Source organism: Bacillus rossius, chromosome 1, assembly GCF_032445375.1.
Source record: "Bacillus rossius redtenbacheri isolate Brsri chromosome 1, Brsri_v3, whole genome shotgun sequence".
In the NCBI taxonomy this organism is placed as follows: Eukaryota; Metazoa; Arthropoda; class Insecta; order Phasmatodea; family Bacillidae; genus Bacillus; species Bacillus rossius.
In genome coordinates, this window is record NC_086330.1 from 101,416,488 (window position 1) to 102,515,299 (window position 1,098,812).

The 1,098,812-nt window shown below is 39.3% G+C and overlaps 8 protein-coding genes across 34 annotated transcripts; 3 read left to right on the forward strand and 5 right to left on the reverse strand.

Annotated features, from left to right (window-relative positions):
- Positions 1–7,742: 7,742 nt before the first annotated feature.
- On the reverse strand, positions 7,743–94,827 carry LOC134540823 (alpha-1,3-mannosyl-glycoprotein 4-beta-N-acetylglucosaminyltransferase A-like). 10 transcript variants are annotated; one of them, XM_063383852.1, is made up of 14 exons: positions 92,476–94,824; positions 89,084–89,229; positions 88,334–88,543; positions 72,353–72,476; positions 67,772–68,050; positions 64,575–64,708; positions 61,236–61,282; positions 54,374–54,684; positions 48,677–48,807; positions 46,962–47,069; positions 40,255–40,451; positions 38,967–39,106; positions 12,945–13,060; positions 7,743–8,110 (listed from the first exon to the last, which is right to left on the reverse strand). In XM_063383852.1, exons 3-14 carry the CDS (start codon positions 88,442–88,444, stop codon positions 8,072–8,074), a joined length of 1,737 nt encoding a protein of 578 aa, XP_063239922.1. In that variant the 5' UTR covers positions 88,445–88,543; positions 89,084–89,229; positions 92,476–94,824; the 3' UTR covers positions 7,743–8,071. The 10 variants fall into 10 exon arrangements, with proteins under 10 accessions (XP_063239922.1, XP_063239932.1, XP_063239914.1 ...); XM_063383862.1 differs by having other exon boundaries at positions 94,760–94,785; XM_063383844.1 differs by lacking the exons at positions 89,084–89,229; positions 92,476–94,824 and adding an exon at positions 68,906–68,979 and having other exon boundaries at positions 7,743–8,129; positions 88,334–88,420.
- A 23-nt stretch (positions 94,828–94,850) lies between these two features.
- Positions 94,851–672,827, reverse strand: LOC134540863 (alpha-1,3-mannosyl-glycoprotein 4-beta-N-acetylglucosaminyltransferase B). 3 transcript variants are annotated; one of them, XM_063383880.1, is made up of 15 exons: positions 672,698–672,827; positions 609,640–611,547; positions 555,312–555,419; positions 476,270–476,305; positions 289,510–289,635; positions 140,162–140,518; positions 138,219–138,352; positions 136,219–136,265; positions 135,391–135,701; positions 132,645–132,775; positions 129,248–129,355; positions 121,935–122,128; positions 115,634–115,773; positions 113,849–113,964; positions 94,851–107,634 (listed from the first exon to the last, which is right to left on the reverse strand). In XM_063383880.1, the coding sequence occupies exons 2-15, from the start codon at positions 609,659–609,661 to the stop codon at positions 107,605–107,607; spliced, it is 1,860 nt and encodes a 619-aa protein (XP_063239950.1). In that variant the 5' UTR covers positions 609,662–611,547; positions 672,698–672,827; the 3' UTR covers positions 94,851–107,604. The 3 variants fall into 3 exon arrangements, with proteins under 3 accessions (XP_063239950.1, XP_063239959.1, XP_063239967.1); XM_063383889.1 differs by lacking the exons at positions 555,312–555,419; positions 609,640–611,547; positions 672,698–672,827 and adding an exon at positions 552,908–553,020; XM_063383897.1 differs by lacking the exons at positions 476,270–476,305; positions 555,312–555,419; positions 609,640–611,547; positions 672,698–672,827 and adding an exon at positions 552,908–553,020.
- A 15,889-nt stretch (positions 672,828–688,716) lies between these two features.
- LOC134532775 (uncharacterized) lies at positions 688,717–740,796 on the forward strand. The gene is made up of 6 exons (XM_063369656.1): positions 688,717–688,762; positions 690,885–690,934; positions 724,629–724,885; positions 725,400–725,583; positions 733,140–733,309; positions 738,570–740,796. The coding sequence occupies exons 1-6, from the start codon at positions 688,717–688,719 to the stop codon at positions 738,934–738,936; spliced, it is 1,074 nt and encodes a 357-aa protein (XP_063225726.1). The 3' UTR covers positions 738,937–740,796.
- Positions 740,797–762,069: 21,273 nt separating this feature from the next.
- On the reverse strand, positions 762,070–811,122 carry LOC134540881 (methyl farnesoate epoxidase). The gene is made up of 9 exons (XM_063383909.1): positions 811,062–811,122; positions 800,430–800,515; positions 795,514–795,765; positions 792,593–792,999; positions 789,079–789,187; positions 780,900–781,080; positions 767,416–767,533; positions 764,545–764,686; positions 762,070–762,307 (listed from the first exon to the last, which is right to left on the reverse strand). Exons 2-9 carry the CDS (start codon positions 800,512–800,514, stop codon positions 762,126–762,128), a joined length of 1,476 nt encoding a protein of 491 aa, XP_063239979.1. The 5' UTR covers position 800,515; positions 811,062–811,122; the 3' UTR covers positions 762,070–762,125.
- Positions 811,123–838,591: 27,469 nt separating this feature from the next.
- LOC134540893 (zinc finger protein 556-like) lies at positions 838,592–890,268 on the reverse strand. Of its 4 annotated transcripts, XM_063383954.1 has the most exons (6): positions 890,178–890,258; positions 872,586–872,769; positions 872,273–872,453; positions 853,579–853,986; positions 841,442–842,768; positions 838,592–841,346 (listed from the first exon to the last, which is right to left on the reverse strand). In XM_063383954.1, exons 2-6 carry the CDS (start codon positions 872,690–872,692, stop codon positions 841,342–841,344), a joined length of 2,028 nt encoding a protein of 675 aa, XP_063240024.1. In that variant the 5' UTR covers positions 872,693–872,769; positions 890,178–890,258; the 3' UTR covers positions 838,592–841,341. The 4 variants fall into 4 exon arrangements, with proteins under 4 accessions (XP_063240024.1, XP_063240003.1, XP_063240035.1 ...); XM_063383933.1 differs by having other exon boundaries at positions 838,592–842,768; positions 890,178–890,268; XM_063383965.1 differs by lacking the exons at positions 872,273–872,453; positions 872,586–872,769; positions 890,178–890,258 and adding an exon at positions 857,501–857,623.
- Positions 858,739–862,657, forward strand: LOC134540887 (uncharacterized). The gene is made up of 2 exons (XM_063383919.1): positions 858,739–859,423; positions 859,909–862,657. Exons 1-2 carry the CDS (start codon positions 859,371–859,373, stop codon positions 861,986–861,988), a joined length of 2,133 nt encoding a protein of 710 aa, XP_063239989.1. The 5' UTR covers positions 858,739–859,370; the 3' UTR covers positions 861,989–862,657.
- An 18,574-nt stretch (positions 890,269–908,842) lies between the features above and the next one.
- Positions 908,843–1,060,299, forward strand: LOC134540903 (structural maintenance of chromosomes protein 1A-like). Of its 3 annotated transcripts, none has more exons than XM_063383972.1 (24): positions 908,843–909,269; positions 913,421–913,535; positions 914,880–914,979; positions 915,272–915,420; positions 916,128–916,296; positions 921,124–921,336; positions 925,002–925,247; positions 929,147–929,361; positions 932,318–932,531; positions 949,423–949,634; positions 955,906–956,074; positions 960,353–960,475; positions 1,004,685–1,004,816; positions 1,005,309–1,005,374; positions 1,013,059–1,013,216; positions 1,014,923–1,015,020; positions 1,016,722–1,016,903; positions 1,023,804–1,023,926; positions 1,026,078–1,026,199; positions 1,026,462–1,026,606; positions 1,030,616–1,030,795; positions 1,032,387–1,032,565; positions 1,040,747–1,040,924; positions 1,059,778–1,060,299. In XM_063383972.1, exons 1-24 carry the CDS (start codon positions 909,080–909,082, stop codon positions 1,059,844–1,059,846), a joined length of 3,747 nt encoding a protein of 1,248 aa, XP_063240042.1. In that variant the 5' UTR covers positions 908,843–909,079; the 3' UTR covers positions 1,059,847–1,060,299. The 3 variants fall into 3 exon arrangements, with proteins under 3 accessions (XP_063240042.1, XP_063240059.1, XP_063240051.1); XM_063383989.1 differs by lacking the exon at positions 908,843–909,269 and adding an exon at positions 909,280–909,547; XM_063383981.1 differs by lacking the exon at positions 908,843–909,269 and adding an exon at positions 909,555–910,043.
- A 17,339-nt stretch (positions 1,060,300–1,077,638) lies between these two features.
- Positions 1,077,639–1,094,322, reverse strand: LOC134540922 (zinc finger protein 845-like). 11 transcript variants are annotated; one of them, XM_063384041.1, is made up of 6 exons: positions 1,094,209–1,094,322; positions 1,088,768–1,089,059; positions 1,086,280–1,086,356; positions 1,082,466–1,082,531; positions 1,082,302–1,082,349; positions 1,077,639–1,080,421 (listed from the first exon to the last, which is right to left on the reverse strand). In XM_063384041.1, the coding sequence occupies exons 2-6, from the start codon at positions 1,089,045–1,089,047 to the stop codon at positions 1,077,701–1,077,703; spliced, it is 3,192 nt and encodes a 1,063-aa protein (XP_063240111.1). In that variant the 5' UTR covers positions 1,089,048–1,089,059; positions 1,094,209–1,094,322; the 3' UTR covers positions 1,077,639–1,077,700. The 11 variants fall into 11 exon arrangements, with proteins under 11 accessions (XP_063240111.1, XP_063240106.1, XP_063240084.1 ...); XM_063384036.1 differs by having other exon boundaries at positions 1,088,768–1,089,072; XM_063384014.1 differs by having other exon boundaries at positions 1,088,768–1,089,072; positions 1,093,506–1,094,322.
- Positions 1,094,323–1,098,812: the final 4,490 nt, after the last annotated feature.

A 1,098,812-nucleotide genomic window follows, 5' to 3' on the forward strand; every position in this document is an offset into this window, starting at 1 on the left:
CAGCGGGATTCTACTGTACTATGCTTTAACAAGGATAAAAATTAACCAAATTAAATTATGGTCAAAAAATTGTTGTTAACCAAGAGGGTGTCTTTCGGTTCTTCTCTCTCCCCGAATTCATTGTAACTATGCTCCATGATATACATTATTATATTGCAGGACATTTGTCAATTCAAAAGAATATATTTGTTTAGAAGTATTGCTATGGGAGGTAACAGAAACTTGCAAAAAAAAAAGACACTGAAACCAAAGATGTCAAAAGTTGGTTCCGGGTCGGGTATTTTTAAGGAACCAGAACTGGAACCAAAAAATCGGGAACCGCACAGGCCTACTTAATTTATATGTTGATGAGATAAATTTGTTTTCCCTTACGTAATTTGTTCTGATTTATAATTGCATGGAGGGAAAAGTGAAGCAAAATAAAATAATTTTACAAATGTGAATTCTTCTGTTAAAGCTATAACTTATACTATAAGTTCTTTAGAGTTTCATAATCATGGGTTTTGGCACATCATTAGTTGTTAACATTTAAAGATAACACATGAATTCAAAACTACTGCTTATGAATTCCATAATGTTTCCATCATCACAGAAGAAAAACAAACTACTTACCTACTTGAGCATTACTGAATAGTTTCCAACTGTTAATGTTCTGAAAGAAGTTAGTGAAGTCAAATAGATTTGTTACAAGAATGGATCCTCGCATTGGTGTAGCACTTATAAGTCTGCCCCTTGTTATGCTCCAGTTTAATTATTCGCATGCATAATTATGTAAATACTGCGAAGTGATGGGAAATTACGAGAACTTCAAAGGTAATAAAGGAGCTTCACAACTCCAGTTTGCTTGCAGTATACTATACTTTTAGTCCATCGGGTTACACTATGGTATTATACTATGCCTTTTATATAGGTATTGGCACAAAGTTCATGTTTACTAGTTGAACCTTCATTCCTAGTGAGTTGAAAATCATGTTGTCTTATGAAGTTATCTGAATGAGAAATATATATATAAATCTAAGGATGTTTTAAGATTATTTATTGATATTGTGTATTGTTTGTACTTGGACCCGCACTGAAGTTTGACTTGGGAAACTTAACTGATAGCATGTCTGCAGGCAGCCACTCTCTTCCGTGGAAGGTTTAGTAAGTAATAATAACACTATCGCAGCATAAATGGAGCTTCCAAATGTGACTAATCAATTATTATAACAATATTTCTAAGCTCTAACCCTAGTTTCCGATGGCCGTTACCAGCTCAGATTGCAAAGCAGTATTGCTGAATTGTTTCTAGATTATATACATAGATGCTAAGTTCTATTTAAAATAGAAATTTTCGTATTTCATTTGCTCAAAATGGTTCAAATTATATATACGTATATATCTATATCTCAACAATGCCTGTTCGTGTGATGGAATTTTTATTTTAAGTAATTCTCATTAGGTGAGAACACTTCAAACTTCTAGGTAGTCTAATGAAATACACCTACATATTTACTTCACTAATGTGATGTGATATGATATACATTATTCTTGAAACTATAAACATTTTAGTTTTATGTCTGAAAAAATGTTTTGGGAGACCCTCAGTTTGTATATTTAACTCACATGCTGAAAATTATTGAATATTTTTACAGCTTAGTGACTAAGAATCTCGTATGTGCATATTACATTTGTTTTTTAAGTACAACATAAAGTAGTGGGCTGATGTGACCATTGTAGTATTATCAGCTATTAAACACCTGTATATGCATGAAAAGGTGCCTTAAAATCTGATTTATTTTATTTTATTTTAATTTGAAATTTATCACCTCAAATTCCCATAAGTATTGAAGCACAATGTGTCACTGGACACGGACATGCATTGTTGAACTAGTGCTGTTATTCTCAGAGTACCTGTAGTTGTTGATCGTGGGAGATGTTAACTGGAGAACTGTACATAGTATGGCCAACTGGGGCTCATGTGTCGATGTGTAAATAATTAATGAGAAATGTCTAATTTGTTGTGAATAGATTGTTCCAGTATTGTGTCAAGTAATCGCATTAAAACAGCCAAGGCCATTTTATTTCAATGCTCTGTTAATAGAATCAAAGAGGGAAATAATAAGGAAACCATATTTACTTCAAACAAATATTGTTCATAAGTTGAACATCTTTTACTGTAAACCTAATTTACTCGCAGGATAATAGTTTACTTCAAACTAAAACTGCTTAAATATTGTTTTTCTTTACGGTCCAAAACTATCAGTCATGAGAAAATGGCCTTGGTTTGTTATGTTTGATTAATGGATGATTAATTTATTGTCTGCCTGCTGTCAGTGGTGCCTTCTTCAATCAGAAAATGTTTGTCTAATAGTTGCCAACATTCAAAAATTAAGTTTTATGTGCGGGCAAGCACATTTCCTGACTCGCTGTGTGTGCATGATAAGTGTACCAAAAAAAGCTGCAGTTAGCTACACGAGAATTCTATAAATGTTGGAACTTCTACGTGATTCTGTGAACTCTCGAGAGACTTTGGCGATCCAGAATATTTCTGAACATTTGTACATACATTGTAAAGAAAAATAAATGAATGTATACTTAAGAATATGTGTGAGAGAGGTGTAGAAAGAAATAAACTTATAGAGATCTGTAGTTTTTATTTCGTTGGTGTGTGCAGTTTTTGTGAATAATTTCTTAGAATTTTTGAGAAAATGTTGTGATTGTGAAACAAGATAGTGGTTTGTGGAATAGAACATTACTGTGCATTATGAATGGGCTGATGTTAAAATTGAAGGGTGCAAATATTCCAACTAATCAGATTTCAAAACAATTACCTTCACTGGTCTAGATGTTGGTATACCTAACATCAAGCCCTAAGTATTGGTTTGAGTCTCACATTGGACATAGGTGTCTTAAGAATTTATTAGTATGCTCCCCCTTCCTCCTTTTCCACTAAATTTCAATCTCTTGCAATGGAAGTTTATATCCTATAAAATTAAAAATATATATGTTTATTTACCTTTAGTGAACATTTTGTACAGATTTTTGGCCATTCATATTTTACAGGTTTGCTAATATTTAGTCATGTATAGTTCCATTTTATAGGAAGATTGTCACAGCCAAGAATAATCCACATATAATGTTAAAGGTTTATATATATATTTTAATGCAAATATTTTCAGTTTTTTACATAAATATTTATTTGTGAACGTTCAGTGTCCCTATTCACAAATGGATTTTATTTCCCACAATCTTAAAACTGAAAATTTAAAAATAAATAACTATAAAACTAGTTGTTTTTAATCAGAATCAAAAATTCCTTTTGTGAGTTTGAGGTTGATGAAGAAACACGTCTATAGTTTGGTATTCCTGACTAGCATCTGTTATTATTAGAGACCTGAAATTTTCGCGATCGCGATAACGCGAAAAATAACGCGAATTTCAGTGATTTTAGCGAAATAATACGATTTCGTCTAGTTTTCTGTATACACGCAAAATTTTAAGAAATGTACGGTAACAAACTTGGTTTCATCTTGAGTTCGCCGGCATCGCCATTGTCAGAACTAAAACTAACTAACCTTAGCGGTAGCCTGCCACTGTTTACGTTTCGAAAATCACATACTTTACATGTATGTATGGAAGAACGAAATATATTGCTGCTAAGATGTGACCACAACACAAAATAAACATAATGTACGCAACCACAACTCCACGTCATACATGAGCGATACTGTTGATGTAATGGCTGGAAGGAGGCGGCAAGTTGTGAGCAAGCGGAACCAGCTTGGCCAACCCTTCAGCAAGAAATGTCCGTACGAAAATGTCATTTGGACCGTATTTCCCGATCCAGGTCCTTACATGAATTTTTTTTTACGATTATATTAATAAAACTATTGCACAATAATGACTTCGTGATTTAATTTTGCTATGAAATAGAATTACGAAATAAACGAATTAAAATCTTGTTCTCACACAACGCAGTTATGGAATAAACGATTTGTGACGCCACAAAAGATTGCATGCTGGGAAGAATCAGCTTTTATTTCACAAACAACCGGCACTGGCAGTCATGCGCACGTCTGCCGTAAGGATCAATGCTATGTGTTTGTAACGCGATTCCAGCTGAAGTATAAGATAAACACCGTACAACCATACATTGCCACTTCTTTCGTTTAATGTATCGTATTTTATTGCTGCATGGGAACATTAAAATAAAATAACTTGAGTTTGTGTAACAATATGCCGAAAAATACTGCAAGTGCGCGGCAACGTGCCGACGATTTCAAAAGCGACGGGCTATATGCACCCGATACGGCGACGTTAATGTGCAAATTTTGTAATTGTAAAGTCGCATTTGAGAGAAAAGACACCGTGATAAAGCACACTAAGAGCGAAAAACACATAACTAAAAGAAAAAAATATGATGGGTGTGCTGATAAAAAAATTCAGAGCTCTGTTGCAGAGTGCTTTGGTAGTGCTAAACGTAAAAAAGCAGACGTCAAACATTTGGCACTGAGGACAACAGAGGCCTTCGCTAAAGCTAACATACCTCTTCAAAAATTGGATGATCCTAACATAAGGGCATGGTTAAATGAATTTGTGGCAGGTTCTGGAGAGATGCCTTGTGTCAAAACACTGAGGGAAAAGTATGTTCCTAAACTTGCTGAATACCACTTTGAGAACGTGATGGAAATTGTTAAAGATAAACTAATTTTTATCTACTCGGATGAGACTACAGATAGTCAGGGAAGATGTGTTTTTGTGGTACTCTTTCTAGTGCTCCAAGAACCAGTAGGCGAACCTCAGGTAGTAGTAGCTTCAGTTAATTTTCTTGCAAAAGCGGATGCGACCACATGTGCACAAGTTATTTCAGAATGTGTAAATAAGTATGCAATTTCATACAAGAACATCAGAGGTTTGGTTACAGACTCAGCTCGCTACATGACAAAGTGTGTCGTGACTTTCAGGAAACTAACAATGCAGGAATTAAGTATCTGATCATGCTTTCAGACAAAGAAGTATCCGTAATTTTAGCACAGTGTATTTTTGTACAGCAGCATGCTTCTGAAATAATGGATCTGCTAACGAAACTTGAAGGGTCTAAGTACCCTACATCACATACTCTGTATGGGGATCTGGAAAATATACAAAAAGGTTTGGACTGTGCAGCAAAGGGTATATTTTCCAATACGTTCGAAAACAGTAGTGTCCTCAAAAATTTGAACACCACTGACATTGCACATGTGAAGCACAACTGCCAAAAAGCCACAACACTGTGCATGAACAAACTGCAGACACTCATGAACAGTGATCCTTGTGCACATGTTTACAGGTCATTGAACCAGCTTTTCAACCCTAAGAACATTCTGCTTAACAAAACTGAAAACATAGTTACACAACTAAAATCCATTGCTGACCTGAAGATGATAGACAGTGTTGACCTTTTTAAAGGGTACCAGTCTCTAAAAGATGCAGCAGAGTCACTGTGCAGAGCTGGTGAAGTTGTTGATGTAGTGAAAATTCTCACTGCACTGACAACTGACTGTCAACAGCTTGCTTCAGCTGTGCTTAAATCAATATGGATGCCTACAAATAATGTTGAGAGTGAGAGGTTGTTGAGTCACTACAATATTGTTGTTTCAGATAGACGGCAGAACTTAAAAGAAGAGAATATTGAAGTGTTTACAATGCTCTCCTTTGATGATATATATATATATATATATATATATATATATATATATATATATATATATATATATATTTTTTAAAGAATTTTATGCAACAGTTATGTTAAGCTAATGTGTGTGTAAAATTTTTACAAGGAAATTATTAACACATAGTGTTCAATAGTGAAATGAAATGTTTTTGTGGTTCTACATATGATGAACAGTTCTTTAATTTCTTATGTTATGTACTGAACAATGCATTAAGCAACCAAGTGACTAAAAAATTTCTGTATGGAAGTTTCACAGTCAGTGGTGAGCAATTTTTATGTACAACTGGAAATTTAATGTTTTCATTGTTATTTATTTTTGGTTTAAGCAAATGTAAAGAGTGTGTTTAAATTAGGATAATTATAACAGGGTGGCCACTCACCGGGAAAACCGGGATTTATCAGGGAAATCACGTTGATCGGGAATTATCAGGGAAATGTCAGGGAATTTTTTTAATAACCGGGAATTTTTTGTGTCATGTATATTTCCGCAGAGCTGCGAACCATTACGGATTTTCCGTAATTATTACGGATTTAACACAATATTACGGAATTACGGAACATCGCTGGTTTATTACGGAAACGAGGCTTTGTGCTGCTGGGTAACGGAAAAAAATTCCGTTTCTGGTATGCGTGTTTCGTGAACGCAGTTCGAATACATCACGTGGTTGCGCAGATAACGGAACTGATAAATGTGCGCATGTACTGTCGAAATAAGTAGATTAATTGTTGTGTTTTGTAATAGAAATGGTACGGTATTACGTCCGTTGTACGATACAACTAGTACATATTCTCGGTCTTTTCGTTTGTTAGCTACTTACATCACGATAATTTTTGTACGGTACTTTGGCTAACCTGTCTTGTGTTATTTACTTTCTTGAAAGCCATTTTTTTCATCAAAGTGTTTTTGTCGTGTGTACAGACGTGAAACCTGTTTATGTTGTTCGATAGTGTTGTGTTCTTCAGTGCCGGTTGTAGAAATGAAGCGTGTGACAGAACAATGTGTATCTGGGGCAAAAAAAAAAGAACTTTATTCTTCAGAACTTTCGACCAAATTATATAAAAGAATGGCCATGCTTGTCATCTTCAAATGTTTTGGAACGCCACGCTTTTTGTAATGTATGCACGTGTGACTTTTCGATTGCGCATGGTGGAAGGGATGACTGAGGACGGCATATTGAATCAAAGAAACATGCAGAACATTTTAAAGCCGTGACGAGCAATAAATCTATATCGTCGTTTTTCGCTACATCTGAAGAAACGAAAGTAACAAACGCAGAGTTATTGTTTACAAGTTTTTTGGTAGAACACAATTTACCGATAGCAGTAGCCGATCATTCGGGTAATTTGTATAGAGCTATGTTTCCGGACTCAGAAATTGCACAGAAATACAGCTGTGCGAGAGCAAAAACATCTTCCTTAGTGGAGTATATAGCTGGTGAAACTAAATTGAAACTGTTGAATCTTTAGTAAGTGGACCATTTGCTTTAGCTACAGATGGGAGTACTGATTGTAATGCAGTGAAGATTTATCCATTAGTTGTTTCATTTTTAAATCAAACACAAGGTAAAATTTGCACTGTACTGTTATCCCTTGTTGAGAGTACTAAGACTAAGAATATTTCACAACTAGAAATGTTACACTTCAAAAATGAATTAAAGAACAGTTATCAAAAGTTGCGTGAAAAAATGATTGAGCGCTCGACACTGAAATACCCCATTACATAAAACAAAACACAGACTGCAGGTCATTGAACGGGACGATATAATGTAAAGTGACATATTTAAAATGTATTTGTTATTTAACGAACATCCGTATGTATATAATGAAGAAAATACAGCAGGGTGCTAAAATATGAGTGATCTCTTTCTATAATATTATATTTTTTCATCAAAAGTATGTTTTTTTGTAATTGTAAATATCAGGGAAATTTTGAATTTTTAATCAGGGAAATCAGGGAAAAATCAGGGAATATTTTTGGTGACTGTGAGTGGCCACCATGTATAAGCTATGCCAAAGAAAATTAATTACGTAACAAATATTAAGCCTATACAGTTAAAACTATTTAATTTAATTATACAGATAAAAAAATAACACCGCTTTTTTACACCGCTTTTTGGCAAAAATAATACCGCTTTTGGCCAAAAATAACACCGCCAATTTCAGGTCTCTAGTTATTATTAATTTAACTGAGTCTATGAGCAAGCACATTTTTCACTTGGTGGAAACAATGCCCAAAACTTTCTGTTGCTTCCTCGCTTTTCTCTATATATTCCATGTGAAATTGCTAACTCCTGTTGAAAATTAAGGCACTGATTGATTTGCATCCATATCACGTGTTTGAGCAGGTACTGTTAGCAGAGATCAAATGAGAATTTCTCATCTGGTGTCATTTCTCACAATAACTTCGAAGAAGATCTGCAACAAAGCACACACACTGTACATTTTTTGGTTCAAGTCCCCTGTTAAAATTATAAGAAAATTAACCAAAATTTGTATAGAAATGTGGCTTGTTATCAAGAAAATGGACCATTTACATATCTTTGATATACTGAACCAACCCTTAATTTTTATAGCTTTGAAGCAACATGCAAAATCTTTACATCTGTAGCCCAAACATGGTGGTTCTTGTATGAAAAATGTTTGAGCATGTAGATACCAATATGTAGACAAACCCCCTCCCTCCCCAGCACGCACACACGCACGCACACACACACACACACACACACAGATAGAGAGAGATATAGAGAGATATAGATATGTAGAGATATAGAGAGAGATTGAGAGAGAGAGATTAAGATAGAGAGATTGGATGTGCATTTCTTTTTTAACAATTGTTAGCATGAGTCGATCTGCATGTTTTTGTGTAAATGAAAAGTTGAGTATTGAGCTGTCATTGAAAAAACGAGTTGGACACTGTGTACTGGGACTCTGCACCATCATTTTGGGCAGCTGAATCCAAACATGGTCGTACCAGCTTGGATGACAATGTATTTTTGTGACACCAAAAACTGCAAAGGAGGAATCGGCTCTAAAAAAAGGCAAAGAATGTTCATTTAGCTGGGAAAGTTTTGATGACTTGAAAAAGGAAAAACATGACAGGGCATACTATGCATCATTACTTTGCCAAAAAAAATTCATATTTGCAGAAACAAAGATTTTTGTTTCACCAAGACAATGCACCAGCTCACGCCTCAACAGTTGCCCTGACAAAAATGCACAAACTGCAGTTTGAACTGCTTGACCACCCTCCTTACTCACCAGAACTTAACCCAATTTTTTATTTTTTTTTTGATGTGTCAACGTCTAATAAATTGATGAACACTGGCTGCACGCACGAAAACATGTTCCACTACGATGTGTCCCGTTACGCTCATTGTACGCTTGCGCCGTATCTCTCTTCCACACGATTGGAACAACCATCGATTTGACTTTTCAATCATGTTTTCGTCATTTGAATTATTAATATTATGTAATGATCGTCCACTGATTTTCAGCACAATCGGTACGGTTATTTAAAAGTAATGTTGAATTTTCAAATACGTTTTTGTACAAACAATGGTGTTTTACAGTTACACATAATAATTCAAATTACACCGGATCTTTTGCACAATGTTTTAAAAAATATTGTAACACATTATAAATAAGTTTGGTGTAGACGGCACATTAAACTATCATCCGTAAACCGACTTTACAGAAAACCAATTTTTTTTCCCTAGACTAAAAGTTGCACTCTGAGGACAGAGATTTTTTTCGAATGAGGACATCACCTTCTGAAACAACTATTTTGCAGAGACTCGCGCAAATGATTGTTAAAAAACTGCATTTCCAAAAGGGTTGAAATTTCAGAAAGTAGCCTACATTCCAAAGCATTAGCAAACACATTCCCCAATTTTTGTTGAGGTTGGAAACTTTTCAGTCCACGCATGTATGTATGATGTATGTATGTATGTATGTTGTATGTATGTATGTATGTATGTTGTATGTATGTATGTTGTATGTATGTTGTATGTATGTATGTATGAATGCATGCATGCACGGACGTAGGTATGTACGTATGTATCACAGTGAAAAAACTACAGTAATATGACATGTCCCGGCAACAGCGTCCAGTGCTGGAGTGGGGTGAAAGACCCCCCTGGGCGTAGTGCGCTCACACGTCGCCGAACAGCTCCTGCAGGCGGGTAGTGCCCAATGCTGAGAGGGGCTATGGAGGGGAGGGGTCAGGTAAGGAACGAGGAAGGGGTGTCAGTCGGAGCCCTAGAGCGAGCTCCCAAAGGCCGCTCCAAGCGGGTGGAGAGGTAGGAATCCTACAGCGGGCTCCCAAGGGCCACTTCAGGGGAAGGGAGTCTGGAGCGAGCTCCCAAGGGCCGCTCCAGAGGAAGGGGGAGGGAAAGGATTCTAGAGCGAGCTCCCGAAGGCTGCTCCAGAAGAAGGAAGAGAGGAGAGGGAGAAGGAATGAGAGCCAATAACATTTCCTCTGCAATATTCTCACTTTACCAAGTTTATTAGCCAATTCTACTTGGTGAGGATCTGTCTCGCGAGGTAAGTTTATACCTAGCTTAAATACAACTCCTCCATACAATGGTTACTGATACAAGCGATACACATTATAAAAACAGGTCATCATTTGTTCCCCCAGTAACCCGCAATCAAGACACTATTTAGTTATTACGACCACATAGCACTGACAAGCATCTTACATTGTACATTTATTATAGAATACATACGCACTTTAATAAATGTCAATAATGCTTGATGCCATCTAGATTTGGGTTGCGGTACCACTCGTCGCCTATACCCCAAGGCTTGCGTAGAGAAGCCTGTGGGATACTGCTTTCTTTGGGAGGCGGCCAGGTTGGTTTGATAGAGGAGCATGTCGCACTCACACAAGGGGCCGAGGCCAATTGCAGGACACGACAAATATAAGCTCTTGAAAAATAAGGTCTCTTTTCACCAAAACCCATTCTATAATGATACGGAGGCGAAGCCGGATCACGTAAACAGAGAAGGATCTCGCGGAACTGTGTATCTACAATTGTGTGTATGCAGACACGAACCTGTCTTGATCAACTCTGCAATGCTCAGCTCTTTCATTTACGTTATTCCATGCGACAAAGTAACACCAAGTGTGGATGTTTCAACTATGTTAATAATGGTTTCAAATACAAGCATATCTAGTGTTCTATTGTTACTTCGTGATTTATTTTACTTTTTTTATTATTTTTACTGTATATACTAGCTGAAGTACTCAGTTTTTTGAGCTAAACACATTTTAATACAAGAAAAATCACTACCTGAGAAGGTATACTTAAAAAATGGGAAATAAACAAGTTGTGAAGGTGTGATCATTATAGTTGGAAATTTGAATAGACAGCTTTTTGTGGACTACTGTGCAAGCCACGATTTGGTGATTGGTGGTACTGTATTTATGCAAGAAGATTTCCATAAAGTGACCTGGGTATCACTGGATCACAGGACAGAGAATCAAATAACTCATGTGGCGATTGGACGGTGGCAGCGGTCATTGTTGAATGTGAGGAATAAGAGAGGTACTATCATTGGTAGTGATCATCATCTTGTGGCTACTTTTAGAATGAAGCTCCAGGCACAGAATAAGGATGGAGCAGGAAAGGGAAACCTCCCGTATAGAACATACGAATCAATTTAAAGCAGAGGAGGTGGATGATGAAAATGTTGAAGGGAAAATGGGTGAAAATTAGATTTGTCTTTATCAGATTAAGTGATGATATCCTGGGTTTTAAGGATTGGAATAAAAAAGACAGAACAGTCATAAGAAATTATCAGAGAAAGGAAAGAGATAAAAGAAGCAATGAACACATGTAAAATACATGGGCACGGAAGGCAGAATTGTAATCAAAATATGCTGTGTAAGGCAAGGAAGTAAAGAGACATGCAAGGAGGGATCAAAGGAACTTATCACAACAGGCAGAGGAGCACCCAAAAAGAGAACTCTCTGGGAACTCCATACAGCCACCAGTTATAAAAAGGAAGCAGATGCAGAGAAACCCTCTAGTTATAGGAAAAGATGGTATGAACATTTTTCTGCAGTTCTAAACCATTTCCTGGAGGGTGAAATGGATGTGGGGAAGAAGAGATTCAGCATGGTCCAAGGTTTAAAATCTGTATTTTAACAGTGGAGGAAATAAAGAAGGTACTGAGCGAGTTGCATATTTGTAGGGCAGCATATATTGACAACATTCCAGCAGAAGTCATGATTGATATGAACACCACTGCCAATATGTTGTAGTCACCATTTGAGAAGGTCTAGGTAAATGAAGAAATGCCGACAGATTGGAGGTATGGGTTGCTGGTGAAGTTGCCAAACTGTAACAACTGGAGGAGCATTACGCTTCTCTCAATACCTAGCTAGCAAAGTCTTAACCAGAGTGCTGCTGAACAGAATTAAAGATTATGTTAACTTGAGGCTCCGACGGGAACACCACGCTTTTGTCCCAATTGCTCATGCGTTGACCAAATAAACATCTTGATTATAATTCTGGAGCAATGTGCTGAATGGTAAATATGACTATGTAGTGTTAATTGACTTCGAGAAAGTTTTGACTCTATCAACAGAGAAAGAAGTGAAGCGGTATGGAGTGCAATCACAAATTATTAATTTCATTCAAGAAACATACTATTATTACACATGCAAAGTCATTCATGCGTGCTGTGTATCTGAGCCTATATCTGTATGTTTAGGAGTATGTCAAGGTTGTATTCTGTCACCAACCATGTACCTGGTAGTAATTAACAAAGTAATGAGGAATGTTGACACAAAATGTCAAACATGGTATCCAATGGGGACTAGCCGATAGGCTACGTTTTCAAGCTTTGCTTGCATTTCACCATGTGCCTCAGACAGGAGACACAAATTGTCAGCAAATTCCTAATATTCCAGCGTATCAGCTAGTCCCTATTGGATAACAAGTTTCATATTTCACGTCACATTCTTCATTACCATATCAATCACCTTTTGATAGAGTCAAAAGGTAAAAAGGTGGACTAACGATCAACTCAGAGAAGACCAAGGCCCTAAGGACTCAAACTAACAAATTAGACCCATTTGTCCTCAAAGGCGATTCCATAAATGATGTAGAGGGCTTTACTTACTTGTGCAGTTGCTAAGGATGCAGGAGCGGCACAGTATGTGGCAAAAAGAAGGCACACTCTTTTGGACCCTGAGCCCTTTGGGACTGATACACTGCTAACTGGCAATCTTGTGACTTACCTCGTTGATTATCACCCAGTTTGTGCTGTTGCTGTGAACGTTCAGTCTTATCACTTTCACAGGGTTCAGCTCCGAGTCTACAGGTCCTGTAGCTGTCCCTGAGCTGTCGAATTCACCTGCAACAAACAGGAAACATTCTCAACAAAAATAAAATTTATTTAACAAACACCTAATAAATATTTTCCAGCAGTAAAACTTTTTGCATACTGACAAAAATTTTACTCAGACACACACACACACACACACACACACACACACACACACACACATATGATTAATTATGCAACATTGTTACACAATGATTTACAAGAATTAACTTTGCCTATTAAAACCACATGAAAAATTCATTCATTACATTTGTATATATATGGCTTATACCTATAGTTGTCAGTTTTAAATTGTACGTAGGCATACAAGATGAATTATGAGCCTATCACATGCTGACCTCATCAGTGATAATTTTTTTATTTGTAATAAATGTCAGGTAAGAGTGGACAAAGTTTCTGCAAACAGATAAGTGTAAAAAACTTTTACATTTCCTTATTTAATTTAAAAATATATATATTGTCTGGGGGAATATACTGGATAGGTCAAAATTATGTTGGTCATGACTGTGGGCACCACCATGTGGTTGGACACATGGACCAGGCTAAGACTCTGTCTCTGGGTCGTGACATGGTCCTTTTGCGTGCTTTGCTTGATTCCACTATGTGACATTAAAAAATCTACTCTATCAACCTGCTTTCAGCAGCACAATAACCGCCGGTCACTAGTGGGCTCTCTAGGTGTCCCACACGCCTCGACGTCTGAGTTGGCAGACATGTGGTTGCACGGACAAAGTATTCACAAGTCGAGTGGAAGAGTTTTTATTCATGGTGATTGATACAAGGCTGATTCAAATCACATTAAAAAATCATTACGTAACAAGCTGTGAAAAAGCACCAACAGCAACTGCTGACCAGGACACCTCATGGCCTGGCCTGAAAGTTGTAACGTTATTTTATTTTGAACGTCGACTGAGAACTTCAATAAATAACTAAATTCTCTACCACCCAGAGTGGGCATCGAAGAAGTAAAAAAATGTTTAAGAATACGTTAAAAATTGCAATTGTTAAAGGATCAGATAAATATGAACACTGAAGTCAATGAGGTGTGTTGATTGCGTCCTACCCCGGGTGGCGATCGAAGGAGACTGGACAAGGCCAGGGTCGCTAGGTGGCAGGAAGCGACTAGACCACCGTTAGGTCATTTTATAGCTGCATGACAAAATACTTAACAGAAGCAAACCCTCTTAAAATCTAAGTACTAAAAAATATCAAAATTTACTAGGCATTAACACAATTTAACTATTGACGTATTTTCTATTTAAAATCCAAAAGTATAATATTTTATTGCATAATCATCGCATACTCATTATCGTTGCACGGATATTTTAGGGCGTCAAAAATGGTATAAAAAAAAAACCTCACGTAAACGTTGTATGATGTTTTTTGTCCCGCTATTAGATTCCGAGTGCTTTGTGTCGGTATTTTTTCCATATAAAACAATGTATTTTAAAGTAGAAATCTAATATTTATTCGGACATTACCACTTACTTATTTAATTAACGGAAATATGAATTTGTATGATGCGTAAATTTTCTTTTAAAGACGTTTTTAAACATTAAAACCTTTACCTGCTTGTCTGCGTTGCCGTGGTGCACTGCTTATAAAAATGTAGCCAGTACTAGTTGACATAATTCATGTTTGGTTATGTTGCTTCCTGTATAGAGCGCGCACACATAGTTGAATATTGATATCTCGCCGATTGCATGCAACACGCTCTCTCGGTCGAGTGCTGAGTTAACAAAATTTGATGATCAGCACTATTTCGTGGTAAGTGTGTACTGCGACGTTAGTTACACGTTAGTTCTTTTGTTGCTTGACTTATTAATTTAAAATGTTTGGAGTACTTTTTTATACTCTACTTTGTAACGGTTCGATACATACAAAAATAAAAATATGTTAAGCGCCAATTGTAGTTTTTGTTTTATTTTCAATTTAGAATGTTGCACAGACAAATCCAATCACTTTCAATGTTTTACTCACTCGTTCCACTCATACATCCGCCTGTCGAAAATTGCTCGCAGCTCGGGCGATGAAAATTAAAGAAAATAAACGTAGATTTAGTCCATCAGTAACAACTTAATGGTAACTATCCGAAATCTGTGCGGCCTCAAACACGGCCGCACCTGGTGAAAACCCGCGAGCCGCCGAACGCGCCCTCGCCTGGCAGCGATCGACCGACGACTGGTGAATTCATGCCACCGTCTCCTCCACGCAGGGAGGAGAAGTCACATGACCTCACCGACCAATCACACGCACGCTTCATTCAAACTACACATCACAAGCCAATAGGAAAACAGAACACACTTTGAAAACAGTTTTCTATCCATAGAGCCAGGGACTTTACATTTTCCTTCTCTCTCCCACACCGTGAGATAGCAGTTATCACACAGTTCCCACGACCAGTGGTGAATCCCAGCTTTTATCTCTGTAGGCGGGCAATCACTGTTACATTCTCACTTGCACTTACAGGCCTCTTATGTAGTGATGGGAGCAGTGATAAATTTTGTTCCCGTGCCATGCCGTGACCAGTGACATGAAAGTCACAGGGTCAAGTCACCGTGACATTGTCACTGTTAGTGACCTTGTTGTTTAAATGTAAAACCGGAGTTTTTATATTTATAAATATAGTGTAACATAATTTCCTAATAATTGTATATTTTTATATATGTGACATACAACATGTAATCATTGATAAACCAAATTAGTTCATAGTTTTTTGGAATTATTAACTATGCATTTTTACAAATGAAATAAATATCTTCTATATTATTTATAAATATTTTTAAATAAAATATAACATTAATCATCACATTTTTTAATACTACTCAAAACACGAAAACTGGGCAATATCCTACTTCACATAATTAACAGTGTTTGTTTGGCTTTTTTTTTTTTTTTTTAATTTGGTCAATAACATTTAGTTCAGATTCACCACGGTCTAAGAAGGGGAGGTCTGGACACTCCCCAACCCGGTCAGCATGCAAAAGTGGCACACCTAATGTCTCCGTAGTTCCGCTCCGCTCCACCATCTGACCTGTAGCGCTGGTTGTTCTGCGGTGGTATTTTAAGCTTTGTTGTTATGAACAACTCAACATAATAATCATTTAAATTTTCATTTAAATGTTAAAAATGCATTAAACTCCAGATATCGATACAGTATTAAATCGGATGTGTTTATTTTTTATAAGTTTGGGAATTATTTCATAAATTAGGTCAATTAGGTTACCAAGTATAGTTTCCACATTGGCATTGGCGGGAAGCCGGGAACTTCATTGTGAGCAAGGAGCATTGATTGTTAGTAAATAGAATAAGCGTATATTGTCGGACGAGAAAGTTGCAATATTCCGAGTTTCCAATGATGACAATGTTAGGCAATAATTGTGGCAGAAAGCAATTCCATGAGACAAGTTTGTACTTAAAAGATCCCATTATGTATGCGAAAAACATTTTGTGGAAGACGACATTCTCACAAAAAAAAAAAAAGGAACACAAAGATCAGTTCGGAAACGTCATTGGAATAGAAAGTTAAATTTTATTATTTGTATGAATGTAGTCTAAATATTAGGCCTACTTATTTTTGTATAGGCCCGACTTTTTTAAAAATGGAATGTATAATGTCGAATTTTATTAATGACCAGCACAACCTTGATAATACTTGTTTGTAAGTAGTTTGACAATACACCATTTTTTATTAAAATACAAAATTTGCAAAACGAGTGCGGTCTCTTCCTTAAAAAAAATAATAAAAATCCCAAAATACTTTTATTCAGTGCTCTAAACTTTCCTTTGTTATTTCAAAAGGCGCAGCTACGGAATTCCAACTCGTTTAGGAGTAATCGCCGTTTGTAATTTACATTACAATACCTGTGCATTCATGCGGTCAAAGCAATTATTTTTGTTTGCTGTGTATGTGCGTCTTGTTTGTTTTCGACAACTTACAAAAACGTATATATTTTTTATTTGGATATAGTAAGGCAATGTAAATAAAAAAAATTAAAAAATACGTCCCTACTATGCACCAAAGCTGAAGCGTCAACACTTGACATGAGACACAAAACATTGACGATAGCACTTATTTGTGTAGCAAATAATGTATTGTAAATGCAGGTTTGATATTGTTATTCAAATACGTAAATCAGCCAAGTTATGTAATTTGATCCAGCCTTTAATTTTAAATAATAAAATATAGTGTAATTATATTAAAATTCATTGCAGTGCATCAAATACTGTCGTAACTCTCTATGTTTGTAATAATGGAGTAGAGGGCCACCATGGAAATATAAAAGTAAAAAAAAAAACTTATTTTTACTTCCTTACATGATTCCTGATCATTCTGCAAAACGGCATTGCGATATTTCCAGTAATTTGCATAAAATTACCTTTTTAAACGAGTGTATTTTTTTTAAGTTTTATAGACATTAACATATTAGGTTGCGGAAATGTGGCCCTATGCCCGATTATCACGTTACTATGCGTCCTTCGGCGATGATTTTTAACTATCGTTGTGTCGTATATTATTTACATCTTGTTTGTTTTTCACGAGAATTGACAAATTCATCATAAGGCCTAGTGATATATTTCCACCGCAAGACACCTAGCGCTAGAGTTGAATTGCGGACGTCGAACGAACTATGGAGACAGTAAGTTGTCACTTTTATCTGGCGAGTGTCCAGACCTCCCCTTCTTAGACCGTGAGATTCACAAATGATTTTGAACAGAGTAAATGGACACACCAGTGTCGCATACCTCGCCGAGAAAGTACTCGTATGTCACGTGTCGCTGCTGCGGCAAGTCACCATTAATTTCCCGGCGCCGTTACTCTTAGGGACCTGCGACTCGCACCGCAGTGACACGCCCGCAGCGACTCGCGCCAGTGACACGCTCTGCAGCGACACGTGACCCATGACATGCCAACCGCGCCGTTACTCTTAGCGACCTGCGACCCACGCCGCAGCGACTCGCACCACGGTGACACACTCGTAGCGACACGTGACCCATGACACGCATCGCAGCGACAAGCGCGAAGAGACGTGACATTGGCCCTGTTACTTATAGCTGAAGTCACCACCGTGACATGTGACATTGCAGTCGCCGTGACAGTAAATATTCCCCATCCCTACTCTTATGCCTCTCTCTTTTTACACATCATCCCAGACACAGTCCTGTGGTCTATAATTATTATGCAACATGTTAATGAAAATTAAGAACAACAATCATAATACAAATTACTTGACCAAATTCAACTTATTTAGAAAAAACCTGAAAAAGTAGGCCAAAACAGGCAAAAATCTAGAACAGCGACTTATTTGTGAATATAATTACATAACAAATAATAATGATTAAAAAGGTCTAATAAAATACAAAATAACTTCTTAAAACACATAGCACGTGCAAATAACATATTTTAATATTCATAATGTCTGATCATACTGTTTCATAACATATACACCACTCAAAAAACATTGACTTATTAATACTTACATATACAAAAATAAGGAGTTTAAAAGAAAAATATTTAGCTAGGAGGGCAGGGGTCTTGCAACGTTACAACTTTTTAAATAAACGTACTTTCCATGAATGGATTTTGATTTTATAAATAACTTTACCTAACAAAAATTAATTCTCCTAAAAATCGCAAACCTACTTTTCTAACTTTATTTTAACATAAAATATGCGGCGATTATGCGATAAAACACGTTTGCTCCTGTAGAGTAGTTCTGTCATAGGCCACGTGGGGTGCTGCACCATCCTTATATTTACCTGAAACAAACCCTTGGGAACAACACAGTTGCTAACTATGCCTCTTGTGTGGCACACTCTAGAGGTGGGTTGTTACAGCAATTTTCGGTATCTGTTCCAACCTGATACTGATACAGTAATGTACCTAGGTACTAGAGGTGGGTTGTTACAGCAATTTTCGGTATCTGTTACAACCTAATACTGATACAGTAATGTTCCTAGTTACAAGTATCTGATACTTTAGTATCAGAGCAGTAGCGGTCCCAGGAAGCGACAAGGTATCAGCAATCTCGTTACAGGGTACACATCCTCCGTGCCGTCATCACCAGCGTACAAAGGTATCGGTGTCTCTGATACATTATTCATCACGCCCGGTAATTCTCTACCTCTGTTACTCTCATGCCCGCCTGATACAGCCAGTCAGTGCTGCCAGATCTACTGAAATTTCAGTAGATCTACTGAATTCCGGGGTCGTCTACTGAACTACTGAAAAAAGTCGAAATCTACTGATATTTTGCACTTTCTTGCCATTAATTTAAATTTTACTATGTATATTCATTTTAAGTAAATAGTAACATCTTTTTTTTTTTTGTTTTCACGCAACGGAAATCATAGAGAAGTGCACACAAGTGATGTGTATTGACATTGACATGTTTAAAGTAAACTACAGCCTTAAAGTAGTCGTCATGCTCATGTTCAGCAGCGTTTGTGAGTTGTGACCATAGCTACAAGAACAAAATATCTGTGCCGAATGTTGCGTCTCCATGTTATCCATTCATCTGTGGTGTTACCAATCTATAATTGAATATTGTTTGTTTTGATACAGTGTTGCCAACTCGTGGGATTTTTCCCATTTCGTGGGAATTTTAAGCTCAAAAATTTGAAAAAGGGAAAAAGGGAATATTAGCACTAAAATGCCTCAAATGTGGGAAAAACTGTAAAGACAACATCTTGACAAATTTTATCTTATAAATAATATTTTAAAGGCGAGTTCAATATCAAATAAATCAAAGAAAACAATTGTATTGACTTGTTTCATTTGTAGGCGATTTCTGCTTTAGTGCTATGAAGTTTTCGTTCTTCCCATTATATGCTCTATGGGCAAAAGTTTTTTTTTATCTGTGACATTTGTAAGACTGCCAACTGGTAGAGCATTTTTCATAGATAAAGGTTGGTGGCATTTTTCGTATTATTAAGTTGCGTAGGTTTTAAAATCGTGCTACATGTCGTAAAACGTAAATAATTGGTAGTTTGTACAGCATGTGTGATGTAAGTGACGAGAGTGTTTTTCACACAAAGAAACAAAAACTTTCATCAGGTAACAATGAAGACGATAGTGAAATACATGTTAAAAAACGTGTCACATCTGCCAAAACATTTCAGAACTCGTGGCTGCAAGAAGAAAAATTTAGAGGTTGGTTGCAGCCTGTTGATAGCGACAAGAATAAAGCATTTTGCCGAGCTTGTAATGTGGCTGTTTCTTGTGGCAAAAGTGAATTGGAAAAACATGCAGTTACAGGTAAGCATGTCAAAAATGTTAAACAAATAGGAAGTAACCAAAGCATTTTGAGCTGTTTTGCAAAAAAAGATGAAAACAAGGTGCATGTTGACAAAGTGAAGACTGCAGAAATAAAACTAGCAACTTTTTTCGCTGAACATAATGTTGCATTCCTGGTAGTTGAGCATTTAATTCCAGTGATTAAGGAAGTCTTTAGTGATTCGAAAATAGCTGCCGATATTACACTAGGTCGCACAAAATGCACACAAGTAGTAAAAAACATTGTTGCACAAGTAGAAACAGAAAAGACAGTCGAGACACTTAAAACTGTACCTTTTTCTGTTTTGATTGATGAAACTACTGACATCGCAGACAAGAAATGTATGTGTATCCTGGTAAAGTACTTTTCACCCCTTAATGGACGAGTGAAAACTGAATTGCTTGAGTTGGTTTCGCTAGATGCTACAGATTGCTCTGCTGATAATTTGTTTATTGCTTTCTGTAACACTCTTGAGGCAAAGAATGTTCCTTTAAAGAATATAATTGGATTGGCATGTGACAATGCGCCTGTCATGGTCGGTTCACATAACTCTTTTGTTACAAGATTAAAGACTGTAACACCAGGTCTGATAGTTCTTAACTGTATCTGTCATACATCGGCTATAATAGCCAGCAAAGCATGCGAGAAACTTCCCCGGTCATGCGAAGAATTATTGCGATGTGTGTGCAGTTATATTTCTGGAAGTGCTAAGCGGTGTGCCATTTTGCGAGAGTTTCAAGAGTTTTTTAACACTGAACAGCGTAAGTTGCTCAAATTATCTGGTACAAGATGGTTGGTATTGCATCAATGTGTTGTTCGTCTTCTAGAGAACTGGGAACCTTTGCAACAATACTTCCAATTGCCATTGTTGAAGATAAACTTAAGAGTGCAGAGTTCATTTTTAATGAACTACAGAACCACTACACCAAGGCATATTTGCTTTTTCTCAAGTATGTTTTGACTTATTTTAATTCTTTCAATGCACTTTTTCAGTCAAGAAAATTACTTATACAAAAGTTGTTGGAAGCATCTAGCACCCTGATAAACAATTTTGCACAAAACGTTTTGAAAGCTGAGTGTCTCAATCAGCTGAAACAGACAAATGTGAACCATCCTTCAAATTTTCTCAACTTAGAGTCTATCTATCTCGGACCTGAGTGTGAGAAGTTTTTGCAGTCATTGCCGGAAGACTGTGCCTCGAGTGTCCAGCAGTTCAGACTGAAGTGCCTTGAGTTCTACATTTGTGCTACAGATGAAATGAAAAAACGTCTGCCTTTGGACAGTGAACTCTTTCGAGAAATGAAATTTGTAGATCCAGCTGTTGCACTTGAAAAGTCAGAGAGAAATGAAGTTAAGGATTTAAGCACTTTAGCTTCGCAAATAGGCGGATTTGATTTGAATAATTTAGCTGTCGAATGGAGAAGTCTGCCACATAGTATAACTGCGGATCAGAAAAAGAAGTTTTTAGAAATGGATATTGACACAATGTGGGATAATATCTCTCAAATAAGAGATTTCAGTGACAAACTGTGTTTTCCAAACTTAAGTAGACAGGCTAAATGTGTTCTCTCTCTTCCTCATTCCAACGCAGAAGCAGAGAGGATTTTTTCAATGGTGACCGATATAAAAACCAAAAAAAGGAACAGGATGGGCGAAGAGACCTTAAATGCAGTTTGTGTTGTCAGGTCGGCATTTCAAACAAATGACATTGACTGCACAACTTTCAAAGTGCATGAAAGCCACTTAAAACTTCATAACAAGAAGAATTTGTACTGCACTACAAATGACTAAAGTTAAAATTATTTTTTTATTTAACAGTGAATGTGTTTGTGTAAATATAAATTGAAATAAATACCTTTACGTTAATGTTAGCTCTAAGAGTGTTACTAAATTTTTTTTAAAATAGCACGTGGGAATTTTTGTAGAAAAATGGGAATTTTTTTGCCATAACATGGGAATTTCACATCTGTCTGGTTGGCAACACTGTTTTGATATCTGTTCTCTCATATTTGATGTAACCTAAACCAAGTAACTCATTATAGTTTATAGATCATGGAAAGTGATACAAATCCAAGTTGTTCCAGCAGTGAAAGTTCAGTGAGTGCGAAAAAACGAAAATACCTTCAGAAATATAATGTTAGTTGGGAGAGCAATCCAGCATTTACTGGGTGGCTTTCTATAAGTAAAAAGGGTGAGGGCTATGCATACTGCAAAGCATGCATGTGTGATTTATCTGTGAGTGCTGCAGGCAAAGTGGAAATTGAAAAACACTCTAAAGGTAAGAAACATCTTACAAATGTTACTGCTGTTTCTAAGCAACATACACTGCTTGATATGCCTTCAATGAATAAGAAGATTAAACTAGAAACACAAGTTAAAGAAGGGGAAATACGATTGGCAGCTTTCCTAGCAGAACACAATCTGCCTTTCAACATCATGGAACACCTTCCCCAGCTTATAAAATCGGTTTGTCCTGATTCAACTGTTGCAAGTCATTTGGTTTGCAAACGAACCAAGGCAACAGCTATTGTTAAAAATGTTACTGGAAAAATCAGTAGTCAAAATCTAAACAAAGTGCTGCAAGAAAATAAATTTTCAATCATTGTTAATGAAAGCACTGATAAGGGTTGCATAAAACATTTGTGTATAGTGGCAAGAACAGTGAAAGATTGTACTGTAAGTGATGCATTTTTTGGACTTATACCTGTGCAGGACGCCTCTGCTGAGAGTCTGTATAGGCACATAACCAATGCATTGAATGATGCTGGAATAGCATATAAAGATAATATGGTAGGGTTAGCATGTGATGGAGCTAATGTGATGACTGGAAAACACAATTCACTTTCAACCAGGCTTATTCAAGATATTCCAAATCTATTTGTCATGAAATGTGTATGTCACTCATTTCATCTGTGTGCAAGCTATGCATGCATGAAACTCCCTAGGGCAGTTGAGGACCTCGCACGAGATGTGTACAACTACTTTCAGTCCAGTCCAAAACGTATTAGCAGCTTTGTTGAGTTTCAAGTTTTTGTTAATATCAAACCACATAAGATGTTACATCCAGCCCAGACCCGGTGGCTGTCCTTACAAGCAGTAGTAGTTAGACTTTTGGAGCAGTATGAAGCTCTCAAGCTGTTTTTTACTAATGCTGTTATCACTGATTGTTTACAAGCAGCAGAGACTATTCTGAACATGTTAAATGACCCAGTTCAGAAGCTTTATCTTGCTTTTCTTGATTTTGTTCTCGAACTGTTCAATAAACTTAACAAACAAATGCAAGCAGAAAAGCCTCAAATACATTTATTGTATGCATCTGTGTCATCAGTAGTGCATACATTACTTGACTGTTTCATTTCAGAAGACCATTTAAAATCAACTGCAATAGAAGATGTGCAGTTTAAAAATCCAAAATATTTTTTACCTCTTGTAAACATGTACCTAGGTGCAAAGGTTAATTCATTGTTGGCAAAAGGCATGGCTGGGTTAACAAAAGAAGCACTTCATGGATTTAGAATTCGGTGTTTGGAGTTTTTTATTGAGGCAGCAAGTCAGATATACAAGCGTTTTGACTTTGGAAATGTGTTACTAAAGGAATTTGAAATTTTAGATCCAAAGTGTGTTTTACAAAAGAAATTGAGATCTATTGCTCATCTTGCCTGCAAATTCCCAAACATTTTCGCAGATGATATGATACAATCCTTGGACACGGAGTGGCGACTTCTACGGAACCATGAATTCACTTTTGATGAAAACATATCAACCGAGGAATTTTGGCTTTACGTTAAGAATCTGAAAACTGGGGATGGTTCACCTATGTTTCCGAATCTTATTGCTTTTATTGAAGCTTTGTTATGCTTGCCCCATTCTAGTGCAAAGGTTGAAAGAATTTTTTCAACAGTAAACATTATGAAAACAAAGCAGCGCAACTCACTTTCTACAGAAACACTCATTGGGCTTCTACATACAAAAAGGATGCTGTCAAATTCAAATTGTTTTGAGTTTCCAGTTACAGGTGAACTACTGAATGAAATGACTGCATCAATGTACGAGACAAAAAAAATGAACTGAAAATGTAAGCTGAAAACTAATTTAGGATTTGTGCTTGACAGTTTGAATTAGCTGTAATTTTGAAGAAAAATGAAATCTTATAATTTTAGTATCATTTTGTTTTATTGCATTTTTCATGTATTTGCTTTTTGAAATGAGTAGAAAATAGATGTTATTGTTATGGTACAATTTTTTCACATTATATTATAGCATATTGTTTTTTCAAGGATAAACTGATAAAAATCTGTAGATAACGGATATAAATATTTTATGCTAAAATTACAATTGCTTAACACTTTTTGACGCAATATTAGTGTTGTTTTGCGTGTTGTGAAAAATCTACTGAATTTTTTCCAGATCTACTGAATTTTTCTACTGATATTTTAAAATTTCATCTGGCAGCACTGCAGCCAATATCAATCAGTTCAACATTCACTGCAGTTCGTCCTGGCCGTGTATTAATTACCACCATGTACATTGTAGTGATGGGTCATTCGTGAACGATTCGTTCAAAAAGAACGAATCTTTGAGAGAAAGAAATCTTGCGATTCGTTCGTGATGTAAAGAACCGGCTCTTTGAGAGCCGGTACCTTGAAAGATTCGGAAGAACGAAAACGCGGAGAGAACCGGCCACGCGTCCGGTCTGATTCGTTCGTGAAATGTTTTCTTTACATAATATTAAAGCACAATGTTTCCTTGTGGCGTAGGTGATTTAGAATTTCCATTTATCTAGAAAAATGGGCTTTCAGAATGTTTTTTAACACACAGTGTTTGGGAAGGTTTTTGAAGAAAAAAATTGACTACGCATTTTATTTTTTTGCAGCTGAATTCGGGCACTTGCATGAAATATAATTAATCCGTAGGAAGCGCAATGGTTTAAAGTATTGATGTTGAAGATTTGAAAAGATTTATTGAAATAGTGTGAAAGAATGAGCGAGTTGAGTGAGAAGAGTGCGGGAGTGGCCACATGACGTCTGCGCAGTTGCGGACAAAAAATAATCCATTCTGCCTCCCCATGGCGAAGAATGAGTGAAAGAGAAACCTGATAAACATTCCCCTCCTCCGGGCACGATAGAACCTTATCGGCTATGTGTTAGAGGGAGAGCGAGATACAACCTTCGAGGTTTTGTTAGTTCCCGCTAGATGGCAGGTCGCAGAGCGACCACCAGCGACACCCTTCCCGTATGAAGGCCATCTCGCCACTGACGAGCTGGAACTAAGCTCCTGACCTCCCTACATAGTAACGGTCACCCACATAGGCATCTAGACTCTTTAGTGGTCATATGATACAAAATTCATTGTTTTCGGGCCTGTGACCGTTTTTTACCGTGCACCAATTTTTTTTTGTAGCTAGCCTAACTCAACTGACCATTTTAATATCTCAATCGTTGTAATGTAACTAACCTAACCAACTGTCCACACCCACTATTTAAGTATTTTAAACATAGCTTACTAAATATAACCTAACCAACCATTTTCACAGTATCAAAATTCTTGACATATTTTTTAAAAATTATGTTATTGTAGTATACTGTTTTAACAAGTAGAAACGTTAGGTTAGCTACATTAAAATTACTGTGAAATGGAGTGAATGATTGGTTAGGTTAGTTTTATGTGTATGTTGCAGAACTATTAGGTATTAAAATGGAAACGGAACAAAACAAAACAATTCAAATTTTCAACCACATGGCTGCCTTCATAAGAGTGGAGAATACACCATGTAGATATGTGTAAAGGTTTTAAGTTGGATTTGTTATATTTAATTTAGGTACTTATTTATTATGCTGTAAGTGATGGCCTCAATTTAATTATTTGTTTTTTAAATTGAAATCTCATTGCAAAGTACCACACTTAATTGAAACATATAATTCTATATCCATGTAATATGTTTTAAAATTGTGAACTTTTATAATGAAGTACCAAAGCTGTATTTTTTATGTTTCAATGGAATTTCACTGAAGTCAAAACACATGTTTTAGAGAAGTAATATAACATAAGCAATTGTAACTATCACGTTTTAAAATTACTAGCTGATTGTTTTTAAATATATCAAATTGTGCTGGAAAAATCAGTGAAATAATATGTGTATTTGTATTACTAAGCCTGCACTAGGATTAATTTGTCCCTTGGCATGTAGTGTCTCTTGCTCCTGCCCTCTCTGTCTTCGCCAGGTGCTCAGAGGCAGGGAATGCCACAATTGATATGTCCATAAATTTGTCCCTATTTTTCATTTTCAACACTGATTACTTTCCTGCATTTCATAACATTTTTTCTGAGGTCTCAAATATAGTTATTGAAAATTTTATAAGGCCAAAAAATTAAATTCCAATTGCAATATTGAACTTTTCCTATAGACATCACATAAGGATTAGTTAATTAGCTATTATTTGCTTTAAAAAATCAGCAACGAATGTTTTTTAAATAATACATACCTCCAATATGTTTTGGTTGACCTTTGATGTGAGAAGGCAACCAAAGCCAATAGAATTAAGTATATGTGACGACTCAATGATTGATGTTATCGTTACTCTTATTCCACAGGCTGTTGATGGTGAAAGAAACAATTCTGGATAATTCCCATGTGTCAATATACTCCAAGAAACCAAGAAGTGTCTACATAAGAAATAAAGAATTTTCCATGTTCCAATACAGGAAAATCTTTATTTTTGTTAAGTGCAGTTTATAAATAGAAGCAAATATTTATTTTAATGATAAATTATTACTGTATTGTTTTTATATCAGTTATTATAAAAATTAACTAAACAAATAATGAAATAATTCTGAGTAGCCTATTTGTTATGTACAGACATAATATTGAAATATTTCAAAATTTAGAGTTTTACCTTTTCATCATCTGATCGAACAGTCAGGCCTTTCCATGGTTTGTTGTTGTCTAGTATGGAATAAACTTGTGCAACTTTTTCTATGTAATTTACAGTGCCAGAAATATTTTCTAGACCAGGCTTGTTACTGTAAAACTTCAAAGCTGCAGCTGTTTCCATTGTGAAAAGCTAAAAGCATGAAAATTTCATTATAATTTTTACAGCAATAAGAAATTATTTTTTAATCATGTAATCATGTAATTACCCTCAATGTATTGTGTTTTTTGTGATATGTAAATTAAATTATTAAGCTAGGTTGTTTATATAAAAAAATGTTAAATATAAAACTATACTGGTGACATACAATTTATTAATTTTTTTTAGTTCTTAAATATAATGTTTTCATCAGTGATTATTGGATTATTTCATTTCATGCATATGCCCAATACAAATAACTTAATAATTTAACATCTGGTGTAGCCTAGTAAGTTGAATTTTAATTTGTAGTAGTATCAAAATAATTTAGTAAAACTTTTGTTGTCTCCCCATGTTACAAATAATTAATGGTAAAAAATAAACTGTCAATAAAATTATTTTTGTGTACTTATTTAATAAAACAAGTATATATATTTAATTTACAAAATAATTTTTAATGTGTTGTGTGCACAGGATGTGAATAAATTGGCAGAGTCCATATTTCCCATATCATTCCCAAAAATGCTCTTGGAAGCAAAAGAAAATTGTGTTCATAAATTCATTAGTGCCACTGGTAGTTATTCGGTAAAGAAAACAATGACAAGTACCATTATCGCTTAAATTTTGATGTGTGGAACTTTTATTATGAATAACTGCATTATGGAAATTACATAATTTGTACAGAAATTTGTAGTTACCTGCTACATGAGAGTAACACTCATTTTCTGGAAATTATTTGGCTGTACATGTTTATATGTTTAATTTGGGGCCATTCTTTGTAAACCATTGTGTGATAAAATAGGATTTTCTAAGCTCAGTGTAAATGAATTTTTCAGATTGAAATTATAATTCCCTTAAAGCTTTACTTAACAGTGATTAAATTAACTCACATAGGTTTTGCTTTATAGAAAAGCAAATACTTTGAAAATTATTATTCCTATTGTAATGCACTCAAAATATTTAAAAGAATTTATCTGTAATGTGTTATATTTCATCCTTTTTTTTTTTTAATTTTTTCTTCTGAATGGTGCTGGTGCCCAAGTTTTAATAAACATTGCAAATTATACTGCAATAAGGTAATTTTAAACATACAATTATAGTCAAGTCTAAGTGAACATAGATTAACTGAATTTCATGTTACGATTCTCAATTCTATACCTTTAATAATAAAACTTAAATGTATTTCTTAATTTTATGTTTTACTTAAAATATATGAAATAAAATATCATGTGATGCCTGCCCTACAAATAGAGTACTTTGCTGCCATAATCGTTTTACAGCAGATCCAATGTTCCTGAAGAGCCAAAAAATTGTGGAGAAAAAAAGGCAAGTTAATTTCCCCTACCATGAAGAGAAAAAAATTTTTGTAGGACTTAATGCAAAAAAACTATCATAATGCACACACAAAAATCACAGCTATGCTATGCTGTAGCATAAAATCAAGTAATTATCTTATAAACCACTTTACTACTGTGTGGTAAAAAATTTTCATTAAAAGTAAAAATGCCATCAGCAACTGTAAATGGTTTTAAGTGAGATTTTGGTTACTTTGAAATTTTAAATTTAAATGGTCGTAACTGCAGCAAGTATTGTATTTGATTCAAAAATCAACTTACACTCATCTCTAGTTTTCTTCTGTATGGCTTGCACTGTGTCAAGTATGAAGGAAAGTTTGGATAAATAGTTGGCACTGCAGATTTTGTTAAAGTTACTTTACCTCTTGGTATCTTGATGGTTTCACCTTGAACTTCGTGAACATAATTTCTTAATATCATTTGTTCCTGAAATGTGTATACATAATTGCTAATTACTTGACAGATTACCGCTGTAATAACAGCTGTGTTCAACATGTATGCCACATGCCACTTCATGTCCTGTAACAATTTGTGCTATATAAAAACTGTGCATCTTTGAATTTGAGCACATTATTGTTCGAGCTAAGTGGTTGTTAATGGATTTTCTCATTTTCAACCCAATCCACAATAATAAGCCCTCATTTGTTGTATTCAAATATAAGTATAAAAATAAAAATGTTGAGTAACATTACAGTCAACCCTAACAAAAATTAAATAGTTATCTCATTTTGTATTGTAAGTTTGGAACTATTAAATCACTTCATTCATTCACACACACACACATGTTTTTTTTTAAATCAATTGTGCTTTTTGTTCATCAATATTTTTTGCATGAATTTATTTAAACCAAAATAATATTTAAAATCAAAATGCAATTAAGGTAATAAAGGGATTTAGAATGAGCTTCAAATAGTCATTGACTTCAAATGAATTTAAATATTAAATAATGTACCTACAGCACACATTGATATATTTTTCAGTTGGTTGGAGCGAACTCAGGGCAGTTGGAAAGTAAATTATTATCTTTATACACTTGTGGTTGGGCTTTCACCCGTAGGCAAGGAGCTCCCCTCTAGCTCACTCTACCAATTTCTGAAGTCCGTCCCTCCTCTCCCATTCAGTACCCTTCCCTCAAGCCCATTCCACTCTCGCCCTGTCCTCACCAGAAACACCTGCTTTCTTGGTTCAGTTCGTCTCCACTCCCTCTGGACCTTGCACTGGTGATCCCTCCTCCCTCTGTACACCCCTCGGGCCAGCCTATCTCCCGGATTTCCCCAGCCCCACCCTTCAATTACTGTATATAACCTAACTTGTTAAATATATTTTTCCTACTTTATATTATACTGAGGATCTTGTGTACTAAGTCACGTGCGTTTAGATTTTCCTAGTTGTGAAAGGAAATTGTACAGGTCTATAAATATATCATCTTGGGACATCTGGCTTCCACAATGTGATTTTTTACGTTCCTTAATGCACAGTGTGTGTTCTCTGTGTTGTGTCTACTGGAAGATTGAGCAACAATTAAGACTGAATTGTTATTAATGCCAACAAAGTTTCAAAGTGCTGTTAACTTTCTCTAGTAAGCGCAATTGCATTTAAATTTAAATTAACACACATGTAGTTCTGGTGAAAACTTTTTCAATTAGAATATTTTGATTTAATTGGTTATCTAAAAAAATGTGTTAAATATAGTCAACAGATTGGAATCCTTGAGCAAAATGATAACCTGAATGAAAATTGCAACAAAAGAAATATTACTTAGTGGTAAGTAGTATTATGGCAAACTAGAAGGCTATTTGAAAAAATTACCCTACTTAAATGATTTTCGATAATATATATATAATTTTATTTAAATTTTCCAAGAGCAAATTTGATATTTAAATTACCTATTACAATTATCAACAGCCCAAAACGTACTGAAAATATGAATGCCAATTTTTTTTTTTTTTTAATTTTGGGGTTATTGGCATACAAAAGATGTAACCTGAAGTTTTTTTTTTTAATTATACAAAAATGAACACAAACCTTAACATAAACAAAAATATAATGCATGTTGTAATACCATTTTTATATCTGGGTTTGATACCAACGAATTCATCCTACTACAGAGCCTAACGTGACTATCAAGCTGGAAGTCGGGATGGAATTGGTTAGGATATACAATTTATTTTCACGAACCTCGAAATTTATTTCACATACATTATCAGTTTTCCTCAAATCTCTGTCACTCCTTGGGATCTTTCTGTTCCTTTTTTCGTCTGCAGGAGCCTAAGGCTGTATCCGAATACATAGGGATGCGTCCTTAGCACACACATCCCTACATCCCTTAGCAAATGCAGCCACAATGTAGAGGACGCATTTCTAATGGATGGATTGTATCCGAATACTTTTACTACTAGCACCACCTGTTGACTGTCAGTCGTACTAATGTTCACGCAGCCATTTTGTGTAGGAATATCTACGAATATTCAGCAAAACGTAAATAATAAATACCTACCAATTAAAAAATAATGTAACGTGTATGTTATAGATGTTAGCGATCCAAATAAAATACATTTTATAAATTGTAAACTTTAAAAATACTTATGAGTTTTGAATTATCCTTTAAGTTTAAATTCGTATTTTTATTATATTTATTAACGTCTTCATTTGTCTCTGTTTAAGTTATCACTTTCGCTTATAATGTTTTAAACAAATATTATGCTGAAAATCTGAAGTAATATTATACACAAACAAAATAAAACCCGATTCCGAAGCTAATGGATGTAGGGACGCGTTAGTGGATGCGAGTGTCGCATCCCTAGAAATCTCGAATTAGTGGATGCGTGAAGGGATGCATCGGCATCCCTTGTGAGAATTCGGATTCAACACAAAGATGGCCGCGTCCACTACGATGCACTTTTAGTGGATCCCTTAGCTAAGGGATCCATTAGGCCAGTATTCGGATACAGCCTAAATAAAATTAATGCTTGCGTCGTACTTTCTCTACTACATCCAGTTTTGCAACCGGGCACAAAACAACACTTAGGCATATTGAAAAACTAAATTAAAAACTACTTAAAGATGAAAGTTAAGCTATCCTAATTTTAAATTCAAAACAAACCGAGAAGTTTTACACATATTGTTATTTCACTTTGAAAAATGCAAACGGCCCATTTAAATGCATTGAAACAGATGAAAATTACCACCTCATAGAACACTACTGCTACCTGGCGGAGAAACCAAATAGTGTGCCAAACTTATAACATTGATCTTCCCAACCTGTAGTAGAATTAACCTTACCAAGGCTCATTTGTAATGGCGGCAATTTTTCTTTCGTATTTTGGTTTAGGACTTTAGGTTATTTGCGTGCTACTTGCTTATTGCTTCGTAGGTGGAAACTGGAAAATATCTGGCGTTTATTTATTCAATTATTAGTGGTCATATTTTCATTGAGGTAAGATTGTTAAATTGAGTATAAAAATACGTATTAATTAAAATACAATGCCGCCACGTGTACGAAATTCTGTGTGCCTGGTTGCGATGATAAATTTGCGGTTAGACACCGCTTCCCAGTTTACGAAGAAACGGTATACAATGAATGGATAAAGAGAATAAACGTCGAGAAGCTGAAAACTCTCCACCCTCTTAATGCTGTAGATGTGATTGCAAACTTCAATAGTAATGCTAGCTTGTGACATAGGTGGTTTTAGCATAAATAGCTACTTAGGTCATTCTTCCACCAATGTTTATACGGTTAATACTGTGCACGGCCACAACATCGCTGCAAATAGTGTTCTAGCTGTTATTCAGAGAGTGGCCTTTCTATCCCTCCCTCTCTTTTCTATGGTATCTTTATAGTGAAATAAGGAATGGATAAGTGCAGGAAAAAGACTTCATTTGTGTGGAATTTTTTTACGGAAAATAATGAGTTTGCTAATTGTAATTTGTGTAAACAAAAACTGAGTTATAAATCATCATTGACTAATCTGAAGAAACATTTGAAACGTAAACATTGATATAGTATGCTCACTAATGTACGTATCTGTTTTTTTTTTATTTTTAATTTTTGATAAAATCGTAATCTTTTAATGTATGAAAACACTAGTTACTAATTGTTTTTGGAAAAAAAAGTCCATATGTTGATTACATCTGTTATTAGTGTCAACTGAGAATTTATTTGCATTTTCATAGCTGTTAGGTGCACAAATATAAATATTATATCTTGTATTAATGTACTTTTTAATATTAAAATTTCATTAGTTTTATTATTGAACGAGACTGTGCACGCTGAGCGTACTTTGATGTGGGACAATAACCAAACGACTCGTAACAATTTCGCTTTGCGCCTCTCCTTCAACGCCTTCCCCTGCGCTTCCTCCCCTACATTATTTCCCTTCTTTATCCCTTATTCGTCGTTCCTGCTCCCTCCCCTTTCACAAGCTTCGCCCAAGTGACCGTCATCTGCGATCGGGTTCTGCGCACATTGGCCGTGGTGTTGTTCCAGGCGAATTCTGAACTGATACTAAAGTGCTTGATACTTTTCAAGTGTACTCGTTTGCCGTTCATGATACAGGCGCGTATCAGTGACAAAATATCAGGATGATACTTTTTGACCCACCTCTAGAACACTCACATGTCAGCAGAAAGTTTGAAACGCTGGACCAAAGAGGGTGTTGTTGTGTTGGGAGGGGGTGAAGTGGGGCGAGGCACATCGTGCTTAGGGAGGGCGTAGTCCTGGCCGACATCAAGTGTAATCACATGATCTCATATAAATGTTATGTATTGAATTATTTATTGTTGTTTATATTGTCTAGTGTAGGCTTAGTGTATAAGTGTAGGGAAAGTGACTGTGCAGAGAGACTGTGAGGGCCAGGTTGGCAGGACTGTAGAGAGTGGGTAGTAGGTATGATAGACAAGAGCTGTGAATATGTGTGGCTAGTGTATGAAAATAAATAAATAAAATACAAAATTGGCGACGAGAATAAAAACAAACGTTATATAAAAGGCAAAAAAAAAAACGAGCAGAAACGATACGGTTGATAGGACACATCGGAGAATTTGATCCTGATAATGAAGATTTCGGGTCATACATAGAACGACTAGAACAATTCTTTCTTGTTAACAACACAAAAGACCTTGACAATGTGCCGTTGTTCATCACCTTGGTAGGTGCAAAAACGTACAAAATTTTGAAAAATGTGCTTCTCTCGGCAGCTCCGACATCAAAGTAGTTCGTTGTATTAGTGGAAGTGCTGACCTGCCATTTTTCGCCGGCGCGTATGATTATCGCTGAACGCTATAAGTTCCACAAACGTGACCAACAGGCAATGGAATCGGTGTCGCAATACTTCATGGAACTTAAGAAGTGTGCAAAGCCATGTGATTTTGGAACGTTTCTGAACGATGCGCTGCGTGATCGCCTTGTTTGTGGGTTAAGTTGTGACATGACACAACGGAAACTGTTCACTGAGCCGAACCTCAACTTCGAGAAGGCATGTACTATTGCACTCAGCATGGAGTTAGCTACTTCACAAACGAAACTACTACAACCAGCAGATGCAGTAAACAAGTTATCAACGAGACGTCCAGACGAAAACAACGCACGAGGCATCTATCAATCGAACGTCCACGCCTTAGGCCATGGCAAGGCAACGAGGCAGGTAAAACCGACAGAAAAACCGCGGTGCTCACGTTGTGGTCGGGAACACGCACATGAGCGGTGCCCAGCAATAAATTGGAGTTGTTTCCAGTGTGGAAAAAAAGGACACGTAGCCCGAGTATGTCGGAGTAAACAAGTACATAAAGTGATCAAAACATACATCTCCGGTGACGAATCAGTGGGATCAGTGGTAATAAAACACCTGCACAGACAGGTGCGTGGTAAAGGGGCGCAGATGAATGCTGTGAATAATCCGCTCACAGTAGTTGTCTCGGTTGATCACCATAGGTTAGAAATGGAAGTCGATAGTGGGGCAAGTGTGTCCATTGTGTCAGTAGCAACATATAAGGCTATGTTTCCCAAAGTCAAGTTGCAGCACTGTGACTTGACACTTAAAGCGGTCACTGGAGATTGTTTGAAAGTAGTAGGCAAAATCCAAGTAAATGTGGTAGGCGAAAATGGACAACAGCACAGTTTGCCTCTTGTAGTGACAGCATCGCGCCGAAAAACGGCCCCACTTTTAGGTAGAGACTGGCTAGATAAAATATTACCCCACTGGAGAAAACAGTTGTGTATGGGTGCAGATAAGATCATTAGGGAGGAAGCACTGACACCTCCGAATAGCAGTGCCAGTGTAAACAAAACTGTAGGGCTGACAACGAAGTCCTGGGAACAAGAACTACAAGAATAGTTTCCGGTAATATTTGAAGAGAAGTCGACGAGTGCTATACAACAGTTCCAGGCGCACCTAGTGCTAAAGAAGGATGTAACACCTGTCTTTCACAAAGCCTACTCAGTACCTTGTGCATTGAAACAGCAAGTGGAAGACCAACTGAGGGACCTGCAGAAATTAGGAAAAATTGTGCCAGTGAAACACAGTGAGTGGGCGAGTCCAATTGTAATGGTGAGAAAGAAATCTGGGGCTTTTCGGCTGTGTGTTTATTGCAAGGTGTCATTATACAAAGTTTTAAATGTAGATTTGTATCCACTGCCAAGGCTAGATGATGTTTTTGCAAAGTTGGCTGGAGGACAGATATTTACTGTGCTGGACCTCAGTAATGCCTATCAGAAACTAGAAGTTGGGCAGAAATCTAGGAAATACCTCACAATAAACACACACCTGGGTCTCTTTCAATGGACTCGTCTACCATACGGTGTTGCAAGTGCACCTGCAATCTTCCAGTCTGTGATGGATAGGGTGTTACAAGGGTTGGAGGGGGTGATGTGTTATATTGATGATGTCTTGATTATATGTAAGTCATATGAAGATTGTAAACATAAGGTAGAACAAGTGTTAGAGCGTATCAGTAGCTTTAACATTAAGGTCAATATGTCAAAGTGCCAGTTCTTTAAGGAATCAGTAGAATATTTAGGGCATAGATTGGACGTAGATGGTGTGCATCCAACCCCTCAGAAGGTTGAGGCGGTGGAAAGGGTAGCGATGCCTAACAATGTAGAGCAGCTAAGATCATTTCTAGGACTGATACAATTCTACCACAAATTCTTCCCAATGTTGTCAAGTAAGCTAAAACCCCTCTACGAGCTGACACAGTCAAACAGGGTATGGAATTGGACTGAGGAGTGTCAAACAGCATTTGAGTGGTCCAAACAAGCACTAACATCGGCAACATTGCTAACGCACTTTGATCCGACCCTACCGATAGTAGTGGCTTGTGATGCCTCACCTTACGGAGTAGGAGCGGTCTTGAGTCACCGGGTAAACAGAGAAGAAAAACCAGTAGTCTTTGCTTCCAGCACCTTATCCAAGGCAGAGCAAAACTACTCCCAAATAGATAGAGAGGCATTGGCCATTATATTTGCCGTAAAACGATTTCACAAATATTTGTATGGACAGAAATTTACATTGCTCACAGACCACCAACCCTTATGAAGGCTTTCGGGACATGATCAGGGGATCCCTACATTAGCCAATACTAGATTACAGCGTTGGGCGGTCATACTAGCATCATATAACTATGTGATAGAGTATAGAAGGGGGTCTCTGATGGCAAATGCGGATGCCCTGTCCCGTTTGCCAGTGTTGAATGCAGTAGAGGAAGGGGTGTATTCGTTCAGTGTAACCTTGACTAGCCCGGTTGATGCGCAGGCAGTGGCAGAAGCTACAAAAGTTGACCCAGTACTGTCCAGAGTATTGAATGCAACAAGATCAGGTTGGCCTAATAGCGTTGTTGACATAAACATGAAGACCTTTTTTCGTAGGAGGCTGGAGTTAGCTTGTCAAGAGGGATGTTTAACCTGGGGTGATCGGGTTGTTATCCCATTCGGGCTTCATCACAAAGTTATGAAACTCCCACATGCTGAACACCCAGGTATCGTACGGATGAAAATGCTGGCTCGTTCTATGGTATGGTAGCCCACTTTAGACGATGACATAAAACAAACAGTGGAGAGATGTGAAGCTTGTCAGAGTGTGATGAATGTGAGGAATGATATTCCAACAGTGACGTGGCCTGACACTTCTGAGGTATGGGAGAGGATCCACGTGGATTTTGCGGAACATGAAGGAGTAACAATGTTGATTTTGTGTGATCAGTTTTCCAAATGGATTGAAGCTTGAGTAATGCAGAAAACAACTGCAGTTTGTGTCATTGAAAGGCTACGATCTTGCTTCACCATTTTTGGAATACCATTGACTCTAGTGTCTGACAATGGGCCACCGTTTAATTCGGGAGAATTTAGTACCTTTTGTCGAGCAAATGGCATTCGGGAAATGAAAAGTCCACTGTACCACCCACAATCTAACGGGTTAGCCGAAAGGGCGGTGCAAACCCTTAAACAAAACTAAAAAAAAAACAGGTTATCGACAACAAAAAATGCAGTCAAATGCAGGTCAGTTGACATGCAACACAGATTGCAAAATTTTCTATTTGCATATCAGAATACTCCATGTTCCGTAACCAAGCAGAGTCCAGCAAAAATCATGTTCAAACATAAACCTCGCACACGGCTTACGATGTTAAAACCACACTGGAAAACGGCGGCAAAGGAGATGAAAAGGCAACAGAGTAGACAGGGATCTCGACATCCAGCACCACTCTATGTGTCAGGGGAAAAGGTCTGGGTACAAGGTGTAAAAGCAAAGGGACAAAAATGGTTTCCAGGTCAGGTGGTGAAAATCTTAAGTCCCATGACATACCTAGTGTTGCAGGATAGAGAACAGCGCCGGAGAGTGGTTCATGTAGACCAACTGTGGAAGTCACAATTGACCGAGGAGCATCATCCTGGGTCTCCGTCAGCTAGAGGCCCGGTTGGCCCTCCCACACTAGACTTGGCGGGGAAGTGTGGTACTGGGATAAAACACTCTCCTCCTCACAGTAGTGTGTTAGAGAAGATAGGGAGCAGTGAGAGAAGTGGTAGCAGCTCGCCCACTAGAGAAAGGAGGTCAAGTAGTAGGGATAGCAGTACGCCTGCTTCGCCCTTCCGAGGATGGGGTACTGGTAGCACACCTGCTCCACCTTCCCAAGGATTCTCCCACGAGCTACCACAAAGGGGTGTAGTCAGGCGTTCTGGCAGGATGGTCAAGGCTCCAGATAGGCTTGATTTATAAGTATGGTATTTGACATGGTAAGGCATGAGTTCTGCATTGGAGTTGCTGGTATTAGTGTTGTACTGTGTTGTTAGTTTTAAGAGAAGAGGGAGTGTAGTGTATAAGTGTAGGGAAAGTGACTGCACAGAGAGACTGTAAGTAGGGCCAGGTTGGCAGGACTATAGAGAGTGGGTAGTAGGCATGATGATGGACAAGAGCTATGAATATGTGTGGCTAGTGTATGAAAATAAATAAAGAAAATACAAAATCTAGTAGTCATGTTCTTGTTATTTAAGTATTTAAGTTTATGTGCATTGTTGTTTTTTTTACAGCACTTACCATTTACAGCTTATACTGTGGGTAGAAATCAAAAATATAAATATAGTTTTATGTCCAATCATGCAAGAAAAACCACACGAGCTTTATTTTACTGTGAGATGTCCCCTATCCATGTAAGATCTTTTTCTTTATGTATTTACAATGAATATTAAATTTACAAGCAAAAGGGACCTTGTCAACCCCTGCAATATTCAACCAGCAAGCTAGCCTCTGCTGTCCTGTATATACTTAAGCATTTGAAAAATATTCATTGGCTGCATTTACTGTCACACACAGGTCACATCCCTGTTCAAGACGGTCACAGAGAACAATCAATTGTACAAACACACACAAGACAGAAACTGAGAACATAAGTCTTTGGGCATAAACTAACTCTGTTTCAGTGTACACGAGGCACTGGGTTTGACTTGGAGATCATCCACATGTTTTGTGAAGTACCGAGTTCACTGCACACTTACATACGAAACTTGAATCAACTTATCTAACCTTTGAAGTCACATCGCAAGCGATGCCGAATCGCTGGCTAGAGGGGGAATCTAGGCTTGCCACAAGGACTGAAAATTATTGAGTAATACATACAGAACATACTTTCCTTTCCCACAAAATGCCATACCATGATAAAATAAAGCCAACTCAACGCTTTCAAATACAGCAAGACGGACTAGATGGGTTTATGAAGACTCGCTTACCAATGATGCAGAAGCCGTCACTGGTGATGGTGTACTTATTCAAGTTCATGTTGTTCTGGCTTAAATCTGGCATCACCTCCACTGTGGTGTTATGAATAATGTCAGACGGATGCTCGGTGTTCCCACTACCAAACATGTAACTATAAAACAAAACAAAAAAAAACTTTGTTACTCATTGGTAGGGACAATATTACTTACAGTATATGGTGAAATGCGATAAAATGTCAGTACACCATATAACGCCAAAATTCAAGTAAATATACCACAAAGCACCGAAATGTGATTAAAATCGTAAAACTGACAGCATTTTAAATCAAAACTTAACCCTAATGACAAATACCTAATCTATTAATAATTAAATAAAATAAAAGTAATTTATTTAACATGAAATTTGTAACACATTTTTACATTACGACCTTAGAATACTTTTCAAACACAAAAACACTTAGCATATTTATTTTATTTGTTCCAAAAAGTTGGAAATATCTCCTATATTAAAAACAAAATTGGCCTGAAAATAAAAACATAAAATGTTGTCTCTACTCATAGGTCATTGCTTTACTTCGCATGGGGATTTTACATGAGAACATGACTCATAATTAATCAGTACTGAGAGTTTCAGCAGATTGCTCCAGAGCACAATTTTGCTGACCTTACAAACGCCTCAGCAACAATCAGTACAGGAAAAATTGATAAGTAATCAATAAGCCAAGAACTACAGTAACATCCATTCCAGCATTTGCCTGGAGTGATCTGGAGAAATTGTGGGAAAACAGAATGAGGATAGTGGGAGCATGAATAAAACCTGCATGCAGGTTCAATGTTTTACAATAGCCATGGCTACCTTGGTTGGCACTTTCATGCTATATGACTGAACCAGAGAAGAGAGTAGACTAGCACGTTATCAATGAAGAATAATTTCAGATCAACAAATAGAGTCCGAGGCAATTAAAAAAAAAGAGTTTGTTTTGATACAGATGTTAAAAGTGTGTAAGATACAGCAGGAAGAATGTATGAGTTACTTATATCATAAGAAAAGATAATGAGGTTAGTGGAACATAAATCAAATATAGGAAAACATTAAGAAAAAACACACACATGAAAGTGAAATAATGATATTTTCTTTAGGCTACAGAACATGTAGTTTTTAAAATACAATATACGAATAGATGAAGTTTTTAAGTCTTCATTACAATATTCGCAAGCAGAAAACAAAATCTCTCTCATAGGTCATTGGTGTATCAAAGAAAACCTGAATGTGGTGATAACTCATCACAGAGTCACTCACCGCCTGAGATGCTGTGGAGACTTGAATGTGAAGGTGATGTGGTCCCCTTTCGTAGGCTGATAACCCCAGAAGAAAGTTTCACCCCTGTATGCCTCCACCAGAGCATACTGTTTGTAGTGCGGGATGGTAGATGTCACATCTGCCTCGGGATTGTTCAAGTGTGGGTAAAACAGTGTCAATTTCCCAAATCTCTTGTCCTGAAAACAATATTAATGTTTTATCACCACTGGTCTCTGTGTCACAACTGTGAAAGAACCACTCTTCTCCAAATGTGGATGCATATCACTGTATAGCAAACTTCATTGCAAATAAACAGTACATACATTTTTTATTATGCTCAATGTCTCTTCAATAGAAAGTTCATTGAAAATGGAAATAACTGTGTGTATTAACCATACTATTACAAAATGTAATAACATTTTTTTGTAAAATTTATGAATCAAATTCAAATAAAATTAAAAATTCTTTTCTTGTTTAGGAGATGCATAACACATCTAAAAAAAAAAAAAAAAAAAAAAAAAAAAAAAAAAAAAAAAAAAAAAAAAAAACAGAATATTCTGCAAGAAAACTTGCACATTATTTTATACAGCACCATGAGTATTTTTTTCTAGGACATGTAAAATACAATTTTAAGTTGGATAGACATAAGGCTTAAAAAAAATATATTTTTTTTTTTACTGTAAGTAGTACATTTTAAAGGATTAAAGACAGAAGGATAAAGCAAATGTTTATAAATTACCTACAAAAAAATATTGACATCATTTTGGAAGATTAAAACTTCTTAACTTTTCCCCCCAACCAACAATGAACCAAAACAATACAGCATCAGTATTATTTTAGTTGAAATTCACATAATTTCTTTACATTATTCTGGGATATTTGTAATAACCATCTTTTACTACATTCAATTGTTTACCTTTAGAACAAGAACAACTTTGTATTACATACTAACCAAAATTTTGTATTAAATTATGTAGCGCTATAACGCCTATAACTCACATGTAATTTCTAGGGACTGTGAAAACACTTTATATTAAAGAGAGTTTTGCATTAACGTGATTTTTATTAACGAGGTTTCACTGTACATATTCATCAAAACCAGAGAGGTACCTAAACTGAAGAAGGAATCTAACATGGCCAATGGTCAGGAAAGATGATTTTTGGAATCTAAGGAAATATAAAATCAAAATTGCAGAATGGGCTTCGAACCAGTGTTGTTTGGATTTTGAGTTCAGTATCTTACCACTGTCACTTCACCCTGTCACTATGGAAGAGTGAGTTATTGTATCAATGTAATAAAGCAGCATAGACATCCAGGAAGAACTCAATGGTAAAAATTAATTTTTAATATAATATATGAGATACCATAGACTTTTCATCAATAACACTTCTTTTCTCCCATGTTATATTCTACAATGTGACCTGTGTTGCATGTAGGAATGGAAGGTTGGTAGTGAGGTTTGACGTCGTACCGACCATGGCCTTTAAGCCCGTGCTCCGCACCGCCAGTACCGTATCCCGTTTTCGGAGCGCGCCCCTTGCCCAGCCGGATTGAGTCAGGCGAGCGCCTCGGGCGTGACCCCAATAGACAACAAACCAAATTAACAGTCACCGCGGCCACTGGCCTTAATTAAAATGCCCGTGAATGTCGGAATAGGAGAAGTCCCTCTAAAACAATTCACAGTGGGACAACATGGTAGTAAATTTACAGTCGCCAACTTGATGTCACATTTTAAATAATTAAATACATTAAAACTATTGTTAAGCCTTAAGCACCAATTACCAGGTGCTACATTTTAATTGGGCACCTGGAACATGTTTTAACTGGTAATATAGTAAATTAAATTAATATAAGTTTTTTGACGCCGACTCACAAAGAAGAGAAAGTTTCTCTTCCTTGCGAGGCGGCCATGTCCGGCAGTCTCGAACCACTCCGCGCCGGGAACAGACGTGTGTCCGTGGGCAGCATCCAAGTTTCTTTCATTTTATTACTTTTTATTCTGTACTAAATCTTTAAAATTAAAACCTTTTGTTAATTCACCGCTGCCCACGTCGACTCAGCGCGTATTTTGCGGAGCCGGGCCTATCCCGACCGTCTTCAGTGTGATACCGCGATACGTATCGTAGCACAAAACGTACGGTACTGGCCGACTCCAGCGAAAGTGTTTTTACTTAAGGACGCCGTGCATATGCCTGCCGGCTGCACACACGTAAGTGTTTCGCCGAATTTAGGAGCCCGCTCATAGAGCACCCCCTGCACCCATTAATGTTCGGCGCTGGCCGTCTCCAGCGAGCATCGACCCGCGTCCCGTGAGACTGCCGCGGTAACCATTAATGTCGCGTAGCGTTATGTTTTTTCTGTATTAATTGTGTAACGGCTAGACGTCGCCAAGTGTTGGTGAGAGTGTTTGTAGCGGGACTAGATTAAAGGTAATTCTCACCAACTCGTGTATACTAATTTTCCGGAGTCTCCCGTCCTCCACACGGCCGAGCGGCCTTCACAGTCAAGAGAGAACCATTCAGGGTAGATTCAAGCCGTGTACCTGGCGGGGCACGCGGGGGCAGAGTACCCACGACCCAACACCAACGGCCTAGCAGCCCGCTAGCCTGGCGCCCCTCCGGACAACAAGAGCACCGCGACGCCCGTAGCGCCCGTCAGGTACCCCCCGGGCCTTTCACATAGGTCGGGTGACGGCAGGTTATAGGTAGGGAAGTTGAGAGTGGGAGTGTTGGTAGGAGTGTGTGGCATGGCGAGTAAATGGCGAGTGAATAGAAAATGTAAGGTGATGTGAAATAAAAGATATTGTTCTAAAAGGAAGGGGAGTTAAGCTCATTACATGACCTATAAAAACAACAAATAGCATTCCTTCTTACTTAAAAATAAAAAATTACAAACATAATAATAAAAATTTCCATTAACCAGGAACTTCGGGAACATGTGTGATATTTTAGTTAGGTTAGGTTATATATAAGCACAGTAATCTTTGAATAACCTAGCTGAATAAAAAACATTAAACTCAAATAAAACTTAACTTAGTATAAAAATCTCTTCAACCTTTGATTTTATTCCAATGAATTTATTTATTTCTTACGTAAATAAATAGAATAGTAGCAAATTTCATTTTTCAAAACTGGGCTGTCATAGGTTTGTAGTACGCAAGTTTTCTTTCAATTCACTCAAGTATGATTATAATACAATATTTAAATACATACACAAACCTAATAAAAAATTACATAAAAGAAGTAAAGTACTATTACCACTGTTGCCAAAATAATTAATTAATTAACCTAACAGACCTAAGTAGGCACTTTACAAACTTATCCATAATAAGTTGAGTTGATGCTGGCAAGATAATACAATTGATATATAATTTGATTATAATGGTGTTAACAACTAACGGTTGAAGTGCAGTAAAACAGAATTAAAAAAAAAAAAAAAAGTTTTGAACTTAAAAATTTCTTTCATACACCGCGATTTAGAAATATTTTTAGCAGAGGTGTTCCAAAGATAGGCTTTGAAATGTAATATCATATAAATAAGCATTAATATGTTAAATAAGTATGTTTGTTTATGTACTAATGATCACAGGGCCTACATTAAAAAGTTTTAAAATGTGTGCGCTCCACTTAACGACCTAGCAAACGATCTACAGAATATAAACACTTACGCATTGAGCTGAGGCCACTGAGCTCCTGACTCAAACACAACTTCACACCGTGGTGGTGTGGTCTGTTTCATCTAAGGTGGAAAACCAAGTTTCAGTTTTATGTTTTAACAGTTTTATGTAGTTTTGTACAAAATTAAGTCACAGTGTTGCGATCTCCAATGTCCAATTCAGTTAAGCAAAATTTAAAAAATAATCAAAGTTGAGTTGTACTGATTAGTCCATAGACCACTCACCACGATTTGAGAATTGAAACTGGCCAGTCATGAACCAACCACTGCAATTTTATTTTGTTTACGTTTGCTTACCAATTGGGCTGCTTAGAAACGTTATACAAAACTTTAGACAATGAGCTTCGAATAACATGAGCGTTCACAATTTTCTTGAATTTATTTCGAGGGATAAGGGGGATTGAATTCCCTCCCCCTCCTTTTCCTTCCCCCGGGGACGCCTATGCAGGCAGAGAAAATTATAAATGACTTTAAATCACGAGTATCGCTAAAGTCTGATACAGTAAAGTGAATGTATTTCACAAACACTTTCTTTCCCTCGTTGCAAATAATGCAAAGCAATCAATCAGTCCGTACTGTATTTTACAAAAATTAAAAATCACCAGAGTAATGATGCTGAAAATTAGCATCGAAGAACTTACGTTTTACTAAAAATATTCAGGAAATAATTCCAAGGCATTTTAGCTTACTTTCAAGTAACATCTAACCAATACATTGATGCGAAGAACCAGGCGAAACAAAACAAAAGAGTGAAATAAATTTTAGTTTTACTTTCAATTTCAAAAAGTTCTGAGGCCATAATTTTCTTTTGCTTTCTTTGCTAAACTGAGAATGTTTTCTTTAGGTCGACAAAATAAATGGAGTAGGTACATGTTAAAAATGTCTGTATTTGTGTTTCTGAAGCTGTTATGAAATCTTGAACAACATAGAATGTAACCAGTGCAGACCTACATAAAAAATTCCCTTTAAAGATTGTCAATACTTAGCTCTGAGTACACTACATGTGGTATTTACTGCATTCTTTTCTAATGCATACAGATACATTTTTGACAAATACCTATTCCTGTAAGTACTGCACTGCATTCAGCATATTTTCCGCATTTCAAGCACTGTCAAGGACACTAGACAGTTCCGTCCATCATAATGATTACATTTATCCCTTGTATTTACCACTATGTAGTATGAAAATCACTAGTACGAAAATGAGAGATTTTCTCAAGTCATATAAATCTAGCTAGATGACGCTGCCTCTAAAAAACAGATATTGGCCTGAAATACACTTACAATCCAAAATTAAATCATTCGTAATGGTAAGAAACACTCACTAGTGATTTTTTATGAATTGAGAAGATTACTTTTGAGTTTAAATGATTGAGTATTGGTGAACGATTGTAATTTAATTGTTTTACATTAATTGTGATGTGGTCTGGGGATTCGCTTACAGTAGTTAAACGATTAATGGGTGCCACTGTGTTTAAGGAGCATGGACCTGGCAGAGATTGTATTCCATGTGGCAGTGTGACTCGTATCCCCCTAAGCATAATTACCACTGATACCTGCCCCTGGCCCACTCTCAGTGTCGGGCATGTTAAAAATGCTAATGAAGTGGGCTCTCATTGGTGTCCCACAGTAACTCGGCTTACAGTGACTCGTGCACACGTGGGCGAACGCAGAGTAAACACGAGATTGCGGTACTGAGATTGAATATGCGCCGCATGCCTCCCATATGGATAATTAAACAAAAAGATACAAATGTAAAAACGATTAATGGCATGACTGGTTTACATGATGTCCAGAGCCACCTCATGGTTGGAGACAAGATTCACGTTGGTGAACGATCTCTCACAAGCTGATTACTATTAAATTGATTAAACAGTTGAGCCCCCGAGGTAAACTCTTGAGGTTGAAAGAAAACGATTTGAATTAATTAAAGAAGTTAGAATGATTATCAGTTGGGACACAAAGATGAAGTCCTTGGAGTTCTGAAGCGTCTTACCTCGGGCGGCAATGTGAAGCGACAGGGGTGAGTGATGGTCGCCGAGGCCGCTAGCCGTCTGTCGCCAAAGTGAAATGGCCATAAGGTAATTCCTATTTGTGCCGTTAACATATTAATATTAAAACAGAATTGCACTCCTAAAATTATGACAGGTTATTCCATTCCCAAAAACATGTTGTGAATTTATGCATTAAGATTATAGTTAGGAAAATAATTCAATACTGATATGGCCTTCGCCAAGTTCGGGTCCATTGCTGCAGAGTTGTAACTTAAATAAAATACACATGTAGAATGTTTTGTGGGATCCTTAAAAAACATGTACACTTGGGGATAAAAGAAATAAAGTTTATAATATGTTTTATTATTATTTGATAAAGGAACAAGGCACTGACTATACTGCACCCTCTTGCAGTAGTTTGTGGTACTTGTGATGAGCTATTTAAAACACGTCACACATACGTCGCTGGCAGGAGGTTCGAAGGGTCATGATTATAGGAGGGGTGTGATGGGTGGGGACATATTGAGCTCTGTGGGGGCGAAGCTCCGGGCAATGTCAATTGACAAGTTAACTTAATCTTAATGATATGATTTTCAAACATGCTGCCCAGAATCTGAGTGTTTTCTACAAAACTGACAAAAAAAAAAGTATGATTCACTTTTAAATACAAAAGCCTTTGAAATGAATGCAATGGCTTATAATTTTGTCAAAATCAAGATTCATGAACACACTAAGGGGTGAGAGAATGGAATCCTAACGGAATTATTTGGTGGGGGAAGTGACATTACCCTGAGTAAACTCCCCCACTCACTTAAACCTAAGCCACATTTCCCAATTACGAATAAACCGGGTTCAACCTCATCAGGAATAAAACCCAAATGACCTTTGCAGCAGGCAAGTGAACTGCTACAGTGGCCCCTAATGACATACTTTAAAATGATCCCACGTGCAAATAATAAACATGAGCATTTTACAACCTTCAATAAAAACAATTTGACTTTAATTAAATAATAAACTGCATAGTTTTAACTACCTACCTGTAGCCTTTGAACTTTCCCCTTGAGTGACGAATGAAGACCAACATGTTGAAACAACGATGAATTGTAGGCTACCCACAACTTAGCCTTGGCTTCTTTACAAAATTTCTGTAACAAAATAATATATTTTTACTATACTAACATTACTTCCCAATTAATACCACACCTTAGCATAGCTAAACAAAAAATAATATCATACCAGGAGTTAAGTGGAATTTTTTTATGGTTATGGGGGAGAGGGTTTTCAAATTCTCTACCCCCCCCCCCCCTCCAGGGTCGGTGCAAGGTAAATTGGCGCCCTAGGCGAAAACCTTAATCCCCCCCGGCCGGACACCCCAACAAAATTTTCCTTGCCTCAAAATACATCACGTAAGCCTAATATTATGTCAACAATGAAATGTAAGCAGGCATGTGTTTTTTTTACTTTTTTACTTATTACAAATCATAAACAGGTCACCGTGGACTTTGAATAATTACTTATATCAATATAAACATTCCAAACTGTTACAAAAATCCCTTTTCATCTAGTTTCGATAATCTTTAAACATATTGTATCAGCTGTTATGTGTCGTGCTGTGCCGCCCCCAGCTACTTGGCGCCCTAGGCAGTTGCCTAGTTCGCCTATATGGACGCATCGGCCCTGCCGCCCTCCAATCCCCCTCCTCCGCATAAGCCCCTGCAGAATATATTCCATTACATAGTATAACCATCCTTCAACATTTAACAAATCATACTTACTCGTGGAGTTATATTTTTTAAAAACCAACAAAGGTTAGTTATTTACGTACATATTCAATAAGTAAAGAACTTGCATAAGGATAGCACTACATTTTTTAATCTAAAATTCAGCATAAAATGTGTAACCCATACACAGATAAATACAATAGCTAAAAAAAATCCTATTTTTAATCATGAAGATTGTTTTTTCTTTAAAACCTAAGATAATTTAAAGAACAAAAATTGAATATAACAATAATAGCATAGTGCTTAAGAATTACATTATTATCTTGCATAGTTTACATTTCTACATTCAAAATAGACATACCATATACTAATAAATTGTAATATTTTTTTCCTGAAAGCAGTTCTTGAATATTTATATTTTCCTTAGTGAGCACCATAACTATTAGGTACCTACGTTAAGGCTCTTGTTTATGAAGATGGTGATTATTTTCCCTCGCAACTCCTGATTGGGCATTTTGACCTCAGATATCTAATTCCTGTTCGCCACTCTGCTTACTTTAAATTTAACCAGGAGATTAAAAGTTAAAATCAACCCAATTGAACAAACTTTACATCTCATAATGCATATTAAAAACTGAAGTGTAAAAATTTGGGTAAAATGTGAATACACATTCACAGTAACAAATTTCTAATTCCAACATTGACAGTTTATCAGTAGAAGTGTCAATCTATGCATCCAGACACGACCATATGGAAAATTGTTGAGATCGTACAATGTTCTTGCACTTTGTACAACACGTTCAAGTTTCAATACAAAACATTTTTTTGACATTTCTTGACTATTACATCAAATAACCCTTTAAAATTAAAAAAAAAAGTCTATTGTGATATGTGAATCCATTGGTTAGTTGTAAGTCATTGATGAGAAAATATGTAGAAGATGAATATAAATATATTTTTACCATTATCATAACAAAATAGAAGTTCATGAGAAATGATTCACTAATTCACAGAGTTTACAGAATGCTTACCGCGTCCTTGTCGAACCTGCAGACCTTGGACTGTATGAGGTGGTCCAGCAGCCAGTCCACAGGCTTGTCGTTGTAGAACATGAGGAAGAACTGGATGAGCCACGGCAACTGCACACACTTGAACATCTTTCCTGAGAACAGTGCGGCACACTGAACCCTTAAATAATTAGCAGTGAGACCCAGGAAACGAACGTGACTGGCGGTTACAGCCACTGGCGTGACTGTCCACACAAAGCATTAACAGACATGTAACAGACTCTCACTCTGCACCTGACAAACAAGTTTACATGAACCTTAGCAATCACATTATAATGAAAAAATTTTTATCAAAAACTTGTAAGTTAATTTTTTATGCCATAAATATAAATAAAAAGTCTTACAAAGTAGACTAAGTATTAGACTATTTGATCCTACAACCCTTCTTAAGACAAGGCACATTGAACTGTTGGAACAAAACCCATTTATACATCTACATACGGTTAGAAATCTAATTCTGGCCACTGTGCAATATATTCTGTATCTGTAACATACTTCTTATGTATGGGGTTTTATATCATAGTCCATAATCATAGTCCATAGACCATATTCATTGGTTTTTCAACACAAAGGGCCTATGAAATTTGACCACCAGAAGTCTGGGATAACAATACAAGATGTCAAACCTGTAATATTCTAAACCAGTCAACAATTTACCAGACAACAAAATCTACCGGGCACATTTTTAAGGTCTCTCACTTCATTCTGACCACTCTCAGTTACAGAGAACATTCTAGATCTAGCTACGTCAAACCCAAACCCCGAGCAGTACTTAAGCTGTGCTATGTCTGCCTGCAGCAGAGAGAGTGATTATTAATTTTATTTACACATAGCTAATGCCTGGCATGTGTTCTAAGCCTCTTTAAATTTTCTGTCACTTGTTTGAAGTAGGTAGACATATGGAAAGCATTTCTCTCTATCTCTATCTTTCTAACTCTAACTCTCTATATATATCCATCTATAAATCTCACTATATTTTTTTATACATAATAATTAGTGATGGGCCGAGACTCGAAAATTTGAGTCGAGTCGAGCGAGTAGCATCAGCTCGGCTCGGCATTCGAGTTTATTTTACTCGACGGGGCGAAACTCGAAAGGAAATTGGGTAAAACTCGATGATAAAATATAATAAAATTGAATTACAATTCTTAATATCTCCTTACGTGACTTCGGCCGACACTAAAAATACGTACGTAAGACCGAAACACGTACTTACAAACAATGACGACAATCGGCCATATTATTTATATTTTAGTTTTACATATTGCCAGCTTAACAGGTGTGACCACATGGCAAAGAAGACGAACACATTTTTAATAAACAAAACACGAATAAAATTTTATAATCATAATATCGGCCCAAATATTACTTTTTTTTTTAGTAAATCCGTGCTACAATCGGCGCAACGTTACAATAATAAATTAACGGTAGCGTTATATTTGTGTTACAGAGCGCATGTTTGCGACTGATACGCCACCAATCACGAAATGGCAGTTAAAAAAAACAACTTAGCTCCACTAATTTTAGGAAGTGTAGGTTGGCGAACATGAATTTTTTTTCCGTGTTTGTTTACACTATTACGTTCGGCGAGATTGCATTTTGTATAATTGTTTGCTATCCAAGTTAAGTGGCAAGTTAAAATTAATTATGAAGTATAAAGTATTTTATAAAGTGTAACTATTTAATAGATACAAATACAAAAGCATGGATTGGTTGGAAGTGCCAGCTTGCGATTGGCCGGCAACGTAACGGCGTTAGTGTTGTAGCAATAATCTTTAAATGTATTATATTTGTTATGGGAACGTTTATTGTAATGTTGCGTTAATTGTAGCACGGCCTTACACTTCCCATAAGTGAAAGTTTTCAAAAATGTTCTAATGATTGTGTGAAACGTAACCTAACCTTCGCGCCAACAAGCCTAAAGGCTAGCCTACAAATGATTTAGCACAGAAAATAGCACACGCACTCGCACAGGGCACACGCACAGCACAGAACTTCAACCTACAATTAAATAACACACGCACAGAGAAATCGGAAGTTTATACAAAATATTTACGAAAATTAAAGGAAGTGCAGCGAAGGAAAAATTGGTAGCCTTGTCAGAGGAAAACAGCTGATATATATGTTTATTTGTGTTGCGCGCGCTATGTGAGATGAATGGAAATGAAATGAATTTGGTTTAAGGTATCAAAAATCACAATTTCCCTCCAGGTCTCTGGACAATCGTACACTTCTAACCTTAAACAGAGTATCCTTCGAAAGGGTACGATGTTACAGACCTTTACATTGTAGCCTATGGCATGTTTACGTATTTAACACTTTTTTCTGCACAGGAACTTTCTATCTGTACTTCTAAAATGCTATAAAAATCGTAACTATATAACTAAAAAATGTAAACAACACTAAATGAAAATATGTCGTTTTGGCGCCATTAAGGTAAACTGACATAAAAATAATGTGAAACACTGAATTAAAATATATGACGCCTTGTAAGGTAATTTTATTCATTTACAGAATAATTATAGTTGATATGAACTTGTTCGCACAAGGCATCAACGATCGCCTGCCATGCATTTTTGAACCCTGCCAGGGTTTTATCAAATAAAATTGGGGTAAATATGTAGAGTAGCTGTATTTGGGGGAAAAAAATGTTAAAAATCAGAAAATACTTTTATTACCTATATGCTCTTTCACTTCCTCTTTTCATTAAACCCAGCGGAGATAAGAAATTCGAAATACTTTAGGAGATATCGAATTTTTTAATTTTCATAGTTGGACGATATTTGTTAAAGAAAATTTAAAAATTCCGAAAATACTTTTATTCTATGCTCTTTAACTTCCTCTTTTCATTAAACCCGGCGGAGATAAGAAATTCCAAATACTTTAGGAGATATCAAATTTTTTAATTTTCATCACAATACCTGTGTATTCATGCGGCATTTATTATTGTTTCTTGTTTACGAGTATGAAATTTTTTTTTTCTTGCGGCGTTCACCATTGTTTACCTGCCTCTAACTTAGGTGAGTTTTTAACGTTTCAAATTTTAATGTTTTATTTGTTATTTGAATATTGTTGCGCAAGTAATAAATTTAAAAAAAATTACGTGAGTTCCTACTGTTCATCCTTTGTACCGGTTTGTTTTGATTTGATTTGATTTTTTATTTCATTCAATAGACCATACAATGGTATAGAATATGTAAAAAAAAAAATACAAATAAACATAAATACAAACACACAAACAGGTACAAGAACAGTATTAAAAGCATTAAAAAATTAAAATAATATAACAGCTGATCTTCCATGAATAAGCACCTATTATATATTATATATAAAAGAAAAGTCATACATAAAAAAAAAATTACGAAGCTACCTACTGTTCATAATCGTCTATATTATAAAGAGCCTTATGTGCTAAATAAAGAAATAATTCCTTTTTAAATAAATTATATTGGTCCATATTTTTTAGAACTGATGGTAATTTATTGAATAATATAATACCAAGGTCAGGTCAGTTACATTATAAATACTTTAAAACTAAACAATCATTAAAATTAATTCATATTATTTTTAATGTCCGTTTAGTTTGAAAGTATTTATAATGTAACTGACGTGACCTAATCAACCATTTTAATTAATTAGGCATTCACGAACACACGGCAAAATAAAAAAAATGTGACGTTCGAATGATAGTACAGGTCTTGTATTGCAAAATAAAAACGGCGATATCTCCTAAAGTATTTGGAATTTATCTCCGCCGGGTTTAATGAAAAGAGGAAGTAAAAGAGCATATAATAAAAGTATTTTCGGATTTTTAACATTTTTTTTCTCGCAAATTCCGCTACACTACCTACATATTTACCAAAATTGGTTTGCTTTCAACCAGGCAAACTAAACTTATGTCGAAATTAGTGTCTTCATTCATGTTGAAATTGAAGGAGACTATTTAACTTCCCGCGCCTAATATCAAAACAATAATGTACAAGTCTAGTCAAATTACGTACGCATTTAACATTTACAATTGCGCATGACCTCGGTGGTAACCGAGTTTTCATTGGTCAGCGAGTAGCGCACAGCGCACACGCACAGAAAATATTAAAAGTTGGTCAACTTTCTGTGCGTCGATCCTGTGCTATTTTCCCGTGCGTATGCTGTGCTCGAGTGTAGGTGGCGCAATTCAAAAACTTCGTTTCTATTTTCTGTGCGTGTGCTATTTTCTGTGCTAAATCATTTGTAGTCTAGCCTTAAATTATATTCATTTTTTTATTGACTCGTGAATGCTGCAGGCCGCAGCTAACTCGTTCGGTCCAAAATAAGGTAAATATGTAGTTGAGCGGTATTTGCGAAAAAAAATGTTAAAATCTGAAAATACTTTAATTATATGCTCTTTAAATTCCTCTTTTCATTAAAGGCGGCAGATATAAGAAATTCCAAATAATTTATGAGATATCGAATTTTTTAATTTTCATAGTTGGGCGATATTTGTTAAATAAAATTTAAAAATTCTGAAAATACTTTAATTATATGCTCTTTAAATTCCTCTTTTCATTAAAGCCGGCAGATATAAGAAATTCCAAATACTTTAGGAGATATCAAATTTTTTAATTTTCATAGTTGGGCAATATTTGTTAAATAAAATTTAAAAATTCAAAAAATACTTTTTTCTATGCTCTATACCTCAATTATTGAATTGTATTATATCAGTTAAGAATTTATTCTAAATGAATTATTTGTATTACTTAATACTTGTATTTTAAATATATTTGATTACGTGGGCCAGTCTAAGGACTCTTAGCAGTAAAGTTCAAATATTCAAGCTCAACTTAAGTGTCAAAGATTCAAATAAAAATTCAGACTCGAATCGACTCGACTTGAATTTATGATCTACAAACTCGACTCGAATCGACTCGAACTAATTATTGTATAATTCGACTCGACTCGACTTAAAAATTTGCAGGTTCGTACATCTCTAATAATAATCTCTATATACCTTTCTCTCCCTCTCTGTCTCTCCCTCACTCTCTATATATATATATAATATCTCTATCCATATATCTCCATATCACTCTCTCTATATCTCCCTATGTATCTATACCTCAATTCATCTGCCTATCTACCTATATCCCTCTACAGCTCTCTATATCTATCTCTCTATGTTTATAACTCATATCTATATATGTATTTATATTTACAAAACAGAAGACGAAAACACAAACTTTCATTATATATATATATATAACCTATCTATATGTTTATCTATCTTTTTACCTGTCACAGGTATGACATAGGTATATAAAATCACATGAATATTCAAATGCAATGTTGTGTACGAATTTCAAAGCAATCGGCGAAGAACTTTCTGAGATTTAAGATTATGAACGAATGAACATTTACATTTTTATTTATATAGAGAGATATCTAAGTCTCATAGACAATAAAATACAAATAAATTCAACAACATAAATTTATGATATCAACAAGGAATTGGTAATTGGACTTTGGTAAAGGAACCAGACAAGCTTTTGAGTGGAGTGATTTCTGGAAGTCAGGAAAACTGAAATCAGAATAGTTGGGCTCCTTGCGAATGGGGGTTGAGAGTTTTTGGTAGCATTCGAACAGTCGCCAACAGCTAGGAAGCTTAAAAATACATTCAAAACGCCTCACCGATGAAACCCAACTGGGAAAACTCGAGCACGAACCACGGGGACTTGTCGGCGATCTTCTGCAGCGCGTAGCTCTTCATGGTGGAAATGAAGTTCTTCTTAGCGAGGATGTCGTCCTCCAGCTGCACGTAGAAGGTGCCCTTGGGCTGGGCGTACATCATGAGGAAGGCAAAGTCGAGGTTCTGCTTGGTGCGCCAGCGCACCCTCTCCAGAGGGTCCCCCAGCGTCTGCTGCAGGCTGTCCAGGTCGGGGTAGTAGGACGCCGGCGGAGAGATCACCTCTATCAGGCCCGACTCCACCTGGTCCCGGAACCTGCCAGCACCACAGTCACATTGTAACACTTATCCTCCTCCTTCAAACTAACCTGATCCCCTCCCTTCACAAAAAAAAAAAATTATAAGTATGAAAGGTTTTCATTTTAACTATTTTTATGCTAGCATCCCTGTAAGTTTGAGTATATTCTAATATAGTACGCTGCTGCCAACAAGAAAAAAACCAACTGATATCCTCACCAATAGAGGCAGACAAATATTGTCACGGTTGTAAATTTTCCAGTGCTGTCAAAATTTTAATTTTACAGTTGTAAGGCCACTTATATTATATTAATTAAATGTTGTCAAATATGATAAAAATTGTTCATTGTAAGCAAATGCTAATGTTTTGGTTGTAAAATGAAAAGTTAGCTTTAACAGAGTCAAAACAGTGTTTTCTAAATAAGTTATTGATCACTGGCGAAGGAACTGTTGAATAGCCTTACGTGCAATATTATAATTGCAATGTACCTAGTTTCTAAGTATCATCGTTTTTGTGTGAAGAAGGTTGAACCAGAAGTCATAGGAAGTATTCTGTGATAAGAGATTTAATGTATTTTTACTAGAATTTTCAAATAATAAATAATGTCCAGATATTTGAGTGCTGCAAACAAATGCATGAATGTTCAAGTGAAATAATTTTTAAAAAGGACTGACAAACTACAGAAGAGGTTAAATATTAATACAAAAAACATATAATTAAATATTGGAAGAGACCATAATGGTCAAATACAACTTGATGTGACTACCGTCAAAACCAAGCAGAGGGTCATCAACTACATCCAGCTAATACAGCCAGAAAACACAATGACAGAACTACGCAAGGCTGAGATCATCGACATGCAGAAGAAGAGGGTCCACATCGAGATACTGCTACTATGATTACAAAGTACGACTACGAGGAACCACTGTTTTCTGAGGGAAGTTCTATCATTATTCAATGGTTTTATTTTTAATATTATTCAAATCTTGACTGTGTTATGTTTTTTGCAAATAACTTTTATTTTTACACACAAAAATGTAACTTTGTTATGATAAAACTCGACCTGGCCATTAAATTATCTCGTTACGTTCCCAAAACAATATTCGGCAAGTTACCACCATATACTGCGACAATCAAGTGAAAAATACCTAACAACCAAGTTGCCTTCCTTACAAAGTTGGAAACAAAGGGAAGCAACCCTGGGGGCCGGCCAACCAGCCAATCACAATATAGAACCAGGTACATGATCATATAGGGAATAATATGCCGCTAAAATTATTCTCTGAAAGTCTGGAACGCCAAATACACCTCTGCATGGTTTGTCCTGGTTGGCTAGTGAGACAGCGCCCAGCGAGCGTTCTACTCCCCTGCTGTGCAGTTACGTGCCTACGTGCTGGGTTTTCCCAACACCACACTAACTTGAGGCATGAAAAATAACTTAATGGCAACAGGGTGTGCCGTACCCATGTCTCACCTGTCTCTCGTTCTTAATGCTTCTAGAATGGTACAGCCTAACTAACCACAACATGCTTTAAAATTGTAAAAATGTAATTAATACACATATTAATTTTAACTGACTAAACAAAATATAAAAAAAAAACTACTTTCAACCTTATGTAAAACCTTACCAAAATTAATAATAATTAATTAATGGGCTGACTTTCTGCTTTAGGGAAGAGTAATAAGGGCCATTAATTTTAATTCACCACCCTATTGACTTTGCTAACAGATTTATTGAGTTTGGGTTTAGCGCCCTTAATATTTAGTGCTGGACAGAATTTGTTTCGGGGGACTTACTTTTACATCTACACTGATTGGAGCAATTACAGCATGGCATTATGTTAATTGCTTACAAACTTTGCCCCAGCTGAGTTTGTTTGTTACCCTTTGAAACACTTATAGGTGGAAAAGGTCAAAGATGAACAAATTTAATAAATTTATAACATATTCTTGATTTGAACTTTAAATGTCGACTTGTCAGCAGTGTTTCATTTCATATATTCAATTAAATCCAATGTTATTCCCATTTATGTATTTGTGTAGTAACCTCCTTTTTTTTTTTTTTTTTTTTTTTTTAAAATCTACTTCAATAACATAACATTAGCCTGTCTTGTAATCACTGTTTAACACAATTCCATTTTTGTATGTAAAATTAACTAAAGAAAAGGACATGTGCATAATGCTTGTAATCCACTGTACATTTTTGATAGAGTTGGTACCTAATAATAATTAGTAATTACCTATATGCAACATATTTTGTCAACCCATAATTTATGTGAGGTTTTATTTTGCAATAATAATTTGTGGTCACCTTTGAATTCCATATTTGCACAACTTATTTGCATTTCAACTTTAGGGTTAAGCAATCTGCATTAAGTTGGGCTTACACTTAATGGTCTGAGAGTTTTGGCCGATCATCTTAATATTAAGAAGGTTTTCCATTCGGCTACGAGGGCAGATCATTATTTGTAATTTTCAGGAAACTATGAAATTCCTTTTTAACTCAGCCTTGAAAGCTTGTAAGGTGGGAAGACCCTTCCCTCCCCAGGTTTTTACAAGACATTTTTAAAAAGATTAAATATTAGGTTTTTTCAGTAATGTAATAGATCAGCTTATTTTATGACTTAGGTAATATTGACATAGTTTTTCATACTTTAATTTTATTATGTGTAGTATTCTTATAATTAATTTTTATATTTAATTATTTTATATTAAAAAGCCATGTAATTATAAGTTTATTGGTTTTCACCTTGCTGGCTAGATTATTGTTTATGTAAGTATGAATGTCAGTATTTTATTGCATTTAAATGTTCTTTTTATAATAATAATAATCATAATAATTTTAAGTTTGTTTTATAGTGGTTTTAAGACAGTGGGTATTGTGTGTAGAGAGAAACAGCGGTTCCAAATTATGATAATTTATCGCATCCTGGATGAAAGAGAGAGAGCGAGAGACATTAGCCCAAATGTGAATATCTAATGGGAATCCCCCAATTCAGTGATGGAAGGTGTGGGAGAAGGACAGAGACATGTGACCTCAAGGAAGGAGGGTTACTTCATTATAATTGTAAAACTATAGGTATGTTGTAGCCAACCATAAGGCAGTATTTCGGTGAAGTCCCCTGCTAACTGATAATTTTCTTAGTGTTTTGTGATGTGCTGTGTTCCGTCAGTCATTATCTGGAAGAGGTACTGATAGGCTACGTGTTGGGCAGTGGCTCACTAATTATAAAGTTATGTAGTTAAAGAGAACATTTTGCGGCTGTGATCCGGGCACTACCGTATATAATCAACCTGTTTTTCGTGTTTGAAACTTTGAAACTAGAATTTTCGACCACAGTCAATGGTATCGCCCAAAATAAGGTTCGAGTGATCGCTGATTTGTTCCAAGGATGTAATCCTGCAGCTTCGTACCGTGAATCTGTGTGTAACAATGGGACTTAATTACAAACTATCAATTTATGAGTTATCCTTTCGGAACCTGCAAACAGTAGACATATGTTTGCTTTCGGAGACAAAGAAGTTATGTGAGAAAGGTTGTTTGTTCTACCTGTACTGCGTTATGTGGTCACAAGATGGCTACCCTGCTGACTTTGAATTGTTCTTCCAGTCTTAATAAAAAAATCCATTAATATCTGTTTGGTGTCTGAGAGACATTATTTAAGTAACGAATCGACAACAATAACAAGTGTCTGAAACAGATATAATTTTGGCACCCAAATAATTTTTTTTTGCAATTGTTTTATGTATGTCCACTTCAGACCAAATTTTGAGCTAGCAGGGGTGGTCTGGGATGTTAAAAGCTATCACTTTTATTATTTTGAAAGCCCACGGTGCCACAAGTTTGTGCTCTAGAATCGGCAGTCAGATAGCAAAACGTTAATACTTTAAGGAGCCAAGATGCCTCCAGGGCTAGCAGGGCCCTGCGCTGGCCCGTTTGAATTTAACTTTTCTTCTTTGTCTTTTTTTTATGGGATATTTATACATTATACATTAATGGGAAAAGGAAGACTTTAATTGTTATTAGTTAGCACAAAATTTAAAGTGCTGGTCGATACCTTGACATTTTTTTTAGAACAACTTTTTTGAGATTTCATTGCCTCATACAATGACACAAATTCACCCGTATTTGATCATCAGCATTTATAAATTAAATTAAACTAAGTATATTTTAAAAAGGGAAAAAAATCAAAATTGCTTAAAGTAAATTAGCAAAACCTTTGTCAAAATTAAAGTTCCAGGTTAACTTAAAAATATTTGAAAGACCTTTTATACAATTTTTTTTTCTTTTTCAAATTCCATACCCCTAGATATTCTACAGCTCCAAAATATTAGGGTCAAAGTGCAAGCTGAAGGAGCCTAACTATTGGTGGCAATGCTTCTAACTGGGAGCGAGAAACGGTACTAACAAAACTAACATTAAAAAAATAAAGTATCTTATCCTCTTTGTAAAACAATAAAATTAAAAAAAAAATTGGTGCATGTACTTATGTACGGGCGGTAGAAGTTATACTACTTACTTGGTGTAATAAAAACCTAGCTTTAATTTTGCATGCAAATAATTAATCGAAATAAAATAATAAAAGGACTGGAGTGATAATATAAATATGTTTGGTAAAGTCAAAATTCAATCAAATTAACAAATTTAAATAAATGATCAGTATCAATATTAATATAAACACGTGTACACAATTTATTATTTAATTTGGTAAAATAATTAAGATAAATTTTAATTATAATGAAATCAAAAAATGCTGTCTGTTTATTCTAATTAACTTATATAAAAACATTTGAAAATATACTTCATAAAGTTTATAAACACAATTTTTATCATTAATATTCACAATAAATAAATGTTTTTTTAATTATATGGACCAGTATTCAAAATCAATCATGAAAGTATAAGTTTTAAAAGTACATATATAATTTTTCTTTGTATGTAGTTTTTTTAGTGTGAAGTTTTTTTTTTCATCCTGTGAAAATTTTGTTGCATGGTGCACGCACATCGTAAATATTCTCTCTCATCTTTTTTTTTCATAACACGCCTAAATAAGTATAACTTCAAAAAACATAAGTATCTCTCTCTCTCTCTCTCTCTCTCTCTCTCTATATATATATATATATATATATATATATATATATATATATATATATATATATATATATATATATCAGTGGAATATTAAAAACCAACCCCATAACTCCTCTGTTTACGTAACTACCACCCTTATTAACAGTTAGTAAACAGTACATTTTTGATTACAATTATGGTAACGTAGAGCTGATGGACATGTTTCTGGGATCATGCTGGACTACTGATAGGATTGAGACTCTTCCATGCACAATTTATTTTAATCATGCATTTAACTTATATTAACATTTTTTAGTATTGACGTCAGCCGGGGTTTCGCCCCACGAGCCTGATCATCCTCCGTTCCCTTTCCCACCACCTTTCCTACCCGGCATGTGTCGTGACGTACGTAGCCGTGTGAGGTTCAAACTGCGCGCCACGAACTACAGCAAGAGGGCGCTTAGCTTCAGTGTGCCGCACCCCTAGTATATATTAATTAATATTGTAATCCTTTTTCTTTCCGCCCCAAAACAGTGTAACGATGGCTATGCATGTGAGTGTCTTTTAATTAATAACTTCATGATCTCTTGTTATTTAATAAGTCCAAGCACGAACCACGACGCTCCCCAGCGGGCGACGGAGGAACTAACATGCAACTCATTTGAACCCTGTTTTATGCTTATAAGTAATTATTACAGACAGACTGGACATGGAAGTAATTTAATAATTATTGTAAAAGGATTTATGTATTTTCTAATAGTAACCCGGGGCACGTTACAGCAAAGTTGTAATGGTAATTGTGTTCGGCGCGAAGGGCGCCATGTTGCCACCCGCAAGCCATGACCTCTCCTCAGTCTCCTTCTACAGCCGGCCGAGAGCGGACGTCTCTGCAGACACCCCGAGGACATCACCGTTGGTTCACCGATTAGTAATTCTGTAAATTAATTTATTCAAACCGCTTTCTTTTTCATCCTCGGGGCCTCTCTCGGTCGGCGAGACTGCTTAAGTAATAATTATTCACTCTTCGGAGTTTTTATCTCATCGGTGTATTAAGTAACGGCTTGAGGCGGCCACGAGCGTGGTTCGCCTCCTCACTTAATCTAATTCGTGCCTCGGGCATTTAAAGCTGTATCAACGGAGAATCGTGTAAGGACGTGTACCGTGAGTAAAATAAAAACCAATTACCTGAGTTACGTGTTTTGTGTTCGGGGGGCCACGTGGGTCCTTAACCTGGTCAGCGGCGTGTGGGACGCCCTAAGAGCCCACTACGATAATTAGGAGTGTGCCCGACGCTGAGAGCGGGCCTAGTTAGGGACAGGTGATACGTAAAAAGTCAGGAGGGCTAATATCTCGCCGCACACGGGCCACGTAACGCCCTGAGTTAAGAGTTTTCCAGCCGGGTCCACGTGCCCACTCACGTGGTGGCGCCCATTAATCTCGACCGATATTCACATCTCAACACCGGTACGCCCTCAGTATATAATGATTATTTACTTACTGGTGTTCTATCTGTTTGACCACATCACTAACATAATCCTGCTTGACCTGGAACACACACAGTTTGAAACATAATTACAATTAACAGTTACTTACTCTAATAATATCAATATCATGCAGCAATGTAAAAAAAAAAGTATGTCTAAAATATCAAAGCTCATTCAAATAAACCCTGGCCAGAATTTGAAACTTTACTATGACATAATATTTCAAATCCATGTCTTGGTTCTATATCTTTTATTTTAAAACATTACTAGCTTACATAAATTTAATACCTTTCAGAATGTTTAATTACATCTCAAAAAAAATAAAATTTTAAATTACTACACAATTATTAATTTGTATAATACTTATCTCAAAATTATTAGAAAACATTTTCTTTCTAAATGTGTAGAAAATTTTCAATATTTTAAAAGTTAAACTGAAATTAAAACAACCAGATATTAGTAGATAGGTACTTTTAGAATATGTATTTTTTCTTGAATAATAATTTTTAAGAAAACTTTGGGACGGAATCACAATTTAGTTTCAATTAAGTTCTGATTAAATAAAAAGTCCTGGCTATTCTATTTTCTATTTCTTAATTTAAGGTTAGATGTAACCAATGTTATCTTAACCACAATAATAGTTCCGATAAAACATTTGAAACAAGCTGGTGGTTCTTGACAGACTTGAGAGAGATTATGCTGTGTATCATAAAAGGCATAAAAGCCTTATCAGAATATTACTGAACAAGGGTGGAACTGGCTGATTTGCAGTTATGCTACAGTATCAAATGAGTAAATTTGTTATTAATAGGATATATTAATAATTTTATTTCATTAGGAACAAATAATTAAACTACAGTTTATTCAATATAAGCTATGTTTCTTATTACTTACTGATACATGATACATAAACATGCATATACTGTACAATAATTTCTAACAACCACAAATATTTCAAGAACAACCAAATTACTATGAAAATGAGCAGTAAAAATGTTTTGAAATTTAAAGCCTAACAAAATGTTATTACTGTTCTGACACTAAGTAATGGTAAAATAGAATGAGTACTTAGGTGAATCCATAAACTTTTATTTAACATAATATGAATTGCATTTTAAACAATGAACAAAATACAAGCAAGCAACTGCTTGCTACAGAAGGTTTCTTTTATGTTTACTATCTGCTGTACCTGCACAGTTCTAATCACTGGTTAGAGGTTCTGTTTGAATTTATCAAGTGTTAAGAAACCCAAGCTTTTAAAAGCACTTTGTGTAACTGGCCATAAGACTTCCATGAAAATTTATGTCATGGTCATTTGCCTATGATCTAATATAATTTTGAGCAGAAAACCAGTGTTGACACTTTGTGTTCATATAACAATAGTGAGCAAGGGCATAGTAAGGAAGGGAAGAGGGAAGGGGTAGAACCAGTGTATATGTGTGTATTTTTACAAAAATATGGTAATTCATTAACCAGCTTAAAATGACTTACGTATGTTTCAATTTATGGCCACTGAATATGCAAAATTAGAGTGTAGCCGTCTCTTTAAACATGCATGAAGACATGATGATAAGCAGTAGTAGCACAAAGATCTACATGCCATAACTTGCCATTTTTAGTTATGAATTACAGGTTTTATAAAACCACATAAGGGTTCTTGCATAGCTTAAAAATGTGTTTTCAGGCCCCCTGCTTGTCCACTTGTTTGGAGGGTATCCCATTCCTTCCATAAAATAATACTTTTTTAAGTTAAGTCTGTTTACTCCAAAGATGGTCTTGCAAAAAATAAAAAAATTCACCACTAAAGTTTAATTTATTTTTCTCCTTGCCAAACACATATCCTAACTGCCATTTTATGACACAGTAACATTTTTAATGCCTTTAACCCCACAATTTACCTAGTCTACAAAGTGTTTACAGAATCCAGCTAGTACTATCCTTTTTGCAAGATAGTCAACAGTAAAAATTAAAAATACTATTTTCGGGTTCTGTTTTCAAATAAGTACGGTATCTACTTCCAACATTTACCTAGATTTGTTTTTTGATGTGACAACGTCTAATAAATCAATGAACGCCGGCTGCACACACGAAAAAGTGTTCCGTAACGCACATTGTCCCACTACGATGTGTCCCATTACGCTCATTGTACGCTTGCGCCGCATCTCTCTTCCACTCAATGGGAACAAACATCGTTTTGACTTTTCAATCATGTTTTCGTCATTTGAATTATTAATATTATTTAATTTAACGATCGTCCACCGATTTTCGGTACGGTTATTTAAAAGTAATGTTGGATTTCAAATACGTTTTTGTACGAACAATGGTGTTTTACAGTTACACATAATAATTCAAATTACACCCGGGATCTTTTGCACAATGTTTTAAAAATTATTGTAACACATTATAAATAAGTTTGGTGTATTTGGGATGCGTATTTGTTATAAAAACGAAATAATATTATTCCCCTATGGTGCTGTCATCTACGGTGACGGACGCGAACCGAACGAATCGCTCTATCTATCTGCTTCCGCGGCAACCAGGCACTCGTTAATACATATTTTCCTTTGTTTAACGCGAGAGGCGTTATTATTAATGAATTATAAATAAAATTTCGTGCCCGGGGCCACAATTGCATATCATTTTGAGCACTGGAAGACATAAAAACGTAAAATATTCTCGACAAATTTTAATCTCTACCCCAGCGCACCACGAGCGTCTGGGTTGGAGATTAAAGCCGAAATTCTTTCTTTAACTTACTAATACTTATTTTTTTAACTGCAAGGGCATTTTTATTAAATTCTACGTTTAATTTCACGACGAAAAAACTTTGTCGTTAAATGTGTAATTGCGAATAAGCGTAAAACATTCTCGACGATCTTGAAGTTAAATAATAGCAAACATGTATAAAAGTTATAGTTAAAATAATCTCTTCGTTAAAGTAATAAACATATTTGAATTAATGAGTGCAAATAAAAGTAAATTTATCAATTAAATTGTAGATTTCATTTCACTCCTTCTTTGTATCCATACAAAATAGTGATAATTCAATAAAAATGATTCAATTTTGTTCATAAAAGTATGCAATCATTTCATCAATGTTTTGTTATGACGTCACGTTAAACTATCGTCTGTAAACCGACTTTACAGACAACCAATTTTTATTTAAATTTTAGAATTACTATGTAAAATTGTAAATAAACCAACCAATATACAAACCTTCACATGCAATAAACCACTTTTAATATTACTCATATAATTGTATGGTTTGGGTTTTGTGATTCATGTTGTAATTAACTATCTGTAATGAACATGCTTTGTAGGGTGCATAATTAAAGAAATATTGTTTACTTTACCTCAGCCACGAAAACAATGATGAGCGTGTCTGCTGCTTCCTCAGCACTCATGCTGTTCAGCAGACTGTGCAGCGAGGTTGTCAAGTAGCTCTGGTGCTCTCGCTTCACGGTTGGGATCCCCATCACAACTGAAACTGTAATACCAACTATGAGATGATTCTGAAAAGTCCCCATAGCAAGTCCAACTCAGCGAGCATAGTTTTTAAATTAAACATTGAAACTAATTGCAACTACATATTCTTGCAAGTCTAAATCAGCCTGGAAACAATGAGGTTTCAAATTGATTCAACTTTCTTAATCTCCTCCTCAACTCCTGCAACTGTTTGGGACGGCTCCAGGAAGACTTTTCGGGTGGGACTTTCTTACAAAGAAAGGTTATCTGCAAAATATGACATGAAATAAGACAAGAGTTCATGATGCCATGGTAATTTCAAGAATTTAAATTGAATAGTTTCATATATCTTTTGATGATAAAAGTTTAACACATGAATCTAAGTATTTAAGTTAATATATGGGGGACGTTCCGAGAGTAAGTTTCGTAATTGTTTTGAAAGAGCAGATGGTCCACCAGAAGAAACAAATTTTGAAAGAGCAGATGGTCCACCAGAAGAAACAAACAATTGCCATAAGAATCCGCACCCATTGCTGGTTCAACGACGGAAATAGCGTCTGCGGAGGTGGAACGACGCATGCTCAGAGTGCTGAAAAAGAGAGAGTAGCAGCACACCGGCGTGCCCGAGGTTATCAGAGTACAAATCAGGATGGCAGACAGACATGTACTGACAATGTGGTCGCCAATGGAAGTGCGTGCTGTTATCCCTGCACTGAAAGCCGCACTCTCAGGACATCACTTCCAAAACCATGCTGTGGTGGAGCAGGCTGTGCGACAAATGCTTGCACCGAATTTTACCAGAGTGGTTTCTTCAAACTGATTGCACGCTACGACAAATGTCTCAATGTCGGTGAAGACCATGTCAAAAAAAAAGTGCAAGGTCAAAGGTGTATATTCATGATGCCATGGTGTATTTTTCACCAATAAAGTTTCTGTGTGAAAAAAATTACGAAACTTACTCGTATATCTGTGTGTGTGTAAATATATATATATATATATAAATTGGATGTTGGTATGTATGTATGGTGTCGATAAACTCTGACACTATTTGACCATTCACCATGAAAGTTGGCACATCAAAGTGTTTTTCATAGAAAAGGTTTTAATGCTATCTACTTTTTGTAACTCTCCACTAGATGGCACTGCAGCACATCAACTTCTAAACCGTTCAACGATTTCCCTAGAAATTGGCACACATAAATATTTTTACATGGAGAATATTTTCGTGATATCCACTTTGTTAGAACTCTTCATTAGCTGGTGCTGCAGCGCATGAACTTTTAAACCGTTCAACCGATCGCCACGGATAAACAGAAAATCATAGCTCATAGACAAACTAACAGTAATTGTGTGTCATTTCTCTGATTACCCTGTGTTCAGCCCGGACAATGCCGTGTACTGCAGCTACGAATAAATATTATTCTTTTATTTGTAGGCAAATGACATTTGTATCACAAACAAATAAACTCTCTTTGGACGTCTTATCTGTCAATAAACATTAAAAATTGGAAATTATTTTAAATGCCACGCAAAAAATCTAACATTGGAATATCAACTAGAAATGTGCAGCCAGTAGATCTGATAAAACATCTGAAGGGCGAGAGGCACGCCAGAAAACTAACTGGATCAGAGCCTCTACTTCAATTATTTATAAATGCTTTAGATTCTGGATTACATACAAACCATCCATTTTAGAGATACAGAGGTAAATAAATAAACACTGGCAGGATGTCTGTTGGGTTATGCTTTCTTTAGTTATTATTTTTGTTTTTATACATGAGTGTGTCTGTGTGTGTCCACATACACACACCATGAAAAATAATAAAAAAATTGGGCTCGGGAGAAGTAATTTTCCCTCACTACCCCCCCCCCCCCCCCCAATCCAATTTCCAAAACTCGTTTGACACCCTCACCTCTACCACTTTCCCCTTAAACTCATTCTGATTCCAAACTTACTTAAAAAGAAATAGCACCTCTCTCTCTTTCTGTTCTGCAATGGTTTCGAGCTTTAACTAATGTACCCTCTTACCCATGTAAGCCCAACTGCCACCTGTAGTCCATCCCACCCCAATCTCCCTCCCCCAACATGTTCCTTAAAAGACTAACCAGCATTTCCACCCATCACCTACCCTGCATCCAGTCTGTAGCCATCACAGATACAGGCACGAATCTAGGCTTTCCTTCGCCCCGGGCAGAAATTTTAATATGTACACACACAATTAAGTAATTGGGACATACATACCGTACTGTTTTCAATCACCTAATAGATACTGTGTAATAATAATGTTTTTATATTAGACTAGCCTTTTATTTCACACTTTTTGTAGTCTACCAAAATTTGTTGACCCTGCGCCTCCCCGTCAGATCCTTCCCTGCGCAGATGGCCCAGGTGTTCCTCCTCCTCTCCTCACCCAGCATCACCACACACCGGTCACCACCTCGCGGCCTCAACTGCACTTCCTCAAACTCATGCGCCTCAGACACCAGACATAGCCCACTCCAGCACTGACCTGACCATCGTGTCTGCTGTTTCTGTAACTAATGCACGGAGCAGCTGCTCAGCAAGAAATAAAAGAGTTTTTGATCATAAAAAACTGCAATAAAATTTACCATCTTTTGCCTTCACAATTTTAGCTAAAAGGGGAACGTTCAATTTATTCCTAGTTCAGTTTTTTTTCTCAATAATATTTTATTCACTCAAGAACCCTTTGATAAAAATTTAAATAAAATATTATTAACATTTAAGTCGACAACCAACCATTCTTAAAGCAGTAATATTTATTTTAAAGACTCCAAGGGTTTTGCACTTGGGATTAACCAGCACATGTTATCTCTGGATAGGGTTTTTGTATGTTGTAAACTTCCCTTGTTTTGAAAAAAAAATTATCATATTGCCCGTACATTATGTTTACTAGGTAAAAAGGAGCACAGCAGCACATGTTATCGCAGTTGTTAACCAGCAACTATACAGAATGGAGCATAAAATATTTTCATGTACAAATATAAATCCAGTCGCCCTGTTCCTGTTCACGATGTACGGCTACACCTCCCTGCACGAACAAGAGACACTCCGTGGAGGGCTCACCTCCCGAGCGGCCCTTGGAGAGCGTGAAGGCCGGCCGCAGGCTGAGCGGGTCGTCGGCGAGGTGCGGCAGGAACTGGTAGATGGTCGGGGTTCGCAAAAGCCACCCGTCCCCGTCCGAGACGTTGCCGGGCGGCTGCGCATCCGCTCCCAGCAGCTGCCCCAGCTGCCGGGCCAGCAGGCGGACGTCCTCCTGCCGTGCACGGTGCAGCTGCTCCGTGCGCTCCAGGATGGCCTGCAGCACGGCCAGGCGCTGCGCCAGCCCTCGCTCCTCGTGCCCGTCTGCACACACCGCGCCCACTCCGCTCCTGCTGTTCCCCTGATGTGACTCGCAAGCAAACTGCAACGTTACTTTCTAGATTTCATACATTTTAAGTGAAGAGCAGTGGCGTAGCCAGGATTTGTGTATGGGGGGATGTTAAGAAGCATGCCCCCCCCCCCCTCAGTATTAAAGCGGGGGGGGGGGGTCCGGGGGTCCTCCCCCGGGAAAATTTGGATTTTAAGGTGTAGAATAGTGCTATTTTAGCAGTTTTCAGTACTTAAATTTAAATATTGTAATGGTAAAATTTTTATTAATTTTAATATGAAATTTGTTTGAGTGATGAATAAGAAATTAATTAAAGATTTTTGCTAAGGTGGGGGGGAGGTTTGAACCCCTAAATCCCCCCCCCCCCCGGTTAAGCCCCTGGTGAAGAGAAAACACTTTTAACAAGTCTTTTAAAAATTATACAAATTTTCTTGCCAATTGAGGTGGTCAGAAGCACAGGAGTGTAAATGAATACAGAATAGTTTTGATAAAACAAGCCTCAAACCTTTTAAAGAGAAAAACAAAAAAACATTTTTTTAAGTAGTTTACGAAAACTTGCTACATGGCAGCACAAATCTTAGAGTGCATGTGTATTCCTTCGGAACCATTCAGTTTTCCTTTTACTGCAAAAAGTTTCATATTAACATTAATCTAAACATAATATCTGTTTTGGTAACTTATACCCCTTTGTTTCTAACCACCTCAATTTCAATCATGTTTCCATAGATCATTGGGATTTGCATGTATCTGTCTGATGTATCAAAAATTATAAATAGGTATACTATATCTAAATAATGTAAAGAACCTCAAATGATAATATTGTTACGAACATGACATTGGCCGGGACACGTGCAGGTGCAGAGCTGGCTGGCGGCTGCTGCAACATGATATGCACCGCGCGCGCCTGCAAGATAACAAGGATTGTCGCTTTTCCCCTCCTTCCCACCACTCCCCACGCGGCGCCCTGCCTTTGACACGTAACCAGACCTGCCAACTCTCACGATTTTGGTGTGAGGCTCACGATTTTAAGGTCCATCTCACGCCCTCACGCCAAAATAGTGTTTCCTCACGATTTTTCGGGGCCCCAAGATTTTGTTTGTAAAAGTTACAAAACAAGTTTTACGAAAGCTTACAGTAACGAGTTTCCATCAATACTCGAGTCACGTAAAGAAAGCAATTTTGCGTTTTGTAGCGTGTGCCGTGCTGATTTTTCTATCTCGCATATTGGAAGAGGAGACATTGTGAAACATGCCACTACAAAAAAACACAACTAACACGTGAAGCGTATTGCTTCCAATAAAAAAATTAATTTTGCTGTGAACAGTGATAGTGTTACACGAGCAGAATGTTATTTTACATCTTTTTTAGTTGCGGCCCTGCATGATCACTACACGACAGCGCTAAATTATGTTCAACTAAATTAAATCTGCAACCTATAATTTGTTGAAATAAATTTTGAAGCAGAGACCATGTAACTTATGTACCCATGGGCGCAAATCTGTAGGATTTCCAGGGGGGGGCCGTGAATTCTGTGGTTTAAGAATTTTGCGCTAGAGGTCAACCGAAACAAGTCTTCTCTGGATGATAAGCTCGTATGTTATACACTTTATTTTTACGTAAGTGATATTAACAATAAAGCAGAGCAACATATGTTTTAGTAATTATTAATTAATGACTATAAGAAATGATCTCTCAAACATGTTTGAATAATTTGCTAACCTAAATACATAAAATATCCATGAAAAAATCTATTAAAATAATATACGTGAATATAACGCTGTCCGTCCGTCTGTCTGTCCGTCTGCCACCAGGCTGTATCTCATGAACCGTGATAGTTAGACACAAATACTAAAAACATAGTAAAATAAATATTTAAGGAGGCTCCCATGCAACCAACGTGATTTTTTTGTTCGTTTTTGCTTGATATTGAAAACGGCAACAGGTAGAGACGCTTGAAATATTCACAGAATATTTAGTTATATATTCACTTTAAAATAAATGATTAAATTAAAATAAAACAAATTTTTAAGGGGGCTCCCATACAACAAACGTGAAAACAGAATACAATTTCACAAATGATGTATTTCTGTTGCCGCTATAACAAGAAATTCTAAAACAGAATAAAATAAATATTTAAGTGGGGCTCCCAATCCCATACAACAGACATGATTTTTTTTTGCCGTTTTTATAGATAATGGTACGGAACCCTTCGTGCGCGAGTTCGACTCGCACTTTGTCGGGTTTTTTATGCCACATCACATAATTACTGCGATTCAAATGCTGTTCGTGAAATTCTTTGTTCACAGTTTTTGATGCGCCCTAAAAACCCAAAGCTCCAAAGCTAATAAACGGATCAACATCAAATGAACGATCGAATCATATTAAAACCCTTAAAGACTATTTTATTTAGTAAAGGCATCAACCAGGTAAAAAAGAAAAAAAACTTAATGACACAAATGAAAAATCTCGTAGATAGAACTATGAAATTTATCCTACAGCTAATTGAACCACATACATTTCTCGGCTTATTTTTAGTATAATCAGTATTTTGGCAGTGAATATTATTTAGTTAAAATATACCGCTTGATTAGTTACTAAACAGACGCGTTTGCTTCCTTATTAACTTAAATACGGATGTGTAACGTTTAAATACTTCTTTCTCAATCTTACTTTTGTTTACTCGTGCAGTGTTGCAGTTATCAAATAACAAATGTTATAAAGTGATTATCGGCCATGAATTGTGAAAATTATCGTTTCATAATAAAAGGGGAGTGATTTTAAATTCCATATTGTCGAGGAAAATAATTATTCCCTGTATATTCACATGTAACGTACAGAGCAGCTAGCCTTACAGAATGGAGATGAGCTAAAAAAATTCCAGTAATGGTATATAAGTTTCAGTTCGTAAATAAACTAAATTCTGCTATAATTACTGTTAAAGTATTAAGTTGTTTATTTACTGGGAAAAATAATGTTACATAATCACTTAAATAAAATATATTACCTAAATAATAGTCACTACTTATAAAACAATCAAGCTTACCAGGTGAGAATCAGATTCTGTTTTCCGTTTCTTCCGCGTCACGAAATTATCCATGTTGATGTTTGCCAAGAAAGCAGAAGACTGGCGCACACGAGAGCAAAACCACTTTAAAAACAGACTACCTGAAACCTATAATACTGTCGTTTCAGAGGACAAGGTAGTGTGGGTATCAATGGGGAGGAGACGCTAACGGAACCCTACCCTAGCTTCGTCCTTTGGAATGAACGGTTTCTAGGAATTAAGGGTTTCAAAGTTCTCACTGGAAAACTCCATACCATGGCTTTCGCAGAAGGGGTAGGGGAAAATAACTACGGAACTCAAAGGTAGGAATATAAAGCATGTCAAAGTGTCTGTCGTCGTTGTAAATAATAATCTGATATATATGCTGTGTACACCATTAACTTTAAAATCACGAAGTGGGCCCCCCCAAGGAGGGGCCCATTAATTCCAGGGGGGGCCCGGGCCCCCCTGGCCCCCCCCGGGATCTACGCCCATGTATGTACCTACAGGTATGTCACTTAAATTTAAAGATTCTCATTTGTTGTTTTTTATATATAACCTGTATTTATGGGCCTGAAAGTTTTTATCGAGGACCTCATGATTTTTTAAATTTGAATGTTGGCAGGTCTGCGTAACTGACACCAGACAGCTGGGAGTTACGTGAGCCGCCGACACGTGTTTTCGAGACATTTCTGCCGTCGGGACGGCTCGGAGTGACGTGACTGGCCCCGGCCGCTCTCGTGAGTTCTGGAATTGCGCCGTCAGGGCGGAGTGAGTGGAGTTCGGAGTGTTCAGTCGGGAGTTCTCCTGCGGCGGAGTTTCCGGGCGATAGTGCCGTGGGTGCGGCAGAGTCCCGAACGAAGTTGCGAGCGAGGAGTCAAGCGGATCCTCGGCGGAAGGCAAGTGCGTCGGCGGCGGAGTGTGGCGACGGAGTCCCGCGGCGGAGGTCCACGAGGGGTGCTGTGGCGTGTGTTGCGCCAGAGGTGCGGCCCAGCGAGGTGTATGGAACGAGTGACTGACAGTTGCAAATATTTATGTATAAAATTCAAAATCTCACTCAACTAATATAATTTTTTTTTAAGATGACAATTTTATTTCGGTTCTCTCCCACCCCCCTTTTCCACCTTCCTAGAACAGTTGGTACATTTGTGGAAATAGTTTAATTGAATGCGTGCCGCATGGGAACAGGACACATGCTGACCTGACGTGCCGATGGTACCGGCTGGACACTGACCTGGCCTGGACACAAGCATGAGCAGGCCGGCGGAGGAGGCAGCCAGGCCCACGAGGAGCAGCCCCCATCTGCGACGACTGGGCGCCGATAGATGGCCCAGGGTCATTCGTCTCTCGCCCTGTTCCTGCAGCACGCACCGGTCACGCGAGCAGAGAGTATGAATACCTACAGATTTCAGTTGTGTTGGATTTGGTGGTGTAATCAAGACCAAGGAGTCATCTTACTCCATGTAATGGCCGGTAACAGAACTGATTACCTAGATTTTAGCTCTTGACTCATATTCGGATCCTGAATTGACAATATTAATATTTATCAGTCAGAAATAATTTTCATGCATTGTGAATTGCTGGGTTGGTAAGCACTATGTCCATAATTTTTCCCAATCTATAAGTGTTTGAAGGAGGGAGGAGGGCAGGGCACATCTGGCACAGTACTACAGTACTGCCTTTCTCTGTATCTCAACTAGCGGAGTTCCCATCCCAGACACGGGTCACAGAAACTAAGCTGTGCTGCATGCGACATCTGCACGACAATGTGGGTTTTTCTGTACCCTTAGAGTAATGTGCTCTTGCCGCTTCTGGGACAGGTTTTAGGGGGTAGAGCTGTGAAGCCAACATCTTAGGTTTTGGTGTCAAACTTTCCCATTTTTCCTCAAAAATGACTCAAATAAATTTCACTACATCATTAAAAAGTATTAAGTGTGAAAAACAAATTACTAGAGCATCTGGTAGCCACTGACCAGCGCATAGAGGCCTCAGATTCTTGAATTCATGACATGATCAAGTTTTGAATATGCAAAGACGTGGCAATTTGAGGGCCTTTCAAACTAGCTTGAATACTTCAATGCCTGACTTGGTAACAAAACAGATCTTACGAAACAGCAATAATCTAAGAGATTGTGTATGGAAAAAATTGATTAAGTTACTGCGGACAAATATAAGTATAAAAAGTAGTAATGTGATCTATTTTAAACCAGTACAATGACAGACTTGTGCAGTGACCTACATCAAGCAATAAAGTCTGCCCGTGAAAAATATTTATGAGCTAAAAGACACAGACTTACTCGTGAAATAGAAAATAAAGATATTTAAACAATCACTAGTCATTAGGATGACATAAAAATAAGGATGAACCTACCATCAATGTGAAGACAGAAGTTGATGAGATACGAAATGCAAAGAAGATGAAATATGAACTAGCAAGAGAAGAAGAGAACTATACGAGTACCTACTAAGTTAAAGCACCAGAGAAAATTGTGGAAACATGGACACCATGTTAATGCAATGGTTCACCTACGCGCGAGATCTTTCATGAGCCGGAATAACAACACAACCTATAGAGAGTAGAGGAATCATAATAATAAATGGTTCTTCTGCACTAAAGAAAATTGACTTTTTACCAGGAAAACACATGGGATGTCAGGTAATTAAGGCCACGTGATAGGCTACTGCGAAAGTAGTTAACACGCTTAAGTGTTTTGTAGTTCATTGTCCCATCAAATAGCATGTAAGGGACACACTCCTTGGGTAACCATGTGCAGCCTGTGTCTCACCAAGTCATAGCAGTGTGCCGCAGGCTCCCAGGCAATTAACATTTTGAACTAAAGCCAGAGAGCCTTCAAATAACTAACATTCGCTTCCACTCGTCAACTCTGGCTACGACCACGTAGTCAAAACCCCGTGCCGCGTCGAACTCCAGTTTTAAGACAATAAGACAAGCCATGTCCATGGTAGTGATGTGTACGAGTGATGATTGACAACATAAGCTGTTGATTCTGGGGGGGGGGGGGGGCAGCAGGGAGGCCCTGGCCCCTCCTGGAGTTATGAAGTCCCTCACTGAGGAGGCCAGCTGGCCCACTTGTTATTGCATAATTGTGACTGGGAATAGGTGTTGATAAACATAATAATGTCAAAACTATATTTTATGGTAAACTTTCTGTACGTTTTAAATTTGTTTGTGTTTATTGCATGCATATAAGTCAAAATATGGGCAGCATACAACACACCAGCACCATATCAAAAGATGACTAATTTGGTTAATTTCATGCACAAAACTCTTGAGCCTTGCGAGCCCCCTTCTCCCCTCCCCAACAAATTTCCGGCGGCCCCCCTTGCAAATCCTACATATTTGCGCCCGTGATTGAAAATAAAGATAATCATAGCTAAATTAAAAGTGCATGATTCTGTAATTACTCATTAATTAATACAATTTATCTGGTGTCTGGCACTGTGGTGAGAAGGAGGGGGGGGGGGGGAGGGTTGCTGTGCCTGGACAACCTCTACTTCCTGCCAGCCATGTGGTGACATCATGCTCAGAGTCTGCTCTACCTGTGAACTAGCTCACAGGTTTTAAGCAAGTTGGTGCCCACAGCACCCACTTACAGTGAATATTTCATGCAACTAAATGGTATGCCATAGATCTCATGCAGTACAATTATTATGTGTGTAAATATTTAATTGAATAAATTATTAATAAATATTTTTTGTTTAGAATTTCTTTTTTTTTCGGCCAAGGATCGATTCAGGGATGGTAATCAATCAAATCAATAAATTGATATACCTCATTGGGTTTGAAATGTGGAACCCAAACTCAATGGCATCAGTCCTATTTTTATATGAAATATATTTTATAAATTTTTTAATTACTTTAATTTTTTATTAATTTTTTTTTTCCAGAAATTTTTAGAAACCCAATATGTTGGTTGATGTCGAGGTCAAGGTCATCAGGAACTCAAATGGGACCATGTGGGGCCCCTCTCTAAGTAATATTGCCCTTTTCTAAGTAATATTGCCTTTCTCTAAGGAATATTGCCCCTCTCTAAGAAATATTAGCCCTCTGAGGAAAATGACTTCTCAGAATTTTTTGAAGAATCTAATGGGAAATTTTCCCTAAAAATGGGAATTTTCCTCTCTAACTTTTAAGGATTTTTGTCTCAGTTTTGAGGATAAAAGGGAAATTTTTACAACAAAATACAAGATGGTGTTGGGTCATTTACCCGATCCACAGATCCACCCCAGAAGCAGCATAAGCACACTACTACCTAGGTCTCCTTGTTCGTAGTTTTGCACATATACTCCAATGGGAAAGGAACTCGCATGGTCGCCTCCATGTTTCACGCATCTCAGAACATTTGGTTTTGCAGGAAGATTATGGTATTCAACAATTACATGACAATTCTCACACAGTACATCAGTTGCACTCGTATGCATCATGGGTAGCAACTTTCCTTCATCTAAAATACATTTACTTGCATTACGTACGAGTGCCAAATAGACTATGAGGTGCATTTTATAGCGCATTGTACTGCAACATGTTTGTTTTGACAGTTTAATTATTTATTATTATTTATGATTTATTTATTTTGTTTGCTCTATGTCTAATGTTATTTATTTTCAGAAACGGCAATATTTTGTTATGTATGTCTATGGAAAAGTGACTCTTTGGATTTTTACCGGACTATTTGAAATAGGTATTGTTGATACCCCTCTAAGGACTAATGAACTTGGAAACGGTAAACGGTAAAATTAACGCCGTTTATTTATAATGTAAATTAGTATTTTAATATTTATTTATTTAAATTGTACGTGAAATTAATTTTGTTATCCGCGCAATTGTTGCGTTCGGATTTCACGTTTTTGTTAAGAAATTAAGTAACTGATTTTGGTTTTCGGCCAATCTCAGGCCGCCATTTAAAAGTTAAGTTTTACTGGCTTAATTTGAGAAGCTAGTAAGAAAGAGAGTTCTATAATGGCCAGCTGAAAGAGCGGCAACTTCGTGACGTCGGCGATTATAAATCCTGAAAATTAGCTAGATAGCAACAGGCATCCCGGATAGAGGATGATAATTATGAATCATTAGGGAGTCCAGAATATTGGAATAGGATTTATCTAAAAAGATAAATAATATAGAAGTGAAAAACGTGAGTAATAAAAGTGCCCAGAATTTGTGTCTTCCATTCATGCACTCAACTCCCGTTTTTACGTCACATCGTCGCCGGGAATTAATATAAATATTGATTTTATGAAGTAAATTGACATTATATATGATTTAAGTAATACTTTGATATAAATTTTATGATTTTTACACACTAATTAACAGACTCAGAGGTCCTATAGATAAGAGGCTCTGAGCTCTGCCGATGACATTTTGAACCTAACTATCCGAGGTAAATTGATTTTAAGTTCCCTAAAACATTAATTAAAAACTGTGTAGTGTCAACGAACCCGAATAAGGACTTTTGTAAATACTTAAATGTGCGCACCATATCTCCTGGTAATTGGAATTTTATTGGAGTTATATGATGTCAAGTACAAGTTAGGTTGTTGTTTTGAATATAAATAATAATTTAATTAAATATATTAATAAGGGTAAAATTTTGAAATCGTTTTTACATTTGAAATAAATAATTATATATTTTATTTTTCAAGGTGTTGTGTCATGTTATTTGTAGTTTCATCTACCCCAGTGTATGTTTATGTATATCTGTACCCAATTAAGTAACACCTAACTGTGGCCTACCTGATATTAGAATTACCAGCAGAGGGCCACACAAGTAAAGTAAAATTTGCTACATAGTTTTAACACAGCCCAACGTTTTTAGTGTGTGCGTGAGAAGTTAAAGTTCCCCCCCCCCCCCCCCCACATAATTAAATTGACAACCCAAGTGTTGGGTCATTAACCCGATCCACAGATCCACCCCAGAAGCAGCATAAGCACACTACTACCTAGGTCTCCTTGTTCGTAGTTTTGCACATATACTCCAATGGGAAAGGAACTCGCATGGTCGCCTCCATGTTTCACGCATCTCAGAACATTTTTTTGGTTTTGCAGGAAGATTATGGTATTCAACAATTACATGACAATTCTCACACAGTACATCAGTTGCACTCGTATGCATCATGGGTAGCCACTTTCCTTCATCTAAAATACATTTACTTGCATTATGTACGACTGCCAAATAGACTATGAGGTGCATTTTATAGCGCATGATTAAAAATAACAATTTTCAAGCATCCTTACTATGCAGCACACTTATAAAAAGAAATAAATATAATTTTACCAAAAAATTAAATCTAATAAATTCCTTTCAGCACAGCATACAGGCATAGGCAGATTTCGAAGTACCCATTTATTATGGAAATATTTTGGAAACTTCTATAAACTTCTGAAACATTTTGAAAACTTAATGTACTGTACATAACATATTTATGTTTTCCAATATTACAAAATGATCTATTAAATATATTTTCATTTTATATGCAGTGAAAATATTATGACTATTTTTACTCAATGTATTCACCATTGAATAACTTTGAACAAATTTCATATTATATGCCAAATAAAATAATTATTTAATTTTTTTAACCTTCAAACACTATTTTTCATCCCTTGCACTAATAACATGGTTGTATAAAAATTTTCTTTGCGCCAAGGTTTAAGATAATATTAATATGGTTTAAAATAAATTTGAATGAATTTGATACTAAAAAATTTTGAATATTTTATTTTTCAATCCCTGTTTTTATGGCAATAATTCATATTATCAAAAATTGTTTCAGCCAAAGTTTTAGATGAAGTTTAGGATTTGTTCATTAACGGACTATAAAACAGCGAATTGCACAAAACTATTTAATTTGGCGACCGATGTCGTCAGATAGCAAGAGTACCCGATAGCACCACTTACCACCATGCCTTTGTAGAACAACTGACTTCCGGAGGAAGCAGGGCAGCCAACTCACAGCAGCCAAGTAGCAGCGCCACTATCGCCAGCAGCGCGGCGCGCGAGATTCAAAACTCAAGTGTGTTGACCAATGCCAACAATGTTTATAATGTCCAAGGTCTATTTACACGGAAACTATACAATATACATAACATACCGCCCACCTTGAAATCACCGATTTCAACAGTCACAGGGGAGCGGGCATAATTTCACTGCTGGCCGTTTGACAGTGCCTGTGACAGTGCGTACAGTGGCCACTCGTGCCACGCCGTCCGTTCCATGATGAAGATCAACAATGCGCCCCAGCGGCCATTGCAGAGGTGGAAGCCTGTCTTCCTTGACCAGCACCATCTGGTTAGGGGCAAGACCTGACGCCCTTTTCTGCCATTTGCTACGTTGTTGCAGCGTGTGCAGGTAATCCCGATGCCAGCGATGCCAGAAATCTTGATGTAGTCGGGATACAAGCTGCCAGCGATGCAAACAGTTCATTTTTACCTGACGTAAATCTGGTTCGGGTATTGCCACTAACGGTTCCAGCGTCAGGAAATGGCCTGGGGTCAGAGGAGTGAAGTCCTTGGGATCCGCACTGAGGGGACACAACGGCCTTGAGTTCAACACTGCTTCAACCTGAGCCAATACTGTGTTTAACTCCTCGTACGTTAGGATCTGCTCTCCTATCACCCTCCTCAAATGGGACTTGAACGACTTGACACCCGCTTCCCATAAACCCCCAAAGTGAGGAGCAGCTGGCGGGTTGAAATGCCAAGTCACACCAAGATGTGCGAGCGATGAAGCCACTGTTGTTTGATGGGAAGACAACGTGAGGAGTTGTTGTAGTTCGGAGAGCTGATTTCGTGCCCCAACAAAGTTAGTGCCACAATCGCTGTAGATGTCCGAGGAACGTCCTTGACGTGCAATGAAACGTTTATAGGCAGCCAAAAACACATCTGTCGATAAGTCCGAGGCTAGCTCGATATGTACTGCCTTTGTTGCGCAACAGACAAACACGCATAGATATGCTTTCAGCACAGCAGCCTTGCGAAGACGGGCCATCTTAATCAAGAATGGACCAGCGTAATCAACCCCCGACCTTGAGAACGGTTTTACCTGCTGAACCCGCATAGCTGGAAGGTTTCCCATCAGCGGAGCAACTGATGATGGAGATGCACGAAAACAACGCACACAACGGTGCACAAGGTTGGTGATTGCACGCTTGTCCCCCATAATCCAGAACTTCTCCCTGAGAATGGCCTGGAGTGCTTGTATTCCCGGATGTTGATTAACTTCATGGTAATGACCTATGATCAGTCTTGTCAGGGGATTCGATTTAGGAAGAAGGGATGGGTGCTTCTGCTCAAAGGGCAGATCCGAATGAGACAGTCTGCCGCCCACCCTAATCACTCCCTTGGAGTCAATGAACGGTAGCAATCTACGAAGTTGTGGGGAGGTGATTTGATCCTTCTTCAATGCAATTAAATCACTTCGATAGCACATGGACTGAACATAACGTATCCAGAACTCTAGGGCAGTGTTTAGATCCTTCGATGACAGCTCTTCTATGGCCCGTCCTTCCAGTGGATGACGACAATTGTTGATAAATCTGAACAAGCAGGCAGTAACACGCAACAGCCTTGTCAACCGACTGAAACGTTCCAATAATGTGTCCAAGTCCCCAGGGGAGATAAAAGTTCCCAATGCCACTACCTTCCTTTCAAGCAGGATTACGTCAGAAGCCTTAATGCACGGAATACCTTCAGGCCACTGGTCCTCAGCCTTCTTCAGCCATGAAGGGCCAGACCACCACAGAGGATGAGATACAATTTGTGCTGGCAGAAGCCCACGGGATCCACAGTCTGCCGGGTTATGTTCCGAACGAACATGCTTCCACCATTCTGGACGAGTTAGCTCTTGAATGTGACTAACCCGGTTTGCCACAAAGGTCTTTAACTCATGTGGAGAAGAGTTTATCCAGGCAAGAGTTACCTGTGAATCAGTCCAGGCAGTAACCGAACTGAAGTGCAGTGTCGCTCCATAGGCATCAATGACATGGTGAAGCAGGCGAGCCAACAAAAGGGCCCCACATAGTTCTAAGCGAGGCAGCGACTGAACCTTGAGTGGCGCTACCTTCGACTTGGCAATCAGCAAGTGTACCAGAACTGTACCATCAGGGTTGTCAATGCGCAAGTACACAACTGCTGCGTAACCAATTTCGGAGCTGTCCGAAAATCCATGCAACTGGTAGGAACCTCCTGCCTGTCCTCGAATCAGTCGGGGAATGGTAACTGATGACAGTTGTGACAGCTGAGTGTTGAAGTTCTTCCAGTTGCTTAGGATGTCATCCGGTGGTTCAGTATCCCAGCCCAGGTTCCGTGCCCACAAGACTTGGATCAGGTGCTTTGCAAACATACTCAGTGGGGTGAGCCACCCAAGAGGATCAAAAATCCTAGCCAGATTTGACAGGATTGTCCTCTTTGTGGCATTGCCAGAACTAGGCTGTATCTTGTAGGAATATGTGTCCGACACAGGATTCCATTGCAGACCCAAGACCTTAATGACACAATCGTCCGAATCCAATGAAAATGGTTGTGGGATCTCAATATCCTCCACTGGCAACCAATCCAGAAGAGCTTGGTGGTTGCTCATAAATTTGCGCAGCTTGAAGCCTCCTTTTCCTAGGAGTGTTATAAGCTCCCTCTGAATGGCCAAGGCAGAATCAACCGAATTAGATCCAGTGACAACATCGTCAACGTAGACATCTGTAAGTAAGACCTGTGATGCAGTTGGGAAGTGCTTGGTTTCATCCTGTGCCAATTGTTGAAATGTACGTAATGCGAGAAACGGTGCTGCAGAGACACCATAGGTTACAGTCTTGAGACGATAATCCTTCACAGGTTCAGCATCATTAAACCTCCAAACAATGCGCTGATAATCCTGATGACGAGTGTGTACACCTATCTGTCTGTACATCTGTTTGATGTCACCAGTGAAGACTACTACATGCAGACGAAAACTCAACAATAGGTCAACTATGGCCCGTTGAAGCCGGGTGCCAGTAAAGAGCGCATCGTTCAGCGAAACACCTGAAGAGCTCTTGGCGGATGCATCAAAAACCACCCTCAGTTTTGTAGTTGAACTTTCAGGTTTAACCACACAGTGATGGGGAATATAATATGACTCTGATGGAATCTGTGACTCTGTTACTTCTTCCATGTGACCACTAGCTACATAATCACTCATAAACTCTGAATACATGGCCTTCAATTTGGGATCAGACTTGAGACGATTTTCAAGACGAAGAAATCTGTTAAGAGCCTGCGGCCTTGACGCACCCAATTTCAGAAGAGGTTGCCGAAAGGGCAGTGATACACTGTAACGCCCATCTCCAGACCTCAGATGAGTTTTACTGAACCATTCCTCACATTTGACATCTTCAGGAGACTTGTGTGTTGTCGCAGGAAACTCCTCTAATTCCCAGAACCTTTTTACTACCTCATCCAAAGGAGGGTGTGAAGTGAGAAGAGAGATACACAAAGATGTTGCAGTCAATGATGGGACTTGTGTGTCCACCTGTCCCATCAGTATCCACCCAAGCACAGAGTCCAGAGCTACGGGAGAACCGTCAATTTTGGCCCCAGTAAGGAGTCTAGGAACTAACTCTGCACCAATTAACAGATCAACAGGACCAGGGGTGTCAAATGCAGGGTCGGCAAGTTTCAAATGTGCCACTGCACCATGGACCCTGGCGCTCAGCTTGGCACTTGGCAAATTGGAGGTGATTCTCGAAATTACAAATACATCTACTGCAAACTGGGGGCTCGTGCTACCAACTGGTGCCATAACAATGGAGGCGCATGACTTGGCCACATTCACTGAAGTGTTAGCTAAACCTTGTACTGGTAGATGAGATCTTCTACGAGTAAGCCTCAATCTTTGCAGACAGCTCTCTGTGACGAAGCTAGCTTGGCTGGCAGTATCCAACAGAGCCCTCACGACCATTGGAGTTCCACTTGAATCAAACACGTGTACCTGTGCTGTTGATAATAACACTGTTCTTGCTTCACTTGGTAGAGCGGCAGCAACTGCAACAGTTGCAGGGTTTGGTTCAATGAGTGTGGTTGAAGCATCCTTGCCCGGACCAGGGTTGATGGCTGTCTGTTGCTCGAAGTGCAACAGAGAATGATGCCTGGATCCACAATAACGACACGATGATGATGAACAATTCTTGGATGCGTGAGATGGTGACAAGCAATTCAGGCATAATTTGTGCTCCTTAGCTATCTTATATCTGTCCTTGGGACTACTCTTGATGAATTTAGGGCACTTAAAAACAACATGGGTACTGTTACAAACGCAACATGATTGTGGAGAGCTGACCAAACTTTTCACAGATTGACGAGCCTGTCTCCAGCTTGGCATTTGGTTCCTTGACTGTGTAGGTCCTGCACCTGGAACATGTGACCGAGAAGCTGTCACAGTTTCCTGGGCCCGACAATGGGTTTCGATAAAGGACAAAAGGTTTTTTACAGTTGGAAGGGCATCGGTTTGAGTAAGCTCCCACTGTGTTTGAAGGACAGAGTCTAACCGCTTGCATAAAATAGGGAGCAAAATCAAGTCCCATTGGTCTACAGGGACATCCAGTGCCCTAAGGGCCAAGAGGTTCTCGTTTACAATGGTTAACAAATTGCGCAGAGCCTTGGGTGAGTCAGACGCAGCCATTGGGGCCTTCAAGAGGGCCTCTACATGGACTGAGACAATTAGCCTCTTATTCTCGTAGCGGCCAACAAGAAGCTTCCACGCGACCTCGTAATTCGCTTCAGAGATCGGCAGAGATTGCACCATTCCAAGTGGTTCCCCATTAAGGGCGGTCTTGAGGTAGGCCAGTTTCTCCACTGATGATATATCAGCATTGTTGGCTACCAGGGTGATAAATAAATTAGAGAAATTAGCCCACTGCTGAGGGCTCCCATCAAACTTGGGAAGAGAGATTTTTGGAAGAGCCACACGAGATTTGCTCACCTGAGTAGTGGGTGTGCCTGGTGATACTACCTTGACCTCCTCAATGGCTTCCAATGTTGACATCACTTCGAAATATTTTTCTTCAAAGTCAGCCAAGCGTGCGGTGTGCGCCTCAACATCGAATCCATCTTCGGTCGTTGCGGTTGTTTCAACGATGACGAAGTCCGTTTCGAACCTTTCTCGGACGCAGTGAAGGTCGCGCGCTGTGGCGCGAAACAAATTTATTTTTGAGCTATCACTGGGAACCATCTGCGCGAGATCAAAGGCTCGCTTAATACGACCTTCAGCAAGACAGATGCGCACCAGCGCCGACTGCCCTTCAGCCATGGTGATTGACTACCAAAGGGTTCAACGATCGTTTTCAAATGAAACGGAAGACATAACCTCAACTTAGAGGTTAGAGTCGTCGAACGAACTAGTTAAAACGTTTCAACCACAGCCGAGACACTGATCGCTGCTCCCGCCAACCAAATAACGAGCACTTCAGAGTCACAAACTGTTAGTCAATGTGCGAGAATTCACTTCACACGAGGCTAACAACGCCGCGATAGCACGAACGAAAATTACACAAAAAAACGAACGAAAATACCGGAACTAGATCCGGCCCGGAGGACCAAAAATGTTCATTAACGGACTATAAAACAGCGAATTGCACAAAACTATTTAATTTGGCGACCGATGTCGCCAGATAGCAAGAGTACCCGATAGCACCACTTACCACCATGCCTTTGTAGAACAACTGACTTCCGGAGGAAGCAGGGCAGCCAACTCACAGCAGCCAAGTAGCAGCGCCACTATCGCCACAGCGCGGCGCGCGAGATTCAAAACTCAAGTGTGTTGACCAATGCCAACAATGTTTATAATGTCCAAGGTCTATTTACACGGAAACTATACAATATACATAACAGGATTTATTCAATAAATTATAATGGATTTGATAGTACATCTATTTAAAAAAAAAAGTAATGATAATTTTTTTACTTTCAAACCTTGTTATTTCCACCCCTTGCAGTAATGGTTAGTTAGAAAAAAAAATTATTTTAACAATAGTTTTAGGCAATATTTAGAATTTTAAAAAAATAATAAGAATGGATTCGGCAGTGTACATGGTAGGGAAGTTTTATTTATTTTCTTATTCGAACTACAGGTTTTTTCAACACCTTGCAATGATAGTTTGTTTTATCAAAAATTGTTACAGACAAAAGATTTAGATAAAAATTATATGATTTACAAAAAATTTGAATGGATTTGAGTGAGTCTAATAAGGGAGCAACAAAGTTTTTGTCATTAACCTCTGTTTATTCCACCCCTTGCAGTCATTGTAGGTAGGTCATATAATAAATTATTTCAGACAAAAGTTGTAGATAATAACTAAAGGTATTACAATAAATTAGAATAAATATGATAGTATAAATGGTACGAAAGTTTGAATTTTTTTTAATATTACCCTTTTTTTTCAATCCTTGCAGCAATGGCTCATCCTATCAAAAATGGTTTCACACAAAAGTTTTAGTTAAAAATTATAATATTTACAAACAATGTGAACGGATTTGATTGTGTACTTACTAAGGGAGTTATGAATTTTTTTCTTTGAACCCTTATTTTTTCCTTACCTTGTAGTTATGGTTGGTTGTATAAAAAATTGTTTCAGACAAAAGTTTTAGATAATATTTACACGGTTTACAAACAATTTGAACAAATTTAATAGTGTCTTTATTAAAGAAGTTATGATTATTATTCCAACCCCTGTTATTTTCAAACCTTACTGCAATGGTTGGCCATATAAAAAATATTTGCAGACGAAAGTTGTAGTAATATTTTTATGTTTTATAATAAAAATAAATGGATTTAAGAGTGGACAAGATATGGATTTTATGATTTTTTTGTAATTTTAAAACCCTTTTTTTAGCCCCTTATCAAAAATTGTTTCAGACAAAAGTTTTACATAAAAATGATAAGATTTACAAACACTCTGAACAAATTGGATGGTGTGCTTATGAACAGTGTTATGATTTTTTTGTCCTCCAACCTTTTTTTTCACCTCTTGCAGTTATGGTTCGTCTTATCAAAAATATTTTTAGACAAAAGATTTTGGAATTACTCCTACAAGTTATAATACTTTCAAACTGATGTGATATTTTCCATATTATGAGAGTTACAGCGATCTTTCTGTTTTTCAAATAACCTTCCCCATTTCTACCCCTTTGATCAGAAATTGCCCAGTAACGAATTCGACCGAGATTTTCTATTATTAGATTTTATGTATCAGTTTGGAAATTATTTGTAAAAAATTTTGGCAGCTATTGTGTCTATAAAATGGTTAATGTGTGTGTGTTTATATACACATACACATACATACACATATACACACATTTTTGAGTTGATGATGGGTTTTGGGTCTATGGACAATCAAACGAAAAACTATATACAAATTTTCTGGAAGTCGCACCATGGTAACAGCTACAATAGATAGTATTTTTTTTCTAAATCTACCTAATATGGTGGAAAATGTCAGTCTGGCATATTAACAGTTTGCCAGTTTTCAAATTGTTTGTATCATTTTCATTATTTACACAGGCTTTGATGGTAAATATAATTCACATATTTAAAAAAAAATAATATTTAAAAAAAATAATTGATATGTTGTTGCACCTTTTACCCACATATGGCTGTAGCAGCTTGCTTGCTATGGCAAGATTATACATTGAAAAAAAAAATTGACTACTTTTTCTTAAACATGGTTGAAAAAATCCCACATCATGGGCTTAGTGGCTAAACCAAATATAATGGAAGTGTCCAGATGAAGGACATGTCAGCGAAGGTGAAGCCAAAAAAACTGGACCACTACAGGACTATGACTGGAAAATTTATCTTTACAATATGATGGTCATAAAATCCACTCAATGCGTGCTTATATATGTACAAAAGCCAGAAAACTGGTGTTATCAGTATACTGCATTGAGCTGTGTTCCCTTCCCTTCTTGTTTTCACCCCCTCTCGACTATAATCAAACTTTATACTCGCCGGTGGGATGTACTGAGAATTTCACTACGTCTAATTCGTGGCTATTGTTTAATTTTTTCTAATATTTGGTCAACAGTGAAGCCATTACAAACAGAAGCACATAATGACATAGATCAGGGACACTGGGACTGGTCTACAGTAGGTAGCCATTCCAGTATTCAACCATAGTGATTTCGAGAAACCATGGAAATGTGGAAATGAGGACGGCCAGACCAGGACTTATCCATAACTTGCCTGGGTGAGGCTGGAATACCATTTTGCAAGCAAAGATGGCCGGCATCAAACTCATGACCTCACAAATGCAAGATGGACATCTTGTCGTTCGACAAGATACATAATTTGTATTCCTGTAAGAGATTGTTTTACTACTGTGCAGTGTACAGTGGCGAATACAGGGAGGGGAGGATAGGGAGGAACACCCCCCCCCCCTCCCTTTTCACAAGAAGATGGGCAAAAAGGTTCTGAGTGAGAAGCCGCGTTGCCTACTTCCGTAGGCCCAAGTGTCTGAGTGTTAGTGCCCATAGTAATAATGTAAGTTTTTTAAATACGCAGTTTCAACACAGTGGCTACCATAGATGGAGAAATGTAATACGTACCAAGCTCACGATCCTCAGTCGGTGATCCACAATGGCACACACTGCGTCGGACTCGGTGAAGTGTTTATCTCGCTGCGTGGCCTACCATCACTTTATCTCTGGGCTCCTATATCGATGCTCTATCTTATCACAGCTGAGGTGTTGCGAGCCGTACTTTTAGATTGCAAGGATTTCCTCATCATGCCTTTGTTACAGTAAAAGAATTTTTATCATATTATAAAAATATTTTTTGGATACCAACGTATTGACGAATATTTATTTTGTAAAAGTAAAAAAAAAAACTGAAAATCCTACAGCATAATTATGGGGAAAATGCTGCATATCTACCTGTAGTGGTCCCAACTTCAACCTTCAGGGAAAGCAAATGCACCGAGTGTTTGTTTGTTTGTTTGTTTGGCATATAATTAACTCCTAGTTAAATAGAGTGAAATTTTGACAAAAACAGACCCTTATTCATAACTTTCATAACATATTTAAAAGTCATTAGCAACAATATAGTTATAACTTTTTTTAAGTACTCTAAAGTTTCAAAAATTACATTATATTAGCACTAAAAAATGTCAAATAATTCATTACAAATAAACCAACTTTATAGGTCAGGTGCAGACTGGAGTAGATAATTTTTAGACAGCCCTCTCTTTTTTTAGTATTTGTTGTGGAGTGGGGGGGAATGCCTGAGGATCGCCTCTACATAGTTTAGTTGTTTGAATGGTTTCAGTAACTGTTATTGCTCAGGAACGAGAATATTGTGGAACAGGTTATTTATCAAAATTAACTGAATACTGATTAATGCATCGCTAGTTTGTGAGATCTGCAGGAAAGTTTTGTAATGTTGCAAATCACAGGAGGTTTCTCTGAGGGTGCTACCTCCCTCCTGGGAATATCCTCTTGACGAAATGTGAGTGAGCTGCTTGTCACTGACACTTGCAGAAGTTCTGTATCAATACAAAAATTATTGTTGTTATACTGTTATTTTTCTTGTAATTGTACAGAAAACACAAATTTACAAAAAAAAACACGTAACTCAGTACACATGATAGAAGAGAAACTTCTATGGCAATCCAAACCTTGCTTGTTACTGTTTCTTCAAACAATTCTGCCATTTGGAACATACAAATCTCTGAACGAAATATGAAATTAATAACACATAGGACATAGCGCTTATGCAGGAAATGCAGGGACTGTCTCTACAGCGCTCTCTAAGCTGCTGGTTGAACAAGGAGGAATGCGAGCACGCTGTTAGTAAATATAGAATTCAAGGCATTCACAGCAGACTGTATAGGATACCTATATCTATTTTCTGAAACAAGGGCATGCACACACACTCGCTGTCTTATTTTTTTGGTCATCTAACTCTCTCTGTTCTATTTTTTTTTGGGCAGGGCATGAATCATTGCACAAAGAGAACGAAAATGAGTCCAGCAACATATATAGCATAGTGCTCTCTTTATATCTCTTTGGCTAATTAACTATTCCCTGACCTTTTCGCATCAGAAATGTTTCACGATTTTCACAAAACGCATTAAAATTCTGCCTTGAAATTTTATCTCATCATGCTCAAAGACATTTCACTTAAAAATAAATATTTTTGTAACTTTATAAATATTTTTACTTTTACAAAAATACCTCAGTTTCCATTACAAGTGCAGTTTGCTGTGTACAAAGCAAAGTGGCAAAGTGGTTAGGACTGGGCTTGCATTCCAGGAAGGACCCAGGTTGGAACCTCGGCTCACACATCCTTACTTCGCCCGAGATCACCTCAGGCACGCGCTGGGATGGTTCCTTGCTATAGGCCAGCGACGGCCCGACTTCCAAGACTCGATATCATCTTTGAAACTAGAGCCACACACATATGAAAAATTATTAAAATTCATACAAGTTAACCAACAAATACAATACATAGCATGTTATGAAAAAAAAATTTCCTTAAAAACAGTATTTAAAATTACTAATAAAATTTCAATTCCAAGAATGATTACCATGAAACAATGACAAAATATGAAAATATATATATATTAATCAATATTTCTGTGAGAATATGATGGCCTCATAACAGTGCCTGCTGAGAACAGTCAGCATACATTCAAACGAAGATGTCAAATTCAAGAAAGTTTTTTTGATATTTCTTTATTGTAAGATTCTTTAGGCGGGCCGCACGAAATGATGTTGCGAACCAATTCCGACCCACTTGTTGGCCATCACAGCAAGTGTTCGTAATAATCATTGCTTGCACAACTTCTTACACCCATCATATTACACAAGATGAAACATCTGTTGAAAATATTTGTGGCAGGCAACACATGCATGTTCAAATTTTAGAAATTGCCCTTAAATAAAATAATTAAAACAAATCAGCCCAGCGTGCGAAAACCATACCTCAGGTGGTTTTGTAATTTTTCTGTGACTTGCCGCCACACTGGCCCCTCCGAACCAAGTCTGTTTCCTTCGTTCCACCCAGTACCGGCTCCAGACGTCAAAGGTCACCCCTCTGCCAGGACAAGGCAAGGGCAGCTCCAGGAAGACTGTCGTACAAAGAAGGATGCAGTTGAAAAACACGAAATTAAATAACATAAAAAAATGGATCTTTGAGCTTGAAATATTTACACATTTGGTCTAAAATACAGAACTATAATAGTTTCATACAAGTTTTGATCTTTAACTTTCTTAATTTTTACATTTAAGTTTCTGTGACACTCAGCAATATTAACAGATTTAAATGAATTGCCACCAGCTGTTTATCCTGTAAACGGAAAGCTGTTCCTTCCAACCAGAGACACTGATAAATTTCCCTCTCTCTCACCCAACCAAATGCCTCTTCTGACGGAGACACAGCACATCTTAACAAACGGGAATCCTTGCACAGTTTGCTATAAAAAATTGCATTTGCTACTTATATGTATGGACGAGTAAGACAAGTACATTTTGCTGTTAAAATTGGTTTGTTCATTTAAACTGAATATACATAGTAAAATAAGAGAGAGACAGCAACACTTTTCAAATCAAACTTGCTGACAGCAGCCTTTTGAAAATATGCTTAGCCAATACATTAATTGTAATGTGTTTATCTTGCAAATGTTGCTACACTAATCTTCCTACTGATTCAGTTTTTTTTTTGTATTTAGAATTTTGGCTTCTTATTTACAAAGGTGGCAGTGTGGTTACGTGCTAAATGTTCCTCATATTGTTCTTACTTAGGCTGGGTTTACAAACTACACAATAATCCAACAACAGAAGACAATCTTGGTCATTCATAAAGTAAAAAAGTCACAAGAAATCCCCAACCCTACAATTTGAAATTGTAAAACAGTAGAAGACAAATTTCTTTCACGGACATCTTTTTATTATTCATGTTTAATATGAAACTGTATGAAAATGATAATAATTTGATCTGACAGAGTTCTTTTTTCACAACTCAAAAACAAGCGAAAATGAGATGTACTAAATAATAAAAACAACATCATGGCCTTCTACACTCATAATTTCTGATTCTTTAAAAGTTTTCGGATCACTCACTTTACATATGGATGGCAGGGAAACAAGACGAAACACAATGAAGTGCTCGTGTTGAGGTAGTAGTGTTATTATGTTAATGTAGCATGCAACTCTGTGATATATTCCATTGTAGTGTAGGTGCTGTATTGCACAATACAGTCATGGTAGTATTGTGTATACTGCTGTTTGTGTTGTGGTACTGACAAGAGTACTGGATTCTGACCCAGCAGTCAACTCACTTCAGCCACGTAAAACACAAGTAATGCAATAGCAATAATTAACAAAAACAACATGCACTTGCCAATAGCTTGTGATGAAACCTTAACAGTGAGACAGGAATGCTTATCTACAATGAACAAAAATACTGATTTTTTAAAAAGATTTTTATATGTCACCAGAATTATATGTTTTCCAATGTAAATAAATACCAAAGCTATTAGGGTAGCTTGCAAAACCTATGACTGAACGAAACAATAACAATGGATAGTTGACATCTAACAGTGTACAACAAGGCTCGCTCAGGCTGTAAACAAAACAATATAGTTCAGTCCTTCAATAAAACAAGGATAAGTAGTCTGTGTCAGACGAGTTCAAATTAAAATTGGAAGTTAAGTCGGACACACACACAAAAATTGTTAGTAACAGAAAAAAACTATAGTCTTCACGTTACAATAGTTTCTCAGGGTTCTTGTTTTTGATATTATAAATTTTGCTGTCAAGCAGTAACCCAGGGGTAGGCAAGATATCTATTCAAAGGACCACTGGGCCAAATTAGACTGATATTCGCAGTGTTGACGAACAACAGCTGGTTTACAAAATGTCAATTGAACCCAGATCTTCATTAGGAAACATTAGATGGTTGCATTTATATTGTTTATGACCTCCAATGGCGTAACAAGGTAACTGTGGTGCGTCATGATGGAAACAGCTGCCAGCATAGGGAACACAAGTAGGATGGCCGGTGTAGCGACTTACTTACGGCTATTATTGCGTCACACTCATACACACGCACCGTCTTATAACGCAGCCCAGCCTATTCTGTACTGAATGTTTGGCTATAAGATGCTGCACTTCCCTAGGCCTACAATGAAAGCAGTTTCTATTTCAAAATTTCTAAGTTCACTAAGTCCAAATTGGCGCCTTACTATGCCGCTGAGTGTCGCAGGTTCAGTTCATGGAGGCACGAGGAACTCCCTGAAGAAACGGATCTGCCATTTATATACTGGCACCGGCATACCCACGGCTTGCTGGGATTGGTCCAGATTTGGTGCCTAAGTGCCTAACGTAACACTCACAATAAACAACAATTCAAAATAAAATTTATGTAGTGGTGCATACACCACAAACACGTAATAATTACTGATGTATTATAAAAAGTTTAATAAAATGCACTTAATAATTAATATGAAAATACTTCCCGCTGCTTCCTAATTACAGGTTTGTAACCCCACTGAAACTTGGTCCGTGGAGTACTGTGTCTGAAGGATGCTCTCAAGCCATACACAATGAAACAATGGAGCATAGTACATGGCCGACACGTGTACGGGAGGCGACAGTTCATAATGTTTATGTTTTTAAATTTTATATTTATTATATTTAACTTCACGTGAGCCGCATATCAGCACAACAAGAAGTTGAAAGTTGGCTGATGCTTGAGCTACATTTTTGCATTTTGTGTAGTTGATAAACATGCATTTGAAAATGTTGTTAATTAACTTTTTTTTCCTTGCATTTCTTGCATAGTTTATAAAACTGGCATTATGTGAGTTATACAGAATGTGCTTATAAAGCTTAGATTTTAAGCACTCAAAGTTATATCAAAATGACATAATATGTATTTAATTGGGCTCCTAATTTTTGACTTCTACTTTAACAATGATTAAGATCTTAATCTTTGACTCTGATTCAAATTTTTAAAAAAAATCTTCACACACCCTAAGCTATCAATTTAAATATCTTAGTGTTCAGAATCATATCCTTTACATAATACTGAGGGTAGTTCGAAAAAAATACCTCCTTTTATGCATGTGTGAGAAAAGAGCAAAGATAGCGAAATCATTATTTTGGCACTGTGAGCAGGCGTTCATCAGGTGTTGAGTGAATTAGAAGATTGTTTTGGACTTCACTTGTCCACTAAATCAGTCAGCTGTCATAGAAAATCACACTAAAATATTTTGAAAACTCATAAGAGCTATCCAAAACATGCATCAGGGCATGCTGACTTCTTGTGTCATGTTGGTGTGAAATAATGATATACTACACTGTGCTAGACGCACCCAAGAACTTTTGAAGCAGTTACGTTGGGATGTTTTGATGATATAGCTCAGATTTAGCACAGGATGATTCTCTTCCTCTTCAGGTGCAGGAACAGTTGTTTGCATTGCACCTCTTCAAAGATGACAATGCACTTCATGATGCTGTTACAGAGTGACTTTGTTACCAGGCTGCAGATTTTCAAAACTTATTAAACATTATGATACGTAACTTAACGTGTATTGCAATTACTCTGTGGTTATTCATTTGTATAAAGTAAATTTTTTGTAACTACGAGTATCTGTCATTGATCACCAAACAGAGGTTTTTTTCCTGAATAACCATAGTAAAATGTTAAAATTTTTAAAATGGAATGCAGTATGACATCAAATAAAATACAAAATACCAATATAAAGCGACCTCAAATATCAGACCACCATGAACACATCAAGTTTATGACGTCCTCAAAGGTTAGATGACTTCAGATGTACAAGCCATATTTTCCCTGAGGTTATATCATCATTAATGTAGGTAATTGTTATAGCTTTGAGAAATCAGATGAATCATTTAAAACTACAATCTATTTGGGAGAATTGGTAAACTGTTAAAAAAGACCTTAATGAGTTAATAATAATAATAAGAAGAAGAATACGAAAGGTGGAGAGAGAGAGAGAAGAGTACAGCCAGTATTAATTACTGATGTTCAGTCAACTTTAATTTTTTCTACTTTTACAAACTATAAAAAATAAAGTACCTACTGTGTATTTACATTCCAAAAAAAAATGTAACACAGAGACATTCATAAATGGTATTCATGTAAATGCAGTAAATTATATTACTGGAAACACAAGTAAATTTTTTGGTAGAAATAAATTTGTTAAAGTACATAAAAAAAATTGATTTCGACACATCCTAAAGGTGTTGGTAAAGTTCGAAGTGCCTATTTCTTCTGGAAATGATTTGGAAACTTCTATTAACTCGTAGAACATTTCATTAACTTATGACTAGGGACAGGAAGTTTTCGGTGAGTAAAATTAGTGAAAAGCGGTGAGCAAAAATGCCAAAAGCGGTGAGAAAAAATGCCAAAAGCGGTGAGAAAAATGCCAAAAGCGGTGAGGAAAAAAAAGTGGCGAAATGTATCTACGCGTACCTTTTTTAAGAAAAAGTTAAATGAACTCAGTAATGAATAGTCAAAATGTTTAGAACTAATATTTAGAAGTGAAAAACCCTTCAAACTTAAAAGTAGATACTCTTCCAGAATGTCAAAACTTTTGGGTTTAGAGGGAAGGTTTGTCAATAAAATATATTTCTAACTCAGGTGGTATGCTAGGCCAAAAAGTTAGGTTTCTTTAGTTTTAGGTTTGGTTGGTTTAGGTGAGTCTTATTTTATATTTGGTAAGTTTAGCTTAGGTTAGTTTTAAAATGCCCATTTCCAACTAGCTTAAATTGGGTTTGGTTTTGAGAGCTTCTAAATTTAAGCCACTCCATGATTACAGATATTGATGTAGGCATAAATACAAAACTTCAACATATTTCTTCATTCAGCTTAAAATACTGGGGTCCTGAAGTTTATGAAGTGGGATGTTCGCTTTGAGGAACACCTCAGTGGTCTCCATAGCAAAACGATGCACTTCAGTTTTCCTTTTTTTTTTTTGCTTGCTGCGCACAAACACCACTAGTATGCTGCAGTGCTACAGTAGCGGGGGAAGAAATGCGTGACTTTTTGTGCTTTTCACTGCTTATGTACTTAACAATTGAGGGGTTGTTACCACAATGCCGAAATACCACAACGCCAAACGTACAATAACGCCGAATGTCAAAATTGACCACAACGCCGACAGCTAGAAAACTGCTGTGTACCATAACACTGAAATAACAACTGAATGAATTTGTGTGTGTTTCTTAAATGTACCTTAACGCCGAAATACCACAATCAAACCTAACCTTACCTAACCTAGCGTAATATAACCTAACCATACTTAACCTAGATTATCCTAACATAACCTAGTCTAACCTAACCTAGTCAAACCTAATCTAGTCAAACCTAACCTAATCTAACCTTTGTGGAAGTCCTGGAATGACATTTTTCGGCTTTTATGTATTTCGGCGTTGTGGTACACAGAAGTTTTCTAGTGTGCCGGCGTTGTGGTCAATTTGGCATTCGGCGTTATTGTACGTTTGGCGTTGTGGTGCGTCCCCCAATTGAGTCTGCAATTACAGTATTTACAAAATAAAACTGCCTTATCTGTCGAATAGAGACCATCAGAAGAAAATTCTTAGGCCCTATCTAGTGTGTTTATGTCATACTTCGTTCAGTTACCGCAACGAATAGCCACCGAACAATAATAAATGCACGCATGTGCAGTAACCTAACAACCGAAGAAAAAAAATCACATACATCCATCAATTTGTTTGTTGCAGTTTAAAATTGCCTAAAGTAGTTTATGGTTAAGTAAATTATGAAGAAAAAACACTTGTAATTTCCGTTAATATCCAAATTTACGCGTTCTGAACGCGGTATCGTTTTTATCTACCGAACACGCTTGATTGTATGATTAAACAACAATCGATTGTTCGTAAACGTTCATTTCTTTCTTGCATTCTCGTACTGCTACGTTGGTAACACGTTTAATGAGAAACGTGTTTTGTTTTGATAACTTCATGGCACGAGAAACAAATGTTGTAGCTTGTAATGTTAAAATGCAAAATGTAAACGGTCCTGGATTACCGTCATCTGTGGTCGTTAACCTCGCCGTGATTTATTGCCACAGAATGTGGTTTTTGTGGTTATGGTTGGAGAAAATAAATTGTTTACCTAGTTTTGCCTAGTAATGTTGCCGACACGGTGAAATGTATTTTTATGTAGTGTTTTATTGTTTTATTTTTTATTGGTGCGCTGGTGTTACGAACGGAAGATGAATTATATCTATATTATATGTGTTTGTGGCAATTTAAGCTTCAAATAACGAAATTTTGACCAAATTCGCGACGAAACAGTGGAAAATCGCAAAATTCGCATTTTCGTAAAAAAAGGGCCAAATTCGCGAACTAACGACGGTGATTCGCGATCGCGAAAAGTACCTGTCCCTACTTATGACATACTGTATGTTCTCCAATATTCTAAAATGATTGATTTAACATTTTCTCATAGGTAATCCAAACAGTGAAAATATTTTGAATGTTTTTAACTCAAAGCATTTAGCATTGAATAGCTTAGAACAAATTTCATATTATGCTTACTAAAGTAGATATACAATTTTTTTTACCTTCAAACAATATTTTTCATCCCTTGCACTATTACGTGTTGCAAAAATTTTTCTGTGGACCAAGGTTAAGTTAATATTAAGATGGTTTAAAATAAATTTAACTATTTTGATACTTAGGGAGAATTTTTTTTTTAATTTTGTTTTGTCAAAAATTGTTCCAGCGAAAGGTTTTAAATAAAGTTTAGGATTTTACAACAAATTATAATGGATTTGATAGTAGTAATTACTTTTTAGTCTTTTTAACACTTGTTATTTCAAACCCTTGCAGTAATGATTTGTTATATAAAATTATACTTAAGTCAAAAGTTTTAGACAATATTTAAAAAGTAAAAAAAAAAAAAGAATTGATATAAAAGTGTACATAGTACGGAAGTTTTATTCATTTTCTTATTTAAACCCCAGATTTTTTCAGCCCCTTGCAAATATGGTTTGTATTATCAAAAATTGTTTTAGACAAAAGTTTTACATAAAAAATTATGATTTCAAAACAATCTGTACAGATTTGATGGTGTACTTACTAAAGTAGTTATGAATTTATTTTTGTATTTTAACCCCTATTTATCCACCCTTTGCAGCAATGGTTGGTTGTATAAAATATTGTTTCAGACAAAAGTTTTAGATAAGATTTTCAAGATTTACAAACTTTTGAACAGATTTGATACTGTGGTTTAATTCAACCCCTCATTTTTAACCCCTTGCAGCAAATTTTGTCTTATCAAAAATTGTTTCAGATAAAAGTTTGAGGTAAAAATTATAAGATTAATAAACAATTTGGACTGATTCGACGGTGTGCCTACAAATGGAGTTATTAATTTGTTTTGTCCTAAGACTCTTGTTTCTTTCCACCCCATGCAGTTATGGTTGGTCGTATCAAAAATGTATTTAGATACGTGTTATAATATGTTCAAAGTGTTCAAACGAATGTGATAGTGGTCATATTTTGGGAGTTCTAATGATTTTTCTGTTTTTCAAAAAACCTTCCCCATTTCTACCCCTTGTGGTCAGATATTACCCATTTGAAATTGACCGAGATTTTCCACTTCTATATTTCATGTATCAGTTTGGAAGTGATTTGTGAAAAATTACGGCAGTTATGTGTCCATAAAAATGTGATCCAAAAATTTCCGGAAGTTGGACTACGGTAACAGCGACAATAGGTAGTATTTCTTTGAAATCTACCTAAAAAAAAAAAAAAAAAACACACAAGTTCTGTGTGACAAAATGCATGAATCTGATTTATTTCAAAATATTATGGTAATGATATCCTTCACGATCTAGTTATCAGAATTTAAACTGATTTCTATTAAGTTCAAAAAATTTAAACTTGGTTTATATTTTTAGAAAAATACTTTAATACAACAAATTTCTAACTTAGGAAATGTTAAAATTATAACTTTTACAATAACAATGTACAATAATATTGAGAACAAATGAGCTGCTATCTACATAGGCATATACAAAAAGTTTACACAGAAACAGTACTTAAAGCAAGAGTTTAATGATTACCAAAGCAACATTCAGAGCCAAATTGAAATTTTTTGCCTATATTCATTAAGTACTTTCAATTGAAAAAAAAAAAAAAAACCTTTTTCTTTTATACAGTAGGATTTCAATTACATAACAAGATATGACTGTAAGCTCTTTATATAGTTAACATGTCAAAAAAACTGATCATAAAGTGATTAAGTTAAAAATAATATCCATAAAATAAAATTCATGCATTTTAATACACCCATCTATTAAAACAATGCAAGGCTTAAACATGATTGATCATAAATGGTTTTATGTAATATAGGTATAAAAATAATTAATAAACAAAATTTTCAGTACTGTTTAAAAACTAACTTAATTAAGATTTTATCAATATTTACAAAATATTTAGCTACGTTTTAAAATAACTTTTATTTTTAATAGATTAAATAAGTTGCAAAGTTACTGTTTGGATTATAATTACAATCAACAGTAAACAAAGAAGTTGTGTTAACTTTGTACCTGAATCACAAACTTCTATTACACGTCTTTAGTGGTGCTGGATTGAGTTATATTTTTCTCAAGTTGCAAATGAATGAATTTTATCTTTTGGACTTAAGTCCGGCAGTCTAACCAACACATCCTCTTAGCGAATAGTTTGAGAGGCAATCAACTATAGCATATAATAGATATCAAGTGGTGTAGGTGTTATAAAATAAAAATAGTAATAAGATTCAACGTTATACTTGTGTGCAAGTGTGTATCTACTAAGGAACACATAAAAGGTTAACAAACTAATTATTCTACTAAATTCAATTTTTGTTACAGTTGCTACTAATTTTATCAATAAATAAATAAGAAATGATTTTACAAAACAACAACATGTATTTTGGTATTATTACGTTGTTACATAAATACGTTAATAAAATTATTCAACGTTTCTTTTAGCATATCCTCAGTCTGATTATCAATACCAATGCTTTTTTAAAAAAATTATGTTACTGAAAATAATGGATCATGAAGCTAGACACAACCCAGTATCTACACTAAGAACCTCTTATAGTTATTTTCCTTCAATGTAACTAATGGTGGATGATTCTAGTGGTAGAACTTATAACACCAACACAGATGTTGTTAGCTAGCTAAAATTCAGTCGGTATGTTCAGATTATCGTCTCCCGGACCTCTGAATAAGTTCTCAATGGGAGAACAGAAACAGGATAGCTGAAAGAAATGTCTAAAGACTACGACTCAAGGCTTATGCATCAGGAACAGGAATTCAGCGAATTCCGTGGGAGCTACAAAATGTTATAGACAAGAACGTTCTCACCAGCGCTGGTCAGACTCATAGTAACTGTTCAGCTTAGTCTTAATTTTGAAGCACTATACCTAATATGGTATCGACCGACGCTGCAAGAATCACAGAGTTCGAACAGACTCCCTGAATCTGACATAGATAAAATCAGATGTCTCTAATTCTTTAATACTAGGAAAGATCTATCTATGGCGCGGTAGGTACAAATCTTCTTGTCGCTTGTACAGAGCTCTGAGGATTCGAAGACTCTCACATACACGAACGACATCTTCGCTTCTTCAATGGCGGATCTCCTCTCTCTTTTTTTTGTTCTAAAAGAAACTTCTATCGTTAAGTTTGTTGCGGCAATCAAGGAATAAGGCTGCTAAAAGAACTGACTGAAGACTGAATTTATAACAACTTGGGAGGAATAAAACCATTTAATAAACAGTGCTTGGTAAATGAAAATAATAAAATGGAATATTCAACCAAAAAATATATGTAGATGAGACTCCACCAAAAATTAAAATATGACTAAATTAATGACTAGCTGCAATGAGATATGGTATTACCAGGTTGCTCTAGTTCACTTACATACATATATCATCAGATTAAAACATAGATTAATTCAAAATAATAGTTATGATAATAAATTATAAGAACAATTACTGTAAACAAGCTCCCAGTTTACAATACACCAATCCCTCGCATAGCACGTCTTCACTTAATGCGAATTCAGTTAGCACGATGTAAATTTTACTGCCCTAGTCTCGAATAGCACGTCTGTAAATTTCAGTTAGCACGAAATCGCCACAGGCTAAAAAAAATCTCGGAAACGACGCGACGTCAGGTATGGAATTCGAGGGGGGAAGAATGGTTTGGAATGCGAGGGGAAAGAGATGCGCACGCAGATAAACAAACACCGGGCCGTACTGTTGATGCCCGGCCGCAGACCAGGCCCTACCGTTGATGCCCGGCTGCAGACCAGGCCGTACCGTACAGAAACCAAAGCAGATGAAATTGGACACGTTTTTTTTAAAAAAAGCAAGATGATAGTGTTAATTTCACCCCAGAAAATATTTAACTAACTTTTATGTTTTGTATATGTACATATTGTACATACAGTAAACTCCCGGTATATCGCGCCCCGATTGATCGCAGAATCGGGTATATCGCGGGTCAAACCATGTCCCCCAGTCAGAAATGAATAATAATAATGGAATAAATGGTTGACAGCCGATTAGGATAATTTTGCGTTGTAACTAACAAACTAAGCATCGGGCAGAAAAAAGCCTAGGCGTAGAAAATGTCCGCAGTAAAATTCTAAACAAGATATCTCCGTACATTATTCCTCTATCTTGTAGGGTTTTCAAATTATGGTCCAATCCAGCCCAGTGATATTTTCTGAAACACTAGTTCTTAACGTCGCTTTATCTCACAAATGAAGCATCGGACAGGGGACCTGATAAAGCCCACCATCCAGCGACATTATCCAGCGTGACTCGGCTGGGGATTGATGTTGGATAGGCTTGGTTGTCGGCAAGCGCTGGGTAGGGAGAGGCTAGCCGAGAACATGGAGAGAGGTAGAGATTAGAGCGGGCAGAAACACCAGGGGGAGTGGGGGAGGGAATGTGTTCACGCAGCACACAGGCAGAGCATGAGTCACTTGACTGAGCAGCGTCGCTGCGTACAAGGCAAAATCAGGTAGTCCGGTGTTTAAAATTCCACTCCAGAATCTTAATTGGTACTTTACTGGACATCTGTATATAAATGTTTTGTTACAACTTAAACCTACAGACGTAAGATTATTGGGTAATTCATTGTATTATACAAGTTCATCTTTTTACTTTGGTATAATGTTTTAACATTAAATAGTAAAGTAAATCGGCTAGCGTATTTTTATTCTTTGCCCAGGAATTCCCAGTGGTCCAATATTTACGTGAACCATACTGTACCACTTTTGCCGTGAGGTAGTAAACAAGTCCCGGAAATGTTTATGTGTAGCGGTCTCCCGACCTTTAAACAGAGGCTGGGGAATATAACACTTGCCCATCCGAGCCACACACACTCAGCAACTCGACACAGCGTTTGGTGAAATAAGTAAAGACAAAGTTTAACACGGTTTATAATACGGCGTCACTGATTGCGCTAAAATTAAATTGGCGCAATTTTTGTTTCCCACATGTGACCATTTATAATTTACTGTAAGCATGGATAATAAAGTTTAACCACTTGACACGATAGACGATTCTTTATTTTTTATTGTACGAATGCTAGAATCGTTTTTTTCCTGTATCTGCGGCCTGCTTCTACAAAAGACAAGCTATCTGTAAGTAAATCTAGAATTTTTATTTTGTCAATCAAACTGGGTACTTTGCGATTCATATTCGGTTTGAAGTATCACTACGGCCTTTCTTTTTAGAAGACTTTGACCACAGAATCGTGTGTAACCGCACACACTGCACTTACTTTTTTACGGACACTGACGAAGCAGATACTGTGGCTGACACCACGAGACTGGCAGCAGCTTGTGTGCCGCACGTGTGTTTGGCGGCGTTTGGCGCGCTCGTAGGCCGTGCGACAAACTGTGCGCGGCACGCGGAAAAATAAAAACAATTCAACATTTAATATTTATCTTTAAAATTTATTATTTTTATTTTTTCACCCTTGTTTAGTGGAAACTGCGGATGCAAAGTCCGCACAAAGGCGGGCCGTCTATACTGTGCGTGCTTGCCGACCTATTAGAACACAGGCGGTGTTTTATGCCTTTTGACCTTGGTCACATCGAAACATCGCGGTTATGCAACAACGCGGGTAAAAGTTATGTCCCCCGACAACCGCGTTAAATAGGGAGTGTACCCGTATTTTAATGTTATGTTTGTGCTCTAGGGAAAATCAAAATCTGTTTATCTGCTAACTGATTTGTTTACATAGCCGCTTTTATAAGAGGTGTGCATTACAAATTAAATGTTTACATATGGCTGTGTGTTTTAAAGTTATATAAAACCGGTTCTTAATTTCATAAAAGTGTTTTAATTTTGTTAAGTTTTAAACGTAATAACAAAGGATCCAGCTGCTTGCAACAGCAGGCAGACAGACGCGCGCGCGTGTTGAAGGTCACGCCTGGGCGGGCAAGCCAACCTGCTGACTGACGGTAAATATGTTACCACTTATCTCCCGTTACACTGTGCCATGTTTTCTTTATCTAACGTATTCGGTGGTAGGCTTAAAAAGATAAATGATATGACATATGCATTTTCAAGTATTATTCTACGCATTTATATTATGTAAAGATTACTTCCCTACACATCTTGGAACACATTAAATAATTTAGCCTTATATTTATGGGGACTAATGCTTCAGAATACGCGATTTCGATTAACACGAACATTTTTAGGAAAGAATTAGTCGTGCTAAGTGAGGGATTGGTGTATTTACAAAATATTTTTTCTACATTTTAAAATAGATTAAATGAGTTGCAAAGTTATTATTTGGATTATAATTACGATCAAAAGTAAAACCAAGAAGTTGTGTAACTTTGTATCTGAATCACAAAAATTTTAAAATCATGTTCAGTTCTACTAAAATAATAATACAATAAAAAAACCCTTCCAAAAGACACCGGCTTCAAGAGGAAAGCTGTCTGCAACTACAAATTAGGTTACACTTTTCAACTATAAATTACCAAATTGGTAAGTAAAAATATAAATACAAACATAAATGATTTTTAAAATTTCTCAAAATTATAAATTAATCTTTCTCCACATTAAAAAACATGCAAAAAATGGTTATAGTAAAGTACTTACTAATTTGACATTTAATACTACATATTTGGACCTATCCTTAGAATATCAAAAGCACATAAGATTGTCAAAATGAATACCAGGCTTAGCTACCTAAACATCTAAAAAGCAGCATTACTAATGAAGTAATGAGTAGGGACAAGATCTTATAGTGAATTGTGATAAAACTGAAATAACACAGAACAGCATTTAACATAAAAATGCTAATTAATACACCATATAGCTTCGAAATGCTACAAAAACCACAAAATTTATCAGAATTTCAACCAAACTTTACTTAAATCACAATAATGTTATTTTTTAATACATGTAATCCAAAAAAAATGTAATTTATTTAGCATGAAATTTTTTCCAAAATGTATAAATAATGAGTAGGAAAAAATTTATTTTTGACCTATTTTGATCTTACATTTCTTATCAACCCATTTTCTTACCAAATTGGTACATTTTCCAAAAATGCAAATGCTTGCAGAAATTTTATTGTTCCCAGTAATACTAGCCTTGATATGCATATTACAAATTATTTTAATGTAAAAAAAGCTAAAAGTATCACAGGAAAACTTGTATTCTTTTAGTGAAATAAGTACATATTAAAAACATTTTTGTCTTATATACATTGAATCATAGGTACAGTATATTAATAAATAAACACAATAATTTATAACAATAAAAACATTAAAACAGAAATCATGTGTTTCCAAAATGTAACTACCATAAAAAAAAATCCCATATAATCTTGTCTTTACTGATAATGAGTAAGAAATTGATTGAACGCTATACTGGCTAATATAAAACTGAACAGAATATTCAAACTACATACATGAATGAATGTTCAAACTCAAAACCAAATAAAATTCAAGCACTGTCTACTGTGTGTGGTTTTCTTTGCAGAACTCAAGCCAAGTATTTCCTGAGTTATCCACAGTTGAGAATATTAGAACCAGACATCAAGAGGTATAACAAAATCTATTTATAAATATGGTTAGTGTCTTAGTGTACAAACATTCACAATGTATGCACAAAATATTTGTACCACTAACTCCCAAAACTGAAATTTCAAGACTAGATCATCACTGTTATCAGACAAACACAACAATAACATCCTCAATGTTTTGCTTCTATGATTATCCTCCAGTATATCCTTTCTCTTGTATATAATTGCATGAATTTAATAAAAAAACATTTATAAATACATATATAAAAATCAAACAAGCATGTAATTGACTGCAGAATGAAAATATAAATCATTTAATTAAAATTACACTGTACTTAATGATAATTTACATTACACTTAATAAAAAATATTCTTTAACCTGTTTATAATAGTGTTCAGTTAATAAAATACGTATACATACCTTTAGGGATGGGTCGGTACCGGTTCTCGGTTCTCGGTTCCTACGGTTCTCAGCATTTTAACCGGCACCGAGAACCGCAGCTAAAATGTCGGTGCCGGTGCCGGTGCCGGTACCGGTACCGGCAGTACAGCAAAACCCTTTACGAAAATAGTCCTTCACTATAACTTAACTGTAGCATGAAATGGCTCAACTCACGTCCAAACCACATATGAATTATTTTTTTGGACTTCCGTGGAATAATATTCATCTCTAACTATAAAATAAATAACACGTGAAAATATTTAATGATCTCGCCACATCTGTAAACAAAGTACGTTTTACAATCTAAACATAACAGTTGAAGGTGCCATAGATGTAGTTCATAGAGGTGTGCAACTCTATGACGTGCCTCAGCAGAGATGTGAGAACAGAAAGACGCCATGTTTGTTTCAATTTGTTTTTAAAAATAGGCAGTTAATTGAGTCGTTGACACGTAAGGGTGACTGGTGTATTGCAAATTCCACAGAATAATTGTTTAATATAATTAATGATTGATTAAAAATTTTCCGTGATAATTTTCGGCGTTATAAAATTTTATGCATTTTTTTTGTGCAGTGCTTTGGAATGTAAGTTCACTGCATCTGCAGCCATCTAGTGTAATGGCTAGTAACTTTCTCATTTAGACATACGGGATTTTTTTGAAGGGGGAAGTTACAAAATGCTTGTTGACACTAGTAAAGTATAATTATTCTGGCCAAATAGAGCAAATTGTGTAAGAAATGGCATCAGAAGTGTGGCAGTAATTTACTGTTGACTGTGCAAACATACTGAATTCAATGTAGGCAATAAGTTTGATGGACAATTTAATATTCTAATTCTTTGAAAGTTCACCATCAATGTATTTATTTCCATTATTGTAACTTTTTCTTTTTATTCCTATGTTTTAAAGTAGGGTTTAATTAATATAGTAAATTTTAGTTTTATTAATGTTGGTGTGTTTACTGTAGCTTGAAAACTATTCTAAACCTTTTAATTTGCTTTGATAGCCTCTTTAAAGACTGAATCATTATGCCAATGCATTTCTTTGTAAGCATACAATAAAAAAACATTGAGGACAGAACAATACAAACAAATTATTATTTTCAGTGTTATAAACAGTAAATTGTTGAAGATGTAAGTATGGACACATGCTTTTTAGTGCTTTTTTGTAGCCAAAACAGTAAATAGTTTATTACTTAAAACACCTCATAAATAATGTGTGAATAATATTTATTTTATTTTTTTAAGTCGGAACCGAGAACCGAGAACCGATTTTTAAGAACCGGTACCGAACCGAGAACCGGGAAAAATCAGGAATTGACCCATCACTACTAAAAATATATTAAATGAGAATAAAATTGACTTGCAACGTAAGAGTAAAAATAATTTAACTTAAAATTTAACATTATACTTATGCAAAATTTTAATAATGTTAATTCAGTATCTAACTTTATTCCCTCATGTATTTTTATAACTTAAATTTTAATGGTTAAGCCGATGTATTGATGTAGATTGTAGGCACGGAATTTTAAACTATGTACATACAAAACTTTTGTTTCTATTAACTGGAGTACAAAAATGAAAAAGAAAAAAAAACTAAGATAGTAAACCTTAAACATAATTACAACTCATAACTCCATCACTGTAAATGTTGAGAATCTAGGCCAGTGGTTCCCAAAAGATGTTCCGCGGAACCCCGTGGTTCCGTGGCAGGGTCACAGGGGTTCCGTGAGTCAGGACGAATGTCACATAAAGCAGACACAATTATTGTCAAATAACTTTCTTTGAAGGAATTGGGATTTTGCCAAAAGAAAAATTGATCATACGGTTCCCTGGCAAAAAAAATTTGGGAACCTCTGATCTAGAGGATTGAGAAATGTAGAAATCAAGGATCATATACAGAGAACCGTTTCCAAATCAACACTTCGCTTCATGCCGGAAGTTACCTAAAATATTCTGCTTTTATTATTTAATTTTTTTGCTCATGGTCTCAATTTTATTCATAATTAAACTATAATTATTTGTTTATAAATGTTTTTTACTAATCTATTAGGTTAAAATTTAACAATTTTAAGAAATTTAAAGGACAATTTATATTTCCAACTTAGCTTGAACAACTGAGAGCATGCAATCGTTTGATAAACACTATTTGCAATATTATTTTTACCAAGATTTTAAAACTAAACCGTTGTACAACAAAGTCTACATAAAAACGGTCAACTCAAGACTTCATACCACATGACCAGGAATGTAAGCAAGGGAAGAAATGATAGAATGTACACCCTCACCCCCCCCCACCACCGCCAACCCACATCAACAAAATCCTAAAAAATCTATTATTTCCACCGACAAAAGAAAAGAATTTGAAATAAACACCCCTGCACACAATTACTTTTGATTCCTGTTCGGGTTGAAATAAATTAACATATTTTTTTTAAGATTATTAAACCCATTAGATAAACTAATTGATAAAACAATTTTAAAACAATTAATTATAGTTATCTATATCATGACTTAAATTTAAATCATTAGCCAAATCATTAAATTTTAGAAGCAAAATTATTTTGGAACTATCTTATTAGCAAACACCCTTTAAAAGTAACCGCTGAGAAACAAAAATATATCACCAATGCAACATTTGTAACTACAGGTTGAGAAAAATACTACTACGACCAAACATTTATTCCGGGAAAAGTAGGGGGGCGAAATGCTACTCTCGTCCCCCAATCCATAACAGCACGGGGGCGACTCGCCCCTGCTGTCCCCCCTGTTCCGACGTCCCTGTAACGTTCCCATTTCTGCTACTACGCAATGAAGGACAGAGAAGGACAGAGACATGTGACCTCAAGGAAGGAGGGTTACTTCATTATAATTGTAAAACTATAGGTATGTTGTAGCCAACCATAAGGCAGTATTTCGGTGAAGTCCCCTGCTAACTGATAATTTTCTTAGTGTTTTGTGATGTGCTGTGTTCCGTCAGTCATTATCTGGAAGAGGTACTGATAGGCTACGTGTTGGGCAGTGGCTCACTAATTATAAAGTTATGTAGTTGAAGAGAACATTTTGCGGCTGTGATCCGGGCACTACCATATATAATCAACCTGTTTTTCGTGTTTGAAACTTTGAAACTAGAATTTTCGACCACAGTCATTGGTATCGCCCAAAATAAGGTTCGAGTGATCGCGGATTTGTTCCAAGAACTTAGTCCTGCGGCTTTGATCCGTGAATACGTATGTAACCATGGGACTTATTATAAACTGTCAATTTATGAGTTATCCTTTTGGAACCTGCAAAACTGTTGACATGTGTTTGCTTTCGGAGACAAAGAAGTTATGTGAGAAAGGTTGTATGTTCTACCTGTACTGTGTTATGTGGTCACAAGATGGCTACCCCGTTGATTGTGAATTATTCTTCCGAGTCTTAATAAAAAATCCATTAATATTAGTTTTGTGTCTGAGAGACATAATTTAAGTAACGAATTGACGACAATAACAAGTGTCTGAAACTTATATAATTTTGACACCCAAATAATTTTTTTAGCAAGTGTTATATGTACCTATGTCCCCTTCAAACCAAATTTTGAACTAGCTTACGTAGTCTTGGGTGTAACAACATGGCACACAAAAATAACTTAAAAAACTAATACAATTGGATGTAACGAGATAATATAAAAGCACTTAATCCTTGGCATACAGCTAAATACACTTGAACACATACAATCTCACACACACATACATAACTACACACATATTTGCCCTCATTTGACAACAGTTATGATATAAAATAGCTTAACAGTACATAATACAAAAAATACGGCACTGCCGGTGCCGCTGATTATGTGTATAAAAAAATGACTATATCACAGCCTAGGTCACAAAGTCTTTGATTCGTGGGAGGCGGTGGCGGGGTCAGTGCGACACTCGCTTGAGCCGCCCGCTCATTCGGTGTCATCTGCCACTGGCAGCCTCCACCAAGATCTGCAACACACCAGTGGAAGGACGGCATTAAGCAGAGCTTAGTGCGTGTCCACGTTTTGGCCAAGCCTCAAATACTCCTGGCCCTTGAAGTAACGCTGTTCGATATATGCGGTTTTGAAGTACCAGCGCCAATAAATTACAACATGACTTCTAGTAGTGCGGTCATATATTTGAAGTGGCCCTTTTTTCATTTACCTAAATTTTTGTTTCCATGTGGATGCAATGGCAACAGCACTTGTGAAGTATTAAATAAAATGTAATGAAATAATAGTGAGATGAATCAACAAACAATATTTTGCTCTTTCCTCCACAGCTATTCGCTTCCTTCATTTAATATTTATCTCCAACACAAGAGTGTTCAGTCAATGTTTGTATTATGCCATCCTGCATGTCAGCAGTAGCTGTGAAGAGTCAAGCCAGAAGCTTTCAGGGCTATTACTTGCCTCTAGGATGCGCTAGTGGCAAATCATGGCATAGCACAATTAGTAAACAAAAGAGAGTTGGGACTTACATTAACAGAAATAATCTTTCTAATGATAGAAAATGTTAAGTTCGTGCTTTTTAATATGATTAGAACTGAAATATAGCTCCTATATTAACATTATTGTTGTTATTGCTGTTGTTGTTAATTTTAGGTTGTTTAATCTCAAAAACTTATTCAACATTTATTTAAATATTAAATGCATTTAAAATGTATTTATATACATGTTATTACTATAAAATAATTTTAATGGGAGTAGTGTCTTGATTAAAATACAAGTTAAAGTGCAGTACTTACTTTGAAAAATATTTTATTTTAACCTTAACACAAAACAGCCATATATTGTCCAAAAACAATAATTGTGATATTTCCACACATTACAAATTTTTTTAAAAAATTATATTAGGGATGGGATTTTCGAATCTTGGATTCGTCGAATATACCGAATCCTATGGATTCGAGGATTCGTAGGATCCGAGGTGGGATTCGAGGTGGGATTCGAGGTGGGTTTTTAAGAGTTTTAGGTAGTAATTGAAAATTGTAGTGCTGGGCGAAGTTTGAAAATTTCGAACCGAACCGAACCGAACCCTTACGTTCGGTTCGGTTCGGTTCGAAACCTCTTAAAATATATTCGAAAAACCGAAAGTTCGTTTAAAAAAAATTACGTTTTTCTAATTTTCTAACCCCCATTTGAGACCATTCACAAAACAGCTCAACAAAATTCTATTACTTGTAATATTCCGACTTTTATCGCATAGTCGTCGCCTCAACAGTTTCAAGAGCAAACAAAATAAAAAAAAAATTATTAATAGTCGCATAACTCGCATAGCATTTTTTCATATAGGCGCGCTTTGTTTTTTGTTTACTTTAGAGAATTTTGTATGCATTTGTCGTACTAGGTAATATAACCTATCGTACAAATGCCAAAGGTATTGTACATTATACCTTTAACTATAGTGCGTGTACGAGAAGTGTTGTAAAATCAACAAAGATTGCGTACCCCATACGTTAAACTAAAGCGCATGTACGAGAACTCTCGTATTTCGGCAAAACTAACGTGATCAAGTTAACACAAGACAAATGCGATAGGAAATGATTACGTAAATTACGTATTTTAAATTACTGGGATGTATTTATTTTCTTTTGCCTTTTTGGTTATAACAGTCAGGTAATGAAAATATTAATTTAATCTTGTGTATTAAAAGTACTGGTCCAGTAAATTTTACAGTACGGTACTAAGTTGACTAGCGTAGTCGCGGCAGCCATCATTATTTCTCGTGTTTTCTTTTTTCCGACGCAAATTTCTATAACCACTAGGGATGGGAAATATAGTTCTTTGGAAAGAACTAGTTCGTTCGGAACTAGTCACTTCAAAGACTAGTTCTTTAGGAACCGTTCTATTGAACTACATCGGTCGCGGACTGTATCGCGGTTTCCAATGTTTAAACAAAATATTCCATACATGACACCAACACAATCGTTACAGACTTTTTGTTTTATGGGCATTTCTTTTTCTATAAATAAAAGAGGCACACAGTAATCCGATGCTTGTAAACAATATCTCCCATTACAAATGAGCGACTATCATATTGTTTTTCTTTCACACACTTCTTACATTTTTGAATGTGTATTAATTTATTTTCTGCAAGTAAAGTGCTTATTTTCACATGTGTACAAAACAAAATAATAGTATAGTGTTTTCTCATCTGTGACAACCTAAGCTGATTTTTTTCGTATTAGGTAAGTTTTATTATGTTTCTTTAAATTTTAGTGTAGTTTTGTAATGTGTGGTCTATGTGTAATTAAAGTTTAATTTCAGATTGTATAGGCTATCTGAAATTTAACGTAATTACACTTATTTACGTGACACCTTTTTTAATGCCAATATGTAATGTAAATGTCTAAAGAATATTAGATAAAAATTAAGAGTTCACGATCGTCAAACGATACATCATTGCGCAAGAAAGAACGAAACGAAAATAATGACCGACAGCCTAACTACACAATTAAATAAACTTACTGTGTGAACTATCTATGTCTTTGAACTAGCTAGTTCAGTGAGTATATGTACTCCCTTTCTCTTCGGTCTTCGTAGTTCAGATCAGTACTTGGAACGTCTCTGCTTGGTGGAACTGACGAAGCGAGACCAAATAAAGAACAAACGTAAGAGAGGGAAGAAAGCAAGAAAGAAAGACGTGGCATATTGGGTGACAGTGGTATGTTTGTATAGGTGGGGGGGGGGGGGGGGTTATTTTTCGCGCATGCGCAGTAAGGACCAAACAGAGTAGGAGACGAGAAACACGCAAAGAACGAAAGAACGATTGTTTTTGGTAACAGCGAACTAGTAGAGGTGGGTTGTTACAGCAATTTTCGGTTTCTGTTTCAACCTGAGATTGATACAGTAATGTACCTAGTTACAAGTATCTGATTTTTTTGTATCAGAGCAGTAGCGGTCCCAGGAATAGAGATGGGTTGTTACAGCAATTTTCGGTATCTGTACCAATCTGATACTGATACAGTAATGTACCTAGTTACAAGTATCCGATACTTATGTATCAGAGCAGTAGCGGTCCCAGGATGAACTAGTCACCTAGGGATTAGTGATGGGCAGAACGGATCTTTTGACCGAATCGGTTCTTTTGGATCAGTGCCGTGAAATGATTCGTTCAGAACGATTCGTTCATCTCGGTCAATTCGTTCTTTTCTGTGTATAGGATCTGGCTCTTTTAACAGGTGTCGTAACTCGTTCATCCTTTAGAGTATTACGTACGTGTTTTTGTATTTGAATTTGAACATTGCTTTCCGTAACCAGTGAATCACAGTTGCGTATATGAAACAAGATTATTTATATTTTATTACTTTTTAAGTTACAAATATTAATATATAGGCTATTTACACTCTAGTGACAGTAAAGTGTTTACATGTAGACCAACACATTTAGAGAAAAAAGACAAAAATTTAATACTACTACTGCGATTCAGTATGAAGAGAAACAAATGAAGTACATTAATTAACCCAAAAATGGTAAATGTGAACATTTGTAGTTACTTTCCCTGTTATTTTTTAATTCATACTGGTTTTTTTTTTTTTTAGTTTTTTATTTCCAAATTTGTGTATGTGAATGTGAAAAAGCAATTTTAAACCACTACTTAACAGTTGACATTTTCAGGTATAGATACTTTTCATGTTACCCTATTTTATTTGATCAGTTATCGTTTGCTCTTGTGAACATGCACACGCTGTGATTACTAATTCTTCAGACTCCTGACGTCATGAATCATTTCACGAACGAATCGGACCGGGCGCGTGGCTGGTTCTCTCATCTCGTTCTCTCGTTCTCTCGTTCTCTCCGCGTTTTCGTTCCTCCGAATCTTTGAAGGTACCGGCTCTCAAAGAGCCGGCTCTCAAAGAGCCGGTTCTTTACATCGCGAACGAATCGCAAGATTTCGTTCTCTCAAAGATTCGTTCTTTTTGAACGAATCGTTAACGAACGACCCATCACTACTAGGGATCTTTCGCGCATGCGCAGTAAGGACCAAACATAGTAGGAGAAGAGAAACGCGCAAAGAACGAAAGAATGATTGTTTTTGGTAACAACGAACTAGTCACCTAGTTCGCTCGTCAGAACAGTTCCAAATGAACTGGTAGTTCGCGAACTACCCATCCCTAATAACCACACTTTTTACGTTACGTTTACAATATTATTGTTCTTGAGGTGAATTGCGATGAGCAGGCTAACGTTTAAGTTTTCCAAATTGAGAAAAGATAATGACGACCCGGATGACCCAGAACCACCCCAAAAAACCGTCTAAAGTTTCTTCTGACGAGCAGCAGCGGGTTTTGTAATGTAGATAGGTAACTTAATTCACATTCGCCTTTTTTTTATGTTTTATTAAAAAGTTTTACTTATTAAAAATGTTATGTTATGTCTACCACAAAAATATGTAGATAGGTAACTTAATTCACATTCGCCTTTTTTTTGATGTCCTATTAAAAAGTTTTACTTATTAAAAATGTTAGGTTATGTCTACCACAAAAATATGTTATGTGGCCTTATGCTGAATGTTCGTCATCTTTATATATTTTTTAAATGAAGGTTAGTGTACACTGAAAAAGGAAGATAGTCTTTTTGAAATTTAGATGTAACTTCTTCATTAATTAAAAATTGGTATATATATAAGCTAAGCTATATAATGTTTTAATTTTACATATGGCTGGAGAACCTTTCTTTTTCACCACTCAGTTAAAGACCAAAATGCTGGTCATCGGTTCATTTTAATTCAAAACAATTATTTCTGTATGAGGTTCGGTTCGGCTCGGTTCGAAACCAGAGAACTGAGGTTCGTCCAGCTTTAGAAAATTGTATACCTAAACTATATTATAAAGGTAACGGAAATAGCACAAACTTAAGATAAAATACGCTGTATTTTGTCAATTAGCATAACTACTCTATCATTTCCAACCTTCAAAATATAACATTGCAGAAAAAAACGTAACTTTTTTTAAATGGTGTTCGTTATACAAACATATTTTATTGAAAACATAGGAAGGATTAATTTAACAGAGAATTAGACAGATGCACACTTACATGTGTGGTTTTTGAGGTTATTTGTCTCTATTTTATATCAGGTGTATACACTATGCACTTATTTTATAATTTTATAAATACACATGTGATTTTTTTTAATACATTGGCCTATGTAATTTTTTAAAATAAATGTGTGATTTTTTTAATAACATGTGGTGAAGTTTAGTGTGGGACTGGGATTCGAGATTCGATGACAAACACTGAGGATTCGAACAAGGATTCGGATTCGACCAAAATGTGGATTCGTCCCATCCCTAAATTATATATATATATATATATATATATATATATATATATATATACACACACACACACACACACACACACACACGCGCGCGCGCGCGTCTAATATTTGGCAAAGGTGACAAAATAGTTCTAAAACGGTATTGTGGTAAAAATTTGAATTCATACTAAGCACTGCATTCAAATTTTAGACCATAAATGAAGAAAAATTCTTTTTGCAAAAGTTCTGTTGTGAATTAGTTAGTCATACATAGTCCTAAACATATTTAACTGACTAATAAAATTTATTTTATTAATATTGCCAAATTACAAATTGCTAATTACGTATTATTGTAATTAAATCCTTGTGCAACTTAGTTAAAATTATTTTACGTATTACCTTAAAAACACAAGTGTAATAACTTTTTTCAGCGAAATTATAATTTTTTTAATGACGAAATAGGCTAGTTTAATTTACAGTGAAAGTGGACCTCTAATTATAGAGCTGTAGGAATTATCTCTATGTTGATATTTTACATACGTTGTAAGTTGATTTTACATCTGGAGAGCAACTACTAGAGACTGACATGGTGGTGTTTGAAAAAAATGTATTATTTTGAGAAAAAGTGTATTAAATATACGATTGCTTAAACAATATCATCTTAAAGTGGAAATTCGCATCACAGTCACAAGAACAACATGTCCAAATGACATGTAAGGACCAATACGTCAATTTGAGATTTTAGAAACTGTTCCTGATATTGTTATGAAAACATGTAGAATTTTCACAGACGTGTGAAAAACGTCAAGAGTCAAGATCACGCTGCAAAAGTCACACAGCCCTACTTTACTCCTGTGCACAATAACTCTCTCTGTAGCGAACCAAGGACTGTAATGCAGCAGCAATGCGGACTGTGACTCACCTCACTGAGTATCGCCCAGTTTTCACTGTCGCTGTGAACATTCAGTCGTATTGCTTTAACAGGGTTCAGTTTAGAATCTACGAACCCTTCTGCCACTCCTAAACTGTCAAATTTACCTGCAAAGAAACATGAAAAATTTTATTTATCATAAAAGAATGAAAAATAATCTACAATCTACAAAGTAACAATTATTCTAGAAATTACACTAAGCCCAGCAACAGCAACAACCTGATACTACCCACATACAATGAATGGCTTCCCACAACTTTTAATTCACTTTTATCCACATTCATATTTTTTATGGAGATTTACATATGAGTGATGTGACTTATACTTTTGTATTAGGTTGGTTTTCACAGGGTGTCGTTATTTCTTTCTTTATCTTCTTCAGTTCAGTGTCTCTAATCCACAAACTGTCGTTGCTTGGGATTGACAGGTCTGCCTGTAAGTTAAAAGTACAAAAACCACCCAAAGTATACCCAAAGTCTCTTTATACTTTTCTTCAAATTTGCCAAATTTAAATTACGACTCATGTATATAGACACCCGTCTTTCACAAAAATTATTTTGTCAAGGTATTTCTCAAACACACTGTAAATGTTCCTCACTATTATGGCAAACAAAATAATTTTTTTAAATGGTGTATCTGTTCAAGCAAATGATGGACGTTCAACAGTTTAGTAAAAACTACTGATTACAGACAGTGGTGCTAAACAGTGACATACTGTACTACTTATATGGGTTATAAGTTATAACTTGTACCCATGTGTCAATAGCATTTAAAAATGTGAAATAATAAGGTTCAAAGCTAGTCTACCGTGTTTTCTCGCATAAATGTCGCACATTTTATTCTAAAATCAAGTTTGAAAAGTAAAGGTGCGACGATTATGCGGAAAAAAAAATTGTTAGGTAAAGTTATTCATAAAAAAAATCTGTTCATGGAAAGTACGTTTATTTAAAAAAAAAAAAAAAAAAAAGGTTTAGTATACAACAGCATGATAAACAATTTATAATAATAATTCATCAAACAAAAACCTGTCTTCAACTTTAAATAGAAAACCCTAACTGTAACGCGAACGCAGGCCACTTGAATCTGCGACGTGAACTAACACGTAACTATTGCCGTAGTACACATTTACCACGAAAGCATGCGGGCCATCAAATGTAGTTAACTCGGCACTCGACAGAGAGCGCGCGCTGCATGCAATCGGCGAGATATCAATATTCGACTACGTACGCGCGCTCTATACGGACAGCAATATAACCAAACACTAATGATGTCAAATAGCGCTGGCTACATGTCTATAAACAGTACACGAAGACAACTTCGTATTTCTATTAATTAAATAAGTAAGTGGTAATGTCCGAATAAATATTAGATTTCTACTTTAAAATACATTGTTTTATACGGAAAAGATACCTACACACAGCGACGATTACGCGCGTGCGACGATTATGCGATAAAAGAAATTTGAATAAAACCAAAAGTAACAGATATTTCAAAGACCATAATTTCAAACACTGTAAAAGTCCTATTAAAAAGCCATTACAAAACACTTTCTTTTTTTTTAAATTTCTATTCCAATGAAACTGTGTGTATACCAGTTATGTACACATTTTATTACATATAAGCTATACACAAAGTAAAAGACAAAGATGGTCACAATCACTTTGCAAAGTTTCACACAACTCATTTCTTGGGTGCACTACAACTTACAAAACAATAATTATGGGACAGCAAAAAGACAGCAAAATAAATATTTTATTCACAGCAAGCCCAACGCACCAACAATAAAGAACCCATCGCTGGTAGTGTTGAAATCATTCTTGCTCAGGTTGACGAGATTCGAATCTGGCATCACTTCGACTGTGGTGTTATAGAAGCGATCAGAAGGATGCTCAGCATTACCGCTGCGAAACAAGTAGCTGCAAAATAACAATGGATAACAATTATCTGTGACACTTGGAAATAGTGGAATTTAATTAAATTAAGAACACAAAACTGTTACAATTTGTAACAATATTGAAATTCAATCCAAATATTCCCTATCCACTCACGTAATTCTCACAACTGCAAATACTCTATGTATCTATGACCAGATAGTATAAAGTACTATAATATCTTTAGTGATTGATAAAAATATTTTTTTTGATGTAATAAATGCAATTAATAATTTATTCCATTATACATAATAGAATTAAACTATTACCTAAAGTATCAAAAACTTTTATGCATCACACAACAAAGTATAGAAAAATAAGCTAAGAATAAAGCTAATGGGTTCATACCTTATCAATGGATTTTAATCCTTTTTCCTAATTATTGATAAATCAACTAATAATACTATAACATAATTATTTACAAATACACTAGATTATAATTAAGTATGTCATAATTATAAAAATCTTTAAGAAATATTATTAGTTGAAACATTAAAAATATATGGAGAATCTAAAGGTATGAAATACCCATTTCTTTAAAATATACACAAACATATTTTATTTATTTATTTTATTTTCTTCTTTATACAACTCACTTTGTATCTTAAAATATTATGTAAATATTAACAATAATAATTCTAAATAAAATAATCTAATTTACAGTCAAAACTTTGCTATTGAATTGTACTAACTTATGTACCAAAAGAGAAACCTCAAAACATTTTTTTTTCTGTTTATTTGCAAAACAACACAACACAGGTTGACAGCTTTGTCACTCAGGTGATTCTTCTTTTATTTAACAAAAACACATATTTTCCCACACTAAATAGGTAGTACTTGAACTGATGGCTGAATATAAATTCTTCGTGGTTATTTTTTGAAATTTGGAAAATTATGTCACCTCAGATGGCTACACTATAGAGTGACCAGATAACTCACATGAAACACTATTTATTAGTTTCATTCTCTTGTTTTAGTCAGTGGAGTCCTCGTGTAACTCTAAATATAGTAAAAGTTGAAAGGTCTTCAATACAGCATTTTATGGTTCTAAGCATTCTGCAATCTGGCACCAATCAAGTCACTCGTGGTCCAATTTGGGTGGATTCCGGCTGTTGACTTAGGGCCACCAGATCACATTACTGTGCGAAGCTTCAACCAAGCAAAACAATCGAAGCTCTTTTGACATGACAACGTCTAATAAATCGATGAACGCTGGCTGCACGCATGAAAAATTGTCCCACTACGGATGTCCCACTACGATTGTTCCACTACAGATGTGTTTACGCATGCGTGGCATCTCTCTGGTATGTTGCGGACGGTACAGAGAACTCGGCCGGCAAGTGGCGGCGTACTGCTCAGGTTTCACCCCGCCATGCTGCAGGGATAGGCGGGTCGTGCCGGTTGGATCACGCCTGCGCATGTCGCCACACACGGCTTGGGGCAGACGACAACACAGCGGGGTTCGAGGTTATTGTTGTGCACCGCACCACGGGAGTATATTCGCAAGGAAATGGCGTTCTTACAAGTACGTATTATTTTAATTACTAGAGTAAATCAGTATATTTAAACAGTGTTGTATGAGTATTATTTAGCTGTGTAACTAAATATTTATTGCTGCATACCTGCCAACTTTGGCCAGTCAAAAAGCGGGAGGTTTTTTAGTGGAGTAAACAATGCTTGTTGCCCCCAATAAAGGGAGGGGGGGTGAAATTTTGTTTATTTTGATGAAAAAATCACGACACAAAGAACAAAATGCAGCATGTTCACCTTTCCTCGATTGCAAAATGCACGGAAATTCGTCACTAAAAGTCTTCTTGTACACAGCAAGATACTTCACTGTAGGTCATTTCTATTAAATCCCTATTGCGGAGTAGGCCTAAAACTAAACGCGTACAAAATACTCATCACGCAACTGCTTCCACAAAATAATATTTTTATGAATACACTGTTGAATAAATTCGAAGACTACTATAATGCTACCTCTACACTTATTCGTTATTCTGTGAGCACAGACGCGAACAAAGGCGAATTTGTTCGGGGATGAACAAACAATTCACACATAGCCGGCTAACAAACCGAAGCGAATTTGGGCACGAATGTAAACAGTGGTATCATAAACTCATTATTAATCCAGTCCGTCTTTATTTCAAAACACCACCGAAAACACAGTTTACAATGTTGACAAAACACGCCATTTTGGAAAACAAACCTTTTTCTGGTTGGCTAACAAACACCAATGACGAACGTGTACCAAAACAGCTCCCATAATTATCGTAAATAACTACGTTTCTTTCTTAGATGTACGCTTTAACCAAGAGTTTTAGCCGACAATTGTGGGCATTTAGGCTATTAAAATAACTACACGTTATGGTACGAACCGTAGTTACTATATAATTGTACGGAATAATGGTACAAACATATTAATTCTATAAATTTATTGCATTAAAAACTTCAAGAGAAACAGAACCAAAAAACGGGAGATTTTAATGACAAATCGGGAGGGCGGGAGAAAGGGTATAAAATCGGGAGTCTCCCGCCTAAAGCGGGAGGGTTGGCAGGTATGTTGCTGGTATGATACTTTTCACGCTTTAGTTTGACATTGGTAATTATTTGTCATGAGTTATTATTTGATCAACTAAATCACACACCGTATTATAGTTATGAGCCCACGAGCGTGTAAATATTTCGAGTCCAACAGAGAATATGCTAGTTAAAAGAAATTCAAACAAATATCGTGCGTGGAATATTAATAATTTATACCATCTGAAACAATTATTCTCAATATGGTCTCGTGGCCGTGTGTTTAGCATGGATGACTTCAAATCATAAGGTTATCGGTTCGAATCTCTGCAGCTGTGAATTTCTTTTTGTACTTGTAAAAATAAATACGGCGCGCACAACATTTCAAAAGTAATAAATATATTTGAATTAATGAATGCAAATAAAAGTAAATTTATTAATTAAATTGTACATTTCATTTCACTCCTTCTTTGTATCCATACAAAATAGTGATAATTCAATAACATTGATTCAATTTTATTCATAAACGTATGCAGAGGTAGATTTTATCATACAAAAGATAGAAAAATTATAAAAAAATTTCTTCCTCAAAGAATATAATATTTTTAATGCCTAAATGGTTTGGTTGCAAAAACCTATTACGGCTCAGTCTCAGGCCGAATATGATATTTCCTTTTCTTCTAGATCAATCATTTCATCAATGTTTTGTTATGACATTGTCACGTTAAACTATCGTCCATAAACCGACTTTATAGACAACCAATTTTTTAATATTAGATTTGACTTTGCAAGGAAATTTGCAATTTGTTTTATTGGAAGCTTTGGTTGTGATAGAAAGCTTCACATTCTGATGTTGCAAAGCTTTAAAAAAAAAAAAATTGTTGTAGGTTTTTGCTTGAATAAAGTTGGTAACTTAAAAAAATCAAAAAGGTGACACTCTATTTGTTTTTATGAATGCTCAGTATTAATATTTAGTGAATAATGTTATACATAGGACCCAATTAGTTAATCACTTAATCAGTTCAAACATTACAAATGTTTAAGAAATTTTTTTTTACTTCAATACTATATTTTATAAAATAAGTATAATACAGCTTCGCTGAGAACAATGTTCGCAATTCAATTCAACTTCTGGAATATTTAAAACATTCAATTTTATATTTGCTTCGCATCAAACAACAAGTTTTCACACTGACCTAGCTGCCGGGATTTTAATTTCGCTCAGAGTTTATAGTTATTGTCAGTTTTCATTTTATTAAAGTGTTTCCATTTTTATAGCAGGTTACATTTAAAAAATTCATATTCCACATTCTTTGCACTTAGTATACAAACAATACTGACATTCGATAACCCGGTAAAAACGCTAATCCGGCTTGGCTGTATTGTCGAACGTGCAGGTTAAAGACCTTTCACAGAAGCAGTTAAGTGTGAGAACAAAATAATGATCATTCAAAAAAAGTCAAAACCCTTGCATAATTTTTACATTACTTCAATATTCTTTTGTATGATCATTGCTCAACCATATTTCGTTCCCGAGTTTATGCATACAGGGGAATAATATATTCACTCTCGAAGAAACTAATGTTATCATAGAGCTCACATACAATACCACAGTTTCACAAGGAGGTTCACATGTTAAGACAGATTGTGGCTAGGCCTGTGTTAATATAATACCAGTTTTTTTAGTTTCAATCTAATATGAATACGAATATAAAATTATTCACAAATACGAATATCTAGTTAAAATAGTAAGAACGAAAATTAGAATCCCACTAAAAAATTTTTTTCATGTCATTTAAGAACTTTGGAAAATTAGACAAATTGCCTGCAAAGGTTGGCATCCGGTGCGTGGTTAGGCTGCCGTCGTCTGGAACATATTTCATTTCAGCTCAGTTCCTATTCGCCTTATTTTCGACAACCTGCTACTTTAAATACATATTAAGAAAATTTTCACGAACCGCAAAATACCGTGAAATCTATTGCAATCTATTTTAAGAAAAATGTGAATCTTTTTTTAAAACACTATATTCCAAAAATAGTGATTGAATAATCTTATATTTACATATTTAAACCCTAGCTATCCCTGAGTTTTCATTGTTAACTGGCACCAGGTAGTTTGTATTTTAGTTCAGCAATATTTTAAACACAACTTTTGATCATTACAACTGGAATCTTAATCCCTTATTTAGGTTTTTTTATATACTTTTGAGTTGGAACATGAGTTCTGTCATAGATATATAAAGCAAGTAAGTTGCTACTGTCCTACTGTATCACAAGGTGTTATATCGCATGTGGCAACTGATTTATACGCTGTTGAAACTATGATGATTACCTCTTTTAGTGCCCATCACAATGGTAAGTCCATGTTTTGTGGTGTTGTTCATGGTTGTTGGTGTTTTAATACTTGTTGCATGTTTAAAATATCAATAATTGTTAGTCCTGTTTTGGATTTTGAAGTCATACTAAACCTCAAAAAAGGGTATTCATATTTCATAAATGATTTAATCTCACCAGTATATGACAAACATACTAAGTATACTATGTCAAGTAAGTAAACGAATATTCGTGATTTCGAGTGTTAATATTTCAGGTCAATTCAAATATGAATACTGTGTTTTATCGCATAATCGTCGCACATTTTATTCTTTAAACAAGTTTGAAAAGTAGGAGTGCGACGTTTATGCGAGAGAAAAAAATTTTTGTTAGGTAAAGTTATTCATAAAAACAAAACCCATTCATGGAAAGTATGTTTATTTAAAAAGTGAAGTATAAAAGAGCACGCAGACCAATTTAAATTAATAAGTCATGCAACAAAAACCTTTCTTCAACTTTAAATAGACAAACAAAACCGGTGACCCGAATGCGAGCCTGAACGAACACATAACGGCATAACTATCGTCGTAGTACACACTTACCTTGAAAGAGTGCTGGCCATAAGATGTAGTTAACTCGGCACTCGACAGAGAGCGCGCGTTGCATGCAATCGGCGAGTTATCAATATTCGACATGTGCACGCTCTATACGGGAAGCAACATAACCAAAGATGAATAATGCCAACTAGCACTGGCTACATGTTTGTAAGTGGTACACCGCGGCGACGCAAACGAACATATAAAGATTATAACGTTTAAAAACGTTTTTAAAAGAAAATGTAAACATCACACAACTTCATATTTCCGTTAATTAAATAAGTAAGTGGTAATGTCCGAATAAATATTAGATTTATACTTTAAAATACATCGTTTTATACGGAAAAAATACCCACACAAAGTGCTGGGAATCTAATAGCGGGACCAAAAACATCATGCAACATTTACGCGAGAAGGTTTTTCATCCAAATTTTGACGCCTTAAAATATTATTAATAGATTGGCGCGTGCGACGATTATGCGATAAAAGAAGGTAGTTTATCATTCGTATTTGTATCCCAAAATTTGAATATTCACACAGGCCTAATAATTACTCCTCAAAAACAAACTGACAGTTTAGAATCCTTAAGTGTTAACCAGTCATGATTTGATCCCACCACATAAATATTACTAATTATTTCACAGACAAATTGCTCACTGCAGCCCAGAGTGAAACCTCCTCAGTGAAAAGGAAACAAAAGGAGGGAGTCTGGCTCACCGCTTGAGACGCACGGGGTACTTGAAGGTGAAGGTGAGGTGGTCTCCCGGCTGGGGCAGGAGCCCCCAGAAGTAAGTTTCGCCCCTGTACGCTTTCACCAGGCTGTACTGCTTGTAGTTCTTAATGTCAGATGTGACCTCGGCGTCCGGGTTCGAGTGCGGGTAGAACAGAGGCACCTTCCCGAACTGCTTGTCCTGGAAACCCCACACACTGTGTCCAATCTGTAGTGGTTTAACACTTACTTACACTCCAGTTACAATTTCTGAAAGTATTAAATTATTATTAGAGAAGATGAAAAACAATAAATAAATACTTTGAGAAGATAAAAATAAATGAATATTTCTTTATTGAAGTTAGGGTTTGAACTTAGGACTAGTCGCGATTAGAGAATTTTTTTCACATATGAAGAAGGGGGGGGAGGGGATTTTGAGGGAGGGAGGGAAAAATAGAAAAAAAAAAATTAAAATTTCAACATTACTTTTGACACTAACAAACTTACATATGGGCCTACAATAATATACATAGGCAATGGGGCTTTTCACACAGTAAAATACTGTCTGCACTAAGGATTAGCCAAACCAATCCTCAAATATCATCAATTTCTTAGTATTCAATGAATCAATATTCGTGGAAAAAGAGTTGAAGAAAAATAGAGGACATAAAATAAATTTAAAAATTTGAAACTGATAACCTCTGAAGTTTACTATGTATTTTTTTCTTCATACCTATTGTGCCGCCAATTAGTATTTTTTGCACAAGTGTAAATTTTAATTTTTGAAAAATAATGTCGCCAGTCATTCTTTTGCTGCAAGAACTTAAACTTTTTCTGCCTCTTGTACACTCCCATTTAATCTTTGTCAAACCTGTCTCCCCAATCAATCCCAGCATAAATATAATTTTGCCTACGATCCAATGACCCAGCAAGCGCTATCGTCTTATCCCAGCTTTGGCGCACGTTCGTCACCTGTAATTCTCTCTTAAGCCGTGACAAGAACTGCTATGCCCTGCAAACTATCAGAGCAGACTGTTTCTGAGACCTCGCCTGACGTGAGCACTCGATGGCATGATCTCGAGTCATTTTCACCAACATTCAGTCACGCCTCCGGGCTCAGAGTACAGCCTCGTTCCCACTGTCATCGCAGTTTCCCCCCCCCCCCCCCCTTTCCAGAGAGGCTGAACACTGCCCAGAGCACTGACCGGCCAATAACCCCAGCCTGTCTCGAGGCCACGACTCTCTAGTCTCAGAATGTATCACCTCTGCCCTCTAGTGGCAGAGTTGCGAATTATTTCCCCTGGGTGTTTGAACACCCGCTAAACGCCTGCCCCCTGGTGCCTCACACAACAAACAGTGCCCCGTAGTTCATTTCCAAGTCACCAGAGCGATGCACTGGTCCCCTCCATAAGCCCAAAGCGTAAGAAGTCGCCTCGAGTGAGTCGATCTCTCCTCGTTTCGGACACCCCTCAGTAGGTCGCGCTGACATCGGCCAGTACCACCAACTTCGAGATATCAAAAACAGTAGTTCTCGACCACTTCTTTGGAACCTTTCAGTCCAGAAGCCGAAGCCTCCCCCTTTTCTTTTGTTTGATTTCGGCTTTTAATTACGAGTCGCTGCCACCCCAAACTTACTTCGCGCCACAACAGCAGACTGACCACACCGCGAGCCGCACAACAAGACTTCATGCCGGTCGTTGTTTAAAGATGTAATCAGCTAGGCAAGGGATTTGATTCCCACAACTTTAGTAATTTGTAATTAGTCAGTCTGCATACCTCGTAGAAGTAGTCATGCTTCGTTTATAAGATTGCATAATATTTTATATTTTTGTGTCATGGAAACGTCCGCGACAACTGCGTCTTCGCGAGCTCCGCACCCTGGCTGAAGCTAGAAGCCATCTCCTTGTATGGTGAGTTTATTTCAAACCTTATTCCCCGACCACAATCATCTTTGTTAGGAGGCATTTTCTGCCTATTTTGCTAACTGTCTGTGATCATGTTATGATCATGTTTCATTCGGACTTTTTCACAGACAGGGTCCAAGGGCCTGATGCGGACCTAAGACCAGACCAACCTCGAGTCCTTCCTCCAGCAATCAGGACGACTAAGGCGCCCTGACGCCTCTTTAGCAGCTCCACTTCGGCCAGCAAACGTCAAACCTCCAGTCCATTTTTTTTATATCTTCAGAATAACATTAACTCATGACGTTGAAAAGATCGGAACAACAGAAATTTTTCTTTCGGAACTTTAATGGGATTGTTTATTATTAACCTGTTTATTGTTTCTGATTCCATTGTAATTATGTATAATGATTAATGGTAATTTTCTAATTAGGGCCGACCGATTCTTTTGACAATGTATTTTTATATCCATGTTAATGTATTTTATAATTTATATATATATATTTGTTAATCAATTTATCAAGTTTATTATTCTATGTGAAAGTAATCAAAAGTTAAATAAACATAGAGGTACTTACATCTGGACGAAACCATTAATTTGCCTTTTGAAACTACAAGATCCACCCATTACACAAGTCATCAAAAGCGAGTGAAGTGTGACAAAATGATAGCAGAGTTAAGGTTTACTGTTTACTCTGTTATTACTGATGTGTAACACTACACTAAGGATTAGCCAAACAAATCCTCAAAAGTCATCACTTTCTTAGTATTCAAATGATTTAATATCAGTGGAAAAAGAGTTGAAGAAAAATAGAGGAAATAAAATAAATTAAAAAATTTGACACTGATAACCTCTGAAGTTTGCTATGTCTTTTTTTCTTCATACCTATCCTGTTACCATTCCCTAACTGTACTTTTACATATATTTAGAAATAAAATTACAATATGTATTAATTCTGGAAACATAATTTATAAATAAAACATTTAAAGAGAGAGTAAAATATTTCAAAACCAAGGTTAATATTTTTAATTGCATGTACATTATTTTATTTTGGACTCTTGGGACCTAGATTCGATTTCAAGGGGTATATTCAAAGTACTTTTTGGATTCCATTTCGAGATTCCAATTCGAGAAAATTGGGATTTGACCCATTATTTGTCTTAACTGATATATGCAAATTTTCCATAATTTGGGGTGAGATATATCCCCCCTATCCTCCCCCTCCTGCATCAGCCCCTGCCCTGGTCTTTCTGCACACAAAGCAAGTGCTCTACTTCTGAGCTACACCCCATTGTTTTAATTTAAGGGTTGTTTAAAAAAACAGACAATTTAAGAGTTGATTTAAAAACAGACAATTTAAATTGAAGTGCAGTAAACATTGTTTATTTAATAAATGCTAATTTACCACGCATAACATAATCTAAACTATTTCATGACTATCCTGACATTAGTATTTTTTTGGTTTCCTGAAGTCACTAAGACAAAACCAGGGATGGTTACTAAAAAAAAAAGCCATGGATTTGACGTCAGCCAGGGCTTCGCCTCACAAGTCTGGTCCAACTCCACTGTCCAGTTCCCCTCCTTCCCGGCATTTGTACCGCCGACGTATGTAAACGTGCATGTGTTCAAATTGCGCGCCACGGACTACCGCAAGAGGGCGCTTAGCAGCAGTGCAACGTCATCCAGAAACCAATAACAACAATTATTATTTAAGTATTAATATATAAAGTAGCAGATGTTTAAGGTTCTGAGCCCGGATGAGGGATTGTATAAATTATAAGAATGTTCTGTCTCTTCTTCAAAACTAACCCTTGGCGCGGGATCACATGATAGAATAACGTTTTGTTCCGGCGGGAAGCTGCCTGCTGCCCGCGCGCAGAGCGCTGCTCGCCCTAGTTCCTCTTCGTCATCGGCCGAGGTCAGACGTGCGCGGAGTCATCAGAGACGTGTGGCCACGTGTCACCAACCCCGTGGTATCCGTGTAGGCTAATCAGTGTGGCGTGCCCGACGCCTAGAGCGGGCCAGATCTTAAGTTAATAAGCTCAATTAATTAGAGGACTAATAGCTCGCCTCACACGGGCCACGTAACGCCCTGACCGGGAGTCTCAGCCGGGTCCACGTGCCCACTCACGTGGTGGCGCCCACTACAAATAGCCTCGGGTAAGCAGGTATGTCCTCAGATTATTCCATTCTGCATTGTGTGTTATGGTGAACTCTCAATGATCCATCGCGTCTGTCCATCACCGGTCAGTCCGCCATCCTTCAACGAGCCGAGCGATGCACAATGATCTACAAGACCATCAAGTACTTTTCCATTTTGATGCTGTCAACCGACTAGAAGGTTTTAACAGTAATGAAAATTTATCTTGTACAAGGTAGATTATATTGACGATCATTAAAGTTAAGCACATATAATTCATTTAAATGAAAATTTTTCGCTGTGATATTTATTTATATATTTTCAATTTTACCGTACATTATAAATAAATTACACTTCTATGACTTGGTCAACTTTTGTATCAAATATCAAACTTCAAATTGTGTTAAAACAAAATTTCGCTTATTAAATAATGCCTGAGCTCCTGACTGGACAGTTGTAAAGACTTCTAATTTAGAATTTGGAGTGCTTTACACCCAATCCCCACTGAAAATTTTTATTTTATAATATAAATATACAAACTGATGGAAAAAATATTTAAAAACAGCCATACAACATTCAAATTCAACCAACTTTTTGTCACTTAAACTAAGCTGAGCTAGCTGCAATTAAAATAAATTGTATGAAGAAAAATTAAGCAGTTAATTTTTTCAAGTGATAACACCAAAAAAAGATCTGAGTCCTGAGTGAAATACATGTTTAAATACAAACATGCAGCAATAGTGACATTAATTTATAGTTTCCTTTATGCCCGATGAAGTAGAGGAGGCTAGTTTATGGATGTGCTATAACTGCAAGTGATTTCTGACGATGTGCTCTCAGTGTGTTTATTGGCCTATGATCAAACGAAGACTCTCCAGCACTGTTCACGCCTCTACGAAAAAAAAGTGTGAGGGATGGACACCAAGGTTAATAAAGCTGAATTGATTGATGTGACAATGCAACGCGAGTGAATAACGCAAACTGTTATGGAGGGAGTTTAGGTACACATGTGACGAACCTTCACAGAAGAGGACAAAGAAACAGCAGGATGATGAATAATGACAGTGAAACATTACAACAGACGGCAGATCCATCAATAGGGAATGTGACACTGGCTATGTAGTTGCACAAGTGGAGTTCCCATAGTCTTCATTGAAGGTAAAATGCTTTTACAACATTATTTGGTGTCTTAGTTAAACAGATGTTATTTTATACGTAACTTCGTAGTTGCTAAAATAGATTTGTGTGTCAAGGCATCTACAAAAATGGTTGGTAAAACATTTTCTGGAAGCTTAACTCCCATGCCAACACACACACACTTAACTCAAGAACTTAGCTTACTTTTAGAAAGCCATGCATAGCCAATTATCAAACTAATTAATAATTTTTCCCTCCTGTATACAGCAAGGAAGTTTAACACCTGCCACACTACCAAAATGAAAACCTTGTTTTTTCCAAACGTTCCATTATCATACTCAAGTTCAGTATGATATTTAATGTTGGAAGTAGTAAGTAATTTTTTTAAGCTTATGGTCTCAAAATTAAAAAAAAAATCTATATTTATTATACATAAAATTAATTTTTTAGCAACAAAATTGGATTTTAAAAGTATGAATTAAAGTAGTTTTTCATAAACACAGCATAATCTTACATGAAGCCATGTGATAGACTGATCCAACAGGATACTATTATTGGTAAGTCATTCACTTGAGAAGAGTTGTAGTATGTACACTCTTTAACTGGTTAATGCAATTTATTATTGGCAGTGTGGGCAATGGAGGGGATGAGGGGAGTAATTGGCCACACTACCCCAACCATCTCCTGGCTTAGTACGCAATCTCTGTGGTTTTTCTAGCTGTCTAGTGGCGACGTCCTGTCTCAATGCCATCTGATCTTGAATCAACATGGACAATTCCAGTCTTGGAAGGATCAAACCAACCTTCGTGCTTATAACCACACGTATAAAAAATATACATAATTTTAAGTGTCATACTGAGACCCATAAATGTGACATGGGGCATAGTTTCCCTGATCATAAAAAAATGTTTCAAATACAATGATATAAAATTTAACATAATATAATCTATTAATTAAAAAAAATAATACACTTAATTTCCCATATTGATACAATACATAATGAATTACAATAAATTTACTATAAAAAATTATTTCTGTGCTTTTCACAAATTCATGTTACAAAGTGAATGTTAATCAAGTTTACAAGTATAAAAATAAGACAAATTTAAATTATGACTTAATTTCCATTAAACAATGTTTTTTTGCTATCATATTAATCGAACAATGTAGACTTGTTCATAGGCACGTGCATGCATGACTTCAGTAGTGGGTGTGCCAGATTATGCAGCACCCTTCTAACCTACCCCACCATTGTTACTCTTCTTACCCTAAAACTCGAGCAAACATTTTACAAGCATTGCATGGAAACAAATTTTTAAACAAGATAATCAATATAAATGTAGTTCTCTTTTTTTTACCTTGTAAATTTTTTTCTATTATCATAGTTCACATGCCTGAAAAACAATGAAATTGAGCCTTATGGTGGTGCCAAGGCAGGCACCTTCAATACGCTCTAGGCCCATGCGAAGATTTGACTAAGTGATTCAATCAACCCTCTTTCTAATATTTGTTTTAACTTCACCAGGAAATTTCCTATTTGTTTTATATGAAGCTTAAGTTGTGATGCAAAGCCTCGCGTCTGATGTGAAGCTAGGCGTTTGTTGCGAAGCTTTAAAACATGAAAGCCTAAGATTCGGTCATGAAAGCATAGAGTTTATTTGTGTTTTATTTTTTGCACAAATAAAGTTGGCTACTTAAAAAAATCAAATGTGGCACTCAGGTTTGCTTTTATGAATTCTCAATTTTAATATTATGTATAGTTAGTTTATAAGTTTTATTGAATTGTGTTATTTGTAGGGATGAACTAGTTCATCAGTTAATCAGTTTAAACATTAATTTTTTTTTTCATCCAGTATTTTATAAAATAAGTGTAATACAGCTTTGCTGAAAACCATATTATCAATTCTGTTTGACTTTGCCAATATTTTAAAAATTCCATTTGACATTCGCTTTGCATCAAAAAACTAATATTCGCACCACACAGGCCTATTGTGCACACCTATGGAAGTTTTTCCTTTCTGCGGATAGCCATTCAAATGTGTTTAACTTTGAATTGTGTATGATGTGCAGCTAAGGCTCATCACATACTTTGGAAACTGTCAGAATGCAAACAGACAACTAAGGGATGCTGAAAGCACAGACCTTCAACTTCTGCACCTTGCCCTTGAGCGACGAGTGCGTGCCAATGTGTTGGAACAAGGACGGCTTGTAGTGGATCCACAGCTGAGACTTGGCCTTTTTGCAGTCTTTCTGTAAGCAAAGAGCCGTCCAGCTCAGCTCGAGCCCTTGTTATTCCAGACACGTCCTTTACACACAGCCCTTGTTATTCCAGACACGTCCTTTACACACAGCCCTTATTATTCCAGACACATCCTTTACGCACAGCCCTTGTTATTCCAGACACATCCTTTACACACAGCCATTGTTATTCCAGACAAATCTTTTACACACAGCCCTTGTTATTCCAGACACATCCTTTACACACAGCGCTTGTTATTCCAGACACATCCTTTACACACAGCGCTTGTTATGCCAGACACGTCCTTTACACACAGCCCTTGTTATTCCAGACACATCCTTTACACCACACAGCGCTTGTTATTCCAGACACATCCTTTACACACAGCCATTGTTATTCCAGACACATCCTTTACACACAGTGCTTGTTATGCCAGAAATGTCCTTTACACACAGCCCTTGTTATTCCAGACACGTCCTTTACACACTGTGCTTGTTATTCCAGACACATCCTTTCAGGGCCGGTGCAAGGTAAATTGGCGCCCGAGGCGAGAAACCTTAACCCCCCCTTCCCCCCGACACCCCAAAAAAATTTTCCCTGCCTCAAAATACATCACGTAAGCCTAAGATTTTGTCAACAATCAAATGTAAGCAGGCTTGTAGTTCTTTTTTTTACTTTTTTACTTATTACAAATCATAAACAGGTCACAGTGGACTTTAAATAATTACTTATATCAATATAAACATTCCAAACTGTTACAAAAATCCATTTTCATCTAGTTTCAATAATCGTTAAACATATTGTATCAGCTGTTATGTGTCGTGCTGCGCCGCCACCAGCTACTTGGCGCCCTAGGCGGTTGCCTAGTTCGCCTATATGGACGCGCCGGCCCTGCATCCTTTACACACAGCCCATGTTATTCCAGACACATCCTTTACAGTTTACACACAGCCATTGTTATTCCAGACACGTCCTTTACACACAGCCATTTTTATACAAGACATTACCTTTATTCACAGTTTTGTGAGTAAGTAATAGAGAGTTGCATGAAATATTTCTGTACCCAGGAGGTAAAGGACACAATGCCTATTTTTATATGAAACTGAGTTGACAAATGTCCATGATGTATTTATTTTACTATATATAGTGGTACAGAGCATGGCATAAATACCATGAAACCCCCCCCCCCCCCTTTTTTTCCCCCACATAATTCTAACTGAGGAGACCCGCTTGTACTTGCGAATTCATAACTGGGAAATGGGAAAGATAAACTTATTTCCGTGCCCCCCCCCCCCCCCTACAATCAAAAATTCTACAGATTTTCACTCCTGGTGCAGAGCAATATAACTACTTAGTTACTATAGATAATGAAAATAGGTATGTTTAGTTTTGTTCAGGGGTAAACAACACTATGTGGACTTGACTAAACTTGCTCTTCTGTAAAATAATAATTTTGTGCTATGATGTTACTTACTTTCGGGTGCATTAAAAACTGAAATAAATTAATGGGAAGAGAATGTATGAACTCTTGGAGTACTGGTTATTATAACTTCACCCTGCATTATTTTAAAAATTTCATTAATGACAACAATTACTCTGTGTTTACCTTTGAAATAATTGCCCGGTTGGCATTTATGAAGATAAAATATTTGCATGAACCTAACTAAGATGCTTATCACTTTGAAGTTTAATTTTGGTACAATTTTAATTTATGTCTTTATGAAATAAAGCAAAATAATAAATCCGTAAATAAACACATCAAAGTTACACAATTTGATGAAAGTTAAAGTACAGAGTTTTATTCTTAGCTTGCAAAACAAACTGCAAGAAACTACCATGCCATTCTCAATGAGAATTTTAAAAAAATCTGAATATTACAAAAAATTAAATTTCAAATAAGTGCCACTAAATTTGTGTGTGAACACATAAGCAATGAATTAGAAAGCTTGAAACTTGGATCCACATGGAATATCTACAGCTGAGCAGAAATGAGACAAACTTGTTAGGAGTTCTAGCCAACCAACCCACAATTGGTTGATTGATTGATTGATACACTTTGGATTGGAATTCAGCCCGGTGGCACGGAGTTCCCCTACTTGCCTAATTTCTGAAGCCTCTTCCTCAAGTCCTTTCCTCTTCTCACATCCCGTATCTTTTCCTCAATCCTATTCCACTCCTGCCCTGATCTTACTAGGCACACTTGCCTTCCTCTTTTCGTTCTTCTCCACTCTCTCTGAATCTTCCACTCATGATCCCTCCTCCCTCTATACACCCCTTTGTTCAACCTGTCTCCCATTTCACTGCTGCACCCATTAAATTTTTTTGAAGGAAATTATTTAAGAATTTATTATAAAGACTTCTAAGAGTATATTTATATCTATACTACGTAATTTGATTTTTTTAATAAACTCTAATTCAAGTGTATGAGATTAATAGGGATTTTATGACATGATATTAATTACTGTTTCATCTCAATAAAATAAAACCATAATACACCCACCAAAAATTCCAAAAATAATTTTTACTGTGTTTTCAAAATAATAACATTTAGCTCAATCAACAACTAACAAAACCAAGCACAGATTAAGAGGACAGTTTTTGAGGGACTATAAGCTGCAAGTTTCTATCTGATAAATTAAGAATTTCAGAACAATATTTAGCCAAAATGTTTTTAAACCATTAACAAATATTCCACCAGCATTTTTTTCTGCTGAAAATAACATACAAACTGTATTCTTTTTCATTGCCAACATAAACTTAAATGGTTAAAGGTTTCACAGGATGTCCATTAAAACCCACAAAAAGAATTGCATGACTTCTGAAATTTTATAATTTTCCACTCACCAATACATGTGATATTTCCATATCAAATAACCAATATAAAATTTTATTTTGCTTCTTACATTGTCATGTTTCTAACTAAATTTGAATTCATTAATTTCATGATATGTCACAGATAAAATAGGTAATACCTCGTGGACCAAAATACTTGTCACACTAGTATTGCAACTAACAAACAAAGAAAGAACCCAAAATACAATAGTGTGACACAGTTAATGGAGCAAAAAAGGGTTGAGCCTTACTCTAACCATTAAATTAAAATTTCCTGACAAAATATACAGTTTCCTGACAATACCCTGATTTTTTCCCAGAAATTGAAAACGCCTGACAGGTACAGGTTCTGCCTATTGCTGGACCCCCTGTTTCAACATCAATGTTTCTCTCTCTCGCTCTCTCTTTTTTTATTTAAAAGAAAAACCCAGTGCCCCTTGAGTGCACCCTCCAAGAGAGGCCACTCACCGCGTCCTTGTCGAACCTGCAGACCTTGGACTGGATGAGGTGGTCCAGCAGCCAGTCCACAGGCTTGTCGTTGTAGAACATGAGGAAGAACTGGATGAGCCACGGCAACTGCACACACTTGAACATCTTTCCTGAGAACAACATGCAAACCATCATTAAGTATACATCAACTACAATTACTCCAAAAAGGCTTAAACATACATGTCAACAACAAAAAAAACTCATTACTGCGAGTTGATTTTTAGATTCACTTTATAAAAATATTTAAAAAAATTCAGGTAATGAAAACAATACTTGAAACACTCTGACTGAGACTGAAAATTTATTTAAGATTGTTGAGAAAAAGAAACCTATAGAAATTCAAAATGTTTAGTGTGGTGCAATAGTTGTTTAACCTATTACTTTAGCTTAGAAACAGTACTGGTACTCAGGAGAAAGAAAACCCACAATAAATAAATAAATAAATAAATAAATACCTATATAAAAGTATATATATAAAGTTACATAAAAAACTGCTTGTGGAATACATGTAAGTGGTAAAAAACATGTGTACTGCCTAAATAAGGTTCTGAAATTCTCAACTTTAAACATTTATTAGATAGAGGCTTGCTGCTTATATTTCTTCTCCCCTTACGCCCTCAAAAACTGTCCTCTGAATCCGTGCTTCATTTTGTTAAATGTTCACTCACCTACTAACAACCAGCTCACGTCATCGTCCTGGGCATTTAAGTAGTAATGGGCTAAATTAATAATCAATATATTTTTTTAATGCCATTACATGCATTATACAAGATAATGAATCTATTTCCAACATCTCTTGTAACTGAATAATCTCAAAGAAAAAAAAGTTTTTGATAAAAATTATAAGATTTACACACAATTTGAACTGATTTGATAGTATACCTACTAAGGGATATAACAGTTCGTTATATACAAAAATAAAAAGATGTTACGCGCCAATTGTAGTTTTTGTTTTATTTTTCAATATAGAATGCTGCATAGACAAATCCAATCACTTTCAAAACTACATATTTTGTGAGAGCCACCGAACGTGCCCTCCTGGTGCAGCGATCGACAGACGACTGGTGAAATCATGGCACTGGTTCCTCCACGCAGGAAGGGCAGTCACATGACCTCACCGACCAATCACACACACGCTTCATTCACACTACAAATCACAAGCCAATAGGAATACGCGACATACATTGAAAACAGTTTTCTATACACAGAGCCAAGAACTTTACATTCTCGTTCTCTCTCTCACACCGTGAGACAGCAGTTATCACACAGTTCCCACGACCAGTGACGAGATATCGTTACAGTCTCTCTCTTACTGGGGAATCACTGTTTTGTTCTCACTCGCACTTACAGGCCTCTTATGCCTCTCTCTTTCTACACATCACCCCAGACACAGTCCCTTGTTCTAGAATCATTATGCAACATCTGCATTCTAATAACAACGTGATATATTTAATTAATTAAATTAATTAAAATAAATAATAGAAAAAACTCATTACACATAATATTAGGTAAATACAAGTAGCAAAACAAAGTTGAAAGGATGACAGAAGAAACATGATTATTAAATAATTATAAATTTAGAATAAAATATACTGGCAACCTAACCCATTCTTAATAACAATATTGTTAGTAGAAAAGGCATGTATACTGCAATGCTACAGGGAGCTATGACTTCTTTTGTAAATCGACCCCTCATTTTTTCAACTCCTTGCAGCAATGATTTGTCTAATCAAAAATTGTTTCAGACAAAGTTTTGGATAAAAATTATAAGATTTACAAACAATCCAAACAGATTTGATAGTGTACCTACCAAGGGAGTTATGGATTTTTTTTTAATTCTACCCATCATTTGTTTAACCCCTTGCAGCAATAGTTCGTCAAAAAAAATTGTTTCAGACAAAAGTTTTCGATAAAAATTATAAGATTTACACACAATATGTACAAATTCTATGTTGTGCCTACGAAGCGAAGTATGATTTTTTTTTGTCCTCAAACTGTTTTTTTTTTCAACCCCTTGCAGTTATGATTGGTTGTATCAAAAACTTTTTCAGACAAAAGATTTCGGTAGTACTCCAACGAGTTTTAATACTTTCAAACACATGTGATATTACCATATAATGGGAGTTACAGCGATTTTTCTGTTTTTCATATAACCTAAAAACATCCATTTCTACCCCTTTGGTCAGATATTGCCCATTAACGAACTAGACCAAGATTTTCCCCTACTAGATTTTATGTATCAGTTTGGAGGTGATTTGTGAAAAATTACAGCAGTTATTGTGTCCATAAAAGTGTTTTTATATAACTTTTAAGTTGATGATGGTTTTGGGATCTATGGACCATGAAACAAAAACTATGTAAAAATTTTCCGGAAGTCACAATTGTAACAGTTACAATATGTAGCATTTCTTTGAAATCTACATAACACTAGTAGAGAGATTTGAGATAATCGAGTGTTACCCATCTGAATAATATTATTCTCTAGTTTAATTAATATCTGTCTTTATATAGATATATATACACTTACATATACATACATAAATAAATACATATAATCAATAATTGTGGAAGTGGGGGGATGAAAAAAAAAATATAAGTACACACACATACATAGAAGATTGTAAAAAAAAAATGCAAACCAGAAGAAGATAACAGCTGACCAGCTGAGGTGTATACAAATAAGTTTTCAATTAGTTAAAACAACTGAGCGTTGCTCAAGACTTACCTATGAACCCCAGCTGACAGAACTCGAGCACGAACCACGGCGACTTGTCGGCGATCTTCTGCAGCGCGTAGCTCTTCATGGTGGAGATGAAGTTCTTCTTGGCGAGGATGTCGTCCTCCAGCTGCACGTAGAAGGTGCCCTTGGGCTGGGCGTACATCATGAGGAAGGCAAAGTCGAGGTTCTGCTTGGTGCGCCAGCGCACCCTCTCCAGAGGGTCCCCCAGCGTCTGCTGCAGGCTGTCCAGGTCGGGGTAGTAGGACGCCGGCGGAGAGATCACCTCTATCAGGCCCGACTCCACCTGGTCCCGGAACCTGCCAGCACCACAGTCACATTGTAACACTTATCCTCCTCCTTCAAACTAACCTCATCCCCTCCCTTCACAAAAAAAAAATTATAAGTATGAAAGGTTTTCATTTTAACTATTTTTATGCTAGCATCCCTGTAAGTTGAGTAAGTTTTATTAAATTGTGCCGCCAACATTAGATTCAAAATAAGCAACAAAGATTCATTTCTATAAACAGTTGATTAGTCGTTGCCAATATAACAGTACGAAATGGAAGTATTTTGAGATCCCAGGAGAATAATTGACTATTATAAATTTTTGAATGATACAGCTGCAATTGGAAAGAAACTTCTTTAAAAGATTTATTACAAATTTGAATTTTTAGTGCAGTAAAAGTGTTAAAACCAGTAAAAACACTAGCAAAAATAGTTTTTTTTCTTTGTTTTACATTTTATGTGAATAATCATCTAATTACAGTCTGTTCAGACTACATGAAAATTAAATTAATACTTTTAAGGATACTTTATGTGATTTTTATAACTTACTGTTCTTCTATCTGTCTGGCCACTTGAAGAACATACTCCTGGTCAACCTAGAAAACAAAAAAATTGCATCCATTATACATGATAATGAATCAAATTTCCAACATCCCTTGTAACTGAATAATATAATCTCAAAGAAAAACGATATAAGAGAGATTCGGGCAGATCTAATGTTCCTTATCTGTCACAAAATATTAGTGAAATTAAAATCAGTCTTAAATATATTCGAGCAAAGTCAAGATTTGTGGAAAGCAGGAAGTGGAGGGATGAAATAAGCTATAAAAATATATTTTGAAGAGTCTGGGGGTGTGAGTGATTGAGAGAGAGAGAGAGAGAGAGAGAAAGAGAGAGAGAGAAAGAGAAATACTCCCTAGGCAAGCATCTTTCAGTAAAATTTTGAATAATGATGCTTGAAAACCCATTGTTAGGCTATCTGAAACCCTTATTTTTTTTAAACCTGAATATTTGGAAAAATATTCACTTATTAAAAATAGATCTTTCACATCCACTACTTAAGATTATGTTCTAATATGTGTTTAAAAAGTAAGCACACTCTAGGTATGCACAACTGAGCCACAATGAAGTCATTTGAAGCTGGTTAATTAGTTGCATTATAATTTTTTTTAAAATAAAAGAAGTCACTAGGAGGAGGCCATTGTTCCCTACCTTTCCTCAAACATTAATTCGCCCCTGTAACTACGCGTGAATAAAATGGGTGAATTTGTTTCAACTGTTTAGTCATTAATGCCTGTATCACACAATACATGGTTTTACACAGGCTGTAATAAAAAAATTTTATGAAACCTTTTTGTAGCCTTGCATGCAGGCTGCGGTAGATGTTTCTATGGAAGAAGTTATCACAAGTAGAACGTGACTGTTGTAGGTCTAGCTAATCTTTTGCGAAGCGAAATTGTAAAGAAACTCATATGTATCCTACTCTATGAAAATTACTATTAAGTGTGACAGCAATTTATTATCGCAGAAGAAGATGTAAAACTGCAGGAAGAAGGGCTTGAATAGTGTTCTTAACTAAACAAGTTTGGATTCAACCAACTGTGTTTTCTGAATGCACTTCACACACATACTTTGCGATATCTGCCAAAGCACTATTTTGGATGGTTTCATTGAGGTATTTTGCAGATTTTGTGTTATATAAACACGAATACTCTCACTATCTATCACATAATACCGTAACAGCTTCAGGAGTGCAAATAATATTTACTGCTTTAATTATGTATTAAATATTAACTACCACTTGCATCATTAAGAGGGCCCTTACTGTTACCACCTGTTTGGCTAACATGCCAAACCTTCAACAGAAAATTTCACCAGACCATTCTACAAAACCTTCCTTTAAATGCTAAATCTTTTAAGATAGCTTGCAATGCAGTCCAAATATATCCTGCCCCAAAATCTTAAATGGAATTTTCCATTGTGTGATATCGCCTTAAGGGGCCCGCCTTAAGGGGCCCGCCTCGTCAGGGGTGTGTGTGTGTTAGTGAGGCGGGATGATAAGCGCGACGTTCGCTGGTGGTTCTAGCGCGGTGTCTCCTCTAAGCGCAAGGCTCTGAACTGGCGCGCAGTCTTATCGTCGTCACAGGATAACTGTGAAATTTGAGCAGTGACCGTAAGATTATATGGCCGAGAAATGAAGATAAAGGTGTAATGCAAGTCCCTTAAGTGCTTTCAAGAATCTATACTGGTTGTTTTACGCCTAAAAATTACTCTGAAAACATGCATTTTAACCATTTTAACGCTTCTAAAAATACAGTTTAAAAATTTAATCCGAAAGCAAAAGTAACTTTTCGGCCCTCAGCGAACTCTTAAATGCTTTTCGTAAACAGACCCCACTCGGATATCTTGAGTGGTTTTCAAATCGCGTTGTTTTTCCTGAAGCTCTGCGCACCGTCTGTGTGACTAGGTAGGCGGAGCCCTTAATTATAAAAAGACTAGAAAGTTGATGACGGGACCTCAGGGAAAGAAGGCTCTAACAGTTACACTACCTCTGCAACAAACACAATGATGAGACAGTCCGCTGCTTCTTCGACACTCATGCTGTCTAGGAGGTTCTGCAGCGTGGCCAAGAGGTAGCTCTGGAGTTCCCGCTTCACCGTCGGCACACCCATAACAATGGAGACTGTGGAGAACAAGCATAAAGCCGGCATTGAACATCAGAACCGGTTTCTTCATTAACAGAACATATCAACACCAATTCAATGACCGTTCTCGTGATTATCTTCACAGATCCAAAATTATGGATAGCTTAGTAACAAAAAAAATTATACTTTTCTTGCTGTTTACAAATACTTCATTAAAGGATCCTTCAGACCAGCGGCAAAAAACTAGCGGATTGCAGGTCGCATCACGCTGTCATTGTTTCGCACTGTCCGTCCCAGCAATCTTTCAACAAAGAAATATTATCAGGTGAATTGTCTTGAACATAACATTTTTGTTTGCATGAATGTAAAAATAAGTTGTTAGGACACTGTTACGAAGCCATTATAGCTACACAAAAATATAAAATAAAAAAAATTATGTTTCTGTAATTGTTTCACTGCAATCCGTAATAAGTAATTCTTATTATTGGATTTTTTTAATTTCATAATTAGTGTTTTTAAGAGTACTGTTGTTTTTCATTTCTTCATAACACGCTACGCATTGAATTTATTGGTAATGCTACAAAATAATATGACATTAAAATAGGTTTTTAACAAATTTAAACGTTTAGTCATATGTATCTGGCCCTCGGATTAGTTAAAAAAATTATACATGGTCTTCGAAAAAAGTAAGATGGTCAGCACTGCTTTAGACTAAAGAATCCTTCAAGAATGCATCTTAGAGAAAACCAGCCTTTGAGGAGTTTCTGGTGGTATATTTTAGTAAAAATGAAACTCGTCTGTTTCTTAGCCAGCCAACTGCCATATACATTTTTTTAATTATCTATTGCTGTAAAAAGATTAACTAACAACATATGTAAAAATTAAACATTTCCTGAAAATTTGTAAATGCAAACATATGGATAAAAAAAAAAGTATTTCTTTGTGTTGAAAAGTTATTTTCTGGATCCACAACTGGTTATGTTTGTCCCTAAACTATCACACTGCGGCAATGTCAAGCAGCAGCGAATCACCTTGACATGAAAACCCCACATACACCGCGGCTTCTCCCACTGTGCCTAAGGTCATTATTCGCAAACACGAGTATTATGGCCTCACCAATACCATCAGCATCTCCACCATCATAATCACCATCATCACCATCAAAATCACCACCATCACCATCAATATCACCAACACCATAATCTATACACCACCATAATAACACCATCACCATCAACCCAACCATCATCTCTACCAGCATCCCCACCATCATCAGTACCACCATCATCAACATCCCTACCACCATCATCACAACCATCATCACCACCACTATAATCATCACCAACACCATCATCAGCACCACCAACATTACCATCACCACCATCATCACCAACACAATCACCAGCATACTTTCTTATCACTGCAATGATAGAACAAAGTAGGCTGTGAAGTGGAAAGAGAATTGGAGCAGACGTGAAATTGCACATCAGATGTTTCCCCAATGCATAGTTCTCGTGGTCAAGTAATGGCACTATCAGTATACTACACCCTATAAGATGATCAATGCTAGGTATCAGAAAAATCTGCAGGTTCAATGACTTCTAGGATAAACTCCCCAGTCCTCTGCATAATTAGAAAAATGTCACACATGCACTGGCTGCTGACTTAAAAAGATGTGAGCTGAGTAGCCTATGATTAAACCTTTCTCCGGTTGGGGAATTCTCATTAGCCAATATTCTTCCACATTTACTGCGACAATGAACTAAAGAAATCACAATGATAAAAGTATTTCAACTTTCTCCTTATCGCTCTCTCGTAAAGGCAAGAGCGCCACGGGGAAGACTCACCACCGGAGCGGCTTCTGGAGAGCGTAAAGGCAGGCCGCAGGCTGAGCGGGTTGTCCATGAGGTGCGGCAGGAAGTGGTAGACAGAGGGCAGACGCAGCAGCTGGCCGCCAGCGACTGACGAGGAGTTGGCACCGTCCTGTGTCAGCGCTAGCCCGGTCAGGTTCCGCAACACTAGACGTGCCTCGGCGCTCAGTAGAGGCGACGACGCGTTGGCGTCGCCGGACGTTAGCAGCTGCCCCAGCTGCTGCGACAGCACGTAGACCTCCTCCTGGCGTGCGCGGTGCATCAGGTCCAGGTGCTGCAGTCGCGCCTGCAGTTCGGCCAGCCGCTGCACCAGCACCTGCTCCTGGCTCAGGTCTGCAACACCCGACACGACCACTCATACAGCCGCTGCACCAACACCTGCTCCTGGCTCAGGTCTGCAACACCCAACGAGACCACTCATACAGCCGCTGCACCAACACCTGCTCCTGGCTCAGGTCTGCAACACCCAACGAGACCACTCATACAGCCGCTGCACCAACACCTGCTCCTGGCTCAGGTCTGCAACACCCAACAAGACCACTCATACAGCCGCTGCACCAGCACCAGCTCCTGGCTCAGGTCTGCAACACCCGACACGACCACTCATACAGCCGCTGCACCAGCACCTGCTCCTGGCTCAGGTCTGCAACACCCGACACGACCACTCATACAGCCGCTGCACCAGCACCTGCTCCTGGCTCAGGTCTGCAACACCCAACAAGACCACTCATACAGCCGCTGCACCAACACCTGCTCCTGGCTCAGGTCTGCAACACCCAACAAGACCACTCATACAGCCGCTGCACCAGCACCTGCTCCTGGCTCAGGTCTGCAACACCCGACACGACCACTCATACAGCCGCTACACCAGCACCTGCTCCTGGCTCAGGTCTGCAACACCCAACGAGACCACTCATACAGCCGCTGCACCAGCACCTGCTCCTGGCTCAGGTCTGCAACACCCGACACGATAACTCATACAGCCGCTGCACCAACACCTGCTCCTGGCTCAGGTCTGCAACACCCAACGAGACCACTCATACAGCCGCTGCACCAACACCTGCTCCTGGCTCAGGTCTCCAACACCCGACACGACCACTCATACAGCCGCTGCACCAAAACCTGCTCCTGGCTCAGGTCTGCAACACCCGACACGACCACTCATACAGCCGCTGCACCAGCACCTGCTCCTGGCTCAGGTCTGCAACACCCAACGAGACCACTCATACAGCCGCTGCACCAACACCTGCTCCTGGCTCAGGTCTGCAACACCCGACACGACCACTCATACAGCCGCTGCACCAAAACCTGCTCCTGGCTCAGGTCTGCAACACCCGACACGACCACTCATACAGCCGCTGCACCAGCACCTGCTCCTGGCTCAGGTCTGCAACACCCAACAAGACCACTCATACAGCCGCTGCACCAACACCTGCTCCTGGCTCAGGTCTGCAACACCCAACGAGACCACTCATACAGCCGCTGCACCAGCACCTGCTCCTGGCTCAGGTCTGCAACACCCAACACGACCACTCATACAGCCGCAGCACCAACACCTGCTCCTGGCTCAGGTCTGCAACACCCAACAAGACCACTCATACAGCCGCTGCACCAACACCTGCTCCTGGCTCAGGTCTGCAACACCCAACGAGACCACTCATACAGCCGCTGCACCAGCACCTGCTCCTGGCTCAGGTCTGCAACACCCAACACGACCACTCATACAGCCGCTGCACCAGCACCTGCTCCTGGCTCAGGTCTGCTACACCCAACAAGACCACTCATACAGCCGCTGCACCAACACCTGCTCCTGGCTCAGGTCTGCAACACCCAACAAGACCACTCATACAGCCGCTGCACCAGCACCTGCTCCAGGCTCAGGTCTGCAACACCAACACGACCACTCGTACAGTTGCTGCACCAGCACCTGCTCCTGGCTCAGGTCTGCAAAACCCAACACGACCACTCATACAGCCACTGCACCAGCACCTGCTCCTGGCTCAGGTCTGCAACACCCAACACGACCACTCATACAGCCGCTGCACCAGCACCTGCTCCTGGCTCAGGTCTGCAACACCCGACACGACCACTCATACAGCCGCTGCACCAGCACCTGCTCCTGGCTCAGGTCTGCAACACCCAACAAGACCACTCATACAGCCGCTGCACCAACACCTGCTCCTGGCTCAGGTCTGCAACACCAAACGAGACCACTCATACAGTCGCTGCACCAGCACCTGCTCCAGGCTCAAGTCTGCAACACCCAACACGACCACTCATACAGCCGCTGCACCAGCACCTGCTCCTGGCTCAGGTCTGCAACACCTAACACGACCACTCGTACAGTCGCTGCACCAACACCTGCTCCTGGCTCAGGTCTGCAAAACCCAACACGACCACTCATACAGCCACTGCACCAGCACCTGCTCCTGGCTCAGGTCTGCAACACCCAGCACGACCACTCATACAGCCGCTGCACCAGCACCTGCTCCAGGCTCAGGTCTGCAACACCCAACACGACCACTCATACAGCCGCTGCACCAGCACCTGCTCCTGGCTCAGGTCTGCAACACCCGACACGACCACTCATACAGCCGGTGCACCAGCACCTGCTCCTGGCTCAGGTCTGCAACACCCAACACGACCACTCGTACAGCCGCTGCACCAGCACCTGCTCCTGGCTCAGGTCTGCAACACCCAACACGACCACTCATACAGTTGCTGCACCAGCACCTGCTCCTGGCTCAGATCTGCAACACCCAACACGACCACTCATACAGTCGCTGCACCAGCACCAGCTCCTGGCTCAGGTCTGCAACACCCAGCACGACCACTCATACAGCCGCTGCACCAGCACCTGCTCCTGGCTCAGGTCTGCAACACCCGACACGACCACTCATACAGCCGGTGCACCAGAACCTGCTCCTGGCTCAGGTCTGCAACACCCAACAAGACCACTCATACAGCCGCTGCACCAACACCTGCTCCTGGCTCAGGTCTGCAACACCCAACGAGACCACTCATACAGCCGCTGCACCAGCACCTGCTCCTGGCTCAGGTCTGCAACACCCAACACGACCACTCATACAGCCGCTGCACCAGCACCTGCTCCTGGCTCAGGTCTGCAACACCCAACGAGACCACTCATACAGCCGCTGCACCAGCACCTGCTCCTGGCTCAGGTCTGCAACACCCGACACGATAACTCATACAGCCGCTGCACCAACACCTGCTCCTGGCTCAGGTCTGCAACACCCAACGAGACCACTCATACAGCCGCTGCACCAACACCTGCTCCTGGCTCAGGTCTGCAACACCCGACACGACCACTCATACAGCCGCTGCACCAAAACCTGCTCCTGGCTCAGGTCTGCAACACCCGACACGACCACTCATACAGCCGCTGCACCAGCACCTGCTCCTGGCTCAGGTCTGCAACACCCAACAAGACCACTCATACAGCCGCTGCACCAACACCTGCTCCTGGCTCAGGTCTGCAACACCCAACGAGACCACTCATACAGCCGCTGCACCAGCACCTGCTCCTGGCTCAGGTCTGCAACACCCAACACGACCACTCATACAGCCGCTGCACCAACACCTGCTCCTGGCTCAGGTCTGCAACACCCAACGAGACCACTCATACAGCCGCTGCACCAGCACCTGCTCCTGGCTCAGGTCTGCAACACCCAACACGACCACTCATACAGCCGCTGCACCAGCACCTGCTCCTGGCTCAGGTCTGCAACACCCAACAAGACCACTCATACAGCCGCTGCACCAACACCTGCTCCTGGCTCAGGTCTGCAACACCCAACGAGACCACTCATACAGCCGCTGCACCAGCACCTGCTCCAGGCTCAGGTCTGCAACACCAACACGACCACTCGTACAGTCGCTGCACCAGCACCTGCTCCTGGCTCAGGTCTGCAAAACCCAACACGACCACTCATACAGCCACTGCACCAGCACCTGCTCCTGGCTCAGGTCTGCAACACCCAACACGACCACTCATACAGCCGCTGCACCAGCACCTGCTCCTGGCTCAGGTCTGCAACACCCGAAACGACCACTCATACAGCCGCTGCACCAGCACCTGCTCCTGGCTCAGGTCTGCAACACCCAACAAGACCACTCATACAGCCGCTGCACCAACACCTGCTCCTGGCTCAGGTCTGCAACACCCAATGAGACCACTCATACAGTCGCTGCACCAGCACCTGCTCCAGGCTCAAGTCTGCAACACCCAACACGACCACTCATACAGCCGCTGCACCAGCACCTGCTCCTGGCTCAGGTCTGCAACACCTAACACGACCACTCGTACAGTCGCTGCACCAACACCTGCTCCTGGCTCAGGTCTGCAAAACCCAACACGACCACTCATACAGCCACTGCACCAGCACCTGCTCCTGGCTCAGGTCTGCAACACCCAGCACGACCACTCATACAGCCGCTGCACCAGCACCTGCTCCAGGCTCAGGTCTGCAACACCCAACACGACCACTCATACAGCCGCTGCACCAGCACCTGCTCCTGGCTCAGGTCTGCAACACCCGACACGACCACTCATACAGCCGGTGCACCAGCACCTGCTCCTGGCTCAGGTCTGCAACACCCAACACGACCACTCGTACAGCCGCTGCACCAGCACCTGCTCCTGGCTCAGGTCTGCAACACCCAACACGACCACTCATACAGTTGCTGCACCAGCACCTGCTCCTGGCTCAGATCTGCAACACCCAACACGACCACTCATACAGTCGCTGCACCAGCACCTGCTCCTGGCTCAGGTCTGCAACACCCAGCACGACCACTCATACAGCCGCTGCACCAGCACCTGCTCCTGGCTCAGGTCTGCAACACCCGACACGACCACTCATACAGCCGCTGCACCAGCACCTGCTCCAGGCTCAGGTCTGCAACACCCAACAAGACCACTCATACAGCCGCTGCACCAGCACCTGCTCCTGGCTCAGATCTGCAACACCCAGCACGACCACTCATACAGCCGCTGCACCAGCACCTGCTCCTGGCTCAGATCTGCAACACCCAGCACGACCACTCATACAGCCGCTGCACCAGCACCTGCTCCTGGCTCAGATCTGCAACACCCAGCACGACCACTCATACAGCCGCTGCACCAGCACCTGCTCCTGGCTCAGATCTGCAACACCCAACACGACCACTCATACAGCAGGTGCACCAGCACCTGCTCCTGGCTCAGGTCTGCAACACCCAGCCCGACCACTCATACAGCCGCTGCACCAGCACCTGCTCCAGGCCTAGGTCTGCAACACCCAACAAGACCACTCATACAGCCGCTACAACAGCACCTTCTCAGGTCTGCAACACCCAACACGACCACTCATACAGCCGCTGCACCAGCACCTGCTCCTGGCTCAGGTCTGAAACACCCAGCACGACCACTCATACAGCCGCTGCACCAGCACCTGCTCCTGGCTCAGGTCTGAAACACCCAACACGACCACTCATACAGCCGCTGCACCAGCACCTGCTCCTGGCTCAGGTCTGAAACACCCAGCACGACCACTCATACAGCCGCTGCACCAGCACCTGCTCCTGGCTCAGGTCTGAAACACCCAACACGACCACTCATACAGCCGCTGCACCAGCACCTGCTCCTGGCTCAGGTCTGAAACACCCAGCACGACCACTCATACAGCCGCTGCACCAGCACCTGCTCCTGGCTCAGGTCTGAAACACCCAGCACGACCACTCATACAGCCGCTGCACCAGCACCTGCTCCTGGCTCAGGTCTGAAACACCCAGCACGACCACTCATACAGCCGCTGCACCAGCACCTGCTCCTGGCTCAGGTCTGAAACACCCAGCACGACCACTCATACAGCCGCTGCACCAGCACCTGCTCCTGGCTCAGGTCTGAAACACCCAACACGACCACTCATACAGCCGCTGCACCAGCACCTGCTCCTGGCTCAGGTCTGAAACACCCAGCACGACCACTCATACAGCCGCTGCACCAGCTCCTGCTCCTGGCTCAGGTCTGCAACACCCAACACGACCACTCATACAGCCGCTGCACCAGGACCTTCTCAGGTCTGCAACATCCGAAATGACCAAAGGTGAAGGCCAACCCCTTTATTTAAGTGGAACTACGTTACAGCCGGTAATGCAAAGCAAGGCGATGACTTCGTAGTAACGAAAAGAGTAAAAATATTGCAGAAAACGAAAATTATTATACTACTTGTCGATAACAGACAGGAAATGCAAAAATAAATAAATAAATAAATAAATAACCGTGTTTGATAGGTTTTTTTTAATACAACATAGAAAATTAGGAGAGGTCTGTTGACGAAGAATTTAACAAAAAAAATTCTGACTTTTTAAAAAATTGCTAAAAGCTGTCACGGTGCAATAATGGTGCATTTTTATGTTATTCCGTTATCGTGCATGGATCACAGTGCAGTCGCCGCCAAGACATTTCACATCAAGCATCGCTGGATCATAACTTATGGAACATTCTAGAAACTTCGGGGACCTTTTGAGAAGTTATGTACAAAGGTAGTTAATGATTTTTTTTTAACCTATTCCTTGCACTAGTAAGTGGTCGTATGATTTTTTTTTCCTGACCTAGGTATAAGATAATACTTAGAAGGTGTAAAATTAATTTGAATGAATATGATAGTATACGAAGTAAGGAAGTTTTAAATTACTTTAGTTCAACATCTTGCAGTAATAGTTTCATCAAAACATGTTTCTGGCAAAAGTTTTAGATAATGTTCAGGATATTTTTATTAAATTGTAACGGATTTGATTGTATGCATACCAAAGGAGCTATGGTTCGTTTTTCTTTAAATCTTTGCAATTACCACCCTAGCAGTAATGGTTGGTCGTATCAAAAATTATTTTGGAAAAAATTTCAATTATAATTTGAAATTTTTTTAATAAATAATTAAGAATTCGAAAATGATACGGAAGTTTTGCAATGGTTTATATTATAAAAGCTGTTTGACACAAAAAAACTTAAGATAATACTTAGAAGATTTACATTAAATTTTTATGAGACTCAGTTAATGAAATTTTTGTTCTTCTCTAAACTCTGTTTTTCTACCTTCTGCAGCAAACGTTGGTTGAATAAAAAACTGTTTCAGACAAAAGTTTATAATAATATATATAAGGTTAGCAAACAATTTGAACAGATTTAATAGTTTGCTTACTAAAGGCATTGTGAATTTTTTGTCTTTTTTTTACTCCTTGCCGTAATGATTGGTCGTATAAAAATTTATTTCAGACGAAAGTTGTACATAATATTTAGAAGTTATGCCACAAATAAGAACTGATTTGATAGTGTGCATAAGACAAATATTTTAATTTTTTTTATTTCAACCCTAGTTTTTTTAACTTGCAGAAATGGTCCATCTTACCAAAAAACTAAATATGGCCTTTTCTATTGTGTTGTGGGGAAAAAAAGTATGTTCAGGCGAAGGAAAAGTTATTAAAGTAGTTAAATGTAAATAAATGTTTTATATTTTTATTTAGGTAATATAGATTAAAGTTAAAATTTAATTACCATTGTTTTCACATACCTAACTTGTGCTACTGAGCTAGATGGCAGAACTGGCGTCCAAAAAACACAAGACAATTCTTGAAATTATTCATTATGCAAAACAATTTTACTTAAAATACACATCAATACTGCACCACAGTTTTGTTGGCTATACTACATGAATATAAAATACTGTTTACAGTTCTATCTCCCGAAACAATGCCCATGAGCTGTGCATATTTACGCAGCAGTTAGGTCGTGGAACAAGCCCCGCGTGCCATTGAAACACGGCCGCAGGTCACAACGCGCCGCCCTATTACGAAATTAATTCGTGCCATCACCGGATAAACACGGCAGTCGGGGTCATAACGCCGAGGGGCCTGCTGGCCGAATCACACGGCCGTTTATTCGGCCGCATCTCCCTCGAGAAATTAATTGAAATGCGAACGCGTAGGGGTTGTCATGGCAACACGCCCGCAGCACCGTTCACATAGCCACGGTGCCGTCCTCACCAGAGATTAAGGAAATATACAGATGGAGCATAAGGTCCGATTCTGGACTAAGGGGAGGGGTATTTCAGTATAATACGCGTACAAAAATGGCGACCGTTTGTTTACAAATGTTTCAGCCGAACCTGTATGTTGGAGGTTAATTGGAGAAAAATTTAAACTCATATCATTCATTTATTACATTTGTATTACGAAGATTCGTTTTGGACTTTTAATATATAAACATACTAACCAGTAATATTTTGATCTAATTTTCTTTCCAACAACTTACCTACAGTCGTTAATAAAAACCGGCTAGAACAGCTGATACAATATAAACAAACATCTGCCATATTAGTATGTGAAAATCAGAAGGAAAAAAATGGGTGTAAAAGGGTTGTGGTCTGATGGCTAATGCTACATCTGTATCCTTTCCTAATATCTGGTCCTCACAAGATAAACATGAGATCAAATGTACCCCCCACCACCACAAGTCTGACGACCAAATAACATTCGTTCTTGGATACTTTTTTTTTTTTTTAGTAGTAAGGTAGGACGAGGCGACAACTCACCATAGAGTAACAAGGAGTGAAACGCTCAAGAGTGGGGCAATCGATGCCGCATAAGGGAAATAATAAATAAAGTAGATTTAGGCAACTATAAGACTCTTTTCCGAGTTTTCTTCGCCAAGTTTGTAACAATTGTGGACCTCTAATATGTACTCTTTCGCTTAGTTTTTATCGTTCAAGTGGATAGTTGGGATGTGAAGTTTCACTGTAAAGCGCGTGGTTGTAGAGCCAGGAGCTTCAGAGGAGCGCTATCGACAAATGTCATGGTTCCCGCATTCCATTTACCTGGGTTTTCCCTGTTTACCTGTCTCATCAATTAATCTTGCATGAGAACAAATACATATACTAAACTAAAAATACTTATCGAACCACATATCAACCACACATAACCTGTCAAATTGACCATTAGGCCTATATCTTTTTCCTCTTTTCAGTTTGTGACTGTTATTTCCAATAATGCTACGCGATCAATTTATGTAATATAAAACCACTATATTTGTTCAAACTTTGAAACATGCATAGTTGATTGGGACCAGGCGAATGACTATATACATTTAAACGTGCTTCACATCGTTAAATCTAAACGCAGTTGATTCATTACTGAGAACTAGTAATAAAACATACGGGTTTTCAAATACACATAAATTAATGATTCAAATACATACCGGTTTTAACACACTAAAATAACAAAATGTAATTAATAATTACCAAACCAGTTTGGTAGCTAACATTTTGCCAATTTCCACGTGTTTTCCAGGTTTTGAAGACATTTTTCCAATTTACTGTGTTCTCCGTGTTTTACAGATTTTTTTTTTCCTGTCTGCGGGAACAGAGTTTCCGATGACGTTTAAAAATATATATTACATTCTTTACGTTTATCGCTCACGGAACAAGAACTCAACGTGGTGAAAGCCACGGCGATTACGAACAACAGATGAAGTATTCAAGTCGGAACAAATGAAACTATTTGACGGCAAAATATTTTGCTATGGTGTAGAACTTTTGTTTGATTCAATAATAACCACACTCATTCTGCATAATTTCCTCCGATAACTGCGATTTGCATTTGTATCATTAATTCCAGGCAATTCTAATCCTCTTTTCTTTTCAACGTTTCTAATGATTTAAAATTACGAGAAAGGACAAAACACTTCTAATTGGGTGCGAAGGGACAGCGAGGAAGTTTATGTCCGCCGTGTCCTTGGTCCTCCGTGCGCTGGATGGACACCGAGTGTGTCTTGTGATGCGGACTATAAACAACACATATTCAATATATGTCCTTAATTTGTTTATTTTATTCACACATGAGTGCCGGCCAAACAGATACGCGGGTCCTGAGCAAACAAGCTGGTGCTGTACACAAAAAAAAAGCTGACGCAAACGAAAATACATTCAACTAAAAACCCACCAATCTATGATCGGATAATTTAACTGATGATGAGATTCCTCTAATAATTAAGTAGGAGTTTCTTTTCTCTGGTAGCATATGCCGACGTATGCTTTCTTTTCATGGTATTTCAAAATTGTGAATATTTTTTTTCAATCAAGGCATTACTTTATATTACATAATAAATAATTGCATTGTTCAAACATTACGCATTTAAATTAATTAATATAATTAATGTATGTTTTATATAATGATATACATATACAGTGCAAAAATACCCTTCACGTAGCTAGACATAAAGTAAATTATTATCACTCGCACACAAACTTGCTTATTTGGTAAAATATAGTGTACTTCAGTAAATAATGTAGAAATGAAGACAAATAATAGAAACTACCAGGGCGAGGAACTACAACTAACAGTTACAAGGAACGAACAAGCATGTATTTCCCAACTGCTCGTAGTGCCCGAGGAAAAGCTGGCATCACACGCACAGCTACCAAATAACCTTCACGAAACCGGGGCAGAACCACGCCTCGCGTCTATACAGCGTGAGTCAGAGTTCCGCCAGCTAGTTTCGGCAGCGCATTCATCAAGTGTTTCCCAAGGCTGGAGTGCATCCATCAAGTTGGAGCTGAACACCGTGTTTATTTTAACTAACACACAAATTCTGTAAAATAGAAACCTGCGCGGTTGCATCATTGTCTAATTGAACGAACCTATGAGAATTTTGTTGCTCTAGCAAAATCATTCAATTTAAATAATTTGAGATAGTAACACGCCACGATAGTATGTGTAAAATATAGGTGTTATGCCCATATATTTTAATGTAATAATTTTGCGGAAAAATATCGCAGTGGTTGTTGAACTTAAATCAATTCAACATGATCCAAACGCTCAGTGTTAAATACTTTCTCTATTGTTTACAATAAAAAATGCTCTAACTTCAAAGACATATGCCAGCCCTGGGAGGCGCTTTAGACCGTAAGTCGAATAGATATTTCCAATTTATCTTGTAGTCATTAATCTGCAGCCGAAGTTTATCGGTCGAATTCAAACTTAATCTGTATATAAATTCGACGGATCGTGGTGAAGTGGTGCGTTATATTGCTGCGTTCGCCCCCGACCCCTTTTTTTTTCAAAAACTCCCACCCAACCAAGAGGAGAGTCGCTGCCGAAAAAAAAATGTTCACAGCGGGACGCAGCAAGGAAGAGCGGAAAGAGAAATATTTCTTCCCTCGCGCCTCAGGGAGGAGGTATTGTTGGTAGCGGCTCCCTATCTAAAGGTACGATTCCTAAGGCGCGACTCTAGCCGCGCGGTTATCGTCGCGCGGCTAGGGTCGCGGGGCTCGTGAGGTTGCCCCATTCCTAAGAAGCGGCTGAAAACTATACTTCATGCGGTGCGACCACAGTGCAGTTCCAGTTGTTGTAGCAATGGATTAACGTAACGTTGTTAAATGGTTACTGCTGGACGAAGAAGAAGATGAAGAACTGATGACGTTGTTACTGAGTCACAACATCAAAAACATTGCTGCACATGTGATTTTTAAAGCAAGACGAGAAGAGGGATTCTACACAATCCTTATTAACAGACACTTAATGAAAGACGACGAGGGAGTTTTTCCGTTTAAATGTAAGGCAGTTCAATTATATTTTGGGACTAGTGGAAGATTACGTCAAATGTAAGTCGTGCAACAAAGTAAGAGAACCAATAACACCTGCAGAGAAACGGGCCATAACATTAAGGGGCCTCCCTAGTAAAAATGTTTAGCGCGGTGGGCCACTGGCCACGTGCTACGGCCAGTGGTTGGGCGGGGCGATATACCTGAGACTGTCGCCTGCGCCGAGGTGGAGGGGGGAGAGGGCGTTTCAGCGAGGGGGGGGGGGGCGGAATAATGGGAGGGTTGTCATTGTGTGGAGTCCATTTGCTACTTATACCTGCGTTATCTGCGAACAAGATCGTGGCAAGAAAGATGACTGTTTTTCCCTTTCGCTACATTCAACCAAAAGATAATGTTCTCATATTGCCTTGCTTGCTTCCTGACAGTGTTTATTAACTTGAAACATTAAATTAGTGTTGCGATCCAGTCCATATCCATGAAATGCAAACAATCGTCAATTCTGTTTAAAACAGGTATTTTTATTTTAATTAACGTTCTACATAATTAAGAGATTTACATACATTACAAAAAATGCTGTCACCAACAATCGATGTGTTAGCTTGTGTTTTCAGGGGGGAAAAAATGCAAAAATTATATCATTAAAAAAATTTCCAACATTATACTTTCGAACTGACATTTGTGTGATGAATGGTTTTGCACGAACAGTTATGCTTTCATTCATAAAAGTATTCCACACCGCGACGAGAAATCACGTCCTACTAATAATTGAGTAATAAAACTGGGAATAAAATGATGAAAATAATATTAATTATTTTTAATCTTAGACACAAATCAACTTTTTAAATCGCAATAACGACAAATAAATTTTTAACTTACTTCCTGAATAAAAAGTGCATGTCAAACTTACTTTTAAATTCTGTAAAGAAAAAAAATGTCAGGAACAAACAAGTGTTCCCACCAACGACACATCGTCAACTTTGTATTCTAGGGTTCACGTCGTATTTAGTTACACTAAATATTACTGCATATTATTATTTTCTGGCTCTTATTACACGTTTAGCATTTTATTTTATTTTTGCATATTTTTTTAATGACTTTAACGTTGCATAATATGATGAATAAGTATACACGAATGAACTGGAATCACGTTTCGAGTTACATACAGACTGTTCACTACGAGCAGTGTTAATTTCTTAGCTGTTGCAACAGCGGCCTACAGGTGGATTCAGACTGCAGGCTTAGTCAGTCACGCTGAATCCACCTGAGTTCAGATTTTATCGAAGACAAGTGCGGGTGGTATGGAAGAACTCAGTGTGCACTGACTGTTGTGCTCAAGGTGTCAGTGAAATGTATAGCTGGAATCACGGGCGAAAATTTGTAGGATTCCCATGAGGCCCACGGGATAACGTGAAGATTTTGCAAATGCAAGCGGGGCCCCCTCAGACGGACTTTTTTATTTCAGGGAGGTTCGGGCCACCCTGAGATTCTCCCCTCCTCCCGGAATCTACGCATGCAGCTGGAATTAATTTTTAGCCAAGTACGTCATTTGGTGCTGTATTTAGGCTGTCAAAGAAGATACGAAATATGGCTGCTTTGATAATTGACGATAACTCCTTTTTATCGTGGAATAGTACTTACCCATCTACAAATAAATCCCTAAATATACCACCACTACTGTTGGGGATTTTCTATACAAACTATCAAAATAATTTTGGTTTCGTCACTGTCACTAGCTATTATTGTATCATACGAAAACATGTATGTTTTGTGTATTAATTTACGGTATTCATCTCTGTCAAAAAAATATATTTTTCGATAATAGAGTGTAAGCAAGGTAGAATACAATGGCTAATTTTAAAATAAAAATGGAATAAAGTATTTTTTGCTTGCAGTAGTTCAAATTTTTGAATTAATTTAGTTGTTTGTTTAAAAAAACCTTCTAAAATCAAAGAAACTACCTACTTCCTTAATAGATAAATAGTGCTTTAAGATCACACGCTTTCATAAATATTTAAACGCCAACATTTAAAATGTAGATTTCACATAATGATAAAATCTTATCTATTTTCATGGTCACGCCTAATGGAAATAATACACAACAATTCGTCATATATGTTTTTTATGCTTTTAATAACTACTCTACACATGAGCAAATTTCAATATACATAAAACTGAGGAACTCTGCATTACATTTTTAATCTGTGTACGACACTAACAGAAATTGAAGCATAAAACAACATTTTAATTTTTTAATTAATAAGTATTTCATCAACGTGAGCTTTGCTTTCATCTCAATGAAGCCACTCTACATAGAGGAAGTGCACATGTATTCAGTCTTAACATTAGACCCTCCGGATCACAGAGTAAACGAATGAATGGAATTCATAACATTACGCAGGGTTTTATGACATATTTTCCCTTCTACTCAATCGCAACATCTCACTTAGCGCGTAAAATGGTTTCAGTAAACATAACATAAAAAATATTCCCCCCATGTACAGTAGAGGAAACTAAAATGTTTGGAACACTGTAAACTAATTGTATTGTCATTTCTGTAGTCGCTCGAAGTGGCAAACTATGTATCTTTGTTCAATAAAACGAAATATTAAAACAAACAAACAATAACATTACGTTCAGACAATTCGTTACGTGAAGTGAATGTAATAAAATACACAAGACAGTTACACACACCATTACCAAAACACAATCCCATAAAAATCAAAATATTACATGTCGACTTAAAATTATTATTATTCACCATGATAATTTCTTGCGGGTAGCCAGTAACAAAGGGACACATTTTTTATTCATTTAATTAACTTTGACAAAACTTGTAAAACCTGGCATGAGCAAAGTAAGCTGATTCACAATTTTATTTTGCGTCAAAATATTAAACATCAACTAGTAATGAATTAAGAGTATGCTTCGCTTGGTAGAACACCGAATATAGTCATCTCCAGGTATTAAACTGAATTTTGAAAGAGGGACTCAAGTTTCTGAAGAAGTTGTTAACTTTCCTGATGATCCATCGACAGTTCGTAAACGGTCTCATCGTCGGGATGTCGAGCTTGGGACCTTTTTCCTCACCATAGTCCCGTGGTCTGTTCTACCATTCGCACAGCTATCCCAACCTATACAAATAGCCGAGTGATACTACTCCCGTTGCTTCTATCATGGAGCTCGCCCGCAGTCGTACTTCCCTATCCAGCCTGCGTAATACACGCGTCCTACCTGCTAGCCGCCAAGAACGCGTCCATTTGTGAAAAAGCCTCACCCGCCAACAATACTAACTCATTAATTATAATATGCAAAACATAAAAACATTACATATGCGATAAAACAAAATTTGCTGATGTCATAAGCCGAAGAAAAAGAATCAATTTGAAATATAACACAGACAGATAAATCTAAAATGGAGTTATCGATAGTAATGTTTTAATAAACAGAATAATATATGTCGTATTACACTAAATGCGTGTTCTTACTGACAACCGAATTTAAAAATAAATTAAATTACTTTTTTTGTTTTTAAACCATAACCGCATAGAAGAAACAATACTTTTGATACAATTTTTTGCATAACTATACGACAGGACTAAAAGTACATTGTACGTAATAAGTATTTGCTTATAGGAATTAATGCTGCAGAATATACGAATAGATTCAAATGCATAGAATTTAATATATTGTCAAATTTATTTGGAAATATGCATGTAACAAAAGATTGAATTTGAAATGAATTATCTGTTTTTAACTACAAATATAATTTTATCATATCTCACTTTCATTCAAACTTAAGAGTGTCATTTTCAACAACAAAATAGCCACAACTACACTTAAAAATATTTTAACTTGATACTTATATTGTATAACTTTTGATGAAATTAAATGTTAAGAGGTTCATTTAAGTTTGTAAGGAAACATAAATACAACGTTCAAAATAAATAACAAAAATTTTGTGTAGTTAGGAGCTCCGCGTCATGCAAATAAAGGAAAGTTAAACTTTTCAGTATACGGCTGCAATAATTATAGAGGAAAATGTTATTTATTCTTTACTTTTAATTCCCGTTTGGAGAAAATAAATCGAAAAGTACTATACCGAAAGTATAAAGTTGAAGTTCAATATCGCTTGTCAAGTAAGTTCAAGAACAAAATTAAAAAAAAGAAAATTTGTTTTCTTGAATCTACTTTTTTCAGAAAAGTATACATACATACAATATTATTATATTATAAAAATAAATTTTTTTAGTCCTTAAGTATAAATTACTGAAATATTTTTTAGTTAATTAATTTTTTCATGCGAAGAAATATTTAATTGTTAAAATCACGAGAACATAATTTATTATATTTATGTATTCCAAAAGCTTATGTTAAAGATCGACTATATGCTATTCAATTTGCCCAAAATTTTACTGAAATAGGAGAGCATTACAAAAACACAATTTAACTAATGTAGGTATTATAACAATAAGTTATGTTCATAAACTATATTAATGGGAAACAAATATTTATCATTTAATTATATGCAACTATTTTCCTTTGAGGTAAAAATTGAGGTATATTTAATGTAATAAGTAAATCATCTCATAAAATTTACTGAAACTAATATTCTTCATTGTCCGTCATATTATGATTCCAAACAGTTTAAATCAACTGAAACATGAAATAAAATAGTAAGGTTAACCATGAGGTGTGGAAGAAATTAGAGATTACTTTGTAAAATGTTTTAAAAATTTCTCATGAAATATTGTGATTATTATGTTCGTACATAATGTAAAAAAAAATTCAATACATGAAATTCAACACATACTTTGTATTGCAAGTTATTAAACATATATTTTAAAAACACATGTGCGTATCTAAGTCGAATTGTTATGTAATACATGAACATTACCGATACAACTTCCCTTACAAATAACTTTCACCCAAAGATAAGGCCGCGGACAAATTAGGTATACACACTGGTCGCACGAGGAGCTGAAATAAGTAATATAAGAAAGCAGGCCGGAGTAATTCTTTTCAAGCCAAAGCTAAAAGTAATGGATGTTGTTTGTCTAAAGCAGGCAGTGAAATGACATACAAGTTTACAGAATAGCCATATAAGATCTTTGACGCTTCTAATCCCGTCAGTGGACTGTACGCGAAGAACCAACTGCATCATGGCCCGCCGCCAGTTTTATACTTACGTATGAATACACTTGTAAACGTTGGTTTGTATACTTATGTATGTTGCCGACATCGATAGGTATTCTTTGGCAGCTCCATGTGGATTCATTCGAACACGTTTGCGCTAAACACGGCATATTTTTACATGAGAGTGACATCGCGCACTGAAAAAAGTTGCAGGTCTGTAACGCAACAGTGATACAAATATTACATAGTTCGAACATTTTCTGGAGCACGACATTCACTTTGGGTAATGCTAAGCTACTTGATAGGTACCCTTTACCCGCTTTAAAAGTGATAACTTAAAAAAAAAGTGTACATGAAAGCAGACTCAGCCATATGTTTATTGCTGTTGTATTTGTCATAAACCTACCCTACGTTCAATACGGCCTGTAAGTAAAACCATGTTTTTTTTACTTGTGTACAAGCTGTGGTTGTAAAGCGAATTTATATTCTTAGTTAACTAACGTCTATATTTGGAATAAGGCTACCTTAATTTTTTTCTAGATTGCTATATTGTTATATATATAAGTATTACTTAAACGGAAATATCTGGTAATAAAAATAAATGAAAAAAGCATGAAAGGTTAAGGATTATTTTTTTTCAACAACAAATAATTTATGGTTTAACTGCTTTGTGTACTATATAAAAACATAACAAGCTTTCAAAATTTCAAAATTTCTTTGATTATCCGTTATAGTTATGTTTGGTTTTAACTCATAAATATTTAAGTTGATTGCCAACGTCACGAATGTACAATAATTTATTTCACACCGCTCCGGGTTGCAGGTAAAGTAACAGGCGTGCAATTTGATCAGAAACGCGTTCTACTTATTCAGGCCCTTTAATTGGGCGTGACGGACCATGTGCCAAATATGTAACAATTATAAGTAGGTGAAGTATAAAAAAATAAAGAACTTGAATGCAAAATAATGCATATAACAAAAATAATTTGCAAGGTTCTTTCGTGGATGTTGTAATGTGTGGGCAATATTTACTTAATTTTGGTTTTTGGATAAATTAATTGTGGTTTAAATTTTTTTAATAATTTTGTATAATTGCTGTAAAAAATTTATTTCCTGCCCTTATTAATTAATTGAGCTGTAGAAATAAGTTTATCTGAAAATTTACGTCATCTTTATTAAACATTGCCACTAATTATACTTTTTAACTTCAAAATGGTTTTTGAATTTTGTAATTAATAACGTACCATCCATAACTACATATGTGAGCGATCGGTCACTGACCTCATCTTCAATCCTCCTCGTGATTCCTGCGCCAGGAGGAACATTTACATAATTCTGACTAGCTTATTTAATATAGAACTTCCCTAGTTTTTATTTTTTTATATATCATCCCATGAACATTTTTAAAACAGTGCAGGCAATCAGATATCTATCTAACCATAAAGCATAGCAAAATGACATTTAGTTTTCAAAATACGATTTTTCTTTTAATTTAAAATACATTTTATATAAAACCTACATTTTTAAGTATCAAAACTTTTGTAAATAATTAATTTGGTTAATACCAGTATAAAATTTTTCCCCGGCATTGTAAGATGTGTAAAATTATTTTGGAAAACTAAAATAATTTAAAAAAATATTGGGTGGTATAATAATTGTTTCTTGAATTTTTATTAAAAATAAAAGGAAAAACAATGAAGTGTATTTTCATGTTAAAAATTAAATATAAATTTTGTCGAATTAGCTAGCGAGACTGTAAAGCCACCAATAAATAGTTTGTAGGACAACTTTCAATGTGTTGATTGATTAGTTTCAATACTTTATTTTGTAATACATGATCTAGTATGGTAAGCTTTAGGATATTTGTAGTTTAAACAAAAGCAATGTTTTAGAGATACACGAATATAGTCACAGAGTAAGTCGAGCACATGGTACTGTGGCGAGGCACATTAAAAGCAATTCTGAGAATTTCTTTCGGTCACGGGATTATCTTTTACCGGTGCCGGTTGTGGGTTGTCTCCCTCTCACGCACGCACGCACACACAGGTAGCCTGCCTCCCCTCCGGCCACGTGTTCCTCCACCCGGCTACCTGAGCTGTGTGGCCTGCGAGCTGGCTTCGCCGAGCGGCAGCACGAGACGGTGGAAAACTTTCAGGATTTGCGGAAATTGTGGAAAAGATATCTCGGAATTCAAAGCGATGACTATATGTTTTAAATACATGAATTTCTTCAGAAAAAAATTATCTTTTTTTCTAGACTTGTACTTTTTTTCTGTCATTCTCCTAAGCAGTATAAAATGGCCCCAAAGTTGGACAAGTTGGTGATTTTTTATTTCATATTTTGATAGAAAAAAACAAAAATGTAAAATTATACAGACAATTCGTGTATTATCTTCTCGTGGGTGAAAAATTTTCAGATTCGTAGTGTCGATTAATAAAGTCCCATCATTATTTTAAAAACATAGTGTTCCGCTAACTTCTGATGCTACTAGGGAGGCCCCTTAAGGTAAACTGTTGAACTTAATTATAAATTAAATATAACAAAAGCACTCATGTCAATATTAATTTTAGTTATAAAATTTAATTTCTAAAATAAATATTAGTATCAGGAATTGTAACTTTCAATTGCCATATTAAGTAGAGCGAATAAAATTGCTTAAAGTACAATTATCTTGCATAAAGTAGTATGAGAGAAATATAAAGACAAAGCACGTGGTCAATACAACTGTGGAGATGACACGAATTGATAAGTTTTGTATGTTATGACATATTTAACATATACGTTTCGTTTGTTTCACTGATAATAGGATTGTTGTATTGGAAGGAACCTTGTAACAATGACTGCGATTGGTGTGTTTCGTCACTATTTGTAACATCATCATAGTAATCACTCGCCGAATGACTAGGACATGAAGTGTCCGACAAAGTGGATGAAGATCGTACAGGAGCTCCTAAAGGAGACAGGTTTGTGTGCTGTGCCATCTCAAGTGCTCTTATTTCTAATTCTGACACAACACTGCAGATGCGCATCTTAGCTTGTGCACGTAGAGAGGGTGGTAGCTGTTTCACTGTTAGCGACATACTTCTGAAGAACACATCAGTTGCATCATTTTCACGTTCCGTTATTTTACTTCGATTAAGAGCTTTCAGGATCTCCTCTCGTTCATTGGATCAGCCCACACATTTTCCCGTACATTTTGATCCTTATACTGTGGATGTTTTAAATCATGCAAGCATGGATGCTGGCCAACTAACTCAGCAAGCACTACGTCTTCTGTACTTGAAAATGCCATGTGTATGATCAGCAGCTCGGTCCGCGGCGCGCGACAGAAGCGACTGGACTGGTCCCGCCACCAGTCGGGTCGCGTCGCGCTGCGCAGCCGCGCGCGGCCAAACTACTATCATGCTGCGCATGCGCAGATGCTCGTGACGCTCTGCCGCGCGGCTAGAATCGCGTGAGTCGCGCCTTAGGAATCGTACCTTAAGGCCGGGTTTATGAACTACGCTTGAAACGCAAGACGCAAAAAGTTAAATAACGATTTTTTTTTTAAAAAAAAAAGAAACATCCGTTTTAAAAGATGACGCGAGACGCCACCAAAAAAAAAAAAAAAAGCAACGCAAATATAAACCAACTTGCGTTTGGGTTTGCGTTTACTTCCGCCTTCTACATTTTAAATTATTTAAGTGTTCCGAAAACTTTTAAAGATGCAGGCGTTATGTGTTAGAAAGCTAAAATTAATATTATTATTATATTTTATGCGTCACTTTTACACTAAACTTTCGCACAGTGAAAGCAAAATCACAATCTAAAAAACTAATCATTGGCAATTTCACATGTTTTCGTGATTGAAGAAGGTTGAGAAATAATTTGTGTGCTACTGTTTTACAGTTTCAAGTTGTAGGATTGATGGCGTCATCAGCGCTGTCCTTGTTTCAGTGTGCTCTGTTGCCAGATAAACTAAAGAGAGCAAAATTTTTATTATACACAACTTAATTACGAAACGAAAATTTTAGAACTTATTTTGTAGTATTTCATCAAGAGTATAATCTGATAGTATTCAATTCTTACTTTTAAGAAAAAGTAACTGAAACACGCTATCTTGGTTTCAACAGTTTTTGCCATAGTACATAATAAAAGGAATTTCTTGTTATTAATACTGACAAACTGCTACAAACTGATTCTCCAGTGAAATAATAGTGTTTAAACTGGATACTTTATTTTTCTCAGAATTTAAACCAATTTAATAATACGTTAAAAGACACTTTTGTGGACTTAAAAAAAACAAATAGTACTATTGTAAAAAAAAATTACAAATCTCGAAGTTATACAAAACATGAATTGTGATATTAACGAGCCGGGTGGTATCAATGTGGCAACATCGGGCCCATTTACCCTGCACTGCGACCCAGCGTGACACACGACTACTGCGACGGTTGCGACGGTTGCGATGGTTGGTACGTCTGTAAACCCGGCCTGACTCCGCGGGAACGCACTCGGGGCGCAGCGGCTAAAAGAATCGGGCCTCATTAGTAAGACGTGCCGGGGCAGGATTGAGGAGGAGGGGGGGGGGGGGGGGCGCGATCTGTAAGGGGCGAGCATGAAGTGGGCCCGTTGTTTACGGGTTCATTAGCAGCGACGCGGGGGTCAACGAGCCCCCGCCAGCCAGGGTGGCCGAAGAAGCCCACCCCAGCGCCCACCTACAGCGCAACACATCTTAACACTTTTGACAGGCATTCCCTTCAAACATTGTACAGTAAGAAATTGCCACTGTAAATGTACGACGAATTCCGGCTACTATCTGCATATCTAAGCTAAATTAAAGTGCTCAAGACCTCACAAAACTCATGTTGGTACAGATACAAAAAATAACCTTCAATAACTTGTCAAGTTCGCAGCAAAAAAAAAAAAAAAAACAAATACGCAAGATGACAAAATTAAATTGCGTTTAAAATACCGAAATAAATATTCCTTAAGGCACGGTTTCTCCCCAGGCACAATCACAATTTAAGGTTTGAAAAATAATAAATTACGTACGCAGCCAGATAACAGTGAATTATTTAACTATAGGACTTAAGTTTAACCATGTTTATGTAATTATAGTTAGTATACATATTTTTAGTATTTTTAAAAAAATCACGTGTTGTGTTAAATATTAAAGGTTTATGAAAAACACATATTTGTGTAATACGGTCCTTGGCCGAATCGTACAAGTAAATAAATAAATAAAAATAATAAATAATTTTACTATGTTCTAGGAAAACCCAGTTATCTGGGACTTGCGTCGCGACGTACGGAATCACCCTTCCTTTATTTGAAGTAGATTCTTTTTTTAAATATCAACATATTTCCAGTTGTTTCTAACAGTGAATCTTACAGCACGTACGACATATCCAAGCATGTTATATGGAATAAAGACATTCATTCCTAACCACGTGTAAAACATTCAACTTAAAACGGATGGGCGTTGGGAAGATAGGTTTTTTTTTTAATTTCTATCGTTTAATTTTGAAAATATGGCTTCATTAATGTACAGTGTACAATTATGTGTAATGCATAAAGTAAAAGGCGATTAGCTGTCAAAAATAGTTTGCCCTGTAAAGTCATTCGCGTTTCGTATTGAATACACTTTCGGAAATTATTTAAACTGTTAAAATACTGTAGAAGACAACGTGTTATAGTCTTTGAAACTGTTTTGATGCACGACCGTTGTATTGCCAAAGGAAAATGTTCAATATCTCTATATATAAAAATCAATTGCCGTGCGATAGTCTCGCTAAAACTAAAACTATAAAACGGCTCGACCGATTTGAATGATATTTTTTGTTCGCCTCATTACAGGGATGGTTAAGGGGAGAAAAATCATCAGGAAAAACCCAAAGGTACAGCCGCAAAATCGAAAGAATTGAATTTGGTAATTTTATATGGGAATTGCCACTTTGAATTACTTTCGAATAATTCTATGTTTGTCCTCTATGCGTTCCTAAACCACTGATCCGATCTCGATGACCTTCAAAACACGAGGAAGGCCACTGTCTAGGTGAGATTACGATAACACCAACCCTTAAAGCATAATTTAAGGTGGCGTGCGAGTCGTATGGATAGTAGTTACTTGTAAGTATTTTATAGTATATTTCCTCTTTGCTATTGTCCGAAAAATAATGGTGGAAGGGAGGGTGGGACAGAGAAAAATAGGGGTAGGGTGAGAGTGAAAAAGGGGTAGAGGGAGGAAGAGCGGGAGAGGAAGGTAGAGGAATATATAGATGGAGTTAGGTATATACAGAGCTATACAGATAGATATAGATATAGAGATACAGAGAGGTATAGAGGTAGAGCGTAGTAGAGACACACTCACACACAAAGTTTATGTACTTTTAAAGATTTGGGGAAAACAATTAAACAGACATTGCAACGCATGCCGGGCATTAGTCTCTCTCTATAAAAATCAATTGCCGTGCGTTAGTCTCACAAAAACTCGAAAATGGCTTGACCGGTTTGAATTTTTTTTTGTTCGCCTCAATACTGGGGTGGTTTAGGTAAAAAGAACATTAGAAAAAAAACACAATAAATAGCCGAAATAATGAAAAAATAGAAATTGTTAATTTTGTATGGGAAATGCCACTTCCGATTACATTCAATAGATGGCGTACGTGGCGGACCTTTCGTTTGACAGCTGCGCCATGCATAACTGTTTTTCCTCTATGTGTTTTTCATTCCGTGTGGTTGTGTGAAATCTATTACATTTAAAATAGTTTTTTCGTTAAAGAAAGGTAGTGTATTTGGAGAAGTTATTTAGTTAAAGCGAATTTAATTACATTTTGCGAACATTCATTTTGATCAGCCATTCTATAATGTAAATTGACTTTGCATGCATGGACATAACCACAAATTCATTAATTGTGTTTCAGCGAGACTCGATAAATAGTAGCTGCGCCATGCATGACTGTTATTCATTTCGTGCAGTTTTGTGAAATATTTTAAATTTATTTTTTTTTTCGTAAAAAAAATAAAGTGGATTTTTAAAACAGATTTGGTTAAAGCGAATTTAATTAATTACATTTTGCAAACTTTCATTTCGATCAGCAATTATTTTAAGGTAAATTGACTTTGCAGGATTAGACATAACCGCAAATTCATTCAAATGTGTTTTAGCAAAACTCGAATAATAAGTTTGAGGTTAATAATAAGTTTAATTTAATTACCAAACAAAACCTAAACCGTACACTTTGCGGCTAAAATTCCCGATCTCAATGAATTAGAGTTGGAAGGTTGATAAGGATTGATAATTGCTTATTAAAGAGTTCCAATCAAATTAATTTTAGGTGGTACGAAGTTCACCGGGTCATCTTGTTAAAAGATTAAAAAATTGATGCGTGTTCTTACGTACGCGTGTTAGAAGTTATATAATTACTTGGCGTGATAAAAAAATACTTTCATTTTGCATCCAAATAATTAATATAAATAAAATAATAAAAGTACTGCAGTTATATTATAAATACGGTAGTAAAGTATAAATTCCATCAAATTAAAATTTTTTTAATAAATACTCAGTATTAAATATTCATATAAACACTTGTAAAAAATTAATTATTAAATGTAGTAAATTAATCGAGATTAATATTAATCAATAATAAAAATAAATAAATACGATGCATGTTTAATATAATATATTATTTTAAATTATTTATTAAATAATAATGTAATAATGTATAATGAAAATAAATTATTCATACGGGAACATAACCTCACTTATATACATACACTTGAAAAATTTATAAACACAATTTCTATCACTAATATTCAAAATAAATGTTTTGATTATATGGACCAGTATTCAGTATCAACCAATAAAGTATCTGTTTAAAAGCAGATATATAATTACAATTTGTAACCTTTTATCAATCTGTCATTTTTTGTTGCAGTTGCGCGCGCATCGTCAAAATCCAATCTCATATTCTTTTCATAACGCGCCTAAGAAGTATAACTTCAATATGTTATGTTATAAAAACCGCTAAAACCATAATGGCTTATTTCGGTCTCCATCTTTCCCCCTTGACATCGAGCCATAGGAGGTAACATTGACAACCAACGGGACAAATGAGCTGCTGAAACTCATCAAGCTTTTTTTTATTGCACCATCGCACATAGCCCCCCACTCCCCTATCCCGAAATAAACGGGGGTTAAAAAAGCTATTCAGCTCCAAGTTAGTGATTAACTGTTCGGCTGCCAAGCACAAAAATATTTTAGGTTAGTCAGGTGAAAAATCGCAAGGGAGATTCTAAAACCCGGCACATCTACGCCAGTTTTTGGAAGAAAAAAAAACATACCGTCAACTCGGGCGATAAATTACATTATTTACTGAACCAGAACCCTTCAAGTGGTGATTAACGAGAAACTTCGACGCCACAAACAGGCGAGATTTTGGAACCCACAACAATCATAACACAGAAGGTTGTTTTTTTCTTCTTCAAGGATTGCGATGGTTTTTTTTTTGTAAATGGAATTAAAATAATTACGTAAAATTACAGCTGTTTGCAAACTTGTACATTTACACGAAAGCAACTGTATCACTACAGAAAAAAAATGGGGTTCGGATTCTTACACGGGCATTTCAGCTTTGTGTTGTCCCAGTACTTACATAAGTTAAAGTTATTTGTAAACCGTTCCCTGAATAGCATTCCAGTGCTAACTGCGCACGTTAACGAGCACAATAAAACAAAATACAATCCAACTATTGAATATTCGATTATATTTTCCATGGCTCAAAAAAAAAATTATGCCTGTATAAAATATCAAACAAAATTTTAAATAATCCACAATTATTTAAGTGCGACAAGAAATATTTAGTACTGTCTTTTTTTTTAAGTATTCGATATACGCAAATATAACCAAGCATAGCAATGTTCTGTACAAACTAACAAATATTTTTCTTGTAGTATTACAAACTATTTCTTGGTAACTGGTTTCCAAAAGAATTTTTTTGTTAAAGTAAGGGGAAAAAATTTTTTTTGTGCCCAAGCGCGGAGGTGGGCGGCATTTGTTTACTTCCCGGTGAAGTGGGCATGCCGGCGCGGCGTCCCGGGATAAACTGGAGGCGGGATCTCCGCCAGGCAACTGCCTCCTCGACGCGACGGCGGAAAAAACACCATCGTTCTTATTGCTCTTCCTCTCTGGGCGACGCGAACAAACAGCCGGCGGGATGGCGAGGCGAGGAAGAATGGCCAAAGGGCGAACGGCGCACTGCGTACGTACAAATCATAACGAGAATATTAGTAAAATAATTTTTAAAAAATCCTCCATTTTTTTCAGTTCCTTTTATGCGTCCTTCCAAAATGTTTGTTGGGTTTAGATGTTGAACTGAAAAATTCTATTTTTCTAGTTTCAGGGTAGAATACATTTATTACAAAAAAAAAGAGGAGATTTGTTTGATAAAAACAATTTATGTAAATATTCACATGCTGAAAACAAATTATTTTGTTGGCCTAACCAAATTTTACGTGTATAAAAACCTCTCGGTGTATCGTGCACTATCAGGGCAGTGCTGTTTACTGATAGGCTACCACCACGTTGTGACCTCTTTCCTGATCCCTCATAACTAAAAATTTGTGATTGGTTTATAGTTATACTAAGATAAAATATCAAAATTTTTGAAGAAAAAAATCTGTGCATACATGGAGTGAAATACTGACTTTTTCCGATTATCAGATGTCTGTGGCATAATTTTTTCATGGATATGCCTAATATTCGCATTGGCTAAGGCTTAAATAAACTAAAACGGAAGCATAAAAAAGCCACGAAAATATCTCGAATAACATGTAGGTATACACTAGTAATGTAAAATATTTAAATTTTTAGGAATTTACGAATGCGATTATTTAAAAATAAGTAGAACATTTTACTATCACTAAAATTACAAATATTGTTAAGGTAGTGGCATAAACGTTTAGGAGAAGAAAACTTTTTGTTTTTAAATTTTTTTTTGTTTGTTTCTTAAACGAATTAGTTTATTTAAAACACGTGAATTCAAAATAATGTATAAGTAAAGAATGAAAAAAGTTTAAGAAAAGAGTATATTTTTGTTTGAATTATATATATATATATACTAGATAATGCCCGGCATGCGTTGCAATGCCTCAATCAATTTTTTTTGTAATTTTTTTAAAAGTATACTAAGCATCTCTCTTTATCTCTCTAATTCTCTATCTCTCTATGTATATCTCTATAACTCTCTCTATCTTTCTATTTATATCTCTATCCCTCTATATATCTTTCTAGCGGACCCGACAGACATTGTCCTGCCCAAATGTACTTTTTGTGAGATATGGATATGGCGGTAAGTATTTCTACGCTGGACATTTTGTATCTTCTCATTATACATACCCCTCCTCTTGGGCACGCCACTGCCGTTACCAAAAACCTTTCCCATGGTTACGCAGAAGGCAACAACAATGCAAAAGCCCGTTGCCATGGAGGCTAATTATCAACAATGCTTAGTTTTTTTGCTTTTAAAGCGTGTATTTTTAGTTTTTCTTAACTCAGAATCGAGATAAAATATCCAATTGTGAATCTAAACCATCCTCGAATCCCCGTGAACTCACACACAAAATTTCATCAAAATCGCGTACAAACAGACAGACAGAAAAAGTACTGTTTTATTATAGTAAGATAGATAGATTATTCTTACATGTTCGCATCCATGCAGTATATGAAAAATCAGCATGCATAGCCCCACACCTATAACTATACGCATCTGCTGCCCACGACTTTTTCCGCATGGAATTTTGTATTATCTTGCACCATTTAGAAATTTAAACATTATAACATAACAGTTGATACAGTTGTAGTAGTTTTCTTATGTTCACAAATGATAATTTTTCTCACCTCTATTTCAGTCTTTGCAATAAAAATATGTTACTACCTAAATTTTGAGTAAATATGTTTCTACTTTCAAATGTAATGACGGGAAGACACTTCATAAAATGTCTTTGTAAACCACATTTACTGTTTTTTCCGTCTTGAGCTAGAATGTAAAGATTGTCTGCATTACTGACCCGCGAGCAAGCTACATACATTTCAGAGAGAGAGAGAGAGAGAGAGAGAGAAAGACACCTATTGAATGTCTATCTAACTAATTTTTTTAAGAGAGCATATTTTCATTAAATTAATCATGAAATCATTCAACGATAAAAGCTGTTTATTTAATTAAGCGGACGGGTTCGCTCCAAGGAGAAAATTGACGCGGCGAGACCTCGTGGACATAGAGAAATGACACACACTCACTATTTGTGTGGCTATGAAACATGATTTTTTTCTGCAATTTAAATTGTAATATACAAAAAGGGTATTGAAAATTGAAACAAATATGGCGACACTATAAACTGTCAGAATCTTTATTTTTTTCTTACTCTCTACTTAGTTCCTTACAATAGCAATACTTAATGGCTTCAAATAATGCGTTGCAATTTTTGCATTTAAAGCGTGTTTTTTTTTAAGTTTTTCTTAACTCAGAATCGAGATAAAATATCCAATTGTGAATCTAAACCATCCTCGAATCCCCGTGAACTCAAACACAAAATTTCATCAAAATCTGTCCAGCCGTCTAGGAGGAGTTCAGTGACATACACACGCACACAAGAAATATATATATATAAAGATTTTTTGTTTTGTAACGAAAATTTGATTATTTACAATACTAAGTAGGCATACCTATTACCTAATGTAAATAAGGATAATACCAGATAGAACTGCAAAGTCACCATTGTGAAAACATTAATTTATTTTTAAAAAACGAAGTAAGGAAAAATGTTTCTAATAAAGTGCTATGAAAATAATTTCTTTGGTATTTTAATAGCTATTATTTTTACATTTAAAACGAAATTTTTCTGATATTCGCATGAATTTTGCGAATGCGCATGTTAAGAAATATGCGAACGCGAATATTCATTACATTACTAATATACACACAAACATATGTGCAGCAAATAGAAGATTATGTTCGTCACTGCAAATGTCGCGTGCTCGTGGAAATGCCAATAAGCAGCGACGCGGGAACCGCTACGCCTGTCAGATTGCGGCAAGGCAACCCGCAAAACCGGAATGTCACGCACACAGAGGCAGCTGCAGGCGGTTTAAATAGGCTCCCATTGCCACCGCTGCGCTGCGCTGTTGGCTCGCACGCGGTCATTTCTCACATCGCTAAACGCGAGGACTGATAAAATATTCGTTCTTTGGTTGGTTCTTGTGATGGAGAAGGTTGATTTAAATCACTATTTTGGACAAACGCTATTGCTAGTTTGCAATGTATGTGATTGTCTGTGCCTGACGACGGGAAAGATCCCAGTTTCGACTTGGGAAGCCTTCTGTGCTGTCGTCGTGTTGACAAAATACACCAATCCATCACTTAGCACGACTAATTCGTTCCTAAAAATGCTCGTGTTATTCTAAATCGCGTATTCTGAAGCATTAGTTTCCATAAATAGCAAGGCTAATTTATTTTATGTTTTCCAAAATTGTGTAGGAAAACAAACTTTACGTAATATAAACGCGTAGAATAACACTCAACGATAAATACGTATGTCACACCATTAATTATGAATAGTATTGAAATAGTAATGAAATAAAAATTAAGTTCTTCCAAAGACTATACAAATTCATTTTTAAAAAAATTGGTTGTGTGTAAAGTCGGTTTACGGATGATAGTTTAACGTGACAACATCATAACAAAACATTGATGAAATAATTGATCCAGAAGAAAAGGAAATATCATATTCAGCCTGAGACTGAGCCGTAATAGGTTTTTGCAACCAAACCATTTAGGCATTAAAAATATTATATTCTTTGAGAAAGAATTTTTTTTTAAATTTTTCTATCTTTTGTATGATAAAAATCTACCTCTGCATACTTTTATGAATAAAATTGAATCAATTTTATTGAATTATCACTATTTTGTATGGATACAATGGAGTGAAATTAAATGTACAATTTAATTAATAAATTTACTTTTATTTGCATTCATTAATTCAAATATATTTATTACTTTTGAAATGTTGCGTGCGACGTATTTATTTTTACAAGTACAAAAGAATTCGCAGCTGCCGAGATTCGAACCGATATCTAACCTTTGGATTGGAAATCATCCAAGCTAACCACACGACCACGAGTAAATTTTGAGAATAATGGTTTCAGATGGTCTAAATTAATAATATTCCACGCACGATATTTGTTTGAATTTCTTTTAACTAGCATATTCTCTGTTAGACTCGAAATATTTACACGCTCGTGGGCTCATAACTATAATACGGTGTGTGATTTAGTTGATCAAATAATAACTCATGACAATTACCAATTTCAAACTAAAGCGTGAAAAGTATCATACCAGCAATAAATATTTAGTTACACAGCTAAAACAATACTCATACAACACCGTTTAAATATAATGATTTACACTAGTAATTAAAATAATACGTACTTGTAAGAACGCCATTTCCTTGCGAATATACTCCCGTGGCGCGGTGCACAACAATAACCTCGAACCAGTACGCCGCCACGTGCCGGCCGAGTTCTCTGTACCGTCCGCAACATACCAGAGAGATGCCACGTATGTAGTGCGACATCCGTAGTGGGACATCCGTAGTGGGACAATTTCGTGCGTGCAGCCAGCGTTCATCGATTTATTAGACGTTGTCACGTCAACAAACATATTATACCACGAATTTCAAAAGTGGTTTTGTGTAAGCCTGTTTCGTTTCTGTATATTTTATAATTAATATCTCACAGTTTTGCGTGTATATTTAATTATATTTAAACTTAATGATATAATACGTCCTCCCCATTCCATTAAAGAGAACATTTTGAACAATAGAAAAAATGCGCATGTTTCTTTTTGATGTATAGGGGGTTCACATTCCTACTTTCATTCGATTTGTTTACATGCATTGATGAAATATTTTTCTCCCTTTATTAATGCTACCAACCTAGTTTTTAGGTTATTTCTATAACAAACAATAAAAAAAAGTTAAATTGAAATAAATTCTGTAGTTCTCGCTGATGCCCGAACATACAAACATTATAAAAACCATTGATTTGAGTTTTATTAATATATATAAATACGTTTAATTATCATTTAATAAATTCATTCAATAAATTACCTTTTTACCGTGAAATACTTTATTATTATAGATAATAACTCAGTATTTAGCACGAAATATATTCTTTGACCTAATATTAACCTACAGTTAATCATACAAAAAAATTAAAAATAATTACTTGTATTATAAAACAAGTGAAATGTCTACTTAAAATCACGTTTGTTTAAACTTAAATCTGCTCCACAGAAATTGTCCTTCCTTTTGCATACGTTCACCCACTTATTGCAACGATGTTCATATTTTTGGAAAAGAATATATTTTATGCCAGAATCTCGAGTCTTTTTGAAATGATTGTGAAATCCGAACACTGCACAGCTACATAACACTCAGCACCAACAATAACAAAAATTCGCACGAGACGCAGATGAAATGGTTGGGAAGCGCCTGGAAAAAGAGCGCTGGCTACGACCAAGGTGACGTAGCGAGGGAGCGCGTGGAGGGGGAAAACCTGCGCACGGTTTCACCTCCCCTTCCTTACACCATGGCTGAGCCGGCCTTCATGCGGAGAGGCCGCGTCGTGCGAGTAGTAACAATCGTAAGTAGTTTTACTAAATTAACAACAAATTATGTAAACCTCTACTATATTTATTTACAAAAAATTATATTTTTTTACGCTTGAAGTTTGTATTTAGTATTGTAGTCTAACTAGTTATTGTTTATTTTGTTTTTCTTCGTGGCTAACGGATACTAAGGCCTATCAAATTTGGCCATAGGCCTTATTAGCCACCTATTTTTTTTTGCAATTATAATACCATATCTTAAAAACTTAAATGTATTACCAATGTAAATAATAAATTAAGGATTTATTTTGTCCTTTATTTTGTTACTTTTTGCGTAATTTTGTTTCTTTTTACTTCGTTTTCAATGTCAAAGACCACAATACCTCCCAAACGGGCATTATGGTATGAAGAAAACTTGGTGTCGGATGTTAGAGCAGTAGAAAGGGGTATCCTAAGCACATATAAAGCTGCAGAGAGGTACAAAGTCCCTAGAAGAAACATAAAAACCACCGAAAAATGCTTTTGATTACAGAGGAACACCAGTCACGAAGGATCTTCTAGAGAAAAAAGAAGAAACAAAAACATCAGTTCTACTAAGAAATCAGCCCCTACAAATAATAATCTATGCTTCTCCAACTCAAAAAGAGTGGTACTGCCATGCCTGTGAGGGTAGGATGGCTGACATGAGACAATGCAGAAATGCGCCAAATGGTATCACGAGGAGTGGTCGGTTTATCAGAGGAAGATGCTGATGCTTTTGAGAGCCCTGATGGCTGTTAGGCGAAGAAATTTATAGATTTGTTACAAGTATTTCATGCACCTAACATTTCTTCGACACTGCTGCTACCTGTTATCGTAGATAGGAAATGTATGAATTATAGTTCACGCAATCTAATATCTTGCTAGTCCCAGTATGTGTTGGCGCAACGTTTAGAATAATGATCTTTGGATAATTCTTGGGCTAAGATCATTGTATCGCAGATCGAAGCGCAGAACAGTGCAACTGGCCGTCAGAGACCGGCGGGAGCAGAGTCCAGCAGCCACGAGCCTCACCCAGTCATGCGCCGGGCGGAGGGTACTCTCGACCGAGGTCCTGCGTTCGAGTCTCTGTTAGAGCAGGAGCACCCAGAGACCAGTCCATGTAGTACAGGGCAGAACAGTGTTAAGAGAATAAACGGCGTAACTTAGAGGTCAAGTTTGAGAAACACGAACTCGCAGCCCAATCCAATCCCGAACCCCTCCCGTAACAAATCCCAAATCCTACCTTATCCCTTTTCTGTAAGCGCATACACTGGCGGTATCAGAAAACTAATACCCTCAGTCCCCTTACATTTGGTGCCATTGCATATTACTCTAAATTAGGTTACGCATAATCCTGCTACAAACAAAATAAGATCCAAGCAATACGTAGAGAGTAAAGGGGGGGGGGAGGAGGAAATTGCATTACATTGATAGCAGATAAGCCCTGAAGTATGAGGGCATGTTTCATTTTTCGCGCCTGAAGGCATACATGAAGGCACGGAAGGTGCGCTGCCTTAAAGGGCAAAAAAATAAATAGAAAGACGCCACCATACATGGCATTAAAAAATCATAAGAGTTAGTGTTATACTTTTTTTAATATACAACTGTCATTATACTACCAATAGACACACTCCGTGTGTCCAGCAAAATTAAAATAATAATAATAATTCCCAGAATTTCAGCTGATTTCTCTGGGCCTTTTAAAATATTTCACCGTCCAAAACAAGTATCTAGTGCCTCGAAAAACAATAAAAGGCCACAAATATAAATTTTGGAAAATATTTGAAAAGTTATGTTAATTACACCACACTTCAAGGTCTGCATGAATTCAGCCTCAAGTACGAAAACACAACTACAACACTGCTCATAAATACTCGGCACACCAGCATTGAAACAAACAAAATACAATTTGCAAGACACAAAAAAAATTAATTTCAGATACAGAATTAGCCTTTGTCTATTTCATTTGAATTCCTTTTTCTAACATATGCTTCCTTGGATATTTGGGGCGACTAAATTGTTGCCCATTGGAAGGGCAGCCCTTCAGGATTTTTCTGACAGTGGTTTATTTGTACAGAGACTGGAAGGGCAGCCCATCCAATTTCTGAAAACACGCTCCTTTAAGAGTTTAAATAATCCTGAAAACTTGCCCCTTGGATGGGCAGCCCATCAAGATTTTTCTAACAGTGGTGTTTTTGAAAGGTTGTCTGAATTGTTGCCCATTGGATGGGCAGCCCATCAGGATTTTTCTGACAGTGGTTTTTTTGAAAGCTTGTCTGAATTGTTGCCCCTTGGATGGGCAGCCCTTTAGGATTTATCTGACAGTTTGTAAAGTGGTTAGTTTGTAAAGTGACCTGACCTGACCTAACCTAACCTAACCTAACCTAACCTAACATAACCTAACCTATAACCTAACCTAAACTAACCACTGTCAGAAAAATCCTGAAGGGCTGCCCATCCAAGGGGCAACAATTCAGACAACCTTTCAAAAACACCACTGTCAGAAAAATCCTGATGGGCTGCCCATCCAAGGGGCAACAATTCAGACAACATTTCAAAAACACTACTGTAAGAAAACTCCTGATGGGCTGTCCTTCAAAGGGGCAAGTTTTCAGGATTGTTTAAACACTTAAGGAAACATGTTTTCAGAGATTGGATGGGCTGCCCTTCCAGTCGCTGTACAAACAAACCATTGCCAGAAAAATCCTGAAGGGCTGCCCATCCAACGGGCAACAATTCAGCTCCCCCGGATAATTCCTCTTTTTTCCCGGATTTCTAAAATTCTCACACATTACAGGTTTTCCCTATTTTCTTTGCTGGATACCCTGGATTCTAATACATTCGTGAATCATCTATGTGAGAGAGCAAGTATGCGAGTGCGCAAGTATGCATGTACGAACTCATACGGTACACTTCTCTTTGCCCTCTTTCGTTGCGCTACAATGAGGCCATCGTCTCGACTTACCCATCGACCGTGAAGAAGTTTCACGCTAGTCGTTCAGTACTCGCCATTGATGTGTAACACCTAACCTCGGTAACGAGCACATTCGTGTGTTCTCATGTTGCAAATACACTTATAATACGAGAAACTCGGACACTAAATCTAACGCAGAATTCTTTCAAATAATGCCGAGCGTGATAAATATAAGCAAATTGTGTTTTCGGCTACATTTCTGGACGCGAAACAAACGTAGTTACCGCACACTCCGCTAGAATTGCTGCCGGAGCGAAGTTTTAAACTAAATAATGAAACAGCTTCGATAAAAGCGAAAAAGACTTAACAAAATACTAAATCCCTGCTTTGGGCCTATTTGTACATAAGGAATTTTATTAAAATACTGCACATCTCGTTAAAATGCATTATATAGTTTATACTATAAGTTAACTTTAGTCTTTTAGAACTTTGGTTCGCGCTATCCGCCACAGATGGCAGCACCGTTGTTGATAAGACATTGCAGTTCGTTGAGTTCCGTCGCATTCACCACATGCCACATACCGAGAGCTAACATCAAAAACTGCTGAAACCAAGATGGCGTCTGCTCCCTCTTGACGCGGCGCAAAACAACGGACCAGGTGTGGGGACGGACGGCGCTGGTGAGGTGACGGAAAATCCATACAGCGAGCTGCGGCACGCACGACTCATTAGAGGAGCTGTGTGTGTTGGGGGTGATTGGGGGGGGGGGGGTGGCAGCGAAACTTCCCGACGCAGGGTGTGCGTCGCGCCTCCAGATACCGCTATCTTCCCCCGGCTGGCGTCGCGTCGCCTGTCCGCGCGCCAGCCGGCACCGGCGCGTGCGATAAGCGAGTAGCGACAAGCACCGCGTTGCCGCGAACACTACACACGCAGTGGACTTATACAGTACACACGCAGGACATGCAATACACGCTGTCTCACGCTTAGATTGCAGTACAGAGTAGATGGCAAACACTCTTCTAGCCACATTTATACTACCCGGCTTGTCGACATTACAAATAATATGTGTTATTTTGTAAACCAACAAATTTTATTTTCGAAGTTAGACGCCTTATGAAAAAAAAATGACGAGAGTGAATTTATACGCTGCGCGCACACCATGCAACAAAATCTTCACAGGTTGAATACAAGACTACATACGATTAAAATTTTTGTATGTGTTTAAATTCATGTTAGCCACGTAAGAAGTAGGGAATTTTGCTGATGCCATGGTATTCAACTGTAGTGCACTGTGTTCTCACCCCTTCTATTATCTCTCTTTCTTGCTCTCTTATTGTTTCCCTCACACTTATTCTTTCTCTCTTTTTCTTTCTCTTATTCTTACTTTCGCTCTTATTATTTCTCTTATTCTCTATTTTTTACTCTCTCTCTCTCTCTCTCTCTCTCTCTCTCTCTGTCTCTCACATAGAGCTTGTAGCAGGTATTAAAAATCCTGCATGTGAAGGCGCGGCTGGTTACTGTAGAAGCGCAGCTCTACGATGCAATCAAAGCAATATTGCTTTCAGAGCAGAGAACTGAGGCCTGGAGTCAGCCCCAATATGCTGGAGTCACAACAGCGTGACAAACGCGATTCAAAGGATGCGATGCTAAGGCAAAATATCGCATTACTGTGTGAACATACGTTTAGGTATTGACCGCGCACAACAAACAGATACAAACAAATGAATGTACAATGTTTCTTGCCATTACATTCGCCCTAAGTATCATACGACCACATTTAATATTTTTTTTTACAATTTATTCTATTGGACCTTCTTGAGAAAAAATGTTTCCGTAAAAATTTAATATTAAATCGCAAAAAAAAAAAAAAAAATTGTATGTGAACGTATTAAAAAAATTTCACAAACGAATTCAGCGAATAACAGTAAAAAAAATCTAATAATAGAAACATTACTAATGCACCAGTTCAATCATGATTCAAAAACCAAATTACTAGGCTGATTTCAGTAACATCGCACCCGCGTTTGAAACAAAACAAAAAAACTTTCTAATCGGAAAATCTGTTGCGTTAAGCGAAATTCGTCGTGATTACGTCAGCAGGGATGTAACTAGACTAGTTTCCACCCGGGGAAATAACTCATCTTGCCATCCCCCCCCCCCCCCCCAAACGTTTATTTCCCTCCAAATGAACCGATTCAAAACCTTTTCTCTACAACATCTCATATCGCCACCACATTTTAATTACACTATTGCAAATGTTTTTTATTCATTTATATATGCTAAATAAATGTATTTACTTCCAGTCATTTCATTTTTAACACATCGTAAGTTGTATAGTACGCGTAAAATACCAGTTTTTTTTATATATGATGATATAAATGTAAGTATTTATCTTTCAATTCAAATAATTAAGTTCATCTTCCCTCCAACATTTGTTTGTGTTCTTAACACTACGATATTCAAGTGAATATCTATAGTGACAATGACTCTGCCAGTTAAGCGCTCCCTAATGCGGCGCCCAGGGCACAAGCCACGTCTGCCCCCGTCTCCTTTGTAGTTACGTCCTTGCGTCACAGACGTGTCGAACGTGATTGATTAGAAAATAATTTGATCCGCGTCGCTCCCGCCGCGCTGTGGGGGATCCAGCCCAAGGGCTTGGGTGGTTGGGGGGGGGGGGGAGAGCGAGGACCGCGGAAGTGCGAGTGGCGGGTTTTTTCCCCAAACAACACCAGCACACCAAATATACCCCCCCCCCCCCCCCCCGCTATCGTTCCGCGTTTTGGTATTTCTCCATGTGGTGCGGCCGCAGAAAAATCTCATCACAACCAATCATCACCAAACTCCAGAAAAATACTATTCATTGACCCTGAGTCAGACACCCGAATAATCCACGTTCGTTCATATAATTTTTTTTTCTAATACCTCTAAATATTATAAAACAAAGTCGCTAACCGCGTATGCTGTTCGCTTGCTTCTTCTAACTATACAATGAATTTTGATGCGGTTTTCACCGTCATTTAAAGAATCTCTTCCGGGACGTTTTTTTATTCATATCTGTGATATGTTAACTAAGCAACATTTAAAATACCCTAAGCTAGTGGAAACGTAACATATGAAATATTGTAAAAAAATAAACAATTTATTTAATACGGGCCGCGAAGTTGCACGAGTGGCGGCGAGCATCAGGCATGATGATGGGAAGGAAGGGGGGGGGGGGGCGAGTGCACCCCATCTTCCCCTTCCAGCCGCGCTGGTGCACAGGGGAGTATCAGGAGCAGGTGCGACCCGGGCCCACGGGTAATTAAGGCAATGAACTGTGTTACAGTGTCCGTGCAAGCGGCGGGCATGCTCCTACCCGGGAGGGGGAGGGAGGGATAGGCAAGCCAAAGCGTGCGGTCGCGGAATCGCTGGCAGCTGCGCTGTCCTGAGGGTGGGAGAGGGGTGGGCCTAACACGCCAGATGGCCTGGTCCCCTCCCTGGCAGGCACACATGCGCGCTCGGGAGCACAAGGCCCGCAAGGGCGCCGCTGCCACACCTTCACAACAAACAAGTGCACCAACTTGCACCAAATATTGTAATAGGATAATATGGGAAACAGACAAAAGAAATGCGAGATATGTTTTTCAGCGAACCTGGCGGCGTGGACTGAACCTACGCTTTGGAAACGGCGGTAAAAGGCATTGAAGTGTGTTTGGTGTGATAATATTATGGTTCTATTTGCGAATAAATGAACTCATTATTATGTGAACAGTAATTCAGAATGGCCGGAAATATTTGTGCGGTGTTTGGCTGCAAAAATTACAACGTTACTAACTGCTCAAAGTCATTTTTCAGATTTCCAGCAGACCCAACATGACATACATATTTATATACTAGACAAAGCCTAGTATTTACATGTCCACCAAGAATTTATTTCCTGTATATCAACTTTACTATATTATGTAGTGTGTCTAAATAGAAATACTTCCAACGGAGATGCACTGGTTGAGTGATAACACTCGCTTCCCAAGGTGACTGGGAATTGATTCCCAGCACAGATATTTAACTAATTGGAAACATGGTGGACGTTTGCATTGCCTGGGGGTTTTATCGGGACACTCCCATTTTATTCACCATTCTTCAGGCTGGTGGGAACAACAGGTCTATCATTTGGGTACTTACACCTTGTCTCTTGCATGGAAACTAATATCGATTTACATTTTCATTTCCTAACATGAAAAGTACTGCCGTCAAATTAATATATGCTTATAATTAGGTATAAAATTTTGTAATTATTGTAAAGTGAGCCATTTCCCTTGTATACTGGCAAGCTATGCAGAGATCACCTTCAGATTAACTGAACTCAACCTAACCTAACAATATTAAAAACAGCAGTTCCAGAATCACACTGCTTTGATGGAGAATAAAACTTATCCGCTACAGCATCCATAGTGAACAAAAATGTGGCATGCCTTAGACTACTCTGGAATTAAGAAGGTTCTTGCTAATATACTACTGGTAGTAATTTATCTATTGCTAGACCATTTTTTTAATGTTAATAATAACAATGTGTTAACACTTGCAGCTAGGTTTTGTCATAATTACACTTATCCTATACCTTAAGTCTGTTTTGTTAAATAGGGTGTCAACAGTTTTTGCCAATGACTATTGATGCTCAAAAGTCACTTCATATTTAACTATACAATTATGTATACAAAACTATAATAGTTATCAAAACTAATATTCTTTATTAATGTCTAGATCTTTCTTAAACAAACATGCAATGCTACACTTATAACCCCAGCCCAAAAAACATAACCTAACTCGGTGGTGACAACATAAGAACTTTTAATGATTTTAGTTTCTATGCACTTCTATAGCCTCCCGCTGTCTCCTTCTAATAATTCTCCCAATTTCAATATCACACTATCATCAAGTCTTCTAAACCTAATAAATAAATATATATATATATATATGTGTGTGTGTGTGTGTGTGTGTGTGTGTGTGTGTATGTATGTTTTCGGTTTAATTAAGGATTTTTATTTAAAATGCAGTCACATTTTCAGGTGAGAAGTTAATTTCATACATACAATTTACTTCCGTTACTAAAACTAGTTGTTCTTGTTTCCTTAAAAATAAAACAGCTGGAAAACCAATTAGATACTACCTACTACTTGTTCAGTTATTTTGATAGATTATATTTTGCACATAATTACATATCTATCTTTGACACATACCTTTAAATAAAGCCTGAGAACAGTTCTGTATGAATAATAGCCTTTAAATTTGTTTGAATTTTTTAGTTTTGGTAAAAACAGCACTTAATTGTGTAAACATGTTGCCTTTAATATGCACGTAAAATTGAATTACGCGGGGCTTTCTTCAGTCCACACCGCTAGAATGCGCTGCAGTCTGGTGTCTCGCGCTTCGCCAATGCTAATTTGCCTGAGTTTCCCATATTATCCTATTACAATATTTGCTTGCACCTCGCGGGAAACAATCACACGGGATGCGTGGCCGCCCAAAGCGCCTTTCAAGTGACACTTCACAGATCGAGCGTCCCACTCCTGACCGTTGCAATTTCCGTTGCCCTCTGGGCCTTAAACTTTATTCACCCTCTGGCATCGCCTCTAGTTACTTTACCGGCTGTAAAAAAAGTTTTATTTAAAAAAAAGCTTTGTTCCTGTTCAGTCATTGAATAAGTAACTGCCAGGACAAGACAAGCTGTGATCAACCTCTTCGTCGCCGTATTGCAACATCCAAACATTGCGGGAATGTTGCTTGACCACGTCTGATGGCGTATGAGTATGAATCAGAATTTCCATCAGTCACTTCTATGAAAAATGTGTACGTGGAGTCCACACGCGACACAAGTGAAACTTCTTGCTTATTGTATTAGGTATAGGAAACAATTCTCTTTGGCTAAGGTCGCAGATCAACAAAATAAATGAAAGTATGCGAACGCTAAATTATGCTATTACGCAAATAATTATATAAGTATGCAAATGTGAAAGTATGTGAGTGAGCGTGAATGCGAAAGAGCGAGTATGCAAGCGTACAAGTATGCAAGTGCGCAACTGTGCAAGTATGCTGCGTCATTTCTACCTCTCCCCTGCTGTATCCTCCTCTACCGGTTCAACAAACATGTACCCAACTATTCTCCTCATGCGATCGGAATTTTCGTAACGCTCTGAAATTGTAGCCCCCTCACAAGAGGTTTCACTTGAATACCGTTCTTTTAAACTGTTTAAACAATGCAAGCACCGCACTTGAGCCAATGTTCTGGGTGATTGGCGAACACGGGGCGGACCACCTGCTGTTTCGCGTAGTGTCCGTGTAGTACTGCATGAATGGCCAGCGGTGGACGCAGGTGTGCCGTCGGTGGTTTATGAACTCTTAGAAAGTAAAGGAATTGAGGAAGGCATGCAGGCTTGAAAATAAACCCGTAGGTCAGAAATCAGCAGAAGTGAAACCACCGTGACACATTAAAATTTAAATTCTATACAGGCTCAACATTATTGCCTATAAGAGTGGGCCGTTGTCACTACCGGGTAAAAAAATAAAAGAGAAAAACGTGTTTCGTTTCGCCTTTATTGCTGATTATTTTTCTTCATTTATTTTGTTTTGGATAAGAAAGACATAGAAAATATTTAAAGATTAATCGATTTAACAATATAAAAGGCCAAAAATGAATTATGAATTGATTACATTATTGAGTTCAAGTTATAAAGCTACCTAGAAGTTCGAATATTTTAGCCATTGATACGTCGTACAGTTAATGTTAAGTTGACACATGTTTAAGGGTTCGTAGGTCCCGAAATTAGTTCTAGCGCTGGAAATGACTTAAGAAAACAAACTGGAGCAGACTTACATCCCGTTTAGACTTCTCTGCCGTACGCCCGCCGTGAAGATGGAGTAGTTGGGGGATGCCAAAACAGCGTGCTTCACCGGTCGTTACTGAAGCATGCACTGAGAGAAAGGTTTGTTTGCCTCAACAAAATATTTGTTTATATATGGCGAATTAAATATATTTTGTTAATTCAAACATTTTGTAGTAGGAGAGATTCTGTTGACCCAACCAAATGATTTTGTCAACTCATATGTATATTTGGTTAAGTGTAACACATTATTTTTGTTACTACCGAGTTTGGTTAAACTAACAAAATATTTTGTTCCACAAAGTAAATATTTGTTTCGCCATATATAAACAAATATTTGTTTGATTCAAACAAACCTTTTTCTCTGTGTGCGAGCTCCTGGGAGCAGGAACATCTCCGGGAAGGCTGGAGCCAAAAGGCAGGGCCGGAAGTAGCCTTATAGGCCTCCGAACTGATTCCCACTGCAGAAAAACATTGCAGTGATAAAAATAAAAACGTTTATAGAACAAAGGCACGATCAAGGAGGGTCTGAAAATGTATGGAGAGGTCAAATTAAGGTAGTAGAGTCCCACTTACAGCTTGATGATGGGGAGGGAGGGGTACCTCGTAACTACAGCCTCGCAGAAACGATGGGAGTAAGATGAAAATGAAAATAATAATAATAATAATAATAATAATAATAAGCACAGGCGAAGCCACCCGTATAAAACTAAAAACTTAACTATCACAAGAAACGTGAAATGATATTTTGGGAATAAAATTCTCAAATTTACGTGACTACATTCCGTAGGTTCCGATACTGTGCTTGATGTAAAGACACAGCGAAGTTAAAAGAGTATCGAGCGTATGTCCCAATACAACAGCCGTAAGGATGGTCAAGAACCGAGCATAATTAATGACCACCTAGGGGATGAAAGTTTGACAAGGGGGGGGGGGGCTGGGAGAGAGTTAACTAGGAAGCCGTCCCAGGAGGTAGAGCTCCGATTGGATAACAGGAGAGACTGGAGAAGGGATTCAAATAGGATGGCCTAGCGAAAAAAAGGAGAAGGAGGGGGGGGGGGGGGGTACTGGGAGGAGGAAGGTCTCGGTTAGTAGCGCTGCCTGGGGGACACACAGAGAAACTACAAGAAACTAACTAATTTAGTTTCTAAGGCGTCCGAGAAGTGTCGCGCAGGACATGTGGGAGGGGAGGGAGTGCAGGCGACAAAACGGTGGGTGACACTAGGGACAGGGGCGAGGAGAGGGAAATCATGCCGACCTCGTGGCGAGAAAAGGATAGCCGTGCAGGGAGGGGGAGAAAACACCAGGCTACGCTGGGACCATGTCTACGCAGGCTGGGTGCATGGCGCCGTGCGTGTCTGGCGCTACGGGAATGGGAAACCGGAGGTAACGAAAGACGCAATAGTGGCGCTACCTGCCGCGTATCACAGTAGCGCCATTGAATATATATAACTTATAGAAGTCGCGAGGGGATAGGATTTATTATTCCAATTTTCGGATCCAAAACTGAGGTAGTTGTTAGCTCCGCCGCTAGACAGCTCTTCTTTCCACAAGAGGGTACTCGTAGTTACCAGCTTCCACGCCAGAGCGCTGTAGCGTCGCTTTTTTCAAGGTCGTGCGCGTAATTCTCTGTTTCACTCTATCGAGAGGCGGTGCCTTTTGTTGAAATCCGAGCGCTTAGATACCGGCGGGCGCAACTGAATTGGAGGAGTACGGCCACAGAAAAAAAACAAAAAAAAAAAACAGTGCGGTTAAAAGATGCCAACATAAAAAATTAAGTTTTAATAATAAGAAAACTACAGAAATTTCTTAAAGCGTATCAGATTGGAATGTACAGTATAGTGTACATTCCCACTGACATTCGTAGTTCAGAATTTATAAAATGTTGTGTTAACGGAGTGGCGCATTGAGTAAAATGGCAAAACATAATTTGGAATAATTCTTGACAACGTTGAATGATTTTGGTAGCTATGAAACAACTATGGCTGCGATGACTGTTCAAACGCGTGCACGTGTTGTTTTTAGTAACTGAAACTAATGGTATGATGTCATACTTTGTGGCTATGCAGTTTATAATTTTTTTTTAACATAAGATGAAGCATTTTTACATAATGTTTTGGTTGTTTCGTAATTCAAAATAAATAATCTTAAACGTTATATGGTGAATATTCCCAGTAGCGAATGACCACAAAAAAAAAATCAATTTTGCCAACACAGATCTGAAAAGTTAACGATTTACTATGTTAAGTTGCTTATAAATAACGCACATTTCCCGGATCTCCAAAGAAAATAAGAGTGTTTGTTATAGCATTGAGTTCCCACTCTTTATATTCCTTGCTTTGAGGTTAGATACACAAGTTAAGCCCGGGCTACATTCGCAATAGCACGCAAATAGCACAGACGCACAGAAGTTCAACATACACTATTAGATATGAGCTGCCACATTACACTTCCTAGGTGCGTTATGAAAAAATGATGAGAGTGAATTTTTACGATGCGCGCGCACTATTCAACGAAATTTTCACAGGATGAAAAAAAAGGCTACATACAAACAAAAATTATATAAGTGCTTTAAATCTTAAACTTTAGTTATTGATATTGAATCCTTGCTCATATTATAGAAAATATTTATTATAAATATTACTGACAGAAATTGTTTATAAGCTTTTCAAGTGTATAAATATTCGTGAGGTTATGTTCCCGTATGTATAATTTATTTCCATTATAATTATTACATTATTTAATAAGTGATAAAAAAAATTAGAATAAACATTCAGGATATTTATTTTCACTATTGATTAAAACTTATCTAGATTTTTACTAGATAATTAGTTTTATACATGTGTTTATATATTATTGAATACTGAGTATTTATTTATTTTTTTTAAATTTAATTGAGTTAATAATTTACCAACCGAAATTATAATATTACTCCATTCCTTTTATTATTTTATTTCCAATAATTATTTGCATGCATAATTTAAGTTATTTTTTACTATGCCAAATAAGTATTGCTTCTAACGCGTGTACATAAGTACAAGCCACTTTATTTATTTATTTTTGTACCCTTTTTTGCACTTTGATAATAATTCACTAAATTACCTAGGATTTTCTTTTGTGAGTGCATCTAGTCATTTTAATCTACGTGCGGTATTGAACCTATTTAAAAATTGTAACTACTGACAAGTAAATAAAAACTATCTTAAGAAACGTACATTAGTTTTTATATAGTTGAAAGTTAAAAACCGCAATTAATTTAAATACAAAATAATTTATAAAATTATTTCAGAAAATAAATGGGTGCGTGTACTCATGCACGCGCGTTAGAAATTATATTTACTTGCGTAATAAAAATCTAACCTTAATTTTGCATACAAATAATTAATAGAAATAAAATAATAAAAGGACTGAGTTATATGATAAATACGGTTGGTAAAGTATGATTCAATCAAATTTTAAAAAAAATTAAAAAATACTCAATACGCAATAATAATGTAAACATGCGTATAATATTAATTATTTAAATTAGCAATATAATCGAGAGCATTTTAATTAATAATGTAAATCAATAAATACGCTGTTATTCCTATTTATTAATTTTAATTATGTTTAAATAATAATGTAATAATAATTTATAATGCAAAAAATATATACATACGGGAACATAACCTCACAGGAATACACTTGAAAATACACATGAACAAGTTTATAGTCACAATTTATATCACTAACATTCACAATAATTAAATGTTTTAATTATATGGACCAGTATTAAATGTCAATCACTAAAATATAATATTTATAGGCACAAATATAATTTTTACTTGTACGCAGTCCTTTATTTGTATATAGCCTTTTTTTATCCTGTGAAAAATCATTGCCTCGTAAAAATTCACTCTAATAATTTTTCGTAACACGCATAAAAAATATAACTTCTAAAAATAGATATCAAAAAAGCAAAATTTAAGGAACAAGTTCATAAGTTACAACAGAATACAAAACTGTACTTTAATGTTATAATATAAAACAGTGTGGGGCAAAATGTGTGTACCGGTTTTGAAAAGATACACATATATATATATATATACACACATATATATATATATATGTCTATAAAGAAGCAACTTACAGAAATGAGGTTTATTTTATCGTATGGGATTGACCAATTAGATTATATTACAGTTTTATTAATTCTAAAATTAAGATTACTGATAAATAATTGTACTAAAAAATGTCCAACCACCAAACACTGGCACTTAAAAATGTTTATCCGCAAGTCACTCAATGTCTATTCCACAGTTCGCACTCCTCACTGGAGCTAGGCTCAATAGGGGTTCGCCCCTTACCCCGCGGCTGTCTCCACACACAGTCTCGCGCCACTCTGTTGCACTCTCTCGATCCTGTTGCTCCGCGTCACGCCGCTCTCAAGGGGATCCCTCGCCATCTTCGCTGATGTCGCACTTTCTTCACTCGCGGAACTCTCCGAACTCTCAGAAATCGCTCAGAACTGTCGCGGAACTCCCGCGGAGGCCAGCGTCGCTGCTTAATTACCTGTGGCGCCCTTCACGAACCGACGAGAGTGGCTGTGACATGTCGCGTCATTCCGGACCGACCCGACGCCCGAAACATCGAGATTGGCGACGCTTATTCACACCACTCCACGCGACGGCCTCTGTAAGCCCGAAATTTCCAGGCCGCTCAAGGTGATGATAGCCAGTGGCGGGACGAAGCGCAAGAAGCGGAAGGGGAGGGGGTAGCGAAGACCCTTGTAATCCGGCCAGACACAAGTGGCATGCCTTACGTTAGTGGACGGTACGTGACACGGCAAGTGACGCCAGTGGCCATGCAGGGCCGCCAGCCAGCTGCGAACCTGGAGCGTGTCGCAGTCCTGTCTGCGTTCGTAACACTACTTTGGCTGAAAATTTTTTTAATGTACATATTAGAAACAGTAAATGTATAAAATGAGATAATTTTTACAATCCATGTGGTCTTAATTTTTCTGTTACTAACTACGAAATAAATTTTGTTGATATATTTTTTAAATCATTAATTAAAATGACATTTTGGTTTTTATTACATTTCGGTGTACTTTACAGTATTAACGCTAATTTTGGTGTTTTATTTCTGTTTTATCGCACTTTACCTTCAATCTTGTCCCTAACAACGGCGGTATCGTCGCGCGAGGCGCTGGAATTCCGGTTGTTAACGGGATCAGAAAGAAAGCAAGCTGGGATGAGCGGTTGTGTAAGGCGAGCGGAAGTGACGCATCGCCAAGCTTCAGTCGACCCTTTGTCAGATACCGGCGACGCGCCGTCGTGCTAGGAGTGGGTGTGGAACATGGAGCTAATAGGTGTGGAAGCCTCTGGGTAAAGGGAAAAGGTGGGGAGGAGACTAAACTGGTTTCAACCTGTTTGGCGTGGCTTCTTTCCACTTCCTCCCCTTTCTTCCTACAGCAAACAACAGCTGGCGGGTTACCTGCTATTCACTAGCCCCGAGTCAATTCGCGCCTGGGGAAGAAACTCTCGAGGCTGAGACCTAATTTTTTTTAACGGCGTTTTAGGCTCTCCCACGAGAATATAACATAATACTGACATAGCTACAGTGATTGTGAGAAATAAGGCAACACTGCCGCAACTGTACTGCCTTCACAGCCATCACAGGCCTCGAGGTCCGACTGCCAGAACCCAGCATCGAACCAAGGCCCGCGAAGAGTTCCAGGCCGCGGATTGCCGCCCACTGCCTCTATTTGTGACAGTATACATTTGTTTTCATTGGTGGTGAAAATAACGGATGTTTGGTGAGACTGAGGTGTGCGTGGGTTGGATAATTGGGCGCGGTTGCAGTCAGGACTCGAACCCGCGCTGTGCTGGAGACAATTACAAAAGCATGGTGGGAGGATGTAGGTGAATGTGATTCGGGCTCGTGGGTTCAAATCCCAGTGGAAAAAGGTTTCAATGGAGCTGCCTGACCTGGGTTCTTCATGCTTCTCAGTTGGGTAGGTTGTGTTCTGGCTGCAGTTTATAGTCGTTTCGCGTGTCTCAACTGTGTTAATGTGAATGAGCTGATGAGTAAGTTGTAAGACGGCGGAAATTGATGGTGACTGCGATATTTGTAGAACATGTTCGCAACGAAATAATTGTGCACAGCGTCCGTTTTCGCCACAACGAATCTTTAACAATCCAAAGAATTCATGGGCCATTGGCGAGGTTTATAACTGTGACATAACTAAAACAGTATTAATACAGATGTCGTATGCGAAATAGTTTTATACGAGAAAAAAGCAAAGGACGAGTCTTTAACTATTAAAAATAACAGAACATGTATTTACTATAACATTAAAAGATGTTTAAAAGTTATAAACACACAAATATATTTGGTTCAAAATTTCCATCCGGAACTAAGATACATTAATTTAATTTCAAACTTTTTTGGATGAAGAAAATTTCAAGCTACATTTCTTCCAATATTTCCCTTTAACTCGTGTCAATATAGTTGACTCCTAAATGTGACTGACAGTCTGACAGGGCCAAACTCCATGCATTTACGCATATATTTTTTTTTCTTGTTAAAATAAAAAATAAAAATTCTAACTTTATTTCTTCTCGGGAAGGTAGATACTTGTACGTATAGGTCATCGTAAATAAAATGAAAGATGGTTTAGGTTAGGCCAGTGAATAAGTGTATTTGCCTTTCCTTATTCCTACCGCGAAGTTGAACGAGCGAGTATCAAACTTAGTATCTGCTCGGGGACTGATCGAGAGTAAGTGAATCGTAGTGTTACCAGCATCTGGCATGCCCAGTCGCCAGCTGGTTGGGAGCTGGCAGCGCGGCAGGTGGCGGCACTGCAGTGTTGCCAACTCCGACTCACAATATTATTGGTAAAGACCATTATAGAATACGTGCGAATTGTATTTGAATTTTGCTTTGAGTTGTCGAATCTGAAGACTCCTTAATATTTTAGGCCTCGTGATGCCGTTCATAGAAACTGTTGTCAGTCTTCACACAGTCTTTACAACACATTATACAATTTTAGAAGACAAAAAAGGCACGTGTTAAAAGTGAAACTTCAAATATAAGAATGCGTTCAAGTATCAGAGTTCACAAGTATGCGAGATCGCAATTATGCAAATGTACTTGAATACAATTATATCATCGAGCGCCCCCAAACCTGAACCTCCTTTACCTCTCCGACAGCGATCGTTCGGATCCTGATCTTAGATCTTTTCGTTGCCCTCTGCACTATTAAAAATGTTCACCTTCAGTTTACGAAGGATGCTGTTTACAAATTATCCAGGGATCTTCGTAAATTTACGGACACTGATTCCATTAACCTTAAACATCATTTCAAAAGAATATCCTCGGTATGTTACCAAAACATTCAAAAACTGGTGAAGTCTACAGTACAAACATTCTTTTTTTGCACACGTGTGTGTTTACCTTTGTTTATAACGAGACATACAACTGGTAAGTCTAACTACGTCGTAGTTAACATGAAAATTCATTTATTTATTTGGAATAACGAATAAATATTTTATTTGAGTTAAATTTTTTCGTTGAAAAAGACGCAATTTCTAGAAGTGTAAGAATTACTCTTCCTTGACGCTCTGATGTCATCGTCTCAACTTACACTACTGGTTGTGAGCAAGTTAAACTTCAAAAATGTATTGAAAATCTTGGTTTGACTTAAGTTTACAAATTCAACGTACGAAATAAAATCATAAATAGACTAAAATATTTAAATGACAAAAAAAAATTAGCACGACACCATCAAAACCGATTCCTACTCGGTAGCAATATATTTTTTGTTGATTATTACGAGAAGAGGGTAGTTACTAGCCGTCTTAAACGTCAAACATTATCAAACCCAATGCAGGTAAAAATTGATTTTTTTAAAACTAGAGATTCATCTTTCATTTCCAGTCATGCAATTTTTTTTACTAACCCCTTCGGGAAAAAAAATTGCTCATGATTTTCAGTTGACTGGAAGATAACAACTTGAAAATAAAACCATAGTTTTATAACAAAAACCATGTCACAAATGGCTATGGTCACGGCATTGACTTTTGTTCAGTTTTCACTAAAACTATTGGTAAATTTTGGGCGAGACTTCGCCAAGCGGAAGTGTTATTTTGTTCAGTTTCCGCTCAAGCCAGTGACCTTGAACCGTATAGAACCAGCGGTCTCGCAGGCATTCTGGTTACTTCGTGTTTCCTCAAACAGGGCGAGACCTGTAAATTGATCACGATAGTTCACTTACATTAAGTGTTTCGCCGCACATTGTGTCACCTCATATTTACAAGTGTTATCTCACAGCGGTAAAAAGTCACGCTTTAGTGTTTATAATAATTATGAACAAATTACAGCTCGAAAATAACTTTTGGTAAATATCAGTTAGAAAATACAATATAGCTATCATAATTTACATAAATAGGCTATAAATAGTAGTAAACACAGTACAATGAAATAAACGTTACTTAATGAGAGCGAGCCTTACGAGGCTAGAATTTTGCTTGTATTAATTCGTGTGTTTTTAAGTTTACTCGTTATACAACCATATTTGAGAGCGTACAATTTTTTTTTTTAAATTAAACTAACCCTATTTAATTTTTTTATGAATTTAAACGCAAATTTTTATGTCAGTCCTAGCATGTACTGAAAACATGAAATAATGTTGTCTACAGTTGTGGATTGTCCGTTCGTTCATCAAATCACCGATAACAATTGGTTTTCCAGGGTGTTGCGAAAACAATTTTTACTGATGATCAGGTGGATGCTATACTAAGGCTACATACGGTGGGTTAATCCGAAAACTGTGTACCACATTATTTAATGTTTTCAGTACATTTTAGAACTAGATTAAAAATTTACCACTGAGATAACAAAAATCATATTAATGAGTATTTATTTAGTAGAAAAAATTTTTTACGAACCTTCAATGTGGTTGTACTACGAATTCATTTAAAATGATGTGCAATATAAAAATATATCGGGAGCCAAATATTTGACACAAGAGCTTGAGCGGTAGTCGCTGGTGGCGTGGCCACAGACCGCGAGCTGGGGCCGGTCGAGACGAGCTGTCGCGCGCCGAGATCAGAGTGCCGCCCACACGAGCTGATCGGGGGTCAGAGCCACGTGCGGGCCAGGCGGACAGCGGCCAATCAGCTCGATGCGGGCGGGGCGATGGCGCGGGAAGCCTACAACTCACGTAGTTTCGGCTACCTACCACGTTCGTGCATCTACGGATTTCTCTCAAAAATTGAAATTAAAAAAATCGAAGGGTTAGGTTAGGTTAGGTTAGGTCCGGTCAGTCATAACATGCTTGTTTTCATTGGAAACTTCTGATTTAGCGGCTGAAGTGTCGTTAATACCAAAACGCAAAACTTCGGAAATCTTCGGAAATTCTTGCAGGGAACCGAAACTACGTGAGTTGTAGGCATGAGATATTTTGTTGAAAGTATTTATGGCAAAAAAACAAATTCAAAATAGGTATTGAGTTAAAATTTTATATATAGCCATTAAATTAAAGTAACGACCAAAAAAATTCCGTGTAATATCGAGACTTCAGGTGCTCGCCTAGTCAGGGGTGTATGTGCGTTAGTGTGACGGGATGATAAGCGCGTCGCTCGCTGGTGCTTCTAGCGCGGTATCGCCTCTAAGCACAAGGCTCTGAACTGGCGCGCATTCGTCTCGTCGTCCACATGATACCTGTGAAACTTGAACAGTGACCGTAACATTATATGGCATACAAATGAAGGTAAAGGCGTAATGCAAAGCCCTCGAGTGCTTTCAAGAATATGTACCGGTTGTTTTACGCCTAAAAATTACTCTGAAAACACGCGTTTTAGCAATTTTAACTCTTCTAAATATAAAGTTTAGAAACTTAATCCAAAATCAAAAGTACTTTTTAGCCCTCAGCTAATTATTAAATGCTTTCCTAAACAGACCCCACTCTGATATCTCGAATAGTTTTTTAATCGCGTTGTTATTCCTGAAGCTCTGCGCACCTGTGTGTGCCCGGGCAGACGACGCTCTTAAGGGCCAGAAGAAAGACATGCTGCTCCAACAATTTTTATGATATAGCAATTGTTTTAATGTTTAATATTGACATTTTTTTTCGTTAAGGTTGTATGTACCATTCCAGGACATTATTTTATATAAACGTTCCACACGGTTAATATTTTCTACTTTTTGAGTAGATGAACTTTCACAAGTTGAAAAAAAAATACATAGCTTACTTTTTACTTATTTAACTGGCCAAGTTGCATAACTAACGTTTTTGTGCAGTATGGATAAGGAGAAAAAAATGTTTTATACTGGAACTTTATTTTAATGGTTGCTATATAATATAGTTTTAACTTTTTTTTAGAAATTGTATTGAATTAATAATCATCAGAATTTTTATGATTTTAAAAGGATAAATAAAATTAAATACATTTTCTCAAATAAATTTAAACCACACCACGCAAGTAGCCACCAGCACTGCATTTAAACCCAAAAATTGTCAGTTATTTCTTCACTTACATTCTTCTTATCTATACTGCAGAAAAATGTTAAAAATTCAACTTTTCCAGCTAATTACGCACTGTATATATTGTTTTTACTATGTTTAAGTTCGGCCACTCAAAAAAGTCTGCAAGTGTATCGGTGTTAAACGTAAAAAACGATAATAATAATTAACTAGAACAGGACACACTAAGGGATTTTCAAAATCCATTAATTAGTGTCTAATTTAGTTGTATTCATTGCCAAAAAAATGAATCCAATACTAAACGCCCGTGACTTCACAACGGAAACTATTCGTAGCAGCCATTCGCCGTCACTGTTAATTTCAATAAAGTATATGCTTTGCTTAACGAAGCTTTTTATTTAATCAAACGATATAAAATTGTTATGGTCTAACAACTTTTGAAACCAAGATCTCCCCAGCGCTTCAAAATTCCATCGAACCCTGAACAACTGCGCAATGCGAAAGATGATTGACTATGGCGAAAGCTTCTTTCTGAATGTTTTTGCAAAACTTCGGCTTTCGTTCGAAGGATGAATTAACAACCTTCTATATTTTGTCAGTGGTGCATTGTGGTGTTGAAATATATATTCACGATAATGCTGTAGGAACACATTATTTTCCCGTCCATCCTTTGTTTTATACCTTTTGTTTGTTTAAGTTTTAAATTACAAACCATTGGTAGAGTAGAACTTAAAAAAACAACAGGGGCAATATATTTCTATTGGCATTCGCTGGTAATTACTGTGCAGTAATTATTCAAGGCAGCAAAAGAAAATTTATGGGTGAAAAACTAGCTTCGTAATCACCCTTAAAATTTATTGATTAAGCAAACAAGCGAACTTCGTTATCGTCTGCATGATATTAATTATGAAGTTTTATCTTACAAAAAAAACATTTAGGAAAGTTCATTATTAAATTATGATTTTTTTCGTAAGGCAACTGACCAACATAGTAGTTTATTGCCAGACTACTTGACCAACATATCAGTCGATTGCCAGACTACTTGACCAAAAGACTGAAGATGGACGATAGATTAATATATGGCAACCGCTTTATTTCTTGAAATACGGAACAAAAAAAAATTGTTTACTAACTTGTATTATGTTAATGATCTTATATAGGGGCGTCGATTAGTTTTATGTAGAAGGGTAATCGGAGAGAGGTTTATGAAATTACCTAGTTTAATGTTGTTAGTTTGTCACGCAACAAACTAACTACCATAGTTAGAGTCTAAGCGTTAGAAAAGGGGGGGGAAACTGGGGTGAGGGGAGCGCTTGATCATTTTCGGGATATATTCGATTGCTGCGAGGGCACTAGGTAATTTAAAAATGGATTAAAATTTTAGTCAAGAAAAAACATGCCAAAAAAAACCTCTTTGAAGGAATTAAAAAAACCGCGATTGTGACTTTTAATATCTGACTAAAATCTATGATTTGAAGCAAGATTTTATTGTAAGGAATGGCCGTACAGCAACATGGAGTCGCTAAACGTTACGCTGGTGACGCGAGAGTCATGGGTTCGATTCCAACCACAGGCATGACTCATTATACATGAGCATCGACTTGGAACCGCGATTTTTGGCCTCACTACAACCTTGGAGGTCCCGCCTGGTCAGGGGTGTACACGTGTTAGTGAGGCGGGACGATAGGTGCGACGCTCACTGGTGCTTCTAGAGCGGCGTCGCCTCTATGCGTAAGGCTGTGGACTGAAGTGCAGTCTTCTCGTCGTGCATATTTGAGTGGAACCATAACATCATATGTCAGAAAAATGAAGATAAAGTTGTAATGCAAGTTCGTTGAGTGCTTTCAAGAATATATGCTGGGGTTTTCTTGCTAACATATTAATCTTAAAAAAAAAAAAAAAAAAAAAAGTTTTCGTAATTTTCATTCTTCTAAAAATACAATTTTAAAACGAAATACATAAACATACCTATTCTTCTGACCTCAGCGTTTCTTAAATATTTTCTTATATAAATTTCGCTAAGATATTTCGAGCAGAATTCAAATCACGTTGTTTTTTTCTGAAGCTCTGCACACCGTATGTGTGCCCAGTGTATGTGTACTTAAGCTTTTGCGTATGACAGAGCGACATAGCAATTTTGTCACTTTACCGTTCTGTATTATTAATACAATAACGTTAGTAGTTGGGTAAACTATCAGCTAAAAAAAAATTAGACGTTCAATAGACTGAAATTAGGTATGCTCGCACCAGCGGTTTCTTCCTTGTGATTGGCGGCCGTCTGCGAGAGAATCCATTGCCTTATTTGGCCGGGCCATTCATGGGCACGTTCGCTTCAGCACCGAATCGCTGTGAATCGTGTGCCGACAGTACGGACATGAAAAAATTCGTGCTATAGTGTTTCAACACACTGTCTCGAAATATCTCCGTGAAAAATACACGCCATTGGTCTAGCTTCAAAATCTTGCCTGCGTTGTGTTCCACGTGTGTGTGTGTGTGTGTATAATTTTAAGTAGCCTATTCCAGTGAAATAAACTGCACTTTAATAAATGCACTTTAATAAATGCACTTTTTTTATGTGTAAACATATCAGCTCTCGGTATACGGCATTTGGTAGGACTAATTCCGTGAATGGAACTGAGGTCGAATGGAACGGAAATGTGTAATCAAAGTGCTACCACGTGTGGCGGATGGCGCGAACCATAGTTCAGACAGAAAAAAGGGAAACATAGAATTAACTGCTTAATGAATTTTCAACACGATGGACCGTATTAAAAAAAAAAAACATTCTTGGGTCCAAAGTATTTTTTCAAGTCTTTTTCGCTTTTATCGGAGCCATTTCATTATATAGGTAGTTTAAAATTTCGCTATGCAAATCGAATGATTTGATAGACGTAGCTGCTCCGGCAACGAATTCTAGCGGCGGGTATGGAAACTATATGTGATTCGAATCATGAAATAGTTAAAATGTAAGAATTCTACGTTAACTTTCATGTCCAAGTTTCGTATTAGAAGTGTATTTGCAACATGAGAACAAATAAATTTTCTCGTTATTTTATCAATAAACCCATTTTTTTCGTGTATGCTGATTCAACTATATACGCAAAGTAAGTGACATGTATTGTTGGTAATCGTTATTTGTTGTAAATGGGATTATTTTAAAACTCATAGGAACATTAATCACTGAGTACAAATGACTATTGTGTATAGCTAAAATACACAACGGCGAGCGTAATAAAGAGACACCCAGAACATCAGCAAAACAAAAACAAAAACAATAAAAACTGAATGTAAGCTTGTTCTGCGTTTATTTACACTCCCAATACCCAATATAATTAACAATGAGTTTAAATGCGGCATACTTTTGTGCCAATATTATAATTTTTTATTTTACTAGGTAAAAACTGAAAACTAATAAAAGTATAGAGTCAAAATGGAACTTGAGAATGCAAACGTTCAGATAAGTAGCGTACTTGCAACGTACAATTGATAACGCATTGACGTACAGTGCGAAAGGCTTCGAAATTCCGGAAACGGGTAGTGTTAGATATTTCCGTAATTTTCCGGGAATTTCCGGGAATTTCGACGAAACTGCACCTCAAATAAACGATGATATCTTCGCAGTTCACTATAACTGATTCTTCGTCAAATCTACGCCAGATAATAAATATATATATAAATATATATATATTTACTTATACAAAGTATTCCTTTGGAAACCAGCTGCCAGTTTGTAATACAGTAAATCCCTCTAAAGAAAATATTGAAAAAAAATTGCTTCTTAAGCACGAAAACTTATTAAAGAGTAAATAATAAAAATAAATTTTCATGGGCTAAATAGTAGCGATGTTTGTAATATGTGCAGTATTAAGGACAAAATGGAATTACATAATAGAGGGAAACAATTACATTTGTCAAACCTCACTGATGCAAACCTGGAGAAGTCCAGGATTATATATGCTTAGTAGCCGTGAAGAAAATATATCTAGTTGATGCAGAAATAATTAAATAGGGATTCGTCACAAATGAAAGACTTCAGCATGTGATGCTGTTTCATTCTACCGTTCCCTTAGTCTTTATTTCAAATCTGTGGCTGGGATGTGATTAAAGGTAAGGCTAAGGCTGCTAAGGCTGGTTGAACAGGTGTTACAAAAGGGCATATGAAGGGAAATAACTACTAGGAAAAGGGCTAGGAGTGATGAAAATATCTCCACAACAACTCAAGAATGAGAGAGATAACATAACGATCATTAACTCTAACCTCACGTGCCCTTGAAGGCGTGGGAGCGAGGTAGAGTTGATAGAGCAAAGGAAGTTTTCGTTCTGACTGCTGAATGCTTGAATCAGCAGGGGCCACCGACAGGGGCGCAACAACAGGGGGGGGGGAAGGGTATTTTGCCCCCCCCCCTCTTCTGAAACCTTGAAGTGGGGGCAAACGGGGGCAAAGAAAGTGTTGTGTAATCAATTTTTAGATAATGAAACTGCTTAAATAGCACCATTTTCCACCCTGAAATACAAATTTTCCCGGGGGAGGGACCCCGGACCCCCCGCTTCAATAGGGGGGATCGATGATTCTTTATAAAAAGGAATATTGCCCCCCCCCCCTTTGGAAATTTAGTTGTTGCGCCCCTGGCCAACGAGTTATCTGGTTGTCTTTCCGTGCTGTCTGGTAGCGAAAGGAAATGCTTGTTCGGTTTAATCACATTAAATTTTACGTTCCATTTCTAATAAGTTTCACTAACCACAATTCTTTGCTTAAAGACTGTAAAATTTTGACAACATATTAGTGCAAAGGAGAATATACAGTATTTTTAAGGTCAAAAAACATAATTACCTTAGAACGTAAAGTATGAAATTAGTTCTAAGTTGTTCAATGCTGATGCAATGAATTAAAAACATTCGAAACATTTTCGCTACATGGAATATGAGAAATGTTTAATCAATCGTTGTGGAATGTTGTAAAACATATAGTTCTTAAAGTTTCTAGAAGCTTCCAGTGTATTCGAGAAGAATATGTACTTCGAAATCTACCTACGCCTGTAAGCTGTGCCGAAAAAATAATAATAATTGCCATGCGCGGGAGTATTCAACACTCAAAAGAAAGATTCGAATTCCTTCATTCCTTACATAAATACGAATGTAAAAATATAAGCTGAAATTTATCTTACTAAACGAACAGTAAAAATGGGATGTAGCTGTGTCATGGACACGGCCGTGTGTTGTACGTGAATACGTGTTCGTTACTGGTAATATTTTATATACAAAATATAAAATACGCTATTTTATTTATGTTATAATCAAGTTTATTTTTATTAACACCTTATATAGTCACTGTAACTATTTTACACTAATGTTTTATATATGCAATCGATAGATTTTGCCGAGAGCTGAAGATTGAAACCCAAACGAACGTCGTAGCTTCTCCGAGTCAAAAGTTATACTAAAGGGAAATCTCGAAACGCAGAAAAATGATCTCAAAATGGCGGCGCTTCCCCCTCCACAGCGTGCGATGCGTCACAGTCCTCACTTAGCGTAACGAATTATTTGATCCTTTAGCTATCCAGTGGTGTAATTAAATTTTGGATGGAGATGATATGTAGCTGTAACACCAAACTGTATCTCCCGATTTTGTTATTCGGTTTTTGTATTGCCTCCCACTATGAAAGCGATTTTTAACACATATTCACGTCAAAAAGAGAAATAAGAAGTACAACCAAACGAGAAAAAAAAACACACATTAGGGGGGGCCCTGACTATCTGGGCACACATAGTAAAGAGCCTCATACAAAGCCATGCGATTTGAAAACAGCTCAAAAAATCCGACTTGTGTCTGTTTAAGATATAATTTTAGATTACGTTGAGGGCTGTGAGTAGTTCTAAATCCGGATTTTGTTTTTAACTTATATTAAGGAGAGTGAAAAGCGTTAAAATTCGTGGTTTCAGAATACTTTTTAAGCATGAAGAATCTGGTACAGGTACAGATTCTTGAAAACACTCATAAGGACTCACGTTACACTTTTACTATCATTGCCGTGCCATATACCGGTCAAAACCATAGCTGCGCTATGCACGGCGAGAAGACCGCGCGCCAGTCTGGAAGCACCAGCGAGCGTCGCACCTATCATCTCGCCTCACGGATGCGCCCCCGACTAATAGAGCAACTCTCCTTCAGATATTTTTCCGGGTGGATTCCGGCCTTCATCACCAGATCGCATTACTGCGCTGCGGGCGTATTTAGTTCGCTCGGAGTTTATAGTTACACTCGGTTTTCATTTCATTACTGTGTTTCCTGTTTTCAATTAGGTTGTCTTTCACGGGCGCATTCCCGTTTTAATTTCTTTACGGTAATTCAACGCTCATCGGTATTATTTATATCTATAGAGCAAGCTTCATAAAATTTATTAAATACAATACTGTACTGTATGTCAATTTTTATTTGGTATTGCCGTTTCAACTCTATACTGACGTTCGGTAATCCGGTAAAATTGCTAATCCGGCACGGCCGTGAACCCGCCTCTGCATTCACCTCCGCCAGCTCTGTCCGCAACTGCAGCGCGAGTTGGAAACCGCCTCTAATTGGATCCAACGACTGACAGAGACCTGGTGTAGTCTTTTATCCTTCTTCATTGCCTAAGTTCCAGCCTTCTCTCCGGCCATCAGGAAATTGAATAATGGAAAGAAGGGATTGAGCAGGAGGAGTAAAAAGGAGGAGTAAAAAAAGGATGCTGGAGAGAGTTTTTCTCGTGGGAGAAGATTCAGAAGGACGAAGGAAGAAAAACAGGAGAGGGGAGGACAGCCCGTAGGGCGAGGCAGATAGCAGAACGATGTTTCGGTAACGACGCGCCCTTCGGCCGCAAAGGTACTCCACTCTTCGGCTCCGCGAGAGGACGGACAACCTTTCCTTCTCGTATCTCGTGCGATTTCACACCCCTTCTCCTCCTCACACTCTTCCTATCCTCTAGCGTGCCTGGGGCCAATCGTGCGGCCGGCACATTCATCACGGCCTTTTTATCTCTATCCCCCCCCCCCTTCCTTTCAGGCACCACCGATCTAGTACACCGGGCGGACTTCTGGTGGACTTGACGCAAGTATGCTGCGCCACGATGAATACTTGACAGGGTTCCCACTATCTGACGTCTGCCAATACTCGTGAGTATTCGCTATTTCCCTGTCTCATCGGCCTGCTCACGATCAGCCGGAATTCCACCGACAAACTTATCAAATCTATAACAGGATACTTCGACGCCACGCACGTGTGCAACAATCACAACCCCAAGTTTGAAAAACTGCCTAAAATTAGGGGCACCGATTGCTAAGTGATGTGACACGCATATTAAGGTATTTTACAGAAAACATTGAATTAATAATTTAACTTACACTTAAAGCACAAAAATATGAATTATGAACAAACCATACGTGTCATCAAACACCACGAAAGAAAATAAAAAATGTAGTCGCTACTTTGTTTATCAGGATATATCATGTCTTAAACATAACTTGTTAATTAAAGGATAGTTTTCTTTAGGAACCACAGTTGACGAAATTTATCACGTAAAGTTTAAGGTATGCAATCTAATTCTTAAAGTCTTTACGTCACAAGACACAGCCGCTGGAAACAGGGTGTCTTATAGTTTGCTTTAGGTACCACAGTTCACAAAATTTAGCACTAAAATCTGAAGATTGCGTTTCAAATATGGAAAAAGAGCATCACATTTAACAACTGCCCGCACTTACATCACCATAAACACAACTACTTAGTGTCTGGCAATGCTATAATACATATATATGTTCAGGTGAAGTTTGTCGGTTGAATTCCGACTCACTCTGTATATTACAATACACATTTTTATCACAAAACATTTCAATAAACGTACTTACCATTCATAATTGACTATAATATGATTTCCTACACAAAACTTAGTTTACACCGATATAATTTCCATCAAAATTACGTAATCAATACTTCCAGCCTGAAAAGAAAATAAAGCTAATAATTTTAAATTAAATTTGTAACGATACAATAAGGATTTTGATCAGGATAAAGATTACTCATATTTGATTGTGCTTAGCTAACACACAGTTGTTTGTATCCCTTGTGTTTAGTAAATGTTGGGTAGTAAAAAGCAGAGGATTATTAACAGCACACCAAATTATGATTAAAATATACAGGTATTAATACATTAAGATACTATGTTGTTCGCAACTATACAAATTGTCCACACAAACCTGTAATAAAATTCCCCTGACTTTTCCTTGACTCTCCTTGACCATAATTTCAAATTTCATGACTGTTATTTTTTTATAATTTACCAATTTTGCAATTTTCTGAAATATATAAACAAATATAACTACCACAACCCACACAGCCGTTCTAATTCTCCCTCCATTGCATTTGTTCCAAATATAACATTGCATATACATCATTTTATTACACGAATAGGCACTAAAAAAAATCATAAAAAGTTTCCGTAGTCTGGGTGATAGCAGACTAGAGCATTGGATTTTCCCCTCAAATTACTATAATTGGGAAATTTACATGACCTTTTCAGAATTTCACGTAAATACCCTAACTTTCACTACCGATTTCAACTTCCTTGACTTTTCCTTGATTTACTCTGACTTTCCAGAATGTGGACACGCTGCTAGATGGAGTTAACTTCCCATGTATTTTTTTCCCTTCAGAATTTCACGACACCTTTTCAATTTCTTGAAATTTTCCCTGTACGCAGAAGCCCTGAAAAGCCGTTATAGAATTGACAGGTATGGTTCTACAAAAACTGTCAAGAGAATAAATTTTACACACAAAATTAATGACGTATATCATTATTACGTACAATGTAAATTTTTACCTACAACCCTTACAAAGCGAAGGTCTTAAACAAAATATATAAGCATCACAACGCTTTTGATGTTAAAAATAAAACGGGAATATCCAATTTACATATTTTAAAGTCGAATTAGGTGCGGTAGCTAAAATAAATATCTTAATTGGCAAGATGTAACTTCGCTCGAGATTAACTACTTCGTTGCCTCTTAAACCAATCTAATTAGCAGAAGTCAGATATGGGTTAGAGGAAATAGAAAGAGGATTTGAAGGGGTGTAAAATCAAACAATGTTTTTATTTTGCGTCGAAAAGGCGAAACTCTCCTAATGGTAACGGCGTGAAATTTGCATTGATATTCAAGCCAGGAAGAACTGTTCGTTTCAAAGAGAAGGGATGAAAGGGAGAGGTTTTAATTAATGGAAGGTCGCTTTAATTTCATACACACCATTGCGTTACCAAAATTTATACGGGAAGATGCGTGAGTTTAGGAAACCATAACTAACGAACGAGCATTTTCGGCTCATTACAAGTAGGCTAAATGGTCTTATAGGCTAGTCCATACGTAATCCTACCTCTGATATTTTTCCGCTTGATCAAGAACTCTACTTTGCGAATACAAAACCAACAAAAAAAAAACGGTAGGAAATAGTCGGGGCTATTACGTGATGTTTTTGTGAAAATGTTTCTCTTTAGAGAAAATTCTATCTCCCAGTCGCTGAACGAGAATAATGACAATTATAAATGTTAGTTTTCCAGACAATTATGTTAGGAAAAATTTTTAGGTAATTTACCATAAATGTTCTGCAAAACGGGAAAATTGTTCGTCTTATACTTTCATAGAAACAAACAAATATATTTTATCAACCTTTTTTTAAATACAAACATACACACAAAGTGATATTGATGTTTTTTAGTTATTGTATCCAGGACCTTACCATGTTTAATATATAATCAATATAATATACTCTGTACCACCTGGTATCAAAACGCGGACAGGGATCTTTCGAATCAGTCAGTAAATTGATTACTGATTTTTTAAAAATAAATTTTGGAATTTTATCTTAATTTCTAGGTTAAAAATTACAAATTTAAAAGATGGCGGCCATAATGTCATAATTGGCTTACTGGACATTGATTAGATAAGGAACTTAAGCCGTTTTTAGGATTCTGAACGTATTTATTAAATTAGTGTTTTTAAACTGAAATTTTATGTTTTGCATAGGTCAGGTTCGAACCAAGCACTGTAATCGACTGAATCAATCATTATTTTGATAAGTTATTTATTTTTATGAGTATTAGGATTTTCCACTAATTTCTAGCTAAAAAAAAAAACATTTTCAAGTTGGCGGCCGTAACAAAAATTGCAACATGAAATCTTGTTTTCAAAATACTGGTAACTATGTAACAATCCAAGATGGCGATCGTGGTTAAGTACTAGGTCAAAGTTAAGGTCAAGGTAAAAATTTTAAGGTTTAATGACAAGGTCAAGGTCAAAGTTCAAAATCAATAATTTGTATTAAAATACTTTTTTTTATAAATTTTAATTTTTTCCCGATTTTTTAATATAAAACATATGGTTTTTCAAGATGGTGGACAAATGTCAAATTAGCGGAAGTTATTAAGTTTTATTAATTTTTTTATAAATTTAGAAAATTTTCCCGATTTTCTAGCTTAATATTTATGGATTTTCAAAAAGGCGATCGTAACGAAAAGTGCAATGGTTACGTCATAATTTTCAAGATGGCGACTGTAATTAAAATTCTAACATTGGGGGATTGGGGCACACGATTTCCAAGATGGCGGAAAGTTCTACAATTCAAGATAATTGCTGTGGTCAAAGTGAAGGACACTAATATGGCCACCGTGTCGTTAGAATTCAATATGGCGACCGTAACGAAAAAGTGCAAAGGTGACGTCATCATTCAAGATGGCCGCCGTGACATCACAATCCAAGATGGCTGACCTCGGTACCGGCACCTGGACCCTACCGCAGGATCCCCATTTCTATACTACTTCCATCATTCTATACCTACTTTTAAACTCATCTAAGTTTTATTACCTGTTCATACTGTAATATAATGGTAACGTAAAATTTTACAAGTGGTTACGATTGGTATAAGTCATAACAGAGGACAAATACTTAACACTGTACACGCGTACAGACCATATCATAGAAAGACTGTATTATTATCTTAGTGTATCAACATATCTCATTATTAAAATCTATGTTGGTATTGTAAAAAAATGCGGAAAAACCATCGGTATATTAAAATATATATATATATTATTTTCCTTTCTTACATCTCAAATTACACTAATAATATATTATTGTACGTACAAATGATACCACTGAATTCATTAGAACAGTCTCCGTCCATCGGAGGCTATTGCACTTCCGTGATTACGAAAATACACCTCCCCCCGCCAACCCCCTTCCACCAAACACACACACCGCAGAGTCCGGCTGAAGTCGTAGCGCCGAAATCAAGGCTGCTTGTCGACGATTGTGCCGACCCCTTGCCACTAAGGCATGTAGTCAAAGACAAAAAAAAATTAAAGGTTTGCGTGTTGAATATGCTACACCTGTACTCTAACCGTATTCCTACTGCACAATAGGCCACGGCCAGTTCTTTATTTTTAGGGAACGAATTTTGGTGTCCTATCCGTTGCCCAAATTCCGCGCATGCCTTTCGTCCAAATGGCGGGCATGCGTCTGGCGGCATTAACTTGTATATAGTTATTTTTGTGATAATAGGGGGACGTACCAAAATGTTGTTGTGCCAAATGGTAGCGAAACCATCCTGGAGTACATTTTGTACACTTTAACGGTCATAACAAAGATAATAGCAACTTTAAAAGTACTTAAGAAGGCCGTTCTATTTTTGTGGAATGGTGCTGTTATCTATAGTATTTTTGTCATAACAATTTTATTGATGGTTGCGAAAAGTCCACTAGAACGCGTTAAAACAAGTTTCTAGCCTCGGGTAGGGCACCTTTTACTAAAACGGTTGCCGATTGGTTACCTTACTGGGATTGGGATTCGGTTTGGATTGGGATTCGCTACCTTACCCGAACGTCTTAGAATACCGTCCTAAGTGGCGTTCTCTCCCTCAGCTTTGTTCTTTTGTGGGTAGCGACAGAACCTCTTCCCGCCTTGTCGATTGGGTTCTGTTAACTTCCACCTGCGTTTCGCTAATTTTGCATCCACTTTCGGTTGTGTACTGCCACGATTCTTTTTTTTAAATTCAATAGCGCAAAGCTCTAAATATCTTTTAAGTGTACGCATGTATTGTATACAAGACAGTTTTTTATTCGTCCCAAATAGCCCAGGAAATGAAAGGAAAAAATGTATAAATGTCGGGAAAAATTAGAGACAAGCTGAACTTTTGGCAGGTGTTAGGACCCAAAAAGAGGTGTATTTTCCCAAAAGTCCCCACCCCTCCCCTCTGTGCTTCCCCCCCTACCGCCCCTTAAACATCCGATTTGCAAGCATTTGGATTACCCTTCATATCTCCGTTGTTATTTATCGCAGTCAAATTATCTATATATCGTTTTATTCCTTATATTATTATAAACAATAAAGTTATTTATAGTTTTGTTCTAAGATTAGCAGTTAACAAGATATTAGCTGAGAAATGTCAATTTTTACAATTTTATGTTAAATTTGTTAATAATATTTAAGTTTAAAATTTTAATTTGGGACAATTTCACGAAATACTTAAGATAAAAAGTGTAGAATGATTCTTTAGCTTTCCAACGGTATTAATTTTTCATAGTTTGGATGACGATAACATGAAGTAGAGGGCCGTAAGTAAACTAAGAACTCGCCTCTCGCAACCCGGACTTACAAGCAATTTGCCGCACCCTATTCAAGCGCGCTCCGCTGGCCTTAAACGTTACTTGTAATTCTTCCTAATTATTCTAAATAAATTATATATATACAATTTTAGTTCAGAATACAAAAACAAAGTTGGTTTAATTTTTATATTATTTTTGCCAGTTTTGGTTTGGGGAGGCTTCAGTCCTAACCCACATAGGATCGTTCCATTATCCACCACCTATGGACCCACCGAGTCCCGGACTGGCAACAACCGGCAGCTGTGAACTAAAATACATGACTGCTTATTCACAGTATGTGATAAAGATCAATCAGTATCATCCACAGCATCACGGACCACCCACCCACCCACTTCAAGCTGTTGTGACATTTACTGAATTATTTACTTATTAATGTGCATTTTTCATTTCCAAACTTTGCTATTATTGACACATCATGCTATTTAATTTGTATAGACTATTTCTTCTTACAACAAAAGTACTTCAATGTATTTTACAAACAGATATATTCATAACGTTTTCGACTCAACGCCTACATACATAATTATTCATCATCAATTGCATCTTCATCTTCATCTATGGCTGTTGCATTGTTACACGAAAGACCATTCCAGTGTTCACACATAGCTGAGCAATGTAAACCTGTCTTTCGACATCCACAATAGTTCCCACATGCAGATTTACATGAACATGACACTAAGTGCAACAGATCGTTTGGTGCAAAAGGCTCTTAGATGTGGTAATTGGCTCAAGTACGTTTCTCTCGCCTCCAGCTTCTCTTACACACTTATCCAAATTAATAAATGGAAGAGCCATGACATATGTTGAGTCACATTTTCCCCTTCTGCTGTTAATGAGGTTCATGAAACCATTCCATCCTGGATGGACATTCATTCCAGAAAGCCAAATAAAGTTTAGAGTAAACGTGGTTGCTACTGTGAAGTCTGAATTTTTCAGCTCAGCTTTTGATTCGTTGTACTTTTTCACAGTAATGCTACTAAGTCCGTTGTGGGCTTTTTTCTTTGGGTAAGATCGTATCCTAATGCATTCTGGATTAAATGTTCCAGAAGATTTCCTTGCAACCATTACTTGAGTTTCAACACTAGAATCTGGGGTAATAGTTTGGACCCCGCCCATTGCATGAAACGTGTTCACGCCATCCAGTGTTCGAACATTGACATCAGCATTATCAAAAACATGCTGTATGAAAGCATCTTCATTGACATTTGGTGATTCTGAATTTATGAGAGCATTCATGTACACGGAAACTTCATAATAGGATGCACAAATACCCATAGAAGATAGCATGTTGATAAGATGCTTAGATCCATATAAACGATGTAGTGTCAGAGCTAAGCCAATGTGAAGTGGTGACAAAAATTATCTGGGTCTTACAGCTGATATAATAGCATGGTTTATGACTACACATTTTCTGTCTACCATTTCAAACTCTAAAACGTTTTTCTTTTTCGTAACTCTTTGTGTGAAAGCTGCTAATGTATTTGGTATTTAATGTTTTCCTCCACATGTAATGTCATTGGTACCTGGATATGTTTCATGATCATATGTCTTCTTTTGAATATCTTCTTTAATGATGTCAGCTGCAGCCAATACAATCCTAAGTTTTTCCGTTTCTAGGTTCCTATTTCTTTCTTTGTACCAGGTCTCAATAATTTTATGGACAGTATCAGACAAACACACAATGTTCTTTCTACCTGAAACATTAGATACCATAATGCGTTCTTTAAAGTGTTCTAGAAGAAGATTTTTCAGGTGTTTGTCGAATATGTATCTTTTTTCCCTGAAATGCATGCCATTATATCTTGCAACTCTTGAATTGAATATTGGCATTCATCGCTTTGTTCAAAGTAACTGCCCAACATTAAAAAAGATTCTTTATCCGTCATCGGTCTGCCTACAAATCCTTCACTTGGGTTTGTCTTTGAAAAAGTGTCATGACAGTTTTTATGGTATCGTGCTTCTGGGGCTACAAGGTCACTTACATTGAAAAATCCTTGCTTTCGCTTTATCTCCCCATTCATCGCTCCGATATTCACATCTCTGCAACAAACTATCTTTAATTTCTAATGTAGCTACCATACGAACTTTTTTCCTACGATACAAAGCAATCCTAGAATCGACTTTTGCCTCTTACCCACAAAAAATGCAATTTTTTTTTAAAGTCAAAATTATCGCCTACACTTCACAAAACAGGCGATAATATTGAAGGAATACATACAGCAGGACTGAGTGATGATGTAGTTGCAGCTTTAATACTTGATGGTCTCGTATAGTTTTGCCTACACGATTTGTGTACTCGAACACTTGATTTTCCTTTCAAGCTCTCGTGGAGCCCATCCTTTCGTAGAACGCTTGCTTCTGTTACTGTCTTCAACCCTTTTGTAACAACAGCAGTATCTACTTCCGTATCTTTACCGCATAGAATAAAAAGTAAACTTAAATGTTCCATTTCAATTTTGGTTAGTATGAATTCTTGTTATAACATGGTAGGTAGATTCAATCCTGAAACATACGAAGACGTAATTACTCATCACTTAGAAAGTTGTTGATTTGCAATTATCGAATAGTAAAAAGTTACAATAAACTGACAAACGCGCATTTTAATAGTATAACTTACTTATTTACTTAAAATGAAAGTTTGGTATTCTGAAGAACCATAAAAACATTACGATAAATAGTCACGATGTTGAATTGAATCAGTTTATAATTAAATTTTTAAAAAGATTTTACTACAAATCTCACAAAAATATGTAAAAATATATAAGTTATATGATCTATTAATTTCCTGAACTTCAAAAACAGTGTATTGACACACACATAAATAGGCCTAACAATGTTTGATATTTGTGTTGCAATAGAAATCACATTTACGGGATACAAATTTAAAAAGTAAGAACACTGCAATAAAGCCGCCATATAGTCTTTTGTGTAAAAATATTTTATAAGATGTCCTGGTGGATCTTAAGATGTGAAGCATCTACAATCGATGCTAATATGCGAATGAAGCAGGGGCCTCCTGAGGCCACCCACTGCAGCACGCACCAAGGGTACAACAAAATGCAGCGCCTTCCTCGCATAATCTAGTGTTATACACATGTTATCGTCATCCAAACTATGAAAACTTTATACCGAGGGAAAGCTAAAGAATCATTCTACACTTTTTATCTTAAGTGTTTCGTGAAATTGACCCAAATTAAAATTTTAAACTTAAATATTCTTAACAAACTTAACATAAAATTGTAAAACTTGACATTCTTCAAATAATATCTAGTTAACTGCTAATCTTAGAACAAAACTATATATAACTTTATGGTAGATAATAGTATAAGGAATAAAACTATATATACAAAATTTTACTGCGATAAATAACAACGGAGATATGAAGGGTAATCCAAATGCTTGCAAATCGGATGTTTAAGGGGCGGTAGGGGGGGAAGCACAGAGGGGAGGGGTGGGGACTTTTGGGAAAATACACCTCTTTTTGGGTCCTAACACTTGCCAAAAGTTCAGCTTGTCTCTAATTTTTCCCGACATAAAACCTTATTTTCCTGGGCTAAAACCAATCACCCCCGCTGTGAGGCCGCTCGGCGAGCGCTGACTCGCTGTGTCCGTCACCCGACTGCACGCTGACCTCCTCTCGTCCGTCGACTGCTGGTGGGGGGGAGTGGGCAAGTCTCGGCTGGGCCGCTATCGCCGTCAGCCTTCCTCTGTCGAGAACTGCCCTCCCGTGGGGCACCTACGCACAGTGGTCTTCGAGTGCTGGTCGTTTCAAACTCGACTGTAATGGAGTCGATCATGATTTATGAATGGCGTCCAGTATACTTGTATCGAACTAAAAGGGTCCGTCTAGTATACGTTAGTGAGGCGGGATGATAAAGTGCGACGCTCACTGGTGCTTCTAGCGCGGTGTCGACTCGAAGCGCAAGGCTGTGAACTAACGCGCAGTCTTCTCGCGTGGCATAGGGCAACTGTGAGATTTGAGAAGTAATCGTAAAGTATATAGCGGAGAAATGAAGCTGAAGGTGCGATACAAGTCCCTTGAGTGCTTTCAAGTTTCATGCCTACAAATTATACTGAAAACATGCGTCTTAGCCATTTTCACTCTAAGAAGGAAAAAAAAACTACGGAAACAGAACACTTCTTCCGTCCTCAGCATATCCTTAATGTTTTTCGTAAACAGACACCAATCTAATATATATTTAAATCGCGTGGATTTTTCTTAAGCCCAGCACACCGCATGTGTGCCCAGGAAGGCAGGGTCCTTAACTAACTACTACAGCATTCCAAAATGTTTAAACGTAAGTTAATTAATTATGTATAATATGTGTATTTAGTTGCTAGTAGGAGGTTTGAAGACCATGCCAATCGCACGGAAAATAATGGAAAATACCAGCAGAAATATTATCTCTTGCTAGCATCTACGTAGTGAACTGTCACAAGCCAGCCAATGGCTGATTACCAGCAGCAATGTTTACAGAATATGCCAGTTCAAGGTCAAAAACCTTACACAAGGGGCCGCAGCCCCCCCCCCCCCCCGCCCCTCTATCATTCCCTTGTTTCGCCCTCAGAAGCGCGAGCGCTGAATAGCCCGCGCCGCCTAGCGGAATGATCGAGTTACGAGCCGGGGCTGGCGCCAATGGCCGCCCGTCTCTCGATGTGCGAACGAGGACACGGGAGGGGTGGGAGGTGTCCCATGCTCTCCCCCGGCCATGCGCATAATTGCGTTAGCCCTGTGTTCACAGAGTGTCGCTACACCCGGTTAATGCGGGGCCTGTGCGCTGAAAACAGAGTCCTCTTTAGGCACATTGCGAACAATGACTAGACCTACTGCAGTCGTTACCACAGAACTACTTTCGGAACATTCACACCTAGCCGTTCCTTTCATGGTGCCTCGACTCCGAAACCACAGTAACGCAAAAGTTTATACATTACTTTTTTTATGGACACGATAACTGTCGTAAATTTGCAACAATGTCTTCCATGGTGATTCATAAAATATAGAGATGAAAAATCTCGGTCGAATTCATCAATAGGCAGAATTACAGCGAAAGGGTGGAAAAGGAGAAAGTTATATATATATATATATATATAATATATAAATTTTATGGCCACGATAACAGCCACCATTTTTCACAAATCACATCCAAACTGATACATAAAATCTAATATTATAAAATCTCAGTCGAGTTCGTTAATGGGCAATATATTACCAAAGGGGAAGTTTGTTTGAAAAAACAGAAAAATCACTAATACTCATATTATATGACGAATATCAAATTCGTTTAAACGTATTATAACTCGTAGGAGAAATGTCAAATTATTTTGCCTGACCAAACATAACTGCACGGGTTTGTGAAAAAAAAAAAAAAACAAGGGTTGGAGGACAAAAAAAACATAACTCCCTTCGGAGGCACAACATCGAATCCGTACAGATTGTTTGTTAATGTATTTTAAAAAAAAAGTAACTTCCTGTAGTAGGAACACTACCAAACCCGTTCAAATTGGTTTGTAAGTCTTATAATTAGTATCTATAACTTGTGATTGAAACAATTTTTGATAAAAAGAACAATTTTTGCAGGTGTTGAAAAAATAAAGTGGTAAAAATAAAAAAATATCATAATTTCCGTACCATGTACACAATTAAATCCGTGCTGTTTCATTGTAAGACTTTAAATTATTATCTACAACATAAGTCTGAAATAAATTTTTAAACGACCAACCATTAATGCAAGGGGTGGAATAAAAATATATATATATATAAAGATTTACTATGTTGGGTGAACTGCATTCGTAAGGGATAACTCATTTAAGTTTTTTTACAATTAAATTGAATACTTATATTTGCATTAATAATAAATATTTTTTTTTTAAATGCCCAACCTCAGATAACTGGCACTTAAAAATGTGTATACTCAAGTCACTCAATGTCTGTCAAATTCCACAGTTCGCACTCATCGCTGGAGCTAGGCTCAACAGTGGCTAAACCTCTTACCTCGCGCCTGTCTTCACACACAGTCTCGCGCCAATCGTCGCTGCACTCTCACGATCCAGTCGAACTCTGCGTCGCGCCTCTTTCAGGGAAGGGGGGGGGGGGTTGTCTCTCACCCTCTCCACCGATGTTCAATGTTACACATCCCTTCGCTAGCGGAACTCGCGGGACTCGCTAGGAATCCGCTCGGAACTCCCGCGGAGGCCGGCGTCGCTGCTTAAATATCGTGGGTCGTCTTTCCAGAACCGACGAGAGCGGCTGTGACGAGTCGCGTCATCCCGGGCCGACCCGACGCCCGAATAGTCCAGAAAAGCAGCGTACATTCGCGCCACTCTGCGCGGCGGCCCGCGGGATTCCCAAGGCCGCTCAGCAAGACGATGAGCGGGGAGCGGAGGGGGAAGGGGGTAGCGACGACCCTTGTGATCCGACCAGGCACGCGTGGCATGCCTTACGTCAAAAGACGACACGTGACACGGCAAGTGACTCCAGTGGTCGTGCAGGGCCGCCAGCCAGCTCCGAACCTGGCGCGTGTAACGGTCCTGCGTTCGTAAAAATATTATCAAAACTTTTGTCTGAATTAATTTTTGTTACAATTAACTATTGCTGCAAGGTTTGTATAAAATACAAAAAGATTATAATAAATTTAGTAGGCATACCATAAAATCCGTTCAAATTGTTTGTAAATCTTATTTTTATCTAAAACTTTTGTCTGAAACAATTTTTTATCATACAAACCACTACTGCAAGGGGTTGAAAAAACTTGGGGTTGAAATAAGAAAATATATAAAACTTCCCTACCATGTACTCTATCGAATTAATGTTTATTTTTGTTTAAATTTTTAAATATTGTTGAAAACTTTCGTCTAAAGTAAATTTTATGTAACAAACTATTAATGCAAGGGGTGGGAAAAACAAGGGTAGAAAGACCAAAAAAGTCATCACTTTTATAATAGATATATTTTTAAATACGTTATAATTTATTGTGTAACTCCTAAATATTATCTAAATACTTTAGCCGAAACAATTTTTCATGAAACGAACTATTACCATAAAAACAGCGGTTGAAATTTAAAAAAAAAGACAACTTCCTTACTATTTAACTATCTTAATATTACCTTAAACTTTGGTCCAAAAACAATTTATACCGTAGTGTGTTACGTCTTCACTATTTATGGTAGTAAATGTAAGTGTTCTTATGCTTTATAATATCAGGTTGTTTCTATTGTATGATTTAGTCAATTTATTCATGGTGACATATACTGTAATAAGTCAGAGAATTTATGAACTACAGTTATATTCGTGTTACGGATGGTAGTTCAATCTCACGAAAAATACAGGGGCGCTAAAACTAAAGGGTACTGATATAGGATATGTAAGTTTATACCAATTTTGTCATAGGCTATTGAATTCATACATGGATCATTCATTCTCAATGGTATTTCATTAAGCCCTAGAGGGGTGTAAAGCCTGTACTAATTTTGTTTTCGATGCATAAAGTACAAGTACTGTCTTATTCCTAGCACTCATAGACTGCAAAATAAATAGTTTGGGATATTAAATATGCACGTTCATGAGTGTTTCCGTGACAAACACAGACGTTTCGTTAAAATACGACCACGTATTATTGCAAAGAATGAAAAATAGCCCTTGAAGTTCAAAAATAATTGCATAACTACCTTAGTAGGCATAACATGAAATTAATTCTAAGCTATTCAATACTAAATGCGTTAAGTTAAAAACATTAAAAATATTTTCACTGCATGGTATATCAGAAAAACTTTAATCGATATTTTTTGAATATTGGCGATCATAGAGTACCTATCTTATGCAAGTTCTTAAAATGTTCCAGGAATTTACAGAAATTTACATAATAAATAGATACTTCGAAATCAACCTACGCCTGTAGGTTGTGCCGAAAGGAATAATTTTTACCGATTTTGTAATTTTAAATTTTGAATTGAATTGAATTTTGAATCTTCGGCGAGTGAGGATTGTTGACTAGTTTGAGCCTATCATACTGATTACGCTAGTAAGTTTTTACTTATTCCAGCTATTCAGTTTCCCAGGAATCGGTAGGAATAGTTTCAACTGTTTTAATTTTTTTTTAGTCATTTAAATAAATTTGAAAATATTACTAATGTGCCTATGCATTGTTTGTCATGTGTTTATGTGTTTCAAGTTGTAAATTAATGTATATGTTTTAAAATTTCACTCTATCTTTAATGCCATTCGATCTCAAATTATTTCATCGATAAATTATACTTCGAAATATTTTAATGTTTGTTTTTATTGTAAAACGCTTAAAGTATTATGTAAAAGAAAAATAACCACTAGTTACCAAGTTAATGACAAAATAATTTATGTATAATCATTAAAAGGAAATCCTTTACAATGCAGAGGAAATATGTCACATGTGTATGGTAAACAGCCAATACAACATTTTTAGTAGCCGATATTTTTAAATTGTTAATTGCTTAAGTATTAAATTTAATTAAATAAGCATTAATTTTTAAACACACAGTAAAAATAAGATGGTACCCTATAATACGTATATGTCTAATTCCCATTATAATTTGGCTGCCAGCAAGATTGCAACTTTTTTTTACAAGTGTGTCATTAAAAAGCAGGTGATTTGACGCGCGAGTTAAAAGCAAAAAAAAAAAAAACTCGAAAATGCATTACCCGCGGTCATATGACGCGGACGAATAAACATTGTAGGATCTACAACCTGCTTTATTTATTCCTTGAGAAGACGTAACCGCATTGCAGATGCTAGGTGTACAAGCCAGACGCGAAGAATGGACGGAAAACCAGCAGGATGACAAGGGCACAATGCTATTCATCTTACTCAAAAACTTTCACTTACAAACTTCTTACATTAACACGAAACCAATTTTACTGCAATAAAAAAACAGAACTTGATAAACTGTGAACATAATTCTAGAAGGAGAAAAATTCGGCAGTAAATAAATAATATATTTTATTCCTGACTGGGAAATAATCATAAAGTATTGGATTTTTTTTTGTTTCGGTACAAATCAAATGCAATTTTTATCTTCTTTTTTAACAATGAGAATGATTTACAGTGCAATTCATGTTCCAGATTTTTTCACTCAAGTATGAAATATACCTAGCCTTGGAATAAAAAAACAGCGCTAAAAAAATGGAATATAAAAATAGCGAGCCGTATATCTCAGCAAAAGAGGGGAAAACTGGCACCGATGTACCACATTATTTTTTAAACAGAGACTACGGAGCGAGAATAAAACCTGGTTAAAGTGGCGGAAGTTGCCGCAAACTGGTTTGTTTTCTCGGGAATTGTCCCATTCACCCATCCTCCCACTGTATTCCGTCGCTAATCCATCTCACGGGTTCACCTCTCTTCCGTCTTTCTCGACTTGGTCGTCTGCAAGCCGTCAAACGAGTGGTTACGAGGCTGCTCTATACGAGGGCCGGTCAGCCTGGTGGGTCTCCCTCCTCCTTGAGCCATCGCGGCACAGGTAGCGCCCGTCCCTCCCTCTGCCGCTACATGCACTCCCCATTAGCGGGTCTCTTTCTGTCCCGCGGAGTCCGGTGCGCCTGGCTGTCTCTCTGGAGGGTTCTGCAGGTTCCGAGAGCCCCGTCGCGTGAAGTGCCGTAACTAGGACGCCACTGTTCTCGCAGCTTCGAGTGTTCAGTGGAAGGCTATGATGACGCGACACTTCGGAGGGCTACGAGACCTTTCCAATGGGGCGAGCCGGCAGGTAAGGATAAACCGACCTGCGGCGAGAGCAAGTATGCTCGGAGCGATACAAGAGTGAATCGAAGATGGTGAGTGACCCCCTTGGCGAGCGATAGCGGGCGACGAGCGACGGACTTCGTGTGCGAAGATCGGAGCATCTGGAACGGTGTCGCGGTGCGACGGACGAGTGAGTGGTACGAGGCAGTGTGTTGGGACCGAGGTAAGTGGGTAAAAGAGGAGCAGTATAGAGAGCCGTCCGGTTTTTTTTTTAACAACTTGTTGGAATGGTACGTCTTATCAAAAATTGTTTCAGAAAAGAATTTTTAGATTAAAATTATAATGTTTAGAAACAATTCGAACTGATTTTATTGTGTGCTCGCTAAGGGAGTTATATTTTTTTTGGTCTTTAACATCTGTTTATTCCACCCTTTGCAGCAATGGTTGGTTATGGTTGGTTCTTTCATAAAAAGTTTATGGCCAAAGTCTTTGATAATATTTTTTAGGGTTATAAACAATCAGAACGGATTTAATAGCGTGCCTACTGTGGGAGTTATGATTTTTTTTGTCCTTCGACCCTAGTTTTTTCCACCCTTTTCTATAAAAATTGGTCGTATAAAAATTATTTAGTGTGAAAGTTGTAGATATTATTTTAAGGTTTTACAATAAATAAGAACGGATTTGATAGTGTACGTGGTACGGAAATTATGACTTTTCTTATAATCCTACCCCTGCTTTTTCATCCCTTTTCTGCAATGGTTTGTTGTATCAAAAATTGTTTGAAACAAAAATTTCGATAAAATTATACCTTTAACCAACTATTTGAACGGATTTGGTTGTGTGCCTACTAAGGGAGTTATGAATTTTTTTTTTGTCCTACAGCCCTAGATTGTTCTACTCCTTGCAGTCATGGTTGGTCGTATAAAAAATGTAGTTAGACAAACGTTTTTGGTATTATTCTTACGAGTTATAATACGTTCAAGCGGATTAGGTATATTTTATGTATCAGTTTGGAAATGTTTTGTGCAAAATTACTGTAGTTCTCGTGTCCATAAAAGTGTGATCAATTTTGTCGCCAGATACCTAAAGCGTTCACAAAATTTCATTTGGAAGAGGGGTCGAGTGATTTGGAGGGGGGGGGGATAGAACCACTTGGCCCGCTGTTTGCTTCCAAATTACTTCCTTTTATTAGTGGGAATAACAGATATTTACTCTAATATTGCCACTGGCCGTAAGTGGCGCGTGAATCCTGCCGGCCGAGTGGTCGCCACCGAATTCCGGAAATGTTTCCGCCAGACGAAGGCTGCGACGCATTCACCCGCGGGTTACCGCGGCAGAAATAACAAGTAGACGATTTCGATGAGTTCACAGAAAAAAAAAAATTCTGTACTTTTAAAAATGATTGATTTGGATACCAATTGCCCAAAAATAGTTTGTAACACTACAAGAAAGATATTGTAAATTTACTGAGTAATTCTTGCGGAAATGGGCGCATAAGTTTATATTTTAATTAATGTCTCGTTCAAGAATAATTTTTTAAATCATAGAAAAGATAATCGAATATGCATTAATTGGACTTAATTTTGTTTTATTATGCTTATTAATATACGCACTTAATACAAGAAAGCTATTCAGGATACGGTTTACAAATAACTTAAACAATTGAAGGTACTGGGACAACACAAAGCATAAATGTCCGTGCATTCCCAGTATTACTGCGAACACTTATTAAGTAGTGATAGAGTTGTATTCATATAAATGTACAAATATAAATAATATAAATACGCTCATCGCTGACTCGCTGACTCACTGTTTTCATGCGCTCTCAGTGTAACATTTTCAATGCTCTTGGCTAACGGCTCCGAGTCCGTGGCGTTAAGATAATATGCATGGAGCATAGCGTCATATTTTGACGAGGCCAAAAGTTTCATCATTTTTCAATGATTGTTATAGTTTTTAACAAGCTCCTTAGGCGCTTTACAAATAACTAATTTACAAATATTTGTCAGTTTGAATGGCTAGTTCTGTTCCATTTACAGAAAAAAAAATTACAGTGTGCGTGCTGCTGGGCGAAAATCAGAGGAACGCCGCGAATGAATGAATTTAGGCTACGCTAGAGATTGTAGCGTGAAGTTACGTTCGATTGCCTACAAATTGAAAAAAGTTTCTGGAATTTGCTTCTTCCTCAAACTCACACGAGTTTCACAGCCACAAATACGGAAGGCTCACAGATCACAGTAAAGAAAGCCACAAGCACAACCCAAACAGTTTCGAAGTTTACCGAACTAAAAGGTAAGGTTAGGTTAGGTTCGGTCAGTGTAATAAAAATAGTTCTTTTTTTCGGAAGGGTATGTTAAATGAGATTAAGTTAGGTTGTAAGGTTGTTTAGGTGGTGTTTTTTAACGAGCGATCGGCAAACTTCGAACAACTTCTTACATAACTTTCTTAGATAACTGAATCTTTGTAACCATGCGATATTCCGAGTTCTGTGTTACATAGTAACAGAGTAAATATTCACATGGTAGAAAAAAAGCGATTTTTTAAACAAGTTTTGAAGTTCTTGTTAGCACGCCGATTTGATTTTCTGAATGATTTCTACCTAATGTTCATCGTAACTTTAAGGTGAATACTTTTAGAAATATATGTTCAATAGTATGCAAATGTAAAGAGTTAATTAAATTTTCTTGTTGAACAGTACACAGAGACTTCGTCATGAATCATCTACTTCCGACCATAACCACACAGTCCTTTCGTCCCGAACCCATTTCACCACAGTTGTAACGGTAGGTAATATTTTCCCTTCTTTTTCTCGTTTTCTGATTCCGTAACTGCGGCTTTTGAACGCGCACACACTTCCATCCAGATGCATTTACATCTTTTATAGGCTCACAATTGCCGTCGCTTCCTCTTCTCCTCTTCCCGTAATTTCCTCATCGCGATATTCTGCCCAACCACTTTTTCCCCCCATTCTTCCACACGTACATTCTTCAAAAGCCACCCAATCTCTCCTACCCACCTTCATTATAATACACACTTCTGAAGCTCAAAAAATTTTTCATAGATAAAATTTGATTAGTTTCCGTCCATTCCCCTCAAACTTTAATTCTCTGGGGCATAGAAAATATCCTCTTCATTAAAGTCTCTTTAGAAATCCCTAAAGAAACAGGGTTTCACATTTTGTTGACTGGAAACATGTTTTTGTGGCTGAACCAGAACTTTAGAAACCGAGGCAGAATCCACAATAAGCAGACGTCAGATTGCAATCGCGGGAATGAACCAGACGTTTTTCATTAAAAAAATAACATAAAAAAACTTTTGGTTTAGAGAAATCTGCATATTAAACTACTCACGTTTCTCCGATATTCTATACTATCATTAAAACGAGAGATAGTGTGTTTGTTAGTAAGAAGTAAACGCGACCACCACTGAACCGAATTAAAAAATTATTTCATTGTTATAAAGCTGTATTTATCCCAGATAGCCATACGCTATGTTTCTTTTTTTCTTTTAAATGTTTCCGTATGATATAGCAATATTTGTAACCTAAACAGGAGAAAAAAGACTGTAGATAGCTCCATGTCAACGTCAGCTGTATTTCCTCATTCCCTGGCGTCAACTACCGTTATGTATGTTCAATGACAGCAGGCCACGAGGACATCACGAGGAACAGCAATATATACGAGGGTAATTCAAATATAAACAGGAATGTTGTTGATTCGACTGAAGTAGTGAGGCGCAGTGGCGGGGAGTGGAGAGGGGACAGGCATGCCACAAGCCCTCACTCTCACATCAGTCTTGTCAGTGTCGCTGTGACAGCACCAGCGGCAGTTGCGTAACGTGTTATTGTTAGTTTCCTCGCCGACGAAGGTGTGAAATCGAACGAAATTGTTAAGAGACTCCAAGCATAGTTCGATGATGTTACTCTGATTAAAACCCAAGAGTTCGATTGGGCCCACAAGTATCGAAATGTTCGTGTTAAAGTGGAAAATCAAAGCCATAAACGGCGTCCGGCGACAAGCGTCAATGAAGACAACATTCAGGCCGTGCGTGAGATGTGGAAGGTCTGCTGAAGGAGGCATCGGGAGGAGAAAGATTTGAAGACGTCGCTGCGGTCGAACAGTACGTGCACATTGGCTATGGGGGCACAATTTTTTTTATGAAGGGATCAAAAAGCTTCCTTTTCGATTGAGAAAATGTATTTCTGTTGAAGGAAACTACATAGAAAAATAAGGAGGGGGGTCTAATATAACCATTATGTTTTATTTATTATTTAATTTGAAAAGAAAATTGATTATTTCATTTGTATTTTCAAAAATAATCAATAAATCTGTAAATAAATATTTAGGTTTATATTTAAATGACCCTCGCACTTTGAATATGTAAACACTCTATGGCGTATCGATGGAGCGAACACTTCATTACTTCATGAATACGTTTTTTATAACGATTCTTAATAAAACCTACTGTTAAAAAAATTTTGATCCACATAGCTTATGCTAAGCCAGGTACCACAGGAAGTAGGAGTTAAATAAACGAGAAAATATTGCATCAATATTGCTTACATGACGTATGTCGCCACACAGAAAGAGCGCCCGGCGAAATTGTGACAACCAAGAAACAATTTAATCCGGGGCATTTAGTGAGTGAGACCAGAAACCGAAGTTTCTACGACTCACCCTGTGCACTGGATTTCAAGATGCACCCCACACTTTAGTAGGATCATTAGGATCAAACGCGCAGGGTGGGTGTCTTGTAGGATAGTTCGTCACACGGACTTCTCTCTCTTTCCAATGCCATTAGCGCTGTCCTTGTCTCGGTTTGCTGTTACCAAGAATACGCCATAGAGCGCAAACGTTTGGGACACAACTTTATAATGTAATGCATTTTTTTTATGTATCTGAAACATTGCATTTCGTAAGGGAAAATTTTGAATAGTAAATTTTTTTGGTGTATTTCATCAAGAGCATCATTTGATAATATACCTTTTTCGCTTCTAAGAAGATGTAACTTAATGAAGCCATCTTGGTTACAACCGTTTTTAATAACAAATTTTTGAATATCATTTTATATAAAACTAGGGGGTTTCCACGTCTGCACGATTACATGGTAAGTGTGTGAAGCAGTTTGTTTTTAATCAGATAATTCTAGCGCCATATTGGTTAAGACGCCAGAAACAGTGGTTGAAGTGTTGTGTTTGCATTGTTTTATGAAAGTGGCTGTTTTTAACAATGGAGATTCTAATTTATACTTGCTAAAAAACATCATAATTTATCTATCCCAATTTATGCAACGTTTTGGGCGAGACAATATGGCGATATCGAGGTAAAAATTGATTTCAACTACGTCACAGCATGCCGTCTGCTGACAATTCCTGACTCCGTGAGTGAAACAATGTGGCCATGTTTGAGCGTAGCGCATAATTTAATGGAATACGTTGTTAATAGTGGCCGACTGTTATAAAGGTTTCTCCTAGAAAATAATAATTGATGTTTAGCAATGAAGGTTTTTTTTTTGTTTCAGAATGGAAAGCTGTCATAACACTGGCAACAGACACTATTTTATGTTCTTAGAAAAATCAACAAATAGCGAAATTAAAAAGTATCAAAACTAGATATAAATAACGATGGTATAAAAAAAGTAATTTTAATGTCCAAAAGCCGGGAAACACCCGTGGGCGCCATGTAATCTCGTGCTGCGAACCAGGAGCGGAGACTCCACAGTAGGTACTGGTATACGGCGGGGGAACACCCGCAGAAATGCAGGGGTCCGGGCGACTCATCTGGTCGCCCCGCGGTAAACAATCCGGGGCGCGCGCGGTTTAATTAACTCCCCCTCCCCGGGAGCTGGAGGATCTGCGAAGGAGTTGACTTCTCGGGCCGAGCATCAGCACGCCGGTGAGGGGGTGACGTCACGACAAAGGGGGAGATAATTAGCCACGGACCCACCTGCACAGTGGTGTCGTGCGCAGTCAGCCCTCGAGGGGTCGGGTGAATTAACACGGCCTGGAGATCAGAGAACGCACGTGAAATAAACTCCTCTATTATGTGCGTGCGTGTGAAGGTAAGCCGGCTAACTCAAGGCTTGAAACGACCATTCCGGGCGAAATAAAGACATAAATACGCAATCTTTGGACAAACAGTTTTTGTTATAGATACTGTTACGATCGCGCTTGGCTGCAGTGCTTGGCATCGCCGCGCTCGTTCGGCCTGTCTGCGCCCCCTTCCACCCGCATCCTCTCCCTGGTATCTCGTGTCATACTATCTCGCAACATCCTGACCGTCGCAGCGCGCACCTGCCTCAGATCGAGTTACTTAAAAGAGGCCGCACTGCGGAATAAAAGGACTCAGACATGTTTATCGGCGCGTTTTGTGGGAACTCGATGCTTGTTGCGTTTATCGGCGTTCTTTGAGCAGCCGCCGCGTCCTTCGACAGGACTCACGACGCGTTTCTGGACATTTCGACGGCGAAGGTCGCGCGATATCTCGGAGACATTCCCGATTGTTCTGGACGGGAACCCAAGGACTATATAAGGAGGTTGGGCCGACCTTCGAGTCAGTCAGTCTGAGTGGGGAGTTCTCCCGCGGCAGAGATCCGGGCGATAGTGCCGCGGGTGCGGCAGAGTGGCGAAGTCCTTGGACGAAGGTTCCAAGGCAGGGAGTGAGTGAGTTGTGGAGTCGGGAGTTTTCCCGCGGCGGAGTTTCTGGGTGATAGAGTCGCGGGCGCGGCGGAGTCCCAAGTGAAGTTGCGAGCGAGGAGTCAAGCGGATCCTCGGCGAAGGGCAAGTGCCTCGGCGGCGGCGGAGTGCGGCGACGGAGTCCCGCGGCGGAGACCCACGAGGGGTGCTGCGGCGAGAGTTGCGCCAGAGGTGCGGCCCAGCGAGGTGTGTGGAACGAGTGACAGGGGAATTGACATTTCTTTAAGTGTAATTAATTATTTGCCATCTTAGAAGAGTATTTGTATGTGACAAGTAGTGGTAATAAATAAAACTGTGTGTGTGATAAAAATCTTTAATTGGGCTATCCTTTACGAACCCGCGGTAAATCGTAACAGTACTGACAACTTCCAGGCACACTTTTAAGCATGCAATAAAACAAACGTAAATCAAATGCGATGAAGTTTACGCCTAATAACACACTTTACAGTAATGATAAAATACAATCTTGAATGATACAGACATTAAACAGGCACAATTATTACAACTTAATGTTTAAAAAAACTTCAAGTTAAGATTTACACTAATGTTAAGTACTTTACAATAGGTCTACAATATCACTACTGTTTGAAAATGTAAGAATTGGGGAAAATTAGTTTTTATAACACACCTCAAAAATTAACTTGATTTTATCACACTGGATTTTATCAAAATGATTGTAACATGTTCAGTCAAGAGTCAACCGACTGTATGGGCGAGAATTATATTAAGCATGTAACGCTGACCGACAAGCTAATTTTCTGATGTGCCACTGTGTTTCTCCGTTTCCATTAAAATAAATAGCACTCCGTAATTACGTAACTAGACATCTAAATTAGTAATAACTACGGAAAATATATAATACTTGGTATCAATTCATTTTATAGGCCAGAACAATTATGTTTTCGTAAATTGTTGAAAAAATTATTTCGTTTAAGCAAATATAGGTAAAACATTATACACTTTTTTTAAAAACTGTACGAAAACGACCACAGAGATACCTAATCGAAATTGCAATCATTTTAAATAAGGAACTAGTCGACCCGTGCGGAATTCCGCAGTGCGCACAAAATCTTTTCGTGAGGCATTTAATTCTTTAACAATTTAAGAGAAATTACATTTTGAAGAAGAATAGAGAAAACTAAACGGGTGTTGGTACAAAAGAAGACATGTAATTTAACACATCAGTACAAATAGCTTTTACACATTTTTTTACAGAAGTATTATAATCAAACATACCAATAAAACGTATATGCGTTTACATAACCTCTTTAAATACAATGTTGGAAGTGATGATGTGATCACTGTTCACTTTTTGGTTGTACGTATCGTCTGATGCTATGAGAAGTAAATGTAAGTGGTTATGTTTGTGATACAAAATATCAACAGTAATTTCAAAAGTACTTACTTATAATAAAAGTCTGACGTGCCAGAAGTTTTGGTTAAGTGATTGTTTGGTGGAATTGTTTGGTTAAGTTGAAGGATCCTCTAAGATTTCTTTAGCATAAGTGCAAATTAAAAAAGAAATATGTAAACGCTGATGTTTCAAGTGGATATCCGATTCGACATTTATCGAATCCGATTCGATATCTATCGAAAAATCGATGCATCCATTAAATGACCTCTTCTTAGATGATTTTAATCTCAAAATTAAGAGAAGTGGTACATTTTTATTTTTCGTCATTAGCCGGCACGATAAGCTTTAAAATGAGGGGTAAATAATGGAATTTGATAAAAGAATAAGGGAGATCTCGCGGACCTACAGAAAAAAAAACAGGCTAGAGAAATAATATATAAGATATAATACTCGTCACAATGAATCAATGATTTAACTCAGGCAAATATTTATGGTAGTCAATCACTATGGACTGGAAAAATTCGCAACTTCAGTGATCTCTAGAATATATGGAGATGCCACAGGTCTGTTTACTGCGGGAAATGTCACTTGTTCATTGGCTGCTGACTGGTGTTAGTTCTCAGCTGGGGAGCCTGCGATTCGATACTTCTGTTGGTTGAGGGGTTTCTAATTGGCCAAGAGTTTTCTCGATAAGTTGCGAAAGTAGCGGAAACAGCTTATAGGTATAGGTATTTGGATTTAAGCCTATTGCGAAAAACACCCGCGAATTTTCCTGCCACTACCAAATCACTTTCAAAGTCAAGCCGTTGGTGACGACTTGCGTACTGTATGAACTATAGAAGTTTTGTTTATTGCGTTAGTTGTTTCTTACATCTGCTATTATTATGTATCACTAGTATCAGCTATTATTATATTTTATAATACATATTATATTGGTAATATAATATATGTTATTTTTCTTGCACAGCTAATATACTGGATCTACATAAAATCGGGCAATAATAATTCATCATTATCATGGATTTGAAAAACTCGCGATTTAATATAATTTAATAAGACTCCGCCATCTTGTACTTGAACCAGCCGATATCTTATATCGGTTGGGTAGTGTTCCATACTAATGCACATACACACACACCAAATTTATATATATATATATATATATATATATATATATATACTAGCTGAACCGACGAACTTTGTTCCGCCTTAGAGGCAATAAATGAGCATATTTTGGATTTTATTAAATTAAATTTTTTATTAAGATAATAAATATAAACAAAAAAATCAAGTATTTTAATGATTCTTTATTGGCCATGTATTTTGATGCATGGGTTGCACTCTTCATTGAAGCACCTTGTGATAGACGAAATTTTTTGTTTTATTATCAGGCGCAAGAACAAATAACGCAGATGGTCTTCCGAACCGTGAACATGCCACATATAATTGACCATGGAAAAAACATGGATTTTCTAGATTCAGACCACAACCTTCAAGGATTGTCCTTGTGATTTGTTAATGGTCATTGCGAATGCAAGACGGATCGGAAATTGAAGTCGTTTAAACTCAAACGGCATATCGGTTGGGATCATCGGAATCCTCGGAATGAGAACTTCCTTACCTTCGAATTTTCCTTTGAGTATCGTCGCGTAAATCACATTGTTCATCAATTTACTTACCACCAAACACGTTCCGTTGCACAGTTTTGATTGGTTTATGTTTCGAAGCATGATTACTACGGAGCCAACCTTTAGTCGTAAATTGTGCGGTGGTAAGCCAGGCACATCCAAGGAGTTTAAAAATTCAATTGGATATTTGGTGGCTTCATCTTCATTTGTTACACAGTCAATAGATTTATATGAATGCAGTGTATCAATGATCTCATTCTGAATTATGTAGTTTAAGTCATCTACATCTTTATTCGTAGCCGCCAAAATTGCTCGCTCACTCAACCATTCATTATTTTTGTGGTTAGTAATGATGTTTGGAAATACTTTGTTGATGAGTTCGTCTTTCGATGAGACAAAGTTACAGAAATTCGGAGGAAATGAAATCAATCCGCTCGATTCATCGATAGGTACTCGACCATTACCGATAGTCAGCAATTGCCCAGAGAAATCTTCAGCAGATGTATCGTTCAGCAATGCAACTCTCATGTTTGTTGTCAGCTGAAGTTTCTTCACATAGCGCCATAGATTCGATGATTTGAGGCAAGCGTTTATTTCGTTGCCAGCATTTGATCTTTGAATTGCTGGCAGTGTTTGACGGAAATCGCCAGACAGTAAAATCATTGCGCCTCCAAAACATCTCGAGTCATTGCGTAGATCTTTCAATGTTCGGTTAAGTGTACATCAACCGGTCAACATTAAAATTTTACATTATAAAATTTTAAACCATACTTAACCATAGACAACATTACGTTTAGCTGTCAGTTGTGTTTCGTTAATTGTCAAATTTTCAACCATACTTAACCATAGACAACATTACGTTTAGCTGTCAGTTGTGTTTTGTTATTCCATATCAGTTGCGTTTTGCTATACCATTTTCAACAAATGAACGGCTAGACTAATGTTTTGACTGATAAATTTTTCGTTTTGCTTTCAGTTGCGTTTTGTTATACCACTTTTTTTACACGCTTTATATTAGCTTCACCTGTACGTTTGTTTGTTTGTTTGTATGTTTGTAACCGATTCCTTTAGGTGCGATTTTGACCCACTTTATACGGCCAGATTTCATTCAAACTTTGTAGATTTATCGAGGACCGATGACAATACACTAATTTGATAAGATTATTCCATTATTAAATTTGCAAAATAAGATTTTGGTCAATTTATATAATTTCACAATATTTAGTAGGCTTTGTTTATATCGCGCCAAAGACAAACTGAAAGAAAAGAGTTAGCACATTGTAAAGAAAACCATTTCGCCCATGTGCGAACTCTTTTCTTTCAGTTTGTCTTTGGCGCGATATAAACAAAGCCTACTGAATATTGTGACATTTAATTAAATGAAAAGTGACATAATTAAATAAAAAGTGAGAGTGGGTTATGATTATTGTGAACAATATACCTACTTTCTTGATTTTCTATTTTTTAGTTTGGTTTTCTATATAAAGCGTGTTTTTTAGTTTTTTAAACTATTATTTATTTTTTTCCCCGGGAACAGGATAAAAAGTATCCTATGTCCGTCTCCTGGTTCTAAGCTACCTCCCTACCAATTTTAAGCCAAATCGGTTCAGCCGTTCTTGAGTTATAAATAGTGTAACTAACACGACTTTCTTTTATATATATATATATATATATATATAAGTAGGTATATATAGTTCATATGGGGACAGGGGAGGGGGGAGGGGGATTCGGGGATTCGAGGCGGCCATCTTGGATTACGTCAATCCGGCGGCCATCTTGGATTACATCACTTCCGGCGGCCATCTCGGATGACGTCACTTCCGGCGGCCATCTTGGATTACGTCACTTCCGACGGCCATCTTGGATGACGTCACTTACGGCGGCCATCTTGGATTACATCAAGTCCGGCGGCCATTTTGTTTTCTAGAACATTTCACCATTTTGAGTTTCGTCCGCCATCTTGAAAATCTTTATTTATTATCTGATTTTAATGGAAAAAAAATTTAAAAATTAAAAAAACTTAAATAATCAAAATTTTAAAATAAAATTAAAAAAATATTATTTAATAAAATTTCAATTAAAAAAACCTACGCATCGAACACCCCACTCCTCTACATTACGAATACACCATCTAACACCCCGCTCCTCTGTTACAATGACATCATCATCGAACACCCCACTCATCCCTGTTACAATTTTTCGTTACATCCACCATCTTAGAAAATCATAATTATTAACTTAGAAAATCAGGAAAAAATATATATATACCATCGTTGACTGCTGGAGGCAGCCATCTAATTTAATGGAGACCGCCATCTTAATTTCATCTGAAGGATGTCATCATCGGGTGTAGGTTTCTAAAGTACGTAGTGTACGTAAGGTAGAGTTTCTATCCCGTACCAGCATTATTATGACCCTTATAGACAAAAATCCACAAAAATCCACAAAAATCCACAAAATCCAAAGTAATTTCTTTGTTGTAACCACCATTTTTTCTTAAAGTCTTATCATTTATAGGTTTTAACTAAAATATATGTTATTTATACTAACGTTGTGGATGTGATAGTTAAAGTAATGATAATATTAAAAAAACATTTATTACCCCATCTTAGCGGGGCCAGAAATTTTTCAGAGTCCTAACTCACAAGTAATATTCTCTTCTCATGTTTGCGTACTCGTATTTAAAAGGCTGCATGGAAGCAATTATTTTTAATGTCTGTGTATAATTACATTTCTAAACAATTTCATGTTTGCGTACCCATGTTTTAAAAGCTGCATGGAAGCAGATATTTTTAATGTCTGCATTCTATTTCACTTTTATAAACAAGTTCATGTTTGCGTACATGTGTTTAAAAGCTGCATGGAAGCATATATTTTTAATGTTTGTGTATAATTACATTTCACCATTCTGTAAGACATTTATAAGTATCAGTACCTCGTGGGATATTGGTTCTATATTAAAAATAATAAACAATATGTAGGTAAAATTGTATTTATTAAATTAAGAACATATTTTACACAACAAAAGTGGAGCAAAAACAGACACTACACATCAAAAAACTGAAACTTTACAAAAACAATGGAAACTATACATCAAAAACATAAACTGTACAACAAAAATGGAAAACTGTACAGCAAAAACATAAACTGTACAACAAAATGAAAACTATAAAACAAAAAACAGAAAAACTATACAACAAATGGAAACAACTACCAAACTGCCAAACTATTTAAATCAAAAACTATTTACAGAAAAAAAATTATTCGTCGCCTCCAACATATCCGTGGGGGACTGTGTGGATACCATCTTCGCAGATCAGCCGTTTGTCGTCCTCCCACGTTATGGCCAGCTTATTGCTGTACTCAGTATAGAGTATGTGCTGACGGGAGCGAATTGCTCTAACGCCTGCCCTCATTGTGCGGTGGTCTTGCAGGGCATCCAGGTAGTCATCGAATGTTATGTGGTTTTTGACCACACATCGCTGGATGCCCTTGGCCTTTTTCTCGCTCTTACCGCCACACCTGTAGGCGTAGAGTTTGGCCCGTAGGCTTACAAACTCCTCCATTACTTCTCCCCCACATTCATCTTTGAATTTACCGACAACTTTCTCGTTGATGGGGGAGAAGCATGGGTGGTCGGAAGGGTAGCAGCTGGTGTCGAATTTAGCCATCAGTGTAGGGTCGGCTTTGAGGTCTGAGTAAAAGTCTGTTGTCTGGATCTCATACACAAAACTGTCTGTATCCATATACATCAGGTGAATATTGTCATGGTAACGGGGTTTCATGGTATTGTAGTGGAAGTCGTACATGAGAGTCTTTGAAAGATCTAGTACAGCCAGTCCGGCATAAATCGGCTTGTCGAAAATGATGGTCTCGTGATTAAGGTGGACTAGAGACAAATTCGGTTCGTACATTGTACGGTCCTTGAAGGACGGACGACACACCAACTTCTTGAACCTCTTTTCAGAGCACACCAACTCCATTTTGAGCCTCCGCCTTTTATTTTCCATCAGTTTACCAAATGTCGAGTTCACAGCGAGCTTAAAGAACTCCTTCTCGAACTCGTTAGCTGCTGCTTTCCGCTTGTTGGTATTCAGCCGAATATAGGGCTCCAACCATGCCGACTGCTCAAACTGCAGGATTCGGTGTATCTTAGTCACTCTCAGCCCATGAGATACCGCTTGCTGGAGGTTTTTGTAGTGGACAATGTAGTGCTCTTTATTTTCAAGTGTTGTCATCAGCTTTGATTGATTTGAGCCGGGCGGACACTGATTTACAGGAAGAAATGGCAGGTCTTTGTGACTTTCGTGGAGCTCGGGAGGGTACTCCACATCACACTCAATAATGTAGCCTGTAGGAGAATCATCTGGGACAGACACGACATCAATTGATGTGTCTGCCCATTGGAAATGCCGAATTGGAAGCGGCAGAGACATCGCCCACCCGTACAAATTATTCGCATCAATGTACTCCAGGAATGTGGATGGCTTGGAAGCATCATATGTCTCAGGTATGTAGGAGTTATTGGCTACGCAATGACGTTTAATGCTTTGCGCTACTCCCCCCCTAATACCAGCCTCCACAAACATGTACATATCATAATCGGTAAGAAGCTCTAGTTGTACACCTGTGGTTCGAAGCATCGCATCGAAAGCGAACCCTGGACAAGAAATATAGTGAGATGGATCTAGGCTGTATGTCTCCAAACATATGGAACGAAAATTCTCGAATACATCCGCCAAAATCAGAACATCCGTCTTTAGGTACAAGTCAGCGTACTCCCCCAAAGTAGCACACTGAAACTTGTCCCAGACTTTCACTGCATGAGCGTACTCCATCTCTGTAATCATGGAATCAGTCAGACTATTATAGAAATCATCGATGGATGGAAGACGAGTATCATCTAGTCGAGCAAAAGAATCTACAAAATCATACGGGAATATACCCTTGCGGGTAACCAACTCCAACTCATCAGGCGCGAAAAACTCAGTAGTACTTATAAACTTGTCTACAGGCAAGAACTCAGCGAGCGAAGCAAGACCCCGACTCATAAAACGGAACGTATCGACAAACTGAATGCTGAACTTATCATGTAACTTCTTGGAAAAAGTTATCAGCTTCTCCTCTGAATTCGGAATGATGAAGATGTCTTTACTATCATACCCCAACTTCCTGATAATGAAGTTCTGATCGTATGCAAGGTTGTGGAAGAACACAATCAACTTTTTCGGTCTGCGCCTGAGAAGGTTGCAGTCATTACATGCAGGCCCAATAAATTCGCCGGTGAAGTGATTGTGGTCACGAACTTTCTTTACAGTTCCTCCGAACTTTCCTCCACCTATCCCGCATTGTGGAGATTGGACATGATGTACAGAAAATATTTTCTACGTCTGTTCCTATGACTCCGCTCACACATGCACAAAACACTGCTTTTCTGCAAGCAAGGTGTTGTTGCTACTGTGGAGGAAAGTTCGGAGGAACTGTAAAGAAAGTTCGTGACCACAATCACTTCACCGGCGAATTTATTGGGCCTGCATGTAATGACTGCAACCTTCTCAGGCGCAGACCGAAAAAGTTGATTGTGTTCTTCCACAACCTTGCATACGATCAGAACTTCATTATCAGGAAGTTGGGGTATGATAGTAAAGACATCTTCATCATTCCGAATTCAGAGGAGAAGCTGATAACTTTTTCCAAGAAGTTACATGATAAGTTCAGCATTCAGTTTGTCGATACGTTCCGTTTTATGAGTCGGGGTCTTGCTTCGCTCGCTGAGTTCTTGCCTGCAGACAAGTTTATAAGTACTACTGAGTTTTTCGCGCCTGATGAGTTGGAGTTGGTTACCCGCAAGGGTATATTCCCGTATGATTTTGTAGATTCTTTTGCTCGACTAGATGATACTCGTCTTCCATCCATCGATGATTTCTATAATAGTCTGACTGATTCCATGATTACAGAGATGGAGTACGCTCATGCAGTGAAAGTCTGGGACAAGTTTCAGTGTGCTACTTTGGGGGAGTACGCTGACTTGTACCTAAAGACGGATGTTCTGATTTTGGCGGATGTATTCGAGAATTTTCGTTCCATATGTTTGGAGACATACAGCCTAGATCCATCTCACTATATTTCTTGTCCAGGGTTCGCTTTCGATGCGATGCTTCGAACCACAGGTGTACAACTAGAGCTTCTTACCGATTATGATATGTACATGTTTGTGGAGGCTGGTATTAGGGGGGGAGTAGCGCAAAGCATTAAACGTCATTGCGTAGCCAATAACTCCTACATACCTGAGACATATGATGCTTCCAAGCCATCCACATTCCTGGAGTACATTGATGCGAATAATTTGTACGGGTGGGCGATGTCTCTGCCGCTTCCAATTCGGCATTTCCAATGGGCAGACACATCAATTGATGTCGTGTCTGTCCCAGATGATTCTCCTACAGGCTACATTATTGAGTGTGATGTGGAGTACCCTCCCGAGCTCCACGAAAGTCACAAAGACCTGCCATTTCTTCCTGTAAATCAGTGTCCGCCCGGCTCAAATCAATCAAAGCTGATGACAACACTTGAAAATAAAGAGCACTACATTGTCCACTACAAAAACCTCCAGCAAGCGGTATCTCATGGGCTGAGAGTGACTAAGATACACCGAATCCTGCAGTTTGAGCAGTCGGCATGGTTGGAGCCCTATATTCGGCTGAATACCAACAAGCGGAAAGCAGTAGCTAACGAGTTCGAGAAGGAGTTCTTTAAGCTCGCTGTGAACTCGACATTTGGTAAACTGATGGAAAATAAAAGGCGGAGGCTCAAAATGGAGTTGGTGTGCTCTGAAAAGAGGTTCAAGAAGTTGGTGTGTCGTCCGTCCTTCAAGGACCGTACAATGTACGAACCGAATTTGTCTCTAGTCCACCTTAATCACGAGACCATCATTTTCGACAAGCCGATTTATGCCGGACTGGCTGTACTAGATCTTTCAAAGACTCTCATGTACGACTTCCACTACAATACCATGAAACCCCGTTACCATGACAATATTCACCTGATGTATATGGATACAGACAGTTTTGTGTATGAGATCCAGACAACAGACTTTTACTCAGACCTCAAAGCCGACCCTACACTGATGGCTAAATTCGACACCAGCTGCTACCCTTCCGACCACCCATGCTTCTCCCCCATCAACGAGAAAGTTGTCGGTAAATTCAAAGATGAATGTGGGGGAGAAGTAATGGAGGAGTTTGTAAGCCTACGGGCCAAACTCTACGCCTACAGGTGTGGCGGTAAGAGCGAGAAAAAGGCCAAGGGCATCCAGCGATGTGTGGTCAAAAACCACATAACATTCGATGACTACCTGGATGCCCTGCAAGACCACCGCACAATGAGGGCAGGCGTTAGAGCAATTCGCTCCCGTCAGCACATACTCTATACTGAGTACAGCAATAAGCTGGCCATAACGTGGGAGGACGACAAACGGCTGATCTGCGAAGATGGTATCCACACAGTCCCCCACGGATATGTTGGAGGCGACGAATAATTTTTTTTCTGTAAATAGTTTTTGATTTAAATAGTTTGGCAGTTTGGTAGTTGTTTCCATTTGTTGTATAGTTTTTCTGTTTTTTGTTTTATAGTTTTCATTTTGTTGTACAGTTTATGTTTTTGCTGTACAGTTTTCCATTTTTGTTGTACAGTTTATGTTTTTGATGTATAGTTTCCATTGTTTTTGTAAAGTTTCAGTTTTTTGATGTGTAGTGTCTGTTTTTGCTCCACTTTTGTTGTGTAAAATATGTTCTTAATTTAATAAATACAATTTTACCTACATATTGTTTATTATTTTTAATATAGAACCAATATCCCACGAGGTACTGATACTTATAAATGTCTTACAGAATGGTGAAATGTAATTATACACAAACATTAAAAATATATGCTTCCATGCAGCTTTTAAACACATGTACGCAAACATGAACTTGTTTATAAAAGTGAAATAGAACGCAGACATTAAAAATATCTGCTTCCATGCAGCTTTTAAAACATGGGTACGCAAACATGAAATTGTTTAGAAATGTAATTATACACAGACATTAAAAATAATTGCTTCCATGCAGCCTTTTAAATACGAGTACGCAAACATGAGAAGAGAATATTACTTGTGAGTTAGGACTCTGAAAAATTTCTGGCCCCGCTAAGATGGGGTAATAAATGTTTTTTTAATATTATCATTACTTTAACTATCACATCCACAACGTTAGTATAAATAACATATATTTTAGTTAAAACCTATAAATGATAAGACTTTAAGAAAAAATGGTGGTTACAACAAAGAAATTACTTTGGATTTTGTGGATTTTTGTGGATTTTTGTGGATTTTTGTCTATAAGGGTCATAATAATGCTGGTACGGGATAGAAACTCTACCTTACGTACACTACGTACTTTAGAAACCTACACCCGATGATGACATCCTTCAGATGAAATTAAGATGGCGGTCTCCATTAAATTAGATGGCTGCCTCCAGCAGTCAACGATGGTATATATATATTTTTTCCTGATTTTCTAAGTTAATAATTATGATTTTCTAAGATGGTGGATGTAACGAAAAATTGTAACAGGGATGAGTGGGGTGTTCGATGATGATGTCATTGTAACAGAGGAGCGGGGTGTTAGATGGTGTATTCGTAATGTAGAGGAGTGGGGTGTTCGATGCGTAGGTTTTTTTAATTGAAATTTTATTAAATAATATTTTTTTAATTTTATTTTAAAATTTTGATTATTTAAGTTTTTTTAATTTTTAAATTTTTTTTCCATTAAAATCAGATAATAAATAAAGATTTTCAAGATGGCGGACGAAACTCAAAATGGTGAAATGTTCTAGAAAACAAAATGGCCGCCGGACTTGATGTAATCCAAGATGGCCGCCGTAAGTGACGTCATCCAAGATGGCCGTCGGAAGTGACGTAATCCAAGATGGCCGCCGGAAGTGACGTCATCCGAGATGGCCGCCGGAAGTGATGTAATCCAAGATGGCCGCCGGATTGACGTAATCCAAGATGGCCGCCTCGAATCCCCGAATCCCCCTCCCCCCTCCCCTGTCCCCATATGAACTATATATACCTACTAATGTTTTTTAAATTATCATTACTTTAACTAACGCATCCACAACGACAGTATTGATAACATATATTTTAGTTAAAACCTATAAGTGATAAGACTTTAAGAAAAAATGTCGGTTACAACAACAAAGTGACTGTGGATTTTGTGGATCTTGTGGATTCTGTGGATTTTGGTCTATAAGGTTCATAACAATGTTGGTAGAGAATTGTAACTCGACCTTACATACACTAACATACTTTAGAAACCTACAACCGATGACGACACCCACCAGATGAAATCAAGATGGTAGTCTCCACTAAATAAGATGGCTGCCTCCAGCAGACAACGATGGTATATTTTTTTCCTGATTTTCTAAGTTAATAATTATGATTTTCCAAGATGGTGGATGTAACGAAAAATTGTAACAGGAATGAGTGGGGTGTTCGATGACGATGTCATTGTAACAGAGGGGTGGGGGTGCTAGATGATGTATTTGTAATTTAGAGGAGTGGGGTGTTCGATGCGTAGGTTTTTAATTAAAATTTTATTAAATAATATTTTTAATTTTATTTTAAAATTTTGATTATTTAATTTTTTTAAATTTTAAATTTTTTTCATTAAAATCGGATAATAAATAAAGATTTTCAAGATGGCGGACGAAACTCAAAATGGCGGAATGATCTAGAAAACAAAATGGAGGAAAGTTCTAGAAAAACAAAATGGCCTCCGGGTTCAAAGGTCAAGGTCAAATCCAAGATGGCTGCAGGAAGTGATGTAATCCAAGATGGCCGCCGGAAATGACGTAATCCAAGATGGCCGCCGGAAATGACGTAATCCAAGATGGTCGCCGGAAGTGACGTAAACCAAGATGGCCGCCGTGGCTCCCCGGCTCCCCCACCACCCACCGGTGTCCCCATACATACTATAATTACCTACTACCCCATACATACTATAATTACCTACTACTAGGTCCTGGGGCAGGGGAGGGGGGAGGGGGATCCGGGGATCCGGCGGCAATCTTTGATTACTTCATTTCCGGCGGCCATCTTGGATTACGTCACTTCCGGCGGCCATCTTGGATTACGTCACTTCCGGCAACCATTTTGTTTTTATCCGCCATTTTGTTTTCTAGAACATTCCGCCATTTTGAGTTTCGTCCAACATCTTGAAAATCTTTATTTATTATCCGATTTTAATGGAAAAAAAATTTAAAATTTATAAAAAAATTAAATAATCAAAATTTTAAAATAAAATTAAAAAAATGTTATTTAATAAAATTTTAATTAAAAACCTACGCATCGAACACCCCACTCCTCTAAATTACAAATACATCATCTAGCACCCCCACCCCTCTGTTACAATAACATCGTCATCGAACACCCCACTCATTCCTGTTACAATTTTTCGTTACATCCACCATCTTGGAAAATCATAATTATTAACTTAGAAAATCAGGAAAAAATATATACACCATCGTTGTCTGCTGGAGGCAGCCATCTTATTTAGTGGAGACTGCCATCTTGATTTCATATGATGGGTGTCATCATCGGTTGTAGGTTTATAAAGTATGTTAGTGTATGTAAGGTCGAGTTACAATTCTCTACCAACATTGTTATGTACCTTATAGACCAAAATCCACAGAATCCACAAAATCCACAAAATCCACAGTCATTTTGCTGTGTCTCTGCCGCTTCCAATTCGGCATTTCCAATGGGCAGACACATCAATTGATGTCGTGTCTGTCCCAGATGATTCTCCTACAGGCTACATTATTGAGTGTGATGTGGAGTACCCTCCCGAGCTCCACGAAAGTCACAAAGACCTGCCATTTCTTCCTGTAAATCAGTGTCCGCCCGGCTCAAATCAATCAAAGCTGATGACAACACTTGAAAATAAAGAGCACTACATTGTCCACTACAAAAACCTCCAGCAAGCGGTATCTCATGGGCTGAGAGTGACTAAGATACACCTTAAAAGCCCACATCAAGGTATGCAAGGGGCCTGCTCCGCCTCCAACAAAGAAGCAGAGGATGGTAGTAGTTAAGCCTGCAGTTACGCCCAAGCCTTCGACCAGCCGAACAAAGGTGGTGACCGGGACTGGTTTGGCCAATACCCACGGCTTCATCACCGCCGAAGTGGGTTTCAAGGGTAACTTGAAGACGTACGTGGCAGAAAATACGTCAAGTTCTGCCAAGGATATTTGTACGTACCTGGACTCCATCAAGAACAAAATAATCAACCAACTTGTGGAGGAGATTGAAGAGAATGGACCTCTCAAATTCAATATCGTGCTCGAGTGCGCCTACGAAAAACCCGTAGATGCCTGTGAAGACAAGAGGGCCTTCAAAACCATGAATGTCCCCCTCTACGCAGTTCATGAGGTGGAGGAGGCAGTTACCGAGTCCATCTCTAAGATCTGCAAGGAGGAGGAAGACTACATGGGGAAGGGGTCTGGATGGACTTTGTCTTCCGTTAAGCGGCTTCAACTACGGATAAACAAGCTCGATCCACTCCGTGCCAGCTCCTACATCGAATTACCTACATGCATCAAAGACAAATACGCAGTGATAAATCCGCAAAACCTCGAAGACCACATGTGCTTTAAGTGGTCGATTCTTGTGAAGTACGTGGAAGGTGAGCATCCTGAACGTGTCAACCAGCGCTACCATGACTTGGAGGGGGAGTTCAACTTCAACAACATTGACTTCCCTACTCCAATCAAGCAAATACCACTGTTTGAAAAACAGAACCCCGGAGTCTCCATCAACATCTACAGTATCGACGAGAATCTGAATGTTGTTCCTGCTCGAGTCACTCCTGAAGAAAAAGAACATCATTTCGATCTTCTGCTCTTGGTCAATGACAATTCATCCCATTTCGCCTACATCACTAATTTTTCTGCCCTGGTTCGGGCCCAAATCACTACACATCATGATGCTATTCATGTTTGTAAAAGATGCTTCAAGCATTATGATGATCAGGAAAGGGTTAGCGAGCTCACTGGTCTTCAGTGTTTGGAAAAACACCGTGAGCTCTGCAAACAGCATGCTGCTGTTAGGATGGAGATGCCATCGCCCGATCAAAATGGCTTGCCTCCTGTTCTGCAGTTCAAAAACTTCCATCACAGTGATAAGATGCCCATCGTGGTATATTGCGACTTTGAAGCTATTCTAGAGAAAATCCATACATGTCACCCGAATCCTGATGAGTCATACACGCTGCAGTACCAAAAGCATAAAGCATACAGCTACTGCATTTACGTGAAAGCTGATAATACCATCATTCCTGCACACCTCACTTCAGCACTTCCATCAGAGCCTGAATTGTATCGCGGTTGTGATGCAGAGGATAATTTCATATCCCGCATTGTGGAGATTGGACATGATGTACAGAAAATATTTTCTACGTCTGTTCCTATGACTCCGCTCACACATGCACAAAACACTGCTTTTCTGCAAGCAAGGTGTTGTTGCTACTGTGGAGGAAAGTTCGGAGGAACTGTAAAGAAAGTTCGTGACCACAATCACTTCACCGGCGAATTTATTGGGCCTGCATGTAATGACTGCAACCTTCTCAGGCGCAGACCGAAAAAGTTGATTGTGTTCTTCCACAACCTTGCATACGATCAGAACTTCATTATCAGGAAGTTGGGGTATGATAGTAAAGACATCTTCATCATTCCGAATTCAGAGGAGAAGCTGATAACTTTTTCCAAGAAGTTACATGATAAGTTCAGCATTCAGTTTGTCGATACGTTCCGTTTTATGAGTCGGGGTCTTGCTTCGCTCGCTGAGTTCTTGCCTGTAGACAAGTTTATAAGTACTACTGAGTTTTTCGCGCCTGATGAGTTGGAGTTGGTTACCCGCAAGGGTATATTCCCGTATGATTTTGTAGATTCTTTTGCTCGACTAGATGATACTCGTCTTCCATCCATCGATGATTTCTATAATAGTCTGACTGATTCCATGATTACAGAGATGGAGTACGCTCATGCAGTGAAAGTCTGGGACAAGTTTCAGTGTGCTACTTTGGGGGAGTACGCTGACTTGTACCTAAAGACGGATGTTCTGATTTTGGCGGATGTATTCGAGAATTTTCGTTCCATATGTTTGGAGACATACAGCCTAGATCCATCTCACTATATTTCTTGTCCAGGGTTCGCTTTCGATGCGATGCTTCGAACCACAGGTGTACAACTAGAGCTTCTTACCGATTATGATATGTACATGTTTGTGGAGGCTGGTATTAGGGGGGGAGTAGCGCAAAGCATTAAACGTCATTGCGTAGCCAATAACTCCTACATACCTGAGACATATGATGCTTCCAAGCCATCCACATTCCTGGAGTACATTGATGCGAATAATTTGTACGGGTGGGCGATGTCTCTGCCGCTTCCAATTCGGCATTTCCAATGGGCAGACACATCAATTGATGTCGTGTCTGTCCCAGATGATTCTCCTACAGGCTACATTATTGAGTGTGATGTGGAGTACCCTCCCGAGCTCCACGAAAGTCACAAAGACCTGCCATTTCTTCCTGTAAATCAGTGTCCGCCCGGCTCAAATCAATCAAAGCTGATGACAACACTTGAAAATAAAGAGCACTACATTGTCCACTACAAAAACCTCCAGCAAGCGGTATCTCATGGGCTGAGAGTGACTAAGATACACCGAATCCTGCAGTTTGAGCAGTCGGCATGGTTGGAGCCCTATATTCGGCTGAATACCAACAAGCGGAAAGCAGCAGCTAACGAGTTCGAGAAGGAGTTCTTTAAGCTCGCTGTGAACTCGACATTTGGTAAACTGATGGAAAATAAAAGGCGGAGGCTCAAAATGGAGTTGGTGTGCTCTGAAAAGAGGTTCAAGAAGTTGGTGTGTCGTCCGTCCTTCAAGGACCGTACAATGTACGAACCGAATTTGTCTCTAGTCCACCTTAATCACGAGACCATCATTTTCGACAAGCCGATTTATGCCGGACTGGCTGTACTAGATCTTTCAAAGACTCTCATGTACGACTTCCACTACAATACCATGAAACCCCGTTACCATGACAATATTCACCTGATGTATATGGATACAGACAGTTTTGTGTATGAGATCCAGACAACAGACTTTTACTCAGACCTCAAAGCCGACCCTACACTGATGGCTAAATTCGACACCAGCTGCTACCCTTCCGACCACCCATGCTTCTCCCCCATCAACGAGAAAGTTGTCGGTAAATTCAAAGATGAATGTGGGGGAGAAGTAATGGAGGAGTTTGTAAGCCTACGGGCCAAACTCTACGCCTACAGGTGTGGCGGTAAGAGCGAGAAAAAGGCCAAGGGCATCCAGCGATGTGTGGTCAAAAACCACATAACATTCGATGACTACCTGGATGCCCTGCAAGACCACCGCACAATGAGGGCAGGCGTTAGAGCAATTCGCTCCCGTCAGCACATACTCTATACTGAGTACAGCAATAAGCTGGCCATAACGTGGGAGGACGACAAACGGCTGATCTGCGAAGATGGTATCCACACAGTCCCCCACGGATATGTTGGAGGCGACGAATAATTTTTTTTCTGTAAATAGTTTTTGATTTAAATAGTTTGGCAGTTTGGTAGTTGTTTCCATTTGTTGTATAGTTTTTCTGTTTTTTGTTTTATAGTTTTCATTTTGTTGTACAGTTTATGTTTTTGCTGTACAGTTTTCCATTTTTGTTGTACAGTTTATGTTTTTGATGTATAGTTTCCATTGTTTTTGTAAAGTTTCAGTTTTTTGATGTGTAGTGTCTGTTTTTGCTCCACTTTTGTTGTGTAAAATATGTTCTTAATTTAATAAATACAATTTTACCTACATATTGTTTATTATTTTTAATATAGAACCAATATCCCACGAGGTACTGATACTTATAAATGTCTTACAGAATGGTGAAATGTAATTATACACAAACATTAAAAATATATGCTTCCATGCAGCTTTTAAACACATGTACGCAAACATGAACTTGTTTATAAAAGTGAAATAGAATGCAGACATTAAAAATATCTGCTTCCATGCAGCTTTTAAAACATGGGTACGCAAACATGAAATTGTTTAGAAATGTAATTATACACAGACATTAAAAATAATTGCTTCCATGCAGCCTTTTAAATACGAGTACGCAAACATGAGAAGAGAATATTACTTGTGAGTTAGGACTCTGAAAAATTTCTGGCCCCGCTAAGATGGGGTAATAAATGTTTTTTTAATATTATCATTACTTTAACTATCACATCCACAACGTTAGTATAAATAACATATATTTTAGTTAAAACCTATAAATGATAAGACTTTAAGAAAAAATGGTGGTTACAACAAAGAAATTACTTTGGATTTTGTGGATTTTTGTGGATTTTTGTGGATTTTTGTCTATAAGGGTCATAATAATGCTGGTACGGGATAGAAACTCTACCTTACGTACACTACGTACTTTAGAAACCTACACCCGATGATGACATCCTTCAGATGAAATTAAGATGGCGGTCTCCATTAAATTAGATGGCTGCCTCCAGCAGTCAACGATGGTATATATATATTTTTTCCTGATTTTCTAAGTTAATAATTATGATTTTCTAAGATGGTGGATGTAACGAAAAATTGTAACAGGGATGAGTGGGGTGTTCGATGATGATGTCATTGTAACAGAGGAGCGGGGTGTTAGATGGTGTATTCGTAATGTAGAGGAGTGGGGTGTTCGATGCGTAGGTTTTTTTAATTGAAATTTTATTAAATAATATTTTTTTAATTTTATTTTAAAATTTTGATTATTTAAGTTTTTTTAATTTTTAAATTTTTTTTCCATTAAAATCAGATAATAAATAAAGATTTTCAAGATGGCGGACGAAACTCAAAATGGTGAAATGTTCTAGAAAACAAAATGGCCGCCGGACTTGATGTAATCCAAGATGGCCGCCGTAAGTGACGTCATCCAAGATGGCCGTCGGAAGTGACGTAATCCAAGATGGCCGCCGGAAGTGACGTCATCCGAGATGGCCGCCGGAAGTGATGTAATCCAAGATGGCCGCCGGATTGACGTAATCCAAGATGGCCGCCTCGAATCCCCGAATCCCCCTCCCCCCTCCCCTGTCCCCATATGAACTATATATACCTACTTTTTTTAAATTTTAAATTTTTTTCATTAAAATCGGATAATAAATAAAGATTTTCAAGATGGCGGACGAAACTCAAAATGGCGGAATGATCTAGAAAACAAAATGGAGGAAAGTTCTAGAAAAACAAAATGGCCTCCGGGTTCAAAGGTCAAGGTCAAATCCAAGATGGCTGCATGAAGTGATGTAATCCAAGATGGCCGCCGGAAATGACGTAATCCAAGATGGCCGCCGGAAATGACGTAATCCAAGATGGTCGCCGGAAGTGACGTAAACCAAGATGGCCGCCGTGGCTCCCCGGCTCCCCCACCACCCACCGGTGTCCCCATACATACTATAATTACCTACTTAAAATTTTATTAAATAATATTTTTAATTTTATTTTAAAATTTTGATTATTTAATTTTTTTAAATTTAAAATTTTTTTCATTAAAATCGGATAATAAATAAAGATTTTCAAGATGGCGGACGAAACTCAAAATGGCGGAATGATCAAGAAAACAAAATGGAGGAAAGTTCTAGAAAAACAAAATGGCCTCCGGGTTCAAAGGTAAAGGTCAAATCCAAGATGGCTGCAGGAAGTGATGTAATCCAAGATGGCCGCCGGAAATGACGTAATCCAAGATGGTCGCCGGAAGTGACGTAAACCAAGATGGCCGCCGTGGCTCCCCGGCTCCCCGGCTCCCCCACCACCCACCGGTGTCCCCATACATACTATAATTACCTATAGTTCATATGGGGACAGGGGAGGGGGGAGGGGGATTCGGGGATTCGAGGCGGCCATCTTGGATTACGTCAATCCGGCGGCCATCTTGGATTACATCACTTCCGGCGGCCATCTCGGATGACGTCACTTCCGGCGGCCATCTTGGATTACGTCACTTCCGACGGCCATCTTGGATGACGTCACTTACGGCGGCCATCTTGGATTACATCAAGTCCGGCGGCCATTTTGTTTTCTAGAACATTTCACCATTTTGAGTTTCGTCCGCCATCTTGAAAATCTTTATTTATTATCTGATTTTAATGGAAAAAAAATTTAAAAATTAAAAAAACTTAAATAATCAAAATTTTAAAATAAAATTAAAAAAATATTATTTAATAAAATTTCAATTAAAAAAACCTACGCATCGAACACCCCACTCCTCTACATTACGAATACACCATCTAACACCCCGCTCCTCTGTTACAATGACATCATCATCGAACACCCCACTCATCCCTGTTACAATTTTTCGTTACATCCACCATCTTAGAAAATCATAATTATTAACTTAGAAAATCAGGAAAAAATATATATATACCATCGTTGACTGCTGGAGGCAGCCATCTAATTTAATGGAGACCGCCATCTTAATTTCATCTGAAGGATGTCATCATCGGGTGTAGGTTTCTAAAGTACGTAGTGTACGTAAGGTAGAGTTTCTATCCCGTACCAGCATTATTATGACCCTTATAGACAAAAATCCACAAAAATCCACAAAAATCCACAAAATCCAAAGTAATTTCTTTGTTGTAACCACCATTTTTTCTTAAAGTCTTATCATTTATAGGTTTTAACTAAAATATATGTTATTTATACTAACGTTGTGGATGTGATAGTTAAAGTAATGATAATATTAAAAAAACATTTATTACCCCATCTTAGCGGGGCCAGAAATTTTTCAGAGTCCTAACTCACAAGTAATATTCTCTTCTCATGTTTGCGTACTCGTATTTAAAAGGCTGCATGGAAGCAATTATTTTTAATGTCTGTGTATAATTACATTTCTAAACAATTTCATGTTTGCGTACCCATGTTTTAAAAGCTGCATGGAAGCAGATATTTTTAATGTCTGCATTCTATTTCACTTTTATAAACAAGTTCATGTTTGCGTACATGTGTTTAAAAGCTGCATGGAAGCATATATTTTTAATGTTTGTGTATAATTACATTTCACCATTCTGTAAGACATTTATAAGTATCAGTACCTCGTGGGATATTGGTTCTATATTAAAAATAATAAACAATATGTAGGTAAAATTGTATTTATTAAATTAAGAACATATTTTACACAACAAAAGTGGAGCAAAAACAGACACTACACATCAAAAAACTGAAACTTTACAAAAACAATGGAAACTATACATCAAAAACATAAACTGTACAACAAAAATGGAAAACTGTACAGCAAAAACATAAACTGTACAACAAAATGAAAACTATAAAACAAAAAACAGAAAAACTATACAACAAATGGAAACAACTACCAAACTGCCAAACTATTTAAATCAAAAACTATTTACAGAAAAAAAATTATTCGTCGCCTCCAACATATCCGTGGGGGACTGTGTGGATACCATCTTCGCAGATCAGCCGTTTGTCGTCCTCCCACGTTATGGCCAGCTTATTGCTGTACTCAGTATAGAGTATGTGCTGACGGGAGCGAATTGCTCTAACGCCTGCCCTCATTGTGCGGTGGTCTTGCAGGGCATCCAGGTAGTCATCGAATGTTATGTGGTTTTTGACCACACATCGCTGGATGCCCTTGGCCTTTTTCTCGCTCTTACCGCCACACCTGTAGGCGTAGAGTTTGGCCCGTAGGCTTACAAACTCCTCCATTACTTCTCCCCCACATTCATCTTTGAATTTACCGACAACTTTCTCGTTGATGGGGGAGAAGCATGGGTGGTCGGAAGGGTAGCAGCTGGTGTCGAATTTAGCCATCAGTGTAGGGTCGGCTTTGAGGTCTGAGTAAAAGTCTGTTGTCTGGATCTCATACACAAAACTGTCTGTATCCATATACATCAGGTGAATATTGTCATGGTAACGGGGTTTCATGGTATTGTAGTGGAAGTCGTACATGAGAGTCTTTGAAAGATCTAGTACAGCCAGTCCGGCATAAATCGGCTTGTCGAAAATGATGGTCTCGTGATTAAGGTGGACTAGAGACAAATTCGGTTCGTACATTGTACGGTCCTTGAAGGACGGACGACACACCAACTTCTTGAACCTCTTTTCAGAGCACACCAACTCCATTTTGAGCCTCCGCCTTTTATTTTCCATCAGTTTACCAAATGTCGAGTTCACAGCGAGCTTAAAGAACTCCTTCTCGAACTCGTTAGCTGCTGCTTTCCGCTTGTTGGTATTCAGCCGAATATAGGGCTCCAACCATGCCGACTGCTCAAACTGCAGGATTCGGTGTATCTTAGTCACTCTCAGCCCATGAGATACCGCTTGCTGGAGGTTTTTGTAGTGGACAATGTAGTGCTCTTTATTTTCAAGTGTTGTCATCAGCTTTGATTGATTTGAGCCGGGCGGACACTGATTTACAGGAAGAAATGGCAGGTCTTTGTGACTTTCGTGGAGCTCGGGAGGGTACTCCACATCACACTCAATAATGTAGCCTGTAGGAGAATCATCTGGGACAGACACGACATCAATTGATGTGTCTGCCCATTGGAAATGCCGAATTGGAAGCGGCAGAGACATCGCCCACCCGTACAAATTATTCGCATCAATGTACTCCAGGAATGTGGATGGCTTGGAAGCATCATATGTCTCAGGTATGTAGGAGTTATTGGCTACGCAATGACGTTTAATGCTTTGCGCTACTCCCCCCCTAATACCAGCCTCCACAAACATGTACATATCATAATCGGTAAGAAGCTCTAGTTGTACACCTGTGGTTCGAAGCATCGCATCGAAAGCGAACCCTGGACAAGAAATATAGTGAGATGGATCTAGGCTGTATGTCTCCAAACATATGGAACGAAAATTCTCGAATACATCCGCCAAAATCAGAACATCCGTCTTTAGGTACAAGTCAGCGTACTCCCCCAAAGTAGCACACTGAAACTTGTCCCAGACTTTCACTGCATGAGCGTACTCCATCTCTGTAATCATGGAATCAGTCAGACTATTATAGAAATCATCGATGGATGGAAGACGAGTATCATCTAGTCGAGCAAAAGAATCTACAAAATCATACGGGAATATACCCTTGCGGGTAACCAACTCCAACTCATCAGGCGCGAAAAACTCAGTAGTACTTATAAACTTGTCTACAGGCAAGAACTCAGCGAGCGAAGCAAGACCCCGACTCATAAAACGGAACGTATCGACAAACTGAATGCTGAACTTATCATGTAACTTCTTGGAAAAAGTTATCAGCTTCTCCTCTGAATTCGGAATGATGAAGATGTCTTTACTATCATACCCCAACTTCCTGATAATGAAGTTCTGATCGTATGCAAGGTTGTGGAAGAACACAATCAACTTTTTCGGTCTGCGCCTGAGAAGGTTGCAGTCATTACATGCAGGCCCAATAAATTCGCCGGTGAAGTGATTGTGGTCACGAACTTTCTTTACAGTTCCTCCGAACTTTCCTCCACAGTAGCAACAACACCTTGCTTGCAGAAAAGCAGTGTTTTGTGCATGTGTGAGCGGAGTCATAGGAACAGACGTAGAAAATATTTTCTGTACATCATGTCCAATCTCCACAATGCGGGATATGAAATTATCCTCTGCATCACAACCGCGATACAATTCAGGCTCTGATGGAAGTGCTGAAGTGAGGTGTGCAGGAATGATGGTATTATCAGCTTTCACGTAAATGCAGTAGCTGTATGCTTTATGCTTTTGGTACTGCAGCGTGTATGACTCATCAGGATTCGGGTGACATGTATGGATTTTCTCTAGAATAGCTTCAAAGTCGCAATATACCACGATGGGCATCTTATCACTGTGATGGAAGTTTTTGAACTGCAGAACAGGAGGCAAGCCATTTTGATCGGGCGATGGCATCTCCATCCTAACAGCAGCATGCTGTTTGCAGAGCTCACGGTGTTTTTCCAAACACTGAAGACCAGTGAGCTCGCTAACCCTTTCCTGATCATCATAATGCTTGAAGCATCTTTTACAAACATGAATAGCATCATGATGTGTAGTGATTTGGGCCCGAACCAGGGCAGAAAAATTAGTGATGTAGGCGAAATGGGATGAATTGTCATTGACCAAGAGCAGAAGATCGAAATGATGTTCTTTTTCTTCAGGAGTGACTCGAGCAGGAACAACATTCAGATTCTCGTCGATACTGTAGATGTTGATGGAGACTCCGGGGTTCTGTTTTTCAAACAGTGGTATTTGCTTGATTGGAGTAGGGAAGTCAATGTTGTTGAAGTTGAACTCCCCCTCCAAGTCATGGTAGCGCTGGTTGACACGTTCAGGATGCTCACCTTCCACGTACTTCACAAGAATCGACCACTTAAAGCACATGTGGTCTTCGAGGTTTTGCGGATTTATCACTGCGTATTTGTCTTTGATGCATGTAGGTAATTCGATGTAGGAGCTGGCACGGAGTGGATCGAGCTTGTTTATCCGTAGTTGAAGCCGCTTAACGGAAGACAAAGTCCATCCAGACCCCTTCCCCATGTAGTCTTCCTCCTCCTTGCAGATCTTAGAGATGGACTCGGTAACTGCCTCCTCCACCTCATGAACTGCGTAGAGGGGGACATTCATGGTTTTGAAGGCCCTCTTGTCTTCACAGGCATCTACGGGTTTTTCGTAGGCGCACTCGAGCACGATATTGAATTTGAGAGGTCCATTCTCTTCAATCTCCTCCACAAGTTGGTTGATTATTTTGTTCTTGATGGAGTCCAGGTACGTACAAATATCCTTGGCAGAACTTGACGTATTTTCTGCCACGTACGTCTTCAAGTTACCCTTGAAACCCACTTCGGCGGTGATGAAGCCGTGGGTATTGGCCAAACCAGTCCCGGTCACCACCTTTGTTCGGCTGGTCGAAGGCTTGGGCGTAACTGCAGGCTTAACTGCTACCATCCTCTGCTTCTTTGTTGGAGGCGGAGCAGGCCCCTTGCATACCTTGATGTGGGCTTTTAACTTATCAGCCCTGGCGAACTCCTTAGCACAGTTGTCGCAGGTATGTGCTATGCGGTTTGGGTTAAGACCGCAAGCCGACTTCTCATGGCGTCTAGCCAAATCAGCACGGGCGAAGGCCTTGTAGCACAAGCTACACCGCATGCCTGATGTCGTAGCGACAGCTCCAGCACATGATGCAAGGTGCTGCTGCATCTTATCGCTGCGTGCGACCATCTTTCCACATAGGTGGCACTGCTGGTAGTCACGATGCTGGTTCTCGGCACACTGTCGCTCGTGCCGGTAGCGGTTGTGGCCTGCCGTGAATGTAGCAGAGCAGAAATGGCATTTCTGAACGGTAGATGCCATCATCACGGCAATCGCTAGACTGGTCTCAACGTACGGAACACGTAACGGTAGCTCGACGCACGGAGAACTATAACAAAAGAATTAATAATACAATGTAGCTAGATGTTAACACGAAAAAGTTGCAAACATAACCTCAAAACTCTATCCCTTAAGCCTACTAACCTAAACTGATAGCAATGTAACTAAATAAAAAAGTTACAAACATAACCTCAAAACTCTAGCACTCAAGCTTACTAACCTAAACTACTAGCATTGTTACTAAATAAAAAAAAGTTGCAAACATAACCTCAAAGCTATTCCTTCATGTACAATCCTAAAAATGGTAGAATATTTAAAGTACTGATAAAAGTTAAAGCTGAAAAATATTCAATGCTAACTCAAAATGATTGATTACATAACCTCAAAACTACACTAATGCACAACTCAAAAATGCTAGAATATTTAAAGTACTGTTAAAAGTTTAAGCTAAACAATTCCTGGTTACCCACACATAAGTGTACAGAGAAAAAACTAGCTAGCATATAACCTACGAAAAAGCTGAGAAACATAAAAATATTAACGAAACATGTAGCATACCTCAGAAAACGATGAAGTGGAGCTGTAGAACACGAAGTAGCGTTGGCGGTAGAAATCGTGGTAGCAGCGAAACTCACACATGAACTAGCTCACTCAAACTCCAAGAACACACTGAAGCTCCGACAGCTAATCCTGGCCTTTTATAGCCTCGGACCTGCCTGTTCTTGGAAAAACCATTAGGAACAGAGTATTTCTGTTGTATCCACCAATAGGAATGTAGTACATGGAAGTACCATTGTCTTCGGAAAAACCCAGCATGACTCATTTGCATGTCGTAGCAGGTCTGTGAGGGGTGGGGTTAGAAATGTAACCTGACAGCCAAACATGGGAAACCACTCTCGGGTAAAACCACTAATGACCTAGGTGATTAGAGATTAGGGCGCGAGGCACTGCCTGCATCGTGACTCATCACTCAGGAATGTCGTCTCGCAGTGTCGAGGGGACCCAAACAATAGACTTGACCGTGCATGTCACAACTGGTACATTAGTCCGCGACTTTGTGGCGCCATGAGGCGCTCATGAATGTCTGAGCCTGCCACAAACAGCTCGTCAAAGTGTCATCACCAAGCACTCGAGCTTCAGTCATGACGCGCATGCTGCAACAGGCCCGTTAGTCACCGACTTCGTGGCGCCAAGCTGACACTCGGGTAGACAGGTAGCTAAATGATAATACTAGTAATGCAAGGAAATAAAAAAATCGGGTATGTTTAATACATTTATTAAAAGTAAGAACACATTACAAAACTAAAACATTAAAAATTTATTTTACATTTATTATGACCAACATTCGTTTAAAATTTTTTAGCATTTCATTGCGAACAATCAGTTGAACATCCACAGTATGACACAATTTGCTTATGTTCCAGGAACAAACCCTTTTCACAAACATTTAAGGAGACTTTCCTTAAGCTTTCTTTTCATTGGTCAAATAAAACATCTCCCTCTCTTCCCCTTTTACAATGATGCTGCTTCACCATCATGCTAAAATTCTGTAAGACAATAAAAAAATTTACTTCCCTTAAACCTTACGGTAGAAATTTCATCCTAGGTTGCTGTTACTGCATCTAGAAATTAAAAATTATATTATCTCATACAGGTTTTATTTACATGTTATACTTAACCATCCTACCACACACACGCACACACATGCACACACTTACACACATGCGTGCGCATGCGTGCACTGAGATGAAATACATACTTGCCCACATAATGTACTTTTATTTACAAAGGCAACATATTAAAACACATAATATTTTAATTTTGTGTAGATTGGATGGTACCAGAAACCATACTACAAAACGAGCGGACAACACTTGAGTCTTTACTATGATTGGGCTGACGGATTGCCTCTGGAACGCCCTTGTTACCTTCAACGACTCAGAATTAATACTTTTTATCCATCAAAAAACAACAACAGTTTAACTAAGCAAACATACACCCCACACCCCTCAAAAATTGTTATTACACAAGGCATTATTTACATGGTAGGAGACCGCACATACGAAGTGCGCAACTTCAGATTAGAAATATTGATTAAAATAACTACTAAAGATGCTAATTTGTTTATGAAAAAATTGCACATGAAATACAGACACTTGGTTATTTACACACACATACATACATACATACATACATACATACATACATACATACATGCATACACACATACACCCTGCATGGCTTCAGAAGTAAGTACGATATTTTGAAAACCACTCAAGACTTACATCTGTTTATGAAAAGGAGCTAAATATTAAAAAAATTTCAAAGTTAATTTTAGAGATGAAATATCATGTGCAAGTCCTTGCATGCGAGAACATTTTATTACGCAATTATCTTCATTTTTCCCAAACCATAGGTCTGATGTTTGATTACCACACAAATCTCATACTTAACATATGCACTACGAGATGACTGCACGCCAGTCCAAGCCCCTGCGCTTAGAGACGAAACTGCACTAGAAGCGTTAGCAAGCATTGCAATTATCTCGCTTCACTAATGCAGATTCACCTCTGACTAGGTAGACCTCCTGAAACAGTAAACATAGGACAGTGAAAAACATTAAAATAATGCATTTCAAAATAATTGAATAATATAAAACACTGCATATTTCACGAAAATCACCACGCAACTGACAGCCCTTTCAGTCACAATTCTGCGAATGCTATCACAGAATGCTAGATTTAGAAAGAAAGGATCATTCATGCCTTCATTATGGAACAAAGTAATACATCACATGAAGAGAAACAAAAAAGGTACACACTTCGTTCTTAGACTCGTGCCGCCTCCTTGACAGAGAGAAAAGATTTTACACATAAAATAGTATATATTTCATTTCCAGCGATCAAGATGTACTAATATCACCTTGACAAGCTTAGATGATCTACGGAGAGACAAAGTAAATATATTAACAAAAAAAGTCGACTAAAAATCATTTACAAACAAAATACTTGTCATTCCTTCGATTACATATTTTTCTCAATTTAATAAATGAGAGAACACAAACATTTGCTTAAATCACTATTTATCAATTTTAAACTCTCGTGCACATCAGGAAAAAATATATTGTATCATTCATTATTAGTTGTAATGTAAAAAATGCAAAACAGTTTCTTTGTGGGATGTGGAATGCTCACTCACGATCGAAAAAAAGAGGGGCTTCGCTGTAAATCAAGGGGAGGGGGAAACCATCTTGAAAGTTGAAGTTTCTCATATATTTAGATGTATAGTAATCAAGCAAGTAATAATATTTGGTGGTATAATATCCGTCTGATTAAAGTTTATTTGCTAACATGAATTCACAAATTAAACGAATCTCTGAGTACATTTGCTTATCTTTTATAGGAAAAAAATGCACAGATTGATTGTTTTATCATGAATAACCAGGAGCACACTAAAAAAACAGACGAAATTCTCGCCAATAATAACCAACAGCACACAAACAATAAAAAAACGATGTGTCAGTAATAACATGCAGCATGCGGAAAAAATCACCAAAATATTGTCAAGAATAACCATCAGTACATGTAGAATACCAATAAAGTCTTGACATGAAAAAGGCTGAAGTGCACGGAGAAAATCAAATTCTCGTCAGGTAAAAAAAGCAGAAGCACATGAAAAAAAACCCAACAAAATTATAACACAGTAAAGTTGAAGCACACGTAGAAATCTATCGAAATTCCATGTGAAAAAATAGGAGCACTCAGAAAAAACTATCCGGGAGAAGATTAAAATCATCATAAATTATCAATTTTTTAAAAAAAGGTCAATTTAAATCCTGCCAGATATCTCATGTTGCTTAAGCAAAGAGTTCACAAGTCAACTTGTGAACTCTTTGCTTAAGCAACATGAGAGTTCTGGCACAAGTCAACTTGTGAACTCCTTGCTTAAGCAACATGAGAGTTCTGGCACAAGTCAACTTGTGAACTCCTTGCTTAAGCAACATGAGAGTTCTGGCACAAGTCAACTTGTGAACTCCTTGCTTAAGCAACATGAGAGTTCTGGCACAAGTCGGCTTGTGAACTCTTTGCTTAAGCAACATGAGATTTCTGGCAGGATTTAAATTGACTTTTTTTTAAAAAATTGATAATTTATGATGATTTTAATCTTCTCCCGGATAGTTTTTTCTGAGTGCTCCTATTTTTTCACATAGAATTTCGATAGATTTCTACGTGTGCTTCAACTTTACTGTGTTATAATTTTGTTGGTTTTTTTTTTCATGTGCTTCTGCTTTTTTTACCTGACGAGAATTTGATTTTCTCCGTGCACTTCAGCCTTTTTCATGTCAAGACTTTATTGGTATTCTACATGTACTGATGGTTATTCTTGACAATATTTTGGTGATTTTCTCCGCATGCTGCATGTTATTACTGACACATCGTTTTTTTATTGTTTGTGTGCTGTTGGTTATTATTGGCGAGAATTTCGTCTGTTTTTTTAGTGTGCTCCTGGTTATTCATGATAAAACAATCAATCTGTGCATTTTTTTCCTATAAAAGATAAGCAAATGTACTCAGAGATTCGTTTAATTTGTGAATTCATGTTAGCAAATAAACTATAATCAGACGGATATTATACCACCAAATATTTTTACTTGCTTGATTACTATACATCTAAATATATGAGAAACTTCAACTTTCAAGATGGTTTCCCCCTCCCCTTGATTTACAGCGAAGCCCCTCTTTTTTTCGATCGTGAGTGAGCATTCCACATCCCACAAAGAAACTGTTTTGCATTTTTTACATTACAACTAATAATGAATGATACAATATATTTTTTCCTGATGTACACGAGAGTTTAAAATTGATAAATAGTGATTTAAGCAAATGTTTGTGTTCTCTCATTTATTAAATTGAGAAAAATATGTAATCGAAGGAATGATAAGTATTTTGTTTGTAAATGATTTTTAGTCGACTTTTTTTGTTAATATATTTACTTTGTCTCTCCGTAGATCATCTAAGCTTGTCAAGGTGATATTAGTACATCTTCATCGCTGGAAATGAAATATATACTATTTTATGTGTAAAATCTTTTCTCTCTGTCAAGGAGGCGGCACGAGTCTAAGAACGAAGTGTGTACCTTTTTTGTTTCTCTTCATGTGATGTATTACTTTGTTCCATAATGAAGGCATGAATGATCCTTTCTTTCTAAATCTAGCATTCTGTGATAGCATTCGCAGAATTGTGACTGAAAGGGCTGTCAGTTGCGTGGTGATTTTCGTGAAATATGCAGTGTTTTATATTATTCAATTATTTTGAAATGCATTATTTTAATGTTTTTCACTGTCCTATGTTTACTGTTTCAGGAGGTCTACCTAGTCAGAGGTGAATCTGCATTAGTGAAGCGAGATAATTGCAATGCTTGCTAACGCTTCTAGTGCAGTTTCGTCTCTAAGCGCAGGGGCTTGGACTGGCGTGCAGTCATCTCGTAGTGCATATGTTAAGTATGAGATTTGTGTGGTAATCAAACATCAGACCTATGGTTTGGGAAAAATGAAGATAATTGCGTAATAAAATGTTCTCGCATGCAAGGACTTGCACATGATATTTCATCTCTAAAATTAACTTTGAAATTTTTTTAATATTTAGCTCCTTTTCATAAACAGATGTAAGTCTTGAGTGGTTTTCAAAATATCGTACTTACTTCTGAAGCCATGCAGGGTGTATGTGTGTATGCATGTATGTATGTATGTATGTATGTATGTATGTATGTATGTATGTATGTATGTGTGTGTAAATAACCAAGTGTCTGTATTTCATGTGCAATTTTTTCATAAACAAATTAGCATCTTTAGTAGTTATTTTAATCAATATTTCTAATCTGAAGTTGCGCACTTCGTATGTGCGGTCTCCTACCATGTAAATAATGCCTTGTGTAATAACAATTTTTGAGGGGTGTGGGGTGTATGTTTGCTTAGTTAAACTGTTGTTGTTTTTTGATGGATAAAAAGTATTAATTCTGAGTCGTTGAAGGTAACAAGGGCGTTCCAGAGGCAATCCGTCAGCCCAATCATAGTAAAGACTCAAGTGTTGTCCGCTCGTTTTGTAGTATGGTTTCTGGTACCATCCAATCTACACAAAATTAAAATATTATGTGTTTTAATATGTTGCCTTTGTAAATAAAAGTACATTATGTGGGCAAGTATGTATTTCATCTCAGTGCACGCATGCGCACGCATGTGTGTAAGTGTGTGCATGTGTGTGCGTGTGTGTGGTAGGATGGTTAAGTATAACATGTAAATAAAACCTGTATGAGATAATATAATTTTTAATTTCTAGATGCAGTAACAGCAACCTAGGATGAAATTTCTACCGTAAGGTTTAAGGGAAGTAAATTTTTTTATTGTCTTACAGAATTTTAGCATGATGGTGAAGCAGCATCATTGTAAAAGGGGAAGAGAGGGAGATGTTTTATTTGACCAATGAAAAGAAAGCTTAAGGAAAGTCTCCTTAAATGTTTGTGAAAAGGGTTTGTTCCTGGAACATAAGCAAATTGTGTCATACTGTGGATGTTCAACTGATTGTTCGCAATGAAATGCTAAAAAATTTTAAACGAATGTTGGTCATAATAAATGTAAAATAAATTTTTAATGTTTTAGTTTTGTAATGTGTTCTTACTTTTAATAAATGTATTAAACATACCCGATTTTTTTATTTCCTTGCATTACTAGTATTATCATTTAGCTACCTGTCTACCCGAGTGTCAGCTTGGCGCCACGAAGTCGGTGACTAACGGGCCTGTTGCAGCATGCGCGTCATGACTGAAGCTCGAGTGCTTGGTGATGACACTTTGACGAGCTGTTTGTGGCAGGCTCAGACATTCATGAGCGCCTCATGGCGCCACAAAGTCGCGGACTAATGTACCAGTTGTGACATGCACGGTCAAGTCTATTGTTTGGGTCCCCTCGACACTGCGAGACGACATTCCTGAGTGATGAGTCACGATGCAGGCAGTGCCTCGCGCCCTAATCTCTAATCACCTAGGTCATTAGTGGTTTTACCCGAGAGTGGTTTCCCATGTTTGGCTGTCAGGTTACATTTCTAACCCCACCCCTCACAGACCTGCTACGACATGCAAATGAGTCATGCTGGGTTTTTCCGAAGACAATGGTACTTCCATGTACTACATTCCTATTGGTGGATACAACAGAAATACTCTGTTCCTAATGGTTTTTCCAAGAACAGGCAGGTCCGAGGCTATAAAAGGCCAGGATTAGCTGTCGGAGCTTCAGTGTGTTCTTGGAGTTTGAGTGAGCTAGTTCATGTGTGAGTTTCGCTGCTACCACGATTTCTACCGCCAACGCTACTTCGTGTTCTACAGCTCCACTTCATCGTTTTCTGAGGTATGCTACATGTTTCGTTAATATTTTTATGTTTCTCAGCTTTTTCGTAGGTTATATGCTAGCTAGTTTTTTCTCTGTACACTTATGTGTGGGTAACCAGGAATTGTTTAGCTTAAACTTTTAACAGTACTTTAAATATTCTAGCATTTTTGAGTTGTGCATTAGTGTAGTTTTGAGGTTATGTAATCAATCATTTTGAGTTAGCATTGAATATTTTTCAGCTTTAACTTTTATCAGTACTTTAAATATTCTACCATTTTTAGGATTGTACATGAAGGAATAGCTTTGAGGTTATGTTTGCAACTTTTTTTTATTTAGTAACAATGCTAGTAGTTTAGGTTAGTAAGCTTGAGTGCTAGAGTTTTGAGGTTATGTTTGTAACTTTTTTATTTAGTTACATTGCTATCAGTTTAGGTTAGTAGGCTTAAGGGATAGAGTTTTGAGGTTATGTTTGCAACTTTTTCGTGTTAACATCTAGCTACATTGTATTATTAATTCTTTTGTTATAGTTCTCCGTGCGTCGAGCTACCGTTACGTGTTCCGTACGTTGAGACCAGTCTAGCGATTGCCGTGATGATGGCATCTACCGTTCAGAAATGCCATTTCTGCTCTGCTACATTCACGGCAGGCCACAACCGCTACCGGCACGAGCGACAGTGTGCCGAGAACCAGCATCGTGACTACCAGCAGTGCCACCTATGTGGAAAGATGGTCGCACGCAGCGATAAGATGCAGCAGCACCTTGCATCATGTGCTGGAGCTGTCGCTACGACATCAGGCATGCGGTGTAGCTTGTGCTACAAGGCCTTCGCCCGTGCTGATTTGGCTAGACGCCATGAGAAGTCGGCTTGCGGTCTTAACCCAAACCGCATAGCACATACCTGCGACAACTGTGCTAAGGAGTTCGCCAGGGCTGATAAGTTAAAAGCCCACATCAAGGTATGCAAGGGGCCTGCTCCGCCTCCAACAAAGAAGCAGAGGATGGTAGCAGTTAAGCCTGCAGTTACGCCCAAGCCTTCGACCAGCCGAACAAAGGTGGTGACCGGGACTGGTTTGGCCAATACCCACGGCTTCATCACCGCCGAAGTGGGTTTCAAGGGTAACTTGAAGACGTACGTGGCAGAAAATACGTCAAGTTCTGCCAAGGATATTTGTACGTACCTGGACTCCATCAAGAACAAAATAATCAACCAACTTGTGGAGGAGATTGAAGAGAATGGACCTCTCAAATTCAATATCGTGCTCGAGTGCGCCTACGAAAAACCCGTAGATGCCTGTGAAGACAAGAGGGCCTTCAAAACCATGAATGTCCCCCTCTACGCAGTTCATGAGGTGGAGGAGGCAGTTACCGAGTCCATCTCTAAGATCTGCAAGGAGGAGGAAGACTACATGGGGAAGGGGTCTGGATGGACTTTGTCTTCCGTTAAGCGGCTTCAACTACGGATAAACAAGCTCGATCCACTCCGTGCCAGCTCCTACATCGAATTACCTACATGCATCAAAGACAAATACGCAGTGATAAATCCGCAAAACCTCGAAGACCACATGTGCTTTAAGTGGTCGATTCTTGTGAAGTACGTGGAAGGTGAGCATCCTGAACGTGTCAACCAGCGCTACCATGACTTGGAGGGGGAGTTCAACTTCAACAACATTGACTTCCCTACTCCAATCAAGCAAATACCACTGTTTGAAAAACAGAACCCCGGAGTCTCCATCAACATCTACAGTATCGACGAGAATCTGAATGTTGTTCCTGCTCGAGTCACTCCTGAAGAAAAAGAACATCATTTCGATCTTCTGCTCTTGGTCAATGACAATTCATCCCATTTCGCCTACATCACTAATTTTTCTGCCCTGGTTCGGGCCCAAATCACTACACATCATGATGCTATTCATGTTTGTAAAAGATGCTTCAAGCATTATGATGATCAGGAAAGGGTTAGCGAGCTCACTGGTCTTCAGTGTTTGGAAAAACACCGTGAGCTCTGCAAACAGCATGCTGCTGTTAGGATGGAGATGCCATCGCCCGATCAAAATGGCTTGCCTCCTGTTCTGCAGTTCAAAAACTTCCATCACAGTGATAAGATGCCCATCGTGGTATATTGCGACTTTGAAGCTATTCTAGAGAAAATCCATACATGTCACCCGAATCCTGATGAGTCATACACGCTGCAGTACCAAAAGCATAAAGCATACAGCTACTGCATTTACGTGAAAGCTGATAATACCATCATTCCTGCACACCTCACTTCAGCACTTCCATCAGAGCCTGAATTGTATCGCGGTTGTGATGCAGAGGATAATTTCATATCCCGCATTGTGGAGATTGGACATGATGTACAGAAAATATTTTCTACGTCTGTTCCTATGACTCCGCTCACACATGCACAAAACACTGCTTTTCTGCAAGCAAGGTGTTGTTGCTACTGTGGAGGAAAGTTCGGAGGAACTGTAAAGAAAGTTCGTGACCACAATCACTTCACCGGCGAATTTATTGGGCCTGCATGTAATGACTGCAACCTTCTCAGGCGCAGACCGAAAAAGTTGATTGTGTTCTTCCACAACCTTGCATACGATCAGAACTTCATTATCAGGAAGTTGGGGTATGATAGTAAAGACATCTTCATCATTCCGAATTCAGAGGAGAAGCTGATAACTTTTTCCAAGAAGTTACATGATAAGTTCAGCATTCAGTTTGTCGATACGTTCCGTTTTATGAGTCGGGGTCTTGCTTCGCTCGCTGAGTTCTTGCCTGCAGACAAGTTTATAAGTACTACTGAGTTTTTCGCGCCTGATGAGTTGGAGTTGGTTACCCGCAAGGGTATATTCCCGTATGATTTTGTAGATTCTTTTGCTCGACTAGATGATACTCGTCTTCCATCCATCGATGATTTCTATAATAGTCTGACTGATTCCATGATTACAGAGATGGAGTACGCTCATGCAGTGAAAGTCTGGGACAAGTTTCAGTGTGCTACTTTGGGGGAGTACGCTGACTTGTACCTAAAGACGGATGTTCTGATTTTGGCGGATGTATTCGAGAATTTTCGTTCCATATGTTTGGAGACATACAGCCTAGATCCATCTCACTATATTTCTTGTCCAGGGTTCGCTTTCGATGCGATGCTTCGAACCACAGGTGTACAACTAGAGCTTCTTACCGATTATGATATGTACATGTTTGTGGAGGCTGGTATTAGGGGGGGAGTAGCGCAAAGCATTAAACGTCATTGCGTAGCCAATAACTCCTACATACCTGAGACATATGATGCTTCCAAGCCATCCACATTCCTGGAGTACATTGATGCGAATAATTTGTACGGGTGGGCGATGTCTCTGCCGCTTCCAATTCGGCATTTCCAATGGGCAGACACATCAATTGATGTCGTGTCTGTCCCAGATGATTCTCCTACAGGCTACATTATTGAGTGTGATGTGGAGTACCCTCCCGAGCTCCACGAAAGTCACAAAGACCTGCCATTTCTTCCTGTAAATCAGTGTCCGCCCGGCTCAAATCAATCAAAGCTGATGACAACACTTGAAAATAAAGAGCACTACATTGTCCACTACAAAAACCTCCAGCAAGCGGTATCTCATGGGCTGAGAGTGACTAAGATACACCGAATCCTGCAGTTTGAGCAGTCGGCATGGTTGGAGCCCTATATTCGGCTGAATACCAACAAGCGGAAAGCAGCAGCTAACGAGTTCGAGAAGGAGTTCTTTAAGCTCGCTGTGAACTCGACATTTGGTAAACTGATGGAAAATAAAAGGCGGAGGCTCAAAATGGAGTTGGTGTGCTCTGAAAAGAGGTTCAAGAAGTTGGTGTGTCGTCCGTCCTTCAAGGACCGTACAATGTACGAACCGAATTTGTCTCTAGTCCACCTTAATCACGAGACCATCATTTTCGACAAGCCGATTTATGCCGGACTGGCTGTACTAGATCTTTCAAAGACTCTCATGTACGACTTCCACTACAATACCATGAAACCCCGTTACCATGACAATATTCACCTGATGTATATGGATACAGACAGTTTTGTGTATGAGATCCAGACAACAGACTTTTACTCAGACCTCAAAGCCGACCCTACACTGATGGCTAAATTCGACACCAGCTGCTACCCTTCCGACCACCCATGCTTCTCCCCCATCAACGAGAAAGTTGTCGGTAAATTCAAAGATGAATGTGGGGGAGAAGTAATGGAGGAGTTTGTAAGCCTACGGGCCAAACTCTACGCCTACAGGTGTGGCGGTAAGAGCGAGAAAAAGGCCAAGGGCATCCAGCGATGTGTGGTCAAAAACCACATAACATTCGATGACTACCTGGATGCCCTGCAAGACCACCGCACAATGAGGGCAGGCGTTAGAGCAATTCGCTCCCGTCAGCACATACTCTATACTGAGTACAGCAATAAGCTGGCCATAACGTGGGAGGACGACAAACGGCTGATCTGCGAAGATGGTATCCACACAGTCCCCCACGGATATGTTGGAGGCGACGAATAATTTTTTTTCTGTAAATAGTTTTTGATTTAAATAGTTTGGCAGTTTGGTAGTTGTTTCCATTTGTTGTATAGTTTTTCTGTTTTTTGTTTTATAGTTTTCATTTTGTTGTACAGTTTATGTTTTTGCTGTACAGTTTTCCATTTTTGTTGTACAGTTTATGTTTTTGATGTATAGTTTCCATTGTTTTTGTAAAGTTTCAGTTTTTTGATGTGTAGTGTCTGTTTTTGCTCCACTTTTGTTGTGTAAAATATGTTCTTAATTTAATAAATACAATTTTACCTACATATTGTTTATTATTTTTAATATAGAACCAATATCCCACGAGGTACTGATACTTATAAATGTCTTACAGAATGGTGAAATGTAATTATACACAAACATTAAAAATATATGCTTCCATGCAGCTTTTAAACACATGTACGCAAACATGAACTTGTTTATAAAAGTGAAATAGAATGCAGACATTAAAAATATCTGCTTCCATGCAGCTTTTAAAACATGGGTACGCAAACATGAAATTGTTTAGAAATGTAATTATACACAGACATTAAAAATAATTGCTTCCATGCAGCCTTTTAAATACGAGTACGCAAACATGAGAAGAGAATATTACTTGTGAGTTAGGACTCTGAAAAATTTCTGGCCCCGCTAAGATGGGGTAATAAATGTTTTTTTAATATTATCATTACTTTAACTATCACATCCACAACGTTAGTATAAATAACATATATTTTAGTTAAAACCTATAAATGATAAGACTTTAAGAAAAAATGGTGGTTACAACAAAGAAATTACTTTGGATTTTGTGGATTTTTGTGGATTTTTGTGGATTTTTGTCTATAAGGGTCATAATAATGCTGGTACGGGATAGAAACTCTACCTTACGTACACTACGTACTTTAGAAACCTACACCCGATGATGACATCCTTCAGATGAAATTAAGATGGCGGTCTCCATTAAATTAGATGGCTGCCTCCAGCAGTCAACGATGGTATATATATATTTTTTCCTGATTTTCTAAGTTAATAATTATGATTTTCTAAGATGGTGGATGTAACGAAAAATTGTAACAGGGATGAGTGGGGTGTTCGATGATGATGTCATTGTAACAGAGGAGCGGGGTGTTAGATGGTGTATTCGTAATGTAGAGGAGTGGGGTGTTCGATGCGTAGGTTTTTTTAATTGAAATTTTATTAAATAATATTTTTTTAATTTTATTTTAAAATTTTGATTATTTAAGTTTTTTTAATTTTTAAATTTTTTTTCCATTAAAATCAGATAATAAATAAAGATTTTCAAGATGGCGGACGAAACTCAAAATGGTGAAATGTTCTAGAAAACAAAATGGCCGCCGGACTTGATGTAATCCAAGATGGCCGCCGTAAGTGACGTCATCCAAGATGGCCGTCGGAAGTGACGTAATCCAAGATGGCCGCCGGAAGTGACGTCATCCGAGATGGCCGCCGGAAGTGATGTAATCCAAGATGGCCGCCGGATTGACGTAATCCAAGATGGCCGCCTCGAATCCCCGAATCCCCCTCCCCCCTCCCCTGTCCCCATATGAACTATATATACCTACTTATATATATATATATAACGAACCAGTTATATATATATATAATTATATGTGTGTATGTGCATTAGTATGGAACTTCACCCAACCGATATAAGATATCGGCTGGTTCAAGTACAAGATGGCGGAGTCTTATTAAAGTATATTAAATCGCGAGTTTTTCAGATCCATGATGATGAATTATTATTGGCCGATTGTATGTAGATGATCCAGTATATTAGCTGTGCAAGATATATATATATATATATATATATATATATATATATATATAACTGGTTCGTCAAGGCTAGAAGCTCACAAGGGCGCGTTATATATAGAGACCCGGAAAATTCGCGGGTTCATTATTTCGTGTTATGCTAAAATTCAAATAATTATACCTTAGTGCTTCTTCTGTCATTGGTTCACTGTTAATCTGGAGGACGGAAGGCCAATTAGAGACCCTCACTCATAGAAGTGTCGAATCACAGGCCACCCAGTCGAGACGACTCACAAGTCAGCAGCCAATGAACAGTTGGCATTTGCCCGAGTGTGTAGAGGATATTGGAGTCTATCCTGGAGGTCATTGAACCCGCGAATTTTCCGGGACCCTAGTTATATACAACCTCTGTTTCAATACCGGACCCGATAAAACTAAAAAAAGAAGTTTTTTTTATTATTAACGTTTACCAAAATTAAACTAACTCGAGAATTTGATCTGTTTCCCTGCCCATAATAACAACAGACCTTAAAATTTTGCGTAATATTCTACCCCAAGCTTCACTTGAAACACTTGTAAGTTGTTTAATCATCATGTTTCATTGGGCCAATTTTTTTTTTTTAAACCACACCCCAAACTATATTTTTGAACCGATGTTATTCAGCTCTAGAATAGGCGAATTCTATGAGGTTGTAAAGCCTAACATGGTGTCGGCCACAGTGGTGATTTGTCATTGAATGTTTAGGCACCCCTGGATTATGGTTTCAGGGTCTCTACTAACATCATAATCACTGAAACGTTATGCAACAGCGTATCTACTAATGTTCATGACTGAAATATTTGAGCACCCTTGGGTTATGACAATAGCGTCTCTACTGAACATAATCATCGTCGATGAAAGGTTAGCGAAACTCTTCCAGCGAGCAGGGACGTATCTGCACTAGTTTACAACCGGGGAAAGAACTCATTTTGGCAAACCCCCCTCCACCCCAATTTTTTTTTCAAACCTAACGAACCACTATTTCAAATATTTTTTTAATTCAACGTAGAAGGTAATTAGATAGATTTGTTTGCAGTCATTTTATTTTTAATATAATACATAACAATTTGGATAGAACACGAAATATAAATATATGTTTTTTAATTTTTAGATGATATACATATTTGTATCTTTCTATAAAAAAATTTATTAAGTTCATCTTCCCTCCAAAACTACGATATTCAAGTGAATATCTATAGTGACAATAACTATGCCAGTTTAGCTTTCCCTAATGCGGCGCCCAGGGCACAAGCCACGTCTGCCCCCCTCCTTTTTTCTCCTTTTGTAGTTACGTCCCTGTCAAGGACGTAACCAGGATTTTGTGAAGGAAGAGCTCCAATATAACCATTATGTTTTATTTATTATTGAATTTTAAAAGAAAATTGATTATTTCATCAAAATCTCAAGAAATAGCGGACTTTCGAGAACTCCCGACGTTTACACAAATGTCAAGTCTGTACGAAAGACATGCTTACAGTAACACGTATACAAACCCACATTACGATAGACTACTACTTGGAAACAAAACTCCTGCCGCTTACAAGAATGAGGCATGTCGGGCTTAACTGGGAGGAAATACAACATAGTTGTAGCCCACTAAATATTACAATAATCTCTCTGTAACCTCATGCGGCTAAGTTGTTTATAATGATGTGAATCCCGGCTGCGAGCTTGCGGCCGGCGAGACACGCGGCGGCAGTGGCTGGCTCGAGGGACCGGCCCTCGCGGTGATAAAGGGAACGCTGGCTCAGCGGCGGCCGCATGCCCTATCTGCCATCGCGCCGGGGAGATAGCGCGTCTGCTTCCCGGAGCCGAGGCGACGAGCCTTCCAGCGCCACTCCAGACACGCGCCCGCGAGAACCTGGCCACACGTCACTCGTCCAGTGGCGCATCTCAACACCTCTTTTAGTTCTTCATGTAGCACTCTTACTTAGTATTATTTTGTTTATTCATGTTAACTTACAGATGTTTGTGAATGTGTATATTTACATGAAAACAACTGTATAACTACAAAATAGTGTTCGCAGTAGTACTGGGTTCGGATTCTTGCCCGGGCATTTATGATTCGTGTTGTTCCAGTACCTACAATAGTTAAAAGTTATTTGTAAACCGTTCCCCTAGTAGCTTTCCAGTATTAGCATTAATAAGCACGGTAAAAGAAAAAATCTTTTCCATTTTTGAAAAAATTATGCTTGAATGAAACATCAATAAAATAAAAAAATTATGCGCCAATTTTCGTAAGAAATACTCTGTATTATCTCAGAAAACGTATCTAATATTCGCAAATTGTACAAATTTACAATAACTTTCTTGTAGTATTACAAACTATTTCTTGGCAACTGGTTTCCAAAGGAATCTTTTGTAAAAGTACAGAATTTTTTTTCTGTGCTCTAATTTTGGGGGGTAATTCCCTGAACAGGTGATAGAAATCATTAGGAATTTCACCCATTACAATTACAGCAATTACTATTAATTGAACTTTTTCCTATAAAAATATATCTGTACATTCGAGCCAAACGAGCCGAAGTAAAAATTTGGCGATTATTGTTTTATTGAATTTACAGTCTTGGAACCCGATCAAATAATGCCGTGAACTTTTAATACCCATACAATAATCCAAAACAATTTCAAAATAATTTTTTACAGTCACTGCAACTCGCCTCTGGAAAAGCTTCGAACTGGAAGCTCGACACATAACAGTCTATCAAGATATTTAAAACGAAGTCATTAAAAAAATTGGCTCTCTAAATCCACATACACGTAACCAAGGGAATACGATATAAATGTGTGTGTGTGAGAGAGAGAGAGATGACAGTACTATAAATTAAAAAAAAAATGTAGTTATATGTTATTAATTTACTTATTAAAATCTAGTATTATATGGTAATGTTTTTATTAAACATATGATATTTGGATGATATCTTTAAAATGCAATTTGTTAGGTGTTTAATTTCATGTTTGATTCCTAGATATTATTTATACTTTTTAATGTCATATGGTTCAGTGAAAGGGAAGGCGTATATGCCTTAACTGCGCTCAATAAAGTTAAATAAATGAAATAAATTATACCTCAACTGTTAAAAGTTATGTTTTTTTTTTTTCGATCGTAACTTAAACCTAATATTATAGAGATATTTAAAAGCACGTAAGTTGAAAGCTTTAGTTGAGAGCAGGATTCAGTTTCTTACTAGCCTGTAAAGTTGCCCAATTATGAGTTAGGATAGTTTTGTTCTGAGGCACAGGGATAGGAAATTAAACAACTTTATCATCCGTAATTATTCTATTAAAATAACCATACCATCATTAGCAAAGCAAGGTAAATTTTTAGACAATTCCCAACAGTGCATTTTAAAATAATGCCCCTTGAAATATCAATTATGTAAGCCATAGGCCACACATAAATGTCAATCATTAAATCAAATTTTTTTTTTAAAAATTGTTCTTCTTCTTTCCCCTACATTTCATTGCTTAGTTTGCAAAAAGAGCCAACATGTTTTGTTTTATTTGAGATTATGTTCAACAAGAAACAGCATTGTGACGTCATCGTGTTCAGTCGGGGCGAGAAAAAAAAATTCAGATTACAAAGAACAAAACAAAAATCGTCGAACCATATTAGATGGCAAAGGATACTATTGATATGCCGGATAAACGTATATATCCCTACAAATCCTGTGAAGTTCACGATAATGCAAGTTTCATCACATTGTAGGTCAAGGTGCGAGTATAAAGTGTGCTCCGTGTGTGTGTTCGTGTGTGTGCGTGCGTATGTGTGTGCACGCGCGTGTGTGTATGTGTGCGTGTGTGTGCGCGCGCGGATTTACATTTTCAAAGTAATGCTCAAGCTATGTTCTGCGCGAGCAAACAGCACCACCTGGATAAATCTGATGAAAGCCATAAATATGTTGTTTTTTTTTCCGTGTATTTGGTATAGACGGTAGACATAATGCGTCCCGTTTGATTGATTAAACTGGTAATGCCAGAAGCAGCATCAAAAATCCATCGGGGGTTTAGTGGCGGATTTAAAACACTCAGGGGGAGAAGGGGAGGCAGGTGACAGATGCGGATATGACCCCGCTCCCTTTTCCCCCCATTCTACGCCAAAACATCAAAAAGTTATAACATGGAGCCGTTTGCTCTGAAGCGGGTCGTGTTACACGCCCCGGCGATCGTATTTCACAACTAGCAGCTGCAAACTGCGACATTTAGCAATTAGCCCCCTCCCCACTCCAAAAAACAAGGACAGAACAGTGGAGAGAGATTTTTAAACTTTTATTCATGACTCAGTTCCACTCATGGAGGAGGTAATAGAGTGGGTACCTGTTCGAAATTTTGAAGTCACTCTGGTCAGTAATAAGTTCGAAACAAAAAGTAGATGTATCAAGGGTATTGTTAAAATTTATGCTTAATAACTTGAAATGAACTTGCTTGGATGAAAACTATAATGTAGTTATTAATGTGAAACAAAGTTGCAGGCAACACATCAGTAAGGAATTAGCTTTGAAATTCATTATAAAATACAAAATGTTTTGCTATCCAAATCCATCTTTTTTATTTAATTTTAAAATCCTAGAAAAAATCATGCTCACCAACAAAATGAAACAAACATTGTCTGCTTTATATGACATTGTTGGGGAGGAGTATGGAACGTTCACGAAACCCCATTGTTTTCGCTCCTGATTTATACCTACAGCACTCAGTTCAAACTGTTGCCAAAAGGTGTTCCGCGGAACCCTGGGGTTCCGTTGCAGTGACAGGGGTTCCGTGAGTCAGGACGAATGTCACATAAAGCAGGCACAATTATTGTCAAATAAATTTCTTTGAAGGAGTTGGGGTTCCACCAAAATAAAAGTCGATCATAGGGTTCCCTGGCGAAAAAAAAAAAAAATTGTAAACCGCTGGTATAGGGCACTGATTGGGATATACATATATACTTACATATACATACATACATATAAATAATCTGAATCTCGGGAACGGCTCCAACGATTTTCATGAAATTTAGTATGCAGGGAGTTTCGGGGGGTTTCGGGGGCGATAAATCGATCTAGCTAGGATTAATTTTTTGGAAAATGTCGTTTTATCCGTTTTTTCAATAATCAACTTTATCGATAATCAACTTAAGCATAAATGACTCTTCCTGACATCTATTGGCGAGTAAAAATACTTTTTTTTTTAAATTGGGAGCAACTAACTGCTTTAACGACATAACACTAATGCTACTCCAGTAGATGGCGTTTATAAGCAACACTAAGCCAATGGGTGTTTGGTTTGAGGTTATACCAAGAAAATCAATTGTTTACTTATATTATTTGTGTCTTTTTAACTCATGTGTTCACTTAAAAATGCCTAAACGATCTTGAAAAAAAGTTTATTATGTCGGTAAGATCGAAAAATATTATTCATATTTCATCAGTATGTAATTCGTTTTTAAATATAATTTATAAAACACAATTTACAAAAAAAAATACTGAGCAAAGAGCTCTTACTCGATAATATCTGGGAAAGAATAGTCCTTTCATTGTGGCTACTTTAAAGCTACAAGAAATCAGTGTGTGTGTGTGTGTGTGTGTGTGTGTGTGTATATCTCTGTATGTGTGTGTGTTTTTTTGTGTGTTTATATATATATATATATATACACACACACACATTTTTATATTAACAAGCTAATATTTTTACTGATTTCTTGTAGCTTTAAAGTAGCCACAATGAAAGGACTATTCTTTCCCAAATAGTATCGAGTAAGAAACTATATTGTTGTGGAAATCGTAATCGCTTTAACAAAATTAAAAATAATTATTTATGACGTACAAAGCGACAAATGTAACAAAAAATATTTAACTGACAGTAAAGAATAAAGAAAAATTTAACCCGGTTAGACTGCACAGGTATATAAATATATTATTAACAGAAGTAGTAGAATCATTGTAAAAATTATATTAATTCAAATTAAAGGCAAGTACCAAACCATTATTTAACCAATGTTATGTCGATATTATATGAAGGAAATTATAGAGGGACTGGATTAAATTCCAAAAATTGTGTTCACAATACAGAGTGAGTCTGAATTCTACCGACAAACGTTGGCGGCAGATGCATCACGACAAACTAAGTTGAAAACCCCTACACGACATTTGGTCTAAAGCACTTCCCAATTATGTCTTTGAAGTTGGGACTGAACGTCATTTTTATTATAAACTAGATGAGACGGTGAACTTAGTACCACCTAAAATTAATTGGATTGTAACTCTTCATAAGCGATTATCAATCCTGATCAACCTTCCAACTCTAACTCATTGAGATCGAGAATTTTAGCCGTATTGTGTACGGTTTGCGTTTTGTCTGGTTATTAAATGAAACTCGTTTGTAATTTAAATTAATTCAATGTATTTTATTTACATGAAAGATAAATGCAGTTAACACCCAATGCAAAATTTTCTGGTAAATTACATTTTTCGTTTTGTTTTTCGGCGCATAAATAAACAAAGATGATGGCTTTCCGACACGCGAACACGCGACATTCACTTGTCCATGCGCGAAACACGGAAACTACAAGTTAATTCCGCAAACTTCCAACGATTGGCCTTGTGATTTGTTGATGGTCATCACGAAGGCCACACGCACTTCCCATTTAAAATGGAATGGCAAGTCCGTTGGAACCAGTGGGATGCGTAGAATTAAAACATCCTCTCATTTGTACTTTCCCTTGATAATCATCGCCTCGACGAAGTTCATAAGCTTTTTCACAGCCAGTCTAATTCCATTGAATAGTAGAGGTTGATTGATGTTACGCAACATGATGCTGACTGAGTCGACTTTCAATTCCAAATTGTGAGATGGTAATCCAGGCAATTCCAGCGAATTCAAAGATTCTGTGGGAGACCTCATCCTGGTGTCAACCGATTTGAAAGCAAACGACTGTCTCGGAATGAAATTTTGAATGGACGCATTGAGATCATCGACATCTTTGTTTTTCGCTGCCAATGTGGCTCGTTCGCTCAGCCAATTATGGTTTTTCAAGTTCTGCGCTACGTTCGGTAAAACATGCCGAATGAGCTCCTTCTTCGATTCGGTCAACTGACAGAAATCAGTGGGCAATGTGATGAATCCGGTTGAGATGTCAAATGCGATTTTCCCATCACCAATGTCCAACAATTGCTTCGAAAACACAGCTGCATTTCAATCTTTCGATGTTGCAAAAACACTCGCATGTTAGTCGTCAATCGGAATGTCTTCACATGCTGCCACACATTTGATGGTTTTAAGCACGCGTTTAGTTCGTCAGCTACAGTTAGTTGATCGTGTAATAACTGGAAGAGTCTAACGAAAATCACCTAACAAAATATGGCTCCACCAAAAATGTTTTGATTGTCACGAAGATCTTTCAACGTTCTGTCCAGCGTTATGTCTAAGCCTGCAAAGTCAATTTACCTTAATAGAATGGCTGATCAAAATCAGTGTTCGAAGAATGTAATTAAATTCACTTTAACCAAATCATTTCTCAAAATCCATTACCTTTCTTTAACGAAAAAACGACTTTAAATGTAATAGATTTCACACAACCGCACGGAATAAAAAACACTTAGAGGAAAAACAGTTATGCATGGCACAGCCTTCAAACGAAAGGTCCGCCACATACGCCATCTATTGAATGTAATCGAAAGTGCCAATTCGCATACAAAATTAACAATTTCGATATTTTTCATTATTTCGGCTGTTTCTTTGGGTTTTTCCTAATGATATTTTTTTCCTAAACCACCCCAGTATTGAGGCGAACAAAAAATTAATAATTATTCAAACCGGTCGAAACATTTTAGAGTTTTTGCGAGACTTAACGCACTACGATTTTTATATAGAGAGACTAACTAATGCCCGGCATGCGTTGCAATGCCTCCTTAATTTTTTCCCCCCAAATTTTTAAAAGTACATAAACAAAGTGTGTGTGAGTGTGTCTCTATTCCGCTCTATCTCTATGTCTCTCTGTAACTCTCTATATCTCTATATCTATCTCTATCTGTATGGCTCTCTCTCTATACCTAACTATCTCTCCATATAGCCCTATCCCTTCCTCTCCCGCTCTTCCTCCCTCTACCCCTTTCTCACCCTCTCCCTACACCCTATTTTCCTCTGTCCCACCTTCCCTCCCATCATTATTATTCGGACAATAGCAAAAAGGAAATACTATAAAATACTCACAGGTAACTAACCATACAACTCGCGCGCCACCTTGAATAATTGTGTTTTAAGGGTTGGTGTTATCGTAATCTCACCTAGACAGTGACATTCCTCGTTTTTCGAAGGTCATCAAGATCGGATCAGTGGTTTAGGAACGCATAGAGGACAAACATAGAAACACTCAATAGTAATTCGAAGTGGCAATTCCCATACAAAAGATCCAAATTGATTTTTTCGATTTTTCGCCTGTTCCTTTAGGTTTTTCCTAATGTTTTTTATTCCTAAACCATCCCGGTAATGAGGCGAACAAAACAAAATAAATATAGTTTAAAAAACTAAAGAAACATGCTTTTAAAGATTACCAAACTAAAAAGTTAAAAATAATTTTAAAATTTAATTTATGACAATAGTATATAAGCAATACTAGTATAAATGAGAAAAAAGCTTGAGGCGCTTTGTACCATATTTTTCGTATATTAAGCGCCCCATGCTTTTTTCTCATTTATACTAGTATTGCTTATATACTATTGTCATAAATTAAATTTTAAAATTATTTTTAACTTTTTAGTTTGATAATCTTTAAAAGCATGTTTCTTTAGTTTTTTAAACTATATTTATTTTTAACTTTTTAGTTTGATATTCTTTAAAAGCATGTTTTTTTAGTTTTTTAAACTATATTTATGTATAATTATCATAGGGAAATGAGTTACCGACACTACCTATTACCATCTGAGATAACTATTTGGAGTTGCAACGTCACAAAGAAATGGTAAAGTCTCTCCGAATCATTTACAGTTAGATGTATGGATATAATCTTAGAATTTACCGGGGGAAAAAAAACATTTTTTTTTTTCGGCGTGGCCGGGAGTAGAACCCACGATCGCTGGATACGAAAGCTGACGTCACAGCAGTCGCGCGCCTTAGACCACTTTTTTTTTTTTTTTTTTTTTTTTTTTTTTTTTTTTTTTTTTTTTTTTTTTTAAAGAATTTCGACCGTGTTTCGTAACGATTGAAATAAAAAAAATTATTAATAATGAGCTAACATTTCAAACTAGAATTAACAAAACATGGAGAAAAAAAATATTGTTTCCGCCCGGGATCGAACCGGGGACCTTCCGCGTGTTAGGCGGATGTGATAACCACTTTTTTTTATTTTTTTTATTTACAATTAGCTTCATGCAGGTGGCATGGTACATATACATAGGAAAAGTATAGGGCAGAGGCTCAAGTGCGCATGCCCACCCTTTCACATTTTACATTTTACATTTTACATTCACTCAGACATTACCATTACATTACTTGGTTCGGTACACAGATCAAAAGAAAAACAGGTAAGGACCAAACCGAGGTTGCAGCGTTTTGTAATTGATCATACTCCACCGGGCACGGCGAAGTTGGTCGACAAAGTCACGTACAGAATACGGCGTTGGGGTGTGTAAGGAAAAGTCAAGCAGGTTCATGATCAGCCACACTATTGCTCTACGTTTGACGGTCGGAAACACTGTGAAATCAAAAAAGCAAATTTTCTGTACGATTATGTCATGGATCGGGACATTGAGTTGTCTTGCTACACGTCTCCTGCACCAGAGCCACAGAGGTTTAGAGTAGACACAACTAGAGACTCGGTGAAGCGCTGTATCACATTGGCCACATAGGTCACAAATGTCGTCATTGTCGAGGGAGATTTGTCGTCTTCTAATCTTCGTAGGGGTGAGATCATTGACAAAGGCAAAAGCTGACGCTCGGAGAGATGTTGATAATTCGTCGTCCGCTATGTTCTTCCATATACGCGTCCAGTTGAAGTACGGCCATTTTGACTGTATTTTGGGAGTAATTTTGACCGTTTGGCAATATTTGTTGTATAATAGCGGGGTAGTTACACACTCCCCGTCGGGCAATTCATTTATCTGCGATCGCAAGTCATGAAGTGCTACTATATAGGTGCGCGGAAGAAGCCTCTCATTCGTCCACACGGCGTGATGTAATGCCGCGAAGACTACATCGTCGGTCATTAATCGTTGGACAATAGTTTTCCCAAACAGGGCTTTGGCCTTCAGATGGTGGTCAATTAGCCCCAATCCACCAATATGAGGTTTCTGTGTAATCTGCTCACGACCTGTTCGGAATAGAAATCCATGCCATACGAACCAACCGACATATTGTCGTATTTGTGCCTCTGTACCACGAGACATGGGAATCAGCTGTGCGACGTACCACAATTTGGATAACATGTACATGTTAACTATGTGCACTCTCTGAATAATGTTTATATTTCGTAGACGTGCAGCTACAAGTGTTCCTCGTACGTTGTTCACCACAGAGTCCCAATTAACCTTGTCCATTTGTCTTGTATTTTGCATGAAGGTGATTCCTAGTGTGCGTAAAGTTTCGGTTCTGGTGTATGGCCTCACCTGCTGCAGCAGATGGGGCGCCGTCTTGAGGTCTACTATTTTTGTTTTTACGGCATTTACTTGGGTGGTAGAGGCTTGGCTGAAACTGGTCAAGGCGGCTGATGTCCTGAGTACATCATCTTCACTCCGAATTATGCAGGTAACATCGTCAGCATAGGCACTGCATGTGATCCGGTGGCTGGCAATGCTAATTCCTGTTAAAGTCTCATGGAGTGTCCGGAGTAATGGTTCTATATACAGTACAAACAGTGCCATGGACAAGGGGCACCCTTGACGCACGGAAGAGCGGATATTAATTTCTTCGCCCAGTTTCCCATTAATAGAAATCTGCGTCGTAGAGCATTTACGCAGAGTGTGAAGCATGCGGACCGTAATTTGTGGAAATCCGACATGAGTTAGGAGTCTGTCGAGAAAACCCCAGTGTATCCTGTCGAAGACTTTATCAAGGTCAACGTTGAGTAATGCCACTGGACCGGGCAAGGATTTGGCAAGGAGCTGTACATCACGTAGTACCGCAATCCCCTGTATAATAGATTTATTTGGAACTGCGCAACATTGCTCGGGTCCAACGAGTTCGGGCAGTACACGTTTCAATTTTTGTGCAATTGTACGGGCGATGATTTTATAGTCCGTGCACAGTAGAGTTATAGGCCTGTAATCCACCAGGTTTATCGGTTTATTTTTCTTTGGAATTAAAACCAGGATACCGTTTGTTTGAGACTTGCAAAGGGCACCGCGTTGAAGCACTGTACGTGCCATTTTACAAAAATCGGTTTTTATTATTGTTCAGTATGTTTGATAGAATTCATACGGTATTCCATCCTTTCCCGGAGATTTTCTTTTCGGAGCATCATGAACAACTTGCGCAATTTCTTCGTCTGTAATCTCACTCTCCAGAAGATCCCGCGCATTGTCGCTCAGGCGGGCTGTTACTCGTTGTATGAAGGAAGTTCCGGCGTCAAAATCGACCTGGTGTTCCGAGTATAAGTCGGTATAATGAATACGAAAGGCGGTCGCAATGGCCGTTGTGTCTCGGAGAGTACTGCCATCAGCTGTCGTCAACGCGTCAATCTGTCGTTTAGTCTTACATTTTTGTTCGTTTGCCAAGGAATATAAGCTGAGCCTCTCATTTTGTAATGCGCTATTTGTGTGAAGGAAGTGCAGCCGTTCTTCCATATATTTCCTATGAATGGTCATAATTTTTTCTTTGAGCCGACGCTCTTTTTCCTTGACGTTCGTCACTGTCATAGCTGCCGCGCCGAGATCTCGCAGAGCCCGCTCATATAGGTACAAGAGTGAGGCTTGCTCCCGTCGGACACGTGCTCCGTGGTATTGAAAGAGGCGTCGAATGCCCGGTTTTACACAATGTTCCCACCATTCCGCGACATCAGCGTATCGGTGTTTCTGCCTAGTCCACAAAATCCACCGTTGCTGGAATTCCACATCCACCTCATCTTGTCCCAATAATCGTGTCTGCAGGCGCCAGTAGTTTCGCCCGCGAACAGGGTTGAGTGTGGGGTAAGAGAGAGTGCAAAGTACAAGGGAGTGATCTGTGAAGGCCGCCGGTATGACGTCATAACTGACCACTGAATTGCGGTTGCTTTTGGAAAAGTAAAACCGGTCCAACCGCGTACTAGACGCATGGCCATGGAACGTAAAGTGGGGTCGAGGAACTAGCAGAATATCAACTGCATCCTCAACTTGTATGGCTGAGACTAAATCTTGTAACGCTGTGTTAGTCGTATATGCTCCTCCATGGTGGTCAATAAGGTTCAGCACACAGTTGAAATCACCACCAAATATTATTTTGTTGCGGTCACCTTCCAAGAATGGTAATATTTCTTGTCTGTAAAAGTTCGTCCTGGCTTGCCTGTTTTGTGAACCCGAAGGGGCGTACACGTTCACACATAGAGCTAGTTCCAACAAGTCATTTCCAGGTGGTAGAGAAGGCATGACAAGAGTTCCCGCAATGATTCGTCCCGAGGGGTGTGCTCGGATATTTATTAGCTGATATCCATTCCGTGTAATGATACCCGTACCTCTTCCGTGGGTGCCAACATTTGTATACACATTGCAGTTATCGAAGTGCGGGATCTGATTTATTGGTAATTCTTGTAAAAAAATTACGTCGATGGCGTGAGCGTAAGCTAGTGTATATAACACACGGTATTTGCATGCCATCTCCATGGCACAGACATTTACAGTTGCAACTGTCAAAACGCTGGCCATGACCCCTCTGGTGATGAACGTTTATGGAGTTATCACCGAAGGCAAGCCGTGTGAGTCCTCACACTTTCCTATGGCTTGTTTGGCTACGGCAAGAGAGTGAGCTCGTTGTGATTGAGGGCTGTCAGGGACAATTTTATTCCGTCTGGGACTTCGACTGTTTTGACGAAATTTCTTCCCTGTACGTCCTTCCCCACGCACATCCTCAGTACTCCCTTTTTTACGTGGATGTTGTTTATCGCCACGTTTCCCTGTCATTTCGTCATCTGCCTGTTCTCTGTCCCCAATGTGTGCGTCTGTGGTTCCTGCACTAACATCCCCGCCCTCAGTAGTGAATAACTCCCCCATGTCAATTTCCAGCAATGGTGAAGTGTTTGCCAATATACCCTTTATTGAAACCATGTCCCGAGCACTCCCAGTCGTGTGTTCCCCCGTTGGGGTTTGAACCGGAGGTCTACGGAAGGTAGCGCTGCTTTCCCGCGCCGCTGCGGTGTCACGTGTGTCACTCTTGTCCGGAGCCGCGCCGCGCACTCCGCCGACGAGCGCCTGCGCCCACGAGCGCCCGGCCGCGGCCGCGGCAGGGGCAGGCGTGTCGCGGCGCGGTGCAATGGGGCAGGCGGCCCGCGCATGTCCCGGCGTGTGGCATATACTGCATGTCTGAGGCTGGCCGTCGTACAGGGCCACGCCTGTGTGACCCTCGACCGTCAGTACTGATGGTATGTCCTTATCTAACTCAATCTTGACCACACGTACACCGGTTTTAACTTTGTATTTGCAGTGTCCCCCCCAAAGTTCGTCAATTAAGGACAATACTTTACCGTACGGAGTCAGCGCCTTAACTATATTATCATTAGTGACTTCAACAGGAAGGTTTATCACACGTACAGTTTTTAGGTTGTCTAGGGCAATTTCAATGTCAGCCAAAATAGACTCACCCGATGCTGTTAGAATCTGCGATGAACCGCCAGTCAGTCTCATGATCCGTTCGCAGTGGAGCATGGATGTTAACTTGATAAATATGCAGCGTTGACGCCCGTCCATTTGGACAGCCACCAGCTCGTCTTCTTTTATTCGGAGTGTCTCGCCCATCCAGTTGTGAAGATCCATGGCGAATGGCTTCGTTTGACACTTCACACTAAGCGTGTTGACGCGTTTGGTAGGTGTATGCACATCCATATTAATAGGATAATATGGCTGTGGTAGCAATGTAGATTAATGTAAGCAGGCCGAGCCTAGCTGAACACTTCTGAAATCGCGCGGCACGAACTGTACTCACGTAAGTCGAATGCACTCGCATGTAAACACGTCCGCGCGCCTCGGAATCCCAAGGCAGACTAGACCACTCGGCTAACGAACGAACAGATATTGGTGGGACATTTTAGAGTGATGAGCCACTCACTCTTAGTCGAAAGAGTTACAGACGAACAGACAAACAAACATACAGGTGAAGCTTATACAAAGCATGTAAAATCATTCAAATCGGTCGAGCCGTTTTCTAGTTTTAGTTTTAGCGAGACTAACGCACGGCAATTGATTTATATATAGAGAGATAATAGAGAAAGTGTTTAACATAGAACACTGAGAGTTTGAGTTATGTTTAATTGAATGAAGTTCTACAAACACCGCGAAATTTGTCGCTGTCGAAAAATTACTTCATTGGCATAATTAGGGGTAACACCTTTATTTTCCACGTATTTTGTGACGTGTTACTACCCTCAATTATAGAGGATAGTCGTATAGAGGATTGCCACTTATTTCGTCGTGATGAACCTGCTGCCGAAGTTTGTTGGTCAAGTAGGTCAGACTCAGTCTGTATGTACATATATAATTATATATAACTAGATAATGCCCGGCATGCGTTGCAATGCCTCAATCAATTTTTTTTGTAATTTTTTAAACGTATACTAAGCATCTCTCTTTATCTCTCTAATTCTCTATCTCTCTATGTATATCTCTATAACTCTCTCTATCTTTCTATTTATATCTCTATCTCTCTATATATCTTTCTACATATATATCTCTATATATCTTTCTAGCGGACCCGACAGACATTGTCCTGCCCAAATGTGCTTTTTGTGAGATATGGATATGGCGGTAAGTATTTCTACGCTGGACATTTTGTATCTTCTCATTATACATACCCCTCCTCTTGGGCACGCCACTGCCGTTACCAAAAACCTTTCCCATGGTTACGCAGAAGGCAACAACAATGCAAAAGCCCGTTGCCATGGAGGCTAATTATCAACAATGCTTAGTTTTTTTGCTTTTAAAGCGTGTTTTTTTTTTAGTTTTTTCTTAACTCAGAATCGAGATAAAATATCCAATTGTGAATCTAAACCATCCTCGAATCCCCGTGAACTCACACAAAAAATTTCATCAAAATCGGTCCAGCCGTCTAGGAGGAGTTCAGTGACATACACACGCACACAATAAATATATATATATATATACTAGCTGCCCGACCCGGCTTCGCACGGCTATACTAATGGAAAAAAATTAAGCCACATCACCCATTTACAGTAATGGTAAATAATAAAAAAATCAGTGAAAATTTATTACAATGCTGTATAATGTACCGGAGAGAAAATGAATAGCACCGATGGTTTCCCGACTCGTGCACGCAACGTACAACTGATGTACCCGTACTTCACTACGGCAGTCTACAGGCAGATCACACTTGCGCCGCTCATTATACTTGCCCCTCCTTGTGGGTACGCCACTGCCGCGCGATGCCCGTTGCCATGGAGACGCAGAAGGCATGAACAATGCAAAATCCTGTTGCCTTGTTTTAACCACCCATGGGATCTAATTTTCGGAAAATGTCATCCTGCGTAACATAAGGAACATTACTGTGAAGTTTCAAGTCTGTAAAATATAAATACTTGAAAAAAAAGGGTAATTTTTGATATTTAGATACCAGCTAAATTTCAACGGTGATGAGGACTGCACTAACAATGAAATAGTCGTTGTCATAGAGACGAATGAAGCATCAACAAAGCAACAGCCGTTGCCATGGTGATTTCCTACCAAAAAATGGAAATTTTGATATATTACTCCCCCCCCCTCCCCCCTCCGAAACTCCCCTTGGGATCAGATTTCCGCAGAATCCGTTCTTAGTGAGCGTCTACATCACAAAATGAATAATTATGCTAAATTTCAAGTCAATTGGGTTTATAGTTTTAGAGATCTCGTGATGAGTGAGTCAGTGAGTGGTATTTCGCTTTTATAAATCGCAATAGATTAAAATTGCGACTATAATTTGAGATTTAAACTATCCTATCTCTCAAGTTGGATCGAACTGCACATGGTGTGCGAATTTTATTATAATCGGTTAAGTGGTTTAGGAGTCCATTGAGGACAAACATTGTGACACGAGATTTATATATATTAAGATAGATAGATTATTCTTACATGTTCGCATCCATGCAGTATATGAAAAATCAGCATGAAATCAGCCCCACACCTATAACTATACGTATCTGCTGCCCACGACTTTTTCCGCATGGAATTTTGTATTATCTTGCACCATTTAGAAATTTAAACATTATAACATAACAGTTGATACAGTTGTAGTAGTTTCCTTATGTTCAAAAAAAATAATTTTTCTCACCTCTATTTCAGTCTTTGCAATACAAATATGTTACTACCTAAATTTTGAGTAAATATGTTTCTACTTTCAAATGTAATGACGGGAAGACACTTCATAAAATGTCTTTGTAAACCACATTTACAGTTTTTTCCGTCTTGAGCTAGAATGTAAAGATTGTCTGCATTACTAGCCCGCGAGCAAGCTACATACATTTCAGAGAGAGAGAGAGAGAGTGAGAGAAAGACACCTATTGAATGTCTATCTAACTAATTTTTTTATGAGAGCATATTTTCATTAAATAAATCATGAAATCATTCAACGATAAAAGCTGTTTATTTAATTAAGCGGACGTGTTCGCTCCAAGGAGAAAATTGACGCGGCGAGACCTCGTGGACATAGAGAAATGACACACACTCACTATTTGTGTGGCTATGAAACATGATTTTTTTTCTGCAATTTAAAATGTAATATACAAAAAGGGTATTGAAAATTGAAACAAATATGGCGACACTATAAACTGTCAGGATCTTTTTTTTTTCTTACTCTCTACTTAGTTCCTTACAATAGCAAAACTTAATGGCTTCTAATAATGCGTTGCAATTTTTGCTTTTAAAGCGTGTTTTTTTAGTTTTTCTTAACTCAGAATCGAGATAAAATATCCAATTGTGAATCTAAACCATCCTCACTATTTGTGTGGCTATGAAACATGATTTTTTTCTGCAATTTAAATTGTAATATACAAAAAGGGTATTTAAAATTGAAACAAATATGGCGACACTATAAACTGTCAGGATCTTTATTTTTTTCTTACTCTCTACTTAGTTCCTTACAATAGCAAAACTTAATGACTTCTAATAATGCGTTGCAATTTTTGCTTTCAAAGCGTGTTTTTTTAGTTTTTCTTAACTCAGAATCGAGATAAAATATCCAATTGTGAATCTAAACCATCCTCGAATCCCCGTGAACTCACACACAAAATTTCATCAAAATCGGTCCAGCCGTCTAGGAGGAGTTCAGTGACATACACACGCACACAAGAAATATATATATAAAGATATAAAGATAAAGATGTCTTATTTCGAACGCACAAGTATATCACGTGTCGTTGTAAACGGTTATTTCGTCGTATATGTAACGGTGTGATCAGTATGAGCCAAGAAAACAAAGAATTTGTTTGTTTTGTTTTCCCCGGTTTTTGTTACAAATATCCCTACATATTACGGAAATATATTTGAGAAAAATGAAATGTGAGCGAGTATTTCAGTACTCGTCAGTGAAGCGTAACGAGCAATTTCATGTGTTCTCACGTCGCAAATAAGCTTACAATCAGAAAAACATATTTAACGTAATATTATTTAAAATAATGCCGAGCGTGTAGAATATACGCAAATTGTGTTTTCAAACTACATGTATGGATGCAGATCACCCGCCGCTAGAATTCACTGCCGGAGCAGCTACGTTGACTATTGAATCATTCTATTTGCAGAGCGAAGTTTCAAACTATATAATGAAATGGTTCCGATAAAAACGAAAAAGACTTGAAAAAAATACATGCTTCTTTGAACCTGATTTTTGACAAGGAGTTTTATAAATATACTACTGCCCATCATCTTGTTATAATTTATTATTCAAAAACAGTTAATGCTAAAAAGTTTGCCTTTGGTTTTGTGTACTTTGGTTCGCGGCATCCGCCCTGATAGCAGCACCGTGGTTACACACGGTATTACTGCCACGATGTCGCACATCGAAAGAAGCAGCGCGTACCCACGTGTGTACTGGTCTCGAACCAGTCACTCCGAGGAGCCGGAGAGGCTGTCCACGAGCGAGCGGCGAGGCGACAGTTCCACTGGCTGCTGCGTCAGCCACTCCGGGCCGAATATAGTCCGTGACATGCATGTAACTTTCCTCACATTTGGACCACGTGTCCCGCCACTGGTGGTCTTTCAAACAGTGTTCGTTGTAAGAATAACTTCACATAGTTTTCAGTGTCCATGAATAAACATCATGGGATGCTTTGCAAGTGACAATTGCAAGGGTGACAAGGGTGGCAAGTGTGGCTAGAGTGTGTTGGAAGCTGCCCCTTTCTCCCGAAGTGGTAAAAAATGAAACACTGATCCGAGAGATGTATTAAAAAAAGTTGTAACTGAATATGAAGACCGACATGTAGTTTCCCGCCTAGCAGCCGGCTGCCCTGCCCGAGGAACAGACATGTCGTCGTCCGGCCAGCTTGGAGGATGCGTGAGGTGGGGTATGAAGCAGCGACGGAGCTGGTGGGAGCGACAGGAGTACCCCGAGAAAACCAATACGGTCACGGCAACTTCCGCCATGTTTCCACCTGATGTCAAATCCGTACGCCAGTCAAATACTTTACCAATTGCTGCTAAAAGACTACAATGCTTAAATAGTGGTGACAATTTGTATTTTAAGGTTATATTAGATTGACGATCATAAAAGTTAAGCACTTAACAAATCATTAAACTAATTTTTTCCCCTTTTGATATTTATTATATACCTATTATGTGTTCAAATTAAGTTAAAAACATTTTATTGGAAGAATATAAACAAATAAACATACATAAAAAACCTTTTAATATAGTAAAGGTGGTCGGATATAGGTCCTCTTGCTAACATTTTGGAAGTTACCTCATCCGTCAGTACGTCAAAAGTTAAAGCTTGGTAAGGGTTTGACGGACAGACGCACGGATGGAATTTTTCGAGCCATCTGATTGGCTGCAGGTCACGTGACCGACGGACGGACGAGTTACGAACGGATGAGACAGATCATCGTGAGTCCAGCACAAAAAATAAATGATGATGTTACTTCAGATTTTCGTTCATTATTTTACGGCACCATCGACCATCCTCGCCGATGAAAGAGGTTTTGAGCTGGATACGCCAACGGTCAGACGTGAGACCACGGCACGTGTGGCCGCGAACACGGCAGCTGGACGCCGCGACAGGTGGAGCCTCTATAAATAACAGGGCGCGGCCGACCCGCTATTTCCGGCGCCCCCCCCCCCCCCAATCCCATCAACCCTCTACACCGTCACAACGTCCGTCAGCGTCGCTTCGCGAGCCGGACCAGCGCGCGGACCCTTCTACCAGGTGATGGCTCGACGCTAAACCCGAACCCTTCAAAAATAAAATTAATAAAAGTTACACTTGCATTTAAGACATATATATATTATTACTCTATTTAGTTAAAAATTATGGAAAACACTCACTTGTTAGTACTTTTTAAGTATGAGAATTCACACATCGTTGCATCTGCTAAATAAATTGTTACGAAGTCTTTGAAAAAAATTACAGGGCTGCTACTCCACATGCTAACGAAAAAAATTCCTAGTTTCCTGATTCAATTTTTTAACATTTTGACCATTTATTGTATACCTACATATAAATATACCATTTAAACATATAGTTTATGAATAACAAACGTCATTTTTGTAGACTTGTGACGCGTTCATTTGTAAATTAAAAGTGTGACAAAAAACCATTTATGTTTGTCAAGTTGGTAATTATCGGACGTTTAGAACGGAAAGAAAAAAAAATCGGAGAACATGGTTTGCACACACTACACTGGTCCCTAAATTTACTCCCAAGGGATGGTTTGTTTCGTAATTCCTACTAGTTTGTGAAAAAATTAAAATTTTATATCTCACATTACAATATCTTGCACATAAAATAAATTTCGAAATAAGAAAGATTTATGATTGTAGGTTGCAAAAAATATTTCTATTCGACTTACGATCATAATTAATTATATATGAACTTTTTTTAATGTACAGGATTTTCCAACGTACTGATTAAAAAAAGCAAGCATCATGTACCACAGGATCAAGCCAACAGGATCTGGCCGTCGGGATCTTTCGAAGTACTGAATTAAAACAACAAGCACCATGTACCACAGGATCAAACCAACAAGTGTCGTCACCAGCCCAGGGGCACAACTGAATAGGCGGAATAGGGCCACTAAATTTTTGTGTGGTTGTGAAATGCCAACATCAAAAATTAAGTTTTAAATATAAATAAATTATAGTGACTTAAATATCATTACATTAAACATATTGAATTAAAGAAAAAAGTAATTTAACAGACATTATTACTTAAGAATTTATGGAATGGTGTATTAACGAGGTGTCGTATCGAGTATAGTTGCAAAATATTATAGTTAGAAAATTTTTTTGACACTGTTGAATTATACAGATTTGGGTAGCAATGAAAAAAGCAAGGCTGGCTTGTTTCTGGACATGTACATGAGTGTGCTCGTTGTTGTTGTTTTTTTTTTTTTTGCAATTGAAACTGAACTAATGATTTTCAACACTTATACTTTGTGGCTATGCAGTGTTTAAATTTTTAAACAAAAGATAAAAGTTGCCATTCTTTATCTTCCTTGCTTTGAGCACCAACCTCTGTCTCTCTCTCTCTCACACACTCTCTCTCGCTCTCTCTCTCTCTTTATCGGCAGAGGTCGGCATTGTCTTATTTACCTGGAAATATATCGTAGCCCTCCAAAGTGATCATAATCCCCGAACAATTCCATCCTAGTGACTCCCCCAGAAAGAAGCATGCATGGCCAGCGCGCCGTTCCAGCCATCTCTGGCCTCCTCGTAACAACATTACACTGGAAATAGCTAAACAAATCATTACAATTATAATTTTAACACCAGATCCAACATCACAGTTAAGAGTTTTGAGTTGCAAAAGTATGCAAAGAGTATGCAGAAATAGAGAAAGTATGTAAACGTTTACTAAAGTATTGGAAAGTATACGATAGCATGCGCTGCTGCTACCATCTGTAACCGGCTGTTCATTTTTTAAATTCATTTTTTTTTCCTTTTAAACCCGCGCCATCGAGTTATATTTGTTACATACGTTACACACAACTAAAGTTACCTACAACTTCCGTTACCCTGCGATTTTTATATCATTCCCCGGCTGTAAAAAGGTTTCACTTAAAATCAATTTTGTTCCAACCAAAGAAGCAAGAGGAAGTTACAGGGTTCCGCACTTTTCGCAATAAGCACCCGGTACGCCCGCCTTATCGCTACTCGCTCCCGGGTAGGGTTACCAGACACTGATAACAGAAAAGGAGGGCATTCACCTCGAAAAAGGAGGACATTTCACTAAATAGGAGGACAATATTTATTGTTTTTAAAAGCCATGAATTAATTACAAAGGAGTACGATATTTTACAATGTTTTGGCATTTAATACAGTTTCAGTATAAAGAATCAAACAAACTACGCATATACAGCATATTAAAAACACGTGCTTCTGCATGTGCTGCTACCTGTCAAGCTGTCATAGAACTACTTACTAGTGGGGTGACACTGCGGACAGCGCATTAACGCGCACCGCGCGCTTTACTCAGAGTGTAACTGCAGGAATTATCTCACTTCATAAAAAAGCCGGACATTTTGGAGCATTAAGAAAAATCCGGCCGGACGCAAAAAAATACAGAAAAAGGAGGACATGTCCTCCTTTTGCCGGACGTCTGGTAACCCTACGTCCCGGGTCGCAGGCGCGGGAAACAACGACGGATACGACACGCGATACACAGTCAACTCAAGCTTATATCAGCACTTTCGAAACCAACAACAGAAAAAGGAAATAAAAACCATAAAAAATTATTCTTCTTTTCACGCGAATTTTCATCTTTTTAAAGGAAAAACACACGTCTCGCGGATTTTGGAATCCACCCTAATTTCTACGAAGATCCAATTACCCAGGACTTTTACGAATACTTCTTTATTTGAGTTTCATTCTTGGTTGAAAAATACTTTTATCAACTGTTATTTCTAAAAGTGCAGTTAGTTTGACCTGTCAATGATAGCAGTTCGTTACCGAGGTTAGATGTTTACACAAACTGGCGAGTATTGAAAGACTCTTTTTATTTTAGACCACCAATAATTATAAGAAGTCTTAATATATTATTTTTAATTTCACTATTTGTTTCATTTTTCTTTTGACATTATTATTACATTTATATAAATTCTGAAAGAGGAAAAAAAAAATCAATTCTCAAGCCAATTATTATTTCAAGGAGAAACTATTTTATAGCAGTCGGTCACTATTAATACAAATGCCCTTCTATAATTATGTGATATAGTCAATGGTTAAAAAAAAAAAAAAAAAAAAAAAATTGGTGACAAAAAAGTGGAGTCTTTATTTAATTCCCCAGTATTCTCATCCGCAACATGAAATAACAGAACTGAGTTTTAACAGTTTAGAGCATCCGCTTAGAAGTGGACTTAGTCATTTCGTATCCAGTTGGGGACTCGTCGGAACACAGCAGAACTAAAGTTGGACTTAGCTGTTTTCCATCCACTTGGCACCTCGTTTCAAGTTAGCCAATTCTACTAACTCCCCGAGGCATAAAAATGGTGCTCGTATTTTTTTTGCAAGCATGGTACTCTTCCAAATTTTGATAAGCTATGGGGACAATATATAAAGGACTTGGAAGTAATACAGGGTTAGATTTTTTATTTTATTTGCCTACGAGATATGTAAAGAATTTGAAACGTCTTTATTGAATTATACATTACTTTGGCATGCTAAAATTAATAATAAACTAGCTAGACCCGGCCACGCTTCGATGTGGCTCAGTCTGAAGTGAAATTAATAGAAAAGTAAAGCAAAGTATTCTATCGAACACTAATTCACCGAGGAAACACATCATTCAATTTAATACCCTTCTTTGCGTTGTCGTGGCTATGCTGTATAATGAAAGGAAGAGAAAATATTTTTTCACACAAAATATTTTTTTTTAATTTAAAGCTAAAGAACGGACTACTACGTTTTTTGTTTGTCCGCTTTCTGCATAAACATAAAGATCGGGTGGTTTACCGACTCTTGAGCATAAGACGTATAATAGCCCTGAGAGAAGCATTCGTTTTCTAAATTTAAACCGCACACTTGCATAGATTGCCCTCGCGCTTTATTGATATTCAGAGCGAAAGCAAGGCTTATTGGCAATTGAAACCATTGGAACTCGAACGCTGTTTCGGTCGGAATGAGTAGTATTCGTGGAAGTAGTTCGTCTTCACCTTTATGAGTCAAATCATCAAGGTATAACTGGAAGCATTTGCCTGAATTCACCGGATCGTAACATCAATTCTCCACCAAATTGAACCGGATTATTTCTTAAGTCTTTCAATGTATTGTCTAATGCTTCCAAAGCCTTCTTGTGAGTCAACTCTTAAAACGCATATTATGGCAAAAGGAAAACAAAAGACGGCGGTAAAAGTCATTTTTGCTAAAAATAATATTAAAAACTATTTTTTTTTTATTTTCCAAAAACGCTCAGATCTGTATATTTTTATTTCCAACCAAACAACATAACATAAAAATTCACGCTTCTTACTTTGAAAATGAAGAACTTCCCGGAAACTTTCCGGATTTGATAATTTTTTTTTATTATAAAAACACTCGCGTATTGAAATGCAACGTTGTGTCAAAATTTTAAGTCGATCGACTACTTTTCGAGTTTTGCGAGCACAAACACAGGAAGTGTTGGGATCCAGAATCAAGCCATTTTCTTTTTTTTATTACTGTTGAACCCGATTAACGCTATCACCAACCCGACCCGAGGTTTTCGCGACAACATTAGGGTTTGTCCTGTTTTGGAGTAATTTATTTTTTAATTTTTGGTCATACTATCAGGTAGGGGGGGGGGGGTTGTTTACACGAGAAATGAACCACACCTCTTGAGGCTGCAATACGCACGCTCTACCGTTGTGTAAGCCTTTTACAGGGTGTCTACTGGTCTTCCTTTCCAAAAATCAGTGACTTTTGGTGACTTTTGGAGCCCACTTTCTGTCATTTTTGGTGACTTTTTTTTACTAAAAATTGTATTAAATTAAAACGGATATTGAATATAGGTCTAGTTTACTTATCAACGGTTAAGCTTATTGTTAAATAAATGGGATCACATGCAGTTTAAAATGCTAAACTTGACCTTAAAAAAGTTTTACTTTAAGCAGCTTTGGAGGGTAATGAAAAATAAATCCAAATAATCGATAATGACTTAATTTACAAATAAATAAATAGGCGAAACTAACAGGTATTTGAAATATAGTCTGTCATTTATAAACATATTTTGTTCCTAAGTTTTTTCAAATCCCTGTCTATTTCTAAGAGTTCTTCTTTCTTTTCTTCCAGCACTTTTTTCTTTTTCAATTCTAAGAGCGTAATTTCATGTGCTGCTCTTTTCCTTGCATTCACAGATTCATCCTCTTTAATCTTCTTCTTCATCAGGTCATCTCTTCTTTTTGATGCAGCATTTCTGAAGTTTAAAATCATCTGTTTAGATATAGTATGAGAAAAAGTTTCAATTCCACCTGTAACATAAAAAATTTGAGATTTAAAATTATTGATAAAGAAATATTTAAGTCTAACTTACATTCAGAAAGCATTTCTTTTTAAACCCACCTGGAAGAGAAGACACATGGTCATGAACAAGTCTTTGGGCAACCAAAGATTTCTCTTGAAGATTTTCCACTAAGAACTCCTTATTGAAAGAAAAACTTCTCTCAACTGCTGCATTACCATGAAAGCAAATCAAAAAACGCTGAATGAAAGAAACAAACAGGTTATGGGCATTCTCCATTGCCGAGCTTAGCAGTTGAAACAAAAACTTATCTAGGCTATCCTTTTTCCAGTTAAAGAACTTTGTTGCTTTCAGAACTTCAGGAAGTGCACAAAACTTAGCATATTCTCTTAACACAACATCCCCATCTGCTGGTGACAGGTGATTGAGAGAAATAAGTTCTTCAATGGCAATCTTGGCCCTCGAGGTTCTGACATCTTTGACAATCACTGAAGGAGATAAGCAAGTGGACCCAAGCACAATTCGCTTCCTTAAAGGGCTTTTCTCTTCAAGCTTGGAAAACAACTGTAACAAAAACTGTTTGCAATCTGCTTTAAATCTAAGAGAGTGTAGTTCTTTTACTTTCTTTAGGCAAAATGTTGCTCCAAAACCAATTTCAATAGAATCTGGCATTCTTAGGTCAGTCTCATTTTTGACATTCAAATGTTTTAACTGGGATGCACTAACAACCTTTTCCATTGCAGATTTTGTAAACACTCTACTCGCAATGTTCTTCATCAACTGGAAAACTTCTTGATAAAGAAAAGGCAGTAGGGGATCGTTTCTCTGAAAACATGTCAAAAATTCTTCCAGCTCTTCAGATATCATGGCAGAGAAATGTAGCTTAGCTTCTAGTACTGGGTCTTCCAACAAGGCCTTCTTTACCACATGAAAGTTCTGGGAGTTTGGAGGATTCTTTTCAATCTCTTTGTCTGTAACGTATTTCTTCAGATGTGGAATAATTTCTGAGCACCTTTTCATCACAGATGAGTTTTCAGTCCATCGTATGGCACAGAACTTTTTCGGGAACATTCTGGAGCCAGTGATCTGTTGATAAACTGCACGACGAGATGGGTAGTTCTTGAAAAGACTGTAAAGTGCTCTAAGAAACTCATTAAGTTGCCAACCAACTTTTGCATGAGCTGTTTTGTATGCACCATTTACAATGTGCAATGAACAGGTGCCTAAGTCCAAGATTTCTTTTTCGCTGTCAAGAGTACATCTCATGTAACTTTTCAGGTCGGAAATCAGTTTCAAATTAACATTGGGTCCATCAGTTGCAATTTGCACCAAGCCTCCTAGAGACAGGTCAGCTTCTCCAATGCATACAATAAGATTATTGAGCAAATCTGCAGCTTTTGAATGCTCCAGGAAAGCAGATGTCAGATATTTTGTACAAACACAACTGTTTTCTGCATCCCAATACTTTACAACAATGTCCATTTGCCCCTTTTGGCAAACATCGTTTAAACTTTCGTCAATTGACAAAGCATAAAATGGGCTTTTCTGAACACTATGTGACACACATTTCGCAAAATGGGGTCCAAGTCCATATGTTATGCTGTATGCAATTTTATCCTTATGCATTTTCATTTTAGAGGCTAGAGAGCTATCTGGGAACATAATGGGAAACAGCTTCACTGCTAATTCTCCCGAGCGGGATGAAGCATGTGTGAAAACACAGTGAGTTGCCCACACAATCTCTGCTTTTGTCACACTGTCATTAACTAGGAAAGTTGACAGCCTTGATGGTTCAGCAGTATGTTCTTGGCTAGAAGCAGACGTGCTAGGCTTAGGTTCTGGCAAAGATGGACTGGGTGTATTAGCCTGAGGAACACTCATGGAAGGCCCGTCAGTATCCATGGGTATAGCTCTGAAGGAAGACAGAGTTTTTTGTTTTCCAGATTTCAGGCAACTGGAAAATTCACTATGCTTCTTGCCTTTCTCGTGGCTTTTTATTGCATTCACACCAGAGTGGGACACATCAATTTGTTTTTTACAAAGAGAACAAAAACCAAAAAATTTATCTTTGCCTTTTCTCAGCCAAGTTCTCCATCCTTCTTCTTCCAACCACATCTCTTGGAAGTGGCACTTACCCGGCATCTTGTAAAAAAACTGTTACACAGACACTTCATTCATTAAAAAAAACTGTCAACATAGTGAACCGTGGGGCAGTCTACAACTATTGAGCCTTGTGGGCGGTTAAAACAGATTGGCCTACATGAAAATATACACACTTAACCAACTCACTGTAATTTTAATAAAAAATAAATTACCGATTGTTAATTAGTGAGAATGGGGCCCATTTCTACTTCTTTCACAAAGAAATATCATTACAAAAAACGCCGGCCGTTTACTAATTGTAAATAATGCGTCATAAAACGTAGCGGCCACGAAATCAAAAAAAAATAAACTTAACCTCCCCAAACTGTTGTACGCCGGCATATTATTAATTATAAATTATGTTTGGCTGAAACATAATAAACTATAACTGCAAGGACACCAAAAAATACCGTCCGCGAATAATCCAAACAAACGCAGTTGTTTCATGTGAGAGCAAAGCATATAACATATTGCCAACATTGATCGAAGCGTAGGTGAAAGTGAGAACCAGTCTAGCAGTTACAGCGTCATTATTTAAAAAAAAAAAACATATTCCTACATACAAAACCTTACATCCTCACTGAATAAAAAAAAGGGCGGAAACGATATATCTGTTCCTTAAATAAATAATTAACAACGCAACAGCTTTCGAAGTGTGCTTGTCAGCCCTGGGCGTCCCACGATACTCGCACGTGGTACAAACACGATTATTATCCTACACTTAATGTTTGGGTTTGCTCTTGTTGGTAAGATATATGGTCCCATTGTACTAGTACGTACACAATAGTTCTCGTACGTTTGTTACATCATGTAATCGATCGGTATTCTTTTCTCCTCGCTTGCACTTGACAAAGAAAAAACACTACGGACGGCGCAGTGAGATAGATAGCGAGAAAGATGGATATTTCAGCCGTTATCTCTATCGAAGGGAGAGCAAGTAAACAGGTGTTCCAGAGGTTTTTGCGAGTTACATCACATTTATGTTCTCCACAAAAAAAAATCGGTGCCCTCTTTCCAAACTTCGTGACTTTTCGGTGACTTCCGTGACCCTACCCCAAATTCCATGACTTTTCCATGACTTCCGTGACTTCCGTGACCAGTAGACACCCTGCTTTTAGGAATTTAGAAGGAGAATATGTATTATAATCATTGTAATGCCTTTTTTTTTTGTATTTTAAAACTTGAGATTATTTTTTACTCTATTTTAGTTGACCAAGTATATTCCAGGGTATATTCACCATAATAAAGTTTCATTTGATACACCAATACGTTTGGTATTTTTTCCTTAATGTTTACGAAAGTGACTATATACAGGTTTATGTAGCTACACATGGGACTGCCATATTTGTAACACATTTCCGTTCATCAACTTCCGTTCCATTTCCAATAAATTACTCCTACAAAATTCCTCACACCGAGGGAAATAATTCTACTACTACCGGAGTGGTATGGACGCGCTGCACTGCCAACCACGAGTGAGACAGACTGTGCCACGTGAAGCCCCGCCGGGCCAGGGAAGGGGCGCGGAGGGGCGTCTTGACCGATGTCTGCCCGGCTGGAGCGCGGTGCGCCCCGCCTCACTCCGGGAGATTTCCCCCGCGGCCGGGCAGCGCCGTAGTCTCCCATGCCCGCCGCAGGGTCCTTCTTCCTTCATTACTGGTTACACACTCTAGCATGTTTCGTAAGAAACATCAATAACGGGGGGGGGGGGGGAGAGAGAGATAATTATGCAAACACACAGAAAACAAGCCAAAATCAGCCTTGTCAGCCAGGCATCACAGAGAATTTCGTTGAAGGAATTATTACGGCATATAAAAACACAGTGGACTGCAACTGTATCGTTTGTGTCAGCCCAGTGTCCGTCTGTGCTGTGATAATTTTCCGATTCCTTGCACGGAATTCTTTGTTCTGTCTGCACATTTAACATCATCGGCTGATTAAAGCTTGTTTTCTGTGCGTCGGGTGCAACCGTCTCTGTTTGTCCTATCTTCGGACAGTGCAAACAAACGGGATATGTCAAAAATTGTTTGCGCTCCCCATTTAACTGTGAGGTAATTCCAAGCCAGTCGTTCGCCCCTCCCAAGATCCGAAGCTGTGTCCGTGGTGCCTTTGTGTGTGTGTGTGTGTGTGTGTGTGTGTATATATATATATATATATATATATATATATACTGTATAGAAGTCGCGAGTGGATAGGATTTACTCTACGTTTTTCAGAAGCGTATGATGAGCAGCTTGGGAACTTCACCGCTGCAGTGCGCTGCCGTAACGCCCTGTATCGTCTTAGTTGTTATTTACACGTTAGAGCGCAGCACTGTCGCCCGCTGTCATTCCCCGCACCCCCCACCCATCATTCACTGCAGCTCAAGGTCGTTCAACGGGAGGGGGAAGAGGTGTTTGAAGAGTTCGACACTTGTCCGCTAGGGACCACCACAAGTCGATGCCCTAGAGATGGTGGCGATTGCGGCGATGAATTAACCAACTACCTCAAAACCGTATTAGAAATTTGAACCTGGTCTGGCGACTTCTATACAGTATATATATTCAAAGGTGGTGCAGCAGATCAGTCTCACCTGGTCCGGAGACGAGCACCAGCAGGCTGCACGGCACGAAGATGAGGGCGAAGATGAGCAGGTTGCTGCGGCGACGGAGCGGCGCCAGCGGCAGGCTCAGGGCCATCCCCTCGCTCGCCCCCGGCCCTGCAACGAGCACACGTCCCCGGTCACTCGCGCGCTCCCAGCTCTGGACGTACGGGAAGCCTACCACTCACGTAGTTTCGGTTCCCTGCAAGAATTTCCGAAGATTTCCGAAGTTTTGCGTTTTGGTATTAACGCCACTTCAGCCGCTAAATCAGAAGTTTCCAATGAAAACAAGCATGTTGTCACTGACCTAACCTAACCTAACCCTTCGATTTTTTTAATTTCAATTTTTGAGAGAAATCCGAAGTTGCACGAACGTGGTAGGGAACCGAAACTATGTGAGTTGTAGGCTTCCCATACAAGACACGTGCGACAATCAGAGAACAGCGTGACGTCACCCCAGCCACGCCAGCGCCTGGCGCTCACGTCGGGCGGAAGACGAACGCTCGACCCGCAGTATGAATCAGTTTTTTTATAAAACATATAATTAATTATGAGAGTTAGTTCGAGGCAAGCCTAGTTGCATTGAGATATTTGTACTGACAAACTTGTTAAAACTCGATTTACAGTTGCTATGAACACATCTCGGTGAGCTGGTACAGTTGGTTGCCGCGACCTGTTCACAGACGACAGCACGGTCGCGGCACAAGTGACGAAATAATTACAAAAACAACTTGCAGACAAATGTTACGGTACCTTTTGCAACTACTATATAAATACAGGTACTAATCAGATTGGCCCGAAACTTTAACATAATTCAAAGAATATTATCTGAAGCTTCTGCAAATGTTCATAGTTCACAGAAGTCCTAGAATTTGAACGTTTCACTGAAAAAATGGACATTTCAATTTTAAACGTATCTCTACAATGATGCGCGTTAAAACACTTAAAACTTAGGCTACATTCACAAAAACAGCGCTTTGAAAAGTGCTTGAAACTGAATGGCGACTAAGTGAAAATGTGATGTAGATATGCAGTAAACTAAAACTTTCAATAAAACCTTTTTTTTTTCATGAGTTTATTTTTTTAATGACCAAACGGTACTTACACTCTGGACACGCCTCGTAAGTGGAACATAAATATTCATGTTAAATTAAGATATTTGTAAATTTGTACGATTAAATGAAAACAAATGTATCACTACAAATTAGTGTTCGCAGTAATACTGGGTTTAGACTCTTACACGGGCTTCTATACTTGGTGTTGTCCCAGTACCTCCAATAGTTAAAGTTATTTGTAAACCGTTCCCTGAATAGTTTTCTAGTGTTAACTGTTTATTTATATTACTAAGCATGATAAAATATAAATAAATTTCAATATTCAATTATCTTTTCTATGGTTTAAAAATGATGTTTGAGTGAAACATCAATTAAAATATAAAACTACGTGTCAATTTCAGTAAGAAACTCTCAGCATTATCTCGAAAAAAACGTATTTAATGTATGCAAAAATAACCATAGCCATGTGTAGTGCAGTTTTAAATATCTTTCCTGTAGTATTACACAACTTTTGTAAAAGTGTGTGGCGGTGAGGAAGGACAGAAGACGCGGGCCGACTTGTGGGGGTTGTCTCGGGGAAGGCGACAAATCCTCGCCGTGTAGCTCCGGGATCTTCCCGCACGCTCGCCAACCACTCTGCGCGCGATGGAAGTTTCCTCTCCCCCTCCATTTCAAGGATCGTGCGTTTCCCGACCTTATTCCCCCCCCCCCCCCCGTTATCAAGAGTGGATTCCGGATTTGCTTCCCCTCGCCCCGCCCCAAGGACCTGTTCACGCGGTGGCGGTCTTTCCAGAAGCCATCCCGGAAAACAAGTGCTATTCCGTTTATCCCCGCGGCACAGCGAGACCGTGGAGTGAGTGAAGCACTATTGAATGTTCGCATATGTTCCCTTCGAAACCGCTGTGCAACATCGCAAACTTGACAAACGTATACAACCAGGGGTAATTTTTGTTGACATGTGTACTAAAAGCACTCTCCTCTTATCAAGGGCGCCCATACCCGGGGGCAGGGGGGGGCCGTGGCCCCCCCCTAGCTTTCAGGGAAGGAAAAAAATATAGTGTAGTCAGGTGTTTTACTTTAAAGAAAATTATTTAAATTCGGTATTATGTAGAAGTGATTCAACACGAAGATATTATTGTATATCGTTTTTTACATGTCTATTTCATTTGTTATGTTAGTTCAAGCATTAGTTTCTGCTGCTGCGATATAAGGTGTTGTGTACAGGGAGAAAACGCTGTTCAAGCGCAACGCCCGTGGCGAGTCATTCCCCTTCGTATTCCTACCCAAGCTCGCGCGATAACACAACACAACAGATTTAGACCAGTCAGAGTTAGACGACGCGACAGTTGACATGTGCTTGTAGACGGCGAAATGTTTTGCTACTTTTTCGTCATAATAATGTGTATGTTCACAAATAACATCTCAAAACAGAGATTTTTCAATAGTCTTTAGGTCTACCTACAGTTTTATGCATCTGGTCTAGATTTAGTTTAGTGTATTCAGTCAGTATAAATAACTTAAGTGCAAATAAATAAGTGAAAAGTGTAAAGATAAAAACCATTGTTATTATGTAGTGTTTCTTAGTTTTCCTCATTCGTCACATCCGCTCAGAATATTCACAATTTTTAAGGTAAGCTAACACCTTTAAAGTTACTCAAATAAGAATTATTGTTCAGAAAAGTCTACAACGTAAAATTTATGTTGGAATTTTTAATTTAGAGGAAAACCACTTTTTCCCTTCAAAAGTGTTTAAAGGGATAAGGATTCCGCTACCTTCAGTAGACTCGAAAGCAATTTACACTGGAATCTCGATTTTACGTATGCTCACAGTCGCTTGGATTGCATTCGTAAAATCGTTATCTTCATAAAATTTCAAACACCCCACCCTGTGAAGATACATGTTATAATTTATTGAACGGAATATATATAATATTATATAGTAAAAACAATGACTGCTGTCTGCCCTCTGCCCTCCCCTTATTTTTTTTTTTAACATTCCACAACTTGCTTCATTGCACGAGTGATATAAAAGCGACATCACAGCGACTAAACACAGTTGCACCACGCATTGCATCATGTTAACTTTTGTGTGGTGACAGTAGGTTGTCCGACATGCCTTTCTTGGATATCTTTCCTTTTCGTAAGACGCGTGTTACTAAAATAAATTTATATTTGAGTTTGCAAACTTGTCCACTCCTTGCCAGAGACGACTGAACACAGACGAGACTATCCAGGGTCGGGTTGATGAGCTGGAAGAATTCCCTGCCTTGCATTTTTATGGACTTCACCTTATCATATTTATCAGTTAATCTTTAACAAATCAGCTTGAAAAATATTAATGAACGCACTTTTAGTAACATAATCGAGGAGAACAAGCACACAGTTCAGTGTACACCTGTACTGTTTCATAAAAGTGATCATAGGTAGGGACTGGAAAAATTCGCGGTTTCAATGACCACTAGGATAGACTAAACGATTCTCCTATGTACTCTGGCAACTATCACATGGTCATTGGCTACCGACTCGGGGAAACTGTTTACTGCGATTCTTATGATTCGATACTTCTTTTGTTGAGTGTTTGCCATTGGCTCAGAGTCCTTCAGGTAAATTGCGGTCCAATCACTGACGCAGCATTAAGCTAAACGAGTTTGGATTCCAGCCTGTCTCGAAAGGAATCCGCGAATTTTTACGGTCTTTAATCATAGGCTTATTTGGTGAAAAAAAACGCTGCTCTTTAACGACAGACATTCATTAAAAACACAGTACATTTTAGTGCGAGAAGCCCTTGAATTTGTGATAGCCATAGGGAATTATTTGTTTGTATAGTAAGTTAAAAAAAAGCTTAGTTGAAAATCCGCTCGTCACGTCTACTTGCTGCGTCACATACCATTTTTGAGCGTTTTTTACTGGGAAACCGATGCAGCGAAGGTAATTAATGCGAAAATTGTCAAGATAATGCCTAATGGCTTGGGTTGCTGGATATTAGCGGAAAGGAGAGGAAGTAGCTACTCAATATCGTTTCTTTCTCTCACGCTTCTCAAGGTTTCAAGCTCAGTTGCTATGTTCACGAGCTGGAAATGTTGGAATGGGTAAGGAATGTTGAGTATAGTTCATTTGCGGTAAAATAAATATTTTTACAGCCTTGGCATAATTTTTCAATCTAAGAAATTTCGAACTTTGCGACAAATAAAGTGTACCTAGTCCATTTTTTCTTTTCGATTTTGAGTTTGATGCCGCAATAACTTATACAATATTCACTAACGGTAAATGGCTGTTGTATTAGCTTTAAAATATGAATACGCTGTGCATTAAAAATTAATATCTTTATATGTTTTCATAGTGTTTTTTTAATTTTTTTAAAAATATATTTTGGTGTCAAATTTTCCGAATTTTAGATGGTTCCTGAAAAAAATGTATTCGTAAAATCGCGGCTTCGTTCAGTCCGGGCTCCGTAAAATCGAGGTTCTAATGTACTCTTAATTCTGAAGTTAAGTTCTGAACATGTTATTTAAGGGTTTATCAATGCCGTATTTACGCGCAGGCTATCTAGGCTGTAGCCTATGGGCCCGCACCACAAATGGGGGCCCGCACCACACGACACGAAAAAAAAAAATTATACTGCGATGTGGATCTTCTTATATTCTTAAAATACGCGTCGACATAGTATGTCCAGTTGTTTTGTGTGGATTAATTGCGCCGAACTAAACTCTTCTGTGGAAAGCTGATATATGAGTTATGTCAGCATTTAGAAATTTTCGATTATTTTCATTGGTTTTGGTGTCACTTAATTCCTTAACATCTAAATACTGTTTGGTTAAATAGTCTAGTTTAATAATAAACTAATTTTTTCTGTGCTTTACTACTGAATCCATCTGTGCTAATTTTAAATGATAAGCAATTATGATTCATATCGAAACATAGTAATATTCATTTAATTGTGAAACAATTTTTGACTGTAATTATAAGCGTAGTTCAGGTGTTACATTTAAAAACAACTGTTTTCTGACTGTGATAACATACTCAAATCGTTTCTCTCCCAAAGTTGAATATTTTGATCAACACGTTTTAAACTTTATAATTATTTTAATTTAATTTGTACGCGACATTTATTTAGGGGTAAAGAGAGCAATTAGTTGAAGGACTGTATTCTTGATATCCGTGTACCCGAGACGCTTCAAAAGTATAAGGACTCTATTCCTGCATTTGTGTTTCTAAAAATTCATTTGTTTCAATAAAATAGTTAATATTTAATTAATAAAGTAGCCAATAAAGATTTTTTTATGGCGAATGAGTACTGTGGTCTATTATTTTAGTAACAGGACAAAAAATTTTAACAGGGTCAGAACTGGAACTATTTTATGGCTAGTAACAAGCCGCAGTTAAGTCTTCCAAAATATTAAAAATACTTCATACCCCTAAGTCTGGCCCCCCCCTACAAATTATCATATGGGCGCCCTTGCCTCTTATGACTTTGTAACTTTTTTTTTTTTTTTTTAGTTAATGTAACTATGATAGATTAAAGAACAAACATTCCGACCACTGAGTTGTATTCCTTGCATCAACACGCCGGTCGTTATCATCACGCAATGTTGTGTTATTAGTTTTGCCAAGAACTATCTTGGAGTGCTAACAAAATCTTTAAAAATTACTACGTCCACCCTAGGCACGCATTTCTTTCCAAGTGCACAGTACTCGGAAGACAGAATACGGCGTAGTTTGTACACTGTTAAGATTGTTCACCGTAAATTTACGAATAACGCTGGTTACAAGTTATCCATTGATCTTCATAAATGTATCGTTATCTTCGTAAGTTTACGGGTCCAAAGTTCACTTACGTACTTTGAACATGAACCCACAAAACTAATCGTAGTATTTAAGAAAAAACATTCAGCAACTGGCTGAGACTCGTGTAAAAAACATACTAATGAATACACAGTATGTTTACCCTGTTTATACGGAAGGGAAAAAAAAGGAATTCTGAAGTTGAAATACGCCGTAGTTTCTACGAAAATCCAGCTATCTAAAATCAAGAATAGCTCGTCGTTTATTTGAAGTGAATTCTTCATTGAAAAGTTTTTAAATTGACTGTAATTCCTAACGGTGAGGCCAGTAACCTCGGCGGTGTGGATGGGAAGGAGTGCGCTGCCCGAGACTTCGATGTGTGCGGAACATCATCACATCCAGCAGCCTGTCATGATGCAGGCCGTAATGAGTCTATCGCTCTTAGATTGCAGTACACTGTTGCCAGACTGAGTTCTGGTATACCATCGTTAATTATAATAGGTTTAATATTCCCAAGATATTAATTCACAGCATTATTACAGTTGAAGTCTTTCTGAAAAAAAAAATTCAATGCTAAAAACTTAATTATTTCACAGGAGAAACTAATTGCAGCATTCGGTCGCTATTAATAACAAGGCATTCCAATAAATTATGTGCTATACTGAAACAGCGCCAAAATTTATAATTTTAAATTATATATAAAAAATAACAGTTGAAATCAAGATGGCATCTTTCAGTTATGTCTCCTTAGAAAGTAAAAATTGAATACTATTTAGATGATGTTCTTTGTGATGCACTCCAAGAAAAGTATTTCCGTTATTACTGTTACAAATTTTCATTTGCAAAATACAATTCTTCATAATTTTTTTTTTTAATTTCACTGCGTTATAAAATTATGTCTAAAACTGTTGAGTTCTACGGCGTGTGCGTGGCAACAGAGCACACCGAAACAAGGACAGAGCTAACGGCAGAAACCGTGCATTGGAAGGCGACAGTGAATGTCCACTGAGACGCTGCACAGGAGGCAGACGCGCTCTCGTCATTACAGTGAGTACTGCGTCGCCCGGGTCCAGGAGGCGATGATAGCGATACTTCCGCCGACTGCTCCGTCTGCCTGCTCTCCCTTTCTTGCCCGGGGGGAGGGGGGGGGGCTTGTCGTATCGACCACTCCGAGAAGAGCTGGGCGTGGCCCGCCGTCCGCCGGCCCGATAACCCGCCTGGCGATTGTTGCCCGCAGCAAATTGACGGAGGGGGAAAAAAAGTCCGTTGCTTGAGTAAGGCCAATAAAGTTATCTGCCGGGGGGAAAAAAAAAAGCGAGCCAGAGATGTAACATCTAACCTCGACTACGAGCAAATTCATGTGTTCTCACAGTGAAAATACTCTGATAATTTAAAAAAAAAAAAATAACTCGGACACTAAATTTAACATAGATTTCTTTCAAATAGATGGCATGTCCCTGAGTTGTACCAAAACTGTTACACATTCAAACATGTTTAACATTTAAAGTAAAGATTGAAAGTATGTGTTAGAATTTATTGAATTATTTCGTATTTAAAAAGGAGCGTGTACTTAGGTACACACGTTAGAATTTATACTTCCATGGAATTACTAAAATACAACGTGAAATTAAAAAAAAAAACTTTATTACACTAAGTATAAGTTTGTATATATGTTTTCGCTTGAACGACTAAAATCAGTCTGAAAAATACTTCCTACAAACAAACATTAACGTTATTGAACTTAAGATTTAACTGAAAAAATTTCATCGCGAAATTCTTTTATTATTCTTGGTGTCGAATATATGTAAGAATAACAATTTGTTGCCTCTATAGGTACAGTATTATCTGAGACAATCTATACGCTGCGCTATCTTTACATTTCAGTGTTAACTAAGGGTTGTAAAAATTGTAATCCCATTATTCTAAAATATTATAAGTGAAACTTCTTTGCTGAGAGTGCAACTGTTTTCGAGCGTTATGATAATTTATTTGTGTGGAAAAAGAGTTGATTTGTGCAATTAATTTAAGTATCATTCATTTTAAGTGAATAGTGCGATTGAAAATGTAAATAATTTATTTCTATGTATACCTAATAATCAAGAAGTTTCACTTCTGTCCCACGTGGACTCACGCACAGTTTTTTTAGATGCTATTATTTATTTTTGCGATAATATAATGTATTAAAGGATAGTTGTACTATTATAAAGTTTTTTAAACCTGTAAGCGGTGTAAATTATGCGATGTTCACGAAAGCAATACATACGAATGATTTCCGCAGGGTCGCCATCATTTCAATATTTCTGAGACTTCCACAGATGGCAGCATCGTGGTTACACATTTCCGTTCCAATCGATTTCCGTTTTAATCACAAAATTACTCCTACCTAATGCTGTAAACCAAGAGCTAAGCTGTTACTCGTAAAAAAAAAAAAAAAAAGATAAGGCGAAATCAGGACTGCCCTGAAAATCAATCTTTGGCTGCTATAGAAAACGAGCATAAGTCACAAAATGACCTAAAAAAAAAGGGTATTACGTAAACAGAAGCACATGCTCGTTTGGTCTTAGTATCATAAGTTAGCAGCATACACTATTTTTACGACATAACACTAGGATTAAAAGAATAATTCATAAATTTAAAATATCAACATATAGAAAAAAGGTTTACACGTCTTGGACTGTTATGCCTGACCGCGCTGGTAATCTGTTTCATTCGTCTGTTGTCTCGTCTGCGCGAGATAACGCGATTAAATCGGACATTACATCAGGTGACTTCGTCGCATATAAAGTGACTTCTCACGTAAACAATTAAAGAAAGTATCTGTTATAAATTGAGCCGAAGATTTTGAAGTAAAAATGCTGTTACGACGATTTTATCTTAGCTTATATTTTAAACGTTTCTTTTAAAAAGCGTAACGTTTGAATTCGTGGCCACAATAATCATTTTGTTTTAGAAACAATTAACATGCGAATTTACCTTTATAACCTGTTTAATTATGTTCTTAACAGTTTTGCGTGATAGACGCAAGGATATAATTAATTAGCCATGTTCGTGGAAGTGTTAATAATGACATGCAGAGGAAATATCACAATGAGACGAAAATAGATGCTTATGGTTCCCGAAAAAATAATAGTCATTTTAACTAGATATCAAGTTCTTGAAGTTACTGGACACTTTTTATATCATTACAATTGTGTAAATTTTTATTTTGATAATTTCTTAAATTTACATTTTTCTTATTTCTTAAAACCACAAATTAATGGCTATTTCCAGCATTATAATATTTGTAGTCATTCTGACACAAAAATTACAATACTTAACACCAATTATTATTTTACAAGACACTATTGTAGCAGACTGTCTTTATTAAAACAGAGACATTCCAAAAAATTATCTGCTATGCTCAAAAGAGCAAACAATTACAATTTAAAGTGATTTAAAAAATATTGCAAATAATAGTTCAAAACAAGGCGGCTTCTTTCAATTACCTTACCTATATCAAAGGGTCGTTCACACTAAAAGTTTATGTAGAATATTTTTGAGCGATTTGACTTGTAAAGCAAACTTTAATATTACTTTTAATATCTCATTGATTTGACTTTGACTTGTAAGACGTTTTAAGTGTCGGCGAAACAATTTAACATTTGTGTTTAAATAAAGGCGTAAATTAGCAAATGTTACACTGTCAGTTTTGTGTCCTTGTTTATTAAAATCACGTTAGTCGAAGATCGTTGGGTTTTGCACGTGTCTGTCTCGTGCATTTAAAATTATTTATACGTGCGATACATGACGATTAAAAAACCTGTAGTGCCTCAAATGTGAAGGTATCGGAAGATCTCGATAAACTTTTATATTCAAATACAAACATTTACAGTGTCATTACATTTTGTGTGTTGAATTGTATTTGAATGTAACAGTTGCGTATTTAAAGAAACTAGTTAAATACAATTGTACAATCATATTTCTGGTATTTATAATCACCACTGTAAAAGGAGCCAATTTGGGTGTATTGTATTGGCCATTTCTGTAAATATGTATAACATTGTGATTATAGTATCCAAAGATGGCTATTGTGAAACAAATGGCTTAACTTTACCTCATATTCCTAATTCAACATCATTAACTAACACAACCATTTGTATCTAAAAAAACCTTAAAAATGTCAAATTAATGTAACAACCCAGGTTACTGCCCTTCCTACTTGTTAAATGGTTTATTTAGCCTAACTATTTATTACGTTATCTTATATTCTGCACTATGGTTACGTTGTTAAATATTATTTAAATAACAGATTTTTATTCATTTTAAGAAGTATTCTTGTGTTTGGCATATGTTTTAGGATCGTAATTTACATTATTTCATGCTTTTTAAGGTGTACTGACAATTTTATTGTGTTGAAGTGAATCAGCTCCTAGAAGTTATATTTACCAGGTTGTGTATTCGTGTATCAGTATTTCTGATTGTGATTTCATTCGTAAGAGCGTTCACGTAATTTTATTTTGTATTTTTTTTTTTGTTTGTCATGATTCTTTGTTTGAAGGAGCTGATGCAATTGTTGGCTGGTTGCGTAAGAATGAGATAAAGAGAGAGAGAAAGTTCAGTAACCGTAAGAAAGTACTCTGTAATTTATCGGGTTGCTGTTGTCATGTGTCATGATTGCCTGGTATTTTTTCAATGCAATTTTGTGATTGGTTAGAAGTGATGTCACCTGACTTCGTGATTTTTTCTTGCTGTAATCTCTATAGAAAAAGCCTCGTTGCGAGAGGTAGGAAATTTGTATACTACTATAGTTTCGTGAGGGCTGTGCTGTGATTGGTTGGACAGATCACTTCCTTCGGTTGGATGCCGCTGCGTAGCCTCGCTCGTACGTCAGCGTCAGTGCGAGGTTCCTGGAGGTCGCATGTCGGGCGGTGGCTCAACATTAACGTGTAAATGGTTTGAAGAGAGAATTTCGCGCCTGTGGTCCGGGCGCTACCTGGCATAATCAAACTTTTTCGTGTTTTGGAACTTTTAATTAGAATTCGTTGACCAAAGTTGCAGGTATTTCGCCCACGTCAAGGATTGAGTGAACTTTGTCTTTGTTACGAGGACTGAGTCCTTCGGGTTGTACCGTGAGTTCGTGTGCAACCACGGGACATAATCGCGAACTTTACCTTTATAATACAACTAACTAGCACAAAAGTCTGATAATTTTTTATTATTATACAGAAGGTTAACCATTTAGTGGGTAGTATAAACAGCGCAAATCTTATATACTTGAGAGCTTTGTACCATCCACGAAAATAAATATCTTAGTAAAAAAATTGGCTAAATTCATCACGTACAATTGCACTACAACTATTGAAGTATGACTTTCAGGAGTATCGTGTGTGTGATTGTATATCTACACGTAGTGTACATGGACGGTGCAAAGCTCTCAATCTATAAGATTTGCGCCATTTATACCACCTACTAAAGAGTTAACCTTCTGCATAATACTGATAAAAACTTTTAAAAAAAAAAGTGCTAGTTAAGAACACAGTTATGATAATATGCGAATCACTTGATACTTTTATTATGAATTCGAACGCATCAGTATTTTCATAGACATGCTTAGGCTTTATAAATCCAAACTCACACGTCAACACCCATTCCCACTTTTCGCCCATGGGTAATGTAAAAATTGATTAGTCTTGTCTTTATTTTTAATATAAAATTGTTTGTAACAGGGTGATTTTGCTTCCGTAGATTCGGTGGCACATATTGCTTTTAAATACCATCTTTTAAATTGTATAAAACAAGGTCGCTATCCACGTCTGTCTGTCCGTTCGCTTACTTCTTCAAAACTGCACAATGGAATTCTATGCGGTTTCCACCATCATTTATAGAATTTCTTCCGGAAGGTTTATGTGTGTGTAATACATTCTCATTAAATTTAAATATATAATAGAAATATCGATATTTTGTAATCAAGTCGAAAAAATACGATTTTAGGGCGCTTTCATGGCTTATTTAGACTTATGCAGACCTCATACATAACGGACACTTACGAGAACTTGATAGTGATAAGCATTGGCGAAAATCTGAAGGATTCCCAGGGACGCCCGCGGTGTAACGTTTATCATTCCCATTTAACAGTCACGATTTTGCAAGCGCAAGCGGGCCCCTTCAGAGAGGGGGGTGGGACGGACCCTCTTGCCCCCCCCCCCCGGATCTACGCCCATGCTCTACCTTATGAATCCGCAAAATTATAGTGGCTTAACCTAAGAGCGTATTTAGCTCAAACTAGAAAAAAAGGGAAAAGGGAACTTTTTTTTTAATGGCTGAAACCAGGAGAAAGGAGTAAAGTGAATTATTTTTTTCAAAATTACTTAAACCAGATAAAAGAAAGGGAGGGTTAGAAATTTCTAAACCAAACAAAAAATGAATATCGGAGGGAGTATTTTTTTTTCAACCTGTTTTTTGGGGGGGGAGGGGAGATGGTCAATAATTCAAAACTAATACATACATCAACACTAAGTAAAAAGAGAGCATATGTAACTACAGTTTTCGGTCTTTGTTTTAATTTTTTTTTTACTTTGAAAGTGAGGGGGAGAATTGAAAAAAAATGGTATTATAGTTGATTATAACATTTGAATTGCAATCAAAAAATATTGTTATTAGAAGAATATTATGTTTTAGTTTCGACGTAAAAAAATTATAATAAAATTTATCCTTATTTATTAATCGAAACCAAATGAATGTTAAAACTGAAAGGAGAAACTGCCCCTCCTTGCCACACTTATTGCGCCTTAACCTATCACGTAACTGTTCTGCCTCGCTGAGCGCGGGCCAACCTAGCGGGAGAGGCTCAAGAGGAGGACTGTTGGTAATGGTGAGAGAGAGAGGGGGAGAGATGCTTCCGCGGCGACGGGTCGGCGACCCCGCAGCAGCGGCGGGCCGGTTATTAGCGACCCGCGGGCTGGCGTCGCGTCGCGCCGCTCACAGCTCCTTGCGCACACTCCGCGCTAACGGCTACCTTTATTTACGAACATTCATTACTCAGCATGACCAGGATGTTATAAACATTACATCTACTTCATGAAACTCTAACACTCACTGACTGACTAACAAGACAACGCACAGCTTAAACCGATGGGTCTAAAAGCATGAAATTTTGCACAGGAGTTCCACATATAGGTAACGTAGGTGAGCTATACGAAAGGATTCTTGAAAATTCATCCTCTAACGGGGTTAAATAGGTTATGAGAGTTTGTATGGAAGTTTGTCATTTTTAAATTTAGAAATATATAAATTGCTGTTTAGGTTTCTGTTTATAAATAAAAGTCAGTTGTATCAGAGTTTTTGGTAATTCATTAAAAATGAGGATAAAAATTTTTCCCATCAGGCACACGAGTAGTATACAATATTTGTTTATGTTTTGGTAATATATGCTTTACTAATATTAAAAATAATTATTTTTCTTTATTTTTTGGGTTAATATTTGTTTTATATTATTTCATTTTGGTTTATTTTATTAATCTATATTTAATTTTTAATACAATAAAAAGTGAAATGACTTGAAGCACGCGTATCGTGGGGTGGCTACGAAAATGGTTGGTAACTCACAGAAACAGGAACTGTACGATCTGCATCAAAACGGATTTACATAATTTTCAGTTTTTTTTTATTTATTCCTGTGTAAACAAAATTCGCTCTATCATCCTGAGTATGTCAGATCTGCCTTAGTGCATTCCATTCCTTTATAACATAAATTTTACACCCTTCAAACTGTTTTTCTTATTATTATTATTTCCCAAAAACCTTCGGAAATTGGTACCGATCCATTCTAGACTGCCAGGAAAAATAAAGTACGTGAACTTATGACTAAGGCTCCGTTCCCTTCTAGGGACTGGACGATTGTGACTTATTCTATTAAAACACTATTTTACGTCTTAAAAACTGTTTCCTGCTGACTTACACAACTAAAACCAAACGAGCAAGCTCTTAATGTTAGTGGTGATTTGTACTCCCCCCCCCCCCCAAGCACCAAACAATTATTTTGCTTCAATGAAATACAAATTGCACTTGCCAGCAATTTTTAAAGTCTGAGATATCAATAATAACAATTATGTATGATCGGCAATAACTGAAGTCTTCTGGACACGGAAACAGTTCTCTTCGTACAAAAACGTGACCTATTTTTTTCCCAATAATCCCGTGATACACATAAAACATACATACAACATCCACACCATCTCATGTAATGGTCACCACTCATATCTGATGGTGTCCCTATGCGACGAGGAGAGAGCGCGCCAGTTCACAGCCTCGCGCTTAGAGGCGACACCGCGCTAGAAGCACCAGCGAGCGTCGCACTAATCATCCCGCCTCACTAACACATGTACAACCCTGAATAGGCGGGCCCGGGTTCAATGCTAGGCGGGGTCGAACCTGGAAATATTTTTCGCAAGTGGAAAACGTGGCATACGTTAACACGTGTCGGTAGGTTTTATCGACCTTTAGCCCCCCCCCCCCCGGCTATATTATAAAAGATTAATTTAGACTATTTACAACAAATAATAAATCATAATGAAGGTAAACTAACCTACTCTACGTTTGTTTTTACAAACGTTTAATATGTACACATTTAGTTATACAAATCACATTCAACCTGAAGTCCAATTATTTCCACATTTGGGTCTACACGTCCGGAGTAATGGAAGCAATAACATCTTTAATTCTGTGTCTCAACTCTGGCAAATCATTAGGTAGCGGCGGAACGTAAACACGATCTTTTATAAAGCCCCATAGGATAAAAAAACATTTGAAGTTAAGTCAGGAACGTGGAGGCCAGCTAAAAAAAGAGCTCTGTCGTCTCGACCATTACGACCAATCCAACGGTCAGGTTTTCGACGTTCAATCACTCACGTGCAAAGAGATTCCAATGGGGAGGAGCTCCATCCTGTTGCCAAATAAAGTTGACAGGTTCACCCTCTACTAACCGGGGAAAGAGCCATTATTTCGCTCTGCAAGCGCAAGCTCGTATCTAATACTTGTTGTGTTACTCTTTAATTGTGACTTTGAACCAACACTCTACAACGCTATTGAATGTTCGAACTGGGACATTCTTGTGTGGACACACTGTGCGTGTATAAACCGCAGAAGCGAGGAGCGATGGAGCAGGCGGGGAACTACCGAGCAAGCCACGCGATGCCGCGGTAAACGGCGTAACCCAGTTTATCACGCTCCGGTGCCCGCTGCCCAGCTCGTCACGGCGCCGAGGGGACTGGATCCGTCACACTCTCGCCGCGGGCGTCGGCCGGAACACAGGCGCCCACAGCGCGTCCACGCCTTCCAGGGCCCGCCTAGTCGGGGCGCGTGAGTACTGGTGCTTCCAGACTGGCGCGCCGTGCCGTGAGCAAATACGAAACTTTATTTCGCGGTAACCATAACGTTAGATGGCGGAGAAATGAAAATAAAGGTCTAATGCAAGGTCCTTGGGTGCTTTCAAGTATCTCTAACACGTGTTTCATGCCTAAAAATTATTCCGAAAACATGCCTTTTTCGCACCCGACTCGCGAGTCGCCCCTCGCTGGTATCGCTGCCGGAGAGACTCCTCGTCGGTTTATTTTTTTTTTGTATTATTCTTAACGGACTGTATCATAATGCTCTAGACTTTTTCCGTCATTTTAGTAAGCTTGTGATCAGCGGTTGCTAATGTACTTAAAATCCCTTTTTTTTGTGACTTTGTATCAGTTTCTTTACGGGACCCGAGTCGCGCTTGACTCGCACTACGCGTGTACGCATATTTATTACTGCACCTTATATTTGTCTGCGTTGGTTATGAGACGGTCAAACTAGTTGTATTTATTGGAGTCGCCCTCCCATGTCTACCTATCATATCTCATGATGTAACGAAATTATAATTTTTTTTCTTTGAATTTAATCTTTCTTTATAACTCTAAACCAGCATTTGTTTTTCCCCCTGCTTGTTAGTTACCCTACCAGAAGGGAATTTTCTCCACGCCTGTGTAGTTACGTTCTCGTCGCCGGCTGAATCCTCTGACGGGGATGTCGGCACAGCACGCCTCAACGCGGCCTCCGGTGATGTGGCGGCCGGCCCTCCCGGTGGGTCCTCGCTGGAGATTATTCCGGTCCTCCGGGCGGCGTCGGGCGGCGTCGGGCGGCGTCGGGCTGGCTCGGGCGGGCAGTAGTTGCTCGCCGCCCGCCCGCCCGCCCGCCGCTCGCAGGAAGCGATTCAAAGGGCGGCGGGAAACGAACGACGCTAAAGAAGAGCTACTGCCGTGCAATTCCAACCCGCAGGTTTTTTTTTTTACGTTTTACGTTTTATAACCCCCTTTAGTTTCAGAAGTAAGGCACCGATTAATTAAAATAAAATAAATCCAGAATATAGATATTGTGCAGGTCTGATTTTCTTATATTCAGACGATTGAAACACTAAAGAAAAACAACGACGCGATATCCAATCGATAGAGACCATCGAATCCCGAGCTATTATTTGGAGACAGGTTAAAAGGTACACCATTCTTCGTATGGACGGCATTTTCTTTGGGTCATGTATAGTCTGGCACGCCCGAAGGGATCAGAAAATAGGCAATCCCGTTAAAAGGCCAAGTCTGGCGGCAAACACTCAGTGAAATGTGGTGATTTGTGTGTGTACAAGTGCGTATATATCAGCCCAGCACCAGGAAATCACCAATCGAACATTTTCTCACGTTGAAATATTAGCTCATTTAATTTATTTGCATTTCTTGTTTATTTAATCTATTTTGACACTTCATCCAATGTTTTGCGTTAAGAAATACTGCAATCCACAGTAACTTCAGCCTAATCTCGTGACTGGGCATAATAATTTGAACATGCAAAAGACAAGAAATTCTGATTCCCAACAGGGCAGTAGGTGCCACCTCGATGACTGAATAGTGCCTGTCCTGGCCATGTGAATAGTGCTGACCCACGATGGCTGATCCAGAAGAGGTGTTTTGAAATTGTGGCAACTGAAACCAAGAATAAACTCTTCTCAGAGTTTCGGACTTTGGGGTGTTACGACCTTCAATCTACTTATGTGGGCTATTTGGCTGCATGAAAAAGGAACACTTAAAACGTTAAACAAAGAAGATTGAAGCCCTTCCCGGTTTTCATGCACAATCAGTTACTCGGTACTGGGAATAACCGGTGACAGACTAAACGTTTGTAAGGTGGCATTTTTAAAAATACATGGCCTGCATATTAACAGGGGACACATGGAAAATCTAGCTGCTAGCCTTAACAAAGACATAGTTTCCCCTACCATCGATAAAAGAGGCAAGCTTGGAAATCACCCTAGAAAATATTCAGCATCAGATATATCTGACGTAAAAAACTTTATTGAGAAGCTAGCTAAGTACACGAGCCATTATTCTCGTAATGACAACCCAGGAAAACTCTACATGTCAATGGAATACACAGTGGAATCTTCCTACTTACAATACAAGGACGTGTGCCAAGAAAAGAGAAAGCAGCCAGTGTCTGAAGACGAATTCCGCCGCATATTTACAGAAAAATTTAATGTTCCGTTAAAAAACCCAAAGATTGATTGATTGAATATTGCTATAGAAAAAGCTAAACATGAAAACGACACAAAAGATTATCAGCAGCTAATGCAGAAACAAGAGCTTCATCTCCGTAAAGCAAAAGCCGGTCAAGATGTCATCAAAACAGCAGCTAAAGGAATACATGAAATTACATTCGATTTACGACAAGCTCTTCCCACTCCAAAGCTTTCAACATGACATAATTTTTACAAAAAAAATGTTTTGTTACAATTGTGGTGTACATTCGTTAGGGAAGGAACAGGAATATTTTTATGTGTGGGATGAAAGTACAGCTGGCAGAGAAGCAGACGAAATAGGTAGTTGTTTATCAAAGCATTTTGAAGTTAACGATCTAATGGGCGATAAACTCATAGCAATATTTAATATTGTGGCGGTCAAAATAAAAATTGGTCACAGTTAGTACTTGGTTGCGGCTCATTGGAAGTGGAAGATTTAAGAAAGTGGACCACGTCTTCCCCCAGGTCGCCAAAAGAACCAACGACCTTTCATTGTTCAAGAAATGAAACAAAAGGATTGTTTCAATATTGCGTTGTTAAGGGACAAATTCAATTAAAATACAACAGCTAGGCTGGTACAAAGTTGGCAGCAGCTCGCCTGGAGTTGTATGAAAAAGAGAATGGAAGTATCATTATAATGTATACAGGCAGTTTGGAACCCATATCAATAAGAAAAAAGGGCGTCCAACCAGCTTCCTGGAGAGTTTCAGAGGATGTCTCCAGTGAAGTATGGTTCTGACAGAGCGATTGACGAAACTAGACTGAAAGATGTACTGTCGTGTCTTCCCTGTTGAAAAACTGTTTGCTGGTCAGATGTCTTGGATTAATTATTTGGTATTTAATATAGTTATTCACATTCCAACACATGTCGAAGACATCTTGAAATTTCATTGGCTGAAATTAACAGTAATATTTCAATTGTGAACCGATTTCGCACAGGTCGTGTGCACAGCTGTGTGTTTGGCCTGCTACACACTCGCTTATTTTTTAAGTTGTGAACGCAGCTTCACCTTAGCGGCTGTGAAGTTCTGGAGGGTGGGGCGTGTTCCAGGTGGGGGGAGATGCCGTGGAACGGCCTGCGAAAGAAAGACGCGGTTGTTTCAGTGTTATACGTCAAGACTCGGCATGGAAATGATGACAAGGGGGTGGAGGAGGGAGCAGGAAGGGGAAGGGGTTTTCAGCACGATTCCAAACTTTAATTTCCTGCGCTGCCATCGCACTCCGCCATCTACAAAAACAAAAGACAGCGAAAACGTTTTACACCGAGGCGCACACAGCAGCAAGCGCGTACATCTGTTAGTGAGGCGGGATGATAAGCGCGACGCTCGCTGGTGCTTCTAGCGCAGTATCGCCTCTAAGCGCAAGGCTCTGTACTGGCGCGCAGTCTTCTCTTCGTGCGTAGGACAGCTGTGAAATTTGAGCGGTGACCGTAACATTATATGGCTGAGAAATGAAGATAAAGTTGTAATGCAAGACCCTTACGTGCTTTCAAGAATCCGTACACGTTCCATGCCAAAAATTACTCTGAAAATACGCCTTTTAACCATTTTAAACCTTCTAAAAATACTGTTACGAACGTGAGCAAGGCCGCGACACGTGCAGGTGCAGAGCTAGCTGGCGGCTGCCGCAACATGATATGCGCCGCGCGCGCCTGGAAGATTACAAGGATTGTCGCTTTCCCCCCTTCTTCCCTCCACTCCCCGCGCGACGCCATGCCTTTGACACGTAACTGACGCCTGACAGCTGCGGAGTTACGCGAGCCGCCGACACGTGTTTCGAGAGATTTCTGCCGTTGGGTCGGCGCGAAATGACGCGACTGGCCCCAGCCACACTCGCGAATTCTAGAAGGCGCCTGGGCTATATATATGCCTGGGTCGCCAGCCTCGAGAGAGATGGAGAGTTCAGTGGAGTTCAGAGGGAGTTCAGGAAGGAGCTTTCCCGCGGCAGAGTTTCCGGGGCGATAGTGCCGCGGGTGCGGCAGAGTGGCGAAGTCCTTGGACGAAGGTTCCAGGGCAGGGAGTGAGTGAGTGAGTGAGTGAGTGAGTGAGTGAAGTCGGGAGTTTTCCCGCGGCGGAGTTCCGAGCGAAGTTCCGAGCTAGGCATCGAGTGGATCCTCGGCGAAGGCAAGTGCGTCGGCGGCGGCGGAGGGCGGCGGCGGAGTCCCGCGACGGAGGACCACGAGGGGTGCTGCGGCGAGAGTTGCGCCAGAGGTGCGGTCCAGCGAGGTGTGTGGATTGTAAAAACGAGTGACTGGGGAAGCAACAACATTTTTAAGTGCAATTGATTATTTGCCATTTTAGAAGATTAATTGTAAGTTACATAAGCTAGTGGCCGTCAATAAAACTGTGTGTGTAATAAAATCTTTAATTGGGCTATCCTTTACGAACCCGCGGTACAATCGTAACAATACATTTTAAAAACTTACTCCGGAAATCGAACTACTTATCGGCCCTCAGAGAACTCTTAAATGCTTTTCGTAATCAGACCTCACTCGGATATCTTGAGTAGTTTTCAAATTGCGTGGTTTTTTCCTGAAGCTCTGCACAATTCTACAGTACTAAACACCAAGGTGGAGTCCACTTCAATGTACACAATTAAGGCAGTGTCGCTTGCCGTCTGGCTGACTGCCGCGTTGTACCCTCTACCCTGTTCCTAGTCGTTTGATATGTTTCCAAATCCTTCTGGGAGTGTCAAATATCACATGATCCAATGACAGAAGGTATGGAAAAGCAATCATTTCTAGTGTGATCTGCTTACAAAAAATCCAGGTATCTAGTGGTAATGAATGAGACACCTGCCTAATTCACGTGTTCACTTACCTTCAGGGTGAACTACACTGTCCACTGTATAGTCGGACCAATAACGCCAGTTCGTTGGTTGCTGACTTGTGAGCCGTCTAAAATGGGTTGAATCTTGAGTCGATAATTCTTTGGTTAAAGCTTTCTCATTGGCCCAGAGCCCTCCAGATAAACAGTGAGCAACAGGGGAAGCAACTTAAATGAATATTTATTTGAATTTTTTTCCATCGCGAAATGAATCCGCGAATTTTCCCGGTTTCTACAAATTAACGTTACAGTATAAAATGGATACCATTTTACTTTTTAATAACTTATTCACTGTATCTTGGGTTTTTTTTGCGAGCCCTGAAATGCAGGAAACCAATAAAAAATATTATGACTAGCCATACGTCCCAACCATTTATACAATCTGACATAAGGTGGCAGCAGGCAATGAACAAACGATATATATGTGTATATATGTTCAAGTGTGGGAACATAGCCTAGTACCACAAAATAACGCGAAATTTTGGAGGGCTATAGTAATAAAGCATTTTTTCCTTCGATTTCTACACATAAATCACGGGCTTTCGTTACTAAAGTCCTTACTACATCTTAGCTTTTGGGTTTCGGCAATTGATGCCTCTTCCCGAAAGGTCGCAACTGTTTTGTCTTAGCAAGCCTATTGTGCTCGTCTGTGCAATCGTAGTTGTGTGTCCACGTTATCTGTTTCGCATCAATCGCTGTCAGCTGTGTTCGAATGTGTCGTGATATTTTCCCCGGCTGATACCTTCCACGGAATCTCTGTGATGTCTACGCATTTTAACATTTACATCGGCTGATTTTGTTAACAAGTCAGGATGCGTATTTGTGTATTTATCTTTCTTGTCCATTCTTATGGTTTCTACATGATAAACATTGAAAACCTGCAATGGCGTACACAGTGGCGTAGCTAAGGTGACTGGCGCCCTCTCATGGTTTTAAAGAGAGGGGGGAGGGTTCAGTAACCGCGAAACCGTCGCCCCCCCCCCCCCATGCTTCGGCGCCACTGGCGGGGGCCATCCCTGCCACCAGCTTGCTACGCCACTGGGCGTACAACAGTAAAACTGTTTTAAATTAATGCCTGGGTGTTGGGATCGAGTGTGCGAATGGCCTGGCCAAATAAGGCAATGGCTTCTCTTGCAGACGGGTGCAAATTACAAGAAATAAACCGCTGACAGACAAATTAACCGTTCAGTTTTTTTTTCCTTCGAAAAAACACTTACCCCTTATGATATATCTGTTAGTTAAACCAATCATTACCGTCAGCCCACGGGGGGGAAAGATCGGACTTTGCTAACGTGTGTCGCAGGCAGCTGCCAAGTGAAACCCGAGTCGTAACAGGGTTTAGTGAGGCGGGTCTGATTCAGCAAGCGATGCGCAACGTTGCAACACGTGCTTTCTCTTCGGCGACTCGCTTCCTTAGTCGCACACTCGAGGACGAAGCAGACAGCTCGCGGGGAGACGTTCCGCCAGTCAATTTACATCTACAAACAACATTCTGACGCGCGGTAATTGTGTCTCCCTGGCCGCCATACTTGGATTTATATATACAATTGTACATACACACACATAAGTAGGACCCAATGTGTCGACTCACTAACTCACTCATCTAAACGAATTCTATCTAACCTACTTCAAGTTTAGGTTAAGATCCATAGTTTTGCAGCCACCAGGGAAATTATTTCTCCCGTGAATATCATTGTAGGTAAACAAACGTAAAGCCATAGTTTTGTAAAGAAAGCTTTGAATTTTTAAAATATGATGTGAAAAAAAATTTCTCAAAAAATTATATTTTATTAATTTTTAATTAAGAAAATTTCCAAACTAAATATTGGGTATTTATAAAAACTGTACACGGCTTTTGCTTTGCACACAATGTAAAATAAGTATCCTGAACAATTCTATGTCACTTAAATGATTGCATACCGTACAGAATTTAAATTATTTGAGTTTAAAACTTGTTATTTAACGGACGCGTGTAGCTCGTGAAATGGACGAATGATGTGTGAGTTCAGCATTACGCCGCTAGACGTCAAGCACAATGAGTTCAGAGTTTGCCCGCTAGATGTCCCAACTATCGCAGAGGATTTCTGTAGGGAATAAAATTTCTTTGAAACTATCGACTACAAAACTGTTGACGGTGAAAGTAAGTCGTATTTTGAAGATAGAAAGAAGCTAATCGACGAAAACCATTTCATTTCCTTCGAACTATACAACTTCAAATTACTCTTTACTATGACTATTTTAGTTCAAATATATTACAGGGTAGTTTCAAAAATTATAAAGTTTCATTTAGCACACCAATACGTTTGGTTTGTCCCCTAATTTTTATGAAAGTGAAAATATATGGGTTTATGTTCATACACGTGGGTTAGCCATCTTCATGTGATAATTTTATTGCATGGTGCGCGCGCGCATCGTAAAAATCCACTCTCGTAATTTTTCAATAACGCGCCTAAAAATGTATAACTTCAAAAAAAAATTATTTTTTTTAAGAAAGCTGGTTAAAAAATAATTTCAAAATTATAGGATGTCATAAGCGTTTTAGATTGGCCTAACCACGCATTATCATAAAGACCTTTACCGTCTCACTTAGCCAGGACATCAGAATTCTGACTCACTGTAGATCATTGACCGAGATCCAGAAATTGCTCTAGTTAAACGTCCTGTGGCCTACACAGCAAAACAAATTTGTAATTGAAACTGAAGTATTTTTTTTATAAAAGTTCAAATGCTTGTTAAGTTGCAAAAATAATTTTTACAGCTGTCTTTCTGTACAATTACAAGAAAAATAAAAGTAGTATTACAAAACAATAATTTTTGTACTAATACAGAACTTCGGTAAGCACGCAACTGCCTGAGGACGGGAGCAGATATCAGTTCCCGAGACTCCGGAACTGTTGTCTTAGGTTAGCCTGTGTTCGTCTGTGCTGCCGTCGCTGTGGTGTATAAACTATATGTTTTGTCACAACGCTGTTTCACTTGTGCGTCTCTGTGTTGTCCACATTATCTGTTAAACATCATAGTACAGTTCGTCTGTTTGTCGCTGTTTTGGCCAAGATCGTTTTCTTGTCTTTATTAACAGTCCTTGTTGCTACTTTTTCGCCGTTGTTAGCCTACTGTGACTGTATTTGCTATTATAATTTTTTGAATAATTGCTTCCATGAAAATTTTTGTGCTTTTATGTTTTTAATTTTTTGACTTAGGCTAAGTTTGACTAATTTTTGTGTGTTTGCACGTTAAGTTTTTTTTATTTTGTTTTTGTATATTCATCCTTTTGAGGTTTCTTATGGCATTACCTACAATGTAACCAGCAATGGTATGTCCAAAAAAATCTTGAATCACATTTTCTTTGTATTTTTTCCCATATAATTGTGTAAAATTTACAGCATTTTCTAGTACTTTTAAAAAATATCTTGGCAACTGGTTTTCAAAAAAAGTCTAATGTTAAAACATTTTTTTACTGTGTAGACTAAAATCGATAGTGCTGTGTTCACTGACGTATTAGTCATTTTTTAATTGGCTGTTCTCGCGAGTGTGGTGTCCTTGTGCGTAATTTAAATATTCATTATTTGTTTGTAATTGGCTTAGAGGTCTATGGGGCGTGTAAAAAAAAAAAAAAAAAAACACTGTGACCCAATTGCAGAAGCAGATAAAACTTGGAAAGATCTGAAGTTAAACGTGTGGGTAAAACGAATCCGCGAAGTCTACGGTGTTTGTTGAAGCTGTCGCTCTCAAGTCAAACAGTCGACGGGGGAAAAGAGTCAGAAAAATCAAACACAAACTGTTCCACTGCAGGTCTTCGTCGCAAGAAGCGCTTTTGTGTCGCTAGCGCGCCGACGGACAGCCTTCATTTCACACAGATGTAAGTTACGACCACAACCCGAACAGTTTAGAATTTTACCGAAGTGAAATGTTAGGTTATAGGTTCGGTCAGTGTAATAAATAAGTTATATTTTTTTTTCGGGAGGTTGGGCTAGATTATCGTAACTAAAATGAAAGGTTATTAGATTATGTTAGCGTAATTAAAAATTCTTAATGGCCATAAAATATATAGATTCTTGCAAAGTGGTACTATTTTTTCCCCGCGAGCGATCGCAAACTTCGGAGGAATTGGGAACAGTTCGGAAGTGGTTCTCACCCCTGCGAACTGCGGGCTTCCCGCGCGCCGACACTCCACGACGGAGCTGCCAACGTTCCAGTTATTTTTTCCCTCCAGTTATTTTTTATTAAAAAAGTCTCGGCGCAAGACGCAAGACGCGAGTCGCCAGGAGGGGCAGAGCGGTCCCGACAGTCAGCGACGCGGGGCTGCGACGTGGTGTGGTCCGCTGTGGGAGGCGGGGGAAACGGCTCTCGCCTCTCAGGAGCTAACACCCCCAGCGCTGGCCGTGCAAGGGCGGGAGGAGACGACGGCGACGACAACCTTTATTGCACGCTTTCAGAGTTCCATGGCAACATGTTGCCGAACACACCTTATTGCAATGGTCTCTCCTCTATATAGTATCCACGCCTCTTCTTGCCTCTTCTTGCCTCTTCTAAACTACAAAATGGATTTTGATGCTGTTTCCATCCTCATTTAAATTATTTCTTCTGGAAATATATGCGTTTTATATACTCATATTAAATTTAAATATACTAGAGGATCTCAATGTTTTGTAATCAGTGCGCTTACGTATAGCTTACGCTGACTTATAAATGACTGATACATAAAAATTAAATTACAATAAATAAAGCGAATGATCAAACATTTAATGTTGCTGGAATAGATATGAGCGTTAATTGTTTTTCACATGGACAGCTATATGTAGCTAGCATTTCAATATGACCTCTAAAGAAAATCTTTTTTGTGTTGACTCATGAGAAAAAAACTCAACATTGTGACAGAGAAATTCTTTAGTTATGAGCAGTACGTGTTAGTATGTATATAATTTTTGATAACACAGGAAACTTACAAGAACTTGATAGCTACTTATAATTAGAGACAGGAAAAATTCGCGTATTCATTTCGCGATAGGCTAGACTCCAAACTCGTTCGCCTTCATGCTGATTCAGCGATTGGACAGCAGTTTACCTGAAAATCTCTGAGCCAAAGAAAAACCTTCAACAAAAGAAGTATCGAATCACATGCACCCAAGTAACACGTTGCATGAGTCATTAGCCAATGGTCTCCACAATAGACTACACGATCCTCAATGTACTAGGACAAATTACACCTGCTCATTGGTGACTCGTGACAAGTGTTACCTGGGATGCTTGTGATTCGACACTTCTTTTGTTGAAGCTTATTCACTGGCTCGAGTCCTTCAGATAAACGGCGGTCCAATCACTGAAGCAGCAAGAAGAATGAGTTTCAAGTCTAGCCTTTCGCGAAATGAATACGCGAATTTTTCCAGTCTCTGCTTATTAACTCTAGATGACGCCACATTAGTAGTTCACATCCGTACGAAGCCGAGGTGGGTCACCAGTGTAACACAACGCTAAGGGTGATGATCTATGGAGAAAATGTTTTAAGTTTAGATAGGCTGCAATACACCGTAACTTACAACTTACCATTATGTCTGGAATACATATTCAGTAAATACACGGCGTAGTTATTTTAAGGCTAATCAAGTACAATCTATAATATATTTGGTGCTTTCTCATTGGACGAGTTGAGTGCGGGTCAGAGTCGATAATAAAATATGTATTGAAAACATGCAATAAGGGTTTCAAAGCATATCAAACAGACCAATTTACACGCGATATTTTTTTAACATATAGCTAGGGGCAGGCATTTTTCGCGAATAAATCTGAACGCCTATTAGACTGCAACAAGTTATACTCACACCAGCGGTTTCTACCTTGTGATTGGCGGACGTCTGCCAGGGAAGTCGTTGATTTATTTGACCGAGCCACTCAGGACGTGATTGCTTCCGCACTGACTCACTGTGATTGGTGTTATAACAATCGATATTGACCTGAAGGAAACTCGCCCAATCACGAGACACAGACGATGCTACAGTGTTTTAACTTTCAGCTAGCCTCGGAATCTTTTCGCGAAATATGCATGCCCCTACATATAGCACATACGGTTCTTAACTTAATGATGGAAGCGATAGGATTAGTTTCAATAGTTTTTTGGCCGTATTTTATCAGTTTTTGCTATAACCATTTCCTAACTTTTTTCCTTCAAAATTTTGCTTCGGTAAAGCATAGTAAATAAGTTATGGGATGTCTAAATTTAATAGTGAGTGGCTCCAACAAATAGTTTCCTCTGTGACGTTATTAGCATTCAGTCATGAATAGACACCCGGAAATATCTCAGGTAGGATGTAAACATTTATAGCTTTCCTTTGATTTGATGATTGAATCACAACTGTTTGAACACGCCCTTCTACGACTGTGGGCCAATCAACTACCAGCTAGAGTAGTATCGACTCACTCCATAGAAGAGGAAGTTTTACAGTAAGAAATCAGCGAATAGATAAGAGTATGCAGGTAGAGAATACATAGTACTCTACATTGTAGCCTGACACGAATTTACGGGTTTCTGGTCATAAATTCATTTATACTGTCAATAGGCACTATGATACAGTCTTTGTAAATATCTTAATATGTGGTATCTGCATTACGAAAACCAACTTTTTTAAATACTGGTGCATACAAATATTTTTAATGGCATAAACATTTAAACCACTATGCTATCTTACTGTTGCTACACCTCCCTCTTAATGTGGGACAGAAAAAACATATGCTGCAAATATAAGTTTATCATCATTTAAGAAGCCTGAAATACTTTCGTTCAAATAAACGATTGAGGTTATACATTCCACAGGAAAGTTTTAAAATTTTACGCTGTCCCATTAACGGATGTATAAGAAAATTTATTGTCAGCCAGATCTAAATATTTTTTTTTTTTTGTAAAACTTGAATTGTTTTAACAGACTATTCCGGTACACAATCGCCGTTTTCCGGGACGGAGACTCGAGACAGTGAACTGGATGAAACGTGCATAACACGACTGGGTGATGCTTCTCATTGGCAGTTCCACGCGTACTACCTTCTGTTGGGGTTTCACAGCACTAAGAAGTAGTACGTTTCTTTTCAGCTTGTTTATGGCTTCTTTTCACTTGAGGTTTGTCAAACAACACTGCACAGAATACAATTTTCTGTACTTTTACAGAAGATTCCCAGCACCAGGGCATCGACCCCTGGAGCCCGCCACCCCCAACCTCCAGCCTTCAATTTATTACAGCTAGTTTGTGATGGTTTTGGTAAAATCGTTTGAATTCTAGCCTATCTTCTTAATAGAACTGCAACAATGACTGACAACGGATAGCTTAAACCGGTGGGTCTAGAAGCATGGAATTGTTTGCATGGTGAAGACTTATGCAATGTAGGTAATTACTAAGACATGAGTTTGTAAAGCTCATCCCGTAAGGGGGTTAAATAGGGGATGGAAGTTTGGGAAATCCCGTTGGGCACACGGCTGGTTACAATTAAGAAACGGCGGAATGTCCGGTCCCTATGCACCACGTCAGCAGCGGCCCGCCGAGGGTCGCGGCGACGGGCGACGGAGCGATAACGACTCCGCCTGCGGGGGACTCCGCGCAAGTTGGATTGCCGATGAATAAGGCAGGCGCCTGGCCCTGGAGGACGGGCCGTAACGAGCCGCAAGCAGCGAGCTTTCAGCTCTCCGCGCGGGGAGGCCTTAGGGCATGCCTCCAACTGATCAAGTTATCTGTCAACTGAATGGCTTTCCAGTATTAACTGCGCACGTTAATAAAAACAATAAAACAAAATAATTATCTTTGAAAAATTTGTGCAATGGGAGTGCATGACTTGATGTAAGCTTTTGGACATACGCCATTAGCAATGGCGTATGTCCAAAAGCTTACATCAAGTAAAACAAAATAACTTAAATTATTGAATATTCGATTAGATTTTCCATGGTTTAAAACAATAAAATATGCTTGAATAAAATAGTAATTAATATATAAATTTATGCGCCAATTTGCATAAGAAATACAGAGTAATATCTCGAAAAATGTATTTTTCATATGTGCAAAAAATAACCATAGCCCATGTGTTAAAATACATATCTTACAGGCTTACAAATGATTTCTTGGCACCTGATTTCTAAAGGAATCTTTTTGTAAAAGTAAAGAAAATTATTTTCTGTGTGCCTTGGTTCCTCGACTGGGTCGCACGTTTTTTGAAGTTATACTTCTTTAGGCGCGTTATGAAAAAATGAGGAAAGTGAAATTTTAAGATGCGCGCACATCACTGTAACACAAAATTAACAGGTTGAAGCTGCGTGCGCACCATGTGACGACATTTTCACAGGAAGATGGCGGACCCACGTGTATGAACATAAACCTACATTAGGGGACATACCAAACGTATTAATGTGCCAAATGAACTTTATGATAGTGAAATTATCATGGAATTTATTTTGGTAAACTAAAATAGTCATAGTAAAGAGTAAATTCCAAGGTTAAAAAAAAACACATTATTTTGGTATTACATCAAATATAATACACATTTTCCTCGTAACCTTCTGTCGGAGCAGTGGTTGTACTGCGCGGTCAATATGCTAAAGGGGCGTGGTTCAGAACTCGGCGGTAGGTATTTTTTTTTTACTTTTTTTGAAGTTATACTTCTTTAGGCGCGTTATGAAAAAAAAGATGAGAGTGAAATTTAAAGATGCGGGCGCATCACTGTAACACAAAATTAACAGGTTGAAGATGCCCACTAAACCGCTCATTAAGTCTCGAAAAAAAGCTACCAACAAAATAGAAATAAAACCTCTATTAGTCGCGCATGTTGGCACGCTCGTCGCCTCTGATCACTGTTTTCATATTTATAATATTTATCCACATGTTTCTAGTTTCTACATTCACAACACGTGTTTTAGTTTCATACAAGTGCGAATTTTATATGTGCTAATAAATTATTATATTCAGTAGTGATTTAAATTGAATATTTTGATTAATTTTATTTACTATTCGTAAATATTAGCAAAAAAAATTGTGCTTATATACTTTTTCAAGTGCTCCAATATAATTGAGGTTAACTATCCGTATGTATTATTTATTGATATAAATTAAAATATTATTATTTAATATAATTAATACTAAATATTATTAAATTATTAATGTTAAATATTTATTACTGGTTATTTAATATTTACAAAATAAAGAAATAAATTTAATAATACATTTAATTAAAATTTGTGATAAAAATTAAAATAGAACATCAGATTAAAATAGTAATTTTTAATATTTATTATGAAATTGAATAAATAATAAATATTTATAAAAATAAAAAACAAATTTAATGAAAACTTTTTGATAAAAATGAAATGTGAATATTAAATTAAGAAAATAATAAATATTTAAAAAATGAATAAACTTAAATTAAATGTTTTAATTTATTATTAAATTTATTTATTTTCTTTTAAAATATTAAATCAATAATAAATATTTAAAATTAAGAATCTTATAATATTTAGTACAAATTATGTCATATATTTATTATTCTCTAAATTTTATTTTTTTAAATTTTTCAAATTTAAACTGAACTTTATTGACTGTGTTGACTATCTTTTTCCAGCCCTTTTATTATTTTATAGTAACTATTTGCATTCAATTAAAAACTATTTTTTAATGATGCCAAAGAAGTATAACTTCCCACGCGCGTACATAAGTACACGCAGCCATTTGTTGCACGTTATTGATTGGTTTCTAGTCCTTTAGGAAGAGTCAAGTACCTAACACATGATACAATGGCAGAGGATATTAAAATGCATACCATTTTAAAGGCTTGTATGTCCCCTAATAACAACGCGATATTCGCAAGTCTCTAGTTATGGGTTATTTGAACGATTCTTGCAAAGGGTAAGACAGATTTAAAACCTTTTTTAATTGAAATACGCCAGTGCTGGTTTTTTACTATATGCTGCCGTAGAGAAACCTATATAAGAATGCACAAGAAAATTGAATACAAAAAATCACACTTTTTTTTGTGTGTTTCTGTATACATTTTTCTTGTCCAATCTAGTGGTGGTTTCTATATGACATACAATGAAAGCCAGCATTGGCGTATGACCATAAAATTTTTTTAAAGATAGTTATGTGTATGGACTGAAAACATTATCCGGTTTAGTGACCACCAGGATAGACTCCGCGTTTCTCTGCTTACTTGGGGGCAAACGTCACATGTTCGCTGGCTGCTGACTTGTGAGACGTCTCTACTACGTAACATCTGATTTAATACTGCCTTGAGTGAGGGTCTCTAATTGGCCCAGATTCCTCAAAATAACAATGAACCAACAGCAGAAGCAGCACTATGGTATAGTTACTTGACTTTAAGCATATCGCGAAATGAATCCGCAAATTTCTCCGGTATCTAGTTATATGTCACAACAGTATCAATTATGATGTGCTGCAGAAATATATGCGGAAGATTTCAACTTAAAAATATATCCACAAATGGTTTTTGGAACAACTAAAATTGGAGGATACAAATATCGCTGTCAACACACCTGTATTCTGGAAGTGAGACGCCTGGCATTGCTTAGCTTCGGGAGAACCGTGCGAGCCCCGAGCAGTCGTGACCTGGGGCTAACAATCATGTCAATCCACGTGATATGCTGGGAGAGTTGTTGTTCAAGCCAAGACTACATTCGCGATAGCACGCAAACAGCATAAAAACAGCACAGTTGCACACGCACAGCACGTAAGTCGAAGCTACATTCGCAAAACAACACAGTAGTTCAAATCATTCCAACCGATTTTTCCCTCATTTACTTCTTCTAGCAAAAGTTCAAATGTTTCGAATGTTTGAATTATGTCAGCTATTATTTACAGAAACAGTTTTTAACCTAAATCCTAGCATTTAATTTCATGTTTTGTTTTGAATGTTTAGGAATGATAAACTACAAAGAATTTCCAACATAAATATAAACATATTTGAATTATTTTTAATCTTTATTTTGAAATGCACACATCATTAAGTAACAGTTATCCTCCTCCACTGACGTAGGGTACACTGATTTGTCGGAAACAGAAATCAACGCACAGCACACAGACAAGTTAGAAATTCGTCGACTTTCTGTGCTAAGAGTAACGGCGCCGCTCAATAGATGGCGACTTGCCGCGGGAAAGTTATCCCGAAATTTTGCATCTAAGAAAGGCACTAGCCCTATTTTTTTGTGATTTCAACATTATTATATTAATGTCCAGAATATATTTTAAAAATCCTGGATACATATTTTATTTTTAAAAATATCTGAATTACGTATCACAGAAGACATTTAGCTTATTTTGAATAAAAAAATGTGTAATGAATCATGGCAATGAAATATGAGCTAATTCGTTTTTTCTGAGCATATATCATTTCATTTATTTTAAACTAATAACGATCAATAGAACACAATAATATAAATATTTGAATAATGAATTAAAAATTTAATGTAATTAAACAAGTTTTTCATAAAAAAACAACAATTAGTTTTTCCAGTTCCATGCATTAATATACATTATAATAATTAGTTTCTAAAATCTCTCACACCCATATACATTACAAACAAGGTTTTTATTTATGTCCCTCCATAATATGCCGTTCGTGAAGCTTCGGGATTACGATGTAGAGAGAAGCGACTAAGTCGCGGCAACTTGGTCCGGCGACTTTCACGTCGCGGGTCGCGGCTTGTCACGGGGACAAGCTCCCCCCCACCAACACCCACTGGTTCCCACTGCGCAGCTGGCGCGCGGTCCGCCTCATCAGCAGTCTGGGCGCGCGGGGCATGCCGGGAGCCGGGCACCGCTTCTCAGAAGCGCACCCTGTTTCCGGTGCAGCGGTGGGCGTCTTTTCCTGCCTCGCGCGGCGGCCGTTTTTATACTCTCTCTCTCTCATGTCACTTGTCTCAAACTTGACAGTTCTAAAAAAAATATGTGATCTAGTATTTCAGTACTCGTCAGTGATGTGAAAACATCTAACCTTGGTACGAGCAAATTCACGTGTTCTCATGTTTCAAATAAACCGAAAATACGAAACTCGAACACGAAATTTAAGGTATAATTATTTAAAATAATGCAGAGCTTCATAAAAATACTGATAAATAAATATTCGCTTTTCAAGTAACACAATTTCTGGATGCGAATCACACATGTACTTTCTGCACGCGCCGCTAGAATTCGCTGCCTGAATCGTAAACGTTGCCACCATTACGCGCAGATAGCAGCACGAAATAACAGGAAATTTCAAACTATTATAAACGGCACTGATAAAAGCCCGGTTTTGGATCTGATTTTCTACAAGCTATTTAATCAATAAAATCTTAAATTAGAAAATGTTAAATACCCCCGACTTTGCAATTCTCACTTGAAGCTACTATTAGTAATTAAGATGCATTAAGGGGATTGGTGCACCAGCATCGTATTAAAAAAAACAATATATTTGTTAATGATTCAGCTGCTAGAGAAGATTTGAACCATTCTGGTGTAAAATTTATTTTTTTATTTTTTTATTTTAATTAAGTTATTGCTGATTTTCGGGAATTTTTTAAATTCAAGCTTTATTAAAAAACTATAAAGAATTCAGTGGTAAAACTTTCGCAGATAAATTTTCAGACACGAGAGATATAACTGTGACCATTATTTTATCTGTAATCATTATTAATTTAACGTATTTACAATTTGAATTTTAATAAATAAGCTGCTACGAAATTACGTGATATTCATTTGCGAATTTAATAACATTCGCGTTTTCATTTGTAATTCAAACGCCTACATATATGTCGGCTGAATGATTGACTTTATTTTAGTCTTTAGCTTATTGCAGTCGGACCTAAAGTAAAAATGTAGCTGTAGAAATTTGAGCAGCGTGCAAGCTCGGATACGAGGAATTATGGAGCGCGCTGGACAGTAGTGACACCTTGCGACAGTTTTCCAAACTTTTTGCAGCTTGTTCCCACCCAGCCACAGCTGTCTGCTGTTTACGAAGGGGAGACGGGATTTCGCGGGAAACTGATATGAAGGTCAACGTACTCATTTTCAGTAGATAAGAGAACGTGTTTGGTATAGCTCGGCGTATAATTGAATGGTTATTCTCTGTTATTATTTAGCACAGTGATTTAGCTAGATGTTTTTTGTTGTAAGCGTGAGATTTATTCAGGAATAAAATGCAGAAGAAACCTCCACCAAGCAGCGTACACAAAAGAACAAAACTATCGAAAACCATTAGAGCGCTTAGAAAAAAGAATAAAGAAAGATACGAGATTATTTTATTATAGCTTTTTTTACCATTTATATTTATTTTTCAGAGTTGCGTATGTACAACGCGATGGACGCGATGCGACAACAAAAAGATGTGTAAAATTTTAAACATGTTTTTTTTTGTTTTTTCAGCAATGCGTGAACCATTCATTAACTATACTCAACATGTATCCGTATAATTACGTTTGAGTTTTTTTTTATGACAGGCACCAATGTTAACAAGTTTATTAAGCCACAATAGACTTTTTTCAGAAAACTAAGTGTAGCAGAAAACACTCAACATAGTCTCACACAAAATCAGTTTACATGAATGCAGTTTTAAGAAGTAAGCTACGTAAATAATAGTTAAAAATTATTTAATATCTGCTGGTAACGTTTCCAAAGTATCAGCTTCGCCTTCATTCACGAACAATATTCGTGAGCTTATTTATTTATTATGCTGGCTATTCGTTGGTGACTGTTAGGACTGCAAAATTAGTAAATATTTTTCACCCTATCCTGAGATAAATCTAAGTGTGCGCGGTTAGATGAGGACCTAGATGTGTCTCAGGCTTACGCCTTTACACTCTACTCATGCGGGGTATTAACCATGCGCGTAAGGGCGCGTTGCCATTGACCTGTAGGATAGTCTCAACAATCCTCTACGAACTCGAAAAATGTCACCTGCTCATTGCCTACTTGACTTGTGACAACTGTTTGTTGTAATGCCTGTGATTCATCGTTGATTTTGTTGAGGAGTTTTCAGTGATTCAGAGCCTCCCATTTAACTGTGGCCGAATTGAAGAAGCAGTACTTGAATTCATAGCGAATGGAAACCACAAATATTTACTGATGTAGTGGTTGGTAAAAAAAATATTATTCGTATCGCGTCCATTGCTTCGCGCCATTATGGCTCCTATATTATATGGATTTATAAAATATAACGATTCATTTACGACACTTAAGATAAGGTGTGTAGGATTTTAAGAATTCACTTGAATTAATATTTAAGAACATATTTCAGGATAACTTATGTAGACGCTCGTACAGACGGCACCGGTTGTGATGACTCATTGTTACCAGAGCAGGGGCCACGCATGTGAAACCTCAACACAACTCGAAAATCAGTAAGTGTTACATTGAAATGTGTCTGCTACAAATGTTCAGGAATTATAACTTTGAAATCGAGTAGAAATATTCCTGCAATCAGCATTAGGTATATTTTAATAGACATTGAAAGCGAATCATTAAGTAGCTTCAAAATCCAAATACCGGAATACAGATAGTCTGTAACAATACAGACCTCACAGACTAGATATGGTCCAGATTGTTAATACTAACACATTTGAAAAAAAAACTGACTAGTTACTGAATATGTTGAAATTTTGTAAACCTGTTACTTTATATGATTGGTGATGTAATAATGTCTCTTGGAAACTACATAAGATTTTAACTGCTTTTATTTCTCCATAAATTCGCAAATCACCATGGCAGCCATTTTACGATCATGATTTAATTCTTAAATTTTAAATTAGTTTATTTCTTGAGAGCCTGGTACAATGTGTCTGACCACTAAAGCGATCCGAGCCGCGTAGTGTATACTACTGCGAGGTTGCCGAAGTAGGCTCGGGTCGGGACGAATTTCGCTGTGAAGAAACAAAGGTTTTTAATACATGGAAAATTATCCCAAAGCCGAAAATTTGTACAGTAGTAGAATGAAAATTCTTAGTAACACGTCAAAAGTTTAAGTACTGCCGCAAACCTTGTGCGTCACACCAAAAACGGGCAGTTAAGTCCAAAATGACAATTTTATTCAACGATCCACAATAATGGATATTGCAAATGCACTTTATGGAGTAGACCGTCAGTATGGAACCCAAAATAATCTAGAAACATTGCCCTATCTGAGGATAGTGATAAAAAGCACTAAGTTTTAACATGTTTCTATAAAATATACCTTTTAAATCATTAAAGTTAACGAATTCACTTTCATTCAATTTTAAGGAAATATAAATACATCTTACATAAACTTAAAGAGCCCAACGTGGAAATCGCTTAAAGTAAACGTTGTTGCATATTTATTCATCTTTAAATTGGTATATTTTTTAAGTGTCTCATACAATTAGTCTGACCACTAAAGCGATCCGAGCCGCGTAGTGTATACTACTGCGAGGTTGTCGAATTAGGCTCGGGTCGGGACGAATTTCGCTGTTAAGAAACAAACATTTTTAATACATGGAAAATTATCCCAAAGCAAAAATTTTGTACAGTAGTAGAATGAACATTTCTTAGTAACACGTCAAAAGTTTACTGATGAAACCTTGTGATCACACCAATAATGAGCAGTTGAGTCCTTAATGATAATTTCTACAATGATCCACAAAAATGTTTCGTAAATTTAATAACTTTAATACTTTTTTAAGCCGGTTCTCATTATGGCACCAAAGTAATATAAAAGAATGTCCTACATGGAAACTGTGATAAACACCTCAATGTTTAAACGTCCTATTATTAAATTGGTAATTTTAATCATAAAAGGTAAGAAATATATTTTTTTTATAGAAATTTGACTACATGTTACATAAATATGTTGAGTGTAGCGTCAAAATCACTTCATAAATATTGTCTGTGTGTTTTTTTTAAAGGTTTTAATGTGTATATTTTGAGTGTCTGGTACAATAGTCTGACCACTGATGTATTTCAAGCTGCGTAGTGTGTGTGTGCAGCAGTGTTAAAGTCGCTCGTGCTGGGACGTTTTTTGCTCCAGAAAACTAAGGTTTTTAATGTATGGTAATTCCAGACTGAATTTTACTCTGAAAGAATAAAAGTTTCCTAACTGCAGGTGATTTTTGCTGCTTACGTAGATAAAAATCTTCCAGGATGCGATTTGCTTAGTTAAAAATGTTAGTATGATCGACTCTTTAATTTCTAAATTATAAATAAATAACAATAGAACTTCCCGGAAAGTTGTGATAAACTGACGATATTACGCGAGTAGCAGACCCGTACGTGACTACAGAGAAAGGCTATTTTCCTTGACCGTTAAGATTCCTGGGACGAACACCCTCTCACAGCTGGGGTCATAAAATACGGTCAAACTCTTGCAAAAACATCCACCACCGCTCTTTGCCACTAGCAATTCAACGAAGTAAGCTAGGCGCAGCACTCCAATGAATTAACTTAGAAAAAAAATACTAAATATGTAATTCTATCAATACATTTTACAACACAACTTATGTTTTATTTATTTTCTGGAAAAAAATAATATTATCATACGAATTATGTTATAAAAGTGACAAAACTCAATAAGCACATTTACGGTGTATCGTTTTCTTCAATTGTTATGTAGTAAACTAATTTCATATAATTAAATATATATATTTTATAATATAGGCTACATTAAAATTTTGCACAGTTCTGATCTAAAATAATATAATGTATTAGAAATAAAAAATAATTATATTTTTGGTATTAAAATATTTTTTAATAATAAAATTTTTGTAACAAAATACGAACACACATATATAAAAATAGAGGTCCTCTAGAATTTTTATTTACAAGTTCCAAGCAGAAATTGTTTATTGTTAATTTTATTGTATCAAAAATCATTCATATAAGAAAAAAGAATATGTATATCTCAATAGATGTAACATGAATACACCCTATCATATGCATTAAATATATTTTAAGTAATTCCTAAATAAGACCAAGTTTATTGAGTGTCGCAGTACGCAGCGTGTTTCAAAGCCCGCCGGCCGTGAAAGATCAGTACGGCCGCAGTACACTGCAACGCTCGGGCAGCTTTAATGAGGCAACTAATTATGCTAGACTCTTTATAAATATACTATCTTAAAGCTAAAAGTATAATTAAAAACATTTATTTAGACATTTTTTCTTATTGGGCTCTTCAAATCGGTGTAAATCGTATTTTTATCTGGGTGGCAAAGATAAAATAAATATATGTCGTGAATTAATCGCTTTATATCATATCTTAAATATTAAAAATTTAAAGTTTTTCTAACATTAATGGGCGTATTACAGTTTCTAGATTATTTTGGTAAGTTTACGGACAGTCAAAATTAAAAACTGTATAAATGGGTAGTATTTTAATGGACTGATGCTGTCACCTAGGACTTAAATGCAAATTTTCGGTGATAACGCACAAGGTCTTCAGCGGTAAACTTTCGGTATGTTATCAAGCATAGTCAACTCTACCACAGTACAAAAATTCAGCTTTGGACAAATTTTTCACAGGTTGTCATGGTTTCCTGGAGTAACATGAAAGTCTACGCGGGGAAGGGCGGCTACCTGATCCGAGAATGAAGGATAGGGCGAGATGGGAAGCGAAGATAAGAGCTGGTTGGGTGTCCGTGTTGGAGAGAGAGAGAGAGAGAGAGAGAAAGAGAGAAAGGCGATATTGTGGAAGACCTTCGAAAGATTCCCGCTAGATGGCAGGCCTCAGAGCTGCAACATTCGACAACCTCCCCTCACAGAAGCTCTCTCGCCACTAACTTGCCAAATCTCACCCGCTAGCTTATATACGTGCTGGCTGGCCGTACAGTAGTAATAAATAAGCATTTATAAAACACTTAAGCTCATTTCCAACAAATTCTGACGAATGACTGTTTTTTGTCCTGCACCAATCCCCTTAAACACTTTCAGCGCATCGGTTTTTGTAGTCTGTACCGTACTACTATAATGTACAATACCATACTGCATCAAGTCAAGGTTACCATGTTCTTGCAATATCATTGAAGTAACAGGATGCCAAAGTTTGAATCGATCAAACCTGTGGAAGTTGCTCACGTCCTTTCATCAACTAGAAAAGAAGTAGTAAACAGATTTTCTTGAATCATAACTAAGAACACTCTCAATCAAGTAACCATTAAAAAAAACTAAATCTAAATCGGTTTGTTTATTTGGGTACTACGATGCCACAGACAGATACACAGATAGCTACTTTAAACATATAACACCCCTCCGTTTGCGTCGGGGTTTAAAAATACTGACCATCTTGTTAAAATTCATTAAACAGTTAATACTATAAAGTTTCCCTTTGTCATTGTGAACTTTGGTTCGCGTCATCCGCTACTGATTACAGCACCGTGGTTGTTACACATTTCCGTTCTTTGACTTCCATCGCATTCAGGAAATTACTCCCACCAAATGCCGTATACCGAGAGCTAGGATGTTGCACACCAAAAACTAGTGCCAACTGTTTGCGTACCCTTCTGCCCCTGTTGTTCAGTCAATTGTGTTAGTAAACAACTTCACGTGGTTAGCGTGTGTTCTTTGCAAACATCGAGTCATGTTTTGGACGTGACAATAGTTAGGCCGTGATCGAACTGCCACATTTATTTATTTGACAAAATGGTTAAGGATTCTTCCCAAATTTGGGAAGCATTCATCATTTTTCGTTCCGTACTCTGATTAGCTACTCTGATTCGGACAGTACGAAACATTACAGAATATATCGTGGGCTTAGTGGAAAAAGTCGGTAAGTCCAATTTATGGAAAAAGACTGTTAGTTCACTTACCAAGTTTTGCTTGCCTAGAATAGCGTTATAATGGACTTGCCGAAATAAAGCTAGATGAAAACGTCCACAATCATTCATTATTTGGACTTCCAAACGATTTCTTGGCGAAGATATTGCCCTTACAACTTCATCTGTGAAGTTAACTCATTTTCACAATAAAGTGGACTTACCAAATTTTTCCACTAAGCCCACGATATATTGAAAGAGTTTTCTAGTATCAAAGTAAACTTCAAGTACATATTCATTTGATGTAAGTTTTTGGACATACGCCATTGCTATGCATTCTTAGCAATGGCGTATGTCCAAAAACTTACATCAAGTCATGCACTCCCATTGCACAAATCTTTCAAAGATAATACATATTCATTTGTTTTACGTTGCTCTTTACAACCCTGAGTAAGTTGTGAGATTGTCTAAACGAAATAACGAAAATGCAGCCTCCACCATTCGCATAGCTGGCCTAGAATTCCGTACAATTTTAAAGTGTGTAAGAATATGCACAAAAACATTACCCGAAAAAAAAAATTCCTTACAGTCAACAGGCGTAGGTAGATTTCGAAGTACCTATTTTTTTCTGTAAATGATTTTAAAACTTCTATAAATTCCTGGAATGTTCTCCAATATTCCAAAAATATAGATTATTATTTTTTTTTTTTTTTCGTATTCCATGCAGCGAAAATATCCAGCATTGAACAGCTTAATGAATCTCATATTATGCCTACTAAGGTAGTTATGCAATTATTTCTGACCGAAGTCCGTGTGATGGAACAGGACGCGTGCGACCAGTCTGTTGGATGTGACCCAGTGCGCATGCTCCCATACACGGCACTCACAGAAACATTCTTGTTTATTGTAGAAAAATATTTTGTGACAACACGTGCTCAGTGCTTTTTTTAATTGAGAAATATGAATAAAATGTGTTTTTTGTGTAATTCAAAAAAATCTATAGTTGATTTTAATGATGATTCATTTGAGATATATTTTTTTAAATTTGGCTTTCCGTAAAAAACATAAATTTAAATATGGAAATATCCAACTAACTAAAGAATCGCTGGATTTTGTTGGTTATCACTCCACGCGTTACAATAAAGTTACTGTTTTAAGTAATAAATATAAAGAAGAATTTAAAAATTTTGTAAAAAATCATGAAGTAAGTAAACATTTTTGTTTGAATCAATATGTCAGATTAACAACATTTCTGGAATTTTTTTCTTTTTGTAAAAAAAGTACGTTGATTTTCAAATATTTTATCTTTGTAAATATTGTTTTCTTTTATTAGTTATTATTTTGATTGTTTTAAAACTGTAAAAAAAAATATTTTGTCTGTAAATTAGAGTTTCGGGAAATTTGTGTTCATTAATTAATAAACTTAATATGATGAGACCTATTATTAGTATTCCCGATATATCAGTATTTTCATGAAGTTATTAGATTTGTCCATATCTTTCTTTTTCTGTGCTATCGGCGTTCTAGCTATCGAATCGATAACTATATGGTTTCCTCCTGAATTGAAACAATACACAGAGAAAAATTATTGGATGTAGGAACAAAAAAAAAAACTGTGATTTCTTTGTTAACCTGTTATAAATCTTTTTTGCTGTCATTTCTATGTTCAATTTTTCCACTGTATGAAAAGATGGCTGTAGCCCAGTTCTGGTTGTATTGCCGTGTTTAGTCGGGAAGGGGGACGGAGGGGGGAGTAACTAATGTCCATGTCACGTGACTTGTGTCAGCACGTCGTGTCTCACGCTATTCGAGAGTCAAGGCCGCTGGATTTCGAATGTCTGCAAAATCGTGACATGGCAGTTGCGTGCCGCTCGCTGTTCATATAATTTTATGCCATGACGCACAAAAACAGGCATATATATATATATATATCCTGACGCGCGGCGAAGCGCAATGCGTTTTAAGACGACAGGACCTAGGTTCGGTCTCCCACGCCATTATGATTTTTCTGTTATTTCGTCATTTTTATACAAGGGTTATTTCTAAAAATATTTGCTCGATACCTTCTTTGCATGGGTGTACAATGGCACACACGTCTTTGTAATTATCATCTCTTGCGCGACGTTTTACACACATATCACACTAAATGAATATATGTTGAAAATATTTGTGGCATAACAACAAATGGAAGATACAATTTTAGAAATAGCATCTGAATAAAAATAACGCAAAACAAAATAAAATTAACATCGAGAGTAAGACCGAGCTCATATTCGTGAATAAAAAAAAAGGGGGGAGGGTTGAAGAGAGGTGTTTGAAGCCAAGAGGAACGGGGGAATACATATGTTGCGCCATATTGAGATTTGTTTTTTGTTAATAAGGAAGATTTAAGTGCCATATTGGGAAGATGGAAGGTCCGATCGTTAGCTGGAAACGTTCCGGTTTGTTTGGCTTCACTTTTGCCAGTTCGTTCTCTATTGTGATTCTCCAAAAATAATAAACTCGGCTTCACCTCCCGAGTTAATTAGTTCCATTTTCATGTTAATATTTTTAATCTAGGACAAATCCACTAATCTTGAAATATCAAAGAGTTAATGTCCATAACTATTTCAGAAAAAAGTAACAGAAATTTAAATAATATTAACATTAGAATGGTCAAAAACTATGACTAAATTGCAAGGTAATACTTCGAAAAAATAACACACAAACTGTTAGTAAGATCTGAAAAATTCTTATACTGACATTTGGTTAAAAAGGACTTCGCTTCGACCTTTTTCGTTCCAGAGTATATGCTTGAAGGCCAAGCCGAAATACATTTAATTTTATTATAGTTTTATTAGTATTACTATTACACAACTTGTAGTGTGTTCTTTTAGTAGAACATATTGGTGCATAGCAAATTATTTTTTTTAATGCTCACCAACAAAATTACATTTTTTTCATTGAAAAGAGCTCTAATATTGAGTATTTTTACTCCAGTATGACTTTTTTTTAGGGCCAGCTAACAAGAAGTTTAGAAATGTAATTGTGACCACCCCGCTTGCTATCACTGCTACCGCTTACAGGGACAATCGCCCAGGTCGCCATTTCTACACGCCCCGGGCATGCACGACAAACTGTCGGTAACACCCCAGCGAAAACGATAAAAACAACCAACACTCGTGTTCATTTTCACAAGAAAAACTCAATAGCATGCTTCTACAAAGAGCGACCATCCACCCACATTCACTACAAACATCGGTGGGGGAAAAAAAAGGTAACTTACTCAATTACGGTTCTATGGCGCATTCAGTCCGGTCCATAAAGCACGTTAGCGCTAATACGCATGGAGGGTTTGCCCGGAACCAATTTAAATTTCAAGCGATTTTTTTTTAATTTACGATGGGGAGGGGGGAGGGGGAGACTAAATATCCCCTTCCGCCGCCTCGCCACGGAATCGAGCGCGCACACAAGGGAACAAGTGGCGGTGTAAAGTATTTACCAGAGGAACGCGACTCGACAGGAACGCAAACACGTGACCGGAAAAAACAAGCAGCGCGATGCCCCGCCCCTCCCGGCCGTGTTGGTCTCGTAAACAAACGCAGAGCAGCGGCAAAGTGGACAGATGCGCTCGAACGGGAATAGCTCGAGACGGGACGAGTGCGCCGCGCGTCCAAGTGGCCATGCAGATGGTCCGCGCTGCATTTCGCCCGTGACGCGTAAAGACGCGTTTCCTCGAACGCCGCGTGTTCAAACCACACTGGCTCAAATTAATACTTTAACGCGTAACATTTTAGCTCTCGGTATACGGCATTAGGTGGGAGTAATTTAGAGAATGCGACGGAACTCAACGAACGGAAATGTCTTACAGACGGTGCTGCTATATATGACGGATGGCGTGAACCAAAGTTCACAAATTCAAAGCGAAACTTGATAGTATTAACTGTTTAATGAATCTTAACAATATATTAGTAAAATTCCTTATTGAAAATCAGGTCCAAACCTGGGTTTGCTAGTTTTTCAACTTTTTTTTCGATTTTATCAAAGCCGTTTTATTATACGGTAAAAAATTTCGATCCGCTAATCAAACGATTCAATAGTCGACGTAGCTGCTCCAAAAACAAATTCTAGCGGCGGGTGCGGTGATTCGTGTCCAAGAGAAATGTAGTTGAAAACACAACTTGCCCATACCTATAGATATTTATCACGCTTCAGCTTAATTTAAAGATTTCTGCGTTAAATCTGTGTCCGAATTTGGTATTATAAGTGAATTTGGAACACGAGAACACACTAATTGGCTCGTTACCGAGGTTAGATGTTACACATCTCTGATTTTTGACAATTCAGGTAGATAATAACGAATGTTCAAATGGGGGCGTGCAGAATAGCTCCATGTATTTATTACTACCCCGCAAAATAGTTACAATAACTATAGACTGAAAGAATTCGCTGATTTATTTCGCAATAGTCTATAAAGTTGAATTATATAGGTGTGTGTGTGTGTGTATATATTGCGTTGCTTCTGTTATTGGCTCACAGCTTGCCTCATGTATCCCAGTTGAGACGTCTCACAAGTAAGTAGCTGCTAAGGAGAAGACATTTACCCGAGTACGCAGAGGACTGTAGTGTATCCCAGAGGCGAATTTTTAACCGGTTCTTAGCACTACCGTTTTAATTCCCAGATATGCTAACGGCGACGAATGTAGACATAAAATCCGACTGCAGCGCAGCTCAGAAAGCATTTTTTATCAAAATGTATATTTCTTTCATCAGATTTCGTGTGATGACCAAATTTACTAATATCTAAGTAGCACAATGAAATTTCGTGGTTTTGAATCAAATTTCTCATCTTTACTTGAAATTTTCAAAAAGGAAAAAACAAGAAAACATTTTATATTTAACGCAATATATGTTTCAAATTAAACTCTGAGAATATATTATTCAACAAGAGTAAAACGCCACTAAGATATAGGAAGATTTATCACACGACATTTGTTGAAAAAACACGAAATCTTTATGGAAAAACATGGAATTTTATGGAAACAAAATATTAATTTTGGAGAAACATCCTTCTGAACTGAGCTCCACTAGAATCGGCCTCTTATATCTACTGACGAAAGTAAGCACAAGCCTGTGACGAGTTTCACCCTTAGGCCAGTGGCAAGTCCAGGCGGAAAGGAGTGGGATTGGAGGATACTTGAAACAGGCTAAAAAGACCGAGGGCGCATGAGTAGGGTTGCAGTAGAAGGCAGGAGGCACGAGGAAAAGTATTTTTTCAGAGTGGGGAGAAAGCAGCAAGACCGGGGACAAGTATTCCAAGAAACAAATGTAATGGTTTAGGTGCTGAATATGCTACACATGTGCCCTAACCGTATTCCTAATACACGAAACCTCTCCCTAACCCTTAGATACGACACGGCCACTCTCTTATTTTTAAGGGAACGGATTTTGTGTTATATCCGTGACCTATCTATAGCCCAGGCATCCGCGCATGCGCAGAGATCACGTTTTCGTTGATTTCGTCCAGATGGCAGACCCACATCTGGCGCCATCAACTCGTATATAGTCACTTTCGTAAACATTCGAGGACGTAAGAAACGTATTGGCGTGTCAAATGAAACTTTATGATAGCGAAACTATCCTGGAATACATTTTGTACACTTTAATGGTCATAACAAGAAATAATCGCAACATAGAAACTACTTGAATTAGAACGGCAGTTACATGGTGGTGGTGCTATCTCTAGTATTTTTGTAGTAACAATTGTACCGATGGATGCGAAACGTTCACGAGAATGCGTTGATACCAGTTACAAAACTCGCGCAGGGCACCATTTATTAAAAAGGCTGCCGATCTGTTCCCTTACTGGGATTAGGTTTGTGCATGTTCTGGAATACGGCGAGTGAGTTAGCGCATATTCGCTACGTCACCCGAGCGTCTCGGAATACCGCCCCGGGTGGCGCTCAGCAAGGACGGCGAGAGAAATAAGGATGCAGGGAGCGACTTCCTACTGAAACGGACTACAAAGAAGTGGAATAAGACGCCTGCTTCGATAACGGCGAGTGGAAGTTCGAGAGTTTTGTAAGAGATCTGGCCGGTAAAAGCCATTCCACACGATTAACCTCTCATTCACTTTAATGCACTGAACACGTGGATGCACTTCAAAGATTGTATTCAATAAAAATTGAAAGCTCTAACTGAAAAGCATTTGCATTTAACACTATTCAATTACGTGAACTGTTAGGCCTACGGTTAATATTTTATGTAAAAAAATTTTAAATGTTTTATGGGTAAACTTATCTTCCCAATAACCAAGTTGCTTTAAAACAGATAATTTACATTTAAAACAAAATTACTTTTTTTAAATTTGGTATTTTATAAAGGTTAAAAACTCCTTCAAGTTGACCAATTAGAGCTTAAATAAATTTATAAAAGCTAGCTAGATCCATTTTTTCCCTGAACCGGCGACATAACCGCGAAAGCTCTGACAGAAAAATCGTATAAAAAATTATAAAAGGTCAAAAACAAAAATTGTCGATATATTTGGAGATTTCAACTCCTTGAACAAGAAGCCGGCCGCGGCCATGACGTATTAGAGACGCTGCAACAGTAGAAACTGGATGCGATCCGAAGGAAAATGGCGCGATGGCGGTAAATGCATATCACAGGCAGCGCCGAAGCTCACTCTAGAGGACGGACCGAGGTGGCGCAGTGACTCGGAGGACTCGAGCTCAAACATCCTGAATGCAGTTTGTTTTCGCAAGTGGTTTCCGAAACTATCTCCACTCCGAACTGGTTCCTCGCCGATCCCTCCACGGATTTCATTGGTTGCGTCCTTTCAATTACCTCGCTACACTGCCTTTTTTTGGTAAATGGAACAGAAATAGTCATGTAAAATTACAGAAATTTGTAGATCTGCACATTTACATGAAAACAAAATAAAGTCCCATTACTGAATATTCGATTATCTTCACCGTGGTTTTAAAATATTGGGCAGGAATGAAATATCAATTTAAATATAAAATTATGCACCAATTTTCGTAAGAAATACTCAGTATTATCTTGAAAAAGTATTTAATATATGCAAAAATAACCATAACCATGCGTTATTAAAGTTACAATATATTTCTTGTAGTATTAAGAATATTTATTGGCGACTGGCTTTCAAGGAATCTTTTGAAAAATTACAGAAAAATTTATTCTGTGTGTCGAAAGAGCCAGGAGACAATAGACTCAATTCATTCTCAAGCTACAATTTTTGTTACTAGCAGCCAAATAATCTCACATTGGCTGCAAAAATCAAAGATGGCTCAGCAGGAACCAAGTACGATAGAGGAATATTCGAAATTAAGTACATTCTAAAATCACACAAAAACACAGAATTGTCGATGGAGACACGCCCGTTTTCCTTCTTAATTTTCTCTAAAGTTGCAGTATTTGTAAATGCAAACCGTTCTAGTATGAGATTGCAATGAAAATACCTACAGCCAAATTGTTTACCTCCGTACGAAAAAGAAAAAAATAATTTTGACTTAGATTGAACTTGGAGATGATTTCTAGGAAAATAAAGTTAACCATAGTTTAGGGGATTCATTTCGAAAGCTGCGATTTAACATAAAATTTCAAAAGGTATCTGAACTAATTTCATTTTTCTTTTCTAATTATATTTGAATTGCAAAGTTTGCGTCAAGTTACTTTGCGACCAGCTTTTAGTACCAAAATCACTCGCGCGACTATTACGATTAAAGTTTTCCGTTTATATAAATTAAGACATGTACTTAGGAAACATTTGCAGTAAATATTTGCATCTTTTTTACAGTTTTTTTTATTAAATGGTCGCGTAAACATTTTACAACACTTTGTTGTAAAACATATTAAGCTAATGTTTCCTTGTAAGTACGTCAAACATGATTCCGCTCTCTCTCTCCCACATACATAGGAAAATTCAAGTTTGCATGGAAAAAACGTAACAATGGAGGAAAAATAGTCTCAAATGGCAATTACTGCTCTAATGCAGTGCAGTTGTATGGAAAAATCAGTAAACGTTCTAACGCCTGTATCTATCGCCAATTACTTGCAGTCTAAACTCTCGGTAATTCGTCAGGCACTAAAACTATGTAATGAATTTCCTGCCAGTAGGGGAGAGTGGGGTAATGGCGAACGCGGGGTAATCGCGAACACTCCATTATCTGGGTCTCTACATGTACCAGAGCAGTCTGGTTGGTGCTGGCATCTGTCGTGTACTTTGGGAAACGTTTCCAGCAAGCTGCCGTTGGTCTCGAAGCAGATGCGTAGGAATGAGAAATATTTTTGTGGTTTTGTACTGTATACTGTAAGAAGATAGTTCATTTAAAAAAATCGTAAGTATTATAATGTTAACTTTATCGTAAAATCAGTATACGTTAGTTGAAATGTGTGATGTAACGTGTGTTTGTAAATAGTTTAAAAAAAAAAGGGGTATTCGTAACTTCAGTAATGGTCTGTAAATGTAATGGCGCATTTTGGGGTAATGACGAACAACTATCGTATGTGTGTTCGCCATTACCCCACGTGTTCACCATTACCCCGCACTGTAAACCTGAATCTCAAACACTCGGTTTAAAATGAAAAATAATTGTAAAACAGTGTGGATACCTCAGAATATCTGTTAATAAAAATGTAAGCCTAATATAAAAATAATTAAACTATAGTCTTAGCTTGTATTTATAAAATAATTAATCTTAAATAATTTAAACATTCCCTACCTTGCAAATGCAACTTGATATTTACGAAACTTGTAAAGAAAACACATTTTAAAATGTAGGAAAAATTACTGCAGCCATCTGTGACATTCATGTGGTGTCTACACGACAGCGAAATAACATAAATACACTTGGGAAAATTAATACTCTTTCGACATGTCCAAAACCTGTTTTTTTTTTTTTTTTTTTTTTTTTTGGTTGAATATTTTCTTCCGATCCTGTTTTTACCTCACACATGTAGTGTTTTTAAACTTAAATTTATTTCAACTTCACTTTCTTTGTCAGTTAAAGGCGTAGTCCACCTATATTTGTTCATTGTTTAAATATGTTTATATAAGTTACGTTCGCCGCTGCATTTGCAGATTTGTAGTCACACTAAATTGAACTAATTTTTTGGTGTTAGGAAAACTTTGTATCTTTCTTAGTTTTTGTGAAATAGCATTTTAAGGTCTAAATTTACATTTTATGTTTTCATGGTCATTACAAAAACCAACTTACTCAGCAAAATTAAAAAAAAATTACACTCATAAACAATGTTATGGGCTATGTGAACAACTAATTAAGAAAAGAAAGAAAATTTTTTTGTAGTTATAAAAAAATTGATGACATTTATAATTGTTATTAGGTATATTGTGAATTTACATTATTCCTACGTTTCCTCATTTCAGATGCCAAGAAGTAAGAAGAGAACAACCGATAAGGCCAAATGGACAGAAGAAACCATGTCGAATGCTCTTGTTGCTATCCAGGAGGGAAAGAAAATTCGTCATGTTTCACGTTTCTTTCAAATTCCTATTGCAACTCTCCATGGAAGAATGAAATCTGGTGACTGTAAGGGCCCTAAGATGGGTAGAAAACCAGTTTTCACTGAGGAACAGGAAAAGGAGATTGCTGAACATGCGCTAAATTTGGCCAAACTTTTCTACGGCATGTCGGCGGACGAACTGAGGCGTTTGGCTTTCCAGTACGCTAGGGAAAATGATATACATTGCAATTTTAATGAAGCTAGTGGTATGGCTGGCAAAGACTGGTTGTACGGTTTTTTGAAGAGAAACCCACAGCTCAGTTTGAGAAAAAACCAGAACCGACAAGCATAAATCGAATACTCGGGTTTAATAAAGTAGAAGTGCAGCTGTTTTTTTCGAATTTACGCATTGTGATGGATAAATTCAAATTCCCGACACAGCGTATTTTTAATGTCGACGAGAGTGGGATCTCTACTGTGCAAAAACCGTGCAGAATAATCGGTCCCAAAGGACAAAAGCAAGTTGGTGCAGCAACTAGTTGGGAAAGGGGAAGGAACATTACTGTCTGCTGTGCTAAGAATGCTGTAGGAACTTACGTACCTCCCATGTTCATTTATCCCAGGGAACGAATGAATCCTGCTTTCAGTAGAGGGGGGCCAACTGGGGCTCTGTATCAGTGTTCAAAATCTGGATGGATGACTGAGGATCTGTTTCGTGTGTGACTTCAACACTTTTGTAAATTTACGAAACCATCAGTTAATGACCCAGTACTGATCATCCTAGATAACCACTCTAGCCACACATGCTTAGCAACTTACGAATATTGCAAACAAAATGGAATCACATTGTTGTCAATACCACCCCATTCCTCACACAGGCTCCAGCCGTTAGATATTTCATTCTTTGGACCATTGAAGACAGCGTTTAGCAGAGAGTGTGACCAGTTTTTAAGGCACCATTCTGCAGACAAAATCATTCCTACCGATGTAGCATCCATCTTCAATACTGCTTATGTAGGTGTAGCAAATATGGAAAAAGCAGTTTCCGGATTCAAGAAGGCAGGAATTGTTCCCCTAAATGAAAACATTTTTTCAGAAGATGACTTTTTTGCTGCAACAAGACTGATGCCAATTGTACAGGATGAAGAAAACTCTCCTAATGAAACCTTAGCACCACATGTTGAAGAGGGAATAACTCCATCAGGTTCGAATGACATTCCTGAACCAGTTGATGACAGCAGAATGGCCATGACTGAAGAGGAAATGACTCGACAGGTTACAAACATTACTGAACCAGTTGAGGACAACAGAATGATCAGGGCTGAAACCTGCAGAGGAAGCGACAAAAATAAAAAAGCTACTCGTGCTGTAGCCCTAACTGTAGCAGAGATTTCTCCATTGCCGGGACCTTCAAAACGGCCCCAAGCCAAACCGAGACGGAAACAGCACTCCGAAATTATTACTGCAACTCCAATGAAAGATGTTTACAATTAAAAGGAAATCAGGAGGCAGAAGAGGAAGCAACGTGAAGAAAATGGAATTAAAATTAAGAAATCATCGGCTGCTGGAAAAAAAACCAAGAAAAGTTTCGAGAAACCTGAACTTCGAATCATCCTCTGAGGAAGATGTGGATGAATCGCAACTGTGTGAGAATGATTCTGACGGTATTGACGTGATAGCAAATAGTACCGATATCTGCTGCATCTGTGAAGAGTTTGGTCGCAATAATGAAATTTGGTTCAAGTGCGCTTCTTGTGAAAATTGGGCTCACAAAGACTGCACAGCATGTGAGCGATCCGAAGGTTTCTCTTGTGATTTTTGTTTAAAAAGATAAAAGGTACAAGGTGGATAGTAGTGTAAGAAGCTGTTCATTGATTTGTTTAGATGTAGTTCAAGTTAATGTGTGTGCTAAGGCAAAGTGCCATGCTGCTATTTACACAGATAGTTTAACATTTAGTATTTTTGATTAAAAAAGGGTTTTTTATTACTGTCTTATCATGTTTAATCTAATTTTGTAAAGGCAAAATTATGATTTTCAATTGACAAATAAGGATTATTGATATTTAAATTGAGTTCCTCTCTGAAAATGTAGCTAAGTTTCAAACATAATTTTACCTTCATGTGTGTGGGGTAATGGCGAACATGTGTTCACCATTACCCCATGGTGTGGGGCAATCACGAACATTGCATCATTTTACAAAATAATTTGTTCTATTGGAAAATGTTTGTGGGGTATGTTCTATCAGGCATACAATTGTTCAGCATAAACTACTGAGTAACTTTATCCCAATATATAAGGAATTATAACTTAAAACAGTTCTCAAAATAAGCATTCCCCTTAAGTGTTCGCCATTACCCCACTCTCCCCTATCGTTTAAAGGCAAATCTTTATGCCAGTCGTAGCATGTACTAAAAGCATGAATCGTGTGGTAAAAAGTTTTGGATTAACCGTTCGTATGTAGCCTTCGACTTCAATAAGAACTAGAAACCTTAGTTTTTCGAGTTGTGCCGCGCTGTTAGAAATAACAGTACATGTACGGACTTTTTAACTAACAATTAGCCTCCAATAAACCACGAGTTATTCGTAATTTTAAAAAAAACTGGATCTTCGTATAACTACGCTGCTTTCGTTTTCCGAGTTATAGATTTCGTTTTAAACCTAGGTAAACACACGCCCGGAAAAAAAAGAGAATGTTTTTGCTGTAGACTCAAAAAGTTTTTGAATTCTTTGTTGATGTAATAAGATTATTATTGTTGATTCATCCTTCAAAGAAAGTGAATCAACCCCCCTAAACTTACGAAGATAAATGTAATTTACAAAAATCCCTAGATAATTTGTAACCATCAATCTTCGTTAATTTAAGGTGTATGAGAAGGGGTTTCGTTTTCCTCCACCCCCCCCCCCCCCCCCAAACCAAGAACTGACACACAAAGGAGAAATGACAACAATAATCTACTCAGTCCGCACCTGACATTTCAAGTCGGGTCAAATTTTTTCTTGTAATTTTTTTTTCCTATCGTTAACTGTACTTTGGTATTTTTTTTTGGTAAGTATTCTGAAACTATCACAAAGAAAAATATATAGCTTTGATGACTCTTCAAGACGTCGTATGCAAATTAAAATAGCCTAGAACAGAATGTATTCCCCCCCTCAAAACTTCAGAGCCTTAATTGATCAAGCAAGAGTGTTCTGCCTGTTGTTTGTGAGATGCAGTCAGGCGGACCATCTGGGGTCGTTACCACAACGCCGAAATACCATAACGCCGAATGTCAAAATTGACCACAACGCCGACAGCTAGAAAACTGCTGTGTACCACAACGCCGAAATAACAACTGAATGAATTTGTGTTTCTTAAATGTACCTTAACACCGAAATACCACAATCAAACCTAACCTAGCGTAATATAACATAACCTACTAACTTAACCTAGCCTATCCTAACCTAATTTAGCCTAACCTAACCTAGTCTAACCTAAGCTAACCTTTGTGGCAGTCCTGCAATGGCATTTTTCGGCGTTAGTGTATTTCGGCGTTGTGGTATTTCGGCGTCGTGGTGTGTCCCCGACCATGTGCTATCAGCCTCGTGAGGGCGGCACTATCAGCGCAGTTATCTCGGCCGCCACTAGGGCGTCCCACGAGCCCACGAGCGCCGATGCGGCAAGGGCCCGCGGATCGATCCTCCCCCGCTCAGCCCTGCGTGTCTCATTTTGATTTATGAGCGCCAAGACGGTTGTCCAAGAGTTTCGTAGCCCCTTCACGCTGAAATCCCAGAGGTCCCGCACACCGTTTTTTTTTCTAAGAGTAAAATATTAATTACTAAAAAAATATTCTACCTTTTAAAATTATGGATTATTTGGAAAATTGTGGTCAGGACTTTTCTTGTAGCACTAATAACGAGCTGTGAGGGTTTTATAACATAGTTTTCTGTACTAAAGAAAGATTATTCTGAACAACCCAGTGTAATATATACCTACCTATTTATGAAGGAGCTAAAAACAACAATATTTTGTAAGTTAAACAGTAACGTGTACATAATTTTACACGACGTAACAGATAAAATTATCTGGTTGACAGTTATATTACTCTTGAAAAAGTTAATTTTACATGTTACCCGCTTTTGGCCTCGAAATGTTGTATTTTCAAGGCTCTGAAGGTGATTTGCGAGGGCCTGCGCCTGCAATAGTCGCACTGAGGTGGTTTCGCGGGAATACTGCGCAAGGTTGGTTATTTCATTTTCTAGTTGTTACTGTTATTTTATGGCTTTCCGTGTAAATTCAACGCGATAACTCTCTTGCATTTTATGTTTCGTCTCAATTTTTTTTTCAATAAACATTTACTTAACTTAAATTAACTTCATCTGCTGGCGGTAACAAGTCACGCAAGTGTTAAACTGGACATCTCATTCGTTCGTCACATGACTTTCGGCCAATCAGATGACACGAAAAATTCTATCCGTCTGACCGTCAAAACATTGCCAAACTTTAACTTTTACAGGACGGATCAAATTATACGCTCAAAAATGTCTGAATGACATTATCTTTATTTCAAAAGTTTTTTTTTAAATGGTTTATTTATTAAGCTGCTTCCGTATTATGTTCTTAACTTGCCTTAGAGTTTGATATTTGAAACAATAATTATCTGAGACACAAAATAAATTAATAATGCACGTTAAGTCGAAAAAATATTTTAATAAATATTTTATAGTTTGTTTAATTATTTGTAAGTGCTTAGCGTGCATGATCGTCGCATGATCGTCGAACTGGTAAACCTTTACAATAGAAATTTCCTAGAAAATATAAGCCTTAATGTTGGCAGCAACCAAGTGGAAGAATATTATGACGGACATGCGGATCACTGTGACGACTTGCCTGACCTTTTACACTTTGGGAATATCGTTTAGCTAGTAACTGATGAGAACATATGTGACCCAACAACAAATGCAAGAGAACTGTCGGAATAAATTTATAGGAACATCCTTTAATTAATGGCTATGACATTAATTAATATAAAATAAAATTAAATTAAATAACCAACTTAGACGTGTGAAACCGACGAATAACTACAGAAACTTAAAACTTGCCGCAAGAATAGCACGGAGTCTCACGAGTTAAGCCCCGAGCGTGGGTACAGTCTGGTCGGTCGGGCGACCCGGCAGCAGCACCGCGGTATTTACTGCCCGCGAGCTTAGCTGGGGCATCTGCATGGTACTAACTCACTCCTGGTGGATTACACGGAGCGCCCATTAGTGCGTGTACCGGGCAGTCCTCTCGGGCCTCGTTACCGCACCGAGCACCGAGCACCGAGCACCGAGCACCGAGCACCGAGCACCGGGGACTGGCGTCCCGCAGTCGAGGTCCTGTGGGAGGAGCTACGGGGACAATCAACCCCCCCCCCTTTTTTTCTCTCTCCATAAACCCAGAGATTAGGGAAATATACAGATGCAGCATAAGGTCCGATTCTAGGCGAAGGGGGTGAAGCCCAAATGGGTGGGAAATTATTTCAGTGTACTACACGTACCAATATGGCGGCCGTTTGTTTACAAATTTTATCAGCTGTACTTGTTTCAGAGTTTAAATTGAAGAAAAAAAAGGCCAACTCATATCATTACATTTGAATTATGAAGATTCCTTTTGGACTTTTAATATTTATAAACATATTAACCAGTAATATTTTGATCTAATTTCCTTCCGAGGAAAGGAGCTTTCTCCAAAATGTTATTGTGCATGATGGTCGTGAGGTAAAGATGTTTGACTAATAATCAGAAGGTTGTGGGTATTGGTGGACCACTATATCACTGAGAATATAGAAATTAATAACAGAACATTAACAGTTGATAAATAAAATATATTTGGGAGTGCTGTAAATTAAAATGTTCGAAGTTATTATAAGTTCAGTAAATTATGGCAGTAATAATATCAACCGATAGACGTAATTTGTAAAATTGTAAATTTATATACCACGGTACATTATACACCAACAGCTCAGGTATATTTACCAAATCATAACAATTATAATTTTACACTAAATATTTGTGGCAGCAGAGTCTCCTACTCACAACTACTTGAAACTAAATTTAAACAATTATTACTGGTGTACGTGCGGGGATAAGTTGGCAACAAATTTGAAAAATTAATTCCGCATCCGTAACGTTTTTAATTCGTAAACATTTAAAAATTTATTTTCACTGAAAGAAAGAAAATGTGTAATACGACTAGATCAACACATGGACAAATTAACTCCTGGCAACTTTGTTTTTGTTACGAAATGAAAGGATACAAAATAAGATTTAAAAAATTAATCAAAGAAATTAAATATCTTAAGTAATACGGAATTATAGCTTCAAATCAATGTTATACAACGTAACTAATGACTAAGCTGACACGTTGTCTAATGTTAGCTCAAACGTGTATAGTGTGTAACTGTTATAAAACTTGTTTAATAGTTAGCGTTATAAAAGCGTCAAGATCGTGTCCAAGCGCATAAATATTGCGAGCGTTTCTGACACAACCAAATTTCAAAATGGCGAACGTCACGTGAGAAACAAATTGTGATAATGGAGCTAATTGTTTTGATTGGGAGCTTTTCAACGCCTGTAATTTCACTCAGAAATGAATTTTAAAAAAAAAATGGGGACGCACGCACTTTAAGGGGATTGGTGCACCAGCATCGTATTAAAAAAACAATATATTTGTTAATGATTCAGCTGCTAGAGAAGATTTGAACCATTCTGGTGTAAAATTTATTTTTTTATTTTTTTTATTTTAGTTAAGTTATTGCTGATTTTCGGGAATTTTTTAAATTCAAGCTTTATTAAAAAACTATAAAGAATTCAGTGGTAAAACTTTCGCAGATAAATTTTCAGACACGGGAGATATGACTGTGACCATTATTTTATCTGTAATAATTATTAATTTAACGTATTTACAATTTGAATTTTAATAAATAAGCTGCTACGAAATTACGTGATATTCATTTGCGAATTTAATAACATTCGCGTTTTCATTTGTAATTCAAACGCCTACATATATGTCGGCTGAATGATTGACTTTATTTTAGTCTTTAGCTTATTGCAGTCGGACCTAAAGTAAAAATGTAGCTGTAGAAATTTGAGCAGCGTGCAAGCTCGGATACGAGGAATTATGGAGCGCGCTGGACAGTAGTGACACCTTGCGACAGTTTTCCAAACTTTTTGCAGCTCGTTCCCACCCAGCCACAGCTGTCTGCTGTTTACGAAGGGGAGACGGGATTTCGCGGGAAACTGATATGAAGGTCAACGTACTCATTTTCAGTAGATAAGAGAATGTGTTTGGTATAGCTCGGTGTATAATTGAATGGTTATTCTTTGTTATTATTTAGCACAGTGATTTAGCTAGATGTTTTTTGTTGTAAGCGTGAGATTTATTCAGGAATAAAATGCAGAAGAAACCTCCACCAAGCAGCGTACACAAAAGAACAAAACTATCGAAAACCATTAGAGCGCTTAGAAAAAAGAATAAAGAAAGATACGAGATTATTTTATTATAGCTTTTTTTACCATTTATATTTATTTTTCAGAGTTGCGTATGTACAACGCGATGGACGCGATGCGACAACAAAAAGATGTGTAAAATTTTAAAAATGTTTTTTTTTTTTTTTTTTCCAGCAATGCGTGAACCATTCATTAACTATACTCAACATGTATCCGTATAATTACGTTTGAGTTTTTTTTTATGACAGGCACCAATGTTAACAAGTTTATTAAGCCACAATAGACTTTTTTCAGAAAACTAAGTGTAGCAGAAAACACTCAACATAGTCTCACACAAAATCAGTTTACATGAATGCAGTTTTAAGAAGTAAGCTACGTAAATAATAGTTAAAAATTATTTAATATCTGCTGGTAACGTTTCCAAAGTATCAGCTTCGCCTTCATTCACGAACAATATTCGTGAGCTTAATTATTTATTATGCTGGCTATTCGTTGGTGACTGTTAGGACTGCAAAATTAGTAAATATTTTTCACCCTATCCTGAGTTAAATCTAAGTGTGCGCGGTTAGATGAGGACCTAGATGTGTCTCAGGCTTAAGCCTTTACACTCTACTCATGCGGGGTATTAACCATGCGCGTAAGGGCGCGTTGCCATTGACCTGTAGGATAGTCTCAACAATCCTCTACGAACTCGAAAAATGTCACCTGCTCATTGCCTACTTGACTTGTGACAACTGTTTGTTGTAATGCCTGTGATTCATCGTTGATTTTCTTGAGGAGTTTTCAGTGATTCAGAGCCTCCCATTTAACTGTGGCCGAATTGAAGAAGCAGTACTTGAATTCATAGCGAATGGAAACCACAAATATTTACTGATGTAGTGGTTGGTAAAAAAAAATATTATTCGTATCGCGTCCAATGCTTCGCGCCATTATGGCTCCTATATTATATGGATTTATAAAATATAACGATTCATTTACGACACTTAAGATAAGGTGTGTAGGATTTTAAGAATTCACTTGAATTAATATTTAAGAACATATTTCAGGATAACTTGTGAAGACGCTCGTACAGACGGCACCGGTTGTGATGACTCATTGTTACCAGAGCAGGGGCCACGCATGTGAAACCTCAACACAACTCGAAAATCAGTAAGTGTTACATTGAAATGTGTCTGCTACAAATGTTCAGGAATTATAACTTTGAAATCGAGTAGAAATATTCCTGCAATCAGCATTAGGTATATTTTAATAGACATTGAAAGCGAATCATTAAGTAGCTTCAAAATCCAAATACCGGAATACAGATAGTCTGTAACAATACAGACCTCACAGACTAGATATGGTCCAGATTGTTAATACTAACACATTTGAAAAAAAACTGACTAGTTACTGAATATGTTGAAATTTTGTAAACCTGTTACTTTAGATGATTGGTGATGTAATAATGTCTCTTGGAAACTACATAAGATTTTAACTGCTTTTATTTCTCCATAAATTCGCAAATCACCATGACAGCCATTTTACGATCATGATTTAATTCTTAAATTTTAAATTAGTTTATTTGTTGAGAGCCTGGTACAATGTGTCTGACCACTAAAGCGATCCGAGCCGCGTAGTGTATACTACTGCGAGGTTGCCGAAGTAGGCTCGGGTCGGGACGAATTTCGCTGTGAAGAAACAAAGGTTTTTAATACATGGAAAATTATCCCAAAGCCGAAAATTTGTACAGTAGTAGAATGAAAATTCTTAGTAACACGTCAAAAGTTTAAGTACTGCCGCAAACCTTGTGCGTCACACCAAAAACGGGCAGTTAAGTCCAAAATGACAATTTTATGCAACGATCCACAATAATGGATATTGCAAATGCACTTTATGGATTAGACCGTCAGTATGGAACCCAAAATAATCTAGAAACATTGCCCTATCTGAGGATAGTGATAAAAAGCACTAAGTTTTAACATGTTTCTATAAAATATACCTTTTAAATCATTAAAGTTAACGAATTCACTTTCATTCAATTTTAAGGAAATATAAATACATCTTACATAAACTTAAAGAGCACAACGTGGAAATCGCTTAGAGTAAACGTTGTTGCATATTTATTTATCTTTAAATTGGTATATTTTTTAAGTGTCTCATACAATTAGTCTGACCACTAAAGCGATCCGAGCCGCGTAGTGTATACTACTGTGAGGTTGTCGAAGTAGGCTCGGGTCGGGACGAATTTCGCTGTTAAGAAACAAACATTTTTAATACATGGAAAATTATCCCAAAGCAAAAATTTTGTACAGTAGTAGAATGAACATTTCTTAGTAACACGTCAAAAGTTTACTGATGAAACCTTGTGATCACACCAATAATGAGCAGTTGAGTCCTTAATGATAATTTCTACAATGATCCACAAAAATGTTTCGTAAATTTAATAACTTTAATACTTTTTTAAGCCGGTTCTCATTATGGCACCAAAGTAATATAAAAGAATGTCCTACATGGAAACTGTGATAAACACCTCAATGTTTAAACGTCCTATTATTACATTGGTAATTTTAATCATAAAAGGTAAGAAAAATATATTTTTTATAGAAATTTGACTACATGTTACATAAATATGTTGAGTGTAGCGTCAAAATCACTTCATAAATATTGTCTGTATGTTTTTTTTAAAGGTTTAAATGTGTATATTTTGAGTGTCTGGTACAATAGTCTGACCACTGATGTATTTCAAGATGCGTAGTGTGTGTGCAGCAGTGTTAGTCGCTCGTGCTGGGACGTTTTTTGCTCCAGAAAACTAAGGTTTTTAATGTATGGTAATTCCAGACTGAATTTTACTCTGAAAGAATAAAAGTTTCCTAACTGCAAGTGATTTTTGCTGCTTACGTAGATAAAAATCTTCCAGGATGCGATTTGCTTAGTTAAAAATGTTAGTATGATCGACTCTTTAATTTCTAAATTATAAATAAATAACAATAGAACTTCCCGGAAAGTTGTGATAAACTGACGATATTACGCGAGTAGCAGACCCGTACGTGACTACAGAGAAAGGCTATTTTCCTTGACCGTTAAGATTTCTGGGACGAACACCCTCTCACAGCTGGGGTCATAAAATACGGTCAAACTCTTGCAAAAACATCCACCACCGCTCTTTGCCACTAGCAATTCAACGAAGTAAGCTAGGCGCAGCACTCAAATGAATTAACTTGAAAAAAAATACTAAATATGTAATTCTATCAATACATTTTACAACACAACTTATGTTTTATTTATTTTCTGGAAAAAAATAATATTATCATACGAATTATGTTATAAAAGTGACAAAACTCAATAAGCACATTTACGGTGTATCGTTTTCTTCAATTGTTATGTAGTAAACCAATTTCATATAATTAAATATATATATTTTATAATATAGGCTGCATTAAAATTTTGCACAGTTCTGATCTAAAATAATATAATGTATTAGAAATAAAAAATAATTATATTTTTTGGTATTAAAATATTTTTTAATAATAAAATTTTTGTAACAAAATACGAACACACATATATAAAACCAGAGGTCCTCTAGAATTTTGATTTACAAGTTCCAAGCAGAAATTGTTTATTGTTAATTTTATTGTATCAAAAATCATTCATATAAGAAAAAAGAATATGTATATCTCAATAGATGTAACATGAATACACCCTATCATATGCATTAAATATATTTTAAGTAATTCCTAAATAAGACCAAGTTTATTGAGTGTCGCAGTACGCAGCGTGTTTCAAAGCCCGCCGGCCGTGAAAGATCAGTACGGCCGCAGTACACTGCAACGCTCGGGCAGCTTTAATGAGGCAACTAATTATGCTAGACTCTTTATAAATATACTATCTTAAAGCTAAAAGTATAATTAAAAACATTTATTTAGACATTTTTTCTTATTGGGCTCTTCAAATCGGTGTAAATCGTATTTTTATCTGGGTGGCAAAGATAAAATAAATATATGTCGTGAATTAATCGCTTTATATCATATCTTAAATATTAAAAATTTAAAGTTTTTCTAACATTAATGGGCGTATTACAGTTTCTAGATTATTTTGGTAAGTTTACGGACAGTCAAAATTAAAAACTGTATAAATGGGTAGTATTTTAATGGACTGATGCTGTCACCTAGGACTTAAATGCAAATTTTCGGTGATAACGCACAAGGTCTTCAGCGGTAAACTTTCGGTATGTTATCAAGCATAGTCAACTCTACCACAGTACAAAAATTCAGCTTTGGACAAATTTTTCACAGGTTGTCTTGGTTTCCTGGAGTAACATGAAAGTCTACGCGGGGAAGGGCGGCTACCTGATCCGAGAATGAAGGATAGGGCGAGATGGGAAGCGAAGATAAGAGCTGGTTGGGTGTCCGTGTTGGAGAGAGAGAGAGAGAGAGAGAGAGAGAGAGAGAAAGAGAGAAAGGCGATATTGTGGAAGACCTTCGAAAGATTCCCGCTAGATGGCAGGCCTCAGAGCTGCAACATTCGACAACCTCCCCTCACAGAAGCTCTCTCGCCACTAACTTGCCAAATCTCACCCGCTAGCTTATATACGTGCTGGCTGGCCGTACAGTAGTAATAAATAAGCATTTATAAAACACTTAAGCTCATTTCCAACAAATTCTGACGAATGACTGTTTTTTGTCCTGCACCAATCCCCTTAACGCGTGCATGTACGCCGATAAAAACTATTTTAATTAGAACCAGACAGGAAATAACATATTATGCGTCTTTTTTCACGATGTGTTGCGCTGCTCGAAATTTCAATAAAGTATTTATCAGAACGTTTTAATGCGTTATTTAAATTAAAGACTACCTATAACAGAGCGAACAATTTTCAAACAAATTGGAGGTAAATTTTAGTAACGTACAAATTGGTTTTCTTTCTGTGGGACCGGGGGAGGCGGGGGTGGTGTTAAGTCTCGTCGACAATGATGTCATAACAGATGAATACACATACGCAAACACACACATCTAATAACTGAATGACCGAGCTTAGCTCGGAAGAAAATTAATATTTCCTCGAAACTGAACATAAAGGAGACGTTTTAAATTGTTTTGCGCCTGTATAAATTTATGATTCTGTATCAGGAGTGATAATCATAAACAATTATAACGTTATGAAATATGAAGAAAAAAAATAGCATTATAAAAGAATTTTGTTTCGGCGATGTCCCTTTCATGTGATAGTGTTTTTTTTCTTTAAAAAAACCATGGTCATGCTGTTGCATTATATAACTGAATTACTCAATTCGTGCCGAATAACTACATACCTCCACTAAATAGCTTTAAAAACAATACCTTAATAAAAATACGCAAACAGACTACATACAGACAGTGCAGCCGCAAGTTAAGATTTGTCTATTTATACAGCATATTTGTTTTATCTATAACTCTATTTTTAATGTAAAACACACACCACATACACACTTCCATATTGGTTGGTATTCAAATCTATAGTTTGTTGTTTAGAATTTGTTCTTCTTGGTATCAAATATTACAGTATGCATGTCTCCGTGATATACATGAATCTAAGGTGTATTTGTTTACTTGGTACTAGAAATGTATGATAAAATGATTTTCCTACGGATGGGAGTCTAGTTAGATATAGTTCTTGCAATCGAAAACCACTGTTGTGAATATTTAAACGAAAACGTTAAAGCTGTTTTTGAAAAGGTCAATATATACAAAAAATGCTCGTTTGTTAGTATAACGCAATGCGGAGCAATTGGGAAAGGTATTATTCATGGTTTGTGGTAAAGACTCATCCAAGCATTTTCCTTGGAGTGACTTCGGGAAACCGAGGAAAAACCGAAACCAGGATGAGGGATTTGAACCCGCAGCCTCTCGTATGCGATACGTCTTTTCGCCACGTCGCGTCGCTCGTTCACGAATAATGACTTTTCGGAATAAACATTAAATCTGGTTCAACTGTGTCTCAAACAGGTCATTTTAAACAAACTTGTAAAACTTTAAGCTGTCGTGTATGTAATGGCAGGCACCGTTTTACTATCCAATTTCTGCTTGTAGCGAGGTTAAAAATCACATTTTCACAATAATGCGATATTTTCTGTACAATCGCGTCCTTCGTGTCGCGGTTGTGGGACTATTGTACTTCAACGCGGATTGCTTTCGAACTTCTTCCGAAACCTCGGACACGAATATTCGACAGCGGCGGCGGGCGGAATCGTCAGCAAAAGCCGCGACGAGACGAGACGATTACAGGATAACAAGGAGAAAGAGGATGTTCTGCAACACGCCACTGAGGCAATACGATAATTAAGGGATGAAAAGAGGTATGAGCTGCGCTATTTCATAATTCAATGGACGCTCTGACAGCTTCCACGCTTACCGGATTGAAAGAATAAAAAAAGAGAGAAAGAGAAAAATAAGGGGGGGGGGGGGTTCTAAATTCAGCGGCTGCCGTCTCCTTGGCACTGGTCCAGGTTTAACCCCTCATCTTCGCCCAGTAAAACAGTCGCTCCGGATGTGACTTGGCGCTCAGCGACGTGCCTCCAGCAGGAACACGGGCTGAACTGGGTCGCACACTCGCACGTGCCAACCAGCAGTCTCCGCATGGACGGTGCACTCCGGGGCGATCACAGGCGATGTGGCTACCTAAAAGCCTGTCTGTCACGTAACCTGGCACCCCATCTACCACATATTCACCGCCGAGAATCACACGATGTTTATTAACACTGACAGGCGTGGCGGACGCAGGAAATAGCGGAAGGGATTGGGGGGGTATAATCCCCCCCCCCAACTTAGAAGCTAGGAAATATTTTTGAAAAAAAAAAAACAGAGTGAATAGAGTGTGATATTTCGGGTGTTGCCAAATGAGCTGTTGCAACACCTGCAATTGCAACTGTATAGAAGCCGCGTTGCCTACGACTACTCTAGGAGGGTTAGTATCAATAGTAAAGTACGGTTTATGGTGTGTTAAGATATTAGCTCTCGGTATACGGCATTATATGGAAGTAATTTCGTGAATGCGACGGTGAAGTCAAGGAACGGAAATGTGTAACCACGGTGCTGCCACATGTGGCTGATGGCGAAAACCGAAGTTCACAAATACAAAAGTAAACTTTACGGTCTTAACTGATTAACGAATTTTAATAAGGTGGGCAGTATTTTAATAAAATTTCTTGTCGAGAATCAGGTCCAATGCCGGGGAATGGAAATGGTCACGATCTCAGTGACATGTAGCTGACCCGCGCACTGTCGTCTGCATCACTGGCTAGACTGCTGGCGAGTCGTCTCAACTGGCAGCCTGCGACTCCATACCACGTCGGGTGAGGACTTCTCGTTGGCCAGGCGTCTTCACGACACAAAAAAAAAGCGTGCCAATAGCGGTACCAGCTTACACATGTTCTTTCGCGAAATGAATCAGCGAAAATTTCTTTTCGGTCTATACTTATGCGGACAAGAAAAACATTTTCTTCTGTGTTCCCCACTCCTGTTGGGGGCGGGGCTGGTAATCTGGCTCTGTGCTACCGGCGAGGGTACACCCGCTCAAGGACAGTACGTTTCCAACTTCCTTGACCCCATAGGTAGGGGCAGGCTTTTTTCGCGAAAAGATCTGAACACTTATTAGACTGCAACAATGCATACCCGCGCCTGTGGTTTCTTCCTTGTGATTGGCGGCCGTCTGCGAGAGAAGTCGTTGCCTTATTTGACCGAGCCACTCAGGACGCGTTTAGCGTTCGCACTGAATCACTGTGATTGGTGTTGTTACAATCGGTATGCACCTGGGAGAAACTCACCCTATCACGAAACACAGGCGGTGCTAAAGTATTTTAACTTTCATCTAGTCTCGAAATCTTTTCGCGAAATCTGTATGCCCCTACTTATAGGACACCCCAGGGACGGCATGTTAGCGACAGAGTAGCGGGGCGGAGTGGAGCGCCCCCCTCCCCCCCCCCCCCCGCACTTAGACGTCGGCATGAGCCCCCAGGCGCGATACGGGCGCCCGCATGCTGCGGCGAGCTGCGGCGCTCGACACACACACACACACACACACACACTCACACACACATATATCTATCTCTCTCTCCCGCTCCCCCTGCCGTTGGGCAACGAACGAAGTCGCTCACCGCCCCTGCTAACAATACAGACGCGCACTTACACAAATGTGGACCGCGAGCATGGTTGAAACTTTCAGCCCCGGCCAACCCTTCTTCCTGGACAATCCATGTTGTCCTGTATTGACCCTGCCTGCTTAGTGCTTGCAGTAATTTAACCTCGCAAGATTTTCCCTGGGTCTGTGAAGGTTTTACATGGGCCCAACTTGACCAGTTATAGTCTAGATCTAAGATAGGGGAGTTAGTCATAGCATCTATTGCTGCCATGGCTGGCCAATCCCCGAACAAAGCACATGATCCATGCTACCCTTTCTGCATGGCTCAAAACTAACATGATTAGACATACAGGCTTCGGTTAAAGACGCTGTCTTCCCTAACACAGACCCCTCCTAAAAAATAAACTTAGTTTTAGTTAGGTTAGAAAAAAACTCTATCTCTCTTTTAACCCCCCTCCCCCCCCCCCTCCCTTTTTCCTCCGTGGCAGAGGAATGAACCGCGAACTACAGCAACCTGTAAAAGAGGATATATGCGTGACCACTACGCGCGTTAGAAGCGAAACTTCACAGATAAGAGAGGCGGGAAATTATTAGGATTATTAGGATACATTTATACACTAGTGTCTGTCAGTGTCTTCAAAATAACCTAAGAATGGGTTTATGATAGCTAAAAGATGACAAACCTATTGGAAACGCCTGTAGAAACTGTTAAAATATCAATGCAAATACCGGACCCAAGCTCAGAGTTGAGAGTTTTAGAGTTTCGCATTACGAGTTTCAAAAGTATATAAACGTTTACAAGAATATCGGCATCACGCGCTGTTTCTGCCGGCTGTAATTGGGAATCACTTTAAAAAAAAAAAAAGAATACTTTCTTGCCACTGCAAAACATCTTGGCAAGGTGAATTTTCAAATATTTTTTGACTTCCACAAAACATAAAGGTTTGAATATGTTGTATAGACTTTTATTTATGAAATAGTTAGCGTTTGAAATAAATTTTGAACGCCAATATTAGATGTCAATGTAGACACTTTCAAATGATTGCTCCATCCTTCATCTTTATTTTTTTCCTTCTCGCTCGAAGACCTGAAACACGTCATCCATCACCTCCTCGCTCTTCCTTGCCGCTGAAGAGACACGGAAGCTTCCTTGGACCGTCTGCACGCGAGACAACCTGCCTTTACCCATTCACCCGCAACAGCAATGTTCCACACAGTTGTCGGATGTGGGGAAGTCGGTAAAACTGGACGGCTTGTCATAAAAAAACATTACAGATATTTCAACTCGGCCCCACGAATATCTTCTCCATCTCATGCCACCGCACTCTCCCCCCCCCCCCTCCAACTACACCCAACTAAAAAAAAAACTGCGACGGTGTTGTGTACGTGCGGAAGTCGATCTGGCCGATGGGGCGAAGCTGCGCCCAAGTTCGTAAACTGTCAAGGCCCTGTCGCACTGTCAAATATTTGTCTCCAACTGTACTTGACAACAGAGTTGGAGGGTAGTATTGTACGAAAAATGGCTTCCAAGATTCTCCATCAAATTATGTTGGACAGAACTTGTTAAGCTATATTTGTATTTTTAATACTTTTATAAACATATAAAAATTAACTCACAATAATATTAGTTATATAATAATGTTCGGTGATTTTTCGAAGTTATAGAAACATAATTTCCTTTTTACACATAAAATTATCTCGCATACGATATTAATATAAACATGATATTAGTTATTTGACTTTTATAACCTCTTTAATGACTCATGTGTTCTTCGCCATTCAAAAGATACGTTTTGATGAAAACGGATATCATTTCCGGTTTTTGCTAGGCACGACTAAATTGGCTGATTGCATCCAACATCCACATCTTTTATAACCCGTCCTATATAAGAAATATTTTATGGACACTCGAGTCATCCAACTTGTCAAACAAACATGGCTGCGCTAGTGACGTTATCGGTGACGTCCTAGCTCTCCAAATTGATTTGATACATCATATTGGAAGGTGTTGGAAGCAAAGGTTTGACAGTGCGACCGGGCCTTCAGGAATTACAGTAAACTCGAGTTCCCAGCGAAGAGAACTCCTCGAAGTGGTTGTTGGTGGTTCCAGATAACTGCATGTTCGTACACACTGAAGTTCCTTCCAACTTGACGAGTTCTCTCTTCCTTCGTGAACTGGCCACGAAATCAGAGCGCTCTTTCAGTGTTCGATTCCCGGCCGAATCTTCCGCACGCGTGAAACGTGGCGGATGTTACTGTAACCCAGTAGTATTTTTTTTTTCTCGCAGTTTCCCCGTCAAACATACAGTCACTGCTCCATCCGGCCGCTATTGTGGGAGTGATTTCGTAAATGCGGCGGATAGCGTGAACCAGTTCACAAAGCCATATGGAAACTTTATAATGTTACCTGTATTAACTGTTTAGTGAATTTTAACAAGATGAGCAATATTGTAATTTTCAAGTTTTTTTTTTTCGCTTTTATTGGACCCGTTTCATTATATAGTTGAAAATTTAACTCTGCAGATTTAATGATTCAATAGTCTACTTAGCTGCTCCGGCAGCAAATTCTAGCTGCGGGTGAAGAAACTACGTGTGATTCGCGTTCATAAATGTAGTTGAAAACTCAATTTGCGATATTTATCACGCTCGACATTAGTTCAAAGAATTCCACGTTAAATACCGTATCCAAGTTTTGTATTATAAGTGTATGTGCTCGTTACCTAAGTTAGATGTTACATCTCAAGGCGAATACTGAAAGAGTGGCTGACAAATTTTTTTAATAATGAAGTTTAACTCTAATAATTCCTTGCTGATGTGTAATAAACTTGTATATTCAAGAATACTCACATCATTATGTATTTTTTTACGATTCTCCCTACCGAGTTATCATCAATATGTTTTAAAAAAAAAAACTTCTAGTATTAGCCTTTGTACAGATACGGCGGTTTGTTTTGAAGTTTATTGGCTTGTGGTATATAGTCGCGGCGTGGGCGATGGTTTCGCCAACGTTTCGGCCGACATCGCAGTCACAATAATCAGAACAAGCCAAGATACTTCAGACAAAGGCCTCAAGAGCCTACGAACTTTATATACACTTTGTTTTGCTAACCATTGCTAACCAAAACGGCTTCAATCTTAGAACCTTAGAAACCCCACTCCATAGAACAGACTTGTACGTCCAAGGTTTAACCTCGATCTCTCAGCTGACGAGACGTTAAACTCCAATTAATTTATTCCTGCGTGAATACAAACTGCAACGTGCAAGCCCTCAGTTCAATGCAATAAAAGTAGTATTATATATTTAATTTTTGCAGTTTCCCTTATAAAAAAGACTAAACTCATTAAATCTGTTTGCAGACAAAACATGGCCTGCTTAAAGTAAATGTTAAAAATTTATTTTAAAGAGATAAAACTCATTCATGTCAGAGCATACAACTATAGGTATAAAAATTATTGTGGGCCTCATATTACAGCTAGAGAATCACACTGTAGTTGACATATTTTTTTTTGCAATTAAAAACTAAATCTGAATACATTCAGACATTTAGAATAGTGGAAAAGGAAATGCATGGAAGTTAACAGCTCCAAACGTAATAATTGAGACATTATTTGTAGTTCAGTAAGTGAACGACATTGATTCAACATATTATTAAGTTTTCCGACTACACGTATAAAGACGTTTTCTGTACATTTACTAAGATTTCTTTGGAAACAAATTGCCAAGAAATAATTTGTTATATTACTATAAAGATATTTTAAATTTGTAAAACACATGTCAATGTTTTTTTTTTTTTTTGCATATATGAAATATGAAAATTGGCGCATTATTTTATATTATAATTGATGTTTCATTCCAGCATAATGTTTTAAATTTTGTAAAAGATAATATTATATTTAACAACTGGACTTCAGATTTTTTGTATCATGCTTATTATGTACGCAGTTAATAACTAAAAGCTATTCGGAGAACGGTTTACAAATAACTTTAACTTAGCGAGGTACTAGGACAACCCAAAGCATAAATGCCCGGGTAAGAACCCGAACCTAGTATTACTGGAACACTATTTAGAACTGATACAGTTGTTTTCAATTAAATGTACATATTTACAAATATCTGTAATTTTACATGAATATTTGTGTTCCATTTACAAAAAAAAATACAGTGTAGTTAATCTCTCATTTGAACAGATAACATTTCAAGAAACTTGAAAACACATGTAGGTATGCAAGCCTTACAAAGTCGTTTGCTTGCTGTCAATTAGTAAAAAATTAAAGTAGTTTGCAGTGAAGTTGCATCAGGCCGGTTTTCGCAAGCTTCACCCCCCCCCCCCCGGCTGAACCTCTTGGTGGTGGATTGTCCCGCCCCCGACATAACACAAGGCAGACCTAACTACGTAACGATGCCCACGTAATTGGCTCCGTCACCGGAACTTTTAATTCAGCCGCGTGCTAACGAGGCCACTTGTTGCCCGTCAAGCGAACAGGGACCGTCGCTGCCGACGTCACAACTAACTAGCTGTTTACCTCGAGCCGCCCAGTCCCTAACCATCCCCCATTACCCATTATGAGCCCGAAGAACAAACAGTCTCACAATTACTGAATGACACCAAGCAAACTACACTGCAAAAATTAGTGAAATTACACATACAGAGGTTCAGTAATTTTTTACTTGTTTTTTTTTTTTTGGGGGGGGGGGGGGGATTTGGTGTAATTTTACACAAATTGTGCTAAAGGCTTCGGTAAAATTACACTTTATTTTCAATAACTAACGTGCTAAATTACACGATTAGATGTACAGATAAAATTACACGTACATCAAGTGTTAAAATTATTATGTCCTACTTCGTATTGTCAGTACACATACGTGACAATAAAAATCCAAATATTTGTCAGGATAAATTTATAACTACAAATGAACAGCCAAAAACATAACGTATTTTGCCATTTATACTGATAAATAAAACCGCAATTTAATTGACATTAGGCAACGAAAGCGGTATTCCCATTATTCAACGATACATTAGTGTGCACGATGGTCAATTGGTTATGACGGGAGACTAACAACCAAGAGTCGTTAGTCGATACTACTTTAGTTCACATAAATTGTCTGAAGTGTTTACTAAAACAATTAAAGGTTATGAATTTAAAACTCGCATGAAATTGCAAATTGTCCATCAACAGCTATAAGGTAAAAATAATAATTTTGTAAGTAGGGCATAGTAAAAAATACCATATTCATTATTAAAGTAAATTCACTCAACGATGCAGTAAAATTGACAGTTGTGGTAAAAATGCACATGTATGGATTTATATATAAATTTATATATCATAAGTAGAAATAAACTAACAGCTACGACATATACAATGACGTCAGTGTATATATTTTATGTAAAATAAAACAATTTAATTGTACAGTGAAGCTCAATCCCGCTGTTGTTCACTGAGTGAGCGACAATTTCTCAATAATTACATGTGGAGTTTTTATTTTTCAACTTGGACTCATTCCCGTTCAAATTAGTCTATTATTAGTTTTTAATTAAACACCAAGAAAAACTACTTATGTTAAATGCAATGTAATTCGCCTGCTGGATTATAATAGGACAGCACTGTAATATTTGTGCAATAGTGTGGTCTGACATGAATTAGTTTTAAGTCTTTGAAAGGAACCGTCAACATTTTCGTTAGGAAGACCAAGGGTTTTTTTTTTAAGCAGCTGAGTTAATAAGCACATGTTTGTCCTCTTTTTTTACAGGAGTGTCTTTACAATAGTCCTGTTAATATATATTTTTTCATTATTATATTAAGTCCCTGATAAATGCATATGAATTCAAGACACATAAATTTCATTAAAATACATTAAGGCTCGGTCTCACATGCAATGCAGAATATTTTTTTTGACATTACATGTATTAAGGACTACTAAAATTTGAACTATATATATATATATATATATATATATATATATATCTTGGATTTGTTCTGTCACAAATATTTTTAACAGATTTTCACTAAGTGTATTATCATGGGTGTAAAAATACTAAGCGTAATTATCATCACTTGCACAACTTTAAACACCCATGATATTACACTACGTGAATGCTGAAAGTATTTGTGGCAAAAGAACACTGGCGAGTTACAATTTTAGAAATAGTCCATTAATACAAGTACTTTAAAAACAAAATAAACATGAGGTGTGTGACCAAGCTTCAACGCCTTAACTCATCAACATACGTTTACAAACAGTAAAAAAAAAAAAAAAACCCCTTCCTACCCTTGTGAAATTTCACGCGGTTGGGCTCGTCGCGGTTCAAGAACGAAGTGCGAATTGATGTTTTCCGTCTAGTTAGTTGATGGCTCGTTCTCAACGTCAACACGCCCCACTTTAAATTCATTGGCTCGTTTCGAATTCCCTGCGCCGCGAGCGCGACTTCTCCTGCGGCACGTTTCGCCCAACTGAACAGCCACGCAGTTCACGGTGAGCGTAATTTCCCCCGAGTGCCGCCGCCTCGTGCTCGCCTAGTCTTTCGGCCTCGAACAACCGCGTGTCATTGCCGACATGGCATGCATTTGTAGGTCCAAAAAAAGTACTTCAAAAACTTGCAAACATGGGATAGCTGGATCTTTGTAGAAACCATGCAGGATAAGAACTTCCGAGCTTGTGTTTTCACCTGGATTCGTTTATTCTGAGGGCATTCTCCGTTAAAAAGTCCAAACAGTGTAATTTATAGCATTGAAGGCTCATAAATACTTCAGTTAACGTCATCGTTGTTTCAAGCCGTCTCCAAAACCAACAAAAAGGTTTCATCCCTGTACTGCAATTTAAGCGTGAGACGGTATTTACTTAGCCACAATCACATCTCTAAGCTTTCAATCATCCTGTTTCATTTCCATCGCTGTTCCTCCCCTTCACTCCCCGACTCCGCGCCACTGCGGACAAGGGGCGTGAGATCACGCGGAACGCAATGTTGGTATACTACACGTGGCAAGGTTGGCAATCGTCCCGTCACGCCACTTGTCTCGCGCGAGGCGATAAAGCGTCTCGAAGGTCATGCATGTTTCGTGTCGTGTCGCACTGGGCCCGAACACTTGTGACCTTGTCTCCCTGGACGACCAACTGTTGACAGTCCAGTCAGAGACATCCTTCTCAAAGCTCAGTTAACTTTTTAAAACATAAAACTGTTATTTATAACGTAATAAATCTATTACAGAAATAAAATGTTAAAACACGAAATTATTTTTTAAAATTTGTTGGAAGAACGTCAGAAAAACCCAATCACTTCAACATATTTATTGACTTCGAATTAAAATTCCATAACTATATGAAAAAGTAAATAAAGCAATGTTTTACTTTTTTTCAGAAAATAAGAGAAACTATTAATTTGTAATGCTTAAAATTTTAAGAAACATCATACAAATTTATTCTACTTTGTATGCCTAATTAATCATAACTTATCATAGTGATAATAATTATGTCATTTTAAATTTATCTAATATCGTTAATATTAAACATCAGGACTAAGTAAATAAAAAAGCATTAAAATTCAAACTGCATTTTGAATTCAGGTCACTTACAGTAAAGAGAACCAAAATAATTTAAAAAGTTTCCTTACAGTATTACATACTATCTTCGTCATTAAGAAAGTTGTTGAACTATTATAAAGAAAATGTAAGCTTGCTTTAACTGAAATACACATGTCAAACAGAAAAAATTGTAGCAACACGACCTAGAAGTGGTTGCTTGGCTTGTGTGTGGTTCTAGTCGCGTCGATGCGCCAAGTGCTCAACGAATCAGTCGCCATCTTCAGTCTGCTACCCTGAAGATGGCAACTGCAATGTCTACCGAAATGCTGGTGACCCTTGGCGTTCGACGCGGGTAGAACCCAAAAGCAAAGGAACGTCAGACAATGGCCTTAGAAAGCCTGCTATCCTTAATTAATAGTATATGTACGGAAATTTCGCGGGTTCATTTGGTCGCAAGCTAGAATGCAAACCTCCACATCTCCCACTCTGTTCATGATTGGACCGCAGTTATTTGGACACGCCCCTCAGCACCGTGAAACAACCATGTCCGTCTAGAAGAAAGTTAAGATAATCAGATAGTGCCGATTAACAACAACAAAATGTTTCTCGCTTAGAAAGTAGCCAATGCAAAAGGCAAACGTTATAACAAAAACTAGGATATGAATTTTAGTTTCACGCCAAAGGAAATCGCGAAATTTCCAGGTCACAACTTAACAGTATAGCGACATGTATTTCTCGAGAAATAATCTGATCACTCATTAGTCTGCAATAAGGTATGCCTGCGCTAGCGATTGTTTTCGTGTAATTGGCGGCAGTCAGCAAGAGAGGAGGTCAATGCCCTATTTGCCGGGCCATTCTTGACGCGTTTGCTTCCGCACTGAATGACTGACTATGTTTGATGTTCTTACAGTAGACATGTACCTGAAATAAACCCAGCCAATCATGAAACACGGAAAAAGCTATAGAGTTTTAACTCACAGCTGGTATGGAGAATTTTTCGCGGAAAGTAAATCTTATGGTTTCTTATGGTATTTAAACAACTTTAGTTATGTGTTAACATCTTAGCTCTCGGTATACGGAAGTTTGTAGCAGTAATTTCGTGAAGGTAATGGAAGTCGCATGGAACGGAAATGTGTAAGCGCGGTCCTGCCATCTGTAGCGGATGGCGCGAACCAAAGTTCTCAAAGCCAAACGGAAACTTCATAGTATTGACAGTTTAAAGAATTTTAACAAGATAAGCATAATTTCAATTAAATTACGTGTCGAAATCGGGTCCAAAGTCAAGGTTTAGTATTTTATCAAGTCTCTTTATACTTTCATTGGAGCAGTTTCATTATATAGTTTAAATTTATGCTATGCAAATCGAAAAATTCGATAGTCGACGTAACTGCTTCGGCAACGAATTCTAGCGGCGGGTGCAGAAACTAAGTGCGATTCGCGTACAGACTTTAATCGCATATATTTGTAAACACAACTTGCCTATATTTATGACGCTCGGCATTATTTTAAAAAACTCTGCGTTAAATTTTGTGTCCGAATTTCGAATGAGTGTATTTGCAACATACAAAATAATTTTCTCGTCACAGGAACTAGATGTTTACACAACACTGGCGAGTACTAAAAGAATGGCTCACGTGTTTTTTTTTTGTCGCAACAAACCATTTGATGTGGAACAAAGAAAGCTGTTTCATAACTATTGCAATATTTGGTATGGCGGTCCAGCTAGCGGACGGCCACTTCAAACATAGGACGTCCACAGAGGGAGGGCAAGCCGAATCCCGGAGCACTCCTGAGGGTTGCTCCGCGCGAGGACCTCTGGCTCTGTGCCGCTGGAGAGTGCTCTGGAGAGTGCTCTGGAGGGCCCTCCAGCCAGCCCCGGCCCCCGCCGGCTGGAGACCACTCCACGGCCCGTGCGACCTCCTCTCCGCCCCTCGCACAGTGGACACTGCAGTTTCCGTCACACCTCCACGCCCACTCCAACCTTGCCAAAATAAATAAAACTTTTATCTACTTATATTTAGGACGACAAATATTTCATTCTATTAGTTTCAACGTTAGATAACCCTTAAATGGTTACTGCTCTTAAATATGAAAAACAGAATTAATTTTTATCACGTGTTGAATCTTGGCACAACGAAGAAGACATAATGGCGATGTGAAAGTGTCTAGCGTACTGGCTGCAAGGATTCTCTTTTAGTGATAGGAATGTTTTGTGAAATGTTGGTTACTTTGATATGTAGGCTACTGTGTGTGTTGTGCAGCAAGGACAAAGAATAAACAACATTGATAAATGCTTCCCATCGTTGTTATCAGCTAAATAAAATGTTACAAAGCCCCGGAAAAATTGGCAGCGTTGGTACTCCACGTGTTAACGAAAAAATCCCTAGTTTCCCCAGACAGATATTTTACACACTTTTGCCACTTGTTGTGTACCTACATAGAAGGAAAGCATTTAAATATGTAGTTTATGGATGACACACGCAGCTTATAGACTTATGGTCCTTTTTTTTATAAATTAAAAGTGTGATAGAACATTCGTGCTTGTCAAGTTAGCGATGTTGGAGCACAATTATTAAGGTAATAAACGGAGCCTGAGTAGCGCTGAGTGCGCACTCTGTGCTGGTGCTGTATCGACTCCGTGGGACGAGCAGCGGCTCGCCCGAGACCCGGGCGGTCATCGCTCTCGTCGGACTCGTGCGCACAGCATAAATAAGTATAGTTTCTGTCACGCGGCATGTCTCAAATATGACAGTTCTCAAAGTTCCGCCCATTTCTCAGCTTCCTTGCATTGTATATTTTGTTTGAACAATTATTCATGTAAAATTACAGATAATTGTAAATTGTACATTTAGGTACATGAAAATGGTGTTCTCAGTAATACTGGATTCGGATTTTCAACCAGGCATTTATTCTTTGTGTTTTACTTCCAATAGTTTAAATTATTTATAAATTGTTCCCTGAATAACTTTCCATAATTAAATGTTAACATAATAACTAAACATGATAAAGCAAAAAGTCAAATTGTTGAATATTAAATTTTTTTTCATGGTTTACAAACTTATGCTTGGATGAATCTTCATTTTATAATATAAAATTATGCGCCAATTTTCGTAAAAAAAAACAACTCAGTATTGTGTGTCAAACCAGTATTTCAATATGAAAAAAATAACCATAACCAAGTGTTGCACAAGGTTGCAATATATTTCTTGCAGTATTAAAAACTATTTACTGGGAACTGGCTTCCAAAGGAATTTTTTGTAAAAGTACAAATAAAAATGTCCTCTCTAGCACGCGTCGGAGGACCCAATGAGAACGCTCGAGCGCGGAGCGGAGAGCGCGCGGCGACAGGGCGCGGCTGATTGGCCGGGGCAGAGACGGACTCTCCGGCCAACAGCGGGGCGGCGGGGGGAACTCGCCCGGGCGTCACTTCCGCTCCCGGGACAAGCGACAAGCGAGACGCTCACGTGAGGCGTACAAGCCTGACCCGCAAACCCAGTTACCTGTCTTCTTACACGTCTTCCGCAATTTTTTGATGACCAAACTATGTAATAATTTAAAATTTTGCATGGCTTTCTTCCAGGTAGACAAAAACCCGGTCTTAGGACCCAACCAATGATTTTTCTCTATTTCAATAAAATCCGGACGTTTTGACACAGCTTTTTTTTTCTTTTCAAAAATCTTATTTTTAAGGGTTTTCTAATTTTTTTCAAACAATAAACATAACATTCTGTTCATAATTTTTTTTAAATAAATTATTACTGATATATTACTTGTATGTGTTTCTAAGCCTGTGCCTAGTAATTTTGTGTTCATTTGTTATGTACGTACGTACCTTGTATATTTTTTGTTATATCGTAAAAACTTTAACTGTTTTAATTTAATTTTCATTTATATTAATATAAAAATGTATGCGTGTACTTATGTACACGCGTTAGAAGTAATACTTCTTGGCGTGATAAAAAAAAATGGAAAATAATTAATAGATATAAAATAATAAAAGGACTGGAGCGGATATTACAAATACGGTTTGTAAAGAATAAATTCAATCGATTTAAAAAATTAAAATAAATACTCAGTATTAAATATTGATATAAACACGTGCATAAAATTGATTGTTTAATTTAGTAAATAAATCGAGATAAATTTTAATTAATATCGAAAATCAATTAATATTCTGAATGTTTATTTCAATATAATATTTTAATTATTTATTAAATGTTAATTTAATTACTTATAATTAAAATAAAGTATACATACGGAAACATAAGTTCGCTTATATTAATACACATGCAAAAGTTAATAAACAATTATTATCATAAGTATTTAAACAAATATATATTTTTTAATTATATGGATCAGTATTCAATATCAATCACTAAAGTATATTATTTAAAAATCCATATATAAATTTTATTTGTATGTAGCCTTTTTTCATCCTGAAAATATTTTGTTGCATGCTGCGTGCGCGTCATAAAAATCCATTGTGGCTTCCATAGAGGTAATATCCGCTGTCATTTTTTATAGTTTTGACCTCACCGGGTTCGAACAAAGGACGTAAGTGCGTGTTTAAATAATATTTTATTAAAATCTGATAAAAATAATTATGACTTTTATTTTTTTTTCCAAATTTCTGGCATAATAATTACGGAATTTCAAGATGGCGGCCGTAAAGAAAATTACAACGGTGATGTCATGATTCAAAATGGCGGAAATTTCGAGAAAACAAAATGGCGTAATTCAAATTGGTGGATCCAAAATCGCTGTCGGGTCAAAGGTCAAGGTCATCCAAGATGGCAGCCGTGAATTTACAATCCAAGATGGCATCCGTGACTTTACAATCCAAGATGGCCACCGAAAGTCTCAATACTGTACTTTGGCTTTGCGAACCCATCCTCAATCCTCAGCCAGAAGCCGGCGCCCCTATTATACACTACTCCTCGCCTATCTGGCCACACACACGACGCGCCGTGCAGAGCTTCAGGAAAGACAACGCCATTTGAAAACTAATCAAGATATCAGAGTGGTGTCTGTATATGATAATCATTAAAGAATACGCTGAGGACATGTGAGAAGTTCGGTTTCCGTATTTACTTTTTTAACTGTATTTTTAGAAGAGTGAAAATGGCTCAAAACTAGTGTTTTCAGAATAATTTATAGGCATTAAACATATGGTACAGATTATTGAAAGCACTCAAGAAACTAGCATTACATCTTTAGCGTCATTTCTCCGTCATCTAATGTTATGGTTACCGCTCCAATCTCACAGTTGTCCTATGCACGACGAGAAGACTGCGCTTCAGTCCACAGCCTTGCGCTTAGAGGCGATACCGCACCAGAAGCACCAGTGAGTGTTGTACTTATCGTCCCGCCTCACTAACACAAATACACCCCTGACTAGGCGGGCCTGTTAAGGTGGACGCTGTAAGAAAACCGTGCTTGGTTAGGGAATTTATTCCGCTATCTCCAGAAACGAGCTTTCCCCTTCTCTCAGGCGGACTGTCTGGCCGAGTCTGTTGTTGCTGATGCTGCACGGAGGCCGTGCGGATCGAAAAACCAATAACTTGATCCCCCCCCCCCAAAAAAAAAAATAGTTTCCCCAATCCGCGCGCGCCTGCCGTGCAGACAGTATTGGCAAATGCAGGTACAATGTTAGAAATCACAGTAAAATAACGGGCTTTTCGACTGCTATTTCACGTCAAATATACGAAAGGTTCTTCTTAATTTCAGATAGCTGGATCTTCGTAGAAACGACACCATATTTTTACTTCTGAGTTTTTTTTCTTTTTGTATAAACAGGGTAATTGCAGATGTGGAAGAAAGAACAGTGTTTATGCGGTAGTCTAAACCAGTTTCTGAATGCTTTGCTTGAATACCAAAATTATTCTAGTGGATGTGTGTCCAAAATAAGTTAATTAAGTACCTGTTAAGTAACGAAGAGAACGTTATACTAACAAAGATCCCTGGTTAATTTGTAACCAGCGTTCTTCGTAAATTTAAGGTGAAATTTTTTAACAGTGTAGAAATACCTCCTCCTCGTGATGCTCTGGTACATTCTGGCCGCTGCATGCCTGGGGATTAATTTACTGCCCCCCTCCCCCAGCCTACATCCCATCATCCGTACCGTCCCTTTCCGCATCTCCCTCCAAGGGAGTAGTAGTGGTCAAGAGGCCCCCTCAACTCATTAACCAGCTTAAAAAGACTAAAGTATGGCTCAATTTATGGCCACTGAATGTGCAAAATTACGGAGTAGCCTTTCCTTTAATCACACGAAACAGCATCATAAGCAGTGGTATTGTATGGATCTACCTTCAATAAGTGACACTTTTTATTTAAAAATTTAATGTTTTGAAAAAATAACTAAAGGGTCCTCAGAGAGTCTAAAACCGTGTTTTTAAAGCAATATCTTTGAAAACAATCGGAGGGAAGGCCCTGGAATACTCGCTTGTCTGGGGGGAGGGGGTGATCCAATACCACTTTCCCTCCCCTTTTCAAGATCCCCAGGAACAGACTTATCAGAAATGTATTCTTATAAATTCCTTTGGCACCCCACAAAATCCTGGCTACCTCCTTCAGGAGTCTAGCTCCTCGGCAATTTCAACCGTCAGATTGGACTTAACTTGCAACCCGAACCCTCATCAGCGTTGTCACCCCTGAAACTAGCATACAAGCATAAAAGAGAGACCGTTTTATTTTGTCCGGGCGTTGCGTTTCGTCGAGAGCGATGAGACCGTGACACGGCGAAATATAACTCGTTTCAGGTACACAAAATTCATACATTGGTTTCCAAACACTCTTTTGCCTACATGAAATTTTAAATACAAAATGACATACCGGGAGAGCTAAAACATATTTCACTCATTCGTTCAAGGAAAAATACAAGTCTTTTCCTCCGGTAAAACCAGTTTAGTTATAGGAAATATTAAATTCGTGTACTGATCTATTTTTAATTATTATTTTTTGTTTTAATTGTATTGCATTAGTATGTAGTTAACGTAATATTAAATTGTTTTCCTCTCGATTTTTGTCACGTACCTACTGTAAAACAGCCAATGGTTGGATTTGGCCGTGAATAAATAAATACATGAATAAATAAATTCATAAATAAATAAATAAATATTTGTGTAGAAATCGTCCACTGCCTACAGTAACGTACCATCCCAGCATTTTCCTAGAGAAGATTTCAAAATCGAAATAACCAGGGTACTTTGAAAACCTTAGTGTGGTGTCTTACCACTACGCCAAACAGTTACATGCGCCAATGTACTCAATGAAATAAATTAATAAAAAAAATTTTATGAAACAATCTCAAAATAAAAATGGTATATATATATATATATATATATATATATATATACACACACACACACACACACACACACACACACACACACACTACAAATCAGTGGAATTTCAGTGAAAAATTCGGTTCAAACTGCTTCGAACAGATTCAGAATGGAGCAGTTTTATTGTGAATTTCTTCTATTTCGTGATAGTTTTAACAATTTCGTGTTTAGAGTGTACATATTAAAAAAAATTTAGAGTTTCTGAATTTTTGTGACAACCTGTTTAACGTCCTCCAAAAAGTGATAGTTTAAAAGCCCTTATAACGCAATATGCTCCAATAAAATCTTCCACGAATAAAAGCTTCTGAAATATTCACGTATGCGAAGTTTTTTCCCCCTTCGTGGGTGCAATAAATTGGTGTTTCATGAACATCGACAAGGCCACAGTTGATAAAGCTCGCAAGGACAAGCGTTGTCACGTACGACTGAAGTCGCGCGGTGGAAATGGCCCAGGTGACAAGAACAGAACTGAGAACGACTCCGCCGACCTTGGGACGTCCGCTGAAGGATTGCGACGCGCCATAAGCAGCCTTGCGGAAGATGACAGCGCCGAGCTGGCACCAGCACGGTGCTAATTTGTCGGCTCGTCACGTCGAAGTCAGTGTCACACGATGCCTCGTCGCTGCGACGAAGCCTGCTTCGCGCCGCACGACACTTCTGAGCCGAGGCAGGTTGCAAGACCCGCAAGGGCACGGGGAGACCCAACCAGAGGTTTCACAAGAAATCCGTGAGCCGAAAACATTAGAGAGAAAAAAAAAACTACGTTTTGTGGAAATCGTAGGCTAATAGCCCGAGTTTCGTATAGTTAGAACGTACACTTTCTGGCTCTTCACAGCAAGGAATCTACGATCATGCACAAAATGTTGTTATTTAAGCTGCATACAGACGAGGCAAGTGGAGGTGGCCAGTGATGAAGGCAAGCACTGGCTAGGTGGCCACTTGGCGGTCATAACATTACACGAGGCAAGTACAGACAGCCTGTCACTGAAGCTAGTCATCTCAGAAAGGCAGTCTGGTACTGGCAATCAAATCCTCGCTAAATTTAGTAATTTATATTCCAAGCTAATTTTTGTTGTCAGTGTGACGATTTTCCACAAAAATTCATAGTTCTGGAATACTTCCAAAAACACCACTACGACGTCAAAGATATATTTCATGGCTTTCTCCTTCTCTAGATCTTTTATCAGCATGTTAACTTTAGAACTCATATTGGATTTCAAGTAACCACCTTCCTCGCCGGTGACGAACGACCGATTGATGGAATAGCATCGTCCTTTGAGGGGGGGGGGGGGGGGCAGTGCGTGTTCAGACAGGAAGTACTGGCCGCTATTCTCCGTTCACTCTTAGCTGCGCCGCGTCAGCAAGTGATAGGCTGGATTCATCTTGCGCGCCAAGCACTAGTTGCAACATACACACTTCAGTACAGTCGATGCTAATAAAATAACGGAGAGGTAAGTAATTCATTCCTTGCACGAAGCACATTGCTCTTCGAAACACCCGTAAATTCCGCAGTTAAACTCGCGATATCGTTCACATGACAATCCGGACATTTGTCTGAAAATGTTTAAAAAACATTTAACACAATAATTTTCTGTGCACTTTTCAAAGGCTTTCCCGTTCAATGCTTTACAAAACTCGGTCCGGCGTCAGCCATAACAAACCGTGCGCGCGCGAATCCGAAATACAACTGTTGCGCCGGGCATCAACTGTACACTATACACACAGCGTCTGCTAACATAATTGTAAGTAAATACTTGCTGACACATTAAACTGTATTGGATATTAATGGTGAAACGCTATAATGCTATATAACAACAATTTTTATATATATAAAAAAAGGCAGTGTAAAAACACTTACAAATGGTACGTAACCAAGGGACTATTTCTTGCGCACGAATAAAGTGCGCGGCGGCCGGCAGCCAATGAAAATGTTTGTTTACAAGAGGCTTTGTTTATTCCAAAACTCAGGTAAGAGTGAACGGAGAATAGTAGGTCACGTAACTTTTAAGACCGTCTCACGAGCCATTAAAATAAAACCTATTTTATTATTATTTTACAGGCTGCCATATGAAAATTGCCGCTCAAGCGGAAAGTACCCGCGTAGGGCGCTCGCACACGCACCGGTATTTTGCCAGAGCCGGCGGTTGTTTGAGTGGGAGGGGGGGGGGGAGGGGGGGGGGTTCCCGCCACGCACGGGCAAGGCTGACCGGAAGCATGGCTTCTGCATCCGCGGTAGAAACATGTGTTCCGTTTGGAGCACAACATTGTGCGTACTGTACCTACATATCCTCACAACTTTCACCAAAGAATTATTAAAAGTATATAGCTACATAACCAAACGTTCAGTAATTTTACATTTGTGTCAAGTAATTAAAAAAAAAATACAATTTGTGTAATTTTGCACAAATGTTTCTGTAAAAAATCAAAAGAATTTACACTTGTTATTACAATAACTAACATATTGCACATTCGAATTTATGGATGAAATTACACTTACAACAATAGTTAAATGGTTATATTTCCTGTTTTGTGTCAGTACACTGAACTTTAGGCACAAACAAATATAATTGTATAAAAGTGCCAAACTATTTCAGAGTAAATTTACAACAAGCCAGTAACTGCAAAAGAAAAAACATTTTTTTTTTAATTATACTGACAAATACCCATTTAATTTACATTACGTTACGAAAGTGATATTTTCAGTATACACTGTCGTGGGTTCTTTACTTCACTAAGTCTCTCAGGTTGTTAAATTTATTTTAAATAAAGTGATGAAATTAAAATTGCTCTAAAGTACGCATTCTTCATTAGCAGCTAACAGTCCCAAAATATATATTTTTTTTGAAATGTACACATTAACATTTAATTTGTTATTTGCTCAACGATGGAGTAAAAATAACAGACAGTTGTGGTAAATATACACTGCATGCATACGTGCATTTGAAAATCTAAAAAAAAAAAAAAAAAAAAAAAAAACAGCTATGACATATCTCGAACCATAGCAATTGTTCATTCACACAGTTACGTGTTTTTTTTACAGTGTACAGTAACAGTGAAAAAGAGTAAAGGAAGTTTCTACACTCTTTTCTTAAAACTTGAATCACAAAACAACATTTTTCAACTACTTCCGAATGAGTACAGCAATACTGTTATGATAATTTGCAGGATATTAGAAACCAATTAGCAGACTATTTTTTCAGTCACAAAGAAGCATTACCATGGCGGAATAATAAAATAGGAGAATAGACGTAATACTGGTTATTTTACTTCAAACACAGGACTGATACATGAATAATATCATAAGATTTACGTTCCAGTTGTTTGTGTACGCTTTAGTAAAATACAGAAACTTAAAATTAAGAGTTATTAAAACATATATGTAATCAATCATTTTAGTCCACTGAAAATCTATTTGTTCGTTTTTAGTTTTCTTAAATATAAAAATGTGAAAACTCTGTGGTACTTGAAAGAGACATGCCTGCATAAATATAACAATTTGAACACCCATATATATATATATATATATATATATATATATATATATCAAATACTTTAATCGCTCACAATTAGTAAAAATTGTTCATTCTTGTTGCTTATATTGTCATAGTAATGAATTCTAATTTATTGCTGTCAGGACTGACTTAGTCGTAATGTTAGTCATAAGAAATGGGAAATGCAGAATCGCAATAAAATGTATACACATGTTATTTCTTACGATCACGATTTTCATAAGTTTTTTTTTTCCTTACAAACTATATGACAAAAATTCATTGTATTTTATTTATATGATACTTTTGTCTGGCGTAAAGAGCGTTATGAGGCAAGAACGAAAGCCATGACAAAATATTATTTATATTTATTTAAAATTATTTTAAATTTATTAAAATTATTTTAATAAGTTAATCTTTCCTTTTAATTTCGTAATATATGAATTCTAAAAAAATAAAATAAAATAAAACCACCCACAGGTCCAGCCATGTTTTCTGCTTCTCTGTTCGATCTATGAAAGTATCAATGGTTTCGTTCTATAAACATGGTCTGGTTCCTCCAAATGAACCCTGCACTGTGCCAGTGTGGTGTGTTGTATTGCGTGAGCGCCCGAGACACCTGCGCTATCTGTATAGAGCCCCCCCGCACTATGGCATGCCGGCAGCCGGACCGGCTTGCCTGCCGTCCCGGACAGTGTGCAGCTCTCAGTGAGTGACTGCTGGCTCGCCAGTCCTGCGGTGCCGGCGCCCTCAGAGGGCCGGCAGCCAGCACTTGCCTTCACCACCGACCACCTCCTTCTGCCCCGTCTACACGGGGCTTTACATCACAGACACACACTGGCCACTGGTGCAAAGCAGAATCTATACTCGAAAATACTTGGCACACCAGCGTTGCAACATAGCCAAGACATAGCCCAAATACAATATGCATAGCACCGTTCATTGGTAAACGGTTCAGGATGTCATTTAAATTCCTTGACATAAATATCGAATCTATTTCCTGATTTTTTTCCCCCAGCAATTCTGAATTCCCCGACTATTCCAGGAGTTCCCTGTTTACCCTGGTGCTGGGCACCCCTGAAGGCCTGAATAACAAAATGACATGACCAAATTCCGCTCAACCCGGGAGGAAACTTAACACGCGGGTGCGGCCAACGGAACAATCCACTGTGGAGTCTACCCTGGCGCCGGAAGACTAACGCGATAAATCCGCACGACTCCAAGTCATTAATGGTGTTCCTAAAGCAAGTCCCCTAGGCCCACGTGCTTCACACGGCTGTGCTACAGTTCTCTCTGCGAGGGACGAGGGTGCGCAGCGCGTGTGTCCCGGGGGAGTTTAGAGTGTCCGCTCTGCCCCCCCCCCCCCCAACCCCCAGAAACATAAAAAAAAAATAGCACGGGACTTTGTCGATGCTGCCCCGAGGGGAGAGCCGTTCACAAACATTCACAACACTAGCAAACTCCCCCCCCCCCCTTTTCTTTTCCAACGGCTTGTATCCTTATCACGATACGCACCTACATCCCTAAACTAACCTACACACTGTAATATTTCATGTGTAAACATCTTAGCTCTTGGAGTACGGCATGTGGTAGGAGTAATTTCGTGAAAATGAAACGGAAGTCGAACTTAACTGTAGCAAACATAACCCAGTATATTGTCACTTTCTTAAACATTGGGGTACATACCAAACGTACTGGTGTGCCAAATGCTTGTAAAAATCAAGAAGAGACGTGGTTGTGTAATATATTACACAGTAATGTTGAATAAGCTCAATAACGTTAAGGTTTGTCTGTAGTAGTTATATAGAGACTAATTTCAGTCATTAAAGCAAAATAAAATAAAGGTACAAACATATACTTAGTGTTATAATATGTGTTTTTAAATATTTCAAGTTAATATTTTAGTAAGGCCATAGAACTAGGTATAATTTTTAAAGTGTGCGGAAACTTCAAAATATTATGTTCAAAAAATTTTACAAGATGGACAGTATCAATTCCTATTTTAAAATCATGTCCAAAGCTGAGGTTTGGGATTTTTTTCCATTCTTTTTCACTTGTATCAGATCCGTGTCTAATAGTTTCCTCGTACTTGTGATGGCAAGTGCGGCGCCGGCTGGTGCTTCCACAGGGACTTGACTGGCCGCCCGGCCGGGCCGGCAGTTCACGCGCCATCCACAAACCCCTCTGCATTTATTAAAACTGTCTCATTACGAAGTTTACTATTGTAACGTGTACTTTTCTGAAAGTGAAAAAGGGTAAAACGGGTGTTTTTACGGTCGTTTTTAGGTATGAAAAATGCAACGCACAGTATTGTAAGTGGTACAGGGACGTCTTTAATATTCCATCATAAAATTATAGTCATCGCTTGAAGTCCCATCCAGGCGTGTTACTGACGCGAAGACTGCACGCATAGAGGCTGTGAGGCGTGTCCAAAAATGTAATTGTTTATTTTTAACACATCAGAATTCACCTGTAAGATTTAGGTAATACGAAAAACGTGGGGCGCATGCGACCAATAATAATAGTAAGGAGTGTAGGTAGTAGCTGTCGAGAAAACTCACACAACAGTTCATATAATTTGCAGTGCAATAAAATTATTAGTGATTTATTCATGCATAAATTGCCTATTGAATGAGCCCCACATGTTTCGTTTTAAAACTTACAAGTTAATTCTAATGTGTTAAAAATAAACAATCTCAATTTTTTAAGACAATCTTTATGGGGTTAGGAATCTTTAAGGGGTTATACATTTTTACGGGGCTAGCAGAAAATATTTCACACTTTTTAGTCCATGTGAAAAATGTTTTCTTTTTGTATTATTTTTATTTAATTATTTTTTGCTTTATAGTTTTGTATGTATGAAATTTTGCAATTAATTTAATTTTTGCTAGCTGCAGTACCCGGCTTTGCCCGGGCTGAATACAGGGTGATATATTGTCCGCGAGTTAAAGCAAAATGGATAGCGCTATATGACAATGTGGTCGACATAAAGAAATGTCACACAATTACTGTTTGTATGTCTATGACCTATGATTTTCTGTTTATCCATGACGATCGGTTGAACGGTTTAGAAGTTAATACGCTGCAGCGCCATCTAGCGGCGAGTTACAAAAAAATGGATAGCGTCAGAGTTTATCAAAGTCATGCATACATACGTACGTACATACATACATGCATACATGCATACATGCATAATTGCATAAATAAATAAATAAATTCAAACATAATACCAAGATACAATTTTATATTTATAGATTAAAGATTAAGTTTATGATTTTATTCCAAACTCTATACCGATTGTAATGAAAATTTGTGCCAATTCAATGCAACGCCATCTATTGACGAAATTATAAACTAAACTGTTACCAGCGCCGTTAGTTCGCTAGTCGCCGTGAGCTTTGCTAAGCGGACGGGTTCGCCAAGGAGAAGGGTATGAAGTTGCCAGACCTTACTGTATGACCGTGTGGCGGACATTTCTCTTAGCCCTGTATGCGTGATATAGGTGCTGCGTTATGCAGCCCGCAACACTGTACTGTTCTGCTCGTAGCCTAATGTCACGGATCCGGGGGCTTGCTCAACCAAACCAAACAAATTTGTAACGAACAAACAAACAAACTGAAAAGAAAGCGAGTTAATATTGCATTGTCATCCAGTTTTCAGCCATGTTCGAAGTTTAAAGTCTCTATTTCATCGGAAGTTAGTTCAAAATCGACTGCAAAATTTGTACCGAACAGGCCAACAGACATGGAATAAATAATAAATGTTAATAAAAATGTTTTGAAATACACCTTCGAAGGTGAAAATCACTTCTTTTTTTTAGTGTTGGCATACGGGAGTTATAAATGAGTAAATTAACACGTGTTGATAGTGTTTTAAAATGCATACTCTTTGTGTAAAATAACACACATCAGTTTGGTGTATTATTACGACAAAAAGTGTTATAATTAACTTCATTTTAATTAAATGTTTGGGTGTAAAACCAAAGAAAAATTGTTTATTTACACAATAACTCCGTCTTTACATCAAATTTTAATTTTAAGAATATACACATGCTAGGTGTAAAATTAAACCATGTAGTGAGAAAAATACACAAGGAATGTTGCCTGACAGGAACACAGGAATAAAACTGTATGATTTTACACTTGATAGTATTTATATATGTATACACTGTTTGTGTAAAATTACATTAACCAGGTTAGTTAATTTTTGCAAGGACATTATGTGTAAAACTATCAGAAGAATCGCTGATTTACACAGAAACTGTGTACTTTGTACACAAATGTTGAACTTTTAGAATATATAAACTTACATTTGGTATAAAATTACACGACATATCGGTTATGTTGCCCAAGGAATTATGAAAGTACATAAAAAGTATGTGTTTTTTTAAATTACACGACAAAAAATGTAAAAATGCAATCACATCGAATACATAAATTTACACCATTGAAACGTTATTACAGATGTATAGCAAATAGTTTAAAATATACTAAATACTATAACTATAATTTTACTAAAACATGTCTTCTTGCGTTATTTAAATAATTAATGTAATGGGGAATTTTGATTTAATAAAATTTTTTGGACATGTGTCAATGCAGTTTTGCACTGTTTGTCATGGAAGAACTTCAAAAATGAAAAATAAGAAATAAAAATTATGACATAAATTCACAGAGAACAAGATTATTCAGCTGATGTCCAACAGATGTACCTAACTATGAAAATAAACAGGTATTATGGGCAACACATCGACGACAGTACAGACGAACACATTTAAAATCCACGGAATTCTCGTGCTGCCTCATATTTAAAGGTTGAATGTGTTTGTATATGATGTCATCGTTGTGTTGTCCGTAACACCTGTTTAGTTTCATCGTTGGGTCCATCTGTTCGACTTCAGCTGATTTAGACTTAATAGTCTGTGATTGTTTTAATTTTTAGTTCTTATTTTACATCCTTGAATTTCTTCTATGAAAAACAGTGCAAAACTGCAAAGGCATATGTCCACAAAATTGTATTAAATCATGTATTGTTAAAGTAAATGTGATTAGGCAAGACATAAAATGAAAATGTATTTGGGTAACAGCTTTCAAGACACTGTTTCCAGGACCCGTGGATGGTGGCGCGGCGGGGAGCGCAGCCCACCCGCTGCAGAGTAAAAGCCACGACACTTCCGCGCCATAAACGCAGGCTGTACTACGGCCATAAAGTGGAGGCTGTATAACGACTAATGCTTGTTCTAGCACGACATTAAAAAAAACACTAAAGAAGCATTAAAATCTTTCTGGGGAATAAAAAACAATAACAATGTTATTGAAATGTAGCTTCATTAGATGATAATATACATAATTTAAAAAAAAGACCTAATGCGATGAACGACGTAACGAATTTCTAGACAAACGCTAACGACTATCTTTGTAAGGAACGTACGCTCGTTTTTGACGTTCTTTAAGGCATGGAAGTGTCGACAGGCGACGAGACTCGCCGCCTAGTGTAACCTTCGGGCCGTGACATGCACCTTAGGCGGTGTACCAGACGGTCCGAGGGTAACTGAGCGTGTGACGTCAAACCAGAAAGTGGGGGTATATGTACAGGCGGTGCGTAAAGACAACGCCCTAACGTGATGCAGAGCGAGACCCAGAGCAGACGTCAGGAACCTGCAAGAAACTCGGGGTGACGTGCGAGTAACCTCGTTGCACTGGGAGCTGTCAGCAACTTTAGTCGAGTCGTCGATGCAGGGGCGAAGCCAGGGGGAGGGTTAGGGGTTCAAACCTCCCCCTTAGCACCAAATCTTTAATTAAATTTCTTATTCGTCACTCAAACAAATTTCATATTAAAAATTAATACTATTTTTATCATTACAATATTTAAATTTAAGTACCGAAAACTGCTAAAATAGCACTATTTTACACCGTAAAATCCAAATTTTTTATACGGGGGGGGGGGGGGCATGCTTCTTAACACCCCCCCATACACAAATCCTGGCTACGCCACTGCGTCGACGAGTCCCAGCCCAGCGAGTCGAAGGAAGAAGGAGACAAATCCAGACCTCACTCGCCGGGGAGGAGCGAGCGGGCAGTACCGGGTTCCAGCTTTGGATATATATACTGTATAGAAGTCGCCAGCCCAGGTTAAAAATTCTAATACGGTTTTGAGGTAGTTGGTTAATTCACCGCCGCAATCGCCACCATCTCTAGGGCATCGACTTGTGGTGGTCCCTAGCGGACAAGTGTCCAACTCTTCAGACACCCCTTCCCCCTCCTGTTGAACGACGTTGAGCTGCAGTGAATGATCGATGAGGGGTGCGGGGAATGACAGCGGGCGACAGTGCTGCGCTCTAACGTATAAATAACAACTAAGACGATACAGGGCGTTACGGCAGCGCACTGCAGCGGTGAAGTTCCCAAGCTTCTCATTATACGCTTCTGAAAAACGTAGAGTAAATCCTATCCACTCGCGACTTCTATACAGTATATATATTCAAAGGTTCCAGTGCTCACAGCCTCGAGGTGCGAGCACCAGGTCGAGGCAGCCTGTTTGGACAGGAGTCCCGGGGCGACACCAGGGATGCGGAGCTGTGGCCGAGCAGCAGTCCGGAGCAGAGAGCACGAGTGTCGAGACGAGCACACGACCGGTCGCGTGCCCACAGAGTACGTGAGACTCCAAACACTTGTTTAAGAGTACTGATACAGTCTCTTCAATGTTAGTAGCATGGATGCTGGACTAGACCTACCGGTTGTGAGAATCGAACCGAGTCCGGCTACATGCAGGAAGTCAAAGCTGTAGATACAAAATTTTCACGACCAGTAGCTCGTTGGGCTGTTCCTGTGAGATAACCCCAATATATGACAATAGAAAGGAGAACTGTAGTTGTTTACATTGCCCTTTGATGTGTAACACGTCACCGGGTTTTTGTTTGTATAATTATTTAGTCATATTTTTTATTAATTGTAATGATCTGTAAGTTTGCACAGGACCTAGTGCTGCCCTGATATTGATGAGGCTGCGGGTACGGCTGAATATCGAGAAGAGCATCTCAGTTGTTACGTTTATTGTGTTGTAAATGCTTAATGAAACATAACGGATTTTATGTTAATACACATTCTGCGTGTGATCCCGTTAGTGAGTAGTCAGTCCAGCATCTAAAATTAGTTTTCCCTCTGCAACCTAACATACTGTGTTCAGTTATATAATTAGTAATTATCAGGAGAAGGAGTACTGTAACGTAAATAAATTCACTTTCTACATCGTCATCGCCATATTGCAACGCCCAAAACATTGGGAATATTGTGCGTGACCACACAACATGATGATGGTTAGTAAGTGTAAAATAGAAAATCCGTCGTTAAACACAGTAACTTCCAGAAATAATACAATCGTTTAAAACTTATTTCCACAATGCAAACACTACACTTCACCCATTGCTTTGGTTGACTCGCCAACATCACTCGGACCATCAGCTGGTAACAAAGCGGCTACTCTAGTAAATAAGTAATTCAAGGTACCCTGGAATGATTATTAACTATATTTAAAATATACATGTATACTACATTTCATACCTTGAACAGTCAAAACTTAACATCGATAACAGAATGCGATTCTTGGAAAATTCGGAAATACCTATACACCTACACAAAATTCGCGTTAATTTCTGGCACTCGGGTAGAATTCACATCACTGTACATAATCAGGGTAGTGTCCTTTCCTGATTTGCTACTTCCACAACGTATCACATTCCCTGGTTCCTCACGAACTGGGTCACATGTTTTGTGCAAGTCTGTGATTTGTTTCTAGTCCTTTGAGGAGATGCCAAGAAACACATGTTTCAATGAAAAGAGAGTAAATATGTACAATAGCTAGAGACAAGATTTGATGATTTTTTGAAAGTCCAATTTCGTTTTTAAAACAGAAGATTTTGGTGTCCGGCACTCAGAACAATAAAAAAAATTTGCGATTTGCGAGCATTTGTGGTTAAAAGTGATTCAAAAGAGATGCACAATAAAACAAATAAAATTAATTTTTCATAACTATAAACGTTGGTACAATCTTTGTCCGGAAATAAAGACAGTTCTTGTATTTCAAACATTGAAAGTTTACTTTTTTATTTCAATTAAGTTTTTGTTAAATGCTGCTGAATTCCATAATCTAACTTGCATTTGGGTGTTATGCTGTGTATTGACATGCTTTTCTGTGTTATTTTGGTTTGATCAAAATTCATCATATTATTTTGTCCCGAACTATATATAGCCTTCAGTCTTGATCCGTCGACAGTTAAGAAAGCGAATGTTTCAGGACTCTCGACCATTACTTCTGTTCAGTGTGGAACTACAGTCTGTTTCACGCTTAGATTGCAGTGCAGAGCAAATAGCGAACACTGTTGCCAGATGGATACTGTCAGAGTCTGTTAAAGTTAAAAGTCTTATTTTGAACAACAATGTTAATCATAATGAATTTTAATATATTTTTAATTATACTATTTCTTGTCAAAACAGTGTCTGCTGACAATGTTATTACAGTTGTAGTTATTGTGAGAGAAATAATAATTAAATGCTAAACACCAATTATAATTTCACAGGAGAAACTATTTATAACAGTCAGTCACTATTAATAACAAGGCATTCCATGAAAGTATGTCAAATGTTGTAAAAAGGGCCAAACTTATTACAATTAAATGATGTAGACAAAATGATAAAAAAAAAACGTTGAGACCAAAATGGTGTAATCTCCTTAGAAATTCAAAATTGAAATTATCAGATGATGCTCTTGAAGAAATCGAAAATGTATTTCCACTATTCTCATTCCAAATCTTACCTTACAACATACAATTTGTCCTATACATGAAGATGGACTCACAATGATCCATCGCGTCCGCCCGCCATGCGTCCGTCAACAAGCCGAGCGATTCACAATCATCCACACGTCCGTCAAATACTTTTTATTTTTATTTTAGTGCTGCCAACAGACCAAAAATCTTAAATACTGGTGAAAATTTATCTTGTATAGATATATTGACGATCGTGAAAGTTAAGCACTTGATAAATAACGAAATTCAATTTGTTTCGCTCTGACATACATTCAAATATTTTCAGTTGTTCAAAATATGTTCAAACGTTTGTTAATAACATTAAATGGAAGAAGCTAAACAAATAAATATACTTAAAAACTTTATGAGACAGTAAAGGTCGCCGGCAATAGGTATCTTGCTGACATTTGGGAGGTTATTCCATCCGTCCGTCCGTCAAAAGTTAAAGCTTGGTAAGGTTTGACGAACTGACGGATGGAATTTTCCGGGCCGTCTGATTGACTGCAGGTTACGTGACTGACTGACGGACGGATGAGACGGATGATTTGAGTCCAGCTCTAAACAAATTTTCATTTCATTACTAAGTTGTGTCTGAAACTTATTCGCTCTATGGCGTGCATCCGGCAACAGAGCTCCCTGTATGAAGGACAGCGCTAACGACAGGGATCGTGCATTGAAAAGAGAAAGTAAATGTTAGGGGCATGCATATTTCGCGAAAAGATTCTAAGAAAGTTAAAACATTGTAGCATCGTCCGTGTTTCGTGATTGGGTGAGTTTCTTTCAGGTGCATGTTCAGTGTTACAACACCAATCACAGTAATTCAGTGCGGAAGCAAACACGTGCTGAGTGGCTCGGTGAAATAGGCAACGACTTCTCTCGCAGACGGCCACCAATCACAAGGAATAAACCGCTGCTGCGGGTATGCCTTGTTGCAGTCTAATAGGCGTTCGGATTTTTTCGCGAAAAATGCCTGCCCCTAGTAAATGCCCATTCAAATGCACACTGCAAGCCAAGCATGAGACGGGCTATGGGCAGCAAGATGAACAGTGCATCAGCGCGCGAAGTAACGAACTGTTTCGCGAGACACTCGCGCATCGTCCCGCTGCAACCAGGACGAGCGCTTATCACCCCGGCGCGGATACACGCGTCCCGACTCCAGCGGACAATAGAACAACGAACCTTCGTCAATCAGACAGGCATTGTGTTATATTACTTACGCGCAGTTTAGTTACTTCATAGTTGACGTCTGCGAGCACAGCATTGTAAATAACGCAATAAGTAATAAGTAGAGACCTGCAAAATTCGCGGTTTCGATGGCCTTCAGGATAGACTCCACATACCCTTGTACACTCGGGAAAATAACGCAAGTTCATTGGCTGCCGACTTGTAAGTCGTCTCAGCTGGTTTGTCTGTGATTCGATCCTTCTTTGGTTGAGGGTTTATAACTGGTTGAGATTCGTCCAGATGAACAGTAAGCCAATAGCAAAATTATCTAAGAGGTATATGTGTTTGAATTTTAGCCTATCACCGAATGAATCCGCGATTTTTGCAGGTCTCTAGTAATAAGTAGAGACCTGTAAAATTCGCGATTTCAAATCTCTAAACGATAGACTCCATGATCCTCTATGCAATCGTGCAAATTACATCTGCTGATTGGTTACCGACTCGTAACACCTGTTGACTGGAATGATCGTGATTCGCTAATACTTCTGTTAAAGATTTTTCATTGGCCCGGAGTCCTTCAGATAAACTGTGGCCCAATCACTGAAGCAAAATAACGTCAAAAGTATTTGGACTCTATCCTATCGCGAAATGAATTCGCGAATTTCGCAGGTCTCTAGTAATTGTCCTATAACTTAACGTCAAGCCGAGAATAGCTGACAGGTCAATTAATCACAGTTCTGAATTTTTTACAACGCAAAATTAAAATTGCAGTAGGTTGAATTATTAAGTTAGACGCGTTTTTTCCAAAATTTTGAAACCCCATCTTGCAGATAATTATTAGATACAGTGAATACAAATTTTTGTTGCGTAATCATGAATAGATAAACCTACAATTAATAACAATTCACAATAAAATGAAACATGTTATAATTTTAGAAAAAAATAATTCTTGGCACGATTTATTCAACAACTATTCATACGGCAAAATTTTTTTACAATGCTAAGTTAGGAAAACAGATCGACCATTTGAAAACAATGTACCAATTCTTGAAGTTATAAAGCCAAAACCTTTTAAGTGATTGTTTCCACCCGACATACTCAAAATCAAATTATTTATGTTTAAAGTGAGACCATGAACCGAAAGTGAGACTCAAAAAACAAAATACAAGTTAGCAAAAGACTGCTGGAAATTAAAGTTTCACGACTTCCAGCATCATTATTGTTTATTTCGGGACATTTCCGTTACCATCGTAACCTATAAGCACAGCAGGTATGAACCACACTGAGTACTTGGCAATATTTACCACACTTGATTAAGCCGATTAAGGAAGACGCAGGTAAGCATTTTCTTTCAATATTTAATTCGAAATGTCAATCAACAGTGCAAGTGATAATGATTATGAGTTTTTGCTTAAGATTTTCTTTTTAAATGCACATTTTGAATGCACCTGTGTTATAACGAGTGCTATTTCTATGCAACGTACATATGATACAAATGCGTTTATTTCCGTCAGAACTCTCGGTGTTAATAAGAAAGAAAAATACAAATTTTCAAGTCATTAAAATAATATTTTTTGATAAAAGATTAATGGTCGTAGCCTTTTTGAAGACCCCAAAAAGAAACGTTTCAATAAGGCGCGCGTCACCTAATTCAAGACTTGTTTACATGAGAATATCCAAAGACTCAAGAAGAGAATATGCACGTACAGTCAAATGGGGCCCAAATGACTGGCAACATGAGTGCCTACCATTTCACATTGGAATGTGTTTCACAGCTGACTACTCATTCTCAGGAAAAGTAAAGACGAAAGACCATAGAAACTTCACGACCAATTAAATTCAAGGGCTGCAAATCACGCAATTTAATACGTTCTCGCCCATAATTTTCAACTTGTTTAATTAATTCTTGAGGGGGCTATCAAATGTTCCTCTCAGTAACGGCTGTCACTACGCAGTTCCAATTTAATAAGATTTATTAAAATTATCACATTTAGCAATATAAAAGGAAATTGCTTCGAGCTTCATTACATATTTTAGTGGCTCATTCTTAGGGCCATGTAGATTTCGCGAAAAGATTTTGAGACCAGCTGAAAGTTAAAACACTGTTGCATCGTCTGTGTTTCGTGATTGGGTAAGTTTCTTCCAGGTGTATGTCGACTGTAACAACACCAATCACAGTAATTCAATGCGGAAGCAAACACGGCTGAGTGGCTCGGTCAAATAAGGCAACGACTTCTCTCGCAGACGGACGCCAATCACAAGGAAGAAACTGGTGCGGGTATACCTTGTTGCAGTCTAATAGGTGTGCAGATCTTTTCGCGAAAGTTGCCTGCCCCTACTCATTCTGCATTGTTTGAAAAAAACTAAATAACAGATACTACCTCTTATGGCACTACTAAATTGGTAATACGTAAATAATATAAAAATATTTGGCTTTTTTTTTCATGTAAGGACCTTGGTATTCTAAAAGAACTACCGCAATAATAAATACTGATACAATTTTTTCTTTTTAAAAATTATGGGTGCTTTTAAGACCCTCTGAAACCGGCTGAGTAGGATACCGATGTGATGGTCATAGATTATAGATAGAGACCCGTGAATTTCGCGGATTCATTTCGTGTTATGCTAAAATTCAAATAATTATACCTTAGTGTTGCTTCTGTCATTGGTTCACTGTTAATATTGACTGAGGGCCAATTAGAGACCCTCACTCCTAGAAATGTCGAATCACAGGCCACCCAGTCGAGACGACTCACAAGTCAACAGCCAATGAACAGTTGGCATTTGCCCGAGTGTGTAGAGGATATTGGAGTCTATCCTGGAGGTCATTGAATCCGCGAAATTCGCGGGTCTCTAATTATAGACAACTCGTACAGATTTTAGTAGCCGTGGAACAATTAAAAACAATGCTTTCAATGAAATTACAACTAGTTTGGAACTCGCTCGTTTTGTGGGGGGGGGGAGTATTTTCATTTCTGTTTTTCTGGCGTTGTGTTAAAAATTTGAACATTAATGGGAAACCAGAACAATTAATTTGTATTATCTTGTAACTTAATGTGCTGGTCAATACCTATTTCAGTTCATGATGATATACAGTCTGAGCACAAATGATCAGTACCTACAATTTAAAATAACCGTAAAAACTAAACGGTGAGGCGGATTTAATTGGCACTTTTTTTCAGTCAATAAAGAATCTCTGAAAGTTTATTTTACTAGTTGCAGTGACTCAGTATGCGCTCCTAGAGTCACGCGGCAAACATCGAGGCGGTATTCAAACTCGTCCCACACTTTGTGCAATGTGTCGGCGGTGATGGACTCAACTGTCGCTGTGATTCGCGGTCTCATATCCAGTAAAGATAGCGGCAGAGGTGGCGCGAAAATCTGGTCTTTGACATACCCCTACAGAAAGAAATCGCACGGGGTTAAGTCCGGTGATTGCGGCGGCCATCTGCCCCACACCTGCACGACCAAGTCATCTGCCAGGGAGATGCAGTTCCCGTACAGCCAAGTGGAGGTGAGGCGGTGCACCATCTTGTTGGAAGATGAAGTCGTTTGAAATCTTCTCCCATTGAGGCAGAAACCACAAGGTAGGCATGTCCAGGTAGGAATGGCCTGAGACAGTTTTTCAATTAAAAATAATGGCCCGTAAATCTTCTCCCTCAACATGCCCAGAAAATGTTCACTTTCACGTTCCAGGTTGGGTTAAAAACGTTTGAAGAAGTATTACTTTTTTTAATTTTCCGGGGGAGGGCCTCCGAAAACAGGGCCCCGCACAAGTCTACTGTAGATGCCACTGTAGACGCCACTGTAGACGCCACTGTAGACGCCACTGTAGACGCCACTGTAGACGATTCCTAGCGCAGGGGCTCCCTCGCTCGCGAGTCGCGCCTCCGCTGCCTGCAATGCGAAGGGCAATTACCCTGAACGACCGTCATCTCCATCGCTCACTATCATGGCTGTAATTACTTCACCTTCATTATCACATAATGTCCCCACTTACGAAATCACTTTTCGCCCGGGAAGAAGAGATGGGGGGCGGGGGTTATCGTGAAATGTTTCTCATCTCTGCTTCGCGCGACCTGGTTGGAATGACTTCCCCACATTTCAAAAAGAAAAAAAAATTGTCACATGTTGACCAACTAAAAAAAACGCAGGCCCTATAAAAATGCATATTTCCCCTTATATATACAGACATGAATGAAGTCGTTGCTAGCAGTTTTTTTTCTTAATCTGGAGATTGATACAAAAATACATAGAATCGCGAAATGTCATGCATTACTAAATACTTTAATAATTACACATTTCTGCTGGTGTTAGTTACGTTCTAAAATCCGCATAGGCTAACAAAATCTAGGGTATACATTTAAGATTTAAAAAAGGGCCATAAATAGATAGTTCTTCCCCCTATCACAAACGAGGCTGCTTGCTCATACATGTAATAAACGCTTAGAATATCCACAAATATTTTGAGGATTGCTTGCATAGCAAAGTATACTTGGAGCACACACAACTGCTTCACGTTGATGACTGACACTCCCTTGACGACGGAGCCAGTTGCAAACAAGGAGAAGACGTGGTAACCCGCCAAAGAACGTGACCAACGAGCATTCTTAAAATTCACCAATAACGATCTCTAACCCCTCTACTTATACTACATACAATACTTAGAGCAGACACTCCTCAATATTTAGCCTGACGATTTACGTTTTTAAGCCCACCTCACAGTCTTGGGTCTCGATCAAAATAAAATCGTCAACTTTAAATACCACGGCATAAACAAAAAAAAAAATATATCCTTCACAGCTACAGCATCTCGCCTCTATAACAGCCTTGGCCAGGATGTTTGACACCGACTGTCTACCAAGATATTAAAAAAAAAAATCTTATTTTAAAAATTAGGTCTCTAAATACACAGACACTTAACCAAGGGAATACTGAATGGATGTGTGTGTGAGTGTGTGAGAGAATGGAAATTTTATAAGAAGAATTTTAACTACATTTTAATATTTTTTATATTTAAAACATAATGTAATGTGTTTAAGTTTAGTATTTCATTTTTAATACAAAGTTTTATATTATTTATGTTCGTACTAAACTTGTATGTTAAATTGGTAGATGATTCATCAGTAATTGCCGTAATTTGTTAGGTACGTAATTTCATGCTTGATTCCTAGATATAACTTACTATACGTTCTTTATGTCTCATGCTCAAGTGTAAGATAAGACGCACTCCCTTAACTGCGCCAAACAAAAGTCAAATAAATAAATAAAAAAGGCTTAATTGTGTATGTAAGCAATTGGCCTCTAGTCTAGGAGTGAAACGAATCATTTAATTAATTGCTGGTCTAACTGCGAGTAATCCCCTACCCTTTACTTTATTCCTATATTATTTCTCATTCTCATATACCTATTGCGTAAAGTTCCCGCACCATTCGTAGTTACTATTCAATTTATTACGTGACGTACATTTCCTAAGTGCGCTCAAGTGCAGAGGTAAGAGCCAAGACATGTATACTTGCAAGCGTTAGTATCTCAGTGTTTCAAAGCACGACTAGAAATCACCATGAGAAATATTCACAACAATTTAAATACTTTTTCACGCAATACACTGTTCTACTAAGAAGTATAAAAAATGTTTTGTCCTTAAAATAAGCTCATACTGCTGCTTAAAAAAAATTGTACTCAACCAACCTGATTTCCAATTTTTTATTGGTTTTATAAAATCGGCCCCCCAGAAAAATGCTAAGAAAAATGCTTGTATGGTTCCTAACTTAAAAACACTATCCCTGTAGGCAGGTAATTTTAAACACTAAAATCGTAATAGTTCATGTAGTTATAATTGTTTGATACGTTGTTAGAATCAGTGCTAGTAATGTGGATCCAATTTGCAGCTTCAAAAGACCTGAGATAACTGTATAATGCGTGAAAAATTATAAAATGTTCTGATTTATTTTTCTTAAAATTTGTCACACTCTTAAATTATGCGTTTACGGGGGGAAATGTTACAGACACCATTTGTAACGTAAATTAAATTTGTAACAATTTGAGTCAAACTGCAGCTATGTGCGCTTCTAATTGTTCCCGAGATACAGCACTTCAATAACTAGCCCATTTTCCCCAAAAGTGAAAAAGTTAACTTTTGGTCGAATTTCGAGCCAAATATCGGGAAAAGTAGGCTACTAGTACTACGAGTAATGTCATAGAAATGAACATGTATTAACTGTATTAACTTTAATTTAAGCACAATAACAGTTATCTCATTATTTCCAATAAAAAAAAAGGAAAATTGAATATTTGGAGGAATGGATTTATTGATATTTTAGCCTTTTTATTTACGTACAAATTAACTGACCTACTGGTATGTGACGTGATTTGCCGTCTCAAATAACTCACTGTCGATGAGACACCCATCCCAAGTAAAATTTAAAAAAAATAAATAAAAATTTAAGCGAATATTTGAGATCTCGCCAGAGATACATAACATCTAAACTCGGCTACGAGTAAATTCATGTTTTATCATGTTGCAAACACACTTGTAAAACCCGCAGATCGGGTTCATGGCTGCCGACCCGGGACGTGTGTGTTCCGACCACTCGACCACCGCGCTTCCTTCTGTTCGGGACAACCCACGCGAATGTCCCCGGCCACCAGCTAATTGCCAGCAGACGCGCGGGAAGAGGGTGCGCTCGCAGCCCGACGCCAGGCGGCGGCGAAACCCTGGGGCCGTCGACAGTCGCCAGATGTTCCTGCTTCCGTCCCCGCGGCGCGCATATCCGCAGGCGCGCCGCGCCTCCTCAAAGGGGAGGGGGAAAAACTTCGCCCGTCTCCTTCCTATGCGGCGAGAATTTAAAGCGACAACCGTTCGGCGGATGGAGCGAGGAGGATTGAAGGGGTTGGGGTTGAAGAAGGACCGGCATCTGCGCCGATCCAAATCACAGGCATTTGTCCCGGCGACACAAGAAAAGCGGCGAACGCCCGAAAACTTCTGTTCTCCGATCTGCCATGAGAAAAGACAAGAAATATTTCACGGCGATGAATGATTTATTTCCCGAGCAACCGCTCTTCTCGACGTAGCTGTTCCTTCTCTCGCACGTACCGTGCCAAATGCGGACGCAGAGAGCAAAGAAAGAAAGAAAAAAATCAGCCGGCAGTTTCTGGGCTCAGGAGTTAGAATATTCAATTTACGTACTTTTAAAAGAAGAACGAAACTTTCTTAGTTGTTCCAGATAACTGGATCTTCATAAAAATAAACTACGTCGCATCCCAACTTTTCGAGTTTTGTGATCTGTCCTAAACAAGGTAAACACGTACGCGGAAGCAAGCAGTGTGTTTATGTTGTAGGCCTAAGGATGTATGTTCCGTTCCAGATCATTATTTTATATCTAGGTTCCACGCGATTAAACTTGCCGACTTATTGAATGACTGAACATTTACTATATGGAAAAAAATATGAATATGGCAACCTTTTTGCATAATTAGCTGAAAAGTTGCATTTTTTTTAACGTTTTTGTGCAGTACCTATGGATAAGGAGAATGAAATGGAATATAAAACTGGAACTTTTTAGGTTTAAAGTCAATTTTACTGGCTGCTATGTGATGTGATTTAATTTTTTTGACCCAAAAAAACTATAATTTTACTTGGAATCAGAATTTTTATGATTTTAAAGGGCTAAATAAAATTAAATAATTATTTTTGGAATAGTTTTAAAACATACAACGCATTATTTATTCCATTCGGTATTCATTATCCATACTGCACAAAATTGTTAAAAATTAAACTTTGCCAGCTAATTATGCGAAAAAAGTATTACATATATTTTTATTTTGTTGAAGTTTGCCACTCAAAAAGTCAACAAGTTTAACCATGTTAAACATAAAAAAAAAATAATGACTTCGTTTTGACTTTTGACACCGCTTGAAGGTGACTTACGAGAGTCAACGTTCAAAGCAAAGTAATCTCCGCACTCGCAATTCTACGAAGCTTTATTATTTATATGTTCTGGTGTTATTATTCACTCTTTAAGGATTTTCAAGATATTCGTTATATGGTAAATGTATGAAGACATCTGGAAAATTTGAGATGCTCCGGAAAATAGTAAAGTAGGTTAGAAATTAGCAGCTTCATCTCCGATGCTGGAATCACCCAGACCTCCCAGCTAGCTCCAGATTTGTCAGAATTGCACATACATAAAAAGACTTGAATTTGTTGGGTCCGTTAATACTGTTCAAATTTCATAAAAAAAAAGTTGCTTTAAATGATTCATGATAAAAAGAAAGTATCTCGAGAACAATGACTGATTTTTACTACTTTTTATTATCCTTTACCGAAAATTCACATGAGCACAAAGGCCGCCATCTACCGACCAAAACCAAAACAATGTTCCACATAATTCACAACACATAGCAACAAAAAAAATTTTTGGTGATTTGAGAAAACAATTTACTTTAAACTGGTACCGAACAGTCCGACGAAAAGGTTACTTATTACTTTTATTAAATACCATGATTTTATACGATCTCATGGTACAAGCCAAGTACTTGCATACTTGGACGACGAAGAAACGACTCACGTTTGCCTCGTTATGGGCTTAACACCGACGACTGCAATCAACTAATTCTAGATGAAATGTCCAAAAATGTTTATAACACGGCGCCACCCGCACCGCAGCCACTACATAATTATGTTACTTTTTGAGCCATAGCCCGAGCGCAACCATTCGGTACCACGATCACATGACTAACTACCGACCTGACTACCTCCGTCCACGCAGGAGGGAGATGGTCACACGACACCACAACCGGCCGGACAGCTCGCTCACATTCCGCGAAACCCGATGATTCCGACAGATTTGCCTATATCCTTTAAAAGATTACAGTTTCCTGTGACGATATCGTTTGCCCTTACGATAAATAAATCACAAGGACAAACTTTTTCGATTGTTGGCATCGACCTAAGAAATGAGTGCTTCTCTCATGGGCAATTATATGTTGTCGTTTCTCGAGTAGGATCTCCTGAAAATCAATATGTTTTGTTATCACCTACAAATACCACTGTCAACATAGTGTACAGTGAAGCTTTAAGGTAAAAGTTTTGTAAAATTAAATAAGAACCAATAGAATTAAATAAAGCTTTAAAATAAAAATGTAAATACAGAAATGAAAAAATTACAATGACTTAGAAAAACTCTTTAAAATAAATACACACACCTAAAACAACAAAAAAATAAAAAATTTATAAAAACAACAAAAAATATTAATAAAAACTTAGGAAATTTAATTAGGTAAGATCAGATAAAAAGTAAAATGTTGTAAAAATGTAAATAAAAAAATACTAAGTAATATGTTTCCCTTAAGATTAAATAAGTTACTTTAATAAAAAAGCGATGAACAAATTCGGATTGTAAGTATACATAAATAATGTGATACTGTGTTAAAAAAATATAGAAATGAAACAACAAAAAAATTACAAATAAAAGGTAAAAATATTTTAAAAAAAAAATCATGTCCACCCGTGCGAAGCCGTAACGGGCCGCTAGTGATTTATATGTTGAGATAGTAAGGCTTGCAATGCTACAACCATAGCAAGACAGCAGCGACACGAATAAATCTAACCAATCACTTTCGACACATCTATGACATCAGCGCGACACAAATGGCGGACGCAACAGACTTCCCGATTAGAAAAACTTTATATTTCTATCGCTTCGCTGGCGTGACGATACGATTTTTTTTTAAAATAAAATATGGTTATACTGGTGAATTGGTAATTATATTATTGTTCTAGTAGATTTAATGTTGTGCTTGCTAAATTAACCAGTGAAATCTCTGGAATGGTTTTACGCAGAGTGACATTTTCCCAACTGAATGAGTTTAATTTGAATTAGACATATTTCTCTCTCTTAAAAAAACATTTAACCACTGGTGCCTGTCGTGTGTTTGGCGCGTATGTAATAATAGTTTATTTCTGGTTGACGCGCGGGTGAAAACGGTGTGTTTGCGATAACGCGATGTTTTTCTGTCGCACTTTAGTGATTCCAGAGTGAAACGTTCAGATTGTTATTTGGTAGGCAGGGCAAAAATAATCTGCAGAATTCTTTACTTACGCAACCATGTTACTGTGTTAAGTTCGTAACCAGTGTTCTTCAAAGCTTCAAGATGAATATATTTAACAATGTATGAGGGTGGAGGAAATGTGTTTCCATTGGTACTCTATTCATTACACTTTACTTTTTTTGTAACTGAACCAAAATACTCATACAGAATTATAGATATTTTTAAATTTGTAAATTTACATGAAAACAACTGCATCACTACAAAATAGTGTTAGCATTAATACTGTATGAGGATTATTACCCGGGCATTTATGCTTTATGTTGTACCAGTACCTCCAATAAATAAAGTTATTTTTAAACCATTCACTAAATAGCTTTCCAGTGCAAACTGCGCACATTAATAAGCCAAATAAAAAAAAATAAAGTTCAATGATTGAATAATCGATTATCTGTTCCATGGTTTAATTTTTTTTTTTGCTTGAATGAAACACAAATAAAAAAGTGTGCGTGAAGTCCAGGCGCGACAGAAGTAAAAAAAAAACACTATTTGCTTATTATATTAGGTACATAGTACACATGATTCTCTTTGGCTGAGGTTATATATATATATATACACACACACGCGCGCACACACACAAGTATGCGTGTGCTATTGCGCAAGTATGAAAATGTTCAAGCATGCAAGAGTGCAAGTGTGCAATCATACAAGTACGTCATTTCTACCTCTGTCCTGCCGTCTCCTCCTCTCTCGGTTCTCCCACCACGTACCTAACTTCCCCTCATGCGATCCAAATTTTCATAACGCTCGAAAATTGTAGCCCCTTCAGCAAAAAAGATAAAACTATCCGCCAATGTTTGTAATAAATACCCAGTGTTAACTCGAAAAACTTATTTCACACATGCATAAATAATCATAGCCATGTGTTGTACAAAGTTGCAATGTCTTTGTTGTAGTATTTAGTATTACAAACTATCTGTTGGCAACTGGTTCCCACAGGAATCTTCAGTAAACTCTCCAGTGCAGAGGAGTAGCGACACACTTGCCTTCACGGATAAACGAGCGAGCCGTTGGGGAGGTGGCGCTGTGGTTAACACACTACACTCGCACTCCAGACTGCCCGCGCTGGAGTCCCGCCAGGCCACTCCAGGGAAATGCTGAGATGGTTCCTTACTGCCGATTGGCCTATTCATTCCCCGGCATATCACAATTCGTGATGTTGAGTACTGCCTTGTCCACGCCCTGGTTGTGTATGAGACAGTAAAAAAATGCAGCCTTGTCCTGCCTCGATGGGTCTCTCGCTATGGCATTTCTTGCTCGGATACCATATTTTAAGCAAATAGAAATAAAACATTATTTGGGGAAAACTTTTAATGGGCCAGATTTTTTTTTAGCCATATATCACCCATCATTTTACAAACACGTCCACCAACCACGATTGATAATTGTTATATTATGATTTAAGATTTAAAGACTTACAATTTTTAAAAAGTTATTCAATGAAACATACTGTAAAGAAAAGAATAGTCTCTTACAAAAAAAACTACTACACATCATCTGATTACCTGTACGAGAAAATATGAAACGATGATTTAAAATATGCCCTAAGTGTCAGTTAGTATATTCGTTTTACCGTTGAATCAGTTTTCGCAAACAAATGATTGCGATGAGATTCCCTTCTATTAACACAAAAAGATGATATTTAATTTAAAAAATTGTAATTTTGTTAAATAATATATTTTGCAGTGCCCAATATTTATTAAATCTATAACTTCTGAAAAAATTTTCAATTTGGTTCTCTTCAACAACTTTATTAAATAGCATGCATTGTGAAGATAATTGTAAAAACCTCAAAGTTGACAAAACTGTTAGAGTTGCTGGCTTATATCCCAAGTATTATATCTGCAAGCGTGAATAAATTAATTGCAGTAAATAATATCCCACACATGGAAACTGGTATTCATTCCTACCCCCTTCTTATTATTCAGTATAACTTGTATGAGGAAAAAATATGTATCCTTTACTTTTGCTTGTTAGTACTTATAAATATATAAAAATTGTGTGTTAAACACTTGATCATTAATAGTGAAAGCAAATTACGGGTAAGCAATAACATTTCCAATTAGCTTGTGGGAAACTGATTCAAGAAGTCTGAAACCAGCTTGATTCTTTAGGTATTATTTTTTTTTTCTAAGTTTATCATTTTTTCAAGCCGTTGCTTGTTTGCTTGCTGCTTTGTAATGAGCGCCGGTACACAAGCGGTTTCAGAGGCCACCGCAATGCCGGAAGTCCTGTCTCGGCGCATAACCACACACGCCGTGAAGCCTTTCCGTACCCATGATGTAAAGAAGAGGAGGTGAAACCGTCCGGCCGCCCAAACGCGTCCTCCACTGCGCACTACGTCACCTTGGTCGCACGGCCCGGTCTACACGCAGCGCGCTTACGGGAATACCACGCACAGACAGTTCATTTACAATCGTTTGAATAGTAGGAGTGACCACGAAGCGTAGAAATACTTTGCTATGTACATTGTATAGCATGCATTTAGAACATACAGTTTAAATAAATGTATTAGCATCCAAACACGGGGTTTATATTAATAATAAAATCAACGAAGCAATATTTTTCTGCTGTTTCATCACTTCAAAATGTTGATTGGGTCTTGTAAACACAGGATGGTAATGGTAATTGGAATGAATATACTTCGAAAATATTTATTATGAATATTAATAAAATAGATGTAATAAACATTCAGGATGCAGGCGACAAATAATAATACAAACGTATTACAAAAAAAAAAGCATCTGACACAAAGCAAAGTTTCTATAAATACTTATTTGTAATTTACATAAACATAAGCGCTTTTGATTTATTTACTAAATTTAATTTTATTTAGTTACAAACAATAAACAAAAGGGTAAATAATGATAGAAAGTATATTTAAAAAATATATTTAAAAACATATAATTAAACCAAATAGCTCTACAATATTCAGCAAAAAAACAGCTTGCAGGCATTACAAAAAATTTTTCACAAGAAAAAAAAACGAAAAGGTTGGATTTGTTTATTATCTTGGAGAGGAAAAACCTAATAGTTTTCAAATCCCTCAAGCACATTGTGCGTTAAAACATGGCACATAATTGTTGGTTGATTACTAAAAATAACTCAATTACAAAATAACTCGCCAGTAAAGATTTCACAAAACCCGTATGCCTTCTACACTACATTTTATTAAAGCCAAAATCGATTCATAATGGCTTGAAGAACTCCCGTCCCTCATAGCCAGGTATTTGAATGTAATTTTAACTTGTGTATCTTGGCTGTAGGTGTTTCTGTCTCCATTTTTATAACGTTAACTTCTGAAAACTCAAAAATGTTGCTTGCTATAATTTTGATTACTGAAAATTCGATGTTATAACAAAATAAGTATTTTTTTTTACCTCCTGAACATTGTGCATTTGCAGGCACTCGCATAATTTGATAAGACAATTGAAGAGAGTCACGGCCTTTCCATGGAAAAAAATTACAAAATAAATATCCAAGTTCATCTAATTCCCCTTAAAATTGGCGTTTAAAAATTCCTCCTGGATTCTGTAATTACTAAAATGATTTGAAGGCAATAAATAAAGGTAAATGGTGTAATAAAAACATTAAAAATATAAAAATATTGAAATATAATAAAATCATTGTAATCATCGAAATATTAAAATCGGAAATACCATTTTTCCCACTTATATCTAGTTTTACGGAAAAGCCGCTTACCTCCATAATTACTATTCCAAAGCCGCGCTGCAAATGTCCACATGTACAATTTTCAATACATAACTGTTTTTTTGTATACCTCATGCGCTTTATAGTTATAGAATCTAGAAAAATTAATACCTACAAACATGCAAACTTATGTGCTACACTGTTTTTATTTATAGCCGAGTTGTGTTAGTGTTAGGATTGTAGACACAGTAGGGGCGGATCCAAGAACTACTGGGGGGGGGGGGGGGGGACGGGACGGAACCGTGAGTCTGGGCCTAGTATGATACCTGTTTATTACTGCAAAAGTCGTTATTAATCAATGTATATTGTACCCTTAGATGGGTGGGAGGGCACGTGCCCCTGTGCCCCCCCCCCCCTCTTTCTGGATTAACATATGGACTTTGAATATATATATTCAAAGATATGGAGCACACACGCACGTGCGCTGAGAATGTTCTGAGCTATGGTCCCTGCAAACCTTATTTTTAAGTATTTAAAACGGCAGTTTTTTTAACGCGTTAAATGCTATTTAAGGCGTAAACACAAACTCTTACATGAAGAGACGAAACAAAATTGTACCATTATCTAAACGCTTGAATGGAAAAATTGGCAAAGACAAAATTAGATAACAATGAATTCATTTACGTTAATTTTCATTATTGTGTGTAAACCAACAACATAACACAACACAAAGAGATTATAGTGCTGAAATCTTAAAATATCTTTAGGTAACTAACATATTATTAAAATCAGTATCATCACATGTAACAAGAAAAGTAATTCACTTACACGCACCGCATTTTGAGCGGTATTTTGCATTAACATTATTAAGTTAAATACATATCGTAATAAAATAAAAATTAACTTCTTCCAAAGCCTAAACGAATTCATTTAAAACAAACATATTAGACCTCGAATTTCAAAAGTGGTTGTATGTAAGCCTGTTTACTATTTGTATATTTCATAATTCTTATCTCACGGTTTTGCGTGTATACTTAAATATATTTAAACGTAATGATATCATATGTCCTCTCCACTACATTAAAGAGAACATTTTGAACAATAGAAAAAATGCGCATGTTTCTTTTTTATGTATAGGGGGTTCACATTCCTACTTTCATTCGATTTGTTTACATGCATTGATGAAATATTTCCCCCCCTTTATTAATACTACACAACCTAGTGTTTAGGTTAGTTCTATAACAAACAAGAAAAAAAAGTTAAATTGAAATAAATTCTGTAGTTCTCGCTGATGCCCGAACACCAAACATTTTAAAGCAATTGATTTGAGTTTTTATTAATGGGTAGGATATATACGTTGAGATTTCATTTTTAATAAATTAATTCAGTAAATAACCTTTTTACCGCGAAATACTTTATTATTATAGATAATAACTCAGTATTTTGCACGAAATATATTCCTTGACCTAATATTAACCTACAGTTAATAATATAAAAAAATTAAAAATAAATAAATACTCGTATTATAAAAAGAGCGACATTTCTACTTAAAATCACGTTTGTTTAAACTTACCTCTGCTAACACAGAATGTGTCCTTCCTTTTGCATATGTTCACCCACTTATTGCAAAGATCTTCATTTTTTGGAAAATAAAAATATTTTATGCCAGAATCTCGAGTCTTTTTGAAATGAGTGTGAAATCCCAACACTGCACAGCTACATAAAAGCACTCAGGATTGTGTAAGCACCAACAATAACAAAGGTTCGCACGAGACGCAGATGAAATGGATGGGAAGCGCCTGGAAGAAGAGCGCTGGCTACGACCAAGGTGACGTAGCGAGGGAGCGCGTGGAGGGGGAAAACCTGCGCACGGTTTCACCTCCTCTTCTTTACATCATGTCCGTACCCTTACTTTCCGAAGAGAGGGTTTCTTTTCTTTTTTTGCCGGGAGCGTTAGGCCGGGGCGACTGAAAAGTATCCAATCGGAATGGTTACCATTCCGGAAAATATACATCCTCATGTGCCCAGAGAAATCCAGAATGGTTACCATTCAGGATTTACTGGCAAACATCGTATAATTGAATATCCTGAAAAGTATCCACTGTATGAATGGTTACCATTCCGGCTTTTACTGCAAATGTGCTGCTAGAAAAAATCCGGAAAAGTGTCCGCAGCGGAATGGTTACCATTCCGGATTGGATAGTTTTCCGTGTTCGTTCTGCGATGTACGGAAAAGTATCCGCTGCCGGAATGGTAACCATTCCAGTCTTGTGCGCGCAAATATAAAAGTAGCTCCTAAAATCCTGAAAGGTTACCATACCAGTTTTCCTTGCTGGTGTTCTTAATTTAAAAATACTGAAAAATGCCCGCAGTGTGAATGGTTACCATTCCGGGTATATCTGGCAATGCACTTACTTTAAAAATTCCGGAAAAGTGCCCGCAGCCTGAATGGTTACCATTCCGGTTTTCGCCGCTGGTGCACATCTCTTTAATATGCCGGAAAACTATCCATTCGGAAAAGTATCCGCTGAAGGCGTGCAGTTGACTCATTAACCCGTCGCTAGATGGCAGCTGAAGATGACGTCCTCGCAAATAGTGTTAAATGTACACGAGAGATGGTGTGCGCAAATCATTTGCATGTAAATTTATAAACAAATATAATTTATTTGCTTTTAGAATGATTTACGAACCATATCTGTGTTGCGTATAACTGGATAATGTTAATTGAACAGAAATAATTAGTTTGAACAATATATTTGTAAAATATCTCTAAAAATGTATTTTGATTTACGGGACTGAACTTTTCTCTATAAACTTAATACCTGATATTTAAAAATGTGCAATTAATTTTAATTTTTTATTTATCAGAAAAAAAGCATACTGCTACATTATACTTTAATGTTCGTGAACACAAAATTATGGACTATTACACTCTCATGGAATTCTTAAAATCAATTTTGCTTGGACGGAGGGAAAAACGTTGATAATATGCGGTCATCAATGTAATAACAGTGTTAGCACATACAAATCTGAACATGTAAACTATTGTTTACATATCCAAGACTTTTAAAAATATACTGTGAAGCCTAGGTTACAAAAATAATTCAATAACTTACTCATCAACACTGTTTTTTTTTGTTCAGAGTTACATATAGCGTAAGAAAAAAAATTCAAAAGGACTACATATTTTAATGTGCTTTTGACATTAGCACTGTTTCCAAATTTACTTATGTCATAAGTTTTCTGTGTGTTAAATCTTGCAAAGTAGCGTTAGTTACTAATACTTATTGCTTGATATTGGTATGTCAAACAAGTTTTCAGGATTAGTTAAAAAAAATTATTATTATTTAATTTTCGACATACCCGCGCCCAACTTTCACCTCCTCTGGGGTTTGTTTTCGTAAATATGTTTTCGGAAAACTACTACAATATAATTTTACATCTTTTTACCCTTCTCGTGTATGTATTCCTTTGCAAACTTTTAAAATGTACCGTTTTGTTTATATGATTAATTGCACATATAATTATCATTAAAATTTAAAAAAAAATTATTACTTCTACAAATGATCACAACGAAATTGGTAACTTAACTGAAGTTTCGCCTAACTTATGTTTGCTTTAATAAGTGAACAAGTTTAATATTGTTATTAGATAATCTTTGTCTAAATTTCATTTTCAAGAAGTAATGTGAAAATAAAACAATATAGATTAATATCAATGGGTTATTTTATCTTTAATTTATCTTATAGGTAACACTAATTTCTTAGCGTTTAGTAAAATATTCTCAAACCTTTGGCGGATGTCCTCTAATTTCGTTCTTTTATATTTCAGAGGGTTTTTACAATCATTCCACTTGCTTTTATTTATTTAATTTTTTACATATGTATTTATTTATTGTTTACCGTTAAGTTACTAAATAGAGTTCAAAGTTTGTGGCACACAACAAGATAGTTAAAACTCTTTCACGAAAGTTGAATATAATAATGCCACGAAAACGATAAAACATTAACGCGTATTGAAAACTGGCTTAGCTTCCGCTAGTTCATAATATTTTTGGCGTATGGTAAATCAATGTAGACAATTCGTTGGTGCGTCGCTTAAAAACATGACATGTTTCCTTTCGTCAATATGTTCACCCAGGAATTGTGGCAACGTTGCTGCTAGTTACCTATACCACCCGTACTATAATACCGGTTTCTAAAGTGCGACTAGGAGCCTAGACCCCACCTTGCGAATTGTCAATTCCGGCTCTTGGAAGGAGGTGCCAGCGACGCACAGTGGGGCAAAACCTAAAAATTAAAATTAAATTTTTAATTTAATTTATATTTTTTGGTGTTAAGTAATGTCCAGAGCATCTAAAACCATCGGAAATGGAGCATATTTTTAAACAGTTTTCTTGTGAGAAGCCTGCAAAGTGGCTGGTTATGGGGATTCCGTTTTTTAGCTTTCATAACGTCACGAAAGTACGATAATCCCATGCTCGTTAGCAGCACAAAAATATTATGAATTAGTTTGGGCATTAAACAGCAATCTATCCCGATGTAGGTGAGACAGTTAAACACTATAAATTTTTACATTAATATATATTTTTTTATTTATAGTGTGAGAGGTTGCGATCGCAATAGATTCTCGTACGTTCTTAGACTTACAAAATTTTTCCCCACTAGTCCCCACTTTATTTTTGCTTTTAAAATATTCAGAAAACATTTCTTATAACATACAAAAAAATTACGTGCTACCTCGTGCTACCTTGGCAGAAAAACGCGAATGGGTGATGACGCGTGCGTGCTTGAGCGCGGCCACAGGCAGGGAAGCCAGTGGCCGCGCGGACTGAAAGTGCTGACCAAGGACTGGGGGAGATTGAACCAGTATGGATATGATTCTAGATAAAGCAGTGCTGTTGCCAGTAGTAAGTGGAAGTTGGTCAACGCAGTGTCTCTTGCATGCAATGATGTTACAGGGTTTTGGCAGGAAGGGGGGGGGGGGGGGGGTTAGGCATATCCTGGGAAATTCACTTTGGGATGAGTCTAGAAATAAAGTATTTCGCAGGTTTCGAGAGAGAAGATGTCGGTAAATAAGTAGAGTTGACTAAACAAGATCTACTCAATATAATGCTTATATCATCTGACCCCGTGATATCCTCTATTCGAACACTTTCACCAAGAAAACTAATTTCTTTACTTGAAGCTCCTCTATATAAATTGTCCGTTTTTAGCAGCAGTGACGATTAATATTATTATTATCATCATTATTTTAATATAATTATCATAAGAAAAATATTATTTGAAGACTAAGAATATGTAATAACAGTGAATGTATTTATGATTCAGTTTTTTAGTGTTTTAGTGTTTTGCTAATCAGAGTTATCCTCACATTTTTAACTGATTACCTACACCTGTTATCGAAACGAATTTCAATCATTAAAATAGGAACTTCATCATACTGAATGCTGATTGTGGCTTTTCTTTGCTTATTTAGTGACAGGGATGTGGTAACAGTATTGATAAATCGCATTATACACGCGAAACACGGCTCTCTGCCCCACTATGCGACGTTTGACCATACGAATTTAAACACTGCCTCAGTTATTTGTAGCAGCCAACCGAAGGCAAATTGCACCGTCCCTTCAATAACCACCTCAACCACCAATAAACTTTTTATTTAATGGCATTTGTACTTGCAAAATGCAGAAATGCCATCGGTTCTCGCTTATTGCGATCAATGTAATTTCCAGGGGGACCCAAGTGGCCGAGAGTTTTGCATGTAAGGTTTACAGACACACAATCCCTGCATACGGTGCTTGGTTGTATACTGTCCATGTTTTGGCCTATGTGCATTCTATAAGCATAAAACTTTAAAATAAACAGAGTTATTCATAAGATATAGTTTTAACATCTAACCCGTTTCAGTCATACTTTCACAAGAGCAGGCAGGAGGGCGGGCCACTTCCTCCACCCCCACCCCGGGATCAATGCCTATGTCAGAAAGTATTTACTTTTTCTAAGTTAGTAACACAAAATAGTTTTTTAAACAGTAAATACATATAACTACTTTTACCCCTTTAATTTGGTAATTTCACAATATGAACTTCCAGAGCGTGTAATTGTTTGTAATTGTGTTATACAAGCTACCGTAGTTTTTCGGTTTTTATTCGAGCACAGTTATAAGAGTCGTCAGTTTAAGGGGAAGGTTCACTCACTGAAAACGTCACTGAGCAGAATCCTAATTTTCTTGGTATATTATTGTAGAGGATGTCGAATCCTACCACTGACCAGGTCTGTATATACTTATCATATAGACTGGGTTGGCCGCAGGAAGCGGTCAGTCGCGAGTTATTCTTCAGGGGTGTAGTGTGTATCGCTCCTCTCAATTGGGATAATCGCGTGTTTAAAAGCCTCCCCCTTCCTCAGCTCACCCCCAGCTGGGCGAAAGCAAGCTCGGGCCTCAGCGTTGCCAATTGTACTAGCTTACCTTCCCCCCCTTCTATCACGGCCTCCTCAGAGACCTGGTCGGACACTCGAGCGCCACTCCGACCGCCGAAAGCACTTTCTCATACTGCCATTATGTGTATACGTTCAAAGCAAACTCTTGATGATGAGTTTTTATTTTATAAAATTGTCTCATTAAAATGTGATAGAAATTAGGTCGTAATTTCTTTAATGTTGCCGCTATTATTTGTTGACTATGTGCAAGGTTTTTTGACTTTTCCAACATTAGTGATGTATGTTTAAGATGTTGGTGAACAATGGGAGAAATGAACAAAATTCACGACCGATTACTAGTAGTATTGAATTTCATTTAAACATAATCATGTTTTAATAAAAACCCAATCAGGTGTTAAATGAAGTTTCAGTTAATTTATATTGCCAAGTTAAAAATCCATATACAAACATTGAAACGAATTCGTGTCTGTTTTCCTTATGTTAGAACGTAAGTTATATTTATTGCTGGGTGAGTCACTGCATTGTATTAGAAAAGTTAGAACATAACATTAGTCAAAAATACGTTTGTCCAGTGTTAATTATAGCTACTAAGATTTTCAATGCGATGGCAAACAAGCACTGCGCTGATAGCAACAGTTAGTAGATTTTACCAACGAAACATTAGTTCAGCATTATTCTTTTGACAATATATAATAAAATAAAGGTTGTTACAGCCAATCTTTGGCTACACTATCTAAGAATTGAAAGAAGTAGAATGAAGAGATATTTTCAAGCAATGAAAGTAAAATGACTTTTATACTTCGAGTTTCGTAACCAGCTATTTGGAGCTATAATTAGTGTATTTTTTCCAATTTATCTGTCGATAAACCAAGAGAAATAAATCAAGTGAGCTCTGCCGAAGATAAAAAGCTTGTACACGAAAATAATTTATATAGTTGGTAATCTCAGGAAAATCTATATCTCTTTAAGGCATTCGTTTCTATAAAAATGGGATACTAGTTTGATTTAAGTAAAGTGTAAAAAATGATGGGAAGGAAGGAGGGATGATTTTTACTGTTGTAAGAGTAGGTTTGAAGTAAAGTTTATGAAAACTGGGATGATTTTTACTGCTGTTAGAGTAGGTCTGAAGTAAAGTTTATGAAAAACTAAAGTAATTACAAAGTTTAGGAATTAGTTTTTACATTCTAAACTTTGAAGAAACAATTTTTCTTACATAAGTAAACACAATTTGGGAGAATTTTACACCGCACGACACTAAACTCTCAAGAAGAGAAAATATAACGCAGTATTGGAATCTGTGTTACTAAATAAATTGCATTATATTTTTAAGTACGTATGCATGTATGTATTAAATCATATTAATGTAATGCGTGGCTCTGCTTGTTCCAGAAATATTTACACGACAGTAGTAGCTCTACAGTAGTTATACTTTTAATATTTTGCATGTTTTAAGTAAATAATTATGACCTTCAGGTACACAGGGGCCTACGATAAAGTTGTGATTCATCAAACAAGCTCAATATCAATTTATTTATTTGAACAGTTAAAGAAGCACATAGAAACAGGAAGCTACAATTTACAAGGAATCACTTCTTTGGGGTAAGCTGAGGTAACACAACTGAAATATGAAACATTCACTCAGGTTTAAAATGATTTCTTCCGTATAGGCATTGTTACCACTTGTTAGGAATTTGATTCCTCAACGCGTTACAATGTAGAAGGCGAAAGCAAAGGAGTGAATAACCTGTTTATCTTTGTTTTATTTATCTATAGTTTACTCATAACCACCTTGAAGCTATACATGTTAGGTATATAAGTAGTATACAATAGTATTTCCTAGATCAGGATGCAGGTAGTGGATTGAAGATTGTCGGTCCGCCATCTTGGATTCTGACGTCACGGCGGCCATCTTGGATTGTGACGTCACGGCGGCCATCTTGGATAAGCGTAACGGGACACAGCGTAACGCGACATAACGTAACGGGACAAGTAGATCACGGCGGCCATTTTGGATCCGCCATCTTGGATCTGCCATTTTGGATGACGTCATTGTGTGTGTTCTCGAACATTCCGACGTTGTGATTTCCGACATATTGGATCCTATTAATGCTGCAATTTTTGTTACAGTCGCCATCTTTAAATTTGGACGCCATCTTGAAAATCTTTAATTATTATCCGATTTTAATGAAAAAAATTCCAAAATTCATCAAAAAATTAACTTATTCGAATTCTGATTGATTATATCGATCATCGTCCTCGGTTCGAACCCGGTGAGTGCAAAAAAAAACTAAAAATGGCGACAGGCTCCTTCCTCAATGGTGGATGCAGGCAGACTGACTCCTACCACTTTTTTTTCAAAGCATATATATCATCACCTAGTATGACGACATGTCCGCCATCTTTTCTTCGTCCGCTGGAGATCACCATCTTATTTTCGTCCGCTAGAGTGTGCTGATACCATGTTAGTATAATTATCTGGTCACCACACCTTACACCTTGACATTGAACATTGACCTTGACCTTGAACTTTGACCTTGACCTTAAAATTTGACCTTGACCTTGAAATTTGACCTTGACCTTGAAATTTGACCTTGACCTTGAAATTTGACCTTGACCTTGAAATTTGACCTTGACCTTGAAATTTGACCCTGACCTTGAAATTTGACCCTGACCTTGAAATTTGACCTTGATCTTGAAATTAGACTTTGTCCTTGAAATTTGACTTTGTCCTTGTCGACCATCATGGATCCGAAATTTTATGTTCAGTACAGGCTACCAGGAGCTACCACCTGCTGGAGTACGCCATCTTGTGTGTGTACTTGTATTATAGAGTACATTTCCATCTGGATAATTTTATTCTAACCCGCTACAGTGCAGTAATCATTTATTACGGAGGTGCCCCCCCCGCCATCTTGAAATTCGGCCGCCATCTTGAAATCATGTAATAATGTAGCTAGAAAAGCGGGAAAAATTCCAAAATTCATTAAATAAATCACTCATTAACTTACATATCGATTCGATCCGCTCCAGTCCTTGGTTCGATCCTCGATCGATGCAATAATGTTTAATTTTATGTAAAAATAATAATTTCAATAAACCATGTTCAACATTCGTAAAGAGACTCTAAATCCTCTACTACCATCATCCTATCAGACATCAAGACCACCATAGTAGAAATTCGTAATTGTAATGCTAGAGATTCGGGAAAAAGTTAAAAATTCATTAAATAAATTTGTAATCCATATAATGATTGATTGGATCGACTAATGTCCTTGGTTCGATCCCTGGCCGATACAAAACAACTTTAATATTTTAAAAAAAGTACCACTAAAGTGGCAGGTTTGAGAAAATAAAATACACCACAAGTTCCTTTAAAAAAACTTTTATTACATACATACTACACTACTACAAGTACAAAAAAATACACAGACAAATTACTAAAGCCTTTTGGATTCCTCGATTCAAACCGTCTTCTTATTGTACGGACTAAGCCTTTTACATGACTTTAAATGTCTATCCGATCCGGTCATCACCGCAGCCAGAGACGGACTGAAGTTCATATCACTTATATAGTCTCATTAGCCGGTACAACACATGAGTCAAATCAATAACCATGTTCATTATACGTCTCGGAGCATTTTTTTATAATGACGATGTAAGCTATCGAGACGTGAAATTAGTTTATTGCACTTATTGCACTGAAATTGTATTCTTTGAACATTATTAGAACAACCGCTTCTTTCATGTCTGCGAGCATTTGAGGTGATAGTAAATGATGCACCACAGTATTTGCACTGATGCGAAGTACGCTCTTCATTAATTGAAGTATTCAATGCTGATGAAACTTCAGCTGATGGTGGAACAGCACATATCGAAGTCTCCTTTAGTGTTGTCAGAGGCGTTGCCAACGGGATCTGCTCCAACATCGTCGGCGCTGACGTCATGGTTCCCGTAGTCGATTCTACATCCTCCATCGAGTTCGACGTTAAAGTCGGTAAAGATGCCATCGAAGTCTCAAGAACAGGCAATTACACGACTTATGCACCAGAAGAAACAAACTAGGTGATCCGTACACCGTCGACGGCAGTAACAAACTGAGCGTCCTGCTGTCTAGGACTCGTTTATATACATTAACCGGTTTGAATAATACGCTAGTCAAATCAAGAACAAGTTACTAAAATACTAGAGTCAAAACAACATTAAAAAAATAGAAGCACCATCAAAAAAGGAAGCACATTTGGAAGCATCATCAAAAAAGGAAAAACAATAGGAAGCACCGCCAACGAAAAGGCAGCACATTTGGAAGCACCGTCATCGAAAAGGCAGCACATTTGGAAGCACCGACTACGAAAAGCAGCACATTTGGAAGCACCGTCATCGAAAAGGCAGCACATTTGGAAGCACCGACTACGAAAAGCAGCACATTTGGAAGAACCGACAACGAAAAGGCAGCACATTTGACAGCACCGACAACGAAAAGGCAGCACATTTGGAAGCACCGACTACGAAAAGGCAGCACATTTGGAAGCACCGTCATCGAAAAGGCAGCACATTTGGAAGCACCGACTACGAAAAGCAGCACATTTGGAAGCACCGACAACGAAAAGGCAGCACATTTGGAAGCACCGTCATCGAAAAGGCAGCACATTTGGAAGCACCGACTACGAAAAGGCAGCACATTTGGAAGCACCGTCATCGAAAAGGCAGCACATTTGGAAGCACCGACTACGAAAAGGCAGCACATTTGGAAGCACCGACAACGAAAAGGCAGCACATTTGGAAGCACCATCATCGAAAAGGCAGCACATTTGGAATCTCCATCAACAAAAAAAAAAGGAAAAAAGGAAGCACAAGTTACGAGATCTAAGTCTTAGTTAGAAATCAGAATACAAGAAATAAAAACATTAAATTCTTATAATTTAATTTATTTATTTTATTGCTTTACATTATACAAATTCAAGTAAAACAAGCCATTATTGTATGTAGCCAGCATTCCTCAGTTCCTTGAGTATGAAGGATATTTCTTTGATGCACGAATAGTTTCCTGCACAAAGCGACCCATGTAGAAGTCTTAGCCGGTCAACCAATATGTTTGGATCTTTCCATGATGTGTAATCATTCTCTTCTACCACCATCTTCCTTGCACCTTTATAATAAATATTATGATCTCTGATGTCTTCCGTTTTACCACCAACCTCATGGTAACTTTCATGTTTGAGACGGCGATCATCACAAGCTTGATGAGATTTATTTAATATATCACGTCGTTTCCACCGTTTCGGTCTCAGGACACCGCTACATTCTTCGATCTTGGCAGCTTTAGGTGCTTCATCATAATCTATGTCTTTGTCAACAGCCTCAGAGTCACTGTAACAATCACCGTTGAAAGAATCGTCTTCACCCAATTTACCGTAATAATTCGATGTTGATGATGTTGAAGTGTCTTCATCGCCTTCATTTTTCCTTTTTAGGAGTCCATCATTTTTATAAAGTAGGAAAGATCTACTTGAATTCGGCTGGAATATATTCTCACTTTTCACGTTAAGGATTCTTCCATTGTCTTCATTCTTCCGTAAATCATCAACCTCCTTCAATTTAAGTTCTTTGTCGAGATCGGAAGAGCCAAGAAAATTATTGTCGTAATGCAGATCACTCTTCCTTAGGCTAGTAGATTCATCGTTGTCCTCTAGCTTGTACGCAGGCTTGGCGCTACAAGTTCTGCCATGTCTTTTTAGGCTCTCTCTCCGCGTAAACGACTTGCTACATCGAACACAACTTATCATATTGCGCAGTGGATTTTTAACACAGTCATTCTTCTCGTGTTGTCTTTTATTCTTTCTCAAGATAAACTCTTTACTGCAAAACTTACACCTATGTTCTTTCGATACAGCGTCAGATCCCAAATCGGAATTCATATTAGTTACTGAGACTAATGCCAGATACCAATTGAGTGTTTTAAATTAGATGCAATACTTAAATAGAAATTTTTTCATATTTCATCAGCGAGAATTAATATATCTCATGCAAAAGTACTTTATGCATGTAGTTCTGCTTTTCAACAACAGATGTCGCCACATGTTGCTTGCAGGTAATAATATTTAGTTCTTTTATGCGGGATGCGGGATGCTCACTAACGATCGCAAAAGAAGGATGGCTTCGCTAGACTCCAAGGAAAAGGAAGTTCGTCTTGCATGTTGGTGCTCCACAAATGTCTCATGGCGTAATATTAATTTAACTGAGTAATGATATTTTTTAATTCCACCTGATAAAAATATTGCAAGTTTTGATTTAGTAGCAGAAATTATCGAATTAAATGTAACTCCAAATAAAATGACATGTCTCATCAGACAAAAAAAAATCCATGCAGAGAGTGGTTTCTCAGAATAGTCAGAAACACTTGAAGAAACCACAGGAATGATTGCAAGAACACGGGAAAAACCATCAAAATATTGACAAGAATAATCAGGAGCACACGGAGAAAACCACCATAATATTGACAAGAATAATCGGAAGCACACGGAGAAAACCGCCACAAGTTTACTTTGATATCATAAAAATACAAAAAAAATTAATAAAAAATTAAAAATAAAAACGGAAAAAATTCAAACATTCTGGCTTGTACTAGAACTCTAACTTTGCACATTAAAGAGAAGTTCACAAGCTAGCAGAATGTTTGAATTTTTTCCGTTTTTATTTTTAATTTTTTATTAATTTTTTTTGTATTTTTATGATATCAAAGTAAACTTGTGGCGGTTTTCTCCGTGTGCTTCCGATTATTCTTGTCAATATTATGGTGGTTTTCTCCGTGTGCTCCGGATTATTCTTGTCAATATTTTGATGGTTTTTCCCGTGTTCTTGCAATCATTCCTGTGGTTTCTTCAAGTGTTTCTGACTATTCTGAGAAACCACTCTCTGCATGGATTTTTTTTTGTCTGATGAGACATGTCATTTTATTTGGAGTTACATTTAATTCGATAATTTCTGCTACTAAATCAAAATTTGCAATATTTTTATCAGGTGGAATTAAAAAATATCATTACTCAGTTAAATTAATATTACGCCATGAGACATCTGTGGAGCACCAACATGCAAGACGAACTTCCTTTTCCTTGGAGTCTAGCGAAGCCATCCTTCTTTTGCGATCGTTAGTGAGCATCCCGCATCCCGCATAAAAGAACTAAATATTATTTACCTGCAAGCAACATGTGGCGACATCTGTTGTTGAAAAGCAGAACTACATGCATAAAGTATTTTGCATGAGATATATTAATTCTCGCTGATGAAATATGAAAAAATTTCTATTTAAGTATTGCATCTAATTTAAAACACTCAATTGGTATCTGGCATTAGTCTCAGTAACTAATATGAATTCCGATTTGGGATCTGACGCTGTATCGAAAGAACATAGGTGTAAGTTTTGCAGTAAAGAGTTTATCTTGAGAAAGAATAAAAGACAACACGAGAAGAATGACTGTGTTAAAAATCCACTGCGCAATATGATAAGTTGTGTTCGATGTAGCAAGTCATTTACGCGGAGAGAGAGCCTAAAAAGACATGGCAGAACTTGTAGCGCCAAGCCTGCGTACAAGCTAGAGGACAACGATGAATCTACTAGCCTAAGGAAGAGTGATCTGCATTACGACAATAATTTTCTTGGCTCTTCCGATCTCGACAAAGAACTTAAATTGAAGGAGGTTGATGATTTACGGAAGAATGAAGACAATGGAAGAATCCTTAACGTGAAAAATTAAGAATATATTCCAGCCGAATTCAAGTAGATCTTTCCTACTTTGTAAAAATGATGGACTCCTAAAAAGGAAAAATGAAGGCGATGAAGACACTTCAACATCATCAACATCGAATTATTACGGTAAATTGGGTGAAGACGATTCCTTCAACGGTGATTGTTACAGTGACTCTGAGGCTGTTGACAAAGACATAGATTATGATGAAGCACCTAAAGCTGCCAAGATCGAAGAATGTAGCGGTGTCCTGAGACCGAAACGGTGGAAACGACGTGATATATTAAATAAATCTGATCAAGCTTGTGATGATCGCCGTCTCAAACATGAAAGTTACCATGAGGTTGGTGGTGAAACGGAAGACATCAGAGATCATAATATTTATTATAAAGGTGCAAGGAAGATGGTGGTAGAAGAGAATGATTACACATCATGGAAACATCCAAACATATTGGTTGACCGGCTAAGACTTCTACATGGGTCGCTTTGTGCAGGCAACTATTCGTGCATCAAAGAAATATCCTACATACTCAAGGAACTGAGGAATGCTGGCTACATACAATAATGGCTTGTTTTACTTGAATTTGTATAATGTAAAGCAATAAAATAAATAAATTAAATTATAAGAATTTAATGTTTTTATTTCTTGTATTCTGATTTCTAACTAAGACTTAGATCTCGTAACTTGTGCTTCCTTTTTTCCTTTTTTTTTTGTTGATGGAGATTCCAAATGTGCTGCCTTTTCGATGATGGTGCTTCCAAATGTGCTGCCTTTTCGTTGTCGGTGCTTCCAAATGTGCTGCCTTTTTCGTTACCGGTGCTTCCAAATGTGCTGCCTTTTTGTTGTCGGTGCTTCCAAATGTGCTGCCTTTTCGTAGTCGGTGCTTCCAAATGTGCTGCCTTTTCGTTGTCGGTGCTGCCAAATGTGCTGCCTTTTCGTAGTCGGTGCTTCCAAATGTGCAGCCTTTTCGTTGTCGGTGCTGCCAAATGTGCTGTCTTTTCGTAGTCGGTGCTTCCAAATGTGCTGCCTTTTCGTTGTCGGTGCTGCCAAATGTGCTGCCTTTTCGTAGTCGGTGCTTCCAAATGAGCTGCCTTTTCGTTGTCGGTGCTGCCAAATGTGCTGCCTTTTCGTAGTCGGTGCTTCCAAATGTGCTGCCTTTTCGATGACGGTGCTTCCAAATGTGCTGCCTTTTCGTAGTCGGTGCTTCCAAATGTGCTGCCTTTTCGATGACGGTGCTTCCAAATGTGCTGCCTTTTCGTTGTCGGTGCTTCCAAATGTGCTGCTTTTCGTAGTCGGTGCTTCCAAATGTGCTGCCTTTTCGATGACGGTGCTTCCAAATGTGCTGCCTTTTCGTAGTCGGTGCTTCCAAATGTGCTGCCTTTTCGTTTTCGGTGCTGTCAAATGTGCTGCCTTTTCGTTGTCGGTGCTTCCAAATGTGCTGCTTTTCGTAGTCGGTGCTTCCAAATGTGCTGCCTTTTCGATGACGGTGCTTCCAAATGTGCTGCTTTTCGTAGTCGGTGCTTCCAAATGTGCTGCCTTTTCGATGACGGTGCTTCCAAATGTGCTGCCTTTTCGTTGGCGGTGCTTCCTATTGTTTTTCCTTTTTTGATGATGCTTCCAAATGTGCTTCCTTTTTTGATGGTGCTTCTATTTTTTTAATGTTGTTTTGACTCTAGTATTTTAGTAAATTGTTCTTGATTTGACTAGCGTATTATTCAAACCGGTTAATGTATATAAACGAGTCCTAGACAGCAGGACGCTCAGTTTGTTACTGCCGTCGACGGTGTACGGATCACCTAGTTTGTTTCTTCTGGTGCATAAGTCGTGTAATTGCCTGTTCTTGAGACTTCGATGGCATCTTTACCGACTTTAACGTCGAACTCGATGGAGGATGTAGAATCGACTACGGGAACCATGACGTCAGCGCCGACGATGTTGGAGCAGATCCCGTTGGCAACGCCTCTGACAACACTAAAGGAGACTTCGATATGTGCTGTTCCACCATCAGCTGAAGTTTCATCAGCATTGAATACTTCAATTAATGAAGAGCGTACTTCGCATCAGTGCAAATACTGTGGTGCATCATTTACTATCACCTCAAATGCTCGCAGACATGAAAGAAGCGGTTGTTCTAATAATGTTCAAAGAATACAATTTCAGTGCAATAAGTGCAATAAACTAATTTCACGTCTCGATAGCTTACATCGTCATTATAAAAAATGCTCCGAGACCTATAATGAACATGGTTATTGATTTGACTCATGTGTTGTACCGGCTAATGAGACTATATAAGTGATATGAACTTCAGTCCGTCTCTGGCTGCGGTGATGACCGGATCGGATAGACATTTAAAGTCATGTAAAAGGCTTAGTCCGTACAATAAGAAGACTGTTTGAATCGAGGAATCCAAAAGGCTTTAGTAATTTGTCTGTGTATTTTTTTGTACTTGTAGTAGTGTAGTATGTATGTAATAAAAGTTTTTTTAAAGGAACTTGTGGTGTATTTTATTTTCTCAAACCTGCCACTTTAGTGGTACTTTTTTTAAAATATTAAAGTTGTTTTGTATCGGCCAGGGATCGAACCAAGGACATTAGTCGATCCAATCAATCATTATATGGATTACAAATTTATTTAATGAATTTTTAACTTTTTCCCGAATCTCTAGCATTACAATTACGAATTTCCACTATGGTGGTCTTGATGTCTGATAGGATGATGGTAGTAGAGGATTTAGAGTCTCTTTACGAATGTTGAACATGGTTTATTGAAATTATTATTTTTACATAAAATTAAACATTATTGCATCGATCGAGGATCGAACCAAGGACTGGAGCGGATCGAATCGATATGTAAGTTAATGAGTGATTTATTTAATGAATTTTGGAATTTTTCCCGCTTTTCTAGCTACATTATTACATGATTTCAAGATGGCGGCCGAATTTCAAGATGGCGGGGGGGGCACCTCCGTAATAAATGATTACTGCACTGTAGCGGGTTAGAATAAAATTATCCAGATGGAAATGTACTCTATAATACAAGTACACACACAAGATGGCGTACTCCAGCAGGTGGTAGCTCCTGGTAGCCTGTACTGAACATAAAATTTCGGATCCATGATGGTCGACAAGGACAAAGTCAAATTTCAAGGACAAAGTCTAATTTCAAGGTCAAGGTCAAATTTCAAGGTCAGGGTCAAATTTCAAGGTCAAGGTCAAATTTCAAGGTCAAGGTCAAATTTCAAGGTCAAGGTCAAAGTTCAAGGTCAAATTTCAAGGTCAAGGTCAAATTTCAAGGTCAAGGTCAAATTTCAAGGTCAAGGTCAAATTTCAAGGTCATGGTCAATGTTCAAGGTCAAGGTCAAAGTTAAAGGTCAAGGTTCAAGGTTCAATGTCAAGGTGTAATGTGTGGTGACCTGATAATTATACTAACATGGTATCAGCACACTCTAGCGGACGAAAATAAGATGGTGATCTCCAGCGGACGAAGAAAAGATGGCGGACATGTCGTCATACTAGGTGATGATATATATGCTTTGAAAAAAAAGTGGTAGGAGTCAGTCTGCCTGCATCCACCATTGAGGAAGGAGCCTGTCGCCATTTTTAGTTTTTTTTGCACTCACCGGGTTCGAACCGAGGACGATGATCGATATAATCAATCAGAATTCGAATAAGTTAATTTTTTGATGAATTTTGGAATTTTTTTCATTAAAATCGGATAATAATTAAAGATTTTCAAGATGGCGTCCAAATTTAAAGATGGCGACTGTAACAAAAATTGCAGCATTAATAGGATCCAATATGTCGGAAAACACAACGTCGGAATGTTCGAGAACACACACAATGACGTCATCCAAAATGGCAGATCCAAGATGGCGGATCCAAAATGGCCGCCGTGATCTACTTGTCCCGTTACGTTATGTCGCGTTACGCTGTGTCCCGTTACGCTTATCCAAGATGGCCGCCGTGACGTCACAATCCAAGATGGCCGCCGTGACGTCAGAATCCAAGATGGCGGACCGACAATCTTCAATCCACTACCTGCATCCTGATCTAGGAAATACTATTGTATACTACTTATATAAATAAATAGGCAGGATTGTTATTATGACAGAAATAATACATGCAATCAATTAAAACTTTAAACCCACAAGGCATAAATTACCATCATAATATTTATTCAGGATTTACCTGAAAACGTTTAAAATTAAGTTTTTAAAAATAGGTAAATTGACGATGGTAAAAAAAAAGTTGTTCACGCTCTGGTAGGCCTATACACGCATATCGGTTAGTAGTTAGTATACGAATAAAATAATTTTATCTACTTGACATTTTTCGGAAAGTATTATTAGAAACTAGTTTCTGTTAAATTTTTTATCAGCTATGCTAAGCTTTAAAGTAATTATTAATACATTTTTATATCTCTCAACAGTTTAAAGTTTCGCCTTACTAGACGCATGTCTATAGTTCACTAGGTCCATAGCTGTGCGATTTTAAATTGTGGAGAAAGAATATTGAAACTACTTAGATCTTAACCGCGGTTCCAAAAAAGGTTTATTTGGGATGAACCAGCTGTAATAAAATTACTTGATAGGCCACCTTAAATTGCATTCTTATTCAAAATTGCAGTTGCCAAAAGTTTGAGTCACGACAGTAGAACGATAGATATGCAGAAATACAGTCGCACAGTTCGCTGATAGAATAACACTATAAACTGCTTCACTGCCACCAAAATGTCTCAAATGACTGAATGGAGCGACTCGCACTTCTATCGAATAGAATATTGCTCTGCACTTCACTCGTATTACCTTTTCTTAGTGACAAGGATATTTGAGATATATAGCTGAAAACATTCGGTTAGAAAAATTTGTCTCCACATTTCTGTCTAGTAAGTGCTTGCCAGTAACATTTTTAGCGTTTTATTTGTTTGTGAGCCAGTAGCGGCCCTGGACTTTGCGGGGCCCTGATCTGTTTATTTTTTTTGTAGGCCCTCCACCGGATGATCCGAAAAACACTGTCTTTCAAACAACATTGCTAACCCAACTAAACTGAAACGTAATTTCGAATATGGTTTAGCTGAATTATTTTAGGTTATTTTGATTTTCTTTACTGAATAATCATCCTCAAGGCAGTTCAATAAATGCTAAAGATAAAATTTGCAGTATAATCGCGTCATTAAACGTGGAAATAAAATTTTTTTGAAAGTTTTCTTGTACGAAATCATGAACTGAAATAGGTATTGACCAGCAATTTATGGCCAAACGTAGTAAAAACTTAATTTTCCGTTCTCATTTATATACATATTTTTAATAAAACACCTGACAAATAACAATAAATCAAAATCAACACGTGTGGAGTGGGGCCCTGATAGCAGCGGGGCCCCGGGTGGCTGCCCACCTCACCATACCGTGGAGCCGCCCCTGTGTGAGCGATAAAAAATAAACCCACACTAATTCAAACTACAGTTCTAATTAGGTACATATGTGTAACAGTTTCGTGTAGTGAAATTAATTCAACCTAATATTGCTTGAAAAATATTTTATATGCATTATACACAGAAATATATAACAATTAGATATTTGTTCACATGTCATTTCTGTACTCTGGGGAGTTCGGAAGTAAGTACGGAGAGTGTGAAGACCCAGCGAGTGCTACGAGAGGGCGAGACAGGCGGTGCGACGCGGGACTGTGCGAGTGAGCCATCGGGCAAGGACTGTGTGTAAGGAGTGAGTACAGTGAACTGTGATAAAAGAGACATTATGAAGAGCGTTGGATAGAGAGTGAGATGCTTCTTATAGGACATTTAGTGTGGTTATGTAAATATAAGTACTATACATATTAGAAGTAAATAAAAACTGTATAAATCTTAATTATTGGGCTATCCTTAACGAACCCTTTACTCCCACTCGTAACAGTATTGAGCTCGAATCTTTACCGTTGTTTCTCACCACGTTCATCAGAGGAGACAGTCCTCAGCTCGCGCCTAGCATATGCGTTTGTGTGTGTATGTGTGTGTGTGTGTGTATGTGCGTGTGTGTGTGTGCGGGAGCGCGAAGAGAGTAAATGGAAAAGATAAAATTATATTGGTCACCGCTCTCGCACCGTTTTCTCCTCGCCATTCGCGAGATATCTTTTGTCCCTCTACATTGCACTTGTCAGGCTAAACCTTTCCTAATGCCACAGTCTTCTCGATAAGGTGTGCGAGCCACGGCGCCACGCAGAGCCTACATCGCAGCGATTCACACATCCATTTAGTCTTGTTTCATACAAGCAGTATACTTAGTAACAATGGTGGTCTAATATATATATACCGCACTTCGCGAAGGAATAGTTGACATAAACTATTCGGCGACCTGATACAGTGAATACTGAGCTTGATACCATTAATTTTTGTTCCAAAGAGGGCAACACTTCATTGGCTGTCGCTTCTGTATCTTCGCAATGTGATTCATGTTCGTTGTTTTCAGTATTCCCAAAGCAGATATCGAGGGTTTTAAGCTGTTTAATATTTTTATAATGTTTTTAGTAGCAGTTACGTAATGTTCTTTAATAGACGTTAAAGGAGAATACATAAAACTATATAATAGGTGTATAATTTTTTTTTATGTCTGACACTTTGGTGTCATTCATTAGAATAAACAAAAAAAGAATTAGCACTTATAAAGTAAACGTGTGTGAGTGCATACAGTCACTTTAAACTACGTACGGTATTTACACTAACGTAAACCTTTTTAAAAATTGTAACAATTGACAAATAAATAAAAACAACTCAATTAATCTTACATTAGTTTTTAAATTGTCAATTTTTAAAAGAGTAACCTTACTTAGATATTATTGAAATCTCTTCAGTTAAATTATCAAGTCAAAGATTGTCACTTTTTATTTGAAAATTATTCTTTGTTTTCATATGATCAGGAAGTATAACTATTATAATTCTAAATATATTCTAAAGATCTCTGTGAAATTGTTTTTAAATTAGAGGAATAGGTAAACTTATGCTCTGTCTATGCCATGTAGGATAATTATGAGCTAAATAATTTAACGGATTTTCCCTTTGATACATACTCGTTATTTCAGTTCGAAAGCTCTAATATGCGATCTTTTGCTACCATATACTCTCTATAGTTTCAAAATATCCTTGGCTGGGTATATATGGTGTTTTATTAATGACTCTTAAAATTTGTGGTTTAAATGACGTTTAGCTCGTTTCTCCCCAGGCCACAATGCTAGTATATTGCGAAACATAGCAAAATAAACCATTTTAATTCCTTGAAGTGATATTATATATGTTAGTTCAACAAATGTATATCTACACCATTATTCGAATTTTGTTTGTAAGGTACGGTACATGTTTGTCCCATTTAAGATAATTCTAGAACACTATACTTAAGTATTTTACATTCTGTATTGTTTCTATTGCCTTTAATGTTTCTCAATTAACGATTATTTCATTACACGCATGGCATGCTAGTTCATGTGTGATAGTTGACCAGAAATTCTGGCAGAGAAAAAATTTTGTTTACAATGGAGAAAGAATTGTTAATTGTTTAAGATAAGTACTAACCGTTTCAAATACAGGATAATTTTTTAAAGATAATTTAATTGCACTATCATCTGCAAACGAAACTACTAGCTCACCTAAGTCAGTGTCACATAAAATAATTTTTGTATATCAGAAAATATTAGATCACGACTACTGCCTTGTCGGACCGCTATATTTATGTTAAGGGAGTGTCCTAATTCAAATACGTGAGGAGATTTGAGCGATTTTTCGATATCCCTCCCCCATTGGTGAGATGCCGCGAGATTTGACTCGACAACTCTCCACCCTCCGCTTATAAAACATGACATTTTTCAGAATGCGTTATTTATCGTGTAAATATGTTAATCTGTGCTTCATTGCGTTGGATTAAAAAAATGTATTTGCTTCATAGCTGTTATTTACGACTAGTTAAGACAAGTATTTAAGAAAGGACGTAGTCTAGAATCACAGTAAGAAAACCGAACAATAAAATACCTAGATATGAGTTACTAAAATTCGTCAAAGAATATTCATAATAATTTAGTCGGTGGGGCCTTACACATGGTCTCAAAAGTAACTGCTGTAACAAACATGGCCATGTGATTTTCAGTAAAATCATCTGCTCCTTGAACCTCACCGCAGAGTTCGTAGAGTCGCGCGTTTTGCTGGCCGGTGGTTGGCTGCAATAGAGACTACTTTGTGGCTTGAGGTTTCGATCCCGGGATCTCGAGACTCGGGATCCCGGGATTCTGGCCGTTTTTCTGTCCCGAAACTCTCTAGATTAGATCATACGAATCCTGGATATTTTGGGATAACATATTTTTTTCTATTTTTTTAATATTGCATAAAACGAAACATTAATTTCAGTATCAAAAACGAAACGCCAATCGCCAATGGCGCACGAGATATTTCGAGTGTTATCGCATCGAGTCCGAGCGGGCTTTTTCACCTTCAGCATGCATGTGCAACAAACTTAAGAAGCAGGCTTGGAGACGAAACATTATATGCGTTATTATTTCTCAATAGATCTCGGATGTAAACCATCAGGTCATCTGGGACCTTTTATTTGAATTTTATTAGATTTTTTAAGGTGTTAATTTTAAGTATTATAAACAGTGACTCTAGTCGAAATACTTAAATTCAAGCAATTAAGTTTATTTTTTTTCAAGTTTATATTGTTATGTTAAAACTGGAAGTTGCCAGTTTATCTTAAGCGATGTACCTTGTAAGTGGGATGTTGTTGAAGTATAACGTCGCATTATTTTTGACTGATTTATTAATTTACAAACCTTTAAGAATCTCGTCACGAGGTAATTTAATTTTAGCAAAGAGTCAATAGTTGAAGAGTATTGTAACATTCTAACTTGTAACATTGTAAGGGAAACTTGAAGTGTATTTTTGTTCAGCTGGTCATTATGTTTCTTTGATCTGTCAAGTAGAATAACGTTTATTTCAGGAATTTATTTATAAGTTGTGAGTTCATGTTTGTTTCGAAAGTTTATAATGTTTGGTTGGAGACCTATGTTGTTTGCTTATTTTAAAGTACTTTAGAAGATTTTTCAGTTTTTCAGTTTGAGTTTAACTAAGTCCTTTTTTGAATGATTATTTTATAAACATTTAATTATTTTGACGAAAAAAATTAACAAAAAGCTAGTTTTTGTGATTTTTCATTACCTGCCTGTAATCCCGGGACTATATCGGGATCCCGGGATTATCTCTTCACAATCCCGAAATTCCGGCATCACAAATAAGTACCATAATCAAAACGTCTTTGTGTGGCTAACACATAACCGAGATAAATATTATTGTGAAGAATTTAGTTTCATTTTAGTGGAGAAACATGTTTTCCTTAATTTAACCCAGTCTTCTCGAAATTTTGCAATTTTACACTGTTTCTTTGACGGCCCGGGGGGGGGGGGGAATTATTACATGAGTATTGCCGAGAACACTTCGACCCCCCCCCCCCCCACCCCCCACGTTTCTAAACTACTCAAGTAATTAATGGACGCCAGTTTATTAAATCTTATTCTCCGAGATCTACCCTCCAAACAACTTATAAAACAATTGTTTGCCAAACCTCTTACTTAATCCTATTTATCTACAAGTATTATATACGAGACCGAATCGAAGCATTAGCAAGATCCAACATTACACTCACATTTATAATTGTGCGAAATAATTTGTTAGGTACCTTGTGTAGAGCATCATCTGTTACTTGAACATTTTCTAAGCCCATATCTTTTTACATAAAATATTTTTCATTGTCTAAACATTACAATATTTTTTAATATATTATTCTAAATATGAGATGTAATTTGATATCGATATACGATTTGTATTTGTATTCTTTTAATATGTTTACACTTATATTATCAGGACCCAACACTCTGGTGGTTGTTTATTTCAGAAATAGTAGGTTGTACGTCATATTCTATTAAATTAAGACTTATGATACATTTTAGTGTTAACTAAATCATATTTGGAGATAACTAAACTTATTTTTAAGGATTTATAAAGCCATAACATTTCCAATATTAAAAAAAAAATTATTTTGGGTAGTGTTTACAGCTTCTTCGGGATTTTAATTGAAATATATTATTTAGTAAGCGTTTGATACAGTTTTAATATCAACTTTTTCATTTTTTAAGCCAGTGATCTCCTTTTAATATTCCCTAATATTTCTACTAATTTTGTGCTCAGCAATTTCAGTTTTATCGTAAATGTTTTTAGTTATTCGTGTAACAGACCTAATCCTGTTTCTGTAGTTGAAATGCGTATTTATGTCTTAGCTGCATATAAAATGGTTGTTATTTAATTTTGGCTTAATTTTGTCTTTTGTTCAAATAGGTTACACCAAACCGATTATAATCCATGGTTTTAACCTTTTTTTAATGTCTTACATATACCAACTGTAAGCGAAAGCGAACTAGCTTTTTTTATGCAATTGTCTAGTAAATTGACGAAATCATCTGCTGCAACCAACATTTTGGTAATTGATTACATAATTTCTAAATTCTAATTCAAGAAAATCTAGTAAAATATTTTAACGAAATTTGTACGTATCATGTTTTTTGTGAGGGACATTTGACACATATTGTAGTTAATAATGGTAGCAATATAATATCTAATATTAGTGTGTAACACTGCAGCATAAACATAATGTTACGCCCGCGCGATACACTTGGCTCGTGGAAGGACCCGCCGGCCAGGCCAAGCGGTGTCGCGCCGTCCGCTGACGTCACGCATACCAGGCATTAGCGGGCCTGCTTGTTCGGCTCCCCCTCCCCCCACCGCTCCCCGCGCTCCGCTCTAGCTGCGGTCATTGTTACCCGTCCCCGAGTGGCCTTGGAAATTCCACGAAGCTGCCGCGAGTGTTTGAGAGAACGAGCTTCCTACTTCTGGACGTTTCGGGTGTCGGGTCGGCCCTAGGGTGACGCGTCCCGTCACCTCGGCTCCCGTGGCTTCTCGAAGGGTGGCCCGGGGCTATATAAGGACGCCTCGGCCCCTCCGCGGCAGTGCAGGCGATACCGGCGAATGGAGAGTTCTGGCGATAGAGGCGAGTCCTTTGAGTTGGAGTTCCTAGTGCGACGAGGAGGCGATATCAGCGAACAGGGAGAGCTGCGCGACGCGACTAGACTGCGAGCGAGCCATTGTGGCGAAGACATTGTGAGTGTGAGTGAGTACAGCGAACTGGGACTGGAGGAACATTAATTGGAGAATAGCGGACATACAGAAACTTTTAATAGAGAATATAGAATAGTTGTTTGATAAGTGATTATGTAAATATTAGAGAAAATAAAACTGTATAAAAACTTAATTGTTGGGCTATCCTTCACGAACCTTTTACTCCCACTCGTAACAATAATTTATTTGAGGGAAAAGTGGTATGCTTGTGGGCCTATATTTGTTTATACAAGATGTCAAGCTATGTTAAGCAAGAATATCCTATCAAGTGTTCATGGTCAGCTATTGGCACATCAGTGTTGGTTGGTATCCTCTAACTTTTCATTCGCCGTCCTAAAAGCAAGAAAACTCGTAATATTAACGTAGGTTAGCTTTCATTCGTTTAGGGAAACAGTCACACAAACACAATTATTTCTGTAATTACTTGTCATACATTCGTTATTCAAAAGACGTCGGCAATATCACAGGTTATTCCGCTATGCCTACTAATTATTTATATTTATATCCCGCAATCCACCACCCAAATTAACAATTTAATTAATATTTATAAATTGTTCGGTTTTTTTAAATTAATGTGTAAATGCATATGAAATTGTATCCTGTTGAAAAAAAAATGGCGTCCTAAATTGAAAGAATTTGAATATTTGGTACTCAAAGTGCCCTAATGCAAAAATATGATTCCAAAACAACACATTCAAAACTCACCTACAACACAAGCTTTTGCAACATTAACTTATACATTGCGTAATTACGAATGATTTTACCAACTTTGTTCTAACCATACGCCCATGTAGTTCATATATAGCTTGTCTGTTAATTAGATCACCGACGATAAATGCACGAATTTCTGTGTTACTAAAAAATTGTCATTTATATTGTAATGTTCTAGTACAAAGTACAACTATTATTTTAATACTTCGAAAGAAAATGAAATGTATGCTTTTTCCTAGCTCGCTACAATCTATTAAGTTTTATAGTTAAGTATGTTAAATTATTTCGTAATAAATTTTTTTTGCTATTAGGAAACCCTTCAGATGCCCATATTTATTTCTGTGTGCAGTTAATACAACCTTGCCTTGCCTGACTTCCGCTAGACCTGTGACATGATGCTAAAGAATCGTAGAGCAAAACTGGAATCTTTAGCGAGTCAGATGAAAACCATTTACGAGGGTTGCAAGACTGCCAAGACTGCCTCGGTATCTCTCGTCTATCGCGACGGCGCCGATGCAGGTAGCGGAATTCTCTCTGTCTCCTCTTTGGCGCTTCTTCGCGCTCCAAGCTGGTTCCCGCGAGTCTCTCTTTGGCTCGTCCTCACACAGAAACGAAAGCCCCGCGCGCCGAACAGTATGCTATAAACGCGCTCAGTGCTTTCGCTTTAGCATGATTTCTCAAAATTTGCCGCTGTGACAATGGGGGACAAAGCGGCAAAGTTTACCATAATTAACTATACTATGTTCCTATAAAAATAATGGATGTTTGCTTAGAGCTCTTGTCTACACAGCCGTTAAAAAAAGTACTTAGACCCATTTTACAATGGCACGGAAAAGGAAACATATCACGGAAAAGGAAACGGATCACGGAAACGGAGACGGATCACGGAAACGGAGACGGATCAAGAAACTAAGACGGAACTCAAGGATCAGAGCTTTTATACAATAACATGCAGACGGATAAGGACCCATACGGACCACTTGGCAATGCTGAGTTCTTCCGTTCATGTTGCTCCGTTCGACCAATAGGAGCACGTTATGTCTGCGTTTTCCTTCTACTAAAGATATTTGTTTTGCTTTATTTTTGTTATAGTTTTTATTTTATTTTACAGAAGCAAAATGTAAACAAGTGTTGTGTTTGAATTGTACACCTGTTTTTCGTCCTGACAAATTTTAACGAACTGCTGATTTTCATGTTAAAATATAGACTAGCTAACTTATGACTAGATGGAGAAAGACTTTAAAAATGAAAGTTTCGAACGAGAGTCGAAGAGAGTTGTTTCTTCCATTATTTCGGAAGTCCTATATAGACACATCTTCTTACTATGTTACCAGGTAGACCACCGTTACAACGATTTAAAAAGTTGTTAATTTGATACTGTTAGTTTTATGTGAAGCCACGCTTGCTCCTTACTGAGCAAGTTTCCTTACGGGTCCGTGCAACAGATTTAGAAAGAGAAAAATACGGACGGAAAGGAACAATCATACGTTTCTAATTTCGTTTACGTCTGTTCCGTTACCGTTTTATTGTAGAGCGGGCCTTACTGTGGATGAATGTCCTGTAGTTCAGTTTCGTGTGCATTTGGGTTGTTTTATTATATATATATATATATATATATATATATATATATATATATATATATATATATATATATATATATATACTTGCAGAAAGACAAAGCTTTTTTATTTCGCTTACAATTGCGGTAAGACCCTTTCATCTTGCCCAATTGCGAAAAATCCTACGAATTGCGATAAGTGTGTCACCACTCAAAGCGATTTAAACGGCAAAATATCGACATTTGAACGGATTTGGCAGCGTTTCTACTAAGGGAGTTATCAATATTTTTATAATTCACACTTAATTTTTAACCCCTTTCATAAACAGTATACTCAAAAAAGGTTTAAGTCAAAAGTTTTGTATAAAGATTATAATAATAATACAAAATTCATATGGATCCCAAGTTTTGCCTACAGTGGGAGGTATGCATTTTTTTCGTCATCCAACCCTTGTTTTTTCAACCACTTGCAATATTGGCTCGTCTCATCAACAATTGTGTTAGACAAAAGTTTTATATAAAAATTATAAGTTTTGCAAAAAACCCAAACGGATTTGATTGTTTTCCTACTAAAGGAGCCAAGATTTTTTTTAATAGTTTGCCCCTATTTTTAACACCTTTCATAAACAGTTCGTATAATCAAAAAAATGTTTTGGAAAAAACGTTTTAGAGAAATATTATTAAAATAACACAAATTTTCATGGATCCGAAGACGTGCATACAATAAGAGATAAAATTTTATTTTGTCCTCAAATATGTTTTTTAACCTCATCAAGCTATGTTTGGTCGTATAAAATAATTGCTAAGACCAAATCTCATCGCATTACTTGTACAAATTTAACTACATTCAAACGGATGTGATATTTCTCATTTTATGGGAGTTATAGCGTATTTATGTTTTTCGACAAAACCTTCCACATTTCTACCCCTTTGGTTAGATATTGCCCAATAACGAACTCGACTGATACTTTCCACGTATTATGTATCAGTTTAGAAGTTATTGGCAAAAAATTGCGGAAGTTATCGTGTTCAAAAAATGTGAAATATATATATATATAAATAAACTTTTAAGTTGACGGTGGATTTCAGGTCTATGGATCATGAAAGGATTAACTGTAATATAAAAATTTATAGTAATTCGCACCATGGGTATGGCTACAATAGGTAGTATTTCTTGAAATATATGTATACTACTATAAAATGGTTCAAGGCAAAAAATCTGTACATTCGTTGAAAAGTTGAAAAAGCTATTGCAAGTGGCTATTTACATTATGGAGAACTCAAAATCATACTTTAAAAATTTGTTGTCTGTTTGTCTATGTTTGAGCATCAATGGAAAACTACTGAACGGATTTCGATGAAACTTTTTTTATTGGAAAGCTCTTTCGCTAACTTAGCAACTAGGCTATGTCTAAATAAACCATCTATCACTAAAGGGGTGAAAAAGGGGTAAATATGGTTTTAAGATAATTAATTTATTCTGCCAAACTAATCAAGCATAGGAAAATATATTAAGTAAAAATAATAAACATATCAAGAATGTCAACCAAAATTTTTATATTTTTCTAAGTTCAACCCCTAATGGGGTGAAAAGGAGGTAAGTATGTGTTAAAAACAAATAATTTAATCTACGAATTAAATTAAGTGTTTCGAATGATTTTGGGTGTAACAATAATATTCATATTACAGCTAACCACATCTATTTTTAATTTTTGGGAATTTCATCCCCTAAGGGGTTCTAAAAAATAATATTTAAATCTCTAATTTTTATTAAGCGCAATGAATAAATTTGGCCACTAATAATAAACACATGGAAAAGAACAACAAAGATTTATATATATTTTTTTCGAAGTACAACCTCTAAGGGGTGAAAAGGGGGTAAGTATGTTTGTAATACAAATAATTATATCTCCGAATTAAATTGTTTTGAATTATTTTGGGTGACAATGATGTACACAATTAAACAAAATACAAATTTTCTTATTTTTTCCAAATTTCATTTCCAAAGGGGTAAGAAAAGGGTAAGTATGTTCTAAATATTAATAATTATATATCTGAATTTTATTAATCTCAATGAATGAACATGGGTAAAAAATAATAAGCATATGAAACGAACAACATAATTTTTTATTTATTTATTTATTTCTAAGTTCAACCCCTAAGAGCCGATAGGGGGTAAGTATTTTTAAAAAGAAATAATTATATCTCCGAATTAAATTAAGCGTTTTGAATGATTTCGGGCAACAATAATGTACATATTAAACCTAAAAGCAAAAATTTTTAATTTTCGCCAATTTGATCCCCTAAGGGGTGGGAAAGGGGTAATTATGTTCAAAATAATAATAGTTATATCTCTGAATTTTATTAAGCTCAACGACATATGGAAACGAACAAAATCAATTTTTATTTTTTTCCTAGGTTCAACCCCTTAGGGTCGATAAGAGACTAAGTATGTTTTAAAAACAAATAATTATATCTCCGAATTAAAATAAGCATTTTGAATGATTTCGGGCAACAATAATGTACATATTTAAGCTAACGGCAACAATTTTTATTTTTGGGTATTTCGTCCCCTAAGGGGTAATAAAGGGGTAGGTATGTTCTAAATAATAATAATTATATCTCTGATTTTTATTATGTGCAATGAATAAATTTTGGTACCAATAATTTACATATGGAAACGAACAACAAAAAAATTTATTTTTTGAAGTTGAACCCCTAAGAGGTGAAAAGGGTGGAAGTACATTTTAAAAACAAATAATTCTATCTCCGAATTAAATGAAGTGTTTTGAATTATTTATGGAAACAACGAAGTATACATTAAAACTAACAACAACAAATTTTATCTTTGCTGAATTTAGATTCCTAAGGGGTGAGAAAGTGGTAAGTATTTTCTAAAACTTACTTATTATATCTCTGAATTTTATGTAGTGCAATGAAAGAATTTTGGTACCAATAATAAACATATGGATACGAATAACATCCATTTTAATTTTTGTGTTGAATTATTTTGGATAAGAGTGATGTGGAAATAAAATTAACAACATTAATTTTTTTGCAAGTTTCAGCCTCTAAGGGGTGAGAAAAGGGTAAGTAAGTTCTTATTATTAATATAATGTCTTAAATTTTTATAAAATGCAATGAATCAATTTGAGTTACAATAATAAACATATGGAAATGAACAACAATTTTTATGTTTTGCGAAATTCAACCCCTAAGAAGTGATAAAAGGTTAAGTATAATTTAAAGACATATGATTCAATCTTCGAATTAAATTATGCTTTTTGTAGAATTTTGGGTGAAAATATTACACATATTATAAGTTATAGGTATAAACATTTGTTCCCTTTTTTTAATTTTTTTTTTAAATATTTTTTAAATAGTGATTATTATTTAGAAGTGAATTAAGCGTAATAAATGAATTTTGGTACCAATTAAAAAACTTAACAAAACCTAACATGCTCAATTTTTATATTAGCATTATTTAACCCCTTAGGGGTAAAAATGGGTATGTAGTTTTTGAAAACAAATGATTTTAAAACGAATTGAATTAAGATTTTTGGAAGATTTTTTAAACTAAGTATTTCAAATGATTTTAGGTAACATTAACAAACATACAAAAACAAACTACAATATGTTTTTTTTTGCATATTTCAACCCCCAAAGTCGTGAAAAGGAAAATATGTATTTAAAAACCTGTTGTATCTCCGGAATAAAATAAAAGTTTTGAATGATTTTGTTAATCTTAGTAAACATATAAACATACAAATTTATATATATATAATGCAAAATTAAACCTCTAAATTGTAAATAACGGCTTAGTATATATCTAGAAATTTAATTTGGTTACCAGTATTAACAATTGGAAATCTTACAACTGTTATTTATATTTAGCCTAATTCACCCCTTAGGGTGAATGAGGGGCGTGTATGTTTAAAAGTTTTATTATTTCAGAATTCATATAAGTCGAATAAAAGTTTTGGAGTACGAATAATGACCATACTAAAACTTCCAAAAACAATTGCATTTCGAGAAATTTAACCTCTCAGGGGTAAAAAAGTGGGAATGAATGCTTTAAGTAGTATAATTATTTCTGCGAACTTAATCATGTGTAATTAATGATTTTTGGTACAAAAATTAACATACAAAATTTTTTAACGCCATCTTTGTTTTAATTTCGTGCAGTTTTAACCCTAAAGAATGTAAAATGGAAGAGTACATTAAAAAAAATTATAATATTTTTTTCCGAAATTTTTATATCTTAATACATGTTTTTGGCTATTAATAATAAACATACGAAAACTTCCACGCACAAATAATGTGTTTTGGAAATTCAAACACTAACGGGCAAATAGGAGCAAGATTATTTATAAGAATATTATTTTATTTTTAAACTTTTAATTAAGCATAGAGAATAATTCTTGTTGTCAATAAAAAACAAACAAACTCTTATATCAAACATCAATCGTTTGTGAAACTTTATCTCTAAGGTTGAATAAGGATTGTTTGTTTTAAATATTGATATAGATAACATCTCCTAATGTAATTAAACATTATGATATTTGTTTGTAGCTGAAATAAAATACAAAACTAACAACAAAAATATTTATTTTTTTTAGTTTATGTTTTATTTAAAAAATGTAGGTATCTGAAACTACTAAAATAAAATTTCGATTTATGATAAAAATACAAATTAAAAATTTTTTTCAGTTTATTTTGAAATTCCACCCCTAAAGAACGTTAGGCCTAAGGTTTTTTTTTAAAAAATAGGCATAATTCATAATCTTCTGGATCCATGAATAAAAATAAGAATGAAAACAAGCACATTGAATAACAATTTTTTATTAAATTTCTGATTTCGTCTTTTAAGCATGTAAAAAATGAAAAAGTTATTTTTTTCATAAAAATTTATTTTTCTACAGCAAAGAATGCTGGATGTAGGCTTTTTAAAGGTATGATTTTATCAATACTCCAGAAAATGCGCGAATGAAGTCGCGGGTTATTAGCTAGTCTAAAATAAATATATTATTTGGTTGCTGCTGACAGTCACATATTAGGCAAGCGTAACACATCTCAAACACTGTAAGTTCAGAGCCTTGCGTGTTGAGGCGAAGGAATATAGGCCTAGATTTCTAAAAGCAAATAAATTATAATTGTTTTAAATTCATATGAAACTGATTTGCGCACGCCATCTCTCGTGTACAGTTAACACTATTTGCGAGGACGTCATCTTCAGCTGCCATCTAGCGACGGGTTAATGAGTCAACTGCACGCCTTCAGCGGATACTTTTCCGAATGGATAGTTTTCCGGATTATTAAAGAGATGTGCACCAGCGGCGAAAACCGGAATGGTAACCATTCAGGCTGCGGGCACTTTTCCGGAATTTTTAAAGTAAGTGCATTGCCAGATATACCCGGAATGGTAACCATTCACACTGCGGGCATTTTTCAGTATTTTTAAATTAAGTGCATCGGCAAGGAAAACCGGAATGGTAACCTTTCAGGATTTTAGGAGCTACTTTTATATTTGCGCGCACAAGACTGGAATGGTTACCATTCCGGCAGCGGATACTTTTCCGTACATCGCAGAACGAACACGGAAAACTATCCAATCCGGAATGGTAACCATTCAGCTGCGGACACTTTTCCGGATTTTTTCTAGCAGCACATTTGCAATAAAAGCCGGAATGGTAACCATTCATACAGTGGATACTTTTCAGGATTTTCAGTTATACGATGTTTGCCAGTAAATCCTGAATGGTAACCATTCCGGATTTCTCTGGGCACATGAGGATGTATATTTTCCGGAATGGTAACCATTCCGATTGGATACTTTTCAGCCCCCCCGTTAGGCCTTACCTTATGCTTAAATTCTTCCGAGAAGTCAGACCCCGGCTCCCGGCGAACCTAATGGGAAAACCAGTGACCTGGCAGCGGCGACAGCCACTGACGTCCGCTGGGGGACAGGAAGAGGGGGGGGGGGGTCTGAGAGGCACGTGGGAGGAGGGAGGATGAAGGGAGGGCGGGTGAAGGGGAGGCACGCCCGGGAAATCCCCCACAAGCGGTCCCCGCAGGAGGCTTGTGGAGGAGGGAGGAGGAACCTAGGATTCACTATACCCCGATCAGTTTCCCAACATATCCGAACTACAACTTCTCGGTCGGAATAAAAAGAACACACACAATTTTGCTTCGTGTAGCCATCCACTATACGGTACGCATGCGTTCCTGGTTACAGAAATCCATATGAGGATACAATATGATAGTGGACCCAGGTCCAACTGCCTAAACCCCAGCATGATAGATAGAAACTATTCTTCCCGACAATCTTCTTTGTCCTACATATTCCCTACGTCTATGCAGGTTTTACCTGGGCCCAACTTAACATAGTTTTGATCTAGGTTTAAAATCGCTGCCAAGACTGGCCCATCTCCGCACAAACCACCCGATGCATGATACACTCTCCTTTGTTATGGCTAATCCCAGCATGACTAGGCGTATAGGCTTCGGCCTAAACCTGGAACCCTCCTGCAAAATAAAATTTTTAGTTAGGTTAGGGGAAAATTACGAAAGATTTAATACATTTTCACGATTTTTATGACCTCGATCCAACCTTAACCACGTCACGATTACCTGGACGTGTGAAAAACATCTCAACCTGTCCCCTTTTTAACCCCAGAAAAAATATAATTTTTTACAATAATTTTATTTATGTAATACATTTAACTAAACAAGGTACCAACACAAATCTGAAGAAAATGTCTCGACTTCTCCATGACTTCCCATGACCAAAATTACAAATTTGACTTACGACTTTTTTTATTGTAATTTAGCTATTTTGCAATTTTCTGATAGAAATAAAGACAATCCAGCCTCCAACATCCCTATAGCTGTACTAGTCCACACATAACCTTGCATACGCCATTTTACAGTGTGTATGACTATGCACTAAAACACCAACTGGGGAAAAAAATTCTTCAAAGCCTGGGTGATGACAAACCGGAGCTTGACATATCCTCCTCAAATTACTACCACTGAGGATATTCCGTCCCTTTTCCAGGTTTTAAATAAATTCTAAAACCAATTTCAACTTCCCTGACTTTCCCAGAACGTAGACACCGTGCCCAAAAGGCCCTGCCTGAAACATTGTCAAATATTTGTTTTCAACCATATTTGGCAATAAGAGTTCTAATTTCCTCCATCAAAACAATTTGGACAGATAACCTCGAATATGTTACTATTAAAGTAGACTTTTGGTCTGAGCTTAAACTTTTCAAATCTAACCTCATTTTGAAATTGAATAACATATCACAGTGCTGGATGAAATTTTTGAACTTGTTATGCTATTTGTGCATTTTAAAATTTAACTCAAAATAATATTCGTTACATTATGAAGACAAAATTTGACAAATTGACAGGGTCTAAACCAACACTTTCACGGGAGAGAAAAAATATTCGAGGATCCAGGAATGCAGGTTATCCGGGAGCCTGACTGGAGGTGAGTGAGCCGCCAGCAGGTTCACAGGCAGGACCTCCGACCCCGCGGCAGGATCAAGGCGCCAGGATTAGCGCCGGCTCGCGGCGAGGACGTCCCCGAGGTCACGTGACGTCGAGCCGTTATCTACGGCCCGACACCTTCAACTATGTCCGCCCTCGTCCCGGTAACACGGCTGCATTTAGCTGTGGCCTTAGTTTCAACGGAATATACATCACAACCCATTAAATTAATTGCAGGTGGATTTTTGGCCAATGACAAATTTACGTAGTCCCTATTTCCCGGAAGGGGGGGGGGGGGGGGAGAGAAGTGAGGAATAACCTCTTTGCCTGCTGTTTGCACAAATTCTTTCCTTTTGTTGGTGGGAATGATAAGATATAGTTTTTTTTAGGATTTCTTAGGATTCCTGAGGGGGGGGGGGATATAATGCCCCCCCCCCCCTACGTACGTCCATGCCATTTTCGAAACGTTTTATCGCCAAAATCTGAGAATGGCGAAAAAAAAAAAAAGAAAAAAAAATACATAGCGAGTACACCCCAGCCTTAACGTCAACACAGGAGTTTTGGCAAGTCGTACCTACACACAGCCGGTGAGTGCCAAGATTCGCCATTCACGGAAGAAACGTATTTTGAATGTATTTCACGAGGTTTTAGTTGTTTAAAATTTTCCAACTTCGGACAAAACTTTTTTTTTTTGTCACTCATAGAGCCGTCTGTTGCGACCAAATTTTTTTTTACACTTGTTCGTACCATACTACTGTCACGTTTCTGCCGTCTGTTTGAAGTTGTTCCTTTTCATTTTCACCTTCACGCGCGACACTTAAAAAAATAATAAAAAAATAAAAAGTCGCGTTACATGAAAGTTGAACTCGCAAAAGGCGACCCTGCAGACGAGATAGTTCCCCGCCGGTGTGTTGGCGACAATGAAACCAGCCAACTCGAGGGCGAACTCCTCTGTTGCCTCTTATGAAGAGTAAATCCGGGAAGTTTGAGAAAGAAAGGGGCGGTAGAGGGGAGGGGTTACGACGAGCAGTAACTGCTACCACGCACGCTTGCGCGGGATGGTCCCGCATGCCGGGAATTCTGCACAGGCATTCGGCAGTTCACACAGAGGACAGAACGACTGCGTCACTACGGCAAAGTACAATTAAAGTTCCAACCCATTCGTGAAATGGTTCCGTAACTATAGAGCATCTATACTCGGTGGAAGTGCGCGCTACAACTAGTGATGCCAACGATAAAGCTATCATAAAGTCAAAATAAAGTAATATATATTTATGGCATCTATATTTTAATGGCGGTATTCTAAAATATCGGTATTTTTTCCGATAATACATAATTTCGATATATATTTATTTTTACGTTATTTTCCATACGCTCAGTCTCAAGCGCATCTCTAAGATTTATTGGTCATGCCTTTACCTTTATTATTTCGTTAGTGTTTCAATTAAAAATTAATTAAAAAATCATAATATTTAAACATTTAACATAACGCCGGAGAAAACTAAACCATCGAAACACGCAGAAAAGAGAAAATTAAAAATATAAAAATGTAAAATTACTAATTGTTATTTTTTAAGGAACAAAAACATTACAAAAGCTTAACTCATTATTACACTTAAATATTCATTTCATAGTATGAAAAACAATGGTAAAATTGTCGATAACACGATATATTTGAAAGCAATACTTTATCGGTATATCGAAAGACCGAATCGATATGCGGAAAAATTTTGCCATTCGTAGCTACATCATCATAGCGAAGCTGAGGGCAATTCTTCACGACTCATACTTTACGAGCACCGTGGAGGCAACCAAGTGGTTTGAGCACACAACACTACAATCCTGAAGCACAACCCATAATCGCTTAGAGCACCCATCGACAGTACTGTAAACTACTTATGTGCAGTAACTTACGAAACTTTCAAATTTCAAAAACTCTATGAACTGTAGTACGGGTCACGCGATGAGATCGTGAACATACGCAACTGGTGCAGGATTCACATCAGCGTGGCACCACGCGCGCGTCGAGAAACGGAACAGCGCCTGGCGGGTGCGCGCGTTATTGCCCCCGTCCAGGTAACGGATCGCGGCCCGGGGCGGAAGCAGGACGTGCAAGGAGGGAAAAGAATCGGGGAGCGAAGTGGGGTCATGCAATCAAGGCGCCGGAGAGACCCGGGTCGTGACCCGACGACACAATCGCCGCGTCGATGCCGGAGCTGCTCCCCCGAGAGCTGACACGCCCGGAGTAGCCGAGAATACAGAAGCGCAGCACGGGCACCACGCCAGGGGTACATCTGTGTTAGTGGCGCTCGCTGGTGCTTCTAGCGTGGTGTCTCCTCTAAGCGCAAGGCTCTGAACTGGCGCGCAGTCTTCTCGTCGTGCGCAGCTCAACTATGATATCTGAGTGGTTGCCATAATATCATATAGCGGAGAAACGAAGATAAAGGTGACCTGCAAGTACTTTGAGTGCTTTCAAGAATCTTTACCAGGTGTTTCATAGCTAAAAATTATTAAAAATACAGTTTAAAAACTAAATCCGGAGATGGAACTATTAGCTAGCGCGCCCTCAACGTATCATTAAATACGTTTCGTAAACAGACACCACTCGGATAACTTGAGAAAATTTCAGAATGCGTGGGTCTTTCTGCAGCTATAAAACCACCGATCGCTTGGAGCAGACTATAAGAGGTCCCTAGCCTGATGAGTCGACGCGGTGAGCGGTGACAGCTCCGGTGCTAGCCCGGACAGCTAGGAGAGAGTGGATAGTCCTCCACCAGACCACGGGTTCACTGGGTCCCAGTGTGGAGGGCAGATCGGGGTAGGCGCCAGCAGTGCTGATGTCTAAGAGATAAGGACACAGCCAACTGTCTGGTTAGCTGAGCGAGGCAGGGGGCCCAGGTGGTGATGGATAGCCCGGGATGGGTAGCCTCAACCTCTGTCATAGCCGAATGCGTATACGGCGTATTCCGTATCCTAGCCCACGGGACCCCAGGCCGGTAGGACTGATTCTAAGGGCGGGATTCATAGTCGAAGGCTTGTTTGGCGAATAAGTAATTCTTTATAAAGTAGTGCTTATTATTCAAGTAGTACTTATTCCAGCAATGAATTCATAAACCTATACTTGACGAAGTAATACTTGAACAAGCACTACTTATATTGGCCATGCTGTACTTGATGAAGTATCTCAACAAGTAAAGGACGAATTTTGTGTCAACGTAACGCAAGCAAATATACCGCTGTAAATACATAATTTACCTGTTTGAAAATAAAAATGCCCACGTTTCAAACCATAAATGCGATTAAAATAATGAAATTAATATGTAAGATGATATTTATACTTTATTTGATAGTGAACTTGAATAACATAAATATGAACATGTATTTAAAACGAATTTACAACTACATAAATATGTTTTGAATGTTTGTGTAGTTAAATTATGTTGGCCATCTTGTGTCTGTGATCTATAAGTAGAGGTGTAAAAGCAACGAAAAAAAGCGTATCCGTATGTATTCGTTACTATAACAATTAGTACTCGTTACTTCTGATACAGCATAAAATGCTATGTTATGTTGCAGCAACGAATCGAGTCGTATTGCGTACGCGTACAGTATCAGTATGATGTCGCGTAAATAATAATAAATAGAATATAAACAATTTACAATATTTGATAATATACAGTTTATGTTAATCAAGAAACAATTAAATCTCATTAGAGCGGCTTAAATTTATTATCTCTTTTAAGATAAGTACAAAAAAGTGAAAATACGCGATAATAAAAAACAAAAACATACATATTTCTAATTTGTAAAAAATACTTTCTTACGTTGTTTCTGTTCCAATCTCAAACTTTGTCTACACACACAATACCTTTAATAAACAGTAAAAAACTTGGACGACGAATTTCCAAATTATACTTTACTTAAAATAAACAAACATCATTGTTTGTAACGTAAATTCGTCGAATATGCGCGCGCATGCGTAAAACATACGAAAAATGAGAGTAACGAAATGCATTCGTGTGTAACGTTTCGTTACTCGTTACTAGATGGCGCACCCATTACTCAGTACCGAATACATAGTTTGCTACAGCTCTATCTATTATTAAGGGTGAAGTTAACCACGTGGTAGCAAAACAACACGCTAGCTGCAGAAGAGGTTATGTACGTAGCCTGTATTGTTTACAAAACCAAGCGGCAACGATTTGTTTTGTTTCTTTTCCCCAAATTGAATTTGTTTACTCTCTCAATTTTAATTTAATATGATTATGGAAAAATTAACGGGAATTAATACCTTACATAACCTATTCCTTACAACAAACAAATCTGTACCCGTACTTGAGTCACCTAGAAAGCCCACTTCATGAAGTATTACTTATATCAATGAATAAGCATGGCTTATTAGATTATGAATACTTGCGAAACAAGGCAAACTTATTTCATGACTGTGAATTCGTATTGAGCAGTACTTATTTGACGCAGTGCTTCGTGAAGTATTACTTGAAGTAGTTCTAATAAGCAGTGCTCTTTTTGTTCGCTATGAATTTAATGGCATACTTAAGCATGCATATAAGCAGTACTTTTTTCAAGTATTGCTTATATCACCACTATGAATTCCGCCCTAATACGAGGGGTAAACAAATAAAAAGTGAGAGTAATCCCCTAAACGATGTAAGTATGTAACTATGCACACCGTATGTGTCCAGATATTCGGAGCCCTTAAGAAAAAATATTTTAACATGTATTCTCAAATATTTATTTTTAGCTTGGAGGTATTAGTCCATGGAGTGGGTGTCCGTTCTAGAGCTGAAGTCATTCTGGTTAGCCATTAGTTAGGAAGGCTAATGATTCTAATAGCTTGAAGTGAATTTTCTAGAAATAATCGTAAAAAAAATTCCACCATGGAGTGAATATCGTTGAACGAAGATGTTAACATCACATCAGCAAGTAATTAACTCCCTTATAACCACAAATATTTTGCTAACCAGATGGAAAATGGTGTTTAAGCTTATAGGCAAAGAATATTTTTTTAAAAACATTTTTTGCTTGTATTTCTTTCACGTGGTAGGAAGGGGAGAAGGATTCTCCGGGAAGAAGGCTAAGAAATTTTAAGTAATATTAAAATGCGAACATGTTTTCCAAACTGTAAATCAAGTGACTTTAAAACTCAATAACGTGACACCAATACTCGGACACTGGGGTCCTTCCAGGGTCGTTATGAGCCGATACAGCATTTTATTCGTGTCCAACTCCAAGTGCATAAAGAGTTTATGCTTTATGTTTTATGCACAGCAGACTTGCGACGGTCCGGAAAGCCTGTTGGTCCGGCACCACCTAGGAATGTACGGACTTGAGCCAACTAAGCAAACGTAAGCTAAGAACCTTTTTTAATTTCGAGCTAAGGTTGGAAAACCTTCCTTGCAGCGCGCACGTGAGTGGCAGTCGGCGCTCAGCGCGCTGCTAGTTCTGGCCTGTGCCTGCGCTACAATGCTCGTTCTCACGTTCCTGCCTTTGAATATATATACTGTATAGAAGTCGCCAGCCCAGGTTAAAATTTCTAATACGGTTTTGAGGTAGTTGGTTAATTCACCGCCGCAATCGCCACCATCTCTAGGGCATCGACTTGTGGTGGTCCCTAGCAGACAAGTGTCGAACTTTTCAAACACCCCCTTCCCCCTCCCGTTGAACGACCTTGAGCTGCAGTGAATTATGGGAGCGGGGTGCGGGGGAATGACAGCGGGCGACAGTGCTGCGCTCTAACGTGTAAATAACAACTAAAGCTGGGTTTACGATTGATTTCCTTAAGAATTATAACTTGACATCGAGCACACGATTAAGTCAAAACTACATTTTCCAGTTTATGATTGACATAGAAGTCGTTAATTCTAACCAATCACAGCACAAAACACATGGTCGGCCATTGTTCGAAACGGAGAAGCAGGTTTGAAATAGGTTATTGACAAATGGGATATCTATTTTTCGAAATGGACGATGATTACAAATGACAAATATACGAATTCTAACCCAAAATACTGCCTCGCTCGGTACAATACCAAGACATTAACTTCCGGTTGCAAGGTTCCGGTTTGTTGTGATTGGTCGCTTCCCTTAAGTCTTAACGAAAAATATAAAATATAACCATTTCTGTTAAGTCTTAAGTCATCATATGGTTCGCACATGACCCGTCAAAATTCACACACGACAATCATAAACCATTCCACTAGTTTACATAGAGTCATATGGTAAGTACACGACTAAGTCTTAAGTCTTAATTCTTAATTTTCAATCGTAAACCCACCTTAAGACGATACAGGGCGTTACGGCAGCGCACTGCAGCGGTGAAGTTCCCAAGCTGCTCATCATACGCTTTTAAAAGACGTAGAGTAAATCCTATCCGCTCGCGACTTCTATACAGTATATATATTCAAAGTTCCTGCTGAACAACACTGCAGCGGGAGATCGGGGCAGGCGCCATAAGTGATGACAACTCCGGAGGGCTAAGGGAGCATCCAACTTTCTGGTTGGCCGAGTGGGGTAGGGGGCCGATGGTGGTACATATGCTGGGATGGGTTCCTCAGCCCCTGTGTATAGCCAACGCTCTATCGCCCTTCCTGGTTGCGTATGCGGCGTGATCCGCATCCACGCCCGTGGGGGGGGGGGGGGGGCGGGGCGGTAGGGCCGTTAGGCTAAGAGCGCCGGGTCAACAAAGAAGAGGGGGGGGGGGGAAACCCCTGTGACATATATATGAACAACACTGCAGCCGAACACCATCCTGCACAAGTACTTGCTCTACACAGAAGAAAAAAATTCCGTACTTTTACAAAAAGGTATCCTTTTGAAACCCGTTGTCAAGAAATTGTTTGTAATACAAGAAAGCTATTGTAACTTTGTACACCACATGGCTATGGTTAGTTTTACATGCATGACATTCGTTTTTCGAGATAATACTAAGTATTTCTTACGAAAATTGGCGCACGATTTTATATTTTAATTGATGTTTTATTAAAGCTTTAATTTTTTTTAACCATGAAAAAGATTATCGAATATTCAACAATTTGACTTTCTTTGTGTTGTCATGTTTATTATGTGCGCAGTTAATACTGGAAATACTGTTAATACTAAAAAGCTATACAGGAAACGGTTTACAAATAACTGTAACTAATGAAGGTACTGGGACAACACAAAGTGTAAATGCCCGGGTAACAATCCGAACCCAGTATTACTGAGAACACTATTTTGTAGTGATACAGTTGTTTTCATTTACAAAGATCTGTAATTTTCCATGAATATTTCCGTTTCATTTACAAAAAAATGCCGTGTGCAGTGATTAGGTTTTACTTAGTCCTTATGATAGTTTTACGACAAGATCGCCAATGCCGCAGTGTCAGCGACCACTGGACGATTAAACCAGCCCGTGTAATAAACAGTGTTTGTGTACATCATTCTGGTTCCAGGCGCCTTGGGTTCGAGACAACCCCGTACCCCCGCTGCCCTGTCACGTGACCCCACCCCTCCCCCTCCTCGCGGCCTCCAGACACGCAGCTCGGATTACAGCAAGCAGCACAGCGACAAACTTTTCCAGTGCATTTCAGTGCGTCTACAAATACCTGGAGATCCGATTTCACGTGTTTTCTTAGAAACTTTCAATACAATTTTTCTTAAACATTTTTAATATCACGCGGTCTTTTTAATACATAAAATGTAAAATTTAATTAATGAAATAAATTTACTGTTCGCAAACCATGGCGTTATTGTTTTCAAAAAAACCTTTACATACATAATGCAGGCCTCAAAGTGGTTACATTCTAACAAAATAGTGGAAAAAGTGACTTTTCTGGTTAAAAAAGTGACTAAAAAGTGACTAAAAGTGACACAAAAAACTACCTGTTAAAATTATGAAAATAACATCATGCTATATTAAAATTAATTATCATTTTAAAATTCACAATAACAACACTGTAAAACTATGACATAAAAAAGGAGATCCTACCTCTACATGCTCTTGGTACAGGAATCAAGCTGTTGGTCCATATTAACTCGAGTGAACCGATACTATTGTAGATATATTGAAAGAAGACAAATAACCAGCACAAACGTATCTGCCTAAACATTGTAAACAAGTACGAAAAAGTAATAGTAGACACCTAATACTAAGTTATATCCGAAAGAACAGCGTAAATTGCAGGAAGCAGATTATAGGCGCATTGTAAACTACATGAATTAATTGCATTGTATCAAATGAGTAAAACGGGTCCGAAAAAACTGGTGCAAATATCGGGAAAACGTTAAAAGCGGTAACGTAAAATCGGGGTTTTACTGTAATTTTGTTTAGAAGAACATGAGAATACCAACCAAAAATGTGAAAAAAGAGGAAAAAGTGACCAGTTACTGGAAAAAGTGACTTTTAGTGACAATGACAACAAAAAGTGACTTTTAGTGGAAAAAGTGACCGACTTTGAGGCCTGATAATGTCCACATTATTTAAGCGGATAACTTTCACTTATTTACATTTAATGTACGACTATAAACTGAAGTAAGGCGTAAAATCACTATGCAATTTAGAAAAAAGGCTGCTTGAAAATAAATGTGTATGACTTTTTATGCAGTTTTTGTGTGTTTCGGGACATTCAGCATATGAGTCTCTGCTCAGAGTCTTCGACCACTACCAAATTAACATCATTTTAACCAAGTTTGACATCTTAAAAATTAGTCAAAAATTATTAAAGGGTGATTGTACATGTACGTGAGTGTCCGGTCCGATTCCTAGCCAGAACGCCTTTACTAGAGGCACGGAAAATTCGAGGACTCGTTCGGTCGCAGCTAGAATGCAAACGTCATACACTAGCAGTTATTTAGACACGCCCCCCTGCGACCGTGAGCCAACGATGGGAGAAGTAATTCAATCAGGTAGTGTCAACTAACAAAAACAAATATGTTGTCGCTAAGAAATCAATCAATGGAAAAACAAACGATGGTACTTCAAATATAAGGCTTTGAATTTTAGCTTGACGCCAAACGAATTCACGAAATTTTCGGGTCTCTGGTTTTTACCATTATGCTTCCTTGTTCGCTTTCAAATTTAAATTTTGCCGTGTACTCTGAGACTAATTCCCCGTTGCTCTTTTTCCCAGACCTTTATTCCTGGGTCGCTGTCCGTCTCTTCCGCCGAGATTTTCATTAAACCAAGTTACCCGTAGCGTTCCGACTGCGCAAGTTTGCCATCATCGTCGTTCGACCGCCCCCCCCCCCCCTCCAGCAACTCAAAACCCAATACCCTCGAGAAGCCGTCGTTTCAAACCGTAAGCATTTCGCAAGCGCGAAAACCTTTCCAGAACTTTTTCTTCATAGCGTTACTCCCGCGCTCTTTCACTTGTTTGCGTTCAGCAAATTAAATTCCCATTTTTCCCTGCTTGTTCCGGAGAGGAATTTAATAAAAAGGGATCCCCTTAAAGGAAAGAAACAAGAAAAAGGACTGCCGACGAGAAGCAGCAACAACGGGGCGCTGTCATAACATATATAAAAAAACATAGAAACACATAACTTATAAATAGTATAGAAAAGTATTTACTGTCCCAGGGTTCAGAGTGAGGTGACTGGTGCTGAGGTACACCATCTTGGATTGGGACTTTATGACGGCCATTTTGGATAACCGTGAACTATGACCTCGATCTCGGCCGTCACTTTGGATTCCGCCAATTTTGTTTTCTAGAACCTTTTACCAAATTTAATTCTACATTCAGGGTTAGGTGCTGAGACATTTTCAATTCTGACGTCACATATACCGTTTCGTTTTCTATTTTTTTCCGCTATTAGGCTGCCTAGAACTTTCCGTCATTTTAAAACCAGCAATTTTGAACTTTGACGTCATGTCCGCCATATTGAAAATCCGTAGTTATTTGCCAAAAAATTGAGAAAAAATGTAAAAAAATATTTTATTAGAATTTTCATAACATTTTAGTAAAAAAACGCACGTCATGGAGCTTTGAGTCCTCGGTTAGAATCCCAGTGATTAAAAAATCCTTCCCTCATGGTGACTGCTAGCAGACTGACCCCCACCACTAACACCAATGCATATACGAACTTGATTCCCCACACTACTACCCCACCACTCCTAAGCCCCTCCTATCCAAAAATTATTTCATTCTCAGGTCGTGCGCATGTGAGGGAAACTAATATATTTTATTTCTGTTACGGACTGATGGTGCATGCAATGACAGCAGAATAGAGAACTATTTTAGCGGGAGTTGGGATCTGTTTATAATTAATAATCATCACATGGCGGTCGGAAATCATCGCAACATACATTTTCTGATGTAATTCATCCTATAAAAATATTGTCATCGTAACTATTAATATAAGTGACTCGTAATAAATATATATAATAAATTCGATTTTAGGTTACTTAAATGTTTTTTACTAAAATGTATGCTTATCCTATCAAATGCTGATAATATTTACGAGTTGAAAAAATAGTGTTTACAGGCTGCTGGTCGCAGGAAAATCATGCTCGAAAAATTTATTCGCAAACAATACCAACAGAGGTTGCTTTCCTCTCGAAATTTCATTGGTTAAAATTAGCGCATAAGAAATCAATTGTGAACCGATTACGCGCCGGTCGTGCGCGTAGTCCGCTATGGGCTCGCTCATGTAGTTTGAAGCGTGAACTCAGCCTTGGAGGCGTATCTGGGCCGAGTCGGGCGCGGGCGCAGCGACCAGCCAGGACGCCTGACAGGCGTCGACGAGTCGACGAGTCGGCAGCTGCGGCTGTTCACGTCGCCCGCACTGCGTCCACGGTGGTCGGACCCGCGGAGCGGGATCCGGGCTGGGGTGTGCCGAGTCAACAGCGCACTGAACAACTTTGAGATTGTGACAGCTACCGGAGCTGGACTTATATACAATTGTACTGCTCCCAGATTACATTCAGATTGCATATGAACCTTGGTATTTCCTTAGTGGTTTATTTTTCTTCAAGGACGTGGTACACTATTCATGACCCCCAATGAAAATGCCGTCCAAACGAATGATGCTGTACACTTTATGCGAATTATGAAGGTCTCTACAAAAATAACTGTCAAACATACGTGTCAGAGAATATGCAGCTGATCATATAATTGGATGATAACGAAATAATATATCACATCTTCTTTCCGAGTATTATATGGGGGAAGGGGAGGGGAGGGAGGATGGTTATAATTGTTTCGATAACAGTACATTAAATTGTGCCACGGAGTTAAATTATAAATTCAAATTTATGTTCTTTAACAAATCCTTGGGTCTAATACACTATCAAGTTACCAATTGTGGAGAAAGGTATGTTTCGCTGTTAACATCGGGTGAACATGGCAATTCCATTAATGAATCGTGTGCCAGATTTGGCTACACGATCTAGATTCTAGAGGAATACAATTATGTATATTTATGATTATTTTTCTTCCAAAATCAATTCGTTTTATAGGGGTACTTCCACTTCCTCCACTAATGTATTCCATAACTGCTCCACTGCACAGCCACTTTTCACGTTACCTTCCAGTTCATTAGACCCAAGACAAAGTGGCCGAGGTTACGAATCGAAGCCCGGACTTCCCGATTATAGAGCGAGCTCATAGAAGCGGGTCCCAAGGGGAGAAATACCCTCCCCTTCCCCCCCAAATTAAAATTTTTTTTCTGATCACGAATTACTCTAACGCAGCATGGCGGGCGGGGGTGTTGAGACACAGCTCAACAGTACCAGAGGACCCGCCCAGGGATGGATCGTCACTTCATGTGCCTTCCCCAACACCCCTGAAAGCCCAAATTATATATGTATATATATACACATATACATACAGTGGCGTGTACAAAAAAATTTCGCGGGAAGAGGGAGATTAAAAAATTACATTTTACCATATATATTTTTTAAAAAAACATTGACATTATTTCTGACGCTAACACACTGACATTTCACAAAAAAATATCCAACTTAGGGATTGATATATCCTCCATTACCATCATCCTTCTTTCCCCTACTTTCCTGCGTCCGCCACTGTGTATGTAGAGAAAGTTGAATTCGACCGACAAATTGTGTCTATAGATTTATCACGACAAAATAAGTTGAAAAAAATATATACGACTTATAGTCTAAAGTGCTTTTCAAGACGACTCGTATACGTCTTTGAAATTAAAGCTGAACTACATTTTTGTTGTAAATCATAGAACACTTGGATGGTGTTTAAATAAATAATATTCTATCACCACTATAACACTTGTCACTTTATTTTACACATATTTTTGTGACATGTTACTACCCCCAATTATTTCAATGAAATGATTTTACGACAGCAAAATTGTGATAGTTGGTGAAATTATTTCTATTAAACATAATCCAGACGCTAGGTATTCCATCTTAAAAACTCTATTATTTATAATAAAATTTTGTCCAGCTCCACCTTCAAAGACGTATACCAACCTTGGGAAACATTTTAGACCATAAGTCGTAAAATATGTTTACAACTTACATTATCGTAATAAATCAGCAGCCAAATTTAGTCGACCAAATTCAGACGCTCCCTGTATAAGAACAAACTCCTGTGTGTCTCATGTTGAAAATACACTTATACTACGAGACTAAGGCACAAAATGCAACGTACAATTCTTAAAAATAATGCCGAGCGTGATAAATATTCGCAAAATGAGTTTCTATCTAAATTTCTGGATGTGAATCACACGTCGCTAGAAAGCGCTACCGGAGCAGCTACGTCGAATACCGAATTATTCGATGTGCAGAGCGAAATGTCAATGGCTCTGATAAATCGAAAAATTCGTAAAAAAATACTAAACACCGGCTTTGGAGCTGAATTTAGAAAATTAATGTTATTTACATACTGCCCATCTAGTTAAAATTCATTAAACAGTTAGTAATATAAAGTTTCCTTTTGGCTTTGTAAACTTTGGTTTGCGTCATCCGCTACAGATGGCAGCAGCACCGTGGTTACAATTTCAGTTCCATGCGACTTCGTTCCATTAACCAAATATCTTATACCGAGAGCTTAAGATGTTTACAAAAAAAATCCCTTTCGGCATAGCCTGCAGGCGTACGTAGATTTCGAAATACCTATTTCCTTGAAATATTTTGGAAACTTCTATAACATTCTGAAACATCAAGAACTTAATGTACATAACATAGGCCCATTTATGTCCTCCGATATTACAATATGATCGATTAAATATTTGCTCATTTTCCATGCAGCAAAAATATTAAGACTATTTATAGCTCAATGTATCCTCCATTGAATAACTAACGAATTTCATATTTTAAGCCAAACAAGGTAATTGTATTGTGTTTTTACCTTCAAACACGACTTGCACTAATAAAGTGGTCGTATAAAAATTTGCTTTGTGCCAAGGTTTAAAATAAATCGAATGAATTTGATACTAAGAAATTTTGAATATTTTTTTAATTCAACACCTGTGTTTACGGTAGTAATAAAATTCATCAAAAATTGTTTCACCCAAAGTTTCAGATGAAGTTTAGGATTCATACAGTAAAATATAACGGATTTAAAAGTAAATCTATTAAAAAAAGTAATCATCTTTTTTTTTAACTTTCAAACCTCTTTATTTACAGCCCTTGTAATAATTAATGGTTGGTTAGATAAGAATTTTCTTCAACCGTCTTATTCAATATTTAGAAAGATAAACAAAAATAAAAAGGGATTCAGTAGTGTGCATGGTTGGGAAGTTTGATTTATTTTCTTATTCCAACCCCAGGTTTTTCAACCTCTTGCAATAATGATTTGTATTTTTAACCCCTTGCAGCAATGATTCGTCTAATCAAAAATTGTCTAAGACCAAAAGTTATTTTTTTTGTCCTCCAGCCGTTGTTTTTTCAACCGCTTGCAGTTATGGTTGGTCGTATCAAAAACTGTATTACTCTTACGAGTTTAACGGATGTGATTTTTTTCCATATTATGGAAGTTAGAGCAATTTTTCAGTTTTTCAAAAAACCTTCCCCATTTCTACACCTTTGGTCGGATATTGCCCAATAACGAACTCGATCGAGATTGCCCACTACCAGATTTTATGTATCAGTTTGGAAGCGATTTGTGAAAAATTGCGAAAAGTTATTGCCTCCACAAAACTGTTATATATAAAAACTTTTGAGTTGACGATGGTCTATGGACCATGAAACGAAAAAATTATATAAAAATGTTCCGAAAGTGGCACCATGGTAACGGCTAAAATAGGTAGTATTTGTTTGAAATCCACCTAATATAGTTTCCGAGCGCACTACTTCCTTCCACGCACACTCGTCAATCCCCACGTCTCCTGGACGCGCGGTTACTGCGGTGCAGGTGGTCGTAATGGCTCAAGCGCCGTGAGCGACGGTTTCATTGTTTCCCGCCGCGCGAGTGCAGTCGACCGCAGGATCGCGAGAACACTACCCATCCCTGCTGCCCCGCGTCTCCCGCGGCAGTAATAACGTCGTAAAACGAAGCGGTGACGGTGCACAGAAGCGTGAGACGGTTCGCAGGCGGCGATAATAACTCGCCTAGATGAGGCTGAGGGGGGGGGGGGGGGGGGGCGTGCTTCGTGCGGAGCGACGCGAACAGCACCGACCAGGTAATGTTTATTCCCGCCGCCAGATGCCAGCAGTACAGGGCTTTAGTAGCTCCACACATCATGCCCAGCAATTTCCTACACGCACGTAAAAACAAAAAAAAAACAATGGCAGACATTCTGGAAATTATTCTGGCATTGCTTTCTTTTCACGACTACGTTATTTTACGCAGATGGCAAAAAATGTTTATCTGACGTTTGATGTTTTAACTGGTGAAATGTTACGCATTTTATAACTGGTAATTATAAAACTTAAAAAAAACAAAAACATATAGTACACTTTTTTTAACTCAAAAATCCGTAAAAATAATTCTGTTTATTTGAAACCTTCAGTAACAATTTTTTTAACTGAAAAATTTAAAAATCTTCAGATAAAATAGTGTATACAACTTTTTATTTATTTACGTAGTTGTTTCACAAAATACACGTTATAACTTACTCAAAAACGATAGAACTGTGATCTTGACATGTTGGTTTGGTTACACCTAGTTAAGTACATTATAAGTTGAACTATTTATATATAGGATTAAATAAACAATTTGTACAAAGAATGAAACAAGATAACCACCTGCCATAAATAATAAAAAAAAAAAAATTTTTTTGGCCCACCAGTTGGTATAGCCAGCGCCCACAATAGCAAGAAATAGCGTCTGAGTGGTGGAGGATTAGCTTATAAACTCTTTTACGGGAAAATAGATTTTACGTCAAAACCCTTTTAAGAAGTTTCTCAAGAGACTTAAATAGTTTGCCAACTTAATCAAGTAAAACGTATTAAATAGTTAAATTGTGAGTATTATAGGAAAAGTGTCAAATTTTTTTAAAGCTCTTTATTTACGAAAACGTCTTGAGTGAACACTTCTTAAGGGTTTTATTTTTACTCAATATACACACTTGGAAAGTAATCTTTCGCTCTTTTCCCTTTAAAAAAAAAAAAAAAAAAAAAGTACACAGGAAGATAAAATATTATGCGATAAGGTTAGATAGATAGAGACTTGAAAAACCGATGATTCACGTATAGATAAAAGGATAGCTTCACAACTACTATGCTTTCAGTGATTTATAATTTATTAAGTGAGGAATACAAAACAGTAGATTACTCGTGTACATTGACACCTGAAAAAAAGGACGGAGGAGAGGAGGAGAAAGAGAGAGCGAGAAAAATTAGTCTTACGAGGATACAAACACATTGCTTTGTTAAAAAAAATAATAATAGAACATTTAAATAGAACTTTTTTTAACCAGTTAACCTACAATACTATACTGGATATAAGGCGATTTTTAGGAGTTTCATACGCCAGCCGTGAAAGTCAGACGTATTTCACAGGAGAGCGGCTCGGAGCCTGTCGCTGGTACGTAACCTTCGCTCGCGTTTGATTGGCTTTATTGGCTGTGACGTATAAGGCGAGTTGCCTTCTCCTCCTCCAACAACGTAATGGATATCGAAGTGGACGCTCGCGTTTCGTTCGTTCCTGCGAACTCGGGAAGAGAACCCAGCAGAAATCGGAGACTAAACTTCGCCGGAAAATCAATTTTGTGGAATTTTAGTATCACTTAATCGATGTGCCGGTAAGACGAGTACCTTACTGCACCAGCAAAAGAGTTACGCGAGATAAAAACTGCTTTCATAATTATATTCCTAGGACCCGATTTTTTTTTTTTTTTTGCCAAAGGAAGGTAACCGCTAACAAACTAAGGGAAATAGTATAGGTATATGTTGTTTTTAGAGCTACTTGAGTGTTGAATGCCAATAGGAGAACCGGGGCGAATTCTGTTGGAGAATCAGTTTTATTTACATTTATTTAAGTTAGAAATGAAGATAAAGGTTTAGTGCAAGTCCCTTGAGTGCTTTCAAGAATTTCTACCGGATTGTTCAAACCTAAACATTGTTCTGGAAACACTGCGTTGAAGCCATTTTCTCTCTCCAAAAAAAATAAACGAAATACGGAAACGAAACTACTGATCCGCCCTCAGCGTATTATAAGATACTTTCCGTGAACATACAAGACTGTGGTATCTCGAGCAGGGTTCAAATGGCGTGTGACTTCCTGAAGCTCTGCACACCGCAAGTGTGCAAGGAACCTGGCCCGCAATCGCTTGGATTGGTTTCGGAAAAACACGGAGAACAGAAACCAGGATACGAAACCGGGACCTCGGGAGTACGAGCATGCACCCCTCGCTCGCAACTAAACTGACAGGAATTAAGTCCAGTCTTACATTCAGTTATCACATACAGGTTTTTTTAAAAATATAATTAGATTTAATTCTCAAGAAGAAAACGTAGCGGACGGTACAGAGTGCCGGTGGAGTTTTCTCGGGTATATTACAGCCGTACCAACCCCCAACCCCCAAAAAAAACATTTATCACTAAAGGACTTTTTCACGACGACGGCCTGTTAATAATTTTTTTAAGAAAGGGTGATTTTAAATACTCTTATAAATAAAATTAAACATGAGATAATACAACACAAATTTTCAATAATTCACAGGAAATACAGATCTTTAAGTTAGAAAGCGAAAATATTTTCAGAGATAAATTCCACATGAGTTACACGGACAGTCTCCAGCTACTTGCAATGTAACTAGCGACTATAAACTGAAGCGAGGCGTCAAACAACAAAATGCAAGATTGCAAAATGGCTTTTTAACACAACAGTTTCATGACTTCTAACACCACTTCTGTTTATTTAGGAATTTTTTTCTTTACTTTAGTGACCTGTCCTTCAGTTTCGCTACTTTGTCGTGACATTCGGGTCTTTCATGACCTGTAGACACCCCGAATAGACTACACTAAAAAACATTTTATAACACTACAAGAAAGATAATGTAAATTTGTACAACGCATGGCTATTATTATTTTTGCATATATGAAATGCGATTTACGAGATAATACTTTATATTTCTTACGAAAATTGGCGCATAATTATATATTTTAATTGATGTTTCATTCCGGCATATTTTTAAACAATGGAAAAGATTATCGAATATTAAATAATTGGACTTAATTTTGTTTTATTATACCGGAAAGCTATTCAGGGAACGGTTTACAAATAACTATTGGAGGTACTGGGATAAAACGAAGCATAAATGCCCGGGCAAGAATCCGAACCCAGTGCACTGCGAGCACTAAATGCAGTGAAACAGAAGTTTTCATGTAAATGTATACAAATTTACATATCTCTGTAATTTTACGTGAATATTTGTTCCAGTTAAAAAAAAAAATACAGCGTGGAATCTCACCGCCTTTCGTTGTTTCTAACGACTCTGATGTCGAACACGCGGTTCCCTACGAACTCGGACAGAGACTTCGATGTCCGTTAGCGTAACTGCGCCATTCGAGACGCGGCGCCGTGAGAAAGACGCGCACTGGCGACCCCCGATTACAGGACGTGCGCGTAGAAGATGGCCGTAGTTCCCCGGTTATTGAAGCCAGGAAACTACCACAGCGGTAAACACATTTCACAAGGTGGGGGAGCCGACATCCCTGCCCTGGATACGAGCGATCAGAATTATATATAGCGCGTCTCATCCTTAGTTGCAGCATTGAATATATATAACTTATAGAAGTCGCGAGGGGATAGGATTTATTATTCCAATTTTCGGATCCAAAACTGAGGTAGTTGTTAGCTCCGCCGCTAGACAGCTCTTCTTTCCACAAGAGGGTACTCGTAGTTACCAGCTTCCACGCCAGAGCGCTGTAGCGTCGCTTTTTTCAAGGTCGTGCGCGTAATTATCTGTTTCACTCTATCGAGAGGCGGTGCCTTTTGTTGAAATCCGAGCGCTTAGATATCGGCGGGCGCAACTGAATTGGAGGAGTACGGCCACCGAAAAAAAAAAAAAAAAAAGTGCGGTTAAAAGATGCCAACATCAAAAATTAAGTTTTAATAATAAGAAAACTACAGAAATTTCTTAAAGCGTATCAGATTGGAATGTACAGTATAGTGTACATTCCCACTGACATTCGTAGTTCAGAATTTATAAAATGTTGTGTTAACGGAGTGGCGCATTGAGTAAAATGGCAAAACATAATTTGGAATAATTCTTGACAACGTTGAATGATTTTGGTAGCTATGAAACAACTATGGCTGCGATGACTGTTCAAACGCGTGCACGTGTTGTTATTAGTAACAGAAACTAATGGTATGATGTCATACTTTGTGGCTATGCAGTTTATAATTTTTTTAACATAAGATGAAGCATTTTTACATAATGTTTTGGTTGTTTCGTTATTCAAAATAAATAATCTTAAACGTTATATGGTGAATATTCCCAGTAGCGAATGACCACAAAAAAAATCAATTTTGCCAACATAGATCTGAAAAGTTAACGATTTACTATGTTAAGTAGCTTATAAATAAAGCACATTTCCCGGATCTCCAAAGAAAATAAGAGTGTTTGTTATAGCATTGAGTTCCCACTCTTTATATTCCTTGCTTTGAGGTTAGATACACAAGTTAAGCCCGGGCTACATTCGCAATAACAAGCAAACAGCACAGACGCACAGAAGTTCAACATACACTATTAGATATGAGCTGCCACATTGGCAAATAGCACGCGCACAGAAAAATAGCACAGGATCGGCGCACAGAAAGTTCATTAACTTTTAACTTTTAGGTTATTTTCTGTGCGCGACCATGGTGGTAGCCAATCAGCAAACAGTTTAAGTACTACTCGAGTGGGCTTATAAAAGAACAATTGTCACGAAAGTATTGGTGCTCTTGACTTGAGTAGTTTGTTATTGTTTTCAAACACGCGATAACATAAAAATGGAAGGCACATTTGATAGCTTTTTGATAGCTGTAATAGAAAGTAAAAATATTTTGTATGACAGGGGATCCGCAGGATACAAAAATGAAGAAGCTAAATTAAATGCTTGGAAGTCTGTGTCTGAATGTGTTAAAGAAGCCGGATTTGAAATAAACAGTGATATATATTTTTGAATGCTCATTGTGTTTTGTACGTAAACTTTGAAATATTTAAAATATTTCTGGGTTTAACGAAAACCGTACCACAATAACAACACACGAATCTAAACAAACGTCACGTATGCCAACTTCAGTGACCAAAATTGTGAACGGGAGTTTTACATTTAAAAAACTTTTTTGAATGCTTCCGGTATTATTTTGTGTTGTGTTGTGCGTGAATGTAGCATCAAGCTCTGTGCTATCTCTGTGCGTGTGTGCTATCTGTGTGCTGTTTGCGTGCTATTGCGAATGTATCCCGGCCTTTATGCTCGTAAAAACGATGCGCAAGTATTTTGAATACAAATATATTTTCTTTTAATAACCGAAAGGTAAATATTATTTCCATGAAATATAATACAATTCTTTAAACACAGACAACATATAAGAGCTATTTTTTGTTTATTATTCCATCTGGCGTGATAAATATTATATTTTAAAAACTGTTTGTGGATTTTTAATATAAAATAAATATTTGTTTATGACATAAATTTAAGTTGTTCAAAAAATTCACTTTGGTATGAATTAAACCAAATTCATGTTATCCAGGGCACAAAATTAGAAACTACCAAAAAAGATTATTTACATTGCTGTTTTGTGTAAATCTGTGCACGGACTTAGTAAGTGACATATTTATAATTCCTCATTTTAGCAACCCATTTTAACACAAGAGAAAAATGATTTTATATTAAAAAATTATTATTTTAAACCATTAATTAGCAGGAAACATGTATGAATAATCTATTTAAATTTGCATTTGAACAGTGAATATTATTTTACAATAATAAATATTTTTATCATCGTATATTACTGATGAAAAGTTTGTATTTCCATCTAATCAGAAGTATTATGACACAGTTAATTAAATTGCTTTACAAGTTTTTATTCACATGAAAATCATTAAAAATTGGTTGGGAAGTTATATAAATATACAAAAACAAATCATTATACATACAATTTTATTATCTTAGTGGATTTAAATTAATGGTGTCCCAGTGACTACTGCGAAGAAAAAAGTCTTGCGAAAGGTTTCCTCGTAATTGAAATTCGTCAAAAAAAACTATCTCTCATTTTTGGTGACATTTCTGACAAGTGGTACAATGAAATTTGAGACTGGCAAATGAATGTTGTGAAGCAATAAACAAAATATCACATTCGTGAACTACAAATGCATAATTGTTTTTATTTTATAATAAAAGTGTATCTAATAACCCGTGGCTTTGCTCACGTAATTTCCGGGTATTGCTGATATTCTACCATTTTAAGAAAATATGTATTAAATTTCAAATATTTTTGAAGAATTATACACAAAGAACTCTCAAGTATAGAACATATTTAATAAATAAAAATATTTTTACGACTTATTTTTAATTGGTTTAGCGTAAGTATATTTTAACTTTTATTTAAAATTAAGTACCTACCTTATTTTCTATCTCCCGGTTTAGTGACTTTGAGAATATATTTTTCCTTGATGAAATCTTAACTCTTTTCCATCTGACGAAGAAGCCAATTAAAAAATTAACTAAGACTCGCGCACTTATTGTATGTTAAGAATGCCATCGTTTTAAATTACTGTAATTTTTTTAGTTATAGTCATGGTTAGTATAATAACATAATATGCCTTATTACGCATACATTTCAGTATTCATGAAACCAGTGCATTTTTATTTGAAATGTAGAGCAGTTACCAAATTTCTTATCTCGCATATTGATCTTTTGGTATGGCTAGTATTACTTAAACTAAATTTTTGAATTTTCACTGATGCACTGTTTTCCCTTTTCTATGTGATTTAGAAAATATAGCAATATACGTAAACCAATTAAACCAAAATCATCCTGAATTTTTATTACAGAAAAAAGTTAATGACAAAAATTTTTAATGTGCGTATTTTAATATTGAATTTATATATATCTTGCCAATACTGATTTAGTAAGTTATATAATTTTTTTTTTTATTTTTAAAAATAATATCTACCCCTTTTACTACTTAATAGATAAGGTTGAATAAGAGAAGTTTGTTTAAGGTATGTTGATTTTCCTTGCCAATATCTAAAAGTAAATTTGCACAAACGCGAAATATAGTTTAAATAAGTATTTTACTTTTAAAATAAAACCATATTTTGAACGTAACACTGACTATTGGCCCAATACAAAGTTTTAATAGCTAATTTTCACTTCACTCGGGTACAGAATCCCATCATTCAGTGATTTCCGTGGCTAGCTTCTTTTGGGATTTCATCATTCTCAAACGACGGTAAGGGAAGCTCCTCTTCAAGGTCGCCTAACGATGTTGATAAGACCTGCCGGGTAATTTGAATCGTTGGTCTGGGATTTTCGAGAGGGGGGGGGGGTGAAGGATGATGTCACGACTGGGCTGGTTAACCTAGTTCTGCCAAATACCGCCAGGGGCGTATACAGCCGATACCCAGCGATGAAAGCGATCGCAGCGGCGGAGCTTGGAACTACAACAATTCTTCTAAGAAACCGGACAGAAAATTTAACCTGGGCTCGCGACTTCTATACATTATATATATTCAATGGTTGCAGTGTTCAATTTAATGAGCATTTACTCTCTCTCTCTCTCTCTCTCTGTCTGTCTCTCTTTCCAACGCACGAGTTCTGCTATTAGCATTGTCCTTGTTTCCGTGAGCTCTGTTGCAAGATATATCTCACAGAGCACAACAAGTTTAAAGAAAAACTGGAATGACAATTTTATAAATAAGTTTTTAACTGTATTTAATTTAGAGCATCATCTGATAATATTTAATTATAACTTCTAATGTGTCGTAATAGAAAGAAGCAATATTGGTCTCAACTTATTTTGTCAAAGATGATTGTTACACAATTAATTATTATTTTTGCTTTTTTGAGCACATCACATAATTTTTTATGGAATGTCCTGTGTTTTAATAGTGACCCGGCTGCTACAAAAAGTTTATCCTGTGAAATAAGAATGACACCTGCAAAAATATCTACTGTCAATAGACAATAATTTAAGGTCTTAAAAAATCAACAAACACTAAAATTTAAAAATATTGAAACATACGTATTATAAAGCAAGATAGTATACATGATAGGAGTTGTAATGTTGTAAAGCCGGGTAGTATCAGTCTGGCGGCAGTGGGCGCGAGTATAGAGAGTATATTGGCTCGGCGCACCGGGTCGAAGTGATTCCTCTGCAGAAGTAATTTCGAGAAGTTTTTAAAAGTTCTGTCCCCCACCGGCGCGGCGCCCAGAGCGAGCCAGAGAGCGCACCGCTCGGTCGACCTCGCGAGAGCAGCATGTGTGTGTGTGGGAGAGAGAGAAAGAAACACCCCAATGGCGGCTGCCAATGGCCGCGTGGGAAACTGGGCGACGGAAACCGTTACGCCTCGTCGCGCTGGCAGCGACGCCGGTGGCGACCCCAGGGACCTCGCCGCGTGTACGCGACGCCCGAAAGCTCGCGCGATGTGGGTTGAATGTCCCTCCCCCCTCCATCACCCCCAAATTCATTTTATATTTTTGGCTTTACGCCTCGTCGGCGGCGGGGTCAACAGACAGATACGACCGACCACTGCGATGCAGCAACGCAGGAAAACTGAGGACGGAATCGGCCTGGTCCATTATAAGGAACCTTCCCCAAAGTTTACCTGGTGGATTTTTTTTGTTCCAGAAAAACACGCGAAAATAAGAATACGATAGCGCAATTTACTTCCACAACTTGTTTCAATATAAAAACATATGAAATTGTCAAAATTTTGATTTTAAAAAGTTATTTTCTATCATTGTGTGTAAGTTTAACAATTATAAACATTATCTATATAATAAAAATAAAATTGTGGGCTGCAGTGTACATAATGTCTGCAACTTAAACATTTTTCGGAACACTTCTTTTCAAATATGGCCGTTAAAACCGCAAGCCAAAACGCAAGAAAGTTGGAAGTTGGTTAGTTGAACAATACTTGTGATGCGCTATTGCGCCTTACGAAGTTTCTAAACCGGTATCTCTAAAATGTGATCTGTGAACATTTTGTCTTTTGCGTTTCTCGCGCTCTTGAGTTACTTGCGTAGTTTATAAACCCGGCCTCATGAATACCTCCACGGGATAACCACTTTCCACTTCACACGTACGTCGCGCCGTTACGCAGTGGCGGCCCTAGACTTAGCGGGGCCCTGGGCCCAATTACTTTCGAGGGGCCGTCATATTTTGGAAATGGACTTACCGGGAGCCTGGGAAGGCGGAAGGAATAGCCTCCAAAGAAAAATAAGTTTGGGGGTTTTAACCTGGAAAAATTGAACGTTAAACAACGTTTTGAAGCTAAAATGGAACTTGAATTTCGATTACGGTTTTGCTAATTTGACTCAAGAATTTTTAATATTCTTTCCTGATTACTTATTTTCGGATTAGTTTTTTTAATACGAAATCATGCAAATCCAATTGAAACCGAAAGCTCTTAAAATTGCATGCTAGTTACAATTTAAAAGTTCCCTTTTTTCCATTAATTTCCATTATTTTTCACAGAAAACTAGAGCAAGCAAGCAGGTGGAAATAACACGGGTCTGCGCGGGGCCCGGGGCAGTTGCTCGGCCCTGGAGCCGCCCCTGTCGTTAGGGTCGTGCCTTTCGGACCGCGAGGTCCCGAGTTCGAGACCCTGTCAAGTTTAGGATGTCTGTGCCTGCAGGTTAGTCCACTACCCGGCGTAATAGAGTTAGCTAACTAGTTGAAGCATTTTAGATTGGTTTTCTCAGTGTTCTATTTCCTGCACGCTGTTCTACAGTACAACCCCATTCCGTGCAATCTGCTCATACGGGCTCTTATTCCAGAATTTTGTTTCTGTATCTTAGAGCCAAAAGAATATACACTCATTTTTGGGGATTTTTTGTTTTACTGCAGACTATGTGTTAAAAGTTCGTTTTATATCGAACCATTGTGTTGTAACTCACGCAGAAATTTTTATAAAGCAATTAGCGAAAGTTATGAGACATTTTTGGCAATTTTTGTTTTACTGCAGACTATGTCTTGAAAGTTTTATATCAAACCGTTGCATTGCAACTCACGCAGAAATTTTTATAAAGCAATCGGCAATAGTTATAAGAGACTAAGTCCAAAGCTTTGATTGAGAAAAAAACTTACGTTTAGTTACAATACTATGTACCTGTGGCTGTTGGAGAAAGCCCCCTGTTTGGGATAAATTAATAATAAATTCCTACTTGACAGCCACAGGTAAGTATATGGAGATTTTGACGGAAAAAACACTCATTGAAAGTCCATTTTCTACACTCTACTGTTTAGTCGCCTAATAGGGACTGAGGTTCGTTTGGCTTTGAGGTAAATATTTGTTGTTGACTACATTTCTCAAAAAGAAAAGAAAACGTTTTAGGCTTATTTTTAACAAAATAAAACTGTTTCTCTGAACTTGGAAAATCGTGACTGTGAAATAGGGTTAGTAAACGTAAACTTAAAAACTATGTTTTATGAAAAACTTGTATATTTTCAAAGTTTTCTGCTTATTGTATGCAAACAGGCCAAAATATGGACAGTACACAACATACAAGCACCCCATCCACAGATGACTCGTGTCTGTTAAACCACCCCCCCCCCCCTTGCGAATTACCACGATCCCACTTGCTCTCCAACAGATCTGCGCTCCTGCTATAGTGCACCAGCTAATCTGAGCATTTTATAATTTACTACTGACAGGTATCGATGACTACAACTGCACAAAATACCACTTCAACATGGCCTGTCTTGCACATGTTCTAACTGACACATTATAATATATAGTTTGACATTTTAACGTATTCTTGACTGAAAGAAAACAGTTATAAAGAATGCCGAAGGAGTCAGATAAAATTGGAATGCTATAGGTACACAAAAATATATATAAAGTCTGCGTCATACAACTCGTCTCAAATCTGACAGTTCTCAAAGGTCGTACCCTGCCAACCTCGTGTGGCTGTCAGCAGCGCTAGTCAGAGAGCGGAGGGGAAAAAAGGATGGGCGGGGAGGGGGGCCAAATCCCTGTAGCCCGGGCACCGAGACGGGGCCCGGTTGAGTGTCCAGATTGTGTTAAAGAGCGAGTTTACTCTGATAGGACAAAAATTAAGTCTACCGCTTACATAATTAACCGGAAACCTTAAAAAGTTGTGTGATACACGCAGAGTACATTTTCAGTTGTTATGGACATGGTAACGTTTAGTCTTTAGGGGTTTTTTATTTTAATTATGGGGTATGGAAAGTTGTACGTTAGGTATCGCGGAGGGGGGGGGGGGTGTGCTCTAACAAAAAAAATTACTGCCCCACGGACCCTTGGTTTCTCTCGACGGCCCTGGTGGTCAGTGAGTGGTCAGCGAGTGCCCTGGTGCGTGGTCTCGGCGAGTGACTGGAATGTGCGAACCAGCGCACAAGCGGCCGTGAAGACGCCAGCTTCTCTGCCCTTGGTTCCAAGCCCCAGTGTGATCTGTGTGATGTGGCATAGCGAGGGGGGGGGGGGGCGTGCAGCGTGTTGCAAACACACTTACAATACGATACTCGGGCACGAAATGGTACGTAGAATTATTTTAAAATATCGCCGAGTGTGATAAATATTAGCATATTGTGTTTCCAACTACATTTCTGAACGTAAATCATACGTAGTTTCTGCACCCGCTGGAGCAGCTACGTCGACAATTGAATTATTGTATCTCCACAGCAAAATTTAAAATATACAATGAAATTGCTCCAATAATCGACAAAAAAACTTGAAAAAAATTATAATCCCCGGCCTTGGACCTGATTATCAACAAATAATTTTATTAAAAAGTAATACCATACATTTTACCTTTGAGTAAACTTTGTTTCAGGCCGTCCGACACAGACGGCAGCACCGTGCTTGTTACAATTGACTTCAGTCGCATTCACAAAATAACTCCCACCAAATGCCGTGTACCGAGAGCTAATATGTAACATATAAAAGAAAAAATAAATATTCAACGTGGTGGGGTACGATTTATTGACGCATTATGCCAGCCCATATTACATTCCGGGATTGATTTAGACTACTTGTTTTATTGCGTTTGCTCCCTACAGTGCCGTGTACCGACGAAAACTGCCGCGTGCGGTAGCTGGTTTGCTCCGCTCTTTCCCCCGTCTCATCAGTAGCTTAGCTCAGGGACTACAAGTTTCCAAACTTCTTTTGTAGTAGTTTTTTTTATCTCAATTTTTTTCACCGCAGAACTTAATTTCGACTACACCAATCCCTCACTTAGCACGTCTAATGCGTTACTAAAAATGTTCATGTTATCCGAAATCGCGTATTCTGAAGAATTGGTCTCCATAAATAGCAAGGCTAATTTATTTAATGTGTTCCAAAATTTGTAGGGAAATATTCTTCACGTAATATAAATGCGTATAATAACATTCAATGATAAATATGTCAAACCATTTATCTTTATAAGTATACCATCAATTACTTTATATAACAAAATCGACAGCGTGTAACAGGAGATAGTTATCATTAATTGGCTGGTTGACTTTCCCGCCCGGGCGTGACCTTCAACTCACGTCGCGTACCTTTCCACGAACTTCCCAAACCATCCTTTACTGGCAATAAAAATGATATTAATGTCCGGATATTCACATTTTAATTTTTCAAAAATGAAAGTGCTTATTCGTGTATCACCACTTGGTTCACATCAATCCTGTCAGGCCCGTGATTTTTTTTTCGATGTCCCATTCATTTAACAACCTTTTCCATCTGAATCATCTGTTCATTTCTGTATCTAATGTCAAATATATCCCCACTAGTACAACCAAAAGCATTAGACTTAAATAAAGGTTTGATAGAGTCCTTATTTTGTACGATTGTGCGCACAGTTTACTTGCTTAAAACTAAAGAGCGACCTACATAAGTGTGGCCTTCATGACAATCTGCACGCCGAAATACTTGCAGTTTTGTCTAAAATACTTGAACATGAAGCATTATGCTTTCACTTGGAAGCCATGATTCCACTTTGATCCCAACTGCGGGTGCTTGCGCACGTACAGTTACCAGCAGACGAATAGGCAGACATTGCTTGTGTTTCTGCGAGATCCCTGCCACTGGCTAGACTGAGGTCATCATGGCCCAGTCTGAGGCCGGGAGACAACGGTACGGCACGGCGGCATACGCGCGGAGGTAAAAACATTTGGTGCTTTACACTCCATAGCCGCAACTTAACTTGCCATATCTGATGTTTGTACAACAGTAGATAGCGTAGTCAGACGTGCGCGCGCATCTCTTCCCCTTGAATGGCTAACTGTACGACACGGCACACCTGTTGTTTACAGAAGTTGAAATAGACTGCTTGGCGTCATACCCGACAATTTTTTTTTTTGCCTGCGGAGATTTCTCTCTAACTGCATATACATACGTGCTATTCAAGATTGGCGCAGTAAAATTAACCTCGCGCTAGATTAATTCACGCAATCTAAAGAAGTGCTAAGTGAGGTATTTGTATATGGTGTGAATTAGCGCTGTGGTATGACTCTGTACTAGAATTTTGAAGGATCTGGTTTAGAATTACAGTGCTGCAATCTTTATTTCGCGCTTCCATTGTTTCTCGAAGTCATTGACGGAAAATCACGGGCTGGTTCTTTGCAGCAGGTCGTGGTCAAATCCTCCCGCGGTGTCTGCGAGTTGCCGCCTGTGCGACGAGGGTGGAGCCCAAATATTTAAAAATAAATAAATACGATGTTTATCGTTACACAGGAATATAATATGTTCTGTATTTTATACAAAAGATTGCTTTGGAAACAAGTTGCCAAGAAATAGTTTTTAATACTACAAGAAATATATTGTAACATTGAACAACACATGGCTATGTTATTTTTTTTATCTATTGTTACAAGCGCTAGCAGGGCCGCGACGCGCGCCTGGTTCGGCGCTGGCTGGCGGCCGCGCACAGTCACTGACGTCATTCACCATCCACTGTCATGAGACATGCCACACGTGCCTGCCCGGGTTACAAGGGTCGTCGCTACCTCTGAGACTCCTCTCCGCTCCCCGCGTGGTGCCATGCCCCGCGCGAGCGGCCGATGCCCTTCTCGACGCTTCGGGCGTCGGGTCGGCACAGGATGACGCGACTGGCTCCAGTCGCGCTCGTCACTTCTAGAAGTGTTCCAGGGTCTATATAAGCCTGGACGCCGGCCTCCACGACAGTGGCTCGGCGAGTTGGAGTGAGCTCCTTGGCGAAGGGAGTGCGACGGCGACGACGGAGGTCCACGAGTGTCGCGGCGAGAGTTGCGCGAGGTGTGCGGCCCAGCGAGGTGTGCGGTGTGTAAGGACTTGAGTGCGAGTAATTGATTAGTAGGCATTTTAAGTAACATTAGGTATTAGTGCTTTAAATATTAGCTGTCAATAAAACTGTGCAATAAAAAAAATATTGGGCTATCCCTATACTAAACCAGTTCTTCCCACACAACGATTATTTTAAAAATTGTAACCATATGAAAGACGTTTTCGAGATGATGAATATTTCTTATGAAAACTGGCGCACAATATTTTTATTGTACGCTCTTGTCGTCGTTGTGCTGACCATAATACTTGTTTAGTTTTATCGTTGGTTCCGTTTATCCATCAGCTGATTCAGTCTTGTTTTCTGTGGAATTTTTATCTTAATATTTTTTATTTATTTGATTTTCGGAATTTTTCCATGACAAACGGTGCAAAACTGCAATAGCGTATTTCCAAAAAAACTGCGTTAAATTTTTTTTTGTAGCTTACTATATAATAGGTTCCACCGAATTTGCACGAGTGAGCGGCGAACTTCGGTAAAACTCGGAATTGTATGGACACTCAAGTTACACGAAGGAATATATTCGGGCGTACCGAAGTCTTTATGTTTAGCAGGTTTCCTAAACAACAATGGCAGAGGCACGAGAACCCCGCCTGCCCGAACGCGTAGCGTTAATTAATTCTCAGATGGCGTCACGCGGTAAAAAAGAAGGCCCGTAATTGCTTCTCTCTTGAAATATCACTGAAGCGATTACGAGTTAATGTCACATTCCACTTCGCGCTCGTCGCTCGCGTTAATTTCCATCTAATCGCTCTTTGTCAATACAGAGTCTTTTCTTTTTTTTAATAATGACATCTTAACTCTCGGTATACGGCATTTGGTAGAAGTCATTTCGTGAATGGAACGGAAGTCGCAGGGAACGGAATGTGTAACCACGGTGCTGCCATCTGTGGTGAATGGTGCGAACCAAATTTCACAAAGGCAAGCGGAAACTTTATGGTATTAACTGTTTAATGAGTTTCAACAAGATGGGCAGTATTTTCATGAAATTCATTGTAGAAAATAAGGTAATAGCCGGGGTTTAGTAATTTTTTTTAAAGTCTTTTTCGTTTTTATTGGAGCCGTTTCATTATTTAGTTTAAATTCTCGTTCTGCAATTCGAATAATTTGATAGTCGACGTAGCTGCTCCGATAGCGAGTTATAGCGGCGGGTGCCGAAACTACGTGTGATTCGCGACAAGACATGTAGTTGAAAACAATTTGCGTATATATTTATCACGCTCGGCATTAGGTCAAAGAATTCTTCGTTAAAATGAGTGTCCGAGTTTTCGTATTATTAGTGTATTATTTGCAACATGAGCACACATGAATTTGTTCGTTACCGAGGTTATATTTTATACATTTCTGGCAAGTACTGAAAGACTTGGTCTTTTTTTTTTTTTTTGTAAATGAGACTGAAATAATCATGTAAAATTTTCAAGATATTTGTAGAACTTCATGAAATGATTTGTAAACCTGTTATATTTGTACATTTACACGTAAACAACTTAATCCCTACAAAAAAAACTTCGCAGTAATACTGGATTCGGATTCATGCCCGGGAATTTATGCTTTGTGCGGTTCCTGTACCTATATTAGGTAAAGTTATTTCTAAACTGTTCCCTGAATGGTTTTCCTGTACAAATGAGAGCATTAATAAGCGTAATAAAACAAAAAGTCAAATTAAAAAAATTATACTTATACAAAACATCAATCAAAATTTAAAATTATGGGCCAATTTTCGTATGCGCGAAAAAAAATATTCAGGATTGTTTTGATACTGTTTGAGTTTTAGACCAATCTACAATGTTTTCCTTGTATTACAAACTATTTCTTGGTTACTGGTTTCCCAAAAAAAAAAAATGTTAAAGTACAAAAGGATTTTTCTGTGTAGCGTTCGTCAAGATAGCCCCTCATTTATTTATTTTCCTTTAATCCCCCGACCGCGCTCATGAATGTTCCTGGCAGTTTCGCCAGAAGTCCCTCTCTCTTTTCACGTCATGTCTGCTAGTTTCATGAAACCCTGTGGGTCAGGAAGGCTAACCCAAGAACATTATGAACCTCCTCCCTGGGGATTTTTTTGTGTTTCACGAACACAAAACAACTTTTTAATAGCTCGGGTCGTTGATTAAATTCTCATCCTCGGCACTTATTCTCAACAACGCATGGATGAGAGATAATGTCACGATAAGCGCGCCGTGTTTAATGAGTTCATTATGCTCTTCTTAATTATGCGAGGATGATTCCGTGTTCGGACAAAAAAAAAATATTTACACGGTCCTCGTTCAGGTTAATTAACTTTTACCTCACAACTTCAATTTTTAAAACCTCTTTATCGCTATATGTAGGTAGGTACCTACGGGAATTGTCAAGTGTAAATACGCTTACACACTTATTAACAGATGGTGCTCTGCTTTTATGATATTTCAACTTACACTGGATTTTTTTTATGTAAATGGAACAGAAATATTAATTTAAAATTACAGATATTTGTAAATTTATACATATAGGCCTACATGAAGACACCTGTATTACTACAAAAAGGGTTCACAGTAATGCTGGGTTAGGATTCTTACCCTGGCATTTATGCCTTATGTATGCCCATTATCTCCAATAGTTAAAGTCGTTTGTAAACCATTCCCTGAATAGTGTATTAACTTAGCACAAAAATATAAAGTATAATTATAAAAAATTCGATTATGTTTTCCATGCTTTAAAAACAATAATGCTTGATAAAAAATAAATCAAAATAAAATTATGTGCAATTATTGTACGAAATACTAAGTTTTATTTAAAATAATATATGCAAAAATAACCTTCACCATGTGTTGTAAAAAGTTAACAATATCTTTCTTGTAGTATTACAAACTATTTCTTTGCAACTGCCTTCCAAAGTAATATGTTGTAAAAGTTCCGATTTTTTGTACAGTGATAGAGCGATAGGCCGGATGTTCTAACGTAGGCCGAGATAAGTAAGAATTCTTATGCTGCATACACAGTAAAAAAAAATTGTAAACGGAACTGAAGCGTTTTTTTTTAATGTAAATGTTACACAGGTATTTTTTTTAAACCTGTGTCTTCTGTACAATTACAAGAATAGTAACAATAGTATTACAAAAAAAAATATGAGTAAAGAACTTCTGTAAGCGCTCACACCATGGTCAGTGGGCTCGGAAGTTGCGCTCACTGCCGACAGATGAAACCTAATAATAAATACGATATAGACAGTGACTGAACTTTAATTTGCTGTGCTTGTCGCCAGCCAAACTCAGCGTGTAACTACATGTTAGCTCCCTGGACTCAGTATGTGTTAATATCGAGAGACGATGTGTTCCTGTGATTATATATATTTACAGATCCCCTTGTGTGTCTGTACCGAATAACTGTGAAGTGTTGTGGCATAGACTACCTTTGAACAAGACCTTCCTGGGAGCGACCCTCTTGTGACGTAGAAAGCCATATCTTGTACAATTACAAGCCATCTTTTGCCAGTTGCTACATTACAAAAATATTGCCTGCAGATCTTACAAACCAGGGGTTGATTTCGAATAACATGTTTTACTGCTTTAGTTCCTGAGTGATAGCAGGTTACTGTTGTGTAACGCTGGAATTTTCTTTTTGTGTGTGTAAGGGATTTCGTAGGAAAAATTTAATGAATAGAACGGAAGTCTCATGAAACAGAAATATGTAACCACGGTGCTGTCATCTGTGGCGGATGGCGCGAACCAAAGTTCACCAAGACAAAGGGAACTTTACAGTATTAACTGTCTAGTAAATATTAACAAGATGGGCAGTATTTGAATAAAATTCATTGTCGAAAATCAGGTCCAAAGCCGAGGTTCAGTATTTTTCGCTTTTCTCGGAGTCATTTCATTATATAGTTTAAAATTTCTGTCTATTAACAGAATTATTTGATAGTCGACGTAGTTGCTCCGGCACCAAATCCCAGCGGCTGATGCGGAAACTACGTGTGATTCGTGTCAATAATCGTGGTTGAAAACACAATTTGCGTATATTTATTACGCTCGGGGTTATTTTTAACACTTCTACGTTAAATTTAGTGTCTGAGTTTCGTATTATAAGTAGGGGCATGTATTTTTCGCGGAAAGGTGTTCGAGTCTGGCTGAGACTTAAAACAGTCTAGCACCATCTGTGTTTTGTGATGGGGTCAGTTTCTTTAAGTTACATGTTTACTGTCAGAACACCGATCACAGCCCTTCAGTGCGGAGCTAACGTGTCCTGGGTGGCTCGGGACAAATAAGGCAAATGCTTCTCTCGCAGACAGCCGCCAATCGCAAGGAAGGAATCGCTGGCGCAGACATACCTTGTTGCAGTGTAATGGGCGTTTGGATATGATTTTTTTTTTCGCGAAAAAAATAGCTGCCCTTAGTTATAAATGCATTTGGAACACGAGAACACATGAATTAGCTCGTTACCGAGGTTATATTTTACGTATCACAGGGCGCTTATCAAGTGTATGACATCTCGGGGACCAGAGAGCCCGTGATCTGGCCGCTACCAGCTGTCCAGGCTAGCGCCGGAGCTGTGTCGCTCTTCAGCGGGGACAGTGTTGGGACGACACGAAGGCCCGGTATAAGGGCCCTGGCACACGAGCGTCTCGGTCGCGCGACTGAGACGCGCGACTGCAGTCGAGCGTCCAAGCGACCGAGTAGAGCGACTCAGCCGCGCGACCGAGACGCTCGTGTGCCAGGTTCACGCGACACACTCTTCACTGTGAATATGGACACCGACGAAGAAACAGTTCTTGGCATTGTCCTAAGGCGTCGTTGCCGTCGGCGCCGGCGTCGTCGCAGGCAACGTGTACTATGGATGCACCCAATAACTGCAGACCGCTTAGCAAGGGGCCAGTTTTATACGATTATGAGTGAGCTAAAAGAAGACAATTCGAAATATTTTAACTATTTCAGAATGTCTCGGAGTACTTTCTCGGATCTTCTGGATGTACTGAAAATTCACATTGAAAAAGTTGACACAAGTATGAGAAGAAGTATCCCTGCTGAAGAGAGACTTGCAATTACATTAAGGTGGGTACACTTGTATAAGCAGACAAATAGTTCATTTCATAGTTGTACAAGGAACACAGGAGTGAAATGTGTTTGGCTACGGCTGAAATTATAATTTAATTAGACAGTTACATGTATTTTAAGGGTATAGTTGAAGCATTTATTATCATATTATTAAAAAAAAACATTTTCTGAACATACCCCAAATAAGTAACATTTATTATTACGTGACACGATATTGTCTCAAAGATCCAACACATAAATGTTTATCGTTTTGCACACGAAAATAAATTCTTTCATAAATTTAGAAGAAAATTGTTAGATAACATATTTATTTGTTATTCACTGAAACTGCTCTTTCCATGAAGGTCACATGTCTTATAATTTATTAGGTATCAGTTAAAATAGTCTTCACAAATACTTGACGTATCAGACTGGAGAGATACTGATGAGGAAGCTGCTGGTGACATTGGTGATAAGGCGTGGCATTGCAGCGGCTGCTGGGGTTGACTCATTAACTGCGATGTTTCTTAAGTTGAATGAGACCCGTAGTTGTAAGACTGACTGATGGTGGGTGTAAATTGTTGGTTGCGTACTCCAGAGGTACTTGTATTACTACTAGGGTATGGAAGCGAAACAAATGATGGGCCTGTGATCACTGATGGAGAAGAATGAGGGTAGACAGAAGTCTGAGAAGGACATCGATGACCAGAAATTGACACCTGATTGTACCTTCTTAAGGTGTTTAAAAAGTCGCTTTGAACTTCAAGTTTCATATCGTCTGGCAGACGTTTGAAGTACGGCAAAAGACTCAACAAGAAATGCCTGTCACTGTCTTCTTCTTCTCTACCTGCATGTCGTTTTTCCATATTTCTTCTAAGCGACTGAAGTAGCTCAAGTTCTTCTGTTTCTGGTGACGGTTTTTTTCTTTTAGGAGAAGTAGGTGCCGTAGATGTAGCTGCTGCGGGTGTGGCTTGCGTGTGCAAGTCTGGAGATTCTTCTGTTGTAGGTTTGGTGTCGCATACTGGCAATAGGAAAGTTAACTGCTGGAAATATATATATTGTTTCCTGCCATCTGCTGCAGAACCTGATTTACAATTCCTCTGTTTAGCCAGTTCTCTTCTGAAACAGTCACGTAGATTCTTCCATTTCCGTTGCAGATCTGCAGCTGAAAAAAAAAAAAAAACAATAATGTAAGGTGCATATTTTTAGTGTGTGTGTTTTTTTTTTTTTTTTTGCAGGTACCTTGCTACAGGATGTTCGTTCACAGAATTGCATTACACATTCCGTTGTGGAATTTCCACATGTCGCAAGATTGTTATTGAAGTGTGTGAAACAATATGGCGGCTTTTACATGAAGCATGTTTCCCGCAGTTAATGCAAGAGGACTGGCTGAAGATTGCTGACGGTTTTGGAACACGTGCAAATTTCCCAAACTGTTTAGGAGCAATAGATGGCAAGCATGTAAGGCTTATTCAACCTGCTAAAAGTGGGTCAACCTATTTTTCCTACAAGAAATATTTTTCCATGGTGTTGTTAGCATTATGCGACTCTAATTATAGGTTTTTATTTGTTGATGTTGGTTCTTATGGAAAATCATCAGACTCAGCAATATATAAAAACAGTGAGCTGTTTCAGAAGATGAAGGATAATACGTTGAACATCCCAAGTGATAGGCCAATAGTTGAAAATGGAGAGCCACTTCCCTTTACCTTCGTAGGTGACGAAGCATTTGCTCTTTCAACTCACATGCAGAGGCCTTATGGTGGGAAAAATCTTACTCAAAAAAAGAAAATATTTAACTACAGGCTGTCACGAGCCAGACGTTACATCGAATGCACTTTCGGCATACTTACAAATAAGTGGCGTATCTTTCACAGGCCATTGGACGTGAAAATTGAAAACGCAGAAACTATAGTGAAAGCATGTTGTATTTTACACAATTTTGTTAGAGAAAGGGATGGTGTTGAATTTGACAGCACTCTGAACGTCGTGGGACTAGATGAAGGGGAGCCGCTTACACGACCAGGAAATACACGATCAGCTTTAACAATCCGAGAAAAGTTTTCCGATTACTTTTCTAGTGAACAAGGGTCAGTGCCATGGCAATATTTTTTGCTTTGAAGAGTGAACAATACTAGTGAAATTTAACTTTTATAGAGGTGTCACATTCAACAACGTAATAGTTATAACCGTATAACCGTTACATTGGACAGTAGCCATGGTGAATTTTGTGGCATAAACAAAATATAGAGAAAACAAAATTTCCGTATGCGAAAATGTGTTCACTTTGGAATTATGTTAGTTGTTACGCTACTTTTAATTATATTGTTACGTGCAAGCCCAGTCGCAGTGGGGACGGAGCGATGCTCTTCTCGGAAACAGATTAGCGCCGCGCGTGCCTTATCTTTATCTTGATGACACGCGGCCTGCCTGCCCCCCCTTCACCCTCGCCCTGCCTGCGCTAATGACCTGGCTGCACCTGGTCGGTCAATGGAACGGTTCTTGAATGTTCTCCGACATCGTCGCCGGCCCCAGCACGTAATCCTGGACGTCCCTAGTTGCGCAATGTCAAAGAGCATCTCGAAGGTTCTAAATGTAAGGCCGACCTCTATATCAGCAGGGGGCGGTTGCATCAGAGCAGATAATTGTGTGGCGCGTCTGGCGCAGTGTGGAGAGGCGAAGACCTGTGCGACGAGGCGGCGAAGACCGGGCGACTTCTGGGAAGAGAGTGTATAACATCGGCGAAGCCAGCAAGTGCCCTGTGTGACATCGGCGGACACTTTACGGCGATCTGTGGCTGCGGTAAGACTGTGACGGACTGAGAGAGACTTTCTTTATTTCGAGCCTATATCAAGCCAGGATAACTTGTAAATAAAACTGTAAATAGTAGCACCAATAAAAATAGTGATAATTAATTAAAAAAAGGGGCTATCCTTTCGAACCCTATCGTTCCCACGTTCGTAACAATATTATATCGTATTTTACTTGTATTTCTATGTTTATCGTAAACATTAGACATAAGCGTAAGTTACAATGAATTCCGCGTAGAAGCAAAATACTGCAATGTAATTTGAAAACAAACCCTTCCATTAATAGCTAATTTATTTACATTGGCAATGACTCACATGCACGCACAGTGGTTTTGTATTTTATGAGGGAAGAATAACACGAACTGTTAAAATTTCACACCTGTTTGTTGTTAAGAGATATATTAACTATACCATATTTCACATGTGTTGTAATTATTGCCAATATCAGGTGGTTCGTGGTAATATGAATACTTAAACGGACGTTTGAAGAGAACACCCGATACGAAAATGCAGCGGGCACATCCAAACAGTTTCGACAATAATGTAAATATTTTGAACAGTAATCTTCACGATTGTAAATCATTTAAAAACGTAGTAACGTTTCTATAAAGGAATAATGAAAAAAAATATTATATTCGTTTTATAAGTTTTATAAAATTATTGCAATACTCTGTCTAGTAAATAGGCTTCACGTAGAACAATTATGTTTATAATACATTTGAAACAAATAAAGTGAATGCAGGGCTGCACGAAATATTCAGATCACCACTAACCACTTATATTTATAAATTACACTTACCTGCTTTATTTTTATGGACGCTATCCATGGCTTTGAAGTTCTCAACGAACATATCGCACACCTCTTCCCATGCCTTTCCCTTTTTGCATTTGTTAGCATACTCATCACATCTGGAATCCCAAATAGCTGGCCTTGATTCTATTTCGATTATAAAACGGTCACAATCGAACGCCATCTTCCTCGCCAGCACATACAACCAGATACTGACCGACAGTCGCTCGGACGCGCGGCTAAAAGTCGCCCGTGTGCAAGGCTCCCGCACGACTGGTCGCCGCGATCTGTCGCGGGGATTCGCGTCTGCTGGCGACAGACGCGCGATGGAGACGCGCTCAGTCGCCCGTGTGCCAGGTTCTCACCCACGCCCATGCTATCTTATGGCAAGCGATTTCCCGGCGACCGAGTCGCGCGTCTCAGTCGGAAATGGAAGAATCTACGTGACTGTTTCAGAAGAGAACTGGCTAAACAGAGGAATTGTAAATCAGGTTCTGCAGCAGATGGCAGGAAACAATATATATATTTCCAGCAGTTAACTTTCCTATTGCCAGTATGCGACACCAAACCTACAACAGAAGAATCTCCAGACTTGCACACGCAAGCCACACCCGCAGCAGCTACATCTACGGCACCTACTTCTCTTAAAAGAAAAAAACCGTCACCAGAAACAGAAGAACTTGAGCTACTTCAGTCGCTTAGAAGAAATATGGAAAAACGACATGCAGGTAGAGAAGAAGAAGACAGTGACAGGCATTTCTTGTTGAGTCTTTTGCCGTACTTCAAACGTCTGCCAGACGATATGAAACTTGAAGTTCAAAGCGACTTTTTAAACACCTTAAGAAGGTACAATCAGGTGTCAATTTCTGGTCATCGATGTCCTTCTCAGACTTCTGTCTACCCTCATTCTTCTCCATCAGTGATCACAGGCCCTGACACACGAGCGACCGAGTCGCGCGACTGAGACGCGCGACTCGGTCGCCGGGAAATCGCTTGCCATAAGATAGCATGGGCGTGGGTGAGAACCTGGCACACGGGCGACTGAGCGCGTCTCCATCGCGCGTCTGTCGCCAGCAGACGCGAATCCCCGCGACAGATCGCGGCGACCAGTCGTGCGGGAGCCTTGCACACGGGCGACTTTTAGCCGCGCGTCCGAGCGACTGTCGGTCAGTATCTGGTTGTATGTGCTGGCGAGGAAGATGGCGTTCGATTGTGACCGTTTTATAATCGAAATAGAATCAAGGCCAGCTATTTGGGATTCCAGATGTGATGAGTATGCTAACAAATGCAAAAAGGGAAAGGCATGGGAAGAGGTGTGCGATATGTTCGTTGAGAACTTCAAAGCCATGGATAGCGTCCATAAAAATAAAGCAGGTAAGTGTAATTTATAAATATAAGTGGTTAGTGGTGATCTGAATATTTCGTGCAGCCCTGCATTCACTTTATTTGTTTCAAATGTATTATAAACATAATTGTTCTACGTGAAGCCTATTTACTAGACAGAGTATTGCAATAATTTTATAAAACTTATAAAACGAATATAATATTTTTTTTCATTATTCCTTTATAGAAACGTTACTACGTTTTTAAATGATTTACAATCGTGAAGATTACTGTTCAAAATATTTACATTATTGTCGAAACTGTTTGGATGTGCCCGCTGCATTTTCGTATCGGGTGTTCTCTTCAAACGTCCGTTTAAGTATTCATATTACCACGAACCACCTGATATTGGCAATAATTACAACACATGTGAAATATGGTATAGTTAATATATCTCTTAACAACAAACAGGTGTGAAATTTTAACAGTTCGTGTTATTCTTCCCTCATAAAATACAAAACCACTGTGCGTGCATGTGAGTCATTGCCAATGTAAATAAATTAGCTATTAATGGAAGGGTTTGTTTTCAAATTACATTGCAGTATTTTGCTTCTACGCGGAATTCATTGTAACTTACGCTTATGTCTAATGTTTACGATAAACATAGAAATACAAGTAAAATACGATATAATATTGTTACGAACGTGGGAACGATAGGGTTCGAAAGGATAGCCCCTTTTTTTAATTAATTATCACTATTTTTATTGGTGCTACTATTTACAGTTTTATTTACAAGTTATCCTGGCTTGATATAGGCTCGAAATAAAGAAAGTCTCTCTCAGTCCGTCACAGTCTTACCGCAGCCACAGATCGCCGTAAAGTGTCCGCCGATGTCACACAGGGCACTTGCTGGCTTCGCCGATGTTATACACTCTCTTCCCAGAAGTCGCCCGGTCTTCGCCGCCTCGTCGCACAGGTCTTCGCCTCTCCACACTGCGCCAGACGCGCCACACAATTATCTGCTCTGATGCAACCGCCCCCTGCTGATATAGAGGTCGGCCTTACATTTAGAACCTTCGAGATGCTCTTTGACATTGCGCAACTAGGGACGTCCAGGATTACGTGCTGGGGCCGGCGACGATGTCGGAGAACATTCAAGAACCGTTCCATTGACCGACCAGGTGCAGCCAGGTCATTAGCGCAGGCAGGGCGAGGGTGAAGGGGGGGCAGGCAGGCCGCGTGTCATCAAGATAAAGATAAGGCACGCGCGGCGCTAATCTGTTTCCGAGAAGAGCATCGCTCCGTCCCCACTGCGACTGGGCTTGCACGTAACAATATAATTAAAAGTAGCGTAACAACTAACATAATTCCAAAGTGAACACATTTTCGCATACGGAAATTTTGTTTTCTCTATATTTTGTTTATGCCACAAAATTCACCATGGCTACTGTCCAATGTAACGGTTATACGGTTATAACTATTACGTTGTTGAATGTGACACCTCTATAAAAGTTAAATTTCACTAGTATTGTTCACTCTTCAAAGCAAAAAATATTGCCATGGCACTGACCCTTGTTCACTAGAAAAGTAATCGGAAAACTTTTCTCGGATTGTTAAAGCTGATCGTGTATTTCCTGGTCGTGTAAGCGGCTCCCCTTCATCTAGTCCCACGACGTTCAGAGTGCTGTCAAATTCAACACCATCCCTTTCTCTAACAAAATTGTGTAAAATACAACATGCTTTCACTATAGTTTCTGCGTTTTCAATTTTCACGTCCAATGGCCTGTGAAAGATACGCCACTTATTTGTAAGTATGCCGAAAGTGCATTCGATGTAACGTCTGGCTCGTGACAGCCTGTAGTTAAATATTTTCTTTTTTTGAGTAAGATTTTTCCCACCATAAGGCCTCTGCATGTGAGTTGAAAGAGCAAATGCTTCGTCACCTACGAAGGTAAAGGGAAGTGGCTCTCCATTTTCAACTATTGGCCTATCACTTGGGATGTTCAACGTATTATCCTTCATCTTCTGAAACAGCTCACTGTTTTTATATATTGCTGAGTCTGATGATTTTCCATAAGAACCAACATCAACAAATAAAAACCTATAATTAGAGTCGCATAATGCTAACAACACCATGGAAAAATATTTCTTGTAGGAAAAATAGGTTGACCCACTTTTAGCAGGTTGAATAAGCCTTACATGCTTGCCATCTATTGCTCCTAAACAGTTTGGGAAATTTGCACGTGTTCCAAAACCGTCAGCAATCTTCAGCCAGTCCTCTTGCATTAACTGCGGGAAACATGCTTCATGTAAAAGCCGCCATATTGTTTCACACACTTCAATAACAATCTTGCGACATGTGGAAATTCCACAACGGAATGTGTAATGCAATTCTGTGAACGAACATCCTGTAGCAAGGTACCTGCAAAAAAAAAAAAAAAAAACACACACACTAAAAATATGCACCTTACATTATTGTTTTTTTTTTTTTTTCAGCTGCAGATCTGCAACGGAAATGGAAGAATCTACGTGACTGTTTCAGAAGAGAACTGGCTAAACAGAGGAATTGTAAATCAGGTTCTGCAGCAGATGGCAGGAAACAATATATATATTTCCAGCAGTTAACTTTCCTATTGCCAGTATGCGACACCAAACCTACAACAGAAGAATCTCCAGACTTGCACACGCAAGCCACACCCGCAGCAGCTACATCTACGGCACCTACTTCTCCTAAAAGAAAAAAACCGTCACCAGAAACAGAAGAACTTGAGCTACTTCAGTCGCTTAGAAGAAATATGGAAAAACGACATGCAGGTAGAGAAGAAGAAGACAGTGACAGGCATTTCTTGTTGAGTCTTTTGCCGTACTTCAAACGTCTGCCAGACGATATGAAACTTGAAGTTCAAAGCGACTTTTTAAACACCTTAAGAAGGTACAATCAGGTGTCAATTTCTGGTCATCGATGTCCTTCTCAGACTTCTGTCTACCCTCATTCTTCTCCATCAGTGATCACAGGCCCATCATTTGTTTCGCTTCCATACCCTAGTAGTAATACAAGTACCTCTGGAGTACGCAACCAACAATTTACACCCACCATCAGTCAGTCTTACAACTACGGGTCTCATTCAACTTAAGAAACATCGCAGTTAATGAGTCAACCCCAGCAGCCGCTGCAATGCCACGCCTTATCACCAATGTCACCAGCAGCTTCCTCATCAGTATCTCTCCAGTCTGATACGTCAAGTATTTGTGAAGACTATTTTAACTGATACCTAATAAATTATAAGACATGTGACCTTCATGGAAAGAGCAGTTTCAGTGAATAACAAATAAATATGTTATCTAACAATTTTCTTCTAAATTTATGAAAGAATTTATTTTCGTGTGCAAAACGATAAACATTTATGTGTTGGATCTTTGAGACAATATCGTGTCACGTAATAATAAATGTTACTTATTTGGGGTATGTTCAGAAAATGTTTTTTTTTAATAATATGATAATAAATGCTTCAACTATACCCTTAAAATACATGTAACTGTCTAATTAAATTATAATTTCAGCCGTAGCCAAACACATTTCACTCCTGTGTTCCTTGTACAACTATGAAATGAACTATTTGTCTGCTTATACAAGTGTACCCACCTTAATGTAATTGCAAGTCTCTCTTCAGCAGGGATACTTCTTCTCATACTTGTGTCAACTTTTTCAATGTGAATTTTCAGTACATCCAGAAGATCCGAGAAAGTACTCCGAGACATTCTGAAATAGTTAAAATATTTCGAATTGTCTTCTTTTAGCTCACTCATAATCGTATAAAACTGGCCCCTTGCTAAGCGGTCTGCAGTTATTGGGTGCATCCATAGTACACGTTGCCTGCGACGACGCCGGCGCCGACGGCAACGACGCCTTAGGACAATGCCAAGAACTGTTTCTTCGTCGGTGTCCATATTCACAGTGAAGAGTGTGTCGCGTGAACCTGGCACACGAGCGTCTCGGTCGCGCGGCTGAGTCGCTCTACTCGGTCGCTTGGACGCTCGACTGCAGTCGCGCGTCTCAGTAGCGCGACCGAGACGCTCGTGTGCCAGGGCCCTAAGGGATGTACGAGGCGGCGACAGCGCGTCTCCGTGTCAATTAGCGCGGCCGGGTCTCTCCACGAGGTCGGGCGGGCGTGAAATCGACGGAGCAGACGCGAGGGGAAACCTCCCGTCGAATTGCCCGAGTAATTTCCACGTCAACATTTGAAGGATATACCCGCCAGCGATTGCACAAGTTTCAAACCCCCTTTCCATGTCCGTCGGAAGACGAGGTCATCCATTACAGCTGAAAGAGGCATGCACAGAAAAAAAAAGAAAGTTGTTCATCTACAAAACCAGTTGTAAACCAGTTGCCAAGAAATAGTTTGTAATACTACACGAAAGATATCGTAACCTTGTACAGCATATGGCTATGGTTATTTTTGCATACATGAAATACGTTTTTCGAGACACTACTGAGTATTTCTAACAATAATTGGCGCATAATTTTATATTTTAATTGATGTTTTATTAAAGAATAATTTTTTAAACCATGGAAAAGATAATATCATATTTAATAATTTATTTTATCTTGTTTTATAATGCTTAATAATGTGCGCAGTTAATACTGGAATGCCATACAGGGAACGGTTTACAAATAACTTACTATATTGTAGGTACTTGGACAATGAAAAATCATAAGTGCGCGGGTAAGAATTCGAACCCAGTATTACTGCGAAAACATTTTTGTACTGATATTATTGTTTTCATGTAACATAAACATATTTACAAAAATCTATAATTTCACGTGAATATTTATTTTACATTCACAAAAAAAATTTCAAAATGTACTAAATTATTTTTCTTCTCATTTTTCGTATTTTTGCAATTTATTTCAAATAAATTCGTAATATTGCCATATCAATTATTTATGAAAGTTTTTTTTAACGTTTTATTATGAACTTAAAAGCACATTTTTATGGTAGTCCTAGCAAGTACTGACTGAAAGCATGGAATTGTGTGGTAAACAGTTTTGGATTAACCTTTCGTATGAAGACTTTGTGTTGATTTTTTTTTAAAACCTAACTTTTAATGATTTATCAATGATACACTAAAAATTAAGTTTTTCAAGACGGAGGCTACGTAAGGGCGGTGAATCCATGAAACTGTAAAACTCACGATTTCATGCTTCCAGTACATGAGAGAACCGACATAAAAACCATTAAAGAATGACCTGTTCAGTAGAAATAAGGCTTTATATAGAAAATTAAGGTATTATGAGTTTATTTGAAAACATGTGTTAAATCACAAAATGTTTTCAGCAAATAATTTAGGATACTATCAGCGGGGCTTCCGTGATCTATAAAAGGAGGGGGGGGGGGGAATCGGATTATCTGTCAACGTCTTGCTTTTTAGAGCTGAGAAGCGTTATATAAAAAAAATAAAAAAAATAAAAAAAATGTTGGTCCGAGAAACAGTTGCACTTCACATCACATCTCTCCCGTCATCCGCCATCTGTTGGCGAAGTCTAAACGATGGAGGCATGCGGAACACGGAAGGGAGCAGTCGCGGAGTAGGTGTTGAACTAACGGAGAAGTATCGCGGGGCTGCCTGTGGCCCGTGCGACAACGGTACACACTGCCACTACAGCACACAGGCCTCAGCCTGTACCGTCACTCCGTGCGCGCTGACACCCCGCCCCTTCAGGTGGCACGAGCTATAGCATGGGCGCGTCACGCGCCTCACAGCCTCTGCGCGCCAGGCACTGGCTTGTTGTTCCTACACCACTTACAATACTGTGTGGACCATTTTCCATACCTATAAACAACCCATTTTACCCTTTCCCAACGTCCAAAAACTACAAGTTATAGAATAATTCATGAAACTAAACTTGTGTGGACAAGTTCAATGGCTCTTAGATATGCTATTCGTAATCAGACACTTTTAATAAATGTTGAGCGGACTGTAAATAAATGTTATATATATATAATATTTATATATAAATAAATAAATAAACTTCTTGAGTTGTATATGGCTTTGGGGTTTATGTACCATGAAAGGAAAACTATATAAAAATTTTCCGGAAGTCGCACCACGGTAATGGCTACAATAAGTAGTATTTCTTTGAAATCTATATAAAAAAAACACGCCAGCCACTACTTGATATCAACCGGTCAAAGAAGAGGAACTATGTGCGCACAGAAAGTATCAAAGCGCGCAGCACGACACGAGTTATTCTTCCGCCGACCAATAAGACATACTTTCAACACTTCCTGATAGGTTCATACTGTACCAGATGTTAAGTCGCTAGAATATAAAACAACAGTGGGTTTAGTGCATAGCTAATTCACTTACATATTTAGTGCTTACTTCATCATTAAAATGCAATAAAATTAATAATCATATTTACAGCTACAAGCTACAAAATTATATATTTTTAAATAGTACAAATTTAGATTATTAATGTTTTTAAATTTACTAAATGATGCAGTAAAACTAAACAGCAGTTATAAATTAATACAAGCCTGCACATGTAAAATTTTACACCTGGGATTACCAATACACCAAATGTGGCATATTTACCAAAGAGTTAAACTTGTACTTTCAAATTTTTGATAATTTTTTACTTGAGAAGAAGAGTAAAAAACATCAACACCTGTAGGTGTACAATTACACTAACACATCGGTGGAAAATTTGCTGCCACATACATTTAGTGTAAAATAACACCTCCTTACAGTACACACCAAACTTGAACACTCACCAGTAAGGAGGTCTGGGCCCCTAGCTGCCAAAAACCCTAAAAAAAAAAGACAAAATTAGAGTTAATGGCCTACATAACAATTAAATTCAAACAGAAACACATTCTGTGTACTTAAACAAAAGGTTCCTTTGGAAATCAGTTGCCAAGAAATAGTTTGTAATACTACAAGAAAGATATTGTAACTTTATGCAACACATGCCTAGTTTTTTTTTATATTTCAAATCGTTTTTCGACTTAATACTGAGCATTTATTACGAAGAATGGAACATACTTTAATTTTTTAATTGATGTTTCATTCAAGGTTAATTTTTTTTTAACCATGGAAAAGATGATGGAATTTTCTATGATTAGAATTTTGTTTTATTATGCATATTAATGTGCTCAGTTAATACTGCAAAGCTATTCATAGAACTGTTTACAAGTAACGTTCGTTCAATTGGAGGTACCGGGACAACATACAGAATAAATGCTCGGGTAAGAATCCGAACCCAGTGTTACTACGAACACTATTTGTGTAGTGATACAGTTGTTTTAATGTTAATATATATTTGTACAACTATCTGTAATTGTACATGAATATTTCTGTTCAATTTACAACAAAATAAAATACGGTGCACTGAGATATACAATATTAGCAAAATTTACACAATTCCGAAATGTGTAGGTGTATGTTTCTCCTATCTTGATGGTAAGTTTTAACTACCCTAAACAGTCAATAGATTAACACAACTTATCTACTCTTATAATACGCAAGGAATACTATATTCTCTGTTTTATTTATGTCTGCACCAATAGTTCAGCGCAGACGACCTGTCGCTAGTATGACTCGCTGAATAGGAGTCAGAACATATCTGATGGTCACCACACGCTCGAGCAAATACGTGGTCGAAAAAATATATAAAAAAATTGTGATAAACACTCACGCGGTATAGCCTCTAAGCGCAAGTCTCTGAACTGACGCGCATTCGTCTCGTCGTCACAGGATAATCGTGAAATTTGAGCGGTGACCGTAACATTATATGGCGGAGAAATGAAGATAAAGGTGTTATGCAAGCCCTTTAAGTGCTTTCAAGAATCTGTACTGATTGTTTTATGCCTAAAAATTACTCTGAAAACACGCGTTTCAGGCATTTTAACGCTTCTAAAATTACAGTTTAAAAACTTAATCCGAAATTAAAAGTACTTTTCGGTCCTCAGCGAACTCTTAAATGCTATTCGTAAATAGGCCCCACTCGGATATCTTGAGTAGTTTTGAAATCGCGTTGTTTTTACTGAAGCTCTGCACACCGTATGTGTGCCCAGGTAGGCGGGCCCCTTAAGGATTTCAGTTTAATTTAGCGTCCGAGAGCTGGGACCCACGCTATTCGTGTTGCCAATAATGTGAATCTTTGGCAAAGAAGCTCCGGAAACCAAACTAATGAGGTTCGGGCTTTATACGGTGTTGGGACTTTTCCCACGCAGACCCCCACCTTAGCCCATTTTCCGATCTCCCCTCTGTAGGCGCGACGAACGAGCAAGGCGATGAACAGATTGCAAGCGCGTGAGAAAAACACTCTCCCGAGTAACGTGTTTCTTTTTCCTTCTGCCTCATCGCAACGCGCCCTTCCCACGATCCAGCCCGCAGATCCGCCCTCCGGAAACTCCCGCCGCTCCGCGATGGAGGAACAGTTTCCCCACTCGCTTCCTGATCACTTCCTCTTCATCTCGGGCTTCCGTCTACAAGTCTCTGAGCGCACTCGCCTCCATTTGACGATTGTGCAAAACACCCTTCTCCTCGTCCCCCCTTAACCAAGCAGTTTTCAACCCCCTGCCTCGCTTTTTTATAGCAGAGATTTCTCCGTAATCGTGCACGCTAAGGCATCTTGGTGATTGAAGGGAAGATTTTTTACCAACATGTTACGCACTTCATTCTAAGACTATGGATGGGTGAAAAAAATAATAATGTAAGAGGGAGACATAGGAAATGAAAGACGCCTTTATTTTCTTACAACAATTTATGCCAAACATGTTTTCTATCTTTTAAAATTAATTTTGGTTTCAAGCCCTTAGTTTATTAAAAAATTTGCATTTTTTTAATATTGTTACAATTTACCGCGGGTTCGTAAAGGATAGCCCAATTAAAAATTTTATTACACTACACAGTTTTATTTATTGCGACTACTTATATCGCTTACAAAAATCTTCTAAAATGGCAAATAATTAATTACAATTAAAGAAAGGTCTATTCCCCAGTCACTAGTTCCACACACCTCGCTGGGCCGCACCTCTCCCGCAACTCTCGCCGCAGCACCCCTCGTGGGTCTCCGCCACGGGACTCCGTCGCCACACTCCGCCGCCGCCAACGCACTTCCCCTTCGCCGAAAATCCGCTCGACTCCTCGCTCGCAACTTCGCTCGGGATTCCGCCGCGCCCGCGACTCTATCGCCCAGAAACTCCGCCGCGGGAAAACTCTCGACTCCACTGAACTCACTCACTCCCTGCCCTGGAACCTTCGTCCAAGGACTTCGCCACTCTGCCGCACCCGCGGCACTATCGCCCGGAAACTCCGCCGCGGGAGAACTCCCGACTGAACACTCCGAACTGACTCCCTGCCCTGACATCCTCGGGCATATATATAGGCCCCGGCGCGATTCCAGAACTCACGAGAGTGGCCGGGGCCAGTCGCGTCATTCCGAGCCGTCCCGACGGCAGAAATCTCTCGAAACACGTGTCGGCGGCTCGCGTAACTCTGCAGCTGTCAGGTTTCGGATGTCAAACTAACGGCGCCACGCGGGGAGCTGAGGGCTGGAAGGAGGGGAAGCGGCGACCCAGGTGCGCACGGCACGTCTCATGTTACTGCGGCATGTGATGGAGCCCAGCTAGCTTTGCACCTGCGCGCCAACCCCATCGAATTCTGTCCAGTAGTTCAGATTTTATTATTGTTTTTATATTATCGTCATCCATGCACGTTGCGACCTCTCCCAGCCTCTGAATCCAATGAGACAGCGCTCATGTGAATCGGCAAGAGGGCAAGGCATTGGCATGGAGAAGGAGGGGGGGACCCTTATGTCAAATTCCGATGCTCCCAATGCAGTGTGCATACCACCTTAAATAAGTCCGTTTCGTGCGATTCGTGCAGCGCGTGCGTTGATATCCAAACTTCAGCCCCGCAAGCGACAACTCCCCCCCCCCTCCCCAACCCACCCTTTTTCCCCATGGTATCCTCGACTGGGCGGAGGGAGGGACAGTCGTAACTCGCGACGAACGCGGAACTCGGTCCAAACGGTCGGGCAGTTGCGCAACCGCACTGTCTGGGGACGGGCAGCGCCCACACAAGAGGTTAGTATGGGAGAGGGAGGGGAGGAGTGAAAGCCAAGTTCAAGCTGCCGCCGTCTGACCGCCCCGAGGGGGAAAGAGCGGATAAGCTTCATGACGCAATACTAGTGTCTGTGCTGTGCATGTCCCCCCCCCCCCCCCCAACACAACCCAACCATCGACAAAGGCAAGGAGGCCAACCACCGTGGAACCTAGCAGCTCGGGACAAGATACACACACACACGGTCTGCGGAGCTTCGGAACAAACCACCACAGTTAACAACTGCTCCCGCTACCAGAGTGAGAGTGTGATTACGAAAATCATTTAAGAATATGCTGAGGGCGGATAGGTAGTTATTTTTCCGTAGTTAGGCTTTAAACTGTATTTTTAGAAGAGCGAAAAATGGCTAAAACGCGTGTTTCCAGAATATATATATATATATAAATATATATATATATCATGAAACACCGGTAGAGATTCTTGAAAGCACCCAAAGGTCTTTCATTCGTCCGCCATACAATATTATGATTACCGCTCAAATATGATAGTTGGCCTATGCACGACGAGAAGACTGCGCGCCAGTTCTGAGGAGATACCGCTCTAGAAGCACCAGCGAGCGTCGCACTAGTCATCCCGCCTCGCCAACAAAATGTATTAGACTGCAGTTCAGTCTTTACAGGCGGGAATAATTTAATCATTAAGAACTTTTTTTTACTTCCCATCTCTGCCTCAGAAGAAGTCGCCACGGCTGAAAACTGAAAACTGAAAGACAAACTTAGGCTTAACTCTTCCCTCCGAAGTCTTCCGCTTTATTATGGAGCGCGGCTCTCTCGGAAGCTTGTTAGTACGTCCCCCGGAGGCGAATCCGCAAACGGCAAACACTGAAGATATTACGCAATTCCACGAAAGGAAAGCGAACTGTTTTCGGATCGATCTTCGAGACGGCTCAGCAACGGAGAAAGACGTGGAACGTCAGATTAACTCGCCATGAAAGAAAAAAAAAGTCTCAAATTTAACGTCTAAATTGCCCAGAGGACAAATATTTATCCTCGACCGGACAACGCCCAGCCCAGAGTAAATCGGCGATTGAGTCAAGATTTTATGAATTCATATTTTCACCAATTTCATTCTCAAAAATTTGTAAATTCGCTGTCACCGTTTTTTTTTTTTTTTTTTTAAATCTTGTGCATGTGCCACTAATACCACTGACACAATTAAACTTACATAACCTTTTTAGCAGGGACCAGTGCGATATATATATATATATATATATATATATATATATATATATACACACACATACATAAATTAGATTAAATTCGTGGCTTTAATTGCATGCGTTAACTGGGTAACAGTTGGGTAACGGCCTCGCTGAGGATGGTGACTGGAAATGTGCGTCAAAACATCGCTGATGAGCAACATTAAGAACGCTTTAGTCACATAAGACCCGACTCGAATGGTTTCAGCAGACCAAAACTGCGTTCCGCTAGAGATAATACCACGCGATTTCCAACTCACGTGCGACTCAAAACTCAAAAATAGGGCCCCTGTCCTCCAGGAGCCAAACCCAGAATTTCTCTCTCCAAAATAAGCGTTTCAACCAACTGTGCCACCGATTCAACAGGTCAGATCTATTTGTAAATGCCAAACACTTACAGCATTAAAAAAATTTAAAATAATCTGTACCTCATCGAAGACTTAATAGACTATTCACATAAACCATATTTCTCATGAGAGCATTTCAAAGAATTTAAATAGTACCTACTTATTTTCACAACTATCTTTAACCCAAAATATGTGAATTATTGACATATCGTAGATCTTAGTGCTGTATGCAACTAGAAAGAACGTCACACGATGGTAAAGTTTATGGTTAAAAGTGAATTTTGCCCAAAAGTAGACGCCTCCCAGGTACAGATATGTACCTTGTCCTGTGAACAGTTAGGATAGATATTTAAAAATAGTAAATATGATATAACAATACCAAATTCAAAATGTTGGGCCCGGCACACGGCTACCTAGGCTGCGTACCATAAAGGTAGGTAGGTAGGTAGGCAGGCAGGTAGGTAGGTATTAGTCTACGGACGGGGTGTCTGTACTAAAGTTGAAGACGTCACTCTTGTTAGCAAGACAAACCGTAGCTGCAACAAAGTCCAACGAAAGTGCATCGCCGTGACGTCACACCGTGACGATAGCTGCACCAAGCCGACAGTGCCCATCCGTCACTGACGGTTCTAAAAAAGGGGGGGGGGGGGCATAACACCATGCCGCCCCTCCCGAACGTTGAATAATTTCTACATATTTTCTTAATTCATTATCATATATTACCAAATTTACGTATTAATTTACTGCAGTGCTATAGACGTTTTCGAACCACAAATAAAACGTACATGTTTCAATTCTAAATGTACTCAAATTGTATCAGAAAATTAAATTTGGCCCTCCTCTGACCATAATTCTGGATCCGGCCTTGGCGTCCATCTCCCGGGGGACTAACACCTGGCGTACACCCAGTGCGCGGCATCTGAAGTTCCTGTCGCGTGACGCGACACGCCCACCACACGTGTTTCATTTCATTCGATACGTGTTTTTTAATTTCATTAACTGATTCAGCGTTGATTTCACAGTGTGGGTTTTTTATGCTACTTTTTTCCATTGGTATGTAGTTCCATGGTATTAACTCAAGAATCTGAAATCAAATGGACACAATATCAAACCCAAACACGAGAAGAGACTAAAAATTTCTGGCACTGTAGTCAATGTAAAAATTATTCCTTGTAAATAACAAAGCTATATTTTTAATGCACACCTTCACTGAATATAAGAATTTAAAAACCAAACCGTGGCTGTGTGAAGAATGATGCCCGAAGACTGAAAAGAACATGTTAGTATGTGAAGTAGGTATGTTAAACACCCCATCAGCCAGCATAATTACACTGTGTGTGAAGATGTTTTTTTTTTCAGTTATTTGTTGCGCCATATTGGTTAGAAGCCAAAAAAAAAAGGGTGAAGTGTATTGTTTGCGATTAAATGTCTTTATTTTTTGACGACTTACTAGCCATCATGTGACGTATCAAGAAAAAAATGTTTTGAGCAGAAAAATATGGCGATGGTGAGGTTCGAAATTATCTTCAACTACATCACAGCATGCCGTCTCCTGACAATACTCAACTCCGTGGCATCAGCAAGGAATTCATATAATCATATAATAAACACGGCTACACTTGCCTACTCCCAAACTGGCTACCTCCGTGGCGCGCACGTGGTTTTCCCCGTGTCCAGTTCCGAGAAACTCTCTGCGTGTCTCCACGGCGCAGCACGTGATCGCCATGCCCGAGGGGAAACCAGTACTGGGAGAGGTAGGGGAGTTTATTCTTCTATCTTCCGGTCACCACCTTCCCTTCTCCAAGCACACACTGGTCAAGGTGTATTCACAATTGAAAAAAATAACATAAGACTTGGGTCGTCAGCAAAGATTCTACCGCCATGATTTATAACCCAATAAATCATGTTCGGAACTTGCGAGGCATAACTACAATGGGTACCAGGGAATGTCAAAACGAAATGTTTTTGATGTGCAAGAGCCAAACTTTCGGTATACGGCATTTGGTTGGAGTAAATTCGTGAACGTGACGTAAGTCAAAGAAACGAAAATGTGTAACGGACAGTGCTGTTATCTATGGCGGATGGCGGGAACGAATGTTCACAAAGCCATAGGCAAACTTTATATTATTATCTGTGTAGTTAATTTTAACCAGATGGGCGGTATGTTAATAAAATTCGTCGTCGAAAATCATGTCCAAAGCCGGGGTTCAGTATTTAATTAAATTTTTGTTTTAGCTTTTATAGGAGCTATATCATTAAAAAATTTAAAATTTCTGTCTACAAATGGAATATTTAGTTAGATAGTCGACGTAACTGCACCGGAAGAGAATTTCTGCGGCGAGTACGGCAACTACGCGCGATCCGCGTCCAGAAGTGTAGTTGAAAACAGAATTTGCGTATATTTTTCACGCTCTGCATTATTTTAAAGAACTGCGAGTTTCATGTTATAAGTGTATTTGCAACATGAAAACACCTGAATTTACTCGTTACACATCACTGACGAGTACTGAATGTCTCGCTCACAAATTTTGTTTGTTTTAGGAAACGCAACCCTAACGCGAACAGTAAAGCGCAAATTTAAGGGGGACAAGGCCTCGCATCTTGCAATTCCAAATATTTTGATACCGCTTGCAATAAAGCTTTAGTACTAATTTTTTTTGACATGGCATAGGACTTGGCTCTAGCTGCTTGTTGAAGTCAGCACTTGAGAACTGGTGTGGTTATCATGGTAGTTGTAGTCGCCCGCGAGAAATAGTGAGTTATATCTTTGAATATATATACTGTATAGAAGTCGCGAGTGGATAGGATTTACTCTACGTTTTTTAAAAGCGTATGATGAGCAGCTTGGGAACTTCACCGCTGCAGTGCGCTGCCGTAACGCCCTGTATCGTCTTAGTTGTTTTTTACACGTTAGAGCGCAGCGCTGTCGCCCACTGTCATTCCCCGCACCCCTCATCCATCATTCACTGCAGCTCAACGTCGTTCAACGGGAGGGGGAAGGGGTGTTTGAAGAGTTCGAAACTTGACCGCTAGGGACCACCACAAGTCTATGCCCTAGCGATGGTGGCGATTGCAGCGGTGAATTAACCAACTACCTCAAAACCGTATTAGAAATTTTAACCTGGGCTGGCGACTTCTATACAGTATATATATTCAAAGGTTATATCCTCGCGGCGATTAGAGACTAGAGCCTGTTGGTAAATATGTGGTTGCATCAAGGATAGAAGATCTGGGAGACTTGATTTATGCCTTGACATGCCAAAAATTAAGATATTAAATTCAAATTTTCGGGCTTCTGTTCCTGCCTTTAAATTTGCAGGGTTGCGTTTCCGGACATGGCTTTCTTTAGGAGAAATTGCTTGTTTTGGCATTCTCTGTCACCGCAGTTTTCGAAAATACTGCATGTTATTTATGTTCCGAATGCATGGCGCAACCACCAATGAGATCAGAGTAGGATAGCATTTTGGCGGGAGACGGAAGTTTGAAATAGTTTATTTATAATTTGTTACAATGGTAAGTAATTGCCAAAATATTACAATTGTTTAGGTAAGTTTCGATTTGAAAAATAATCTCGGTAATTGTCTGAAAAAAATATGAGATAAAAATTTTAAAAAATTACTCACAAAGGTTTTAAGGTTAGAGATGTTCACTAAAATAATATTACATAACTTATCATAATGTAAACTAATTTCCATGTTTGGAAACATAGTACGGGTAAACTGTCGAAGAATAATCCTCAAGACAGTTAAAATATTTATTTACTAACACTACCAATAGATGTATGCACAAAAATTTATTTTGAACCAATTTAGCGCAGGTCGTGTGAATAGTATTGTAGACACTCGCTTAGGGTTCATTTTTAATCGTGAACTCGGCTTCACACGTCGCAACAGCCTTCTCGGCAGGTCCTCGTCGCCACCAGGGGTAGGCTACACAGACGTCCGCCCAGGTGCCGCTTCAATATTTATGAGACGGTTGCCGCCTTAGCGGTGCATTTATCCTCGCTTCGTGGCCACCAAGGACAATCGCCGCGTCCAGCGATCGACGGCGCAGATAACGAGGGCCGCCATGTTTTATTGAAGACCTCCACCCGGACGCGGCATTAAAATAAAAAACGGCGAATCAACTGTGTAAGTAAACAATCACGCATGGGGTTTCCACTTGTTCGATCCTCGACATAAAAAAAATACAGTGAAAAGACTTTAACAGCCTCGCCTACCTGGGCACACATACTGCGTGCAGAGCTTCAGAGAAAATCACGCGATTAGAAAACTGCTCCAAGATATCCGACTGGGGTCTGTTGACGAAAAGCATTTTAGAATACGCTGAGGGTGGATGAGTGTGAGTGTTTTCGTATTTCGTTTTTAAACAGTATTTTCAGGAAAATTAAAATGGCTGAAACGCGTGTTTTCAGAATCATTTTTAGGCATGAAACACCCGACAGAGATTCTTGAAAGCACTCGAGGGACTTGCATTACACCTTCATCTTCATTTCACTTCCACATGATGTTACGGTTACCGCTCAAATCTCATAGTTGTGCTATGCACGACGAGAATACTGAGCGCCAGTATAGAGCTTAGTGCTTAGAGAGGATACTGCACTAGAAACAACAGCGAGCGTTTGCACTTATCATTCCGTCTCACTTACACACCAGTCGGTCTAGCGTAATTTTCCGGATTATCGAGCGTCAAAACAGTTTGAACGGGAATACCAAGTGTGAAAACGTAAAATTACGCGTGACCCGCTAGAAAACAGGAAACGCAGCACTGAAATGAAAACCAAAAGTGCACTTCAAAAATGTTTTGTACTTTTTAAAAGAAAAAATCCTTGGAAACCCAGTTGCCAACGATATCACTTAAACTGCAAGGCAAAGATTTGTAAAATTGCAAATGGTACAAAGTTCTGTCTTGCAATTTTACATGTGACGTCGTTGGTAACTGAGTTTCCAAGGACTATCCTTGTAAAAGTACAAATTAAATGTTTACAGTGTAACGCTGAACTCTGGGCGAACTGTAAGCGCCGGCGGCGCAGAAAGCGACCTGAAGGTCACGGTCGACACCCGGGATCCACGCCTCAGAGCAAGCGTACACGTGGTGCGATACCTAGACTGAAGACCTTACATCTTAAAATCCTTATTACAGTGGGCTGCGTGGCGCGACAACCCATCGCCTCTAGACATACTGCGGGACTGCGGGACTGCGGGACTGCGGGACTGCGGGACTGCATTCACAGAGGACTCTGCGCTGATGGGTTATCTGACGTTTGCAGGGAATCCAACATTTCAGGAAATAAATATTTAAAATCACTCAAATACCGTAACAGACATTCTGTATGATTAACAGTCTTTTTAAAAAATCAATCAAATTTTATTATATAAATGAAAATCAAAACCAAAATACAACAAAAAATAACGTTTTCTTTGAGACAATAACTTATCGATTTAAAAGTTAAAATGAAAATGTTGAATAATCATCCCTTTTTTTTAATATTAACAAATTTTGGTGCCAATTTGACTGAGATCTTTAAAGTACAATAGGCGCAGGATATTAGAGACTGGTGATAGTATAATTTATTCCCGAACAAGGAAAACAAATCGTAGTCCAGTTTGTCATTTTCTGCACATCAGCTAAGAAACTTGAAGCATTTTGAAAATAAATATTTGTTGAGGGTATTTTCATTATAGCTTGTATTCTGATCATTAATAGTACAAGTGGTGAGAGGCACGCTATTTACGCGGGACAGTGGTTCGATGCCTGACAGTCAGTCGGACCACGAGGTGGCAATTCGCGGCACACCCTATAACGGTGACTGGTCTGAGCAGGCTACCAGGTACACTCAGGTCCATCGAGAGAAATCACTAGAAGGAAATAATTTTGTCGGCCTCCTTCCATATTAGCTCATTAATGCACAACTTATCAAACCCCACAGTTAAGAAACCAATTGGCCTAGCTAAAGACTGTAAAGTTTTTTAAAAAAACGTGATGTGTGTATATTACATTACTTTTAAGTTTTCCAGTGAATTCATTAACAATAAACTTGCGATTAAAGTTTTTTTTTATCAGGGCAAAATCAAACATTGAAAAAAATCTTGAAACTCACCCGTGTCCCAATGGTCCACCATGGTAACCCGGAGATGTCCCCCCCCCCCCCCCCCAAACACAATCCCAAATCACCCCGCTGGCCTTGGATGCACTGAGACTACTGTAGGCTGCACGGACAGGCCCTGAGATATGTGGATCGTCACTGTAGCTAAAGATCATGTCAAACCAAATTGTCAAATTTTTGTCTCTAACTGTATTTGACAACAGAGTCGGAGGATAGTAATGGACAAAAATTGGCTTCCAATTTTCTCCATTAAAAATTTTTGGACAGATAACCTCAAATATGTTTTTAAAAATGTTACATTATCAAATTTGGTTTTTGGTCTGAGCTATCTCAAAATTCTCAGTTTTATTCTCAATTTTACAATTAAATAATGCGCCACGGCGCTGGATTGAGTTTTTGAACTTCCTGTGCTATTGTGGCACTTTTCCTTTTTTTTAACATGTAGAAATTTATCTCAAAATAATATTCGTTAAATAATGAAATAAATGTTCAGAGATTTTTGTAACTTATAGAAACATAATTTCCTTTGTACATTTTTTTTTTTCGCATACGACATTCATTCTAACATTATTTTAGGGATTTCACTTTCATTGTGACAGAAACGTATGTCATTTCCGTTTCCGCAAGGCACAATTTTGATGGGTCGATTGCATCCAAAATCCAAAATATTTTAGAACCTATCCAATATGGTAAATAATTGATGGAAACTCAAAATCCAACTTGACAAACAAACATGGCTGCGCTAGTGACTTTTTGGTGACGTCATAGTCCTCCAACTTTATTGGACCCAACATGCTGGAATGTGTTGGAAGTTGGTTTGACAGTGTGACAGCGCCTTTCCGGAAAGCGACCGGCGTATGCAAATGTCGAATGCAACACTGCACTGAGCCGGCGACCTCCCGTACCCCTGCACCCGCGCTTCCCCTAATCCTTACTTTTTGTTTCCATGGCTCTTTTCACTGGCCTCCCGAATATATCCCCGCCCGCCCTCGCTCGTGCAACTTCGCGGCCGGAATAATAAATTAAAAAATAATAATAGATAATAAATTGCGAGATTATACACTTTCACAATTTTAGAGCACTTTTTTTTTAATGTCGCCGACCTAACTCTATAGACCTTTAATTACAGTTTAACGATCACTTAGACGAGCGAGAAACCTACCTTCCTGGATGGGAAAAAAATTGACCCATAATTTGTATGCTTTAAAGGGTAATAGGCACCGCCATCTTGGATGTTTCCATCTTTCTGCTATAGCTATAATTTTAAACTATTCATCCCTACCCCCTTATACGCCTTGTTGCAACCACATTTTTACCAACAGGCTCTAGTATGTAAGAGCCGCGAGGAAATAACTTATTATTTAATGCGGGCGACTACAACTGAAATGATAATCACACCAGTTCACAAGTGTTAACTTCATCAACAAATAGCCAAAGCTAAGTACAGTGTCATGTTAAACCAAAAAAATCTAACAGAAGCTTATTGGAAGCGGTATCAAAATATTTGAAATTGCAAGATGGTGGGGCCTTAATCCTCTTAAAACACTGATTTTTCGTAATACACATGTTACTCAACTACATTAATTCAACTTCCAATTTAGTTACAATCACCTAGAAATGCTGAAACCTACCCTCACGAAAAAAAAAACAATTAATTTTTAGGTTTCTAACAAAACTAACGTATCCTTTATTTTTCTTTTATAAAAAATAATCCGACGATTTACGAACACTGATATATCGGGCGTCTGACTCGGGAACAGTGACTAGTAGGATTTCCTTCAGTTTTCCTCACGAGCAACCTCTACGTTGCTGGTGTAGCAAAGAGCCCGCCCCACCACTGTACAGTACAGGTACACAGCTAGGCTGTAGCACAGGGAAGATAAGCAGTTTATAGTCTGTCTCACGCTTAGACTGCAGTGCAGTGCACATGACGCCCACCGTTGCCAGATTGATACTACCCGGCTAATTAACATAAACATTATTTTGTATACTATCGATAATTATAATGTATGTTAGTATATTTTTAATTTTATCAATTTGTTGATTTTTCTAAGACCATAAAATAATGTCTTGATAGTTTTATTACAGTCGTATAGATATATTATAAAAAAGAAAAATCAATTCCAAACACCAATTTATTTTCACAGAAAAAACTATTTGTCGCAGTCGGTCACTATTAATAACACGGCATTCCATCAATCATTTTCTATAGACAAACAGTGCCAAGAAAATTTAATATTACAAGACATAAAAACATGTGAAGACAAAAAAAACTTTAAAACCAAGATGGCGTATTTCAGTTACGTTTCTTTAGAAGATAGAATTTCAATTTATCAGATGATGCTCTAGATGAAATGCATCATAAATGTTTTTCTAAAATTCTAATTACAAATTCCGCTCTTAGAAAGAATTTTTTTAAGTACATTTTAAAAACTTTCCCATTAATTGTAAGTCGTGTATAAAAATTGTGTTCTCTTTATGTATATCTGGTAACAGCACACATTGGAACAAAAAAACAGCGATAATAACAGATATCGTGCGTTGGAAAGAGAGAGTAAATGGTAATTTAAATTCACAATGCAATCTAACGATGAGAAACACTACGGTGGTGTACCTGCTGGCTCTACCAAACATTCCACAGGGAAAGTGTTTTATGAGGAAGGCTACAACAGCTACCATATAAAACCCATTCGAAATAAAGTGAAACTTGACAGGTGGCGCAAAGCAAATTCAGACTTTGACAGCCAGATAGTTTTTATTATACATGTAAACAGTGCTATCGGTACCTGTGTTTGTTTTGCTTATTACGTCACAATATTCACCTGTGGGAATTCTCCTTGTAGCACGTAAGTCTCACCTCATCGTGAACGAAGTGTAAGTCCAAACCACGCAGATACTTCTATTTTTCTCTTTTAAAAACAAAAGTGAAGCGTGTTTTGCTAAGCAAAACAAAACATTTTCCTTATCTCCAAATGTTCGCGTCTGTTGCACAAAAATTCAGGATAAAACAAGTAGTTTCTACTTGTAACCTGTAACCTCCAGGCTATACAATATATTTGTTACGTGTCGGTTAAGTGTGTAACGTTACCTTCCGCTCTGGCTGAAAACAATTAGGCATAAAGGTTCATAAAATAAAACATGAAAAAATCAGGAGAATTTAAATAAGAAAATATCGTAGAGGGTTAAAACTATTTCCACTGTAGGATCAACGAAATATACCCTTCTAGCTAAGTCTCAGTTTAAACTAAACATTACTCATTTCAGCCCATTTACGTTACAGCGCAATGAAAACCAATGATTATCGATATCATATACAAATCAAGTAAATACATAAGAACGAAGAATCTGGCTCAAAAGTGATTTGAACGACACTATCGGAAAGTTCGGCTGTAGGTTTGAGGCATACTAATGTTACAGTATGACTAAAGACTCTGACTCATAAAAATGTCTGTAATTTCGTTTGTCATTAGCAATACGGAGCATATATTTTTCGCGAAAACATTTCGTGACTACAGCTGTGTGTTACTGTAGTATCGTCCGCGTTTCGTGATAAGTCAAGTTTCTTCCAGGAATACATCCACTGTCCACGCACGAATCACAGCAACTTTGTGCCAAAGCAAACACGTCTTAACTGGCCCGGCCAAAATAGACAATAGCTTCTCTTTCAGACGGCCGCCAATGACAAGGAAGAAATCGATGGCTCACGTATACCTTATTGCAGTCTAATTCGTGTTCAGGGTAAATTTTGAATGGCATTCCTGTAATTGTATCACGATAGTCAATTCAATTTGTGTTTTTGATCGACGTTTCCTACCAGATATTAATTGTAATATAATAGCAATTAAAAACACGTGAATGAGTTTTTCAGTACACTGTAAAAAAATTGTAAATTTTACAAAGGCAAATCCTTGGAAACGTGTTAGTAAATGTTGGCCAGTGCGAGTACAGTTGGAGTATAGAGGCGGAGCCAATATCCGCCATCTTAGACTCAGACGTCACAGCAACCATTTATGGTACCTATCAAATTTCATTACAATTTCTCAAAAATACTTAAAATAACTCAAAATTCCTAGAAATTTCCCTATTCCGAAGTGAAAATATCCTGTTAAATTCCTCAAAAATTAAAAAATTCGAAATTCGGAATCGAATCCCTCAAAAGATTTTTGCCGTTGAAAAACCCAAATCCCTATCAACTGCTTAAATACCCCATCGACAAGCCTCCCTAAGCCGCCGAGGCAATAACCTTGACCTTGAACGTAAACTTTCAATCCTGTAATTTTTTACCAAAAAATTACAAAAAAATTACAAAAAATATAAAGAAAATTGTTCACTTCAAATGTTTAGTTACACAGTCATTCCCGGTCCTCTTGATTCCCGGCAAGAGTAAACCGGTAATGTATATATAAACACAATAAAAAATTCTTAATTACAATTTTAATACAAATTTTAATTAAAAAGTTGCTTGCGTCACGCCCGCTATCATGGATTCTAGAAACGTTGCACTTTTCTTTACGCCCGACATCTTGAAAATCTGTACCTAATTATTATCCGATATTAACGGGAGATTTATAAAATTATGAAAAATATTAGGTATACATAGAATTTTAATAAAAACTTCCGTCATATTGAATTAAGATATCACCTTGCACTTTTCGTTACGACCGCCATCTTGCATTCTAGTACGTTGCCATTTTTGTTACGGTCACCATATTTAAAATCCGTAATTATTAACAGAAAGACGGGAAATTTTTTAATTAATAAAAAATAATTTAATACAATTTTATTTTAAAAAACCTACTTGCGTCCTGGAGTTCTCAGTTCAATTCTGACGAGGTCATTCGATTAAAAATGACGATGGATCGTTCCACCAGCGAAGCCACCCGACAAACTGACCTCTCACCACTAATGCCAAGGTAGATAATATGCCAGCCAGTATGACGTCATGGCAGCCATAATGGGTCCACCATCTTGTTGTTGCTTGGTGGAGGTCATCTTAATTTCGTCTGCTAGAATGCGCTACCACCATGTTAGTTTAATTTTTACCCGCTAGCGTGCAGTATTTATTTATTTCCAGGGCGCCCGCTATCTGGTCGGGCGTCTTGGCCGCTATCTTGGAAATCTGTATTTAATAAGCTAGAAATTCGGGAAAAATTCATCAAAAAAATTGCATGTTAAAATAATGATTAATTCGAACGGGTAATCCTTGGTTCGATCCCTGATCAATACAAAAAAAAAATTAATTAAAATTACCAAAATAAATGACAGGTCCTAAAAACATAAGATTGTTACAAATAAAAATTAATACCTAATTTCTGGTTTACTACAAGAACACTTGTGAAAGTTAGCAATCTAATAAACATTCAGTTCTGCATTGGCTTGAACTGACTGATCCTCAGCTCTAAACGGTTTACTGAAGACAGAGACCAGCCAGAACCTTTCCCTGCATATTCTTTTTTTTTCCGACAGAGTTTCTTGAGACTGCTTCACACCCTCGGAATTGTAAATCGGAGTATTCACTATCTTGAATGCGCACTTTTTCACTTTGTTCTCGAACGGAAATGGTTTGACATATACACAGTCCAAACACAATCTATATTATAAAGATCCGTACGTTGCTACGCCATCTGTAAGCTAATTAATTATGTTCTGCTTGATATCGTCAAGAAAAGTACAAATAATATGCCATTTTTTGACTCACTAAATGAATTTAGATGATAGTAATCTTCCAACATTCCACGAAATGTAAATTTAGCCAAGTGTAATTTACCTGTAAAGCACCAAGCACAGTTTTAGGTTTAGATTAATGTCCAGGCGTCATCGCAGTCGGTTGCTGAACATCTGTTTTTGTGATTGTACGCATACGAATCTCTAGCCTAAAACGAGGAGTTGAAATGTCTGCAGGTAGGTATTTATACAGCAGGTGAACGGACGTCGCCTATACAGTTTTTCGCGTGTCATCTCAAACTGTCAATACACGTATACCATCATGGCACTTATCGCAGCGGAACTTCATAAGAGAAAGATTCTTCATTCATTTACTTCTCTCGTGTCTTCATGCATCATGGGAAAATGCGAAAGACATATTGCAGTAGCCGCAAGGATGTATAGTCATCGAAGACGAACTTTTTAGACCCGAACCAGATGTTATGTTACTGCAGTAGTACCAATTCCCGGTGAAATCTTAAGCACATCAATCGATCGCTGTTGTAGCGAAACCTTTACATTCTGCCGCGTAGTAGGACCTTTACATATCTTCAAGTGTCTTTCCAATGTATCATTTCTTGTAAATTGCTTGCGACAATTTTTACCGCCAACATTTTGCGAGGATGATTCTTAGCACATTATCTCTTCTCGCGCCGACGAGCATTACTGTTGTTAGAGAATATCTTGTCACTGTAACGGCATCTATACTCGTTGTAAACGAATCACCAGCCATTGAAGTCTCCTTCGCTGGTGAAACATCCCTCATCAAGGTTTCCTCTGCAGCCAGCACTGCAGATATTAAAGTATCTTCCGCTGGTGGAACAACACTTGTTGAAGTCTCTTTTAATGTTGTCAGAGGTGATGTTACAAATTCCATCGAGTTCTGCGTCACCATCGTCGTCGCTGCCATCGAGGTCTCCGTCGGCGTCACCACCATCAGGTTCTGCTCCGTCGATGGTACAACTTCCATCGAGTTAGACTTTAAAGATAGCATCAAGTTCTCAAGAGTAGTTAGATATTGGACTTGTGTATCAGAGATCCTTACAACGTCGTAGCCAGTTAGATACAAACTGTTACTGTCATCTGGGACTCACTTATATACTCGCAACCGCTCGAATAAAACGCTTGTCAAAACACGATCCATTTACATTAATTAGTGAGTAAAAACAACATTCTAAAAAGTAAGAACACTAAAAAAGGAAGCACATTTGGAATCTCATTAAAAAAGGAATCACATTATACAAGAAAAAAACATTTAACGAAAAGGACGTACATGTGCACAAACATTCAAATCAGCGGAGAACGTTCTTGACACAGGGATACGTTCTCGCCACAGGGATACGATCTCGCCACAAGGATACGATCTCACTGCAGGGATACGACAATACAGGCTTAACTTCGTACATTTAACGAAAAGGATGTACATTTCATTTGAACGAACCTTCATCTCAGTAATTTACAGTAGGCTACAATGCCTCCAACAGTCTTTGGCTCAAACAATCTTTGGCTCCAAATTTCATTTTCTCCTAAAGTCTTTGGCTCCAACAGTCTTTGTCTACAACAGTCTTTGGCTTCAATCGTCAATGGCTCCAACAGTCTTTAGCTCGAAAAGTCATTGGCTCCAACAGTATAAAACGGGAATAAAACAGGAAATTTCTCCTCAAAACAGAATTTTTCCTTCTAAATAGGGAAATTTACAGGAATTTTGAGTCATTTTTGAGGAATTTTGATGAATTTTGACACTAAAAATGGCCGCTGTGACATCAGAATCCAAGATGGCGGACATCGGCTCCGCCTCCACACTCAGACTCCAGGGCTCGGACCGGCCAACATAAACTACTCCTGTTGACAACGATATCACTTGTAAAACTACAAGGCAGAGCTTTGTAAAACTGCATATAGTATAAAGCATTGCCTTGCAATTTTACAAGTGATATCGTTGGCAACAGGGTTTCCAAGGACTACCCTTGTAAAAGTAGAAAAAAAAATTAAAGTGTATAATTTCCAGAGATGTGAAAAATGTAGAATTCTTTTAAATAATGCTGAGAATGTTAATATATACGCAAATTGTGTTTTCAACTACATTTATTAACGCGAATCACACGTATTTTCCGCAACCGCCGCTAGAATTCGTTTTGCCGGATCAGCTACGGTGGCTATTGAATTATTTGAAGAGCATACAGAAATTTTAAATTATATAATAAAACTGCTCCCATAAAAGCGAAAAATACTTGAAAAAATAAAACTCCTGCTTTGGACCTGATTTTCGACGAAGAATTTTATTAAAATACTGCCCATCGTGTTAAAATTTACTAAACAGTTAATATAATATTTCTCTTAGGCTTTTGTGAACTTTGGTTGGCGCAATCCGCCACAGATGGCAGCACCGTGGTTACACATTTCCGTTCCTACCGAGAGCTAAGATGTTACACATCAAAAGTCACTCAAGTGTTCATAATTATGATTACTTGCGGGACTGTTAATAGCTCTGAAATAACGTTTTGTGAATTTTGTTGTCACGAAAAAATAAAATGCAAGATAGCTATCTTGATTAATGACAAGAAAATTACATAATCTACACGGCGCGTGACACCGTACCTCAAATTGATCATTTCACGCTACTTTAAGCGTGGAGAGAATAAGGAAGGGGGTGGGATAAGGAAGGACACAGGCTCAGTCTAACATTTCAGCTTAGCTGCACGGAAAACTTCTCACACCGACGACAGCCTACAAACTACAAACAAACGGACTGCTGAGAGACTGAGGCACACATTACCGCGAGCACTCGCGGCTAGCCTGGAACAGTTGATTAAGGCCCTGTCACACTGCCAGATATTTGTCTCCAACTGCATTTGACTATAGAGCTGGAGGAAAGGGATTCCGAGCTGCGCTGCCGAGGAGAGAGGTCACCTGACGGAGCTGCTCTGCCAGACCTTCCAGATCTTCAAGGAGCTGCACTGGAGTAACGTGCGAAGAGAATCAACAAGTTGTGCTAGCACTTATTAGTGCTACACAGCCACCAAACACAGTTCCTGTGCGCCCAGTGCGCACAGGTGAAAGGTTTAAGCTGCTGTTGACAACTGACTGAGACTCGACAGTGCCAGCAACACTGATTACACCCGGGGCTCAGTCCCCCTTGGCCTAGCCGCTTGCGGTCAGTGGGTGATTCGGTGCGAAAGGCAGCGACGGACACGGACTAAAGGAGCACCGAAATGGACTCTTCAGAGATGGCTCCCATACCCTTAGGCGACGGCACGAGCGACAGCCCATGGCAAACGGTCCAGGGCAAGCGACCGAAGTGTAACCACGATGACATGACAGGCGTGGCCGGGGGCCCCTCACCCCCCGTGCCATCCGCAGCGCCCTCAGCGCCCGGCGCGCCCACAGCACCCGCACAGCCGCAACAGGCAGCGACCAAACCCGGACGGAACCAGATCAAGCCGTTGTACGCGATTGTGGACGCCACCCACAACTACCCGGCGATCTACCGCGCCCTGAAGGAGTCCCTTCAGGACAAGTTCACGGTGTACAACCGTGGCCGCTACCAGCTTCAAATCCAGACCACGAGCGTGCCCGAGTACCAAACCGCGATTAGGGCCCTTAAGGCCATCGGCGCCCAGTTCTCCGTCCTGCTGCAAAAGGACGAGATACCTAACAAGTTCGTGTTTCGGGGAGTCCACAGGGAGACCCCGACAGAATTCATAACCGAAACTTTCCAGGACATGCGGCTGCCAGTGCAGTCGTTCTGGTTCCTGGAAAACAGGTATACGCGACAGAAGTGTGACAAGCTTGTAGTCGAAGTCCCTCAGACTTGCGACAGCGAAAAAATTCTCGCAATAAGGGAATTCGCGGGAATGAGCATACGCGTAGAGAGCTACCGCCATCCGGAAGGACCGAGTCAGTGTAGCAACTGCCAGCGGTTCACACACGTGGGTAGGGGCTGCAACTCCAAGCCAGTCTGCCGCTGGTGCAGCGGCCCGCACCGCGCTCCCGACTGCCCGCACGGGGGCCATCGCGAATATGTTCGCTGCGCAAACTGCAAAGGGCAGCATGCAGCAAACTACCGGGGCTGCCCGGTGTACAAGGCTGAGTCGCGCTGCCACCTCCCACCGCAAACACGACGCGAGCGAGAGCGACAGTCGAAGTTCGACATGCGTGAAAATCGGCGTGCTGCAGCGGCGGCGCAAACACCGCCCCAGCCACAAGGCCCCTAAGGCCAGCGACCTGAAAACCCGCGACAGCACCCGGGCCCATCGGAACCACCCAGGCACCGTCCCTGGGGCCCCCCAGCGCCCCCTCACCTGGGGCAATACTTCCCGCAACCAGCGCAAAACAGGTTTGCGCTCCTCGCGCAGGAGCCGACCTACCGCGAAACGGAATGGCCAGTCTACGCGAACGACTACCGGCCACGTCGACAACACCATGGCCAGCCCGTGCCACACTTCAAGAAGCACCTGAGCGGCCACAAAAATGGCAAGGGTGCCTCACGCCAGCCGCGCAACACACATGCGCCTCCCGCACCGCAGACACCGGCCAAAACACGCCGCGAGCCGCAGAAGGCCCCTCCTGCTCTGCCGCAGCAGGCCTCACCTGCACCTGCCGATACAATGGCAGTAGACGCCACCCCTGGGACGTCATCGGCACCCCAGCCCACCCCCGCGCCCACACCAAAACAACCAGTGCTGGAGGACTTCCTGCAGGTCTTGGAGAAATCTGAGACCTTCAAGTCAGACCCCAACCTGGCAGCGACCATCATGCCAATGTGCCAACTCATGGCCATATGGTGCAACCCGCAAACGGAGCTGCCAGATAAAATACAGGCCACAATGGGCTTCGTAAAACTCCTCACTGCTCGCCTCAATGGCAGCAAATAATTCCGGTCCGAACCAAACACAATCGGCCGGCAATAATAATAGTCTATACAAAATCCTTTTCTGGAATGCACGTGTAATTATAAATAAAATATCAGAATTTATTTATCACCTGAATAACTTCAAAATTGATATCGCGGCAATTAACGAAACATTTTTGCAACAGGCAGACCGACTTACTATATTAAATTATGTCATCTATAGGCACGATAGGGATAACGGCGCCAGACGTGGAGGCGTAGCTTTAGCTGTACATAGGCGCGTTAAACATACAGAATGCCAGCTCCCACAGTTCCCTAACTTAGAAGCTGTAGGCATTAACCTGGTCATTAATAGACAACAAGTCAAAATAATATCCATATATGCTAAACCAGGCCGATCACTTACCGTGGCAGACCTGGAGGCTTTATACAATGTAGGTCCGTGTTTCCTGGCTATCGGGGACATAAATGCTAAGAATATAGAGTGGAACTGCAGGCGCACTACAGCGAACGGTAGACTGCTCTATACGCATCAACTTAACAGAAATTACCATGTGCATGCTCCCTCAGAGCCTACTCATGACACAGGCCGAATAAATTCTTTTCCTGACATACTGGACATAGTTATTAATAAGCGTTTTAATACAGGTTTCGAGCTGGAAGTGGTACATGAAATGTCCTCAGACCACTTCCCAGTTCACATTCTATTTGACAATGCGAACACAGAAACCAACACGCCCCGCAAAACTAAAGACTATCACCGCGCCGATTGGAGGGGCTTTCAAAATCATTTAATCCATGCATTGCCTGACGCGACAGAGCTTAATATTACAACAGGCAATGAATTGGAGGCAGCGATAGCTGAACTCACAACAAAAATACAGGACGGGATAACCGCGTGCATACCAGAAAAGGAGATTAGGTTAGAGCACGATGAGCTGCCAGCATACATCTCGCAACTAATAGCACAAAAAAGCCGCCTACGTAGAAGATACACACGACACAGACAGGCCGAAACCAAGCGGCGAATAAACGAACTACAGACTGTAATTTCCGAAGAAATAGCCCTCCGGCGCGACCGCACATGGGAAAACAAAATTTCTAAACTTAAAATCCAGGACAATAGCGCCTGGACTATGACGAAACGCATACTAAATAAGTCACAGAAAATTCCTCCCCTCCAAACTGACACGGAAATCGCCTTTAAACCAGCGGACAAGGCAGAAGCCTTCGTACAGACACTGGAAACTGCATTCCAGCCACACAACCAGCCTTGCGATAGGCAATTCACTGCCCACATATACAGGAAACTACGCACTAAATTACAACAACCAGTGATTGTGGAACCGGCTCCCACCTTCGCACAAGAAATTAAAAGGGTCATTAAGCGAATGAAACCCAGAAAAGGCCCCGGAAATGATAGCATCCAAGCTATTGTTTTAAAGCAACTCCCAGACGAAACACTGGAATACCTAGCTGCGTGTATTAATGCAATACTAGTATTACAGCAATTCCCCACGCAATGGAAAGAGGCAAACGTCATAGTCTTTCATAAACCAGGGAAAGACAAATCCCTCCCGCAAAGCTACAGACCAATAAGTCTATTAAGTACGCTGTCAAAAGTAGCCGAACGTATTATATTACACAGGCTAAATATACACATTCGCGAACACAACATTCTGCCCAACGAGCAGTTTGGTTTCCGCGCAGCGCACTCTACAATACAACCACTAGTTCGCCTCACTGAGGAAATAACAAGCGCATACAATGTCGAAGAATATGTAATTGCTACATTTCTAGATGTTGAAAAAGCATTCGACAGAGTCTTTCACGCAGGCTTAATATACAAATTGTATGAAACAGGCTTCCCTGACTGCTACGTAAAATTAATAGCATCATACCTGGCCAATAGAACATTTAGAGTCACCACGGAAGGCACTAAATCCACACTTAAGCACATAAATGCTGGTGTACCACAAGGCAGCATTTTAGGCCCTGTCTTATTTAATGTGTATCAGCGACATACCCAAGCCAGCACCGCCTCGTGAAGTTAGGCTGCTATGCAGACGACACGGTTCTGTACAGCAGATCACATAATCTGCGCCTAGCTACGACTAGACTGCAAACCGCAATAGATACAATGCAACAGTGGTGCACAAAATGGCGCACTAAAATAAATACCACAAAATCTGAGGTAGTAGTATTTACACGAAAAAATCTACCGCAACCAAACAACAGGCCACAGCTTACCTTGTTTGGCGAAAATATACCGCACAAGGACGCAGCTAAATACTTAGGAGTCATTATGGACCGCAAACTACTATGGCGAAACCATATAGACACCAAGCGCGGCCAAGCATGTGGGAGAATGAGCTCACTCTACCCAGTAATGAGTAGGCGCCTGGGAGGCACGGTGTACAATGGCTTGGCCCTGTATACTGCCCTCATTCGACCCATAATTACATATGCAGCCCCTGTGTGGGCCACAGCAGCCAAAACACATTTACTAAAATTACAGCGAATACAAAACAGATGCATTCGTATCGCCACAGATGCCCCCAGATACTGCCCAGTCGAGGCTCTACATAGGGAAACGGACATGGAGACATTGCACGATTTCTACATTCGAACTACACAAACATTTTACGATAAATGTGCGACAAACCAAAACCCACTTGTTTCATCCCTCGGACAATATGACCCGAATGAAATAATTAAGTTTAAGCGACCGAAAATGGTACTCGCGCACCGACCACCGTAGTGACCTGTCATTGGCCGGACCCTGCGGCCAATCACAGCGCGCCTAAGCGGCCACCCGGCCACGCTCGACGCAGCTTCAATTTTTTTTTTTTCCTAGCCTAAGTTAATTCTAAGTGTGTAGGGGAGGGTCCAGGTTCCGAAAAAGCCAGACCCCGACCAAACGGTTGCGGACTGGCGAGAAAATTCTGCCCTATCCTTTAACATAGCGAGGGCAAGTCGCGATTTCAAACTACACAGATATCCTAGTGCACTTCACACAAGTATGCTGGCAGTTCTTACACACACCACAGCTAACACTAAGCGCACACAACTTCGTAGATAATTAAAGCGTAGAAAGTTGGGGCCTCAGGGCTCGCGATGAAGGAATTGGGTAGTTTCCCTAACCGACCGACTGCCCTTACTGGCGACAGGCGACATGGGCTGTGCCCTCTTCCTGAGTGTTCCTTGTTGCACCAACTCGCGGATACATAATTTAAATTAATTACTCGTAGCTCTGGATGCGTAGATGCTGGGATAGTGGGTTAAGCAATGACGGACGAACTAATTTCTCTAAGTGCCGACAGCCATTGACAGGCTACAGGCGACCTGAAGCTATAGTTTCTCCGGAGTAAGGCCCTCGTCTCAGCTCGCGGATAATTAACGTAATTAAAACATTTAATGCCCACACATGCGCTACAACACATGTCATTTAGATTTAGAATACAAAATAGTATTAAGTTTCAGCTGGCTGGCAGCTGGGGGGAAACTAGGTCGCCCCCAAAAAAAAAAACCAGTTCCCCTAAACACCACAAGCGGACACAACCGTCCAAGCGCCCAACCCCCGCATGGTAGACTCTTTCTACTCTGACCAACTCTTCTTCCTGAACCATCCTTCTGTTCCTGTAACCAACCTGCTCGTAATTAATGCATGAAAATTTGCATCCCGCATGAAAGTGCCCAGGGTTTTCCCTCTGCCTATGGAGGTTTTACCTGGGCCCAACTTATCTAGTTATAGTCTAGTTTTAAGATAGGGGAGTTAGTCATGGCGCCAATCGCAGCCTTGGCTGGCCAATCCCCAAACAAGCACACGATGCATGCTCCCTTGTCTGCATGGCTTAAACCCAGCATGAATAGGCGTAAAGGCTTCGGCCTGGGACGCACCTAGTCTTCCCTAACCCAGACCCTCCCAAACAAAATACACTTAGTTTTAGTTAGGTTAAGAAAAAAAAATAGAAATAGAGCTGGAGGGGTGGTAGTGGACGGAGAATGGCTTCCAATTTTATCCGTCAAATAAATTTGGACACATAACCTCAAATATGTTTTAAATCATGTCACACTATCAAAGTTTATTTTAGATCTCAGCTATTACAAAATTTTCAATTTTAATCTCATTTTGAAATTAAATAACGTATCACAATGCTGGATGAAATTTTTTAAACTTATTATGCTATTTTTGTAATTTTAAATTCATTGAACACAAATAAATTCAACACACAATAATATTCTTTACATAATAAAAAAATATATTTTCAGTTAAATTTTTAAAGTTATAAAATCACAATTTCCTTTTTACAAATAAAATTATTTCGCATACGACATTCATATTATTATTTTAGTTATTTCACTTTAACAACCTATTTAATCGCTCATCTGCTCTTCGCTAATTTAAAGATTCAGTGTGACGAGTACGGATGTCATTTCCGTTTTCGATAGGCACGATTTTGATTGGCTGATCGCATCCAAATTCCAATATATTTTAAAACATGCCCTGTATGCAAAGTCATCAAACTTGTCAAACAAACATGTACACGCAGGTGACATTTTCGGTGATGTCATAGCCTTCCAACTTTAATTGACACAACATGATGGAAGGTGTTGGAAGCGAAAATTTTACAGTGTAACAGGGCCTTTATGAGATCTATGACATGATGTCTACGAATACCTGGAAAACCAATTTCAATGACTTTAATTTTCTAACAACGTTTTTGTATCATAGTGTATTTATATTTATAAATAAAAGCCAAATTATATATGCACAAATGTGAGAGGGAATGTATCGTTACAGTTGGGAAAACAGGTACGGAAAAAAATTATCTAGAGTTTTAATTCTTAGCTAATATTTACACTATTTATTAAATTACAACAATTTAAATGCGAGTCGACAAATATATCACTCTTTTATTAAGTCCACAGTTTACCCTCCTGAGCTCGGCTCGTCAGTGGCCCGTCTCTTGCCTCGAACCTCTGCCCCAACACACTGCCTCGCACTACTCTCTCGTTCATCACACACACTAACACACACACAAAACACAGTCCCGGATGCTTCGGTTCCCGATGCACCTATCTTCGCACACGAAGCCCGTCGCACGTCGTTCACCTTCGCTCCCCAAGGGGAGCAGGCCAATCTCGCCGTTCATATACCTCTCAGTAGAGGTGGGTCGAAAAGTAACAACTTGATACTTTGTCACTGATACGCGCCTGTATCAGGAACGGCAAACGATTACACTTGAAATGTATCAAGTACTTTAGTATCAGTTCAGAATTCGCCTGGAACAACACCACGGCCATGATGTAAAGAAGAGGAGGTGAAACCGTGCGCAGGTTTTCCCCCTCCACGTGCTCCCTCGCTACGTCACCTTGGTTGTAGCCAGCGCTCTTCTTCCAGGCGCTTCCCATCCATTTCATCTGCGTCTCGTGCGAACGTAGTTTTATGTAGTTGAAATACCAAATTGTGCAGTGTTCGGATGTCACAATCATTTCAAAAAGACTCGAGATTCTGGCATAAAATATTTTTCTTTTCCAAAAAATGAAGATGTTTGCAATAAGTGGGTGAACGTATGCAAAAGGAAGGACACATTCTTTGTTAGCAGAGGTAAGTTCAAACAAACGTGATTTTAAGTAGAAATGTCACTTGTTTTATAGTACGAGTATTTATTTTTAATTTTTTTATATGTTTAACTGTAGGTTAATATTAGGTCAAGGAATATATTTCATGCAAAATACTGAGTTATTATCTATAATAATAAAGTCTTTCGCGGTAAAAAGGTTATTTATTGAATTAATTGATTAAAAGTGAAATTTCAACGTATTAATAAAAACTCAAATCAATTGTTTTTAAAATGTTTGTGTGTTCGGGCATCAGCGAGAACTACAAAATTTATTTCAATTTAACTTTTTTTCTTGTTTTTTATAGAACTAACCTAAACACTAGGTTGTGTAGTATTAATAAAGGGGGAAAGATTTTTTATTATTATAATATATATTATATATAATATATATATTACTATCACATTATATAATATTTTAAGTTGATATTAGTCAGTTTAAAAACATTCGACTAATATATTTGTATCTAAAAATTTTGTAATGCCTGCAAACTGTTTTTTGGTTGAAGATTGTAGAGCTATTTGGTTTAATAATATATTTTAAATATATTTTTTTTAAATATACTTTCTTACAGAGCTGCCAACCTCAAATCACACCCATCAGTAATGGCAATTAGGTATATGAAAAAAGTACGCGTAAATCATGCACGATAAATTTTTCCTGGGGCATTATAACACACTCACAAGATAAAACAACGACAATAATATGCAAAAGAAAAAGAAAAATATGAATACAATGCAAATTAATACATAAAAAAATCTATTTGAACAATACAATCATCTGAATATGTAAGAAATATTAATAATTTTACTGGATATTTTGAATCTTCAATTCAATGTATTCAAAGTTAAACTTTAAAACAACTGTCTTTTTATTTGCTTCTTTTATCCTGGTTCGATAAGAAATGTCATGTAAACAAACAAGACAAACACAAGGACTTGTAAACAATAACTGCGTTCGTTACTTTCGTTTCTTCAGATGTAGCGAAAAAACGAAAATATAGATTTATTGCTAGTCACGGCTTTAAAATGTTCTGCATGTTTCTTTGATTCAATATGCCGTGTACAGTCATCCCTTTCACCATGTGCAATCGAAAAGTCACACGCGCATACATTACAAAACCGTGGCGTTCCAAACATTTAAAAACGACAATCATGGCCATTCTTTTGAATATTTAAGTGGAAAGTTCTGAAGTCTTGCGTGTTTTTTCCCACAGATGCACATTATTCTGTCTCACGCTTCATTTCTACAACCGGCACTGAAGAACACAACACTATCGAAAAAAATAAAAACATTTTCACGTCTGTAGACACGACAAAAACCGGACAAAAACACTATGATGAAAAAAATGGCTTTCAAGAAATAAATTAATACAACACAGGTTAGCCAAAGTACCGTACAAAAATTATCGTGATGTAAGTAGCCTTCAAACGATAAGTCCGAGGATATGTACTAGTTGTATCGTACAACGGACGTAATACCATCCCATTATTATTTGAAAACACGAGAATTAATTTACTTATTTCGACAGTACATCGTACATGCGCACACTTACTAGTTCCGTTATTTGAGCAACCAACCGAAGTATTCAAACAGCGTTCACGAAACACGCACAGCAGAAACGTAAATTTTTCCGTTACCATGCAGCACAAAGCCTCGTTTCCGTAATAAACTAGCGATGTTCCGTAATTCCGTAATTCGGGGTTAAAATCCGTAATAATTACGGAAAATCCGTAATGGTTGGCAGCTCTATCATTATTTATCCTTTTGTTTATTGTTTGTAACTAAATAAAATTAAAATTAGTAAATAAATCAAAATTGCTTATGTTTATGTAAATTACAAATACGTATTCAAAGAAACTATGCTTTGTGTCAGATGCTTTTTTTTGTAATATGTTTGTATTATTCTTTGTCGCCTGCATCCTGAATGTTTATTATATCTATGTTATTAATATTCATAATAAATATTTTCGAAGTATATTCATTCCAATTACCATTACCATTCTGTGTTTACAAGACCCAATCAACATTTTGAAGTGATGAAACAGCAGAAAAATATTGCTTCGTTGATTTTATTATGAATATAAACCCCGCGTTTGGATGTTAATACATTTATTTAAACTGTATGTTCTAAATGCATGCTATACAATGTACATAGCAAAGTAATTTTACGCTTAGTGGTAACTCTTACTATTCAAACGATTGCAAATGAACTGTCTCTGCGTCGTATTCCCGTAAGCGCGCTGCGTGTAGACCGGGCGGTGCGATCAAGGTGACGTAGTGCGCAGTGGAGGACGCGTTTGGGCGGCCGGACGGTTTCACCTCCTCTTCTTTACATCATGACCACGGCCAATGTGCGCAGAACCCGATCGCAGATGACGGTCACTTGGGCGGAGCTTGTGAAAGGGGAGGGAGCAGGAACGACGAATAAGGGATAAAGAAGGGAAATAATGAAGGGGAGGAAGCGCAAGGGAAGGCGTTGAAGGAGAGGCGCAAAGCGAAATTGTTACGAGTCGTTTGGTTATTGTCCCACATCAAAGTACGCTCAGTGCGCAGTGTGTGCACAGTCTCGTTCAATAATAAAACTAATGAAATTCTAATATTAAAAAGTACATTAATACAAGATATAATATTTATATTTGTGCACCTAACAGCTATGAAAATGCAAATAAATTCTCAGTTGACACTAATAACAGATGTAATCAACATATGGACTTTTTTTTTTCGAAAACAATTAGTAACTAGTGTTTTTATACATTAAAAGATTACCATTTTATCAAAAATTAAAAATAAAAAAAAAACAGATACGTACATTAGTGAGCATACTATATCAATGTTTACGTTTCAAATGTTTCTTCAGATTAGTCGATGATGATTTATAACTCAGTTTTTGTTTACACAAATTACAATTAGCAAACTCATTATTTTCCGTAAAAAAATTCCACACAAATGAAGTCTTTTTCGTGCACTTATCCATTCCTTATTTCACTATAAAGATACTAACTACAAAGCATGACAGACCGCAACAATGTACATGGTGGTAATTAATACACGGCCAGGACGAACTACAGTGAATGTTGAACTGATTGATACTGGCTGTATCAGGCGGGCATGACAGTAACAGAGGTAGAGAATTATCGGGCGTGATGAATAATGTATCAGAGACACCGATACCTTTTTACGCTGGTGATGACGGCACGGAGGATGTGTACCCTGTAACGAGAATGCTGATACCTTGTCGCTTCCTGGGACCGCTACAGCTCTGATACAAAAGTGTCAGATACTTGTAACTAGGTACATTACTGTATCAGTATCAGGTTGGAACAGATACCGAAAATTGCTGTAACAACCAACCTCTACCTCTCAGCCCCAGCTCTGGAAACGTCTCGCAGCCCTTCGAAGTGTCACGTCATCACGGTCGACTTGAAACTCGAAGCTGCGAGAACAACAGCATCCTAGTTACACCACTTTACACAGAAGGGGCTCTGTAAACGTGCCGAACCTACGGGAGAGGTAGAAGAGCGCTGCGCTAGTCGGATTACCGTGTCTGTGACAGGCGGGCGGCAGCCACCTGCAGGCTGGCGCGCCGGCTGATTGGTCAGCCTTGATGCTAGGCCCTGGCATAACATTATATTGTTACGATCGCGCTTGGCTGCAGTGCTTGGCGTCGCCACGCTCGTTCGGCCTGTCTGCGCCCCCTTCCACCCGCATCCTCTCCCTGGTATCTCGTGTCATACTATCTCGCGACATCCTGACCTTCGCAGCGCGCACCTGCCTCAGAAAGGACTCAGACATGGTTATCAGCGCGTTTTGTGGGAACCCGATGCTTGTTGTGTTTATCGGCGTTCTTTGAGCAGCCGCCGCGTCCTTCGACAGGACTCACGACGCGTTTCTGGGCATTTCGACGGCGAAGGTCGCGCGATATCTCGGATACATGCCCGATTGTTCTGGACGGGAACCCACGGACTATATAAGGAGGTAGGGCCGACCTTAGAGTCAGTCTGAGTCTGAGTGGAGTTCGGAGTGCTCAGTCGAGAGTTCTCCCGCGGCGGAGCTTCCGGGCGATAGTGCCGCGGGTACGGCAGAGTGGCGAAGTCCTTGGACGAAGGTTCCAGGGCGTGAGTGAGTTCAGTGGAGTCGGGAGTTTTCCCGCGGCGGAGTTTCCGGGCGATAGAGTCGCGGGCGCGGCGGAGTCCCGAACGAAGTGGCGAGCGAGGAGTCGAGCGGAACCTCGGCGAAGGGGAAGTGCGTCGGCGGCGGCGGAGTGTGGCGACGGAGTCCTGCGGCGGAGACCCGCGAGGGGTGCTGCGGCGAGAGTTGCGCCAGAGGTGCGGCCCAGCGAGGTGTGTGGAACGAGTGACTGGGGAATAGACCTTTTTTTAAGTGTAGTTAATTATTTGCCATCTTAGAAGATTAATTGTAAGTGACATAAGTAGTGGAAATAAATAAAACTGTGTGTGAAATAAAATCTTTAATTGAGCTAACCTTTACGAACCCGCGGTAAAACATAACAATATCTTATTCGCTGAAATGCAGTTGATTTTTAAGGAAGATGAAACCTTTTCCGAGATAATTTACACATAATTTAAGTGGACTGTCTCCAACTACTTATTTTCTTACGAGTTTGCTGGGGACGAGGCAACCCAGTGTTGCGTAACTGCTGGAGACTAGGCAAGCCAGTAATTCCAGTGCGCCGGCCAGCGATAAGCCCCAACTTCTCCCAGACATGGAGACTACACACAAATCATACTAGCAGCGGTGTCTTTCCATCCTTCTCGAGGGTTCGGCGGATTCCCAGAGCCCCGTCGGAAGAAGTGGCATAACTAGGTTGCCATTCGTTCTTTAAATGATTCATGCAATGGGTAATTTTGATTTAATGCAGTTTCTTGGACATACTGCATTGCATTTTTGCACTATTTGTCATGGGAAAATTCGTAAATACAAAATAAGAAATAAAAATTAAAAAAACACAGAAAGAAAGCTGATGTTTGTGTCTGATGATGGAAAGAGATGCCATGTCCCGAAACGTCGAAACAGTTTTGTCATAAGAAATCTACTGTGTTCGTCGGTGTTATCGTCTTTGTGTTGTCCATAAAATTTATTTATCTTCATCGTTGTGTTCATATAATTGCTTCATGTCCATTTTTTTTGTCTATCCACATTTACTGTTATTGCTGAAACTGTCTCGTCGTTGTTAGCCCACTGTGTTCATCTGTGCTGTTATTTTATTCATGACAAAGTTTCTGTCACGGAATGCTTGTGGTGTTTGATATTTAGTTTCGAATGTATTTGTCTGTGCTGTCGTCATTGTGTTAATAATGCATGTTTAGGTTCTATGTTAGGTTTATCTGTTTGATATCAGCTGATTTAGACTTGTTTTTTGTGAGTATGATTCCAGTTTTTTTTTGCATTCATGATTTTTCCCCCTGACAAACAGTGAAAAACTGAAATGGCACACATCCAAGAAACAGTTCTAAATAGAACGCCCTTGTTATCGAAGCTTCGAGTGCTAAGTCGATGAACACGACTACGAGACCTGGCGTCCTGCGGCAGTGCGTGTGAAGTGAGGCGAAGAGCAAGAGAGAGGTGGCGATACCGGCGAATCCTCAGAGCGACACAAGAGCAGTGCAGTAAAGAGGGCGGGTGAGCCCATTGGCGAGCGATAGCGGGAGACGAGCGGCGGGCTTCGTGTGCGAAGATCGGAGCATTGTGGAACGGTGTCGCGGCGTGGCGTATGAACGAGTAATGCGGAGAGTGAATAGTGAATTTATGAAAGTGTGATTTATTTTTCGACAGACATTTAAATTGTTATAATTTAATTCATAGTGTAAATATTAGCTAATAAATAACTTCAATTAATTAACTGGGCTATCCTTCCTGATCTTTTTTTTTTCGCTCGTGCCAATATTTAGGCGACTCTGAACTGAAATGACGTGTGGAAAAAAAAAACGCAACTTACCAAAAGCTGCAATCAATTACAGTTTCTAGGATTCCAGCACAGTTTCTCGAAACTATCGAGACTAATCCTCGAGTTTTTCTTTTACGTGACTAATGTGTCTTTCGTTAGGTACCTATAGACACCGAGTATACTTATGGCCTCGTAGATCTTAACCGGAAACACGCTAACTGCGAACAACGTAGTGCGACGTAACCGAAATAGAGGTGCGACGCGATGCGATGAGCTTCAGCCGATCAGAGCTCCGGTGAGACGTGAGTGGGGAGCGTTGCACGAGTGTCGGGCGTTCGGTCCAGCGCAGACGTCACAGCGACGGATGGCAAGCAGAACCACATCCGTTCCGGAAATACTCAGAGTAAACACTGCGCAAGCCAGGCCTTCGGGATCATGGAAAGCTGTATGGAATGTTCCCTTATCCACACACGTTCCGGATATCCCGCGAGGAATAATTGTGCATGCCTGGCTCACAACATGTTCAGACGTGACAATGGCATTATCAAATGATTTGTTGGGTGTTGTTGGGTGTTTAGTCGCAACTTATGCCACTAAAAAACCAGATGTAGTTAAGTTACTAACTTTAAGACTGAAGTACCACAATATCGATTCGTGTACTTCATTACTTCCAGCTTCCAATTTCGTTGTTTCTTTACATTTTTATATTCTCCTCCTACACCCCCCCCCCCCCGCCCACGCACTCCTTATGTTTTTTATTTATTTATTTCACTACAACGTTTCTGGTGACATTTGGATCACTGGATTTAAATATTGCGACTAAACGCGCGTACACATTTTCCTTTTTCCTCCGATCATGATATTCGTCGCTTTACACCAGCCAAAGGCATGGCTCTGAATCGTACATTTGTATAAACTATTACAGTACGTCGCGAGACACGGTTCGCCAGCATGAACTGACCTGGACTGTGTCGCAAGGCCACACACGCTCAGGTCGGCCTGCGCTGTCTAGCCAGTGTCTTCCCACAGTCTCCGGCGGCCTGTACAGTGCACCAGAACTGCGCAGTTACGTGGCTCACACGCCCTGAGTATCCAGAAGGTCCGGCTTGCGCAGTTCTTTCTTCACCGAGGGGCGCGCGAACACTTTGGGTTGGTCAACGAATTTTAAAGAATGCACTGATACTGCGAAATAGCTGTAATTGATTAGAAGTGACATACGTTGAAAGTGTCGCAGTACAAGTGTCGCATTTTTGTTCGACTGGTAGAAACATCTCCTACAACAGAACAGACTGCAACTCGATATTAATCGCCGGCCGTCGACGATACCCCTCCATACTATTGTGGAACAAAGAAAAAACAACTTCACAGTCTTCTGTCGGCGTCGGGCGGCTCCGCAACTGGTCGCGACGCATTTTCGTGAAACTTGCTCAACGCAGGTGAAAGTAGGGATCACTCCGGCGGAGGAGGGGAAGGATGGGGTAAAAGGCGTGGAGCGCCGCATTGAGTCACCCAAAATCGTGATCCGTGCGGGTGTCCCAAGTGGGTGCTTCAACCCCCCCCCCCCCTCTTCACACCACCCAACCCATCCCACTAACTGCACAGCGCGCCCGCCTTTGTTCCGACCCGAAGCCGCTGGGAGCCGTGGGGAAAAAAGGATGAGGGGGGGGGGGGGGGAAGGGGCTAGCGATCTCCGTGTGAACTGATCCAGTGACAGCTCGCACGGCCAGATATGCCGCTCTGCGCTTGGAGTATGTCCTTACTTCCATTAATTTGGGCTTGAGAAACAGATGTCAAGTCGACAGGTCCACATGCAATGATTTCAGCAACTGTCTAACTGCGCAGTTCAAGTTGTTGCACAGGGAAAAAAAATTCCGTACTTTCAAAAAATATTCCTTTGGGAACCAGTTGCCAAGAAATAGTATGTAATACTACAAGAAATATAATGTTACTTTGAGAAACACATGGCTATAATTATTTTTGCAAATTTGAAATACTTTTCTCGAGGGAATACCGAGTATTTCCAAAAACAAATTTACATGAAATGTTATGTTTTAATTGATGTTTCACTCATGCTTTTTTAAAACCATGGAAAACATAATTCAATATTTAAAAAACTGGACTTTATTTTGTTTTATTATGCTTATAATGTGCGCAGTAAATACTGGAAAGCTGTTCAGGGAACTGTTTGCAAATAATTTTAACTATTGTAGGTAGGGCCTACTGCGACAGCACAAAGCATAGATGCCCGAATAGGAATCCGAACCTAGTATTACTTGGAACACTATTTTGTAGTGATACTGTTGTTTTCACGTAAATTTTCAAATATCTGTAATTTAACATGATTATTTCTTTCCTATTTACAAAAAAAATAAAGTGTGGCATAATTTGTTTTAAATGAAAACACATCGCTCTTTTTCGGACATATGACATTTATACAAATGGGCGCTTCGCAATTATGCGCGTTAGAAGTGAAACTTCATAAACAGTGGTATAGGGAATTTGTAGGTTACCCTATTTAATACTGTACATGGTATGCAAATTATGATTTTTTTTCTACCCCTGTTTTTTCAACCCCTTGAAGGAATGGGTTGTCTAGTAAAAAAGTTTCAAACGAAAGTTAAAGATTAAAATTTTAAAATTTACAAACAATTTGAACGGATTCATTTGTGTGCCTAGTAAGAATGTTATGAATTGTTTGTCCTCCATTCCTTGTTTTTTCCACCCCTTGCAGTTAATGGTTGGTCGTATCAAAAATTATTTCAGACAAAAGTTTTAGATAATATTTACACTGTTTGCAAACAATGATAACGGATTTGATAGTGTTAATCTATACTAATATTATAAAGCTGAAGAGTTTGTTTGCTTGTTTGTTTGTTTGAACGCGCTAATCTCAGGAACCACTAGTCCGATTTGAAAAATTCTTTCAGTGTTGGATAGTACATTTATCTATGAATGCTATAGGCTATATTATATTATCAATAACATTAGGGATCCTTACTAAAAGTCCGATTTAGAATCAAATGCGTTGGAGGGGGTTAGATACAACATGCAGTACACGTACGAAGTGTGTGTTGACAATGCCGCAGGCGCATAGAAGTTTATTTCCTATTGCCTATTAACATTCTTGCCACGCACTAGATGCCTTATCATTCTTAATTTTCCCATACAAGTAAAAAACACCTGTGTGATATTAACAACGAAGCAATCAGTACTCTCATAAGAGTTCAATTAGTATTTAAATACTTTTTATCACTTTAAATCGCAAACCTAAACTATTGTTTTTTTTCCTCTCTCTGTGTTTAATTTGTTTTTTTATTGCCTTTTTTTTTCAAGTATATATATTTTACAGACTTGAAACTTCACAGTAATGTTCCTTATAATACGCAGGATGACATTTTCCGAAAATTAGATCCCATGGGTAGTTAAAACCAGGCAACAGTGGGTACTTTGTCTGCATGAGAACAGGATTTTGCATTGTTCATGCCTTCTGCGTCTCCATGGCAACGGGCATCGCGCGGCAGTGGCGTACCCACAAGGAGGGGCATGTATAATGAGCGGCGCAAGAGTGATCTGCCTGTAGACTGCCGTAGCGAAGTACGGGTACATCAGTTGTACGTTGCGTGCACGAGTCGGGAAACCATCGGTGCTATTCATTTTCTCTCCGGTACATTATACAGCATTGTAATAAATTTTCACTGATTTTTTTTTTATTTACCATTACTGTAAATGGAAGATGTGGCCTTAAAATTTTTCCATTAGTATAGCCGTGCGAAGCCGGGTCGGGCAGCTAGTGATAAATAAATGTACATTAAGCTACCTTCCTTTATTCAATATTCTCAGAAATACCATATTATTATTTGAGTAGTCCAGTTCCAAAACTCGCCTTGTCCTCTTTCACTGGAACAGAGCAAATCAAGAAAAACTGATATGCAAAGAGGTTGTGACATAGCCAACACACAGTAGGTATGAATCATTTCAAAAATTAAATTGAAATATGTTTCTTGAGGTCTTTGGAATGTAACAGTATACACAAATATTAAAACTGTTTAAATAAATTGGACAAGATGAGTTTTGGAACAATACTTTGGACAAGGTGAATTTTGAAACAGTATATAATACAAAATGAATTTTTTCGTAAGGAAAACCAGTAACCAACTCTTTGATTACATCTCGTATTTTAATAATGATACAAAATACATTTTTTAACAAAAAATAATATTTTTCTAGTGCATATTAAGATCCTACACTGACTGAAGTTTCTCCTTATTTTCTCAATATTGTCAACTAAAAAATATGTTGAACTATTTCAAAACATCATACTCTCAAATCTTCATCCACCATAGGTTCTTCATCATCATCCTCTTCATGCACAGTTGTGTATTGTCTGGCAATAACATCTCTATAAAATGCCAAACTTGCATTCTCCTTCCATTCAGGCCCATAGTGCTTCGACAGTAGCTTATTCACATCATTGGCTTTGGCAGCATTTGGGTGGAGTCCTAGTGGAACTATTACTGGGTTAATTTGTTGGAAACACTTGCCACGTCTGCAAATACCTTTACTTTCCATATGGTCAGTATGGTAATTGGGTTCCCCTCGAACAAGTACTTTACTTTATTTTGATTTCTTCAAAATGAACCGCTTCGTGTTACAAAATTTGAAGTGCCATGAACTGGTAGGTCGCACAACTTCTGCAATAGCTGATTTCCAATCGTAGAAAGCAAAACCAGCATTGCCAGGCTTGATTACAGTTCCGAACTCTCCAAATATATCAAAATATTCTTGGGGTGACCCTATCACTTCCTTTGCTTTTACCCGCTTTTCAATACGACCAAAAACACGGTCTGCTGGCAGGAATGAGTGTCCAGGTACGGGGAAAATGATGTGTACTTCCTTGATGTGTTGTGGTGCTTCACACTTTAACCATTTTGATACCATACCTACCATCGTACTATTTTTATTTTGGCCTCCGCAGCCGTCAGCAAAAAGCCTTATAGTTGTTATTGTGTAATCGATTCCAGTATTCTGCAAGCAGTGGTGAACACATGATGAAATTTCATTAGAGCCTTTGTGTGCATCAAGTTCTGTCCATGTGTAAATAAACGTGTTTGTTCTGTTTTAGACGATCCTTGACAAACAGTAAAATTATACACATAGAATTGTCTGCTAAAATAGGCACTTTGATCTGGTACCTTTGGTAGTACCATATTTTTTTGGCAATCAAAAGAAAGTGTGATGGTATTATCATGATTTTCTTTCAGCATATCATAGAAAGCTTTCGAAAAGAGTTTGTGAACCCTAAATTCGACTCTCAACCCTTGTTTCACATGCTCATTGTTTTCAGTTTTTATTTTACCTTCAAGTTCAATGCAATGAGAGCACTTATCTGTAGCTGGACTACGAAAGCTGACATTGTAATCATTGTCAAAAATTGTTTACAACAATTAATAAATACTTATATACAGTTATACCAAAATATGATTATTATTATGTGATTATAAAAAAACAGTTTTTACCTTTTAAAACAATGTTACATTAGACTTTATATTATGTGGACATAACCACTTTTGATTAATGCAGTTAGTTTGTCCATGGCTGCTTATAGGACAAGGCTACTTTTGAAACAGTTTTTATATATATGGACAAGGAGAGTTTTGTAACACAAAACCTTGAGGACAAGAAGAGTTTTGGAACAGTACCTGGTTTTCAAATTGTGTCTGTTATTAGACATGGGGAGTTGGGGAACGTGTTATAATGCTATCTATTGCGCACTTATAAAAGCTGCACAAAACAATAAATAACTCAATTTTCCTTGGTGATGGACAAGGCGAGTTTTGTAACTGGACTACTCATTTGTAACAGGGTAGTTATTATTCTAAAAATATTGAAATAAAGTTTATGGTGTTGGTAAGAATAATTCTAACTCAAAATAAATATCAGTTTATTATATTTATTTTGGAAATAATATGTGCGTTTAAAAGAAGAGAAAAAAGGATTAGTTTGGTTTCTGTCTGAGTAGCCAAAATTGTCATATTTACTTAAGAGGCCACTCCAGTGTTTCAGGGGCATTACGCAACTCGCGTTAACCTCATAAGATTCAATGTTATTTTCATTTAGCTTATAACTTATTAACTAATATAGATTTCGAAATGATGCTTGCTTGATATGTAAGACAACGATGCTCTTACCAAAGCCCCTTTCTTCAAAAACGTGCATAAATTATGGTTTTATTCTAATCTTTACTAATATGCATAAGTGTATTTTCTAGGTTTGAACCATAATTTATGCACGTTTTTGAAGAAATAATATCACGACATTCTTGCCGCACTATGAGTGATAAACAGTTCTCCAGTACCGCCAAAATGGCACCCTACTCTACTCCCATTGGCTTCTGCGCCATTGGTCCGTAACATAAGTAAAATATATTCGTTTCCCTCCCATGCACACGACCGTCCCGTGTGGTGGTGTTAATCAGTGGGTTCGAAAACATGGCGGTCAACTCTTGTGCACACGACCTACTGTTATTTTTTTTTTTTTTTTTTTTTCAATTGTGCAACCCGCCTTTATTCGCGTCGCGCTATTGTGGTGGACTCCCCACCCCCCACCCCGGCGGCAAGGAGGGGAGGTGTTCGCTGGTCACGAAACTCGCTCTTCCGGCCGCTAGTTCTCGGAAGCTACTGATCGATATCTCGACCGACCTGGGGGAGCAAGAGCATTGTGATGAACCGAAGAGACCGGCCTACTTGTGGGGTCACCACGACCCCGCATATCTATTCAAATCAGCTCGCAGTATCAATTACCTAATCTCTTTATCATCATCGCAATCTGCCAATCATCAGGAGCAAAAAAAAATTTTCTCGCGAAAAAGACTTAGTGCCCAATAGAATGCAATGTCAAATATTTCTTCCTTGTTAATAGCGGCCGAGTATAAGAGATTTTTTTTTTTTTTTTTTTTGGCTGGGCCATTCAGGCCGCTTTTGCTTCCGCACAGAACATATGTTATTCGTGTGCAAACAAAAGGCATGTCCTTGAAATAAACCAGACCAATCACAAAACACAGACGATGCTACAGTGTTGTTAATTAGAGATGGTCTCAAAATATTTTTTCCCAAGAAATGCATGCCCCTACCCATAATGCCTGCATCTTACACACAGAGGCAGTAAACGGCAGTCCGTCGCTTGGGACTCCTCCGTGGGCCGTGGTTTAATGCCCGGATGTGATGACACTACAGCTAGGTGGCAACGACACCGTTACTGTGAACCTAGTTCCTTGTCGGACATTTCTGATGAAGTCTGAAATTAGGTAGGTTTGTAGCCTTCTGCGCTTTAGCAGCATCCAGATGTTGCTTATCGCCAAGTTTCGGCTCACACTGTAGCCTTCATCTTCAACAAGCAAGCGGCTTGCTGCTTACGGTCGGTGATGATAAAGCCCAGAAAGCTACAGCCTACTGTAAATGGCCGCAAAACCCTGCAAACTATTTAATCTGATATAATCATTCCATCAGCATTTAAAAAAAAATATTACATGAAGGTACTCGGAATGTTAGAAATTCGACTGACAACAAAATAGACAAGCTACATAGTTTAGCAAACAAAGCAGAAAGGTGCATAACAAGCTTACCCAACTTTTTTTATTATATGTGTATGAAATCATCAACTGAAAATTTAGATACTGAACTTTTATTATTGAACTCCATTGACAACCACGTGATTCAAGTTAGTTTAGAAAATTAAAATATTACAAACCACTGAAGGTAAAGCAACAAAGCCCTGAATAATGAATTTTTTTCGTAATAAATGTTGTTTATACAAACAGTTCGACGAAGCTATTATATTTGCAGCCGCCATCACAGCTGTAGCTAATAACAATTATCGTGACTGACTTTGGGATTAGAATGTGTTTGTATTTTCTTCGAGTCGTCGGGGCAAAATAATTATATAACGAGTATCAAATATTTAGTTCTTAACTAATGAATAATCGTGCATTGCAGAGGAGCAAATCTGTATGATTAGCAAAGGGAGGCCCACGAAAATTTCAGCGGGAAAGGAGGGGGGCCGATAGTTTTTTACGTGGGATTAACCGACACGTTTACACTGGTTTACGATACTTGCATGTTTTATACTGTCCATATTTGAACCTAAATGCATGCAATAAGTAGAAAACTTTTAAATACACAGACATTTTTCTCTCTCCATAAAACATAGTTTTGACATCTAACCCGGTTCACAGTCACGCATTTGCAACTGCAGGCAGGCCTCCATCAAAATTCCAGGGGGGGAAGGGGGGTAAGGGGGGGGGGGCTCTCTGAACCACCCACCCCCCGGATCTACAACCATGATGCACTGTACAAAAGCATTGTTTACAAAATTTACTTGCGAAAGCTATACAAAGTCAAACGTTTACAAATTTTATTTACATTAATTACAGTTTGCGACAGCTACTAAGAGATGTAACGAATATTCGCATCCGCTAATATTCGTTTATTTCTAGACATTATCATTCGCAAAAAATGCGAATATTTGGCAAATATATAAGAAAAAATCATATTTTTTTATGTGTAAAATAAGACTAAAATCATTTACTTAGAACTTTTATTAGAAAAGTCTTTTTACTCCTTTATAAAATAAAACCTAAGTTTTTTCACTAAGGTAGCCTTGCAATTATGTATTTTATCAGACTTTACATAGCATTAGGTAATGGGTAATAATGCTTTAGAATTAGTATTATAAATAATCCAATTTCTTTTAGAAAAAAATTAAATTAAATTTAAACAACAAAAAACTTGTACTTCTGTTAGACTTTTATGCCAATACTTTCACATTATTTTTACATTTAGTGATATAACTAATCAATTTCTTTAAAAAAAAATAATTTTAAAAATGTTTTTATTTCTTTTTCTTCTTATATTTAAATTTTTAACAGGAGTTAATAATCTAACTGGAGCAGAGGAATATTAAACTTAAAAAATAAAAGCTTCGAAGCGATATCTCCTTCGAGTCGGTTTCGGTGCGGTGTATGAAAAAGCCCAGCACCACTACACATACATACGCTCGCTAGGAACACTCGGTGGTCAGTATAAATATTGCCTTGCTATAGGAAGAAGCCCGTGCTTCTGCTTGTTCACCTTCCACCATACTACAGGGTCGACATCTTTTGCCACGCGTTTTTCCGATAACTATTCTGTAAACAATTTTTAAAATGCAGACTGTGATGAATGCGTGGTGGCTTCACGGGTAGTACCGGCGGGTGACGCTAGGGCGAGCGTCAGTCGCGCCAACGATTTGCACCAACCCAGCGTTTGAAAACTGAGTATTCGCATTCGCGGATGCCTAAAAATTGACATACGTCAATACGACTTACAGCTACATCAAACCCAGCTGATTTGTTCACGAACTGCCACCCTGCAGGCCGGAAAACAATAACAAATAATTCTGTACACACACTGCAGCTAGGCTATCTGAAAGCTCTGCGACCGTTGTACCTATCCTTGAACAAACAGAGTTGACCAATAGTGATTAGTGTTTTTTATGTAACAGCCAAGGAAGGTCAACAATTTTAAAATACATATTTGTAAAGCAACAGATAACGCATTTCCCCTGTTCGAGAGCAGTTTAGGTAGTCGTCACACAGCATTTTTGGATAATTAATATTCTTGTGAAATATAAATTATATTTCTCATCGTAGAACAGGCAAACTAAATATGAATCGATCAGACAACGTAAACGTATAATTTTCAATGCGCGTAAATGCAATCATAGATATAACTCGACCAAACCTATTAAGATTTGCAGAAAACTTTCAGCCATTGACTACCGCAGTGTCCCGTCATTTGCTTGCGATTTGCTAACATAACTAACTGTCGTAACTGCAATCAAAACTTTTATTATTAATGTATTGAATAACTTCCATAGAAGCACAACAAGTTATATCAAAGAAGGGATTTTAGACTTCACATCCCCCCCCCTCGTAAAAAACATATGAAACTGTGCGGCTTAAATTTAATACCGAGGAGCGTGCAATGTTTATTTTCAGTAGTTTCTTACATGAATGTCGCAGTAATTACTATAATAATTCCTATTTATTGAGTTAAGTAGATTAATATCTTCCAAATAAAATGGTACAATAAAAAGTTAAAAGTTACATACCACCACATATACCGCCACCTGTGGTCACCAAAAAAGAGCATAGGATTTTCGGATCTCAAGTTTGTTGTAGATGTGACTATACATTCTGTAAAAACATCTAGAAGAGCTTGAAGGCCTGTTTTCATGCTGTAACGTAAGAATTCTAAAAATATATTTACAGACAATATTTTTATAATCAGATGCACTGATTTGCCGACAAGTAACCACCTGTTAGCAGAAACCACCGTTTCAGATAAAAGAGTGAACGAATCCTGTAAACGAAACAAAGTGCAAAATTTTATCTCACTACTCTAATATTTGCATTTCACAGAAACTATCCGTGAAGAACGATACCAGAATCACATTCAAAGTTCTCTCTCTATACATACCGGGCGAACAAATCTCACGACTTGTTCATGACCTATTAATATGGTGTTTTACAACTGTTTGTAATTTCAGTGTAATATTTAAGCGGCCCGGGGGTGTATATGTGTTAGTGAAGCGGGATGATAAGTGCGACGCTCGCTGGTGCTTCTAGCGCGGTGTCGCCTCTAAGCGCAAGGCTGTGAACTGGCGCGCAGTCTTCTCGTCGTCACAGGAAAACTGTGACATTTGAGCGGTAACCGTAACATTATATGGCGGAGAAATGAAGGTAAAGGTGTGATGCAAGTCCCTTAAATGCCAAAAAATTACTCCGAAAACATGCCTTTTAGCCATTTTCACTCTTCTAAAAACACAGTTTAAAAACTTAATCTAAAATCGAAAGTACTTTCCGGCCCTCAGCGAATTCATAAACGCTTTTTGTAAACAGACCCCACTCTGATATGTTGAGTAGTTTTCAAATAGCGTTGTTGATCCTTAAGCTCTGCGCACCGTACTTGATAATATAAGAAGGATTAAACATAGTACCTAATATATAAACTATTTCAAGGAACGTGTCAATTTTTATTATAAGTTAGAAAGCAAAATTATTTTCAGAAATAAGTTCCACATATTTTGAGTGGACAGTCTCCAAACATTTATATTTAATGTGCTTCTATCAATTGAAGTGAGGTGCCAAAAAAAACCGCACGTTACATTAAATTAAGTTTCGTAACTTAGAGCATCGTTACTGTTTATTTCGGGACTTATTCGTGGCTTTCGTGACACGTGGACACGGCGAAATTGTATTTTAATTCTCGCGAGGCGAGGGAATACAAACTTTCTAAAGGGACTTTGCTGAGGTTAAATATGTCAAAACAACAATTCCAAAGAAATAAATGCTATTTTGACTACCATCGTTCACTGATAATAAAGCGGGCAACTTTATTGAAAGCAAATGAGGAGTTTCCCAACATTCCATGCACCAATCTAAAACACTGGAACCGGTAATAACTTCGTTTCCTCCCCCCCCCTTTTTTTTTTTCAATTTACCCTCGCGATAGGTTATTGACCGAGCGCAGCTCACCGCAGACGGGCGCCGATCGAGACTGCTTTATCGGAAAACTCCGTACGTCGGCGCTCGTGGCCGCGAGCACGAACAGCAAACAACAAGCAATAACCAACTGACGGCGTGCAGCGGCTCTTTGAAGTGAAACTATAGCTACGTGAAAAGTACAGCGATCAGGAGTGGGACACTCGATGACGAAGAGGGAGAAGGGGGAACATTGAGCTCCCCACTCCTCATTCGCGGGGCAATCTAGCGTGGATCGCCGCTACAGTGCTGCAATTTCCGTTACACTCGTCCCGCTGACCGCCGCTCCTAGTGGACAGCCTGCCGTCGCCCGACTGCACGCTGCCCAGACATGCAGGCATTCAGTATGGAACTGAGGACTGTGTTGTTTAGTTGTGCCGATCAAGTCATCTACTGAATATTTTATTTCTATCGTTCAAGTGGACTATTGAAATGTTCTATGAATTTACATGGATTGTTCAAGTGTGAAGTTTTACTTCTTTAGGCTCGTTGAAAGTGAAATTTTAGTGTGCAACTGATAGCAATGAAGTTTATTAATGTTAAGTCTATAGCGCGATTCTGCTATATCCGCGAGCCTTAAGGGGCCTCCCAAGTAGCATCAAAAATTAGTGAACACTATACATTTTGGAACATGATAGCACATTATTTATCGACACTATGAATTCTGAAATTTTTTATCCTACGAAAAGAAACTGCCAAAATTGTGCGTATGATTTTAATATTTTAATTTTATAGATCAAAAATAAAATTAAAAAGAGAATGTAAAACTATAGGCAAAAAGGTAATTTTTTTTTCAGAAGCAATTGAAGTATTATCGCTTTAAATCCCAAGATTTCTACTCTGCTGTTTCTCAATATACTGTTAGTTTTCCACCCGTCTTGTGCTGCAGCTCGGCGAAGCCAGCCCCGAGCCCACCGCTTACAGAGCAGGTGGGCAGAACCACGTGTGGAGGGGGGGCAGGCTGTGTGCGCGTGCGTGGGGAGGAAGATGATACCCGTGCGATGAAATAAAAACTCAATAATTGCTTGTTGGGGAACCAGTTTGGAACAGTACTGCCGGCATTCATGGCGGCCTGCCGCGCGCGCGACACTGCTGACACGCGCACAAACTAACTCAACTCGAATGGCTTTCCATAGCAATGCGTGCGCGCATATTTCTACCTTATAAGAACATGAAAATTTTTTTTAAATATATTTCTGTGTTATATTTGATCATCCAGCCATGGTTTTGCAAGTCGTTTTCTTGTGTATTTTCATAAAAATGTTACAAACTTATTTTTAACATATGTAATTATGGACGATATGTCATTTATTACCAAATTATTAACAATTTTAAAATTATCTGTACAAACAGTCGCTATGTTCAATCAAAATTATGCATACTTTCAGAGATTTATCCCTACAACTCGATTAAGTAATAAAAGACAGGAAATACTTTTAACAGCAAAGTAGGCAATAAAAAGTTGGGAATTGTATTAACTAAAATTGATTTATTAAAAAACAAAAATTAAATCAATATTGACACATTTCAACATGCAAGAAATAACTTTTCAAATAATTTTAAATAATGCATTATTTTGCATTCAACTTTAATTTTTTAATAGTCCATCAACTTATAATAATTCTTACATATTTTCTGTATGGTCCGCTACTTTCGATTAAAGGACCTGTTTAAGTTTAACGCTTTTGTGATCAAGTCTCTCGTCTGCTGTGGCTGCAAGCCGGAGCGGTATGAAATAAATGGTTTTACACTCGTGACATTATAAATAAAGCTAATTATTTATGATTTAAATAAAATACAAGATTCTGGGTAACCTAGATATCTGTCCCGAGCTCGACGACCCGATTCCGAGGGTCAGCTACATGGAAGATCAGCTGCTAGGATAGCTGAGTACGACGACGAGACCGTTTACGAAATGTAGATGGATTATCAGGAAAGTCAACTACTTGTTCAGATACTTTCAGCCCCTCTTCAAAATTCAGTTCAAATTTGCTACCGTTAATACCTGGAGGTGAACTATCTTCCGCGTTCTACCGAGCGAAACAAACTCTAAATTAATTGCAAACCGAGGTAAAATATTTTAACGCAGAATCCAAGAGCGATTTTGGTTACTTTCCTCATACTAGGTTTTACTAGATTTTGCAAAAGTTAATTAAATCAAACAAAATCATATCGTTTTGAGTAGGTATATATAGTATGTCCTGGTGCAGGGGGGTTGGGGGTCGGGAGCCGGGGAGCCACGGCCACCATCTTGGATTACGTCACTTCCGGCGGCCATCTTGGATTCGACCTTGACCTTTGACCCCGGCGGCCATCTTGGATTACATCACTTCCGGCGGCCATTTTGTTTTTATCTGCCATTTTGTTTACTAGAACATTCCGCCAATTTGAGTTTCGTCCGCCATTTTGAAAATCTTTATTTATTATACAATTTTAATGAAATCAATTTTAAAATTTATAAAAAAATTAAATAAAATTTAAAAATATATTACTTAATAAAATTTTAATTAAAAACCTGCGCATCGAACACCCCACTCCTCTACATTACGAGTACACCAACTAGCCCCCCACCCCCCTCCTCTGTTACAATGACATCGTCATCGAACACCCCACTAACCCCTGTTACATTTTTTCGTTACACCACATTCTTTAAAATAAATTTATTATCAAAATAAAAATATATATACCATCGTTGTCTGCTGGAGGCAGCCATCTTATTTAGTGGAGACCGCCATCTTGATTTCATCTGATGGATGTCGTCATCGGGTTTAGGTTTCTAAAGTATGTTAGTGTATATAAGGTCAAGTTTCAATTCTCTACCAACATTATTATGAACCTTATAGACCGAAATTTACAAAATCCACAGTCATTTTGTTGTTGTAACCATAATTTTTTTCTTAAAGTCTTATCATTTATAGGTTTTAACTAAAATATATGTTATCAATACTATCGTTGTGGATGCGTTAGTTAAAGTAATGATAATTAAAAAAAAAATTATCACTCCATCTTAGCGGACCAGAAATTTTTCAGAGTCCTAACTTACAAGTAATATTCTCTTCTCATGTTTGCGTACACATGTTTAAAAGCTGCATGGAAGCAGATATTTTTTAATGTTTGCGTATAATATCATTTCACTTTTCCGAAACCAATTTTAAATAAAATAATAGGAGAATTCATGTTTTATATTAAAATAGTAAAACAATATATGGGTAAAATTGTATTTATTAAAAATAAAATCTCATGAAGAGAAAAACGTACAAGAAAAACAGAACTATACAGCAAAGGGAAACCATGCAACAAATGGAAAATTTACAACAAAATAGATATAACAGCAAAAACAGAAAACTATACTGCTAAACTGTAACTATACACCAAAATGGAAAATATATACAAAAAAATAAAACGACAAAACAGAAAATAAATACAGCAGAAAAACTATACAACAGATTATTTTACAGGTCATTGCCAACATATCCGTGGGGGACCGTGCGGATACCATCTTCGCAGATCAGCCGTTTGTCGTCCTCCCACGTGATGGCCAGCTTATTGCTATATTCGCTGTATAGTATGTGCTGCCGGGAGCGAATGGCTCTTACACCCGCCCTCCTTGTGCGGTGTTCTTGCAGGGCAACCAGGTAGTCGCTGAATGTGATGCGGTTTTTGACCACGCACCGCTGGATGCCCTTGGCCTTTTTCTCGCTCTTCCCACCACACCCGTAGGCGTAGAGTTTGGCTCGTAAGCTTACAAACTCCTCCATCACTTCTCCCCCACATTCATCTTTGAATTTGCCAACAACTTTCTTGTTGGTGGGGGAGAAGCAAGGGTGGCCGGAAGGGTAGCAGCTGGTGTCGAACTTCTCCATCAGTATAGGGTCGGCTTGGAGGTCATGGTAGAAGTCCTGTGTCTGGATCTCATACACGAAACTGTCTGTATCCATGTACGCCAGATGAATATTTTCAGAGTATTTAGGCTTCATGGTATTGTAGTGGAAGTCATACATTAGAATCTTTGATAGGTCAAGTACGGCCAGTCCGGCATAGATCGGCTTGTCAAATATTATCGTTTCATGGTTCAGGTGGACTAGAGACAAATTCGGCTCGTACATTGTGCGATCCTTGAAGGATGGGCGGCACACCAACTTCTTGAACCTCTTCTCAGAACACACCAACTCCATTTTGAGCCTTCGTCTCTTGTTCTCCATCAATTTTCCGAAGGTGGAGTTCACAGCCAACTTGAAGAACTCCTTCTCGAATTCGTTTGCTGCTGCTTTACGCTTGTTGGTGTTCAGTCGAATATAGGGCTCCAACCATGCCGACTGCTCAAACTGAAGAACTTTATGTATTCTTATGATTTTTAGTCCATGCGATACGGCTTGCTGGAGGTTTTTATAGTGGACGATGTAGTGCTCTTTATTTTCCAGCGTTGTCATCAGCTTTGATTGTTTTGAGCCGGGAGGACATTGATTCACGGGGAGAAATGGCAGGTCTTTGTGACTTTCGTGGAGCTCGGGAGGGTACTCCACGTCACACTCAATTATGTATCCAGTAGGTGAATTTTCCGGAATAGACATAACATCAACGGATGTATCCGACCATTTGAAATGACGAATTGGAAGCGGTAGAGACATCGCCCACCCGTACAAATTATTTGCATCAATATACTCTAGGAATATGGATGGCTTGGAAGCATCATATGTCTCAGGCACATATGAATTATTCGCAACACAATGACGTTTGATGCTTTGCGCTACACCACCACGAATACCAGCCTCCACAAACATATACATGTCATAATCTGTGAGTAGCTCTAGCTGTACACCTGTGGTTCGAAGCATCGCGTCGAAAGCGAACCCAGGACAAGAAATGTAGTGAGATGGATCTAAACTATATGTCTCCAAACATATGGAACGGAAATTCTCGAATACATCTGCTAGGATCAGAACATCCGTCTTCAGGTACAAGTCAGCATACTCCCCCAAAGTAGCACACTGAAACTTGTCCCAGACTTTCACTGCATGAGCATACTCCGTCTCTGAAATCCCAGAATCAGTCAGAATATTAAAGAAATCATCGATAGGTGGAAGACTCGTATCGTCTAGTCGAGCAAAAGAATCAACGAAGTCGTAGGGGAAGACTCCCTTGCGAGTAACCAACTCCAAGTCATCAGGAGCGAAAAACTCAGCAGTACTGACAAACTTGTCTGCAGGCAAGAACTCAGCGAGCGAAGCAAGACCCCGACTCATGAAACGGAACGTATCAACAAACTGAATGCTGAACTTATCATGTAACTTTTTGGAAAAAGTTATCAGCTTCTCTTCCGAATTAGGAATGATGAAGATGTCTTTAGTGTCGTACCCCAACTTCCTGATAATGAAGTTCTGATCGTACGCCAGGTTGTGGAAGAACACAATCATCTTTTTCGGTCTGCGCCTGAGAAGGTTGCAGTCATTACATGCAGGTCCAATAAATTCACCGGTGAAGTGATTATGATCACGAACTTTCTTTGCGACCCCTCCGAACTTTTCTTTACAGTAGCAACAACACCTTGCTTGCAGAAAAGCAGTGTTCTGCGAATGTGTGAGCGGAGTCATAGGAACAGACGTAGAAAATATTTTCTGTACGTCATGTCCAATCTCCACAATGCGGGATATGAATTTGTCTTCTGCGTCACAACCACGATACACTTCAGGCTGTGAAGGAAGTGAAGAAGTGAGGTGTGCTGGAATGATGGAGTTATCTGCTTTCACATAAATGCAGTAGCTGTATGCTTTATGCTTTTGGTACTGCAGCATGTATGGCTCATCAGGATTCGGGTGACACGTATGGATTTTCTCCAGAATAGCTTCAAAGTCGCAATATACCACGATGGGCATCTTATCACTGTGATGGAAGTTTTTGAACTTCAGAACAGGTGGCTGGCCATTTTCATCAAGCTGTGGCATCTCAATCCTAACAGCAGCACGCTGTTTGCAGAGCACACTGTGTTTTTCCAAACACTGAAGACCAGTGAGCCCACTAACCCTATCCTGATCATCATAATGCTTGAAGCATCTTTTGCAAACATGAATAGCCTCAGTGTGTGTAGTGAGTTGGGACCGAACCAGGGCAGAAAATTTTTTAATGTATGTGAAATGGGACGAATCGTCATTGACCAAGAGCAGTAGATCGAAATGATGTTCTTTCTCTTCAGGAGCGACTCGTGCAGGAACAACATTCAGATTTTCGTCGATACTGTAGATGTTGATAGAGACTCCGGGGTTCTGTTTTTCAAACAGCGGTATTTGCTTGATTGGAGTAGGAAACTCGATGTTCGTGAAGTTGAATTTCTCTTCCAAGTCATGGTACCGCTGGTTGACACGTTCAGGATTCCGCCCTTCCACATACTTTACCAGGATCGCCCACTTGAAGCACATGTGATCATCCAGGTTTTGTGGATTGATCACTGCATGTTTTGTTTCGATGGAAGTAGGTAGGTCGATGTAGGAGCTGGCACGGAGTGGATCAAGCTTGTTGATTCTCAACTGTAGTCTCTTAACGGCCGATAAAGTCCATCCGGACCCCTTACCCATGTAATCTTCCTCCTCCTTGCAGATCTTGGAGATGGACTCGGCAACTGCTTCCTCCACCTCGTGAACTGCGTAGAGGGGGGCATTCATGGTTTTGAAGGCCCTCTTGTCTTCGCTGCCATCCACAGGTTTCTCGTAGTCACACTCCAGCATTATGTTAAATTTCAGCGGTCCATTCTCTTCAATCTCCTCCATGAGCTGGCTTATTATTTTTGCCTTGATGGAGTTGAGATATGCGCATATGTCCTTGGCAGTACTTGTTGTGTTTTCTGCCACGTATGTTTTCAAGTTGCCCTTGAAACCTACTTCGGCGGTGATGAAGCCGTGGGTATTGGCCAGACCCATGCCAGTCACCACCTTTGTACGACCTGGCTTGGACATAACTGCAGGCTTAACTACTGCCATCCTCTGCTTTTTGGTCGGAGGTGGAGCAGGCCTCTTGCATACCTTAATGTGGGCTTTCAATTTGTCAGCCCTAGCGAACTCCTTAGCACAGTTCTCGCAGGAATGCACTATGCGGTTTGGGTTTAGTCCACAAGCAGACTTCTCATGTCGTCTGGCATGGCTGGAGTTCTTGAAGGCCTTATAGCAGAAACTGCACCGCATGCTTGATGTCGTGGTGATAGCACCGGTACATGATTGAAGGTGCTGCTGCATCTTGTCACTGCGAGCGACAGTCTTGCCACATAGGTGGCACTGCTGGTAGTCACGATGCAGGTTCTCGGCACACTGTCGCTCGTGTCGGTAGCAATTCTTAGATGCCGTGAAGGAGGCAGAGCAGAAACGACATTTCTGAACGGTAGATGTCATCTCGACAATCGGTAGTCCGGTCTCAACATACGAAACATGCGAAGGAAGCTCGACGTACGGAGAACTGCAACAAAAGAATTAAGAATACAATGTAGCTAGATGTTACATGAAAACAAACATAACCTCAAAACTCTAGCCCTCAAGCTTACTAACCTAAACTGCTAGCAATGTTACTAAATAAAAAAAAAATTGCAAACATACCCTCAAAACTCTAGTCCTCAAGCTTACTAACCTAAACTGCTAGCAATGTGACTAAATAAAAAAAAGTTGCAAACATATCCTCAAAACTCTAGCCCTCAAGCTTACTAACCTAAACTGCTAGCAATGTTACTAAATAAAAAGGTTGCAAACATAACCTCAAAGCTACTCCTTCATGTACAATCCTAAAAATGGTAGAATATTTAAAGTACTGATAAAAGTTAAAGCTGAAAAAGTATTCAATGTTAACTCAAAATGATTGATTACATAACCTCAAAGCTACACTAATGCACAACTCAAAAATGCTAGAATATTTAAAGTACTTACTGTTAAAAGTTTAAGCTAAACAATTACTGGTTACCCACACATAAGTGTACAGAGAAAAAACTAGCTAGCAGATAACCTACGAAAAAGCTCAGAAACATAAAAATATTAACGAAACATGTAGCATACCTCAGAAAACGATGAAGTGGAGCTGCAGAAGATGATGTATCGTTGGCGGTAGGAATCATGGTAGCAGCGAAACTCACACACGAACTAGCTCACTCAAACTCCAATAACACAATGAAGCTCCGACAGCTAATCCTGGCCTTTTATAGCCTCGGACCTGCCTGTTCTTGGAAAAACCATTAGGAACAGAGTATTTCTGTTGTATCCGCCAATAGGAATGTAGTACATGGAAGTACCATTGTCTTCGGAAAAACCCAGCATGACTTATGTGCATGTCGTAGCAGGTCTGTGAGGGGTGGGGGTAGAAATGTAACCTGACAGCCAAACAGAGGAAACCTCTCTCGGGTAAAACCACTAATTACCTAGGTGATTAGAGATTAGGGCGCGAGGCACTGCCTGCATCGTGACTCATCACTCAGGAATGTCGTCTCGCAGTGCCGAGGGGACCCAAACAATAGACTTGACCGTGCATGTCACAACAGGTACATTAGTCCGCGACTTTGTGGCGCCATGAGGTGCTCAGGAATGTCTGAGCCTGCCACAAACAGCTCGTCAAAGAATCATCACGAAGCACTCGAGCTGCAGTCATGACGCGCATGCTACAACAGGCCCGTTAGTCACCGACTTCGTGGCGCCAAGCTGACACTCGGGTAGACAGGTAGCTAAATGATAATACTAGTAATGCAAGGAAATAAAAAAAATCGGGTATGTTTAATACATTTTTTAAAAGTAAGAACACATTACAAAACTAAAACATTAAAAATTTATTCTACATTTATTATGACCAACATTCGTTTAAAATTTTTTAGCATTTCATTGCGAACAATCAGTTGAACATCCACAGAATGACACATTTTGCTGATGTTCCAGGAACAAACCCTTTTCACAACCATTTAAGGAGACTTTCCTTAAGCTCTCTTTTCATTGGTCAAATAAAACATCTCCCTCTCTTCCCCTTTTACAATGATGCTGCTTCACCATCACGCTAAAATTCTGTAAGACCAAAAAAATATATACTTCCCTTAAACCTTACGGTAGAAATTTCATCCTAGGATGCTGTTACTGCATCTAGAAATTAAAAATTATATTATCTCATACAGGTTTTATTTACATGTTAGACTTAACCATCCTACCACACACACACACACACACACACACACACACATGCACACACTTACACACACATGCGTGCGCATGCGTGCACTGAGATGAAATACATACTTGCCCACATAATGTACTTTTATTTACAAAGGCAACATATTAAAACACATAATATTTAAATTTTGTGTAGATTGGATGGTACCAGAAACCATACTGCAAAACGAGCCGACAACACTTGAGTCTTTTACTATGATTGGGCTGACGGATTGCCTCTGGAACGCCCTTGTTACCTTCAACGACTCAGAATTAAAACTTTTATCCATCAAAAAACAACAACTGTTTAACTAAGCAAACATACACCCTACACCCCTAAAAAAATTGTTATTACACAAGGCATTATTTACATGGCCGGAGACCGCACACACGAAGTGCGCAGCTTCAGGTTAGAAATATTGATTAAAATAACTGCTAAAGATGCTAATTTGTTTATGAAAAAATTGCACATGAAATACAGACACTTAGTTATTTACACACACGTACATACATACATACTTACACCCTGCATGGCTTCAGAAGGAAGTACGATATTTTAAAAACCACTCAAGACTTACATCTGTTTATGAAAAGGAGCTAAATATTAAAACATTTTCAAAGTTAATTTTAGAGAGGAAATATCATGTGCAAGTCCTTGCATGCGAGAACATTTTATTACGTAATTATCTTCATTTTTCCCAAACCATAGGTCTGATGTCTGGATACCACACAAATCACATACTTAAGATATGCACTACGAGATGACTGCACGCCAGTCCAAGCCCATGCGCTTAGAGACGAAACTGCACTAGAAGCGTTAGCAAGCATTGCAATTATCTAGCTTCACTAATGCAGATTCACCTCTGACTAGGTGGACCTCCTGAAACAGTAAACATAGGACAGCGAAACACATTAAAATAATACATTTCAATACATTTCAATAATATAAAACACTGCATATTTCACGAAAATCACCACGCAACTGACAGCCCTTTCAGTCACAATTCTGCGAATGCTATCACAGAATGCTAGATTTAGAAAGAAAGGATCATTCATTCCTTCATTATGGAACAAAGTGATTCATCACATGAAGAGAAACAAAAAAGGCACACACTTCGTTCTTAGACTCGTGCCGCCTCCTTGACAGAGATAAAAGATTTAACACATAAAATAGTATATATTTCATTTCCAGCGATGAAGCTGTACCAATATCACCTTGACAAGCTTAGATGATCTAGGGAGAGACAAAGTAAATATATTAACAAAAAAACGACTAAAAATCATTTACAAACAAAATACTTAACATTCCTTCGATTACATATTTTTCTCAATTTAATAAATGAGAGAACACAAATATTTGCTTAAATCACTATTTATCAATTTTAAACTCTCGTGTACATCAGGAAAAAATATATTGTAACATTCATTATTAGTTGTAATGTAAAAAATGCAAAACAGTTTCTTTGTGGGATGTGGAATGCTCACTCACGATCGAAAAAAAGAGGGGCTTCGCTGTAACGCAAGGGGAGGGGGAAACCATCTTGAAAGTTGATGTTTCTCATATATTTGGATGTATAGTAATCAAGCAAGTAATAACATTTTGTGGTATAATCTCCGTCTGATTAAAGTTTATTTGCTAACATGAATTCACAAATTAAACGAATCTCTGAGTACATTTGCTTATCTTTTATAGAAAAAAATGCACAGATTGATTGTTTTATCATGAATAACCAGGAGCACACTAAAAAAACCAAAAAAATTCTCGCCAATAATAACCAACAGCACACAAACAATAGAAAAAAACGATGTGTCAGTAATAACATGCAGCATGCGAAGAAAATCACCAAAATATTGTCAAGAATAACCATCAGTACATGTAGAATACCAATAAAGTCTTAATATGAAAAATGCTGAAGTGCACGGAGAAAATTATCAAATTCTTGTCAGGTAAAAAAAGCAGAAGCAAATGAAAAAAAACTCAACAAAATTATAACACAGTAAAGTTGGAGCACCCGTAGAAATCTATCGAAATTTCATGTGAAAAAATAGGAGCACTCAGAGAAAACTATCAGTGAGAAGATTAAAAACATCATAAATTATCAAATTTTTTAAAAAAGTTCAAATAAAATCCTGCCAGAACTCTCATGTTGCTTAAGCGAAGAGTTCACAAGCTGACTTGTGCCAGAACTCTCATGTCGCTTAAGCAAAGAGTTCACAAGCTGACTTGTGCCAGAACTCTCATGTTGCTTAAGCAAAGAGTTCACAAGCTGACTTGTGCTAGAACTCTCATGTCGCTTAAGCAAAGAGTTCACAAGCTGACTTGTGCAAGAACTCCCATGTTGCTTAAACAAAGAGATCTGGCAGGATTTTATTTGAACTTTTTAAAAAAAAATTGATAATGTATGATGTTTTTAATCTTCTCACTGATAGTTTTCTCTGAGTGCTCCTATTTTTTCACATGAAATTTCGATAGATTTCTACGGGTGCTCCAACTTTACTGTGTTATAATTTTGTTGAGTTTTTTTTCATTTGCTTCTGCTTTTTTTACCTGACAAGAATTTGATAATTTTCTCCGTGCACTTCAGCATTTTTCATATTAAGACTTTATTGGTATTCTACATGTACTGATGGTTATTCTTGACAATATTTTGGTGATTTTCTTCGCATGCTGCATGTTATTACTGACACATCGTTTTTTTCTATTGTTTGTGTGCTGTTGGTTATTATTGGCGAGAATTTTTTTGGTTTTTTTTAGTGTGCTCCTGGTTATTCATGATAAAACAATCAATCTGTGCATTTTTTTCTATAAAAGATAAGCAAATGTACTCAGAGATTCGTTTAATTTGTGAATTCATGTTAGCAAATAAACTTTAATCAGACGGAGATTATACCACAAAATGTTATTACTTGCTTGATTACTATACATCCAAATATATGAGAAACATCAACTTTCAAGATGGTTTCCCCCTCCCCTTGCGTTACAGCGAAGCCCCTCTTTTTTTCGATCGTGAGTGAGCATTCCACATCCCACAAAGAAACTGTTTTGCATTTTTTACATTACAACTAATAATGAATGTTACAATATATTTTTTCCTGATGTACACGAGAGTTTAAAATTGATAAATAGTGATTTAAGCAAATATTTGTGTTCTCTCATTTATTAAATTGAGAAAAATATGTAATCGAAGGAATGTTAAGTATTTTGTTTGTAAATGATTTTTAGTCGTTTTTTTGTTAATATATTTACTTTGTCTCTCCCTAGATCATCTAAGCTTGTCAAGGTGATATTGGTACAGCTTCATCGCTGGAAATGAAATATATACTATTTTATGTGTTAAATCTTTTATCTCTGTCAAGGAGGCGGCACGAGTCTAAGAACGAAGTGTGTGCCTTTTTTGTTTCTCTTCATGTGATGAATCACTTTGTTCCATAATGAAGGAATGAATGATCCTTTCTTTCTAAATCTAGCATTCTGTGATAGCATTCGCAGAATTGTGACTGAAAGGGCTGTCAGTTGCGTGGTGATTTTCGTGAAATATGCAGTGTTTTATATTATTGAAATGTATTGAAATGTATTATTTTAATGTGTTTCGCTGTCCTATGTTTACTGTTTCAGGAGGTCCACCTAGTCAGAGGTGAATCTGCATTAGTGAAGCTAGATAATTGCAATGCTTGCTAACGCTTCTAGTGCAGTTTCGTCTCTAAGCGCATGGGCTTGGACTGGCGTGCAGTCATCTCGTAGTGCATATCTTAAGTATGTGATTTGTGTGGTATCCAGACATCAGACCTATGGTTTGGGAAAAATGAAGATAATTACGTAATAAAATGTTCTCGCATGCAAGGACTTGCACATGATATTTCCTCTCTAAAATTAACTTTGAAAATGTTTTAATATTTAGCTCCTTTTCATAAACAGATGTAAGTCTTGAGTGGTTTTTAAAATATCGTACTTCCTTCTGAAGCCATGCAGGGTGTAAGTATGTATGTATGTACATGTGTGTAAATAACTAAGTGTCTGTATTTCATGTGCAATTTTTTCATAAACAAATTAGCATCTTTAGCAGTTATTTTAATCAATATTTCTAACCTGAAGCTGCGCACTTCGTGTGTGCGGTCTCCGGCCATGTAAATAATGCCTTGTGTAATAACAATTTTTTTAGGGGTGTAGGGTGTATGTTTGCTTAGTTAAACAGTTGTTGTTTTTTGATGGATAAAAGTTTTAATTCTGAGTCGTTGAAGGTAACAAGGGCGTTCCAGAGGCAATCCGTCAGCCCAATCATAGTAAAAGACTCAAGTGTTGTCCGCTCGTTTTGCAGTATGGTTTCTGGTACCATCCAATCTACACAAAATTTAAATATTATGTGTTTTAATATGTTGCCTTTGTAAATAAAAGTACATTATGTGGGCAAGTATGTATTTCATCTCAGTGCACGCATGCGCACGCATGTGTGTGTAAGTGTGTGCATGTGTGTGTGTGTGTGTGTGTGTGTGTGTGTGTGTGTGGTAGGATGGTTAAGTCTAACATGTAAATAAAACCTGTATGAGATAATATAATTTTTAATTTCTAGATGCAGTAACAGCATCCTAGGATGAAATTTCTACCGTAAGGTTTAAGGGAAGTATATATTTTTTTGGTCTTACAGAATTTTAGCGTGATGGTGAAGCAGCATCATTGTAAAAGGGGAAGAGAGGGAGATGTTTTATTTGACCAATGAAAAGAGAGCTTAAGGAAAGTCTCCTTAAATGGTTGTGAAAAGGGTTTGTTCCTGGAACATCAGCAAAATGTGTCATTCTGTGGATGTTCAACTGATTGTTCGCAATGAAATGCTAAAAAATTTTAAACGAATGTTGGTCATAATAAATGTAGAATAAATTTTTAATGTTTTAGTTTTGTAATGTGTTCTTACTTTTAAAAAATGTATTAAACATACCCGATTTTTTTTATTTCCTTGCATTACTAGTATTATCATTTAGCTACCTGTCTACCCGAGTGTCAGCTTGGCGCCACGAAGTCGGTGACTAACGGGCCTGTTGTAGCATGCGCGTCATGACTGCAGCTCGAGTGCTTCGTGATGATTCTTTGACGAGCTGTTTGTGGCAGGCTCAGACATTCCTGAGCACCTCATGGCGCCACAAAGTCGCGGACTAATGTACCTGTTGTGACATGCACGGTCAAGTCTATTGTTTGGGTCCCCTCGGCACTGCGAGACGACATTCCTGAGTGATGAGTCACGATGCAGGCAGTGCCTCGCGCCCTAATCTCTAATCACCTAGGTAATTAGTGGTTTTACCCGAGAGAGGTTTCCTCTGTTTGGCTGTCAGGTTACATTTCTACCCCCACCCCTCACAGACCTGCTACGACATGCACATAAGTCATGCTGGGTTTTTCCGAAGACAATAGTACTTCCATGTACTACATTCCTATTGGCGGATACAACAGAAATACTCTGTTCCTAATGGTTTTTCCAAGAACAGGCAGGTCCGAGGCTATAAAAGGCCAGGATTAGCTGTCGGAGCTTCATTGTGTTATTGGAGTTTGAGTGAGCTAGTTCGTGTGTGAGTTTCGCTGCTACCATGATTCCTACCGCCAACGATACATCATCTTCTGCAGCTCCACTTCATCGTTTTCTGAGGTATGCTACATGTTTCGTTAATATTTTTATGTTTCTGAGCTTTTTCGTAGGTTATCTGCTAGCTAGTTTTTTCTCTGTACACTTATGTGTGGGTAACCAGTAATTGTTTAGCTTAAACTTTTAACAGTAAGTACTTTAAATATTCTAGCATTTTTGAGTTGTGCATTAGTGTAGCTTTGAGGTTATGTAATCAATCATTTTGAGTTAACATTGAATACTTTTTCAGCTTTAACTTTTATTAGTACTTTAAATATTCTACCATTTTTAGGATTGTACATGAAGGAGTAGATTTGAGGTTATGTTTGCAACCTTTTTATTTAGTAACATTGCTAGCAGTTTAGGTTAGTAAGCTTGAGGGCTAGAGTTTTGAGGATATGTTTGCAACTTTTTTTTATTTAGTCACATTGCTAGCAGTTTAGGTTAGTAAGCTTGAGGACTAGAGTTTTGAGGGTATGTTTGCAATTTTTTTTTATTTAGTAACATTGCTAGCAGTTTAGGTTAGTAAGCTTGAGGGCTAGAGTTTTGAGGTTATGTTTGTTTTCATGTAACATCTAGCTACATTGTATTCTTAATTCTTTTGTTGCAGTTCTCCGTACGTCGAGCTTCCTTCGCATGTTTCGTATGTTGAGACCGGACTACCGATTGTCGAGATGACATCTACCGTTCAGAAATGTCGTTTCTGCTCTGCCTCCTTCACGGCATCTAAGAATTGCTACCGACACGAGCGACAGTGTGCCGAGAACCTGCATCGTGACTACCAGCAGTGCCACCTATGTGGCAAGACTGTCGCTCGCAGTGACAAGATGCAGCAGCACCTTGCATCATGTACCGGTGCTATCACCACGACATCAAGCATGCGGTGCAGTTTCTGCTATAAGGCCTTCAAGAACTCCAGCCATGCCAGACGACATGAGAAGTCTGCTTGTGGACTAAACCCAAACCGCATAGTGCATTCCTGCGAGAACTGTGCTAAGGAGTTCGCCAGGGCTGACAAATTGAAAGCCCACATTAAGGTATGCAAGAGGCCTGCTCCACCTCCGACCAAAAAGCAGAGGATGGCAGTAGTTAAGCCTGCAGTTATGTCCAAGCCAGGTCGTACAAAGGTGGTGACCGGCATGGGTCTGGCCAATACCCACGGCTTCATCACCGCCGAAGTAGGTTTCAAGGGCAACTTGAAAACATACGTGGCAGAAAACACAACAAGTACTGCCAAGGACATATGCGCATATCTCAACTCCATCAAGGCAAAAATAATAAGCCAGCTCATGGAGGAGATTGAAGAGAATGGACCGCTGAAATTTAACATAATGCTGGAGTGTGACTACGAGAAACCTGTGGATGGCAGCGAAGACAAGAGGGCCTTCAAAACCATGAATGCCCCCCTCTACGCAGTTCACGAGGTGGAGGAAGCAGTTGCCGAGTCCATCTCCAAGATCTGCAAGGAGGAGGAAGATTACATGGGTAAGGGGTCCGGATGGACTTTATCGGCCGTTAAGAGACTACAGTTGAGAATCAACAAGCTTGATCCACTCCGTGCCAGCTCCTACATCGACCTACCTACTTCCATCGAAACAAAACATGCAGTGATCAATCCACAAAACCTGGATGATCACATGTGCTTCAAGTGGGCGATCCTGGTAAAGTATGTGGAAGGGCGGAATCCTGAACGTGTCAACCAGCGGTACCATGACTTGGAAGAGAAATTCAACTTCACGAACATCGAGTTTCCTACTCCAATCAAGCAAATACCGCTGTTTGAAAAACAGAACCCCGGAGTCTCTATCAACATCTACAGTATCGACGAAAATCTGAATGTTGTTCCTGCACGAGTCGCTCCTGAAGAGAAAGAACATCATTTCGATCTGCTGCTCTTGGTCAATGACGATTCGTCCCATTTCACATACATTAAAAAATTTTCTGCCCTGGTTCGGTCCCAACTCACTACACACACTGAGGCTATTCATGTTTGCAAAAGATGCTTCAAGCATTATGATGATCAGGATAGGGTTAGTGGGCTCACTGGTCTTCAGTGTTTGGAAAAACACAGTGTGCTCTGCAAACAGCGTGCTGCTGTTAGGATTGAGATGCCACAGCTTGATGAAAATGGCCAGCCACCTGTTCTGAAGTTCAAAAACTTCCATCACAGTGATAAGATGCCCATCGTGGTATATTGCGACTTTGAAGCTATTCTGGAGAAAATCCATACGTGTCACCCGAATCCTGATGAGCCATACACGCTGCAGTACCAAAAGCATAAAGCATACAGCTACTGCATTTATGTGAAAGCAGATAACTCCATCATTCCAGCACACCTCACTTCTTCACTTCCTTCACAGCCTGAAGTGTATCGTGGTTGTGACGCAGAAGACAAATTCATATCCCGCATTGTGGAGATTGGACATGACGTACAGAAAATATTTTCTACGTCTGTTCCTATGACTCCGCTCACACATTCGCAGAACACTGCTTTTCTGCAAGCAAGGTGTTGTTGCTACTGTAAAGAAAAGTTCGGAGGGGTCGCAAAGAAAGTTCGTGATCATAATCACTTCACCGGTGAATTTATTGGACCTGCATGTAATGACTGCAACCTTCTCAGGCGCAGACCGAAAAAGATGATTGTGTTCTTCCACAACCTGGCGTACGATCAGAACTTCATTATCAGGAAGTTGGGGTACGACACTAAAGACATCTTCATCATTCCTAATTCGGAAGAGAAGCTGATAACTTTTTCCAAAAAGTTACATGATAAGTTCAGCATTCAGTTTGTTGATACGTTCCGTTTCATGAGTCGGGGTCTTGCTTCGCTCGCTGAGTTCTTGCCTGCAGACAAGTTTGTCAGTACTGCTGAGTTTTTCGCTCCTGATGACTTGGAGTTGGTTACTCGCAAGGGAGTCTTCCCCTACGACTTCGTTGATTCTTTTGCTCGACTAGACGATACGAGTCTTCCACCTATCGATGATTTCTTTAATATTCTGACTGATTCTGGGATTTCAGAGACGGAGTATGCTCATGCAGTGAAAGTCTGGGACAAGTTTCAGTGTGCTACTTTGGGGGAGTATGCTGACTTGTACCTGAAGACGGATGTTCTGATCCTAGCAGATGTATTCGAGAATTTCCGTTCCATATGTTTGGAGACATATAGTTTAGATCCATCTCACTACATTTCTTGTCCTGGGTTCGCTTTCGACGCGATGCTTCGAACCACAGGTGTACAGCTAGAGCTACTCACAGATTATGACATGTATATGTTTGTGGAGGCTGGTATTCGTGGTGGTGTAGCGCAAAGCATCAAATGTCATTGTGTTGCGAATAATTCATATGTGCCTGAGACATATGATGCTTCCAAGCCATCCATATTCCTAGAGTATATTGATGCAAATAATTTGTACGGGTGGGCGATGTCTCTACCGCTTCCAATTCGTCATTTCAAATGGTCGGATACATCCGTTGATGTTATGTCTATTCCGGAAAATTCACCTACTGGATACATAATTGAGTGTGACGTGGAGTACCCTCCCGAGCTCCACGAAAGTCACAAAGACCTGCCATTTCTCCCCGTGAATCAATGTCCTCCCGGCTCAAAACAATCAAAGCTGATGACAACGCTGGAAAATAAAGAGCACTACATCGTCCACTATAAAAACCTCTAGCAAGCCGTATCGCATGGACTAAAAATCATAAGAATACATAAAGTTCTTCAGTTTGAGCAGTCGGCATGGTTGGAGCCCTATATTCGACTGAACACCAACAAGCGTAAAGCAGCAGCAAACGAATTCGAGAAGGAGTTCTTCAAGTTGGCTGTGAACTCCACCTTCGGAAAATTGATGGAGAACAAGAGACGAAGGCTCAAAATGGAGTTGGTGTGTTCTGAGAAGAGGTTCAAGAAGTTGGTGTGCCGCCCATCCTTCAAGGATCGCACAATGTACGAGCCGAATTTGTCTCTAGTCCACCTGAACCATGAAACGATAATATTTGACAAGCCGATCTATGCCGGACTGGCCGTACTTGACCTATCAAAGATTCTAATGTATGACTTCCACTACAATACCATGAAGCCTAAATACTCTGAAAATATTCATCTGGCGTACATGGATACAGACAGTTTCGTGTATGAGATCCAGACACAGGACTTCTACCATGACCTCCAAGCCGACCCTATACTGATGGAGAAGTTCGACACCAGCTGCTACCCTTCCGGCCACCCTTGCTTCTCCCCCACCAACAAGAAAGTTGTTGGCAAATTCAAAGATGAATGTGGGGGAGAAGTGATGGAGGAGTTTGTAAGCTTACGAGCCAAACTCTACGCCTACGGGTGTGGTGGTAAGAGCGAGAAAAAGGCCAAGGGCATCCAGCGGTGCGTGGTCAAAAACCGCATCACATTCAGCGACTACCTGGTTGCCCTGCAAGAACACCGCACAAGGAGGGCGGGTGTAAGAGCCATTCGCTCCCGGCAGCACATACTATACAGCGAATATAGCAATAAGCTGGCCATCACGTGGGAGGACGACAAACGGCTGATCTGCGAAGATGGTATCCGCACGGTCCCCCACGGATATGTTGGCAATGACCTGTAAAATAATCTGTTGTATAGTTTTTCTGCTGTATTTATTTTCTGTTTTGTCGTTTTATTTTTTTGTATATATTTTCCATTTTGGTGTATAGTTACAGTTTAGCAGTATAGTTTTCTGTTTTTGCTGTTATATCTATTTTGTTGTAAATTTTCCATTTGTTGCATGGTTTCCCTTTGCTGTATAGTTCTGTTTTTCTTGTACGTTTTTCTCTTCATGAGTTTTTATTTTTAATAAATACAATTTTACCCATATATTGTTTTACTATTTTAATATAAAACATGAATTCTCCTATTATTTTATTTAAAATTGGTTTCGGAAAAGTGAAATGATATTATACGCAAACATTAAAAAATATCTGCTTCCATGCAGCTTTTAAACATGTGTACGCAAACATGAGAAGAGAATATTACTTGTAAGTTAGGACTCTGAAAAATTTCTGGTCCGCTAAGATGGAGTGATAATTTTTTTTTTAATTATCATTACTTTAACTAACGCATCCACAACGATAGTATTGATAACATATATTTTAGTTAAAACCTATAAATGATAAGACTTTAAGAAAAAAATTATGGTTACAACAACAAAATGACTGTGGATTTTGTAAATTTCGGTCTATAAGGTTCATAATAATGTTGGTAGAGAATTGAAACTTGACCTTATATACACTAACATACTTTAGAAACCTAAACCCGATGACGACATCCATCAGATGAAATCAAGATGGCGGTCTCCACTAAATAAGATGGCTGCCTCCAGCAGACAACGATGGTATATATATTTTTATTTTGATAATAAATTTATTTTAAAGAATGTGGTGTAACGAAAAAATGTAACAGGGGTTAGTGGGGTGTTCGATGACGATGTCATTGTAACAGAGGAGGGGGGGGGGGGCTAGTTGGTGTACTCGTAATGTAGAGGAGTGGGGTGTTCGATGCGCAGGTTTTTAATTAAAATTTTATTAAGTAATATATTTTTAAATTTTATTTAATTTTTTTATAAATTTTAAAATTGATTTCATTAAAATTGTATAATAAATAAAGATTTTCAAAATGGCGGACGAAACTCAAATTGGCGGAATGTTCTAGTAAACAAAATGGCAGATAAAAACAAAATGGCCGCCGGAAGTGATGTAATCCAAGATGGCCGCCGGGGTCAAAGGTCAAGGTCGAATCCAAGATGGCCGCCGGAAGTGACGTAATCCAAGATGGTGGCCGTGGCTCCCCGGCTCCCGACCCCCAACCCCCCTGCACCAGGACATACTATATATACCTACTGTTTTGCCGTTCCCGCATGCAATCAACTTGGCGAATATTGACGATTTTTTAGTTAACATGTAATAATACTATAGGATTTTCATGCTTTAAAGTTTTAATAATCGTGTGTGTAGATATACGAGAATGTCTTCCGAATTGTATTACATTCACTTAATGTAATGAATAATCTAAATGTAATGTTATGAGTGTCGTTCATTCGTTTCGTCTTTCTGTGATCCGCTGGGTCTGTGGTTAAAACTGAATAAATGTGCCCTTCCTCTTTGCTAACTAATGTCTCTTAATTTACATGAAAGCATAGTTCACGTTGTTTGATCACATGAAATACCTATTGAATAAAAATTAAATATTTTTTATTTAAATTTCCGTTAGTGTCGTACCACATGTCAAATACTATGCAGCATCCCTTAGTTTTATATCTATTGAAAATTTTTCGTGTGTAGTGTAGTTATTAAAAGCATAAAAAACAAATCATAAATCATGAATTGTAGTGTATTATTTCAAATAGGCGTGTTGCTGTAGTTAAATTATATTGTATCACAAGTGGATCATACATTTTAAATATTGGCGTTCAAATATTCCTGAAAGGTATGTATGATCTCTATAAAGGGCCATTTAACTTTTTAGAAATTAGTATGTTAAATTTTAGCAAGTTTTTCAAAAATAATATTAGTTAAATGAATTAAAAAATCTGAACTTCTACGAGCAAAAAAAATCCTTATTCAGTTTTGGATGTTAAAATTAACCACTGTATTCTACTTTGCTTTTATGTACTATATTCTAAATACAATTATAATTTTTTTTAACCCATGCATGACTACAGTTTTGACACTGGTACCTCTTGATGAAGTTTTGCTCACTTGACCAAACTTACTCTCTACTACTGATTTCGAAAAAAAAACTACGAAAATAATGAGATTTCCCCCCCCCCCCCCCCCTCCAACATTAAGCAAAATGTCAGTACTTCTTGTTAACATTTTGCGCACTTGAATAAAATTACTGTATGATTCCAATTTTTGAAGGAAAAAACTAAGAAAGATCACTGTCTAAATAATTTTTCAACGAAATTTTGCACACTTGGAGTTCAAAAATAAGAAAAAAATACTGTCTACATCTGATTATGACGATCAGAGAGGTGGTGAGATCTTTTCGAGATCAGTTTCTTCGAATGTTATCAGGTAAATTTTCAACTAAAAAAAAAAAAAAACGATTTTGTTCCTACAGAGGAATAAAATCGTGATTAAAGAAAATTGAGTCAACTTCAAAGTATTTTTATTAATAAGAAACTTTTTAAATAAAAAACAGCTCAAAAAATAAAAAAGTTTAATACTACATGACGGAAAGGCTAGACCCTAAATTTCTTACAATAAAATTTCATTGATTTCAAAATTGCTTCAACAGGAACAGTTTTACAAAAATAATTACAATACCTTGGTATGATTTGTATGGTTTAAAATATTTAAAAGTGTATTAAATTCGATGGTGGGTTAAAATATAATACATAAAAGAAAACAAAATTACGATCAACAATTGTTTCATAAAAGAAGTGAAGTGCCTATTTAAAACTGCTAATGATAATTGCAGTTTAGAGCAACCGAATCTCCAATATTTTAGTGGTTTCCAACCCGCTTGCAGTATGGGTTGGTCGAATCAAAAATTGTTTCTGACCAAAATTTAGATAATTTTCCGAATATTAACAATAGGTTAGAAAGGATTTTATACTGCGCCTCCTGAGGGAGTAAAGAATTGACTTGTCCTTCAACTTATAGTTATTTCAACCCGTTATGTAAAAATCTTTCATAGAAAAGTTTTTTATAACTTTAAACAGTTGCAATATAATTTCCACACTAAGGGATTGATAATGATTTTTCAAGTTTATCAAAAAATCTTTCCCATTTCTACTCTCTTGATTCGATTCTTCACTAAAAATTTTTATGTATCAGTCAGGAAGTAATTTGTGAAAAAATTAAGGCAGTTATCGTGACCTTAAAAACTGATATAGTTACATAAATTTATAAACAAAAGTTTGAGTTGGTTTTGGAGTATAGGGACCATGAACTGAAAAACTAGGTAGAAATGTTCCGGAAGTCGCATAATGGTATTGAGTGCAATACGTAGTCGTTCTACGAAATCTACCTAAAATAAAAGAACGTAATGCATGTCAGGTAACAGTTAACTAGTGTTTATACCATAGGGCCGTTAGTTCATTAGTTGCCTGTAGCTGAGAATGTTTATTACACAACACAGAGAACTCATTTCCCGCCAGTCTGCTAACAGCCAAAAGGAGGGCGTGTATGTGTGTGCAGGAAATTACATACATATATAATTTCTCGGGGAAAGGAAAAAGACCGGGCTTCGCAAACAAACAGCCAACTACACTCGCTACGGAACTTGAGGGAGTTATCCTGCACGCTCTCGCCATGTAATCACCCGAGAGTCTCTTGCACTTGCTGTTCATTGCACGGTCGAACAGTCTGTGTTCAGACAATCGCGGTATCATTACCACAACACGAGGTCGGGTTATGTTCATTTTACACACTTTAGAGCGTGAATAAACGCAACTGTAAAAATCTCAATTTCTAATAATTTTACAGCTCCGTGTGAAACCTGAGAACGTGTGATTAATTAACGGATACGGGTCACTATGGTCAAGCAGTAACTGTAAAACCCATCTATACAAATCTGAAGGGAAAATAATTTTTGGAAGTTTGAGTAACGATGTTTGTACTAACCAGGCTTACAAAACTAATTTGATAGCAATTATATATTGTTTCTCAAAAAATGCATACAAATTTCAAAATATATTTATCATTTAATATATATATAAAACACACCTTAAAAGAGAATTCTATCCGGGGAAACATGCATATTAGTTTATTTCCGTTAGTATTTCACCCTCTTAGGCCTGGAAACGGGACACAGACACGAAACTGAGTGTCTACAGTAGCACGCAGACGGAGACGGACCCGTACAAATTAGCTCGGCAATGCTGAGCTCTTCCGTTTACGTTGCTCCGAGCGACCAACAGAAGCCGAGTATTTGGCTACGGTGGTAGCCATGTTTGTTTATGTTCTAAATACGTTAAAAATTGTTTTAAGTAATTTACAAGAATATCTAGTGTTGTATTATTACTTTGTGATTTATTTTTATTATATTATTGTGCCCGTGCTATGATCTCGAAGCATAATATATTTTATAATTAAATTAATATTTCGTAACCTTGAAATGAAAACTCATTCGTTGCCATTTGTTACGATTGCGAGCATTGTGGAAGCAGCAGACTCGATAGTGAAATGTTCCGAGAGACTCGTCTCCTTTCCGTGTCATTGTAGAACGGACCTTAGGGTACCAGCCTCGTCAGGGGTGTATATATGCTAGTGAGACGGAATGATGAGCGCGACGCTCGCTGGTGCTTCTAGCGCTGTGTCTCCTCTATGGACTGGCGCGCAGACTTTTCGTCGTGCATAAGACTACTGTGAAATTTAAGCGGTAATTGTAACATTATATGGCATATAAATGAAGATTAAGGTAATGCACGTCTCTTAAGTCTCTTAATGTCTAAAAATGACTCTAAAAACACAGTTTAAAAACTTAATCCGAAATCAAAACTACTTTTCGTCCCTCAGCGAATGCTTAAATGCTTTCCGTAAACAGACCCCACTCCGATATCTTGTAGTTTTTGAATCGCTTTGTTTTTCCTGAACACCGTATCAGCGCCCGGCGAGACGGCAGAGCTGCGAAGCTCTGCCGGTCTCCCGAGAAAAAAAAATAATTATCGACTTGCCGTACGAAAGATGTGAGAAATAATTCCGAGCCCTGGTCTGTTATAATTAAGTCCTCACGAGAAGAGCGAGGGGGGAAGGATTGGAGCAGAAGAGTGAAACACCAGGTTATTAAGCAAAATGAGCTGTCCGGAGTATGTATATGCACGTCCCATAATTTGCCGACACGACCAAAGTTGTCGAGTGATGTGGTAATGCATGTGCATAAATTTATAATCTTATAAATGTTACAGTCAATAAAATTTTCAAAATGAAAAATAATCTTGTTAAAAATTAGTCAATAAAAAAGAGGGCGATGGTGGACTCTTTGACAATGAACGCTTACTAACGAGCCAAACTTTTTTTTTAATCAACAATTTAAAAAAAGGTGGGGTCGAATCCGGATGTTTCACAAGTCACTTTTCTTCGTGTTAATTACTCTGATACCCATTCCTTATGACCACGTAATTAAAAACACCAGTGACCCCCTATTACTATTTTAGCCAAGCTTTCCGTTTTCCTAAACCCCAAGAAATTTCTCTTCTAAATATTAGTGAGTGATAATACCAAACACACGTGCAGCCTACCACTCAAATCACGTCACTGAATAGGAAACATCACACAAGAATAAGGAGGTAATGACACGTTCCAGGTCATTTATTAATTTTATGTTTACCACAGTTACACTTGTAGACGTTTTGGCCCAACTACAATCAAATGAAAAAAATGGAGTGCATAATTTTTTGGCATAATTACCTGGCAAAGTTCAATTTTTAACATTTTTGTGCAGTGTGGATAAGGAGAACCAAAATGAATAAAAAACTTAACATTTTTGGATTTAAAGGCACGTAAATATTTTTCCACTAAGTAAAATCTAGGGTGTTCTTTAAATTAATCGAGTTATTTCCAATACAGTGATGTTATTTTTTTCATAGGCAACATCATCTAACTTTGTGAATAATTTTCAGTTAAAGGAAAATAAAGTTTTTAAAACGAAAAATATAAAGCCTCTTTAGTCAATAACAAGTATATGATTATCACAGCGGTAAATTATGTTCAGTTTACAGGAAACTACTAGTAAGTTTCACACAATACTCCGCCCATCTGAGGCAATTTAGTACGTGCAGCACTCGAACTCCCTTGACATCACGCCATTTCGGTTACTTCCTTTTCTTGTCATTACTTCTGTGTGAGGGCTTTCCTTGTAAATTCATCCCGAAAGCTCTATTGCATTTGTTGTTGATCACAAGTTTTCTCAACAGATATCAACTAAAGAATTACTAATAGCTGTAAAAAAAATCATGCAGATGATTATAATTATGATCATTTCCGTGAAAATTTGCAGATAAATAAACACGTTAGCTAGTAGTATTTCAGTACGTACTCATTAGAGATGTGTAAAATCAAACCTCGGTAACGAGCAAATACATGTTCTCATGTTGCAAATACACTCATAATACGAAAATTGCGGACACGAATTTTAAGATAGAATTGTTTTGAAAATAATGACGAGCGTGATATACACAGTGTTTTTTATCTACCTACATTTCTGAACGCGAATCAGTAGTTTCCACACCCGCCGCTAGAATTCGCTGACGGAGAAGCTAAGTCAACTCTGAAATCATTCCATTTGCAGACAGAATTTTTAAACTATATAATGAAACGGTTCCGATAAAAGCGAAACATACTTGAAAAAATACTAATCTCCAGCTTTGGTGGACTTGATTTTCGACACAAAATGTTATTAAAATGCTGCCCACCTTGTTAAAAATCATTTAAACAGCTAATAATAAAAGTTTCACTTACGCTTTGTGAACTTTGGTTCGCGCCATCCGCCACAGATGGCAGCACCGTGGTTACACATTTCCGTTCCATGCGACTTCCGTTCCATTCGCGAAATGACTCCTACCAAACGCCGTGCACCGAGAGCTAAGATGTTGCACATAAAGAAACGTTTAACAAATATCTGGTGAGAAAAGTTGTGATCTTTAAGAGTGTGAGCCCAAGCCTTAAGTCTTCTGTGACATGGTCTCAGCGAGAGTGCATAAAGTGGGACAATATTGAATAGATGTCTTCTTTTTTAGCCTTTAATATTGTAATTAGTTAAAATAGTTTTTGAGTATTAGCACATTCTGTTAATGAATGAAAAAGAAACAAAAATATTTCATTTCATAAATGTATTTATAGCTGTATTTTAATTAAGGATGCTGTGTGGCGAAAACTGTCAGCAAAGCAATTTACTCGCGTAAAGCTTGATAAAAATAACACGAAAACATTTCCGCGAGGAATTAAATACGTACTCACTGGATTAATTATGCAATACGTGTGTGTTACTTTCTGTTCCACGAGCTGGTTATTAAGTAAAACGCTAACATTACGACCTGTGTTGGTGACATCTAATAACGCATAAGCAATTAAAATTAAATTTTGAGATCGGTGATTGGAACTGTTAGAATGATTTATTTATTTATTTTATAGCACACAAAGAAAAAGTCACGGCGTGTAATTACATTAATTCACGTTGAGTGTGGACTTTAAATAACTCTGTCCACCACACATTAAATTTGAATACAAAATTGTATGACCGTTAAGTGAAAATTTTGCTATTACTGAGAATGCGTGTCCAGCACTGATGGAGTAAGGCGACTCAGTAGTTGGGGATATAGACAAAACAGGGATTGTAGAGTGATCAAGTGAAGGGGTAGGGGAGGAGTTTTTTTTTTCCTAACCTAAGTTAAAACTAAGTGTGTAAGGGAGGGGTCTAGGTAGGGAAGACTCTAAGTGCGTCTCAGGGCAAGCCCTATACGCTCTAAACATGCGGGTTTTTAACCATGCAGAAAAGGTCACGTGCATCATGTGCTAGAAGGGGATTGGCCAGCCATGGCAGACGTTTTCGCCATGACTAACTCCCCTCACTCTTAATTCTAGACTAAAACTAGATAAGTTGGGCCCAGGTAAAACCTCCATAGACAGAGGGAAAACCCTGGGCACATACATGCGGGATGCAAAGGTCATGCATTATTACAAGCAGGTGGATTACAGGAATAGAAGGATGGTCCTGGAAGAAGAGTGGGGCGTGGTAGAAGTTCTACTATGCAAGGGTGGGGCACTTGGACTTTTAGTCCGCATTGGTTTGGTCAGGTCTGGTCATTTTGGGGGCGGCTTATGCCGTTTCCCGTCGTGCTGCCAGTTAGCACTCATTGTGGCTGTGTAATATGATCGTGTAAGTGGGGCGGTCGCGAACTGTGGCGTCGGACTAGACTCCAGAGTGGTGACATAGCTTCAGGTCGACCTGTCGCCAGTAAAAGGCTAGGGGAGGAGGAAGGGTTGTGGAAGGGTGGGGTGATATGGGGTGGGTGGGGGAGAGGTTTGGGACGGGTGGGGGGAGAGGTTTGTGACGGATGGGGGGAGGGGGGAGAAGGATGAGGATATGGGAGGGGTTGGGATGAAAAAGGGATGAAGGAGGGGATGAGGAGGGGATGGGGTAGGCAGCCTATCCCGAACGCCGAGTAGAAGGGCGCGCAAGATAGACTGACAATTTTTTTTTTGTAGATTATAAAAAGTGTGAAATAAAAGGCGAATAGAAAAAATAACCAAACAATATCTATTGATATTTTTATTTTACCTACTCATGATTAGAGACCCGGAAAATTCGCGGGTTCATTTCGTGTTATTCTAAAATTCAAATAATTATACCTTAGTGCTGCTTCTGTCATTGGTTCACTGTTAATCTGGAGGACTGAGGGCCAATTAGAGACCCTCACTCATAGAAGTGTCGAATCACAGGCCATCTAGTCGAGACGACTCACAAGTCAGCAGCCAATGAACAATTGGCATTTGCCCGAGTGTGTAGAGGATATTGGAGACTATCCTGGAGGTCATTGAACCCGCGAATTTTCCGGTCTCTACTCATGATCAATTATCATACGGGTTTTGATCAATTTTATATTTTCATATTCATATTGTAAACGGATGCAAAAAAAAGTAAGCATGATACGTTTATAGGTGTCGGGAAGAGGAAAAGGAGGTTTCGTGCTGGGGCGTTTGCCCCAGCGTAGGTAAGCCTATAGTTCCGTACCTAGTTATATAAGTAGGGCAAGGGCGGTTCCTGCCCTAGTTTCTTTTAACTCTCTACTACTAACTGCCTGGCACCCCATCAGTAATCACATTCATCCATAAAATATAACACGTGTGAAATAAATGCGATAAAGTTTACGCCAAATACTAGGCTCTACAAAATAACACTCTACACAATACAGTGAGAAATAACTCTTGGATAATTACGAAATACAATTATTATGGAAACTATTTAATGTTTAAAATGCTAAAATAGGTTTCAGGTTTAATATTTAAGTAAAAATAAATTTAAAATGTAAGTTTGCAAACCACTAAATATTTTAAATGCAGAAATAAGTTTCAGGATTTATATTTATGTGAATTCTTTTACAAAAAACAAAAAAAAAACTTTACCTTCCTGTTACATGAACCATATTTTTGTACGAAATGCTGATACACACATTTCATTAATTTCCTGTTTCCGTAATAAATAAATACTCCGTAATTACGTAAGTGGATGACAAAACCAGTAATAATAACGTAAAGTCTGTAACACTGTGCAGTTGAGTTCACACGCCTCTTTGACCTCGCGCGTGGCCGACGAGAAGACCGCACGCCAGTTCCGTGCCTGGCGCGTAGAGGCTGCGAGGCGTGTGGCGCGCGAGGCACTGTCGCCCTTAGAGCACGCGACACCCTTCAGGCCAAAACACGGAAACAACGGCGAGTGAAATGTTCCGACTATTCAAAATGGCTGGTATTACGGGTGGTGAGAATTGAATAGAACCGAAATACACCATCTTGGTTTCAACAGTTTCATGGCCACAACAACTGCTTCTTTCAATCAAAATACATAATTTAATTGAATGCCTGACGTTAATGACTAAGCTTCACGCAAATAGTTTATCCTGTTAGGTTGATGGCGTTTAGAATTTTAAACTTATTTTTATGAATGACAATAACTGTTATGAAATAGTGTCAATTTGAAACTGTATCAATGTTTGTCTGATCTCTACTTTTCCATTAAAATTGAAGTGGCAAAAGAAAATTAAAACTAGTACGACTACTTACGGTTCCTACATATAAATTAAGGGTGTGGTCGAAGGGCGTGGCCAGTTTATAACAGGGGCACTTTACGTGAGTAGAGTTACCCAGGTTACTCAGGCATGAGACGACATTGGCTTACAGTCGCATGGAAGGCTTGTGGTAGCAACTGTGCGCAACATCAAACCACAATCAATACAGAGTGTTGATTATGTCACCTGCTTATCAACTAAAGTAGTATAGATACAAATATCAATGATTCTCGAACTCACGTGGCCAGTGGCTTACGCAATGTGGAGGGGGAGGTAGGGGGAAATATCCTACAAATAATGAATCAAATTTTGCCTTATTTGCGGTATGCTATTTTTGGTGATGCAGGATGAGCTGTCACAAAGCCTGGAACAACAAATTACACAGGAAATTACTCATTTTAAAATTGATGATGTTTATGTCTAACATCTTGGTGTTTAAGTAAGATTTTTTATACAAAAATCGTATTTATTTTTAATTCTCCCCTGAAAAACAAAATTCCATACCCACCTCTGCACACGGCGCCAAGATAGCTCACTCTCTGGTTCTTGCAGAAAACTTAATAGCCGATTAAGGCATATCTCGACAAAAATGTCACCTATTAAAAACTTTTAAATTATCCTTCGAGCTGGGTTTTAAAATATCCACTAAATATACAGTCCTATGTGTACGCTGCATTTTTTCTGCATTTGGCCACCATAGATAAACGATCACCACGTGAGTTTACAGACGGTGTAAGTAATTCTCTTCGGAAAATAAAAGACGCCAAGAATGAGTTATCTTCAGAGTTTAATTTGGTTGTATTTGTTACTTTAGCTTAATGTAAACTGTAGATACAAGTTGGCGTCCTTTTCGCGCGAAATCAAAAATGGAGCTCGATATTCTTGGTTGATATGACCCTCTTTTATCTAGAGAAACAACAGACGGTCCCAGTAGACCAGCAATGATCACTTAATCTGTCATTTTTTGTGACGCGCGTCAATCAGTTTCGTACTTGTACACAAACGCAATGAGAGACGTATTTCCTACTAAACGATATAAAAAAAAAACACAAAAATTACCACATCAAAAAATATAAGTAGCCTTTTAAAACATAAAAAATGTTTGGTTTCATTAATGTTTGGTTTCGTTTCATTTATTAGGCCAGAAACGTAACAATTTTTTTTGTATTTTTCAGGTTTATAATTAGTACCGATTAAGAAGAGTACAAGACGTAAACAAAGGTGCGATATAGTGTCGGTTGTCTTGCATTTAGTTATTCATTACAGTAGCTATGTTTAACAGCCAGGCACTCACGTAACACGTTGGAACCAGCACAGTAGCAGCAGTTCACCGTCCTATTGTAGCACAGCCTTTCGTGTATATGGTCATTACGAACGTTCATTGTGTTCCGAGTTTTTGGTGGTAGATGAAACAGTTAGTTTGGTGGCAGAACAAGTTGGCTGACCTTAAGTTAATCAGAGGAATTGTTTTTAAAATTCTAAGAACATAAAATTCTTAACTGCAGAGCCTACAATTTAATAATTTTACCATGTGTAAAATTGAAAAGTATAGTTTCTGAAGATGATATCATCCTCCCTTTAAAGCATTAACTTTAAAGGGGCGTCAAATAAAAACATTACGTTTGCTCAGACGCGGTTTCAGGCTAAGGGGGGAGGACAACTATTATCGTGGGCCTTGAACACTACACTTGGGCGCCACTGGTCTTCGAAGCTGTTATCAGAGTTGGCTGGCACGCAACACAGGCTCTTCCGGCGACAAGAGTTGTCCATGAGAGGCGCTCCCAGAGGTTCAGACCAGTTGGTTTCATCTTCGCGCCGCCAACCACAGGTGGGCCTACTCCCGTGTCCAGGGGCGTAACCAGGGGGGTGGTTAGGGGTTCAACCCCCCCCCCCCCTTAGCACCAAATATTTAATTAATTTCTTATTCATCACTCAAACAAATTTAATATTAAAATGAATAAAAAAATTTACCATTAAAATATTTAAATTTAAGTACCGAAAACTGCTAAAATAGCACCATTTTACACCTTAAAATCCAAATTTTCCCGGGGGGGGGGGGGCGGAATGCTTCTTAACACCCCCCATACACAAATCCTGGCTACGCCACTGCGTATCCACCGTCTACGCACCACGTCGTCGCTCCATCTCATCTGTGTTGACTTCAGAGACACGTTAATCAACCTCCAATCGTTACACACACATTCGTGGATTCCATGACCTCTAGGGCAGACTCCACAGTACCTTGTATTCATGTTATTTGGCTGCTGACTTGACAAGACGCATAAACTTGGTAGTCCGTGATTAGCTACTTTTATTGCTCGAGGAATTCTCATTTACCCAGAGTAAACGTAATGCATACTGGTACGAATTTCAACCTATCGTGAAATGAATACGCGAAATATTTCCGGTCTCTACTCATAAGACGAGAAGAACCAAGGCTTACCTCGAAATGGAACAGGCGCTTGATGGCTCGCGGTCTTCGAGCGCGGACGTCGATGCGAGCGAAGTGACTCACGTACACACACGAACAACAGCCCGCGAGAGCGAGGCGCCGACTGAACCAGCCGGAGCCGGCTGCGTTTTCACTTGTTGCTGGCGGGGAGATGATTTCGGGTGGGGGTCGCGGCGGAGGGGAGGGTGGAACACGGGAAGGGGGGTCACCGATGGAGGGGAGATGGCCGCGGGACAAACGCCCCGCTATAGCGCATCTCAGCCTTAGATTGCAGTGTGCATTTAAATGTTCATTGCATTTTTTCTCTTTTCAATGCATGATTTCTGCTATTAGCGCTGGCCTTGTTTCGGTGTGCTCTGTTGCAGGTGCACGCCTAAGAATGCAAAGGTTTCACACAAGTTTGTAATGTAATGAAAATGTGTTTAATGTATCGGAAAAATTATATTTAGTGAGGTAAAATTTGGAATGAGAATCATGGAAATACATTTTCTGTGTGTGTATTTCATCGAAGTCATCATATGATAATTTCCATTTTTTTTTTTTTTTTAAGGAGATGTAGTTGAAAGACGAAATCTTGGGTTCAGCCATTTTTTAATTAACATTTTGTTAACATCATTAAATTTTAAGAAGTTTGACTTTCTTAGGTATTGCACATACTCTTATGGAATACCGTTTCATTAATTGTGACTGACTTCTACAAAAGTTGCTCCTGTGAAATGATTTAATTTTTTTTTCTGTCAGAATGACTACAACTGTAATAATACTGTTAGTGGACACTATTTTATGGTCTTAGAAAAATCAAGAAATAGTATAATTAAAAATATATTAAACATATTATGGTTAACGATGGTACACAAACTAAGACTTTTAATGTTAACAAGCTGGGTAGCATCAGTCTGGCAACAGTGTTCGCCAGCTACTGTGCACTGCAATCCAAGCGTGAGACAGGCTGTAGACCAGGGAGGTCGCCAGGGAAGATATCGCCTTGCCGGTAGGACCAGGTTCAAAATACAAGGTGCATCGCCGAGTGGATGCCGTCAGCTGTTTACAGGCCAACATCCAAGTGTGGTGCCAGCCCGTGAATCAACGTTCCAAACAAATAAACAGCCCTCAAAAAAAACTAACTCGACCCAGAGATATTGGAAAAGTCCAAATGGAGGACGCGCTAGCGAAAATAAACCAAGCCAGATAGTTCCCTGGACAACGGCCGGACATTTTCTCTTCCCAATATGGCGGTCACAGGATCCACTCAATGCTTTCTTATGGATTAAAAAAAGGGTTTTTTCAATACAACGCAAATGCTATATAATTTAGCTTTAATTACCCTCCCCCCGTACCGATTCAATTTTTTTGATGACAGAGTTTTCATGAGGGATTGGCCAGACATGCGTTACTACACTGTTGGAAATTACAGTAAATTTACGGACTTTGAAACTAAGAATTCAACTGAAATAAACGAAGAGTTCTTTTCTTAGTAATTTAACATAACTGAACCATCGAAAAAACTATGCCGTATTTATACTTCCGTGTTGCATGTTCCGTTTTAAAAAAACTAAACATACACATTGACAAATTAAGATTTTTTTTTAAACTGTAGACTTAATCAGTGTTTTAATATTTTGTTAATATACCAAGAATATTCTTTTGTATTTATGTTAAAAGTAAGTGAATATAGTGTCCGCAAATTTTAGAAGAAAGCCGTAAATGTACGAATATCACTGAATAATTTGTAACAAGTGTTCTTCGTAAATGGGAAATTTTTTAACTGTTTTCAGGGTGACTGTGTGAAGCCGCTTGTTGTTCAGCTCATAGTCTGCGTCTAGCTGGTCAGACGCCCAAAACATTGGCTGAAGTGCAGTTTTGTCGCTGTGGGTAAAAACAATTTTAATTGACGGTATTTTTATGTAAATGAATGTGTTTAACGAATGATATTCTAAAGCATACTTACTAACCAACATCATAAGGCATTTGATCCAGGGGCGTAGCCAGGGGGGGGGGGTTAAGGGTTCAAACCCCCTCCCTTTAGCACCAAATATTTAAATAATTTCTTATTCATCACTCAAACAAACTTCATATTAAAATTAATAAAATGTTTACCATTACAATATTTAAATTTAAGTTCCGAAAACTGCTAAAATAGCACTATTTTACACCTTAAAATCCAAATTTTCCCGGGGAGGACCCCCCCACCCCCCGCTTAAATACGGGGGGGGGGGGGTCATGCTTCTTAACACCCCCCATACACAAATTCTGGCTACGCCACTGATGTGATCAAGAACCATTTACGCAATGTTCTGGGCGTTACAATATGGCAGGGCTGAGGTGACAAACTACGTGACAGCATGCCGTCTCCTGACAGCTCGTGACTCCGCGGTGCACAGGATGGCGCACTGACCTGGACGAGGCCCGCGGGGGGTCGAGCCCATGTTCACCAGGCCGGCGGGCGCGGCGCGCTGTCCGGGCCCGTGCGTCCATCCCCATTCCTCTGCACTGCGTCCTGTTCCTGCCAGGCAGGTTTACAAACACGTTCAAGCGGGTGCGATACTCGTAACATTATGCCAGTTATAGCAATTAAAAAAACAATTCTACATCTTTGGTAGGATTTTGCTCATCAACGAATTAGACCAAGATTTTACATTACTATATGTTATGTATCAGCTTGAAAGTTATTTATGTAAAATTACGACAGTTATATATACACACATACATACACACAATGATATTCCACTCATACTTTATTTATAATGAAGAATATTCTTGCAATACGGTAAATAAGAGTTAAACGACATTTGAACTTAGTTTGATGTTAATTAACATCCTGTCGTTTGAACTAATCATAGTTATTATTTTATAAACTATCAACAGATCATTTTGTAGTGATGTGTCGAAACCAATTTTTCTCAAATAAAAATATCGAATTCGATGTCAGGAATAAAATGATATAGAAAGTATTATTTGCCAACTACAGTGAGTAGATACTGATATCCCCTTCCTCAAATATTTTTGACGCGATAACGTCTTATAAATCGATGAATGTCGTCTGCACGCACGAAAAAGCATGACTCATTGTCACGTTCCGCCTGAGCCGAGCGTGCAAGAACCGGCCAACCACCGTGCGAGAAAATCTTCTATAATATCAAACATGTTAAGGCGGGCTTTTTAACTAATTGTTCGTGATTATATTTAAAAAAATTATTTTAATTAAATTTGCAAAAACTGTAAATAATATTTGAAAATTAAAAAGTATGCAATTTTTCATCAATGTTTTCTTATGACGTTATCACGTAAAATTATCGTCCGTAAACCGACTTTACAGACACCCCCTTTTATTGGAACTTTTTTCCTTGATATTCAAATCTACTGATTACTTAAGAATTTGTGGTATGCGAGGACTTGATTAATCAATTTTAATGAAGAAGTATGTAACAACAAAAATTATATCTGTAGATTAATTCTGTTGGAGGAGCTGATCTCAAGGTCAGGTTCTTTGCCTTACCTAATTTTAAAAAAAAGGCCTCGGCTTCTGCAAACGACCCACTTCACGCTGTGTTGATCTGACCTCCCTCGACATTGGTAATGCTGTTTATTTCATGTCTGCGGTTTTTGCGACTGGGCAAGCCTGTCTTCCGGATACATTTTGATGTCAAGGACATTTTTTTTCCAAAGTTGCCGATGTTCGTTCTGCAGCACGCTTCGTCGCACTGGCAGACTCTGACGTCTTCGGAATTTGCATATTTTGATGCGCTTCATCCATAAAAAATGGGATATCATTCTTGACAGAACAACGGGTTGTAGTGTTAGAACCATATTTAAAGACCAACCGAGGACTTTTTATCTTATTGACAACTGAATGCTTTTACTTATAGTTACGGTTCCTGCAGACACGAATTTTATATCGATTGGTTTCCTAAATTGTTTTGCTTCTATAATGTCGTGTTTTTGCTAATGACTTTTAATAAATTTACATGACTATAGTTTAATATTCATAAAAAGGTTTTAAAAATTAATAATAACAGTTTATTTAATGGGTTTCATAAACTAAAAGACTTATTTATTTTTCAATCCTAGAATGAATTGAGAGCATGAAATGTGTGGTATGAAATTTTCAATTAACTTTTTGTATGTAAATTTTGTAGTAAAATCCTTAATAGAGTTATTCGTAAATTTTACCGAAACCCTTAAAAAAAACAATCATATCTTCGTAATTATAAGGAAACTAAATTTATAATGATTTAAGTCTGATTAAAAAAAAATTACCAAAACTTTTACATACGAAAAATTAATTTTAAACTGTAAATTCCAAGATTACATGTTGATAGGTCATGCTAGGAATAGACATATAAAATGGTCTCTAAGTTTCTCAAAATCACTAAATAATAGCATAAAAAATTGATTATAAATTTACAAATTATGAATTTATTTAAAATCACTAGCAAAAACACGGGGATGAGCGGAGTGTCTTGGGTTGTGTGGAATACACCCCTGTTAAATAGGTTTAGAATTGAATTAAAACTATTCTTTGGGCGTACGACATTGTTAGTTTATACTGCGTTGTCATACAGTGCAAACTATCACTGCAGTACATACAAGAAATTGTTTTAAATCTATCTTTCCCATCACACATGGTAGAGAGTCGTATAGCCTATTACAAGTACAGTGGGTTCCATACCCGATTAGTGAGATTTGCTGCAATTGGGTCGCGAACTCCGAAGGTCTCCTGGTCAAAGCTAGATAGGGCATGAGCATCCAGCGACCGAAGCTGTAAGTGCAGATCCGTGTCAAATATGTACAATAAATGGAGTGTTTAAGAAACCGTACAGGCATGCAGTAGTACATATTATGACTCCCAAGGCTAAAGCAATACTTAACCGATAAGCACGAAGATCTAGAGATCCAGAGATCCAGAATCCCGCCCAATAAGATCTTGACCTGCCCCCTACCTAACCCCTCTCTTTCCCCACCCCCTTCCTTCCCGAGTTTACTCAGGTGGTTTACTCGGACCAATACAGTAAGGGGTCAGGAATAATAACACATGCGGAAGGGTTTACAAATGTTAAGAACATACCTTTTACGATTTTTCTACTGGTCTAAACACTAATTTAGAAAACTTAAATGCTGAAAACCAGAGTAGTCAGCCTTTCCTCCTTTTCTAAGAAAAAAAAATGAACGTGGTTTTGGTTACAGAAATTCGAAAAGCCTGAATAAAGTTTTGGGCTCGCAAAAACACTTAGGTACACCAAGAGGGTACGAACTCACATCCACCAGTTACAAGCACACCTCTCTACAAGTCTACTTCATTACAAGAGAAACTATTCTGTTTCAAACTAAAGTTGGAGGACTCACACTTTGTTTTTATAAGCTAGAAAATTCTACACCATGCAAACAACCCTAAAACTAAAGTTTATATTTTCAACCGACAGATAAATTAAAAATGTAAAACACAGCAAAGCACAAGCCGTTGAAAAAAACAAACAGAAGTTCTGAGCTACAAAACCGTAAGGGATATTATGTACACACACACCATACATACATATAAAGAATTTCCACACCGAGGCCTCTCTAGACGAGATGAAGAGAGAGAGAGAGAGAGAGAGAGAGAGATGCAAAGAGGGGAGCAAAGCTAGGAGAAGCTGACAACATGCAAAGTATGGAGATAATCGTCAGCACGGTTCGGGAAACGGGCGTCGTCGGAAAAAGAATATCCAAGCAGGAACCTACGGATCTTCAGACAAAAGGAGGGGAGAAAAAAATGTTTAACGGAGCACGAAATAATTTCCGCCCCGCAAAACATCCCTCCTTTGGTTAGAAAAAAAAAAGTATTCTAAAACTCTAAGCCCTTGCGTTGGGGTGGTGATTAAGTTCGTGGTTAAGAACCAAGATCAAAGCCACTAGTCTCAAATTCTCAGTGACGAAACAGGTTCCGTTTTCCCCAGGAGTTCGTACGAAACAGTGCGCAGATTTTGTGTAGTTATAGTTGAGCCTCGTTTAAGTAAACCGTTGAGCATGTGTAGGAGTGTGTGTGTGTAGGTGTGTGTATGTGTGTATATATATATATATACACACACACACAGGGCCGGTGCAAGGTAAATTGGTGCCCTAGGCGGAAAACCTTAATTGCCACCCCCCCACCCCCCCCCCCCCGTTTCGCCGGACACCCAAAAAAAATTTCCTTGCCTCAAAATACATCACGTAAGCCTAAGATTTTGTCAACAATCAAATGTAAGCAGGCTTGTGTTTTTTTTTAACTGTTTTACTTATTACAAATCATAAACAGGTCACCGTGGACTTTAATTACTTATATCATAAAAACATTCCAAACTGTACAAAAATCCATTTTCATCTAGTTTCAATAATCGTTAAACATATTATATAAGCTGTTATGTGTCGTGCTGCGCCGCCCCCAGCTACTTGGCGCCCTAGACGGTTGCCTAGTTCGCCTATATGGACGCGCCGGCCCTATATATATATATATATATATATATATATATATATATATATATACATACATATACATATACATATATATATACATATATATATACACATAAACACATACATACACACACTGAGATTATTATTTAAATCGTCAAGAAAATTAAATTTAAAAAAAAATCTGATTTTGAAAAAATCTCTTCGGGGTGAAAACTGACTCCACACTTCCCCTTTTTTTGGAGCCTCCGCATATCAAATGTCACGACTACGGGTCTCACGGACTCCGCGCTACCATTGAATATATATAATGTATAGAAGTCGCGAGCCCAGGTTAAATTTTCTGTCCGGTTTCTCAGAAGAATTGTTGTAGTTCCAAGCTCCGCCGCTGCGATCGCTTTCATCGCTGGGTATCGGCCGTATACGCCCCTGGTGGTATTTGGCAGAACTTGTGGCATCATCCTTCACCCCCCCCCCCCAGTCACCCTCCGAAAATCCAAGACCAACGATTCAAATTACCCTGCAGGTCTTATCAGCATCGTTAGGCGACCTTGAAGAGGAGCTTCCCTTACCGTCGCTTTGAGAATGATGAAATCACAAAAGAAGCTTGCCACGGAAATCACTGAATGATGGGATTCTGTACCCGAGTGAAGTGAAAATTAGCTATTAAAACTATGTATTGGGCCAATAGTCAGTGTTCCGTTCAAAATATGGTTTTATTTTAAAAGTAAAATACTTATTTAAACTATATTTCGCGTTTGTACAAATTTACTTTTAGATATTGGCAAGGAAAATCAACGTACCTTAAACAACCTTCTTTTATTCAACGTTATCTATTAGTAGTAAAAGGGGTAGATATTATTTTAAAAAATAAAACAAATGGAACCCACTAAATCAGTATTGGCAAGATATATATAAATTCAATAATAAAATACGCATATTAAATTTTTTTGTATTTAACTTTTTTCGTTAATAAAATTCAGGATTTTGGTTTAATTGGTTTACGTATATTGCTATATTTTCTAAATCACATAGAAAAGGGAAAAGAGTACATCAGTAAAAATTTAGTTTAAGTAATACTAGCCATACCAAAAAATCAATATGCGAGATAAAAAAATTTGGTAACCGCTCTACATTTCAAATAAAAATGCATTGGTTTCATGAATACTGAAATATATGCGTAATAAGGCATATTATGTTATTATCCTAAGCATGACTATAACTAAAAAAATTACAGTAATTTAAAACGATGGCAGTCTTAACATACAATAAGTGCGCGAGTCTTAGTTTATATTTTAATTGGCTTCTTCGTCAGATGGAAAAGAGTTAAGATTTCATCAAGGAAAAATATATTCTCAAAGTCACTAAACCGGGAGATACAAAATAAGGTAGGTACTTCATTTTAAATAAAAGTTAAAATAGGCTTACGCTAAACCAATTAAAAATAAGTCGTAAAAATATTTTTATTTATTAAATATGTTCTATACTTGACAGTTCTTTGTGTATAATTCTTCAAAAATCTTTGGAATTTAATACATACTTTTCTTAAAATGGTAGAATATCAGCAATACCCGGAAATTACGTGAGCAAAGCCACGGGTTATTAGATATACTTTTACTATAAAATAAAAACAACTATACATTTGTAGTTAACGAATGTGATATTTTGTTTATTGCTTCACAAAATTCATTTGCCAGTCTCAAATTTCATCGTACCACTTGTCAGAAATGTCACCAAAAATGAGAGATAGATTTTTTTTGACGAATTTCAATTACGAGGAAACCTTTCGCAAGATTTTTTTCTTCGCAGTAGTCACTGGGACACCATTAATTTAAATCCACTAAGATAATAAAATTGTATGTATAATGATTTGTTTTTGTATATTTATATAACTTCCCAACCAATTTTTAATGATTTTCATGTGAGTAAAAACTTGTAAAGCAATTTAATTAACTGTGTCATAATTCTTCTGATTAGATGGAAATACAAACTTTTCATCCGTAATATACGATGATAAAATATATTTATTATTGCAAAATAGTATTCACTGTTCAAATGCAAATTTAAATAGATTATTCATACATGTTTCCTGCTAATTAATGGTTTAACATAATAATTTTTAGTATAAAATCCTTTTTCTCTTGTGTTAAAATGGGTTGCTAAAATGAGGAATTATAAATATATCACTTACTAAGTCCGTGCACAGATTTACACAAAACAGCAATGTGGATAATCTTTTTTGGTAGTTTATAATTTTCTGCCCTGAATAACATGAATTTGGTTGAATTCATACCAAAGTGAATTTTTTTGAACAACTTAAATTGATGTCATTAATAAATATTTATTTTATATTAAAAATCCACAAACTGTTTTTAAAATATAATATTTATCACGCCAGATGGAATAATAAATAAAAATAGCTCTTATATGTTGTCTATGTTTAAATAATTGTATTATATTTCATGGAAATAATATTTACCTTTCGGTTATTAAAATAAAATATATTTGTATTCAAAATACTTGCGCATCGTTTTTACGAGCATAACTTGTGTATCTAACCTCAAAGCAAGGAATATAAAGAGTGGCAACTCAATGCTATAACAAAAACTCTTATTTTCTTTGGAGATCCGGGAAATGTGAGTTATTTATAAGCAACTTAACATAGTAAATCGTTAACTTTTCAGATCTATGTTGGCAAAATTGATTTTTTTAGTGGTCATTCCTTACTGGGAATATTCACCATATAACGTTTAAGATTATTTATTTTGAATTACGAAACAACCAAAACATTATGTAAAAATGCTTCATCTTATGTTAAAAGAAAATATAAACTGCATAGCCACAAAGTATGACATCATACCATTAGTTTCAGTTACTAATAACATTACGTGCACGCGTTTGAACAGTCATCGCAGCCATAGTTGTTTCATAGCTACCAAAATCATTCAACGTTGTCAAGAATTATTCCAAATTATGTTTTGCCATTTTACTCAATGCGCCACTCCGTTAACACAACATTTTATAAATTCTGAACTACGAATGTCACTATTTTTTTTTTTTACGTTATTACGTTTAAGAAATTTCTGTAGTTTTCTTATAATTAAAACTTAAATTTTGATGTTGGCATCTTTTAACCGCACTTTTATTTCGGTGGCCGTACTCCTCCAATTCAGTTGCTCCCGCCCGTATCTAAGCGCTCGGATTTCAACAAAAGGCACCGCCTCTCGATAGAGTGAGACAGAGAATTACGCGCATGACCTTGAAAAAAGCGACGCCACAGCGCTCTGGCGTGGAAGCTGGTAACTACGAGCACCCTCTTGTGGAAAGAAGAGCTGTCTAGCGGCGGAGCTAACAACTACCACAGTTTTGGATCCGAAAATTGGAATAATAAATCCTATCCCCTCGCGACTTCTATAAGTTATATATATTCAATGGCGCTACGCGAACCACAGACAAACTCTCATTTTATTAACATAGACAGATAGAAGATAGATATAAGATTAGTCCGACGAGTTGGTTCAGAGGTTAGAGATCTTGAACCAGGTGTTCTGAGTTAGATTCCCAGCTGCACGCATGAAAAAATAACCATAGCAAAGTTTGTACAAAGTTACAAGTTTTTTTTTTCTCTGTGGATGAGCCAAGAGGTTCCGCCTTTAAACTCGGTGGGGATATTGCATTCCTCGGGGGCCTGTGGGGGCAAGAGGAACCCGGGACCCTTTGTGGACGGGATAAGGAGCGCCCTCCGAAGTCGCCTCAGGTCGTTGGGTCGTGACGACGACCAAGTCCGCATCTTCCCCCTCCTACTGACGGGTCTCCCCCCCCCCTCCTGTGAATCGCTCGATAAACATGCAAAACATCCCTCCCCATCAACAGCCTCGTGCCTGGAATATCCCAAATAACATGTTTCATCTGGCCATAAAGCATGTTGATAAGGAACCTCATATGTTTGAGGCTCAACTAAAAACGTCACGTCATTAATGAAATGTTATTATAGTTGAAATTTAAAAAAAAAGGAGCAGTTCGGGTATTTTGTGAAAACGTCGTGATAAAATCATAACAAGTGTTTTGTATTTTATCACTGTTTTCTGTATTGCCTTCCAACGACGCCTGCACATGATCCGTAGTCTTTTGTACTGTCGCTGGCCGCTGTATGTCCGACGGGCTAGCTACGTAATCGCTTTGCGCCGTTTTATTTATTTCCTTTTCGATGCTGCCTTAGCTCTCGCATTCGCTCGGCTCTTACCTTTTTAGGACTTTTTGGATTCCTTTCGACGCGAGCTATCCCCTGACTTGCGTTTTCAATAATTTCGAACATATTTACGAATCATATGAGACGGCATCTTTAATTATTTTGTAATTTTCAATTTATTACCGATTTTCACTTATATCCTGGTGAATATTTGGCTCCATTGAAGTGCCCCGCAAGCTCTCACAGTAGCCCAGCTACACACGTTTCCACCTACGCCGAGTCATAACTTCACACAAAGCTAATTCGTAACAATAACGCGCATGCGTCTACACTGGTACGATGACGTCACATGCAAAAAAAAATACTGCGCGACAAACACGTACATACATGAGCTATCCGTTATAGGATCAACCATTTTTGACGCATTATTAGTTTCGTAGTTTTTAGCGATTAAAATCTGACGGTATTGTGTCATACAATAATAATCCAGGCAAACGGTGTCAAAAAAGGCCTCTCGTTGCAAAAAATCCAGTAGTCGGTTTTACTATCATTCCTTATGTTTTCTGGGGTGCTATATCCGAATATGGAGTTATCCAACATTTCCTGGTGCGTTTAGAGATGTTCGCAAAAAACAGCACTTTATTTTTGTTTTTCACTTATAATTTCAACAATATATGTGGTAGCGAAAAACTCATTCTTACCGGTTTTAAAAACGACTAAATGTGCCACAATCTGAGCTCAAGAGCAGCTCTGTACGTCCCGCAGTTCTCGAGATACAGCACTTCAAACATTGGTCATTTTTTCCCAAAAGTGAAATATTAAGTTTGAGTCAAAATTTAAGTCATATATTGGGGAACATACTGATCCTACGACGAAAATTGTCAGAAGTTAAGTTGTAGCAATTCTATATAAATTTAATTCTAGTCTGTAGATCCAACAATTGACTCATAATTTGAATTATAGCAAAAAAAGAGGAAATTAGTTTTTGGGATGATTTAACCTAAACCCTTTCCATGACTTGAAAATATCTCTAAAAATGTAGACCTTTCTTTTGCACAGCTTAATATGTTCTATTATAGTCATCATATATAAAAATATTTACATTATAATATATCATATTATAATATTATTGTATAATATTATAAGCATTTAGATATTAAGGTATTATTATATTTCTACAATAAGTAGTCCAAATTAAGGAAAGATGTGTGGGTAGAACCCCCGAAGTCTCCAACTCATTCTCTTGTGCACACGCCAGGTGATCGTCCTCGAGGAAGTGGAGCCTACTGCACTTATTGAACACAAACGATTCGTCTGTACAAACATCCTAATGTCAGTCACATTCAGAGCTAAATTATAATTATGTTTTTAATAATTTGACTTGTATACAAACTGTAATTTTACTTTCTCATGTGCTTTTTATGACTCGTATAACATTTTAGTGTAGAGTAAAACTTTTACAAATGTTTTTATATAAAGGTGTGAATGAACAAATGTTACAAAGTCAGATTGGAATCATTTATTATTTTTAATCGCGTTCATCTAAAGATCGTTATTTTGTACACGCCTAATGTATTTTAAATTATTACTTAAAATACATAACTATGAAATAATGTGTAGCGCCTCAAGTGTTAAGGTATCGGGAGAACTCGGTAAAATTTATGTTATGTAATTTTTGTGTGCCCATGTGTGTTTGAATGTAGCAGTTGATTATTTAAAGGCACTAGTTAATTGGACATTAATATTCGTGTATTTGCGGTATTAATAGCTACCAATTAAAAATAATCCAGTTTGTATGCATTGCATTAGATGGGGATTTATGTGACTTATTATCGCGATTTTAGGAGCCAAATGTGGTTAGGTATTGTGAAACAACTAGGATAACATAACATTATTAGATTAAGATCATCAACGACAACACTTCAGATATTACATCTACCTTATTTAATCACGGAAAGGCGAAAACCCCGACCACAGTCTACCGTTGGTGTCCTTCAAAAAACCTTACAGAGACATTGATATCGAGACCATCTTCACAGATGGTGAGAAGTGTATATTTTCCTGGTACGCTGGAAACAAGCCACGGCCGCTAGATGAGCTGCGGTACAAATGCTATAAGTCTGCAGCTTATAAATCCACTTCAAATATGGCCACTCTTCCCCCGACCAGAGCTGCAGCACACCTACATGTCATGCATGTTTATATGCAAGTGCAGCTCTGGGTGGGCCAGCCAGTTTGATGAGAAAAGGAGGGGGGGGGGGGGCGGATAAGTTTTTTTTCGAGGCGTACAAGCAAAGGCCTATAGCCCATTACTTCCAACCAGCCCCCTGCACCTAACAAGCGCCTTAAACTGGTTACAAGCAAGTGCAAAAAAGGGTACAGAAGGGCACTGTGCAGGTGCAAGAAGGCTGGGCTGTACTGCTGTAACATGTGTGAGCTTTGCGAAGCATCCTGCAGCAATGCACATCGCTATGGTCTCGAAGAGGAAGAAGATCTAGATGACAAACTTCAGCCACTTTTTCAAGGTCAACTTAATTAACTTAATTAACTGTTGCATCTGCAATCAACCCTTCAAATTCAAACATCTCACATTTGTTTTGGCTTTTCTTTCTTACGGATGTTCCAGCGGTAGAGCCGCAGCCAAGGGCCTTCTGGAATGCAGGGCCCTTCTGCACCCAAGCGCAGCTGAAGTTTTTGATTTGTAAAATCTTAGCTCTCAGCGTAAGGCAAATGCTAAGAGTAATTTCATAAATGTAACGGAGGTCGCACGAACGGAAATGTGTAACCAAGGAGCTGCCATCTGTGGCGGATGACGCGAACAAAAATTCACAAAGACAAGGATAAACTTTATATTATGAACAGTTTAATTAATTTTAACATGAACAGTATTCTAATAAAATGCTTTGTCGAAAATCACGACCAAAGCCGGGATTTAGTATTTTTCAAGTCTTTTTCGCTTTTGTCTGAGCCATTTCATTATATAGTTTAACATTTCGGTCTGCTAATAAATCACTCAATAGTCAGCGTAGCTGCTCCGGCAGCGAATTGTAGCGACGGGTGTGGAAACTATGTGTGTTTTGCACCCAGAAAACACTAATTGCATGTATGTATAAGCTTGACACTATTTTAAATAATTTTACATCTTGTCTGAGTTTCGTATGATTTGCGTATTTGCTCGTTATCTAGGTAAGATGTTACATATCTCTGGCGAGTAATAAAGACTGGCTCTCTTTTTTTGTACGTAATTATGTAAATAATCAATAATATTGCTTTCACTATGATTATATTATAACATGTGAAACAGAAATTAGTTATTTAGTAAAAAAACGCGAAGTTTTCTAATCATGGAAAGGGTTTACAAACCTGTGAAATTTGTGAAACTTCACAGGTTGGTTGTAGTTCTATGTCAGCTAACTAACTACGCTACAGGCAGCCATCTGAGTTTCTGGCAAGTAACTTGATAGCTAAAATACGACACAGAAATTCGCGATTTGAGAGGCTTTGGGGTTTACACAGTCTGCAAGCCTCTTACTCAGCTCATTTCCCTGAGTTTTCCCAATCCCATGTAACCTTTTTTTCCCTGTTTCGTCGGTCTATCTGAAAAAATAACAGATATAATACAATAAAAATTACTATCAAAACACATTTCGACATATACACACATAACATGCAAAACTGGCTATAAAATGTTTTCCTGCTCAATATAGTTTGCGCTATAATTTCCATCAACAATGCGTAACCTAAATTACCATCTTAAAAGATAACTAACAAATATGCTTTAACAAACTTTGAAATAATATAATATCGATGACTGATTGTGATCAGGATAAAGACTATAGATATTTTTATTCCGCTTCAAATTAATATACAGTAGTTTGTATTTCTTACGTTTAATCAATGTTGGAGAAAATCGGGCACGGATTACTAACAGCACATGATTAACAAAATTATTTAAATAAAATATTTTTTTCCGTATTCCACGTTTTTTGAAACTGACTATAAAGTATAAAATAATTTCTTCTAGCCCCATACAGATTTACAATCCCATACAGATTGTCCTGTAAAATTTGTGATTGTGAATTTTTTAATAACTTTGAAAATACTGGTAAGATTTAAAACGAAAAAAACATGAGCCGTATGTAATAGATAATAGTATGGAGTAAAGGAAATAGCTGTCGTTGCAAAAACTCACACCATTGTTCATATAATTTGCAGTGCAATAAAACTGTTCGTGACTTAGGTCAACTATCCAAGCATCAATTATCTATTGCATGCGCCCTACGTTTTTCGTTTTAAATCTTACAAGTATTTTTATAAGAATTTAAAATTCACAATCACAAATTTTCAGGACAATCTGTACGTATTTTTTTTTGTGGCAAAAATCCATGTAAGTGAAGCCACAAAGCGTTTCTTCTATCACAAGCATAAAGTAAGTATGTTTCTTTTTTCTCTCTTTTTCTCTCCCACCCTCTTCGAAGGAACAATATAGAAAAAATGACATATTTGTTTTAACAGCTTTTAGGCTTTCATTTTAATTTTACGTTAAGACAGAGAGCTTACTGCAAGATATTTTCTGAGACTATTAATTGATATTATTATTATTATTATTATTATTATTCTCAAAAATGAATTAAATAAGGATCCCAATAACTCCACAGGGAAAACTACATATACGTAGTAGCCAGTCACTTTACACTTCATCCACTCTATTAAATTATGCTTCAACGAGGCCAAATTTTCTATGTTGAAGGATAAAAAATTGTAATGGCCTAGAAACTGTTGAAACTTAGATGGCGTATTTCGGTTTAAATATCTCCCTTTTAACTTCTTAGTGGCGATATCTTCAGGGCGCAGGAATCACCCGAAGGCCACTCTTCTGGAAGTTTTCTCTGGGGCCGCAAAACACTTGGCCACTTTCGTCTCTTTTTCTTGCCAACATTCAACTCTCCATCTTCTGTAATGTTCTCGGAAATGTAAGTTGTTTTCTCATAGCTGTAGGTTATTTTTTCACTTCAGTCCAAGCATTATTGTCTCTGGTATTTGTAAAGTGCAAATAAACTACAAACCTGCCCGTTGCAAAAAAAAATATCTATCAAAAGATAGTTGTACTCGCGAACCTAGGCTTCGTACCTATCGTATATTTTATAAACTGAAAAAAAAAATGGTATGATTGATCTGTAACGAGTTTTCTCCTCCAGCCCGTCACGCTATTTCACCGCGACGTACAGGTGTGTTTCGTCGCACCCCTGAAAGGACGCAACACGCTGCACCTCCCAGTGCGAGAGCAACTCAGCTCGCCTGCGGGCTAGGCGACCCGCGAAGCTTAAGCGAGGCTAAATAAGAAGGTTCTCATTAATTTGACTGTTAGACTATTATACAAAAAGGAGAATGAAAACTAAAACTCGTAATGCCTGTATGGGATCGTCCATTAATCACGTGAGGTTCGAAAGGGGGGGGGGGGTGTCGGGAAAAATCACGAAATATCACAAGGGGGGAGGGGGGTGTAGAGAGTTATCACTTGTATTTATTTTTTCGCGCGATTTCTACTAAAGCGAAAAGCGACGCGTGACCTTGACTCGCCGTAGCCAGGCAACAATATCCCCGCCCGCCACAACATGAACCACCCGGCTCGGCTTGCCAGTCGCCAGTAAGACTGTGATTTTGGCGCCGAATACATGCGTAAATCACATATAAGCCTTTCCTTTATTATTTTATGCCAGTGAGAATAAACCTGCAACCTTAATGTGTGTCTGGGCATTTTTATCACTGTGCTTAATTTTCCAGAATTAAATTAGATTATACCTATATTTAAAGATAATATTCTGAAAATTTTAAAAATATTTTGTACCACGAAATACACGTGATTTAATGGGGGGGGGGGGGTAGTCTGAAACCTCACCACAAATCACTAAGGGGGAGGGGGGGTTAAAAATTTGCTAAAAAAAATCACGTGATTAATGGACGACCCCTATGGTAACAGAACCTAAAGCATCATTTGTTGTAAGGCATGTACTGGAGTAAACGCCAAGGTTGAATTTAAAACGCCCACGAACACGTGTTTAATAAATAAAAACGGAAAGTGCAACCAATATTTCGGGGCGCTCTATGTTTGAGGCGTGAGGAGGGCTCAGGAGTGGAGAAATAAATGGCATTTTTGCATTATAACTCACATACATGAGTAGTTACATACTTGTACACTTACGCACTTGCATACTTGCGCACTTGTACACATTCTTACACATTCTTATATCTCTCAACAGTGAAGTTTAATTTAAACACGCACGGCGGCCATTCACACATATTTTTTTTACAAATAACGCTGATGTCCTCCCCCAGTGTTGCCGCGGCTCGCCCGTGACGTCACGAGCCGGACGCAACAATGGCGGCATGGGGTGTCCCGGCGAGCCGGGCACAATGGCAGGAAAGACGCCGCCTGTGGGCCGCACGCTACCGTCAGCGCACGAGGAGGGAATAACTTCCACGCGCGTCAAGCGTCTTGCCTTCTGGCTTCCGTGGTTCGACGGAGCGGACCGGCAGAGCCAAACAGTAGGCGGAGCCCTAAGGAACAATACAGTACCGACTAGACACGGTCCAGTTACACTTCAACTGTTCTAAAAACATCCACAATCATAATAACGTTGGAAATTCGTAATTACTGTCCTAGAAATTCGGAAATATTTTAAAAATCTTCAAATAATCACCCATTAATGTAATGAATGATTCAATTGATTTTTGTCTGTGGTTTGATACCAGGAAGTACAGAGTTAATAAAATTGATTAATTATATATTATACAGTATAAGCTCCCGGATACACTAACTCATCACATGAAACAGCAGGACAGAGGAGAAAGGAGTTAGCACACACCAAGTGCCAGTCACTCATGCGGTAAGGGCCATGTGATCGATACCCACCCGTCAACTTTGTATTTTATTTTTGCATCGTGTATAAAATAACTTCAATACATGTGAAGATAAAAGTATTCACATACGACTAGTCAAAGTACCTCAATTCAAGCATAATAACTACAAAGTTATGTAAAAAACTTCTCAAGGCTAGTAGCAGGCGCTGGCCGAACGAGCCTCGTCTGTCGCTGCGTGCACAAAGACTTCGACCCCGCGCAAGCCAGAAGTGTCGGGTGACTGTCCAGCAGGGCTCGAGACACGCGGCGCACCGGCCATCATGACAGAACGTGAAAACAAGGTTGAAATCATAACCCGGTACATGAAAAGTACCTGTTTGAATCGCTTCAAATTACGAGAAACGGAACGAGAGTAGAAAATGAGCCTACCGAATTAACATTTGCGCCCCAAAATTTTTTTGTAGTGCATGTAATCTAACACAAGAGTCGAACCCAGGCCATATGCCACTAAAAGGACATCAACACAAACAATAAAAAAAATCTTCATTAAGGCTCAGTGAATCCGAACCAAGTGTATTTTTCGATGATACTCGGCGAACATTTTAAACAGCTCATGTTCAATGTCAGGCTATAAACCCGGCATCTCCGAACCACAAGGCCAATCATGACCTGACTACAGTCTTGACTATGCACATTAAACAAAACAACACACATTCATCAAAAGAAAAGGACACGCAATATACACACAATATGCATACTGGACACACATTGGAATCCAATGCACACAATGGACACACAATGGACACATTGGACATGAAGTACACACACTGGACACGAAGTGCACACACTGGACATGAAGTACACACACTGGACATGAAGTACACACACAGGTCACGCAATGCACGCACTGGACATGCAATGCACACACTGGACATGCAATGGACACGCATTAGACAAAAAGGTCTCACTCTGGAGACACAGTCGAGAGAACTCAGTCGGAGAATCAGATTTCGAGAAATAAAACACTCATTTTTTTAAAATACAAAATAGAATATATCGTTTTAAATTTTATACTTATACCGGTAAAACAAGTCATTATGGCAGATCGCCTGCATTTCTTAGTTCACGAAGTATAGTGGCTACTTCGTTGAGGTGCGAATAGTTTCCTCCACTAATCGATGCCAGTAGCAGTCTCAGACGGTAGACCAATATGTTAGGATCTTCCCATAATGTGTAATCAATGTCTTCTGCTGCCGTCATCTTCCTGGAATGTTTATTATAACCAAAGAGAGTTTACCTGGTAATATTTCTGTGTTGGCTGATTGTAGAGTCCTAGTGCCCAACTGTCGGGATCGAAGTGTGCGGTGTCGGTCCTCCAAGGCTGCGGTGTCGGCGCGAGGCCACGTGGCGGTCAGCCGCAAGCCCGAACAGTCGTACAGCGCGTGAAGAGGGTAGCTTCAATAATCATTTTGCTCAGATAATTTTCTTCCATAAATTAAACTGGATCAATAAATCAAGAGTTTGTTTAAAAGTTTTACCAATGTTAAATAGTAACTTATAATTCAATTCTAGCATGAACCTAGAGCACGTAATCAAGTTGTTTTCAGAGATTATTTACCTTTATTGATTATAGAGATACCCTGCAACAAAAGAGTTTCACAACAAAGTCTACATAAGGACAGTAAGTTAAAAATTGTTAAACATTCAGTTCACTTTAGGATCGGAATATAAAATTTCCTTTCAATTTCTTTAAGATCATTTAGTAAACAGATATCGAATTGATAAAATCATATACTGACAGTTTAATAGAGTTATATTATGGATAAAATTTAAGTTAAATTAAGGTAATCCTAACAGGAACCTATTTTTTTCAGTATGTGGCACCTCCTAACTTAACTTTCATTGGCTCTGTTGTGATGTTATACAGCCCAGCTGCAACGCGCTACCCGACTACCTTAGGTAATAACAGTTTAAGCGATCAACGATCTGTTGTCTTCAGAAAGTTTTTTGCGAATAGCCTGACAAGGAGATAATACGAGGCACGTCCACAAATTAAGTTTCCCTGGGATCTTTAACAGGAAAAAACAACTAATTTCATGGAAAAATTTACTGCAACAGATACACATTAAGTGTTCAGTTATTTTTCAACGTATTTGCCACCGAAATTGAAACATTTGTTATATATACACTGTTATTTTTTTAATAAACGGAACAGAAATATTAATGTAAAGTTACAGATATTAGTAAATTTGTAGATTTACGTGAAAACATCTGTATCACTACAAAATTGTGTTCTCAGTAATACCGGGTTACAATTATCACCCGGGCATTTATGCTTTGTGTTGTCCAATAGTTAAAAGGTTATTTGTAAACCGTTCCCTGAATAGCTTTCTAGTCTTAACTGCACACATTAATAAGCATAATAAAGCAAAATCAAATCCAATTATTTAATATTAGATTATCTTTTCAATGGTTAAAAAAACTATGCTTAAATAAAACATCGATTAAAATATTAAATTATGTGTAAATTTTCGTAACAAATACTCGGTATTATGTCGAAAAACGTATGTCTTATATGCAAAATATAAAGCAGAAAATAATAATAAAATAAAAAAATTCATGTACCATGTTTTTATAAATGACTAAAAAGTATAAAATAATTTCTCTAATCCTCATGAAGGATAAAACCATATACAGATTTCTAACTTTTTCTAAATTATCCTGAAAATTCATACTTGGCAACTTTTGATAGCTATTAAAATACCTGTAAGATTAGAAACGAAAAACATGGGGCGCATGCAGCAGATAATTAATGAATTAATAGCTCAAATAACAATTTTATTGCACTGCAAATAATGTGAGCCGATAATTAAGTTATTTTATTGATAGCTACTTTCTACACTCTTTATAGTTATGTATTTTATGTGCCCCTTGTTTTTCGTTTCCAATCTTACAAGTATTTTAACAGCTATCAAAAGTTGCCAAGTATGAATTTTCAGGATAATTTAGAAAAAGTTAGAAATCTGTATATGGTTTTACCCTTCATAAGAATTAGAGAAATTATTTTATACTTTTTAGTCCGTTATAAAGACATTGTACATTAAAAGTTTTTATTTTATTAGCTATTATTATTTTCTGCTTTTTAGGGTTATGTGAATTAAGTTTTGGAATTGATTTTAAATACTTTGATGACGTCTTTACAGAGACATGTGATAAATTTCAGACTTATTTGTCTTTTTTTCTTCTGGTTATATCTGAAACAGAAAAATGCCATATCTACTTACCAATAATACATCAAACTATTCAATTATTATTTTAGAAATAAAATAACGAAGCAAACGAAAATATTTTTGTATAAAAGTTATATTCAAATATAAAGAACAATCAATGTCAAATTCGTTTGTCAAAATTTTAAATATATGACTCTATTCATTATGCTTGAGGTCTTAATTGTCGCATACGTTCCATTTCCTTCATTGCATTTTCATTGTACGGTGTCTTGCCTGTGAGTTTCGAGCAATCGAGCTCCACTATTCTCAATCCATCCAATGATCTGACATGGCTTAACGCAACATATACCTGTCCTTTAGCAAATAATGCAGGTCCGAGGTATACAACAGCATGGTCCACTGTACATCCTTGCATTTTATGAAGTGTGCAGGCCCAGCATAGTATTAGTGTAAGTTGTGTTCGCTCGACTGTTCCATAGTTTCGAAGTGCTGAAAACTGTATTGATTTTGGCTTGATAAAATGAATTCCATCTTTACCAAAGTCGATACGAACAGATGGAATGCCAATATCGTAGATCTGATCACGGCGAAATAACGGCCAAACAAATCGAAAAAAAAAAAATCAACAGTAAAGCTAGCCAGAGCTGCATTGTATCGGGTACAAATTTAAATCGTATAGTGAACGTAATTCTTCTTCTTCATTTTTTTTTATTTCTGCTGTCTTGTCCTCTATTTTTTGTTTTTGTCTTTTTCGTTTTATTCATCTTTATCTCCTCCTTTTCGTTTTTCTTCTTTTTTCACATTTTCATGCATTTTCATCCACTTCTGAGCTATGGTCCAAATTTCAAGTAGCTAACTCATCGGGAAGTTAGTTTAAAATAAATTACAAATTTCCACCCGGGCAAACATACAAGAAAGCGAGTTAACAAAAACATGCTAATAACCATAGTCACTTGTAGTACCTATTACAAACTATTCCTTGGCAACTGGTTTCCAAAGGAATCTTTTGTAAAAGTACAGATGTGATGTGAGACAACTATTCCCGCCTGTGTCAACGATCCTCCACGCTGCATTCCCGCCCGAGCTCAACGAGGTCCTCTGTGAGGCTGGACCACCTCCCACTGCGCTTCTCTCGCGCACACGTCGACCTGCTGAGAGCTGTCCGCGCCACCTGCTTGCTCGTGACGTCAGGCCCACGGGCCCAGCTGACAACTCATTTACACAGGTGCTGTGCTCTATGCGTTGTCGTGTCGCAGTCTCCGTCCTGCGTCACTGCCCTATCACGAGAGCGCAGTACCTTCGCGCACTAAGGGCGACTTGCTGTCGCAGCGACTGAGCCACGGGCGACATAGAGTTAGCGCGCCTTTCTGCACTCCTTGTTCGTTAATGCACATGCTAAACGAAAAACAAAAAAAAAGGCAGCAATGGGTGCATCCGCTATTAAGTCAGCGACCTATTAAAGGACAGTTTCACAAGATACGTCCAGATATGAGATGTAGGGATTCCTTCAAAGTTCTTTAACTACTTTAGAATCTTCTGAGAAATTTTTTGATGAACTTGTTTTAGTTAGTCAAAAAATCACATACCAAACAACCAACATGAGAAAACCTGTGTGGCCAGAAGAACGAATGGCTGTCACGATTAGGTAAGAAAAATTTTACCTTCTTAATTGCTCAAAATTAACCTTACAGAAATCTCAAGTTAACTTACTGCAGTTATGTTACATTCAACAAATAAATAATGGAATAACATATTACAGTAAGTTTAATGGATATTATATACTGGCTATAGAAATAATCTCCCACCAGAATTATGTAACATTATTTAGTAAAAGGTTTGGTTAAGTATATAAATAATAGTAAAATTAGAATCGCCTAATCTTGTGCCAGTAATGTATACACAGTGGCAAAGACAAAACACGTAAAAAGTTTCCTTTAAAATACACCACAGAAAACATTGACATCGAAATTTTTTACTTGTTAAAAATTTAACGTGTTATTTATTCGTGGTATTAAATAAATATAATTCACTTTACTCTCAGTAGTATATAATAGGGCATCCGGAAACTGGGTTCTGGGTGTGGTGCCGGTGCCGGTGTCCGCCATCTTGGATTGTGACGTCACGGCGGCCATCTTGGATGGTTGTGACCTTGACCTTTGACCTTGACCTTGAATTTGATCCTCAAAAATCGCCAAAATCCTCCAAAATTGGGCAAAATTTGCCCAAAATTCCTCAAAAATCGCCAAAATTTCCATTTCTGTGGAAAAAAGTTCCGCCAAAAATTCGCAAAAAATTCCTCAATTCGAAAATCAGGATTTCGAAAATCCTCAAAAGTCGTTTTGCCCTAGAAAGAACCCTAATTCCTAAAACTGGCTTAAAACTCCTAAGAGATAGCCGCTTATAAGCCATTTCTAGGAATAAGGATACCATGACCGCCATCTTGGATTATGTCGTCACCGATGCATTTTTCGTTACGGCCGCCATCTTTAACTTTTTTATTTATTATCCGATTTTAATAAAATATTTTTTAAAAATTATAAAAAAAATTAAATAATAAAATTTTAATAAAACATTTATAAAAAACAAACATTAACGACACGGAGTTCGGAGTCCTCGGTTCGAACCCGGTGAGGGCAAAAAAAAATTAAAAATGGCGACAGGCTCCTTCCTTAATGGTGGCTGCAGGCAGACTGACTCCCACCACTTTTCTTAAAGCAGATATATCGTCACCTAGTATGACGTCATGTCCGCCATCTTGTCTTCGTTGCTGGAGACCACCATCTTGTTTTCGTCGGCGAGAGTGCGCTGACGCCATGTTAGTTTAGTTCTTATCCGCTAGAGTGCAGTAATCATTTATTACTAAGGTGCCCGCCATCTTGAAATTTGGACGCCATATTGAAAATCCGTAATTATTTAGCTAGAAATTCGGGAAAAATTTCTAAATTCGTTAAATAAATCACTCATTAATTTACATATTGATTCGATGGATTCCTGTCCTTGGTTCGATACCCGATCGATGCAATAATGTTTAATTTTATGTAAAAAATAATAATTTCAATAAACCATGTTCAAAATTCGTAAAGAGACTTTAAATCATCTACTACCATCATCCTACCAGACAACAAGACCACCATATTGGAAATTCGTAATTGTAATGCTAGAGATTCGGGAAAAAGTTCAAAATTCATTAAATAAATTTGTAATCCATATAATGATTGATTGGATCGACTTAGGTCCTTGGTTCGATCCCTGGCCGATACAAAACAACTTTAATTTAAAAAAATACTAACAAAGTGTTAGGTTTGAGAAAATAAAAACACCACAAGTTCTTTTAAAAAAATTTTATTACATAAATTCAATACACTACTACAAGTACAAAAAAAAACACTGACAAATTACTAAAGCCTTTTGGATTCCTCGATTCAAACAGTCTTCTTATTGTACGGACTAAGCCTTTTACATGACTGTAAATGTCTATCCGATCCGGTCATCACCGCAGCCAGAGACGGACTGAAGTTCATATCACTTATATAGTCTCATTAGCCGGTACAACACATGAGTCAAATTAATAACCAGGTTCATTATACGTCTCGGAGCATTTTTTATAATGACGATGTAAGCTATCGAGACGTGAAATTAGTTTATTGCACTTATTGCACTGAAATTGTATTCTTTGAACATTATTAGAACAACCGCTTCTTTCATGTCTGCGAGCATTTGAGGTGATAGTAAATGATGCACCACAGTATTTGCACTGATGCGAAGTACGCTCTTCATTAATTGAAGTATTCAATGCTGATGAAACTTCAGCTGATGGTGGAACAGCACATATCGAAGTCTCCTCCAGTGTTATCAGAGGCGTTGCCAACGGGATCTTCTCCAACATCGTCGGCGCCGAGGTCATGATTCCCGTAGTCGCTGGTACATCCTCCATCGAGTACGACGTTAAAGTCGGTAAAGATGCCATCGAAGTCTCAAGAACAGGCAATTACGCGACTTATGCACCAGAAGAAACAAACTAGGTGATCCGTACACCGTCGACGACAGTAACAAACTGAGCATCCTGCTGTCTAGGACTCGTTTATATACATTAACCAGTTTGAATAATACGCTAGTCAAATCAAGAACAATTTACTAAAATACTAGAGTCAAAACAACATTAAAAAAATAGAAGCACCATCAAAAAAAAAGGAAGCATATTTGGAAGCACCTTAAAAAAAGGAAAAACAATAGGAAGCACCGACTACGAAAAGGCAGCACATTTGGAAGCACCGAAAACGAAAAGGCAGCACATTTGGAAGCACCGACTACGAAAAGGCAGCACATTTGACAGCACCGACAACGAAAAGGCAGCACAATAGGAAGCACCGACTACGAAAAAACAGCACATTTGGAAGCACCGTTATCGAAAAGGCAGCACATTTGGAAGCACCGACTACGAAAAGGAAGCACATTTGGAAGCACCGACTACGAAAAGGCAGCACATTTGTAAGCACCGACTACGAAAAGGCAGCACATTTGACAGCACCGACAACGAAAAGGCAGCACATTTGGAAGCACCGACTACGAAAAGGCAGCACATTTGGAAGCACCGACTACGAAAAGGCAGCACATTTGGCAGCACCGACAACGAAAAGGCAGCACATTTGGAAGCACCGACTACAAAAAGGCAGCACATTTGACAGCACCGACAACGAATAGGCAGCACATTTGGAAGCACCACCATCGAAAAGGCAGCACATTTGGAAGCGCCGACTACGAAAAGGCAGCACATTTGGAAGCACCGGCAACGAAAAGGCAGCACATTTGGAAGCACCGACAACGAAAAGGCAGCACATTTGGAAGCACCGACAACGAAAAGGCAGCACATTTGGAAGCACCACCATCGAAAAGGCAACACATTTGGAAGCTCCATCAACAAAAAAAAAGGCAAAAAGGAAGCACAAGTTAGAAATCAGAATACACGAAATAAAAACATTAAATTCTTATAATTTAAATTATTTATTTTATTGCTTTACATTATACAAATGCAAGTAAAACAAGCCATTATTGTATGTAGCCAGCATTCCTCAGTTCCTTGAGTATGAAGGATATTTCTTTGATGCACGAATAGTTTCCTGCACAAAGCGAACCATGTAGAAGTCTTAGCCGGTCAACCAATATGTTTGGATCTTTCCATGATGTGTAATCATTCTCTTCTACCACCATCTTCCTTACACCTTTATAATAAATATTATGATCTCTGGTGTCTTCCGTTTTACCACCAACCTCAGGGTAACTTTCATGTTTGAGACGGTGATCATCACAAGCTTGATCAGATTTATTTAATATATCACGTCGTTTCCATCGTTTCGGTCTCAGGACACCGCCACATTCTTCGATCTTGGCAGCTTTAGGTGCTTCATCATAGTCTATGTCTTTGTCAACAGCCTCAGAGTCACTGTAACAATCACCGTAGAAGGAATCGTCTTCACCCAATTTACCGTAATAATTCGATGTTGATGATGTTGAAGTGTCTTCATCGTCTTCATGCTTCCTTTTTAGGAGTCCATCATTTTTACAAAGTAGGAAAGATCTACTTGAATTCGGCTGGAATATATTCTCACTTTTCACGTTAAGGATTCTTCCATTGTCTTCATTCTTCCGTAAATCATCAACCTCCTTCAATTTAAGTTCTTAGTCGAGATCGGAAGAGCCAAGAAAATTATTGTCGTAATGCAGATCACTCTTCCTTAGGCTAGTAGATTCATCGTTGTCCTCTAGCTTGTACGCAGGCTTGGCGCTACAAGTTCTGCCATGTCTTTTTAGGCTCTCTCTCCGCGTAAACGACTTGCTACATCGAACACAACTTATCATATTGCGCAGTGGATTTTTAACACAGTCATTCTTCTCGTGTTGTCTTTTATTCTTTCTCAAGATAAACTCTTTACTGCAAAACTTACACCTATGTTCTTTCGATACAGCGTCAGATCCCGAATCGGAATTCATATTAGTTACTGAGACTAATGCCAGATACCAATTGAGTGTTTTAAATTAGATCCAATACTTAAATAGAAATTTTTTCATATTTCATCAGCGAGAATTAATATATCTCATGCAAAAGTACTTTATGCATGTAGTTCTGCTTTTCAACAACAGATGTCGCCACATGTTACTTGCAGGTAAATCATATTTAGTTTTTTTTATGCGGGATGCGGGATGCTCACTAACGATCGCAAAAGAAGGATGGCTTCGCTAGACTCCAAGGAAAAGGAAGTATGTTGGTGCTCCACAGATGTCTCATGGCGTAATATTAATTAGACTGAGTAATGATATTTTTTAATTCCACCTGATGAAAATATTGCAAGTTTTGATTTAGTAGCAGAAATTATCGAATTAAATGTAACTCCAAATAAAATGACATGTCTCATTAGACAAAAAAAAATCCATGCGGAGAGCGGTTTCTCAGAATAGTCAGAAACACTTGAAGAAACCACAGGATTGATTGCAAGAACACGGGAAAAACCATCAAAATATTGACAAGAATAATCAGGAGCACACGGAGAAAACCATCATAATATTGGCAAGAATAATCAGGAGCACACGGAGAAAACCATCATAATATTGACCAGATTAATCAGAAGTACTCGGAGAAAACCACCACATGTTTTATTTGATATCATAAAATTACAGGAAAAAATATTAAATATAAAAATAAATTAATAAAAAAAATTAAAAAAAATAAAAAAAAAATTAAAAAAAAATGCATAAATTTCTGGCTTGTACAAGAACTCTATCTTTGCTCAACAATGATAAGTTTACAAGCTAGCAGAAACTGTTTATGCATTTTTTTTAATTTTTTTAAATTTTTTTTATTAATTTATTTTTATATTTAATATTTTTTCCTGTAATTTTATGATATCAAAGAAAACGTGGTGGTTTTCTCCGAGTACTTCTGATTAATCTGGTCAATATTATGATGGTTTTCTCCGTGTGCTCCTGATTATTCTTGCCAATATTATGATGGTTTTCTCCGTGTGCTCCTGATTATTCTTGTCAATATTTTGATGGTTTTTCCCGTGTTCTTGCAATCAATCCTGTGGTTTCTTCAAGTGTTTCTGACTATTCTGAGAAACCGCTCTCCGCATGGATTTTTTTTTGTCTAATGAGCCATGTCATTTTATTTGGAGTTACATTTAATTCGATAATTTCTGCTACTAAATCAAAACTTGCAATATTTTCATCAGGTGGAATTAAAAAATATCATTACTCAGTCAAATTAATATTACGCCATGAGACATCTGTGGAGCACCAACATACTTCCTTTTCCTTGGAGTCTAGCGAAGCCATCCTTCTTTTGCGATCGTTAGTGAGCATCCCGCATCCCGCATAAAAAAACTAAATATGATTTACCTGCAAGTAACATGTGGCGACATCTGTTGTTGAAAAGCAGAACTACATGCATAAAGTACTTTTGCATGAGATATATTAATTCTCGCTGATGAAATATGAAAAAATTTCTATTTAAGTATTGGATATAATTTAAAACACTCAATTGGTATCTGGCATTAGTCTCAGTAACTAATATGAATTCCGATTCTGGATCTGACGCTGTATCGAAAGAACATAGGTGTAAGTTTTGCAGTAAAGAGTTTATCTTGAGAAAGAATAAAAGACAACACGAGAAGAATGACTGTGTTAAAAATCCACTGCGCAATATGATAAGTTGTGTTCGATGTAGCAAGTCGTTTACGCGGAGAGAGAGCCTAAAAAGACATGGCAGAACTTGTAGCGCCAAGCCTGCGTACAAGCTAGAGGACAACGATGAATCTACTAGCCTAAGGAAGAGTGATCTGCATTACGACAATAATTTTCTTGGCTCTTCCGATCTCGACTAAGAACTTAAATTGAAGGAGGTTGATGATTTACGGAAGAATGAAGACAATGGAAGAATCCTTAACGTGAAAAGTGAGAATATATTCCAGCCGAATTCAAGTAGATCTTTCCTACTTTGTAAAAATGATGGACTCCTAAAAAGGAAGCATGAAGACGATGAAGACACTTCAACATCATCAACATCGAATTATTACGGTAAATTGGGTGAAGACGATTCCTTCTACGGTGATTGTTACAGTGACTCTGAGGCTGTTGACAAAGACATAGACTATGATGAAGCACCTAAAGCTGCCAAGATCGAAGAATGTGGCGGTGTCCTGAGACCGAAACGATGGAAACGACGTGATATATTAAATAAATCTGATCAAGCTTGTGATGATCACCGTCTCAAACATGAAAGTTACCCTGAGGTTGGTGGTAAAACGGAAGACACCAGAGATCATAATATTTATTATAAAGGTGTAAGGAAGATGGTGGTAGAAGAGAATGATTACACATCATGGAAAGATCCAAACATATTGGTTGACCGGCTAAGACTTCTACATGGTTCGCTTTGTGCAGGAAACTATTCGTGCATCAAAGAAATATCCTTCATACTCAAGGAACTGAGGAATGCTGGCTACATACAATAATGGCTTGTTTTACTTGCATTTGTATAATGTAAAGCAATAAAATAAATAATTTAAATTATAAGAATTTAATGTTTTTATTTCGTGTATTCTGATTTCTAACTTGTGCTTCCTTTTTGCCTTTTTTTTTGTTGATGGAGCTTCCAAATGTGTTGCCTTTTCGATGGTGGTGCTTCCAAATGTGCTGCCTTTTCGTTGTCGGTGCTTCCAAATGTGCTGCCTTTTCGTTGTCGGTGCTTCCAAATGTGCTGCCTTTTCGTTGCCGGTGCTTCCAAATGTGCTGCCTTTTCGTAGTCGGCGCTTCCAAATGTGCTGCCTTTTCGATGGTGGTGCTTCCAAATGTGCTGCCTTTTCGTTGTCGGTGCTGTCAAATGTGCTGCCTTTTTGTAGTCGGTGCTTCCAAATGTGCTGCCTTTTCGTTGTCGGTGCTGCCAAATGTGCTGCCTTTTCGTAGTCGGTGCTTCCAAATGTGCTGCCTTTTCGTAGTCGGTGCTTCCAAATGTGCTGCCTTTTCGTTGTCGGTGCTGTCAAATGTGCTGCCTTTTCGTAGTCGGTGCTTACAAATGTGCTGCCTTTTCGTAGTCGGTGCTTCCAAATGTGCTGCCTTTTCGTAGTCGGTGCTTCCAAATGTGCTGCCTTTTCGATGACGGTGCTTCCAAATGTGCTGTTTTTTCGTAGTCGGTGCTTCCTATTGTGCTGCCTTTTCGTTGTCGGTGCTGTCAAATGTGCTGCCTTTTCGTAGTCGGTGCTTCCAAATGTGCTGCCTTTTCGTTTTCGGTGCTTCCAAATGTGCTGCCTTTTCGTAGTCGGTGCTTCCTATTGTTTTTCCTTTTTTTAAGGTGCTTCCAAATATGCTTCCTTTTTTTTTTTGATGGTGCTTCTATTTTTTTTAATGTTGTTTTGACTCTAGTATTTTAGTAAATTGTTCTTGATTTGACTAGCGTATTATTCAAACCGGTTAATGTATATAAACGAGTCCTAGACAGCAGGATGCTCAGTTTGTTACTGTCGTCGACGGTGTACGGATCACCTAGTTTGTTTCTTCTGGTGCATAAGTCGCGTAATTGCCTGTTCTTGAGACTTCGATGGCATCTTTACCGACTTTAACGTCGTACTCGATGGAGGATGTACCAGCGACTACGGGAATCATGACCTCGGCGCCGACGATGTTGGAGAAGATCCCGTTGGCAACGCCTCTGATAACACTGGAGGAGACTTCGATATGTGCTGTTCCACCATCAGCTGAAGTTTCATCAGCATTGAATACTTCAATTAATGAAGAGCGTACTTCGCATCAGTGCAAATACTGTGGTGCATCATTTACTATCACCTCAAATGCTCGCAGACATGAAAGAAGCGGTTGTTCTAATAATGTTCAAAGAATACAATTTCAGTGCAATAAGTGCAATAAACTAATTTCACGTCTCGATAGCTTACATCGTCATTATAAAAAATGCTCCGAGACGTATAATGAACCTGGTTATTAATTTGACTCATGTGTTGTACCGGCTAATGAGACTATATAAGTGATATGAACTTCAGTCCGTCTCTGGCTGCGGTGATGACCGGATCGGATAGACATTTACAGTCATGTAAAAGGCTTAGTCCGTACAATAAGAAGACTGTTTGAATCGAGGAATCCAAAAGGCTTTAGTAATTTGTCAGTGTTTTTTTTTGTACTTGTAGTAGTGTATTGAATTTATGTAATAAAATTTTTTTAAAAGAACTTGTGGTGTTTTTATTTTCTCAAACCTAACACTTTGTTAGTATTTTTTTAAATTAAAGTTGTTTTGTATCGGCCAGGGATCGAACCAAGGACCTAAGTCGATCCAATCAATCATTATATGGATTACAAATTTATTTAATGAATTTTGAACTTTTTCCCGAATCTCTAGCATTACAATTACGAATTTCCAATATGGTGGTCTTGTTGTCTGGTAGGATGATGGTAGTAGATGATTTAAAGTCTCTTTATGAATTTTGAACATGGTTTATTGAAATTATTATTTTTTACATAAAATTAAACATTATTGCATCGATCGGGTATCGAACCAAGGACAGGAATCCATCGAATCAATATGTAAATTAATGAGTGATTTATTTAACGAATTTAGAAATTTTTCCCGAATTTCTAGCTAAATAATTACGGATTTTCAATATGGCGTCCAAATTTCAAGATGGCGGGCACCTTAGTAATAAATGATTACTGCACTCTAGCGGATAAGAACTAAACTAACATGGCGTCAGCGCACTCTCGCCGACGAAAACAAGATGGTGGTCTCCAGCAACGAAGACAAGATGGCGGACATGACGTCATACTAGGTGACGATATATCTGCTTTAAGAAAAGTGGTGGGAGTCAGTCTGCCTGCAGCCACCATTAAGGAAGGAGCCTGTCGCCATTTTTAATTTTTTTTTGCCCTCACCGGGTTCGAACCGAGGACTCCGAACTCCGTGTCGTTAATGTTTGTTTTTTATAAATGTTTTATTAAAATTTTATTATTTAATTTTTTTTATAATTTTTAAAAAATATTTTATTAAAATCGGATAATAAATAAAAAAGTTAAAGATGGCGGCCGTAACGAAAAATGCATCGGTGACGACATAATCCAAGATGGCGGTCATGGTATCCTTATTCCTAGAAATGGCTTATAAGCGGCTATCTCTTAGGAGTTTTAAGCCAGTTTTAGGAATTAGGGTTCTTTCTAGGGCAAAACGACTTTTGAGGATTTTCGAAATCCTGATTTTCGAATTGAGGAATTTTTTGCGAATTTTTGGCGGAACTTTTTTCCACAGAAATGGAAATTTTGGCGATTTTTGAGGAATTTTGGGCAAATTTTGCCCAATTTTGGAGGATTTTGGCGATTTTTGAGGATCAAATTCAAGGTCAAGGGTCAAGGTCACAACCATCCAAGATGGCCGCCGTGACGTCACAATCCAAGATGGCGGACACCGGCACCGGCACCACACCCAGAACCCAGTTTCCGGATGCCCTATTATATACTACTACTCTCATTTCTTAATGCAATTAGCAATTATTTGGCTTATGAAATAAAACTGAAATTAATTTCTTACTAAGCATTAGTTACACTGTAATGGAAAAGAGATGATTGTCATTACACTGCATGATAAAAACTTGCTATCAGTATTTATTTAACTGACTACGCTCCTAAATCCAAAAAAATGTCCCAACCTTCGCTGCCAATGCAGGGTTCCACTGACTGGCAGGAAGCTGAGCCGTTGAAGAAGAGTGAGCATGTTGGCTGCACTTGTTCCGACATGTTGTCTTCTGTTCTTTCCTGGCTGCTGCAGGGAAGGACATGCTTGTTCTGGTTTAGTCTCATAAATATATTGGCGTTCCCTGTTGCGGATATCATTTCTACTCTTATTAGAAGCTTGACGTTTTCATCAAATTTTTTAAGAGTGGTAGAAGATCAAGTAAAAACAGTTTGTCATCATTCTTATCATCTTACTGTTTTGCCTTCTTTTCCAGTAATTTAAAAACATTCTTTTTAAAAGAACTTAATTTAGATTTTTAATTTTTTTTCGTTTTACTTTCAACTGAATTGGATTTTGAAACGCTTCATCTGTTTCTAAGTCGTTTTCTGCAGCATTACTTGTTTCTTCGGCATATACGAGGGATGATGCAGTCTGCCGCTGTTCAGAACACGGTGGCAGAAACTGGAGTTGATAGAAGTGAATGTACTTTCGTCTTTTAGTATCTGTGTCAGATCCTGAAGGAGCTTTTCTTTGTGTTGCGAGTTACCTTCGAAAAAAAATCTAATCTCGTAGTGACTTCCAACTTTTTGTACCTCATCTCCCGAAGGAAAAAAAATATGTATTTCAAATATTAGCAAGTTTAAATTAATTATATTTGTTTCAGATAATTGGCGACCGGAAACTCCACTTCGCTCCACTATCAGTTTCTTTTGGGCATAAGTAGGCCTACTGTAGAACGCATTGTTAAAGACACTTGCCAGGCAATATGGGATACGTTTATTCCTATGTATAAGTAAAATAAAATAGCAGAAGAATAGGCGAAAGTGGCTAAGTTATATGAATATACAAATTTCCCAAATTGTGTTGGGACTATTGATGGTAAACATGTCCGTATTATAAACCCATCAAAAGCAGGTTCACAATATTACAAATACAAAAATTTATTTTCCTTAATACTGCTTGGCCTTATTGATGCAAATTATTGTTTTTTAGCTATTGATGTTGGCGCGTATGGAAAGAGCAGTGATTTTAATGTTTTCAAAATAAAATTTAGGCCAAAGAGTAGAAAACAATAAAATGATCTTTCCCCTCCAAAAAATTGTCAAATGACAATAATGGAATGAGTATGCCCTATGTCATCGTTAGAGACAAGGCGTTTGGTTTATCACAACACGTACTGCGACCATATGCACAAAGAAACCTTGGTGTGAAAAAATAATTTTTAACTATAGGTTAACAAGAGTAAGACGAATGGTGGAATGTGCTTAGGGAACACTGGCTAGAAAGTGTCGTGTTTTTCATACAGAAGTCGACGAAGTATTTGCATAGTTAATTATGAAATCGTGTTGTGTTTTACATAATTATGTACGAAAAAATGAATGAATACATTTTCAAGACACGATGTATGAATTTCCAATGCAGAATATTCTTCAGCGCGGGATGAGGGGGCATTAAGTTGATTCCATATTTTGTTTTCCTTTTTATTAAGATGTGAATTAAATGTTTTCGCTTACGCATTCCAGTATGACTGTAGAGCTGTGTCAGGAAGTTTATTTATTTATTAAGTCCCTGCGATTTATTGTTAAACTTGGGAACAATTTTTCATACAGAATGTGTACATAATATAAACAACTTTTCTGAAGTAAAATAGTGGCTAGAAGTGATACATAAAAGAGTAACAACAAACACTGCTGTTTTGTTATAAAGAATTATACAAACTTGTATCATCTTACGTATTATAAAATTTATAAGAATGAAACCAGTTTGTAATTTTTTATATGTACACAATTTAACATATTTTGATAAATATATTTTTTTTTTACGTTTCTCTTTCTTCTCTTTTACACCCAGGCCATCCCAGCTTGTAATAATATTCTTACATACATCTGCCAAAAACTTCATTTTCAAATTTCTATCACAATAACTTTTTAAGGCACAATTACAGAGTTCAAGGTGGTTTGTCTACCTCTGAAATTAACAGTTCCTATTCTATATTGAAAGCTGAATGCCGCGTCCATGCACCACTAGGCAAGAGCACCACGCATTGGCGTGTCCGGCTGCACTGCCGCGGCAGACGCCCGTGTGATGGGACAGGTTTCCTTGTCCTTGGCATCGCTCGGCGATTGTTTGGACGCGGCGACTCGCGACAGAAATGGAACCACTTGCAAAAGTCACTCGTGTGCATGGATCAATCAATTACAAAGCATTGGTTCCGTCGAGGGCGACTTTTAGCTCGCTGCGACAGAGTGACAGAAAGTCGCCCGTGCGTAAGTGCCCTAAAGGTATGCTAGCCGTGGGACGAGTAGGAAACTTAGATTGAGGGCGCGCTCCGTAACACAAACTTATTACAACTTCTGTAACAGAACACAAACTACCCCGGTTCCTGCTAGATCGGTACTAAAGACAAGAGCTTTTATTACATCTATTATACTAGCTAATATATATACATACACACACACACACACATATATATATATATTGAAAACCACACAGGCGTTTATTAACGTAGACATTTTCACGAACTTATCATTCAAATAACTATTGAAGTTTGTGATTTTATTACTTTCCGAAGGATGATTTTTGGAGTTTATTAAATATGTTAATATTAAAGGTTTACCATAAATGACGAGCCCCCTTGTAGTCTGCATCGCCGCGGATTAAACGACTTGGTCGAGGGTTGCTAAGCAACGGTCCCCCGGCGCGAGGAGTTGGAAGCACTCGGCGCATCGCGCGGGGAGGAGTTCCGCGCTCGGAAATTTAAATCCATCGATCCGAGCCGCCCCTCGCCAGACGTCTCTCCGCGCGGCGCGTGGTCCTTGGGGCAGGCCCGACTGCAGGCGGCTGCTCCGTGCAGGCGAACCAACTGCCGCAGCCGGACAACACGGGACACTTCACTGCACTGCTTGCAAGCCGCTAGGTGCCACTGACGTAAACTAGTTTCACGTACTCCCCACCGCCAGGTTCGCTGGCATCACTTGTCTCGCGTATTTCCTACCAGTTTCCCATATTGTCTCTATTACAATATTTGGATAAACGTTAGCCGCCCCACTTCGTTTTCAAGGCGCCACCCCCCCCCCCCATAATATCATAAAAATTAAATAAATTCAAGCTTACTTAATATCAGTTTCCAAGACATAGGCTGTTTATCATTTCCTTTATTTTAATTTAATAGATTGCTGTTGTAGTTTTATACGGCTGTTATAAATATCGCATTGAAACATGAGTATACTGAATAGGTACCTACTGTTTAACGAGTTTTAAATCTATTTCTAAAGTATTTGGTTTAAAACCTAATATTTTTTTTTAAATTCAAATCATTACCGTACGTAAAAAAAACTTATTTTAGCCGTCCCTCACGTCTCACCCTCCCGCCCCCCCCCCCCCCCCCCCCCCGCGCGCAAGCAGACCCGCCGAGTGACGGGCCGAGCTTCGACGCGGGCTGCCGGTTCCCGCACTGTCACTGCGCGTTGCAAGCCACGCGAATGCGTGCATTCCAAGAGCATATCTGTGATTTACTGTGTCATTATGTCCCTTTGCATATTACGTACTAAACATTCTTCCTATTAGCAAATTAGATAGGTACCTAAAGCAAAAATAACGTGAGATTTTTTTTTGTGTGTGGTACGTAGAAAATTATCCAACTCACAAATTATCGTGCTATTGAATTTAAATTTGAAATAGGGTTTATGTAGTAATCCCAGAATATTTTTAAAAATGTTATTGGGATACATCCAACGGTTCTGAAGATATAATTGTAGTAGGTATATATAGTATGTCCTGGTGCAGGGGGGTTGGGGGTCGGGAGCCGGGGAGCCACGGCCACCATCTAGGATTACGTCACTTCCGGCGGCCATCTTGGATTCGACCTTGACCTTTGACCCCGGCGGCCATCTTGGATTACATCACTTCCGGCGGCCATTTTGTTTTTATCTGCCATTTTGTTTACTAGAACATTCCGCCAATTTGAGTTTCGTCCGCCATTTTGAAAATCTTTATTTATTATACGATTTTAATGAAATCAATTTTAAAATTTATAAAAAAATTAAATAAAATTTAAAAATATATTACTTAATAAAATTTTAATTAAAAACCTGCGCATCGAACACCCCACTCCTCTACATTACGAGTACACCAACTAGCCCCCCCCCTCCACTGTTACAATGACATCGTCATCGAACACCCCACTAACCCCTGTTACATTTTTTCGTTACACCACATTCTTTAAAATAAATTTATTATCAAAATAAAAATATATATACCATCGTTGTCTGCTGGAGGCAGCCATCTTATTTAGTGGAGACCGCCATCTTGATTTCATCTGATGGATGTCGTCATCGGGTTTAGGTTTCTAAAGTATGTTAGTGTATATAAGGTCGAGTTTCAATTCTCTACCAACATTATTATGAACCTTATAGACCGAAATTTACAAAATCCACAGTCATTTTGTTGTTGTAACCATAATTTTTTCTTAAAGTCTTATCATTTATAGGTTTTAACTAAAATATATGTTATCAATACTATCGTTGTGGATGCGTTAGTTAAAGTAATGATAATTTAAAAAAAAATTATCACTCCATCTTAGCGGACCAGAAATTTTTCAGTCTCCTAACTTACAAGTAATATTCTCTTCTCATGTTTGCGTACACATGTTTAAAAGCTGCATGGAAGCAGATATTTTTTAATGTTTGCGTATAATATCATTTCACTTTTCCGAAACCAATTTTAAATAAAATAATAGGAGAATTCATGTTTTATATTAAAATAGTAAAACAATATATGGGTAAAATTGTATTTATTAAAAATAAAATCTCATGAAGAGAAAAACGTACAAGAAAAACAGAACTATACAGCAAAGGGAAACCATGCAACAAATGGAAAATTTACAACAAAATAGATATAACAGCAAAAACAGAAAACTATACTGCTAAACTGTAACTATACACCAAAATGGAAAATATATACAAAAAAATAAAACGACAAAACAGAAAATAAATACAGCAGAAAAACTATACAACAGATTATTTTACAGGTCATTGCCAACATATCCGTGGGGGACCGTGCGGATACCATCTTCGCAGATCAGCCGTTTGTCGTCCTCCCACGTGATGGCCAGCTTATTGCTATATTCGCTGTATAGTATGTGCTGCCGGGAGCGAATGGCTCTTACACCCGCCCTCCTTGTGCGGTGTTCTTGCAGGGCAACCAGGTAGTCGCTGAATATGATGCGGTTTTTGACCACGCACCGCTGGATGCCCTTGGCCTTTTTCTCGCTCTTACCACCACACCTGTAGGCGTAGAGTTTGGCTCGTAAGCTTACAAACTCCTCCATCACTTCTACCCCACATTCATCTTTGAATTTGCCAACAACTTTCTTGTTGGTGGGGGAGAAGCAAGGGTGGCCGGAAGGGTAGCAGCTGGTGTCGAACTTCTCCATCAGTATAGGGTCGGCTTGGAGGTCATGGTAGAAGTCCTGTGTCTGGATCTCATACACGAAACTGTCTGTATCCATGTACGCCAGATGAATATTTTCAGAGTATTTAGGCTTCATGGTATTGTAGTGGAAGTCATACATTAGAATCTTTGATAGGTCAAGTACGGCCAGTCCGGCATAGATCGGCTTGTCAAATATTATCGTTTCATGGTTCAGGTGGACTAGAGACAAATTCGGCTCGTACATTGTGCGATCCTTGAAGGATGGGCGGCACACCAACTTCTTGAACCTCTTCTCAGAACACACCAACTCCATTTTGAGCCTTCGTCTCTTGTTCTCCATCAATTTTCCGAAGGTGGAGTTCACAGCCAACTTGAAGAACTCCTTCTCGAATTCGTTTGCTGCTGCTTTACGCTTGTTGGTGTTCAGTCGAATATAGGGCTCCAACCATGCCGACTGCTCAAACTGAAGAACTTTATGTATTCTTATGATTTTTAGTCCATGCGATACGGCTTGCTGGAGGTTTTTATAGTGGACGATGTAGTGCTCTTTATTTTCCAGCGTTGTCATCAGCTTTGATTGTTTTGAGCCGGGAGGACATTGATTCACGGGGAGAAATGGCAGGTCTTTGTGACTTTCGTGGAGCTCGGGAGGGTACTCCACGTCACACTCAATTATGTATCCAGTAGGTGAATTTTCCGGAATAGACATAACATCAACGGATGTATCCGACCATTTGAAATGACGAATTGGAAGCGGTAGAGACATCACCCACCCGTACAAATTATTTGCATCAATATACTCTAGGAATATGGATGGCTTGGAAGCATCATATGTCTCAGGCACATATGAATTATTCGCAACACAATGACGTTTGATGCTTTGCGCTACACCACCACGAATACCAGCCTCCACAAACATATACATGTCATAATCTGTGAGTAGCTCTAGCTGTACACCTGTGGTTCGAAGCATCGCGTCGAAAGCGAACCCAGGACAAGAAATGTAGTGAGATGGATCTAAACTATATGTCTCCAAACATATGGAACGGAAATTCTCGAATACATCTGCTAGGATCAGAACATCCGTCTTCAGGTACAAGTCAGCATACTCCCCCAAAGTAGCACACTGAAACTTGTCCCAGACTTTCACTGCATGAGCATACTCCGTCTCTGAAATCCCAGAATCAGTCAGAATATTAAAGAAATCATCGATAGGTGGAAGACTCGTATCGTCTAGTCGAGCAAAAGAATCAACGAAGTCGTAGGGGAAGACTCCCTTGCGAGTAACCAACTCCAAGTCATCAGGAGCGAAAAACTCAGCAGTACTGACAAACTTGTCTGCAGGCAAGAACTCAGCGAGCGAAGCAAGACCCCGACTCATGAAACGGAACGTATCAACAAACTGAATGCTGAACTTATCATGTAACTTTTTGGAAAAAGTTATCAGCTTCTCTTCCGAATTAGGAATGATGAAGATGTCTTTAGTGTCGTACCCCAACTTCCTGATAATGAAGTTCTGATCGTACGCCAGGTTGTGGAAGAACACAATCATCTTTTTCGGTCTGCGCCTGAGAAGGTTGCAGTCATTACATGCAGGTCCAATAAATTCACCGGTGAAGTGATTATGATCACGAACTTTCTTTGCGACCCCTCCGAACTTTCCTTTACAGTAGCAACAACACCTTGCTTGCAGAAAAGCAGTGTTCTGCGAATGTGTGAGCGGAGTCATAGGAACAGACGTAGAAAATATTTTCTGTACGTCATGTCCAATCTCCACAATGCGGGATATGAATTTGTCTTCTGCGTCACAACCACGATACACTTCAGGCTGTGAAGGAAGTGAAGAAGTGAGGTGTGCTGGAATGACGGAGTTATCTGCTTTCACATAAATGCAGTAGCTGTATGCTTTATGCTTTTGGTACTGCAGCATGTATGGCTCATCAGGATTCGGGTGACACGTATGGATTTTCTCCAGAATAGCTTCAAAGTCGCAATATACCACGATGGGCATCTTATCACTGTGATGGAAGTTTTTGAACTTCAGAACAGGTGGCTGGCCATTTTCATCAAGCTGTGGCATCTCAATCCTAACAGCAGCATGCTGTTTGCAGAGCACACTGTGTTTTTCCAAACACTGAAGACCAGTGAGCCCACTAACCCTATCCTGATCATCATAATGCTTGAAGCATCTTTTGCAAACATGAATAGCCTCAGTGTGTGTAGTGAGTTGGGACCGAACCAGGGCAGAAAATTTTTTAATGTATGTGAAATGGGACGAATCGTCATTGACCAAGAGCAGTAGATCGAAATGATGTTCTTTCTCTTCAGGAGCGACTCGTGCAGGAACAACATTCAGATTTTCGTCGATACTGTAGATGTTGATAGAGACTCCGGGGTTCTGTTTTTCAAACAGCGGTATTTGCTTGATTGGAGTAGGAAACTCGATGTTCGTGAAGTTGAATTTCTCTTCCAAGTCATGGTACCGCTGGTTGACACGTTCAGGATTCCGCCCTTCCACATACTTTACCAGGATCGCCCACTTGAAGCACATGTGATCATCCAGGTTTTGTGGATTGATCACTGCATGTTTTGTTTCGATGGAAGTAGGTAGGTCGATGTAGGAGCTGGCACGGAGTGGATCAAGCTTGTTGATTCTCAACTGTAGTCTCTTAATGGCCGATAAAGTCCATCCGGACCCCTTACCCATGTAATCTTCCTCCTCCTTGCAGATCTTGGAGATGGACTCGGCAACTGCTTCCTCCACCTCGTGAACTGCGTAGAGGGGGGCATTCATGGTTTTGAAGGCCCTCTTGTCTTCGCTGGCATCCACAGGTTTCTCGTAGTCACACTCCAGCATTATGTTAAATTTCAGCGGTCCATTCTCTTCAATCTCCTCCATGAGCTGGCTTATTATTTTTGCCTTGATGGAGTTGAGATATGCGCATATGTCCTTGGCAGTACTTGTTGTGTTTTCTGCCACGTATGTTTTCAAGTTGCCCTTGAAACCTACTTCGGCGGTGATGAAGCCGTGGGTATTGGCCAGACCCATGCCGGTCACCACCTTTGTACGACCTGGCTTGGACATAACTGCAGGCTTAACTACTGCCATCCTCTGCTTTTTGGTCGGAGGTGGAGCAGGCCTCTTGCATACCTTAATGTGGGCTTTCAATTTGTCAGCCCTGGCGAACTCCTTAGCACAGTTCTCGCAGGAATGCACTATGCGGTTTGGGTTTAGTCCACAAGCAGACTTCTCATGTCGTCTGGCATGGCTGGAGTTCTTGAAGGCCTTATAGCAGAAACTGCACCGCATGCTTGATGTCGTGGTGATAGCACCGGTACATGATGCAAGGTGCTGCTGCATCTTGTCACTGCGAGCGACAGTCTTGCCACATAGGTGGCACTGCTGGTAGTCACGATGCAGGTTCTCGGCACACTGTCGCTCGTGTCGGTAGCAATTCTTAGATGCCGTGAAGGAGGCAGAGCAGAAACGACATTTCTGAACGGTAGATGTCATCTCGACAATCGGTAGTCCGGTCTCAACGTAGGGAACACGCGAAAGAAGCTCGACGTACGGAGAACTGCAACAAAAGAATTAAGAATACAATGTAGCTAGATGTTACATGAAAACAAACATAACCTCAAAACTCTAGCCCTCAAGCTTACTAACCTAAACTGCTAGCAATGTTACTAAATAAAAAAAATTGCAAACATACCCTCAAAACTCTAGTCCTCAAGCTTACTAACCTAAACTGCTAGCAATGTGACTAAATAAAAAAAGTTGCAAACATATCCTCAAAACTCTAGCCCTCAAGCTTACTAACCTAAACTGCTAGCAATGTTACTAAATAAAAAGGTTGCAAACATAACCTCAAAGCTACTCCTTCATGTACAATCCTAAAAATGGTAGAATATTTAAAGTACTGATAAAAGTTAAAGCTGAAAAAGTATTCAATGTTAACTCAAAATGATTGATTACATAACCTCAAAACTACACTAATGCACAACTCAAAAATGCTAGAATATTTAAAGTACTTACTGTTAAAAGTTTAAGCTAAACAATTACTGGTTACCCACACATAAGTGTACAGAGAAAAAAACTAGCTAGCAGATAACCTACGAAAAAGCTGAGAAACATAAAAATATTAACGAAACATGTAGCATACCTCAGAAAACGATGAAGTGGAGCTGCAGAAGATGATGTATCGTTGGCGGTAGGAATCATGGTAGCAGCGAAACTCACACACGAACTAGCTCACTCAAACTCCAATAACACAATGAAGCTCCGACAGCTAATCCTGGCCTTTTATAGCCTCGGACCTGCCTGTTCTTGGAAAAACCATTAGGAACAGAGTATTTCTGTTGTATCCGCCAATAGGAATGTAGTACATGGAAGTACCATTGTCTTCGGAAAAACCCAGCATGACTTATGTGCATGTCGTAGCAGGTCTGTGAGGGGTGGGGGTAGAAATGTAACCTGACAGCCAAACAGAGGAAACCTCTCTCGGGTAAAACCACTAATTACCTAGGTGATTAGAGATTAGGGCGCGAGGCACTGCCTGCATCGTGACTCATCACTCAGGAATGTCGTCTCGCAGTGCCGAGGGGACCCAAACAATAGACTTGACCGTGCATGTCACAACAGGTACATTAGTCCGCGACTTTGTGGCGCCATGAGGCGCTCATGAATGTCTGAGCCTGCCACAAACAGCTCGTCAAAGAATCATCACGAAGCACTCGAGCTGCAGTCATGACGCGCATGCTACAACAGGCCCGTTAGTCACCGACTTCGTGGCGCCAAGCTGACACTCGGGTAGACAGGTAGCTAAATGATAATACTAGTAATGCAAGGAAATAAAAAAAATCGGGTATGTTTAATACATTTTTTAAAAGTAAGAACACATTACAAAACTAAAACATTAAAAATTTATTCTACATTTATTATGACCAACATTCGTTTAAAATTTTTTAGCATTTCATTGCGAACAATCAGTTGAACATCCACAGAATGACACATTTTGCTGATGTTCCAGGAACAAACCCTTTTCACAACCATTTAAGGAGACTTTCCTTAAGCTCTCTTTTCATTGGTCAAATAAAACATCTCCCTCTCTTCCCCTTTTACAATGATGCTGCTTCACCATCACGCTAAAATTCTGTAAGACCAAAAAAATATATACTTCCCTTAAACCTTACGGTAGAAATTTCATCCTAGGATGCTGTTACTGCATCTAGAAATTAAAAATTATATTATCTCATACAGGTTTTATTTACATGTTAGACTTAACCATCCTACCACACACACACACACACACATGCACACACTTACACACACATGCGTGCGCATTCGTGCACTGAGATGAAATACATACTTGCCCACATAATGTACTTTTATTTACAAAGGCAACATATTAAAACACATAATATTTAAATTTTGTGTAGATTGGATGGTACCAGAAACCATACTGCAAAACGAGCGGACAACACTTGAGTCTTTTACTATGATTGGGCTGACGGATTGCCTCTGGAACGCCCTTGTTACCTTCAACGACTCAGAATTAAAACTTTTATCCATCAAAAAACAACAACTGTTTAACTAAGCAAACATACACCCTACACCCCTAAAAAAATTGTTATTACACAAGGAATTATTTACATGGCAGGAGACCGCACACACGAAGTGCGCAGCTTCAGGTTAGAAATATTGATTAAAATAACTGCTAAAGATGCTAATTTGTTTATGAAAAAATTGCACATGAAATACAGACACTTAGTTATTTACACACACGTACATACATACATACTTACACCCTGCATGGCTTCAGAAGGAAGTACGATATTTTAAAAACCACTCAAGACTTACATCTGTTTATGAAAAGGAGCTAAATATTAAAACATTTTCAAAGTTAATTTTAGAGATGAAATATCATGTGCAAGTCCTTGCATGCGAGAACATTTTATTACGTAATTATCTTCATTTTTCCCAAACCATAGGTCTGATGTCTGGATACCACACAAATCACATACTTAAGATATGCACTACGAGATGACTGCACGCCAGTCCAAGCCCATGCGCTTAGAGACGAAACTGCACTAGAAGCGTTAGCAAGCATTGCAATTATCTAGCTTCACTAATGCAGATTCACCTCTGACTAGGTGGACCTCCTGAAACAGTAAACATAGGACAGCGAAACACATTAAAATAATACATTTCAATACATTTCAATAATATAAAACACTGCATATTTCACGAAAATCGCCACGCAACTGACAGCCCTTTCAGTCACAATTCTGCGAATGCTATCACAGAATGCTAGATTTAGAAAGAAAGGATCATTCATTCCTTCATTATGGAACAAAGTGATACATCACATGAAGAGAAACAAAAAAGGCACACACTTCGTTCTTAGACTCGTGCCGCCTCCTTGACAGAGATAAAAGATTTAACACATAAAATAGTATATATTTCATTTCCAGCGATGAAGCTGTACCAATATCACCTTGACAAGCTTAGATGATCTAGGGAGAGACAAAGTAAATATATTAACAAAAAAACGACTAAAAATCATTTACAAACAAAATACTTAACATTCCTTCGATTACATATTTTTCTCAATTTAATAAATGAGAGAACACAAACATTTGCTTAAATCACTATTTATCAATTTTAAACTCTCGTGTACATCAGGAAAAAATATATTGTAACATTCATTATTAGTTGTAATGTAAAAAATGCAAAACAGTTTCTTTGTGGGATGTGGAATGCTCACTCACGATCGAAAAAAAGAGGGGCTTCGCTGTAACGCAAGGGGAGGGGGAAACCATCTTGAAAGTTGATGTTTCTCATATATTTGGATGTATAGTAATCAAGCAAGTAATAACATTTTGTGGTATAATCTCCGTCTGATTAAAGTTTATTTGCTAACATGAATTCACAAATTAAACGAATCTCTGAGTACATTTGCTTATCTTTTATAGAAAAAAATGCACAGATTGATTGTTTTATCATGAATAACCAGGAGCACACTAAAAAAACCAAAAAAATTCTCGCCAATAATAACCAACAGCACACAAACAATAGAAAAAAACGATGTGTCAGTAATAACATGCAGCATGCGAAGAAAATCACCAAAATATTGTCAAGAATAACCATCAGTACATGTAGAATACCAATAAAGTCTTAATATGAAAAATGCTGAAGTGCACGGAGAAAATTATCAAATTCTTGTCAGGTAAAAAAAGCAGAAGCAAATGAAAAAAAACTCAACAAAATTATAACACAGTAAAGTTGGAGCACCCGTAGAAATCTATCGAAATTTCATGTGAAAAAATAGGAGCACTCAGAGAAAACTATCAGTGAGAAGATTAAAATCATCATACATTATCAATTTTTTTTAAAAGTTCAAATAAAATCCTGCCAGATCTCTTTGCTTAAGCAACATGGGAGTTCTTGCACAAGTCAGCTTGTGAACTCTTTGCTTAAGCGACATGAGAGTTCTAGCACAAGTCAGCTTGTGAACTCTTTGCTTAAGCAACATGAGAGTTCTGGCACAAGTCAGCTTGTGAACTCTTTGCTTAAGCGACATGAGAGTTCTGGCACAAGTCAGCTTGTGAACTCTTCGCTTAAGCAACATGAGAGTTCTGGCAGGATTTTATTTGAACTTTTTTAAAAAAATTGATAATTTATGATGTTTTTAATCTTCTCACTGATAGTTTTCTCTGAGTGCTCCTATTTTTTCACATGAAATTTCGATAGATTTCTACGGGTGCTCCAACTTTACTGTGTTATAATTTTGTTGAGTTTTTTTTCATTTTCTTCTGCTTTTTTTACCTGACAAGAATTTGATAATTTTCTCCGTGCACTTCAGCATTTTTCATATTAATTTTTATTAGTATTCTACATGTACTGATGGTTATTCTTGACAATATTTTGGTGATTTTCTTCGCATGCTGCATGTTATTACTGACACATCGTTTTTTTCTATTGTTTGTGTGCTGTTGGTTATTATTGGCGAGAATGTTTTTGGTTTTTTTAGTGTGCTCCTGGTTATTCATGATAAAACAATCAATCTGTGCATTTTTTTCTATAAAAGATAAGCAAATGTACTCAGAGATTCGTTTAATTTGTGAATTCATGTTAGCAAATAAACTTTAATCAGACGGAGATTATACCACAAAATGTTATTACTTGCTTGATTACTATACATCCAAATATATGAGAAACATCAACTTTCAAGATGGTTTCCCCCTCCCCTTGCGTTACAGCGAAGCCCCTCTTTTTTTCGATCGTGAGTGAGCATTCCACATCCCACAAAGAAACTGTTTTGCATTTTTTACATTACAACTAATAATGAATGTTACAATATATTTTTTCCTGATGTACACGAGAGTTTAAAATTGATAAATAGTGATTTAAGCAAATGTTTGTGTTCTCTCATTTATTAAATTGAGAAAAATATGTAATCGAAGGAATGTTAAGTATTTTGTTTGTAAATGATTTTTAGTCGTTTTTTTGTTAATATATTTACTTTGTCTCTCCCTAGATCATCTAAGCTTGTCAAGGTGATATTGGTACAGCTTCATCGCTGGAAATGAAATATATACTATTTTATGTGTTAAATCTTTTATCTCTGTCAAGGAGGCGGCACGAGTCTAAGAACGAAGTGTGTGCCTTTTTTGTTTCTTTTCATGTGATGTTTCACTTTGTTCCATAATGAAGGAATGAATGATCCTTTCTTTCTAAATCTAGCATTCTGTGATAGCATTCGCAGAATTGTGACTGAAAGTGCTGTCAGTTGCGTGGCGATTTTCGTGAAATATGCAGTGTTTTATATTATTGAAATGTATTGAAATGTATAATTTTAATGTGTTTCGCTGTCCTATGTTTACTGTTTCAGGAGGTCCACCTAGTCAGAGGTGAATCTGCATTAGTGAAGCTAGATAATTGCAATGCTTGCTAACGCTTCTAGTGCAGTTTCGTCTCTAAGCGCATGGGCTTGGACTGGCGTGCAGTCATCTCGTAGTGCATATCTTAAGTATGTGATTTGTGTGGTATCCAGACATCAGACCTATGGTTTGGGAAAAATGAAGATAATTACGTAATAAAATGTTCTCGCATGCAAGGACTTGCACATGATATTTCATCTCTAAAATTAACTTTGAAAATGTTTTAATATTTAGCTCCTTTTCATAAACAGATGTAAGTCTTGAGTGGTTTTTAAAATATCGTACTTCCTTCTGAAGCCATGCAGGGTGTAAGTATGTATGTATGTACGTGTGTGTAAATAACTAAGTGTCTGTATTTCATGTGCAATTTTTTCATAAACAAATTAGCATCTTTAGCAGTTATTTTAATCAATATTTCTAACCTGAAGCTGCGCACTTCGTGTGTGCGGTCTCCTGCCATGTAAATAATGCCTTGTGTAATAACAATTTTTTTAGGGGTGTAGGGTGTATGTTTGCTTAGTTAAACAGTTGTTGTTTTTTGATGGATAAAAGTTTTAATTCTGAGTCGTTGAAGGTAACAAGGGCGTTCCAGAGGCAATCCGTCAGCCCAATCATAGTAAAAGACTCAAGTGTTGTCCGCTCGTTTTGCAGTATGGTTTCTGGTACCATCCAATCTACACAAAATTTAAATATTATGTGTTTTAATATGTTGCCTTTGTAAATAAAAGTACATTATGTGGGCAAGTATGTATTTCATCTCAGTGCACGAATGCGCACGCATGTGTGTGTAAGTGTGTGCATGTGTGTGTGTGTGTGTGTGGTAGGATGGTTAAGTCTAACATGTAAATAAAACCTGTATGAGATAATATAATTTTTAATTTCTAGATGCAGTAACAGCATCCTAGGATGAAATTTCTACCGTAAGGTTTAAGGGAAGTATATATTTTTTTGGTCTTACAGAATTTTAGCGTGATGGTGAAGCAGCATCATTGTAAAAGGGGAAGAGAGGGAGATGTTTTATTTGACCAATGAAAAGAGAGCTTAAGGAAAGTCTCCTTAAATGGTTGTGAAAAGGGTTTGTTCCTGGAACATCAGCAAAATGTGTCATTCTGTGGATGTTCAACTGATTGTTCGCAATGAAATGCTAAAAAATTTTAAACGAATGTTGGTCATAATAAATGTAGAATAAATTTTTAATGTTTTAGTTTTGTAATGTGTTCTTACTTTTAAAAAATGTATTAAACATACCCGATTTTTTTTATTTCCTTGCATTACTAGTATTATCATTTAGCTACCTGTCTACCCGAGTGTCAGCTTGGCGCCACGAAGTCGGTGACTAACGGGCCTGTTGTAGCATGCGCGTCATGACTGCAGCTCGAGTGCTTCGTGATGATTCTTTGACGAGCTGTTTGTGGCAGGCTCAGACATTCATGAGCGCCTCATGGCGCCACAAAGTCGCGGACTAATGTACCTGTTGTGACATGCACGGTCAAGTCTATTGTTTGGGTCCCCTCGGCACTGCGAGACGACATTCCTGAGTGATGAGTCACGATGCAGGCAGTGCCTCGCGCCCTAATCTCTAATCACCTAGGTAATTAGTGGTTTTACCCGAGAGAGGTTTCCTCTGTTTGGCTGTCAGGTTACATTTCTACCCCCACCCCTCACAGACCTGCTACGACATGCACATAAGTCATGCTGGGTTTTTCCGAAGACAATGGTACTTCCATGTACTACATTCCTATTGGCGGATACAACAGAAATACTCTGTTCCTAATGGTTTTTCCAAGAACAGGCAGGTCCGAGGCTATAAAAGGCCAGGATTAGCTGTCGGAGCTTCATTGTGTTATTGGAGTTTGAGTGAGCTAGTTCGTGTGTGAGTTTCGCTGCTACCATGATTCCTACCGCCAACGATACATCATCTTCTGCAGCTCCACTTCATCGTTTTCTGAGGTATGCTACATGTTTCGTTAATATTTTTATGTTTCTCAGCTTTTTCGTAGGTTATCTGCTAGCTAGTTTTTTTCTCTGTACACTTATGTGTGGGTAACCAGTAATTGTTTAGCTTAAACTTTTAACAGTAAGTACTTTAAATATTCTAGCATTTTTGAGTTGTGCATTAGTGTAGTTTTGAGGTTATGTAATCAATCATTTTGAGTTAACATTGAATACTTTTTCAGCTTTAACTTTTATCAGTACTTTAAATATTCTACCATTTTTAGGATTGTACATGAAGGAGTAGCTTTGAGGTTATGTTTGCAACCTTTTTATTTAGTAACATTGCTAGCAGTTTAGGTTAGTAAGCTTGAGGGCTAGAGTTTTGAGGATATGTTTGCAACTTTTTTTATTTAGTCACATTGCTAGCAGTTTAGGTTAGTAAGCTTGAGGACTAGAGTTTTGAGGGTATGTTTGCAATTTTTTTTATTTAGTAACATTGCTAGCAGTTTAGGTTAGTAAGCTTGAGGGCTAGAGTTTTGAGGTTATGTTTGTTTTCATGTAACATCTAGCTACATTGTATTCTTAATTCTTTTGTTGCAGTTCTCCGTACGTCGAGCTTCTTTCGCGTGTTCCGTACGTTGAGACCGGACTACCGATTGTCGAGATGACATCTACCGTTCAGAAATGTCGTTTCTGCTCTGCCTCCTTCACGGCATCTAAGAATTGCTACCGACACGAGCGACAGTGTGCCGAGAACCTGCATCGTGACTACCAGCAGTGCCACCTATGTGGCAAGACTGTCGCTCGCAGTGACAAGATGCAGCAGCACCTTGCATCATGTACAGGTGCTATCACCACGACATCAAGCATGCGGTGCAGTTTCTGCTATAAGGCCTTCAAGAACTCCAGCCATGCCAGACGACATGAGAAGTCTGCTTGTGGACTAAACCCAAACCGCATAGTGCATTCCTGCGAGAACTGTGCTAAGGAGTTCGCCAGGGCTGACAAATTGAAAGCCCACATTAAGGTATGCAAGAGGCCTGCTCCACCTCCGACCAAAAAGCAGAGGATGGCAGTAGTTAAGCCTGCAGTTATGTCCAAGCCAGGTCGTACAAAGGTGGTGACCGGCATGGGTCTGGCCAATACCCACGGCTTCATCACCGCCGAAGTAGGTTTCAAGGGCAACTTGAAAACATACGTGGCAGAAAACACAACAAGTACTGCCAAGGACATATGCGCATATCTCAACTCCATCAAGGCAAAAATAATAAGCCAGCTCATGGAGGAGATTGAAGAGAATGGACCGCTGAAATTTAACATAATGCTGGAGTGTGACTACGAGAAACCTGTGGATGCCAGCGAAGACAAGAGGGCCTTCAAAACCATGAATGCCCCCCTCTACGCAGTTCACGAGGTGGAGGAAGCAGTTGCCGAGTCCATCTCCAAGATCTGCAAGGAGGAGGAAGATTACATGGGTAAGGGGTCCGGATGGACTTTATCGGCCATTAAGAGACTACAGTTGAGAATCAACAAGCTTGATCCACTCCGTGCCAGCTCCTACATCGACCTACCTACTTCCATCGAAACAAAACATGCAGTGATCAATCCACAAAACCTGGATGATCACATGTGCTTCAAGTGGGCGATCCTGGTAAAGTATGTGGAAGGGCGGAATCCTGAACGTGTCAACCAGCGGTACCATGACTTGGAAGAGAAATTCAACTTCACGAACATCGAGTTTCCTACTCCAATCAAGCAAATACCGCTGTTTGAAAAACAGAACCCCGGAGTCTCTATCAACATCTACAGTATCGACGAAAATCTGAATGTTGTTCCTGCACGAGTCGCTCCTGAAGAGAAAGAACATCATTTCGATCTACTGCTCTTGGTCAATGACGATTCGTCCCATTTCACATACATTAAAAAATTTTCTGCCCTGGTTCGGTCCCAACTCACTACACACACTGAGGCTATTCATGTTTGCAAAAGATGCTTCAAGCATTATGATGATCAGGATAGGGTTAGTGGGCTCACTGGTCTTCAGTGTTTGGAAAAACACAGTGTGCTCTGCAAACAGCATGCTGCTGTTAGGATTGAGATGCCACAGCTTGATGAAAATGGCCAGCCACCTGTTCTGAAGTTCAAAAACTTCCATCACAGTGATAAGATGCCCATCGTGGTATATTGCGACTTTGAAGCTATTCTGGAGAAAATCCATACGTGTCACCCGAATCCTGATGAGCCATACATGCTGCAGTACCAAAAGCATAAAGCATACAGCTACTGCATTTATGTGAAAGCAGATAACTCCGTCATTCCAGCACACCTCACTTCTTCACTTCCTTCACAGCCTGAAGTGTATCGTGGTTGTGACGCAGAAGACAAATTCATATCCCGCATTGTGGAGATTGGACATGACGTACAGAAAATATTTTCTACGTCTGTTCCTATGACTCCGCTCACACATTCGCAGAACACTGCTTTTCTGCAAGCAAGGTGTTGTTGCTACTGTAAAGGAAAGTTCGGAGGGGTCGCAAAGAAAGTTCGTGATCATAATCACTTCACCGGTGAATTTATTGGACCTGCATGTAATGACTGCAACCTTCTCAGGCGCAGACCGAAAAAGATGATTGTGTTCTTCCACAACCTGGCGTACGATCAGAACTTCATTATCAGGAAGTTGGGGTACGACACTAAAGACATCTTCATCATTCCTAATTCGGAAGAGAAGCTGATAACTTTTTCCAAAAAGTTACATGATAAGTTCAGCATTCAGTTTGTTGATACGTTCCGTTTCATGAGTCGGGGTCTTGCTTCGCTCGCTGAGTTCTTGCCTGCAGACAAGTTTGTCAGTACTGCTGAGTTTTTCGCTCCTGATGACTTGGAGTTGGTTACTCGCAAGGGAGTCTTCCCCTACGACTTCGTTGATTCTTTTGCTCGACTAGACGATACGAGTCTTCCACCTATCGATGATTTCTTTAATATTCTGACTGATTCTGGGATTTCAGAGACGGAGTATGCTCATGCAGTGAAAGTCTGGGACAAGTTTCAGTGTGCTACTTTGGGGGAGTATGCTGACTTGTACCTGAAGACGGATGTTCTGATCCTAGCAGATGTATTCGAGAATTTCCGTTCCATATGTTTGGAGACATATAGTTTAGATCCATCTCACTACATTTCTTGTCCTGGGTTCGCTTTCGACGCGATGCTTCGAACCACAGGTGTACAGCTAGAGCTACTCACAGATTATGACATGTATATGTTTGTGGAGGCTGGTATTCGTGGTGGTGTAGCGCAAAGCATCAAACGTCATTGTGTTGCGAATAATTCATATGTGCCTGAGACATATGATGCTTCCAAGCCATCCATATTCCTAGAGTATATTGATGCAAATAATTTGTACGGGTGGGTGATGTCTCTACCGCTTCCAATTCGTCATTTCAAATGGTCGGATACATCCGTTGATGTTATGTCTATTCCGGAAAATTCACCTACTGGATACATAATTGAGTGTGACGTGGAGTACCCTCCCGAGCTCCACGAAAGTCACAAAGACCTGCCATTTCTCCCCGTGAATCAATGTCCTCCCGGCTCAAAACAATCAAAGCTGATGACAACGCTGGAAAATAAAGAGCACTACATCGTCCACTATAAAAACCTCCAGCAAGCCGTATCGCATGGACTAAAAATCATAAGAATACATAAAGTTCTTCAGTTTGAGCAGTCGGCATGGTTGGAGCCCTATATTCGACTGAACACCAACAAGCGTAAAGCAGCAGCAAACGAATTCGAGAAGGAGTTCTTCAAGTTGGCTGTGAACTCCACCTTCGGAAAATTGATGGAGAACAAGAGACGAAGGCTCAAAATGGAGTTGGTGTGTTCTGAGAAGAGGTTCAAGAAGTTGGTGTGCCGCCCATCCTTCAAGGATCGCACAATGTACGAGCCGAATTTGTCTCTAGTCCACCTGAACCATGAAACGATAATATTTGACAAGCCGATCTATGCCGGACTGGCCGTACTTGACCTATCAAAGATTCTAATGTATGACTTCCACTACAATACCATGAAGCCTAAATACTCTGAAAATATTCATCTGGCGTACATGGATACAGACAGTTTCGTGTATGAGATCCAGACACAGGACTTCTACCATGACCTCCAAGCCGACCCTATACTGATGGAGAAGTTCGACACCAGCTGCTACCCTTCCGGCCACCCTTGCTTCTCCCCCACCAACAAGAAAGTTGTTGGCAAATTCAAAGATGAATGTGGGGTAGAAGTGATGGAGGAGTTTGTAAGCTTACGAGCCAAACTCTACGCCTACAGGTGTGGTGGTAAGAGCGAGAAAAAGGCCAAGGGCATCCAGCGGTGCGTGGTCAAAAACCGCATCATATTCAGCGACTACCTGGTTGCCCTGCAAGAACACCGCACAAGGAGGGCGGGTGTAAGAGCCATTCGCTCCCGGCAGCACATACTATACAGCGAATATAGCAATAAGCTGGCCATCACGTGGGAGGACGACAAACGGCTGATCTGCGAAGATGGTATCCGCACGGTCCCCCACGGATATGTTGGCAATGACCTGTAAAATAATCTGTTGTATAGTTTTTCTGCTGTATTTATTTTCTGTTTTGTCGTTTTATTTTTTTGTATATATTTTCCATTTTGGTGTATAGTTACAGTTTAGCAGTATAGTTTTCTGTTTTTGCTGTTATATCTATTTTGTTGTAAATTTTCCATTTGTTGCATGGTTTCCCTTTGCTGTATAGTTCTGTTTTTCTTGTACGTTTTTCTCTTCATGAGATTTTATTTTTAATAAATACAATTTTACCCATATATTGTTTTACTATTTTAATATAAAACATGAATTCTCCTATTATTTTATTTAAAATTGGTTTCGGAAAAGTGAAATGATATTATACGCAAACATTAAAAAATATCTGCTTCCATGCAGCTTTTAAACATGTGTACGCAAACATGAGAAGAGAATATTACTTGTAAGTTAGGAGACTGAAAAATTTCTGGTCCGCTAAGATGGAGTGATAATTTTTTTTAAATTATCATTACTTTAACTAACGCATCCACAACGATAGTATTGATAACATATATTTTAGTTAAAACCTATAAATGATAAGACTTTAAGAAAAAATTATGGTTACAACAACAAAATGACTGTGGATTTTGTAAATTTCGGTCTATAAGGTTCATAATAATGTTGGTAGAGAATTGAAACTCGACCTTATATACACTAACATACTTTAGAAACCTAAACCCGATGACGACATCCATCAGATGAAATCAAGATGGCGGTCTCCACTAAATAAGATGGCTGCCTCCAGCAGACAACGATGGTATATATATTTTTATTTTGATAATAAATTTATTTTAAAGAATGTGGTGTAACGAAAAAATGTAACAGGGGTTAGTGGGGTGTTCGATGACGATGTCATTGTAACAGTGGAGGGGGGGGGGCTAGTTGGTGTACTCGTAATGTAGAGGAGTGGGGTGTTCGATGCGCAGGTTTTTAATTAAAATTTTATTAAGTAATATATTTTTAAATTTTATTTAATTTTTTTATAAATTTTAAAATTGATTTCATTAAAATCGTATAATAAATAAAGATTTTCAAAATGGCGGACGAAACTCAAATTGGCGGAATGTTCTAGTAAACAAAATGGCAGATAAAAACAAAATGGCCGCCGGAAGTGATGTAATCCAAGATGGCCGCCGGGGTCAAAGGTCAAGGTCGAATCCAAGATGGCCGCCGGAAGTGACGTAATCCAAGATGGTGGCCGTGGCTCCCCGGCTCCCGACCCCCAACCCCCCTGCACCAGGACATACTATATATACCTACTAATTGTATATCAAAATCTAAAAGCAAATATAAATATTCATTTTTCAATAGTTAAATAAAAATGAAGAGATATCTGTAAATCGATTGTAAATTTATAAATTAGTAACCAAAAAGGGATATTTGAATTTTAGGTTTGATAAATAGATCCTACGAAAAACCTTGACTGTATACCTATGTTTATTAATTATTGTTTATTGTTATTATTGTTATTATTAATGTTTATTAATGTGTAACTAATATTTTAAAATGGGCTTTATTTGGAAATTTACGTTTCGCAAACATCGTCTATTAACTTGTTTATATAGAGATATATAAATAAACGAGTTTCGCGTTAGTTATAGTCGGTTTACTTTTTAATAAACATCATTGTAAATCATGTTGCCACATGTCTATTGGTGTGGGCTTGATAATCTACGGCACTGAAAGGCCACAATTTTTATTTTTATTTTTGAAGTCATACTTCTTTAGCCGTTTATGAGAATGAATTTGTATGATGTGCGCGTAGCACGCAACACAAGATGACCGAATTAAAAAAAAAGCTACAATACATGCTTTAAATCATAAACTTTCGTGATAGATGTTGAATACTTGTTCATATAATCAAAAAAATTTCTTTATTGTGAATTTCAGTGATATAAATTGTATTTATAATCTATATCATGTGTATTATCTAATGCATTTATATAAGTACGGTTATGTTCCCGTACGTATAATTTATTTGCATTATAGATTATTACATTATTATATCAAAAATTACTAAATTAAAATAAACATTTAGCATTTTATTCATTAATTTTCATTATTAATTAAAATTTATATAATTTATTTTACTGAATTAAATAATTATTTATATACACAAATTTATAATAAATTTGAAACTTTTAGTTATAGTCGGTTTACTTTTTAATAAACATAATTGTAAATCATGTTGCCACATGTCTATTGGTGTGGGCTTGATAATCTACGGCACTGAAAGGCCACAATTTTTATTTTTATTTTTGAAGTCATACTTCTTTAGCCGTTTATGAGAATGAATTTGTATGATGTGCGCGTAGCACGCAACACAAGATGACCGAATTTAAAAAAAAAAAAAGCTACATACAAAAGAAAATTGTATATGTGCTTTTAAATCATAAACTTTCGTGATAGATGTTGAATACTTGTTCATATAATCAAAAAAATTTCTTTATTGTGAATTTCAGTGATATAAATTGTATTTATAAACTTTATCATGTGTATTTTCTAATGCATTTTTATAAGTACGGTTATGTTCCCGTACGTATAATTTATTTGCATTATATATTATTACATTATTATATCAAAAATTACTAAATTAAAATAAACATTTAGCATTTTATTCATTAATTTTCATTATTAATTAAAATTTATATAATTTATTTTACTGAATTAAATAATTAATTATATACACAAATTTATAATAAATTTGAAACCGAGTATCTATTGAAAAAAATTATTTGATTGAATTTATACTTTACCAACCGTATTTATGATATCACATCAGTCCTTTTCATTGCTATTAATTATTTGCATTCAAAATTAAAGTTCGTTTTATAATATACTCTCGAATTACATTTGGCCTGTCAACGATACGTCAATAACTTCAGTTACTTCCTCTTCGATTATCTCTGGTTCTAGCCTATCATCCCTCTCATGTCAACATCAATTATTCTTCTCTTGGTTGCCTCTCCGACATTCTACGGCAGTCGCTCGTCACTGCCCGCACGCGACAAGCGGGGAACGACAGGCCCGACTTGATGGAGGGTTCTCAGGATTCACATACTCTCACTCTAGACAGTTTCCCTGAGTGGTACCTGTCCAGCCAAACATATTCCCCCGTATCATTAATCATTTAGCAAGAAACAAACATATATTACACAACAGAATGTATCATGTGCCGTGTCAAACTAATCATAAAATCTTTTGACCGGACATAATTTGCACTACGGTGCCATGTAACCAACGCTGCCAGTCTATACCTCATATAAAACCATACTTTTGATAAAACTTAGGAACAATACATTACTGATTGTGGCCAGATGAATGACTATCGACATTCGATCGTGCTTCAAATCGTTACATCAACACAGTTCATTAATTAGTTCTTACCTTTAATTAATGATGATAACATGAGCCATGAGACATGAGGTATTTTTTTCTCTATATGTCTCTCTCTCTAGTACAATAAGGCCGCTTGCACACGCACCCTGCGCCGGCACCGGATGACTCACAAGTCGACAGTTATTCATGGAGTGTCGCACACACAGTCCGGGCCGGCTACCGGAATGCCGGTGTGCAGCCGGGGCTGACCTCGGCAAACCGGCTCGCTGGGACAATGCTATCTTATCGCCTCTTGCAAGCGTCCAAGTTCATCAACACTGTGTAAACATTCCACGACCCGGTAGCAGTGTAGCACAGTTTGCAACATGAACAAGTTTACCTACGATATCGTGACAGTGATAGAGTTGGTGGAAAATAGGCCTTGCTTATGGGACAAGACAAGTGATACTTTCAAAGATCGTACAGAGAAACAAAAAGCATGGGTGGAAGTGTGCACTTTTTTAGAGCCTGGATTCAACGATCTGGAGAAAAAAGAACAGACTAGAATAGGTACGTTTAACCTATAGTCCTAGTAGAAAGTACTATACGTTTTTATTTCGTTTTTCTGTTATTTTTTTGCCTTTCATTACTTTAAGTTTTGGATTTATATGAAAGAGTGGTTCCAGTATCAATTTGAATTGGCGCCACTGTGTTTAGTAGTATTTAATGTGTGACAAACCGGAATAATTAATTGCATGTATCTTCAATTTTAATGTAAGTCTGTTTCAAGAATGTAATGGTATGATGTACATACTCTCGGAATTTTTACACTAATGTGTGTATATATATATTATTTGTGTGTAAGTTTCCTTTAACTTACGACAGTATGATGTTAGGAGGTACCTAGAAATGAACGCATATTACAGTTTCGTACTTTTAATAACAGTTTATTGTAAATAATTTTTGTTATTATTGAGAATGAATTAAAGTAATAATTTAAAGCGTAAAACAAACAACGTTAGATATTAAAAAATATACACTAGTGGCACCACAATAAATTTTTGAAAGACAAAACAGAATTTAATCTTTGCTCATATTTTGCTATTTTGCCATGGCAACGCTCCTTCCGGACTAATGAAATATTCGGCAAACCCGTCTCTAATGTCCTCGGTATTTTTCGTTGCTCTTGTCGACCTAGCCGCAACCACATCCAGTAGTCCATTCGTAGTAAAGAGGTCGTCATTCTGTGAGCCGTCTCTCTCGCGCACTAAATTATGTAAAATGACGCAAGCCTTCACAATGTCTTTAGCGAAATGTTTTGATACATTCGGGGGCCTGTGGAAAATTCTCCATTTATTACTGAGGATCCCAAAGGCACATTCTACATATCGGCGAGCCCTGCACAATCGATAATTGAACACTCTTTATTTCTCGCTGAGGTTTCGTCCTCCATACGGACGCATAATGTTCTCCGAAAGAGAAAATGCCTGTTCGCCTACCAGAAAAAATGGCATGTTGTTATGGCTATTTTCAGTTAATGGGCACGGCGGTGGTAAATTCAATCGTCCAGTAACAAGTAATTCATAAAATACAGTGATTTGAAAACAGAAGAGTCACAGTCTTTTCCATAAGCGCCTGTGTCCACATACACAAATCTATAATTTGAATCAACCACCACCATCAAAACTATAGAAAAGAAGTGTTTGTAGTTCATGTTCATTGATCCACTCTTCGGGAATTTAAATATTCTCACATGTTTGCCGTCAACCGCAGAAAGACAGTGCGGAAAATGCGCTGATTTGTTGAAGCCATTGCTTATAGCCCGCCAACGCTCATCTGTAGGTTTCGGCAACTGCTCTTCCTTGAGGCTGTCCCACAACTCACAACATACTTTTCTCACTATTTTTGGCTATTGTACTTGTTCCGAGTCTGTAACTGTAGTGCAGATCTGTAAAAGTTGCTCCACTTGCGAGGTATCTGAAATATAAAGAATATATTTTTTTTTTACAATTTTGCAATATTTTATTTATTTATGCAAGTGTACGCGAATTTTTAAACACGTGCATACAACATGCAACAACACAGTATTAATAATTATAAACGTTGAAATAAATGTATCGGGTTTATAGCGAATAAAGGAAGTGTTTTGTTTTCATTAATTACAGATTAACGAGAAATTATTCTTTTGCGTATTCCATTTCAGGTCAACTTGTGCAAGGGAAGTGGCACAACATCAGAGATTACTTTGTAAAATCTCAACAACAAAAAATCTGGTCAGGGTGCAACAAAGAAATACTTATATGCCACCTATCTTCACTTTCTATTGAAAGTAATCGAGAAAGACGACACCAATCCAGTATTCCTGATCCAGAGACACAAGTGGAGGAGTCGCAAGTAAGCCACCAAGAGTCCACCGTAGAAGAAACAGGGTTCGATGATGATACTGAAGTCGTACACACAAGACATACAAATGAAGGCCGGGGCAAGAAACGCAAAACTATACAGCTAGACATAGACAGAGAAATTTTAAAATCTTTGCAAAACACCAGACCTGATGAGGATGAAGCTTTCTTCATATCTATAACGCCAGCCGTGCAAAAAATGTCAGCAAATGACAAACTAGAATTTCGTTTGGGTGTTCTGGGGTTGATAAGAGACATTACCAGAAAATCCACAAACTTTGAGTTAAATTCTTTGGCACACTCCTTTGCAAGCACATCCTCATCACCTTCTGCCAGTACATCCTCATCGCACACTCAAGGAGCTATTTTATATAATTCTTTGCATCAAATCAATCCCATTTCGCTGCATACTCTTCTGAATTGCAACACTACCCCAACGCAAATAGCCAGCAAGATACGTCCGCAAATCATGCCACATAATTTTTATTCTGTTAACTTATGTGTTTTTCAATTATTTTTTAAAAGAATTTCTAACGTTTTACTGTATACAAGACTGTGAAGTAATTATAATAAACATTACTAATTACAATACATATTGCGTTTGATTTTTTTAAAGTTATAATACAGCATCTTTGTTAAATTATTTATTGGAGTTATCCTTAATATGTGAATCAACTCTTATCTACTGCACTTAGAAATAAATAATATTTGCAAAGTGATTTATAGTTGAACTGCAATTATAATTTTAGGTTATGGGTTCATAATGAAACATAGAATAACATTTCACACAAACAACTTCAGAATTAAACTGACAACCAATTAGGAAAATGATTAATCTAGTTTACAGGTCACTGAAATTTCGAATTTTCAGACGTCTATAGCACTACGTACTCATACTGCAACAAAACGGTAAATATTACAACAATGTTTATCTTACCTAATTGTAACTGCTAGCATTTCCTTAGGAGGAATGCAGAGCCTCATCGCGGTATTTTGTCCTTGTATGCAGCCAGTAATATGTGCACAAGGTAGTTGAATGTTGTTGTAATCATTCGAAAATAGTTAAAAAAATTTCTTTCGTCATTTTCGATCTTCTCAAAAAGAGTATAAAAACTTCCTTCTAAAGTTCTCACACCTACTATAGTATGTAGCCAATACTTTCGTTGATATGATTTACTACGATATTTACGGCGTAAATGGAGCATTTACAATAAAAACAACCTTCGGTTCCATACGGGACACATCTTCCTTCTAAGCTTTCCGTAGCCACACTACTCAATAGGTGCGACTAGGCGCCGGTGCGTGTGCAAAGACCACTCCCGGCGCCGGCGCCGCAGACGGCACCGGGAAAAAGAATGCGCGACTTCAACTTTCCCTTCACAAGAATTTATACAGAAAGCGCCAGGACGTCTCGACGACTGATAAAACTATATGTCGGCGCCAGAGCATTTAAAATTGAATTTGTAAAATTAAGAACAGGCTGGTTTAAAAACATTCAAGAAACTCACTAGCATTAAAAAAAATCAAAATCCAAAGGAATACTAAATGGATGTGTTTAGTGAGTATGTGAGAGAATTACATCATAATAAGAATTTGAATTATATTTTAATAATTTTTCCCCTGATTAAAACAATATTTAATATGATTTAGGTTAGTATTTAATCATTTTATATTTTATACTAAAAATATTTAATATGTTCCAGGTTTGTATGTGATTATATATTTATTTTTTTATGTTTAATACGTTATTTTATATGTTTTATTGTAGTACTAAACTTGGACGTAAAATTGGTAGATGATTCATCAGTAATTGCTGTAATTTGTAATTTTTAGTGCGTAATTTTTGTTTGATTTCTAGCTATAACTTATTACACGTTGTTTATGTCTCATGGTTCAGTGTATGAGAAAACGTACACGCCTTAGCTGCGCCAAGCTGAAGTCGAAATAAATGAACGTGTTTCAATTCCCCTTCGTTTCCCAGGTTTGAAACTAGCTGAGTTGACGAGCGCGGGAACCGTGTCGGCAGCCGCGACTGCCCGGCGGAGCCCGACTCGACGGAGCCAGGGACCACGAGCAATCCGCCGGGCCACCGCCCGCATCTCGTCCAGCGCGCACCTCGTGCGGCAAGTGCTTCAGTCACTACCCCCGCGACTGTTTCCCATGTGCGTGCTGACACCTCGCGGACCGCAAGGTCCTTAACAGACTTCAACACCCAGAACAATAATAATTAGAAAACATTTGAGATAGTATTTCAATGCTCGCCAGTGATGTGTAAACATATAACCTCGGTAACGAGCAAATTCGTGTGTTGAAGTTCCAAATAAACTCATAATACGAAAATCGTACACGATATCTAACAGAGAATTCTTTAAAGTAATGCCGTGCGTGATAAACGTACTGATCAATAAAATGTTTGCTCTTCAAGTACATACCAAAATTTCTAGACGCGAATCAGACACTTTTTGCCCCGCCGCTAGAATCAGCAGCCTGAATTGTAAACGTTGCAAGCCACCATCATCCGCAGATTGCAGCACGAAACAAATAGATATTTTAAACCATTAGAAAAGGCTCCGAAAGAGAGAAAAAGACTTGAAAAAATCCTAAACCCATGATTTGGACATGATTTACGACAAATAATTTTATTAAAATTTTGTTAAACTTCATCAAGTCCAACAAAAAGTTAATACTATTGAAGTTAAACTTCTAGGCATTATTAAAATATTAACCTGAACCGTTTAAAATTACATATTATTACACTAAGTATATGTTTGCATATTTTGTTTTGCTTCAATAACTGAAATCGTCTGTAAATAATCACTAACAAAATAACATTAAACTTATTGATCTGATTCAACATTATTTTTATAAAATATGTTGTAATTTCATTAAAAAAAGTAAAAAAATATATTCCAGTAACCTGATATGAACCACGTCATTGAGGTTAACAAGCACACGCTCTACCACCGAGCCCGTTGGCATGTTGCAAGGAGAATATATTTTAAAACTTGAGATTGCTTTTTACGATGACTATTTTAGTTTATGTACCAAATATATTCCACAGTAGTTTCTCTATCATAAAGTTTAATTTGGCACACCAATACATTTAGTATGTCACCTAATGTTTACGAAAATACTAATTATGATTTTGTTTAATGACATTAGTTAACTTCTCTTGAATAAAGTGTACATATAACAGCGAATATATAATCTTGTATAATAGCTACTACTGTTTCTAATGTTAATAAAATTATTTGAATAATTATCTAAGACATTTGCACATCAACAGGGTTATTGGGGAAGTAACAGGTAAGGAATGGAAAAATTCGCGGTTTCGATAACTTTCAGGGTGGACTACACATTGATCTGAACACTCTGGCAAATAATGTGTTCTTTGGCTGCTGACTTGCTGGTTTGCCTGTGATTCGATCACTGGTGTTTTCTCTTGGCCCAGAGTCGTCCAGATGAACAATGAGCCAATAGCAAAATCAGTTTAAAGATATACGAGAAATTGTTTTTACAACCTACGATGGAATATAAAAAAAGACAAATTTACATAACAAACAAATTTTACCACCAGAAGTTCAGCAGTGTCTTACTTATTTGTCTACATGATCATCAAAACGATCGAGGTATTTGTCATATCGTGACACAAGCTTCTCGATGTCTTCTTGGAAGAAGTTAGCCGCCAGTGAGGAGAGATATAGGGCCAGCGCCTGGATCTCCCCCTCCCTCAGGACGCTGCTGTGAGGCGGGTGGACTAATCACGCGGCGCACTGGCTCCCGCGTCAAGAATCATCGCAAGAGATGCGAATAGTGGGGCAGAATGTGGCGTACCTGGTAAACCAATTTCAGAAATTTTTAAAATAATTCTTTAATTATTTTTTCAACCCAGGTTCATTTTAAATTAGTAATGAGAAAAATTTAACATAGTCTGAAATAGATCTATGACTATTCTCAGGAACGTGCAATTTTTTTTTGTGTTATAAAGCTAACACCTTTTTATAAAAACTCTATATGATTTAAGTGGAAATAATACAAATATTTATATTAGACTAGATAATGCCCGGCATGCGTTGCAATGCCTCAATCAATTTTTTTTTGTAATTTTTAAACGTATACTAAGCATCTCTCTTTATCTCTCTAATTCTCTATCTCTCTATGTATATCTCTATAACTCTCTCTATCTTTCTATTTATATCTCTATCTCTCTATATATCTTTCTAGCGGACCCGACAGACATTGTCCTGCCCAAATGTACTTTTTGTGAGATATGGATATGGCGGTAAGTATTTCTACGCTGGACATTTTGTATCTTCTCATTATACATACCCCTCCTCTTGGGCACGCCACTGCCGTTACCAAAAACCTTTCCCATGGTTACGCAGAAGGCAACAACAATGCAAAAGCCCGTTGCAATGGAGGCTAATTATCAACAATGCTTAGTTTTTTTGCTTTTAAAGCGTGTATTTTTAGTTTTTCTTAACTCAGAATCGAGATAAAATATCCAATTGTGAATCTAAACCATCTTCGAATCCCTGTGAACTCACACACAAAATTTCATCAAAATCGCGTACAAACAGACAGACAGAAAAAGTACTGTTTTATTATAGTAAGATAGATAGATTATTCTTACATGTTCGCATCCATGCAGTATATGAAAAATCAGCATGCATAGCCCCACACCTATAACTATACGTATCTGCTGCCCACGACTTTTTCCGCATGGAATTTTGTATTATCTTGCACCATTTATAAATTTAAACATTATAACATAACAGTTGATACAATTGTAGTAGTTTTCTTATGTTCACAAATGATAATTTTTCTCACCTCTATTTCAGTCTTTGCAATAAAAATATGTTATTACCTAAATTTTGAGTAAATATGTTTCTACTTTCAAATGTAATGACGGGAAGACACTTCGTAAAATGTCTTTGTAAACCACATTTACTGTTTTTTCCGTCTCGAGCTAGAATGTAAAGATTGTCTGCATTACTGACCCGCGAGCAAGCTACATACATTTCAGAGAGAGTGAGTGAGAGAAAGACACCTATTGAATGTCTATCTAACTAATTTTTTTATGAGAGCATATTTTCATTAAATAAATCATGAAATCATTCAACGATAAAAGCTGTTTATTTAATTAAGCGGACGGGTTCGCTCCAAGGAGAAAATTGACGCGGCGAGACCTCGTGGACATAGAGAAATGACACACACTCACTATTTGTGTGGCTATGAAACATGATTTTTTTCTGCAATTTAAATTGTAATATACAAAAAGGGTATTGAAAATTGAAACAAATATGGCGACACTATAAACTGTCAGGATCTTTATTTTTTTCTTACTCTCTACTTAGTTCCTTACAATAGCAAAACTTAATGGCTTCTAATAATGCGTTGCAATTTTTGCTTTTAAAGCGTGTTTTTTTTTAGTTTTTATCAACTCAGAATCGAGATAAAATATCCAATTGTGAATCTAAACCATCCTCACTATTTGTGTGGCTATGAAACATGATTTTTTTTCCTGCAATTTAAATTGTAATATACAAAAAGGGTATTGAATATTGAAACAAATATGGCGACGCTATAAACTGTCAGGATCGTTATTTTTTTCTTACTCTCTACTTAGTTCCTTACAATAGCAAAACTTAATGGCTTCTAATAATGCGTTGCAATTTTTGCTTTTAAAGCGTGTTTTTTTTTTTTTAGTTTTTCTTAACTCAGAATCGAGATAAAATATCCAATTGTGAATCTAAACCATCCTCGAATCCCCGTGAACTCACACACAAAATTTCATCAAAATCGGTCCAGCCGTCTAGGAGGAGTTCAGTGACATACACACGCACACAAGAAATATATATATAAAGATGTGCGACTATGAACTGCGACGTAATGTGTAAAAAAATGCAATCTAGCAAAAGAAAACACCAGATTAAAGTTGCGTAACTTCCAGCACCGTTACTATATACTTTGAGACATTTATTGGCCAGTCCGGTTTCGTTCCTTTTTCGTGACTTTCAGAACTTTCGTGAAATATGTACTTCCTGTGTGTTCACAGTTAGTCCGCCTGTAAGGACCTCGTTGTTCCATCTCATCGTTTCACCCTTAATTGTCGTCTCTTAATGCCCCAAATGTGGACTATGCATGTTACTCACATAATCCTCATACACAAAGAGCTTTGACAAAAAATGCAAGTGAGTGCTAGCCATAATTTTATTTCTACAGCTTCGTCCTTTATACGCTACTGTGCTCAATACGTATACATTTTTTCCTCATTTACTCTCAGCAACGTCCATCAGAGAACAATGTGAGGATTAAAACCAGCATCCGTGCCTACGGAAAGGATTAGCAATACAGGGGCAGTAGCGCTGTTTTTTCGATGCCAATTTCATGGGTTTTCACAGTCAGTGCGTGTCAAAACTAAATCAGCTGGATAATCAACTGTGACAACCTGACAGGGCTTCTTCCTCGCAGACACGGGAGCGAGTACTTCATCGAGCCCGCATTCTGCAGTTAAATGAACACTTTCCGATAAGTGAACGGTTAACTAAACACTTCCAAAAAATGAACGATTAAAATAAAGTAAAGTTCCGCCTCGGTTAAAAATTAAGGGGGAAGATTGGAACCGTAATATAATAAGCCATACTGGTTTCAATAGCTTTTATATGAAAAAAACTATTTTTTCATATCTTAGTATTAAAAATTTGCCTTCGTTAAATCAGAGGTCACACTTTAAGAGATTTACAAAGACCATTGAATAGTGTCTAGTGACATTATTGTTACTTTTGTATCATTCTCAAATATGAATTCTATATTAAACACCTGCGACTTAACATGGGAAATTAAACCGGTCAAGATAATGAGATGATTCTACACACAAACGTTTAAGGACATGAAGAAGCTTACCTTTCATGTTAGTGGGTAGGAATAAACTGACATATTGTGACATCACGACTCATAGATAGGCTACGGCTGTGTGCGGCAGCGCACTTTCACACAAAAAACCATAGACAAAGTGGAGACTTCATTCCAACACAACATCGAATTCAGTGTTACCAACTCCGGATTCAAGAAGAAGAATAAATCCCGGAAATCGGTTATATATATATATCGATTATGTGAACTGGTATGAAGATTCTTCTAGAACATCCTATAATCATCTCTATTATTCCAGAGAATTGGAGGGGCAATAGGAGGGAAGGGGGGAGAGAGAAAATGGGTATATAAGCTCGGGGTTTTGACCAGTTAGGCATGGAGCAGCAGGACTATCACCACCAAAATCATGAGGCATGAGAAAGAAAGGGAGAGAGAGAGAGAGAGAGAGAGAGAGAGATCACAGTAGGAAAGGTGTTTTGGAGAGCTTAAGTATTGGACATCTGGACAAATGTTTATCTTGTGGAAGGTAACAAGAGATGATGCTTGCAGTGGGAGTTGGGACTCTGATGAGGCCCGGCCTCAATAATTAAGGGATAATACAAAATAATCAGAGGATTAATACCCTATCCTTGCTAGGTTGTTTCGTGTTCCCCACTCCCTCCAGACGAGAACACATCGAGAATCACGACTCATCGGAGAACAGAACGGATCTCAATTCGGCGTGCCCCCATCCGCGATGTTTCTCCTATAGTTCCTGCCTGCTGTACGGGACACACACTATGGGCCTATGTGCAGAGAGGCCACCTACATGAAGACGATTACGGGCAGTTTGAGATGACACCCTGCGTCCCGTTGCTGTTTGCAAGTCACTTTGTAGTAGCGATGCATTCTGCCCCCTGTTCCGACGGACTGTCCAAACTGCTGCTGAGAACACATATTGTCTGAACCCCTAATTATTTTGGCCAGTGTATTTGTGGCGACCAGTCACGATTAACTTCAGGAATCCCATTAATGCATTAATGAAGCATAATATTCAAATATAACCGACCATTATTGTCTAAAATGTTTTGCTACCAAGATAGCGTATCTCGGTTCCCATGTCCCCCCCCCCCTAACGTAGCAGTGGACCCGATCACTTGCGTACGGGCGTGCATCACGCAAAACCACGAAACGCTCGCCAACACAGTCGTGTGACTGTCTTGCAAGACCTCACTCGTAGGGGCGCAGCGGCGGAGTGGACAGCCACCCAGGTGCTCCGAGATCGATCCTTGCGGGGTCGGAAAGAGGATTATTTGCAGGCGGGACACGTGGCAGGGTTTTCCGTAATAGTATCGTGTTTCCGTTTACACCACCTACTCATTCCATCAATGCTTCATTAGCATTTCCTCACCTCTCATAGTGTGGGGACAATGATGCTAGGATTTGTCACCCCAGCCTCTCACTGTAGCTCCCCCTCAAACATCTCCAAGTTTCTTTAAAATGGCGTATCCACTTCCCTACGGGTCTACGGAGCTCGTGCTGGTTGGATTAAGCCATTACATGGAGTACATTCCAGTAAAATCCAGCAGGTTAAACCATTGCAGCTCTCTGCTGAAGAACTGTCTCTTATGTTTAGTAATCATCACCACTAAAATGTGTTCTCAATTACAATTAAATCCTCGATCGCAATATAATGCGCTCTGGGCCAGTGAAAACAACCACGAACACAGCCAATATAGAAACACAATGGAAGGGGTTTAGTTCGGAGTAGGAAGTGGGCCCAATGAGAGATACTCCAAGAAAAAATAAGAGGCAATTTTCCAGCCTAATATATATATATATATATATAGAACAACTGTCTATTATCTGGGTATCTCCCAAGCTCACTTCCTACTCTGAGCTAAACCCTCTCTATCGTGCTCCGATCTTGGCTGTGTTCGTGGTTGTTTTCACTTGCCCAGAGCGGACTCAATTTCGATCGATAATTGAAAACAAATTTGAAGGGTTGTGGTTACTACCCCTCCCCCTTTTTTAACAAGGCCAAAGGGTGCAAACGAATGTTTGTGATCAGTCGGCCGGCTTATTTGTTGTGTCGCTATAACATCCAACAGCGACTAAGGGGCAGTCGGATGCGGGTTAATCCCCACCACCACCTGCATTGAAAAATGGAAACTGGACAGGCAATAGATCTGCTTAAAAACAGTGAGCCCTTAATCTACATTATTAAAATGTCTAATATCAGCCAATGGCATGAAGAGCTGCAGAGGCAGCTAAAGAATCTCTATAATGAAGATTGGGCTGAGAGGAGGAGCCTATTACACGACTGACCTAACAAGACTACATGCATAGGACGACCAGCTACTTGGAAGAAAAGTCAACTGGGGGAAAGAACAACAACCTAATACCGTCGGAAGAAGATGGCTTATAGCTGTAGGCTCATTTATCTATGGGCAAGATGCCACTGTCGTCAAACTCTCCCTAACTGACATAATGAAGAAGGAATCCTCAAAGAAGGCTCCAGAAAAAGAGACCAAGGCTTGAGTAGACAGACATGAATTCTAACTGGACAGAGACCGAGGTAATTTCGTGCACAGAAAATACTGTCACTGACCTTATCTTGTATACCACCACGGATTTACTTGGTGCGTTCTTGAGAGACCTGCATTGTGCTTTTTAAGCAGTCGAAAAAACATACTGCCGAAAAACGCATAGTGTGTGACATCAGTCTAAGCAGTGATAGGAGGTACAAAAAAAGTCATTAAATCAACACTCTACGTGACACAAGAACATCTAGATAGAAGGTATTAGTGGTCAGACACTAACTTCTGGGGTGAGTCACTCCATCGAAATGATTGGCGTGCCCGACGTTTCGGCACGCCTTGTTGCAGCCATCTCCGTTTCGTCACAATGATGAAGGGTCACTATCCAAGAAGTAGCCACAGTCAAGGCTGTTGCACCAACTAAACAGACTCACACTGACTGGTTAGCTCGGGTGCGCAAATCCCTATATGAAAACTGTGCCAGAGCATCGGGTCTTCAGTTGTTTATCGTCCTTGAAGATGGCTGCAACAAGGCATGCCGAAACGTCATGTATGCCATCGTTTACTCAACCCCAAAGCCAAAACGTAGTTAATGACCAAAGGAGAAATGAAGTCTTTTCGTGTCTACAGCGTAGACACGCGCGAACTCTACGAGAACCCTCGTAACTGATATGGAATGCCAGAGCAACATATGCAAGTTAAGGGCTTTGACAATAACTGCGAGTGTGCACCAGTCCTAACTCTATTTCGAAGTGTTTCTGAGCACTCGGAAGTGCACGAGTCCCCATCCCGCTGATATGGGCGTGTTTCCGTTCCCTGTGGACGAGAGACGAATTTAAATTAAAAAATAAGAGAGTTTATTGGGAAAGAGCGCAGATTCTTGCGAAAGCACTGCACCGCGCATCGCGGACGAGGAGAAAGGATCACAAGGGCTTACCGTCGCGGCGCGCCCGCGACCCCTGGCGGATTACATCGTCCCGCCAACCCCCTCCCCCCTCCTGGCCCGCGGAGCCGGATATTACCTGAGGCGCGCGCGCATCGCGGTCTCGTTAGGTCTGCTCAGCGCTCTCTGCCCTCTCCCCCGGCGCTCCCTCTCCGCGGCGTGGACTGCTGTTGCCTGGATCACGCCAGGCAAGTGCTTCCAGCCAATCACCCACCATGACAACATCGGGGTCGTCAGAGACGATAGCGCGTGACGAGTTACGAATGGAGCACTGACTTCGGAAGGGGGAAGGGGAGAGACAGTACAACCACTTTAGTTTGTCTCGTGCTTAGATTGCAACCACTGATGTCAGAAAAGAAAATTAAATCCTAAACACCAATTATTAATTCAAAGGAGAAACTACTTGTAGTAGTCTTTCACTATTAACAGGCATTCCATAGAATTATGTACTATGGTCAAAAGAGCAAAAATAATAATCTTAAATTATATAAAAAAAAAAATAGTTGAAAAAAGTTTGAAACAATATGACTTCTTACAATCACCACTCTTTAGAAATAATATAATGAATATTATTAGATGATGCTCTTGATGAAATAAAACAGAAAAATGTATTTCCAAAATTCTCATTGCAAATGTTACTTAAAAAAATACAATAATTCAGATACATACTAATTTTTTTGAATACATTACAAAAGTAGTGCCTGAAACATTATTTTGTTCAATAGTGTAGATAAAGCAACACAGCACACCGAAACAAGGACAGCGCTAGCATCAGAAAACGTACATAGGAAAGAGAGAGTAAATTTCCATTTAAACGCACACTTAAATCTAAGGATCAGAAGCTCCATCGGGTCACAGCAACGTCCATCGCGTTTCCCACTTACCCCGGCCTGTGGGAAGCGAATGATCTGACCGCGGCTCCTACTCATATTTATTATATTCCGCGTCAACGTTGAAACGAATGGCAGCTAACTCCACACTCCAACCCCCCCCCCCTTTTTTTTAAAAAAAAATCTCGGTGTCCTGCATCGAGTTATGTGTCACTCCATCCGCTGATTTACTTTCCTCCACCGCGCCGGAGAAACCACGACCAATAAAACACTGTCTTCTTCCCGCCGCCGCCGAGAGTGTTGTCGCCCAGTGCCGCTAGGGGCGCTGGCCGTCAGCGCGAGAAACCCTCCTGGTAAGTGGCGATTAGCCTCCCCTCGGGCTGATGTCATCGGAGAACAAAGTTCCCGGCGCGATGGGAACTCGGCGAGAGCAGGCGAAGCTACGGACGACTGCTTTTAGGGGAGAACGAGAGAAAGAAGGAAGTAACAAAAAAAGGGAAGGCAATAGCAAAAGAGACGAACAAAAGGAAAATTAAAGCCGTAGAGAAGAAGTTTCTGACACCCGGGGAAATAGTTATGAGTTCATCCGCCAGCCGCGCCCTTCTATATATTTTCCCACGCGAAGTGTTCCCTGGACCCTCGGAAAATAAAGGACGTCGTCAGTTGCAGAATACACGGTTCCCTTCAGTGAAGGCCAGTGCTGATCGCTGTAAGATGATCAGGTGAATTTTCAACCTCCGAGGAAGATGCCAGCAATCATGCTGAACAACTTGGTTCAACAGTTACAGCTATTTATGTTCATCGCAGCAGGCATGAAAATGACAGCCCTAAACGTTTATTACTTCACAGTAAAATACTGTTTATGCACACCAACTTCAAATACATTTACAAGTTAAGATTACATAAAATGTGCAAAAATACTTCCATTCTTAACCATTTCAGTAAAGAGGATACAAAATGAAGAGTGCATTTCCAAAACACATCGGTGAGAAGGAAATCATGCTGTGAATAATCAGCGACATGAGAAAACTAAATCAACTCTTTCCAGTTATCACAATTATTGCTACAGCCACTTGCAGAACTACGCCTAGGAAGCGCTCCACTTGAGTTTCCTCGCCCAATACCTCCCCACCACCTCCCCACCCACACACACACGCACGCACGCACACACACAGGCTGCTAGCTGGCACTTAGCAAATCTGCGGAGACTTCCCCCGCGAGCAACGACCCCGAGGTCTGAGACGGAAATAAGTTGGAGCTGATGAAATCCTTAATGGAACGGCAAAAGTTCAACGATTATTTTCTACTAGCTTTTACCCGCGGCTTCGCTCGCGTTGATATCCTTAAATAAGTATCAAATAGAATTGCAAAAACAAAAAACAATGGTAATTGATTTTTTTATTGCCTGACTGGGATCATCAGTATTTAAAAATTCTAACACACAATTAAGCTTAAAAAACTGAAAAGATGCTTTATTGAAATATGTTTGACTATTACAAAAAATAAATAATTTTAAATAATATGATTTTAAAAAGTTCCAAGTATTAACATATAATAAATTATTTTTTCTTTAAAAGAGCTTAAATCAGAGTATTATTCTAGGATGCTCCTGTATACTATGTTATAAGTTTTTCTGTCCGGTGACAAACATGTGTAGATTTCGGGCATTGGACACACGCGAACAGGCTACATATAGTTGGCCATGGGAAAAGTACGGCTTTTCCAAATGCACCCCTGCTAATTGCAATGTTTGCCCTTGCGCTGTGTTGATGGTAACAGCAAAACTAAGCCTGACGGTCAACTGAACTCTTTTGAATTGGAACTGTAGATCAGTGGGTATAATTGGAAATCGAGGTCTGATAACACTTTCCCCTTTACCAATACCTGTTAGAATAGTAGCACGAAGTATATTCTGCCCTAATTGTGTGATCCCAAGCCTCGTTCCATTACATAGTTGAGGAGCATATAGATTTCGCATAAGCATGACTTGTACATTTAGTTTCATTTTATGTTTATGTGAGGGTACACCCGAAAGTTCAAGTGATGGTTGTATCTATTGACAAATACTCCTTCATTTCCCCTTGCACCTCTTTTAAAATATAACTGTTGATTTTATTAACGATATAATTTTTGGCGCCAATATGGCTCTTGCGCACAACCACTGATCACTATTCAAATTTTGTTGCAAGTCCGGGAAAACTTGGGTAATAAGATCCACATCATTTTCTACTAAATTACAAATTCTCTTAAAAGTAAAATATAACCTTCAGCATTAACGTCCAAACAACTATCACCGAAGAAAATAAACAGACACCTAACCTCAAAATTTAACAAATTTTAAGTATTGCTTGGCGGTGACCGAAAAATAAAATTGAATAGTAAATTCAACGCTGGTATTACATTATTAGATTGGTGAATTATTTAATTTACTTATTGAAACGCCAGATGGCGTTAAATTTCATTCAACTTACTCAAACGCTCAGTTGGACGATCATACATACCAATATCAATTTTTTTGCCCTTCAAAAAATATATTTTAAATTTATAAAAAGTGTCCTATGTCCCTTGAAAATATGCGCACAAAATTTCACGATGATCGGTTGAGTAGTTTCCGCGTGAAAGCGTAACAAACAAACAAACAAACTCGCATTCGCATTTATAATAATTTATTATAGTAAGGATACTACACAGTAACCAGTCAGCGCCTGCCCCAGAGCTGAGTATGTTACCCGCCAAACACAATAATGCTACGGATTGCCTACATAAAAAAAGAAAGGCGCTCGCTAAATAAAAGACTACAGGAGCCTATTTAAAAAAAGGCTGGCGCCGCTCAGCGTTTGAAAGCATTTTATTTTACGTTACACTCCAAAATATACAGTTCCAGCTTACAAACACATTCACAAGTTTGCTTCGTGTACAAGCTCTGTCACGCTGAGATCGATACGCCGCCAGCAAGAGCTCGATGTGTGAAACAACAAAAATAGCAGCCAACTCCACAAAAAAAAAAAAAAAAAGGCGTATGGCCGCTACACGCGATAGAAATTAAAACTTCACCGGTAGAGGAACAGGAAATGTGTAGGATACACTAATATTTTTAACAGATAGACAGATACACAAGTGTGTGTGTGTGTGAGTGTGTGTAAGTGTATACACAAGCGTACAAGCGAGTGTACGAGTATGAGAGTAAGCATGCGAATGAGCGATAATGCAAATAAGCAAGTCTGGAAGTATACAAGTGTGCAAGTATACCAGGGTGCAAGTACACAAGTGGCAAGCACGTAAGTGATAAGTATGCAAGTGTTAAGTAAACAAGTACAAAATGGCAAGTATGCAAATTTTCTATTATGCAAACATGCCATTGAGCGCTGCTCCTGCCTTGTTTTTTCGACACGTAATTTGATACCTAGTAAAGTAAACAATGGATATACACACTGGAGTTTTACTCTAATAACAAACATGGCTGCGTAAAACATTCAAAGAGTCTTAGTGCTGTCTGATTCTCTACTTTAGTAGCTCTAAGTGTTAGACTTTTTCCGTGTACTCGACCTCATTGCCTCGTCTTGCCCCACCGAATGTAAAGAAATTTTACTTAAAAAATATACACTCTATGAACTTGAAATTTACACAAAAAGAGGTACTCAAACCATGAAAACACTTAAGCCTAGCTTAAATACCGTGAGAACGCCTCGCATCGTTCCAAAGACGCTTTTTTTCACGTCACTTCCAGCCTTATCTGCGCGTAACCACGCGACGCAAACCCCGATCAAATTACCCCGCGTCAACCCAACGTCTGTTGCCATGACAACCAGGCGCGGTCAAAGCAGCAGGCAGGAATGACACCGGCCGCAAGGCGCGCGACTCAACTTGCATTCGCTGCAGCGAAGCCCTTCCCGCCTGCAGTCCAATGCTGCGTTTATACCGCACCGCGCCCGCCGATGCGCGCTTGTGACGCGATGACCATCTAGCGGTCTGTGCAAACGGCAGTATTCACGAAGTGTCTTCACTAAAGGCTCAGTGGCGGTCCCACGAGAGGGGCATTGGGGGAATTTTCCCCCATAACCCCCAGAACAAAAAATAACTGAATACATGAAATTAAATTACTTTTTAAGACAACAGAAATTCGACAAAATAGCCTATGAGGTTATTAATTTTCCTTATTTCTTACTCCCTATTTAAGAGGTTAGGAAAAGTCAAATTGTGCTGGAATGCCGAGAATATAGAAACCATAAAAAGAAACGACTTGACAGAATTCGATGGAGTTTGTTTTCTTGTGTAGATATATTAATTACGAAGATCTGAATTCACAGCAATAGTCAATACAGAATATAGATAAAAAAAACAATGGTTTTTCTTAAAATAGAGCTTGTAACAAAAAAAAACAAGTATGAAAAATAATTGGCAGTAAAATTATTAAAACAAATAAGAAAAACCTGTAAAACCTTCATCATAACCAAATCTTAGAAGAAAATATATTTCAATGATTTTATTTTACAATTGCATAATATAATGTTTAAATAAGTTAAAATTAGCTAAAATTGACATATACTTTTCGTTTTAAGATTTGGTTACTATACCTAAAGGTCTTATGTGATTTTAATAATTTTACAGCCAAATTATTTTCATATTTGTTTGTTTTTTTGGTTTTAAGCCCTTATTTTATGAAAAACTGTTAACATTTCTTTTAACTACCTGTAATTACTATTAATGTACATCCAGGTTTCCGTAATGAAAATATCTAGCCGACAAATCAAACCCCATCGAATTCTGTAAGTTGTTCTGATTATACAGTCCGTCAAAAAAAGGCCCAGTTATAAAATTTAATAGTATCAACTGTAAGCGTTGTAGTGTTGGTTCAAAGTCACAATTAAAGAGCAACTGAAAGAGTTTTAGGTAAGCGCATGCGCGAATACTGCTTTGTTGTTTTCTCGCTTGCAGCGCGAAATAATGACTATTTCCCCAGTTAGTAGAGTGCGAACCTGTAAACTTTATTTGGTAACAGTTTGAAGCCCCTCCCAAATAGAATTTTTTTTACGAGAGTGGCTGAGCGTCTAAGTCCCTGACCGTTGAATGGAGTGTAGCGACGGAGGCCCACGAGGGGTGCTGCGGCGAGAGTTGCGCCAGAGGTGCGGCCCAGCGAGGTGTGCGGTATGTAAGGACTTGAGATACTGAGTGACTTGGGAAAAAAATATTTCTAATTGCGATAAATTGGTGATTAGGCATTTATGAGTAAGATTATTTATTGTTACTGTAAATATTAGTAATAAATCAAACTGTGTAATAAAAACTTAAATGGGATATCCCTATACGAACCCAGTAGTTCTCCCCTCAACGTTATTAAGTCGTAACAATATTTTTAGGTTTACAATAAAAAGTAATGGATTTAATAGTAGGCCCTATACCAGATTCGAATTTTATGCATTTATTTTTAATTTTTACCTTTTTTTTCAACTCCTTGCAGCAATAGTTCGTCTTATCAAAAAGTGTTTCAGACAAAAGCTCCCGCTACTCCGGACGTGTTAACCAAAGTGTGGGATGAATTGTACTTCAGGTTTGATATGTGCCGTATAAACAAAGGTGCACATATTGAACATTTGTAACATTTGTAAGATAAATTAGTTTAGTTTAGTTTTTGTATGATTTGTTGCAAATAGTCTAAATTAAACTTTTATAATATACTTTTTGAAACTGGAACATTTGTTTACGGGCAAACTGTATTATTGTTTTATATAAACACTTCTTTCATGCACGATGCCACCTATCATATCCGTTCAACAGCTGCATGTAGCCCAACTGTTTTAGCACTAGTTGCACGAAACACGTTTTAATACAAAAAAAGTCAATCAGTTTTGTACCCGCGGTAGAGGAATATTTTAATATCTATTCATTGGAACACTCGAACTATGTATAGCAGTGTTCACATATCTCTACAATAAAATTTCTTTGACTTTCATTGTACCAAATTAAAAGTTTTCGGGACTATTTTTTTAAAATAATTTAGCTGTTTTGTATTTTCCTATAAGAAATAACGAAAGTACAACCATAACTGGCCAAGAATTATATTAATTTTTTATTAACTTAAACAGAACTTTACATACGCCATTTTATACCGCGTATGACTATGCACTAAAACACCATTTGAAAAAAACAAAACTTCGAGTGACGAGATTTGAACCACATCCCTTGAGGTTACCAAGCGCGCGCTCTATCATTTTGCTATCAAACCAATTTAAAAGAAAGAGAATAATATTATAATCATTGTAATGCCAGTTTTCTTAGGTTATTTTAAAACTTGAGATTACTTTTTACTATGACTATTTTAGTTTACCAAATATATTCGAGGGTATTTTCACTATCATAAGGTTTCATTTGGCAAACCAATACGTTTTGTATGCAGCCTAATGTTTACGAAAGTGACAACATACGAGTTTATGTTGCCGGACGTGTGTCCGCCATCTTTGTGACACATTTCCGTTCGTCGACTTCCGTTCCATTTTCAAGAAATTACTCCTGCCAAATTCCGTGAACCGAGAGCTAAGATGTTTACACATCAAAAACTCATATCCCAGTCTGGGTGATGGCAGACTGTGGCATAGCATTTCCAGTGAATTCCCCGAGTTTCTGACTCGCCAGAACCTGGACACTCTGTACAGAGATGCCGGCCATGTTTCCTGAGAGCAAGGAGCGCCACGTGCCGACGCCCCGGCCCCGAGCCGTGCCCGACACGACCGAGCCTCGGCGAGCTCTTCCTGCTGCGGCGCGGGCGAAAATAAAATATTAGCCTCTCCCCTCCTTCTTTGTCGGCGCTCGTGCATCTAAAATAAAAATTTCAAAAAAAAAAAAAAAAAACCACCGGAGGCGGTACAATAACGTTCGGGCGAGCACGTCCTCTTTGTGTGCCGCGCCGGGAGCGGGGAGGGTCCCCCCCTCGCGTAAAGAAGGGAGGGTGCGTGGAGGGGGGCGAAGACGGGCCTCAATGGCGCGCTACATTGGGGAATTAATGCAGAGCATTGTACGCGGTTGGCGGCCTGGGCCGCCCGTCCCACCGCCGTAGTCCCGGCGTGCGGCCCATGGCAATCGCGCGCTGCGTGAAGCATTGCGGCTACCCCCCCTGACACGCTCGCCGATATCCAGTCTGCGACAAGAAAACGAAAACGTGCATTTTTAATTTTCAATCAGGGTCTCTCGGGTTTGATTTTTTTTGCGGCAACTTGGGCTTAGACAAAAAATTACAAAATAAAAAAAGCGAGTCTTTCCGTACTCGCCAGAGATGTGTAACATCTTACCTCGGTAACGAGCAAATTCACGTGTTCTCGTGTTGCAAATACACTTATAATACGAAACTCGAACACTAAATTTATGTGTTTCCAACTACATTACTTGACGCGAATCACACGTAGATTCCGCAACCGCCGCTAGAATTCACTGCCGGTTCAGATACGTAGACTATCGAATCATTCCATTTGCAGACCAAAATTTTTAACTATATAATGAAACGGCTCCGATAAAAACGATAAAGGCTAAAAAAAAAAAAAAAATACAGAACCCCGGCTTTAGACCTGATTTTAGACGGGAATTTGATTAAAATACTGGTCATCTTGTTAAAATTCACTTAACAGTTAATACTATAAACTTTCTCTTTGGCCTTGTGAACTTTTTTTCGCGCCATCCGTCACTGATGGCAGCACCGTGGTTACACATTACCGTTCCATTAGACTTCCGTTCCATTAAATAAAATACGTATGCCGAGAGTTAAGATGTTACACACACAAAAAAAAAGTTGATATTTAATCATAGGCCAGAGCAATGTAGGTGTCACACAAATATCAGGCTGAAATAAGTATTTTTATATATGTTTTTAAGGTATGTGAACCACAGTAATAACAATCAATTCGACAAGGTAAAAATTAAAAATAAAACTACAATTTTAATTTTTTTACTATTTCAAGAATTTGTTTCCCCAGATTTTTAAGTTAGTGAGTGGAAGTTTTGTTGGATAGGGGTGGGGGAAGGGGATCTGCCCAATTTGGCTAACCATCACCCCCTTCTGAAGCCATGCGCATGCCTATGTCCTCGGCGGTCGAGTTAATTGGCGGTTATGTGCAGTTTGACGGTTTGGGCCCCTCGCTTAAGGGGCCTGCCTACCCGTGCACACACACACACACGGTGTGCAGAGCTTCAGGAAAAACCATGCGATTTTAAAACTACTCTGTTTATGAAAATCATTTAAGAATACTCTGAGGGCCGATAAATAGTTTGGTATCCGGATTTAGTTTTTAAACTGTATTTTTATAAGATTTAAAATAACTAAAAGGCGTGTTTTCAGAGTAATTTTTAGACATAAAACAACCGGTGCAGATTCTTGAAAGCACTTATGGGACTTGTATTACACCTTTATGTTCATTTCTCCGCCATATTATATTACGGTCATCACTCAAATCTCATAGTTGTCCTATGAACGACGAGAAGACTGCGCGCCAGTTCAGAGACTTGCGCTTAGAGTCGATATTGCGCTAGAAAAACCTGCAAGCATCGCGCTTATCACCCCGTCTCATTAACACAAATAAATCCCTGACAAGGCGAGCTCCTTAAGATTGTTCGGCACGTATCATGTCGTTACTTAATTTTCAAAGTGAAACACTGTTTTACTTGTACAATTTTTAGTTCAAATATTTTTTTATGAATATAACAATTCGTAAATAAAAATGTCAGCCTTACTCTGTTGGCGCTGTGGTAAGACACCTGACTCGCATTCCAGGTACAGCCTTCCTGGTTTCAGTTTTCCAGGATCTCTCGAGATCGTTCCAGGCTAATGCTGGTATGGATCCTTGCTTCAGGTCATAGATAATTCCTTCTCCAACATCCTTTCCCTGTGTGGTTATGAGCTATCGTCTCTAATATCTCGCTCATGACGAGACGCTTAGACCAAACTGAAAACTATCTAGACATTTATGAAGCACTATTTCGAAAACAAGATTATAGACTTGATTCTGTGCGCAATTCCCAGCTATGGAATCACAGCTCGTAAGAGAATAAAATTTAACAAAAACATGCACATTACTTTACAATATAATATAAACACAAATTATTTAATTTTTTTTCAATAAATTGCTTTACGAGACATTTGGCTATATATAATTATTATGAATAGATTAAAAATATATTTTAGAGTAAAAATATTTTTTTTGCTCGTTTACATTAAGCTTTAATAATTCCCAGGAAACCAACGTTTGAGACAGCCATAACAACGCATCAGGCACTGCGTTGCCTACCCACGCAGGCGACAGTGATATTCGTGATATCCGAGTTCAAATAAGGGACCAAGACTTCGTGCAGTAAATAAAACGATGAACATGAATGCATTAAGAACTTCAGTTCATTATTTTTTATGCATTGCCCATTACTTAAAAATATAGTACTTACGTATAAAACAGATAACGCCGTATCGTGTAGTGCACTTAACACCAACGTATTACTGAAAAATAACTATTACACACGCTTGATGTGTTACTAATACTCTTGAAGAATACATTCAGTAGTTTATTTATGACGTTTCTGGGCTAGGTTTCAATTCGTGAAGGTGGATCCGGATTTCAGCGGCCTTGATTTATAAGTACTATACTTCAACTGAAATGTGGTATTTTGAGTGTAAATTGACACCCAACAAATTCAAAATTTCAGTCGAGATATTTTCAAATAAAATATCGGCCGGGTCTACTTCCGCCGCCTGAGGCCTGGCCCAGAACGGATAATACATTATTGGTATTATTGCTATTAATTGACTACAAATTGGACAGAGGTCAAATTGAAAAAGGATATAATTGGTTTGCGAGTTAATGAGGGGGCGCTTGGATGAGCCGCAAAATTCAGGTTAGAGTTTCAGTGGAAAACTTTTCATTCAGATTAGGAACAAAATTAAATAACTTTCACATCCGCCTGAACAAAGACGATACAATGAAGAACTTTCAAGACTTTTGATCAGAATAAATACAGGTCATTCATGATGGAAGCTACAATTTCCGTTAAAGTGACACGTATCGTGCATTAAAGGTAATATGAACATTTACGAATTGACTTCTGACAGTCATTCCTGTAATTAACTACATCAAATCACACATAATAATAGCTTGTACTATATTAATTACAAACAGACAACTGATTAAGATAGGAATTTTCATATTTTTAAGTGTTATTAACTAAAAGAAAACTTTATTTTCTAATAATACCGCTCAGCACCAATATCGGACATCTCTATACTGATAACACAGTGTGAAAAATAACCTAGCGGCAAGAAGTATTACAACTATAATTTAGAAACATAAAATGTTAAATTATGTATTTTTAACTTACAACTTAAAACACCAAAATCATTTGTCTTAACGAGTGTGTGTTTTCATTACACTATTTCGAACATATATTAAACAAAAAATTGTTTTGAGACAAGAAAGATGATTATACGTTTCCATAAAGTTTGTACTGTAAATTTAAAATAAATTAATTGTTAGTACTAGGCAAATGTTCTTCCATATATAAGCTCAGCGTGAATACAATACCAGGATTTGTCGTAAAAACGTTTATGTCGAGTGCATTCGCTAAAACTGACTCATTCCTTAACTTCTGCGCCATTTAAACTCTTTATTTTCGTTTCCAAACAAACAAATGCACGTAATGGACATACCTATAAAAACTAAAATTTCCTCGTCAACTCCAGCAAACTGAGATTTATTGATCTAAGGGGGGAAGGAGGAGGGGAGACGGTGTAAACTGCGATCGCGGGGTTCACGGTCACTATAAAACACGTTTACGTTCAGGTCACCGATTGCAGACAGGGTCGAGTTACTGCCGTCCATACCCCCGTCTACGCTATGGACAGTAGCATGTTGTCCACAAGGACTGATGCAATTATGTTATTATTATCTTATTTACCTTCTGCAATTCTTGATTTTTGTGTCAGAAGTGACAGATGACACTTTTAATGGTTTCCCTCGTGTTTTAAATTACTACCACAATATGCTAATTTTTTTACGAAAACAATTGCTTTATCAAATCTTGAAAGCTCAACTGGGACTTGTATTACAGATTTATTTATTATTAGACACCACTCAGACTATAAAAAAATATTATTTCTTCGAGAAAAAAAAACAGAATCGATAGTTAAAGGTTAACTAATGCTATAAAATAGAGGCACGGCAAACCATAAATTTATTCGGTATTTTAATTTGAACCAATGTTAAGTCTTCAATAAACGTGTATATTGTAAGGTAATGCAAATGCACAGTTACTAAAATTCACCAATATTTAAAAATGCCCGCCAACAGAGGGAGGCAGAATTGTATATCTGTAAACTTTAGGAAATTAAAAATAAAAAAAGCATGTCGATTGGTTAAAACCAGTAATTACCTACAAAACAAGGAGTAAAAATATTTTTCTAATTACCAATTTATAAAAATTAACATGAAATATTAGTATCGTATTATTTAAAATTTTAATAAAGCATATTGATGGTTAATGCTAAATACTGTGCTGTAAATTTGGAAGGAGGTAATGTTTTATTTTCGGACCTTAGTGATTTCTACGCGAACTCGAGAAGTCGATTCAGTACGGAACACGGCGTGAGTGATCTATATAAACACGAGAGCATGAGAGTGACTGAGCACGTCATATCGCACACGAGCGGTGTCGACTAGTCACAAGAGGAGAGAGGGGAGGGGGGCTAAGGGCTGGGAATGGATGGCGCCATCCATCAGGCCCGCCAGGTCGTTAATTACCTCTCCTCCATGCCGAGCAGGCCGGCGACACTCGCGCCGCCCCCACTCCGCGACCCCCGCATTTGTCGCCTGCCCGCGGCCCTTGACCCACCACCACGCCAGAGCGCTCTATCGCCGCGCCCCGCAACCACCTGCGCCGACGATACGCGGTGCGCAGAGCTTCAGGAACAACACCCGCGACTTGAATACTACCTTTGAATATATATACTGTATAGAAGTCGCCAGCCCAGGTTAAAATTTCTAATACGGTTTTGAGGTAGTTGGTTAATTCACCGCCGCAATCGCCACCATCTCTAGGGCATCGACTTGTGGTGGTCCCTAGTGGACAAGTGTCGAACTCTTCAAACACCCCTTCCCCCTCCCGTTGAACGAACTTGAGCTGCAGTGAATGATAGATGAGGGGTGCGGGGAATGACAGCGGGCCACAGAGCTGCGCTCGAACGTGTAAATAACAACTAAGACGATACAGGGCGTTACGACAGCGCACTGCAGCGGTGAAGTTCCCAAGCTGCTCATCATACGCTTCTGAAAAACGTAGAGTAAATCCTATCCACTCGCGACTTCTATACAGTATATATATTCTAAGATACTACTCAAGATATCCGAGTGGGGTCTGCTTACGAAAAGCATTTAAAGAATTCGCTGAGGGCCGATAAGTAGTTTTGTTTCCGGATGAGGTTTTGACGTGACAACGTCTAATAAATCGATGAACGCCGGCTGCACGCACGAAAAAGTGTCCCGTAACGCACATTTTCCCGTTACGCTGTGTCCCGTTACGCTCATTGTACGCTTGCGCCGCATCTATCTCTCTTCCACTCGATTGGAACAACCATCGATTTGACTTTTTCGAGGCACATTAATCTTGAAACACTCCCATTCGTTTCCTACTTTTCCTATCATCGTCTTATCCTTAACAGAATAACACAGATTGGAAGAAGTTAAACAGCAAACATTTATAAAAGTTATATTATCTTTGAAAGATTTGTGCAATGGGAGTGCATGACTTGATGTAAGTTTTTGGACATACGCCATTGCTAAGAACTTTTTCTGTTGAAGAAAAACTAAAAAATAAAAAAATAAATAAAAAACACAAAAAAAAACACAAAATTAAGCAAAAAAAATTGCTGTCGTCAACAAGGATATAAACACCACAAAATATTCCGTAACAGGAATATGGTCAACAAAACAAAGAAAAATAAAGAAAAATGTACTAAGAGAACGAAAAAAAAAAAACCACAAATGATGACGACACAGAAATATTGAACCCAAAAAATTCAGCACAACGGTTGAAACGAAACAAAAACACGACAAAACGAAAAGACGACGAAACAAACACAATGGTTTTCCAAAACAGAATAGATTTGTGGTTTTTTTTTATCGTTGTATTATGTTTTGGAAAACTATTGTGTTTGTTTCGCCTTTTCGTTTTGTCGTGTTTTTGTTTCGTTTCAACCGTTGTGCTGAATTTTTTGGGTTCAATATTTCTGTGTCATCATTTGTGGTTTTTTTTTTCGTTCTCTTAGTACATTTTTCTTTGTTTTTCTTTGTTTTGTTGACCATATTCCTGTTAAGGAATATTTTGTGGTGTTTATATCCTTGTTGACAACAGCAATTTTTTGCTTAATTTTGTGTTGTTTGTCTTTTTTGGGATTTATTTATTTATTTTTTAGTTTTTCTTCAACAGAAAAAGTTATTAGCAATGGCGTATGTCCAAAAACTTACATCAAGTTATAAAAGTTATAGTTAAAATAATCTCTTCGTTAAAGTAATAAACATATTTGAATTAATGAGTGCAAATAAAAGCAAATTTATCAATTGAATTGTACATTTCATTTCACTCCTTTGTATCCATACAAAATAGTGATAATTCAATAAAAATGATTCAATTTTATTCATAAAAGTATGCAATCATTTCGTCAATGTTTTGTTATGACGTCACGTTAAACTATCGTCCGTAAACCGACTTTACAGACAACCAATATTTTTAAAAAAAAGTTTTTAAAAGGCGTGTTTTCAGAGTAATTTTAACAACCGGTGCCAGATAACAAACCGAAATAACCTGGAAGGCGACGCCGTAACTTTTAACACAACATGTATTCAAAATTATAATGAACCATTTCACAATAATAATTGACATTCATCAATTATTCATTCAATACTTCGAGAGAGTATACCGGGTGTTACTTGGAGATGACACTGGAACAGATAAATCTAACATTACTAATCGTGCCACACAAGCTTTATTCATATAGGCATACAAACCAATTAACAAACACAATTAGATCGTCCTATAAATATGGCTTATCGTACTCCAAAAGAAAATCATTGAAAACGGACATAGAGAAATTAGGCCAAGTCCTCACCTAAACAAAAATATAAATGCAATGCTAATATTAATGCCCAATTAACAATGCAATAACAAGAAAGATAATATTCTTAATATAAATTACATGGACAGTTTAAGCAAACAATTGTTAATACAAATTCGCTTGGTAACTATGCGCACCAAAGGACTAGTGAGAATATGATAAATAATTATCAACAAATATTAAAATATAAATATATTGTTACGAAACGTAAGGAGGGACGCGGCGCGCAGGTGCAGGGCTGGCTGACATAACGTGGCCGCCGCAACGTGAGACGTGCCGGCGCGTCTCGTAGATTTCAAGGATTGTCACTTCCCCCCTCCTTCCCACCACTCCCCTAGTGACGCTCTGCTTTTGCGGCGTTATTAATTTGACACCTCGCAGCTGGGGTGTTCCGCGCGCCACCTGGCAGCTGCCGACGCGTGTCTAGAGATTTCTCGCGTCGGGTCGGCGCGGAACGACGCGACTGGCCCCAGCCGCGCTCGTGAATTCTAGAAGTGGCGCCTGTGATATATAAGCCCGGGACGCCGGCCTCCAAGTCAGTTCAGTCGGGAGTTTTCCCGCGGCAGAGTTCCCGGGTGCGGCAGAGCGGCGAAGTCCTTGGACGAAGGTTCCAGGGCGGAGAGAGTCAGTTCAGTCGGGAGTTTTCCCGCGGCGGAGTTTCCGGGCGATAGAGCGGCGAAGTCCCTGGACGAAGGTTCCAGGGCGGAGAGTTCAGTTCCAGGCGATAGTGTCGCGGGCGCGGCGGAGTTCCGAGCGAAGTTCCGAGCGAAGCGTCGAGTGGATCTCGGCGTAGGGTAGTGCGATGGCGGCGACGGAGTCCTGCGACGGAGGCCCACGAGGGGTGCTGCGGCGAGAGTTGCGCCAGAGGTGCGGCCCAGCGAGGTGTGCAGGTTGTAAGAACCGAGTGACTAGGGAAGCAACATTTTTAAGTGTAATTAATTGTTAGCATTTTATAAGATTATTTGTTAGTGATGTAAATATTGGTGATAAATAAAACTGTGTAGTGATAAAATCTTTAAAAGGTCTATCCTTTACGAACCCAGTAGTTTCCCACGACGATTTATTATTTTTATGTTTTAATAAATCGTAACAATATTATCAGAGCACCGCGCATGTTCAGCGTCAGTGTTCAACAGTTACATGTGTAAGTATTTAGAGCCACCATTGCTGCGGCCGAGTTCCCACTCTCTGGCGCCGGCTCTAGGAGTCGTGTCGCCCTCAACTCGCTGCAGGTCCATGCGAACCACTCGTACACAGACACCGAGCTGGCAGAGGATCTCTCGGTACCAGGTCGTCCGAGCGCTCAGCAAACAGTTCAAACAGTCACTCGTTTCTGCACGAGAGTTGTCGCACCGATCAGCCACACTACCACTTGTGTACTGCTGGTCTTTGTCCCTTGACTGAAGACTGTCACTGCGTACTCGCTGCCGTTAATAAATGCACTGTCTCTTTACAAGCGTGCGACTATCTTACGCAAATCAATTGCGAACCCACTTTAGGCACTTAAATACCTCGGACAATCATTTTCATGAATGCCCTGCCCTACCGAGTTTGAATCTGCATAGTGGTTTTCCTATTAAGCAAGCATAACACCTCTTTCGTAACTCACGTAAGTAAACGTAAGCACCGTAATTTCGTACAGGAAATTAAGTCCATATAAACCAACGTATAAAATTAATTATTTAATTTAGTAAAATACTTGAGATAAATTTTAATCAATAATGAAAATCAATAAATATGCTGAATGTTTATTCTTATTTAGTATTTTCATTGTTTATAATGCAAAAAAATCATACATATGGTATAATAGCCTCATTTACATAAATACTCTGGAAAAAGTTTATAATGTATTTTAATGATATGGACCATTATTCAGTATCAATCACTAAAGTATAAGATGTAAAAGCACATATATAATTTTTATTTGTAAGTGGCCCATTTTTCTGTGAAAATTCATTTGCATGTTGCGCGCGCATCGTGAAAATTCACTAGCACCATTTTTTTTTTCAAAACGCGCTTAAAGAAATATAACTTCAAAAAATTATAGAAAAATATGTGCGGGGCCGCTACGCGTGTTAGAAGAGAAACTTCACAATTCAGTAATCCACTGGAACGATAGTAAAAAAAAATTCAATTTTTCACTCGAGTGATACAATACACAATAAAGATCAACAACTGTAACAAACATGACGAAGTAAAACCTGCAGAGTTTTGCAGCTGTTGTGACTCCCTACTTCATTCGTTATTACACCCTACCCTCTCCGCCACCGAGAGCACCACTCCTAATCGTTGCACGTTCCGTTACTCTCTGTTGAGCCATAGCCTCCCAAGTTTTTTTTTTTGTTTTGTTTCGAAAAGTTGTAGATATAAACACAAATGGACTGAAAAGTATTTCTTTGTAATTTTATTTCCGGTGTGATTTCCTCCCGAGGCCCCTGGCTGCCGGGGTCGGCCACGTGCACCAGCCCAGCAGGCGAGACAATGAACCACGCGCGCCTATCTGGCCAGTGCCGGGGGCTTCCGGTCCGCCACGAGTCACTTCCGGCCCGGCGCGACCTAGCCGCTGATTCCCGGTACATCCCGCACGCACTTCCTCTCCGGCGTTCCGACAGTTCCCCTCCCCCTTCTCCCACAGCCGCAGACAGTGAATAAAGTACAGTGAAAGTATTTCATCCGGGAATCTATGGTGCGGCACAGTACAGCATGTCCATAAAAGAATGTCCCAGTATTAAATGTAGTAGTATCAACTGTAAGCGTTGTAGTGTTGGTTCAAGGTAACAATTAAAGAGTAACTCAAACAGTTTTAGATTAGCGCATGCGCGAATACGGCTTTGTTGTTTTCACGTTTGCAGCGCGAAAGAATGGCTCTTTCTCCAATTAGTAGAGAGTGAACCTGTTAACTTTATTTGGCATAGGATGGAGCCCCTCCCCATTGGAATCTCTTTGTACGAGAGTGGTTGAACGTCGAAGTCCCTGACCGTGGGGTTGGTCGTAATAGTCGAGACGACAGAGCTCTTTTTCGCTGGCCTCCATGTTCACCTGACAAAACGCCATTCGATTTTTTTTTTTCCTTTCGGTCGTTATAAAAGATCGTGTCTAAGTTCCACCGCTACCTAATGATTTGCTAGAGTTGAGACACAGAATTGAAGAAGCTATTGCTATCACTCCGGGCACGTTAACCAAAGTATGGGAAGAATTGTAATTTGGGTCTGATGTGTGCAGTATAACTGAATATGCACATACTGAACAATTGTAACATTTGTAAGAAAAAACTAGGTTAGTTTACCTTCAATTTTATGTATGATTTGTTGTAAATAGTCTAATTAAACTGTTATGATAAACCATTGAAACTAGGAGATTATTTTCATGGACACCCTGTATGTTATCCGGCACCGATACAGCCGCTCGCGCTTAGATTTTATCCGGGTGTGTCCTCGGTGTCGACCTCGGCCGGATGGGCGCACTACTGCACTGCCGGCGCGGCGTGTCCAGACTGGGAGAGAGGGGACACCCTTGCCCCAAAAAATATGCGAGGTTTTTTATACGTTTATTTGCCCTGATAGGCAGAAAACTACAATTCTGTTTCTAATCTAATTAATTGGAACCTTGCAAGTTATGCTACACACGCAGATAAAACGTTTACAGTTATGGCCGGTTACGTTTACAGTCATTAGACTTTATTTTTGAACATAGGAGTTTGAAAAGTTGTGCGATAAGTAACGGGGAGGGATCCCGAAAAAAATTATTGGTCCTCGGGTCCTTGATTTCTTTCGGCGGACCTGGTTGCGGTTGGTTTTTATCTCAGTACACTGTTTCCTGTTTCCTAACGGGTTTTATTTAACTGTGCTGACGCTCGACAATCCGGCCAAAATTGCTAAAATGTGGTTCCGAATGTGCCGGACTAAGGACCTTTCACTGCATTTGTATACCAAAGGGACCACTCAACCCTATTTAATATTGGCGTAACGCCCCCCCCCCCCTACTTCATATACCTCTTTGTATACAAAATCGCAAACTTAAACATGAAAGCAGTTTTCTTATGCTTTTAAAAATACGATAAAACATCGAAAGTCAATAATATGTATGTTATTAATAAATAATGTATAAATGCTATCTTTCTGTGTAAGTGTGCAATACATAGTAAAGTTTGTATCAAGTATTTTCATAAATTTAGTTACGTAGCAACCCTAAAATTCCTTCATTTTTTTTTTAGGGATTCATAACATTTAATATCTAATATCACGATGAAAGTGTGAAGAAAATCATATTAATGTTGTTTGATTTTCAGTTCCAGTAGCATTACACACGGCACATATCTAACTTACGCATATCACAGAAACATTCCTACTACTAAATCAGATTCACGCCACTCACTATCGCCACGTCATGTTTTTCATTTTGCCAAGATCCAGCGTGTGAAAAATATGATAGAAAATAGCAATAAATACTATATTTCTCATTTTTAAAAGTAATACAAATTCGAGAGTTTCATAAAGTATGAGGGCTTTTTTTTTTCAACAACCTCCGATAGGCTATAAAAAGACCAATTTACGTAACATAATAATTTTATTACCTAACGTACAGCAGGGTCTTACTTATTTTTCTACATAATCGCCAAAACGATCGAGGCATTTGCCATATCGTGACACAAGTTTCTCGATGCCTTCTTGGAAGAAGTTAGCCGCCCCGCCAGTGAATCCACACACAGGGCTAGCGCCTGGATCTCCCTCTCCCTCAGGACGCTGCTGTGAGGCGGGTGGAATAATAGTGCGGCGCATTCTCCCCCACTATTCGCAACTCTTGCGATACGTCTTTAACACGGGAGCCAGTGTTTAAATTTTAGCTCTACAATTTTTTCGTAACTTAAAGAGTTTGTTAAATTGTTTTTCACATTAATGGGTATAAATAAAACACAAACATTGCAAAGTACTGGTCAAAATGAGCTTGTATTGTGAAGGAACAAGTGAAACGACTAGATCAGTGTTTTGTATGATCACTGTACTGAACAGTACTAATTAATAATTAAAATAATTAGCAAATTTAGTTACTTCTTTTTCAGCTATGAAGTACATATAATTTACTTTCTAAATTAAAAAAAATCTAAGTCAATAGTATGTATAGTTTAATTTCTGGATTTTGTTTAAATCCTGATATTAAACAATGCACATTATTTACTAACTATTTTATAACAACAATCATATTGACAAAAAATTATTCAAAATCCCCGCTAAAAAATTAGTTCGGAAAACTGACACCGCAGCGCTGTAATACGCTTTCAGTTAAGACTAGGAAGTCACTTCTATATCCTGTATGTTCTATGCTCACGGCGGCTAGCGAACAAAACCAAAATCCGCGAGACAAGTGATGCTAAGCGATCCTAGCGATATTCTGTAACTAGCGTTGGAAACAATGTTGGCAGTACGAGATTTTGGTTTTTATTTCACTTTAATTGATATTTAATGCGTAAATGGGTTATTAACAAATGAATTAGAAGTGTGTGGACGTTCGGGTGTTCTCATGTTGAAAATACACTTATATTACTAAACTCGGACACGTAAATTAACGTAGAGTTCTTTAAAATGATGCCGAGCGTGATAAATATATGCAAATCTTGTTTTAAACTACATTTCTGGACGCGATTAAACAAGTAATGTCCACACCCGCCGCTAGAATTCGCTGCTGGAGCAGCTATATATATATTGAAATATTTGTTTAACCGACCGAAATTTTAAACTATATAATGAAACGGCTCTAATAAAAGCGAAAAATACTTGAAAAAATAGCTTGACAAAATACTAAAACTCGACTATAGGCCTGATTTTCGAGAAGTTTTACTAAAATACTTCCAATATTGATAAAATTCATTAAACAGTTAATTTCATAAAGTTTCCTTTGCCATCTGCCACAGATGGTTACACATTTCCGTTCCATTCAAGAATTCACACCTACGAAATTCCGTATATCGAGAGCTAAGATGTTACAGATAAAAAAACACGATTTTCATCTCAAACCAAAGTTTCTATTACCAAATTCACCGAAAACTCGACCATTTAAAATAAACAGTATTGCGATTTCGTGGCATTCAGCAGCAGTAGTATGTAAATGACGGACCTGGGACAGGCCTCAGGCGGTGGATTGAGATTGTCGGTCCGCCATCTTGGATTGTGACGTCACGGCGACCATCTTGGATAAGCGTAACGGGACACAGCGTAACGGGACATATCGTAACGGGACATAACGTAACGGGACAAGTAGATCACTGCGGCCATTTTGGATCCGCCATCTTGGGTCCGTCATTTTGGATGACATCATTGTGTTCTAGAAAATTCCGGTGATGTGTTTTCCGCCATATTGGATGATGACGTCACCGTTGCAATTTTTGTTACGGCCGCCATCTTGAAATTTGGACGCCATCTTGAAAATCTTTAATTATTATCCGATTTTAATGAAAAAAATTCCAAAATTCATCAAAAAATTAACTTATTCGAATTCTGATTGATTATATCGATCACCGTCCTCGGTTCAAACCCGGTGAGTCCAAAAAAACTAAAAATGGCGACAGGCTCCTTCCTCAACGATGGATGCAGGCAGACTGACTCCTAGCACTTTTTTTCAAAACATATACAGTGGAACCTGGATAATTCGAACTTCTTTAATTCGAAATCTTCTTTAATTCGAATTTTCCTCTTGGTCCCTAGCATTTTGTATCTAAACAATGCTAAAAATCGTGGATAATTCGAAATTTATTTTGGATAATTCGAATTTTTGGTGCGTCTAATTTAGTGAATAAATTATAAACTACGGCTCAAAAAATTGTAAATTTATCGGGAAATACGTTTTACAAACAATACTCGGCAAAAGTTAAGCGTTTGACCAAATGCGCGGTAGCTTGTAGTGTGATGACTCACCCTTCCCCTCCCGCACACTTGTGCCGAGTGTCGACCGCCTGCGCGTAGCAACAACACGCAGCAGTAGTGTCTCCAAGGTCACCCCTCCCCACACTCACCCCTCTCCACTCCGTACTGTACAACTGTGCATCGTTCTGTGTATCGTTTGTTTTGTAACATACAGTGTACTGTAGCTTATTTAAAATTGTCTTTTGATGTGTGATTACGTGTAGTTTTTACGTACAGTGACGTTTAGTGAGTGAACTGTGAGAGTAGCAACCATGGCGTCGACCTCGTCTACAAAATCCCGTGCTTATAAAACTTTGACTCTAGCTTAAAAAGTAGCGGCGATTAGGGAAGTGGACAAAGGCGTGAAAAAGAAATTGGAAATCGCGAAGGACTTTGGGATTCCACCCAACACTCTATTCACTTTCTTGAAGAATAGAGATAAAATTCTCAGCAGTGCAGAGGAATTTGATAAAGACCGAAAACGACTACGAGAACCAGATAACCCAGACGTCGACAATTGTGTTCTTAAGTGGTTCAAGCAAGCCAGAGACAAAAAAATTCCGTTGAGTGGTCCCCTAATAAGGGTAAAGACCGAGCAATTCGCTAAAGAATTGGGCAAACAAAATTTCAAAGCTAGCACTGGATGGCTGGATGGTTTCAAAGAACGTAATAAAATTACGTTCAAAGCAGTCTGTGGCGAAAGTGGGGCAGTGAACCAGCAAGAAGCCGGCCAGTGGAAGCGAGATTTAGAAGAGATGATCCAAGATAGAGACCCAAACAATATTTTCAATGTTGATGAGACTGGCCTTTTTTTTAAATGCACACCGGACAAAACATTGGCATTTAAAAGCGAAAAATGTCATGGTGGAAAACTAAGCAAAGAAAGAGTGACGCTTTTAGTCGGAGCAAACATGGACGGCTCAGAAAAGCTGCCCTTGTTGATGATTGGAAAATCGGCTAATCCCCGTTGTTTTAAGAATGTCAAGTCGAAACCGGTGTATTACGTTAACAGCTCAAACGCTTGGATGACAGGCGACCTGTTTTCAAAGTGGCTAATAAAGTTGGACAAGAAGTTTATTAAAGAAAAGCGTCAGGTGGTCCTCTTCATCGACAACTGTACTGCGCATAACACCATACCAGTGTTGAAATGTGTTAAAGTGGTTTTTTTCCCAGCCAATATGACATCTGTTGTCCAGCCAACGGACCAAGGGATAATAAAAAATTTGAAACATTTCTACAGAACCTTGCTGGTAGAAAAAATACTGTCCGGAGATGGAAACGCCCTGAAAATAAAGCTCGATATTCTGCAAGCTTCCAGAATGTGTAAGCAAGCGTGGGACAGAGTGAAGCCAGAAACAATCAAAAACTGTTTTAAAAAGGCAGGTTTTGTTAAAACCGAGGACGAAACTGTGGAAGCCACTGAAGCGGAAGCCATTCCAGCAGCAGTCGACGGCTGGGAGAATGTGGGAGCCGACCCGACCATCTCGTACGAAGACTTTCTCAATGTCGATGAAGATGTTGCGGTGTGCGGTGACGTCACTGACACCGAAATCATCGCAGAGGTGCTCGGCAGTGAGAAGCAAGACGATGACGGGGAAGGTTCGGAAGAAGAGATCGCTGGAGTAGAAGAAGAACCGGTGCCGAGTGCAGCTGACGCCATGAATCACATAAAAGAACTTAGACGTTTTTTTGAGAGCCGAATTAATGTAAGTGATTCATACTTCATCTCTTTGAATAAGTTAGAATCTTTTGTAATGGCCGAGAGCCTTAATTCGAGAAAACAGGCCAAAATATCATCTTTTTTTCAAAAACAATAGGTTGTTTTTATGTTTCAGTTCAATAGTTTTAAGGTAATTTTAATATGTATGTATCGTTTAGGCATTAATCGATGTATTTATTCAAAAAATGTCAACCAATAAAGAGTTTTAATAGAAAATATGATTTTTTATTGTTTTGGCCCTATTTATACTACGAACTTCCTTAATTCGAATTTTTAAATAATTCGAAGTTTTTGACTGGTGCCTTGAGGTTCGAATTATCCAAGTTCTACTGTATATCGTCAGCTGGTATGACGACATGTCCGCCATCTTGTCTTCATCCGCTGGAGACCACCATCTTGTTTTCGTCTGCTAGAGTGTGCCGATAACATGTAGTATAATTATCTGGTCACCATACTTTTGTCCTCAACTGTTGACATTGAACATTGACCTTGACCTTTGTCCTTGACCTTTGACCTTGAACTTTGACCTTGACCTCGAAATTTGACCTTGAAATTTGAACTTGAAATTTGACCTTGACCTTTGACCTTGACCTTGAACTTTGACCTTGACCTTGAACTTTGACCTTGAAATTTGACCTTGACCTTGAAATTTGACCTTGAAATTTGACCTTGACCTTGAACTTTGACCTTGACCTTGAAATTTAACCTTGACCTTGAACCTTGACCTTGAACTTTGACCTTGAACTTTGACCTTGACCTTGAACTTTGACCTTGAAATTTGACCTTGACCTTGAACTTTGACCTTGAACTTTGACCTTGACCTTGAACTTTGACCTTGACCTTGAAATTTGACCTTGACTTTGAAATTTGACCTTGACCTTGAAATTTGACTTTGTCCTTGTCGACCATCATGGACCCGACATTTAATGTTCAGTACATGCTACCAGGAGCGACCAACTGCTGGAGTACATCATCTTGTGTGTGTACTCATATTATAGAGTACATTTACATCTGGTTAATTTTATTTTAACCTGCTACAGTGCAGTAATCATTTATTACCGAGGTGCCCCCCGCCATCTTGAAATTCGGACGCCATCTTGAAATCATGTAATAATGTAGCTAGAAAAGCGGGAAAAAATCCAAAACTCATCAAAAAAATCACTCATTAACTTACAAATCGAATCGATGGATCCCTGTCCACGGTTCGATTCTTGACCAGTGACAGTTGTAACTAATTATTAAATAAATGTTAGGTTCTGTTTTCCATTACCTTTCGCGGAGTTTATTAATCATTCGCTCTACGAAAAACAACTCAAGTCAATATACCTGACCAACGAATTAAATCAGTGCCGATTAGCCTATTATGAAAGTCTAATTTTTCAATAATCTGAATAACATATAAGCCGTTCATGTACAAAGCCACACATATAGATCAATTGTCTTCAGTCCATAAGACCGAGTCATGACATTATCAGACGTATAGGCTAGTCATTTCAGGACCACATGAACTTCGTCGTTATCTAATTATATTCTATTAATCCCACGTGACATTTTTTAAACATACTAAAGCACCAAGTAACCTTGAAAAATATTTTAGTAACACCAAGAGGTTTTAAATTAGTAAATATTCAATCACTACATTTTGTACTACGCGCAATCAACAAAAGGGAAGCACTGACAACGAAAAGACAGCACCACCAACGAAAAGGCAGCACATTTGGAAGCACCGACAACGAAATGGCAGCACATTTGGAAGCACCGTCATCGAAAAGGCAGCACATTTGGAAGCACCGACAACGTAAAGGCAGCACATTTGGAAGCACCGACAACGAAAAGGCAGCACATTTGGAAGCACCGACAACGAAAAGGCAGCACATTTGGAAGCACCGACAACGAAACGGCAGCACATTTGGAAGCACCGTCATCGAAAAGGCAGCACATTTGGAAGCACCGACAACGTAAAGGCAGCACATTTGGAAGCACCGACAACGAAAAGGCAGCACATTTGGAAGCACCGACAACGAAAAGGCAGCACATTTGGAAGCACCGACAACGAAAAGGCAGCACATTTGGAAGCACCGACAACGAAAAGGCAGCACATTTGGAAGCACCGACAACGAAACGGCAGCACATTTGGAAGCACCGACAACGAAAAGGCAGCACATTCTGAAGCACCGACAACGAAAAGGCAGCACATTCGGAAGCACCGACAACGAAAAGGCAGCACATTTGGAAGCACCGACAACGAAATGGCAGCACATTTGGAAGCACCGACAACGAAAAGGCAGCACATTTGGAAGCACCGACAACGAAACGGCAGCACATTTGGAAGCACCGACAACGAAAAGGCAGCACATTTGGAAGCACCGACAACGAAACGGCAGCACATTTGGAAGCACCGACAACGAAACGGCAGCACATTTGGAAGCACCGACAACGAAACGGCAGCACATTTGGAAGCACCGACAACGAAACGGCAGCACATTTGGAAGCACCGACAACGAAACGGCAGCACATTTGGAAGCACCGACAACGAAACGGCAGCACATTTGAAAGCACCGACAACGAAAAGGCAGCACATTTGGAAGCACCGACAACGAAAAGGCAGCACATTTGGAAGCACCGACAACGAAAAGGCAGCACATTTGGAAGCACCGACAACGAAAAGGCAGCACATTTGGAAGCACCGACAACGAAACGGCAGCACATTTGGAAGCACCGGCAACGAAAAGGCAGCACATTTGGAAGCACCGACAACGAAAAGGCAGCGCATTTGGAAGCACCGACAACGAAAAGGCAGCACCATCATCAAAAAGGCTGCACATTTGTCATTGGCTCCAATATTCATTGGCTCCAATATTCATTGGCTCCATTATTCATTGATTCCATCAGTCTATTGATTCCATCAGTCTAGTGACTCCATCTGTCATTGGCTCCTACAGTCATTGGCTCCTACAGTCATTGGCTCCAACAACTGTCTTTTGTCTCACCAACTCCAAATATATATATTTGGCTAGAATTCTACGAGTCTAAGAGACTATGAGACCACATGGCTACGAGTCTAAAATGATCTAGCTGGTTACGAGTTATACATGGCTTGCGAGGCTACAGAGCTACGAAGTTTCTAGTACACAGGTTTACATGACTGTGAGGATACAGGACTACAAGTCTGCAAGAGTACTTGACTACGAAGGTACTCGTCTACATGACTCCAGTTACCGCATCTGTCTTCGACGGAATTTTCTCTTTTGCTCCAACTGCTCCATCAGCATTATGTTATAAGATTACAAGGCCTCTTGCTTACGTAGCTTCAAGTCTACAAGCCTCCAATGCATCATGACTACGAGACTACGATCAATGAGGTTACGAGTCTACGCGATTGCGAGTCTTCTAGGTTACATGATCGCGAGGCTATAGGACTACGAAGCTTCTAGAACGCATGGTTACGAGACTGCGAGGCTACAATTCTACGAGGTCCCAAGACATCCAGGCTACGCGACTACGAGCCATGAGGTTACGAGACTACGTGACTACGAATCTTCAAGTTTACGAGACTGCGAGGCTACAGAGCTACGAAGCCTCTAGTACACAGGTTTACGTGACTGCGAGGATACAGGACTACGCGACTTCGAGCCATAAGGTTACGAGATTACGTGACTACGAATCTTCATGTTTACGAGACTGCGAGGCTACAGAGCTACGAAGCCTCTATCTAGAAAACGAGTTTACGTGACTGCGTGGATACAGGAATACAAGTCTGCATGAGTTCTTGACTACGAAGCTACTCGTCTACAAGGCTCCAATTGACACATCTGTCTTCGATGGAATTTTCTCTTTTGCTACATCTACACCATCAGCATTATGTTATAAGATTACAAAGCTACTTGCTTACGTAGCTTCAAGTCTACGAGGCTCCAATACATCATGACTACGAGACTACGAGCCATGAGGTTACGAGACTATGCGATTGCAAGTCTTCAAGGTTACGTCATCGCGAGGCTATAGGACTACGAAGCTTCCAGAACGCATGGTTACGAGAATGCATGACTAATTGGCCGCATGGCTACGAAACTTTATGTCTCTAACTGACTACAATAGCACTATTCAGTGGTGAGAGTTAATTTATTTCATGCAAAGGTACTTGCTGCAAGCAGTTCCACTTTTCAACATCAGATGACGTCACGTTTTGCTTGCAGGTAAAATAATATTTATTTATTTTATGCGGGATGCGGGTTGTTCACTATCGATCGCATAAGAAGAATGGCATCGATAGTCTTCAAGAAGAAGGAAGTTCGTCCTTCCTGCTAGTGCTTCTCAGATTTCTCACGGTCCGCCATCTTGGATTGTGACGTCACGGCTGCCATCTTAGATGGGTGTGACTTTGACCTTTGACCGAAACCGCAGGAATGATCGCAAGCACTCGGATTAACCATCAAAATATATATAAGAATTATCAGGAGCACACGGAGAAAACCATCATAATATTGGCAAGAATAATCAGGAGCACATGGAGAAAAACGACACATGTTTTCTTTGATATCATAAAATTACAGAAAAAAAATATTTAGAAATAAAAAAAATTAATAAAAAAATTTAAAATAAAAACAAAAAATACATAAAATTCTGGCTTGTACTAGAACTCTATCTTTGCTCAACAATGATAAGTTTACAAGCTAGCAGAATCTGTTTATGTATTTTTTGTTTTTATTTTAAATTTTTTTATTAATTTTTTTTATTTCTAAATATTTTTTTTCTGTAATTTTATGATATCAAAGAAAATATGTGTCGTTTTTCTCCGTGTGCTCCTGATTATTCTTGCCAATATTATGATGGTTTTCTCCGTGTGCTCCTGATAATTCTTATATATATTTTGATGGTTAATCCGAGTGCTTGCGATCATTCCTGCGGTTTCGGTCAAAGGTCAAAGTCACACCCATCTAAGATGGCAGCCGTGACGTCACAATCCAAGATGGCGGACCGTGAGAAATCTGAGAAGCACTAGCAGGAAGGACGAACTTCCTTCTTCTTGAAGACTATCGATGCCATTCTTCTTATGCGATCGATAGTGAACAACCCGCATCCCGCATAAAATAAATAAATATTATTTTACCTGCAAGCAAAACGTGACGTCATCTGATGTTGAAAAGTGGAACTGCTTGCAGCAAGTACCTTTGCATGAAATAAATTAACACTCATCACTGAATAGTGCTATTGTAGTCAGTTAGAGACATAAAGTTTCGTAGCCATGCGGCCAATTAGTCATGCATTCTCGTAACCATGCGTTCTGGAAGCTTCGTAGTCCTATAGCCTCGCGATGACGTAACCTTGAAGACTTGCAATCGCATAGTCTCGTAACCTCATGGCTCGTAGTCTCGTAGTCATGATGTATTGGAGCCTCGTAGACTTGAAGCTACGTAAGCAAGTAGCTTTGTAATCTTATAACATAATGCTGATGGTGTAGATGTAGCAAAAGAGAAAATTCCATCGAAGACAGATGTGTCAATTGGAGCCTTGTAGACGAGTAGCTTCGTAGTCAAGAACTCATGCAGACTTGTATTCCTGTATCCACGCAGTCACGTAAACTCGTTTTCTAGATAGAGGCTTCGTAGCTCTGTAGCCTCGCAGTCTCGTAAACATGAAGATTCGTAGTCACGTAATCTCGTAACCTTATGGCTCGAAGTCGCGTAGTCCTGTATCCTCGCAGTCACGTAAACCTGTGTACTAGAGGCTTCGTAGCTCTGTAGCCTCGCAGTCTCGTAAACTTGAAGATTCGTAGTCACGTAGTCTCGTAACCTCATGGCTCGTAGTCGCGTAGCCTGGATGTCTTGGGACCTCGTAGAATTGTAGCCTCGCAGTCTCGTAACCATGCGTTCTAGAAGCTTCGTAGTCCTATAGCCTCGCGATCATGTAACCTAGAAGACTCGCAATCGCGTAGACTCGTAACCTCATTGATCGTAGTCTCGTAGTCATGATGCATTGGAGGCTTGTAGACTTGAAGCTACGTAAGCAAGAGGCCTTGTAATCTTATAACATAATGCTGATGGAGCAGTTGGAGCAAAAGAGAAAATTCCGTCGAAGACAGATGCGGTAACTGGAGTCATGTAGACGAGTACCTTCGTAGTCAAGTACTCTTGCAGACTTGTAGTCCTGTATCCTCACAGTCATGTAAACCTGTGTACTAGAAACTTCGTAGCTCTGTAGCCTCGCAAGCCATGTATAACTCGTAACCAGCTAGATCATTTTAGACTCGTAGCCATGTGGTCTCATAGTCTCTTAGACTCGTAGAATTCTAGCCAAATATATATATTTGGAGTTGGTGAGACAAAAGACAGTTGTTGGAGCCAATGACTGTAGGAGCCAATGACTGTAGGAGCCAATGACAGATGGAGTCACTAGACTGATGGAATCAATAGACTGATGGAATCAATGAATAATGGAGCCAATGAATATTGGAGCCAATGAATATTGGAGCCAATGACAAATGTGCAGCCTTTTTGATGATGGTGCTGCCTTTTCGTTGTCGGTGCTTCCAAATGCGCTGCCTTTTCGTTGTCGGTGCTTCCAAATGTGCTGCCTTTTCGTTGCCGGTGCTTCCAAATGTGCTGCCGTTTCGTTGTCGGTGCTTCCAAATGTGCTGCCTTTTCGTTGTCGGTGCTTCCAAATGTGCTGCCTTTTCGTTGTCGGTGCTTCCAAATGTGCTGCCTTTTCGTTGTCGGTGCTTCCAAATGTGCTGCCTTTTCGTTGTCGGTGCTTTCAAATGTGCTGCCGTTTCGTTGTCGGTGCTTCCAAATGTGCTGCCGTTTCGTTGTCGGTGCTTCCAAATGTGCTGCCGTTTCGTTGTCGGTGCTTCCAAATGTGCTGCCGTTTCGTTGTCGGTGCTTCCAAATGTGCTGCCGTTTCGTTGTCGGTGCTTCCAAATGTGCTGCCGTTTCGTTGTCGGTGCTTCCAAATGTGCTGCCTTTTCGTTGTCGGTGCTTCCAAATGTGCTGCCGTTTCGTTGTCGGTGCTTCCAAATGTGCTGCCTTTTCGTTGTCGGTGCTTCCAAATGTGCTGCCATTTCGTTGTCGGTGCTTCCAAATGTGCTGCCTTTTCGTTGTCGGTGCTTCCGAATGTGCTGCCTTTTCGTTGTCGGTGCTTCAGAATGTGCTGCCTTTTCGTTGTCGGTGCTTCCAAATGTGCTGCCGTTTCGTTGTCGGTGCTTCCAAATGTGCTGCCTTTTCGTTGTCGGTGCTTCCAAATGTGCTGCCTTTTCGTTGTCGGTGCTTCCAAATGTGCTGCCTTTTCGTTGTCGGTGCTTCCAAATGTGCTGCCTTTACGTTGTCGGTGCTTCCAAATGTGCTGCCTTTTCGATGACGGTGCTTCCAAATGTGCTGCCGTTTCGTTGTCGGTGCTTCCAAATGTGCTGCCTTTTCGTTGTCGGTGCTTCCAAATGTGCTGCCTTTTCGTTGTCGGTGCTTCCAAATGTGCTGCCTTTACGTTGTCGGTGCTTCCAAATGTGCTGCCTTTTCGATGACGGTGCTTCCAAATGTGCTGCCATTTCGTTGTCGGTGCTTCCAAATGTGCTGCCTTTTCGTTGGTGGTGCTGTCTTTTCGTTGTCAGTGCTTCCCTTTTGTTGATTGCGCGTAGTACAAAATGTAGTGATTGAATATTTACTAATTTAAAACCTCTTGGTGTTACTAAAATATTTTTCAAGGTTACTTGGTCCTTTAGTATGTTTAAAAAATGTCACGTTGGATTAATAGAATATAATTAGATAACGACGAAGTTCATGTGGTCCTGAAATGACTAGCCTATACGTCTGATAATGTCATGACTCGGTCTTATGGACTGAAGACAATTGATCTATATGTGTGGCTTTGTACATGAACGGCTTATATGTTATTCAGATTATTGAAAAATTAGACTTTCATAATAGGCTAATCGGCACTGATTTAATTCGTTGGTCAGGTATATTGACTTGAGTTGTTTTTCGTAGAGCGAATGATTAATAAACTCCGCGAAAGGTAATGGAAAACAGAACCTAACATTTATTTAATAATTAGTTACAACTGTCACTGGTCAAGAATCGAACCGTGGACAGGGATCCATCGATTCGATTTGTAAGTTAATGAGTGATTTTTTTGATGAGTTTTGGATTTTTTCCCGCTTTTCTAGCTACATTATTACATGATTTCAAGATGGCGTCCGAATTTCAAGATGGCGGGGGGCACCTCGGTAATAAATGATTACTGCACTGTAGCAGGTTAAAATAAAATTAACCAGATGTAAATGTACTCTATAATATGAGTACACACACAAGATGATGTACTCCAGCAGTTGGTCGCTCCTGGTAGCATGTACTGAACATTAAATGTCGGGTCCATGATGGTCGACAAGGACAAAGTCAAATTTCAAGGTCAAGGTCAAATTTCAAAGTCAAGGTCAAATTTCAAGGTCAAGGTCAAAGTTCAAGGTCAAAGTCAAAGTTCAAGGTCAAAGTTCAAGGTCAAGGTCAAATTTCAAGGTCAAGGTCAAAGTTCAAGGACAAGGTCAAATTTCAAGGTCAAGGTCAAAGTTCAAGGTCAAGGTTCAAGGTCAAGGTTAAATTTCAAGGTCAAGGTCAAAGTTCAAGGTCAAATTTCAAGGTCAAGGTCAAATTTCAAGGTCAAAGTCAAAGTTCAAGGTCAAGGTCAAGGGTAAATTTCAAGGTCAAATTTCGAGGTCAAGGTCAAAGTTCAAGGTCAAGGTCAAGGACAAAGGTCAAGGTCAATGTCAACAGTTGAGGACAAAAGTATGGTGACCAGATAATTATACTACATGTTATCGGCACACTCTAGCAGACGAAAACAAGATGGTGGTCTCCAGCGGATGAAGACAAGATGGCGGACATGTCGTCATACCAGCTGACGATATATATGTTTTGAAAAAAAGTGCTAGGAGTCAGTCTGCCTGCATCCATCGTTGAGGAAGGAGCCTGTCGCCATTTTTAGTTTTTTTTGGACTCACCGGGTTTGAACCGAGGACGGTGATCGATATAATCAATCAGAATTCGAATAAGTTAATTTTTTGATGAATTTTGGAATTTTTTTCATTAAAATCGGATAATAATTAAAGATTTTCAGGATGGCGTCCAAATTTCATAATGGCGGCCGTAACAAAAATTGCAACGGTGACGTCATCATCCAATATGGCGGAAAACACATCACCGGAATTTTCTAGAACACAATGACGTCATCCAAAATGACGGATCCAAGATGGCGGATCCAAAATGACCGCCGTGATCTACTTGTCCCGTTACGTTATGTCCCGTTACGCTGTGTCCCGTTACGCTTATCCAAGATGGTCGCCGTGACGTCACAATCCAAGATGGCGGACCGACAATCTCAATCCACCGCCTGAGGCCTGTCCCAGGTCCGTCATTTACATACTACTAGCAGCGATTACGTTATTATTAAAGGAATATTGGCAGAACAAGATGCTACCACGGTGACGCGATTCTACATAGAATGCATGATACCTGAAATAAATAGCCGCAGGAAAAAAAAAAAAAAGTAAAATGTAGAGACCAAAAATATATTTTAGAGGAACAAGAATACGGCAATTAAAAATGTTAAAAATGATCACGTTTATATATATATGTATAAAATATATATTAATAAATAATTTAACCCCTGGTACCTATATAACAAATAATTTAAGCCCTGCTACCTATATAATAAATGATTTCAGCCCTGCTACCTATATATTAGGACTAGTACTTAACAAAATAAAAAATAATAATAAATAAAGGAAACTACTTTATCAAAAACTGACGAGATTTGTTATAGTAAGAGGTGCGTAGTAAAAACGAGTCCACCCTATGCGTAAAATAAGCCCTAAAGCCATTCCTCCAAGAGTATGCTTCCCTTCCGCTCTCTTGACCAACCAGACCAGGTTGCGAGGCAGTTACGTCATCTCCCACCTCGAGGATGAGTTTGTATGGACGCTGTGGTTGGGCGAGACTAGTATGGTATGCAGAAAAGTGTGGATAGCATGGCGCGTGGAGGAAGAAACGCCCAAGAGCCAGCAGCCCGCCTCGCAGAGGCAAGGACATGCGAGAGGCCGGAGCAGTGGTCTGAATAAATTACTCCTAGCTTCGACACGTGTGGTCCATATTGTCGGTGTGCTCGCTTCAGCTCCAAGGGTAGCAGGTCGTCTGTTCGATGCCTGGTGGAAGCATCAGTGGACCTCTAGCGCTCTGCTAAGAGTACGGAAGAAATATTTTATTATTTATGTTTTCGTAATTTTTGACAGGCTAGATTACTTTGCACTTCGTCGTTTGTCGCATTCTCTGACAAGAGAAGGAAATTAAGTTTTATACTATGTCTTAATTGACGCTAGGCCGAGATTTGCACTGGCTAGAGTACGTAATGTGAAGTATTTAATAACTGTCGTAACTTTCGGTGCTGGACCGTGAAATAAATATAATTTTTTAATGTTGGCACTACACCGAGAAAAAGACAATTTATTGAATTATTTTCCACGTGCAATATTAGTATCAGTATTATTATTTTTTACTTTGCTTTGCTTGATGCTAGGCCGTGAGAAGACTGTACACAATATATTAAAACTTCGAAAAGTATAAATTAAAACATTTTATTTAATTTTTTTTACCAAACATGTCAGACGTTAGGCCGAGATAAAAAATAATAAACTGCGCTGACTGAGGTCGACGTGTAGAACGCACGACTGCTTCAACTCTCGTCCGGAGAGGAACCCAGCCGGACCACAGCGGCCTGCCGCGCCGAGAGAGAAATGAAACTATTTACCTCCGCCTCTCGCAGCGTATTGCCCGAGAGACGAGACTGGAAGGTTCAAGGTGAACTTGCACACAGCAATATTTGAAAACCAATGTTGTGCATAGTAGGTAGTCTGTTCGCTCGCTAGCTGCGAATGCATTTTGTGCCTTCTTGGCTTCCGCCGGGAGTCAAACCTAGGCCATGCTCAATTGGGGGAGGTGTTTATTTTTTAAACACAGCAACCTGTGTGTGTGTGTGTGTGTGTGTGTCTATATATATACTGTTGGAAAGAATTTGGTTGGCTGGGTGTTTTTTTTCTCTTTTGTTACTGGTACTTGTATTTCTTGGCTTTTAAGTCGCCGGTCAACGGACACTTACATAAATAACCTTTAGATATTACTGTGTTCGAGAAGAATGTTTTTAAAATGGTTTTTCTTAAGGGTTTACTGATTAAGGAAATGTTTGAGCAAAAAAAAAAATATTTTTTACGTATAGGTTGGGTTTGTGGTGACTGGCGAGTGTGTCAGGGAAGCATTCTCGTGTTTTCACGTGTGCGAGTACGATAGTGCTCACTGGGGTTTCGAACCCTGGATTGTCCGGTTTCCTTTTACTACCTACGTGTGCGCCACAGCCGGCGAGTGTCTCGTTCTGCAGCTACGAGTGTGCCTCGAGGCTGGAGGCAGGCCTGGCAGCCAGTCCACCATCTTGACAGCATCTCGGCTACTTTGTCTGTTGGGAGAGCTGTGCACGGCGAGCTTTCTGGGAATTATTTCCCCAATTTCTAGCTAAATAATTAAATAATTTTAACATAGGGTCAATATGTCATCATCGGCTTACTGGAGGCTGGTAGAAGAGGAATTTAAATGTTTTAGGATGTTCCACCATATTTATTGAAATTAATATTTTTATGTAAAATTATTTTTTTACATCGATCAAGTGTCGAACCAAAAACACGAATGGATCGAATCAATCAGTACATTAATGTTTGATGAATTTCCCCCGAATTTCTAGCTAAATAATTACGAATTTCCAAGATGGCCTACAGGATGGCGGATGCTACGAAGGTCTGGTTATTGGGACTCTAGCAGGTAAAAATTAATATGGCAGAGGAATCCTCTAGCAGATAGCATATGTAGGCTACTATGCAAGACTAGCGCTCCTGGTATTGAATACATACCGAAAACACGATGGGGGCGGTGCACTTTAGCAGATTTTGTGTGCACTACATGACACTAGAACCCCTAGTAACAGGTACTGAAAATATATGGCGTCCTCCAGAAGACGAAAACAAGATGGCTGCCTCCAGCAGACAAAAACAAGATGCTGGACTTGACATCATACTGGCTGGTATAATATCTACCTTGGCATTGGTGGTGGGAGGTCAGTTCTTAGCATAGAAAAGAGAGGTTCTTCGGTGGCTTCCTTGGAAGAAGGATCTGTCGTCAATTTTTCCCCTCTCCGGGTTCGAACCGAAGACTCCGAGCATTTACAAAATAAATGCAATTTTTGGATTGAAATTTTATTAAAATTGTATTTAAATCTTTTTTTAAACTTTTTCTCCGATTTTATAGCATAAATACGGATTTTCAAGATGGCGACCATAATATTTTAAACAGTTGAAACATAATTTAAAATGGCTGCAATTTTTCCTCAAAACGGGAAATTTTTCCTTCGAAATAAGGAAATTATTTTTTTTTAATTTATTTGGCGGAATTTCTTTCCTAAAAAATGGAATTGCATCATACATTTGCCCCAACCCCTTGTAGGCGGCCCGGGTGGTAGCTACCTGCAAACCACTGCATCTACTTTCTCGATAAATCATTAAGATAAAGCATTAAGATAAACTGATTTTCTTTCAACAAGTTAAACACAAATTTGTAATTTTGTAACTATAGAATTTCAACTTTATTTAATTTTTATTTTAAAAGTTATTCAGGTGTAGTCTGCCTTATATGTTCAAAATTGTAATTTGTAAGACGGCCTGAGTTGGTCGACGTGTCTCCAGCAGGCTGTGTCCTCGCGGAGAGGCGATCAGCAGGACGGAGTGAGTCGGGACACAGCAGAGCTGGGTGCCTTACAGCGGCAACTGCAGGTACTGAGTGGGTAGTACAGCCTTCCTTCGGTGCGTGTGCGCCATTCATAATCCTACAGTGTTAAAACTATGGGATATTCATAGAGGCAGCTAAGGTGGGTTTCCGATTAAGAATTAGTAGTGTACTTTCGATATGACTATTTGTACTAGTGGGATGGTTTAAGATTGTCGTGTAGGAGTTTTGACGTGTCGTTTGCGAATCATATGTTGACTAACGATTTGACAGAGATGGTTATATAATATAGTTTTCCTTAAAATTATGGGGAGCACCAATTAGAGCACGTTGACAATAAATTATGTTTCCTAGGACAAGGAAGAACGAAAGAAGTAGGAAATAAGGAATTCTTAGTATAATGTCGATAAACAGTAAACTTATTATAAGAAAATTGCACAAAATAAAAAACACGAATCTCTATTATACAAATTTTTTATAAATGATTTCAGGAATCATTATTTTGGTGCATGTCTTTTTTTTTTTTTGCTATTGCACGAGTTTATAATATTTACAATCAATAAATATTTTTCTTAACTGTACGGCCATTTTGTGTTGGCTCAGGAAATATAATAGCATTACATACTTATTTATATATTAAAGTTAAATATTTGTGATTATGATTTGTGTGCGAATCTAGGTTACGAGCTAAAATACAATATTTACGTTTAATCGTAGCCATATGTCTGATATTTCAAAATACACTAACAATTCCACCATGGATAAAAATGCTACATTGAACAGATTATCAATCGGCAATGATTAATAACCAAAAATAAATCGAAATTCAGAGGATACTTACAAATATAAAAATTCAGCTTATAAACATAGATGCATTCTAACCCGTTTTCATTGGCTGGAACTAACAACTAAGTCAATTATAAACTAGAATTTCGCAGTATAACTTAACCGCGTGTTCATCCACGTAGAGGTTACGTTTATGATTAAGTTTTCCACCGTTAACCCACCTTCAGACTCTGCAATTTCTGTTGGTAAATAAGGAGACTAGGAAGAGAATTATCTTTTTTACACGCTTTATATTAGCTTCACCTGTATGTTTGTTTGTATGTATGTTTGTAACCGAATCCTTTGCAATCGATTTTGACCCACTTTAAACGGACTGATTTAATCTAAACTTCGTACACTTATCGAGGACCGGTGACAATACACTAATTTAATAAGTTTATCTCATTATCCTGATTAGGATCGACAGGATTAAATAATTTCCTCACCCAGCCTCTGTGTGAGAGCAAGTGAGAACCGTGCAGTCGGCGCATGCGTACCGTCTACCAACTTTCCAGCTAGAGCACTAGGGGTATTAGTGTTATTACTATATTTCCTAGACAGTTGGTTTGTTGGCCGAGCGGATTAAGGCGCGGGTCTTCGACGACACACTACGGAGGTTTTTTAAACTTTTCCTCCAATAACAGTTATTTATCACCTGAAAATGTATATAAATGTTGTAAAATGTATATAAATGTTGTAAAATGTATGTAATATATGGAAAAAGAGCACAATGTGCTGGCGTTCCACTATGCGAACCATTGTTAATGTAAAATGTAAACAAACATGTCAATAAAAAGCTTTTGAATTTTGAATTTGATTTTGTCTTCGACGACATCAACCCACGGATTCAACAATCGTGAGTTCTAATCCTGTCCACGGCTGAAAAAAAAATATTGGTTTTCTTTTCAACAAATTTTGGGAAAGGTGCCGTAAATCCAACTGTAATTCGTCTGGGACTTCGCCAATCCTTCTATTCAAACTAAAAAGTGAAAAATAAATATAGTTTAAAAAAACTAATAAACACGTTTTTAAAGCACATCGAACTAGAAAGTGAAAAATAATTTTTAAAATAAGCTTAAAACAATAATGAATGATAAATACTCGTATTATTGTGGGGAAAAAAATCATGGGGCGCTATGTTCCGTAATTATCGTACATCGAGCGCCCGATGGTAGAGCAGCCGACATGTCATCGGAAGGCTCTGGGTTCAAATCCCAGTCCTGGCTATCCGAATTTTCTCATAGGCCCTATTCTATACACTCTCATTGAGAAGGTCCTTTCCTCATCCTTTCTCAATCCTTATCCTTCCCAAAATTCCTGTTACGTAAATGTGGAACGCTTCACGTAATAATTAATCCGTAACTCCCATCCTTTCCTGCTTCACAACATTAATTTCGTACAGTATGTAAGACTGGTCGATATCACTTGTTCGTCAATAACCTTATACCATTAAGTCTCACTGTATATATTGATAACGTTAAAATCTTTGAATGGCTTCTAAAATCGAGATTTGACTATCAATACAGCTGTACCTACACATTAATAATTTGGAAAATAATTAGGCCTACAGTTACTTATATTTATCACGGAATTAATAGTAGATTAGAACAAATAACAGTTTAAAAAATTTAAAAAAATACGCTTTTATAAATAAACCAAACTAAAAAGTATAAAATAAATAATAGTTAAAAAACTAAAAAAAAACACGTTTTATATAGACAACCAAACTAAAAAATAGAAGATAAATTTTAATAAATTTGAATTAAGAATAGTGTAAAAAATTTAATAAATATAAATTAATAACAGTGTAAATAAGAAAAAAAACTATTTTATTAAAAAAAAAGCGTGGGGTGCTTTTAAAGATATTATCGAAATGATAATCCTTCTACTCATATCTGTCAATAAAATATTTATAACTATTGACACCATGCACCCCACGCTTTCATTTATATAAAAAAATTTTTTTTCTTATTTACACTATTATTAATTTATATTTATTTAAATTTTTTACACTATACTTAATTCAAAAATATTAAAATTTATTTTCTATTTTTTAGTTTGGTTTTCTATATAAAACGTGTTTTTTTTAAGTTTTTTTTTAACTATTATTTATTACTTTACAGTTGGTTGGCCTAATCTGAACCAGAAACGAACAAGGATATTAGCTGACATGGAAGTCGGCTAACAAAATAAAACGTTAGGATAAAGTTTCGAAAAGTAAAGCCGTTTTATATACTTTAGCAATACGACTGGAACTCTCACTGAAATCATTCCCGGCAGCACTATATAGTAAATAAGATTGCTCATCTAATAGTGCAGTCTCCGCGCAACTGTTGTTTACACTATGTTAGATGAACCGTCTCATATAATGACTCTAGCTGACATCGATCACTGCAGCACTGAATAGTAGGCTATACGAGACGGTTCACATAATAGTGCAGCCTCCAAGCATCAGCCGTAGATCTCATCTTCCGTAGCTCACTGGGTTTCATGGCCATCTCATACACTGAGGCAGTCTACCCGCCACTCTAGTTGACATTGATCCCAACAGCACTCAATGGTAGGTTATTTTATATTTAGTTTAAACCTTTTGTTACCTCTTTTCCAATACAAGTATATGTTTGGTTACTTGCATCAATTTTAGGTTATAAATATTTGATTGTATTACATTTTTTTATGTTTTGTTTGTTTTTTAAAGTCGCATTCTGCACATAATTGTAGGCATTTGACAACTGATACACGAGACAGACCTGCACCAACCAGTCTCTGCACCAGAAGCTCCACTGACAGCAACATGATTTTTTTTGCGGGGGGGGGGGGGGGGGGGGGGCAGGGAAGCGGTGGTGGCTGAAGAGAGGCGCCTTGCCAACGTGAGACGAGATGAACTACCAGCAGTGAGACAACTGGAGGAAATGCATCAGTTGTATATAGGGCTCCTGAGAGAAGATATTGATGAGGCACCTTAATATATTACATGTTAAAGGTATCTCAGCCATGTATTTTTTTATTGTAAACATGGGTGAATAGACATTTCGGGGAAACTCACCATGTGTAAAAAAAAAAATAGTTAACGAATCTAGCGCTATACCTCCTCAGGGTTTCCTCTCAGGTGATTTGGAAACCAGCGCAAATGAAGAGACAAAGCAAAATGGAAGAAGGGCCGACGGCATCGTTACGTTTTACGTAAAGTAACAGATGACACAACGAATCCAGGTAGGGTGATTTATTTCCATTTCTACTCAATTGGGTGTTCAAAACAAATTAGCTTTTTAAGGGGGTGCAGCCTGTTTCAGGTCATTATTATTATTATTATTATTATTATTATTATTATTATTATTATTATTATTCAGAATGTCTCGGAACTCTACGTCAAGCCTAGAACAGTTGATCGACCAATAAGTAACTGTTCTGAATCTAAAAAAAAAAAAATTACGTGGATTAATTTTAGTTATAGGCATTTGTTTTTTAATTTTAAATTCTCCGCCATGCACCATATTATTAGAGGAAGTGACTAAAATATTTTGCTACGCAAACATAAATAACCCTACTATTGATAAAAATATTCGAAATAAAATCAAACAAGCTATAATTTTAGGGGAAAACATTACTTGTAAGACTTAGAAGGAAAAAAAATCGTGTAAATTAACCTAGTCATTAATTTTTTTTGTTAACTTGAACAAGTTATTTAACAATATGGCTAATTAAATCAAATAACTTGCTAAGTTAGCAAAGTATTATTTTTACAGTGCGAATAGTCAAAGTTATCAAAAAAATGTCACAAGTCGTGCACATAACATCTAACGAAATACATTACAGACGAAATAAGCACACAAATAACATCGAGGAGAATCTGGAACAGGCCTTGGCGTGATTACAGAAGTTGACAGAGACAAGTTGCTTTTGGAACGAATACCGTTAATTGCTTGTTAGGGGTGTCTGTGTTAGTGAGGCGGGATGGATGATAGGTGCTTCTAGTGCGGTATTTCCTCTAGGCGCAAGGCATTGAACTGGCAAGCAGTCTTCTCGTAGCGCATTGGGAAACTATAATATCTGAGCGGTAACCATAACCTTATGTGGCGGAGAAATGACGATACAGGTGTAAAGCCCCCCCACCCCCCCCCCCCCCCCCCCACACACACACAAGTATAATCCGAACTGATTGATGGCTCAGTCCGAACTGCCGTTTGTGGTAACAGCGTCTAGCCAGTTCAAACAATCAGTCCCATCAACTGAGTGTCGTGGCAGACATCTTTGTTTATATATTTTTTTGCCTTTTTTTCCTTTTTCTAATTTAAAGTGTAACTGCAACTGCAACATCCCAAGGTTTTTTTCTTCATATTCCACGATGAAACAACACATCCAACAGCAACAGCAACCACAAAACTGATAGTGTGTGAGGAAGGCTTTAGTTCAATCCAAACTGGGAGCTGGATTGATCGTGTATAGGGACCTTGATGCAAGTGTCTGAGTGCAATCAAGAATCTGTACCTACCGGGCGTTTCATGCCAAAACATGGTTCTGAAAACACACGTTTTAGCCCTTTTCTCTCTTCTAAAAATACGGTTTAAAAACGAAAAACGGAAACAGGAATACCTATCCACCATCAGAATATTCTAAATTGATTTTCGAAGACACGCCACTAGGAATTGTTCAGCAGTTTTCAAATCGCTTGGTTTCTTCTGAAGCTCTGTACACCGTTTGTGTGCCCGGGTAGGCGGGTTACTCGTTTCTTTTTCCCCGCCAATGTCAGATTTTTACGAAGAAATTAGAAGCCGCTCCAGGGACACTTTAGGGGAGGGGCTGTTGTGCAAAGAAAAGCGCAGTTGCAAAATACGACAGTAAATAAGTCTGAGATAAGCCGTCGAATATTTACAAAATTTATGATCTCTTAATACTGAACTTCGATAGTTTCATACAAGCTTTTTATGGAAGAAAAGTTTAACACATGAATTTAAATATTAATTTAAGTAAACATAAATATACCCGTGCCACTTTGTTTTTTCAAATGGAGCCGTGCGTAAAATAATTATTTTGAAAATGAGTTTATAAGGTGCAATTTTGTTTTGCAATTATTCGAAATATCAGCCTGCTTTTTTTTTTTTTTTTACAAACAGTAGATTAATGTGTAGCATGGATTTGGCAACAAATCTCAGCTATAGAACATGAAATTCAATGTTTATACTGTGGGATGTATGTAGAAATTGTCCTAGATAAAAAAAAAATGACAGCATAATAATGTTAGATTTTTGTTTTTGTTAAAGTGACTTTAGGTCGGCCTGCATCCATCGCCCAGCTGCGGAGATACAGAAAATAAACTTATATTGAGTAACCAAGACACGATTAGTCAAAAATAATATGTGTTTAAAATTAATACATTTAGCAGATACTTAGTGCATAGCAGAAATCTCTGGTGAAGAAAATTTGCAATATACAAAGCATATTATGCAATGCTTATATAGTGCCACACTGTTTGAAATCACCTAAAACCAGAAGTATTGACATTGAAAAGAATTCATCACCATGAGGGAGGAGGCAGAAAGTGTGTGTGTGTGTGTGTGGGGGGGGGGGGGATGTGTTTACAATGTATGTGTGTTAAAGCTGATCCTTAAACATGAATAAATTAATGTTCATGTGTACTGTGTTAGGTAAGATGAGATAGAATAATATTCTTATATTATTTTGTCTTAATCAGTGTATTGTTCAACTATGTTATTACTTTACTCCATGATAATTAAATTAATTCAACTTGTTTCTTACTAATTTTACAAATGTACAAAATAATATTTTCTTTCCATATAAAACATTTAAGTTAAACTATATAACCCTGATAAAAGAATCATGCAGACAATTGGGTGGTGCTCTGATTGACTGGTCTGATTCCTGCTCTGTCCGCTCGGCATGATCTGCTGAAGCCAAGAGCAGGAAGGATGATGGGACAAGGAGAAGGGGAGGGGGGGGGGGGATCATGAAATTCAGGTACCAATTAGTTGGTCATTTGTTTACAATTTTATCAGCTGTTCTTGACTGCCATTAACATGGGTGCATTTATGAGTGTAGCGATGATATATGTACTTGATAACTTATTGTTTTCCAATTTCCTTATGAATAACATAAGTTACAATTATTATTAATCTAAACAGATAAGAACATATGCAATAGTAAACAAACAACCAGCATGTATGTACAACTAAAAAAAGTTGGAAAAGAGCTTCACTTCAGATGACTTCAGTCTCCATTTGTGTAGGTACTTCTCTTATCTACGGAAATTGAGAGCAAGGGTTGTGGGGAGGAATGATTTCTTTCAAAGATGACTATCAAAATGTTTTCCAACAAGAAGCTGTGATACATTCTTTAAATGATTCATGCAGTGGGGTATTTTGTTTTATTACAATTTTTTGGACATATGCCATTGCAAATTTGCAGTGGAAAAAATTATGCAACACTGCAAAGACATAGGTCCAAAAAATTGTATTAAATCAAACAATAAAAATCAAGAAGTGGAGTGTGTTTTAGCATTTCCATTTTCAGACCACTATGGTGACGTGCACTGGATAAATGAGATTGGCTAACAAACCAGGATGACAACTCCATTTCTGTGGAATTCACTACTCTCACAAGGGAAAAAAAAACTTCCAGGTATGGCAGACAGCAAGACAATGTAGACATTTTCTTACTCAACAAGCAAGCTATACCATAGCTGTCCTGACCTTTACAAGAAAATTTTCTTAAGCAGGCAGCTCTTACAGAACAAAAAAAAACTTTATTGTTGTTCATTCTATTGACGATGAATATTTGTGTTTTATTAATAAACATACAAATGTCTTTGTAAATTCAGTGTTCAGTGCATCTTTTTGAGTTATTTTTAATGTGTACAGATAATTGACTGGCTACACTCACTTCACAGCTAGTGACATTTGCATTAAATATGAGTTATCAAGTATCATTGTATTTTGGTATAAAATGATTTTTTCAACATATTTGTGTAAACTTGCACAGACAAAAAAATTCTAATGGATAAAATAAACTAAACCAAAATATATTGGTCATTTTATAAAACAAATATTTGTATAATTTTTCACTGGTACATGCTTGCTTCAAGAAAATTTTTTACTGATACCATATCCACACATGCAATAAAGTTGTACGTAAATGGCATTTTGTCTATAGTTTTCAAAAATTCTTTTACAGTGAAATTTTATAATCAAAAGCAGTACCTAAGAGAAATGTTTTTTTATGTTTGGAAACATTTGTCCTGTCTACATTAGTTGTATATTGTCACTCAAGAACTATAACAGTTAATTTACACAAAACCTTTTCTTAATCATTAACACTTTGATAAAGATATCTGCACTTCCACTTAAATTTAACACACTTGTATGCGAGCTGTATGTTTTTGTTCCGCTCAGGTTAATCTTACATGCTATGCATGTGCGTAAGTCAGGAACAACAAATGGTTGAGGTATGATCACAGAAAAAAAAATGATAAAATGATGTCACTTTGTCAAATGATTAGTTTCAGTTTTTGTACTTAACAATTAACTAATTCTTGGAGATGCATGAAGACTCCGCTGAAAAACACATAAAATATACTTAATAAATGGCATTATACATGATTCTCATCTAGGCCTCATTTATGGAGTCACCTTAAATGAGGTAACTTCCCAACTCTCAAGGGGTAATCAGAGTTCTGGAATTCCATCAAGCACACCAAGAAATTTAAAAAGGAGATATACTTGAAATCAACATGTAGCACCATTTTAAAAAAACATTGAAAAAACTGTTAAAATGTTTCTTTCCACAAATACTACAAGTGAATTTGATTTGGCTTGATTGATAATATTGTTTTAATAATTAATTTCATGTTTTAAAAAGGATAAAAAAATGGAAAATAAAATAGGAAAATGAAATATTTGTACATGACTACACTTTTTAAACTTGCATTTTACAAATTTTAACTTGATAAAATAATAATTTCATACTTCAACAGTGCAACTGATAATGTATTTCAATTTTTTTTTGGAATTAAAACTGAGTAATCATGATTTACAAAAAAACTTCAACTAATAACTATTTAATATTAACAATTAGCACACGTGATCAATTAAAAAACAATGAAAGTACTTGTATTTGAAACCAATCACAATTTTACAGTCCTTTTTCCAAAAATTGCTTGAAAAAATTTTGAATAGTTTTTAATTTAACACTGTACTTGCATAAGAAATAATAGGAAATATGTGTTAAATTTAACAAAAAGTTATAGTAAATTGATTATCCTGCAGTGGTAAATTTGTGGAATCAAAGGGGTTTTCAACATTTTTCTGTGATAACTGCTAACAATGAACAAGCTTCTCCCATTAACATAGAGGGTTCATTAAAAACAAAGATGATAAATTAACTTTAATTACACTGGCCATTTGGTCTAGAGGTGAGGACTCCCGGTCAATAAAACAAAATTCCCTGGTTCGATTTTCGAGCAGGTCTGGAATTTTTTACTTGTGAAAAATGTCCTTAACCCTGATTCAGGACTGGAAGTCCTGTTGTCAGACTTCCTACCGAAGAAGACAATGTGAAACCACTGCCGGATCACCCAGACACAAGAACTTCAGGTAAGCCACAGGCTGCGACTTGCACCACCGCTGCATTATCTCTGAGCAATCCCAACTCATCAAACACATGCTTGAATATCTGAACGGTAATTATCAATATTTACTAGTTTCACTGCTCATGTTTTCCCCAAAAAGCATTCAAAAATTCTAATGGCTAGTTGCACCATTTACTCGCTCAAGCCAAAAATGAACGATTCTAGATCCAGCTCAATCCTTGGTTAGATTGAGGTTCCACTTAAAATATGTTGCACAAATGGAATTTCTCCACACAAATATCAGTGGATTCAAGTATGACCACAGTTTATCTCAAATGGTGCTACAGTTTTGTGTGTCAATCCTAGCCTATAAACGATACAATATTGAAAAGAAATTGGAACGCCAATAGTGCAACCAGTAGTTTCTGATACAGTTAAGAAGTCGTGAACACTCCACTCTCTAGATGACAAAAAAAACATATAGTTTAGGCTAACTACTGTCCATAGCATAAATAAATTAACCCCTCTTAGTTATATGACTTTCTCATAATTTTATTAATATTTAATTGTATACTGGTTGCACATTTCAGTTTTAACAAATCACAAGTTTCCCAACTTGGCATTAGTCTAACATGTATATCTTCCTTTCTGTGCATATATTTTATTTTGATGCTGCTACCTTGAAAAAAGCATGAGTAACATTGACAACTTTGAAGTGAACACTGGTGTGTATGTTGGTGTTTTTGAACACTGCTACTGTTGAGAGTACATTATTGCAAATTTAAATTTCTTTCATACTTACAGCTTTTAGCAATTAGAAACTGCAACTAAGCAATATATTTTGCAATTTGCATGTCAGTCATTGCCTATTTATGTTTTCCTGAGATTAAATTAGTAATGCTATATTATTTTAGGCTGCCAGTAATCATTCATGATTCACTCATGTGTACTTGTATTTTAGCAAGGTAATATTCTGATATCACTGCTTTTTAGAAAGAAAAGAAGAAACCACACACATCCCTAAATTTACTCCGAAGGGATGGTTTCGCAATTCCTACTAGTTTGTGAAAAAATTAAATTTTTATATCCTACATTAAAATACCTGTGCTTTTACACTGTCTCACTACTCATTGTTTACCTGCAAAAAATAGGAATATATTATTTTCACATACTTGAGACATTCTTAAATTAACCCTGAAAGGAAGGTTTCTTAATTCCTACTGGTTTGTTAAAAAATAACTGTTTACAGCTTACTTTAAAATACCCGCGTATTTACACTATCACCGACATTCATTGTTTACCCATATGGGTTTTAAAAATTTTTTTGGAGATCTTTAGTCAATGTAGATGTTGTAATAATGAAATTTGTTTAAATGATGATTATTGTAGTTATAAGAGATTTTTAATCTTGTCTTTCATGTTTGTTGTTTTATTAGAATAAGTAATTATATTACAAAATGTACATATGTGTATTACATTGTATTTAAAATAGTACTATTTTGAGTCCAATCACAGCCAAAAATTTGAATAGAAAAGTTAACGTAGTTCATTTTCTGTGAAGAATACGTGCTGTGCACTGAAGTAGCTGTCACATTGAATTTTACAGTATTTCCAACGAATACTTTGATTACAGCCATCGTATATTCTGTGTTTGATATGGCTGGTGTTTTCATGTATCCCAGTTTATCCCAGGATACTGAAGGCTTGATTGATCCTGATGGCATGATCCTGTTGGCTTGATCCTGTGGTACATGATGCTCACTTTTTTAGTTCAGTACATTGGAAGATCCTGATGGCATGATCATGTGGTACATGATGCTTGCTGTTTAAGTTTAGTACATTAGAAGATCCTGCAGATAAAAGAAATTGCGAAATAAGAATTATAATTGTAGGTTGAAAAAAATTCTTTTAATCAACTTACGATTATAATTCATTAATATGTGACAATATTTTTTTTAAGTACAGGATCTTCCGATCTTATGAATTAAAACAGCAAGCATCATGTAGGTACCATAGGATCACGACAACAGGATCATGTCATCAGAATCAAGTCTTCAGGATTCAGGGATTAACTTCAATATATGAAATGGAAAAAGGAGCATATTTTTAATTCTCCATAGTTGGCCAAAGTTCTGCTAAAAAAAGACGATCGCAGGTAAACAATGAATGGTGCAGCGACAGTGTGAAAACACAGGTATTGTAATGTAAGCTTTAAACCTTTATTTATCACGACCCAGTAGGAATTAAGAAACCATCCCTTCAGGATAATTTAGGGACATGTGTAATGTGTGAAAACCATATTTTCCGATTTGTTCTTTCCGTTCTAAAAAGACCTTATATCAGAGTATTCCCTTGTTTGATACTCCATGATTTCATCAAGTCAAGTAATAACCAACTATACTCTTAAGAGTTAAAGTGGTGGCATATTTTTTAACTTAACGCCTTAATATCCTTATTATTTAATGTTTCAATTAGTATATTTACTCTCTTACAGCTACATTTCATATAAAAAGTATTTTTTACTTACAGTAAATATAGTAATACATGTTTTAAACACTTAACAAGACTTACAAGGCTCAGAGAAATGATTTAAGTACTTGTTTTCATAATGTTTTATTTAATATAACATGCTAAGCCAATTTTGTGATTGGGTGCTTCTGTGTTAGCTGTATTTGTAGAAATTAGGGTCAGTAAAATATGCAAATAAAATTCTCAATTGTAATTTAAGATGCTGTTGACACCTCAGTTTTAAATCCGAAATTAGCACCACAATGGTTTTAAAGCTTAACAAGAGCAGTATTCTTACCCATTTTAAATCAACTTATCAACAAGAAGAGAAACAAGATAAAACACAGCAGCTAGACAGGCAGGCTGTCCTCAAATGCTCAGTTTGAGCTTCAGGAAGCACAGTAGCAAAAATTTTAGACATAAACAAATAATAAATGGGATTTTAAAAAATACACATGCATTGAAAAAACTATGTTAGCAGCACTCAAAAACACACATTTTGGTAATTCTATAGGAGAACCTGTTTTCTGAAGGAAAAAATGCAAATTATTTTTATTGTTCTCACTTGTTTTACTTACAATCATTCTCTAAACAGGCATTGTGGTACTTTAAGCAGTTTACAGTTTTAACAAGTTGTGGTAAATATGTAGAGTAGCGGTATATGCGAAAAAAAAATGCTAAAAATCCGAAAATACTTTTATTCTATGCTCTTTCACCTCCTCTTTTCAAATCAACCGGCGGAGATAAGAAATTCCAAATAATTTAGGAGATATTGAATTTTTTAATTTTGAACATGTAGAGTAGCGGTATTTGCGAAATAAAAATTCTAAAAATCTGATATTACTTTTATTATATGCTCTTTCACTTCCTCTTTTCATTAAAACCGGCGGAGATAAGAAATTCCAAATACTTTAGGAGATATAGAATTTTTAAATTTTGCAATACAACACCTGTACAACCATTCGAACATCGCCATTATTTTTATTTTGCTGTGTGTTCGTGAATGCGTAATAAATAAAATGGTCGATTAGGTCAGGTCCGTTACATTATTAATACTTTCAAACTAAGCGGACATAAAAAATAATGTGAATTAATATTAATGGCTGTTTAGTTTTAAAATATTTATTATGTAACTGACCCGACCAAACAAACCGGGACAAAGGATGAACAGTAGGAACTAAAATGGTCGATTAGGTCAGGTCAGTTAAATTATGAATACTTTCAAACTAAGCGTACATTAAAAATAATATGATTTAATTTCAATGGTTCTTTAGCTTAAAAGTATTTATAATGTAACTGACCTGACCTAACAAACCCAGACAAATGATGAACATTAACAAGTCACGTAAAAAATTTTTGTTACTTATTACTTGAGCAACAATATCCAAATAAAAAATAAGACTAAAATTAGAAACGTTAAAAAACGTTAAAAACCCACAAGTTGGAGGCGGGTACATTTCCTTTGCCATTAGAAGGAAATGATGTAGTCGTTCACCTACGTCGCGATACCTCCGACGGAACATTAATAAATAAATAATCACGTATTGGTTCATTTGAATACTCGCCAATCACGGAACTGTCACGTGACAAAATTGTCCAATAAGAAACATAACAGATACTCGTAAACCAGAAAAAATGTTGATCACCGCATGAATACACAGGTATTTTGATGAAAATTAAAAAATTTGATATCTCCTAAAGTATTTGGAATTTCTTATCTCCGCCGGTTGATTTGAAAAGAGGAAGTGAAAGAGCATAGAATAACAGTATTTTCGGATTTTTAGCATTTTTTTTCGCATATACCGCGACTCTACATATTTACCAAATTGGAAATACTTAAAAAAAGTGTTGTTAAAATGGTAAACCACTGGTAAACTAATTAAGTATCACAACACCCTCCTAGGACATGACTCAAAAACATGTCAGGTAAAATAAATTTATTTTGAATTTTTTTTCAGTAAACATCTTTCCTTCAGAATAATATAACCAAATTGGTAAAAATCTATTTTAAGTACTTAGTTAAGTATAGTTCACTTTTACCATTACCCCTAATGGTTTAATTATAAATATTTATCACTTAATTGGCTTACCAGAATTTACAGTTATCACTTGACTCAAATAAGTTTATTACTACCTGACACACACGAAATTAAAAGTTAGTTTTCATTAAAAAAAATCAAAACATCCTTAAAAACACAACACACTGCAAAACCTGCAACACCAAACATTATTTTAAAACATTTTTTTTATTAAACAGTTTCTTTACTTTGTAACCTTTGGTCAAATTTTGGGAGTGGTGATACCCAAAAGTGTAATTAATACTAAATGCAAATTATCTGTAGCTGCAGTCACTGCTAATTACAGACATTTTTACTAAATAATAAAATATTATTTACAAAACCAAAATTTAAAAAACAAAAGATATAAAAACTGAAAAAATTAACTTTAGTTCATATTATACTATGTTGTTTATATGTACTGCTATCTCCTACAGTGTAGCTGCTGGACCCGAGGTGAGCCTAGTGGTTTTTAGGGGTAAAACTGCTGAACTTTATCTGGGCGAGTGCCAGGATAGCTTGCAAATAAGTTGTTGTGTCATGGGTCGTCGGCCCCAGCAAGGTTCACTAGGCCCTTAAGCCTTGTGTAGATAGTTGGGTGAAATTAACTAGTAGACAGCTACACGCTTTGTAAGCAGGATAGAGGCCTGATTCCTAGTGATGGTAGTAGAAAAAAACTAGAAATAATTAAGAACATGTGTGGTTGCTGTTATAATTGACATCGTTATGGTTATACATGATGGCTTGCACCAACAAGGTTTATCAATATGTAATACACCATGCAAACGGCAGTCTCATTAAGTGAAGTTCTGGTTGGAAGTGACCAACCCTGAATGTTTAGTAACCCGGCTTAGTGATCCATGAAACTATTGATTTGTCCCAGGTGGAGAGACTAATGAAGCGTGGTGGAGGTATTCGTGAGCGGCCCCCGATAGGTCCATACCCAGATGACGAATTCGGAAACTATCTCCAAGGGGTCACTACCTAGTGGGAGAATTCGAGAGTAGCTCCCGAATGGTTGCTAACCCTAGGATCAGAAATAAGAGAGAGAAAGGAATAGCAGTTATAAAACCTTTATTTCTATTCGTATTTTTGTTCTTCCAGATTGCTCTGGGGTGTGGATCTTTTAAATGGTTAGCTCGTCTGAGGTACACACAGTGCAATGTTGTACAATAGTTTATTACCTGTATTTACATGACACATTTACATAAAGGATTTAAATATAGGAAGTTACTTTTTACACGAATATACAAAACCTAATTATAATGCATGGAAATTACAGTCTTTACTTTAGAAAACTGCAGGCGATGTCACAAAGCCAATTTAGCATACTGTTTGCGATTATATTCAACTGCCTTCTGTGGGCGACTGGTGACATTAAACTTTCCATAGGTGTATAGGGATGAAATGCACACTTGGGGAGAAGATTGTTCCGACTGTGTTGCAGTGTTGGCCGAGGCCAAAATGTAGGACATGACAATTCGCCCCCTCCCTCTGTGGCCTCGGCTGATGTTTTGTATTGCTGCACATGCCTGGGGTTAGCATGCCAGGCTTCAATATCACAGCTGGCCCCTCTACACTGGCCACCGCACTACATTTAGGTTAGGTGGTAACTCACACGGACCTGATCGAGCTGAAACATCAGGTATACGATGCCCAAAGCACCTCCCAAGATGCCTAGCGCAGGCGAGCGAAGCAAGAAGAGGAACCATATGAGACCTAGACTATGAGTGACAGAGTGCTCTACACGTGAAGAATGGGACCCAACCAGGAGTGTCGCACATATGTACTATCTGCCGGAGACACATGAAGCAGTGTTGCACTTCATGCAGGATTACGACCTGGCAGGACACCCAGGTGTGGAACAAACACAATGAGTGGTCAGTCAGCACGGTCACTGGCCCGGCATGGCCTAAAATGTGTGGAAGTACACGAGGACATGCGAGATGTGCCAGGAGCGGCAAGTGCAGTGGTGCCACAAGTCGGAGCAGCAGCAGCCCATCCTCTTACTACCCTGTTACAGTCCATTGTGATGGGAATCATGGGGCCATATCCCTGCACATCTTGGGAGAAGAGGATCCTGGTGGTGGTGACCGACCTCATCACCCACTAGGTAGAATCATAACTCACTAGCAATGTTCGAACTAGCCCCATTGGGACAATTTAAGACTGAATTTTTGTGATTTGGTACTACCCCAGGGACCTGCTTACAGACTATGCCAGTCAATTCGTCGGGAGGCAGTAATGGGAGATGTGCAAATTGTGGCATGTTCAATACCGAACCATGTTAGCCTCCCATCCCTGAGCCAACACAATGGAGAGGCAAAACCAGGAGTTAATAATGCAGATATACATATGCTGGGTAGTGACCACCTTGCAGAGGCTCTATTCTGCATCCGCTGCAACCAATGTGGTCACAGGAATAATCCTAGGGGAAATGGTCCAAGGTCAAAACTTGCCTTTTACAGGCATATTTACAGCCCACTGGGTAGCTGATGGAGAAGATACAGACGAGCACTATCAGCGGCAAGAGACAGAACTGGCAACAGTGTGTGAACATCAGAGAGCCTACATCATGACCTACAGATGACCTGCCTGCTGCATGAACTGTAGCCTAGAGAACAAGTGTACGTGCACATGCAGCCCCAGTTCAGAATTCCGAAGAACTATTGTGCCGGGGTGAGCCCCAGGTGGAAGGGACCACACCCGACCATGAAGTGGCTCATTCTAAGTACCTACTTTATTCGGATGTATAGAAGGTGGTTGTGAAAAGTGCATCAGTTCAATATCCAGTAAAAACACTCCTGGGAGTAAATGAAGTTCCTAATAATGCCACCCCATAATAAACAGACAAAACAACTACTACAGATGACTAGATCACACCCCGAGGCATGCAGGACCTGTTCCATGCAATACCTAGCCCATGGATGGCGATGCTGGGGCCAGCAGGAGGCCCTGCTACAACCACAAGGTAATGATGCTGGAGTCACATGATGAGAAAGCAGATCCTAGATGCCAGAGGTAGGCACCAACATGACAACAAGCAGCCTCTGGTGACAGCCGGACGAGGTTGAGGTAGCTTAGATACCCTCCCCCACCCAGGGAGGATAGTGACAAGGTGCCTCCCTCGCTGATGTAGAATTCTGAGTCAGGGTAGAAGAACCGACCGAGATGACTGTGACACGCCACCGATGGTAGTGCCTAGCCCCATGTAACCAGGCAGACTATGACACAGGCTCGGAGCTGGACACCCTGCTGAATGGAGACCCAGTAGATACAGAACAAGAGAAGCAGTCATAACATCAACAACCACCTTTTGCTCAAAATAAGCATGTGGAAGGCCTTGACCCAGCCATATCTGGGAGAGGAGATCTTATGTATCTCCTCGGCCCTTAATTAAAGCTAAAATTCCAGTCCTGTCCACAGCATGCTGCATATGATGTCACTTCCACTCCATGCACAAGGGAGTGGCATCCCGGTGACCTGGTCTCCAGTCCTTTACAGGCCACAGACCATACACAATAGGGAGGCAGCTTTGTCTTTTGGTTTTCCTACCAGTACTTATCTGTTTCAGTAGTTTTTAGTAGCTTGTTAGTTTAGTATTGAAATTGGTAGAGTGTACTTAGATAATCACCTAGGATTAGAGCGACAAAGCAGTCTGTTATAGGCGTGTCCATGGGACAGAACAATTGGACAACTGCACAACAATTTTCTCTTGGGCGGGTGATATCTCTCGATAAAGCTACAAGGGATAGAAAATCCGTGACCTGCTTCCCCTGCATAAGACTGCTCTTCCCGCGAAAGTTGGCTACGACATCAAGTAGCAGAACTACCGAGAGACAATCGCCCACATCATCACACTCCCTGCAGCGACAGGCCCACAACAACATAATATAATTGACATACGCCATTGCTGGTTTACACAAGTTACCGGGGGGGGGGGGGGGATGAAATCTCAGTGCTAAATACATAAACTAATGCAAAAAAGACAATATCAGCTGATTTTAAATGATGCATGCTGGGACAACACAGACGAACACAGGGGCTGAAAACGAGTCATTTGTAACAGGAACAGTTAATACAAGGGGGGGGGGAAACAACACAGCGATGGACAAATGAATCTGGTGGTGAAACTAAACTAATCGGATAATCTGGATGACATAATGATGACAAAGCAATGAACACAGAAGGATTTATATGACGAAACAGCTGTCCCATTTCGAGAACTGGCATCTGTTACATCATCAGGCACAAACAAACAGTTGTTGGATGAATAAACAATTATGTGCATAATGTCTCATAGGCATCATGGGAATTACAGAATTACAAATACGCAGGCGAGAACACCACCATTGAACAACATCCCCTTGATGGTCTCCACCACACCGGCGATCACCGCCCCTCCGGTAACTCACACCAGCGACTGGAGCTCGCCCACCGACCATGCGGTGCACGCGCCGGGAACGACCGAGGCCAAATGCGTGTGGCTCGCCCTGGAGGACCTAGCACGAGCCCTGCCACCCAGCAGAGTGACTCTGCCGGAGTTCGCCGGAGCCTCGCATGAGGACCCGAGGGAATTCCTGAGGCTGTGTGAGGCGCGCCAAATCGGGTACTGGACGCACCAGTCTGAATGGACAGAGCGAGTCAGTGAACAGCTGCGACGGACCGCCTTGATCTGGTGGAGCATGTGGGGAAGGTATGCAATGCCGTGGAGCGAAATCGCCACAATGTTCAACCACCGATTCAACACAGTGCTGCCCCTTGTCGAGTGTTCCGCCCACTTCTATGGGACCCGGCATAAGAATGCCGAAGCAGTCGAGGCATTCATAGCCACAAAACTTCAACTGTTCCGCCGCATCTCACCCGGCACCAACCTGTCCGGGGCGCTGCCCGTTATCATGGGCTTGGTGAGAGACGAGCTTGAGCGAACGCCACTGGCACAGCAAGTGCCCTTTGGGATTCCGGGCAGCGCAACCAACCACACCGCCGTGCCAGGAGGCGCGCGCGAGACCACCTCCGTCGCAATGTGCTAGCCTACCGGCGCCGGGAAATGGCTCACGGAGGGACCGGGATTAGGGTGCCCCCCGCACAGGCCCACAGCCCCGCGCTTGGAGAGGGACACGCCCTCCTGACCTTGGGACAGCTGGGCCGCCCGCTAGACAACTTGTTCCGCATTCCCGGGGAGGTCAATGGACGGCCAGCCGCTGCAGTCGTCGATACCGGAGCGAGCGACGTATTCATGCGCCCCTTGTTCGTGCCCGCCATCGCGTTGCGCCTGGGCGGTGGCAAGCTACGCCTGGCCACCTCTACGCACTGTAACCAGTCCAACTGTTTACAGTTATATGATTATTACTTTTATTATTATTTTAACATTAATTGTATATTTCATGAGCCAATATTATGTATTTAGTTATTTTATTGTAAAGAGGACAACCAAAGTATAACAGATATTACACATCTGGTTGCCAGAGACAACACACTTTTAACTTCAGGGTCTTCTAAGCGTTATTCTTTGGAAACTTTATTCATTTGGTCATAGTTCAGCACTCTTACACGCTAACATCCAAGTTTTATTTCACTATGCAGTCTATTCGGTTTGCTGATAGCTATAGCTCCTTGGTTGCTAGGGACTGAAAGTAAATAGTTAGAAGGAGGAAGGAAGGAGAGACGCCATCGCCATCTTGCAGCGGGAAGACGTTTCTCAGGCTGGGGCGAACCAAAGCCTTGGTTGCCGCCCGAGGAATTAAAGATTCGCGTCATCCGCGATCGTGTACTATTTAGAATTCTCCATTCTACAAGTTGGGAGAGTAATATCTGGACTGAATAAGTCTTAGATAGGGAGTATCGGCGACATCGAGAGCCAACTTCCGCGTCGGTCACGTTACGTCCCATAGTGGTTCCGGACGACTGATGTCAGCTCCAGCTGCGATCGGCCACGACGATTGGTGAGACCGATCCTAATTTAAACCAGACTTTCTAGGACGAGAGGGAAGTCGATTCTTCAGCCAGATGCCCGGCTACCTCAGATCTTCTGTTGTTCGCCAATTACAGCTTACAGCATCCAGTGTTCCAGCGTAGCAGCAGACCACCTGGAGGTCCTGGGAAGAGAGCCTCAAGCCTCCGACAACGTATAGCTAGACCCGGCATGGTATTCAATGTGTTCCAGTGACGTCATTTGCATCTATGTACTGACACCTAGGTCTGAACAGAAGTTAACATACAAAATATATTATTTTGGTTGTTCTCGCTTAATTATATGTTAACAGAAACTTCACGCCCGTATCCAAGGACCCATTAAAATCATATGATTTTCAGTTATTATTATTTCATTTATAACAAACGTCAGTTAAGTAATGCAAATTTCCACTATTCACACAACACTACCAAATTTTCCTTTTTATAATTACTCTCTGGACAGTAACACAGTGCAGTGACGTGCTAGCTGGATTATCAGTCTGGTAGTCAATCCAGTAGCAGCGTTCCTGGTATCTACTGCGAAGAGGGTAGGCGCCCAAAACCCCGCAAGAACACACCATATTAGTTAGAGTGGCTACCACAACTTGGAGCCAACGTATACTATAGGAGCAGCAGCATATATAGTTTTCAGCACGCCGGGTGGATGCTGGGACATGCCGAGATTGTGGTGAGTACCCAGGAATTGAACTGTTGTGTATTTGCAGTGGTAGTGCAGGATTTGTGCGAGGAGATGGTGCTGGGACTCCCCAGGCCAGCCCAGCAAGATGCAGTCTTGGAGCTGGGACCTCCCCGCCTCATCCTGGGACGGGCGGAGAGATATGTGGTGTACACCCTAGGACAGACGCCCCTCCACCAGGACACGATACTGACCCTAGCGGACATGCGTCACGACGTCCCCCCGCATACCATGCTGAGGTAAACAAGGTCTTCGCTGCCCGACCCGAAGTGTTTGCTGTAAACAGACCCTTAAGGCAGACCACCATAGCCGAACACTGCATCCCCACTCTGACCGAAGACCCAGTGCTTGACCCACCTCGCGGCTACGGGTTCTGCGAGCAGCGGACCAGGTGGATGAGCTGCTGAACAGCGGGGTCATAGAGCCATCACACAGCCGGTACAATGTGTACTGGCCACCAAAAAAGATGGTCCCAACAGGTTCTGCGTGCACTTCCGTCCGTTAAACGCAGTGACCGTCAGCGCCCCGCACCTCCAGATTAGCGTCGAGGCAGCCGTAGCTGGCTTAGGAAGGGCCCAGGTCTTCAGCACTCTGGACCTGTAGTCCGGCTACTGGAAGGTGCCCATAAGACGCGGAGAACGGGAGAAGACGGCATTTACGGTGCCAGATGGGCGGCGGTTCCAGTTCCGAGCTATGCCATTCGGCCTGAAGTGCGCCCCTTCCACCTTTCAGTGCATTATGACCCGAGTGCTAGAGGGCAGTTCGCCCTAGCATACCTATACGACGTCATTGTGTATTTGGAGAGATGGGAGGACCACTGCCGCCATCTGGCTTTGGTTATAAAGTGGTTGACAACAAACCACCTGACAGCCAACCCAGCCAAATGCCATCTCGGAGCCACCAAGGTCGACTTCCTGGGCCACGTGGTCAACACAAAGGGTAACCGACCCCAAACTAGGTCCTCTTCAACAGATCGCGATGGCAGAAGTCCCGCGCACATGGAAGCAGCTGATGCACTTCATCTGGTTGCTAAACTGGCTCCGAAATTACATCCCAAATGTTTTCCAGGTCATCGCGCCCCTAACAGACCTGCTGTCACTCCAAGTCCGCTACCACTGGGGCACGGCCGCTCAGGCGGCGTTTGAGGCCGTCAAAGACGCATTCACGAGGTGGCATACTCTGGCCCGCATTGACCTCGAGCTTCCACTCGTCCTCTAGACGGACGAAAGCACCCTGGGCACTGGATCTTGCTGTATCAGGTGGACGACCATGGGGAGCAGCAGGTGGTTGACTATGCCAGTTCAAGGTTCGGCTCGGCGGAGAAGCGGTACCACAGCAACGAGCAGGAGTGCTTAGCGGTGTTGTGGGCCTTGAAGAAATACCATCCACACCTGGAAAGCAGGCATTTCACCCTCTTCACCGACAACCACTGCCTCACCTGGCTCCACACCATGCAGGGGAGGAAGGGGAAGCTGATCCGTTGGGCGCTGCCCCTGCCGACATTTGACTTCGCAGTAGAGCACATGCCAGGTCCTGAAAACCAGTTCCCCGACCTGCTCTCGCACGAGCCAGATGGCAGTCGGGAGGTACTGGATGAAGAGGAGTGGAACGAGATCCTGCCCCCCACCCTTGCCAGCACAACTGCCGACGGGCTCCCTTCCTTTACCTGCCTCACGATCGACGTGGAGGGGGCCTAACAACCGCCCAGCACCGAGGCCGACCTACACGGCGTGCTCTCGCGGCCTAGCCTCGATCGCCAACGCCGACCGAAGCCACGAGCTAGTGCGCTTAGGAGGCCACCCCTCCTGGCAGCTCCGGGATGACCGGGTCCTGAATAGGTCGCTGGGGGAGATGGACAGGTGGAAGATGTACGACCCACCAGGGGTGCGCGAGGCAGCGCCGAGGCGATGGCACCCAGTAGCAGCAACCTCGCCTATACCGTCAGCGCCATTCCAGACACTCGCGCTGGACGTGATGGAACTGTACCCCCGCTCGCCACAGGGTAAGCGCTTCCTGGTGGTAGTGACCGACATTTTCACCCACTGGACCGAAGCCTACCCCTGCAGCAATGCATGAGCTGCCACCATAATCAACGTCCTGACGCGCGAGTTCCTAACTCGGTTCGGCTACCTGGAGTCTGTCCTGACGGACAACAGCAGCCATTTCCAGGGGGCCCAATGGAGAGTGTGGTGCCAAGAGGCACACATCATCCACCACACCACACTCTCCTACCACTCCAGGGCCAACCCGACCGAGCGCAGGAACCAAGACCTGAAGGTCCAACTGGGCTGCATCTGGAGGAGGACCACGCCCAGTGGGACCGCCACGTCACCGATGAACTGTTCTGCATCCAACGGCGCGTGAATGCGGCCACTTTGATTACTCTCGCGGAAATGACCCAGGGGCCCAACCTGCCGCTACCGGGTGAGTTGGCAACCCACGGCATTCCGCACCCAGGAGAACACCAGGAGAAGCATGACCAACGGCGCACCCACGAACATGACGTGGCCCGAGGGCGACAAGCACACTACAGGCAGGAAATAACACCACAGACTGCACGACCACCCTTACAACTGCAGGCCGGCGACAGTGTGTATGCCCGGGCGTACCCCCTGTCAGCAGTGCTGCGCAACTACTGTGCTGGACTCGCCGCCCACTGGGAGGGCCCCTACACCGTGACACGGCACCTAGGGACAACGTCCTACATGGTGGACCTAGGCGGCCACCGCGTACAGAAGATCCACTGAGACCACCTGCGAGTGGCGGCGACCTCCGGGGAACTACTCACGACCGAATCCGACCAACAGGGCCCGGCCGACGGGCCAGACACTCCACCCGACGCGCGCCCTCCCGGAGGACTCGAGCGACCACAAGAGACAGCCGAGGACACCACTCCGGAAGAGCAGGAACACCTCGCCGAAGGAGGACTGGAGATGGACACCTTACATGACCCCTGCGATACCCCCTGCTCCACAGCAGCCCCGACACGGGAGGTGACCCCGAGAGCGTGCCCCCCACCCCAAGGCAAGAGGAGCCCGTGGGGACATACACCACACCGCGCCGGCGAAGAAGGGGCCGGCCTTGCCATGCCCGGTTCCGGGTAATGGAGCTCATGGGGGAGGACTCCGAGGACCCTGCCGGAGCACCCCCTAAACTGGAACCCATCATCTCCGAAACGGATGAGGCCGTGGCGGAATCGCCCCCGAGCTTGACAGGACACGCAGCCTCCCTCGGCGAGGCCACTTTCCGCATTACCGTTATGTACCCGCGCGAGGAAGGAACCGGCCATCCACGATGGACGCAGTGCGGACCAGCGAGGTTGAGAGAGTTCGTCCTAGACACCACCCAGAGGCGTAGCTCACCCAGCCCGACGCTGATGTCCAATCGAGAACACCAGCCCTTCGGGCGGCCACATTAGAAGAGCCCTGAGGGGAGTAGCCAGCGAGAGCGTCCCCGACGGGAGCATTGACCCCCGGCCCACCTGGCCGAGTACATCCTGGGCAGTCTCTTCGTGCAGCCCCACACTTCAAACCCGCGCCACCACCTTCCGGCCCAGCTACCCCCCAAAGCGAACGAGGCGGCATCTGCCAGCACCAATGCTTCACGCGCCGTGGTGCCGCCTCTCGGCCCAGCTGCTCCCGCAGCATCCGTGGTGGCGTCCGCCAGCGCCAACACTTCACACACCGTGGCATCGCCTCTCGGCCCAGCTGCTCCCGCAGCGACCGAGGCGGCGCCCACCCACGTTAAGACACCGCGGGCCTGGGATCGCGCCACGAATTGTGCCGGCTGTTCTAGGGGGTCATCGAGCCGCGGGATCGGGAACACGTGGCGGAAACGGGCTTCCACTGTGGAGGGGGGGGGGGGGAGGGGGTGTTGACGTCGTCCCGACCATTGCCTCTAAGCCCGTGCTCCACACCGCTAGTACCAGATCCCAATTTCAGAGCGCACCCCCAGGCCAGCGGGCAGGGTCGCATCTAGAGTCTCTGGCACCCAGGTCATGAATGGATACATGCGCCCCCCTCTTTTTTTGCACATACCACACCAATAAAGCGGGGGATCTGGGGGCGCTCCCATGGAAAAATGGTGCTATTTAAGGATTTTCCATACCTACATGTAACAGTTTCTGTGCTATCGTAACTTCCATGCATGAACCCAATACGTCCATAAAGTAGTCCGTATAATCACTAGACTTGTTCATTAAATATGTTGAGACTTTAAATTGTAAATCAGATTAGACATTCCTGGCATGCAAGTTAAAAAACGTTTTACCAGTTACCTGTTGTAGTAGGAATTACAATGCAAGCGATTTCGGCGCCCCCACAACTTTGCGCCCGGGGCGTATGCCCCGCTTGCTGCCCCCTAGATGCGGCCCTGCCAGCGGCAATGAGTCAGGCGAACGCCTCGGGCGTGACCTCAATAGACGTAAAGAAACTTAAGGGCACGGAACCCCGGGGGCTCGAACCCATAAAAAAATTAAGGGATAAGTCACTAGGACACAATTATTATTAATTTCCAGACATTAAACAAATGTGTCGTAGCCATTCCGTGCGAGCACCGCACGCACGGAGCAGATAACGAACCTCATTAACATTCACCGCAGCTACAGGCCTTAATTAAAGTACCCATGCCAATGATCAAGTTGGATTAGGAGAAATACCACTAAAACAATTCGCAGTCAGTCAATACGTAAGTCGCCAACTTGATGCCACAATTCGAATAATTAAATACTCTGAAACAATTGTTAAGCCTTAAGAACCAAATTACCAGGTGCTTCCATTTATTTGGGCACCTGGAATGTATTTTTAGCTATAATAGAGCAAATTAAGTTAATATAAGTTTTTGGCGCCGACTCACAAAGGAGGTGAAAGTTTCCCTCCCTTGGGAGGCGGCCATGTTAGGCAGTCTCCAAACACTCCGCGCCGGGTCAAGATGTGTGTCCGTGAGCAGCCCTCCACTTTGTTCCACCGATCGTTCATTCTGTAGTCACTTTAATATTAAAACCTTTTCTTGTACTTCATTGCTGCTCACTTCAACTCGGCGTGTATTTTGCGGGCCTGGGCTTATTTCGACCGTCTTTCTTAGTGGTTCCGTAACGCATCGCGGACCACACCATGTACGGCACTGGTCGACTCCAGCCAACACGCTTTCGCTAGACCACCACGCATACGCCTGCCAGCTGCAACCTCTTATTCCGGGACAACTCGTCGGCCAGCTGGTTTTCACGTCCAGGAATATGTTCGACCGTGAACGAGAATTCCCTGATCAGCATGGCCCACCGAGTGAACTTAGACTTACGGCCCTGAGCGGAGTCTAACCAGCGGAGACATTGGCTGTCGGTTCTCAGCGTGAATGAGCGCCCCTCGACGTGGTGATGGTACCGCTGCAGGGCCAAGACCACTGCAAGACACTCCTGCTCATTCACGTGATACCTCTGCTCAGCCTGCCCAAACTTGGCGCTGGCAACTCGATCACGCGCCTCACACCCTGGTCATCCATCTGGTACAGTACCGCACCCATCCCCTCCTGACTCGCATCCGTCTGGATGAAGATGGGGCGGCTGGACACCAGGCGCGAGAGCGTGTGACAGTTCCTGAACCGGTGCTTCACCTGTCGCAAAGCCTCGTCCGCGGCGGGAGTCCACCGGAACTTAGTCTTTGGTGACAGTAGGTCCGTCATCGGGGCTGTGATTGTGGCGAAGTCGGGGACAAAGGACCGCAGCCAGTTGAGCAGCCCCAGCAGCTTCTGGAGCTGCTTCCTGGTCTTCGGTGCCCCCTTTCCCTCGATCAGCTCCAACTGCTCGGGGCGGGGACGGCACTCCTCCGCTGTCACAATGTGCCCCAGGAACTCGATCTCAGTGGCCCCAATGTGACATTTCTTTGGGGCACAACACGTCAGTCCATGTCTGGCCATACATTCTAGCACCAGTGCCAGATGGTGCGCGTGCACCTCCCACGTCCTGGACCAGATGATAACGTCGTCCAGATAGGCACTGGCGAATTCGCCAATGTACCCATCCAGAGCACGTACCATCAGGGCCTGAAATATTGCAGGGGCGTCCATGAGACCAAACGGCATGGCACAGAAGTGGTATCGCCGGCTGTCTGGTGCTGTGAATGCCGTCTTAGGGCGGTCCTCCAGGCATACCGGCACCTGCCAGTAGCCCGTATAAAGTCAAGTGTCGTGAAGATAGTCGCGTCCCCCAGTCCGGCTAGAGCTTCCGTGGGTGGGGGTGGGGCCAGAATGGTCAGTTTGTTTACCGCCTTAAATTTCATGCAAAAGCGTAAACTTCCGTCCTTTTTGGTGGCCAGCACCGCGAGTTGTACGGGGAGGTGATGGGCTCAACCACTTTGTCACGTAACATCTCGTCAATCTGAGTCTGAATGGCCTCCCACTCTCGGACACCAAGTCCGTACACCTTCTCAAAGGGAGGGCGGTGCGGTACCATCGGTATCCGGTGCTCGGTCACGTTCGTCCGTCGTAGCCGGTCCGCGGCCTCAAATACCTGTGATTGGGAGGCGAGGACACTGTTGATGGCGTCGACGTGCTCCTCGGGGACACCGTGCTGAAGATCCTCCAGGCGGATGACTGACTGAGGGGGACTGGGGGGGACCTGGTGCACGCCGTACACCGTCCAGCACCCCCGGGGTGCCGAAGTGCATCTGTCCAGCTCGTACTTCCACGGTGGCGTCGAACTCGTACAGCCACGGGATTCCCAGGATCAGCCCCTCGCAGAGCTCGGGGACCACCCAGGCCTCGATGCGGCTAACGTGACCAACGATGCTCAATGTTATCTGAGTGATGCCCCCTGCTGCGACGATGGCGTCCCTGGTGGCCAGCTGCACCAGCTCCCTCCGCGGGGTCACCGCCTCCGCCCTCACCAGGTGGGCCGCGATGTAGGATCGGTTGGCAGCGGTGTCCACCAGGGCCAGCATCTCCCGTCCGTTAGCGTGGACGGGAACTCGCAGCAGCTCCTGCTCCTCGGGGCCGACCTGCCCCAGCTGTGCAGCCGTCTGTCCCCCACCGCCCTCGGCCCCCTGGCCATCCGGGCTTGGGGAACTCGCGGCGAGGTCCTCAGCTTGTCCTGGAGTTGACGCGTTGATGTTCCGGTGGTCCTCCTTGTCGATGGCAGGTCGACGAGGCGGCTGGTCCGGTCCCGGAATAGCCTCCGTCAGGTCCGCTGTGGTCGTGATGGTACTCAGTTGTCCCTGGGGTTGTCCTGGCACGGGAACAGCTGACAGGAAGCATTTCTGTTGCCCCTCGCTTCCCGGCGACGGACCTGATGTTGGTGTTGCAGGCGCGGGTGGTGGCCGTCGAGTCCTGCTGGTTACTGGGTCTGCCGGTGGTTGGCGGGTCGGGGAGCGGCACCCAGTTGTCCCTCCGCCCCCATTCTCGCATTTCCCGCCTGCGATGTGTTGCCCTCGCGCGCCTTGTCCCACGCGGCTCTGGTGGGGCACAGGCGATGCCAATGGTATGCCTCCGGGCAAAAATGGCATCGCGGTGGATGCTCGTCCCTCTCCAGCAATCCTGTCTGCTCGTGACGTCCCCCTCCTGCTGCAAACGCCTCTGGGCGCCCCCTGGTGCCACTTCGGTCCGCTGTCTTCCGAGGTCCCGCGCCGTCGGTGCGCTCACCATGGCCATTTCATTGTCCGTGGCTTCTGTGACGGTCACTCCCCGCGGTCCTGAGCAGGCCCGGGAAACTCTCGCGCCCCTAAGTGCCGTCCTCCACTGCGACATGTCACGCTCAATCACGCGAGCGAGGGCCACGAACTCCTCTGTGTCGCGTCCGGCGGCTGTTCTCATGAAGGGGCGGAACTCTGGTAGCAATTGTTCGACGATGGTTGGTAACGCCGCACTCATATCCCCACTTGTCCCCAATTGGCGGAACATGCGCAGCTTCTCGTAAATGAACTGTTCCGCGCTCTCGTCCTCGTCCTGGTTCCGGCAATAGAATGTCCACAGACACATCGCACGCGCCTGATCGTTATCGAACCTAGTCTCGACTTGGCGTACAAAATGTCCCCACTCGGTATCAAAACTCCCGGCCATTGACCACCAGTTTCTCGCCTCGCCGCGGAGCTGTCCCGCCACTCGCGACACCCACTCTGCCCGTCGCACTTCGTACAGCTTTAGGCGGTGCTCGCACTCCCGCAAAAACTCTCGCGGGTCCTCGTTGTCTCTCCCCGCGAACACCGGCAACAAGAACTGCGTGTTCACGTACCACACTACCGGCCCCTCAACGTCCGCGGGCATGTCGCTCTGTTCCCGTTTACAGTTGTTGTCTGTGCTGTCCATGCCGTCTGCGCTCTCGGCCGCGCCATCGGACCCGCACACTACGCTTTTCACGTCAACTTTCACGGAGTCCCCTTCCTCGTGCATGTCTGTTTCGAAACTGATCAGATCGTCTCTGTCTTGTCCTGTCCATTTCCACGCCATCCTTCCCGCCGGCGCTACTGATCCGGGACGTAATCGCAATCTCCCCCAGTAATACAGTCCGATCCTTCCCGTCGCGTTATCTTCAGTCGGAGATCCCGCTGCGCCGCTGTCTTGAATTTCCGTCGTCGTCAATATACTTAATTAAATCCAAGCACTTCAAAATTAGCTGCAATGTAACTATTACGGGAAAACACAACTTTCTTCAAGTTCCAATATGGCGGACGAAATCATTCCCCTTCCGTCCCAGGGACTCAGACCCCTCCTGCAGAATTTGGTGACATGCTCCATCTGTAACTTTCTCTAATCTCTGGTGTATACCAATATTCGATCTAGAGTCCGATGGTTTAAGTATACTTACAGTGTTGCCAGACGAACTCGGATTCGGGTGCACATACCCAACTCACTATGTTTGTGCTTGTTAGGCTTAGGTACCCGAAAAGAACAGCTAGGGTACGCAAAAGTACCCAATACTAATAAACAATTTTTCTCAACTTTTTAAAAATTACTAACTATATATATATAGTTAGTAATTTTAAAAATATATATATAGTCACCCGGCCTCTGTTGAGGGCCCGGGAAGTACCTGAGGGCGCTACGGGCATCGCGGTGCTGCTGTTGTCCGGGGAGGCGCCAGGCTAGTGGGACACTAGGCCGTTGATGGTGGGTCGTGGAAACTCTGCCCCCGCGTGCTCCGCCAGGTACGTGGCTTGAAGTCTACGTTAAAATCCCCTGAGGCCGCTCGGCCGTGTGGAGGACGGGGTGGAGTGAAATAATTGTAAGCGACACTGGTTCTGTTGATTTACGTTTAATTAACGGACTTCTCCAGTGGTACGCATGGGTATGCGGTACTCCATATGCGTGCTCTACGCGGTAGCAGAACCGCTACAAACACTACGCGAAACAGTTACATGAACATACGTTACTTACAGAAGAAAACACGACACTGATATCTCACTATGAATTCGCCATGGCAGTCCCGCAGGACGCGGTTGCGAGTGTTCTGGAGATGGCCAGTACCGAAAGTCTTAGGGTAGCTTAGTGAGTGTGACCTTAAATTACACTTACTTGTGGTTGCAGCCGGCAGGCGTATGCGCGGTGGTTTATCGAAAGTGTGTTGGCTGGAGTCGGCCAATGCCGTACGTAGCGTGGTCCGCGACGCGGTGCGAAACCACTAAAAAAGGCGGTCGGGATAAGTCCGGACCCGCAAAATAAACGCCGAGTCGATGTGAGCAGCTGTCAAATAAAAGAAAAGGTTTAAGTATTAAATAACTGCAGAATGACCGATCGATGAAACTTAGTGAAAGGCTGCCCACGGACACATTTCTTGACCCGGCGCAGAGTGGTTGGAGACTGCCGAACATGGCCGCTTCGCAAGGGAGGAAACATTTTACCTCCTTTGTGAGTCGGCGCCAAAAACTTACATTAATTAATTTGCTCTATTATAAGCTAAAAATACGTTCCAGGTGCCCAATTAAAATGTAGCACCTGGTAATTTGGTGCTTAATGCTTAACAATTGTTTCAGAGTATTTAATTATTCGAATTGTGGCATCAAGTTGGCGACTGACATATTGTCTCACTGTGAATTGTTTTAGTGGGATTTCTCCTAATCCGACTTTATCATTGTCACGGGTACTTTAATTAAGGCCAGTGGTCGCGGTGAATGTTAATGAGGTTTGTTGTCTGCTCCGTGTGTACGGTGCTCGCACGGAGTGGCTACGACACACTTGTCTAATGTCTGGTAATTAGTAATTTTGTCCAAATGGCTTTTCCCTTAATTGTTTTATGGGTTCGAGCCCCCGGGGTTCCGTGCCCTTAAGTTTCTTTACGTCTATTGGGGTCACGCCCGAGGCGCTCGCCTGACTCATTCCCGCTGGCCTGGGGGTGCGCCCCGAAAATGGGATCGGGTACTAGCGGTGCGGAGCACGAGCTTAGAGGCCATGGTTGGTACGACGTCTATATATATATATATATATATATATATATATATATATATATATGCCAAGGTATTTAAGCATGCTGTATTAGACCATAAAAACGTTTTCATAAAAGAAAAACCTCCATATTTCCTTTTTGTAGTAAGGGAGTTCTTTCCCCCTTCTTTGTTGCTTTATGTATTGCAGCATTGCAGCGCATGAAGAACTGTGATTCCCCGTGTCAGTTTCAAGCAGGTCAGCGAGCGAAGCAATTGTTTCTACGAGAGTGGGCAGTAAGGTAAATAGTAAGAAGAACTCGAGAGTTAAGTTTGATGTGTCCATTCATGGGAAATATTGGGGTGGGGTTTACATGTAAGCTACTAACAAATATTAAATATTTTCGTGTGTATAGCCACTTGCTTGAATGACCTGTTCTTATGTTTTACTTGTACTGCATTTTTAATGTGTACTAGCTGAACCATGAATGCAAAAATTTAATACTGTACGTCTGTAGTAAAAGTATTGTTGGAAAATGTAGCAAGCTCTTGCAAATGAAATATGTAGCCCGATAAACGTGTGTATCATCCGAGACATTAGGTGTCGTATATTTTGGCCACTATATTTATACCACTAAAATGGTACCGTACTGTTTTGTTTTGATGACTCCGAGCCAGCTTTTACACTATTTAAAGCGCATTGTAAACATATATAAAAACATCGTATGTACTAATTTTGAATATCTTCTGTTTAATTTAATTTTAAGCATTTAATTTTATTATAACTGTTACCGTACGTAATTAACTTCAATATTGTAGGGGTTATAATAATTTTCCTGAACATATAGACATTTCTCTTTTGATTGACCTATTCTCCCCCCTCCCCTCTCAACGATGCATTTTAAATCCAACGCATGGGCCTTTAACAATAGAGTCAAGTTTGCATTGAAACTGTTAATCTCATAATTGTGTGACTTTTATAGTGTTTATGTAATATTTGTGTTAGAGGAGAGAGCAATTATTTTTTTTTGCGTATGGTACTGGACCTGAGAAATCCTTGCACCCGAAAGAACCGGACTGTGGAGGTGAGTGCACCCGACTCGCGTGTGCTATGGCTGGCAGCACTGAGGTAGTATCTCGGCATCTGGCGCTGACGAGGCGCGGCTGCCTGCAATCTGGCGCAGGTAATCTCCCGCGCGATAGCCGCCTCCTGGCCGCCGCGCAGTCGGCCGGATCGCGTCTTCGGCGCCGGTCCTCTGCGTCGCCGCGCTCCAGGTGAGTCGAGCTCTCGCCGGCCCCGGCTGCTGCCACACGGAGCTGGATTTACAGCTTGGAAACAAATGCACGCGACCACCTGTGCGAAATATCCTCACAACAATTCTAGTGCATTAGTTTTAGCCGATGAAATTTCGCGATGTATCCGACATCTACTGGGGACGTTCGTAAATAAACTACTTTAACTATATGATAATTATTACGTGACAGCTGGACTAGCAGCCTATAATACTGTTATTCAATACCTATATTAATTTAGGTTATGATAGATTATGTAAGAGTTTTAGTGAGCAATTAAAACATTGCAACATTTTTTGTCAGTTAAATTTATCGCTACCTACGTCTTGCATATAATTAGCATGATTAGGTATTTTTAAAGCAGGAATTACTTAAGCAAAATAATATATCGTTATTTTATAAATACACTTTTGCCAATATCCGCCAAAACTTTAATCCTACTCTGCTCTCATTGGTTGTGTCGCCATGTGTCCGTAACAGAAATATTCATATTCACTTCCCTCCAAAGCACACGACCACCTTCCACGCACATAACAGTACAATACACAGGGCCGTATTAAAAGTTTTGGGGGAAAAATGGGGGAGGGGGGGGGTAGGTGGGCACAATCGGCAATATCCCCGGGGTCCAAGCACCAAACAGCCCAGTTAATTTCGAGATTTTTTTTTTAATTTCAAGTCTTTAGCTAATATAATTCATAGGAAACCTTACAACATATGCGATACGCACAGATCACGTTTACAGTTACAGCCCAAATAACGTTTACAGTATTATTATTATTATTTGTTTGTGGAGTTTGGAAAATTGTACATTAAGATACGTGGAGGGGCCCTTAGTTTCTTTCGGCGGTCCTGACCATGCGTTGGTGTGTCAGTAGGTTCGAAAACATGGTGTTCAGATCTTGTGCTTATGACCCATGCTCTACGTAAGAGTTACGTGCAGGCATGGGGTAGCCAGGATTTGTGGGAAAGGAAGGGGGCGAGTGAATCTATAACAAGAATACATTTTTGATATGCCTGTTTACGGGGGTCTGAGGGGAGTGTTATGGAATTACCCCCCCCCCCCCCCCCCCCAGCAACTGGTCCAGTGTTCCTTCCCCAGAAAATTTTTCAAAAGATGATGCTTAAATATACATTTTTCGCTATCTGATGACCTTCAAAACGTGAGATTTTTAAATAAAAGTTAACTCATATGAAAGGTATAACCTTAACACTATGTACTACTGCTTATGATTGTCTCCTACCGTGTGTTCAAAGAGAAGGTTACTTACTGTATATTTTCTTCTTATTCAGTGGCCATAACATAAGCCATATGTTCGTTATTTTGAGATGGTTAATGAGTTTCTTTAGAGGCAGTCATCGACTCTCCCTACCCCACTTTGAATACGCCCTTGTATTCAGGCCTATGTAGAAGTAGATCACTGGCTGGGCTGCGCAGTGGTATCTTGTTTTGCAGCCATTAAATGTATACGGTTCCTGCGAACACGCGGCATGTTAGTTTGACCAACCAACACCAAGAAAACTGTGGTGGAAGAATTTTTTTTTCTTCGTGAAAAACAACCTTTGCAACACAACTAAACCAAAACGCTTTATGTTGTTGATTACAGCTTCTGTAGAGCTTATAATTTCCCTACCTGATGTATCCCTGCTTCGCTACAGAATTGTGTGTACACAAACTGTATGTGGCAGTAGTCACCAACCCGTTGCTCGGAAGCCATTCTGAACAGTTTGCTCCAAATCAATGTTTTTCAACAGACTGTCAAGTATGGGAGCAAAATCCTGTTTTGTAACTGCTTTATCAGGATTTTTTGCTCGCCATTCCAGAACTGCATCCTTCCATTTGTTCTTCACTGGTCGGAATGCTGATACATCAGCTGGCTGCAGAATTCTTGTAGAATTGGGGTAAAGAGCCACAACTACGATTTTCAGCTCCTTGCACAACTGACTCAAATGATAAGTAAGATGTGTCTTATGTCCATCTACAAACAACACAACCGGTAGATGAATATTTTTTCTACAAGATAAGGGTAGAAAACATTCCCAATAAATTAAAAAAAAACCTCAGACTTCATCCATACATCCATTGTCACTGCGACCAATACCCCAATTTTCGGGAACCTTAGCGACTATATCCTGTGGGATTCGTTGCAGACGATATATAATCATAGGAGGGCATACTTTTCCTGAAGCCGAGAATGTACAAATGACAGTTAGTGTTGCTTTTGCCTGACTGTGTTCCACTTCATAAACATTTTTGCTACCTTTCGGAGCAAGAACTATGTTTTTTTTAGGACACAACATAAAGTTGGTTTCATCACCATTAAACACCCTTTCAGGATCTGATAGAACCTCAAATACTTTTTCTTCCTTAAGGACTTCTTCCTCAGCCTGAAAACACCCTCGTAGATCTTCCTCGCTAACAGAAGCACTAGCTGCAGTGACACCTTCGGGAGTTCTGTTCGTTACGTCAGGATGTCGGCGTAGGAAACTACTGTACCATTTATTTCCTGGCATGTTGTTTTTAAATGGGTTTTGGCGACCATTTTCCTCAAGAAAAGTCTTGACACTGGATTGTATATCCTCCTTCCTCCGTGGAAACCCTTTTCGAGCAGACTCAAAAATCCACCTGAAAGGAAAGAAATGGCATAGATTATAGCCAGTTTCACTACACATGTATAAAACTGGTTTAATTTAGATCGGTATAAAGTTAATTTAAATTATTTCATGAAGTTCAATATTACGTTTTCTACCATTAGATTCCTGGCACATCACTTATCTCAAAATATCATTTAATGACAATTTATCACTCCATACATGCCTACCTAACAATAGTGTCTTCCTCCTCCTTACTAAGTACAGGAGCTGGTCCATGTGTTGCCTTTGAAAATTTATCACTGCAACGAAACTGCAGAGTTGCCCTTGGAATACCATATTGTTTTGCCGCTGTCTTGAAAGACATTCCATTTTTCACAGCACCAACCGCAGCCTCAAGTTGCTCGGCTGTATAACTGTTTGTTTTACGTGGACCCATTAAGTATCTGAAAACATAGACAAGATCCTTTTAAAATTTGCTACAAAAAAGTCTACATTGTTAGAATTAGTTCCAGTTATTGGCATGGTTTTTCTGCAGTAATTGGCACCGTATCCAGAAAATGGACCCAATATTTTCCAGTTATTGGCACGCATGCCAATAACTGGTTACACTCATTTCAAAAAAAAAAACAAAAAAAAAAAAACTATACAGCTTTGTGCTCAGTGGCAAATAGAAACAATTTGGTATACGAAAACAGTAGGTAATTATAGTATGTATGGGGACACCGGTGGGTGGTGGGGGAGCCGGGGAGCCACGGCGGCCATCTTGGTTTACGTCACTTCCGGCGACCATCTTGTATTACGTCATTTCCGGCGGCCATCTTGGATTACGTCATTTCCGGCTGCCATCTTGGATTACATCACTTCCTGCAGCCATCTTGGATTTAACCTTGACCTTTGAACCCGGAGGCCATTTTGTTTTTCTAGAACTTTCCTCCATTTTGTTTTCTAGATCATTCCGCCATTTTGAGTTTCGTCCGCCATCTTGAAAATCTTTATTTATTATCCGATTTTAATGAAAAAAATTTAAAATTTAAAAAAATTAAATAATCAAAATTTTAAAATAAAATTAAAAATATTATTTAATAAAATTTTAATTAAAAACCTACGCATCGAACACCCCACTCCTCTAAATTACAAATACATCATCTAGCACCCCCACCCCTCTGTTACAATGACATCGTCATCGAACACCCCACTCATTCCTGTTACAATTTTTCGTTACATCCACCATCTTGGAAAATCATAATTATTAACTTAGAAAATCAGGAAAAAAAATATACCATCGTTGTCTGCTGGAGGCAGCCATCTTATTTAGTGGAGACTACCATCTTGATTTCATCTGGTGGGTGTCGTCATCGGTTGTAGGTTTCTAAAGTATGTTAGTGTATGTAAGGTCGAGTTACAATTCTCTACCAACATTGTTATGAACCTTATAGACCAAAATCCACAGAATCCACAAGATCCACAAAATCCACAGTCACTTTGTTGTTGTAACCGACATTTTTTCTTAAAGTCTTATCACTTATAGGTTTTAACTAAAATATATGTTATCAATACTGTCGTTGTGGATGCGTTAGTTAAAGTAATGATAATTTAAAAAACATTTATTACTCCATCTTAGCTGACCAGAAATTTTTCATAGTCCTATCATACATGTAAACATACTAAATAAATTAATGTTTGTGTATTCGTGTTTAAAACTGCATGGAAGCAGATATTTAGGTGTTTGTGTATAATATCATTTCTTAGTGTTCGTGTTTGCGTTCCTGTGTTTAAAACCTGCATGGAAGCAGATATTTTAGGTGTTTGTGTCTAATTACATGATCATTTTACGATATCAAATTAAGTATAAGTACCTTAAGGAATATAGGGCATTAATTAAAAAAAAAATAAGCGATATGTAGGTAAAATTATATTTACTGAATCAAAGAAATATATTGTACAAAACAAAACCCTCAAGGAGAGAAAAATATACTTGTCAAACGAAGCTATAAAAAAAAAAACAGAAACTATATACAAAAACGAAAACTGTTTACAACAAAAAGACTGGAACTATACAACAGATAATTCATCTCCAACATAGCCGTGGGGAACCGTATGGATGCCATCCTCACATATTTGGCGCTTATCATCCTCCCATGTTATGGCCAGCTTATTTGTGCTCTCGCTATAGAGCACCTGCTGCCTCGAGCGTATGGCCCTAACTGCTACTCGTCGTGTGTGGTGATCGTGCAGGGCATCCAGGTAGTCACTGAATGTTATGCGGTTTTTGACCACACACCGCTGGATACCCTTGGCCTTCTTCTCAACTTTGTCACCACACTTGTATGCATACAGTTTGGCCCGCAGACCGACAAACTCACTCATCACTTTCCCCCCACACTCATCCTTAAACTTTCCGACAACCTTTTTGTTGATGGGGGAGAAGCAAGGGTGGTGGGAAGGGTAGCAGCTGGTGTCGAACTTCTCCATGAGTGTAGGATCGGCTTTGAGGTCATGGTAGAAATCATCGGTTTGTATCTCGTATACGAAACTATCGGTGTCCATGTATGCCAGATGAATGTTTTCTGCATATCTGGGTTTCATTGTGCTGTAATGGAAGTCGTACATGAGTGTTTTTGAGAGATCAAGTACTGCGAGTCCGGCATAGATTGGCTTATCGAAAATTATGGTCTCATGGTTCAGGTGGACTAGAGTCAAGTTCGGTTCATACATTGTGCGGTCCTTGAAGGATGGACGACACACCAGTTTCTTGAACCGCTTCTCGGAACATACCAACTCCATTTTGAGCCTCCGCCTCTTGTTCTCCATCAGTTTCCCGAAAGTACTGTTTACAGCGAGCTTAAAGAACTCCTTCTCGAATTCGTTGGCTGCAGCCTTGCGCTTATTGGTGTTGAGCTTAATGTATGGCTCCAACCACGCCGACTGCTCAAACTGGAGGACTCTGTGTACCTTAGTAACTATCAACCCATGTGATACTGCTTGCTGGAGGTTTCTGTAGTGTACAATGTAATGTTCCTTAATTTCTAGTGTTGTCATGAGCTTTGATTGTTTGGAGCCGGGCGGACATTGATTGATGGGGAGAAACGGAAGGTCTTTGTGACTTTCGTGGAGTTCAGTAGGGTACTCCACGTCACATTCGATAATGTACCCGATAGGAGAATTTTCTGGAATAGTCATGACATCAATAGATGTGTCTGACCATTTGAAATGTCGAATCGGAAGCGACAGCGACATCGCCCACCCGTACAAATTATTTGCATCAATGTACTGTAGATATGTGGATGGCTTGGACACATCATGTGTCTCAGGAACGTATTTGTTGTTACCCACACAATGACGCTTGATGCTTTGCGCTACACCCCCACGAATACCTGCTTCCACAAACATATACATATCGTAATCTGTCAGAAGCTCGAGTTGTACTCCTGTGGTGCGAAGCATCGCATCGAAAGCGAACCCAGGACAGGAAATGTAGTGTGACGGGTCTAGACTGTACGTCTCCAAGCAAAGACTGCGAAAATTCTCGAATACGTCCACCAAAATCAGGACATCCGTCTTTAGGTACAAGTCAGCGTACTCCCCCAAAGTAGCACACTGAAACTTGTCCCAGACATTTTGTGCGTGAGCGTAATCCGCCTCGGAAATACCAGAATCAGTCAGAATATTAAAGAACTCATCGATAGATGGAAGACTAGTATCGTCTAGTCGAGCAAAAGAATCAACGAAGTCGTAGGGGAAGACTCCCTTGCGAGTAACCAACTCCAACTCATCAGGAGCGAAAAACTCAGCAGTACTGACAAACTTGTCTGCAGGCAAGAACTCTGCGAGCGAAGCAAGACCCCGACTCATGAAACGGAACGTATCGACAAACTGAATGCTGAACTTATCATGCAACTTCTTGGAAAACTTCTCTTCCGAATTAGGAATGATGAAGATGTCTTTAGTGTCGTACCCCAACTTCCTGATAATGAAGTTCTGGTCGTACGCCAGGTTGTGGAAGAACACAATCATCTTTTTCGGTCTGCGCCTGAGAAGGTTGCAGTCATTACATGCAGGTCCAATAAATTCGCCGGTGAAGTGATTATGATCACGAACTTTCTTTACGACCCCTCCAAACTTTCCTCCACAGTAGCAACAACACCTTGCTTGCAGAAAAGCAGTGTTTTGTGCATGTGTGAGCGGAGTCATAGGAACAGACATAGAAAATATTTTCTGCACGTCATGTCCAATCTCCACAATGCGGGATATGAATTTATCTTCTGCGTCACAACCGCGATACACTTCAGGCTGTGAAGGAAGTGAAGAAGTGAGGTGTACTGGAATCACGGAGTTATCTGCTTTCACGTAAATGCAGTAGCTGTACGCTTTATGCTTTTGATACTGCAGTGTGTATGCTTCATCAGGATTCGGGTGACATGTATGGATTTTCTCCAGAATAGCTTCAAAGTCGCAATATACCACGATGGGCATTTTATCACTGTGATGGAAGTTTTTGAACTTCAAAACAGGAGGCAAACCATTTTCATCAACCTGGGGCATTTCCATCCTAACAGCAGCATGCTGTTTACAGAGCTCACTGTGTTTTTCCAAACACTGAAGACCAGTAAGCCCGCTAACCCTATCCTGATCATCATAATGCTTGAAGCATCTTTTGCAAACATGAATAGCCTCAGTGTGTGTAGTGATTTGGGACCGAACCAGAGCAGAAAAATTATTGATGTAGGCGAAATGGGACGAATTGTCATTGACCAAGAGCAGAAGATCGAAATGATGTTCTTTTTCTTCAGGAGCGACTCGTGCAGGAACAACATTCAGATTCTCGTTGATACTGTAAATGTTGATGGAGACTCCGGGGTTCTGTTTTTCAAACAGCGGTATTTGCTTGATTGGAGTAGGGGAGTCAATGTTGTTGAAGTTGAACTTCCCCTCCAAGTCATGGTAGCGCTGGTTGACACGTTCAGGATGCTCACCTTCCACGTACTTAACAAGAATTGACCACTTGAAGCACATGTGGTCTTCGAGGTTTTGCGGATTGATCACAGCGTATTTGTCTTTGATGGAAGTAGGTAATTCAATGTAGGAGCTGGCACGGAGTGGATCAAGCTTGTTTATTCGGAGTTGAAGTCGCTTAACGGCCGACAAAGTCCATCCGGACCCCTTACCCATGTAATCTTCCTCCTCCTTGCAGATCTTGGAGATGGACTCGGTAACTGCCTCCTCCACCTCATGAACTGCGTAGAGGGGAACATTCATGGTTTTGAAGGCCCTCTTGTCTTCACAGGCATCTACTGGTTTTTCGTAGTCGCACTCAAGAACGACATTAAACTTCAGCGGTCCATTCTCTTCAATCTCCTCCTCAAGTTAGCTTATTATTTTTGCCTTGATGGAGTCCAGGTACGTACAAATGTCCTTGGCAGAACTTGACGTATTTACAGCAACATAAGTCTTCAAGTTGCCCTTGAATCCCACTTCGGCGGTGATGAAGCCATGGGTATTGGCCAAACCCGCGCCGGTCACCACCTTTGTTCGGCTGGTCGATGGTTTAGGCAGTACTGCTGGCTTAACTGCTGCCATTCTCTGCTTCTTTGTTGGAGGCGGAGCAGGCCCCTTGCACACCTTAATGTGGTTGCGAAGAGTGTCAGCCCTGACGAACTCTTTAGCACAGTTCGTGCAGGAATGTGCTATGCGGTTAGGGTTAAGACCGCAAGCCGACTTCTCATGTAGTCTGGCGACATCAGCACGGGCGAAGGCCTTATAGCAGAAGCTACACCGGGTGCCTGATGTCGTGGCGACAGCACCAGTACATGTTGACAGGTGCTGCTGCATCTTGTCGCTGCGTGCGACCATCTTGCCACATAGGTGGCACTGCTGGTAGTCACGATGCTGGTTCTCGGCACACTGTCGCTCGTGCCGGTAGCGGTTCTTAGCTGCCGTGAAGGTAGCAGAGCAGAAACGGCATTTCTGCGCGGTAAATGCCATCTCGACAATCGGTAGACTGGTCTCAACGTACGGAACACGCGAAGGAAGCTCGACGTACGGAGAACTATAACATAAGAATAAAGAAAACAATGTAGCTAGATGTTACATGAAAACAAACATATCCTCAAAACTCTAGCCTCAAGCTTTCTAACCTAAACTACTAGCAATGTTACTAAATAAAAAAGTTGCAAACATAACCTCAAAACTCTAGCCCTCAAGCTTTCTAACCTAACTTGATAGCAATGTAATAAATAAAAAAGTTACAAACATAACCTCAAAACTCTAGCCATCAAGCTTAATAACCTAACTTGATAGCAATGTTAATAAATAAAAAAAGTTGCAAACATAACCTCAAAACTCTAGCCCTCAAGCTTACTAACCTAAACTGTTAGCAATGTTACTAAATAAAAAAAAGTTACAAACATAACCTCAAAGCTACTCCTTCATTCATGTACAATCCTAAAAATGGTAGAATATTTAAAGTACTGATAAAAGTCAAAGCTGAAAAATATTCAATGTTAACTAAAAATGATTGATTACATAACCTCAAAACTACTCTAATGCACAACCCAAAAATGCTAGAATTTTAAAGTACTGTTAAAAGTTTAAGCTAAACAATTCCTGGTTACCCACACATAAGTGTACAGAGAAAAAACTAGTTAGCTGATAACCTACGCAAAAGCTGAGAAACATTCAATGTTAACGAAACATGTAGCATACCTCAGAAAAAGATGAAGTGGAGCTATAGAACACAAAGTAGCGTTGGCGGTAGAAATCGTGGTAGCAGCTAAACTCACACACGAACTAGCTCACTCAAACTCCAAGAACACAATGAAGCTCCGACAGCTAATCCCGGCCTTTTATAGCCGCGGACCTGCTTGTTCTTGGAAAAACCATTAGGAACATAGTAGTTTTACCGAACCTACCAATAGGAATATAGTATGTGGAGGGGAAGTACCATTGTCTTCGGAAAAACCCAGCATGACTCATGCGCAGGTCGTAGCAGGTCTGTGAGGGGTGGGAGGTAGAAATGTAGGTAATAACTTAACATAGGAAACCACTCTCGGGTAAAACCACTAATGACCTAGGTGATGAGAGATTAGGTCGCGAGGCACTTCATGCATCGTGACTCATCACTCAGAAATGTCGTCTCGCAGTGCCGAGGGGACCCGAACAATAGACTTGACCGTGCATGTCAAAACAGATCCATTAGTCGCCCGACTTTGTGGCGCCATGAGGCGCTCAGGTAGCAGTCATGGTCTACGGCAACAGACTCGTTAAAGTGTCATTACGAAGCACTCAAGCTGAGTTCGAGGAAAATACAGCTAAATATTCATTATAGATATGTAAGGAAATAAATAAAAAATAAATCGGATAAGTTTAATACATTTGTTAAAAGTAAGAACACATTACAAAACTACAACATTAAAAATTTAACCTACATTTATTATGACCAACATTCGTTTAAAATTTTTTAGCATTTCATTGCGAACAATCAGTTGAACATCCACAGAATGACACATTTTGCTGATGTTCCAGGAACAAACCCTTTTCACAACCATTTAAGGAGACTTTCCTTAAGCTCTCTTTTCATTGGTCAAATAAAATATCTCCCTCTCTTCCCCTCATACAATGATGCTGCTTCACCATCACGCTAAAATTCTGTAAGACCAAACAAAATATACTTCCCTTAAACCTTATGGTAGAAATTTCATCCTAGGATGCTGTTACTGCATCTAGAAATTAAAAATTATATTATCTCATACAGGTTTTATTTACATATTAGACTTAACCATCCTACCACACACTGGCTCACACTTACACACACATGCGTGCGCATGCGTGCACTGAGATTAAATACATACTTGCCCACATAATGTACTTTTATTTACAAAGGCAACATATTAAAACACATAATATTTAAATTTTGTGTAGATTGGATGGTACCAGGAAACCATACTGCAAAACGAGCGGACAACACTTGAGTCTTTACTATGATTGGGCTGACGGATTGCCTCTGAACGCCCTTACCTTCAACGACTTAGAATTAATACTTTTATCCATCAAAAAACAAAACAGTTTTACTAAGCAAACATACACCCCACACCCCTCAAAAAATTGTTATTACACAGGGCATTATTTACATGGCAGGAGACCGCACATACGAAGTGCGCAGCTTCAGGTTAGAAATATTGATTAAAATAACTGCTAAAGATGATAATTTGTTTATGAAAAAACTGCACATGAAATACAGACACTTGGTTATTTACACACACATACATACATACATACATACATACATACATACATACATACATACATACACCCTGCATCGCTTCAGATGGAAGTACGATATTTTGAAAACCACTCAAGACTTACATCTGTTTATGAAAAGGAGCTAAAAATTAAAAATTTTCAAAGTTAATTTTAGAGATGAAACATCATGTGCAAGTCCTTGCATGCGAGAACATTTTATTACGCAATTATCTTCATTTTTCCCAAACCATAGGTCTGATGTCTGGATACCACACAAATCTCATACTTAACATATGCACTACGAGATGACTGCGCGCCAGTCCAAGCCCCCTGCGCTTAGAGACGAAACTGCACTAGAAGCGTTAGCAAGCATTGCAATTATCTCGCTTCAGTAATGCAGATTCACCTCTGACTAGGTGGACCTCCTGAAACACTAAACATAGGACAGTGAAACACATTAAAATAATGCATTTCAAAATAATTGAATAATATAAAACACTGCATATTTCTCTAGAATCACCACGCAACTGACAGCCCTTTCAATCACAATTCTGCGAATGCTATCACAGAATGCTATATTAAGAAAGAAAGGATCATTCATTCCTTCATTATGGAACACAGTAATACATCACATGAAGAGAAACAAAAAAGGAACACACTTCGTTCTCAGACTCGTGCCGCCTCCTTGACAGAGAGAAAAGTTTTTACACATAAAATAGTGTATATTTCTTTTCCAGCGATGAAGCTGTACTAATATCACCTTGACAAGCTTAGATGATCTAGGGAGAGACAAAGTAAATTAATTAACAATAAAAAAGTCGACTAAAATCATTTACAAACAATATACTTAATATTTCTTCGATTACATATTTTTCTCAATTTAATAAATGTGTGAACACAAAAATTTCCTTAAATCACTATTTATCAATTTTAAACTCTCATGTACATCAGGAAAAAATATATAGTTTCAGGCATTATTAGTTGTAATGTAAAAAATTCAAAACAGTTTCTTTGTGGGATGTGGAATGCTCACTCACGATCGAAAAAAGGAGGTGCTTCGCTGTAACACAAGGGGAGGGGGAAACCATCTTTAAAGTTGTCGTTGCTCATATATTTGGATATATAGTAATCAAGCAAGTAATAACATTTGGTGGTATAATCTCCGGCTGATTAAAGTTTATTTGCTAACATGAATTCACAAATTAAACGAATCTCTAAGTACATTTGCTTATCTTTTATAGAAAAAAAATGCACAGATTGATTTTTTATCATGAATAACCAGGAGCACACTAAAAAAACCAACGAAATTCTCGCCAATAATAACCAACAGCACACGAACAATAGAAAAAAAAAACATTTTCTCAGTAATCACATACAGCATGCGGAGAAAATCACCAAAATATTGTCAAGAATATCCATTAATACATGTAGAATACCAATAAAGTCTTGACATAAAAAAGGCTGAAGTGCACGGACAAAAATCATCAAATTCTTGTCAGGTAAAAAAAGCAGAAGCACATGAAAAAAAAAACCAACAAAATTCTAACACAGTAAAGTTGAAGCACACGTAGAAATCTATCGAAATTTCATGTGAAAAAATAGGAGCACTCAGAGAAAACCATCAGGGAGAAGATGTTTAAAAACATCATAAATTATCAATTGTTTAAGCAAAGAGTTCACAAGCTGACTTGTGCTAGAACTCTCATGTTACTTAAGCAAAGAGTTCACAAGCTGACTTGTGCTAGAACTCTCATGTTGCTTAAGCAAAGAGTTCACAAGCTGACTTGTGCTAGAACTCTCATGTTGCTTAAGCAAAGAGTTCACAAGCTGACTTGTGCTAGAACTCTCATGTTGCTTAAGCAAAGAGATCTGGCAGGATTTAATTTGAACTTTTTCTTAAACAATTGATAATTTATGATGTTTTTAAACATCTTCTCCCTGATGGTTTTCTCTGAGTGCTCCTATTTTTTCACATGAAATTTCGATAGATTTCTACGTGTGCTTCAACTTTACTGTGTTAGAATTTTGTTGGGTTTTTTTTTTCATGTGCTTCTGCTTTTTTTACCTGACAAGAATTTGATGATTTTTGTCCGTGCACTTCAGCCTTTTTTATGTCAAGACTTTATTGGTATTCTACATGTATTAATGGATATTCTTGACAATATTTTGGTGATTTTCTCCGCATGCTGTATGTGATTACTGAGAAAATGTTTTTTTTCTATTGTTCGTGTGCTGTTGGTTATTATTGGCGAGAATTTCGTTGGTTTTTTTAGTGTGCTCCTGGTTATTCATGATAAAAAATCAATCTGTGCATTTTTTTTCTATAAAAGATAAGCAAATGTACTTAGAGATTCGTTTAATTTGTGAATTCATGTTAGCAAATAAACTTTAATCAGCCGGAGATTATACCACCAAATGTTATTACTTGCTTGATTACTATATATCCAAATATATGAGCAACGACAACTTTAAAGATGGTTTCCCCCTCCCCTTGTGTTACAGCGAAGCACCTCCTTTTTTCGATCGTGAGTGAGCATTCCACATCCCACAAAGAAACTGTTTTGAATTTTTTACATTACAACTAATAATGCCTGAAACTATATATTTTTTCCTGATGTACATGAGAGTTTAAAATTGATAAATAGTGATTTAAGGAAATTTTTGTGTTCACACATTTATTAAATTGAGAAAAATATGTAATCGAAGAAATATTAAGTATATTGTTTGTAAATGATTTTAGTCGACTTTTTTATTGTTAATTAATTTACTTTGTCTCTCCCTAGATCATCTAAGCTTGTCAAGGTGATATTAGTACAGCTTCATCGCTGGAAAAGAAATATACACTATTTTATGTGTAAAAACTTTTCTCTCTGTCAAGGAGGCGGCACGAGTCTAAGAACGAAGTGTGTTCCTTTTTTGTTTCTCTTCATGTGATGTATTACTGTGTTCCATAATGAAGGAATGAATGATCCTTTCTTTCTTAATATAGCATTCTGTGATAGCATTCGCAGAATTGTGATTGAAAGGGCTGTCAGTTGCGTGGTGATTCTAGAGAAATATGCAGTGTTTTATATTATTCAATTATTTTGAAATGCATTATTTTAATGTGTTTCACTGTCCTATGTTTAGTGTTTCAGGAGGTCCACCTAGTCAGAGGTGAATCTGCATTACTGAAGCGAGATAATTGCAATGCTTGCTAATGCTTCTAGTGCAGTTTCGTCTCTAAGCGCAGGGGGCTTGGACTGGCGCGCAGTCATCTCGTAGTGCATATGTTAAGTATGAGATTTGTGTGGTATCCAGACATCAGACCTATGGTTTGGGAAAAATGAAGATAATTGCGTAATAAAATGTTCTCGCATGCAAGGACTTGCACATGATGTTTCATCTCTAAAATTAACTTTGAAAATTTTTAATTTTTAGCTCCTTTTCATAAACAGATGTAAGTCTTGAGTGGTTTTCAAAATATCGTACTTCCATCTGAAGCGATGCAGGGTGTATGTATGTATGTATGTATGTATGTATGTATGTATGTATGTATGTATGTATGTGTGTGTAAATAACCAAGTGTCTGTATTTCATGTGCAGTTTTTTCATAAACAAATTATCATCTTTAGCAGTTATTTTAATCAATATTTCTAACCTGAAGCTGCGCACTTCGTATGTGCGGTCTCCTGCCATGTAAATAATGCCCTGTGTAATAACAATTTTTTGAGGGGTGTGGGGTGTATGTTTGCTTAGTAAAACTGTTTTGTTTTTTGATGGATAAAAGTATTAATTCTAAGTCGTTGAAGGTAAGGGCGTTCAGAGGCAATCCGTCAGCCCAATCATAGTAAAGACTCAAGTGTTGTCCGCTCGTTTTGCAGTATGGTTTCCTGGTACCATCCAATCTACACAAAATTTAAATATTATGTGTTTTAATATGTTGCCTTTGTAAATAAAAGTACATTATGTGGGCAAGTATGTATTTAATCTCAGTGCACGCATGCGCACGCATGTGTGTGTAAGTGTGAGCCAGTGTGTGGTAGGATGGTTAAGTCTAACATGTAAATAAAACCTGTATGAGATAATATAATTTTTAATTTCTAGATGCAGTAACAGCATCCTAGGATGAAATTTCTACCATAAGGTTTAAGGGAAGTATATTTTGTTTGGTCTTACAGAATTTTAGCGTGATGGTGAAGCAGCATCATTGTATGAGGGGAAGAGAGGGAGATATTTTATTTGACCAATGAAAAGAGAGCTTAAGGAAAGTCTCCTTAAATGGTTGTGAAAAGGGTTTGTTCCTGGAACATCAGCAAAATGTGTCATTCTGTGGATGTTCAACTGATTGTTCGCAATGAAATGCTAAAAAATTTTAAACGAATGTTGGTCATAATAAATGTAGGTTAAATTTTTAATGTTGTAGTTTTGTAATGTGTTCTTACTTTTAACAAATGTATTAAACTTATCCGATTTATTTTTTATTTATTTCCTTACATATCTATAATGAATATTTAGCTGTATTTTCCTCGAACTCAGCTTGAGTGCTTCGTAATGACACTTTAACGAGTCTGTTGCCGTAGACCATGACTGCTACCTGAGCGCCTCATGGCGCCACAAAGTCGGGCGACTAATGGATCTGTTTTGACATGCACGGTCAAGTCTATTGTTCGGGTCCCCTCGGCACTGCGAGACGACATTTCTGAGTGATGAGTCACGATGCATGAAGTGCCTCGCGACCTAATCTCTCATCACCTAGGTCATTAGTGGTTTTACCCGAGAGTGGTTTCCTATGTTAAGTTATTACCTACATTTCTACCTCCCACCCCTCACAGACCTGCTACGACCTGCGCATGAGTCATGCTGGGTTTTTCCGAAGACAATGGTACTTCCCCTCCACATACTATATTCCTATTGGTAGGTTCGGTAAAACTACTATGTTCCTAATGGTTTTTCCAAGAACAAGCAGGTCCGCGGCTATAAAAGGCCGGGATTAGCTGTCGGAGCTTCATTGTGTTCTTGGAGTTTGAGTGAGCTAGTTCGTGTGTGAGTTTAGCTGCTACCACGATTTCTACCGCCAACGCTACTTTGTGTTCTATAGCTCCACTTCATCTTTTTCTGAGGTATGCTACATGTTTCGTTAACATTGAATGTTTCTCAGCTTTTGCGTAGGTTATCAGCTAACTAGTTTTTTCTCTGTACACTTATGTGTGGGTAACCAGGAATTGTTTAGCTTAAACTTTTAACAGTACTTTAAAATTCTAGCATTTTTGGGTTGTGCATTAGAGTAGTTTTGAGGTTATGTAATCAATCATTTTTAGTTAACATTGAATATTTTTCAGCTTTGACTTTTATCAGTACTTTAAATATTCTACCATTTTTAGGATTGTACATGAATGAAGGAGTAGCTTTGAGGTTATGTTTGTAACTTTTTTTTATTTAGTAACATTGCTAACAGTTTAGGTTAGTAAGCTTGAGGGCTAGAGTTTTGAGGTTATGTTTGCAACTTTTTTTATTTATTAACATTGCTATCAAGTTAGGTTATTAAGCTTGATGGCTAGAGTTTTGAGGTTATGTTTGTAACTTTTTTATTTATTACATTGCTATCAAGTTAGGTTAGAAAGCTTGAGGGCTAGAGTTTTGAGGTTATGTTTGCAACTTTTTTATTTAGTAACATTGCTAGTAGTTTAGGTTAGAAAGCTTGAGGCTAGAGTTTTGAGGATATGTTTGTTTTCATGTAACATCTAGCTACATTGTTTTCTTTATTCTTATGTTATAGTTCTCCGTACGTCGAGCTTCCTTCGCGTGTTCCGTACGTTGAGACCAGTCTACCGATTGTCGAGATGGCATTTACCGCGCAGAAATGCCGTTTCTGCTCTGCTACCTTCACGGCAGCTAAGAACCGCTACCGGCACGAGCGACAGTGTGCCGAGAACCAGCATCGTGACTACCAGCAGTGCCACCTATGTGGCAAGATGGTCGCACGCAGCGACAAGATGCAGCAGCACCTGTCAACATGTACTGGTGCTGTCGCCACGACATCAGGCACCCGGTGTAGCTTCTGCTATAAGGCCTTCGCCCGTGCTGATGTCGCCAGACTACATGAGAAGTCGGCTTGCGGTCTTAACCCTAACCGCATAGCACATTCCTGCACGAACTGTGCTAAAGAGTTCGTCAGGGCTGACACTCTTCGCAACCACATTAAGGTGTGCAAGGGGCCTGCTCCGCCTCCAACAAAGAAGCAGAGAATGGCAGCAGTTAAGCCAGCAGTACTGCCTAAACCATCGACCAGCCGAACAAAGGTGGTGACCGGCGCGGGTTTGGCCAATACCCATGGCTTCATCACCGCCGAAGTGGGATTCAAGGGCAACTTGAAGACTTATGTTGCTGTAAATACGTCAAGTTCTGCCAAGGACATTTGTACGTACCTGGACTCCATCAAGGCAAAAATAATAAGCCAACTTGAGGAGGAGATTGAAGAGAATGGACCGCTGAAGTTTAATGTCGTTCTTGAGTGCGACTACGAAAAACCAGTAGATGCCTGTGAAGACAAGAGGGCCTTCAAAACCATGAATGTTCCCCTCTACGCAGTTCATGAGGTGGAGGAGGCAGTTACCGAGTCCATCTCCAAGATCTGCAAGGAGGAGGAAGATTACATGGGTAAGGGGTCCGGATGGACTTTGTCGGCCGTTAAGCGACTTCAACTCCGAATAAACAAGCTTGATCCACTCCGTGCCAGCTCCTACATTGAATTACCTACTTCCATCAAAGACAAATACGCTGTGATCAATCCGCAAAACCTCGAAGACCACATGTGCTTCAAGTGGTCAATTCTTGTTAAGTACGTGGAAGGTGAGCATCCTGAACGTGTCAACCAGCGCTACCATGACTTGGAGGGGAAGTTCAACTTCAACAACATTGACTCCCCTACTCCAATCAAGCAAATACCGCTGTTTGAAAAACAGAACCCCGGAGTCTCCATCAACATTTACAGTATCAACGAGAATCTGAATGTTGTTCCTGCACGAGTCGCTCCTGAAGAAAAAGAACATCATTTCGATCTTCTGCTCTTGGTCAATGACAATTCGTCCCATTTCGCCTACATCAATAATTTTTCTGCTCTGGTTCGGTCCCAAATCACTACACACACTGAGGCTATTCATGTTTGCAAAAGATGCTTCAAGCATTATGATGATCAGGATAGGGTTAGCGGGCTTACTGGTCTTCAGTGTTTGGAAAAACACAGTGAGCTCTGTAAACAGCATGCTGCTGTTAGGATGGAAATGCCCCAGGTTGATGAAAATGGTTTGCCTCCTGTTTTGAAGTTCAAAAACTTCCATCACAGTGATAAAATGCCCATCGTGGTATATTGCGACTTTGAAGCTATTCTGGAGAAAATCCATACATGTCACCCGAATCCTGATGAAGCATACACACTGCAGTATCAAAAGCATAAAGCGTACAGCTACTGCATTTACGTGAAAGCAGATAACTCCGTGATTCCAGTACACCTCACTTCTTCACTTCCTTCACAGCCTGAAGTGTATCGCGGTTGTGACGCAGAAGATAAATTCATATCCCGCATTGTGGAGATTGGACATGACGTGCAGAAAATATTTTCTATGTCTGTTCCTATGACTCCGCTCACACATGCACAAAACACTGCTTTTCTGCAAGCAAGGTGTTGTTGCTACTGTGGAGGAAAGTTTGGAGGGGTCGTAAAGAAAGTTCGTGATCATAATCACTTCACCGGCGAATTTATTGGACCTGCATGTAATGACTGCAACCTTCTCAGGCGCAGACCGAAAAAGATGATTGTGTTCTTCCACAACCTGGCGTACGACCAGAACTTCATTATCAGGAAGTTGGGGTACGACACTAAAGACATCTTCATCATTCCTAATTCGGAAGAGAAGTTTTCCAAGAAGTTGCATGATAAGTTCAGCATTCAGTTTGTCGATACGTTCCGTTTCATGAGTCGGGGTCTTGCTTCGCTCGCAGAGTTCTTGCCTGCAGACAAGTTTGTCAGTACTGCTGAGTTTTTCGCTCCTGATGAGTTGGAGTTGGTTACTCGCAAGGGAGTCTTCCCCTACGACTTCGTTGATTCTTTTGCTCGACTAGACGATACTAGTCTTCCATCTATCGATGAGTTCTTTAATATTCTGACTGATTCTGGTATTTCCGAGGCGGATTACGCTCACGCACAAAATGTCTGGGACAAGTTTCAGTGTGCTACTTTGGGGGAGTACGCTGACTTGTACCTAAAGACGGATGTCCTGATTTTGGTGGACGTATTCGAGAATTTTCGCAGTCTTTGCTTGGAGACGTACAGTCTAGACCCGTCACACTACATTTCCTGTCCTGGGTTCGCTTTCGATGCGATGCTTCGCACCACAGGAGTACAACTCGAGCTTCTGACAGATTACGATATGTATATGTTTGTGGAAGCAGGTATTCGTGGGGGTGTAGCGCAAAGCATCAAGCGTCATTGTGTGGGTAACAACAAATACGTTCCTGAGACACATGATGTGTCCAAGCCATCCACATATCTACAGTACATTGATGCAAATAATTTGTACGGGTGGGCGATGTCGCTGTCGCTTCCGATTCGACATTTCAAATGGTCAGACACATCTATTGATGTCATGACTATTCCAGAAAATTCTCCTATCGGGTACATTATCGAATGTGACGTGGAGTACCCTACTGAACTCCACGAAAGTCACAAAGACCTTCCGTTTCTCCCCATCAATCAATGTCCGCCCGGCTCCAAACAATCAAAGCTCATGACAACACTAGAAATTAAGGAACATTACATTGTACACTACAGAAACCTCCAGCAAGCAGTATCACATGGGTTGATAGTTACTAAGGTACACAGAGTCCTCCAGTTTGAGCAGTCGGCGTGGTTGGAGCCATACATTAAGCTCAACACCAATAAGCGCAAGGCTGCAGCCAACGAATTCGAGAAGGAGTTCTTTAAGCTCGCTGTAAACAGTACTTTCGGGAAACTGATGGAGAACAAGAGGCGGAGGCTCAAAATGGAGTTGGTATGTTCCGAGAAGCGGTTCAAGAAACTGGTGTGTCGTCCATCCTTCAAGGACCGCACAATGTATGAACCGAACTTGACTCTAGTCCACCTGAACCATGAGACCATAATTTTCGATAAGCCAATCTATGCCGGACTCGCAGTACTTGATCTCTCAAAAACACTCATGTACGACTTCCATTACAGCACAATGAAACCCAGATATGCAGAAAACATTCATCTGGCATACATGGACACCGATAGTTTCGTATACGAGATACAAACCGATGATTTCTACCATGACCTCAAAGCCGATCCTACACTCATGGAGAAGTTCGACACCAGCTGCTACCCTTCCCACCACCCTTGCTTCTCCCCCATCAACAAAAAGGTTGTCGGAAAGTTTAAGGATGAGTGTGGGGGGAAAGTGATGAGTGAGTTTGTCGGTCTGCGGGCCAAACTGTATGCATACAAGTGTGGTGACAAAGTTGAGAAGAAGGCCAAGGGTATCCAGCGGTGTGTGGTCAAAAACCGCATAACATTCAGTGACTACCTGGATGCCCTGCACGATCACCACACACGACGAGTAGCAGTTAGGGCCATACGCTCGAGGCAGCAGGTGCTCTATAGCGAGAGCACAAATAAGCTGGCCATAACATGGGAGGATGATAAGCGCCAAATATGTGAGGATGGCATCCATACGGTTCCCCACGGCTATGTTGAAGATGAATTATCTGTTGTATAGTTCCAGTCTTTTTGTTGTAAACAGTTTTCGTTTTTGTATATAGTTTCTGTTTTTTTTTATAGCTTCGTTTGACAAGTATATTTTTCTCTCCTTGAGGGTTTTGTTTTGTACAATATATTTCTTTGATTCAGTAAATATAATTTTACCTACATATCGCTTATTTTTTTTTTTAATTAATGCCCTATATTCCTCAAGGTACTTATACTTAATTTGATATCGTAAAATGATCATGTAATTAGACACAAACACCTAAAATATCTGCTTCCATGCAGTTTTAAACACGAATACACAAACATTAATTTATTTAGTATGTTTACATGTATGATAGGACTATGAAAAATTTCTGGTCAGCTAAGATGGAGTAATAAATGTTTTTTAAATTATCATTACTTTAACTAACGCATCCACAACGACAGTATTGATAACATATATTTTAGTTAAAACCTATAAGTGATAAGACTTTAAGAAAAAATGTCGGTTACAACAACAAAGTGACTGTGGATTTTGTGGATCTTGTGGATTCTGTGGATTTTGGTCTATAAGGTTCATAACAATGTTGGTAGAGAATTGTAACTCGACCTTACATACACTAACATACTTTAGAAACCTACAACCGATGACGACACCCACCAGATGAAATCAAGATGGTAGTCTCCACTAAATAAGATGGCTGCCTCCAGCAGACAACGATGGTATATTTTTTTTCCTGATTTTCTAAGTTAATAATTATGATTTTCCAAGATGGTGGATGTAACGAAAAATTGTAACAGGAATGAGTGGGGTGTTCGATGACGATGTCATTGTAACAGAGGGGTGGGGGTGCTAGATGATGTATTTGTAATTTAGAGGAGTGGGGTGTTCGATGCGTAGGTTTTTAATTAAAATTTTATTAAATAATATTTTTAATTTTATTTTAAAATTTTGATTATTTAATTTTTTTAAATTTTAAATTTTTTTCATTAAAATCGGATAATAAATAAAGATTTTCAAGATGGCGGACGAAACTCAAAATGGCGGAATGATCTAGAAAACAAAATGGAGGAAAGTTCTAGAAAAACAAAATGGCCTCCGGGTTCAAAGGTCAAGGTTAAATCCAAGATGGCTGCAGGAAGTGATGTAATCCAAGATGGCAGCCGGAAATGACGTAATCCAAGATGGCCGCCGGAAATGACGTAATACAAGATGGTCGCCGGAAGTGACGTAAACCAAGATGGCCGCCGTGGCTCCCCGGCTCCCCCACCACCCACCGGTGTCCCCATACATACTATAATTACCTACTGAAAACATTTATATATTTTAATAAAAAAAATAATCCAGTTATGGGCACCAGAACCAATAAAAGGAAATCAAGCAAATTTGTGTACCAGTAATTGGCATACCTACAAAAACAACACTTTTGTGGTTATGAGTTTCATTTACTTCACAAATAACTGCCATAGTATACATTCACACAAAAACCAAACATCAAGTGTCTTATCAACCATGTTTCTTATATGATTCTACTCAATGAATATACTATTCTTAACTTACCTTTAAGAAAAATCGTTAATTAGTAGCTTCATGTGCAGCAATTGACTGTCAGCACAGTGGCCATTTAACTAACAATGTTTTGTGGTGGAAACTTTCGATAGTAATAAACAAAAGGTTGGCATCACTGAAAAAACAGGAAACAGTGCAGCCAGCACACTGCAAAGCTTATTACTTCAAAATGAATTAAAGAGTGCCAATAAATGGTATTGTGCCAACAATAGGATGCTTTACCCTATAAAGACGTGATTTCACCGATTTTGACCGTCAGTATTTATAAAACTACCAAATAATAATTACTTATTAGGAAAAAAATTTTCTTAAGAAAAAACATCGTCGAAATTTAAGTTCCAAGCTGATTTAACAAGTTAAGAGTTTTTTTTTCTTTCTAATTTTCCGGGGAAGGCTCCGTAAAACCACTATCTCTGGGGGCTATTCCTTACCCCAGGCTTACTTATAAGGACCCTCTCCAAAACATTAAGGTACCGCAGAAGTAAGTGGCTCAGGGCCCCGCTAAGTGTAGGGTCGCCACTGGGTGAACTCAACTCCTGTAAACTTACGAAGATAGGAGTAAATTTACGAAGATCCCTGCGTCTTTCGTAAATAAAGGTGAACATTATTGACAACGTGATCTTTTTTTTACCAGAGGGACAAAAAATATTATACATAAATGAATTCTGGTCATTACATTTGCAGCATAGATACAAGAGCCAACAATTACTAACAAGTTTTTTTAAAACACACATTTAAAGGAAAAAAAATTGTTTAATACAAAATTTAACATTCTTTCAAAAAATATCACTTTGAGTGAGCAAATTTCTAAGATTTCACAGATAATTTAGTAAAAACAAAACAAAAAATGAAAAATATTAGTACCAAAATTCTGACGCGCATTTTAAAAACGTCGCATCCGCGACGCGATGGAAATCGGAAATTTGGTCGCAGTGACGTCACAAATTTGTAGAACGTGATTGGCTGGAAAATAATTTCATTTCCATCGCGTCTCACCCGTCACGCTATTGCGATTCCAGGTATTCCAGAATTATTTCGAAGTTGGTATCAGCAGAGGAATTAGCTCCAGATAAGAGCACCACAGTCCGTGTCTCGTGTCAGGCCGGGTTTATAAACTAAGCCAGAAATGCAAGACGCAAAAAGTCAAAGAAGGACGTATTTCAACACCCGTTCATAAAGGACGCAACACGCAAAAAAGACAACCGAAAGCATCTGCCAGCTTTCAACTTTTTGCGTTCCGGCTTGCTATTCCACCGTCCATATTCGAAGTGAAGTGTTCCGAAACTTTTATAAGACGTAGACGTCATGCACACATAAGGCTACTATTTCCCTTTTATAACACTATCTAGTTTTAACTTATTAAACTATAGCAAAGTGAAAAGTTACCTGTTTCTAATCAAACTATTAGGTAAGGAACTCAAAGACTCAATAACGCAACACGCTATCAGTACAAGAAAATCACGGTCGTTTATAAAGCACGGAAATCGCTAGACGTTACCAACCCTACAACTTTTAAAGTGTAATAAAGTAAAAGACTAATTTGTTTGCCAGACTCATTAAGTTAATTCATGTTTATCATAAAACATATTAAACTGTCAATAATTTGATATAAAAGTGCTATTTTATTTCATTATGCCAAAGATTAACAAGTAAAAACGTCGTGTATATAACAGAAACAACGTCGTGACCTTCCATTCAAATAAAGTCTGCGTCTTCAAAAGTTTTTGTAAAACTCCATTTCGAATATGGAACGCGGAAAAACGAGCCGAAACGCAAGTTGAAAGTTGGACGTTGCTAGCATTGCGTTTTTTGCGTGTTGCGTTTGAAAACGTCGTTACTGGACTCTGCCTTGCGTTTCTTGCGTAATTTATAAACCCGTTCTTAAGATTATCGCACACGTTTTCGTGAAGGAAAAAATAATCCGAGGAAGAAATTAGTTATCATTTATTTTGCAGTTCCAAGTTGTAGTGTTGGTGACGGCTTGCTTTCCTTGCGTTCCTTGCGTAGTTTATAAATCCGGCCTCAGCCCCTGAGGTAAGCCACGCTGGGCCGGACCTAGAGGTAATCCCCGAGCCAACCTTCCGTGCTCCGACACGGGCTCGCCGCCTGTAAGCCGCGCGCGTTTCGTTCGTCTCGGCGACGCCGCCGAGATAACAAGGATTAGGTTTGCGTCCGACGCTATCTCGCCTCGCGTCGCTCCAGCGCGAGCCCGCTTATAATCTGGGCAGGTCACGTGCATGACCGTGTGACGGGTATATCCATCCCCGAAGTTATGAAAAAAAGTGCAAAATATCAGTGAAGACAGTATGCTACTGTGTGAGAAGCCACGTCGCCTACGGCTAATACTGTTAGTGTCACTAGAAATGTCAGTTTTGAGGTGAATTCGATGAACGTGATGACAGAATCTTGGCGACACGAAAATGGAATATTTTGAAACGCCCGCTACGGCCAAACTATACGCTCGAGCCTCTGACGGCGACGGGAAACGCTGGCACCAACGCTCTCCCCGCACCCCCCGTAATGGCGTAAACCGCGTGGCAGCGAACGCTAAAAGGCGTAGTAGGCGCGACTAGCGTTCAGTCGCAAGCGAGCTAGCAACTAAAGTACTCTGTCGATTTGCTCCAAAGAATATTATTTTTTTTTACATTATAGTGGAAACTACTTTTTGTAAAAACAAAATTTCGTGCACAATATTTTGTTTTTTAACGCAAGCATCAAGGAATAATGCCCAAGCTAAAGTGAATAAATCAACGAATCAGCGAGTGACACCAATATCTAACCGGCCACCCACACTCCCCGCTGCAAGGAGATGGATGCAGAAGAAGCCCAGGCCTGGAGGTGAGCGCCGCCTCGAGCTGCAGCCGTCTGCTCGGCCCGACCAGCGATAACACAGCGAGTATAGAGTCACTGGCCGTGGACAATCCACAGGAATCAGAACATCAAAACATCGCACTCCGGAACTTGAATCGAATTCACCCCACCCCCATTGGCGTAGTTGTGTTCATAAAGTTGGGGGGGACAAATAATGATTTTGATGTCATATAAAACCCATTCCCCTCTTACTAAGACGGGGGGTCCGGGGGTCCTCCACCGGAAAAATTTGATTTTAAAAAGCAGTTTTTTAAGCAGTTTTTGTATCTAACCACTGGATGCAACGATGTTAAAATTATTATTGTTTCCTTAAGGTAAAATTTGAGAGTGAAGAAATTACAAATAAAGTTGGGCAGAATAATATTATAAAATAAAAATATCACGGTCTAGAAAGTTGAGGGGGACAGTCCCCTCCACCCAAAAAGTTCAGGGGGACACGTCCCCCCTGTCCCCCCCCGGTTCCTACGCCCTTGGGAATATGTTTGTGTTGATGCAAGTGTTTAATTTTTTTTTTAAATTATATTTTGAAATCCTCCCATCCTTCCGAAAAAATTCCTGCATCCGCCACTGCGACAAAAACCCCTACCTTCACTTCACGATGACACGGAAACGGAGACTGATCTCTAGGAACATTTCACTAACGTGTATGCCTTTTCCAGAATGCACGGAAACATAAATTTAAAAAAAGGCAACCAATTAGAGTGAACTTAATGGTTATTAAAAATTGGTTGTCTGTAAAGTCGTTTTACGGACGATAGTTTAACGTGACAACGTCATGACAAAACATTGATTAAATGATTGCATACTTTAATGAATAAAATTGAATAATTTTTAGTTTAATAATAAAAGAATAAATACTTCAAATTGTACCAGTAATCAGATTTTTCAAATGCAAGAAAAATTAACCTTTATTGCCGAAATTGTTGTTGAAATAAGCAATGAAAATCACATTAACTTTTCACTTCACTCTATAAACAGTCGACGAAACAGTTCACGTGTAGATGACTTGTAATTAATTTTAAAAACTGGCGTTTAGCTATAAAGTTTAAATATAATTATGAACAAGTTTTCATATAAATAAACTGTAATCAAATATCTATCATCAATTATATGAATCACTATAATTTTTTAGTCAATTGTAACATAACGTATTATTACTGCACTCGCCTACAGCGTAACGGAACACAGCGTAACTGAACAATGGGCGTAACGGGACACAGCGTAACGGAACAATGTGCGTAACGGGACACTTTTTCGTCCGTGCAGCCAGCGTTCATCGATTTATTAGACGTTGTCACGTCAAAATTAATTTAATTAATAAAATAATCTGTGAAAACAACATACGGCCAGGAATTATAAAATATAATAAAAATAAACAACACAGTAATGATGTAACACTATATACATGCTTGTACACGAAACAATTTTCCATGCATTTAAAATGTAAACAAACATGGCTACCTCCGTAGCCAAATACTAGGTTTCTGTTGGTCGCACGGAGTAATGTAGACGGAAGAGCTGAGCATTAGCGAGCTTAACCGTACGGATCCGTATCCGTATGAGTGCCTTACGGTTAGCCAGCATAACTGTCTAAATCTGTTTATTTAACAAATCATAAATGCGTTTGTTTACGTAACCCACCACACGAGACTCGCGCAGTTTTGTTAAAAATTATTACATTTTCAGTTGTGAATAGACATATTTCACATTTTAACATTCTCAGGGCCGTTTGCAGAGTCAGGTAAGTAAAATCCAAGCAAAAACTTTCCAGGTTAATCAAATGGAGAAATACTTTACTTTGCCTCAAGTCACGACTGTGCAAGCCAGCCTTAGTCAGGAAATATTAAATCACTTACTCGAACATCGGACAAAGCTACAGAGCTCTCTGTTATGTAATAACCAGCAACTCGTCAGCGCTCGGGCTATGCCGCATCTTTCTGACAGATCTGTTGAACAAGCCGTTCAGTGCCGCGTAGCATAAGCACACGTTATGTGTCCTTCACTTACGACCTTTACCTGGTATCCTCTGTTACACGCTTAAAAAAAGTAATTATTTTGACGATAAACTTTTTTATTCTCGTTGGGGTTGTTTGGTTTAGGTCAGCCACATTCATAATGCGGAAAATACGTCTTGTTCCCCAAAAGCACAGTTTCAAAGTTGCACGAACTCGTACTTATCCGCCGTGAAACAGACGATCTGTGAAGCTTAGGCTACACCTTTAGCTGGGGTCACTATCAGAAAACAAAACCGAGTGCGCAGCAGGCCATGCACAGATAGTGCACACCACCTGTGCAGAATTGGTTTACAGTTTATTGAATTATAATATGTACATTTTAGCGAGTGAAAATACACGATGAATCTAACCCATGTTAGAAGTGTAAGTAAATAAATATCCAAAGCATTATCCTCCTCCAACAGCTTACCGTTAATCTGTAATAATAATAATTTTAAAATCATTAATTATATTATTTTATTATAGGTTAAGCAATTTTTTTCTGAACTGTATTTGAAGAACTTGAAAACATTTTTAGTACATTTTATGTATCCTAACATATTTATCGTGGATAATATATCTAGATAATTACGATGATTTGTTTTTTGAAGAAGTTACAACCTGAGCAACGTAATGTCAAGACAATGTCATATTTGAAATCATAGCGGTCGAATCTTCTGCACATGAACCATGTTCTATGTTATGTTATCAATTGTTTACTTTTAATTGTTTAATTGCCGTTTACTTGGCCGTTGCCAAACGTAATTTGACTCGAGGTCTGCTATAAGAATGTGCATGAAGTTGGTTGTCGGTTAATTACTTCATTAAATTCTTCTTTGAATCATCAAAATTGCGCATTTTAGGTTTGATTGTTTAGATTGTACAAGTTTTTACGTCACGAACAAGCGCATGAACAGTCGCACAACGCCATCACGAGAGTTGAGTTTCAAGATTTTTTTTAATGCGTGTGTTTACCCTGATACTAGTGCGAAAATTAAGTCTATTGCTGATATAATTAATTGTTTTTAACCTTACAAATTGTGTGATAAGCGCAGATCATGTTTACAGGTGTGGCCACAGTAACGTTTACATTATTTATACTTTTGAAGTGAAACTTCTTTGGGCGGGCCCCAATGCCTTGAGCGGGCTCCACGTGGTGGCTTGCGGCTCAGGTTGAACCCTGCCATGCTGCAGGGATAGGCGGGTCGCGGTGGTAGGTACCCGCCTGCGCCTGTTTTAAAATTTGTAACATAACATTTAATAATGCGGAGGGGGGGGGATTTATATGTCCCCGGGCACTTTTGTTTCTCTCGATGACCCATGGTGGGATCGCTATAATCAGCGACCAGTACAGATGACCATTTAGAAATAACGCGAACTTCCCACCTGTTATTCCCTTCAGTATTGGCCCTAGACTTTGAGAGGGCTTGGGCTATTTATTTTTATGGAGGCTCTCCCTCGAACAAATTAAAAAATATATATATTACTCTTTCAAACTTTTTTAACAAAACATGGTACTTAAATTTCAACAATGGTTTTGCTAATTTATCTTAAGATATTTTGATATTATTTACTGGTAAATTATCCTCGGGTCAGTTTTATAAACGCTTAAGATCAAATTTCATTATATGTACTTTGCAATAAAATCTTTTAAAGTTTTTCTAATACGAAATCATGAATTTAAATAGGTACTGACCAGCACCTTAAGTTACAAGAAAATAAAAGGTTAATATTCCTTTTCCCATTAATGTCCGTAGTTTCAACGGAACACTAGGCAAACCAAAATAAATAAAAATGAAAAACACGGGCGCGGGGCCCCGACAGTCGCGGGGCCCTGGGCGATTGCCCTGGAGCCGGCCCTTTTGTTAGTCCTTGCATTAATCTTTGGATTATACGGTATTCTGAATAATCCCCCGAATGAACTGGCATTATCAGTATCTTAATCTTCAAAGATAGTGGAAACTGGAGATTATTTTACTAATCTGGTAGCGCCAAAAGAACCTGGATTCATTATCCTAGCTGTCCAAGCTCTAAACGTTTGATTATAGCGTCAGTGAGTTACACTGCAATGTCTCCAAATTGTTGAGTAAACAATCTTGTGGGAACTTAAGGAAAAATTACTTAAACTGATAGCTAAGAGAAATATTGTTGTTAAATGTCTGTTTTTATAGAATTCCTAACCAAACTATTTTAATATTTTTATCCTCTTAGACATTCCATATACCATAAATAGACCTAATGATGTCTGAAAAACTAATACATATTTATCTTTAAAAACTTTTTGTATCTCCTATTGATTATACAGTGATTTAGTTATATGTATTTATACTTTAACAGAGTAAACATTACAGACTGAAAAAAAAAAAAAAAGTGCTGGAACTCATGCTTACCTAGCTTTATGTTCGGCACTCACTTCTTTACAAACAAATTACCAAAAAATATGCTAATTTAACATTTTATTTTTGTATGCAACCATAATTATCTGTAGTTTTCATGCTCTGTCACACTTGCTTTGTTTTCAAGGCAGTTAAGTATGCAATAATTCATCATTATTTTGGACTCGACTCGATAATTATAAAAAAAAACGTACATTGCACCATTTTTTCTTGCTTTTCCTTACACCTGGTTAATTTTACGAGATCCATACTGATTTAAATGTAGATTTAATGTCGTGACATATACTGCAAGAACACACGCATGTACAAAACAGGCTTAAAATGAACACACTTTTCTCCACACTGCAATCATCACAGGGCATAATAGAGCTGCAAAAATATTTGTACAGATTCATTATAGATAAATATACTATCATTTTCTGAATTTGTATCGCGTTTCGCTACTATCAATATTCTGCTTTTAAGCTGGTATTGAATCAACTTTCGCTAGGAGCGCTGAACGCGGTGTTTTCCACGATTTACAGACAGTGACCGGTATTGAGCTGTGTATGTTAGAACTATGTCTAAGATTACTGTTTAAAAAAAATCAATATATAGACAGCTATGGGGAAAACCTTTAAACAACACATTGTACACAAATATTTTTTTTTTGAATAAAATTGTTAACAAAAGTCATGACAGCAAGAGTGCATTAGAAACAAGATTGCGAAATACCAGCTTTATCGTCTCTATTTGTGCTACGAGATTCCGGCGGTACATTAGCGTGTAAGTAAACAGTTGGCAATTCTGATAGTGTTGACGTCTGCTAGCTGTAGCCAGACTAGTGTCTCCCTATGTCGCTTTGCCCAGCTCTAGAAACACAGTATTCACTTCTAGAGAGATCCATGACGCAGTTATTCAAATAACAAGTTTTGACCTTGAATTGTTTTGGACGCTTTTACAAATAAGAAATAGCATGTAACATTTATACAGGCTCGGCTCATACGGAATGAGCGTAATTAGACCGACATACTTCGGCTGTAGGCTCTTCACAAAAAATGAAGACTTGTGGCTTACTTAAGTTTCAAATACTCCTTTGAAGTTGGAGCTAAACAATGTTTTTTTTTGTTGCAAATAATAAAAGTTTTTAAAGATGGACTACTGAGCGTCTGCATATGTTTAGCTGAACAAACTTCTACTACTAGCGCGAATTTGTCGCTGTCATGAAATTATTTATTTGAAACTAACTAATGCCCAGCATGCGTTGCAATACCTTTTTGTAATTTTTTAAAAGTTTGTACACACATACAAAGCATCTCGCTCCATCTATCTCTTCATCTCTCTGTAACTTTATATCTCTCTTAATATCAATTTATCTCTATATTCATATTTCCATATCTCTCAATCTACCTAGCTTTATCTATATATCTCTGTTTATCTCTATATAAATATAGCTGTATAATTCTCTAAATCTCTAACCCTTTATTTTTATCTCTTTATTTTACAATAACCTCAAGGTATATCTATTTATATTTCTCTTAATATATATCTATATATATCATTCTATATATATATATATATATATATATATATATATAGCTCTATACCTCTCTGTACATACCTATATCAATATACTTCTCCATTACTCTGTATTTCTCTATCCCTCTCTATCTCACTCCGTCACTCTCTCTCTCTTTCTATCTCTTTTTCTCTTTCTATCTCTCTCTCGACTCGCACGCTACCATTATTATTCAGACCATAGAAAAGAGGAACTGACTTAAAGTACTCAATGGTAACTATTGGATACTACTCGCGCGCCACCTTAATTTTTGCTTTAAGGTTTGGTATAATCTAAATCTCACCTGAACAATTACCTTCCTCGTGTTTTAAATATGGAGGTAAGAAGTAACGGAGTTGGTGTATACATTCTTTGCCATTTTAATACTTTAATTCAAAATTTTAACGACCTCTTACCCTCCCCCCCCCTTTTTTTTTGCTTTTGCATAGCAAAACCATTTTTGATTATAATGAAGTTCAACCCTAATTTCTTGCAGATGTATTAGTATGTTTATTTAGCAATATTCACTAAATGATGGCATATTTACGATGCTTTTAGCTTGTTCTTTTCAAGCTATTAAACAAATTTATAGCATATTAACCTTTATACATCTACTATATCAGGTAATACAGAACAGACAACCATTCTATAGACCAATACCTCAATGGTTTCAAAGGTTGAACGTACAAAATTTCATAGAGATCGGACGAACGATGAGTTATCAATGCAATGACGAAATTTTATCAAGAATAAATAAATTCTGCTTTAGGATTGGTTTAATCAGAATCTTATCTAGACGGTGCGGTAATTACCATTTCGACGATTTCCCGTCCAATACGGTCAACTGTTATGTTCCTGCCAATAATAAGATATACGTATTTTTTTTTTTTCAGTTTAAAATGTAGCCCATTAACATTTTTCCCCGTATACCACAATGTATTTTAAAGAAGAAAACCATTATTTGTTAGGATATTACCGGTTTCTTATTTAATTAACAGAAATACGAAGTTGGTGTTGTGAAAAGTTTCTTTCAAAGACGTTTTCAATCTTGTAGTCTTTATCTGCAGTACATTCATAATTGGTTAAGTTGATTACTGTTTAGAGTGCGCTCGCATAGTCCAATATCGATATCGTTAGTTCGCCGGTTGCATGCAACGCACATGCTCTGTCTCGTGCCAAGTGAACTACTTTTAATTACCCGCATTATTTCGTGGTTAGTCTGTACTACGACGATGGAATGGCGATATTTCACCAAGAATAATTAAACTATGCTTTAAGGGTTTGTTTTATCTAAATTTAACCTAGACAGTGATCTTCCCCTGGTTTCGAAGGTCAAGTGTGCAAAGTTTCAACTCAATCGGATGAACGATGCGTGAGCGCATAGAAGACGAACACACACACATTCATTTTTATAAATAAGATAAAAATATTTAGTGGTAACAACAAGCTAGAAGAAAATGTCGGAAAATAGAAGTGTTAATAAAAATTATTTCAGTGAAATTAAATTACGACAGCAACAGGTTTTGCAGTGATAGTTAGTAGAAATTTATACAATCAAAAATTATCAAGACGCATAAGGTGCGGTTACAAGCGTACTACTTCAGGTTAACATGTTCAACTTTAGAGTATGGTTACACACAGTCTGAACATGTTCCGTTCGATGCCATCTCTCATTCAACCTAAACAGGTTGGCAAAGTAGTTCAGAACGACATCTCTTCTACATAAGCTTCTGATTGGCTGTTGAGTTTTGAGCGTAAACGTAAGATGGAGAATGTTCCTTGCACATGTTCGTGTAATATTTTAGCGACTGCAACAGAAAAAAAAAGAACTCGGGAATGACCGTAAACGCCATTGATTACAAAAAAAAGGCCCTAAAACAAACTAAAAATTTTAACCAACATATTCTGTTACAAATGTTGTTTGACAGGAATCATTTTGTTTTAAATCCTATTCTGCTAACGACGTTAACTGTTTCAACTGTTCTTACGTTGTAAAGTGACTTATATAATTAAGTAAAAAAAAAACGCAGATTAATTTTCCATCTCTGCTTACATTACCGTACAACCAATTAAAAAAAAACATTTCCTAATACAAAATAAATAGGATCCGCAACACTTTCATTCGATGACAGTAGACAATCAGTTATGTAGTTGAACACACCAACTGCCGTGTAACCGTTCACTTGAGCATTTGTAAACGGCATTCCGTATAACCACGAATTTAGTGTTCCATGTTAAATTTCTATATTATTAAAAACCAGCTTCAATTTAAGCGCATACTAGCCTCGGGAAGCACTTTAGAACATAATTCGTAATTATGTTTTCAACTTAATTTCTTGTGATGAACCTGCAGCCGAAGTTTGTCTGTCGTATTCGGACGCATGCTGTACGGTGACACATTAGTACGAATTCGTCCTTGAACGAAACTAATGACGCGAATGGTGAAATACCATAATTCGAGGGTGGAGCCGTACCGCGTGAAGTGGTGAAGTGGGATGTCCACGGGGAAGGTCGAGTCACCTCGGGCAATGACGAGTCCTTACGTTCTCCACGACGTGAGGTATAATAACTTCCCGTGTCTGGCCGGTCGGCACACAGCGACACAACTTTCTTTGCACACAACAAATTTATTGTTTTATCAGGAACTCATGCAGGGAGGGGGGAAGTTAAAATAGAACCGTTAGGCTACTCTATGCTTTCAAATTCTTTTCTTTTGTTAATTGTTGCACGACGTGAAGTGAGGAGAGTGCGCCGCAGATGCTGCCGCCGCGCGAGGAGCTGCTGGAGGCGGGGGCCGGGCAGCTGCGCTGGGCGTGCTTCGACCTGGAGTGCACGGGGCTCGACCTGCACGCCGAGATGCTGCAGCTGGCGGCGTGTGCGGGCCCCGCGCCCCCCGCGTCCAGCTTCTCCTGCTACGTGCTGCCCCCCACGAGGCGCGTGGGCGCGGGGGCGGAGGCGCTCACCGGCCTGCGCGTGGAGGGCCGCGGCTGCGCCCGGGCTCTGCTGGACACCAGGTACTCTCCCCTCCCGCATTCCTGTCCATTCGCATCTTATACACTCACGGCATACATCTCGGATGGTTTTTTCTTTGGCGTTGGAAATTATAAAAAGGTGGCTAGTGCCCAGGCCTCAGGATAGATTTCCGGCCTGGTCCGGGAAATATTTGAAAAATTAACTTCCAGGGTTGAGAACTAGGCGCTTTGTTGTTAATTCGCTTCCATACAGCGGAAGGCTGTGGCAGTATCATCTCACCATGGCAACAGCTAGGGATCCATTAACAGCCTCCGGACTGAGCAAACCACTACCACCATCACCATTATTCCCATCACCATCTTCATCGCCATCATTGGTGTGCTATATAAGAAAACCAGCTGATTTGTCGTCACCGCTGCTATTATTATCCTTTTTTTTTTTTGTTGAAAGTTGGTGTCGATGGCACTGAAGGGCAAATGAACGTATGGAACCGTCTCTGCGTTGCGACATGACGTGCCAGTAGACTGAGACACGGGGGACACGGGGATGCGGCAGGTCGGGCGAGCGGCTGGACGCGCTGCCCGAGCGCGCGGCGCTGCTGCGCTTCGTGGCGTGGCTGCGGCAGCTGCGCGGGGCGGGCGCGGGGCTGGTGCTCGTCAGCCACGGCGCCGTGCTGCTGGACGTGCCCGTGCTGCTGCTGGCGCTGCGCCGGACCGGCCTCGCCGAGCACTTCGCGCAGGTGCGTGCTGCCGGTCGTGGCCCCCACCCTTCCCAGGTAGCACTACACTCCGCGGTAACTCTGCAGGTTCATCAGACCTTTGAATATATATACTGTATAGAAGTCGCGAGCGGATAGGATTTACTCTACGTTTTTCTGAAGCGTATGATAAGCAGCCTGGGAACTTCACCACTGCAGTGCGCTGCCGTAACGCCCTGTATCGTCTTAGTTGTTATTTACACGTTAGAGTGCAGCACTGTCGCCCGCTGTCATTCCCCGCACCCCCCACCCATCATTCTCTGCAGCTCGAGGACGTTCAACGGGAGGAGAAGGGGTGTTTGAAGAGTTCGACACTTGTCCGCTAGGGACCACCACAAGTCGATGCCCTAGAGATGGTGGCGATTGCGGCGGTGAATTAACCAACTTCCTCAAAACCGTATTAGAAATTTTAACCTGGGCTGGCGACTTCTATACAGTATATATATTCAAAGATCAGACGGAGCGATATTAACCTTTGCCTAGAGTGACGACTGTGCGAGCCTTTGTTTGTTGACCATATTCCTGTTGTGGAGTATTGTGTGGTGTTAAATCCTGACAACAGCAATTTTTGCTTCATTTGTGTTTTATTTTTGTAGTTTTCTTCTACAGACATAGGTACATGTGCTAATAAATGGCGTATGTCCAAAAGCTTACATCAAGTCATGCACTCCCATTGCACAAATCTTTCAAAGATAATTTCAAAGATAAAGCCAAATATAGTTTTTTTTTTTAATTTTCTCGTGAAGAATGTTGTTTTCCAAACAGTGCAGCGCAGTTTCAGCCGAGGCACAGGGTCCCCATTAATAGTAACAGAGGAAAACAAGTTTTCGACCATGGTGGAAGGAAGAAAGGTTTAAAGGTATGGCTTCTGATGGGACACATGAACCTAAGTGTACTAACAACACCAGTCCCATTTCCATAACATGATTTGAGGCAACATATATTAGTCCTACTCCATTGCATTATAGTAGTATATAATAGGAGCTACTGGGACAGGCTTCAGGCTGTGGATTGGGATTGTCGGTCCACCATATTGGATTGTGAGGTAACGGCGGCCATCTTGGATGGCCTTGACCTTGAACTTTGATCTTTACCTTGAATTTGACCTTCAGAGCTGTGGGCGGTTCATTTCCCGCCCCTGGATTTAGACGGTGAATGGTGTATCGGACTCGTAGATTTTTAAACGTATAATGCCATACCGAATATCGACGAAGAAAATTACAAGATCTGCTTCCTAAAAAATGATGGGACGGTTCATGAAATACCTATTGGCTCTTACGAAATTGACGACATTGCAAATTACATCAGAGAAATGTTACCACATGATGTAGACTTTCAACTGCGTGGAAATCGAAACACTCAAATAGCATTCTAACATGCAGTGAAAATGTCGACTTTACGAAACCTGGAACCATAGGTAGGATGCTCGGATTCGAATCAAAGGTGTATGATACAGGAAGAACGTACGAATCTACACGCGCAGTAAACATTTTGCCTGTGAATGACATAAGAATAAACTGTAATTTGCAAGTGGAACGTATCTCAACGGAAGACTAAGCAACATGCTGCACGAGTTTTCGCCGATGGTCCCGCCAGGATATAAATTGGTCGAAGTACCGCAAAGTATCATTTACGTTCCAGTCGTCGTGAAGTGCGCACACGAAGTAGTCGTCAGAATCGTTGACCAGCGAGAACGATTGGTGAATTTTCAAGACGAAGATATTACATTATGTCTGCACTTGAAGCGATGGGCATAAAGTTCGTAAAACCGAACTGTTTTAAAAGAAATCGCATTGGTGTGAATAAGAACAGTTCTCTATCAGACATCGGTGCATTAACACCTGACAGCATAAAGTATCTTCTTAGTATTGGACAAGTGCCGAATAAATATGGACAACGAAATCCTCAACGTGGAAGATCCGGTCATTTTTGATGACAGCATTACGAAAATGGAATTGCACGAGTACCAGCCTTTCCTGCTCGAACCGTACGCACTACCATCAGAAGTACGCATTGTTGTACAGCACCAAGATATCTGCACTTTACCTTCGCAGTCATTTCTACGTATAAGAGGCTCGCTGACAAAAGCGGATGGCACGCATCCGACAACGACGTCAACATCCTGCAATGGTATTCTTCACCTAATCGAACGCATTACATATGTACTCAATGGCGTCGAGGTAGACCAGACGAGAGATGTAGGCATAACATCTGCTATGAAAAATTACCTTTCGCTCACGCCAAATGAACTGTCTGCTGCAAAGATAGCCGGTTGGGCTCTCGAGGATGAATATAAACTTCCTGTTTATGCCGAAGGAAAGTTCGAAGTTTGTGTTACTCTGTCCATGCTTTTTGGATTCGCTGAGGACTACAAGCATATAATCATTAATTCGAAACAAGAGCTCGTACTGCTTCTAGCCAACACGCACATTAATGGAATTGTCGCTGCTGCAGAAAACCCTCAAGATGTCTCGATAACACTACAGTATATCGAGCGGATGCTGCCCCACATCCAAGTGAGCACCGTTGAACGAGTCAAGATGTTGAAGAACATAGAAAATGGCAAGAACTTCGATGTGCCATTCCGGTCATGGAGCCTGGAAACTTATCCTGGCTTGCCTCATAGTCAACGTATTAATTGGACAGTAAAGTCCAGCTTCGCTACGGAAAAGCCAAGATACATCATCGTAGGGGCTTCAAACCGGGAGACAGCTCAATGCAGGAGTAAGTCGCTCCGTATTCGATAACTGTCAAATACGCAATGTAAAAATATTTTTAAACAGTGAAAGTTATCCGTACGTCGACAACGTACGTTGAAAACGGAATATTTCTTCTCGCTTATCAAATGTATGCCAAGTTTCAGCAAGCATACTATGGGCGCAGACAGTCACCGATACTGAGTCCCGAAAGTTTCAAGAACAAGGCTCCATTAATGGTGTTTGACGTTTCCAAACAGGATGATCGAATAAATTCAAACATCATCGACTGTAGGATCGAGATATTGACTAGTGGAAATATTCCACCAAACACCTATGCTTTTTGTCTGATACTTCACGATCGGCTTGCATCGTACAATTGTAGAGACAATCTTGTGAAAATTCTGACATAAATACTGATTCGTTTGAGATATTAATTTAGTTACTAAACATACGAATGAATGGTTATGTAAATACTACCATGGTCTGGAGTGGGACGAAGGTAATATTCCATACCACTAAGTGAAAAACACTCTTGAAGATTTATTATTTCAAAACGAAATAATTTACGTTGCTGGACCTGAGCGGAAGAAATGGCTGAGCAAGTTGTGTGATGCGACAGTTGAAATCGTAGACCTACAGATCGACTGTAGCTATCCTTCTCTACGCAAGCTTAGTGCAATTTATGATGTGCAGCCACGTGACAAGTTTGAACGAGTATGTGCCTGTACAAACTCGCAGTTAATGCAGAAATGGCACACACAGTGTTAGTAGGAGCCTGCATATATAAAAGGCGTGCATCCGCTCGTGCCTTCAGTTGTCGTTCGACCTGCAAGAATATGTTTACGTTTCATCCTGCTAATGTGTACGTGAGCGTAAGACCTAGCTTCAGCAGTGTCGAGTACAGCTACTGGGATGTCGAGTATCTACGTACATATACGGAAACCAGTGATGGAGGCGCTCAGCATTGGCGGTTTGCGCACTTTCCTGTGTCCTACGAACCGAATCAGCAGTTATTAGATTGTTGCGAACCTAGAAACTGTGCCGTCTATCACATGAGACCACACACAATCCTTCCTGCTAGCATCGCTGAGGTAGTCGCCTCGTCTGAATGTGCAACACCAAATATGGTCATGTTGCAACCTGTTGCGACCTGTGATGCTTCTACGCAGACGTCCAAACGACATGCGTCTCGTCGTCGAAGTTCAGGCCGTGAATCTGTTCCAACTAGCACTGAGGCAAAGCCCAGGCGCAGATGTGGTCATGGACATCATCGACCATGTCTCGTCGGAGTTGTCGTCGGTGCAGAAGATGGCCAGTTGGAAACCCGTGTTTCTGATTCCGTGACATGCTAACCAGTTGGAACCGGAGTCAACGAACCAGTTGTAACTGGAGTCGACGAACCAGTTGTAACCGGAGTCGACGAGCCAGTTGGAACCAGAGTCGACGAGCCAGTCCACCTCTGGCCGCGGTGTCGTGCGGATCGGATAGTTAGACTTGCATAACATAATAGACCAGTATCTAGCTATTCTTGAGAACTCGGTGGCATCATTACCATTATTAACACCGATCTGGATGTAAGGTCTACCATCAACAGTGCAGAGCCCGATGACAACGTCGTCAACAGCTACACCTACTCTCTCAGCACAGCAGGAGATTTCGATGCGTACAACATCTTCCACAGAGCAGACCTCGAAGGCTTCTGAAGTTAACATTTCAGCGGTGTTATAATGGTTGTCAACAGTGCCAGTAACATTGATAAAGGAATCAGCATCCAACGGTATTCCATCACCCAACTGTACGTACTGTGACAAAATCAAAAACTTGAAATTACGTGATTATGTAATACACAATTGTAAAAATAACTCTGAACATATTAAATATCAGGTGTTGTAGTCAGTTTTTACACAATGGAAGATTAAAACGACACATGTGGTTTTGTAAAGGACGGGTTGAACCTTCATAAGAATCAAGCTGTATATTTTGTGGCAAACATTAGCAATTATTCCAAGTGAAAAACGACATGAAATATACCACTGTCCTTTTAATGAAATCGATAATTCTTCTCTATGTGAAAAATTTGGTGTACCAATGAGTCGACCTGATAAACTGAAATGTCATTTCAAGATATGTCAAAGACTTACTTCGTACTCTATGAAGACTGTTTGAATCGAGAATTGCTCATTTCTTAAGTATTTGCCTGTGTTTTTTTGTACTTGTAGTAGTGTAGAATTTATGTAATAATATTTATGTTTGTAAAAGAACTTGTGGTAATTTATTTCTCGAACCTGTCACTTTTGCGGTATTTTAAATTAAATTACTTTATTTTGTGCATTGCCCAAGCATCGATTTAATCAGTTAATTAATGAGTGATTTTTTCGATGAACATTAGAACATTTTCCAAATTTATGGGTCAACAAATACAAATTTCCAAGATGGTGGTCATAATGGCTTACTGGAGGCTGGTAGTTGGGGATTTTAAGTCTATTTTAGGATTTTGAGCATGATTCATTGTATTAATAATTTTTACATAAAATTAAACATTATTGCAAGGTCATCTAAGATGGCCACCATGACATAATCCAAGATGGCGGTAGGCTCCACGGCTCCACGGCTCCACACCCAGAACCCAGTCCCCGGATGAACTATTATATACTATTTAGGCTTAGTCAGACGCTGAGAAACTCGCGGCACTCACGGCATTCACGCGGAGGCCAGCGTAGCTGCTTAAGTAATTGAGGCGCCCTTCTCGAGCCGACGAGAGCGGATGTGAAGAGTCGCGTCATCCCGGGCAGACCCGACGCCCGAAACATCGAGAAAACAGGTGTTTATTCTCGCTACTCCACACGGCCACCCGCGGAATTCCCATGGTCACTCAGCGATAGATAACAGCGCCGAGGCAGGACGCTGTGCGGGGGTGGAGGGGGGAGGGTGTAGCGACGACCCTTGTAATCCGGCCAGGCGCGCGTGACATGCCATAAGTCAGTGTACGGCACGTGACACGGCGCCAGTGGCCGTGCAGAGCCGCCAGCCAGCTCCGAACGTGGCATCGTGGTCTGGTCTCTCGCGTTCGTAACAATATATTTATCCCGCAAATATAACATCACGCATATTGAATTCGCTTTTTGTATGGTAGAGTTTACTGGCGCCTGTCACAATTTTGCTTCACTAGTTCCTCACTAGAGCACAGTATTTCCAATGAGTTTGCTAGATCCTGAGCCATTTACTTTTGCGGGGCTATAATACACAACCGCCAGAGAATTGGGGAGTTTCGGAGACATCCTTTGGAATAATTTTAAAAATCCACTCTTTTAATAGCATGTTAAGCTAGCCTGTTGCTTCAATTTTAATGATTATTTCCCTCATTTTTCTTCAGATGTGTCGATACTATTCTGTTTTTAAATTTCGAATAAATTATGTTTACGTATACAATCAAATGATCAGCATTTGACATACATTTGCGTCAGTTATAGGTGTTGACGCACATCCCTGCTAGATGCTGGGCCCTGGGCGGTTCCCGGCTTGCCCGGCCTTGTAACCGCCCCTGTTGTCAGTCACCAGATAGAAAGCTAACTCATCATGTTGGTCATCTTAGCCAGGGCGATCGAGAGAAACTAAGGGCCTAAGAAGCAAATAATTTGGTATAACCCCCTCCCCTATTACTAATGTACAAATTTTCAAATCACACTATTTAAAAAAACAAAATTAAAGACAAAATGTTACCATGGCCATAACTGTAAATGTGAGCTGCGGGTATTGCATCAACATGTATATTAGCAATATACATCTATTTCCGCACTTCTATGAGGGTAAACTAATGCAATAAAAAAATCTCGATACTTAATCGGGCCTTCCTGATGCCAGAACCTCGGGGACTTTGCTATCTCCCCCCCGCCCCCTATTTTTTCATTACCTAGTGCCAGCACTTATCTTGGCTTCCGTCATGAAAATTTTTATAAATCACCCATAAATCCAGGGGAGGAATCAAAAAAAATTAATAGAAATAGTACAATTTAAATATTAATGTTCCAAACTTATTATTTTTCTTCTTCATTACTTTCCACTCGGGCACATTTTGATACTAAAATACCGATCAAAAAAACTTTCAAATAATACACAACATTCAGTCAATTAAGTTTTTGGTTCAGCCATCAATCTGTACAAAAAAAGTAATTATTAACTGTAATTATATAAACAGTTTAAAAAAATTATTATCATAGTTCATTATTTTATTTTTTTCACAAGCATACTCATCATACTTAATACGAATACAGACTCTATACAAGAAAGTTATGCGAATAATTAATGTTACCATAATTAGGCATCCTATAGGCTCATACATCGCATGCCATACCACCAAAACAGCAGTATATAATAACATGAGCCAAGCATCTCCTAACCACGAGGCCTTCAGTGCCAATACTTGGTTTGCCTTATGTTTAAGTAAATACCAATGACTAGTGTATAGAATAGGAGTCTCCAAACCACCCAGTGTACAGTTCATTATTAACATGCAGCGCTTAGCCATTACTAAAAGTCTACTGCCTTGGAGGCGGTGGGATATAGGGTGACGGGCTGATTGGGGAAGACATAATAAGCTGGATTGACTGAGGTGGTTGGAATGGCACAGAAAGGGTGCCAGCTAGCGAAGGGAACATGAGAAGCCGGATACTATCCCTTGGCGAACACGAGGTCATGTTCATGAGATTCACGAAGTTCACGAATGTTTGACTCGCATCCTGTATGCTACCCCGAACCTTGTCGCAAACTTCCCATTTGTTTACAATCTTCGCAGTTTGAAAGGATGCCTGCAATGAGATGCTCTTTCTGGTTTACTTGCAGGTGGTTGTCGGGTTCTGTGACTCAAACGCTGTGTTCCGGAGCGACAAGTCCATCCAGAAGTACTCCCTGCAGCATCTGTATGGGCGGTTCGTTGGCTGGCGGGACGAGTCTCATCGTGCTGAGCAGGATGCTGCGGACTTGTTCACCGTGCTGCTCAAATACTTTAACACGTAAGATGTACTGTCAATTACTGGCGGGAGTGGATCTGACCCTGCGGAGAAGGTGATTGTCCCTTGAGGGGCCGGAGCTGTTGTCGACTCTAGTATCCTAGACATGATCCCACAGTTTCACGGAATGGGTGAAAGGATGTGAACATATAGCCTCTCCGCACCAAGTGGCAATCCTCTGCCTCCACTTGGGCACCGCTGTTGCAGGCGAATCGTGGTGACCATGTTGGGATGGGTAGCCTCAACCTCTGATCATAGCATCCCCTTAACTGAAGAGGACAATGCTGGGCGCATCCCTGCCACAGTGCATTCTCAATTGCATGTATGGGACCTGAAATGGTGTATTGGCTGAATCTTCGGGCAAAAGCATATGCGTTTGAAACCTTTCTGGGGGGTTTGACTGCCGAGCCTCGGCATTTCGGCCCCAAAGAGTCCCATAGTGAATGGATCAGGCCTATGGTAATGGACGGACCGAGAAAGGTGCCGCTGTGTTCGGGTGCACCCAGGCTTAAAAAAGAGCTGTAAACTGCTCGACTAGGTGTGATACGTTCCCCTAGTCCAGTGGTCAGGGGAGGTACCGAGGTATCACGAGGCCCTCCAGCATATGCACAGTTGGTCTGTCATTTATAGCCAGAGCTTCCTGCTATCGCCGCCAGATGAGTTCAGGCACTTCCGGGCCTTAATCGGCTGTAAATCTGTCGGGCCGAAGTACGGCAGGTCGGAGGGTAATCCAAGGAGACGCATACATCCAGTGGAGTAACTCTGAAGAGTGGCAGTCGGTTAGCTGCTGGCGAATGGTCTGCCGAATCGACCCCAAGTTGGTAGTAGTATGGGAAGAATCCATGAAATATTGAATGGTGTCCTGCTGAGGTTTCCTCCAAGGCCCTGGATTCTAATTGGGTAGGACTCGTACTTGGTAGTGGAGTTCCGATCGCTTAGAGCAGGCTCCAAAGGTTCCCTAGCCTGATTCGGAGTTGACATGGTGAGCGACGACACAGCTCCGGTACTAGCCTGGATAGCTAACAGAGATTGGATAGGCCTCCACCGGACCACGGGTTCACTTAATGTTTTGAGGGGTCCCAGCATGATGTGGGAGATCGGGGAAGGCGCTAGCAGTGCTGAGAAAGTCTTAGGGCTCAGGACACAGCCAACTGTCTGGTTAGCTGAGTGCGGTAAAGGGGCTGAGGCAGCGACTATGCTGGGTTGGTGGCCCCAGTCGCTGGTCGGCGCCGAAGCTCTAATACCCTCCCGATCAACAACAGGGAGCGATCTCTCACAGTTCTGTTTATTTATAGTTCTGGAATGTTTAATCAAAGAGAACTGGGAGATACTCCGACCTTACCCTAATAGGGTGCATATGTGGGAGGGGAAACGCGAGTATGCCGGCCGTAAAGTCGGAATAATCTGTCAGTTACTGGTCTTAGGAGTGGTCCTGACTCTTGCGGGAGAAGGTGCTTGCTGTCTAAGGTGTCGGGGCTGTTGCTGGCTAAAGTAGCCAAGGCATAATCTAACAGGAACACGGAAAAGGTGTAAGGAAGCGAATATATTGCTTCTCCACACTAATGGCAATGTGTACATCATCGTAGTATCAAGGGTATTTACCAAAGAGGGCTCTACCGGGGAGTCCTAGTCCCTCGACATCCTTAGATGTTGGAAAGAGTTATCTGGTAAGGAGAAAACACTCTCTCTGCGTGAAACAATATAAGGATCAGAAACCTTATTTGGTGGGTCGGCACTGTCGGACCTTCAGGACATGGGGTCCCAAAGGCCTTGGTTCAATGTGAAAATCCAAAAGGTGTAATGGTAATGATAAGTCCTTGGAAAAGCCTCTGCCGGGCCAGAAAATCTGTAATCTCCGGTGAGCCGGAGACAGTGGGTTATCCAAAGGGTTAGTCCTTCGGGTCTCCAGTTCCCGAGGTGTCAGAACTGAGACAGTTACCTTGTTAGCTTACGAGTTAACAGGTCAGAAAAGCTCCTAGTGGCATGAAAATTCTTGACTGTAGTGACTATTTGTAATGGGAGATCCATCTTTGAGTTGTCCTGGTTGCACTCAGGTCGTGTGGTGCGAAATCGCGCTGGTGTATGTGGTCACTCTATGCTTGAGAGCATGTCCTCAGGAGTCCTCACTTTAATACAGACGGGCGGGTGAGCAGCATTACTGCTCCGGTACTAGCCTGGAAAGCTAGTAGAGGTTGGATAGGACCTTTGCTGGATCACTGGCTTTCTTTCAGAGGAGTTTCAGATATGTGATAGGTTCGGAAATGTGGCTTCAGTGCTGGCTGGATGAGCTTAGCTGGTGAGTTTCTGTTAGTTGCTGATTGGGCTAAGGGGGTCGCGGAGGTATTGATGATTGGATTGGTTCTCTCGGTCTCTTCCCCAGTCCAATACAAAATTTGATGGTGTGCATGTCAATCGTTCGCTGCATTTTGGGCTTGCACCGAGTCACTCACCAGGGTTTCACTAGAACCACAATCTAACCTGCACGAACACTCGCAGGCGTCTGGCGTTTGGCGCATATTGAAGGTCACAACCCCCCCACCCCTCACCCACGAGCCTGGGGGATGCAAGCGCGCTGCGAATAGTCACGTCAAGAAAAAATTGTTCCCGATACTTTTTATACAAACCCTGTTAATCGATTGGCTAGATACATGATATTGATGGACGAAAGTGATGGACAGATGGATGACAAACAGAGACGACGGGCTATTGTAATTTCGGCTTCAGGCATCAAGGAAAAAATATATCATAGAAATGGTGGTCAACTAATAAACGGAACATGCCATTCTATCTATCGGCAAAGTCATTTAACCACGCGCAGTTCTGCTACAAGCAAGTTCGGTGCAGCCATCCACACGGTGTCGAAGTCATTGTATGCGAAGGGGTTAAATTGTCAGTTTGTAAAGATATGGCTATCGCAGAAATGCAACACATACTTCCATATTTGGCTACTTACCTTCTCTTACAGAGTGCGGTGATCTATTAGACTTTCATGTAGGAGGACGGAAGTTCAAACCCCGATCCGACTATCCTGATGTTGGTTCCCCATAGTTTTCCAAAATGACTTCAGGAAAGTGCTGGGATGGCTCCTTACTGTGGTCTATGGCAGAATTACACCCCACTGCATCTCATTAACCAAAAAGCCACTACCATTGTGGATGCACTAGTCAAGAACTTCATTAGCAGATTTGGGGTTTCAATGGAGCTCCACTCAGACCAAGGTCACAATTTTAAGTCGACAGTATTTAAGGAGGTGTGTTGGTTGCTGAGAATAAATAAAACCATGACTACAGCCCTACATCCTCAGTCCGATGGCATGGCGGAGAGGTTCAACAGAACTCTTGAGGAACACCTTCCCTAGGTTGTGACCGACCATCAACATGATTGGGATCAACATATCAATTTATTCCTGATGGCATATAGGGCTGCCATCCATGACTACACTGAACAGACCCCCACGAGTATTGTGTTCGGACAGGAGTTGAGGCTGCCCTGTGACATTAAGTTCGGTTGTCCTTGACAAGAGCCGACCAGCATCACTGACAATGTCAATCGTCTGGATGAGCATATGGCACTCATACACGATCAAGCGAGTAAGAACCTCCTATTAGCGACAAATCGAGTGAAGGCGAGTTATGACCTGAAGGCTAACTCGGCTGGTTATCAGGAAGGCGATTTAGTGTGGTTGAACAACCCACAGCGAAGGAAGGGCAAGCAGCAAGGAAGACCCATATGAATTGCTGAAATGGATAAATGATGTGGTTTACCACATCCAGAGGGGAAAGAAGGAACGAATTTGGACCGATTGAGAAATATGCCGGAAGAGATTGTTACCTGTTCGGGACGATCAGGTTTAAGGAGGGGGCAAGTTACGAACTGGGAAGCAGGGCTGCGATGCGTGCCAGCTACTTGAGGGGGTCTTTCAGCAGTAGTCTGGCCCAGAGGTCCCGCACGGCACCACTGAAGTCATGCGCGCATACCATTGGGGGATTAGGATGATCGGGCCCCACCATCCCTCTGCCCCGCGCCCTCCTTCCTCTGAGCTTTTATCTATCCCTTAGTGGCCTGATAATTCCGCGGGCTTACAGAGGCCGCCGCATGGAAAGACGTGAATAATACGCTGCTATTCTGGATGCTTCGAACATTGGGTCGGCCCGGGATGACGCGATATGTCACAACCACTCCAGTCGGTTCCATAAAGACGGCCAACGGGTATAAACGCGTCGACCCCGGCCTTCGCGAGAAGTAAGTGCAAGTTGGTGGGAAGACGAGAGACCTTCCTTTGCGAGTGGCGCGATGCGAAGCGACGGGTCCGTGTGACCGAGTGGCGCGAGACTGTGTGTGTGGACAGGCGCGGGGTAAGGGGCGAACCACTGTTGAGCCTAGCTCCAGTGAGAAGTGCGAACTGTGGATTGGACAGATACTTAGTGATTTGTGAACAGACATTATGTGTGGTGATTGAATTAGTAATGTAAATGTTAGTAATAAATAAAACTGTATACAATTAATTGGGCTATTCTCTACGAACCTTATTTTCCCCAATCGTAACAATATGATTATTTTGACTCGATAAGCATTTTAATTTTGAGAGAACCATTTATATTTTTAATAAACCTGCGATTGAACAAAGTTAGAGTAATTGGGTTTTTAAATCGCGCTCGTCAAATCATCGTTTTATTTTTCATATGCTTGTCTGATATATTAAAAAGAATAAATATTATGCATAACTATTAAATAATGTGTAGCACTTAAATATTAAGGGATCGGGAGACTTAAATACCAAAATTTATGTAAATAAATGTGTTCCCATTGTGGGTTTGAATGTATCAGTTCATTTTTGAAGGCACTAGTTAATAGTACATCCCTTTTTGCTACTACTTTCAATAAAGCCTATTTGAGTAAATTGCATTAGATGGGCATTTATGTAAATGTAAATTAACATCGTGATTTTCGAGCCTAAAATGATTATGCATTGTGAAATAAATAGGTTACCTTACATTTTTTTAGACAACCAACGAACACCACCTTCTCTCTCAAATAAAATCTTATAAATATCCTAAATTTTTATGTCATGGAATATCAAGAAACGAGAATACAAATTAGACGATATTTTACTAAAATGTATATTTATATTAAAGGGACATATATCTTTAGCCCGAAGAATTCTAAAATAACCCTGATCACCTGATGTAGCTCGGGACAAAACTAAACTTCTTGTTGGTGTTTGATGCTGTGTGGTTGCGAATGCGGTGTTGAACCTGTGCAGGACGGAGCTGAGCCTGGGCGAGGCGGCGCTCGCGCGCTGCACCTACACCACGGACTGCATGCTGCGCCACGTGGCGTGGCTGGAGTGGGCCCAGCCGCACCGCGCGCCGCTGCGCCGCCTGCTGGCCCGCTGTCCGCAGAGCAGCGCCCGGCTGCGCAAGGGGCTGCTGCGCAACCTGCTGGCGGCGGGGCTGACCCGCGAGGCGCTGGCCGAGCTGCGCGGCGACCCCCAGGCCCTGAGGGCGCGCGTGCAACAGCAGGTCGCCGACATGAAGCAGCGCCGCGAGAGCTACCTCACCGACACGGCCGACGTCTCGGCGGAGCAGGTGGCCGCCGTGGTCTCCGCGCTCCTCCTGCTTCCTCAATAGAGCCTTCTCATTTCACCACCTCGCGTCCAGCCTGGTGTGCAGTGCTGCAATCACTACCCAGCGCCCGGTTGTGTTTCATACAGTTCACATGAAACCTTACAAGTTTATGCGATACGCGAAGATCACAGTTGCAGTTAATGGCCACAGCAACGTTTACGGGTTTTTAGAATTTTTTTATTGTTAACATTGAAAAATTGTGCTTTATCGTATTTGCTCCCGGGCCCCCGGGTTTCTCTCGATGGACCTGTGCATAAGTTCATAAAGTATTCGTCAACATGTGTGTTAACTACACAAATTATTGTTTTTACTATTATTTACGTTTATGGGATGGATAGGATTGAAATAACCCCTTTTGTAATAATTTTTATGTCATAATATTTTTATCGTTTGGTATTGAAAATTTGCCTTCGTTCAGGCATAAGATGTTTACAAAGATCATAACATAGTTCTATTAAAAGTATTGTATTCATTCCCATGAACAAATGAGATACCTCCCAACAAAGATTTCTCAATGTAAACTATTTGTGGCAGCAAGTCGCTATTATCTTCAGACATTCAGTGAGGGCGTATCCAGGTCCATGTGAGGGGAGGTTCCGTGGAGCCATACTATAATAAACAATAACCAAAGAAAAAATATGTTCTTTAAATGACACGCAATGGGGAATGTTTATTTAATACAATTTTTTTGGACATACGCCATTGCAGTTTATAGAATTCAAAATAAGAAATTAAATTGAAAACATAAACCCACAGAGAACAAGTCTAAATAAGCTGATGTCGAACAGATGGACCCAAAGATGAAACTAAGCATGTTTTATGGACGACACAATGCCGACAGCACTGACGAAAACAGTAGATTTCCCATGACCAAACAGTATTGATGTCGTGGGAAATCTTCTGTTTCGTCGGTGCTTTCGACGTCGTGTTGTCCATAATACCTGTTTATTTCCATAGTTGAGTTCGTATGTTTGCTGCGTTGTCCAGGTTTATTGTCTGTCTGCATTTACTATGCTTGTTGAAAATGATTCGTCGTTGTTATCCCACTGTGCTGTGTGTTCGTCTGTGCTGTTATATTTTGTATGACTGAATTCCTTCCAGGGATTTAGTCTAATATTTTAAGTTTTAATGTGTTCGTCTGTACTGTTGTAGCGTTATCCAAATTACCTGTTTAGTTTCATCGTTGGGACCATGTATTTGACATCGGCTGATTTAGGCTTGTTCTCTGTGGGTTTATATATTCATTTTTATTTATATCCCCCTAATACGCCACTGATTCTAGCATTTGGCTGGAGCGCTTTTGGGAAACCAAAGTGAAACCAAAATCGGGATGGCCGGGCTGTGTTCTTTCCTACGAGTCCAGCTGAGACCGCTGTGCGTCACCCCGCTCCGCCACGACCCCAGAGGCTTGCCAGTGCAGACAGGCTCGTCAGGCAGTTTCGGTCGTCAGTTGTGAACTCGGTGCAGGACTTACGCGATCTCCAGCGACGTGGGCCCTCGCTACACCAAATATAACAAGCGCCCAAGTTACAGTCACTCGCTGGGCGGAGGGTTTAATTGAGAAAATCAACAAATTACTGGCCGAAAATCTACTAACTAAACCAGTTGTAACCCCGCCAAAATGTGCGGTGTCGAGCAAAAGATACTAAAAGCAGAAATCGAAACAATTGCAAACATAGCAGAGCTCAGGTTGGTTTAAACTATAAACACAATAAAAATCAGAATATCATAATTATTTACGCACATGGTAAAAATCGCACATAAAAATTTTATATTACAAAATATAAGTAGCAGTTATCTGGGAGCATAAAAAAATATATTATAAGCTTAATGCTACGGGTAGAAATTGGCCAAATAATTACAATATTAAATAGATTAAATATTAACATTACAATATTTGAAATACATAATAGTTATAAAAATTGATAAAAGTTTTAAAGAGTCTTAAATAAAGTTTTGCGCAACACACTTAAGTAAAAATAACGGCCCCTTAAGGTATCTTAAGTTCGGTATCATCATGCTGGGGAAACCAAAACAGTTAGTCCTAAATAAATATGGATTTCAAAAATCCCGTTGGCACAGTCTCGGAAAACCCAGGTTAAAACTGGAAGATCCCTTAACTCCTAACGTGGCATGACGTGTCAGTAGTGTAACGAAGTTCACAGCAATGTCTGTTTGCAAGTCCATTGCGTGGCACGTAATATATGCATATACGAAATTGCCCTCATTACGTAGCTAGTAAGAATATTTCATGAGGCAGTGATTCAAAAATTTAAATAAAAGCGTTACTTACAATTGTGCAAAAGTTATTTGAGGAACGCTGACTGCAATAGTTACAATACTCTTGCAGGCTTGGTAAAATTAGCATGATTAAATACCTATTTTCGATGCAAATCAAAGCTTTATCACTGACTTGTAATGAAACTTCCTCGCCGAAGTTTCGCCTTGATGGTGGTCCGCTAACAGATCGGTGCACAATGCTCGTAGACGGTAGAGGGTTCCCAGTCGTCCATCTCGCTCGGCGCGGGCCTGATTGCCACAAGACACGTAAGGCGTCCTCTGCCTCCGTCGCGCTGCCAACGGCCGCCCGACGAAACATTGTTTCATCAACGGTAATTGTTGGTCATAAAAGTAAGGCCTATTACAAATTATAAACAGTAGATGAAAATTATAAATAATAACGTTAAAACCAAACTGACAATTAAAAATATAAAATGCACTTCAAGACTAAGAACTTAACATTTTTGAATATAACAAAAAAAACATTGATAAAAATGTTGTTAACTCAAAAAATATTAAGTGACCAAGGGGCTACAGTAACTGGCTTTGTAGATCAGGCTTAAAGGTACCCAATTAGCGAAGGTTCCTTTCTTTCTATTTTGCTCAATGCCAAGTGTCGAAAACTTGACTCAAGCTACGAAAGCATTAAAACTTGAATATTTTTACACTATACATTTGTCTCGTTAAAACGTTTTGGTAGTGACTTTTAAAAGCTTTTTCTGTTGTTTCCTTTTTTAGGGATTGGAATTTATATACAATCAAAAATATTTATTTAAATATTTGCAAAATGTCGATAGTATCGTAAGCTATTAGCTCAGGACAAGGATAGTATAGCTAAGAATTAAAATCAGTCACTTATTATGCCATGATGTACTAATTTTCTCTAAGCTATTTCGCCTTAATAATGGGCCTATCCATTTATAAGTAACCTGAAGCTAAAGATATAGTGAACTTGACTTGACTGAATATCTCTATGGTAAATTCATTATGCTTTTACTTGACTTTTTTTTATCTCGAAACTGAATGTTTCTCGATGATAGTGAAGCTTAATTTACAAAGCAAATTTAGGTGTTGAAATAGGTATATTGATATCCATGCGTTTGTGAAGACTTGCATATAAAGCTAGTCATAGTAAAAATAATGTTTTGGAAATAGTAATCAAAAACCGTTATTTAAACAGTATATAGTTTTTTAAGAAACTTGAGTACAGATACACAATACTATTAAACTTTATGGTTTGACATTCTATGAATTTTTTAAAAACATGGGTGCCTCATAAGTAGGTTATTTGTGTATTATAACATGCTTTTTTTATTCCTTTTGTAGTTTTCACCTATTCTAATTAGTAAATGTTTTTAGTGTTTCATTTAGTTAAAGTAACAAAAATTGTTGTGCTTATTTAGTAACTACATAAATAATTTTAAGTATTAAAGTACTTTATAGTAATTTAAATTATGATGGTTTCACAAATATATAGTTATAGTATCACAAATAGTAATTAAAAATATCTAAGGGTTGTGGTAGAGTTATTGCAAGTACATTTTTGTAACAGAGGACATTTATGGTGTTTTTGAATTTGCATAGTACATATGTTTGTCTTATAATATCAATTCTTTAAAAAATTCAGAACTTAATGTGGAAAAATAAATTTTTCTGCAAATAGTGAAATAATACAAACTATGTTAAAAAAAATTCTATAATATGACTGCATGTAGCATTTACATTTTAGAATATTCTCAAATAGTACATGGTTCCAAAGTCACAAGTGAGCTTAATTTAATTTTTTTTCTCCATAGTTTATATAGGCTATATATATAATAGTTTGCATTATTTTATTTGTCTCAAACTTTATTTGGCATTTATAATTCCAAAGATAACACATTGTATACAAAGAAAATACTTTTCTACTACCTTTTCTACTACCTGTTTCACTTTACAACATATTTCTGTGCAAAATTTAAAGATAAACATGTCAAAAAATTTGATTATTCAAGTTAAATTACCTTGGCTAGGTTATTTTTTTGTTTTCGAAGTGAAAAATCACGTCGCTCCACTATAATTCAACTATACTGCATGTGATTTAAGTTACATATCAATGGTTACAAAAAATTAAAATTAATAAAAATCAGAAATAACTTAATTTTACTTAAATAAGAATGCCATCAACACAAAATTAAAATATTTGTCAATTATACGTATACTGACAAAATGCCCACAAGTTTTGTAAGGTTTTTGTTGATTATATAGATTTTAGAATGAGAGAATATGAGAGGAAAATTATTTTTAAGGTTTTAAGACTTAAGTATTGTGATGAAAGCAGGTTCCTAAATAAATGCATGTATACACATCTGTGCTGCAATGCATTATGATAATAATAAACAAACTTGACTGACTGCCTCAAGTGCCTTTTTAAGTTACTAATCTAGTGAAAGTTACAGATATGTTTACAATCAAGTATGTATCTTTATAAAATATTAGCAATTTTTTAGGCTTTCTTTGTTGCCTTGATGAGTTGTCTCGATGCTGGTTACAGGTTCTTCTTATGAAAATGTAGTTTAAAACACAGTGGTTTTTGACTATCATGTGTTCATTTTGTTATGTTGTCGTTTTTAGTGAATACATATTTTTAAAATGATAAAAAATGTTTTATTTATTTTATTATTTCCTATGAAATATGTTTGATACCTACAGAATAAAAAACCTATAATATTTGTACAAGCTTAAAATTACAGAAACTTAAAAAAAAATTGCAGAAAAACTATTCCAGTATCCAAAATCAGATTATTCACACAATTTAATTTGCCGCCGTGCTGCTTGCTGTAACAGCAGCTCGGATGGGCGCTGACCTGCGTGCCTGGAGACTGAGGGGAGAGGGGAGGGGTGGGGTCACGTGACAGGGCAGCGAGGGTACGGGGTTGTCTCGAACCCAAGGCGCCTGGAACCAGAATGATGTACACGAACACCGTTTCTTACACGGGCTGGTTTAATCGTCCAGTGGTCGCTGACACTGCGGCATTGGCGATCTCGTCGTAAAACTATCAGAAGGACTAAACAAAACATAATTACTGCACACGGAAATTTTTTTTTTTGTAAATGAAACGGAAATATTTATGTAAAATTACAGATATTTGTAAATTTTTACATTTACATGAAAACAACTGTATCACTACAAAATAGTGTTCGCAGTAATACTGGGTTCGGATTCTTACCGTAGCATTTATTATTTATGTTGTCCCAGTATCTTCATTAGTTACAGTTTTTTGTAATCCGTTCCCTGAATAGCTTTCCAGTATTATCTTTACACATAATAACCATGATACAACAAAATAAAGCCATTGTTGAATATTCGATTATCTATGCCGTGGTTAAAAAAATTATGCTTGAATGATAAAATCAATAAAAAAATCAAATCATCATATTCAGTATTATTTCGAAAAACGTATTTCATACATGAAAAAATAACCATGCGATGCGTTGTACAAAGTTACAATATATTTCTTGTAGTATTACCTACAAACTATTTTTTTGGCAACTGGTTTCCAAAGGAAACTTTTGAAAATGAACAGATTTGTTTTTTCTTTGTGTGTGTGAGGGCGCGTCTCGAGGAGGGGAAGCCTACATTTCACAAAGGGTTGAGGACCAACCCGAACATGCCCGAAGACTTCACCTTCGGCCAACTTCGTGAGTTTGTTTTTATTTTCATAACAGCACGACCATGTTGGTGGATATCAAAAACACTTATTAATAATAATTGTGAGGTTAAGTGTTTAATTCATAGAAAGAAAGTGCATATTTAGTAATAATCTTAAGATTATTATTCACTGTTATATTACAAGTATTCGTTATGTTCAGGATCTTTCAACGCACTAAATTAAAACAGCAAGCATCATGTACCTCGGGATCAAGTGAAAAACTTGGATATGAGATACTGAACTTTAACTAACTTTCAGATTTGCGTGTAAATTAAGAGATATGTATCATCATTTAGTTCATATTTTCTCTCTACAGGTTTTAAAGTTAAGCCTAGGTTGACGTAATTTTTTTCGTATCACGTGTCCAAATTGATCCCTTGGTTTTGTGGTACAAGATGCTTGCTGTTTTAATTTGTTACGTCGAAAGAGTATGGACATAACAAATACTAGAACATCACAAGACAAACAAATTATCTCAGGTGTTGTGAAATAATTTCTTTTGTAACTGTTTTACATTCATATATAAATTGTAATAACACAAGTTAGTATGCCCATGTTCTTTCAATGTACCAAATCAAAACATCAAGCAAAATGTACCACAGGAACAATGTATACAAGATCATGCCTTCTGGATCAAGGGATGAATTTGAATATGTTATACGGAACTTTTACCAATTTCACTTTCGGGACAAGTATGTATCACAATATCATTATCACATTAATGATGACATTAACATGGCACATTTATGTCATTACCATTTCTGCATTATTATGTGACTAGCATGATTATATGGGGGTTTTAGTTTGGGAGTATTCTAATGCTTGTTTTGCACAAAATATGTTTGTGTATTAAACTAGCTTTCTGGTAACGTATTTTATGCTATGGCCATGCTTATTCTAGATTTAGAACATACCTACTACAGTATATATTTTACCTGTGGTATCATATTCTATACTTAAGAACAAGCCCTACCTGTACTAGTATAATAGAACACCATACTGAAGATATATTACATTTCATTATTATTTCTCAAGATATATATCTGATGTAACAGAAGCATATGAATGTCCTCCGTCCAAAAGTTTTTTTCCCAGTGTTTGTACTTTAAGAACGTACAGGTATGTGTGAATGCACAGGTATTATAATGTAAGCTTTAAACTTTGATTACTTGCTAACCTGTAGAAATTTAAAGTCTGTTTTCAGGATAAATTCAGGGCTATGACTAGTGTCAAAAAAAGTTTTTGTCTAATTTTTTTTTAGTTTGTGGAAAAGCCACAACGTAAGATTATTACCCACCTCTCTCCTAAAAGCAAATAAAATGCACAGAGTAATTGTATTGTTTTGCGGCTTTTAAATGAATAAAGAAAAAATTCTGAAAAACTTTTTCTCACATCCTGACATGTATCGAAATATTTCCCAAGAGAATGTTGAGGTACTTTAAGTTGTTTATCGTTTTTAAAACTGCACAAGATTTTATTAAGTTTGTTTTAATCAACAAAAGTAAGAAGAGTAAAAATTATAACTTTTTTTTTTTACTTCCTGATATGTTTTTCAGTCATTACCCAAGAGAGCAATACTTGCAGCAAGAAACACATAACTCCATATGTGACAAAATCTGATTATGAGGCCCTTGTTTTTATTGAAGCAAGCTTTTTGCAAGCACAGCAGGGACTCTCACATGGCGGCACTTGCGATATCGCAATCATGAATGTTAAAACTATAAAACTATTGGTAGACTGCTTGATGTAACACAGTGCTGTCTTACAAAATGATTCCAAAGCATTTCAGGAAGCAAAAGGTATTTTGTAATTTTTATTTTCTTGTTTGCAAAAAATCTGATAAACTGTAAAATTACAATGAACACAAAACACTACTACTTAATTACTATAACATTTTATAAAATCATAAAAATAAACCACCTACTTTTCTGGCTGCTTGTCTTAAGTTTACACAAAAAATATTTACTGTTCTGCCATTAATCTCACTTAGTGTTGCAGCATACAGTATCGCATAATGCAGTCACTACTACAATCACCACACGTTTATATTCTATACGTCTACCTGAGAAACATTAAGAGCTAAGTGCTGTTAACTTTTGTTACCATTTGTATTTATAAGCAGTAGTAGTTTTTTTTTTTAATTAATGTGTGTAGGTGCTAATTTTGCCATTGCATTAAATCACCCAAACACTCTTTGTGATGTAGGTATACGATATTTCCAATTTTTTATGTAACTGAATGTTTGACAAATATTAAAAACAAAAAAAAAATATTGAAAGCTGTGAATACATGAAGAACAGTATACATTTAAATAAGATAGGCCTACCAAAACTATTGAGCTTATCAAATTATACATATACTTACCAAATGAAATGTGTTGACCATCTGGTGTGTATCATGTTGCCATGAATATTATTTTTCTGCTATATAGTTTCTGTTAAATACTATGTATTACTTTATTGCTCTACAGTTTCTGTTATGGACTTTGTCTCCAGATTGCCATTTATATGACTTATTCTCTACATTCTCAGTACTTGTAATTGTTTCTGTTTGTTGCAGGTATGTAAGGAAATTAGAAAATGAGCTGAAACATTAAACTCTTTGGACACTCCATAGAAAGGAAGAATTATTTTCTGTTTAATGCTGGCATGTGAAGACATTAGAACATTTTCTTGTAGATTAAATTCTTTGGACATTCAATGAAAATGAATTATTTTGTGAATTTTTGTTATAATAGTGCTTTTTTTATTTCACTTAGAATTTTATTTCATTGCCGGTTAATTGATAGTAACTAAGAAAGTGAAATAATTTTTTTTTTTTGGAGAAATAAAGAGTATTTTTTACAACCTTATATTTCATGATTGTCTATCTTCAAAACTTACCAAACTTGGGTGATTCATATGGAAAAAATAATGCTGTCATTTAAAGGAAAGAAAAGTGTAAAGATTTTTGCTGAACGTTCATAATAAATAATTTTACCTTTTGACATGTCAGTTATCTTTGAAACACATTGTAGTTATTAGTATGTACAAGAAAGAAAGTGCAAGATTTTATGCCTTTAAAATATTAGTGTTTAAATATTCAATGTGTCTTCGTTTTTTTCATTCCACAGCACATAAATGAATTTTTTTTATAAAGTGAACATATAAATTTAAATGTAACATATAACCTTTTATGTTGTATCGCTTTCAAGATACATTCACCCACTGTGTTGGTACATATCAAGTAAACCAACGAACAATTAGGAAAGCTACAATGATAGGGTTTTTTATACAGGAATGTTACGGATAAAATAATACAATGGAAAGAGATTACTGTGGACACAAAAAAAATTTAATATTTATGTTTGTTTTTTTCATAAAAAAAATATTCTTTAGTGACAATCTAGGCTGCAAATGTCTCATACATTACTGAATTTCTATACTGAGCATTACCAACACAGAGCTTACACAGTAATATTTCCTCTTTACATTATACCATCAGGTGACACTACAAAGTCTCATAACATGCTATTGTTTTAAACAACCTCAGTATGTACCTTTATGGACAATTACTTTTATGGTGAGAAACATAATGTAGTAATTTGTGCATAAAATAATTGTTTATATAATTTACTTAATAGTCATGCAGTATAGCTGCACAGTATGAACCTCACAAATATAATGAAACCAGTTTTTAGTGAATGACCACAATATTAACTCTCAGCATTTTCACACACATGTCTTGAAATATTGTGGTAAATGTTTTATAGACTTTCTCACCTCTAAATCTTTTTTCTCTCGTTACCCACACATCCCTGGGTCATCTTTGCGGAGCCGGGCTTATCCCAACCGCCTTAGATTTAACCCTGCCACGTGACCACGCCGCAGGGTCGACAATTATGGAACTCGCTGACTCCAGAGGTAAGCGTTTTAATTTAATGTAGCCGTGCATATGTCTGCTGGCCCAAACAAAGACATTAAAGCACTTGTAGATTCACGGCTCGTAGAGCCTGTTCGAGTCGTAATTCAAAAACTTACGGGTATGGCCGACTCCATGCAAATCCCCAATAAGACTGCTGTTAGATGTAACGTAAGCACATAATGAAGCAATCAGAAACTTTTGTCAGGGTAAAGTATAAGGTATAACGCATAGTGTAACACTGCAATGCATAGAATGCCAATAAATGTGAGAACAAATTGACAGTGATTTCCAGTGCCCCCTTACCTAAGTTAGGCATCAGCCAACCATGCTGCCTGAGGAGTGTGATACTACTTCTCTAGTTAGTAATTCAACCACTGCCACGATCCTAATGAACAAAGCTGGGGCCGACGACCCACCAAACAGCTGCATAAGTTAGCCTGGCACCCTCCCGGAAAGAAAATAAAATTTTTAAGCTGTAAATATATAAAGGTGATTTTGAATTTTCCATGAAAAACAATTGAAACATGCTATAGATACAACACTAAATATAATTATCCTGAAACATGTTGAATTCAGTTAAGTTCTGTTACATAGTTGAACAGTGACGAGATTCTGCAAGATAGGAATAGCCTCTGTCCTTAAGAGTGGTATATAGGGAAGCGGCTACTCAGAATCCGGCGCGAGCAGCACAAAATACCTCTAGCCTGGGCGGAGTTTAGCCTTGGAGGAGTGGCCTACTAGGAGCGCGTCCTGGCGAAATGATGTCGGTGGAGGGGATAGACTCGGTTTACCCTCCCTCACTCCGTGGTCATTCCCTCCTCATGACGGCGCGGTACGGGTCGGGATGTCTCGACAGCATTGCTACCTGCCTGCCTGCCTTCCCCGTACGAGCGGAGCGCCGCGCGAGCTAACAGTGGCTACACACGTTTCATTCAACTCAAATGTCAAATAACGCGAAAAGTATGTTTATCGTAATGGTAGCATATTTTTTACGCGTGTTTAGTAGTTCATAAGTAAAAAAAAAGATAAAATGCATTACTTTGTTTTTGCTAAAAACACAAACTTTTACATGAAATGGGAAAAGTGACATTACATCGTAATTTTCGAAGTCACGTGGATATTAAACGTTACATATCCTCCAAGAAACATTAACTTACCTTATTCTGCAAACAAATCTTGCCGAAGTTAAATATATTTCCCGAATCGATGTTATGTATTTTTTATAACTCGCATCTGTCAATGATAGTTGTAAAAGCGTTTCGAAATACATACATCTTATGTATTATTTAAAAAAAAAAGTGTTCGTGACTTTATAAGATGGAATAATCTCCTTTATAATTGTTTCACTTGTGTCATGGCAATGAGTTATCATGCAGGTAGCATATATTTTATTTGGACGTGGTAGAAAAAGGTACTATACAAGAAATCGTTACATAATTACACATTAAAAAACATGTATTTATTTCACATGTAATTCATACATTTTGTTTCACACCAATAGTCAATGTTCATTATGTTATAAAAGACAAAGAAATTTAAAAAGAGCACTATAAATTAAACCAACGTGCGCACGATTTACTTCCAAGAAAGACAAATTAAAAAAAAACTGTACGGTATAATAGACATTTCAAACACAAATATTTTTACATCACAAATTTTTTTTTCAAAACTGTTTGCAGAAAAGTCCAACAATCTTAAAAGTATGTAGATGGCCTTTAGAGAGGTACTTAAGAGAAACAAATGCTTAAATAGAAATAATTTTACAAATCCGATACAGTAAACGACAACAGATTATTTAAACAAGTTTAGTAGAAATACACACAAATTGGTTTTACCTGTGACGCACAAAAAATGTACATAAGCTTTATATTTTTAACTAGACAGGCATTTATACTATTTGATTTAATGCACACACACTTTTAAAACAACAAAACACAGAATTTAATTTTGCTTACCACTGAAGCAAAATATTTTTATGGTCGCTATTATACATTATTTAACGAAATTTATTTCGTTTCTCCTTTTTGTTAGGACTTACAAGACAAGAAGTTTATGCATACCGAACACTCTTTTTAGGAAATTCTCTTGTTTCTCATTTACAAATTTTACAAATTTCTCAATTGGCTGCCAAATGAATTATTTCCTTCAAACTAAGTAACAGTTACGACCACCTCAGTATTTATTCAGCTAAACAAGCAATGTCTTCTATAATTTTAAAGCACCATTGCTCACTTGAGCATTTAACCATTCTGGAAAGATTAACTCAGCTTTAAAACTTACATTATAGGTAAGACATTTTATTTTTTTACATGTCCAAAATAATTACGGTAATGATTCTCTAGGTAGGCACTGAACGTGACCACACGGCCTATACTTTCTTATGCACATGTAGGTGCTGGCATACTAAAAATGAAGGTTCATGGAAACAATGAGCAAGAATAATTTCCAGTATTAAAGGTGACAGTTTATGAAGCTAAGTGAGCAGGCGACTTAGATTGATAAATCAAACAGGTCACTATAAAAATTAGTTTGAATGATTATCCAAGACCAACATTTTCTTGAAAGTTCTGCAAAAGCTTGAAAAATGTTCACGTTTAATGTAATCAGGGTGTAATATTCGGTTTTGTTTTGGACTATCTTCGTTTTCCCATGCATTTTATCTTATGGCTTCTGATAGCCTCTGTTATGTGCGGTGGATCCCGAATTTCCATATTTCTTGTGTGTCTAGGATCAACTAATTCCGGAAGAACGCATAGTGTTTAAAATAAAACGAGTTTTGGCTCCATTTTTTCTTTCCAGAATGTGTCGTCTCTGAAAATTTCCAATAGGTACTTTTAATTTCTTTTGGCTCGAAGTACAGATGCCTAACTAGCAAATATCCCTTCTGGTTATGTGAAGCTGATTCTGGACTTCATAGAAATATTCATGATCTTTTTTAAATGAAATGACAGTAGGACTTTCTTCAAAATATTTCAAATACTTTATTTTGTCTTCTCGCATGGCTTCATTTATGTCCATTCCATATGCCGAAGCAGGACACTTAATTTCTACGAGACGGCCTTCGCCAACAAGGACATCGGATGTTGCGGCAAGAAATGGGTGTTCTTGGTCAATAAAAAGACCAGCTTTACTTATATTAATTTTTTCCTGGTCTTCTAGCTGTTTGATAACTATTTCTTCGGACTGCCTGCCCTGTTGTACTGATGGAACATTAAGTATGTCATGAGAGTATATTATGGCTCTTACTAGGTTCTAGCAGGTTGTTGTTGGCTTCAAATAGGTTCAAACGTTTTATTACAAAAATTCTAAATCAGCGATAAATGTTTGTTCTAAATACCTCTCTTTCCTGTTGAATACTGCTCATTTCATACGTCATTTTATTAAGTTTTCAACGATGTTGTTTTCTATGATGATGGTGTCAGACACTTCCGTGGACCAATGAAAAACACCGGCTTCCGTTTCCAGCAGTTGGATTGGTGGCTGAAGTTTGGCGTACGATTTGGTGACTGTCCTGCAAAGATTAAAAAAAATATATTTGTGACATGTCGAGTATCAAAATTCCAAAAGTAACGAAATTTCCTATTTTGGCTCTAATATTTGAGTACAATTTTATAGTTGTGTGTTCCGCTCAAAATGTTGATGAATTTCTCTTTAAAGGTAGTGACATATTCAGTTAATTCTATAATCCTGCCTATAAACACTACCACTGTTCGCAAACTAATCAGTAAGTGTGGGATATGATGTAAGAGAGTTTTATTGTACACTAATATGACAAGTCTAATTCCAGAATGTAGGTACAGCACGAGATACGGGCATACACATACATGCACGTACAAACTTGCATAGAAACAAGTAACATTCAAAAACAAGAAATGCCTACGTGGAACAATAATAATTTATGTCATCATATATTTACTGAATGTTTTGTTTGCAGGAGAGCCATATTGTATATCGTCCTTTACTAGAAAGCCTACAAGGGGAAAATTTTTCGCACTCAATATTTTTTATAAGGAAACATGGAAAATCACCCAATGACGCAGTTGAATATTACAACATACAGCAGTAAGGATTCCTGGCATTTTTCCAGCCAAGCGGCTACCACAAGTAACAATAATTTGTTGATAGTCGAACGCATTTGTAAACTGAGACACACTCAAACAAGGGAAATGAGGTGGGGGATGAAGAAACTGTCTTTTGGAACCGAACACAGTGAGTCATCAATAGCTTGCCTTCCATTCTCGCAATTATTCCCCCACCCTTATAACTTCGCCCATACTGATTTATTTAATTATCTTTCGGCTTGTTTTATAATAGCACTAGTATTTTTCACATCACATGGACTTTTCTAGGACTGGATTAATGCCCTATTAGTTCACTTTTTAAAATTACTAATTGAAATTGATAATCGATGACGTATGTATGGTCGTCAAGCCATAATAACTTCCAATGACTTACATACAAAAGTAATAACGAGTATCTAACTTTTCTTTAATCTGTCCGTAACACTAGGCGTATATATATTATTTTCCAAAAACAAATCCATAGAAGTTAATTACTGGACTGAAAATTATTTATATGAAAAATTTAAGCCTTTCATTAGACTCCGAACGTAATAAAATGCTAATTCTAAATGTTATCGTTAAATACAGTTCGCAGTTTGTGTAGTATAAAGCACTGGCTACTTACTCCTCATCAGGATTCAGAACCATATTTTCATTCTCTGCGTTGCTTGATCTTGGTAAAGAAAAATGAGCCGTCAAGTTACCCGTTTGGGGATCAGTTACTGTGCTGCACCATATTCTTCAACTCTTCGGATTTTTCTAAAAAATTTAATGCATTGTACAAACTAATTTGTAACATATGTTTCTTAAAATAGTTTTTAGCCGGGTTTGGAATTCTCCGGTGTTCTTTTACATTAATAAAAGAAAAATTAATATCGGTATCGCTATATCTTACCTTTGTTTCTGGTACTCCATCAGAGCTGTTGCTCTTCTTTTCTTCCGTTTCGCACTTAAATAAAGTCGCCCTAACTTACCGATTCGTTTGTCTTGCTTTTTTTTCATGCGTACCGACTAACAGATAATTGCGTCTTTTTTATATTATGCGAAAGCTCACAAACAGCATTAACGAACCATTGAACGAATCAACAGACTTAAAAATCTTGTACAATGTAGGTTGCTACCGAGTGAAGATTCTTTTCAAGCTACTCGCCATGATAGTCCAGGAAAGATATGAAAAAAACATGGACAAATTGCAAGAAAAGTTTTTTTTACATCAAAATTCACAGAAAAATTCGTAGAATAACATATCCAAAATACACCGAAATCCACTTTCTTTTGGTAACTTTTTTCCGGGTTTTGTTCCGGAAAAACGCGAAATAAAATAATAACTCAAAAACGGTGCATCTGACGACAAAACCTGTAGAGACAAAAATTAAAGAACATTATCTTTTCCATAACATATCCAAAGTTCAAGAAAATCATCTTATAAATTCTGCTTCGTTTTCCGGGATTAGTCCCGGAAAAAATATTAAAAATGAAATAAATCGAAAATTGTGCACTTTACAGTATAATGGGTTAGGAAAAAGATAAAGTAAACAATTTTTTTTCATAATATATGAGAATTTAACACAGATCATTTAATTGTTTTTTTTTTGTTTTCCAGGAAATGTCCCGGAAAAAATTTATCGAAAGAAAAAAAAAACGGAAACCGTGCACCGTACTTCAAAATAAATCGTGAATTAAATAAAGGGCAACAAAATTGCATTATATAATTGACCTTTATCAAAATGTGCTTAAAATTTATGTAGGGGAAGGGGGGGCAAGATGGGGTCGTGAGGCAAGATGGGGCAGGTGTTTATTTGTCTGCATGGTGCTGCCATCTTACGGGAAAGGATTTAATATCGAAGAGCAAGTCACGCTGGCTCGGCGTACAAGATTTTAGTAAGCTTGGAGTATTTAGTTGTGTTCGGTGGCCATTTTATTGTATCTCACTGTTTTGATCTTATTTTAATTGGTTTTGGCAAGGCCAACAGGTAAGCCACGATTTAAAATGTTATATTTCTTGGCTTGTATTGAATAACATTGTGTTTGAGGTATTTAATACTGTAACCGCGGAACTGACTAAAAAAGCTGTAAAGTTATTATACTTCTTTTAAGTATTATGCTACAGTTGAGGCAAGATGGGGACGTCCCCATCTTGCCCCTTAACATTGCTCCCATCTTGCTCCTTAAAAGCTCCTAAATATTGTCATGCCAAGAGTAATGCTTTTGATAAGTTGTAGTTATATTATAGGTTTAAAAACCATACCTGCTCGTTTGTAATAGTCTAGTAAAAACCAATCTTTTTTAACTATTAGGACAGCTGTATGACCAATACCAAATTACTCCAGACAGAGTGTACAACTGCGATGAAACAAGTGTGTCATCAGTGCCAAAGTGAAGATCGAAAATCATCTCTTCGAAAGGAAGAAAACAAGTTGGAGCTCTAAAATCGGCAGAGAGAGGACAAACAGTAACTGTAGAACTTTATTTCCGTGCACCAGGCGTTTACATGCCACCGATGATATTTCCTCGACAGGGAATGAAAGACGAACTGTTGGATGGGTCTGCACCTGGAACTTGGGCCGAATGTCATCCATCAGGCTGGATGCAGTCCGACATTTTCGTAAGGTGGTTCAAGCGGTTTATGCAATTTACTAACGCCTCCAAAAATAATCGTGTTTTATTACTGTTTGACGGCCATTCTACACAAACAAAAAATCTTGAACTAATTTATCTAGCAAGAGAAAACGGGGTTATCCTCCTCTGTTTCCCGCCGCACTGCACATATCGCCTCCAGCCACTGGACGTTACATTCATGAAGCCACTCAGCACATATTATGAAGTTGCAGTAACCATTGGTTGCGATGCCACCCAGGGCGTGTTGTCACAATGTATCAGATAGCCAGCTTGTTTGGAAGTGCTTTTCTACGAGAAGCCACAATGACGACAGCCATCAATGGTTTCAAAACCACGGGAATATGGCCAATACACCCTGAGGTCTTTCAGGATAGTGATTTCTTGCCTTCCGAAACAACTGACAGACCAGCGCCTAGTGTCGTTGAAGGAGCCAGCATACCAGAATCTTCGGGTTCTCAAGTATGGAAGGATAATTCTGTTCCTAGTTGTTCGTCCAAAACTACTGACAGAATGATGCCTGATAATGTCACTGAAAAAGATAGCATACCAGAGTCCTCGAATCCTGTAGTAAACAAGAATTGCATATTTCCTAGCTGTTCGTTCTCCACTGTACAAAATAACACTGGTGCATTGAGTCGAGTATCCCCAAAAGATACAATGCCGTTTCCCCATTTCGGCAAAGAAAGGAACAATTCTAGTGATCGGCGCCGTGGGAAAACTGCTATTTTAACTGAATCGCCATATATAAATGACCTGAAAGCTCAAACTGGGAAACGTGCTGTTTCTTGCAAAAACAAGCTGAACCTAGAGCACAGAATGATGACAACAAAGAAGAGTATGCCCACCCAAAGAGAAAAAGGACAAAGGTTCTGAAGTGAAAGAAACTGACGATGCTAAGTGTATTTTTTGTGGTCATTTGTTTTCTGAATCAACGGAAGCGTGGGTTAAGTGTATAGAATGTCAAGGGTGGGCTCACTGTGCATGTGCTGGAGAAGACGATGAGGACGAAGACACTGCTTATGTATGTGACATGTGTAAATAATGGCACCCCATCTTGCCCCAAGTTATGCCCCATCTTGCCCCATGTATGGGGCAAGATGGGGTGTTATCGTGAGATCGTAAATGTTTTGCCATTGTTTTCAGTGAGTAATCTGTAACTATCATTTTAGTTTACAAAGATAGCCTGACATTTTGTGCACCTGTAGAAATATTTGTCGCCATTTTAGCAACAACCATTATTTTTTTAAGGCAATTTCTTCTTAGCGTCCCCATCTTGCCCCCCCTTCCCCTACTATTGTCTTGGTATATGTAGTTACTATTTATACGATTGAATTCCCATTCCCTTGTACTGAGTGATTTTATGTATCCATGTGTTATAACTCTGCAAACGATAAAATATATAAAATTAAATTAAATATGTCATTGACGGAGGATATTTACTTCATCAGTTACCTTGGTCCCATACTGCAACATACAACGAGATCGCTCAGCTGTACGTGAGTTTCATCTTGAAAAATTATGGATTAGCAACTACTGTATTTGATGGATATGGGAAAACTCACAGTACTAAAGACACAGCACATATTAGAAGAGCAAGAGGTAATGCATCACCTGTAGTTGAATTCACAGGAGAAATGCAGCTATCACTCCGTAAAGATATGTTTTTTTTTTGAACGAGCGAAATAAAGGACAATTTTTAAGGTTATTAGCAATACATGTACGCGAAGAAAATGTCCTGTTGTCGAAGCACCAGGTGATGCAGATATTTACATTGTCCAAGAAGCTTTAAAATGTGCAAAAGAACAGTTGACAATAGTTATAGGAACAGACACAGATTTACTTGTCCTTTTACTCTAATATTTTGGCTTACAATCACATAACTGTTTGTGTTTAAAAAGTGAACAAAGGCAGAAGAAAACATATCACATTAAGGAGCTAAAGCTGAAGCTCGGTGATGAAATTTGTAGTAATATTCTTTTCTGTCATGCATTCATGGGATGTGACACGACATCACACATCTATGGTATAAAGGGGAAAATATTGGATCTTCTCCAGAATGACAGTGCCTTCAGGCAACTTGCGAAAGTATTTTCAGATAGCATTCCCAGTGTGTCAAAAGAAGACACTGTAAAATCGGCAGAACAGCTGTAGTACGCCTGTACAATGGGTCAAGAAGTGACACTTTCGACACTTTGCGTTGTAAAGTGTTAAGTGAGAATGCAGCTACTAGTTCCAAATGTGTACAACCAGAACAGTTACCTCCAACTAGTGCTTCAGCTCGTTTCCATTTCTTAAGGGTTTTCTATCAGATACAAGAATGGAAGGGAATTAAGATGAATCCAGAAGAATGGGGATGGAGACAATTTGCCAATTTCGACAGACAAGCCAACAGTTATGGAATGCCTTTTGAAGGTAATCAGGTGCACTTGCAACGAAGATGGTTGCGGTGCATCCAACTGCAGTTGTAGGAAACACGGCATCCCATGTTCTTCGGCTTGTGGAAACTGTCATGGATCAACCTGTAAAAACCGGCGCGAATTACCTCCCGAGGACTGCAATTACTGTGACGGCTTTTTAGGTAGGGTGTTCCTACATATCCATGCAAATTAGCCTGTTTTCCTAACCAAATACAATGATATTTAATGCTGTGACCTTATACTTGTAATATACCATTTTGTTCAGAAAAATATAATCTTTTCCAATATAGATTCAAATTTTCATTTTTCTCATCGAATAACTAGAAAATTATCAACAAATTGCTTGTTTTTACCATTTTTTTTAAATATATTTTGCGTCACGATTTCCAAAATATAAAACTATATTGGAAAAACTACATTACTTTTCTCGTCAGATTAATAATCTGGAAGCTGTAGCTATCATAATTCTCGAGAAAATAGGCTAGTAGTGGACGCATGTATAACTGGTTTTAAAAATGGGTATATAACGCTCTTAAACAGGATGATTCTATTAAATAACATTTCGAGCTGATATGCAGGTTATTTTCCGAATTTTTGGATCAGTTTGACATTAATAGAAATATAAAATCACGCTGATGTTTGTTTAGGTAACCTATATTTTAAATTAAAGTACTTATGTATGTTACCTAATGCATATTTATTCAGTATTGTGTGTTACAGAGTGCATCCCAATGTGTGTATATTTTTCTATTTCTTCTCGATACAGGTCACTGGAAATCTTGTGTAAATTTAATTGTATGATATGTTTTGTAAGAATGGACGTGTCAAATTTTTCTTTCAAACAATAAGCAGTTGAAATGAGTCTGATTTTTTTTTTCTGGAAAATAATTTTGGTAGATTTCAAAAACGTTTTAACACATCACTAACTGAAAAAGGAATATAATTTAAGTGACTTTAAAATACTTGTATATTATGGAAATTGAATATAGTTCGGATCTGACAATTTGACATGGGATACAATGCTTTCTGTTATTTTGCCTACATATTCAATACTTTTTCCGTGGCCGATCACAAAATAAAATCTATATACCAGATTTCAGTGAATTTAGAATCTGGTATAGGAAATCTTGTGTGCTTCTGTTTGTCCCACCGAAACTTTTTCAATACGATGTTCCGTTTTCGTTTTATTGAATTTTTAAAGATTTTCCAGGACGAGTCACAAAAAAAACTATATACATATGTAAATATATATTTATATATATGAGCAGATTTTGTTGAAATGAAATTATATTTAATACAAAAAAGTCTTTAATTTTAGTCACGACTTTCTTTGACGTACGATACGTTTTCGTTTTGTCCTTTTTTTTTCTTCAGGAAATTTTCTGGAAAACCAAAAACCTATTTTGTGTTGATTTTTGTGAATTTGCAATATACTATGAAAATCGTTGTTTACTTTAACTTTGTCCTGAAACATGCTGTAAAATGCGCCATTTTCAATTTATTTTAATATTTTAGGTTTTTCCGTGACGAATTCCAGAAAACAAAACAGTAGTTATTAATGAATGTTTGTAAAATTTTGATATGTTATGGTAAATTTGGCTCTCTTTAATTTTAGTGTCTATACCTTTCTTCGTAGAACGCACCGTTTTACAGTTATTAATTTATTCCGCATTTTTCCGGGACAAATCCCGGGAAAAACGTTACCAAAATAAAGTGGATTTCGGTGGATTTTGGATATGTTATTCTACAAATTTGTCTGCAAATTTTGATATAGTAAAACCTTTTCTCGCAATTTGTCCATAAATCGACCCCTTTTTCTCATAAAATGCCTGGACTATGAATCCTTTAGAGAAATGGTGTTGCTGTGTAGCGGGAGGAGGAAGAAGGGAGGAGGGAGGTTTATCACCGTTACAGATCAGCACTTCCCCTACCGCGGGCGACGTTGAGGCGTGTCAGTGTCATCCCCACCCTGCTCGTCTTCCCGGAGCTTGGCGTCAACTTTCCCGTCGAGCAGCACAAGGCAGACACTAAAAATGCCAAATTAGCCAGTTTTCCTAACCAAATACACAGATATTTAATGCTGTGACCTTATACTTTTAATATACCATTTTGTTCAGAAAAATATAATCTTTTCCAATATAGATTCAAATTTTCATTTTTCTCATCGAATAACTAGAAATTCGTCAACGAATTGCTTGTTTTTACCATTTTTTTGAATATATTTTGCGTCACGATTTCCAAAATATAAAACTATATTGGAAAAACTGCATTACTTTTCTCGTCAGATTAATAATCTGGAAGCTGTAGCTATCATAATTCTCGAGAAAATAGGCTAGTAGTGGACGCATGTATAACTGGTTTTAAAAAGGGGTATATACCACTCTTAAGTATGGGCGGTGGGCCTTCACTAATCAAAATTCCCGTGCGTCTTGTTAAAAGAAAAACAAAGTCCCGAAGTTGGCCGAAGGTGAAGTCTTCGGGCATGTTCGGGTTGGTCCTCAACCCTTTGTGAAATGTAGGCTTCCCCTCGAGGAGCGAGGATCCACGCGACAGGTCTGTACAGGCCTCGGGTCAGACTGCTCCGCCGGAGAAGCCCAGCGAAGGCCACGCGGGAAACTTCGCAGCCACTCTTGCCGCGCGAAACACACCGCACTACAGGATTGCATGTTTAAAAGAAAAAAATATATAAACACTTTATGAGCTTGGAATCACACATGAATCAATGCTTGATCGACTCATATCGGCCTTAGAAACGCCTTAAAGCCCAAGGAACGGGATCAATTTTATGTAATTTTTATAAGTTTTCGAAAGAAAAAAATTGCTGCCATAAAAATTAAAAAAATGTGCTAGTTGAAAATTTATAATAAACTATGTTTTGTAATTTGTTTTGTAGCCATTAGGAATGGAACGTTTTTAGTTAGATACTTTTAAGAGTTGAAACCTTGTGCGGCCTGAAAAAAAAATGTGTTGTTAACATAAATTACCTATTGTTTTGGCTAGTTCAAAAGTTGGGAATAAGTTTGAAAAGTTGGAAATGAATGGAAAGTGTGTAGAGGTGACACTATACACAGCTTTCCTGACTTGTCTGGCTCAGAAACCCCCTATTGGTGCAAGTTCTCAATTGCAAGACGACTGTTTTCAACGTATTCTAGCGGACGTTTCGAAACCATCGATACAATTGTTACGGAAAAAATACTATAGATAGCAGCATCAACGCACAAAGATAGACCCACCTTTCCCATTTTCTCAAATAATTTTTAAGTTGCGATTATGACTATAAAAGTACATATACAAAATGTATTCCAGGATAGTTTCGCTATCATAAAGTTACCTTCGGCACACCAGCACGCTTGTTACGTCCCTCGATGATCACAAAAATAACTATACACGAGTTAATGACGCCAGACGCGGGTCCGCCACCTGGACGAAATCAACGAAAAAGTGAGCTCTGCGCATGCGCGGAATCTGGGCAACAGATTGGCAACGGATAGGTAACCGAAATCCGTTCCCTAAAAATAAGGGACTGGCCGTGTCTCACCTTTTTTGCGCTGGCTGGCGCCCCTTCCGAGTAGCCCCAGCCCGCCAGACTAGAGACTGGAAAAATTTGCGGTTTCAGTGACTTCTAGGATAGACTTCATAATCCTTTATGTGTTCGGGAAAATTACACCTGTTTATTGGCTAATATTTCGTGAAACCTGTTGACTGGAAAGTTTGTGATTCGATACTTATTTCGGTGAGGGTTGTTCATTGGCTCAGAGTCCTCCAGACCAAGTATAGTCCAATCACTGCAGCAGCAAAAAGTTAAGCGCATTTGGATTCTAGCCTTTCGCGAAATGAAACCGCGAATTTTTCCGGTCTATACGCCAGACACCAGGGGTGGCTCCTGGGGGGGGGGGGGGGTGGCTAATAAGGAAGGGGGGGGGGGGGGGTCTGTCCCTTGAAGAAAGGCTGCCGGTGCAAATAAGGCAGAGATTAGTCTTGAAATGTTACAAATTCATGGTCTCGAACACTGAACATTAATAGTTCCATACCACTTTCGATAAAATAGGGGCTATTGCCCTCACTGGAGCCGTGCTTGTCCAAGGTAGTGGGGGTTACGAAAGCGCGCTAAAGAATAGCGAAAACACTGTGAAAGTGGTGGGAAACCAAAGAGAGTAACACAAATGGTTTTGAATGGTTTATTAAAATAAGAACAGGCGTGCGAAGAGAGCGAGCGGGAGTCAGCTGCGCGGCAGCACGAGAGCCTCGAAGGGCTTGGGCGCGGGCGTGGCGCCGTCCAGACCCTCGGAGCACGGCGGCGCCTGGCCCGGCGGCACCGCGAACGTGAAGTTCTGCAGCAGCGACGCCAGGAACACGAACATGTTGGCCTTGGCCATGGCGTCGCCCATGCAGCGGCGCCTGCCTGCGGGGCGGCAGAACACTCTCGCACTGCTCCTCACACATATACATATGTAGTCCACAGAAACTCTCTTTTCTCTCAACACTCCAGTTTACTTTTTTTTTTTTTTTTTTCGCGAATCGTCATAAATATACAGAAATATATACGCCACAATTATTACCGCTGTGCTATTAGGTCTCCTGGAAATTCATAAAGATAATATGTATTATAATAATTTATTAGGTATTTTAAAACTTTTAATTACTTTTTACTGTGACTATTAGTTTACCAAATATATTCCAGGGTAGTTTCACTATCATACATTTTCATTTGGCACACCAATACGTTTGGTATGTCCCCTAATAGGTACAAAAGTGACTATATACGGGTATATGTTGCTACACGTGGGCCCACAATCTTTGTGACACTTTTCCGTTTATCGACTTCCCTTCCATTTTCACGAAATTACTCCTACCAAATTCCCTATTCCGTGAGCTATTATGTTTACACATAAAAAAAACTCTTTATGTCATCGGAAGAACAATTATTTCTCTCGAATACAAAGCATTTTTCGAGGTTGGCAATAGCAAAGGGACTAACTTCGGATAAGAGCTTCGTCAGCTGTCTAGTGTCAGCTCCTTGCACACGACATACACCAGGAATCTTGAGACAAGAGCCAGCCATGGTTTGCATCAATGAACCATCCCACGGTTGGCTTGGAGTGATTCTTCAAGAAGCCATGTTAATGCTCCGCCTACCTGGTCGCACATGCGTTGTGCAGAGCCCCAGAATAAACCACAAGATTTAAAAAAAACTACTCAAGATATTCGAATGGTGTCTGTTTACAAAAAAAAAATACCTTGAAAAATAAGCTGAGGGTGGATGAGTAGTTCTGTTACCGCATTTTGTTTACTAACTGTATTTTTAGAAGAGTGAAAATGGTTAAAATGCGTGTTTCAGGGGAATTTTTTAAACATGAATAGCCCGGTACCGATTCTCAGATTATGTTATGGTTACCGCTCAAATATCGTAGTTGCCGTATGCTTGCGCTTGGAGTACACCGCGCTGGAAGCACCGGCGAGCGTCGCACTTACCAGCCCGCCTCACTGACACAGATACACCCCTAGGGGGCCCCTTGGAACCTAAATAAGGATTAATGGATCAAGATTTGAAACCGGGTCCTCTAGTTGCACGAGTTCAATGTGTTACCACTGCACCACCTTTCTCCATGTGTAGTTAGTATTATTGATACCATAGGTGGCCACGTCTGCATGATTAAATGGCCTGAGACATGTTGATTGTACGCCCAAAACATTGGCTGGAGGGTGGTGTTAGTATTGTGGAAATAGTTTAAAATAACTGATTTTAAATACGGAGATACTTATTAATACTTACCAGCCATCATCACTCGTGGTCAAGCACTATTTGTGCGATGTTTTGGGTGGGGCAATATGGCGATGGCTATAGGTAAAGAAGTGACAGCATGCGCGTTTCCTGACCAATGGCAGGACCAGACTATGCGGGGCCCTGGGTCATGTGATTCTACGGGGGGCATAACATTTTGAAGAGGAATGTATGGGATATACTTTAAGCCTCCCACCATAAAAAAAAATTAAAAATAAACTCTTTCAATTTTTTTTTCAAGCGTCGATATGGAATTTACATTTCGGCTATGGCTTTGCTAATTCATCTTAACAAATTTTGATATTTTTCCTGATTAAGTTATCCTGGGATTAGTTTGATAGATTCTCACGATATCAGGCAGTAAAATGTTGTGAAGTACTGTGCCAAGCGTGTTGGTGTTAAGGTATTGGCAGGGCCGGCACGTCCATACAGGCGAACTAGGCAACCGCCTAGGGCGCCAAGTAGCAGGGGGCGGCGCAGCACGACACATAACAGCTGATATAATATGTTTAACGATTATTGAAACTAGATGAAAATGGATTTTTGTAACAGTTTGGAATGTTTATATTGATATAAGTAATTATTTAAAGTCCATGGGGACCTGTTTATGATTTGTAATAAGTAAAAATAGTAAAAAAAAAAACACAAGCCTGCTTACATTTGATTGTTGACAAAATCTTAGGCTTACGTGATGTAATTTGAGGCAAGGAAATTTTTAATTTGTGGTGTCCGGCCGGGAGGGGGAGGGGGGGTGGCATTTAGGTTTTTCGCCTAGGGCGCCAAATGACCTTGCACCGGCCCTGGGTATTGGCCAACACGCCGGAGGGACTGCTCCGCGGAGGCGCAGGCAGACTCACCGATGCCGAACGGCGTGTAGTAGTCGGGCACGGTGACGCGGCCCTGCTCGTCCAGGAAGCGCTCCGGCCGGAAGTGCTGCGGCTCGTCCCACAGCTGCGAGCTCATGTGGGCGCCGTTCAGGTTGGTCACCACCATCGTGCCCTGCGCCACGGCGACGAGCATGAGCACAGTCCGCGCCTCCTCCACACTCCAGCACTGCTCACCACCAGGCATTGTGCTTGTTTAGCAACATTCACCACGCGATCTCCTCCTAGCGACACATTCATACAGCTACGATTCTGCTAACTTCAACTTCAGAAGAGACACGCGTTCCATGCGCGGGACCACAGCGCGGTCTCGTGGGGTTTCCAGGCACAGGGGATGAGAGAGTATTCGTGTTCCAGCTTCATTATACAGTGCACGGTGTTTAACGGTCATGTTTCCGCGTAGCAAGAATATGCGTTCCTTACCAATGCAGCTTTAATCAAAGGATCCTTCGATTTCAAGGCTGGATTCAGTGAGGAACTAGCCGCGAATAGATATCCGAATTCTTTCGAAGTTAACACAACCAGGCGTATCAAAAAATGTGTACTTTTAGGGCAGTCTTTTGTTTGCGTTTACATATTTTTAACAAGGGGATAGCCACGTCAGCATGGTTACATGGTAACAGACTGAAGCTTTTTTTTTATCTAATGGTCTGCGGTACCACCCAGAGCCGTGGCCAGTATTTTTGTGAAGAATGGGATACAGTGTGACACAGGATAATTTTTAATGAGTATTTTTTCTCTATAATTTAATTTTAAAATAATATTGATTGTCACGCATAAATCTCAGGAAATAGTGGAATTTTAGAATTCCAACCTTTACATATAGAAATGTAAGTAATGCATTTGTTCAACAAAAGTAAAACTGAACATTTTATAATTCGATTTTTATTTAATTGTATTTAATTCTTTGTTCTTAGTTCAATAGTTTCTCGTTTTCGTTAAAACAAATCATAAATACAAATATTAATGTCATTAAATACATGAAACATACATTTCCAGTTTGTATGAAAGTAATATGCTTACAGTAAGTAACAAGTGTGCAAACCTGCATTAATAATATCGACTACTTGGGAATGCCATTCCTGCAGCTTTTGTGTATGAGGCATGACATGTTATAATGGCAAGGAAATAAATTATTGCAGTCCACTAAGAATTGCAATAATCCTTCCAAAATAATCTATATGTAACCTTATGAGATTTTATCATTCTGACTTCACTTTTTTCTTTAAATCCTGGAAAGGAGCGATTAGACCTCGCCCTGGTGCGTCTTGGACCGCCGCACCGTCTTGTGAGGCTTCCAGCCTTGGAGGAGGAGGGAGTATTAGTGTTACACCTTAATTTTCACATGCACGGTAGTATTTGAAGCGTGGCTACAAAAACAAATTATGTTTTCGAGTAGTAAGGCTCATGGCCCCACAAGGGTGGGGCTGGGTGGACTCCTGGGTCCAGGGCCCGGGCCCAGACCTGTTTGTTTTTAAATCTTTAACTATTATATTTTTTTTACAAACTAGAACAACATATTGAATATTTTATAAATAAAGCTTAGTTTGGACTTATAAAATAGTAACCATAATTATACCCTGTATTTTCAGGTTAAATAACATTCCAAAAAAGAGTGTAGGTACGTAAGAAATAACCTTACAATTATAATGTAGCACGTGACTGTAAAATTGCAACCCCCCCCCCATCCCCGGTCAACGATTCAGGGTAAGATGGGGGGGGGGGGTGTCTCCGATCCCGGGTCTAAGGCCCGTAATCGAATGTGGGGGCCATGGTAAGGATGCGATCCTTTTACAATGCAGCCTTAAACAAAAGAACCATTTAATTTCAAGGCTTCATTCACTGAGAACCTAGCCATGAAAGGAGATCCGAGTTCTTTAGTCGTTAACACAACCCGGTGTATTAAGGGTGTATGTCCCGTTCCAGGTCATTATTTTATATTTACGTTCCACGAGGTTAAACTTGCCGACTTTTTTGAGTGGCTGAACTTTCACGAAATTATATATACGGCATACTTGTGCACAATTAGTTGGCAAAGCTTTTTTTTATACGTTTTGTGCGGTACGGATAAGGAGAATGAAATGGAATATAAAACTGGAACTTTTTAGGTGTAAAGTAAATTTTACTGGCTGCTATGTGATATGATATAATTTCTTTAAGGAAAAAAAATATTACTTGGCCTTTTAAAATCCTCAGAATTTGTATGATTTTTAAAGGTTAAATAAAATAAAATATTTTTTCTAAAGTAATTTTAAACCATACCACTCAATAGCCACTAGCATTGCCTTTGAACATAAAACTTTTCAGTTATTTATTCCATTCGGTTCTCTTTATCCATACCGCACAAAAATGTTTACAATTAAATTTTGTTGCTATAACCCACACGCCAAGCAACTTCGAAATATGATTCTACCAAGAATCTCCGCGGCACATCTGAAACGTATTTCATGTTCCACATGCGCAGATTTCAACTTGGATTCGATTACGAATTATGATGGGAGAATGACATCAAATAAGCACAATCACCAATATACTCTTGATACCGAACAAACACGGTGCTCGGTTTACAATCTGATTTGAAGATAACCATTGCTATTCCTGTGTTGTTTGCATGTCAGGTTGTATTACTTTACACCGATTTCAATACAACTGCCTCCCCCCTTTTCAGGTACAAATGATTTCTTTTCATGCATGCCTGCCATCATAGTTTGCTCTTATATCCAATAAAAATGTTCATTATTAATTTGTTACATTAATGTTTTGCTATGAAATGTCACTAAGATATGTCGGCATGACTCGACATCCTTAATTAAGGTCTCAATCACGGCATATATGTCATCATACCTTTGGGATGAAATAACCTTGCAGTTCGGTATCTTTGAGCGCTCTGTGAGGTATTGCGAAGCTTCGTCCAATGAACATCCTCAAACACTCCAGAACAAGTGCTTCCGTGTATGGCATGCTGAAATAAAAAGAAGTAACAACTGTGAGCGAGTATTTCAGTACTCGGTGTAAACTTCTAACCTCAGTAATGAACAAAATCATGTGTTCTCATGTTCTTCGTGTTGCAAATAAACTTATAATACGAAACTCAGTCACAAAATTTAACGTAGAATTTTTGAAAAGAAAGCCGAGTGTGATAAGTAAACTGATAAATAAAATAATCGCTTACCAAATAAAATAATAAGGATGCGAATCACACACATACTAAGCCCGCCACTATAATTCACTGCCTGAATCATAAAAGTTGCTTGCCATAATAAACGCAGATAGCATAGCAGCAAAATAAAAATTAAAAAAAGAAACAGGAAATTTTAAACAATTAGTAACGGCTCCGATAAAACCCCGGCCTTTGACTTGATTTTCGACAAAAATTTTTATTAAAATACTGCCCATCTTGTTAAAATTCACTAATCAGTTATACTATAATTTTTTTCGCAGACGTTAGAAGTTATACTTATATGGAATTACAAAATTTTAACCAGAAACATTCTAAAACACATATTATAACACTAAGTATATGTTTGTGTAGTTTTTTTGCTTAAACAACTGAAAATCACTCTGTAAATACATCCTACAAACAAACCTTAAACTTGTTGAGCTGATTCAACATTATTATAATATAACATTATTCTAAAAAGTAAAAAAATCCAATGTCGCCTCTTGCGTCTTAGGTTACCAACCAAACTCTCTGCCGCTATGAGACTAGGCCTCTTGGGAATTTAGAAGAAGAATATTTATTATAAAATAATTTCTGAGGTATTTTAAAACTTGTGATTACTTTTTACTATGACTATTTTAGTTTAACAACTTTATTCCAGGGTAGGTTCACTACCACAAAGTTTCATTTGACACACCAAAACGTTTGGTTTGTTCCCTAATGTTTACGAAAGTGAATATATACGGGTTTATGTTTCTACAAGTGGGTCCACCATCTTTGTTACTCACTCACGATCATCGGCTTCCGTTCCATTTTCACGAAATTACGCCTACCAAATGCCGTATTTCGAGAGGTAAGGTGTTAAAACATCAAACAAATATTTTCCTGACTTCACACAACCACCACATTATAATTTACAGTCAAATGAAATAAGTTTACCAGAGCATGAAGCCACGGTAACCCTTTCACGTGCGATTCAACACCGAAAGATTATGCTGTTGGGCTCCCATTATTTAATGTACAACTTTCTAAAACACACAAAAATACGATCCAATAACTGTAATTGTTACTGAGTCCATAACTGTAAAAGTGATCTGTGCGTACCACGTTACTTGTAAAAGGTCTACAGTGAATTTAATTAACAATAGACTTGTAATTCTCGTCTTATCAGAGTAAACAAAAAAAAAACCAAACTCAACCGGCCCACGGCAGAGATTCACAAGAAACCACGCTATTTGAAAACTACTAATGATATCAGAATTGTGTCCGTTTACGAAAAGCATTTCAGAATGAGCTGAGGGCGGATGGGTGGTTATGTTTCCATACTTAGTTTTCAAACTGTATTTTTAAGAGAGTGAAAATGGCTAAAACGAAAGTTTCTAGAGTAATTTACTACGCATAACACACCCAGTACAGATTATTGAAAGCACTCAATGGACTGGTGTTACACCTTAATTTTCATTTCTCCACCAAATAAATGTAATGGTTACCACTGTAATCTCATAGCTGGTTTATGCACCAGTTAGAGGCTATTCCGGGCTACAACCACCAGCGAACGTCGCACTTATAATACCACCTCACTAATACAAATACATACATGACTAGGAGTAGTATACGAATGTATGTCCGAGATCAGGCCTCAGGCGGTGGATTGAAGATTGTCGACCGCCATCTTGGATTCTGACGTCACGGCGGCCATCTTGGATGGTTGTGACCTTGACCTTTGACCTTGACCTTGAATTTGATCCTCAAAAATCGCCAAAATCAGCCAAAATTGGGCAAAATTTGCCCAAAATTCCTCAAAAATCGCCAAAATTTCCATTTCTGTGGAAAAAAGTTCCGCCAAAAAATCTCAAAAAATCCCACAAATTAAAAATTTCTCATTTCGAGGGAAAAATTTCCCGTTTCGAGGGAAAAATTCCCGTTTTTAGTCCTTAAAAATCCCAGCGGCTGAAAATTCCTAAAACTGGCTTAAGCATCCTTAACTCAAGCCTCAGTTAAGCCATTTCTAGGAATAAGGATACCATGACCGCCATCTTGGATTATGTCGTCACCGTTGCAATTTTCGTTACGGTCGCCATCTTTAACTTTTTTATTATCCGATTTTAATAAAAAAATTAAAATTTATTAAAAAAATTAAAATAATAAAAATTTAATAAAAATATTTAAAAAGCATACTTTTTCGACACGGAGATTGGAGTCCTCGGTTCGAACCCGACGAATGCAAAAAAATAAAAATGACGACCGATCCTTCCCTCGTGGTGGGTGCTGGCAGACTGACTCCCACCACTTTTTATCATCATCTAGTATGACGTCATGGCCGCCATCTTGTCTTCGATGCTGGAAGCCATCATCATTGTATCGTCGGCTAGAGTGCGCCGATGACATGTTAGTTTAATTCGTATCCGCTAGAGTGCAGTAATAATTTATTACTGTGACACCCGCCATCTTGTCATTTGGCCGCCATCTTGAAAATCCGTAATTATTTAGCTAGAAATTCGGGAAAAGTTCCAAAATTCATCAAATAAATCACTCATTAATTTACATATTGATTCGATCGATTCCCGTCCTCGGTTCGATACCCGATCGTTGCAATAATGTTTAATCTTATGTAAAAAAAATAATTTAAATAAACCATGTTCAACATTCGTAAAGAGACTCTAAATCCTCTACGACCACCATCCTATCAGACATCAAGACCACCATATTGGAAATGTGTAATTTTAATGCTAGAGATCCGGGAAATAGTTCAGAAATCATTAAATAAATTTGTAATCCATATAATGATTGATTGGATCGACTAAGGTCCTTGGTTCGATCCCTGGCCGATACAAAACAACTTTAATTTAAAAAATACTAAAAAAGTGTTAGGTTTGAGAAAATAAAAACACCACAAGTTCTTTTAAAAAAAATTTATTACATAAATTCAATACACTACTACAAGTACAAAAAAATACACAGACAAATTACTAAAGTTTTGTGGATTTCTCGACATCTGCATCTGCCACCCACGAATTAAAGCGAGGTGGAAAGCCCCACCACTTGACGTAGGACCGTCCATTTCTTCGTTTTATAATCTTCTCCACCAAGTACGTATCGGGATACAACGTAGGCTGAATCTCTTCGGCATAGAAGCCTCCATGGATAGGTTTGTGGTCCAAATCTTCGAGGTAGTAGGTCCTAGGCTCTGACTCACGAACATGTGTCACACGGAAAAGTTCGGGACTCCAGTTTGCAGTGAAACCTTTCTCGAAGATACCTTTCTGCTTGGAGATTCGCACAATGTCACCGACGTTAGCTTTACGCTTTCGTGGATCTTTCTTCTTCGTGTTGGAAAACACTGTTTGAAGCAGGCGATTGTCCGTTACGTCCTTTGGCTTCATTTTCGTGGTAGAATGCACCGTGGAATTATACTCGCTTATTAGTTTCGACAAGATGTCAAGCCACTTGTAATTTCCGTTAGCCGTGAACTGTCGCCACATCTTGGAACGCAAAGTTCTGTTAAACCTTTCGATAACGGAGGCCTTGACGTTACTAAATGTAGAGTAGTGTTTGATGCCATACTTCTTCATCAAAGCCTTGAAGGTTGCATTGTAGAATTCTTTCCCGAGGTCCGTTTGCAGGTGCGACGGTACACGTCCATCACGCAAAATATTGTTCATGGCCTTGGTTACGTCAGTTGCAGTCTTTGATTTTACAGGTCTAGCCCAAGCGAACTTGCTATAAACATCGATGACTGTCAACATGTACTTGAAACCTTTATTCAATCGGGAATACGGTATCATCTCAACAAGGTCCGCCTGGAATAAATCATCAATTCCACGAACTATGACTTTGCGACGAAGGTATTTTCGTCTAGCAGGAGCATGAAGTTCGCGAGCGATTCCGGTTCGACTCATTGTATGTAGCCGGCTTCCTTCAGTTCTTCAAGTATGGAGACTATTTCGTTGATGTGCGAATAGTTTCCTACACTAAGCGAAGCATGTAGAATTCTAAGGCGATCAAATAATTCATTAGGGTCGTCCCAATATACATAGTCAAATGTCTGACCACTTTCTAGCCTTTTTAAACCTTCTCCATGTATTGTTAGTTCACTGAAGAGATTAGCGAGAATGTCCATTTTTTCATGATCTACATCTTTATATACACCACTATCTGGATCGTTATCGCGAAAATGTGCATTGGTTAGCTCTAGCAGTTTTTTGTACTCTTGTAAGTCGTTGTGAGAATATCCTTTAGGTTCCCTGCGAAACAGCAATTCGTACAGACCCGGAGTCCCGCGCGTTTTGAACTCTGCTACGCGCACGACGTTTCCTGGTAGAAAGTCTATTTCTTTAGCACCGAGGAACCACTTATTATGTTTTCTGTACACTCCGTAGGTCGTGTCATTATTCCGGCTCGTAAACGATGTCAGGTATGGTCGGACCATTGCATTAACTTGATGTCCCTTTTTCGGTATTTTTTTCTTGTGCATGGACTCTGTACTTGTTAAGTCCTCTTCTTCTCGATCTGGTTCATACTTTCTCTTCTTTACAGTCGGCATTTCATCTTTAACTTCTGTCTTCACAATGAAGGCTGGTTCTTCCTTGTTTTTAAGTTCGTCGAGGCGACTAGTGATTGGTTTAAATATCTCCTCATTTTCCATCTCACGTGCAAGTCTGGTTCGTCTAGCAAGTAAATATTTTTCGCGAACAGACTGTATAGCTCGATGAAGGTCACTGGCCAGGTCCGACATTGTACTGGCTGAAAACTTATTGCAAGACCTCCTTATATACTTTTTTATTCGTTCGCAGAAACTTCTTTCTTGTGTTTGGCCAAATCTGAATTTGTTGACGATTGAGATAGTGATGCTTTCAGACTACTTTGAAAAGTCCTCAGATCGTCACGTCTTTGTGCATTCGATACTTCGATCATGTCGCGAATGCGAGAATCCGAAGCTTCCACGCGCTGGTCTATGGCTACGAGGTACTCAAGAAATTCCTTTTTCACCCCGTCTACTTTTTGAGCCAGTAGCGAAATGTATTTGCGGATAACGTCGTCATGAGACTTGAGAGCAGTACCTAAGTCTCGACTGCTACGGCCGAATTTCGAAATGCTATGACTCATGTTTGGCGATAAACTGATCAAAACCTCGTCTGTACCTGCCCTTATATAGAGGCCAGTCTTTGACTATAACTAGGAATCCGTGTTCTTCTTTCCAACACAAGGAGCACATGTCTTTGAATTCCTGGAATGTCATGTCGGTGTTTACGTGATCATCATAAGCGTGGCGTAAATTAAGTTCGTCCATGCGAAACAAAACTATGACATTTGCGTTGTCTCGTAGGAGATGTTTTGGAATACGACTGTACGTCTGACACAGGTAAACACAGTCTACCTTGGCGTGTCTGCCCATGGAAAAGTACTCTTGTATTATGCCTTGTTTCTCGCACATTACATCGTCGAAAACAAACACGGAATTGGCTTTTGCTTCGCTTGGGGGTACAACATCGGTATTATCGCTAAACGGAAAATACTCCAGACCATCCACCGAGCGTAGAACAGTAGCTAGGCGCCGGTACTTTGGCTGTTGCAACGACTTGGAATACAAGTAGACGTTCTCGAACCGAAGACCATTTGGCTCCTCCAGTAAACTCAGTAAAACACACGTCTTGCCACAGTTTGACGGACCCGCCATTATGCATCGTACAGCAGAAGGCAACAGTAAGCCATGTCGTGATTCACGCGCACTAAATACATCGTCTTGCGTAATGCGCACGGGCAAACACCCGTCTTGCTTGACTACCTGCATTGTACTGACGGAAATTCTATAAGAGCAATCGTATTTATTGATTTTAGGTCAGTTGCATGTAATGGCTCGAAGAGGTAAGAACAAAAAACACATCGGCGCGGGACTCGTGAACTCGCTGATAAACAATCTGCCATTCGAGCTACACATTCCCGGCTACAGATTCTGCGGCCCCGGGACTAAACTAGCGAAAAGGTTAGCTCGCGGTGACGTGGGCATTAATTCTCTGGACGAACAGTGCAAGCAGCACGATATCGCATATTCATTAAGCAAGGATCTGGAATCCAGGCACCGGGCCGACGAGATATTGGCACAGGAAGCCGAAGATATAAGCAAATCGTCGAACGCGGGACTTGGAGAGAAAATCGCAGCGTGGGGCGTATCTAAAATCATGAAGGCAAAGACGAAATTAGGACTGGGCGCTCGTCGAGCCGGCTCCATCAAGTCAAAGACTAACTCGCGCAAGACCAAACGCAAGACTGGTGCAGGCGTGCAAAAAGCCAAGCAAAAATTACAGACTCTCGACAAGAAGATTATAGGAGGATTTCTTCCTTTGCTTTTGCCTGCATTGGGTGTTCTCGGCGGCCTCATCGGTGCAACGAGCGGTATAGTGCGGGCAGTCAACACTTCGAAGAATGAACGCAAGCAGTTAAAAGAAGCACAGCGACATAATGCCAGCATGGAAGCCATTGCCATCGGTAAAAAAAACGGCGCAGGACTGTACTTACGGCCGCACAAATCAGGCCGAGGCATGAAAAAGAAACGAGTAAAGAGAAAATCCTAAGTTCCCTACCGAAACGACCGCTCACCAACGTAGATTTAATAAAGTACGCACGCAAACTTAAAATACCAAACTTCCGTGGCGTGTTTATGCGAGACACTTTGCCCAGCAAGCCAAAAACGCACGAACGTGCCATCATTAATTTAGACACGTCGGCGGGTCGCGGCACGCACTGGGTGGCCTATGTAAAGACTGGAAACATGGCCGAGTACTACGATAGTTTTGGAAATTTACGGCCTCCGTCCGAACTGCGACAGTACCTGGGTCGGACCACTACGTTGTTTTACAACTACGAAACGGAACAGAGGCCAAATCAAACAAACTGCGGACACTTGTGTCTTCGCTTTTTAACAAACAAAAATTAGCTGACCAATAAAAATTGCTACTTAAAGGTTGTGCAGTGACGATAATTTATTAGTCATGTCGATAACACTTACCTTGACAGGTCACGCATCTGAGCTGCGGGCGGTTCATTTCCCGCCTCTGGATTTAGACGGAGAATGGTGTATCGGACTCGTAGATTTTCAAACGTATAATGCCATACCGAACATCGACGAGGAAAACTGCAAGATATGCTTCCTGAAAAGCGATGGGACCGCTCATGAAATACGGTTACCTGTTGGCTCTTACGAAATAGATGACATTGCAAATTACATCAGGGATATGTTACCACAGGATGTAGACTTTCAACTGCGTGGAAATCCAAACACTCAAAAAAGCATTCTAACATGCAGTGAAAATGTCGACTTTACGAAACCTGGGACCATAGGTACGATGCTCGGATTCGAATCAAAGGTGTATGGTACAGGAAGAACGTACGAATCTACGCGCGCAGTAAACATTTTGCCTGTGAATGTCATAAGAATAAACTGTAATTTGGCAAGTGGAACGTATCTCAACGGAAGACTAAGCAACATGCTGCACGAGTTTTCGCCGATGGTCCCGCCAGGATATAAACTGGTAGAAGTACCGCAAAGTATCATTTACGTTCCAGTCATCGTGAAGTGCGCACACGAAGTCGTCGTCCGAATCGTTGACCAGCGAGGACGATTGGTGAATTTTCAAGACGAAGAAATTACATTACGTCTGCACTTGAAGCGATGGGCATAAAGTTCGTAACACCGAACAGTTATAAAAGAAATCGTATTGTCGTGAATAAGAACAGTTCTCTACCAGACATCGGTGCATTAACACCTGACAACATAAAGTATCTTCTCAGTATTGGACAAGTGCCGAATAAATATGGAAGACGAAATCCTCAACGTGGAAGATCCGGTCATTTTTGATGACAGCATTACGAAAATGGAATTGCACGAGTACCAGCCTTTCCTGCTCGGACCGTACGCACTACCATCGGAAGTACGCATTGCTGTACAGCACCAAGATATTTGTACTTTACCTTCGCAGTCATTTCTACGTATAAGAGGCACGCTTACAAAAGCGGATGGTACGCACCCGACAACGACATCAATATCCTGCAATGGTATTCTTCACCTAATCGAGCGCATTACTTATGTACTCAATGGTGTCGAGGTAGACCAGACGAGAGATGTAGGCATAACATCTGCTATGAAAAATTACCTTTCGCTCACGCCAAATGAACTGTCTGCTGCAAAGATGGCCGGTTGGGCTCTCGAGGATGAATATAAGCTTCCGGTTTATGCCGAAGGGAAGTTCGAAGTTTGTGTTCCTCTGTCCATGCTTCTCGGATTCGCTGAGGACTACAAGCATATAATCATTAATTCGAAACAAGAGCTCGTACTGCTTCTAGCCAACACGCACATTAATGCAATTGTCGCCGCTGCTGAAAACCCTCAAGATGTTTCGCTAACACTTCAGTCTATCGAGTGGATGCTGCCCCACATCCAAGTGAGCACCGTTGAGCGAGTCAAGATGTTGAAGAACATAGAAAATGGCAAGAACTTCGATGTGCCATTCCGATCCTGGAGCCTGGAAACTTATCCTGGCTTGCCTCATAGTCAGCGTATCAATTGGATAGTAAAGTCCAGCTTCGCTACGGAAAAACCAAGATACATCATCGTCGGACTTCAGACCGGAAGACAGCTTAATGCAGGAGTAAGTCACTCCGTATTCGATAACTGTCAAATACGTAATGTAAAAATATTTTTAAACAGCGAAAGTTATCCGTACGTTGACATTAACATGGATTTTGAAAGTGGAAGATTTCTTCTAGCATATCAAATGTATGCCAAGTTTCAGCAAGCTTACTACGGGCGGATACAGTCACCGATACTGAGTCCCGACAGTTTCAAGAACAAGGCACCATTAATGGTGTTTGACGTTTCCAAACAGGATGATCGTATAAATTCAAACATCATCGACTGTAGGATCGAGATAACGACTAGCGGAAATATTCCGCCAAACACCTATGCTTTTTGTCTGATACTTCACGATCGGCTTGCATCGTACAATTGTCGAGACAAACTTGTGTGAAAATTCTGACATAAATACCGTTTCGTTTTCTATGATAATTTAGTTACGACCGAGCATTGCTAGCGACAGGATGTACTGCAACCTGCAAGGTTTCCAGAGCCAAAACGGATTCGTGCTCAAGGAAATTGACGTCACTCACGACGGCCGGACTCGAACACGCACTTTCCGACCTCCGTATCCGTGGAAACTACTAGACGAAAAAAGTAAACGGTCGAATGAATGGCTATGTAAATATTATCATGGACTAGAGTGGGACGAAGGAAAAATTCCGTACCACCAAGTGAAAAACACTATTGAAGATTTACTACTGCAAAACGAAATAATCTACGTCGCCGGACCTGAACAGAAGAAATGGCTACGAGAATTGTGTGACGTCGGAGCAGCTGAAATTGTAGACTTACAGACCGACTACGGCTGTCCTTCCCTGCGCAAGCTTAGTACAATATACGACGTGCAGCCACGTGACAAGTTTGAACGTGTCTGTGCCTGTACAAACTCGCAGTTAATGCAGAAATGGCACACTCAATGTTAGTAGGAGCCTGCATATATATAAATGGCGTACATACGTACGTGCCTTCAGTTGTCGTTCGACCTGCAAATAGATGTTTACGTTTCATCCTGCTAACGTGTACGTGAGCGCAAGACCTAGCTTCAGCAGTGTCGAGTACAGCTACTGGGATTCCGGGTATCTACGTACATATACAGAAACCTGTGATGGAGGCGCTCAGCATTGGCGGTTTGCGCACTTTCCTGTGTCCTACGAACCGACCCAGCAGCTGGTAGATTGTTGCGAACCTGGAAACTGTGCCGTCTATCACATGAGACCACACACAATCCTTCCTGCCAGCATCGCTGAGGTAGTCGCCTCGTCTGCACGTGCAACACCAAACATGGACGTGTTGCAAACTGTTGCGGCCTGTGATGCTTCTACGCAGACGTCCAAACGGTGTGCGTCTCGTCGTCGCAGTTCAGGCAGTGAATCTGTCCCAACTAGCACTGAGCCAAAGCCCATGTGTAGACGTGGTCACAGACGTCATCGACCATGTCTTGTCGGAGTTGTCGACATCGCAGAAGATGACCAGCTGGAAACCTGTGTTCCTGATCCCGTGGCCTGCGAACCAGTTGGAACCGGAGTCGACGAGTCAGTTCGTGCGGCATTAAAGACTTTGCTTGTGAAAATGCTTGATTCCTTAACCTAATGTGTATTTGTGTATGTTTTATAAATAAATGTATAAAACTTGAACTCGTGTGTTTTTTATTTCTATAATTTTTAGGTACCTAGTAAAAAAATAATTTTAAATACAGACATTATTTTGACTCATGTAGCATACCAGTAGACCGTGGGTATATAAGCGAGGTTCGGACGACTGGACCCGCAGTTCACCTCTGGCCGCGGTGCTGTACGGACGTGCTCTCTCCATTAAGTTTCGTGAGATTTAGTTATGTCGACCGGAATAGAAAGTTTACCGTCAGCAGCGGGGACCTCGATGGCAGCAACGATGATGGATACGGAGATCCCGATACCATTAGCAGAGGAGACCATGGCAGCGGAGGGCTCAATGGCTGAGGTGACGACAGCTGTGAAGATCCCGATACCTGCTGCAGAGGAGACAACGATACGTGCTGTTCCACCATCAGCTGAAGTTTCACCATCTGCATTCCAGACATCAATTAATGAAGAGCATGCATCGCATCAATGCAAATATTGTGGTGCATCATTTACTAGAACTTCAAATGCGCGCAGACATGAAAGAAGCAGCTGTCAGAATAATGCTCAAAGAATACTGTTTCAGTGCAATAAGTGCAATAAACTAATTTCACGTCTCGACAGCTTACATCATCATTATAAAAAATGCTCCGAGAAGTATAATGAACATGGTTATTGATTTGACTCATGTGTTGAACAAGCAAATGAGACTATATAAGTGAGACCCCAGGTGATATGTACTTCAGTCTGTCTCTGACTGCGGTGATGAACGGCTCGGATAGTTAGACTTGTATAACATAATAGACCAGTATCTAGCTATTCTTGAGAACTCGATGGCATCATTACCAGTATCAACACCAACCTGGATCGAAGGTCGACCATCATCAGTGCAGAGCACGATGACAACGACGTCTACAGCTACACCTGCTCTCTCAACACAGCAGGAGATTTCGACGCGTGCAACATCTTCCGCAGAGCAGACCTCAACGGCTTCAGAAGTTAACATGTCAGCAGTGTTACAATGGTTGTCAACAGTTCCAGTGGCATTGATGAAGGAAGGAGCATCCAACGGTGTTCCATCACCCGACTGCACATACTGCGAGAAGATCAAAAACTTGAAATTACGTGATTATGTAATACACAATTGTAGTGGTAACTCTGAACGCATTAAATATCAGTGCAACAAGTGTTTAAGCAAGTTTATACACTATGGAAGATTAAAACGACACCTCAGGAATTGTAATAGACTAGGTGTACATTCATCAGAATCAAGCTGTATATTTTGTAACAAAACATTAGCAACTATTCGAAGTGCAAAACAACATGAAATATATCACTGTCCTTTTAATGAAGTCGATAATTCGTCTTTGTGTGAAAATTGTGGTGTACCAATATGTCGACCTGATAGACTGAATAGACATTTCAAGTCATGTAAAGGACTTAGTCCATACAATAAGAAGACTGTTTGAATCAAGGGATCCACAAAACTTTAGTAATTTGTCTGTGTATTTTTTTGTACTTGTAGTAGTGTATTGAATTTATGTAATAAATTTTTTTAAAAAGAACTTGTGGTGTTTTTATTTTCTCAAACCTAACACTTTTTTAGTATTTTTTAAATTAATGTTGTTTTGTATCGGCCAGGGATCGAACCAAGGACCTTAGTCGATCGAATCAATCATTATATGGATTACAAATTTATTTAATGATTTCTGAACTATTTCCCGGATCTCTAGCATTAAAATTACACATTTCCAATATGGTGGTCTTGATGTATGATAGGATGGTGGTCGTAGAGGATTTAGAGTCTCTTTACGAATGTTGAACATGGTTTATTTAAATTATTTTTTTTTACATAAGATTAAACATTATTGCAACGATCGGGTATCGAACCGAGGACGGGAATCGATCGAATCAATATGTAAATTAATGAGTGATTTATTTGATGAATTTTGGAACTTTTCCCGAATTTCTAGCTAAATAATTACGGATTTTCAAGATGGCGGCCAAATGACAAGATGGCGGGTGTCACAGTAATAAATTATTACTGCACTCTAGCGGATACGAATTAAACTAACATGTCATCGGCGCACTCTAGCCGACGATACAATGATGATGGCTTCCAGCATCGAAGACAAGATGGCGGCCATGACGTCATACTAGATGATGATAAAAAGTGGTGGGAGTCAGTCTGCCAGCACCCACCACGAGGGAAGGATCGGTCGTCATTTTTATTTTTTTGCATTCGTCGGGTTCGAACCGAGGACTCCGAGCTCCGTGTCGAAAAAGTATGCTTTTTAAATATTTTTATTAAATTTTTATTATTTGAATTTTTTTAATAAATTTTAATTTTTTTTATTAAAATCGGATAATAAAAAAGTTAAAGATGGCGACCGTAACGAAAATTGCAACGGTGACGACATAATCCAAGATGGCGGTCATGGTATCCTTATTCCTAGAAATGGCTAACTGAGGCTTGAGTTAAGGATGCTTAAGCCAGTTTTAGGAATTTTCAGCTGCTGGGATTTTTAAGGACTAAAAACGGGAATTTTTCCCTCGAAACGGGAAATTTTTCCCTCGAAATGAGAAATTTTTAATTTGTGGGATTTTTTGAGATTTTTTGGCGGAACTTTTTTCCACAGAAATGAAATTTTGGCGATTTTTGAGGAATTTTGGGCAAATTTTGCCCAATTTTGCCTGATTTTGGCGATTTTTGAGGATCAAATTCAAGGTCAAGGTCAAAGGTCAAGGTCACAACCATCCAAGATGGCCGCCGTGACGTCAGAATCCAAGATGGCGGTCGACAATCTTCAATCCACCGCCTGAGACCTGATCTCGGACATACATTCGTATACTACTACTAGGCGATTTTTATTTTTTCCTTAAAGGTAACTTAAAAGTGCGTGTGTTTGGGGGCGCAGGTGGGAGGACGGCTACTCACTTGGGTCTGTCGGCGAGCGTGGGCAGTCTGTCGCGGCCCACCACGGAGTCCACCTCGGCCTGGACCTTCCTCTGCACCTCCGGGTACAGCAGCATGTACAGCAGGCCGAAGCCCAGCGACTTGGCCGTCGTCTCCGAGCCGGCGATGAACATGTCCAGGCAGATGGCCAGCAGCTGCAGCTCTGCAACAGGACGTGAGGTATGCTGACTCGTGGCGGGGCCCTAATGACACGGTGATGAACATGTCCAGGCAGATGGCCAGCAGCTGCAGCTCTGCAACAGGACGTGAGGTATGCTGACTTGTGGCGGGGCCCTAATGACACGATGATGAACATGTCCAGGCAGATGGCCAGCAGCTGCAGCTCTGCAACAGGACGTGAGGTATGCTGACTCGTGGCGGGGCCCTAATGACACGGTAATGAACATGTCCAGGCAGATGGCCAGCAGCTGCAGCTCTGCAACAGGACGTGAGGTATGCTGACTCGTTGCGGGGCCCTAATGACACGATGATGAACATGTCCAGGCAGATGGCCAGCAGCTGCAGCTCTGCAACAGGACGTAGGTACGCTGACTCGTGGCGGGGCCCTAATGACACGGTGATGAACATGTCCAGGCAGATGGCCAGCAGCTGCAGCTCTGCAACACGACGTGAGGTATGCTGACTCGTGGCGGGGCCCTAATGACACGATTATGAACATGTCCAGGCAGATGGCCAGCAGCTGCAGCTCTGCAACAGGACGTAGGTATGCTGACTCGTGGCGGGGCCCTAATGACACGGTGATGAACATGTCCAGGCAGATGGCCAGCAGCTGCAGCTCTGCAACAGGACGTGAGGTATGCTGACTCGTGGCGGGGCCCTAATGACACGATTATGAACATGTCCAGGCAGATGGCCAGCAGCTGCAGCTCTGCAACAGGACGTAGGTATGCTGACTCGTGGCGGGGCCCTAATGACACGGTGATGAACATGTCCAGGCAAATGGCCAGCAGCTGCAGCTCTGCAACAGGACGTGAGGTATGCTGACTCGTGGCGGGGCCCTAATGACACGATTATGAACATGTCCAGGCAGATGGCCAGCAGCTGCAGCTCTGCAACAGGACGTAGGTATGCTGACTCGTGGCGGGGCCCTAATGACACGGTGATGAACATGTCCAGGCAGATGGCCAGCAACTGCAGCTCTGCTACAGGACGTGAGGTATGCTGACTCGTGGCGGGGCCCTAATGACACGATTATGAACATGTCCAGGCAGATGGCCAGCAGCTGCAGCTCTGCAACAGGACGTGAGGTATGCTGACTCGTGGCGGGGCCCTAATGACACGATGATGAACATGTCCAGGCAGATGGCCAGCAGCTGCAGCTCTGCAACAGGACGTAGGTACGCTGACTCGTGGCGGGGCCCTAATGACACGGTGATGAATATGTCCAGGCAGATGGCCAGCAGCTTCAGCTCTGCAACAGGACGTGAGGTATGCTGACTCGTGGCGGGGCCCTAATGACACGATTATGAACATGTCCAGGCAGATGGCCAGCAGCTGCAGCTCTGCAACAGGACGTAGGTATGCTGACTCGTGGCGGGGCCCTAATGACACGGTGATGAACATGTCCAGGCAGATGGCCAGCAACTGCAGCTCTGCAACAGGACGTGAGGTATGCTGACTCGTGGCGGGGCCCTAATGACACGATTATGAACATGTCCAGGCAGATGGCCAGCAGCTGCAGCTCTGCAATAGGACGTAGGTATGATGACTCGTGGCGGGGCCCTAATGAAACGGTGATGAACATGTCCAGGCAGATGGCCAGCAGCTGCAGCTCTGCAACAGGACGTGAGGTATGCTGACTCGTGGCGGGGCCCTAATGACACGATTATGAACATGTCCAGGCAGATGGCCAGCAGCTGCAGCTCTGCAACAGGACGTAGGTATGCTGACTCGTGGCGGGGCCATAATGACACGGTGATGGACATGTCAAGGCAGATGGCCAGCAGCTGCAGCTCTGCAACAGGACGTGAGGTATGCTGACTCGTGGCGGGGCCCTAATGACACGATGATGAACATGTCAAGGCAGATGGCCAGCAGCTGCAGCTCTGCAACAGGACGTGAGGTATGCTGACTCGTGGCGGGGCCCTAATGACACGGTGATGAACATGTCCAGGCAGATGGCCAGCAGCTGCAGCTCTGCAACAGGACGTGAGGTATGCTGACTCGTGGCGGGGCCCTAATGACACGATTATGAACATGTCCAGGCAGATGGCCAGCAGCTGCAGCTCTGCAACAGGACGTAGGTATGCTGACTCGTGGCGGGGCCCTAATGACACGGTGATGGACATGTCAAGGCAGATGGCCAGCAGCTGCAGCTCTGCAACAGGACGTGAGGTATGCTGACTCGTGGCGGGGCCCTAATGACACGGTGATGGACATGTCCAGGCAGATGGCCAGCAGCTGCAGCTCTGCAACAGGACGTAGGTATGCTGACTCGTGGCGGGGCCCTAATGACACGATTATGAACATGTCCAGGCAGATGGCCAGCAGCTGCAGCTCTGCAACAGGACGTAGGTATGCTGACTCGTGGCGGGGCCCTAATGACACGGTGATGAACATGTCCAGGCAGATGGCCAGCAACTGCAGCTCTGCTACAGGACGTGAGGTATGCTGACTCGTGGCGGGGCCCTAATGACACGATTATGAACATGTCCAGGCAGATGGCCAGCAGCTGCAGCTCTGCAACAGGACGTGAGGTATGCTGACTCGTGGCGGGGCCCTAATGACACGATGATGAACATGTCCAGGCAGATGGCCAGCAGCTGCAGCTCTGCAACAGGACGTAGGTACGCTGACTCGTGGCGGGGCCCTAATGACACGGTGATGAATATGTCCAGGCAGATGGCCAGCAGCTTCAGCTCTGCAACAGGACGTGAGGTATGCTGACTCGTGGCGGGGCCCTAATGACACGATTATGAACATGTCCAGGCAGATGGCCAGCAGCTGCAGCTCTGCAACAGGACGTAGGTATGCTGACTCGTGGCGGGGCCCTAATGACACGGTGATGAACATGTCCAGGCAGATGGCCAGCAACTGCAGCTCTGCAACAGGACGTGAGGTATGCTGACTCGTGGCGGGGCCCTAATGACACGATTATGAACATGTCCAGGCAGATGGCCAGCAGCTGCAGCTCTGCAATAGGACGTAGGTATGATGACTCGTGGCGGGGCCCTAATGAAACGGTGATGAACATGTCCAGGCAGATGGCCAGCAGCTGCAGCTCTGCAACAGGACGTGAGGTATGCTGACTCGTGGCGGGGCCCTAATGACACGATTATGAACATGTCCAGGCAGATGGCCAGCAGCTGCAGCTCTGCAACAGGACGTAGGTATGCTGACTCGTGGCGGGGCCCTAATGACACGGTGATGGACATGTCAAGGCAGATGGCCAGCAGCTGCAGCTCTGCAACAGGACGTGAGGTATGCTGACTCGTGGCGGGGCCCTAATGACACGATGATGAACATGTCAAGGCAGATGGCCAGCAGCTGCAGCTCTGCAACAGGACGTGAGGTATGCTGACTCGTGGCGGGGCCCTAATGACACGGTGATGAACATGTCCAGGCAGATGGCCAGCAGCTGCAGCTCTGCAACAGGACGTGAGGTATGCTGACTCGTGGCGGGGCCCTAATGACACGATTATGAACATGTCCAGGCAGATGGCCAGCAGCTGCAGCTCTGCAACAGGACGTAGGTATGCTGACTCGTGGCGGGGCCCTAATGACACGGTGATGGACATGTCAAGGCAGATGGCCAGCAGCTGCAGCTCTGCAACAGGACGTGAGGTATGCTGACTCGTGGCGGGGCCCTAATGACACGATGATGAACATGTCAAGGCAGATGGCCAGCAGCTGCAGCTCTGCAACAGGACGTGAGGTCTGCTGACTCGTGGCGGGGCCCTAATTACACGGTGATGAACATGTCCAGGCAGATGGCCAGCAGCTGCAGCTCTGCAACAGGACGTAGGTATGCTGACCTGTGATGGGGCCCTAATGACACGGTGATGAACATGTCCAGGCAGATGGCCAGCAGCTGCAGCTCTGCAACAGGACGTGAGGTATGCTGACTCGTGGCGGGGCCCTAATGACACGGTGATGGACATGTCCAGGCAGATGGCCAGCAGCTGCAGCTCTGCAACAGGACGTAGGTATGCTGACTCGTGGCGGGGCCCTAATGACACGGTGATGAACATGTCCAGGCAGATGGCCAGCAGCTGCAGATCTTCAACAGGACGTAGGTATGCTGACTCGTGGCGGGGCCCTAATGACACGGTGATGAACATGTCCAGGCAGATGGCCAGCAGCTGCAGCTCTGCAACAGGACGTATGCTGACTCGTTCTTGCCGAGGGTTCTGGACGCCGCAGGAAAGGATGGCTGCTATTTTTCGGAAAACTTAAAAAAAAAAAAAAAAAAAAAAAACTAACTTTTGAAAACAATTGTTTTAAAGCCAACAAGGTACTTAAATTTTGTTTGGCTAATTGAAAGGCCTGCATCAAATGTTATCTAGCACCAAAAATACAGGTATAATTCATTTTCAGTTTTTTATTGATTACTGTGTAAGAAATAGTAGCTCTATCGTTAGGAGTGTGTCAGATCTATGTCACTGTACCCTATAACTTTGAAACCTTAATTTAACTATCTCAAACTAATAAAATGCTTTTTAAAAATAGTGTTTTCTTGTTTCCCATAACAATCGAAATTGTATATGGATCCATTTTGGTGCAAACCCTTTAATTTCTTTAAAGGTAAAATTATAACAAATGATGAATAATAATAAAGGCGATAATAGCGTTACTGAAATTAAAATAAACTGTGTTTGCGTCGTATATGGAATAGGATTCTACCTTTGAATGACGAACATTTAGCATGAGAGGTACATCGGGCCAGCCATGGAGTCACCAAAGTAGACTCCAGAGACGGCCGGTACGTGAGAGGCAAGCCTCACTATTACGTTATTTATAAATTCTTGAACACCAAAATTAAAAAAAAGAACTTAAGTTACCATGGTCATAACTTTAAACTTTATCTGGAAAATTTGCAAAACTTGTAATGTTATCAATAGAACTGTAATTTTTGTCCTATCCGTGTCTGACCCTGGACTTTTGGCTCCCTCCCTCCCTTCCCACCAATGGCCCAAAGCTCTCCATGGTCCCGCTTAGCTGTGACTCCTGTTCTGTCTCCCAGCTCCCACCTGTCATCGCTCAGCCACCGGTCCTGACATCTGCAGGCGTCAGAAACCACGAGATCCTTACTTGGCCACTCTCGCGGACCAGTTGAATCAGTGTTTTGGTTCTAGAATGACTCTGGGGGAGGGTGGGGAGGGAGGGGAGAGGTTGCCCCTTGGCGCCAGGCTACTGGTGGACCAGGGATTGGCCGACATTTTATTATATTTTTACGAACGCGAGAGGCAAGAACGCGATGCGCGCCAAGTTCGGAGTGAGCTGGCGGCCCCACACGGCCACTTACGTCACGCACCATCCATTGACATAAGGCATGCCGTGCGTGCCTGGCCGGATTACAAGGGTCGTCGCTACCCCCTCCCCCTCCGCACCCCACGCATCGTCCCACTACGGGCTATCATCACCTTTAGCGGCTTGGGAATTCCGGACTTACAGAGGCCGCCGCGTGGAGTGGCGTGAATAAGCGTCGCAACTCTTGATGTTTCGGGCGCCGGGTCTGCCCGGGATGATGCGACACGTCACAGGCCGCTCTCATCGGTTCGATCTGGGTGCCATAGGTACTGAAGCAGTGACACCGGCTTCCGCGGGAATTCCGCGACAGTTCTGAGCGAGTTACGAGAGTTCGGAGAGTTCCGCGAGTGAAGGAAAGTGCATCGGCGAAGAGGGTGAGAGACCCCCTCGAGAGTGGCGCGACGTGGAGCGACGGGACCGAGAGAGTGCGACTGAGTGGCGCGAGACTGTGTGTGGACAGGAGCGAGGTAAGGGGTTAACCACTGTTGAGCCTAGCTCCAATGAGGAGTGCGAACTGTGGAATTTGACGGACATTGAGTGACTTTACGTGCCAGTGATTGGTGACCAGGAATTTTAAAGTACAATTATTTATTAGTACTTTAAATATTAGAAATTAATAAAACTGTAATAAAACTTAATTGGGCTATCCCAACGAGTCCAGTTCTCCCCACATAGTACACACGTAACAATATAATATAGGCAAGTATAAAATAAATTATACAATATCTATTAAGAGACCTTAAAAGGATATAGTTAAATATATATTATGTTCCAATTACCTATATTCATAAATTAATATCACAATTTTTTTTTAAATTTGAATATGTGTATAGAGAATTTAGGTGATAAAACGGTAAAAGTAAATTTAGTGTATGTACTTTGTCAAACAATTTTTCCATATTTTAATTTAAAAATGTGACAATAAAAAATGTGTTTATTCATATTTTGTCTTGCAATTGAACCTTGAACACTATATTATTCATTTTTAAATGCAGTACGTGAAACAAAACGCACACTTAAACACTGGTAAGTACATGGGTATGAAAATATTATAATTTAAAAATTTGTATATAACGTACATGAATATAAAATCAATTATACCTGGTAAGTTCATTGCCGGTTAGAAAATGTACGCGCGCGTGTGTGTTTAGCGAAGAGAAGGGGGGGGGGGGAAGATGGTTGTTAGGGGGCGCTGTTCCCGGGTTAAGCGATACAGGGATTAAGTGTGGGCGGCATTTTTAGACTTGGACTTCGATGCAATAAGTGAGTGTTTGGTTGGCAAGGGAGGCTTCGAGGCCGGATACAGGAAGAACCGAGGTGGTGTTTGCAACGCGTCACGCAAGTGGTTAGTGGGGAAAGAGAGTTTGGGAACAGTGGTTCAGCGATAAGGATCAAACCGTCTAGTAAGGCTCCAGTAATTATGTTAGCATCACTGTTCGGACAGACACTGGACTCAAATTTAGTGTGAAGTACGTATCAGGCTAGGAAACAAGAGGCTTGTTTAAATAATTTTGATCTAAAAGACATTAAATAAAACAATTGGGATATCCTTCGAGCCCTATATTCCCCACTAGTAACAACACGGTATCTTCTGCTCGATGATCGAACACTCACGACATTAAGAAATGAAATGGAGTGGCGTCTCGTTTCATGTAGGGATCAGTCGTCCGTTGGCCGAGTTGGGCCGCAGAACCACCTTGCTACTGATGGGTACACGGTGAGCGGCGACACAGCTCCGGCACCAGCCTGGACAGCTGGTAGAGGTTATAGGCACTTCGGCCGGATCACAGGCTCACTTGGGGAAGGGGGGGGGGGTGTCAAAGAGCGCCTGTGATACTCTTAGGATGAGAACTCAACCACAGGTTAGCCCAGCGGTTAAGGGGGAGTGGGCGGCAGTGATGCTGGGATGGGTTGCCTCAGTCCTTCGTTGTAGCCCTTCTCCTAACACCTCTAAGTCGAGATGAAATGGTGTGTCCATTTCCCAATGCCATAGCCAGTTCTGCACCATATGGGGAGTATAGTATATAATGGTCCTGCAAGGGATTAAAACTGGCGTGTGATGAATATGCTCCTGGATGGGAGAGACATCTGTGGAAGATATCACATTGGCAGTCCAGTTCTACCCCGCGAAATGAGTGGCGGATTGTAGTCCGCCTAATTGCTGGTCAGTTGCGCAATTGATGAACAGGGCGGTCTCACAGTAATGATTAATTAAGGCTTGGTTTTACACGCCATTTTGCTTTTTTTAATTATTCCGTTATTACTTTTATTTAAGGGTTAATTATAAAAATTTTAACTCGATACCTTTTTTTCATTTATTGTTCGGCCACAAATATTATCAACTGATATCATGGGCATAAAAAGTCGCGTTATTCTTCGCAATTGTCATCACTTGCGGATATTTGACACTAATAACATTATACTAAGAGAATATCTATTGCAAATATTCGTGGCAGAAAAACAATCCAAGGGAGGTATGAGATTAACTTTTAGAATTAGCCTTTAAAAAAAATTATTATGAAAAAATAAAATAATAAACATGGTGTATGAGGCCAAGCCTTAAGTCTTCTGTTTTACTATAATTAATTAGTTTGCAAGGTTATTTTTTGGGAGGGAAGTTGCAGGAGGAATAATGGCTACCACACGCTCGAGGAACAGACTCCCGAGTTACCTGAGAAGCTGGGTTTCCTGTGTTCGGAAGCCAGCATGTGCAGGTACACGTCCATGAAGTCCCTGCTGTAATCCGGAGTGAACGTCTTCTTGTGTCTGTCCAGCTCAGCCTGTGGGCAGACGGCGTGAGGTCACACGACACTCAGAACACGTGGCATTCATGACACTGCGTGTTTACTAGCTCGGACTGAAGTGTCACTTGTGGCATCACTTCATGTTCTCTTCGATTACAATGTAAGAAGCAACCTTGGTGGGAATTGATTCTGAACAAGATCGGCATTCCAAGACACAAAAAAAAAGGGCTTAGGTGTTGAATATGCTACATGTACCATAACCGCATTCCTAATGCACAATAGGACAAGGCAAGTTTTATTTTTATTTTTAGGGAACGGATTTAAATGTCATATCCGTTGTCAATCTGTTAGCCAAACTTCCGCGCATACGCAGAGCTCACTTTTTCGTTGATTTTATCCAGATGGCGGACCCGCGTCTGGCGCCATTAACTAGTATATAGTCACTTTTGTGATCATTGGGGACCTACCAAGCATTTAGGAGTCCCGAATGTAACTTTATGATAGCGAAACTATCCTGGAATACAGTCTGTACACTTTAATGGTCATAGCAAGAAATAACCGCAACTTAAAAAGTACTTGAGAAAATTAGACAGGCGGTTCTACTGTATGAAATGGTGTTGCTATCTCTAGTATTTTTACCGTAACAGTTGTATCGATGGTTGCAAAACGTCTGCTAAAATACGTTAAAACCAGTTTCTAGTATCTTGCAGGGCACCGTTTATTAAAACGGTTTCCAATTCGATCCATTACTGAGATTCGGTTTGGATACGTTCAGGAATACTTCCCACGAGTTAGGTTACGGTTGTATCCCAACAAGGCAGTGCTTATTCGCTACCTTGCCCGAGCATCTTGGAATATCAACTTAAGTATCTTATCTAACTGTAGCTAACGCCTGTGACGTAGGCAGTATGTGAAGTGTGTAGTTGTCGTAGGTCGTCCAACTGAACGCCAATATATATATATATATATATATATATATATATATATATATATATATATATATATATATCCTGTAGGGATCACATCAAGATAGCAATAATAATACAGTAAGAATATGTATCTTCTCTGTGGTGCTACAAGAGCTGTGCCACTAGACTAGAATTAGGTACGCCTTGTATTTTTTAAAGTGCCTGCTATAGTTAGTGCATCCATTTTGCAACGTACGCATTCAGGCTAAAGGACCTCTGCGTTTTAACACCAACTGTAATATTACATACATAAATACGTCAGACAAATACCTAAGAGTAAAAAAGAAAATAAATGCAATTAATACAATCCATATTTTTTTTTTCGTGTCATACATTGTATATTAGCCTACCTTATTCAGAGACGAATGTTGTCACAAATCATAATATTAAGTGAATTAAATTTTGTATTCACTTAAGCATTCTTGCAATACGGAATATAGGCCTACTCTGTATTTGGAACTTGTCAATGTATCTTAAGACTTTTTTATTTTATTTGCAAACATCTTAGATACCGGTATACGGCATTTGGTAGGAATAATTTCGTGAATTGAACGTAAATCGATTAGAACTGGAATGTGCCCCTAAACACTTTGCTGCCATATGTGGAAGTCTCAGAAATCTCGTAAAGGGATCGTCCATTAATCACGTGAGGCTTGAAAAGGGGGGGGGGGGGGGTCGGGAAAAATCACGAAATATCACAAAAGGGGGGGGGGGGGGTGTAGAGAGATATCACGTGTATTTATTTTTTCGCGCGATTTCTACTAAACCGAAAAGCGACGCGTGACCTTGACTCGCCGTAGCCAGGCAACAATATCCCCGCCCGGCTCGGCTTGCCAGTCGCCAGTAAGACTGTGATTTTGGCGCCGAATACATGCTGTCCTTAATTTTCCAGAATTAAATTAGATTATACATATATTTAAAGATAATATTCTGAAATTTTTAAAAATATTTTGTACCAAAAAAATACACGTTATTTCCTGGGGGGGGGGGGGTGTAGTCTAAAACCTCACCACAAATCACTAGGGGGGGAGGGGGGGTTAAAAATTTGCTAAAAACACATCACGTGATTAATGGACGACCCCAAAGATGGCGGACCCACGTGGGTCATCCGTATATATTAACTTTTCCGTACATCGGGGGAAATACTAAGCGTATTGGTGTGCCAAATTAAACTTTATAATATCCTTCATAATATCCTTTAATACTTTATGTTATAATTTATAGTCAATCGCATTACAAATTCGAGAATCCTTAGATAACATTGAAATGTAGAGAGAGCACAGCGTTTGTCATATTGTAGAGACAGAATACATTGTTACCCTACATATATTCGACGCAATGTTGAATAAAATAATTTCATGATGAAACCTTTGCTGTTAAATCTTATTGAATCATCTAAAAAGGGTTCAATTTTGTTTTAAGAAGTATTAACAAACTGATTTCTATCGTTTAAGCAAAAACAAATATACATGCATGTACTTAGTTTTATAATATGTGTTTTAAAATGTTCAGGTTAATTATGTTTTAATGTATCTAATGGAGTGAAACTTTAAGTTTAAAAAAAAAAAACTCAAATGATAGCGCCGCGTTCGTAATGCTTTAGAGAACCAACATAATGTTAAATATATTTGACGCCATGTTTGTTCCAAAACATTTCCGTGGCTATTAAATTATAGGTATTTTTTAAGTTGCGATTATATCTTGTTATGACTATTCAAGTTTACAAAATGTATTCCAGGATAGTTTTACTACCATCAAGTTTTACCACATGAATAAGCTAGTACAACCCTCGATGTTCGCGAAATTTAATATATATAGGTGAATGTTGCCACACGTGGGCCCGCCATCTTGAAGACTTCGACTTGCGCCTGTAGCAGTTTATGCATGCATGCGCATTGAACTTTCAACATGTTAAATTTTTGTTGTGTAATACGCACTTATTTCATTGCATTTATGATGCATACTCAAATTACTCCTTCAACGCGCCTAAAAAAGTATGACCTGAAAAAAAAAACGCAGGTGATGATAATTACAGTTTAGGGGGAAGTGTCACAGGTTCAGCGTTGAGGTATTTACATGCGACACGTTCGTTACTCCTAATGTTCGGCTAGCCCTATAAATCAATAGTGAAGTTTTAAAAAAGGGATAAAAAAAATTTACTGTTTTTCCAAAAAATGAATACTTTACGTATATTTATCAAGTTCGGCATTATTTTGAAGCATTCTACTTTAATTTTCATGTCCGAGTTTCGTATTATGTTTTTTTACAACATGATAACACACGAATAGATAGATACACATTAGGTATTTACACATCACTGGCGAATACTGAAAGTCTCGCTCATATATATATTTTTTAAACTATGAGTTATAATAGATTATGACGGCAAGTTTCACCTATGTCAGTGTTTGGGTGTACAAATACTGATATAGATGGGTATTCGTGCGATCGGACGGATGCAAGCTAGGCTGACCTTGAGGAACTTCCAGAGCTTGTGGTGAATGAAGAGGAACTGCTTGTAGCCAGACAGCTCGGGCGCCAGGAAGCGCAGCAGCGGGAACTGGCTGAACAGGCTGCCCACCATGTCGATGTTGGCGAACAGCTCGGACAGCAGTCCCTGCAGCTTCTTGAGCTCGGTGTCGTCGGCGCTGTAGCGCACGCCCGCCATCATGGACCACAGCGTGTTGAGCACGTAGACGCCGAACGCGTCGTGCATGGGCAGCACGGAGCCGGCGCGCGCGCGCAGGGCCGCCACCATGTGCGCCGCCTCCTCCTCCACCATCTGCGCCATGGTGCGCCGGCCGAAGCCGAACTCGCGCAGGTGGCGCAGCACGAAGCGCCGCTGCTCCTGCCAGAACTCCTCGTCTGTCAGCAGCACGCCTGCGCACGAGGGACACGACACCCAGTGTATTCCCCTGTATTCCCCTGCAGTGGACTGTCCGCCAGGTGTTCGCCGGACTTGTGTCTAGCCGCTGACAACTGTGCCGCATCTTCGGGAATTCACGCCGCTGCTCGTGAGTATGACAGTGCATGAACGACACAACAACCACAACAATTTTTTGTGCGCTCACACTTTCAGTTACCGTGTTCAAATAAACTGCATTTAACTTATAAGATGTCATTCTTAAAATTAGCAAGAAGTAATTTAAAGAATTAATCAGTAGGTTAGCTACATTATAAATACTTTAAAACATTGTGGATGGTTGGTTATATAAGGTAAGTATAGCTACATTAAAAATACTGTAAAATCATTTTATAGTTGCATAGCAAATAACTTTTTAATATGTAGCTATCCAGCACTACGAAACCGTTTACATGATTTCACAGTATCTTTAATGTAGCTATCCTAACCAAATCAACCGTCCACGATATTTTAAAGTATTTATAATGTAGCTAACCTAACCTAATTGACCATTGGTTATCATGAGTTGTCCATCCTTCCGCGCCGTCTTTTTTCGTCAGGAGTGTCGGGTGTGCCGAGCATACCCGAGGCTAGCCGAAGATGCGGCACAGTTGTCAGCGGCTAGACACAAGTGTTCGCCAGTCGCGAGTGACGGTCGAGCCACACCTGGGGGGATTGCCCTGCGGCATGGCAGTTCAGCTTCATTCGCATCAACTGCCAATGGTTCTCTACCAAATAAAAACACACTGGCTAGGCAACAACGTTGTATCTGTTCCTCAGGGACTGGAACTCGTAGCTCGAATCACACTTATGTTATTTTACACCAGATAATTAAAACAATACTTAAAAGATATTTTAATACACATTTTATCAAATTACTAAACATCAACAAGACATATATATCTTTTTTTTATATGGTGTAAACATTATTTCAGCTACTCAGAAACAGGCAAAACTTAATTCATATTAATAAAATGGCGACAGTACTTCACCTGGTACTGGCTCTGACAAGCATCATGACGATGCTTGCTATAACAAATATTACAATTTTGTTTTGCAGCACATACCGTGCAACCGGTATGAGTTGCCTCTGGGATTCTGGTGGCAGGACTCATAGCTCATAAGGCTTACTGAGCGTTGAGACGAGTCAGTGACTCGAGTCATCGGGCGAATGAAGCCCACCACGTCGTGTGGGGCTTCCGTCCAGGGACAGAGTAGGCCCGACCACGGCGGTCAGGCTGGTAAACATCTTGCCACATCCGCAGTCACGTCTGTCTGACCTGTCTGACCGTGTTGCCCGACCATTATGTCTGGTGGCTTTTGTGGCAGCCACATTCACTTGTTTGTTGCACACGCAGAGGACAGCACGGAGGATTGCTATAGATATTCACCTTGGCTTTTCTCAAGAGCTTGATACAAAATATTAATTAATGTAAATATTTATCAATGGAATTTCGATTATTTTGATTCAAATTTAACTAAGATTTATATATATATTTTGACCAAACATGGTATTTTCATGCGTAAACACATTTGTAATTTTATTTCCTTTTTTGGGTGCTTCATTTTCCGTTAAAAAGCCATTTAATAGAATACAAATTAAACAAAATGGTGCCCAAGACATTATATAAACATATAATTAAAACACTTTTTTGAAAATAATTATTTTCGCGTGATTTTACAATTTTTTATACTCATCGTGGTTCTCATTGGCGAATATTGTTCATGACGTCAGATGCAGATGGTGCTGTCTGACCTCGAAAGTTCAAGTTCACCAGCTCCGGTAAGACAGACCTGCTCCACGCGACTGTAATATCAGGTCATGACGTCATTTTTCACGTGAACCAATCAAATGCCATATCCGCATCTGCACCATCAGCTCCGACGCATCAGACAGACGTGACTGCGCGAATGTGGCAGGCCAATCCACGGGCCATCGCGGAAGCAGTTTTAACTGCAGTGTGACAATAACACAGTTAAACTAGAGAAAATATTAACTTACCTGTATATGAACTTAAAAATATTTCTGATCTTGAGCTTGATATTTATGCTTTCGAGAAAAGAAAATACATTTTGAATTTTATGGATTTGGAAAATTGTTACGTTTCAAGGCCATAAAACTCGTGAAAAAGAAAAAAAATATTATTTCTATTTAAAACTTCCAAGGATTGAGTATGCATTTTAAAAACAATTTTGAAGATGTAAGGGCAGTGGAACTCAATGATCAGGGACGTAACTAGACTGGTTTCCACTCGGGGTGAACGAACCAAAACGACCACACATCACATATTGCCACCACGTATTAATTTCACTATCCAGAATATTTATGAATTCAACTTATAGATGGTAAATAAAAATAATTATTTAGAGTCATTTCATCTTGAATACATGACAAACTGGATGGCACGCGTATATGACGGTATGCAAGTTGCAGTTTGGCGCCAGCGACAGTGACGCGCAGACAAGGCAGGCACAGGCGGAGCGGGACCCACCTCGCCGCACGCCCCAGGTGCGGGTCTCGTAGAAGAGCCCCGTGGGGCGGCCGTCGAACTCCTCGCGCGACATCATGTCGCGGATGGCCTGGTGCGAGTGCAGCACGACGATGCGGTCCTTGCCGACCTTGAGGCCGACCACGGGGCCGTACTGGCGCGCCAGCTCGGCCGTCGCCTTGTAGAGGTAGCCCGTGCTGCGGCGCAGCAGGTGCAGGGTGAGCGCGCTGCCCACTATCGGCAGCCAGGCGGGCCCTGCGGCAACCACCACAGTCACCAACTGCGCGCTTCTTATCGCCAACCCAACATCCTTCAAGTCATTACATTAACTTTTCCAATCAAAACGTTGGGTGTTTTTTTTTCTTTCGTGCATTGAATACGGAACAACCAAAACACTACGTTAAAGTGCTTTATATTTTGTTTCAAAAATTAAAAAAAAAAAAAAACTGCATAGCCGAAAAATTGTGCGTGTTGAAAATCATAATTTCAGTTTCAATTGCGAAAAAAATACGCATGCGCACACGTTTGCACATGTGCACATGACATCCGTGCTTATTTCATTGCTACCAAAATAACGCAACATTTGTAAAAAAAATAATTCAAAAGTATAATAGCTTCCAATTATACTCAATACGCTACCACGTTAATAAACCATTCCAATAAATTCTGATCTAATAATATCTGTAAAATTACTTTTTTATTATTTAACTCATTATGTTTAAGAACTTTCTACATTTTCTTTATGTTTAAAACTTAATTTTTGATGTTGGCATTTCTCAGCAGCACAGTTTTTTAGTGGTCATTTTCCGCCCGTTCAGTTTCGCCCCCCTGGGCCCAACCACACACGTCTCAGAGGCGGTTCCAGTGGCACCCGTCTCCCACAGCAACACATCGTGTTTGTTTACAACTAGGGATTGGCCAACCAAATTAATCCTAAAATAGCTTAAATACTTAGTATTCGAAGGATTCGATAGTAGAGGAAAAATAAGTTATTAGAAGAAATAAAGTAAATTTAGAAATTCAACACAGCCTCTTAAGTATACGAGGTATTTTTTTTCCTTCATACCTATTTTGTTACCATTCCCCAAGATCTTGTAATTTAACATGTAATTATATAAATAATATTGATTATATAAATAATTATTGATTCTAGAATTTCGTTTTGTGAAACAAACATTTAAAGTGTTGAAGTTTTCAACACCATAGTTAATATTTTTATTTCTTCTGCTTTATTTCATTTGTGAGACTTGAGACATAGTTTCGGATTCGAGGGGTGTATTCGGGGTACCCTCTGGGATTCGAATTCGAGATTCGAAAACAATAAAATTGTGATTTGGCCAATCACTATTTACAACCACACGAACACTGTTGACACAACGACGGTGGCGGAAGAATAAACAGAACATTGGTACTCCGTTTTAGAACTGCCAAATTTGATACAATTTACACGATACAAAATTTTAAACTAAAGTCGGAATTACAATATCTCTTCTCCTCTGTCAGATATCGTCCGTCCGTCAAAATATTTTCCCAAACAAATGATGCCAACAATCCATGTTTCCCAAGACCTTTATATGAATGTTAGTTGTTATTTATCTCCGTGTTACTGTAAGTATTTTAATAGCAAATCTTCGGAAAAATGCAGAGTCATGATTGAAATGTTTGGACGTGAGTTTGAAAAACCGCCATTTTATGACGCAAAACACCCGAACGAACAAATATAAACTCCACTGGCCTGTATTTTTGTGAAAATTGACTGACGCAACCAAAAAGTAGATAATTATAATATATCCTAAAATTTGCCGAACTTTTGATGGGCCGACGGATAAAACTTTTTCGGGCCCTCTAACTGGCTGCAGGCCACGAATGAAGAACGGACGGATTGAGGCGACAGGCTGATGTAATTCCGGCCTAACCACTACAAAACACCACTTCCAGTACTCTTGGAATGATTGAACGTGAACCCACTCTGACAAGCGGGTTCGAGTATGTGGCCTTCTGATCTTAACTTTCACTGGTAAAAATGAAGTTTCATGGGGAAAGCATTAATTTCTGAACAGGAGCCTCTCCCTAAACTTTGAGGAGCTTCTGAAACAGCAAGCGGACCCTGGTATACACACAGTAACGTCGGTTGCGCATCAAGAAGAAAAGTAGTTTGTCGACTTAATGTCATATGAAGGGTTATTTATTAAATTTTTGGCTGCTAAAATTTACATTTATTTTGTTTTTGTACACTGAAATAATACTTACCGTGATGTTATTTTTCTTATTTTTCCATTTTTAACAACAAACAGTTTCGCCTTCTTTGATATATGTCTACAGGTCACTAGGATCGTGACAATGATATTTAGGTGTAAGACGGAATGTTGATGAAAGTAAGTCTTGAACAGGGCTCGCGAATGTATTAAATTAAGCGTGAACTGCTATATTGGTGTCAAAACAAGACAAAATACTACAAGGACAAGACCAGACAAATACATATGATAAACACACAGTAATACACATAAATGCAACTATGCTAGGGCTACATTTATAACATTTAAAAAATAAAAACTATATCTTATAAAATATATAAAACATAATAAGTACTATTTATCAAAGGGAGGATAAATTTTGTTTATATAATTGTTAATAATTGTACAAAGGTGTTTAGTACTAATATAACTACGAAAGAAACACAATTTTTTTCAAGATTGTTAAAATTAGAGCTTAATCTGTAAATATGAGGGCTGTATTTTTAACCTCTGTTGTGCTATAAAAAAAGACGAATTTACATAAAATTTATAATTTTACTATCAAACGTTCAACAGGGTCTTACTTATTTGCCTACATAATCGCCAAAACGATCGAGGCATTTGCGATATCGTGACACAAGCTTCTCGATGCCGCAGTGAATAGAGACACAGGGCCAGCGCCTGGATCTCCCTCTCCCTCACAACGCCGCTGTGAGGCGGGTGGACTAATAGTGCGGCGCACTGGCTCCCGCGTCAAGAATCATCACACGAGATGCGAATAGTTGGGCATCATTAAAATTAAAGATAGTTGTTGATGGTAACCAGCCATCTTTCATAATCTTGACACAGTTCTAGAATTTCCTTAGGATTTTTTTATATTATTGCTAAACCTTTGTGACCAATACATTATGTCACGTTTAATGAGATTTTAGGCTATTTTACTATAGTAAGAAACATTTTAATAATAAAGCATGCCGGAATTTCTTTTACGTAGTTTATGAAAATGCTCATTTTTTATATATTCTAATACTCGTATTTATTCCAAGGAAAACCAAAGAGTGTATTTTCAAGCCTTTCTTAAAGGCTAGGTATGCAAGAATGAATATTATCACTTAAACAAGAAGTTAAAAGATCAGTCATTATGTTAACATCAGTTGTCTTAAAGAAATAAGATAAGTCATAATTCTTTATAACTTTAGGTCTATATAAATAGTCAACCTTTTTGTAATTTCTATTGGAAGAGGAGGCCAGACAACACCAGCCACATGAAAGTCTCCTAGTATTAACAGAGCATCTGGAATATTTCTGTATTTATGAGCAGTGCAAAAGTGTTATGCCTGTAGAGTTCCGTAGCGAAGTAAGGGTAGGTACATGAGTTAATTCACTATATAACATTTTTTATTCGAATTTTAATAGGCATATCAATATTTATTAAGATAAATAAGCAAAACAATCGTCGTAATTTAAAGTTTCAGCTTGGCTTTAAAACGTTTTAAAGACCTTTTCTTTCTTTCGATTATTCAGGGTGAGGGCCCCCGATCCCCTCTTTCAACTAAAGGGCTATTGCATACACCTCATACTCCCAGTAATATGGCCTCTTTCCAGAATATCAGGGTTCCGCAAAAGTAAATGGCCCCGGCCCCCCATAATGTCTGGGATCACCATTGTATTGGTTTCCTCATTGATGGATAATTTTCAGTTTGCGCTTGCTTTGAACCACGATAAATTCTTGTTCTTCGACAAACTGTTTATTTGGACTGTTGCTGACGTCTCGATATTCCCACTGCGTCTAAGTGGGTCATCAGTCGAGCCACTGTTACATGATGTGGTCGCATGTTCAGAGCTCTTGTTACCAGGCGTTTGATTGGCTATTTAACTCCAGGTTTTCGTATCATAGTTTTTCCTGCATAATTCTTGTTTGAGCAGATTTAGTTCATTCTTAATACCAGATGTTTGTGTACTAGACTCAAACAGCAAGGTATTGTAAAATCCGTTTTAATTTCTTTAAGCCATCAACTTTCAAGCGTTACGATTTCACAAGATTTAAAAGATATCTCAATTTACTAGACACCATTGCTGATACCGTTGCTTTAGCAAAACCATCAGTTTCCTTAGGTCCCATTTTATTTATTTGATGATTGACCAAACATGGTTCCTATTGGTACCTGTTTCAAGTATTGGGTCTAACTGCCTGCGGGTCTTTCCCTGCATGTGATGCCTAACTGTTGTAGCGCCTACCTGCCTGTGGGACTTTTCTTGCGGGTGGTGCCTACCTGTTGAAGCGCCTACCTGCCTGCGGATCGTTCCCTGCTGGTGATGCCTTCCCACCGGTAGTGCCTGCCTGCTTGCAGTACCTGCTTTGTCATTTGTGTATTTGTTTGTATAGTTCTGTAGTATTTTGAATGTTTTGTGTCGTTTGATTACAGTCAATATATTACGTCTTCATATTTTTCCACATAATAAAGTGCACAAAAATTCTGCTTTACTAAAGCCTGTAAAATTTAACATCTTGTGAACTAATAAATCGATTTAAATAAATTAAATGAAGAAAATTATCTTTGACAAGAGAAAAAACGGCGGATAATGGTTTACAAAAGATTGCACCAAAATTTTAAGGACAGGAACTTTTTGTACGAATTTCGTAATGATCTTAACTTTAGACGGGCACTGTACTCTGCAGCTTACCTGGCGGGAAGTTTTTTGGCTTCCTGGTGTCCAGGTATATGAGCAGCGCCAGGATGCACAGGAACAAGATGGCGGCCAGCCACATGCTGAAACACGTGAACAGGCCTAGGGTGAGTATTCGTCATGCACGCAATCAGCCGCCGGCAGAAGGCAAACGGCACAGCGCCGACATGGCTTTCACTTCGATTTAGAGCAGTCCGTTGTAACTGGCGTCGGAGAAGGAAAACATTTCTGATTCTACGAAACTTACTTTCTCTTTCTTAACCGCATATCTCTCTGTCTTAACATTGTGTTTTATCTACAAACTAATACAGGCAACTTACTGAAAACATGAGCATTTCATACCGAAAATTATTTCAATTAGTTAATTTCTAATTTCGCTAGACTTGTATCCAAGTATCAGATCGTTTTTGCAGCGTAATTTATTTTCGTGTTGATATTCATTAGGTGATAGCCAAAACGTTTTGCGCCAAAAAATGTGTTCATGTTTGATACTTATTGTTAGACATATTCAATATAAACGAAGTTAGAAATATATTATATATGAAATATTGTCATATTATAAAGGTACTTCAAGCATTTAATTTTTTACAAAGAGTGGAGCACTTGAAAATAATCACTGAAGTATTTTACTGAAAGTACAGAGACGTTATCCAAATACACCACAAAATTCCAAAATGTAAAATACGTTTCCTCTTATATAGGAAGAGCCAGGGGCGCAAATCTGTAGGATTCGCAAGCAGGTGGAGGTGGGGGGTAGGGAGACCCGAGAGTTTTGTGCGAAGGTTTTAACCAACACAAGTCATGTTTGGATGGGTTGCTTGTATGTTGTATACTGACATATTTTGGCCTATATGCATGCACTAAGCAGAAAACTTAAAAATATACAAAAAGTTTTTCCATCAAAAATAGTTTTTATGTTTACGTTTATCAACCCCGTTTCAAGGTCACGACTTTACAATCACAAGTGGACCCCCTCAGCGAGGGGCTTCTTAATTCTTGTCTCCTCCACCCCCCCCCCCCCCTCCTTTTCCACGGGATCTACGCCCATGGGCAGAACAACTGCACATTTACCACCCCTTTCCGTTTCGATGCACCTGACCCGTGCCCAGAATCGCACAGAAATCGTTAACGGGGTCATGTACGTCTTGCTGGGCTGGGTGTTACTCCAAAGGTTTATTTATTCACCTCTGAAGTCGTGTCCCGCCAACGACGTCACTCCCAGCCGCACAACTTCGCGAACACAATGAGCAGATGCGCCTGAAGTCCGGGGCGCGGGGCGCGCGCCGCTGCTCTCGTCTAGCATCGAGCAGCGCCTATAGAAATCGGCGCCGCAACATGTTTATTACGTAATTTAACTCCCGGTTCCCGACCTTTCCCGAAGCTTTGTTCGAAGGTGGAGCGGTCGTCTCGGTAGAAAGCACCCTGGAAGCGACTTGCCGCCTCACCGCGCGGACCCAGTCCATCACGGGCACCACCGCGCTTGGGTGCTGTTCGCGCTGTTACGTCATTGTGTCACCAAATCAATATACTTATATAAAAGTAAAGCGTGTGTTCGTAAACACTCAATTTTATTCGCAATATCCTCTTCCCCCCTTCCCACTAGCGGTTAGATAGCCCTTGGTCTCCCATTGACAAGAGAGTTTGGTAGCAGTTCTGTGCGTGGGTGGGAGTGGGTGTTGCTGATCTCTTCTTAACACATTGCTTTCTCGTGAGAAGCCCGAAAATGTTTTAGGATGATTTAGAACAGATTCACTGAGTAGCGAGTTTACCGGCAGATGGCAAAGATGTACGAACATGACAGAATGTTCTAGAAAGTTTTAGAACTTTCGAGAAACTTCTCGAACCTTCCAAAATTTCTTATAACTGAGTAGCGAAGTATATTGGTGGCAAGTCCTGAATGAATGTATCCGAACAGCTACCACCGACCACCCGTCATTGAATGTACTAGAATGTTATCCCATGTACTACAATGAACTGGACCGGCATGAACTGTACAGATATACCAAAACGTAACCCATAAAGCGGGGTGTCCTCAGCTAGTAATTCGAACAAACTTTGTGGAAGTAATGGAACAAATAATTTTGTCGGGAACCCCCCCCCCCCATTACTAAATGTACAATTATTCAAATCTCATAATAAATAACACTTTAAAGACTGTAAACGTTACAGTGGCCACAACTGTAGGTGTGCCTGAGCGTACTGGCTAAATTGTATGGTTTGCAATACCTAGATATGGAATTTCGTCCTACTATCATTGGAAACACATACATAACAACAATCCTAAAACTCGATAGGAACACCTATCTCCGCCCCCCTCCCCCCCAATTGCCCCTAACTCTCTGCGGACCTAAGTAAGGAACAAGTAAAAAAAAAAAGTTTAATTACACTCTGAAATTCGGCCCTTGTCATACAAACATACATAGACTGAAATAAGCACTGTAAGCATTCGCTTAGTCACAGTTTGGTTTACAACACACCGAAACCAGATCCTCGCTGGCCGTGATGGTTTTATGCCGAGAATAGAGCTGGCTCCACAGTAGTTCGGAGTCCACTATAGACGTGGCGCTACAGTCTTCCGGAGCGCTTCTGTGCTGATATGCTTACTGCATTGCCTGATAAGTAATATCTCCGATACCGGTCTCTCGTTTATTTTCTTGTGATAAATTGCGGGTTTCCAGATAGGCATTTCAATTAAATTACAGTAAACAGAAAGACAGCAACTCTGCAGAAACAGATACAAAAATTCATCATCCGCTGTGTTTCTAAGATGTGTAATCAAAACTTCGAAGCTCAACACGACTTCGCGCAATAACGCGTAAAGTACTTTTTTCTTGTTCAGGTAAGCTTAAAGTTAACAATGAAAATGTTTCGACGTAATTCTCGAGTTATGATAGAAAGATATTGCGAAAGACAGCCTTTTTCTTTTCTTTTAAAATTAGGTTTTTTTTTATCTTTAATTTTTCCGTGTATTAGTTTATGGAAAGTGTAGCAAATAATAAATAAAGCGAAATTTTGGTTGGGTTGTATCAGATATATTAATAATAAGTAAAATCTTCGTTAAAAATTTTTAAATTCTCAAGTAAATACATTTTTATCCTCACTGAAAACCTTTCGCTAAGTTATTATTTGCCTTATTTTCCGAAAGCCCCGACTCTAGGAAACTGCGCTTTATTTCCCCGCGTTAGTTTCTGTAGATAAAAATTATTCTCAAATAAATTTTCAGAAAGAACAAAACACTGATAAAAAACCTGGTTGCAGTTTTATTCGGACGTGACTTGTTTCGACGAGGGAACACCCGGTGGCAGTGGCGGGAAGAGAAATTCGCCAGACGAGTCGCGCCGGCCCACTTCCGCCTGCAGATCTGACCGCACTGGTAAGGGAAGGGGAGGGGGGGGGGCGGAGTGAGGGAGAACAACAGCAGCTCCGCAGCACAGCAGGAAGAGGCGGGCCATGCGCGGAGGTGCATCGCTACGTGCTGGCTGCACCCGCGTGACGTGACTGTCGCTTCCACCGATAACCTCTCCCCCGCCCTTGTCATGCTCTTTTCCAGAGCCGCCCGGAACACCGTGCAACCACAACCGGTGTTGCCAACTATTCCGCACTACACATCTCTCCACTTTAAGGAATTTCTTTACAATTATAACAAGACGGAAACAGCCTGCCATCCAAATGATAATTTTACACTGTTAGAAATTATAGTAAATTTACAAACTTTACAACGAAGAATTCACCTGAAATAAACTTAGAGCTCTTCGTAATTTAAAATAACACGGTCTTCGTAGAAAAAACGCCGTATTTTGACTTCCGAGTTGTGTTTTCCGTTATAAACAGAATGAACACACACACGTGGAAGAAATTACTATATTTTTGTAGTACCCTCAACCAATTTTAGATGTTTTTTGTATACCACGATTATTCTTGTGAATTAATTTTCGAAGTAAGTGAACTTAGTGTAAATCTATGAAGATAAGGATATATTTACGAAGATCCCTGAATAATTTGTCGCTGCGCAGATTGTTGGTAGAATACCACGAATTATCTTTCTACTTTAATTTTAAGTAAATATACAGTGCATTTTTAACTCTTTCCTGAAGCTAAATTAAACTTAGTACAATGACTGTATTACATGTACTAGATGCTATACGATCGAAAGTAGTCCACAAATCAGAACCACGAGTAAAGTTTTGTTGATTTGTTCATATATAAATCGCTCAGTGTCGGGGACATAAGACAAACCAGATGTAAGAGTTCACGAGCCGTTCGGGAATATCTCGAATATAGGCAACTCCATGGCTTGTTGTGGAGAGGGTTACTCGAACTTATACTTGAAGCATTTTTGGAAGCCCTGCTTAAAAATATCCTTCAATATCCCTCCGCCAAATGGCAGACTCAAAACTGCCATGAGCCCAGTGATCTGTGTGCATGTGTCGATCACGTGAAACCACCCATGGTCGCAAACATGTCACTGTCACGCTAAATCTTGCTGTAGCGTTTATTTCTGACGCAGCATGTGCAGTAAGAGCTAAGTCTCGAGACTAATTTTATTGATCTATCTGCTACCATACTGACCATTTGTAAGTTCGGATTTATGAACTACGCGAGAATTAAAAAAAAAGACACTAAAAGTTAAATAACGACGTAATTAAATACCCGTTCATAAATAACGCAATAACGCAGTGCAAGAATTTGCTTACTTTGAACTTCTTGCGTTTCGGCTTGCGTTTCCGCCTTCTATATTCGAAGTGAAATGTTCCGAAAACTTTTAAACATACAGACGTGTGTTAAAGGCTACGGTTTCATTGTGATCACACACATCACGTTTTCACTTGTTAAACTACCTTCAGTGAAAGCAAACGATGATTTAAATCAAATAATAAAATTACATACGTTTAACTGAAAAAAATATGAAAAGAAACCATATTAAGAATATTCCTACGCATTGTCATAGGTAAAACGATGATAATGGCATGAAAATGCGATACCCCAGCATTGCGGGGAAGGCGAGCCTGAAGGGGTGTATTTGTGTTAGTGAGGCGGCTCGCCGGTTCTTATATAGCGCGGTATCTGGACTGACGCGGTATTCTCGTCATGCATAGGAAAACTGTGAGATTTGAGCGGTGACTACAACATTAGATGACGGAGGAATTAAGATAAAGGTGTAATAAAGATATTTTGGGTGCTTTCAAAAATCTGTACCGGGAGTTTTATGCCTAAAAATTATTCTGAAGACACACATTTTAGCTATTTTCACTCTTCTAACAATACAGTTTAAAAACGAACTACGGACTCATCCGCCGTCAAGCAGACAGCACTCTAGTAGCCCGGGCGGGAGGGCAGGCAGGCGCTGAGGCAGACGGAGGTCGCCGCGACCCAGCGGCGGGGGCCGGCCGCCGAAGGTGAAAGTCTCTCTCCGGAAGAGCCGACCAGGAACTGGCGCCCGGACGTAACCGCCCCGCGCCGTTGCGCAACGGCAGCCCCGTGGTCGCAGGCGGCCCGACAGCCCAGCTGTTCCCGAACCCGCCAAGCTCCGCTCGTTTCATCAGCGTGGAGGCCCTCCCCCGGATAATTTGACAAATTTACTCTTTCACACAAAATTACTAACCCAAACTGGAACACAAATTTCGACGACTTTTTTTTCTATTTTATCTTGGGATATTTTGATACCCTTTCCTGATAAATTATTCTCAGGTCAGTTTTATAAATGCTTACGATCAAATTTCCGGTAGATCGCGTCATAATACGTGGCAATAAAATCTTTGAATGTTTTTCTAATAATTTATCATTATTTGAAGTAGGTATTGACAGCATCTTAAGTTACACGATAGTAAAAACAAGAAACACCTATGCGGGGCCCTGGGCGATTTCCCGGCTCGCCCTGCCCTGGAGCCGCCCCTGCGTTTCATCGCTCTTTTTTTTTTTTTATTGAAACTCCTTCACAGTCGGCGGCGACTCATCAGATCGTAACGAAAAGTGCAACGCTCATGAGTAGGGTGTTCGATCGTGGAGACGGTTAAGGAGAATTACGAGATAACTAGAGTCAGACTCTTTGCAGGTTTTTAATCGGCATGTTTGTTACAATTTTAAACCTCATTTGCGTACATTACTTTTTTTTTTTAGATTTAACGTTAAAATTAGTTATTGTATATTTCGTTTTATCTTTCCAGTAGATTTGGAAGTGTGAATTTTCACTTCTAGCGCGCGTGGTAGCCACGCACCCCATTATTTATTTATTTTATCTTTTCGATCCTTTCTTCTCACGAGGCCGCTCCACGCGAGAAATCCCCTGATCGACGAACGTGCTTTTGCTTAGGCGTGTTGCGAACAAAACAGAGCGCTCCCAGGGTCGTCGAGAGAAACCAAAAGCCTGGGGGAAAATTATTTGTCAGACCCCCTCTCTGTTATTTAATGTACAGTTCTTCAAATCCTTACAATATACAATAAATATTACTGCGTGTACCGCATTACATTTTAAGGTTTCCTATGAATTCTATTAACAATAGATTTGAATTGTTTGTCATATTAGAGTAAAACCAAGAATTAGCAAAAATATCGAAACTAAACTCCTTTTCAGGGATTTTACCTACCTCACCCCCCCCCCCCAGGTTTCACCCTTTTGATGGCCCTGAGCATAACCCTACACTTCAGAAAGCAACATTGTTTCCCAATATTCTTAGTGCGCCACCTGATGACCATATGATGACATGTCTTCCTACCATGCAAGTATCAACTCCGTCTTGGATTAACAATCAACTCTCAGCCCTAAAAATGGTGACGTTCCACCAACTTTTCTCGTAATGTGACGGCAGCACACTAACAAGCTGTTACTGATACCACGAGAATTTTATGCCAATTATTGGAAAGGAGTGGAGATATACGGGCTGTACACACCGATGCACCAGCTTTGGTCATGGAAACGACACTTGTTATTTCGCACACCAAGCGTATGAATAATGTAAAGTTATTCAGTCTAACATTACTACCATCCTGATAACAAACATCCAAGCACCAATTTTGAGACAGGTATATTGCCAATTTTGATAAATATTCGAATTATAGCCTTAAAGTTAATACGAAAATGCCCCCACACACGATTAGTCCAGCTCCCAGTTCGAACTTCTCAGTTCGAGCTGACAGTTGGGATTGATTTGAGGCCCTCTGCACACACGATCAGTCCAGGTGCTCAGTTCAGAACGAACAGTCCGCACTGATAGTAGGGACTAACTGAAGCCTCTCCACACATGATCATTCTTGTGGTAGCTGTTTCTGTTGGATGTATCGTTTCATCGTAGAATATGGACGAAACTTTGGATATTACAATTACAGTTGCACTTTAAGTTGGAAAAAGGGAAAAAATAGCAAATAATCAAAGAGTATAAACAAAGATGTCTGCCATGACACTCAGCTGATGGACAGATGGACCTACTGTTTGAACTGACAGTTTGGACTGTCGAGACGCTGTTCCCACACACGACAGTTATAATAAGTGCGACTAATGTCTGTATTGATCATGTGTAGAGGCCATTAAGGGAGAAAAAATTATTTTTGTGGACACCAAATTAAAACATTAAGCCTTAACTTAAAAGTAATAAGGCTTAAAGACTATCAGGAGTTATAATGTTACTTTGATACGAGATGTAAGGCAGCTAAGGGCATGCAGTATTTTTGCCGTGCTATGAGTTACTACGAGACTTGAAGAGAAAAATTTAAAGTATTATCGTTAGAAATAGCGTAAAAGGACAATGCACAACATTGTGTGGTTTCGTAGATAATTAGTTGCACGTTATAAGGATACAGAAGAGTAGAAGTTACCATTTTAAACATATTAAAGGGCTCCGAATAAAATGTTTACCAAACGCCAAAAGCATTGTTAGTAGGCATCCCACATAGCCTGAAGTTCGTGCGAAAACTGACTCCAGAATTTTCCTATATAAACTCGTATTAAAAACACACAAACACTTAACAATGCAATTTCGCGCCAGGCAGGTGGACCTAACGCTTGGTTTGGCACGTCATCTTTGTTATTTCGTTCTCTTGGCTTTTCGGTTTCTTTTGACAGCTGTTTCTGCAAATATTACACGACTAATCTCTTGCATGTTGTGTTTAGTCGCCAGTTTTGTCACCAAATATTTACTGAGTGTTACAATCTAATAGTCACGCGAGTGTTCATAAGCATGATCACTCGCGTGATATTTTACACAGCGCGAACATCTAGAGGCAAGATTTGCTATCGAACACAGGAACGTAACTAGATTAGTTTACATCCGGGGCAAGAACTCATTTTGGCGCCACCTTTTTATCAAACCAACCAAACCAAAACCTTCCCGATAACACTTCATATCATCCCCACATATTTATTCCACTGTTCCAAATATTTTTTATTCAACTTATATGGTAAATAAATATATTTACTACTTGAAGTCATTTCATTTTCAATATATCGCAATATGCGCAAAATAACAGTTTTTTAATATTTTACTATATACATGTATCCTTGTGTACGTTTTCAATACAAACAATTAAGTTAATCTGTTCTCCCCCCCCCCCCCCCCAACAATCAAAATGCGGTGCCCGGGGCATAAGCTCTGTCTGCCCCCTCGTAGTTACGTCTCTGATCAAACATCAATTGCAAAAAGGGCTGTGGTAGGAAAACTACAGGAAAATCAATGTCATAAAAATAAAACAGCCAACAAGGCGGGGATATATTTGCAAGATATTGTTTACTTTAAAACTGATGTAGTTACGATAAAGGCTTGGTTGAAAGTACTGACGGGAGATGACATTAAATATATCACAGCGTGCTACCATATTGTGCTGCGACGGGTAGCGTTCGCCCCCGACGTTCATCAGGGTAGCAACTAAGGCTGAAATAGACATGATATGGTTTGAATTGAACTGGATGCAGTTTTGCTGAAATTAAAAAAATAATAAATGCTTGTTCTAATCAAAATAAATAATTTAGCATTCAATGATTTTTCTGTTTCATACTGGAGATACCTACAGGGCTACACGGTTGATAAGTCTGAATTCGAACAGCAGACTTAGGCTGCAGGTTCATCACGACAAAATAAGTTGAAAATGTGATGGAACTTATAGTCTAAGTACTTCCCAAGGCTGGTATTCGACTTTAAAGTTGGGTCTGAACAAATTTTTATTGTAAATAATGGAGAAAGTATTTCAGATTGAACACTGTGCGTCTCGTCTGGACCTTGCTCATTATTCAAGAACGAAAATTTTGCTCGTAATGCGAACAAGCCCCAGGTAAATGGAAAGGGGATCTACCCCTTTTATTTGAAAGGGTCTATGGGTCACATTGTATTAATCCTCTGTCGAAGTCCCACTATAATTAGTGTAGGAGAGGCAACCCCCCAAAGGTGAAAATTAGACTTAGAATAATTTTCGCAACCGATGTAGGGACAAAAATGTCTAAGGATTCATAATATTTTTCGAAATTATTTTGTGCGTTGTTCTTCAGAGTTTAGGGCTACGAAAAAAGTTCCGTACATTGAATTTGACTTATCCGCGAGGCTTTTGGGCAGCATCCGACCCTTTCGATGTGGGTCTCAAACCCCCATTTTCACAGCCGGTATAGGGAAAACAATGTGAAAAGACGGAATATTTTTCGCATATTTGTGGGTCCACTGCAAGCCACTGCACGAGGAGTACCGCGGGAACTTCTCCTGGTTGTGTTTCATTGGATGCATTTATACAACCACAGCAAATTTTGTCGCTGAAGACAAATTGTTTCATTGATATAAATTGGGTTAAAAACTTTATTTTCAACATTTTTTTTAAACTTTTACTACCAAATTTTCCAATTAAATCATTTTTATACAGCGTCAAAAATCGGGATGGTAGTAGAACATCATTCAATTAAACATAATCCAGATGATGAGTGTTCTATTTTAAAAACTGTTTCTATTATTTTGAATATATATAATGCATTATATATACATACATTAATAATATATTATATACATATATACACATATGCAGCTGTCCATAAGAAGTATGTTAAAAATCCTTCCGGCATATCTAATTTTATTATTGTAAATGGAGAATGTACGTGTGTTTAAACTACAAAACAGCTAGACCTACTTTAAATATTTCACTGTTATAAAACTGCAGAAGGTTTTTTATGTAGTCATAGGCTATGCTTTATTTTAAACAATTTATGTTTTCGTAGATATAAAAATATTTACAATAAACTGAATAAAAATGGATAAATTGACTATATTACAGATTTAAAGTTTTTACAGTGTAGTAAAACTCCCCATCCCCGTGCGCGAAATACCGCTCTGTATCCAGACTGTACAATGACAGCAGGCCTAGAGGACTTGCGAAGGACAGCTATATATGCTTCGAATACGAGATCCATGTTATGGAGTGTCAATGTTGGATATTTGACATTAATTTAGATAAAAATAAAGTTATTTTAAAATAAAACTTGCTATTTTAAAAATCTTTATCCAATCGTGCGCAGCCGGGAACCACAGCTAGTGTGTAAATAACATAGGCCTAATGACTGGTTTGATGCACCGAGTAAGATGGGGAAAGAAAAAAGAAATCACATCTTCAGAGCTATCAGGTAAAATCCAAGTTGAAGAACGACTCTTCCTAAAACGCTCGTACCTGAAGGAAAGCTCTGCCAGCTGCTCTCCGCAAACGCCGTCGACGTCCGCGCTTTCACCCGACTGCCGCTCCGCTCCCGACACACCTCCTCATATAGCCTCCTCCCTCTTCTGCCCCGCCGACACCTTGCTTCCTCGGACACGACCCTCGGGGAGACCGTCGTCTCGGCGACTACGGGCGTCCATTACCGACTACTGGCAGTCTACCACGTGAAACTATGAAAGACATCGGGTACGACAGGCGGTGACATGAGAATGGAACACTGACGGAAGGACTTTAGAGGGGAGCGGGTGTTCCCGAGAAAACCCGCTGGCACACAGTAAACGTAATTTCCCAATTGCGACGAATCCAAGTTTGAACTTCGCCAGGAATCGAACCCGGATAACCTTAGCGAGGGGCTAGTGATATGACAACCCGACTGCCACCTCCTCCCCCTATCACCTGAATCAAATGGGAGCTTGAGGGCATGGGTATAAATTCTGAGGGAAGAGAGAAAAAGCTCCCCCTGAAATTATAAAGCCCCACACTATAGTTCTCTTGCTCTTGCAAAATCCTAACTATGAAACGGGAATGGTAAACGTAATTCCGCTTCCTCCACACCCTTACCCCGGAATCATGCAAATTTTCGTCCTTGCTTGTGAGTGGTAGTCGCATCAAGGTCAAATAATTACCTTCAGAGTTTTTCAGGTGATGCTGCAGTCACAATTTCCAGGCTACTTAACTACTACTACCAAACACAGCTGCTGTTGGTGAGTTCTGCTTCTTGCCTGGAAAACTCGCTGCGACGTGACTTGACTGCAAACTGCTTATGGAAGGTCGTTGGTTCGCGCCCAAGCCCCTCAGCGCCACTCATATTAATTTACGAGCACATTTCATCCTTCGCTCACCATGATCTCGGAAAACAATTAGGTAAACAATTAGCTCATGTTTTACTGTTGTTTCTGATGTTCCTACCAGAACTAGGGATTCCCACTAAGCAGCTATTTGAAAATGAGACCCAGATGTGGAATAACAAAAATTTAGAACTTATGTGTAATCATGTTAATCACCAACATACAACTGAATTCATATATTTGTGATAAATCAGCAGGAATAACTGTGGAACAAGGAAATCCCTAATCTAATATGGATGAATTGTTAGACTTCTGAAGTGTAACACTGTGAAACATAAAAATTCACTTACCTTTAAGTTTGTCGAGCCACTGCTTCTTGACTCGCCCTAACAGCAGTAGATCAGATGTTTGCAGCAAACTCTTAGGCGATCCGGGGTCGAACCCCGAAAGGTTTTCCACAAAGTGCTGGCTGCTGAGAGACGTGTACAGGACTGCATTAAGGACATGTTAACAGCAATCCTCAGACCCTTCAGGAGTTCGAGGCCGACATCGCGAGGCTTGTACTCCTTGCCTACCCAGATTCTCCTGCCGAGTTCCGACAGCAGCTAGCTAACGCATTTATAGATGGACTCGAGGAAGATCAGAGGTCCAGCACACCCTTCACCTGGCCCTCCACAAGTAGATTTGCAATGCACCGATTCATGCCCTAAATATAGAATCGGCGCTCAATGCGTTCAGGGACACCAACATGAAGACAAGATGAACAGAATTAGAACCAGACCGCGAGGGAAAATACTAATGCCACCACCAACGAAGGGGATATCATCAGAGCTCTGAAGAAACTGCTGAATGGCAATCAATGCTCCTAGATCAGGACAGGTGGTCACCCACAGTGCTTTTCTTGCCAAGAACTAGGACATATTTAGTGGGACTACCCAACACAAAAGAAAACCTCACAGCAAGCAGAGAAACATGGAAACAAGCAGTGGCTGGTGTGAAGAAGTGCATGCCATATTTTCGGGAAACAGCCCCTAGGACGTTCCCTGTACATCTACTCCTTATAGAAAATGACAGTCTATTACTTAATGGATAGGTTAACAGCAGACAGTCCTTACTTACCATCGACACTGGAGAATCAGCATCTATACTCCACACAGACATAGTTAATAGGAAACATCTGGATTTTAAGGTACCGATAGGGAATTGGACATTTCTGTTTACTACCTATTTATTACTGCTTATTTTACTGATTAAGTAAACTTGGGTACAGACATCACAAAAATTAGATGTGCCCATAATGAAGGTAGGGGTCAAAGAAATGGTTTAAATTCTGGCCAATCATGAGCAGATAATAGCTGGAATACAGGGAGACCCTAGGGGCAACAATAACTACATCATCGAGCCAGATATGACAAAAAGACTGGAAAGACTCCTGATCGGCCGCAGCATTACCAAGGTTGGTGATAATGTACATGTAAGGGTGGCCAACCTCGATTCCAAACTAAAGGTTTTTAAGCAAGGCGAACTAATAGCCAACTGTGAGTAGCACAGTGTGAAGCTACTCCACCTGATAAGTACACTCTAGCACCACTGAGCCCTGAACTAGAGCAGCTATTAAAACAATCTCAGAAAAAACCTTGCCCCTGAAGAAGCAGAAAAAGTTACTATTCAGGATGGATAGTATACCTATCCTGGTGTACAATGACCCTGAAAGAAAGAACCTAGTCCAATCATCAAATTGCTTTTGGCAAAGCAAGAAGAGGCCGAGATGATTTCAGATATGGCGAGGAGTGGAGTAATAGAGCCATCAGAGAACGACCCCAGTTATTCTGGTTGCAAAGAAGTTATGGACTACCGGAAACTGAATGATATCACCAAAAAGGACAGCCACCCCTGATAACACAAAGGGATTTCTTGAAACTCCTTACATGTTTAACTGTTCTACTTTAAGTGACAGTAAAAATGATTATAAGATTATTTGAAGGCAAAGAATATTAAATTACAGCGAATGCATTTAACATAGCTTAAAATGTTTTACTAACTAGAATTCTCTGTATATTTTACTCCTATTTATAACACATGATAATCATAAGACAAATTAAGAACTTCTGAATACTGAATGCTTATTTTTATTTGCTCATTTAGTGACAGGGATATGGTAACAATAACAATAAATTGCATTATCTGAGTACTGAGGTTTTGTCCAATAGTTCATTTTCCCAACTGTATGGCATGCAAGTTTCAACTTGCTAGACGAACACATAATTCTTGATAACTTTTACAAATTCGTGAATTTTTTTCCCTACAGATTTTCCTGCACAAAAAAAAATTCACAACCAATTTAAGGTTTCCTAATTTTCCTGGTCTGGGACCCACCATGCATGTGCACTGAGTCAGATTATAAGTAATTTACTCCCAATAATTTCAAAATTTCCACCACGTAAGTCCTTATAAGCATAGATGTACAATATGAAGCTCTACCTTTCTCTTTGGGGTACCAATTTCTTTCTCCAGTCACATGCTTAATTGGTCCCATGATTGCAATTAATTGGACTATTGGCAAATAGGCTCTGCTAAAACTGACCATTGTTATCTATGAATTGTTTTCAAAGGGTATAAGGAGAAGGGAATATTTTTAGGGTAGGCTAGAGAGGGTTAAGTTCAGCTACCCTTTTTTTTCATTTCAGATAGCCTTACAATGTATAACACTGTTAATAAAAATATATTCTGAAAAAAAAAACTTCCTCTGTACAGACATTGGAGCGAATGCGGGCGAGTTGAAATTGAGACTTTTGGACAGTTGTGCGTCAGCAAGAGCGCCACCACATGGACTTGCTACTACTCTCAATCAGGGTCGTGATATAGCCTTTGTGGCACTAGGCTCAAAATCTCCCCATAAACACATTTGATCAATAACTATTGCATATAAGGATGGTAACTAAGTGGGCACACGTGTCCCACATGCCTCAATCTCGCAGTCAAACACCTCTTTACAATAAAACCCATATAAAAAATGGAAGTGATTAAACAGCTAATGATATGTAATCTGTAGGCCTATATGTTGCAGACGAGGCTACCTCGTGTCCTGGCCTAAAGTTACGGAAAAAGAATAATTAAGTTACATAGTCGACCTCACAGAGCGCGCCTCAAAGCAATGAAAGAGAAGTTATTGTAAACGGCGGATGTTAAGAGATCCGCTTTATCAAGTGACGAAGGTGATGAGGTGCGAAAATTGCTTCCGGCTCCTTGAGGCGATGATAATTTGTCTGACAAAGAGACTTGTGTCATGGCTGCAAGGGAAAGCTTCCTCCCTCCCACAAACTGACCAATATGTAATATTTCAATTCATACCAAAGGTTAAACAAATTAAAGCCTTTTAAAAAAATTAATTTTAAGGTACACATTGAAACAATTTTAGCATTTACTTAAATCTTGGCAGTATTTATAAAGTTTGATAAATATCCCTCTGAGCAGGATGCATTCAGTACACTCAGAATATGGTCCATCTACATTCTTATATTTACCCTGAAAACACACACAATCAATGCATGGACTAAAAACTGAAACATACAATAAAATGAATAAAGAAGAGTAAAACACTATCGGGGACGTGGCATCAAGTGACGGACACACACATGCACACACGTTGGTGGGAGAAAAGGGACCATGAAGCGAGACGAGGTACATCAGGCTTAAAGGAGGGCGTAGCCTGGGCCGACAACAGTAAAATGAAAATAATGTACACTCTGCAAAACTGGGAAATGTATTGAATGTATAAAAAAAAACAAATTACCACTCACCCTCAATTCACCAGATCCTGGATCAAAATCTCCCCCCCCCCCCCCCTCTTTCTGTAAGGGCTAAAAATTATTGATGAAGTGCACAACTTTAAAATATACATTAAAATTTAACCCCACTTCATGATCACATCAAATCCTTCAAATCTGACACGAAGTAGGAAACCAATTACATCACTGAAAAGTCACTAGAGCAGCCATAGCATTATTTCCAGTGTAACATTTAACATGTAGAATATATCTCAATACTTGTTAAAACATTTTTTCCTGTGGATTTGCCATTAAAAATGCTTCCAGTAAAAACATATTTTATAGTTATTTAAAATGCAAAATAAAACTCTTAAAATGATGAACTTCCCATTTGATAAAAATTATCATGAATCTAAAACTTGTACAGCAGTTTTACTGACTGAAGCCCTTGATACAATCAATTTTTAAAACTATAAAATAATTAAAGAAAAATGTTAGTGTCAAGTGCTTTTAAGAGAGGCTTGTGCATAGTTACCCAACACCATATGCAGTAAAACCACTATGTAGTGATCTTCATGATAAAAAAAAAATCCTATAAAACTATTTGCTAAATCCCAATAAAAATTGGTTGTCTGTAAAGTCGGTTTACGGACGTTAGTTTAACGTGACAACGTCATGACGTCGTACCGACCATGGCCTTTAAGCCCGTGCTCCGCACTGCCAGTACCGTATCCCGTTTTCGGAGCGCGCCCCTTGCCCAGCCGGATTGAGTCAGGCGAGCGCCTCGGGCCTGACCCCAATAGACAACAAACCAAATTAAAAGTCACCGCGGCCACTGGCCTTAATTAAAATGCCCGTGAATGTCGGAATAGGAGAAGTCCCTCTAAAACAATTCACAGTGGGAAAACATGGTAGTAAATTTACAGTCACCAACTTGATGTCACATTTTAAATAATTAAATACATTAAAACTATTGTTAAGCCTTAAGCACCCAATTACCAGGTGCTACATTTTAATTGGGCACCTGGAACATGTTTTAACTGGTAATATAGTAAATTAAATTAATATAAGTTTTTTGACGCCGACTCACAAAGAAGAGAAAGTTTCGCTTCCTTGCGAGGCGGCCATGTCCGGCAGTCTCGAACCACTCCGCGCCGGGAACAGACGTGTGTCCGTGGGCAGCATCCAAGTTTCTTTCATTGATTAATTTTTATTCTATACTAAATCTTTAAATTTAAACCTCATTAATTCATAGCTGCCCACGTAGACTCGGCGCGTATTTTATGGAACCGGGCCTATCCCGACCGTCTTCACCGTGATACCGTGCTGCAGATCGTATCACTCGCGTAAGAGTTTCGCCTAATTTAGGAGCCCGCTCATAAAGCCCCCCTGCACCCGTTAATGTTCGGCGCTGGCCGTCTCCAGCAAGCATCGACCCGCGTCCCGCGAGACTGCCGCGGTAACCATTAGTGTCGCGTAGTGTTATGTTTTTTCTGTGTTAATTGTGTAACGGCTAGACGTCGCCAAGTGTTGGTGAGAGTGTTTTGTAGCAGGACTAGATTAAAGGTAATTCTCACCAACTCGTGTATACTAATTTTCCGGAGTCTCCCGGCCTCCACACGGCCGAGCGGCCTTCACAATCAAGGGAGAGCCATTCAGGGTAGATTCAAGCCGTGTACCTGGCGGGGCACGCGGGGGCAGAGTACCCACGACCCAACACCAACGGCCTAGCAGCCCGCTAGCCTGGCGCCCCTCCGGACAACAAGAGCATCGCGACGCCCGTAGCGCCCGTCAGGTACCCCCCGGGCCTTTCACATAGGTCGGGTGACGGCAAATGGCGCCCTTGCGTTGGGCATAACTACAGCCGAAAATCAGACAAAGGGGACAGAAGACGGCCATTTTGGACGCGCGCAGTGGAATTTGGCACACAGAAGGGCAGCGACAAAGGGACCACCCGGAAGCGCGCGTCACCGCCCGCGCCGACCCTCGCCAACTTTCACTTTCACCCCCACCCCTCCCCTTTGGGCCTTCAGCGAACATCCTCGCCCGCACCCCCCCCCCACCCACCTTCACATCCTCGCATTCTCCGCTTTGTGCGGCTGTCCGGGCGCTCTCGGCCGCCGCTACACACGGCTATCCGCATTCCCCCCTTCGCAGTGGCCAGTCTCGGCTCTCCCTTTTGTGCGGCTGTCCGGGCGCCTCTCGGCCAGCGGCTCAAATCAGCACGCGCGCCAACCCCCCTCACCATTCTTCATTCATCGGGAGTCTGTTTGTAAACAGAGCCACGTGCGCGCACGAAGCGACTGTCAACACCGACGCGCCGCGCGACGCAATGGCAGACAGACTCAAGATGAACACCTGTCGAGTCTGCTACTGGCCACAGGGCAGGGACCTGGTAACGGGGAAAGCGAACCCTCTACAGACATGTAAATGCGCACCGGATTACAACTTGCCGGCAATCAAGGACGAAGCACTCATAGAACCGTGGCACGACAGCACGGAGACGGAATTACAGGCGCGAACACCACCGGTGGACCACACATCCCTACCGAGCCGTACCACCCCGGCCATCACCGCCCCCCCAACGACCCACGCCAGCGACTGGAGCTCGCACCCTGGCCACGCGACGCACGCGCTGGACATCACCGAGGCCAAGCGCGTGTGGCCCGGCCTGGAAGACCTGGCACGAGCCCTGCCGCCCCGCAGAGCGACTCTGCCAGAGTTCGCCGGAGCCCCGCACGAGGACCCAGGGGAATTCCTGACGCAGTGCGAGGCGCGCCTGACCGGGTGCCGGACGCACCAATCGGAGTGGACAGAGTGGGTCAGCGAGCAGCTGCGAGGGACCACTCGGAGCTGGTGGAGCATGTGGGGCCGGTTTGCCATGCCATGGGGCGAGTTCACGGACACGTTCCGACACCGGTTCGACACAGGATCGCACCTCGTCGAGTGTTCCGCCTCATTCTATGGGGCTCGGTGGAAGGACAGCGAGGCAGTGGAGGCGTTCATCGCCACTAAACTCCAATTGTTTCGCCGCATCTCGCCCGGCACCCCCCTGTCCGGGACACTGCCCATCATCACGGGCTTAGTGAGGGACGAGCTGCAGCCCTTTCTGCGTCGCTGCCACACCGGCGGTGTAGCGGAGTACGTGCAGGAAGCACGCGAGACAGAACGCAACTTCCAGAGAGCCTGCAAGCGCGGCCCGACCACGAGGGGGTGACAGCCCACCAGAAGCCCGGCGGAACACCGCACTACGGGACTCACCCTCACACCAACACCGAGGACTACGAGCCATCGAGGCGCCGCCAACTTGGCGAGCGGAGCGACCGCGGGACGCCGGAGCACGGGAGCAAGTCCCCCTGTGTCGCTTGGGATGCACGCGAGGCGAACGTCACTGGCACAGCGAGTGCCCGCGGGGATTCCGGGCGGCGCGACCCGCCACACCGCCGCGCCAGGAGATGCACGTGGTACCACCTCCGCCACAGCACACCAGATCGACCCAGTCGGGAAACGGCCCCCGGGGGGACCGGGATTAGAGCCCCCTCCCCCCGCACAGACCATCAACCCCGCGCCTGGCGGGGTGCGCGCCCTCCCGACCTTGGGACAGCTGGGCCGCCCGCGGGACAACCTGTTCCGCATCCCCGTGGAGGTGAACGGCATGCCAGCTGCCGCGCTCGTCAAATCCGGAGCGAGCGACGTGTTTGTATGCCCCGCGTTCGTGCCCGCAGGCGCGTTGCGTCCAGGCACCGGCGAGCTGCGCCTGGCTACCACCACACACACCGGGCGGATGCTGGGGCATGCTGAGATCGTGGTGAGTACGCAGGAATTGAACAGTAGTGTGTCCGCAGTAGTCGTGCAAGACTTGTGTGAGGAGGTGGTGCTAGGACTCCCCTGGTTGGTCCAGCAAGATGCGGTCTTGGAGCTAGGACCCCCCCGCCTCAACCTGGGAAGAGCCGAGAGGTACGTGGTGTACGCACTAGGACAGACGCCCCCCCGACAGGACACGGTGCTGACCCTGGCGGACGTGCGCCACAACGTCCCCCCCTTCTACCAGGCTGAGGTAAACAAGGTCCTCGCCGCCCGACCCGAAGTGTTTGCTGTGGACGGAACCTTGAGGCGGACCACCGTCACCGAACACTGCATCCCCACCCTGACTGATGACCCAGTGTTCGACCCGCCTCGCGGCTACGGGTTTCGCGAGCAGCGAATCATCCGGGAGCAGGTGGACGAGATGCTGCACGACGGAGTCATCGAGCCGTCCCACAGCCGGTACAATGCATGCATTGTGCTGGCCAACAAGAAAGACGGGACAAGCCGATTCTGAGTGGACTTCCGGCCGTTAAATGCCGTGACCGTCAGCGCCCTGCCCCCCAGATCAGCGTCGAGGCCGCCGTAGCCGGCTTGGGAAGGGCCCAGGTCTTCAGCACCTTGGACCTGAAGTCCGGGTACTGGCAAGTGCCCATACGACGCGGGGACGGAGGTTCCAGTTCAGAGCCATGCCGTTCGGCCTAAAGTGCGCCCCGTCTACCTTCCAGTGCATGATGACCCGTGTGCTGGAGGGCTACATCGGACAGTTCACCCTAGCATACCTGGACGACGTCATAGTGTACTCAGACACCTGGGAGGACCACTGCCGCCATCTGGCCTTGGTGATGGAGCGGTTGGCCACAAACCACCTGACGGCCAACCCAGCCAAATGCCATCTCGGAGCCGCCGAGTTCGACTTCCTAGGCCACGTGGTCAACGCGGAGGGGAACCGCCCCCAACTAGGTCACCTCCAGCAGATCGCGATGGCAGAAGTCCCACGCACCCGGAAGCAACTGCAGCGCTTCATCGGGCTGCTGAACTGGCTACGGAACTATATTCCGAATTTTTCACAAGACATCGCGCCTCTGACGGACCTGTTGTCGCCCCAAGTCCGCTACCACTGGGGCTCGCCCGCCCAGACGGCATTCGAGGCCGTCAAGAGCGCGTTCACCTGGTGCCACACACTGGCCCGCATCGACCCCGAGCGCCCACTCGTCCTCCAGACGGACACAAGCGCCCTGGGAACCGGAGCCGTGCTGTACCAGGTGAACGACCACGGAGAACGGCAGGTGGTGGACTACGCCAGCGCGAACTTCGGCGAGGCGGAGAGGCGGTACCACAGCAACGAACAGGAGTGCTTGGCGGTGGTGTGGGCCGTAAAGAAATACCGTCCAAACCTGGAGGGCAGGCATTTCACCCTCCGCACCGACAACCGCTGCCTCACCTGGCTCCACACCATGCAGGGGAGGAAGGGGAAGCTGATCCGCTAGGCGCTGCTCCTACAGTCGTTCGACTTTATGGTCGAGCACGTGCCAGGCACGGAAAATCAGCTCCCCGACCTGCTCTCGCGCGAGCCAGACGGCAGACGGGAGGTGCTGGACGAGGAGGAGTGGGACGAAATCCTGCCTCCACCCCACACCAGCACGACTGCCGACGGACACCCTACCTGCACCCGCCTCACGCTCGGCGTAGATGGGACCGAAGACCCTCCCAGTACCGAGGCCGACCTGGAGCAGCGCGTCCTCATGGCCCAGCGCCGCTCGCCGGACGCCGACCGGCGCCGCGAGACAGCGGGCGGAGGAGACCACCCCGCCTGGCAGCTCCGGGGCGACCGGGTCATAAAAAGACCGCCGGGGGAAGAGGACGAGTGGAAGACCTATGTCCCACCCGAAGCGCGCGAGGCAACACTGCGATTCTACCACGATCATGACCTCGCCGGACACCCGGGCTCGGACCAGACCCGGAGAGCCGTCTGCCGGTACTACCACTGGCCGGGGGTGAACCGGGATGTCCGGGTCTACGTCCGGGAGTGCGAGATCTGCCAGCGCCGCAAGGCCCGCAGAGGCGACGGCACGCAGCAACTGCAGCCTCGCCAGCCGTCAACACCGTTCCAGACGCTCGCGCTGGACGTGATGAGGCCGTACCCCCGCTCGCCGCGGGGTAAGCGCTTCCTAGTGGTCGTGACCGACATGTTCACCTGCTGGACAGAAGCCTACCCCTGCGGCAATGCACGGGCGGCCACCATCATCGAAGCCCTGATGCGCGAGTTCCTCACTCGGTTCGGCTACCCAGAGTCCGTCTTGACGGACAACGGCAGCCAGTTCCTGGGGGCCCGGTGGAGAGGGTGGTGCCAAAAGGCACACATCATCCACCACACCACACCCTCATACACCCCAGGGCCAATCCGACCGAGCGCAGGAATCAGGATTTGAAAACTCAACTGCAGCTGCGCCTAGGGAAGGACCACACCCAGTGGGACCGCCACGTCGCCGACGCACTGTTCTGCGTCCGGCGGCGCGTGAACGCGGCCACTGGGATGACCCCCGCCGAGATGATCCAGGGGCATAACCTGCCGCTGCCCGGCGAGCTGGCAACACACGGCGTACCGCACCCAGGAGAGCAACCAGAGGAGCGCGATGAGCGACGAACCCAGGAGCACGACGCGGCACGCGCAAGACAAGCCCACTACAGTCAGGGAATCACGCCCCAAACAGCGCGACCCCCGGCACAACTGCGGGCCGGTGATCGGGTGTACGCCCGAGCGTACCCCCTGTCGGCAGCGCCACGCAATTACTGCGCCGGACTCGCTCCCCGCTGGGAGGGGCCCTACACCGTGACGCGGCGCCTGGGGGCGAAGTCTTACATGGTGGACTTGGGCAGCCGCCGCATGCAGAAGATCCATCGGGACCACCTGCGAGTGGCGGCGACCCCCAGGGAACCACTCCCGACCGAACCCGAACATGGGGACACAGAAGACGGACCAGACCTCCCCCTTGATGCACTCCCTCCTGGAGGACTGGAGCAACAGCGAGAGGAAGCCGAGGACACCGCTCCAGACGAGCTCGAGTACCTCACCGACGGGGATCTGGACGCGGACGCACCCCACGACCGCGGCGAGGCACCCTGTCCCGCAGAAACCGCGTCACGAGGGGAGGCCCCCGAGAGCGAGCCGCCCCCGCGGCATGAGGAACCTACCGAGACTCACACCACGCCGCGCCGGCAGAGAAGGGGCCGGCCCCGCCACGCCAGGTGCCGGGTGACAGAAGTCGCGGGGGACGACTCCGCAGACCCCGCCGGAGCGACCCCTGACCCCGAACCCATCATATCCGACCCAGACGAGGACGAAGAGGAATCGCCCCCGAGCCCGACCAGAGGTGGGTGGGGGCACGCGGCCTCCCTTGCCGACGCAACTTTCCGCGTCACAGTCACACAACCGCGCGAGGAGGGGGCTGGACGTCCCCGTCGGACACGACGCAGACCAGCGAGGCTGCGGGAGTTCGTCCTGAACACCACCCCCGGGCGGAGCTCACCCAGCCCGGCGCTGATACCCGAGCGGGAACGCCAGCCCTACGGACAGCAAGGCCCGACGAGCCCCGAGGGGAGTAGCCCGCGAGAGCGCCCCCGACGGGAGCGCCGGCCCCCGGCCCACCTGGCCGAGTACGTCCTGGGCTGTCTCGTCACGCCGCCCCACACATCACGCGCCGCGGCGCCGCCTCCCGGCCCAGCTGCCCACGCAGCGACCGAGGCGGCGTCCGCCTGCGCAAGCACCTCACGCGCCGCGGCGCCGCCTCCCGGCCCAGCTGCCCACGCAGCGACCGAGGCGGCGTCCGCCTGCGCAAGCACCTCACGCGCCGCGGCGCCGCCTCCCGGCCCAGCTGTGCACGCAGCGACCGAGGCGGCGTCCGCCTGCGCCAGCACCTCATGCGCCGCGGCGCCGCCTCCCGGCCCAGCTGCCCACGCAGCGACCGAGGCGGCGTCCGCCTGCGCCAGCACCTCATGCGCAGCGGCGCCGCCTCTCGGCCCAGCTGCCCACGCAGCGACCGAGGCGGCGTCCGCCTGCGCCAGCACCTCACGCGCCGCCGGCGCTAAGGCGCCACGCGCTATGCGATCGCGTGTCGAAGGGTGCCGGCTGAGCTAGGGGGTCGTTGTACCGCGGGAGCGGGAACACGGGGCGGAGACGGGCTTCCACTGGAGGGGGGGGCATTTGACGTCGTACCGACCATGGCCTTTAAGCCCGTGCTCCGCACCGCCAGTACCGTATCCCGTTTTCGGAGCGCGCCCCTTGCCCAGCCTGATTGAGTCAGGCGAGCGCCTCGGGCGTGACCCCAATAGACAACAAACCAAATTAACAGTCACCGCGGCCACTGGCCTTAATTAAAATGCCCGTGAATGTCGGAATAGGAGAAGTCCCTCTAAAACAATTCACAGTGGGAAAACATGGTAGTAAATTTACAGTCACCAACTTGATGTCACATTTTAAATAATTAAATACATTAAAACTATTGTTAAGCCTTAAGCACCCACTTACCAGGTGCTACATTTTAATTGGGCACCTGGAACATGTTTTAACTGGTAATATAGTAAATTAAATTAATACAAGTTTTTTAACGCGACTCACAAAGAAGAGAAAGTTTCGCTTCCTTGCGAGGAGGCCATGTCCGGCAGTCTCGAACCACTCCGCGCCGGGAACAGACGTGTGTCCGTGGGCAGCATCCAAGTTTCTTTCATTGATTAATTTTTATTCTATACTAAATCTTTAAATTTAAACCTCATTAATTCATAGCTGCCCACGTCGTCTCGGCGCGTATATTACGGAACCGGGCCTATCCCGACCGTCTTCACCGTGAAACCGTGCTGCAGATAGTATCACTCGCGTAAGTGTTTCGCCTATTTAGGAGCCCGCTCATAGAGCCCCCCCTGCACCCGTTAATGCTCGGCGCTGGCCGTCTCCAGCGAGCATCGACCCGCGTCCCGCGAGACTGCCGCGGTAACCATTAGTGTCGCGTAGTGTTATGTTTTTTCTGTGTTAATTGTGTAACGGCTAGACGTCGCCAAGTGTTGGTGAGAGTGTTTTGTAGCGGGACTAGATTAAAGGTAATTCTCACCAACTCGTGTATACTAATTTTCCGGAGTCTCCCGGCCTCCACACGGCCGAGCGGCCTTCACAATCAAGGGAGAGCCATTCAGGGTAGATTCAAGCCGTGTACCTGGCGGGGCACGCGGGGGCAGAGTACCCACGACCCAACACCAACGGCCTAGCAGCCCGCTAGCCTGGCGCCCCTCCGGACAACAAGAGCATCGCGACGCCCGTAGCGCCCGTCAGGTACCCCCCCGGGTCTTTCACATAGGTCGGGTGACGTCAGTCATAACAAAACATTGATGAAATGATTGCATACATTTATGAATAAAATTGAATCATTTTTATTTTAATAATAAAAGAATAAATAATTGAAATTATATTAGTAATCAGATTTTTAAAATGCAAGAATAATTAACCTTTATTGCCGAAATTGTTGTTGTAATAAGCAATGAAAACCATATTAACTTGTCATGTCCACTAATTTGGCCTCGGCTGTTATGATAGCACAAGCCCCAAGTGCGCCACCCATCCTACATAATCTATGGGGAGGAAAGTTAGTTTGCCACCCGCCCCTAGATGGCAGACAAAAGATAATGTAAATTAAGGAAACTTTGTCAACCTGCCCAGCATAATTCAGGACAAATATGTAAATACCCAGTGTTGTAACAAGAAGTCTTTGAATTATACAAGTGAATGTAAATATTATTGTAATTCTACTATGTATGCACAGGAATGGTACAGATGTGCCCACCCTTATGAATATGTACATGCATTGTATATTTACTCTGGCTAAGCTAAACCAGTCATGGTCGGTGGTCGTCTCTCGGGGCATGTGCATCTCTCTCGCGGGCTAATGGAGGAGCCCAGCTCGAGAGCTGAAATCTTGCTGGGGTGGCTGAGAATAACTAATAGCAGTCCATGGACCAATGGCCGGCCTGTGGAGTCGCTATTACAGCTATTGGGGTGCGGCAGGAAGCAGCTTCGTCGGCGAAGGCACTGCAGGGGAGTTCGATGTGCCATAGTAGCGAAGTGAAGACGAACTGCGGGCTGGAACTTGCGGAGCTGTGAACTGCCGCGCGCAAAACGGAATTGAAATGCATCGGAACTCTGAAGGAAGACATCAGGAACCCTCAGCTGGGGCTGCTATAGCTGTGGCAGCAGTAGCCTCGAGCGGCGCGACCTTAAACCGTCTCGGGGATTTTGGGTGAAGAGGTTGGTTCCCTCCCCCCACCCTGGCTTGAAAAGTACTGCTGTTGACCTGAAGAAGGAAGATGAAGATGGCGCAACGTCAGGCTGCCTTTCGCTCCGTGCGCCCGCAGTTCGAGCCGGTTTACTGGCTCGTCTGCCCACTTCTGTTTTAACTGTGGCTGCCTGGGCAGCTGTGGCTGGGCTGACGAGTAAAGTCGCCCGCCCCTGGGAGCGCTTGCGCCCCTGGTTAATAATAACCCAGGAATTCCCAAACTTTAAATGCGGGCCGCAAGGCCCAAGCACCCAACTCCAGCATGGTTGATTTTTCAGCCCCTCCAACTCTTCTTACCTGGACCCTTCTTCCCTCTTGTCCAGTAGTTACCTGCTTGCTTAATGCATGTTATTTGATCCCCGCATGAACCGGCCCAGGGTTTTCCCTGTGTCTATGCAGGTTTTACCTGGGTCACATTAGCTAGCTTTTAAGCTAGGCGACCAATTGCAGCCATGGCTGGCCAGTAAACCCCAATAAGCACACGATGCACGCGCCCTTGTCCTGCATGGTTAAAAACCCGCATGGTAGAGTGTATAGGCTACGGCCTGAGACACACTTAGGTCCTCCCCTAACCTGGACCCTCCCCTACACACTTAGAATTAACTTAGGCTAGGAAAAAAAATTGCCAGGCAGAAAGCTCTTCCCAGTAATTTCTGGGTAAATAAAAGTGGCATAAAACTTGAGCAGTATTATATAAGTAGCGACCTCCCCGGAGGACCGCTCCCACTCCTACCTCCTCTGGTAGGCAGCAAACTCTCTGGAGGACCGCTCCTACTCCTACCTCCTCTGGTAGGCAGCGACCTCTCTGGAGGACTGCTCCTACTCCTACCTCTAGTAGGCAGCGCCCTCTCTGGAGGACCGCTCCTACCTCTCCCTGCTCTTGGGCAGCGACCCCTGCTCGGGGACCGCTCCCGCTCCTCCCCTCTGCACGGGACAAGTTAAACTTTTCACTTCACTTTATAAACCGTTGACGTATAGATGACTTGTAATTAATTTTAAAAACTGGCATTTGGCTATAAAGTTTAAATATAATAATGAACAAGTTTTCATATAAATAAATTGTAATCATATATTTATCATCAATTATATGAATCACCATAATTTTTTAGTCAATTGTAACATAACCTATTATTACTGCACTTGCTGACAGCGTAACAGAACACAGCATAATGGAACATAGAGTGTAGCGGGACACAGCGTAACGGAACAATGTGCGCAACGGAACACTTTTTCGTGTGTGCAGCCGGCGTTCATCGATTTATTAGACGTCACATCAAAAACTGTATCTAACAGATGGCTTTTTTAAAACTCTATTTAATATATAAAAAATTTTCAGATGTAAACTCCTTTATAAAAAAAACCAAAACCAATATCAACATTATTTTCATTAAAATGGCAAAAATATATTAATATTTGACCAATCTTGTTGAATAAACAAACTACTGTTTGTATATTTAATGAAACAATGAGAATTAAGAATAATCATATATAAAATATTTAAATATTCACAAAAAATTCAGAGCAGAAATATAACACTGCAAAATTAATACTGACGTCGTTCCAAGTGCTCCCTTTGCTCGCACAGGTCGTTATGTTCCCTCGTCGCCTCACCAGGGTGGGGGGGGGTAGTTCGCGGCTTGAGGAGTCCTGCTGCGCTTGGGACGTTTTTGCGGGAAACGGGCTCCAGGTGACGCGCAGCGATGTGGAACGCGGCAGTCGAGCTTCAGACCTGGACCAGGCAAGTTGTGTGTCGCGCCTCGCAAGTGAACAGTTCCGCCGGGAACTGAGCAGCTCCGCCCGCACCGGGCCAACACCTCTACAGATCCAGCTCCCTGCCAGCCACGTGGCGACGTCACGACCCCGAGGATCTCCGCTCTACCTGTGAACTGGCCCACAGGGTCTAAACTTAGGCTAGTTGGCGCCCTCAGCGACGGCAACATCGTAGCAGGGACCGGTAGGGCGACAAATGGCGCCCAGCTAGTGTGGCTACCAAATTTTAGGCAAATCAGATAAAAATTCAGCTTGCTAGACGTACAGCGCAAACCAGTGAAAAATGTGGGCGAAAATGGCATAACTCGCAGGGTAGGGACAAAGGACTTCAGGCGCGCAGCACTAGACAGACAGGCGCCGTGTAACGGGACCCGCCAGAGAAATAAGGTCACGGCACCCCCACCCCAGCAGCGCGCAGGCTCAGGACACCACCCCTCCACCCGCGCGCCGTGCGAGCGCGAAAACACCCGAGGATCACCGAGGCAACACATTTCACCACCGACCGCGACCGCGCAAACATCCACGGGGCGAGGACCTGCGGACAAGACCGCTCGGACGATAGCGAAGGGAACGCCCTCCCGGATCTGCCCGCGCCCGCCACCGACGCCGCGACCCGTCGTCCGGGTCTGACAGCCACGAACCACGCCATGTACGCGGGAGCTGACATAACCATCGCCATGGAGGAGCCCTGCGACCGCTTAAGAAAACCATACACCAACAGCTGCGCTGGTGAGTACCCTCATATGTGCTGCACATGTCAGTTTCCGCACTTAAGGACAGAGAGCAATCTCCGAGCCCTGACAGGCCCTCTGTGCGCCGCGAACAGGAATCCGGGCCGCCATGACAAAGTAGCACATTGTCAACAGTGTGGGACTATCAGGAACCGCGCATGCGCGGACGCACTCGAGTTTGTAAACTTCCGCGATGGACTTTACCTATGTGTCGAGTGTGAAGGACGCACACATAGGCGACAGAGTGGCTCCCTGGCCTTAGTGCACCGCCCCCCCTAGCGGACCTGTTCCTCTCCCAGAATTCACGGGCCACGCCCACGATGACCCACGTTTATTCCTAAGTGCCTGTGAAGAGAAACTAACCCGGCACAACACAGCGCCCGAAGACTGGACGGAGCGGGTCAGCGGACAGCTGCGAGGGGAAGCGCGCACTTGGTGGTCTCAGGCGGGGGGATACGATGTGGGCTGGGAAGACTTCTCACGCCGGTTGGAGGCTCGGTTCAACGACGCGCGCACCCAGAAAAAATGACGCAGTTAACTGTTCAGCCGCGCGCAAGAGAGTGGGGAGAGCGTGGAGGCGTTTGTTTATGGCAAACTCCAGCTTTACCACCACCTTTCACTCGGGGGCCGCGTTGACGACGTGCTCCCTTTCATCGTAGAGTTGGTGTCTCCCGAACTACGCCCATTCTTGCGCGGGGTAGTTGTGCACGGACTTGAAAACTTCCTCGCCCGAGCCAGGTACATAGAATACGATCTGATGGCACACCGACGTACCAAAAATATCGCGACTCCGTGCCCAACTCCGCAAACTCAGGAGGTGGTGCAACCAAAGGACTCGCAAGCAGTCGATCCGTACGTAGAACAGCCGCCTCCGAGAGATAACTACCGGCCTTACACTCCACCACGTGGGAGGGGGGGAGTGTCACAAATCAGCCCGCCCAGCTGGGCCGCGCAACACACGCGCCGCGAGGAGCGCTGCGGCGGACCACAGGGTGCCCAATACAGTCGCCCGCCTCGCTGTCGCTACTGCCTTACAGCGGAAAACCACTGGCACAATGTGTGTCCAACACGCGAGGCCATATGGCAGGCGCAAGGGGGGGGAGGCCATACCTCCGGGAAACTCCATCTAGGGAGCAGTGACATCGCTGGCCACTGCCCCCCTACCCTTCGTCCAGCCCCGCACACGCGTGTGCACCACGGCCACCAGGTCGCTGGGACGCCCCACCCAAGCGCACCACGTTCCAGGACATCGGGGAGCAACGCCTCACTCCAAGAAGCGACGCCGCTCATCGGGCGTTGGCATCGGCGTCACCCCGCCTGTGTTTGCAGCAGTCGTCCAGCCGGCGTCTCATCCCCCTAGCACTAGTGGGGTCGGCCCGCCTCATCAGTTCGGGCCCCGCCCCAGTTCGTCGGCGAGCGATGCCACCCACCAGGCATCGGCGCCGTCCCCGCCCGCAGCTGCAGGGCCCAACGAGGCACCGCCCTGTCCATCAGGGACCACTGGGGACAGCCCGCCTCATCCGTTTGCGGCCCGCCCCAGGTCGCCGGCGAGCGACGCCGCCCATCAGGCATCGGCGCCGCCCCCGCCCGCAGCTGCAGGGCCGAGTCGTGCCAAAACCCGCCTAGGCCGAATGGGGCCAGAGGCCGCGGAGCTGATCCGGATCCCATTGGAGCTGAATGGGCAGTCCATAGCCGCGCTAGTGGACACCGCAGCCACACACAGTTATGTCGCGGCCCACCTCATTCCTGAGGGGGACCTGGTGCCGGAGGTCAACACCATCCAGATGGCCACTACTGGGACTAGCACGCTAACGACTGGGCGTGCCCAGGTAAGGAGTTTGGGCCCCGCGAACTACTTGCCATCAGGGAGCAAATTACAGAGATGTTGTGCGATGGCATCATAGAGCCTAGCGAGTCCCCATACAACTGTTGGATCATAATGGCAGACAAAAAAGACGGCTCACTTAGAGTCTGTGTTAATTTCAAGCCAACCAATAACCTCACCATCCCTGCACCACCACCCCTCATCAACATCTCAGAGGCCCTCACGGGGTTAGGAGACGCCCACATCTTTTCGACACTTGACCTGAAGTCAGGGTATTGGCAAGTCCCAGTAAGCTCCAAGGATCGCCCCAAGACCGCGTTCACAGCACCCGATGGGCGGAGCTTTAAGTTCTGCGCAATGCCATTATGCCGTTCGGGCTGCAGGACGCCCCCGCGACATTCCAGACCATGATGGTCCGCGTCCTGGACGGGTACGTTGGCGATTTTGCAGCCGCATACCTGGATGACGTGATCATTTGGTCTCGAATGTGGGAGGACCATGCACACCATCTCTCGCTGGTCCTTGAACGACTCGCCACACACGGACTCACATGCGCGCCACACAAGTGTTACATCGGCGCTCGTGAGCTAGAGTTCTTGGGGCACATCGTCAGCGCCAAGGGCTGCCGCCCCATCCCCGAACAGCTAAGCCTCATTGACAGGAAACAGGCGCCCCGCACCAGGAAGCAGCTCCAGAAGCTAATGGGGCTGTTAAACTGGTTACGTTCATTCATTCCCAATTTTGCCACAATCACCACACCCATGACGGACCTTCTCTCCCCGAAAACAAAGTTCCGGTAGACGGAAGCCGCGGACCAATCACTCATCCTAGTAAAGCAACAGTTCCGCAAGTCTCTCAAAAATGTCACATCTGACCCCAGACAAGCCCATTTTTGTCCAGACGGATGCCAGCCAGGACGGTATGGGCGCGGTTCTCTACCAGGTGGGTGATGATGGGGAGCGGCGGGTAACAGAGTATGCAAGTGCCAAGTTCGGCCCCGCAGAACGACGCTATCACGTGAACGAGCAGGAGTGTCTCGCGGTGGAGTGGGCCCTCAAACGCTACCGGCACCACCTTGAGGGGAGACCATTTACCCTGCGCACGGATAGTCAGTGTCTGCGGTGGCTGGACTCCGCCCAGGGACGAAAATCGAAGTTCACCCGCTGGGCACTCATGCTCCAGGGCTTCACATTCCATGTCGAACACATCCCTGGGCGAGAGCAGATGAGCAGATGGCGCAGGAGGGCAGCTGGCAGATGAGCTGTCCCGTCACCCAGACCCCGATAGCATCTTCCAAGACACTCAAGGGTGGGATGACCTGATGCCACCGTCCCACCAGCCAGCTACCGGCCTAGCAGATCCCACGGTCCAAGCAGAGGCATCGCCTACCCTGGCCACTCTAGTAGATCACGTGAAGCTGGCCCAGCAGGATGACCCAGACACGCAGCGCAACCTGGCAGCATGCGGTGAACGTGCCCTCCAACACCAGCACAACCTGGACAGGGTCCAGTAGAGCAGGGTTCCGGGTGACATGGACATCTGGCAGACCCATGCACGACAGCTGGTGCTGCAGTATTTCCACAACCATGACCTAGCAGGCCACCCGGGAGCAGATCAGACCCAACGGGAGATCAGGAAGCTGTTCCATTGGCCGGGCATAGCACGGGATGTCCGGGAATACGTGCGCAACTGCCAGCTCTGCCAGCAGCGCAAGCGATGGGATTGAGCAACAGCACCCCAGGCGACCGGAGGAACCATTCCACACAGTAGCCCTCGATGTCATGGCCCCCTAACCTCGCACGTCGCAGGGCAAGCGGTTGCTCGTCGTGGTCACGGATGTGTTCACACGTTGGTCGGATCCAACGTACGAGCAGCAGGGACAGTAGCAGCCCTACTGGACAATGAGGTCTTCCCCCTTTATGGTTATCCGAGTGCTACTAATGGACAACGGGACACAGTTCGCAGGACGGCGGTGGAAGGCCGACTGCCGCAGGTGGGACGTAGAGCACCACACTACCCCGACGGAACGTCGCAACCAGTACATAAAATTCCAGTTGCGCCTCCATCTGAGGGAAGACCATTCCAAATGGGACCTACACCTGCCCAAGCTGCTCTATTGCCTGCGGCGGCGGACCAATATGGTCACAGGCCACACCCCTGTTGAACTGCTTCATGGGCAGAATCTCGCCTTACCAGGGGATCTCCGGGTCGCAGAAGCAGCAGGAGTTGTCACCCGTCCCCCTGTCACTGACTTTAGAGAAGAGGCACGGCAACACCAGGCACGATTCCTAGCCACGCGCATTCCACAATCACCAAATCCACCGACGCCATTGGAGCCCGGGCAAATGGTGTATGCCCGGTGTCACCACTTGTCTAGCAGCAAGCGCTATTGCACAGGTCTGAGCCCCAAATGAGCCGCCCCCCGGGAGGTACTGCGACGTCTAGGGCCCGCTTCTTATTTGATCCGACTCCCGAACGGTAGGTCGACAAAGATCCACCGGAATGATTTGCGTCTCGTCCCACCCACAGGCGCCCCAACTGTCCCAGCGGGGGACAGGAACAGTGGAAATGACCAGCATACATCCACTGCTCACCCCACGTCCCCAACTGCTCAAAACCCAAGCACTTCTTGTCCCACATCCCCACCAGACCAACATCCAACAACCATTCGCCCCACATCACCATCAGATAAACACTTAACCACTCCTTGTCCCACGTCCCCATCAGCTCAACACCTAACCACCACTCGTACCGCGTCCCCATCAGACCAAAACCCATCTACCGCTCACCCCCGTACTCTGTTCGAGCGGCACAACTTTGCGCGAGCTCGAGAGCCTGATGGATCGGCTAGACTCAGAGGGATTGTCCGTAGAACTTTACGATGGGGACGACCCAACCCTGCTCAACCCCGTGTTGCATCCGCAGATCACATTCCCAGATGGAATAGATGACTCCTGATCCAGTTCGCCAGGATGGCCCGGCTGGGATCAACCACGCTGGCCATTGGACGCGAGCCATGGCAGTTCAATGTTCAGGATGAACATGGAGCCAGAGCAATCCGAAGCCAGACCATCTCAGGAAGGGTGTCCATGCAACACGCGGCAAGTCTTGGTGGAACAGGGCTGCGAGAACAGCCCCAGGGCAACGGCAGTTACACCCAGCGGCCTAATGGGAGACAGGGATGAAGTCGAACCGCAACGGGAGTCAAGGGGTGTCCAGCATCCCGGGGGAAGCCCGACACGAGGGACTGAGGCGTTCTACCCGAGCCCGTGTAGACCCACGACACCTGGTGGACTACGAGTGGGAAAACCCACATGAGAAGACCAACCGAGCGCTACACCCCGATGCACTCCGCCTTCATGTAATGACCCTCCTTCCTTTGGATGCCCGGTCCATTCTCCCCATCATTGCCAGCCAAACCCCGAGCACAGAACCCTCCAGATACATTCCGAACATTGGTGGGGAACAGGCCCCGAGGCAATGCGTGTGACATGGGGCTTCGAGGGGCATAACGGCCTCAGTGAAGGGGGGGGGCATTTGACATTGTTCCAAGTGCTCCCTTCGCTCGCACAGGTCGTTATGTTCCCTCGTCGCCTCATCAGGGTGGGGGGGTAGTTCGCGGCTTGAGGAGTCCTGCTGCGCTTGGGACGTTTTTGCGGGAAATGGGCTCCAGGTGACGTGCAGCGATGTGAAGATTGCTGATATGTCATGGCAAATTCATGGTTGCTTCAAGTTTGGAATTCACAAATTCCCCCGTTTTTTCAGATTTGAATTGACAAATTTCCCTGATGTTTCAGACACAACCAATCTTGCAGCACCACTTGATGTTTTTTCTGCAGAAAAAGAAATTGTATGAGCTGTTAAAGTATCCTACTCTGTAGAATTCACCCTACTGAAATTAACTGGTAATTTTAAAGGAAAGCCTCTTTTCTAGAAAATAAGTTATAAATTGAATTTTTACTCCCTGACAATTTCCAATCATTCAAGTTGTTTACCATTAGTTTACTTTTCTGAGTGGTAAGGTAAGCTTTTATACATTACCATTACTTGTTATAAAATAATCAGTTGGAATAGGGTGGCTACATTTAAAATATTTGTTATTACCTAATATAGTTAACCTCACCTAAAATTTGATGTCAAAATGTAAACTCAATAGTACTGAAGCAGGAGCCACTTAATAAAATAGCAAGTATAACCAAATGTTTAATGTAATTTAAATCACAAATAATATAAACTATAATTATTGATTTCATGTTTACCTGAGGTTGCCAGTTTCACAAGTTGAGGTTAACTACCTGATTTTGAAAGCTAGTTTAACATAAGACCTACATGCACATTTAGTCTATACGAATATTGCAGAAATCACAACTATATTCTCCTTGAAAAGACTTTGATCATGATCTCCGTACCACAACAAAAATTGATTTAAATTTTATCACAAGTGATAAAATTATTCTGCTATCTTTGTATAACTTTTTGTAAATTTATCTCTATTAAGTCGCAGAAGCCAGAAATCTCTAAAATTATTGTAAATAAATTCAGTGTTGGATAATTTATTTACAATACACGCCCATCAAAATAAATGGCAGCACAGTAAAATTAATGTTGTTTGAGATCAAAATACATGTTTGTAAACTATTACTATAATAAATTCACCTGAAACTATTGAGAAAAGACTATGAAACTTGTATGCAAATACATAAATACTTTTTTTCTTGTTAATGTTAAACTACGAGTTTACAGAAAAAAAGCCTGAGAATTTAAGAAGGAAAATCCAACGAATTTCATGTTATTAAATATTTCCAAATTTTTTGAGGTGTCTAAACGTCAACAAAAGTGGTATTTTTAGTTTCACTTTTGTTAGCAGAAGAAATTAGAGAAATATGTTGTGATTTGCTGACATTTCCCAGAATTCCCTGACCATTTTTAATTCCCAGATTTCCCCCAGTTTTCTAGTCCTGTATCAACCACAGAAAACCAACACTTCAGTTTTGGTTATATACAGATTTTACTGGCTACCAATACAAAAAGTTGATTTAACACTAATAATTCTACTCTCAACAGTGACAATATTAACAGCAATGATGCTAAGGTGAACATAGAAATGGCAGACTTGCAGACATGTCACTCAACGTTTCAAAAGCTTGCGATCTCCTTAGTTAACTATTCTCGTCAATTATAAAAGGAAATTTACAATCCTTACAAAAACACAGTTAAAGGAAATATTTATACAGGACAACAGAATAAGAAATGTACGTAAAGTTTATAAATGGGGAAATACAAGCCTATTTCACATAAAAATGTAAAATCAGGAGGCATTAAAAAGTTGTAACATCAACTTGGGTATCTTGAATTTATTCACACATGTCAGATATTAACAACATAACAAGTACATAACGCAGAATAATACATACATCACTTTTACTTCTCTCAAATAATTTGCTTATTAATAAAAATAATAATAATTACGTGGAACACAAGACTACCGAATTGCTTAAATGAGACTAAAATGAGTAATAAATATCAAACGATGGCTGCAAATATATCTTTGTACTAGAAACATAGCCTTTCCAGGAGATTATGTTTAAAAATAAATATTCTTCAGTGTAATTTTTTGTTAAAAGACATACCACATTTAGCTAACCTCACATGATTTGCAACAACTACCTATCACTTTAGCTTGTTAACTTTTAGGTCTTGTTCCAACAAACTTAATTTTCAATATTATTTTATGTTAAACCATTTATTTTTTATTTTCAAATTTGGAAGTGGGGTTGTGTTAAATTGATAAAAGGCAAGATTTCAATAGCAAGTGTTTTAAGTTCACACCAAAGAAACTTCTGCTCAACTATTATACTATGACAAAAGGATAATGCTATTTAGTTTGATATATTGATTGCTGCACCATTAACCATAAAAAGTAGGTAAGTAAGCTACAGGATTACATAATCTTTTACAGAAAAAACTTTCTGCTACACTGAAAACTTTCTTAATTACCAAACATATTGTTTGGTCTAAATTATATTTCAACCAGTTAAATTGTAGAAGTTATGAAATTAAATCTGAAGGAATTTTCATAACTCTACAATAGTGTGTAACAAAAAGCATGAAATTAAATTGTGTGTGTGTGTCTATATACGCGTGCCGCCTAAGCATATTTATGATGGTTGTTTTAGATTATAGACATGGACATATTTTTCAAACCCAAATTTATACTGTTTGCAGCAAAATAATTTAATGATTATGCTTCCTATAGACTGTTTAAAAATTTTAATCAGATTTTTTCAAATATGTTTAATGGAAAACAAAATGGACATATTTGGACTCAAGGCAAAAGCATGTAGCCCACTTAGTAAATGTCTCCAAGTAAGAAACATCATGGACCCAACTTTGTCTGCATAAAGATCACTAGGAATACATTTTACAGAGAAAAAAAAAATATTTTGTGCAGTAAAACAATGGTTTCTTAGCTCAGCCTTATTTGATCCAAAATCATTACATATATTGAGTTAAATTTTATTAATAAAATCGCAATCTGAACTCTGAAGTCAGAAATAGTAGCTCACATATCTACTATAAAATTGCATTGCAGGAGTTTGTACGAGCTACACAATTCCTTGTAAGGCATGTACAAGACAGACAGAATAGATATTTGAACATTAAAAAAAAGACAGAATAGATATTTGAACATTAAAAAAAAACAGACTGTTGCTACTGCATCAGAAACACATGTTCAATATAATTACCACTTTACTGATGTAGTGATCTGAAAATTTCCATGTTAGCAGAAAGTTTGTTTTATATTCTGAGCACATACTGTGCCCGGCAGATAACTTGGCGTCTGAGCTCCCAAGTCCTATCTTTGGTAAAGAGCAGGGAGAAGAGAAAGCGATACCCTATTGTCAAGGTCAGCGGCCAGGTTTGTACTAGCAGAACAGAAAACATTCTGCGCGTGATTTCCTACACTACGTAAGTCTGTATCCACGCCCGTGGGGGCCCCAGGGCGGTAAGGCCCTTTGGCTAAGAGCGCTGGGTTACCAAACCAAAAGTGAGAAATCCTATGAATTGTACTTGTACTACATAAATGTAACATTGTGTAAATTGCAGTGGTTGTGCTCAAATATTTATACTCATCTGTCAGGAAAAGTAACAAACTATTATCTAAACCTGCAACGTTTTACTTTGTCTCCATCAAATTTACTTACGGTTATTATGATAAACAAAATTAATTTAAATGTTATTAACTCAGTAACTAGCAAAAACCAGACACGATTTATTTTTGAAAGCTAGGTCATTTAATATGTAAAATAAATTTAAAACTATGCTTCTCAATTCATTGTGTTCTCAAAGTTATTTTTAAAAAAAGTCTCACAAGAAAAAGGAAATGACCAAAACATTACGCAGTTGTAGCTCTTCGCGCCAAAGCTATCTCACAGTTGATGACGCAGGAGCCAGTCTAGCCCTTATCGTTCTCCGGTTTCCGTACCTAAAACGTGCCATTTAGCGCTGGATTTACATTTAAGTAAACATGGAGCTTGTTATGTCATATTTGCTGCTTTAACTTCATGTCAGTCGTTTAGGAAACACCTGACTACCAACGTTAATGGCATTTAAAAAATGCTTGTGTATGTTGTGTGTTTTTATATTTTAATGCAACTTTAATCGATTATTTATTATAAATGTAAATACAATTTACATTGTACTTCCACTTTATAATGCATTCAAAACCTCATATATATTATATGATTTGTTTAATGTTAGTGTGAAGTTCTCTTTCCATGATAATTGATTGAGCAGACATTTATTTTTCGCCTCTTCATCACAACACTGCATCACTGTTTTTATTATTTTCCGCTCTCCGTTATGTATCACTTTACCGCGCCTCTGCGAGCTGCCACCTTCGCCTTCCATTTTCGGGTATACACTGAAGGGCGATATTTTCCTAACAGCCACTACACGGCTCTCGGCTACGTGTCGCCTGCTTACCCCCTCTTATTTCTCCGGTCCCGCTGTCCCCACACCCCCGCGCTGAGAGAAGCCAAGATAACTGCCGGCCACAGTAATTATAAACCTAGACCTGACACAAAATCACAAAAGAAAATTGAGGACTCTTACTCAATGAAGAGTTTTCAGATATATCATGACTATAAAAATCAGGCATAATTATGAATGATTAGACTATTTTAATGAACTAATTAATCACATTTGGGGCAATATATGAAATGTCAATCTCAAATCCTGTAAAAAAAACTTTTTTCTTTCAAATATTAAAACATTTCATTTTAATTGCTATTCCCTCATTAGTTATTTGCTAACTTCATTTTAAGTTACTTTCTTATATATTAGATTAAACACTAAATAAAAAAAAACACCCTTGATGTGCCAGTATTTGATCTTGAACAAAATTTTAAAAAATATAGTCCCCATCAAGCCATTACTCTTTGAAAACGTCAAATTCACAAGAAATTTGCAACTAGTGATGCTAAAAAAAAATAGAACACATTACATAATGCTGACGGGAAAATGAGACATGCCTAGAAAGAATAACTAACAATATAACAAGTTACAGTTTCACTTCTCAGTTTTTACCTTTTTTAACTCATCTGGGCGCAAAACCATTTTGTATTCACAGTGGCGCTTCAGTGGCGGTCCAGAGAAGTCTTTGTGAATAGACTTATTGTGGTTGACCAGCTTCAGACGAGTCGTGAACCCCTTGCTGCAGTGTTCGCAAACAAAGGGAAACTGCTTTGTGTGCAAGATTATGTGTTTTTTCATGGTGCTGCCAACAGCAAAAGTGTACGGACAGTACGGACATTTGTAAGGACGTTCACCAGTGTGAGAGCGACGTTTATGCACCGACAAAATGGACGTATGTTTGAACCGCTGACCACATATGTCACACTTGTAAGGCAAGGGGTTATCGTGCCAAACCCGATGCATTCTATAGGTACTGCTGGAAGAGAACATGCGGCCGCACAGATCACAGATGTGGCGGATTTCTTTGGTGTGCGACGCTCTGTGCTCTTCGAGCAGCATTGGGGAATGCACACCTTTGCCACACAACTCACAGTAATACGGATACTTGCCGGTGTGCAAGGACATGTGATGCGACACTCCGCTACGCGTCTTGAATGACCTACTGCATATTGCGCATACAAACATCTGATTTGATTTGCTGTGTCTTCGCTCATGATTGTAGAGCTTCAAAGGGTCAGGAATGAATTTGCTGCAAATTTTACAGTTCGGCTCATCACGATGCATCTCCACTTCGTGTTTGTCCAGAACCGTCTGAGAAGCAAACCCTCTACCACAAGCCTCACACACAAACGGAACATTGTGATGTGTTTCCTCATGCTGTCTGCATGCCTCTTCGTTCGCAAAAGCGCTTTTACAGTACGTACACCGAATGTCTACCGGATGCTGGTCTAGCGTGTGCTGTCGTAACTGCCACTGTTCTGAAAATGTAACCGAACAAACAATGCACTTGAAGACACTTGAAAATGTGTGTTGATTCAAAATATGTTTCTTTAAATAATATTGTGAAGTCAATACCTTTCCACATTGATCACATTTGAAAATTGTTGCAGAACCAAGTTTATAAGATGTATCACCATGAACATTAGCCAAGTGTGTCTTTAGTTTGATTTCTGTCTCAAATGCATCCTCACACCTGTCACACTTAAAACACAATCTTTCAGGATGAGTTTTTTCATGACGTAGTAACAACTTCTTATTTGGAAATACTTCGTCACAATACGAACACTGGTGACTAAATGAGTGCTTTTCTTCCATATGCTGCTGCAAATAAAACGAGTCTTCAAACTTTTCCGAACACAATGTGCATTGCACATGCTTCTCTCCCAAGGAATGTTGAGAAAGATGCTCTTCTAAAGCACCTTCAGTTTGTAACAATTGTTTGCAAATATGACACTCATAAAATTTATTTTCAATTACAACATGTGTTTTATAGTGTCTCTTCAGTTTACTCTCAGAATCATTTTCAAGGCCACACACCGAGCACACAAACACATTCTCTGGTGATTTTCTCACTTTGGGACTACCTTCTACACATGAGTGCTGAGAACTTTCAAAACCATTTTCTGTATAAGTATCTTGCCAATCAACATACTTGTTTTCTTTGAATGACTCTTCTAATGTTGGCATATAATCATCTTTAACATTAATTTTTAATTCCAAATTCTTTTCTGCAAGTGAAATTGGGAAAAATTCATTATCTTCTTCTGTACCTGAAACTTCTATACATTCAGAATACTCTTCAAAATGTTCTACTGCAGAATAAAAATTTTCTTCTGTAGAATCAAATATTTCATCTGTATAATCAATTTTTTCTTCTGTAGAATCAAAATTGTCCTCTGTATATTCATATTTATCTTCTGTTATTGAGACTTCTATAGATTCTAAATTTTCTTCTGTTTCAGGGATTTCTACACATTCTAAATTTTCTTCTGTTGCTGGAACTTCAATACATTGTAAATCTTCTGTTTCTGAAACTTCAATACACTGTAAATTTTCTTCGGTTTCTGAAAATTCCAAACAATTTAAATTTTCTTCTGTTGCTGGGACTTCAATACACTGTAAATTTTCTTCTGTTTCTGAAACTTCCAAACAATTTAAATTTTCTTCTGTTGCTGGGACTTCAATACACTGTAAATTTTCTTCCGTTGCTGGAACTTCAATACACTGGAAATTTTCTTCCGTTGCTCGGGAATTGATGTACTCTATATTTTCTTCTACAGAAAAGACTTCTATAGATTCTAAATTTTCATTTGTGTCCGGAAATTCTATACAATGCAAATTTTCTTCTGTTTCTGGGACCTCTAAACATTCCAAATTTTCTTCTGCTTCTGTGACTTCTATACATTCCAAATTTTCTTCTGCTTCTGTGACTTCTATACATTCCAAATTTTCTTCTGTTGCTGGGACTTCTATAAAATTGAACTTTTCTTCAGTCGCTGACACTTCTGTACTTTCAAAAGAAGGAAATTCCAAAAGTTTTGTATTTTTTTCTGAAGCTACAGTTAAAAAATGTTTGTTGATATCTTCTGAAGAAATTTCAACATTGTCCTCACTAGTTTCCTTTTTTTCTGGGATGAGCATATTTTCAGGATTTTCTTTTAAGGGTGAATTATGTATACGTACAGAAGTTTCTTGCATAGGTAGTTTATGGGTACTCTCTCCTTCAAGCTTCTCAGTATCGTCAGCAACCACGTCAACCTGAAACGGTAAAGATGACTTATTGGTACACTGCATTTTTATTTCACCACACATAATGTCTGTTTTATTTGTAAGTATTTCTGAGAGTTTCATACCTGATAAATGATCAATGCCATCCGTCATGGAATCGTCAATAGCATCTTCAGTGGCACTGCTCCCCTCAGCTTGCAACTGAGATTCGTCGTCTTCATTGTCTATCGTGGGCGGAAGACTAGTTGTGTCAGAATGCTTGTCTTTAACATCATTTTCAGTAGCTTCCGCTTCTTCTTGTTCTTGTTCTTGTTCTTCTTCTGTGTTTACTGCTACTGCTGCTGCTGACATATCAATCTTATCTTCTATAATGTCAATTGTCCTGACAGCAACTTTATCTTCAAATTTATTTTGGGTTTCAGCAATTTCCTCACTTTCAACACGATTTGCAGAGTCATTTGCAATGTCCCAATTTTGGTCTGTTGTGGTTTCATCCCAAGTGTTGCATTCATCATTCTGCTCATACAGCTTCTCTCCCTCCAAATCTTTCTGGTCATCCACGTGCAATTTTGGTGCTTCAGAGTGCATTATTTCCAGCATTTGTTCAACTTTGTCATAATCCTCACGTAACTGGGTTTTAGGTGTTTCAGTTCCATTACTTTTGGCTGCAGGCTCACTTCCTCCAGCTGACAAACTTTTATGAATATCTGACCCAACTCCTTCGCTAGCTGGTTTACGATCACTTTTATGCACTCTGAAATGCAATAGCAAATCAGATTTAATCTTAAAAATTTTCCCACACACTCCACATTTAAAAAGCCTATGATTTGCAACATGTTTTTGCAAGAATTGCTTGGACCTGAACTTCTTTGCACATATTTTGCATTCATGAAATTTTACTGGCTCATGAGATTGAAGGTGGTTTTCATATTCTTCTTTGTCCGAATCTTCATAACCACATGTGGCACATTCATAAAGTTTCTTGGTTTCCGGTTCATCAATATCTTCTTGGAAATCATCTTCATATTCTGCATCACTGAACTTGTGAACTGATTCAATATGATTACGAGCATCCTCCTTATTCTCAAAGTGTTTACTACATTCAGAACATTTGTAGTAAGTTTTCTTGGGATGAACTTTCAAATGCTGCATGAACTGGTCCATACGTGGCGATCTGAATGAACAAGACATGCAACGATAAATTGTAACATCGTCTGAAGACGACTTGGCAACTTTGACTCGTTTCACAGTCATTTCATCAATTTGAGGTCGCTTTTCACCTTTCCTGTTAATACTATCAGAAAATTCTCCAGTAGACAATTTTCTACTTGCTTTTTCGTCCATTCTGCGTTCTCTCTCAGAAGTCGAAAATTCTTCAGCAACAGATTTAGAATTTTCAGTTCTCCCACCAGAAACACCATTTTCCTTATTGAAGTCATTTAAATCCAAGTTCTGGAAAGAAGGAAAAAAAGAACAAGTTTATTACAATAAAAACAATAGTCAAATTGTTCAACTAATAATAATAGCAATGAACCATGCTAAAACATTAAGTTAAGTTCAATGAACCCATAAATTCTATTTGTTTTTATGCATTAATAAATATCAGCAATTTTCATCATTATGTGAAACTATATATTAACACCACAGATATATATTTTATTTTTGCTATGCTTACTGTATAATATTTCACTGCCTAGTCCATTATAATAATTTTATTTTAATTTCCAAACTTACTTTATTATTAGTAATGTGATTAATTATTCAGTTAAATCTTGTAAAATATAAGACAATTTTTTTTAAAACCCTTTTCCAAAAAGAACTTCATGTGAATTTCGGTAGAATAAACCAACATGAACACTCCTCACTGTAGTAATATTAAATGTTTTGCTTGTTTGAATGATTGAATGAATGAATAAATGAATAAGAAACAAAAAAGCCTGAATGAATAAATGAATAAGAAACAAAAAAGTCTGAATGTTTAAATGTTTAGTTCCAATCATAAACAAAAAAAGTCAAAACATTATGAATATTCTTTATACCAGCTGTTATTTTTTAATTACAAAATAAAAAAATATATATATTTAATAGACAAGTGCACAAATCAGCACTGTGAGTATATATCCAGTTCCATTAACTTAGATTTAATGAAAATAAGTTCTACATCAATTATAAAGGATACTGTCAAAATTTCAATTTTTTTTTTCCAAATATTTTTTTCTGTATTTGATACTATTCTCCGTTCACTACCTGAGTTTTGGAATAAACAAAGCCTCTTGTAAACAAACATTTTCATTGGCTGCCGGACGCCGCGCACATTATTCGTGCGCAAGAAATAGTCCCTTGGTTACGTACCATTTGCAAGTATTTTAACACTGCCTTTTTTATAACAATTGTTGTTATATAGCATTATAGCGTTTCACCATTAATTTCCAATACAGTTTAATGTGTCAGCAAGTATTTACTTACAATTATGTTAGCAGACGCCGTGTGTACAGTGTACAGTTGTTGCCCGGCGCAACAGTTGTATTTCGGTTTCGCGCGCGCACGGTTTGTTATGGCTGACGCCGGACCAAGTAATGTAAAGCACAGAACGGGAAAGGCTTTGAAAAGTGCACAGAAAACTATTGTGTTGAATGTTTTTAAAACATTTTCAGACAAATATCCGGATTGTCGTGTGAACGATATAGCGAGTTTAACTGCGAAATTTACGGGTGTTTCGAAGATCAGTGTGCTTCGTGCAAGGAAAGAATTATAGGACACTGGGACATTAACAACTCCCGGGAAGAAAAGGAAACGTGAGTATCCTGTTATCAAAACTTGTGATGATTTTGTGAAGACGGCTATAAGGCGTAAAGTGCATAGGTAGTTTTTTCTTCGCAAATGAACCACCTACACTGAACAAAGTGCTACGGTGTGTTAACAACGACCCTGAACTTTCTAATTTCAGACGAACAACATTTTATAAACTGTTAAAACTTATCGGTTTTCAGTAAGCAAAGATAAGCAAAACAAATTTCATAATCGATAGGGACGACATTTCTCTATGGCGAAGAAATTATTTAAGCAAAATCCGTGGTTACTGACAACAAGGACGCAAAATATACTATTTAGATGAAACGTGGGTGAACGAAGGACATGCTACAAACAAGTCTTGGAAAGATTCTACAGTTAAAAAAAAGAGAGAAGCTTTTCTCTCAGGACTGTCTGCAGGACTAAAAAATCCAACAGGTAAGGGGCAGCACCTTATATTGCTTCATATTGGTAGTGACAGTGGTTTTGTGGAAAACGGTGAGTTAATTTTTCAGTCAAAGAAATCCGGCGATTATCATGAAGAGATGAATGGTGACGTTTTCCGGGATTGGTTTTAAAATCATTGCAAAAAATTAGAACAGAACAGTGTTGTTATGGACAATGCGTCCTATCACAGTGTAAAGTGTGATCGTGTGCCCAATCATTCATGGAGAAAACAAAATATTATTGAGTGGTTACAGTCAAAAAATATATCCTTCAGTGCAAGGTCTGTGAAAGTGGAGTTGCTGAATTTAGTTAATACAGTACGTTCATCTTTTACTGCATATGTGATTGACAACATCGCCGAGAAAGCGGGGCACACTGTACTTAGGCTACCGCCGTATCATTGTAACTTGAATCCAATCGAACTCGTGTGGAGTTAAAAGTACGTAATAACAGAACATTCAAGCTAAGCAAGGTACGTGATTTGGTAGCCACAGCTTTGTCTCAGATTACTCCAGAGAAGTGGAACGACTGTATTCGACACGTAATGAAAGAAGAGGAAAGAATGTGGAAATTGGATGGTATCAGTGATATTGTCGTTGACAGTGTTATAGTTCCTCTCGTAGACAGTGATGACAGTAGTGACGAAGATAGTGGTGGTAGGTCTGATTCAAGTCTGGAAGGGATAGCACCACTGCCAGATAGTGATTAGGTGAATAACAAATTGTAACACTATCATATTGTCGTCTTACGTTACGGTGCTATTTTATTGATTATTCAAAAAAAAAAAAAAAAAAATTGTTTGCTTTTGTGTCCTGAACGGTAACGGCGCCATTTTCCTGTTATATTACTTCTCTGTTATTTTATTAGCACCGACTGTACTGAAGTGTGTGTGTTGCAACTAGTGCTTGGCGCACAAGATGAATCCAGCCTATCACTTGTTGACGCGGCACAGTGATACGATGGTGATTGTTTATTTCAAAACTCAGCTAAGAGTGAACGGAGTATAGTTATAGGTATAATTTTAACACAAACATCACAAAAATGATACAACTATCAGCAAATTGATAATGTTGGGAATGCCAAAAAATCATACAATTAATGCATTAACTCTGTAACAGTGGAGACTATTTAGAAAGGAGGTATTACTAAAATCTTAACCGCCAAACCTTTCCCAGTGAAAAAACCAGTAGACTCCTGTTGACGTGTTTATAATTTTCTTCGAGCCAAAGAATAGAAACTATCTGCTAGTTAAAAATGGAGAGCTGGGGGAAAGCTTTAAAATATAAGCTATCAAGAGTTTCAAAATGCACACAATGGCTCTCAACCTCCAATTTTTAACTACAGATTTGCAAGAAAACTTCTACCTTACATTTCATATATCGCCAGGGTGTCTACAAATACCTGGGAAACTAATTTTAGGCTTTTTCATGACCTTCAACTAAAGTTTTCTCACAACTTATTCAAATCACAGGGTCATATTTATACATCATAAGCAAAAATAAACATAATATGAAATAGATACCCTGCTAACAAGAACATGCTGATTTTTTGTAATAAAGCTTATACATTATCAGAGACAATTTGCACATGATTTAAGTAGTCTTCAAACATTTACAGTAAAACTTAACTAACTACAACAAACTTCAAGGGCCCAAGATTGCCAGTGGTTTGTTGTAGTGAAGTTCTTTATACTGAAATCATAATAATTGCATTATTTTTGGTTGTGCCCATTAACAACATAAAAATTATGTTAGCAACTGTATAAAAATTACTTATTTCTCAATTCATCACTATAAAAAAATCATGAAAACTTGTAAATAACTGTAAACACACTAAGAATAAAAATATCTAATAATTATCAATTCTAGTTTAACTGATCTCTTTAAAAACAGATGGTGCAGATTCAAGTTCATGGGAACACATTAAAAAACACTGTTCTAAAATATAAAAGTAAGACTATGTAATTATATTAAGTAAACTAAACTGATTTTAACAAAAAACACACAATTCACTTTGATTTTGAAAAAAAAGTCTTTAATTGATGACTGCTTTTTCATTGCCCCCAGTTCCCGAGTTACATCCTTCTCAATACTTAGGAGAACTCCCATGTGGTGAGATAAATTTGTGGATGTTAAGAACAGCCTCTCCAACACATCTAGTGCAGCACAAATTTCTTCTCTCCAAGGCCGCTTGAGCTCAACCTCTTCCGTATCATCCTCTTCATCTTCATTTGCCTGGGCGGTCTCCTCGTCACACTCTGAAGTTGTCTCATCTGATACAGAAGGACATGTTGTCAGCTGATTATCAATGGTAGAAAAATCATTGAATGATGACTGGCAGCTATCAAATTTTTTTTGTACTTCCACACATTCAGCTTCACATTCATCTGCATCATCAATACAGTCATCTCCACTTGAGCTTGCAGGGAACCCTGCCTTAAAACAATTCACAACAGTGCTAGGCTTGATTCGGCTCCATGCCAAACAAAGTCTGTGGATAGCTTGCAAAATGTTCCACTTTAAAGCACTTGCTTCTTTACCACAATCCATCTGTCGCAGAAGAAAATGCACCAGTTGTCTTTAATAATCTCGTTTCACCTGTGCTATGATGCCCTGATCAAGTGGTTGTAATGTACTGGTGCAATTTGGTGGAAGGAAAACCACTTTGATGTTCCTTAGCGCAGCAAAATTAGCATTATGGGCAGCACAGTGGTCAATAAACAAAATTACCTTTCGGTTTTGCACACCCATCCTTGAGTCAAAACTGTTGAGCCACTCTTGAAACAAAGATGAGGTCATCCAAGAGTTCTTGTTGTTCCTATACAGTAGAGCTTCATTATAAAGAACATGAAGGGACCAAAATTATGGCAGTTTGTTATAATGAAGTTCTTTATACCGAAATCACAATGATTGCCTGATTTGGGTTTTTTAACATAACTCGATCTTGTTAAAAAAACAAAGTAGAAAATCTAATACCAATATGAGTGGTACAAGCATCAATTACTTTAACAGCTATACTTTGGGATCAAGATACATACTACATACATACTAGTATGTATAAGTACAATACAGAAATACGTAGGTAAGTTGTTTGCCAAAACAGTAAGCCTACCTTTGGAATCAAGACAAGCTGTTTGCAAAAATGCTTTAATAAATCAAAAATATAAAATTTGAAAGTTAGGAAAATTTTTTTTTACATTTTATTGTCTTCGAAACTGGATCGCTGGGTGAGAATAGTGGATAATGTTGATTTGGAGATACCGAACTTTGTAGCCACATCAGTCTTTTTATTTCCTTTATCTAATGCTTTTAACATTTCAAGTTTCACATCAATCCCCTTTCGTTTCCTAGAAGACATGTTCAGTAGTACAGTTTTTTAAACTATAAAAACAAATGGTCCCGACACATGTAAAAATAAGTTATACTCGTAGTATAGCCACGTTTCTCAAACAATAAACAAGGAAACGACCAGAGGTGTGTGTAGCAATACTTCATTATGTAGAACTTCGCATCGGTTAAACACGTCGTGCGAGCCTAGAACAAAGAGTAATGTCAACGAACATCACAATGCAGCGCTTTAGTCGCTACACCAGTTTTGTGCATTCATTTCAACACTAGTCCATTGCAGTCATCTATGGCGCGTATCAAAATAAATAAGATGGCAGTTTGTGGGTGAATGGCGACTATTTTATCCGTTTGTCGTTTACCGTGCCGGGCAGAAAAGTGTTTGTTCAAATGAATATTAATAGAATATTTTAAAAATTTGAGCGAGAAAATTTGTACTAGTGAAATTTTTTTACGTTATGTTATATGGACGTTTGACGGGACCAAAGGCATAGTTCGTAGTAATGAATTGTTCGCTCTAATGAAGTTCGTTAAAACGGTGTTTTACTGTACTTGCATGGCAAGTGTTTTATATTTTTGAAAAAACGTGGTTTAGCAAATTTCAAGAACTATTGGTTCCATTTTTTCAGAACCATCACTGTTTACACAAAAAAGCACTGTGAAACGTTCTTTGCTTCTTTTGCCTCCATGGCATGTTTGACCCCTAACCACCAAAGTTCTATCAGGAAGGAGATTAAAAAATATTTCCGCCTCATCAGCATTAAAAATGTCTTTCTTCTCATAACCGGAAATCAGAGAATCCAGTTCGGCTTGCCATTTCTCCTGTACAGTGACATCAACAGCAGCAGCTTCACCTGACACTTTCGGGTACTCAAGTTGTACCTTGCCTTAAATCTGTGTAGCCACCCACCTGAAGCTTGAAAGTTGTCCAATCCCAATTTTAGGGCTTCTTCGAGTGCCTTCTCATGCAAAACATTCCCAGCTACTGGTATGTTTGATGCTCTTGACTGCATCAACCAGTCAAACAATCACTTCTCCAGGACTTCATATGGTGCCGCTGAAATACGTTTTCGGCTGTGTGATAAAAAATCATGTTTCATAATTTCAGACAGTTGATTTAAAATCGTGGACAAAGTAGATTTCGCGATTCCAAATTCTGTTGCAATGTCAGTTTTTTTCTTTCCCGTCGTCTACTGCTTTAATTAAAGCTAGTTTCGTTTTCATATCATTTGATTTCCGCTTTCTCTGCAACATTTTGCCAAAACAATTTGAACACGCCAACAAAAAAAATCACAAAATTACGTAACACGTTTCGTATTGCGGGCGCGAAGTAAGAACACACAACACGGATATGACGTAATGGTGCACACAAAACATCCGCAATGGAAAATGGCCTTTGGCGGCGGATGCTAGAAGTAGGAGCGCTGAAGGCGCGCCAATGCAAGGTGGCGGCAGATGCTAGAAGTGGGAGCGCTGTAGGCGCGTCAACAAAAGACGTTAGATATTAATAGCGCTGTTACCTAATTGATGTGTTCTGCTGTGATCCAGGTGGGAGTGGGATTGACCTATCTGGGAGTGGCGCTGAAGGACAGGTACCCGGGCCTAAAAACGGGCTGTAAACTGCACGGCGAGGTTTCCCCTTTAGCCTTGTAGTCGGTGAGGTGATTCAGGCAACCCCGAGGTCTCCTCTGCCTGTCCTGAGGTTTCCACATACTGTTAGGAAGGTGATTGTCGCTTGAGGTGTCGGAACTGTTGCCGGTTCTAGTATCCGAGACATGAACCATCAAGCCCGCGGAAAGGGTGTGTGATGCGATTATATAGCCTCTCCACATCAAGTGGCAACCCTCTGCCTCCACGTTGGCACCACTGTTGGGGGAGGATCGTGGTGACTATGTTGGGAGGGTTCCCCAACCTCTGGTCATTGCACCTCTCTAACTAAAGAGGGCGCTGCCGGGTCTAACTCTGCCTCAGTGCATCCTCAATTGCATGTATGAGACCGGAAATGGTGAAAGGGCTGAATCTGCGGGCAACAGCAGATGCGATAGAAACCTTTCCGGGGGGTTCGATGGCCGAGCCTCGGTGCATCGGTCCCAAGGGCCCCATAGTGAATTGATCAGGCCCCATGGTAAAGGAGTTAGAATGGGTATGGTGGTTGCGGTGTCGGGCGACCGGGCCTAAAAACGGGCTGTAAACTGCATGGCGAGGTTTCCCCTTTAGCCTTGTAGTGGGTGGAGGTACTGAGGAAACCCCCAGGTGCCTCCTGCCTGGGCACTGTAGTTGCCATTTTCCAGCTGGGGTTGACGGCGGTCGTCGCCCGACGAGTGCAGCTGCATCCGGGCCTTAATTGGCTGTAAACCCGTTGGGCCGAGGTACGGCGGGTCGGAGGGTTTTCCGAGGCGACGAGGACACCTCGTGGCTGCACTCTGAAGCGCGGTGGTCTGGTCAAACTACCGGCGAACAGTCTGCCGACGAGACCAAAAGTTGGTCGTAGTACGGGAAGAATCCACCATGTTTGAATGGTGCCCCACTGAGGTTTCCTCTAAGGCCCAGGATTCTTGTTGGGAAGGACTCGTACTTGGGAGTGGTGCCCCGAGTGCTTTAGGGGCAGGTATTAGGGTTCCCTAACCCTCTGATGTACCGGCGTGCTGAGCGACAAGAACTGCTCCGGTTACCAGCCTGGTCAGCTGGGAGAGGTTGGGTAGGCCTCCACCGGACCGCGGGTTCACTGGGTGATTGAGGGGTCCCAGTGTGAGAGCGGGAGACTGGGGTAGGCGCCAGAAGTGATGACAACTCCGGAGGGCTAAGGGAGCATCCAACTTTCTGGTTAGCTGAGTGGAGTGGGGGGCCGGAGGTGGTGCATAAACTGAGATGGGTAGCCTCAGTCCCTTTGCATAGCCAAAAGCTCTAACGCTCTTCCTGGTTGCGTATGCGGCGTATCCGCATCCACGCCCGTGGGGGCCCCAGGGCGGTAGGGCTTTCGCTAAGAGCGCTGGGTTACCAAAGAAAAGGGGGGGAAACCCCTGTGACTGTAAATGTGATCCAGCGTATATATCGTGTTCGTTAACGTGAATATTTTGTAAACCTCTCGCAAAATATTGCTGGAAAATTTGTATAGTTGAAAATAATTAACATATGATTGCATTGCGTTTTGGCGGGACCGTAGGTGATGTTCGTTTTAGTGAAGTGTACGTTATCCTGAAGTTCGTTAACGCGATGCTTTACTGTATACTTAATGTGAGACTATAAAATGAAGTGAAGCATCAAAAAACAAATACAAGTTAGCAAACAGCTGCTAGATATTAAAGTGATATGACTTCCAGCATCATTACCGATTATTTTGTGACTTTTTCGTTACTTCAGAGACCAGTCCTTCAATTTAGTTACTTTTTTGTGACTTCCATGACCTGAAGACACCTGTCCACAGTAAAAATTTCATAAAATTTCTGCTCCATTAACAATTACAGTAGAACCCTGATTATCCGCGGCTGGATCATCCGATTCGCGGATTAACTGCGATTTATGTCCATCAAGACCAATTTTTTAGTTACACATAAACAATGATTCAAAATGTATGTAAATGTTAAAATACTTTGCAAAATGTATGTTGGTCAAAGTACTTTGACTCAGTTATGTTTATATACACAAAGTTTTTTTAAAAAAATACTAGTACATACATACGTATGTACATAATATTTTTGTGTTCCATGTTACGTGAATAAATTATACACTGGTGCGCGATTTGACGTCCGCATGACCGGACTGTACACTCCCGCGCGCAGCACGGCGCCGTGCCACAGAGATAACCCGGCGCATGGAGACAGTCCATTCCATTAGTGTACGTTGTTGAAGTGTGAAGGTGGTGATAATTTTATGTATTGTAACAGTGATCTGCATTCCTACGGATTATACCGTTGTGTTGTGCGGAAGTGTTGAGCGCAACATTTCATCATGTCATCAAATGAACAGAAAAGAAAGCGAGCGGTACTGTCCATCGACAGCAAAACAAAAATTATAGAAAGATTTCAGAGTGGAGAAACGATTGCAAACTTGCGACTGAGTTTAATGTCGGTAACACAACAGTGCGCGACATCATAAAAAATCACGAAAAAATCCTTCAGTTTGCTTCAGAGGCTGACACTTCAAGTGGATTAAATAAACGCAAGACGATGAAAGAATCCACATTTAGCAGCTTGGACACTTGTTTGTTTGAATGGTTTCAACAGAAAAGGTCGGAGGGTGTACCATTAAGTGGCGTAATTTTATCACAGCAGACGTAAATTTAAAAAAAAAACTAGGCTTGACAGAAGAACCATTTTCCTGTTATATTACTTCTCTGTTATTTTATGAGCACCAACTGTACGGAAGTGTGTGTGTTGCAACTAGTGCTTGGCACGCAAGATAAATTCAGCCTATCACTTGCTGATGCGGCGCAGTGATACGACGGTGTTTGTTTATTTCAAAACTCAGCTAAGAGTGAACGGAGAATAGATATAATGACCCCTCACGGTTCCCGAGATTAGGGTCGTTATAGAGAGGTGGTCGTTATAAGATTTCCGACCCATCTGCAACACTAAGTCATAATAGGCCGTTTTTGCACTAATTCCACGTTCAGCAAGCTAAAAATATAAAATCTAACATTTAAAATTCATATAAATAAAGGGGGATAAAAACACCGTGAATTATACAAGACAGAGACACCGTTTCAAAACCATCAAATCAAGTCTCAATGCACTGGTATGAAAAATCTTATCTCGAAAAGAATTTTGAAGGCAGTCGTTCTGTAAAACAATAACCAGCCCGATGGTGTTACTGACAACAGAGCAATGAGCTAAGTGTGGCAGCGTCGCTTACGGGCGATGAAAAGAATGCGTGACCTTGGCAGCTATCAGCTGTCTTGGGCCCTCGGACTGGCGGGCGGCTAGTCACACACCTCGATGCAACAACGACTCGCGTGCCCACGTCTCCGCACACGAAAGACTTAAAAACCACTGCTGCCCAGCACTAAGCAGTCCGCTTCTATGTCAACAACGCACACGCACACAAAGCATGTGTATATATGTAATCTCCGAATGTCCACAGATGGCTGTCTGTGGGATAATGACCTTTGAGGTAAGCATGACTCGGCTAACCGCGATTTTCGATTATCCGACTCACTCGTCCCCTTCATTAACACGGATAATCGGGGTTCTACTGTAATTTTTATTTAACTACCAATGAATACGACAGTTGCAACCCTGATATAGTGAAAGGTTTATAAATAAGAAAGTTCAGGACCACGACCATGCCGGATTATTGAATGTCAACATAGATTAAAAGGGAATGCCATGTGTGAAAAAATGAACAACATGCCATAAAACAGGAAACATTGCACTGAAATGAAAACTGACAGTAACAATAAACTCTGACCATCCTGTAAATCTAGACTGTGCAGTAATGCGAACTGGTGGCTAAGGCCAACAGCTAAAAATTAACCTGGAAAAATCTGAATGCCAGCGACTCGATTGGTGCCGGACGACAAAATGAGCCTGACCATAGAATGATGTATAAAAGGCTTCCACTGTACAAAAGGCTTCCATTGAATTTTTTCAGATTAAAAACTGTCCACAGAAAAATTGATGTATTTTTTAAAAATCACATGAGGGAAAAAGGATTTATAAAAAAATTGGTTTAGTCACGGGTACCTTGTAATTCTGGTCCAAGCTGCGGTCGAGCTGCTTCAGGGTGCTCAGTGTGAGCTCGTCGTCCTCCTCATCGCCGGCTGACTGAAGGTCGTCACTGAGGTGGTACTTCTTCTTCAGGTAGCCGGTGAGGGCTTTCCTGACCACGCCCATGTCCTGCTCCAGCTTGTCCAGGTGGTTGAGCAGTGCCGAACAGCGCTTGCACAGCACGTCTGCATCCGTTACCACGATCATGAAGTTGTCGCCCATCAGCTGGCCGATCTTCGTGGGCAGCGCCGTGCTGGAGCATGAGGTAAGGCCGAAGCGCAGAGACACCCCGTCCCGCCCGGCCGCCTCGTCGCACACGAAGCATGATCGTGGCACCGGGGACCGCTGGTACACCTCCGTCCCAGGCCTCCCTGCCTTCGAGCCCTGTCGACACAGTGAACCAACACTACTGAGAACGTAAGCCCTTTCCCTATGGACACCAACTTGGTGGCCGGCACCTAAATGATAACACATTCAAAACATATCCTGAAGACATGCAACAATAATTTTAACACATAAATTGTCATGCATCCAAAGCACATTACATCCACAACCAAAACATAACATACTTAGTTTAGAGAGAGAAAAAAAAGGGGAAGGGAAATAACCAAGAATATCAGATAATTCAAGTCCCATCTTACAAGCAGCTGTAAAATTATGCATAGCATATACTAACAAAATTTATTAGCAAAATGTTTCCATTAATTGTGGCATTGCAGGACTCTGCCCTCTCCAACTTTGCAGAGTATTCTTATGACATGATACTTTTCAGTAATGCATAATATCAGCTAATTATGGAGGTTCATAGCTATAGTGACCTAGTTATGCATTTTAATGTCATGGATATAATTGTAATAGTTTCTGATATTTGCAGGTTGTCAGTTACAGAGATGTTCTGGCCATTTCTGTATATATATTCTTAAAATGGGAAAGCTGAACTCGTGTATTTTCTACAGTGCTTGTCATTTTACAAGAAAGGGACAGTAAAAGGGGAAACATATAATTCTACGAAACATAAATGACTTCTGAAAGTTTTTTGGTAGTGAAATGTGGTGTGATTGGTCAGTGGGGTCACGTGGTTGCCTCTTCCCTGCGTGGCTCGGGCGGCTCAGGCGGAACGTAACAATTTTTCATGCGTGCAGCCGGCATTCATCGATTTATAAGACGTTATCACGTCAAAAACAAACCAACCTTTTACTTTCATTATTTTGCATGTGGTGATGATGTTTGCAAATTCAACAGTTTTTTGTCTTGTGTCAGCTACATTAACAAAATGTATTTAATAAATAGGTAATTAATGTAGCTTTCCTAAATAACCTTAATAAACTTTCACTTTGTGTTCTTATTTTTCAAAATTCAAAACACTCTTTACAGATTATCAACAGATATTATGAATATTAAAACACCTGTTAAATAATTTAACAGGAAGTAATACCAACATGGTAATAGGTGACAATACTCATCCCACCAAATGGATCTCCATAAATGAACCTATTATTCGAAGATTGACAATGAAATCCTTTAATGATAAGGTTTTAACACCAGTCGCCAAAAACTTCCATGGTTAATATTGTATCCCCAAAATGTAATGTCCAAGATAGTTTTTTTTGACCTTGCAAATGTTCTTGCATGCATCCAGTGCCATGGAATAGAATAGTGCATCAGTTCTACAAATATTGAATGTATTTTTAATTGATTACTTATTCAAAATAATGCAATAGTACCGCAGACAGGAAAATGTTATGATTTGTGCAATTGTGTAGTTAAACTATACATTAAAACAATAAAAATCAACAAAAAACATTTTTTCAGCTTTATCATTTAACACTTAGCCCTTTAGCCCTAAGGACCACACCCCCTCTTCCTCACCAATTATTATTTTTCGAAACTATCTCACAAATTAATGCAGAGCAAAAACTACAACTACTATCTGACTAACACCAATCTACTATTTTGGAATTACCTTTAATAGGTCTTTGAATTTACTGTAGACACTGCATTTAATAATTACTTAATATAAATATTTTTTTTTAAATTTATTTTACTTGCCAATTTTAACTTTACCTATATTGTAAACTTTTTTTATTTTTTTTTTTAAAAAAGGACACACACAGGCATGCAGAATTATGTGAATTTTTAGATTCCATTTTATATTTATCCTTCTTAGAATGTTTTTAACCAACCATTTCCTTGATCTCCATAGTTATCCTACAATAACATTTTATAGAATCAACAGAATTTAAAAATGTGCCTTTGCAAGATTTTGAAGCCTGAACATTATTCAATCTTATGTAACAATACTATTTATGGAATTTTCTTTTAAAGGTGTACGTTTACACTGAACATTTTTGTCATGACATAAATATGTCTCTAAGAAAAGTACCTATTGGTCAGTGTTTGGACCTGATACTTACTCAAGAGCATATATATCTACAATATGTATCTCAGACTTACTTTTTAGCAGGTTGTTTTTAACATGTTTATACTGGACACTAGAACAAGTGTCAAATGCATAATAAAGCTATGAGCTAAAATAGTGGACTGATGAAATGTAAGAAAATGAGGTTAAATAAGACAAAATGATAAGCAATGAAACTAAAACAACCTTTGAGTGTGTATTATATTGTTAAAATAGGCTAAATTTCTAATAAAGATCATAAAATTCCTTGTAAACTCATGTTGGTATTTCTTTTTATAAGTACAACATTCAATCATATATTTATTGTCAACACACAGGTTACATTGATAATTTTATTGGATAAAGTTTAAGAACACAGAAAAAAAAGTTTTCAGGGATACAAATGCACCTTTTGGAAATTATTACTATTTCCTCATCCCTATTTTTTCACCTCCCTTAACTGATTTCACAGAATGTTTGTCATCTAAAATATTTTTTTTTTGCATTGTTGTGACATATTTCTCTATTATTTAAAATCATGCTTCTAGTAACTGTCCCTATATTCTGGAACATGAACATCCCACAAAATTGGCCTCACTTCATAATCTTTTACATCACTTCTTGGCCATCCTTTACTTGTCATACTCACAATAAATGGTCACAAACTGCCTGAAATCTCAAAAGTTGTAAGCCCTTGAAATGAAGCTATAAAAATCTGAGACACAAGTAGTACTGCCTTCATTTTGTGTTTACACTTGACACTAAATTTAATGCAATAAGTATCTGATATATTGTGGGATCAACATCAGACACTCTATATCAAGAATCATTTCCACTTGAGAGTAAAAAGGACTCAACACTTATCACAGGAGTTCAAGTTTTCTCTCGGACACTAGTTTGGTCAACTTTTACACTTGAGACAAGATAGTAATGCAATACATATTGCAATACTCACATATGAATGCAACATTTAAAGTCAGGCAGAAATGTTTACATTGGTAATAAAAAAGTGCCAGATATTCGTGATATAAAAGTCCAATGTAATTGTACCTTTAGAGAACCTTATTCATTTTTTAATTTGTCAAGATAATGTTTCTGCATGCTTTTAAAGAATATCAAGGTCTTCAAGTTAATTCTGGAGCAAAAATTGGAAATTGTTCCTTATAAAATAGGACTAAGTGAATCTTATACACATATATAACAAATACATTGAGCAAAAGTTACAATAACCAATTTTTTTTTTTTTACTACGGAAGTGAACTTATGAAGAACATAGCATCCTGAACTGATGATGATGTAATGCAATACATAATCTACAATAATTAACTGGGTATACAATTTAAAATATAACTAGAGCATAATCAGTATTAGCTTTAAGAATATAATTCAACAATTATGACAACATTATGTATCATCAGCTACATACAATAATCTTAATTCATCAAATGAAATACGCTTCCGCGATAATAAAAACAAATTTAACAATGCAAAAAACGTTACCGTTTTTTCAGCTTTTGTTAAATACCGCTTCATTTTCGGTTTACATATGCAAACAAAACAATCTTACGCGCCACCCACATTTCCAATATGGCTGAACGTGGATGATCCGAAAAACCAAAATGTACCACCGAGTTCAAATACTTAACAAGATACACAAATATATTGGTTTTATTTCCAACACTGAATACCGGCCGGTGCCCAACATAATATGTCTGTGGCATTATAAAATGACTAGTAGATATGATAGCAAGATCCAAAAAGTAGCTGAGCTGAATAATCAAGAATATCATGAAAACTTGTTATTTTATATCACAAATATTTAAATAAAATGACAAGATACATTGGCTAGTAAAACAAAGTTCTTTAGGTCTCGCACATCAAATTATTTATTAATCTCTTTTAACAGTCACATGTTAAGTTTTATTCTTTAAATAACGTCTTTGAAACTATAGATTTTTCATTTAATAAAAATTATATATTTTAAAATTTCCTATTTCGTGTTAGTACATCCATTAAATTAAACTTAAAATTGCAAATGTACAGAAATGTATTTTATATGAATTTACTCTGCCGAATTCCACATAAATAGGGAGAATAAAATAGTTTAATTCTAAATGCCCAACATATTTTATTACCCTTTTCAATCAATATTCTTAACAAATGTCAGAGTTACTAATGGCGGGTTGATTATATTTCGTTTTTAACTATCAGAGAAAAAAGTTTCTAAGACCACAGCAACCACATAACTCCACTGTAAATTACGGAACACAGGGTTCTTTCAGCGTGTTAATCGTACAAATCAAGGCAACGTTCCGAAACTATTGCACTCGTGCGTCCTGTGCTCAGGGGTAATTGTTATTGAGCAAGTCATTTTACTTTCTGCTGACATCGATTACACGTGATTCAAGTGCTGAAGTCACAAGGCGCAATCGTTTAGCGTTAATGATCATTTCAACTAGAGATAATAATCAAGTGTATGCTAAAAATGTTTAGAAGTGTCTACTTGATAGGCAACAATCTCGAGTGAAAATGAAAGGGGCACCGATTCGTAAAAATGTCTCAATCCTTAAGAGAATTGCTAAAGCAGAGATTACAAGGGTAAAGTAAACAGGAAGCAACTACTTGCCCTAGTCGCTATCCCGTTTACTTTGCCCGTGCATTCGCCCCTTAAATACTATTCTTGGGCACTCGCTAGCGGATTTAGATATCGGAAGTTACAAACTATCGAAATTTTCAGTACCTCCTTTACCAGTGTTGCCAATCTGCGGGTAATTACCCGAATTTCGGGTATTTTCAACTAGTGCGGGGAAAATTGCGAGTATTCTCTGGTTTCGGGTAAAATGAGGGTATTTTTGTACAATGAGAAATAACACTTTTGATGAAGGGTAAAGTTTTTGCTGTAACCATTGGAAATATGTGTTCCAGATAATATTGTTCAACATTATATAACCTAGAATATTTATCAGTATATTTTAGCCCAGGAGGAAATCATTTATGTAATTATATCTATGATTGAACTTTTAACCTAAAATTATGCCTCAGTAAATTATCCTGATATCTGTGACTATTATTTAGACATTGTTGTGGTGGTGTATGGCTATTACATTCAGCTGGGAATCAATGAAGAGGGGGGAGGGGAGGGGCTATCCCTCTCTTTCCTCCCATCCGATAATGAAGACCACTTGGGAGGACAAGAGCCCTGACAGGCTTGTACCTCCCCCGCGCTGAGGGGCTGCGCCCCAGTGATGATCAAGCGGCGGTGTATGGCTATTGTTTTGCTGTGCGGGAATTTGTTATGAACTGTTAGGTTGCATTCTAAACATCAATATGCATATTGTCTGAACTATAAAGTTTGATTATAAATAACAATATGGAAAAGTGGCTAGGGCTACGTCAAAATAGCGACCAAGAACCAAGTTGCAGGTGAGAAATATCTTGTTGCTGTTGTGCATGAAAAACTGAAGTGTAATGTGTAGTAATGAATGATAAAGTAGAGTAAATATCAATAAGGACAGTGAATATTTAATAAATTTTCATTTTGAACGTATATTAGCCTGCAGTTATAAGAACATGTTTCACTCAACAAATTTTTACTTTAAATCACATCCAATTTTTATTAAGTTAATTCTCTTTAATATCACGATGTCATCAAGTGATTGGAATTGTGTCTCAACTCACTATAGCAAACGAAATGGGACAACCACTCTCAGCTATTCACTCGGCATAACTCTTTCTGCTTTTAATAATAATCTTTGTTTTCATTTAATATCATTTTTAAAGAGCTTTAGCATGTAGTATGTACCAATAGATCGAATTCAATGAAAATTTGTCACATGATTATTACCTTAATGTTTTTTTGTTGAATTATTTTGTTAAAAATCGTGTTACTTTGAGTTTATTTTTTGCAGCTCTCAGTCGGCAGAAATAAGACTCCATGAATGCAATCCAGACGCAAGTTTAGATATTATAGCAGAATCTGAAGAAAAACAAAGTCATTGTGTTCTTAAAAACCCGAGAAAAAAGTTAAAAATAAGTGGGAAAATAAAAAGGACTAATAAGTTTTGTGATTCCTGGTTGCAAATACCAGAACTCAAGTCCTGGTTACAAAAATCCAACAAAACTAGCTTAGGCAATGAGTTAGCGTACTGTACAGTATGTAGAGTTGACATAACTGCACACAAGAATGATATCACTCGTCACAGTAATTCGTCAAAACACCAGTTAAACTGGCAACAAGTAAGCACTTCACACAAACTGACGAGTTTAAAATTTATAACTTCAGACGAAGTTAAAAGAGCCGAAATTAAATTAGCTGGTTTGATAGCTTCTAACAACCTACCATTCTCATTGGTTGATACATTAGTACCATTATGTGCAGATATTTTCCCTGACTCAAAGATTGCAAAAAATGTTACTTTGGGACGAACCAAAGCCACAGCAGTTGTGAAAGACGTTCTAGGTCCAGCTTTCCAATCAAAATTGCATAAGCATTTAGCTGAAGCTGGGACATTTTTGTCAATAATTATGGACGAAACCACTGACATGAGTTCTGTGAAACAGTGCGCATTTGCTGTAGTGTACTATAATAATGAAACTCACAGTGTTGTAACAAGTTTCCTGGACATGGTGAGTGTGACTTCTAGTGCAGCAACTGATTTGTTTGAGTGCCTAAAAAATTGCTTACATCTGAAAAACATTCCACTGTCAAATATTGTCGGCTTTTCTGCTGATACAACAAATGTGATGGTTGGTGAACATCATTCTGTATTTTCTTTGCTGAAAGAAAATGTGCCAGGCATTGTTTGCATAAAATGTTCATGCCACATGATTCATCTGGCTGCTTCAAAAGCTTGCTTAGTACTTCCTCGTTCAGTTGAAGATTTGCTGAGAAATCTTGGTGCTCATTTTAGTAGGAGTTACATAAGAAGAGAAAAACTGAGAGAATTTCAAATTTTTTTCCAAACAGAAATTCATAACATTCTTTCTCCAGCTGTCACACGTTGGTTGTCACTGAAGGCTTGCATTGACAGGGTTTTAGAGCAGTACTTAGCACTTGAATCATATCTTAGAGAGTCTGTCTTTGAAGATCCTTCAAGAACAACAGAAGATATGCTGAAGACCATGGAAAACAAGTATACTAAAATGTATATGGAGTTTATGTCATATGTTCTTGGTCTTTTGACAAATTTCAACACGCTCTTTCAAGGTGAAATGCCATTGCTCCATCGACTCAAATCAGAAGTTGAAAGACTTCTGAAGACCCTATGCTGTAATTTTATGAGTCCATCATATGTTAAAGGCATGGATGTATTGACAATTGAACATAAAAATCCATCAAACTATGTTGCTTTAAATAAAGTATATCTTGAAATCCTTGCACAAAGTAGTTTGGACAAACTTACAGAAGATAAGAATGTTCGTGAAAATGATTTACAGTTTTTTCTAAAATCATGCCTCCAGTTTTATGTCGAGCTTGTATCACAGATCAAAAGTAGGTTTGATTTTAGTGACAAAGTGTTTGATGTTGTCAACATAGTTGAGCCTTGTGTTGCCCAGTCTTTAGAGATTCCATCAATTATGCCAGTTCTGAAGCGTTTTCCTATATTAAATGACCATGTAAGTGCTCAAGCTGTAGACCATGAATGGCGGCAACATGCGATGTTAGACCATGCAAAACTTGGTCTTGATAGTTCGAAACCAGCAGAGGAGTATTGGAAGGATGTTTTCAATCTCAAGAATGCAGCTGGAGCGAAACTCTTCGAAAATCTGGAAAAGGTATTGGGACTTCTCTTGGTTCTTCCATTCTCCAATGCATGCGTGGAAAGACTTTTCAGCACACTTAGAAACATCAAGACATATCACAGAAACAAACTATCAAATGATACTTTGGTAGCTTTGATTAGTTCAAAGGAAGGTATTGAAGCCGAGGGAGGCTGTGTTTCATTCAATCCCAGCAAGACAATGGTGAACACAAAACTGTGGAACTGAAACTACAGAACATATGGTGTTTTTATAGTAAATTTATACGATTTAAATTACAGTGTAATTTTATAAGGCAATTGGCCATAATAGAAGTTGTTTTATGTAGTGCTTATTATGTTCCAATTATATTTGTATTTATTTAATAATTTAAATGTGTACATACCTACATAAAAAAATATTTTTAATGCTTTGTAGACAGCCATTTATTATACGATAAATACCTACTTTCAAAATGGTTAAAAAGCTCACAGCATGAAATTCTTGTTTTGATAAAACTGTATAAACGATAAGTTTTACGTTCCAGCTAGATGTTAAACAGGTATTGATGTTCTCGTTCAAGCTCTTGTGGGTGTCCGCCCTTAGTTACAATTTTTTTTAGGAGTGCGGGTAAAAGCGGGTATTTTTGCTTTCACATGAGGGTAAAAATGAACACCTGCATTGGCAACACTGTCCTTTACTTTTACTGGCGGAATTTCAATAACCCTAGAGTTGGGCTTCGGAAAATTGGTTGATTTTTCGGAGATAGGTGCTCTATTATGGTTCTCAAATAATTTAAAAAAAATTGTGTAAACGGAAGCTTAGTTACCTACTTTTAAAATAGTCAAAAATGAAGCATCGAACACCCAAAATAATTTCAATTACTCTAGAGTTCGGCTACAGAACATAGGTTGATTTTTCGGAGATAGATGCTCTATTGTGGTTCTGAAATAATTAAAAAAAAAAAAAAAAAAAAAAAAAAAATTGAGTAAACAGACGCTTAGTTACCTACTTCTAAAATACTCAAAAATGAAGCAGCGAACACTCAAAATGGATTTCTTCAGTTTGTTGTTTTATTTCTAATGATACTTTCGAGGTGTATTCTGGTATTTTCAAGAACTTCAAATGTAATTAAACATTTTACGTATGATAGTGCAGTAACTCGGCCGGTGCCATGCTAGAGTCGTAGTAAAGATAGAATATACAGCTATTACAGCCGTACTCCCGGGTTAAAGGGTTGGTTTAAGATAATGTTTAACATTAATATAGTGAGGTAAATTTATGTTGTTTTTCACCATACTGTTACTTGAACCTGTAGTTATACAGGATCCTAAGGAATATCAAGTAACTGGGGCTGTTTTATAAAATAGAGGGATATTTAATAACAGTACATTATGGCCAGGGCCAAGAGTGTTTTACACGCGAATAGGTTTTCATATTTCACAGAATATCCGCAACTTTATTTTTACTAAAACCAGAAGAAAATCTTCTCCTTCCCAAAGCTGTAAATTTTCTAGGGTCACTGCTTTTCCATGGAAAAATAATAATTTAATTACTCAAGTGGTACTTTGAGACATTAGTTATTCCTCTATTGATCCCAAAAACAGCATTTGATAATTTCTAATGGATTCTGAGAAACTCACATTTATAGGCAAAGTGGTGTATTAACATTGACCTATCCCTCACTTAGCACGTCTTCAGATTGTGCGGATTCATTTAGCGCGATGTGAATTTGACTGCCCCAGTCTTGAATAGCACATCTGTAAATTTCAGTTAGCACAAAATCTCAGCAGGCAAAAAAAAAAAAAAAATAGAGCACAATGCCACAAAGTCTGTTTCAGCTTCTGTAAACAACATATGTACCGTGGGATACAGTTAACCATACAAGGGGGGGACGAGATGCGCACGCAGGTATGACTATGCTATCGGCTGTTGTACAAACATAAGCTATGGCAAGAAATTGCAGCTATGGAGTGTAAAGGTCCAAATGTTTTTACGTCTGCGCGTATGCCGCCGTCCGTACCGTTGTCGCCTGGCCACAAACTGGGCCGTGAACTCAGTCTAGCCAGTGGCAGGAAATTCACTCAAACAAAAGCAACGTCTACCCATTCAGCTGCCGGTAACTGTACGTGCTTGATCACTCATAATGCATCATGTTCAAGTATTTGAGACAAAACTAGAAGTATTACGGGGCGTAGATTGTCATGAAGGCCACGCATATTTTGGTCGCACTTTAGTTTTAATAAAGTCAAATGTGCGCATAATCGTACGAAATAAGGATTCTTACCAAATGTTTATATAGTCTGATGCTGTTGGTTGTACTTGCAGGAATATATTTGACATTAGATACCGGAACAGAAATGAACAGATGATTCCATGGAAAATGTTGTTAAATGAATTTTGCAATGAAAAATATGATTGACAGGATTGGTGTGAACTAGGTGGTGATACGCAAATAAGCCCTGTAATTTTTGAAAAATAAAAATGTAATTATCCGGACAGTAATATCGGTTTCACTGTCAGTAAAGGATGGTTTAGAAAGGTACGCGACGGGCGGGCAAGTCAGCCAGCCGACTGATGATAAAGTACTTAACCACTTATCTCCCGTTACGCGGTGTTGTATTTGTCATACAAAGTGCGATGGGAGGCATATAACTTAAAGATAAATGGTGTGAAATATTTATAGTTGAATGCTATTCAACGCATTTATATTAAGTAAAGTATATTTTCCTACACAATTTTGGAACACATTAAATAAATTAGCCTTGCTATTTATGGAAACTAATGCTTCAGAATACGCAATTTTGAATATCTCGAGCATTTTTAGGAATGAATTAGTTGTGCTAAGTGAGGGATAGGTGTATATCATTACAGCAAATATTGTAGTAGAACATTGCAGGAAACTCGAGCCTTTTACATGGCGAACGCTGGCGACATCTAACTGCAGCGATCCTAGTGGCTTGGTCTGAAGAAAATTGCGAATTTAAAATTCTCTATTATTACAATGGGCAATCTCGGCACAGATTTTCTCTCGTCATTTGAAATATTGTTGTCGTAGAGTAGTGAATTTGTACTCCATACATTTGTATGAAAACAGTGTATTCATAATCTGAACAAGTTTTCGCAATCTACTAAAAGATATTGACTTAAATGACTTAAAGATCATGAAAAATGACCAACTTTAAACATGATGACACAAGGACAAGATCATACAATTTTTAACAATGAAACGTTAACTTTAAACTTTTTTCTTAAATTGTTTATTTCGTAAATAATTCCATGAGACATGATTAAATGGTTAATTTTTTAGATAGGTGCCCATCTGAAGAAAAAAAAACCTCTGAAAATTGTATATTTTAATACTTGTGCTCCGAAAAACACCATTAAATGTTTTACTGTTGCTTACTTAACTAACCAACCATTGACAAAAATTTCAGCATTTTTAATATAGCTAACCTATCAACTGTTCAAAATGATAAACTATTGGTAAACTACTTGAAATATCGCAATGCTATTTAGCATTTATCAAATAAAATTAGAGGAACTCAAAAATATAATTTTCAGTATTTCATATCATTTTTTTAAGAACACTGTTCTATAAAATTACCACATAATATTTCCAAAAATGTTTTTAAAACATATATAAAAATTATAAACATTTGAAAGCAGTATATGTTGCAGATATGTTACTTCTTTACTTCATATTCATTGAGATTTGTCTCAATAAAGGTTGTAAAAAGACTATTTTTTACAATTACATGAACACAGTAATATTCCTCTTATTTTAAATGGCAGTTATGCAGAATTTTACCAAGAAGTACCAATAGTCCTCTTTAAGGGGCGGGAAAGAGAAATTGGGGTGGTTTTTATGAAACTTATGTAGAATCTGGCCTTATTTTGAAGGTCAATTGAATAAAATTCCATTAAGCTTGGAATAAAACTTTAAATTTGTATATAAAAACATGCAAACAAAAAAATTTCTTTATATTTATGTATACACACACATTCACATATATTCAATCAAACATTTTGATTATGTTTATGAGATTTATTTTTATTGTAAGTAAAAAATATAATATTCCTACCTAGTGTAAAATAACTAATCTAACGGACTAAGCTGTGTATTTAAAATTATTATTATAAAACTTATTTAACAATAACAAGTAATAACTGAATCATATAAGAAAATGTAAAAATTAAAATTGAATCGGCTGAATTTGAAAACAGTAGGGTGGCAACAATAATCAGGCCAATCTCTCATTGAAAACAGTCTTGGTCATGTTATTAAAGCACATGGCGGTGGGCTCGTCACTGCACAGGCTACACCTCTTCACCTATAAACATGAGTTTCTCATTATCCAGTTGGTATTTTCAAATGCTGGTTTACGGTTTTGTAGAGAAAGTTTGTAGTATCCAAAAAAATCCAATTCAATTTTTATTTTATTTTATTTTCAGTATAACTGCTACTCAAGAAATTTACAGCTACATTATTTTCCTATAAATTTCAACAGAATTTCCCATTGATTGAGTTAACTTTACAACACAGATTCAACTATTTAACAAACAAAACTTACACCTTCACCAACAAGAGAATAGATGTGCTGTCATCATCGTGTTGTTAGAATATCTATTTAATTTCATTGTTTGGCTCACATGTGTGACGCTGTATTGTTTGTGTGTGTCTACAGTTGTTATTTGTCTGTATTTACTGTTTTTGTTACACATGTCTCGTCATCGTCAGCCCACTGTGTTCGTCTATGCTGTCATAGTGTCCTAATTTCTTCAATGGAATTCTGTGTCTTTACATTTAACATTGCTGATTTTGGCTTGCTTTGTATTAGTTTGTGTAATCACGATTTTTGTCTAATCTCTATGATGTACAGTGCAAACTAGCAATGACATACAAGGTTTGGCAAAATAAAAACAGGATTAGGGCTAATAACATTCTTTATTTTACAGCTTCACAACATTAACATTATCCCCTTTAACATATTCCCCTCCATGATCCTTACACTGCTCCATGCAAATTTTTCACTAGTCAAAGCAGTTTTTGAGGTTCTTCTGAAAGTATGTTTATGGTCTCCGTTACTTTTTCTTTCATAACTTCATCCGTCTCAAATCTAATTCCTTTCAGTGAAGATTTCACTTCTGGAAACAGAAAAAAATCACACAGAGCAAGATCTGGTGAGTAAGGTGGATGTTCCAACATGGATCCCATGCTTAGCCAAAAGACTTTACAACCAATGCAGTATGGGCTGGGGCGTTGTCCTGATGAAGAATCCATGACTTGTTTTTCCATAACTCAGGTCACTTTTTTCCTACTTTTTTACGGAGCACAGTGAGGACTTCAAGATAAAATTCATTATTCACAGTTCAATCTTCAGACACCCAATTCACGTACACAATTCCACGGATGTCGAAAAATACAATCATCATTGCTTCGAATTTTGATTTTGACATTCGAGCCTTTTTCAGACTAAGTGAATTGGGGCTCTTCCAGTGCATTGATTGGCGCTTCGTTTCCAGATCAGAAGTGAAAAATCATGAATTACCACATGTTATTACTTTTTCAAGAAACTTAAAGTCCTCTTTGATGGTTTTCAGTGTGTCAGAACAAATGTTCATACAAAAGTCTTTATTCAGGCGTAAAGTTCTTGGGTGCCATTTTTGAATAGACTTTCCTTATGTGAAAATGTTTATGTAAAATCAGCTTAACATTAAGATTAGTGGTGCGGTTTAAAATAATAACTATAACTTCAAGACATTCAGCACATTAGTTCAGAACGAGTCCACTACGAGAACCGAAGGGAGAAAGTGATTTAATGTGACCATCCCGAGCACCATTTACATCTGAATCCAACATCAAACCCTGTTCGTCGAGTTACCAGTCGAAAACCCAGGAACAAGAATAGGATTGTGGTTTGTGACAAGTACTAATTGCCGCTGGAAGCTGTACGATACATAGATTATTCTTCAGAAGCGTTGAATAGTTCTGTTCGATATCACAAAGCTAAAGGTACTGTCAGTTTCTTGAAGGTAATATTGTACTACTGTCCTGATGTCAAATCTAAATTATATTTATATCCTTTTAATTCTAATGAATTTGTAATTTGTTAACTTCTTGGTTGAATCAAATAATTTTGATACTAATTGTTGACAACTGATTCAAATAACTATTTAACGTGACGAGATTAGTTTATTCCTACATATTGTTTAATTTACTTGTTCACATGAAATTGAGTAATATAGACTCAGGAGTCCAGCTCTTCAAGTGTTGAGCTAAGCAAGAGCATACAATTATATTTATTTTAGTATACAAGTTCAGAATAAGTAAACATATTTTGAGATTAACAATTGAAGAAATGTTATCTATTTGCAATTGTATTTTGTACTGATAGAATCGTGCAACGCTTGGAATCATTAGTATATCTGACATATGTTGCATTTTCTGTTGGAAATACCTTTGTGAACCATTGAATACAAAATATGTTGTTCATGAAATAATACTAAAAATACTTGGTTAATAATGTCACATCAAAATTATTTTAGATAATTTTTCACCCACTCCTAGTGCATTGAAACTTAGTGTGATAGTCCTCAGAGCTAATTGTGGAAATTGATTTTATCATTTTCTTAGAATCACACACTTTATTTTGGTACATTATTATGTTTGAAATCAAACATCATAGTTAATAACAAGATAGATTTATCGAAAAACGTGTAAGCACATATAGTTGTGTTACTACAGTGTCTATGAACACACTTGCTTTCGTGCAGAGTGTTGAAAATACACACTAGGTACAATACATCTATCTGGATAGATTGGGAAACAAAGAACACCGAGTTTTTCATACTATTTTATTTCGCTAGTAACAGAGATATAATATGTATAGTTTCCAATTAGGCATGAGACAAATGCTTCTTCAATGACTGTTGATCTCAGATGGAGAGAAAGCTGGCAACGAAGACTAATCTTATCTTTTGGATTGGATCATATTATGAAAAATAAAATTAAAAGGCAGTGTGTAATGTGTCCATCTTTTTTCTTGCTCGTGTGTGATGGAATTTATGCCCTAGCATTTCCACACACAGATTATTTTGCCTATAGCAAAGAAGTTCATAACCTTTCATAACATTTAAAACAATGACAATTTATACATGTAAGAGTTATAACAGATTTTACTAGGTTTTCAGAAAATGTCCAAACACTAAGTGTTTACTACTAGTGTTTTTTTAATTATGCCAAAACCTAATTTTTAAATTTTCTTTGATTGGATTTTCTTTGTAATTTTTTTATCACAACCGTGCCACTGCTTCCCAGAGCACAAGTGGAGCATGGAGGGCACTACCATTTATCTGGCTGCATTTTATCCTTTGTTTTATTATTGTAAAAACAGTCTAAAATATAGCAGGTACGTAAGTGTGCCCTTTGCGCTTTCTCCAGGAAGCAGTACCATAGATTTGCAATTAAAAACAAGATGCATAATGACTAAGGAAAATTAAAAACATCCTATAACACATATTTAAATTTTTATTTTTATTGTTTTAGAAAAAACTCCACAATTAACAGTATTAGAAGATATCTAAAAAATTTACGAACAAAAGTGTTTTTTTTATTAATATAGCGAGTTTCAGCTACAAATGTTTTGGATTATTGTGGGTAGAGCATTCACTTTTATTCATTTATCATGCTAATTTCAAAACATATGTGAATAATTGTGCAGTAATATATAATCTCATGTTTGTTTTAAGAAATATGTTCAGTAGTTTACTATACTAATTGAGCGAGTGCAATGAAATGGGATTCCCTTTCTCTGAAAAGGTTGCCTCGACCCTTTGTAGTACTAGATTTGTGATTACAGAATAATAACTCTAACTTCTTTTTGCTCTCAAAATGTTATGCTTATGTTAAAATACATAAGGGGGAAAAAAAAGTAATATCACTGCCCTTTCGGGGAAAGTATGAAGTTACAATTCAACCTTAATATTGAAGAATTTACACACTTGTACCTTCTGCAGGTGTGGCAGGAAATGCAGAAGGCACAGCGAAGTCTCGAAGTCGAAAGCGTAATGAGTATCTTAACAGAGTCTTCATTTATAAAATGCTTCGAACACAAGAAGATACTCGAATTAGGCTGCTTCACCCCCTTCCGCATGCTTAACAGTTTTCAGGATTTTTCAGGAACCTACAGCAATTAATTAAGCTTCCAAAATTTGTATCATATATAAAATACAAAATAAAATGTAAGCAATCTCAAAGAGGCTTACAAAACGACAGGACCCCTCCGAGGGTAAAGTGGCCTCTGAACCTTTTGGTAACCAACTCAGCGCTCACTAATTTGAAATAAAGAGGAATAATTAATATCAAATGGAAGTTACTTGCACCAAGAATAAACATAGAGGGAGATACTCTAGTGTCAGGTGAGACTAAAACAAAAACAGAATATAAATATTGATTCAGGGGGATTTATGAGGCAAAAGTGTTTAATAGAAATGTGTTATTTATAAGGAAATTTTAAAAATTATTCACAGGTCTTACTTTATATAATTAAAGCATGTAAAATTAAGTTACAACCAGTTGTTTAATTAGAGATTTGTGTTAAGAAATAGTTGTTTACTGTTGCCTCCCGAAATAATAGAACAACATTGACACAACAGCTAGATTACCAACAGCAGGAGACTCGAATCATGTTGGGTAGTGATATCTAGGTGCCTATTTTATTATCAAAGGATTCTCCTGTATTGTCTTAGCTTATCAATCCATAGACTAGATAAGCTCTCAAATGGGGTCTGGTGATCTGGCATGGGTGGCTTACCCCACCCACTCTGTTTATGAATATAATGGTTGGAAATTTTTTTTGATATGATTGTGGAAACCGAGTTAATTTTAGAGTTGGAAAAACTATAATATTCAATTCACTGAACAATCTAGGCCCAGCAGTAATTCAAGAGTATGCTAATAATTAAATAAATTATGAATATTTGCAACTCCAATAACACAAACTGTGCAGTGAGTGAAAACTAACAACTACCACTCTGCCCTAAACGGCATCAGATCAACTTTGTCAGTGTAGAGTTTTAATACCAACTTCACATGCATGAGACACAATCCACCCTCAACTGAACCTTGACCTAGAAATGTATCTGGATGGTGCAAGAACCAAGTGCCAACTCTGCCAGAGACAATCTTTCACAAACAGTCACAGCCAGCAGGGCACGACTCTGAGTGAGTGAGAGGCAACCTCCTCTCCACAAGCAGTAGGCAGCTGCCCCATTTGCTCATTCTATTCATGCAGCGGACACGTGTCATGCGAAGGGAGACAGTCAATATTTTTTTTTACCTCTGGATAGCTGCAATTGTTTCTTTTGTTTCCCAGAAGTCCGGCCCATTCCGTTCTCCCATTTGAAGGGACGGCTTAAGTAAAGTATAAATAAATATCCTTCAAGAGTTGTGTTATTCAACCAGAAGTAAATCACTCACCACAAACAGTGAGTTTTATTTCCAACCTTGGCTCTTGTGTAATTAAGGCGGGGTTGAGTCCAAATATCACCCAGCAGGTAGGCATAAAAGCAGGCTAGATGCAGCGGGGTCAACAATATGCCAAGCATTGGAGAGGTCTCTTCAAACTGCTCCACCAGCACCAGAGTTGGCATGGACTTGTTATTCTATAAATATGCTATCAGAAGATGGGTTTTTTAAAGAGTGATCTGCATTTTTAAATAATATAGCATAATGCATTTTGAGCAAAAATGCAAAATATATTATTCACATAAAAACGGTTTGATTTTTTTCCCAATCAAACAACATGCACAGATTTGGAGACAAGTTAAAATTGCTAGAAAGTAATGCAACACATTTTCATTTCATGCTAGTGGCTATTATTTACATAATTTATGTGGTTATTAATAGGCATGTCACATGGCACATGGGCATCACTTGCATTGTCTTTAATATACAAGATAGACTCAGGAAACATCGGGACTTACATGGCGATATTTCACATGTCATTTTCATTCCTACATGCAATACCGTAAGGTATTGGCCTGGATATCTAGATTTATTGCACAATAAGGCTTCTTCTGCTAACTATCTTTGTTGAGATGGATGCTACTTCAGGTAGCTATTTATTTTAGATTATTGAAACACTTTCTTAGCTACATGTTTGTGGCAGCCAAAGACAGAAGGTCAATAACATAGAATTTTCATGTGTTTGGAATGTACATTAAAATAACCACTATTGGGAAACAAATAAAATTATACATATTAGATTAGATCACTTCAAAATACACACATATAAGTTGTCTTAAAGTGATCAATTCTAAGATGATGATCTCACATATTCAATGCATGCATATACTCCACACCAAGCAATAGATTTTAATGTTAGGTGCCTCTCCAATGAAAATCCACACAAACCTCCACATACTAGACCTATTTTTGTTACCTTACAATGTACACACATCACATGTCGAAAGTTATAAGATATATTGGGTGAAATATATTTATTAAAACTTTTCAAACTTGAAACTGACCTGTTCTTCTTCTGAGTCGTAAGCTCGAGCGCAGATAGTGGGAACTGCTCGATATATCAGCAAAGTTCTCTCGTCATCCCGGAACTGGTTGTTCTCAAAGTGTTTCGCACACAAGTACGCTGGTGTCATCTTCTCTACATCCAGGGCTGGGTTCCTAGCAACCTTAGCCCACTGTCTATACCTATTATAAAAAAAACATTCAAGTTGCTACTCTATTTTAAGTATCTACAACAATAACCAGCGAAGACCAACATTTCCATTCATAGACTCAATGGTAAAAATTTACGATAGTAAAAAAAATTCAAGACGGTACCTTTCCACGTTATTCAGTCTCTTGGGAAAAGCAAAGAGCTTGTGTTTGCTAGGGTGGGAAGTGCAGCCTATTGCTGCACATCTTTCTTTGAAGTACATGGCCGCCATGTCACTTCTGCCAACACGTTTCTCTTCAACAGCACCAACAGATTCACTCACTTGCAGTTGACACTAGTGATGACTATCTGTAAAAAAACCAAAGCATTTGTTAACTTATTAAAACTTAAGGGATATATTTATACAGTAATGTATTCTCGAGAACAAGTTGTCACAAGGATGACTCCATAAAATTTGACGTTACTCAACAAGAATCTGAATCAAAAGAAAAATAAAGTAATTATTATGTTTCTACGTGACAGTATACAAGCAGTTTATCTTGAGACCTAACAGTGGGAAAGGCAGTGGTGCATCTATTTTCCGACAGTGTGGCTAATCAACTGAAAATAGAAACAAGAAAAACAAAATACGCTACATATTAGGATTTAATGTTAAGCTGTGCACCAAGCAAGTGCCAAATATAATTTTACAGATCAACAATTCCTTAAGCATAACACTGATAATTTAGAGTTAAAAAGTTCACCAAAGAAAAATACTTAAAAAAGCATTACACATACTTCTAATGATCCACTTGGAAACTCTGATGATATCCTGTGATGCACAGCTCAGCTGTAGTAGCTGGTTATATTATTGATGTTGCTGGTTTATTACAAAGAAACTCACCAAGCTCTGCCTGTACTGTGTTAGGGACAAAGGGCTTAAGAAAAGTGCATACATTGTAATTTCTACCCCCAATACACGCAACAAGATATACCTACTTATAGTTGATTAAAGAAACACTGTTGATGACATATGGCTTGACGTTTTAACTTAGCATAATTCCTGCCCCTGCTACTAATAACATGGTAACTGAGAATGTGTTGTTATGTTTTCTTCATGTAAGGTAGTTTGTGCTTACATATTAATTATTAATTTTGGTTAGGTTTTACATAAAGATGAATGTATTTTATTGATGTGCCAGGTTGGAACAAGGCAGTGAGAAAATAAATGATTTTATTGTTCAAATTATAATTTATATTATTAGTTATATGTCTTTAAAACAAAAATTACAACAGAAGGCATATTCAACACATTGTATTCACAAAAAAAACAACATAAATACTGAGTTATGAAGCTTCAAATTTAAACTTTAACAAATTTTTATTGAGATCTTACTTAAATTTATTTAAAAAGGAAAACATTTCCCACATAAGGGCAAATACAACATTTAATTGTAACCAAAAGTTTAACTACAAGAAAACAAATAACCAAGGAATGAGACCTAGCTAGCAAGCATCCAGCACAACTCCACTTGGCTGAAACAGAAAAAAGTTTTTAATTTCAAACATAAAATAACTTGTTGACCACAAGTCTTTAAAAAGAATTTACTAACAAAGAGAATATTTTGTCTCTCGTTATCACGAAAACATCTCCTTTTCGTCACTGAAATAAACACATAAAGTAGTTTAGCGATGAGTAAAAACTTTCTTTTCTATGAATTCTCAAAATAAGGTTGAAGAAAAAATTTTAAAGTTAAATTTTGTTCCAGTATAGATAGAAAATTTAGAAATAAAACCATACAAAAAAAAACAAACTCAGACCTCAGGAGTAAAATTAAGCATAAACCGTGCTGTATCCAAACAACATTGAGTGCGCAACAATACATTTTAAGCACTATGAACAGTTATCTGCGACTCGAGTAGCCTTACATGTGGGAATGACGGGATAAGTAAGACTAACCGGTAGGTAGCAAACAGATAACATACAGGTCATCTCTACCTCAGGAAAAATGGAGTGAGTGTAAAATAAAGAAGCCATTGAGCTGTAACATCTCATGCGGACTCATAGGCGTGCCTACAGGGTGGGGGGGGGGGGGCATTCCCCCCCCCCCCCCTAATGTAATCACTCAGATTGGCATTTTCTCTAATGCGTTCGTTAATATTCGTATATTCCTGGCACTGTTACACTCAAACTGTGTTTCAGTGTTGCAGCGTGCTAATTAACAATATTTTAAAAAATTTTATCGTTCTGGAAATACAGCCGCCTTAGTTTATTTAAAACATGAGGTCCCTTAAAATGGCCTATAGCTTATACTTGAATTCGGTCGGACAGTTTACACGCGGGAATGGTTATTGCTCTCCTGTATCTGTAACACAAATGGGGGAAGTTATCAACATGTATAAATAGCCTCCAATATCGCTGTCAGACTGCAGCCTATGAAAAGTTAGAATGCGATTGTAGCCAGTAAACACAGATAATCTTTCTTCTCTCTTTTTTTAAATCTCTTTTCTTCCTGGGTTTGAAAACTATCTGCGAGATTTCTGTTATGGGAAAGTCGGAGCACAAAACAAACATGCAGACGACGTGTAACTTTCACCAAGACTGCGTTTAATGCAACATCACTTCGTCCAAGGTAATACACAAATCAGTACCACCAACTGAGCATTAAACATAAAGACAAATTCACATACACGTCAAAATTGACTAATACCAACACCTTCCCCCAATTTTGACAACCCTAACTCAGAAACAAATCTGTCAAATTTACAGTAGCAGTAGGGTACCTGTTTGGTTAAACAGTCACTTATTTGGTTATCTGAATCAACATACACAAGTTTTACAATATTCTCTTGTACAAGCTCTTTTATAAAATTGTATTTCACATGAATATGCTTAGATCTTTTTGTCTCAAGAGTACATGCCATTTTTATACAGGATTGATTATCCTCATACATAATCACTTCAATATTCTTTAATTCTAAAAGTTCTGTCAACATCTTTTTCACAAAGATACACTCTGTAGCAGCAGTAGCCAAGGCTACGTATTCAGCTTCAGTGCTGGATAGACTAACACAACTCTGTTTTTCCATTTCCATATCACATTATTACCAAATATCCTAATGAAGTACCAACAATTTCTACCCGATATCCGTGAGAAAACTCATCCAACCTGTCACGATTGTTGTTTCGTTTAAAACAGTGACATCTCCGTCTTCGCCAGAGCACAGTAGAAAAAACTTGTGTGGTGTGCCTTTAAAATGTTAATATGAATGAGTGCTTCATTTGCAGTGGTCCGTTATTTTAGCGATGGATAGGTATGCATGTTTGAATTTTCTAGTTTAGATTAAACAAATGAGCATTTCTTAGTTTTCAACTACTTAACAAAAATAAGCACCCAAGAAAAACAATCATAAAAAAGTGCAATTAGTTTCATTCTTGTGCGTGTGAGGATCATTTTAAAAAGTACGAAATAATGCTAGAAAAGTATGTAATTTTCTACCAACCAGGTACATATCATAAACATTTTTTGTAAGTGGTAAGAGAATAAGCCTTCCACCAAGATGCTCCGAGTTCGATTTCCGGCGGAATCACTCCCAGCTTTTCGCACGTGATAGTAATCGCGCTAGGGTGATGCCCCAAGTAGGCATGTTTTCTCGGGGTTCTCCTATCCCTCTCAAAAATTATTTATTTTAGTAACAAAAACTGAATAGTTGTCAAAACTTAAAACTAAGATGAATCAGACTCCGTTGAAAATGGAAACAGTTTGATTTTTGTGCATCGTTTTATTATTACATAGTACATAACTATAGGTACAACATGACTTAAATTCCCCCCCCCCCCCCCAATTATTTTGTAATAACGTAAGGGACATTCCTAATAATATATTTCTGTAAATCAGTGTTCGCCTGTAGCCTATACCTGTTTATCTGTAACCGGCCCCCATAGTGTAATCGTTTAGGCGCTGGTCTGCGGTGTGAGGGGTCCGGGCTTCAAATCCTAGCTTGGACATAGTGTCCTTCACTTAATGTCACACTTATCGGCTCTTAAGATGTTGCTGTTAAGGGCCGTAAAACACTCTCAACTAAACCCTCGATACATAATACACAATTAATTTAAAGGAGAAATTAATGTACATCCTGGAATCTGTAATTCTTTATTTTGGCTTTCGTTACGTCTAATAAAACCCCACAGTCACATAATTATCTGATTTTCGATTTCCAGGATATTAGGCTACAGGAAGGCTAGCCTCAACTTTTCCTTATGGCTGGGTGTAAACTTGAGGCGCGGTATGTATTATAACATCATACAAATGTTCGATATGACTGTACATAATTTTGATATTTTAATGCAGTCTGTAGTTACGTGTTGACTGTGTGTCCAATGACTGCGTGTGTGCTATTTTTGTGGTAATTCAATTGTAGGTCTGCGCCAGCCTGATCTACAAAGCAGATTAAAGATGATTATATGTGCACATTTTCATGGCCATGAGAGGCGAAGTCAAGCTGGCTACTAGCTGTGTCCGAATTCTATGCAATGAGCCCTTGTTTAAATAACGGAAATTAATGATTAAGCAACTTTGCATGTAACATTAATGCATAACTTGTACAGTAGTATTTTACTTAAGGGCGCCGTCTGCCTTGCGCGCAAACAGTGTTGCAGAGTGTTTGTCGTACTTGTTTGTTACAAAATTTAATTCATGTGCGTCCACATCGTACGAAAAGAAATCACACATCAGGCTATGTTGGACTATGATGCTTTCAAGCTACCGCGTTTTTTGCAAACACTCTTCCAAAGGCCTTCAAAATGGCCAAAAATGGCTTTTTTCAGATTACTATATCTTGAAATATTATATGTAAAAACCAGTGAAACCACCAGAGCGACATGCGCACCACTTAAAGTCCCATGGCAAAAGCGTGGGACGAAAACCCTGCACGCAAGTTCGGTGCCTTGTGTTGAGGGCTGATCGCGCATTGCCGGTGATTTCGAGATGTTAACTATGGGCGCCACCACGTGGAAGGGCACGTGGACCCGGCGGAGTCTCTCACTCAGGGCGTGACGTAGCCCAAGTGGGGACGAGTTACCAGCCCTTTCTATCCTAGCTACCCAGACCTGGCCCGCTCTAGGCGTCGGGCACGCCACACTCCTAGACTCACTCACCACGTGATTAAATAAGTACTCACTTTATATTTATTCTCCAGATTTAATTTCACTAACACGTCTCTCTACACGCCCGTTACACGTTACACATTACACGGTTAAAAAGCCTGAGGCACGAATCGGTTTAGGTGAGGGCATGGTCCACACACGTGGCCATGCTGCAAAGTATACTTATTACACGGTGATGAAAAAACTCGACTGAGACAATTAATTAATTAAACAGCTCGCTGGCCGAGAGCTGCCCCGAGGATGACGAGCGAAAGAGATTCAGAAATACTTAACGAGACAGAATTACTTGGTCAGTGCAGAACAAAGGTTGAAGTCCCCGGGGTGCTGGCGCGTCTGCTCTCGGTCAGTGATGAAGATCGACTGGGCTGAGCTCATCGCTCGCAGGTGGCAACATGGCGCCCTTCGCGCCAACACAATTACCGTTACTGTATTCTACGACTCCGTGCCCCGGCGAAAGTTGAGTAAATTACAGATAAACATTAAAAATATATAAAAATTACTGACAATGGAAAGTTTGTTACTATTTACTTATTTAATGATAATTCATATAAAAGCATTCCTATCCTCGTCCAAGTCCGTGCCTGTTCGGGTCCGCCCGGGCAACGTCTATAGTTATTTAAGGTAACCTATTTAAATTACAGAAAACACAAGTAAATTGCACAACACTGGGGCAAAGACGAATGAAAACAAAAAGGGTTTACAAATAATATTAAAACGTAGCAAATTAGGGGTGCGGCGCACTGCAGCTAAGCGCCCTCTTGCCGGGCTAGACACACACGCACACACGCACGCACGAGCGGGAGGTTTGAACTGAAACGGTGGTTGGGCGGTGTCATATCGGGCTCAAAGGGGCCGCAGGCCCGGACGACGTCAATTGCCCCCTCCGAAAGTAGGCCGATATGACAGCGCCGTTTGACAGATGGTTGGGGGGCGTTGCCTGTGGTGTTTACGTCGCGCACTCCCACGTGGCAATGTTGATGTTTACATTTGTGCGGACAGGTGGCAATGTTGACATGGCGGACGGACAAGCAATGTTTACACGATGGAAGGGCGAGCAATGTTTACATGACGGCGGCGAGCAATGTTTACAAAATGACAGTTGAGCAATGTTTACACTATGGGGGACGATACACACGGACAGAATGGGCGCTGGCTAACTAACCTTGTGGGTGGTGACCCACCAGTTGTCCCGAGCCCCAAATCTGCGTCAGCTGCGGCTGCTGCGTGTGACAGCGCGGCGGTGGCCAGGGCGCCGGCCGGCAGGGGCGGCGGCGGCCAAGGTCAGGCGGCTCGTGGCAGGCGGGCAGCAAGCGCGGGCGGCGCTCGGCACGACCCGGCTCAGCCTCGCCGACAGGCGGGCGCTTCGCGGCCCGTCGTGACAGACGGGTGACAGGTGTCGAAGTCCGGGTGACGGTCACGTTCGGCGGTGGGACGGTCGGGCGTCCCGGCGTCGTGGCGTCGACCTGCATCGCGACAGGCGGATGTAGGGAGCTCAGGCGACTCTTCACGGTGCGGCGTCCCAATGTTGCCAACTTGCGACATTTGGGTGGCGTCTCGTGCGGCAGGGCACTTGACCGGTGTTCCGGTACTGCGGCGATCGGCGTCGGAATCGGGCGTCGTGGCGCCTCGGTCGATTCTGGCGTCGTGTCAGGTGGGCATGTAGGCGGCGTCGGCGTCGCGCGCGTCCGTCTCTTTCGGTCCGGTTCATCCGTCTGTGCCTCGAAGCCAGGCGGGCACAGAGGAGCAAATCCAGGCGGCGGGGCGGCGCTCAGGCGTCTCGGCGTCATGGCCCTGGACATCGTGTCGCAAAGCGTCCTGTTTGCGACTGCACACTCTGGTAGCGGTGACGACGGCCGGATGACGTCGAAGCCAGGTGGTGGCGACAAGGTGACACGAAGCGTCGGCGTCGAGTCTGGTGGCGTCCGTGGCGAGTCGTGTGGCGGAGACGATGCGGGTTTCGCCGGAAATGACCTTGGTGGCGTCGGGACGGCGGTTCGGTGCGGTGGCGAGGTCATTCCGGCGTCGGGAGGTGTCTCCGACACGAGGCGGGTGCTGGACGGCGTATCAGACTGCGGCGGGACGGTCGTTGTCGGGCGTCGCTCGGTTGGCTTCGGCGAGTCAGGCGTCATCATAGTCGGGATGAGTGGCGTCAGGTCGGCGAAACGAGGTCTTGCTGGCGATGATGCGTTAGGACCAGCGTCGGGAGACGTCAGGTCGACGAGAGGTGCCGAGGTTGGCGGCTCCAGGACAGGAGGTGGCGGAAGCGGAATTGTCGGCGTCGGGACGGCGAGCGTCGGCGTCGGGATAAGTGGCGTCGGGTCGACGAAACGCAGTGTGGCAGGCGGCGGCGGGATCGGACTTGTGTCGGGAGACTTCAAGTCGATGAGCGTCGGCACGGCGGGCGTCGGCGTCGGGACGACTGGCGTCTTTGTCAGGGCGGTAGGCGTCGGTAGCGTAACACGTGACGGTGCGGGTGGCGTCAGGACGTACCTTCGTGGTGCTGGTGTCGGCGTCGTGCGTGAGGAGTCGGCTTGGTGCTGCGGTGACGTTCCGGCAACGGGCGGCGTCCCTGGCACGTGCTGTGTCGGCGTTTTCGGCGTGGTTGGCTTCGGCGTGAGAGGCGTCGTCGGCGTCGGAGTGAGCGGCGTCTTTTTCGGCGTGGTTGGCGTCGGCGTGAGTGGCGTCTTTTCCGGCGTGGTTGGCGTCGGCGTGAGTGGCGTCTTTTTCGGCGTGGTTGGCGTCGGCGTGAGCGGCGTCTTTTTCGGTGTGGTTGGCGTCGTCGGCGTGAGCGGCGTTGGCGTCGACGTGAGCGGCGTCTTTTTCGGCGTCTCTGCCTCGTACTGCGCCTGGGTGGCTAGGTCGGCAGTGCATCGTGCGCACGTGAAGGTAAAAAACTTGCGCAGTATGGTCCATTCACGCTCGCCGATACAGCCACGATGCCACAGGCCGGCACATTCCTGGCAGCGGTAGCCCTCGCTACTACCTCCGGGACACGACCTCGCTCCACACTTCGTCACGCCGTGTATGCGGTACTCCGTACAGTAGCCACACTCATATCCGGCGGCGGTCCTGCCATACAAGTCCCAACTCGGGCAGGGAAAGTAACACCCGATACACTCGTCCGGATACGGATACATGTCTACGCACGTGGTACTCTACACGCGAACAGTCCTCACGAACACATCAGCACTGTGTTACTTACTGCGCTCGGAGTCCGTTGTTTGTGCGCGGATTCCTGGAAGCGTGCGCTTGGCTGATCACGTGGCTGGCGCGCCAGAGTCCCGCTATGCGCTCCGCGCGAACAATAGTTCCAGCGCGAACTTTAGTTCCGCGCGCTCCGCGTAACAACCGCCTATCTCACACGCTCGTACAGGTCTGGTTTTCGCGGAAGATGTAACTCGCCCCACGCTCTTGGGCGCCATTTGAGGGCTGATCGCGCATTGCCGGTGATTTCGAGATGTTAACTATGGGCGCCACCACGTGGAAGGGCACGTGGACCCGGCGGAGTCTCTCACTCAGGGCGTGACGTAGCCCAAGTGGGGACGAGTTACCAGCCCTTTCTATCCTAGCTACCCAGACCTGGCCCGCTCTAGGCGTCGGGCACGCCACACTCCTAGACTCACTCACCACGTGATTAAATAAGTACTCACTTTATATTTATTCTCCAGATTTAATTTCACTAACACGTCTCTCTACACGCCCGTTACACGTTACACATTACACGGTTAAAAAGCCTGAGGCACGAATCGGTTTAGGTGAGGGCATGGTCCACACACGTGGCCATGCTGCAAAGTATACTTATTACACGGTGATGAAAAAACTCGACTGAGACAATTAATTAATTAAACAGCTCGCTGGCCGAGAGCTGCCCCGAGGATGACGAGCGAAAGAGATTCAGAAATACTTAACGAGACAGAATTACTTGGTCAGTGCAGAACAAAGGTTGAAGTCCCCGGGGTGCTGGCGCGTCTGCTCTCGGTCAGTGATGAAGATCGACTGGGCTGAGCTCATCGCTCGCAGGTGGCAACATGGCGCCCTTCGCGCCAACACAATTACCGTTACTGTATTCTACGACTCCGTGCCCCGGCGAAAGTTGAGTAAATTACAGATAAACATTAAAAATATATAAAAATTACTGACAATGGAAAGTTTGTTACTATTTACTTATTTAATGATAATTCATATAAAAGCATTCCTATCCTCGTCCAAGTCCGTGCCTGTTCGGGTCCGCCCGGGCAACGTCTATAGTTATTTAAGGTAACCTATTTAAATTACAGAAAACACAAGTAAATTGCACAACACTGGGGCAAAGACGAATGAAAACAAAAAGGGTTTACAAATAATATTAAAACGTAGCAAATTAGGGGTGCGGCGCACTGCAGCTAAGCGCCCTCTTGCCGGGCTAGACACACACGCACACACGCACGCACGAGCGGGAGGTTTGAACTGAAACGGTGGTTGGGCGGTGTCATATCGGGCTCAAAGGGGCCGCAGGCCCGGACGACGTCAGTGTGTAGAGGCGCCGCCAGGGCACTTGAAGTGTGTGTGTTGACCCTTATCGCTCCCTGACTTATGTGGCTCAAACGAGCATAATCCTCCAGCCAGACGGTGCCCTTAACATTAAAATATAGATTAGAACATATATTGAGAATAAACATTTAGTATTTACTTACACAATATGGTATCATTTAATTTCTTGAACGAATCTCCTTAATGAGCATAAATAGAAAAAAATTAACTGTCAAGTGTTTGCAATCAATTGAATGCCCTACATACCTACTCTCCAATTAATCTTACACTCCGAACTTTCAGTATAATTAATTTAAAGATATCAGAAATTTATTCTTGAGTTGTTTCGTGAAAGTCATTATCGTTTTCATAGGATATCTAATAATGAAGAACCAAAATTTTTTTCATTCGCTCGAAAAAAAATTAAATTTTTTTCTATAATTTTTACATAGTTTTTTCTGATTCACCCTTGCTCCATACCGAAATTCTAAGGCATCACTAATGCTAATGGAATGCATCATGCGACAGCGACAGCCACTATGGTTCATAGCAATGATTATGTACAAGACACGCTTCTGAAGTGTCTGTCTGCAATGTTAATCATGTTGTAGGGGCCGTGGTGGGTGAGGGGTCAGACCTCTCGCCTCCCATCAAGATGATCCGGGTTCGATTCCTGGTGGGGTCTGACCTAGGATTTTTGCATGTGGGAATCATGCCGGACAATGTCGTGGTCGGCGGGTTTTCTCGGGGTCTCCTGTTTTCCCCGCCCCCTTCATTCCGGCACTACTCCATTGTAGGGCTTCATTTCATATCATCCTTCAGGACATGCACTTGCCTACGGGCGCCCAATAACAAGTCTGCACTCGGGATACGATGCCCTGCCTTCTGGTACACTCCCCATACAATATTTATTTATTTATTATTTAACATGCTTGTCAGTTTTCATTTGTGCTGAAATGAAGAGTGTAGAATTATTACATTTTTCATCATTGCTAACTATTATTTGTACTTTAGGTTTGTTATTCGGAAGAATGTGAATGATGGCTCATCATTCCACAAAACTAGAAACTATTTGGACTCTGATGTTACGATTGTGGACACTGAATCCAGTAAATCTAATGTGAGAGTTGAAAACTTATTGAGTGATGCATGTTGCAGTCTTGACAGTTCATGTAGATCATCACCATTACTATCGGATTACGACGGAAAAGATCTTATAGAACACAATGACCCAGCTCTGCCTCTTCCACTTCAGCGTTTGGAATGTCAAACAAGACTGGCCAGTGGGCCATGTCAGCCTTCTATGCAAAATTTTCCTCGCACTAAGTTCGGCAATCGTCTAAGGAGTTTTCAACAAAAATGGTTTGAAAGGTTTACTTGGCTAGAATACAGTAAATCCAACGATGCAGCATTTTATTTCTACTGTCGTGCATTCTGTGCTAACAGTGCTTCATCTAAAGGCCATATTGATACTGCACTCCTCAACAAAGGCTTTAAAAATTGGAAGGATGCAATAGAGTGCTTCATACTTCATGAAAAGTCTAAAAGTCACCTTGAAAGTGTTTCGCCTTGGAAATCATTTTCACATGCTACACCTGTTGATGCCTTGATTGACATTCAGAAAAGTAATGCCTTAAAAGAAAGTGAAAAAAACACATTAACAATAGGGAGATTATGAAATGATTGAAGTAACAATTTTGCTTGCGAAAGGAGGGAGACCATTTAGAGGCCATGATGAGAGTATTGACAGTGCAGATAAAGGACTCTTTTTGTAAATAATAGATTTTCTTATCAAGTACGATTCTGTTATGAAACAGCATTGGAAGCAGGACCAAAGAATAGTACATATTTGAGCAACAAAATTCAAAATGACTTGATAAAATCCCTACACACTGTTATTTTGCAGTCAATTTGCAAAACACTGAAGGATAAAACGATATCGCTTATGGCAGATGAAACAAGTGACTGTGGCCATCATGAGCAAATGGCTGTTGTCATAAGATATTTTGACGATAACGAAAATAGGGCTGTTGAAAGATTTGTGGGTATTCAGCGATTACCTGTTACAGATGCGCACACCATTTTTGGTACACTTAACAGAGTGATGGAAGACTTAGATCTCAACTGAAAGTCTGTGCTTGCTGTATGTTTTGATGGTGCCTCAGCAATGTCAGTTCAGATTAGTGGCATTCAATCCAGATGCAAAGACATTAATAACCAAATAATGTATGTTCATTGTTTTGCACATTGCTTGAATCTAGTACTAGTTGGTTCATGTTTAGCAAGAATTGAAAACAGTTTAATATTTGACTTTTTTGGAGTAGTTCAACTGCTGTACAACTTTATTGAAGGAAGCCCTACTCGACATGCAATTTTTGAACAAATATCAAACATTTTTGCAACAAAACTGAAAACACTTAAATCACTCTCAACAACAAGATGGGCTTGTAGAGCAGAAGCTGTTGCAGCAGTTCGTCAGAATTTCTCTGCTATTGTGAAAACTATTTCCCATATTGTTGAAACTACCACCTTCCCTGATGTAAAAATTAAAGGGAAAGGACTACTCAAGCAACTCCTAAGTTTTGAGTTTTTTATAGGTATTGAGTTCATGCACCCTATACTACAAATGATTGTTAAAGTCAGTAAGCTACTTCAAGATCCCAAGTTAGATATTTTGACTGCCATAGGAGAAGTGCACAACCTATGATCATCGTTGCAAGGTATGCATTCAAAAAAATGTATTTCAATGAAACATACTGATACGGGGCCGTGGCCTCTGATATTTAATAAAGCGGGGGTTTTTGGTGAATGCTCGGAATTTAAGGGCGCCACCGTGCAACGGGCAAGGACCAATGAGAGACTCTTTACCAGGGTCGTGACGTCGCCCATGTGAGACGTGATTTTAATTTCCCCCTGAAGCCAGCCTAGTACTAATACCTGCCCGCTCTCAGTGTCGGGCATGCTATTCCCTACGCCGTGGGCTCTTAGGCGTCCCACACACTGTCACACTCGAGATGGTCACACATATTTAAAAAAAAAAAAAGAATAGACATTTAAATTTATACGCCCTTATTTATTTGGCCAACTTCGATTACACACACACACACACAATTTAAACTGTAACAAACGCCCGCGGCACGAATCGGTTTAAGTGAAGTGACCAACCACGTGGTCACACATCGACTTACGTATAATGCTTAGGTAAAAGACCGGTAATGGTCACAATGTAATTAAAAAAGCAGTCCCCCGACCGAGAGAAGCTCCGAGGACTAAACGAAAAAGATTTAAAGAGAATTAAAGACGAACAGAATTACTATGCAGAGATGAACAAGCGGTGAGGTCCCCGGAGTGCTGAAGCGTCTACTCTCGGTCGTTGATGGCAAAAGACTGGGGCGAGATCTCAGCTACAAAGATCTACAATGGCGTCCTCCCACCGAAACAATTGCCGTTAAAGGTATTTTTGATTCCGTGCCACGGGGAACTAAAGCAACATTAAACGGTTCTTAAAATTTTACGTCACATTTACTGAATATTAAAAAAGGATAATAAAAATTACAAGTATTAAGGAATATATTTAAATAGTGTCTGGCTTCGGTTTCCTTCGGTGTACTTGGTGAATGTCCGGAAACGTCCTTATATTTAAATATATCAACTCTAAATAAAAGTACATAAAATCCTCCCGGCCGATCTGCCGTCACGTCACACTCTGGAAACAACAAAAACAATTTACAATAATGCATTTAATTATATTTAGGGGTGCCGCGCACTGGCTCTACAGCGCCCTCTTGCCGGGCGATCAACACACACACACACACACACACACACACACACACGCACGTGTAAGCAGGAGGTTTGAATGGAGGGTGGTGGTGTTTGGGCGGTGGCATATCGGACTCAAAAGGGGCCGCAGGCCCGGACAATGTCAATACACTGCTGTTCTGAAAAGTTGTGAAGAAAATGAAGTAGAAGTCCCTTCCATCAAACGAAAAAAGGTTTCTCTGTATTTGGGTGAAAATTGGCAAAATGAACATTTACAAGAAACGAAAAAAGACGAGATTCGTACGAAAGTTTTTTTCCCTATCCTGGATACTTTGATTCAAGGTATTGATCAACGGTTTAGTCAAGAAACAACTGTGATCATCACAGCGGTAGGAAATGTGATTAAACTGGACATAAACAAAGGCGAAATCGCTATTCTGTCGAAGAAATTTGATCTTTGTCCAGATGAATTGGAAGGAGAAATAAGACTACTTAAAGCACGTGAAAGTGACACAGACTAGGCCTTTCTTAACAATGTTGTAATGAATGGCTAGACTGGTTGAAACATAATGGTTTAGGAAATGTATTTACACAATTCAAGAAAGTTGCTACTGAGTTTAGTGTCATTCCTGTAAGTAGTGCATCCTGTAAACAAACATTTTCCAAAATAGTTCATGTGAAAAGGAAACTGAGGTCAACAATGAGCCAAGGACGACTGGGACGACCTTATGCTTCCGTTCATTGAAAAACAACTTGCGACAGAGGTAGATATGGACCAAGTTATTGAAGAATTCAAAAAAATTGTAACCTTTGAGTGTTGATTGTGTCTGTAATTTAGAACTTTGAGTAAACTTGTGCTTAAATTAGCAGCAAGTATTGCCAGATAAATAAAAGTGTTTGCCGGTTTGTTTAACTTACAATTGCCTGGATATCATTATATTTCTGTTCATTGGAAAACAACTTAAAATTATGATAGATAGTTCCAAGCTGTTGAGAGAAAGTTACCTTGACTTTTTTGAGTATTCGTAACCATAACTTTGGGTTAACTTGAACGTAATTAAATACAGTAGAATGTTTCTAAAAATTTAATTTTGTAATCAAAACTGTTCTCAATTTGTTGAGTCTATTAAATTTAATAATTGATTGAAAAAGAGGATGATTTGCAGGTTTTTAATATTTGTGTTTGTAATTGTAATCAGAACTTTGAGATAACGTTTGCGTTTACGTAATTTCGTAGAATTTATTACCATTTAAATGAAAATCTTTTGCAGGTTTGTTAAAATGTGTGTTTTTAATAAGAACTTTATGTTAATTTAAACATAATTAAGTAGAATGTATTACCATGTAAGTAAGAATATTTTGCAGGTTTGTTAAAATTTGTGTTGGTAATCAGTGCTTTGAGTTAACTTGAAAATACTTGAGTACAATATATCACCACATAAATCAAAATATTTTTTAATGTTTTTAAAATTTGATGGATTGAACAATCATTCATTGTAAAACAAGGTCAGTTGAAAATTCAAGCTATTGTGGTTTAATAAACATGTACATTTTGAGTGTCATCTGTATAATCTAGAATTTAGATTTGATTTTTTTTACGATGATGTATGTATTACAAAGCAAAAAAAAATATTTTAAGAGGTTTGTTAAAGTTCTGTTGTCTGAATTGCTGTGTTTGCATTCACTAAAAAGAAGTTAATTTCAAGGTAGATCTGGACCCAATCTATTGGAAAATTTGAGGGGGGAAAATGTGTTAGTACCCTTTAAACATTGCCTATGAAAAAAAAAAACATATTTTCAAGATTGTTAAAATTATACGGATATAAATATTAACTAGTAAACATATCTCGTTGATACTGAAATAAAATATAAACAAGTAAATGATTGAATGTATTTAGTCTAATTAACATTTTAAATTCAGCTTCTGATTTAAAAATTTAGCAGGGCCCCCCCTAATGGAAATGCCTGGACACGCCTATGTGCGGACTTACCTCCAAGGCAGACAGCAGCACAAGATGTATTTCAAGTTTTTAAATTTTAAGTTTTTCCAATTTTTTATATATATACTGGGGCATATAAATGAAGGGTAGCGATAAATACAACTCCTACAAATTACTTGCTGTAAGATAGAAAAACAATGTTCAATTTTCATGCCATTTCTTAAATTTTTTGATAACATTCCCAATGCCTGACTCCACTTAAAGAATCCAAATATGAGCGGTTTGAATGGTTTACGATTACAGAACGTGTAGAACCAACGAATTTTGAATTAAAGAGCGCTTCTGTATTGAGGTTATCTCTAAAATTTGTGTTAAGGATACAGCAATGTGGGGAAGGAAACTTGGGAAGAGGGGGTTTGGAGAGAAGGGGGGGGGGGGGGGCAGCTAGGTGGGTGAAGGGAAGATGGAGGTGGATTGACAGTGATGAAAAGGGAGTGTTTTAAGAGCCCAACAGAGCTGATAAGGAAATGGGGTGGGAGAATGTAAATGACAGAAGGCAGAAGGAGAGGCTAGTTAGGAAGAAACCAAGTGCTCAGTGGGGTGGGAGGATGGTGAGACCTAAGGAGACAAGTTGCGATGGGGATGCCTAGAAGAAGGAGACAGAATTCTAGGAAGATCTTTAAGGAGAGAAAGACGGAAAGGGGAAGGAATTCTATGGTTGTGAGAACGATACAGGAACAGAATGTATTGGAGTAGTAGTGTCTGTTGACTGGGAGTGTAACTCAGTTCAGGAGAAATGTGAGAGGAAAGTAGGGAGAATGCTTGCCACCAGGATTTTGCCCATACACAGTAGAAAATAAATAAATGATAATAATATGTAATAGAAAGTTGTTACATATGTTACATCAACATTTTCATAGTTTCTAATATCAAGATACTGTGAATATAGCAAAAATAAATGTTACATAAATAAATCAGCATACACCTGACTTTGTAAAACCTACATATTTTTAAAACCAGCATTATGGCGGAGTCTTTCCCCTAAACAATTTTAATCTATCAACAGACAACAATAAGCATAATGTATTTATTTTTTCACCATAGCCAGCTTGCAGGGTTGTGACTTTAGGCAAACAAAAGCATTCTTCCATTTGATTGACCTGCAAAGTTTTTGCTTAGCTTTTACTTCCTGTCACTGCAAGCAGCTTTGAGTCTTTTAGAATTTTTGGCAGGAGTGGTGATTTTTGTCACATTATTAGTTAGGTATAAAATATTTTATTAATTTGTAAGTGAATCATTCATAAACTTCTAATTAAGTTAACTTGGGTTGGTGAATGATGGTATCTTGAGATTCTTATTTAGGCCCTAATGGATTATTTTTGAGGAATAAATTATTATGGAAATTACTTTTTATATGTTCCAATAACTTGTGAGGTTCTTCAAGCACAGATTTTTTTCTCAACATAAATGTGAACATTCTGCAAGTGAAAGTATGATTTAGATAAGTATTGAACATTTAAAAATCTCTGAACCCATGTAACAGGTTCGTTAGTTTGTCAGCAGCATTAGAATATTTCAATACATAGTAAGAATTTTAAAAAAACTTTACTATGAAAAAATTTAAGTAATATTGGTGGTGCTCAAAAACACCTTTCATTAACTTAATAGTATTTGCCTCATTTCCCAGAAATCGCTACCTCTGCAGAATTACCTCAGATTTTTTTTATTTTAATTGGTGAAGTATCTTATCTTACGAAATTACCACAATATGTTAATAGTTCACACATGTTGTAGACATACCTTTTTTTTTTTTTAAATTAAATTACTATTAGTCAAGGTCTTGTTTTGGCATAAAGCCTCTCAAAAGGGAAGGGAAACAATCCAAATACCTAAATGCAAGGTTTTGGTTGGGGGGTACGATAGCACAGCGACAGTGTAGAAAGGTAGGGGGTTTCCTTGACACAATGCGAAGCTCCATACCAGGGTAAATACCGACAGAAACTTTTTTTTCTTATAAAATGATAAAAAACAACTACAACAATATATATTTTCTTTAAAATTTTATTCACATTGTGTTTGAAATGGATTTTATATTATAGCTCCCACAAAAGGTACAGTAAACCTAGGACGTAGTTATCACACCATCACATATAATCTTATTTAGAAATTTACCGGGCTAAATATTTACATTTCTTCCAAATTCAAAAAATAATACTAATAGAAAGAAAACTTTCCAAATTTAACAACATAGAAAATTCTCCTCTTTATATAACGAATTATCAGAAACAGACACAAATACAGAATTATGTTTATTTCGATTAGATAAGTCAGTAACATAGTGGCTACTGAACTGTTTAAAATAGCGTGTAGTAACGATGGACTTGAAACATTCGTAAACTCACCATTATATTAAGAAAACATTTTTAAGTTCGAACTCCTAATACTACCTACTACTGTATGTAGATAAAGCCACACAGTAACAATTATATTAATGGTGGTACGTATATTGATCGATATAAAATGAGGTCGATGGAAAACTTCGTCGATTAAGAAAACATTTTTTTTTGTTCAGTCTTTTAAACAATATTTATAAATAATCTGATTGCAACTGTTCAACGTTATTTTGATTTATAATCAATTTTTCACTCATTCCAGTAAAAAGGTTTTAAAAAATGTGAAACAGTTTTTCAGTACTAAACAGTGATTTGTAAACATCTAACCTCGATAACGAGCAAATTCATGTGTTCTTTAGTTGCAAATAAATTTATAACACATAATTCTGACACAAAATTTAACCTATAATTATTTAAAACCAACGACCTAGGTCGTTGTTTAAAACAATACCATGTGTGACAAATATAGTGATCCAAATTATATATTCGCTTACAAAAGTAGGTACCAATAATTCCAGACGTGAATTACATGTGTACTTTCTGCACCTGCTGCTAGAATTCGCTGTCTGAATCGTAAACATTGCTTGTCATAATCACTCGCTAATAGCATCACGAAACATACGGAAATTTTAAACTATTAGAAACGACTGCAATAAAAGAAAAAAAATTGAAAAATAAAAACCTAAACCCCTGCTTTGGATCTGATTTCGACAAGGAATTTTATCAAAATTCTGCCTATCTTGTTAAAATTCACTAAACCATTACTACTGTAAAAGTTCCCTACATTTAAGAAGTAACACTACTATGGAATTACTAAAATATTAACCTGAAACATTACAAAACTCGTATTATGAACACTATGTTCATGTTTGAATATTGGTTTGACGTCGACCCAAGTGTCTCCCCTGCTCATAAAGACCGTTATACTGTGCCAACCCCTGATCCACCCCTGCCCTATGCAGTGTGTTTAGTGTTATTGTGGTTATTTGTTTAATAAAACATTACGATGTGACAATATGTACATACCAATATATGTAATGAATTCTTTACTGCAACATATTATTGTTTTGACAGATTAAGTATTATTATTTATGATTTATTTAATATTTGTTCTATGTCTGGTATGTAATTTATTTTCAGAAACGGTAAATTATTTTTATGTATATCTATGAGAATGTGACTCTATGGACTTATTTGGACAATTTGAAATTGAACATTATTGTGACCCCTCTAAGGAGTAATTGACATTCAGACGGTAAACGGTAAAGTTAACGCCGTTATTGTGTAATATAAATTATTGTTTTGGTAATTTTTTATTTAAATTGTACGTGAAATTTTGTGTTCCGCGCTATTGTTGCGTGCGGATTTCACGATTTCTTACGTAATTTAAGTAACTGATTTGGGTTTTCGGCCAATCACGGCCCACCATTTTAAAATAAGTTAAGTATTGTTAACTGGCTTAATTTTAGAAGCTAGAGGAGAAATGTAATGGCCAGCTAAGAGAGCTAAACTTCGTGACATCGGCTATATTAAATCCTACAAATTAGCTATTTAGCGGTAGGCATCCCGGATTGAGGATGGATAATTATGTATCTTAGGGAGTCTAGATACTAATTTAGGCTTTATCTAGAAAGATAAAGGGCCTAGGAGTGTAAATACGTGAGTAATTAAAAGTGCAAAAATCTGTTTCCTCATTACATGCACATCGTCACGTAACTCCCGTAATTCGTCACATCGCAGCCTAAAACTTATACAAACATTATAATTTGAAGTAATTTGACATTATACGACGATAAAATTGATATTTTGATACGAATTCATTTATTTTTACACACTACTACAGCAACTCAGACGTCCTACAGAGCGAGAGACTCTGAGCTCTACCAACTTTATTTTTGAACCTAACTAGCCGAGGAAAATAATTAAGATCCCTAAAACCAACAAATAAAAACTGTGTAATATCGCCAAACCCCAATTAAAGACTATTGCTTGTGAATTAAATGTGCGCATCGTAACTCCTGATGGTTGGAAATTACATGTGGGTATGTAATGTCATATAACAGTTAGGGAAGTTAAATATAATAAGTAATTAAATAATAATAAGAGTAAATTTTTGAACTATTTTTGTTTCAAATAAATAATTATATATTTTTAATCGCGAGTGTTGTGTTATGTTATTTCTTATATAATTTGTCCCAGGGTATATTTATGTGTATTTGTTTTGATAAGTTAACACCTAACTGTGGCCTAGTTACCATCAACACATGCCAACGGAGAGCCACACAAGCAGATATTGAATTACACAGATTCACACAGCCCAACGTGAAATATTTTTTAAATCTCCGTAGAAGTGGGGCCATTCATGTAACGAGTGTATACGAAAGTTGCCCTACAACTCTTAGGCCTAGCGCACACAGAGCAACTGTTCTGCAACTAGAGTCGGCAACCAGTTGCATCTGCAACTAGTTTGTAACTGAAACAAAACTTCTGTCCGCACACGTCAACGGGTCAGTTGTGAATCAGTTGCGTAATTAGTGGAGTATTTTGTAGGCCTAGTTCGCTGTGTTTTAAGGCATTGCCTTGACAATTTGTGCTTATCATGTCATCAGACTCAGACGAAGAGGATGTCATTAACTACTATCTTTACCGAAGGCGGCGAAGGACACAAAGAGAGCATTGGGTCCACCCTTATTTAAGAAATAATGTGAACTCTAGGCTATTTGTAGCAGCTAGAGAGTTGTCTCAGTCAGATAGGAAGTTTAAATCTTTTTACCGAATGACAAAAGATACGTTTTTGGAACTAACAAGACTGGTTGGCCCTTCCTTGGAGAAGATGGACACACACCTGAGGGAATGTATTCCAGCACAGGAAAGATTACTGATCACTCTGAGGTAAGTTTAATATGTCAACTTTATTGTTATTTTTAATTTACATAAGAATAAAACATATCCGCATAAGAAATGACCATTGAGTACTTATATTGAGTATTTACATGTTTGAGCTATTAAGACCTTGTGAAAAAGCATTATAAAAATCTGCAGTTTGGATATTTACATCAGACGACATGTGAGTCAAGTCTATTTGTGAATCTCTTGAGTCGGACATCGTCGGTGAGGTGAGGATGGTGAGGCCTGATGAGGACCGTGGCTGCTGTTGATGGTGTCCCGAGAAACTTATGTCATCAATCACTCTCAACACCTGTCGCTTGAAACGTTTGATTTGTAAATCACTCAATTCTTCTAATTCTGGAATCAAGCTGAGCAGGAACATCTTGATCCCCTGCTGTCGATCAATTTTCTGATTGGTATCATCGGCCTCAGGTTTTGATAGTAGCTTTGCCCTTTTTTGCCTGAAGTACTCCGCTACCGTTTGGTCAGCTATGGTCGCAGCACTTTTGGCTTTTCTCTTTGGGATTTGAGTAGGCCTATTGCTTGATGTTGAACTTGTGGATTGCATTTCCACTGCCTGTTGGGAATGCTTTAAAATTGAGGGAGACATTTCTGGGGAAAAGTGGCCTTCGTCTGTAGGACCGATTTCCAACTGAATGGGGTCATCAATTTGGGTTTCAGAACCTTCAATTTCAGGAACTGTAGACTGGGTATTGCTGGATTGTGGAAGCAAGTTTCCCGGAGAGGGGGGAGTTACTGTTTTTATGAATGGCAGACAAAACTGCATGGCATTTTCTAAGTAGTATGCCTTTTTCTTCCCCCCAGAACCACTAGGGGAAGGTTTCATTCTTCTTATTAAGACGGTTCGTAGATTTCTCCACTTCTCTTTGCAATCTTGCACTGAAACAAAAAAAGATAAAATCTTATGAAAAATTAGATATTTTCTTTATGTAAAACCTATTAAATTATCATAATTTTAATAGGTTTCACCTAACCTATATGTTTTTTTCTGTTGCAGATATTTGGGAACTGGTGAAACATTTGTGGCAGTGTCCTTATATTTTGCAAGAGGTGAGAGTACAGTTAGAAAAATTATCAAGGAAACCTCAGAAGCTATCTGGAACGTACTTAGGGATATTTACATGCCTGTTCCTACTCAAGATATGTTGAAACACATTGCTGATCGTTTTGAGCTGCTATGGAACCTTCCAAATTGCATTGGAGCACTGGACGGTAAGCACATAAGAATTGAAAAGTTTCCACTTACTGGATCTGAAAACTTCAATTACAAGCACTTCCACTCAACTGTACTTTTGGCATGTTGTGATGCCGATGGGCTCTTTACAATTATTGAGCCAGGTTATGCTGGGCGTAACAGTGATGGAGGCATTTTCAAAGCAAGCTCAATGAACTTCTGGATGGCACATGGTGATAATATCCCCTTGCCATCACCATTGCGGTATGATGAAAAAAACATACCGTTCCCATACTATTTCGTAGGAGACGAAGCCTTCCCACTGACTCGGAACCTTATGAGGCCTTTTTCAGGTAAAACACTGGACAATGTTAAACGAATATTTAACTACAGGTTGAGCCGAGGAAGGAAAACCATTGAATGTGTGTTTGGAATGGCAACAGAAAAGTTTGCAGTCTTAAACGGGCCAATACGATGTCGTGATTCTTCAACAGTAAATAGCATAGTGAGATCAGCTTGCATCCTACATAACTTTGTTCGAAAGCAGGAAGGAGCTGAGTACAGGCCTCAAGACATATCTCAACGTGAAAATCTAGCTCAACGTCCGACCGGTATTGAAACAAGAGACTTGGTGGTAAACAATGGATCATCAGCGATTGCTCTGAGAAATTATCTGGCCAATCATTTCCTTTCTGCAAGTTTACCGTGGCAGTGGAAAGCAGCAGTGTAACTACCCTGACTTAAGCTAAAATTACAAAAAACTATACAATAGATTTGTGATGGATACAAAGAAATTAACGAAAAATGTGGTTATTTATAAACTGATGGTATGATTATCACTTTAGTAAAGTTATTAGGTTACTAATTTAATTTATAAGGGTCACTGTAAAATTGAACGTAAAACATTCACCCGTTCAAAAATTATTGTGCCTTGCACCGATTTGTACTCAAATTGAATCTAAGTAACAATATTTCGCTGAAAAATACAAAATAAAACCTTTTCTTACCTGGCATATTTACTTCAGCTGCCACTTCTTTCCATGCTTTCTCCGTTACATCTTTCCGTGAATAGTCTGGGAGTTTGTAATTGTACAGTGCTTCATGTTTCTCCACTTCTCCAACTAGCTTAATGTTCATTTCTTGGTCACCCATATTAATTTAACAATATGCGGCCGTCAAAAAACCAACAAAACAACAACACAACACCCCGTGATCACGTGTGACTGAAGTCTGCAACGCAACTGCAACCGCGGGCCCACAATTGGAAGCGACTGGTTTCAGACTGGTTTGAGATCGTCACAAACCGGTCGCGCAGTGTGCGTCTCCCCACTCCAATACATTGCCGAGGTCACCAAAAGGTTGCGCGCCAAACTGGTTTGCAACTGTGGTTGCAAAGCAGTTGCTCTGTGTGCGCTAGGCCTTAGGTAATTACATAAATAGATACATAAATACATAAATAGATTCTGCTAGCTTGTGATCTTCTCATTGTGTAACAAAGATAGAGTTCTAGTACAAGCCAGAATTTTATGTATTTTTGTAACGTTTTTATTTTTATTTTTTTTATTTTTTTTTAAATATTTTATTCCCTGTAATTTTATGATGTCAAAGAAAACGTGTGGTGGTTTTCTCCGAGTGCATCTGATTATTCTTGTCAATATTATGATGGTTTTCTCAGTGTGCTTGCGATAATACCTGTGGTTTCGGTCAAAGGTCAAGGTCACACCCATCCAAGATGTCTGCTGTGACTTCGCATTCCAAGATGGCGGACCGTGAGAAATCTGAGAAGCACTAGCAGGAAGGATGAACTTCCTTCTCCTTGGAGACTATCGAAGCCATCCTTCTTATGAGATCGATAGTGAGCATCCTGCATCCTGCATAAAATAAATAAATATTATTTACCTGCAAGCAACACGTGACGTCATCTGATGATGAAAATCGGAACTACTTGCACCAAGTACCTTTGCATGAGATAAATTAACTCTCACCACTGAATAGTCCTATTGTAGTCAGTTAGAGACATGACGTTTCGAAGCCACGCGGTCAATTAGTCATGTAGTCTCGTAACCATGCGTTCTGGAAGATTCGTAGTCCTATAGCCTCGCGATCACGTAATCTTGAAGACTTGTAATCGCATAGTCTCGTAACCTCATGGCTCGTAGTTTCGTAGTCATGATGCATTGGAGCCTCGTAGACTTGAAGCTACGTAAGCTAGTAGCCTTGTAATCTTATAAAATAATGCTGATGGTGCAGATGTAGCAAAAGAGAAAATTCCGCCGAAGACAGATGTGTCAATTGGAGTCTTGTAGACGAGTAGCTTCGTAGTCAAGAACTCATGCAGACTTGTATTCCTGTATTCACACAGTCATGTAAACTTGTGTTCTAGAAGCTTCGTAGCTCTGTAGCCTCGCAGTCTCGTAAACTTGAAGATTCGTAGTCACATAATCTCGTAACCTCGTGACTCCAAATCGCGTAGTCATGAAGTCTTGGGACCTCGTAGAATTGTAGCTACGTATCCAAGTAGCCTCGTAGACTTGAAGCTACGTAAGCAAGTAGCCATGTAATCTTATAACATAATGCTGGTGGTGCAGTTGGAGCAAAAGAGAAAATTCCGACGAAGACAGATGCAGCAACTGGAGCCTTGTAGACGAAAAGCTTCGTAGTCAAGTACTCATGCAGACTTGTAGTCCTGTATCCTCGCAGTCACGTAAACTTGTGTACTAGAAGCTTCGTAGATCTGTAGCCTCGCAAGCCATATATAACTCGTAACCAGCTAGATCATTTTAGACTCGTAGCCATGTGGCCTCATAGTCTCTTAGACTCGAAGAATTCTAGCCAAATATATTTGGAGCCAAAAGACTTTTGGAACCTAAAGAATGATGGTATCAATGACTGATGGAGCCAATGAATATTGAAGCCAATGAATATTGGAGCCAATGACTGATGGAGCCAATGAATATTGAAGCCAATGAATATTGGAGCCTATGAATATTGGAGCCAATGAATATTGGAGCCAATGAATATTGGAGCCAGTGAATATTGTAGCCAATGACTATTGGAGTCAATGACTATAGAAGCCAAAAGACTGTTGGAGCCAAAAGACTGATGGAGCATTTTGGAGCCTGTTGGAGCATTTGGAGCAATTGGAGCCAATTGATATTGTAGCCCATGAATATTGGAGCCAATGAATATTGAAGTCAATGACAAATGTGCTGCCTTTTCGTTGATGGTGCTGCCTTTTCGTTGTCGGTGCTTCCAAATGTGTCGTCTTTTCGATGGCGGTGCTCCCAAATGTGCTGCCTTTTCGTTGACGGCGCTGCCTTTTCGATGACGGTGCTTCCAAAATGTGCTGCCTTTTCGTTGACGGTGCTGCCTTTTCGTTGACGGTGCTGCCTTTTCGTTGACGGTGCTTCCAAATGTGCTTCCTTTTCGTTGACAGTGCTTCCAAATGCGCTGCTTTTTCGTTAATGGTGCTGCCTTTTCGTTGTTGGTGCTTCCAAATGTGCTGCCTTTTCGCTGTCGGTGCTTCCAAATGTGCTGCCTTTTCGTTGTCGGTGCTTCCTAATGTGCTGCCTTTTCGTTGTCGGTGCTTCCAAATGTGCTGCCTTTTCGTTGGCGGTGCTTCCAAATGTGCTGCCTTTTCGTTGGCGGTGCTTCCAAATGTGCTGCCTTTTCGTTGTCGGTTATTCCAAATGTGCTGCCTTTTCGTTGATGGTCCTTCTATTTTTAATGATGTTTTGGCTCTAGTATTATAGTAAATGGTTCTTGATTTGACTATCGTATTATTCCATACGGTGCATGTATATAAGCGAGTACTAGACAGCAGGACGCTCAGTTTGTTACTGACGTCGACGGTGTATGGATCACCTAGTTTGTTTCTTCTGGTGCATAAGTTGCGTAATTACCTGTTCTTGCGAACTCGATGGCATCTTTACCGACTTTAACGGCGAACTCGATGGATGTTGTACCATCGACTACGGGAACTTTGACGACAGCTACGACGGAGAAGGAGCAGATCCCGTTGGCAACGACGACGACAACACTGGAGGAGACTTCGACAGACATGATACCACCAGCAGAAGAGACTTTATTGCCGGTAGTGCGGGCTGTATAGGAAACCTCAACGGACGCTGTTTCGCCCTCGATGGAGACTTCAATGGATGACGAATCCTCAACAGCTAACGAACATCGATGTCGTTACTGTGACAAGATTTTCTCAAACATCAGCAATGCTCGTCGACATGAGAAGAGAGAATGTGCTAAGAACCCTTATCGAAAAATGTTTGGCTGTATTAAGTGTCGCAAGCAATTTACAAGAAATGCTAATTTGAAGCATCACTTGGAGACATGTAAAGGCCCTGCAGAGCGGCAGAAAGTAAAGGTAACGGTGCAACAACGATGCATCGATGTGCATAAGAGCATGTCTGGAAATGATACAACCACAGTTACAACGTCATCTGGTTCGGGTTTGTCTTCAACTAGGCATCCTTGCAGCTACTGTGATACGTCGTTCGCATTTTTCCATGATGCACGAAGACATGAGCGGAGCAAATGCATGAAGAATCCTTCTCGCATGAAGTTTCGCTGTGATGAGTGCCTTAAATGGTTTACTCGAATCGATAATTTGCGCCGACATGCGATAAACTGTAAAGGTGAAGTCGTGCGCCTACTGCTGAACTACCTGCAGCAATTACGACTCCTCGCTTTAGATTGGTGACTCGTGAGCGTAAAAGCAAAAAAACAGATGTGCAGAAACCGATTGCTATGACGTCTGAACATGAAAATAAACCTAAGACTGTGTTCGGTGCATTACAAGTAAACGATAATGGCTTCTACTTGGCGCAGTCTGCATTTCGTGGGACGTTGAAAGACTACTATTATCTAAATACGTTCGGTGAGTCGAAGGACATTTGTACTTTTCTTGATGATATCAGACAGGACATAATCAATCAGCTTACTGATGACGTAGCAACAAACGGTCCATTAAAATATAACTTGTGGTTGGACTGTCTATATGGAAAGCCATATCCGTTAGATGACAAAGTGAAGAAGTGTGCATTCAAGACATCGGCTACAGTAATTTACAGTTCTGACGATGTGAAGCAAACTGTTAAAAACGGTATCCAGAAACTCTGTCAAGAAGAGTATAACTATGTCAGTAAAGGTTCTGGTTGGACTCTGTCTAGTATAAACCGATTGGAGCTAAGAATTAGTCATTTCACACCGATGCGGAACTAAATGATTGATTATAAATTTGCTAGCTTTCGTAAGTGATCCTGTAGTAGAATAGAAATTATGTAATAAATATTATGTTTGTAAAAGAACTTGCGGTGTTTAATTCCTCGAACCTGTTACTATTATGTTAAATTGATGTTATATTTAATTTTTTTTGCATCATCCTAGATCGTACCAAGTACCTTAGTCGATCTAATTAATCAGTATATTGATTGGAAATTTATTTAATGATTTCTGAACTTTTTCCCGAATCTCTAGCAATATAATTACGAATTTTCCAAGATGGTGGTGTTGATGGCTTATAGGATGATGGTAGTAGAGGTTTTAAAGTCTCTTTAAGAATGTTGGACATGGTATATTGAAAATATTTTTTTACATAAAATTAAACATTATTGCATCGATCGGGTATCGAACCAAGGACTGAAACTGAACGAATCAATCTGTAAAATGATGAGTGATTTATTTAATGAATTTTGGAATATTTTCCCGAATTCCTAGCTAAATAATTACACGATTCCAAGATGGCGGCCAAATGACAAGATGGTGGGTGACACATCAATAATAAATGATTACTGCACTCTAGCGGGTGAGAATTCAACTAACATGGTGTCAGCGCACTCTAGCAGACTACAACAAGATGGCGGTCTTCTGCGTACGAAGACAAGATGGCGGACATGATGTCATACCAGCTGATGGTAAATTCCTTGTTATTGGTGGTAGTAGGTTAGTCTGTAGGTCACTTCCGTGGAGGAAGGATCTGATGTTTTATTTTTATTTTTTGCCCTCACCGGGTTCGAACCGAGAACTCCGAGCTCCGTGTCGTTAATGTATGTTTTTTAAATATTTTTTATTAAATTTTATTAATTGAATTTTTTTATAAATTTAAATTTTTTTTCCATTGAAATCGGATAGTAAATAAAAAAGTTAAAGATGGCGACCGTAACAGAAATTGCAACGGTGACGTCACCATCCAATATGGCGGAAAACACATCGCCGGAATGTTCGAGAAAACACAATGACGTCATCCAAAATGGCTGATCCAAGATGGCGAATCCAAAATGGCCGCTGGTGTCAAGGTCATGGTCAAAGGTCAAGGTCAAGGTCATCCAAGCTGGCCACTGTGACGTCACAATCAAATATGGCGGTCGGCACCACAGGCACCACATCCTGAATCCTGTTTCAGCTCCGTCATTTACATACTACTCTTCTTAGTTTTCCACATACCGACAAAACCTTTTCTTTGATTTGGTAACAATTTTGTCGATAAAGTTTCGTTATTCTGAGGTGACGAAAACGCCTGCGTTCCTCCTTGTATTACTTCGGTTCCTCCATTTGCTTGTCTCGGCATCCATATTGTGTTACTAGCTGCCCGACCCGGCTTCGTACGGCTATACTAATGGAAAAAAATTATGCCACATCTCCCATTTACAGTAATGGTAAATATAAAAAATTCAGTGTAAATTTATTACAATGCTGTATAATGTACCGGAGAGAAAATGAATAGCACCGATGGTTTCCCGACTTGTGCACGCAACGTACAACTGATGTACCTGTACTTCGCTACGGCAGTCTACAGGCAGATCACTCTTGCGCCGCTCATTATACATGCCCCTCCTTGTGGGTACGCCACTGCCGCGCGATGCCCGTTGCCATGGAGACGCAGAAGGCATGAACAATGCAAAATCCTGTTCTCATGCAGACAAAGTGCCCACTGTTGCCTGGTTTTAACCACCCATGGGATCTAATTTTCGGAAAATGTCATCCTGCGTAACATAAGGAACATTACTGTGAAGTTTCAAGTCTGTAAAATATATATACTTGAAAAAAAGGGCAATAAAAAAACAAATTAAACACAGAGAGGTAAAAAAAAACAATAGTTTACATTTGCGATTTAAAGTGAAAAAAAGTGTAAGATACTAATTGAACTCTTAGGAGGGTACTGATTGCTTCGTTGTTAATATCACACGGGTGTTTTTTACTTTTATCGGAAAATTAAGAATGATAAGGCATCTAGTGCGTGGCAACAATGTTAATAGGCAATAGGAAATAAACTTCTAGCACCTGCGGCATTGTCTACACACACTTCGTACGTGTACTGCATGTTGTATCTAACCCCCTCCAATGCATTTGATTCTAAATTGGACTTTTAGTAAGGATCCTTAATGTTATTGATAATATAATATAGCCTATAGCCTTCCTCGATAAATGTACTATCCAACACTGAAAGAATTTTTCAAATCGGACCAGTGGTTCCTGAGATTAGCGCGTTCAAACAAACAAGAAAACAAACTCTTCAGCTTTATAATATTAGTATAGATTACTCTCTTCCCTTGGTGGGATAGAATAATGTGTATTCCCTCCTTGTTTCGTATTATAGTTTACACTCGCAAACTCATTATCCCTCTGCGAAGGTATAAAAGTTAGAGCATCGACTCTATATAGATTATGCGCTGTTTCCGCAGAACTTGTAAATTTATTATCTGCGCATTCTGAATGTAATCGTTTGGATTGAATCCAAACTGCCCCTTCCTGACATGGACTATCTTGTCTTCTGGTTCTCGGCTATCTTGTCTCTTTCCGTTTTGATTTTCGTATCTTCGTCGGTTCCAGTAATTGTTATAACGACATCGCCCTAGATAACTATTATTGTTCCAGTTATCTTTGAGTATTCAACGTGTAACGAATTAACTTACGGTGGTTTATGTCCGTGGTTCTGGTCGTCTTTCCTATTTCTCCAATCCTGATATAATGGTGTCGAGTGACTTGCGTTCTTACGTTCGCTAAATTCTTTTTGATTGTAAGCACAATCTAGTTTTTCCTGTCGATCGTAGGTTAACAGTTGTTCTTTAAAATCAACTATTCCGTTATACTGACATCCTGTTAATTGCAACTGATATTTTAACGGTAACTGGGATAATATCATGGCAATTAATTCGTCATCTTTCATATTACAATCTAAATATCTGGTTCGTTCATGCATGTCACTGATATGGGATTCTAAATTTTGAAATTTCTTCTTTTCAAATTTCTCTGAGTGTAGTTGAATTCTGAGATTACTTTTAATCCTAGTATTCCAAAATTACTGCAAGAATAAATTCTCGAAACTACTAAAATTCGTGACGGTGTCTCTGAGTAATTCCCACCAAAAATATGCAGTGTTTTTTAAACAATGACTAACGCATTTCAATTTCTCTTCGTCCAAAAGATTAAAACCCTACAATACTCTTCAAACTGTTTCAAAAATCTTTTAGGATTTTCTGTACTCTTTCCAGTATAAGTTGGTACATTGTCTAACCATTTTCTGGCAGGGTGGTGTAATGTTAAAATAGGGTCAGTGATCATTGGTAAAATATTTCTAATTGAGGTGTTTTGTTCAGGATTAATATCTGCAGAACTAGCTACACTAACTGTTTCCTTGTTGCTAATACGTAGTTCATTCGTGTGCTGTCTCATTTCCTTTGCTACATCACTTATCCTAAGTTCTACCCTATTTACTTTACCTTCCAGATTCTTTTGTAACTGATCTAGTTCTTTTAGATTATTACAACTGTACTTTCCTTACATTTATTTTGATGCTCGTGTAAAGTTTTATTAATGTTATCATGTATGCGAGGTATGGCATATTCTACTGTCTCTAATCGTGTTCCCACTAAAGAAAAGTTTTGTTCCATTTGCTGTTGTGTTTGTTACTTCTGCTCGAATCTTATTCAAAGCAATTGACGTGTCCCTGGGCAGAGACCTATAGCGATGGAGGTGGTGCTCAGGTGTAGCGAGCGGCGAGTCATATAGTCTTTGTGGGAGTCGGACCGAGGATCTTGGCAAAAAAAAAAGGGGGGGGAAGGTGAGTCAGAAGAAGCCTAGAGCATAATCCCCGAGGGGCTGCCCCAGGAAGAGGAGGGAGTCTAGAGTATAATCCCCAGAAAGCCGCTCCAGGAAGAAAAAAAAACTAGGGCGAAATTCTCGAAGGCCTCCCCAACGAAAAGAAAGAATTATCGTAAATATAGAGCTCAACTAACACTTACAACATTTCCTATTCAGATTGCTTAAGGGTAATAACTCTCTGATATTTTTTTTCCCTAACCTAACTAAAAACTGTGTTTGGGAGGGGTCCGGGTTAGGGAGGGACCTAAGTGCGTCTCAGGACGAAGCCTATCACACCTGTCATGCTGGGAATAGACATGCAGGGAGAGGGTCACATGCATCGTGTGCTAGGAGGGGATTGGCCAGCCATGGCAGCGATTGTTGCCATGACTAACTCCCCTCACTCTTATCTCTAGTCTAAGCTACTAGTTAAGTTGGGCCCAGGTAAAACCTGCATAGACACAGGGAAAACCCTGGGCACTTTCATGCGGGATGCAAGTTTGCATGCATTAGTGTAGGAGAGTACAGGAGACAGAGGATGGTCTGGATGAAGAGTTGGCCAGAGTAGAAAGAGTCTACCATGCGGGGGTTGGGTACTTGGACTCGAGGTCCGCCTTGATGTTTGATTTTGTCCAGGACTGGAATTCTCTGGCCAGGGACGGAGGCGCCCCTGGCGGTGAGGGTAACACGAACCACTCACATCCGCTCCAGACAGCAGCACCTATAACTAAAAGAGAGAATATTAAACATCCTACAGACTATACTTTTTCAATAAAATCAGAATCAGCTGACGTGTATTGAGCATTGGGGAATACTTACGTCGTCACGGGTGCCGCCAAGAAGAAGAAGAGTTCACACTACATTTTCCGATGATTGCAGAGTTAATATGAAGCATTTAGCACCTCTGCTAAATTACAGCCCGCTAAACTCCGGGCCAGGAGGTCCGGGGTGTGATTCAACGTACATCGTTCGTCCAAGTAAGTGATTCCGGCCCTGAACTTTTGCCCCTGTAATCCCGGGGTGTTGATTTGGACTTTGCCAAAATAAGAGTGAATAATTCAAAAATAACTTCTGCAAAAAGACCCTGCCCACAACTTCGAGTGTATGTTCCATTTTGGTGCCAATTTTAACGAACCTTGTATCATGCTTGCCGCGAAGCGTCGAAAATTAAAAATCACCCGGGTGTAATTAAGACATTTTAGAGTGACATTTATTTTTATTAACTTTTATTTAAAAAGAATTGTAATTCATTATTTATATACATATATATATATATATATTTGGAGCAGCTTTTCATCAATGTCTGATTTTATTTATGGGTTTATTACAGTACTTATTTATTGGTATATACTAAAAAGTGGCTCTATTAAAAGCCTCTGTAGCTCTATAGGGCAAGAGGTTATAGGTATTATTGTAATCCTTTTGAGATTTTGTCTTCAATTAAATTGCCTGCCATGTTCATGCGCAAGTAGTCCTATTAAAGTTTTTGGCATTTCAAGTAATTACGTTTTTTTGTAACCAACTGGTGGTGAATTGAAAGCTTATATATAAGATTTTAAGGTATTTCGCATGTTTATACAGCTTGTATTATTGATTTGTATATGTAACTAACTTTTCTTGTAATAAAATGTGAAAGCTATGTAAATGTGTGTGTATAAATAAATAAATAAATAAATAAATAAATATATATATATATATATATATATATATATATATATATTTAAAGTGTGGTTTCTCTTTTTTTAACATACAAAGCCTTGATACTTTTCTCGGTACTTTTTGGTAAGGTAAATTATAATAGTTGTACACAAACGTGTACGTGATGAAACTAAGATTTTCCATTTTTAATTACTCAGAACGTTATTCCAGGACTTAATACTAGGGCGCCAGAGGTCATCAAGAATTAAAAACAAAATAACACAAAAAACTTATTTTATTGTTTTAATCATAATGAGAAACCTCGAGTCATGGAAATAATAACCAAACAAACAAATATTAAATAAAGTCTATGGGATGTCGTAGATAACCTGACTCTTGAAAAAAATACAAAATAAATAAAGTTCCTGAAATTATTCACTGAGTAAAAGTTTTGGGGTTTTGCTCCGGCTTGCTCGAGCATGAAACGCCTAACCAAAAGACTTCTGGACTTGTGTACATATAGTTTGTGCTAATGTGAGTAAATTTGCCGTTAATCGCCGAAAGTCAATGTTCTACTAATTTTATAATAATCCAAAGTTTATAAAATTACAGTTCGTTTACGTTGACGGTAAAATTTACGTCAATTTTATTATATAGCGATGATGCAGACCATACCTTAACTATAGATGCTTAATGTCGTTCGTAAAACACTTCGTCACTCACGTGAATTGAATGCGATTCTTCTGCATTCAATTACAGGGCGTCAATTAACATTGCCCAGTATTTTGACGTAATTTCCAGACCAATAACGCCGAAATTAGCATCGCCATGAACAAAATATTCCCAGAGGGAATACACTACCACACGCACTAAATGGCGTCATTTTCCACTCTTTCTCTTGTTAATTTATCTCGTACCAGTTCTTCAATTTCTTCCTCTATTCCTTCTCTGTTGTTAGCCCCTCCATGTCATGTTCAGGTGTGTCTCTTTCGGGTATAAGGTTGGTGGTAATACCTACAACCTTACTGAGCATAATTATTTTGATGCTCCTCAATTACAGCTTGAGTGTAGCTGCAATTCGCAGTCGGCTGAGGCTGCGTTCCAGTGCAGTTGGGCGGGATCGGCTGCTGCCGAGCAAAGTATCCACGCTGCATGGGGTACGATGTGGTTGGAGGATGATTGATTGTAGAGAAACTCTCTGGTGATTGATTCACAGGAGCGGTATCTGCTACAGGGGGATGCAACATATGCTGTTGCATATTGTTGGGCGGCTGACGGTTAGAGTAACTCCTGTACTCCCACCTGGGTGGCCTTCCATTTGGATCTTCAGGACGGTAATGCTTTCCCCACCACTGGTTTTGGTTGTGGGTGTAGGGTTTCTTCGGCTGGCGGTTTCCTTGATGTTGAGGTTGGAATTCCCTCCTGGTCTTCCACTTCCCTGTCCGGTACTGTTTCGCAGGCTGCCATGACGTGCAGTGGACGTTGGCCTTGCCGCCGTCGTTACCACGCTGCCAGGGTGTGTAGAGTGGTGCTGCCTTCTGATGTGCTGGCTTGAGGTCTTTCTCCACCTCACTATTGTTGTTCCTGGACAGCCGCTCCAGCTGGTCGAAAGCGAGGACCTGTTCGCGGAACTCTGTGATATTGTTGAAGCTACGCCCTGTCAAATGTACTTGGTACTTGATGGGTAGCTGGGAGGTCACCATCGCCATGAACTCAATATCACCCATCTCTGGTTCGAGGTAGCGCGTCCTCTCGAACATTTGAGACAAGTGTGTCTCCAGAGTTCTGTTCTTCTTGCTATCATACCGCTCGGTATGCAGACGTGCCCTCAGTGTTCCCTGTATTTTCACATTCCAAAACTGCTGTTTGAAATGGCTTTTGAATTCTTGGTAGGAAGTGATGGTACTTTGTAATACCTCCCACCAGTAATACGCATGGTCTCTCAGTGCAGTTGCCATGCATTTCAGGCGTTCAGCATCACTTAGCCTGAACATGTCAGCGTATTCCTCGAAACGTCGAAGGAATCTCATTGGATTCTCTCCTTCATGGGCAGAGAACCTAGGCATCGCCTCTGACCATTGGCGTGCCGGGTGGTGCATCACTGCAACTGGGTCCAAGGTGGTGTTTGTGTTAGCTGGGTTGGAGCGTGTGATTGGGAGCTCAGGTTGCTCAACCTGCGGTGAGTCACAGCTACTGAGGATTTCATTGGCATTGGTGTTCAGGGCTGGGGCCAATGCTACATGGTGACTGGAGGTGCGAGTAAGATTGTCTACCCTCAACTGCAATACCTTCTCTTGTAGCTTGCCTACCTGTTGCTCTATGTCAAGTGAAAACTCGGTCTGCCTTTTCACTAATGTGTCCACCTGCTCCCTCATGTCTGTGGTGTGATTGATTACCACATTTTCAATCATGGTCTGGCATGTGGATTGAATTTGTTCCAGGCCACAGCTGTTCTGAGCAGCTTGCTCAGCTAATTGATTTAACCTGTCATTCAGCTGGCTGGTCTGGGTAGTTAAATCTGCTGCTAACCTAGTTGTTGTACTACTGCACTGCTGTTGTATTAGCTGCAACTGTGTATCAGTGTAACTTTCATGTTCTGCCAACCGCACAGAAATAGCAGCCACACTACTTTTGACTTCACCCATTTCAATTTTAAGGGTGCTGTCTATGACTTCCAGTTGTTGTTTAATGCTATCTTTAGTACTATTGAGATTCTCCTCCAGCCTAGCGTCCAATTGCTGTCGAAGACTCTCCTCCAACCTAGCACTAGTGTCCTGGAGACTCTCCTCTAACTTAGCACTAGTGCCCTGGAGACTCTCCTCTAACTTAGCACTCCTAGCACTTTGTTCCTGAAAACTAGCTTGCTGTTGTTGGTGGTTAGCTTTCACCTCCTGCCACATGCTCTGCAGCATGATGAGTAAGCTAGCACTTGTTTCATTACTTATGGCAGCTGGCAATAAAGGCAAAGATGTGTGTGGTGTGGTGGTAGCTTGGGGTTGTGTCACATCTACTCTAGCCGCTCCAGCATGTGTTACTGGGGTAACAAAATCTGTGTTAGGTACTTGGCTAGGTGATGTGGGAACAGACACATCTACAGAGTGTGTAGACTCCACACTGCTGTCCCTGGAGCTGTCCTGACTGACACGTCTACTCCTTCCCCTAGTTTCCATATTTACTGTTTTAATTTACCACACAAAACACAACACAAATATGCACACTATCGGCCCCACAGTTCGTGCGCCAGAAAAATGGTTTGTAATTTCTTATTCCCTTCTGTACACAAACGTGTACGTGATGAAACTAAGATTTTCCATTTTTAATTACTCAGAACGTTATTCCAGGACTTAATACTAGGGCGCCAGAGGTCATCAAGAATTAAAAACAAAATAACACAAAAAAACTTATTTTATTGTTTTAATCATAATGAGAAACCTCGAGTCATGGAAATAATAACCAAACAAACAAATATTAAATAAAGTCTATGGGATGTCGTAGATAACCTGACTCTTGAAAAAAATACAAAATAAATAAAGTTCCTGAAATTATTCACTGAGTAAAAGTTTTGGGGTTTTGCTCCGGCTTGCTCGAGCATGAAACGCCTAACCAAAAGACTTCTGGACTTGTGTACATATAGTTTGTGCTAATGTGAGTAAATTTGCCGTTAATCGCCGAAAGTCAATGTTCTACTAATTTTATAATAATCCAAAGTTTATAAAATTACAGTTCGTTTACGTTGACGGTAAAATTTACGTCAATTTTATTATATAGCGATGATGCAGACCATACCTTAACTATAGATGCTTAATGTCGTTCGTAAAACACTTCGTCACTCACGTGAATTGAATGCGATTCTTCTGCATTCAATTACAGGGCGTCAATTAACATTGCCCAGTATTTTGACGTAATTTCCAGACCAATAACGCCGAAATTAGCATCGCCATGAACAAAATATTCCCAGAGGGAATACACTACCACACGCACTAAATGGCGTCATTTTCCACTCTCTCTCTTCTCTCTTGCCGAAATTAAATTGTTAATTGAAAAGGGCCAATCACGGCCGCGACACGTTAGCGTCCTTTTTAATGAAGCCAATGAAATGTCAATATCAATCAAGCATAGGCTCGTTAAAGCTGTTCCGAACGCCGCGCGATTATTTATTTTAGCAGTTGTCATGACGACACAGCACGAGATACGCGCGCCGCCATGCGTGGAACAAAACAAAACACTGCCGAAAGTATCGGGACGCGGTATTAACCTCGAACGTAAAACAATAATAAACAGTTTCAGTTAGTCTGATAATACCGTAGTATTACATAGTAGATTTAATCTTAATGTTGGTCATTGTTAGCTACTAACAACGAGCATTACTCCTACGGGCTATTAATATGCTTGCCGGAGGGCCCATAGAACTGTGAAGAGGCTCAGCGTGACATGGGGGCCTTACAGAAAAAATAAATTCTTCGTGGCACAGATTCGTTGACGTCTACAATGTGAACTTAGTTTTATCTCTAGAGTTACTTACTGTAGTGGATAGCTTGCTAATGGTGAAAGTTTCCTGAAAAACGTAATTGTATAAACTTCAACATGAGGTCTTTTTGTTGTTGTTGTTACATTGTCGACACTGCTCAGAGTTTCCCTTCAGTTCTAGAAATTTTCTAACTCTCCAAAGCTTTTTAAATTTTAATTCTTATTGAGATAAATAAAAGTTACCATTTTCCATTGGTAGTAATACGTCAAACATATTCAACCATAACATATTCCTAACCCTAGGCTAACGCTCTTTTTTTGGAACACAATTACTTTCTTTTATTTGCCATTTGTTTTATGTATATTGTGGTTTCTACTTTCCGGTAAAGCCGGCAACGTTGTGCGTGCATTTCTGAGCTTCTTTTGGATAGGCGAATTAAATTTGTTAAATAGTTTCATTGTTAGCCCATCACAGGGAACAAAAATGGTTCAGTTGTTACGTGTAGAGATAGAAAATTTTAAGTCATACAGAGATTCAGTCTCTGTAGGACCATTTAAAAATTTCATTAGCATTGTTGGGCCAAATGGCTGTGGTATGTTGTTTATATGGATTTATTTTGTGTTTATTGTTTATGATTTCTTATTTTCAGTTTACATAACTTTTTTTTGCTCATTAGAGAATACCAAACATGTTTTTAGTACATCTATACGAAAGTCCGAAGTTTACTGGTTAGGTGGTTAGGTTGCATTATTAGAATGTGTTATGCCTGAAGTTAATTCGTGATTTGGTGACAGTAGTTTTGTAATTTGAAACATTCCCAGGGATTTAGGATATTGTTTTAACCTTGAACCTTATTACTGTTGAAAGCAGTTTGGGTCTTAACTTTTTTTTCTCAATCTAAGCTGAAGATTTTCTAAACAATGATGTCATAGATGGAAATACACAGCATACAGCAAAACAAATACGTTTTTGGGTGTCTTGTAGTACATAATGAATCATTAATGCATTTTCTGAGGGTTATTTTGTTAAACACTTGGATAATTGAAATCGGGAACACTGGACCAGATTCCATACCTAAACTACCGTAAATGTGTGTTCATTACCTTACCAATGTACCATTGTGCTCCATATTTGATAAAGTTATTTCTTACTTATTTCTCTCTGAATAATTTTGTTTTTAAAGCAGAAAATAAGAGTTCCAGAATAGATTCCATAATTTAATAAAGCTCTCCAAAACACAGTGGCCAATTTAAATCACAGTGCATAGAAAATTAGAATAAGCCACTATTAAACCACAAGAAGTACTACTGCCCATAAACACATTGTTGGGCAGATACCACCTTCCTCTTCAGCAAGCACAAAGAGTCACGCTACTGTTACACCAGCCCCTATCACACCAATATTACTAAGACAGAAGAACTCCTGTCCCATTGTTGTGATGGGTCCAGTGGAACAAAATTCAGTTTTGTAGTGCTAAGTCATAAATAACTGAAATTTGTTTCTAAATATTGTATATTTTTGCCTATGTTGATTATATTTATGTATATACCTAATTATGCATGTTTGTAGGGGTGTGTGTGTGTGTGTCTATATATTTCCATTTATCGTGATGACCGTTAACACAGTGTCCATATTCCGTGCTGCCCGGACGTACACAATACACAAGTCATTCACCACGTTGCCACATATTCACACCCTAGCTACCAACTTAATCTACCTAAATACTCCACTCAAACCAAACATTCTCAATACATAACAGGTTCTCTCCCCTCTTAGAATGTCACAAAAGCAGTTAAGTTTCTTGGTTTCTTGGGGGGGGGGGGGGGGGATGTCGTGTTGAAAATCGTTGAGGGGCAGAATGTTTTTCAGGGAAATCAAATACCCAGAATGGTGTAGAGTCTCCAGAACTTGGAGTCTTTTCTGCCACTGCTTGCTGGTTTGTAGCGATTGTAGACTCGTCCTCACAATGTTCTTCAGGGCAATCAAATCCCCGGAATGGTGAAGGGTCTCCGGAACTTGGAGTCCTTGCTGCCCTTGCTTGCTGGTTTGCCGCGATCGTAGACTCGTCCCTCACTGCCATTGTGTCCCTCTGTGATGGCACGCCGGAAGTCAACTGGGCTCTGGGGTGGTCAAGTCCTAACATGGATGTCACCGTCTTCTGTGACAGTGGTCGGCACCCAGAGTCTCTTGTGAACTCAAATTCACGGTTCCCCTTGTTTTCTGACCCAGTCGATGCCATAGTTGGTCAACGTGATGCCGATGTTCATGACCTTGCTCGTCCTGCACTCTGTATATCAAATGCCCTTCACCTGCAATCACACAGCCTGCTACCCACTGGCTTATGCAAATAGTTACGAAGCCAGACTGCGTCACCAGAAACAAACTGGCGAGCCTGGTAGCTGTTGGTCTGTGGAGCTCGTGCAATGTCCTGATCTTCTCGTGCACTCGGATGCATTTTGGTCAAATTGGTCTCCAGGTGCCGATTCATCAGCATTTCTGCAGGAGTCTTAAGGTTTTCCAAACAAGGGGTTGTGCGTAAGGACAACAACATACGTGCCAAGCGTACTCTCCAATCACCCTGGGCTAGCTTCCTCAGTTTATGCTTCACAGTTTGTACTGTACGTTCAGCCTGTCCATTGCTTAAAGGATGATAGGTGGTGAAAAGACCATCCGGATACCATTTATTTTCATAAATGTTGCTACTTCTTGTGAACTGAAGGATGTCCCACTGTCTGTTACTACCACATCGGGCAAGCCATGGCAACTAAACATGTCCCGTAATTCGTGCACAACTGCAGCAGCCGACATAATGTTTACCCACCTGACCTCTGGTCACTTTGACAATGCATCTACAACAATCAAAAAATCATCCCCTGGAATGATCCAGCAAAGTCAAAATGCAGTCGTGACCATGGCTTCTCTGGGACTGGCCATGATACCATCTTCAACTTGGGGGGATTGTTGTGACAATTTTGACAAGTAACACATTCCCTTACTACTTCCTCAATTCTTGCATCTAGCTTGGGCCACCATAATAGCTTCTGGTAACTGCTTTCATGTGAACCATACCATCATGGTTTGTGTGGAGCATCTTTATCATCACTGATCGTAAGGTGGTTGGAATAATTATCCTAGATACCCATAACAAACAGTTTTTGTGCACAGACAGCTCATCTTGCCTTGCATAATAAGGTTGCAAGTCCCCATCTTTAATGCCAGATGGCCATCCATTCTGTACGTATTTCATCACCTGAACTAACACAGAATCTTGGTAATGGCTTCTTCCTGTGTAAATTCTATTTATCTCTTCACCCCGATGCTCAATCGTAGCACTTCTCAAGTCTACCATGTTTTTACCAGACTCCTCTGCCGCCATTCCAATTTCCACCTCATCTTTAAACGTGAGCTTGTAGAGAGAAAGATAGTGAGAGAGAGAGAGAGAGAGAGAGAGAGAGAGAGAGAGAGAGAGAGAGAGAGAGAGAGAGAGAGAGAGAGAGAGAGAGACATACACATGCACAAGAGCATATGCAAAGTTTTTTTTTGCTGTTGGCTACATTTTTTTTTGCTGTTGCTTTCGGATTATTTCCTTTTGTTGATAGGAATGACAGATTTTTTTTTTAGGATTTTGAGCATGGGGGTGGGTAGGAGATATCCCTCCCTCTCCCCTCTTGAGTACACCCCTCCACACACAAATATGTTCGAGACTATGGTTTTTGAGTGGTCAGGTAAAAACCCCTCATATGAAGGCTTGGTTCCCTGCATGGTCAAACTCATATTTTTCACTTATGTTGCAGATGATGTGGCTGGTGGGTTTTTTCTGGGTACTTCCATTTCCCCCCACCCATTTATTTCTTCAGTGCTCCATTCTCATCTCCTCATATTTCATCAGTGTCCTCACAAAACATTTAGACCTAATTCTTTTGTATTCTGTGACTGTTATAGGTATGTAATTATTGTCTTCTTTTACAGGGAAGTCAAACTTGATGGATGCAATCAGTTTTGTGCTTTGTGCCAAAACTACCAGTTTGAGAGTGCGAAGGCTTTGCGACTTGATTTATGGGGGTGAAGGTTCAGATCTGGAGAGGTAAGTTTAGTATAAATTTAAAAAAATTTAGCCTTTGTATGTAAAGAAAAATTTCCATTAATTTGGCACTATATAGTATTGACTTTTAATGGCTAACACCTTATTTACACTGATGTCTATTTTATAACTTACTTTATTGCCTGCTCCCTTACATTTTGACTTTGCAAGGCTTACAGCTGTGTTTAACATATTAATATTACTACAGTTCCTAGGTTAATAGGCTAAGTTTCAAGATGAGGCCAAACTTATAGTTTGCATGCAGTCTTATCATAATATCTTAACCAAATTTCTTTCTTGTTAATTAGGTATGTGGCAGATGGTTTTCTTTTATATTTTTTCTAGTTATAACACTGTAAAATACTAGATGTTATTTGTTTTATTGGTTTAATTTTTATATTTAAAGAGTACCTAATATTTCCAGATAATTTCTAATTAACTTTGTTTTAAATTTACAGTTTTTTTTTTGTTTATTAAAGTTTTAAGCTCTATCTACATGCTTACTCAGTTTTAAAGGGACAAAAAAATTATTAACCACCCAAAATTTCAATGTTAAATTTCTGGTTGCAAAGATTATTTAAAAATGTCTTAGTACATAGGGTTAAAGTTATCTAATGCTTAATATTATAACATAAACATGATTATGTAAATCAGCAACTTCTTTTAAAACATAAGTACTTAAATGTTCCATTATAAGTTAATTCTTTGTTCACTTTAATATATCACTGGAATATGCCTTGTTTCAGTGGGATCAAATATGGTGAAAGCATGTGTTGTGTTTTCATGCAACTCGAAGATTACCTTTATATAATTTGGTCTAATATGGTTTTTACATTTTAAATTTATAATTATTCAGCCAACAGAGACACAAATAGTGCAAATGTAACTATAGATATAATTTGCACTTTACAGTAGTACAATGTGATAATTTGAGCTTTTCAGTGGCTGGATTTGGTTTTTAAATAAGCAAAAAAAAAGCAATTTTTAGTTTTTAACGGTTTTAGTAATTCTCTTCCATGAAAAATCACGGTTAGCAGACACCCCAAACAACAGGGTTAATTCAAGCTCTTATCACATTCTGCCCAAGAAAAAAGCTTTGGTATCTTCAAAGATTATAAATTTTTTCAAAGGTGAAGGAAGTCAAAGGAAATTATTCCTTGATTCAACTTCGACTTAAAAAAAAAAAATAATGCATAAAGAAACATTTAATCTGTTGAAAAATTTTATTTTGAGTTGAACTTTTCTTTAAATTCTGTAGTGTTTTTTTGTTGGTTTGTTAATGAGCTCTGTTTAATATCTGTGTTTCATTATTTTGATGCGCATATCTGTTTTGTTTTGTATGTCAAGTGGTTCCGTGAGTGGAGTGTTTACTGGCGAAGACTTCCAGGTGAGGAAGTTTACGCGCACGGTGAAGAGGGAGTCTGCAAACTACAAGATAGATGATAAGGTAAGGTACCAGCCAGTGTATTTGTGAGACAGCTTCTTCAATCAAGCGATAGTCATGTCAACTATGTCATTTGCAGCTGTTCCCAGGGTACAGTTTTGCAAGGTCAGCTGCCTTTGTTCCTCTGTCCGGCCACCATTTTTCTGCTTTCACTTTGTTCTCAGTTTCTACCCTTTTTCTACGCTCACTTTCAAGCATGCAATTCTGTTAGCAATGCAAATTGAGTCATACAAAGTTGTAAGTTTTTATTTGCAAAATTATTTGTCTAACTACTGTATCTGTTTGTTTTTTTCAGACAGTGTCGTATAAAGAGTATTTGGATGAACTGAAGAATATTGGGATTGATAGTAAAAGGCAGAATTTTCTTGTTTTTCAAGGAAACATAAACTCAGTAGCTTTGAAGACGCCAAAAGAGCTGACAGTGTTGCTTGAAGAGTTGTCTGGGTAAGCTTACATATGTTCCTAATGCCGACTCAACAAACACAGTGACGACAATTACAACACGAGCAATAATGTTTACATTTCATAATCATTTCTTGCTTCAAGCAAGATGGACATTTACACATGAGAAAGTGCTGCCATCTCCATATCTTTACCGCAAGGAGGAGGCCTTGGTGTCTAAGTAATCAAATCATTCGTCTACTGTTAAGGCAACCTGAATTAGAGGTTTAGTTTTATGGCTTAGCCAAACCTGAATTTTTGCAAGTGGAAAACACAATGAAGCAGTTGGTTTCCTCTGGATGTTCTCATTTCCTCCAACAATGCTCCGTCATTGTTCTGTCTCACAGTTACTTCGCTCAACTCTGATGCAGATGTGGACGAAATGTTAACCATACTACATTAATTAAATAATTTATTCATTTTTTAATTAATGCATCCATAGGACAAACATGTATAACCCAGAGAAAACTTCTGGCCACTGGCAACATCTGCATTGTTTCCCACTATGTAGCATAAATTTATGAAATATTTCTGCAAACAGTTTTGTTAAAAGCTCAAGTGCTAATCTGAAGGCCACCAGTACCGCAAAATTAATATATGCTGCTTCATACTTAAGTATATAAATTTAAGCAAATGTTTGGACCATAGTTGTATGTTTAGAATAGAACAAATAAAAAAACTACTCGTTTCTTTGTTTTACTTATTTTTAGGTCCTATGAATACAAGGAACAGTACGAACAGTTATCTGACGCAGTTGCGGCCGTGAAGAATGCCATGTTGATAGCAATAAACGAGAAGAAAGTCATTATGAGACAGTACAAGGCTGTTGAGAAGCAAGTGGCTGAGATAAACACATTCAAAAAGATGGGAAAGGAGCTGGTAAGATATATTGAGGATAAATTGTGTTATATAGGAAATGTGGAGTAGTTAGGTTGGTAGGCCTGCAGTGTAAATAGAGGACAGTGTGTAATGATGGCGGTCAGCGGGTCGGTCGTTGGTTCATGGTGATTGTATACGGGAGTGAGGAACTTCAATCTAAATATGTGTTGAGGGACATAACAAATAGAAAACCAAAATGAAGGTGATGTGAAATCTTTGCCACAGAAGTGCCAGAGGCAGGGAAGCATTGTGTGAGGAAAGATAATATGTAGTTGAGAAAAGACAAAAAATGAAAAAAAAAAAAAAAAAAAAATCAGACTAAAAAATGATGCAGTTTTCAAACTGAAAACTTATGGGTTTTTTTACTTTAATTTTTGATCTCACAAGTTAGGTTAATTATTTCATTTTATGTTATAACTTTACTCTATTTCATTTTATGTTATAACTTTACTCATGTAAATTAAGCATGATAGCTCTTTTGGATTTATTGTTTGGTTACAGATTTTGGCAAATGGTTCATGCTAAGTGTTATTTGTGATCTGTAAACTGTCATGCAAGTGATCACAATAATTATTGACACTTGCTAGATAAAACTTAGTAATATGTGGAGTAAAAATTTGTGACCAAAATACAAATGCAAAATAGCAATCCTAGTAAATTTAGAGGACTAGTCCTTAAATAATGGTAATTGAAAGAATATGAAACTACTGACATGCAGTGGCGTAGCCAGGATTTGTGTATGGGGGGTGTTAAGAAGCATCCTCCCCCCCCCCCCCCTCCTCTATTAAAACGGGGGGTCCGGGGGTCCTCCCCCGGGAAAATTTGGATTTGAGGGTGTAAAATAGTGCTATTTTAGCAGTTTTCGGTACTTAAATTTAAATATTGTAATGGTAAAAATTTTATTAATTTTTAATATGAAATTTGTTTGAGTGATGAATAAGAAATTTAATTAAAGATTTGGAGCTAAGGGGGGGGGGGTTGAACCCCTAAAACCCCCCCCTGGCTAGCCCCTGCTGACATGGAAAGCGACATTGAACCTTAGAAGATTTATCTTATGTAACAACTAGATGTGGTACCTGGCTTTGAATGTGTAGGTAAAAATATTTAAACAAAGACTTTTTTCTTCTAAAAATCAATATAGAATAATTGATGTCTAAATAAATTTCAAGAATTATATATATATTTTTTTTTCCATATGCTGTTAGCACTTCACCCGCTGTTCTACATAATGTCCTTGTGTCCTACCACTCCTGAACTGGATTTCAACACACACGACCGAATGACCTCACGAGCACCATCTTGCTGACGCCAACAGCAGGCCTACCACCATCTCCATTCCACACGTCCTACACGACACTTATCCCCTTAAGATCATCCACATGTCGTGCAGCCTGCTGGGTACCTTCCTTGCCCTGCTCGAACTCCGAGTCGGCTGTGTATGTACCAGATCCAAACACAGTCCCTCCTGTTGCACTCACCCCTGGTCGTGAGGGTGCTCAAACCCTCTGAAAGGAAGATTGCCGTGAACTGGCGTTGGTGCTCCCACTGGTGATAGCCCGGCCAGCTGCTGGTGCGTACCCTTCTGCTCCGGGTTCTCTGCCGGTTAGGAGTTCTGCCGGTATCTTGTGCGAGTCACCCAGTGGCATTGCATGCAATGCCAACAACATTCGTGCAACTCGTGTGTGCCAATCGCCTCCTCCCATTTTCCGTAGTTTATTCTTCACCGTCTGTACCATGCGCTTTGCTTGACCATATGTGGCTGGGTGGAATGGAGGTGTTCGTTGCAGTGCCACTCCATTCTTCTGCAGAAATTCTTCCATCTCCCATTGTCTTGAGACCAGGTACTGAGGAACCCCATGGCAACTGAAGATCTCTTGCAACACCTGGATAACTGCACCCGACAACATGCAATGCATCCACCTCACCTCCGGCCATTTGGAATGTGCATCCACTACAACGAGGAAGACCTTTCCCTGGAAAGGACCCAGGAAGTCCATATGTAGCCTAATCCATGGTTCCTTCTCTATTGCCCATTTTACCTCCTTCAATTTGGGTGGGTTGGCTCTCTGCTGCTGGCATTGCCCTACCATCTGCTCTGTCCATTCCTGGCCACCACATATAGCTTCAGGTGATCATCTTAGATTATACGATACCATCATGTGCGACATGGAGAACCATCAACAGTTCCCTGCGGCGCGTCTCTGGAATGATCACCCTATTGCCCTACAGGTGGCAGCCTTTGTGCAAGGATAACTCCTCTCGCCTATTCCAGTATGGCCGTAACTCCTCGCATCTCACATGTCTCCCCTGCCATCCTTGCCTTTTGAGCTGCTTGACTTGACAAAGGATGGGGTCCGTGGTCGTCAGCAGAGCCAGTGTCTGTGCATCGATTGGCGGCTCTGGCATGGCCTTGAACACTTTTGGTATATGCACGTTTCCTGTGGCCATAGGCAAACAGCTGAGGGCATATGCATGAGGTATATTGGTACCAGGCATGTAAATGATCTCAGAAACTCAAACATAGAGAGCCATAGACTCCACTGCAAAAGACGTGGTGATAGTATGTCAGGGGTTTGCCACTTGGGGTCCAGCAGTCGCAGCAGCGGCTTGTGATCGCTCTCAGTTGTGAAATGAAGGGCGGTTACATATTGCCGTAATTTGGTAACCCCAAACATCACGACCAGTGTCTCCTTATCAAGATGAGAATAGTTCTCTCATGACGTTGCAGTGTGTGCGATCCGAAAGCCACAGGCGCTTCTTTTCCATCGTCTGTGACGTGTGCTAACACTGCACCTACTCCATAGTTCGATGCATCGCATGTAAGTGTGAGATGCTTATTCAAGTAATGAGTCAGCACTTGTTCAGATTGCAACAGGTTCTTCGTTTGTTGCCTCTGTATGCTCCGGCTTTGAAACCCACTTTTCCCCCATGTCCAAGAGGTGATGTAAGGGCTAAGGACCGTGTTCTTATTAGGCAGGAATCATTCATAAAAATTCAAAATACCAAATAATGCCTACAGTTCCTTCTTGCTTGCGGGTATCAGCACCTCTCTGATGGCTTCCACTTTCGCATCTGTAGAATGCACTCCCGCGCTATCAATTTGGTGCCCCAAGAATTTAACAGACTCTGCAGCAAATACACACTTTGCCCTCTTGAGTCGCAACCTTGCTTTATCTATCCTAGCCAAAAACTCCTATAGACTGTCCCAGTGTTTTTGCATGTCTTTCCCCGTGACCAAAATGTCATCCAACATGACCACCACACCTGGAATCCTTGCTATCAATGGTTTCCATAAGCCACTGAAAGATAGCCGGGCACCCGCTTGTCCCAAAAGGTAGGCGCCTGACCTGAAACAACTCTTTCATTGTATTCACAGTTAACATTGCTGCTGTCACGTCATCCATCGCTACCTGCAGGTAGGCATCTGCTAAATCCAGCTTTGTAAATAAAAACTGCCCCTCCTGCCAAGCTAGCAAAAGCTTCATTAGTTGTTGGTAATGGATAGATGTTGGCTTTGCATAGTTTGTTGACTGTCATTTTGTAGTCATCACAGAGCCTGACTTTCCCATTTGCCTTATGATTGGGCATAATAGGCATCGCTCAAGCTGAGAATTTCCCGGCTCATACACTTCTTGATCGACCAGTCTGTCAATCTCTGCACTCACCAAGTCCCGCAAAGTGAATGGTACTCCCGTACTCTTCAGGAAAACTGGTGTGGCTCCAGGTTCCAGCTCCATCGTCACTGGGGGCCCTACGTATTTTCCCAATTCCACACTGTCAAACACCCGTGCATGGTGCTGCACTGCATGTAGTATTTCTTTGTGTACTAGTTGGAAAATGCCTTCCACTTTGATTCCAAATGGTTCTAACCATTTCCTAGTCATCGCAAGTCTGCCATGGATTCCACCACAGATTCTCCTTTGTGCTGATTCCTGTTATCGAATTTGAATGATTCCACTATCTCACTTGGTTTGGGTTTGCAGTGTTGTGTGAATACCACCAAAATGTCGGGAAATGCCACCTTGGATGTGGGTTTCGGGGCCACTAATTAGATCATGAGGATATAAAGCTCTGCTTCACAAATGATAGAAAATATTGCCCTTTTTTTCATTATTGTCTGTAATTTTTTTTTGTTTGTAACATGAAATAGGCCCTGGCACTGGAAGAGTTACAGGTTGATAAAGAGGAATAGGGGTAGTTTTTTTTGTTCAAAATCAGATATGTAATTTTCTTGTTAGTTTTGAACATCAAGTGTGCATAATTGCAACGAGAAGTACCAAAATTCTGCTTTAAGGGGTGGTTTTTTCAAAATATAGACTGTGACCTTCCTCTTGTTTTGAAGGTCAAGTGCCTGCCATAACTCAGACTGTGTAAGTAGTTTTTTTAAGATGGTATTTTAGTGCAGTCATTAAATGGCATATGCAAGGTTCTGTTTGAAATAAATTAAGCTGAGAGAGAACTAGGCCAGTTGTGGGGATGGCTGAGACTGTATTTCATTTATTTATCTCACAATATTGTAAAAGAGGTAATTTATTAAAAAAAAAAGTCAGGGAAATTAGAAATTTTGGTTGGGAAAAAGTCATGGAAATAATATTACAGATGTGTGGACAGCCAGTATAAATACAAACCACAGACACTTTATATACACTCACACACAAACACACACACACACACACTAATTCTCACACACATACGCACACATACGCACATGCACCCTGACTGGATTACATGAACTACAATGTGAAGATGCTTGATGGGAAGTTATTTCTTGGATGGTTGTTTGTGGAAATGAGCAGACGAGCAAGAGAGGACTGCACGTGTGTACAGGCGGGGAAGCGGTTGGAACTGCAGCTGTTCCAGCTGTACTACTGCGAGCAGGCGATCGGCTCCCTGGGCGCGGAGCGGGAGGAGTGCACGACGGAGCTGGGCGCCCTGGAGGAGCGCTCCAAGGCCAGCGAGGAGAGGCTCAAGGCCTTGAGGAAGGAGGCAGGCGTGGCGGGCCGGGAGCTTGCACGCATTGAGCAGGAAGCTCGCGAGATGGTGAGGCCACGGGATGTCATCCTTCTGGAAAGTCTGGGAAAAGTCAGGGAATTCACTTGACATTCTGGAAAATTCATGGAAATTTCCCAGGGAATTTGAAGGGATAATGACATGAATCAGTCTGCCATCACCCATACTGTGAAAGCATTTTTTTTTTCATTTTGTCTTCAGTGCATGGTTAATTTTGTTTAAAATTAAGTATGATTGTAATCATGTGAAAGTCTGCATAACGTGTATTAATTGTGTGTTACTTTGTAAGATGTTTCGTAACCCTGAGTTGAGGTTTTATTTTAGGAGATTCAAAATAAATGTTTGTTTAATGGATATGGTGGAGAAAGCGGGATTTTAATTTTTTTCTTTCAGAAAACAGCAAAAGAAAAAAATAGCCTGGGAAATTTGAAATTTTTGCCAGGGAAAAGCCAGGGAAATTTTATTACAGATTTAAGTGTACATCCTGGTAAAGGGTTTAGAAACTACTGCTTTGCAGAATTTACCTTTCCAAACTACGTACCTATTTTATTCAGTATAGTCTTTCATCTGACGTTTTTTGACTTGGCCCATCTGTAATCCGGTAGTGATCAAGATGCATACATTAAAATATTTTGCATGGATTATGGTGTTTTAGTGGGTTACGCATCACGTTTTCACAATATTACAACTGTGTACAGTCATAGCAGGTTATTAAATCTTTTTTAAAATTTGTCATTGCACTGTAACTTAAATAAAATAATATATAGAATGTGTGCGTCTTAAATCTTTCGTTCGTAATTCCTCAGGGCTACTCTCGGTCGGGGGGACTGTTTAAATAATTGTATGAGTGACCACTATGGTTCTTTTTACGCTAATTACCTAATTGTAGAGTGTGACCACGTGGTCAGGTCGCGCCATGGGAACCGATTCGTGCCGCAGGCGTTGTGTGATATAGTCATAGGTGTAGGCGAAGTAGCAACGATTTTATTTGTATTTGTTTATTTCAACATCCTGAGTGTAACGGCGTGTGGGACGCTGTAAGAGCCCACTGCGTAGGTGAAGAGAGTACCCGACGCTCAGAGCGGACCAGTGGCGAATACTAGGATTGGCTTTAGGGGGGTTAAAATCACGCCTCACATGGGTGATGTCACGGCCCTGAAAAAGAGTCTCTCCCGGGTCTGTGCCCCTTGCACGGTGACGCCCACAAATTAATCTCAGTACATGTATCAATGCGAACCCCCACTTAACATAAGGACAGTTAGGCCGCGTCCATGTCATGGTTTTGCATTTTACTGTTCAAGTAAATTACTACTGGTTGTGTATTTATAACATTTTTGTCACACTTGTTTTTATTTTGTGTTTTCAAAAGAGCATTATATTGTATACAGGAAATTTTATGTAGTCAGCCAAGTATATTTTCAGAAGTTGGTGTGAGTAAATTTGAACTAATCAGTAATTAGGTATATTTTCTTATGAAACTGTGTATTGAAGCATGCAAATGTGGATTGCAGATGTTTCCAAAAATGTGTTGTTTAGAGTATGCCAGGAAACACTCTACATACTACTCTGCTGTTTAAAATGAGGTGCTTTGGTAGTGATGTATCTCAATATTTTCAACGGTGCAAATTTTTTTTTGCTGGTGGTGTCATTTTTTTATGGTTCTAACCTTTGTCTCATGTGGGTTCCATGTCATTAGGGTATTGTGAGTATTAAAAAAAAAAATTATATTTATAAATAATTTTATACTTGATTCAATATTTGATATCTAATAATTTTTTTTTAAAAAATATTTGTTACTGATAGATTTAGTGAGTGGGACTCATTTGAAAAAAAATGTGTGAAACTGAGAAGGTATATTTTTTTTGGGAAATTTCAATTTTTCTGCTTCATAGTACAAATATAATATTTAGGGCTGATCGGTTGACCGAATTTTCGGTTCGGTTCGGTCATTTTAGTAAAAACCGAAGCCGAACCGAATTCCCAGAAAAAACCGATGATTCGGTTTTTATTAGGGCATTAAAAACTAACTTCAAGTATCTACCAAATAATGTATTTAACATTCATATTGGATAAAAAACGTACCGCTTGCATAATACATCAAAACACATTTAAGACGCATGCTAAGTTTTTCACTATAAAACGTTTAAATCATCTATTCTCTTAATGTTCGCCATTTTAACCATGGGATAGTAAAGTCTAAGCGTTTCTTACAGTTCACTATTTCCTATGTTTAACGTCGGAAGTTTCTGTCGGAATACTACTATTTTCTCTTAAATATATGGTTTTTTCTTATTTAAAGGATATATCACTTCCGTTACTAAAATAATATTTATTTAATTCCGGTTCGTAAGCTAAAACGGTAGAAGTTTCGTAGCATTGCTTAGTTCCGTCCGTATTCTGCAGGGCGCTCACGACGCATGGCGTCACTCAGTTCTATTATCACATCACAGAATGCGCTATACGTGCGCTAGGATCGATTAGTTGCCTTCCAAGTTCCGTTCCAAATGGCAGTTTGAGAATGAATGTGCATGTCGTCAGACCCTTCAGATGTAGTTTGTTTACTATTCGCGCGTGATTATTGCGGCTTTGCGTCGTTATAGTCTAGAGTATTTGATTTCTCGTAAAATAAAAATTCTTTTTTGCCACTACGTCTTGGTAATTGGAGGCAACTATGAACATCTGTGACGAAGGAATTAAAAATAATACCGCCCGTGTTCCGCAAAGATGATGATGTTACGCACGTGACGGAAAAAAAATCCTAGTAAATACCGCATACTAAATATGAATACTTTACTTGTGTATTTTGAAAATATGGTCATTATGATTCATTCTGCCTTTAATGCACTGGTAGGTTAAGACGTTTTCTTGGTTAAGACGTTTGTTTATGTTGGCTTGTCCATTAACTCCCGGCATAGAGGCTACAGTAGGAAGTTTTTATTTGTATATTGCTTTTAATCACATTATTGCTATTGAATTTTATTCCAGTACATTTCATAAATTCAAGCTGGCAACAAGGTTAATGTAATACTAATTATTAATGTTATAAACTGTTTTGTTCTGTTCCTTTTTACACATATGGTTGTTTCAGTAGCATATAAACTTATTTATAAATACAAATAGTAGTTGAAAATAACTTTTATATTGCTGAGAAAGTGACTCCCCTAAGAAATTAAACTTTTGCAAGATATTGCAAGTAATCAAATACTATAGTGGAATTTTTTTTGGTATGACAGCTCAAAGAAAAATTTTGAAGTAGTGACCGAACCGAACCGAAAACCGACATTTTTAACAAAAAACCGAGCCGAGCCGAACCGAACTGAAAATGTGGGAACCGATCAGCCCTAATAATATTTATTTGTAATGAAAAAGTTTGTGAATATGATAAAAAATATTAGAAATACTCATTTTATGTGTATATAATCAGTTGGATCAACAAATGTTTAAGTAAATGCATTGTTAGGTTTTTTTTAAATTTCTTTCTTTTACACTACTCTATTATGGTTGCATTGTGTATTTGACTTCATTTTTCTGGAATCCTGTAAATGTTAAAAAAAAAAGTAATTTCACTGTATGTAAAAATTTGATTAAAACAATATTTGATGTTCTTGAATTAATTTGACATTGAATTAAAATAAAAGAACAGGATTGGCAGAGGCCTACATGTGCCAGTGAGATGGTGTTTGTCTGCCTCGCAGGAGGTGGACGTGAACAAGAAGAGGCTGAGGTGCGTGAAGACCAAGGAGCAGGAGAGCCACCTGGCGAGGAAGCTGGAGTGCGCCCGCCGGTCGCTGGTGCAGGCACGCAAGGCCGAGGAGGCCCGGGCCGGGGCGGTGGAGGAGTACACGACAGAGCTGGCCGAGATGGAGCGGCGGTGGCGGGACTACGAGAGGCAGGCGGCCGAGGAGCACGCTGGCCTCGACATCAGTCTACGGGAGTCGCAGGTACTGCCCCACAGCTTCCAGTTCATTGGTTAAGGAACCAATACTGAATCATATCAGAGGTATGGGAGGAAAATATTATGATTCATTCAAAACTTCTTGACAACTGGTGGTGTAAGTTGAGGTAATGACTCATCATAGCATAACAAAAAGTGCAATGCTTAGGAGCTGTGTGCTCAATTATAGAGGTGAAGGAATATGTAAAGAGTCTGACAACTGTGAGACTCATTTTATGTTTTTCGTTGCCATGTTTTTTCCAATTGTGACCCTTCCTTGTACATTTATTTTTATCATTAGTAAATGTTTGAATAATTTTTTTTTATCATTCAAGTGGATTATTGAAGTGTGAATTTTCATTTGAAATGCACATGGCATCCACAAACAAATTTTTTTTTGTTCTGTCTTATATTTTCACATAGAAATCTGAAATTTATTTTAATTATAAACTTTCCGTTTGAATTTGAGAATCCTTTTCATTCTTTTTTTTCCAAATTAGGATATTTCACTTTCTACTGTCTACAATGGAATTGATATAGGTACTAGAAAAAAAGTGAGAAAACAAAAAAAAATCTTAATCTTACTTCTCCCTTAAGGGGCCCGCCTTGTCAGGGGTGTATGTGTGTTAGTTAAGCGGGATTATGAGCGCGACGCTCAATGGTATTTCTAGCACGGTTTCGCCTCTAAGCGCAAGGCTCTAAATTGATGCGCAGTCTTCTCGTCGTTACAGGATAACTGTGAAATGTTAGTGGTGACCGTAACATTATGTAACCAACTCGTGTCTTATATGTTTCTATGTGTACTTAAATGCTTGGAAGCACTGAGCAAAAGTTGGGAGCGAGCCCTAATACCATAGCATCTCACAGAGGTGACACAAGCGGAAACAAGACGAATTTAGAGCACTCACTGGAGAACAGGTTGAGTGTTTGAGGATCGACAAGGCAAAAAAATCTTAAAGACTACGGTGTTAGTTTATAAGCATATTCATTTTATTGTTGACATGGGATTATATATATATTAGATCAAATTATTTCTCCCTCTTTTTGTTACACAGACATTTCCATTATTACAATGAAGTCTTACTTTAAACTTGTTTATACATCATTTGAATATAAGTGAAATCGTGTGATTACGAAGTTACTCTCTCGTTAAGTTACTAAATGTTGCAACTTATCCTAGCCCGGCCGGGGATCTAACGGAAGTTAACATACACTATCAAAAGTAGGATACAATTTCGAATTTTAACCAATCCATTCCACTGGTACCCTTATATTAAATTACTTCTGAAATTACATGATTATTTAACCATGCTAAACAAGATCAATTTCGATACTGCTGTCATTTACAATTTTTGTTGTAAACTATAATTTCCTTAACAATAATTACATACTAATTTCATAGTCCTGTTGGCTGGCGCATGTCGTCAAGAAGGTGAACAATGGTGGCCGAGAAGAAAAAGAAGCCCGCTGCAGGGTTGCTGGTAGAAAGGGTTGCATCTGTAGTTGAATTTGGTACTCGGGAGACGCCCGGGGTGGTACTTAAATCCACTGCACAGAAGCACAGTGTAAAATTAGGATATTGGAAGTTTTCAACTATATAAAAACAAAAGGTGAACGTCAGACTAACTATTGTGAAATGAGGCGCAAATTATTACTCACCATCATGGGTTGCACTCGCAGATTAATCCATGCAGGAAATGTGGCACGACCGCGGGTGTCGAGCAAAACTACTATGCACTTCCGGCACTATCGAATACTGCTTAAAATCAATAATGAAAATACAATATTTCGGAACACTCACGGGTCAAAAGTGACTACATACTAAGTAGCCAACTGGAGAGATCACTCAAAACAAAAATTTAACTAGCGAAATAATTCACGGATGAAGTTCCAGGACACGACTTGGGCTCGGTTGAGACAGAAGGATGAGTTCCCTCATCATAGGAAGCGCAGTACATTAAAATGCCGAAAGGTGCCTGGGGGCTCTGATTGGCTGGTACTCCGTCAGTTAGGGGCCTAGATGTCAACCGGGCGAAGGGGGGTATGTGTGTATTGCAGATGGACGGCAGTCCTGGGGCAACTCGTAGAGGGGTGTAACAGGCTGGGACCGGGGGCACTCTCGTAGCGAGTTATGGAACTAAATGTTGGTTGCCGAGGCCGCCACGAGAGATTGCGGTGGAGGCACTGCGCATAAGCTAGGACCAAAGGGGCGACACTGGCGCTCCAAGACGAGAGGCTGAGGAATTAGACGGGCTTGTGGTCGAAACATAGGTCGCAGAAAGCGCTCAGGCGGGTAAAGACGGAATTGAGATTTAAACTTTAGTTCACGATACCACTGAGAGGTACCGTTTGCGGTATGGCTGCGAAAAGGAAGACCTTGGTAGGAGCACTTCTCGGAACAGGGTGGGTGGTGTAAGGGGGGGGGGGGTTGGCATAGTCATTGGGAAAACGGGGCTCCGGCCCAAGGCTATGTGCCTGGCCGGGGTGTAACTTGGGCCGAGAGGCCTGACCTAACTCGCCTACCGCAGTTGAGTCTCAGGTCGGAAGCCGACCCTGAGAAGCTCTGCCGCAGCACAGAACAAAACGTGAGTTCCGGACAGATAGGATCAGGAGGTACAAAATAACACGCCAGGGCGTGTTCTGGACGGTGGGAACTAAAGCCAGGTCCTGCAGAGTCGGCTGGACATAGTTATCCTGTGCTGAGGGAGCCTGGGAAAGGATGCCAGCAGCTTGGCAAAGTTTAAATGGGAGTGAGTCTTAGAAGGGAAAAGTTTAAATACGACAAATATTTAGGAGAAACAAAGTAAATTTAAGTTGAACCAAAAGGTTTTGGAAATGGTAATCCGAGGGAATTTTTGGCACAATTATATGGTCGAGAAATGAAGATAAAGGTGTAATGCAAGTCCCTTAAGTGCTTTCAAGAATCTGTACTGGTTGTTTTACGCCTAAAAATTACTCTGAAAAAATGTGTTTTAGCCATTTTAACTCTTCTAGAAATACAGTTTAAAAACTTAAAAGTACTTTTAAAAATTAAAAGTACTTTTCGGGCCTCAGCGAACTCTTAAATGCTTTTCGTAAGCAGACCCCACTCGGATATCTGGAGTAGTTTTAAAATCACGTTTTTCCTGAAGCTCTGCACACCATGTGTGTGCCTGGGTAGGCGGAGCCCTTAAGTGTTAGCTTCATCTAACCTTCATGTATTCTGAACAAAAGATGGCCTTCAGAGTGCTTGGAATTATCTTTGCTTTCAGTGACTAAACATTTAGCCGTGAAAACAGTAAATACATTAATTGAGTAAGGAGAGAGGTGAAACAAATTGATTTTTAGATCTTTAGAAATCAGTAGCACAAATATTTTAATTTAGATTCTTTCAACATTAGCGTAAACTTTTGTTTGTTTGCCTCACCATCAAGTACTGAGTGCAACAATTTATTGAGTTTTTAAAATTTAATTTTATGCATGCTAAAACAAATAGTTTTATTAGCTGTATTTATTCATAAAAAAAGGTTGAATTTTACCTTTTAGTTTTATTTATTTATAACTTTCTACTCAACTAAGGAACATAACTGAAGTGTAACGAATGTTTACATTGCAGTTTGTTTATTAATATATATATATATATTTTGTATGTACACATTTTAAGTGTCTTTCCATGAAGTGTTCAAGCAGTTGATCACTGCAATTGTGTTTGATATGTATATATTATTTCACGAGTTTTATTTTTTAATGATGATAAAGATGAAAACTGCTATTTTTAATGACGAAATTCTATGTTTCATAACACCCTAAAGTCTTGATTCTAGTTATAGCAGTAAAACTATTCTGTTTTCCTTGATGAGTATGAACTTGTTCCTGGTCTTCAACGTGTGGGTCGCGGAGGTGTTGACGTGCAGGTGTGACCTCTAGGTGCTGGAGTACGAGCGTCTGAAGCAGGAGGCTGTGAGGAGGTCGTCAGCGTTGCTGCAGCAGCTTGACAAGCTGGAGAGGAAGCAGAAACTGAGGCGAGATCTACTGGACAACGAGAGCCGCAAGAAAAAGCAAGCGCAGGACACCATCAAGTGGAGGAGTCAAGAGATGGACAAGTTGAACGGCCGGCTGGAGAAGCTGTCAGAGTTCATCTTGTGAGACCTGTTAACTTGGATACCCATTATTGAATGTTGGTTTTTTTTCTTCTAAGTTTTTATTGACTCAGTCCTTCAAGTAAACTGTAACTCAAATATTAGAAGCAGCACATAGGTATTTAAATCCTAGCCAATTGTGACAATAATTCACAAATTTTCCCCATCTCTACTTATGAGAACTATTACCGATATCAACTGCTCAAACAATTTAAGGGCATAATATTTATTTTTGTATAAATGAAAAAGACAAGGCTTTCTTTTGAATGCACTGTAAAGGATACACAGTTTGTCACTTTAAAATGTCGACTTAAATTTTATCTTCAACATCTGAATTTAGCTTGCTGTGCATGGTATGAAAAAAAAATTAAAAAAAAACCTACTGTTTTGTTAATTGCTCTCAAAATTTTGCATGAAGGATATTTTATCGGTTGCTTGCCTTCATGGTGCTGTTGGCTGAAGCCCCAAACACGTTGACATATATTTAAGGTTCTAATCTCAGGTAAGAAGAGCCATCATTATTTTGCGGATTCTGTGGCTAAGTACTTGAAACACATATACATAGGCTTCATGTTCATGATGGGACTACAGTGCTCTTGGTACGCACTTGACAACCTTAAAATATTTATAAACAAGGAGAAGTGGTTACCCAACCTGTGTAATTAATCAAAGGGTGTGATTTTGTTTTCAACCAATGAAAAATTTGATTGGTTTTGTATTGGTGAGTTGAGCTAGCCTGGAGGGAAATAAATCCATAAACAACGTAAGAAAGTATTTTTTACAAATTAGAAATATGTATGATTTTGTTTTTATAATCGCCTATTTTCATGTTTTTTTTTTTGGTTGTCATCTTAAAAGAGATAATATGAAAAAGCCGCTCTAATGAGATTTAATTGTTTCTTGGTTAACAAAAACTGTTAATGATCAAATATTGTTAATTGTTTATATTCTATTTATTATTATTTACGCGACGTCATACTGTACGCGTACGTAATACGACTGGATTCGTTGCTGCAACATAACATTGCATGTTATGTGGTATCAGAAGTAACGAGTAACGTAACGATAGTAACGAGTACTAATTGTTATAGTAACGAATACATACGGGTACGCATTTTTTCGTTACTTTTACACCTCTAGTAGGCACTACCGTATTTATTTCCGAATCGCTAGGGCAGTTTTCTTGTAACTTTTGTTTCGGTCAGTTGTTGGGGTATTTGTCCGGGAAAGGGGTGGTGATGGTTTGAGTTTAATCCCAAATTTATTTTCTAAAAAAGTTGACAGGTTTCTTTAAATGAAAAAAGTATAGTTTTCCAGCGGCTATTACGTTTGAGGCGTACGTGCGTTGCCGCAGCCGCACTCCTGCTTTTTTGTAAGGAATTAAATCGTCGCACTACACTAGCACCACCTGTTAGCAACATCCTGAACCAACATGGCCGCCAGCAGACAGCCCGCGTCGACGATAGATAGCAGGACAATGCTGCGTCGGCCGCGGGTTGAGATGCTATACTTACGTGGCGTGGTAGGGTATTTTGATTATTTTGACGCAATCGGTGATCGCATCCGTACTTATGGGGTATCGTTTTAAAGAGAATTCACGCATCTGCTCACAGAAATTAAGATTTCTTTAATATAACCTGTTATTTTCCAATTATACAGGTTTAAACACAATTTTTATGCTATTTTCGGATAATTTTTATTTTTTTGGGGGCCAAAATTTGTCCAATTCGGTTATAGCGAGGACACGGTTATAGCGAGGATCAAACCCGGAACCGTGACACCTCGCTATAACGGGACTCTAGTGTATAACAAAAACACAAAAAATTAACAATCTAATAAAAATATCAATGCAGCACCCTTAATCAAGTTTGAGCCAGCCATGGCTCAACCTACTACGTATACACTGTCAATCACAACGGTGGTTGGCCATAGATTTACTGGGTGACATTTACAAAAAAATGTAAACAATTCAACAAATTCTCAATGAAATATTTGCCACCCAGTACATATAGAATTTACCTAAAAGGGATATAAAAATATATTTATACAATCAATAACAAGTACTGCCTTTGATTAAAATTGATTGCAACCATAATAAATACAAAATAAAATTGACTGATATGGTATCTGTAGAAGTTGGCTAAAGTATCTTGTATCTATTATGTCGACAAAATGTCTCGCTGTCAGCCAAATCACTTGTATTCCACGTAGTTATTCTTATGCACCCCGTGCTGTATGTTAATACTGAAAACAGCTGCGGCAAATTGTCTTGTGAGCGTGGTGTTACGTTGGCGAGTGTTCGTTATGTACAGTGTTGGCAGTCGACGTCAGTATTTGCATTCGTGTATAGTGTTCTGTTCATGTTTTCTGAAGCCCCACTCGCTCGCCCTCATGGAAGTTGCCTTACGCTTGTCAATTATGACTTCTTATTAGAGACTTGAATTCAGTTTCTAACTGCTCTCAGAATTTTATGCTTGCAAAGCGACACTATCTTTAACTTGTCTCTATCAACGTTTATGACATGAAATAGTCTCACCAAAATGAAGTCCGTCGGGGTATTTAGGCGGCAGCGACTCCACGAAGTTTTACAGCGTAGGGCGGCGAGCTGTGTCCGAGTAGCGCGGTGGCCTGCCTCAGTGAAGTCCCAGTTGATCTGCCTTCTGTTGACTCGAAGCATTGCCCTTTTATACTCGCAGAAACTCTTACCAGGCTAGAACAGAATGGTCTCGTACGTTTGGGGCAACAATGGCCGACTTCCTTTTCCGGCGAATTGGCGCGCAACCGATGACGCCTGACCGCTTCCAAAGAAGCCTGACCACCAGCCGCAGCGTTCAAAGCCCCTGCGCTCTGTGTTGCGCAGGCGGCATCCACAGACATGTTAGGGGCAATGACGATTCTGAGTGTGTACGAAGGTACACTCGTTACATCATGTTAAGTTGTAGCATCATGTATGTCGCAGATCAGTGGAGGAGATCCTGGCAAGGCACAGGGCAGAGCAAGCCCGCCTGCAGCAGTTAGTCGGGACGTCGAAAGAACGGTTGGTCGCACTGCATGAAGAGTTAGAGAAAGTGATGGAAGACCTGGGCGATGCCAAGAGTGACTCTAGCGAGACCCAGCGCAGCCGAGCCAGACTCAGTACTCTTGAGAATTTGAAAAAGCAGTTTTATGGCGTGGTAAGCTTTCTGGCTGTTGACTATTGACTACAGACTAGCACACTGGTTTTGGAGAAATCAGTGTTTTTCAATGCATGTTAATTCATGAAAAGTTTTAGCAAAACCAAGTTTAGGGGATTCAGAAACTTTTGCCTTACCATCTCATTGCTACCAAATGACTCAGTTTTGTATACTTGATTGAGGTTATCACAACTTATTAATTAATTATTAATAAGAATTAAAAATAGCTGGCTTTCCATAACTGAAAGTAGTGCATGGTTTGCATATTTCACTGTATATTTACCCATTTTGTTTCTCTATTTCCTGCTTGCAGGGGTGCATGTGCATGTGGTAGAGAGTGTATCTGTGTATTGTCTCTCTCTGTCCTCCCCCTCCATTTCACAGAAGTCCTCATCTTTGGCAACCCCAATGGCTGATGAACCGGGCTACACCGTGATAATGTACATGGAGTGTACAGGATTTTATTGTTAGTAGGGGTGTGTGGGAACCCCAAATTTTCGATTTCGGTTCGGTTTCATGAATACCCGAACTCGCCCCGATTAATTTTAATGGATTCAAAATGCTTCGAGTCCAAAAAAAAAATAGAGGTTTGCGAGTATTCGAAAATCAAGCTGGAGCCAAGTATTTACCTCAAGCTCGAGCTCGGCTCGAAAAAAATGTTTGGCTCGAAAATTTTGAGCTTCAACAACAGCATGTTATTTGGCCGGAAAGCATTGTGACTGTGTTTTACTATTTACGGGAAAAAATACAGTAAAACTCGCTTACGAGGTCCCGCATGGTAGGTTTTTCCATATAAAGCGTTTAAATTGTCCGGGGTCTCATCATTTTCGCCATTAAATGTGTGATATAAAGTCCCGTTTAAAATTTTTCTGAAAGTTCCTCTTTTAAATAGTAATGGCGCACGTGAATATGAAGAAAAGACAAATGAACAACAATTTACGAAGAAATATGGATGATGTACCATAACTACAGTACAAACCCAATAGTTATCTTTAGATAATTACCATAAAAAGAACTAAAGATTCTTTGTAGATACCATAATTACTACATAAGCATGATAGTTAGCACTATAGTTACCGTAATAACCGAGATGTATATTTACGGTGATGGTAATGTATTTATTTATGACATATTAAAATTAAAGAACATTATTGAAAAAAAAAAGGTGTTAAATTTTGATATTTACGATTGGCACATGTTGCTAAGAAATAATGCGATCTGAAAGAATCCAGTACTACTATGAAAAGTGAAAAGGGTACTCGTGGATTTTTAGGTTATGACAGTATCTTTAGTTTTTCAGTAATATCGGCCAAAAATTAACAAGCATATCGGAAGTCGGCAGAAATGCCGTTCAACTTAATATTAGCAAAATCGGCTTCTTCAGTACAGCTCTACATTTGATGACATGAGTAAACATATTTCAGACTACAGGATATTGAAAAAGACTTTAATTTCCATGTAGGTTTATTGTGCGTATGTTTTTTTTTTTGCAAGTGTAAATTGAATTAAGTAAAATGCTTCTATTTTTATTATTTTCAATTGATTAAACTTTAATGACAAGTTACAGATATTTGACACTAATTTTGAGGTTAAGCAATTTTACTAAAGCATTCCAGCCCCACAGGTTGCCAGCGAGAGATGCTTCTCTTCTGCTGGAAACACCATCTCCAATCGTAGAGCTAATTTAACTCCTGAACGTGCATAACAAATTATTTTTCTGCATGATAGATTAAAGTACAGAATTTAATACTCTATGACAATCTCTCTCAGAATTTTTGTGCTGAAAAGTGGAAATGTTGAAACAATGTGAATTTACTTTTCAAACAACATGATTTTTGGTGCTAAGTTTGTTGAAGCTCAGTAAGGACTCCAGAAAAATTGACAAGGATGAAATTATTCCAAAGATATGTTACATTTACACAAACATATACTTGTAAATGTTACGAGATTGTAAAAAAACCTACTAGTGTGGTATCATGCCACCAGAGTGCATAGAGGTAAATAAAGTATCCAAGATGGATGTTGTTATTCTCTTGTCTCCATTTATTTGTGCATATAACTAGGAAAGTATTAACAGGTTATGGGCCCAGGCGTAGTACACTGGTAATTAAGAAAGAGGAGACAAGTAGGTAATGTGCGTGGTGCGATCGGGAAGTGAATTTCTGAGACATTCGGTTTAAAAAATTAAAATCTTAAGTGATCGGGTTGCAGCGTTGATGACATGGCGGCCAGCACTTCCACATTATACCCGCAGCTAACCGACACAAACTATAAAAATTGGAAATTTCGCGTTCTTTCACTATTGGATGAAAAAGAGGTGAGATGGGTGGTCGATGGAGGAGTAAAAATGATGGATATGGTGGGAGAAGAGCTGAAGAAAGCAAATACTGCAGACAAAAAGGCTAAGAATTTGGTTATTAATTGTGTGACAGATCGCCACATTGACTATGTCAGGGATGCGAAAACTGCCTCTGACATGTTTACCGCATTGGACAAGATCTTTGACAGGAAGAGTGCAATATCAAAGCTGTTGATTAGGAAGAAACTTTTAACATTGAAATGTAACACACCTTTGCAAGAACACTTCAACAAGTTTGACAGTTTGATAAGCGATCTTGAGGGGATGGGGTCTGCCCTAGAGCAAGATGACAAAGTCTGTCATCTGTTGCTAACCATGTCCGAACGTTATGAGAATGTCATCACAGTCCTTGAAACTATGGACACCGAATTAACAATGGATTTCGTGAAATAAAGATTACTTGATGCAGAAATTACATTGAACCATATGCAAGCAGAAGATATGAGCAAAGAATCATCATTTATTGCATCAAGATCACTCAGGAAGTGCTTTAGATGTGGAGATACCCGTCACTTTGTGGCAAATTGTCCCAAGGTGGAAAAGCATTTTAACAGAGATGTTTTCCATGATCGGGGGAATAGATATCGAGGTAGAAACCAGAGAAACAGTGATATTGGGAGAAGCGAACATAACTCAGGATATTTGTGCTCTGATGAAACAGAAGTCACCTTTGTTGCCACAACGGAAACAAAAGAAGCTGCTCTAGCTCAAGGTGAAGAAAGGGTAAGTGAAATCACTTTTATATTAGATTCAGGATGTACAGACCATCTGATCATGTCAAGCCTAAAGTCATGCTTGGAAAGCATTGAAGATCTTGTAAATCCTATAAAGATAAAGGTGGCCAATGGGGAAGAGCTGACTTCAAACCAAAGGGGAACACTAAGACTAGTCAAAGGCGGTGTAAAAATAAAACTGGAAGCTCTTATTGTACCGAGCCTTACGTTTAACCTGCTATCGGTGACAAAAGTGGTCAATTCAGGCAAACAAGTTACTTTTAGTGCTAAGAAAGCTGAAATAGTGGATGATAATGGCCTAAATGTTGTATGCTACGCATCTGGAAAGCTATATGAAGCCACGTTTTCATTGCAGAAGCTGGAACGTTGTTGTTTAGGGGAAATAGAAGATCTGTGGCACAGGCGACTTGGACACCTGAACAGGGCGAGTTTGAAGTCTATGGGGTTGCCCCATTCAAATAAAGTGTGTGACTCTTGCCGGCAAGGAAAAGCCAGTCGACTACCATTTCCAAAACGTAATGCACCGAGATCCTACAGGGTTGGAGAATTACTTCACACAGATGTAGGGGGTCCTGTCACTCCACCTACGAACAGTGGTGAGCGGTACTATCAGACTATCACTGATGACCACTCACATTTTTGTGTGATATTCCTACTCAAGACCAAAGATGAGGCTGCAGGAAATCTAATGAATTACATAAAACGGTTAGAATCCCAGTTCGGAACAAAGTGCACAAGCAGGGTGAGGTGTGAAAATGGAGGAGAGTTCTCTTCAAAAAAACTGAGAACAATCTGCACGGAGAATGGCATCCAACTGGAATACACAGCTCCGTACTCTCCGCAAATGAATGGGTTAAGTGAGAGACTAAACAAAACATTACTGGACAAAGTGAGAACCATGTTCGCAAAAACAAACCTGCCAAAATATTTATGGGGTGAGGCAGTACGCACCGCAGCATATCAGCTCAATCGGTCCCCTACAGCGGCACTTGAAGGGAAAATCCCAGCGGAGCTCTTTCTTGGGAAGATTGACCTTACAAAATTGAAGATTTTTGGAACCAAGGCATGGGCGGTGAAGTTGCCACAGAAGGACAAGCTGGACACTAGAGCCAAGCCGACAAGAATGGTTGGCTACAGCCCTAATGGTTATAGGTAGAGACATGCAAAAGGTGTGTTTATTTTGTGATGAAAAGTGGTGTTATTTTCCCTTAAAATCGGTGTTATTTTTACCTAAAAGTGGGGTTATTTTTTTTTTATTTTTACAATTTCATGTGTAAGAAATATGAAGAGAACTTTGTAATATAATTGCTCCATCAATTGAAACATTATAAATTAAAATTACACAAATATAGGTTAAAAAGACGTAAGTTTAAGAACTCAGATTATAAATTAAGTCAACCCAATAATTTCAGAACCAAAGTACTTTGACACAACATTTAACTTTCAAATGAAAAAATAGCCATTGTAGCTCAATTTTCTTGTTTCAAATTAGTTCTCTTGTCAGTGAGAACATTATTGTATTGTAACAAGAAGCGTTCCGAATCAACTTTTGCACACATCCACACTGCTTCCAGGCACTTGTCAGAAAATTCAGGTTGTGAAAGTTTTAAAACTTGAAGTGCCTTCACTACATCCACACTGCTTTCCTTCATTTGTTTCTCAACTATCTGTTTTAACTCTCCAAAACCGGTGATCAGCTCCTGGCGGTGCATTTCTTTCAGAGTAGAAACTTTACACAACTTAGCAAGCAAACTAGGGCTCATGTCCGTAATCAAAATATTTTTTGGATTAAAGACAGTCAGTGTTTCAAAGTCAAGTCTGCTTTGATCTGTAGCCATCAAGCTGGTAAGCTTCACCAGAGATTTTGTAGACACTTGCACTACACTTATTTTCACAGCAGCTGCTTTCGTGGTGTTCATGTGGTCCAAAACTTGTTTTGTTTCATCAAAAAAATGCACTCCATGTTTCCAAAGTTGCGCTGCACCTTGGTAAGCTCACTATGCAAAATATGAGCGTTTGGCTAGCTCCAGTCTTCTAGCCTCGTTATTAAAGTATTTTCGGATTTTAAAAATTTTTTTTTTAACACATATCGCCCAACTACGTATTTACCCTCGCATATAATCCACTATCACGAAATTCGCGCTCACGAAGTTTGGTGATTGCTTGAGGTTTCGGCATATTTTACATTTTCAAACCTATGCTGAGAAATATGAAGACGTTTTCTATCACAAACTACAGTTTTTATAAAATAGTTGCACTGTATACAACATTTTTAAACAAAAATTATCATTCTTAAACATAAAACGTAATTGTTAAGTTTGTTTACTGTAAGAGAACAAAATTAAAACAGTTTGCACAGTCCATAGTACATGCAAGATGAATAGTTGTGCGTAATTTATAATTTGCTTCGCGACACAAGTGCTGTAACGCACAAAATATCCAACAAAATGGCTGTACAATACATTTTGACTCTGTAAACGTGCCTTCGAGACATGAGCGTTTAGTGCACGAATGCAGTTCGCCAAGAACGCGTTGTATCAAATAAATAATGAAACGTAAACATTGGCAAGTGTAGTCTTTACGTTGATGGTGTTATCAGTGGTGACAACGGCTATTTATTTACTTTTTTTATGTTACCAAATGGCGGGAAATTGTGGTTATTCGTGGTAAACAAACGTATTTCGCAAAAAAAAATTCGCGATATCAGAAATGATGTAAAAGTGAGGTTATTCGTGTTAAACTTACGAATTTAGCGTAAAAATTAGTTTTATCGTAAATGCGAAATTTGCATGTCCCTAGTTATAGGGTATGGGACCCTGTGACAGGCAACGTACAAGTGTCAAGAGATGTGACATTCGATGAGACTGACGTGGTGTACGAGGAGGAGGAAAAACCAGGTGCAACAAAATTGAAGATCAGCAATGGAGATGAGAATAAATGTGAAGGTGTGACAAGAGCGATAAGTACAGAACCGACAGTGACAGAAAGCGACGAAGAGTTTTATGGGTTTGAAAACAAGGACGACGATCTCTCACTAACAAGACCAAAGAGAAAATCAACAAAACCAAAGCACCTGGAGAACTACGAACTGTATGTTGCCTACTGCCTGGTAAGTTAGGGAGATCCTCAAACCTATGAGGAAGCAGTGCAAGAAAGTGGAGAATGGAGAGAGGCCATCAATAAGGAACTGGAAGCACACAATAAGTTCGGAACCTGGAAACCAGCGGACCTACCAGAGAATGTCAGGCCTATCGAGACAAAATGGGTATTTCACACTAAAGCAGATGGAACTAAAAAGGCCAGATTAGTGGCCAAAGGGTTTCAAACAGACACACAGGTAGAAGTGTATGCACCGGTCGCCAGATTACCTACCATCAGATTAGTCTTGTCATGTTCACTTCAGAAGGATTGGAGCATTAAGCAGATGGATGTACCAACCGCCTTTCTCAACGGTACACTTGACACGGAAGTATATATTTTCCCGCCAAAGGGAGTGAAAAAGGGGGAGAAGGTTCTGAAGCTACAACGTGCTCTATATGGACTACGTGAGTCTCCAAGATGCTGGAACAATAGGTTTAACGAGTTTGCAACGAAGAACGATTTAAGCAAGTCAGTTTTTGATGCATGTTTGTATGTGGGAGATGCATTGTGGCTGGTGATATGGGTAGATGACATTCTCTTGATGGGTGAAGAAGCTAAAATAGAACAATTGTCAGTAAAACTAAAAGAAGAATTTAATGCAAAAGATGTGGGACAAGTACAGTGCTTCATTGGTACAGAATTAATTATATCAGATGACAGAATTGAAATGTCACAGCATAAGCTTATCGAAAAAATGGTGAAGAGATTTAACTTAGAGAACTGCAAAGGATCTTCATCTCCTATGGAAGACAGACCGGAAATCAGCGAATCAGATGCAGTGATTGAGGTACCGTATCGAGAACTGGTCGGTAGCCTAACCTACCTATCCCAAATCAGCAGGCCAGAGATAGCATTCGCCACAGCATATTTGAGTCGCTTTCTGGACCGCCCAACTAGGGTCTTGTGGAATGCAGCAAAGAGAGTGCTTCGGTATGTGAAGGGGTCAAGTGACAAGAAACTAACATACCACAAATGTCCAGACCAGTTATCGCAGATAATCACATATGCAGATTCAGACTGGGGGGGGAGGGGCGACCAGACAGACCGTAAAAGTGTGAGTGGGGTGGCATCATTCCATTCAGGCAATCTGGTATCCTGGAATTCGAAAAAGCAGCCCATCGTTGCCTTAAGCTCTGCAGAAGCAGATTACACATCGTGCAGCATCGCAGCATCGGATCTGCTGTACCTGAAGGGGCTCCTATCAGAGTTTGTGGGTGAAGTTAAGGGTTGTCTCATGGTTGATAATCAGGGCGCTATTCATATGATGAAGAATTATGAAAACACCAAGTGCTCAAAGCATATATAGACATAAAATTCCACTTCATAAAAGACATTGTTGATAAGCAACTAATAGACGTGGCCTATGTAGAGTCAAGCAGAAATGTCGCAGACATTCTCACCAAACCATTAACTGCTACCAAATTTTGTGTGTACAGAGAAATGTTATGTTTAAAATAATGTGTATGGCAAACTTTTTCTTTGTAGTGGAGGGTTGACTTTGTGTGCATGGTCTATTGTTATACAATTTCAAGTTATGTGTCTGTTTGTCAGAATGTTAATGCTATACTTGAAATTGACAGGGGGTGTTACGAGATTGTAAACAAACCTACTAGTGTGGTATCATGCCACCAGAGTGCATAGAGGTAAATAAAGTATCCAAGATGGATGTTGTTATTCTCTTGTCTCCATTTATTCGTGCATATAACTAGGAAAGTGTTAACAGTAAACTGTGCTTATGTTAGTTGGATGATATCAGTTACTAATGAACCAATGGAAAAAGGTAAGATTCAATGGCAAAAATGTTTTTTTTTTTTCCTAGCAGTGCAAAATGTAAATGCACTCTGTAAATAGTTAGCCAAAATTAATAAGCCCACTTAATTTTAATACTTTTTTCAAATATTATACTAAGTTTAAGGTAACAATAATTTCCCAAAAGTGTAACTGTACCACAAAAGCTCGAACTCGAGCTCGCTCGAAGCTTGAGAACTTTCATGTAGGCTCGCTCGAGCTCGGCTCGAAGTAATATTCTTAGGCTCGCAGACCTCTAAAAATAAAGGCATATATTTTTAGCTTATTGTGAAAGTAATAAGTAGCTTTAACACATAGGTCTACGTAATTCTTATTTTTGTAAAATAATTTGTTTCAATGTATGTACAGTACACTCCCTATTTAACGCGGTTGTCGGGGGACATAACTTTTACCCGCGTTGTTGCATAACCGCGATGTTTCGATGTGACTAAGGTCAAAAGGCATAAAACACCGCCTGTGTTCTAATAGGTCGGCAAGCACGCACAGTATAGACAGCCCGCCTTATGTGCGGACTTTGCATCCGCAGTTTTCACTAAACGCGGGTGAAAAAATAAAAATAATAAATTTTAAAGATAAATATTAAATGTTGAATTTATTTTTCCGCGTGCCGCGCACAGTTTGTCGTACGGCCTACGAGCGCGCCACACGCCGCCATACACACGTGCGGCACACACGCTGCTGCCAGTCTCGTGGTGTCAGCCACAGTATCTGCTTCGTCAGTGTCCGTAACAAAGTAAGTGCAGTGTGTGCGGTTACACACGATTCTGTGGTCAAAGTCTTCTAAATAGAAAGGCCGTAAAGATACTTCAAACCGAATATGAATCGCAAAGTACCGAGTTTGATTGACAAAATAAAAATTCTAGATTTACTTACTGATAGCGTGTCTTTTGCAGAAGTAGGCCGCAGATACGGGAAAAACGATTCTAGCATTCGTACAATAAAAAAATAAAGAACCGTCTATCATGTCAAGTGGTTAAACTTTATTATCCATGTTTACAGTAAATTATAAATGGTCACATGTGGGAAACAAAAATTGCACCAAATTAATTTTAGCGCAATCAGTGGCGCCGTATTAAAAAGTCTGTTAAACTTTGTATTTACTTATTCCACCAAACGCTGTGTCGAGTTGCTGAGTGTGTGTGTGGCTCGGATCGGCAAGTGGGCCGCTACACATAAACATTTCCGGGGCTTGTTTACTACCTCACGGCAAAAGTGGTACAGTATGGTTCACGTAAGTATTGGACCACTGGGAATTCCTCTGCAAAGATTAAAAATACGCTAGCTGATTTACTTTACTATTTAATGTTAAAACATTATACCAAAGTAAAAAGATGAACATGTATAATACAATGAATTACACAATAATATTACGTCTGTAGGTTCACGTTGTAACAAAACATTTATATACAGATGTTCAGTAAAATAGCAATTAATACAGTACATACTGTACCGCAAAAGATGTAAAAAAATAAAATAAGTCATAGTTAAGTGCTCCACACTAAATGGGAAGATTCTGGAGTGGAATTTTAAACACCGGACTACCTGATTTTGCCTTGTACGCAGCGACGCTGCTCAGTCAAGTGACTCATGCTCTGCCTGTGTGCTGCGTGAACACATTCCCTTTCCCACCCACTCCACCTACCGTGTTTCTGCCCGCTCCAATCTCTAACTCTCTCTACGCCTTATCTTTCCCTCCTACCTTTTCCCTCTCCGACAGTATACTTCAACGACCCCGCTAATGAGTTTTTCGTTTTTGTGACATTGTACCAAGCGCTAAACAAGACTGACTGTAAAAACACGTCTTCAATAACGTACGGTCAACAATGACTTGTCTCCGCTTGTCAACACACGTGACCACGAGAAGTGTGCAGATGGGAAATGAGTGAACTACATACTCAAGGTCACCAGACTTCCCCCCTTTCGGCTTACTCATCGCCACTCTCATCACTAGCGCTTATATTCCACCCCTCCCGTCTACCTGGGTGTCTTGGTCGCATATTCTCTGCTCGCCTTTCCCCTCCCAGCCGCGGCGCCTCTCCTCACCCAGCGCTTGCCGTCATCCAAGCCTATCCAACATCAATCCCCAGCCGAGTCACGTTGGATGATGTCGCTGGACGGTGGGCTTTATCGGGTGCCCTGTCCGATGCTTCATTTGTGAGATAAAGCGACGTTAAAAACTAGTGTTTCAGAAAATAACTCTGGGCTGGATTGGACCATAGTTTGAAAACCCTACAAGATAGAGGAATAATGTATGGAGATATCTTGTTTAGAATTTCACTGCGGACATTTTCTACGCCTAGGCTTTTTTCTGCCCGATGCTTAGTTTGTGAGTTACGACGCAAAATTATCCTAATCAGCTGTCAACCATTTATTCCATTATTATTATTCATTTCTGATTGGGGGACATGGTTTGACCCGCGATATACCCGATTCCGCGATCAATCGGGGCGCGATATACCGGGAGTTTACTATACAGCCTACCATAAATCTTATGTCAAAGTGTTTTATTTTGTATGTAAACTGTAGCAGTGTAGCCTATATAAATCTGTGAATGTTGTATATAAAAGTAACAAATAGCATTTAAAGAAGTACTTACATTCAAGTTAATTATTATCTCTACTACTGCCAACTGGAAATTGTATGTAATAAAATAATATTGTCAACTCTTTTGTTTGTGAAACTATTTATCCTTAAGTAATATGAGTATATAAACTTAATGCAAATTATTATGATAATAAAACATAAAAATGAAAGAAAAGATTCGAAATTGGAATCAAATTTCAAATAGTTGATAGGGATTCGACTCGGATTCGAATCAAACTGAAAATGGAGGATTCGCACAGCTCTAATTGTTAGGAATGTAAATTTATATTCTGATTCTATTTGTGTACATCTAGTTGGTGGTGTATATATGCATCGTTGGTTGATTCCGAAAAGAGATGATGTCTGTGTACTATCATGAAGTAAACTGTAAAATTGTTAATACACTTTTTCTAAATAGCATCATTATTCCATATACTAACAATGGTTATTGGCCCAGTCTTTAATGGATTATTTGAAATTAATTTTTCTATGGTTGTGAGAGTTTTTTTTTTCGTGTGCGGAAAATGTCATATTGAGTTTACTTAACCTCAACCCCATGACGGATATTGTCTTGGCCGAATCGTTATTGTGTCTCAAAAATTTGTGCTTCAAGTTCAGTATCTATGGTAGAAAAATTAGTTGGGAGAGAAAACTTTTCAACATGGAAATTTGCAATGAAGGCATATTTGGTTCACAACGATTAATGGGATGTGATAGAGAGTGCCTCAGAAGCTCTGAAAATGGACGAAGCCTGGAAAGAAAAGGGATAAAAAAGGCTCACTCTCACATAGTTAGTTTTCTTTGTTGACAAAAAACAAATTATTTGCACATACGTGATACTAAAACTGTAGCAGAAGCGTGGAAGGCTTTGGAAAATGCTTTCAAAGATTTGGGTCTTCCTACTGAGATCTTTAGTAACGATGACCTTAGATAAATGAAAGTCCATTGGCTATTATTGTGATAGAATTATCACAACTACATTTAAGTTAAATGAAATGAATTTCAGTGTGAGTGATGACGGGATAGTTACCCTTTTGTGAGCTGGTTTACCAGACTACTACAAACAGATGATCATGGCTCTTGAAAATTCTAGGACACCCATTACAGGGGATTCCATTAAAGTTAAGCTTTTGCAAGAAGTCAGGAATGAAGGCTTAAATCAAAATGAGTCAGCATTATATATATAGTAAGAGGCAAATTCAGAAGCACTCAAGTAATTTAAGTGTAATAAAATCTAACCATTTGGCTAAACATTGTTGGCAGAAATCAAACATGAATTCGGGAAAAAATTTATACTAAAACCTTCTCTTGCTATTTATCAATGGAGTGATAAAAAAAAGGGATTTTTCTATTTGCAAGTTCAACCCTCAGTTATACAATAAAAAAGAGCTGTGGTTTTTGGATTCTTGTGCATCAGTACATGTAACAAATTATGTCAGCAAGCTCCATGATGTGAAACCTAGCAGACATCTCTGGCAGATTTTCAATGGTTAATAGGCTTTTGAGGGGGAGGTCTAAGGAGTTTTGCATATCTCCTTTTAAACTGTCAACTTGTTATCTGTAAGCAAGATAGTAGAACATGGTCATGTAGTAACTTTTGACTAGATGGGAGGTCATATTTGTGATGCTAAGACTGGTGAGTTATTTGCAACTGCCTATTTAAGAAATTGAATTTATTGCGTGAATACCCCAGCAATGATGAAATGTTATTACACAGAAAACAGAAGGCTAGGATATTTAAATAGGAAATGTTATATAGGAAATGTGGGGTAGTTAGGTTGGTAGGCCTGCAGTGTAAATAGAGGCCAGTTTGTAATGATGGTGGCCAGCGGGTCGGTCGTTGGTTCATGGTGATTGTATACAGGAGTGAGGACTGCAACCTAAATATGTGTTGAGGGACATAACAGGAAAGGAATGTTGAAACTCGGTAGAAATTTTGAAAGTGTGGATGAAGACATTGTAGTTGAAGACCCATGTGATCTGTGTATTATGGGAAAGCAGTCACGATTACTATTTAAGCAGAGCAAGAAGCATTCAGAAAACATTCTAGATCTCATTCATTACAGATAGGTATCGGTGGGCCTATGGAAACCCCATCTGTCAGTGGCTGTTGTTACTTCTTAGTTTTTATTGATGACTACTCTCGAATGATGTTTGTTTATTTCCTGAAAGAAAAGTCTGAAGTCAACAAAGTCTTCAGAGAATTTAAAGCTACTGTTGAGAAGCAAACTGGCAGAGCAATCAAAACACTCAGGTCAGATAATGGTGGGGAGTATGTTAATGTAGTGTGTTAATGTTAACATATTTTAATTTCCCTTGTTTTTTTTAAAACATTATGGTTAGTGATGTTAATTTAATTTATTTTTACCTTTAGTATTTTATTTTACCACTTTTTCTTGTGCTTTTGTTTACCTAAGTTTAGAAGGTTGGCAATAATGCCGGGAGGTGATAAAAGATAAATATTTTGTAATTTCAACTAGTCAATAAGTTTGTAACTTTTTATAACAGTATTTTGTAATATTTTTATTATTTTTTATAATCATCAGTGTGGGGCACAGATCACTGTTTGATTATTTATTCTATGTGTGAGACCTTTGATCAGAGTCTTCATCGTGTGACGTGCGACACTAACGCTCGGTCGCAGCGATGGCAAAAGAGAGAGAGACTGGAACTGGAAGTCGAGGTGCACTGGCCGGATGTACACTTCGATCTCCACGTGTGGAACTTCGTGCAGCGCGATTAGGAACATTTTATTGGACATGGCTCTTGTTTCGTCCACATGAAATGTGTTAAACGGTTTTGAAGCTGTATGGTGAGATTAGGACCTTACGAGTGCACGAGAGTTTATGGTGCCAGCGCATCGGCTATTCACGAGGTGGCACGCGTATTTTTTGCCTGTTTAATGGTAATGCATTTGTGAGGGCCAAGTTGACTTTCACCATGGCTCTACTCGCAAGCATGCTAATCAAGGATTGTGAAGTGTAAGGGCATAAGAAGAAGATGGACCATGCTACGGGTTGTAAGTACGCTCTACACCACGCTGACAAACCTGGACTACTAGTAATTGGATCACTGTTTAAAAATTTTGCTATGGTTTTCTCACAGCAGTTTACCCATGTGTTACACCTTTTGACTTTTTCGAATGCTCCGTCAGTGACATCACTCCACCTGAATGTCCTCAACATGAGTCGTATAACTATCAGCATAGTGCAGGACTGTGTACGAATCTTACTAATTTTTTTTGCGAGAAACTGTTTTTAATTTTCTTTTGCTGGTCAGCTTAATATCTCTTTTTAACGGTGTAGAATTTAAACTGTTGTTATTGCGTTTCTGCACCCCAGGACTATTGTTACGTACTATTTAAAGGACTTTATCATATTTCATTATAAAATTATTTGTAATGTGGTTAATTTTGCGTAGTTATTAAACTCTGTTCATTTGCTTCTATGTTGGGGGCCACTTTCTTTTTGATAAAGAGATCATGTGCATGATCATTTTGCACTTTGGCTTAGTAAAATAAAAATAATGATTTTTAAACTTTGCCATATTTTTGTTGTAATTTCTTTTGATTATTCATGCGCCATGCCCATGTATATTGTCATGTTTGTGTATTTGTTCGCATGTTAGTGCCTGGTAAAATAAATTTCATGAATTAAATAATTTTGTTGGCTTGGAGTTACTTTTCATATCTCACTGCTAATCATGCAGCCTTAAATTTTGATTACTCTGCTATTAACTTTTGCCCACTCCTGGCATTTGGTAGGAACAAATATTTTTTTATAGAGAAACAGTCTAGTCAGGGAGTGGGGACGGGGGTAGCTAACTGTGTGGAACAGTAGCAAGATTTTTTCACCCTCAGTAGAGATTTAAAATTATCTTTGTACCGAAGGTATCGTCCATTAGCTTACAGTACGATATACCTCAGAGCAAAATAGTGTGGCAGAAAGAGCCAACAGAACACTTGTGGAAAAAGCTCAAAAATAATGCTTTTTGATGCAGGCTTAAAACAGAAGCAGTGTCAACAGCAGCCTATTTAACCAACAGGTCCCCTTCTACTCTCGGAGGGATGACGCCCCATCAAATATAGCATGGTAGGAAACCACACTTGTCTCACCTAAGAGTTTTTGGTTGCACAGCTATGGTGTGTGTTCCAATACCTTGTTTACAAAAGTGGGACCCAATAACTAAAAAACTAACTTTTGTTGGGTACTGTGACTCAACTAAAGAGTTTAGGTTTCTGGACCTTGAAACTAATAATGTTTTAATCAGCAGAGATGTGACTTTCTTAGAAGGTAAGAATTACATGAACATGCAATCTTCAGAGAAAGTGGAAGGAAGTGCACTGCACAACGAGCCCAACCTTCTGCCCTAGGAAGAAAATGTACTGATTCAAGACGAGGACATTGATGAACCATTCCTTGGCTTTGAAGACCAGCATGTAGAACACGTCAGAAAACTACTCGGTGTTCTGCGCAGCCCCCAAAACCCAAAGTGTGGCCTGATCACACTTGTTTAACTGAGGAAGCAAACACCCATGAAGATATCAAGCCTGACAAGGGGAGAATTCCAAGAACTGGCACAAGGTTATTATGAAAGAATGTTCTTCATTAAAAAAAAAAATGCCTTTGATGAAGTAAACTTACCAAAAGGCGTAAAACTCCTAAAAACAAAATGGGTTATGAAAGTCAAACCTGGCTATGATGACAAAACAGAAGATTTTAAGTCTCACCTTGTAATGAAAGGGTGTAGTCAGGTATATGGCTCTAACTACACCGAAACTTATTCACCTGTTGTTAAATTTCCTTCCATCAGATGCTTATTTTCTCTCTCAGCAAAAGAAGATTTCAAAATTGATTGTATGGATGTAACAGCAGCATACTTATATGGGGATCTCCGTGAGGATATCTATTTTATCCCACTGAAAGAATTTGGCGTTACTGAAGATGGTAAAGTGTGGAAATCAAAGAAAACTGTGTATAGATTAAAGCAGTCAGGAAGGAACTGGAATCAGAATATAGAGTGCTTTCAGAATTCATCCCTGCATTTACCAATTAAGGGATGGTGAAAACCTAGTTATAATTGCTCTGTACAATGATGATTTACTATTCTTTGTAAATAACAGAGACTTCTGAACAAGCTGAAGAGATCTCTACAGAAGTGTTTTGAGGTAAAAGACTTTGGTCCAGTCAGTCATAATCTAGGTATGACTATCACCAGGAATCGTGAAGAAGGTACAATATGGATCTCGCAGGAGAGCTACATCAGTGAGATTTTGGACAAATTTGCCATGGCAAATGCCAACTCTGTGGTTACCCCACTTGATCCTGGACTATGCTGAAGATGAACAAGATTCCCATCCAAGAGGTCATTGGCAGCTTGCTGTATGTTTCTCAGATCAGTAGACCAGAATTTCTTTTGCAACTAACCTTTTAAGTAGGTTCAATAAGTGTCATAAAAAGGAACATTAACTTGCATATTGACATTAAATATTGCTTTATCAGAAAGCATGTTGAGTCAAAAATTGTCAACATAATGTAAGTACTCTCAAAGCAGATGATAACGGATGCTTTAACTAATCCTTTAAACAAAACCAAATATGAGGCATGTGTATAGTATTTTGGTCTGACCAAGTGACTTCTATGTTATGTGATGATTATCTGAGTCTAACAATTTTTCTATTGCTGTGTGTAAGAGTTTGCAACAATAAATTTAAGGGATGGTGATAGGAATGTAAATTTACATTTCTGTATCTAGGTGTGTACATCTAGTTGGTGATGTATATGCATCTTTGGTTGTTTCCAAAAATAGATGATGTCTGTGTACTATCATGAAGTAAACTGTAATATTGTTAGTCCATTTTTTTGGAACAGCATCGTTATTCCATATCCTAACATTTATCTCCAATTTACAAGTATGTGAGACATTGAATGCTATTGAAAGATAATAGTAGAGAATTGTATCTAAATCAAGGGCAGATCCAGGAAGAATTTTTGGCAGGGTATGTCGTACAAAAAAGGATAAACTTGCTAAACATGACATTAATAAGTCAGATCTAATTCTCAAATACTGAACTTTAGTGTTTAGTACTTTCATGCAACTAACACATGAATTTAAGTATTTAAGTAAACATAAATGAGCCCTCCAAAATAAATATGATATTAAATTCAGGCTCAGGAGGGGTTATTGCCTTTGGAGTTGCACTCGAGCTAAATGTGACCAGACTGCTATATTGCTTCTAACATTAGTGTGCCGTGCTTGCTCGCAGTATGGACGCTTGTACGAGGTGTGCAAACCCATCAGCCAGAAGTACAATGTGGCCACCACGAAGGCGATGGGCAGTTACATGGATGCCATCGTGGTGGACAGTGACGTCACCGCTCGGGAGTGTGTCATGTTCCTGAAGCGTCACATGAGCGAGCGGGAAACCTTCCTGCCCCTCAACAGCCTTCAGCTGAAGCCGCTCAAGAGCCACCTCAGGTAACCGTTTCGCCTGCGTTCCAACACCCGGTTCAACAAAATATAGAGTGATCATATTGATAAACATATTTATCACAAGGCATACGTCAGCTTTGCTAAAAATTATAATTTATTAAGAAACATTTTAGGGTTATTGTTACACTGAAATGAATGGTAATAATGTATGCTTTATAGATTTATACAGAGAATTAAATTTAATTTTGACTTAATTTTTTTTTTCAATGCTAGTATACTAGAAATGTTTGGTTGAAGTACATTTTTCAGAAAAAAAATTACATATTTTTTGAATATGATTCTATTGGTAAGTCTCCCATGTAGGCTAACCATCTTACTGGCAAGGCCAACATGTCAAGGAGAATGTACTCGAAAATATTTTTTTTTGCTGAGATAGGCCCTAGCTCTTTTTTATACCAGATAATATCAACTCATGTCCTTAGAGTGTGAAAGTAGCTTCACTCTGTGGTTGGTTGGAAAGGAGTGGGTGTTATGATGGGTTGAGGATAGTGATGACCCGATATCTGATAGCCAGTATAGGTAATCAGTATTATTAGTACTTTTTCCTATATTGGCTATCTGTAAAATGAAACCAATATTATTGGTTATCAGTTACACAATTTCTCATCTACTTGGAACATAACAAGGGAAGTGTTCCTGTACCGCATCTCAGGTTACTGGTGCATAAGAAATACAACACTAATGGTGTTGCCGTTATTTCTCTGTCTGCTTCCTATCCTGCCTTATTGTTAGGATGCTTTGGGGGGGAGGGGGGGGGAGAGTCCCGTGCTACTCCTATTCCCCTCCCTATTTCCTGCACTACAAACAAAAGCTTGCATTTTACATAAAGATAATCTATTATATTATAACTGTCAGACATATGTGTCAGTAAAAGAGGGCACAGCTAAACTTGGGGTGAAAGTAAAAGAGGGCACAGCTAAACGTGGGGTGAAAACTGACAGTTTTCAGGCCTCCTATACAAATTATTTTCTCTTTTGTTTTCTCTACATTTGAGAGAGTATGAATGTGACATGCAGACTCCATTCAAGAGCAGTGTCTGCCACATGTTAAGGTTCCTTCAAAACATGGCAAATAAAACTTTTACAGATCTAGTTTGTTTTCTCTACATTTGAGAGAGTATGAATGTGACACGTAGACTCCATTCGTAAGCAGTGTCTGCCCCATGTTACGGTTCCTTCAAAACATGGCAAAGAAAACTTTTACAGATCTAGTTTGTTTTCTCTACATTTGAGAGAGTATGAATGCGGCATGCAGACTCCATTTGCAAGCAGTGTCTGCCCCATGTTACGGTTCCTTCAAAACATGGCAAAGAAAACTTTTACAGATCTAGTGGAAGACATTAAGCCACAAATGTAATAAATAAGAGTTTTTATATCCTGACATGCTCTACATGTTTTTTTAGGTTAGCTAATTGACAGCGATTGACCATATGCCAACCTGCCCTCCTCGCCCTCTCCCCTAGGATAGAAACTGCGCCGGAGATTTTTATGTGACAGCTCAGGCAGTTAGCTTCTTCCTGTGGGTCTGACAAATAAGGGCCATCTCATGTTGCAAGGAAAAACTTTGGCGCCTTTTACACAAGCAAGCATGCATTGGAGAGAAAAAGAAATGAACGTCCTTATCTTTTACTGTCAACTATTTTTCTAATCTTAAATAAAAAAAATAAAAAGTGTTTAGTATGGATTCTATTTTTGCGTGATAATTTTATTTATTTATTATTACTTTTTCCTCACTTATCAGAATAAAATGTACATTTCTGCAGCCCGGAAAAATTGTAAGAGATTAAAATGAATTGCTAGCAGCTGCTTATCCTGTAAACAAGCACACATGATTATTCCACCCCTCCTTTTTTCTTCTTTCTCTACCTTTAAGATGCTTTCTTCTGACAGGGTTTAGAGCACTATTAACAAAGGAAAATACTTGCACTACAAATATTTTACTCATACTACTTAGGTTTGTTTAAATTATGAAATACACCAAAATACTATGTACCAAATTTTAAAACTGTGTTATGTGGTACTGAATAATCATATATTTAATAGAGACAAAGCAAAATTCCTGACATAATGTTTCAGAATTTGCAAAACACCCGGATTTTAAGCCTTTTGAAAAGGTGCGTAGTTATAGGCAGTAATGGTAATGTGTTCACCTTTCAAACATAGCTTCATACCTAAGTTAATCTTGATATTGTATAATTAATTTTGGTTTTTTACCATTTGGCTTTTTATTTACATACTGTGACATTTGTTTAACTTGATAATGTCTTTAACATTGTTCTCACTACTGTGTGTTATGCAGAACAGGCTGATAATGCACTCTTTGTATCACTGGTATTTTTTTAATGTAGCTAATATTTATGTTATTTTCAATTTCATCTTGACTTTGATTCAAATTGAAAAAAAGTTTTTCATTACTATCCTAGAAGAGGAGAACATTTTATTCAATGTTGGATCCATGTTCAAGAAAGATCTAATTAATGCAAATTAACTAAAAAGCAGTGATACTTACCACAAGTTTTACATATAGATCGACTGTGTGTTCTGATGTTGGGGACAAGTCAGAAGTTTATTTTTTATTTATTTATACTGGATTAATATTTGTCATGATACTGGGCTGCTACAATCAAGAATTTGCAGAAGTTATTTCCAGAAAATGTGTTAGCATATTCATTAATAAAACCAAAAGAGATAAATTAAGGTACCGTGTTTTTTCGCATAATCGTTGCACATTTTATACTAAAATCAAGTTTGAAAAGTAGGTGTGCGATGATTATGTGAAAAAAGCATTTTTTGTTAGGTAAAGTTATTCATAAAAACAAAACTTATTCAAGGAAAGTACGCTCATTAAAAAAGTAGAGTATACAAAAGCACGCCAAACAATTTAAATTAATAAGTCATGCAACAAAAACATTTTGTTCAACTTTAAATAGAAAAACCAAAACTGTGACGTGAACGTGAGTCGGAGTGCATAACTATCGTAGTGCACGCCATGAGAAAGCGTTGGCTATCAAATGTAGTTAACTCGGCACCAGACATAGCGCACGCATTGCATGCACAATCAATGAACTATCTGTATCGATATTCGACTACGTGCACGCACTCTATACGGAAATCAACATAACCAAACACGAATGATGCCAACTAACGCTGGCTACATTTTTATAAGCGGTACACAGCAGCGATGAAGACGAAAAGATAAAAGTTATAATGTTTGAAATGTCTTTAAGCGCTCAGAATCTAGAAACATCATGCAACGTTTATGCGAGAAATATTTTTTCTCCAAATTTTGATGTCCTAAAATAACGGTCCAACGATTATGCGCGTACGATGATTATGTGATAAAACATGGTACTACTAAGTTGCTCTAAATGGGAAATTTTCAAAAACACAAGTATGTTGAATGATTGGTACTCAAATGACCAATCAAGAAGTATTTTCTGTATTCTTTCATTTTTTCTTCTGTCTGTTTGAGAATCACATTTCCTTGTAAATGTTGAGGAAGGCTGCTTGCTGAGTAAGAAGTCCTTTTTTGTTATTAAGTGTACCTATAGCATATGTAGAAAGTTTTATTTCTTGTATTGTGCTTATGAATTTTATTCTTAAGAATAAGTACAGATTATCATAGCAATATAAATATACTAAAAATAGTGTTCTGATGAATTGTTACTGAGCTTTCTCTGTACCATTCATGTCAAGTTTTTCAGTAAACAGTAATGTATAGCGAGTAACGATTACAGATACTACTGGTAAACTCTTGTCCGCAGTTGCTTCTTACTACTCATATACAGCCCTGTTAAATTTTTAGAGAGCTTTTAGTGGAAATATCAAAATGTTAAAAAATAAGAGTGATTAATAGGTCTTAAAGCTTAACACATTCATTACTAGAAATTTGCAGATACTAGTTAACTAGTTTATTCAATAAACTTGAATTAACATTTTTTTAAAACTATAAACAATATTGGTTATCAGGTATCGGATTGGTAAAATATTAATCATCGGTACCTGTATGGGAACCAGGTTTTTTTTTCAGTATCGGGCCATCACTAGTTGAGGTCTTCAAGAACAGTAAAATGAGAAGAAGAAGGTTAAAGGAAAAGTGTTACATAAGGGAAGTGGGATTGACTAGGGACATGGAATGGCACTGTGTGGCAACTAAGGATTGTGTAGACTTGCTGCTGATCCTTCGCTGGCTGGCATCGATGTGGAGTGACAATTCCTGGCGTTGGTATTTGCTGGTGGTAGATGCACCAATAAGCAGGAAATATGTCAGTATGTAAGCAGTTGCTTTAGTGGAGGCAGGCATTCTATTCAGATAAGGGCATTGGTCTCCCGCTCACTTGTATGCAGTTTGGGCAAAGATGAAAAGAATAAATGGTTGCACTGGCATGTTGTGTGACAAACGTGGACATATGTGCTAATGCTTTCTCTTTGCCGGTCAGTATGTATATACGAGAATTGTCCAAAAATTAAAGCCAGTTTTCGTTTTAAAAATCAGGAAGATTTTATTCCTACAATATTTGTACATGGCATTCGTTTGTACGTGTCTACACTATTTTTATATGTAATTCCTGGCAAGTTCAAAGAACTTGTTGAGTTGGAGAACAAAGTCTTTGATCCCTTTGTCATAAAAATCTCCCGCCGTGGTCTGCAACCAGTTTGATACCTCTTCCTGGACTTCCTCATCAGTCGTAAAGTGTTTCCTGTTCAAATGTTGCTTTAGTGAAGGAAGAGATGGAAACCACTGGATGCCAGGTCAGGGTCATAGCAGGATGGATAAGAACATCCCACTTAAAAGATTGCAGGAGCCTGGTGGTTACAGCTGCTGTATGGAGGTGGGCGTGTTCATGCAACAAACTACATATTGTCCTTGCTCAACCTCCCTCTTCACTTGTTTTCAATTGCGTTTCAAAAAAATTTTTAACGTTTCATAATAACGATCAGCATTTATTGTGCTCCCTTCAGGCAAAATTCTGATGAGAAGAACTTCTTTTCGATCCCAAAACACACTTGCCATTTCTTTTTTTGTCAGAGATTGCATTTTGGACTCAGGAGTGTGATGGTAATGCCATGTTTTGTCATCTGTAATGATTGAATTCAAAAAATCATCTCCTATCCTTTCAAAACATTCCAAAAATTTCTGAGCACTTTCCACATGTTTTTCTACCTAAACGTCTGTCAATATTTTCGGCACCCAACAAGCGCACACCTTCCTGTGCCCCAATTTGTCAGTTAAAATGGTTTTGATAGTTGATTTGCTGACTTCTGGAATCAAAATTACGCGGTCCCAGACTGTCAGACGGCGGTCTTCACAAAGTTTAGCCTGAGTTTTCTCCAACACTGTGTCACCAATTCAAGACCTCCTTCCCCTTCCTTCCTGGTCATGCACATTGATTCTACCACTCGAGAACTCAGCATATCATTTCCTAACATTACGCTGGTTAATCACATTGCCATAAATGGCCATCAGACAATGATGAATTTCAACTGGGCTGACCTTCTCTGTGTTAAGAAAGTGAATAACAGAGAGCACTTCACATTTGGTGGGAGATGGCAGTGGAGCGTCTATCTCCAACAGCAGCCACAGCCAGACTGGATAAACTACCAAGCCGAGTGAATGCCCGCTGTGGAGGGGGAAGTACATACTAGAAGCTAGTGTTTCCAACTAGTGAAATATTTCATCCGTATTTGGACAACTTTCTGATATTCTACAAATAAAAACTTCTAACACTTAAAAAATATTTTATAGGAAATAAGTAAAAATTAATATTTGAACATGATTTGTCTACAAGCATAAATAATGACCTAGCTTATTTAGCCTTGTTCATCTGCACTGTTTGCAATGGGTGAGCACTAGGAGGTAGGCAAGAAATTGTTCCATTCCTCTACCTTTTGTCAGCAAACTGGCTAGCAAAGAGGAAGCACTGGTATGTACCAGTCCCCATTTGTCACTCAACATGCCAGCACACTCTTTTCTTCTTTCCATCTTTGCTAGAATTGCGTACAAGTGAGCAGGAGTGTGTGTGTGTATGGGGGGGGGGGGGGGGGCAGAGAGAGCGAGAGAAAGAGAGAAGAATAAATTAATGATCCTCAGTTATTGATGAGGCTAGAGCTTGAATGATCCAGCCAGAGATTTCAAACAGTTTAAGATTATTTCTGGCATTTTGTTTGTGTTAACATTTTTTGTGCACTTGATTAAATATATTTTGAATATTGATTGCACTATTATTATTTTTTATTTGAATTATGACTTCTTCCAGGAACATAACAGAGCCAGGCAACGTCAAACTGCTGTTTGATGTGCTGAATTTCTCTCCGCCAGAAGTGGAGACCGCGGTGTGGTTTGCCACGGCTAATGTGTTGGTCTGCCAGACATCAGAAGATGCTGAGTACGTGGCATATAACATGGAGAGCAGAACTCATTACGATGTAACTCCCTTCACAATTTTATTTTTTTGCAATATTTAAGCTGTCTTCTAGTAGTTAAGAATTTAGAGTACAGTAGAATCTCGTTATAGCGAGCACGGTAATAGCGAGAACACGGCTATAACGAGGTATTTTTGAGGAATTTACGGCGTGATCGCTTGAAGCGCGCTTTTGTTATTTGTCTGCTTTATCTCCACCCCTCTCGCTCGCCACGAGACATCTTGCCGTTGACGCCAGTCACATTCTTCAGCCTTGCAGTCGCCACCTAAGTGCGTGGCTTTAAAAATAGAATCCCATCCTTTCTTTCTTTTATCAAACTTCCGTTAGTTATCTGTGCCGTCTGCCGTGTGTAGACAAAGTTTGAGATTGGAACAGAAACAACGTAAGAAAGTATTTTTTACAAATTAGAAATATGTTTTTGTTTTTATAATCGCGTATTTTCACGTTTTTTGATTGTTATCTTAAAAGAGATAATATTAAAAAGCCGCTCTAATGAGATTTAATTGTTTCTTGGTTAACAAAAACTATTAATTATCAAATATTGTTAATTGTTTAAATTCTATTTATTATTTACGCGACGGCATACTGTACGCGTACGCAATACGACTGAATTTGTTGCTGCAACATAACATTGCATGTTATGCGGTATCAGAAGTAACGAGTAACGTAACGATAGTAACTAGTACATACGGGTACACATTTTTTCGTTACTTTTACACCTCTAGTAGGCACTACCGTATTTATTTCCGAATCGCTAGGGCAGTTTTCTTGTAACTTTTGTTTCGGTCAGTTGTTGGGGTATCTGTCCGGGAAAGGGGTTGTAATGGTTTGAGTTTAATCCCAAATTTATTTTCTAAAAAAGTTGACAGGTTTCTTTAAATGAAAAAATTATAGTTTTCCAGCGACTATTTCGTTTGAGGCGTACGTGCGTTGCCGCAGCCGCATTCCTGCTTTTTTGTAAGGAATTAAATCGTCGCGCTACACTAGTACCACCTGTTAGCAACATCCGAAACCAACATGGCCGCCAGCAGACTGCCCGCGTCGACAATAGATAGCAGGACAATGCTGCGTCGGCCGCGGGCTGAGATGCTATACTTACGTGGCGTGGTAGGGTATTCTGGTTATTTTGACGCAATCGGTGATCGCATCCGTACTTATGGGGTATCGTTTTAAAGAGAATTCACACATCTGCTCACAGAAATTAAGATTTCCTTAATATAACCTGTTATTTTCCAATTATACAGGTTTAAACACGATTTTTATGCTATTTTCGGTTAATTTATTTTTTGGGGGCCAAAATTTGTCCAATTCGGTTATAGCGAGGACACGGTTATAGCGAGGATCAAACCCGGAACCTTGACACCTCGCTATAACGGGACTCTAGTGTATTTGTTGATTCATGTAAAATTAAAATAAAATATAAAATGTAAAAATTTGTAATTGAAAACTTTTTTTCAGTTCTCTGGGTAGATATTATTTCTTGGAATTATGTTTTAGTGCATCTGCAAAAAACATCATAACTGTATCTATGTTCTATATTTTATGTTCATTTGCTAGTATGTAATTAGTTGGAAGTATTCTTAAATTTTTATCCTTTGCCAATTATGATTATTAATAGTATTATGTTCTGCACATGTCTTTATTTATTAAAGACAGAACTCTTAACATTGTAGGTTTCCTTTCAAAAACATGGCTACAGTTCAACTGTCACATACATAATACCAACCAGACAACACAACTATCTTAACCCAGATAATGCCAACCTTGTCATACAAAATATCTTAACCTAAATACATAACATATCTTTTCCCTTAATTTAGTACACTACAAAATCATTTAGTCTGTTTGGTAATCATGTTACTCTCTTTGAAGTTCTAAGTGTCTCATTATCTTGTTGCCGACGACAGCCATTTCCCATCCTGAATGCCAACATGTCTTCGGATTCTTCTACCCCTATAGATGGTGTCTGCGCTCGAGATGGTACTCTCCAAAACCTCTGAAAGGTTCCCAGTCTTGAGCCTCAGGAGGTGCTGGTTCTCTGGGTGGTGATCTTGGTCTTGAATCTTTAGCTGAACAGCCAGGCTTCTAGTGTACCACTGCCACATCCTTATGTACTGCTTGCTTGCTATTATCCTCTTGTCTCTGGCCAGCCGAATAGATTGTGATGCTAGACTTCTCCCCTTTTGAATAACCCTCCGCAACTTGTGGCCATGCTCTTCGGAGTAACTGATCAGTGTGATGCCTATATGATTATCCACTACTACTTGACACTACATATGTCAAGGGCCCTTCCTTTGCCTTGATGACTCCCAACAGCCATTTTTTAGCCCCACTGTGATTCCTGTACAGCACTGGATCTTCAATATCAAAACATCTCACCGTTTCAGGGATGTTCGAAGTTTGACGATCCTCACAAGCCTTTGGGTGTATCTGTTCCAATGTTGTACGCAATGACCTACCCATCAGCAGCATTGATGGCATCTTGTTAGTCACTGTACAGGGTTTTGTCGGCAAAGAAAACAGCATACGAGCCAATCTTGTTTGCCAATCACCACTCGAAAGTTTCTTAAGTTTCCCCTTAATAGTTTGTACCATTCTTTCAGCCTGGCCGTTTGTATATGGGTGAAAAGTGTTATTCGTATTAGTCGAATCCCATTCTTTGCTAGAAAAGTTCTTATTTCCGCAGACACAAAAGCTGTTCCATTGTCACATGTGGTAGGCCATGCCAGCTGAATATGTCTCTAAGTTCTCTGATGACTGATGCAGAGGTCATACACTGCACCCTCCTGACTTCTGGCCACCTGGAATATGCATCAACAACTATCAGGAACACTTGCCCTTGAAATGGGCCAAAAAAATCTATGTGTATTCTTTGCCATGGTTTTGTTTCTGCAATCCAAGAAACGTCTTTCACTTTTGGGGGGTTTGCTCATTGCTGCTGACATTCTACATATTGTCCAACAATTGCTTCAATGTCAGTGTCCATCTTAGGCCACCACATGTAGATGCGGGCTAACGCCTTGGACCTGATAACTCCATCATGTGCTGCATGCAGTACCTGTAACAAATGTGTCCTTAAAGATGGTGGAATAATCACACGGTTCCCCCACAAGATGCGACCCTTTTAGACAGACAGTTGTTCTTTACGACGAACATATGGACGAAGATCTTCTGCAACATCTCCCTCTGGCCAACCCATACAAGTGTTTTGTTTAACTTGAGCCAGTGTTGGATCCTCTTCTGTAACTTGTGCTATTTTGTCTGCTCTTACTGGCAAATCTGACATTTCTTCCAGCATCAACACATCACCCACTACTGGAATTTTAAACATCTTGACTGCATAGGCAACCAGCTGAATGCATCAGCATGGCCAATCTTGGTCCCTGCCTTGTGAACTAGCTTGTAGTCGTACATGGCTAGCCACAAACTCCAACGCAACAGCCGGGGAGACAGTATGTCTGGTGTTTTCTTAGTGGGATCCTATAGGCGCAGTAAGAGATTGTGGTCGCTCACAATAATAAATGGTCTTCCTGTCACATACTGGCGGAATTTCGTGACTCCAAACATAATAGCTAGTGTTTCTTTATCCAATTGTGAGTAGTTTCTTTCCTGCTTATGCAAGGTTCGTGATCCAAAAGCAATAGGTGCCTCACACCCATCTTCTATTACATGGGCCAAGACTGCACCCACTCCATAATCCGAAGCATCACAGGTGAGAATGAGATGCTTTTGTGGATCATAGTGTGTTAGCACCACATCCGACTGCAACAATTCTTTTGCTTTGCCAAATGCCTCACTATGTTCATGGGTCCATTTCCAAGGGGTCCCATGATCCAACAAGCGGTGAAGGGGTTCTAACACAAAAGCTTTATCCTTCAGGAATCTCTCTTAAAGTTCAAAAGACCCAGAAATGTTTGAAGCTCTTTATGGGAGGTCAGTTCTGGAGCCTTGTGGATCGATTCAATCTTCTTCTGTGTTGGATGCACACCTTCTTCATCAATTCTGTACCCCAAAAACACAACACTGTGTACAGTAAACCTGCATTTTGACTTTTTCAGCCGCAGTCCTGCCCTATCTATCCTTCTCAAGACCTCACGTACCCGCTGCCAGTGTTCCTCTGCATTTCTTCCAGTAACTAAAATATCATCTAACAATACCACTACCCCAGCTATCCCCGCCAACATCATATCCATTAAATAGATTGATTTATTAATTTATTTGATAAACTAAATTGCTACCTAATTACTGCTTTGCTGTAATATCTATGCAAAAATATTATAGGTAGTTTCCTTGGATGGTACATACTACAAGAAAAATGGTCTTATCTCCGGTGGACAAGTTGATTTGGCACGCAAGGCAAAGCGTTGGGATGAAAAAGCATTTAATGAATTAAAGGCTCGTAAGGTAAGTTAAGTAGTTAATAGTAATTTAGTGCACTCAAGATGAGAATTTTAGATGTTTTGTGGTATAATGCTTAAAAATGCACTATGTAAAAATTTTATACTTCACTATTACGTGATCAAAATAAAAATAAGCCTAATTCATACTACAAAAAACAAAATAGCATCATAATTAATTGAAACACTAATTGTAATTTGTTAATTTTTTTATTATTTTACATACTGATGCATTTCTACCAGTGTTCTAAACAATACATAGATTTAACTATGTTTTGAGTGCTTAATGAATGTTCATTTGGTTAATTTTAATTAACTCTTTTAGTTTGAAGTTCATTTTTTTCTTTTGTAATGAAAAAATGGAATTAAGTATTAGTTTCTATTTTTAATGTCAAGCATTGTAACTATTCAATTGTATAGAATGACCTGAATATAAGGTGACAATGAACATGACAACCTTGACCATACAATCTGATACGGGGGCCGTAGTCTCTGATATTTACTGACTGAATTTTAATGTGTGCTCGGGTTTTATGGGCGCCACCGTGCCATGTGCACGGACCGATGTGAAACTCTTTCCCAGGGTCGTGACGTCGCCCATGTGAGGTGTGATTTTAATTTCCCCCTGAATACACCTAGCACGAATCCCTGCCCGCTCTCAGCGTCGGGCACGCTATTATCTACGCAGTGGGCTCTCAGGCGTCCCACACGCCGTCACACTCCACGTGGCGAAACATATTTAAATAATAAAATAATACATTTGATTTACACACCTGATTTATTCGGCGAATGCAACTTACACACGTACACGATTGAAACTGTTTAAAACGCCCGCGGCACGAATCGATTAAGGTGTGAAGACCCCCACGTGGTCACATCTTACATTACGTATTACAAAAGAGAAAAGACCGTTACTGGTCGTAAGACAATTAGTCATGCAGTCCCCCGACCGAGAGGAGCTCCGAGGACGAAAAGAACATGATTTATATGGAATTAAAGTGAAACAGAATTACTTGGCGGTGAAAACAAGCGGTGAGGTCCCCGGAGTGCTGGCGCGTCTACTCTCGGTCGTTGATGGCGGCGGACTTTGCTGAGATCATGGCTCGGCTCGACTAACATGGCGTCCTCCCGCCGAAACAATTGCCGTTAAATATATTTGCGAATTCGTGCCACGGGAAACTAAAGTAACATGACAAGAGTGATTTAAAAATTACGTGACAATTTTTTGAATAAAGAGAAAGGATTGTGCAAATTATAATTATTAAGATTTAAATTTAATTATTGTCTGGCTTCGGGTTTCCTCGGGAATGTCCGGAAATGCTATTATATTCTGATACCTTATTTTAAATAAAAGTACATAAAACCCTCCCGGCCGATCTGCCGTCACGTTGCACTTAGGGAATATAAAAACAAATAACACAATTATATTTACTTATGTTTTAGGGGTGCGGCGCACTGACTCGACAGCGCCCTCTTGCCGGGTGAACACACACGCACGCACACGCACAGGTACGCACGGGTAGGCGGGAGGTTTGAATGGAGGGTGGGTGGTGTTTGGGCGGTGGCATATCGGACTTAACAGGGGCCGCAGGCCCGGACGATGTCAAATGTGTATATGAAGATGACTTTGAATGAAAGATAACTTCCAACAAATTAAGTCTCAAATTAAGTCAATCTCAGTTGCATGTGAAGCGACCTTGATTGTGTGATATAAAATAAACACTATACTAAAATAATATGCAGATATTGTCCAGGGGCTGTACCATTAATGTGAGTATCTCTTCACCCTACCCTTTTTTTTTTTAAATTTTTACTTATGGGTGTGTGATATATGCATTGTTTTAGTGCCCATTCAGGGTAAGGGCAGACATATAATAATATCACATACACTGCTTCTATTCTATTTAATATCTGTTACCACTCCGTGTTTATCCTAGCTCGATGACACCATCATCACAACTGTCTTACAGTGGCACCAACTTCATGACTACACTACAACATCTCCCCTTTCAAAGTTGTTTGTCAAATACACTGTACATACATTACATGTTCAACCTCTTGGGAGGATTTATAACTCTCCCTGATCTTGTTACTGTTGTTCTGTTAACACCAGCTGGTTTGATAAAAGTATCTTGCATTCTAGTGCACCCTACACTCCTGTCAGCTTCCATTAAACTAAATTTATATGATTGTCTATTTGCCCTACCATTTTCATCATTCATTACATGGTCTTTATAAGTATTCACTTCGAAGCCTGCAAAACCACTTGTTACACCGTCTGATGTTTCCTGAGCTCTCCTGTGATGTTCTTTACTTCTTCCTTCCTTTTCTTCGCTGTTTATTGGCAATATGACTTCTTGATGTCTTTCACTTTCTTCTGTTTTTGAAGACGCTTTTATGTGTGTTTCATTTCTTCTCACTTCTCTTCCATTCTGGTTCCTTACAACGTAGGTGTTGTATATGGCCAAGTTGGCGAGAGTGTGGAGAAAATGTAGGTTAAGATGGCCGTGATATGTAAGAGTAAGTGACTAAGTGACAATAATAAAGTAATAGAGTACCAAGAGTCCTGAGTATTATTTGAGTAACTACAACATGGCGCAGTCGAAAGGACCAAATTAAACTTAAGCTAAATTCGTGTGAAAACAATGGCGACCAGCGGAGTGAAACTCCCACCTGACCTTGATCTCCAAAGCACGACCGCATATAACGATTGGAAGTTCTGGGAAACTGAGTTTGAAGACTATCTTATAAGCACAGGTCAAGATAATGTGCCCGACAAGGTCAAAATATCTCTACTTCGCAACATGATGGGAAGTGAGTCATCTCGTATACTTGTCTCACTAAACATTCCAGACCAGGACAAAAATGTTTACAAGGAAGTGAAGGCAGCAATCGAGCGGTACGTAAATCCCAGACTAAATGAGGTGTTCGAGCGCTACGTGTTCAACCAGAGGGTGCAGGAAGAAGGCGAGGGGTTCGAGCATTTCTTAACCTCGTTGCGACAGCTGGTAAAAAATTGCAACTATAACACAGCGACCGAGGAGGCAAAGGAAAGTGATGAGGATAAAATGCTACGTGACCGCATCGTGTTTGGCATTAGGGACAAAGGAGTCCAAGAAGCATTGCTACGGATGGATCACTTAACCTTGGAGAAAACAGCCGCACATTGTCGGGTGTGCGAGCAAAGCCGACAACAAGTACAACACATCCATAAAAACAGTGACATCGGTGAAAGTGCGTCGGTGAATGCTGTGAGGCAAAAACGGGAATGGAATACAAAAAAGGGATCAAACTCTCAGAGCAGCGACTTCCTCTGCAAGCGGTGCCAATCCAGGCATGGACCAAGGGCTTGCCCAGCCTATGGGAAAAAGTGCGCAAAGTGTGGGAAACAGAATCATTTTGCAAACTCATGCTGGGTGAAGACAGTGCAAGTGGTTGAAAATTGTGATTCAAATAGCTCTGACGAATCAGTGTATTGTTATAACTTAGAAGTTAGTGCTAGTGCAAAGGAGGGTCAGGCTAAAACACAAAGCAACTTGACATATCCCAATGAGTGGCATGAGACCATTGACATTGAAAATAGGAGAATAAAGGTAAAACTTGACACAGGGGCTCAAGTAAGTGTTTTACCTGTCAAATTGTTTAAAAAGATTAACCATCAATTCAAAATACAGCCCACCAATGTCAAGTTAAAGACTTTAGATGGTCTCATAAAGCCTGTAGGGAAAGTTCTCTTAAGTTGTCGAACTCGTGACTCTGAAACTTGGATTGAATTTGTGCTGGTAGACTTGGAAATCATGCCACTGTTGGGTTTGTCAGGCTGCTTAGCTTTAAATCTTGTCAAACGTGTGAATTCGGTAACCACATCTATCAAAGAGTTGTTCATAGCAGAAAACAAAGATGTTTTTCAAGGTCTTGGTTGTTTTCCACAAAAAGGTAAAATACTCACCAGGCCTGGGGTCATACCGGTAAGCAAGCCACCAAGGAGGGTGCCAATAGCTTTAAGAACGCCACTCAGAGAAGAATTAAGCAGGTTAGTAGATAGGAATGTCATAGAAAAAGTGCATGTGGTTTACGAAGGGGCTTGGGTCAGTAACCTTGTGATTACAGAAAAACCAAATGGGAAAATTCGACTATGTCTGGATCCCTCTGACCTGAATAAAAGTATTATCAGACAGTACCACTCTGTACCTAAGGTGAGTGAGATCTCGGAAAAGCTGGCAGGAAAAAAATATTTTTCTGTCTTTGATCTCCGCGAAGGGTTTCATCAAATTCTACTAGATGATGAGTCCTCTCTCAAGTGTTGTTTTTCCAGCCCATATGGCACCTACCGGTACCTGCGATTGCCCTATGGAACTGCAAACGCTCCTGAACTGTTTCAAAACCTTGTTGAACTTAATTTCTCAGATATTCCTAACACTGTAATTTATTTTGATGACATTTTGTGTATGGGGGAAACAGAGGAAATCCATGCTGAAGCTGTACGTCAAGTCGTTGAGAGGGCTAGGGAGAGAAACATAAAATTTAACAAGGAGAAACTCCAATACAAACTACAGGAAGTTAGGTATGTAGGGCACCACTTTTCACTGGATGGAATGAAGGTTGATCCCGATAGGGTTAGGGCCCTCCTAGAACTAGAGCCACCAAAAAACAAAAAACAGCTTCAACAGGTTATTGGCATGTTCAATTATGTCCGGTGTTTTGTACCGCACATGGCCACCACAATAGCTCCATTGTGTGAACTTCTTCGGGCTGGGGTTGAGTGGCAGTGGCTCCCTGCCCACCAAGTGGCATTTGACACACTTAAATTACACATTTCATCAGCACCTGTGTTGTCTGCGTTTGACCCCTGTAAAGAAACCACGCTGCAGTGTGACGCATCACAGCACGGGCTAGGGTGTTGTCTCTTCCGAGCAACTACACCAGGGAAAGGTAACCGGACGCTGGTAGCAGCAGCATCTCGAGGCTTAAATGACTCTGAAAAAAATTATTCTCAGTCTGAAAAAGAAATGCTAGCCATTCATTTTGCCACTTCCAAATTCCACGAGTTCATATACGGATCCCATGTTAATGTCCAAACTGACCACAAGCCGCTTGTTACCATAATGCGTAAGAACATTGCCAGCATAGGTTCTCCTCGTCTTCAGTGTCTCCGTCTTAAACTTCTTAAATACTCGCTAAACGTCTACTATGTCCCAGGTAAAGACTTACATTTTGCAGACATGATGTCTCGTTCGCACTTGAACGAAACGACTGAGGACCCAGAAATGCTAGAGCTAGTCCACACAGTGAGTGTTCACTTACCCATGACCACGGTCTAAGAAGGGGAGGTCTGGACACTCGCCAGATAAAAGTGACCACTTACTGTCTCCATAGTTCGTTCGACGTCCGCTATTCAACTCTAGCGCTAGGTGTCTTGCGGTGGAAATATATCATTAGGCGTTATGATGATTTTGTCAATTCTCGTGAAAAACAAACAAGAGGTAAATAATATACGATACAACGATAGTTTAAAATCATCGCCGGAGGACGCACAGTAACGTGATAATCGGGCATAGGGCCACATTTCCGCAACCTAATTTGTTAATGTCTATAAAACTTTAAAAAATACACTCGTTTAAAAAGGTAATTTTTATGCAAATTACTGGAAATATCGCGATGCCGTTTTGCAGAATGATCAGGAATCATGTAAGGAAGTAAAATAAGTTTTGTTTTTACTTTTTTTATTTCCATGGTGGCCCTATACTCCATAATTACAAACGTAGAGAGTTACGACAGTATTTGATGCACTGCAATGAATTTTAATCTAATTACACTATATTTTAACATTTAAAATTAAAGGCTGAATCAAATTACATAACTTGGCTGATTTACGAATTTGAATAACAATACCAAACCTGCATTTACAATACATTATTTGCTACACAAATAAGTGCCATCGTCAATGTTTCGTGTCTCATGTCAAGTGTTGACGCTTCAGCTTGGGTGCATAGTAGGGACGTATTTTTTTAATTTTTTTTATTTACATTGCCTTACAATATCCAAATAAAAAATATATACGTTTTTATAAGTTGTCGAAAACAAACAAGACGCACATAGACAGCAAGCAAAAATAATATTGATAGCCGCATGAATGCACAGGTATTGTAATGTAAATAATAAATTGCTATTACTCCTAAACGAGTTTGAATTCCGTATCTGCGCCTTTTAAGATAACAAAGGAAAGTTTAAAGCACTGAATAAAAGTATTTTGGGATTTTTATAATTTTTTTAAGGAAGAGATCGCACTCGTTTTGCAAATTTTGTATTTTAATAAAAAATGGTGTATTGTCAAACTACTTACAAACAGATATTATCAGGGTTGTGCTGGTCATTAATAAAATTCGACATCATACATTCCATTTTTAAAAAAGTTGGGCCTATACAAAAATAAGTAATCTTTAGACTACATTCATACAAATAATAAAAATTAACTTACTATTCCAATGACGTTTCCGAACTGATCTTTGTGTTCCTTTTTTTGTGAGACTGTCGTTTTCCACAAAATGTTTTTCGCATACATAATGGTATCTTTTAAGTACAAACTTGTCTCATGGAATTGCTTTCTGCCACAATTGCCTAACATTGTCATCATTGGGAACTCGGAATATTGCAACTTTCTCGTCCGACTTTGCCTGATAATTTGTTTTGCACCCAGGTGCAACACAAAGGTTAGGCATTTTCACAATTAAAATAATACACGCTTATTCTCTTTACTAACAATCAATGCTCCTTGCTCACAATGAAGTTCCCGCCAATGCCAATGTGGAAACTATACTTCGTAACCTAATTGACCTAATTTATGAAATAATTCCCAAACTTATAAAAAATAAACACATCCAATTTAATACTGTATCGATATCTGGAGATTAATGCATTTTAAAGATTTAAATGAAAATTTAAATGATTATTATGTTGAGTTGTTCATAACAACAAAGCTTAAAATACCACCGCAGAACAACCAGCGCTACACGTCAGATGGTGGAGCGGAGCGGAACTACGGAGACATTAGGTGTGCCACTTTTGCATGCTGGCCAGGTTGGGGAGTGTCCAGACCTCCCCTTCTTAGACCGTGCCCATGACTGATGCCAAACGGGACCTATTTCAAAAGGAAACTGCAAAGGACCCCTTACTATGCACATTGATGGAATTACAGGTTAATGGCTGGCCACACGTAAGCAAGGTGACGGGGGAAGGCAGTCACTACCACAAATTGCGACACGACACTCATATCAATGATGGGATAGTCTTCTTGGCACACAAGATCATTGTCCCCAGGTCACTACGATCAGTTGTATTGGGGTGGGTTCACGAAGGGCATCAGGGAATCGGAAAAACACTAGCAAGAGCACGCCAGCTGTTTCATTGGCCAGGGATGTCCGCAGACATCGCGACACTGGTATCTGCGTGTGCAACATGTGAAAAGTTTAGGGCTGCAAATCATAGGGAACCCTTACTTCCTCATGAAATACCAGAATTGCCGTATCTCAAGGTTGGAGCCGACATTCTGGAATATTCTGGTAGGGTCTATCTTGTTCTAGTAGATTATCTATCACACTGGCTTGTCCTTCACCCCATTCCTAATAAGAACTCCAAATCGGTCATCAGTGCCATGCAGGATGTATTTAACACACATGGGTTCCCCAAACACCTCGTTGCCGACAACGTACCATTCCTGTCACGCGACTGCCAAAAATACTATAATTCTAAAGGGATTACATTGGCTACTAGTACTCCTCACTACCACCGATCGAATGGAATGGCAGAGAAGGCCGTAGGTATTTGCAAGATGATACTGCGCAAAAGTAATGTAGAAGGGTCGGACTACAGGGACCTCGTACGAGAACATAACAACACTCCAGTGACTGGGATAAAAGCATCCCCAGCCCAAATACTGTTTAGCAGGCGCATACGAACAGATATGCCTGTAAGCATGGAGTCACTGAAACCCATAGTTCAGATCAATGTTCACAAATCACTTTGTGAAAAGCAAGACAGGGTGAAAAAGTGGCATGACAAAACAGCCAGGAAAACAGAAAGGGAATACCAACAAGGTGATAGGGTAGTTATTATGACAGAGAGAGATAACTTATGGCAGGCAGGTGTCGTGCTTAGGAAATGTGCCGAACCCAGGTCCTACTGGATTCAAAAAGACGAAGATAGAAGGGCGGTAAGGAGAAACACCACACAAATCAAATCCTCCAAAACTAAGCCTACAGAACAAGAGACAATTCCCGTGAGCCAAGCGCACAACCACATTGAAAGAAAGGAAAGTCCGATGAGTGAGGAACAAGGGAGCTCTGATGGTTCATTACTAGAGGGATTTAAGGGGTTTGGAAGTTCTCTAGATGAGGGAATAACTGGGCTAAGATATGCAGTTGATCAAGGCGCTAAGGGGTCGATAGACTGTAAGACCAGTAAGGTGGGGGAAGAAATAGAGGGACCAGTCTCTAATAAAAAGGCTGGTACTGATGTGTACATTACCAGAAGCGGCAGAAGGGTTATAACCAAGAAACCATTTGAACTAACATAAGAAACCCCTGTAAAAGGGGAGGTGTTGTATATGGCCAAGTTGGCGAGAGTGTGGAGAAAATGTAGGTTAAGATGGCCGTGATATGTAAGAGTAAGTGACTAAGTGACAATAATAAAGTAATAGAGTACCAAGAGTCCTGAGTATTATCGTGGAGCGTCGTGTATCCTTACAACTGTAGCAGGTTCCCATTGTGCATTCTTATTTGTTTTTATCACCACCTTGTCTCCTTCTCTAAACTCGCTAGCCTGTTTCAAGGCTGTCTTATCATACTGTTGTTTGCACCGTTCTTGATTTAATATCATTTTTTTATGTGCGTCTTTTTCAACTTTGGGTTGAAGCATTTGACTTGTCACTGGTAGTAATGTTCTTATCTGGCGGCTCATTAGTAGTTGACACGGTGAAATGTTTAAGCTTGACAGTGGCGTGTTTCTGTACTCTCTTAGCAGATCTCTAAAATTTTTTTGCTGCTCCATACTTTTCTATAGTATTTTCCTTGCTGTGTGACATCCCTTTTCTGCCAGGCTATTACTTCTGTGATAGTGCGGACTACATGTTCTCAATTCAATGTCATAGGTCCGTGCAAACCTCGCAAACGTTTGCGATAGAAAGGGCATATTGTCTGCTCTAATTACTCTTGGAATGCCATGCGTACAGAACACATCCCTCAGTTTATCACAAACATTTTCTGCTGTCTTATGATTTATTGGTATTATTTCCAGCCACTTTGAGAATATGTCAACAACAATCAAGTACCTAGTTCTTGCCTGCATTAACCAGAATGTCCACTGAAACCTTCTCAAAAGGGAGTTGTGGAATCTCTTGTGCAATCATTGGTGATTTCTTCTTCATTGATTGATATTTCTCACATATATGGCATCCACTCACCCATCTTGTAATGTCTGAATACATGTTTTTCCAGTAGTACACAGTTTTGGCTTTGGCTATAGTCTTGTCCCTTCCATTGTGACCTTCATGCAACAGGTTCAAAATAAGATTCTTCAGTGCTTGAGGTACAATAAGTTTGTCATTGTAAAAGAGCAACTGATTGTCCACATAAATGTCATTTCTCATAGGCCATGCCCACCTAATGCACTCTGGCACTTGTTTTTTATGTTCAGGCCAACCCTTGCCATACATGTCCTTGAGAGCTGAAAGTTCATTATCTGTTTCTGTGGTCTTGATAAAGAGTTCTTTCTTTGACTCAGACATGGGTAAGTGCCTAACTAGTTCATGAACTAGTTCTTTCATTTCTGGGTCCTCTTCAGTAGGACCTAAGAGATATGACCGGGACAGTAGATCTGCAATGTACATTTGAGGTCCAGGTAAGTATTTTACCTCTATGTTGTATTTTAGTATTTTTAGCCTCAGTCTGCGTAGAACTGATGAACCTATTTTGTGTACAGGCTTGTTCATTGTGGCAACAAGTGGTTTGTGGTCCGTCATGATTGTGACCTTATACCCATACACATAATTGTGAAATTTTTTCAGGCTAAACTCAATGGCTCTCATCTCTTTCTCAGACTGTGAATAGTTTTGTTCGGCTTGTGTCATGCTTGACGATGCAAAGGCTACAGGTTGTTGGTCCTGCAGTAACACACACCCTAATCCATCCTTGCTGGCATCACATTGAATCACTATTTTTTTGCATGGTGTAAAGTTTGCCAATACTGGTGCATTGGATATCAAAGTTTTAATTTCATTAAAAGCATTTTCATGTGTAGGTAGCCACTGATAGCATACATTGTCTGATAAAAGTTGCCGCAAGGGTGCTGTTATGGTAGACATATGCGGAATGAATTGTCGAACATAGTTAAACATTCCCATACATCGTTGGAGCTCTTTTTTCGAAGCTGGAGCTTTGAGGTCGACTAATGCTCTTACTCGATCTTGGTCCATACTCATTCCTTGCTTGCTAAATTTGAAGCCTATATATGTAACTTCATTTTTTCTATACTGCACTTTCCTTGCGTTAAACTTGATATTTCTCTCTTCAGCCCTAAGAAGTACTTGTTGCAAGGCTTTATCATGCTCTTCTGCTGATTTTGCATACACAATGAGATCATCCTGATATGCCATCACATTGGGAATATCATTGAAGTTGCCTTCCATTTGTTTTTGAAAAGTTTCGCTAGCACAGATAGGGCCAAAAGGAAGTCTTTTGAACTTGTATACTCCATACGGAGTTGAGAAGCTACACAAATTACTTGATTTTTCATCCAGCTCAATTTGATGATACCCATCTTTTAAGTACAACACCGTAAAATACTCATTAAAAGCCAATGTTTCAGCAACTTCTGACACGGTTGGAATTAGATGATGTTCTGTGACAATGATTTTGTTTAGCTCTTGTGGATCTAGGCAGAACCTTAGTTCCCCATTTGGTTTCTCTACAGTTACTAACTGATTAATGCAATGTTCCAGTGTTGGATTTTCTACTCTTTCAATCACTTTTCTCTTTTCCATTGTTTCAAGAGTTCTTTTGAAAGTTGGCTTCATTGAACTTGGAATCCTGTGCGGGGGCTCATTAATTAGTTTAGCCTCTTTTCTTATCTTAATTGTGTATGTGCCAGGAAACTTACCTAAGCCTTGAAATATTTTAGAATTGTTTTTCACAAACTCTCTCGTAATGCTGTCTGTAGGCTCTGCCACAATTGACTGTACCTTCTTCACTAGTTCAAGTTGTTCACATCCTTCTAAACCTAGTAGTGGTGTTGTCTGTAAATTTACCACAACAAATTTCAAATCTACCTTTCTTCCCTTCACTTCACATTTGAGTGTGACAGTTCCTTCTGGTTTAATTGTAGATCCACCAAATGCTTCCAGTGTTATGTTTGTCTGCTTAATTTTCACTTCTGGTCTTATTTGATCTAATATCTCGCTTGGTATAGTGTTAACAGCTGCTCCTGTGTCCAGTTTAAAATTGATTTTTTTGTTTTCTACCCATACATCCTGTCTCCATTCTTTTGTTGGTTTCGCCCTCAATGAGTCAATTTCTTTTTCTTGTTTAGCCACAATTCCATACATAAATGCAACGTCTTCTTCACTATCATTATTTTTCTCACTATAATGTTCATTTGTACTAATTTGGTGGATTTGTTGTTCTGTTCGGCACATAGCCGCAAAATGATTATATTTCTGGCATGCAGAGCATTTTTTGCCATAAGCTGGACATTGTCTTGGAGGATGTTTTCTGCCACAATATGAGCAATTTGAAATGCTTTGAAGATGTTTTGGTTGTTCATAGTATCTCGCACGTTCATGTACGTGTTGTTTTTGACTGTCTTGTTGCATAGTTGTCCTAATTGTTCTTTTAGGGTTATATTTTCCTCGAGCAACGGCATCAACTGGAATTGAGGTTGTTTCTTCTCCACCAGTTTGTTTGGTCCTACCTTGGCCCTGTTGCATCTGTGTTGCTTGTTCCCGACTTCTCTCTGATGCCTGACAATGGTTGACTACTTGCTGAAGTGTTGAATCTTCTATTCTCAGGAGACTCTCCCTCAGCGTGGTACTACTTATTCCCACAATGATTCTGTCACGAATCAGGGATTCTTCGAGGTCCCCAAGTGAACATGATTTAGCCAGTCTTTTCAGATCAGTGACAAAATGGTCAATAGTTTCACCTTCAGCTTGGCACCGCTGATTAAAAATGTATCGTTCAAATGCTTCATTTTTTTTGGGGGTTGTGTGTTGTTCAAATGCTTGTATCACCTTATCATACTTTGTTTTCTCTTCATTGTTAAGATTGAATGTGTTGTACAGATCAACACCTTCTTGACCTATAATGTTTAGCAACAGAGCTATTTTGATATTATCAGGTTTGTTATCGTTTCCACTGGCAATAATATAAATCTCAAAGTTTTGTTTGAAGGTTTTCCAGTGTGCTGCCACGTTTCCTGAAAGTATCAATGCAGCTGGCAAATTAACAGTTCCCGCCATGTTGAGGTTATGTGACGTTTGCAGTAGCCTGGTGTTCACTTTTTATGGATTGTTTTTTTCTTGTTCTTGTCTTATCGACATATTAATCTGTGCTGTTACTTTAGGTTCACGAGTTCATTTATTTTGTTTCCTCCCGCACTTTCCATTTATTCGGCACTGTGTTATTTATTCTTCTTGATACAATGGTCTTTTACTATTGATCCTACCGACTGCGCCATGTTTTAGTGCCCATTCAGGGTAAGGGCAGACATATAATAATATCACATACACTGCTTCTATTCTATTTATTATCTGTTACCACTCCGTGTTTATCCTAGCTCATTGACACCATCATCACAACTGTCTTACAGTGGCACCAACTTCATGACTACACTACAACATGCATAATTGGTGTTCCAACAGTGCAATACCCCTAATAACTTACTTTTAATCTTTGCATGTAAATCTCCTAGTGTTACATTCTCTTACAGTACATATTTAATGAAATACCTACTGAGAAGTGTGTATATATTAATTATATTTAAAATGGTGAAAGACACCAACATTCCTGTGGGGAAGTAGAGGGCACCTGAAGGTGCACTTGTTTGTTTTGGTTATATTTTTTAATTTATTTTTTAATTTGATTGGACCATGTCTACAAACAGCAAATAATTAGCCTTAATTGATAGACACAACATCAATACAATGACTAAACACACAAACACAAAAGAAAAACCATACAAACAAAGTTACTTAAAACAAAAAAAAACAAAAATGGATAGATAACAAAAACACCAAAAACAGTACATAAAATGAGCCAATACTAAAGCTATAAAAACAAAATATAAACAAAAGAAGGCAAAATAGACCAGAAATAGCATAGAGAATTAATTTGATCTCTTATTTTCTTAATAGATAATTTGTTATTTATTAAAGAATTGGAACTGCTATACTTATTAAAATTTTTACTATCCTATAAACTATATCATTTGATTTGTTTAATGAACATAACAATGGTTGATACTGACTTTAAAAGGAAGGTATTTTAATACCTGTATTTTCCATAAGATATTTACAGGCTAGATTATTCTCATATGTATTCTTTACAAATAAAGTATCTAAAATATCTCTTCTAGATGACAGGGTGTCAAGACGAGAGTGTAAATCAGAATTTATTAAAATTCTTATTATGACTTATAAACTTTATTTATTTATTTTGAATTTTTTAATTTTGTCCCTATCAGTTTTGCCACCTGTATTATATATAATTGATCCATATTTGAGTTTAGTTCTAATTAATGGTATATATAGACTGAGACAGGAATCAAAATTAGAAGCATTGAAGGTAATGAATTTAATGAGAGCAAGAGTTCTATTCACATGAGATAACGTAAATTGTATACGATAATGAAATAGTAATTTAGATTCTAACCGAATTTCCATGATCTATAATGAAATTAACTTTCTTTATAGTTTGATTTAACCTTTGTAGTTGAAAATAACAGGATGGTATTTTCTAGTGTAAGTTATGGTAGTTTTCTTTGACGTCGTCCCGGGCTATGCCCTTCTGAGCCCGATGTGCCACCATCTCCCTCCTCACCCATGCAGGCCTCCTCCTTCCACCACCACCCTCTGTGACCCTGGCGTTTCAAACCACCTGCCAAAGTGTATGTGTTGGCCCACGCCCACCGGTGTGACGTCAGTGCTTCGCTCCCTTATTTCCTTATTTCTTCCCTACAGTGTTTTATGTTCTAGCAGACGGAGTAATTACTTCAAGACTGGCTTTTCTTTAAATTGTAACATAAATAATATTTCTTGGCCCAAACAATGCCAAACGAGGACAAACATTCCCGATGCAAACTATGTTTAAATATTAAATTAGTTCAAACCAATTAGTTATGTAATGTTATTGATTGCAGCCAGTAGGCTAATTTAATTAAGAGTTTATGTGTGTTCATTCTTTTTCCCGGTGGCATGCTTTATTTAATTATATGTAACGGCTTTTGGCCTGATGTGAGTAGTGGGCCCGCCTCGAGGGCGCGCTGGGACGAGAAGTCTGTCGCCGTGGCCGCCCGAGGTAAGTAGCTTCGTGCACCCATCGTCTGAAACTCGGTACTATCACTGATCCACGTCCATCTGCTTACTTAATTCATATAAACATTTTCTTTTAACTCCAGGGCTTACCTTGGGCAGACTGTTTTACTTAAGTTTTATTTAATTCGCTAGATGTTATACAAACTCTAACGCAGTCCAGTACACGTGTCTGGACCACCCTTATACCGATCCATGCCACCGGTTCTTATTAACAGTGATAACGTGTAGAATGTACAGACGAGCAACGTCATAATTAGTAGTACACCATCAAAGAATTGAATTGATGTCTCTGCAGTAAGTGACAGTCACTGATAGAGGAAATAGATTTATAAATTTTGAGATCATCTGCGAATAAAAGCCCCAAAGAATGGTTGAGCTCATGTGATATCATTAATCAAAATATTAAAAATAAGGGGAGGGAGAGTTCCACCTTGAGGAACACCTGAGCAACCAAGAAATAAATTTGAATTAAAATTGTTAATCGATACATAAAACTTTCTATCATTTAAGTAACTAGAAAACCAGTTTAGATATTTATCAGTTAACCCAAAGTTGAATAGTTTACAAAGTAATAAGTTGTGGTTGGCAGTATCAAATGCTTTTGCCAGATCAAAATTAAAAGAATCCACCTGACCATATGAAATAACTTCAGCATAAATAGGATTAAGAAAAGTTAGTAAATTAGTAATCCTTAGTTTGGCCACTTCAAAAGCCATGTTGACAATTAGAAAGTTTATTTTTGACATTGACTTCAAGATCTTTGTAAATAATTTTCTCCAATACTTTAGCAAATGTGTTTAAGATAGATATAGGCCTATAATTAAAAACATTCAATTTACTACCTTTCTTGTGTATTGGAATAACTTTAGAAGTTTTCTAACAGTAAGGGTAGATACCACTATTTATAGTGTAATTAAAAATAAATGTAAGAATAGAAACAAGAAGGTGTGAACAACCTTTAATTATGAAATTAGGAATACTATTAGTGTTATGTACTGCGCTTGTCCGCGATCTTCCCAGACTCAGAGTCGCCAAAATCGGAAAACCCACTCGCTAATTCATCTATACTACACTCCTCCCTACTAAATTAGTTCCCCCCCCCCCCCCAACCGCACTGTTTATCACTTCTGCTCACTTCAGCACCTCCCCTACCATTGTTGCCACTGCTTAGGGGGGTGCCTCACCCTCCCACTGCACCTTTGTGCCAACAATTTCGGGGTGGGTAAAACTGCCATTTCTTCACAGAAGCCCCTAAACTCTTCCCCTTCACTATCTTCTACTGTGCTTGGAGCTTCGCTTGGTCCTTCTTCTATCCGGTTCTCCACTGCTCCTTCTGCTGCTGCTGCTGCTCTCGTTGTCGTTGGTCCCCCTGGCGGAGATGCTGCCCCCACTTCTGATGTCTCCTCCCCCTGAATTTTCCTCGGTCCGGTATCACTATCTGCCCCTGCTGCCCCCTTCCGGCTTCGGAATTGTATCTCCTCTTGCAAGTGACTCCTCCTTAAGTGATCCTGATGGCAAAATCTTATTATTTCCCCTACTTTGACTCTATATGTAACCATGCTCACCACCTCTACAATCTTTCCCAGTATCCACCGAGTCTGTTCTCCTCTGACGCACTTTACCCACACCTGATTATGTACACGAAACCTGAGTCCTGGCCCTCCTCTCGGCCTACTTGGCTTTTTATGATATTCCGGCAAGTTTGGTTTCACCAACAACAATTGTGTACGAGGCTTCCTTTTTAAGAACATTTCCGCTGGGGTCTTCCCCGTTGTGGTGTGGGGTGTGTTGCGATATGCAAATAACCACTTATCCAATGTATGCTGCAGGGAGAGTGTCCCTCCCGTTAGACCATTCTCCACTGCTTGCTTCAGAAGGGCTGTTTTTACTGACTGCACTGTTCTCTCCGCTGCTCCATTGGATTGGGGGTGGAACGGTGGTGTCAACTGCAGGTTGATGGCATTTGCCTTGCAAAACTGCTGAAATTCCTCTGAGCGAAACTGAGGCCCATTATCCGCCACCAGGTTTTCCGGCAAGCCATATGCTGCAAAAGCCGTTCGCAACTTTTCAATTGTTTTCTCTGCCACCGTGCTCTGCATTGGCCATACTTCCACCCACTTAGAATAGGCATCAACCAAGATCAACAACCTTTTTCCCTCCCTTTCAGCAAAGTCCACATGCACTCGTTCCCCCACTCGACAAGCTTCCGGCCACGGCACCCAAGACTTCTGTGGTATGCTATGCCTAGTTAGTTGGCAGGCTGTGCATTTCTTTACTGTATCATCAATCTCGTTATCCATACCTGGTCACCAAACATAACTCCTAGCCAGCATCTTCATCCGCACTACTCCCGGATGACCCTCGTGCAACATCTGCAACACTGTTTCTCTCAATACTTGTGGAACCACAACCCTGTCCGCCCACATAATACAATTATCTTCTATCGCTAACTCATCCTTTCTGGTGACATTAGGTTTCATACTTGCCACCTCAGTATGCTGCGGCCATCCATACATAGTATAGTTTTTTACCCTTTTCAAGACTTCATCCTTTTCCATTTCCTTCGCTATCTCCTCCGCTTTGATTGGGATGTCCCGTTGTACCAGAAAAACTGTTTGTTCCACTGACTGCTCATAGGCCAGTGGTAACCTTGACAAAGCGTCCACATTACCCATGTCTTCTCCTTGTTTGTATTCTATTGAATAGTTATAGGTCGTCAGGAGAAGAGCCCACCTCTGTAACCGGGCTGCGGCCAAAGATGGAACTGCCTTCTTTGGTCCAAAAATCGTTGTCAACGGGCGATGATCCGTATACAGCGTGAAATGGTGACCATATAAGTATTTGAGGAACTTCTGTACTGCAAAGATGATGCTCAACGCCTCCTTCTGCAATTGGCAATAACCCTGCTCCGCCTTGGACAGGGTTTTAGACGCAAAGCAAATGGGCCGTTCTGTGCCATCTGGCATCCTGTGCGACAATACTGCACCCACTCCATATTGTGAGGCATCACTAGCTACAATGAGTGGTTTCTGTTGGTCAAAGGGCACTAACACTGGTGCCTGAAGTATACATTCCTTACATTCCTCAAAAATTTGTTGACAGTTGGCATCCCATGTCCATGCTACTCCTTCTGCCAATAAATTGTACAGCGGTTTCAGCTTGCCTGACATTCCCTGAACAAATCTGGCATAGAAATTGATTAAGCCTAAATACGCCTTCAACTGTGTCACCGTGGTAGGTACCGGTGCCTTTTGAATTGCCTCTTGTAGATCGTCCGCTGGCCGAATACCTTCCCTACTTATAACATACCCCAAAAATTTAACTTCTTCCTTCAAGAAATGGCATTTTTGTTTCTTAACCTGTACACCCTGTTCTTGCAACCTCGCCAACACTGCTTCTAGTCGCTCCAACTCCTCCTCCACTGAACCCCCTGTAATCAGAATGTCATCGAGATACGCCACCACTCCTGGAATACCCTGTAACATCTGCTCTATCACCGCTTGAAATATACCAGGAGCACTCGACAAGCCGAATGGCATCCTACGATATCTATACAGGCCTCTATGGTAGTGATGGGTCGTTCGTTAACGATTCGTTCAAAAAGAACTAATCTTTGAGAGAACGAAATCTTGCGATTCGTTCGCGATGTAAAGAACCGGCTCTTTGAGAGCCGGTACCTTGAAAGATTCGGTAGAACGAAAATGCGGAGAGAACGAGAGAACCAACCGGCTCTTTGAGAGCCGGTACCTTGAAAGATTCGGAAGAACGAAAACGCTGAGAGAACGAGAGAACGAGAGAACGAGATGAGAGAACCGGCCACGCGCCCGGTCTGATTCGTTCGTGAAATGATTCATGACGTCAGGAGTCTGAAGAATTAGTAATCACAGCGTGAGCATGTTCATAAGAGCAAACGATAACTGATCAAATAAAATAGGGTAACATGAAAAGTATCTATACCTGAAAATGTCAACTGTTAAGTAGTGGTTTAAAATTGCGTTTTCACATTCACATACACAAATTTGGGGGGAAAAAAAACATGAATTAAAAATAACAGGGAAAGTAACTACAAATGTTCACACTTACCATTTAGGTGTTAATTAATGTACCTACTTCATTTTTCTCTCTTCATACTGAATCGCAGTAGTAGTATTCAATTTTTGTCTTTTTCTCTCTAAATGTGTTGGTCTACATGTAAACACTTTACTCTCTCTAGAGTGTAAATAGCCTGTATATTAATATTTGTAACTTAAAAAGTAATACAATATAAATAATCTTGTTTCATATACGCAACTGTGATTCACTGGCTACGAAAAGCAATGTTCAAGTACTAGCTATAATAGTGCGATTACAAATTAAAGTTAAGAAAGATCACTTTCGTACCTAACATTCTTAGATTTAATGCTCCCGTATTATATAGAATCACTGCATGAAGCATTTGCAGCGATCAACAGTCAATAATTTTATAACAGTCAGTATACAACTAGACGTTTGAAATTTCATTTACCCATGCAGAGTAGATAAAGATAACCACCCACGCGATCCAGCCTCCTCTCGTTATCGGGTCACGCGATAACGAGGGGAGGCTGGAAGCAAACACGTAGCCAATACTCTAAAGGATGAACGAGTTACGACACCTGATAAAAGAGCCAGATCCTATTCACAGAAAAGAACGAAATGACCGAGATGAACGAATCGTTCTGAACGAATCTTTCACGGAACTGATCCGAAAGTACCGGTTCGGTCAAAAGAACCGTTCTGCCCATCACTACTCTATGGGTGATCACTGTCACCAATTCCTGTGATTCCTTCCCCACGACCAACTGCTGGTATGCATTAAACAGATCCAGTACACTAAACACCCTACCATTAGCTACGGATGCAAACACATCATCAATGCCTGGGAGTGGCTGGCGTGTTAGTTCAATTCTAGGGTTCACAGTCCCCTTAAAATCTGCACAAACTCTTACCTCGCCGTTCGCCTTTGGGACAATGACCAGTGGGCTCGCCCAGCTGCTGTATTCCACTTTGTCCAATATGTGCTGTTTCTCCAAATTCTGCAGCTCCTTGTCCTCCTTGTCTCGAAGTGCAAATGGTACAGTCCTTGCCTTGAGGAAAACTGGTGAGGCCCCCTCCTTGAGTGTAAAATTAGCCACCAAATTTTTAATTTCTCCAAACGCCCCACTAAATATTCCCGCATACTTATCCAGCAGCCCCCTTAGCACTTCCTCCTGTACCCGCCCCAGATGTCTCTGGCTAACACTCACTGCACAAATACCGTTCCAGTCCAACTGAATATGACCGAGCCAATCCCTTCCCAATACTGATGGAAGCCGCTGTTGACTCGAGTCCACCACTAATAGCTGAAGTCGGCTCCTCTGTTCCTTATATTCCACTTCCACTTGAGCACCCCCTTTCACTGGTAGGTCATCCCATGTCCGCAGCTTGACCTTCGATTTACTTAACTGCAAGTTTGGCCAGTTTGCTAAGTATGTTTCATTTGACACCAACGTTACTGCCGATCCGGTATCCACTTGCATCACCAGTGGTTTACCTTCCACCCTAATCAGTACCTGGTACCCCACTGAAGCCACCCCCTCCGGGTGCTGTACGTTAAACAACTCCATCACTTCCTTGCTATGGCCATCACCTCCTCTGTTCCCCTCAATGGGCACCCTTGAGTCTTGTTTTGCCACCCCCCACACTGCTGCCACCTTCTGCTTGCGACATTTCTTAGCCAAATGTCCTACCTTTGAACAGGTGTGGCACTTGTATTGTGAGTATGGGCACGCTACCACTACAGTAGAACCCTGTTATAATGTTTTTCAAGGGAGCACAAGAAAAAAACATTATAAACAGGAAAACGTTATAACCAGGAAATCTCAATTTAGCACTTAACAATGTTCGAGCTTTGTACCAATGGACTCACCAAGCTATGTAAACAACTTTAATGTTAATACTTGATACATGAATTTTCTGAAACAAGCCAACAAATTTTCAACTTCGTCTTGTTCCCTGGTTAAATTTTGTTTGTCTTTAAAGATACACTGCCATATTTTTTGTAAAATTGTCTCACGAGTCATGATGACAACATTAAGAGTGAGAACGTCTACTCCTTCGCCACTTGAAAATGTTTAATTTTGGGATTCCTACGTATGAATGAAAAAAAAAAATATTTGTAAGCAATAGAAAACACTTTTAGTTATGCCCTCGCTCAATGGTTGGCAACTTAAATATCGTAGGACTATGTACGTGCATCTGAATACCCACTGGAATGGCAAGGAAGAGAAGAGTTGACTAAGGGTGCCAACTGACACATAACTATGAACATTGTGTACCTTCAGTATATTGCATAAAATTGTATTTTAACAAACTTCATGTATTGTATGGCAGTGATTGTAAACATAAACATACATAAAGTAAACTTTTTATCGTAAGTGTTGGAATAATTTGGTTTTAAAACATTTTTTCTCCATTTATTGAATGTTAGAAAGCAAACATTATAAGCAGGAAATTACACTATTTATGAACGTTATATGCAGGAAATATATACATTGTCCTTATGGGGGAAATATTGGGACTTTAAAAATATGACATTATAAGCAGGAAAACATTATATGCAGGAACATTATAACAGGGTTCTACTGTATATGCTCCCTACTACCACACCGATAGCATTCCCGTTGACCAACACTAGTTCCAAATGCTCCCGTCCCCGGCTGATGTTTTTGTTGCACCTGCACTTTATACACTTCTTCCGACGATGCCTGAGGCCCGGAATTGTTGTTGTGACTTTGAGGAACATGGAACAGTTGCTGTTGTTTTTCCGCTTGTTCTAGTGTCGTTGCCAATGCATAGGCCTGGTACAACGTGTATTCTGCTTCAATTAACTTTTGTTGGATATTTGAACTGCGCAGGGCGCTAACAAATTGGTCCCGCAAAGCCTCCGGCAAAAACGCGCCAAAATTGCATGTTTGTGCTAAGTGCTTAATGGCTACTGAGAACTCGGATATCGATTCGTTTCCTTTTTGAATACGCCCATGGAATTTGAACCGTTCTGCAATCATGAGTGTCTTTGGGCTATAATGAGTTTTCAATATTTCTTCTAGCTCTACGAACGACTTATCTCCCGGTTCACTTGGAGACACCAAATCACACAAAACCCCGAACGTCGTCTTCCCGATCACAGACAACAACACCGCCACCTGTTTCCTATCTGGCACCGAATTCGCGTCAAAGTAGTATCGTAACCTCTTCAAATACGTCCCTATAGTATCTGAACGTTCATCGAACTCGTCCATACGTCCAAACGAAGCCATTCTTCCGAGAAATCACGAACTTATAATAAAAAAACCACCTCGTCGCCAATGTTATGTACTGCACTTTCTCCGCCATCTTCCCAGACTCAGAGTCGCCAACATCGGAAATCACTCGCTAATTCATGTATACTACAATTAGGACCAGTCGATAGAGTGAATTTGAAAGATTTAATACTCGAGAGTACTAGAATCTCAGTAACATTATTAAAGGAATGGAGTAATAATTTGAGACATATGGTAAAGAGATGTGGTTATTCAATGGATATCCATAAACACTGTAGAAAAATTCAGAAAAATTATTAGCTATAATGAGAGGGTCATTAGTAACTATATTGTTTATCTTTAAGGGAAGTTTATTTTGATAACCGTCTTTCATAATTTTTACGTATCGCCAAAAATTTTTAGTTCTTTTATTTTGTTACTAACATTTTGAAGCCAAACTTTTTTATCATGTGCAAAGAGAAAGTTTAGCCTCTTTACAATAATGAGAGAACATAGTATAATAACATGGGTTCCCGTTGCGTTCATATAATTTATGAAAATGTTTTTTTCGATTTCAATGTCCTTATAAGTAATTTGCAAAACCACTGTCATTTCATAGTAAATGGTATGTAAAAATTAATATAGTCACAAATAGTCGTAAGATAGTCCACCATGCTGTTTACATCACTAAAATTATAAATATCTGACCAATCATGCTCTTTAATGGCATTATATAAGCTAAGGAAATCACCATTCCTGTAATTTCTGATGTAAATAATTTTTTTTCTTTATTAATGTGCTGTTACATTTATGACTATTTCACGCACAGAAAGTAAACAAACTATTTATTTACTAACATTTTATTATATTTATCGTTGTTTGTTTATATTTTTCCGTTTGAACGATTTATTTTGTGGAATTGAACGTCTCTGCGTGTGTCGGAATCTCTGATATAATTCAAGCTGACAATTAAGCAAGCAGCAATTGACTAGACCCCTCTAGGGCCTTATTGGTTTTAACGGTGATTTAAGCTTTTGACACTGACTTTATATAAAAGAGTGTTTATTGTTGAAAAATAACATTTTAAATTTGTGACGTTTTGACACTTTAAGACGTTTTGGGTGAAGTCGGATTTTATTACAAAGTGTTAATTTACGTTAACAGTGTTTTTGTTCCGGCCAATGGGAGGCCGAGTTGCAATAATGAAGAGTTTGGAACTAAAATTATGAATAGGAGTTATAAAATTGTGGCGTCACAGTCAAAATCGCCGGGGTTTAGATCCCTTGATAATCTGATATTCTACGAAGCTATTTAGGTCATCCAAGAAAAAGGATGTTTCCAAACGACGTTTACATTAATTATATGTAATTATTATAGGGCGCATCAGAACTGATGCGATCTTAGGAGTGAAAATACGTAACATTTGACTCTATTGCCTCCATCGCAAATGACCGTGTCTACGAACCAAAAATCGTCATATCTGTTTCCCTACATATGTAAAACATTTAATTAATACGTGAAATTACGTCAAATACTAAAGACAGACGTGTTTTAATTAATTTCACTCTGAATACACAATCCAATTCCTATACCCAGAGGTTAAACGGGATAGGATCTCACGGTGTTTTGCCGACACATATAATGAACTACGCTGCGGTACATGTTTTTTTTTGAAGTGAACTTTGAAAGTACACTAGGGTCTCGATAATCCGAGCTCCGATAATCCGAGTTCCCAATAATCCGAGTCAGTTTCGGGGGTTATGAGAAAGAAAAAAATATGAATTTTGCAAACACACATACACGTAGGGACGGCCAGGGCTACGTTGAGGAGGAAGGCCTGATGGGGTGAGTTGGGTAAGTGACTGTACATAGCAGGTAGCCGCCCACCCCTGCAGAAGTCGCAAGCATCTATTTTTAGAACATTGGGGGAAACCCCTTTTCTCCGTCGGCCTAGATCCTCCGCCCCCTCGTCACTTCCCCGCGTTCCCTCCAGAGGGCAATTTTTAGTTCCCATAAGTTCTTCGCCGTGAGCACATCTATGTAGTTACGTCCCAGTTCTATTACGAACCAGTATGAGTAAAAGAAAACATACTGAAATATCATTAAGTGATAAATTAGAAGCGCTGACGCGGGTTGATAAAGGTGAGCCGCTAAAAACAATTGCGCGTGATTTAGGAGTGAGTGCTGTTACTGTGGGTGACTGGAGGCGCAACAGACAGAAATTGGAGTTATGGCAAACTCAAAAAAATCTTTCTCAGGCTACAACATCCAGATCTCGTATGAAAAAAAGTGAGTACGAAAAAACAAGTGAAGCTTTGTTTTCATGGTTTTTAGCACAGCGGCAAAAAGGTGTCCCTCTTTCTGGGCCTATATTACAAGAAAAAGCGCAGTATTTTCGTAATAAATTACAAGAAGGTGAAAGCAATTTTAATGCCAGTAAAGGATGGCTGGATAAATGGAAAAAAAGATACGGTGTGCGGCAATTGCATATCACAGGAGAAAAGCTTTCAGCTGATGCTGCTGGTGCTGAAAACTATGTTCAAAAATTTCAAAGCATGATCGAAGAAGGGGGCTACACACATGATCAATTATATAACTGTGACGAGACTGGGTTAAATTTTAAAATGCTACCTGACAAGAGTCTAGCATCCAAAGACGAGATTTCCGCTCCTGGGCATAAAAAGAGCAAGGAACGAATTACTGTTATGCCATGTTCCAATGCCTCTGGGACACATAAGCTTCGTCCCTTGGTGATAGGAAAATCAAAAAAACCTAGAGCTTTTAAAAATGTAAATATGAACGCACTACCCGTCGCATACAAAAATCAAAAGAACTCGTGGATGAATACGACCATTTTTAAAAATTGGTTCTTCGAGGAATTTGTTCCTTCAGTAGAAACTTTTTTAAAAGAACGACAATTACCGAGAAAAGCACTGTTGGTTATTGACAACGCTCCATCCCATCCAAACGTAGAAGAGCTTTCAAGTGATGAAATTAAAACTGTTTTCCTGCCCCCAAATGTGACTAGCCTCATTCAACCTATGGACCAAGGCGTCATTGCGACAATAAAGAAAAAGTACAGACGCATGCTTCTGACATATATTTTGCAAGAAGAAGAAATTTCATTAGTAGATATGCTAAAAACAGTTAATATAAAAGACGTTATCTATTGGTTAGTTGATGCGTGGTCAGAAATTAAACAGGAAACTATACAGAAATCCTGGTCAAAACTTATAAAACCGAGAGTTTCACAAAGTGAAGAAGAAGAAACAGTTGAAGATGACTGTGATAATATGACTCTATTGAATTTAATGGTGGCAATCCCTGGCTGCGAAATGGAATCCAGTGCTGAAGAGGTTAAGAAGTGGTTAGACAGTGATGAAATTGAAGAATTGACAGATGAGAAAATTATTGAAATGGTCAACAACCGGGATGAGGACACCGAAAAAGACGAACAAGGGGAAGAAGAAACCAACAAAAAAATTAGCCATGCAGATGGGTTTCTACGTTTAGAAAAGGCACTCGAATACGTGGAGCAGCAAGATGACGTCACGCCAAATGACGTAATGTTTTTTAAGAAGTGGAGCACACGAGCAGCTGAGAAGCGAGGAGCATTAAAAAAACAAAAAACAATAATATATTATTTTAAAAAATAATAATTATGTATATATTTCTAATCTGCCTTTCAATATGTTTGTATTTTATTTTTATTAAAACATCGACATGTATTAGAAATTGATTTTGCGTGTTTTTATTCGTATTTCCAATAATCCGAGGTTCTGATAATCCGAGTTGGCCCCGGTCCCATCCAGCTCGGATTATCGAGGTTCTAGTGTATATACGATAATTTATTAATTTTTCGCCGCACCTTAACTGAAAACAACGAACTTTACAAACGGGATAAAACGGACTTTTGTATATGTATTCATGTGTGCAACCTAATTCCTGAGCTTGGTAAAACACATATTTAGTTGCCATATGTCAAGTTATTAATTTGAATATTTATTATTTTATTAAATACGACCTAGAAATCACGTTTGTACTTTATTGTCTGTATTATGTATGTTAAAATGTCCCAATTCTCCTTGTTTCGACAGTCTATCTATTTGTCCTAAAACTTTTACAAATTTTCTCTTCTGTGTATTGTCCTATTTATTCTTTAGAAACACCTGACATTATACACATAAGAGTGGCGCCCATAATTATAATAATACAGACGTTTCAGTGGAGCGACCGATCAGCAGATCGATATAGAGCTAGGTGCAGAGCTATACTTTGGCATAGAGCTAGCTGCAGAGATACCAAAACACAACATAACACTATATGTAATATTATTATGTTTATATATATATATTTCTTCATCTGTTTTTGCACACCTTACACAACTGTGTTAGAGTGAGGTATTACACTGTATAGTATACTTACTACGGCTGAGCGTTCATAGCCGACGGACGTGCGCGCGCGCTCCCCGGCTTTAATGTGCTATTATTTCTTCACTATCGTTAAGTTCGACTCATAATTGATTCATCGCTGCTTAATCTTTCCGACTTTCATGGGTTTTCATTACCCGATAATAATGATTCGATCATTGAATTAGTTCCAGACACGGTTACTAAAATGTTCAGATCGCCTACTAAAAAAGTGATTTCTAATTCGCCGGGAATATCTGAAAAAGCAAGTGAAAGTTCATCGAAGCAAAAATCTTCTAGTGAAGCTTGGACGGTAAAACTTCTGGATCCCACCATGGAAGACTTAATCTCGGCCGTGAAATCCCTCAGTATGAAATTTGACGAGTTAAAAAGCGAGAATATGGTGTTAAAAACCCTTCTTATCGACTCTCGTAGTGAAACTGCAGAGATAAAAAATGAACTGCAACAGATTAAACAGATCTTATCTTCTAAGACTGATTCTGTTAATTCATACAGTCAAGTAGTTAAAAAAGTCTCCTCAAACAAGAAACCTGCTTGTGTCGAGTCATCCGGTGTATCTGGCAACAGTGCGCGCACCAGTGACCCACTTACAACTCAGCGTGTCTCCAACGACGTCATCAGGAAAAACGGTAAACAGCTCGTCGACGAAGACGGCTTCACCGTAGTACAACATTCACGCAAGTCCACGAATAATGAAAACTCCGATAGAAAATTATCTAACACGGATCGTAAGAAAAATCCCTTGCAAATTGGCATCAGGAATGTTTCCACATTAAAAACAATTGCTAAACCTATTTACAAAAAAACAAAAGCTCTCTTTGTCACGCGTTTTGAGCCGTCTGTCACGGAACAAGAAGTCGTAGATTATATTTCCAACGAACTTAATCTCAAGCAAGTCAAAGTGGCCAAGCTCCGGACAAAGCATAATTCTTACGCCTCCTTCCATGTATCTGTTCTGGAAGAAGATTTTAGTAGAATTAATAATATTGTTTTTTGGCCCAGTGGCTGTTTAATCAGTCCTTTCTTTGGAAAACTGCATCAAGACCAAATTGTTAGTACTAATTCATCTCCTGAAGCTCTCGGTAATTCTACCCAATTACCTCCAAGTTCCTGCAGTACATCGTCACCTTTTATGCCAGCAACTTCTATGCCAGGGCCTGGAGGAGTGCTTCCTACTCACTTCCCAGTGAATGCCCAATCTTAATGAATGGGAAATTGCATATCAGAATGTTAGAGGACTTAGAACAAAATCAGTTGAATTCTTTGATAATCTTATTAATACTCAGTATGACATAATCTGTCTAACAGAAACTTGGTTCAACGAAAGATGTATCAATGCTCATTATTTCACCGATAATTATTCTATTTTTAGAACTGATAGGGATCCGCTACTCTCATCAATGGAACGTGGTGGCGGAGTGTTGATCGCAGTGAACAAACATAAATTCCCTTCTGTTCAGCTAATTCAATTATATGACTATCGTGGAGTAGAAGCCGTATGGATTAATATTAAAATTGCCTTTAATAAGTACTTAACATTGGGTAATATTTATCTTCCTTCAACTACATCACCTAATCTATTCACATTGTATTTTGAAGCTCTTGAACAAAAACTCGTTAATTCTCATGATAATGTGATTATCTTAGGTGACTTCAATGTACCTGGGATAGATTGGAAAGGAAATCACTATTTCAATATTGCCCGTGCACATGTCAGATCCAAGGCTCAGTGCCTGCTTGATTTCATATCTAATTTGGATTTATTTCAGCACAACCTAATACAATCTTCCAATAATCTTCTAGATCTTTGTATTTCTAATCTATCCCATTGTGTGGTTGAAAAAGCTGTTGAATCTCTGGTCAAAGAGGATATCTATCATCCTACCCTACTTATTAAACTACTTATTGAGGCGACCTCACACAATTTTACTCCAGATTCTATTTTCAGAAACTACAAAGCTGGTGATTACTTAAGCCTTTATAACTCTCTAAAAACCCACAATTGGGATGAATATTATAACACCACTGATGTAGATGCTCTTGTAGATCAACTTACATCTTGTATCTGTGATAAAATCAATACTCACATTCCATTATCCACACGTAAGGCCTCTAAACATCCTTATTGGTTCTCTGGTGAATTAATTCATGCCTTAAAATCTAAAAAACACTTTCATAAACTCTATAAAAGAAACAATAATACTCAGTATTACCTTCTTTTCTCTAAATATAGAGCAATAGTTAAAAATCTTATTAAGCGTGATAAAACTAATTGGAATCGTAGTATCAATAATAAGGTTAAGAATAACCCTAAAAAATTCTGGAGATATGTCAATGTTATGAAAAATGGTTATAGTGAATCCCATTCTCTTAATGTCAATGGTGATATCTGTAATGATCCTGGTATTCTTTCTAATGTCTTTGCTAAGTACTTTGCTAGTGTATATGTACCATCCACCAACCACCCTCGTATCATTGATCCCGATATTATTCACGATTCAATTCCTGTATCATTCTTATCAGAAAGCCAGGTCTTATGGGGAATTAAATCATTAAAACCAACTATGTCTACTGGTCCTGACGGTATACCAAATTTCATTATTAAAGGCTGCTCTTTTATTCTAATGCCTCTATTGTTGCATCTATTTAATACAAGTCTAAAATCACAAGTATTTCCCACTAAATGGAAAATAGCTAAGGTTATTCCCATACATAAAAAGGGTAGTAAACTCAGTGTATTTAATTATAGGCCTATATCATTATTAAATGGCTTTACTAAAATCTTTGAAAAAATAATATTTAAACATATTAACTTTCCAATAAACAACAGATTAGCTCCTAATCAGCATGGCTTTAGAAATAGTATGACAACTTCTACTAATCTTCTCTCATTTATTAATCCTATATACAATAAAGTTACAACAAGGGGGCAGGTTGATGCATGTTATTTTGATCTGGCTAAAGCCTTTGATACTGTCAATCACTCCATTTTACTAGCTAAACTTTCTAACTTCGGTCTCTGTAATAATTATATAACCTGGTTTACTAGTTACCTTAAAGATAGATGTTTCTTTGTTTCACTTAATAAAAAAACTTCTACTTTATATCATGCTACTTCTGGTGTGCCTCAAGGGGGTACTTTATCTCCCTTATTATTCAATATTTATATCAATGATATTTTTAAAGTTCTTCATCATACTACTGGTTTTCTGTTTGCTGATGATCTTAAAATATCCAGAGAAATTTCCTCCTTAAATGACTGTCTGCTTCTTCAATCTGATATTACTGAAATTGATAATTGGTGCAAAATGAATTTAGTTTCACTTAACAAAGATAAAACAAAAATTATTTCTTTCACAAGGAAAATTCATCCAGTTAAATATGATTATTTTCTTGACAACTCAAAAATTTCCAAATCTCTTAGTATAAAAGATCTTGGTGTTATTCTTGATTCCAAACTATTCTTTCATCAACATGTTAATTCTTTAGTATCCTTTTCCCGTAGAACCTTATATTTAATAAATTATATAACTTACTATGCATCTAATATTGAATCCATTCTTACTCTTTATTTGTCCTTAGTTAGAAGTAAACTCGAATATTGCTCAGTTATCTGGAACAGTATTAACACCACCGACAGTGACAAAATTGAATCCATACAAAATAAATTTTTCAAAATAATTTGTTCTAGACACCATCAATTACCCAAATTAGAATCTCTTTCAAATCGTCGCATCCATCTGGATGCCCTGTTTGTGTTTAAGTGCTATAGTTCAAAAATTAATTGCTTATACTTACTTGATAACTCTGGTATTCGAGTCCCGCAGTTCAAAAGCCGCCTTCGATCCCTATTATGTTCCTTACACAATAATAATGATTTAATTTACAGACTTATCTCAAATTTCAATAAATATGAAAATTTTATTAAAAACTTCAAATTTTAATTTTTATGATTACCCTAATATTCTGAGTAATTTTATAATCCTGTTTATTCTTCCAATTTTAGATCAATTAGTTAAAATTATCTCAGTTGCTGTTTTGTTTTGTTTTGTTTGTTATTGTGTCGTCCTTTATTTTCCTGTGTAGGTTGTATTTATTCGCTTGTATGTGTCTTCTTTTATTATCCTGTTTATGTTGTATTTATTCGCTTGTATGTGTCGTGTTTGTATTACTTGTTCTGTGCACACCTCTAAAGCTTCGGCTGTTGGTGTGCATGTCACAAATTTTAATAAATAATAAATAATAAATAAATAATAAATTAAATATTAAATCTAATTTAATGTTTATGTTTAAAGCAGAATGAGGCAAGTCTTTGACTAATGGGTCCAGAACTTTAGTAACTGTACATTGTTGGAAATTGGAAAAGCAAAGATCCAAAAGTTGATTAGAAACCAATTCGTCATTAAATTGGGATAAACAGAGACCAGAGCTGAAGTTAATCAATGCCTGAGCTTTTTGCTCAATGCCTGAACGAATAATATTATAGGTATCTAAATTTTTCCAGTCCACACCAGGCACATTGAAGTCACCCATAATTTTTATTATCATGACAGTTAAAAAACTTATCTTCAAGATTTTCGAAGTAGGCAAGACAGGTTGCAGGTGTTGTATTAGGGTGAATGTAAATGTTTCTGAGTATTAGAGTATCCGTTGGAAATAATTTAATTTAACCTAGACAGCCTGAACTCCGGGGAAATTATAAGCATTTGTTGACAAGACTTTTTTTCAATTTGTTTGTTAATAGCACTTAAAGCACCACCTCCTATTACCTTCAAAGTTAGAACAGGATCTCTATCTGATTTAAAGATATTATAAAGATTGAACTTGGAAACTTTATAGAGCAAGATGGAGGAACAAAATTAATGTGTTATATTTTATACTGTCACCTCAGTGTACGTGTCTTTCTTTCTCTATGAACCATAAGTTAATCATTTTTGCAGGTACAGTAAACTCCCAGTATATCGCGCCCCGATTGATCGCGGAATCAGGTATATCGCGGGTTAAACCATGTCCCCCAATCAGAAATGAATAATAATAATAATAATAATAATAATAATAATAATAATAATAATAATAATAATGGAATAATGGAATAAATGGTTGACAGCCGATTAGGATAATTTTGTGTCGTAACTCACAAACTAAGCATCGGGTAGAAAAAAGCCTAGGCGTAGAAAATGTCCGCAGTGAAATTCTAAACAAGATATCTCCATACATTATTCCTCTATCTTGTAGGGTTTTCAAACTATGGTCCAATCCAGCCCAGAGTTATTTTCTGAAACACTAGTTCTTAACGTCGCTTTATCTCACAAATTAAGCATCGGACAGGGGACCTGATAAAGCCCACCGTCCAGCGACATCATCCAGCGTGACTCAGCTGGGGATTGATGTTGGATAGGCTTGGATGACGGCAAACGCTGGGAGGGGAGAGGCGCCGCGGCTGGGATGGGAGAGGCGAGCCGAGAATATGCGACCAAGACACCCGGGTAGTCGGGAGGTGTGGAATATAAGCGCTAGTGATGAGAGGGGCGATGAGTAAGCCGAAAGGGAGGAAGTCTGGTGACCTTGATTATGTAGTTCACTCATTTCCCATCTGCACACTTCTCGTGGTCACGTGTGCTGACAAGCGGAGACAAGTCATTCTATAGCAGATAAACTAAAAATCATTGAATGTGTGAAAAAAGGTGAGACGAAAGCGAGCATATCACGTGAGTGCGGTATCCCAGAAGGTACAGAAAGACAGAGTGAGCCCAATCATGTCCCGTTGCTTCACCTGGCAAACTTAAAGCATTATGCAGAACAGAAACGCACTGCATTAGTACGCCAAACAAAAATGTCCGATTATTTTAAAAGAAAAGAATAGGTACATATACATATGTAATGCATACATATATTTTAGTGATTGTGTAAACGCTCCACGCTGTAAATGTAAATTTGAGGGCAGTTTTGTATTTTTATTTAATGTCTGACCTGTCCCATGCTGTGCTGTCCTGACAGGAGAGGCTGCGGTATTATGTATAGCAGTGAATGGGGTGGGGTAGTTGAAGTATACTGTCGGAGAGGGAAAAGATGGGAGGGAAAGATAAGGCGTAGAGAGAGTTAGAGATTGGAGCGGGCAGAAACACGGGAGGGGGTGGGGGAGGGAATGTTTTCACGCAGCACACAGGCAGAGCACGAGTCATTTGACTGAGCAGCTTCGCTGCGTACAAGGCAAAATCAGGTAGTCCAGTGTTTAAAATTCCACTCCAGAATCTTCCCATTTAGTGTGGAGCACTTACACTAACTATGACTTATTTTATTTTTTTACATCTTTTACGGTACAGTATGTACTGTATTAATTGCTATTTTACTGAACATCTGTATATAAATGTTTTGTTACAACTTGAACCTACAGACGTAATATTATTGTGTAATTCATTGTATTATACATGTTCATCTTTTTACTTTGGTATAATGTTTTAACATTAAATAGTAAAGTAAGTCAGCTAGCGTATTTTTAATCTTTGCAGAGGAATTCCCAGTGGTCCAATACTTACGTGAACCATACTGTACCACTTTTGCCGTGAGGTAGTAAACAAACCCCGGAAATGTTTATGTGTAGCGGCCCCCCGACCTTTAAGCCTGGGGAACATAACACTTGCCGATCCGAGCCACACACACACTCAGCAACTCGACACAGCGTTTGGTGGAATAAGTAAATAGAAAGTTTAACAGACTTTTAATACGGCGCCACTGATTGCGCTAAAATTAATTTGGCGCAATTTTCGTTTCCCACATGTGACCATTTATAATTTACTGTAAACATGGATAATAAAGTTTAACCACTTGACACGATAGACGGTTCTTTATTTTTTTATTGTACGAATGCTAGAATCGTTTTTCCCGTATCTGCGGCCTACTTCTGCAAAAGACGCGCTATCAGTAAGTAAATCTAGAATTTTTATTTTGTCAATCAAACTCGGTACTTTGCGATTCATATTCGATTTGAAGTATCTCTATGGCCTTTCTATTTAGAAGACTTTGACCACAGAATCGTGTGTAACCGCACACACTGCACTTTGTTACGGACACTCAGACGAAGCAGATACTGTGGCTGACACCACGAGACTGGCAGCAGCGTGTGTGCCGCACGTTTGTATGGCGGCGTGTGGCGCGCTCGTAGGCCGTGCGACAAACTGTGCGCAGCACGCGGAAAAATAAATTCAACATTTAATATTTATCTTTAAAATTTATTATTTTTATTTTTTCACCTGCGTTTAGTGAAAACTGCGGATGCAAAGTCCGCACATAAGGCGGGCCATCTATACTGTGCGTGCTTGCCGACCTATTAGAACACAGGTGGTGTTTTATGCCTTTTGACCTTTGTCACATCGAAACATTGCGGTTATGCAACAATGCGGGTAAAAGTTATGTCCCCCGACAACCGCGTTAAATAGGGAGTGTTCTGTATATCTTTTAGTATTAAACTTCTTTGCTCAAATAATTAGATATTTTGTTAAGCCAATAAGAAATGTATTTTCAAGTTTCATGCATAATATTATATAACTAAATTTTGTAAAACACTCTGGAATTGGACGAAGACAGTCGAACAAAAACTATTTCTCGCAAATAAAAGTTTTGTTTGGAATTTTTACGGAGAAAAGAAAACGGGAATTAATATTTGAACCATCATAGAAGCACGACGTATAATTGCGATACAGAAGAAATTGAAAATTATGGCATTTTAATTATTTAGAAGAATATTATAAAATAATATGAGAAATTTATTCTACAGAGAATTGGAAATTATTTATTGATTTGAAAAGAAAGGACAACTTATACGAAGATTATAATAATTATTCAAGTGTTCCAGTTCGAAGAAAATAAATAATTTATACGAAGAATTTCAAGAAGTATTCAGGCGTTCCCAGGATGAAGAGAACGAACCACTTCTACGAAGATTACAAGAATTATTCAGGTGTTCCCAGGACGAAGAAATAGAAAATCTACGGAATAATCATCAGTTCGAGTCCATCCAGAACCACCGAGAGGCGTTCCCAGGACGAAGTCGTGGAACTGCTGCAATGGTGTTCCCAGGACGAAGTCGCGGAACTGCTGCGCTGGTGTTCCCAGGATGAAGATGCAGATCATTCGATGCTGAGTTCCAGTATTAAGGAGTCAGTCAGAAACCGTACTAGATAGTTCTATTACACTGAACTATTACTACAGGTCGGTCGTATCTTTCTTAATGAATATCGTATAACTTACGAACTTTTCAGAACAAAAACCCCGGAATATTTAAAATCATTAAATTCATTTTACGCACCAGTTTTTTTTCTAATACCAGAATGTTGACGTCTCTTATAACTTGAGTTACTATTTAAATATAGTGTTTCATATAATCTAGAGATCTAGCGATACCACCACGACATACCCTGATCTACCTACTGAATAGCTATGATAATGAAAATTACTTCACTTTGTACATTATTCATTCAATAATTGAAGACATTTAATAAAATAGGTGAAATGAGTTTGACGATATTTTATGGTATGAAGCAAACCATTTATATCACGTTGTATTAATTGAATGACACTGAAAAGTAATAACCTTTGTTTTTCGTTCACTATACTAATATTGTGGCATTCATATTTAAGTCAAAACATTCACACCCTTTTATTGTTTACTTTTAACTCATATAAATATTCAATTTATTACAACTTCTTAGAAGTTGTTGACGCCCATAAATTAACATTAAATGATTCTTTCTTTTGCTTTTATTTTATAAATTCATTAGAACGGGTCTAAGTATATTCGAGTTATTTGAAGTCAAACCACTTTATAGTAATTGATAAATGTTTTGACGGAAGTAACCCGTTTAATATAGTAATTGTTATTAAAGTAGTGTGAGTTAATACTATAGTTATTAAACCATATCTCAGTGAGACATATTATGGTGTGATCAGATACTGATTAATTTTTTTTAAATTCTAATGCTTTTGTTCTGAGTCCTCTTGACATTGATAAAACATATCACTCTCACTGAACACTAATATACCAGACTAAGGGCATTAAGGTGCTCCTCCAGGCACCAGATTTGAAGATTGTTCTTTAGAATCTTTAGTATTAGAGCTGGAGTCTTCATTGCCAGCCATTTGTTGATGTAATTTTACATCCACTAGGCCAGAATACTATATTATTAATTCTGTTGAAGCCTTTTTGAAGAACATAAATGTGGAAGGAAGAGTAGGACAACTTTCACGTGGCATAAATTAAGCTCTCTGTTGATATAATCAGCAATCTCTTGTTCCTGGATTGACGGGTCGAAGCGTGTTACAGCAGGTTTTTTTTTTTTTTTTTTTTTTTGGGGGGGGTGGGTTTGTTGACTGTTTTGACTGAAGCTATGTTCTTATACGCACTTGCATGGGAGTTTTTTTGACGTGACGTCTAATAAATCGATGAACGCTGGCTGCACGCACGAAAAATTGTCCCACTGCGGATGTCCCACTACGGATGTCCCACTATGGATGTCCCACTATGGATGTGTCCTGTTTACTCATGCGTGGCATCTCTCTGGTATGTTGCGGACGGTACAGAGAACTCGGCCGGCACGTGGCGGCGTACTCAAGGTCATTGTTGTGCACCACGCCACGGGAGTATATTCGCAAGGAAATGGCATTCTTACAAGTACGTATTATTTTAATTACGTACTAGTGTAAATCAGTATATTGAAAAAGTGTTGTATGAGTATTGTTTTAGCTGTGTAACTAAATATTTATTGCTGGTATGATACTTTTCACGCTTTAGTTTGACATTGGTAATTATTTGTCATGAGTTATTATTTGATCAACTAAATCACACACCGTATTATAGTTATGAGCCCACGAACGTGTAATTATTTTGAGTCCAACTGAGAATATGCTAGTTAAAAGAAATTCAAACAAATATCGTGTGTGGAATGTTATTAATTTATAACATCTGAAACAATTGTTCCCAATATGGCCTCGTGGCTGTGCGGTTAGCAACGTGACTACCTATCGATAGGTTGACGAATCAAATCCCAGCGGCTGAAATTTTTTTTTGTACTTGTAAAAATAAATACGGTGCGCACGACACTTCAAAAGTAATAAATATATTTGAATGAATGAATACAAATAAAAGGAAATTTATTAATTAAATTGTAGATTTTATTTCACTCCTTCTTTGTATCCATACAAAAAAGTGATAATTCTATAAAAATGATTCAATTTTATTCATAAAAGTATGCAGGGGTAGATTTTATCATACAAAAGATAGAAAAATTTTAAAAAAATTTCTTCCTTTAAAGAATATAATATTTTTAATGCCTAAATGGTTTGGTTGCAAAAACCTATTATGGCTCAGTCTCAGGCCGAATATGATATTTCATTTTCTTCTGGATCAATCATTTCATCAATTTTTTGTTATGACGTCACGTTAAACTATCGTCCGTAAACCGACTTTACATACAACCAATTTTTTTATGATCCTGTTCCCCTTTCATTTCAGAGCTCACATTATTCTTATGTTACATGAACGATGCACAGAGAAACCATCTTCGTCAGCAGGTTGGCTTGAATTATTGCCATTTGTGATGTCGTCGCTCAATGACCGTGCGCTTTTCCCGCTGTATCTTAATTAGGTCATGGAACGTACTGCCGTTACCCAAGACACCCGGAGTTGCAACACCTTAGGTCTTGCTACTTAATGCAGTGCTGAGAGCTTGACTATGATTGAACATTTCACGTTTTACTTAACAGAGTCTTCTTAGTATGAATAAGTTTATGTTCAGTTTCAGCAGTTTCAGATTTCGAATCTAAGAGCAGCATTTTCAATAATCTCATTCTCATTTTTTAATTTATTGACTTTGTCACACAGACTTAACAATGTTGATTAAATCATCCATGTTGATTGGTTTAAGTATTAAAGTAACACTTTTAGGAAAATCCTGTTTTTCAGAAGATTTTGAACCCAGTTTTTTTGTATACATTGACGTGTCCCGGCAACATCATCCAGTGCTGGAGTGGCGTGAGGTGGGGTGTGACTTCCTCAGTCGTCACTGTTGAACAGCTCCCGTAGTCGGCAGTCCGCCGGGCAGATAGGGGCTGCGGCTGGACCTCTTGCTGGGCAGGGATCAAGGAAGAGGAGGGAGGGAAACGCCCTAGAGCGTAATCCTCGAAAGGCCGCTCCAGAAGGGAAGTCCTAGAGCATAATCCTTGAAAGGCCGCTCCAGGGGGAGGATCCTAGAGCGTAATCCTCAAGAGGCCGCTCCAGGGGAAGAGGGATGCTAGAGCATAATCCCAAGGGCCACTCCAGTGAAGGATTCCAGAGCGTAATCCCGATGGCCAATCCGGAGGAAGGAAAGAGAGAGATAGAGGAAGAAAGAGAGGGGCGAAGAGGAGAGCAGAAAGTAATACACCCAATTCTAGATTCCTGCTGTATTTCCCCAGATTTCTCTGGGGTAAGGATCTCTGACTGGTACAGTACAAGCCAAGATTATATACAAGTCGGTTACATTATCATTACAGTCAATATTTACAGATTTAGCCTTTGCAGCATGTTCTATAAGATGTCAGTGACTGTCCTGATCATATGCTAATTTCTGACTCCAGGGATGCTCCCAACACGAGCGGAAGCCCACTCCTCCCCTGAGTAATGACTCAATGAATCCCACTTATTTACATTCTGCAGCAGGCGCCATCTATTGGCGCCGGGTGCATCACCATCTTACAGGATAACTAGCTTAGGCATAGAGATTAGGTAAAAAATACCCTGCGGTGTCGGGGCAGCCATGTTTGTTTCAGGGATGAGCATGTAGCACTCGCACAAGGGGGCCGAGGCCAAATGCAGGACACGACAACATGTTTCTATGCACGTCTTGTTCAGAAATCAATGTGGATCCATTGATAAGGGGGGAAAACCCCAGGAAATAAAGTTGATCACTCAATGATGAATTAATACAGTAGAACCTCTTTAAGTCGAACCTCGATAAGTCGAAAACCTCCCAAACTCAAAAAAATGTTGTGTTCCCTTCCATTCAAGCCCCAAAACCTCCTTTGCTCGAAATCTCAACCCTTTATTAATCAAAATAATCATTGAGTCCCTCCAAGCCATTTTGGTACAGATTTTCCCTCCATAACTTAACATAAATTGGACCTCTGTATCTTGAACATAGCAATGTTTTATTTTACAACCTTTACAACTCGATTATTTGAAACTTATTATCTCTATAGTTCGAAGAAAAATAAGTTACTTACTTGAAGAATTTGTCGACAATGTAAGTGCACCATTGTTTCTTAGAAATCCATTTAGGAGTATGTATACAATAAATAGGATTACCACGAATTTATGACACACGTGTTTGCTTGCTTGGTGTCAGGTGTTTAATTTTATTATTTTTAATTTCATTTGAACTTTAGCGAAGCTAGTCATTTGTTGTCGACTGTTACGACTGATACACATCAATTTGTACAACAGTTTACAAATAAAATTGTTAAAACATGAGTGCTGTGAAACGTAAACTGAAAACTTTGAGTCTCACTGAAAAATTGGAAGTGCTCGAAGCTGTGAAGAGCTGTCAAAAGAAGAAAGATTATGCTGAACAATTTGGCCTGCTAATGAGTAGGGGAAGGTGGGCGAATTCTGCGCACTTAACTTGGGACGTATCTAAGATACGTAAATAATGTATTCAGGTGAAATGTTTTTTTAAGGGTGTTTGTTTGTATCATAATCTTCATTCATTGTAATGATTCGAAGCGCTAACATAATAACCAAAAGTCATATAAATTTTAAAATTAAATGCTGCACTGCGCAGTATTACCACACCCAGTCGGGTAATTCTGCGCTGTATACTGGGTAATTGTGCGCATCACTAATTATAGACCTAACCAATAAAATCTGAAAAAAATGCCCCAAATATTAGTGCATAATTATTTTAAACTAAAACACCAAACAGATCAAAGTTAACTAACATATTGATAGTAATGTTTTAAATTCGGATGATTCAAATAAATGAAATTAAATTCAATTACCACCAAATATTAAACAATCAAATAGACACAAGAAACACACGAGTTGATGATAACAATAAAGTCTCCGAAATTGAATATTTGGATTAGTATTTTTAATAAAAGACATAAAAACATCACTAATAAGTTTGAGTTAGCTTATAATTGATGTTAAAAAAAATTAAAAACTAAGGTGACACACATTTTGTTATTCTTTGACACATAAATCGCATTTGTAGTCTGTTGGTGAATCCCAGCCACTACATTCTTCATGTGTCCACCCACCACACTTCACATACCTGTACCACAATTCATTATCGCGGCCAAATTCGTCACAAATTGAACACACATATAGATTCAAAGGCTCAATGTTATCATTATTGCTGTCATTACACAAATCCTTCTCCTTGATTAATTCGGTCTCAGACTCACTCTCTGATAACGTTAGTTGTCTCTTGCATCTTTTGCGTGTTAGCTTCGTGTTTTTCTTGTCTGCTTTGTTAGGCCTAGACCTACTACTTGTTTGGATTTTAGCTTCCTTCTTCCTTTTATTATTTTCTCTTTTTTTCTCAATCTCTTTAAGTTTTTCTTTCATAGGTGTTCCAGTTAAGAATTCTGACTTTTGTTTTCATGATTTAGGCTCTTTTAGTTTATTTGTGCTAAGGGATGCAGCATTCTATGAGGGATCAGGCAAAGGTGAAATGTCTGCCACCTTCACTTGTTGGACATTTCCTTCCGTAGACCTGCGTTCTTTTCCTGTCTGGCTAGGTGTACAGATAAAAGTTACATGAACACCATCTCTTTTCTCGGAAGATTACATGTCTGAAATTTCTGCCACTTTTGTAGGTATCTGACTAGGTCCAGCATCCCTTGTTCTTTCGCTTCTGTTTGTGTTATTCTGCTCTTCGTTCTCTTCAGCCTAGCCGACTTCAATTTCATTTTCTTTACCACAGGCTTCAAACTCCATGTTCAAATGCTTATCAGGGTTAATGGGTGAAATCCCAGCTGCTGAAAATCCAGAAATCCCCTTTTCCATAGTTGAAACTTGTAAATATGCTCGGTTAAACAATTCGGTGAGTTCATACTGGGTTATTTTCCTGCCTGCTTCATTTTGGGAAGTAAGCCTACTTTTTGATTTCAAAAAATGAGAACACTCTCTGTAGAAGGCTGCTTTTAGCGGACTGAAGAACGTTAAATCAAGAGGTTGAAGTGTGTGAGTTGTATGGGGTGGCAGAGATAAAAGGACGATGCCGTTTTCCCTACAGAAGTTTTCGATTATAACTGAAATGTGGCAAGAGTGATTGTCCAGGATCAACAGAATGGGATCAGCGTGTTGTATGAAAGACATGCAATCAAATCACTAAAAATTACATTTACATTAATTGAAAGCAATATTTAAATGCATTGGGAACCTAAAACACGCACTATTTACCTGAAACAAATAAAACTAAGCCTTATCAATTGAAAACATTGAGGGCAAATCTGCGCACTTGCGCATTATTACACTACATCTTTGCGCAGAATTACCCCAAGCACTAACATATTTAAGGCTCGCAATTATATAAATTTTAAGTGATCAGTTAAAGTTATTATAGTGCTCAACAGGAAGAATATATGGTCAACTATTGTTGCAAATATAATTTACTACTAGAAACACACAACTATTGTACCATACCTTTGTTTATTCTTCGCCGAAAATAACAACAATTTCGATCTGAACCTACACACTGTTGTCGTAACCCAACTAACTCACACAATGGCGTCTCCTTCCTCGCACTAAGTCCTCAGTGTCTCCGCCGTGTGGCAGCATTATACAGACCGACGCAGTGTACCTCAATTCCGAGAAACCTCACTGCGCAGTAATACCCGCTGCGCAGAATTCGCCCACCTTCCCCTACTCTCAACAACAATAAAAAGTGAATCAGACATCATGAGAAAAATACAAAACGGTCAAAGTTTGTCCTGCAAAAGACGACAAATTGCAGAATTTCCGGGTAGAAGGAGTACTTACTTAAATGGTTTGAGCAGTGTCGGAGCCAAAATATCAGTGATAGTTGACCATTGTTACAAGAAAAAGCGGAAACATAATCTAAATCATTCTGAAGAACAATTTATACCTTAGACAATGCTATAGATAGAGAACAACTGAATTATCTAAAGCAAAAAAAAAAAATTACTGACTTTTTAAATGCCATATGTTTTTTTATTTTAAGGATGTTTTGAAATAATGTTGATTTATAATAAATAAAAATATGTTTGTCACCTCTGCAACTTGAATTTTTATTTATTTTACCTCTCTAACTCAAAATTTATAAGAATGAATCTCAATCTTTTTATGTCGAATCAAAATCCGCTTAAGTCGAAATCCTCCATAAGTCGAAAACTCTATAACTCGAATTTTTTGAAGCCTCCCTTCGAGTTCGACTTACAGAGGTTCTACTGTAATATTAAACACAAAACTCAAGATGCAACACAATACCCGCGATAGACTAATGTACGTACCCACATAAACAGGAGGAGCGTCCAAGCGAACATGTCTGTCAGGTTCGAGTGCATGGGCGCGACTGGTTGAGTGCTTGACCGCGACTGAGTGCATGGGTTCACATCATATTATTTCATGTTTCATAATGTAATATCTGCAATTAGTATTTTTTTAAACGGCACACTTTTGAAATAACCCCAATGGTCATTGTGTGGTGCAAATAGCTCTGACTAGCAGCCATTCGCATCAGGACCACTGAAAGAAACCAGGGGCTCAGGTGTAAATAATTTTGTTGTGCCCCTCATTATTTAATATACAACTTTTCAAACATCTTAATAAAAAATAAAATCTAAAGACTGTAATTGTCACTATGGCCATAACGGTAAACGTGATTGTGCATATCATATTAATTGTATGGTTTCCATTGAATTGTGTTAACAATAGGCTTGTTATTATCCTATTCTCAAGGTAAACCCAAGCATTAAAAAAATATTGAAACAACCAGGTGCCCCTGGTGCCTGGGCCCCCTCCTTCACCTTGGCCCTTTTCGTCTCCTGAGAACACTGACGGGGTAGGATGCAACCTGTACCATGAGGACCTAAGCCTTGTCTTCACTAATTACTGTAGTTCTGGTAACTTCAATTTACTCTTCAACTTTTTATATATCTTATCATTGGAGCCTACCTCGAAAGTAGACCGCTTGATTAATTTTTATTGCAGTCTGCATGTCAGAACTTTGAAATCAATGATGGTAAAATACTTTCTCCGATCACATGGCAATTTAAACCAATTTATTATGATAGGGGTTTTAACAGTTACAAGTTACAATGCATGTAAAGGAGAGAGATTGTTCAACAGTATCTACATTAATAAATTTGTGTTTTGGAACTACTTTTTTTTTTTACGTAACCATGTAGTGAGTATGTGATAGGAGCAGGGTGTGTGGGACACCCTAAGAATCCATGGGTAATTAGCTTCTGAGGGCGTGCGGTGTTGTGGGGAAATTATCGGTACTAAATAGTGGGCGCCACCACGTGAGTGGGCACGTGGACCCGGCTGGAGACTCTAACCCAGGGCGTTACGTGGCCCGTGTGCGGCGAGATATTTGGCCCTCTGGATATTAAACGCGCTGCTCTCGACCCTACCTAAGCCCGCTCTCAGCGTCGGGCACGCTTCTACCACGCAGTGGGTTCTCAGGGCGTCCCACACGCCGCCGACCAGGTTGGGGTCCCACGTGGTCCCCCGAACACAAAGACACGTAACACAGTTAATTGGTTTATTTTACTCACAATTTATTTCCGTACACGTTCCTTCACTGGTACAACTGTGAAAACGCCCGAGGCACGAATCGGCTTAGAGGAGGCTGACCACGCACGTGGTCGCCTCAAGGCAGCGACACGACCGCCCTCGGCTGGCGGGAGAGAACGACTGGGATGAGATCATGGTTTGCAGGTGGCAACATGGCGCCCTTCGCGCCGAACACAATTACCGTTACAACATTCTGCGATTCCGTGCCCCGGCGAAAGTTAAGTAAATAATAGATTACATTAATAAATATATAAAAATTACTGGCAATTTAAAATACATTAATGTTTACGTAGTTATTGAGAATTATATAAAACATTTCTACCCTCGTCCAAGTCCGTGCCTATTCGGGTCCGCCCGGGCAACGTCTATAGTTTTATAATTAATGTAATATTTAAATTGAAGAAACACATGATTAAACTGCAACAAGACACTGGGGCAAAAGAATGAAAGAAAAAGGGTTACAATATTAATTAGCATACTTAGGGGTGCGGCGCACTGCATCTAAGCGCCCTCTTGCTGGGCTGGAAACACACGCACACACGCACGCACGAGCGGGAGGTTTGAATAGAGATGGTGGTTGGGCGGTGTCATATCGGGCTCAAAGGGGCCGCAGGCCCGGACGACGTCACTTCTTTAACAAAAAAGTGTGCCTGGTGCTAGGATTGGGCGAGATCTCTATGTACATTCCATAAGGGGTTCAAGTCTCATTCCCTATAGGGGCGACATCACACCCTGAAAAGAAGCCTTACTCAGGTTGGTGTGTCCTAATCATACAGTGATATCCACCCAACACGATTCGCCGATGCCCTTTCAATGACGAATACAATTTACACAGAGAGACAATTAAATAAGTATTTTAGCATTCTGGTCCTTAAGAGATGGTGTTGATAAGTTATACAGTTGTGTTCATTAGCATTATAATGGTTGGCAGAATAAAGTATTTTGGTAGTTGTGATGTCGTTCACAGGTTCAGTTTGTCACTGGTTAATGACTGTTACATTGTTTATTTTTGGTAAGTTAGGTGAAGTAAGTTGTCATGCCATATTGAAAGTCGCGGTACTCTTACTTACTTGGGCAGCTCTAGTAAACATGTGTTTGTTGCCTCTGCTCAGGAAACTCTACTGCAGGAGGTGAACGAAGCCAGGAGAGTTTCTCGAAGTGAGTCGGAACTTAACACTCTCTCTATCCTCATCAGCAGCTGTGAAGCTCGTTTGAAGAGTGCCATCGCTGATAAAAGTAGAATTGTGAGTGGCGTTAACTTTCCTAATGCAATGTCATTCATTTTATTTTTAAATGTTTATCCATGGTTTTACTGTTTAGCTACACACACTGCTCAAATATTGTCATTTTAAAATAAAATAGTTTTTTTTTTTTTTTTTTTTTTTTTTTTTTTTTTTTTTTTTTGCCATTTCTGGATAATAGGGTTTATTAGATAAACTTTTGTTCAGGTTGCAGATGAGATGCTTTATGTAGCCAAATTTGTAAAATTAATGTAATGTTTACCAGTTTTATGGAAATAATTATATTTATGCATGAGAGCAGAGGGCCGTTTAAAATACCATGCTTATCAGTGTCATTGTTGAAAAATAGTTTTTATGTTGTTATACAAAAGTTAGACTCTGTAATATTTCTTATCAAGGGCATTATAAAGTCTGCAGTAAATCTGAACAGTAAAATATCCATAGTCAGTTAATATAGCTAAAGGTTAAGTTATTAATTTTTCAATAATGTTTCAGGTAGAACAAGAAAAAAACTTGACCAAAGAGGTTGAAACCTTAAAGACTGAAGTTAAATCTATAGAGGTGAGCAATAAATGTTATTTATGAACCTACTACGATATTACTTGTGATATTAACGTATTGGTATGTAGGCTAATGAATGGGGTTCCAAGTTTGACATTTTAAACTGTAGTGCTTTAGTAACAATGATTCCAGTGAAGCATAAGTCTTGCGAGTTGTCAGAGTGTGTGTAGGGAGCATGAGGGGTAAGCAGGATGATAGGGGAAATAGAGGTCGTAGAAGATGGGATTGTATATCATAGGAGCATAGCACTCTCTCCTTCATATACTACTATACCTGTTTTAAAGATGATGACTGTTAGTGTGAAAAGGCAGTGGAACTGAGTAAAAGTGAAGGAAAAGCACAAAATGACTAACATTAAAGAGAGGAATGCAATAGGCGATACAATAATATTTTGCGATCATGAAACTAGATGCAAATGTTGTTTAGTCATAGGATACAAATTTTACATTCTACACATTTACTACTGCATGGTATCAGTTATCACTGATTTAATGTAGTTTTTTGGACATACGAAATTGCAGTTTTTAAAACTGCAATGGCTTATGTCTAAAATACTACATTAAATCAAAATTCCCCATTGCATGAATCATTTAAAGAACATATAAATTATCACTGTGTCATTACTATGACAGATGTTGGCTGTATATTGCTCCACCTACACTTTGGTTCTACCTGTCAGCTGTAAGCAACACTTGTCCATAGAGCCATGGGGCTCAGCTCACTGTTATGCACTCTACAATGACATACATATATATGAAATTCCTAAATACATAAGAGTTCCATGACAACCTGTAATATACGTTCTTTGAAAGATTCTTACAATGGGGCAGATTGATTAAAATCATTATTTTTGACATGCACCATTGCTAGTTTGAACTGGATGTCATAGAGTAAACTTCAAGTACGGACTGTTCATGCCTGAGGTCGGGAACAGAAATCAGTTTCCAAAACATCGCAATTATTTTGTCTGTGCTGTCCTCATTGTGTTATTGAATTGCCTGTTTAATTTCATCGCTGGGTCCGCATGTGAATCAATGTTTTATCCAGATTTATTTGTGTAATATCGTCGTTGGGTTCCTCTGTCTGTAGCTGTGTTTTCCAAAGTTGTTGTTAATCTGTATTTACTGTTTTTGGCTGCATCTTTCTCGTCATCAGTTCACTGTGTTACTGTCTTTACATTTAACATTTGACATTGCCTGATTTTGGCTTGTTTTATGTGATTTTATCTTTCTATGTCTGTTCTTCAGATTTTCTCTGTAACATACAGTTCAAACTAGAAATGGTGTATGCCCAAAATAATTATTAAATCTGGAATTTAAGGTAACTAACTGTATACCATATATGTAAACATGCAACTGTATTGATATGGTTTCCAATTTGAGATTTTTATGATTGAAATGATTGAGCGCCATATTATGACAAAAAACCAGCATGATGACCCTGCTCCAGATTTTTAGGTCAGAGTATAGCATCACCCAAATTGCTGTTAGAAATTGGTTCTTATAAAATTAAAAATAAACCTTTCTCCACGACAGTGACATGTTATGCTAAATTGTCCAAGGAGAAAATTTTTAGTTCGAGATAATAACAGTTTAATGCTATATTAATAACTGTTTATAATGATATGTTAATACTGTTAGTAACATTATGATAAATGATCTTGTGACAAGTCACAATCGTGGCCAGGTAAGATGATGATTTTTCCTTGCACATACAGAAAACATTTGAAAAATATTCCAATCAAGGTTTAGTTGAGTCTTAAGTTCTGTCTATAACTGTTAATTTACAAGAAATTGTTTATAGTTATTTTCAAATAAAAGAGTTAAAATGAATTTCGGTAATTTATTCTTCACGTGTCAAAATTTCAAGTTCTTTACAGGTTCTATGATGTACCAGAAAATGTTGTACTCTTCATTGTCCTGTGCCTTAATGAAAAAAAGTCCCTAGCGACCTTGTCACCACGGTGTGATAAAAAAATAGGAACTAAGTTCTGGTGGACTAATGGGCTACATGAGTCTGTGCTGCATGCATGGGACCTAATTTATAATTATAACATCCAAAACTTAAAGAAAGAAAAAAGGTTAAAACATACTGCGGCATGGCCCTGACTCCAGATGTGAAATTGTCCACCTCTTTATACACATAATGTTTGTTTTTTGTGAACAGTCCCTCAAAACCCCCTTTCGGCACAGTAGTTGAACAACGACTGACGAGGCTACGCAACTATGTCCAACCATGCGGCGAAAAGGCAGTCATATGACGTCACCGACCAATAACAGCACAGCTTTTACATATAAGATTACATCAGTACACAGAATAATTTAACTTCGCATGCAGCTGTTTCTGCAAAAAACAAACTTAAAATTCACAAGTCTTTTCTGATTTGCTGGCATGAAAACCTAATAAATTTATTGCTTCTCATGAGAGCTAACACCTGCCAATTCTTCCATCAAGATATACATGCAGTAAGCATGAGAACATCTCTGTAGTTGTTAAAATGTCTGGGAAATTGGCGCTGCTGAGTGGCGCACCCGTTCTGAGCCTTTCTTTTGCTAAAACAATACACAAAGTTGTAGAAACATAATGAATACTCCTAACTAAAGCCAAATGTAAAATATTGGCATAAAACAATAGTGAAAGTAAATAAAATACTGGAAAATGCATTTAAACAAATAATAATCTAGCAAATAATGTTGAGGGTACTCTCCGCTTGACCAGGGTGTAACCACAACCTTAACACCTGGCTTAACACCTTCTACCCGAAAATTTAAAATTACTTCATAAGTCTGTTTAACCAAATTACCAACTCTAAGTGCTAGGCAAAAACAAGAGAAAGACAGAGTCAGAGAGCTGGTTTGGATTTGGCTGCAAATTATATTAAATATAAATTTATGGAGCACCAATTTAAATTTGATTACTATCAACAAACTATCAAAAAATGTAGGAAAAAATCTTGATTGACAGTGAGCAAGAAAATTTGTCAGAAAAACTTGTACTGATATGTTACTCCGCACCTTCAACTTTGCTATCGATTCGTATCAAAGTTGAAAAGTCAAAGCCCATAGAAACCAACTCCTACTTCTAACATATACTTGGTCGGTTTAATGCAATATTTAAATGTACTCTGAATATTAAAATTTTAGTATAGGGTAATAAATTACTTCCAGATTCTAGGGCGCCAATTAACCTTCATAAACTGTATATCACTGACCTGTCCAGCCAAATCTAACATGAAATCTTAATATTAACTTTGTCAGATCTATATTTTTAACAACTATTTGGCCAGGTTTCATTACAACAATATGAATAGAAATTCCTGCATCATAGTCGATCAGCAATATCTTAACACATAAATGCTTATTTACATAACCTTTTAAGATAATATTAATATAAGATTTGATATTCCGATTTCCATCGGTGGAGATTAGCCAGTTTCAGTTAGTGATACAATTGAGTAGGTTAATAGATATATATCATATAATTAAGTCAAACAATATTATTCTGACTAAGCTCAGTGTGAGTAAAGCAATTGCAAGAATTTCTTTCTCTCTAGGGTACTCTAATAGGCTTGTAGTTAGTACAGAAATGAACTGAAGATTGACATTAAAATTGGTCAAACAAAGCATTCGACAAGGCAATTTAAGTTGGTTCAAGACAAGTAAATATTAAGTAATATGAGAAGGAATAATATCAATGTGTGGAGATGAAATTTGGAATATCACAAAATTACATAAACACTTTCGAAATAAACATTTACATGCACAATACACTAAGTTGAGTACATACCGTTCGATGAACCATAAAATTGGACAATAAATTAATCAAAGGATATATCGACGATTTTGTTCGATGCTGTTCAAACGTCACATACAATAGGATGTGTCGCAGTACAAGCTGAGTTGAAACAGCTCACAGCACGATGGAAGAAAGTGGAATCGTCAGCAGCAGTCCTCGTCGGGCGTGTTCTTTGCACTACACACTTGTTCCAGACAATCGCGACGACTTCTCTTCAAAGACAATTGTAGTAACATCTCTTGTAGAATGTAGTTAAATTGGTGTAATTCAAAGTTTATCAGTTATTTCTCGAAGTTCCCCGTCGAATTTGAATTAATAGTCTTTGTAGCTCAACTTCTTAAAATGTAGTTAGTTGACTAACTTACAATATCTTGAGTTCCAGCTAGTTTCATATATAACATCGTAGCAAACTATAATTGTATTTCACAATTTCTTGATATGCATTTATATTTAATTATGTAGTCAGTATTTTTGAATAATATTTCATTTCATTACCTCAATGTCTTATTAACAGTAATTCATTTTCATTACACTTCTGATATCATAAAACGTTCTACCATTAATAAAATATCTTACAATAAATAATTCCAATCAACAGATTGTCTTTTTCCTTTACATCATAAATTCAAAGCTCTATTGCATAGAGCAATTAATATAAATGTTATTTTACAAAGAATTATCATTTATGGTTGGAAGAAACAAAATAAAATATTCAATTATGTGAAATGTAATATCCCACTGATGATCAAAAACAATGCAAAAAAATACATTCTATTAAAATTTAAAAAAAAAATAATAATTTCTTCCATAATCTACACCTAGTTTATACAATATTATTTTAAAATATACCTACCACCAAAAGGTAATACTGGGCCAGTGTTAAACAACTCATAATTAAGTGAAGTATAAACTGTGCTTTAAACTTTCCATTAAAAATTTATTTCCAGCTAGACCTAACAATAGTTAAATGTAGCCTCAACATTTAAGAAAATTCCTAAAGTCTTTATTAAATTGGGGAGTCGCTTTATATCCGCTAACTAGTATAATTAAAAATTACATTAAAATAGTTAGTTCCACTGACACAATACTCCATTCTGTTCCTGTTTTGGGATTCCTGGGATTTCTCTCCATTGAGCACCAAGTGGGTGCAGAGGCAATATTTATTAAAATATCTGCGGTAATATTTATAAACCAAAATTCTCGAAAGGGGTTCAATAAAGTTCTATACCCATGGGGCATTTGCAGGTCAAAATGGCAGAAACCTCATTCTTACTTGCATAACTGCATCTCTTTGATTCCTTAGGCTTGTAAAGTTCTGACCTAGATGTCCCATCCTTGGTTGCTCACGATCAGTAGTTTCTTGATGGGCCAACACGTAGCCAAGCTAACGAGCTCAAGGCTGCCGACCCCCGCTTGCACACAGCGGCGTGCCACTGCTCTCGCTCCGCGCCCGCAGTCCAATCGCCCAGAGGCCATCAGCGACACTCGCCAGCTGACCGTGTGATATCACTTACACGCATGCGCAGCGTAGTTCATTTTCTGCGAAGCACCAACGTGGTGTTCTTGCCCTCAACCAATTTATTAGAGACCTCCCCATGTGACTGCCGGTAACAAAGTTCAGTTCATTAATTAATGTCTTTTCAAATCTGATACTTTACTAATAAAAATAAATTTAAAACCTATTAAAAATATTTAAAATTTACTGACAAATAAAGCAATAAGAACCATAAAAGCAAAATAAAACTAACGCAATCTAAAATTTAAAGTTACTAAAAGTAAACATAAAAATTATATAAATCTCAATAAAAGTTATTCACAAAATAATTACAGAAAATTTATACCATAATAAAATCTGCTGGTGCATTGGCCACAATGTGAAAACTATCAAATGTATAGTTAAAAGTCTTTCTAAATAAAAAAAATAAATATCAGAAACTATTACAAAATATTAATTACAGTAAAATACAAATAGAAAGCTATCACCATGACCTTGAACATATATTGCTATCGCAAATGGGGTTGATACTAATTTAATATAAATGTATTATTATGTTGTGGGCACCACCACATGGAATACTGGTCATATGAACCCAGCAGTTCTCGTCTCATGGTCGTGACGTTGCCCATGTGTAGTGAGGCTCGTACCCCAATTTATAATAAAGCACTGAAAACAAAAATACGTCCACTCTCAGTGGTGGACACATTATATTAAGTACGATGGTGTGCTAAGCAGGCTCTTGGAGGCGGCCTACACACCTCTGTCTCCACGCGGTTGCTCATGTCAAAGAAACATTTATTCATATTTCAGAGTTTTATTTCTGTTATATGTCTGTTCGCCCTCTACATCATGTTACACTATTACAAAGCTGGTGGCACGAATAAGTTTAAAGGGTGTCCAGGAAACCATATGTGCTGGACAAGTTAAGAGTTCGTAATAGATGACAATGAATAAAAAATGAATAAAAAATAATATGTAATTAGGTCAAACAGTCTACTTCCCGAGGTAAGCCCTGAAGATACATGTAAGCAATTAATATATATTAAGCAAACAGATGGATCAGTGATTACAAAATTGAAGACAACGGGTGAGCGGAGCTCCTTACCTCGGGTAGCGGCAGCGACAGACTGAACTCCTCTCAGCTCACCCTAAAGGCAGGTCACCTGCCCGTTTCTGGCCTATGACCATTACATATATTTTGAAAGCGTGCCACCGGAAAAAAGAATGACTACGTATAACCCTTATTTATATTTAGCCTAATGGCTGCAAACAATAATATTGGTTAACTAAACTATTTAAAACATACTAAATATTAAATCTGGTCGCTTTGAGACACGTTTGGCCTTATTTTGGGCCTTGGCATATTTATTACAATATATTTTAAAAGTACCTGTCCATTGGCTATAACATCAAACACTTAGGGCCAAAATAAAACAGGTTACATCTTAATTGAATTTCTTAAATACAGGAGCGAAGCACTGAGATTACCGCACCTTGTAGCGGTAGTTTGTGGCACGCTATTCAAACATTCGTACACCTACGCACGCACATGCACGGTGGGCTGTACGAGACAGAGGGTGATGGTGGGAGAAGAAGGGGTCGGAAGCAGCGAGGTACATCAGGCTTAAGGGAGGGCGTAGCCATGGCACCGTCAATATAATCAGCTTTTATGCTGCCTTACTGAAAGACATTGTCGTAAGGAATACTCGGCAAAATTAGGAATAGCAGGAACTGCAAAGCCACAATCTATAAATGTATTTGCATACTGAGGCTTCCCATTTACCAGTACCTATTAAGGGAAAGGATTGGGAGACAATTGAAACTAATTTTAGATAATTATTTTGGCATGGTTGTTAATAGGATGAGCATCATCAGCATTGAGTATTGTGCAAATTTTTAAAGCACTACTGTGAAAAGTCTTAAATCTGGCATTATATGGTTTGACAGATTCTGTAATTATGCACCAACTGAGCCGCTTGCGTTCAGATTATTTTGTGTGGATTTCTGTGCTGCTGGCATTTTAAGTTTACTCTTTTATCATTTTTGTGAGTTTTCATTTCAGTATAGTGTTTCTTATTTTATATTGGATTCATTTAATATTATACTGTTACATTTTTATATTGATTTTTTTTAATTACAGCCATCTGTATTTTTTCATATTTTAGAGCAACTTATTTAACTTGTATTAACCACCATTGTTCTGTTTTTTCTTTGTTTTTCCATTAAAAATTTATTGGCATTGGATAATCAGACGAAATCTCTAATCCGGCATGGCTGTGGTACGGAATGTGCCCGTATTAAAGACTTTTCATGACGTAATGTTGACCAAAAATAATAATGTACGCACAACTCACTAGCCAGCAGTCACCAGCAGAACACTCTGTGCCACAGGACATCATCACAGCCCTGACACAGCACATGGAGGGTCGAGAAGCAGCTATGATCGACATCAGGAAGAGCTTGCACGTCGTGGAGGATGAAGTGTTCCAGGGCTTCTGTCAACAGGTCGGCATCGAAAACATACGCCAGTACGAAGAAACTCTGCTCAGGTAGTACATTCCTTTCAGGTTTTTATTTTAATTATTTTTAATGTGACTCGCCATGTAGCTCATGCCTGAATTGCACATTCATAAAACACTTGGAAAACTGATTCAGCACAGTGAATTGTAATTCAAAATAGTTCATGAAAATCAAGGTTGTCAATGTAATGTAATGTAATTTAAGAAGTTATAATGCTCTTCTTGCAAAAATTAACTGAAGGTAAAATTAAGTTTTATTTATTTTATTTATTCACTTATTTACATTTGTTACATGCACACCATCACTCATTGAAGAGACTGCAGGAGTGTGCATGACTTAAAACAAACAATAATAAATAACAACCATAAATAGTAGTACAAAACACGAAGAATTAAAACAAACAATGGACAAGGACACGAATAAACATAAAATCCTTCAGGAAAAGGTATTTGATAACAATACAAATTTTATAATACATACATGGCTACATACATTACTATTAGTAGTATACAATAATATGTTCCTTCATTATTATTATTATTATTTTAACCAAAATTCCATGATGACACAGTTCAATACAAAATTTTAACCTCACTAAGGCAGTTCGCCACTTGGAAAAAACTTACTGATAATTCATATTTAGTTACTTTACTTTTTATAAATGACATAAAATGCTGTTGAAATCCCACAGTTGCCTGGAACTCACGGTACAGTGTGAGAACGACCTTGTTCTCATGCAAAAATGAAGCACACCAAGTCTTGCGAAAGGCCTATGCTGCTGTCTGTGGTCAAAAATATTCTAAATAATTGTCTGAAAGAAGGTTGGAAACAGCACGGCCTGGACCACAGACATGAAAATCTTGTCACCTACTTTCAAATGTTAGATTTGTGAGCCACCAACTAGCGCAATCTCACATGGCAACATTCGAGCGATGACTAGCCAGACAAAGAACAGTACAAGCCAGTATCAACTGGGAATAGCCCCGAAATAGGTGCTTTCCTATTGACTTCAAATACTTTTCTTACAATTACTACTCTGTGATTCCTAGGTCAGAGAGCTTTCCCATGGTCCTGGCGAACATCTCTGTCTCTCTCTAACACTCTAACACATGATGCAATAAATATTGCCTTATCATTTCAGTACCATGGCATCGTGTATATTTCATTCATTCATTCATTCATTCACAGAAACCACTGTCTCATGTTCTAGAAACAACCCAATCACTTAACTAAAATTATAGCTATAAAAATAACATTTAAATTAAATAAAATAGGTACTGAAAATCATACACACACAAAGTAACCTAGCCAACCTTGTTAAAATTAGTATAGTTCTGTGGGTTTTATAACAAAATATAATTGAATACATATTGTAAACAATCATAAAATTATTCTTGTCAATGAAGTTCAAATACCAAACTAGAGTATCATGACCTTGACCCCATATAATCAGCTCATATACCTACTCATTACAGCACAAAAATATTACCTCTTTTAAAAAGTCATGAAATAATGGGGAAAGGTAGTGGTATGCAATGCCATAATGTCAATACAAAAGAACAGTTAATAATGCTGCTTTTTTCATAAAATGCTGTTCTTAAGAAAGGACCAATTTCACTTTTTATATAATCCTTAAATAAGTATTTACCATAGTATATAAAATTAAAATTGGTATTTAGATATCACAGATCAGAAAGATCACCTTTAGCTAACACAAGAATTTTGGTTGTTGCAGAACACACGAAAAAACTGCTGAAAAGCGTTTGGAGTTTGAAAATCAGAAAAGCAGAATTTCAGCACTTCTGGAACTTGAAAAGTCCAAAGATGTATCTGGTATGGAATATACAGCACAATTTACTGCACAATTTACAGTGCAAATGGGTTGTATGTACTGTACAGTACAATTTGATTTTTACTATACGTAGTTAGGTAAAGAAATTGGTTTTAAGTTTCTTGTATCTAATATGTCTTTCTAAGATTGACTTGTAATCAAGAAATAACTTATGTTAAACAGCAATATTAATAATGTTATTAAAGTCTATACAGGATGTTTTACTTCAGTAGCATGAATTTATGTTATAATTTAAAAGTACAGTTACCAATTTTAATTTAACCCAGTATTCTATTATGTTGTATTACATGGAGATGTTTACGTAAAGAATGTATGATACTTTAAACTTTTAACGCTGTGGTGTAACACACTAATATGACGACAGGCACACGTTATGCTGGACTGATGTGACCCAAACGTAAACAAACACCTCGTTTGTTTACAAACACAGGACTGCATGAATGGCAGATGATATTTGTCAATACACGAGTGCCTAACATTACTTAGCCCTGTTTGCCATAACTTTAAAATATAATCAAGTAGACTGACCTTTAGTACAAATAAACAATATGTGATTTTCCAAGAAATGTTAATAATATTAAGGAAATGGAGGCAAAACAATAACATAACATTGGAATTACATTTATACTTGATAATGGCTAAAGTTCTCTGAATATCTATAGGCACAATGTGACTAGCAGAAAAAAAAATGTTTTTGAAACTGCAGGACGTTACGAAGGGCACCCGGCTCGACAACAGTCCAATTCAAGTTCAGTCTCTATTGTTGGTATCCAACACAACACGTAGATGCCGTCTACACATTAAATAATGGTGGGGGTTGCTCCGGGCTAAAACTCTGTCGGTAGGCTATTTCTACCCCCAGGACCTCTGGGGGGACCGCGGACAGTTACTATTAGGAGGCACAGTCTCTGCGATAACGTCTCGTAGCGGGAATCACCGTGTAAGATGAGGGGAGTTTGCAGTCCAACAATGCGCTGGCGCCGACCCAAGGCGACCACGCCTTACCTTGCGAATGCTGCGCTGGCTCCACAGTCTCCAGTCTGCATGACGGCTGTCCCAGGGAGTGCGTTGAGATGCACCACTAGGCACCACACACTTTAGGTCACCAGAGCACTCACACAAGGCGAAGTTCCGGCGCGCGCGTAGTTGTTTCCCGGACCGCGGACGCGTTGATGAATTCGATAAATACAGTCCCAAATATTGATAATACCGAAAGTTCAACTTCAGGTCGCGATTCCGCAGCCCGGAATCGCGGGTAGCGAAAACTTCTCACGCGAAGCGACACGAGCTCTGACTATGCGCAGCGGACAGACTCCCCGAGAAAACGCCGGGCGGCTCTTTTATACCTCCGCCGAGCGTCACCAGCAGCCTCTCCGATTGGCCCGTTTTTAAGTTCAGGCGGTTGCCGATTGCGGCTAATACTCCTGGCGCTGGCGCGCATGCGCCGTCACACTATCACTTCAAAAGTCAAATATTTACCAACACCGCGGACCATTGTTGACTAGGCCCCCTCAAACACTGTTTATATTTCCTTAAATACGCCCTACTGACCATATATATATATATATATATATATATATATATATATATATATATATATATATATGGGTCGTGCATCGGTACAACGCGTATAATTTTTATCAGAGTTAATGTATTTATGTGTTGTTTGTTTTTTATGGTAGCAAACATGCAACGTTGGACTCAGGCCGTGTCCGAGGGCGAGAAAGCCTTGTTGGAGGCACAGCAAAGGAATGAGAACCACAAGCGGGTGTACGAAGAGGCTCTTGCCAAACTTGATGCTCTCAAAGCATTGCAGAGCACAAAGCAGGCTGAAATAAAGACAAAGGAAAATGAAATTCGAAAGGTTCTGTTTCATGTTGTGTGCTGCATAGACATACAATGATTTGAATTTCTGTCAAAAGTGCTTTGATTTGCAAAATAAGACTATATGGGCATTCAGTACCGTCTACTCTCAATTCTATGACCTTTTATGGTTCCTGGGGGGGGAAAAAGGTTATTTTAAAGGGGTCCTTATTGGAATATTGTACTAATTTTGACCCATCTGTGTCCCTCCAAAACTTCAAACTCACATTATTTGTATAACACTTTAACGGGGGAGGGGGGGTTTACGTAATTAACTAATTGGGCGTGTTATGGACCATGGACATGGGTGCCACCATGTGGATGGGCATGTGGACCCTGCTTGCGACTCTGTCTCTGGGTCGTGACATGGCCCGTGTGGGTGCAAGGCTCGATTCCTCATATACCACGTTAAAGACTACCCTATCAGCCCGTTCTGAGTGGTGGGTATGCTTTTACACTACCAAGTGATTGTTGTCGGTGGGCTCTTAGGGCGTCTCACACACCCCGGTCCCCCTAATGCAGGAAGCACATGTGGCCACGCGAATCAAGTACTTACAGGTCTGGTTGAAGAGTTTTATTCTGGTCAAGTTGTACACGAGTAAAAACAATCATGAAAGAAAACTTTACGTAATAATCTGCTAAAAATGCCAACGGCAATTCAACCGGTTTAGGGGCGGACTAGGACACCACATGGCCTGGCCTAGAAGTTAAGTCACGTCGTTCAATTTAAAATGCTCTTTAGGACAAATTATTAATGAAACAGTCTTCCGCCTGGAATAGGCCTCGAAGATGAAGAAAAATTGTAACATTGCAGAATTCCTGCTCCCTACTACTAGTAACCTTTGGCTAAGAATGTTTTATGTTAATGGTTTATCAAATACTGTATAATTATTTTTATTATTTTTTCTTTCGTTATGCATAGGCACTTCATATTTAATTTGTGTTTTCATAGTGAATATTATTAAATTGTGTATATTTTGTATAGAGCTAAATTTAATGTTTTATTGTTGTTTGTTTATGTTATCATTTACAATTAACAAATGTATTAATTACATTTTATTAAAATTTTTAGGCATATTTTGAGTAGAAAGACTGTATGGAACTTTTGAGAACATTCTAGAAGGTTTTGAAAGAAGAAAGACACAGGCACATTGTCGCCGGCAAGTTATTTTTCACACCTCAAGTTAGTAAGTCATTGGAAAAACCCAGCATGTGGACGTACAACTGCGCAGCAATAAACTGGAACTTTCGCTGGTTGCAGTCTCGCCAGCCAATCAGGGTGAACCTTGAGGTGGTGTGATGTGTCTTTCCCAATCTTAAAGAGAAACATTCTGTATTGTGATTGGTCAGTTGGCCCACGAGGTTGCCTCCTGTTGTTTTGTCTTTTTAAAGGGTGAGATAGCTGTGTGGTGCGGGCAGTTGTCTGTCGTCAGTTGTTGTCGTCAGTTGTTGTCGTCGGATTGTCGCGTGATCGTCGCTATGTGAGGCCGCGGCAGCTTGCTAAGAGAAATGAAATTAAAGATGTAACTTACAAACTTAATTTTTTCAAGAGTTTTGATTGTAATTTGTTACTATTCTGTGTTTTGTTTCCAACCTGGAATATAAAAAAATGTTTAAAAAGACATTAACGTCAGCGAATTCTAAGCAATCAGTTGAAATGAAACAGTGAAGTCAATGAGGTGCGTAAATGGCATCCTACCCTGGGCAGTGGATGAGAGAGACTGGGGTGTGGTCCGGGTGTCAAGGCGGCAGGAAGCAGTTGAACTACTGTTAGGCTGCGAAGAAACAGATAACACTACAGAACCTTTCGAGCTCTGTATGATAAATTACAAATAATTATTAAGTATTAATAACATTTAAATCCGGTTGTCTTTCATCGTATTATCCACCAGAAAAATGTTGTCGTAGCTTTAGGAGTCTTTGCTATGAGTATGTGACCAGATGTTTTGCACGAGATCTATACAAGTTTTTTCTCTTCACCATCACATTCTAAACAAATCAAGGAGCTGGCATGCTGTATTTCTACCCTCTGATTTGAAAACTGTCAACTTTAAAACATGTGCAGTGTTTTGATTTTTATGGACACATATTTATCCCTAATCAGTATGCTGTCAGTTCTAATATATTTTTAACTACCTGCCTAAATCTCTTCTCCGTAAAATACTTCAGCTGATAACATGGATGTTAGTAATGCTTCCATATTACTGTGTTAATTTGTGGCCACATGTAGCTAAAAAAAAACTCCACATAAACAACCCTTAAACATTATGACAATCCTATAGAAATTTTGTTCCTGCCCGATGAGAAAATCTTCTGTGATCGCCTAAAGTCGTATTCGTAAACTACTAAATATTCGTATCAAATCAAATAGAAATAATAAACTACTTATTTTGATGTTCAAATCAAAATTCAAATATTCGCACAGGCCTAATTATTTCATATCTATTATCTGGTCTTCACAGCCTTTTACCACACGACAACAAAGGGTTAAAGAAAGGTGGGTGAAGCGGTGTAGGGAACTAATGCAAGGCCGTGACATGTGAGGGGAAGGTTGCCAGCGTGGCCTACTTCAGTCGGCAAGCTGCTTGTGCAGTCACGTAATTATTACTGGTGCCTGGCTGCTAGCGACCACAGGAAGAATATCAAATTATGTGGCGCATATTTCACGTGGCTTTATCGTATGTCCCGTGCTTTTGATAACTGTCCAGCTGTTTTCATTAGGATCAGTTACTTGAAAGTTAAAACTGCAGTGAGCCGTCATGACGTTGGAGATGGCAACACATGAATGTCTAAAGTGAACATTTTATGAATTGTGCAACTATGCATGTGTACACCTATTAATAAGTAAGCTTGTAAATGACAAATATGCTGCATAAATGTATTCACATTGACGTCAGCTGGGGCTTCGCCCCATGAGCCTGGTCATCCTCCGTTTCTCTCCCCGGCATTTGTAGCCGATACGTACGTAGTCGTGTGTGTGTTTGAATTGCGCGCCACGAACTGCCGCAAGAGGGCGCATAGCTTCAGTGCTCCGTACCACTAAATTACCTAAATTAATATTGTAAGCCTTTTTCTTTTAACCCCTAAGTAATGTTACGGCAGGTCAACCGAGTGAGTGTTCTTTTGATTCTTAATTAGATAATTTTAATAAAGTGCAAACACGGTCAATGACACTCTCTAGCGGGCGACGATGGAACTAATATAAAACTTTATTTAAACTGTTTTCCATGTACAAGTAGTTATTACAGAAAGTCTGGTCGTGGGTATGTATGTATTAATTTTGTAAGAGGTTCATGTTATTCTTTCTAATAACCCGGGGCACGTAGTCTTACAAATGATAACGGTAATCGTGTTCGGCGCGAAGGACGCCATGTTTCCCGCCGCGAGCCTTGGCTCGCTCCAGTCTCCTTCTTCAGCCGGCCGAGGGCGGACGTCTCTGCAGACACCCCGGAGACATCAACATTGATTCACTGATAGGTAGTTCTGTATATTTAATTAATCTAAACCGCTTTATTAGTATTCTCGGGGCCTCTCTCGGTCGGTGGGGCTGTGTATTAAATAGTTATTACTCCCAGGAGTTTTTAGCATTCACTCTACGTAAAAACTTGGGGCGGCCACGTGTGTGGTCCGCATCCTCAATCTATACCAATTCGTGCGTCGGGCGTTTAACCGTCTAAAGAGAGGAGTGTAAGAGGGCGTGTAAAGTCTAAATAAACCAACTTAAACAAGTCACGTGTTTTTGTGTTTGGGGGCCACGTGGGTCCTTCCTCCGGTCAGCGGCAAGCCCGACGCTAAGAGCAGGCTAGGTACAGGTACAGGTGTCAACGCCGAAGTCAGGATGGCCGCACACACACGGGTCACGTGACACCCTGAGTAAGAGTTTCAAGTCGGGTCCACGTGCCCACTCACGTGGTGGCACCCACTAATTCCGGAATCAGTATAAAACGCAACACCAACACCGGTAGGCCCTCAACATTGATGTCAACCAGGGGCTATGACCCTCCTGAGTCCGATGTGACCCATCAACCATCACCGCAGCTTCCTTCATCCCTCATTCTGCTCAGTGTTACAGTGTTCCATATGCTTTTGAATCCTGCACCAACGTGCATGACGTCAGTGCTTCACTCTCTTAAAAATGCCTGCCTAATTAGTTGTAACCTGTTTTATATCCCCCAAAGTGTTGTATGTTTTAGCGGACAGAGTTACCTCTTCGAGATGTGCTTTTCTTTAACTGTAACATACTAAGTATTCAGTGACCCAAACGATGCTGAGCTATGCTGAACAATCCCGCAGTGGACCATATTTACATATTTAGTTTGTTTAAAATAATTTAGTTAACTGATGTCATTGTTTGCAGTCATTATACCAATTTGAATAAGGTTTTGTATGTATTCATTCTTTTGTATTCATTCTTTTTTCCAGTGGCATGCTTTTTCAAATGTATGTAACAATAGTCGGCGCGCTGGGATGACCCAGTCTGTCGCTGCTGCTGCCTGAGTTAAAGAGCTGCATGCACCCTGTTGTCTTCAACTGTGCTTTTTCTGATTAACGTTCATCTGCTGCTTTAACTTATATGAATTGCTCTCTTTTATCTTCAGGGCTTACCTTGGGCAGTAGACTGTTTCACTCAGATATTATTTAATTTGCCAGTTGAAGCTTTGTCATGCTGTACAAATTCTAACTTAGACCAGCATACGTGGTGTCCTGGACCAGTCTCTAAACGGATTCATGCCACCGGCTTTTACTAACAATGTTAAACAATGTAGAGGATATAAGGAGGAGTAACGTAAATAAAAGTAATAATATGCCATAGCTGTTCCTTTTGTATGGACGAATATGTGGGGAGCAGACTGAGGTATGTGGGCCACATTCAAGAACCTACATAATTGACCATCTTAATTATGATAGCGTGTCCACTGCTGAGAGTGGACATATTTTAGTGTGTGTGTAGCCTTATGTTGGGGGTGTGTCTCGCTGTGCGAGGGTGAAGTCACGACACTGAGACAAGACCAGCTGGTTCCATGTGACCAGGAATCCATGTGGTGGTGCCCTAGGCGTAATGATACATCTTTATTAAACATACATAACTCCTCGTGTGATAGCATCATTCTGGTTAAAATTTCAAGCTAGTGGATTATAAATTAATTCTTGCAAAAAGTAAACAAGAATACTTTGTGGTGTTCTTGTTACTCAAGGCTATTTGACAAAACACGAGGCATGAGTTGATGACAACTTGCCACTTCATGCTGGCTGACCAGGACTGTGCTGCTGCATTCTTGAACACATGAACAGTCAATTTTTGTCTCGTTCTCGGTGCTCCGGTAGTCCGGTGTTTTTTCTCACATGCTTCATAAAAACACCATCAGAAGGAGCAGGTTGTAAAAGTAGTGGTATGGGGATGGCTATAGCTTTGTGATTAATTAGCTCTTTTTTTTTTGGGAGAAGGGGAGGGGTAGATAAGCAGGTATGACTTATTATGAACAGTTGGAAGAATGTCTGCCTTGAAATGGTGTGAGTATGAACATTAGCAAAATCTGACTACTACATGAGTGACAACATGCTCTCTCTTCATGATCTTGCAGACAACTGCCTGATTGGCAGTATGACATTGACTGCTGCAGGATCTCATGTTCCAGCCACATTGCTACAGGCTGGCAACCTCAGTGTACAACACTTGCAACAGAAGTACAAGGCTCACAAAGAGAATCACAACACAAAAGTGCCCAATACAAATGCAACTAACTTAATTTTCGGCTCATCTCCTTCAAATTTTAAACTTTTTCTCCCAAATCATTCAGTATCCTGTTAAAGGGTTGTTACATTGAGAGGATTGCTATTCCTGGTAGTTATATTATCAGAAGTTGACTGTACTTGTGAAGTTTATTTTAATCTTTGTCTTTAAGTTAAGTGTGTCATTGGTCTAATTAGAGAACCTTTAACATGCTGGACATTTTATGGGAGAGATCCCAACCCAAAATTGAGGTGGTGCTGTGGTGAGACTCTGGATTTGCATTTCAGAAGATCTGGGTTCAAATCTCTGTCCAGCCTTGTGTGTCACTGTTTCTAATGACTTCAATGTCAATGAAATATACAGCTCAAATTAAACAATTGGTTGTAACAATATGGATACCTTATTTATCCAACGAGGCCCACATTTTCCTCTTTAATAAAGAGAAAACATTTTTGATTTATATGATATGGGAATTTGATAAAACAAACATTGCATTTAATGTAGGTTATGTGTGATGTTTATATTCAGTGCCAGATTATTTAATTGGTTTTAAACATGTGTACTTTATTTACATACACTGCAGTTATTGTTGATGTGACTGAAATAAATGGTCCGTGAGCTTGCACATACATCATACTTACATGTAGGTATTATTTACACTAAATCAATAAACATTATTTCAGTTAAGAGAAATGAGGATTGCCAATTCACTGTTTACGATCACTGAAACTTTATGGTTCGCTAAAATGAGACGGTAATTGCTTTCCATAGAAAAATTTCTTAGTTATGGACTTGTAGGACTTGCATCACATAATTCTGTGGAACTTGTTGCAAAAAAAAACCAAAATTGTCAAAAAGCATTGTTACAAAGTTTGAAAACCAGCCTGATTTTATGTTTATTTTATTTATCTTAAAAAATTTATATGTCTAGTGGTAATGAATTAAGAAAAAAAAAATGTGTTTTGAAGCATGTTGAGCCTGTTTTTTTTTACAATTTTTTTAAGTCATCTTTCAGCCGCACAACCTTTGTTAGAAATACTTTGGGGATTTCATCTTCTCATAATACAACATATTATTACACAGTCATCTGTAGCACTATTGTAATGAGAAGAGAAGTGCCTAATTCTTATCCACTTTTTTTTTTTAATTTGTTTGGAATTGTTGTTTCAGATTCGACATGAGAATGCAGATATTATTCGTGACAAAACAGTTGTGCAGAAAAAATTGATTGTTTTGGAATCAAAAATTGAACAGCAAAAAGTTGAGAGAAGGAAGATTTTTAAGAACTCAAAGGTAAACTGACACGATAGGATTTGAATAATGGGTTTCAGCATTACATACTTCAACAGGTTGTATAGGTAGTGACGTCGACCGACGTTTCGGCCCCGTGTGCTTTGTAAGACTCCACTCCCTTCCCGACGTTCACCAATCATTCTCTGACATTTGTACCACCTTAGTATGTAAGCGCCATGTAAGTGTTAGAACAGCACATCACAGCTCCGGAACACATCCAGCCTTTCAGTTGCTTTTCTTTCTTTTTTATCCCCAAGGGAATCTGTTTTCAGCAGACTGCCTTGAAGCACACTGACAGCATAATTTAAGTAATTCTAAAATATTTAATATTCACAGAGCCAAACTATTCTGAACAGACCTAAAGTTGGCCAAAGCGGGCAATACTTGGAATCCTAGAGTGGTATTCCAAGACAAATAGGTGAGGTAGCGAAAAAGCACTGCTTTGATGGTATACATGCGTAACCTAACTCATGGCTTGTATTCCAGAATGTGTCCAAACCAAATCTCAGTAAGGTAATATATAGGCAACTGTTTTAATAAACGGTGTCCTGCGTGAAGCTAGAAACTGGTTCCAACGCAATCTAGTGGATGTTTCGCAACCATTGATAGAATTTTACGACAAAACTCCTAGAGATAGCAGCACCATCGCACAAATTAAATGGTATTAGTCTAATTTTCTCAAATATGTTTTAAGTTATGATTTATTTCTTGTTATGACCATTAAAGAGTACTAAATTTATTCCAGGATAGTTTAGCTACCATAAAGTTTGATTTGTCACACCGATATTTTGACATGTCCCCCAATATTTACAAAATTGATTGTATACAAGTTAATGGCGCCAAATGGGGGTCTGCCATATGTACGAAATCAATGAAAATGTGAGCTCTGTGCATGTGCGGAATTTGGGCAACAGATCTGCAATGGATAGCACACAGAAATCCGTTTCCTATAAATAAGGGACTGGCTGTGTCCTATCATGCACTAGGAATATGGTTAGGGTATAGGTGTTGAATATTCAACACCTAAACCCTTATTTTTGTGTCCTGTGATATCGGCCTTATATACTAAATTCATATTTATTAATTAATAACAAGGGAGAATGTGCCTCAATTATGTAAATATTTTTGTATGTTTACTGAAAGTACCCGGGGCATGAATTGAAATAATTCTAACAGTGGTTTGCTTGGAGTGGGGATGCTATGATGCTCCGAAGAGCGCACACTGCCGGCCCAGTCTGATATCATCACCGGCCGAGGTAGGATGTGCCAGCACCCGGGATTTCATCTGTTGCCATCGCTGATCAAGTAACTCAGTTTTCATCTGTATTTAATATAAAATGCTATTTCAATGTCCTCGGGGGCCTGCCTCGAGCGGCAGATTGCTTTAATGATAATTTCTTAACTCTTAACGAGGCTTTGAATCTGACTGCGTGTTTTTCAGTACGGCCACGAGGATGACCGGTACAACCCCTTAACTGATTCGTGCCATAGGGCTTTTCTAATAGTTTATTCCAATTGTGTATGTGAAAGCTGTACTCTTGCATGTGAATAAATACATGTTATGAAAATCCGGAGTACTTTCTGAAACATACCGACCATCTGCAGGTATTGTGTGTGGGATGCCTGAAAAGCCCACAATATCATCGCGTAGTGTAAGCATGCCTGATGCTGAGAGCAGGCTAGCTCCTGATACATCTGGTAAATGTATTTAAGGAGAGTCCAAATCTTGCTCCCCACACAGGTCATGTTATGCCCTGAGAGGAGTCTCCGCCGGGTCCATGTGCCCTTATCATATGGCGGGGACCATTACCGTAATTTTTCCGAAACGTGACCTTCTGCCGAACAACATTAGTTAGATGACAGTTTATTGATTTTAGACATTGGCGCCACACATAGTTATATTTTCTGATAGAATAACAGTTGAATATTTTTATGTATCAATTAAACTGTGCATTTTTAATTTTACTGAAAATATTTTTTTACGCAAAATATAAAAATAAAATGTGTGTTGATAATAAAATAGAAAAAAAATAATTTTTATAATTTTTTTCGACTCAAAGCAAACCTCAATTAATTAAGAGGTTGCTTAACTCAAACTAATGAAATTCTGTCAGTACATACCTCGAGATTTTTTTTTTTTTTTTTTTTTAGGTTGATGGTATTGCTTTGCCCTTGACAGAAGGGAACATGGATGACATTTTTCACGATACATCACTGGACACATCTACCGGAGAGTCTTCAAGAAGTACCCGGCCTTCTGAAGGATTTGAAAGGTTTTGGGCCACACATGTCACTGTTTACTATAGTGTTAATGTCAGTGGTATAGATAAATACTGTGCAGACATTCTGAATCAAATGCTAAGCTCACCCTGTTTAACGATTAGTCGCTGTTACTCTTATGGACTTTCATGTCTTCTTTTGAGTATAGTTTATATTAGATATGTATGTAGTTTTGATTCCTGTTTATATTTTAAGTCGCAATCTATGTTGTTTCTTAATCATTACTTGTCTGAAAACAATGTAATGTGCTTGCAGCATCACCATTGACTATTCAATGTTGAGGCAGGGGTTGAAAGAAATAACTAATCCAAAAGAGATCAAGGAAACTGTCAATATATTTGAGAAGGATATTTTGGAAAGAGAAGCAGCCATTGCAGAACTGGTCACTCCTAACCTTAAGGTAAGGAACTTCAGTAATTGAAGAGATATCAGAAGAGCTTCCTACCCAGATTAAGTGTTGTGTGCTGAGCTTAGGTTGGTATTCTGTAGTATTTGTTGTGTTCAGTTAGTCCCAGAATGGAAGGAATGAATGTAACATGCTGTTGCGCTGGGTAAAGTTGTTTAATGAATTGATGCTGTGCAACCAAGCATAGCATTTTGCAGCATACAACACTGACTATATCCATATTCACATGAAGTATGTATAGCCCTGGGAGTGACATCATGAAGGCTGTCCGAACTGGAAGTTTAGAGTGCAGTTATGCGAGTGAACTAACCTGTGTACTTCTCGCATACTTCCAGGTAGATATACATCACTATTTTGAAGAACATTTTGTTGGAACATGTAAGTAATGTAAGACTCATTAACTCATTTCACTCATTTTTACTAGGATTAACAAATTTAATTAAAAAATAAATATTCAAACATGTTTATAAGGAAGTTTAAACACATACATGCACACATATATTGATTGCAATGTATGAAACTAAGGTAGAATTTAAAGTAGGTTGCCATATATTTATGTCAGTAATTCAGTGTATGAAATTATTTATTTCAACGAAGCAAGCAGTTGGAATGAAATTTAATTATTAATTGCAATTAATGCTATGTAACATGTTTGGCTGTTTGTAGAGGTTAAGTTGAAACATCAAGCTGTGGGATGAGTCTATATAGTATATTCCAGGACACTATGTGGGGTGAAACTATTAAAATAAATATGCAATATCACACAAAATTTACTCAATAAGTTTGATTGCTTTTGGATACCACAAGGGCAAGTAAAGAATGAGAGTTGCAATAACATAACTGTGTACTACTTGACTTCAGACATGACCTTAGAACCCAGTGTTGGGCGTGAAGTTGGCATAGAGAGGCAAATACTGTTTGAAATCAGGTTAATGTGGCTGTTACACTACCTTTGCGTTTCCAAGGTCTGGGTAGAAGGATAATTATTATAGATAAGGCAAGTTAAGCCTTTTATTTAATTTTATATAGAGTGTCTTGAAAAGGATATATTTTTGAGAAGCATATTTTTTTTAAATGATTATTTACTTCCTTGCCTTATGCCAGAGAGCTTAGTGGGAGACCGTTTACAAACTAACTGTAATTTTGAACCTCTCGTGTAAGGAGAAACTCAAACCCATGAGCCTAAAGCTAAAAGTTGATTAGACTTACCTATACACCTAAGAGGCTGGATAAACAGTTTAAAAGCAGTTTTTTTGTGTAATGTTTAGAATTGTTTAAGTATTATAGCCTGATTGATTGTAATGATTTTTGGAATTAAAAGTATAATTATTTTAGTTTATTTTTCACTAAACAGGCTGAATTGCTTTAGCTGTGGTTTTTGTATTGCATTACTAGAGACAAGATTTTATGGTTTTATTTTCATGTCAATTTCATTTTTAAAACTGGGGATTTTGGTGTTATTTTTGTTTTTAATGAAATATATTTATTTAAAAAGATAGCATTTTACTGAACAAATATGGTAGGTACTTGAATGTTTTGTGATACCTACTTATTCCTCCAAAACAGTGTCATTTTGACTGATACATGATGCTCCTTTTCAATATAATGATTTGTAATATGCTTATTGCTTGTCTAACTTTACAGAACAAATAAAATAAATATGTTAAATATTTTTGTTTGTAAAAAATTTTCTAAAACTGTAGTGTAAAATTTAGTAACTAAAAACAGTTTAAAGATTTAAAAGAGTTTATGTTTTGCAATATTTTTTTAAATTAAATTGTAGTACAAATATCATGCTAAATAAATTACTTTCATTGAATTTAATTTTTGAAAGATTGGGTATTTGTCATTATAATTAAGTTTAAATTGAAAATGCTGATTAGTTTCATGTTGGTGCTTTTTAGTGTATTAACTTGAACTATGGTGTTATATGATGTATTAACATTCTTTTTGGTGGTATTTCAGTTTTATCGCAATTCACCATATAATCTTGTTCCTATGCATTATGACTATCAAAAGACTTTTCTCACAAAGTATTTAGAATAATTCAAATTAAAATTTACCAGATCTTCAGTAATGCTGTTATTGTTCAACTTTACAGTTACACTGTTTGTGACAAACAAAATATTTATTGTGCATAATGTGATTCATTAATATTAAAGTTTTATTAGGGTCTTTTAGGCAGAGTGTAAGTAAGGGTGCCACTATGTGATTATATGGGTGTAGAGACCTGGCAAGACTCCATCTCAGGGCATTGAGAGAATCAGTGTGTCTTAACAAATTTAATGCTTGCCTCACTCTCAGCTAGAAGGACACTATGAATTTAATTACTCGTTCAGTTTCGTGGGCTCTCAAGACATTGTACAAGCTTTAACGAGCCATGCCTATATAATGATAATATTTTTTAATATTTGGCAGATTCATTACAAGTAGTTAATAACTGTCTATCAGTACGCAACTGGTTTGAATGACAGATTAGATCATGTCACGTTATCGGCCAGTAACAAAGTGGTACAGAGGAGAGCAGCGGCATCACGTCCACTATTGCTGAGTGCCACTGGTGCTAGTGTTGCGCCAGCAATGACACATATTAAAGACAAGTTATAATAAATAAAATATTACATTAAGTAAACAAAATACTGTTACGAACGCAAGAAACGAGACTGTGATGCCAGGTTCGCAGCTGGCTGGCGGCCCTGCACGGCCATTGACGTAAGGCATGCCACGCGTGCCTGGTCGGATTACAAGGGTCGTCGCTACCCCCGTTCCCTCGCTCCGCTCCCTGCGCATCATCCTGCCTCGGCACTGTTATCTATCGCTAAGTGGCCTTAGGAATTCCGCGGGCCGCTGCATGGAGCAGCTTGAATTGACACCGCCCTTCTTGACTGTTAGGGCGTCGGATTGGCCCGGGATGACATGACACGTCACAGCCGCTCTCGTCAGTTTGAGAAGGGCGCCCAAGTACTTAAGCAGCAACACTGGCCGCCACAGAGAGTTGAGCGACGGGTGCCGCGTGAGTCCCGTGACAAGTCCCGAACGGAGTGTGCCGTAAGTGCTGCGAGTTCCGCTTGGAGTTCTGCAACAAGTCCCACGACAGGTGCTGCGTAATTTCAGCGACGAGGGCCGCGTGAGTGCCGCGAGAGTTCTGGACAAGTTCGGAGAGTGAAGGGAAGTGCGACATCGTCGAAGAGAGTGAGAGAGACCCCCCCCCCTTCCCCCTCGAGAGTGTGCGACTGAGTGGCGCAAGACTGTGTGTGGACAGGCGCGATGTAAGGGAACCACTGTTGAGCCTAGCTCCAGTGAGGAGTGTGAACTGTGGATTTTGACAGACATTGAGTAACTTGAGAATAAACATTTTTAAGTGCCAGTGATTTGTGATCGTACATTTTTAAGTACAGTTAATTTAAATATTAGTAATTAATAAAACTGTGATAAAACTTAATTGGGCTAATCCTTACAAACCCAGTTCTCCCCGCATTATAAATCGTAACAATACTTTATTACTAAACTTAAAACAACTAGGTAAGTAATAAAATGAAAATAAATTATATTAGAGTAAATCTTGGTTTTGATTATTTTCCATAACACTGAAACACTTAAAATGATACACAATAACTGAACACTAATTAATTCATGCCACACTCACACTGCTGCCAAACATGTTTGTTGTTCCAGCACGCTATTTAAATAGTCACCGGTGCACAAGCACACATATACAGTGATAAACACACAGACTCAAAGAGGTTATCTGGCATAAGGAAAGAATGAGCGATAAAAGATTACATCCATTATCATCATCATCATCATCATCATTATCGTCATATTCATCTTATCCTCCTCAGTGAAATGCTCTAATTTATTTTTATTAATTTAATCTTGGTAACTTTAGCTGCACGTAATCAATTAGCGAAAATATTTTCTAGTCTAGAAAGGGCTGGATGTAGTGAGTCTTCTTCTCTTAAGCTCTGTCATACATCAAAGCTTGTACGGGACTATTGGGCAGGCAGGTGAACAACAGGAGAGGTTGCGGTCCAAGATACTGGAGACCAATAAGGCATACAAGGATGCTCAAGTGGCTTACCAAGAGACTAACAAGAGGTTCATGGAGGTCCAGTGCAAGAGACGCTCCATGTTCATGAAGTGTTATGAGCACGTCAGCAAAGCACTTGACGACATCTACAAGGCAAGTACTCTCATCGCCAATTAAGAGTAAGGGATGGGGGTTTTGTCATGTGTTTACATCATTCTCCAAGTTATTGTGATTGCTGCTCATTTTTCTCTTCGCTTAAACACCATCTACATCAAAGAACCTCAAGTCCTAAAGCACTCTTTCTTACAGTAATAGCTTTGAGATAAGTACATCAGTTGATAAATTGACATTTTGGCTGAAATTATACAATCCTAAGAGCATATATTATTGTAAATTTTTATTTAATTTATTATGTTATATATACTGTATTAATCTAATCTATTAATTTTACTATAAATTGTTTCAAACCTGTAAAACAGATTGGCAACTAATAAAAACCCCTTTAAAATGTAATTTTTGAAACCATTTACTGTTTCAGTGTCACAAATTTTTCTTTTTAACTGTAACTTATTGTTTTTTAAGTGTACTACCCTAAAGATGAGTGACTATGTGTCATCAAAAAGTCAGTGTACAATGACCTGGCTGTATCTCAAAAGCCAGAATATTCATACAATGAAATTCATTATGAAATTCATTGAGTTTGGAGTAATTATGACCAGTCAACTTCTTGAATTATATATGTTGCAAGGGGAGTTTTTAGATCCCAACTAAACCAGCACTAACTACCCACAGATCACAGGTACTTAATTAATACAAATTACTGTGAATATACATGATTAATTTAGATGTGAATCGCAGTGCGGACACTACTTATAGGTTATAGAAGACAAAACACCAAAACTATATTTAATCTCGCTGCTGCAAAAATGGGAGCTTGGACACCCTCAGAAGGGTCAGGTGTTGCCCAAAAGCCCCGGCCATAAGTCAAATTTTTCGTAGTCCCAAACTTTAGAGAATGACACAAAAAATGTGAAAAATATTCTGAATCCTTATATATTTTCCTTATACCAGCTGCGAAAATTATTCTAAGTTCAATTTTCACTTTTGAAGGGATCCCCCCCCCCCTCTTTTTTTTACCACCCTTCCTATTTTCCTGGAACAAGTTTAAATTACAAGCAAAACTTTTGTTCTTGAATATTGAGTATGATCTTGGATGTGTGACAAGGACTGTGTAAATATAATACAAAAAAACATACTTATGTATCTAGTACTGCCACAAACCTTTTAATAGCTTACTGTTATAGCTCTGTGTTTTTGTGCCGTTGTTTTTAAAAGAAGATTATGTTTCAACATTGAGGCTATTTACTATACAGGAAATGGGCTAAAGTGTATGAAAGAATGAATGGGTTTAAAATGTGATATTGTGGTCATTAAGAGATGGTAATGATTGAGGAGATGAAAATGTATCACTGACAAAATGAATGGGTTGAGGAAATGGGAGTATCCTGAGAAAACTCACTGGTGCAAGGCAATGTTCGCCACATTTCCCAATTGCAAAAAATAATGTTCCACCCCATCCGGAATCAAACCCGTATCGCCTTGGTGGGAAGCAAGTGATCCAATAACTCGGCCACCGTGGTCCCTAAAGTGTACAACTGTTCACATACTATTTGTTAGTTCATATGATCACGTTACAAGCCATTGAGGGCACGGTGAATGGTGTTGCTCGTGGCCGACTGTGCAGGACATCACGGGCTCGCTGGCCGGAGTGGCCATGTTGACGCTGGAGGACGACTGCGACCCCTACAGCGGCGGCACACAGCTGTGCTGCATCGTGCCGGGCAAGTCCTGCCTGCCCCTGGCCAACCTGTCGGGGGGTGAGCAGACCATCCTGGGCCTGGCCCTCATCTACGCCTTCTTCAGGTACACACACACCCTTTCAATCAGTTGCTAGATGCCTTCCATGGCTTTACTGCACATGTCCATGGGAACAATTTAGACGTATTAATTAGTTTTTTTACTACCTGTAGTATAGATGAATTAGCAAGTGGGTTTTCCGATGTTGGCGACTCTGAGTCTGGGAAGATGGCGGACATGTGCAGTACATAACATTGGCGACGAGGTGGTTTTTTTATAATAAGTTCGTGGTTTCTCGGAAGAATGGCTTCGTTTGGACGTATGGACGAGTTCGATGAACGTTCAGATACAATAGGGACGTATTTGAAGAGGTTACGGCACTACTTTGACGCGAATTCGGTGCCAGAGAGGAAACAGGTGGCGGTGTTGTTGTCTGTGATCGGGAAGACGACGTTCGGGGTTTTGTGTGATTTGGTGTCTCCAAGTGAACCGGGAGATAAGTCGTTCGTAGAGCTAGAAGAAATATTGAAAACTCATTATAGCCCAAAGACACTCGTGATTGCAGAACGGTTCAAATTCCATGGGCGTATCCAAAAAGGAAATGAATCGATATCCGAGTTCTCAGTAGCCATTAAGCACTTAGCACAAACATGCAATTTTGGCGCGTTTTTGCCGGAGGCTTTGCGGGACCAATTTGTTAGCGGCCTGCGCAGTTCAAATATCCAACAAAAGTTAATTGAAGCAGAATACACGTTGGACCAGGCCTATGCATTGGCAACGACACTGGAGCAAGCGGAAAAACAACAGCAACTGTTCCATGTTCCTCAAAGTCACAACAACAATTCCGGGCCTCAGGCATCGTCGGAAGAAGTGTATAAAGTGCGGGTGCAACAAAAACATCAGCCGGGGACGGGAGCATTTGGAACTAGTGTTGGTCAACGGGAATGCTATCGGTGTGGTAGTAGGGAGCATATAGCGGTAGCGTGCCCATACTCACAATACAAGTGCCACACCTGTTCAAAGGTAGGACATTTGGCTAAGAAATGTCGCAAGCAGAAGGTGGCCGCAGTGTGGGGGGTGGCAAAACAAGACTCAAGGGTGCCCATTGAGGGGAACAGAGGGGGTGATGGCCATAGCAAGGAAGTGATGGAGTTGTTTAACGTACAGCACCCGGAGGGGGTGGCTTCAGTGGGGTACCAGGTACTGGTTAGGGTGGAAGGTAAACCACTGGTGATGCAAGTGGATACCGGATCGGCAGTAACGTTGGTGTCAAATGAAACATACTTAGCAAACTGGCCAAACTTGCAGTTAAGTAAATCGAAGGTCAAGCTGCGGACATATTTTGGGGATGACCTACCAGTGAAAGGGGGTGCTCAAGTGGAAGTGGAATATAAGGAACAGAGGAGCAGACTTCAGCTATTAGTGGTGGACTCGGGTCAACAGCGGCTTCCATCACTATTGGGAAGGGATTGGCTCGGTCATATTCAGTTGGACTGGAACAGTATTTGTGCAGTGAGTGTTAGCCAGATACATCTGGGGCGGGTACAGGAGGAAGTGCTAAGGGGGCTTCTGGATAAGTATGCGGGAATATTTAGTGGGGCATTTGGAGAAATTAAAAATTTTGTGGCTAATTTTACACTCAAGGAGGGGGCCTCACCAGTTTTCCTCAAGGCAAGGACGGTACCATTTGCACTTCGAGACAAGGTGGACAAGGAGCTGCAGAATTTGGAGAAACAGCACATACTGGACAAAGTGGAATACAGCAGCTGGGCGAGCCCACTGGTCATTGTCCCAAAGGCGAACGGCGAGGTAAGAATTTGTGCAGATTTTAAGGGGACTGTGAACCCTAGAATTGAACTAACACGCCAGCCACTCCCAGGCATTGATGATGTGTTTGCATCCGTAGCTAATGGTAGGGTGTTTAGTGTACTGGATCTGTCTAATGCATACCAGCAGTTGGTCGTGGGGAAGGAATCACAGGAATTGGTGACAGTGAACACCCATAGGGGCCTGTATAGATACCGTAGGATGCCGTTCGGCTTGTCGAGTGCTCCTGGTATATTTCAAGCGGTGATAGAGCAGATGTTACAGGGTATTCCAGGAGTGGTGGCGTATCTCGATGACATTCTGATTACGGGGGGTTCAGTGGAGGAGGGGTTGGAGCGACTAGAAGCAGTGTTGGCGAGGTTGCAAGAACAGGGTGTACAGGTTAAGAAACAAAAATGCCATTTCTTGAAGGAAGAAGTTCAATTTTTGGGGTATGTTATAAGTAGGGAAGGTATTCGGCCAGCGGGCGATCTACAAGAGGCAATTAAAAAGGCACCGGTACCTACCACGGTGACACAGTTGAAGGCGTATTTAGGCTTACTCAATTTCTATGCCAGATTTGTTCAGGGAATGTCAGGCAAGCTGAAACCGCTGTACAATTTATTGGCAGAAGGAGCAGCATGGACATGGGATGCCAACTGTCAACAAATTTTTGAGGAAAGTAAGGAATGGATACTTCAGGCTCCAGTGTTAGTGCCCTTTGACCCGCAGAAACCACTAATTGTAGCTAGTGATGCCTCACAATATGGAGTGGGTGCAGTATTGTCGCACAGGATGCCAGATGGCACAGAACGGCCCATTTGCTTTGCGTCTAAAACCCTGTCCAAGGCGGAGCAGGGTTATTGCCAATTGCAGAAGGAGGCGTTGAGCATCATCTTTGCAGTACAGAAGTTCCACAAATACTTATACGGTCACCATTTCACGCTGTATACGGATCATCGCCCGTTGACAACGATTTTTGGACCAAAGAAGGCAGTTCCATCTTTGGCCGCAGCCCGGTTACAGAGGTGGGCTCTTCTCCTGACGACCTATAACTATTCCATAGAATACAAAAAAGGAGAAGACATGGGTAATGCGGATGCTTTGTCAAGGTTACCACTGGCCTACGAGCAGTCAGTGGAACAAACAGTTTTCCTGGTACAACGGGACATCCCAATCAAAGCGGAGGAGATTGCGAAGGAAACGGAAAAGGATGAAGTCTTGAAAAGGGTAAAAAACTATACTATGTATGGATGGCCGCAGCATAATGAGGTGGCAAGTATGAAACCTTATGTCACCAGAAGGGATGAATTAGCGATAGAAGATAATTGTATTATGTGGGCGGACAGGGTTGTGGTTCCACAAGTATTGAGAGAAACAGTGTTGCAGATGTTGCACGAGGGTCATCCGGGAGTAGTGCGGATGAAGATGCTGGCTAGGAGTTATGTTTGGTGACCAGGTATGGATAACGAGATTGATGATACAGTAAAGAAATGCACAGCCTGCCAACTAACTAGGCATAGCATACCACAGAAGTCTTGGGTGCCGTGGCCGGAAGCTTGTCGAGTGGGGGAACGAGTGCATGTGGACTTTGCTGAAAGGGAGGGAAAAAGGTTGTTGATCTTGGTTGATGCCTATTCTAAGTGGGTGGAAGTATGGCCAATGCAGAGCACGGTGGCAGAGAAAACAATTGAAAAGTTGCGAACGGCTTTTGCAGCATATGGCTTGCCGGAAAACCTGGTGGCGGATAATGGGCCTCAGTTTCGCTCAGAGGAATTTCAGCAGTTTTGCAAGGCAAATGCCATCAACCTGCAGTTGACACCACCGTTCCACCCCCAATCCAATGGAGCAGCGGAGAGAACAGTGCAGTCAGTAAAAACAGCCCTTCTGAAGCAAGCAGTGGAGAATGGTCTAACGGGAGGGACACTCTCCCTGCAGCATACATTGGATAAGTGGTTATTTGCATATCGCAACACACCTCACACCACAACGGGGAAGACCCCAGCGGAAATGTTCTTAAAAAGGAAGCCTCGTACACAATTATTGTTGGTGAAACCAAACTTGCCGGAATATCATAAAAAGCCAAGTAGGCTGAGAGGAGGGCCAGGACTCAGGTTTAGTGTACACGATCTGGTGTGGGTAAAGTGCGTCAGAGGAGAACAGACTCGGTGGATACTGGGAAGGATTGTAGAGGTGGTGAGCATGGTTACATATAGAGTCAAAGTAGGGGAAATAATAAGATTTTGCCATCAGGATCACTTAAGGAGGAGTCACTTGCAAGAGGAGATACAATTCCGAAGCTGAAAGGGGGCAGCAGGGGCAGTGAGTGGTACCGGACCGAGGAAAATCCAAGGGGAGGAGAAATCAGAAGTGGGGGCAGCATCTCCACCAGGGGGACCAGCGACAACGAGAGCAGCAGAAGGAGCAGTGGAGAACCGGATAGAAGAAGGACCAAGCGAAGCTCCGAGCACAGTAGAAGATAGTGAAGGGGAAGAGTTTAGGGGCTTCGGTGAAGAAATAACTGTTTTACCCACCCCGAAATTGTTGGCACAAAGGTGCAGTGGGAGGGTGAGGCGTCCCCCTAAGCAGTGGCAACAATGGTAGGGGAGGTGCTGAAGTGAACAGAAGTGATAAACAGTGCAGTTGGGGAAAAAAAAAAAAAAAAAAACTAATTTAGTAGGGAGGAGTGTAGTATAGATGAATTAGCAAGTGGGTTTTCCGATGTTGGCGACTCTGAGTCTGGGAAGATGGCGGACATGTGCAGTACATAACACTACCCAATGTACATAAGAAATTTTTTTCAATATTTAAAACAATTTATTTTACTAGTTTAAAGATGAGTAAAATAATTAAGGATGGGTAAGTTTAAAAATTGTTATCTGTTGGACTGCCAACCTCATTCTTAAAATTTACCCCTGAATGACATTTCTGTAGATAAGATGTTAGCTTCATTATAAAGAAATTTTCTTATGAAAGCATTAATATTTGAAACATAATTCATATTTAGTTTTAACTCGTTTGGACCCAGAAACAAAAAAATTGGAAACACTGCCTATTTTACCTATTTAATTATATTAAAAAAATGTCACATCTCTACTGCATCTTTTCTAATGAAATACTTTTTTATTCATTATGTTGTTGTGAGTGAAATTATGAATGACTATGCAGATGCAGTAATTAAGTAAGTTGAAATAAATTAAAATTGGTCTTAATTTAGACATAGCTTGTGTTGTCTGAAAATTTTACTCTTTACAATTAAGTTATGAGGTTTAGGTACAAAACAATAATAGGCTATTTCAACAGGCAGCAGTAGCGGATCCAGAGGGGGGGCTAAGGGGCTCAAGCCCCCTCCAAAAGCATCTGGGTCCACTATTGTTTTAGTGTTTACCTTGTAAAGCCTAGCCTCAGCTGGGTCAAGCCCCTCCCAAACCAAAATCCTGGATCCGCCACTGACAGGCAGTGTGTTTCAGTTAAAGTTGTATGTAAGAGTTGCTGATACAAATAAAAACAATTTAATTAGGAATGCACTGAAATTTCAAATTAATTTTATATCAAAATACTTTATATATTATGTTTAAGAGTTCCTAAGGACAGGAAAAAAATGAAAAACAGGAAAAACAAAATTAAGGGAAATTGACAACATTTTAGTTACAAAAGAGTATTAGTAATTTTTAATATTGTTACGAACGTGAGCAAGGCCACGTCACACGCAGGTGCAGAGCTAGCTGGGCTGCATCACATGCCGCCGTAACATGAAATGTGCCGTGCGCACCTGGGTCGCCTCTTCCTCTCCCTCCAGCCCTCCGCTCCCCTGCGGCGCTGTTAGTTTGACATCCGAAACCTGACAGCTGCGGAGTTACGCGAGCCGCCGACACGTGTTTCGAGAGATTTATGCCGTCATGTTGGTGCGGAATGACGCGTCTGGCCCCAGCCGCGCTCGTGAGTTCCAGAAATGGCGGCTGATATATAAAAAGAGGACATCGGTCTCAGCAGGGAGTTCAGAGAGAGAGTTCAGGCGGGTGCCGTGCCGCGGCGGAGCTTCCGGGGCGATAGTGCCGCGGGTGCGGCAGAGTGGCGAAGTCCTTGGACGAAGGTTCCAGGGCAGAGAGTGAGTGAGTTCAGTGGAGTCGAGAGTTTTCCCGCGGCGGAGTTTCCGGGCGATAGAGTGGTGAAGTCCCTGGACGGAGGTCCAGGGCGAAGAGTTTAGTTCCGGGTTATAGTGTCGCGGGCGCGGCGGAGTTCCAAGCGAAGTTTCGAGCGAGGCGTCGAGTGGGATCTCGGCGAAGGCAAGTGCGGCGACAGAGTTACGCGGCTGAGATCCACGAGGGGCGCTGCGGCGAGAGTTTAAAATCTATTAATTGGGCTATCCTTTACGAACCCGCGGTAAATCGCAACAATATTATATAGTAGGTATATTAAATAATGTCAAGAAACTGATTTGTTTTTTGACTCGGGACTGCGAGCGCGCTCCGATCACCAATCGAAGCAGAGTTGCGCAGAGTTGCAGCCTTAGAGGGGCTACCAACAAAATAAACATTTGATTAATAAACTTGAATAAAACTCAGCTAGATGGGTCATGGCAGAAAGTAAAACATGTTGTGAATTTTAGCGAATAGGGATAGAAACGTAATGCACAACCAAAATTACGAAAATAATCCATACAATTTATTGCTCAGAATAAATATGAACTTGTATTAACCTTTCACATTTGTGATGATACAATTAAGGGTACAAGTCATTTAGTATTTGAGACTATTATTCGACACATAGTCATGACAAAATATACGCATATTATTGCATCAATAAACGTAAAAGTTTATATATAATCCCGCTCGTGAAAATGATATACCATTAGCAACGTATCCAAATATATTACACGTACCCGAAGAAAATTTATTATACAGAGTTAACGCCGTACGAGACACCTACATTACTTTCATTACAAGCATATAAATTCAAAACCCTAAACAACGTTTACAAAGCAAGCAATTCCCTAAATTAAACTAACATATAGAACCAACACAATTTATTACACAGAAACCGAAAAGGTCAAGCTAACTGCTCCTCGCGAGGAGATTCAAACAGGGTGCTCGTGCTTGTGGTCTGTCCGATCCAACGGCCATAGCCAAGTAATAAAATAGAGCAACTATTTACGGCCAACAGTAATGAATAAAAAGTACGTTTGTACAAGCACGGCCAGTCAAGGTAACGAATACTTAAGGCAATTATAAGAATGAGAATATTAAATTTGGGGGTGTCGCGCCATGGTTCGGGTATGGCGCAGCAGTCATGCTTCAAACAGAAAATTAACTCCAAAGCAAACTAAGCAGACACAGGAAACCAAAATCAAATTTTTAAAAGAGGCGGCCGAAACAGGATTTAGAATATAGAACCCTAACCTCAGGAGAATTTAAGCTACATAAACAACAAGAGCATGGCCACTTCACTCTAATTTAAAGTTACGACTGCTTAAGCATACATACCAAAACCATGTAGCGACACCTCCGGACTGGAACAGACCCGAGGCCACAGGGGGTCTACCAATTTATAATCGGCGAAGGGGAAGAAAGGAAGGGGAAGGAGGAGGCAGAGAGATAGGGGGATGGGAGTGGAGGCACTCGGCGGCGCGCGGTTTGAAGTGGCATCCACTTCATATTAAATTGGTGTTCCATTAATGTGTACCTGATTTTTAATAACATTAATTATCGGAAGGGTTAAAAACTGGTAAAATTCATAAACCGCTTTTAGTTTTTTTACTGCACATTTACATTCCACAAGATAAACAAGTGATATTCTTTTATACAAAGCACTCTATAATCTTTACTCCTACATATAAACTAGAAACTGACACCATATTGTTTTTAGTCTCCTTCGTTTTATTTACTTAAGAGCAGTACAATGTAATTAACATGGAACACATAACCTAACATAAGTTTCATGATTGAGAATCACTCAACAGCATTATTGTTTGTTTTCCAACAAAAACAACACTGTATATTAATTTTAAGCACATTCACGTATATATGGTCTTATAGCCTTATTGCAGTCAGTGAAGTACCATTGCAAAGGTTGATCAAACAAATTTATTAGTTTTTTTTTTTCCAGGCTTGGAGTTTTGGGTAATTTAGTGTTAGAGATAACCTTGGAAACTGCATACAGTATTTAGTAATAAAACAATATAGTCCACCCTGCATTTGTTTTGTTTTTTTGTTGGAATCTGTTTTTATAATAATGTGTATTGTAATATATTTTTTACCTTACCAGATAGTCTGCTCAGACAAGGAAATAATGTTAGGTTGAACTAGAAAACAAGTAGAACTCAATAAAATTGGCTGAAGTAATATTGGGAACCCTGTATTCCTTACCTACAGTTTATCTCCAGTAGCAAACATGAAGCCGGTGAGAGGCAGCCAACTTACATAAGTGTTTTGCCATTTCCAGTTACAACCCTTCACCACTGCTGATCCTGGATGAAATAGATGTGGCGCTGGACAACGTGAGTGTTCACAGAATCATCAGGTACCTGAAGAAGAGGTCAGACACAATACAGACAGTGTTCATATCGCACAAGGAAGAGCTGTACGGCACGGCACAGGTTCTGCTTGGTGTGAACCCTAAGGTGAGTTGACAGGGTCTCTACAGGACACGAAAGTCGTGAAAAAGTAACAAAAAAAGTCATGAAATAAACAGTTACAATGCTGGAAGTCACTAAACTTAAATATTTAGCAGCCTTTTGCAAACCTGAATTTTTTATGTATCATTTTTGCTCATAGCAACACATTAAGTATAAATGGTTGGAGACTTTCCGTTTATATCATGTAGAGATTATCCCTGAAAATATTTTTAATTTCTCGTTTAAAAATTGTCATGTTCCTGCAAATAGTATAGATCTAGTTTTTTGTATTATGTTTATTATGCTTTTTATATATAAAAATGACCTTGTAATATTAAAAAGTTGTTAGAAAATTTTATTTTAAGCTCTTGAAAAATTCTTGAAAGTGGTTCACCAGGTAAAAGTAGACATCCTAGTTAGGAACTAAACTCAGATTGTAGGGTAACTATAAACCTGGCTCACATGATTGTAAATTGCAGGGAATGTCTTGAAATACACATAAACAATGAAAATTTGGATGTACCTAAGTCATTGAAATTCGAAAACAGAGGCTCATTCAAACAAATCTAAATCAATAACAAGCAATCTGAAAGTGTCGCAGTTTAGTCAGAAAATTGTAATATAATAATCATGTTAGCTTAAAGTTTTTACATAATTCATTTGCATAACTTAAAAAATTTATAAAAATATTTCCCCACTTGAGTTTAGATTTTTTTTTTTTTTTTTTCGTGACTGAAGTCAAGAAAATATTGGCATATTGTAGAATTCCATGTACAGCAGTGTCGCTATGGAAGGTTTTTCTGTATAACTTTTATAGACAGTAGATTTTAAGGGCAATGAAAAACAAAACACATATCAGTCAACAACAGCAATGATGTTTGTTAGCAAACATTTGTTGGAGTGGGCTAAAGTATGGCTTGTTATATGTCTGGCTAAATATGCACTGTATTTACCCCAAAAATGATATGATGGTTTTTACCAAAACTTCTAAGACTAAAATTGGGGGTTGCATTATAATCAAAATTTGTATCTAACCACTGGAAGAATGTGAATTAACAGTGAAGGGAAACAGCTTAGTTGGAAAACTACATGCTCTGCATTGAACCGTAATTGTTTCACTTAAACCACTTAAGACTGCTATCAATTACTGCCTCCTGAACCTCTGCTTAGTTTTAAAACTACTCAGTGTGCCCATAAACTGCATCACTTATGCCATTGCTCTTGTTTATGGCTTCCTGAACCTCTACAGAGGGAGGAAGGGGGTGTCAGCAGGCCTGACAGATGAGACTGGATAACATTGTGGTGCAAAATATCTAGGTTGGCGGCGTGGCAATGGGCGGGAGCCCGGAAGTTTGAGAGGTTATGTTGTTGGTTGTGCAGTAAACAAATGGCGATCATGAGAATCACGACACATCTGGTAGTTAAGGATTATGTGCAGACATAATGTGGCGATGATGATTGTTGGAAGAAGTGCATGCGAGAATAAGAGCTATGGGGCTATAGCATGATGGCTACCATTGGAGTGATTGAAAAATTTGTGGTGGGTCGGGACACGTAGAAGTCATATCGGGAACAAATTTTGTTTTATTTCATTGCAAATAAAATTGACTGAGACGATGCAAAGCGTGCAGTGGTGTTTTTTCCAGATTGTAGGTTGGTGCTTTGCAACTTGGTCATGTGTTTAATCACGCCTAACAAAACCGATGTGGTGAAACTTAGTGAAGTGTTTGCGAGGCTCACGGCGCACTTTATGCTGAAGCCCAGCGAGATCATGGAGATGTAAAAGTTTCTCAAATGGGATCAACATGAAGAGGAAGGTAATAGTTGTGTATTTGGCAGAGTTGCAACACTTAAGTACGCATTGCAACTTCGTGAATCTGGAACGAATGTTACGGGACCGGCTGGTGTGTGGAGAGTGTCGGCGAGGGTGGCACAGCACACCTTGTTGGCAAAGGATAAGCTCACTTTCAAAGATGCTGTCGATATTGCCATAGCGCCAGAGGTGGCAGGAAGGAATGTGTCGCACTAAGAAGTGAGACATGTACAGAGGTAAGTCCACTTGATGGCGACAACAATGCAGTTTTTGCTGTGGCAGGGGAAAGAGGTACAGATTGGGGCAAGCAGATGAAGCATGTAGCAGCAAAGAAAAAAATCTCCAGAAATTCCACTTAAACAGCCTTGTTGGCAGTGTTCGGGACCCCATTCAGCAGAATCTTGTAGGCATGTAACAACAGTATGCATTACTGTTCCAGGCAAGGAAAGGGAGGAGGAACAGTTCACAATGGTAGGTAGCCCATGCTGTCTGATATACAATGGGCCTTAAGAAGCAAGAGCAAGATGGCACATTGGCAGTGTACAGTTTGTATGACCTTCAGGTGTTGAAAACTAGAGCACCAATAGTTGTAAATCTGTTGCTCGATGGTCACAATCACAGAATGGGAGTTGACACAGGGGCCAGTTTTTCAGTTACCAGATAGGAGACCTACAAGTCGGTGTGGCTGGAACAGCCAGTCTTGGGCATTTGTAACATTGCTTTGCACACATGTTTGCAAGAACAGTTGAAGGTAAGAGGGACGAAAAGGGTTGAGGTGAGAGTGAGCAGCAAAATAACTTTCGATACTTCCCTTGTTGGTAGCTGAGGATAATGGGCCCAGTTTACTAGAGAGAAATTGGTTTCATCCCTTGTTTATTTCGGTTGAGGGTATATTTACAATGACTGAGTGTAGAGTGAAAGTTGATGAGTGCAGTGTGAAAACTGGTGGGTCATGGAACTGATATTTAGATATCCTAGAATGTTCGACAATAGTGTTCTGGGACAGTATAATGGTCCACCAGTAACTATCACCCTTAAAGATGAAGCCAAGCCTATATTTAGAAAAAGTTGGTGAGTGCCATTTGCTATCAGATAGAAAATAGGAGTGGCAATTGACAAACTCGTGGCAAGAGGGGTATATGAGCCTGTCCCTTAATCTGCATGGGCGACACCAATTGTGCCAATAATGAAGGCAGATGGATCTGTACGAATTTGTGCAGACTGCAAGGGTATGGTAAACACAGTATGCAGGGCAGAGTTATCCATTGCCTACTATCAATGAGGCACTGACATTGGCAGGAGGAAAATACTTCAGAAGATTAGATTTAGATGATGCCTGTCTTCAGTTACGAGTTGATGATCCAACAGTGGATTTGCTAACGGTAAACACCCACAAGGGCCTGTTTATAGTTCATCGGCTGTAGTTTGGAGTCATAGCCCAGCAATATTCCAAAGATTGATGGAAACCATGTTTGCTGGGGTAAGTGGTGTTGTGGTACTACTGGATGATGTTTCGATAGCAATCCAAATAATGAGGAACATTGGGCGAGAGTAACAGAATAGAGAGTAATAGAATTAAAAAAGTTGGATTGTGATTAAAGAAAGGTAAATGTGTGTGCATCAAAGGTAGTAAACTTTCTGGGATACAAGATAGATGGTGAAGGTTATTCACCCTACGCAAGAAAAAGTGAAAGCTATTTTCCATGTGCCAGAACCCTGTAATAAATAACTACAAGTAAATGATTTTGGGAAACAAGGCAAATGTGCTGGAGCCACTACACTGGCTCCTTGAGAAGAATGCTGCCCCGGGAGTGGGGAAAACATTTTAGAGGGTTTACCATGGCCAAGTAGCTCTTACAGGCAGACAGTGTATTGGTGCATTACGACCCTTCATGGCCTCTGGTGCTTACCTGCAACGCGTCAGACTATGGGGTTGGTGCAGCTCTAGTGCATGTCATGAATGGTGGAGAGGAACGACCAATAGCATTTGGATCTCAGTCCTTACATAAATGTGAACGCAACTATGCCCAACTAGATAAAGAAGCTTTGGCTGTGATTTTTGGGATGACAAAATTTTGGCAGTATTTGACAGGCAGGTCCTTTATGGTTATAACAGATCACAAACCATTGCTGCGATTGTTAGATGCCAGACGCCAGACATTTTGTCATTGCGTATGCTGTGCTGTAGCTTGCTGTTAGGCATACCATTTATATACCGGGCAGGGCTGGAGTCTCATTAAGACCTGCATGTTCGTGGAGAGGAGGAGGTACTTATGTTGGAGGAGATGTCGAAAGTACCCTTAGCCACTAAGGCAGTCACACAGGACACCACGGAAGATCCAGTGCTAAAACAGGTCAAACAGGTTGTGTTATACGGTTGGCCTCAGGAGTTACTTAGGTACAGTTTTGACCATATTGGAACAGAAGGTTGGAAATAGAAATATCCATATATCGAGACTGTTTGCTGTGGGGCGCACGGGTGGTGATTCCGCACCAACTACGAGCTGATCTGCTGCAATTATTGCATGCATCACATGATGGTGTAGTGTAGTACGTAATTACTTCTGGTGGCCGAAAATCGATAGTGAAATAGAGCATCTTGTCAGTGTCTGCCAAACTTTACAGTCGGAATGGAGAGTCCCGGCGAAGACATGCAGCATGAAGGGTGCTTCAAAACCCATGGTGCTATCTGATTGTGGATTTTGCTGGCCCATTCCAAGGAAAAAACATTCCTGATTGTGATGGACACATTTTCAAAATGGCTGGAGGTGAAGCTTGTGCCAACTTAAGCTGCAGGGCATCTTTAGCACCCATGGTATCCCCAACATTATTGTGTCGGACAATGGGATGGCCTTCACATAGAGTGAATTAAGACATTTCTGCAAAGGAATGGCATCACCTTCCGTTATGCACCTCCGTATCATCCGGCAAGTAATAGGCAAACGGAACTGATGGTCCAGACAGTCAAGGATAAACTGTGGAAGTTACAATCAGGGGCGGGAATACATGACTACAAAAAATATTGTTTGTGGTGTGCACAACTTCCAGGACGGTGACAGGCAAAACACCAGCGGAGCTCTTAATGGGCGTACATGTTTCGAAAAGTTGTTTCCCCTTTCATCGGGTCAAGAGACTGATGGAGCCAGGGATGATATGGTAACATTGAGTGTGAGTTTCGAGGATGTGACCCTATACCAATTTGCAACTATGTTACTGGCCTTAAGTGGGTCCCAGGGGTGGTGTTATGGAGGGAAGGCCCAGTGACTTACTAAGGTTCAAGAGGATGGAGGGCTGATCACCAGACTGCGTATTGACCAGCTACTGCGGCACACTCTGGTCAGTGGTGCATCCGGAAATAGCAGTCTCCTGAACCGTGCAGTTAACTCCACTCAAGGAGGTTGTAGCGGGCTTTGCTAAAAAGGAACCCTATGGTTGGAAATAATGCCAAGAGGAGGGTTGGGGAGTCCACTCAACAAGCAGTCCAACTGGTCTCGCAAGGGGACAGTGCAGAGCTGTTTTTGGGATTCCCATTGGCTATCCAGAACATCCAGAAAACGGAGGTCTCTCCGGCAGGCCGACAGCAGAGGAGTGGCAGGGCCGTTCCCAGGCTGTTATACAGGATGCCCCTACACCCTGTGAACATGATCAGGGATTCTGGAGGTCTTCAGCAGAGGAATGTGCAGGAGTCTCCGGTTCTTCCTACAGGATGTTCCTGTTTCGGGTGAACAGTACTGCAAAAGTGACAGCGAAGCAGATGTCTTCACGTGTTAGAGAGAAACAGAAGAAATTGAGTGATTATCGTCTGTGTGTTCAGGGAAAATCAAAATCTTTATGTAGTAGGCAGGATCATTCTTGGAGGGAAGGAGTGTAATGTATGACATTGTGATGCAAAATATCTAGGATGGCAGCATTGCAATGGGCGGGAGGCCGGAAGTTTCAGAGGTTATATTGTTGGTTGTGCAGTAAACAAACGGCAATCATGAGAATCGCGACACATCGGGTGGTTAAGGATTATGTGCAGACATAACAGAGGAGTCAGTTCAAATAGAGTTTGTCACTGGATTCCTTCCGCTTCCTTGTACTTCTCTTCAATGAGGCTGTTAGTTACGGCACCCCTCCTTCCCTTTCACCCTCCCAGGTAAGCACCATGTATCTCAGCATTTTTGCTTTCTGACAGATGGCTTTTCAACTACAGCTGCAAAACTCAGTTTGTTTTCCTAATTGCCACGTGCTGTTTTAAAAAAAAATACATGTTTAGTCACTTTACTGACGAAAGTGGCACCCAAAAGCTCTAGTAAATATCATAAATTTACTAATTTTAATAATTTTTTATTTCTGTGAGACTCGTATTCCCAATTATTATTAACCACACTGAAATACGTCCACTTTGAGTGGTGGACACATCATATTAAGTTAAGATAGACAGCTGAGTAGGCTCTTGGAGGCGGCCCACACACTCAGTCTGCACAATATCTCTCCTCGTGGTCGTCCATACAAAAGAAACTGTTACTTCCAGTCATTGCTTTTATTCATCTACTCACGCTTACAAATTTACTGTTAATCAAAGCCAGTGGCACGAATCAGTATAATAGGTGGTCCAGGGCACCATGACTGAAGTTTAGAGTTTGTATGGTAAAACATTTGGCGAGCGATTTAAATAATGATTAGGCTAAACTGTCTTCTGTCCGAGGTAAGCTCTGAAGTTAAAAGAAAACGATTTATGTGAATTAAAGTAACAGATGGACGGTGATCACAGAAAAACAAAAGTTGAAGACGATGGGGTGCGCGGAGCTCCTTACCTCGGTCAGTGGCGGCAATAGAATGGCTCCAGCATGCCATAGAGGAAGGTCACTCTCTTACATCCGGTTGATGGCCGTTACATTTCAAAAGTACACCACAAGGAATAGAATAAACACATAAAAGCCCTTATTTAAATCAGCCTACTGGCTGCAGATAACAACATAAGGTAACTATTTTTTTTAAAACTAACTAAATATTTAAATGTGGGATAGCTCGGAAGTGTTCAGGTCACTGAATATTTGTTACATTATACATTAAATTTAAAGAAAAGCCCATTTTGAAAGGTTACCTTCATCCACTAAACATAAAACACTTAGGGGGGGAAAAAAATAGATAAATTTAATTATGTTGGCATTGTTAACTTACCTAAGCACTGATGTCAAGTCTGCCGGTGCAGGATTCAAATGCACACAAGACACAGTAGCACTGAGAAGGGGGAGGGGCAAAGAAATGGTGACCAGTGATTGATGGATCACATCGCTTTAGGAAGGGCAGTGCCCCTGGTCAATGTCAAAGCTTAAATTTTTTGGAACTAAAATTATATATTATGTATGGGAGTCCTGCAATCATCATTTGACCCATTCATATTTTTAAAATGCTTTTGGAATATCTGATCATCTGCTTTTACTGAGCTTGCCTGGTCTCTGCTGCTCCAGTGGGTTCAGTAGAATATAACCCTGACGCACGTCCTCCCTCTCCAGTGCACGAAAAAGGAGGGGGGTTCCTCGCGGTAAGGGGGAGGGGAGGAACTGTCAGAGTTTCGCCCTCAGAGGCAGGGGAAGGTGGCCTCCTTTGGAGGGTAACAGGCTCCCACTTGGCGACTCGGAGGTGGCCGCGAGCGGGGGGGGATCTCGATGATCTGGCGGTTGGCCTGTGGGGGTGCAGGCCGCAGCTGTGGTCGGGTCGGCTGGCGCAGGGCCGTCTGCGGGGTCACCCCTCGGAGGTCGCTCGGGGGTCGCTGGTTGATGGCCCGTGCTGCGACATGGGCGGCTGTTGGTGGTGCCCTCGTTGGTGAGGCTGGCAGTGGGGTGATCACTGCAGGTACTCGAAAGCACCCGGGGGAGTACCGCTCCCGCGTCGGTGGGCCCCTATGCACTGCGAGAGGCGCGGGGACGCGACCCCCACGAGCGCGGGCGGCCTCGTCTCGTAGCACCGTATAGATATTTCTAGGGCCAGTCTCCTCCCGTAACTTGGCTGCTAGCACCTTCGCTGCTTTCTTTTGGCCGGCCCGGTGTCTCGGCATTTAAGGGGAGGCGGACAGGAAGGCTGGTCGCGGAGGCAGGAATGGTCTTCGGTTTTTACTCCCCCAGCTGGTGTCTGACACCTGAACACGGAAAAGGGGGGGGGGATGGTGAGAGGGGCGATCCCTCTAAATGGCAGTGGGGTGGGGTGTCTTCCCTAGGTCCCTGAGCGCGAACACAGGGCTAGGGGAGAGGCTCTGGTTCGACCTCTGTCCTTCCTCGACTCTGGGAACTCGGATGGCGATTAAAACCGCCCTCCGACTTCACCTGGCCGGGAGGCTAAAGCCAAGTGCGGGAGAAACACGGAGGCCCCCTGGCCTTCCCCAACACGCGGAGTTACCAGCGTAGTGTTAGGAGGACCGGAGTTGTCTCTCCTCGCCAGGCGAGAGGAAATCGGTACGCGATGTAACCGCGTAGTCCCGACTCGCTCGCTCGGCGGTTCTGTTTCCCCCTCCGCCGGGGAAAGAGGTCTGATACGCGATGTAACCGCGTAGTACCAGCCCTCTCGCTCGGCGAAGACACTTGGAGGCAGTCAGACTGACCGGCCCGGGACCCAAACTCCCTTTGGAACCAGGAATGGCGGAATTACCTGCCAATGCCAGCTCCCGCGCAGTAGCGTGGAGAGTGAATCCGGGAACGGCTGTCGTCCGGAGATTTTCCCCCCCTTGGTTCGGACAGGAAGGCTGTGGAGGGGTGGCGGAACTGACGGGGTTTCGAGATCTTAACACAGCACGTTCTGGTAAGCAGCTTTTTTATTCACGGGAACACAGCACGAACACGAGAGTTCCCAGCCTCTGGCGGCAGCGATAGACTTCGTTGTCGCTTGGTCGCGCACGCGAAGGGCGAGACTGCTCGTCAGGAGGCGAGCGCCCTACTACCCGCTGAGGGCTCTCCGCAGGGCCCTTTTATACCTGATAGCCGGATGAAAGAAGGAGAGGGGGGGGGGGGCGGAGGAAGCCTCATTTGCGGGCAAGGGTGGAGCGTCCTGTGCTGCGGGTCGCCAAATTGCCCAGGGGTCGAGCGCCCACCCGGCGCTCGGCCCGGTAAACGGCCGCTCGGGGCGGTGGACAATCTCTCCGAAACTGGGAGAGGGGGCGCATGGCGACGGCTCTTGTAGATAAGACCGCCGGCGGCGCGTCAAGCCCCCCCAATCTGTCAGCCGGAGCCGTCGGTGTCGACTTCCTTCCTTCCTTCTGATCGTGGGCGGGGTTGAAGGGTGGCGTATGGGCGGGGGTGTCTGATCTCTCTACCCGTCCCTTATATAGTATGGTTAGGGTAGGGGCATGTACTAAATGGCTGGGACTCTCGTGCTTACCCTATACATATAAACATTCCTAGACACTCACACATTTTTTTCTCTCTCTTCTGCTGGTGGTCTGCTCCAGCAGATGGGGTTGACCTGCGGGGTCAGGACCACCCTGAGCTTACAAGCGCCTATCTATGCTTTCGAGCCAGGTAGTGAGAAGTGACAATAACTCTTTATTGGGCTCTAGGCATAGTTACATGGCATCAGCTCTTTGGGTGCGGGGTCCTGGGTTCGCCTCCACACGGTGAGGGTGGCGGGAGTTCTCTTGGTGGCCCCCTGGCGCCGTCCCCTCTCTGGTCCGCCATGTTGATGGGGTGCAGGAGGAGCAGCGGGTCCTCCATTAGGCCTCGGCGTAGCGACGAGGACTATCCTCCATTGTGCGTCGGCAGTCCCTCCAGGGAGGGACCCGTCGTTGCGGCGGAGAATCTCGAGGGTTCGGTGGGTTTTCCCCGATTGGGGGGCTCGGCTCCCCTGGGGGCTCCGACTCGACGTCCTTTGGGGCGGGCTCGCAGGTCTGTGGGGGGGTGACCTGGGTATCCCGTGGGAAGACAGCAAGCGCCTTTGACTCCCTCTCTCCGAGGGGCACGGACGCACTCGGTTCAGGTAGCTCGGCTCTGGTGCAGGGCCCTCCGTGTGGCGTGCGACCTTCCGTTGGCGTCTGTCTTGGCTGGGCGGGCCTGCGCTCGCTGAGTCGTTGTGACTCCGCCTGTGGTTGCCCTGGAGTGGGCGTGCGACTGAGGGGCCTCATTTCGACTCCCCCCTGAGGTGCCGGTGTCCCCGGAGGCGAGGGCGGAGGGGTGGTGTCCGCCTCGTCCCCTTCCTGATGGGATTCGGGAGGCCCTTTCTTCTGGATTGGGTCTGGGTCTACCTCTGGTGCGTGAGCTCTCTTCACTTGGGAGATGTGGGATTTCCGCATGTTCCCCTGTTGATCTTGGAGCCATACCGTATTACCCCGTCGGCAAGTCACCTGGAGGGGGCCCTCCCATTTGGGGTGGAAGCCGGCATGGAAATGCCTTAGCTTGTTGCTGAGGGGGTGGGTTCGGAGGTACACCTGGTGACCCTCCTGTACTTTAGACTCCTTATTGCTTAAAGGGGGGTATTTCTGGGCGATATAGGCGGTTTGCCGGCGATGAGCTTCCCGAATGCGCAGCATCTGTTCTCTGCGCACTGCTTCGGCATCTGGGACCTCGCTGGGGTTAGTTCCCCACTCCCATTCTCCGGGGCGATGTAACGTGTGACCCAGCAAAAGTTCGGCCGGGGAGGTACCTATGGCCTCATTATGCCGCCGTCTGAGTGAAAACAGGATATTGGGGACATGCGAGCACCAACGCCTATGGTCCTCCGTCATGCAAAGCCGCAACCCTTTCTTTATCTCTTGGTTGCGACGTTCTGTGGGATTCCCTTGAGGGTGATACCCTGGGGTAGTCCAGGCAGTGGTGCGCCAGCGCCTGCAGGCGGCCTTCCACTGGGTCCCTGTAAACTGGGGGCCATTGTCCGAAAGGAGGCTCTTGGGATATCCCCAGCGGGGGAAGAACTCGGCCTCCAACCTTCTGATTAAGGTCAGGGCTTCGGCATTCGGAAGAGGATAGGCCTCTACCCACCTCGAGAATAACTCGGTGACGACCAGGAGGTAGCGTTGTCCTTTCGTGGATCGGGGGTAGGGCCCCATAAGGTCGATGGCTATCGTGTCCCACGGTCGGGTGGGCCTCCTGGGAATTCCTGTGGCGCGCTCTCCCCCGTGTGCCTTCGACACGGCACAGCGCTCACACTGATTGACATAAGCCTGCACATCCTTCGTCATCCCTGCCCAGGCGAACCGACGAGTGATTTCTCGTAAGGTCTCCCGGCCTCCAGGATGGCCTGCGTGGGCATGCTTGTGGCTATAGGCACAGAGGTCTGCCCTGAGGGTGTGGGGTACCCACAGTTTCCATTCTGCGCTGCCCAGGTTGGGTCTCATCCAGATGTAACCCTGCTCCTCTTTGTACTGTTGGGGCTGCCGGAAAAGGATTTCTCTTATCGTCCCATCCTTCTGTTGTTCTCGGGCAAATACCTCATGGTCGAGTTTGCGCTCAAGGGCCTGCACACTCTTTCCTGGTTGGACCCCTATACTCGGGGGTAGTTCGGGTGGCAGGGCGTGCTCCCATTCCTCAAGGGGGGGGATGGGCCCCAGTGGGGTTGGGTGCTCTAGAGAGTGCATCGGGCAGCTCATTCTCTTTGCCCGGGCAATGCTGAAGGGTAAACGAAAACTCTTGGAGTAGCAGAGCCCAACGTCCTAACTTAGACTTACTTGCGCTCATCGTATGTAGCCACGTGAGAGCTTGGTTGTCCATCCGGAGAAGGAAGTGCACATCCTCGAGGTGATACCGGAACTTTTGGATACCCCAGATGATGGCCAGGCATTCTTGTTCGTTCGAATGGTACCTCTGCTCCGTCTTAGTGAGCAGGGTGCTGGCGTAGGCTATCACCCGTTTAGACTTTCCGGGTCCTTCTTGGAAGAGGACTGCCCCGAGTCCGACTCCACTGGCATCTGTCTGAAGGATGAGAGGGGTGTCCGTTTGGGGGCGGTACAACATAGCTGGTTGGGCGAACTGTTCTTTTAGACTGCGGAAGGCCTTCTCCTCTGTGGCTGTCCAGTGCCAACGGCTAGTTTTCTGTAGGAGCTGGTTTAGGGGCCCCATGCCTCCTGCGACATTGGGTATGAAGTCCCGCAACCAGTTGCACAGGCCGAGAAACTGCCTGAGTTGCTTGCGGTTCTTAGGGGCTGCGGCTTCCTGAATTGCCCGAATTTTCTCTGTTTGCGGAAAATTGCCGTCAGGGGTAACCCGATGACCCAGAAAATCTACTTCGGTCTTTCCGAAATGACATTTTTCTAGGCGGCAGCTGAGCCGTGAAGGGCAAACCGCTCTAGCACTAGTTGGAGATGAGTCTGATGCTCCCCCCAGGACTGGGAGAAAATTATTACGTCATCTAAGTAGGCATAGCAGAATTCCCCGAGGTATCCTGTCAGGACCGTGGATGACATGAGGCGCTGGAAAGTAGCTGGGGCATTCTTGAGCCCGAAGGGCATCACCTTGAACTGTAGCACTTCGCCGTTGGGGGCGGTGAAGGCGGTATATTGCCTTGAGTCCGGATGGACGGGGATCTGCCAATAACCATATCTCAAGTCGAGGGTGCTGAATATTTTTGCCCCTCCCAGGGATTTGAGGGTATTCCCTAGATTCAAGCTGGGGGGTGCGACGGGCTGTGTGATCTGATTTAAGTCGTGATAGTTCACGCAGAACCTGAGGGTCCCATCTTTCTTGGGTACGAGCACCACTCGGGCATTGTAGGCCGAGACTGAGGGTTCTATTATGTCCAGTTGCTTCATCTCTTGAATCTGCGTCTCTATGAGACCCCGGCGATGGACCGATGGTTCTCCTGACCTCTGGTGAATTGGGCGTTGGTGCACCAGGTGGATCTCATGACTGATGCTGGAGGTCTGGTGGAGAGTGCTGTGGTGCGCAAAGACCTCCTGATTAGCAGACAAGGTATCCACCAGGCTTGGGACCTCGTGGTCGGCCAACTGATGGTTAAGCTCTTCTCCCGAAATCCTTTGGTGGGTCGGTTGTTGCTGGGGCCTCTTCCAAGTGATGGAGGTTCTTTGGGTGTCCCCAAGATAGATCCGGTTCTGGTGGCAGTCGATTACCGCCTTCTGTTGTGTTAACCAGGGCTGCCCGAGTATCATGGTCTCTCGCAGTTCGTCTGAGACAAAAAATCGGGAGACTATGGGGCGACCGGAAAGTCTCACCTCGAGGTCCACTGTTCCCTTGACTGGAAGGGTGGTTCCCACCTGGGCCATATATATCGGCTCCGGGGGGTCTGGGTTTAGGGCGACCCTGGGTCCCGCATGAGAGGCCCTTATGAAATTTCCTGATGCGGCCGTATCCAGTAAGGCCAGGATGTTTTTCCCCTGAACCTCGACGGTGATCCGGGGAGCCTCCGAAAGAGGGCCCTGGGTGGTTAGCACGGATATCTGGGGGTCTCTGTTTACCTCGCCGGGCGGCCCGACCCTCTTGTCGTCCCGGCGGGGTCGTTTCCCGCTTCCTTAGAGGGTGGCTCTGAGGGAGTGGTGGCGGGCGGCTCCTTTTTCTTCCCCAAGTATACTGCACAATCCTTGTGGAAGTGGCGTCCCGGGCAGTGCCAGCACTTGGGAAGCTGCGGGGGTGGGTAGGAGAGCAACCTGTCGGCTTGTCCCCTCCTCCCGTTCTCGGCGGGGGGTCTAGCGAGCTGCGCAGGTGCTCTGCCCCTGCCCTTCTCGCGGTCCCTCTCTTCTATGTCTTGTTCTCTCACCCGGGCTCTTTTAACCAGCTCCTCGAAGCTGCTGGGCTCGGGGTTGCGGAGGTGGGCTTTGACCTCTGGGCTCATGAGGCGAAGGATGAGTTCCACCCCTGTCTCTTCCTGCTGGTTGGGGAGCACTCGATGTATTAGTTGAACTTTGTGCCTGATAAAGATCTCCGACTCCTCTCCCAGGCGTTGGTGCTGACTGTACAGTTCTGCCGTCAGGAGGGAAAGAACCTCTTTCCCTGAGAATCTCTCCTGTAATCGCTCTGCGAACTGGCTCCAGGTGGTAATGAACTCGCCGTACCGGCTCCACCATTCCCCGGCCTTCCCTGTGAGACGGCTCTTAGCCCTGGCTACCCATAAAGAGGCGGGTAGCTGTATCCGGGCAAATTCCGTACGGCAGCTCTCTAAGAACTCGCCTGGGTCTCCTTGGGGCTTCCCTGCGTACTCTGGGATGCCCTCTGGCTCTATATGGGTGGTCCTGTCTGTCATTTTCCTCGTCCCGGGGTATGCATGACTGGTGCGAGCGGCGCGACAGAGGGGGCAATAATATTCCAATCCCTCGCTGTTCCGGTCCTCGTCCCGCCATCCTAGGCACAGATAGTGGTAGGTTCTTGGGCAACTCTCACAGGTGGTTCTGCGCACCCCTTCTCCCCCACACTCAGGGAGATCACAACTGGTTTGCCTAAGTCGACAAGGTGGGCACCTGAACTCAAGGTCGGTGAGGTCCCTGTCTGCGTCTTCCCATCCCAGGCAGGCGTAATGATAAGCTCCCCCACAATGAGCGCAGGCGATGTTTCTGGTGCCTGTCCCAGGACAGTCTGGATGCACACACGGGGCTCCTGGGTTAACTGTGGGCCTACCGTCGGTGGCCATGGTACTAACTGGGCGCCACGGGATTATTTTAAGACGCCCCGACGTCTGGTAGTGCTCGGCGAGATACTCTTAATCAAGGGATTTCCCCTGGTTCCGCTGTTCCGATTCAACGGATAACAGTGGGGCCCCACGTTGGGCGCCAAGAAATTAACTTGACGCATGTCCTCCCTCTCCAGTGGACGAAAAAGGAGGGGGGTTCCTCGTGGTAAGGGGGAGGGGAGGAACTGTCAGAGTTTCGCCCTCAGAGGCAGGGGAAGGTGGCCTCCTTTGGAGGGTAACAGGCTCCCACTTGGCGACTCGGAGGTGGCCGCGAGCGGGGGGGGGATCTCGATGATCTGGCGGTTGGCCTGTGGGGGTGCAGGCCGCAGCTGTGGTCGGGTCGGCTGGCGCAGGGCCGTCTGCGGGGTCACCCCTCGGAGGTCGCTCGGGGGTCGCTGGTTGATGGCCCGTGCTGCGACATGGGCGGCTGTTGGTGGTGCCCTCGTTGGTGAGGCTGGCAGTGGGGTGATCACTGCAGGTACTCGAAAGCACCCGGGGGAGTACCGCTCCCGCGTCGGTGGGCCCCTATGCACTGCGAGAGGCGCGGGGACGCGACCCCCACGAGCGCGGGCGGCCTCGTCTCGTAGCACCGTATAGATATTTCTAGGGCCAGTCTCCTCCTGTAACTTGGCTGCTAGCACCTTCGCTGCTTTCTTTTGGCCGGCCCGGTGTCTCGGCATTTAAGGGGAGGCGGACAGGAAGGCTGGTCGCGGAGGCAGGGATGGTCTTCGGTTTTTACTCCCCCAGCTGGTGTCTGACACCTGAACACGGAAAAGGGGGGGGGGATGGTGAGAGGGGCGATCCCTCTAAATGGCAGTGGGGTGGGGTGTCTTCCCTAGGTCCCTGAGCGCGAACACAGGGCTAGGGGAGAGGCTCTGGTTCGACCTCTGTCCTTCCTCGACTCTGGGAACTCGGATGGCGATTAAAACCGCCCTCCGACTTCACCTGGCCGGGAGGCTAAAGCCAAGTGCGGGAGAAACACGGAGGCCCCCTGGCCTTCCCCAACACGCGGAGTTACCAGCGTAGTGTTAGGAGGACCGGAGTTGTCTCTCCTCGCCAGGCGAGAGGAAATCGGTACGCGATGTAACCGCGTAGTCCCGACTCGCTCGCTCGGCGGTTCTGTTTCCCCCTCCGCCGGGGAAAGAGGTCTGATACGCGATGTAACCGCGTAGTACCAGCCCTCTCGCTCGGCGAAGACACTCGGAGGCAGTCAGACTGACCGGCCCGGGACCCAAACTCCCTTTGGAACCAGGAATGGCGGAATTACCTGCCAATGCCAGCTCCCGCGCAGTAGCGTGGAGAGTGAATCCGGGAACGGCTGTCGTCCGGAGATTTTCCCCCCCTTGGTTCGGACAGGAAGGCTGTGGAGGGGTGGCGGAACTGACGGGGTTTCGAGATCTTAACACAGCACGTTCTGGTAAGCAGCTTTTTTATTCACGGGAACACAGCACGAACACGAGAGTTCCCAGCCTCTGGCGGCAGCGATAGACTTCGTTGTCGCTTGGTCGCGCACGCGAAGGGCGAGACTGCTCGTCAGGAGGCGAGCGCCCTACTACCCGCTGAGGGCTCTCCGCAGGGCCCTTTTATACCTGATAGCCGGATGAAAGAAGGAGAGGGGGGGGGGCGGAGGAAGCCTCCCTTGCGGGCAAGGGTGGAGCGTCCTGTGCTGCGGGTCGCCGAATTGCCCAGGGGTCGAGCGCCCACCCGGCGCTCGGCCCGGTAAACGGCCGCTCGGGGTGGTGGACAATCTCTCCGAAGCTGGGAGGGGGGGCGCATGGCGACGGCTCTCGTAGATAAGACCGCCGGCGGCGCGTCAACCCCTCACAGGAGCAAAAACAGTATGGTCTCATGACCTTGCTCCCAGTCTCTGTATGTGTGGTAAACAAGGGAACTGTTGTCAGTAAAAATATACAGTGCAGTAAATTACAGAATACACTATTAGTGATACCTTTTTTAATGGGCACACTGCATACATATCCTCTTCATTGCCTAGGTCCCCAATTATTTCAGTAAATTTATCTGAAACATGCAAATATATTTATATAACTTGCAATTAAGTCTCAATATTTGGTATATAATTTACTTTGCCTAAATAATAATGTTTTGATTTGAACAAAACTTTACTACCTATTTTACAATAATTTTTCATGATTCCTTCAAATTAATTTTTTAATTTTTTTTTCTAATTATTATATTTTAATTGTGACTTATTACTTTCTTCTTTAAAACATAATTTTTAAAAGTAAAAATTTGATTTTAATTCCAAAAACCTATATAACCTGACCAATTAGTTTTCTAAGGTGTAAAATAGTAGACTGCTAGGTCTCAAGTTAAGTTAAAATAATATTTAAACTGTAAGTACTTATTTGTGATGGGTTAATTTGATTCTTTGATTTTTTGATACCTACTGGTGAATATTTAAGATTTTGAATTTATATTTGAAATTTTAAGCCATCTATTCAAATTATTAAACTTAAATTGAAGACTAAAATTGTAAGATATTGATAACAAAAACTATAAAAATACATATTGACTTTAAGCATGTTACATATTAATTATTTAACTCTATTTAACAAAATTATTTAGATTCACATTGTGTGTTCAATACACCTATCCCTCACTTAGCACGTATTCAGATTGCACTGCTTCATATAGCGCAATGTTAATTTTACTGCCCCATTCTTGAATAGCACGTCTGTAAATTTCAGTTAGCGCAAAATCTCCACAGGAAAAAAAAAAAACAAGTCGGGCACGACACCACGAAGTCTGTTTCAACTTTTGTATACAACAGATGTGCCGTGGGATACAGTTAGCCAAACAAGGGGGGGAAAGATGCACGCGCAGATCTGTCTGCGCTATCGGATATTGTATTAAACATCAGCTATGACAAGTTAAATTGCTGCTATGAAGTGTAAAGGACCAAATTTTTTTTACTTCCGCGCGTATGCCGTCATGCCGTACCGTTGTCACCTGGCCACAGACCGGGCCGTGAACTCAGTGTAGCTAGTGGCAAGGAATTCACACAAACAAAAGCAACGTCTGCCCATTCAGCTGCCGGTAACTGTACGTGCTTGATCACTCATAATTCATAATGCATCGTGTTCAAGTATTTGAGACAAAACTAGAAGTATTACGGCGCGCAGATTGACATGAAGGCCACGCTTATGTTGGCCGCACTTTTTTTTAGCAAGTCAACTGTGCGCACAATTTTCTTTTAAAGACGTTTTTAAACTTTATAACCTTTATCTGTTAGTCTGCGTCGCCGCGGTGTACCGTTTATAAAAAAGTAGCCAGCGCTAGTTGGCATCATTCATGTTTGACTATGTTGCTTCCCGAATACAGCGCGCGCACGTAGTCTAATATCGATATTGATATTTCTCCGATTGCATGCAACGCGCGCTCTCTGTCTTATGCCGATTTAACTACATTTGATAGTCCGCACTATTTCGTGGTGTGTACTACGACGAGTTATGCATTAATTCAGGCCCGCATTCGGATCACAGATATTGTTTTTCTATTTAAAGTTGAAGAAAGGTTTTTCTTGCATGACTTATTAATTTTAATTGTTTGGCATGCTTTTTTATGCCCTACTTTTTAAACAAACGTACTTTCCATGAATGGGTTATGTTTTATGAATAACTTTACCTACCAACAATTTTTTTCGCATAAAAAGTGCACCCATACTTTTAAAACTTGATCTTATTATAAATTGTGCAACGATTATGTGATAAGATGCGGTAAGCACTTTAATTTTTTTAATTTAAAAAGTAATTATCCAGACAGTAATATCGGATTCACTGTCAGTAAAGGATGGTTTGGAAAGATACGCGACGTGAGTTTAAGGTCACGCCCGGGCGGGATAGTCAGTCAGCTGACTGACGATGAAGTACATAACCACGTATCTCCCGTTACGCTGTGTCGTATTTGACATACAAAGTGCGATAGGAGGCATATAAAGATTAATGATGTGACATATTTAGCGTTGAGTGTTATTTTACGCATTTATATTACGTAAAGTATATTTTTCTAAACAATTCTGAAACACATTAATTGAATTAGCCTTGCTATTTATGGAAACTAATGCTTCAAAATACGCAATTTTGAATAACACGAGCATTTTTAGGAACAAATTAGTCGTGCTAAGTGAGGGATAGGTGTACTGTACTTGGTTTCATTCAGATATGTAGTTCTTTTTACTCAGTTTTATTATTTTTGTATAAATTAAAATAATTTTTTTTTTTATATTAACATTCAGCTACCCTAAATACCCTTGAAAAATAACAAAGAATTGATCTGAGAATCAATGAGTACAATTTCAGAACTGACATTGCAATAAACAGGCATTCATATAGCTTTTTTTTTCTAAATAATATAAATTTTTTAATTAAATTGTTAAGTTTTACCTTGAATATGATTCACTTAGTTTGGGTGTGTAGTAATACTTTGTAGTGTATTTTTTTCCAGATTGAAGATGATGTACTCTGTAGTCAAATGTTGACCCTTAATCTTGAAGAATATCCAGAGAAACTATAAAGAATTTACCATGTGTTTCTTTTGCTTTTTAAAGACTTAAGTCATACTATTACCTTTACTTGATTTAGCCCATTTATCTTTTGTAATGATATTGTTTGCAACTTACATGCATTAATTTATATAAGAGAATATGTTGGGACTATCTCTAAACAGTAAAATGCTTATGCTTTAAAAAGAAAATGTAGATTATATTGGTACATTTTATGTTAAAAAAGAAACAATTTGGTTTGTCACAAAGTGTTCTTGAACTAAGCTGAATGCAGAGATTTGTGCAGTTTTTCTGTTCTTTGTATTTTTTATTTAATTCAATTCATTGCACTTTCGAATGGAATAATTTAATAATCCTTTTGTAGAGCATTGCTAAAAGCAAACGACATTGGTTAATATGAATGAGTGTGTGTTTGTATGTGTTAGAAAAATTAATTGGCATAAACATAAAACCAAATATTACAATGATGCTGTTTATTAAACATTAAGATTTTTTTTTTAAATTTTTATGATGCACAGAACATTTCAAGCTTGGCATAGTTCTGACAGTCGTAAACAAGGTTTTCTATATGCATAAGTCCACAGATAATTATATCGCTCTCTTGCCATTATCTGAAATCTTTTAAACTTCTAGGTTATCTTCAAGGTTACATGTAATTTACTTTCTGTGCTAGACATTTTGAATCTATGTACTATAAAAAAACTATTAACATTTTTCACCTATTCCGAATCAGAAATACAGCTTTCCCCACCGTCTGTATCACTTGCAGATTGCTGACATTTATTATTATAATTTTACCAGTATCAATATCAATGTCCATTCTTCCATCAGTGTTAACATAGTCCTCTTGAATATTTTGTAACCTGCTTGCAACACTTGCCACCACCCGGCGGTCCCATGACTGCAAACCAGGTTGAAATTAGTGACACGGAAGTAATTTACAATAATTTAAATATGAGCTTGGTCCAAGAGGGGACCAGGTTAGCACAGATGTCTGACCCAATGGTTGCTGTGGGTCGTCAGCCCCAGTGTGGCTCACTAAGCTCGGTGGCTGCACCTGTTGGTGAAGACCCTACTAACTAACAACATCCTTGAGCGTTCCCTTTTCCTAAGTAGGTTGGGTGGAGAACTACTGAATAAAACAAACATTTTGACAGGCATGGTTTTATTCACATGAGCAGGTACTAAGCCTTAGTTGGTATGCTACAAAATACACTGGAAACACTTTTATCACATGTTACGCTTCACGTTACTCGTCTTCGCCCTCTGGTGGCCGTCCCACTGTAGAAAGATTGTTATCAGAATCAGTCGGCCCTACAATCTTTTTAAAACTTCATGGTGCGGTCGCGCGGCGAAGGAGAAGTTACTGCGGCAGAGATTTCTTCGTAGATTTTGCTTTTGAGTCTGCCCATACCAGCTCAAATCAGGTTCAGATCAGAATAGTATGAAGGCAGATGAATGACATTGTGGCCACAATGTGCCTATTTTAAATATGTATTTATGTCGTTGGCACACTGACCGAAAGCAAAAAACTCTTTTTCATCATAATTGCTGAGAATGCAGTATTGTTGTTTGCTGACCAATTTGGATGTCTTGTTTTAGGGACGATGTTATAGGTTTTATTTCAACTGAGCATTTTATGACTTGCATTGTCCAGTTTTACAACATATTTTTCAAGCCAATTTTGTGGCAGTTAAATTTGCACCCAAATTGAAAAGTTTTCAAAATTCATATCCTATTGGTAGTCTCCAGACTTCTCCTTTGATTTGAAAACAAGCAAAGCATTCGGAGCAAATCCTTCCTCTCCACCTGTATGCATAGTAATTAATCGTGGACTTTTTCCCAATAGACTAAAGATGCTTATTTCCATATTTGACACCAATAAGAACTTAATGCTGTGTGTAGCATGAACATATGTTCTGTCAACATAAATTACGTTTTTGCCAGCCTTAAGAAATTCATATATTTGTTGAAGATATTGCTCTCTCCAAGCAGCTAATTCAGTTATTTTCAATCAAAGTCTGTCTCTTTGATTGACACTTTTTTTCCATTGGAACTCTAGTTCTTCAAAAAGCTTTTCAATTATTTTTTTGCCGTGGCTTAAAACACTGTCTTCTTGCTAAGCTTTTTCAACTTTTTTAATGTGGGAACAAAATTTCTTATAGTACAAAACTTGTGAATTTTACTCCAAAAAGTACCATATGTAAAATAATCTGATTTTTTTTATAACTGTGTCGAAAAAGATAAACTGGCTTTGCTTTTCGTCTGTCTGCTAATATTCATTTTACTTTTGTTGTACGTAAATGAGATACTTCTTTAAGCACTCATTTCAACAAATTACACGTGAATATATAAAATGTGTCACAACATTGCACACTTTGTCCCGTGCTCATCCTCACAGTGCATATTCGATTTAATGTGCAGTTTAAATCCCAATGTAGAAGCCATTACCTAAATCGGGCTGTTTAACTCAGACCACCGGACAGCTGTGCCCGAGTGATGTTACAGCCAGCAAGCAGCCGCGTGACCAACCTCCTTCCCGTCCTGACGCTCTCATCATGTGACCACCCAGTGATGTTGGAATCTGTTCAGGTTCTTTTTCCTCTCATCACTTTATACTCGAAACTAAAGCAGTGGTTACGGAACACTTGATAATAACTGCAGTCAACTGAATTTAAAGAGAATCTGTGGACCCCTGCAGTGACTCACCATAGAGGCTGGTCACCCACCTCCTGTCATCTCTTTGTGATGTGATATGTACTTACACACACTCACCAACTTATTATTTATAGGTTACTACAACCAACTTAACATTTTTACTGCTTGATACTTCATTATAAAAAATAATTATGTTAATCTAATAATCTGGTAATGTGAAAAAGCCTTGTTGTAAGTTAGTTCTAATGATCTCAGGACTCTACAGTAGTCAGTACAAAGTAAACTAAAATTTATTGTGTACTACATGTATATATGTACAATATTACTAAACAAACTGGTTCCTAAATGTATTTCTCTTAAGCACCTGGATTGTATTTCATTTGTATTTTATTTGTAGTTTCTCTAGTTTATTTAGTATTAATTTGATAAAACTATGTAGCAAAGATAGCAACATAGATGTTTAGAGCTGCTCATTTATGTTGGGATATATATTTTATTTGTATGGTATTTGTTATGTTTTTATATTAATTATTTTAGATTTGTCCGTTTGCTGTGTATTTATATTAATAATTTTAGGTTGGTCTGTTTGTTGGAAGGATTAATTATTTTACTGTGGTGAATTTGTTAAAGATATTAATTATAAAATACTACATATTTTATACTTGTAAGTTTAGTTTAGCGACTGTTGCCTTAATTTAAAAGTTATTAATTGTTTACTAAATTATTTTTAAGTTCAGTCCCTGAAACTATTGGAGTGCACTTTTAATACACAACTTTTAGATGATTCATAAAAATAATTGGTGACATTTGTTGTTGAAGATAGAAAATGATTCTTAGAGTAATTTTTTTTTTAAACCAAGCAATTTCTTGATTTCAATTAAACTCTTAAAGCTCGGTCTCATATAGTCACATGCCATATTGGTTAATTTTTTTTGTTAATTTTTTTTATGTCATTACTATTATTTGATGGTTTTACCTTTTAATTCATCACAATAGCTCACTTCAAATTTTCTTGACAGATATTTGCTAACATATTCTAATGGCAGTAGTAAGTCATGCAAGTGTTAATAATTACCGTAATAATTCGCTTGACCTATTTTAGCTCAAAAATAACATTTATTAAATATCTGCTGATAAAATTTATGGCCCTACAACAAATGCAAGAGAGCTATTGAAGTCAATTTACATGAAAATCCCTCGAATTATAGAACTGATAAGGTAATGAAATAAGCAACTGCTTGTGAGATCGAGCCATAATAGATATCATGCATAAATTAAAAAAAACACAAAATAAAGTTATATAACATGAGAATCAGTGTGTACATAACACTAACCAAGCATGGTCAAATGTACATAAAATTATTGTGGTTACTTGCAATATAAATGTGAAATTTTGTTAATTTTCAGTATTTACTTATGAAATAATAAGTTCATATAGTACTTGAAATGGTTTGGTTTAATTGGTTTTATGTAGAGATGGGACGAATCAACATTTTAGTCGATTCTGAATCCTTGTTCGAATCCCAGTCCCACACTATACTTCACCATATGTTATTAAAAAAATCACACATTTATTTTAAAAAATTACATAGGCCTATGTATTAAAAAAAATCACAAGTGTGTGTATAAAATAAGTGCATAGTGTATACACCTGATATAAAATAGAGACAAATAACCTCAAAAACCACACACGTAAATTTGCATCTGTCTAATTCTCTGTTAAATTAATCCTTCCTATGTTTTCAATAAAATATGTTTGTATAACAGACACCATGTTATATTATTGAAGGTTGGAAATGATCGAGTAGTTATGCTAATTGACAAAATGCAGCGTAGTTTATCTTATGTTTGTGCTATTTTCGTTACCTTAATAATATAGTTTAGGTATACAATTTTCAATTACTACCATATTTACTTGTGTATAGCACGCACCACGATTTTTGCAACAAATTCCAAAGAAAAAAATTTATAATTTTTTTTCCCCATAAATAAATTTTACTAACATTTTGTGGTACCTGTTAAGTAATTACTTATGAAACAAATGATTATTTACATTGATGTGTGATGTTGTCAGAAAAAAAAAAACTTAAATTAAATACTCTCTCTCTCGCACTCTCTCTCTCGCACTCTCTCTCTCTCTCTCGCACTCTCTCTCTCTCGCACTCTCTCTCACATTATCCAAAGCCATCTCATGCGGAGAGATTTAATCGCAATCTCCGTTCGGCTCTTATAGCCTATAATGCGCATGTGCAGGATATGTGGGACTCCAATTTGGTATGGCTGCAGATGGCTTTTCATTACGCACGCCACGAAGGACACAAAACAAACCCATTTGAACTGATGTTTACATATAAACCAAATACAACTCTTTCCAATCTTTGGTCGTTGCACGACCTTTTACCCGATGATCCCAAGGACATCCGGGAGATCTGGAGAAGAGCACACCGTAATCTAAACCTTGCAACAAGAGACAAGTAAAGTCAAGTACAATAAAAATCGTTCACCTAATCCTTACAGGGTAGGTGATATAGTGCTATGTAAGGCACACCCACAGAGTAGAGCGATAGACAAACGATCAGCCAAACTCTCATATCGTTGGTTCAGTCCCTTGCAGATCCAGCGATTTTCATCGCCAGTGACAGCTAGCCTAGCTTATCCTAGTTCAGGAGAATTTGTGACCAGAGCTCACATCTCCCATTTAAAGAAAACTCGGATAAACCTACAGTAGGTTTGTTTTTCTTTTACTCCTATCAAAGGAGCCTCTCTAAACTTCGGCATGCCTAGCATAGTTATGATGTCATTTCTTCAAAAAAAAAAAAAAAAAAAACCCGGGTAGTAATCTTTTTAAGTTATACAAAACCATGGTACTAGATATAAGAATTCTAGCATTAAGGTGTATTAGTTTAAGTGGCCACTTAATTGTAAGAATGTTTTGTATAAGGTTAAGTTGGAGTGGAAGGTATCTACATACTGCACTCCTGTTTATAAAGTAAGTATGTAGTAGGATACAGGCGAACCTGGTTACGCGCCTAACTAAAGAGTAAAGTGTTGTATTTTTTTTCCTCTATGCTCCGCATTCAAGCGGGGGAGTATGTGCTGGAAATTAGGTATTTCGGCACGTTTTATTTTATTTTTATCATAATTTTAAATTATTTTTTGGAAATCTTGTTTTTCATATTTATTGGTTACATAAGGGTGATTTACACTTTGTTAGGCTGGTGTACTCTACTTAGTTAAACTTTGCGGCAGTGGCCCAAGGCACCTTTTCTCAGGGACCAATATGATCTTTTGCTAGTCTAATGAAGACGTTAGCAGCCCGGATGACATTTCTCCCGCTTGCTGTCACATCCATGGTCTGTAATATTAATTCCCTACATGACTAAATTTGCATAGAGCAGCTTCTGGCTTGCAAGCTCTATTTCTTGTAGGCCCGCTGGGACCAGCGAATCTCGGCACGAACGAGTAACCCAAGGATCTTCTTTCCCAGCCTCGTTGCGTTTTCTTGTCCACCCTCACACCCCGGCTCCCCCCATAGGTTCTCAAAATTTGTCCCAGGACCATTGCCCTGATGTGAACTCGCCAGGCAGTGGTTTACTTCAAGGACGATTTGCCACAGCAAAAATATGTGCAGATATGGACCCACCACGACATCTAGTGACAGAAAAAGTTACTTCTGCACTTGTCGCTCGCAAGTGGAGCTAACACCCGCGACACCTAGTGGCGACTTTGCTAACCTCCTTCTTTCCTTCCCCTTTAGGCCTCCAGAGAGCAGCACCGGCTGTGCGATAAGGCCCTATGCTTTCCACTCGCGTCCAGTAAAAGCAGATTGTATGTTGCTTTCTGTGCCCGCCGGTAGAGAGCGCGGTGGTCGTCCTTCGGCGTATCAACTGATGTGTTGTTGCTACGCCCACCTCGGTCACCTCTGGAAGTTCTCTGCCCAGAGCCGAACCTTTCCCCTCTTTTCCCTAGGGCCGAGCGCATGTTTTAATTAGAAGCATTGTCCGCCATTGCGGCACTTAGACTTTGGCTACTGACCACGTCATCTCAGTTTCCCCTGTGTTGAGAGACTTTTTCGCGGCAATGACGAACTCTTTCGAATAAGGAATGTAGTCAGCAGTGTTAAGGGATGTGATCTCAGTTTCGAAATGTAGCAGTAGCCTGTCAGTCGTCATTAGGCAACAAGTTATGTCTTAGTTTAAACTGTATTAGTTTTTTTTTTTTTTCCTAAATCATGGTTTCTTCCGCGTCCTCCGCACTATTCTCGATCCGTGCCTTTTGGAGTTCTGCGCGAGACTATTCATGAGTCCAGGAGCTACACCCTGTTTGGTGAGTACTTCGGTCTCTTTTCCTCCCCAAATTCCCGTTTGTTGGCCTTTTCGCGCCAACTGTTTGACTGTCTGGAAGCAGGTCTAATTCGTCTGAATTTGACTTGTGTTTCAGACAGAGTCCAACATTTGGGCGCCGGAATTGCACCCATCATGTTATCCAGGACCTTGAGCTTTGAGTCTCTTTAGGAAGATTTTTATCCCGGCCAGACGTCCAACTTTGAAGCGTCGGGTGATATTTAAAATATAGCTTCTCCCTTACATCCAACGAACGAACTTATCTTAATGAATACCAGCGAGCAGTGGCATAAGGAACTTAAACAACAAGAATATGTGAAAATGTTTGGATGAAACGATAATCACTGTTATAAGTGGACAAATCTACCATGCTATAATATGTCAGGAAGGATACTTCAAATTTTTTGTTTCTGTGATTGATATGTTGTTAAAAAGATAGTATGACCTGTTTTAATAATATCGGGCCGGCCCCCTTTTAATATAATAACTTTAATATATTGTTAATACCCTTCATTGTGAAAGTTAAAGAATCCAAAACAAATGACAGACAGATTTAATTTAATTCTTTTTAAATAAATCAGGAAACCTATAGACCAATCTACTTATGTAGTGATTTATTTATTTCTTATTAACCTATATCTATTTAAACGATCCTCTAGCTCCCAAGTTGCTTGTGTGCAGGGAGTATCTAATTGTCTTGTTCACCACCTCGTGCCACCTCTGGTAATACTTGTCTTTTTCTATAAATTTTTTGCTCAGCTGTTTCCTAGGATATTTTTTATTAAATTAAAATAATATAATTTTTGGCACGAGGGGCATTAGAGCTGGAAGCAGTTGATGATGACGACTTATATTGACACATTATTTGTACCTCTTTAAAGTATGTATATCATTAGTTCCTGTGCTAAAAGTTTCTGCCCAAAATTTTTTTTAACTAATCAGTCAGAAAAATTAATGATAAAGTGTAACAAAGTTAATTAAGTGTTCCTTCTACTTTTATCGTCCCAATGTGCAGCTAATTTTTTCATAATTATAGTGAACAGTAGTGAATAGTACAATAAATTAAACTTTGGTTTAGTGAAAAAAACGTACAAATTGGAGAATAGCATATCTCATATACATTTTAAAATTACCTTTAATGGAGATAAAATATATTTTAATACTAAAAAATTAGGGTAAATTTTAGGGTTGTGCGAGAATGAGATTTAGGCCTCGAGAAATTTTCGAAAAAAAAAATATTTTTCTCGCGAGAAACGAGACGAGAATGAGAAATTTTTAAATAATCAAGGTTTACTATAGATATCACTTTCAAAATATATTGTTCTGTAGTTAAAACTGTTGTTTATCAAATAGAATGTCAATTTAGTTGCCTGTGCACAACTGACATATACCACACGTTATGTAAGCCTACACTAAATTATAAATAAACATTCACTTACTTAGGTAAAAGTCTAGTAGCTAACATGTTAATTGTGGTTCCGTTGACTTATCGCCACTTTTTGTGTAATACTGCCACACTGATATGTCCACATCTTCCATTTTACCGTAAAATCAAAGTTTAATTTTACAACAAAGTTTACTTCTGTTAAACTGTTATATTCCCGCAACACTTTTTTTTCCACTTGGTTACGCCGCAGTTAAGAAAGAGATAAAGCAGTATTAGGAAATTATTCTCATATTCCTAATAACATTTTACAAGCGTCACATTATTTATCATACCCGCAGAGTAGCTCGCGTAAACGGGAAACACTGGTACTGTAATGAAAACAAAGAAATTTATACAAGGGAGGCTTTGGCGGGATTCATTACTCGTGACGTCTTACGACTGAGTTAAACAAAGGTGGAAAAGGAAATGGGATAAACATACTATTTATTCTGCCTTTTCAACGGGTTTGAACACACACATTCACGTAATTTTACGTAATACAAGGGCGTGAATTGTTCTGCGTTTTTAATCCATTCCTTTACATTCCAGTCCATTTAATAATCACATGACTTACGCAGTCTTTTATTGGAATTGAAATAAGAAACGGAACAGCGAAGCAGACTCGGTCTGGCAGCATAACCACCATTCCCGTTTGTTTGTTAAAAAGTAAATTTTGTATTTTTCCGTAATATTTAACATTTCAGTATGCTATTAAACATTACCGAATAAAATATTATGACTAAATTAAAGGTAATGCTTTTAATAACTTTACCGTAATAATGTGTATGTAAACAAAACCAATTTTGTAGGTTAGGTTCGAACGTATGTTATTATGTATTATGCTTACGTAATTTAAAAATTAAATACGGCAGTTTTTCTTTCAGGATAAATTGGAATTTCATAAGACAGTGTTTATTCACAGTTTCGGTTATTGATAAAGGTTTTGGATTGTTGACTATCGGCTAGTCTAATATCTCTTAATGATTGTATCATGTTTGCTTTGTGTTCCGCCAAATCATTTTTCGTCCAAACAGGCAGACGCGTTTGGTATTTTTAAAACATTGAAACTAGGGATGGGGCGAATCCTGATTTCCTCGAATCCGAATCCTAACTCAAATCCTCGACTGGAATTGCCGAATCTCGAACCCAAACCCGAATCTTTTAACAGATGATGTCCACATATCTAATGTAAGTGAGATGTATTCTGCTTGCACTAAAAGTCCCTTGACTTTAACACATGTAGTTTGGTACATTTCTGGTATAGCCTAAGTGTATATAAAGACAAAAAAATTTTCTTGAGAAATTTCAGTTTTAGTACAGACTAGCGGTTAGGATTTTTTCTATAAATAAGCTAGAGGTCTGCGAGCCTAAGATTTTACTTCGAGCCGACTCGAGCTTTTGTGGTACAGTTACACTTTTGGGAAATTATTTTTATCTTAAACTTGGTATAATGTTTGAATAAAGTATTAAAATGAAGTGGGCTTAATAATTTTGGGTAACTATTTACAGTGTGTGTTTACATTTTGCACTGCTAGAAAAAAATAACATTTTTTTCCATTGAATCTTACCTGTTTCCATTGGTTCATTAGTAACTGATATCATCCAACTAACATAACCAAGTATATGTTTGTGTAAATGTAACATATCTTTGGGAAAATTTCATCCTTGTCAATTTTTCTGGAGTCCTTACTGAGCTTCAACAAACTTAGCACCAAAAATCATGTTGTTTGAAAAGTACTGTTCGCATCACGCGAAATAATTGACTGTACAAACAACGATTGCAACGGATTGCGTTACGAGACGAAAACAATGGTGAGCGGGCCCGATAGCCACACTTACCATCACGAAAACACACGATGAACTGACTTCCTGACGGAAGTTCGACGCGCTGCCAACCTTGGAAACGTTGCCAACTCTGGAACCATGGTGGCCAACTGTGAAGGGGTGGCGCTGCTACTTGTGCAGCGCGGGAATTCAAATGTTCGAATGTTCAGTCTCAAATTTGTTGCACACGTAAAGTCAGCAAAATACTTAAATACCTATGTACACTATACACACTCCAAACATTCCGCCCACCTTGAAATGACCCATTTCAACACTACTCAAGAGGCAATGGGCACAACTTCACTACAGGGCGTTTTAGACTCCCAGAGGTGGTACGCACTGTAGCGACCCTAGGCACACCATCAGATCCAGGATGAAGATGCAGGACGCGTCCCAACTTCCATTGCAGGGGAGGTACTCTATCTTCCTTTATCAACACCAATTGGTTTGGTGTGATAGCTATCGTTTGATCTTGCCACTTCGAACGCTGCTGCAGTGTGTGCAGATATTCGCGGTGCCACCGGTGCCAAAAGTCCTGATGCAACCGCGATACTAGTTGCCAACGCTGCAGTCTGTTAAGTTGTACCTGTTCCAATTCGGGTTCAGGATGTGACACCAGCGGCTCCATGGTCAAGAAGTGTCCTGGGGTGAGAGCACGCAGATCATTGGGATCGGAACTTAATGGACAAAGTGGCCTAGAATTCAGTATGGCCTCCACTTGGACCACGACCGTGTAGAGCTCCTCAAAGCTGAGAATCTGTTCACCAATGACCCGATTTAAATGTGACTTGAACGCCTTAACTGCAGCCTCCCACAAGCCTCCGAAATGAGGAGCGGCTGGAGGGTTGAAGTGCCACCTCACTCCAAAAGGAGCCAAACAATCCACTACGGTCTGCTGATGCGATGAGGATGACAGCATGCGTTGCAGTTCTGTCAGCTGGTTGTGGGCTCCAACAAAGTTCGTCCCGCAATCGCTATAGAGGTCAGAGGATCTCCCTCTGCGGGCGATGAAACGTTTGTATGCAGCAAGGAACACCTCAGTCGACAGGTCAGACGCCAATTCCACATGAACAGCCTTAGTGGTACAACATACAAATATACACAGATAGGCCTTCAACAGAGTGACCTTGCGCACACGAGCCAGTTTTATGAAAAAGGGGCCAGCGTAATCCACGCCGGCCTTCGAAAATGGTTTCACTTGCTGAACTCTCATGGCCGGGAGACTTCCCATGAGGGGTGTGAAAGTGGGTGGCTGTGCCTTGAAACACTTCAAACAGCGGTGAACACAGCTGGTGATTGCCTGCTTATCTGAGAGAATCCAAAATTTCTCTCTAAGAATACTTTGAAGTGCTTGTATCCCGGGATGTTGATTGACGTTGTGATAGTGTTGTATAATCCTGCTCGTCAAGGGGTTTGATTTAGGAAGCAAGGCCGGGTGTTTGTGTTGAAACGGGAGCTTCGACTGGTCAAGCCTGCCACCCACCCTAAGAAACCCATCAGAGTCGAGGAAAGGATGAAGCTTCCGTATCTGTGGTGAGGTTCGCTTATTCTTTCTCAAAGAGGCCAGGTCATCTTTGAACACCATCGACTGAACTCGAAGTATCCAGAAATTTAAGGCAGTCTCCAACTCACGAGGACACGGGGTCCCTGATTCACGAGCACTTTGTGAGTGACGACAATTAGCAACAAAACGCAGAATATAGGCAGTCACTCTCAGTAACTTCATTAGACTGCTGAAACGTTCGACCAGTGAATCAATGTCTTCAGTATACAAAATAGTTGCCAATGCCAACGACTTCTTCTCCTGTTGGACCAAATCGGAAATGTCACTACACGAAGCACTTGCAGGCCATTCATCTGCAGGTAACTTCAACCATGCAGGGCCTGTCCACCAAAGGTGGTGGTCAAGTATCTGGGCTGGTAACAATCCACGTGAGCCACAGTCAGCAGGGTTGTGTTCTGAACGCACGTGCCTCCACCAACTTGAAGGGGTCAGGTCCTGAATCTCACTAACCCTATTTGCCACAAATGTTTTTAACTCATGAGATGAAGAGTGGATCCACGCTAGGGCTACTTGTGAATCAGTCCAGGCAACAATGGAGGTGAATTCAAGTTCCATTCCATGCACATTTATCATGTGACGAAGCAACCGAGACAAGAGAAGAGCTCCACACAACTCCAACCGAGGTAGAGACTGGGCCTTGACAGGGGCTACTTTAGATTTGCCAGCGAGCAGGTGTACCGTGATTGTCCCATCAACATCAACCACACGAAGGTAGACACTTGCTGCATAACCCAATTCTGAACTGTCTGAAAATCCATGAAGTTGATAGGAACAGCCCTGTTTTCCCCTGACAAGGCGAGAGATGTTGAGTGCAGACAGAAGAGGGAGCTGGCTGTTGAACTTGTTCCAGCTGTCTAATATGTTTGGTGGTGGTTTTGCATCCCAGTCGAGATTTTGAACCCAAAGGACTTGAATGAGACATTTTGCAAACATGCTGATAGGTGTCAACCAACCGAGAGGATCGAAAATCCTTACCACATTCGATAAAATTGTCCTTTTTGTCGCAGGGCAGGCGCTGGCTCGGACCTTGTATGAATATGTGTCGGAGGTGGGGTTCCACTGTAGTCCCAGTACCTTGATTACAGTGCAGCTGTCCTGATCCAAGGCTAACGGTTGGAGGGTTTCAATATCCTCAGCAGGAAGCCAATTCAGGAGTGTCTGATGGTTGCTCATGAATTTTCGGAGTTGAAATCCCCCTTTCGCTAAAAGCTTGATGAGCTCTTGGTGCATGGCCACTGCAGAGTCCACAGACGGCGCACCCGTAACAACATCGTCCACATAAACATCCGACAACAACACGCGAGAGGCAGTGGGAAATTGTTCTCTCTCATCTTCAGCCAGCTGCTTAAGAGTGCGGAGTGCCAAGAATGGGGCTGAAGACACTCCATAGGTCACAGTTTTCAGCCTGTAGTCCTGGACTGGAGCTGCGTCACTAGAGCGCCACACAATACGTTGATAATCCTGATGATGACGATGGACATGGATCTGGCGATACATTTGTTTTACGTCTGCCGTGAAAACTACAACATGTAAACGAAAGCTCAATAGTAGATTAAAAATATCTTGCTGCAATTTTGGCCCTGTTAACAAAGTATCATTAAGCGACACACCTGTGGAACTCTTGGCTGATGCATCAAAAACAACGCGCACCTTTGTAGTGGAGCTGTCTGGTTTCACGACAGCGTGGTGAGGTATATAGAAGGCATGGGCACAGTCCATTTCTGTCTCAGCGACTCTTTCCATGTGGCCCATCGCGAGATAATCCTCCATAAACTCGGAATACTTCTGCTTGAGGGCAGGGTCCCCTTTGAGACGTCTTTCCAGGCGAAGCAAACGATTAATGGCTTGAGGTCTAGAGGACCCTAACTCTGGCTCAGGCTGACAAAACGGTAACGCAACGCTGTACCGGCCGGTCTCATGCCTTGTGTAAGACTTCACAAACAGCTCTTCACAGTGTACATCCTCGGGAGACTGATGCTTCACAAGGGTAAATTCTTCAATCTCCCAAAACCTTCTCATGACATCAGGTAATGGGGGATGAGAGGTCACCAGCGAAACACAAAGGGATGTCATGTTGGTTGAAGTCTGTTCAGTTTCCACCTTCCCCATCAGGATCCAACCCAGTACAGAGTCTAGAGCCACTGGAGACCCATCAATCTTTCCACCTTTCATTAAATACGGAACCAGGTCAGCACCAATAAGTAGGTCGACTGGACCAGGAGTGTCAAAGGCAGGATCAGCAAGGTGCAAGTGTGCCACAGATTTACGAACCCTATCAGACAACTTTGTACCTGGCACGCTACTGGTTATACGAGGAAGCACAAAAACATCCAGCGCAAACTGAGACGCTAAGATGCCAACTGGTGTGATAACAACTGAAACATAGGATTTGGCCACATTGACAGGGGTGTTGGATAAGCCCTGTATGGGCAAATGCGCCCCCCTTCTTGTTAGCCGCAGGTTCTGAACACACTTCTCTGAAATGAAGCTAGCTTGGCTAGCAGTGTCAAGCAGTGCCCGAACAACAAATGGTGTACCAGTGCGGTCGAGGATGTTTACCTGAGCAGTTGACAACAGGACAGTCTTAGAACAGCTCGGGGCTGCGGCGGTAACGGCAACTGTCGCAGAATTAGCTTCTGTTGACAAAGCATTGAAGCCTTCTGGAGATGCACAGCTGCCTTCTGGAGATGCACAGCTGCCTTCGGGTGGTTGCTGCTTAAAATGTAACAAAGTATGGTGGCGAGCTCCACAATGACGACATGCTGACGATGGACAACCTTTGGCTCGATGTGCAGGCGAAAGACAATTCAAGCACAGATCCTGTCTTTTCACAATGGTATACCTATCTTTAGGGTCACTTTGATTAAACTTACTGCATTTTACAAGAGCATGTGGGCCACCACACAGACCGCAGGTCTGTGAGGAGCTGACTAAACTATTCAGCGCTTGACCACGAGATTGCTTCCAGCCAGCGAATGGTGGAGAAGATTTTCTCATGGGCGGCTGCAGTCCTGACGACTTGCCACGTGACTGAGCAACAGCCTCCTGAGCGCGACAGTGCTTTTCCAAAAACTTTACGAAATCACTCACTGTAGGGAACTCATTAGTAAGCGACATTTCCCACTGTGTCTGAAGAAAAGAATCTAAGCGCTTGCATAGGATAGGAAGCAGGATCAAGTCCCACTGAGTCACTGGCACATCCAGTGCCGTCAGGGCAGAAATGCTCTCAGTGATGCTTGTCAACAATTGGCGTAGTGCTTTAGGTGAGTCAGAGGTAACAGCTGGTGCGTGCAAGAGTGCATCTACGTGTATTGCCACGACAAGTCGCTTATTTTCATACCGCCCTGCGAGTAGCTTCCAGGCCACATCAAAGTTGGCATTGGACATAGTCAAGGAACTGATCATCCCTAAAGGCTCTCCACTGAGGGCAGATCTCAGATAGGCTAACTTTTCTACAGGGGAAAGCTCACTATTATTGGTGATAAGTGTACTGAACAAGTTCGAAAAGTTGGGCCATTGCTGTGGACTACCATCAAAACTTGGAAGTGATATCTTCGGCAGGGCCACACGTGGTTTGCTCACCTGAGACTGTGGTTGGCTGGAGGGCTGTACCTTTGAGTCCTCTATGCCGGCTACAACGGCCCTGATTTGGAAGTATTTATCATCGAAAGCTTCCATGCGAGAAGCGTGCTCAGCTACGTCCACATCTGTTTCGCCGATGGCTGCTTCCACCGCGACGCAGTCAGTTTCGAACTGCTCCTTTATGTTTTCCAAGTCGCGCACTGTTGCAAGAAATAAGTTTCTTTGCGAGGGGTCCTCACGCGCGCTTTGAGAAAGGTCAAATGCCCGCTTCAGGCGACTCTCTGCGATGCGCACGCGTATCAGCGCTGACCGTTTATCCGCCATAGTAAATAGTCACGTAGTACAATGACTCAACACATAACCTAAAACACCACCACGTGAGAAGTATGCCGGTAAATGCTACTCGGTGACGCACGAGTAACTACAGCGGAGACAAGCTCAACGTTCAACGAAGCACAAAAGGTTAGAGAAAATTACATACCCAAGAAATTCGCCCTACACACAAAAACGTTCACCACGCGGCACACGACACGCCGAAACAACGAAAGCGACGCCGGCACAAATATATCCGGCCCGGAGGACCAAAATGTTCGCATCACGCGAAATAATTGACTGTACAAACAACGATTGCAACGGATTGCGTTACGAGACGAAAACAATGGTGAGCGGGCCCGATAGCCACACTTACCATCACGAAAACACACGATGAACTGACTTCCTGACGGAAGTTCGACGCGCTGCCAACCTTGGAAACGTTGCCAACTCTGGAACCATGGTGGCCAACTGTGAAGGGGTGGCGCTGCTACTTGTGCAGCGCGGGAATTCAAATGTTCGAATGTTCAGTCTCAAATTTGTTGCACACGTAAAGTCAGCAAAATACTTAAATACCTATGTACACTATACACACTCCAAACAAGTACATTCACATTGTTTCAACATTTCCACTTTTCAGCACAATAATTCTGAGAGAGATTGTCACAGAGTATTAAATTCTGTTCTTTAATCTATCATGCAGAACAATAATTTGTTCTGCACGTTCAGGAGTTAAATTAGCTCTACGATTGGAGATAGTGTTTCCAGCAGAAGAGAAGCGTCTCTTGCTGGCAACCTGCTTGGCTGGAATGCTTTAGTAAAATTGCTTAACCTCAAAATTAGTGTCATAAATATCTGTAACTGGTCATTAAAGTTTAATCAATTGAAAGTAATAAAATAAAAGCATTTTACTTCATTCAATTTACACTTGCAAAAAAAACATACACACATAAACCTACATGGAAATTAAAATCTTTTTCAATATCCTGAAGTCTGAAATATGTTTACTCATGTCATTAAATGTAGAGCTGTATTGAAGAAGCCGATTTTGCCAATATCTAGTTGAATCGGCATTTCTGCCGACTTCCGATACAGTACGCTTGTTAATTTTCGGCCGATATTACTGAAAAACTAAAGAGACTGCCATAACCTAAAAATCCACGAGTACCATTTTCACTTTTCGTAGTAGTTCTGCATTCTTTCACATCGCATTATTTCTTAGCCAAATGTGCCAACCGTACACATATTAAAGTTTAACATCCTTTTTTTTTTTCAACAATGTTCTTTAATTTAATATGTCATAAATAAATAATACATTACTATCACGGTAAATATACATCTCGGTTGTTACGGTAACTATAGTGCAAATATGGTAGCTATCATGCTTCTGTAGTAATTATGGTATTCAACAAAGAATCTTTAGTTCTTTTTATGGTAATTATCTTAAAATATCTATTGTGTTTGTACTGTATTTATGGTACATCATCCATATTTTTTCGTATGTTGTTGTTCATTTGTCTTTTCTTCAAATTTACGTGTGCCATTATTTGAGACAGGAAGTTTCAGAAAAAAATTTAACGGACTTTATATCACACATTTAATGGCGTAAATGATGAGACCTCGGGCGATTTAAACGCTTTATACGGAAAAACCTACCATGCGGGACCTCGTAAGCGAGTTTTACTGTATTTTTTTTCCGTAAATAGTAAAAAACAGAATCCTTTGACGAATCCTATATCAGACCCGCCGAATCTTCGAATCCCTAGGATTCGGCGGATTTGGCGGATATTGGATTCGGTCGCCCCATCCCTAATTTAAACTAAAATAATGGCAGTGTGTGTGTAATGTTCAACATATAAAAATACAACTATCAATATCAAATTTAGTTTCCATACTAAATTGAGTTGTAACTGTACCAAAAAAAAAAATCTCGTTTTTTTTTCGAGAAATTATTTTTCTCGCTCGCTGTTCGAGAATGCAATATTTCTCGAAATTTTTCTCGAGGTTCGAGATCTCGCACAACACTAGCAAATTTATATTGTAACCAAGCATTTTGAAACAATAATTTTACTAATATGAAAAAAAATTATTAGGTACTATTTAATACAAAATTTATTTGGCAATAACAAATTCAGAAAAGACATAAAATGTATTGGTCAAACAGTATTCTCCTGTTGATACCAGAGATCGGGCATCACGTTGCCACGCTCTGCTAGGGTGACAGTGGCCATGGCTTGTGAACCTTCCTCTAACACAATTTTAACAACTCTTGTAGGAACAATGTTGCTCATGTTTACATTGTCCTGCACATCATGTGGTAGTACATCTTTGGTGGAAGTGTTGGATGTCTCACTCTGTGGTAGTTCGAGAATGCCCTGCTTCGTCTCGTCCGACCCGACACGCCACACCACTTTGTTCTCCTGGACTCCCGTCGGTTCCTCCCGCACCACCATCTTGAAGTCATTCTGTAGGGGCTTGTGACCGAGCAGGTTGTAGTCGGAGTGGACCTTGGCGAGGTGAGAGGCGTACTTGTGCTTGGTGGTGAAACCCCGCTTGCACTTGTCGCAGTTGAAGGGGTAGACGCCCGTGTGCAGTATCACATGTCGCTTCAGGGTGCCTCCGACAGGAAAGGTCAAAGAGCAGTGCGGGCACTTGTACGGTCGCTCTCCCGTGTGCTTGCGCTTGTGCACGGCCAGCAGGGATGAGTGGCGGAACATCCTGCCGCAGAAGTTGCACTTGTAGGGGTACGGGGTGTCGTGCCACTTCCTGTGGATCCAGTACGTGCTCTGGAAGCTAAACTTGCGCCCGCACACGTCGCAGACGTACCGCTCCTCCTTGGTGTGCATGCTGCGGTGCTCCTCCATCATCATCCGGGACATGAACCCGCGCCCGCAGTAGTCGCAGCAGAACTTATACTCCCCCGTATGACTGGCGACGTGGTGCCTCAGGCCCGTTTTCGTCTTAAACACACGCTTGCATATGTCACACTCGAAGTTACTCGTTTGCCTGGTGTGTCGCAGCTCGTGGTTCTTCAGTGTTTGAGCTTTGAGAATCTCCTTGCCGCAGAAGCGGCAGTGCGGGTCTCTGTGCACCATGTCCTTGTGGTGCTTTAGCTGCCTTTCTTTCGAGAACTCCTGGCTGCAGCAGTCACATCGGTACATAACGTTGTCGTAATGAGTATCTTCGTGCAACTTCAATTCCTTCCTTGATAGAAACCTTTCGTTGCAAGCTATGCAATGATACTGCTTGGTGGGATGACTTGCAAGTGTGTGTTGATGTAATGTAAGTGTATCATCAAATTTATGAAAACAATGCAAGCATGTCAACTTTCCTGTTATTTTATTTTTTTTACAATAAAGCAATAACTGTCTTTTACGTGAATATTTTTCTTTGGAAAGAGATGAGATTGTTCTATCTTTGTGCTTCCTTAAATGTGTTTTGATATCTTCCAAGTCAGGTGATTGAAAACCACACTCTGCACACAAATAAGCCTTTTTTTGTACTTCCCTCAATAATGCTGCATTATCTTCTATTGTCTTAATTTCTTGAAGATCATATTTAGCACACTGATTTTCATAGGGTTCTTCAGATTCCATGAGAGTGATATTTTCACCAGTGCCCATATCATAAACGTACTGTATTCCATTCAAAGCCTCAGATGTATCATCATCTTCACATGAAATTATATTTATAAAACCATTTTCATCTATGGAGGCATTTCCAACATTAAGATTTTCATATTTTTGCATTATGTGACTTTCATAAACCTGTACTGAATCATTGTTCAGCACTGATGACATTTGGATAGAAGAATTGTCAATTACACATTGTGCATCTTTGAAAATTTCATTATTTTCAAAATGTTTTTCATCACTTTTATGTTTTTCGTATTGACTTTTATCATTAAAATGGGTACCACAAGAACAACTAAACATAGAGATTTCTAAACTACTATGTTGAGGCACTACATTGGTTTGTTTGCTATCTGAATTTACTTCTTTTAGAACTTCTCCCAACGATCTCCCTGCTTTATTTTTATATTCATCATCGGTGCTACTACTACCAGTGCTAGAGTGTGTTTTTAGATGATCATCATATTGAATTTTGCTTACAAAAGTCTCAAAACAAATGTTACACTGGAAAGCATCTCCTTCTGATTCAGAAGGCTGAACTAACTCACTATTCTGTAGGTCTTCAACTGATGCAGTTTTTACACAATCTGCTAAACCTAGTTCATTGCTGAAACAGTTCTGCATGCCCTCACCAACTAACACGTCCTGATCAGAACCACAGTTCACTTCAAAAGTATCATGCCTCATCATGTGATCAGCCATATCACTTACGCTTTCAAACTCCACCTCGCCGTAGGAACATCTGGAAGACACCGACTGAGAGCATGTTTTCAAGTGTTTCATCAGCAGCTCGTGGTTCGCGAACCGCCTGCCGCACGCCTCGCACTTGAACAGCTTGAGAACCACGTGGCTGCGGACGTGTTGGTCGTAGCTTTGCTTGTCGGCGGTGCGGTACTCGCAGATGGTGCACCTGTGATGCTGCCGGGCCTCTGCGTCACTGTTCTTGGCCTGCAGGAGCCTGGAGGAGGGGCCGGTGAGGTGCGTGCCCAGGTGGGACGTATACTCGTGCTCATCACGGAACTCCACGTTGCAGAAATGGCACACCCACGTGGACAGGTGCTGCTGCATCACGTGTCTCTGGATGCCCTTGTTGCTGCTAAAGCTCTGGCCGCAGATGGAGCAGGAAAACTGGCCGCTCGCTGATGCGCAGAGTTTGCTATTCTCCATTATTATCTCCACATTCACCTTGTCTCGATGATGGCCGTCCTCATCACAGAGACCCACTTCTGAAGAAACAACACTTTCCTGTTAACAAATGTCAAAAATTCAATAGCATTGGTAAATGTCTTTATTAAGGTTAAGGTATTAGCTAAGAACGAGGGTGCAACGATGGTCTGAAACAAAAAAGGCATTGTAGGGGGGATTAGAAGCACTCCAAGAAAACGAATAGGCTAAAGGCAACATCCACATTTCTCACTCGTGGAAAATCTGGAGTCAGTGATCTGACCACCAGCCACCTTGGTCTCTATGATGTAAGTGATGAGAACATGTAGTCTTTAGGTACATGTGTTATCAGAATAACCAATTTTATCCTTCGTGTATTATTCACAAGCTAATTATTAAGAAAACCTACGCTAAAGTTCGATTCAGACCTGCAACTTGTAAAGTTCTATCTTTACTGTAAATGGTTGAAGGTGAAAAAACACTATATATTATACAGTAATGTCTCTGGTCTTGTCTTCTTATGACAAAATCAGTTACTTTCCCTGTCTCTGTCATTTTATAAAGAAAATTTGTCCACAGTGAAATTATTTCAGAGATTCCAGTACTCTTCTGGTTTGTAAACAATGAACTGACAGCATAGTACAGTGAATCCTGGAAACTTTGAGAACAGACATTGTTAGAAGATTCTTGTTAATAAGCACATGAAACAGCAGAATAATGATAAGTATCATGTTAGATTCCTTTATCTTCCAAAAATGTCTAATTTTCATATATTTAAAAAACTGCATTTTAGAGAAAAAAAAAGAATAGAATAAAATGTTTTTCAAATTATTTATGAACAATAATTACTCTCGTAATTTTTTCCTATCTCTACAAAACTTCAGACCTTGCATATAAACTACATTACTTATGCCACTTTAGACAGGAGTTGTAAACTGCTTATGGTACCTGGCCATAAAACATGAGATAGCACAGGATGTCCACATTCTGGATAGTCAGGGAAAATATCAGGGAAATTCCCCAGTGATAGCAATTTGAGGAGAAAATGTCATGTTTCAATCTGCCATTGCCCAGACTGTGAAACTTTTTTTTCTCTTCAGATAGTGTTCTAGTGCATAATCATACACACTATAAAATGTCATCTGCATGGTTGTTAGAATCTTCAAGAAATAAAGAAACTGGAGAGAAATAACTAGGCCAACTATGTAAATGGTGGAGGTTTGTTTTCCTTCTTTCATAAAAATGCAAAATAGGTAAATTATTTATTAAAAATCAGTGGACATTTGCAATTTTGGTCATAGGAATTTTATTACAGATTTGTGTGGACATTATTTGGGGAGGGGGGGGAGAAAGGGCTGGGTTCCTCTCATTTCTTCACTGTAGCTGCTAGCAGGGCGGCTGCCTACCCTCCTCCCACCCTCCTTGGCATGCTAGCACTCATGAATGTTGTTTCCATTTACTATGATTTTTAATGTTCCTGACGGAACATTTCAAAACACTCTTAATGTCGAACCGCTCGTGATATACTGTACTCATTTCAGTGAGGTTACACTGTTTTTCTCATTGAAGCATAGTATAATAGCAAAGGTAGAGCTCTTTAGAAAATTAAGATTCTTTAATAACTTAACACTTAAGTAAATTTGACCTATGGATATAAAGATTAGGCTTTCCAAATATCCAATCAGCCAGTTCACTCATAATGTACTCACACAACCTAACTATGTTCTTGAGTGTTCCAATACCTGCTCCGATATCTGCATGGATAATGTACAAATAAACCAAATTTAAAAAAAAAAACTAATAAAAAATTAAATAAAGGAAAGTGTTTGGGACTTTTCCTTTCAAAACTCAATAATTCTGCTCCAACACAGATTATTCTGGGGACTGGTTGTATGGAAACAATCCTTTAAAAAAATTGTTATGACTGTTTCTTATTTCTCATAAACTTGATTGTTACTAACTTGCAGTGCGTTCTCCTCAACTTTTTCAATTTCAGACGATGGCAGTGACTGGAAAAAACACAATATAAGCAAATAATAATTTAATGCAGACAATAATAATTTGATAGTACACAACTTTCATGCTCAGTGTTACAGTTATTATTTTTTTCTTATTTCTCACAAACCTGATTGTTACTTTCTTGCAGTTCAGTTTTCCCATCATTTTCAATTCCAGACAATAATGGCAGTGACTGGAAAAAAAATCCAAAGAATAATTTAATGACAATACTAATCTGATAGTACACAATTTTCATGCTCAGTGTTTCAGTCATTAAGACTGCAATATGAATCTTACATTCTCAGTACATTGTATATGTAGTTATTTCATTTGGTACTAATGTGTTTTTCCCCTTGTTTCTACTAATATGTGCTATGTCAAATCTTTTGGACACATGAAGCACTTTGTTGAGCGAAGCATCTTGCGTGCTTGTTGTCACAGCTAGCCGCCAATCATTCGTCTGAAAGTTAAGTTAAATAAATCGGGGAAGAAAGGAAACATTTTGCTTCTTCGAGATAGCTACAAACATTTGAGCCTTCTGTCACCCTTTCTCTCTCTATAAGTCTGATAGGTGGGGGGCAATGCAAACAGAGATCCAGGTCTCGACCAGTCTGCAGGACACTGTCCTGACCTGGAAAAAAGAGCGTTAACACCTATGGTTATCCCAACAGAGCATCTGGCAGGCCACGTGCATGAAACGATGCTAGAGCTAGAGAAGAGGGAAACCATGCCAGCCTGATGGCAGCCACTGCCTATGACATCAGACAACCTGCCATGCTTGTCATAAGCAAGCTGACTTTTATTTTCCTTTGTTCAGGGTGTTCGGTTGAATCTGTAAAAATATTCCAGTGACTTTTCACTGACCTAAATTTTAAATTTCCCAATTTTCTTAAAAATTATTTACCCATTTTGCAGTTTACTGAGGGAAGAAAAAAGATAAAATCCATTCGCCGCCATCCCCACAGCTGGCCTCATTCTCTCTCCACTTTATTTATTTCAAACAGAACCTTGCACATGCCATTTTATAGTAAGTATGTTTGACTATGCAGTAAAAAACCTGGGAAATAAATGCTTTCATAGTTTGATTGATGGCATACTGAATCATAATTCAAATTATTATCACTCAGAAATTTCCATGACTTTTCCAGATTTTAAAACAAAATTCCTGATTTTCCCCGAATTTCCTTGACTTTCCAGAATATGGCACCTTGTTATTGCCAGTGGTTCCATTTCTCAGTTTGGAGAACATTTTACTTAATCTGCTTGTCTCATCTTGCAGACAGCAAGGTCATTAGAGATAAATCTAACTACTGATGAAGAGAAAAAGAGACAGGAATCTGCCAGCCTACTTGATTTTGGGAAACCAAGGATGCTTGGAACCTGGGTCTGAACCTGGTTCCTCCAAAACATGAGTCCGGTGCACCAACTTTTGTGGAGAAAAATTGAAGTGGAGGCCAGGATGTTGAAATGCCATCCACAAGTTACCATTCACCACTTTAAAGGTGCATTTCACTGCACTCAAGACAGCGGAGAAGCCTCACTGGTGCAAAACAGCTGTTGCAGAATCACCACTGACAACTAGCCCACTACTTGTATTCTACATCAGCCTTCCATGATGGAGACCTCCAAGAGCGACAAATGTCCAGACACTCTCAAATGACCGAAAGAAAAGAGGCATCACGTATTGGCAAAGTCTTGCAGGGATGAAGCCAGGGGGGGAGGTTTGTGGCATTTAAAAGAAAGAGAAAAATACATAAGTGAAGACAGTGTAGAACGTGGGATATTTACTTATTGAAATTGGGTGCCTAATTTTATATATGGTGTTTCTCCAGAAATAAACAATTGATTATGATTCCTCTTATTAATATTGCTTTATCGAAGTTATTACACTCATATGTTCCTGGCTAATTTGTTTCCGCTTACAAGACATGTAAGTGTCTAAAATGTGTAGTAAGGAAGTGTAGCGTGAATCATAAACTAAATATTCAATTATGTATCCGATTTGTCAAATTTATATTTAAAAAAAAATGCCAAAGGTTAGGAATTTGACGTAACTAGTTATACCTTTCAAAATATTAGTTTTATTATCTTGACTTAGAACAAGCAAACATAAATTACATCTATTTAGGTGATCAAATAGTCTCAATAACATATATACTAGATCAGTGATAGTTATCTGTATGCGGAAATATATTCCTAGAGAGCCAAAAATCTAAGTAAAGGTATTTCATACTAGTAATGTCACGATTCACGTAACCTTATGTCTAGTTTAGTTGTTTGGAGACACTTCAAACTCTGCAGCACTGGACATCTGAATTGCGGTAACCAGAGACAAGGACGTTTTCGACAAGCTGAAAACTACGAATACTACTGTTCTAGTTGTAAAATTAGATGACGGCAGTCCAGTATCCTTCTCTGATCCTGAAAAGTCTATAATTAATGTGAAACGATCTCACCGACGTAGACAACATGGAACCTTAGATGTATGGTCGTCATGGTTGTGTTGGGAACTCAGGCCTCAGAATTATTGCGACAGCGACTGACGGCGCCGACCATCGTCCTTCAGGGATGTAAAGTACAAAGATTCGAACCCAGGATGGTCAGGAATGTAGATATCGACCAAAGAGTAAGTTCATTCTTGAAGTTCGGATAATCCATAATTCTGTCAAATTAATGCAAAATTTCATGAACCCAAATTGACGTCTATCAAAATAACGGAACTCCGCTGTAGTCTCTTCTTGTGAGCTGAACGGAAATGTAAAGAGAAGTACGACCCTCACTCAGTATGTATCTTCCTCTCCAGATAATTTTTCTTATTTTATTTGCTTTTAAAACATCCATATTCGAAAAACCACTATTGTACGAATACATGTTTATAGCAACCATAGATGAATTAACCAAAGCTGGAATTGAAAATCCACAGACTTTTGCAAGTAGGAATAACGAGAATTTAAACTGCTCTAAAATATAGTAATGGTTTTATAAATGCATAGATGAAATTGCTTTGCAATAGCATCATTAATTAGATTTGAGGCTCTCTATTCACATATTCCTCTCACTTTTTTTTTAACATAAAACATTTTAAATAAATTACATCAATTTTGCACTCATAAAAAAATGAAAAAAAGAAAAACTGTAAACATAGTGACGGTTTACAACAGAATAGGAAAACGTTAGCAACCCTTCTACAAAGATTATTTTGGAAGGATTACTGTAATCCTTAGTTGGCTACAATAACATTTTTCCTCCCCATTATAGCCTGAAATGGCTCATAAATTGAAGAGGCACAAATTGTTTTTTTCAAATGATGTATATTTAATGCCAGTTGCACGTGTGTTATTGTAGATACTTCTTTCATACCAAATTAACATGCCTTTCATGTATTTAATAGAATTAATTAATTCATATATATTAGTGGCTTATTTTAAATGATCAAACAATTTAAATAAAAACAAAAAATACAAACTGTCAGTTTACTTTTCGCAAGCAAAATCATTACTTAAAATTTCACGTGTGACAGTCAATTTTCTTTTAAAATTCAATTACAAAGAAAGTGTACTCATTAAAAACTACATAATGATTATACTGGACCCCCTCCACAAAATCTTGGCTACAGCCCGAGTCCTAATGTGTAGCTTATTGCACCAAGCTAATTAATACCCATAATTATTTCCAACAAAAATTAATACTAACAACTAACTGTCTATTATACAACTGGACTTTTGAAGAAAGAGGTTATATGTTCAAATTCTATCATATCATAAAGGAAACTATGAACATGACTTAAGAATGAAAGTGTTATAGTATTTTATTTAATTAAAATTTAAAAAAAGACAGGTATTAGTAGATTTCTAAAAACTATGTATATGTTAATGTAACACAAATTGTAAAAGATATACACAGAATTATTGAATGAATGTACAATGAAATATTTTACTTACTTGACCTTCTTTCCTTCCTGGGGCATTTTCTACTAAATCATCATAACACTTGGAACCATTGTCTTCTGAATCAATATCTGAAAACATGTGTGCATTATTCATTTATAAACTACCACAAAATGGGAATCTTGCAAATAAACCTATCCCTCACTTAGCACGTCCTCAGATTGCACGGATTCATTTAGTGTGATGTGAATTTTACTGCCCCAGTCTTGAATAGCACGTCTGTAAATTTTAGTTAGCACGAAATCTCAGCAGGCAAAAAAAAAAGTCTAGCACGACGCCACGAAGTCTGATTCAACTTCCATAAACAACAGGTGTGCCGTGGGATACAGTTAGCCAAACAAGGGGGGAAGATATGCGCGCGCAGGTCTGTCTATGCTATCGGCTGTTGTACAAACATCAGCTATGGCAAGTTTAATTGTGGCTATGGAGTGTATGCCGCCGTGCCGTACCGTTGTTGCCTAGCCACAAACCGGACGTGAACTCAGTCTAGCCAGTGGCAGGGAATTCACTCAAACAAAAGCAACGTCTGCCCATTCAGCTGCCGGTAAATGTACATGCTTGATCACTCATAATGCATCGTGTTCAAGTATTTGAGACAAAACTAGAAGTATTACGGCGTGCAGATTGTCATGAAGGCCACGCTTATGTTGGTCGCACTTTAGTTTTAAGCAAGTCAACTGTGCGCACAATCGTACGAAATAAGGACCCTTACCAAAATTTTATATACATAAGTCTGATGCTGAAGCAGGAATATATTTGACATTAGATACTGGAACAGAAATGAACAGATGATTTATGTGGAAAAGGTTGTTAAATGAATGTTGCAATGAAAAAAATAATCATTGGCCTGACAGGATTGGTGTGAACCAGGTGAAGATACGCGAATAAGCACTTTACTTTTGAAAAAACTAAAATGTAATTATTCGGACAGTAATATCGGTTTTACTGTCCGTAAAGAATGGTTTGGAAAGGTACGCGACGTGAGTTGAAGGTCACGCCCGGGCGGGCAAGTCAGCCAGCCGACTGACGACAAAGTACATAACCACGTATCTCCCGTTACGCGGTGTCGTATTTGTCATACAAAGTGCGATGGGAGGCATACAAAGATAAATGGTGTGACATATTTATAGTTGAGTGTTATTAAACGCATTTATATTACGTAAAGTATATTTTCCTACTTAATTTTGGAACATATTTAAAAAATTAGCCTTGTTATTTATGGAAACTAATGCTCCAAAATACACGATTTCGAATAACATGAGCATTTGTAGGAACGAATTAGTCTTGTTAAGTGAGGGATAGGTGTAGTAGATACAAAGAAAAACATATTTGTATGCAACAGCACATATAACTCTTAGTCTGAAGTAGAGGAGGAAATGGAGTGTTCTGTGGCCATTAATTTACTCAAGTTAAGGAACATGTTTCTTTTTTAAATTGTTAGTTATATAACTATGATCTTATTTAAAGTAGTAACTTGTATATGTATAGAATACTAACGTAAATTCTAATATATTGGTGGGTCACTATGATAATTTATGTTTAAGGCTATAGGCCTACAGATCTAAGAGCATGTTTATTGATTACTCAATTGTATGAAAATGTTTACTTTTATAATTAACATATATATTGTACTCATTGGTTGAATAAAATAATTCTAATAATAAATAAAACTGTAACAATGAATATATATTATAAAATTATTCATAGCATAAATGAATAATGAAAAAAAAATATCACAATCATTGGCAAGGCAACAATATTTAACAACACAAAAATCGCTGAGATTCGTCTGTAATCACTTAAGCTAAAATACTAAACGATTGTATTAACAAACAAAAGGATGTATGAAAACAATTAAAATATATTATATATTTGTAATTTTTATTTCATTTTTACTTTTGAGGCTTCATTCCCTAGAGAACACCCTCCTACCCTTGGATCTGGTACGGTGAGCAGAACTTTGTAAAGTCAGTGATCACTCGCCTCCTAACAGTGTGATCCAATTTTGATTCCCAGCGGCATCAAAACTGGATACTTTACCTTTATTTGTTGGGTTCCTCAGAGTGCTCCGGTTCTTCTCAACAAATCATTTCTTCAAAGCTCCACTCTAATCTCATAAACCTTCATCACTTTGAATGATCCTGAAGCGGACAAGGTGTCCATCTCAACAGCAGAGTCACCAAGAAAATGTAGGGGAGAGGGGGCAGGGACAATATCCCCGAGGCCCAGGCACCAAAATAAGGGCTCAGGGTTGTGAACAAAATTTTATTTTGATGTGTTGTTAACCAAAATAAGTACTAGGTCAAAAATTATAAATCTTTTGCTAATGTATATAATTGTAAACCTTTCAACTTAATGAAATACACACAGATTACATTTACAGTTACTGCCACACTAACATTTAGTTATTAGATTTTTTTTAATTGTGAGGGTTTTAAAAGTTGTACATTGAGTAATGGGAACTCTCAACGGCCTTGCTCACCCGCTGGGTCGTCAAGCTGGTACTTGGCATGCAGGAAGGCGGCAAGCTGGCCCTGGACGAATAGCACCTCCCCCTCCAGCTCGTCCAGGCGGTCGATTAGCACCTGGCACCGTCGGCAGACAACATCCCTTGTCTGCACCACCACCACGAACCCCTCCCCCAGTAGCTGGCCGATCTTGGAGGGCAGGGGCGTGTGAGAACGGAGTGTGAGGCCTGCCAGCAGGGGCACTCCGCGGCCTTTCACGGTCTCGCCACACACGAAGCAGCAGGCCCCCTCCATCCTCGGCTGCCACTGGGGGGTCACACTAACACCTCACTTTTAAACTATGTACACATTCCTCAAAATAAACACTTTTCTTAGCTAACACCGTTTTCCAATGCTATTGAACTGAATTTTTGTGATCCAAATAGGGAGCCATCAAACATCTACACGCTAAGCTTTTCCCCAGTTTTTATCTAGTTCTGTACCACTCACGTAAATGAAATTAAGATTTACCTTAGTGTCTCGATAAACCGAGTTAATGTGGGACGCGGGAACCTTTGATAAGCAAAATCTCGGGTATCATGGATAAAATAAGGGATCCGTCTTTGTTTTCAGCTGGCCCAGTGGTATCATTTTTCGGGATTATTTTCTTCAGTGTACCTAAATGTTAGTTTTTTTAATTTTTTATTTTTTACATTTTTGACAATTGTTAAATATTTCCTATGTCCTCGGGCAAATGTTTCAACAGTCTGCTGGTAATGGCACTTAAAGTTAGCTTGGATAATACGAAACCTCTGTTAATCGAAGGTTGGTTAATTGAGACACTATTTTATTAATGTGAAGCATAGCATATCCTTCTGTTATCATTAAATTGACCTCACATTTTCTATACATTTTGATAATCGTAACTATGATCCTACAATACCGTTAAGGTTTTTTTAAGGAAGATTTGTTACTTTATTACAAATCAATGAACTACCTGCTTTCCCCAGTTTTTTCTGAGGAAACTTTCTATCCTGTGTAAGCTGTGACCAGAAGGAACAAGCATCAGCTCTTGGATTCATTAGCAGCACTTAGTTGATTTAATTAAATTAAGAGTTCATTAACATTTTGACAATTACTAAAGCTGATTATAAATGCTAATGTTACCTACCTATTTTTTTATCAAACAATATTTACCCTCTAATTTTACGTGATATTTTAAAGTAATGCTCTAAGTATCTAAAAAGGTTTCTAAAGTCAGTTGTCTTTGCATGTCTCTATAGATTATAAATCTGTATAAAACTCTTCCAGTGTATTATTAAAATGTTAATTTATTTTTTGAAGTAAGAGCAATCAAAATTATAAACTATGCAAGAAACACAAGAATGGCAAAAAGTTCAACATTTTTAAATACCTGCATAGCACTGAAATGCAAAGCAAGTACTTTCAACTTCTTACGTTTTGGCTTTCATTTTGCCTTCGATAAGTCAAAGCATGCATTATGTGCATAGAAAGTAACTGTTTTTTATTACATACATCACATTTACACTTGTTAAACTAGCACAGTCTAAGAAAAATACCCTTTTAAATCAAATTATTGATAAATATGTTTTCATAATAAACGTGAATTATCAAAAGAAGCTCAGAGTAATAAATTGATTTTCCACTGGTTTATTTTATTTATTTATTTATTTATTTATTTGTAATTGTAACATGCCAACCAACAGGACAAAGCCTTTAATGGTTGGCACACAATTAGATACATATACACTCACAATAATAAACATAAATGAAAAACACAAAACAATACAATATAATACATATAAAAACAAAACACACATAACGAAAGACAATAAAACAAAAATCAAACGTTACAATTTAGACAATACAGAACTAAAACACATATGATCATTAGGAACTAAGGAAAATAATTAAAGTCTTTATCAAATTTATTAAAATTGGTTATTAGCCTAAAGATAATATCATTATTTCTGTTAACTGTACATAAAGTAGAAGTTAAACGACTGTTAAAAGGAGGTACTCTTAAACCGGTGTTGTCAAGTATATATTTACAGTTTAATTTGTTAGTATAACATTTTTTAATAAAAATAAAGTCAAGTAATTCTCTTTGACTTGAGAGAGATATCAGATTGGGTAGAGGAAGTTGTTTTTGAATAATAATAATTATTAATTTATTCTGAATATTTTCAATTTTCATATTATCACACATATTGATGTTGTTCCAAATTACTGAGCAGTATTCTAGTTTTGACCTAATTAATGCTAAATAAATTGAGAGGATAGAATCAGTTTTGGTAGCATAACATGTGACATATTTAATTAAAGCTAATGTTCTTCGGGAACTAGAAATTAAATGTTGAACATGTTGGTGAAAGAACAATTTAGAATCTAGAATAATACCTAAATCTTTGAGAGAAGAGGATTTCTGAATTAAGGTGTTGCCCAATTTATAATCGTATTTGATAGGAAGGTATTTTCTGGTAAAGGATATTATTTTTGTTTTGCCTTTGTTGAGGGTCACAAGATTGGCTTTACACCAGTTATTAATTTCATTAATGTCAGTTTGTAATAATAAACAGTCATTAAAAGAGAAAATTTTTCTACTTATTTTTAGATTTTCAGAATTTGAATAATGTCATCAATAAATATGTTAAAAAGTAAAGGAGACAAGGTACCACCTTGAGGAACTCCAGAACTAGCTATAAAATTTGAAGAATGGGAGTTGTTGATAGATACAAAAAAAGTTCGATTTTTAAGGTAGCTAGAAAACCAATTAATATAATTGTCACTAAGACCGAAATTATGTAACTTGCCTAATAGTAATGAATGGTTTACAGTATCAAAAGCTTTAGCAAGATCAAAATAGCAGGCATCTACCTGACCCCTGCTAATGACTTCATTAAAAATAGGATTGAGGAAAGTAATTAGATTGGTGGCTGTGGTCATTCCTGATCTAAAGCCATGTTGATTACTAGATAAACGATTTTTTAGTTGGAAATTAGTGATTTTAAAAACTATTTTTTCAAAAATTTTAGAGAGACCATTTAATAGTGATATTGGTCTATAGTTAACCACATTTAATTTGCTACCGTTTTTATGATTTGGAATGACCTTTGCAATTTTCCATTTATTTGAAAAAACTTGGGTTCTTAAACTAGTATTAAATAAATGTTTTAATAGGGGTACTAATATATTTGAACAGCCTTTCAGAATAAAATTAGGAATCCCGTCGGGTCCTGTAGACATTGAGGGTTTTAGAGCCCTTATGCCCCAAAGCACAAGGCTGTCAGAAACAGAGGGAACAGATATTGTATCAAGGAATGAATTTAAGGTGGGAACTTGGTAATTGACATTAGAGGACACATAAACACTTGAAAAGTATTCAGCAAATACATTAGTCAACACCACTGGATCACTAGATACAACATCATTAACTTTTAACGAATTCTTTTCATGATAACCGTTTTTTATTAATTTGACATAGCGCCAAAACTTCTTAGGGTTGTTCTTGATATTATTGTTAGTGGTTCTGGTCCAATTTATTTTATCAAGCTAGATAAGATATTTGGTTTGTTTTCGAAAGAATGAAAATTTAGTATAATAGGCCTAGTACATATTTTTGTTTCTTCTGTAAAGTTTGTGAAAATGTTTCTTGGATTTTAAAGCTTGAATTAAGTCTTTTGAAAACCAAACAGGGTATTTAGATGGTTTGCTAATGAAAACGGGGATGAATTCATTAATATTGTGACATATACAAGTAGTTAATTGATCAACAAGATAGTTAACATCTGTAGATTCATAGAAATTTGACCAGTCATAGTTTTTAACAGCATTGTAAAGACCAAGATAGTCACCATTTATATAGGACCTAGAGACTCTAGTAGAACTGACCACATAAGGAATGCTGTCAGATATTATTTTTATAATTAAGGCAGGATGATATGGGTCTTCAGTGACAAGTGCTTCATCCGCATGAGATACTGAACATTGCGAGATGTTTGTAAAACAAAGATCTAAGAGGTTTTTAGATGATAGGATTGTATGATACTGAAATAGACCAAGACTAGATATACAGTTTATAAGATATTGTGCTTTAGTCTTGATGTGCGTGTGCACGATGTTGGTAGTTAGATTATTGGTCCAATCAACACCTGGGACGTTAAAATCACCAAGTAGCACTAACTCATCTTGATAAGCAGCCAGTTTATCTTCTAAAGTCTCAAAATAAGATGAATAAATATTTGGTGATGTTTGGGGTGGTAAATATATATTGCCAATTATAAAGGATTTATTCTGAGACATTTTAACTTTTAACCAAACAGATTCAATTCCGGGGTAGTCCAGGTGAAAAATAGGCTGAATAGAAGTGAATTTAAACTTATTGACTGCTACCAAAACACCGCCACCACGATCTTTAGAAGTCAGCAAGGCGTCTCTATCATTTCTGTAGATTGAGTATTGGTCTGTGAAGTAGTGGGAATTAATGCCAAGATCGTTTAACCAGGTTTCAGTTAGACAGATAAAATCATAATTAGAGATAATAATGTTTTCATATAATTCTTTTGATTTAGTTCTTAGACCACGGACGTTTTAATAAAAAATTTCCAATTCCTTTGAAATAGGATGCACAAAAACAAATTACGGTGCTCCTCCTGGCACCGGAGACAGGTTCGTTGCAGTGGCACCAGCTGATAAGGGCTTCATGGGGATGACGGTCTTATCAGTGCTGACGGAATTATTTGATGTACTTACAATTTCCAGTTGTAGGACTGGTGATGTGTTGGGGCATCCATGCTTCATAAACGACCATAATTTACTTGTGGTGTTGCATTGGTGCGTCCCTTGCATAATTTATAAACCCAGCCTGAAATTTGCTTATATATTTTGTAATTAATAGTATTGACCTTGCTTATACTACAATTTTTTAAGTTTCTGAGTGATGTGACTATTTTATTATCCTATTTTGCAATACAAATTATAAATTAGGCAACAAACAATTTTTCCCAACTTGAAAACCTGAGTCAATTTATTTTAAGCAGGCTTGACAAAAATATTTAAAAATGTTTTTATTACCAATAATAATTTGTGTTAACCTTATTCCTTCCACAGCCAGATGCAGACATTATGTACCAATTCAGAAAGAACTTTTAGATAGGACAATGGGATTAGTTGTTGGTATAAGTCTTTAGTAGGGTTAGCCTACCAATGTACCCAACCCCATCTGTCACTTATGATACAGCTCAGTATGTACCTGTAGGTTACACATTTTATTCATATTTATTATTTACAAATACTAAAACATTTCTTTACGATTCTTAGTTTGGCATTACTGCAATGGAATTCTGAAAGCACAACACGTCAAAGGTGTTTGTAAATTTGTTTTCATTGTAACAACTTAAATTGACAAATTATTTGAATGTCGAATCGATTACTGCAAATGGTATAAAACACTAACCTGTGATCAAATTTAAGATTTTTTGACAGAGGCTATTTTTGTAAGTTTATATTAAAATAGGGTTTGTAAACGCAGGATCGTACAACTCTAAAATTCTTCATTTCCGTACCAGAGATAACATGGCGTAATTGTTACGTTCAAATCATCTATGCTTCAATTAGAGGTAAAATAGATTTCATATATTTAGAGATTACGTTTTTAAATACATAGCATCGTACAACGCAATGTACCGGATATATTATTAATAATAAAAATTACAATGAAAGTTATTTCAATTTTAATAAGGGTTTGTTTGTTTCTTCAGACTCTTATTTAGCATGTAAGTGGATTCAAATGAGTGTCAGTTTTTTTTTTTTTATTTGCTGCAGTTATATATTTTACATATAACCTAAACATTTTGACTATTACGAGAGCTGATTACAAATGCTTGTGTTATGTATTATTTCATCTAATAATTTTTACCCTCTTAGTTTACACGATATTTTAAACTAAAGCTCAAAGTATCTGAAAAGGTTTCTAAAGTCCGTTGTCTTTGCATGTCTCTATAGATTATAAATCTCTATAAAAACTCTTCCAGTGTTGGCTTCCGGGAGTTCACTGCCTGTGCAGTTAGGGCTGACTCCCGATGTCTGAAGGGCGTGACCCGCCTGGCAGGCTTCACCTCCAGTGCCAGCTACATTTCGGAAGAAATGGGATTTTGAATTAATAAAGCTAGTTCTGTAAACATATCATTACCAAATAAATATCTTCCCTTCCCCGGGGTAATTAAATTTTACAGCCACACCACTACAACACGCGTGACCAAGGACAACACACACGTCGTAGCACCTTTTTCAAGGCAGAATCATGCAGGTGAACTGGTAGGGGGAGCTGCCCCAGCCCTTGCTGGGGATATGGGCCGAGAGGCATGCATGCCTGTCAGGGCAGGGCTCTGGGGGCATGTACAGTGGCATTAAGTCTAGATTTAATTTATATAAAAAAAATTTAAAAAAAGTTTAGACGAGGACATTTCTCCGCCCAAATAATAAATTAGGACGTCCTTCATTGGAAACAAAACTCACTAACTCCACTCTCTATTTTACAGGTTTTAGAAAACAACTGCCTGGGGGCTAGCTACAGCAATACTGGCTTTGACGTCGTACCGACCATGGCATTTAAGCCCGTGCTCCGCACCGCCAGTACCGTATCCCATTTTCGGAGCGCGCCCCTTGCCCAGCCAGATTGAGTCAGGCGAGCGCCTCGGGCGTGACCCCAATAGACAACAAACCTCATTAACAGTCACCGCGGCCACTGGCCTTAATTAAAATGCCCGTGACCATGATCAAGTTGGAATAGGAGAAGTCCCTCTAAAACAATTCACAGTGGGACAACATGTTAGTAAATTTACAGTTGCCAACTTGATGTCACAATTTAAATAATTAAATACATAAAAACTATTGTTAAGCCTTAAGCACCCAATTACCAGGTGCTACATTTTAATTGGGCACCTGGAACATGTTTTAACTGGTAATATAGTAAATTAAATTAATATAAGTTTTTTGACGCCGACTCACAAAGAAGAGAAAGTATCTCTTCCTTGCGAGGCGGCCATGTCCGGCAGTCTCGAACCACTCCGCACCGGGAACAGACGTGTGTCCGTGGGCAGCATCCAAGTTTTCTTTCTGTGATTATTTTATTCTGTACTAAATATTTAAATTTAAACCTCTTATTAATTCATAGCTGCCCACGTCGACTCGGCGCGTATTTTACGGAACCAGGCCTATCCCGACCGTCTTCATCGTGATACCGCGCTGCAGATCGTATCACTCACGTAAGTATTTCGCCGAATTTAGGAGCCCGCTCATAGAGTCCCCCCCTGCACCCGTTAATGTTCAGCGCTGGCCGTCTCCAGCGAGCATCGACCCGCGTCCCGCGAGATTGCCGCGGTAACCATTAGTGTCGCATAGTGTTATGTTTTTTCTGTGTTAATTGTGTAACGGCTAGACGTCGCCAAGTGTTGGTGAGAGTGTTTTGTAGCGGTACTAGATTAAAGGTAATTCTCACCAACTCGTGTACACTAATTTTCCGGAGTCTCCCGTCCTCCACACGGCCGAGCGGCCTTCACAGTCAAGGGAGAACCATTCAGGGTAGATTCAAGCCGTGTACCTGGTGGGGCACGCGGGGGCAGAGTACCCACGACCCAACACCAACGGCCTAGCAGCCCGCTAGCCTGGCGCCCCTCCGGACAACAAGAGTACCGCGACGCCCGTAGCGCCCGTCAGGTACCCCCCGGGCCTTTCACATAGGTCGGGTGACGGCAGCTTAGCCTAACTTTGACCGAGCTATGTCGGAATGCAATAGTTCGGTCCTTAAGGAGGCCAGAGGTTTATTAATCCATGTAATTTCTTTTACCGTATCACCAACACGACCACACGATTATATGCCTGCGCGAGTGTCGGCCTGAACTTCATGTCACATGCACTAATGGGCTAACTACCCTAGCATGTTATGTGTTCCCAGGGGTTCGTAGGAGTGGCTCGCACAGCTTTACACTACACACCACACCCGAGTTTAACTAGGTCACTTGAAATTACAGCACACCGATAAGCCTCTAATGCACATCAACACGTCACTACATCACGCCAGTTAGGCGATCTAACTGATGAGGAGCTTCACTCCCTCGCCAAATTAGGTACACGTAACTTTTATAGCATTGCACAATCTACCAGAGCACACATAGGCCTGTGTGCCAAACGTATTCCACAAGACACGCACCCCCGCCGTCGATTCAAATGATTCTTCACCAGTGTGGGGTGCACCTGAATTACTATGCACCTAGCGATTTATAGAAACTTCAGTTTCTGGCCTCGCCCATGCTTACTGCCCTGTTTGGCAATATGATGAATCGGCGGGTTCCAGTGTACCTATTATTAAAATTTTAATTAATTTTTTAATGTAAGAGCAATTAAAATTATAAACGACACAAGAATGGCAAAATGTAAAAAGTTCGAAATTTTCAAAAACCTGCACAGTGCCAAAATACAACGCAAGTATTAACCACTTTCACAGGGCCGGTGCAATGTAAATTGGCGCCCTAGGCGAAAAACCTTAATCCCCCCCCCCCTCTACCAGACACCACCAAAAATTTTTTCCTTGCCTCAAAATTCATCTCGTAAGCCTAAAATTTTGTCAACAATCAAATGTAAGCTGGCTTATGTTTTTTTTTTTACTTTTTTACTTATTACAAATCATAAACAGGTCACCGTGGACTTTAAATAATTACTTAAATCAATATAAACATTCCAAACTGTTGCAAAAATCCATTTTCATCTAGTTTCGATAATCGTTAAACATATTGTTATGTGTCGTGCTGCGCCCTCCCCCCCCCCCCCCCCCTCCAGCTACTTGGCGCCCTAGGTGGTTGCCTAGTTCACCTTTATGGACGCGCCGGCCCTGCAGCTCGGATAGGCCAGCAGCCTTCGCGCAATGCAGAACCATCAACTCTTGCTTTCACCGATATGTAATTTCAATAGTCATAATCTTTTCTTAATCTTTTACGTACAGTTCCATGGTCGGCCTCAATTTACCATGAGGTATTTCACTTAAATAAATCAGTGCTCCAAGATGAGTGTTCAGCATATTACGTAAGTACTGTGGGGAGTCTACGAGACTTTACGTCGGCGCTTCACGCAAACTTAGCTTACCGGCTAATTAGTTTCAGCCTGCACGGGGCAGCCAGTAGGCGACACGTGCCACCAAACTTATTAACGAGTCAGTCTCTGGGACACGTCTAAGAGCCACGTAGAGTCACCGGAGTTTCGGGCCTACGTGTCATAGCCCAGTGTAATACATAATATGTTGTAGTGAAGTGTTTTTGTCGTCAAGGTATAATCCGTCATGTTAGAGTTTATTTTGTAACCGCCGCATCGTGTGCATGAGTACGTCCTTCACGCGCAGTAAAATCGTGAGCCGCCACTGAGGAAGTGGGCTGCGCGTGTGACTATTCGATTCGGGACAACCGTTACGACCTGAACGGGCAGCACTATGTATAGGGCTGTGCGGTAATAAATTCGTCAAGTATCCACCAGTAACGTTGTGTTCTTCTTCAGGCATCCCGAGTGGCTATAACAGCTCGGGGGGCCCTACTGCGTTAACCACTACCTCTAGCCACAAGGCCGAACCCTCCCTGAGATCTCGAACCATATAAAAATCACGTAAAATTCAATGGAGGTAGTGGGGATGGCATCAGGCTAATAAAATGCTTTTCTACTGATTTTCTAAGCTCTTGTTTTAGCCTTTATTCTACTGAATGTTCATATATCCTTACATCATTTTCATCCTCCAACATAAGCAATAAATTTAGTTTAGATATATTGGTTGAAGGGGTGGGATAGAAGTTCTAGTGTTTTTTTGAATATAAATTTTATTCCATTTTACACATTCAGATAAGGGAAATAATTTTAAAAATGAAAACATCTGCAACAAAAAATAATTAACTTGACATTTTTATTCAAAATATTCTCATAATTAGTATATTGGCTAGAACATCGTAGGTTCATTGGTATTATGTAGTCTGTAAATTCGTAGTAAAGATAATTTAGAACCTGTACACAGAATACGAGCTT

What these genes read in the sequence shown, in the direction of transcription:
- LOC134540823 (XM_063383826.1), bottom strand. Translation starts at nt 83,414, where the DNA reads ATGGCTGAAGGGCAGTCGGCGCTGGTGCGCATCTGTCTTGCTGAAGGT.
- LOC134540863 (XM_063383880.1), bottom strand. Translation starts at nt 609,661, where the DNA reads ATGTTATCATCATTAATTAAAG. An exon ending in GTTATCATCATTAATTAAAG is followed by an intron (nt 555,420 to 609,639) that starts GTAAGAACTAAT and finishes CCTGCCTGGCAG; the next exon opens with GAACAGGACGCAGTGCAGAG. An exon ending in GGTGCTCGTCTCCGGACCAG is followed by an intron (nt 140,519 to 289,509) that starts GTGAGACTGATC and finishes CGGGTGTTGCAG; the next exon opens with ACCTGAGCCAGGAGCAGGTG.
- LOC134532775 (XM_063369656.1), top strand. Translation starts at nt 688,717, where the DNA reads ATGGCAGTCCCGCAGGACGCGGTTGCGAGTGTTCTGGAGATGGCCA. An exon ending in TCTGCGTCGCCGCGCTCCAG is followed by an intron (nt 690,935 to 724,628) that starts GTGAGTCGAGCT and finishes AGTGCGCCGCAG; the next exon opens with ATGCTGCCGCCGCGCGAGGA. An exon ending in TCGCCGAGCACTTCGCGCAG is followed by an intron (nt 725,584 to 733,139) that starts GTGCGTGCTGCC and finishes GTTTACTTGCAG; the next exon opens with GTGGTTGTCGGGTTCTGTGA.
- LOC134540881 (XM_063383909.1), bottom strand. Translation starts at nt 800,514, where the DNA reads ATGTGGCTGGCCGCCATCTTGTTCCTGTGCATCCTGGCGCTGCTCATA. An exon ending in CAGGAAACCCAGCTTCTCAG is followed by an intron (nt 781,081 to 789,078) that starts GTAACTCGGGAG and finishes GTCCTGTTGCAG; the next exon opens with AGCTGCAGCTGCTGGCCATC. An exon ending in AAGGTTATTTCATCCCAAAG is followed by an intron (nt 764,687 to 767,415) that starts GTATGATGACAT and finishes GCCGTGGCGCAG; the next exon opens with GGCACGATGGTGGTGACCAA.
- LOC134540887 (XM_063383919.1), top strand. Translation starts at nt 859,371, where the DNA reads ATGGAAAAGTGGCTAGGGCTACGTCAAAATAGCGACCAAGAACCAAGT. An exon ending in GACCAAGAACCAAGTTGCAG is followed by an intron (nt 859,424 to 859,908) that starts GTGAGAAATATC and finishes TATTTTTTGCAG; the next exon opens with CTCTCAGTCGGCAGAAATAA.
- LOC134540893 (XM_063383933.1), bottom strand. Translation starts at nt 872,692, where the DNA reads ATGGCGGCCATGTACTTCAAAGAAAGATGTGCAGCAATAGGCTGCACT. An exon ending in ACGACTCAGAAGAAGAACAG is followed by an intron (nt 853,987 to 872,272) that starts GTCAGTTTCAAG and finishes CTGTGTCGACAG; the next exon opens with GGCTCGAAGGCAGGGAGGCC. An exon ending in GCTTGGACCAGAATTACAAG is followed by an intron (nt 842,769 to 853,578) that starts GTACCCGTGACT and finishes CCTTCTTTCCAG; the next exon opens with AACTTGGATTTAAATGACTT.
- LOC134540903 (XM_063383972.1), top strand. Translation starts at nt 909,080, where the DNA reads ATGTCAATATCAATCAAGCATAGGCTCGTTAAAGCTGTTCCGAACGCC. An exon ending in AGGAAAATGAAATTCGAAAG is followed by an intron (nt 1,016,904 to 1,023,803) that starts GTTCTGTTTCAT and finishes TTGTTGTTTCAG; the next exon opens with ATTCGACATGAGAATGCAGA. An exon ending in CACTTGACGACATCTACAAG is followed by an intron (nt 1,030,796 to 1,032,386) that starts GCAAGTACTCTC and finishes CCGACTGTGCAG; the next exon opens with GACATCACGGGCTCGCTGGC.
- LOC134540922 (XM_063383998.1), bottom strand. Translation starts at nt 1,093,601, where the DNA reads ATGCAAGGGACGCACCAATGCAACACCACAAGTAAATTATGGTCGTTT. An exon ending in CCAGCTTGACGACCCAGCGG is followed by an intron (nt 1,086,357 to 1,088,767) that starts GTGAGCAAGGCC and finishes ACATGTTTTCAG; the next exon opens with ATATTGATTCAGAAGACAAT. An exon ending in TGCAAGAAAGTAACAATCAG is followed by an intron (nt 1,082,350 to 1,082,465) that starts GTTTGTGAGAAA and finishes TGTTTTTTCCAG; the next exon opens with TCACTGCCATCGTCTGAAAT.